This window comes from Rhinoderma darwinii, chromosome 4 (genome assembly GCF_050947455.1).
Source record: "Rhinoderma darwinii isolate aRhiDar2 chromosome 4, aRhiDar2.hap1, whole genome shotgun sequence".
Lineage (NCBI taxonomy): Eukaryota > Metazoa > Chordata > Amphibia > Anura > Rhinodermatidae > Rhinoderma > Rhinoderma darwinii.
In genome coordinates, this window is record NC_134690.1 from 303,260,459 (window position 1) to 304,221,750 (window position 961,292).

At 43.5% G+C, this 961,292-nt stretch overlaps 3 protein-coding genes and 1 long non-coding RNA gene across 9 annotated transcripts; 1 reads left to right on the plus strand and 3 right to left on the minus strand.

Annotated features, from left to right (window-relative positions):
• Positions 1-242,373: 242,373 nt before the first annotated feature.
• TFB1M (transcription factor B1, mitochondrial) lies at positions 242,374-395,284 on the plus strand. Of its 2 annotated transcripts, none has more exons than XM_075862686.1 (8): positions 242,374-242,443; positions 244,832-244,967; positions 272,319-272,470; positions 314,398-314,506; positions 319,283-319,434; positions 333,153-333,272; positions 390,567-390,694; positions 394,285-395,284. In XM_075862686.1, the coding sequence occupies exons 2-8, from the start codon at positions 244,853-244,855 to the stop codon at positions 394,526-394,528; spliced, it is 1,020 nt and encodes a 339-aa protein (XP_075718801.1). In that variant the 5' UTR covers positions 242,374-242,443; positions 244,832-244,852; the 3' UTR covers positions 394,529-395,284. The 2 variants fall into 2 exon arrangements, with proteins under 2 accessions (XP_075718801.1, XP_075718802.1); XM_075862687.1 differs by lacking the exon at positions 242,374-242,443 and adding an exon at positions 242,573-242,673.
• On the minus strand, positions 338,304-340,641 carry CLDN20 (claudin 20). 2 transcript variants are annotated; one of them, XM_075864358.1, is made up of 2 exons: positions 340,416-340,641; positions 338,304-339,186 (listed from the first exon to the last, which is right to left on the minus strand). In XM_075864358.1, exon 2 carries the CDS (start codon positions 339,106-339,108, stop codon positions 338,443-338,445), a length of 666 nt encoding a protein of 221 aa, XP_075720473.1. In that variant the 5' UTR covers positions 339,109-339,186; positions 340,416-340,641; the 3' UTR covers positions 338,304-338,442. The 2 variants fall into 2 exon arrangements, with proteins under 2 accessions (XP_075720473.1, XP_075720474.1); XM_075864359.1 differs by lacking the exon at positions 340,416-340,641 and adding an exon at positions 339,262-339,470.
• Positions 395,285-396,029: 745 nt separating the features above from the next.
• On the minus strand, positions 396,030-789,974 carry TIAM2 (TIAM Rac1 associated GEF 2). 4 transcript variants are annotated; one of them, XM_075862681.1, is made up of 28 exons: positions 789,812-789,974; positions 682,423-682,501; positions 617,528-617,612; positions 612,275-613,457; positions 611,445-611,880; positions 595,125-595,297; positions 594,312-594,536; positions 553,820-554,005; positions 540,775-540,921; positions 539,592-539,663; positions 492,788-492,952; positions 487,208-487,312; positions 479,900-479,978; positions 478,121-478,213; positions 476,653-476,913; positions 454,212-454,318; positions 429,507-429,686; positions 428,619-428,687; positions 428,062-428,187; positions 426,436-426,544; positions 426,074-426,253; positions 424,890-425,008; positions 424,693-424,801; positions 415,111-415,169; positions 405,233-405,338; positions 403,945-404,032; positions 401,300-401,454; positions 396,030-397,419 (listed from the first exon to the last, which is right to left on the minus strand). In XM_075862681.1, exons 3-28 carry the CDS (start codon positions 617,533-617,535, stop codon positions 396,755-396,757), a joined length of 5,205 nt encoding a protein of 1,734 aa, XP_075718796.1. In that variant the 5' UTR covers positions 617,536-617,612; positions 682,423-682,501; positions 789,812-789,974; the 3' UTR covers positions 396,030-396,754. The 4 variants fall into 4 exon arrangements, with proteins under 4 accessions (XP_075718796.1, XP_075718797.1, XP_075718798.1 ...); XM_075862682.1 differs by lacking the exons at positions 682,423-682,501; positions 789,812-789,974 and adding an exon at positions 657,009-657,096; XM_075862683.1 differs by lacking the exons at positions 682,423-682,501; positions 789,812-789,974 and adding an exon at positions 645,712-645,831.
• Positions 789,975-920,982: 131,008 nt separating this feature from the next.
• On the minus strand, positions 920,983-948,502 carry LOC142761168 (uncharacterized). Its single transcript, XR_012883535.1, has 3 exons — positions 948,381-948,502; positions 947,962-948,100; positions 920,983-921,503 (listed from the first exon to the last, which is right to left on the minus strand). It is a non-coding gene; the product is annotated as an uncharacterized LOC142761168 (long non-coding RNA).
• Positions 948,503-961,292: the final 12,790 nt, after the last annotated feature.

Here is a 961,292-nt window from a genome sequence, read left to right on the forward strand (position 1 = left end):
ATAAATATTAGAGCTAGGCAAAGATATAATATGAGTATATGTAAATTGTGAACGCAAATATGCTATATATATCTATATCTATATCTATATCTATATCTATATATATATATATATATATATATATATATATATATATATATATGCTATATACTGATAAAACTAACAGTCTCTCTCCACAAAAATAATAATTTACTTTAAAAAAATACAAGTTGGTGCTCTCACTTACCAGAATCAAGAAAGTTGTTGTTTCGTTTAGAATCCAGTAGCCCATTGCAAGATGTAATATGTTGTACTGCAGCAGCAATATAAAGGTGAAAGACCTTTAGCACCTAATCTCGGTCCTTGCTCTGTCCTTCTGCTTTGAACTGAATATTTTGTTCTTGGAATTTTCTAATTAAAATGTATCTGCCAAAAGGCCATCACCAACTTGTCAAGATCATGTGACTTAGATGCACAAAAAGGTGGTCTATCTCCAATGTCATTCCTTTGAGTAAATAAACTGTGTTGTTCATTCATAGCTGGGTGATCATGGTATACTTATAATATGCTTAGCTTTAAATGCAAAAATTCAATTGCCTCCTAGTTTGCATACATTTTACCTGTTATATACTGGTAATGCAGCACATATTAGGATGGATAATAGAGACAAAAATGTAGGATTTTTATTAACATTCTTAAAATATCTTTGAATTTCTCCACAAATAACTTAAAAGTTAAGCTAGAAAGAGCTCCTCTAGTCTGTATGAACGTGATCCTACTACTTTGAAACTTAAGGGGATCCATTTTAGCTTTTATAAGGGTAATCTCCATAGATAAAGAGTGAAATTTAAAAAATGTATATGTTTCAAAACTGAAGAATGGCTCTCCTTAGGTGACGATTTGGGCAGGTGAAAGGGATTTAATTTTTTTTTATTATGTTCACGTTAGCTCTCACTTGCCTTTTTCCAAAACAGAATGGGTGCCTCTCAAGTTATAAAAACACTATGGCAATTTTTTTTGCACTATATTGCTAACTTACCTGCAATATTCTAGCAGTTTAATTTTTTTCGTCCCAGCTCAGTTACATAGTTACATAGTTTGTACGGTTGAAAAAAGACACATGTCCATCAAGTTCAACCAAGGGATGGGAAAAGGGAAGGTAAAAATTTCTACACATAGGAGCTGATATTTTTTTGTTCTAGGAAATTATCTAAGCCTTTATTAAAGCCATCTACTGTCCCTACTGTGACCAGCTCCTGCGGTAGGCTATTCCATAAATTCACCGTTCTCACAGTAAAGAAGGCTTGTCGCCTCCGCAGGTTGAACCTTTCTTTTTCCAGACGGAGGGAGTGCCCTCTTGTTTTTTGAGGGGGTTTTACATGGAACAGGATTTCACCATAGTTTTTGTATGTGCCATTAATATATTTATATAAGTTAATCATGTCCCCCCTTAGTCGTCTTTTCTCTAGGCTAAATAGGTTTAATTCTTTCAATCTTTCCTCATAGCTTAAATTCTCCATGCCCCTTATTAGCTTTGTTGCTCTTCTTTGTATTTTTTCCAACTCCAGGGCATCCTTTCTATGAACTGGAACCCAGAACTGAACTGCATATTCTAGATGAGGCCTCACTAATGCTTTGTAAAGTGGTAATATTATATCCCTGTCCTGTGAGTCCATGCCTCTTAACCCCTTAACCCCTTAAGGACGCAGCCTTGTTTTGGCCTTAAGGCTCAGAGCCCATTTTTCAAATCTGACATATTTCACTTTATGTGGTAATAACGTCGGAATGCTTTAACCTACCCAAGCGATTCTGAGATTGTTTTCTCGTGACACATTGGGCTTCATGTTCGTGGTAAAATTTGGTCGATATATTCAGTGTTTATTGGTGAAAAATTGCAAAATGTAGAGAAAATTTTGAAAAAATTGCATTTTTCAGAATTTAAATTCATCTGCTTGTAAAAAAGAGGGTTATACCACCCAAAATAGTTACTAGTTCACATTTCCCATATGTCTACTTCAGATTGGCATCGTTTTTTGAACATTCTTTTATTTTTCTTGGACGTTACAAGGCTTAGAACATAAACAGCAATTTCTCATATTTTTAACAAAATTTCAAAAGCCTTTTTTTTAAGGTACCTCTTGAGTTCTGAAGTGGCTTTGTGGGGCCTATGTATTAGAAACCCTAATAAAACACCCCATTTTAAAAACTAGACCCCTCAAAGTATTCAAAACAGCAGTTAGAAAGTTTTTTAACCCTTCAGGCATTTCACAGGAATTAAAGCAAAGTGGAGGTGAAATTTGCAAATTTCATTTTTCTTGCAGAATTTCATTTTTATTCATTTTTTTTCTGTAACACAGAAGGTTTTACCAGAGAAACACTACTAAATATGTATTGTCCAGATTCTGCAGTTTTTAGAAATGTCCCACATGTGGCCCTACTGCGCTCGTGGACTAAAACACAAGCCCTAGAATCAAAGATGCACCTAGTGCATTTTGAGTCCTCTTTTTTATTAGAATATATTTTAGGCAGCATTCCAGGTTTGAAGAGGTGTTGAGGTGCCAAAACAGTAGGAATCCCCCAATAGTGACCCCATTTTGGAAACTACACCCCTCAAGGAATTCATTTAGGGTTGTTGTTACCATTTTGACCGCACAGTTTTTTCACAGCACGTATTTGAATTGGGCTCTGAAATGAAAAAAATGTCATTTTTTCCAATAAAATGTCATTTGTGATCAAAATTTCTTATTTTCACAAGGAACAAAATACCCCATTTTGTTTCCCAATTTGTCCTTAGTGTGGGAATACCCCATTTGTGGTGATAAACTGCCGTTTGGGCCCATGGGAGGGCTCAAAAGGAAAGGAGCGCTATATGTTTGTTGGAGTCCAGATTTTGTTGGATTGGTTTTCGGGTGCCATGTCGCATTTGCAGAGCCTCAGAGGTATCAAAGCAATGGAAACCCACCAAAAGTGACCCCATTTTGGAAACTACACCCCTCAAGGAATTCATTTATGGTTGTTGTTAGCATTTTGACCACACAGTTTTTTCACAGCACCTATTTCAATTGGGCTGTGACATTAAAAAAATGACATTTTTTCCAATAAGATGTAATTTTTTACCAAAATTTCTTATTTTCACAGGGAACAAAATACTCAATTTTGTTGCCCAATTTCTCCTGAGTGCATCAATACCCCATTTGTGGCAATAAACTGCCGTTTGGGCCCATGGGAGGCCTCAGAAGGGAAGGAGCGCTGTGTGTTCTTTGGAGTACAGATTTTGCTGGTTTGGTTTTCGGGTGCCATGTTGCATTTGCAGAGCCCCAGAGGTATCAAAGCAATGGAAACCCACCAGAAGTGACCCCATTTTGGAAACTACACCCCTCAAGGAATTCATTTATGGGTAATGTGACCATTTAGACTCCATAGTTTCTTCACAGAACTAATTTGAATTGGGCTGGGAATTAAAAAAATATATATTTTTTCCAATAATATGTCATTTTAGCTCAAAAATTCTTATTTTCACAAGAAATAAAATACTCCATTTTGTTACCCAATTTGTCCTGAGTGCGGCAATACCCCATTTGTGGTGATAAACTGCCGTTTGGGCCCATGGGAGGGCTCAGAAGGAAAGGAGAGCTGTGTGTTCTTTGGAGTACAGATTTTGCTGGATTGGTTTTCGGGTGCCATGTCGCATTTGCAGAGCCCCAGAGGTATCAAAGCAATAGAAACCCACCACAAATGACCCAATTTTGGAAACTACACCCCTCAAGGACTTCATTTATGGGTGTTGTGACCATTTTGACCTCATAGTTTTTTCACAGAACTTATTTGAATTGGGCTGGGAATGAAAACAAAATTATTTTTTTCAAATAATATGTAGTTTTGGCTGAAAATTTCTTATTTTCACAAGAAACAAAATACCCCATTCTGTTGCGCAATTTGTTCTGAGTGCCGCAATACCCCATTTGTTGTGATAAACTGCCGTTTGGGCCCATGGGAGGGCTCAGAAGGAAAGGACCACCATTTGGCCTACTGGGGATTTTCTAGTGCGAAGTCATGTATGCAGAAGCCCCTGAGGTACCAGTACAGTTGAAACCCGCAAGAAGTGACCCCGTTTTAAAAACTACACCCTTAAGGCATTCATCTAGAGGTGTAGTGAGCATTTTGACCGGAGACCTACACCCCATAAACTGTAATGTGGGTTCTCCCGGATATGGCAATATCCTACATGTGGCTGTTATCAGCTGCCTGGACACACAGCAGGGCCCAGAGGGGAAAGACGAGGGGGGATAAGCTGTGCGGAGGGCATCAGGGTAAGTAAAATTGGGGTAAATTATAAACCAAGGGATGTATGATAAATTTTAAAACACTTTCATACAGAGCTCTGGTTGTTCGGGACACGTGTCACATTGATATATTGTGTCATCCATTATCGCCCTCTTATAGCAGACTTTGCACCTCTTTTGACTTTTTCCCTTCTTGCCAGTTTGGGGAACTTCTCCTGGAAAGTGTTGCCCTGGTACGATGCGTGTGGGCTTGCTTCAAGAAGTACTGGGTGCCCCCCCTTCTTGGTCCCTAAAGATTAGGTTCTTGATAATCACCTCTTGAAATTCCAGGAAAGTTCCCGTCTGGCCTGCACATTGATGTAGCACGTACGCATTGTACAATGCCATCTGTATGATGTGCCCGGCCAGCTTCTTATACCACACCGCATGGCGCTGTATGGCTTCAGGGCTTGATCTTACAAGTCCATCCCTCCCATGTACCTATTGTAGTCCAGGATGCAGTCTGGTTTGGGGGTGGCCTTTCTTTCATATATCCTAAACCTGTAGGTATACCCTGGTGCACTCTCACAGCTTATACATCTTCACGCCATACCTTGCCCTCTTACCCGGCAGGTACTGGCAGAATTGAACCCTCCCTTTAAAATGTACCAGGGACTCATCAATAGAAATACACTTCTCGGGGGTGTATGCTTGGGAAAACCGGGCACTGGAACGGTCTAATAGGGGTCTCCGTTTATACAAACGGTCAAAACTGGGGCCATCTCGGGGTGGGCACGGCTCATTATCAGTATAATGTAAGAAGCGAAGTATTGCCTCATTTATTGATTTTTTTAGGTTCCAGTTCAGTTCTGAAGTTGCTTTGAGGGGCCCATATATTAGAAACCCCCATCAAACACCCCATTTTAGAAACTAGACCCCTCAAAGTATTCACAACAGCATTTAGAAAGTTTATGAACCCTTTAGGTGTTTCACAAAAATTTAGAGCAAAGTAGAGGTGAAATTTACATTTTTTTTTTGTCAGAAAATCCTCTTTATACCTTTGTTTTTATAACACAAAAGGATTTATCAGAGAAACGCAACTTAATACGTATTGCCCAGATTCTGCCGTTTTGAGAAATATCCCACATGTGGCCCTAGTGCGGTAATGGACTGAAGCACCGGCCTCCGAAGCAAAGGAGCGCCTAGTGGATTTTGAGGCCTCTTTTTTATTAGGCACCATGTCCGGTTTGAAGAGGTCTTGTGGTGCCAAAACATTGGGAACCCCGCAAAAGTGACCCCAATTTGGAAACTAGACCCCTTGAGGAATCCATTGTAGTTTTCTTGGGGTGCATGCGGCTTTTTGATCAGTTTTTATTCTATTTTTAGGTGGCGTGGTGACTAAAAAACAGCAATTGTACGATTGTTTTTTTTTTCGTTTTTTTTTACAGCGTTCACTGTGCGCTATAAATGACATATTTACTTTATTCTGCGGGGCGATACGATTACGGCGATACCAGATGTTTATAGTTTTTTTTTATGTCTTATGGCGTTTGCACAATAAAATACGTTTTGTAAACAATCATTCACTTTTTGTGTTACCTTATTCTAAGAGCCAGAACGTTTTTATTTTTCAATCAATAAAGCCGTGCGAGGACTTCTTTTTTGCGTAACGAACTGTAGTTTCGATCAGTACCATTTTTAGGTACATGCGACTTTTTGATCTCTTTTTATTCCATTTTTTGGGAGTTGAAGTGACCAAAGAATTGTTATTGTGGTTCGGTTTATTATTATTTTATTTTACGGCGTTCACCGTGCGGGATAAATAACAAAATAATTTTGTAGTTCAGGCCGTTACGGACGCGGCGATACCAATTATGTATAGTTTATTTGTTTGTTTATATATTTTTATTAATAATAAAGGACTGATAAGGGAAAAAGGGGGATTTTTACTTTTAATACTTTTAAATCTTTTATTTTCTTATTTTTACACATCTTTTTTTAACTTTTTTTTTACTTTATTACTTTGTCCCACTAGGGGACATGAGGGCAGGAGGCCCTGATCGCTATTCTAATACACTGCACTACATGCGTAGTGCAGTGTATTAGAACTGTCAGCTACTCACTGACAGCAAGCATAGTGGGTCCTGACGTTGTCAGGACCCACTAGGCTTCCGTCTATGGCAAAGCCGGACGCCATTGTTTGGTGTCCGGTTGCCATAGTCACCATCGCCGGCCGCTATCGCGTAGCAGGCCGGCGATGGCAGCTTAACCCCTAAAAAGCCGCGATCTCTATAGAACGCGGCTTTTAAGGGGTTAATCAGCGGGGACACAGCGATCGGTCCCCGCTGTAGGAGCTGTGACAGCTGCTGAACAAGACAGCAGCGTCACAGCTCCTGTATGTGTCGGGAGGACGGCCGAAACGGCCGTTACTCCCGAGACGTACTATTACGGCATGGAGCGCGAACGATACAGCTGCCATGACGTAATAGTACGTCAAGGAGCGGGAAGGGGTTAAGGACGCAGCCTAGTTTTGGCCTTAAGGCTCAGAGCCCATTTTTCAAATCTGACATATTTCCGTTTATGTGGTAATAACATCGGAATGCTTAAACCTATCCAAGCGATTCTGAGAATGTTTTCTCGTGACACATTGGGCTTCATGTTCGTGGTAAAATTTGGTCGATATATTCAGTGTTTATTGGTGAAAAATTGCAAAATGTAGAAAATTTTTTGAAAAAACAGCATTTTTCAGAATTTAAATGCATCTGCTTGTAAAACAGACGGTTATACCACCCAAAATAGTTACTAGTTCACATTTCCCATATGTCTACTTTAGATTGGCATCGTTTTTTGAACATTATTTTATTTTTCTTGGACGTTGCAAGGCTTAGAACATAAACAGCAATTTCTCATATTTTTAAGAAAATTTCAAAAGCCTTTTTTTTAAGGTACCTCTTCAGTTCTGAAGTGACTTTGAGGGGCCTATGTATTAGAAACCCTGATAAAACACCCCATTTTAAAAACTAGACCCCTCATAGTATTCAAAACAGCATTTAGAACGTTTTTTAACCCTCAGGCATTTCACAAGAATTAAAGCAAAGTGGAGGTGAAATTTGCAAATTTCATTTTTCTTGCTGAATTTAAAATATATTAAAAAAAATTCTGTAACAGAGAAGGTTTTACCAGAGAAATACTACTAAATATGTATTGTCCAGATTCTGAAGTTTTTATAAATGTCCCACATGTGTCTCTACTGCGCTCGTGGACTAAAACACAAGCCCCAAAAGCAAAGAAGCACCTAGTGCATTTTGAGGCCTCTTTTTTTATTAGAATATATTTTAGGCAGCATGCCAGGTTTGAAGAAGTGTTGAGTTGCCAAAACAGTAGGAATCCCCAAATAGTGACCCCATTTTGGAAACTACACCCCTCAAGGAATTCATTTATGGTTGTTGTTACCATTTTGACCGCACAGTTTTTTCACAGCACCTATTTGCATTGGGCTGTGAAATTAAAAAAAAGAAATTTTTTCCAATAAGATGTCATTTGTGATCAAAATTTCTTATTTTCACAGGGAACAAAATACCCCATTTTGTTACCCAATTTGTCCTTAGTGCGGCAATACCCCATTTGTGGTGATAAACTGCCGTTTGGGCCCATGGGAGGGCTCAGAATGAAAGGAGCGCTATGTGTTTGTTGTAGTACAGATCTTGCTGGATTGGTTTTTGGGTGCCATGTCGCATTTGCAGAGCCCCAGAGGTATCAAAGCAATGGAAACCCACCAGAAGTGACCCAATTTTGTTAACTACACCCCTCAAGGAATTAAAATATGGTTGTTGTTACAATTTTGACCGCACAGTTTTTTCACAGCACCTATTTGAATTGGGTTGTGAAATGAAAATAATGAAATTTTTTCCAATAAGATGTCATTTTTATCAAAATTTCTTATTTTCACAGGGAACAAAATAACCCATTTTGTTGCCCAATTTCGCCTGAGAGCAGCAATACCCCATTTGTGGCGATAAACTGCCGTTTGGGCCCATGGGAGGCCTCAGAATTGAAGGAGCGCTGTGTGTTTTTTGGAGTGCAGATTTTGCTGGTTTGGTTTTCGGGTGCCATGTTGCATTTGCAGAGCCCAAGAGGTATCAAAGCAATGGAAACCCACCAGAAGTGACCCCATTTTGGAAACTACACCCCTCAAGGAATTCATTTATGGGTAATGTGACCATTTAGACACCATAGTTTCTTCACAGAACTTATTTGAATTGGGCTGGGAATTTAAAAAAATTATATTTTTTCCAATAATATGTAGTTTTAGCTCAAAAATTCTTATTTTAACAAGAAATAAAATACTACATTTTGTTGCTGAATTTGTCCTGAGTGCGGCAATACCCCACATGTGGTGATAAACTGCCGTCTTGGCCCATGGGAGGGCTCAGAAGGAAAGGAGCACTATTTGTTCTTTGGAGTCCAGATTTTGCTGGATTGGTTTTCGGGTGCCATGTCGCATTTGCAGAGCCCCAGAGGTATCAAAGCAATGGAAACCCACAAGAAGTGACCCTATTTTGGAAACTACACCCTTCAAGGATTTCATTTATGAGTGTTGTGACCATTTTGACCCCATAGTTTTTTCACAGAACTTATTTGAGTTGGGCTGGGAATTAAAACAAAATTAATTTTTTCCAATAATATGTAGTTTTGGCTGAAAATTTCTTATGTTCACAAGAAATAAAATACCCCATTCTGTTGCGCAATTTGTCCTGAGTGCAGCAATACTCCATTTGTTGTGATAAACTGCCGTTTGGGCCCATGGGAGGACTCAGAAGGATAGGACCACCATTTGGCCTACTGGGGATTTTCTGGTGCGAAGTCATGTATGCAGAAGCCCCTGAGGTACCAGTACAGTTGAAACCCGCAAGAAGTGACCCCGTTTTAAAAACTACACCCTTAAGGCATTCATCTAGAGGTGTAGTGAGCATTTTGATCTGAGACATACAACCCATAAACTGTAATGTTGGTTCTCACGGGTACATCAATACCCTACATGTGGCTGTTATCAGCGGCCTAGGCACACAGCAGGGCCCAGAGGGGAAAGACGAGGGGGGATAAGCTGTGCGGAGTACATCAGGGTAAGTAAAATTGGGGTAAATTATAAACCAAGGGATGTATGATAAATTTTAAAACACTCTTTCATACAGAGCTCTGGTTTTTCGGGACACGCCTTACATTGATATATTGTGTCCTCCCTTATCCCCCTCTTATAGCAGACGTTGCACCTCTTTTGACTTTTACCCTTCTTGCCAGTTTGGGGAACTTCTCCTGGAAAGTGTTGCCCTGGTACGATGCGTGTGGCCCCGCTTCCAGAAGTACTGGGTGCCCCCCCTTCTTGGTCCCTAAAGATTAGTTTCTTGATAACCACCTCTTGAAATTCCAGGGAAGTTCCCCTCTGGCCTGTACATCGACGTAGCAAGTACGCATTGTACAAAGCCATCGGTATGATGTGCACGGCCAGCTTCTTATACCACACCGCATGGCGCTGTAGGGCTTCAGGACTTGATCTGACAAGTCCACCCCTCCCATGTACCTATTGTAGCCCAGGATGCAGTCTGGTTTGGGGGTCTCTGTACTGGTACCTCGTACAGGTACATGGGTACTGGTGTGGCATCTCTCTTGTCCTTGTACGTGACACACAATATGTTGCTGCTAGAATGTTCCCTACGCTCACCCCTTCTTGTTTACCCTGCAGAGTCTTAGGGAGGCCTCTCAGGTTTCTTCCAGCAGTGAAGCATTCCGCAGGACTGGAAGCGAGGCAGTTGAAGAGTGGGACGCTGGTATAAAAATTATCCAGGTAGAGGTGGTAACCCTGGTCCAGCAGTGGGTGCACCATATCCCACACAATTTTTGCATTAACTCCCAGTAAGGGGGGGGGCATTATGGGGGTTGAATACTGGTGTCCTTCCCTTTATATATCCTAAATTTGTAGGTATACCCTGATGCACTCTCGCAGCTTATACATCTTCACGCCATACCTTGCCCTCCTACCCGGCAGGTACTGGCGGAATTGAAGCCTCCCTTTAAGATCTACCAAGGACTCATCAATAGAAATACACTTCTCAGGGGTGAATGCTTGGGAAAACCGGGCACTGAAACGGTCCAATAGGGGTCTCCGTTTATACAAACGGTCAAAACTGGGGTCATCCTGGGGTGGGCACAGCTCATTATCAGTATAATGTAAGAAGCGAAGTATTCCCTAATTTATTTATTTTTTTAGGTTACAGTTCAGTTCTGAAGTTGCTTTGAGGGGCCCATATATTAGAAACCCCTATCAAACACCCCATTTTAGAAACTAGACCCCTCAAAGTATTCACAACAGCATTTAGAAAGTTTATGAACCCTTTAGGTGTTTCACAGAAATTTAGAGCAAAGAGGTAGAGGTGAAATTGACATTTTTTTTTTTTGTCAGAAAATCATTTTTATACCATTTTTTTTATAACACAAAAGGTTTTATCAGAGAAATGCAACTTAATACTTATTGCCCAGATTCTGCAGTTTTGAGAAATATCCCACATGTGGCCCTATTGCGGTAATGGACTGAAACACCGGCCTCCGAATCAAAGGAGCACCTAGTGGATTTTTATTAGGCAGCATGTCCGATTTGAAGAGGTCTTGTGGTGCCAAAACAGTGGAAAACCCCCAAAAGTTACCCCATTTTGGAAACTAGACCCCTTGAGGAATTCATTGCAGTTTTCATGGGGTGCATGTGACTTTTTGATCCGTTTTTATTCTATTTTTAGGTGGCGTGGTGACTAAAAAACAGCAATTCTACTATTGTTTTTTTATTCTATTTTTTTTACAGCGTGCACCGTGAGCTATAAATGACATATTCACTTTATTCTGCGGGGCGATACGATTACGGCGATACCAGATGTTAATAGTTTTTTTTATGTCTTATGGTTAGAGATGAGCGAATCGGGACAACCGAACCCGGTTTCGGTCCGAACTTCCGGAAAAGTTCGGTTCACAGCGAATCCGAACTTCACCGGGTTCGGCCGAAAGCGTTTTGACCGAACCCGGTAAAAAATATTATACAAATCGGCAGCTACTTATCTCTATCAATCACTGATAGGGAAAAGAGGCTGCTGATTAAAAATAAAATAAAAAGCATTTCATACGTACCTGGTCGTTGTCTTGCGGACGAGTCCCTCTTCTTCCTCCAGTCCGACCTTCTTTTCTGACGCGGCAGCATGTGATTGGCTGCAGAGGCCTCTGCAGCCCGTGATTGGCTGCAGCGCTCACATGGGCTGCATCGTCATCAAGGAATGTCGGGCCGGATGTCGCGAGGGACGCGTCACCAAGGCAACGGCCAGGAGACCGGACTGGAGGAAGCAGGGAGTTCCCGGTAAGTATGAACGTCTTTTTTTTTTTACAGGTACTCTATATTGTAATCGGTAGTCACTGTCCAGGGTGCTGAAACAGTTACTGCCGATCAGTTAACTCTTTCAGCACCCTGAAAAATGACTATTTACTGACGTCGCCTAGCAACGCTGCCGTAATGACGGGTGCACACATGTAGCCACCCGTCATTACGGGGCCTCATGCACACAACCGTAAAAACACCCGTTATTAAGGGTCGTAATTACGACCCGAAATAGCGGGCCCATAGACTTCTGTTAGCCACGGGTACCTTCCCGTTTTCTCACGGGAAGGTGCCCGTGCCGTTAAAAAGATAGAACATGTTCTATTTTTTTATTTTACGGGCCGTGCTCGTAATTACGACTCGTAATTACGAGCACGGCCGGCCAAGGGCAGCCGGCCGCTTTTACGAGCCGTGCTATCATTATAAGGGTATGTTCACACGACAGCGTCCGTTACGGCTGAAATTACGGGGATGTTTCCGCCTGAAAACATCCCCGTAATTTCAGCCGTTACGGCATGTGCAGGCGCTTGAACGCCGCGTCCATTACGGACGTAATTGGCGCTGCTATTCATTGGACTCTGCTCCAATAACGGCTCCAATTACGGCCAAAGAAGTGACAGGTCACTTCTTTGACGCGGGCGTCTATTTACGCGCCGTCATTTGACAGCGGCGCGTAAATTATGCCTCGTGTGAACAGACAAACGTCTGCCCATTGCTTTCAATGGGCAGATGTTTGTCAGCGCTATCGAGGCGCTATTTTCGGACGTAATTCGGGGCAAAAACGCCCGAATTACGTCCGTAATTAGTGCGTGTGAACATACCCTGTGTTCACACGCACTAATTACGGACATAATTCGGGCGTTTTTGCCCCGAATTACGCCCGAAAATAGCGCCTCAATAGCGTTGACAAACATCTGCCCATTGAAAGCAATGGGCTGACGTTTGTCTGTTCACACGAGGCGTATATTTACGTGCCGCTGTCAAATGACGGCGCGTAAATAGACGCCCGCGTCAAAGAAGTGACCTGTCACTTCTTTGGCCGTAATTGGAGCCGTTATTCATTGACTCCAATGAATAGCAGCGCCAATTACGTCAGTAATAGACGCGGCGTTCAAGCGCCTGCACATGCTGTTACGGCTGAAATTACGGGGATGTTTTCAGGCGGAAACATCCCCGTCATTTCAGCCGTTACGGACGCTGTATTGTTATTGTTCACATTGATAACTGTTTTTTTATGTTGTTGCAGATTTTGATGTACCGATTGGACTACATCTTCGATTCGTTGGACTACTGCGTAGATCTACGTTTTTTAAAATTTTAATAAAATGGTTAACGAGGGTTTTGTTGGGGATTTCTTATTTCAATAAAAAAGAATTGTCTTTGTGTTTTTTTTTAAACTTTATTAGTGCCTAGATAATGGCAGTTGGCTGATTGACAGCGTCCATTATTAAGGCGGTACCTTAGTGTTAGCCGGTGCAGAGGCTAGCACTAACCACCCATTATTACTTCGGTACCCACCACCACCAGGGGTGCCGGGAAGAGCTTGGTACGATCCAGTACCCGACCATCTGTTGCGATGGTCGGGTACTGGGGCGGCCGTAGGCTGGTATTATGAGGCTGGGAAGGGCCAAAAACAGTGGACCTTCCCACCCTTGTAATGCTAGGCTGCTGCTGCTGTGTTGTATCGGGCTGGTTATAAAAATGGGGGGGACCCCAGCCTCATAATGCCAGCCTGCGGCCGCCCCATAGCCCGACCATCACAACAGATGGTCGGGTACTGGATCGTACCTGGCTCTTCCCGGCACCCCTGGTGGTGGTGGGTACCGGGGTAATAATGGTGGTTAGTGTTAGCCTCTGCACCGGCTAACACTAAGCCTCGCCTTAGTAATTGATGTTGTCACTCAGACAGCGGCCATTACTAAAGTGGTAGTAATAAAATTTGACAAAGATATAGATAAAATATTTTATTGAAATAAAGCACCCCCAACACAACCCTCATTAACCATTTTATTGTAGAAAAAAAAACCGTCATCGAAGTAGTCCTCGAAACCGACGTAGTCCAAACACCAAACCTGTAAAAAAAATAATAAATGAAATAAAACATGTCGTAGGCTTAGATTCAGTTTAATGTGTGATACTGACTGTTATACCATGTATAGAAGCCTGCCGCGAAGTTGACTTAGATACAGGGCGCCAGCAGACAGTATCATACATGGCCATACAGACATATATACAAACAAACATACATACATACATATATACAAACATACATACATATATACAAGCATGCACATATATACATGCAAACATACACACATATATACATACATACATGCAAACTATCATACATACATGCATACACACACACACACACATGAAAACATACATACATACAAACATGCAAAGATACATACATACATATATACAAGCATGCACAAATATACATGCAAACATAAATACATGCAAACATAATTACATACATGCACATATATATAAACATACATGCAAACATACATGCAAAAATAAAAACATGCAAACATACATGACAACATACATACATGCAAACATACATACATACATGCAAATATATACATGCAAATATACATACAAACATGCACATATATACATACATGCCAACATAAATGCACATATATACATACATGACAACATACATACATGACAACATACATACATGCAAATATACATTCATGCAAACATACATAAATGCAAACATACATACATGCAAATATACATACAAACATGCACATATATACATACATGCAAACATACATGCACATATATACATACATACATGACAACATACATGACAACATACATACATACATGCAAACATTCATACATACATACATGCAAACATACATAAAATGCAAACATACATACATACATACATACATACATACATACAAACATACATACATACATGCAAATATATACAGGCAAATATACATGCACATATATACATACATGCCAACATACATACATACATACATGCAAACATACACACATGCAAACATACATACATGCAAATATATACATGCAAATATACATACAAACATGCACATATATACATACATGCCAACATACATGCACATATATACATACATACATGGCAACATACATACATACATACATACATAAATGACAACATACATACATGACAACATACATACATGACAACATACATACATGCAAACATACATTCATGCAAACATACATACATGCAAACATACATATATATACATACATACATACATACATACAAACATACATTCATGCAAACATACATACATGCAAACATACATACATACATGCAAATATATACATGCAAATATACATACACACATGCACATATATACATACATGCCAACATACATGCAAACATACATGCACATATATACATACATACATGACAACATACATACATGCAAACATACATACATACATGCAAACATACATACATACATACATACATGACAACATACATACATGCCCAAAAAAAATAATAATACGTTCATACTTACTTTCCTCCTGTCCGGCCTCCAGCGATGACGTTTCATCCATGTCGCCGCTGCAGCCTGTGATTGGCTGCAGAGGCGGGCACGTGGGATGAAGCGTCATCCTGACGTGCGTGACCGCCACTACAGCCTGTGATTGGCTGCAGCGGCGAAAGGGATGAAACGTCATCGCTGGAGGCCGGACAGGAGGAAAGTAAGTACGAACGTATAATTTTTATTTTTTTATTACATTTAAATTGTATTTTCCGCGCGCCGAGCATGTACTGTCAAGGTTGCTGAAAGAGTTAGTGCAGCCCATTAACTCTATCAGCACCCTGGACAGTAGCATGCTCGGCGCACGTAAGTGACAGGTTCGGTCCGAACTAGTTCGGTCCGAATCGAACTTTTTTGTGAAATTCGGCGAACTAGCCGAACCGAACTTTTGAAAAGTTCGCTCATCTCTACTTATGGTGTTTGCACAATAAAATACGTTTTGTAAAAAATCATTCACTTTTTGTGTTACCTTATTCTAAGAGCCATAACGTTTTTATTTTTCCATCAATAAAGCCGTGCGAGGACTTATTTTTTGCGTAACGAACTGTAGTTTCCATCAGTACCATTTTTAGGTACATGTGACTTTTTGATCTCTTTTTATTCCATTTTTTGGGAGGTGAAGTGACCAAACAATTGTGATTCTGGTACGGTTTATTATTAATTTCTTTTACGGCGTTCACCGCGCGGGATAATTAACAAAATAATTTTGTAGTTCAGGCCGTTACGGACGCGGCGATACCAATTATGTATAGTTTATTTGTTTGTTTATATATTTTTATTAATAATAAAGGACTGATAAGGGAAAAGGGGGGATTTTTACTTTTATTACTTTTAAAACTTTTATTTTCTTATTTTTACACATCTTTTTTTAACTTTGTTTTTACTTTATTACTTTGTCCCACTAGGGGACTTGAGGTCAGGAGGCCCTGATCGCTATTTTAATACACTGCACTACATGCTTAGTGCTGTGTATTACAGCTGTCAGCTACTCACTGACAGCAAGCATAGTGGGTCCTGACTTCGTCAGGACCCACTAGGCTTCCGTCGATGGCAGAGCCAGACGCCATTGTTTGGTGTCCGGTTGCCATAGTCACCATCGCCAGCCGCTATCGCGTAGCAGGCCGGCGATGGCAGCTTAACCCCTAAAAAGCCGTGATCACTATTGAACACGGCTTTTTAGGGGTTAATCAGCGGGGACACAGCGATCGGACCCCGCTGTAGGAGCTGCGGCAGCTGCTGTACGAGACATCAGCTGTCACAGTTCCTGTATGTGTCGGGAGGACAGCCGAAATGGCCGTTACTCCCGCAACATACTATTCCGTCGCTGAGCGCGAACGTATTGGTTAGTACGGAATAGTACGTCGCTGAGCGCGAAGGGGTTAATACACGACAATATCTTGCTGGCCCTTGAAGCAGCTGATTGACATTGCATACAGTTATTTAGTTTATGATTTACAAGTACACCCAGATCCTTCTCAACAAGTGACTCCCCCAGTGTAGCTCCCCCTAGGACACATGATGCATGCAGGTTGTTGGTACCCAGATGCATAACTTTCCATTTATCTACATTAAACTTCATTTGCCAAGTGGACGCCCAAACACTCAGTTTGTATAAATCCACTTGCAATTCACGAACATCTTCCATAGTCTGAAGTATATTACATAGCTTGGTGTCATCTGCAAAAATAGAAATAGTGCTATTAATCCCATTCTCTATAGCATTAATAAATAAGTTGAATAATAGTGGTCCCAGCACTGAACTCTGGGGTACACCACTTATAACCGGGGACTATTCAGAATAGGAATCATTAACCACAACTCTCTGGATAGGGTCTTTGAGCCAATTCTCAATCCAATTACAAACTATACTTTCTAAACCTATAGTCCTTAATTTACCAATTAGGGTATGTTCACACGAGGGCGTCCGTAACGGCTGAAATTACGGGGATGTTTCAGCCTGGAAACTACCCCGTAATTTCAGCCGTAACGGCATGTGCAGGCGCTTGAACGCCGCGTCAATTACGGACGTAATTGGCGCTGCTATTCATTGGAGTCAATGAATAACGGCTCCAATTACGGGCAAAGAAGTGACATGTCACTTCTTTGACGCGGGCGTCTATTTACGCGCCGTCTTTTGACAGCGGCGCGTAAATTACGCCTCGTGTGAACAGACAAACGTCTGCCCATTGCTTTCAATGGGCAGATGTTTGTCAGCGCTATAGAGGCGCTATTTTCGGACGTAATTCGGGGCAAAAATGCCCGAATTACGTCCGTAAATAGGCCGTGTGAACATACCCTAAGACGTCTATGAGGGACAGTGTCAAATGTGTTTGCAATGTCCAAAAACACTATATCCACAGCGGCCCCTCTGTCTAGGCTTCTGCTCACCTCTTCATAAAAACAGATTAGGTTAGTTTGACAACTTCTGTCCTTAGTAAAACCGTGCTGGCTGTCACTTATAATGCTATTTATTGTCACATAATCCTGTATATAGTCCCTCAATAGCCCCTCAAACATTTTCCCCACAATGGATGTTAAGGTTACTGGTCTATAATTACCCGGGGAAAATCTAGAGCCCTTTTTGAAAATAGGCACCACATTTGCCCTGCGCCAGTCCCTTGGCACTATACCAGTCACTAGAGAATCTCTAAATATTATGAAGAGGGGGACAGAAATAACTGAACTAAGCTCCTTAACCCCTTAGTGATCACCAATACGCCTTTTCACGTTGGTCACTAAGGGGTCTTAGGCTAGGCTGACGCCTTTTCACGTGAGTCTAGTCTAAGTCCTGCACGGGTCTCCCGTGCAGGCTGGAGTCGGGGCTCTGCTGTCTGATGACAGCTGAGCTCCTGCTCCAACGCCCGCGATCGAAGTTTACTTCGATCGCGGCCATTTAACCTGTTAAATGCCACCGTCAATAGCGACCGCGGCATTTAACTAGTTTACAGAGGGAGTGAGCTCCCTCTGTCACCCATCGGCGGCCTGCAAGTGCAATCGCGGGTCTCCGATAGGGTGTCATGGCAGCCGGGGGCTTGATGAAAGCCCCCAGGTCTGCCCTGGACATATGCCTATTAGGACGCGCCAGAGGCACGTCCTAATAGATTGCCTGTCAGATTTACACTAACAGGCAATAATGCTCTGGTATAGGAAGTATTAAAGCAGCGATCTGAAGATCACACAGTAAAGTCCCCTAGTGGGACTAATAAAATAAATCATCAATGTGAAATAAAGATTAATAATAAAAATTACAGTAAAAAAAAAAACAAAAAACATTTTTTTCCATAAAAAGTGTTTTTATATAGTGAAAGTGTAAAAAATAAATAAAAGTACACATATATGGTATCGCCGCGACCGTAATGAGTCAATTAATAAAGTTAATATGTAATTTAAACCGCAAGCTAAACACTGTAAAAAAAAACTCAAAAAACAATAGCGAAATTGCAATTTTTTTCCATCGCCCCCCAAAAAAGTCATAATAAAAATAAATCAATGAGTTCCACGTTCCCTAAAATAGTACCAATCAAACCTACGTCTCGTCCCGCAAAAAACAAGCCCAAAAAATCACTACATTGATGGAAAAATAAAAAAGTTACGGCTCTTGGAAAAGCAACAATGCAAAAACAAATAATTTTAGTTCAAAAGTGTTTTTATTGTGCAAAAGTCGTAAAACTTAAATAAACCTCTACATATGTGGTATCACCGTAATCGTACCGACCCATAGAATAAAGGTAACATGTTATTTACGCCGCACAGTGAACGGCGTCAATTTAAAAACGCATAGAACAATGGTGGAATTTCAGTTTTTTTTTATAATCCCCCCAAAAAACGTAATAAAAGTTAATAAAAAAATTATATGTACCCAAAAATGGTGCTATTAAAAAGTACAACTAATCCCGCAAAAAACAAGTCCTCATACAGCTATGTAGACGGAAAAATAGAAAAGTTATAGCTCTTTGAATGCGACTATAGAAAAACGAATAAAATAGCTTGGTCATTAGGGCTTAAAATGGGCTGGTCACTAAGGGGTTAAGAACTTTAGGGTGTAATCCATCTGGTCCCAGCAGGGGCCTTGTGTACGTTTATTTTCATTACATTTAGCTTGGACCATATCTACATTCATCCAATTCAGTATATCAACTGATATATTAACAGCACTGGCACCGGCTACATCAGCTGCTCCTTCTTCAGTTGTACATACAGAGCTGAAGAACCCATTTAGTAACTCTGCCTTCTCTTGATCCCCTGTGACCAACTCCCCATTACCACTATCTAGGGGTCCTACATGTTCAGACCTTGGCTTTTTTGCATTTATATACTTGAAGAATTTTTTGGGATTTGTTTTACTAGCCTTGGCCACCTGCCTTTCATTTTGTATTTTTGCTGATTTTATTATCTTTTTACAGATTTTATTATTACAGATTTTATATTTTACAAAGGCTACAGCTGTACCCTCAGATTTGTATTTTTCAAATGCCCTTTTCTTGTCATGTATTGCCCTTTTTACAGAAGGTGTAAGCCATGTGGGGTTTAATTTTAGTCGTTTATATTTGTTACCTATAGGAATAAATTTTGCAGTATAATTACCCAAAGTAGATTTTAAAATCTCCCATTTATCATTTGTTCCATTATTTGACATTAGTTCTTCCCAGTCTATATCCTGAATTGCAGCCTTCATCCTGGGAAAATTAGCCTTCTTTTTATTAAAGAGGCTCTGTCACCAGATTTTGCAACCCCTATCTGCTATTGCAGCAGATAGGCGCTGCAATGTAGATTAAAGTAACGTTTTTATTTTATAAAAAACGAGCATTTTTGGCCAAGTTATGACCATTTTTGTAGTTATGCAAATGAGGCTTGCAAAAGTCCAAGTGTGGGTGTGTTTAAAAGTAAAAGTCCAAGTGGGCGTGTATTATGTGCGTACATCGGGGCGTTTTTAATACTTTTACTAGCTGGGCGCTCTGACGAGAAGTATCATCCACTTCTCTTCAGAACGCCCAGCTTCTGCCAGATCACGCTGTGACATCACTCACAGGTCCTGCATCGTGTCAGACGAGCGAGGACACATCGGCACCAGAGGCTTCAGTTGATTCTGCAGCAGCATCGGCGTTAGCAGGTAAGTCGATGTAGCTACTTACCTGCAAACTTGGACTTTTACTTTTAAACACACCCACTTGGACTTTTGCAAGCCTCATTTGCATAACTACAAAAATGGTCATAACTTGGCCAAAAATGCTCGTTTTTTAAAAATAAAAACGTTACTGTAATCTACATTGCAGCGCCTATCTGCTGCAATAGCAGATAGGGGTTTCAAAATCTGGTGACAGAGCCTCTTTAAGTGTTTTTGCCCTCCCAGCCTGTGTTTGTTTTTTACAGCAAAAAAGGAGGATTGGATCCAGCGTTGTTGTGGATTAAAAGGAAACTTTTTAGAAGATTTATTTTATTTTAAAACAGGATAAAAAAATAGGAAGATATCCTGGAGTGCAGAGAAAGGTTTCAATGATATAGGTAGCCTACGCGTTTCAGACGCCTTTTGCGTCCTTATTCATGGCTTGTGTTTTGTCTAACTGACATGTGTTGCTGGGTTTTATATCCGGTCTAACATGTGTTTCTTGATTGCGTTCCAGGTGACTGAGTCTTTTAGAACGCAAACAGAGACCGAAGCACGAGGCTGGACTCTGCTGTGTGGATGTGACCGTCCTAGACTGGTGAATAGGTGAGTTTGTTTCATTTTAAGATAACTGAACGAGTTTCATATGTTTAATTGTAATTAGATTGTTTGATACCATATTTTGATATATGTATTTGATTAATGAAATATTTATACAGTTACTTTGTATTTCAAATGTGTATGTTAACCCCTTCCCGACATTTGCCGTACATGTACGTCATGGAAAGCATTGACTTCCCGCAAAATGCCGTACATGTACGGCAAACGGGAAAACAGTTATAAAAAAAAAATGAGAAGGTTTTAAAGTAAAGATGGCTGCTGTTCATATCAGCAGGCCATCTGTACACGATGCCCAGGGGGGTGTCGCCTCCCCCCCGCATCGGCGATCGCCGCCATTGGCCGGTCAATTCAGACCGGCCAATTCCGGCCGTTTGCGGCTTTAGCCTATTACTGTGCCACAGGGCACAGTGATATGGTGGTGATTGGTGCTTTCTAGGACAGCACCAATCACTACCATCTTCCACGTAAAAAATGGCGGCGATGCCAGCCCCCCGATCGCTACGGTTGGTCGGTCTGCACCAACCGACCCATCGCAGCCATGGCGGGTGTTTGAAACACCCTTCACCAGCCCTGCCCACCTCATTCCGGTTAGGAACGGTGAGCAGAGCTGGTGTGACCGTCTGTGAAGCCAACTTACCAAATCTGAGGCCTTCTGTGCTGCGATCCTGCTGTGACGTCTTCACCCGACGGCTTCCTGCTGCAGAGTGAACCGTCATCATCATCTGTGCTGCTGCTGATTTTTTTTTTTTTGCAGCAGCAGCAGCACTTGTTTTTTCCTAAACGTCTTATCCCTGTACCCTCCCCCCCCATCCCCCTCCCCCTCTTTCACTTTTTACGTCCTGCGGCTGCGGATCAGTGACCGCCATCACTGACCGCCAATTTTTGGCACAGGACTTACTTTTTTTTTGCATTTTTGCACCTCCCTGTGTGTGCCCTGCGGCCACTGAGTGCTGATCAGTGACCGCCATCACTGATCAGCATCCGTGGTAATTTTTTTTATTTTTTGGCCTTTTTTTATTACTGCACCTTTTTTTTTGTGTGCGCCCTGCGGCTACTGAGTGCTGAGTCTAATAATCAGCCTCAGTGGTAATTTGTTTACGCAGGTTTCTTTCTGGCCTTTTTTTTTTTATAAAACTGTAAAAAAGAGTAGCATTAGAGTAGCGGACCGTTTTGTAAAAAAAATATATAGCAGAAGTTATAGCTATATATTTTTTTATACAGTTTGAATAAATTTACATCTTATAGTTAGCGTCCATTTAGTGGCGGACATTCAGTCCGTTCACTAAATTTTTGATAGCGTAGCGACAGTTTTAATATAAATTTATATCTTCTAGTCAGCGTCCGTTTAGTGACGGACATTCAGTCCGTTCACTAAATTTTTGATAGCGTAGCGACAGTTTTAGTATAAATTTATATCTTATAGTCAGCGCCCGTTTAGTGACGGACATTCAGTTTTTTTTAACTGAAGTTCGTTCACTCAATTTTTGATAGCGTAGCGACAGTTTTATTATAAATTTATATCTTCTAGTCAGCGTCCGTTTAGTGACGGACATTCAGTCCGTTCACTAAATTTTTGATAGCGTAGCGACAGTTTTAGTATAAATTTATATCTTATAGTCAGCGTCCGTTTAGTGACGGACATTCAGTCCTTTCACTAAATTTTTGATAGCGTAGCGACAGTTTTAGTATAAATTTATATCTTCTAGTCAGCGTCCGTTTAGTGACGGACATTCAGTCCGTTCACTAAATTTTTGATAGCGTAGCGACAGTTTTAGTATAAATTTATATCTTATAGTCAGCGTCCGTTTAGTGACGGACATTCAGTCCGTTCACTAAATTTTTGATAGCGTAGCGACAGTTTTAGAGTAAATTTACAGCGTTATAGTTAGAGTTAGTTATTTATTTATTAGTGTCAGGTAGTCAGGAATTTTTCTTTTTCTTCTCTTCCTTTTTTTTTTTTTCAATAAATTTCATATACACGTGTAAAAGCACAACACACAACCAGCTCTAAAAATAAATTATTACACGTGTTGAAGCACTACATACCCCCCTAATAAAAATGTCCCAATCATCCCAAAGGCTCTACCCCGCTGAGGAGGCATACGCCATCCTGGCCTCTGACACTGAATCGGCCAGCGAGGGAGAAGAGGAAATTGCCCCATTCATCTTGACCTCCTCCTCATCATCCTCATCCAGTGATGAGGATCCCCCACAAAGGTGCCCCAGGGCATCAGCTCAGGCAACCCCCCAAATTAGTGATATCGTGTGGAACCCACCCCCTGATAATTATGAGCCTCACATTCCGGATTTCACAGGAAGCTCAGGAATTCGGTTAGAGACTGCAGGCCTCACGGAAATTGACTTTTTCAAGGTCTTTTTCTCTGAGGATTTGGTTAATTTAATGGTGGCCCAAACAAATTTATACGCCCAGCAATTTTTAGCCCGAAACCCCACTTCATCATTTGCTAGGTGGACCCCCATAGAGGCAGCAGAAATGATGACATTTTGGGGCCTTGTTCTACATATGGGCCTAGTAAAAAAGCCAGAGATTAGGCAATACTGGAGTGCGGATATTTTATACAGCACCCCATTATACCGCATGGCAATGACCCGGACACGATTTGAAATCATTCTGAAATTTTTGCATTATAGTGATAATGCACAGTGCCCACCCCGTGATGACCCCACATACGATCGCCTTTTCAAAATCAGGCCAGTCATTGATCATTTCTGCACCAAATTTCCTGAAGTTTGCGTCCTTTTGGCCAAAATGATTACTAATACCCCAGGTATTTTTCATTACTACATATATTCGCTTCTCTTGGACACAGCCGGGTCTTTGATGCTGGGAGAGCATGGTGTGTTGTTGTTTGGCATAGCAAGCAGGGTAGCCCGCTCTATGAACTATCAAGGCGTCACAAATAGGCTTCTACCTGGCTATACACGTTGTGCCTCATGACGTACACACTATCCCTCCATGTTTCACACACTTGCACCCCATTATCCATTTTATTTCTATTGAGGCACTTTACTCATTACTGCCCCCTATATTTCACTCATAGTATTACACTTGCACACACACTATTCATTTATTATTTCTTACTACACATCCCATGCACCACACACACACCACTCCCCTCAAGACCAGTGGGAGTGGCTATTATTATTTAAAGCACCTGCTCACTTCTTCATCAGCATTTTCTGACCTGGCTGTGTCCATTTGTAAGTATGGCCTTTTTCTGTGTTTTCATATATGTCCCCTTGTTTTTATCGGTTCTGTTTGTACATCAGGAACGTTCTGTTCCATTTAAGGAGTTAGGGACTCGCAAGTCTGGGGATCCTTGTCGTGGATTGCGAGCTTGCGTCCTTTTGGCCAAAATGATTACTAATACACCAGGTATTTTTCATTACTACATATATTCGCTTCTTTTGGACACAGCCGGGTCCTTGATGCTGGGAGAGCATGGTGTGTTGTTGTTTGGCATAGCAAGCAGGGTAGCCCGCTCTATGAACTATCAAGGCGTCACAAATAGGCTTCTACCTGGCTATACACGTTGTGCCTCATGACGTACACACTATCCCTCCATGTTTCACACACTTGCACCCCATTATCCATTTTATTTCTATTGAGGCACTTCGCTCATTACTGCCCCCTATATTTCACTCATAGTATTACACTTGCACACACACTATTCATTTATTATTTCTTGCTACACATCCCATGCACCACACACACCACTCCCCTCAAGACCAGTGGGAGTGGCTATTATTATTTAAAGCACCTGCTCACTCCTTCATCAGCATTTTCTGACCTGGCTGTGTCCATTTGTAAGTATGGCCTTTTTCTGTGTTTTCATATATGTCCCCTTGTTTTTATCGGTTCTGTTTGTACATCAGGAACGTTCTGTTCCATTTAAGGAGTTAGGGACTCGCAAGTCTGGGGATCCTTGTCGTGGATTGCGAGCTTGCGTCCTTTTGGCCAAAATGATTACTAATACCCCAGGTATTTTTCATTACTACATATATTCGCTTCTCTTGGACACAGCCGGGTCTTTGATGCTGGGAGAGCATGGTGTGTTGTTGTTTGGCATAGCAAGCAGGGTAGCCCGCTCTATGAACTATCAAGGCGTCACAAATAGGCTTCTACCTGGCTATACACGTTGTGCCTCATGACGTACACACTATCCCTCCATGTTTCACACACTTGCACCCCATTATCCATTTTATTTCTATTGAGGCACTTCACTCATTACTGCCCCCTATATTTCACTCATAGTATTACACTTGCACACACACTATTCATTTATTATTTCTTGCTACACATCCCATGCACCACACACACCACTCCCCTCAAGACCAGTGGGAGTGACTATTATTATTTAAAGCACCTGCTCACTCCTTCATCAGCATTTTCTGACCTGGCTGTGTCCATTTGTAAGTATGGCCTTTTTCTGTGTTTTCATATATGTCCCCTTGTTTTTATCGGTTCAAATTTCCTGAAGTGTACACCCCCGAAAAGAATATAGCAATAGACGAATCCCTTGTACATTTTAAGGGGAGACTAAAATTCCGCCAATACCTGCCAAGCAAGAGGGCGAGGTACGGAATTAAAATGTACAAGCTGTGCGAGAGCAGCTCAGGGTACACCTATAGGTTTAGGGTTTATGAAGGGAAGGACACCAGGATAGAACCCCGAGAATGCCCACCTGTCCTGGGAGTTAGTGGGAAAATAGTGTGGGATTTGATGCACCCACTGCTGGACCAGGGTTATCACCTTTACGTGGATAACTTCTACACCAGCATCCCACTATTTAAATGCCTCTCCACCAGAAATACTTCAGCATGCGGCACCGTGCGCAAAAACCAGAGAGGCCTCTCTAAATATCGGATTGCGCAACCACTAAGAAAGGGAGAAAGCAGGGCACTAGACAGAGATAACTTGTTGCTGGTCAAGTATAAGGACAAGAGGGATGTCCTTATGTTGACCACAATACATGGTTGCGGCAGCACCTCTGTACCTGTCCGAGGTACCACCACAATGACCTCCAAGCCAGACTGCATCCTCGGCTACAATAAGTACATGGGAGGGGTTGATCTCTCTGATCAAGTACTAAAGCCATACAGTGCCATGCGGAAAACAAAGGTGTGGTATAAAAAGCTGGCCGTGCACATGGTACAGATGGCATTTTATAACGCTTACGTGCTATTCCAATGTGCAGGCCGGACAGGGACATTCCTTAATTTTCAAGAGGTGGTTATCAAGGCCCTTGTATTTGGGAACCAGGAAGGGGAGGGCCCCAGTACTTCTAGATGCGATGGTCCACGTATTGTACCAGGGCAACACTTTCCCGGCGAAATCCCCTCCACTGGTAAAAAGGGAAGGAGCCAAAAAAGGTGCAAAGTCTGTTACAAAAGGGGGAGAAGACGAGACACAACTTATCATTGTGAAACCTGCCCTGTGTATAAAGGAGTGCTTCAAAGTTTATTACACATCCATGGATTTTTAATTGGATCATTTATTTAAATGCTCACTATACCCCTAAATTTCCTTGAGCGGCATGATTTCCCAAAAGGGGTCAATTTTGGGGGGTTTCCACTGTTTTGTCCCCTCAGGGGCTTTGCAAATGCAACATTGCCGCTGCAAACCATTCCTGATAAATTTGAGCTCCAAATGGCGTTCTTTCCCTTCTCAGCCTTGCCGTGTGTCCAAACAGCTGTTTATGACCACATGTGGGGTACTGTTTTACTTGGTAGATATAGCTTTACAAATTTTGTAGAGCTTTTTCTCCTTTTGTCCTTGTGGAAATGAAAAAAAATATAGCCAAGCCTACATTTTATTTGAAAAAATGTAGATTTTCATTTTCACGACCTACTTCCAATAATTTCTGCAAAAATCATGTGGGGTCAAAATGCTCACTATACCCCTAGATAATTTCCTGAAGGGGTGTAGTTTCCAAAATGGGGTCACTTGTGGGGGTTTCCACTGTTTTGTCCCCTCAGGGCTTTGCAAATGCGACATGGCCTCCGCAAACCATTCCTGCTAAATTTGAGCTCCAAATGGCGTTCTTTCCCTTCTCAGCCTTGCCGTGTGTCCAAACAGCTGTTTATGACCACATGTGGGGTACTGTTTTACTCGGTAGAAATAGCTTTACAAATTTTGTAGAGCTTTTTCTCCTTTTGTCCTTGTGGGAATTAAAAAAAATTAGCTAAACCTACGTTTTATTGGGAAAAATGTAGATTTTCATTTTCACGTCCTACTTCCAATAATTTTTGCAAAAATCCTGTGGGGTCAAAATGCTCACTATACCCCTAGATAATTTCCTGAAGGGGTGTAGTTTCCAAAATGGGGTCACTTGTGGGGGGTTTCCACTGTTTTGTCCCCTCAGGGCTTTGCAAATGCGACATGGCCTCCGCAAACCATACCTGCTAAATTTGAGCTCCAAATGGCGTTCTTTCCCTTCTCAGCCTTGCCGTGTGTCCAAACAGCTGTTTATGACCACATGTGGGGTACTGTTTTACTCGGTAGAAATAGCTTTACAAATTTTGTAGAGCTTTTTCTCCTTTTGTCCTTGTGGGAATGAAAAAAAATTAGCTAAACCTACGTTTTATTGGGAAAAATTTAGATTTTAATTTTCACGTCCTACTTCCAATCATTTCTGCAAAACTCCTGTGGGGTCAAAATGCTCACTATACCCCTAGATAATTTCCTGAAGGGGTGTAGTTTCCAAAATGGGGTCACTTGTGGGGGGTTTCCACTGTTTTGTCCCCTCAGGGCTTTGCAAATGCGACATGGCCTCCGCTAACCATTCCTGCTAAATTTGAGCTCCAAAAGTCAAATGGCGTTCCTTCCCTTCTAAGCCCTGCCGTGTGTCCAAACAGCAGTCTATGACCACATGTGGGGTACTGTTTTACTCGGAAAAAACTGCTCTACAAATTTTGTGGTGCTTTTTTTCCTTAAGTCCTTGTGGGAATGAATAAAAATGAGCTAAAACCTACGTTTTATTGGGAAAAATGTAGATTTTAATTTTCACGTCTTACTTCCAATCATTTCTGCAAAAATCCTGTGGGGTCAAAATGCTCACTATACCCCTAGATAATTTCCTGAAGGGGTGTAGTTTCCAAAATGGGGTCACTTGTGGGGGGTTTCCACTGTTTTGTCCCCTCAGGGCTTTGCAAATGCGACATGGCCTCCGCAAACCATTCCTGCTAAATTTGAGCTCCAAATGGCGTTCTTTCCCTTCTCAGCCTTGCCGTGTGTCCAAACAGCTGTTTATGACCACATGTGGGGTACTGTTTTACTCGGTAGAAATAGCTTTACAAATTTTGTAGAGCTTTTTCTCCTTTTGTCCTTGTGGGAATTAAAAAAAATTAGCTAAACTTACGTTTTATTGGGAAAAATGTAGATTTTCATTTTCACGTCCTACTTCCAATAATTTTTGCAAAAATCCTGTGGAGTCAAAATGCTCACTATACCCCTAGATAATTTCCTGAAGGGGTGTAGTTTCCAAAATGGGGTCACTTGTGGGGGGTTTCCACTGTTTTGTCCCCTCAGGGCTTTGCAAATGCAACATGGCCTCCGCAAACCATACCTGCTAAATTTGAGCTCCAAATGGCGTTCTTTCCCTTCTCAGCCTTGCCGTGTGTCCAAACAGCTGTTTATGACCACATGTGGGGTACTGTTTTACTCGGAACAAACTGCTCTACAAATTTTGTGGTGCTTTTTTTCCTTAAGTCCTTGTGGGAATGAATAAAAATTAGCTAAAACCTACGTTTTATTGGGAAAAATGTAGATTTTAATTTTCACGTCCTACTTCCAATCATTTCTGCAAAAATCCTGTGGGGTCAAAATGCTCACTATACCCCTAGATAATTTCCTGAAGGGGTGTAGTTTCCAAATTGGGTCACTTGTGGGGGGTTTCCACTGTTTTGTACCCTCAGGGCTTTGCAAATGCGACATGGCCTCCGCAAACCATTCCTGCTAAATTTGAGCTCCAAAAGTCAAATGGCGTTCCTTCCCTTCTAAGCCCTGCCGTGTGTCCAAACAGCAGTCTATGACCACATGTGGGGTACTGTTTTACTCGGGACAAACTGCTCTACAAATTTTGTCGTGCTTTTTTTCCTTAAGTCCTTGTGGTAATGAAAAAAAATTAGCTAAACCTACGTATTATTGGGAAAAATGTAGATTTTCATTTTCACGTCCTACTTCCAATAATTTCTGCAAAAATCCTGTGGGGTCAAAATGCTCACTATACCCCTAGATAATTTCCTCAAGGGGTTTAGTTTCCAAAATGTGGTCACTTGTGGGGGGTTTCTACTTTTTTGGCACCGCAAGAGTCCTTCAAACCTGATATGGTGCCTAAAATATATTGTAATAAAAACAAGGCCCCAAAATCCTCTAGGTGCTCCTTTGCTTCTGAGGCCGGTGCTTCAGTCCATAAGCACGCTACAGCCACATGTGGGATATTTCTAAAAACTGCAGAATCTTGGCAATAAATATTGAGTTGCATATTTCTGTTGAAACTTTTTGTGTTACAAAAAAAATTGATTCAAAATGAATTTCTGCAAAAAAAAACGAAATTTGTAAATTTCACCTCTACTTTGCTTTAATTCCAGTGAAACGTCTAAAGGGTTAAGAAACTTTCTAGATGCTGTTTTGAATTCTTTGAGGGGTGCAGTTTTTAAAATGGGGTGACTTATTGGGGGTTTCTAATATATAAGGCCCTCAAAGCCACTTCAGAACTGAACTGCCCCCTGTAAAAATAGCCTTTTGAAATTTTCTTGAAAATGTGAGAAATTGCTGCTAAAGTTCTAAGCCTTGAAAGGTCATAGAAAAATAAAAGGATGTTCAAAAAACGATGCCAAACTAAAGTAGACATATGGGGGATGTTAGTTAGCAACAATTTTGTGTGTTATAACTGCCTGTCTTACAAGCAGATACATTTAAATTGATAAAAATGCTAATTTTTGCAATTTTTCACTATATTTTGGTGTTTTTCACAATTAAATACTGAATGTATCAACCAAATTTTACCACTATCTTAAAGACCAATGTGTCACGAGAAAACATTCTCAGAATCGCTTGGATAGGTACAAGCATTCCGACGTTATTACCACATAAAGTGAAACATGTCAGATTTGAAAAATGAGGCTCTGTCAGGAAGGTCAAAAGTGGCTAAAGAGGGAAGGGGTTAATATATAAAAGGAAGGCAAATGTTATTATTGTTTTGGAAAGACGTTTCCTTGCTTAGCGGCACCAAGATCATGCTTTCAGCTGATCTGAATGTTACATTAAGCCAGAAGGTCAGTGGTATTTATTGAGACCAAGTAAAAGTAAAAAATGAAAAGTGGGTGTGAAATAGAAAGGCTAAAAAGCTAACATATCAAGAAATATTTGTATGTGTTGCTGGTTTAAAAATGGATGAATAAACAGAGAGAAACGCTTTGTGAGACATTAATCATTTAAACGATTTTCGCTATATTTGCAAAGTCATGTTTGAAATATATCAAAAGCAAAGAGAAGGTAATTGTGTGTGTATATAATTGTTATTGACTGCATATGTTCATGTACTCCGAAAATACTTAGCATTTTTATAGTGGCGAGAGAAGGGGAAGGAGGAAGACATTTGTCAAAAACGTATGTAATAATGTCTTGAATGTATAAGATTGTGTGTAACCTTTTATTTAGAAGCTTATTAAAGAGGTTTTTGTTGTATTGGCTTGTATATAGGTTAGCCACTGTAAATGAGATGTCTCATTTGATGTATTTAATAATGGAACATCAGTTCCTTTTTTAAATTGAGACCATCGGGGACTCGGGTCTTTAACCTGAAGATCCAGTATGCTTCTCTTTGGTGAATCTTGTGTTTTAAATCCCCTCCTCTTTTGGGGGTATGAATCTTTTCTATTGCATAGCATTTTTATGTTTTTGCTGTTCTATTATGATGGTAAATAAAATGTTTAGCCGCGTTTGAGATATTACTGATGTTAGGGTTTCTGATGTAACCCAAGTGTTCCAATATCCTAGTCTTGAATTTTCGACTGGTGCATCCTACGTATTTTAGATTACAATCGATACATTCAATTACATAAACCACAGGATCAGTATTGCAGTTTATGTAATTTTGTATGGTGAATGTATCAGAGTTAGGCCTCATGCACACGACCGTATTTTTTCCCACCCGTAAATACTGGCGTAAATACGGGTCCGGTGTCACACGTATTCGACCCGTTTTGCACCAGTATTTACGGACCCGTGCCCGTAAATATGGGTCCGGTGTCACCCGTATTCCACCCGTATTTACGGGCACGTTTTTGGCGGCAAAATAGCACTGCACTAATCGGCAGCCCCTTCTCTCTATCAGTGCAGGATAGAGAGAAGGGACAGCCCTTTCTGTAATAAAAGTTAAAGAAATTCATACTTACCCGGCCGTTGTCTTGGTGACGCGTCCCTCTCTTCACATCCAGCCCGACATCCCTGGATGACGCGGCAGTCCATGTGACCGCTGCAGCCTGTGATTGACCTGTGATTGGCTGCAGCGGTCACATGGCCTGAAACGTCATCCAGGACGTCGGGCCGGATGTCGAGAGGGACGCGTCACCAAGGCAACAGGCGGGAGACAGGACTGGAGGAAGCAGGAAGTTCTCGGTAAGTATGAACGTCTTTTATTTTTATTTTTTACAGGTTTATTCTGATCGGTAGTCACTGTCCAGGGTGCTGAAAGAGTTACTGCCGATCAGTTAACTCTTTCAGCTCCCTGGACAGTGACTATTTACTGACGTCGCTTAGCAACGCTGACGTAATGACGGGTGCACACATGTAGCCACCCGTCATTACGAGAGCTCCATAGACTTCTATGGACTGTCCGTGCCATTATTACGGCCTGAAATAGGACATGTTCTATCTTTTTCAACGGCACGGGCACCTTCCCGTGAGAAAACGGGAAGGCACCCGTCGCCAATAGAAGTCTATGAGCCCGTTATTACGGGTTGTAATTACGACCCGTAATAACTGGAGTTCTTACGGTCGTGTGCATGAGGCCTCACTTGAGTTGGAAAAGGTTTTGGTGGTATTAATTTAGGAACATACTTTGCATGGGTGTTGTCCGCATTTAAAAAAACCTTTGTTTTCCAACCAGGTAGTTTTGGTTTCGTTTGAGGTGAAAAAAGAAGGAGAAAGGAGACTACCGAGTGACGGTGCTTTCCGGGCCACTACTCTGCATCCTTCCTTTAGAATGGTTCGTAGACTGTCATCTTCCATCAAAATGGGTAAGTATTTATTTACAATTTGTTTGATCTCAGGAAATTGATTACTCTGTTGTAAGACTAGAGTAGGTTTGTTTGAGTCTAATTTTTTGGACTGGTAGGACTGTTTAAGTAGATTGGCTCTGGGTGTCTTTGCGGTAATCTTGTCTGCTCTATTGAGGGACCACTTGGGGTATCCTCTATTATGTAGCCTAGCTTGTATATGTTTTTGTTCTGTGATATATTGATTATGTGAGGTGCAATTTCTTTTGGCCCGGTACATCTCCCCTACGGGGATAGACATGATAGTCTGCTTTGAATGGTTGCTACTTGCATGTAATATGGTATTTTGCAGTTATGGGTTTGCGGTAGGTTTCTATAATTGTCCCTTTTTCTCCTTTTAATTCTAGATCTAAAAATGTGATGTTATTTTTGTCGTAACTGTACGTAAATTTAAGGTTGTATGAGTTGTTGTTCAGAAATTCTATGAATGTGGGGATCACCAAGATGTCTCCGCTCCATATAAGTAGGAGGTCGTCTATATATCTCCCGTACCATTCTATGTTGCCTCCGAAGGGATTATTTGTGGAGAAGATGAAGGATTCCTCCCACCAGGCCATAACTAAAATCGCTATGGAAGGGGAAAATTTGGCTCCCATCGAGACACCTATTAACTGTAAATATAGTTTTCCATCAAACTGAAAATGATTGTGCAGCATTAAAAACATTAATATGTCCAAAATGTAAGTTTAAAAAGCCTTTGCTGTAAGTGCTGTGTGTGGTTAGGTGGTGTTTTAAGGCGGCATGTGCGACTTTGTGTGGGATAGATGTGTATAGTGAAACCACGTCACATGTTAACCACACATAATTTTTGCTCCAAATATTGGTCTGAAAAGAACACAGAACATCACGTGTGTCTTTAAGAAAGCCCGGTGTTTGTTGGGCCAATGGTTGCAGAAGAGCATCCAGCCACTCTGATAGTTTCTCTAGGAGGGACCCAATTCCTGAGACTATTGGTCGCATTGGTGGAGGATTGATGTTTTTGTGTATTTTGGGAAGGGCATGTATGATTGGCATAATTGGGTGTTCAATGTAAATGTTCTCCAGCTGTTTTTGGGTGATGAATCCACTTCTTAGACCTTCATTCAATAAGTATGTCATTGTGGATTGTATTTTTTTTTTTTAAACTCGTTTTATTAAAAGTAACTGTCAAACCATCACATACATCAGGAGAATATTATACATTCAATATTACATATGTCAGAAGAATCAATATATACAAAGGGATTACTCGCAGGTATCCATCGTAATAACCCGTGGTTCGCAGATCACACACACATAATACAGGATTCTCAATTCAATCCAACCCGACTTTTATTACATTACATCATGAGAATAGGAATACTCCCACATTTCAATATTCTATCACGACGCCCCAATCCCCTTGTACATCATACCCTGAAGCACCTGGACGTGTCATCCTCCCTAGTCTTTTACCCTCTCCCACCCCCCGCTTGTGCCAGAGCAGCTGTCAGCCCCTGGACTGTACAATGAGTGAGATTTGATGAGCACCAACCTTCCCAGATCAGATCAAATTTAGCTGGCTTTCCCCGGTGTTTATACACTATTTTCTCAAATGGAAGCATGTCATTGACCATTTTACGCCATTGCGCTACTGTCGGGGTCCTATCCGCCATCCATCTCATGGCCACCGCCTTTCTTGCCATAAACAGTGTTTCTCTGACAAAGATCCTCTCATATATTGACCATTGCTCCTCATTTAGCAGTCCCAGTAAACACACCTCCGGCCTGCAAGTTATCGTCCTCCCCATCACTGCCGTTAATAATGCAACCACCTCCTCCCAAAAACGAAGAATCCGATGACAACCCCACATTAGGTGTATAAAGTCTGCCCTCATCCCTCCACACCTATGACATTGTGAGGACGCCAATCTTCCCATACGATGTAACTTTACGGGCGTTAAATAACATTGGTGGATGATGAACAGTTGCACTAGTTTATTATTTGCAGCTGGTGAAACCAGCAGATGGGAGCCCTGCGCCTCCCTCCATTCCTCCGCTGTGAGTTGTGGAATTAATGCACGCCACCTATCCTCCACCCCCAGGGGCTCCATTCGCATTTTAGCCTCCATTAGATAAGAATAAATTTGGGAAACAACACCCCTTGTAAACGGCGTGCTCAGCCTCACCACCAAGTCACAGCTAGAGTATGTCACGGAGTTCAATGGGAATTGTGCTAATAGAGCATGATGAAGCTGTATGCAATATAATTCATCCCCTGGCGGTATATTGAATGCTGCCCGAATCTCACTCACCGTCATTACCGACCCTTCTTCCGTTAGCAGTTGTGATATAGCAACTACCTCTCTAGATGACCAGTAACGTTTCCCCACCAACCCATGCAGATGGGAAAAGCTCGGATTATCCCACAGCGGGCTCTCCGCCACCACCCCCACACATCCCAGTAGATCTTTAGCCTGTTGCCAGACTCGTCTCGCCAGCTTATGTAAGGGTAACAGGGAGCGGTGTCTGAAATCATGCAGCTCCAGTATTGGCCATAAAGTTTTTAAGCCCAGTACCCGGGCTAGATGATTCTCAGCATTAGTCTTTAGGGGGGGGGGAGACCCAAGAGATCAAGTACCTGAGCTGCCCCGCCAAGTAATATAGAAAAACATCCGGTAACGCAGCCCCAGCCTCATCTTTAGGTCTTTGTAGAATCGACAGCTTGAGTTTAGATCTCCCCTCCCCCCCCCCCCCACACACACAAACGGCGCGAACAACGAGTTTATTATTTTAAAGAACCTTTTAGGCACCAACACATCCATGTGCTCCAGCACATACAAGAACTTTGGCAATACTATCATTTTTAATAGATTGACGCGTCCTGCTACTGACAAAGGCAGGCCTTTCCACACCTGTATTTTGTCCCTTAGATACGTGACCAAGGGTGCTACATTTAACCCATACGATCTAGAGCTATCTCTAGCAATATTGATCCCCAGGTACTTGAACTCTGATCTTACTGGCAGTCCGCTAAATTGGGTGCCCCATCCACAATTATCCTGTCTCAAAGGCATCAGATACGATTTAGACCAATTAATTAGTAACCCTGAGTATCTTCCAAAATCGTTAATGAGGGAAATAGCCCTGGGGAGGGTGGCATTGGGGTTCGCCATGAACAACGCCATATCGTCCGCATATAATCCTATCCGTTCCTCTCTGTCTCCTATTCTAATTCCCATATATGCAGGATCCTTCCTGATGTTAAGAGCCAGTGGTTCAATGGCCAAAGCGAAGAGAAGTGGCGAAAGTGGGCACCCCTGCCTCGTGCCCCTATGGAGGCCAAAGGAAGGGGACAGGGCCCCATTCACCAACACCTGCGCTCGTGGAGATTTATATAACAAGGAAACCCAACTAATAAATCTTTCCCCAAACCCAAATCTTCGCAGCACTGCCAGCAGATAAGGCCATTCTACCGAGTCAAATGCCTTTGCCGCGTCCAGAGATGCCACCGCCCAGTCCTGCTGCTCCTCCCATCCAATCTGTGTCACCACCTGTACCCGCCTGATATTTTCTGAGGTGGACTTGCCAGGTATAAAGCCGCACTGGTCTGAATGGATGATCTCTTTTATCACTCTGCAGAGCCTGCTAGCTAACATCTTAGTTAAGATTTTGTAATCCACTGTCAGCAGCGAGATCGGTCTATATGAACCACATTCTTCTGGTTTTTTGTCTGGCTTCAGCAATACAATTATGGTCACACATGGATTCCGGAAGAGCGGAATTCCGATAGCTGTGTTCAAACAGGGCCAGCAATTGGGGGGCCAGCAGCTCTCCATATTGTAAATATACCTCCAGAGGAATACCATCCGGCCCTGAAGCCTTCCCCTTGGCCAATGAAGCCATTCCCTCCAAAATCTCATCTACCGTAAATGGAGCCTCAAGCGATGCCACCCCCTCCGCTGTCAATGTAGGAAACGATATTACATCCAAGTAGCTCTCCATCTCCTCCATCCTATAATCAACTTTTGATGCATACAGCTGATCATAAAACTGTGTAAATTGCTCGAGAATCTCTCCCGGGGAGGTGTAGATCTCATCTCCAGACCCCGCTATGCCCATCACCGGGGGGGATCTAGAACTGTTCCGTACCATATGTGCCAGAATTTTACCAGATTGGTTGCCCAATTCAAAATGGGATTGTTTGCTAAAGAATAAGCTACGCAATGTCTTATCCCTCAGGATCTGTAGATACTGTCTACCCAAATCCAGCCATGCATTCCGGTTAGCTGGTGTGGGATCCTGAACAAATGCCCCTTCCGCCTGTGAACATTGATATGCTATGTCCTCCTCCTGCATGGCGGATGCTCGCTTTACATAGGATATGGAGGATCGGAGACACCCCCTTAAATAGGCCTTGAGGGTATCCCACACCAGTGACCGATTCTCCATCTGAGCATGCGCTTCTATAAATATTGATAACTGTTCCGGTATGCGATCATTCTGTTGGATGAGCTGAAGCCAAAACGGGTGTATTTTACCCTAAGATCGGGCTATGATCCGAGATCCCCCTCGGTAAATGATCCACTGATTCTATCTCCTGGAAAACCGCATGTGATCCAAATATATAATCAATTCTGGACAGCGCGTTGTACTGCGAGGTGTGACATGTAAATTCTCTGATCCCTTCATGTGTCACCCTCCACAAGTCTATCCATCCCATTTTCTTTACCAACATGCTCAACTGAGTGGGACTACCAGGGCCTCTACTCCCATTCCCCTGCAGTCTATCCATACCTGGGTCCATAACCAAGTTGAGATCCCCCATCATGATCACTCGAACCCCCGGGTGTGCTGCCACAAATCGGACGGCTTCCTGAATTACTGCCAATGAGGCTGGTGGAGGATTATACACCCCCAGGATCACATATGGGCAGTCATCTAGAACCGCATGTAAAAAAATGTACCGCCCCTCCGGGTCTACATTGGATTGTAGCAATTTCCAACGAAGCTCTGCGTGTACTAAGATGGCCACCCCTCTGGAGTACGAAGTGTGCGAAGCGTGTCCCATCCACTGTACCCAGGGCTTATTCAGATTCGACACAGTGTCTGGTGTCATGTGTGTTTCTTGTAGACACGTTATATGTGGACGCTGTCCCCGCACAGTAGCGAATATCATATGCCTCTTTTCAGGAGACCCCATTCCCCGGACATTCCAGGACATTAACCGTAATCCTGCCATTTCATACTGTTAACACACCTTGGAGCACCACTGCCCTGGAGCCTATCCCCCAACCCCTGAGTAACAATTATCCCAGTCCCGTATGCAGTACCCTCCATGACTCGTAGGTATGCAATATCAAAGCCGTGTTCTGCGGTAATGTGAGTTGACTCAATATCCTTCATAACACCTTCAAAAACAAACATTGCTCAACAGGAGCTAACCTTTGTAGCCTATACTCTAGGCAGGGGCGTAACTAGGAAAGACTGGGCCCCATAGCAAACTTTTGACTAGGGCCCCCCCTCTGCTGGGTATCACGCAACCCCCCCCCCTTTGTAGATAGTGCCTCCCTATAGATTCCACCACACAGCGCCCCCCTATAGATAGCACCATACACAGCCCCCTGCAGATAACGCCATACAGCCCCCCTGTAGATAACGCCATACAGACCCCCTCTGTAGATAACGCCATACAGCCCCCCTGTAGATAACGCCATACAGTCCCCCCTGTAGAGAATGCCATACAGCCCCCCCTGTAGATAATGCCATACAGAACCCCTCTGTAGATAACGCAATGTACCCCCCCCCCCCAAAAAAAACGGCCTATAGTTTGTCCTACAAAAGACATGCATCCCCTATCCACAGGATAGGGGATACATGTGTGATCGCTGGCAGCGATAAGGAGAATGGGGGACCGAAAGTCCCCCGAAGTTCTCCATGACTAACTTCGGACTTCCGGCGTCTGCGCAGCTCAATAAAAATGAAAGGAGCGCTAGTCACGCATGCGCACAAGCGCGACCGGCGCTCCATTCATTTCTACGGAGCTGCCGACACAGACCCCGGAAGTCCGAGGTTTGTCATGGAGAACTTAGGGGGGACTTTCGGTCCCCCGTTCTCCTCATCGCTGCCAGCGATCACACATGTATCCCCTATCCTGTGATTAGGGGATACATGTCTTATGTAGGAACAACCCCTTCAGTGGCGTCGTGCTGTAGCAGCCATTGCGGCTGCTAGCGGAGCCTGCTGCCATGGGAGGGGGCCGTGCCGGCGGGTGGCACGGGCCCCCTCATGCTGCAGGCCCTGTAGAAGTCGCTACGGCTGCTATAGCGGTAGTTACGCCACTGCGTATAGGTTTGTACGGCGTAAAACTACAGCTCCCAGCATGGCCTGAACAATGATAAGGATATGCTGGGAGATGCGGTTTCACAAAAAAAATCCTATCACCATCATCTCGCTGCAGATCATACAGTGACTACATTACTGATTAGAGGCAGAATAAACATTTACATTAAGTGACTCACCGGTGACGTCTCAGATTCTAGTTCTTTTCTTCTCCCTCCGGTTCAGACATCTATGATGGATTTCTACCGGCCATGACCCATTTCTGCAGTTTTCCGTTCAGATGTCTTCAGCTTCTCACTTTTAAAACATTTCTGCACCTGTAAACAAAGTTAAAATTCTCAACACATCTAAATATAACTGTCACAAACACACAACGTGGCCCCTGTAGATAGTGACCTACATAGAAGCCCCTATAGATAGTGCCCACATATGGACTCCAGAGCTGCAAGGCAATAGTGCTAACCACTGAGCCACGGTGCTGCCCTACATATAGCTTCCCCTATAGTTCTTGCTCCACGTATAGCCCACCTCTGTACATAGTGTCTCACATATAGCTCCCCCTGTATATAGTGTCCCACATATAGCCCACCCCTGTAGACTGTGCACTACATATAGCCACCCTGTTGCTAGTGCCCCACAGGTAACCCCCCCCTGTATATAGTGGCCCACATATAGACCCCCCTGTATATAGTGGCCCACATATAGAGCCCCCTGTATATAATGGCTCACATATAGAGCCCCCTGTATATAGTGGCAAACATATAGACCCCCCCTGTATATAGTGGCCCACACAATAGCACTATTTCTATTTTTGCAGATGACACCAAGCTATGTAATATAGTTCAGACTATGGAAGATGTTCATGAATTACAGGCAGATTTAAACAAACTAAGTGTTTGGGCGTCCACTTGGCAAATGAAGTTTAATGTAGATAAATGTAAAGTTATGCATCTTGGTACCAACAACCTGCATGCATCATATGTCCTAGGGGGCGCTACACTGGCGGATTCACTTGTTGAGAAGGATCTGGGTGTACTTGTAAATCATAAACTCAATAACAGCATGCAGTGTCAATCAGCTGCTTCAAAGGCCAGCAGGATATTGTCGTGTATTAAAAGAGGCATGGACTCGCGGGACAGGGATGTAATAATGCCACTTTACAAAGCATTAGTGAGGCCTCATCTAGAATATGCAGTCCAGTTCTGGGCTCCAGTTCATAGAAAGGATGCCCTGGAGTTGGAAAAAATACAAAGAAGAGCAACGAAGCTAATAAGGGGCATGGAGAATTTAAGTTATGAGGAAAGATTGAAAGAATTAAACCTATTTAGCCTTGAAAAAAGACGACTAAGGGGGGACATGATTAACTTGTATAAATATATTAATGGCACATACAAAAAATATGGTGAAATCCTGTTCCTTGTAAAACCCCCTCAAAAAACAAGGGGGCACTCCCTCCGTCTGGAGAAAAAAAGGTTCAAGCTGCAGAGGCGACAAGGCTTCTTTACAGTGAGAACTGTGAATTTATGGAATAGCCTACCGCAGGAGCTGGTCACAGCAGGGACAGTAGATGGCTTTAAAAAAGGGTTAGATAATTTCCTAGAACAAAAAAATATTAGCTCCTATGTGTAGAAATTTTTCCTTCCCTTTTCCCTTCCCTTGGTTGAACTTGATGGACATGTGTCTTTTTTCAGCCGTACTAACTATGTAACTATGTAACTATGTAATATAGAGCCCCCTGTATATAATGGCCCACATATAGAGCCCCCTGTATATAGTGGCCCACACCCCCACATATAGACCCCCCTGTAGCTACTGCCCCACATATAGAACCCTATATATAATAGCCCACATAAAGATGACCCCCCCCCCCCCACTATAGATAATGCCATTCACATTTTTATGAGGGGAAAAAAACAAAAACTTGACATACTCACATTCTCCGGTTCCCACGCTGTTCACTGGCGATGCAGACATGCTCTCTTCTGAGCATGTCTGCAGGAGCTGAACGAGCGTCCTCCAATGACGCTGATTGGCGGGGCAGAATGACTTGCCCCGCCAATCAGCACCTTCTAAGCATGGAAGCGGCGCGATGATGTCATCGCGCCGCTAGCCAATCAGTGTCATTGTAAGGCACTGGATGGTCAGGCACGGAACATGCCCGGCCATTCAGTGCTAATACATGTATTTGGCTGCCGCTAGCACTGGGGCCCCCTCCGGTGCTAGCGACACCTACAGGCATGAGAGGGCCTGTGTAAGGCTCGGCGTCGCGGGCCCCACAGTAGCGACGCTACCGCTGTAGTAGCCATAACGGCTGCTAGCGGCGCCACCGGGCCCCCTCAAGCCCCGGGCCCCGTAGCAGCCGCTACTGCTGCTACCGCGGTAGTTACGCCACTGCCTCTAGGGGGTAGTTTCTACGGCTAGCGTGCTTCTGCCGTAAATACACTATCTGTATAAGTGTAGCACACCCCCGAGCCAGCATCCCCAGGCACTTATAAAGACATTTTAATACCTGCCGTATAATATCGGTCCCCCATACCTTCAATTTAGAACATATAAGGATGTTACTATGGGGCTTAAACTGCTCATCTTATAACATGGGCCCCCATAACAAGTTGCAGATAATATGGTACATCATCACATCCTTATCTTAGAAGGATACTTTCAGCTGGAACGCCTGTACTATAAGCAATATGGGGTATCCATGAGTTCCATATGTCGGACACAACTTCCATCCTGCACAGCCACAGCACTCATCTTCGGGGAGATTGCCTATGCTTTCTCGTAATCCATTCTTCCGCCTCCGTTGGATTCGTAAAGAATATGGCTCTGTCTCCATCCACAACCCGCAATCTAGCCGGATATGCCATCGAATAAGGAATCTGCAGGTCCCGTAGTCGGCGCTTGATAGGGACATAAGACGCCCTCTGTCTCTGCAAATCAGGAGAAAAATCCGGATATATGGACACAGAAGCATTTCCAAAGCGGATCCCTCCGGCCTTCCGAGCTTCCAGCAGAATCGTATCCCGATCTTTGCAGTTCAGCATCCGAGCAAGCAGAGGTCTTGGGGGAGCACCCGGAGGTGGTAATCGTGCTGGGACCCTGTGCGCCCTTTCTACCGCATACGCCAGCGAGAATGATGCATCTGGGAAGGTCTCCTTCAGCCATTTCTCCACAAACTCTCCCGATCTCTGCCCCTCTGCCCTCTCCGGCAGCCCCACAATGCGGAGATTATTACGGCGCGATCTATTTTCCAGATCGTCGGCTTTCTGGCGCCACAAATCCACTTTACGGTGCAGATCTTGTATAGCCGCAGGCATATTAGCAGTGAGATCTTCCAAGGCCGAAATCCTGCCCTCCGTCTCCGTCACTCTTTCCCGCACATTCTGCAGGTCTTGCCTCAATAGGCCCACGTCCACTCTCACCTCATCTATCTTAGCCGTGAGTGTCGTACGTGTCTCAAGGATGGCTGTCAGCAGCTTATCCGATGCCTCCTGCAACGTGAGTCCCGCATCCTGTTCCGAGGGAGCTGATGTGGATGTCCCTGCCATTGCCGCGGCCTGCCCAGCAGAGCACCCACCGGCGCCATCTTGGATCACCACGCGGGCATAGGTTTTCAGTTTTTCCGCCGCGTCCATCGCTTTAGGCGGGCTCATCTTTTTTTTGGAAGATGTCCTTCCCTTCCGACGTAGCTGGTAAGGAATTTTGGCAACTTTCACGGATTACAGTACCGTCAGGAGGATATAATGCAGGATGCCGGCCCGGAGCTATCGCCACACACGTCCTCTCACATCAGTAGCTGGCCACGCCCCCTCGTGGATTGTATTTTTTCTGTGGGATTGTTGTCTAATTTTTTGTATATGTTTTCATCTGATAATAAATCTAATATTGATTTCTTGTAATCATTTTTGTTCATGACTGCTATACCACCTCCTTTGTCGGACATTTTGATGATTAGTTCTTTATTTTCCTTAAAGAGACTCTGTCACCACATTATAAGTGCCCTATCTCCTACATAAGGAGATGGGCGCTGTAATGTAGTTGACAGTAATGCTTTTTATTTAAAAAAACGATCTTTTTTCACAAAGTTAGAAGCGATTTAAGTTTATGCTAATGAGCTTTCTCAATGCCCAAGTGGGCGTACTTTTACTTTCGACCAAGTGGGCGTTGTACAGAGGAGTGCATGACGCTGACCAATCGGCATCATGCACTCCTCTCCATTCATTTACACTGCACTAGCGATATAGATATATCGTTATGTGCAGCCTCATACACAAGCCCTAACATTACTACAGTGTCCTGATAATGAATACACATGAAATCCAGCCTGGACGTCATGTGTACTCAGAATCCTGACACTTCTGACTCTTTTTTGTGAGATTCCAGCAACGGATACGAAATCTCGCGAGATCACGGAGCTAAACGAGATTTGGTTTCACTTGCCGGAATCTCCCCACAGTCTGTTTCTCCCCCCCCCACCAATATAGTCTTGTCAGGTCCGTATTTCACACCGAATAACCACCTCTGTAAATTGAAAGCTGAAGGCATGCCTGGACAGAAGTACACCACACAAATGTCTGAGGTACAGCTTCAATGTCAGCCAGGAGGAACTGAACTTTATTCAGAACAAAGAAACACACACAGAGAAGACACATGCCCCTCCCTATAGATGTGGGACTTGCTTAAATTCTATTCGCTCCTCAGCTGTAACTTTTCCTATACATTCTTCTGCACACTCCTCTTTGCATTCCAGGGGGCGGTGTCTTCCATAGATGTGTCCGACATGAACAAAGAACTTGTTATATATATCAGTATATTACACAAAGAACTGAAATGTATATACATATGTGTGAGGATAATATTTTTCAGACAATATACATAGTAATGATCCCTGACAGTCCCCCCTAAAAATATTATTCTATCCCTGAGTCTTGCCTAGCAACCTACCACTGACCACTCGAACCAGGCGGGTAGGGGTTTTGGATTTCTTCACCAGCTTAAGACGAGCTACTCCTGATGAGTAACCCCCCTTTGTACCTGGACTTCCAAGGTGTCGGAGTGGTCCTAACTTTCCCTATTCTCCTCTGGATACAGGATGGTTGTCTTGATATAATCTACAAACCGCTGCTGGTTGTAATATATATAATTAATCCGGTCTACATTTTATTAACAGTAATAATTGTCGCACTGTCACTTACTGTCCTAATGGGACTTTTACCCCTGCAGATATAACAGGTCATGGGCAGCACAGTGACCTTCACCTCACGCCTCCACACAAAACTCCTCAGATTGTAATTTGCAGCACCGTGGCATATTTACACACATTATAATTATAAACCTCAGACATTATAAACAATAGGGCCTCAACTAATAATCATAATGCTATCACCCTCAGGTTTCGGGTCCCATCTGGGGTGCCAAATGTCAGGTCCGTATTTCACACCGAATAACCACCTCTGTAAATTGAAAGCTGAAGGCATGCCTGGAGAGAAGTACACCACACAACTGTACAGGTACAGCTTCAATGTCAGCCAGGAGGAACTGAACTTTATTCAGAACAAAGAAACACACACAGAGAAGACACATGCCCCTCCCTATAGATGTGGGACTTGCTTAAATTCTATTCGCTCCCCAGCTGTAACTTTTCCTATACATTCTTCTGCACACTCCTCTTTGCATTCCAGGGGGCGGTGTCTTCCATAGGTGTGTCCGACATGAACAAAGAACTTGTTATATATATCAGTATATTACACAAAGAACTGAAATGTATATACGTATGTGTGAGGATAATATTTTTAAGACAATATACATAGTAATGATCCCTGACAGTCTGACCCCTCTCTAACCTAATTACCCCTTTATTTTCTACATTGGCCTGTATAGTTACATCTATACATTTTGAACCCTTTCATTATGGGACACTGTATTATGTAATATCAGTCTAACCACCAATTCAGACCATGCTCTTTATGTGTAGACAGGAAATCATTCTCTGCTGTGTGGCTGACTTCCTGTGAGTTACTGCCACATAGGGTTCGTGGACCCACTGGACCGTACCACCTTGGCGGTATGGCAGCTGGCCAACAGGGAGGAGGAAACAGTCTATAGTTCATATAGGGTACCTGTGGCAGCTTGGACAGTAGCAAGGCAGGCTCGGCTGGGACTAGGCAACAGGCAGACCCAGGCGTGGTGTAGCAGGACAGCCGTGGTATGCAGCACAGCATGACTATAGCTCAGCACGGCACTTGACCAGGATAGCACGGGATACAGGATACAGGTACGGGAAACACTGGGAACTGGAAGACACTAGGAAACCATTTGCATAGACAAGCTAGGATATGACAAACAACGCTCAGGCATGGGAGGAAGGGGCTGGGACCTTCTTATAGCCCAGGGTGCTCTGGGAGCAATCAGCTTAATCTCCTACCTGCATGCGTTTTGGCTTCTTAAGTCTGGACTGAGCTCGCGAGCGCACCCTGGTGATCACTGTGAAACAGGACTGCCACATGTGCAGACATCTCTGGAGAGAAGGGCGTCGACTGGATGGAAGGAGTTCGTGGTCAGCGACCACGGACGTTACAGTTACATGATTACATTATCACCAATCAAATCCCTCCTGGCAGCCATAAGACCCCTCCCACCCAGCTCCACTCTCCTCGTTCCTCTGTATGTCCCCCATGCATATAGTGCTACTGGAGAGATAATTTCTGCCCTATCTAAGGAAGCAGGAGTGAAGTGATTTATCAGGTGAGCCCATACAATGATTAGTTGCAGAGTTATAAAACTGCCCTGGCTAACACTAACTGTCTATACTATCTGTGAATCTCAAATGTGCTGCATTACATAATAATATTATCTCTAGACTAAGGTTATACCTATCATATATGTGTGAATAAATTTGGGGTTGAATTGATGTTACCGGTGTAGGTGACTTTGGTAATAAATGCTTGTCAATGCTGGAGTATCTTGGCAATGTCAAGAGGAAACTGTATTCTGGTGCCTTCCTGGTGGTTTTGGGCCTCAAGGCCACGAAATGAAGACAAAGTGGCTCTAGTTTGTAGAGATTGTAGGGCCTAGTGCATTCTGGATGAAGTATAGAGAGATTTCTGGTTACTTCTCCGCTCCTAGGCGTAGTCCAATCCCCAGATACCACACCACAGCATTTGGCACACCTCCTCTACACAGCCCCCTGGTTGTTACATGGAGCGCATTACTCTGCCCTGTTCTCATGAGCATCTTAAAGGGGTTTTCCAATCCTTTTTTTTTTTTTAAATCAATGCAATGTTCCTCTTTTAATATATTAGTGCACTCTGACTATCTTTTTCTTGATAATAAATGGTTTTAGAAACACTACTCCCTATTGTTTACCTTGAGAGGTTTGTTTTGCTCAGTAAGGTCATTCCTCTTCTCTTCCTGTGTTTCTCCTCCCTGCATGCACTGCTCTAGTCCCAGCATGCAATGTGCATGCAGCAGTGCACTTGCTCCGCCTACTACACCCAGCTCTACTAACTTCTGCAATCTCAGTCTTCATTTTGGTGCTCTCATTCTATTACTGATAGCACAAGCTGAAATCACTGGATATCTGCGTTTTTAACCTCTTAACGCCGAAGGATGGATATATCCGTCCTCAGCAGCAGCTAGTTCGCGCAGGAGGACGGATATATCCATCCTGTAATCGTGCGGGTACTGTCACTGTACCCACGCGATTAGCGGCAGGAGCACGGCTGTTATACACAACCTGGCTCCTGCTGCAACTGCGGGAATCGAAGCGCGCTCAGATTCCGGCAGTTTAACCCATTAAATGCCGCTGTCAATAGTTACAGCGGCATCTAATATGTTTGACAGAGGGAGGGAGCTCCCTCTGTCCCCCCATCGGCGCCCCCGCAAAGAAATCGCGCATCGCCGTCGGGTTTCCATGGCAGCGGGGGTCTAACAAAGACCCCCAGGTCTGTCTTCAGCATCTGCCTGTTAGGCGATGCCGGAGGCATGACCTAACAGATTGCCTGTCAGTTTTACACTGACAGGCAATAATGCTTCGGTATACTAAGTATACCAAAGCATTATATATGCGATCAGCAGATCGCATAGTGAAGTCCCCTGGTGGGACTAAAAAAAAAAATGTCAATCAGTTACATAGTTACATAGTTACATAGTTAGTACGGCTGAAAAAAGACACATGTCCATCAAGTTCAACCAAGGGAAGGGAAAAGGGAAGGAAAAATTTCTACACATAGGAGCTAATATTTTTTTGTTCTAGGAAATGATCTAACCCTTTTTTAAAGCCATCTACTGTCCCTGCTGTGACCAGCTCCTGCGGTAGGCTATTCCATAGATTCACAGTTCTCACTGTAAAGAAGCCTTGTCGCCTCTGCAGCTTGAACCTTTTTTTCTCCAGACGGAGGGAGTGCCCCCTTGTTTTTTGAGGGGGTTTTACAAGGAACAGGATTTCACCATATTTTTTGTATGTGCCATTAATATATTTATATAAGTTAATCATGTCCCCCCTTAGTCGTCTTTTTTCAAGGCTAAATAGGTTTAATTCTTTCAATCTTTCCTCATAACTTAAATTCTCCATGCCCCTTATTAGCTTCGTTGCTCTTCTTTGTATTTTTTCCAACTCCAGGGCATCCTTTCTATGAACTGGAGCCCAGAACTGAACTGCATATTCTAGATGAGGCCTCACTAATGCTTTGTAAAGTGGCATTATTACATCCCTGTCCCGTGAGTCCATGCCTCTTTTAATACACGACAATATCCTGCTGGCCTTTGAAGCAGCTGATTGACACTGCATGCTGTTATTGAGTTTATGATTTACAAGTACACCCAGATCCTTCTCAACAAGTGAATCCGCCAGTGTAGCGCCCCCTAGGACATATGATGCATGCAAGTTGTTGGTACCAAGATGCATAACTTTACATTTATCTACATTAAACTTCATTTGCCATGTGGACGCCCAAACACTTAGTTTGTTTAAATCTGCCTGTAATTCATGAACATCTTCCATAGTCTGAACTATATTACATAGCTTGGTGTCATCTGCAAAAATAGAAATAGTGCTATTAATCCCTTCCTCTATATCATTAATAAATAAGTTGAATAATAGTGGTCCCAGCACTGAACCCTGGGGTACACCACTTATAACCGGGGACCATTCAGAGAAGGAATCATTGACCACAACCCTCTGGATACGGGCCTTGAGCCAATTCTCAATCCAATTACAAACTATATTTTCTAAACCTATAGTCCTTAATTTACCCATTAGGCGTCTATGGGGGACAGTGTCAAATGCCTTTGCAAAGTCCAAAAACACTAAATCCACAGCGGCCCCTCTGTCTAGACTTCTGCTCACCTCTTCATAAAAACAGATTAGGTTAGTTTGACAACTTCTGTCCTTAGTAAAACCGTGCTGGCTGTCACTTATAATGCTATTTATTGTCACATAATCCTGTATATAGTCCCTCAATAGCCCCTCAAACATTTTCCCCACGATGGATGTTAAGCTTACTGGTCTATAATTACCCGGGGAAGACCTAGAGCCCTTTTTGAAAATAGGCACCACATTTGCCCTGCGCCAGTCCCTTGGCACTATACCAGTCACTAGAGATTCTCTGAATATTATGAAAAGGGGGACAGAAATAACTGAACTAAGCTCTTTAAGAATTCTAGGGTGTAACCCATCTGGTCCCGGGGCCTTGTGCACATTTATTTTATTTAATTTAGCTTGGACCATCTCTACATTCATCCAATTCAGTATATCAACTGATATATTAACAGCACTGGCACCGGCTACATCAGCTGCTCTTTCTTCTGATGTATATACAGAGCTAAAGAACCCATTTAGTAACTCTGCCTTCTCTTGATCCCCTGTGATCAACTCCCCATTACCATTATCTAGGGGTCCTACATGTTCAGACCTTGGCTTTTTTGCATTTATATGCTTGAAGAATTTTTTAGGATTTGTTTTACTATCCTTGGCCACCTGCCTTTCATTTTGTATTTTTGCTAATTTTATTACATTTTTACAGATTTTATTAAGCTCTTTATATTTTACAAAGGCTACAGCTGTACCCTCAGATTTGTATTTTTTAAATGCCCTTTTTTTGTCATGTATTGCCCCTTTCACAGAAGGTGTAAGCCATGTGGGGTTTAATTTGAGTCGTTTATACTTATTACCTGTAGGAATAAATTTTGCACTATAATAACTCAAAGTAGATTTGAAAATCTCCCATTTATCATTTGTTCCATTATTTGACATTAGTTCTTCCCAGTCTATATCCTGAATTGCCGCCCTCATCCTGGGGAAATTGGCTTTCTTAAAATTAAATGTTTTTGCCCTCCCAGCCTGCGTTTGTTTTTTACAGTATAGGTAAAATGTAACTATATTATGATCACTGTTACCGAGGTTTTCACGAACATTGACATTCCCAACAAGATCTGCATTATTAGAAATGACCAGATCCAACAGAGCTTCACCTCTAGTCGGGTCTTCCACAAACTGGCCCATAAAATTTTCCTGCAACAGGTTGAGGAAATGTCTCCCCTTTGCAGTTGAAGCCGAACCATGACACCAATTAATATCCCGGAAATTAAAATCTCCCATTATCACTACAGTACCCGCCTGTGCAGCCCGCTCCATCTGTTTATATATCTGACCTTCCATCTCCTCAGTTATATTGGGGGGTCTATAGATTACACCAAAAGTAATTTTTTCAGTGTTTACCTCCCTTTCTAGTTCCACCCACAAGGTTTCAACCTCCTCACAGTCTTCACCCACTATTGTCTCTTTCACACTCGCCTTCATATCACTTCTCACATACAGACATACACCACCACCTTTCCTATTTGTCCTGTCTTTACGAAAAAGTGTAAAACCCTGTAGATTTACAGCCCAGTCATGTGAAGAGTCCAGCCATGTTTCAGCAACACCAACTATATCTATATTTTCTTCTAGTATCAAGGCCTCCAGCTCCCCCATTTTGCTTGCTAGACTTCTGGCATTTGTGAACATACACTTTAACTTGCCTGTCAGTTTTTCACTTTTATTATCAGAAATGTGATTTGACATTAATCGGTCCTTTTTATTTACACTGATGTTTTGTAACGAAAGGATCTCCTTATCTTGTTGTCTAGTCCTCTCCCCACATTCTGTTTCTCCCCCCACCAATATAGTCTGACCCCTCTCTAACCTGGCTACCCCTTTTTTTTCTACATTGACCTCCCTCCTCAGCCCTAGTTTAAATACTCCGCCACCCCAGCTAGAATTCTCTCCCCCAGCACAGCGGACCCCCTTCCATTTAGGTGCAAATCATCTGCAGAATACAGTTTGTACCCCAATGAAAAGTCAGCCCAGTGCTCTAGGAACCCAAATCCTTCTCCTCTACACCAAGACTTCAGCCATGCATTTAACTCCCTAAGCTCCCGCTGTCTTTCCTGTGATGCGCATGGCACAGGCAGTATTCCTGAGAATACAACCTTGGAGGTCCTTCCCTTCAGCTTGTAGCCTAGTTCTTTAAAATTATTCTTAAGGCTCCTCCACCTACCATTTATTCTGTCGTTGGTACCGACATGGACCACGACAGCTGGATCATCACCAGCCCCTCCCAGCAATTTGTCCACCCGTTCCACCACATGCCGAACCCTGGCACCAGGGAGACAGCAAACCATTCGGTTGAGGCGGTCTTGGCGACAAATTATTCTATCCGTCTTCCTGATTATAGAATCCCCTACAACTATCAATTGTCTTGGCTTGCCTGCATTACCATCCCGCCGACTACTAGCTGGGCTGTTCTCCCGGCTGTTAGGGAGATCAGTATCCACTAGGGCTGCCTTTTCTGAGACTGACACCCTCGCATCATCACCCAACCTGGCAATTTTGCTTGGAATGCCAGAAACTGGATCGGCCTTCCTTGTCTTTGACCCCTTTCTACTGCCCCTAACTACATTAACCCAGCTACTTACCTGATCCTGCTCACCCATGTCTTCACCCTCCAGTTCTAACCCACTAACTGCATGCTCTGTGAGCAGCAAGCTCCGCTCAAAATTGTCTATCCTCCTCAGTGTTGCATTCTGCTCCTCCAGATCTCTAATACGAGCTTCCAGGTGAACAACATGCTCACATCTGCCACAGAGATATTCACCCTGGAACTCCGGCTCCAGTCGTGTATACATATGACAAACTGTGCACTGAAGAAAACCTCCAATCTTGCTATCCATTATCCAAGTTACACCAAAACAGCGAACAATTGTCAAAGAAAAAGAAGAGTACTTACTGGGGCTTCAACTCCTCTTTTCAACTCCGGTTTTAGAACTCCACTTAGTTCACAAGCCACTTAAACCACCAAGCTCAGAAAGAGCAAGCTCAAAATGAGGTCTGCTGACTAATTTATACCACCTGTGTCCAGTTAACCCCTTCCCCCTCGTCAGCTGTTCAGCTGGAACGAATCTGTGTCCAGTTAACCCCTTCCCCCTCGTCAGCTGTTCAGCTGGAACGAATTCCGGTTTTAGAACTCCACTTAGTTCACAAGCCACTTAAACCACCAAGCTCAGAAAGAGCAAGCTCAAAATGAGGTCTGCTGACTAATTTATACCACCTGTGTCCAGTTAACCCCTTCCCCCTCGTCAGCTGTTCAGCTGGAACGAATCTGTGTCCAGTTAACCCCTTCCCCCTCGTCAGCTGTTCAGCTGGAACGAATTCCGGTTTTAGAACTCCACTTAGTTCACAAGCCACTTAAACCACCAAGCTCAGAAAGAGCAAGCTCAAAATGAGGTCTGCTGACTAATTTATACCACCTGTGTCCAGTTAACCCCTTCCCCCTCGTCAGCTGTTCAGCTGGAACGAATCTGTGTCCAGTTAACCCCTTCCCCCTCGTCAGCTGTTCAGCTGGAACGAATTCCGGTTTTAGAACTCCACTTAGTTCACAAGCCACTTAAACCACCAAGCTCAGAAAGAGCAAGCTCAAAATGAGGTCTGCTGACTAATTTATACCACCTGTGTCCAGTTAACCCCTTCCCCCTCGTCAGCTGTTCAGCTGGAACGAATCTGTGTCCAGTTAACCCCTTCCCCCTCGTCAGCTGTTCAGCTGGAACGAATTCCGGTTTTAGAACTCCACTTAGTTCACAAGCCACTTAAACCACCAAGCTCAGAAAGAGCAAATAAAGAGTTAAATAAAGTTGATGAAAAAAAATAAAAATAATTACAGTGAAAATCAAATAAAACAACTTTTTTGCCCAAAAAGTGGTTTTATTTAGTACAAGTGTCAAAACAAATCACACATACACATATATGGTATCCCCGCGATCGTAACAACTTGAACAATAAAATTAACATATTTATTAAACCGCCGGATGAACGGCGTCCAAAAAAAAGCAACGGCAAAATTCGCTCTTTTCTCCCATTCCCCCCATAAAAAATTAAATAAAAATTAATCTATAAGTCCTATGTACCCCAAAATAGTACTAATGAAAACTACACATTGTCCCGCAAAAATCAAGCCCACGTACGGCCACATCGACGGAAAAATAAAAACGTTACGGCTCTTGGAATGCGGCAATGCAAAAACAAGTAATTTTTTTCTAAAAGGCTTTTTATTGTGCAAACGTAGGAAGACATATAAAACCTTTACATATTTGGTATCCCCGTAATCGTGCCGACCCATAGAATAAAGTTAACATGTTATTTACGCTGCATAGTAAACGGCGTAAACTTATAACGTGAAAATCAATGCTGGAATAGCTGCTTATTTTCAATACTCTCCGAAAATAAAGTTTCAAGTTAATAAAAGTTAATCAATATATTATAAGCATCTAAAAATGGTACAATTACAAAATACAACTCGTCCCGCAAAAAACAAGCCCTTATACGGCTATGTCGACGGAATAAAAAAAAAGTTACGACTCTTGGAATGCGACCGTGAAGAAACAAACAATAATCCAAAGGTCATTAACGCGCAAAATGGCCTGGTCATTAAGGGGTTAAACGGTTTGAAGAGGTCTTGTGGTACCAAAACAGTGGAAACCCCCAAAAGGTGACCCCATTTTGGAAACTAGACCCCTTGAGGAATTCATTGTAGTTTTCATGGGGTGCATGCGGCTTTTTGATCAGTTTTTATTCTATTTTTAAGTGGCGTGGTGACTAAAAAACAGCAATTTTAGTATTGTTTTTTTATTCTATTTTTGTTACAGCGTTCACCGTGCGCTATAAATGACCTATTCACTTTATTCTATGGGGCGATACGATTAGGGCTCATTTACACGAGCGTGTTATACGTCCGTGCAACGCGCGTCGCAGGGACCTATGTTAGTCTATGGGGCCGTGCAGACAGGTGTGTGATTTTCACGCAGCGTATATCCGTTCCGTGAAACGCACGACGTCCTATATTTGTGCGCTATTCGCGCATCACGCACCCATTGAAGTCAATGGGTGTGTGAAAACCACGCATGTCGCACGGAAGCAATTCCGTGGGACAAGCGTGATTCGCACAACAGCACTGTAAAGGATGAATGAAAACAGAAAAGCACCACGTTCTTTTCTGTTTATAAACATCCAAACGGAGTGTCATAATGATGGCGGCTGCGCGAAAACCACGCAGCCGCGCATCATAAAGGGCTGACACACGGAGCTGTTAAGTGCCTTTGGCAGGATTTAAAGGTACAGGGCATTGACAAGATGATCATCGGATCACGTGGAGGCGATACTTTCCGTAAATTGGAACGTATCGAATGCAAATGGATCACAAAACTAAAGACTAGCTCACCTCTGGGGCTCAATGAAAAAATGTCCTTTGCCTCCTTAATATAAACTTTTTGGGGTCTTATGGCATCATTAGTTTTTAACTTTGTGTATATATTCATAAAATCTGACTGGTTTGGTTGACCTGAGGTTTTGTTGATAACATTGTAATAATCCTCTGGTTTATGCAATTTTGTGTAAATTTATTTTTTGTATTTGATGGCTTGTATTGACATAATTGTGTTATTGTGTCTTTTTTATTTTCTTATCGGGGTCCTGTTTATATTGGCTTTATAATTTATGGGCGGAATAGAATATCAAGCATCACACAACATGTGTTCTAATAAATAATATTTTTTGGTGAATCTTATTTATCTATATGGTTTCGTCATAATTATGCTGGCTTTGTTTATCGTGGTTTTAGCTTTCTCAAGGGGTATCCACTTTGTGTGTTTATACACATTACAAATACCTATAATGTGTGTTTTACATATTATGGTAATTCTATAGAGTAAGATTTGTTGTAGGATATATATTTTTTTATATTTGTCTGGTATAATGCATATTTATTATATTTTTGTGCTAGTATGCTATATATATATTGTATATATATATATTTTTTTATTACCAATTTTATTAAATTATGTATTTATTATTGACGTTACATTGATACACATTATGGTATTTATACACCAATTTCATTATATATTTGTATATCATTTTATATATATTCACATTTCTTTCACTTAAATTCTATTATATTTTTTTTTTTTTATTCACACACATATATATATATATATATATATATACACGTATTCATTTTTTATATTGTTTCACCACACTATATTATATTATTAACATCAAATTATTGTTGTATGTCTTATTGCTGTTAATAAAATAAAATGAATTGATTGTTCCCTAGGTGCGTCTTATCACGTGTGTTTCACTTTATTTCTTGTCTTTTTTTCTTTTATCACATCACCGTGCACGTGTGCTCACTCACTTTGCACTCACCACCTTTGGGTTATTAGTATTGCAAAAAAATCCCCCTTCTCTTAAATTGTTTCTATATTTAATATTATTGCATTTTTATTTATGTATGTAGACGTTTCCTCCATATTCATGTACTTATAAAATGACATCATGTTATAATGTTAATTTATACCTATTTAAGGACATGTTTATGTGTGTATAGCATTCATATTACAACTGTCTATATATATTTGGGTCCACACTTAGTGACTCTGATCGATATACTAGCTCAGCTCTGTCCACACTTCAAACGGCATTTGTAGTAGATGGGCTTGTTGGATCGCTTCTGCCCATATCCAAAATGGCCACTCCAGCATGACACGTCATAGGAGTGTGACCTTACACTCTCCTCCCGGCGCTTCTGCGCTGATGCGCACGCGCATGCGCAGTGGCGTCCTCTTGACGCATGGATAGGGAAATGATGGCGGTGTTCGTTACTCACTGCCCAACATTCAGGTATTTACATATGAATCACTTTATTTGTTGATATTCTACACCTGGCCCAGCTCTGGTTGCTTACAATTAGGTATTTCTAATACCAAGCCGCAATTGGTTACTTTGAAGGAACCCCTCCTGCCGTTCAGTATAAATATAACACCAGTCACTCTACCTGTCAGTACCCCTTGAAAAAGCTACCGCGAAACGCGTGTCGGGGCTCCTGTTGTGGAGTTCATTTTAGGCTATTCATGCTACACATGGGTTGGTATAGTCTCTGGGACCTTATTTGATTCATGGTGATTTCCTGGTTTCTATTTAGCTTTATACACATTGTACTTTATGTTTGCTGCCATCCCTGTCTATATATTGTTGGGTCAATTACATGTTGTTGTGTGGCGACATGGGTGTCTGAACCTTATTTTTGGTTTGCCGGTTTCCTCATATTATACACATACAGCTTGTTTGACTAAGTGACCCGTATTGATGCTATATATACAGCACTGTTGAGTATATGTTATTTTTTGAGTAGCCCTTCTGTTCTCTATATCAGTGTATTTTAATTGTTTGTCTCATTTTAGGTCCTGATGGCCAATATGTTTTTATGACTTATTGTAATAAAGGATTCATACATTTTTGCAGATACAATCTGTATTTGGTGTTAGTAAAATAATTTTACTGGATCTACAGGGTATATTGCATTTCTTTTCTTAACACATAGCAGGAGGAAGGTACACAGAAGTTCTCTACAGGGACTGCAGTATATTCTCTAGTCTGAGATCTAGGAGGCTAGATATCCATAATGAAATACCTTTTTTGCAGGATGTTGTGGGTAAGCATATAAAAAGGGTTGTCCCAGTGTAGCGTCCATAGCCGTGGACCGTCTGGATTACTCACCCCCGGCGGCCGCAGCAAGGATCTGTGAGCGCTGGCCCGCATCGCCCTCTCCAGGAGAAGACAGTGCTCACTTCTGCTCCGGTTCGCTGTAGCCCGTAGGGTGCTCACGCACGCTCATGCCCGGCCTTAAAGGGCCAGCGTGCGCACATGGGAATTATTATTAATTAGCCCATGGTCACCCTGGACTATAAGAAGGGCCCTGCCCCTTTGATCATTGCCTGAGCGTTGTTGTGTTTTCCTATGTTAGTCTTGCAAATGGTCCCTTAGTGTTATCCTGTTCCCGTTGTTCCCGTGCCCTGCTACCTGTACCCTGTATCCCGTGCTATTTGTTCCTGTGCCTTAACCCCTTAAGTACAAGGACAATTTTGGCCTTGAGGACAGAGCAATTTTTTTTAAATTTCCCTCTTTGCATCCCGACGCTCATAACGCTTTTATTTTTTGTACGACGTAGTTGTATGAGACTTTGTTTTTTGCGGGATGAGTTGTGCTTCATGTACGTACCATTTTTTGGTACAAATACATTATCGTTTAATTTCTATACATTTTTAATTAGATTAAAATGCAGAAAAAAGCAGTTGCGCAGCAGTTTTAATATTTTTTTTTTTACACCATACACCGATCATCATAAATAATGTTATACATTTGTTGTACAGGTTGTTACGGTCGTGGCGATACCAAATATGTCTATATTATTTCATGTTTTGGGACTTATATTTTAAAAAGTTTATTTATTATAAAAAAATGCGTGTTTCTGTGTATTTTATTTACTTTTTATTTATTTATTTACCATTATTTTTTTTTTACATTCATTTAACTTTTTTTTTTAATCCCATAAAGGGATTTATCATTTTTATTTTTATTTTGTAACTGCAATGTACTGGCATAGATCTATATGCCAGTACATTAGCCTGTGTACTGATTGTACACAGGCAGTTGTTAGGGCATACCTCAGTATGCCCTAACAACAGGAAATATGTTCAGACAGCCCTGGGGTCCTTCAATGGACCCTGGGGTGTCTGGCCATACGAGTTGTGGACTTTGATCGCGTCACAGTTATTTTCTGTGACGCGATCAATGTGCAGTCCCCTCTCTTTGAACGCCGCTATCAGCTTTCATCGCAGCGTTCAAAGGGTTAACAGCGGAGAGAAGATGTTTCTCTCCTCTCTGCTGTCAGAGCGGGGCCGTGGCTGTGTATTACAGCCGTTGCCCCGCTCTCGATCGCGCGCACAGACACGCGCAGGGACGGCTGTCACACAGGACGAGTATGCTCGTCCTAATGCGCGAAGTGCTCGCCGCTCAGGACGAGCATACTCGTCCTGTGTCGGCAACCAGTTAAACCTGTTGGAGTTGTGTCGTGCCACCGGTTCCGCCTGCTGTGTTACACCACCTATGGTGTCTGCTGTCAAGGTCCCATATGTGCCTAGCAGTTGCTACTGCCTGAACCACTACAGGTACCGTTGTGCTTCGACTATTTATATATTGACTTGGTACTCTGTTGGCCAGCTGCTATCCCACTACGGCGGTATGGCCCAGTGGGTCCACATACACACAGATCGTGAAACCCAGTCCTTATCCTGTAGAATTCTCTTCATGACTCTTCATATATACTGTATATAAACCTGTTCATAGTAGAAAGGACGTTGGACAAATATGTAAATAAGTAATTTGGCTTCATAAAATGTTTAAATTTACTTTTAGGTTAGGTCCACTAAACACTCAAAAGTGCGTGTTATGCTCGGACCAGACATTGTGATATGGATTACCATCTTGGAAGAGGGGTGTAATGACGGGGGTAGGGAAACGGACAAGTGAGCCCTAATCTACCCGCCACTCTGTCCCTGCCTACTTGCAACGACCCGCCCTAGGCGACTGGGTACAACTGGGCGGCGGTCCCTACGCTCAGTAAGTGCACGAGACAAACAGACAAGGGAACACAAAGCAAAGGGAAAGGGGCAGTTTCCCACGGAAACACAGTGAGCAACAAGAGTGGTGAACGAGCCGAGTCAAACCAGGAGTGCACGAGGTACCAAACGCAGAGCAGGAGAGTAGTCAGTAAGCCAGGTTCAGTATGGAGCAGGATCAAATAGTTAGAAGCTGTAGCTGGGCCAGGAAACCACACGAGAAGAATCACAAGCAAAGGAGGAACAGGAAAGGCAGGTATAAATAGACAGAGGGCGGGAGCTAGCTCCGTCTGGCCAGGCTGCGATAGGCTCTCCCACTCCTAAGCCTGCAATCCTGAGTGGTGGAAGATGGAGTCAGTCTCAGAGACATAGACTCAGGTGCAGACTGATTACCTATGGGAGTATACACAGAAGTTGTGCCTGGCAGATCCTTTACAGTACCACCCCTTTTATGAGGGGCCACCGGACCCTTTCTAAGTGGACCTGGTTTATTGGGGAAACGAAGGTGGAACTTCCTGACCAATACCCCAGCGTGAACATCCCGGGCGGGTACCCAAGTCCTCTCCTCAGGCCCGTATCCTCTCCAATGGACCAGGTAGTGGAGGGAGCTTGGACCATCTTGCTGTCCACAATCTTGGCCACCTCGAATTCCACCCCCTCAGGGGTGAGAACGGGAACAGGAGGTTTCCTCGAGGGAGCCAAGGACGGGGAGCAGCGTTTAAGGAGGGAGGCATGAAACATGTTGTGTATTCGAAAAGATGGGGGCAACTCCAGTCGGAAGGAGACAGCATTGAGGACTTCAATGACCTTATACGGCCCAATAAACCGGGGAGCAAACTTCTTGGACGGGACCTTAAGGCGCAAGTTCCTAGACGATAACCACACCAGATCCCCGACCATAAACAAGGGGTTAGCAGAACGTCTTCTATCAGCCTGAGTTTTTTGTACGCTCTGGGACGCCTCTAGGTTCTTCTGAACCTGGGCCCAGACTGTGCACAGTTCCCTATGAACGACCTCTACCTCGGGATTGTTGGAACTACCAGGTGAAACGGAGGAGAACCGTGGATTAAACCCAAAATTACAGAAAAAGGGGGAGACCCCTGACGAGTTACTGACCCGGTTATTAAGGGAAAATTCGGCGAGGGGAATGAATGAGACCCAATCATATTGACAGTCAGAGATAAAACACCTTAAATATTGTTCTAGAGACTGATTAGTCCTCTCAGTTTGGCCATTAGTTTCAGGATGGGAGGCAGAGGAGAAGGACAGATCAATCTCCAACTTTTTACAGAAGGCTCTCCAAAACAATGAAACAAATTGTACCCCTCTGTCCGAAACAATATTGACAGGAACCCCATGCAGACGCAGGATGTGTTTGACAAACAAGGTAGCTAACGTCTTGGCGTTGGGTAGTTTCTTGAGGGGCACAAAGTGGCACATCTTACTGAAGCGGTCTACTACCACCCACACCACCGACTTGCCTTGAGATGGAGGCAAATCGGTGATAAAATCCATGGAGATATGGGTCCAAGGTCTCTGGGGAATGGGCAAAGAATGTATTAAGCCCGCTGGTCGGGACCTGGGAGTCTTGAACCTAGCACAAACCTCACAAGCGGCGACGTAGGCCTTAACATCTTTAGGCAACCCAGGCCACCAATAGTTTCTGGCAATGAGGTGTTTGGTACCCAGGATGCCTGGATGACCGGATAGTGCGGAGTCATGATTTTCTCTAAGTACCCTTAGCCGGTATTGCAGGGGAACAAACAGCTTGTCCTCAGGAAGGTTCCCGGGAGCTGAAACTTGATCAGCCGCAATTTCAGAGACTAAATCAGAATCAATAGAAGAAATGATTATACCAGGATGCAAAATACAAGCAGGATCTTCCTCCGAAGGAGGGCTGGCCATGAAGCTACGCGACAGTGCATCAGCCATAATATTTTTAGACCCAGCCCTATAGGTAACCAAAAAATTGAATCTGGTAAAAAATAACGCCCATCGAGCTTGTCTCGGGTTTAGCCTCCGGGCAGATTCTAGGAAAACCAGATTCTTTTGGTCGGTAAGGACCGTTACCTGGTGCCTAGCCCCCTCCAGGAAGTGGCGCCACTCTTCAAATGCTCATTTAATGGCTAAGAGTTCACGGTTGCCAATATCATAGTTACTCTCAGTAGGCGAAAACTTCCTGGAGAAGTAGGCACAGGGACGGAGATGGGTGAGGGACCTGGTACCCTGGGACAAGACAGCCCCCACTCCCACCTCGGATGCGTAAACTTCCACGATAAATGGCTCCATTTGGTTGGGCTGAACCAGCACCGGGCCGAGATAAAGCACTTCCTAAGGACCTCAAAAGCCTGGACAGCCTCAGGAGGCCAGTGGAGGAGATCAGCACCTTTGCGAGTGAGGTCCGTAAGAGGCTTAGCGATGACCGAGAAGTTAGCAATAAATCTCCTGTAATAATTAGCGAACCCCAAAAAACACTGTAACGCCTTCAGGGAGGCAGGTTGGACCCATTCCGCCACAGCCTGGACCTTGGCGGGGTCCATGCGGAATTCATGAGGAGTGAGGATTTGACCCAAAAATGGTATCTCCTGTACCCCAAACACACATTTTGCGGTTTTCGCAAACAGTTTGTTTTCCCGAAGGACCTGGAGCACCTTCCTGACATGCTCAATGTGGGAGGACCAGTCCTTGGAAAACACCAGTATGTCATCAAGGTACACTACAAGAAATACCCCCAGGTAATCTCTCAAAATCTCATTTATGAAATTCTGGAAGACCACAGGAGCATTACACAACCCAAAGGGCATGACGAGGTATTCGAAATGACCTTCGGGCGTGTTAAACGCAGTCTTCCACTCATCCCCCTCTTTGATGCGGATAAGGTTATACGCCCCCCGTAGATCAAACTTAGAGAACCATTGGGCCCCCTGAACCTGATTAAAGAGATCAGGAATCAAAGGAAGGGGATACTGGTTCCTTTACAGTGACCTTATTCAAGTTACGGTAGTCAATGCATGGCCTAAGACCTCCATCCTTCTTCCCTACGAAGAAGAAGCCAGCACCTACCAGAGAAGTAGAGGGGCGAATGTAACCCTTGGCCAGGCATTCCTGGATATACTCTCTCATGGCTTCACGTTCGGGACAAGACAGATTAAATATCCTACCCTTAGGAAGTTTAGCTCCTGGTACCAATTCGATAGCGCAATCGTATTCTCTATGAGGAGGTAACACTTCGGAGGCCTCCTTAGAGAAAACATTAGCTAAGTCCTGAACAAACTCAGGTAGCGTGTTCACCTCCTCAGGGGGAGAAATAGAATTAACAGAAAAACATGACGTCAAGCATTCATTACCCCATTTGGTAAGCTCCCCAGTATTCCAGTCAAACGTGGGATTATGCAACTGCAACCAGGGAAGGCCTAAAACCAAATCGGACGAGAATCCCTGCATCAACAGTACAGAGCACTGCTCCAAATGCATGGAGCCAACAAGGAGTTCGAAAACAGGGGTATGCTGTGTAAAATAACCATTAGCAAGAGGAGTGGAGTCGATACCCACTACCGGGACAAGTTTAGGCAAATCAATCAAAGGCATAGCTAGAGACATTGCAAATTCCACAGACATGATATTAGCAGAAGACCCTGAATCCACGAAGGCACTGCCGGTAGCAGACCTACCACCAAAAGAGACCTGAAAGGGAAGCAAGATTTTATTACGTTTCATATTTACGGGAAATACCTGTGCGCCCAAGTGACCTCCCAGATGATCACTTAGACGCGGAAGTTTTCAGGCTGCTTATTCTTACGCCTAGGACAGGTGTTCACTTGATGCTTGTCATCCCCACAATAGAAACAGAGACCATTCTTCCTGCGGAACTCTCTACGTTGTCGGGGGGACACGGAGGCCCCGAGTTGCATAGGTATCTCCGAGTCTTCCGTGGAAGAGCGAAGCAACGGGACCTCGAGAGGCAGAACAATACTCCTCAACAGGTCTCTTACCCTGACGTAAGGTCACCAGCTGGCTCTCGGCAAAGGCAGTCCTGTTAGTCTCGTCATAAATGAGTCCGAGAGCAGAAAAGAAACGATCAACGGAGGAAAGTTCAGGGGCGTCAGGAGCCAAGGAGAAGGCCCAATCTTGGTGCCCTTCCTGGAGCCGGGACATAATTATACCCACCCGCTGGCTCTCAGAACCTGAGGAATGAGGCTTTAAGCGAAAGTAGAACCTACAACTCTCCCGAAAGGAGAGAAAAGTCCTCCGGTCCCCTGAGAACCGGTCAGGCAACTTGAGGTGGGGTTCAAGAGGTGAGGTGAGGGGCACTACCATGGTAGCGTCAGGCTGGTTGACCCTCTGAGCCAGGGCCTGGACCTGTAGGGAGAGAGCCTGCATTTGCTGGGCCAGGGTCTCAAGGGGGTCCATAGTAGTGTCAGGGAGCAGGGTAGACTAGGTATATGGGCTTGTGATTATGTAATGACGGGGGTAGGGAAACGGACAAGTGAGCCCTAATCTACCCGCCACTCTGTCCCTGCCTACTTGCAACGACCCGCCCTTGGCGACGGGTTACAACTGGGTGGCGGTCCCTACGCTCAGTAAGTGCACGAGACAAACAGACAAGGGAACACAAAGCAAAGGGAAAGGGGCAGTTGCCCACGGAAACACCGTGAGCAACAAGAGTGGTGAACGAGCCGAGTCAAACCAGGAGTGCACGAGGTACCAAACGCAGAGCAGGAGAGTAGTCAGTAAGCCAGGGTCAGTATGGAGCAGGATCAAATAGTTAGAAGCTGTAGCTGGGCCAGGAAACCACACGAGAAGAATCACAAGCAAAGGAGGAACAGGAAAGGCAGGTATAAATAGACAGAGGGCGGGAGCTAGCTCCGTCTGGCCAGGCTGCGATAGGCTCTCCCACTCCTAAGCCTGCAATCCTGAGTGGTGGAAGATGGAGTCAGTCTCAGAGACATAGACTCAGGTGCAGACTGATTACCTATGGGAGTATACACAGAAGTTGTGCCTGGCAGATCCTTTACAAGGGGATTTAAGAATGAAGGAAGTTTAACTCAAGGCGTAACTTGTAGCATTTTGGCCCCCAACTATCCCGTATCATAATTACAGTCAGGACCTATTTTATATGGGCTCCTGGACCATGCCTTTAAAGTCATTGCTATGAGATGGTTGTTACGTTGGTATTCCTATAGCCCAAACAAAATATCCTATCTCTTGGACTATGGTTTTATAAACAAAAGATGATTTGAATATACTTTTTTATCTTGGTTGTGGGGCTTCTGATTGTCTATTTCAAGTTAAGAGAATATCAATAACTTCAATAAAATTATTCCATTGATTAAAAATGATAAAAAATGAGAATGGCTTTGGCTTTAAATGATGGTGCTTAGAACAAAGGCTTTGGATTCTTTTGACTATACTATAAAGAGAATACATTATTAAACAATTTATTAATGTATTGTATTTTTTAAAATAAAATATGTTTTTTCTTAACTCTTTGAAGAGTTCTTGGAAAAGCACTACACACTGCATGTAAATTATGCCACATGAAACAACAGCTGATTTTTATGTGCAGCAAACCTGGTCCTTGGCAATGTGTACAACATGGCTACCAAGAATACTGCAATATAGTTTGCAGTGTTTTTTGAAGTCCTGCATGAAACAGTGTTTCTACAAAAAACTAAAACTTTTAAATCCTTTCATATCAATTCATACATTAAAGTCACTGCAGCCTTGTCTGAACACAGGGCTGTGGGATTCCCACAGCAAGGTACAGAGGAAGGATTCTGTAAAATTCAGTAACACAATAAGTATATTAGAAAGCATTTTATTTAATTCCAATAGGTTACTGGGGAATTTAAAAAAAAATCATCCAAAACTACTTGGCCAGCTGCTGTGTGTTGCAGAAGCTTTTCTTAAGAGACAATATAATATTAACTTTTTTACCATAAATAGATGTCACCTCAAATTTAAATATTTGCTGATGGGACAGTTACACCTCCTTTTGAAGAAATTAAAAAAGTAAATGGCGTGCGTTGGGCATAGCACAGGGTGTCAGTTCTGCCTTGAATGCTTCTTTAGGTCTACGGCATCATAAGATCACAAGGAATCCTCATCTGCAGGTCCACGGTTTAACCCGTTAGTGACCGGCCCATCGTGTTTCTACATCGGTCACTAACGGGCCTTATTCCGATGCATAGACTTTTTACGTCGCGGCATCGGAATAAGTAAACAGAGCAGGGAGCTGTCAAATCTCCCTGCTCTCAGCTGCTAGAGGCAGCTGAGGGCTGGGAGCGTCCCTGCTCTGCCGTGTGAGATCGATATTAGTATCGATCTCACACGTTTAACCCCTCAGTTGCGGTGCTCAATAGCGAGCACCGCATCTGAGTGGTTTTGGAGAGAGGGAGGGAGCTCCCTCTCTCTCCCACCGACACCCGGCGATAAGATCGCCGAGTGTCTGTGTCTCTAATGGCAGCCGGGGGTCTAATAAAGGCCCGCAGGTCTGCCTGGAGTGAATGCCTGCTAGATCATGCCGCAGGCATGACCTAGCAGATGCCTGTCCGTGTTAAACGGCCAGGCAGTAATACACTGCAATACAAAAGTATTGCAGTGTATTATAAATGCGATCGGAGAATTGCATATTAAAGTCCCCTAGTGGGACTAGTAAAAAAGTGGAAAAAAAGTTTAATAAAGTTAATTTAAAAAAAAATGTGAAAAAAATGAAAAACCCAGCTTTTCCCCTTACAAAATGCTTTACTATTAAAAAAACAAAATAAAGTTAAAAAGTTACACATATTTGGTATTGCCGCGTCCGTAACGACCCCGACTATAAATCTATTACATTATTTAACCCGCATGGTGAACGCCGTAAAAAATTAATAAAAAACTATGGAAAAATTGCTGTTTTCTGTGAATACTCACTTTAAAAAAATGTGATAAAAAGTGATCAAAAAGTCGCATCTACTCCAAAATGGTACCAATAAAAACTCCAAGTCGTCCCGCAAAAAAAAAGCCCTCATACAACCGCATCGGCGAAAAAATAAAAACGTTACGGCTCTTCAAATATGGAGACACAAAAACAAATAATTTAGAAAAAAATGCGTTTTTACTGTGTAAAAGTAGTAAAACATACAAAAACTATACAAATTTGGTATCGTTGCAATCGTAACAACTCGCTGAATAAAGTTATTGTGTTATTTATACCACACGGTAAACGGCGTAGATTTAGGAGGCAAAAAAAGTGTGGCGAAATTTCAGATTTTTTTCTATTCCCCCCCAAAAAAAAGTTAATAAAAGTTAATCAATAAATAATATGTACCTAAAAATGGTGCTATTAAAAAGTACAACTTGTCCCGCAAAAAACAAGACCTTATACAGCTATGTTGACACAAAAATAAAAACGTTATAGCTCTTGGAATGCGAGGATTGAAAAACGTAAAAAATAGCTTGGTCATTAAGGTCCAAAATAGGCTGGTCATTAAGGGGTTAATATTCCACCCAAGGGAAGAATTGGGAGATGCACAGACATAAGATCCATAATTTATCACTTTTATTAGAGATCTATTGTAAATATCTTTTCAGCGATAATAAGCATTTCTGATTGTCATAAGTCCTCATTTTGACAGCAGGTTATACATATTTACAAAAAAAAGTTTAAAAAGTTAAACAGTGTAACTTTACACACAGCAGTATCCATAGGTAGTACTTGTAGTCAAAGTGTCCCTATATAAAGCTGGACGAGGAAAGCCTAACATACCCTTATACCACTAGTCCTATGATGACTCTAAAGATTAGTCCTGAGAAGGGTGGCCTGGCATTCGGCTCTGTCCCTACCAAAGTTCTCTATGCATTTCTACAGACTAGTGTGTCTGCATAATCAGAGGACAAAACCATTTCCCATATTGCCTACTACAAGTTTTAAATGATCTCACAAACCAGTGTAAATATCTGGCCAATCCTGAATGCTGACCAATGTCTGGCCAATCTTGGCGTTTCATTCCATGTTACTGCTGCAGCCAATCACAGGCTGCAGTGGTCACATGCGCTGCAGCGCCATCCCAGGAGGCCAGACTGCATGGACAACAAAAGGATGCGTTGCCATGACAACAGAGAATGGGGTAAGTATAAACTTTTCATTTTCAACCACTGTTTCCTGCAGTAGAATGCATAATTTGGTGCAGTTTTTAAGGCGGAGTTCCCTGCGGGTTCCAGGACGGATACGTAGTGTACTTTTACCTGTGTGAACCTGTCCTTAACCCCTTCCCGCATTTTCACGTATATGCACGTCAGGGAATGCGGCCGGTTAGTGCATTCCGACATGCATATACGTGATGCAGTTGAACTGTCACTGCGCCGTAAGACAAGGTGACAGTTCACTGCAAAGTGCTGTCCGAGATAGCTTAGCAACAGAGCTAGCCGACAGGGGACCAATCACAGGGGTCCCCTGTAGGTGATCGCTGTGATTAGTCTGTCAGTGCAGACAGACCAATCACAAAGGAGTGACTTAGGCAGGGCTTTTTTTACAATAGTCTCCAGCTCTGATCTTCCCTGTTTTGAGAGGAGTAACCCCTCAACGGAAGGGCAATGCTGATGTGAACAGGGCCTTAGGCCCAAGTTCATGTGTGATACTGTTTGTTGGAACCTGTATCTAAGCCTAAGGTATGCTTAGATATAGGGTCCAGCAGACAGTAATCTTATACAGTATAGGATTACGGTCTGCTGGGCCCCTGTATCTAAGCCTACCACATGGTAGGCTTAAAAGGGGTTGTCCAGTCCCTAAACATTGATGGCCTATCCTCAGGAAAGGCCATCAATAGCTGATGGGTCGGGGTACGACTCCTGGGACCCCCGCTAATCAGATGTTTTGAAGGGGGTGCAGCGTTCGTACAAGCACTGCTTCCCCTTCATTTCCCTTACTTGCTTACACTGTGAATCACTGACACGTGCATGTTGGAGATTCACAGTGTGAGAAAGTGACCGGAATGAAGGGGAGCTGATTGGCGGGGATCCTAGGAGTTGGACCCAGACCTATCAGCTCTAGCAGACGGTGGTATTCAACTTACCCTCCTCTTCGGCCTCAGCAGAGGTCCTGACTCCATCCAGGGTCCGGAAGGAGGAAGGTAAGTACTGTCAGTTACTATAGTAATGGGGGCCCGTGTAGTTTATTACATAGGACCCAGTTACTATAGTAACTCTTCATTGATGTGGCGCAAGGGGCCGTGGGCCCCCCTGGCTTCAGGGCCCAGTCGCAATTGTGACCGCTGTGAGCCCCTATAGTTACCAATGGTTTCTATCATTCTGCCAGTTCATTGCCTCTACAAGCATAGAATAGGCCCTGGAATCCCTTCAATTGTGCCCTAAAACCAAAGAGTGCTCCCTCCATTTTAGACCCAGCTGTGTGTTCAGTAAGCAGGTTGGGGCCACAATAAGGATATTCCTGAACACAGGAGAAACAGGATGATAGATTTTGGGGTGTGTTTCTTCATTCTCATGGTCACTTTCAGGGCCGCCATCAGGGGGGTATTAGGGGTACTAGTGTAGGGGTCCCGGCCAAACGTAATTGAAAGGAGGGCCCGGCAACTGCCGCGACTTGCCTTTGGTAGAAAAAAACAGGCCCCTGTAATGGGGCCTGTTCTTTTCACCAAAACAATGTCGTGAGCTGCGGGCCCCCCTCTCGTCAAACACCGCCGTGAGCTGCGGGCCCCCCTCTCATCACCGGCGCGAAACAACGCTTGTGCGCGCGTGAACGACCGCAATCGCGCACCCGCGCGCGCATGACCAGGCGCGCCGCCGAGAGTGAGGCGGTGCGCCCGCAACACAAGTCCGATCTACGGGGAAGGACAGCAGCGGCGCACAGTTTACTTACCTGCTGGCCCGCCTCCGACTCCGCCTCCTCGTCGTCCTCCTCCTCCGCCTACTCGTCCGACTCCGCCTCCTCGTCCGACTCCGCCTCCTCGTCCTCCTCGTCCGACTCCGCCTCCTCCTCCTTCTTCTCCAGAGCGTAGCTGCGTAAGGAGAGGGGGAGGAGTCCAGTTCCTGCGCGGCGGCAGGAGTTACACGATCCCCGCCATTTTCTGGAGCCTGGAGGTGAAGGACTGGACGTCTGGACTGAAGACATCGCCTGAAGAGGACTGGAGTGGGAGCAGCTCTTCTGACACGGTGAGTAAAGTGTCTCAAAGTGCTGTTTATGTATGGCCCTGTTCACACAGAGTATTTTGCAGGCCGAAAAAATCTGCCTCAAAATTCCTTAAAGAATTTTGAGGCAGATTTTGACCTGCCCACACTATCTTGCCGCGTTTTTTTGCTGCGTTTTTTGCCCGCGGCGATTGAGGACAGCAGACAAAAAACGCAGCGAAAAATGCATTTTCTGCCTCCCATTGATTTCGATGGGAGGTCAGAGGCAGAACCGCGGCAAGAAAGGACGTGCTGATTTTTCTTTTTTCCGCGACTTACTCCCATTGATTTCAGATTAAATCAATGGGAGGCGGTTTTGGAAGTTTTTTGGTGCTGATTCTGACGCAGTGTCTGAGTCAATATCAAGGCCCAAAAACTCTGTGAACTGGGCCTTATTGTTAGGGCTTATTCAGACGAACATGTAATACGTCCGTGCAACGTGTGTGATTTTCACGCGCCTCGCACGGACCTATGTTACTCTATGGGGCCGTGCGGACTGTCAGTGATTTTCACGCAGCGTGTGTCCGTGTGTCCGCTGCGTAAAACTCACGACATGTCCAATATTTGTACATTGTTCGCGCATCACGCACCCATTGAAGTCAATGGGTGGGTGAAAATCACGCCCAGCACTTCTGCAGCCGTATAAACTATGAATGAAAACAGAAAAGCACCACGTGCTACAAACATACAAACAGAGTGTCATAATGATGGCGGCTGCACGAAAATCACGCAGCCGCGCATCATACGCTGCTGACACACGGAGCTGTTATGGACCTTTTGCATGCGCAAAACGCCACGTTTTTGCGCACGAAAAAAGCACACGCTCGTGTAAATCCGGCCTTAGGGTAGGAACACACTAGGCATGAACACTGCGGATTTTATGCAACACATTTTATTGTGGATAATCAGCAGCGTATCACAGTCGCAGCAGAGTGGATGAGATATGAACAAATCTCATCCACACGCTGAAAAAATAATGGACCTGCAGTGTGACTTTTGGCTTTTTAAGCCGCAGCGTGTCAATTTATGCTGTGGAATCGCTGCTCCTCTGTTGCGGAAATGCTGCGGTTCTGCCGCAAAAATCACACATGAGAAAAAAAAAGGTACTTTTTTACATTTATAAAAAAGTTTAGACTTGCCCCGGCCGTAGTCCTGGTGACGCGATCCTCTATTCTTAGCGCAGCCCGGCCTCCTGTCATGACGTTTCATCCCATGTTACTGCTGCAGTGGTCACATGGTCTACAGTGTCATCCCAGGAGGAGGGGGTACGTTCAGAAGAGAGAGATGCGTCACCTAAACTACGGCCGGGGCAAGTCTAAACTTTTTTTTCCCTGCAGGATTCCCGCAGCGGACACGCCTCACGAAACCTGCGCCACTATTTGGTGCGGTTTTGCTGGCAGAATTCCCTGCGGCTACCGGGGCAGATAAGCTGTGTAGTTTTACTCAGCATATCCGCCTAGTGTGTCCCTTATGATTCTCGCTCCTGGAGCTGCTGCCGGTCTCTAAATAGGCAGTTGGTCCAGTAGAATTTGGAATTCTTTTTTTTTGTGAACCAGCTTAAAAAAATACAAAACTTTTGTGTTAGGGCCTGTTCACATCACCGTTCGCTTCCGCTCCGGGGTTCCGTCTGAGGTTTCTGTCGGGTGAACCCAGCAACGGAAAGTGAAAGTGACAGCACAGCTTCCGTTTCAGTCACCATTGATCTCAATGGTGACGGAAACATCGCTAATGGTTTCCGTTCGTCACCGTTCCGGCAGGTTTTCGGACGGAATCAATAGCGTAGTCGACTGCGCTAATGCTGACGGAAACGGAAGCTGTGCTGTCACTTTCACTTTCCGTTGCGGGGTTCACCCGACAGAAACCTCAGACGGAACCCCGGAGCGGAAGCGAACGGTGATGTGAACAGGCCCTAACGCAAAAGTTTTGTATTTTTTTAAGCTGGTTCACAAAAAAAAATAATTCCAAGTTCTACTGGACCAACTGCCTATTTAGAGACCGGCAGCAGCTCCAGGAGCGACATCATAAGGGACACACTAGGCGGATATGCTGAGTAAAACTACACAGCTTATCCGCCCCGGTAGCCGCAGGGAATTCTGCCAGCAAAACCGCACCAAATAGTGGCGCAGGTTTCGTGAGGCATGTCCGCTGCGGGAATCCTGTAGGGAAAAAAAAGTTTAGACTTGCCCCGGCCGTAGTTTAGGTGACGCATCTCTCTCTTCTGAACGTAGCCCCGCCTCCTGGGAGGACGCTGTAGACCATGTGACCGCTGCAGCAGTCACATGGGATGAAACGTCATCCCAGGAGGCCGGGCTGCGCTAAGAATAGAGGATCGCGTCACCAGGACTACGGCCAGGGCAAGTCTAAACTTTTTTATAAATTTAAAAAAGTGCCTTTTTTTTTTTCTCATGTGTGATTTTTGCGGCAGAACCGCAGCATTTCCGCAACAGAGGAGCAGCGATTCCACAGAATACATTGACATGCAGCGGCTTAAAAAGCCACACTGCAGGTCCATTATTTTTGCAGCGTGTGGATGAGATTTGTTCACATCCCATCCCCTCTGCTGCGACTGTAATACGCTGTGGATTTTCCACAATAAAATGTGTTGCATAAAATCCGCAGTGTTCATGCCTAGTGTGTTCCTACCCTAAGGCCGGATTTACACGAGCGTGTGCTTTTTGCGTGCGCAAAAACGTGGCGTTTTGCGCATGCAAAAGGTCCATAACAGCTCCGTGTGGCAGCAGCGTATGATGCGCGGCTGCGTGATTTTCGCGCAGCCGCCATCATTATGATACTCTGTTTGTATGTTTGTAGCACGTGGTGCTTTTCTGTTTTCATTCATAGTTTATAATGCTGCGGAAGTGCTGGGCGTGATTTTCACGCACCCATTGACTTCAATGCACAAATATAGGACATGTCATGAGTTTTACGCAGCGGACACACGGACACACGCTGCGTGAAAATCACTGACAGTCTGCACGACCCCATAGAGTAACATAGGTCCGTGCGAGGCGCGTGAAAATCACACACGTTGCACGGACGTATTACATGTTCGTCTGAATAAGCCCTAACAATAAGGCCCAGTTCACAGAGTTTTTGGGCCTTGATATTGACTCGGACACTGCATCAGAATCAGCACCAAACAACTTCCAAAACCGCCTCCCATTGATTTAATCTGAAATCAATGGGAGTAAGTCGCGGAAAAAAGAAAAAGCAGCACGTCCTTTCTTGCCGCGGTTCCGCCTCTGACCTCCCATCAAAATAAATTGGAGGCAGAAAATGCATTTTTCCCTGCGTTTTTTGTCTGCTGTCCTCAATCGCCGTGGGCAAAAAACGCGGCAAGATAGTGTGGGCAGGTCAAAATCTGCCTCAAAATTTGGTGCGCGGTTCCAGGCGGTCGCGGGTGCGCATGCGCGGGAGTTTGCGGGTACGCACGATCGGTCGCACGGGCGGCAGTGTTTGACGGCCCCCATGACGACCCCCATGCTACCCAGGGCCGCCATCAGGGGGGGTATTATGGGTACTGATGTGAGAGGCCCGGCCAAACCTAATTGAAAGGGGGGCCCGCAGCTCATGACATACTTTTGGTGAAAAAAACAAGCCCCATTGCAGGGGCCTGTTTTTTTTCTACCAAAGGCAAGTCGCGGCAGTTGCTGGGCCCCCCTTTCAATTAGGTTTGGCCGGGCCTCTCACATCAGTACCCATAATACCCCCCCTGATGGCGGCCCTGGGTACCATGATATAGTGCTGGACGGAGTACCGTTAACAGGCGGTGCCACGGTAGGGGGGCCCAGAAAATTTAGCTGTAGGGGGCCCTGAAATTCCTGATGGCTGCCCTGGTCACTTTACAAAGAAATCTGTCTTTAACCACTTCCCGACATTTGCCTTATGGATACGTCATAAGAGTCGGTGCCACAATCCCCGGATATCAGCGGTATCTTATAGCTGACATCTGGCTGTAATGGCGGGGACCTAAATTAGCTTCAATCCCTGCCATTAACCCCGCAAATGCAGCGCTCAAACGTGATCGCTGCATTTAAGCTGTTTGCAGCTCATCGGAACCCCAGCAATGAAATTGCTGGGGTTCCAGTGGCTGCAATTGCAACCGGAGGCCTAATACTGGCCTCCCGGTCTGCCTAGCATGGTATACTTCCAGCCCCAGCCCGGTGGCCGTGCCTGAAAGGCTTCGGTAGCCGACCTCAAAATGGCTGAAATCCACCTGTAATAGCAGGTACCGGAGCTAGCTACGATTGCCGCCATTAACCCCTTCGCAATCGCTGCATCTTAGAGGTTGCTATCAGATCGCCAGCCCTGCCATGCAATCAGGGCTGCCGATGCTGCTATGGCAACAGCAGACCTATCAATGGCCTCCTGCTCTGCCATTATGGAAGCCGATTAGGCCCGATGGGAGGTGAAGCCTAATCGGCTTGCTGTAAGTAAATGACTGACAGATCTAATACATTGCACTACATAAGTAGTGCAATGTGTTAGAAAAAAAAAAACTGACAGTTTGACCTTCAAGTGGAACTTGAAAAAAAGTGTAAAAAACAAAAAAAAGTTTTAAAACCTATAATAAATGTTTCAAGTAATAAAATAAAACACAATCGCCCTATTCACTTATCAAATCCTTTATTATTGAAAAAAAAAAATAAACCATACATGTTTGGTATCGCCCCGTCCGTAACCGCCTGAACTATAAAAATATTATGTTATTTATTCCACGAGGTTCTGTTTTTTGGTCACTTTGCCCTACAAATATTGGAATAAAAAGTGATCAAAAAATCGCATTTATCCAAAAATGGTACCTATAAAAACCATAGCTCGTCTCGCAACGAAAAAATTAAAAACGTAATGGTTCTCACAACATGACGACTGAAAAAATACATTCTTTTTACAAAAGTTATTTTATAGTGCAAAAAGTTGGAAACCATAAAAAAGTGCTATAAATTAGGTATTGCCGGAATCGTACTGACCCGCAGAATAAAGTTAACATGTACGGGACAGTTGTCCTGCAGCGAGGCAGGGACTTCTAGCATCGTACATAACTATGATGCTAGGAGCCCGGCTCCCTGCAGTGTGTTCGGTCCGGGACTTGCGGCCGAAATACGTTCCGTCCATTACGGACGTAACATGCTCGTGTGAACCCAGCCTTAAAGCCATGTGGCACTCCTTCCCTTCTGAGACCTACTGTGTGTCCAAAAAGCTGTTTATTACCACACATGCAGTATTGCCGTACTCGGGAGAAATTGCTTTACAAATTGTTTTTTCTCCTTTAGTCCTTTTGGAAATGAAAAAAAATTAGCTAAACCTACATTTTCTTTGAAATAATTTAGATTTTAATTTTTACGGCCTAATTCCAATAATTTCTGCAAAAAACCTGTGCGATCAAAATGCTCACAATACCTCTATATAATTTCTTCAATGGGTGTAGTTTACAAAAATGGGGTAAATTGTGGGGGGTTTCCACTGTTTTGTCCCCTCAGGTGCTTTGCAAATGCGACATGGCCTCCGCAAACCATTCCTGCTAAATTTGAGCACCAAAAGCCAAATAGCACTCTTTCCCTTCTGAGCCCTGCCGTGAGTCCAAACAGCCATTTATGACCACATGTGGGGTATTGTTTTACTCGGGAGAAATTGCTTTACAAATTTTGTGGTGCTTTTTTTCTTTTTAATCCTTGTGGAAATGAAAAAAAAATAGCTAAACCTACATTTTCTTTGAAAAAACGTAGATTTTAATTTTTACGGCCTATTTCCAATCATTTCTGCAGTAAACCTGTGAGGTCAAAATGCTCACTATACCCCTAGATAATTTCCATAAGGTGTGTATTTTCCCAAATGGGGTCACTTGTGGGGGATTTCCACTGTTTTTGCCCCACAATACCTCTTCAAACCTGACATGGTGCCTAAAATATATTCTAATAAAAAGAAGGCCCCAAAATCCTCTAGGTGCTCCTTTGCTTCTGAGGCCGCTGCTTCAGTCTGTTACCACACTAGGGCCACATGTGGGATATTTCCTAAATCTGCAGAACCTGGGCAATAAATATTGAGTTGCGTTTCTCTGGTAAAAGCTTCGGTGTTACAAAAAAATTGATTAAAAATTAATTTCTACAAAAAGAAATTACATTTGTAAATTTCACCTCCACTTTGCTTTAATTCCTGTGAAACGTCTAAAGGGTTAAGAAACGTTCTAAATGCTGTTTTGAATACTATAAGGGGTGAAGTTTTAAAATGGGGTGACTTATTGGGGTTTCTAATATATAAGGCCCTCAAAGCCACTTCACAAGTGAACTGGCCCCTGTAAAAATAGCTTTTTGAAATTTTCTTGAAATGTGAGAAATTGCTGCTAAAGTTCTAAGCCTTGTAACGTCCTAAAAAAATAAATGGATGTTCAAGAAACGATGAAAACATAAAGTAGACATATGGGGGATGTTAATTAGCAACAATTTTGTGTGTTATAACTGCCTGTCTTACAAGCAGATACATTTAAATTTCACAATTAAATACTGAATGTATCGAGCAAATTTTTCCAGTAACATAAAGTCCAATTTCTCACGAGAAAATCTCAGAATTGCTGGGATAGGTAAAAGCATTCTGAAGTTATTACCACATAAATTGAAACATGTCAGATTTGAAAAATGAGCCTCTGTCAAGAAGATCAAAAGTGGCCAAAGAGGGAAGGGGGTAAGATGATACATTTGTGAAAAAAGGGAAAAACAAAATTTCACCTACTTTTCATTAAATTCAACAAAAATCTGTGGAGACAAAATACTTCCTACACCCCTAGATAAATACCTTAAGGGGTCTAGTTTTATAAATGGGGTAGTTTAAGTGGAGTTTCTATTGTTCAGGCAAATGCCTCTCCAATATGCATTGGTGCCTAAAACATTTTCAAGCAAAATTGGTTTCCTGGAAGCCATCATGTGCTCCCTTCCTTTTGGGCCCTGCATGTGTCCAGGCAGCTCATTAGGGTCACAATGGGGGAACTTTTGATCACAGGAGAAACAGGGTTATTTTTCAAAAGTGCTGCCAAAATAGTGTAATGAGATGGAAATATATATTTAATTTAAAAAAAATACAGTATGTGTGTGCATATGTGACATGTTGCAGTTCAAAATAGGGAAAATGTTAATATTTACAACAATTCATAAATTTTAGTATTTTTTAATTAATTACCACTAAAATAAAGTACAACATGTGACGAAAAAACAATGTCAGAATTACTTAAATATGCGGAACTATTGCAGATTAAAGGCTGAGTTCACACGGGGCGGATACGCTGTGTAAAAGCATACAGCGAATCCGCCCTGTGTGCCGCAGGGAATTCCGGCCGAAAAAGCGCACCAAATTGTGGAGCAGTTTTTTGCCTGAAATGTCCACTGCGGGAAAACTGCAGCAGTTAGCTTACCTGCTAGTAGGCCTGCCTCCTGGGATGACGTTTCATCCCAGGAGACCGTTGCAGCCTGTGATTGGCTGTAGTGGCGGTCACATGGGATGAAGTGTCATTCCTGGAGGCCAGCCTTTTGACGTCATCCAGGCCAGCCTCCTGGGATGATGTTTCATCCTATGTGACCACCGGTACAGCCTGTGATTGGCTGCAGCGGTCACATGGGATGAAACGTCATCCCAGGACCCCGCGCTGGAGGGAGGAACATAGAGTCCTGGGTAAGTATGAGATTTGTCTTTTTTTTCTGAGTTGCGTTCTTTGCAGCAAAAAATTTAACAACTGCTATTTGTTGCGGTATATACCTCCCCATTGAATTCAATGGGTAAACCTTGCAACAAATAAGCAGCGTTTACACAAATACAATTGCTGCGGAATAAAATTCTGTAACGCAGGTCAATTTCTGAGCATTTTTTCCGCTCAATATTTACGCAGCGTGTGGATGAGATTTGTTTTATCTAATCCACTTTGCCGCTACTGTATTTGCTGGGGATTTAATGCAACGAATTCCGTTGCGGAAAAAAATTCAGTATTTACGAAATGTGTGAACTAACCCTTATTCTCTGATAAAGTCAAACATGCCAGATTTTAAAAATCTGGCTTGGTCATTAAGGTCTAAAAAAGCTTGTTTATTAGGGCCTGTTCACATCAGCGTTGGCTTTCCGTTCCGGGGTTCCATCATAGGTTTCCGTCGCGTCAACCCCGCAACGGAAAGTCAAACTGAAACCACAGCTTCTGTTTCAGTCACCATTGATATCAATGGTGACGGAAACATTGCTAATGGTTTCCGTTCGTCACCATTCCGGCAGGTTTCCCTTTTAACGACGGAATCAATAGCGCAGCCAACGCTGATGTGAACAGGCCCTAAAGGGGTTAAACTAACAATGCAGTAAAGAAAAGAAACAGTTTAAAGGAAAAAAAAGAATGCACAATTAAAAGACAATTGAACAATTACAACAATCTATGAAAAAAATAATTAAAACAAGACAATTTATTAGGGCCTATATTTTTTTATCAGGGCTTTTGGCAAAACAGGCTATATACTCTGCCATAATTAACAATATTCAAGGAAGTCAAACTACAGATTGTTGATACACTAAAATTGGAACAATCTTATATTTAAAATCATATATCTTATATTTAGTTTTACTAATTGGAGATGAATGAGAAGTTTACTATTAAAAGAAAAATGGAGGGGAAGGAGACAGTATTTTTTAGACAGGTGCGGGATACAAAAAGCCCTAGAATAAGACACAGCCAATAAATACACCTGTAATAGAAGAAACTAAAAAAAAAAATACACCTGTAATAGAAAAACTAAAAAAACAAAAAAAAACACTAAAGCCAGCCACTTTTTTGTAAAATTCCAAAATATGTGGCTACGACATAAATTTGTGAATACATTTGAACATTGCAAGGTCTGCCTATATAAATGCAAAAGGCAAAAATGTTGTAGTTCATCCACCAGTAACTCTTTCAAGCAAGTTCATTAACATTTTATTAAGTAGTTATGGTAACATTTTAAAGTAACTGTACAGTAGTGAGCTTAAAAATTATATTTAAGTCAGTACCTTTTGTCTCAATGCTTGCTGCTTGGCTGCTTTTTAGATCAGCTCTATTAGGGCAGAACTGTGATCTGTGACTTCAGCTAAGGTTGGCCATACACATTAGATAGCTGTCGGCCAAACACGTGTTCAGCCGACAGCTATTCTTCTCGATCCCCCATACACATGCACTCTTGGTTCAGACTAGCATGCATGTATTCTGAATGTGGAGAGGGGAGTAATTCGCTGCCAGACACCTATGGCTACAACTTCTCTCCCAAGAAAACAAAAAGATTGTGCATGTTGCTATCCAACTGTCTGATTCTTCTGTCCCCCAATATCTGCTGTGAGAGCTGTCCATACACATTATTTGGCTGTCGAACCCGACAGGTTCGGCCAACATTAATCGAATGTGTATGGCCACCTTTAGCTAGAGTACCTACATGTAGTCTGAAATCCACCTACTCTCTCATCATTGGTTGAAACTGCTGCTCCTTCCCGATTGCAGCTCTGCCTCCTCAGTTTGGCTGCTCTGTATAAATACAAGTCTATTACAAGCTCATAAGGAAGTTAGTGCATGGAGAGTTGATTTGCCCGTACAACAACAGAGATTATAAATCACTTTAATCCCTTACTTACGCCCATACGCAATTTCCCATTTGCCCAATTGCCCATACGCATTTCACAGTGGCCATTAAGTGTACTTATGGCACAGTGATGCCTTTTCATGGCAGTGTCTTAAACTCGGCTACAACGGGTGCCGGGCTGTCTAATGTTACCCGGGCTCCTCCTAATGGCCGGGATCGAAGTTACCTCCAATCCTGGCTGTTTAACACCCTTGTGATGTGATTGCATGTTGCCGATGGTTTCCAAGGCAGCCGGGGACCTAATACAGGCCCCCAGGTCTGCCAACAGTGTATGCCTATCAGGAATAATACACTTCAATACAGAAATATTGCACTATATTATAAAAGCAATTAAATGATCACATAGTGAAGTCCCATAGTGGGACTGAAAAAAAAGGAAAAAATTATTTAATGCAGTTAATAAAAAAAAAAAATACCAAGTAGAAAAAATGTAAATATTATATTGTATAATATTATATTTTTTCCCATTACAAAATGCTTTATTATGGAAAAAAGCAAAGACAAAAAAATAAAAAAAGCTGCACATAATTGGTATCACCACATCCGCAATGACCCAAACTATAAAACTATTTACGTGAACACAGTAAAAAATTAAATACGAAACAATGCATGTATTGATGTTTTATAGTCATCCTGCCTTCCAAAAAACTCAATAAAAAGTGTTTAAAAAGTTGTGTATACCCAAACAAGTTGCTAATAAAACCTACAAGTTATCCCCAAAACAAAAAGCCCCCATACAGCTATTACGGTGGAAAAATTAAAAATGTTATGGGTTTTAGAATGTGGCGACCCCAAAACAAAGAATTATATTTCTTAAAAGTGTTTTTATTGTGCAAAAGGAGTAAAACATAAAAAATGGGAAAATAATTTTCTAACATTTTTTATTGGTCCCTCCTAAGGGATTTGAACCAGCGTCCGTCAGTGTAATGTATCGCAGTGTATTGTAATTTTTTTGGGCTCTAATTAAGGCTAAATAGGAACCAAAACAATTACAATACACTGCAATACATTACACTGACTGACGCTGGTTCAAATCCCCTAGGGGGGACCAATAAACAAATGTTAGAAAACTCTTTTCCCATTTTTTATCTATTTTTTATGTTTATGTTTTATGTTTTAAGTAGGGCTTACCAGTGGCAGGGCTTATTAAGAGCAGAAAGAAGACAGGCGGTGATCCCAGCGGGGGGGCGTGGTCTCGGCATGTGAAGAAGAAGGTCGCATTTTCAGGAGCTCCCGCCGACCGTGATTTAACCTGTGACATTAACGCTTTCAGCGACTTACCATCAACCCGGCACCTCGCGTTATGCCCCGAGGGAAACCTCTGAAGACCGTGGACAAAAATATTCCGGCATCCTCACTGTCTCGCTTCCTACGGCCACGTATATCTCAGAAGCAGGAGGAAGCCAACATGGCGGCCGCAGCCGCATGTGGAACGCCTCAACGACCGGGTACGATGACATCAGCCCGTTCCCACGAGCTACCAGGTGTGTCAACCCCTTATAAACCCCTGGAGAGTGCCCCGGTCACCAGCCCTAGTCCGGAGAGATCCCATGAGGGAAGTTCTTGGTCGCCGGGCCCGGTCTCCCCACCTTGCATGGAGATGCCATTAACGCCACTAACACGATCAGAGCTGGAGGAGGCCCTTAAACATCTCCCATCCCAGAGCTTTTTTGACACCATGCTGGAAAGAATGGAGAAAATGCAACGTACGTGTTTAGAGGAGGTGAACCGTACTGTTGAGCAAATGTGCTCTAGGGTCTCAGCTATTGAGCAACAGACATCTTCTCATGGCGACAGATTGGATAGGATGGAGGACCAACTGCGCTCACAACAGGCATTAATCCAAGCTATGACTCTGGACCGTGATGATCTGGAGAACCGCAACAGGCGCAATAATGTCCGTATTAGGGGACTACCGGAGGATAAGGAAGGTCATAATCTACGCGCAATAGTGGTAGAACTGTTTAACGCTATCCTGGGAGAGCTGCCGAACAATCACATAGAATTGGATCGGGTACACAGAGCGTTGGGCCCGGTGTCAGTAGATCCAGATCGTCCACGGGAAATTGTATGTAGGATTCACTACTTTACAGTGAAGGAAAATTGAATGCGTAAAATGCGCACCATGGGCCAAGTGAAATTTAGGGGGGCTGAAATTCATATTTTGCCTGACCTATCAGCTCGTACACTGCATATGAGACGGGTTATGAGACCACTGTTGGATATCATCAGAGAGGCTGAAGCGACATATATGTGGGTTTTTTCCATTCCACCTCATTGTCAAGAAACAAGGCTTGGCGATTGCTATCCATTCGCCACAAGATCTACCCGCCCTTTTTGTCTTCCTGGAAGTCCCACCGAGAGCCATTCCGGACTGGATTGCGGCATCCTTGAATTATCGTCCTACAAGACGCAGCAGAAACCGCCCTATCGACCCTCTTCAACCCAGACCGCAGCGCATCAGACCGGCGAGGCAACAACTGCCATAGAAGGGAATCCAAGATCTGGGATTGTCTTACCGTACTGTGGAGGCAGGATTGCACATGACACGGGACTCCTTGTTCATCCTGGGGCAAATGTTCGGTTTCCTGATTTTGTGCCTAGCGGGTCAGATAATGTATCCTTATAAATGGAGTCATGCTTAAAGGAATAGTTACCTAAAAATGTTTATCTAGTAGCTAGATATCTCTCTCAGAACAAATCACGGAGCGGTCCGTACGTGGTTAGGGGGAAAGAGATAGAGTCACTCACGCAGCTGGTTAATGCGGGCCTCAGTGTTCATGGTACGTCATCTGATGGGATATGCATAGGATTATGCCACATAGTTGAGTTAGGTTTTATTAGTTGGGACTTAATGTGTAGGGAGACGTCGGTTATGGGTAATGGAGTACGTTTCATAAACACCCTCTGAGGGCGAGAGAAATTTTAGGATTCGATTGCACAAGGTGAAGGAGACTTATGTGGTCATGAGTGTCGCTGCAGGAGCTGGTACCTGGGTTTAGGCTCCTTATGGAGTTTGTGAGCCTATGGGCGGGAGCGAGTTAGTCAGGGCGGAGAAGGGGTTTGAGATTCCTACAGAGTAGGGCTATACCTTTATTGTTACAAGTTTTGAAGTAGCATCACTCCATTGATCTCCCTGGTGAATTACTAATAGAGGTTGGAGGTAGATGTTTGTGTTCGCTGAAAGTGTACTATTTACAGACAATTACACGGGAGGTGGTCTCCACTTCCTTAGATTCCTTACCAACTCTCCCCTATAGGTATTCCCTCCGAGGTGTCTCGCTGGCTGAGTACCCTCGGTTTCTTTAACCTTCCTTAGAGAATTCCCTGATTATCCTTACTTACTTATCTGTTTTTTCGATTCCTATTGTTGTTTCTTTTCTTTTCTTCCCCTTTTCTCCTTCCCTCCCTTCGGTTTCTTCCCTCGCAGCACCTGGGAACTATGAACACGGATACGAAGTTGCTCTCCTACAATGTCCGAGGCCTGAGGACTCTGGAGAAGCGCTCCATGATTCTTGCTGAACTGTGGAGACTTAAAACTCAGGTGGCGTTTCTTCAAGAAACACATTTCCGGAAAGATAAGGTACCACGGTTCTCCAATAGACGTTTTCCATATTGCTATCATGGTTGCTCAGAGGATGCCAGATCTAGGGGTGTGAGTATTCTCATTGCACAACATGTACCTTGGATCTTCACTGATTCTTTGGCAGACCCTCAGGGTAGATTTCTGTTTGTCATGGGCACTCTATTCTCACAGGCAGTTACACTAGCTAACCTGTACTTACCAAACACGGGACAATCAGCGGCTCTAGCGGTATATTTGGAACAGCTCCAGACTTTTGGGGACGGTATGATTATAGTTGGAGGGGATTTTAATGTAGCAATGGAACCTCACCTAGATGTCTCAAGGGGCGCCTCCCATCTTCCTTACTCTCAACTTAGCTCCATTAGGAAAACTATTCATGATCACCAACTAGTGGATGTCTGGAGGACTCTGTGCCCGGGAGCTAGGGATTACTCATATTACTCAGCAACTCATGATATGTTTTCCAGAATAGACTATTTTTTCATCAGTCATTTCCATCTGGATAGAGTAGTGGGGGCAGACATTCACACATCACCTTTGTCGGACCATTCGCCAATTGCGCTCTCTCTCTCTTTCGCCCCACCCTCACAGGCACAAGGTCGGTGGAAACTCAATGAGTTTTTACTTCAACATCCTGAGGCTCAATCTGAAATTCGTCATGAGCTGGAGCTCTACTTCGCTACCAATACTGGCTCTGTGGCAAACCCGCTCATATTATGGGAGGCCCATAAATGCTACATAAGAGGTTTTTTCATCAAGTGGGGGGCGCGGCTCAAGAGAGAGAGAGTGGCAAAAACAAGTGACCTGTTGACCAAGATTGGCGAAATAGAGGTCAAACATAAACATTGTCAGACCTCAGATACTAGGGGAGTTTTGCTGTCACTTCGGGAAGAAATTAGAGCTCTTTATGAAGTTAAGGCTAAAGCCACATTAGTTAAGTGTCGGAGAATATTTTATGAATATGGAAATAAACCGGGGGAAATTCTGGCAAATGCCTTGAGAACCCAGAGAGCCTCTGCTTATGTTCCTCATATTACTTCCCAGACAGGGGCAAAGATAACCTCCCCGAGGGAGATAGCCCGATCCTTTCGGGAATTCTACTCCTCACTATACCAATTAACACCTCATTTGCCTCCCACGAAGGTAGCTATACAGGAATATATATCCTCCTCAGGTTTCCCACGACTACCTGAGGATGCATGTGACACCTTAGATCATCCAATCACTCATGAAGAACTTTCTAAAGCTTTTCAGGACACAAAAAAGGGTAAGGCCCCAGGCCCGGACGGACTGACGGTGGGTTACTATAAAATGTTCCTAGATCAGTTAGCAGATGGCTTTTTGGGGGCTCTTAATGCGATATCATCGGGCAGCTCGGTACCTTCAGATTCGTTTACTTTTCAGCCATGATTAAGGACGAGGAGATCGTCTGAAACGCGTAGGCTCCACACACCTATCTTCTCTCCATTTATCCACCTTTCCTCTGCGGGAGTTAGCTCTCCTTGCGTTTTTTATTCCATATCAATAAAATTGGAACTAGTTTCCATTTTAACTCATCCGGAATTTCGATTTATTTTTCCCTGCGCTGGATCATACCCATCGTTTGCTGTACCTTCAGATTCACTGAAGGCCACCATAGTGGTTATCCCGAAGGATGGCAAAGATCCCTCCTCATGTGCTAGCTATAGACCGATTTCGTTACTCAATGTAGATCTGAAATTGTTTTTTAAAATATTGGCGAATCGGCTAGCCCCATTGATGACTACCGTAATTCACGGAGACCAAACAGGCTTCATCCCATCAAGGGAAGCGAGAGATAATACGACTAAGGCTCTCAACCTTGTCCATTGGGTCAACTCACAGAAGAGCCCTGCTGTCATTTTATCCACAGACGCGGAAAAGGCTTTTGATCGAGTCGGGTGGCCTTTTTTATTTGGAACTCTGGAACATCTGGGTGTAGGACCTAACATGCGCTCCTGGGTGGGAGCACTATACTCGTCGCCTTCGGCTTCTGTGAGAGTAAATGGTACTTATTCTTCCCCGTTTACGATCCATAATGGGACAAGACAGGGATGCCCTCTTTCACCCCTGCTGTTCGCCTTAGCTCTGGAACCTTTTTTATGTAAGATCAGAGGCAACGTTAATGTGAGTGGCTTAAACATGAGAGGTAAAGTTTTCAAGGTGGCGGCTTATGCAGATGATCTGCTATTTTTCGTGACCTCTCCTCACATTTCAATGCCCAATCTCATGAAGGAATTTCGAGAGTATGGCCTAATGTCCAACCTGAAAATCAACTTTCAGAAGTCGGAGGCGATGATGCTACATACTCCACATGATCTAGGGAACTCCCTACGGGCTAGTTTTTCCTTTAGATGGGCGAGGGAATCGATCAAATATCTGGATATCCAACTGCCGGCCAATATAGATTGGACATTCCAGCTGAACTTTTTACCTCTGTTACAAACATTGAGAAATGATTTGGCTCGATGGACAAGGGGGACGTTCTCATGGTTTGGGAGAGTGAGCATTATTAAGATGAATGTGTTACCCAGATTCCTATACCCGATGCAGGCATTACCAATTAAATTACCTACGTCCTTTTTTAAAACTGTATATCAATACATCACTTCCTTTGTATGGGCTGATAAACCGCCGAGATTACAGAGGAGAATTCTAGTGCTTGCCAAACGTCGTGGAGGGATTGGGCTGCCTGATGTAGAGCAATATTACCAAGCCATACACTTGACTAGGATAGTGGACTGGTGCCGCCATGCTTATCTTAAGGATTGGATAAATGTGGAATAAGGCTTTACGGACCTCCCACTAAAATGCTTGCCATGGATACCCTTGACTCATCTAAAATTCCTGAGAGATCACCCTACTATATATTCAACACTACAGGTGTTTAGGAGAGTGAGGGGAAGGGAAGGGGTTTCATCGGCTCCTTCGCCGCTCGCGCCGGTCCTGGGGACACCAGAGTTTGAACCAGGATTATCGGAAGGGACATTTAAAAACTGGCTTCAACAGGGTCATTTTAGGATTTGTCACTTTCGTAGACAGGCGACTTGGCTACGGGATAGGGAACTCACTGAACCGGAGGGCATGCTGGTACAGTGGCAGATTTTACAGCTATCTCACTACTTGGCTTATATACCTGCACCTGCTGCTTATGATCGCAGACTAACCCAGTTTGAAACAATGTGTTCCCAGACGGGACATGTGAAACGAGCATTGTCTAAAATCTATGGTATACTGATTTCTCCTGTAGAAGATTTCACGCCACCGTTTATCACGAAATGGGAGCGGGATCTCCAGATCTCCCTAACACAAGAACAAAAAGAGAAGGTCATGCTCCTTTCACATAAAGCGTCTATTAGTAATGCTTATCAAGAAACGAATTATAAAATATTATCCCGGTGGTACAGAGTCCCACATGCACTTCACAAAATGTTCCCTGAGGTTTCACATCTCTGCTGGAGATGTGGCAAGGAAGAAGGTACGCTACTACATATATTCTGGGGCTGTGACAGTCTTCGACCCTTTTGGGCAGAAGTACAAGACGTCATATTTGAGATCACGGGACTCACTCTGGGGGACGATCCGGCGTGGATTCTGTTGCATCACCATGACATCTCCATAGGGACGTATAAGAAATCGCTGGTGAGACACTTGTTAAACGCAGCTAAAGCATGTATTCCAGCGAAATGGCAGTCCTCTGAGCCTCCATCGATTAGACAATGGCTGAAGCGGGTACAAGATATTAGGAGAATGGAGGAGTTGCTTCATCACTCTCCTGATCAAGCAGGTAGATTCCGGAAAACATGGTTCTACTGGCTGGAATTTTGTAGCTCAGACAGGTACAAGGAAATCATGGGTGAACAAGTTGGGAATGATGCTGGGAACTCTTAGAAATATTTGGTTTGTAGAGACGTGCTGCGGGGGGGGGGGAGAGAGAGCTGGGAGAGATGACTCCCCTCTTCCCTCATATCTTTTAATCTTCTTTGTTTTTCCTTTTTTCCTTTCTTCTTATTGTTCTTTTTCTGTCATCTGACTTTTGACTATCATCACAGATGGTCATAAGAGGGGGGGGAGGGTATAGGGAAATGTCGCTAAGAGATGTTAATTTATGGTACAAGTCTATCTATATTGACAATGGTGGATGTGAGAAGTATTTCAAAATATTGACATTTCTGGAAAATCTAGCAGACTTGTAGAGTTAACTGTGTACATTTAACATTGTGTTCCGATTTTATTGATGTACCCTCGTCTCCCCCTTTTTTCCTTCTGTATCCTTACTTTCTTTGTTGAAAATAAAAAAATGTGAAATACAAAAAAAAAAAAAAGAAAGAAGACAGGCTCGGGGGCCTTCATGAGGCCCTCGGGCTGCCATGGCAACCATTGGCATCCCACGATCGTGTCACGGCGGTCAATGGGCTGTCGGAGGGGGCCGCCCTCTTCTTACTAATGGCTTAGATGCCGCAGTTGCTATTGACCGTGGCATCTAAGTGGTTAAACAGCTACACTGATGTGAGCCACTGAGGGGAGAGCACCCTGATTAATATGCCTCTCCTTAAGACTGGGGATAGACATAGACTTTTTGTAGTGAGCGATATATCGCTGTCCTTAAGAATGTGTTAGGCTAGCGCTAATTATCTTAATACAAAAAAAATCGATGTGATATCGCTGTCGATAAGAATGCATTGAGTAGCTTGAAAATCTCTTCAAAATCGCTCCTGACAAGTGTGTAGCTCTGAAATCCCAGCATGTAGCGATTAAAGAAAAAACAATTGCTAGCAAATCTCTTGTCTGGAGCAATTTTGAAGAGCGTTTGATGCTACTCAATGCATTCCTATGGACAGCGATTTATTGTCTCACTTAACCCCTTAAGGACACAGCCTAGTTTGGGCTTTAAGGCTCAGAGCCCATTTTTTAAATCTGACATATTTCACTTTATGTGGTAATAACGTCGGAATGCTTAAACCTATCCAAGCGATTCTGAGACTGTTTTCTCGTAACACATTGGGCTTCATGTTCGTGGTAAAATTTGGTCGATATATTCAGTGTTAATTGGTGAAAAATTGCAAAATTAAGAGAACTTTTTGAAAAAATAGAATTTTTAAGAATTTAAATGCGTCTGCTTGTAAAACAGACAGTTATAACCCCCAAAATAGTTACTAGTTCACATTTCCCATATGTCTACTTTAGATTGGCATCGTTTTTTGAACATTCTTTTATTTTTCTTGGACGTTACAAGGCTTAGAACATAAACAGCAATTTCTCATATTTTTAAGAAAATTTCAAAAGCCTTTTTTTTAAGGTACCTCTTCAGAACTGAAGTGGCTTTGAGTAGCCTATGTATTATAAACCCTGATAAAACACCCCATTTTAAAAACTAGACCACCTCAAAGTATTCAAAACAGCATTTAGAAAGTTTTTTAACCCTTCAGGCATTTCACAGGAATTAAAGCAAAGTGGAGGTGAAATTTGCAAATTTCATTTTTCTTGCTGAATTTCCATTGTATTAAAAAAAAATTCTGTAACACAGAAGGTTTTACCAGAGAAACACTACTAAATATGTATTGTCAAGATTCTGCAGTTTTTAGAAATGTCCCACATGTGGCTCTAGTGCGCTTGTGGACTAAAATACAAGCCCAAGAAGCAAAGAAAGCACCTAGTGCATTTTGAGGCCTCTTTTATATTAGAATATATTTTAGGCAGCATGCCAGGTTTGAAAAGGTGTTGAGGTGCCAAAACAGTAGGAATCCCCCAATAGTGACCCCATTTTGGAAACTACACCCCTCAAGGAATTCATTTATGGTTGTTGTTACCATTTTCACCGCACAGTTTTTCACAGCACCTATTTAAATTGGGCTGTGAAATTAAAAAAATGTCATTTTTTAACAAAACAATGTCATTTGTGATCAAAATTTCTTATTTTCACAAGGAACAAAATACCCCATTTTGTTGCCCAATTTCTCCTGAGTGCAGCAATACCCCATTTGTAGCGATAAACTGTCATTTGGGCCCATGGGAGGCCTCAGAAGGGAAGGAGCGCTGTGTGTTCTTTGGAGTGCAGATTTTGCTGGTTTGGTTTTGGGTGCCATGTCGCATTTGCAGAGCCCCAGAGGTATCAAAGCAATGGAAACCCACCAGAAATGACCCAATTTTGGAAACTGGACCCCTCAAGGAATTCATTTATGGGTAATGTGACCATTTAGACCCCATAGTTTCTTCACATAACTTATTTGAATTGGGCTGGGAATTTAAAAAAATTATATTTTTTCCAATAATATGTCGTTTTAGCTCAAAAATTCTTACTTTCACAAGAAATAAAATACTCCATTTTGTTGCCCAATTTGTCCTGAGTGCGGCAATACCCCATTTGTGGTGATAAACTGCCGTTTGGGCCCATGGGAGGGCTCAGAAGGAAAGGAGCGCTATTTGTTCTTTGGAGTCCAGATTTTGCTGGATTGGTTTTCGGGTGCCATGTCACATTTGCAGAGCCCCAGAGGTATCAAAGCAATGGAAACCAACCAGAAATGACCCCATTTTGGAAACTACACCCCTCAAGGAAATTATTTATGGGTGTTGTGACCATTTTGACCCCATAGTTTTTTCACAGAACTTATTTGAATTGGGCTCGAAATTAGAACAAAATTAATTCTTTCCAATAATATGTAGTTTTGGCTGAAAATTTCTTATTTTCACAAGAAATAAAATACCCCATTTTGTTGCCCAATTTGTCCTGAGTGCGGCAATACCCCATTTGTGGTGATAAACTTCCGTTTGGGCCCATGGGAGGGCTCAGAAGGAAAGGACCACCATTTGGCCTACTGGGGATTTTCTGGTGCGAAGTCATGTATGCAGAAGCCCCTGAGGTACCAGTACAGTTGAAACCTGCAAGAAGTGACCCTGTTTTAAAAACTACACCCTTAAGGCATTCATCTAGAGGTGTAGTGAGCATTTTGACCGGAGACATACAACCCATAAACTGTAATGTGGGTTCTCCTCGGTACGGCAATACCCTACATGTGGCTGTTATCAGCTGCCTGGGCACACAGCAGGGCCCAGAGTGGAAAGACGAGGGGGGATAAGCTGTGCAGAGTACATCAGGGTAAGTAAAATTGGGGTAAATTATAAACCAAGGGATGTATGATAAATTTTAAAACACTCTTTCATACAGAGCTCTGGTTTTTCGGGACACATGTCACATTGATATATTGTGTCCTCCCTTATCCCCCTCTTATAACAGACTTTGCACCTCTTTTGACTTTTTCCCTTCTTGCCAGTTTGGGGAACTTCTCCTGGAAAATGTTGCCTTGGTACGATGCGTGTGGCCTCGCTTCCAGAAGTACTGGGTGCCCCCCCACTTCCTGGTCCCTAAAAATTAGGTTCTTGATAATCACCTCTTGAAATTCCAGGAAAGTTCCCGTCTGGCCTGCACATCGACGCAGCATGTACGCATTGTACAATGCCATCTGTATGATGTACACGGCCAGCTTCTTATACCACACCGCATGGCGCTGTAGGGCTTCAGGACTTGATCTGACAAGTCCACCCCTCCCATGTACCTATTGTAGTCCAGGATGCAGTCTGGTTTGGGGGTCTCTGTACTGGTACCTCGTACTTGTACATGGGTACTGGTGTGGCCATGTATTGTTGTCAATACAAGGACATCAACTCTTGTCCTTGTACTTGACACACAATATGTTGCTGCTAGATTGTGCCCTGCTCTCACCCCTTCTGAGTGTTTGCCCTGCAGAGTCTTAGGGAGGCCTCTCAGATTTCTTCTAGCAGTGCCGCATGCCGCAGGACTTCTGGAAGCGAGGCACTTGAAGAGTGGAACGCTGGTATAAAAATTATCCAGGTAGAGGTGGTAAGCCTGGTCCAGCAGTGGGGGCACCAAATCCCACACAATTTTTGCATTAACTCCCAGTAAGGGGGGGGGCATTCTGGGGGCTGAATACTGGTGTCCTTCCATTCATATATCCTAAATCTGTAGGTATACCCTGATGCACTCTCACACAGCTTATACATCTTCACGCTATACCTTGACCTCTTACCCGGCAGGTACTCGCGGAATTGAACCCTCCCTTTAAAATGTACCAAGGACTCATCAATAGAAATACACTTCTCGGGGGTGTATGCTTGGGAAAACCGGGCACTGAAATGGTCTAATAGGGGTCTCCGTTTATACAAACGGTCAAAACTGGGGTCATCTCGGGGTGGGCACGGCTCATTATCAGTATAATGTAAGAAGCAAAGTATTTCCTCATTTATTTATTTTTTTAGGTTACAGTTCAGTTCTGAAGTTGCTTTGAGGGGCCCATATATTAGAAACCCCTATCAAACACCCCATTTTAGAAACTAGACCCCTCAAAGTATTCACAACAGCATATAGAAAGTTTATGAACCCTTTAGGTGTTTCACAGAAATTTAGAGCAAAGTAGAGGTGAAATTTACTTTTTTTCTTGTCAGAAAATCCTTTTTATACCATTTTTTTATAACACAAAAGGTTTTATCAGAGAAACGCAACTTAATATGTATTGCCCAGATTCTGCAGTTTAGAGAAATATCCCACATGTGGCCCTAGTGCGGTAATGGACTGAAGCACCGGACTCCGAAGCAAAGGAGCACCTAGTGGATTTTGAGGCCTCCTTTTTATTAGGCACCATGCCCGGATTTGATGAGGTCTTGTGGTGCCAAAACAGTGGAAACCCCCCAAAAGTGACCCCATTTTGGAAACTAGACCCCTTGAGGGATTCATGTAGTTTTTGCATGCGGCTTTTTGATCAGTTTTTATTCTATTTTTAGGTGGCGTGGTGACTAAAAAACAGCAATTCTACTATTGTTTTTTTATTCTATTTTTTTTACAGCGTTCACCGTGCGCTATAAATGACAAATTCACTTTATTCTGCGGGGCGATATGATTACGGCGATACCAGATGTTTATAGTTTTTTTTTGTCTTATGGCATTTGCACAATAAATTACGTTTTGTAAAAAATCATTCACTTTTTGTGTTACCATATTCTAAAAGCCAGAACATTTTTATTTTTCCATCAATAAAGCCGTGCGAGGACTTTTTTTTTTGCGTAATGAACTGTAGTTTCGATCAGAACCATTTTTAGGTAGATGCGACTTTTTGATCTCTTTTTATTCTCTTTTTTGGGAGGTAAAGTGACCAAACAATTGTGATTGTGGTACGGTTTATTATTATTTTCTTTTACGGCGTTCACCGTGCGGGATAAATAATGAAATAATTTTGTAGTTCAGGCCGCTACGGACGCGGCGATACCAATTATGTATATTTTATTTGTTTGTTTATATATTTTTATTAATATAAACTGATAAGGTAAAAAGGGGGATTTTTACTTTTAATACTTTTATTTTCTTATTTTTACACATCTTTTTTTTACTTTTTTTTAACTTTATTACTTTGTCCCACTAGGGAACTTGACGGCAGGAGGCCCTGATCGCTATTCTAATACACTGCACTACATGCGTAGTGCAGTGTATTAGAGCTGTCAGCTACTCACTGACAGCAAGCATAGTGGGTCCTGACTTTGTCAGGACCCACTAGGCTTCCGTCGATGGCATAGCCGGACGCCATTGTTTGGTGTCCGGTTGCCATAGTCACCATCGCCGGCCGCTATCATGTAGCAGGCCGGCGATGGCAGCTTAACCCCTAAAAAGCCGCGATCTCTATTGAACGCAGCTTTTAAGGGGTTAATCAGCGGGGACACAGCGATCGGTCCCCGCTGTAGCAGCTGTCACAGCTCCTGCATGTGTTGGGAGGACGGCCGTAACGGTCGTTACTCCCGAAACGTACTATTAGGTCATGGAGCGCGAACGATACAGTTACCATGACCTAATAGTACGTCCAGGAGCGGGAAGGGGTTAAAAAAAAAGTCTCCGTCTAGCCCCAGCCTAAGAATCCCTGAGCCTTGCATTATGGTGTTGGTTATAGCGTTTGCTATGTGTGTTTGGTTGTGCTTATTTGAACTCTCTTTGCAAGAGCATGTTTCACCAGCATAGTTTAATGTTTTTTCAGCTCTGTCTTGTATTTCCTCAGTCCTTGTTTGCTTCAATGTTTGGTAGTGTTTTGTTGTTTAGTTTTATCCTGTTTTAATTGTCCCCTGTTCTGCTTGCCTTGTTTCCCTGGGTTTTGGATTGGTTTTGTTTTCATTGCCTCTGGTTCCCGGGATAGATATAGCTTGAGCTAGAATTAGGGTCAGTTTGTTACTCATCATCTGTTTGCTATCATCATTCGACTCTGACTATCACCCATCATCTGTCTGACATCATCATCTTGTTACCCTCTCTGTCTTCAATCTAAGAGATCTAGATTTGTATAATGGTTTTAGGTGTATACTGGGTTCAGTACTTCCACTGGGTTGTTTGCATTTTCTGTGTGTTGTGCTGCCAAGCTGTTGTCTTACCCTGCTTTGGGATAAGATTCAGATAGGGTCAGTGAGTGCTGTTAATTCATCTGTTAAATGCTTGCACTCTATTCATCTGCCATCCACTCCATTTATGAATTGTCTCCGTCTTCTACTACCTTCAGTATTCGGATCCACCCATCCACTGGTGAGTAACTTGCGCCTTTTGTTTTCTGTCAGTATTGATGCGTGCTTCGTCCATGTGATAGCGATTTTCTGGTATTCTGTACTTGAGCACCACCAACGCATCCATGATTGGCTAGGCTTTTGCTTTCTATAATGATTAGATGGCAATCTTGTATTAGGGAGTATGGGGAGAGACTTTTCAAATAAAAGTAATTCATTTTTAACAAGTGGTCGATCTCAATAGACATCATAATGATAAAATATTATGCCAGCTTTAGTCCCCTGTTGATACCGATGCTTTAGTTTGATGAAACATATTGGGAACTCCGGTACATACAAAACCACATGCTGGGTCACTCTTCTCAGGACATTTTTTTTGTGTCATCATAGGGGTAGTGGTATAGGGGGATGTTAGGCTTTCCCATAATCCTTAAATATGGATAGCCCAACCATAGAACCCACATATGGATACTTCTTCAAAAAAAGAAATGTTTTAATAGTGCTTTCAGCGATTAGGTATAGTTAGTTAGACTGTGATCCTGCTCAGGGAAGTTTGTTTAGAGCAATGGTTCTCAACCTGCAATACGCGTACCCATAAGGGTTCACGTTATAGTCTCTGGGGGTATAACAAGAGTAATAACAAATTTAAGTCTGCCCTAGCATCCAGAAATGTTTTATTGCTGGTTGCTAAAACACTGACATGCGAGCTCATGTCTGCTGTGCCTGTTCTGCCGCTGCTGTGAGTGTCCTGCCTCTGACTCTGCTGTGAGGGCCTGTTGCCGCATTCATCATAAGTCTCTTACTCCTCCTATACAGGTTTGTCCAGGGAAACTGGGGCAGAGTCTGATCTTAGGATCTGTAATTTTTACTGGGTCTGACCTGGGGTTTGTAATTTTTAGGGTGTTTGATTCAAGGTCTGCAATTTAAGGAGATCTGATCTGGGGTCTGTAATTATCAGGGTCTCTGATCTGGGGTCTGTAATTATTAGAGGGCCTGGTCTGGGGGCTATTAACAGGGGGTCTGATGTGTCGTATTAATTTTGGGGTCTGCTGAAGGTGGACATATGTACTATTTGCGATTTAAATGCTCTTGGTTGGGGGCATGTCCTATATAAATGGAAGGGGGCATCAAGAAACATATGTACTCCCATCTTCAGGGAAAAATAATGACGCAATGCTTGATCTGTCACACAAAAGACACCAACAACTCACGAGGGACCTGATTGACTTATTATGGGGTCTGTCAGTGATCCCTACACTTTGAATAATAGCGTTAAAATCTGTAAAATCTGACAGATTCTGTGATGGAGGCTCTGAATGGAGCCTTATAACAGATTGCTACCTTGGGGGCACTTAGTTGGAACTTCTAGTCAATAGGGGGTACTTGGTGTGAAAAGGTTGAGAAATGCTCTCCACGAACAAATGTAAAATATAAATTAAAAAAAACGTAATTTCAAAATTATTTCTAAAAATAGTTAATAATTTTTTGTCTTCTAAAAATCAGCCACACATTTTTAACTTATGAAAACATTATATTTTAGTCTGTAGGAGACAAAAATCAAACTGTAATCTATATTGCATTAATGTCACTGGTTAAAAATAATGCATGAGCTCAGATTGAGGAAAACACTCACTGTGACCTGATTAAATCACTGCAGGCTAATCAGCACATAAAGTGGGTGTTCTGGAATCTGAAAGGTGTTTAAATCAGCATTAAATGGTGGAATGTACTTGATTATCCAAAGACAGAAGTAGTAGAAATTATTTTATTAGTAGCAACTCATCACAGAAATTGAAAACAGTATGGGCCTGCTGCTCTCAGGAGCTCTCAATTCTTTCCATATTAACGTTTCATGGAAAATGTGAAAGGACCATGGAAACTATTAATTAAAATAGGCTTCTACCTGCTTTCCAACTGCAAAAGGTTTGGAAAAGGGTTATCAGTGGTCATTCTCTATTAGCATTTGATTCAGTTTAACAATCTCTCAAATGATCTAATCTAGCAGAAACACTGTGAAGCATTACACTCATTTTGCACCTTTTAACATCAGTGCATCTGGCTCATTTCTTCAATTTTGTACTTCAATGGGAACTGTGAAAAGAACCATATTTGCAGATATCACATTATGAGCTTTACAGTGATGCTATGCATTTCACTCTTTGTTAAAAACTCATTTTAGCCAGGTATGAAAAAAAAGTACATCCCATGAAACCAGCTAAATCAGTGTTATCTGATCAGTCACAATTGTAAAATGTTTTCACTAATGTTTACCTGCTATTTATTTTCTTCAGAGATTGTTGCTTGTTTGCATATTAGCATTGTTCCGTTATGGCACATTTATGATCAAAATCTGCAGTATAACAGCAGATTCTAATGGGAATCTTAGGTAGTAGGATATCCACCTCCTGTCTCATCAGGCTCAACTTTAAAGAGACTCTGTCACCACATTATAAGTGCCCTATCGCCTACATAATGAGATGGGCGCTGTAATGTAGGTGACAGCAGTGCTTTTTATTTAGAAAAACGATCTATTTTTACCAAGTTATTGGTGATTTTAGTTTTATGCTAATTACGTTCTTAATGCCCAAGTGTGCGTATTTTTACTTTAGACCAAGTGGGCGTTGTACAGAGGAGTGTATGACGTTGACCAATCAGCGTCATGCACTTCTCCCCATTCATATAGTCAGCGCATAGTGACACTGCGTTGTTCACTATGTGCTGTCTTATACTGACATATTAACATTACTGAAGTGTTTAGACAGTGAATAGACATTCCTTCCAGCCAGGTCGGGATGTATATTCACAATCCCGACACTTCATTAACGTTTCTGTGGTACTTACAGCAGAGCAAGCGTAATCTCGTGAGATCACGCTGTAAATGACAGTTTACAGTGAGATTACGCTTTGCTCTGCTGTAAGTAGCACAGAAACGTTACTGAAGTGCCGGGATTGTGAATAGACATCCCGTCCTGGCTGGAAGGAATGTCTATTCACTGTCTAAACACCTCAGTAAACTTAATATGTCAGTATGAGGGTATGTTCACACGCAGTGGTTTCAGACGTAATTCGGGCGTTTTACGCCTCGAATTACGCCTGAAAAAACGCCCCTAATACGCCTACAAACATCTGCCCATTGCTTTCAATGGGAATTACGATGTTCTGTTCCCACGAGCCTTTATTTTACGCCTCGCTGTCAAAAAATGGAGCGTAAAAAGACGCTCCGTAAAAAGAAGTAGCATGTCACTTCTTGAGGCGTTTTTTGGAGCTCATTTTCCATTGAACACTATGAAAAACACCTCAAAAAAACGTCTGAAAAGAAGCCTCAAAAGAAGCTCCAAATTTCTTTCTCAGCTTCAAAAACGCCTGAAAATCAGAGGCTGTTTTCTCTGATATCAGCTTCGTATTTTTCAGACGTTTATTGTTAAGCGTGTGAACATACCCTTAGGCAGCACATAGTGAACAACGCAATGTCACTATGCACTGACTAAATGAATGGAGAGAAGTGCATCTCTGTACAACGCCCAATTGGTCTAAAAAACATTCCCACTTGGGCATTAAGAAACTAATTAGTATAAAGCTAAAATCTCTCCTAACGTGGTAAAAATAGATTGTTTTTCTAAATAAAAAGCACTGCTGTCACCGACATTATAGCGCCCATTTCCTTATGTAGGAGATAGGGCACTTATAATGTGGTGACAGAGCCTCTTTAAAGAGGCTCTGTCACCACATTATAAGTGCCCTACCGCCTACATAATCTGGTTGGCGCTGTAATGTAGATAACAGCAGTGTTTTTTTATTTTGAAAAACAATAATTTTTGAGCAAGTTATGAGCAATTTTAGATTTATGCTAATTCGTTACAATCAGTATCATACACTTCTCATTTTTCCAGCCCAGCGTGATTGTGCAGTGAAAGAAGCTCGGCTGGAACAATGAGAAGTGTATGACGCTGATTGGTCTGATTGGTCAGCGTCATACACTTCTCTTCACAACGCCCAGTTGGTAAAAAGTAAAAACACGCCCAGTTGTCTATTAAGAAACTAATTCGCATAAATCTAAGATTGCTCATAACTTGGTCAAAAATGATCGTTTTTCAAAATAAAAATCACTGTTGTTATCTACATTACAGCGCCGATCAGATTATGTAGGAGATAGGCCACTTATAATCTGGTGACAGAGCCTCTTTAAATGTTACCATTTATAGTGATCCTCTGGCCTCAGGACAAAATTATAAATGTGATGGAGTACATGGAGTAATATTACTTAGTGCCCCCTAATTATGCCCCTCTGCTATGGATCCGCCATTTTAGGGTCCCCTCTGTGTTGTCTCAAAATTGAGTCTAAGACACTCCCTCTGTTCACCGATTGGACAGAACTGCTCACATTAGCTGCTCTGGACAATCTGGGAACAGTGAGAATGTCCAAGACTCGTAGTCTAAGAAGCGCTGCAGTCATTATCACAGAGGGAATCCTAAAACTGTAGATCCAAGGCACAAGGGCACAACTAGAGGGCCCTAGGTAATATTACTCCAAATACCCTATCATATTGAAAATGTTGTGTCAGGACCGGATGGTGACTTTAAAAGCTATGTACACCTGGGGAACCTTTTTTGTGATTTAAAACTAATTATAAAATGAATTTTATTTTAAAAAATTTACTTTTTAAGATACAGTCTCTATGTATCCTGTATCTTAACCCCTTAAGGACGTGGACTAGTTGGCACGTTCAGGACGCAGCCCCATTTTTTTAAATCTGACATGTTTCACTTTATGTGGTAATAACTTCTGTATGCTTTTACCTATCCAAGGGATTCTTAGAATGTTTTCTCGAGACTCATTGGACTTTATGTTACTGGTAAAATTTGGTTGATACATTCAGAATTTAATTGTGAAAAACACAAACATTCTACGGAAAATTGCAAAAATGAGCATTTTTCTAAATTTAAATGTATCTGCTTGTAAGACAGATAGATATACCAAACAAAATAGTTTCTAATTAACGTCCCCCATATGTCTACTTTAGATTGGCATAATTTTTTTGAACATCCCCTTATTTTTCCAGGACGTTACAAGGCTTAGAACTTTAGCAGCAATTTCTCACATTTTGAAGATTTCAAAAGGCTATTTTTGCAAGGACCAGTTCAGTTCTGAAGTGGCTTTGATAGGCCCATACAATACAAACCCCTATAAGTCACCCCATTTTAAAAACTTCACCCCTCAAAGTATTCAAAACAGCATTTAGAAAGTTTCTTAACCCTTTAAGTGTTTTTACAAATTTCATTTTATTTGCATAAATTCATTTTTATTCATTTTTTTTCTGTAACACAGAAGGTTTTACCAGAGAAACTCAACTCAATATTTATTGCCCAGATTCTTCCATTTTTAGAAATATCCCACATGTGGCCCTAGTGTGCTAATGGACTTAAGCACAGGCCTCAGTAGCAAAGGAGCACCTTGTGTATTTTTTGGACACCTTTTTATTAGATTATATTTTAGGCACCATGTCAGGTGGTACCAAAACATAGGAAACTCCTCATTTTGGAAACTACACCCCTTGAGGAATTAATCTAAGGGTGTAGTGAGCATTTTGATAATTGCAGGTATTTCATAGATTTTATTAGAATTTGAACGTGAAAATTAACATTTTTAATTTTTTCCAATAAGATGTCGTTGTAGCTAAAAAAAGCCCAATAATTTCCACAAGGAATAAAGAAGAAAAAGCCCCCCAACATTTGTAAAGCAACTTCTCCAGAGTATGGAAATACCCCATATGTGTTCCTAAAATGCTGTTTGGGCACATGGCAGGGCTCAGAAGGGAAGGAGCAGCATTTGGATTTTGAGCACAGATTTTGCTGGAATATGTTTGAAGCGTCATGTTGTGTTTGCAGAGCCCCTGAGGTACCAGTACAGTGGGGTGTAGTGAGCATTTTGACCCCCACCATTCTTTCAAACTCCAGAATTTTATGCAAAGAATGAAAAAGCACATATTTTTCACAATTATGCCATTTCAGTGCCTAATATGTTGTGCCCAGCTTGTGTTATCAGAGATAGTCCCACCATAAATTGTTACGCAGGTTCTCCTAAGTACGTCAATACCCCACATGTGGCCAGTATCTGCTTCCTAGGCACATGGCGGGGCTCAGAAGGGAAGGAGCACCAGTTAGCTTTTGGAGCTTAGATTTTGCTGGAATGGTTTTTAGTATAATAATTTGTATAAAATTTATACTGAGAAGTTTATATAACTTTGTATAAGTTTGCATAAAATTTGGATAAATTTGGAATTCTGAATAGTTTGGATAAAGTTTGGATGAAAGTCACTGATCAGCCAAAGAAGCTAACAAGGAATTCTATTTTTGGGGAGAAAGTTCTGGATTACAAATCAGTAATGGCAACGTCACTGATAAGCCAGAGGGATGCAGGACTGAAATATGTACAGCTGTGTTCATCTGGTCTTTCCGGGTAAGGCTTAAGCACACGGCAGTGCTAAGAAGGGAAAGAGTGGCATGTGGCATTATATTAATGTAGCTGTGCGAAGTACAACAGGGTAAATATAAAAGGCGGTTCAACAACAAGATCAAAATTTGAGCGACGTATGGTATATTTTAAAACACTCCTTCATTCACAGTCCTGGCTTCTCTGGGCAGCTATCACTGCTCTAAATCTGTGCCTGGAGACACAGGTGCCTGTAATGTACTATTACGCCACATAGCGTTAGAGGGTTAAAAAGTAAATATATTGTTAAATAAAACTAAGTATAAAAGTTGTTTTAAATCACTTAAAACATTGAATTATTAAAAAAAAATGTTGTTTTAAAAGCATACATAGCCTTCAAGGCTGCTATAGACAACCAATCATCATATTATGCATTATTAGGGTATGTTTAGTAATAGAAGGCAGTGCCTCATTTAAGAAATTCTTGTTTTAGCAAAATCTAAGGCTGCAATTCTCAAGAGGGGTACTGAGAAAAAAAGTAATTCATCTTGAAATACACCTCATTTACAAATGCATGTCCAAGTGAAGACAGTATTTGGTTGACAGGCAAGTAAAAAAGACAAAACCAAATGAGATATTGATAGGGTGTGCCCCAGGGACATGCATTCTCTGCTTTATTGCGATGCTAAAGCACTTGTATCACCATTTCGCAGAGGGGGGCCTATCATGTGAAGGGTCATTCTGGTATCCTGTTATGTCACTAGGTAACGCAAGGGCACATGGGCATTGTTCCGTGGCATTATAATAAATAGGGTTAGTTGGCACCAGAACCTTGGTTAAGCTTATGCCGGGTAAATAAGAGCAATCCCCTTGCAGAGGTCAGGTCACATGCGTGTGACGCAGCAGAGAAAACCCTGAAGCAAGTGTGTTGGGCTTATACAGACTGGACCATGGTGCTCTGGGACTGGCAAAATTAAACTGACGAGGATAATGAGTGCTTGGCTGATCAAGGCCACTTGCCAAGAAGTGGGCCAGAAGTGAACACAGCAGCTGTAGTGGAACATTAGCCCGTCGAATGTGCCTAAGACACAGTGTGGGTGAGTGAGAAAACTGCCCTCCGATGAGAGTACCCCAGGACTCCAGGGATAACCGCCACTAATTGTGCCAACCAAATTAACTGGTGCGATACTGTGTTGGTATACCGCTAGAAGAAGCGAGTTTCTCTCCGGAAGACTGTTGGCGGCGTTGCCAGGTCTTGAACCACGTCTGTGATCCTTGTTATGGCCGCTGTTCAGGATGCAAAGTGAAAGTAGGCCAGAGCAACTTCTGGCATGGATTTTTCTCCTGGGTGTGATTTCCGACAAGTGCCACTGGACTTTTATGATGATGTTTTAAGAAAGCATTGTGAAACTGCACTGTGGTGTTCTTTACACTTAAGTAACCGAACCTCATCTGAGTGTAACCATTAAGAATTGTGCCTCCCTGATTAAAGTGTTTGTTTGGCAACGACTCCTGTATGTGACATTCCCGATTGGGTAAGTACTATACCCTGCCCCCAAATCACAATCATGTGGGCAAACATTAAAGACACAGGGCATTGCAGTAAATGTCATAACAGTACAGTTAATATCTAATAAAGGTTTGAAAGACACAGACAGGTATGCGTCTATTTTGTTAATTCCAGCATATTTCATATATACCAAACCTCTTGTTTTACTAACCCTTAAAAAGGCTATCCTTAATTTACTGCCTAGGATTAGTCCCATAGTACTTTGCCAGCGTGACTAGATATGGTATATTATAAGGTGACTACACTTTTGGTATAAGCCTTTCTATAGATCTACAATCGGCAGACAGGCACTAATTGTTGGTTGGGCCAAAGGTCAGAGCAGGCAACAGAGGTTTGTCACTTGCCACTAGCAAGAGGTCAGGGGAGGCGTCAGACGAGGACAGTCAAAGTTAAAAGCAGTGGTCAAACACAGGAAATTCAAAACAAACTATAATACAGGGTATCACTAGACTAGCTAGGATGAACCTAATTTCTCAGGCAAAGTAGTGTTGTGGGAGGAACCCATTTATAGCATGGAATGCTGGTTAGTAATTTGGCGTGCACTGGCTCTTTAAGAGTAGGAGGGTTCATCTGAATGATTAGGAAGTGCAGGAAAAGAGCAGTGGTAATGGAGAGTGTATCCAGCCCGGAGAGATAGAGGAACACGGTGGAGGCCAGGAGCCAAAGGACGCCGTGAAGAGGCAAGTACGTGGCGGCGTGGAGTGTTGAAGCAGTGGCCGTTACAATTGCTGTTTATTAACCTGCCAGAAAAAATTCTGATTGGCTTAGCAATATTCCCACTCAAAGTCCATGCACAGTACTAAGCTGTATCTTTTACAATGAATTTCCCAACCATTTATACCATACCATTTATCCTTGATAGAATTATTATCCCTGCAAAAACCTTTTCCAGTAATGCCAGCAAAGCTCCACTGCAATTTATTTAATTCAATGAGTAATAGTTCTCTTTTTTTTACATCAGATGAGAAGATAATCTCAAGTGAAACCATCATATATTCTATATACACTTAATAGTGAAAATTATGTGGATATTGACACTCCTTCTAAATAGTGGGTTTGGTCCTTTCAGTCCAGCCCATTGCTAAAAAAAATCTAAACTGTTGTATATTCCAGGGAAAAGTTCATAGTTTGTGTGACCGACAAAAAAGTCAACAGAAAAACATAGACACACTGCTACATAGCTGATGACTGTACATAACAGTAGCATATGAAGAAATCGAAAGCTAATCACAACACCAACGGAAGAGTAGAGCAAAACATAGACCCCGTTTTAGAGGTAGACATAAAGTTGTGATGGCAGTGGGATGAAGGTGAAGAGGAAATTCAGGATGGGGAAAAAGGGAAAGTAATGGAAAAAGGCAAGAAAAACTCCACAAAACATGTGACTAACTAGTAGTCTTTGGCTACTGTGTAGGAGGATACACTTATACTGCCCTAAGGGTAGTCTATGGAAGGCCAACAAGGGCAGTAAAAAACACATTTAGGCAAAGACAAAAGATTTGTCGCGATGTGGGGTCTGGATCCACTGGGCCGTACCGCGTAGCGGGATGGCAGCTGGCCAAACAGATAAAGTACAGAGTCAATAGTTCAGCGAGGATACCTGAGGCAACGTAGACAGTAGAAAGGCAGACACGTTTGGGACCAGGCGGCGGGTAGATGCCAGGTGTGGCTCAGCAGAACAGGCGTGGAACACAGCACAATACGGCAACAGCTCAGCACGGCACTAGAACAGGATAGCACGAAAACAGGATACAGGATACAGGAACAGGGTACACTGGGAAACTGGAAGACACTAGGAGACCATTAGCACGACAAACTTTGAGAAACAAACAACGCTCTAGCAAGGAACAAGAGGGCAGATCCCCTTTTATAGCCCAGTGCATCCTGGGCTCGATTGCAGACTTCCTGCAACATACGCGCACTGGCCCTTTAAGACCGTGCACGCGCGGGCGCGTGCACGGTCTCCGGAGACAGTCTTGGTATCCGGAAGTGAGTGCCGGCGCTTTACAGGAGGACGACGCTCCACACAAGTCAGATGTCCATGGCCACGGCCGTCGAGGGGTAAGTCAGAATGACGGGCCGTGGCCATAGACGTTACAGCATCCCCCCTCTTACGCCCCCTCTTCTTGGGACCAGAGCGGGAGGGAAACTTCGTCATGAGGACAGGAGCATCAATGTTCTGCTCTGGCTCCAAAGACCTCTCTTCTGGGCCGAACCCCCTCCAATCCACTAAATAAAATGTCCTTCCACCCACCTTCTTGGTGGCCAGAATCTCCCTTACTTCAAAAGTCCCAGATGACCCGCCAAGGACCACTGCAGAACTAGGAGTCCTGGAATAGCAGTTCAGGACCACGGGCTTCAGCAAAGATACATGGAAGGAGTTAGGAATCTTGAGGGTAGGAGGCAGCCTGTCACGGAGGGTCTGTGGACCCACTGGGCCGTACCGCCTTGGCGGTAAGGCAGCTGGCCAACAGGGAGCAGGTGAAAGTCTATAGTTCGACTTTCGCACAGCACAGTGCTCGACCAGGATGGTATGGAAATGCAAGGAACAGGAACTGGAACAGGTACAGGAACAGGTAACACACTAGGAGGCCATCACATAGACAAACTAGGGAACACAACAACGCTCAGGCATAGAACAAGGAGGCTGGACCCCTCTTATAGTCCAGGGTACTCACGGGTCAAAGTTCATCAACGAGGTCTGGTGCACGCGCTGCCCCTTTAAGAGCGGGCACAAGCATGCGCACGCACCCTACGGGATCAGGCTGAGGTGAGTGGATGCGAGCGCTGGCGTCTCCTGAGGAGGAGGCTGGGGCCAGCGCTTGCCGACTCATGGCTGCGGCTGTCAGGGGGGAACGGAGCTGACAGCCCACAGCCACAGACATTACAGTATCCCCTCTCTTACGCCCCCTCTTCTTGAGACCAGAGCGAGAGAGAAACTTCTTCAGACGAGCCCTGTGCATTGAGGTTCTCCTCTGGCTCCCAAGACCTTTCTTCAGGACCAAACCCCCTCCAATCCACCAAATGAAAGGTCTTTCCTCTCACATTTTTGGTGTTCAGGATCTCTTGAACCTCAAAGGTGTCTGAAGGGCCGCTGGAGGCAACCACAGGGCTAGGAGTCTTGTAGCAGTTCAGGATCACCGGGTTCAGGAGGGATAAATGGAAGGAGTTGGGGATCTTGAGGGTAGGAGGCAGCCGAAGCTTATAGGCGACAGGGTTGATCTGTTTTAGGATCCCAAAGGGTCCGAGGAACCTGAGAGCAAATTTGCATGATGGCACCCAAAGTCGGATATTCCTGGAAGACAGCCAGACCCTCGTGCCAGGAGGAAACTGATGAGGTTCTCTTCTCCTTGTGTCAACCTTCCGTTTCATGCGGTCGACTGCCATTAGGATGGAGGATCGAGTCTGCTGCCAGATCTGTAGAAAGTCTCTAAACGTAGAGTCAGCCGCTGGTACCTCGGAAGTATCGGGCACCGGGAGAGGAATTAGTGGGTGCTGGCCATAAACAATGAAGAACGGTGTATTCCTTGTAGACTCGCTGGTGTGATTATTGTAGGAGAATTCTGCCCATGGGAGCAACTGTACCCAGTCATCATGTTGCTTGGAAATGAAGTGGCGTAGGTAGTTCTTCAAGATCTGATTAATCCTCTCGACCTGACCATTGGACTGAGGATGGTAGACTGATGAAAAGTCCAACTTCACACCGAGGAGTCTGCAGAGGGCTCTCCAGAACTTTGAGGTAAACTGAACCCCCCGATCAGATACAATATGCTGCGGCAAGCCGTGCAGGCGAAAGATGTGTTGGATGAACAGCTTGGCCAACTGAGGAGCAGAAGGAAGACCGGTCAGAGGAACAAAGTGGGCCATCTTCGAAAATCGATCCACCACCACCCAGACAGCACTGCATCCAGCAGAGAGAGGCAGGTCCGTAATAATGTCCATAGCTATATGCTGCCAGGGAGCATTGGGCACAGGCAGTGGCTGGAGCAGACCAGAAGGTCTGGAGTGAGCGGCCTTGTTGGCTGCACATACAGAACAGGAAAAAACAAAGTCCATAATGTCCTAGGGCAGCGTGGGCCACCATAAATGACAAGCAATCAGATCTCGGATCTTACTGACCCCCGCATGACCTGCCAGTCTAGAGGAGTGTCCCCAGTGGAGGATTCTTCCACGATCAGCCAGGCGCAAAAAAGTCCTCACTGAAGGAATGTCCCCAACTTGCAGGGGATTGACAGAGATAATGATAGACAGATCAATAATATTCTGTGTAGTCGCCAAGGTGTCTTCCGTCTCGAAAGACCTGGACAAGGCATCGACCCTCACATTCTTGTCGGCCGGAAGATAATGGAGCTCAAACTGGAACCTTGTAAAGAACAGTGACCACCTGGCCTGACGAGGGTTCAGCCATTGGGCCATCTGGAGGTAGGTCAAGTTCTTGTGGTCTGTAAAAATCAGGATCGGATGAGCTGCGCCCTCTAATAGATGTCTCCATTCTTCCAGGGCCAATTTGATGGCCAGTAACTCCCGATCCCCAACTGAGTAGTTGCGTTCTGCGCGAGAGAAGAGCTTAGAGAAATATCCACATACCCTTGACTTGCCCTTGGGACCTCTCTGGAACAAGAGTGCACCAGCACCGACAGAGGATGCGTCCACCTCCAACGAGAACTGCAGAGAGACATCCGGATGATGGAGGATAGAGGCTGACGTGAAGGAACTCTTCAGGCTATTGAATGCGAACTCTGCCTCAGGAGTCCACATCTTGGCGTTCATACCCTTATTAGTAAGGTTAGAGATGGGAGAAGTCAGTGAGGAGAAGTTTGGAATAAATTGCCTGTAAAAATTAGCGAATTCCAGAAAGCGCTGTATGGCCCTCAAGCCCTGAGGACGTGGCCATTCCAGAACAGACTTTACCTTCTCAGGATCCATCTCGAGACCTCGATTCGAGATGATGTAGCCCAGGAAGGGTAGAGCATCTCTGTCAAACACGCACTTCTCCAGCTAGGCGTATAGACGATTCTCCCTTAATCGTAGCAGAACTTGGCGGACCTGTCTCTGGTGCGTTATAGGATCTGGAGAAAAAATCAAGATGTTATCAAGGTAGACTACTACACAAACATAGAGGAGGTCACGTTAAATGTCAAGGCAGGCCCAGCAACACAGGGTTAACAGCTTTGGACAGGACATAGAAAGACAGAAGTTCGGAGTGAAGGGCTCCTACTTGGAGCCTCAGCGGCTTGGTCACAGCTATAACTGGGTTTGGCAGAGGTAGTCCATTCACTGAAGCAACTGTCAACTGGTTCTCCAGAGGGGTGGTGGGCAATTGCAGAAGGTCCACCAGATCTCTACGGATGAAATTAGCAGCAGATCCAGAGTCCAGATACGCAGAGACCTAATGCTTTTTGTCACCGGACACTATTGTCACGGGTATGGACAATTTAGACGGAAGTCCATCTTTACCCAAGGTTGTCACTCCTAGCAACCCTAGGCTTTGGGATCTTTGGGGACACAGGCGCACAAGATGGCCATCGAGACCGCAATAAAGACAGAGTCCAGATGTGCGTCTGCGTTGTCTCTCCTGAGTAGATAACTCATACTGGTCCGTTATTACCGACTCCTTAGGAGGATCGAGATCTGAGGACAGCAGGGGTTGCTGCAAAGTAGGGACCAGACTAGGAAGGGCTCCCTCCCGTCGAACCTCTTGGGGGCGTTCTCAGATCCGTATATCAATCCGGGCAGACAGAAGGATGAGGTTATCCAGGGTAGACAGCAGATCCCAGGCGGCAAGTTCGTCCTTAATTCTAGAAGATAGTCCATGCCAGAATACAGCCACCAGAGCCTCATTGTTTCATAACAGGTCTCCCACTAAGAGGATGGTGTACTCACTCACGGAGGTGTCTCCTTGGCGCAGGTTAATCAAAGAGGCCGCTGCAGATGAGACCCGTCCATGCTCCTCAAACACCATACAAAAAGTCCGGAGGAAGGCTTGGAAGTCATGGGTCTCTGGTCCTTGTCTCTCCCAGATGTGGTTCGCCCATGCAAGAGCCTTGCCGGTGAGGAGAGAAATGATGAAAGCGACCCTGACGCCATCAGACGAAAATGTCCTAGCATACAGGCAGAAGTGGATCTGGCATTGATTAAGAAATCCACGACATGTAATTGCTTCTCCATCATAGCGGTCAGGAAGTGCCAAACAAACACGTGGGTCAATACTGCCAAGAGATGTAGTCTGAGGATCAGCATTGCCAGGAGGTGTAGTAGGAGGAACAGCAGCTTTTGCCTCCTGCCGAAGTGCAAGAATGTTCAACGCCTGGAGGAGTTGGTCCTGTCGAGACCGGAGGTCTAGCATGTCCACTCGCATCTCTTGAGACGTCGTCATAGTCTTGAATCGACCAGCGTGTTCCATGGCCTGAGCGTACTGTCACAAAGGGTCTGTGGACCCACTGTGCCGTAGCACCTTGGCGGTAAGGCAGCTGGCCAACAGGGAGCATGTGAAAGTCTATAGTTCGTATAGGTACCTGTGGCAGCTAAGACAGCAGCAGGGCAGGCTCGGCAAGGACTAGGCAGCAGGTAGACGTCAGGCGAGGTGAAGCAGGTCAGACGTGGATACAGCACGACACGACTTTGGCACAGCACAGTGCTTGACCAGGATGGTATGGAAATGCAAGGAACAGGAAAAGTAACTTAAACAGGTACAGGAACAGGTACAAGAACAGGTGACACACTAGGAGGCCATCACGTTGAAAAACTAGGGAACACAACAATGCTCAGGCATAGAACTAGGGGACTGGACCCCTCTTATAGTCCAGGGTACTTACGGGTCAAAGTTCATCAACAAGGTCCAGTGCGCTCGCTGTCCCTTTAAGAGAGGGCACGAGCGGGATCCGGCTGAGGTGAGTGGACGCGAGTGCTGGTGCCTCCTGAGGAGGAGGCTGGGGCCAGCGCTTGCCGACTCGTGGCTGCAGCTGTCGGGGGGGGAACGGAGCTGACAGCCCGCAGCCACGGACATTACACAGCCGCAGCTTGTAAGATACCGGGTTGATCTGTAGCAGGATATCGAAGGGTCCGAGAAACCTAGCGGCAAATTTGCACGATGGCACCCTCAGTTGGATATTCCTAGAAGACAACCAGACTTTAGTCCCTGGAAGAAACTGCGGAGGAGCCCGTCTTCTTGTATCTGCCTTTCTCTTCATGCGGTCCACCGCCAGCAGGATAGAACATCGGGTTTGTTGCGATATCTGTAGAAAGTCCCTGAAGGTTGAGTCAGCTGCAGGCACCTGGGACATAGTAGAGACAGGAAGAGGTATACGAGGATGTTGGCCGTAGACAATGAAGAACGGACTGGAATTGGTAGACTCACTAGTGTGGTTATTATAAGGGCGGGTTCACACGTGGCGGAATTTCACTTAAATTCCGCTGCGGACACTCCGCAGCGTTAATCCGCAGCGGTGCCGTTTGTCCATTGACTTACACTTTAATTTAGCAATGTTCGTTTAGACGAGGCGTAAAATTCCGCTGCGGAGCATAGGCTGCGGAGCGGAATTTGGTGTCCGCAGCATGCTCTGTCTGTTGCGGAGCAGTGGCGGACTCATGGCGGAATTTCTCCATTGACTTCAATGGAGAGTCAAAATTCCGCAATGAAGTCCGCAGATCTTATGTGTGCTGCGGAGCGTATTGTTTTTACTACCATGACATTTCTTCATTCTGGCTGGACCTATGTATTTCTAGGTCTACAGCCAGACTGAGGAAGTCAATGGGGCTCCCGTAATGACGGGAGCGTTGCTAGGAGACGTCTGTAAATAGTCACTGTCCAGGGTGCTGAAAGAGTTAAGCGATCGGCAGTAACTGTTTCTGCACCCGGGACAGTGACTACCGATCTCAATATACATGTATCTGTAAAAAACATATAAGTTCATACTTACCGAGAACTCCCTGCTTCTGTCTCCAGTCCAGCCTCCCAGGATGACGTTTCAGTCTAAGTGACGGCTGCAGCCAATCACAGGCCAAGCACAGGCTGCAGCGGTCACATGGACTGGTGCGTCATCCAGGGAGGTCGGGCTGGATGCCGAAAGAGGGACGCGTCACCAAGACAACGGCCGGTAAGTATGAAATTCTTTTACTTTCCCTAGGGAAAGTGCTGTCCCTTCTCTCTATCCTGCACTGATAGGGAGAAGGGAAGCACTTTTCCCGCAGTCCGCAGCAGCTAGTCCGCATCAATTTTCTGCACATTTTGTGCAGATCCGCAGCAGAATCTGCAACGCAGATTCTGTGCGGCATTGATGCGGACAGTTGCGGAGGAAATCCGCCACGTGTGGTCATGCCCTAAGAGAGCAGCTGCACCCAGTCATCATGCCGCCTGGAAACAAAGTGACGCAGAAAGTTCTCCATGATCTGGTTAACCCTCTCGACTTGCCCATTGGACTGGGGATGATAGGCCGAAGAGAAGTCCAATTTTACACCGAGGAGACCGCAGAGTGCTCTCCAAAACTTCAAGGTGAATTGAACCCCTCGGAAATGCAGCGACCCCTTCAACCCTTCTAATAGAATTGCACATCCCTAAAGCTGTCTAGAGACATAAGATATTTTTTAGGGAAAACAAACAATACCATCGTTTTCTTCATTGCCCATCATTACTTAATTAAATCCTTTTTTCAACTGCAACACACAGGGGGAAATGTATCAACCTTTCTACACCAGAAAGGTCTCAAAAGGGCCAAAATATTGCAATGTCGCCCTCGCCAATTGGGGCATGACTTCCGACAAGGGGATGAGGCCACAGAATCCAAACAAATGTATTCTTTATGCCAGAGAACTGGAGCAGTGGGGTGAGTATACTATTTTTTATTTTAGGGCTCATTCAGAGAAACGTGAATAACATCCGTGAAAATCACGCACAGCACACGAACCCATTCATTTCAATGGGGCCATTCAGACATGCATTGTTTTTCACGCAGCGTGAGTCCGTTGTGTAAAACTCACTGTATGTCCTATATTGGTGCATTGTTCACGCACTACGCACCCATTGAAATTAATGGGTGCGTGAAAATCAAGCACAGATCACTTGCACTCGCGTGAGCTGTGCGTTATTCACGCAGCGTTGCAAAGACTGTTGGGTAAAATGCAGGAAGTGTTTGCAGATCACAGCAGCGTGGCCAGATACAGGAAGTGCAGTGGCCAGCTACAATGCCTCGCCCCATGGATGTGGAGAAGCTCATCACTTTGGTGCAGGAGAGTTCTGAGCTCTGGGATGCGAGGTCGGAGGAATATCATGACCATCTCAGGAAAGACACTGCGTGGGAGGCCCTAGCGCAAAACTTTTTCCCTCATTAGTGGACTAGTGCCACACCCGCAGGAAAAAAGTGAAAGCATAGTATATATTGTATTGTATAGTTGTGTCCCTGTTTATCATGTTTTGGCGACTATTGTTTGTGGCAACTATTGATGTAAGTGACGCCATGTGGCCCTGACCGTAACGTAGCTTCCGTTACTGGCCCCAATGTTATTACCTTGTGGCTCTATGTATAAATTTTTGGCGACTATTGTTTGTGGCAACTATTGATGTAAATGACGCCATGTGGCCCTAAAAGTGACGTTGCTTCCGTTACTGGCCCCAATGTTATTATATTGTGGCCCTGTGTATCATGTTTTGGCGCAAGTGTTGATGGCCCGAAATGTGTGTATCAAGCGCAAGTATATGTTATCTAAAACAATATATTCAACAGTGGAGAAAGTGAAAGGACGTTGGAGAAGTATAAGGGACTAGTACAGAAGAGAGATGACCCAAAAAGAAAGGAGCGGTGCAGCGCCTTCTAAAAAAAAGAGCGTACCTATTCACACAGCAGCTAGCCTTCTTTAACCCGATTTTTGAACTTTGATCGTAAGTATCGTAAATGAAAAATTACAATTAAAGTTCATTTGCTTTTTCACCTCATGGAAATTGAGGACCTATCCACACAACATTTTAGAAATGTGAGTGCATTGTAACCTGCGTACATAACGTCAGAGAAACTTGACAATTTTTTGCTGCCGTTTTTAGACCAGATTACCAAGCGGCTATCTCAAAATATCCATGACGTGCCAACCACTCTAATAAAATGTAACACATATTAATTTTTTTAATTTTTCTAAAATTTTAGCACCCAAGACAATCTTAGGGAAAACCTTGTGGAAGGTGAGAGGATGGAGGATAATCCAGAGGACACCAGTCTCCAAGAACAGGAGCAGCCTGACCTAGGAACTTCAGCTGGACCTATTCCATGCAGGCCTCCGCCAATTCACACTTCCGCTCGTTCCGATTCAAAAAGGAGAAAAGTGGAGCCTTCTACGGCCAGCCAAGTGGACAGCAGGGTGCTAGAATATTCAAATAGGTACCAGCCGGAGGATGACATGGACACGTTTGCACGCAGCATGTGTCCTTTCTTACGTCAAGTACCGGCTGAGCGTCGCCTACGCACACAAGGCGCAGTACTGATATTGCTGGAAGCTGCCACACCACCAAATGACCCCTGGGAGTGCTTCTCAGCTCTCGAGCACTGGTGTCTCTATGGCCACACTATGCCGGAGGCTACAAACCCTGCAAGTTACACTTTTCCACCTCCACCTATGCCGCATCCACAGCAGTATATCCGAAGCCAAATGCTGCCAGAACAACAGAGTGGATACAGGGGTGCTTACTACAGCCCACAGGGTTACATATATATATATATATAAACGAAAGAAATCCCACAGCTCTCCGATGGTTCCAAAAAGTATGTGATTTATTCAGTCAACTGTTGACTGAATAAATCACATACTTTTTGGAACCATCGGCGTGCTGTGGGATTTCTTTTGTTTATGTTTTATAATCCACGGATCTGGATTACCTGCTTGTACCCATTACCGTGTTGGGAATCTGTTGCAGAGTGCTGCTTATCTCTACCTATATATATATATATATATATATATATATATATATAGATATATATATATATATATATATATATATATATATATATAGATGTATGTATATATATATATATATATATATATAAATATATACATATATAGCAGACAAAAAAATGGCGACTGCACACTGCAAACAACAATGTAACCTAAACCACTAAATATGAATAAATATGCATTACGCCTAAATCTACTTACAATAGGGAGGTTCTTAGCGCACATTTTGATCAAAAAGTGTTTGCCCACCTGCCACGACAAGGCAACCTCTGTAAGGTGGGGACCTACTCTGCACATACACCCAGAACTGGGACTAAGCCTACATATACAGTGAAGGAAATAAGTATTTGATCCCTTGCTGATTTTGTAAGTTTACCCACTGTCAAAGTCATGAACAGTCTAGAATTTTTAGGCTAGGTTAATTTTACCAGTGAGAGATAGATTATATTTTAAAAAAAACTGAAAATCACATAGTCAAAATTATATATATTTATTTGCATTGTGCACAGAGAAATAAGTATTTGATCCCCTGCCAACCATTAAGAGTTCAGCCTCCTCCAGACCAGTTACACGCTCCAAATCAACTTGGTGCCTGCATTAAAGATAGCTGTCTTAAATGTTCACCTGTATAAAAGACTCCTGTCCACAGACTCAATTAATCAGTTTGACTCTAACCTCTACAACATGGGCAAGACAAAAGAGCTTTCTAAGGATGTCAGAGACAAGATCATAGACCTGCACAAGGCTGGAATGGGCTACAAAACCATAAGTAAGACGCTGGGTGAGAAGGAGACAACTGTTGGTGCAATAGTAAGAAAATGGAAGACATACAAAATGACTGTTAATCGACATCGATCTGGGGCTCCATGCAAAATCTCACTTCGTGGGGTATCCTTGATCCTGAGGAAGGTGAGAGCTCAGCCGAAAACTACACGGGGGGAACTTGTTAATGATCTCAAGGCAGCTGGGACCACAGTCACCAAGAAAACCATTGGTAACACATTACGCCGTAATGGATTAAAATCCTGCAGTGCCCGCAAGGTCCCCCTGCTCAAGAAGGCACATGTACAGGCCCGTCTGAAGTTTACAAATGAACATCTGGATGATTCTGAGAGTGATTGAGAGAAGGTGCTGTGGTCAGATGAGACTAAAATTGAGCTCTTTGGCATTAACTCAACTCGCCGTGTTTGGAGGAAGAGAAATGCTGCCTATGACCCAAAGAACACCGTCCCTACTGTCAAGCATGGAGGTGGAAACATTATGTTTTGGGGGTGTTTCTCTGCTAAGGGCACAGGACTACTTCACCGCATCAATGGGAGAATGGATGGAGCTATGTACCGTCAAATCCTGAGTGACAACCTCCTTCCCTCCACCAGGACATTAAAAATTGCTCGTGGCTGGGTCTTCCAGCACGACAATGACCCTAAACATACAGCCAAGGCAACAAAGGAGTGGCTCAAAAAGAAGCACATTAAGGTCATGGAGTGGCCTAGCCAGTCTCCAGACCTTAATCCCATCAAAAACGTATGGAGGGAACTGAAGATCCGAGCTGCCAAGCGTCAGCCTCGAAATCTTAATGATTTACAGATGATCTGCAAAGAGGAGTGGGCCAAAATTCCATCTAACATGTGTACAAACCTCATCATCAACTATAAAAAACATCTGACTGCTGTGCTTGCCAACAAGGGTTTTGCCACCAAGTATTAAGTCTTGTTTGGCAAGGGGATCAAATATTTATTTCTCTGTGCACAATGCAAATAAATATATATCATTTTGACTATGTGATTTTCTTTTTTTTTTTTTTTATATATAATCTATCTCTCACTGGTAAAATTAACCTAGCCTAAAAATTCTAGACTGTTCATGTCTTTGACAGTGGGCAAACTTACAAAATCAGCAAGGGATCAAATACTTATTTCCTTCACTGTATATCTGGGGATGCTAGGAACCAGCATTAAACTAATTAAAATCACCCATGGCAGAATGGGAGGAGTGCAAGAACAAAAAATGGAGTCAGTCACTAACCTAACATATATGGATCACATAAACAACACAAAAGTTTGAACAGCACATTCCAACAAAATGATATAAAATGTGTATGCAGGTGCAAGAACACCTGTGACTGCAAATATACAACAGACAACAAAATGGTGAAAGCACACTGTGAACACCAATATAACCTAAACCACTAAATATAAATTAATATGTATTTACTGTTTGTAATTGTAGAATCGGGACCGAGAGTGTGGCGGCTTCTTCACCCGGATATGTTTTCCGTCCAGTGCCCCAATGCAGTTTGGGAATTGTGTGTTGTCCATGAACCCATCTGTTATACTCAACCTCTGCCGTAAGTTCAGGCATCAAGGTATCTTTTAGTTTCCGCCAGATGAGCTCGGAAGTGGACATGATAATTCCAGAAATGGTCAACGTCCCCAATAGGAATTCAAAATGAAGGGGAGCAAACGAATTTCCAGTGACAAGGAATCTGATGACAAAAGATATCAAATTTGATTAATTATATAAACTATTCTCTGTGACATTATCAAGAGTGAAAAATACCATAATAATTACAATACTATTTTTTGGATATGGTCTTTGTGGGCTGCCAAAATGTTAGAGAAAGATAACATGTTGAAAAAGGGGGCATTAAAGGAAAGTGTCATCACAATTTTTTTTTTTAATATGTTAAAGATGTTAGTGCTTTATTAAAAACGTTTATATTTATTTGTGTGTTTGTGTTTTACTTTTTCTTATTTTTACACTTTTTCTTCCCTATGGGGGCTGCCATTTTTTGTTCCATTTCTGTATGTGTCGATTAACGACACATACAGACTTGGAATACGGCAGCCACAGTCCCATAAGGACTGCGAACGGGTCCCGTCCCATCAACTTCTGTGCACGCCGTCTGTGTGGGAACTGCGCATGCGCCGCTCCCACACAGTCCAATTTGAAATTGGCGCCGTCCGGCTCCATTTTCCTGTGGACCGGAAGTCGTGGCCGGACAGTAAGATTACTACTTCCGGTCGCGGCTTCCGGACTTGTGCACTTGGACCAGCGGCAGCAGACGGAGCGGACGGGCCGGAGGGAGCCGCGGCGGCAGGAGCAGGTAAGAGATTTCAATGTATGTTCGTGTTTGTGTACGTTTACTACTGTATGTAAACCTACTACACTGTGTGTTAGCTCAAAAAATGGCGACACACAGTGTAGGAGGTTAGAACGTTCAAACCCCTCGTTTATCCCGGCACTAGCCAGGATAAAGGAGGGGGGGGATGCTGAGAGCTCACTAGAGCGAGGGCTTTTTACCCAATTTTGCAATGCTGCAATTTTGGGAATAGCTCCATCTAGTGACCAGCAATGGGAAATATTATAAATTAGAATCTAGTTTATAATATTTCCTGACTCGTGAAAAAAAAAAAAAAAATGTGAACAATGTTTAATCACCTACACACTAAATGTTTAATTAAAAAAAAAAAACATGTTTTTCTGGCAACATATTCCCTTTAAGGTCTCATCCGCACGCTGTGGAATTAACTTTTTTTTTCCAGCCGGAATTCCGTTGTGTGTGGACAAGTCCCAATACTGATAATTGGATAAGGCATTTTAACATACTGCTAGCCTAGGCTGACAGTGAAAATTATTTTGTAAAATGCAGACACTATTTATTCTTATCTCAGGGTGACGATGAGATGTTTCTCTTGTGAAATGCTGCGACACATGTTAGTGTTGCGTAATGTTAGTGCATGAACGCAGCTCCTCCAGTAGCCGATCAAATGCTGCGACTGACATCCGACAGAAAGAATGAAATTTCGCCGGGTGCAGCCGCAAGTCCTCATAAAGGGTGTGGAAGAGCCCTTTGGAAGCATGTTGGGAGACAATAGGATGAACCCAAAGCCTCCTTCTCCTCCTAGGTTCTTCCTCCATCATCTGCCGTCGCTCTCCATATGTGCGAGAGATCAGCCACAACAGAAGAACACGGTCCATAGCTTTGGATGTCATGTTCCTAAGGTTTTGATCAAAACAAACCAAGCACAGCAATCCCATAAAACTCTCTTCGCTGTAACAGCAATAGAATATGGCGATTTCTGACCATGTGACCTTCCTGTGGGTGTTCCTAGAGGGTTGGAACCAAAATTGTGATCAAAAAGCCCTCCTTCAGTTTTTCACGCGCGTATTAAACGCGTGTTATACGCGTGACATACGCATGTAAATTACGCACACACGGAAGCACAACGGAGACACTACGCGCGTATAACTTAGTGTGTTTCACGCGCAAGATTCGCATACGCTCGTGTGAATGTAGCCTTAGGTTGGGTTCACACTACCTATTTTCAGACGTAAACGAGGCGTATTATGCCTCGTTTTACGTCTGAAAATACGGCTACAATACGTCGGCAAACATCTGCCCATTCATTTGAATGGGCTTGCCAACGTACTGTGCCGACGACCTGTCATTTACGCGTCGTCGTTTGACAGCTGTCAAACGACGACGCGTAAAATGACTGCCTAGGCAAAGAAGTGCAGGACACTTCTTTGCAACGTAATTTGAGCCGTTGTTCATTGAAGTCAATAAAGAGCAGCTCAAGATTACGGGCGTCAAAGACGCCTCGCATAATGCGGGGAGGAGCTTTTACGTCTGAAACGACGCAGCTGTTTTCTCCTGAAAACAGTCTGTCTTTTCAGACGTAAAAGACAGTTCTCGTGTGCACATACCCTTACAGTATGTCCAATGGAAAAGGGGAATGGATGGTGCACAACTGTGGTTCGTGCACCAAATTTGTAACACATTCGGCCGAAAGATGCAACACATTTATTAAGAGGTGAACGCATCTTACTCCAGGTATAAAATGCCAGTCTTAAGAAATTCCCCCTATGTCTGACTAAAAAAATAGAAAAATAAATAAATTATATTTAGAAAATATAGTTCTATGAAATTAGGAAACATTGCAAACAGGGAGGAAAAAGTTGCCCTTTTTACCAGGTCAGCATTGTAGCCTGTAAATTATTTTCTCATATCACACAGAGCAGATTGTTGGTTTATAAACCAAAAAATGAACTCCAGCAAATAGAAATATAGTGTTTTGATACAATTATTAACCATAATTACTGCAGCTGCCAAAAAATTCTCTAACAAATTACAAACATTATTCTTCCTGATAATAATTAATCAAATAATGCAGAACATGTGGTATGAAGCAAGAGCTTCATCTAGTGGATACATTATGTAATTGCATTCAGCTCAAACAAACTGGAAAATTTCAAATGCATACAACTTTGAATTGTCTATATAATATAATATAATATATTGAATGTGAATTATTTAATGTGAATCTCAACTCAAATAACAGATCTGCACATGAAAAAATATGAATATAAAAACTGGGGTCCAGAAAATAGTATTCCTGTATTCCTCTAGTTGGTTCTTCGAGTATGGCAGCTGGTATTGTATAGTGTAATAATAATAATAATAATATTACAGAGATCTAATCTTACCATCAGGGTCAATGCACACGATGCATATTACGTGCAGTTTTGCCGTGTGGATTTGCGTGCAGTAAATCCGCAGCGTAATACAGTACCAGCATAGTCAATGAGATTCCAGGATATCTCATGTACACGCTACAGTATTTTTCGGGACTGAAATTGACCTGTGGTGCATTCACATCAAAACGGAAAAACCGCATAGAAAAACGCACCTTTAGCGTTTATTTTTTCATGCGAATTTCTTGCGGTTTCGCTGAGTATTTTCCGCACCAAAATACGCAAAGTGTACATGTAGCTTTAGGCTAGATTCACACGAGCATGGGGAAACTCGGAGGTGAAAAACGTGACGTTTTTCACGTCCGAGGTACCCCCGTGTGGGTCCCGTTTTCACAGATCCCCAGAGACTTGAGCCTATGGAGGGATCCGTGAAAATGGAACAAAAAAGGACACGTTCTATGTTTCAATGGCCGTCACACGGACGTATACAGCGCTCGTGAGAATAAGGCCTAAAGGCTACATGCACATGTTGCGTATTCACAGATAAAAACCCGACTGAATCATGCATTTTTTTATGCAGTTTTTACGTTTTGATGCGTTTTTCGGCACATGAGGCAAAACCGCACGTAATACACATGGTGTGCATTGAGCCTAGAGGTACATAAATGTGTGAAAGCAGATAAAATAGTTATTACTTACTATCATACTGTTAGGGTATGTTCACACGCAGTGTTTTCTGACGTAATTCGGGCGTTCTACGCCTCGAATTACGCCTGAAAAAACGCCCTAATACGCCTACAAACATCTGTCCATTGCTTTCAATGGGTTTTACAGTGTTCTGTTCCCACGAGCCTTAATTTTACACGTCGCTGTCAAAATACGGCGCGTAAAATGACAGCTTGTCAAAAGAAGTGCAGGACACTTTGGAGCCGTTTTTCATAGACTATTGGAAACAGCTCCAAAAACGGCTGGAAAAAACTCAGTGAAAACGCTGTGAAAAACGCAGCGAAAAACGTGAATTGCTCAAAAAACTTCTGAAAATCAGGAGCTGCTTTCCCTTGAAAACAGCTGCGTATTTTCAGATGTTTTTTGTTAAGCGTGTGAACGTACCCTTAGGTCTTCGTTTACCAGTTGTAAGTGGCCATTGTAACTGGTTGCGCCACTATCCTTGATGAACTTAGATTTGATCATGATTAGCTGCATCCTGCGTGTCAGAGACACGCAGGATCAGCTTTCATCAGAGCTGTCAGTCCAGTTGACCTGACAGATTTTTGCTGTGACAGAGTAATATAGCTTCTATGTATACAGGATACATAGAAGCTGTATCTTAAAAAGTAAACAATTTGTTTAATAAAATCAATTTAAAAGTTGCTCATAATCAAATAAAACGTTGACTTATTTAACCCCTTAGTGACCACCAATACGCCTTTTAACAGCGGTCACTAAGGGGCATTAGGCTAGAGCGCCGCATTTTTATGGCAGCGCATTAGCCTAATATAGCACCGTCACAATCAATTTAAGCTCCGTTCTCTCAGCTAAGGGTTCGGAGCAACGACCAGAGACCATAACGAGTGGTCTCTGTTCAGGTGATTGCCCATGATCCGTTAAATCACGGCGGTCACCGCAAGTTGCCGATTCGTTACCATTTCTCTCTCTTCACATGGAATAATTCCTGAGGGAGGAGAGAGAAAGGGTAATAAATGTTACTGAAGGTCTGCGACAGTTCCCCCTCCCACGACCGAACCCCCCCCCCTCCCAGCTTCAGTCAATTAAAAAAAAGATGGCGCACGCATGCAGATGCTGGGCTGTGCCCAAACTGCTTGGGGCAGCAGCTGGCACAGCAACCATCAGGGACCATTCTGACTGGTCCCTCATCAGGTGATCTCTGTGATAAATCTATCACAGAGATCACAGACAGTTATTTTCATAACACAGCCAGGACTTTGTTTCTCGCTCCTCTCATTGCAGTTGTTCTGTCTGTGCTCTGTGTCTGTGCTCTGTGCTGTGAAAAAAAGTTAAAAACACCTCAGATCACGCTCTCATATATTTATATATCTATAATAAAATACAGCACAAGAAGAAGAGCATCACTCCAACTGGCTTAGTGAAAAAATAAATAATTTATTCACCCATAGTGAGAAGGCGACGTTTTGACTCTACCATAGAGTAATTTTAAAGCAAAGTGAACAAGTGATGCCTGGGCATATATACATACCCATCTCATACAAAAGTTTACATCATTAGCATATATTTGATACAAAGTGCATAGTGCTTAATATGACCTTATCACAGTGTGTGTAATTCACAATATAATGTATATAAAAAATACCATCACATGAAATATAAATTATATTCACATCAGTGTACAATCTTTGAATATTCATAATTGCGTTCCAATAATTACATATGTGGCAAATATCGTAATCTAGCAGATTTAGCATACAGGAAATAAGAGATTGGAACTCACCCAGGAGATCTAACAATCCACATGTTTGTGTGTATATGTTTGTTGCTAGTGCTATTGCGCTTGCTTCCCAGTCTCTCCCTGATAGGTGAGACACTGTCACATGTTGCTGATAACCAATGAACATGTATCTAGCGCAATTGCGCACATCTCATGATAGCTCGGAGGCACCATCTTGCTAACTGGCAGACAGAGTAATAGGCTTACCAAAGGACCTAGTGAAACCGCCACAAATATGCCTGTAAATAACCGACATCTTAGTGCTTATACATCTCTCTTGGCAGGTTCTAAATGGTGTACATAAGACCAGATATTAATGACAGATAATGTCTTTATAGTATCTATCCTCATCACGTCCCATTTGTTACCGGCCTGATAATCCGCAATACTGCAGCACTCCACGTTAGTGTGTATATAATTGGATGGTATGTGTCTAGCCTCAGCCATAATGGGACAGATATATCGGGATCTTCTAACTACTCAACTATGTCACTTAAGGTATGTTCACACCTACACGTTCGATATGCCTGAAATTACGGAGCTGTTTTCAGGAGAAAACAGCTCCTGAATTTCAGACGTAATGGCATGTGCAGCCATTTTTCGCAGCGTTCGTTACGGACATAATTGGAGCTGTTTTTCTATGGAGTCAATGGAAAACGGCTCCAATTACGTCCCAAGAAGTGACATGCACTTCTTTGACGCGGACGTCTTTTTTACGTGCCGTCTTTTGGCAGCGGCGCGTAAAAAAACTAACCGTCGGCACAGTACATCATAAAACCCATTCAAATGAATGGGCAGATGTTTGCCGGCGCTTTGGAGACGTATTTTCAGACGTAATTCGAAGTTAAAACGCACGAATTACGTCCGTAAATAGGGTGTGTGAACCCAGCCTTACATCAAACCCTTATATACCAAAAAAGCCCAATCAACATGTTTGGCAATAAGGATGGTTTAATTCAGGTTAAATAAACAACATAATATCATAAATGTAAATAACTTTTTTTTACATCCATGGGAATCAGCAACATCAAACACACATGTATTTATATATTCTTTTCTCGGTGAGTGTCTCTTCCAATTTGTTGTCACACAATCCGTTATATAAACAAAAAAATTTTGAGTGTAAAGTGTATAACCACATCATAACTTATATCGATCCTTACAACATGAGGAGGACATTACCAGAATCATAGAGCATTAATCTGAGCATCTTCACAAGAAAGCCGCCAATAGAAAATATACATGTAATCCATGTGGATATAATGTGTCTAATTTCATAATCCATTCAGTCTCCCTCTTCTTTAAAAGTCTAGTTCTGTCCCCCCTCCCATCTCGGAGTGTGAACCTGATCCAAAATTACAAACCTATGATCATTTACAGTATGACCTTTTTCCTTAAAATGTCTGGCCACCGGTAAATCCACTTTACCATTTCTAATGCTAGATTTGTCGTTATTGTCGTAATCTGAAATCAATAGTGATTTCACCCACATATACTATAGAGCACGGACATAACAAAGCGTAAATCACAAACTCAGATTTACATGTTAAATGATCGTGAATCCTATATTGTTTGTTTGTGATGGGATGATTAAAAACATTCCCTTTCTTCTTCATTGTACAGTTGTCACAGTGTATACACTGATAACAGCCCTAAGTCCTACTTTTTTTTCTTTTATCTCCAATATCTGTTTTGACTATTCTTTTCCTGAGATTTCTAGATCTCCTGTACGGAAATTGTAGTGGTATAGAAAATTCTGATATCTCCTTGTAAAACCGAGAAACAGTAGACCACTCTCTACGTATAATCGAGTACATCTGAACACTATGGCTATTGTAAGTGGAGATAAATGGTCTCCTGTAGTCTTTCTTATTACTTATTTTCCTCGCCTATAAAGTGTGCCGCTCTTGGGTCTGTGCCTTTCTCATATGTTACTTCACAAATTTTTTTAGGATATCCCCTACTCACAAAATCTTTAGTCATCTTTTCCAATCTATCCGGAAACTTGTGAGGTTCTTCCACAATCCTTTAAACTCGCAGCATTTGACTGTATGGCAAGGATTTGAACATTTTCCTAAGGAGCTCCTAGTGTGCTGACTATTAAACTTTAACAAGTTATTACGACCTGTAGGCTTAGTAAAAATATTGGTGACTAATCGAACCCCTTCTATGTAACTGATAGTATCAAGGAATTGAATAGACTTATCTGAATGTACCATAGTATATTTAATATCTGGATTGGATAAATTAAGAAAATCAAAAAATTAATGCAATGATGAAACTATAAAGGATCTGCCAGGCACAGCTTGTGTCGACGCCCGTGGGCAATCAGTCTGCACCTGCTCCTATGTCTGTGAGACTGAGTCCATCTTCCACCACTCAGGATGGCAGGCTTAGGAGTGGGAGAGCCTATCACAGCCTGGCCAGACGGAGCTAGCTCCCGCCCCCTGTCTATTTATACCTGCCTTTCCTGTTCCTCCTTTGCCTGTGATTCTTCTATGCTTGTTTCCTGGCTTGCTGCTGCTGCTGCTGCTTGTACTACTCATCCTCTGCTTGTTATTGACCTTGGCTTTCTGACCACTCTCCTGCTCAGAGTTTTGTACTTCGTTCTCTCCTGGTTTGACTCAGCTCGTTCACTATTCTTGTTGCTCACGGTGTCTCGTGGGCAGCTGCCCCGTTTCCCTTGCTTCTGTGTACCCTTGTCTGTTTGTCTGTCTTGCACTTACTGAGCGTAGGGGCCGTCGCCCAGTTGTACCCCGTCGCTTAGGACGGGTCGTTGCAAGTAGGCAGGGACTGAGTGGCGGGTAGATTAGGGCACACCTGTCTGTCTCCCTACCCCGTCATTACAGGAACATCTCCCTGCTATATAAGGAAGAGAGCACACTGCTGAAATGGTGGGACACATAGACGCATGTCTCCTCGATTTCAGCCATAACCATATTTGCATAAGTGGGGGCCATATTAGACCACATAGCTGTCTCCCGCAACTGAATGTAATATTAATCCCCAAATACTAAAATAATTACAAGTCAAGATAATTTCAACTGAACCTACAATGAACTCGGCATTCATTTGTATAATTAGTCATGTCCAAAGCCCTAGAAACACAATTCTGTCCACTTTCATAGTTAATACTAGTATATAGACCAGTGACATTAAATTATGCCAAAATTACATTATCAGGTACAGACATACCCCTCATCTTCATCAGAAAGTCAGAGATGTCTCTGATATAAGACCTGGAGCATGTGGCAAAATGCCTCAAAATTTTGTCCAAAAAAATGGACGATGGACTGAGGATGGAGTCCCTTCCTGAGACAATAGGTCTACCAGGGTGGGACTCCAGCTTGCTGTGGATCTTAGGCAAACAATACAACACAGGAGTCACTGTATCAGCGGGAAGCAAAAAATGATGTAGTTCAGAGTCAATGATATCCTTAGCAAAAGCATCATCTACAAGGATTTTCAAACATTTCAATATCATATCTTTTGGGTCACAATTTAACTCTCTATATATATCCTCAGCTGTCAATTGGTCCATAATTTCAGCCACATAATTATTCCGGTTCATGACGACCAAAGCTCCACCTTTATCCGCGGGTATGATCACTATGTGGTTGTTATGAACCAGCTCCATGAGGGCCATGTGTTCATCCCTAGTTAGATTCTGGGGTCCCCGTACTAAATTGCTACACTCACTTTTCATTAATTCAACATCTTTCCTAACTTAAGCTATAAATGCATCAATTACATGAGATTTAATAGAAGGAGAAAAATCACTCTTATTACGTAAACCACATTGTTTAAGTTTCAATTCACGGTGTAATTCCAATGTAGTAACATTGGTCTCAGGAACCTGTTGGGAAAACCAAAGTTTCAATCTCATACTTCTAAAAAAAAATGTGCTGATCTACCTCTGCTTGTAACCAGTCCACCGGTTCCACACCGGTCAAAGGGAAAATCCTTTATCAAGTACTTTACATTGTATGGGGGTTAGGGAAAAGGAAGAGATATTTTCCACCAATTATGATTTATTACTGGTCATTTTTTCTAATTCTGTGCCTGTCTGTGTCCTCTTCTAGGGGTTTTTGGACTGTTGGCTCCTTCTCCTGCCACCTCTCCAGGTGTGCCTCCTCCGGTTATCGTATCCTTCTCCACTTTGTCTAATAAACTGGAAGAACCAGAAGAGTTTTGCCCACTCTTGCTCTTTCCTTTATATGGTGTGCTTTTCTGATCTTTCTTTTTATGTAGATCCTCCTGTTGGTCATACCTTTGCCAATTGTAGATCTTTCCAACTTTGTAATACTCACTATCTCAGTGCCACTTTTGTCTTTTGGTCTCTTCCTGTTCATGCTTAAACCTTGACAAAATGTTAACCATACATTCCTTATATGAAATGAATTCACTTTCTTCCATCAAGCCTTGTCATTTATGTTCACTTTTAGTTAGTTTAGATGTTACAGCCTCTATTTCTTTTTTGAAAAATTCAATGTTTAACCCGTTAGTGACCGCCAATACGCCTTTTCATGGCGGCCACTAACGGGCTTTATTCTGATGCATAGGCCTTTTCACGGCACAGCATCAGAATAAAATTGCGGCGCCATGAAAAGAGATAGCTCCCTGCTCTCAGCTACCGGAGGTAGCTGAGGGCTTGGAGCACACTCTGGGGACCGTTGTTTGCGGTCCCCAAACCGGCGATCGCCGGTATTCAACGAATACCGGCGACCGCCGTTACAATTAACGCAGCGGTGGAAAATTGACATTTTTATCTCCTCTCACCATGAATGTTTTCTGAGAGGAGATAAAAAACTAACCTGAAGGGCCTCCGATGCCCGCGATCGTGCCCCCCTTCTCTTCTCCTCCCGCAGCTGCCGGGAAGAGAAAAAAAATGGCGCCCGCGCATGCGCACACAATCTAATTAAGATTGCGGCGCCGTGCAGAGTGATAGCTCCCTGCCGTCAGCTACCAGAGGTAGCTGAGGGCTTGGAGCACAGTCTGGGGACCGTTGTTTGCGGTCCCAAAACCGGCGATCGCCGGTATTCAACGAATACCGGCGATCGCCGTTACAATTAATGCAGCATTGAAATCTAACTTTTTATCTCCTCTCACCATGAATGTTTGGTGAGAAGAGATAAAAAACTACTTGTTAGGCATCCGATCGTGCCCCCCCTCCCCCCAACCGCCGGGAAAAAAATAAAAATGGTGCACGCATGCGCTGTCAGTTGAAAGGCAGCTATTCTGCCTGTAAATAGAAACTGATCAGGGACCGTTATAATTGGTCCCTGATCAGATGGTCACTGTGATATACCTATCACAGTGACCATAGTCCCATATTTTCAAAATACAGCACAAGATTTGTGCTCTTTCCCTCCCTCCTCTCACTGTAGTTGATCTGTGAGAGGAGAGAGAGAGATACTATACAAATCTTGTGCTGTATTATACTGTAAAATACACCACATACTTACTCGCCAGTGTTCCGATATTATCCGAATATTGTCCGTAATTTACCCCAGATTACCCGTAATCACCCCAGATTACCCGTAATCACCCCAGATTACAGTAATCCCCCCAGATTACCCGTAATTACCCCAGATTACCCATAATTACCACAGATTACCCGTAATTAACCCAGATTACCCGTAATTACCCCAGATTACCAGTAATCACCCCAGATTACACGTAATCACCCCCGTTTTTTTGTTTGTATTCGAAAAAAAAAAATATTAGTGTGGTGAACATGAACCGCAGAAGCCGCAGAATGTTCTCTGCAGAGCAGGCATACACCATGCTATGCTCTAGCGGTTCCGGCAGTGATACGGACACTGCGTCAGAAGCAGAACTTGGCTCAGAAAGCGACACAAGTTCTGCTTCTGCCACTGGACCCCCCAGCCCTATGGTGGTGGACGCAGCGGTCAGCGGTGAAGCGTCAGGAGACGGGCCTAGTACTGCAGTCCCTTCCGCAATTTGGGATCCTGCAATTGCTTTCTCCCCCCAAGTTTGGCCATTTACAGCGACTCCAGGCATCAACGCAGATGTCTCAAATTTTAGTCCCTATAATTTTTTTCATTTGTTTATAGGCGATCAGGTCCTGGAACTAATCGTCCAGCAGACGAATTTATACGCCAGGCAATTTGGCACCCAAAATCCCAGGTCTTGCTATGCCAGAGGATGGATCGCCACAACAGTTTCTGAAATAAAATTTTTTGGGGGAATTACCCTAAACATGGGGATAGTAAAAAAAAACTCTATCCGCTCCTATTGGGCTACCAGCGGTATCCATAGCACGTCTGTATTTGCAGCCGTTATGGCCCGAACGCGCTATGAGACTCTAATGCGTTTCATGCATTTTTCTGACAATACACAAATCCCCCCAAGAAGTGACCCAGCCTATGATCGCCTCAACAAACTGAGACCCCTAATCTCCCTCCTAAGTGACTCATTTTTCAATTTATACACCCCAGGCCAAAAACTAGCGGTAGATGAGTCCCTTATGTCCTTCAAGGGCCGTCTATCGTTTCGACAATACATCCCCTCCAAAAGAGCCCGATACGGAGTGAAACTCTATAAGGTGTGCGAGAGCACAACGGGCTACACCTGTGGCTTTTTCATTTATGAGGGCAGGGACCGCCACCTTAATCCCCCAGGATGCCCAGAGGATATTGGCATTAGTGGGAAAATTGTCTGGGAACTCATGGTGCCATTCCTACAAAAAGGGTACCATGTGTACACCGAAAATTACTACACCAGTGTCCCCCTGTATAAGTCCCTCCATGCTGCGAATACAGTGGCCTGTGGGACGGTACGAAAAAATAGAGTCGGCTTCCCTCAATGACTGGTGTCCAGGCGACTAGTAAGGGGTGCGTCACTCTCATTTGCAAGTGACCAGTTGCTCGCTGTCAAATGGAGTGACAAAAAGGACGTGTACATGCTCTCCACCGTGCACGAGGACACCACAGTGGCAGTAAGAGAGAGGGGCGCTACCTCTGATAAGAGGAAACCGGTCTGTGTGGTGGACTATAACAAGTTCATGGGGGGAGTCGATCTATCTGACCAGGTCCATCAACCGTACCTGGTCAAGCGCAAAACTAGGGCCTGGTATAAAAAGGTAGCGATCTACCTTATCCAAATGGCCACTTACAACAGCTATGTGCTCTACAAGACCCAGGGAACGCTCAGTTTCCTCCAGTATCAGGAGAAAATGATAGAGCACCTCCTGTTTGACTCCCCCGCACCTAGAGACTCCTTCGAGTCAGAGGATGTCAAAAGGCTCACTGAGCGCCACTTCCTTCACCCCGTCCCTGCCTCTGTGAACCAAAGATACCCCCAAAAGAGATGCCGGGTGTGCAGTAAACACGGAAGGAGGAGCGATTCCCGGTTTTACTGCCCATGTGCCCTTCAAATCCAGGCCTGTGCAACTACCCCTGTTTTGAGACCTACCACACCGTTTCTAATTATTAATTTTATCTATAATTTAGGGAAAACCAAAAAGGGTGGGGTGGGGGGGATTCTTTTTAGGGAGTCAATTTCATTTATGCATATTTTTTTGTTTCGTTTCTGGGCTTTCCAAGGGAGGGAGGGATTCTCACGGGGAGGTAGTAAAGTATTTATTTCAGACTGTAAAACTAAATTTCCCCTTTATGATTTTTTTTATACAATTCTTGGACAATTAAATACAGGACTTGATCACTCACAAATGAATACAGTTTATTGTGCAGGAGCCCACATCTGTCTATTCAGAACATGGACCCCACAAGTGTTCTTGAAATAAAAAATAAATTTGGGCATTGCATTTATTAGTAGATAAATCCAACACCTGCGACCCATGCCGCCCCTGAATTAGTGGAAGTCGTGCATTTTAGCAATGGTTACAAGAATAAATTGGGGATGTATTTCCTTTTTCTTATGACTATGTCCTGCCACATACAGCTGTTACATTCCTAATTCTGTACCGTGATACGGGCATGATATTTTTTTTTTGGAGGATCTCTAATAATCGAGCTGTTCCTTATCAATACACCATGGGCTTTGTTACGGTTCTTCTGGAAATACTGACATAATTTTGGGGATTAGTGATCCTTTACTGTTCTTATAGATGGTTTTGGACATTGCCCCTCTATATATTCTGTAGGTGATTGGTTGTTTTGTGCACATAGCGGTTCCTATCTTGCCGGGCAGGGGCCTGTTATGGTGTACCGCGTCACTTGGCACATTCGTCCCTCATAAGGATTGATGGAGCTAAAGAGACGTTGTACAACCAGTCACTGAAAAAAAAAAACCTTGTCTTGACAGCCCTGCAGGTGTTCTTCTATCTAGTGAACAGACTCGAGTTTGCAACATAGTTGGATACATTTTCCTCCATTTGTTTGAAGATATTGCCCGTCACTCCAGTACAGTTTATTTTTTCCTCTCTGACTGATTTTATATTAGGACAGAATTCTGTCCACAATGACATCATAATGGCACCAACTGCTTCTTCAGCAAGACATAGTCATAAGTACAGGCAAATACGTCTATAGCAACATGTATCCATTATGAATAGACGGCTTCACTTCTATTCTGTGCCGCACAAATTTATTAATGTGGCATATTTCTAACAAAATAACCTTCTACCACGTCTCCTCTATTTCATGTGGAAACGTAATAAGAGTTTGAAGAAAACATTATATACCCATAGTGTCTGAAATGATACCCATTATTTCCTCCTTTAAAAATTTTTTGATCCGCATGCCCACTACACCACTAGATGAATACCTTTAGGGGTTTAGTTTTTAAAATGGGGTCATTTCTGCGTGGTTTTTTTTTTTTGTTCAGGCAGCTCAATGCCTCTAAATGCATGATATGGGGCCTAGAATTTATTCAATTGTGCCCTGAAAGCCAAAGGGTGCTCCCTCTCTTTTTGGCCCAGCCAAACGTCTAATAAGCAGATTGGGGCAACAATGAGAGTATTTTTGAAAACAGGAGAAATGGGGTGATAGATTTTGGGGTGTGTTTCTTCATTTTCATGTTCGCTTTACAAAGAAATCGGTCTTCAAAGTGATACTTTTATGAAAAAAGTGAAATTTAATTTTTTTTCACCTGCTATGTATTAAATTTAGCAAAAAACTGTGGGGTCAAAATACTCACTACACCCCTAGATAAATACCTTAAGGGATCTAGTTTTCTAAATGGGGTCGTTTATGGGGAGTTTCTATTGTTCTGGCAGCTCAAAACCTCTACAAATGCACATTGGGGCCTAAAACATTTTCAAGCAAAATATGAGTCCTGAAAGCCTCCGGGTGCTCCCTTCCTTTCAAGCCCTGCTGTGTGTCCAGCCAATGTATTAGAGTCACAATGGGGGCATTTTTGAAAACAGGAGAAACAGGGTGATAGATTTTGGGGTGTGTTTCTTCATTCTTATGGTCGCTTTACACAGAAATCGGTCTTCAAAGTGATATTTTTATGGAAAAAGTGATTTTTTATTTTTTTTCACCTGCTATGCATTATATTTAGCAAAAAACTGTGGGGTCAAAATACTCAGTACACCCCTAGATAAATACCTTAAGGGGTCTAGTTTTCTAAATGGGGTCGTTTATGGGGAGTTTCTATCGTTCTGGTAGTTCAAAACCTCTCCAAATATACAGTTGGGCCTAAAACATTTTCAAGCAAAATATGAGACCTGAAAGTCTCCGGGTGTTCCCTTCCTTTCGGGCACTGCCGTGTGTCCAGGCAATGCATTAGAGTCACAATGGGGGCATTTTTGAAAACAGGAGAAACAGGGTGATAGATTTTGGGGTGTGTTTCTTCATTCTCATGGTCGCTTTACAAAGAAATCGGTCTTCAAAGTTATACTTTCTGAAAAAACTGAGATTATATTTTTTTACGCCTGGTTTGCATGAATTCTTACAAAAAAACTGTGGGGTCAAAATACTTACAACACCCCTTAATAAATACCTTAAGGGGTGTAGTTTGCAAAATGAGGTCACTTGTGGGGGTTTCCACCATTCTGACACCTATGAGCCTCTGAAAACCTGGCTTGGTGCAGGAAAACCAAATGTACTTCAAAATGTATAAAATTATTACTAAACTTGTAAGTCTTCTAAATTGCTCAAAAAAAAAAATTTTTTTTCAAAAGTTCTGCCAAAATAGAGTAAAGAGATGGAAATATATATTTAATAAACAAAATTGTACTGTATGTATGTACATATGTGACATATTGCCGTTAAAAATAGGGAAAAATGATAATTTTTACAACATTTCTTCATTTTTTCTATTTTTTTATTAATTTCTGTAAATCGTATCAGTCTACTTTTACCACTAAAATAAAGTACAACATGTGACAAAAAAACAATGTCAGAATTACTTGGATATTCAAAACTTTCGCTGAGTTATTCTCTGATAAAGTCAGACATACCAGATTTAACAAATCTGGCTTGGTCATTAAGGCCCAAACAGGCCCGGTCATTAAGGGGTTAAGAGGACGATATCCAATGCATATTTGTTGGTCAATCCTTCAAAAGCCTTACAAAAATTAATGTTTTGGGGGAATAGATTAAATCTTAAATGGGGGTGTAGATCTCTTGGAATCATCTTATGTTGATAAATTTTTACCCAACAGGGAAAGATGTAGGTTCAAGGTATTAATTTCTTATTTTCATGCTCATATATATGTTTAAATCAATTCTCAATGGCATGCCCAATAAGGAATCATCTCCCAGAGTTCCACTCAAGTTCTAGCAATGTCCTCATCAGTGTAAGCAAACACATAGGGTGATGAAAAAATAGCCTCAATAGTTTCCATTATGTAATTCACATGCTCTGCCTTTTGGTCAAAAATATCCAACACCTTCAATGGGGCGGCACTGTGCAAACCCTAATCTAGCACGGACCCTAATCTATATATTATATATATCCATCTAGAAACGTAGTTAGTTTCTTCATTACCAGGGGCAAAGATTCCGTTTGGCGCCCCCCCAACCTCTTTACTGACATTTCCTTCCCCCTCGCCATGTTTGCTTTCTCTTCCAATCAATGAGTTGTCATTTTATTTAATTTTTTTAAATACCCTCTTACAGCTATGTCAGCAGAAAAATAAAAAAGTTATGGCTCTTAAAATATAGCAACACAAAAACAAATAATTGTAAAAAATTTTTTTTACTGTGTAAAAGTAGTAAAACATAAAAAAAACTATATATATTTGGTATCGCCACAATCATAACGACCCGCTGAATAAAGTTAGTATGTTATTTATACCACACGGTAAACTGTGTAACTTTAAGACGCAAAAAAGTATGGCGAAATAGTTTTTTTTTTCTATTCCTCCCCCCAAAACAGTTAATAAAAGTTAATCAGTAAATTATATGTACCCCAAAATGGTGCTATTAAAAAATACAACTTGTCCCGCAAAAAAACAAGTCCTTATACAGCTATTTTGACAGAAAAATTAAAAAGTTATAACTCTTTGAATGTGACGATGGAAAACGTAAAAAATTGCTTGGTCATTAACGCCTAAACTAGGCTGGCCACTAAGGGGTTACATTACATTATTAATATCATATATTTGATAAAAAGTGCATAATATTACCTCATCGCAGTGTCGCGATGAGGATAGATACTATAAAGACATTGATCTGTCATTAATATCAGGTGTTATGTACACCATTTAGAACCTGCCAAGAGAGATGTATTGCTACAGTGAAGGAAATAAGTATTTGAATATATACATACATATATAGCAGACAAAAAAATGGCGACTGCACAATGCAAACAACAATGTAACCTAAACCACTAAATATAAATAAATATGCATTACGCCTAAATCTACTTACAATAGGGAGGTTCTTAGCGCACATTTTGATCAAAAAGTGTTTGCCCACCTGCCACGACAAGGCAACCTCTGTAAGGTGTGGACCTACTCTGCACATACACCCAGAACTGGGACTAAGCCTACATATACAGTGAAGGAAATAAGTATTTGATCCCTTGCTGATTTTGTAAGTTTGCCCACTGTCAAAGTCATGAACAGTCTAGAATTTTTAGGCTAGGTTAATTTTACCAGTGAGAGATAGATTATATAAAAAAAAAAAAACTGAAAATCACATAGTCAAAATTATATATATTTATTTGCATTGTGCACAGAGAAATAAGTATTTGATCCCCTGCCAACCATTAAGAGTTCAGCCTCCTCCAGACCAGTTACACGCTCCAAATCATCTTGGTGCCTGTATTAAAGGTCTTAAATGGTCACCTGTATAAAATACTCCTGTCCACAGACTCAATTAATCAGTCTGACTCTAACCTCTACAACATGGGCAAGACCAAAGTGCTTTCTAAGGATGTCAGGGACAAGATCATAGATCTGCACAAGGCTGGAATGGGCTACAAAACCATAAGTAAGACGCTGGGTGAGAAGGAGACAACTGTTGGTGCAATAGTTAGAAAATGGAAGACATACAAAATGACTGTCAATCGACATCGATCTGGGGCTCCATGCAAAATCTCACCTCGTGGGGTATCCTTGATCCTGAGGAAGGTGAGAGCTCAGCCGAAAACTACATGGGGGGAACTTGTTAATGATCTCAAGGCAGCTGGGACCACAGTCACCAAGAAAACCATTGGTAACACATTACGCCGTAATGGATTAAAATCCTTCAGTGCCCACAAGGTCCCCCTGCTCAAGAAGGCACATGTACAGGCCCGTCTGAAGCTTGCCAATGAACATCTGGATGATTCTGAGAGTGATTGGGAGAAGGTGCTGTGGTCAGATGAGACTAAAATTGAGCTCTTTGGCATTAACTCAACTCGCCGTGTTTGGAGGAAGAGAAATGCTGCCTATGACCCAAAGAACACCGTCCCCACTGTCAAGCATGGAGGTGGAAACATTATGTTTTGGGGGTGTTTCTCTGCTAAGGGCACAGGACTACTTCACCGCATCAATGGGAGAATGGATGGAGCCATGTGCCGTCAAATCCTGAGTGACAACCTCCTACCCTCCACCAGGACATTAAAAATGGCTCGTAGCTGGATCTTCCAGCATGACAATGATCCGAAACATACAGCCAATGCAACAAAGGAGTGGCTCAAAAAGAAGCACATTAAGGTCATGGAGTGGCCTAGCCAGTCTCCAGACTTTAATCCCATCGAAAACTTATGGAGGGAGCTGAAGATCAGAGTTGCCAAGCGACAGCCTCGAAATCTTAATGATTTACAGATGATCTGCAAAGAGGAGTGGGCCAAAATTTCATCTAACATGTGTGCAAACCTCATCATCAACTACAAAAAATGTCTGACTGCTGTGCTTGCCAACAAACCTGCACAACAATTTTTTTGCATCATTTATGATGTGTACTCTGTAAAAAAATAAAAATTGCTTTCTATCACTTAGGCCCCATTCACACGACCGTGCCCGCAATCACGGCCCGTGATTGCGGGCACGGGCGGCCGCCGACTGCCACCCGCATTTTCGGGCTGTGCTCCCATACAAAGTATGGGAGAACGGCCCGCAAAATGCAAAAGGACGGACATGTTCCATAATTTTCGGAACATTTCTACGGCACGGACACCCATCCGTAGCGCTACGGAAATGTGTCCGCGCTCAATGAAAGTGAATGGAGGTTATTTACGGTCGTGTGCATGGGGCCTAATTGTGAGGCACAAGGTGCGATGATGAATTTAACCTCCATGTGCCTCACATTAATAGTAATTAACCCCATCATGTACCTTACACATTAACCCATTATGACTGAGAAACATGATGAGGTTAATTACTATTAATGTGAGGCACATTCAAAATTCATCATCACACCTCGCGTCTCACATCATAAAATGGAAGAACTTTTTTTTAAATTTTTATTACTGTTGGCAAAGTAAACGAAGTATCGGTCCAAATTTTGGTATCGTGACATCCCTACACTGTGGGTCGCGTCCCCCTGGGGGTTCGTGAGTCACTCACCGAGGTCCCGGTTCCAATCAATGCTGGAGCAAGGAGCTGACATCTCCTTGATCCAGCATTCCCTGTGCCGTGAGCGGCTCGACTCAGGCAGGCGGGATGTAGCGACATCATCGCGCCTTCCTGCGCCGAGTCACTCATAGTACACACCGGAGGAGGCGAAGGATCCTCCACTCGACGTGGGAACGGGGATAGGTAAGTAATTATGCACATATGGGGGCATTATACTGTATGGGGGGGCTGATATTGCGGGGGGGGCATTATACTGTATGGGGGGCTGATATGGGGAGCATTATACGGTATGGGGCTATTATGGGGGGGGCAGTATACGTTAAGGGGCATTATACTGTGTGGGGGCAGCTATGGGAGCATTAACTGTGTGGGGGCATTATACTATGGGGGCTGTTGGGCAAGGCGTCTGGGCATAGGAGCGCGCAGGGGTCTGATGATGATGGTGGTGCTGGGGAGGGGTAGGGGGCCCAAGCTGAATTCTTGCACCCGGGCCCATGAGCCTTTAGCTACGCCCCTGGATTGTAGTGTAGGTGACAGTGGTATCGTTGGGTAACCCCAGCACTGGGGTATTTAGGAGCGGTAACTGCAGGCTCTGGTGTGTTGCAGGGTCCCATTCACTGATACACCAATGTTTAAACGCTGATCCCATATTTTCAAGCATACTCAATTAGAGGAGGGTTCACAAACGAACCAGCAATTGCAGTATACATTTAATACATTTTTTAACAAGCACGTTGGGCTCTTTTCACAGTGGTGATTGTACCCCTGTTTTTAGAGAGTTATCTAATAAAAATTATACGTTTTACTTCGTATTGTGTAGGCCACTCAAAACCACTTCACAACTGAACTGGCCCCTGTAAAAATAGCCTTTTGACATTTCCTTGAAAATGTGATAAATTGCTGCTAAAGATCTAAGCCTTGTAACGCCCTAGAAAAATAAAAGGATGTTCAAAAAAACAATGCCAATCTAAAGTAGACATATGGGGGATGTTAATTAGCAACAATTTTGTGTGGTATAACTGACTGTCTTACAAGCAGCTGCATGTTTCACGCGCCCAATATTTGGCAATATTATTTTTTTGCGATCATGAAATCACCAGTGCATGAACTACTATGCATACCATTTCACGTGACCACCATTGGCAGATATAGCTTGTTAAAGCACAGCAAACTACAGCGTTTGCAAACTGAGATAACCATGGCGAGTAAAATAGCCAAGAAGCCCCTAAAAGGTGACTTGAAAACATGCTCCAACTTCTAAGATTACAACATAGAACTGCAGAATTTAACCCTTACAGGACGAATCCGCTTTATGTTTTTCCGCTTTTCACTCCCCGCCTTCCAAGCGCCATAATTATTATTTTTTCCATCAATAGAGTTGTGTGAGGGCTTATTTTTTGCAGGAGGAGTTGTCGTTTTTATTAAAAGTAGTTACTATCTAAAGTACGATATAATGCACTAGAAAACAAAAATAATACATTTCTTTGTAGTCCATTGTTTTTTGGATTTCATTTTTACAGAATTTTCCGTGCGGTAAAAAGACAATTTAAGATTATTCTGCTGATCAATACGATTACAGCAAATTACTAAATTCATATTGTTTTTTTATATTTTACAACTTACGAATAAAAACTATTTTTTTTTTTTTAAATTTAGTTTTTATTGATATTTTCAAACATAGCAAGAACAGAAAAACAAAAACAAATTAGTTTTTACATACACATCCATATAATATACTAGATACAAATTATTATTAAGTTGTCTTTTCCACTATTTAAACAAATATGATAAAAGCATTAAGAAAAGAAAGAGAAAGGAAGAAAAAAAAAAAAAAAGGGGGGGGAAAAGTAAAAAGAAAAGGAGGAAGACGGAAGAAGGATACACAATACAAAAAGGGCAGGCAGTTACGATTTTTCCCGAGTACAGTTTTGCTAATTATAAACTGTATAATTGACAGTACGAGACTATAACTTTTATATTTTACTATAGGTCAATTACCTACTATTATTAAATCTTTACAACCAAATTTTTTCCATTACAGATAAGATATGTGTGAAATATAACATTGGTTGCATAGACTTCCAAATGGGGCGGAGCTGCAGTACCCAATCTAGCAGCACAGATATATACAGTTCTAAAGGATCCACAGCCCCTATCCCTGCCAATTGGTGAGAGTACCGAGAGATAGTCCCACCGATCACACATTGATAACACGTAGTAAATAGTAAAGGACAGTTATTACTAGATATCTGAAGGGTTGTTTTGCTACCGAAAATGCATAATTTAATTAATAATTTAATTGATCCGATAGAGGCCTTGACTAGCACTCCAAAATATCAATAATCTTTACAGCTGTATTCTTATGTCCTTGTGCCAGTCAATTTGAAAGGCTTCCTAAGAAAGTAATGATCTTGAAATATTATAGACTGTCCATAACATCCAATCACTTAGGATCTTCCCATATGAGTTAGAGCGAACCGCCACCATTTTTTCCATAGTATAATCAAATTGGACAAGGTTGGTTAACTCGGTGATAGTAATGAGGTCTGAAGATTTCCAAGTCCTGGCTATCAACAATCTAGCTGCAAGAATGACATGCCCCGTTATGCACCTTAGATCTCTGGGAATGTCAGCCAGACCAACAAAACACAGTGCCAATGCAGGGGAGGGGCGTATTGTATAATGTAGGATGGTGGACAAAAATACGAAAGTAGCTTTCCAAAAGCTAAAGACTAAAGGACAGTTCCACCCAGGGGTGAACCTAGCCCGTCTGCCGCCTGAGGCGAACTATAAAAAGGCGCCCCCCCCCCCCCCCCCCCCACAAATCTATCAGAGTTTTCTCATTCCTAACTTTACACATCAAACACGGAATATATAAATTTTTTAAATAGGAAAACATTTGATGTTTATTTGTTAGGCCCTGTTCACACAGAGTATTTTGACGAGTTTTTGGGCGCGGAAACCGCTCTGCAAAACTCGGCAAAAACCGGCCGAAAATGCCTCCCGAGAAAGAAGGGACATGCCCTATCTTCGCACGTTTACGCCTCTGACCTCCTATTGACATCAATAGGAGGCAGAGAGAGGGTATTTCGCTGAGTTTTTTGCCCGTAGCACTCAATGGCCGTGAACGAAAAACGCAGTGAAAATCGCGGCAAACGACGTGCAGGAAGGACAAAATTTGCCTCAAAAACCCAAAAAACTCAGTGTGAACATAGCCTTAAAGTGCTGTTTGAAGTATGGAAAATATTTAAAGAATTCTTCTTACTGCCAATCAGTGCAGTGCAAATAGTACAGTCTGCACAGCCCCATATCTCTCCTCGGCAGCCAGTCTCATTTGCGGCGAAACTCTCTGCAATTACATTCAGGCCAGTCCAGGACGGATCGCTTAGCGCTGTTTTGAAGCGGCACGTCCTGGGCTGGTTTCTTTGCTCTACCTGCTGTATTGTTGTGGTCTGCCTGTGCTGGCTCGATGCCAGTGGTGGATTAATATGATCTTTGGCCCTGTGCGGTCCACAAGTTATGGACCCACATCCCACAAGTAAGTATCACCTACATGTCAAAGTACATCACATGCCACTCTGCGGACTCTCTCTTAGCCTGATCATCCGCTGCCACTCACACTTCCCCACAGCCCCCACCACTGTAATGTACATAGATTGTAAGACCAACATTACCAATAATACCGCCATACTGCTACTGAATAATACCCCATACTGTTACTGAATAATACCCCCATACTGTTACAGAATAATACCCCCATACTGCTACTGAATAATACCCCATACTGTTACTGAATAATACCTCCATACTGTTACTGAATAATACTCCCATACTGTTACTGAATAATACCCCCATACTGTTACTGAATAATACCCCCATACTGTTACTGAATAATACCTCCATACTGTTACTGAATAATACCTCCATACTGTTACTGAATAATACCTCCATACTGTTACTGAATAATACCCCCATACTGTTACTGAATAATACCTCCATACTGTTACTGAATAATACATTTATACTGTTACTGAATAATACTTCCATAATGTTACTGAATAATACCCTCATACTGTTACTGAATAATACCCCCATACTGTTACTGAATAATACCTCCATACTGTTACTGAATAATACCTCCATACTGTTACTGAATAATACCTCCATACTGTTACTGAATAATACCCCCATACGGTTACTGAATAATACCCCCATACTGTTACTGAATAATACATTTATACTGTTACTGAATAATACATTTATACTGTTACTGAATAATACATTTATACTGTTACTGAATAATACCCTCATACTGTTACTGAATAATACCCGCATACTGTTACTGAATAATACCTCCATACTGTTACTGAATAATACCTCCATACTGTTACTGAATAATACCTCCATACTGTTGCTGAATAATACATTTATACTGTTACTGAATAATACCTCCATACTGTTACTGAATAATACCCCATACTGTTACTGAATAATACATTTATACTGTTACTGAATAATACTTCCATAATGTTACTGAATAATACCCTCATACTGTTACTGAATAATACCCCCATACTGTTACTGAATAATACCTCCATACTGTTACTGAATAATACCTCCATACTGTTACTGAATAATACCTCCATACTGTTACTGAATAATACCCCCATACGGTTACTGAATAATACCCCCATACTGTTACTGAATAATACATTTATACTGTTACTGAATAATACATTTATACTGTTACTGAATAATACATTTATACTGTTACTGAATAATACCCTCATACTGTTACTGAATAATACCCGCATACTGTTACTGAATAATACCTCCATACTGTTACTGAATAATACCTCCATACTGTTACTGAATAATACCTCCATACTGTTGCTGAATAATACATTTATACTGTTACTGAATAATACCTCCATACTGTTACTGAATAATACCCCATACTGTTACTGAATAATACCTCCATACTGTTACTGAATAATACCTCCATACTGTTACTGAATAATACCTCCATACTGTTACTGAATAATACCACCATACTGTTACTGAATAATACCCCATACTGTTACTGAATAATACCTCCATACTGTTACTGAATAATACCTCCATACTGTTACTGAATAATACCTCCATACTGTTACTGAATAATACCTCCATACTGTTACTGAATAATACATTTATACTGTTACTGAATAATACCTCCATAATGTTACTGAATAATACATTTATACTGTTACTGAATAATACCTCCATACGGTTACTGAATAAAACTGCCAAACCATGATCACATATTACTACAACATTGTGTCAGAAAAAACCCACCATACTGTTAGTGAATAAATCACACTATATATAGACCAATATTACCACCATATAGTGACCTTATAGAGGTAGATGCCAGTTATACACAAGATATCTGCAAACCATATAAGTGATTACAGTATAGTTATATCGAGTGACTATTGTGGCAAATTTAAGTTTTTTACATTTTTATACTGCTTTTTTTTGGTAGGTTCCGCTTGAGCGTTTGGACTACGTCGTAGATACATTGGACTACTCTGATGATCTACTTTTAAAAAATAAAATAAAATGGTGAAAGAGGGTTGCAAGGGGGAGTTTAGATTTCAATAAAAGTTTTTCTTGTGTTTTTTTTTAATACTTTATTATGGCCTTAGTAATGGCTGCTGTCTGATTGAGAGCGTCCATTACTAAGAAGGGGCTTAGTGATAGCCAGTAAAAAGGCTATCACTAACCCCTATAATTACCCCGGTTCTCACTGCCGCGGGGGGAGTACGATCCAGTACCCGACCATCTGAAGCGACGGTAAGGCAGCAGGGCGGTCACAGGCTGGTTTTACCAGGCTGGGAAGGGATAAAAAACGTGGCCCTTCCCACCCTGGTGATGCTAGGCTGCAGCTGCTTTATTGTATCTGGCTGGTTGTGAAAAATAGCGGGAACCCCACGTCTTTTTAAAAAAAGAAATAGAAAAAAAATTACGTGAGATCCCCTCCATTTTTCATAACCAGCCAGATACAATAAAGCAGCAGCAGCCTAGCATTACCAGCGTGGGAAGGGCCATGGTTTTAGGCCATTCCGAGCCTGATATTACCTGCCTGCGGCCACCCCAGTACCCGCCCTTCTCTTCAGACAGTCGGGTTGTGGATCGTACCCAGCTCTTCCCAGTACTCCTGGTGGCGGTGGGTACCGGGGTAATAATATGGGTTAGTGATAGCCTTATTACTAGCTAACACTAAGCCCCTTCTTAGTAATGGACGCTCTCAATCAGACAACAGCTATTACTAAGGCGGTAATGAAGTATTAAAAAACAGAGACATAAAGACATTTATTTTATTGAAATGACAACTCTTCCACACAATCCACTTTAACCATTTTATTTAAAAAAAAAAAGAAATAAAGCTTAAATCAGCAAAGTAGTCCAACGAATCTACGACGTAGTCCAAATGGTCCAGCGGAACCTGAAAAAACAAAAATTAGCAGTATGAAAAATAAAAATAAAGCTGGCTGCCCCCACAGACGTACAAACATATGAATAAATAGCTACCTTCGGAAACATATTAAAACAATTAGAAAAATTAGGCCAATAAAAAAATAAAAAATTATAACACCTTTCTTTTAAAGAGAACCTTTCACCTCCCCATACATGTGCAGCTGAGTGCAGCATGTAATGGGGAGGGCCGCACAAACTCTGGGGCACTTTACATTTTTTTTGTTATTTAGATATCAGTGCTGTAATATTTGGCGCCCGATATTTAAATAACCCCCTGAACTGTCAATGGGGAGGTAATTGGCAAGGGGGCGTGTAACATCGCTGTGACACTGTCCAATCAGCTACGGTCAGCGTTACAGCAAGAGCTGGAGAGAGAGCGCGTGCGCGCAGCTCCGCCACCACTAAGGAACACAAGAGGAGAAGAAGAGTGTGAATTCTTTTTCTTCTGTTTCATGGCATCGGAGCTGTGCGTGCACGCACGCTCTCACTCTTTAGCTCTCGGCAGACAAGGACGACAAGACTGATCTCTCACCTGAGATCACAGTCTTGTAGTTGCCTGCCGAGAGCTGAAGAGTGAGAGCGTGCGTGTGCACATGATCTCCTCTCTCCAGCTCTTGCTGTTGACATTGTCCGCAGCGGATTGGGCAGTGTCACAGCGATGTTACACGTCCCCTTGCCAATTACCGCCCCATTGGCAGTTCATGGGGTTATTTAAATATCGGGCGCCAAATATTACAGCACCGATATCTAAGTATGGAAAGAGGGTAGGAAAAAAAATGTAAAGTGCCCCAGAGTTTGTGCAGCCCTGACCATTACATGCTGCACTCAAATGCAAATCTGTGGGCAGGTGAAAGATTCTCTTTAAAGTGTAACAACTTTTTAAAAAAATGTTGACATGTCAGAAGTTTTGATCAGTGGGGGCCGAGCACTGAGACACCTCCACTAGTCGCTAAAACGAAGCAGCAGAAGTGCTCGGGTGAGCGTGTGCCGCTTCAATTCTGTTTGGCTTTCCTTGGAGCAGTGTACAGGCTCAATAGAAAGTCTAGGAGTCCGTACACCGCTCACTCGGCTGAAAGTCGATCATAAATGAAGCGGCACAGCGCTTACCCGAGCACTTCTGCTGCTTCGTTTTAGCTATCGGTGGGGGCCTCAGTGCTCGGTCCCCCACCGATGAAAACTTCGGACATGTCACTATGATATATAAAGATATCTATTACTGCGATTGGTGCAAGTTTTAATTACTTTTTATTGAAAATGATTTGCACTTTTTGAGATACAGCTGCTTTGTATCCTGTATACAGAGCAGCTGTATATAGCGCTGAGACCTGAATCCATTAGGTCGCCTATTACCGATCACATCTAAGTTATGAACTTAGATGTGATCGGTTACAGCTCGATCCTGCAGGACTCGCTGACACTGAATCAGTCAGTCCCACTGACCTGACGGATACAGGATACAGCGCTATATACATTATATAATATATTTATTTTAATTAGCGGGGGCAGGTTTATGGGGAAGGATTAGGGCCTGTTCACATCAGCGTTGGCTTTCCGTTCCGGGGTTCCGTGGGAGGTTTCCGTCGGGTGAACCCCCTGCAACGGAAAGTCAAACTGAAACCACAGCTTCCGTTTCAGTCACCATTGAAATCAATGGTGACGGAAACATTGCTAATGGTTTCCGTTCATCACCATTCCGGCAGGTTTCAGTTTTTGTGTCGGAATCAAGAGCGCAGTCGACTGTGCTAATGGTGACTGAAACGTAAGCTGTGGTTTCAGTTTGACTTTCCGTTGCGGGGTTACCTCCGACGGAACCCCAGAACGGAAAGCCAACGCTGATGTGAACAGGCCCTAAGGCTTCTTTCACACTAGCATTAATATACGTTTACCTCTCTTCCGTCAGAGGAAGAGAGGATCAATACGTTAAACGGAAAGCAACGGCTCCATTAGAATTACCATTGCTTTCAATGGTAATTATTTTGTATCAGTTGCTTTCCGTTTGTCTCCGTTCGCTAAGTTTCCGTTTTTTTTTAAAGGAAACAAAAGTGAAGTCTGCAGAACTTTTATTTCCGTTCAAAAGAATGGAAACCTAGCGAACGGAGACAAACGGAAAGCAACTGATACAAAATAATTACCATTGAAAGCAATGGTAATTCTAATGGAGCCGTTGCTTTCCGTTTAACGTATTGATCCTCTCTTCCTCTGACGGAAGAGAGGTAAACGTATATTAATGCTAGTGTGAACAAAGCCCAATACAAGTAAGATATTAATAAATAAATAAATTTAAAAAAAAAACCCAACAGGGATTTGAACCAGCAACCTCCAAGTGTAAGGGAGACAAGCTAACCACTACACTATAGAAAGCTTCAGTCAATTCCTGTGAAACTGTAGTACTTGAGGGTTTATTGAATGACAGGCACTATTAGTCTCTCCTATCTGCTGCGTGTGGGTGGTGACTGGTCAGAGACTCACAGTCAGACTGGCTGCCGCAGCTGCTGCATGCAGTGTGCACTGTGAGACTCACCAGTCAGCCCTATTTGTAGCTTTCCCACGCTAATTAAGCACAGGAAAGCTACAAAGCCAGGAGTATACTGCAGGGGGGGGTCGTTTTACTGACAGCAGAGGACTCTATAGGGGGGAAGCATCCCCCCACCATAGAGCCCTGACTAGTTACTATACTGGAAGGTTAGGGGGGTCTGAGCATCTGACTGCTCTAAAGTGGGGGCAGAATCCCCCCTATAGAGCTCTCTGCAGTAAGTCAGACGCTCAGACCCTCCCCCACCCACACTAATCGTTCCATTATAGTGATGTGAGGGCTCTATGGGGTGGATTATTCCAGCCCCATAGAGCCCTCTGCTGTCGGTAAAATGCCCCCCCTGCAGTATACTCACGTCCTGGTCCCAGCAAGGCAGGCACTTACCTCGTGGTGCTGGTGCTGCTCGTCGCTCCTCCTGCAGACTTGCTCCTCTCTGGCTGTATGTACTGTGTACAGCGTCAGAGAGGAGGAGGAGTATTACAGACGTTCGGCGCGTCTGCATGGCCCCTCCCCCCGGTCCAGTCCCGGGCTGAAAATGCCGCCCCCTCCCCGTTTGGGTAGGTGGTGCCGCCTGAGGCCGTCGGCTCACCTGGCCTCATGGCAGGTTCGGCACTGGTTCCACCACACATGCATATAGTCGCCTAACATGCAGCAATTCCTCCAACAAAGGGGAGAGTAAGAAGGGTTAAATTTGTTCAACGGTAATGGGGTTCTATACCATCTGAGCAGTATTTTATGTGCTATTTCTCTGTGACTCTCTCCCTTAGAAATTTTAGAAGCCCAATTCATCGCCTGGTGCCATTCTGCTAAGGTGATAACCACAATCAGTTCTGCCTCCCATTTAAGCAAATACCCTGGTTTATCTAATCTCTGAACGTTAGAAATGGTAGAATAAAACCATGAAATGCACTTCATAAAAACTATTTGTTAAAAAAAAATTGTTTTGTTTTACCTCATTCAGGGAGCGATAACTTTCATAAAAACTATTTGTTAAAAAAAAAATTGTTTTGTTTTACCTCATTCAGGGAGCCATAACTTTTTTATTTTTTCGGCGATTGAGTGGTATGAGGGCTTAACCCCTTCCCGCTCTTGGACGTACTATTAGGTCATGGCAGCTGTATCGTTCGCGCTCCATGACCTAATAGTACGTCTCGGGAGTAACGGCCGTTTCGGCCGTCCTCCCGACACATACATGAGCTGTGACAGCTGCTGTCTCGTACAGCAGCTGTCACAGCTCCTACAGTGGGGACCGATCGCTGTGTCCCCGCTGATTAACCCCTTAAAAGCCGCGTTCTATAGAGATCGCGGCTTTTTAGGGGTTAAGCTGCCATCGCCAGCCTGCTACACGATAGCGGCCGGCGATGGTGACTATGGCAACCGGACACCAAACAATGGCGTCCGGCTATGCCATGGACGGAAGCCTAGTGAGTCCTGACGAAGTCAGGACCCACTATGCTTGCTGTCAGTGAGTAGCTGACAGTTCTAATACACTGCACTACGCCTCCTGCCCTCAAGTCCCCTAGTGGGACAAAGTAATAAAGTAAAAAAAAAATAAAAAAAATAATGTGTAAAAATAAGAAAATAAAAGTTTTAAAAGTATTAAAAGTAAGAATCCCCCTTTTTACCTTATCAGTCATTTATTATTAATAAAAATATATAAGCAAACAAATAAACTATACATAATTGGTATCGCCGTGTCCGTAACAGCCTGAACTACAAAATTATTTAGTTATTTATCCCGCACGGTGAATGCCGTAAAAGAAAATAATAATGAACCGTACCACAATCACAATTGTTTGGTCACTTCACCTCCCAAAAAATGGAATAAAAAGAGATCAAAAAGTCGCATGTACCTAAAAATGGTACTGCTCGAAACTACAGTTCGTTACGCCAAAAATAAGTCCTCGCACGGCTTTATTGATTGAAAAATAAAAAAGTTCTGGCGCTTAGAATAGGGTAATACAAAAAGTGAATGATTTTTTTACAAAACGTATTTTATTGTGCAAACGCCATAAGACATAAAAAAAACTATAAACATAGGGTATCGCCATAATCGTATCGCCCCGCAGAATAAAGTGAATATGTCATTTATTGCGCACTGTAAACGCTGTAAAAAAAATTGAATAAAAGAACAATAGTAGAATTGCTGTTTTTTAATCACCACGCCACCTAAAAATAGAATAAGAACTGATCAAAAAGCCGCATGCATGACATGAAAACTGCAATGGATTCCTCAAGGGGACTAGTTTCCAAAATGGGGTCACTTTTGGGGGGTTTCCAATGTTTTGGCACCACAAGACCTCTTCAAACCGGACATGGTGCCTAATAAAAAAGAGGCCTCAAAATCCACTAGGTGCGCCTTTGCTTCGGAGGCCGGTGCTTCAGTCCATTACCGCACTAGGGCCACATGTGGGATATTTCTCAAAACTGCAGAATCTGGGCAATACGTATTAAGTTGCGTTTCTCTGATAAAAATGTTTAATTTCGCCTCTACTTTGCTCTAAATTTCTGTGAAACACCTAAAGGGTTCATAAACTTTCTAAATGCTGTTGTGAATACTTTGAGGGGTCTAGTTTCAAAAATGGGGTGTTTGATAGGGGTTTCTAATATATGGGCCCCTCAAAGCAACTTCAGAACTGAACTGTAACCTAAAAAAATAAATAAATTAGGCAATACTTTGCTTCTTACATTATACTGATAATGAGCCGTGCCCACCCCGAGATGACCCCAGTTTTGACCGTTTGTATAAACGGAGACCCCTATTGGACAATTTCAGTGCCCGGTTTTCCCAAGCATACACCCCCGAGAAGTGTATTTCTATTGATGAGTCCCTGGTACATTTTAAAGGGAGGGTTCAATTCCGTGAGTACCTGCTGGGTAAGAGGACAAGGTATGGCGTGAAGATGTATAAGCTGTGCGAGAGTGCATCAGGGTATACAAACAGATTTAGGATATATGAAGGAAAGGCCACCCCCAAACCAGACTGCATCCTGGACTACAATAGGTACATGGGAGGGGTGGACTTGTCAGATCAAGTCCTGAAGCCCTACAGCGCCATGCGGTGTGGTATAAGAAGCTGGCCGTGCACATCATACAGATGGCATTGTACAATGCGTACGTGCTACATCGATGTGCAGGCCAGAGGGGAACTTTCCTGGAATTTCAAGAGGTGATTATCAAGAACCTAATCTTTAGGGACCAAGAAGGGGGGGCACCCAGTACTTCTGGAAGCGGGGCCACACGCATCGTACCAGGGCGGCAACACTTTCCAGGAGAAGTTCCCCAAACTGGCAAGAAGGGAAAAAGTCAAAAGAGGTGCAAAGTCTGCTATAAGAGGGCGATAAGGGATGACACAATATATCAATGTGACATGTGTCCCGAATAACCAGAGCTCTGTATGAAAGAGTGTTTTAAAATTTATCATACATCCCTTGGTTTATAATTTACCCCAATTTTTACTTACCCTGATGCACTCCGCACAGCTTATCCCCCCTCGACTTTCCCCTCTGGGCCCTGCTGTGTGCCCAGGCAGCTGATAACAGCCACATGTAGGGTATTGCCATACCCGGGAGAACCCACATTACAGTTTATGGAGTGTATGTCTCCGGTCAAAATGCTCACTACACCTCTAGATGAATGCCTTAAGGGTGTAGTTTTTAAAACGGGGTCACTTCTTGCGGGTTTCAACTGTACTGGTACCTCAGGGGCTTTCCTCATACATGACTTCGCACTAGAAAATCCCCAGTAGGCCAAATGGTGGTCCTTTCCTTCTGAGCCATCCCATGGGCCCAAACGGCAGTTTATCACCACAAATTGGGTATTGCGGCGCTCAGAACAAATTGCGCAACAGAATGGGGTATTTTTTTTCTTGTGAAAATAAGACATTTTCAGCCAAAACTACATATTATTTGAAAAAAATAATTTTGTTTTAATTCCCAGCCCAATTCAAATAAGTTCTGTGAAAAAACTATGGGGTCAAAATGGTCACAACACCCATAAATGAATTCCTTGAGGGGTGTAGTTTCCAAAATGGGGTAATTTCTGGTTGGTTTCCATTGCTTTGATACCTCTGGGGCTCTGCAAATGCGACATGGCACCCGAAAACCAATCCAGCAAAATCTGGACTCCAGAGAACAAATAGCGCTCTTTTCCTTCTGAGCCCTCCCATGGGCCCAAACGGCAGTTTATCACCACAAATGGGGTATAGCCGCACTCAGGACAAATTGGGCAACAAAATGTAGTATTTTATTTCTTGTGAAAATAAGAATTTTTGAGCTAAAACGACATATTATTGGAAAAAAGTTTTTTTTTTTTAATTCCCAGCCCATTTCAAATAAGTTCTGTGAGGAAATTATGGGGACTAAATGGTCACATTACCCATAAATGAATTCCTTGAGGGGTGTAGTTTCCAAAATGGGGTCACTTCCGGTGGGTTTTCATTGCTTTGATACCTCTGGGGCTCTGCAAATGTGACATGGCACCCGAAAACCAAACCAGCAAAATCTGCACTCCAAAGAACACACAGCGCTCTTTCCCTTCTGAGGCCTCCCATGGGCCCAAACGGCAGTTTATCGCCACAAATGGGGTATTGCTGCACTCAGGAGAAATTGGGCAATAAAATAGGGTATTTTGTTCCCTGTGAAAATAAGAAATTTTGATAAAAAATGACGTCTTATTGGAAAAAATGACATTTTTTTCATTTCACAGCCCAATTCAAATAGGTGCTGTGAAAAAACTGTGCCATCAAAATGGTAACAACAACCATATTTGAATTCCTTGAGGGGTGTAGTTTCCAAAATGGGGTCACTTATGGTGGGTTTCCATTGCTTTGATACCTCTGGGGCTCTGCAAATGCGACATGGCACCCGAAAAACCAATCCAGCTAATCTGGACTCCAACAAACACATAGCGCTCCTTTCCTTCTGAGCCCTCCCATGGGCCCAAACGGCAGTTTATCACCACAAATGGGGTATTGCCGCACTAAGGACAAATTGGGAAACAAAATGGGGTATTTTGTTCCCTGTGAAAATAAGACATTTTGTTCACAAATGACATCTTATTGGAAAAAATGACATTTTTTTAATTTCACAGCCCAATTCAAATAGGTGCTGTGAAAAAACTGTGCGGTCAAAATGGTAACAACAACCATAAATGAATTCCTTGAGGGGTGTAGTTTCCAAAATAGGGTCACTATTGGGGGATTCCTACTGTTTTGGCACCTCAACACCTTTTCAAACCTGGCATGCTGCCTAAAATATATTCTATTAAAAAAAGAGGCCTCAAAATGCACTAGGTGCTTCTTTGCTTCTGGGGCTTGTGTTTTATTCCACGAGCGCAGTAGAGCCACATGTGGGACATTTCTAAAAACTGCAGAATCTGGACAATACATATTTAGTAGTGTTTCTCTGGTAAAAACTTCTGTGTTACAGAATTTTTTTTTAATAAAATTGAAATTCAGCAAGAAAAATGAAATTTGCAAATTTCACCTCCACTTTGCTTTAATTCCTGTGAAATGCCTGAAGGGTTAAAAAAAACTTTCTAAATGCTGTTTTGAATACTTTGAGGGATCTAGTTTTTAAAATGGGGTGTTTTATCAGGGTTTCTAATACATAGGCCCCTCAAAGCCACTTCAGAACTGAAGAGGTACCTTAAAAGAAAGGCTTTTGACATTTTCTTAAAAATATGAGAAATTACTGTTTATGTTCTAAGCCTTGTAACGTCCAAGAAATATAAAAGAATGTTCAAAAAACGATGGCAATCTAAAGTAGACATATGAGAAATGTGAACTAGTAACTATTTTGGGTGGTATAACCGTCTGTTTTACAAGCAGATGCATTTAAAATTCTGAAAAATGCTATTTTTTAAAAATGTTCTCTCAATTTTGCAATTTTTCACCAATAAACACTGAATATATCGACCTAATTTTACGACGAACATGAAGCCCAATGTTTCACGAGAAAACAATCTCAGAATCGCTTGGATAGGTTTAAGCATTCCGACGTTATTACCACATAAAGTGAAATATATCAGATTTGAAAAATGGGCTCTGAACCTTAAAGGACCAGTGTCACGAAAAAAAATGTTTTTATATATGTTATGGGTTTTAGTTTGAAAGTTAAAGACATTTTATTCATTTCTGTTGTTGTGTTGTACTTTTTTTGTTTTTACTTCATTTACTTCTCTATGGGGGCTGCCATTTTTTTTTCCATTTCTGTGTGTGTCGATTAACGACACATACAGTGATGGAATAAGGCACACACATCCCCATAGAGAATGCGAACGGGAGCCGTTCCATCCACTATAGCGTATGCGGTCTGTGTTGGAGCGGCGCATGCGCCGCTCTCACACAGACCAAAAGTCAGGTCTTCGCTAGAGCAAAATCCGGCGCCATGTTCATGTCGACCGGACTGTGAGATGACGACTTCCGGCCGCAGCTTCTGGTCATGTGTTCAGTGCAGCGAGGCGAAGGCGCAAGAAGAACAGCCAGTAAGAACTTTGGCAGAGCGGAGGTCGCGTCAGGAGCAGGTAAGTTCTGTTCATGTGCGTTTGTGTCAGCAGCCTGTGGCATCATACCAGGGAGGCCTGTGGCATCATACCAGGGAGGCCTGGGCATCATACCAGGGAGGCCTGTGGCATCATACCAGGGAGGCCTGTGGCATCATACCAGGGAGGCCTGTGGCATCATACCAACGGAGTCCTGTGGCATCATACCAACGGAGGCCTGTGGCATCATACCAGGGAGGCCTGTGGCATCATACCAGGGAGGCCTGTGGCATCATACCAGGGTGGCCTGTGGCATCATACCAGGGAGGCCTGTGGCATCATACCAGGGAGGCCTGTGGCATCATACCAACGGAGGCCTGTGGCATCATACCAACGGAGGCCTGTGGCATCATACCAGGGAGGCCTGTGGCATCATATCAGTGAGGCCTGTGGCATCATACCAGGGAGGCCTGTGGCATCATACCAGGGAGGCCTGTGGCATCATACCAACGGAGGCCTGTGGCATCATACCAGGGAGGCCTGTGGCATCATACCAGGGAGGCCTGTGGCATCATACCAGGGAGGCCTGTGGCATCATACCAGGGAGGCCTGTGGCATCATACCAACGGAGGCCTGTGGCATCATACCAGGGTGGCCTGTGGCATCATACCAATGGAGGCCTGTGGCGTCATACCAACGGAGGCCTGTGGCATCATACCAGGGAGGCCTGTGGCAGCATATACATTGTGGCAGCATATACAGTGTGGCAGCATACCATATGTGGCAGCATATACAGTGTGGCATCATATACAGTGTGGCATCATATACAGTGTGGCATCATACCAACGGAGGCTATGTGGCAGCATATACAGTGTGGCAGCATATACGGTGTGGCATCATATACAGTGTGGTAGCATATACAGTGTGGCATCATACCAACGGAGGCTATGTGGCAGCATATACGGTGTGTCATCATATACAGTGTGGCATCATATACAGTGTGGCAGCATACCAGGGAGGCCTGTGGCATCATACCAGGGAGGCCTGTGGCAGCATATACATTGTGGCAGCATTTACAGGTTGGCAGCATATACAGGTTGGCAGCATATACAGGTTGGCATCATATACAGTGTGGCATCATACCAACGGAGGCTATGTGGCAGCATACACAGTGTGGCCAGCATATTCAGTGTGGCAGCATATACGGTGTGTCATCATATACAGTGTGGCATCATATACAGTGTGGCAGCATATACAGTGTGGCATCATACCAACGGAGGCTATGTGGCAGCATATACAGTGTGGCATCATACCAACGGAGGTATGCTAGTAGGTTTATATTGGAATCGAATTACGCCTCGAATTACGCCTGAAAACACGGCTCCAATACGTCGGCAAACATCTGCCCATTCATTTCAATGGGTTTGCCGATCTACTGTGCTGACGACCTGTAATTTTACGCGTCGCTGTCAAAAGACGACGATTAAAATAACAGCCTCGTCAAAGAACACCAAGACACCTCTTGGGACGTAATTGGAGCCGTTTTTCATTGACTCCAATGAAGAACAGCTCCAAATTACGTCCGTAAAAGACGCCTCGCAAAACGCCAGTGTATGCAATTACGTCTGAAATTACGGAGCTGTTTTCTCCTGAAAACAGCTCCGTAATTTCAGACGTTAACCCCTTCCCGCACCTTGGCGTAACTGTACGTCCAGATAAGCAGTAACTTCGCGCACCTGGGCGTACAGTTACGTCCGCGCTTTAAAAGTTAACCGCCGCGCGGCGCTACACCGCAGCGGCGGTTAACTGTGCAGGGTGTCAGCCCTGCTCTCCCCGTTGCCGATCAGCGGCCTGTCGCCGCTGAAATCGGCAATTAACCCCTTCGATGCGGTGGTCGATTGCGATCACCACATCGAAGAGGTTTACAGCGGATCGGCAGCCCCCCACATGTATTTGCGGGGGCTGGCGATCCTTATCATGGCAACCAGAGGCCAGACAATGACCTCCGGGTTGCCATGTACGGAAGCCTCGGAGGATCAGCCTCCGGCCGTTCCTCCTCTGCTTCCTGTCAGTGTGACAGTTACGTCACAATGACAGTTAGAACACATTACACTACGGACAAGTGAAAAAAGTTAAAAAAAGATAATAAAAATGTTTTGAAAAAGTGTAAAAATCAAAGTTAGAAGTGACATAAACAAAGAATGCTTTTTTTCCTATAATAAGACTTTTATTATAGGTAAAAAATTAACACGTTAAAAAAAATACACATATTTGGTATCGCCGCGTTTGTAACGACCCCAACTATAAAACTGTAATATTATTTTTCCCGCACGGTGAACACCGCGAAAAAAATAAACGAAAAACAGTGCCCGAATCACAATTTTTTGGTTACCAACCCTCCCAAAATATACAATAAAAAGTGATCAAAAAGTCGCATGTACGCCAAAATGGTACCAATACAAACTAAATCCCGTCCCGCAAAAAACAAGCCCTTACACCGCTTTTTTGACTGAAAAATAAAAACGTTATGGCTCTAAGAATATGGTGACACAAAAATTAATTTATTTTATAAATAAGTGATTTTATTGCACAAACGCTGCAAAACATAAAAAAAGATATACATCTGGTATCGTCGTAATCGTATCGACCCGCAGAATAAAGTATAATGGTCACTTATAGCCCAGGGTGAAGGCCATAAAAAAAACAAATAAAAAACATTGTCAGAATTGATGGTTTTTGGTCACCTTGCATGCCAAAAAATGGAATAAAACGTGATCAAAAAAATTTCTGGTACCCCAAAATGGTACCAATGAAAACTACAGATTGTCCCGCAAAGAATAAACCCTCACACGGTGGAGAAAAAATAAAACAGTTCTGGCTCTCAGAATATGGCGATGCAAAATGTGCAGAGTGTTCCAAAAGCAGATAAGATCGGGCACCATTTATCAGTGTGACACCGGCCACATATCTGCGGATTATTATTTATTTACTGCATTATTATACCCTCTTATTATAATACCCTGATGTACCCCGCACAGATAACATGTACCCTGATGTACTCCGCACAGATAACATGTACCCTGATGTACCCCGCACAGATTACATATACCCTGATGTACCCCGCACAGATTACACATACCCTGATGTACCCCGCACAGATTACATATGCCCCCACATTATAAACTGAAACACCAGTAAAACCCCAAACAGAACAACTACCAAGCAAACTCTGTGCCCCAAAAGCCAAATGGCGTCCCTCCCTTCTGAGCCCTGCAGCGTGCCTAAACACCAATTTACGTCCACAGATATGGCATCGCCATACCCGGGAGAACCCGGTTAATATTTTGAGTTATTCGTCTTCAGTGGCACAAACTGGGCATAACATATAGTGCACTAAAATGGCATATGAGTGGAAAATTTTAATTTTCACTCCGCACCATGCGCTGCGCATTAACCCCTGCGCGCACCATGACATAGCATGTCGTAGTGTGGGGGGTGATGTATGGAGCGTCTCACGTAAAAAATAAAGAATTTAGAACGGCAAAATCGCTGTTTTTTTGGTCACCTTGGCTCTACCTAAAAATGTAATAAAAAGTGCTCAAAAAGTTGTATGTACCAAAAAGTTGCACCAATAAAAACGACCGCTCGTCCCTCAATAAATAAGCCCTCACACCGCTCTATTGACTGAAAAATAAAAAAGTTGTGGCTCTTGGAACGCGGGGAGGAAAAAACTAAGAAGGAAAAGAAAAAAATGGATCACTCCAGAAAGGGTTAATTACTTTCTAATGAAAAACCATTTATGACCACATGTGGGGTATTGCCGTACTCGGGAGAAATTGCTTTACAAATGTTGGGGTGCTTTTACCCCCTTTATCCTTTGTGAAATTGAAAAAAATGCAACATTTTAGTGGAAGAAATGTCGATATTCATTTTCACGGCCTAATTCTAATAAATCCTGCAAAAGACTTGTGGGGTCTAAATGCCCACTATATCCCTAGATAGATTCTTTAAGTGGTGTAATTTCCACTTTTGGGGGGTTTCCCCTGTTTTGGCCTCTCAGGGGCTTTGCAAATGCGACATGGCACCCAAAAACCATTTCAGCTAAATTTGATCTCCAAAAGACAAATAGCGCTCCTTCCCTTCTAAGCCCTGCTGTGGGTCCAAACAGCAGTTTATTACCACATATGGCATATTTCCGTAATCAGGAGAAATTGTTTTACAAATGTTGGGGTGCTTTTTCTCCTTTATTCCTTGTAAAAATTAAAAATTACCTTTACAGAATAATTCCAATGAATTCAGCAAAACAACCGTGGGGTCAAAATGCTAACTTTACCCCTAGAAAAATTCCTTGAGGGGTGTAGTTTCCAAAATGGGGTCACTTTCCGGGGGTTTCCACTATTTTGTTCCCTCCAGTGCATTTCAAACGCGACACGGCACTGAAAACCATTCCAGCAAAATCAGAATTTCAAAATCCAAATGGTGCTCCTTTCCTTCTGAGTCCTGCTGTGGGTCCAAACAGCAGTTTATTACCACATATGGGGTATTGCTATAATCAGGAGAAATTGCTTTACATATGTTGTGGTGTTTTCTCTCTTTTATACCTTGAAAAAATTAAAAATGTCTACGTTTTTTCAGAAAAAAGTAGATTTTCATCTTCACAAACTAATTCAAATAAATTTAGCAAAAAAACTGTGGGTTCAAAATGCTAACTATACCCCTAGATAAATTCCCTGAGGGGTGTAGTTTCCAAAATGAGGTCACTTTTTGGGGTCTTTATTGTTTTGGCCCCACAAGACCTCTTCAAACCTGACATGGTACCTAAAATATATGCTAAAAAAAGAAGGCCCCAAAATCCACTAAGTGCTCCTTTGCTTCTGAGGCCGGTGTTTCAGTCCATGACCGAACTAGGGCCACATGTGGGGTATTTAAAAAAACTGCAGAATCTGGGCAATAAATAATAAGTTAAATTTTTGGGGAAAAACCTTCTGTGGTATAGAAAAAAATACAAATGAATTTTGTATAAAAAAAATGAAATTTGTAACTTTCACCTCTACTTTGCTTTAATTCCTGTGAAACGCCTAAAGGGTTAATACACTTTCTGAATGCTGTTTTGAATACTTTGAGGGGTGCAGTTTTCAAAATGGGGTGATTTATGGGGACTTTCTAATATATAAGTCTCTCAAAGCCACTTCAGAACTGAACTTGTCCTTGGAAAAATCGCCTTTTGAAATTTTCTTGAAAATATGAGAAATTGCTGCTAAAGTTCTAAGCCTTGTAACGTCCTAGAAAAATAAAATAATGTTCAAAAAACGATGCCAAACTAAAGTAGACATGTGGGGGATGGTAACTAGTAACTATTTTGTGTGGTATTACTATCGGTTTTACAAGCAGATACATTTAAATTTAGAAAAATGCTAATTTTTGCAATTTTTCGCTAAATTTTGGTGTTTTTCACAATTAAATACTGAATCTATCGGGCAAATTTTGCCAGTAACATAAAGTCCAATGTGTCACGAGAAAACAATCTCAGAATCGCTTGGATAGGTAAAAGCATTCCGGAGTTATTACCACATAAAGTGACACATGTCAGATTTTAAAAATCTGCTTCGTCCTGAAGGCCAAAACAGGCTCAGTCCTGAAGGGGTTAATGCAGTTATCGTGTGCACATACCATAATATTTACAAAGGGCTGCAACCAGCAGAATAATTCCTCTTATACCAACTGCCAATATTGAAGGTACGACAAGGTGAACTAAATTAATTTTTGAATTTTTATTGTGCTTCTTAGAGCAAAAAAGACTAACTACACTAATTTGTTAAAATAAATAACATCACCTCCGTTTGAAATTAGATTAACTGTGCACCACGTATGTATGTATGTATCAAATACAGTGCCGCTCCTGGCTGCAGCCCAGCGAGTCAGGCACTCAGCATGTGTGGAAGACAACGGAGGTACGTATTTGAATTAAAAAGTATGTATTAGAGCCCCCATCTACCTCGGGATTGTTGGAACTACCAGGTGAAACGGAAGAGAACCGTGGATTAAACCCAAAATTACAGAAAAAGGGGGAGACCCCTGACGAGTTACTGACCCTGTTATTAAGGGAAAATTCGGCGAGGGGAATGAATGAGACCCAATCATATTGACAGTCAGAGATAAAACACCTTAAATATTGTTCTAGAGACTGATTAGTCCTCTCAGTTTGGCCATTAGTTTCAGGATGGAAGGCAGAGGAGAAGGACAGATCAATCTCCAACTTTTTACAGAAGGCTCTCCAAAACAATGAAACAAATTGTACCCCTCTATCAGAAACAATATTGACAGGGACCCCATGGAGACGCAGGATGTGTTTGACAAACAAGGTAGCTAACGTCTTAGCATTGGGTAGTTTCTTGAGGGGCACAAAATGGCACATCTTACTGAAGCGGTCTACTACAACCCACACCACCGACTTGCCTTGAGATGGAGGCAAATCGGTGATAAAATCCATGGAGATATGGGTCCAAGGTCTCTGGGGAATGGGCAAAGAACATAGTAAGCCCGCTGGTCGGGACCTGGGAGTCTTGGACCTAGCACAAACTTCACAAGCGGCGACGTAGGCCTTAACATCTTTAGGCAACCCAGGCCACCAATAGTTTCTGGCAATGAGGTGCTTGGTACCCAGGATGCCTGGATGGCCAGATAGTGCACAGTCATGATTTTCCTAAGTACCCTTAGCCGGAATTGCAGGGGAACAAACAGCTTGTTCTCAGGAAGACTCCCGGGAGCTGAACCTTGATCAGCCGCAATTTCAGAGACTAAATCAGAATCAACAGCGGAAATGATTATACCTGGAGGCAAAATACAAGAAGATCTTCCTATGAAGGAGGGCTGGCAATGAAGCTACATGACAGTGCATCAGCCTTAACATTTTTAGACCCAGCTATAGGTAACCACAAAGTTGAATCTGGTAAAAAATAACGCCCAACGAGCTTGTCTCGGGTTTAGCCTCCGGGCAGATTCAAGGAAAACCAGATTCTTGTGGTCGGTAAGTACCGTTACCTGGTGCCTAGCCCCCTCCAGGAAGTGGCGCCACTCTTCAAATGCCCATTTAATGGCTAAGAGTTCGCGGTTGCCAATATCATAGTTACTCTCAGTGGGTGAAAACTTCCTGGAGAAGTAGGCACAGGGATGGAGATGGGTGAGGGACCTGGTACCCTGGGACAAGACAGCCCCCACTCCCACCTCGGACGCGTCAACCTCCACGATAAATGGCTCCATTTGGTTGGGCTGAACCAGCACCGGGGCCGAGATAAAGCACTTCTTAAGGACCTCAAAAGCCTGGACAGCCTCAGGAGGCCAGTGGAGGAGATCAGCACCTTTGCGAGTGAGATCCGTAAGAGGCTTAGCGATGACCGAGAAGTTAGCAATAAACCTCCTGTAATAAATAGCGAACCCCAGGAAGCACTGTAACACCTTCAGGGAGGCAGGTTGGACCCATTCCGCCACAGCCTGGACCTTGGCAGGGTCCATGCAGAATTCATGAGGAGTGAGGATTTGGCCCAAAAATGGTATCTCCTGCACCCCAAACACAAATTTTTCGGTCTTCGCAAACAGTTTGTTTTCTCGAAGGACCTGGAGCACCTTCCTGACATGCTCAATGTGGGAGGACCAGTCCTTGGAAAAAAAAAGTATGTCATCAAGGTACACTACAAGAAATACCCCCAGGTAGTCTCTTAAAATCTCATTTATGAAATTCTGGAAGACCGCGGGAGCATTACACAACACAAAGGGCATGACGAGGTATTCGAAATTACCTTCGGGCGTGTTAAACGCAATCTTCCACTCATCCCCCTCTTTGATGCGGATAAGGTTATACGCCCCCCGTAGATCAAACTTAGAGAACCATTGGGCCCCCTGAACCTGATTAAAGAGATCAGGAATCAGAGGAAGGGGATACTGGTTCCTTACAGTGACCTTATTCAAGCTTCGGTAGTCAATGCATGGCCTAAGACCACCATCCTTCTTCCCTACGAAGAAGAAGCCAGCACCTACCAGAGAAGTAGAGGGGCGAATGTAACCCTTGGCCAGGCATTCCTGGATATACTCTCTCATGGCTTCAGGTTCAGGACAAGAGAGATTAAATATCCTACCCTTAGGGAGCTTAGCTCCTTGTACCAAATTGATTGCGCAATCATATTCTCTATGAGGAGGTAACACTTCGGAGGCCTCCTTAGAGAAAACATCGGCGAAGTCCTGAACAAACTCAGGTAGCTTGTTCACCTCCTCAGGGGGAGAAATAGAATTAACAGAAAAACATGACGTCAAGCATTCATTACCCCACTTGGTAAGGTCCCCAAAATTCCAGTCAAACGTGGGATTATGCAACTGCAACCAGGGAAGGCCTAAAACCAAATCGGACAATAATCCCTGCATTAACAGTGTAAAGGGAAGTGTTTTATATATTTCTATCTATATACATGTGAGTGTAGAAATATATAGATTTGTCCCTCCAGAAAGGTGTATACCCACCCCCCTATTAGATAATGGTATTCCATGTGGCCCAGGCCCCTCCCTTTCACGTGCATGAGCCTGTGAGGTCACACAGGAGTGCACGGGGAGGTTTAAAAGGACAATCTTTCCCAAAGCTCACTCTCTTGTTCCTGCTCCCCAACTCCACTAAGGGTCTCCTCTTCCCTCCTGGCCTGCTCATGGCCCTTGCTGAGAGACCACACCAACTTGTACCACATGGACTGCTAAGTATCCACGTGTAGCAGCAGCTACACGTTATGTTAACCCTTTATCCTCCTGCTGTCCCTGGTAACCCTTGCTATTAACCCTTAGAGTATAGGGAAAGCTATATTAGGAGGGAGCGAGCAGAAATAGTTAGCGTGTATTAGATTGTAACGTAACTGTATTCATGTGTATGTTTAGGTATGTGGGTGGAGGCATAACATAGGATACCGTGTTTATACTGTACTACGTATAGTGTGAGTATACTCAGTATATATTAACGTGTTATGTGTATTCGGGTATACTGATACTATACTGTGATCAGTTACTGTGTTCTGTGTTTAGTTTGGTGTATTTTATATGCAAGTGTGATTATTGTTAGTAATAAATATTACCCTTTATTTACTATACAATTGTATTTATTGTACGGTCTTATTCCCTTGAGTAGCCGCTAAAGCAATTAGATCAACGTTAGTATAAGGAAAAGGTAGGGGAACTAGGCATAACCCTAGTGACCCTGATTATAAAGGCGGTAGTAATAGTGGGCGACCAAGTAGGTGAAACCCAGCTATTATACCAGCCCTTGTACACACGTGGGTGAGTGTGTAGTAAGAAAGTAAGCATATATATATATATATTATATATTAGTTATATGTATATAGAGCCCTTATACATTTGGCGAGCCAAGGCCCGAACTGGTTTCAATTTATTTCTGTGTTTTGTACAATAAAATTGTGTTAAAACGTGAACTAAGATAGGCAGAGAGGCGTGGACAGGTAACGTACGTACACGGTGTAGTGTCGTGTTATGCTGTGCGCCTAGTCCTTTTTGAAGTTCAGACGAGTAATGCAATTTTATTTAAGGCTTAATACAGGATACAACTGAGAACAGCGAACCTATTGTTTTTTGTTTTATTTTTCTAAAGTATTAACGTTTTTATTTTGCTTTGCGGTGTGCTGATCTACGCCGACAAATCGTCGTGCGATTGAGCAACACATTAGAGTCTTCTGCAGTAACCAAGAGGACTTCTGATAGAGTAAGTATGGATTTCTCCACACTTAAAAAACTTTCTAAACAAAGTTCATTCAACCCAGTACCCCCCACTACATACAAGTCAGCAGGAATGCTGTGGTCCACTCTGCTGGATGAGGCTTATGCGCATGATAAGATGTGCATAAGCAAGAGGATTGTTTTTAACAAAACCTCCAAAAGGCTCCACATGCTGGCTAAACTGATATGTGTTTATGAAGAGACGTGGAAGCCTGATCACTCAGAAACGAAGAGTGATTCCCCAAATCTTCCCTGCCAATGTTGTGTGAAGCAGGTTTCTGCTTTGCAGACACAACTGGCAGAGAATGCTCAATGTAACATTGATAGAGATAAGCAAATTTGCATGCTGGAATCGCAGGTGATAGTTTTGAAAAATCGTGGTGATGATATTGATGCACAGCTGACTGGGTCTTATGCTGTGATCAATGCGTTTAAGGATAAGGCGGCATCTACGGATGCGATCATTGCCAAGTTAAATGATGAGCTTGCTGCTAGGTCACAATTGGTTGCCAGTATGCAAAACATCATAAAAGATTTCTCAAAAATGTTACCGGCCTTGTCTTTTTCAAGGCCTGATTCTGCTGTAAGTTTGCCCTCTACAGGGCAAAAAGGGGGGAGTAGAAAGAGTGATGGATCAGATGTCCCGAATCGTGATCCAATCCGGAATCCTAAAGGTAACATTGTTACGAAAGTGTTACACAAATGTAAGCGTACGATAGTCAGAAGTGCGGCCCTAGCCATGCAGAACTTTAAGAGATCATGCACTGGTGACTGCCCTAAGTCCAGCAGAACATGTACTGTTAAATGTTTTGCATGTGCCGGCTCAGGCCATATTGCAAAGTACTGCAAGTCTTTGGGTACTAAGCAATGTGGTCCTGTTAAATGTTTTAAATGTGGTCAGATGGGACATATTGCGAGGAACTGCCATGGTATGAGCAACCGTGGAAAGCCTAGTAATGAAACAATAGAAAATGGCCACATTACATCAAATTGTGACTATAGGAAAGGACAAAATGGCTACATGAGTATCTCCCCCACAAATTTGCTAAACCATGTGTTCAAAGAACTGAATAACGAACCACAACTGGTTTGGAATTCAGCTGTGAATTTTAAGTAGGCCATAATTGACAGAGCCTCTTTAAGTGTTATCTCTTTGTCTGTAAGGTGTGTTTATGGTCTCCCTTTTCCTGTATGCTCTCTTGTTTGTTCACAGTTCTTTTGTTGTCGTTGTGTTTTCTTTTGTGGCTCCTTTACAGATTCTATTGTGGTATATCCCTAGTTATCAGTAATATGTATTTATTCTATATGGGTGTTGCCTGTATTTATAATGCATAATTAGAAAACCACTCCAGGAATACAACTGAAGAACCAGCCAATGAATAGTGATGTATTTGCTTGTTCTGTGAACTTATATTAGGTATAGAGGTACGGACAGGTAACTTAAGTTCACTTATAGTGTTATGTTATGCTGCGCACCTAGACCTTGAAATTCAAGATGATAATACATTTACATCTATAATCGCAAAATGTTTTAATTGCTCTCTATTAGGATAACGTTGAAGTTGTTATTATACTGTGAACTCAGGTTGAGCAGTGCGAACAGATAACATAAATTCACAGTGTAGTGTTATGTATGTTATTCTGTGCACCTAGACCTGGGGGGTTCAGACAGGTATCACAACTCCATCTGAGGCCTAATGCGAGTGCAATTAAAAACAGCGAACAAATGGCTGATTCCTTTGTGTTTAACTGCAGTGGTCCTTAAAGGTTGACAGGGGGAGGTTACCCTGGCAATACACCCATATCTTGATTTTAAGATAATGGGTTTGGTAAGATGGGGATATAGTTCCACAAATATAAGAATTGTGAAGATCCACAAAATGGTACATCATCTACAGCTCCCCTCAGATATCCTAACCTGTAAGGGCAGCCATCCATATCTGTCTGTACAGATGGATGTTGGAAGGAGGAGGATACGATCCTCTGCCAAGGTAGTTAGGACCAGGTGCTTAGACACCAGTGTTGAGATACTGAGGGGACCTGTGAGATGAAGGTCAACCCAATACCCTCTTCAAGCTTAAGATACATGGGTCAAGGGTATTGGGGTTGGTACCGAGTGCAATATGTTTACCACGCCATCTGTGCGACTAATTGCACCGGAAGAGGAATACTCCTCCAAGGAGCATTGTACCTTTTTGATTTATCACAGGTATCGATGTAGCAGAACAGAAGAACTCCAGTCACCCCTGAGTAGAGGCTCGATATCCGCTCAGATGTTCCTATAAGACTCCAGATGATCCTGAGTTCAGTGAGGAAGAGGATATCGTGGAGGAGCTTAGAGAGTCTGAGAATCGAGCCTCCATCCCATTCCCTGAAAAGAGACTCAGAGGTGTCCTGATGGGAGAGCCTGTTTGGCTACAACCCCAAAGCAATTTTCTTCTTCAACCTGCTCATCCACCCTGTGATAGTACTGATGGGTGAAAGGACTTGCCGACCAAGTAAATTAGGTCAGGCGTAAAAGCATGAACTTGGACTAAGGACATAACAGCAATACTGTCCTGCGACCCGTAATCGTGAAGTTTATATATATATATATATTTTTGTAATGTAATATGTATCAATGTGTCGTACAAAAACTTTCAAGGTGTACGTATAGACATTCTAGGTGTAGATATGTGTCCGCAACATAGGTATACTCAGTGAGGACGTGCCCGTCCCACAGCGAGTGAGTATGTATGTGTAGGTGGACATATATTTACAGCCTGTAGTCACCCCATTTACATGTGTACCTTTCACGTGTTTATGGAGGAGTAGTGAGAGATGCTGGTTGAGCATGAATCTCTATATGTACATATACCTATGGTTTGGGGCGGAATATTTTTGTATGTTTGATTATTTTAAATTTTGTATGTATGAGTGGGTAGTGTTTAGGAACCCTTAGGGACAGGTAAGGTACACACACACCCTGGTAGGTATTTGCTACCTCAACCTGAGAACTGGTATGGTCAATACGATGATGGATTGAATGTTAGAGGGGAAATGGAAGGCGATGCTCCACCCCACAGTAGATTCCTAGGTACTAAGACATCATCTCCTCCTCGGGGATGTTAACCTGCCATGATAGAGACATGGATATCGGCCCACAAAGATTGTTTTGTCTTCAATCAAGATACTGAAAAGATTTGGAAAGATAACAGACTGCGTACAAAGGTTGTCGGAAGGCGGGCTAAGCCATTCCAAGGCTGACCGTGTGAGTGCACAAGTAGCCTTACACGGGTTGGCATGCTACGGGATCGGCCGCTAAGAGACCTGCTGACGCCGCTAAAGTGGAAAGCTTTATAAGAAAGATCAAGATCCAAGAAAGAAGAAGATCAAGGATGGACTGTGAAGGTTTTGTTTCAACCTCGTTCCGCCGCTAAAGAGGAAAAGATTTATAAGACAGATCAAGATCCAAGAAAGAAGATCAAGGCTGGGAGTTTCAATCGACCTTGAGACTGAGTTCTTTTATTTTGACACTAGACTCCAGAGTCGGAGGATTGGCGGGAAAGTGTCCTTGAGGAGCTAGCTGATGTCACGTATCTAGGTCCAATAGTATACTTCATTCCATCTACGACCATTACCAGTAACAAGGTTGAGGGGGTAATACAGAACAAACACTTCCACAAATTTCATTGTCGTGTTCCCGACAACAGGGGGATTGTAAAGGGAAGTGTTTTATATATTTCTATCTATATACATGTGAGTGTAGAAATATATAGATTTGTCCCTCCAGAAAGGTGTATACCCACCCCCCTATTAGATAATGGTATTCCATGTGGCCCAGGCCCCTCCCTTTCACGTGCATGAGCCTGTGAGGTCACACAGGAGTGCACGGGGAGGTTTAAAAGGACAATCTTTCCCAAAGCTCACTCTCTTGTTCCTGCTCCCCAACTCCACTAAGGGTCTCCTCTTCCCTCCTGGCCTGCTCATGGCCCTTGCTGAGAGACCACACCAACTTGTACCACATGGACTGCTAAGTATCCACGTGTAGCAGCAGCTACACGTTATGTTAACCCTTTATCCTCCTGCTGTCCCTGGTAACCCTTGCTATTAACCCTTAGAGTATAGGGAAAGCTATATTAGGAGGGAGCGAGCAGAAATAGTTAGCGTGTATTAGATTGTAACGTAACTGTATTCATGTGTATGTTTAGGTATGTGGGTGGAGGCATAACATAGGATACCGTGTTTATACTGTACTACGTATAGTGTGAGTATACTCAGTATATATTAACGTGTTATGTGTATTCGGGTATACTGATACTATACTGTGATCAGTTACTGTGTTCTGTGTTTAGTTTGGTGTATTTTATATGCAAGTGTGATTATTGTTAGTAATAAATATTACCCTTTATTTACTATACAATTGTATTTATTGTACGGTCTTATTCCCTTGAGTAGCCGCTAAAGCAATTAGATCAACGTTAGTATAAGGAAAAGGTAGGGGAACTAGGCATAACCCTAGTGACCCTGATTATAAAGGCGGTAGTAATAGTGGGCGACCAAGTAGGTGAAACCCAGCTATTATACCAGCCCTTGTACACACGTGGGTGAGTGTGTAGTAAGAAAGTAAGCATATATATATATATATTATATATTAGTTATATGTATATAGAGCCCTTTTACAAACAGTACAGAGCACTGCTCCAAAATCATGGAGCCAACAAGGAGTTCAAAAACAGGGGTATGCTGTGTAAAATAACCATTAGCAAGAGGAGTGGAGTTGATACCCACTACCGGGACAGGTTTAGGCAAATCAATCAAAGGCATAGCTAGAGACATAGCAAATTCCACAGACATGATATTAGCAGAAGACCCTGAATCCACGAAAGCACTGCCGGTAGCAGACCTACCACCAAAAGAGACCTGAAAGGGAAGCAAGATTTTATTATGTTTCATATTTACGGGAAATACCTGTGCGCCCAAGTGACCTCCCTGATGATCACTTAGGCGCGGAAGTTCTCTGGCTGCATTCTTACGCTTAGGACAGTTGTTCACTTGATGCTTGTCATCCCCACAGTAGAAGCAGAGACCATTCTTCCTGCGGAAATCTCTACGTTGTTGGGGGGACACGGAGGCCCCGAGTTGCATAGGTACCTCCGAGTCTTCCGGGGAGGAACGAAGCAACGGAACCTCGGGAGGCATCATGGGGGAGTCAGAGGAGAAAACATCAAGACGTTCAAGTCGTCATTCCCTGAGACGTCGGTCAAGTCGTACCGCTAAAGCCATAACCTGGTCTAGGGAGTCAGAAGAGGGATAACTAACTAGCAGATCTTTCAGGGCGTTCGACAGACCCAACCTAAACTGGCACCTTAAGGCAGGGTTATTCCACCGAGAAGCTACGCACCACTTCCTAAAGTCAGAGCAATACTCCTCAACAGGTCTCTTACCCTGACGTAAGGTCACCAGCTGACTCTCGGCAAAAGCAGTCTTGTCAGTCTCGTCATAGATGAGTCCGAGAGCAGAAAAGAAAAGATCAACGGAGGAAAGTTCAGGGGCGTCAGGAGCCAAGGAGAAGGCCCATTCTTGGGGCCCTTCCTGGAGCCGGGACATAATTATACCCACCCGCTGGCTCTCAGAACCTGAGGAGTGGGGCTTTAAACGAAAATAGAGCCTACAACTCTCCCGAAAGGAGAGAAAAGTCTTCCGGTCCCCTGAGAACCGGTCGGGCAACTTGAGGTGGGGTTCAAGAGGTGAGGTGAGGGGGACTACCATGGTAGCATCAGGCTGGTTGACCCTCTGAGCCAGGGCCTGGACCTGTAGGGAGAGACCCTGCATTTGCTGAGCCAGGGTCTCAAGGGGGTCCATAGTGGTGTCAGGGACCAGGGTAGACTAGGTATGGGCTTGTGATTATGTAATGACGGGGGTGGGGAGACAGACAAGTGAGCCCTAATCTACCCGCCACTCAGTCCCTGCCTACTTGCAACGACCCGCCCTAGGCAAAGGGGTACAACTAGGCGACGGTCCCTACGCTCAATAAGTGCACGACAGACAAACAGACAAGGGTACACAGAGCTAGGGGGAGAAAGGGGCAGTTGCCCACGGCAACACCGTGAGCAACAAGAGAAGTGAACAAGCCGAGTCAAACCAGGAGAGTACGAGGTGCCAAACGCAGAGCAGGAGAGTAGTGAACAAGCCGAGTCAAACCAGGAGTGTACGAGGTACCAAACGCAGAGCAGGAGAGTAGTCAGCAAGCCGGGGTCAATATGAAGCAAGGACAATAGTACAAGAAGGTGCAGCAGGGCCAGGAAACCAAACGAGAAGAATCACAAGCAAAGGAGGAACAGGAAAGGCAGGTATAAATAGACAGAGGGCGGGAGCTAGCTCCGTCTGGCCAGGCTGTGATAGGTTCTCCCACTCCTAAGCCTGCCACCCTGAGTGGTGGAAGATGGAGTCAGTCTCACAGACATAGAAGCAGGTGCAGACTGATTATCTATGGGCGTTAACCCCGAAGCTGTGCCTGGCAGATCCTTTACACCTGATGTCTCCTTCTCTGTGTGTGGCACTATCATAACTCCTAAGCAGCACGCCCGCTGTCTCGGGGTTATTTTTGACTCAAATCTTTCCTTTACTCCTCACATTCAATCACTTTCACGCTCCTGCCATTTTCACCTCAAAAACATCTCCAGAATCCGCTCTTTTCTTACGGAGGAAACCGCCAAAACTCTCATTGTTTCTCTGATTCACTCTCGTCTTGACTACTGTAACTCATTACTAATCGGTCTTCCCCTCACCAAACTCTCCCCTCTCCAATCTATCCTCAATACAGCAGCCAGGCTCATATTTATGACCAACCGCTACACCAATGCCTCTAATTTGTGCCAGTCACTGCACTGGTTGCCCATCCCCTTCAGAATAAAATTCAAACTTATTACTCTCACCCACGAAGCTCTCCACAGTGCTGCACCTCCTTACATCTCCTCCCTCATCTCTGTCTACCACCCTACTCGGGCTCTACGTTCTGCCAACGACCTTAGATTAAAATCCTCCATAATCCGAACCTCCCACTCCCGTCTCCAAGATTTTTCTCGTGCTGCACCCGTCCTCTGGAATGTGCTACCCCAGACAATCAGATTAATTCCCAATATCCACAGTTTTAAACGTGCCCTGAAAAACACATCTATTTAGACAGGCCTATAACCATTCCCTAATCTGACTCCTTTCCATGGCCCTCCTTCTACATTAGTCATCAGAATTAGATTCCCTCACACTCCTTCTCTTCATGTCAGTCATACACGGATACTGGCTGGTGACCGGCTCATGCAGCTTTATGTTACCACCCCATGTGTATAAAAATGGCTGGACTATTGTACAGAACAAACACTGTTATACTTTGTGTCTCCTTTATTTCCTCATAGATTGTAAGCTCTTGCGAGCAGGGTCCTCACTCCTCAAGTTTGAATTGTAAATTAACTTTGTCACTATGTAATGTCTGATATTGTTTGTTTCATGTTCCCTCTAAATTGTAAAGTGCTGCGTAATATGTTGGCGCTATATAAATAAAGATTATTATTATTATTATTATTATTATTATTATTATTATTATTAAAAGTAGTAAGAGATTCTAGGCCAAATTGAAAATTTCTTTGCATTTAAATAGGATAAGTGACTCAGGCAATCTATATTTAGGGCCTGTTTACACCTGCGTCTTTGTTTTCGTTGTTGTGCTCTATCAGAGTTGTGCTTCCATTGCATCAAGAACACCATCGGGGCCAGACAGAACCCCTTAACTTTAATGGATTCTGTCGGGTTTGCGTCATGGTATTTGTGGTTATATTATGTGAAAATGTTCTCCTGAGCAGGTGATAGAGATGTGTGTTCTTCATGAGCCTAAGGCTCTGTTCACCTCTGCGTTGAAGGCTCAGTCAGTAGCCTCTGTCGCAGGTCCAGTCTCGCTTGATGGAAAAAATAGTGCTGATATATATGCGTCATGGTTTCCATTCTAAACTTATAATGATGTAGATTTAAACAGAGCCTTAAAAATATACAATCGTGCTGCCTGCTCTATACAGCTTTGCACTGATAGGCCATCAATGATTAGGGACTGGACAAACCCTGTTAAGCCTACCGTGTGTTAGGCTTAGATACAGGGCCCCAGCAAACAGTAATCTTATACTGTATAAGATTACAGTCTGCAGGACCCTGTATCTAAGCTTATCTTAGGCTTAGATACAGGGTCCAACCAACAGTATCACACATGCACTTGGGCCCTGTATCTAAGCCTACCATATGTGTCAGGCTGTGTTCACATCAGCATTGCCCTTCCTTGAGGGGTTCCGTCGGAGGTTTCTGTCAGGTAACCCCTCAACAAAACGGCAAACTGAAACCTCAGCTCCCGTTTCCCTCACCATTGATCTCCATGGTGATGGAAACATTGCTAAAGGTTTCCGTTTGTCAACGTTGTGACATGGTTTAGTTGTTCTTGAGAAAACCAATAGCACAGTCGAACCCTGTCACAACGGTGACAAACGGAAACCTTTAGCAACATTTCCGTTACCATGGAGATCAATGGTGAGGAAACAGAAGCTGAGGTTTCAGTTTGCCTTTCCGTTGAGAGGTTACCCGACGGAAACCTCTGACGGAAGGTCAGCGGGGATGTGAATAGTCCCTTACTAATGTTTTTTTTGTTTTTGTGTCTTTTTAAAGGTTCGGTCGTTGGGCTATGTTAGATTCGAGGACTACTTCGATTACGGCTTTTTTTTATTATCAATAAAATGGTTAACGAGGGTTGTGTTTTTTTACTTCAATAAAATATTTTTTCTATGTCCTTGTATTTTTTTTAAACTTTATTGCTACTGCCTTATTAATAGCTTGTAGCTGATTGACAGCGTCCATTACTAAGGCGGGCCTTAGTGTTAGCCGGTGCAGAGGCTAATACTAACCTAGTTATTACCCTGGTACCCACCTCCACTAGGGGTGCAGGGAAGAGCCGGGTACGATCGAGTACCCGACCATCTGAAGTGATGGTCTGGCACTGGGGCGGCCTCAGAATGGTTTTTATTAGGCTGGGAAAGGCCAAACACAGTGACCCTTCCCGCTCTGGTAATACTAGGCTGCTGCTGCTGCTATTTTGTATCCGGCTGGTTATAAAAAGTGGGGGGACCCCACGTCATTTTCGAAAAAAAAAATAATAATAATTGGAAAGAACGATGTGGGGATCCCCCATATTTGGAACCAGCGAGTTACAACATAGCAACAGCAGCCTAGCATTACGGGGATGGTAAGGGCCACTGTTTTTGGCCTTTACCAGCCTGAAAATACCAGTCTGCGGCCGCGCCAGTGCTTGACCATCACTACAGATGGTCGAGTACGGGATTGTACCCGACTCTTCCCGGTACCCCTGTTGGCGGTGGGTACCGGGGTAATAATGGGGGTTAGTGTTAGCCTCTTCATTTCTAACATTAAGCCCCGCCTTAATAATGGATGTTGTCAATCAGCTGGCGTCCATTACTAAGGTGGTAGTAATAAAGTTTAGAAAAATACAAAGACATAGGAAAAATATTTTATTGAAATAAAAATCCCACACACAACCCTCGTTATCCATTTTATTGAGAATAAAAAAAGATCAAGAACCGAACCTGTAAAAAAACACAAACACACAAAAATAATTAGTAACACATAAAAAATCAAAACAATTATTATTCTTACCTTTCCTGGGCCCAGCGCTGGAGCCGCAATGTCAGCGAGCTGAGTCCTATATCTAATTCTATCATGTGTGATACTCTTCTGCTGAGACACTGTATCTAATCCTATAATGTGTGGTACTGTTTGCTGAGCTACTGTATCTAATCCCATCATGTGTGATACTGTTTGCTGGGCCTTATATCTAATCCTATTATGTGTGATACTGTCTACTGGGCCTTATATCTAATCCTAACATGGGTGATACAGTCTGCTGAGCCACTGTATCTAATCCTATCATGTGTGATACTGTCTGCTGGGCCTTATATCTAATCCTATCATGGGTGATACTGTCTGCTGAGCCACTGTATCTAATCCTATCATGTGTGATACTGTCTGCTGGGCTACTGTATCTAATCCTATCATGTGTGATACTGTCTGCTGAGCCACTGTATCTAATCCTATCCATAGCTATAGGGTCATAGTGCTATAGATATGCTGTCTCATATATATATATACACACATATACATACACGCACACACATTTTTTTGGGGCGGACACATATGTATTGGGGCTATTTCCCCTGACATTTCAAGACCTTAGTGACGCCCCTGGCTGCTAGTGCTGCATCGTTGGGTCACTTAAGAGACCCTGCAATGCAGCTGAAAGCTGCGGACCGTCGTTCATGAGAAGTTTGGGTAGGGGGACCCAAGAAGAATCCTTGCATCGGGGCCCATGAGCCTTTAGCTATGCCCCTGGTGCAAGGGTATAAAGCATACAGTGCAAAAGTGTGTGTGTATAAAACATACAGTGCGTGCATATAAAACATATAGTGCATGTCTATAGACCTTACAGTGCAAAGGGTTGTGCATGTATAAAGCATTCAGTGTAAAAGTGTGTGTGTGTGTGTGTGTGTGTGTGTGTGTGTGTGTGTGTGTGTGTATAAAGCAAACAGTGCAAAAGTGTGTGTATAAAGCATACAGTGCAAAAGTGTGTGTGTGTGTGTGCATGGCCGGCCTTAGCTATGTTCGACCAGTGCGGTCGCACAGGGCGCCAGCCGCCACACGGCAAGAGGGCCGCCAGTGGGTGTGTGTATCCCCGTGCCGTTGCAACTACCAGCGGGGATACACACAATACTGCAGTCGCCTTTCCACCCGGGCGCTTCTTCACTTAGTGGCCGTCGCTACCGCTGTAGCAGCCATAGCGGCTGCTAGCGGTGACACCGAGCATGAGGGCGGTGGCGCCGCTAGCAGCTGTGCGGCTGCTATATCGGTAGCGATGGCACTATAGCAGAGCAGGGAGATATCTCCCTGCTCTGCTGTCTACTAGCGCCACTATAGCTCCCTGAAGGAGCGTAATCCCCGTGTGGCCGGGGATTCCGCTCCTGGAGAGCTGCTTGATGTTTCTGTCCATATATGGACAGTGACATCAGGGGAAACTCCTGAAGCTGAATCCCCGGTCACAGCATTGCAGACTCTATGACCGGGGATTCCACTCCAGGAGAAGCCAATGACGTCATGGACACAGACGACAGGAGCTTCTCCTGGAGTGGAATCGACGGTCATAGCGTGTGCAATGCTGTGACCGGGGATTCCGCTTCAGGAGTTTTCCCTGAAGTCACTGTCCATATATGGACAGAGGCATCAAGCACCGCTCCAGGAGCGGAATCCCCCGGCCACACGGGGATTCCGCTCCTTCAGGGAGCTACAGTGGCGTTATCTTTACTAGAAGGGGGGGGGGGGTTGCTATCTACAGGGGGCTGTGGGCTGTGTAGCACTACCTACAAAGGACAACTGTGCAGGAGCACACAAAATACCCAGCTTTCCCGGGTATCAAAAAAAAGTGTGGAAATAAACTAAGATATAACTTTTATTTAATCTAGCTAAAAGGATTAATCCTTTACTCAGACTAAATAAAAGTTATATCTTAGTTTATTTCCACACATTTATTTGATAGCTGGGAAAGCTGGGTATTTTGTATGCTCCGGCACAGTTGTCCTTTTTTGAATGTCTATTGCCCGCCAGCTATCAGGGTCATTTGCACTACCTACAAGGGGGCTGTGGGCAGTGTGGCACTACCTACCAGGGGGCTGTGGGCTGTGTGGCACTACCAACCAGGGGGCTGTGGGCTGTGTGGCACTACCAACCAGGGGGCTGTGGGCTGTGTGGCACTACCAACCAGGGGGCTGTGGGCTGTGTGGCACTACCAACCAGGGGGCTGTGGGCTGTGTGGCACTACCAACCAGGGGGCTGTGTGGCACTACCAACCAGGGGGCTGTGTGGCACTACCAACCAGGGGGCAGTGGGCTGTGTGGCACTACCAACCAGGGGGCTTTGGGGCACTACAAACCAGGGGGCTGTGGGGCACTATCAACCAGGGGGCTGTGGGGCACTACCAACCAGGGGGCTGTGGGGCACTAGCAACCAGGGGCTGTGGGCTGTGCGGCACTCCCTATCAGGGGTCTTCGCGGCACTCCCTACAGGTGGCTGTGCGGCACTCCCTACATGGGGTTGTGCGACACTCCCTACAGGGGGCTGTGCGGCCCTCCCTACAGGGGGCTGTGCGGCCCACTCTACGGGGGCTGTGTGGCGCTATCTACAAGGGGGCTGTGTGGCGCTATCTACAAGGGGGCTGCCTGTCGCTACCTACAAGGGGGCTGCCTTCCGCTACCTACAAGGGGGCTGTGTGGCGCTACCTACAAGGGGGCTGTCTAGCGCTACCTACAAGGGGCTGTGTGGCACTACCCACAAGGGGCTGTGTGGCGCTACCTATAAGGGGCTGTGTGGCGCTACCTACAGGGGGAATCTGTGAGTGGTGATCTGATGGTCATTTTACTGTGAGTGGTGGGCTGATGGTCATTTTACTGTGAGTGGGGGGCTAATAGTCATTACTGTGAGTGGTGGGCTGATGGTCATTTTACTGTTAGTGGGGGGTTGATGGTCATTTTACTGTGAGTGGGGGGCTGATGGTCTTAAAGTGGTTTCCACCTCTGACCTCCAATTGAAATTAATAGGAGGCAGAAAATACCTGCGGCACCCGTTTGGAGCTTTTTTTTCCAGCGTCTTTTGCATTCGCTTCAACAGCTTAAGAAAAAAAAAAAAAAGGTCACCCAACACTGTGAGTTGCTGAAGAAATTTTGAGGCAGATTTTTTTTGCCTTACAAAAAACGTGTGTGAACATACCCTACGAGTGTAGTGCTTGTTCTTAGCCATTTTCTGTCTTTCTCAAAACAATTTTTGGTAGGGGGGGCCTGAGGAAATTTAGTTTTTCCAGTGCTGCCTCGAGACCGAAAAGGTTGGGAAATTCTTTACTAGGCTACAGGGTCCCATCATGGAGCAGTTTAGTTCGTCATGGGAAAGGGGCCTAGGTGAGAACGATTTTTGTTTTTGTTTGGGGGCACTGTCTACAAGGGGGAGGTGCGGGGACTGTATGGCACAATCTACAAGGGGGAGGTGGGGGACTGTATGGCACTGTCTACAAGGGGAAGGTGGGGGACTGTATGGCACTGTCTACAAGGGGAATGTGGGGGACTGTATGGCACTGTCTACAAGGGGGAGGTGGGGGGCTGTATGGCACGATCTACAAAAAGGAGGTGGGGAATTATGGCACTGTCTACAGGGAGGCTGTATGGCAAAATCTACAGGGGGGCACTATACTGTGTGTGGGCCACTAAGTGGACATTATACTGTGTAGGGGTACTACAGATGGCATAATACTGTGGGCACAATTAGAGGACAAAATACTGTGTCCTTGAAGTGGTTGTAATATATTATATTATTAAATATTATTATTATATTGTATGGGGGCACTAAAGGGGCATTATAATTTTTTTATGGGGCATTTTTTTTAATGATGGGGTGGGGCGCCGAAAGATCATTTCGCACAGGGCGCCATCTATCCTAGGGCCGGCCCTGTGTGTGTGTGTGTGTGTGTGTGTGCGTGTGGGTGTGTGTGTGTGTTTGTGTGTGTGTGTGTGTGTGTGTGTGTGTGTGTGTGTGTATGTGTGTGTGTGTATTGTGGGCTCGGCCGGCCGCCGACTGCCACCCGTATTTTCGGGCCGTGCTCCCATACAAAGTATGGGAGCACGCCCGCAAAATGCAAAAGAACGGACATGTTCCATCATTTTCTGAACATTTCTACGGCACGGACACCCATCCGTAGCGCTACGGAAAGGTGTCCGCGTTCAATGAAAGTGAATGGTTCAATTCTTGCGGTCCGCAAAAACTGATGTTTTTTACGGTCCTTACAGTGCAAAGGTAGGTGTGTGTGTGTGTATGTGTGTGTGTGTGTGTGTGTGTGTGTGTGTGTGTGTGTGTGTGTGTGTGTGTGAGTGTGTGTGTGTGTGTGTGTGTGTGTGTGTATAAAACATACAGTGCAACGTAAGGGTTGTGTGTAAATCACACAGTTTAAAGGAATGTGTGTGTAAAGCATACAGTGCAAAGGTGTGTACAAAACATACAGTGCGTATGTATAAAGCTCACAGGCAAAGGTGTATGTTTATAAAGCATTCAGTACAAAGGTGTGTGTGTGTGTGTGTGTGTGTGTGTGTGTGTGTGTGTGTGTGTGTGTGTGTGTGTGTGTGTGTGTGTGTGTGTGTGTGTGTGTGTGTGTGTGTAAATCATACAGTGCAAAGCTGTATGTGTATAAAGTCTTCAGTGCAAAAAGGTGTTGTTTAACCCTTTCATCACCAAGGGTCATTAATGCCCCTGTGTCCAGGTCAAATTTTCCATTTTTGATATGCACTTTTTGAACGATAATATCTTTGGAACCGCTTTGAATATCACAACTATTTTTACTTTGTTCTTTTTACAAGGCTTATAAGGCTTTCATTTTCTAGATTAGTTTATTGAATTCAGTGTTTCTAATTTTTATTATGAGCAGTCATATCACAAAAAATTGAAAAAAAACACTTCTTTGTAATTTTTATATATATTTATCTAGTATATATATATATATATATATATATATATATATATATATATACACTGTAGAGCTCTGTAACAATTAGTCCTCTTCTCCCTCAGTCACCCTGGATCGCTGTGAGGGGAAAGTGAAGAGGGCTATATACACACACTGTGAAAAAAATGTCAGTCAACAACTAATCAACTGTCAGTTTTTCATGGCTGTCTTGCATCAATGTGTCTCAAAATTTGAATCCATTTCCTGGCTGTCTGACCATTTTTAACCGGCATTTGCCATCCATTTTTCATGGACGTTAAAAAAAATGGATGAATTTTATTCATTAGGGTTTTATTGTCCCAGCCCCCTGAAAAACACCACAGTGCCAATGTAGATAGTGACGCAATACCACTGTAGATAGTGTCACATTGCCCACATAGATAGTACCAGTGCCCACATAGATAGCTACCACTGTAAATAGTGCCACAGTGTCCACATAGTGCCTCACCCCTGACGAAGCTGCACATAGAAGCAGCGATACGCGTGGGACCGTCAGTCCTTATTCCACAGCCTCTTTGGGTCATGTATAAATTTTCTCTATCTTGTTAATTTCTCTTTAGATCCAATAGCATCCGCTTTTTGTGCCTAGGACCGTACTGCTTGTGATGACGACTGGTCAGTGCTGTACCCGCCTATTGATAGGTTCACCAAGCAAATATATATATAGATGTATTTTTTTTCATATTTATGTGGCTATAGTTTCCCCTCGTTGGGGTATAGGTATTATCTTGCACTCTTGGACTTTATATTCTTGTGTGGTTCAGCATGTGGTTACCTTCCAGGTTTACTAGTTGCACATAATAGATTTATACGGCTATTGTATTCTTTTAACATTGGCACATATTGTCCCATTTGGAATCCTATTTTCTATTTCTGTCTGTGGCTTGCTTCCTGTTTAATTTTTACAGGTTTGCTGATTCTTTCTGTTTTTTAAATGGTTTTATATTTTGTATGTAGTGTATAATAAAGTTTGGTCTTTTCATTCGCGTTTTTTCGTATCCCTTTCTTATTATTTTGGGTGTGCACAATTTTGTACATGTGCCTTTTCCTCTTTCCTAGTTCACACAGTGCCACAGTTCTCCCTGTAGATAATGCCCACATAGTGCCACACACAGTGTCCATGTAGATAGCACCACAGTGTCCCCTGTAGATAGTGCCAATATAATGCCACAGTACCCATGTAGATAGCACTATACCCCCTGTAAATAGCGCCACCCTCCTGTAGATAGCAACATCCCCCCCTGCATTTAGCAATATCCCCGCTGCAGATAGCACCAACCCCACCCCCCCCCCCCTGTAAATGGCACTCCTTCCTGTAATTAGCACCACTGTAGCCACCTCTGGCCGAATATTTCGCTCCTACAGGAAGCCCCTGATGTCTCTGTCCATATATGGACAGTGACATCAGGTGCTAACTCTAAAAGCGGAATCCCCTGCCAGAGCAGGGATTCAGCTCCAGGAGTATCCCCTGATGTCATTGTCAATATATGTATAGTGACACCAGGGGCTTCTCCAGTAATGGAATCCCCGGCACAGAGCGATCTGACACTGGGATTCCACTCCTAGAGAGAGCCGCTGATGTCATTATCTATGTAAGGATAGTGACACCAGGGGCTTCTCCTGTAGCGGAATCCCCGGCCAGAGTGTCGGCTGGGGATTCCGCTCCTAGAGAGAGCCACTAACGTCACTGTCCAAATGGGCAGAGGGTTTTACGCTGCCTACAGGGGGTTGTGGGTGGCACTATCTACAGAGGGGGGTGTATTCCTGGGCTCTCAAAGCCCCGGCCGACATGAGAGTGCAGTTCTGCTCACACTGAAGCAGCACTGCATTCATTAAACCCGTTCCCGGCTGTCAACATTTATACACATGCTAACTGCACGGGGCATCGGCAGTTAGAACGTATATTGTTAGGAAAAGCTTTAATTTAAATTTATGTTTTAACTGAGACTAAAATTTGAATTACGCTATACAAGCTTCTAAGGAAAGACTTTGGCTGACAAAGTGTTATGCTTTACTTTTAACTGATAACAAGTGTGAGGGGGGCTGGTTAATTCCTCAATGGAGAGATTAGAACTAGCTTGGACTGGTTTTACTACCGCCCATATGTATAAAAAACTATTGTTATTCAGTAAAAGTCTCAGACAAAGGCTGAGAGACGATTATTGATCTACAGGTGTTTTATCTCCTTGTTAACAAGAATAAAAAGCCGTGCTTTTCGACTTATTCAGATGACTCCTTGAACTTTTATTGATAAGAATAGTAAACTCTCATAACATCTTGGATCTTCGTGCCAGAATCCAACACCTCCGGACCCTCGTCCTCTCAAGGACTGTACACCGTTCACGGGGTGAGTTGTTCAATCAAGTCACTAAATCTAAAGACCTCTGGCTTAATTGCCGTCAAACTGAGGCCAGTCCGACAGAGAGACGAGGTGGAGTGACGGATTCTAAAGAACATAGGAAGGACAATCGAGGATTCGAGTTTTCATCTGAATAAAGGTAATATCATTTTGTTTATATATATTTTTATTATTTTTCATATTTAGATGTTATAAGGTTATGTTATAAAAACCTAAGTTGTATCTTATGTACTAAGAGAAGTCTTAGTTATATTAAGCAAGGGTCTTAATATAAAAACCTGAGAATACGGTTCTCGAGGTTAGAAGTCCATAGCCTGTGTGAGAAGGGTACAGGTAATAAATAACTCCGTGCAGCACGTAAAAGATAAAGTATTTGGAGATTTGGAGGATCTCTTATAAATTAAGGATTATAAAGTATTAAGGTTATATTTTTAATAAAGTTTAAGATTGTGATTAAAAGTATTGAAGGATTGTTAAAGATTAAACATATATGAGACTCTTTGACTGTGAAGATTGAATGTATGAGGGTTAAATAAACAAAATCCTGTGGGTATAAGGGAGTCCAATTAGGAATGGTCCTAGGTAAAATTGTTACCAGGACAAATTAGTAAGAAAAATACTGTTAAAACACCCAGGAACATTAAGTATATGACTAATCAACATAATACTTGTGAATGTTGTTGTGAGCATTGTGTGTGTACTCTGACTTTGGTGAAAATACCTTGTGGTCGCATATACTTAGATAGTATACACTCAACAATATATCATAGACCTCCGATATACCACGGAGATATAACTATAATTACCCTTTGTTGCCATGAAATAATATCTCCAGAATTTATCGGTAAAAGGTGGCAAGATATAGAAAAATTGAAACAAAGATATTTAGGACATAGTATAATCTCTGAAGACTATTTAGATCCGGGATATTAATGAATACTACTGAACCTTGCCTCTCCAACCTGAATTGGCTTGACGCACACTGTCCAGAAGGATTTATATTGATTATTCTGGGTATAGTATTCTTTGTAATATTCTTGAGTCTTAGGTTTGTCAGAAATATTAAAAAGGGTCTTCCATCAACTGCATTATTTTAATTGTCTTGTCCAGACTGTAAATTTGAATTAATGTTAGCTATTTCTTCAGAAGGTTGGAAAGTTGTGAAAATCATAGATAAAGGGTACAATAAACAATTTACCGGACCTCTGTCTGGCCAATTGTCTGACTTTAAAGTTTTTGGGTTAAATATACATGTACTTACAGCCGTTCAGAAAATTATAGGCATTCCTTTTCATTATTTTGAAGAAGGCAGACTATATGTACCCAAAGACAGTTAAAAAACATAGCACCACATAGAGCAGGTCACAAATTGCAAAGGTAGAGCAATAAGTATGAGTTGATAACTGCTCACCTATTTAAAGAGGCTCTGTCACCAGATTTTGCAACCCCTATCTGCTATTGCAATGTAGATTACAGTAACGTTTTTATTTTTAAAAAACGAGCATTTTTGGCCAAGTTATTACCATTTTTGTATTTATGCAAATGAGGCTTGCAAAAGTCCAAGTGGGCGTGTTTAAAGTAAAAGTCCAACTGGGCGTGTATTATGTGCGTACATCGGAGCGTTTTTACTACTTTTACTAGCTGGGCGTTCTGACGAGAAGTATCATCCACTTCTCTTCAGAATGCCCAGCTTCTGGCAGTGCAGACACACAGCGTGTTCTCGAGAGATCACGCTGAGACGTCACTCACTTCCTGCCCCAGGTCCTGCATCGTGTCGGCCACATCGGCACCAGAGGCTACAGTTGATTCTGCAGCAGCATCAGCGTTTGCAGGTAAGTAGCTACATCGACTTACCTGCAAACGCCGATGCTGCTGCAGAATCAACTGTAGCCTCTGGTGCCGATGTGTGCTCGCTCGTCCGAGACGATGCAGGACCTGTGAGTGACGTCACAGCGTGATCTCTCGAGAACACGCTGTGTGTCTGCACTGCCAGAAGCTGGGCGTTCTGAAGAGAAGTGGATGATACTTCTCGTCAGAACGCCCAGCTAGTAAAAGTAGTAAAAACGCCCCGATGTACGCACATAATACACGCCCAGTTGGACTTTTACTTTAAACACGCCCACTTGGACTTTTGCAAGCCTCATTTGCATAAAACAAAAATGGTCATAACTTGGCCAAAAATGCTCGTTTTAAAAAAATTAAAACATTACTGTAATCTACATTGCAGCGCCGATCTGCTGCAATAGCAGATAGGGGTTGCAAAATCTGGTGACAGAGCCTCTTTAAGTTGTGCTGCGACAAGCACAACAATGGTAAGGACGTATGGGATGAAGCTGCAGCTAGGTTCAATGACCAGTCGCCATGGACAGGGGAACCGCTGGATAGGAATTTAGGTATATGCAAAAAAAGAACCTCAAAAATAGTGCTGCTAACATCCAAGAAGGGAATCCAATTGTTCAAAAAAGAACTACATTTATTATACAGACTATGCATTTCTACGCCGAACTAGTGTCTTCATTAGGTCAAATCCAAATGAACAAACCAACACAATGGTTTAAATAATGATTGACAGTCATAATCGATGCAGGTACTGTTTGATACTGTGTTACCCATAGCTGCCTCTCAACAGTGCCTGCATCGAACGGTATGCAAATACTTATATGTTTCTTTTTTATTTCTCTGTTTTTATTGATTTTATCAAATATATTGCTCTTATTAACAAGGTTTCATTCTGTCTTCATATGACATTGGCATGATGATTGATACACCATCAGTTTTCGATAGTTACTAGCCTCTAATCAGCGTAGCCCTTCTTACATTTTTGTATTTTTTCATCCATTATATACATTTTATTGTTGCAACCATTATCCCTATAATTGCATTGCTTCTTATATTATTAATCAATGTCTTAAGTTGTTTTACAAATGCTTAATTTTATTTTATTTCAACCTTCTGCTTAACATTACGTCACAGCAGTTTCTTTTTTCAAACTGTTGTTTAGTTTTCCGTCACAGTGTGTTTCTTAATTGTACTGTCAATCATTATTTAAACCATTGTGTTGGTTTGTTCATTTGGATTTGACCTGATGAAGATGTCAGTTAGGCGTAGAAACGCGTAGTCTGTATAATAAATGGAGTTCTGTTTTGATTTCCTTCTTGGATGTTAGCAGCGTTATTTTTGATGCTTTTTTTTTGCATATACCTAAATACCTTGAAGGCTATACAATATTAGCTGAACGGCTGGTCTTGAATCAAGGATTAATATTTATTTATTTTTTTTAATTCAAAAAAAGGGCCAAGGGGGATGTATTGGGAAAAGCTTCAGGATGTGGTTATTTCTGCTGTTGTCAGAAAAATGAAGGTTTAGTAGGTGGTATGAAATATATGCACAAAAAATGTAAATAGATAAAGAAATTTAGTTTTACTAATAAACTAAGTCTCATTGCATGTCAAAAGTTAGTAAAGGATATTGAAGGTTGCAGTGAAGAATATTAAAGAAAATATGGTCTAAATCAGGGGTCTCAAGCACACGGCCCGCGGGCCGCATACGGCCCCTGGGGCTGTCATCTGCGGCCCGCGGGACACAGGGCCGCTAGACTCTGGAATTCCCTGACATCGCTGTCCACATATGAACAGCGATGTCTGGGGCTTCCCCAGAGCCAGAGCACCGCGCAGAGCGCTAGTATCGGCTCTGCTCTGGGACTCTGTGGAATTCCCTGACAGCTCTGGGCAAGCCCCTGACATCACTGTGGCAGCATCTGCGGAGGGCACTGTGGCAGCATCTGCGGAGGGCACTGTGGCAGCATCTACGGAGGGCACTGTGGCAGCATCTACGGAGGGCACTGCGGCAGCATCTACGGAGGGCACTGCGGCAGCATCTACGGAGGGCACTGCGGCAGCATCTACAGAGGGCACTGCGGCAGCATCTACAGAGGGCACTGCGGCAGCATCTACGAGGGCACTGTGGCAGCATCTACAGAAGACTATGTGGCATCATCTACAGAAGACTCTGGGACAGCATCCACAGAGGGCACTGCGGCAGCATCCACAGAGGGCACTGCGGCAGCATCCACAGAGGGCACTGCGGCAGCATCCACAGAGGGCACTGCGGCAGCATCCACAGAGGGCACTGCGGCAGCATTCACAGAGGGCACTGCGGCAGCATCCACAGAGGGCACTGCGGCAGCATCCACAGAGAGCACTGCGGCAGCATCCACAGAGGGCACTGCGGCAGCATCCACAGAGGGCGCTGAGGCAGCATCTACAGAGGACACAGTGGCACTATCTAAAAAGGGGCTGCCCAATCTTGACATGTGTGTCTGCCAAACGCTGCCAACTGAGCCGCCGGACTGCATTTAGCGACACTTAAACTGGAAAACTGGATTGTTGAAATAAGCACGTGGAGAAATATCTCAAATTTTAAACCTAGCGGTATTATTATAGTAATGTAGTATTATTATAGTAATGTAGTATTATTATAGTAGTATAGTATTATTATAGTAATGTAGTATTAATTTTATAGTAATGTAGTATTATTATTATAGTAATATAGTGTTATAGTAGTTCAAATAAGTAATTTATTAACAATAATTTTGTGTTGTATCAAATTTGAAAGTAATGCGGCCCATCAACTTCCCAATTTTTCTATATGCGGCCCACTTACCCTGCCGAGTTTGAGACCCCTGGTCTAAATAGTGCAAAAAGATGGTTAAATGAGGCACAAAAGAGGGAAACAGGAAGAGTAGGAAATAAAGAGAAAGGTAATATTAATAAAATGTTGCCATTATATTGATTCTGCGGGCAACCTACGTGTTAAAGCTAGTCTAACAAAAATAGCTGATTTCAGAGAAAAGTGGCTACATGTACACGAGGTTAACAAAGACTAATAGTGGAATAATACCTTTTCTTTCTTAAACCCAGCTATTTGGTTTAACCCCTAAAGGACGCAGCCTAGTTTTGGCCTTACGGCTCAGAGCCCATTTTTCAAATCTGACATATTTCACTTTATGTGGTAATAACGTCGGAATGCTTAAACCTATCCAAGCGATTCTGAGATTGTTTTCTCGTGACACATTGGGCTTCATGTTCGTGGTAAAATTTGGTCAGTGTTTATTCGTGAAAAATTGCAAAATTTAGCGAAGATTTTGAAAAAATAGCATTTTTCAGAATTTAAATGCATCTGCTTGTAAAACAGATGGTTATACCACCCAAAATAGTTACTAGTTCACATTTCCCATATGTCTACTTTAGATTGGCATAGTTTTTTGAACATTCTTTTATTTTTCTTGGACGTTACAAGGCTTAGAACATAAACAGCAATTTCTCATATTTTTAAGAAAAATTCTAAAGCCTTTTTTTTAAGGTACCTCTTCAGTTCTGAAGTGGCTTTGAGGGGCCTATGTATTAGAAACCCTGATAAAACACCACATTTTAAAAACTAGACCCCTCAAAGTATTCAAAACAGCACTTAGAATGTTTTTTAACCCTTCAGGCATTTCACAGGAATTAAAGCAAAGTGGAGGTGAAATTTGCAAATTTCATTTTTCTTGCTGAATTTCAATTTTATTCAAATTTTTTTCTGTAACACAGAAGGTTTTACCAGAGAAATACTACTAAATATGTATTTTCCAGATTCTGCAGTTTTTAGAAATGTCCCACATGTGGCTCTACTGCGCTTGTGGAATAAAACACAAGCCCTAGAAGCAAAGAAGCACCTAGTGCATTTTGAGGTCTCTTTTTTATTAGAATATATTTTAGGCAGCATGCCAGGTTTGAAGAGGTGTTGAGGTGCCAAAACAGTAGGAATCCCCCAATAGTGACCCCATTTTGGAAACTACACCCCTCAAGGAATTAATTTATGGTTGTTGTTACCATTTTGACCGCACAGTTTTTTCACAGCACGTATTTGGATTGGGCTGTGAAATGAAAAAAATTTAAATTTTTCCAATAAAATGTCATTTGTGATCAAAATTTCTTATTTTCACAGGGAACAAAATACCCCATTTTGTTGCCCAATTTCTCCTGAGTGCAGCAATACCCCATTTGTGGCGATAAACTGCCGTTTGGGCCCATGGGAGGCCTCAGAAGGGAAGGAGCGCTGTGTGTTCTTTGGAGTACAGATTTTGCTGGTTTGGTTTTCGGGTGCCATGTCGCATTTGCAGAGCCCCAGAGGTATCAAAGCAATCGAAACCCACCAGAAATGACCCCATTTTGGAAACTACACCCCTCAAGGAATTCATTCATGGGTAATGTGACCATTTAGAACCCATAGTTTCTTCACAGAACTTATTTGAATTGGGCTGGGAATTTAAAAAAATATATTTTATCCAATAATATGTCGTTTTAGCTCAAAAATTCATATTTTCACAAGAAATAAAATACTCCATTTTGTTGCCCAATTTGTCCTGAGTGCTGCAATACCCCATTTGTGGTGATAAACTGCGGTTTAGGCCCATAAGAGTGCTCAGAAGGAAAGGACCACCATTTGGCCTACTGGGGATTTTCTGGTGCGAAGTCATGTATGCAGAAGACCCTGAGGTACCAGTACGGTTGAAACCCGCAAGAAGTGACCCCGTTTTAAAAACTACACTCTTAAGGCATTCATCTAGAGGTGTAGTGAGCATTTTGACCGGAGACCTACACCCCATAAACTGTAATGTGGGTTCTCCCGGGTATGGCAATACCCTACATGTGGCTGTTATCAGCTGCCTGGGCACACAGTAGGGCCCAGAGGGGAAAGACTAGGGGGGATAAGCTGTGCTAGCAGACTTTGCACCTCTTTTGACTTTTTCCCTTCTTGCCAGTTTGGGGAACTTCTCCTGGAAAGTGTTGCCGCCCTGGTATGATGCGTGTGGCCCCGCTTCCAGAAGTACTGGGTGCCCCCCCTTCTTGGTCCCTAAAGATTAGGTTCTTGATAATCACCTCTTGAAATTCCAGAAAAGTTCCCCTCTGGCCTGCACTTCGATGTAGCACGTACGCATTGTACAATGTGCACGGCCAGCTTCTTATACCACACCGCATGGCGCTGAAGGGCTTCAGGGCTTGATCTGACAAGTCCATCTCTCCCATGTACCTATTGTAGTCCAGGATGCAGTCTGGTTTGGGGGTGGCCTTTCCTTCATATATCCTAAATCTGTAGGTATACCCTGATGCACTCTCGCACAGCTTATACATCTTCACGCCATACCTTGCCCTCTTACCCGGCAGGTACTCGCGGAATTGAACCCTCCCTTTAAAATGTACCAGGGACTCATCAATAGAAATACACTTCTCGGGGGTGTATGCTTGGGAAAACCGGGCACTGAAACGGTCTAATAGGGGTCTCCGTTTATACAAACGGTCAAAACTGGGGTCATCTCGGGGTGGGCACGGCTCATTATCAGTATAATGTAAGAAGCGAAGTATTTCCTCATTTATTTATTTTTTTAGGTTACTGTTCAGTTCTGAAGTTGCTTTGAGGGGCCCATATATTAGAAACCCCTATCAAACACCCCATTTTAGAAACTAGACCCCTCAAAGTATTCACAACAGCATTTAGAAAGTTTATGAACCCTTTAGGTGTTTCACGGGAATTGAGAGCAAAGTAGAGGTGAAATTTACTTTTTTTTTTTTGTCAGAAAATCCTATTTATACCATTTTTTTCTATAACACAAAAGGATTTATCAGAGAAATGCAACTTAATACTTATTGCCCAGGTTCTGCAGTTTTGAGAAATATCCCACATGTGGCCCTAGTGCGGTAATGGACTGAAGCACCGGCCTCCGAAGCAAAGGAGCACCTAGTGGATTTTGAGGCCTCTTTTTTATTAGGCACCATGTCCGGTTTGAAGAGGTCTTGTGAGGCCAAAACAGTGGAAACCCCCCAAAAGTGACCCCATTTTGGAAACTAGACCTCTTGAGGAATCCATTGTAGTTTTCTTGGGGTGCATGCGGCTTTTTGATCAGTTTTTATTCTATTTTTAGGTGGCGTGGTGACTAAAAAACAGCAATTCTACTATTTTTTTTTATTCTATTTTTTTTACAGCGTTCAACGTGCGCTATAAATGACATATTCACTTTATTTTGCGGGTCGATACGATTACGGCGATACCATATGTATAGTTTTTTTTTATGTCTTATGGCGTTTGCACAATAAAATAAGTTTTGTAAAAAATCATTCATTTTTTGTGTTACCTTATTCTAAGCGCCAGAACTTTTTTATTTTTCAATCAATAAAGCCGTGCGAGGCCTTTTTTTTTGCGTAACGAACTGTAGTTTCCATCAGTACCATTTTTAGGTACAAGCGACTTTTTGATCTCGTTTTATTCCATTTTTTGGGAGGTGAAGTGACCAAATAATTGTGATTGTGGTACGGTTTATTATTATTTTCTTTTACGGCGTTCACCGTGCGGGATAAATAACAAAATAATTTTGTAGTTCAGGCCGTTACGGACGCGGCGATACCAATTATGTATCGTTTATTTGTTTTTTTATATATTTTTATTAATAATAAATGACTGATAAGGTAAAAAGGGGGATTTTTACTTTTAATACTTTTTTAAACTTTTATTTTCTTATTTTTACACATCTTTTTTTTACTTTTTTTTTACTTTATTACTTTGTCCCACTAGGAGACTTGAGGGCAGGAGGCCCTGATCGCTATTCTAATACACTGCACTACATGCGTAGTGCAGTGTATTAGAACTGTCAGCTACTATCTGACAGCAAGCATAGTGGGTCCTGACGTTTTCAGGACCCACTAGGCTTCCGTCTATGGCATAGCCGGACGCCATTGTTTGGTGTCCGGTAGCCATAGTCACCATTGCCGGCCGCTATCGTGTAGCAGGCCGGCGATGGCAGCTTAACCCCTAAAAAGCTGCGATCTCTATAGAACACGGCTTTTAAGGGGTTAATTAGCGGGGACACAGCGATCGGTCCCCGCTGTAGGAGCTGTGACAGCTGCTGTACGAGACAGCAGCTGTCACATCTCCTGTATGTGTCGGGAGGACGGCCGAAACGGCCGTTACTCCCGAGACGTACTATTAGGTCATGGAGCGCGAACGATACACTTGCCATGACCTAATAGTACGTCCAGGAGCGGGAAGGGGTTAAGGTGATACCGTATGTACTGTTGGTATTTTTATGTACAAATGAGTAAAGATAGACTCACCTGATTTTGTTGTGCAAGATCGTCAGCACAACTTAACTTTGTTGCTCGTTAGGTGTAGACTCAGGTACACTGAGCCGGCCTCTGGAGTAAAACCACGGTAGACAGCTCCAATGCTGGAGTTTCTTCAGCGTGGTCATTCGATATCAAGAAACTGGGGAAAAATGCTCGTCGTGTCGGGCGCTCCTGTGTAGCTGATTTGGTGGTTATAACGGACCCATCAGATAGATTTTAAAACAATTTACTGTTTTATTGTTTATTTTATGATATAAAACAATAAAAATTGCTGCTGCAACGCGTTTCAACCTCGTACTGAGGTCTTTGTAAGGCATATACATTTTGGATATACAACATCTTAAATAGCCGTATCATACGGTTGACACCCGGGTTAAAAAGTCATGGTCGAAGTTCATTGTGGGAGTTTTTCAGAAGGTAAGTGTAATGACGGGGTAAGGAGACAGGTGAGCCCTAATCTACCCGCCACTCAGTCTCTGCCTACTTGCACGGCCGTCCTAGGCGACGGCGTACAACTGGGCAACGGTTCCTACGCTCAATAAGTGCACGACAGATCAACAGACAAGGGTACACAGAAGCTAAGGGAAATGGGGCAGTTGCCCACGGCAATACCATGAGCAACAAAAGTAGTGAACGAGCCGAGTCAAAACAGGAGTGTACGATGTACCAAACGCAGAGCAGGAAAGTAGTCAGTAAAGCCAGGGTAAATTAGAAGCAGAGGTCAATAGTATCATCAGGAGCAGCAGAGCCAGGAAACCAGACAGAATTACAGGCAAAGGAGGAGCAGGAAATTAAGGTATAAATAGACAGAGGGCGGGAGCTAGCTCCGTCTGGCCAGGCTGTGATAGGTTCTCCCACTCCTCAGCCTCCCAGACCGAGTGGTAGCAGATCGAGTTACTCTAACAGACCTAGGCACAGATGCAGGCTGATTAACGACGGGCGTCGACAAAGAAGCTGTGTCAGGCAAATCCATTACAGTACCCGCCCTTTTATGAGGGGCCACTGGACCCTTCCTAGGTGGACCTGGCTTGTTGGGGAACCGAAGATGGAACTTCCTGAGCAATAACCCGGCGTGAACATCCCGGATGGGTACCCAAGTCCTCTCCTCTGGCCCGTAACCTCTCCAATGGACCAGGTACTGGAGGGAGTCCTGGACCATCCTGCTGTCCACAATCTTGGCCACCTCGAATTCTACCCCTTCAGGAGTGAGAACAGGGACTGGAGGTTTCCTCGAGGTAGCCAAGGACGGGGACCATCTTTTCAGGAGGGAGGCATGGAACACGTTGTGTATCTGAAAGGACGGGGGTAACTCCAGCTGGAAGGAGATAGGGTTAAGGACCTCAATGATCTTGTACGGCCCTATATACCGAGGAGCTAATTTTTGGGACGGGACTTTAAGGTGCAAATTTTTTGAGGACAGCCACACCAGATCCCCGACCACAAACAAGGGGTTAGTAGAACGTCTCTTATCTGCCTGAGTCTTTTGTATGCTCTGGGACGCCTCAAGGTTCTTCTGAACCTGGGCCCAGACTGTGCAGAGTTCCCGATGAACGACATCTACCTCGGGATTGTTGGAACCACCAGGTGAAACGGAGGAGAACCGTGGATTAAACCCAAAATTACAGAAAAAGGGGGAGACTCCCGACGAGTTACTAAGGGAAAATTCGGCGAGGGGAATGAAGGAGACCAATCATCTTGACAGTCAGAGATAAAACACCTTAAATATTGTTCTAGAGACTGATTAGTCCTCTCAGTTTGGCCATTAGTTTCAGCATGGAAGGCCGAGGAGAAGGACAGATCAATCTCCAACTTCTTACAGAAGGCTCTCCAAAACAATGAAACAAATTGTACCCCTCTGTCAGAAACAATATTGACAGAAACCCCATGGAGACGCAGGATGTTTGACAAACAAGGTAGCTAACGTCTTGGCATTGGGTAGTTTCTTGAGGGGTACAAAGTGGGACATCTTGCTGAAGCGATCTACTACAACCCACACCACCGACTTGCCTTGAGATGGAGGCAGATCGGTGATAAAATTCATGGAGATATGGGTCCAAGGTCTCTGGGGGTTGGGCAAAGAACATAGTAAGCCCGCTGGTCGGGACCTGGGAGTTGTTGACCTAGCACAAGTTTCACAATCGGCGACGTAGGACTTAACGTCTTTAAGCAACCCAGGCCACCAATAGGTTCTAGAAATGAGGTGTTTTGTACCCAGGATGCCTGGATGGCCAGATAGTGCAGAGTTATGATTCTCCCTTAGTACCCTTAGCCGGAATTGCAGGGGAAAAAACAGCTTGTTCTCAGGAAGGTTCTTGGGAGCTGAACCATGATCAGCCGCAATTTCAGAGGCTAAGTCAGAATCAACAGAGGATATGATTATACCTGGGGGCAAAACACAAGCAGGATCCTCCTCAGGAGGAGGGCTGGCCATGAAGCTACGCGACAGTGCATCAGCTTTAATATTTTTAGACCCAGCCCTATAGGTGACCACAAAGTTGAATCTAGTAAAAAAGAACGCCCATCGAGCTTGTCTCGGGTTTAGCCTCTGGGCAGATTCTAGGAAAACCAGATTCTTGTGGTCGGTAAGGACCGTTACCTGGTACCTAGCCCCCTCCAGGAAGTGGCGCCACTCTTCAAATGACGATTTAATGGCTAAGAGTTCGCGGTTGCCAACGTCGTAGTTACTCTCAGTGGGGGAGAACTTCCTGGAGAAGTAGGCACAGGGACGGAGATGGGTAAGACCCCTGGTACCCTGGGACAAGACAGCACCGACTCCCACCTTGGAGGCGTCAACCTCCACGATGAATGGCTCCATTTGGTTAGGCTGAATCAGCACTGGGGCGGAGACAAAGCACCTCTTAAGGACCTCAAAAGCCTGAACCGCCTCCGGAGGCCAGTGGAGGAGATCAGCACCCTTGCGGGTAAGATCCGTAAGAGGCTTAGCGATGATCAAGAAGTTAGCAATAAATCTCCAGTAATAATTAGCGAACCCCAGGAAGCACTGTAAAGCCTTCAGGGAGGCAGGTTGGACCCATTCAGCCACAGCCTGAACCTTGGCAGGGTCCATGCGGAATTCGTTAGGAGTTAGGATTTGACCAAAAATTGTATCTCCTGCACCCCAAACACACATTTTTCCATTTTAGCAAAGAGTTTGTTTTCCCTAAGGGCCTGGAGCACCTTCCTGACATGCTCAATGTGGGAGGACCAGTCCTTGGAAAACACAAGTATATCATCAAGGTACACTACAAGAAATACTCCCAGATAGTCTCTTAAAACCTCATTTATTAAATTCTGGAAGACTGCGGGAGCATTACACAACCCAAAGGGCATGACGAGGTATTCGAAATGACCTTCGGGCGTGTTAAAAGCAGTCTTCCACTCATCCCCTTCCCTGATTCGGATAAGGTTATAAGCCCCCCGAAGATCAAACTTAGAGAACCATTGGGCCCCCTGAACCTGATTGAAGAGATCAGGAATCAAAGGAAGGGGATATTGGTTCCTTACAGTGACCTTATTCAAGTTCCGGTAATCAACGCATGGCCTAAGACCACCATCCTTCTTCCCTACGAAGAAGAAGCCAGCACCTACCGGAGAAGTAGAGGGGCGGATGTAACCCTTGGCCAGTCTTTCCTGGATATATTCTCTCATGGCTTCATGTTCAGGACAAGAGAGATTAAATATCCTACCTTTAGGGAGCTTAGCTCCTGGTACCAAATCGATAGCGCAATCGTACTCTCTATGAGAAGGTAACTCTTCGAAGGCTTTTTTAGAAAAAACATCAGCGAAGTCCTGAATAAACTCAGGTAGAGTGTTCACCTCCTCAGCGAGAGAAACCAAATTAATAGAAAGACAGGAAGTCATGCATTCATTACCCCATTTAGTAAGATCCCCAGTATTCCAGTTAAACGTGGGATCATCTGCAACCGTGGGATTATGCAACCAGGGAAGGCCTAAAACCAAATCGGACGATGATCCCTGCATCACCAACACAGAACACTGCTCCAAATGCATGGAGCCAACCATGAGTTCAAAAACAGGGGTATGCTGTGTAAAATAACCATTAGCAAGTGGAGTGGAGTCGATACCCACTACCGGGACAGGTTTAGGCAAATCAATTAAAGGCATAGCTAGAAGCATAGCAAATTCCACAGACATAATATTAGCAGAAGACCCTGAGTCCACGAAGGCACTGCCGGTGGCAGAGCTACCACCAAAAGAGACCTGAAAGGGAAGCAAGGTCTTAATAGGCTTCATATTTACGGGAAATACCTGTGCACCCAAGCGACCTCCCCGATGGTCACTTAGGCGCGGAAGTTTTCCGGCTGCTTATTCTTACACCCAGGACAGTCGTTCACTTGATGCTTGTCATCCCCACAGTAGAAGCAGAGACCATTCTTCCTGCAGAAATCTCTACGTTGTTGGGGAGACACGGAGGTCCCGAGTTGCATAGGTTCATACGAGTTTTCCGTGGAAGAACAAAGCAACGGAACCTCTGGAGCCATAATAGGGGAGTCAGAGGAAAAGGCACAAAAACGTTCGAGTCGTCGTTCCCTGAGACATCAGTCAAGATGTACCGCTAAAGCCATAACCTGATCTAGAGAATCTGAAGAGGGATAACTAACTAACAGGTCTTTCAGGGCGTTCGACAGACCCAATCTAAACTGACACCTCAGGGCAGGGTCATTCCACTGAGAAGCTACACACCACTTCCTAAAGTCAGAACAGTACTCCTCAATGGGTCTCTTACCCTGACGTAAGGTCAACAACTGACTCTCGGCAAAGGCAGTCTTGTCAGTCTCGTCATAGATGAGCCCGAGAGCCGAAAAAATAAAATCAACAGACGAAAGTTCAGGGGCGTCAGGAGCCAAGGAGAAGGCCCATTCCTGGGGGCCGTCCTGGAGCCGGGACATAATTATACCCACTCGCTGGTTTTCCCTTAAACGGAAATAGAGCCTACAAAAAGTCTTCCGGTCCCCTGAGAACCAGTCAGGCAACTTGAGGTGGGGTTCTAGAGGTGAGGTGGGGGGCACTACCAGGGTAGCATCACGCTGGTTGCACCTCTGAGCCAGGTCTTGGACCTGTAGGGAAAGACCCTGCATTTGCTGAGCCAGGGCCTCAAGGGGGTCCATAGTGTGTCAGGGACCAGGGTAGAAAAGGTATTTGGGCCTGTGATTATTTAATGACGGGGTAGGGAGACAGACAGGTGAGCCCTAATCTACCCGCCACTCAGTCCCTGCCTACTTGCACGGCCCATCCTAGGCGACGGCGTACAACTGGGCGACGGTCCCTACGCTCAATAAGTGCACGACAGACCAAAAGACAAGGGTACACAGAAGCTAAGGGAAATGGGGCAGTTGCCCACGGCAACACCATGAGCAACAAGAGTAGTGAACGAGCCGAGTCAAACCAGGAGTGTACGAGGTACCAAACGCAGAGCAGGGGAGTGGTCAGTAAAGCCAGGGTAAATTAGAAGCAGAGGTCAATAGTATTAGCAGGAGCAGCAGATCCAGGAAACCAGACAGAATCACAGGCAAAGGAGGAGCAGGAAATGAAGGTATAAATAGACAGAGGGCGGGAGCAGGCTCCGTCTGGCCAGGCTGTGATAGGTTCTCCCACTCCTCAGCCTTTCAGCCTGAGTGGTAGCAGATCGAGTCACTCTAACAGACCTAGGCACAGATGCAGGCTGATTAACCACGGGCGTCGACAAAGAAGCTGTGTTAGGCAAATCCATTACAGTAAGTGTGAATCATTATCAGTTCTAAAGTTTTATTGTTGTTATTGAAGTTATTATTCCATTCAATGCAGGGATTTTGTTGTTCTCAACAACGAAATATAGAAAATGTATATTTGTTCTTTTTTACTTATATTTCTGGCCCATTAAGAGCACAGTATGCTGATACTTACGTCAGCTTTTTCTATGCACATATTTTATATGATTTTTTTTTTTCCATGTGTAATATAATATAGTTTTAACCAATTGTGTCATTGTTTGAATGGTTCTGTCATATCTTTTACTGGCTTACCTTCGATGTGCCCTAGGACGCCGAGGACCCCCATATCACCATGAAACGTAACGAGGAAAAGAAACGTTAATGGTATTGTTACTAAACTATTCTTATTCTTCTTAGAGTTTTTTTCTTTTATTGATAAACTTGAGTCATAGCAACCCGTTTAGAGGTTGTTGAATAAACTAAAGTTTATTTGTTTTCTTTAGAATAAAAATTCCGTATTGCTGTAAAATTCTTAATAGACACTTTTTTTCATTGAATTTTTTTTATTACCTTTGATTGTTTTTCCTCTATATACGTTCGATGTTTATTCTTATTGTTTCGGAGGAATCGATGTTTGTTTATTATTATTATTATTATTATCAAACAGAATCCATTTGGGCTCAGGGATTCAAATGTAAAAATACAAAAGGATTCGCGTTTATTCAATATCAATATTCTGTTGTGCGTTTTTGTATCTATCTGTTCGACGGGAGAAATTTTTATATTTTTTAAATTGGATTGATGGTATTGTAACAGGTGTCTTGATAAACTGTGTTTAAGAAATCCTTTCCTGGCATTAAAACGATGACCATTAAGCCTACTTCGTAGTGTCTGGGTTGTTCTCCCTATATACTGAAGTCCGCATTCACATTGATCATGTATATTACATGATCTGTATCGCAGCTCATGAAAGCTAATGAGTTAATTTGGAATGTTTCTTTGGTTACATTGGACATGATTTTTTTTTCCGGCATTGATGCTTTGGCAGCATAGGCAGTTTTTCTTGCCACATCTGAAAATCCCTAAAGGTTTTACAAAAAGATAAGGAGTTGAGGTAGTGGTTTTAGCCCTTAGTCTACTGGGTGCTAGTATATTTTTGATCGTTCTCCCACGGTGAAAAGTGATCCCTGGTTTCGGTGTTATAATTTTGTTCAAAATTGGATCACTTTGGAGGATACCCCAGTGTTTATTTAGGGAACTTCGGATGACATTGTGATCGCAATTGTATGTTGTTAAAAAATTGCTAGAAAAATCTCTGAGCGGGGTTTCTGTATTAAATTTTGCCTGTTCTTTTTCTTTCTCTTTTTCTTTAAGACATATTTCTTGTGGGAGGGCTAAGTTTTTCTGATATGCATGTTTGATGAGATTTGATGGATAGCCCTTTTCTTTAAATCTCTCTTTTAGAATTTTTGACTGATCTATATAAAGTTCTGTTGATGAACAATTTTTTCTAATTCTTTTATATTGTCTATGTGGGATGTTGGTGGTCCACCTTTTATAGTGAGCGCTGTTGAAATTCAAAAAGCTATTTTTGTCTAAATCTTTAAAATGAGTTTTTGTGATGAATTTGTTAAGTGTGTGGCCAATTTCAAGATCCAAAAATATCATATTTTGCTTTGATATATTGGGGATAAATTGTATTCCCCATGTGTTGTTGTTCAAAATATTTACAAAGCAATCAGCTTCTTCATAAGTACCAGACCATATGAAGAATAGGTCATCAATGTATCTGCGGTACTAAACTATATTTTTTGTGTACATGTGATTATTCTCTATGTTCTGGGACTCTAAGTGTCCCATAAACAAATTTATGTAGCTGGGCGCTACCCTTGTCCCCATTGCTGTACCTCTTTTTTGTTTATATAAGTTGGAGTTGTGTGTAAAAATATTATGATTCAGAATAAAACTTAAACCTTCCAATAGAAATGTATTTTGTCTTTTTAGTAGTGTACCAAATGTTTCCAAGAAATATTGAGTCGCTCTTAGTCCGAGTTTGTGATCTATATTAGAATATAGAGAGGTCACGTCCAGTGTCATCAACATGTAATTTTCTTTCCAATCATATTTTTGGAGATCTCTGATCAGACTTGTAGATTCCTTTAGGTAGGATGGTATTTTAGTGACTAGGCTCTGTAGATGGAAATCAATGTAATGCGATAATTGGCTAGTTAATGCATTAATGCCCAATTTTATGGGTCTTCCTGGTGGATTATTTTTATATTTATGAATATTAGGTAGATGATAGAAAAATGGTGTTTCTGGATTCGTTACCGTTATAAATTGTTTTTCTTTTTTATTTATTATTCCTTCTTCAAAATTTATTTTTATTAAATTTAGGAATTCCTCTTCATATAGGACTGAAGGATCAGTTTTCAAGGTATTATAGTATTTTTGGTCAGATAATCTTCTGTTTATCTTGTATTATAATTCCTCCTCCCTTGTCTGCTGATATTATCACTATATCCCTATTATTTTGTAAATCTTTGAGTGATTTTATCTCGGATTTATTGAGGTTACTCTGGCCAGATTTTATTGTTTTTTTGATTATTAATTTTTTTCATATAATTTAAAACCAATGTGTAAAAGGTTTCCAAGGAATTGCCCCTATGATGTAATGGATACAATTTTGATTTCCCCTTTACTGGAAGGTGTGTATATGGATCTTCTGTATCTAAATTATTTTCTGGCTGTTTTGACTTGCTAGCTTCAATGACAAAATGGCGCTGTAGCGTCAGCTTTCTAATAAAATAAATCTGCTCGTTGTGTAGGGCAGAATAATAGTCCTTTTGATAAGAGGTTTTTTTCTTCCTCTTTGAAGATGTACTTGGATAAATTGAAAATATTATCTTTTTTTTGCTTGTTTGCAATTTCTATTATTGAATCATCAGGCTTTTTTTTATTGATCCACTTTTTTGTGTGGTTCTTTGTTTCCCTCCTCTGCACCTTCTGGTCTTTTTTTTCTTTTTGTAGACATAAGTCAATGTGTTTTGTTCGGAAGAGTGTGAAAGTATTTAGTGATGACATGATTGTTGATGACTGGAATGATGCTTGGGGTGTGTATTTGAGGGCTGATGTCTGGGGCCGGGTGAAATTCTAAAAAAAGAGATGTTTGACAGTGTGCTGCGTGGAGAATGGTTTGGGGATTCGATTATTGGAGTGGATGTACTAGTGCCAGGTGATTTTTGTTCATTCAGATAGAGAACTAGAGGAGATGAAAATGCTGATTCCTGTATTTTGTCCGATTGGAATGGAGTCCCTATCCAACGGAGGGTTGTGTTGGTACCATCTGGTGAGTCATGAGTCATAAAAAAGGTATTCTCTATAGAACTGGTGATATATGATGTAACTATATGTGGTGATTCTGGCTTGTTTTTGGGAAATAAGGATGGTAGATTAGTGTTGGGAGGGATCCAAATGTAATTTCCAACTGTACTGAGGTCTATTGATTCAATTATATTCAGATATGTGGATATTTTGGTGGTGTTGCCATTACATTTTCTAATGGTAGTGGTAGTGGTTGTATTGTCATGGGATGTAAGTGGACTACTTCTATAGATAAATAAAAAAAATAACATTGTTAAAATTATATATATTTATTTGCATTGTGCACAGAGAAATAAGTATTTGATCCCTTTGGCAAAGAAGACTTAATACTTGGTGGCAAAAACCTTGTTGGCACGCACAGCAGTCAGACATTTTTAGCAGTTGATGATGAGGTTTGCACACATGTTAGATGGAATTTTGGCCCACTCCTCTTTGCAGATCATCTGTAAATCATTAAAATTTCGAGGCTGTCGCTTGGCAACTCGGATCTTCAGCTCCCTCCATAAGTTTTCGATGGGATTAAGGTCTGGAGACTGGCTAGGCAACTCCATGACCTTAATGTGCTTCTTTTTGAGCCACTCCTTTGTTGCCTTGGCTGTATGTTTCGGGTAATTGTCGTGCTGGAAGACCCAGCCACGAGCCATTTTTAATGTCCTGGTGGAGGGAAGGAGGTTGTCACTCAGGATTTGACGGTACATGGCTCCATCCATTCTCCCATTGATGCGGTGAAGTAGTCCTGTGCCCTTAGCAGAGAAACACCCCCAAAACATAATGTTTCCACCTCCATGCTTCACAGTGGGGACGGTGTTCTTTGGGTCATAGGCAGCATTTCTCTTCCTCCAAACACGGCGAGTTGAGTTAATGCCAAAGAGCTCAATTTTAGTCTCATCTGACCACAGCACCTTCTCCCAATCACTCTCAGAATCATCCAGATGTTCATTTGCAAACTTCAGACGGGCCTGTACATGTGCCTTCTTGAGCAGGGGGACCTTGCGGGCGCTGAAGGATTTTAATCCATTACGGCGTAATGTGTTACCAATGGTTTTCTTGGTGACTGTGGTCCCAGCTGCCTTGAGATCATTAACAAGTTCCCCCCGTGTAGTTTTCGGCTGAGCTCTCACCTTCCTCAGGATCAAGGATACCCCACGAGGTGAGATTTTGCATGGAGCCCCAGATCGATGTTGATTGACAGTCATTTTGTATGTCTTCCATTTTCTTACTATTGCACCAACAGTTGTCTCCTTCTCACCCAGTGTCTTACTTATGGTTTTGTAGCCCATTCCAGCCTTGTGCAGATCTATGATCTTGTCACTGACATCCTTAGAAAGCTCTTTGGTCTTGCCCATGTTGTAGAGGTTAGAGTCAGACTGATTCATTGAGTCTGTGGACAGGAGTCTCTTATACAGGTGACAATTTAAGACAGCGGTCTTTAATGCAGGCACCAAGTTGATTTGGAGCGTGTAACTGGTCTGGAGGAGGCTGAACTCTTAATGGTTGGTAGGGGATCAAATACTTATTTCTCTGTGCACAATGCAAATAAATATATATAATTTTGACAATGTGATTTTCTTTTCTTTTTTTATATAATCTATCTCTCACTGGTAAAATTAGCCTAGCCTAAAAATTCTAGACTGTTCATGACTTTGACAGTGGGCAAACTTACAAAATCAGCAAGGGATCAAATACTTATTTCCTCCACTGTATATTCACCCCATTCTTGTGAAAAAGATGCAGATGCAGGAAATGCAGATGAAAAAGGCATTCTTAAAGTAATGACCGCTTCAAACATTTGTCGGGGGAGGGTCTGACCCTGTCGATGGGAGTTACAGAGCGAGAGGAAATGTGGGACTAACGTTGCTGAGAAAGTTTTATAATATATAATGGGAAGTCTGTCAGGACCCGGGCTTTTGCTGTTTGGTATGGATTTTATGACTTGGGAAATCTCTTCAAATGTTATGGGGGCGAGTAAATCTTCTTGGTCAGTACTTTATAAACTACGGAGCTGTACAGAGTCCAAGAAAGCCGAGACCAATTTTTTTTTTCCTAACATATTCAGATCAGGATGGGATTCCTGCAGATTGTATAAGGACGTATAAAAGCTGTGGAATGCCAAGGCTATGTCAGAGGTGTCTGAGACTACTCCACCATCACTAAGTGTTATGCCAGATATATGTGATTTTTCTTTATGCTTTTTAACAATTGCCGACATCACCTTTGACCCCTTAACCCCATGGGCATAATGTTTATGTTTAAATCTCTGAAACGCCTTCGCCGCTCTGACATTTAGAAGGTCTTTCAATTAGTTTCTGAGTCTAAGGACAATAGCGAATATTTTTGCTGATCTAGCCTTTTTGAGTCTTGCTCCCAGCGATATTAGTTCGCCTCTGATGTACGATTTATGTGCCTCCCATACAATCGGATCCGAGGTCCCCTGATTGCTATTAAATGAGAAATATTCCGTTAGGCGCTCTTGTAAAAACTCAATGTTTTTCTGTTCCCCTAATAGTGTCTCGTTCAAAGACCAGGTCCAAGACCGGAGGGGAAGGGATGCAATGGAGAAACTTATGGAGACCGGGGTATGGTCAGAGACCGTAGTTGGCCCAATGTTCACTGCTTGGACCACAGGGAGATAGATATAGAAGCGGTCAATTCTGTGGTAGGAGCCATGCACCGGAGAATAAAAGGAGTAATCTATAACAGTAGGGTGGAGGGTTCTCCAGGGGTCAATGAAATGGTAAGCTGCTAACGCTGTCATTATTCTTCACATGACCCTCTCAGACAAAGAAGGAGAACTGGAAGTCATGTCCAAGACAGGGTCCAGGACTCAATTTATATGTCCACCGATAATGACAATCCCTTCCACGAAGAGGTGAAGCGCCTCTAAGGTATCTACTAGCCATTTGGCCTGGTTAACGTTGGGCACATAGAAGTTACCCATAGTGACTAACGAAGTTCCCATCAACCCCTTAACAAAGATGAGCCTCGCATTTGGATCTGACTGATGAGCTAATGCAGTAAAGGGGATATGTCTTCTAATATCAATGCTGGCACCTCTGGACGCTGATGAGTGTGTGCTGTGGAACCAATGAGGGAAGGCGGTGTGGGAAAGGGTAGGCGTATGTGAGTGGTGGAAGTGGATTTCCTGTTTGAAGAGGATATCAGCTTTCTCATTGCATAGAATAGAAAAAACCTGGCTTCGTTTTTAGGGTATTAAGACATCTAACATTAAGGGATGTAAATTTAACTGTCGCTATGAGTGTCAGGGAAATACAAATCTAAAAGAATGCGTATGTGTTAGGGATCTGCCAGGTACTACGTCTAGGTATACTCCTGGGATTAATCAATCCACACCTGAGGCCAGACCTGTTCGACTGACACCATCTCCCACCAACCAGGGTGGCAGGCTCAGGAGTGGGAGAGCCTATCGCGGCCTGGTCAGTCGGAGTTAGCTCCGCCCCCTGTCCTTAATTACCTGCCGTGTTCTCTTCCTCAGTGCTTGTAATTCTTCTGGATTCCTGGCCTCACTGCTGCTTGCTCCAGCCTGCTTCTGCTGTGCTTCTGCCTTGCTGCAGTTCCGCTTAACCTGCTTTGCTTTGCCCCTGGCTTGCTTCCTTCTCCGTGCTCACTTTGGTATACTCCACTTCATCCTGGTCCTGACAACTCATTCACCGCTCCATTTCCTCGCGGCGTTCCGTGGCTACTGCCCCTTCCCTTGTGTGTTCCCTGTTTGTTCTCCCGTGCACTTAGACAGCGTAGGGACCGCCGCCCAGTTGTACCCCGTCGCCTAGGGCGGGTCGTTGCAAGTAGGCAGGGACAGGGCAGTGGGTAGATTAGGGCTCACTTTCCCTTCACCTCCTTCCTGCCATTACATAATTACAAGCCCTTACCTAGTCTACCATTTCTCCTACGCTGATGCTATCATGGACCCCCTTGAGACCCTGACCCAGCAGATGCAGGGCCTCTCCCTACAGGTCCAGGCCCTGGCCCAGAGAGTCAACCAGGGTGACGCTGCTTTAGTAGTACCCCTCACCTCACCTCTAGAACCCGACCTCAAGTTACCTGACCGGTTCTCAGGGGACCGTAAGACGTTTCTCTCCTTCCGGGAGAGTTGCAGACTGTATTTCCGCCTAAAACCCCACTCCTCAGGTTCCGAGAACCAGCGGGTGGGTATCATCATATCCCGACTCCAGGAAGGGCCCCAAGAGTGGGCCTTCTCCTTGGCTCCTGACGCCCCTGAACTTTCCTCTGTTGATCGTTTTTTCTCTGCCCTCGGACTAATTTACGACGAGACTGACAGGACTGCTTTAGCCGAGAGTCAGCTGGTGACCTTACGTCAGGGTAGGAGACCGGTTGAGGAATACTGTTCTGATTTTAGGAAGTGGTGCGTAGCTTCTCGGTGGAACGATCCGGCCCTAAGGTGCCAGTTTAGGTTAGGATTATCTGATGCCCTGAAGGATCTGCTGGTTAGCTACCCCTCTTCTGACTCCCTTGACCAGGTTATGGCCCTAGCAGTACTACTTGACCGACGTCTCAGGGAACGTCAGCTTGAACGCTTCAATGTGCTCCCCTCTGACTTTTCAGCGATCCCCCCCGAGGTCCCGTCTCCTCGCCCCTCCACGGAGGACTCGGAGGTACCTATGCAACTCGGGGCCTCCATGTCCCCTCGACAACGTAGGGAGTTTCGCAGAATGAATGGTGTCTGCTTCTACTGTGGGGACGACAAGCATCTACTGAACACCTGTCCCAGGCGCAAGAATAAGAAGCCGGAAAACTTCCGCGCCTAAGTGATCATCGGGGAGGTCACTTGGGCGCACAGGTATTTCCCGTTAATGTGAAACGCAATAAAATTTTGCTTCCCTTTCAGGTCTCGTTTGCTGGCCGGTCTGCCACGGGCAGTGCTTTCGTGGATTCTGGCTCATCTGCTAATATCATGTCTGCGGAATTTGCTATGTCTCTAAAGATGCCTTTTATTTATTTACCTTATCCTATCCCTGTAGTAGGTATCGACTCAACTCCCCTTGCTAATGGTTATTTTACTCAGCATACTCCTGTTTTTGAACTCCTGGTTGGCTCCATGCATTTGGAGCAGTGCTCTGTACTGGTGATGCAGGGATTATCGTCTGATCTGGTATTAGGTCTTCCCTGGTTGCAGTTGCATAATCCCACGTTTGATTGGAATACTGGGGATCTCACCAAATGGGGTAGTGAGTGTCTTATGTCATGTCTTTCTGTTAACTCTATTTCTCCCCGGGAGGAGGTAAACACGCTTCCTGAGTTTGTTCAGGACTTCGCCGATGTGTTTTCTAAGGAGGCCTCCGAGGTGTTGCCCCCCCATAGAGATTACGATTGCGCCATCGATTTGGTGCCTGGTGCCAAGCTTCCTAAGGGTAGGATATTTAATCTTTCATGTCCTGAACGTGAAGCTATGAGGGTGTATATCCAAGAATGCCTGGCCAAGGGTTTCATTCGCCCCTCGACTTCTCCTGTAGGTGCTGGCTTCTTCTTCGTGGGGAAGAAGGATGGTGGTCTTAGGCCGTGCATTGATTATCGTAACCTGAATAAGGTCACCGTAAGGAACCAGTACCCACTTCCTTTGATCCCGGATCTTTTTAATCAGGTTCAGGGAGCCCAATGGTTTTCTAAGTTCGATCTACGGGGGGCATATAACCTTATCCGCATCAAAGAGGGGGATGAGTGGAAAACTGCGTTCAACACACCCGAGGGTCATTTCGAATACCTGGTCATGCCCTTTGGGTTGTGTAATGCCCCTGCTGTCTTCCAGAATTGTATTAATGAAATCCTGAGAGATTACCTGGGTAATTTTCTTGTTGTGTACCTTGATGACATACTGGTGTTTTCCAAGGACTGGTCCTCCCACGTGGAGCATGTCAGGAAGGTGCTCCAGGTCCTTCGGGAGAATAATCTGTTTGCTAAGACTGAAAAATGTGTCTTTGGGGTACAGGAGATACCATTTTTAGGGCAAATCCTCACTCCTCATGAATTCCGCATGGACCCTGCCAAGGTTCAGGCTGTGGCGGAATGGGTCCAACCTGCCTCCCTTAAGGCGTTACAGTGTTTTTTAGGGTTCGCCAACTATTACAGGAGATTTATTGCCAACTTCTCGGTCGTCGCTAAGCCTCTTACGGACCTTACTCACAAGGGTGCTGATGTCCTCCATTGGCCCCTTGAGGCCGTCCAGGCCTTTGAGACCCTCAAGAAGTGCTTTATCTCGGCCCCCGTGCTGATTCAGCCCAACCAAGAGGAGCCATTTATTGTGGAGGTTGACGCATCCGAGGTGGGAGTGGGGGCCGTCTTGTCCCAGGGTACCAGCTCCCTCACCCATCTCCGCCCCTGTGCTTACTTCTCTAGGAAGTTTTCGCCCACAGAGAGTAACTATGATATTGGCAACCGCGAACTTCTAGCCATTAAATGGGCTTTTGAAGAGTGGCGGCACTTCCTGGAGGGGGCCAGACACCAGGTAACGGTCCTTACGGATCACAAGAATCTGGTTTTCCTAGAATCGGCCCGGAGGCTTAATCCTAGACAAGCTCGGTGGGCACTATTCTTTACCAGATTTAATTTCTTGGTTACCTATAGGGCTGGGTCCAAGAATATTAAGGCTGATGCTCTGTCACGTAGTTTCATGGCCAATCCTCCTTCCGAGAAGGATCCTGCTTGTATTTTACCCCCTGGTATAATCGTTTCTGCCACGGATTCTGATTTAGCTTCTGATATCGCGGCTGATCAGGGTGCAGCTCCCGGGAACGTCCCTGGGGACAAACTGTTTGTTCCCCTGCAATACCGGCTAAGGGTACTCAGGGAAAACCATGACTCCGCTCTATCTGGTCATCCTGGCATCTTGGGCACCAAACACCTCATTACCAGAAACTATTGGTGGCCTTGGTTGCCTAAAGACGTTAGGGCTTACGTCGCCGCTTGTGAGGTTTGCGCTAGGTCCAAAACCACTAGGTCCCGACCTGCGGGCCTACTACGTTCCTTGCCCATTCCCCAGAGACGTTGGACCCATATCTCCATGGATTTTATCACCGATTTGCCTCCATCTCAGGGCAAGTCGGTGGTGTGGGTGGTAGTCGACCGCTTCAGCAAGATGTGCCACTTTGTGCCCCTTAAGAAGCTACCTAACGCCAAGACGTTAGCTTCTTTGTTTGTGAAACACATCCTGCGTCTCCATGGGGCCCCAGTCAATATCGTTTCTGACAGAGGGGTACAATTTGTTTCCTTATTTTGGAGAGCTTTTTGTAAAAAGTTGGAGATTGATCTGTCCTTCTCCTCCGCCTTCCATCCCGAAACTAATGGCCAAACGGAAAGGACTAACCAATCCCTGGAACAATATTTAAGGTGTTTCATCTCTGACTGTCAATTCGATTGGGTCTCATTCCTTCCCCTTGCTGAATTTTCCCTGAATAACCGGGTCAGTAACTCGTCAGGGGTCTCCCCGTTTTTCTGTCATTTCGGGTTTAACCCAAGGTTCTCCTCCGTTTCCCCTGGTTGTTCCAATAATCCTGAGGTAGAGGATGTTCATCGGGAACTGTGCACTGTCTGGGCCCAGGTTCAGAAGAACCTAGAGGCGTCCCAGAGCGCACAAAAGATTCAGGCGGATAGTAGACGTTCTGCTAACCCCTGGTTTGTCGTCGGGGATTTGGTAGGGTTGTCGTCCAGGAACTTGCGCCTTAAGGTCCCGTCCAGGAAGTTTGCTCCCCGATTTATTGGACCTTATAAGATCATTGAAGTCCTCAACCCTGTATCCTTCCGTCTGGAGCTGCCCCCATCCTTTCGCATACATGACGTCTTCCATGCCTCCCTCCTTAAACGCTGCTCCCCGTCCTGGTCCCCCTCGAGGATACCTCCTGTTCCCGTTCTCACCCCTGAGGGGGTGGAATTCGAGGTGGCCAAGATTATGGACAGTAGGATGGTCCAGGGCTCCCTCCAGTAATTGGTCCATTGGAGAGGATACGGGCCGGAGGAGAGGACTTGGGTACCTGCCCGTGATGATCACGCTGGGGTATTGATCAGGAGGTTCCACCTTGTCTTCCCTACTAAACCGGGTCCTCTTAGTAAGGGTCCGGTGGCCCCTCATAAAAGGGGGAGTACTGTTAGGGATCTGCCAGGTACTACGTCTAGGTATACTCCTGGGATTAATCAATCCACACCTGAGGCCAGACCTGTTCGACTGACACCATCTCCCACCAACCAGGGTGGCAGGCTCAGGAGTGGGAGAGCCTATCGCGGCCTGGTCAGTCGGAGTTAGCTCCGCCCCCTGTCCTTAATTACCTGCCGTGTTCTCTTCCTCAGTGCTTGTAATTCTTCTGGATTCCTGGCCTCACTGCTGCTTGCTCCAGCCTGCTTCTGCTGTGCTTCTGCCTTGCTGCAGTTCCGCTTAACCTGCTTTGCTTTGCCCCTGGCTTGCTTCCTTCTCCGTGCTCACTTTGGTATACTCCACTTCATCCTGGTCCTGACAACTCATTCACCGCTCCGTTTCCTCGCGGCGTTCCGTGGCTACTGCCCCTTCCCTTGTGTGTTCCCTGTTTGTTCTCCCGTGCACTTAGACAGCGTAGGGACCGCCGCCCAGTTGTACCCCGTCGCCTAGGGCGGGTCGTTGCAAGTAGGCAGGGACAGGGCAGTGGGTAGATTAGGGCTCACTTTCCCTTCACCTCCTTCCTGCCATTACAGTGCTGCAGGGCTCCTATAAAGAACAACCAGTGGAGGCGGGAAAATACAATGGAGCACAAAAGTAACTGAGTCAAAATGGAAGTATATACTTTTGCATAACAGCCTCCTGTCTCAAAATATATAGGTACTGTCGCCACCTAGAGCATCAGCAGAGGGTGAGGGTACAATGTAATAGAGGGAACCTCAAGAACCTCCATCTGTGTTTAGGGAACAGAGGTAAGAGGACATATAGCTAAGGAAAAAATGCATACAAATAAGTGAGGTAAGATCAAAATAAAATAACATAACACGCCCCGAGGAGTTAGTAAGCACTCTCCGTGTAGTAGATATACATAATGACAATATGCATAACAATGCATAAGTAGAAAAAAGCAGACTAGGAGATTACATTTTCTAAGAAAAAAAAAAAGTACGGCAAATCAGGTATTAACAAATGCAGAATAAAGCAATCGTGAAAAAGAACCACTCAGGACAAAATTATTTTTTAACTCACTGAGCTTCAAGATCCGCAAGTGATCAGCAGCAAGAGTCCTTGCAATCTTCAACAGGACCTTAAACAGAAAGGTGTAAAGTGATGACAAGCTGAAGGGCGTCTCCTCAAGTTACCGATGAGACTGACTCCACAGGTTTGCGTTTGGGAGATTACCCCTTGGTATAGGTAAGCCAGTCCTACAGCCTAGGCAGGTCAGGAAATGGTGTCTTTTATTGGAAGCCATGAAGGAATATCTTTAGGTGAAATGTCCAGCCTTGGCCAGATTTGAGCTACGTTGTCTGGATGTTTTATGAAAATTTGTTTGCCATTACAAGGAGGTGACAGGCCAAATGGGAATATCCAGCTAAGAGGAATCCTGGGAACCTTCGTAGGCAATGGAAGGCAGGGTCCCTTGACTGCCGACTATACGACGCAGGGACTTTTTAGCAAGATTTATTCTTGCTAAAAACTGTGTCTTATAGTCTTATAGTCTGAAAAATATGGTATTTTTACTTTGTTTTTTACAAGACTTATGAGGCTTTAATTTTCTAGATTAATTAATTCAGTGTTTTTAATTTATATTATGAGCAGACAAATCACCATAAATTAAAAAAAACAAAAACTTTATTTATATATATATGTAACTTCCGTGGTCGTACAGTACAGATCCTCCGACTACACCTCCTGGCAGTGCTGACCCCAGATTCTCTCGGCCATTACCTCATCACTATGATGGAGACGAGAAGACCTGCAGGGGATTTCTCCACCAGTGCCAGATTCACTTCAGCCTGTATGCCAATGCATTTTCCACTGACGGTACAAGGGTCGCTTTCATCGTCTCTCTCCTCACTGGCAGGGCCCTATCATGGGCGAACCCCATCTGGGAACAACAGGGACCAGAGACCCGTGATTTCCAGGACTTCCTATGGACATTTCATATGGTATTTGAGAAACCTGGATGAGTCTCGTCGGCAGCCGCATCCTTGCTGAACTTTCGCCAGGGAGACACTTCCGTAGGTGAGTACGCCATTCACTTCCGAAACCCTAACGGGAAAGTTGTTATGGAACAACGAGGCCTTGGTGGCAACATTTTGCCAGGGACTGTCCCCCGTGATTAAGGACGAGCTTACCGCCCGAGATCTGCCATCTACCCTGGACGATCGCATTCTTCTGGCCGCCCGGATTGACATACGGATCCGAAAATGGTTCCGAGAGGCTCGTCGGGAGGGAGGACTCCCTAGTCCGGCTCTCACATTTCAGCAACCCCTGCAGTCCTCATCTGCTGTGCCACCTAAGGAGTCTTTGAAGACGGACCATCTCAAACTCTCAGACGCACTTTGGGACTCTGTCTATATTGTGGCCTCGGAGGCCATCTTGTGCGTCTGTGCCCCCAAAAGCCTCAGAACCTAGGGTTGGTTGGAGAGACAACTCTGGGTGAGGAGGGACTTTCTTCCAAATTGTCCATCCCCGTGACAATAGTGTCCGGCGAGAGAACGCACCGGGTCTCTGCCTTTCTGGACTCTGGATCCGCAGCTAACTTAACTCGGAGAGACCTGGTGGATCTTCTCCAGTTGCCCACAACCCCTCTGGAGAGGCCTTTGATCGTTGCCTCAGTGAATGGACTACCTCTGTCAGACCCGATTGTAGCTGTGACCAAACCACTGAAGCTCCAAATGGGAGCCCTTCATTCCGAGCAATCTAATTTTTTGTCCTGCCCAGGGCTGTCAACCCTGTGCTGCTGGCTTCGACTACATGCCCCAGTTCTGGACTGGAATTCTGGAGAGGTTCTCCAGTGGGGTTCCGAGTGCCTCAACCGTTGCCTGGGTCAGATCCATCCGGCCCAGTCTCCCCAGTCTCGGTCATTGGCAGGATTGCCTTCTCACTACTCACAGTTTGCGGATGTCTTTCGCAAGAGGGAGGCAGAGACGCTGCCCCAACACCTGGCATATGACTGTCCTATTGAACTGATTCCTGATGCATCCCATCCCCGTGGAAGGGTATACCCTCTCTCCTTGCCAGAGACTCAGTCTATGTCCGTCCGCCTATATTAAGGAGAATTTTGTAGAATGGTTTCATACAGGAATCCTCCTCCCTGGCCGGGACCGGGTTCTTTTTTGTCAAAATGAAGGACGGATCTCTTCGACCCTGCATCGACTACCAGGTCTCAACCAGATGACGGTAAAGAATAGATATCCGTTGCCATTGATTTCAGAACTGTTTGACCGTATACGAGGAGCCATAATTTTTGTAAACTAGACCTGCGTGGGGCTTACAGCCTAATCCGGATTCGCCGGGGTGACAAATGGAAGATGCCATTTAACACTCGGGACGGGCACTATGAATTCCTAGTAATGCCCTTCGGTCTGTGTAACGCTCCCGCGGTCTTCTAAGAGTTCATCAATTACGTCTTCCAAGACCTCCTCTATGTCTGTGTTGTGGTCTATCTCGATGACATGCTGATTTTTTTCCCCAGATTTAGTGACTCATCAAAGACATGTCCGTCAAGTTTTAGAGCGAATCGTCTGTATGCCAAGCAGGAGAAGTGCGTGTTCGACAGAAAGTCTCTACCCTTCCTGGGCTACATTATCTCGGACCGGGGCCTCAAGATGGATCCTGAGAAGGTAAAGGCAATCCTGGAATGGCCACGCCCGCAAGGCTTCAGGGCCATGCAGCGTTTCTTGAGATTCTCCAACTGACAGTTCATCCCAAACTTCTCCTCACTGACCGCTCGCATCTCTACCTTCACCAAAAAAGGCATGAACGCCAAGGTATGGACTCCAGAGGCAGAGGGCGCATTCAATAGCTTAAAGAGTGCCTTCACGTCAGCCTCAACCATCTAGCATCCTGATGTATCTCTCCAGTTTTCGTTGGAGGTGGACACCTCCTCTGTTGGTATTGGCGCACTTCTGCTTCAGAGAGGTCTAAAGGCAAGACAATGGTACGTGGCTAACACTGCGGGGAGGACTTTTGTGTGCCTGGCAGACAGAAGAAGAATGCTCTGCTGGGTACATCGCTCTAAACTGGCAGGTCACACGGGTGTCCGTAATACCCGAGACCTGAATGCCCATCAGTTCTGGTGGCCCACGCTGCCCAAAGACATCATGGACTTTGTCTCCTCCTGCACAGTGTGTGCAGCAAAGTTGCTCACACCAAATCGGCTGTCCTGCTCCAGCCATTGCCTGTGCCCAATGCTCCCTGGCAGCATATTGCAATGGACTTTGGCACGTATCTGCCCCCCTCTGCTGGATGCAGTACGGTCTGGGTGGTGGTGGACTGATTGTCAAAGATGGCTCATTTTGTTCCGCTGACCGGCCTACCTTCTGCTTCTCGACTGGCCAACCTCTTCATCCAACACATCTTTCGCCTGCATGGCTTACCTCTGCATGTCGTGTCTGATCGGGGGGTTCAGTTCACCTCAAAGTTCTCGAGGGCCCTCTGTAAACTCCCCGATATAAAGTTGGACTTTTCCTCAGCCTACCACCCCCAGTCCAATGGTCAAGTTGAGAGGCTTAATCAGATCGTGGAGAACTACTAACGACACTTCATCTCCAGGCAGCTTCTTCCTTGGGCCGAGTTCTCCTATAACAACCACACAAGTGAGTCCACTGCCTCCACACCGTTCCTCATAGTCTACAGCTAACATCCACGTATTCCTCTCGCTATGTCTGCTTCATCCCAGGTGCCTGCCGCTGACTCTGCGTTCTGGGACTTTTTACGGATCTGGCAGCAAACACGGTCCTCTATTCTGCAGGCAGTCGACTGCATGAAGCGAAAGGCAGATACGAGGAGAAGAGAGCTGCCTCAGTTTCTTCCGGGTACCAAGGTCTGGCTGTCCTATCCGACTGAGGGTGCCGTCACGCAAATTCACTCCCAGGTTCCTCGGACCCTTTGAGATCCTGCAGTGGATCAACCCGATCTCTTATAATCTTCGGTCTGCCCGCTGCCCTCCGGATCCCGAACTCCTTTCACGTTTCTCTTCTGAAACCTGTGGTCCTGAACCGCTACTCTAAGACTCTTAGCCTTGCAGTTGCCCCCAGCGGTTCTGCCGAGATATTTGAGGTTAAGGAGATCCTGGACATCAAAAAAGTAAGAGGAAGAACCTTATATTTAGTAGATTGGAGGGGGTTTGGTCCAGAAGAGAGGTACTGGAAGCCAGAAGAGAATGCTCCTACCCTTATTAAGAAGTTTCTCTCTCGCTCTGGTCCCAAGAAGAGGGGGCGTAAGAAGGGGCATACTGTAACATCCGTGGTTACTGACCACAAACTTCTCCCATCCTGACGACACCTTTCTCTCCAGAGATGCCAGCACATGCGGCTGTCCTGTTCCGCAGTGACCACTAGGGTGCGCTCGCGAGCTCAGTCCAGCCTTAAAGAGCCAGAGCGCACTCATGTGTAAGATTGAGCTGATTGCTCCCAGAGCACCCTGGACTATAAGAAGGGCCCTGCCTATTCCTTCATTGCCTGAGCGTTGTTTGTACCTACCCATGTCTGTCTTTGCAAATGGTCCCTTGAGCTTTTTTTTTAGTTCCAGTGTTCCCGTTCCTATTACCTGTATCATGTGCTACCATGTTCCTGTGCTGTACAGTGTTGGAGTCGTGTTGTGTCGCTTACTACACCCGCTGTGTTTCACCGCACCTGTTGTTTGCCTGCTGCCAGAGTTCCATCCGAGCCGAAACCATCGCTGTCTAAATTGCCACAGGTACCTTATCCGAACTATAGACATTGACTTTGTACCCTGTTTGGTCAGCTGCTATACCGCTAGTCGGCCCACACCCCCATCGTGACAATATATACACATATATATATACACATACACTGTAGAGCTCTGCAACAATTAGTCTTCTTTTCTCTCTGTCACCCTGGATTGCTGTGGGAAGAGTGCTATATACACACAACCGTGAAAAAAATGGCAGTTAACAACGAAATTGAATCCATTTCCCGGCCGTCTGACCGATTTTAACTGGCATTTGCCATCAGTTTTTCATGGACGTTAAAAAAATTGATGAATTTTATTCGTTAGGGTTTTTTGTCCCAACCCCCTGAAAACACCATAGTGCCAATGTAGATAGTGACACAATACCACTGTAGATAGTGCCACATTGGCCACATAGATAGTACTAGTGCCCACATAGACAGTGCCCACTGTAAATAGTGCCACAGTGCCCACATAAAGCCACAGTTCTCCCTGTAGATAATTCCCACATAGTGCCACATACAGTTCCCAAGTAGATAGCGCCACAGTGTCCACTGTAGATAGTGCCAATATAATCCTACAGTACCCGTATAGATAGTGCCACACCCCCTGTATATAGCAACCCCTGTAGATAGCGCCACCTCCCCCTGTAGATAGCAACATCCCCCTGTATTTAGCAATATCCCCACTGCAGATAGCGCCCCCACCCCGTAAATGGCACCCCCTTCCTGTAGCTAGCATCACTGTAGCTCCCTATAGGAGCTGAATCCCTCTAGTTGAAGATTCCGCTCCTACAGGAAGCCTCTGACATCATTGTCCATATATGGATAGCGACACCAAGGGCTTCTCCAGTAGCGGAATCCCCGGCACAGATCGATCTGACACCGGGGATTCTGCTCCTAGAGAGAGCCGCTAACTTCATTGTCCATATATGGATAGTGACACCAGGGGCTTCTCCAGTAGCGGAATCCCCGGCCAGAGTGTCGGCCAGGGATTGTGTTCCGAGAGAGAGCCGCTAACGTCATTGTCCATATATTGATAGTGACAACAGGGGCTTTTCCAGTAGCGGAATACTCGACCAGTGCGATCTGACACCGGGGATTCCACTCCTAGAGTCAGTTCAGGTGGCACTATCTACAGTGGGGATGGAGAGATGGCGGGGGCTCCCTCTAGGAGGGAGCATAGGTGGTGCTATCTACAGAGGGTTTTGCGCTGCCTACAGTGGGTTATGGATGGCAGTATCTAAAGTGTGAGTGTATAACGGGGCTCTCAAAGTCCCGGCCGACATGAGAGTGCAGTGCTGCTCACACTGAAGCAGCACTGCACTCATTAAACCCGTTCCAGGCTGTCAACGTTTATACACATGATAACTGCATGGGGCATCGGCAGTTAGAATGTATATAGCCATATGGCAGTCGTGAAGGGGTTAATTAAGTCTTTCAGGACTGATCCATTTTGTGCATTTCATTTTCGTTTTTCACTTCCCGCCTTCCAAGAGCCATAACTTTTTTCTTTCTCCGTCAGTAAAGTGGTTTGAGGACTTTTTTTTTTGCGGGAGGAGTTGTAGTTTCCATTGACACCATTTAAAGTTATATATAATGTACTGGAAAAATAAAAATAAATTCTTTGCGAGCTAAAATGGGAAAAAAACAGCTATTCCACCATTGCTTTTTGGGTTTCGCTTTTATGGCTTTCACCGTGTAGTAAAAACGACAACTTAACTTTATTCTGCTGCTCAATGCGATTACGGTGATACCAAAGTTATATAGGTTTTTTTTTATATTTTACTACTTTTACAAAGAAATTGTTTTAATTTTTTTTTAAAAATAAAAAAAATGTCATTGCTTTCCGAGAGCCATAACGTTTTTATTTTTTTGTCGATTGAGTGGTGTGAGGGCTGTAGTTATTGGTACTTATTCTTTGTTACATATAACTTTTTGATCACTTTTTATGACATTTTTTTAGAGCTAAGGTGACCAAAAAATAACGATTTTGGCGGTTTAAATTCTTTATTTTTACTGCGTTTACCATGTGAGTTAAATAATGGTATATTGTAATAGCTCAAACTTTTGCGGATGCAGCGATACAAATTTTGTTTCTTTTCTACATTACTTTAGAGAATTTTTTTTTATTTTTTTTACTTTTAATATTTTTTTCCACTACTAATAACTTTATTTAACTTTTTTTTTTACCCATTTATTAGTCCCCCTAGAGTACTTGAACCAGCAATCATTCGATACACTACAATACTAATAATGTATTGTAGTATACATTATTATCGCTGTTCCTGTCCGTTAGTCCCGGGTGTCAGCTGTAATACACTGAATAACTGACACCCGCAACATAAGGAGCAGGCTCAGTACGTAAGCCCGCTCAATACATCACCCTCTGCAAAACAACGTGCAATTATGTCATGGTGAAAGAAGGATAGTGAGATGCAAAGCGAAAAGTGAGAATATGTTGTGATCAGTTTGCGTCACTGAAGACAATTACCTCATATACTGTTAGGCTATGTTTACACGCTTAACCCCTTCCTGCTTTGGCCACTTTTGACCTACCTGACAGAGCCTCATTTTTCAAATCTGACTTGATGTAGTAATAACTTTGGAATGCTCTCACCTAGCCAATCGATTCTGAGATTGGTTTCTCGTGACACATTGGGATTTATGTTACTGGCAAAATTTGCTCGATACATTCAATATGTAATTCTGAAACACACAAAAATGTAGTGAAAAAGTGAAAAATTTCGAAATTTAAATGTATCTGCTTGTAAGACAGGTAGTTATACCACACAAAATAGTTGCTAATTAACATCCCCATATATATATACTTTAGATTGGCATCATTTTTTGAATATCGTTTTATTTTTCTAGTACGTTACAAGGCTTAGAACTTTAGCTGCAATTTCTCACATTTTCAAGAAAATTTCAAAAGGCTATTTTTACAGGGGCCAGTTCAATTGTGAAGTGGCTTTGAGGGCCTTATATATTAGAAACCCCCGAAAAGTCACCCTATTTTAAAAACTTAACTCCTCAAAGTATTAAAAACAGCATTTAGAAAGTTTCCTAACTCTTTAGATGTTTCACAGGAATTAAAGCAAAGTAGAAGAAAATAATTTTTAATCAATTTTTTCTGTAACACAGAAGATTTTACCAGAGAAATGCAACTCAATATTTATTGCCCAGTTTTTAGAAATATCCCACATGTGGCCCTAGTGTGCTAATGGACTGAAGCACCGGCCTCAGAAGCAAAGGATTTTGGGGCCTCCTTTTTATTAGAAAATATTTTAGGCACCATGTCAGGTTTGAAGGGCTCTTGCGGTGCCAAAACAGTGGAAATCCCCCAAAAGTTACCGCATTTGGGAAACTAGACCCCTCAAGGAAATTATCTAGGGGTATAGTGAGCATTTTGACCCCACAGGTTTATTGCAGAAATTATTTGAAGTAGGCCGTGAAAATGAAAATCTACATTCTTTCAAAAAATATGTAGGTTTAGCTAATTTCTCATATCAACAAGAACTAAAGGAGAAAAAGCAACACCACATTTGTAAAGCAATTTCTCCCGATTAAAACCCTACCCCACATGTGGTCATAAATGGCTGTTTTGACACACGGCAGGGCTCAGAATGGAAAGAGCGCCATTTGGCTTTTGGAGCTCAAATTTAGCAGGAATGGTTTGCGGAGGACAGGTCGCATTTGCAAAGACCCCGATGGACAAAACAGTGGAAAACTCCCACAAGTGACCCCATTTTGGAAACTACACCCCTTGAGGAATTCATCTACAGGTGTAGTGAGCATTTTGATCCCACAGGGGTTTTATAGATTTTATTAGAATTGGGCAGTGAACATAACAACAATCCTTTTTCTTCACGTAGATTTAGCTCAAAATGTTTAATTTTCTCAACAAATAAAGGAAAAAAGGAACCCCAACATTTGTAAAGCAACTTCTCTGGAGTATAGTAATACCCCATATGTGGTCATAAACTGCAGTTTGGGCACACGGCCAGGATCAGAAGAGAACATTGGCTTTTGGAGTACAGATTTTGCTGGATTGGTTTCTGGTCGCTATGTCGCATTTGCAAAGCCCCTGTGGGACCAAAATAGGGGAAACCCCCCACAAGTGACCCCATTTTGGAAACTACACCCCTCAAAGTATTCACCTAGGGGTGTAGCGAGCATGTTAACAGCTCACGTGTTGTGCAGAAATTAGTGTGCACTCGATGTTGCAGAGTGAAAATGGGATTTTTTTCCATAGATATGCCAAAATGTGGTGCCCAGCTTGTGCCACCATAACAAGACAGCTCTCTAATTATTACGCTGTGTTTCTTAGTTTTAGAATCACCCTACATGTGGCCATAATCTTTTGCCTGGACTATCGACAGGGCTCAGGAGTGAAAGAGTACCATGCGAAATTGATGCCTAATTTGGCAACTTACACAGTGTTGGTTCACAATTGCAGAGGCTCTGATGTGAAATAATAAAAGAAACCGCTGAGAAGTAACCCCATTTTGGAAACTACACCCTCAAGGCATTTATTAAGCGGTGTTGTGAGCATTTTTACCCCACAGGACTTTTCCATAAATGATTGCGCTGCGGATAGTGCAAAGCAAAAATGTAAAATTTTCCCTAGATATGCCATTTCAGTGGGAAATATGTAGTGCCGAGCTTGTGCCACTGGATACACACACCCCAAAAATTGTTAAAAGCATTCTCCCGGGAATGGCAATGCCATATATGTGGAAGAAAACTGCTGTTTGGGCATGCTGTAGGGTTCAGAAGGTAGTTAGCGCCTTTTGGCTTTTGGAGCGTGGATTTTGCTTGGTAGTAGATTTGTTTTGAGTTTTACTGGTATTTCAGGTTATAATGTGGGGGCATATGTGAGCTGGGCAGGGTATATCAGGGGCATATTCAGGTGGTATAATAATGGGGTAAACAATAAAATAATCCATAAATATTTGTTACGCTGTGAAGCAATCCTTTATGCGCAGGCCGATGTCACACTGATAAATGTCCTTTCTTTTCCCCCTTTTGGTCTACACTCCGCACCTTTGCAGTTTGGGAAATTTAGATGGCAAGTGTTGTCATGGTATAATACGGGCGCCCTCGCTTACAGCAGATATGTTTTGGCCCTCCCCTTCTTGGTTCCCTAATTTTAGGGCATTGATAAATCGCCACTTGAAACAGAAGAAACGTTCCCCTCGGGCCTACACAACTGCATATTTTTCTTTCCTGACTTATTTTGAGCCTTAACTCATTTTATTTTTTCATTGACGTAGTTGATATGAGCGGTGTTTTTTCTCCGGACGAGCTGTAGTTATTATTGGTACCATTTTGGGGTACATGCGGCTTTTTGATCACTTATTATCCTTTTTTTTGGCAGGCAAGGTGATCAAAAAACAACAATTCTGGCATAGTTTGTTAGTTTGTTTTATACCGCGTTCACCACGCATCATAAATGACATGTTAACTTTATTCTGCGGGTCAGTACGATTCCAGCGATACCAAATTTATAGCACTTTTTTATGTTTTACAACTTTTTGCACAATAAAATTACTTTTGCAAAAAGAATGTATTTTTTCTGTCGCCAAGTTGTAAGAGCCATAACGTTTTAATTTTTTCATCAACGTAGCTGTATGAGGGCTCGTTTTTTGCGAGACAAGCTATAGTTTTTATAGGTACCATTTTTGGATACATGCGACATTTTGATCACTTTTTATTTCAAATTTTGAAAGACAAAAGTAACCCAAAAAAATAGCAATTCTGGCATTATTTTTTAGTTTTTTTTTACGGGGTTCACTGCATGGGACAAATAACATAATATTTTTATAGTTCAGGTTGTTACAGACGCGGTGATACAAAATATGTATGGTTTTATTATTTTTTTCAATAATAAATGACTTGATATGGGAAAAAGGTGTTTTATGTTACTTGAAACTATTTTTTTACTTTTTTTTTTTTAACATTTTGTATACTTCTTTTTACACTTTTCTTTAGTCCCACTGGGGGATTTGAAGGTCCAACTGTTTGATTGATGTTCTAATACATTGCACTAGCTAGCAAGCGGGGCATAGGAGGGGCATAGGAGGCTTTCTGTTGCTGGCCGACCGGGAGGCCAGTATTAGGCCTCCGGTTGCCATTGCAGCCACCGGCAACCCAGCGATCACGTTGCTGGGGTGCCGGTGGCTATAAACTCCTCACATGCTGCAATCTCTATTGAACGCAGCATCTGAGGGGTTAATTGGCCGGATCGGATACTAGCTTTGGTCCTGGCCGTTACCTCAGTGTGCCAGCTGTAACATACAGCTGGCACCCGGCGGTGATGGTGCGGGCTCAGCTCCTGACCCGCACTATCACCGTGACGTTTGCGGGAAGCCCTGCCCGACAGCGCCGTATATATACGGCGGATGTCGGGAAGGGGTTAATAAAAAACCGTCTGAAAATACAGAGCTGTTTTCGTGGGAATACAGATCCTGATTTTCAGCCATTTTGTAATCAAACTTGTGTTTTTTACGGCCGTTTTTGGAGCTGTTTTTCTATTGAGTCAATGAAAAACGGCTCCAAAAACGGCTTCAAAAGTGACATGCACTTCTTTTTCGCGGCCGTTTTTTAATGAGGCTGTTTTTCAAAACGGACCGTTGGAGCAGAATGTCATTTTTCCCATTGAAATCAATGGGCAGATGTTTGGAGGCGTTCTGCTTCCGATTTATCTGCCGTTTTTCGGCCGTTTACGGCCCGAAAGACGTCCGGAAGTAAGCCGTGTGAACATACTCTTAAATAGAACCTTTCACCTACCCGCGTGTAATGGCAAGGGGGTGTGTTACTATGGCTGTGACACTGTCCAATCAGCTACGGACAGCATCACAGCAAGAGCTGAAGAGAGGAGAGCGTTTGCGCGCACACGCTCTCACTCTCTAGCTGTCGGCAGACAAGGACAAGACTGTGATCTCTTGCAAGAGATCACAGTCTTGTACTTGTCTGCCGAACCGGCAAGGGGGCGTGTCTCTGCTATGGACAGTGCAAGAGTGGAAGAGGAGAGCACGCATTGCCGCTCTCATCTCTCCAGCTCTTTCACTGTCCGCAGCAGTGACATGCCCCCTTGCCATTACACGCCCCCATGCCAGTTCGGTAGACAAGTACAGATGTGTAATCTCTCGTGAGAGGTCAGTCTTGTCCTTGTCTGCTGACAGCCGAAGAGTGAGAGCGTGCGAGCGCACACGCTCTCCTCTCTCCAGCTCTTGCTGTGATTTTGTTCGTAGCTGATTGAACAGTGTCACAGCCATATTAACACGCCCCCTTTTTATTACACGCCTCATTGACAATTCAGGGGTTATTTAAATATCGGGCACCAAATATAACGGCCCCGATATCTAAATAATGGAGGAGGTTAGAAAAAAAATGTAAAGTGCCCCAGGTATTTGTGCAGCCCTGCCCATTACATGCTGCACTCAGCTGCACATGTATGGGCAAGTGAAAGGTTCTCTTTAAGCGGGTTCTCCCGGGTATGGCGATGCCATATATGTGGACGTAAACTGCTGTTTGGGCACGCTGTAGGGTTCAGAAGAGAGGGAGCGTCATTTAGCTTTTGGAGATCAGATTTTGCTTGCCAGTTATTCTGTTTGGGGTTTTGCTGGTATTTCAGTTTATAATGAGGGGGGCATACATAAGCTGTGCGCAGTACATCATAGGCTATAATAATGTGGTAAATAAACAATAATCCATAGATGTGTGGCCAGTGTCGCACTGATAAGTGGTGCTCAATCTTATCCGCTTTTGGAACACTCAGCACATTTTGCGTCGCTATATTCTAAGAGCCAGAACTTTTTTATTTTTTCTCCAACGGAGCGGTGTTAGGGCTTATTTTTTGCAGAACAATCTGTAGTTAATATTAGTACCATTTTGGGGTACCTGCGATTTTTCTATCACTTTTTATTCCATATTTTGGCAAGATGGTGATAAAAAACCAGCAATTCTGCCAATGCTTTTTTTTTTTCTTTTTTACAGTGTTCACCGTGAGATATAAAATAACAATTTTACTTTATTTTGCGGGTCGATACGATTATGGCGACACCATATGTATATAGTTTTTTTTAAATGTTTTGCAGTGTTTGCACGATAAAATCACTTTTTAAAAAAAACATAAGTTCTGAGAGCCATAACTTTTTATTTTTTAGTCAAAAAAGCTGTGTAAGGGCCTGTAGTTTTTATTGGTACTATTTTGGGGTACATGCGACTATTTAATCACTTTGTATTCTATATTTTGGAGGGGTGGTGACCAAAAAATAGTGATTTTGGGATTGGTTTTTTTTTTGCGGAGTTCACCGTGCAGGAAAAATAAAATTATAGTTTGGGTCGTTACGAACGCTGTGATACCAAATATGTGTATTTTTTTTTAACGTTTTCAGTTTTTTCTATAATAAAAGTCTTGATATAGGAAAAATTAAACCAATTTTATAAAAGATTTTTTTTTTTGCCCCACTAGGCAACTTGAAGACCTGCAGCCCTGATTGCTGCTATAATTCATTACACTACCTACGTAGTGTAATGTATTATAACTGTCATTGTGACGCTGACCGTCACCCTAACAAGAAGTCTATCAGGACCAGCCGGAGGCTGATGCTAATAGGATTCCATACCTAGCAGGCCCGGACGCCACTGGCTGGCCTCTGGTTGCCATGACATCCACCGGCATCCCCCGCGATAGCCGATGTGCTACAAACCCCTTAAATACGGCGATCGCAATCAAATGTACAGTTCCAATAAAACATATATATACACATCCCAATATTTCAAAAATCTATCATAGAGTGCACGTATTTTTTCCAATACAAAACATACATAGACAATAAAATATGCATGTAAGTATATATATCATAAATAGTGTAAATAGGAGCAATTAGGATGATTGGGAGAGAGGCAGAGGCCAATTCAGTATTTCTAACAATAAACTTACTGTTTAACGATCAATCTATACAGAAGTAGAGATGCCAGCATGTTGTATTATCGCGTATCTACTGCGAATACTCCAAGATGGCGCCCAAACCGGATATTCAATCCGGTGGAACGCATAGAGCAGAAAATCACTACTGTGCATGCGCAGAGACGGAACTTGCGTTCCAGTCCTACTGCGCATGCGCCAGTGGCGATAATAGTAAAGATAAAATAAGAAATATTAAAAACTGTGATAATTATGACTGGACATAGTCCAGGTGATTAAGTGGACACTATAATGCATCATCCAAGAGATTTAATGCATTTTGCAGTGTAGTGTCCGCAAATAGAAAAAATAAATATAAGTGAAAGTGACAGTACTGTCAGTGGAGATATGACTCCCCTTCAGAACAACTAGATTTCAAAGCCAATCTTGTCCTAAATAAATATAGTGTGACTATAGTCACCATTAGAACACGTAGAGCTAGTATGATATGTGGGAATACTATCATCCCAAACAGGGATATCAAACATTTCCAAAACACCGGATCAAGGGAAAAACAGCATATTCCAAATATATCAGACATGCATTAATTATCAATATAAAGCTCACTTTTATTAAAAAAAACATGGTTCAAAACATAGAAGAGAAGTTCCACTATAGATCTCATTCCAACTGTACAGAAGATATAGAAACACACTTAATATAATGCATCGCTGTATTCTAGATTGAATATATTATTAAAGATCTGCTGATGTATATTCCAAATGGGACTATATAGTCCGAAAAAAATAGGCCTCTGCTGCTTTCCAACATCCCTCATATTGCTTGACATACAATTGTGTATCTGAAAGGTGTAAAAAAAGAGAAAAAAAAAGGACAAACAAAGATTAATATACAATATTTGTGAATACAAACATAATAAAATTAAACATAAAATATGTATATTCAAAGAAGAGGTCAAAATAGGACCTCAAATTATTTATACATAAAGGACACAAGCTATACCATCAAGAGCGTAGACCGATCATGTCCCCCAGATTTTTAGGGCAAGTTACCCCCCACTTCATTAGATATGTGGGCCACAGGGGTATTCTATGTTTAACCCCATTGGAGACATAGTTTCCAATCTATATATCCACTCTAGCTCTTTTCTTTTGAGAGCCAAACCTCTATCACCACCGCTTCTCAGATGAGGCACCGAATCAATGATTCTGAATCTCAACTGTGACAAACTATGCTTTTTTCAACAAAGTGTCTTGACACTGGTAAATCCTGTCTCCTAGTGTTGATGTTCGATTTGTGATTTCTCATCCTAAGACCCACTTCTGCTGTGGTCTCACCAACATAGTGAAGACCACAGGGGCAACTCAGCAGATAAATAACAAATTATGATTGACATGTAAAAAAAACCTTTGATGTTCATTACTTTACCAGTTTGTGGATGGTTAAAGGAGCCACCCTTGATCATATGCTCACAGATATTGCATCCTAGACATGGATAACAACCATGCTTCGGGGGGGCCAGAAACATTAAACTTTTCCGATTTGACCCAATATCGGCCTTAACCACACTATTTTTATTTGTTTTGCCTTTTCTTTTTTTTTTTTAACTCATTTTATTGAAAATACACAGTGCACAAGGTATGATAAACATAACATTTTGGGTGACATGCAAGAAACCCATTATTTCAATGTAACATAACCATACAAACAACAACATCGATCTCCGTTACACTATGAGAATAAGTTGTGGTACATCCTTTTCCGGTATGTTATTGAGTATAACCATTACATTTATAGGAACAAAAGCAATACAAATATATACACCCCTGTTATAAATACTTGTACAATCCTGGACTGATCACGTCCAACCCCCTATCGAACCTCCCCCCCCCCAGTTGGGGCCCGCTACCCCGTCCCTGCTTACTCAATTAAACCCCAAGATTGTTTAGGGAGGACCTGAGGTCCCCTACATTAAATGATGCAAGAGGCGATGAACACCAACTACCCCACACTTCCAGAAATTTATACGGACATCCCCTATGTTTGTATACTAGATTAGCGTAAGGTATTACTGAGTTGAGCAGTGATTTCCATTGTGGAACCGTTGGGTGCAGATCTCCCATCCAACGAAGTGCAATAGCCTTCCTGGCCATGAACAGGGTCTCCCGTAAAAATATACCTTCATAGTATGACCAGGAGTTTGGTGGGATCAGACCCAACAAACATAGCCCAGGCTCACAGGGGACTCGTTTACCTGTTACTGATGAGAGAAAGTCTGTGACCTCTCTCCAGAATTTAGCTATTACCGGGCAGTGCCACACCATATGGTCAAAGTCTGCCCGATCATGCTGGCATCTTTTACAACTAGCCGAGGAAGATCTGCCCATATGCAATAGCCTGGTAGGAGTTATATAACATCTATGGATGATATATAGCTGCGTCATTTTATTATTAGCCGCTGGTGAAACCGCAAGGTGTGAAGACATTGCATCAAGCCAATCCCCCTCAGTCAGGTTCGGAATCAGCCCCTTCCATCTGAGTTCCACCGCACATCCCGCATGTGCTAACCTTTGAGACAGCAGGAACGTGTAAACTACCGATATCAGGCCCCGCGGGCCTTGTGTTCGAAGCACCCCTATAAGGGGTAGGGAAGAAATCAAAGTCTGAGCGTGTCTGAATTGGGCCCTGAGAGCGTGATGCAGCTGTACACATCTAAATGTATCCCTCTCTGGCACCTGGAATGTATCTTGTATTTCCCTTGCTGATAACGCGTGTCCATCTCCAGTACTCAAATGCTTCATTTGTGTCACCTCTAAACCCTCCCAGAATGCATGATCCTGAAATCCCAAAAAGTGAGGTAATCCATGGTTGGACCACAACGGCAACTCCGCTACCGTATCTTTAAATTTCAGCAGTGATTTTGCATGAGCCCACACCTGCTTCGCCAGTTTAATCAACGGTAACGTATGCTTAGGGCTAAAATCATGTGGTTCTAGAACGGGCCATAAGTTAGATACTCTGAGAAAATGTGCTAAATGATGTTCGGCATTGGGCAATGGATCATCCAACATCCACAGCCTAATATATCTAAGTTGACCTGCCAAGTAGTATAAAAACACATCCGGTAGGGCCGCTCCCCCACTCTGTTTGGGCCTCTGCAGAGTGTCTATTCTGAGCTTATGTCTATTCTTTCCCCAGATAAATGGAGTAAATAAAGAGTTGACCAAATTAAAGAACTTTTTAGGAACCATAGTGTCCGCGTGCTCCAAGACATATAGCAATTTAGGTAGCACTACCATTTTAATTAGGTTAATTCTACCCGCCACTGATAAGGGGAGAGACTTCCAGACTGCAAATTTATCTTTCAAATATGAAAGTAGAGGGTACACATTAACATCGTATGAGTGTGAACTATCCCTAGATATCCAAACTCCCAGGTATTTAAAACTATGCACCACTTGTAAACCCTGAAAATGTGAACCCCACCCACAATTGTTAGAATGGAGAGGCATGAGATAGGACTTACTCCAGTTAACATGCAGGCCCGAAAAACTGCTAAACACCTCCATCAATCTCATAGCCCTAGGTAATGAGGCATTCGGGTTGGCCAGGAACAGCAGCATATCGTCAGCGTACAGTCCTATGCGGTCTTCCCGTGGTCCGATACGAATTCCCTGAAGGGCCCTATCTTTTCGAATCCCTATAGCCAGGGGCTCTATGGCAAGTGCGAACAATAATGGGGACAATGGGCACCCCTGTCTCGTACCCCTATGAAGCAAAAAGGAGGGGGACAAAATCCCATTAACCACTACCGAGGCTCGAGGCTCTTTATATATGATCGTAATCCATTTGATAAAGTTAGTTCCAAACCCAAATTTACTGAGGACCTCACATAGGTATGTCCACTCTACAGAGTCAAAAGCCTTGGCAGCATCCAAGGACGCCAGCGCCCAATCCTGCTGCTCCCACCACCCCATCTGAGTAACCACCTGAGCTCTACGAATACTATCCGAAGTGGATTTCCCTGGTATAAAACCGGTCTGATCAGAGTGTATGACATCATTGATGACCCGCACTAGTCTATTGGCCATTAATTTAGTCAGTATCTTATAGTCTATGTTAAGCAGTGATATGGGACGGTAAGAACCACAATCCTCTGGGTTCTTGCCTGGTTTCAGAATAACTACTATGGTAGCTTCTTTCATAGAATCCGCCAGGTCCCCCGCCAATAAGCACGCCTCAAATAGAGAAAGAAGTTGGGCTGACATAACCTCAATGTATTGAACATATACTTCCAGAGGAATCCCATCCGGGCCCGAGGCCTTACCTTTAGTCATATCCAATATACACTCAGAAATCTCCTCTACTGTGAAGGGGGACTCTAGTAACTCACAACCCTCCTCCGTCAACTGTGGAAACTGCAAGTCATCCAAATATTTCTCCAACTCTTCCATTGAGTGCCCAGCCCTAGACGTATATAAGTCCCTATAGAAGTCTGCAAATTGAGCCACTATCTCCTGGGAGGTATGGACCAAAACATTCTGAGCGTTTCGAATGTTCAACACTGGAGGAGACAAGGTATTCTGTCTCACCACATGAGCCAAAAGTTTGCCGGATTGGTTACCCAATTCAAAAAAGGATTGGCCAGTGGAGAAGATTCTACGTTCCGCCTTCTCCTGCAGTACTAGAAGATAATCCCTCCCCACCGAGAGCCAAGCCTCCCTGTTTTGTGGGGAGGGGTCACCCACAAACGCGGACTCCAATTCTCCACATTTTCCCGCCAACTCCCTTTCCCTTTGGGCCGAGGAGCGCTTAACAAATGATATTGATGATTTCAGGCAGCCTCTCAAATACGCTTTCAGCGTATCCCATCGTAGTAACCCATTCTGCTCCTGCCTATGTGCTTCGAGAAAGACCTCTAGCTGATCTGGGATCCTATCGTTCAGTTTGATTAATTGGAGCCAAAACGGGTGAATTTTAAGGGCCCCCCTCCTACCCACCTCCGGTAATGACATTTGCAGAAGAATCGGACTGTGATCAGAAATTGCTCTGGGAAGATGTTCAATGCTTTCCATAGAGTTATATACAGAGGGCGTGCCAAAAATATAATCTATACGAGACAATGCATCAAATTGTGGTGTGTGACATGTGAATTCACGAAGTCCCATATGACTAACTCTCCATAGATCTACCCAGCCTATCTCCTCCATTAATGAGGCTAATGGGGAGACCCCTTGTCTTACGTCCCCCTCTCCCCTCAACAGGAACCGATCAATAGACTGATCCATTATAAGGTTCAGGTCTCCTAGGAGGATCACTCTGGCTTCTTGATATGCGGAAGCAAAGGAAACCGCCTCCCTAAGTAGTGCCAGAGACCCTGGCGGTGGGTTATATATCCCCATTACGACATAAGGTGTGGAGTTAATGTTGGCATGCACAAATACGTATCTCCCCTCAGGATCAATTCTGGTATGCATCACTTCCCACCTAAGAGTTCTATGTATTAATAGAGATACCCCTCTAGAGGCAGAAGTTCTAACAGAGTGTCTACTCCACTGACTCCAGGGCTTAAATAAAAGCTGTACTGTGTCTGCTGTCAGATGCGTCTCCTGAAGACAGATTATATGTGGGTTCACATTCTTAAGCACAGAAAAAATCATATTCCGTTTCCTTGGAGTCCCCATGCCCCTCACATTCCAGGACAAGAACTTAAGTGACGCCATCCCTAGAACACTCTCTATGTACTGATAACAGCCCTTCCCTCTCCCCCCTACCCCTCTCCCTAGGTAGTGCCAGTCCCTGATATGCTCTCAAAATGTAAGGTACTCGTTGTCTGACATAGTGTAAAACAGAGATCAAAAACATGAACCACATAAAAACCCAGTTAGCCATCAGGAGCTCAACAGGAGCTCAATAGCTATATACTATATATGCAGGGGGTAGCTTCCACCGATAAGGAATATACACAGTGGAATCACAAATCAGGCTGCGTACTCCAACAAGTTCCCCCCTGTAATGTGCTTTACTGTGCCACAGAATAAGAGGAACAACCACCCGTTGGTCAGAATCCCCTATTAACACTTCGGTAACCTACTACAATCACATATCGTAACAGGATTAATATATGATCTGGAACCATTCTGGACTCCGATCCCCCTTATAGGCATAATACAGGAAGATAAAGCATTATGATAGGAAACTTTAAACAATGTCTCCCCCAAGTATAACCTCTCCCCACATGCAAGATAGCAAAAGTCCGTTCAGGATACATATTCACCATGCCAGCGCTTAAGTCCCCAAGAAATCCTTCATCTTCTAGGCGACCTCATATTCCTCAGCAACCATTCATCCGCCTCCTCCGGGTTGGCAAAAAATACTGCTCGATCTCCATCGACGACTCTCAAGCGGGCCGGATAAGCCATAGAATATGGAATTTGTCGGTCTCGCAGCTTTCGTTTAATCATCACAAACGATGCACGTTGACGTTGTAATTCCGGAGAGAAATCGGGGAAAATCGACACCGTGACGTTGTCCACTTTAATGGCCCCCTTGCGTCTGGCTGCCTGCAGGACCAGATCCCAGTCCTTACAATTTAACAATCTCGCCAGGAATGGTCGAGGGTTCGCTCCAGGGGGTGGCGGCCTCGCCGGAACCCTGTGCGCTCTTTCCACTGCAAAAGCCTGCGAAAACACGGTATCTGGAAACATATCTTTCAGCCATTTCTCTGTAAACTCGTCCGGACGGGATCCTTATGCTCGTTCTGGTAGGCCTATAATGCGAAGGTTGTTCCTCCTCAGCCTGTTCTCCAAATCATCCGCTTTCTGGCGCCATAAATCCACCTTGCCAGAGAGGTCTCGAAGAGTGCGGGGTATATTAGCTGTACGGTCCTCCAGGTCAGACAACCTGGTTTCAGCATGCTCGACTCGGTCCCTCAAGTTGTGCAAATCCTGCCTCAGGAGACCCACATCCACCTTAACCTCCTCTATTTTTGTCGTGACCGAGGTCTTGGTCTCTAATATCGCCGCCAGCAGCGTCTCCGATACTTGCTGCAATGTCAGGCCAGGCTGTGCTGTTACCTCAGCCGCAGGGCGTAACTCCGACTGCCCTCCAGGAACTTTTGCCGGCCCCTCTGCTCCATGCTGTGAGGACTCGCCGCGGGCGCCATCTTGGACCGCACCTCGGGCAAACTCCTTCAACTTCTCCGCAGCTCCTGCCGCTTTTGACGGACCCATTTTGCTCCTCGGGGGTCTCTTACCCTTCCTCCGCAAGTTAAAAGAAATGGTGGCAACAGTAATTCCTCCGCAGGATAAATAATATGGGTCTCTGGTCAGAGCCGAAGTTCCGCGCGACCGCTCACATCAGTGCCTGGCCACGCCCCCCCCCCTGTTTTGCCTTTTCTATAGGCCATCATAGGTCTCTTTTGAAATTCAACAATCTTTGGAAAGGCTCTACTCAATACCTTCCAGTCTTTCCTCAAAATCTCACCGATCTGTAAGCTTAATGTGGAGAAAGTGGAAATTAATGGTAACCGGACATTTTTTAAATATTGGGATGTATATATATATGTTTTATTGGAACTGTACATTTGATAGTTTTATTGCTGATTAATGTATGCTCCTCCTATTTATACTTGGCACTATGTTCAGTTTGTGATGGCTTGAGAAAGGTTCCAACATCTCGAGGTGAATAAATCCACCCTGCTTTCATCTACCTTGAAGTCCTGGTGCCGTTAATGTGTTCTATGTCTTTCTCTATTTGAAATGGGGAATTGATTGATCCCCTGGAGACGAGCACATGGCCTGTTTTTCTGGATCTGTTGGAGTGCTGTGTTCATCTGTGTTTGGATTTTATATATATATATATATATATATACAGTGAAGGAAATAAGTATTTGATCCCTTGCTGATTTTGTAAGTTTGCCCACTGTCAAAGACATGAACAGTCTAGAATTTTTAGGCTAGGTTAATTTTACCAGTGAGAGATAGATTATATAAAAAAAAATAAAAAAAATCACATTGTCAAAATTATATATATTTATTTGCATTGTGCACAGAGAAATAAGTATTTGATCCCTTTGGCAAACAAGACTTAATACTTGGTGGCAAAACCCTTGTTGGCAAGCACAGCAGTCAGACATTTTTAGTAGTTGATGATGAGGTTTGCACACATGTTAGATGGAATTTTGGCCCACTCCTCTTTGCAGATCATCTGTAAATCATTAAGATTTCGAGGCTGTCGCTTGGCAACTCGGATCTTCAGCTCCCTCCATAAGTTTTCGATGGGATTAAGGTCTGGAGACTGGCTAGGCCACTCCATGACCTTAATGTGCTTCTTTTTGAGCCACTCCTTTGTTGCCTTGGCTGTATGTTTCGGGTAATTGTCGTGCTGGAAGACCCAGCCACGAGCCATTTTTAATGTCCTGGTGGAGGGAAGGAGGTTGTCACTCAGGATTTGACGGTACATGGCTCCATCCATTCTCCCATTGATGCGGTGAAGTAGTCCTGTGCCCTTAGCAGAGAAACACCCCCAAAACATAATGTTTCCACCTCCATGCTTGACATTGGGGACGGTGTTCTTTGGATCATAGGCATTTCTCTTCCTCCAAAAACGGCGAGTTGAGTTAATGCCAAAGAGCTCAATTTTAGTCTCAACTGACCACAGCACCTTCTCCCAATCACTCTCAGAATCATCCAGATGTTCATTTGCAAACTTGAGATGGGCCTGTACATGTGCCTTCTTGAGCAGGGGGACCTTGCGGGCACTGCAGGATTTTAATCCATTACGGCGTAATGTGTTACCAATGGTTTTCTTGGTGACTGTAGTCCCAGCTGCCTTGAGATCATTAACAAGTTCCCCCCGTGTAGTTTTCGGCTGAGCTCTCACCTTCCTCAAGATCAAGGATACCCCACGAGGTGAGATTTTGCATGGAGCCCCAGATCGATGTCGATTGACAGTCATTTTGTATGTCTTCCATTTTCTTACTATTGCACCAACAGTTGTCTCCTTCTCACCCAACATCTTACTTATGGTTTTGTAGCCCATTCCAGCCTTGTGCAGGTCTATGATCTTGTCCCTGACATCCTTAGAAAGCTCTTTGGTCTTGCCCATGTTGTAGAGGTTAGAGTCAGACTGATTAATTGAGTCTGTGGACAGGAGTCTTTTATACAGGTGACCATGTAAGACAGCTGTCTTTAATGCAGGCACCAAGTTGATTTGGAGCGTGTAACTGGTCTGGAGGAGGCTGAACTCTTAATGGTTGGTAGGGGATCAAATACTTATTTCTCTGTGCACAATGCAAATAAATATATATAATTTTGACAATGTGATTTTCTTTTTTTTTTTTAATATAATCTATCTCTCACTGGTAAAATTAACCTAGCCTAAAAATTCTAGACTGTTCATGACTTTGACAGTGGGCAAACTTACAAAATCAGCAAGGGATCAAATACTTATTTCCTCCACTGTATATATATATATATATATTCATAGCACCAGAAGCAAGTTCAGTATATTTAGGTCCTGTTCACACTGATTTTTGTGGCACTGATTTTGACACAGAAACCGCGTCGGAGTCAGCACCAAAAAATGGCCAAAATCACCCATTAATTTGGCTTTTAGCCAATCGTGGTTCCACCTCTGACCTCCCATTCAAATCAATGGGGGGCAGAAAAAACCTGTGGCTCTTGTTTCCGGGTGCTTTTTGCTGCGTTTTTTGCACAGCGAAAAATGAAGCAAAAAAGCGCAGGCAGTTCAAAATCTGTCTTAAAATTCCTGAAGGAATTCTGAGGCAGATTTTTTCTGCCTACAAAAATCTCTGTGTAAACAGGGCCATATACTGCACCAGAACCAAGCTCAGTGCACAAATACAGCGTCAAAACCCAGCCCAGTATATAAATACAGCACTAGAACAAGCTCTGTACATAAATACAGCACCAAAACCCAGCTCAGTATATAAATATGGCACCAGAACTAAGCTCAGTACATAAATACAGCACCAGAACCAAGCTCAGTACATAAATACAGTTGTAAAGGATCTGCCAGGCACAACTTCTGTGTATACGCCCATTGGTAATCAGTCTGCACCTGAGTCTATGCCTCTGAGACTGACTCCATCTTCCACCACTCAGGATGGCAGGCTTAGGAGTGGGAGAGCCTATCGCAGCCTGGCCAGACGGAGCTAGCTCCCGCCCTCTGTCTATTTATACCTGCCTTTCCTGTTCCTCCTTTGCTTGTGATACTTCTCGTGTGGTTTCCTGGCCCAGCTACAGCTTCTGACTATTCGATCCTGCTCCATACTGTCCCTGGCTTACTGACTACTCTCCTGCTCTGCGTTTGGTACCTCGTACACTCCTGGTTTGACTCGGCTCGTTCATCACTCTTGTTGCTCACGGTGTTGCCGTGGGCAACTGCCCCATTTCCCTTAGCTTTGTGTACCCTTCTCTGTTTGTCTCGTGCACTTACTGAGCGTAGGGACCGCCGCCCAGTTGTACCCCGTCGCCTAGGGCGGGTCGTTGCAAGTAGGCAGGGACAGAGTGGCGGGTAGATTAGGGCTCACTTGTCCGTTTCCCTACCCCCAGCATTACATAATCACAAGCCCATATACCTAGTCTACCCTGGTCCCTGACACTACTATGGACCCCCTGGAGACCCTGGCTCAGCAAATGCAGGGTCTCTCCATACAGGTCCAGGCCCTGGCTCAGAGGGTCAACCAGCCTGACGCTACCATGGTAGAGCCCCTCACCTCACCTCTTGAACCCCACCTCAAGTTGCCTGACCGGTTCTCAGGGGACCGGAGGACTTTTCTCTCCTTTCGGTAGAGTTGCAGGCTCTACTTTCGCTTAAAGCCTCACTCCTCAGGTTCTGAGAGCCAGCGGGTGGGTATAATTATGTCCCGGCTCCAGGAAGGGCCCCAAGAGTGGGCCTTCTCCTTGGCTCCTGATGCCCCAGAACTTTCCTCCGTTGATCGTTTCTTTTCTGCCCTCGGACTCATTTATGACGAGACTGACAGAACTGCCTTTGCCGAGAGTCAGCTGGTGACCTTACGTCAGGGTAAGAGACCTGTTGAGGAGTATTGTTCTGACTTTAGGAAGTGGTGCGTAGCTTCTCGGTGGAATGACCCTGCCTTAAGGTGCCAGTTTAGGTTGGGTCTGTCGAACGCCCTGAAAGACCTGCTAGTTAGCTATCCCTCTTCTGACTCCCTAGACCAGGTTATGGCTTTAGCGGTACGACTTGACCGACGTCTCAGGGAACGACAACTTGAACGTTTTTGTGTTTTCCCCTCTGACTCCCCCATGATGCCTCCCGAGGTCCCGTTGCTTCGCTCTTACACGGAAGACTCGGAGGTACCTATGCAACTCGGGGCCTCCGTGTCCCCCCGACAACGTAGAGAGTTCCGCAGGAAGAATGGTCTCTGCTTCTATTGTGGGGATGACAAGCATCAAGTGAACACCTGTCCTAGGCGTAAGAATAAGCAGCCGGAAAACTTCTGTGCCTAAGTGATCATCGGGGAGGTCACTTGGGCGCACAGGTATTTCCCGTAAATATGAAACGTAATAAAATATTGCTTCCCTTTCAGGTCTCTTTTGGTGGTAGGTCTGCTACCGGCAGTGCCTTCGTGGATTCAGGGTCTTCTGCTAATATCATGTCTGTGGAATTTGCTATGGTCTCTAGCTATGCCTTTGATTGATTTTCCTAAACCTGTCCCGGTAGTGGGTATCGACTCCACTCCTCTTGCTAATGGTTATTTTACACAGCATACCCCTGTTTTTGAACTCCTTGTTGGCTCCATGCATTTGGAGCAGTGCTCTGTACTGTTGATGCAGGGATTATCATCCGATTTGGTTTTAGGCCTTCCCTGGTTGCAGTTGCATAATCCCACGTTTGACTACTGGAATACTCGGGAGTTTACCAAATGGGGTAATGAATGCTTGACGTCATGTTTTTCTGTTAATTCTATTTCTCCCCCTGAGGAGGTGAACACGCTACCTGAGTTTGTTCAGGACTTCGCCGATGTTTTCTCTAAGGAGGCCTCCGAAGTGTTACCTCCTCATAGAGAATACGATTGCGCTATCGAATTGGTACCAGGAGCTAAGCTCCCTAAGGGTAGGATATTTAATCTTTCTTGTCCCGAACCTGAAGCCATGAGAGAGTATATCCAGGAATGCCTGGCCAAGGGTTACATTCGCCCCTCTACTTCTCCGGTAGGTGCTGGCTTCTTCTTCGTAGGGAAGAAGGATGGTGGTCTTAGGCCATGCATTGACTACCGTAACTTGAATAAGGTCACTGTAAGGAACCAGTATCCCCTTCCTTTGATTCCTGATCTCTTTAATCAGGTTCAGGGGGCCCAATGGTTCTCTAAGTTTGATCTACGGGGGGCGTATAACCTTATCCGCATCAAAGAGGGGGATGAGTGGAAGACTGCGTTTAACACGCCCGAAGGTCATTTCGAATACCTCGTCATGCCCTTTGGGTTGTGTAATGCTCCTGCGGTCTTCCAGAATTTCATAAATGAGATTTTAAGAGATTACCTGGGGGTATTTCTTGTAGTGTACCTTGATGACATACTGGTGTTTTCCAAGGACTTGTCCTCCCACATTGAGCATGTCAGGAAGGTGCTCCAGGTCCTTCGGGAAAACAAACTGTTTGCGAAAACCGAAAAATGTGTGTTTGGGGTACAGGAGATACCATTTTTGGGTCAAATCCTCACTCCTCATGAATTCCGCATGGACCCCGCCAAGGTTTATACTGTATTTGTCTGTAGCATACAGTGCAGGGCTGTGTTTGGGTGAAGCATACAGTGCAGAGCTGTACAATTCAGGACTGTACAGTGCAGAGCTGTGTTTGGGCGAAGCATAGAGTGCAGAGCTGTATTTGTGTGTAGCATACAGTGCAGAGCTGTGTTTGGGTGAAGCATACAGTAGAGAGCTGTATTTGTGTGTAGCATATAGCGCAGAGCTGTGTTTGGGTGAAGCATACAGTGCAGGGTTGTACAGTGCAGAGCTGTGTTCCGATGAAGCACACAGTGCAGAGCTGTGTTTGTCTGAAGCATACAGTGCAGGGCTGTGTTTGGGTGAAGCATACAGTGCAGAGCTGTGTTTGGGTGAAGCATACAGTGCAAGGCTGTGTTTGGGGGAAGCATACAGTGCAGAGCTGTGTTTGGGCGAAGCATACAGTGCAGAGCTGTGTTTGGGTGAAGCATACAGTGCAGAGCTGTACAGTGCAGGGCTGTACAGTGCAGAGCTGTGTTTGGGTGAAGCATACAGTGCAGAGATGTACAGTGCAGGGCTGTACAGTGCAGGGCTGTGTTTGGGTGAAGCATACAGTGCAGAGCTGTGTTTGGGTGAAGCATACGGTGCAGTGCTGTATGTGTGTGTAGCATACAGTGCAGTGCTGTGTTTGGGTGAAGCATACAGTGCAGAGCTGCATTTGTGTGTAGCATACAGTGCATAGCTTTGTTTGGGTGAAGCATACAGTGCAGGATTGTACAGTGCAGAGCTGTTTTCCTTTGAAGCATACAGTGCAGAGCAGTGTTTGTCTGAAGCATACAGTGCAGGGCTGTGTTTGGGTGAAGCATACAGTGCAGGGCTGTACAGTGCAGAGCTGTGTTCCGATGAAGAATACAATGCAGAGCTATGTTTGGGTGAAGCATACAGTGCAGAGCTGTGTTTGGGCGGCGCATACAGTGCAGAGCTGTGTTTGGGTGAAGCATACAGTGCAGGGTTGTACAGTGCAGAGCTGTGTTCCGATGAAGCATACAGTGCAGAGCTGTGTTTGTCTGAAGCATACAGTGCAGGGCTGTGTTTGGGTGACGCATACATTGCAGAGCTGTGTTTGGGTGAAGCATACAGTGGAGAGCTGTGTTTTGGTGGAGCATACAGTGCAGAGCTGTGTTTGGGTGAAGCATACAGTGCAGGGTTGTACAGTGCAGAGCTGTGTTCCTATGAAGCATACAGTGCAGAGCTGTGTTTGTCTGAAGCATACAGTGCAGGGCTGTGTTTGGGTGAAGCATACAGTGCAGAGTTGTGTTTGGGCGAAGCATACAGTGCAGGGCTGTAAAGTGCAGAGCTGTGTTCCGATGAAGCATACAGTACAGAGCTGTGTTTGTGTGAAGTATACAGTGCAGAGCTGTGTTTGGGCGAAGCATACAGTGCAGAGCTGTGTTTGGGCGAAGCATACAGTGCAGAGCTGTGTTTGGGTGAAGCATACAGTGCAGCGCTGTGTTTGGGCGAAGCATACAGTGCAGAGCTGTGTTTGGGTGAAGCATACAGTGCAGGGCTGTACAGTGCAGAGCTGTGTTTGGATGAAGCATACAGTGCAGAGCTGTACAGTGTAGGGCTGTACAGTGCAGGGCTGTGTTTGGGTGAAGCATACAGTGCAGAGATGTACAGTGCAGGGTTGTACAGTGCAGAGCTGTGTTCCGATGAAGCATACAGTGAGGAACTGTGTTTGTCTGAAGCATACAGTGCAGGGCTGTGTTTGGGTGAAGCATACAGTGCAGAGCTGTGTTTGGGTGAAGCATACAGTGCAGGGTTGTACAGTGCAGAGCTGTGTTCCTATGAAGCATACAGTGCAAAGCTGTGTTTGTCTGAAGCATACAGTGCAGGGCTGTGTTTGGGTGAAGCATACAGTGCAGAGTTGTGTTTGGGCGAAGCATACAGTGCAGGGCTGTAAAGTGCAGAGCTGTGTTCCGATGAAGCATACAGTACAGAGCTGTGTTTGTGTGAAGTATACAGTGCAGAGCTGTGTTTGGGCGAAGCATACAGTGCAGAGCTGTGTTTGGGCGAAGCATACAGTGCAGAGCTGTGTTTGGGTGAAGCATACAGTGCAGAGCTGTGTTTGGGCGAAGCATACAGTGCAGAGCTGTGTTTGGGTGAAGCATACAGTGCAGGGCTGTACAGTGCAGAGCTGTGTTTGGATGAAGCATACAGTGCAGAGCTGTACAGTGTAGGGCTGTACAGTTCAGGGCTGTGTTTGGGTGAAGCATACAGTGCAGAGATGTACAGTGCAGAGCTGTGTTCCGATGAAGCATACAGTGAGGAGCTGTGTTTGTCTGAAGCATACAGTGCAGGGCTGTGTTTGGGTGAAGCATACAGTGCAGAGCTGTGTTTGGGTGAAGCATACAGTGCAGAGCTGTATTTGTGTGTAGCATATAGTGCAGAGCTATGTTTGGGTGAAGTATACAGTGCAGGGTTGTACAGTGCAGAGCTGTGTTCTGATGAAGCATACAGTGCATGGCTGTGTTTGGGTGAAGCATACAGTGCATGGCTGTGTTTGGGTGAAGCATACAGTGCAGAGCTGTATTTGTGTGTAGCATATAGTGCAGAGCTGTGTTTGGGTGAAGCATACAGTGCAGGGTTGTACAGTGCAGAGCTGTGTTCCGATGAAGCATACAGTGCAAAGCTGTGTTTGTCTGAAGCATACAGTGCAGGGCTGTGTTTGGGTGAAGCATACAGTGCAGAGCTGTGTTTGGGTGAAGCATACAGTGCAGGGTTGTACAGTGCAGAGCTGTGTTCCTATGAAGCATACAGTGCAAAGCTGTGTTTGTCTGAAGCATACAGTGCAGGGCTGTGTTTGGGTGAAGCATACAGTGCAGAGTTGTGTTTGGGCGAAGCATACAGTGCAGGGCTGTAAAGTGCAGAGCTGTGTTCCGATGAAGCATACAGTACAGAGCTGTGTTTGTGTGAAGTATACAGTGCAGAGCTGTGTTTGGGCGAAGCATACAGTGCAGAGCTGTGTTTGGGCGAAGCATACAGTGCAGAGCTGTGTTTGGGTGAAGCATACAGTGCAGAGCTGTGTTTGGGCGAAGCATACAGTGCAGAGCTGTGTTTGGGTGAAGCATACAGTGCAGGGCTGTACAGTGCAGAGCTGTGTTTGGATGAAGCATACAGTGCAGAGCTGTACAGTGTAGGGCTGTACAGTTCAGGGCTGTGTTTGGGTGAAGCATACAGTGCAGAGATGTACAGTGCAGGGCTGTACAGTGCAGAGCTGTGTTCCGATGAAGCATACAGTGAGGAGCTGTGTTTGTCTGAAGCATACAGTGCAGGGCTGTGTTTGGGTGAAGCATACAGTGCAGAGCTGTGTTTGGGTGAAGCATACAGTGCAGAGCTGTATTTGTGTGTAGCATATAGTGCAGAGCTATGTTTGGGTGAAGTATACAGTGCAGGGTTGTACAGTGCAGAGCTGTGTTCTGATGAAGCATACAGTGCATGGCTGTGTTTGGGTGAAGCATACAGTGCATGGCTGTGTTTGGGTGAAGCATACAGTGCAGAGCTGTATTTGTGTGTAGCATATAGTGCAGAGCTGTGTTTGGGTGAAGCATACAGTGCAGGGTTGTACAGTGCAGAGCTGTGTTCCGATGAAGCATACAGTGCAAAGCTGTGTTTGTCTGAAGCATACAGTGCAGGGCTGTGTTTGGGTGAAGCATACAGTGCAGAGCTGTGTTTGGGCGAAGAATACAGTGCAGGGCTGTACAGTGCAGAGCTGTGTTCTGATGAAGCATACAGTGCAGAGCTGTGTTTGTGTGAAGTATACAGTGCAGAGCTGTGTTTGGGCGAAGCATACAGTGCAGAGCTGTGTTTGGGCGAAGCATACAGTGCAGAGCTGTGTTTGGGTGAAGCATACAGTGCAGAGCTGCACAGTGCAGGGCTGTACAGTGCAGAGCTGTGTTTGGGTTAAGCATGTAGTGCAGAGCTGTACAGTGCAGATGTAATGGCGGGGGGTAGGGAGACGGACAAGTGAGCCCTAATCTACCCGCCACTCTGTCCCTGCCTACTTGCAACGACCCGCCCTAGGCGACGGGGTACAACTGGGCGGCGGTCCCTGCGCTCAGTAAGTGCACGACAAACACGACAAACATACAAAGGAACACAAGCAAGGAAAAGGGGCAGTTGCCCACGGCAACACCGTGAGCAACCAGAGTGGTGAACGAGCCGAGTCAAGCCAGGAGTGTGCGAGGTACAAAACGAAGAGCAGAAGAGTAGTCGGTAAGCCAGGGTCTGTATGGAGCAGGATCAAAAATAGCAGGAGCTGTAGCTGGGCCAGGAAACCACAAGAAAAGAATCACAAGCACAGAGGGACAGGAAGGGCAGGCTTAAATAGACCGAGGGCGGGAGCTAGCTGAGTCTGGCCAGGTTACGATAGGCTCTCCCACTCCTAAGCCTGCCAGCCACAGTGGTGGAAGCAGGAGTCAGTCTCAAGGATGTAGCCTCAGGTGCTGACTGATTAATTCTGGGTGTTAACCCCGAAGCTGTGCCTGGCAGATCCTTTACAGTACCCCCCCCCCTTTTATGAGGGGCCACCAGACCCTTTCTAAGTGGACCTGGCTTACTGGGGAAACGCAGGTGGAACCTCCTGACCAATACCCCAGCGTGAACATCCCGGGCGGGTACCCAAGTCCTCTCCTCGGGCCCGTATCCTCTCCAATGGACCATGTACTGGAGGGAGCCTTGGACCATCTTGCTGTCCACAATCCTGGCCACCTCGAATTCCACCCCCTCAGGGGTGAGGACGGGAACAGGAGGTCTCCTCGAGGGAGCCAAGGACGGGGAACAGCGTTTGAGGAGGGAGGCATGAAACACGTTGTGTATACGAAAAGACAGGGGGGTAACTCCAGCCGGAAGGAGACAGGATTGAGGACCTCAATGACCTTATACGGCCCAATAAACCGGGGAGCAAACTTCTTGGACGGAACCTTGAGACGCAAGTTCCTAGACGACAACCACACCAGATCCCCGACCATAAACAGGGGGTTAGCAGAACGTTTTTTAGCAGCCTGAGTTTTTTGTACGCTCTGGGACACCTCTAGGTTCTTCTGAACCTGGGCCCAGACTGTGCACAGTTCCCGATGAACGACCTCTACCTCGGGATTGTTGGAACTACCAGGTGAAACGGAGGAGAACCGTGGATTAAACCCAAAATTACAAAAAAGGGGAGAGACCCCTGACGAGTTACTGACCCGGCTATTAAGGGAAAATTCGGCGAGGGGAATGAAAGAGACCCAATCAAATTGACAGTCAGAGACAAAACACCTTAAGTATTGTTCTACAGATTGATTAGTCCTCTCCGTTTGGCCATTGGTTTCAGGATGGAAGGCAGAGGAGAAGGATAGATCAATCCCCAACTTCATACAGAAGGCTCTCCAAAACAATGAAACAAACTGTACCCCTCTGTCCGAAACAATATTGACAGGGACCTCATGGAGACGCAGGATGTGTTTGACAAACAAGGTAGCCAACGTCTTGGCGTTGGGTAGTTTCTTGAGGGGCACAAAGTGGCACATCTTACTGAAGCGGTCCACCACCACCCACACCACCGACTTGCCTTGGGATGGAGGCAAATCGGTGATAAAATCCATGGAGATATGTGTCCAAGGTCTCTGGGGAATGGGCAACGAACGCAGTAAGCCCGCTGGTCGGGAGCTGGGAGACTTGGACCTAGCACAAACCTCACAAGCGGCGACGTAGGCCTTAACGTCTTTAGGCAACCCAGGCCACCAATAATTTATGGTAATGAGGTGTTTGGTACCCAGGATGCCTGGATGGCCAGATAGTGCGGAGTCATGATTTTCCCTACGTACCCTTAGCCGGAATTGCAGGGCAACAAACAGCTTGTTCTCAGGAAGGTTCCCGGGAGCTGAACCTTGATCAGCAGCAATATCAGAGACGAATCGAGGAAATGATTATACCTGGAGGCAAAATACAAGCAGGATCTTCCTCCGAAGGAGGGCTGGCCATGAAGCTGGCCATCAGCCTTAATATTTTTAGACCCAGCCCTATAGGTAACCAAAAAATTTAATCTGGTAAAAAATAACGCCCATCGAGCTTGTCTCGGGTTTAGCCTCCGGGCAGATTCTAGGAAAACCAGATTCTTGTGGTCGGTAAGGACCGTTACCTGGTGCCTAGCCCCCTCCAGGAAGTGGCGCCACTCTTCAAATGCCCATTTAATGGCTAAGAGTTCGCGGTTGCCAATATCATAGTTACTTTCAGTTGGCGAAAACTTCCTGGAGAAGTAGGCACATGGGCGGAGATCGGTGAGGGACCCGGTACCCTGGGACAAGACAGCCCCCACTCCCACCTCAGATGCGTCAACTTCCACGATAAATGGCTCCATTTGGTTGGGCTGAACCAGCACCGGGGCCGAGATAAAGCACTTCTTAAGGACCTCAAAAGCCTGGACAGCCTCAGGAGGCCAGTGGAGGAGATCAGCACCTTTGCGAGTGAGGTCCGTAAGGGGCTTAGCGATGACCGAGAAGTTAGCAATAAATCTCCTGTAATAATTAACGAACCGCAAAAAACACTGTAACGCCTTCAGGGAGGCAGGTTGGACCCATTCCGCCACAGCCTGAACCTTGGCGGGGTCCATGCGGAATTCATGAGGAGTGAGGATTTGACCCAAAAATGGAATCTCCTGTACCCCAAACACACATTTTTCGGTTTTGGCAAACAGTTTGTTTTCCCGAAGGACCTGGAGCACCTTCCTGACATGCTCAATGTGGGAGGACCAGTCCTTGGAAAACACCAGTATGTCATCAAGGTACACTACCAGAAATATCCCCAGGTAATTTCTCAAAATCTCATTTATGAAATTCTGGAAGACCGCAGGGGCATTACACAACCCAAAGGGCATGACGAGGTATTCGAAATGGCCTTCGGGCGTGTTAAACGCAGTCTTCCACTCATCCCCCTCTTTGATGCGAATAAGGTTATACGCCCCCCGTAGATCCAATTTAGAAAACCATTGGGCCCACTGAACCTGATTAAAGAGATCAGGAATCAAAGGAAGGGGATACTGGTTCCTTACCGTGACCTTATTCAGGCTACGGTAGTCAATGCATGGCCTAAGACCACCATCCTTCTTCCCTACGAAAAAGAAGCCAGCACCTACCGGAGAAGAAGAGGGACGAATGTAACCCTTGGCCAGGGATTCCTGGATATACACTCTCATGGCTTCACGTTCGGGACAAGAAAGATTAAATATCCTGCCCTTAGGAAGCTTAGCTCCTGGTACCAATTCGATAGCGCAATCGTATTCTCTATGAGGAGGTAACACTTCGGAGGCCTCCTTAGAAAAAACATCAGCGAAGTCCTGAACAAACTCGGGTAGCGTATTCGCCTCCTTAGGGGGAGAAATAGAATTAACAGAAAAACATGACGTACAACATTCATTACCCCATTTGGTTAGCTCCCCAGTATTCCAGTCAAACGTGGGATTATGCAACTGAAACCAGGGAAGACCTAGAACCAAATCGTACGATAATCCCTGCATCAACAGTACAGAGCATTGCTCCAAATGCATGGAGCCAACAAGGAGTTCAAAAACAGGGGTATGCTGTGTAAAATAACCATTAGCAAGAGGAGTGGAGTCGATACCCACTACCGGGACAGGTTTAGGCAAATCAATCAGAGACATAGCAAGAGACATAGCAAATTCCACAGACATGATATTAGTAGAGGACCCTGAATCCACGAAAGCACTGCCGGTAGCAGACCTACCACCAAAAGAGACCTGAAAGGGAAGCAAGATCTTAGTACGTTTCCTATTTACGGGAAATACCGGTGCGCCCAAGTGACCTCCCCAATGATCACTTAGACGCGGAAGTTCTCTGGCTGCAATCTTACGCTTAGGACAGTTGTTCACTTGATGCTTGTCGTCCCCACAGTAGAAGCAGAGACCATTCTTCCTGCAGAATTCTCTACGTTGTTGGGGGACACGGAGGCCCCGAGTTGCACAGGTATCTCTGAATCCTTCGGGGAAGAACGAAGCAACGGAGCTTCGGGAGGCATCATGGGGGAGTCGGAGGAGAAAACACATAAACGTTCACGTTGTCGTTCCCTGAGACGTCGGTCAAGTCGTACCGCTAAAGCCATAACCTGGTCTAGGGAGTCAGAAGAGGGATAGCTAACTAGCAGGTCTTTCAGGGCATTCGACAGACCCAACCTAAACTGGCACCTTAAAGCAGGGTCATTCCACCGAGAAGCTACGCACCACTTCCAAAAGTCAGAGCAATACTCCTCAACAGGTCTCTTACCCTGACTTAAGGTCACCAGCTGACTCTCGGCAAAGGCAGTCCTGTCAGTCTCGTCATAAATAAGTCAGAGAGCAGAAAAAAAACAATCAACGGAGGAAAGTTCAGGGGCGTCAGGAGCCAAGGAGAAGGTCCACTCTTGGGGCCCTTCCTGGAGCCGGGACATAATTATACACAAACCCGCTGGCTCTCAGAACCTGAGGAATGAGGCTTTAAACGAAAGTAAAGCCTACAACTCTCCCGAAAGGAGAGAAAAGCCCTCCGGTCCCCTGAGAACCGGTCAGGCAACTTGAGGTGGGGTTCAAGAGGTGCAGTGAGGGGAACTACCAAGGTAGCATCAGGCTGGTTGACCCTCTGAGCCAGGGCCTGGACTTGTAGGGAGAGACCCTGCATTTGCTGAGCCAGGGTCTCACGGGGATCCATAGTGGTGTCAGGGACCAGGGTAGACTAGGTATGGGCTTGTGATTATGTAATGGCGGGGGGTAGGGAGACGGACAAGTGAGCCCTAATCTACCCGCCACTCTGTCCCTGCCTACTTGCAACGACCCGCTCTAGGCGACGGGGTACAACTGGGCGGCGGTCCCTGCGCTCAGTAAGTGCACGACAAACACGACAAACATACAAAGGAACACAAGCAAGGAAAAGGGGCAGTTGCCCACGGCAACACCGTGAGCAACCAGAGTGGTGAACGAACAGAGTCAAGCCAGGAGTGTGCGAGGTACAAAACGAAGAGCAGAAGAGTAGTCGGTAAGCCAGGGTCTGTATGGAGCAGGATCAAAAATAGCAGGAGCTGTAGCTGGGCCAGGAAACCACAAGAAAAGAATCACAAGCACAGAGGGACAGGAAGGGCAGGCTTAAATAGACTGAGGGCGGGAGCTAGCTGAGTCTGGCCAGGTTACGATAGGCTCTCCCACTCCTAAGCCTGCCAGCCACAGTGGTGGAAGCAGGAGTCAGTCTCAAGGATGTAGCCTCAGGTGCTGACTGATTAATTCTGGGAGTTAACCCCGAAGCTGTGCCTGGCAGATCCTTTACAGCAGAGCTGTGTTTGGGTGAAGCATACAGTGCAGAGCTGTACAGTGCAGAGCTGTGTTTGGGTGAAGCATACAGTGCAGAGATGTACAGTGCAGGGCTGTACAGTGTAGGGCTGTGTTTGGGTGAAGCATACAGTGCAGAGCTGTGTTTGGGTGAAGCATACAGTGCAGAGCTGTATTTGTGTGTAGCATACAGTTAATAGCTGTGTTTGGGTATGTGCACACGAGAAGTGGCTTTTACGTCTGAAAAGACAGATTGTTTTCAGGAGAAAAAAGCTGCGACGTTTCAGACGTAAAAGCTCCTCCTCGCATTATGCGAGGCGTCTTTGACGCTCGTAAATCTTGAGCTGCTCTTCATTGACTTCAATGAAGAACGGCTCAAATTACGTTGCAAAGAAGTGTCCTGCACTTCTTTGACGAGGCAGTCAATTTACGCGTCGTCGTTTGATAGCTGTCAAACGACGACGCGTAAATGACAGGTTGTCGGCAAAGTACGTCGGCAAACCCATTCAAATGAATGGGCAGATGTTTGCCGACGTATTGTAGCCGTATTTTCAGGCGTAAAACGAGGCATAATACACCTCGTTTACGTCTGAAAATAGGTCGTGTGAACCCAGCCTCTGGGCGAAGCAAACAGTGCAGAGCTGTGTTTGGGCGAAACGTACAGAGCTGAGCTGTTTGTGTGAAGCATACAGTGCAGAGCTGTTTGTGTGAAGCATACAGTGCAGAGCTGTTTGTGTGAAGCATACAGTGCAGAGATGTTTGTGTGAAGCATACAGTGCATAGCTGTGTTTGGGTGAAGCATACAGTGCAGAGCTGTGTTTGTGTGTAGCATACAGTGCAGAGCTGTGTTTGTTTGTAGCATACAGTGCAGAGCTGTGTTTGTGTGTAGCATACAGTGCAGAGCTGTGTTTGGGCGAAGCATACAGTGCAGAGCTGTGTTTGGGCATGCCCACACGTGGCGGATTTCCTCCGCAACTGTCCGCAACAATGCCGCACAGAATCTGCGTTGCAGATTCTGCGGCGGATCTGCCCAAAATGTGCGTTAAATTGATGCGGACTAGCTGCTGCGGACTTCGGTTAAAGTGCATCCCTTCTCTCTATCAGTGCAGGATAGAGAGAAGGGCCAGCACTTTCCCTAGTGAAAGTAAACGAATTTCATACTTACCGGCCGTTGTCTTGGTGACGCATCCCTCTTTCGGCATCCAGCCCGACCTCCCTGTATGACGCGGCAGTCCATGTGGCCGCTGCAGCCTGTGATTGGCTGCAGCCGTCACTTAGACTGAAATGTCATCCTGGGAAGCCGGACTGGAGACAGAAGCAGGGCTGTAGAGTGCAGAATTGTGTTTGGGTGAAGCATACAGTGCAGGGCTGTACAGTGCAGAGCTGTGTTTGGGTGAAGCATACAGTGCAGAGCTGTACAGTGCAGGGCTGTACAGTGCAGACTTGTGTTTGGGCGAAGCATACAGTGCAGAGCTGTGTTTGGGTGAAGCATGCAGTGCAGAGCTGTGTTTGGGTGAAGCATACAGTGCAGGGCTGTACAGTGCAGAGCTGTATTTGTGTGTAGCATACAGTGCAGAGCTGTGCTTGGATGAAGCATACAGTGGAGAGCTGTGTTTTGGTGGAGCATACAGTGCAGAGCTTTGTTTGGATGAAGCATACAGTGCAGAGCTGTATTTGTGTGTAGCATATAGTGCAGAGCTGTGTTTGTGTGAAGCATACAGTGCAGGGTTGTACAGTGCAGAGTTGTGTTCCGATGAAGCACACAGTGCAGAGCTGTGTTTGTCTGAAGCATACAGTGCAGGGCTGTGTTTGGGTGAAGCATACAGTGCAGAGCTGTGTTTGGGTGAAGCATACAGTGCAGGGCTGTGTTTGGGCGAAGCATGCAGTGCAGAGCTGTGTTTGGGCGAAGCATACAGTGCAGAGCTGTGTTTGGGTGAAGCATACAGTGCAGAGCTGTGTTTGGGCGAAGCATACAGTGCAGAGCTGTGTTTGGGTGAAGCATACAGTGCAGAGCTGTACAGTGCAGGGATGTACAGTGCAGGGCTGTGTTTGGGTGAAGCATACAGTGCAGAGCTGTGTTTGGGTGAAGCATACGGTGCAGTGCTGTATGTGTGTGTAGCATACAGTGCAGTGCTGTGTTTGGGTGAAGCATACAGTGCAGAGCTGCATTTGTGTGTAGCATACAGTGCATAGCTGTGTTTGGGTGAAGCATACAGTGCAGGGTTGTACAGTGCAGAGCTGTTTTCCGATGAAGCATACAGTGCAGAGCAGTGTTTGTCTGAAACATACAGTGCAGGGCTGTGTTTGGGTGAAGCATACAGTGCAGGGCTGTACAGTGCAGAGCTGTGTTCCGATGAAGAATACAATGCAGAGCTGTGTTTGGGTGAAGCATACAGTGCAGAGCTGTGTTTGGGCGGCGCATACAGTGCAGAGCTGTGTTTGGGTGAAGCATACAGTGCAGGGTTGTACAGTGCAGAGCTGTGTTCCGATGAAGCATACAGTGCAGAGCTGTGTTTGTCTGAAGCATACAGTGCAGAGCTCTTGTTTGGGTGAAGCATACAGTGCAGGGCTGTACAGTGCAGAGCTGTGTTCCGATGAAGAATACAATGCAGAGCTGTGTTTGGGTGAAGCATACAGTGCAGAGCTGTGTTTGGGCGGCGCATACAGTGCAGAGCTGTGTTTGGGTGAAGCATACAGTGCAGGGTTGTACAGTGCAGAGCTGTGTTCCGATGAAGCATACAGTGCAGAGCTGTGTTTGTCTGAAGCATACAGTGCAGAGCTCTTGTTTGGGTGAAGCATACAGTGGAGAGCTGTGTTTTGGTGAAGCATACAGTGCAGAGCTGTGTTTGGGTGAAGCATACAGTGCAGGGTTGTACAGTGCAGAGCTGTGTTCCGATGAAGCATACAGTACAGAGCTGTGTTTGTGTGAAGTATACAGTGCGGAGCTGTGTTTGGGCGAAGCATACAGTGCAGAGCTGTGTTTGGGTGAAGCATACAGTGCAGAGCTGTGTTTGGGCGAAGCATACAGTGCAGAGCTGTGTTTGGGTGTAGCATACAGTTCAGGGCTGTACAGTGCAGCGCTGTGTTTGGGTGAAGCATACAGTGCAGAGCTGTACAGTGTAGGGCTGTACAGTGCAGGGCTGTGTTTGGGTGAAGCATACAGTGCAGAGATGTACAGTGCAGGGTTGTACAGTGCAGAGCTGTGTTCCGATGAAGCATACAGTGAGGAGCTGTGTTTGTCTGAAGCATACAGTGCAGGGCTGTGTTTGGGTGAAGCATACAGTGCAGAGCTGTGTTTGGGTGAAGCATACAGTGTAGAGCTGTTTTTTGGTGAAGCATACAGTGCAGAGCTGTATTTGTGTGTAGCATATAGTGCAGAGCTATGTTTGGGTGAAGCATACAGTGCAGGGTTGTACAGTGCAGAGCTGTGTTCCGATGAAGCATACAGTGCATGGCTGTGTTTGGGTGAAGCATACAGTGCATGGCTGTGTTTGGGTGAAGCATACAGTGCAGAGCTGTATTTGTGTGTAGCATATAGTGCAGAGCTATGTTTGGGTGAAGCATACAGTGCAGGGTTGTACAGTGCAGAGCTGTGTTCCGATGAAGCATACAGTGCAGAGCTGTGTTTGTCTGAAGCATACAGTGCAGGGCTGTGTTTGGGTGAAGCATACAGTGCAGAGCTGTGTTTGGGTGAAGCATACAGTGCAGGGCTGTACAGTGCAGAGCTGTGTTCTGATGAAGCATACAGTGCAGAGCTGTGTTTTTGTGAAGTATACAGTGCAGAGCTGTGTTTGGGCGAAGCATACAGTGCAGAGCTGTGTTTGGGTGAAGCATACAGTGCAGAGCTGTATTTGTGTGTAGCATACAGTGCAGGGCTGTACAGTGCAGGGCTGTGTTTGTGTGAAGCATACAGTGCAGAGCTATGTTTGTGTGAAGCATACAGTGCAGAGCTGTACAGTGCAGAGCTGTGTTTGGGTGAAGCATAAAGTGCAGAGCTGTGTTTGGGTGAAGCATACAGTTCAGAGCTATATTTGTGTGTAGCATACAGTGCTGTACAGTGCAGGGCTGTGTCTGTGTGAAGCATACAGTGCAGAGCTATGTTTGTGTGAAGCATACAGTGCAGAGCTGTACAGTGCAGAGCTGTGTTTGGGTGAAGCATACAGTGCAGAGCTGTGTTTGGGTGAAGCATACAGTGCAGAGCTATATTTGTGTGTAGCATACAGTGCAGTGCTGTACAGTGCAGGGCTGTCTTTGTGTGAAGCATACAGTGCAGAGCTATGTTTGTGTGAAGCATACAGTGCAGAGCTGTACAGTGCAGAGCTGTGTTTGGATGAAGCATACAGTGCAGAGCTGTGTTTGGGTGAAGCATACAGTGCAGAGCTGTATTTGTGTGTAGCATACAGTGCAGGGCTGTACAGTGCAGGGCTGTGTTTGGGTGAAGCATACAGTGCAGGGCTGTACAGTGCAGAGCTGTGTTTGTGTGAAGCATACAGTGCAGAGCTGTGTTTGTGTGAAGCATACAGTGCAGGGTTGTACAGTGCAGAGCTGGATAGAGCCGACAGCACTGCTGTGTTTTTCTAGGGTTCATGAAGCGCACACATCTGTATTTCCTGCTCATAAGGACCTTTTCATATAATCAAGAGCTGCATGAAACTCCTCTGGCAGCACAGTCTGAAGTCTGACTCCTCCCACACACGTGCCTGATCACATGGTCGTGACATCATCGCAGGTCCTTCAGCCTACTTGGATTTAGCATCTTCCGTGCTGTCAGGTACATTCTACAATGTCATGAGATTAGTTGTGATGGCTACTTTGTATAAATATCTGTGTGCTGCTACATATCATAGGCGTGTGCTCATAAAACCAATATTGAGTGGTGTATTAGTGATAGCACATCATACGGACTCAGATCTCATAACTTCCAGTATTGGAGTACACGTGTATCTGCAGCACTGTGATAGTGTCCATGCTGCTCACTGCAGAGAGTGCCCACAATGTCAGGTTTCTGCACCTTTTTGAATAACCATCAGTGGGCATCTCTAGGAGTCCCTTCACTTCCACCAATCTGTTATTATTCGTATGGAATGAAGAAAGCCGCAACGATTAATTCACTACAGACCAAAGATGGTTATACGCAGCCATAATACAACACCCAAACAAACGTATAATAATAATCCTTGAGAAAAGAAATTGCATGGAATATTACGTTTATATTCTCCCTTGGAAGCATTCCTTCTAGGGGATAATACTATACAGAGGCACACATGGGTGCCTACTCCTCCATAATACGGAGCCGTAGGGACTCTGTGCACCGCCACATTGCACCAAATTGTTTGGGTAAAGGCCTAGTCGCATAGGCATATGTAGGCTTCCATTGTAAAAAAAAAGAAACGTATACCACACATTACACTTTCTTTTACTGGATTCCTTTGTATGAAATAGCAGAGTCGGCTATACTATTCCATACAGTTTAAAAAGAGATATACCATCATATACTGGCCCAATGGATGCCAACAGGATACTCTATTGGTGTCTTTTGGGTGAACGGAACCCTATCGACACATTTGGAATATGCATCGGCGGCGCATTCGCCAAACAGACACTGCAAACCCTGTGTTAATAGACCCTAAGGCCTTGTTCACGTCTTTGTTGGACGTTGTAGACTCCACCGAAAATACATGGAAACAATAGCGCAGCATTCTGATATTTCCGGTAAAACCACGGACACCCTGACGAAAAGCAGACGGAACTCATTAAAGTCAATGGGTTCTGTCAGCCACCGGCAGTTTGATGGATCCGGTTATTCCCTTGTTCTATTTCTCTGATGGAGCAGAAGAACAGAATACCGAATCAGATGTGAACGAAGCCTAAGCTCTGAACCCGTTGCGAAAGCTAACGGCGAAACGCGCTACGGGGTCCTGAAGTGGTGGTCTCCAGAGTTCCTTTTTTTTTTTTTTTAATGTGTCCTATTATGGGTTAGTAGTTGCATGGGCAATACTAGATGCCTACTTAGGCATGTTTAAAGAGGCTCTGTCACCAGACTGTCAAATCCCTATCTCCTATTGCAGGTGATCGGCGCTGCAATGTAGATAACAGTAATGTTTGTTTTTTTCAAAAACGAGCATTTTTGGCCAAGTTATGACCATTTTTATATTTATGCAAATTAGCCTTTCTAATGTACAACTGGGCGTGTATTGTGTTCGTTACATCTGGGTGTGTTTACTTGTTTTACTAGCTGGGCGTTGTGTATAGAAGTATCATCCACTTCTCTTCGTTACCACCCAGCTTCTGGCAGTGCACAGACACACAGCGTGTCCTCGCGAGATCACGCTGTGACGTCACTCACTTCCTCCCACAGGAACTTCATCGCGTCGGACGAGTGAGGACACGCTGTGTGTCTGTGCACTGCCAGAAGCTGGGTGGTAACGAAGCGAAGTGGATGATGCTGATTCGTCAGCATCATACACTTCTATTCACAACGCCCAGCTAGTAAAACAAGTAAAAACGCCCAGATGTAACAAACACAATACATGCCCAGTTGGACATAACTTTAAACACGCCCAGTTGTACATAAGAAAGGCTCATTTGCATAAATATAAAAATGGTCATAACTTGGCCAAAAATGCTCATTTTTGAAAAAAAAAAAGTTACTGTTTTTTACATTGCAGCGCCGATCTGCTGCAATAGGAGATAGTGGTTTGAAAATCTGGTGACAGAGCCTTTTTTAAGTCTTACACGCTTTATCAATGGTACTGTTGCCTTATGTACTTGTATCTGAACCGGGGATTATTGTGCCTCACTTGGGGTGGAACCTGTGTTTATACATTTACCTGTAAAAGGTGTTTGGTTTTTTTTGGGCTGCATTTGTTGTGGTGTGGTATTTTTTTACTTTTCAGCATATGTATTTTTTTTTTGACCTGTGTAACCTGTGCCCATGTATATCTGGTTTTTGTTTTCTTTTACCACCACCTCAGTTTGGATTTTATATGCTTTAATTGAGATAGTTGTTGTCTGTATTTTCTATTGTGTAAAATTGTTCAGCAAGTACAGCACCTTTATTTCCAGCAGTGAAATAGTTAAAATCCACAAATCGAGTTCGCATTTAAAGCACCAATTCATATAAAATATACTGAATCTTCCTCTTATGTTTTTGTTTCAGGTTATGAATGTTTACTAAAAGATGACTCTATACCGTTTACCACCGTTGCCGACCATAAGGGATATTATCAAGCTTTACAATTTAAGGGCAGAAAAACAACTGTCTCAGAATTTTTTGCTGGATTTAAAACTTACTGGTATGTTATGTAAAACATTTATTACCTGTATATCTTTTTAGGCATGGTAATGCACTGACAGGTGCGCACAAAACGGAGCCGTAATATTGGCGTATGCACCAGCCACTACGCTGTGCTACTATGAAAGGGAGAGCAGGCTCTCAGTGACGCCCAAAGCAGCGGAGCCAGCTATCTAAGGAGGTTGCACAGACTCTATAGCTGCCACAGATGTGCAAGAGCCCTTTACTGTACCAGCCTCCGATTTTATATGGAGTTTTTTTCTATTGGATTCCGTATAGAGCCAAAAGAAAAAAAATTGTAGCATGTTCCATTGGACTCCATGGGGGCAATTTATAATTTCTATGCCAGTTTTCTGGCATAGCAAAATGTTACAAAAGGGCCCAAAAGTCAAAATTTGCTATGCACATTGCAACTTTTGTCCCACCTTTGCCTTTTTGTGGAAAGCGGGCGTGACTTTGGAAAAAGGCGGCCATAGCCACTCGTGGGAAAAAGACGCAACATGCCCTTGGAGCATTTCCGTCTCTGACCTCCCATTGACATCAATGGGAGGCAGAGAAAGCGGTTTCGCTGAGTTTTTTGCCTGCGGCGCTCAACAGCCACGGCCTAAATACGCTGCGTAAAACGCGGCAAATGTTCTGCCGGCAGGTCTAAATCTGCCTGCAAAAACTGTGCGGCCTAAGGATCCATTCACATGTTGAGGTGTGGTTAGAACTGCATCCAAAAACCGCACAAGTTTTTACCGCAATTTAATGTATTTTTGGATGCGGTTGTGGTAAAAAACACAACCGCATCGGAAAAAGCACCAAATCGCAGTACAATCACATGCGGGTTTCAGATGTTTTTTTTTTAAAGAGGACATGCCCAATAACTGCAGTTGACATCTCCGTTAGATTGGAGGCACCTCACAGATTCTGAAGCTTTTTATTTTTTTCCTCTACCCCCCCCCACTACATATTTGTATATTGGGCACCAATATCTCAGCATAGGTGGGGGCTAGAAGAAAAAAATAAAAAGCGTCAGAATCTGTAAGGTGCTTGCAGTCTAACTGAGATGTCATCTGCAGTTTTTTGTGCAGGTGACCAGTTCTCTTTAATGCGGTTCTAATTGCACCTCAACTGTGACGTCTGAATGGACCCTTCGGCTGAGTTATTGCTTGGTACATGATACTCTGACTAGTAGATTTGACGCTGATTGCTTTTGCATTGCAATGAACGAAATCTGCAATGAAAATCTGTGACGTGAGCTCAGCCTACAAAAAATGGACAGAGGCAGCACTTCCAAAAAGAGCAAGAGCTATTTATTCACCCATGCGACGTTTCAGTCCAACTGGACTTTTTTCAAGCTCAGCCTAAGCATATCTCTACCCAGGAGAAGCAAGCTGTTAGCATTCTCAACAGGAGGTGGTATGCAGTCCGCAATGCATCTCAGGTGGGAATAATAATGTGCAGCTTAACTCCTTAACGCCGAAGGACGGATATATCCGTCCTCAGCAGCTGCTAGTTCGCGCAGGAGGACGGATATATCCGTCCTGTGATCGCGCGGGTACTGACAGCGTACCCATGCGATCAGCGGCAGGAGCACGGCTGTTATACACAGCCTGGCTCCTGCTGCAACTGCCGGAATCGAAGCGCGCTCCGATTCCGGCAGTTTAACCCATTAAATGCCGCTGTCAATAGTGACAGCGGCATCTAATGTGTTTGACAGAGGGAGGGAGCTCCCTCTGTCACCCGATCGGCGCCCCCGCAAACAAATCGGGGGTCGCCGTCGGGTTTCCATGACAGCCGGGGGTCTAACAAAGACCCCCAGGTCTGTCTTCAGCATCTGCCTGTTAGGCGATGCCAGAGGCATGACCTAATAGGTTGCCTGTCAGTTTTACACTGACAGGCAATAATGCTTCGGTATACTAAGTATACCAAAGCATTATATATGCGATCAACAGATCGCATAGTGAAGTCCCCTGATGGGACTTAAAAAAAAAATGACAATCAGTTAAATAAAGTTTGTGAAAAAAAAAAAAAAAAAAATTACAGTCAAAGTCAAATAAAACTACTTTTTTGGCCCAAAAAGTGGTTTTATTTAGTAAAACTGTCAAAACAAATCACACATACACATATATGGTATCCCCGCGATCGTAACAACTTGACCAATAAAATGAACACATTAATTAAACCGCCGGATGAACGGCGTCCAAAGAAAACGCAAAAAACAACGGCAAAATTCTCTCTTTTCTCCCATTCCCCCCCAAAAAAATAAAATAAAAGTTAATCTATAAGTCCTATGTACCCCAAAATAGTACTAATGAAAACTACACATTGTCCCGCAAAAATCAAGCCCACATACGGCCACATTGACGGAAAAATAAAAACGTTACGGCTCTTGGAATGCGGCGATGCAAAAACAAGTAATTTTTTTCTAAAAGGGTTTTTATTGTGCAAACGTAGAAAAAACATATAAAACCTTTACATATTTGGTATCCCCGTAATCGTGCCGACCCATAGAATAAAGTTAACATGTTATTTACGCTGCATAGTAAACGGCGTAAATTTATAACGTGAAAATTAATGCTGGAATAGCTGCTTATTTTCAATTCTCTCCTAAAATAAAGTTAATAAAAGTTAATCAATACATTATAAGCATCTAAAAATGGTACAATTACAAAATACAACTCGTCCCGCAAAAAACAAGCCCTTATACGGCTATGTCGACGGAATAAAAAAAAAGTTACGACTCTTGGAATGCGACCGTGAAAAAACAAGAAATAATCCTTGGTCATTAACGTGCAAAATGGCCCGGTCATTAAGGGGTTAAAGGAGTTGTCCGGGACAGGTAAAACACAGAGTGCAATCAAGGTATGGGCTAAAATAACAAAACAAGGCGTACTCCCCTAGTAAATTCACACGACGTTCCAGCTCAGCTGCTCTGGTGGTCTCCACCAGTCTTATACAGGAAGTGATGATGTCACATTCGGCTGAAGCCAATCACTGGCCTCAGCGGTGATACAGGCAAGGTCAGCGCGTCAGCACGTCATCCCTTAAGTCAGTGATTGGCTGTAGCTGAATGGGATGGACCGGAGGACTGAACAGGAGCAGCAATGCTGGAGCTGTGGCGGATTTAGTAGGTATTACTTGTTTTCTTATTTTAGCCCATAGCCTGCAGCCTTTTTTTTTATTTGTTTATTTTTTTAAAACAAGTCCTGACAACCACTTTAACCCCTTAAGGACGCAGCCTAGTTTGGGCCTTAAGGCTCAGAGCCCATTTTTCAAATCTGACATATTTCACTTTATGTGGTAATAACGTCGGAATGCTTAAACCTATCCAAGCGATTTTGAGATTGTTTTCTCGTGACACTTTGGGCTTCATGTTCGTGGTAAAATTTGGTCGATATATTCAGTCTTTATTTGTGAAAAATTGCAAAATTTGGAGAAAATGTACAAAAAATAGCATTTTTCAGAATTTAAATGCATCTGCTTGAAAAACAGAAATTTATACCACCCAAAATAGTTACTAGTTCACATTTCCCATATGTCTACTTTAGATTGGCATCGTTTTTTGAACATTCTTTTATTTTTCTTGGACGTTACAAGGCTTAGAACATAAACAGCAATTTCTCATATTCTTAAGAAAATTTCAAAAGCCTTTTTTTGAAGGTACCAGTTCAGTTCTGAAGTGGATTTGAGGGGCCTATGTATCAGAAACCCCCATAAAACACCCCATTTTAAAAACTAGACCCCTCAAAGTATTCAAAACAGCATATAGAAAGTTTTTTAACCCTTCAGGCATTTCACAGGAATTAAAGCAAAGTGGAAATGAAATTTGCAAATTTCATTTTTTCTGCTGAATTTCAATTTTATAAAAAAAAATTCTGTAACAGAGAAGGTTTTACCAGAGAAATACTACTAAATATGTATTGTCCAGATTCTGCAGTTTTTAGAAATGTCCCACATGTGGCCCTACTGCGCTCGTGGACTAAAACACAAGCCCCAGAAGCAAAGGAGCACCTAGTGCATTTTGAGGCCTCTTTTTTATTAGAATATATTTTAGGCAGCATGCCAGGTTTGAAGAGGTGTTGAGGTGCCAAAACAGTAGGAATCCCCCAATAGTGACCCCATTTTAAAAACTAGACCCCTCAAAGTATTCAAAACAGCATATAGAAAGTTTTTTAACCCTTCAGGCATTTCACAGGAATTAAAGCAAAGTGGAAATGAAATTTGCAAACTTCATTTTTTTCTGCTGAATTTCAATTTTATTAATTTTTTTTCTGTAACAGAGAAGGTTTTACCAGAGAAATACTACTAAATATGTATTGTCCAGATTCTGCAGTTTTTAGAAATGTCCCACATGTGGCCCTACTTCGCTCGTGGACTAAAAGACAAGCCCCAGAAGCAAAGAAGCACCTAGTGCATTTTGAGGCCTCTTTTTTATTAGAATATATTTTAGGCAGCATGCCAGGTTTGAAGAGGTGTTGAGGTATCAAAACAATGGAAACCCACCAGAAGTGACACCATTTTGGAAATTACACCCCTCAAGGAATTCATTTATGGTTTTTGTTATCATTTTGACAGCACAGTTTTTTCACAGCACCTATTTGAATTGGGCTGTGAAATGAAAAAAATGATATTTTTTCCAACAAGATGTCATTTTTGATCAAAATTTCTTATTTTCACAAGAAACAACATACCCCATTTTGTTGCCCAATTTGTCCTTAGTGCGGCAATACCCCATTTGTGGTGATAAACTGCCCTTTGGGCCCATGGGAGGGCTCAGAAGGAAAGGACCAGCATTTGGCCTACTGGAGCTTTTCTGGTGCTAAGTCATGTATGCAGAAGCCCCTGAGGTACCAGTACAGTTGAAACCCCCGAGAAGTGACCCCATTTTAAAAACTACACCCCTTAAGACATTCATCTAGAGGTGTAGTGAGTATTTTGACCCCACAGGTACTGTGTAAAAGATAATGCGCAGCAGATGGTGCAGAGTGAGATTTGCAATTTTATATATATATATGGCATGTCAGTGTCCGATATAGGGTGCCCAGCATGCGCCACCGGAGATCTACACCCCTTAAATTGTAATGTGGGTTCTCCTGGGTACGGCAATACCCTACATGTGGCTGTTATCAGCTGCCTGGGCACACGGCAAGGCTTAGAAGGGAAGGACCACCATTTGGCCTACTGGAGCTTTTCTGGTGCTAAGTCATGTATGCAGAAGCCCCTGAGGTAACAGTACAGTTGAAACCCCCGAGAAGTGACCCCATTTTAAAAACTACACCTCTTAAGACATTCATCTAGAGGTGTAGTGAGCATTTTGACCCCACAGGTACTGTGTAAAAGATAATGCGCAGCAGATGGTGCAGTGTGAGATTTGCAATTTTATATATATATATGCCATTTCAGTGTCCAATATATTGTGCCCAGCATGCGCCACCGGAGATATACACCCCTTAAATTGTAATGTGGGTTCTCCTGGGTACGGCAATACCCTACATGTGGCTGTTATCAGCTGCCTGGGCATATGGCAGGGCTCAGAAGGGAAAGATGAGGGGGGTAAGCTGTGCGGAGTGCATCAGGGTAAATTAAAAATCAAGGGATGTATGATACATTTTAAAACAATATTTTATACAGAGCCCTGGTTTTTCGGGACACGTGTCACATTGGTATATTGTGACTTTCCTTATCCCCCTCTTATAGCAGACTCTGCACCTCTTTTGACTCTTTCCCTTTCCACCGGTTTGGGGAACTTCTCCTGGAAAGTGTTGCCCTGGTACGATGCGTGTGGCCTCGCTTCCAGAAGTACTGGGTGCCCCCCCTTCCTGGTCCCTAAAGATTAGATCTTGAAATTCCAGGAAAGTTCCCCTCTGTCCTGCACATCGACGTAGCACGTACGCATTGTACAATGCCATCTGTATGATGTGCCCGGCCAGCTTCTTATACCACACCGCATGGCGCTGTAGGGCTTCAGGACTTGATTTGACAAGTCCATCCCTCCCATGTACCTATTGTAGTCCAGGATGCAGTCTGGTTTGGGGGTGGCTTTTCCTTCATATATCCTAAATTTGTAGGTATACCCTGTTGCACTCTCGCACAGCTTATACATCTTCACGCCATACCTTGCCCTCTTACCCGGCAGGTACTGGCGGAATTGAACCCTCCCTTTAAAATGTACCAGGGACTCCTCAATAGAAAGAACACTTCTCGGGGGTGTATGCTTGGGAAAACCGGGCACTGAAACGGTCTAATAGGGGTCTCCGTTTATACAAACGTTCAAAACTGGGGTCATCTCGGGGTGGGCACGGCTCATTATCAGTATAATGTAAGAAGCGAAGTATTGCCTCATTTATTTATTTTTTTAGGTTCCAGTTCAGTTCTGAAGTTGCTTTGAGGGGCCCATATATTAGAAACCCCTATCAAACACCCCATTTTAGAAACTAGACCCCTTAAAGTATTCACAACAGCATTTAGAAAGTTTATGAACCCTTTAGGTGTTTCACAGAAATTTAGAGCAAAGTAGAGGTGAAATTTACTTTTTTTTTTTTGTCAGAAAATCCTCTTTATACCATTTTTTTTATAACACAAAAGGATTTATCAGAGAAACGCAACTTAATACTTATTGCCCAGATTCTGCAGTTTTGAGAAATATCCCACATGTGGCCCTAGTGCGGTAATGGACTGAAGCACCGGCCTCCGAAGCAAAGGCGCACCTAGTGGATTTTGAGCCCTCTTTTTTATTAGGCACCATGTCCGGTTTGAAGAGGTCTTGTGGTGCCAAAACATTGGAAACCCCCCAAAAGTGACCCCAATTTGGAAACTAGACCCCTTGAGGAATCCATTGTAGTTTTCTTGGGGTGCATGCGACTTTTTGATCAGTTTTTATTCTATTTTTAGGTGGCGTGGTGACTAATAAACAGCAATTCTACTATTGTTTTTTTATTCTATTTTTTTTACAGCGTTCACCGTGCGCTATAAATGACATATTCTCTTTATTCTGCGGGGCGATACGATTACGGCGATACCAGATGTTTATAGTTTTTTTTATGTCTTATGGCGTTTGCACAATAAAATACGTTTTGTAAACAATCATTCACTTTTTGTGTTACCTTATTCTAAGAGCCATAACGTTTTTATTTTTCAATCAATAAAGCCGTGAGAGGACTTATTTTTTGCGTAACGAGTTGTAGTTTCGATCAGTACCATTTTTCGGTACATGCAACTTTTTGATCTTTTTATTCCATTTTTTGGGAGGTGAAGTGACCAAACAATTGTGATTGTGGTACGGTTTATTATTAATTTTTTTTACGGCGTTCACCGTGCGGGATAAATAACAAAATAATTTTGTAGTTCAGGCCGTTACGGACGCGGCGATACCAATTATGTATAGTTTATTTGTTTGTTTATATATTTTTAGTAATAATAAATGACTGATAAGGTAAAAAGGGGGATTTTTACTTTTAAAACTTTTATTTTCTTATTTTTACACAACTTTTTTTTTACTTTATTACTTTGTCCCACTAGGGGACTTGAGGACAGGAGGCCCTGATCGCTATTCTAATACACTGCACTACATGCGTAGTGCAGTGTATTAGAACTGTCAGCTACTCACTGACAGCAAGCATAGTGGGTCCCGACGTTGTCAGGACCCACTAGGCTTCCGTCTATGGCATAGCCGGACGCCATAGTTTGGTGTCCGGTTGCCATAGTCACCATCGCCGGCCGCTATCGTGTAGCAGGCCGGCGATGGCGGATTAACCCCTAAGAAGCCGCGATCGCTATTGAACACGGCTTCTGAGGGGTTAATCGGCGGGGGAGCTCCGCGATCGGTCCTGGCACATTGAGCAGTGATAGTCTGCTGTCGGAAACAGCAGCTATCACAGCTCATGAACGCGCCCCGCGCGAACGGCGCCATGTTTACTCCATGACATACTATTATGTCATGGAGCGCCAACGATGCACTTACCATGACATAATAGTATGTCCTGGAGCGTTAAGGGGTTAAGCCATGCCTACACTTTTTTGTAGTGCTACTGATTGATTTTAACTCTTGAATGACAGCTGCAGTCCACAAGTTTGCATTCTTCTTTCCTCCGAGAGCTATAGACGCTGCAGCAGCTTCTAGTAAGTGTTTTATCTCACCCCAGTGCTATATAATGTCCTCCATACTGCTGCTGCTTCTATATATGGGATAGAGAAAGGAAAGCAGGATTTTCCTCTTCTATGTGTGCAGTGTATAGAAGACATCATAGTAGTTAGGCTCCGCCCACTAGCTCAGAGACACCAAAGCATTAGAAAGAGGGCATGCAGAGGGGAAAAATCTTTAAAAAAAAAAAAAGGCAGATTACAAGTCATATAGTGGCAAGAAATAGTGTTATTCCTCATATACACACATATGAAAAGTTAGGTACGCTTTAAAGAGAAAGTTACTGTAACACACAAACATAAACATGTAGGGAAAGGGGAATATCAAATAGAGGGTTGAGATTATTTTAAAATGTAACTTTTATTAGGTATATCTAAGAGTTTTACTTAACCCTTTTAGGACCCAGCCTGTTTTGGCCTTCAGGACACAGCCGATTTAAAAAAAATCTGACGTGTTACTTTATGTGGTAATAGCTTTGGAATACTTTTATCTATCCAAGCGATTCTGAGATTGTTTTCTCGTGACATGTTGTACAAAAAAATGTGGTCGATAAATTTGGTATTTATTTCTGAAAAACACCAAAATTTAGAGAAAATTAGCAAAAATTACCATTTTTCTAAATTTAAACGTATCTGCTTGTAAAACAGATAGTAATACCAGTCAAAATAGTTGCTAATTAACATTTCCCTTATGTCTACTTTATGTTTGCATCGTTTTTTGAACGTCCCTTTTATTTTTCTAGGACGTTACAAGGCTTAGAACTTTAGCAGCAATTTCTCATATTTTAACCCCTTCCCGACATTTGACGTATCCATATGCCAAAGTCGGGTAGGGGAAGTATGGAGCGGGCTCACGGAGTGAACCCACTCCATACGATGCGGGTGTCGGCTGTTTGTTACAGCCGACACTTCAGAGTGACGAGCGGCGTTGCGCTCGAGCGCGATCCCACTCGTTTAACTCATTAAATGCAGCGGTCAATAGCGACCGCAGCATTTAAATAGTTGGAAAGAGGGGGGCGAACCCCTCTAACAGCTCATCGCGCCCCCCGTAATGCAATTGAATAACCCACAGAATAAAGTTAACATGTTGTTTTAATTGCACAGTGAATTCCGTAAAAACGGCGCGCAAAAAAACATGGATGAATCGCTGTTTTTTTTTTCATTTTCTAACCCACAAATAATTTTTTTCACGTTTAGTACATTATATGGCAAAATAAATGGTGCTATGAAAAACTACAACTCGTCCCGCAAAAATCAAGCCCTCATAGTACTATATCGACGGAAAAATAAAGATGTTATGGCTTTTGGAAGGTGTGGAGGAAAAAACAAAGATGAAAATCTGAAAAAGGGCTACAGCGGGAAGGGGTTAAAGAAAATTTCAAAAGGCCATTTTTTCGGGGACCAGTTCAGATCTGAAGTTGCTTTGAGGGCCTTATATATTAGAAAATCCCCATAAATCGCCCCATTTTGAAAACTGCACCCCTCAAGGTATTCGAATCAGCATTCACAAAGTGTTTTAACCCTTTAGACGTTTCACAGGAATTAAAGTAAAGTGGAGGTGAAATTTACAAATTAATTTTTTTTTTGCCGAAATTCATTTCTAATAAAAAAAAATTTGGAACACAGAAGGTTTTGCCAGATAAATACAACTCAATATTTTATTGCCCAGATACTGCAGTTTTTAGAAGTATCCCACATGTGGTCCTAGTGTGCTACTGGACTGAAACACCGGCCTCAGAAGCAAAGGAGCACCTAGTGGATTTTGGGCCTCCTTTTTTTTTTTTTTTTAGACTATATTTTAGGCACCATGTCAGGTTTGAAGTGGTCTTGTGGTGCCAAAACAGTGGAAACACCCCCAAAAGTTACCCAATTTTCGAAACTACACCTCCCAAGGAATTTATCTAGGGGTATAGTTAGCACTTTGACCCCACAGGTTTTTCACTAAATATATTGGAATTAGTCTGTAAAAATGAAAATCTATATTTTTCTGAAATAACATAGAAATTTTTAATATTTACAAGGTATAATGAAGAAAATGCACCCCAACATTTGTAAAGCCATGTCTCCCGATTACGGAAATACCCCATATGTGTTAATAAACTGCTGATTAGACCCACAGCAGGGCTCCGAAGCGAAGGAGCACCATTTGGATATTGGAGCACGGATTTTGCTGAATTGGTTTTTGGTGCCATGTCGCGTTTGCAACGCCCCGGAGGGAAACACACCTCAAGGAGTTTTTCTAGGTGTATAGTGAGCATTTACATCCCACAGGTTTTTTGCAGAATTTATTAGAATTAGGCCTTATTTACACAAGCGTATTTAACGTCCGTGATACGTGCGTGAAAATAACGCGCGTTGCATGGACCTATATTAGTCAATGGGGCCGTTCAGACAGTCCGTGATTTACACGCAGCGTACGTCCGCTGCGTAAAACTCACGACATGTCCTATACTTGGCCGTTTTTCGTGCATCACACACCCATTGAAGTCATTGGGTGCGTGAAAACCACGCGCAGCACACGGAAGCACTTCCGTGTGTAGCGCGTGATTCGCGCAACAGTAGATAAAGAAATTAAGGCAAAAATAAAACCACTTCTTTCATTTCTTTTTCTAAACATCAAAACCGCATGTCATAAGGCTGGCATATGCGTGAAAATCATGCAGCCACGCAGAAAACACGTATGACACACGGAACTGCAACGCAAAAAAAACCGCAAAACACGCACGCTCGTGTGAACCCGGCCTTAGGCCGCGAAAATGAATATCACAATTTTTTTCCACTAAAATGTTTAATTTTCTCATTTAAACAAGGGATAAAGGAGAAAAAACAACCAATTTTTGTAACGCAATTTATCCCGAGTACGGAAATACCCCACATGTGGTCATACGGTTTTTTCATTAGAAATGAATTAACCCTTTCAGGACTGATCCATTTTTTGCTTTCTTATTTTCGTTTTTCACTCTCCGCCTTCCAAGAGCCATAACTTTTTTTCTTTTTCCGTCAGTAGAGTGGTGTGAGGGCTTATTTCTTGCAGGAGGAATTGTAGTTTCTATTGATACCATTTAAAGTACCATAAAATGTACTGGGAAACTGAAAAAATATTCTTTGTCGATACGATCAGGCTGGGTTCACACGACCTATTTTCAGACGTAAACGAGGTTTATTCTGCCTCGTTTTACGTCTGAAAATACGGCTACAATACGTCGGCAAACATCTGGCCCTTCATTTGAATGGGTTTGCCAACGTACTGTGCTGACGACCTGTCATTTACGCGTCGTCGTTTGACAGCTGTCAAACGACGACGCGCAAATTGACTGCCTCGGCAAAGAAGTGCAGGGCACTTCTTTGCAACGTAATTTGAATATTATAATATAATATTATATTTGAAGTTAATGAAGAGCAGCTCAAGATTACGGGTGTCAAAGACGCCTCGCATAATGCGAGGAGGAGCTTTTCCGTCTGAAACGACGCAGCTGTTTTCTTCTGAAAATAGTCTGTCTTTTCAGACGTAAAAGACAGTTCTCGTGTGCACATACCCTCACAGCGATACCATATGTATATAGGTTTCTATACGTTTTGCCTCGTTTGCGCAGTAAAATCACTTTTTTATAAAATAATTTATTTTCTGTGTCACCATATTCTGAGAGCCATAACTTTTTTTTTTATTGTTTAGTCAAAATAGCTGTGTAAGGGCTTGTTTTTTGCGGGATGGGCTGTAGTTTTTATCGGTACTATTTTCGGGTACATGCGACATTTTGATCACTTTATATTCTCTGTGTGGTCTCCGGTCATGTGATCGCTATGACAGCATGTCACAACGATTACATTGCTCCTCCCAGCAGCGCTTGTGCCCCGACGGTAAGGCGCTCAGCTATGTGAACGCTGTGACAGCCTTTCACAGCGATCACATGCGTGCCGACGGTAAGGAGCTCCATGATACAGCTGTATCACCCGTCTTCAGAGTGGTCTCTGGTCAGATGATCGCTATCACAGCGATCATCAGTTGCATCTTCTCCCTCTCTGGCAGTCTGCCAGAGAGGGCGAAGAATAATGTAATGTAAAAAAAAAAAAACACACTTTTTTTTTTTTCAATAAAAATGTCCTCTATAAATAAATGTCTATCTGCTACATGGCGACTTTGGCCACGTACGACACAGGTCGACCAGCCAAAGATCGCTATGTCCCGTAGCCTACATTGCATGTAATAAAAGTCAATGTGGCTGTGTCGCAACGCGCAAGTTGCCACGCCTTGACCATTGCAAGAAATCCAAACGGTCGTGTCGCAGTTACTTGCAGGTCGCAACGCGACCACATTGACTTTCATTACTTGCGTTGTAGGCTATGGGACATAGCGATCTTTGGTCGGACAACCTGTGTCGTGGCCAAAGTCACCATGTAACACACGGAATACAAGGCAAGTAGATGAGATTTTACAAAACTCATCTGCATGCTGCAGACATTTTACACGGCAGATTTTAGAATCTTTGATATGTCGTTAAATTAATACCTTGGGGTCTACTTTCCATAAAGTAATCATATTTGGGGTGTCAAAGGGGTTTTCCAGTCCACAAAAATTGATGGCTTATCCTCAAGATAAGCCATCAATATCTGATGGGTGGTGGCCCGTCTCCCTGAAGATCGGCTGTTTTGAAGGGGCCATGATGTTTGTACGAGCACTGCTTCCCCTCCATTTCCTTTACTGCTCACACTGTGAATCACGGACACACTTGTAGCGGCGGTTCACAGTATTACAGTATACACTTGAATGGGAGAAAGCTGTAATACTGTGAACTGCCGCTACAAGTGTGTCCGTGATTCATAATGTGAGCAGTAAAGGAAATGGAGGGGAAGCAGCGCTCGTACGAGCACTGTGGCCCCTTCAAAACAGCCGATCGGGGGTGCCGGGTGTCGGACCCTGACTGATCAGATATTGATGGCCTATACTGAGGAAACCGCGTCGGAAAACGCACCAAAAAACGTCCGCAAACGCCTCCTTTTGGTTTCAATGGGAGGCGGAGGCGGTTTTACCGCTCGCGAGAAAAATAAGTGGCATGCCCTATTTTCAGGCATTTACGTCTCTGACCCCCCCCCCATTGACATCAATGAGCGGCAGAGAAAGCGTCTTTCGCTGCGTTTTTGCCCGCGGCGCTTAATGGCCGCGGGCAAAAACGCGGCGAAAAACGCGGCAAACGGCGTGCAGGCAGATCAAAATGTGCCTCGGAATTCCAGACAGAATTTTGAGGCAGAATTTTCTGCCTGCAAAAAAACTGTGTGAACAGGGCCTAAGGGCCTGTTCACACTGAGTACTTTGACAAGCTTTTCAGAGCAGAATCCGCTCCGCAAAACTCGTCAAAAATCGGCCGAATATGCCTCCCATTGATTTCAGAGGGGACATTCCCTATCTTCGCGCATTTACGCCTCACATTGACATCAAGTTCGAGTTTTTAGCCCGTAGCACTCAATGGCCGCTGCGTGCAGGAAGGACAAAATCTGCCTCAAAATCCCAAACGGAATTTTGAGGCAGAATTTTCCTACAGCAAAAAACTCAGTGTGAACAAGACTTTATACAGGATCCCTTGGAACAGATCCAGCAGCAGGTGAGGAAAATGTGCTGACTGGATTGTGTGTACCAAGATGTCTGACATAGGTGGAGTGGGCAGACTAAGGCTGGGTTCACACGACCACATTAACGTCCGTAATGGATGGACGTATTTCGGCCGGAAGTCCCGGACCGAACTCAGTGCAGGGAGCCGGGCTCCTAGCATCATAGTTATGTACGATGCTAGGAGTCCCTGCCTCTCTGCAGGACAACTGTCCCGTACTGTAATCATGTTTTCAGTACGGGACAGTAGTTCCACGGAGAGGCAGGGACTCCTAGCATCGTTCATAACTACGATGCTAGGAGCCCGGCTCCCTGCACTGAGTTGGGTCCGGGACTTCCGGCCGAAATACGTCCGTCCATTACGGACGTTAAAGAGGCTCTGTCACCAGATTTTGCAATCCCTATCTCCTATTGCAGCAGATCGGCGCTGCAATGGAGATAAGAATAACGTTTTTTTTTCCAAAAATGAGCATTTTTGGCCAAGTTATGGCCATTTTTATATTTATGTAAATGAGGCTTTCTAAAGTACAACTGGGCGTGTTTACAGTAAAAGTACATCGGGGCGTGTTTACTTCTTTTACTAGCTGGGCGTTGTGTATAGAAGTATCATCCACTTCTCTTCAGAACGCCCAGCTTCTGGCAGTGCAGACACAGCCGTGTTCTCGAGAGATCACGCTGTGACGTCACTCACTTCCTGCCCCAGGTCCTGCATCGGCACCAGAGGCTACAGTTGATTCTGCAGCAGGAGATAGGGGTTGCAAAATCTGGTGACAGAACCTCTTTAATGTGGTCGTGTGAACCCAGCCTTACATTTATCAGGCTGTGAAAGGGGCGGGGGAGGGAGATAAGTGCCTGTACTTACATCAGGGATTGATGGAGGCACAAAGGATAATGATTATTAGTGTGTGTGACCATGTGCAGGGAGGGAGCTGCCTGTAACTTATAATTAGAGAAGGAGACTGTGAACATAGAGGGGAGTGGCAGTATGCAAATAGCTGAGATGCTTTAAAGGAAGGTGGGGGGGATGCAACTGTCTCCTCAGATGCAGCAGGGCATCATGGGTATGGTGGGTTATAGGACAGGAAAAAGACAGTAAGGGATGTAAACAAACAGAAAGGGCAGCAGTGACGATGGAGATCAAACAGAAACTGGTTAGGAGGTTAATAGGGGGTATTAGGGAAGGCAAACCAAGGCTGGGGGATACTTTTTTAGAATTATTTTTTTTTTTCTGGACAACCCCTTTAATTATAGCGGAGTAACTTTAGTTGTCTGCCGGGTGTAGTGCATATTCCCCGGTCTCAAAATTCCAGCGTTTCCTTGTTATGGACCTAGTCTGCTAGTCTGTCCCTACAAATAAACTGTCTATTGTCGGAAGTTACGTCCTAACGTATGCTTTGCTGAGGTCAAACCTTCTTCTAGGGGCAATGGCGTGTGGATTTTGACATCCTTTATGGTGAATGGAAGAGTGGCAGGATTATCAGCCAATCCATGACCTCCCATGTATTCCAAAGGGTATTTAGGTACACATACATTAATGAATGACATTATACGAGGCTAGGTGTGGACAGGCACATTATTCTTTTAGTGTAACGCGCAAACTACTGCTATTATCATAGATTAGGACCTTTACCTTTACTATTGCCTGTGTCCTCTGTCACTCCTAAGGTGTTGGCAACAGGAGACACAATGGTCCCCTGTCTGCCATTACAGAAGCCGATTCAGGCCCCGCCGGGAGGCGAAGCCTAACCGGCTTGCTGTCAGTGAATGACTGACAGATCTAATACATTTCACTACGTAGGTAGTGCAATGTATTAGAAAAAAATAAATCTGACCGTTGGACCTTCAAGTCCCCTAGTGGGACTTGAGGAAAAACTGTAAAAAAAAGTGCAAAAAATAAAAGTTTGAAAACAATAAAAGTTTGAAGTAATAAAATAAAACACAATCCCCCTTATACTCTTATCAAGTCCTTTATTATTGAAAAATAATAATAAACCATACGTATTTGGTATCGCCGCTACCGTAACGACCTGAGGTATCAAAATATTGTATTATTTATTGCACGCGGTGAACAGCGTAAAAAAAAACGTAAAAAACTTTCTGTTTTTTGGTCACTTTGCCCTACAAATATTAGAATAAAAAGTGATCAAAAAGTCGCACGTATCCAAAAATGGTACCTATAAAAACTATAGCTCGTCCTGCAAAAAACAAGCCCTCATACAGCTCCGTCAACAAAAAAATTAAAAAAGTTATGGTTCTCACAACTTGGCGACAGAAAAAATACATTCTTTTTACAAAAGTAATTTTATTGTGCAAAAAGTTGTAAAACATAAAAAAGTGCTATAAATGAGGTATCGCCGGAATCGTACTGACCCGCAGAATAAAGTTAACGTAATTTATAACGCATGGTGAATGCTGTATAAAAAAAAAAAAAAAAGCTGTGCCAGAATTGCATTTTTTTCTTTACCTGGCCTCCCAAAAATTGGATAAAAGGTGATCATAAAATCGCATGTACCCCAAAATGGTACCAATAAGAACTACAGCTCGTCCCACAACAAACCAACCCTCATACCACTACATCTATGAAAAATAAAATTAGTTATGGCTCCAATAAGTCAGGAAATAAAAAAATATACAGTTGTGCAGGTCCGAGGGGAATATTTCTTCTGTTTCAAGAGGCGATTTATCAAGGACCTAAAATTAGGGAACCAGGAAGGGGAGGGCCCAAACATATCCGCTGGAAGCGACGGTGCCCGTATTATACCAGGACAACACTCTCCCAGCAAAATTCCCCAAACTGCAAAGTTGCGGAGTGTGGACCAAATGGGGGATAAGAAAGGACGCCATTTATCAGTGCGACACCGGCCTGTGCAGAAAGTATTGCTTCATAGCGTAACACACATCTATGGATCATTTTATTGTTTTTTACCCCATTATTATACCACCTGACTATGCCCCTTATATACTCCGCCCGGCTTACATGTACCCCCGCATTATAAATGGAAACACTAGCAATACTCAAATAAATCTACTACCAAGCAAAATCCGCTCTCCAAAAGGCAAATGGTTCTCCCTCCGCTCTGAACCCTACAGCGTTCCCTAACAGCAGTTTCCTTCCACATATATGGCATCGTCATACCCGGCAGAACCCTTTTAACAATTTTTGGGGTGTGTGTCTCCAGCGTCATAAGCTGGGCATGACATATTTGCCACTGAATGGCATATCTAGGGAAAAATATAAATTTTTAATTTGCACTATCCGCAGTGCAATCATTTATGGAAAAGACCTGTTTGGTGAAAATGCTCACTACACCCCTTAATAAATGCCTTGAGGGGTGCAGTTTCCATAATGGGGTCACTTCTAAGGGTTTCTTTTTATTATTTCACATCTGACCCTCTGCAGTTGTGAACCAATACTTTGTAAATCGCCAAATTAGGCCTCAATTTGACATGGTACGCTTTCACTCCTGAGCCTGGTCGAATTTACAGGCAAAAGATTAGTGCCCCATGTAGGGTGTTTCTAAAACGGGGAAACCCAGCATAATAATTAGAGAGCTGTCTTGTTATGGTGGCACAAGCTGGGCACCACATATTGGCATATCTACGGAAAAAAATCCCATTTTCACTCTGCAACATCGAGTGCACACCAATTTCTGCCAATCACCTGCAGGGTTAAAATTCTTACTACACCCCTAGGTAAATGCATTGAGGGGTGTAGTTTCCAAAATTGGGCACTTCTGGGGGGTTTCAACTGTTTTGGGCCCAGAGGCGCCCAGAGGCGCCCAGAAACCAATCCAGCAACATCTGCACTCCAAATGGCGGTCCTTCGCTACTGAGCCCTGCCGTTTGCCCAAACAGCAGTTTATGACCACATATGGGGTACTGCCGTACTCGGAAGAAATTGCTTTACAAATGTTGGGTTCTTTTTTTCCTTTATTTGTTGGGAAAATAAAAAAAATTGCGCTAAAGCTACGTCTTATTGAAGAAAAAGGATTGTTTTTATTTTCACTGCCCAATTCTAATAAATTCTATGAAACATCTGTGGGGTCAAAACGCTCTCTACACCCCTAGATGAATTCCTCAAGAGGTGTCGTTTCCTAAATGGAGTCACTTTTTGGGCGTTTTCATTGTTTTGTCCCCTCAGGGGCTTTGCAAATGTGACCTGGCCTCCGCAAACCATTCCTGCTAAATGTGATTTCCAAAATCCAAATAGTGCTCTTTCCCTTCTAAGCCCCGCCGTGTGTTCAAACAGCCGGTTATTACCACATGTGGGGTATTGTTTTACTCGGGAGAAATTGCTTTACAAATTTTGCGGTGCTTTTTCTCCTTTAGTCCTTGTGGAAATGAGAAAAAAAATCGCTAAACCTACATTTTCTTTGAAAAAATGTAGATATTAATTTTCACGGCCTACTTCCAATCATTTCTGTAAAAAACCTGTGCGGTCAAAATGCTCACTATACCCCTAGATAATTTCCTTGAGGTGTGTAGTTTCCCAGATGGGGTCACTTTTGGGGGATTTTCACTGTTTTGGCACCGCAAGAGCCCTTCAAACCTGACATGGTGCTTAACCCCTTAATGACCGGGCATGTTTGTACCTTAATGACCAAGCCAGATTTGTCAAATCTGGTATGTCTGACTTTTTATCAGAGAATAACTCTGTGAAAGTTTTGAATATCCAAGTAATTCTGCCATTGTTTTTTCGTCACATGTTGTACTTTATTTTAGTGGTAAAAGTAGACTGATACAATTTGCGGAAATTAATTAAAAAATAGAAAAATGGAAGAAATTTTGTAAAAATTACAATTTTTCCCTATTTTTAACTGCAATATGTCACAGTTTTTTGTTAAATTTAATACATAGCAGGTGAAAAAAAAAAAACATTTCACTTTTTTTCATAAAAGTATCAGTTTGAAGACCAATTTCTTTGTAAAGCGACCATGAAAATGAAGAAACACACCACAAAATCTATCACCCTGTTTCTCCTGTTTTCAAAAATACCCACATTGTGGCCCTAATGCGCTGCCTGGACACACGGCAGGACCCTAAAGGAAGGGAGCACCCGGAGGCTTTCAGGACTCATATTTTGCTTGAAAATGTTTTAGGCCCCACTGTACATTTGGAGAAGCTTTGAGCTGCCGGAACGATAGAAACTCCCCATAAACGACCCCATTTCGAAAACTAGACCCCTTAAGGTATTTATCTAGGGGTATAGTTAGCATTTTGACCACACAGGTTTTTCGCTAAATATATTGGAATTAGTCTGTAAACAACATAGAAATTTTTATTATTTACAAGGAATAACGAAGAAAATGCACCCCAACATTTGTAAAGCAATGTCTCCCGATTACGACAATACCCCATATGTGGTAATAAACTGCTGTTTGGACCCACAGCAGGGCTCAGAAGGGAAGGAGCGCCATTTGGATTTATGATTTTGCTGGAATGGTTTTCGATGCCATGTCGCATTTGCAATGCACTGGAGGGACCAAAACAGTGGAAACCCCCCAATAGTGACCCCATTTTGGAAAAACCTTCAAGGAATTTTTCCAGGGGTATAGTGAGCATTTACACCCCACGAGTCTTTTGCAGAGTTTATTAGAATTAGGGCGCGAAAATTAATATCAAAATTTTTTCCACTAAAATGTTGCATTTTCTCATTTTCACAAGGCATAAAGGAGGAAAAAAAAACAACCATTTTTTATAAAGCAATTTCTCCCGAGTACGGAAATACCCCACATGTGGTCATACGTTTTTTTCATTAGAAATGAATTTACCCTTTCAGGACTGATCCATTTTTTGCTTTCATATTTTAGATGTTCACTCCCCACTTTCCAAGAGCCATAACTTTTTTATTTTTCAATCAATAGAGCGGTGTGAGGGCTTATTTCTTGTGGGAGGAGCTGCAGTTTTTGTACATAAAAAGTGATTCAAAAGTTGTATTACATTTTTTTTTTAGAGCGACGGTGACAAAAAAAAAAACTACGATTTTGCCGGTTTCAATTATTATATTTTTTTTATGGTGTGCACTGTGCAAATTAAATAATGGTATATTGTAATAGTTCGGACTTTTACGGACGTAGCGATACCAATTTTGTTCATTTTTTTACATTACTTTAGAAGAAAAATGCGAAAAGGTGTTTGTTTTTTTAAATAAAAAATAAATAAATTCTCACTACTAATAACTATAATTCTTCTACACATTTTATTAATCAATCCCCTTAGGGGACTTGATCCAGCGATCATTGGATCACTGGTACAATACACTGCAATACTAATGTATTGCAGTATATTGTTATTCTTACAGGCTTCTGTAACAGAGCGATCGCTGTACCTGTCCGTTAGTACCGAGGGGGCCTGCTGTAATACACAGCCGACACCCGCAGCGTATGGAACGGGCTCAGCACATGAGCCGGCTCCATACATCAACCGCCGCACCATGACGGGCAATTAAGTCATAGTGCGCAAAGGGGTCAATGCACAGCGGATGGTTCAAAGTAAATATTGCAATTTTCCACTGATATGCCATTTTAGTGCATAATATGTTGTGCCCAGTTTGTGCCACAGAAGACAAATACCTCATAAAACGTTAAGCGGGTTCTCTCGGGTATGGCGATGCCATATATGTTGGCGCAAACTGCTGCTTGGGCACGCTGCAGGGCTCAGAAGGGAGGGAGCCCCATTTTGCTTTTGGAGCGCAGATTTTGCTTGGCAGTAGTTTTGTTTGGGGTTTTGATGGTATTTCAGTTTATAATTTGGGGGTATGTGTAATCTGTGCGTGGTACATCAGGGTATAATAATGGGGTTAATAAATAATATTTCATAGATATGTGGCCAGTGTCGCACTGATAAATGGCGCCCGATCTTATCCACTTTTGGACACTCTGCACATTTTGCATCGTTATATTCTGAAAGCCAGAACTTTATTTTTTCACCACCGGAGCGTTGTGAGGGATTATTTGTTGCGGGACAATTTGTAGTTTTCATTGGTACCATTTTGGGGTACGTGCGATTTTTTTTTTTTTTTTTTTTTGATCACTTTTTATTCAATTTTTTTGCAATCCTGAGCAAAAAACAGGAATTCTGACACCGTTTTTTAGGTTTTCTTTTTGCGGCGCTCACCGTACGCTATAAGTGACATTTTTACTGTATTCTGCGGGTTGGTACGATTACGGCGATACCATATGTATATAGCTTTGGTCCTTTTTTTTTTTGCGTTTGCACAATAAAATGACTTATTTCTAAAAAAAAAAATTCTGTGTCGCCATATTCTGAGAGACATAATTTTTTTATTTTTTAGTCAAAAAAGCGGTGTAATGGCTTGTTTTTTGCGGGACGGATAGAAGTTTTTATTGGTACTATTTTTGAGTACATGCGACTTTTTGATCACTTTTTATTCTTTATTTAGGGAGCAGTGGTGACCAAAAAAATTGTGATTCTGTCGTAGTTTTTGATTGATTTTTTTTGGGGTGTTCATCGTGCGGGAAAAATAACATTACAGTTTTATAGTTGGGGTTGTTACGAACGCGGTGATACCAAATATGTGTACTTTTTTAACGTGTTCATTTTTTTTCTATAATAAAAGTCTTATTATAGGAACAAAAAAAGCAGTTCATGTTTATATCACTTTTAACTTTTATTTTTACACTTTTTTTAAAACATTTTTATTATCTTTTTTTACTTGTCCCACTAGGGGACACTTAGTCTTGCAGCTTTGATCGCTGCTGGAGTACATTACACTACACACGTAGTGTAATGTACTCTGTCATTGTGACATAACTGTCACTCTGACAGGAAGCCGAGGAGGACCGGCCGGAGGCTGCCTCCTCCGAGGCTTCCGTACATGGCAACCCGGAGGTCATTATCTGACCTCCGATTGCCACGAGAAGCATCGGTAGCTCCCACGATCACTTCGTGGGGGCTGCCGATGTGCTCAAACCACTTAAATGTGGCGACGGGAATCCGTCGCCGCACTTAAGGGGTTAATTGCCGAAAGCAGCGGCGATGGTCCGCTGTCCGTCGAGACTGATATGTCAGCTGTCTAGGACAGCTGTCAGCGCGCGCCTGTCACTCTGTGTTTACACAGAGGGATAGTTTTAAATACTGACGAAAATGAACGTCCTGGTGCGGGAGCTAGCAGCCGACCATGACGTTCATTTTCGTCCTTGAAAGGTCGTGAAAGGGTTAAAATATATTCGAACAAAAATAAGGCCCCAAAATCCTCTTGGTGCTCCTTTGCTTCTGAGGCCGGTGCTTCAGTCCAGTAGCACGCTAGGGCCACATATGGGATATTTCCTAAAACTGCCGAACCTGGGCAATAAATATTGAGTTGCATTTCTCTGGTAAAACCTTCTGTGTTATAAAAAAAATTGTATTAAAAATTTATTTCTGCAAAAAAATATGAAATTGGTAAATTTCACCTCTACTTTGCTATAATTCCTGTGAAATGTGTAAAGGGTTAAGACATTTTCTAAATGCTGTTTTGAATACTTTGAGGGGTGAAGTTTTTAAAATGGGGTGACTTTTTGGGGGTTTCTAATATATAAGGCCCTCAAAGCAACTTCACAACTGAACTGGCCCCTGTAAAAATAGCTTTTTGAAATTTTCTTGAAAATGTGAGAAATTGCTGCTAAAGTTCTAAGCCTTGTGATGTCATAGAAAAATAAAAGGATGTTCAAAAAACTATGCCAATCTAATGTAGACATATGGGGGATGTTAATTAGCAACAATTTTGTGTGGTATAACTGCCTGTTTTACAAGCAGATACATTTGAGAAAACTGCTAATTTTTGCAATTTTTCGCAAAATTTTGGTGTTTTTCACAGTTAAATACTGAACATATCAAGCAAATTTTGCCAGTAACTTAAAGTGCAATGTGTCACGAGAAAACAATCTCAGAATCGCTTGGATAGGTGAAAGCATTTCGGAGTTATTACCACGTAAAGTGACACATGTCAGATTTGAAAAATGAGGCTCTGTCAGGAAGGTCAAAAGTGGCTAAAGAGGGAAGGGGTTAAGTGACCATTCCCAACTGTCATAATAATTTAACATAAGGTTGGGTTCACACAACCTATTTTCAGGCGTAAACGAGGCGTATTATGCCTCGATTTACGTCTGAAAATACGGCTCCAATGCGTCGGCAAACATCTGCCCATTCATTTGAATGGGTTTGCCGACATACTGTGCCGACGACCTGTAATTTACGCGTCGGCGTTTGACAGAGTTCAAACGACGACACATAAAATGACTGCCTCGTCAAAGAAGTGCAGGACACTTCTTTGAAACGTAATTTGAGCCGTTCTTCATTGAAGTCAATGAAGAACAGCTCAAATTATCGGCCGTCAAAGATGCCTCGCAAAATACGAGGAGGAGCTTTTACGTCTGAAACGACGCAGCTGTTTTCTCCTGAAAACAGTCTGTAATTTCAGACATAAAAGCCAGCTAGCCTGTGCACATACCCTAATACTAACCCCTTGATGCCCCATGATGAAACTATACGTCATAGTGCGGGGTGAAGTATGGAGCAGGCTCACAAGCTGAGCACGCTCCATACTCTGCGGGTGTCGGCTGTGTGTTACAGCTGACACCTCGCACTAATGGCCAGGAAGAGAGAGAGCTCTGATCCTGGCTGCTTAACTACATAGGTGCTGCTGTCAATAGCGACCGCAGCATCTAAGCTATTAGAGAGGGGGGGCGGCCCCCTTTGATAGCCCATCACACCCCCTCCCCGCACGATGCGATGGCGGTGGGCCAATGGTCGATGAAGGCCCCCAGGTCTGCCTTCTTTCTGCTCCTGTCTGACGATCGCTGGTTTAAATCCCCTAGGGGGACTAATATAAAATGCAGAAAATAGTTAAAGTTTTTAGTAGTGTACAAAAAATATGAAAAGTAAAAAAAAAAAAAACTTTTTACCATTTTTCCTCTAAAGTAATGTAAAAAAATGGTCCGAACTATTGCAATATAACCTTATTTAACCTGCATGGTGAACGGTGTAAAAAAAACAAACAGAAATGTAAACGCCAGAATCGCTGTTTTTTGGGCTTCTTAGCTTTCAAATTATTTTCATAAACCCTGATCAAAAAGTTGTATGTATCAAAAAATGGTACCACTAAAAGTAGAGAAATTGCATTTTTTCCACCCCACAAAGATTTTTTTTTCAGTTTCCGAGTACATTATATGGTACTTTAAATGGTGCCAATAAAAACTATAACTCCTCCCACACAAAAAATAAGCCTTCACACCACACCATTGACTGAAAAATAAAAAAGTTATGGCTCTTGAAAGGCAGGGAGTGAAAAAATGAAAATAAAAAATGGTTTGGACTTTAAAGGACGGGTGTTGCGGAATTTTTTTTTTTTAGATAATATTGCTTTTAGTATGTTATTAAAATACATTTTATTTATTTGGGTGTTTGTGTTTTACTTTTTTCTAACTTTTACTTCTCTATGGGGGCTGCCATTTTGTTTTTCATCACTGTATGTGTCGATTAACGACACATACTGAGATGGAATACGGCAGCTACAGTGCATAGGGCACAATGTACTGCGCAGGCGCAGGTCAGAGTCACACAGCAGATCAGCTGTTTGCAGGGAGAAAGCAGGCGCCATCATGAAGACCAGCTGCACTGCAGGTAAGGTGTGTGTCTCTGTCTGTCCCACTCTCTATCTCACAGACCCCCGCCCTCGTGACCCCCGACGGGACCCACCCCCCTAACGCCCCCCCCCCTGTATGAAGGACACATGATGCAACTGTACAGGGAAAGCCCTGAACGGTAAATCTCTCTAGTTGTGCTGAGACTGTTTTTGGGATGTGACTAATGAACCTCTCAGTCTCAGCACAACTAGAGAGATTTATTGTTCAGGGGTCTGGGAAAGCTGGGTGACCACCATTACTCCAGTAGGAGGGGTAATGGTGATCACCCAGCTTTCCCAGAAGCAGATATAACCAGGAAAGGGCTGGATGGACGGGCTGAGGGTGCACAGGGTTTTTGGTGATCGCCCTCTGTCATGTGATCGGACCTAGGTTACCGGTTCATCAGACGGGGTTCATGTGACTATAAATCTGTCCATAACAAGAGACAGTGCACTCAGGACAAGCCCTGCCCTCATGCCGTAGTTGTGTGGTTCTGTCTGCAGTGATGGCGGTGGGTGGCTCTGACACCCGCCTCCTCCGGCGGGTCATCTCAGGACAGAAGGAGTGTCCGGATTGGAGACACAGCGCCGCACCTGTCCTCAGGTTGTGTCTGGTATTGCAGTTCACCTCCATTGAAGTGAATAGGACAGAGCTGTAATACCACACACGACCTGAGGACAGGTGCGGCGCCATGTTTTCCTGGACGACCCCTTTAAGACTTTTCCCGTGTGTGTGGCAGAGCGGAGTGTGCACGGGCGTCGCTGATACTTCATAGCCGCTTATCAGCTGTTTTAAAGAATCAGCGGCGAGCACCCCCCCCCACACACACACACAAATCCCCCCAAACACGCAAAATCAAGTGTAATCAAGCGTTTTTTTGCACGTAAAATGTGCAAAAAAAAAAACTGATCAAATACACGGCGTGTGAACCGGTCAACTGAAAAGTCATTCACTTCACTTTCATCATACTAAGGGCTTATTTACACGAGCGTGTTGTACGTCCGTGCGACGCACGTGATTTTCTTGCGCGTCGCAGGGACCTATATTAGTCTATGGGGCCGTGCAGACAGTCCGTGTTTTTTGCGCATCGTGAGTCCGCTGCGTAAAAGTCACGACATGTCCGTTCTTTGAGCGTTTTTCGCGCAACACGCACCCATTGAAGTCAATGGGTGCGTGAAAACCACGCATGTCGCACGGAAGCACTTCCGTGGGACGCGCGTGATTCGCGCAACAGCGGTGAAAAGGATGAATGAAAACAGAAAAGCACCACGTGCTTTTCTGTTTACAAACATCCAAAGGGAGTGTCCTAATGATGGCGGCTGCGCGAAAATCACGCAGCCGCGCATCATACGGGGCTGACACACGGAGCTGTTAATTGCCTTTTGCGCAGGCAAAACGCCGCATTTTTTGCGTACGCAAAACGCACACGCTCGTGTAAACCCGGCCTAAGCCTGGATTCACACGAGCCTGTGCTTTTTGCGCACGCAAAAAACGCGGCGTTTTGCCTGCGCAAAAGCCACTTAACAGCTCCGTGTGTCAGCCCCGTATGATGCGCGGCTGCGTGATTTTCGAGCAGCCGCCATCATTATGACACTCCCTTTGGATGTTTGTAAACAGAAAAGCACGTGGTGCTTTTCTGTTTTCATTCATCCTTCTCACCGCTGTTGCGCGAATCACGCGCGTCCCACGGAAGTGCTTCCGTGCGACATGCGTGGTTTTCACGCACCCATTGACTTCAATGGGTGCGTGATGCACGAAAAACGCTCAAAGAACGGACATGTCGTGACTTTTACGCAGCGGACTCACGATGCATGAAAATCACGCACCTGTCTGCACGGCCCCATAGACTAATACAGGTCTGTGCGACGCGCGTTGCACGGACGTATATCCCGTTCGTTTGAATAAGCCCTAAGCGTAAGGCCACACACAATGTTTACAGCTGAAAAATCGGAAGCAGAACGCCTACAAGCATCTGCCCATTGGTTTCAACGGGAAATACGGAGTTCTGTTCCGACAGGGCGTTTTTCACGTGGTCGTTTTCCAAAACCGGCACGTAAAAAGACGCCCACCAAAATGAAGTGCGCATCACTTCTTGGGACGTTTTTGGAGCCGATTTTCATTGACTTTATAGAAAAACAGCTCCAAAAACGTCCGTTAAAAAACGCGAGTTTGATTAAAAAATGGCTGAAAATCAGGAGCCGTTTTCCCTTTGTTTAGTAAGCGTGTGAACATACCCTTAGCCTTTTGGTGTGTCCTATAACACACCCAAAATGGCTGCCGTACACTGCTTAGCAATTTGAAGACCCCTTTTCCTGGCTTGTGGTGAGATTCCCTCCCACATTTACAGCAGCTGTGAGTCAGGTTGCTTTGCCTTATTCACCTTGCTGTAATTCTGGGTAGTGCTCCCCCCTGGTGGCCAACATAGGAAAACGTCAAATTATTATTTCATTTTTAATACTTTCCACCATATGGAAGAAGAAAAAAATACCGCAAAAAACTTTAAAAAATATAATAGAAATAAGTAACGAAACTTTAAAAAAAAGGCTTTATTCGCGACACATTCCCTTTAAGGGGTTAATGATTGCAAATAACGCAGGTCTGAGTCCAATTACTTTTGGTTAGTTGCGGATTCCTTTCTAATGACAGGGAGAAAAAGTTATATCCTGTCATTTAATATTGTCTTACGCTTATTCAAGAGTGTTAAGACCGGGTGAACTTCATGTCTAACTTTCTATATACCTAGTAACATAATCAGAGAGTCAGTCCATAGAGAAGGGAGAGCCCCTGGTTTTGACTGTTAAAAAATGTATCTTGTGTGGTATATTGTACCTTATTACATGATTAAATACTGAGCAAGGAACTTGGTTGGAAAGATGTTATTCCTGGTGGGAACTATGTTTTTGTACTTTCAGAGCCAGATGGCATGATTCAATTTGTTTTTCTTTCTCCTCTGCATGTGTGAAAGTCCTGTTTCTTTATGAAAATTCTTGTTTTTCAGATAAAATTGTACGAAAAGCTGGGAATTTAAAAAATGCTTATGTGTGTGAGGTTGGTCCCGGGCCAGGGGGAATTACAAGAGCTATACTAAATTCTGGTGCTGAAGATCTCTTGGTGGTAGAAAAGGACACTAGATTTATTCCTGGACTTAAGGTATACGTTTTATTGCCAAGCCTGTGTGTTACACATAACATTCATACTCTTTAAATTATCTTAAAATCACTTAAAAAGAGGGGATAACGGCAATGAACTTTTGATAGCAGCGGCCAATGAGAGATAAGTAAAGTTCAATAGGTCAAATGCTTGTGACAGGTTCCCATTAGCTGTGTTTCCTTGGAGACTTTTCTCGGCACCTTCCAAATTTTGGGAGTGATGAGAAAAGTCACTAATTTTACAGAAGATTTGTTGCACTTTAAATGTGTTGCATTTATTTGCCGCAGTCTAAGACCAAACCTAGTGTAAACTGCATAAAAAGTGTGGGCCAGTGACGCTCTCTTTATAGGACCCTGTTTGTCCATGCATTACATGGGCTCATTAATTTTAGTCTGTTAAAGTGTCCAAAAAAGTTTTCTAGAATATTAAAGCACTATAACGTAATGCACGTGGCCCCAGGTTGGTTGTGTTTACTTTAGGCTTTATTCACGACGCGGAAGACCAGAGTCTCTGATGAATCTGAATTTTTTGGTCCTGAAACAGGTTGTTGGGATCCAATAACAATAAAAGTTATCAATTTATTACTGCTTCTGAGTGTTACTGACACTCCAAGTTTGGGAACCTGTGCCAGTGTGGTTTTTGTGCTAAGTCGTTACTGCCACCTATTGCTATTTGGACACACCCCAGTACGGTGGGCACGGCTCACCTGGGCATTTGGACACTGGCTGCAACACGCCACTAAAGCATTCCACAGAGTTATGCCTATTATCTAGCACAGCTTTTAAGGGTATATTCACTCTGGTCGTATATGCTGCTGAAAAGTACGTAACGTATCCAACTTAAAACTTTCTAAATAGTCTTCATTAAAAATGCACTACCACTTTTCTGCTGTAGAGACTGTGCAGCTCCTGTGCATAGCTGGCTGTAGTGCTGCTTCTGACATAGATCCAAAAGCACACTGCTCTTTTCTGCTGACATTATCTGCTCTCCCCTCCTTTCCATATTTTAAGTGTCAGAAATACCAGTAGGGAGGGAGAGGGGTTTGTACACAGCAGCTTAAGAGTCTGTTCACATCTCGTTATTTGAACACGTTCGGCATATGCACGGGTAAAGCTCCCAGTGCATTTGTCGAACATAGCAATAGGCCCCTATCCACCCACTGGAGGCCGAGAGTGTGTCCTTTAAGCCTCCTTTGGGTTGGTATGCATCAGCATGGCGTTGTGTTTTTTTTTTTTTTTAAACTGCAGAGTAAAGCATTTAGACTTTGCTTTCCTGTACAGTGGCCCACACCCAAAAAATAAAAAATATACCACGAAGTATACGTTTTTTTAACATTGTAAGCAATGGCGGACATATGAGACTGTATGGCCATACAGTCGCATACGTCAAAGCCTTCTGTCAGAGGTAAACTTTGGGGGGAATACTCCTGTTGTATACCTCCAAATGAAGGCTGTCGAGATGTGAACAGAGCCTTTACTATTTTAGAGAGGGCAGAGAGCACTCAGATTTTTCGATGCATCAGGAGGAGCACAGCATCAGTGAGCTAGAGAGACGAGAGTACCTATGGCAGAATCTGCACAGGAAGGGGGGATATATTACACAGGAAGCAACAGTTAATGTTAAATTTAATAAAGGCGTTAAAAACGGGAGAGCTCTGTGAACAAAGCATTAGCTGGTCATACGCTAGAGATTTTGATCGGCCGAAAAGGACAATTTGGACAATTTTTTGCTGACTGTTGGTGCCTTTCCATGACGCGTGTGACTGATCCGATTAAAGAGATATAGACAAGGCGATTAGATATAGTAATCGCGCTGCTCAGTAGTAAAGATCACCTTCAGCTAGACTAGTCACTGCTTTCACTTTATCTTTGGGCCTTTACAGCCTTATTCATTTCAACTTAATACTAGACTGGTCCCTAAACAAATGACTTTGGGCATTCGGTTTCGGTTTATGGGTTCCGTCAGACCTTTACGTTGGCGAAACCCATTAACAGAAACCATAGCTTCCGTTTGCATTACCATTGATTTCAATAGTAATTCTTCCGTTGCTAATGGTTTCCATTTATCTCCGTTCCGTAAGGTTTCCGTTTTTCTGACGGAATCAATACTGCAGTCATCTGCGGAAACCTTATGGAACGGAGACAGATGGAAACCATTAGCAACGGAAGCATTGCGATTGAAATAATGGTAATGCAAACGGAAGATATGGTTTCCGTTTGCCTTTCATTGATGGGTCCCCGCAGACGGTAAGGTCTGATGGAACCCATCAAGAGAAAACTGAACGCTGATGTGAATAGGTCCTTAGAAAGGCAGTTTTACAAACAGCCAAGTACTCTACAGTACCTAGTGTAAAGGATACAGTCAGATTGCAGATCCCTAGAGTAAGCTGCTACGGATCTATTTATGACTCCAAATTACTAAAGACATGTTTTCCACCATTACAGTAAACTCTAGCTAGTAGTACTAGGTGCGTTTTTTTTCCCTGCTACCAAATAGTGTAGGTTCAATTGCTTCATCCTGTTTAGCTACCTGTATTATTCCATATACAGTGCAGCACGATTACGGATTGGAAATCAACACGTATGAACATAAAGAATATGATGCTATATAATCTCCTAAAGTTAGCAGCGTAGGAGGGGGAAGAGACAGAAAATTTGACTGTTGCACGTTTGCATAGTTACCAAGCTCTGTATCAAAGCAGACACGGATTAATGCACCAGCAAGAACACAGTTAAAGCTAGATATTTAAATATCTGGATTAGATATAAAGTGCTGCCTTTCTGATGTACATGTTCCAAAGAAAAGAAATGTTATGAAGGCGAAACAATCAGACGAGTGATTCACCCTTTGCAAGCACAACACTTGCCGATTCTAAGTGTATAATGCACAACTCACACAGCACGACAAGACTAGGAATAGAAAAGCAATGTGCAATGGAAAACTAAATTACAATGGCAGATACGTTACAATTATCTGGGTTTTATGCTAAATTAGAATAATTTCCTTTGCACAGTGAAGCAGCTTTTTATGCTAATAGTCATGTTTCACCCATTACACTTTTCTGTTTAAACTGGCTAAAAAACATGGACAGATTTTTTTTTTACTGCAAAACATTGGTGCATAAAATTTGGTAAATGTCATATTGGACATGCAGATACATTTACTCAAATGCCCGTGGTTGATTTCCATGAGATAGAGGTGTTGTGGTCTTAAAAATAAAAGAAGCAATGCAAAAATCAGCCAACTACATAGTGCAGATTGACCCTCTGAAAATCACCATTTCCATGACCTAATCACACACACCATTTATAGCATCGTTGCAGCTATGCGATTGGCTACATCTCCCGCAAGAAATGTAAATGTAACGGGAAGACATTCAGGCGGGAGACCGTAGAGTTCTTCCCTTTAAAATCCGTCATATATATATATATATATATATGTATAAACATATATATATATGTATAAACAAAGCATATACAAACAAATTTCTATTAAAGGGGTACTCCCATCTCAACAGCAGAATATGCCATAAATGATTACAGATGTCCTCCACATAGGTCCTACCTCTGGGATCTGCGCCTAACAGACGTTTATGACATATCCTGTGGATCTTGCTTAATTGCAAAGGCAGACTGCTAGCAGCCCGTCAGACTGAAGGAATCTATTTTTAAAACACTTCAGTGTTCATTATTCCTGATTTCTCTCCTGAACTTCAGCGTCAGAGAGCTTTCTATACTAAAATAAAAAAAACAGCTTTGTAACTTACAGATCCCTTACTCTATAGCATACCAGGCAAGGCTTTGGTCTGTGGATGGCGAATGATCTCTATTCTTCACCAGTGTGACTGAACTGGAGGAATAGGTTTCCAGGAACCGGCACTCTCCTCGCTTTTTAATCACCTTGGTCATTTATCACTGGTGACTATGACTGCTCTATGAGACTACTTCATTATGATTTTTTTTGGTGTCTTGTGGTCCAACATGCTTAGATTATCAATATACTGCCTTTCCTCCTGTGTTGCGCATAAGCACTCAGGATAATGAGATGTTACATCCCCAAAGGCCATTTTTTGATCAATTTGTGTCATTTTATCGTCAATTTTATGCTCTACAGGTGCAGTACGGGCTAGATTAGCTACAATACATATTTAAATTGGATTTATTTTCCCTCCTTGGCCCTGGGGAATGTTCAGATGTTGGATGCCCCCCAACTGCTGACTCTGTTTGAATGTGCCTTTCAGAGAGGGGTTCTCCTAGATTCAATGTGTGTTACGATCATAGTGGTTATTTTAAAGCCAGGTAAGAGCCCTGAAGAGTGCGGATCGTATAGACCCATTCGCTCCTGACTGTAGATTATAAAATTTATACTAAACTACTAGCTAACCGCCTTTGTAAAGTGATACATGACATTATTCACCCTGACCAATGTGGCTTTATGCCTGGTAAATCCACATCCGAGAATATACGTAGGGTGAAGTCGCATCGCAGGTTGAATGGTGGGAATGGCAGAATTGAGCTTTGGCCTCACTAGATGCGGCCAAAGCATTTGATTCCGTAGGATGGCTTTATTTGTTGGCAGCTGCTCAGAGGTTTGGAGAACACTTTATTCAATATTATATCAGTCCCCCAGGGCCCAAGTCTTGGTGAATGGGCTGCTATCAGCTGCCTTTGGCCTCCATAGGGGCACGAGGCAGCTGTGCCCCCTTTCGCCATTACTGTTTGTAGTCACAATAGTTCCGCTGGTTATCTGAGTGCGGCAGGATGCTGCGTATATGGGTATACAGATTGGTTCCTGTGAGGACCGTATAGAGCTTTACGTGGACGACATGGCCCTATTCTTGGCTAAACCTTCTGCTACCTTATCTAGGGTTATAGCACTTATTAATACCTTTGGGGTGTATTCTGGCATGCTGGTTAATTGGAAGATGTCCTTTTAAATGCCCCTCCGTAGAGACCACTGTGGCTGGTCAATCTGAATTTTGTGGATTACGAAAAACCTCTCATTTAAAGTATCTGGGGATTTATATATCTAGGGATCGCACGTGTTCATATCAGTTAAATGTTCTGCCCCTCTTGCAACATTTTACAGGGAAATTTGCGATCTGGAGGCTTTTTTCCCCTTTCTGTATCTGAACATGTTTGGAACATTTGGATGTGATAGTTCCCAGAAGTTTCTTTGAATTGGTCAACTCTGATCACACCATTTGTATGAGGGGAAGGGGTAGATCCAAAGCTACCGCCCTCGTCATCTTTTACCTATCCATATGCTATCAAGGCGGGTATGGCAACAAGCCAAGTCTGTGGCTCAATTTACCAGTAAGGTGGTAGACCTCCTGTTGTGGAGCAATCCCAGTCTCTTTCCTTTGGTGGCACTTCCAGGAGCAAATTACTGAATGGCTAAGGAGGTTAATAGGTCAGTGGCACAGTATCTGTTTCTGTTCTCTTTTCAAATTTGATGACCTCTAAAACGTGACATGAGCCTCTTACCTCTGAGACTAAATGGAGGGAATTAATTCCTTCTGTGACGAATGATGACTCGAGGGATGCCTTGAGTTCACACCCATTGGTTTCCCCAGCCACGAATAACAAGCTGGTACAGATGTATATTATTCACCAATGCTACTTCACACCAGTTAGACTTTGCCATATGAGTAGACTTGACTCTCCTAGATGCCATAGATGTTATGCTCCTAGATCAGATTTTAATTATCCATGTGGAGACCGGTGCCACTGTCACCAAGTGTTTGATTCCTGGGGATGGGCGGTAACACCATGAACAAGTTTTCCTTAGGGAGGCCTTGTTCATGGCGAGAAACTCGGTGGATGGCGGATAGTTCGTCTTCTCTTGCACAATGGCGTAAATTGATTAATTATATTTTACTGTACGAGAATATGGTATATAAATATTGGGGTTGCTCGTCCAAATTCCTTTTAATTTGGGGTAATTGGTGCTACTTCCCCTCACAGAATGTAGCATAGGGGGTTTACAGGAGTCATTGGTTAATGCTCTTGAACCATACAATAATGTATATATTATCTGTTTGACATGTAATGAGAAAGATGAAATTACATCACTCACCCGTTGGGCTCGTATTCGTTCTTTTATTGTGGCATCTAGCAAAAATAAAAGCGTACAAGGGAGGATATAACAGATTGCAGGTTACAGCCTGTTTCGCGCTAAGAGTAGCGCTTCTTCTGGCCTCTATATATATATTATATGTTTATGTGCTTGCTTATGTGACGTTCTTCCTTGTACTTTTGTATTTTGGTCCTTATATATATATATGTGTATATATGTGTGTGTATATATATATATATATCTATATATATATATATATGTGTGTGTGTGTATAAATATATATATATATATATATATATATATATATATATATACTGTATTGCTATATATACAATGGATATAGTTATACATCAATATTTCTTGCGACTGTTCTGGTTACGATGCTATTTTGCTATATACTTGAATCTGTCATTTTTATTTTTCAATAAAACGAGTTTAAAAAACAAAGTGATCAGGTGTAATATGTACCCCCAACAAAGTGATCAAAATGTTGTATGTACCCCAAAATGGTACCAATGAAAACCGCTCGTACAACAAAAAACAAGCCCTCACACAGCTCCATTGATTTTCAAAGTGGTAAAAGTTTTTAATGTGCAAAAGTAATAAAAACATAGAAAAATATATATGTTTGGTATCGCCATTATTGTATCGACCCGCAGAATAAAGTTAGTGTTGTTTATACCATTTGGCTAAACCCTGTTAACTAAATTAATAAAACTGCCAGAATTGCTGTTTTCACTTCACTTCATCTCCCAAATATGGAATAAAATATTATTAGAATTTATTATGTACCCCAAAATGGTACCAATAAAAATATCAACTTGTCCTTAAAACAAGCTTTCGTAAGGCTACGTTGACAGGAAAATAAAGTTATGGATCTTAGGATATGGTGACACCAAAAAAAATAATATATATATATTTCCAGTACATCCCTCATGACAGCACCACAGGAGGTTGCCCTATTGACCTCTATAGGGACAGGAAGACAAAGAGGTTAAAAGGCCCCTCCCACCACCCACTTGCCAGTGTTCTTCCTGTCCCTACACGGTCAGGAGCAGAGAGACGTCGCTCCTGTGTTGCTGCAGGAGAAAAAACTCGGGCAGGGGCCCCCCTTCTCTTCCCCCTAAAGCCTAGGCTAACACCCCTCTAACGAGAGGTCCCTTAGCTCCCAACCTAAGACACCTACCTGAGGAATCCTAGGCAGGGTTCCGGTAGCGTGTGGGGTCCGGGATTCCCAAATAGGCTTCGGCCGGGCCGCGTGACCAGGCGGGGACTGGCAGCTCCATAGGTTTGGACGCATCGGCAGGGCATCCTCGCTGCGCCGCATAGCAAGCCTCAGTCGGCAGCTATGAGCGGCTGCACCTCAACGAATAGCCGCGACCGGAAATGACGTCGGGCTACTTCCGGTCCGCGGCCATCTTGGAAATTCAAAACGCCCGCATTTAAAGGGACACGCACAGGTATGTAGTTAGAGCTGATACCTCTAACTTGGATTGATTTTGTGGATTGCATATTGCATTGCTTGTTACCTGTTGCGGTATGGAACTTCCTCGTCCTGACAGAACTCCAGATATGTCCCAGGGGCACGTGAGTCTCACCCTTGGGGTAAGGGTTATGACTCCTTATGTATGTACACCATACTTTACCTACCTTCTGTTTTCTCTAGGATAAGGATTCCTCTCAGAGACATACTGATAAAAAGAAGGTTAAAAAATGTGCGACTTGTGCAAAAAAATTGCCAGAGTCACATAGGAAACAATTGTGTCAGGATTGTATTGCAAAAATACTAAAAGAGCAACAACCAACGTTTAGGTCTGAACTTAGGGCTATGATTCGTGAAGAAGTGAGTCAGTCAGTAGCCTGCCTCGCCCCTCCTCAAGAAACTCCCTCACACTCCCGGGCAAAAAGACCACGGATTGAAGTGGATCAAAAATATTGTCCTCTTTTTCAGGGGTCTGACTCTGAGCAGGAGTGTTATTACCTATCGGAGGGTGAGTTAGAAGGAGAGGAACTCTTGCCTTCAACTTCATCCACTCAAGAGAAAAAAAAATTCTTCTCTTCCGAGATGTCTGATACCTTAATCCAGGCAATACGGGAAACCATGGATATTCCCGAAGGAGACCAACCACATACCATCCAGGATGAGATGTTTGGGGGGTCTAACGGAAAAGAAAACAAAGGTTTTTCCGGTAAACGAAAATCGCAAGAGAATGGTGACAACTGAATGGGAAGATTCAGAAAAAAGGCTCTTCATTTCAAGAGAGTTTAAAAACAGACTTCTCTTTGATCCAGAACACACTAAACCTTGGGATGAGATCCCAAAAGTAGATGTCCCAGTAGCCAGGGTTGCTAAAAAACCGCAATCCCATTTAAAGATTCCTCTCAGTTGAAGGACGCCATGGACCGAAAGGCAGACGGGCTACTGAAAAGAGCTTGGGAATCTTCCTCGGCTTTGATCTCTACTAATATCGCGGCCACATCAGTAGCAAGAGCAATGTTTATATGGTTAAACCAGCTGGAGACCCAGTTGATGATGAACACATCACGACAAGATCTATTAGAATCTCTACCCTTACTAAAGATGGCAACCGGATTCTTGGTAGACGCTTCAGCGGAATCCATTAGATTTGCTGCCAGGAATGGGGCTCTCTCAAATGCTGCCAGAAGAGCTTTATGGCTCAAAATGTGGTCAGGAGATACGAAGTCCAAGAACAAATTGTGTTCTATCCCGTTTACAGGGTCTCTGATGTTCGGTCCTCTCCTGGATAACATGCTGGAGAATGCAGCAGATAGGAAAAAGGGGTTTCCAGAAGAGAAACCAAAAAAACCCTCTCAGTTTGGGAGGTTTCGCCAACAGAGGGAACCTACCTTACAGAACTACAGCGGGAAAGGGAAGTCCGGTCGCTGGTGTTACCCCAGGAAGAAGGGGTCGAGGATATCTCCTTAACCCCAATAATTCATTTCAGCCCTCAAAGCAATGACGCCAAGAGTGTGGGGGGAAGACTCCTACAATTTTATCCCAAATGGACCGGAATAACCCAGAACCCCTGGGTTCTAAAGATTATAGAAGAAGGGTAAAAAATAGAATTTTCCTCCATTCCTCCAGAAAAATTTCTAATAACCCAGTACCAAGCAAAAGACCTTCATCAGATCTTTATCCGGGTCATCCAGAAACTACTCAAATTGAGAGCAATTACTCCAGTTCCCCACAACGAAGAATTCAAAGGCCACTATTCAAAAATCTTACTCAAAAAACCAAACGGTTCCTACAGGACAATAATCAACCTGAAGGTCCTGAACAAGTGGGAGAAATATCAAAAATTCAAGATGGAGTCTATCAGATCGACTATTCCTCTAATAAGGGAAGAGGCATCAATGTGTACAATCGATTTTAAAGGATGCGTATTATCACGTTCCTATCCACCCCGCTTACCAGAGATTCCTCAGATTCGCGATTCAGAACGGTCCTTTCATTCTCCACTTCCAGTTTGTCTGCCTCCCTTTCGGCATCTCCTCCACCCTCAGAATTTTTACAAAAATTATGGCAGAGATCATGGCATTCGTAAGATGTCAGGGCATAGTAATTATCCCATATCTGGACGACTTCTTGTTGACAGCAGATACTCCGTCTATCTTAGACAGTCATCGGTCACAGGTTCTTTCCCTACTACAGGAATTGGGATGGATAATCAACTTTCAGAAGTCAAGTCTTCCTCCCCAAAGACAGAAGGTCTTCTTAGGAGTGCTACTAGACTCCTCCCTTCAACATTCCTTCCTCCCAAGAGAGAAACAAATAGTTCTACTGACAGAAGTAAGAAAATTTTGGGGGAAAGACACCTGTTCCATAAGGGAATGTATGCGGATGTTGGGAATGATGACGTCTTGCATCCAATCTATTCCATGGAGTCAATTTCACTCCAGACCCTTACAGAATCTGATCCTGTCCAAGTGGGATCGAAAACAGGACTCCCTGAATTCAAGAATTCAAATTTCCGAGACCGTGAAATCATCCCTCCTGTGGTGGCTCTGCACAAACAACATAGACAAGGGAGTCCCCTGGAGAACTTCTCCTTATGTGGTGATTACCACAGATGCCAGCAAACATGGCTGGGGGTCGGTAATCCAAGACAAGCACTTTCAAGGCACATGGCCTGTTCAAATGAAGATGATGTCCTCAAACTTCAGAGAACTAAAAGCCGTATGGGAGACACTTATAAGCGCTACACCCATTATAAAAGGGAAGCATATAAGAATTTTATCGGACAACACGACAGCGGTGTCCTTTCTTCGCCATCAAGGGGGAACAAGACACACTCTTCTTCAGGCCCTCTCTACACAAATTTTCAGTTGGGCAGAAGAAAATGTCCTATCAGTCTCTGCAGTCCACCTAAAAGGCTCAGTGAACCTATCAGCAGATTTACTGAGTCCGGAAAAAGTAAACCCTGGAGAATGGTCCCTAAACAGGGAAGTCTTTCTGTCCTTAACCCGAAGATGGGGTTATCCATAAATAGACCTGTTTGCCACAAGGAAAAACTCCCATGTAGAGACATTCTTCTCCCTAAATCTCAAAGACAACCCATTGGGAGTAGATGCATTGTCCCAACCCTGGGACATGGATCTGGCCTATGCATTTCCTCCGTTTCCTCGAATACCAATGGTATTAAGAAAAATCCAGGAAGATTTGACAAAGCTCATCATTATTCTTCCCTATTGGCCAAAAAGAAGCTGGTTTCCAATCGTAAAATACCTAACATTGGAAGACCCTATCATGCTCCCAGTCAAGAAGAATCTTCTCTCCCAGGGTCCCTTATTCTTTCAGGGAATAGAAACTCTGAAGTTGTCAGCCTGGATCCTGAAAGGCAGATCTTGAGAAACCACGGTCTGTCAGATGAGGTAATTTCAACTATCTTATCAAGTCATAAAGAAGTTACCTCAAAAATCTATCAAAAAATTTGGAAGAAATTCTGTTCCTGGTATGGAGACCCAGGACCAGACCCCTTTTCTCCCAACATCGCGAAAATCCTAGATTTTTTCAATCGGGATTCAAAAAAGGGCTTAGTCCTAGTACCTTTAAATTTCAGCCTTAGGTAATTTTTTTTAACACTCCCTTGGCTGAACATCGGTGGATCAGAAGATTCACTCAAGCAGTCTCTAAACTGAAACCTTCACTAAAGAAATCCATTCCTACCTGGGATTTGAATGCAGTGTTAACGGCTCTTTGTGATTCCCCCCCCCCCCCCTTTGAGCCGTTCGACACGATTAATATGCATTTTTTAACTCTAAAAGCTGCATTCTTAGTTGCTATTACTTCAGCAAGAAGGATTGGAGAAATCCAATCTCCGTCGGTCATAGAACCCTACCTAAAAGTACAAGAAAATAAGATCATTCTAAAGCTGGATCCTTCCTTTATTCCAAAGGTGTATATACTGCTTTCCATAGGGAACAAGAAATAATTCTACCTTCCTTTTATCCAGATCCTAAAAACCAACAAGAGGAAAAATTCCATTGCCTGCATGCCAGGCGAACAATTCTTCAGTATCTGGATAAACTGATGTACAGATAAAAATAGAGTCTCCAAGGCGCTGCTGCACTGAGAAGGCAATGAGCATGAAAGATATGTGATGTATAAGTAATTTATTGAAAACAAGGCTACGCGTTTCAATGCCGCAGCGGCATCTTCATCAGGCCATAAAAGAAACATATCAACTGCACAGTTTAAATACACACTGAACACTGAAAAAACCCGCCAATGTGACCGGGGTCAAAGTGCTCGGATGACGTCACAAATGAAAGGAATGCAACCATTCACACGAGGCAGTAGATGGTATAATCAGCGGTCAGGACCTTGGACAGCAGCAATGTAAAACATACGCCGAATCGAAGGAAACACATCGCAAACAGAACAACAATGGTACATAGAGTATAAAATTACAAATGGGAATAAAATATTATTAAAATACTCATTTATGTCGGAGTAGTATAAATATGAAGAATATAAAAGGAAAAAAGAAGAAAGATCCAAATCTACAGAAAAAATTATATATATATGTACGGCAATAAAATTACTTGGAAATGAAAGCATCCAAATGGATGTTAAAAAGACAGCATATAAATGAATGTGGAAAGACAGAATAATAATAACAGACTGATGTTAGAAACATCTAAACATATGCTGAAAGTAATAGCATCTAAAAGTATGCTAAAGTGACAGCGCATTTATGAATAGAAAGACGGGCATCCATTAAATCTGTACTCTGAAAACGATAACAAAATGTGATACAATAGGCTACCATTATGAACTAATGTTATGATGAAATAATATACAATTATGGAATACAATTATGTAGGTACAATACAATAGGTAAATAAACGAATTATTAGTATAAAAACAGGATAAAAGGGAAACAGATGTGTGTCAACCAGTATACAGTTAGATCATCAAATAGCTAGGTGAGGCAGAAATTAAAAATGAGGGATGTGAAGGAAAAATAGGATATCGAGAAGATAAATAGCGGTAAGGGAGTGACACTAATAATCTCTATGTAATTGCAAAAAGAGCCGCTATATCGGAATAACCTGAATTATGAACTAAACCAATTTGAAGGAGTGCATGGAGCTAGGAACTGCAAAGCAATGGCAAATGTGAGGAAAAAACGGACCCAAACGAACGAGCACAGAAATTACTGTTGAATGGATAAACGTGATTGTTTATCAATAATCATTAATCTAGGGAAGATTCAGTGAGATCATTTAAACCATATGGTTGGAGAGTCCTGAGTTTGAAAATCCAATAATTTTCACGCTGCTTAAGTTTATTAAATCTATTTGCAGTATTTAGTGAAATTAGTTCGATGGGTGTGACTGTTATTTCATTAAAAAGATTATTATGAGTAGAGGCAAAATGACGTGAAACACTATGTTTCATAAAACCAGAAGTTACATTGAACCTGTGACTATTGATTCTGGTTCGTAGGCACTGAGTAGTGCGGCCAATGTATTGTAGACGACAGGGGCATTCAAGCTTATAAATAATATATGAACTCCCACAATTCAGGAAACTATTAATCTTGAAAGATTCATCAGTCACTGTGGATGTATATTTTGTGGCTCTATGGGTGATCACAGCACAGCACAGCACATACAGCGTTGATGGCCACATTTAAAAGAGCCTAATAGTTTAGGGAGCAAAGTTGAGCTGGTCGCTGAAGGATTGCTCAGTCTACTCGGAGCCAAAATATTTTTTAAAGATTTTGAACGTCTAAAAGTAACTATAGGTTTACTGGGCAATTCACTCTTAAGATAGGGATCACTGGTCAGGATATGCCAATGCCTCTCTAGGATTTCCCTGATTTTCATATTACCACTGTTAAATGTGGTGATGAAATTGTTACTAAAATTTTGGGCAGTCCTCTTGTCTACCTTTTCCTCAATGCACGATGCTTGGGTTAGTAGGGCAGCTTTGCGCCGAGCTCCTTTTATGAGATTGGTTGGAAAATTCTTCTCTTTAAATCTTTTTTCTAAAATATTACATTCCCTATTAAAATCCATATTAGTAGTACAGTTTTTTCTTACCCTCCTAAATTGACCAAAAGGGACATTCTTGATCCATGGTGGATAATGAGCACTATTAAAATTGATGTAACTATTGACATCTACCGTTTTAAAATGAGTCTTCGTATTGAATTTATTGGAGGCAGTGTCAAAGGAAATATTTAAATCCAGAAAATCAATGGACGTGGTTGAAAAGGTATGTGTAAAAGAAAGCCCATACGTATTCTGATTAAGAAATTCAATAAAAGATTCAGCCAAATGAAGAGAAGATCGTCAATATAGCGTTTATACAATAAAATCTTATTTTTGAAGCGATGATCCTGGTGAATATAATGTTCTTCAAAATTACCCATATAGAGGTTGGCATATGAGGGTGCGAACCTGGAACCCATAGCACACCCCTTAATTTGATTGTAAATTTTTTTTATCAAAACTAAACGAATTATGGTGGAGAATAAAATGAACGCATTTGGTGATAAAATCAATCTGAACAGTGGGCATGTTGGTTTTGGTGTTTAGTGCAGACTCAATAACCTCAAGGCCTTTTGAGTGGGGGATATTGCTGTATAGAGCAGTGACATCTGCAGTGAGAAAATTAATGGGGTGCATGAAATTAGTTACATTAGTAGCAAGAAGCTCTCTAATAACTTAGCGTCGAATCCTTGAGATATGAAGATAGGCCGACCACTAGGGGTTGTAAATGCAGATCAACAAAATGGGAAAGGTTGCTGGTCAAGGACCCAATACCAGAAATGATGGGGCGTCCGGGGGGATTAGTGATGGATTTATGTATCTTGGGAAGATGGTACATAAATGGCAAACTAGGAAAAGGCATATGGAGAAAGCCCTTTTCTTTTTTTGTAATAATGCCATCTCGGAACGCTGTCTCAATTAGATTAGCATATTTTAATGAGTGGTCGTGTAGGGGATTCGCTGTCAATTGAACATAGAAATTAGTGTCTCCCAGAATTCTGTGGGTCTCCCCCAAGTATTGGTCTCTGTTCATAACTACAATGCCTCCTCCTTTGTCAGCTGAACGAATCGTGATATTCTCATTTTTCGCCAATGTTTTAAGGGAATTTCTTTCCTGATATGTGAGGTTATCAGATTTGTGTGTAGGTTTGCCAAGTGATCTGAACTCATTACCTACGAGAGTGGAAAAAGTTTCTAAAAGGGAGCCCTGGTGATGCAGGGGATAAAAGCAAGATTTAGGTTTTAGATTAGTAGTGATAACTGGCGGAACAGGGTCGTATGTGGTTGATTCAGGCGCAGGGACAGATGTTGCATGTGTGGGCACCATTTTGGAAAGAGAAAAGTGTCTAGTAAGAGTTTAGTTTGCGAATGAACACCATTATTAATAGCATATGTGAATATGCAGAATAAAACACTCGGGATGAGTATTAGATGATAACTAAAAAATATATATAAGATAAAAAAAAATAATGACCATAAAATACAGAAAATAAATAAGTAAAGAGTGTTAGTTATAACAGTATACATACATACTGTATAAGCAATGACGTGAAAACAATTTTGAAAATACATATAAGTGATTTGTATGATATGTCAACACACATACGGTAGTATTCTGTTGAACATACATTGAATGTGAAGTGTTAAGATACATCGAAGGATGTATATAGGGTGACCTAGGAAAAATAGTTGGTTTTTTCCTAGGTCACCCTATATACATCCTTCGATTTTTATTTATTTTCTGTATTTTATTGTCATAATTTTTTTTTATCTTATATATATTTTTTAGTTATCATCTAATACTCATCCCGAGTGTTTTATTCTGCATATTCACATATGCTATTAATAATGGTGTTCATAACTCAAACTGGCCTTACAGCTATTCTGTTATGCTATCTAAACTTGTTTAATATGACGAACATCACAATGCTCTATTCTTGAAATCTTAAGTACTCCAAGTTAGAACCCACTTACCTCCCTGATGATGTGCGCTTGCTCGGTGATGCGGCCCGCGGCGATGCCTGCCCCCTTCGGCTTCGATGCATGCACTGCGCATGTCCGGAACTCCCGTCACGCGTCGGGACTCCGGATGTGCGCTCCAGCATGCGGGGCCGGATGTGGGGCATGCCTTGCTTCCGGTCGCGTCATCGGACAAGCGCCGACCCCCATCTCGGCGATAATGTGGATTCACTGGGGTATATGCACACACTATATAAGGTCCACATATGTTGTGGATTGAATGTACCCCCTGAGGAAGCGACTAAGAACAGCGAAACGCGCGTTGGGGTTTTCTGTGGACGACACAGCACGGACGTGTATTGATATCCCTTACTCCTCTCTGAAATGGGTAAGACTGCTCTGCTATAACTACTCACTACTCTCATTACTGATCCTCCCGGTGTGACTCTCTCTTGACTTGATTTTACCTTTATGCCTATATAACTGAGAGGACACTGTGGATGATCAGTATACAATCCACATGGATATAATATACTATAATTGTTTCCGTGGGTAGTGTATACTGGTTTGCGGTATATACCTTTTCGTTTGTGTTACATACAATCGTTCCGTGCTGAATGTCGTACCATAGTACTAGTACTAGAGTCTTTGAATGATGTGTTTTTAAATGTATGTTATTTTGTATTAATAAAACTGATATATTCTTATATACTCCTGACTACATGCTCTATTTTTTCTTCGGTATGGTTCTAGAATTCCTATTCCTGTAGCTGTTTTTGAATGATCTACTATGGGGTGAAAACCTGCGTGATTCCCCCTCTGGGAAACCATTGCGGGGGTACCTACGAGATATACCCTCAGTCAGGGGGAAAAAAAACTTTTTACCAGATCTTTCGTTGCTGATGGTAGATTGATCAATTGTTATATCAATCATAGGTGCTGTATGTGCATTGGTGTCATCAATAACATTAGTTTGGTGCTCACAACGATCTCTCTTAAATTTATTAGATTTTCGGAGAATCAGATCTTTCTCATAGGTGCTGAGCCTATTATTAATAGATGATTCTATTTTTAAGAAATCGGGATGGTCAGAGAATTTCAACAACTTATCCTTAATCAAGGAAATATCGGTTTTCAAAGAGTCACTGATGAAAGTCCTCTTACAGAAAAGCAAATTCAAGGCACCTGATTGACAATTGTCTAACAATGCCTTCCAATCAGAGCTAAAACCTATGTCAGAGGGATAAGGGTTAGTGAGCATAATCCTCAGCCCCCTGATCTCGTAGGTACCCCCGCAATGGTTTCCCAGAGGGGGAATCACGCAGGTTTTCACCCCATAGTAGATCATTCAAAAACAGCTACAGGAATAGGAATTCTGTTGAGCTCCCAATGAATCCTACCCGCTCTACTAATTTCTCAGTAATGTCCCATACTACTGAATCTATGTTTCTTCCAACCAAGGTTAATACTAAGAGCACTGTTTCCACCCACTCCAAAGTTACTGATTGTATGCCCTCCTTTAACCACCTTTCTGATATTCCTGTCAATGCATTTAGGTCCTCTGAATTAGAAACTCGTTTATTACAGTTTCAATCCGCCCTGGAAAATCCTTCCACTCCTATTATCATTTCACCATCCTTAAATATCTCCATGGTACTTTCAGAGCATGATGTATCTACATCTCTGTTGCAATTATCCACTCATGATACCTCCACCAATCTATTGGATAACTCTTTCCCCACGAATATAGAAGGAGCTTGTGCAACATCGCCCCCTAATGATGCACTCCATGGCAACTCTGATCCCCCTCTTTTAGCTCCCATATCCTTCTTGGATGCTACCACTTCTTTTTTAGGACTCCCCTCCCAATTAACCATGCCACCTGTTACACCCACTATCAACAGCGACGACAAACTTGTGACTTACCTCCTAAGCCCGAAAATACAAACTATCACACATTTTTTCCCACTGGTACAGAAAATTTCCATAAAAAGAAAATTAGATACAGAGGAAGAAGAGGAGGTCGCAAACGCAATAAAACGACCCCTTTCCACAACTCTAAAGAAACATCGGATCAACCATTAAAAATGAAACTATTTAACCTATCCTCTCACATTTTGGATCCACATGAGATCAGTCTGCTTAATAAAGGCCTTTCCTTTTGTCCGGTCGCATCACCCAATAATTTTGATCTTTTCATGGACCTCAATAGGTTCATTCGCAAACTAACTCTTACTAGACACTTTTCTCTTTCCAAAATGGTGCCCACACATGCAACATCTGTCCTTGCGCCTGAATCAACCACATACGACCCTGTTCCGCCAGTTATCACTACTAATCTAAAACCTAAATCTTGCTTTTATCCCCTGCATCACCAGGGCTCCCTTTTAGAAACTTTTTCCACTCTCGTAGGTAATGAGTTCAGATCACTTGGCAAACCTACACACAAATCTGATAACCTCACATATCAGGAAAGAAATTCCCTTAAAACATTGGCGAAAAATGAGAATATCACGATTCGTTCAGCTGACAAAGGAGGAGGCATTGTAGTTATGAACAGAGACCAATACTTGGGGGAGACCCACAGAATTCTGGGAGACACTAATTTCTATGTTCAATTGACAGCGAATCCCCTACACGACCACTCATTAAAATATGCTAATCTAATTGAGACAGCGTTCCGAGATGGTATTATTACAAAAAAAGAAAAGGGCTTTCTCCATATGCCTTTTCCTAGTTTGCCATTTATGTACCATCTTCCCAAGATACATAAATCCATCACTAATCCCCCCGGACGCCCCATCATTTCTGGTATTGGGTCCTTGACCAGCAACCTTTCCCATTTTGTTGATCTGCATTTACAACCCCTAGTGGTCGGCCTATCTTCATATCTCAAGGATTCGACGCAAGTTATTAGAGAGCGTCTTGCTACTAATGTAACTAATTTCATGCACCCCATTAATTTTCTCACTGCAGATGTCACTGCTCTATACAGCAATATCCCCCACTCCAAAGGCCTTGAGGTTATTGAGTCTGCACTAAACACCAAAACCAACATGCCTACTGTTCAGATTGATTTTATCACCAAATGCGTTCATTTTATTCTCCACCATAATTTGTTTAGTTTTGATAACAATTTTTACAATCAAATTAAGGGGTGTGCTATGGGTTCCAGGTTCGCACCCTCATATGCCAACCTCTATATGGGTAATTTTGAAGAACATTATATTCACCAGGATCATCGCTTCAAAAATAAGATTTTATTGTATAAACGCTATATTGACGATCTTCTCTTCATTTGGATGGGCAATGAGTCTGAGGCTGCATCTTTTATTGAATTTCTTAATCAGAATACGTATGGGCTTTCTTTTACACATACCTTTTCAACCACGTCCATTGATTTTCTGGATTTAAATATTTCCTTTGACACTGCCTCCAATAAATTCAATACGAAGACTCATTTTAAAACGGTAGATGTCAATAGTTACATCAATTTTAATAGTGCTCATTATCCACCATGGATCAAGAATGTCCCTTTTGGTCAATTTAGGAGGGTAAGAAAAAACTGTACTACTAATATGGATTTTAATAGGGAATGTAATATTTTAGAAAAAAGATTTAAAGAGAAGAATTTTCCAACCAATCTCATAAAAGGAGCTCGGCGCAAAGCTGCCCTACTAACCCAAGCATCGTGCATTGAGGAAAAGGTAGACAAGAGGACTGCCCAAAATTTTAGTAACAATTTCATCACCACATTTAACAGTGGTAATATGAAAATCAGGGAAATCCTAGAGAGGCATTGGCATATCCTGACCAGTGATCCCTATCTTAAGAGTGAATTGCCCAGTAAACCTATAGTTACTTTTAGACGTTCAAAATCTTTAAAAAATATTTTGGCTCCGAGTAGACTGAGCAATCCTTCAGCGACCAGCTCAACTTTGCTCCCTAAACTATTAGGCTCTTTTAACAGGTTCCCGACCGCTGGCCGTAAATATACGGCCAGCGGCCAGGGTCTCTAAAGTCCGGCGTATAGTATATATACGGCCGCACTTCAGAGACTGTGCACGCGCGATCGCGTGCACACAGCTCTATGCCCTGGCTGTTGCTAACAGCCATGGGCACTGGGCAGAATGTCAGGGGTCAATCTTTTGGCCCCTGAACATGTGATCGCTGTGACAACCAATCACAGCGATCACATGCATTTCTGCATAGAAAACAGTGTGCACGCGATCGCGTGCACACAGCCCTGTGCCCTCGCTGTTACCAACAGCTCTGGGCACTGGGCAGAGTATCAGGGACCAATCTGATGGTCCCTGATCATGTGGTCGCTGTGAAAACCTATCACAGCGACCACATTTGTTTTATTTTGACTTTTCTGGCAGTAAATCTCCTGCCTCTTTTCTTCTCCTCAAACATTGTTTCAGTTTGAGGAGAAGAAGAGACTCGGGAGAATTGCTGCCAGAAGAATACAGTGAAAAAAAATACAGTTACACTAAAACATTCTCTGTATAGATAGATTTCTATCTATCTATACAATCTATCTATCCATCTATCTTTTTTTCTATCTATCTACCTTTCTTTCTTTTATTCTATTAGAATAGGCAGGTAGGGAGTATATAATTATATATATATCCACATATATATAATATATATAGCAATAGCGGTTTATTTTTTTGTTAGCGGTAGTGTAGATATATATAGCAGTTAGTTTGTGTGTTTTATAAAAAAAAAAAAAAAAAATTTGTTTAGTTAGTGTTAGTGTTAGTTACGTTATGGCGAGGAAGTTGTTTAGCGCCGAGGAGGCATACGCCATGCTGTGGTCTGAGTCGGAGACCGCATCAGAGATGGCGTCCGAGATGGAACCTGTTTTAGGTAGTGACGATGACAGCGTCACTTCAGGTTCATCTTCAGGGGACGTTGTCCCTGATGCAGTCGAAACTGCAGAACATGAAAGTGCAGGGCCAAGTAGCGCTGTAGCACGGGACAGCCTGGTCCCTCCAGTCCAGGCTCTTGTATGGGCACCTGCCCCATCTTTTGGGCCTAGAATCCACGGATTTACGGCCACTCCTGGCATAACCGTGGACAATACAAATTTTGTCCAAATGGATTACTTCCATTTATTTATAACGGACGACATCCTAAATCAGATTGTCCACGAAACAAATTTATATGCCACGCAATATATAAGGCAGAAACCTTCATCCACCCATGCCAGAGATTGGACGCCCACCAATTTGCAGGAATTAAAAAATTTTTTGGGGCTCACCCTAAATATGGGTATTGTCAAAAAGCCCTCCATTAGGTCTTACTGGTCAACAAGACCCGCCCAAGCCACCCCAGTATATTCTGCAGTAATGCCCAGGTCTCGTTATGAGACAATAATGAGGTTCCTCCACTTCAATGACAACGCACAGGCCCCCCCAAGTACCGATGCAAACCGGGATCGGTTGTTCAAAATAAGACCGCTAATAAATTCCCTGAATAATTTATTTCTGCAACTCTACACCCCTGAGCAGAATGTAAGTGTGGACGAATCCCTCCTCAACTTCCATGGCAGACTTAGCTTTCGCCAATATCTACCTTCAAAAAGGGCAAGATATGGCGTTAAGCTCTACAAATTGTGTGAAAGCGGGTCAGGATATACCACCGCCTTCAGGATTTATGAAGGGCGGGACCGCACAATAAATGTTCCTGGATGCCCCCCTGATCTTTCCACCAGCAGTAAGATCGTGTGGGAGATAATGCAGCCTCTGCTTCACAAGGGGTACCACCTGTACTGTGATAATTTTTATTCCAGTGTGCCCCTGTTTAGGCATTTGCATGCTGCAAGGACTGGGGCATGTGGTACCATGCGCAAAAACAGAATTGGTTTTCCACAGCAATTAGTGGGGAAGCGCATGGTAAAGGGGGACTCCTGTGCTTATGCATCTGAGGAATTGCTGGCGGTCAAGTTCAGGGATCGCAAAGATGTGTATGTGCTAAGCACGATTCATACCGCAGGAACAGTGGCAGTGAGGGAAAGAGGGGCAACATCGGACAAGCACAAACCAGTGAGCGTGTCCGAATATAACAAGTACATGGGGGGGGTGGATTTAAGCGACCAGGTTTTACAGCCCTATTTAGTAAAACGCAAAACTAAAACCTGGTACAAAAAGGTGGCCATTTATTTGTTACAGGTGGCCATCCACAACTCATTTGTGCTCTATAAAAAAAACAGAGGCAGAGACACATACCTGGATTTCCAGGAGAAAATTATTGAAGGCCTCATTTTTGATGTTCAGGACACCCGAGAATGCCCCCAGTCTGAGGATGTCACGCGACTGACTGAAAGACACTTCGTCAGTCGGATTCCCCCAACAGCAACCAGAAGCAACCCCCAGAAAAAGTGCCGCGTCTGCAGAAAAGACGGGCACCGCAAAGATTCCCGATATTTCTGTCCCTCATGTCCCTCGCAACCAGGCCTGTGCATTGAGCCATGTTTTAAAAAATACCACACTGTTCTGAATTATTAGATTTTAGTTAATTTGTTGAAAATATATTTGCCCTACATTACGTTTTTATTTTTCCCCTGATTTTACTCCAAGGGTGAGGGAGGGAATGGGTGGGGGGTGGATGTCATGTTTGATGTTTTCTAAAGTTCATCTGCTGGAGAGCTCCATTTGCATTAACCTGAAATTTCTTATTTTAGAAAACCCCAAAAAATAAATTCCCATTATACCCCTAGATGAATATTTTGGGATCTCTGCTTCGAGAGCAGATATTTTGGAAGTGTTATAGAAACTCTGTTGAGTTTTGTAAAACCAGCTTTGAAAAAAAGCGATTTGTGAAATAATCTTCTTCTATCGTCCGCCCTCCTACATCTCTATGTGATAAATAAGGCCCACATATTTGGTATCCCCATGCACGGGAGAAGTGGCAGAATGTGAACGGAGATTAATTTTGACCGTGGTCTATACCGTGTGTGAAAAATGCTGGTATAAACTGACGCATTTGCTAAAAAATTGCTAATTTTATTTTGATCCATCTTATTCAAGAAACTTTCAGAAGAAAACGGGACTGTCTAAAAATATGATAAACCCCTTGAAGGAAACCTTGTGGGGTCTACTTGTGTGAATGAAGTCATTTATGGGGTGTTTCTAATGTTTCAGCAGCATTAGGCCCCCCAGAAAACAGTATGCTGCTATAAAATCAAGTGCAGAATTCCTGGACCGAAAAGGCCAAAAAGCCTCCTTTTATGCCAAGCCCTGGCACATGCCCGTGAATAAAGCACACATATTTGGTATCCCCATGCACGGGAGAAGTGGAAGAATGTGAAATGCGATGAATTTTGTCCGTGGTCCATTTTGTGTGTGAAAAAGCTAGCATAAACTGGCGCAATTGTTAAAAAAAAAAGGTAATTTTATTTTGTTCCATCTTATTCAAGAAACTTTCAGAAGAAAACTGGACTGTCTAAAAATATGATAAACCCCTTGAAGGAAACCTTGTGGGGTCTACTTGTGTGAATTAAGTCATTTATGGGGTGATTCTAATGTTTCAGCAGCATTACACCCCCCAGAAAACAGTATGCTGCTATAAAATCAAATGCAAAATTCCTGGACCAAAAAGCCTCCTTTTATGCCAAGCCCTGGCACATGCCCGCACAGCGAATAAGGCACACATATTTGGTATCCCCATGCACGGGAGAAGTGGAAGAACGTGAAAGGAGATGAATTTTGGCCGTGGTCTATACCGTGTGTGAAAAATACTAGCCTAAACTGACGCATTTGCTAAAAAAGTGCTGATTTTATTTTGTTCCATCTTATTCAAGAAACTTTCAGAAGAAAACTGGACTTGCTAAAAATATGATAAACCCCTTGAAGGAAACCTTGTGGGGTCTACTTGTGTGAATGAAGTCATTTATGGGGTGATTCTAATGTTTCAGCAGCATTAGGCCCCCCAGAAAACAGTATGCGGCTCTAAAATCAAATGCAAAATTCCTGGACCGAAAAGGCCAAAAAGCCTCCTTTTATGCCAAGCCCTGGCACATGCCCGCACAGTGAATAAGGCACACATATTTGGTATCCCCATGCACGGGAGAAGTGGAAGAACGTGAAAGGAGATGAATTTTGTCCGTGGTCTATACCGTGTGTGAAAAATACTAGCCTAAACTGACGCATTTGCTAAAAAAGTGCTGATTTTATTTTGTTCCATCTTATTCAAGAAACTTTCAGAAGATAACTGGACTTGCTAAAAATATGATAAACCCCTTGAAGGAAACCTTGTGGGGTCTACTTGTGTGAATGAAGTCATTTATGGGGTGTTTCTAATGTTTCAGCAGCATTAGGCCCCCCAGAAAACAGTATGCGGCTCTAAAATCAAATGCAAAATTCCTGGACCGAAAATGCCAAAAAGCCTCCTTTTATGCCAAGCCCTGGCACATGCCCGCACAGCGAATAAGGCACACATATTTGGTATCCCCATGCACGGGAGAAGTGGAAGAACGTGAAAGGAGATGAATTTTGGCCGTGGTCTATACCGTGTGTGAAAAATACTAGCCTAAACTGACGCATTTGCTAAAAAAGTGCTGATTTTATTTTGTTCCATCTTATTCAAGAAACTTTCAGAAGAAAACTGGACTTGCTAAAAATATGATAAACCCCTTGAAGGAAACCTTGTGGGGTCTACTTGTGCGAATGAAGTCATTTATGGGGTGATTCTAATGTTTCAGCAGCATTACACCCCCCAGAAAACAGTATGCGGCTATAAAATCAAATGCAAAATTCCTGGACCGAAAAGGCCAAAAAGCCTCCTTTTATGCCAAGCCCTGGCACATGCCCGCACAGTGAATAAGGCTCACATATTTGGTATCCCCATGCACGGGAGAAGTGGAAGAATGTGAAAGGAGATGAATTTTGTCCGTGGTCTATACCGTGTGTGAAAAATACTAGCCTAAACTGACGCATTTGCTAAAAAAGTGCTGATTTTATTTTGTTCCATCTTATTCAAGAAACTTTCAGAAGATAACTGGACTTGCTAAAAATATGATAAACCCCTTGAAGGAAACCTTGTGGGGTCTACTTGTGTGAATGAAGTCATTTATGGGGTGTTTCTAATGTTTCAGCAGCATTAGGCCCCCCAGAAAACAGTATGCGGCTCTAAAATCAAATGCAAAATTCCTGGACCGAAAATGCCAAAAAGCCTCCTTTTATGCCAAGCCCTGGCACATGCCCGCACAGCGAATAAGGCACACATATTTGGTATCCCCATGCACGGGAGAAGTGGAAGAACGTGAAAGGAGATGAATTTTGGCCGTGGTCTATACCGTGTGTGAAAAATACTAGCCTAAACTGACGCATTTGCTAAAAAAGTGCTGATTTTATTTTGTTCCATCTTATTCAAGAAACTTTCAGAAGAAAACTGGACTTGCTAAAAATATGATAAACCCCTTGAAGGAAACCTTGTGGGGTCTACTTGTGCGAATGAAGTCATTTATGGGGTGATTCTAATGTTTCAGCAGCATTACACCCCCCAGAAAACAGTATGCGGCTATAAAATCAAATGCAAAATTCCTGGACCGAAAAGGCCAAAAAGCCTCCTTTTATGCCAAGCCCTGGCACATGCCCGCACAGTGAATAAGGCTCACATATTTGGTATCCCCATGCACGGGAGAAGTGGAAGAATGTGAAAGGAGATTAATTTTGGCCGTGGTTCATACCGTGTGTGAAAAATGCTAGCATAAACCGACGCAATTGTTAAATTCTTGCATTTTTTTCCAATTTTGCCCACTTTAGTGAAAAAAAAAAAAATGATATATACTGACAAATGCCACTAAAACAAAGCCCTATCTGTCCTTTAAAAAGAGTGTAAAATTCAAAGATGAACTTTATTCACCTGCTGAGTTATAGTCATGTAAAGAAGCGCATAGCAAAATTGTGAAATTTGCTCTGGTCATTTAGCTGTAAAACAGCCTAGTCCTTAACCGGTTAAATGTGGCCATCAACGCTGTATGTGCTGTGCTGTGATCACCCATAGAGCCACAAAATATACATCCACAGTGACTGATGAATCTTTCAAGATTAATAGTTTCCTGAATTGTGGGAGTTCATATATTATTTATATGCTTGAATGCCCCTGTCGTCTACAATACATTGGCCGCACTACTCAGTGCCTACGAACCAGAATCAATAGTCACAGGTTCAATGTAACTTCTGGTTTTATGAAACATAGTGTTTCACGTCATTTTGCCTCTACTCATAATAATCTTTTTAATGAAATAACAGTCGCACCCATCGAACTAATTTCACTAAATACTGCAAATAGATTTAATAAACTTAAGCAGCGTGAAAATTATTGGATTTTCAAACTCAGGACTCTCCAACCATATGGTTTAAATGATCTCACTGAATCTTCCCTAGATTAATGATTATTGATAAACAATCACGTTTATCCATTCAACAGTAATTTCTGTGCTCGTTCGTTTGGGTCCGTTTTTTCCTCACATTTGCCATTGCTTTGCAGTTCCTAGCTCCATGCACTCCTTCAAATTGGTTTAGTTCATAATTCAGGTTATTCCGATATAGCGGCTCTTTTTGCAATTACATAGAGATTATTAGTGTCACTCCCTTACCGCTATTTATCTTCTCGATATCCTATTTTTCCTTCACATCCCTCATTTTTAATTTCTGCCTCACCTAGCTATTTGATGATCTAACTGTATACTGGTTGACACACATCTGTTTCCCTTTTATTCTGTTTTTATACTAATAATTCGTTTATTTACCTATTGTATTGTACCTACATAATTGTATTCCATAATTGTATATTATTTCATCATAACATTAGTTCATAATGGTAGCCTATTGTATCACATTTTGTTATCGTTTTCAGAGTACAGATTTAATGGATGCCCGTCTTTCTATTCATAAATGCGCTGTCACTTTAGCATACTTTTAGATGCTATTACTTTCAGCATATGTTTAGATGTTTCTAACATCAGCCTGTTATTATTATTCTGTCTTTCCACATTCATTTATATGCTGTCTTTTTAACATCCATTTGGATGCTTTCATTTCCAAGTAATTTTATTGCCGTACATATATATATAATTTTTTCTGTAGATTTGGATCTTTCTTCTTTTTTCCTTTTATATTCTTCATATTTATACTACTCCGACATAAATGAGTATTTTAATAATATTTTATTCCCATTTGTAATTTTATACTCTATGTACCATTGTTGTTCTGTTTGCTATGTGTTTCCTTCGATTCGGTTGCGTATGTTTTACATTGCTGCTGTCCAAGGTCCTGACCGCTGATTATACCATCTACTGCCTCGTGTGAATGGTTGCATTCCTTTCATTTGTGACGTCATCCGAGCACTTTGACCCCGGTCACATTGGCGGGTTTTTTCAGTGTTCAGTGTGTATTTAAACTGTGCAGTTGATATGTTTCTTTTATGGCCTGATGAAGATGCCGGTGCGGCATTGAAACGCGTAGCCTTGTTTTCAATAAATTACTTATACATCACATATCTTTCATGCTCATTGCCTTCTCAGTGCAGCAGCGCCTTGGAGACTCTATTTTTATATGTACATCAGTTTATCTCTTGCGGTTTTCCTTGGAACACCGGCACCGAGTCCTGGCAGCAGCAGCAACTATTCTCTCCACTGTTCGTTGTCCTCTGATCCTAGGTGAGCACCTAATTGGATTTCTGGATTTTGTACCTCTTTTCCCCGGGTAATCTACACTATGTGGCGCTGTGTTTTTTATCTCCTATCAGTATCTGGATAGAACCTCCTCCTGGAGACGAGATAAAAATCTATTTGTTCTGTTTGGGGGAAAGAATAGAGGAAAGAAAGCCTCAAAAGGCTCTCTAGCGAGATGGATAAAAACTACCATACAAGAAGCCTACAAGTCCCAAGGACTATGTGCCCCACAAGGCATCAGAGCCCATTTAACGAGGGCAGTTTTGGCATCCTGGGCAGAAAGAAGAGAAGCCTCTATGGACCAAATCTGCAGAGCTGCCACTTGGTCAAGCCATCATACGTTTTGAAAACATTATAGGCTAGATGTTTCGTCAGATATGGATTTAAGTTTTGGACGGAAAGTCCTCCAATCCGTAGTGACGCCCTGAGCATTCTAATTTGGTATTGCTCCTGTGGTGCTGTCATGAGGGATGTACTGGAAAATAGGAATACCGGTAATTGTATTTCCAGGAATCCATCATGACAGCACCCTTACATTCCCTCCCTTTATTGAAATTCTGATTTGTGCAAGTAACATGTCCGTTATTATCGCTAGAAATAAAATAGGGTTGCATCCATCCTGGTGTAGTAATTGAAAAACACTGGCAAGGGGTGGTGGGAGGGGCCTTTTAACCTCTCTGTCTTCCTGTCCCTATAGAGGTCAATAGGGCAACCTCCTGTGGTGCTGTCATGATGGATTCCTGGAAATACAATTACCGGTAGGTCTAATTCCTACTTTAAAAAAAAAGGATTTTCATTGTGTAAAAGTAGTAATACATTAAAAAAAGATATAATATATATGCTAAAAACTATTAATAAAATTGACAATCTTACTAACCCGCAGTCAGTTTATACTGCATGGTGAATGCCGTAAAAACAAGACCACAAAAATTGTGGAATTGATGTGTTTATCTTACCCTACCCACCCCTGCACAAAGAAAAACCTCATGTGGCTACGTTGACAGAAAAATTTAAATAACATGGCATCTCGGAATGGAATGATGCAAAATTATGTCCTGGACTAATTTATGCTCCCAGCAGTTTTTTTCCCCAAAATCCCATGTCATCATTTGCTAGACCTCACATTTGGACCTCCGTAGATGCAGTGGAGATGACGTTTTGGGACTTTGTGCTGCATATGGGGCTAGTGAAGTAGCCAAAAATTAGGAAATACTGGAGCACAGATATTAACTGCATGTCCTATGGTACAAAAGCATGTCACATCGTTGGCATTGTATGAGGCCCTGTTCACACAGTGCAGATTTGCGGCAGATTTTGCATGTATTTTTTAAGCTGAAACCAGAAATAGTCCCTGAACAGGAGAACTATATAAAGAAAGCCCTTATCAGTCTACTCTCCTGGATCAAATTCTGGTTTTGGCTTAAAAAAATGCATGCACAATCTGCAATGTGTGAACAGGGCCCGAGGGTGGATTCATACACGGCAGATTTTGTTGCAAATTTTCTGCCTCAAACTCTGTTGCATCCTTCCATTTTGAGCCTTGTCGTGTTCTTAATCACCAGTTTATGTTCACATATTACCATACTCAGGAGAAAATGCATAACAAATTGTGGGGTGCTTTTTCTTCTATATTTCTTGAATAAAGAAAATTTTTGAACTAAAACTAGGTATTATTAGAAAATATTGTTTTTTTTATTTTCATGGCGCGATTTTAATCAATTCTATGAAACACCTGAGGGGTCAAAATGCTCACTACAACCCTAGATGTAAATCCTTGAGGGTTGTAGTTTCCGAAATGTAGTCTTTTGGGGGTAATTTCTTATGTTTTGGCATCTCAAGTCCTCTGCAAACCTATAGTGGTGCCGTTCCGTTCCGTCAAAATTAGAGCATGTCCTACTGTTGTTCAGTGACCGTGGGGCCCATTGAAGTCTATGGGTCCGTCAAAATAACAGACGGCAGACAGAAGGCATCCGTGTGTCATCTGTTTTTTACGAATCCGTTGCCAAGCAATGGCTGGGCGTGCCAACGTTCACTACATTCAACACACAAGATTGATGTGGAGAGACTGATCACAATGGTGCATGACCACCCAGAACTGTGGGATATGCGGGCAGAATCGTACCACGACCGGTACAAAAACGATGCCGCGTGGGAGGAGCTTACAAAGGAGCTGTTGCAGCGTCGTTGGGAGCAGGGAACTTGTGCACAGTGTCAGAAAATAAGTAAGTAAATACATTGCACTTTGATGTAATTAATGATTTATGGTCCTGTTTTGCTATTATGCCATTGTATGCTTGTTTGTGGTGAAAATTTACGCACCCAAGCAAAAGTTTTTTTATAAAATGAACAGCTGTGCATGTGCGAGCACTGTCGCTATTTCAATGATTACCGTCTCATTACTGTGCTTTGCCAACACAATTGTAGGTGTGGTATACAGTATGCGCTACTCCAAGTGTGTCAGAGTACAGAATACTCGCACAATTTTTATGGCCCCTTTAGCTGATCCGCGTGGGTGCATGAAGTTTGACCGCCAACGATCATACATATGGCCGGTAATATGCATAATGCATTAATAACCACATTTTTCCTAATATTTAATTTTTTTTCTTTTTTAAAGTACACGAAGTTAAAACACGGTGGAACTCGTGTCGGGACAAATTCAGCCGTAAGCAGAACCAGGTTGGGAAAAGCGGAGAGGCTCCTTCCAAAAAAATAAAATAAATATATGATGTTCCTGAAGGATGTCATGGAACTTCGACCGTAAGTTAGGATTTTGGCGAATTTATTTAACTTTACTGTAATTTGTTCGTCATGCCATATCACAGGTCTAGTAGTTTTGGGTGAAAAAAACGCATACATATTTAAAATTTTTGGTGCCAGCGGCGCTTGTACGTGGCCTTCTTCCCCTTCATTCTTTGTACCTGCTTGTAATGTCAATCCCACACACACTGTAACAGCGATTCACGGTACATACTTCTGTGAGCTCCAACTACAAGTGTGTCAGGAATTGACAGTACTTTACTGGTTAAAAGCTATGTCGCTATGCCACGTTCAATACAGCTGATAGTCGTGGGGGCATGTAGTCGTGCCCCCAACAATATACAGTAGATGGCCTATTATGAAGAAAGGACATCTATTTTTAATTATGCTAGACTTATTATGTTCTACAAATTTTTACTTGTAATTAAATATGATTTTATGTAAATTATTATTTTCTAGAACAAGGGACAATTTGGAAGATGCGCAGGAAGTGAAATCTGATGCCACTCCGCTTGAGGAGCCAGAACCACAGTCTACTCCAAGTAACATATCTCCTCGTATCCCAACAGAGGACACGTTACTGCCATCCCCTACAACCAGGGTTGCTTCGAACCCACCTCCAAGGAGCGCTTCTCGTTGCAGCCGCGTGTCTTCTGCTAGTGCTGCGGTACAGGGCAAATAGGGATCTTATTGATGCAAGAGTCCTGGAGTACCAGAACAGAAGCGCCACAGAAAATCCAGAGGATACCTTCCTTCAGAGCCTTACCCCTCATCTTAGTCGGCTACCTCCAGAATGTCAGCTTAGAGTTCAGGGTGCAATGATTGTGATGCTCCAGGCAGCAATGCCACCCAATGATCCCAGGGCCATAGTCAGGGCAGTTGACTTGTGGCGTCTCCACAATGAAGAGCCCATCGATATCGCAATGATCAAACGCGGTCACTCCTGCACCGCCGCCTACACGAACTCCACAATATAGGCCTACGTACGAGTCCTCACCTAGACTCTTCAGCTAGGATAGGGGCCTGAACGTGCGTCCCGATTACTATGGCCCCCCATCAAGCGGGACAAGTTACACGGGGAACGTGGCATACCCCTACCAAGGCCATCATCAAGCCCACGAGAGGTCTGACATACATTCAACAGGTCGACCTGCCATCTCTGCTGCTGGGCCATTAGCCAATTAACTTTTTGAACTATAATTTTTGAGATATTTTCTCTTTTTCGTTGGCACCATGTTGGTGCATATGCTAACCATGTTGGTTATTTTGTATTTTCAGCTAAATAGTTGTTTGAGTTAACAAAAAAAAATCATGAAAAAAAAAAAATTGTGTCTTTATTGATTGGGTAGCGAAATTGGGTGTGACTTTACATGTCAGATGTTAGTATTCATATACTATGACCTATTGAGCATGGTGCGATTACCATCACAATCCGGCCGATCATCTGTTGTTTAGCTCTGTTGTCCACTGCACAGTGGATATCTGACAACACAGCCATTAAAACAAGATCAGCATTTTATTGCTGATACTCAGGTCCCCCCAACATTGTGTGATTGAGAAATACAGTTTTTATTTTTTTTATTTTCCAATTTTCATCAAATCTTGATCTTGAAGCGTCGATCATACCCAATGATGCAGTGTGGTCATTCAACACATAATGAGGTATTTGTCTATATTTTTGCAAAAATATTTTTTGGGGAGGTCATATCACAAATTAAAGCGCTGTCTGGGCAAGGCAAAGTACTACAATTTAAAAAAGTATTTATGCAAAAATATTTACGCTCGCAAGCCCACGTCAAGGGTCCTCATTCTCTTGCGAGTCCCTACACTAAATAAACAAACACGTATAACTAAACTGAATCAAATAACAAATGAAAAATAAATATTCAATGAGCAGCACAGACAGAGTCCTGCTGCCAGGGGACTGCGCCCTCAGGGGTCAGAAAATAGATTGCATAAATTTCACGGATAGGCAGTCCAGACGATCCAGGTCTTCTATGTGTAGTCTGATCTAGCGGGACCTCAGCAGAAGCAGCATATTGTTTGACATCTGTGTCCAAACAAGTATCGTGAATCCTGGTGAAGTTGTGTAATATCAGACATGCTTTTGTCGCCAGGGTCACATTGTCCGGATCCATCGGTATGGCAAACATCAACACTCCATTTATGTGTTAAAATCCCAAAGGCGCACTCCACATACCGACGTGCATGTGTCAGCCGATAGTTAAAAATGCGCCTCCTGTTGTCCAAACCTCGACGAGGGAATGGACGCATGACGTGGGGAGACAGTGCAAAGCCTTCATCAGCCACAATTACAAATGGGGCTGGCGGTCCAGATGGTCCTGGTAGTGGTCTGGATTCCGGGAGGGGCAGCTGGTTTGATTGAAGCCGTTCATCCATTCTGGAAGCCCTAAAGATGCGAGCATCCGCAGTGCTCCCATAGGCCCCAATATCCACAATTATAAACCTGTAGTTGCTGTCAGCCAAGGCTAACAGCACTACAGAGAAAAACTGCTGATAATTGTAGTATTGGGACCCTGAGTGAGGCGGCTTCCGCACACGAATGTGCTTTCCATCAAGCGCCCCAATTCAGTTTGGAAATTGGGTGCATTCCAGATAGCCTTCTGCAATTCTTATTCTGCTGTTGGCTGTGGCATCACCGTCTCTCTGAGTAGATGCCAGATTGACTCGCACGTCGCCTGGATAATCCGAGAGATGGTGGTGTTACCCAGCAGAAACTCAAAGGAGTTCCCTGTTGCCAGAAATCTGAAAAAGTTTAAAAAAATAAAACATGATGAGTATTTTTAAAAAGAGGTAATTTTTTTTAATGCTAGCTGTATGAGGGTGACATGGCGGGTTTATGGAAAGGGGGCATTTACGTTAATGCTAGCTGTATGAGGGAGACATGGTGGGTTTATGGAATGGTGGCATTTACGTTAATGCTAGCTGTATGAGGGTGACACGGTGGGTTTATGGAAAGGGGGCATTTACGTTACCTTAAAGAGGCTCTGTCACCAGATTTTGCAACCCCTATCTGCTATTGCAGCAGATAGGCGCTGCAATGTAGATTACACTAACGTTTTTATTTTAAAAAAACGAACATTTTTGGCCAAGTTATGACCATTTTTGTAGTTATGCAAATGAGGCTTGCAAAAGTCCAAGTGGGTGTGTTTAAAAGTAAAAGTCCAAGTGGGCGTGTATTATGTGCTTACATCGGGGCGTTTTTAATACTTTTACTAGCTGGGCGTTCTGATGAGAAGTAGCATCCACTTCTCTTCAGAACGCCCAGCTTCTGCCAGATCACGCTGTGACGTCACTCACAGGTCCTGCATCGTGTCAGACGAGCGAGGACACATCGGCACCAGAGGCTACAGTTGATTCTGCAGCAGCATCAGTGTTTGCAGGTAAGTAGCTACATCGACTTACCTGCTAACGCCGATGCTGCTGCAGAATCAACTGAAGCCTCTGGTGCCGATGTGTCCTCGCTAGTCTGACACGATGCAGGACCTGTGAGTGACGTCACAGCGTGATCTGGCAGAAGCTGGGCGTTCTGAAGAGAAGTGGATGATACTTCTCGTCAGAGCGCCCAGCTAGTAAAAGTATTAAAAACGCCCCGATGTACGCACATAATACACGCCCACTTGGACTTTTACTTTTAAACACACCCACTTGGACTTTTGCAAGCCTCCTTTGCATGACTACAAAAATGGTCATAACTTGGCCAAAAATGCTCGTTTTTTAAAAATAAAAACGTTACTGTAATCTACATTGCAGCGCCTATCTGCTGCAATAGCAGATAGGGGTTGCAAAATCTGGTGACAGAGCCTCTTTAAGGTGATCAGTCGTTCTTCAGGAGAAATGAAGCGCCTCATATATGTGTCCTGGAGAGTAATTCCAGGACGCACGACCTCAAGCAGACAATAAAAGGTGCTGATTGACATATGGCAGAAATTGTAAAATTTTTCTGTGTGCTGCCGCAGGTCACGGTAGAGTGTATGGAAATGCCCTTTAGTAGCCTGTCGGGAGACAATGGGATGAACCCAATACATCCTTCTCCTCCTTGGATCTTCTTCCAGCATGGCAGATTGCTGTCCAAAGCACCGAGAAAGAAGCCAGGCTAAAAGGACACAATCAACTGGTTTGGAGCACGTTTTCTGTCAAAAAAAAGGCAAGAAACGAATGCAAGACAAGCAGAGGAATCTCAAACTGTTCTCTATGCTCTGAAAGCTACTGAAAACCGCGCCAAAATGATAATGTGACGTTCCTATGGGTGTTCCCTGTATCATGTGACAAGTCTAAGTTAATTTTAATACCTTCCGTTTTTTTTAACAAACCGTTTCCAACGGAAGACTGCACAATGTCCGTTTAAAACGGAAAAACGGAACGAAACAGAAAGCACATGGAAGTCATAACGGACACACGGATCCGTTATAAACGGACATTAAAACGGTGAAGGATGTGTGTATGAGGCCTAATATAACGGAAGCCCCAAAACCCTGCAGGTGCTCATTCATTTCCAAGACTTTTGAGTCAGGTGCAGAATTAGGGTAATAAATATTGAGTTGCATTTTTCTGTTCACACCTACTGTGTATTAAAATAGAATATCTGAAGAAAAAAAATTATTAATTTCACATTCCCTTTGCTTGAACCCTCTCCCTCCCAAGGACTTCTCTAAGGCTATGTTCACACGGAGTATTTTGGGGGAGGAATATCTGCCTCAAAATTCCATTTGGAACTTTGAGGCAGATATTCCTCTCCCTGCACGCCGATTTTCGCGGCAATTATCGCGCCGTTTTTCGCCCGCGGCCATTGAGCGCCGCGGGCATAAAACAGCGAGATATACACATTCTCCTGCCTCCCATTGAAGTCAATGGGAGGTCGGAGGCGGAAGCGCCCGAAGATAGGGCATGTCGCTTCTTTTTCCCGCGAGGCAGTTTTACTGCTCGCGGGAAAAAGACGCCGACGCCTCCCATTGAAATCAATGGGAGGCGTTCTCGGGCCGTTTCTGCCGAGTTTTGCGACGCGGTTTCCGCGTCAAAAAATCGGCAAAATACCCCGTGTGAACATAGCCTTAGAGTCATTGTAGGAAGGCACTTCAGTAGGACGTTATTTGATACATCTTTGCTACTAACAGCTATAACTCTGGATGATAGCTGAATCTGGGATACAGTACTTATTTGAAAGCTCTAGCTACGATACAGCCTGAGTTAGAGCCAATTCAAATAGGAGCTGCCTGAATTTGCTCCCAAATTCGATGACCGCTTCCTTAGAAAAATCCTGTTACAAGCTACGGTCATAGCGATAACGATTATCACTAGAGAGGAATGTCTAATATATTTCTTATGGATGGAAAAGATTTACTCAGAAAATACATTTTCGTCCACTGATGGCTGTCATAAATTGTCGTTTCCAACTCGTTCTACAAAAAGATATCAATGTTAGTTTACGTTTATGGATTAGAGATTATTTCAGTCACGTTGCCGTCAATCTGTGCTTATTACCACGACTTTCTGTGCATCTCTTAATAAATGAGTCACATCTTTCTTCTGCAAGCTTCAGACTAACGCCCCATGTACACGACCGTGTTCAGTCCGTGATATACGGTCCGCATGTCGGCCGCTAGTCCCGGACCGAACACAGTGCAGGGAGCCGGGCTCCTAGCATCATACTTATCTATGACGCTAGCTGTCACTGCCGCGCTGCGCGACAACTGTTTCGTACTGTAATCATGTTTTCAGTACAGGACCGTAGTTCTGTGGACAGGCAGTGACACCTAGCGTCATAGATAAGTATGATGCTAGGAGTCCGGCTCCCTGCACTGTGCTTGGTCCGGGACATGCGTCCGACGTGCGGACGATATATCACGGACCGAACAGTCAGTCGCCAGTCTTAGTTGATCTGGTCTAATGTCTGCCCACATAGAGCTGACACCTTCTCTCAGGGTTGTTCATCTGATTATTTACAGAACAATTTACCCAAAAATCACGGACAGCCAACATTTTTTGCAGACAAATTCGAAAACCATAGTGAATTATAAAGATAATTAATATAAGTCTATAGCTGAAATTAACACATTTAGCAGCATGTACTGTGACGTCTAAAATGATGGTAATCCCAATCCCAATAATCGATACACCCTCCTCCAACTTAAATGAAATCATGGACACACAATTTTTTTTTTACAGACACTGGAAAAAATTCCCCTGTTTTTACGGACTGCCCAGGAATTTACGGATGGTTGGCAACCCTGCCTCCTCCACCACACCATGTTGAAATCTCACACATGCTCTTCAGTACAAGCTGCAGTCAACTTGGCTCAGCAGTGAGAGGGAGACCATTTTACCGCAGCAGTTTTACTGAGGAACTTTTAACTCCACCTCTTGCGTTTTTTACTGTAGAGCCAGAAAGACTGCAACTTGTAATGAGCATGTGTGTGAGTCAGGGTGACTGCGGCTAGTACTGAGCATGTGTGAGAGCCAGGGTGACTGCGACTAGTACTGAGCATGCATGAGAGCCAGGGTGACTGCGACTAGTTCTTAGCATGTGTGAGATTTCAGCATCGTGCAGGGGAGGAAGGACACTGATAAGAGCTTGTCAGCTCTAGGCGGGCAGAGATTCAGCTTTGCTTTTGAATACACAACTCATGAGCTCCAGGACTCCAAGAGTATTTTAACATGGGTTTTCACAGTACATCAGACTCATCAGGTCTAAGAGATTTATTTAATAATGTAAGCAGTTTATATTGTGAAATGTGGTGACAGATCTTCTTTAACCCCTTTAGGACGCAGCCTGTTTTGGCCTTGTGGCACAGCCGATTTTTTTCAAATCTGACGTGTCACTTTATGTGGTAATAACTCAGGAATGCTTTTACCTATCCAAGCGATTCTGAGATTGTTTTCTCGTGACATATTGTACTTTATGATAGTGGAAAAATTTGGTCGATAAATTCAATATTTATTTGTGAAAAACACCAAAATTTAGAGAAAATGTGCAAAAATGTGCATTTTTCTAAATTTAAATGTATCTGCTTGTAAAACCGATAGTAATACCACACAAAATAGTCACTAGTTACCATTTCCCATATGTCTACTTTATATTTGCATCGTTTTTTGAACATCCTTTTATTTTTCTAGGACGTTACGAGGCTTAGAACTTTAGCAGCAATTTCTCACATTTTCAAGAAAATTTCAAAAGGTTATTTTTACAGGGGCCAGTTCAGTTCTGAACTGGTTTTGAGGGCCTTATATATTATAATACCCCAATAAATCACTCCATTTTAAAAACTGCACCCCTCAAAGTATTCAAAAGAGTATTCAGAAAGTATTTTAACCCTTTAGGCGTTTCACAGGAAATAAAGCAAAGTAGAGGGGAAATGTACAAATTTCTCTTTTTTTTGCTTAAATTCATTTGTAATAAAGAAAATTGTGTAACACAGAAGGTTTTACCGGAGGAATACAACTCAATATTTATTGCCCAGGTCCTGCAGTTTTTAGGAATATCCCACATGTGGCCCTAGTGCGGTAATGGACCGAAACACCGGCCTCAGAAGCAAAGGAGCACTTTGGGGCCTGCTTATTTTTAGACTATATTTTAGGCACCATGTCGAGTTTGAAGAGGTCTTGTGGTGCCAAAACAGTGGAAACTCCCCAAAAGTGACCCCATTTTGGAAACTAGACCCCTCAAGGAATTTATCTAGGGGTATAGTGAGCACTTTGACCCCACAGGTATTTTGCTATATTTATTGGAGTTAGTCTGTGAAAATGAAAATGTACTTTTTTTCTGAAATAACATAGAAATTTTTAATATTTACAAGGAATAAAGAAGAAAATTCACCCCAAAATTTGTAAAGCATTTTCTCCCGATTATGTAAATACCCCATATGTGGTAATAAACTGCTGTTTGGACCCACGGCAGAGCTCAGAAGGGAGGGAGCGCCATTTGGATTTTGGAGCACAGATTTTGCTGGATTGATTTTTAGTGCCATGTCGCGATTGCAACCCCCTGGAGGGAACAAAATAGTGGAAACACCCCAAAAGTGACCCTATTTTGGAAACTAGACCCCTCAAGGAATTTTTTTAGGGGTATAGTGAGCATTTATATCACACAGGTCTTTTGCAGAATTTAGTAGAATTAGGCCGTGAAAATGAATATAAACATTATTGTCCACTAAAATGTTGAATTTTTTCATTTTCAAAAGGGATAAAGGAGAAAAAGTTGCCCTAAATTTGTAACGCAATCTCTCCCGAGTATGACAATACCCCACATGTGGTAATAATTTATTTTTTTAATAGAAATTAATTAACCTTTGCAGGACTGATCCTTTTTTGCTTTTCCATTTTAGTTTTTCACTCCCCGCCTTCCAAACGCCATTATTTTTCCATGAATTGAGCGGTGTGAGGGCTTATTTTTGGCAGGACGAGCTGTAGTTTTTATTGGTACCATTTTTTGGTAGATGCAAATTTTTGATCACTTTTTATTACATTTTATTTAGAGCTTTGGTGGCCAAAAACAGTGATTTGGGCATTTTAAATTCTTTATTTCTTACGGTGTTCATAATGCACTATAAATAACAATTTAACTTTATTCTGCGGGTAAGTACGATTACGGCGATACCATATGTATATAGTTTTTTTTATGTTTTGCAGCGTTTGCACAATAAAATCACTTCCCTTTTCCCGTCCCTTGGTTGAACTTGATGGACATGTGTCTTTTTTCAGCTGTACTAACTATGTAACTATGTAACTATGTAACTTCTTTATAAAATAATTTATTTTCTGTGTCACCATATTCTTATAGCCGTAACTTTTTTATTTTTCAGTTAAAAAAGCGGTGTAAGGGCATGTTTTTTGCGGGACAGGTTGTAGTTTTTATTGGTACTATTTTCGGGTACATGCAACTTTTTGATCACTTTTTATTCTATATTTTGGGAGGGGTGGTGACCAAAAAATAGTGATTCTGACATTGTTTTTAGTTTATTTGTTTTGCGGGTTTTCACCGTGCGGTAAAAATAACATTATAGTTTTATAGATTGGGTCGTTATGAACGCGGTGATACCAAATATGTGTACTGTTTTTTAACGGTTTCATTTTTTCCCTATAATAAGAGACTTATTATAGGAAAAAAAAAATCTTTTATTTTTACACTTTTGTAAAACTTTTTTATTAACTTTTTTTTGCTTTTTTCCTTACTTTTGACACTTTATTTTTTGTTTATTAACTTTTCTTTTACTTTTTACACTTTATTTTTTTACCTGCAGCTCTGATCGCTGCTAGAATACATTACACTACCTTGGTAGTGTAACGTATTCCAACTGTCAGTGTGACGTCACAGTCAATCTGACAGTTAGGCTGGGTTCACACGACCTATTTTCAGACGTAAACGAGGCGTATTATGCCTCGTTTTACGTCTGAAAATAAGGCTACAATACGTCGGCAAACATCTGCCCATTCATTTGAATGGGTTTGCCGACGTACTGTGCAGACAACCTGTCATTTACTCGTCGTCGTTTGACAGCTGTCAAACGACGACGTGTAAAAATACAGCCTCGTCAAAAGAAGTGCAGGACACTTCTTTCAGACGTAATTTGAGCCGTTCTTCATTGAACTCAATGAAGCACAGCTCAAAATTTACGGCTGTCAGAGAAGCCTCACAAAATGCCTGAAACGCCTCGCAAAACGTCTGAAACGAGGCAGCTGTTTTCTCCTGAAAACAGTCTGTCTTTTCAGACGTATAAGCCTGCTACCGTGTGCACATACCCTAAGTCTAAGAGGACCAGCCAGAAGCTGATCCTCATAGGCTTGCATACATGGCAGACCCGGGGGCCGTTGTATGGCCCCCAGGTGCCATCACAAGCATCAGCAGCCCCCACAATTGGATGGGGGCTGCTGATGTGCTACAAACCCACTAAATGCGGAGATCGCAATCGAGCCCCGCATGTAATGGGTTAATTGCCGAAATCAGCGGCAATGAGCCGCTGATCGCCAACTAGTGGAGTGTCAGCTGTCAGGGACAGCTGACCTCCCGGTTCTTGATGCACACTGTCGCCGACACTGTCACAGACACTGTCATCGACAGTGTGCATTGCGAACGGCAGTAACGTCCTGTCACTGACAGGAAGTCTATCAGGAGGCTGATCCTGATAGGCTTCCGTACATGGCAGACACGGAGGCCATTACTTGGCCTCCGATCGCCATGCTAGCCATCTGCAAACCTCACGATTTTATCGTGAGGTCTGCCGATGAGCTAGAAACCCCTGAATGCGGTGATTGCAATTGATCACCGCAATCAAGGGGTTAATTGCCGGAATCAGCGGAAATAAACCGCTGATCGGCATACAGTGGAGTGTCAGCTGTCAGGGACAGCTGGCCTCCCGGTTAACGGTGCACACTGTCGCCGACAGTGTGCACCGGGAACTTCGCAGTAACTGTACGTCCCTGTGCCTTAAGACACTGGCCGCAGGGACGTACAGTTGCGTCCTGGTGCGCCTAGGGGTTAAGGAGTTAAAGGGGCATTCCCAATTTGAAGATTATACTTCAATAGGTTTCTTATGTAAATTAATAAAACTTTTTTCGCCGTTTCTGAGATATTCCTCCTCTTGGATCGGATGTCCTCTTCTTTGTATATGATCTGTTTCCAATAGATACAACCACCACCAGGATCCTGCAGCAGTGGCGCTTGCGCAGATGCGCCTCTACATCTTCCTATTTCTCTGGCTGAGTTCTCAGGAGCGCACATTGGTCTCGCATGCGCAGAAACTCCCGGCCCGGCCACCTCTCTCCTTTACAGTATAAGTGAATAGGACAGATCTCAGGCATTCGCAGTAGCCTGAGAACTGTCCTATTCAGCTCTCAGCACAGCCTCCCCTCCTCTTCCCCCCTGCAGTAGAAGTGAATAGGTACGGCTCCCCGGCATGTGAAGTAAGAGCCGTCCTATTTAGCTGTTCACGACACATCACTGCTGGGACTACTACAGCAGAGCCCTTATCAGGGCTTTCACACTTGTGCTTGCTCTGAAGCTCTTATCTCTATATGCAAATATAGAGATATCAGAATGGACTTTAGAGCAAACACAAATAGTTTGTAATACTGTGGACAAGTTTAGGAGACGGGAACACTGAACTGGAGAAAGAGGACACTGTACTTTTACACCACTCATAGAGAATGATAACAAGGGAGGAACGAGTAAGGCCTCTTGCACACGACCGTAAAAACACCCGTTATTGCGGGTCGTAATTACGACCCGCAATAACGGGCCCATAGACTTCTGTTAGTCACGGGTACCTTCCCGTTTTCTCACGGGAAGGTGCCCGTGCCGTTAAAAAAAATAGAACATGTTCTATTTTTTCATTTTACGGGCCGTGCTGCTATGCTTTATAATGGGAGCACGGCTCACAAAAGCGGCTGGCTGCCCGTGGCCGGCCGTGCTTGTAATTACGAGTCGTAATTACGAGCACGGTCGTGTGCATGAGGCCTTAACCTGTTAGACGTTATTTGAGCACTACGTTGTAATCCTAATGCTGCATGTAATACAATACATAGCAGCATCGGGAGCATGCATTCTGATGCAAGTGGTGCTGTGATATTTTCACAGCGCCATCTGCTGGTTATGTGAATGAAAAGAGCTTTGTACCGCCCACTCAAGCAGAAATTTCAGGGAACGAGGTGCAGTACCATGCAGTCCTGTAGTGTGATTGTGGGGTAAGATCAAACAATGGAGGGGTGTAATATATTGATTTTTGATAAATAAAAAGATTTAGGGAATAAAAAAAATGGGAGGGAAGATGGGAATAATCCTTTAAGTGTGACATCTTTGTTTATATATTATGTATGTGCATTTATGTATTTATCCACACATTATGACGCTATATAAACAAAAATAGTGATAATGATGTAGTCTAATATACTTGCTTTTTTTTTTGTACAGATGTTAAATGAAGCATCCATGGGAAAAGTGTGCATTGTACAGGGTGATATTCTTACATACAGAATGGACAAAGCATTTCCTAATCATTTGCGGAAAGCATGGGAAGAGGGTAAGTTTTTATTATTTAAAAAAAGAAAAGTACATTTTTGTATTATTAATGTAGATAAGTGGACAACTAATGCAACAGAACCACAAAATGAGATCTGTTTGCCAAGTTTTTAAATTCATTTTCTGATCATGACTGATCACAGTGCATTGTTTTTTTTCCCATTAACTTAAATAGAACAAATATTGGCTTGGACGAAAAAACAAAAACAAAACTGGATTGATTGAAAGACTGATACTATTTTTTCAATAGTTGTCCAAATAGTTACATAACTGATAAGGATGAAAAAAGACACAGGTCCGTCAAGTCCAACCTATGATCCTATGTGTCATTCCAGAGGAAGGCAAAACCCCCATGAGGTTGATGCCAATTGCCTCATTAGGGGAAAAATTCCTCCCTGATTCCAAATATTTTAATTAGAATAAATCCCTGGATCAACGTCCCATCTCCAGAATCTAGTTTCCATAACCTGTAATATTATCTTTTTCAAGAAAAGCATCAAGGCCCTTCTTGAACTTGTTCAAAGACCAAACCATCACAACATCCTGTGGCTGAGAGTTCCATAGTCTCACTGCTCTCACAGTAAAGAATCCCCGTCTGTGAAGGTGGTGAAACTTTTCTCCTCTAGACGTAGATGATGCCCCTTGTCCTTGTTACAGGCCCAGGTGTATAAAGATCATTAGAAAGATCTCTGTACTGTCCAATTATATATTTGTACATTGTAATGAGATCGTCTGTTAGCCGTCTTTTTTCTAAACTGAAAAGCCCTTTCTTGGTACTGCAATCACCCGTTCCCTTAATTACCTTGGTCGCCCTTCTTTGTAACGGTCCTAGTTCAACCATATCCTTCTTATATCCCAGGTGCCCAAAATTCTACACAATATTCCATATGTGGTCTGACTAGTGATTTGTATAGAGGAAAAAATATGTTCTTGTCATGAGCAACTATGCCTCTTTTGCTGTATCCCTTGTTTTTATTTCCTTTGGCAGCAGCTAGCTAGCACTGGTTGCTAAAGGTAAATGTACTGCCCACCAATATACCCAAATCTTTTTCACTAGTAGTTTTACTCATTGAAGGACCCCAGGGCTGTCTGACCATATTTCCTGTTAGGGCATACTTAGGTATGTCCTAATAACTGCGCTGTGTACTATCAGTACACAGGCTAATGTACTGGCATATAGATATATGCCAGTACATTGAAGTTTAAAAATAAAAAAGTAAAAAAATAAATTAAGTAGTGTTAAATAAAATAAAAAAAACACATACACAAACATACACACAAATTAAGATAAGTATCGATACATAAAATATACACATATTTGGTATCGTCGCGACCCTAATAACTCATTTATAGCGTCATTCATGTTTACGCTGTTATAAAATAAAAAAACTTTCTTTCGCTTATTAATGTAAGGCACGAGGTAATATGAATTTTGAACCTCCATGTGCCTCACATTAATAGTAATTAACCCCATCATGTACCTCACATTAACCCAATTTTGTCTATTATGACTGAGGAACATGATGGGGTTAATTACTATTAATGTGAGGCACGTAGAGGTTCAAAATTCATCACACCCTGCGCCTCACATCAGAAAATGTTAGAACTTTTTTTAGTATTATTATTATTGTTGGCAAAAGTATCGTTTTGGTATCGAGTATCGCAATACTACATGAAGTATCGGTGTCGAAGTCCAAATTCTGGTATCGTGACATCCCTAAACCGTACATTTATCCACATTAAAGTTAATTTGCCATTTCTCTGCCCAAAGCTCTGTGTTGATTACTTTACAGAGATTAATATCTTCTGCAAATACTGAAATTATACTCTGTAAACCCTCTACAAGGTCATTTATAAACATATTAAAAAAAATAAAAAATGAGGGCCCAATACTGACACCTGTGGAACCCAACTGGTAACTGTGACCCACTCTGAGGCCCCATGCACATGACCGTGCCCGTAATCACGGCCCGCGATGCTGACGGCCGCCCGTATTTTCGGGCCGTGCTCCCATATATAGTATGGGAGCACGGCCTGTAAAACATTAAAAAACAGACATGCTCCATAATTCCCAGCACAGTTCTACGGCACGGACACCCATCTACAGCGATACGCAAAGGTTTCCACGGCCAATAGAACTGAATGGGTCCATAAAACCGCGGACTGTATTACTATCCGCGGTTTTACGGTCGTGTGTATGGGGCCTTAGGATGTACCATTAATAACCAACCTCTTTTCTATCACTGAGCCAGTAGTTTACCCAATTACTAGGGCTGGGCGGTTATGACCTAAATCAAAATCGTGATTAATTGAACATGTAACCTCGTTTAAAATTAATGAATGATTATTTAGGCCACACACCCTTTTGCATACCGTGCCTCCTATTTGCATACTACACCATTGAATTTATATTTAGTGAATAGTAGAGCTGAGACCTTACGGCTCCCTGCTCTACCATTGGTTTCAACTGTATCTGCGACTTGAGGACACAGATACAGTTGAAACCATAAAAAATTTCAATGAACCTGATTTGCGCAAGATAAGGACTGTTAATTGCACTGAATTTCGGTTTTGTTTTTTTTCCTATTAATTGCCCAGGCCTACCAATTACACATATTTTCCCCCAGTCCCAGCATTTTCATTTTATAAACCAACCTTTTATGCAGCACAGTATCAAACACCTTTGAAAAGTCTAGATACACCACATCCACAGCCTTACCCAGGTCCAGTCTAGAAATTACCTCCTCATAGAAGCTAATCAGATTGGTTTGACAGGACAGATCCATCATAAACCAATGCTGATGCTGCGTTAACCGTTTATTTGCATTGAGATACTCGAGAATAGCATCTCTTAGAAAACCATCAAATATTTTACCCACAATGGAGGTTAAACTTACAGGTCTACACTTTTTGAGCCCTTTTTGAATATTGGCATCAAATTTGCTTTGCGCACAGTTGAAAATATCTGTTGTAAAATAGAAAAAAAATTAGCACTACCCGATGCCTCCTCTGCCGGTGGACTTTGGCCCTGGGAAGCTCCTGATGTCATTGTCCATATAAGGACAGAGACATCAGGAGCCTCTCCAGGGCCTGATTCCCGGGCATTTCGCTTCCTGAGCAGGGTGGTGCTGCTTTCGGCACTGTGCAGTAAAGCTTCAGTGACAAAACTTCCCATATATACACACTAATGTCACTGGAGCTTCCCTAAGTATATGTTTTACATATACCTGTGATAGATGTATAACAGTGACATCCGTCACTTATAGGCTCCCATGTTTAAAAAAATAAAAAGGATACTTCGCGATCTGCGTTTTTTGCGAAACTCTCAGGATGGAATAGCGTAGTTTGCTCTTCTATTGCAGGACGATGAAGGCCAAAAGGCTTTCCCAACGTATGCGATAAACGTAGATCAGACATAGGGTTGTCACGATACCAGAATTTGGACTTTGATACCGAAACTTTGTGTAGTATTGCGAAACTTGATACCAAAACAATACTTTTGCCAACAATGAAAAAAAATAAAAATTCTTCCATTTTCTGATGTGAGGCACGTGGTATGATGAATTTTGAATCTCCATGTACCTCACAATAATAGTAATTACCCCATCATAATGGACAACTTTGGGTTAATGTGTGAGGTACATGATGGGATTAATTACTATTAATGTGAGGCACATGGAGGTTCAAAATTCACAATAAAACATGTCTTACATTAATAAGTGAAAGAAAGCCATGTTTATTTTATTGTATAACAGCGTAAACATCATAAATGACGCTATAAATTTATTACAGTCGCGACAATTCCGAATATGTGTATATCTTATGTATTGAGACTTATTTTAATGTTTATTGTAAAAAAAATGTGTTGTTTGTCTTTTAGTCAACATTACTTTATTTTAATTTTTTTACTTTTTATTTTTAAACTTTAATGTACTGCCATATATCTATATGCCAGTACATCAGCCTGTGTACTGATAGTACACAGGCAGTTGTTAGGACATACCTTAGTATGCCCTAACAACAGGAAATCTGGTTAGACAGCCCTGGGGTCCTTCAGTGGACCCTGGGCTGTCTGCCCCTATATGGTATGCCCCTCATTCGCGTCACAGTTCACGTCTCATTTACACCTTGAATGCTGCGGTCAGCTTTGATAGCAGCATTCAGGGGAATATCGACGGAGATGAGAGATTTCTCTGATCGCTGCCGCAGGGTTGTGGCTATGTAATACAACCATTGCCCTGCTCCTGACAATAAGTGTGTGCGCACGGTCAGCATAAGGTGATGCGGCCAGCGCTGCACTAATGAGCGGCGGCACAGTCACTGAAGACAGAACATGGGGGTGTTTTGCAGTGTGCCCGCCATGTTTTGTCTACAGTGCCGGCAATCATTAGTGCAGCGCCGGCAGCAGCACATCGTGCTGACTGCGCAAGCACTTGTCAGGACTCAGGAGCGGGGCAATGGCTATATTACACAGCCGCAGCCCCGCTCTGCCTACATTCATGTGTTACAATGCTAAGCTGTGCGGCCGCACAGCTTAATATCAAAATACATGAAATAACGCTATTGAACCGTTTGAGGGTGCACTGTTTCGAAACAGTTTGAAAGTTTCGATGCATCGTGCAACCGTATTCAGACACGTGATCTGAAAGGGGTCCAACCTTGCTTTATGTGGCAGATGCAATTCACAAATAAAGACAAAATGTGTGCGAATTGTTGAAAGATTCTGCATGTTATTGTTTAAAAAAAGAACATGTTTTTACTGATCATTCATCTTTAGATCCACCAAATGTGCACATTATTGGGAATCTGCCTTTCAACGTCTCAACACCTCTAATTATCAAGTGGCTCGAGGAGATCTCCAACAGAACTGGCCCATTTACGTATGGCAGGACTCAGATGACTCTAACTTTTCAGCATGAAGTAGCAGAGGTATAATTAACACAGTTGTACCAACCATTCTGTAGTTTGTGTCACACCTGAATTAGAATTGATAGAGTTGTAGGAGTATATCTTAAGAAAAACAAAACAAAAAAAACCCACAATAAACTGAATCAAATTTACTTAACCCTTTCACGACCAATGATGAAAATGAACGTCATGGTCGGCTGCTAGTTCCCGCACCATGACGTTCATTTTCGTCAGTATTTCAAACTGTCACTCTGTGTAAACACAGAGTGACAGGCGCGCGCAGAAAGCTGTCCTAGACAGCTGTCACATCAGTCTCGCCGGACAGCGGACCATCGCCGCTACTTTCGGCAATTAACCCCTTAAGTGCGGCGACGGATTGCCGTCGCCGCATTTAAGTGGTTTGAAGCACATCGACAGCACCCACGAAGTGATCGTTGGGGCTACCAATGCTTGTCGTGGCAATCGGAGGTCAGACAATGACCTCCGGGTTGCCATGTACCGAAGCCTCGGAGGAGCAGCCTCCTGCCGATCCTCCGAGGCTTCCTGTCAGTGTAACTGTCACGTCACAATGACAGTTAGAGTACACTACACTACGTAGGTAGTGTAATGTACTCTAGCAGCGATCAAAGCTGCAACTCTAAATGTCCCTTAGTGGGACACGTAAAAATAAGTAATAAAGGTTTTAAAAAAAAGTGTAAAAATGAGTTTATAAGTTATATAAACACAAAATGCTTTTTTTTCCTATAATAAGACTTTTATTATAGAAAAAAAAATGAACACGTTAAAAAAGTACACATATTTGGTATCACCGCGTTCGTAACGACCCCAACTATAAAACTGTAATGTTATTTTTCCCGCACGATGAACACCCCAAAAAAAATTAATAAAAAACATTTTTTTTGGTCACCACCAAGTGATCAAAAAGTCGCATGTACTCAAAAATAGTACCAATAAAAACTTCAATCCGTCCCACAAAAAACAAGCCCTTACACAGCTTTTTTGACTAAAAAATAAAAAAATTATGTCTCTCAGAATATGGTGACACAGAATTTTTTTATAAATAAGTGATTTTATTGTGCAAACGCTAAAAAAAAGGACCAAACCTATATACATGTGGTATCGCCGTAATCGTACCAACTCCAGAATAAAGTAAAAATGTCATTTATAGCGTACGGTGAACGCCGCAAAAAGAAAACCTAAAAAAGGTGTCAGAATTCCTGTTTTTTGGTCAGGATTGCAAAAAAATTGAATAAAAAGTGATAAAAAAAAATCGCATGTACCCCAAAATGGTACCAATGAAAACTACAGATTGTCCCGCAACAAATAAGCCCTCACACGGCTCCGGTGGTGAAAAAAATAAAAAAGTTCTGGCTCTCAGAATATGGTGATGCAAAATGTGCAGAATGTTCCAAAATCGGTTAAGATCGGGCGCCATTAATCAGTGCGACACTGGCCACACATCTATGAATTATTATTTATTTACCGCATTATTATACCCTCTTATTATACCCTGATGTTCTCCACACAGATTACATATGCCCCCTCATTATAAACTGAAATATCAGCGAAACCCCAAACAAAACTACTACCAAGCAAAATCTGCGCTCCAAAAGCAAAATGGCGTCCCTCGCTTCTGAGTCCTGCAGCGTGCCCAAGCAGCAGTTTGCGCCCACACATATGGCATCGCCATACCTGGGAGAGCCCGCTTAACGTTTTATGAGGTATTTGTCTTCTGTGGCACAAACTGGCACAACATATCATGCACTAAAATGGCATATCAGTGGAAAATTGCAATTTTCACTTTGAACCATCCGCTGTGCACTAACTCCTTTGCGCACTATGACTTAATTGCTCGTCATGGTGCGGCGGTTGATGTATGGAGCGGGCTCACGTGCTGTGCCTGCTCCATACGCTGCGGGTGTCGGCTGTGTATTACAGCTGACACCCGGGACTAACGGACAAGTACAACAAACGCTCTGTTACAGAAGCCTGTAAGAATAACAATATAATGCAATACATTAGTATTGCAGTGTATTGTACCAGCGATCCAATGATCGCTGGATCAAGTCCCCTAAGGGGATTGATTAATAAAATGTGTAGAAGAATTATAGTTATTAGTAGTGAGAATTTTTTTTTTTTAAAGTTAAAAAAAAACAACACCTTTTCCCATTTTTCTTCTAAAGTAATGTAAAAAAAATTAACAAAATTGGTATCGCTACGTCCGTAAAAGTCCGAACTATTACAATATACCATTATTTAATTTGCACAGTGAACACCTTAAAAAAATTTAATAATTGAAACCGCCAAAATCGCAGTTTGTTTTTTTTCGTCACCTTAGCTCTAAAAAAAAAATGTAATACAACTTTTGAATCACTTTTTATGTACCAAAAAATGGTACCAATAAAAACTGCAGCACCTCCCGCAAGAAATAAACCCTCACACCACTCTATTGATGGAAAAATAAAAAAGTTATGGCTCTTGGAAAGCGGGGAGTGAAAATCTAAAATAAGAAAGCAAAAAATGGATCAGTCCTGAAAGGGTTAATTCATTTCTAATGAAAAAAACGTATGACCACAAGTAGGGTTTTTCCGTACTCGGGAGAAATTGCTTTATAAAAAATTGTTTTTATTTCCTCCTTTATCCTTTGGGAAAATGAGAAAATGCAACATTTTAGTGGAAAAAATGTTGATATAAATTTTCGGCCCTAATTCTGATAAACTCTGCAAAAGACCCGTGGGGTCTAAATGCTCACTATACCCCTAGAAAAATTCCTTGAAGGTTTTTCCAAAATGGGGTCACTTTTGGTGGGTTTCCACTGTTTTGGTCCCTCCAGTGCATTGCAAATGCGACATGGCACCGAAAACCATTCCAGCAAAATCAGAAATCCAAATGGTGCTCCTTCCCTTCTGAGCCCTGCTGTGGGTCCAAACAGCAGTTTATTACCACATATGGTGTATTGACGTAATCGGGAGACATTGCTTTACAAATGTTGGGGTGCATTTTCTTCGTTATTCCTTGTAAATATTAAAATTGTCTATGTTGTTTCAGAAAAAAAGTACATTTTAATTTTTACAGACTAATTCCAATATATTTCGCGAAGAACCTGTGTGGTCAAAATGCTAACTATACCCCTAGATAAATACCTTAAGGGGTGTAGTTTTCGAAATGGGGTAGTTTATGGGGAGTTCCTATCGTGGGTATTTTTGAAAACAGGAGAAAGAGGGTGATAGATTTTGAGGTGTGTTCCTTCATTTTCATGTTCGCTTTACAAAGAAATAGGACTTCAAACGAATACTTTTATGAAAAAAGTGAAATTTTTTTTTTTTCACCTGTTATGCATTAAATTTAGCAAAAAACTGTGGAGTCAAAATACTTACTATACCCCTAGATAAATACCTTAAGGGGTCTAGTTTTCAAAATGGGGTCATTTGTGGGGGTTTCCATCACTCTGAGACCTATGAGTACTTATGTACTTCAAAATTTATAAAATTATTATTCAATTTGTAAGTCCTCTAAATTGCTGAAAATTTATTTTATTTTTTCAAAAGTGCTGCCAAAATAGAGTAAAGAGATGGAAATATATATTTAATAAAAAAAATTGTACAGTATGTGTGTACATATGTGACATATTGCAGTTAAAAATAGGGAAAAATTGTAATTTTTACAAAATTTCTTCAATTTTTCTATTTTTTTATTAATTTCCGCAAATTTTATCAGTCTACTTTTACCACTAAAATAAAGTACAACATGTGACAAAAAGCAATGTCAGAATTACTTGGATATTCAAAACTTTCACAGAGTTATTCGCTGATAAAGTCAGACATACCAGATTTGACAAATCTGGCTTGGTCATTAAGGTACAAACAGGCCCGGTCATTAAGGGGTTAAAATCACAGAAAATATCCATAATTACTGATACACGGGCAGGTTAAAACACCAGTTTCTAGCAGGATGCAGGGAAGCCACAATGCTATATTGAGAAGGTGCAAAATACAGATGAGCAGCCACTTCACACCTGTCATCCATGAGGGGGGGGGGGGGGGCTGATTAGTATTATAATTGCACACATATATGGCTTCTATAAGGTGCCAGTGTCGTGGTTACGTGTAGTGCACCATGCTGACTTACAGCCTATTAGTTACACCCATACCATTAAATCAAGTGGACTGGGGGGGGGCTAGGTGCCAATGTGAGCAGACGCTGAGAGATGGAGCTCCCGAGACTAGCATCCTGTGTCTATTATTCTGCATCCACCAGATTGATATTCATTGTCCCAGACAGTGGATAAGAATCCTGATAACCCTTTGGACTAACTGGGAGACAAATGACGAGGTCTGAGGGTATGTTCACACGGCCTATTTTCGGCCTATTTTCGGGCCGTAAACGGCCGAAAAACGGCCGAAAAATCGGAAGCAGAACGCCTCCAAACATCTGCCCATTGATTTCAATAGAATAATGCGTTCTGTTCCGACGGAGCGTTTTTCGCTGCGTTTTTTTACGCGTAAAAAAACGGCAGCGAAAAAGAAGTGCAGGATACTTCTTGGGACGTTTTTGGAGCCGTTTTCCATAGACTCTATTGAAAAAAGCTCCAAAAACGGTCGTAAAAAATGCTGCGAAAATGGCGATTGGCTTAAAAAACTTCTGAAAATCAGGCTCTGTTTTCCCTTGAAAACAGCTCCGTATTTTGAGACATTTTCGAGTTTGTGTGTGAACATACCCTAAAAAAGACTAAAACCGAGCCGGGAAGTCTAGAGTGCGAGGCCCAAGATGGCACCGAGGAGAGGGCGCATGGCAGTCGGAGATCTAGAGACTGAGACGGCAGAAAGAGTGGGGAGGTTTGCTCCTCCCTCCCAGAGCAACACAAGGCTCAACTATGTCGGCGACAGTACAACCGCCAAGCCCGTTTTTTGGCTCCTGGTTTGCAGTGCTGGGAGAGGCGAGAGAGAGGAGGAGGAAGTTGGCGGCGGCCAACCCAGAACCTCACATCCTAATAGCAGGGACGAGGTGAGAAACCAACTCTGGCAGATATCATAATGGCTGTTAGATAGTACTCAACAGCTCTCAATGCTATAACATGTCAGGTGGGAGGTTTGAAAGAAGACTTAATGCTGCTAAGAAATTATTTGCAAAAAGCATCAGAACGCACTACAGAAGAAGAGGGCAGAGTCACGGAGGTTGAGGATGCCTTACCACCTATGCAGCATGACATTCAATTCCACACTAAAGCGGTAATGGCAATACAGGTGAAAGCGGATGATTTGGAAAACAGGCTGTGCCGCAATAATGTTCGATTATTTGAAGTTCCGGGGAAAGTGGAGGGAGCGAACCCAGATGAATGTTTTGAAAAATGGCTCCTGGAAATTTTTTCCCATGAGGTGCTGCCACCGCTATTTGCTATTGGGAACACATTTTTCTTTGAAACACTGAAGGACACACTATGATGGCGGCTGGACAGCCATGAACAGTAGCTGAGATGTTCAAGGGCAGCTGAAAGAGAGGAACCGGGGGACTGAGACCTGTAATGTAGATGATGTTGCACATATGGGCTTCTGGGCCTAGCTAACTGAAAATTGTGGATGTTTGTTATTAACAAGTAGTCTGGTGAGTAACATCGAACTCACTTCCTTGAGCCAAGCGGATAGGGATGTAATGGACGGCCCAGTGACGCTGGAGGAATTACAAGGGGGATCACGGGATATCACCAATTAAAAATCTCCGGGGGTGGATAGTATACTAGCTGAGTGGTATAAAGGTTTTGAGGTGCAACAGTTGCCTCCAATGTTGAAGACTTTTCAGGACAGCTTTGGTAGGGGTAGGTTGCCGGAAACTGTTTATAAGGCTGTGGTGGTGGTGGTCCTCCTTAAGGAGGGGAAATATATTCATTTGCCAGATTCCTATAGGCCTGTATCCTTATTAAACTCAGATGTTAAAACACTAGCGAAACTTATGGCTAACAGTTTAACCAAAGTAGATCAAACAAGACCAGTCGGGTTTTATGCCCTCAAAATCTTCAGCGGATATTAATTTTTAACTTGCAGGCGATCCCGAATGCCCACTTAGGAAGAGCAATACTGTCATAAGATGCGGCAAAGGCATTTGATAGTGTTGAGTAAGTGTATCTGTGGACCGTCCTGGCTAAGTTTGGATTTGGCCCAAATTTCATTAGATGGGTTCAACTATTGTATAACGCTCATACAGCTAAAATATGGATGAATGGGTCCATGTCAGGATGGTTTTTGCAGACTAGAGGTACGAAACAAGGGTGTCCTCTATAACCCTTATTTACATTGTCAGTGGAATCGTTGGCATGCGCTGTCAGGCAACATCCACAGATAAGGGGATTTAGGTATGAGCAGTTAAATGAACGTATAGCGATGTCTGCTGATGATTTATTACTGTATATGACGGAAACTAACTCTACACTACCAGTGGTTATGGATGCCATCACTCAATTTGGCAGTTTTTCTGGCTTGTCTATTAATTGGACTAAATCGTCTTTAATGAAATTGGATCCTATTCAAACTCCCAGAGTGTTAAGTGGGGAGATGATACCGATGGTGTCCAAATTCAAGTATCCAAGAATTAGAGTAAAAACGAAGGGGTCTGATTATCTTTCTTTAAACCTACAGCCATTGTTGGAGAGAATTAAGGCTAGGGTGGAGAAATGGTCCAAATTGCCTCCTTCGTCACTGGGTCATTCCAATTTGATTAAAATGACATGAATGACAGAAATTCTTTATGTAATACATAACATGCCTATATGGATCCCAAAAGGGTGGTTTATATGGAGAGTACCACGTATTAAATTGGAGACGTTGCAGCTACCGAAAGATTAGGGAGGATTGGCACTGCCAAATGCATGGATATATTATTTTGCGGCACAATGTCAGTACTTTGGGGGGTGGGATAGGGAAGGCACTGGGGGGGGGTCTTGTGTAATGATTATAATCCATATAGGGAAGCAAATGTCACCTCTGCTGGCTCTTGAAGCACATAAATTTAAAGCTCTAGCCCAGGGGAGACCAACTCTCTCGCTTTAGCATAGGGTATTTTGGGAATGTAAAAAGATTCTGTCTCTGGGGAACTGTAATATATATACTCCTTAAAGGGATAATCCATACCTATGGGAAATAAATCAATTGGAAGGGATGCAGGGTTGGAAACAGGCCTTGAAGTCCTTTCAGCAGCTGAGGGAAGAGTTTGGTATAGATAACAGGGTATTCTATCAATACTTGCAAATCCGTCATGCACGTCAGGCTCGAGCTCACACGGTCGATATAGATATTGGAGGTTTGGATTGGGTGGTTAGGGCGGAAACTACTAAAGGTCTTATCTCTATGGTAAATCATGGACTGCTCCAAGATTATCTGGAGGATCAGATGGAGCAGGTCAAGGTTAAATAGGAGCAGGCGTTGGGGGCCTCTATCAAAGGATGAGTGGGCGGAAGTGACCGCGTCTCCTAGTTGTCTATCAGTTAATATAGCTCGAAGAAGATCACAACTGTTCCTCATTCATAGAGCTTAGAGAACTCCCGTGGTGTTACAACATATGGGAGTGAGGGATGATGCCCGCTGTCCATGATGTCCAGAAAAGAATGCTGACCTTATACACATGTTCTGGTATTTGTGGAATTTAGGGGAAATTGTGGTTAGCGAAACGAGACCTTTTAGAAGGGGGTATGGAGTGGGCCTACAAGAGATGCCGAAAGTTGGGGTGCTAGGAATTGTGGAAGATTTATTGGGGGATAGGATGGAACAATTGGCATTGGCAAAAAGTCTGTATCGTGTCCTAAAAGGTATAGCGAAACATTTGCTGCAGGCAGAACCTCCTAATATAGGAGAAATTGTAAATTCCATTAATGGTACTATGATGTAAGGATGCACGATGCATCGAAACGTCGATACTGTTTCGATACTTTGCATCCCCAAACGGTTCGATACCGTCATTTCATGTATTTCGATACTTAGCTGCGCAGCCGCACAGCTAAGTATAGTAACACATGAATGTATGATAGCGGGGCTGCGGCTGTGTAACACAGCCAAGGCCCGGCTCCTGAGTCCTGATAACAAGTGCGCGGGGTCACGATGATGTGATGCGGGAGGCGCTGCACTAATGAGCGGCGGCACTGAAGACAGAACATGACGAGCGCACTGCAAAACACCCCCATGTTCTGTCCTCAGTGCCTGAACCGCCACTCATTAGCGCATCACCTCATGCTGACCGCGCACGCACTTACTGTCAGGAGCGGAGCAATGGCTGTATTACACAGCTGCAGCCCCGCTCTATAACGGCGGAGATCAGAGAAACCTCTCATCTCCGCCACTATTCTCCTGAATGCTGCGATCACAGCGGACTGCAGCATTCAGGGGAAAATGAGAAGGGGGGATGCCCCTTGGATCGCGTCACAGGGAATTCCTATGACGCGATTGAGGGCCATACCATATATGGGCAGACAGCCCAGGGTCCATTGAAGGACCCCAGGGCTGTCCTACCATATTTCCTGTTATTAGGGCATACTTAGGTATGTCCTAACAACTGCCTGTGTACTATCAGTACATAGGCTAATGTACTGGCATATAGATATATGCCAGTACATTAAAGTTTAAAAAATAAACTAAAAACATAAAGTAATGTTACATTTAAAAAAACCTGCACAACTATTTTTTTGCATCATTTATGATGTGTACGCTGTAAAAAAATGCTATAAAAACTGCTGTCTTTCACTTATTGTGGGGCACGAGGTGAGATGAATTTAACCTCCATGTGCCTCACATTAATAGTAATTAACCCCATCATGTACCTTATATATTAACCCATTATAACTGAGAAACATGATGGGGTTAATTACTATTAATGTTTACTATTAATGTGAGGCACGTGGAGGTTAAATTCATTATCACACCACACGCCTCACATCAGAAAATGGAAGAACTTTTTTTTTATTATTACTGTTGGCAAAGTATCGAATTGGTATCGAAATCGCAATACTAAACGAAGTATCGGTATCGAAGTCCAAATTCTGGTATTGTGACATCCCAACTATGATGGAACGAACAGTATATTTGAAAAGGGGGGCTTCAAAGAAGTTTGATAAATAATGAGGGAAGTAGTTGGATTATTCAAGGCTGGCGACTAGAGAACTGCTTAGACAAAGAGGGGTTAATATGGATGTTTAAAGGAAATACTCTGCCTGAAGAGGAGTAGACCAAGGAAGAGCAATAATATACAGTATTGGGAAACAATGGGGTCTAGGAAGGGGTAGAGGCTAACGGGTTGTGCAACAGGGGGGGGGGGTTGGTTGGGGTTTATGAGACATGATAATACTGTAATTTTATTTGAGTGTGTAAATGTCAACACATTACTTACTGTTATGCAATTACTGTAAACAATGTAATTTATTGTCTCAATAAACTTGATTTGATTTTAAAAAAAATCATGCGGATTGCCCAGCACCTTCTAAGTGAACCACACAAAGTGCTGATACCCCATTCTTCCCCACCATCACAATACCAGGTTGCATCCTGCAAAAATAGTAATATGAGGTAATAGTTTATATTTTAGCCAAAATGTGCAACCCGCGTCAAGGGTTCTCATCCTCTTGCAAGTCCCTATGTAATTACATAGTTGATAAAGTTGAAAAAAAGACACAGGTTTATCAAGTTCAACCTATAATTCTACAGAAGAAGGCAAAAACCCCTATGATGCCAATTCCTTCATTAGAGGAAATATGGCAATCAGAATAAATCCCTAGATCAACGTCCTATCTCCAGATTCTAGTACTCATAACTTGTGGTAGGGCTGGGAAATTATGATCAAAATCATGTAACCTCGATTACGATTATTGAGGCCACACCCCATTTTCATGCCACGCTCCCTATTTGCATGCTATACCATTGAATTTGTATCCCCTGAGCCTGCTGTAGACTACTATATATAATATACCCCCTGACACTGCCCCCACACAGTATATTGCCCCCAAAGTGCTCCCCACACAGTATAATGTTCCATGGCTGCCCCCACACATAATGCCCCTATAACTGCCTCCACAAGCCCCCCTTCTACCCTTATTTTAATATATGCCCTGCTGACTCTTTAGAATCTAACTGTGGGTTGAGTGTTGCGTTCTGCAGCCGTTGGCACTTAATTTAATTAGTAATCGTGACCCATTATTAAGATTTATCATTAATGACCATCCTGTTTCCTATCACTAATCCAGCTGTTAATCCCTTGCTGCCACAGCCATTTTTCGGTTATTCATTTTCGTTTTTTCCTCCCCATCTTCCAAAAACTAACTTTTTTACTTTTCCATAAATAAAGTCGTATCTTGCAGGATGAGTTGTCGATTTTCATGGCACCGTTTTTGTACCATATAATGTGCTGGGAAATTGTAAATCACTTCTTTGGGGGTGGAATGAGAAAAAACAGGGATTCATTCATTGTTCTTTTGGGTTTCCTTTTTACGTCATTCGACCTACAATAAAAACGACATGTCAACTTTTTTTCTGTGGGTCAATACGATTATGGCGATACCAAATTTATATATATAGATTTTAATGTTTTACTACTTTAAGAATGAAAAAGATAATTGACAAAAATAAATTTGTGTTGCCATAATTTTTTTATATTTGTCGATTGAGCGGTGTGAGCTCTTGTTGTTTGTAGGGCAATCTGTAATTTTGGGGTACAAAACCCTACGTCAAATGTCGGCAAGGAAGCGGTTGACCCAATTACACATATTTTCTACCAGTCCCAGCATTCTCATTTTGTATACCAACCTTTTATGCGGCTTAGTATCACAGGTCTTTGATAGCCTATATTCTAAAAACAATCCATGAGCCCAGAAACATTAACACTCATATAGATGTAATTGTCAGTCTCTGCTAACAGCAGTAGAATTAATATACTGTCTATACTAGAGGGAAGCGTCTGTAGATCGATATCCCAGAATTGATTCTGAGCTGATGGTATGCTAAAAACAATCAACACAGCCCCCTCCCAACATGTTTCACCGAGATGGCGCCCTCAGGGGTACATTGTCATTGCCCCATTGTACCTCTGAGGATACAGCTACTTATTGTATTAGATGTATACCATCTGGACCCGGTGATCTGGCTATTTTAGTGCTTCTAAGGCAGCACTGCACTTCTTGCTGGGATAAGCTGGTCATATTTAACCCCTTCCCAACATCCGCCGTGTATATATGGCAGAGGTTGGGTGGGAAAATATGGAGTGGGCTCACGGGCTTAGTCCACTCCAAAAAACGGGAGTGCCGGCTGTATGTTACAGTCGTCACTTCAGTGTTATGAGCGGGATCCTGCTCGTTTAACCCCTTAGATGCTGCGGTCAATAGTGACAGCAGCATCTTAAGCAGTTAGAAACGGGGATGGCCCCCTCTGAGGTTCCATTAGCCCCCTCGCGATGCGATCATGGGGTGCCGATGGTTGACTCGGCAGCCTGGGGGCCTAATGAAGGCCCCCATATCTGCCATCTTTCAACTCCTATACAAAGATAGAAGCCCTAGAGGGACTTATTAAAATAAGTAAGTTATAGTATATATATATATATATATATATATATATATATATCAAATAAGTAAGTTATAGTATATATATATATATATATATCAACCCTAGAGGGACTTATTAAAATAAGTAAGTTATAGTATATATATATATATATATATATATATATATCAACCATACAACAGAATAACGGCACCAGGACTTCAGAGTAGATGAAGCAGGGTGGATTTATTCACCTCAAGTGAGGTCACTTGAGGTGAATAAATCCACCCTGTTTCATCTACTCTGAAGTCCCGGTGCCGTTATTCTGGTGTATGGTCATTTTATATTCAAGTTGAGGAACTGATTCATCCTCTGGTAACGAGCACATGGCCTTATATATAGGTATGTTGGAGTGCTGTGTTAATTTCCTCTTGGACTGTATATATATATATATATATATATATATAAGTAGTAAAACATAAAAAAAATATATAAATTTCGTATAGCTGTAATCATATTGACGCGCAGAATAAAGTCAACATGTCGATTTTACTGCGCGGTGACGGCCATGAAAACGAAAGCCAATAAACTATGGAGGATTCACAGTTTTTTTCCCCATTCTACACCACAGAGACATTTTTCCCAGTTTCCCAGTACATTATATGGTACAATAAATGGTGCTGTAGAAAACTACAACTCGTCCTGCAAGAAACAAGCCCTTATACGGTTATATCGATAGAAAATTTTAAAAGTTGTAGGTTTGAGAATGTGGGAGGATAAGTCGAAAATTTAAATCTCAAAAATGGCTGCTGAGGAAAGGGGTAAATGGAGAATTTACTTTATCTCTAATCATGTCATATGTCATAAATTTTCCTTTGTAAATACAGTAGTGAAGGCTTTTAATAGATTGGCCCATTCCTCATTCTCCTCTACCATTACACCCAGATTATTGCTGAGAGGGCCAATAATTTCCATTTTTAATTTTTACACTACAGAAACCTGCCTGCATTTCAGAGGTCTAGAAGGTCTTTTTCAGGAGACTGCTGCATAATCCATGAGGTTTGGCAATTAACAGCTAACTTCCTTTGCCATGATAAAAAATAGCAAGCATCTACAGAAAAATGTGGTTTTATAATCTCAGGAAAACTAGATGAATATGTCTCCATGAACACTGCTTGACAGTGGGGTACAGTAATATCTTTAGGTGCCAACATACTGGCAGACACACTTTTGAAAGTCATGTACAGCACACGGGTTGCTGTATAAGGGTATATTCACACATACTGTTTTGCACTGGTAGTGTGCCACTTTTAGCCTTGCGGTTTTTACAAGTGATAAACGTGTTTTTGCATTAAGCATTGTAAGGCTTTGTTCACATCTGCATCGGGATTCAGTTCGTGATTTCCGTCAGAGAAACCCACGAACGGAAACCATAGCTTTCCGTTTGCATTACCATTGATTTCAATGGTAACGCTTCCTTTTCGAATGGTTTCCGTTTGTCTTCGTTCCGTATGGTTTGCTTTTTTTTTGAGCGGAAAAGTCTGACTGAACCCACGAACGGAAACCCGACGCAGATGTGAATGATGCCCAAGTAGTCAGTAATTCCACTAATGCCAATCATCTTCCATGAAAGTGATCTCATCAATGCCAAGAGTATCACCAGAGGGGTAAAAACAATTAAGAAACAAATTAGCATAAATCTAAAATTGTTTATAACTTGGTCAAAAATGATCGTTTTTCAAAATAAAAACCAGTGTTGTTATCTACATTACAGCGCCGATCAGATTATGTAGGAGATAGGACACTTATAATCTGGTGACAGAGCCTCTTTGAGTAAGAAATGGTGGGCTTTCTTTGACTAAGTTGTGAAAATTGAGGTCTTAAGTGTATTTATAAAGTAGTTAAAACATACTCTGTATGCTCTTTATTATTTAAAGAGAGCCTGTAATGGACTTTTAAAAAAAAAAAATTATAGCTAAATTAGTGATGTCTTAATAGAACTAATAGTAGGGCGTATAATAACACTAAACAGTCCCAAAGTACCAATCGGGGCCACCTTATATTGATAGCTGGGATTTCAGCTGTCAGAACCCAGGTCTGCATTTAGTAAAAAAAGTTATTCAATATTATATTTTAAGACATGTATTGTAGAACAAAGTATACTTAATATAAAACAATGTACACAGTGGTTTATTGTGATAGCCATAACATTTATGCTACTTCAATTATTTACAGAGGATGACAGCAGCAACTGGCAGTAAACAGAGGACTCGACTCTCTATCATGACTCAGTATCTCTGCCAAGTCAAGCATTGTTTTTCTATTCCTGGTCGAGCCTTTGTACCAAAACCTGAGGTAAGATGCTGTATATGCTCAATGCTCCCAAAGGAGATTTTCTGGGCTTCTATTATTTTTATTTAGCACTCTTATTCTTTCCCTCCCTCCATCTTTCTTGTACCCACTGAACTGAGCGCTGCTGGATTTAAACATTGCAGCAGCGCTCAAGTCTATCCTCTCCCTTCTCTTCCAGCGTCTGTGGAGTTGGGACATACACTGACTTTTTTTTAAGAACATGTATTTGAAATGCCTCTCAGGGTCCTTTTAGACTGGCAGACATAGCACGCAGATCGGTTGCATTTATATGGAGCCATTATTGTGTTCTATGGGGACGGACAAGATCGTTCATCCCCATACAGATTGAATAATTGTCCTCAGCAAATCCCCTGTTTACATATGGAGATTTACTGCCGACAACAACGATTTTTACTTCCACATAAAGGATGCGATCAGCCGCATTCCGTTCCATCGTGTATCAGCCAGTGTAAAGGGTCTTTATTCTTGAAGAATAAAAGGGCTAAATTAAAAAAAAATGGAAAACCCTATTATAGCGACTATGTAGATATTGTGCACATATTAATAAATGAGCATTGCATGCTATAAACTAGATCTGAAGCCAAGATCTCCAGGATCACAGATATATAGAAATTATGCCTTCATTAAAGGGTGGCCACTGCAGGGGAAATGTAGCATTACATGCTGGCCATTTAAATGAATGGCTGTCCATGTAATGCTTTTAGAGGTGTCGGGTCTACCAGAGTGGGGGCTGCTTTACAGAGGCCCCCCTCTATGATGTCTATATACCCTGAAAGGGCATTTGCACAGGGGTTGTGGTGGTGAGACAACCCCTTTAAAGTCTTTTTATGCAGCGGAATGGTAGATTGGTTACACAGGCATGCTTTAACACTGCAGCCCCACATGAAGCTCATCTGCAGTCCTAGAAATAGCTTCATGTTGGCCCTGGACAAAATTAAAAGAGGGGTCACTGCATTCCAGTCAAATGAAAACAAATACAGTAAAATTCATCTCACTTAAGTAGTCCACAAACCCTGCAAATCTGGGATGTGAAAGAAATAATACCATGGTGGATCAGCAAGAAACTTACATGACAGTCGGGCACTGGCATCTCCCGCAGAAACTGTGTAGGCCCCAAAACCTAATCTAATTCCCCACACCCAGGCATAAAACTACAGACCTTAGGGTGGGCCTCAGGATGTCTCCATCGCCAGCATTCAAATATTATGTCAGGGCCTGCAGTGTGGGAGATACCAGTGCTGGAGCCCACACAGGATGCCATAGGCGAGAAAAGTATAAGTGTCTATGTATGTTCAAAGTTCCAGTAGTACTGAATCTCTGATAATCCAGCATCTCATCTAGATCCGCTGGGCTGCCAGGAATTTTTTTTTTGTCTTTTAAAAAATATCCGAAATGCTTATTTAGTTAAATTAAAAAAATGTTTTAATACAATTTTAGAATTTGCATCCTTGGGGCATCTTTGATTTACACACAGGACAAGCATTCAATTTGTTGGCTTAACCAGTAACCATGTGAATCTAGCCTTGTAAATGTAATGGGAAGAAGTGGCATTCTGTATGTGCAAGCTCTGAAATCTAAAGTCCTATTCAAATGACCTCTTTAGTGGTATATCAGTATGAAGGGCAATGATAACGGGTCGATTTCACAATTTATTAAACATAAATAGTAAAACCTCATGGCTTCCATTTTTACAGCATTCATTATTGATTTACTCATGATCGATTTTGAGCCTTTTTTTTCCCCCCTCCGTTGACTAATGTGTCAATCAGGTTAATACCTAATGGTAGGCCTCTGACTGTATAGAATAGTACAGCATGTTATTCTTGCTACCAAAGAACAATGTAAACCTGACAGGAAAGCCTAAATACGATAAAGGGTTATTCCAGTTTTTATTCCTTTATTTTTTTATGAAATAGGAAATGATAAAATTTTCTAATATACATGTATTTAAATTTCTGCTCACATTCCATTCTTATACAAGTGCAGTAGCCGCTGTCTTAAAATAAAATATAAATGGTAAATCAGGCATTGGATAAAAGTATAGGACTAAACATGGTGTTTGACATGTGACCCCCCCCCCTCCCATCACTGTCCAGGTAACTAATAAGTGAATAGTAGTTTATTGAGATGTAGAATAAAGTATTATTTTTTTCAACTTTTATTATTTCATAAAAAAGAACAAGTTACAAGTTTTGTTTTTTTTTACAAAATGCGCACAGATAGTATTTATAAAAAGAGAGTAACTTATCCCCCCTACCCACCCATTGAGTTAGAGAGTGCGAAGAAAGATAAGGAGAAAAAACAGTATTTCTATTAACAGCAGGGAAGCATAACATGCAGCTCGCAATGCCATTCTGTGCAGTCCTTAACCAGTAGCACACAGATATGCCTGCCTGTCCTTGTAATTCAGAAAGACATGACTGCCAAAAGACAGCCATATCTTTCTGAGGGAAAGAATGGAGTCCAATTCTGGTCTCTCTCTTCCCTGCGCTGATCATAGATATCAGTACACGACCTGAAAGATACATGTAAGAGCCTTATTGTGGCTGTATCTTCCATGTCATAGATAAGGAGTGGCTGCTTCTGTAACTCTCATACACTAAAATTGAGATAGTCGCATGCATTTGCAGCTACCTCATCCCCTCTTTTTTTGGAGTGTCAAGTAGGGGTCTCCCATTCCCATAATAAGTGGGAGTCCCAAAAGTGGAACTCCCACCTATCAGACATTTATGGCATATACGTTATATAGTCGTTATGTCATAAATGTCTCAGATGGGAAAATCGTTTACGTTTTATTGTGGCCCTTGGAAATGGTACAATCTGACAATGTGTCCCTCGGACCAGTATAGGTTCTACACCCCTGATCTACAGCAAAAGCATGTCTGACAGTATTTCTGCAGGAGCATCTAGTACATTCCTTCTCTCTTAAATCAACGCATCTAGTACATTGTTCTCCCTGCCTCGTGTATGTGTTGTTGTTTTTTTTAACAGTTAACATTTATTAATAACATGACAACATCACCTTGAGACAGGCAGCCATGTAATACACTGCTCTAGGGACATGCAGCCATGTTACATTTAGCCTAGAGACAGGCAGCCATGTTACACACCGCCTAGAGACCGGCAGCCATCATACACGCCGCCTAGAGACAGTCAGCCATGTTACACACCGCCTAGAGACAGGCAGTTTCCCAATGATTTCATTGGACAATTTGTAATGCTTAATTTCCCGTGTGGTGGCGCTGCAGGAAATTTAAGCCCATGACGTAAGTTTACGTCATGGCGCTGGGGGAGATGGTGCAGCCCCCTCTGTCATCTCATCGGACTCCCACAATGCGGTTGCGGATTGCCGAAGGTTGTCATGGAAGGCCCCCAAATCTGCCATCTTGGTTCTCCTAAGAGCCAGTAAATAGCGAGTAAATTGTTCCAGCGATCTAGCGATCGTTTAAGTTCCATAGGGGGTGTAAGAAAAAATGCAAAAAAAAGTTAAATACATTTTTCCTAAAAATACTAAAAAATAAAAACCTTTTCCCATTTTACTCCTAAAGCAATGTAAGCATAAACATAATTAATACCGCCTCATTAGTAAAAGTCTGATCTACTCTAATATAAAGTTATTTTCCCGCAGGGTGAAAGAAAAACAAACAGAATTCCGCAAAAAAAAAAAGGAATAAAAATGATTTTATTACAGTTGAAACCTTGCTCTAACGACCAGGATCGGATTTACCTTTGATCTTGACCATTTAACCACTGAGTTATTAGCAACCATGGCATCTGAACCACTATGTTATGGAATCAGCACCCCTGCGATTCAATCACGGCGTGACAATGGGTTGTCATGGTTAGTCGGGTGCCTAGTGAAGGTCCCAGGTCGGCCATGTTTCTCCTCCTATAAAGCCCTATAGGAGACCATCAAAAGTACCATACACTGCGATACATATGTTATAGCAGTGTTTGATACCTGTGATCTAACTATTTCATTGTTCAAAACGGTTTCATAAAGTTTTGAACAATATCAAAGAAAAAAAGGATAAAACTTTTACTATTTTCAAATAAAATAATGTAAAAAAAAAAACAGACACCCTCACAAAATGTTAGTTCATAAAAGTCACATTTTTTTTTATCTGCTCTGCCACTGATTTTCATTATTATCCATTAGCAATTCATGTTTCTTTTAAAAGACCCTATTCTCGGAAAGAGTTTTTTTTTTTTTTTCTTTAGTGATCTAAAATATTTCATTTTTCACATGTGCTGATAACTAGTGACCAAAAAAAGCATCTAGTTTTACAGCATGCATTTAGATGTAATGTCATAATGTCATGACTATGCAAAGTGGCTAAAGTTTACCTTCAGGCTGGATTCACACACTACTCTATGTCAGCTGCATTTTAGGAATGCAAGTGACTACATTCATAAGATTCTTGTGTTCAATATGGAACGTGGATCTTTTCTTTGTAACATTCATAAATCCCCCACCTCATCCACATGGAAATTGTAACACTAGCTAGCAGCAAGTTGTATTGACCCAGGCATTGGGTCGCTCCTTGTCAACATCTAGAACTTGTAACTCCTTTCCCACTTTGGAAAAAATATTTGTCTTTGGTTTATTTTGTTTTGGTCTTTTTTCGCTCTGTAATACTTTATAGTAATAGAATAGAATAGTAGAAAATTTTATTTTGAAGACACTTTATTTCTATGTATAATGCTGTAAGCAATGACTACCATCTATGAACGGCAATGCTAACAACCTACCACTACAAAGAATGGTAATTCTGCAGCATGCTCGTTGATCAGAGAAGATGCCCTCTGCCGCCTTGTATCATATTGGTTATACAGGAGTTGTGGTTTGATCCTTTGTTGGCTCGGAGTGAATAGCCCCAAGCTATGTTGCCAATTACGCATACAGCTATACAAAGTAGCTTTTTGTGTACGAGATATACTGTAGTTGCTATGGAAACCAAACGCATGATTAAAAAAAAAGACTGCAATTCATCTACATTGTTTATTGTTGGGAATTTACAATTGTCTATAAAATATTAGTGCATTTCTATTCATTGCAAAAGTATTTTCTTTTTACAAAAGCATGATTCAGTAAAATATATTATTGCCACTAATAGAAGAAGATTAAACAGTAGATAAGATTTGTTTCCATTCACACATAGTCTTGGAGGTTATAACCTGCACTGCTGTTTTCCGATTGCTGAGGTGCTGGTTCTGGTGTTTTTGTCGGAGGTGAGTCCCGTCCTTCCTGCTGCTTCTTAGTACAGGACGCACAGAAGACTGCACCTGCTAAAAAATGCATCCCAGCAGAGAGAAAGCCTACATACAAGGCTCCTCCTGGCTCATGTTTGCTACCCTCCGGGATGGAGGAATCCAAGAAACTGGAAATGATCTCTTTCATGTACCAACTCACTGAAATCATGCCAAAAGTACCAGCTAGCAAAAAGCATGTTCCACCAGCAAAAGCTATATTGCTTTTAGTTTGACGATCCCCTCCTAGCTTTGTACATTTCATTCCTGCCATGGATACACATATGCCCAAACATGACAATATACAGGACAGTACCATTGTGGTCCGTACTGTCTGAATATACAAAGGAAGTGAAAGAATTGAATATTTCACAGTGCAACTAAACATACCAGTACTGTACCACGTGCAGTCCATCCACAGTCCTTGCATTTGAATGACCGCGGTAACAATGTTTGCCCCAGTGTCTGCATTGACCTTCCAGTTTGGTAGTAAAGTTGCTGCAATTGCCCCACACACTGCCATGAGTGCAATAATAAATGCTGTAATTTGTAGCCCGGCTGATGCCATGGTCCGTCATCCAATTCAGCTTTTCCGTACAGGTGTCTAGTCTCTTCTGTCCACGACGAGACCGCACTGGCGAGGGATCTGTAGAGAAACCAAAACGACAGGGATGTGTGGGGGATGAGGAACACCGAGAGCAAGCAGGAAACAAAGTATTACCTTAGTGCTTCAATGCAGAGCTCTTTCAATTTGCAGTATGAGCCCTTCAGGAGAATAATAAGCCTGAGCTGACAAAGACACATGGCTCGCAAGCATTTGTTTCTTAGGTAAATATAGATTTTTTGAAAAGCTGCGAACCCTATGTCGCTTTTAGTCATAAAAATTCATCCACAAATGACACTTGTGTTACTCCACATCTCTCAAAATGATCATTTAGATGTTGATGACTTGATTTACAATTCTCTTATTGGTTGCCATAGTAAAATACGTTGTATTTAGAAACGCATTAAGAAGACATACAACAAATGTTCCATACGCAGCTTTTTCATTTCCCCAGCAAACTACTTGTAATGCCCCAAATAGATGTGTTGTTGTGTAGCTCATTAAAGAATATGGCGGTACAGCTGCAAAGTATAGCAGGGGATCAGTCATCATGGATTATTAGCCTATTATAGTCGTAGGTTTAGTTTAGTGTTTAGAAATATATACAATACTTTGAAAAGCAAAACACAAACTCTGCACAAATTGCATGACCAATCGATTATCTTTATCATTTTTGTACATTGATAAGCTATATGAAACGCTTATATGTAAAATCTACAAGACATTATTACTATGACATAATACAAAAGCTTATACACTTGATATATATCTGGCATCCATATAATGCAGCAAGAAATTGTAAAAAAATGGAAATTAGAAGAAAAATGCGTGATATAATACCTGCGCTGTATAAGTAAACATCCGTAACTTTTATCAATTAACCTGTCCATTGTATTTAGTCTCTCATCAGTCGTGATTCTAAACAGTACCTTGAAAGACAGGCACGCTAAACATACCGCTAAATTGCTTTTGTCTTGGCAGATTGTTAAAGGTTAAGCCTTCGGCAAATTAGAATACAATGTTAAGATTATTATAGCTTGCTACAGAAGAAGGCTTTGTCTTGGCAATAGCGGCATATTAGTTTGAAGCCTTAGTGTAAAAATAGTACAGTAATAATGCATTTTAGTAATAAGCGGGCGTTCTGTAACAATTGTTTTAATGACTCAATACTTGACTTTAAGTCATTCTGAGCTGCAGAGCATTGCACCACCGGTAGAAGAGCACTAGTTAAAGAGTCTCGTGAAATTGACCTGAAATTGAAAAGCACTTACTGGTAAATAAGTCGAGATGTTCTAGGTCTTCCTTGCTGTTAGAGGTAAACAAATTCTGGAAGAGAAAATCATATTTCTTCTATGTGCCAAGGAGAGGAAATAAGGAAAAGCGGAATATTTAATGTCAGGTGGCTTTTCCTTTGCTCTGTATTTCATGAAATAAAAGCAAATCGCCGATGTTGTTTGTGTGCTGTCGGTGTCCTGTATGAAGAAACAGTTTGTTCATCATGGGGTATGACTGGAGAAATAACATGTGAGCCAGCAAAACTTACAAAAACATGGCAAGGAAGAAAATTGTGGCACTGTGAATGCTGAGACAATACCAACCTTTAAATGAGCAAACAAGTGACTTTTGTGCTGTGTTTCTAAACGTTGCAAAGCATAAACTTGAGCTGTATGAATTAAAATGCAAGATGCATAGATAAAATATGCATCACAGAGTCAAGCAAGACATTGCTGCTACTGTATCTTGTTCATGGCATTTGTTGTGCAGTTTTTTTTATTTTGTGGGTGTTCTGCTTAGTCTTAAATGCTATGTCAGCATTTTCTGTAGCCAATATATGAAGACTTTGTCCACATCTGCGTCTGAGGCTCCGTCTGCAGTTTTACCAAAGTTGACGACAAGAATTGCGCAACTTGCAGCACTATTCTTGCCGTCAAAGCGACAGAAACCGTGACAAAACCCTGTCATTGGTGTATGTTGGGTAAATGTCGCATAAGGGATCTGGCACTGCGTCGTGACTTTTGTTATAAACTAAAGCCATGACGCAGATTTGAACAGAGTGAATACTATATTAGTACAAAGGGAAAATGTGCGCAGTGATAACACATCACTGAAAGCCCTGCTTAAGAGGGTCGTATAGAGAAATACATGGCTGCTTTTTTCCAGAAACAGCGCAACTCTCGTCCATAAGTTGTGCCTGGTACTGCAGCTCAGCCGTATTCACCAGACACACCTGCTCCGTACTTGTCTTCCAATGATTCCATTGGGTTAGAGAATAAAGGAAACCATAGATTAGCTTTTGATCATCAATTATAGATATCCGCTCTGTGATACAATGCTCCCTTACATTAAGTGCGTATGCTAATTATGTCCGGTGTCCATCAAATGGGACCATGACATTATAGAAACTGCACAACATGTCCTCATGTCAGTTGTTCATGGCATTCTATGTATTCAAGTTAACAGTTACCCACTTAGGCCTCATTCTCAGGACAGAAGTGGTGCCAATCTTTCCGTTAAACGTTTTCTTTTCATGCTCCGCTTTTGTATTAATACAAAATACTCGTGTGAATGAGGTCCGAGGTGCAACTGTGCTGTGCTAAAAAAAACAAAAAGCGCAACAACATTTAGTTTTACGGCAAATAGATGCAATTTTACAATTTGTTTTTTTGCCCCCCAGAATTTGCAGGTATTTAACATTTCTTACCTTTAAATCCTGTGCATGCCGCATGCTGTTGCGTTTTATTGGCTGCAGCACTGCCGAACCTCAGCTGCTGCACCATCTAAATGTAAGTTAGAACAATTTGCAGTATCCCATTGTAATTTCTTATTAGGGAAAGTTTCAGTCTCAAAGTCAATAATGTTTGCAGGCACAAAGTTTGCTAGACAATTTTTTAACCTGTTTGGGTAGCTGCCCAGCAACAAGCTCCACCAGAAGGGACTACACAAGATTTTTTGAGGACCAGGGTGGCCATATTCTTTGTTATATAATTGATGGTAGCCTGTACTGCTGATGCTCTGCCACCAATTCTACTTCTCTCTGCAATTTGAAGGAGAAGTTGACAGCCTAGTACCTAATGGGAAGATTGGCAGCAGAGACATTCAGGGAGATCAAAACTGGCTTAACCCCTTAATGACCAGCCCATTTTAGACCTTAATGACCAAGCCATTTTTTAAAGTTTTTCCATCGTCGCATTCCAAGAGCTATAACTTTTTTCTTTTTCCGTCGACATGTACACGTTGTAATTTTTAATAGCACAATTTTGGGGTACAGAATTTATTGATTAATTTTATTACGTTTTTTTTGGGGGGGAATAGAAAAAAAGCAGAAATTTCGCCACACAGTTTTTTACTAGTCCCACTAGGGGACTTCACTATGCGATTATCCGATCGCATTTATAATACACTGCAATACTTCTGTATTGCAGTGTATTATGCCTGTCCATGTAAAACGGACAGGCATCTGCTATATCAGGCCAGAGGCATGATCTAGCAGGCATTCATTATTATTCTGCCATTGGCTGCCATTGGAGACACAGACACTCGGCGATCTTATCGCCGGGTGTCAGTGGTATGAGAGGGAGCTCCCTCCCTCTCTCCAAAACCACTCAGATGCGGTGCACGCTATTGAGCACCGCATCTGAAGGGTTAAACGGGTGAAATCGATACTAATATCGATCTCACCTGATCGAGCAGGGACGCCCCCAGCCCTCAGCTGCCTCTGGCAGCTGAGAGCAGGGAGATTTGACAGCTCCCTGCTCTGTTTACTTATTTCGATTCAGCGACGTAAAAAGTCTATTGCATCGGAATAAGGCCCGTTAGTGACCAACGTAAAAACACTATGGGGCGGTAAGTAACGGGTTAAAGTGGAGTAGTTGTTGTCTATGGCAGCAGGTCCGGTATCTGCCTTCATTTTCCAAAGGTTCACTAGAGAGAAAAAAAGGTACACAACGGCGCAAACACAGTGCTTTATTCCTGGTAGGAATGTAGAATTAGTAATTCTGTCAAAGTGTTCTCCCCTGGTGATGTCGTGTTAGGAAACACGACACCCCTGTAGATATGGTCTTTAAAACGTGAAGGTCCAGGGAACTGCAAGCCACGGGTTTTTCCGGATGTGTCCAATTCCAAATGCTAGTGATATTGCGATACTCTCACTCTGGCGGGTGGGATTCTCTAAAAAAACAGCCCTTGGATCGGCGCTGTTCCCTTGAAACGTTGTCCTTAGCTTGCTTCTGTTGATGCATAGTCAAAGTTGACACTGGGAGGTACAAGTTGAAAGATCCTTTATTGATAGTGATGATATGTTTTTTCAGAGGATCCCACCCGAAAGAGTCAGAGTATCGCAATATCACTTTCTTTTTCCAAAGGGCCTATGAAAAGTGAGGTCGAATCTGACGGGTTGCTATGGATAACTTTTCCACTTTTCCTCTGCACCAGTTTTGATACATCTCTCGCATTGCCTGTTGGAGGTTTTCTTTAACTTTCAGGATCCACCTAACTCCAGGATTTGATCTCTACACTAGTGGGAATATTGAGGCCAGGGGTAGGCAACCTTTTTTTGCATATGGGGTGCCGATATAAAAAAAACAAACAAAAAAAAACATTTATGAAGAACTCTGTAAGCCATGCAAACATGAAAGTCCTATAAGACAAACTGTTACCATGTATGTGACATAAACCAATTAGTCAGTTAATCAAACTTACATTTCAGTGTTAGCCTTGTCTTTGATATTCTTTGAAAAGATGATCTATATGTGGTGCATATAAGGCTACTAAACACAAGCTGGGGCGAGTTGCACATAGGATAGACCGCAGCTACTGAACACAAGCTGGAGGGAACTGCACATAAGAGATACACCAGCTTCGGGGCGCTTCATACAGAAGCGAGAGCAACTACTGTACACCAGCTTGGGGGCGGTGCACATAGAAGAGAACGTGGCTACTGAACACCAGATTTGGGGGGAGGTTCCCGTAGAAGAGACCATTGCTAATGAACATTAGATTTGGGGATGCACATAGAGAGAGCTGCCAACATTTGCTAACTTTTTCTTTTACAGAGCGTTCACCGAGCTCCGTCTTTGCGGCACTGATGCCCAGGAGAGAGCAGCGCGTCATTATGCGCTTGATAATGCTTAACAATAGGAGAGAGAGCAGTGCTGCATTGTCTGCTTGCCAAGTGTTCAGCAGCGACAAACACCATGAAGCACTGCCCCCTCTCCTGGTGATCAGCGCCACCAAGCCCATAATGAAGCTCCGCTATCTCTCTGTGTGTTCACCACCGCCAAGCACACAACGGCGCTGGTCACCGGGAGAATGTACCAGCAAACCATGCCTCACGTGCTGGCTGAGCCCTGGTCTACACAGTCCGTACTATATTGTGATTGCTATGGCCTCAACCCCCTTACGACGCAGCCATTTTTCAGATTTTAATTTTCGTTTTTTCCTCTCTACCTTCCAAAAGCCATAACTTTTTTATTTTTCCGTCGATATAGTCATATAAGGGCTTGATTTTTTTGCGGGACGAGTTGTCGTTTTTCGTAGCACTATTTATTGTGCCATATAATGTACTAGAAAATGGGGAAAAAATATTTGTGGGGTAGAAAATGAAAAAAACAGCGATTCCTCCATTGTTTTTTGCTCTTCGATTTTACGGAATTCACCGTGCAATTAAAACAACACGTTAACTTTATTCTGTGGGTCAATACGATTGCGGCGATACCAAATAAATATAATTTTTTCTATAGTTTACTACTTTTTCAAGTAAAAACCTAAATGATCACTTTTTTTTATTTCACTTTTTGTGGGAGATGGGGTGACCCAAAAATTTATTCTGGAGTTTACAATAATTTTTTTTTTTACGCCGTTCACCGTGCGGGTTAAATAATTATATATTGTAATAGTTCCGACTTTTACGTATGCGGCGATACCAATTATGTTTATTATTTTTATTTTTTTACTATGCTCTGGGGAGAAATGGGAAAAGTTTTTTTTTTACTTTTAATTTGACATTATTTTTTTTTTACATAAAAAAACAACTTTATTTTACTAATTTGTACTTTTTTTTAAATTAGTGCCCCTAGGAGACTTCAACCAGCGATCGTTAGATCGCTTGCACTATATACTGCAATTATATTGTATGCCAGTATATTGTGATTCTGACAGGCTTCTATTAAGCCCTGCCGGACGCAGGGCTTAATAGGATCACAAAGATAGCGGACCTGGGGGACTTCGTTAGGCCCCCAGGCAGCCATAGCAACCATCGCCACCCCGCCATTGCATTGCGGGGGGCACGATGAGCTGTTAGAGGGGGTCACTCCCTCTTTCTAACGATTTAAATGCCGCGGTCGCTATTGACCGTGGCATTTAACGAGTTAAACGAGTGGGAACGCGCTCCAGCGCGATCCCGCTCATTACTCTGAAGTGTCGGCTGTAACATACAGCCAACATCGGCATCGTATGGAGCGGGTTCACTCCGTGAGCGTGTTCCATACTTCCCCTACACGACTTTGGCGTATGGATACGTCAAATGTCGGGAAGGGGTTAGTATGCCGGTCACATGGTACTTGCTATTACAGATGTCCCACAATACATTTTAATGTATCCCCTCTTGTACATCTGTATAATCTGTATATTGTTCTGATGCCTTTTCTGATATACTTTCTACTTCCGTACAAAAAAAAATATTAATAAAATTTACAAAATTTTAATTTATAAAACATGTAAAATAATAAAAATAACTCCCATTTTGCCTACATGGTCTATTCCCTTTTGGGGCTAAAAAAAAAAAGGGTAGTAGATGTGGTTAGTATCAAACCAGCGTAATAATATCCTTCTAATATAAAATGCAGCATATTGTTTTTTATTTTAGAAAAGAGTGTAGTGTGCATCGATGCTGCTTGTATAATGATAATGAGATAAGCATGTGACAGAAATTAAATTTGCTTATTACCTCTGTGGCCAAACCTGGGACAAGGTATTTTGGTGCCCTATGCAGATCAGGCAAATTGTGCTACTCCCACCTCCTTGGTGTCAATTCAAATAGATTTAAACCCATTTTATAAGCAAAATGAATACAAAAACATAAAAATAACAATAAATATAAATAAATGTTTATATCAAAAGCCAAAAATGCTTAGCAGAAATAAATAAGTTTTTATCTTTATTAACTTATTTAACCATAATATTATTTAATTACAAATATATTTGACAAATTATTATGTTTGGACTTTTCCCTCACCACTATCTCAAATATGTAAGCCACACTGTCAACACAATAACGCTAAGTAAAATTATAATCACACTTTCTAGAACAGACATATATTTGCTTTACCACTATGCAATAACCAATAATACTGTCATGCAGACTATACATGAGAATACAGTACTGATGAGATGCAGGCAGAAGACATAAGAATTAAATCCAATGGCTCACAGGTATCATCTCTAATTGTTGTTGTGCTTTTCTTTCTTCTCCATCGGCCAAAACCTCCTTGACGAATTCTCCTGATGACTGCAGAGTTTGCTGCCCAGACATCTTAGGGCCCTTACTCCTGCTGACCCCTGCTATCTTTTACTCCCAATACTATTCTTGCTGCAGCCTGCTGCTGCTCCCGTTGCCCGCATTACTGTACCTACAGTGCTTCCCAATGCCCCCAAATACCATACTGCCAAAATAATACTGCTTGAGGACACATACAGTTTAAAGTAGGGGCATCACTAGAAAATGTTTGGCCCCATAGCAAGTATTTAAATGAGCCCTACCCCACTTGAAGCATTTACATAGTTAGATTGTGGGCACTTTAGCTGGCCGAAATACAGTGAAAAAGCACAGCTTCTGTGAAAGTGCAACTCCAAGCATGACTTAACAAATTATCTGAATATGTTGGGAGTTGTAGCTCCACAAACAATGGTACCACACACTATTAGCCACATAAGTTAAAAATACAGACCGGACCTTAAAATACATTTCAGACCCCAGACCATGCCCCAAAATTAATACAGACCTCAGATAAGACCCCTAAATAATTTTAACCCTCACAATGTACTATCCGCTCCCGGGTCCTCTTTAGCTCCCGTTGCCACTGCACTGGGTGCTGACTAGGACTGGGAAGCGAATAGCTGTACAGTAAGTAATGACAGCCAATCTAACAGGACCTCCTGTACAACAATGCGTTCTTCCCTCAGATTGAAGGAAGCGCTCATTGGTCGGTAACAATTTTATATTTATATATTTAATAAAATTGTGCCCCTAGGTGGTCGCCTACCACTCGTACTGGCCCTGTTTGTAGAGCGGTGCTGTAATGCTCAAGAACAGAGCACCCCTTTTCACAGCTTGAGTATGACAATTTGTGGACCTGTGGATACAACTGTATTTATAAAGCAAGTCTTATGAATAGTGTGCTACTTCTTTTAAAGAGCTTGTCCGGTTACAGCAAGTTAAATATTATTTTTTGTATAATTAAAAGCTATACAGTTTTCCCAATACACTTTCTGTATTATTTCCTCACGGTTTTCAAGATCTCTGCTTGTTGTTATTCAGTAGGAACATTTATTGTTTTCTTCCAGTGGATACAATTCTCTCCATGCTCATGTGATGGACACACAGGTGCTGAGATTGTTAGAAGACACAGTTCTGATACACATACTGTATCGAGCCGTGAACCTGTGTGATCATCACATGACCATGGCAGAATTTTATCCACTGGAAGTAAACAATGAATGTTTCGACTAAATAACAACAAGCAGAGATCTTGAAAACCGTGAGGAATTAATACAGAAAGTATACTGGAAAACTGTATAACTTTTAATTCTACAAAAAAAAATTACATTAATCTACTGAAACTTGGCAACCCCTTTAAAAATGGGGCATGCTGAAATACACAGAATATCATTTTGAAATATATTTGAAAATAATTTGTCCTTTTTATGCTTAGTTTAAAATGTACATGGATAAATCAGTAAAGAAATGTTACAAATGTGTAAGTGAACGCTTTATCAAGTTACAGATTTAAAGTATGGCTTTGAAAATGTTCTTTGCAAAAAGAACTGAAATATTTTCTATTCTTATCAGAATTCCTTTCCTCCTTTGCCAATGCCACCCTCAGAATTTACTAAAGGGCAAAACTGACAATGCAGAAGTAACTATACTTCTAAAATTGAATTTTTTCATGGTTATGGTTTAAAAACAAGTTTAACCTAAATAGTCGACTGGGCAATGTTCGTGTACCTCACAATCAAGGTTATATTATTACTACTTATTTGTAGTTAGAATAAAAACTATTTCACACAAACATACATAGGAGAAATGTGCATCACAGCTATAGGCTCTATTTTGTCCAGTCCCACATCCTAATATTATGGAATATTTTACCCACCTTTTTTCTATAACTTCAGTGTCAGCCCACTTCTCCTATCTCTGCAGTGTTTTGGTTAAAGTGTGCCTGTCGTTTTATGTTCAGATGGCTTTTCAAAAGAATCTGTCGTGTGTGTGTTCATGAGCAATAACACTTTCTGACTTGTATTCTGCATTTTTTAGCAGTTTTTCCATCTCCAGTCTCTGTCTACTTCTCAGTTTTCTCTGAGATAGTGGGTGGAGTCTAACTGCAATCATGTCTTCTATACACTGCACACATAGAGAAGAGAACATCCTGCTCTTCTATCTCTATCATACATACTGTATATAGAAGCTGCAGCAGCTTGGAGGAGCGTATACAGCAGTAATGATCTGTGTAGCTTTGAATCCAGCACTGAGGAAGAGATATAACACGAACTAGGAAGCTGCTGCAGCGTCTGTGTCTCTCTCCCTCTTTCCAACTCTGCTTTGCCCTCCCCCCTCACCTCTCCATAGACTTCTATGGGCAGCTTTAACCTGATCCCTCAGTGAGCTGATAGTCTGTCCTGTCTTGAGGAGATGGAAAAATGAGGGGAACAAAGGAGGCGAAGTGGAGAAAGAGGCATTTTTCTCTAATAAGATGTATTACAAAGTTTCTAATATTTGATTGATATTGATTTATGAAAACTTTCTTGAAAAGTTAGTGACCTTTTTAAATCCGTTTAGTTGGAAAAGATTTTAAGTTTTTCTTTAAGATTTTTTTTTTTAATTGTTTTTGACAGATTACTTTGGCAAAAACATAATTCAGTTTAACTTTAATTGAAACATAAATTACATAAATTGATATAATGTACATTTCCAGTACATCCCTCATGACAGCACCACAGGAGGTTGCCCTATTGACATCTGTAGGGACAGGAAGACAGAGAGGTTAAAAGGCCCCTCCCACCACCCACTTGCCAGTGTTCTTCCTGTCCCTACAGGGTCAGGAGCAGAGAGACGTCGCTCCTGTGTTACTGCAGGGGGAAAAAAAATCTCGGGCAGGGGGCACTCCCCCTTCTCTTCCCCCTAAAGCCTAGGCTAACACCCCTCGAACGAGAGGTCCCTTAGCTCCCAACCTAACACACCTACCAGAGGAATCCTAGGCAGGGTTCCGGTAGTGTGTGGTGTTCGGGATTCCCAAGCAGGCTTCGGCCTGGTCGCGTGACCAGGCGGGGACCGGCAGCTCCATAAGTTTGGACGCACCGGCAGGGATCCTCGCTGCGCCGCATAGCAAGCCTCAGTCGCCGGCTATGAGCGGCTGCACCTCAACGAATAGCCGACCGGAAATTACGTCGGGCTACTTCCGGTCCGCGGCCATCTTGGAAGGCGGGAAATTCAAAACGCCCGCATTTAAAGGGACACGCACAGGTATGTAGTTAGAGCTGATACCTCTAACTTGGATTGATTGCATATTGCATTGCCTGTTACCTGTCGCGGTATGGAACTTCCTCGTCCTGACGGAACTCCAGATATGTCTCAGGGTCACGTGAGTCTCACCCTTGGGGTAAGGGTTAGGACTCCTTATGTATGCACACCATACTTTACCTACCTTCTGTTTTCTCTAGGATAAAGATTCCTCTCAGAGACAAACTGATAAAAAGAAGGTTAAAAAATGTGCGACTTGTGCAAAAAAATTGCCAGAGTCACATAGGAAACAATTGTGTCAGGATTGTATTGCAAAAATACTAAAAGAGCAACAACCAACGTTTATGTCTGAACTTAGGGCTATGATTCGTGAAGAAGTGAGTCAGTCAGTAGCCTCCCTCGCCCCTCCTCAAGAAACTCCCTCACACTCCCGGGCAAAAAGACCACGGATTGAAGTGGATCAAAAATATTGTCCTCCTTCTCAGGGGTCTGACTCTGAGCAGGAGTGTTATTACCTATCGGAGGGTGAGTTAGGAGAAGGAGAGGAACTCTTGCCTTCAACTTCATCCACTCAAGAGAAAAAAAATTTCTTCTCTTCCGAGATGTCTGATACCTTAATTCAGGCAATACGGGAAACCATGGATATTCCCGAAGAGGACTAACCACATACCATCCAGGATGAGATGTTTGGAGGTCTAACGGAAAAGAAAACGAAGGTTTTTCCGGTAAACGAAAATCTCAAAAGAATGGTGACAACTGAATGGGAGGATTAAAAAAAAAGGCTCTTCATTTCAAGAGGTTTTAAAAACAGACTTCTCTTTGATCCAGAAGACACTAAACCTTGGGATGAGATCCCAAAAGTAGATGTCCCAGTAGCCAGGGTTGCTAAAAAAAAACGCAATCCCATTTGAAGATTCCTCTCAGTTGAAGGACGCCATGGACCGAAAGGCAGACGGGCTACTGAAAAGAACGTGGGAATCTTCCTCTGCTTTGATCTCGACTAATATCGCGGCCACATCAGTAGCAAGAGCAATGTTTATATGGTTAAACCAGCTGGAGACCCATTTGATGATGAAGACATCACGACAAGACCTATTAGAATCTCTACCCTTACTAAAGATGGCAACCGGATTCTTGGTAGACGCTTCAGCGGAATCTATTAGATTTGCTGCCAGGAATGGGGCTCTCTCAAATGCTGCTAGAAGTGCATTATGGCTCAAAATGTGGTCAGGAGATACGAAGTCCAAGAACAAATTATGTTCTATCCCGTTTACAGGGTCTCTGATGTTCGGTCCTCTCCTGGATAGCATGCTGGAGAATGCAGCAGATAGGAAAAAGGGGTTTCCTGAAGAGAAACCAAAAAACCCCACTCAGTTTGGGAGGTTTCGCCAACAGAGGGAACCTACCTTACAGAACTACAGCGGGAAAGGGAAGTCCGGTCGCTGGAGTTACCCCAAAGGAAGAAGGGGTCGAGGATATCTCCTTAACCCCAATAATTCATTTGAGCCCTCAAAGCAATAACGCCAAGAGCGTGGGGGGAAGACTCCTACAATTTTATCCCAAATGGTCGGGAATAACCCAGAACCCCTGGGTTCTAAAGATCATAGAAGAAGGGTACAAAATAGAATTTTCCTCCATTCCTCCAGAGAAATTTCTAATAACCCAGTACCAAGCAAAAGACCTTCATCAGATCCTTATCCGGGACGTCCAGAAACTACTCAAATTAAGAGCCATTACTCCAGTTCCCCACAACGAAAAATTCAAAGGCCACTATTCAAAAATCTTCTTAGTCAAAAAGCCAAACGGTTCCTACAGGACAATAATCAACCTGAAGGTCCTAAACAAGTGGGTGAAATATCGAAAATTCAAGATGGAGTCTATCAGATCGACTATTCCTCTGATAAGGGAAGAGGCATCAATGTGTACGATCGATTTTAAAGGATGCGTATTATCACGTTCCTATCCACCCCGCTTACCAGAAATTCCTCAGATTCGCGATTCAGAACGGTCCTTTCATTCTCCACTTCCAGTTTGTCTGCCCCCCTTTCGGCATTTCCTCCGCCCCCAGAATTTTTACAAAAATTATGGCAGAGATCATGGCATTCGTAAGAAGTCAGGGCATAGTAATTATCCCATATCTAGACGACTTCTTGTTGACGGCAGATACTCCGTCTATCTTAAACAGTCATCGGTCACAGGTTCTTTCCCTACTACAGGAATCGGGATGGATAATCAACTTTCAGAAGTCAAGTCTCCCTCCCCAAAAACAGAAGGTCTTCTTAGGAGTACTACTAGACTCCTCCCTTCAACAGTCCTTCCTCCCAAGAGAGAAACAAATACTCCTACTGGCAGAAGTAAGGAAATTTTGGGGGAAAGACGCCTGTTCCATAAGAGAATGTATGCGGATGTTGGGAATGATGACGTCTTGCATCCAATCTATTCCATGGAGTCAATTTCACTCCAGACAATTACAGAATCTGATCTTGTCCCAGTGGGATCGAAAACAGAACTCCCTGAATTCAAGAATTCAAATTTCCGAGACCGTGAAATCATCCCTCCTATGGTGGCTCTGCACAAACAACATAAACAAGGGAGTCCCTGGAGAATGGTCCCTAAACAAAGAAATCTTTCTGTCCTTAACCCGAAGATGGGGTTATCCACAAATAGACCTGTTTGCCACGAGGAAAAACTCCCAAGTAGAGACATTCTTCTCCCTAAATCTCAGAGACAACCCATTGGGAGTAGATGCATTGTCCCAACCCTGGGACATGGATCTGGCCTATGCCTTTCCTCCGTTTCCTCTAATACCAATGGTATTAAGAAAAATCCAGGAAGATTTGACAAAGCTCATCATTATTCTTCCCTATTGGCCAAAAAGAAGTTGGTTTCCAATCGTAAAGTACCTAGCGTTGGAAGACCCTATCATGCTCCCAGTCAAGGAGAATCTTCTCTCCCAGGGTCCCTTATTCTTTCAGGGAATAGAAACTCTGAAGTTGTCAGCCTGGATCCTGAAAAGGAGATCTTGAGAAACCACGGTCTGTCAGATGAGGTAATTTCAACTATCTTATCAAGTCATAAAGAAGTTACCTCAAAAATCTATCAAAAAATTTGGAAGAAATTCTGTTCCTGGTATGGAGACCCAGGACCAGACCCCTTTTCTCCCAACATCGCGAAAATCCTAGATTTTTTACAATCAGGATTCAAAAAAGGGCTTAGCCCTAGTACCTTAAAAGTGCAGATTTAAGCCTTTGGTAATTTTTTTAACACTCCCCTGGCTGAACATCGGTGGATCAGAAGATTCACTCAAGCGGTCTCTAAACTGAAACCTTCCCTAAAGAAATCAGTTCCTACCTGGGATTTGAATGTAGTGTTAACGACCCTTTGTGATCCCCCCTCTGAGCCGCTCGACACGATTAGTATGCATTTTTTAACTCTAAAAGCTGCATTCTTAGTCGCTATTACTTCAGCAAGAAGGATTGGAGAAATCCAATCTCTGTCGGTCATAGAACCCTACCTAAAAGTACAAGAGAATAAGATCTTTCTAAAGCTGGATCCTTCCTTTATTCCAAAGGTATCTACTGCTTTCCATCGAGAACAAGAAATAATTCTACCTTCCTTTTATCCAGATCCAAAAAACCAACAAGAAGACAAATTCCATTGTCTGGATGTCAGGCGAACAATTCTTCAGTATCTGGATAGAACCTCCTCCTGGAGACGAGATAAAAATCTATTTGTTCTGTTTGGGGGAAAGAATAGAGGAAAGAAAGCCTCAAAAGGCTCTCTAGCGAGATGGGTAAAAACTACCATACAAGAAGCCTACAAGTCCCAAGGACTATGTGCCCCACAAGGCATCAGAGCCCATTCAACGAGGGCAGTTTCGGCATCCTGGGCAGAAAGAAGAGAAGCCTCTATGGACCAAATCTGCAGAGCTGCCACTTGGTCATCATACGTTTTGCAAACATTATAGGCTCGATGTTCTGTCCGATACAGATTTAAGTTTTGGACGGAAAGTCCTCCAATCCGTAGTCCCGCCCTGAGCATTATAATTTGGTATTGCTCCTGTGGTGCTGTCATGAGGGATGTACTGGAAAATAGGAATTAGACCTACCGGTAATTGTATTTCCAGGAATCCATCATGACAGCACCCTTACATTCCCTCCCTTATGGAAATTCTGATTTGTGCAATTAACATGTCAGTTATTATCCCTAGAATTAAAATAGGGTTGCATCCATCCTGGTGTAGTAATTGAAAAACACTGGCAAGTGGGTGGTGGGAGGGGCCTTTTAACCTCTCTGTCTTCCTGTCCCTACAGAGGTCAATAGGGCAACCTCCTGTGGTGCTGTCATGATGGATTCCTGGAAATACAATTACCGGTAGGTCTAATTCCTATTTTCGACACTAAATGGACACCAACTTTTCAAACAACTTCTGATAATCTAAAAGTATACCTGATATATATCAACTTTGTAATTTACCCACTTTTAAAATCTAGTTGTTTTAGCCATGAAAATTCTGTGTGAAGTTCCTTCCACCAAGTGCCTCCCTTCCTGTAATCTGATATCCAACCCTGTTATTCAGCAAAATCTGTCCCTAGTTACAGACGAACTGCAGAAAGTGGGGTTTTGTCTCTTCACTGCCTGCCAATACAAGTCTATGGAGAGGAAGCAGAGAGATAGAGACACAGACACGCTGCACTTACGAGTCTATGGAGAAGGGAGGTGGGGGCAGTAGCAGAATAAGTAGGACACAGACAGATGTGCTGCAGCTTTCTGGCAAGTGTTTTATCTCACCCCAGTGCTGGATTCTCAGATACACTGCTAATTACTGCTGTATGATCTCCTCCATATATAATGTGTGCAGTGTAAAGAAGGCATGATAGCTGTTAGGCCCTGCCCACTATTTTGGAGTCAACTGAGAATTAAAGATGGAGCCTGCAGAGAGGAAAACCGCGAAATAATTGCATATAAAAGTCACATAATGGCCAGAAATAGTGTTATTCGTCACGTACACGCATATGACAACTTATTCTGAGAAGTCATGTGAGCTTTAACCCCTTTTCACAGCAGCGATTTTTCGGTTTTTATTTTCTTTTTACTTCCCACCTTCCAATATCCATCACTTTTTTTAATTTTCAATATAGCCTTATGAGGGCTTGTTTTTTGCGGGAAAAGTTGTTGTTTTTCGTGACATAATTTATTATATATTATATAATGTACTTATGGGAAAAAAACTGACTCCTCCATTGTTTTTTTAGGAAAAATCTAATTGGTAAATATTTTGTTTTGTGTCGACATATTGTGAGAGCCATGTATTTTTTTAATTTTCCATCGATTGAACGGTTTTAGGCCTTGCTGTAGGTACTATTTTGGGGTATATAAGACTTTTTGATCACTTTTCCATTTTTTTTTGGGGCGTTCATCGTTCGAGTTAAATAATTTTATAATGTAATATTTCTGACTTTTCCGAACGCAGCGATACCTTTTTTTTTCACATTGCTTTTGGTGGAAAATGGGGAAAAAGGGTTGCAATAACCAAATTTTAAGGGTTTCTAGTATATTGGCAGACCCCGGTCCAAAATCGTGGGGTTTGCCGATAGTTAGTATGGCAAACGGAAGCCAAACAATGGCCATGGACCTTCGGGTGGTCCTGATAGTCTTCCTGTCAGAGTGACAGGAAGTCACTGTGTCGTTCCCGATGCAGACTGTCGGCTACAAGGTGTGCATCCGGAACTGGGAGATCAGCTGTCCCCGACAGCTGACACTCCAGTGTTGCCGATCAGCGGCTCATTGCCGCTGATTTTGGCAATTAACCCGATAAATGTGGTGCTCGATTGCGATCACCACATTTAGGGGGTTTGTAGCACATCAGCAGCCCCCATGCAATTGTGGGGGCTGCTGATGCTTGTGATGGCATCTGGTGGCCAGGCCTCTGGCTGGTCCTGGTAGACATACTGTCAGAGTGACTGTGACGTCACACTGACAATTGGAATACATTACACTACCTAGGTAGTGTAATGTATTCTAGCAGCGATCAGAGCTGCAGGTAAAAAAAAGAAAGTGTAAAAAGTAAAAAAAAAGTTAATAAAAATGTTTTATAAAAGTGTAAAAATAAAAGTTTTTGTTTTCCTATAATAAGTCATCTATTATAGGGAAAAAATTTAAAAACGTTAAAAAAAAAGTGCACATATTTGTTATCACCGTGTTCGTAACGACCCAAACTATGAAACTATAATGTTATTTTTTCCGCACACGGTGAACGCCGAAAAACAAAATAAACGGAAAACGATGTCAGCATCGCTATTTTTTGGTCACCACCCCTCCCAAGATATAGAATAAAAAGTGATCAAAAAGTTGCATTTACCCCAAAATAGTACCAATAAAAACTACAACCCGTCCCGCAAAAAACAAGACCTCCCACAGCTTTTTTGACGAAAAAATAAAAAAGTTACGGCTCAGAATATGGTGTCTCAGAAAAAAAATTATTTTATAGAAACGTAATTTTATTGTGCAAACGCTCCAAAACTTATAAAAACTATACACATATGGTATCGCCGTAATCGTACCGACCCGCAGAATAAAGTAAAACGTAATTTATTGCGCACGTTGAACGCTGTAAGAAATAAAGAACTTAAAGCGCCAAAATTTCTGTTTTTTGGTCACCTTAGCTCTAAAAAATTTCCTGTGGGGTCAAAATGCTCACTATACCCCTAGGAAAGTTCATTGAGCGGTGTAGTTTCCAAAATAGGGTCACTTTTGGGGGGTTTCCACTGTTTTGGTCCCTCTGGGGCGTTGCAAACCCGACATGGCACTGAAAACCAATCCGGCAAAATCTGCGCTCCAAAATCCAAAAGGCGCTCCTTCCCTCCTGAGCCCTGCTGTGGGTCCAAACATCAGTTTATGACCACATATGGGGTATTGCCGTAATCGGGAGAAATTGCTTTACAAATGTTTGGGTGCTTTTTCTCCTTTATTCCTTGTAAAAATGAAAAAAATTCTATGTTTCCACAGAAAAAAAGGTGATTTTCATCTTCACAGACTAATTCCACAAAATTCTGCAAAAAAACTATGGGGTGAAAATGCTAACTATAACCCTAGAAAAATGCGTTGAGGGGTGTAGTTTCCAAAATGGGGTCATTTTTGGTGGGTTTCAACTGTTTAGGTACCACAAGACCTCTTCAAACCTGACATGGTGCCTAAAATATATTCCTAAAAAAAGGAGGCCCCAAAATCCACTAGGTGCTACTTTGCTTCTGAGGCCGGTGTTTCAGCCCATTAGGACACTAGGGCCACATGTGGGATATTTCTAAAATCTGCAGAATCTGGGCAATAAATATTGAGTTGTGTTTCCCTGGTAAAACCTTCTTTTATTTTATTACAAATGAATTCCGGCAAAAAAAAAATGAAATTTGTAAATTTCACCTCTACTTTGCCTTAATTCCTGTGAAACGCCTAAAGGGTTAAAATACTTTCTGAATGTGGTTTTGAATACCTTGAGGGGTGCAGTTTTCAAAATGGGGTGATTTATGGGGACTTTCTAATATAGAAGGCCCTCAAAACCACTTCAGAACTGAACTGGTCCCTGAAAAAATAGCCTATTGAAATTTTCTTGAAAATATGAGAAATTGCTAATAAAGTTCTAAGCCTTGTAACATCCTAGAAAAATAAAAGGACGTGAAAAAAATGATGCAAACATAATTTAGACATATGGGGGATGTTAACTAGTAACTATTTTGTGTGGTATTACTATCTGTTTTACAAGCAAATACATTTAAATTTAGAAAAATTCAAATTTTTGCAAAAATTTGACGTTTTACACAAATAAATATTGAATTTATCGACCAAATTTTTTCACTAGCATAAAGTACAATATGTCACGAGAAAACAGTCTCAGAATCGCTTGGATAGGTAAAAGCATTCCGGAGTTATTACCACATAAAGTGACCCATGTCAGATTTGGAAAAATCATCTGTGTCCACAAGGCCAAAAACCGGCTGTGTCCTGAAGGGGTTAAGCTCCTAATAGGAGCCTGCAAAAATCACAATACACTGCAATATATTAGTATTGCAGTATATCGTGCAGACGATTTATATATATATGTATATATATATATGTTACAAAAAAAGCTTTTCCCATTCTCCCCCTAAAGCAATAGTAAAAAATAGAAAAATTAACATAACTGGTATTGCCGCGTTCATAAACCTGCACGGTGAACGCAGTCATGGTAGGTAGGGACACATAGGACGGATACGTTGCGTAAAAGTACACGGCATATCTGTCCTGGAGACAGCAGAGAATTCCCCCCGGAAAGCCGCACCAAATTGTGGTGCAGTTTTTCCGGTGGAATGTCCGCTGGGAAAAAAATGATATAGTATAGATATGGTAGGAAAAAAAAACAACAACTTATACTTACCAACCGGGCATTGTCATAGCAACGCGTCCCTCTGCTTTAAGCACAGGACGGCCTCCTGGGATGACGCTGTAGTCCATGTGACCGCTGCAGCAGTCACATGGGATCAAACAAATAGCAAGACAAAGATAGGCAGCACATCTAAAAAGGAACTGTTTATTCACCCATGCGACGTTTCAGCTTCACAGAGCCTTTCTCAAGCATCATTATGCTGAAACGTTGCATGGGTGAATAAATAGATCCTTTTTAGATGTGCTGCCTATCTTTGTCTTGCTTTGTGATAGGATCTCCTGTTTTGTATTGACATGGGATGAAACGACCTTTCAGTAGGCCGGGCTGCGTCGGGGGTAAGTATAAGCATTTTTATTCATGTAAAATTTAAAAAAGTAGTTATTTTTCTTTCTCATTTGCGATTTCCTCTGCAAAATTCACAACACATGGCTCTTTGTTACAGGTTTTACCTCCTCAATGAATGCAATGAGGAAAACCTGCAACAGAAGAGCAGCGATTTAAAAAAACGCTCCCCAGGTCAATTCATGAATGGTTTCTCGGTGGATTTTTTTCCGCCGTGTTTGGATGATGTTTGTTCAAATCTCATCCACTCTGCTTCTACCGTACTACGCTGCAGGTTTTCCCCAATAAAATTCATTGTGGAAAATCCGCAGTGTATATACGCTGTTTGCTTTCCTACCCTAAAAAAAAATAATAAAAAGTAATTAAAATGTCTTATGTACCCCAAAATAGTATGAAAAAAACTACAGCTTGTCCCGCAAAAAATAAGTTCCCCTACTACTCAATCGACTGAAAAATAAAAACATTATGGCTCTCAGAATATGGCAATGCAAAACAATTTTTTTTTTGTTAACAATTCGTTTTTTTCCTTTTAAAAATAGTAAAACATTTAAAAAAAAAAACTACTATATGAGTTTGACATCGACGTAATCTTTTTGACCCGCAGAATAAAGTTAACATGTCGTTTTTACTGCATGGTGAATGCTGTAAATAGGAAACCCAAAAAACAATGGCGGAATTATTGTTTTTTTTTCCATTACACTCCACAAATATTATTATATAGTACAATAAATGGTGCCGTAAAAATCTACAGCTTGACCCGACAAATACAAGCCCTCATACGGTTACATAGACGGAAAAATAAAAAGTTATGGCTTTTGGAACGTGGTAGGAAAAGCAAAAATATACAAAATGGCTTGTGACTTTAAAATTCACTTTTGTTAAAAAATGTTTTTACTTTTTTTTAAAAACCAGCTACTATAAATCCCGTATAGATAGAAGTTGTATCATTATCTCTCAGCCAAATCAGTCAGTTCAGCTGAACGGATGGCTCAGCTGAGAGTGGGTCCTGCGTTTCCCACAGGATCCTGCTAATATCGATCACATCTACATAGAAGCTGTGTCTTAAAAAGTTAAAAAGAAAATTTTAATTTGAGAGTAGCTTCAAAATACATTAATTTAATAAAAAAATGTTTTACAATTGTAAAATGTTTAACCCCTTAATGACAAGGCCTCTTTGAGCATCAATGACCAAGGATTATTTTTTGTTTTTTCACGATCGCATTCCAAGAGTAGTAACTTTTTTTTAATTCCGTCGATATAGCTGTATAAGGGCTTTTTTTTTGTGGGATGAGTTGTATTTTTAAATTTAATTTTTTTTTAGTGCATATTAATATATCGAATAACTTTATTTTAGGAGAGAATTGAAAAGTTGCTATTCCAGCATTGATTTTCACGTTATAAATTTATGCCGTTTACTATGAGGCGTAAATAACCTGTTACCTTTGTTTTATGGGTCGGCACGATTACGGGGTTACAAATTATATAAAGGTTTTATATGTTTTCCTCCATTAGCACAATAAAAACCCCTTTTAAAAAAATTACTTATTTTTGCATTGCCACATTCCAAGAGCCGTAACTTTTTTTTCCCCGTCGATGTGGGCTTGATTTCTGCGAGTGCAAGGTGTAGTTTTCATTAGTACTATTTTAAGGGTACATGGGACTTATTGATTAACTTTTATTTTTTACGGGGGAAATGGAAGAAAAAAAGAATTTTGCAGTTTTTTGCATTTTTTTTTGGACGCCATTTACCCGGTGGATTAATGCGTTAATTTTATTGTTCGTTATGATCGCGGCGATACCATATATGTCTATGTGTTAATTGTTTTGACACTAAATAAAACCACTTTTTGTGGGGAAAAAAAAGGTTTTATTTTATTTTTACTGTAAGATTTTTTTATTGTTAACTATTTAACTTTTTTTCTTTTTGGTTCCACTACGGGACTTCACTTTGCGATCTTTTGATCGCAGATATAATGCTTTGGTATACTTAGTATACCAAAGCATTATTGCGTGTCAGTGTAAAACTTCCAGGCAGTCTATTAGGCCATTCCCCTATAACTAGGAAACGGGAAAAAAATTATTTGTGGGGTAGAAAATGAAAAAAACAGCGCTTCCTTCATTGTTTTTTGCGCTTTTTTAAAATTTTACGGTATTCATGTTTTTTACCGTAGGGGTACAGGTTAGCAGGGAACCCATTATCTAGTTGTTCCCTGATGTCTGCATATACAGATCATTGATAACAGTGATCTAATGGTGACAGCCCATCAGATCACGGTTATCAGTAATCTGTTCCACAGACAGGATGAGAAGACTGATCGCAGAATTTTTCTGCAAACCTCCAAGGCCACTCTGCACAGATAATCCCTGTGACGTCATTATTGATGTCCCAGGGATCGTTGCAAAAGCCTGTAAGCAGAGGCATTTCAGTTCCCTGTCACAGTACTGGATCATTCTGTCTACCATCAAACACAGCCCGTAAATTAACGGACTGCAGGGTCCTTCAGCTCATTAGCCCATTTACGTGGTGTGGGTGGGAAGGGGTTAATAACATTTCATATTATTATATAATAATTTTACATGTCTATTAACTTACAACTATGACTGGATTCACACAGGACGGAAATGCTACAGATTTTTTACGACTGGAAAATCCATAGCGAATTAAAGTCCCAGAATTGTGAATAATATTTTACCAAATCTCATTCATATGCAGCTGAACATTTTCCAGACGGAGATCAGGGCATGCTTAAGATTTTTAAATCTGCTCCTCCTGTTCTGGATGTTCACTGTGGATTTCCTCCTTTTCAATGTAGAAGGGAAAATCTGCACACATTCGTCCTGAGTGAATCCGCCCTAAGGCTGGATTCACACGAGCACATTACGTCCATAATGGACGGAACGTATTTCGGCCGCTAATCCCGGACCGAATACACTGCAGAGAGTCGGGCTCCTGGCATCATAGTTATGTACGATGCTAGGAGTTCCTGCCTCGCTGCAGGACAACTGTCCTGTACTGTAATCATGTTTTCAGTACGGGACAGTAGTTCCACGGAGAGGCAGGGACTCCTAGCATCGTACATAACTATGATGCTAGGAGCCCAGCTCCTTGCAGTGTGTTCGGTCCGGGATTAGCGGCCGAAAAACGTTCCGTCCATTATGGACCGAACTTGCTCGTGTGAATCCAGCCTAACACTTATATTTTTTAAATATATATATATATATATTAACGTAACCAAAACTGTGGCAACACTTTAAAAAGTAAACTACATTAAAGACGCACACCAGCAATTTTTTTTTCTTTGCCTATATAGTGTAGCATAGGCTATTATTAACCCCTTCACGACTGCCCTACGGCTATATACGTTCTAACTGCCCAGTGCAGTTAGCACGTGTATAAACGTTGACAGATTGGAACGGGTTTAATGAGTGCAGTGCTGCTTCAGTGTGAGCAGCATTGCACTCTCATGTCGGCCGGGGCTTTGAAAGCCCCGGAATACACCCCCCACTTTAGATAGTGCCGCCCACAACCCCCTGTAGGCAGCGCAAAGCCCTCTGGAGATAGCGCCACCTAAGTTCCCTCCAGCATCGAAAGACCCGGCCAGCGTTCTGGTCGAGGATTCCCCTCCTAAAGGGAGCCCCCGCCCACTCCATCCCCGCTGTAGATAGTGCGACCCCCCCTGCAGATAGCATCACACTGTAGATAGCGACACCTGAGCTGACTCCAGGAGCGGAATCCCCGGTATTAGATCACACAGGCCGGGGATCCCGCTGCTAGAGATGGCTCCTGACGTTAGTGGCTCTCTCTAGGAGCGGAATCCCCGGCCGACACTCTGGCCGGGGATTCCGCTACTGGAGAAGCCCCTGGTGTCACTATCCATATATATAGACAATGATGTCAGTGGCTCTCTCTAGGAGTGGAATCCCCAGTGTCAGATCGCTTTATGTTGGGGATTCCGCTACTGGAGAAGCTCCTGGTGTCACAATCCATATATGGACCGTGATGTCAGGAGCTACTCCTGGATCGGAATCCCCGCTCTGGCAGGGTATTCCGCTTTTACAGTTAACCCCTGACGTCACTGTCCATATATATTCGGCCAGAGGGATAGGATATAGAGAGTCTAGAGTCAACGCAGCCGTCTACCAGGACATTTTTCGAGCACTTCATGCTTCCCTCTGCTGACAAGCTTTATGGAGATGCTGATGCTTGATTAGCTGCCTTACCTAAACCCCATAGAGAATCTATGGGGTATTGTCAAGAGGAAGATGAGACACCAGACCCAACAATGCAGACGAGCTGGAGGCCACTATCAAATCAACCTGGGCTTCCATAACACCTCAGCAGTGCCACAGGCTGATCGCATCCATGCCACGCCGCATTGATGCAGTAATTCATGCAAAAGAAGCCCTGACCAAGTATTGACTGCATATACTGTACGTAGTTTTTAGTAGGCCAACATTTCGGTATTAAAAATCATTTTTGAAATTGGGCTTATATAATATTCTCATTTTCTGAGACACAAAATTTGGGGTTTTCATTAACGGTTAGCCATAATCATCAACATTAAAATAACAAAAATGCTGGAAATAAATCACTGTGTGTAATAAATCTATATTATATATGAGTTTCAAATTTTTTATTGAATTACTGAAATAAATTAACTTTTTGATGATATTCCAAATTCACTGAGGACTAGTATATGTGTATATATATATATATATATATATATATATATATATATATATATATATATATATAAAAAATTACAAAAAAAGTTTGTTTTTTTTAAAAATGCGATTTGTGTGCTCATAATAAAAATTAAACACACTGAATTCATTAAACTAATCTAGAAAATGAAAGCCTCATAAGTCTTGTAAAAAAGAAAGTAAAAATAGTTGTGATATTCAAAGGGTTTGCAAAGATATTATTGTTTATAGAAGTGCATATCAAAAATGGAAAATTTGACCTGGACACAGGGGCATCAATGACCCTTGGTCATGAAAGGATTAATAAATACTGAAGAGGCACTTGTGTATTCCTGATTTTGTTGATGTGCCATTTATTGGTGGTCTTCAGGCTGGACAATTATGACCTAAATTAAAATCACGATTAATTGAACATGTAACCTCGATTTTCTATTAATGAACGATTATTTAGGCCACCCCCTTTTTGCATGCCACGCCATTGAATTCATATTTATCCCGAGCCTGCTGTATACTACTGTATTTAATATACCCCCTGACACTGCCCCCACACAGTATATTGCACCCATAGTGCTCCCCACAGTATAATACACCTATAGCTTCCCTCCACACAGTATAAAACCCACATAGCTACCGCCACACAGTATAATGCCCCCATAGCTGCTACCACAGTATAATGCCCCCCGCATAACTGCCCCACACACAGTATAATGCCCCCATAAGGATGTAGCCAAGTTTATCTTGACTCTGATAACTTCCTGCAGTGTGATATCACACAACACAACTTGACACTGTGTATTTAATGCGTTAAAAGTCAAGATAAAGATGGCTACATCCGTGGCTGCCTCTACACAGTATAATGCCCCTATAACTGACTTCTACACAGTGTAATGCCCCCATAACTGCCCTCCACACAGTATAAAGTCCCCCATAGCTGCCCCTCACAGATGACGTCACTGCCTCGCGTCCGGCTATACATAGTGAACAGCCCCCTGCTCTACCAATGGTTTCAACTGGATCTGCATACTGAAGATGAACTGCTGAAAAAAAAACCTTAATGCGCAAGATGACGTTTGTTAATTGCGCTGAATTTCGGTTTCAGGTTTTTTCTGGATTAACCATCTTGGTTCCTTCTTCCCCTCTGATATGGTTCCCCTAATGCATACTACATTTCCCATGATGCTTCTGGCTTTGCAGAGGCAGAGGGGGCGGAGTCTCATCACACTGCACTAGCTCTGCTCTAAGTACTATCTAAGTGCAGCAAGTGTTCGATCAGTGACATAGAACTCCGGTCTCCGTGTATTCCGATGTATCTTTATCTTGTCTCCTCTGCTTTCTGCTTGTGATAGATTTATCCATGTTAGTCCTTACAAGCAGGAGACAGTGAGGAGCAAATCACATAAATACACTGGACTCTGCACACAGAAGTCACAGATAGTATAGACAGTCAGTGTGAGGTTTATAACTCTGCAGTGTATAATTGTATGGACTCACCTATTATATCATTGCACTCCTGTTCTCTTTGATAGGGCAGAAATAGTCTCTTCAGCAGCATTATATGCATAGGGGACATACAGAGGAACAAGAAAGGGGGGGGGGGGTCTCAGAACGGCCAGGGGGGATTTGATTGGTGATGAAGTAATCTTGTAGTTCACCGGAAGTCAGCCACACAGGAGAGCATGGTCTATTCTGGTGGTCAGGCTGAAATCACATGACACAGCTGCACATAATAAAAGAGCTAAAAAGGTATAGATGCAACTGAGCTGGGAAGAAACAAATGATACTGCTAGAATATTGCTGGTAAGTTAGCATGATAGGTGCAAAAATATTTTTTTCCCGGAGTGTTTCTTTAACTAGTTGTAGGCCAATAGCTTCCCCAAAACCACAATCTTGGACCAGCCATTTTTTTTCAGCTAGATTTTATGCAATTTATTATGAGTATTCAATTAAATTTCATCTCTTGCAGTTTACTGTCCAATTGAACCATTCTAATTACGTCTGAATGAGTCTAAAGAGCTTGTCTGTCTCTTAATGAGTCTACGGGTTGGAGCTTGTAGATCGATCAGTGAGGGCTCTGATTGATCATGTTCAATGTTGCTCAGCAGTTTAGATAACAGGCCGGTCAGTCATCAGCTCGTAGCAGCAGTAGCTGTGGACTTTCCATTGTGGAAAATCAGCAGCGCATCTGCACGAATCCGCAGATAAATACGTAATACAAATCCACACCAAATTGCGCTGTGGATTTACTTTTTTGCTGCAGAATTCACTGCCGAAGTCTAGCGGATTTGCTGCAGTTCCGCAACAGAAACACCATAAAAGCTGCAACTAATCATTGCTTGCAGATTTTACGGAGAATTTTAAGGTACTCATGCAAGTCTATGGGAACAAAATGCAGCAACTCTGCGGCAATTACGCAACATAAATTGACACGCATTTAAATTCCACATTGCAGGTCAATTCTTAGCAGATTTAATCCACAGTGTGTGGATGAGATTTGATCCATTCTGATCAAAACTGCATTGTATATACCAAGTTTGGACATACCCTAAAAGTGCTGGACAGTGATAGAATCTCTAAAGGAATATTTCTAAGCAGCCATTTTGATTAAGCAACATAGGTAACATTCAAGAGGATCATCATTTTGGTATGATTTGTAAAAAAAACACACAAATAAGCAACATGCTGACGACAGGGGCACCAAATTTACATTGTTTCTGTTTGTAAAAGGTGGCTCGTTTCATGGACATGGACCCTGCAACACTTTACTCAGATCAATCTTCAACGACCTAATAGTTGCTAAAGCTCGGTCCCTTTCACATGCTAAATTGTGTAAAAAAAAAAGAAAGAGAATCAATTTGTTTAAATAAATTCTGCTGGAATACATTCTAACTTCACAACATAAAACAAAGCAAAGGGATGATGAGCATTACGAGACAAAATGTCCCGAAATCAATTACCACTATAAAGTATGCAGCTAATGTTATTCCCTACAAAGAGATTCTCTATGAGCAAAGCAAGGCTCCACTTACCCAGTGTAACTATGGCAACTAATAGAAGAAAGCTATTTTATCTGTGAAAGAAAGGACACTCCAGTGAAATGATTGATTTGTGACTCTTTATTTTGCATGCACTAATTAACCCTTTCCCGCAAATTGACGTGACTGTACGTCGAGATTGTAAGTGCTTTCCCGCAATATCACGTACAGTCACATCCTGAAGATGAAGCGGGCACAAGAGCTGTGCCCGCTTCATCTTCAGCAGGTGCGGGCTGTAATATACAGCTGACATCTCTCTGCAATGGCGGCGTTCGCAGTTACTGCCGATCGCCGCCGTTTAACCTTTTAAATGCGGCAGTCAATAGCGATTGCCACAATTAAATGGTTGACAGAGGGAGGGGCTCCCTCTGTACGCCCCCCCCCCCCCGCGCGAGCGATCGCAAGGCCTGATGGTTGCTATGGCAACCAGGAAGCCTAGCAATGGCTTCCTGGTCGGCCATGTATGGAAGCCTATAAGGTCCTGCCTAAGTTTGAGTTAAGAAATGAGAGTTACAATACACTGCACTACATAAGAAGTGCAGTGTGTTGTATCGGGGGTCAGAGGATCAGGTCTTCAAGTCCCCAATTGTAAAAAAAAATGTTTAAGAAAAATAAATAAAAGTTTTAAGTGATAAAATCAAGAATTTCCCTATTACCCTGATCAAGTCCTTTATAAATGGAAGAAAAATAAAAAAAACTATTCATACATAACCTATTACGTATGTATAGTTTTTTGTTTTTTTTAAATCGCCACGTTCAGAACGGCCTGAACTATAAAAATATCATGTTATTTTTACCGCATTGTGAACACTGTAAAAAAAATGAAATACAATTTTTTAGTCAACTTGTCATATAATAAAAAGTTATCAAAAAGTCGCAAGTACCCCAAAATGGCACCCACAAAAACTACAGTTAGTCATGAAAAGAACAAGCCCTACCACGGCGACCCACAGCGATACCAACTGAAAAATAAAAAAGTTAAGGCTGTCAGAAAATGGCGACACTAAAACATGAATTTTTTTTTTAGAAAAGAGTCTTTTTATTGTGGTAAAGTAGTAAAACGTAAAAAAGAATATGAATTTGAACACGTTGATTATACTGCACGGTAAAAAAAAAAAAAAAAAAACTGTGCTAGAATTGCTGTTTTTTGGTTTCCTCATCTCCCAAAAAATGGAATTATGCTAAAAAATATAAAATTGCATGTACCCCAAAATGGAACAAATAGAAATTACATCTTGTTCCACAAAAAACAAGCCCTCACACAGCTCCGTCAACAGAAAACTAAAACGTTATGACTCTAGGAATGCAATGATGCAAAATTATGCTAAATGACGGCCCAGACAAATGTATTAGTTCCAGTAGTTTTTCACTATAAACCCCACATCATCATATGCTAGACCCCACAGGTGGACCCCGTAGATGCAGCGGAGACGAGGACACTTTAGGGCCTTGTGCTGCTTATAGGGCTAGTGAAAAAGTAAATGATTTGGCAATACTAGAGCGCAGATATTTTGTACAATACCCTGGATTTACCACATACAGTGGAGGAAATAAGTATTTGATCCCTTGCTGATTTTGTAAGTTTGCCCACTGTCAAAGTCATGAACAGTCTAGAATTTTTAAGCTAGGTTAATTTTACCAGTGAGAGATAGATTATATTTAAAAAAAAGAAGAAAATCACATTGTCAAAATTATATATATTTATTTGCATTGTGCACAGAGAAATAAGTATTTGATCCCCTACCAACCATTAAGAGTTCAGCCTCCTCCAGACCAGTTACACGCTCCAAATCAACTTGGTGCCTGCAGTAAAGACAGCTCTTACATGGTCACCTGTATAAAAGACTCCTGTCCACAGACTCAATTAATCAGTCTGACTCTAACCTCTACAACATGGGCAAGACCAAAGAGCTTTCTAAGGATGTCAGGGACAAGAGCATAGACCTGCACAAGGCTGGAATGGGCTACAAAACCATAAGTAAGATGCTGGGTGAGAAGGAGACATCTGTTGGTGCAATAGTAAGAAAATGGAAGACATACAAAATGACTGTCAATCGACATCGATCTGGGGCTCCATGCAAAATCTCATCTCGTGGGGTATCCTTGATCCTGAGGAAGGTGAGAGCTCAGCCGAAAACTACACGGGGGGAACTTGTTAATGATCTCAAGGCAGCTGGGACCACAGTCACCAAGAAAACCATTGGTAACACATTACGCCGTAATGGATTAAAATCCTGCAGTGCCCGCAAGGTCCCCCTGCTCAAGAAGGCACATGTACAGGCCCGTCTGAAGTTTGCAAATGAACATCTGGATGATTCTGAGAGTGATTGGGAGAAGGTGCTGTGCTCAGATGAGACTAAAATTGAGCTCTTTGGCATTAACTCAACTCGCCGTTTTTGGAGGAAGAGAAATGCTGCCTATGACCCAAACAACACCGTCCCCTCTGTCAAGCATGGAGGTGGAAACATTATGTTTTGGGGGTGTTTCTCTGCTAAGAGCACAGGACTACTTTACCGCATCAATGGGAGAATGGATGGAGCCATGTACCGTCAAATCCTGAGTGACAACCTCCTTCCCTCCAGCAGGACATTAAAAATGGCTCGTGGCTGGGTCTTCCAGCACGACAATGACCCGAAACATACAGCCAAGGCAACAAAGGAGTGGCTGAAAAAGAAGCACATTAAGGTCATGGAGTGGCCTAGCCAGTCTCCAGACCTTAATCCCATCGAAAACTTATGGAGGGAGCTGAAGATCCGAGTTGCCAAGAGACAGCCTCGAAATCTTAATGATTTACAGATGATCTGCAAAGAGGAGTGGGCCAAAATTCCATCTAACATGTGTGCAAACCTCATCATCAACTACTAAAAATGTCTGACTGCTGTGCTTGCCAACAAGGGTTTTGCCACCAAGTATTAAGTCTTGTTTGCCAAAGGGATCAAATACTTATTTCTCTGTGCACAATGCAAATAAATATATATAATTTTGACAATGTGATTTTTTTTTTTTTTTTTTTATATAATCTATCTCTCACTGGTAAAATTAACCTAGCCTAAAAATTCTAGACTGTTCATGTCTTTGACAGTGGGCAAACTTACAAAATCAGCAAGGGATCAAATACTTATTTCCTCCACTGTAGCAGTGTCCCATGGTACATAAAGCTGGCCGTGCGCAGTCGTACAGGTAGCATTGTATAGTGCTTACTTGCTATCCTTATCTGCAGGTCAGTTGGGAACATTCCTTCAGTTTTAAGATTTAATTATCAAGGCCCTAACATTTGAGAAGGAGCGCCCAAGCATGTCTGTGCCAAAACTACATCATCTCCTCTCCACTGGAAGCGAGGCTGCCTTATTATAGCAGGGCAACACTTTCTCAGTGAAGTTCCCCAAACTGCAAACAAGGGAACGACTCAAAACAGTGCAGGGTGTGTTACAAAAAGGGTATAAGAAAGGACACCATTTATCAGTGCGACACCTGCCCCAAAAAACCTGGCCTGTGCATAAAGGATTGGTTCAAAGCGTACCACACCAATCCATGGATTATTAATTTCATTATTTATTTACCCCATTATTACATCATACTATTATGCCCTAAAGTACTCCACCCAGCTTACATATGCCACCACATGGTAAACCCCAAACAAAACTACCACCAAGAGACCAAAAGACAAATGGCGGTACTTCTGAGCCTGGCAGCGTGCCCAAAAAGCAGTTTATGACCACATATCGGATATTACTGTACTCTGGAGAACCCGCTTAACAGTTTATGGGGTGTGTGTCTCCAGTGGCACAAGCTGGGCACAATGTATTGGGCACTGAACTGGCATACTGTGGAAAAATGGCAATTTTAAATCTGCAACATCTTTTGTGTATTTATTTCTGCAAAACACTTGCGGGGTCAAGATACTCACTACACCTCATGATGAAGTACTTGAAGGATATATTTTCCAAAATGGGATAATTTTTCGGGGGTTTCCACTGTACTGGTACCTTAGCTCAATGCAACGCAGTGTCCGAAAACTAATCTTGTACGATCTTTGGGGTGTATTTTCTCCTGTATTCCTTGTAAAAATGAAAATATGTTGAGCTAAAACGACATATTATTGGGAAAAAATTAGATTTTAATTTTCATGGCCCAATTCTTATAAAATCTATAAAACACCTGTGGGGTCAAAATATTCACTACACCAATTATTGAATTCCTTGAGGAGTAAAGTTTAAAAAATGGGGTCACATCTGGGGAATTTCTCCCAAAAACCAATTCAGCAAAATATGCACTCAAAAGGCCAAATGGTGCTCCTTCCCTTCTGAGCCCTGTCGTGTGTCCAAACAGCAGTTTGGGATCAAATATGGGGCATTGCTGTACTCGGGGGAAAATGCTTTACAAAAGTTGAGGTGCTTTTCTCCTATAGTCCTTGTGAAAATGAAACATTTTGAGCTACCACTACATCTTACTGGAAAGAATTTTTGTTTTATTTTCACATCCAAATTTTATAAAACTCATCAAAAAGTTGCAGGGTCAAAATGCCCACTACACCCCTAGATGAATTCATCAAGGGGTGTCGTTGACCAAATGGAGTCACCTTTCAGGGGTTTTCACTGTAATGGTACGAGGCTCTGTAAATGCAACATGGCGGCCAGTAATCAATCCAGCAAAATCTGCGGTCCAAATGGTGCTCCTTCTGTTCTGAGCCCTGCCATGTATCCAAACAGCAGTTTATGACCACATATGGGGTATTTCCCTACTCTGAAGAAGTTGCTTTAAAAATGTTTGGGTGCTTTTTCTCCTTTATTTGTTGACAAAATGATTTTTTTTTTAACTAAAGCTACTGATTGGAAAAAATAATATTTTTCATTTTCACTGCCCAATTCTAATAAAATCTATGAAACACCTGTGGGGTCAAAATGCTCAGTATATCGCTAGATGAATTCCTCAATGGGTGTAGTTTGCCAAATGGAGTCACTTTTGGGTAGTTTCCACTGTACTGGTACCTTATTGGAAAAAAAATATTTTCATTTTCACTGCTCACTTCTAATAAAATCTATGAAACCTGTGGGAGTGGGGGTACAAAATGCTTACTACACCCCTAGATTAATTCCTTATGGGATGCAGTTTCTAAAATGTTTTTTTTTTTTTTAGGTATTTCCCTTGTTTTGGCATCACAGGACCTCTTCTAACCTGACAAGGTGCCTAAAATATATTCTATTAAAAAGAAGGCCCCAAAATCCACTAGGTGCTCCTTTGCTCCTGAGGCCTGCGTTTCAGTCCATTAGCACATTAGGGCCACATATGGGATATTTCCAAAAACTGCAGAATCTGGGCAATAAATGTTGAGTTGTGTTTTTATTGAGAAATTGTTGCTAAAAGCCTTGTAACGTCCTAGAAAACGAAAAGGATGTTCAAAAAACTATGTCAACATAAAGTAGACATATGGGAAATGTTAACTGGTAACTATTTTGTGTGGTATTACTATCTGTCTTAGAAGCAGATACATTCAAATTTAGAAAAATGCAAATTTTTGCAATTTTTCTTAACATTTTGGTGTTTTTCAAAAATAAGCAATGAATTTATCGACCAAATTTTACCCCTGACATAAAGTACAATTTGTCACGAGAAAACAATCTCAGAATTGCTTGGATTGGTGAAAGCATTCTGAAGTTATTACCACATTAAATTGACCCTTGTCAGATTTTAAAAATGGGGCTCTGTCATTTAGTCCAAAAGTGGCTGCGGCTGAAGGGGGTTAAAACAACAGCACATCTTATATCTATTAACGTGAAAGCAGAGTCACGGGTGGTAATCGGGTAAGTGTAAGTATTAAACCCTTGACCCTGCACTTATATGCAGGAAACAAAGTTTAGTTGTTTACCTTGTATAAGCATATTAAATCCCTATTAATATAAGAAGAACAATGTGTTTCAGGTAAATGTAACCAGTATTGAAGAAAAAAAATAAAGAGAGATTATATTGCTGTCCAAATCTTAAAGAATTGTACAAGATAAGCGCTCATGCACACTTCATTGAAATTCCTCAGTGTGCTATCTGTTTTTTTTTTTTACGGATATCACACTGACCCATTCATTTCTATGCACACATCTGTTTGTTTTTTTTGCGAACCATTGTGTCCGGTCCGCAAATTATACAACAGGTCCGATTCCTGTCCGTTTTTTGCGGATTGGTCTCGCCCATTCTAGCCTATGGGTCCGTCAAAGATAACAGACCGCATAGGCATCCGTATGCAGTCTGTTTTTTGCAAATCGGTTTCCAGGCAATGTCAGGGCGGGCCGTTTTTCCCTACTACTGTTTTTTGTGGTCCGTGAAATACAGAAGACACGCATACAATAAGGACACAAAATACAGAGAAACATATCGGATGTTGAATGAACGCGGAAACCATTCGATCAAAAAAGATACTCGGATTCGTTTTCTATGGCCGTTTAAATCGGTGAAGGATGTGTGCATAAGGCATTAGAATAACATGCCTGCTTTCTTCAAGAAATAGCACCACACCTGTCCATGGGTTGTCTGGTGTTGCAGCTCGGCTGTATTGAAGTATGTCTTATGTCTGTGTTTTTTAATACATTATTACCACCTTAGTAATGGCAGTTGTCTGTTTGACAACGTCCATTACTAAGGCGGGGCTTAATATTATCCAGTAAAAAGGCTTCAACTAACCCCCATTATTACCCCGGTACCCACCGCCACCAGGGGTATCGGGAAGAGCCGGGTACGATCCAGTACATGAACATCCTGTGCGGCCGCAGGCTGGTATTATGAGGCCGGGAAGAGCCAAAAACCGTGACTTTTCCCACCCTGGTAATGCTAGGCTGCTGCTGTGTTGTATCTGGCTGGTTATAAAAAATGGGGGGGGACCTCACGTAATTTTGTAATAATATTTTTTTTTTTAAACGATGTAGGGTCCCCCCCATTTTCATAACAAGCCAGATACAACACAGCAGCAGCAACCTAGCATTACCAGGGTGGGAAGGCCCACGGTTTATGGCCCTTTCTCGGCCTTGTAATACCAGCCTGCGGCCGCACCAGTGCCCGTCCTGTACAACAGATGGTCGGGTACTGGATCGTACCTGGCTCTTTCCGATACCCCTGGTGGCGGTGGGTACCGGTTAATAATGGGGGTTAGTGCTAGCTTTTTACTGGCTAACACCAAGCCCCTCCTTAGTAATGGACGTTGCCAAACAGACAACTTGCTGTTACTAAGGTGGTAATAAAGTATTTTTGAAAAAAAAATGCCCCCACACAATCCCCGTTAACCATTTTAATAAAAATAAAAAAACGTAGATCATTGCAATAGTCCACTGAATCTACGACGTAGTCCAATAGGTCCAACGGAACCTGCAAAACAAAAAAAATAAAGTTAGTAATATGAAAAATATAAATACTCGTACTCACCTTCACCTACAGCGACTTCTGTCTTCTCCACACAATAAATACTAGAGGTCCCCACAAGCACCCTGCAGGCACCCCCCCACACACACACATGCCCAGCAAACCATAACACAACCCCCCCCCCACAAGCACCCTGCACACAACCCCCCCCACAGACACCGCCCCAACAGAACCCTGCATACACCCCTGCATACACCCCCCACACACATGCCCACGCACACCATCACACAACCCCCCACAAGCACCCTGCACACAACCCCCCCAGACACCGCTCTGCTGCGCGGCCGCGCACACAGCTCTTCTGCGTGGCCGCACGCACAGTTCTGCTTCACACACACACACACACGGCTCTTCTACACACACAGCTCTGCTACACACACACAGCCCTGCTACTTACACACACACACACACACACACACACACACACACACACACGCACACACAGCTCTGCTACACAGACACACACAGCTCTGATACACACACAAACACAGCTGTGCTACACACACACAGCTCTAGTACACACACACAGCTGTGCTACACACACACACACACACACAGCTTTGCTACACACACAGCTCTGCTACACACACAGTTCTGCTACACACACACAGTTTTGCTACACACACAGCTATGCTACACACACATACACAGTTACAGCAGCTGTGCAAAAAATCATGACACCTTTCCTTTAAAGCAAAGTAGAGGTAAAATGTACAAATTTCATTTTTTTTTTGTTGTCAGAAAATTCTTTTTATTACATTCCACTTTTTTTCTGTAAAACAGAAGGTTTTACCAGAGAAACGCAACTCAATATTTATTGCCCAGATTCTGCAGTTTTTAGAAATATCTCACATGTGGCCCTAGTGTGGTAATGGACCTAACACAGGCCTCAGAATCAAAGGAGCACCTAGTGGATTTTGAGGCCTCCTTTTTATTAGGCACTATGTCCGGTTTGAAGAGGTCTAGTGGTGCCAAAACAGTGGAAATCTCCCAAAAGTGACCCTATTTGGAAAACTGCACCCCTCAATGAACTTATTGAGGGTTATAGTGGGCTTATAGATCCCACAGGTGTTTTGCTGCATTTTGTGGAATTAGGCGATGCAATTGAAAATCTAATTTTTCCGATAAAAGGTAAGAATTTTAAATTTTGACAAGGAATAAAGGAGAAAAAGCACCCCAACATTTGTAAAGCAATTTCTCCCGATTACGGCAATACCACATATGTGGTCATAATTTGCTGGTTGGACAAACGGCAGAGCTCAGAATGGCAGGAGTGCTATTTGGCATGTAGATTTTGCTGGATTGGTTTCTGAGCGCCATGTCGCAAGTGCAGAGCTTCTGAGGTACCAGAACAGAGGAAACCCCTTAAAAGTGACCCCATTCTGGAAACTAGACCCCCTTGAGGAATTTATTGTAATTTTCATGGGGTGCATTCGACTTTTTGATCAGTTTTTATTCTATTTTTAACCCCTTAACGACTGGCGTATAGTGTTTTTACGTCGGCCGTTCAGGGTAGTTCTTCTGAAGCGACGCGTTTCCACGTCGGCACTTCAGAAGAACTTTCCCCGCATCGTGCAGGGTACTACTGAAGTCCAGGCTATTAGTAATAGATTTTTTTTTATGTCTTATGGCGTTTGCAGAATAAAATACTTTTTATTCTTTATTATTATTTATACTTTTATATTTTACATATTCTGTGCGAAGATGCTGCGTTTTTTTCCGTGAAATTTCGTTGATGTTTTTTTAATTGTATTCTTTTTTTTGTTCCAAAATGCTGTGGCCAGATTTGTCTTTAACCCCTTAATGACCGCCGATAAGCCTTTTCAAGGCGATCATTAGTGGGCTTTATTCTACAGCGCCGCCATTCCACGGCGCTGCATTAGAATAAAGTAAACAGAGCAGGGAGCTGCCAGAAGCAGCTGAGGGCTGGGGGCATCCCAGTTTTAATGGACAAGCAGTAATACACTGCAATACGAAGTATTGCAATGTATTATAATAGCGATCGGATGATCGCATAGTGAAGTCCCCTAGTGGGACTAGTAAAAAGTGAAAAAAGTTGAATAAAGATTAAAAAAAGTGAAAAAAAAAAAAAAAGAAAAACCCACTTTTTCCCCTTACAAAATGCTTTACTATTAAAAAAAACCACAATAAAGCAAAAATGTTACACATATTTGGTATCGCCGCATCCGTAACGACCCCGACTATAAAGCTGTTACATTATTTAACCCGCACAGTAAACACCGTAAAAAACTAAATAAAAAACAATGGAAAAATTGCTATTTTCTGTTAATCCTGACTTTAAAAAAATGTGATAAAAAGTGATCAAAAAGCCGCATCTACTCTCAAATGGTACCAACAAAAACTAAAAGTCATCCCGTAAAAAAAAAAGCCCTCATACAACTGCATCGGCGGAACAATAAAATAGTTACGGCTCTTCAAATATGGAGACGCAAGAACAAATAATTTTGAAAAAAAAGTGTTTTTACTGTGTAAGTAGTAAAACATACAAAATCTATACAAATTTAGTACCGTTGCGATCGTAACAACCCGCTGAATAAAGTTATTGTGTTATTTATACCACACGGTAAACTACGTAGATTTAGGGCGCAAAAAGAGTGGTGAAATTTCAGGTTTTCTTCTATCCCCCCCCAAAAAAAGTTAATAAAAGTTAATAAATAAATTATATGTACCCCAAAATGGTGCTATTAAAAAGTACAACTTGTCCCGCAAAAAACAAGACCTTATACAGCTAAGTCGACGCAAAAATAAAAAAGTTATAGCTCTTCGAATGTGACAATGGAAAAACGTAAAAAATGGCTTGGTCATTAGGGCCCAGAATGCAAGCAGGGGGAAGGGGTTAAAGTCTATGATGAAATATAGAAAAGTCCATGTACGTTTTGGGTTCAATGGCGTTTTTTTTTAAATGCAGCATACTCTAGGTGTGTTTTCCAAAAACTTCTCTATAGGATTTGGAAAAACTAGAAAAACGCATTGTTAAAATGTCTCAAGATAAAACACGCCACCAAAAATGCTTGTAAAAAAAATTCCATGAAATTCACAAGTGTTAAAAACGTGTGTGATTACAACCTTACAAGATCAACAATGAATGCCAAGATTCAATGGCAGATCAAGATATCTGTTAGCAAAGTCACACTATGTCGCTCTATGATAAAAGTCTCTAATATTTTGACTATTTGAAAGGGCGTTCCAACTCTTCTATCTCCTGTTGGGAATAGTGGGCACCAATAAAGAAAAAAATGTGTCTGTGCTTTTTGTCTTTGGATCTTTCTTTATGTAGCTATTCTATCCGAAACAAAAATTGTAATTATAAAATGACCGCACACGCTCGGGTGTCTATTGCTAGAGGCATTGAAAGAAATGTCATCTAAGTGCCACTACCAATAAAATGTAGGATTTTGATTATTTTGATGTTTCATAAATAATACTTTCTGGATCTTAACCCGATCTAAGGATGTGTTTCTTGGTATGCCCATGCCTGACTGATTTTTGAACTGGTTTGGCAATAGACCTTAAAGCGGCTGTCATATATTTTTGTTGCCCTTTCTAAATGTGAGAATAAAAACGTGTCAGACACACTGATTTTAGCGTGCTGTCACTTATAAGGTAATGTTCCATAGTATTTCGTTGTTATACTTGCGGCACGCGAAAAGTGTCAATCAGCGGGGGGGGGGGAATATATTTGGACTCAAGCTTGCAGTGCTGGCCGCGTTCCTCAAATATAACTGCTAAACTAAATTACACCGGCCAATGATCGGGCAAACGAATCTTCATACAAACGCTAATTCCCGATCATTGCTCTGTGTAAACAGGGAAATGATCAGCCGATGAATGAGTACACACTTGTTCATTGGCTGATCTGCTCGTTGATCTGCGCTCACTTTTACAGCTCATATCGGGCCGTGTAAAAGGACCCTTAATATGACCGATCCTCTTTAACTCTTCCTGAGTTAAATAGTATTTTATACTTCAATCTAATATAAGGTCATATGTGTTATTCGTCATACAAGATTTGACTTCTTTAGTTATGACTAGCTGTGCCCGCGACTTCGTACCGATGCCGTTTTTTATAAGTATACTCCTAGCCTTGGACCATAATCAAAACAGTGAAAACAAAAACAAAGACAATAAACAAACTTCAATTAAAAATAGTTTTCTTTCAGTATTAAGGCACACTACGACAACGCTTCCCTGTAAACAATGTTAGCAGTAGAACCACCAGGGATGTGTGCAAAAAGATTGGTGGAGTTGCTAACACGGGAGAGAGCCACATAGAGCTGGCCGTGCGCAAAGCAGCTGACATAGAGGTCCACGCCCGCAACGTGCAGCATTTGGCCCTGCGATTTGTGGATGGTCATAGCATAACTTAAGCTGACAGGAAACTGTACACGTGTAAAACTGAAGGGAAACTTATTTGGAATGAGGGGGATTCGGGGTATAAAAGCGCTATTACCTGCGCCGCATCCTGTTAAAATCTCAGCTTCTATCACGTTTTGTTGTAGATTTGTGATATTTAGTCGGGAGCCGTTACATAGTGTTGGTGGGCTTAAATTTCTAAGGAGAGTTATGGGGACGCTGACTTTTAAATAAATTTTGTGTGACGGAAGAACGGGTGTGCTTAGGGAATTTAAAAATTCCACCGGATAGTTGGTAGCGTCTTCCTGTTCAATGACTCTGTTGATATATTCTGCACTTTCCCCATGAACACACTTCAATATTTCAGCATTTATTGCTGCTGCCTGGTCATTGCGAGGGGTCAAAATAGCTCTTTCGCATAGCCAAGAGTTTTCATGATTTGTTATTTACATTGGGTCACCATACACAGAAGAAATGAGGTCTTGCAGTGATGGAACAGTACAACATAAATTATCAGGCAAAATAACTTTCCCTTCTTCTTTCGGGTAAGTGCCGTCAACAATTTTTAGTAATAAATCTTAAAACTCTTGTGCATTTAGGTTGGCTCCTGTTCGCGCCTGCATATTTATTATTAAATGCATCGGTATAACATTGCGCCTCAGACTTGAGCCTCGTTCCTCGTGGTATAACTGGCAAAGTCTGCCTAAAATCGCCACAGAAAAACATTGTCATACCACCCATGGGACGGTCATTTTGTCTGATATCTCGCAAGGTTCTATCTACCGCTTCTACTACTTTATGGTTTGCCATAGTGCACTCGTCCAATATTACTAAGCAGCAATCCCTTTGCTTTGTCGCTGTTTCAAATCAATCGGGATCTTGAACATTGTATGGGCGGTTTTGCCTCCGGGCAACAATGTGGCTGCTATGCCCGATGAAGCTACAGCAAGAGCAATTTTGCTTTGATTGCGTATTTGGGCCAAGATGACTTTGGTGAGAAAAGTTTTTCCCGTCCCACCGGGTGCATCTAAAAACAGGATTTCTCCTAAAGTACCATCTATGCTATGACACATGCGATCGAATATCATACGCTGTTCCGCTGTCATATTCGAGACACCGTTTTGCAATGTTTCGGCCAGTTCTGCTGGATTATAGTTTATTTCCGCCACATACTCCCTGTTAATGCTTTGCGGGCATACCATATTGAGAGACTGGATTACCCCCTATAGATGTAACTACATCTTGGATAGCCAGCAAACATTGAATCATATGACTTTCACCCAACCTGTCGCTCAGTTTGCCGTTATTGTTTAGTTATGCATTCAACTAATTTTTCCTGATATTTTTGACACAACTGTGCAGCATCCGAAAGTCCACAAAAAAACAGCAAAATGGCAAACAAATGATGCAAGCGATGTGGACTATCGCTGATGCATGCTTCGGCCAAAGCGCCATCCCAATGCTGATCACCATCTAGCAAGTGACGCACTCGGCAAGCAGCCTGATAAGTAGGATATTCAATATCATCAACCTTTCGCAATTCAGCAAATGAAGTAGGTCCTCACACTGTATGTAGAAGTAAGCGTAAGTAATAGCATTCGGAGTTGTTTGGATGCACCGTAGAAGCGCTTATATATCAGCCAGATTGGAACCTCGTGACTTCGTCGTATTCATTATTATTTCTCAATGCAAACGTGGCCTGGTCACTACACTTGTTGACGTATTTACATATATATTTAACCCCTTAATGACCAGCCTATTTTAAACCTTAATGACCAAGCCATTTTTAAGTTTTTCCATCGTCGCATTCCAAGAGCTATAACCTTTTTATTTTTGCGTCGACATAGCTGTATAAGGTCTTGTTTTTTGCGGGACAAGTTGTATTTTTTAATAGCACCATTTTGGGGGACATATTATTTATTGATTAACTTTTATTAACTTTTATTTGGGGGAAAATAGAAAAAAACCTGAAATTTTGCCACACTTTTTCGCGTCTTAAATCTACGCCGTTTACTGTGTGATATAAATAACACAATAACTTTATTCAGCGGGTTGTTAAGACTGCAACGATACCAAATTTGTATAGTTTTTGTATGTTTTACTACTTTTACACAGTAAAAACACTTTTTTTTTCAAAATTATTTGTTTTTGTGTCTCCATATTTGAAGAGCCGTAACGTTTTTATTTTTTCGCCGATTCGGTTGTATGAGGGCTTTTTTTTTTGCGGGAAGACTTGTAGTTTTTATTGGTACCATTTTGGAGTAGATGCGACTTTTTGATCACTTTTTATCACATTTTTTTAAAGTCAGGATTCACAGAAAACAGCAATTTTTCCATAGTTTTTTATTAAATTTTTTACGGCGTTCACCGTGCGGGTTAAATAATGTAATAGATTTATAGTCAGGGTCGTTACGGACGCGGCGATACCAAATATGTGTAACTTTTTAACTTTATTTTGTTTTTTTTAATAGTAAAGCATTTTGTAAGGGGAAAAGCTGGGTTTTTCATTTTTTTTCACATTTTTTTTTAAATTAACTTTATTAAACTTTTTTTTCACTTTTTTACTAGTCCCACTACGGGACTATAATATGCGATCGCATTTATAATACACTGCAATACTTTTGTATTGCAGTGTATTACTGCCTGTCCGTTTAACACGGACAGGCATCTGCTAGGTCATGCCTCCGGCATGATCTAGCAGGCATTCGCTCCAGGCAGACCTGGGGGTTTTTATTAGGCCCCCGGCTGCCATTGGAGACACAGACACTCGGCGATCGTGTCGGTGGGAGAGAGAGGGGGCTACCTCCTTCTCTCCAAAACCACTCAGATGCGGTGCACGCTATTGTGCACCGCATCTAAGGGGTTAAACGGGTGAGATCAATACTAATATCGATCTCACCCGGCAGAGCAGGGACGCTCCCAGCCCTCAGCTGCCTCTGTTTACTTATTCCGATGCCGCGACGTAAAAAGTCTATGGCATCGGAATAAGGCCCGTTTGTGACCGACGTAAAAACACGATGGGCCGGTCACTAACGGGTTAATAGCTTCGACGCTGTTACATATTTTGACATTGATGTGAGCTTGAAATGTTCTTGATAACACCGGTGAATAGGGTACAACCCATTGATTGTCCAAAACAATTACTTGACCATGTAACCTGACTGTTGCTGTGAAAGTGCCTTGTAGGGGTGATCTTCGACGATACAACGGATACCCGTTTTGCCCCAACATTGTTTGCTATAATAGCGCTCTAGGGTATCTTTTAGAGCAATGACCCTCCTGCATGCAAGGAGAGTTTCTATTTAAAGCGCCACATGGCCCATGAACCATGTGCGTCTTTACAATCTCGTGCAATATCGAAACCTCGTTCCGGTCAGGAAATTCAGCACTTATGACCGTGTCAACAGCATAATTTCTTGCAGACACATTCTTTTGGCACTCAACGCTGTACATGAAACAAAGAGCTGAACCGAAAACTTTTTGTTTTGTGATCATGTTGATCATCAACTTTAGTTTTAAGTGGAAAATTCTGGCTATAATATCATGCCTATCATAAGACGCCTGTCTTGCGGGAAGTTCTTGGAAAATTTCGTACCACTTTGGATTAGTTGTGTACGTTATGAAAAAGTCAGGCCGGCCGTATTTTCGGACGTATCAGAAATGTTCATGCATGGAACGCGGACAACCGGTAAAACTGGATGACAGGATAACTAATCGCCCTAAGTTTTCCACGTTATTATCTTGTGGCATGGCGTCTCGCAGATGCACGTAATCTTCAGCGCGTAAATGTGTGGTTAGTGCGTATGTACACCAAACAATCCGTCTCTATTTTCGCATACATGTCCACAATAAATTGGCTGAAAAATCCTCAAAATCGTTGCAAATAGATAAATCGATTACTCCTTATCTGCAGCAGGTATGAATAAAATTGCTGGGCTGATATATTTTTATGAAAATTTGTTACCCTAGTAGAAGGATTAACTTGGTAGAGTCCAAAATTGTACCTATCTTCGCCGTGGCAATAAATTAAAGGATATTGCAGAGCGTCGTAAGCTCTGTGTGTTTTTAAAATGCGTTGCAGGCGATCGTCGTGAGTGCGCAACACGATGTCACGCCATTTACTCTCTTGAGAGCAGGAGGCTGCTGTTCTGAGCACTTTGAGACAACCAATCAGATTACAGTTTTTTGAGGCAGCTATGTGAATGAAAACAGCGAGCGGGTTGGTTGCTTTATCTCTCTTCTATGAGTAATATCCAGAGAAATGTTGGAGCTGTTGTCCATAGCAACCAATCAGATTACAGTTTAGATTCTTGTGAGGCAGCTAGGAGAATGAAAGCAGCAACCTGATTGGTTATTTTATCTCTTTTCTATGTGTAAGAACCAAAATAAACAAATGTTGGAACTTTTGTCCACAGCAACCAATCAGATTGTAGTTTACATTCTTGTGAGGCAGTAGGTGAATGATAGCAGCAATATGATTGGTTGCTATATCTCCTTACTATGTGTAAGAATCAATGTAGATAAATGTTAGATCTGTTTTCCATAACAACCAATCAGATTACAGTTCTTTTTTCTGAGGCAACTTGGACAATGAAAGCAGAAACCTGATTGGTAGTTATATGTGCCTCCGAGCCATAAAAAAAACAATATAGACGAAAGTTTGAGTTGTTGTCCTTAGCAAGCAATCAGATCCCAGATGTAATTTGTCTGAGGCAGCTTGAAAAATGTGCAGCAATCTGATTTATTGCAACCTCTCCCTTATATAACAATCAGTATAGATGAAATTTGGAGCAGTTGCCCATAGCAACTTACTGGTGTCTATTTTTCCAAGACAATACAAAATGAAAGTAAAAATGTGATTGGTTGCCATGGTTTCCATGTGTTTGTTGTTGTTGTACTACTCAATGTAAATGAATTTTTGAAAACGTTAACCCCTTCCCTCTTTGGCCACTTTTGACCTTCCTGACAGAGCCTCATTTTTCAAATCTGACATGTTATGTGGTAATAACTTCGGAATGCTTTAACCTATCCAAGCGATTCTGAGAATGTTTTCTCATGACACTTTGGACTTTATGTTACTGGCAAAATTTGCTCGATACATTCAGGATTTAATTGTGAAAAACACCAAAATTTAGCGAAAAATTGCAAAAATTAGCATTTTTCTAAATTTACACTACCGTTCAAAAGTTTGGGGTCACCCAGACAATTTTGTGTTTTCCATGAAAACTCACACTTATATTTATCAAATGAGTTGCAAAATCACTAGAAAATATAGTCAAGACATTGACAAGGTTAGAAATAACGATTTTTATTTGAAATAATAATTTTCTCCTTCAAACTTTGCTTTCGTCAAAGAATGCTCCATTTGCAGCAATTACAGCATTGCAGACCTTTGGCATTCTAGCTGTTAATTTGCTGAGGTAATTGGGAGAAATTTCACCCCATGCTTCCAGAAGGCCCTCCCACAAGTTGGATTGGCTTGATGGGCACTTCTTGTGTACCATACGGTCAAGCTGCTCCCACAACAGCTCTATGGGGTTGAGATCTGGTGACTGCGCTTGCCACTCCATTACAGATAGAATACCAGCTACCTGCTTCTTCCCTAAATAGTTCTTACATAATTTGGAGGTGTGCTTTGGGTCATTGTCCTGTTGTCGGATGAAATTGGCTCCAATCAAGCGCTGTCCACAGGGTATGGCATGGCGTTGCAAAATTGAGTGATAGCCTTAGTTATTCAAAATCCCTTTTACCTTGTACAAATCTCCCACTTTACCAGCACCAAAGCAACCCCAGACCATGACATTACCTCCACCATGCTTGACAGATGGCGTCAGGCACTCTTCCAGCATCTTTTCAGTTGTTCTGCGTCTCATAAATGTTCTTCTGTGTGATCCAAACACCTCAAACTTCGATTCGTCTGTCCATAACACTTATTTCCCATCTTTCTCTGTCCAATGACTGTGTGTTTTTGCCCATATTAATCTTTTCCTTTTATTAGCCAGTCTCAGATATGGCTTTTTCTTTGCCACTCTGCCCTGAAGGCCAGCATCCCGGAGTCGCCTCTTCACTGTAGACGTTGACACTGGCGTTTTGCGGGTACTATTTAATGAAGCTGCCAGTTGAGGACCTGTGAGGCGTCTATTTCTCAAACTAGAGACTCTAATGTACTTGTCTTGTTGCACAGTTGGGCAGTGGGGCCTCCCACTTCTCTTTCTACTCTGGTTAGAGCCTGTGTGTGCTGTCCTCTGAGGGAGTAGTACACACCGTTGTAGGAAATCTTCAGTTTCTTGGCAATTTGTCGCATGGAATAGACTTCATTTCTAAGAACAAGAATAGACTGTCGAGTTTCACATGAAAGCTCTCTTTTTCTAGCCATTTTGAGAGTTTAATCGAACCCACAAATGTAATGCTCCAGATTCTCAACTAGCTCAAAGGAAGGTCAGTTTTATAGCTCCTCTAAACAGCAAAACTGTTTACAGCGGTGCTAACATAATTGCACAAGGGTTTTCAAGTGTTTTCTAATCATCCATTAGCCTTCTAACACAATTAGCAAACACAATGTACCATTAGAACACTGGAGTGATGGTTGCTGGAAATGGGCCTCTATACACCTATGTAGATATTGCATTAAAAACTAGACGTTTGCAGCTAGAATAGTCATTTAGCACATTAACAATGTATATAGTGTATTTCTGATTAATTTAATGTTATCTTCATTGAAAAAAACTGTGCTTTTCTTTCAAAAATAAGGAAATTTCTAAGTGACCCTAAACTTTTGAACGGTAGTGTAAATGTATCTGCTTGTAAGGCAGGCAGTTATACCACAAAAAATAGTTGCTAATTAACATCCCCCATATGTCTACATTAGATTGACATCCTTTTTTGAACATCCTTTTATTTTTCCAGGACGTTACAAGGCTTAGAACTTTAGCAGCAATTTCTCACATTTTCAAGAAAATGTCAAAAGGGTATTTTTGCAGGGTCCAGTTCAATTGTGAGGTGGCTTTTAGGGCCTTATATATTAGAAAACCCCCAAAAAGTCACCCCATTTTAAAAACTTCACCCCTCAAAGTATTCAAAACAGCATTTAGAAAGTTTCTTATCCCTTTAGATGTTTCACAGGAATTAAACCAAAGTAGAGGTGAAATGTACAAATTTCAGTTTTTTGTTGTTGCAGAAATAAATTTTTAAGTCATTTTTTTTGTAACACAAAGTTTTATCAGAGAAGCCTATCTCAATATTTATTGCCCAGTTTCAGGAAATATCCCACATGTGGCCCTAGTGTGCTACCGGACTGAAGCATCGGCCTCAGAAGCAAAGGAGCACCTAGAGGATTTTGGGCCTCCTTTTTATTAGAATATATTTTAGGCACCATGTCAGTTTGAAGAGCTCTTGTGATGCCAGAACAGTGGAAATCCCCCAAAAGTGACCCCATCTGGGAAACTACGCCCCTTAAGGAAATTATCTAGGGGTGTAGTGAGCATTTTGACCCCACAGGTGTTTCATAGAATTTATTCGAATTGGGCAGTGAAAATAAAAACTTTTCCTTCCTTAAAATCCTTTTTCTTCAATAAGACGTAGATTTAGCTCAAAATGTAAAATTTTCTCAACAAATAAAGGAAAAAAAAGAACCCCAACATTTGTAAATCAACTTCTCTGGAGTACGGAAATACCCCATATGTGGTCATAAACTGCTGTTTGGGCACACGGCAAGGATCAGAAGAGAAGGAGCGCCATTTGGCTTTTGGAGCATAGATTTTGCTGGATTGGTTTCTTGAAACCATGTCACGTTTGCCAAGCCCCTAAGGTACCAGTACAGTGGAAACTACACAAAAAATACTCCATTTGGGATACTACACCCCTTGAGGAATTAATCTAGGGGTTTAGTGAGCATTTTGACCCCACAGGTGTTTCATAGATTTTATTTGAATTGGGCAGTGAAAATAAAAATTTAATTTTTTTCCAATAAGATGTAGTTTAGCGCAAAATTTTTCATTTTCTCAAAAAATAAAGGAGAAAAAGGACCCCAACATTTGTAAAGCAATTTCTCCTGAGTATGGAAATACCCCATATGTGGTCATAAACTAATTTTTGGGCACACGGCAGGGCTCACAATTGAAGGAGCACCATTTGGCTTTCGGAGTACAGATTTTGCTGGATTGGTTTCTGGTCGCTATGTAGCAATTGCAAAACCCCTGTGGGACCAAAACAGTGGAAACCCCCAAAAGTGACCCCATTTTGGAAACTACACCCCTCAAGGTATTTACCTAGGGGTGTGGTGAACATGTTAAACCTGCATGTGTTTTGCATAAATTAGTGTGCACTCGATATTGCAGAGTGAAAATGGGATTTTTCAATAGATATGCCAATATGTGGTGCCCAGCTTGTGCCACCATAACAAGACCGCTCTCTAATTATTATGCTGTTTCCCGGTTTTAGAAACACCCTACATGGGGCACTAATCTTTTGCCTTGACATTCGACAAGGCTCAGGAGTGAAAGAGTACCATGCGAAATTGAGGCCTAATTTAGTGACATATAAAGTATTGGTTCACAATTGCAGGGCTCTGATGTGAAGTAATAAAAGAAACCCCTGTGAAGTGACCCCATTTTAGAAACTACACCCCTCAAAGCATTTATTAAGGGGTGTAGTGATTATTTTCACCCCACAGGTCTTTTCCATAAATGAATGAGCTGCGGATGGTGCCAAGTAAAAATTTAAATTTTTCCTCAGGTATGCCAATTAAGTTCCAAATAGGTCATAGCCAGCTTATGCCACTGGAGAGAGACACCCCAAAAATTGTTAAAAGGGTTCTCCCGGGTATGGGGGTGCCATAAAATGCCAAGTAAACTTGGGCACACTGTAGGGCTCAGATGGGTGGGAGCGTCATTTGGCTTTTGAAGCGTAGATTTTGCTTTGGTAATAGTTTTGTTTGAGTATTACTGGTATTTCAGTTTTTAATGTGGGGGTACATGTAAGCTGGGCAGAGTACATCAGGGGCAGGGTGAGGTGGTACAATAATGGGGTAAACAATAAAATAATCCATAGATGTGTGTTACGCTGTGAAGAATCCTTTCTGCACAGGCCGAGGTCGCACTGATAAATGGTGTCTTTACTTATCCCCCTTTTGGTCCACACTGCACCTTTGCCGTTTGGGGAATTTTGCTGGGAAGTGTTGTCCTGGTATAATACGGGCACCCTTGCTTCTAGTAGATATGTTTGGGCCCTCCCATTCCTGGTTCCCTAATTTTAGGGCCCCGATAAATCGCCTCTTGAAACAGACTAAATGTTCCCCTCTGATCTGCACAACCGCATATTTTTATTTCCTGACTTGTTGGAGCCTTAAAGAGGCTCTGTCACCAGATTTTGCAACCCCCTATCTCCTATTGCAGCAGATCGGCGCTGCAATGTAGATAAGAGTAACGTTTTTGTTTTTTTTAAAACGAGCATTTTTGGCCAAGTTATGACCATTTTTATATTTATGCAAATGAGGCTTTCTAAAGTACAACTGGGCGTGTTTAAAGTTATGTACAAGTGGGTGTGTATTGTGTATGTACATCTGGGCGTTTTTACTTCTTTTACTAGCTGGGCGTTGTGAATAGAAGTGTATGATGCTGACGAATCGGCATCATCCACTTCTCCACAACGCCCAGCTTCTGGCAGTGCACAGACACACAGCGTGTTCTCGAGAGATCACGCTGTGACGTCACTTCCCCAGGTCCTGCATCGTGTCGGACGAGCGAGGACACATCGGCACCAGAGGCTACATTTGATTCTGCAGCAGCATCGGCGTTTGCAGGTAAGTCGATGTAGCTACTTACCTGCAAACGCTGATGCTGCTGCTGAATCAACTGTAGCCTCTGGTGCCGATGTGTCCTCGCTCGTCCGACACGATGCAGGACCTGGGGCAAGAAGTGAGTGACGTCACAGCGTGATCTCTCGAGAACACGCTGTGTGTCTGTGCACTGCCAGAAGCTGGGCGTTGTGAAGAGAAGTGGATGATGCCGATTCGTCAGCATCATACACTTCTAGTCACAACGCCCAGCTAGTAAAAGAAGTAAAAACGCCCAGATGTACATACACAATACACGCCCACTTGTACATAACTTTAAACATGCCCAGTTGTACTTTAGAAAGCCTCATTTGCATAAATATAAAAATGGTCATAACTTGGCCAAAAATGCTCATTTTTTAAAATAAAAAACGTTACACTTATCTACATTGCAGCGCCGATCTGCTGAAATAGGAGATAGGGGTTGCAAAATCTGGTGACAGAGCCTCTTTAACTAATTTTATTTTTTCATAGACGTAGTGGCATGAGGGCTGTTTTTTTGCGGGACGAGTTGTAGTATTTATTGGTACCATTTTGGGGTACATGCAACTTTTTGATCACTTTTTATCCTATTTTTTGTGAGGCAAGGTGACCAAAAAACAGCAATTCTGGCATAGTTTTTTTGTATACAGCGTTCACCATGCATTATAGATTACGTGTTAACTTTATTCTGCCGGTCAGTACGATTCCGGCGATACCTAATTTATAGCACTTTTTTATGTTTTACAACTTTTTGCACAATAAAATTACTTTTGTAAAAAGAATGTATGTTTTCTGTCGCCATGTTGTGAGAACCATAACTTTTAAATTTTTTCGTCGACGGAGCTGTATGGGGGCTTGTTTTTTGCGAAACGAGCTATAGTTTTTATAGGTACTGTTTTTGGATACATGCGACTTTTTTATTTCAATTTTTGTAGGGCAAAGTGACCAAAAAACAGAAATTCTGGCATTGTTTTTTACGGGGTTTTTTTATGCCGTTCAACGCGTGGAATAAATAACATTATATTTTTATAGTTTAGGCCTTTACGGTCGCGGCGATACCAAATATGTATGGTTTATTTATTTATTTTCATTAAGAAAGGACTTGTTAAGGGAAAAAGCGCGATTGTGTTTTGTTTTATTTTATTACTTGAAACTTTTATTATATTTTTTACTACTTTTTTTCACTTTTCTTTAGTTCCACTATGTGACTTGAAGGTCCAACTGTCAGATTTTTTTTCTAATACATTGCACTAACTATGTAGTGCAATGTATTAGATCTGTCAGTCATTTACTGACAGGAAGCCGATTAGGCTCCTGTTGCCATAATAGCAGTCGGCAGACGTGCGATTGCAGGGCACAGCTGCCGATCTGCTAACAACCACAAAGATGCAGCGATCGCATCCGATCGCTGCATCTGAGGGGTTAATGGCAGGGATTGGAGCTAGCTCCTTTTCCTGCCGTTACAGGTGGATGTCAGCTGTAATATACAGCTGATGACGCCGGCTCATCTCCTGAGCCAACGCCATCTTGCCGGCGGCTATGGAAGCCTTTCAGGCCCCGTCTCCGGGCGGGGGCTGAAAGTGTTCCATGCTAGGCACACTGGGAGGCCAGTATTAGGCCTCCGGTTGCCATTGCAGCCACCGACACCCCGGCGATTTCATTGCTGGGTTGTCGATGAGCTGCAAACACCTTAAATGCAGCGATCGCTTTTGATGGCTGCATTTAAGGGGTTAATGGCAGGGATCTAAGCTATCTTCGGTCCCCGCCATTACAGCAGGATGACAGCTGTAAGTATCTGGGGATGATGGCACCGACTCAGCTTCTGAGCCGGTGCCATGCATTTGTCGCAAGTATACAACATTTTGCGGGAAGCACTGGCTTTCCATGACGTATCCTTGCGACAAATGTCGGGAAGGGGTTAAATATGTATATCTTCTGATTGAGTGAACCGATTGCGATGAAATAAAAAATAAATCTTGACCCCTATGTTTTTCTAAAAACTCCATCCGAATTGGGTCAGTAGTTTTTACGTGATGCGTGCACAAACAAACAGAATGCATTAAGACCATTTTTGGAATTTTTCTCTATCACTTATCCTTCATCCCCCCAATTATTTCTTTTCACAAATGTTTTTAATGTACAGACACGCAAAGTTTACAGTTTTATTATATGTAGGGATTGTTGGAACTTCCCCGCTATAGTATATAACTATACCGATTTTCGGGGTCAGCTTGAAGTATTGTTATTTTAATATCTGAATTGACACTTGCATGTCACTGGTTATTACATTTTTAGAGCGATGTCTGTGATTTATTATCATTGTTTACTCCTCACTTCCTCCTCACTCCTCACTAATATTTTTATGTGCTTTCAGACTTTATCTCCAGATATATATATATATATATATATATATATATATATATATATAATGAGAACTTAAATATTAATTATAAGGAGAGAATGGGTAGAATACGCCCTCATTTATGGACTCTATGAAGCCAGAAGTACATTGTGACTATACTTTACCTGTACTTGTCAGTTCACACAGTATTTCTTCCCTTGCCAGATAAGCTCTATTTTTTTTATTTTTGTATTTTGCAGGTAGATGTTGGTGTGGTGCATTTCACACCATTGATACAGCCAAAAATTGATCAGCCTTTTAAACTCGTAGAAAAAGTTGTCCAAAATGTCTTCCATCTCAGACGAAAATACTGCTACAGAGGACTCTCGTAAGTGAAATATTGCATTTGTTATTGCAACATAAAACTAGTGAAAAACTAAGTTTATAAATTCCAGGTATGAGGAACATGCTTTATAGAGAAAACAGATCAAGTCATTAAGATAAATTGCATAAAATTTCCAATTTATCTTTAACCCCTTAAAGGGCCTTAATGACCATCTAAATGTTTTTTGTTTTTGCCTCTCTGCAAACAGCCATAACCCTTTTTTATATTTTTCCTTGACGTGATTGTATGAGATCTTGTTTTAGGCATAAAAAAAATTTCCCCACACAGTTTGGTGGTACAAACAATTTACGGTGTAACTAATGTAATTTATTTTTGCAGAGGGAATATAGGAAACCGCTATTTTTATCATCATTTTTTACTTTTTATCCTGTTCACGTTAAATAACCTGTTAAATTAATTATTCAAGTTATTACGGTTGTGTAGATACCTATTGTGTGTAGGTTTTTTGTCTTTATGTAGTGTATGGGCAATAAAATATATTTAATGCTAAATAATTTATTTTTTAATCCCATGCAGGGATAACATTTTAACAACTATTTTATACTTATAATGTATGAGTATATTCTTGTATGTTGATATTTTATACTGTGTCTCTACGACACAGGTTGCTGTTAGGGCAACACATAGTGTGCCCTAACAGCAGGCAAAATGAAGACATCTCTCGGGTCCTTTTTAGGTCCCCAGGGCTGACTGCAGAGGGTTCTCCCAGTCTCGATTGCGTCACCGGGTTTCTGGTCACCCAATCGAAGAGGGAAGTCTCCTTTGATCATCCTGCGGTCACGGACCACGGCGATCAGAGAGTTAAACAGCTGGGGTCATAGTTTTCTCCGATCCAAGCTGTATTCAGCAGGTTCCTCTAATTACAGAAGCTGTTCGTAACAGCTCCTTCTTAAAAAATTAGCGCTCATAAGCCTTTTCTACACTGATGGCAAAAGACAAAGCTGTAGACGAAGGACCAGCAGGCAGAAGTCAAAAGACGGCAAGCAGTCGTTAAGGGGTTAATCTACAATTTGTTATTTTATGTACACATTGACGTGGATCTCATTTTTAGCATATGAGGAGCTTGTACTGCTAATATCAGTAAGTTCACACAAAGAATTGATTCCCCTTTCCAATCCCTTGGTTGAACTTGATGGACATGTGTCTTTTTTCAACCGTACAAACTATGTAACATAAATTACCACAGTTTCGTCTTTTGCAGTATTTCATATGGGTTTTACATTATTTGTGTTTATCAAATCAGTTCATTTTGATCAGTAATAGTGACCTTGGTATAACTGGATTCAGTTTTCAGATTAAAAATGGAGTGATTTCATTCAAAAAGGTAACCTTAAAGGGGTTGTCCAGGCATGGGACTTTTTTCCATAACGATGACCTGTCCAACACTCGAACCCCATACCGATCAGTTGTACCGGCTGCCTCTGGGCACCGGTTGTTATGCACTGTATTTAGTGTTTGGTGCAGAAGCAGATGGCTCTATACACTGTATAGAGGCCATGCTGCAGAACTCCAACTCTGCTCCTATTCACTTGAATAGGAGCAGAGCTGAGGTACTGCAGCTCGGGTGCTATACTGTGACCAGAGCCCTCTGCTTGCGGCACAACCACTATATCGCCACCAAAGCCACTGATCTGCGGGCGGTCCGGGTTTCGGACCTCCACCTATCATATACTGATGACATATCCTGTTGATGTTACACCGGTAGGCAAAGTTTGGTTATTGTGTTTCTTTTACTTAAAGGGTTATTTTTCTGTTTTGATGTGGCGGCAGAATTAGCTTCTGAGAAACCAATGATCATTTGGTCAGCAAGTTTAATGAATAACCAAGTGATAATTTAACTGTTCCAGCTAATTCAAAATTGACAACCAATATGACAGCACTTTCTTATGCCACTTTTGCAAAAATAACCTAAAAAAAAAAGTTTAAGTATTTTTTATGTTTTCAAAACACAGCATGCTCTAGGTATGGTGTTTTTCCCATAGGCTTTCCAATATGTCAAAAATGCAAAAGAAGAAAGTATACAGTCACGTACATCAGGATTTTAGTTGCAGAAATTTTCTGTGACTGAAAATCTGTTCCATTCATCTAGATAGGGTTGCTTCTGCAGCAAGTGTAAGGATTTCTGCAAGTTCCTTTCAGATTAATTGAACTGATTTTCAGTCGCGGAAAGTTTCTGCAACAAAATCTGCCGCCTGTGACTGTACACGAAGGGTCAGTTCACACAGAGTTTTTAGACGCGGAAAAAGCACCAAAAACTGTCAAACGCCTCCCATAGATCTCAATGGGAGGCGGAGGCGTTTTTTTTCCCGCGAGCGGAAAAACAGTCCCACAGTAAAAAGAAGCGACATGCCCTATCTTCGGGCGTTTACGTCTCTGACCTTCCATTTACATCAATGGGAGGCAGAGAAAGCGTATTTCGCAGCGCTTTTTGCCCATCTGCGCTCAGTGGCCGTGGGTAAACTCATACAAAGCATGAAACTTCGGTAAACTATGACTCCTTACAAATGAGAGAAATTAATATGGATGTCTAATGTGTTACTAATGATCAAAAAAAAGTTGAACCACGTGAGTCACTCAGGCCTTGCTCATACAGCTTTGATCTTCCCTTCCCTTTCAGATTTGTTGCAGGAATTTGTGCGACTGAAAACTAGTTTCATACATCTGATTGGGGTTGTTTCTGCAGCAGGTGCATGGATTTCTGCATGCACCATTCAGATAAATGGAATTTATTTTCGGTTGCAAAAGTTTCTGCAACAAATCTGCCGTGTTTGGACGTACCCTTAGGACTTGTGCACACTTTTTATATTTCTTCTGTGCAGGCACCATTTCTGATTTTGGCTTAAAAAAAATCTGCAGCAATTCTGCACTGTGTGAACAAGGCCTTATACTTTACCTGTTTTCCTTTACCCATTCTTCAAAGTATCAGAAACGGAACAGGGCCTAAGGCCATACACCAAACAGATATTTCTCTATCCATCTATTCAACAGAAGAAAAGTTCTGTAGGGAGTAGGAATTAACATTTAAAGGGGCTTTCCCATGAAGAACATTTATGACATATCCACAGGATATGTCATAAATGTCAGATAGATGCGGGTCCCACCTCTGGGACCAGCACCTATCTCTAGATCGGGGCCCCCTAAACCCAGTTCTAGCTTTTTACGCTCACACTGCCTCCAGGCCAATTACTGACTACATGGTCGGGAGTTACGGAAACAGCGTTTCCATAACTCCCAACTATGTAATCAGTAAGTAGCCGGGAGGCAGTGTGAGCGTAAAAAGCTAGAAGGGGGTTTAGGGAGTCCCAGAGGTGGGAGCCGCATCTCTGACATTTGACATATCCTGTGGCTATGTCAAAAAATGTCCTTCATGGGAAAACCCCTTTCAATACAATCAGTAAAATTCTATTTTCATTTACTATCTGGTCACATAATGAGGCTTTTTGTTTTTCTTTGCTAGTTTAGCTCAGTAAATAACATTTGACACGGATTAGTTTTTCTTTATAATAATAATATGGGTTGCTTTAAAAGAAAGTGTGGTTTATTATTTCATTTGATTACATTTTCTTTTGCAGACTGTTATTCCCTGAAGAGCAACGCACAAAACTTACAGAGCAAATTCTGACCTTAGCTAATGTAGAACCAACACTGCGACCTTCTGAACTGTCAATGAAGCATTTCCAAGGTTTATGTAATGCATACAGAGGACTGTGTGATCAGGATCTAAATTTATTCTCCTATAACTTTAGAGAAGAACTTCGTCAGAAAAGAACAAAGAGTCAAGATACCCAGGACAGTGAGGAAGGTGAAATTCTATGATTTTAGTAAATAATCAGGAGCAGGGGCAATATCATCCATAGAACACAGTGACTACCTGGCTCCTGTAGTAGAACAAAAATTCACTGTAAACAGTAAGAGTAGCGATAACTGATTTTCTGCAAAAATAGCAACAGACATTAGCACAGGCTTTTAATGTGTTCTCATGTATATTGTTCAACGTATTTAATATATATGTTTGTGCAGTTTACAATGTTTTTTTTTCTATATTAGGCTTTGTTCATACCTGCGTCTGTGTGTTCCGTTGTTCTGAACTGTCAGAGAAGCAGAACAAGGGAATAACAATAGCAACGGTTCTGTTGCACAATGGACAACAAAGGCGGCCGACGGAACCCATTGACTTTTCTCTGGTGGTCTTGGCGGGATCTGCGACGGAGGCCCGTAGCGGAGCCCCTAAAGCAGATGTGAACTAAGCCTTATCTATATAATATGTAATGGTAAACATTTACCACTGACTTTGTGTGTGCATGGGGCCTAACAGCCATAATACGGAATGTAATTGCGGATCAAAGTACGGACTCATTCATTTCTATTGCCCACAGCCACCTTTCCGTATATTTACAGGAATGTGTCCGGGCCGTAGAAATGACCCGCAAAAATTAGGACGTCCTATTTTTTTATTTTACGGACCGTGCTCCCATATTTTACAATGGGAGAACGGCCCGCAAATGTGAGTGTCCGCGGGCGGCCGGCCGTGCCCGTAATCACCGGCCGTGTTCAGGGGGCCTAACCAAAATTTCTTCTTTGCTCGTTTTCTCTGTAAAATATTATAAATAAAAAAAACTCTTGCAAATTCCACCCCTCTCATATGTACCTGCAATGTAACAGATGGCCTCAAAAACTGTAAACTGAACGTTTTAGAAAGCAGACTTCATTATAAATTGATTGGCTGTAAGGCTGGGTTCACACACACTATTTACGGACGTAATTCGGGCGGTTTAGCCCCGAATTACGTCCGAAAATGCGGCTCAAAAGCGTCGGCAAACATCTGCCCATTCATTTGAATGGGTCTTATGATATTCTGTGCGGACGGTCATTTTTTTTACGCGCCGCTGTCAAAAGGCGGCGCGTAAAAAAGACGCCCGCGTCAAAGAAGTGCCTGTCACTTCTTCAGACGTAAATGGAGCCGTTTTCCATGGACTCCATGGACAAAACAGCTCCAATTACGTCCGTAATGGACGCAGCGAAAAACAGCACCGTAATTTCAGCCGTAACGGACGCTGCCGTGTGAACATACCCTAACTGTTCACTGGTTAAATGATAGAAGTTTGCCTAGAGGTTTTCTGTCATACACGAAAAAAGTTTGCTAATTTTGTAATCATTTGTTATAAACAGTAAAAAAAAATTCTACATTTGCGATTATTAAGTGAAATAACCCAGAAAATGTTGATAGATCAGTAATTGAGAATAAAATGCTATAATTGTAAGTTATATATTTAATGATACCACACACATTAAAAAAAAACTTTCCACAATGATTTAGGTCAACAACTCATTTTACTGTACAAGATAAAGAAAATAAAATACAGCCAACAAAAATACTACAGTACAAGATTTTCTTTTTCTACATATATATTTATAAAAGGTTTTTTGGTTTTTTTTAAAAAAAAAACAAACCAGTATTGTGGTGTACAAAATAAAATGCCTGCACTTTGGAGCACAAAAAACAAAAATAACTTAAATGGTTTATTTTAAAATGAAATAAATGCCCTAAACCTTTGGGTCATAGTTCAGCCTTTTGAGGCTTTTTATTTTTGCCCTCAATTGTTTTATTCACAAATATAAACTACAATCTCTTTAACGGCATGCATAATGTGGTATACTATCTATATATATATATATATATATATATATATATATATACACACATACAAATTATAGAATTAAATGACAACATTCCCATACCCTTTCAAAAAGTCTTGAATTTGGTCAGCTTTATTTTTCCAACTCACAATAAATAAAAAATAACTTAAACAATATGTGGCAACATGAAGTAGTGCACAAGAAGAAAAAATTAATTAAACCGATACAGTAAATAGTTTGCCGTCAATTTCTAGTCCATGAGTAGCTACAAAACAAGGAAATCCCAATATAACCTAAGCCAGATATCATCAGCTCAATGCTTCTGTTATTTTGAGACTCCTGTCCAATTTGTTACTAGATTACATAAAATATATAGAGGAGGGATTTCCTCCCTAATTAAAGGAGCTAGGACTTACCACAGTTGCCAACAGTTTCATAAAAACAGTCTTCATTTACTACAGATGTTAAACTCTGAATGCTGAATTCCCTCTCTAGAATGGCATTCAGGTCAATGTTTGCAGAATCAGGAAGGCTGTCAAGAGATTGTTGGTGGTCCTTCATTGCGTGCATCATCCCCTTTTCCCGTTTTGTGCTGGTAACCTTTCGTTTAATTGGACAGAAATGTCCCCGCACAAGTTTTGGATGTTCCTCATGTTTGAAGTTACCTTCAGCATCAATCATTTTGGGTTCCATGTATTTTGGCTCAGCTTTGGAATGTTCAGAAATGTTTAGGTTCTGGAAGTGTACTTCAATTCCTTGGTTTGGGCTGTTTCTCATACTTGCTGAGCTGGTTGCCACATTTGATAACCTGTAATCTTCATCATCATCACTGAGAATGTCCGATTCCTTCACAGTTGTATTTGGTAGGTCTGAGACATTCTTTTTTAAGTGCTTGATTGGAGAGAGATTTTTTGACTCCTGTAAGCTTTCTATTGTTGGACAACCACTACTTTGTGTACCGCTGCTTAGACTTCCATCATCTGAATCTAGTCCATTCCCCTTGTCCCTTGTACTGTTGCTCCATTCTGTACTAGCGCTGTGCTTTAGCCCTTTTAAGGACCTTGTCGATGCTGTTAATAAAGATTTTTTGTTTGCAAAGTTAACACAGAAAAATTATTTCATTTCAAGCTAAAAATTGGCTTGTAGAACAGATTTAACAAACTTGATTTATGAGCAAAAACTTTTAACACCAAACATGCCAAATTCAGATGCGGTGGAAATTGCCGCACATTCAGATCATAAAAGTGTGTAAAACCAGATTCAATAGCATTGTACTGTACGTAGTTGCACAACAAATCCACCACGTCTGAATGTGGTCTAAATCAGAACTTCTGTTTTCAACAACAATTTACAACACGTACACTGATAAAATCGATATAAAATATTGACAAGATTTACATATACTATATATTGTTTTATTATTTTGAGTTACATGATGCTTTCTTAAATTATGTTTAAGGCTCTCTCTACATCGTGTTAATAAACTACATTTATCAGGTATGTCGGGAAAGCTTCAGACGTACACGATATACTTGTCTATAGGGCTCCATTAGCCTGGCATACCTTTTATTTTTAAAGGATGGAATAGGGTAGTCTACATTAAACGTATACATCGGGAGGCTCCAGCGATATAACTATCAGTTATGTCACTGGAGCTTCCTGCACAGCCGCTCTGCCGGTACTCTGTCCCTGGGGAAGCTCCTGAAGTCACATATATGGACAGTGACGTCAGAAGCTTCCACAGCTTTGGAGTTTCCAAACAGAGCACTATCTGATGCTCTGCCCAGGGACTCCAGCCCTGGGGAAGCTCCTAAACTCACTGTCCATATATGTACATTTTAACAGTGACTTAAGGAGTTCCCCCAGGACACAAGTACCTGGGCGACGTATCACAATGTATGCGATACAGTGGAATGTATTTCGGCCTTCCTAGGCACAACATATGTAGTAAAGTTAGATTTTATATAAAAAAAAATTGTATAAGTAAATATTATCTGGACCTGTAAAAGATGTATTTCATTTTTATTTTATTTATTTGGTTTTGCAATCTTGATTTTATTTGCTCCGACTTCTACGGCCCTGTTGACACAGTGTTTTTTTACAGGCAGAAAATTCTGCCTGTAAAAATCAGCTCCGGTTTTTTTTAAGTGGTTTTGCACCACAGGCGTTTTTTGCAGCATTTTCCACCTCTTTCTTCAACAGGCAGAGAAAAAACCACTTGCGTTTTTTGATGCTTTTTTGGGAAAAAATCGCATCAGCCGTTCTGTTTTCGTCTCCCATTGATTTAAATGGGGTTTTTGTGGCGGAAACCACCTCAAGATAGTTCATGTCGCTTAATTTTCCTAAGAGCGTTTCTCTCCGCTCGCGGGGGGAAAAAAACGCCTCCACCTCCCCTTGAAATCAATGGGAGGCAATTTCGGCAGTCTCTTGCCAGGGTTTCCGCAGCAAAAAACACGTAAAAAAAACGCAGTGTGAACAGAGCCTGGAGTTTTTCAGGACGGCTTCTCAAAAAGAAAAAAAAAAAAGCTCAATGACCATTTCTTCAATGATGTGTGCTGCAAAAACTACCTTGTCTCATCACAGCAAATGCATTGTGGCAGATACTGTATTACACTCTCACATCTTCCCATGTTGTGCGAGAACATTCTCTTCTATATTGAAGCAGCCCACTTCTTCCTACCTTATTTCACCACTCTAAAATATTCTCTAGGCCTTATTTCTAGGCTCTAAAATATTCTCAGTCCCCAATATTTCCCTGCTGTTGCTAAGATGATCTGACACCTGATAGAGAATGTGGCTGCAGGTACAACAGTCTGTGTGCTGGAAAGCTTAAAAGTAACTTCTGGGAGGCGTGGCCAGGACATGGCGCTGTGAGGACGCACTTCCCCGGAGCACCTGCTAACTGGTCACATGCGGAGGTATGGGAAGGTAGAGGGGAAGCCATGGCATGCTCATGTTTATTATCTGCTGCCACGGCACCAACGCTGCTCAGCACAGCCAGTTCAGGCCGCAATATGGCAGCCAGAACGCGCCCACCCTCACGGGCGGGAGACGGATCACCAACAACCCATGTCACGACACCGGTGCCAGGTACCACAACCTTCACCCCGTGCCTCCTCCATGGCCCACTCTCGAAGGTTGAACTGGCCACCCAGCCCCTCTTCCTCTGCACTTCCGGCTGCACAAGCCAGACCCCCCACTTCAGCCACCCGGGGAGACATCCCTGACATGGCCTACTTTGAGGAGATGATGCACAGATTAGAATTGCTGCACAGGCACAGCCTGGGAGAAATACCTGTGGAATGCCTTGGCAATAAAGTCCGCCGTCTTGAAACCTTTATTAATACAGTGGACTCTAGGGTTACTTAACTGGCCCACAGGCAAGACTCTCAAGAGGCTACATTACACGCTATTGTCTTACGTTTAGATAATAATGAAAACAGGAGCTGGCACAACAACATATGTCTTTGTGGTTTACCTGAAGCATATTGTTTGGAGGACTTATCAGCCATGGTACGGGGCATATTTAACACTCTACTGGGACGATCCCCAACTGAAACTATTGAATTTGACAGAGTTCATTGCGCCTTGGGACCACAATCCAAAGACAGCACAAGAATCAGAGACATAATCTGGCATGTACATAGATATACTATCAAATAGCAAATAACACGCAAATAATTTTACTAGTCCCCTTGATTTCAATGGTGCGGATACACATCTTCCTGATGTCTCTAATTGTACGCTGATGATGAGATGTATGCTAGGCCCCTTGTTTAAGATTCAGGAGACAGGAGCCTCGTATGCTTGGGGTCACCCTTTTCACCTGAGAGTACACACACTTTGCTAATCTATGACCACTCTGACCTACTGGGCCTGTTCGCCCTTCTGGAGATTCCTCCCATCGACTTGCCTGATTGGATCTCATCTTCCCTCCTTTTCCGCCGTCCGACACCCAACATGAGGCATAGGGAGCGACATCCTACGAGACCTAACCAACCATCCCAGAGGAGTCCAGCCATCCTTGAGGCTGAGCAATAGAGACCAACTTGTCTTATACAGAGAAATTACATTAGGTCCAGCATGGTTTCCTAGATTTCTACATGTCCTATATATGTTTCTTTCTCCATTTGACAGGACTACCTATCCATAACCAACCCTGACAGTTAAAATTGGATCCACTCCTTGTTGGACTGTATCGAGATAAAAGTAACTGTATCAACAGCAGTTACTTTTTTTTTATGTTGTGTTCGATATATCCTCTTTTTTCTCTTCCCTACCTACTGTTTATTTAGTATTGGGAGCGGAACATACCCTACATGCCCTACCCTGGGCACTATAGTCTCCTTACCTCTACTGACCTCCCCCTGGCTCTTAGGCCCCATGCACATGACAGCATTTTTTATCAGTAATTATGGACCCATTCATTTCTGTTGGCCACGGACACCTTTCAGTATTTTTATGGATGGGTGTCCATGCTGAAAAAAATGATAGAACCTGCCCTATTCTTGTCAGTAATTACAGCAAGGACTCTCCCATAGAAGCCTATGGGAGCTTCCGTAAACATGGACGGTATACGGATGTGCAGTTTGTATTTACGGAAGCGTTGCTATGCAACATCCTGATGACATAATTTGCAACCTCCCTCTTTTTGGACAGAAACGTAAATACAGATAAAACACGGATACAAAACAGACCGCATTTACCTATCCCTGAATTTTTTGTTTTCAGCCATGAAACGTGCTTACTGGGCTGAGGAAAGTTTTTGCTTTGGGACGATCAACAAATATAAAAAAAAAAAAGTATCTACAGAACCTCCAGTTCAGAGCACCTCTAAAAACATATTTTTGCAGCTCATTGTATAAGCTGGTACTTCATATTCAGTGCTACTTGACAACCATGATTTCATCTAAATTTTCCCTAAATATCTCCAAAAGGTTTGTAACATACCTAATTTTGCGGATATTGGAATTCTATTTCTTAATGGACCCAGTCGATCTTTATTGGTCTTCTCCAGGGGCAAGTCACACTTAATGTTCCTCCTTAAGTTCTCTCTCAGAATTGACCGGATCACTTTAATTGTACTCGTCTTACTTTCACAGTCACTAAGAATAAAAATTCACAGGTAATATTAGTTTTATACCTATATTATCCAGTAGAAATTGTTTATCTTGAGACCTAATTAGTGCCATGACAGATTATGCTGAACATCTGAAATGTTTAGCATACAAAAAAGCAGTGCCAAGGGCAATGTATTTGTGGAGTTCCCGTTAAATTGCCTGAAAGGGGTATTCCAGCCTTTCCAGATGTGGATATTCCTGCTGTGCTCGGCTGTTTCCGACAGCCCCATAAACTTTGAAAGGAGCGGCACCATACATGCCCGGCATCAGCTCCAATCAAGCACAGACTAGCCACCGACTTGAGGTTGGGCATTATGGGGTTCCCCGTGATCAGTGGGGGTTCCAGTGGTCAGCCCCTCACTGATCTAGAATTCTTCACCTATCCAGTGGAAAAATGCTGAAGCTGGAAGCATGTGAATAATGAATAATTTACAGTGTTTAGAGTACCAATCCACTCGAATGATGACCAATATATTGTTTGTGTTTACATAGAATTACTCAACACTTAAGCCCTTAATGACCAGCCTATTTTAGACGTTAATGACCAAGCTATTTTTTAAGTTTTTCCATCGTCGCATTCCAAGAGCTATAACTTTTTTATTTTTGCGTCGACATAGTTGTATAAGGTCTTGTTTTTTGCGGGACAAGTTGTATTTTTTAATAGCACCATTTTGAGGTACATATTATTTATTGATTAACTTTCAGTAACTTTTTTTTGGGGGGGGGGGGGATAGAAAAAAAATCGGAAATTTCGCCACTCTTTTTTGCGTCCTAAATCTACGCCGTTTACCGTGTGCTATAAATAACACAATAACTTTATTCAGCGGGTTGTTACGATTGCAACGATATCAAATTTGTATAGTTTTTGTATGTTTTACTACTTTTACACAGTAAAAACGCTTTTTTTTTCAAAATTATTTGTTTTTGTGTCTCCATATTTGAAGAGCCGTAACGTTTTTATTTTTTCGCCGATGCAGTTGTATGAGGGCTTTTTTTTTTGCGTGAAGACTTGTAGTTTTTATTGGTACCATTTTGGAGTAGATGCGGGTTAAGTAATGTAATAGCTTTATAGTCGGGGTCGTTACGGACGCGGCGATACCAAATATGTGTAACTTTTTTACTTTATTTTGGTTTTTTAATACTAAAGCAGTTTGTAAGGGGAAAAAGTGGGTTTTTCATTTTTTTTTTATTAACTTTATTAAACTTTTTTTTAAACTTTTTTACTAGTCCCACTAGGGGACTTTAATATGCGATTCTGCGATCGCTATTATAATACACTGCAATACTTCTGTATTGCAGTGTATTATGCCTGTCCGTTTAAAACGGACAGGCATCTGCTAGGTCATGCCTGCGGCATGATCTAGCAGGCATTCGCTCCAGGCAGACCTGGGGGCCTTTATTAGGCCCCCGGCTGCCATGGGAGACACAGAAACTCGGCGATCTTATCGCCCGGTGTCAGTGGGATGAGAGGGAGCTCCCTCCCTCTCTCCAAAACCACTCAGATGCGGTGCTCGCTATTGACCACCGCATCTGAGGGGTTAAACGGGTGAGATCGATACTAATATCGATCTCACCCGGCAGAGAAGGGACGCTCCCAGCCCTCAGCTGCCTCTAGCAGCCGAGAGCAGGGAGATTTGACAGCTCCCTGCTCTGTTTACTTATTCCGATGCCGCGACGTAAAAGTCTATGGCATCGGAATAAGGCCCGTTAGTGACCAACGTAAAAAGACTATGGGCCGGTCACTAACGGGTTAAATAAACAAGAACAGTACAATGTAAAACTGTAGGGCCAGGAAAACGCACACTCACTCACTCTCTCAGTGAAGTTTTTTGGCTCAAGCATCAAAACGGTGTGTGATCCTGGCCTAAAGGGTACTTTACAGTATGTGCAGTGAATTGTATTGGATATTAAAGCACCAGTCAAAAACACCAGTGCACTGGTCCATGTGAGGGCAGTGGACAGGGTGGGGGCATGTCCCAAACTTGCAGACAACACTCTCCATATGCAAGTTTGCGACAGCGGTGGCCATCATCTTAAATACCAGACAACGGGGAACGGAGCAAGGAACAAGCAGGAGAATAATTTTGCACTTTATAGTTATTTTGTTTTTGACCTAAGGATCGCTTTAAACATTCTATTTTCCATTTTAAAACAAATTATAATTATAGACCATTTTTTTTTACATTTAACCAACCATTTGCTGGTGTATTTGTATGCAGCATTTAGAATGCAATTATTTAAATATGCATGCAATTTAGTCCTGTCAATTTTTTCATTTTTACCATCCAACAGAAGGCATCTCCCCTAAATCGGAAAAAATTGCATTCGATTTTGTAGTGTCTTTTGGGGGGGAATGCGATAAGCTACAATGGAGCTCCAGTCTCAGCACAGCGTTTCAGGCTACATCACAGATATATTGACATAAGGTGGAACTGGTTTTTCTCCCAGTGTTCTACAGTAACGGACTGTACTTACCTACTACAGAGCTGAAAAAGAGTTTCTGGCCTCCCTTGGAGTTCAGATTTTGTATGGATAAGTTCCCACAAGCAGTTATTTTCTGTTCCTGTGCAGAATAAATGAGGGAAAAATATGATCAATTTCGGTCATTCAGCTATAGGGAGATTTCTCGATCTCTCAGACACAAGAAAACGAGTGTTATGGGTATTTGCTGTGACACATTACACCTCCTGCTACCTGCAATTGACACATTTGTATTTAATAATTGACACTTGGCTGGTGTAACAAAAACAAAGTTATTTATCTTGTTTACTCACATAACAATCGATATTTCAACTGACCTGTCCCCAAGCCAAAACGAACCACTTTATTTTAATCCCAAATCCAATATTCTGACAGGATATAGTGCTTAGGGTCAGAAAGTGCCCTATTTCATCTATACAATTGTTTGCATTATTCAAACAACTCCATCCAAATGTACAATCTGGATATAGTAAATTCAAGCTTTTTTTTTCACCTGGGCATGTAAATAGCGCAACTTTTGAACCCTCTAACTGGCATTACAAAATAAAATTTTAAAAAAAGAACCCAGGATGGGGGTAGAAACATTGCGCTGGTTACATGCACCGGTAAATAAAAAAAGTTTGAATTTGCTATATACAGGAGTGCTGCGATTTATTGGATAAAATATTGGAACATATTGCGAGTGTGAGCTTATTACCTCGTGCCTTCTCATGATCAATATGTATACAGCTACGGTCACATCATGTCTGTGCCTTCCGTCAGATGTTTACGTCGGGAGTATTGCCCAACGTATACCTCTGACGTATGCCGTGCAGTATACGTCTTCTACAAGATGCTTCTGCACAGTAGACTTTTCTATACAGCAGCATTTTAAAAAATAAATGCATTCCGCTCTATAGCAGCGCTACGGATGCCATTTGACGTATACACCAGGAGCTTTTTCCAGATTTCTATACACCAAACGTAGGGCTCAAACATTATGTGAACAGAGCCTTAATCTTTTTTTTTTTTCTCCTTCCCTTCATCCGGATTACCCTCCCCTTCCCTGGTTGAATTTGGTGAACATATTTATTTTAAATCGGCCATACTTTGTAAAAACATTGCTGCCAATTGTGGGAAAACCAAATGTATTAAAGCTTTTAAGAAGCCATGTGTGAATCCAGCCTAATAATGGCAGTCTGTTGCTCAGCATTCCACACAGCCAGACTTCTCTCTTGTATAGTTTTACAATGCATTCGAGAACACGCAGTAATATTTCTAGTTTAAGGATCATCGTATTCACCTGCAGCATTTCCCATCCGGACCTGAACAGCAGACAAAGGAATCAGCCAGCGAAATTTAAACTGATCAATATCTCCATAGATTTGAGAACTTCGTGTATTCTGAGACTGAACAAAGACATACAATAAAAAAGGCATAATATTTAGGAAAAATTACATTTGATTATTTTATCATTTTTATTTCTGCTTTCAGATATAGTGTCACAATGGATATAAGATCAATCTTCTTTTCCAAGCATCGGACCTTGACAATTGACGTAGGATGCAAAAAAATAAATAAATATAGAGTTTGCAAACTACATTTTCTCTAGGGAAAGTAGGAGGACAGCCGCCTAGAGACAGCTGATGGGTACAAGCCACTAGCCTCCTAAATTCAGTCTGAAAACTAAATTGTGAATGTAATTATTGCTTCAGGTGGAGTCCTGAATGGGGTGGCGTTTCCCATCAGGTGCAGTGCTGCCCAGGCAAAGCTTTAATCCGGCATTGTTTAGGTGACAAGGATTTATCCATTCACAAGAGATATTAGAGTTATACAATGGAAAGGGTCATAACTATTGTAACTTCCCTAAGTTAATTTTCTGGTAAATGAGTTCAGTCTCAGATTGTTTAAAGGACAATCTTATGTCTATATAGAAAATACATGCAAGGTTTATTCACTGCACACCATAGCATACAGAAGCTTGAAGGGTGACCAAAAAAAACATACAAAATGGTAACCAAGACAGTCAAAACATAGTTTTCTTTGTTGACGACTTGTAGTCCCCATATTTCAGGCACAACAATGGCACAGAAGTCCACAGTTAAATAATATACAACCTCATGAACTGTCACAGGTTATACCCACATTACATAAGTGGATGCAAATCTGAGAGTAATGGCAGGTTTAAAAGTAGGAGGGACGCTATTACTAGGTGGCTTTCCTTTCCCAAGAGAAAATGTCGTTTGCAGATCATAGATCCCAACAAACTCTCTTTTTCTCTTCGGGAAACCACTCTAGCAACAGCTGATAGGTAGAATAGCACACTCCTGGCAGTGGTCTCTGACAATATGTGATTATTCAGTGGTGTACTGACAATATGTGATTATTGGGTTGTGTGCTTCAAGTTAGTGGATGAAACGTTTTATCACCATAATTGTCCACAAAACAATTATATTATGGAAAAAATATACATTAGATTCTGGACAGTAACAAGAGTTAAAATATATTGTGAAACAAAGCGGATAACGTTTTTAGATCCACATTTGATTAAATGAACGCTTTCAGAATAAATGGATTAAAATCGTCCATGTACTGTATATAAACACATTCTCTGATCAATGCATTGTAAGATCGAGGAAAACTTGACCGTGTCACCCATAACACTTACAAAACAAGATAAGAATTATCCAGGAAACCTAATACAAGGGGTTCATACCTCCCAATGAAGACCAAATGAGGGATAATTGGATGCTTGCTACTGAAGCCTTGGCCAAACGGAATATTTTAAGAAAAGTATAGAAGTTGTGAAAACCAGTCAGGTGCAATATATAGTACTGAACTTCAGACTAAGCTTTAATGTGCAAACGTGCACGAGCAAGTGTATAAGCAAATCATATATATATATATATATATATTTACACACACACACACACACACACACACACACACACACACACACACACACACACACACTGAAATCCTGTTCTATGTAAAAACCCCCTCAAAAAACAAGGGGGCACTCCCTCCGTCTGGAGGAAAAAAGGCTCAACCTGAAGAGGTGACAAGGCTTCTTTACTGTGAATCTATGGAGTAGTCTACCGCAGGAGCTGGTCGCAGCAGGGACAGTAGATGGCTGTAAAAAAGGCTTAGATATTTTTTAGTTCTAGGAAATTATTAGCTGTGAACTTGATGGACATGTGTCTTTTTTCAACCGTACTATGTAACTATGTATTACTATAAATATACCTGGCTGTGGTACAAGGGTTAGTAGTAGGCCTGGTTTACACGAGCGTGTGCATTTTGCGTGTGCAAAAGGCACTTAACAGCTCCGTGTGTCATCACCATATGATGCGCGGCTGCGTGATTTTCGCTCAGCCGCCATCATTATGACACTCCGTTTGGATGTTTGTAAACAGAAAAGCACGTGGTGCTTTTCTGTTTTCATTCATCCTTTTCACTGCTGTTGCGCGAATCACGCGGTTCGCACGGAAGTGCTTCCGTGTGACATGCGTGGTTTTCACGCACCCATTGACTTCAATCGGTGCGTGATGAGCGAACAGTGCACAAATATAGAACATGTCGTGAGTTTTTTGCAACGGACTGATGTTGCACAAAATTCACGGACTGTCTGCACAACCCCATAGACTATAATAGGTCCGCACGACACGCGTGAAAATCACGCGCGTCGCACGGACGAATAACACGCTCGTGTAAACGAGGCCTTAGTTTGTTTAAATCTGCTTGCAATTCAAGAACATCTTCCATAGACTGAACTATATTACATAGCTTGGTGTCATCTGCAAAAATAGAAATAGTGCTATTAATCCCATCCTCTATATCATTAATAAATAAGTTGAATAATAGTGGTACCAGCACTGAACCCTGGGGTACACCACTTATAACCGGGGACCATTCAGAGTAGGAATCATTGACCACAACTCTCTGGATACGGTCCTTGAGCCAATTCTCAATCCAATTACAAACTAGACTTTCTAAGCCTATAGTCCTTAATTTACCCATTCGACATCTATGAGGGACAGTGTCAACTGCCTTTGCAAAGTCCAAAAACACTATATCCACAGCGGCCCCTCTGTCTAGGCTTCTGCTCCCCTTTTCATAAAAACAAAATCAGGTTAGTTTGACAACTTCTGTCCTTAGTAAAACCGTGCTGGCTGTCACTGAAATAAAACTATTTTTTGTCACATAATCCTGTATATAGTCCCTCAGTAGCCCCTCAAACATTTTCCCCACGATGGATATTAAGCTTACTGGTCTATAATTACCCGGGGAAGACCTAGAGCCCTTTTTGAAAATAGGCACCACATTTGCCCTGCGCCAGTCCCTTGGCATTATACCAGTCACTAGAGAATCTCTGAATATTATGAAGAGGGGGACTGAAATAACTGAACTAAGCTCTTTAAGAACTCTAGGGTGTAACCCATCTGGTCCCGGGGTCTTGTGTACATTTATTTTATTTAATTTATCTTGGACCATATCTACATTCATCCAATTCAGTAGATCAACTGATATATTAGCAGCACTGTCACCGGCTATATCAGCTGCTAAAGAACCCATTTAGTAACTCTGCATTCTCTTGATCCCCTGTGACCAACTCCCCATTACCACTATCTAGGGGTACTACATGTTCAGAACTTGGCTTTTTTGCATTTATATACTTGAAGATTTGAAAAAAAATGGGATTTGTTTTACTATCCTTGGCCACCTGCCTTTCATTTTGTATTTTTGCTGATTTTATTACCTTTTTACAGATTTTATTAAGCTTTTATTAAGCTCTTTATATTTTACGAAGGCTACAGCTGTACCCTCAGATTTGTATTTTTCAAATGCCCTTTTTTTGTCATATATTGCCCTTTTTACAGAAGTTGTAAGCCATGTGGGGTTTAATTTTAGTCGTTTATGCTGGTTACCTATAGGAATAAATTTTGCACTATAATTACCCAGATTTGAAAATCTCCCATTTATCATGTCTCCCATTATTTGACATTAGTTCTTCCCAGTCTATATCCTGAATTGCCGCCCTCATCCTGGGTAAATTGGCCTTCTTAAAATTAAGTGTTTTTGCCCTCCCAGCCTGTGTTTGTTTTTTACAGTATAGGTAAAATATAACTATATTATGAACACTGTTACCAAGGTTTTCACGAACACTGAAATTCCCAACAAGCCCTGCATTATCAGAAATGACCAGATCCAACAGAGCTTCACCTCTAGTCGGGTCTTCCACAAACTGGCCCATAAAATCTTCCTGCAACAGGTTGAGGAAATGTCTCCCCTTTGCAGTTGAAGCCGAACCATGACACCAATTAATATCCCGGTGATTAAAGTCTCCCATTATCACTACAGTACCAGCATGTGCAGCCCCCTCCATCTGTTTATATAGCTGAACTTCCATCTCCTCAGTTATATTGGGGGGGGGGGGGGTCAACACTAACTCCTTTACCAGAATCCGTTATATATTTTGGTTACTATTAGTTATTGATAAAATAAAAGAAAAAGCAGAAGGCTCATCAAGAACCAACACAATTGATTGTGCCTCCGGACAACAAATTTTCTTGTGATTGGATCTCACTACCAAGGTTGGCATGTTGGTGTGTTTCTTTTGTTCAATAAAAAGTTCAGTTCACTTCCTGTCTGAGGGAGGACGTGTACCAACTTGTCTGTCTGGCGTACTTTTTCCATGCATGCATGCTCTCAGTTTTCAATTTACAGAGGTGGTTATTCGGTGTGAAATAACAGGGAAAAGGAAGTTTTACCCTGACCGTTCCATATGTAACTTTCTGAGCAAAGTAACCAAGAAAAGTCAACTGCTGTCTATTAGGGTATGAAAATAACTTTGTATCTTGTCATATATTTTGTTAAGAACATCTTAGTGGAGGACCTCACAAAATACAGTCCGGTGTATAAAGAGGCGGATGTCCCATTATTTATTATAGGTCCCTGAGTGAAAGAATTACAATTGTTTCCTCATTTAGCCATTGGATATAAACTTAATGCGTCTACTCAAGGTGCACCTTGCATTAATGAGACTTACGGTAGGTGCCATTTCTGATCCAAAGCACACAGAGGGTATTAATAGGTCAAACAGGAGCCTGATTAAGTTAATAAAGCTGTGATTTAGGTCTTAGGCATGAAATGCAATAAAGGGATCATTAGTTTAAGTTATCATGTGAGGGACCAGTCAAAATATTATTTCTTCAGTGCTTAACAGTGTAGAACTTTTGTTTCATCCCTTCCCTTTTCCCATCCCTTGGTTGAACTTGATGGACACGTGTCTTTTTTCAACCGTACTAACTATGTAACATTGGGAAAGAAAAATGTGCTATGTACCGCCATGTTTTGCTACATATCCAGTTCCATATAAACAATCATAATTTATTGTGGCAGGCATTTGCAAGATCTCCCTTAAATGATACCTCTGCTCATTGGGGAGAATTATTAATAGTGTCCAAACGGTGCATATTTTGGAAAATGTATTGAAATCCTGCACATGGTGTAATTTGGCACAATTTGCTTGGCCTGTTATGCCCTGTTCACACAGTTTTTTTGCATGCGGAAAAATATGCCTCAAAATTTCTTCAGGAATTGTGAGACAGATATTGACCTGCCTGCATGCGGTTTGCCGCGTTTTTCACTGTTGGCCGCCATTGAGTGCCGCAGGCAAAAAAAACGCTGCGAAAAAAGCTTTCTCTGCCTCCCATTGACGTCAATGGGAGGTCAGAGACGGAAATGCCCGAAGATAAGTCATGTCGCTTCGTGGGAAAAAAATGCCTCCGAAAATCAATGGGAGTAGATTTCGGGCGTTTTTTGGCACGGTTTCCAATGCAGTTCCCGCATCAAAAACAGAGCCAGAATACTCCGTGTGAACTACCCCTTAGACAGATGTTTCTTCTTTATGCCACCTCACGGCTGGCGTACATCTATAGTAGTAATCTGCAGTAATTATGCATATATTTACTGCATTATAAGACGCCTTTTAGGCAAGTCTCTCTCTTATATGCTTTTCAAAACGGTCAAGATAGGAGAAGGTAATTTGAAACATGCCATGTCCTATATTATTTGGTTTGGTTTATGATAAAATTCTGGTGCATTTTGCTTAGTAAACCTCTCACAAGTGAGAATACAACAGTTTCAAAGCTTGTGAGATTTTTGAGTCTAGAGACTCATCTACTCTAAACTCTGCATTTCAAAATACAAAATTACAGATATAGAATGCTGCATCTGATTATTACAATAATTGTAGAAAAAAACAAAACAAAAAACAAAACAAAAAACACTAGAGGCAACCATCTCCAATAATGGACCAACGTATGCCTCCACGTGAGGTGCAATTAGCATGAACAACCATTTAACACCTTAAACACAATCACGCACATGCACATCATGGGAGGCTTAGATTCTGACGTTCTTGCATCCATCACGGTGATAATGCGGGCACAGAAACTGTGGATTGGACAAACCTTCAATCCCGGCATTTACGTGGTTTGACAGAGGGAGGGGCTTTCTCTGTCACCCATCGGCAGCCTGCGAACTTGATCACTGGACGCCGATGGGTTACCATGGCAGCCAGCGGCCTAACAAAGGCCTGCAGTCCTGCCCTGGCTATATGCTTATTAGGCCATGCCAGAGGCAGACACTAATGCTTTGGTATACTAAGTATGCGAAAGCATTATATCTGCCATCAGAATATTACATTGTAAAATCCCCCAGTGGGAATAAAAAAATTAATAGTTGAATAAAGTTTATTAAAACAAAATAAACTTTTTCCCTTAAAAAGTGGTTTTATTTAATCAAAGTGTAAAAGAAAAAAAATCCACATGTATCACCGTGATTGTGACGATCCAAACAAAGTCACATTAAAACGCCGGGTGAACGTCTTACAAAAAAAAATGCAAAAGAACGGGGAAATTCCTTTTTTTACTCAATTCACCCCCTCAAAAAAACTAAAAAGTTAAATCAATACATTTAATGTACGCCAAAATAGTACCAATGAAAGCTACGCCTCGTCCCACAAAAAAAATACTGATCCATTCATTTCTATGATCCACGGATACCTTCCTGTATATTTAGAAGGTGACCAGGCAGTAGAAATGACCCGCAAAAAAAATAATTTTTGTAGTGATACCACATAGAAACTGACAGTTTCTTGTTTCCCTCTCCTTATTTCTGAGCCTAAGAGGGGTTCTCATGTTGCATGGCCCTTTCCAGGGTCTCCTAGTTGCAATTGACCTTACAGGTAGTTCACCTATATAACTAAGAAACAGGAATTAAGTATACAAGTAAATCACGGTCCTGAATGATGACCCGCAAGTCAAGATTTACCACAGAAGTCAGGTTTGTATTATCTGAAGACACCTGTATACAGCAGTAACAGCCATCCCTGGTATAGGACAGAGTTTCATAGTATATATCTAACGGAATTCAAACTGTGATATTAAATAGATTAATCAGAAGAGAATTTCTGTGTAACAATGACTAAGACTTCCTTTTTGACTAGAAATACAGATTTCCAAGGATATTAGAAAATATCTGACAAGAAATATGCATCCTACTTAGTAATGATTTGTAGTAATCTGGGAGAGATTTGGTGCAATTCTGTGGTAAAATTCCAGTTTGCTGCTCTTTTTGGAAACATATGTATGTGAAGCCGCCTGAGAAAAGTAGAGCCATGCCTGGGCAGCACTGCACCTGAGGGGAGGCCCCGCCCCAATGAGGACTTCACCTGAAGCAGTAATTACATGCACAGTAAGGCCCCATGCACACTACCGTAAATTATGTCCATAATTACGGACCCATTCATTTCTATGGCCAACGGACGCCTTCCGGTATATTTACGGGAAGGTGTCCGTGGCGTAGAAAGGCTTCTCAAAAGATGGGACATGTCCTATTTTCTGCTTTTTACGGACCGCGCTCCCATACTTTATATGGGTGAATGGCCCGCAAATGCCGATGGCATGTCCGTGGCCGGCCCTTCCCGTAAATAGCAGACCTTGATTACGGGCACAGTCTTGTGCAGGGGGCCTAACGAATTCAAATCACTTTTCAGACAGCGTTTATGAGGCTAGTCATCTGTACACATCAGCTGTTGCTAGGTTGCTGTCTCCTAAGGAGAAAATAGTAATGGCCAAAAAAAATACATACATAATTATGTAGACATAAAATATTACCATACCAGTCCAATATAGTATAGTGTAGTGCAGCTTAGCAACATTAACCTGAATGAGACTGGGCAGCAATACTAAACACAGCCCATGGTTAAGAGATGAGCTGTTTTTTACCCGAAAAACGGAAAGCCAAAACGGAAACCATAGCTTCCATTTGCATTACCATTGATTTCAATGGTAATGCTTCTGTCGCAATTGATTTCCGTTAGTTTCATTTTTTTTTGCGAAAAACAATAGTGTAGTTGACTACGCCATTGTTTCCGCAATAAAACAAACGTTACAGAACGGAAAGCAATTCCAACAAGCATTAGCACTGAAATCAATGGTAATGCAAACGGAAGCTACTGTTTCCGTTCATCGGTTCCTCCGACGGAAAGGTATAATTATAAAAAAGTGTGACTACATTTCGAACTAGTTGGTACGTAGCTGTTGTCTCTGGATTTTCGGTGAATTCGTTGAGTGTACTACTATACTGTACTATGTTATCAGTGTCAATGCATTGAATTTTGAGTGACATTATGTAACTTTACTTTTAGAAACTTTGCATATAAGAAATTGATTCAACATTAAATAAATGCGTCTGCAAAATGCTGTCATCTTAATCTGCAGTCTATTTTTCCTGCAGGGCCTAATTACAAATGGTACATTTGTTCGTGCCGCCTACACACAGTACTGCGTGTTTTGACTTTCTTCTCATGATTTACCCTTATAAGAGGATTTCGTGCCTCCACCTCCTCTCTAACTTCCAGACTGAGCTTTAAGACCATCGACATTATGCATGTACTATACTTGTAATTCACTACATTTAAAGGACATTTGTCATGAACTGGTCAGTATCATGTAAGGGAAACTATTTTCTGCTGCCAGAGACACTTCGTATTCTATATACATTTGTATTTTAATATTCTTATTTTTGGCAAGGCACAATTAACATACATGAGGTGCTGGTTTTATGAAAAAATTAGACATACAGGAAAAGGTTATTAACCCCTTAATGACCGGGCCTGAAAAGACCAGCTAAATTTTTCTGTTTTTGCCTCTCTGCCTTTCAGCAGCCATAACTTTTTTATATTTTCATTGACGTGGCCGTAGGAGGCCTTGTTTTATGTGAGAGAAATCGTATTTTTTTTCCACGCAGTTTGGGGGTAAAACATTTTTTTTTTGTTACGGTGTGAATATAGGAAAAAGCGATTCTCTGCATTGTTTTTCTTGTTTATTTTTTATCCCTTTCATGTTTCACGCTAAATAACCTGTTAAATTAATTTGTCAGGTTATTATGGTCGTGTAGATACCTAATATGTGTAAGTTGGTTTTTTTATGTGATGTGGGGGCAATAAAATATATTTTATGCAAAATAATGACTTTGTGACTTTTTTTTTTGTTACTTTTTTTTTTTATCCCATTAAGGGATAACTTTATTTATAATTTTATTTTTTACTTATAATGTATTAGCATACTCCTGTATGCGAATACATTACACTGTATCACTATGACACAGGCTGCTGTTAGGGCAGCACATAGTGTACCCGAACAGCAGGCAAACGGCACAGACAGCCCTGGGGTCCTTTGTAGGTCCAAGGCTAACTGCAGGGGGATTCCCCCGCTGTTTGATCGCATCACCGGAATCCCGGTGATGCAATCAAAGAGGGGAATTCCCTTTGATCATGCCGCAGTCATGGACTGCAGCGATCAAAGAGTTAAACAGGGTTAAACAGCTATGAGGGTTAAACAGCTATATGGGGTCCGAATGTTTTCAGACCCCAGCTACGTTCATGAGGCTGCTCGAGATCAGGAGCTGTTCGTTACAGCTCCTGCTTAGAAGATGAGCGCTCATCAGCCTCACCTACAGCGACGCCAAAATACATCGTTGTAGACTGGGGACCTGCACCACCTGACGTCAAAAGATGATGGGCGGTCGGGAAGGAGTTGAGAGCAGAGCCACAAATATTGAGAATCAGAAATAAGTTTTGTGGTGTGCAGTCCGGTCTGTTGGGGTACTTACCATTTTCTTTTTTAACTTGAAGCTCTCTTTGTGCACCAGAATGATCGCCCTTCTAAACACTGCAAGACAGCAAAAGAAAAAAAAAAAAAAGGTTTAACTTGGCTATTTTTCGGCGAACAGATGAACATGTGCACACGTCTTCAGGGTTGCTCTGGTGCCGCACACAGTCTTATCTACTGTACCAGTGTTTATCACAAAGGTTTACAGGAATAAGTTTCTCACTTACTACTTCTAGCATGTGTGCATTACAGACTGCAACATGATGCACAATATGGATTTATATTGTGTTATACATTGTTTTGCCATATATAGCACTAAATTCCCCCTAAAAGCACTAAAGTAGTGATTCTAAGTCCGATAAACTGCATTTTAAGGAGCATGTACAAAGCTACATTTCCACAAAGGCATGGGTTGTCACCCATTCTCTGCAATGTTTATTACGTTTGCCAAGGAACAACTCATAAAAGGAAGTGATTAGCAAAACAGCATGAGCACAAAAAAAAAAAAAAAAAAGAAGTCATTTGGTTATTTGAGGAACCCCATAATAATTACGATTAGGCCTCCTTCACACGGAATGGAAATACTGCGGATTTTTCTGTGCGGATTTGCGCACAATAAATCTGCAAAGGATTACAGTCTCAACCACGTGGATGAGATTTAAACGAATCTCATCCACATACTGCAGAACAATTTCCACAGAAATCAGAGCATGTCGCCGATTTTCAAATTCGCAGCATGCTCATTCTGTTCTGGATGCTGCGAAGGTCAAATCTGCAGTGAATCCACACAAAAATCCATTTAACATGCAGATTTTGCGGCAAAAAAATCTGCAACATATTCACCACATGAGTGGGTACCCTTAGAAGTATTTTTTCAGTTTTCTTTTAATTTTCAAAGCAAATTTTTTTTATTTTTTTACTGCATGCAGTATATATTGAAGTATTTGCTAGGCAGAGTTTTGTAGAATCATTAGTCATATCAACTCCAGACATTTGGTTCTACCTCATTACCATAATTATTTAATATTTTTCTCTGCATTTGGATAACCCATTTCTTCAAAATATTTATGTGTGATCATTCAAGAAATGGCCCCTGTCAATGTAGTTGAATGTAAGTTAGGTTATCTGGCTGAGGGGCAGTTCATCACCAAGTATCTAGTTTAAGGCCCCATGCACACGACCGTGCCCGCAATCACGGCCCGCGATTGCGGGCACGGCCGTCCGCCAACTGCCACCCGCATTTTCGGGCCGTGCTCCCATACAAATTATGGGAGCACGGCCCGCAAAATAACGGATATGTTCCATAATTTTCGGAACATTTTTACGCCACGGACACCCATCCGTAGCGCTACGGAAAAGTTTCCGCGTTCAAAGAAAGTGAATGGGTCCATTTTTCCGGACCGCAATTGCGGTCCGCAAAAACAGAGGTTTTTTACGGCTGTGTGCATGGGGCCTAAGACAATCACCATCAATCTTTCTAAAAATAACACAACGATGTAACTACACGGACACACTCAAGTATGTAACGTGTATTGCAATGCGTTTCCTCTATGATGATTGCAACCATTAGTCAGGTAATTATTGCCGCAATCATTCATCTAGCACTAGTCATGCTCCTACGTCAATACAAAATGAGGAGTAACCTCACAAACCATTGGCGTCTTGCAGTATAGTTTAAGTTTATTTTATGTATGTTATCGTTTTCAGAATTTGGATTGAGTTTGGGATTGTAATGCCTGGCAAAGTTTTTAGGGGCTTTACTTTAATCAGTTTTCCCATGAGGGACATTTAGGACATATCCACAGGCAGTGTCCCCTATAAGGTGCGGAACTGTGCAGCCGCGAACCTTCCACGATCCGCCTGCTCACTAAACTTTAAAGCCTGCGCACTGTCACAGGTGGATGCAGTGCTGTCGCTAGCACCGGAGGGGGCACACATACAAATGAATACTATAGGTTGCAGGTCACGTTAGGCCTGCAGCCTATAAGGCGCTGGGGTCGCGCAGGTCGGCGTGATTAGGGCCGGCCTTATGGGTGTGCGATCTGTGCGAGAGCACAGGTGCTGCACCCTCCCAGCATGTAGGGGGCACCACTGTGCTCTTCTCTGTCCTCAGCTCGTTACACACACGTAGTAAACAGGAGCCGAGGAAGCTCCGCCCACAGCCCGTCCTGCAAGAAACCTGTGATCCTGTCAGCATGTGTGTGTGTATGTTACAGTATATATGTGTGTGTGTGTGTGTGTGTGTGTATGTTACAGTATGTGTGTGTGTATATGTTACAGTGTGTGTGTGTGTGTGTGTGTGTGTGTGTGTGTTACAGTATGTGTTGCAGTATATGTGTTTGTGTGTATATGTGTGTGTGTATATGTTACAGTATGTGTGTATATGTTACAGTATGTGCGTGTGTATATGTTACAGTATATGTGTGTATGTTTATGTCTCTTTGTAAGTGTGTGTACAATATTAAAGTAGAACAGATAAAATGAAGATATCTGTGCTGCCCCATATATACTATGCTGCCCCCATATACTCTAGTTATCAGAACGTGTAGAACGTGTTATCTGTGGTGTTACATAGGACTGCAGGTAACATCTACTACATTATCTGTGCTATGTATATATGCGCCTGTGTAGGTATATATGGTCTGTATGTGAATGTGTCTTTGTGCTTGTATATATGTGCCTTTTATGTATTTGTAAATGTTCCTGTCTGTGAATTTATGTGCCTGCATGTGTCTGTATATAACTATGTGTCTGTCTGTCTGTCTATATATTTACCTATGTGTGTGTGTGTATATATATATATATATATATATATATATATATACACAGTGAAGGAAATAAGTATTTGATCCCTTGCTGATTTTGTAAGTTTGCCCACTGTCAAAGACATGAACAGTCTAGAATTTTTAGGCTAGGTTAATTTTACCAGTGAGAGATAGATTATATATATATATATATATATATAAAAAAGAAAATCACATAGTCAAAATGATATATATTTATTTGCATTGTGCACAGAGAAATAAGTATTTGATCCCCTACCAACCATTAAGAGTTCAGCCTCCTCCAGACCAGTTACACGCTCCAAATCAAGTTGGTGCCTGCATTAAAGACAGCTGTCTTAAATTGTCACCTGTATAAAAGACTCCTGTCCACAGACTCAATTAATCAGTCTGACTCTAACCTCTACAACATGGGCAAGACCAAAGAGCTTTCTAAGGATGTGAGGGGCAAGATCATAGACCTGCACAAGGCTGGAATGGGCTACAAAGCCATAAGTAAGACGCTGGGTGAGAAGGAGACAACTGTTGGTGCAATAGTAAGAAAATGGAAGACATACAAAATGACTGTCAATCGACATCGATCTGGGGCTCCATGCAAAATCTCACCTCGTGGGGTATCCTTGATCCTGAGAAAGGTGAGAGCTCAGCCGAAAACTACACGGGGGGAACTTGTTAATGATCTCAAGGCAGCTGGGACCACAGTCACCAAGAAAACCATTGGTAACACATTACGCCGTAATGGATTAAAATCCTGCAGTGCCCGCAAGGTCCCCCTGCTCAAGAAGGCACATGTACAGGCCTGTCTGAAGTTTGCAAGTGAACATCTGGATGATTCTAAGAGTGATTGGGAGAAGGTGCTGTGGTCAGATGAGACTAAAATTGAGCTCTTTGGCATTAACTCAACTCGCCGTGTTTGGAGGAAGAGAAATGCTGCCTATGACCCAAAGAACACCGTCCCCACTGTCAAGCATGGAGGTGGAAACATGTTTTGGGGGTGTTTCTCTGCTAAGGGCACAGGACTACTTCACCGCATCAATGGGAGAATGGATGGAGCCATGTACCGTCAAATCCTGAGTGACAACCTCCTTCCCTCCACCAGGACATTAAAATTGGCTCATGGCTGGGTCTTCCAGCACGACAATGACCTGAAACATACAGCCAAGGCAACAAAGGAGTGGCTCAAAAAGAAGCACATTAAGGTCATGGAGTGGCCTAGCCAGTCTCCAGACCTTAATCCCATCGAAAACTTATGGAGGGAGCTGAAGATCCGAGTTGCCAAGCGACAGCCTCGAAATCTTAATGATTTACAGATGATCTGCAAAGAGGAGTGGGCCAAAATTCAATCTAACATGTGTGCAAACCTCATCATCGACTACAAAAAACGTCTGACTGCTGTGCTTGCCAACAAGGGTTTTGTCACCAAGTATTAAGTCTTGTTTGCCAAAGGGATCAAATACTTATTTCTCTGTGCACAATGCAAATAAATATATATAATTTTGACTATGTGATTTTCAGTTTTGTTTAAATATAATCTATCTCACACTGGTAAAATTAACCTAGCCTAAAAATTGTAGACTGTTCATGACTTTGACAGTGGGCAAACTTACAAAATCAGCAAGGGATCAAATACTTATTTCCTTCACTGTATATATTTGCCTGTACGTCTAAATATGTCTTTATGTATGTACAGTACATATGTACCAGTATATATCCAAGAAACGAGACTAGAAGCAGCACTCAGCAAAAAATGTGAATTTATTCACCCAACACAGCAACGTTTCACTTCCTCCATGGAAGCATTTTCAAGTATCAGTACCAGTATATACGTGTCTATATATGTGGTTAATTTTTGGTTGGTAGAGGGCAGCAATAGAGAGTCCCGCACAGGGCGCCATCCAACCTAAGGGTGGCACTGGGCGTGATGACATCACAACATCACGCTGGTCTGCGCATGCGTCCCGTAGGAACAAGGTAAGTACAATCTTATATTTTTATTTTTTTTAAGGAACGGTGTGGCAGTATATACAAGTGGAGGAGAGGGGCTGTTTGGCGCTATATACAGCGGTAGGGGGTTGTGTAGTGCTATATACAGGGGGAGGAGGGGACTGCATAGTGCTATATACAGGGGAGGGGGGCTGTGTAGCACTATGTACAGGGGGTTTGTGTGGCACCATCTACAAGGGGAGGAGGGGGGCTGTGTAGCGCTATATACAAGGGGAGAGGGGGTTGTGTAGTGCTATATACAGGGGGGAATTGCTGTGCAGCGCCATATACAAGGGGAAGAGTGGAGATGTGTAGCGCTATATACAAGGGGAGATGGGGTTGTGTAGCGCTATATACAAGGAGGGGGAATTGCTGTGCAGCGCTATATACAAGGGGAGGAGGGGGGCTGTGTAGCACTATATACAGGGGGGAATTTCTGTGCAGCACTATATACAAAGGTAGGGTGGCTGTGTAGCACTATATACACAAGGGGAAGAGGGGGCTGTGTAGCACTATATACACAAGGGGAAGAGTGGAGCTGTGTAGCACTATATACAAGGGGAGATGGGGCTGTGTAGGGCTATATACAGGGATTGGGGAATTGCTGTGCAGCGCTATATACAAGGGGAGGAGGGGGGCTGTGCAGCACTATATACAGGGGGGAATTGCTGTGTAGCACTATATACAAGGGGAGGGTGGCTGTGTAGTACTATATACACACAAGGGGAAGAGGGGGGCTGTGTGGCACTATATACAAGGGGAGGGGGGCTGTGTAGCGCTATATACAAGTGTGAATTGCTGTGTAGCACTATATACAAGGGGAGGGTGGCTGTGTAGTACTATATACACACAAGGGGAAGAGGGGGCTGTGTAGCACTATATACAAGGGAAGGGGGGCTGTGTAGCGCTATATACAGAGGGGAATTGCGGTGTAGCACTATATACAGGGGGGGTCTGTGTGGTACAATCTACAGGGGGGGTCTGTGTGGCACTATCTACAGGGGGGCTGTGTGTGACGCCATCTACAGGGGGCTGTGTGTTTCGCTATCTGCAGGGGGTCTGTGGCACTATATACAGGGTGTGTGTATGCGTCGCTATCTACAGGCGGTCTGTGTGGCACTATCTATAGGAGCAGTGGTGTAATGAGTGATTCTTTCATTGATGTCTATAATTTGTGTTTATAACAGTCTATTTTACTGCTGTACTTGTAATATAATAGTATTTAACCCCTTCCCTCTTTAGCCACTTTTGACCTTCCTGACCGAGCCTCATTTTTCAAATCTGACATGTTTCACTATATGTGGCAATAACGTCTGAATGCTTGTACCTATCCAAGCGATTCTGAGATTGTTTTCTCGTGACACATTGGACTTTAAGATAGTGTTAAAATTTGGTCGATACATTCAGTATTTAATTGTGAAAAACACCAAAATATAGTGAAAAATTGCAAAAAATAGCATTTTTATAAATTTAAATGTATCTGCTTGAAAGACAGGCAGTTATAACACACAAAATTGTTGCTAATTAACATCCCCCATATGTCTACTTTAGTTTGGAATCGTTTTTTTACTCTACAGAAACTAGTATAACATGGATATAAGCCGAAAACTAGAAGACATTTATGTTGCTAAACCATAGATTGATGCTGCCAGAGAAAGGATTTTGCAGCTTACGATCACTTCTGTTAAATCTGCCCCCTTCCCTGTGCCTTACCAAAAAACCTGGTGGCTGCCTCACTGGTTTAGACCACCATTTCCCATATAGCCTATTAGGGTATATGAATTTGAAAGAGATTTTTCACTGCACAATATTGGCTCTAGCAGGGGCATAGCTAAAGGCTCATGGGCCCCGATGCAAAATTTCTTACTGGGCGCCCCCCCCCCCCCGCAAACTTCTCATGGCCGACGGTCCACAGCTTTCAGCAGCATCGCTGGGTCTCCGAAGTGATCCAACAATGCAGCACTAGCAGCCGGGGGCGTCACTAAGGCTGGGTTCACACACCCTATTTACGGACGTAATTCGGGCATTTTAGCATTGAATTACGTCCGAAAATGCGGCTCAAAAGCGTTGCCAAACATCTGCCCATTCATTTGAATGGGTCTTATGATGTTCTGTGCCGACGTTCATTTTTTTTTAAGCACCGCTGTCAAAAGGCGGCGCCTAAAAAAGAAGCCCGCGTCAAAGAAGTGCCTGTCACTTCTTCAGACGTAAATGGAGCAGTTTTCCATGGACTCCATAGAAAAACAGCTCCAATTACGTCCGTAATGGACGCAGCGAAAGACGCCTGCACATGCCATTAGGGCTGAAATTACGGTGCTGTTTTCTCCTGAAAACAGCACCGTAATTTCAGCCGTAACAGACGCTGCCGTGTGAACATATCCTCAGGGCTTAAAATGTCAGGGGAAATAGCCCCAATACATATGTGTCCGCCCAAAAAAAAGTGTGTATAGGAGACAGCATAGCATATCTATAGCACTACGACCCTATAAACTATGGATAGGATTAGATACAGTGGCTAAGCAGACAGTATCACACATGATAGGATTAGATACAGTGGCTCGGCAGACAGTACCACACATGATAGGATTAGATACAGTGGCTCAGAAGGCAGTATCACACATGATCGGATTAGATACAGTGGCTCAGCAGACAGTATCACACATGATCGGATTAGATATAGGGCTCAGCAGACAGTATCACACAAGATACGATTAGATACAGGGCCCAGCAGACAGTATCACACATGATTGGATTAGATACACAGCTCAGCAGACAGTATCACACATGATCGGATTAGATACAGGGCCCAGCTCGCTGACAATGCGTCTCCAGCGCTGGACCCAGGAAAGGTAAGAATAATAATTTTGCTTCTTTATGTGTTACTGATTATTTTTGTGTGTTTGTGTTTTTTTACAGGTTCGGTTGTTGGACTTCGGATTCGAGGACTTCAATGACGGCGTTTTTTTTATTCTCAATAAAATGGTTAATGAGGGTTGTGTTTTTTTATTTCAATAAAATATTTTTTCTATGTGCTTGTATCTTTTTAAACTTTATTATCACCGCCTTAGTAATGGCCGCCGGCTGATTGACAACCTCCATTACTAAGGCGAGGCTTAATGTTAGCCGGTGCAGAGGCTACACTAACCCCCATTATTACCCCAGTACCCACCGCCACCAGGGGTACTGGGAAAAGCCGGGTACGAACCAGTACCCGACCATCTGTAGTGACGGGCAGGCACCGGGGTGGCCGCAGGCTGGCAGTATTAGGCTGGGGAAGGCCAAAAACAGTGGCCCTTCCCACCCTGGTAATGCTGCCTGCTGCTGCTGTGTTGTATCTGGCTGGTAATGAAAATTGGGGGGGACCCCACATCGTTCTTTCCAATTATTTTGTATAAATTTTTTTTTTAAATGACGTGGGGTCCCCCCCATTTTTCATAACCAGCCAGATAGAATAAAGCAGCAGCAGCCTAGCATTACCAGGGTGGGAAGGGCCACTGTTTTTGGCCTTTCCCCTCCTGATAATACTGTACTGTAATCATGTTTTCAGTACGTGACAGTTGTCCTGCAGCGAGGCAGGGACTCCTAGCATCGTATGATGCTAGGAGCCCGGCTCCCTGCACTGAGTTCGGTCCACTACTTGCGGCCGAAATACGTCCGTCAATTACGGACGTAATTAGTGTGTGTGCACATACCCTTAGGGGTTGTAAAGTCCCTAAACATTGATGGCCTATCCTCAGGATAGGCCATCAATAGCTGATGTGTCTCTCGGGACACGCAAATCAGCTGTTTTGAAGGGGCCGCAGCACTCGTACGAGAGCTGCTTCCCCTTCATTTCACTACTCGCCCACACTGTGAATCGCCGACACGGATTCACAGTGTGACCGGAATGAAGGGGAGCAGCTCTCGTACGAGTGCTGCGGCCCCTTCAAAACAGCTGATTGGCGGGTCCCGGGAGTCGGACCCCGCCAGTCAGGGCTAACCTTACCTTCCTCTTCGGCCGCGGCGGGAGTTGTCGTCTCGATGCTGTGCGCGGCGCACAGCGCTGTGATGTCATGCGCTGCGCACAGCGCTTGACGTCAGGACCTCCGCTGCGATCGGGAACCAGGAAGGTAAGGTAAAGTCTGTTACTATAGTAACAGGGGCCCGCGGCCCGAGTTACTATAGTAACTTTTTATTGATGTGGTGCGGGGGGCCGTGGGCCCCCCTGGCTTCGGGGCCCGGTCGCAATTGCGACCGCTGCGACCCCTATAGCTACGCCAGTGGGCTCTAGGTCTACCAAGTTTAAGGAATTTTGACATTTTTTATGGAATACATATGCTTTTTTTAAGTGAATATCCCATGTAGCAGTAACATATACATGCACACATATGCATTATATAAATATATATATCTACACACACATTTTTTTTATATATATATACACATATACACACACACATACATACATACACACACACATATACACAGCGCCCACCAAAGGATCCAGAACACCCTCATAACTTTTGAACGGCTCGAGGTAGAGGGTTCAAATTTGGTGGGATTTAATGGAGTCATAAAATCTACCTGTTAACGCCCAAAAAAAAACACCCCCCACCCCTTTGGGTGTGGTGGGGCCCATCAAAATCTTAACGGGGACAGGGGGGGGGGGGTCGAGTGGGAGCTCATTTGAAAGCTCTTTTCAATAAGATATCACACACGTGTGTATATATATATATATATATATATATATATATATATATATATACACACATACATACATACATACATACATACACACTTGAATGAGAGGGACAACTTCCTGTGAATAAAATACTTACCAAACACTGTCAGTTCAAGCTCTTTTCTTGTTTTGCCAAGAGATGGAAATATATTAAGCCAGGTAACTGTAGAATATACCAACAGTTCCCCCATAGAGAGCTCTGTGACCTGTGATTATAAAATAATAAACACCATTTATAATGTGAACTCTTTATATATCATTGTACAAGTGGAGAAGTATACAATTCTGCGTTACCTCTTTCTCTGTCCCACTCTGCTCCGCTACTAGCTGATCAAACACTGTTCCATAGTCTTCATAGATTTTCTGCATTTCGTTGATATGACTAGCCACTTTCTCCATAGCCTTTAGTGCTTCTGTAAAAATACAAAATGCAATATTTATATCACAGTCTACCAAGTATAGAGACAAAATAAGTTGTTCTATATGTGCAAGCAAATAAAACATTGTGGTTGGAATAATTCAAAATTATTATTTGTAATTGTTCCCAAGAAAATAATTTATTGTATTACCAGATTATGTAAATGCTCCTGACATATACATTAAACAGATCCTGTGATGGATGCCCAACAGTGGTATCTGTCATCCAGCTTGATTCACAGCATAGCGTGATCTCATTGTGATGTCACTTCATCCTGCAGGTTCTTCACTGGAACGACAGGAGACTGAACGGACATCACCTCCAGCTGCTGCAGATTCGGATAAACGTCCTGGCACGGCTGGAAGTGATGTCTGTTCAGTCTTCCGTCACTTCAGTGAAGGACAGCAAGATGAAGTCCCGTCACAGCGTGATCTCGCGAGATCACGCTGTGCTGTTTATCAAGCTGGGCTGGAATGAAGAGAAGTGTATGACGCGGATTGGTCAGCGTCATACACTTTTCTATGCCCGGTCGGTTATTTAGAAATAATTTGAAAATATTCATAACTTGGTCAATTATCAGGAGACAGAGACCATTCAAATCGAACAGTTCCCGTGACATAACATGTGCCTTGGCCACAAAAAAATAAACATTAAAATTATTATTATTACACAGATTAAGCCCTGTTTTTTGCCTATGTTTCAAGTATACGCTGAGAAAAATCTTGTGACGTATAGGTTAAATGCCTAAAAGCGGCACTATAGACTTTAATGGTGTTCGTTAAACAAATTACGTTGTGAACTGGGATCATGATATATTCATTAAAACATATACCATTATAGTCTATAGGTGACAAATGCCACTATTAGGCATTCTTTTAACAGATTAATCACCCATAGACTAGAACGTTTCTGTTTAACGGATACGTCATGGAAGGCTATTAAAAAGCCCATGACGTATCCTTTAAACGGATGCCTGTGATGTATGCCATACGGTGGCATATTTCACCCATGGACTTATTTTGTGTGGTACACTTCTTTTGCGGTACATAAATAAATATACCTGCCAGGTGATAATGCTCTTCACTTTCATGGTCTGTCAAAGATACCAGTTCTTTCAATAACAGCGGGTATTTCAGAACTCTCTGCACTGGTTTAATTAGATATGACTCCAAGGTGGAGGAATGCTGCTTTGTAGGGTTTCTGGCATCCAAAAAATCCTTAAAAGCTGGGTCTGTTCTAGCTGCAGAGAGAATAGGAAGGACTTATGGTATAAAGAGTTACATATATGGCTTCTAACAAATATGACTGACCCTAGTATCCACCACTGTACACACTTTATAACCATTTGTAGTTAGACTACAGTGAGGCTAGTAAAAGATTCACAAATTAAAATACATGCACAATAGAAGCAGACGTACGTACCTCTTTCTAGAACTTTTTGCACTTTTATATGGTTTGCACAAAATCCACTGTAAAGTTTGAAGTGATCTGCATAATAAAGAAAAGATCCTCCCAGAGAAAACAGCAATTTCTGTAAGAAAAAATAAAAAAATCACACTTTAACCTCTTCCCTCCTCAACAATTTTTGTGATTTTCACTTTTGTTTTTTTTCCTCCCCACGTTCCAAAAGCTATAATTTTTATATTTTTCTATCGATATAGTCATATGAGGGCTTGTTTTTTGCGGGACAAGTTGTAGTTTTTCCTGGCACCATTTATTGTACTGAGAAGCTAAAAAAAATAAATTATTATTTGTGGGATGAAATGGGCAAAAACAGCGATTACGCCATATTTTGGGCAGTTTGGTTTTTACGGCATCCATCAGGCGGTAAAAACAACATATTCACCTTATTCTAAAGGTTGATACAATTACGGTGATACCAAATTGATAGGTTTTGTGTTTTACTACTTTTTAAAAAAAAAACGATTTGCTAAATAAAAAAATCTTTTGTGTTGCCATATTCTGAGAGCCATAACTTTTTCATTTTTCCATCAATTTAGCAGTTTGAGGGCTTATATTTTTCAGGGTGAGCTGTAGTTTTCACCAATACCATTTTGGGGTACATGCGGCTTTTCGATCACTTTTTACTCCATTTTTTTTGAGAGGTAAGATGACCAAAAAAGAGCAATTTGCGTGTTTTATATAGATTTGTTTTTATGGCATTCACCGAGCAGGTTAAATAACGCTATATTGTGATAGTTCGGACTTTTACGATACCAGTTATGTTAACTTTTCTTGTTTTTTAACATTGATTTAGTGAAAAAAATGTGAAATGTTTTTTTTTTTGGAACATAAAAAAAAAAACACCTTATTTAAAGTTTTTTTTACTTTTTTTGAAGCAGCAATCGTTGGATCGCTTGCATGATATACTGTAATACTAATGTATTGCAGTATATTGTGATTTTGTCAGTCTACTTTGAAGCCCTGTTGCAGTGAGGTGTCGGCTGTATAACACAGCCGTCACCCGCTGTGTATGGAGCGCGCTCAGCCTGTGAGCACGCTCCATACTTCCCCTTAACCCCTATCACGTACAGTTACGTGATAATGCGTTAAGGAGTTAATTGAATTACATTATTAAACGTAACATATCATAAACACCACAGGACATCCCATACCCAGGAACCCTGCATATCCAAACATTAAGACATTGTGACAATTGGGGAGTGCCATTGGGGACAGGATGGTGCCCTTAGCTGAAGTTTTCTATTGCTGGACACAGAAATATATATGTATAGAATGTATAAACATGTTACGAGAACCTGCTACTCACCTCTCCACTACGCATTACCAGTACCTGTCCATTGCCTTACCAGTCTGTGTATGAACACATCATGAATGAGGACACAAAGAAATAATCCTTGGAAGCATGCAAGCTCAATGTTTATTTACGGACATATTAAAATAACTTTGTCAATTTATCAACATTCCTAATAGCAATGAGTAATCCAGCAAACAGTAAACTGGAACCACAGAGCAGGTACATTACAGTATGACTGTTACGCACATTATTCTGTTTGTAACAATAATGACTAGCAATTAAAGACTTACTCGAAACTGCGACGGTGTCTCAAGTATGTTGAAGTCAGTAGAACTTGAAATGCCATCTTCCAAGGTTTGCAGGAATATCTTTTGAAAATCAAGCATTTCAGGCAGACTGCCAAATAAAGAATCCATCTAAAAAGCAGCACAAAATAAAGTTTAACAATTACACAAACAGATAGGATTTTAAGTGACATGATCCATCTTTTTTACTTGTGTACATTTCTATCTAAACACAATAGGGGTGTGCACTTTTGGAAATGTAACCCAGCCTCAGTTAGTTAAACACAATCTAATATTCATGAGACCGGACATGTTCCTAATGAATCCATATGCAGAAGATATTTTGCATGTGGTATTATAAAGAGGTAATAGCATAATAGATCAGTAAAATGTGCCCAATGTGAAGACTTGAAAATAATGGATTAAAACTATTACTTATTAACTAGATTCACTGTATTTCTAGTACTGGTTAAAACTATATGTGGGAGCAAAGTGTACACAGCATATGAAACATTCCATTGTGTCAATATAACGGTGAACTTCAATGGCGATATCTGAATTACCTCATCCTGGGTAAGAAAGGTTTCATTTTGCAACGGTTCCAAGTACAATTCGAAAAGACAACTTAAATCCTGTATAAAAGGGATTACAACTAATATTAAGATTTTACAAAAATGCACAGAAAATAAAGTAAAATAGAAGCATATATAATTGCCTGGCATCCATAACCCATCATTACCGTAAATACATGGAAACTATTCATGTTGGCTGATTTTAATCATCGATTTACTCACTAAGCACTGAATGATGCCTCCTATTAACTGCTAGAAACACGTCTAAGGTTTTTAACATTTGACATTTTTCACTATTGCTCTGCCAATGGAAATCAGAAACAAAGCAAATGTCACATATTTTATACATTCACGAGGGAACACACATACTGTTCATTCCTTCAAGGTTATATCAAGTGAACTTTTTTATGAAGTATTTTACGCTGTCTCAGAACATTAGAGACAAGAAATGTTATATTCCCATTAACTCCAAATCATCCAAAGACATTGAAGTTTTGCATTTATCAGTTAGTAAATAAGATAAAAACTAAATATAAAGGCAAAACAAGCATAAAACATTATTTCTGGTATAAAGCAACAGGAGTTTGTATGTTCTCCCCATGTATGCACAGGGTTCCTCTGAATACTTAGATTTCATCCCACATGGATAGGTTACTTGGCTTCGTACAGAATTGCCCCTATACAGTGTGTGACCGAAATAAGGAAAATGAGATTGTGAGCCCCATTGGGGACAGGGACGGATGTGAGTGCTGACAATCTCTGTACAGTGCTGCAGAATAATGTTGCTCTCTTTAAGCAGCATGAAAAAATAAATATCACAGCATGTAGAAAAACAAGAAAACTATAATTTGAAGTATGTACACTGATCATAGTCTTTACCTTAACATAGGATTTTTCAGTATCAACTAGTTCCTGTATAACCTTTCGAAGTCTATCTGCATCTGATAAGTGTCGAGCTAGTGGTCTCCTTGGAGGGTCTGGGCAGTCATTTTGCCCGTCCACCATCTCCTGGTTAACTTCCTGCATGCTTCGACACAATGCTGAGATCTGATCAGCACTCTAGTGAAAAAAAGAAAAAAAATCGCAATGATTTTAAAATTTGTGATAAGGAATAAAGGCATGGTATCAAGGGAAGAATTCTAAAGTGGGGAAAATTAGGGAGAGAGCTCCCTGTTACATACAGATGTATGGATTGAGACGAGATCAGGATGGTTTTAGAGCCATTGCAGCTATAGTTTATCGCATCAACATTTTTAGAACAGTATTTAAAAACAAACAAAAAACAACAATAGTACAATGGCCAACATTATACCACATTGCATGGCATCCAATAGTGCCAGTTTTATTCATATAAATCCACACTAATGAATATGCATGGAGACATTTTCTTCTGCAGCTATAGAGGACTTTGTCAATGTAAGGCCCAATTGAGTGAATGGGGACAGCTACAGTTCCATGCACAACCGGGTAACCGGGAGCGCCACTATGCAGGGAAAACTTGGAAGGGAGAGTAGTGCTAAATCAGTGTTACAGCCCCTTGATTCTCAGAATAGGCGGGGGTCTCAGTGGTCGACCCGCCACTGATCATAAAGTGATGGCATATCCTAACGATATGCCATCAATTTATAAGATGGGAATAACCCTTTAAAAAGGTGTGAGCATATTGTAGAGGTACCTAATTTGGCGTTACTTGGCCAACTCTTAGTATATCGTTTTTGTGGCTTGTCAGGAAACCCCTAACTGAACTGGGAGAGCATGTCCTTCCAGGCTGCTCCGCAGCCTGCTCGGAGACTATTTGATCTTTGATCACGGACAGTCTGGATGTCGTTAAAGAAGTGGATTGAGGTACCCCTCCCCCTCCTTGGTTTGTCTGTCTTTCAATAAAGCTTTGGGCCTGCGATTCCCCTCTTTTCCCTCCCCATCCCTTATCACTTGTCTGTTTTGTGGATTGATACGTAATGCTTTATTTGAACGCTTATGTAGTGCAGAGTATTATGTATAGTTAAGGATCTGTGGCTTTTCTGTATTTTGTGCTATTTAAACGTGTGTGTGATTTAGTGTGCAGTGATCCAGCTTGCACTGGTAGCAGTATACTGTATGCTTGTAATTTGACAACGGATAAAGCCATTTTTGATAACAAAAAAAAAAGCAAAACACAGCAGTTAATAAAAAGGTATATAGTTCATTATATACTATGGTTATTCAATTATGGAATCAATTGGGGGACACAGCACGATGGTTATATGCTCCTGGCACTAGGAGGTGCCAATAGGTAGGAAAGTTTGGCTCTGCCCAGATAGGCACTGACTAATTTAGTTTGTACAAAAGCAGTAGGAAAAAAAGAACACAAACATGTCCATATTCCAGGAGAAAACCAAGCAGATCTACATGTCCCATGCTTAGAACAAAAATAAAAATAAAAAAAGGGGGGGGGGACTGAATCTGTGTTCCCCAAGGGATTCAACAAGAAATAGATTTGAAAGAAAAGGCCATACTTACAAATGGACACAGCCAGGTCAGAAACGCTGATGAAGGAGAGTGAGCAGGTGCTTTAAATAATAATAGCCACTCCCACTAATCTTGAGGGGAGTGGTGTGTGTGGTGCATGGGATGTGTAGTAAGAAATAATAAATGAATAGTGTGTGTGCAAGTGTAATACTATAAGTGAAAAATAGGGGGCAGTAATGAGTGAAGTGCTTCAATAGAAATAAATGGATAATGGGGTGCAAGTGTGTGAAACATGGAGGGATAGTGTGTACGTCATGAGGCACAACGTGTATAGCCAGTAAGTATGGCCTTTTTCGGTGTTTTTGTATATGTCCCCTTGTTTTTATCTGTTTTGTCTGTGCATCAGGAACATTCAGTTCCAGTTAAGGAGTTGGGGACTCGCAAGTCTGGGGATCCTTGTCGTGGATTGCGAGCTTGCGTCCTTTTGGCCAAAATGATCACTAATACCCCAGGTATTTTTCATTATTACGTATATTCGCTTCTCTTGGACACAGCCGGGTCTTTGATGCTGGGAGAGCATGGTGTGTTGTTTTTTGGCATGGCAAGCAGGGTAGCCCGCTCTATGAACTATCAAGGCGTCACAAATAGGCTTCTACCTGGCTATACACGTTGTGCCTCATGACGTACACACTATCCCTCCATGTTTCACACACTTGCACCCCATTATCCATTTATTTCTATTGAGGCACTTCACTCATTACTGCCCCCTATTTTTCACTTATAGTATTACACTTGCACACACACTATTCATTTATTATTTCTTACTACACATCCCATGCACCACACACACCACTTCCCTCAAGATTAGTGGGACTGGCTATTATTATTTAAAGCACCTGCTCACTCTCCTTCATCAGCGTTTCTGACCTGGCTGTGTCCATTTGGAAGTATGGCCTTTTTCGTGTTTTTGTATATGTCCCCTTGTTTTTATCTGTTTTGTCTTAAGAAATAGATTTTACAGTAAATAAGAAAAAATTGGTTCACTCATTAATCATTGGGTGACGCACCATGGGGCATCCTAAAGCCCTACAGGGTGATTAAAAAAAAAAAAATAGAAGAAGTACAGCTATGTCAATTTTCAGGGAAGGCAAAATGTCTCAAGTTCAAAAGGAGTCACCTGAAAAAGTTTCAAGAACAAAATTAAGATCCTAAGTCGCAATTGAATGTCTGAAAGGAGGGACTGCATGAGCCAACCCCTGAAAAAAAAAAAAAAGTCTTCACCTGCGAACAAAAAGTCAAAGTTCTCTGAAAAAGAATGAACAGAGCAGAAATTTGACCACTCTGGGAAGATAGGCAAAGTCCCAGTTCAAGGCCAGATTGCAGAGAGTCCAGGATTCTAGGTGTGGAACATTTCATAGGATGGAAATTAGTGCGTTCATACCAGCAGAAAAAAACAAAACATTTTCCATATACTGTGGTACACACTAGCGGTCAGAGAGCTCCATGGCCCTCAGAACCTCAACTACAACAGCCACGCAGTTAAATGCATCTGAGGTAAAGTGGGGTGGAATAGCAGATCTTGGGAAATGAGGTCGGGAAGAAGCGTAAGACGCCATGGCGCATCCGTGAGAAGGTAGATTAGATTTGCGTACCAGGATCAGCAAGACCAATCTGAGTCTCCAGATATGCAAGAACACCCCGCCCTACCTCTTGGGCAGTCTGGGCAAGAGTGAAGGTGGGGGGGGGGGTGATACAGGGATGACCAGTCCATCTAATTAGATGGCCTTGGGATCACGTAGCCTGGCCACATAGGTCTGAACCTTGCTGGGACGAGACTCAAAGAGAACCACATCCGGGTAGCCCCACCGCTGGAAGAGTGATCGAGAAAACTTTGGGTTAAAAGACCACTCTCCTGAATCTAGTCTTGGCTGCGAATCTGTGGCCCAATTGTCCACCCCTGGTATGTGGACCGCTGACAGAGGTGGAATATATTGCTCCACCCACAGTGGAATCAGGGAGGATTCCAACACAATCATCCGACAACTGGTGCCGCCCTGATGGTTCCGATAAGCAACCACCATGGAGTTATTCTTGTTTCTGACTGGCCGACTTGAACGAAGAGTCCAGTGATAGAGGGCTTGTAGGATTGCCCTCAATTCCAACAGGTTGATCTGTAAGGACATTGCTTTCTGCAAACTAGTTACTGAATTGTGGGAGGACTCAACTCCACCTGTTGAGTTGACAGACTCTAGAAGGAAGGATTATCAAATTTGTCCAGCAATTTCTGAGAATTTTGACAGCGTGATAGGATTGCCCTCTGGAGGGACCTGGAGTGGAATTGGGCATATGGAACAACCTCGAATGTCAACACCGTTCTCCCCAGCACTCGCATGAAAAAAATGAATAAAGAAGTGTCCTGGCGAAGGAGAGCCACCTCGTGTTGGAATGTAGGCTACCTTGTCCACTGGAAGAAAGACCCTTGCAGTCCTAGTGTTGGGTGTCATTCCCAAAATCGCCATACTATGAGTTGGTACCAATGAGGATTTTTCCTTGTTGATGATCCATCCAAATCTTCTTAAAATGTCCACAGAAAACTGTAGACTGTGAAGATCGTCCTCTCTGGAGGGTGCCTTCACCAAGAGGACATCCAGGTAAGGGATGACAGACTCCTCTGGTTCTGAGAAGCGCCATGTGTCACCAGGGACCTTGGTGAAGACGACAAAAGGGAGAGCAACAAATTGGAAACTGTAATGTCTGTGGTTGCTGACCACGAACTCCTTCCATCCGGTCAATGCCCTTCCCTCCAGAGATGTCTGCACATGCGGGGCCGTCCTGTTCCACAGTGACCACCAGGGTGCGCTCGTGAGCTCAGTCAGCCTTGGAGCGCACACTGGTGTGAGCGGATTGCTCCCAGAGCACCCTGGACTATAAGAAGGGTTCTGCCCCTTCCTACCTTGCCTGAGCCTTGTCGTCGTTATCCTAGTATATCTATGCAAATAGTCTCCTAAGTGTTTTCCAGTTCCCAGTGTTTCCCGTTCCTGTAACCTGTATCCCACGCTATCCTGGTCAAGTGCAGTGTTGCGCTGAAGTTGAGCTGTGCTGTGTTCCACGCCTAGCGCCTGCCTGCTGCCTAGTCCCTGCCGAGCCTGTCTTGCTACTGTCTGAGCTACCACAAGTACACTATACGAACTATAGACTGACCTGTGTCCTGTTGGCCAGCTGCCATACCATCAAGGCGGTACGGCCCAGTGGGTCCACATACCCAACGTGACAGAAACGTAGAGAAGCCACCGCGAAATGAAGAAAACGTTGGTGGCTCCTTGCAATGGGGATATGGAAGTATGCATTGCAAATGTGGGTAGCAGAGAGGAGTTCTCCTTGTTCCAGTGATTGTTAGTGTACCTAACTTTTCAGAATCAGCTGCAATAGGTCTGTACATGAGGAATAACATTATTTCTTGTCATTATATGACTTGTATTCTGGATTATTTTTTTTAGCAGGGTTACTCTCAATCGGCTCTTTCCCTAAATCTCAGCTTTCTCTGAGGTAGTGGGGCTATCAGGTCTTCTATAAACACACACCATTAAATATATCATACATACATACATACATACAGCAGTAATGAGAAGTATAGCTAAGAATTTTGCAGTGGGTGTCTCTCTGCTCCTGCCCCCCCTTCCAGAGACTTCTATAAAGCAGGCAGTGAAGAGAGACACCCGCCACTTTCTGCAGTCCATCTGTAACTAGGGAAAGACTTTGCTTGACAACAGCGGGTGGACAGCAGATTACAGAAAATACCTAGTGGCAGTAACTTCACACAATTTTAATGGATAACAACTAAAGTTTACCAGTAAGTAAATTACAAAATTGATATAACAGGTAACCTATTAGATTAGCATAAATTGTTTTAAAAGCGAGTGTTCAATTAAGAATTTAATGCAAATCTGGAACCTGAACAAAGCGGTTCCACAGCCTCAAGTTCAGAGTAGAACCCTTGAAATTGTTCCAGCTGAGGAACTGGGACAATAACTTTCTGCAGGAGAAGAGAACAAACAGCCAGGGAAAAAAGCAAAAGCTCTACGAGGAGGTCGCATATGTCTCTGCGAGGAGGGGTGAATCTTCCAGGAGAAAGTGTAATTTATTTTTTTTTAAAGCTATCTTGTATGCTGTAGACACACATCTTGAACCCAGGTGTCGTCCACACGAGAGATCCATGTCTACTAAAAAGGAAAGTAGTCATCGTCCCGCCACTACGGTTATCTGCCGTGAGAGGAGAGCCGTTTTCATGCTAAAGGTGTCTTGTTAAAAGGGGACTCTGGGGCCTGGGCCGTGGCTGCCTATCCTGTCTAGGCTTTAAAAATGGCCATCTGGAGTCATTGGTCTGGTTCCCCCTCCTGTCTAGTCTGAAAGAAAATTATCTCTGCGAGGGGACCTTGAGAAAGGAGCGAAAACTGTGCAACTAGAGAAAGTCGTATATGGAGAGGGTGGTTCTCAGGTAAAAGAGCTCTCACCGCTTGTAGCCTCAGAAATAATCTCACCCAGACGTTTGCCAAATAGTCTGCTACTCTTGAAGGGAAGGCCAGTCAGGGCCTTCTTTAATTTTCGATCCGCCATCTAAGATCTCAGCCTAACCAAGCACCAGATGGTAAGAGAATTAACAGAAGCGCAGGCATTGAAACGGACTGCCTCAAAAAGAAACTTGGAAGCATGGATAACCTAAGAAGAGAGTTCAGTTAAATCCTGCTGCTTTGCTCCTTATAGGATGCCGTGATGCAGCTGTTCCCACTCCTTGTTTAATAATTTGTCAAATTCGCTATGGTTTGGAAAACATTGCTTGTAAGGCTGGGTTCACATGACCTATTTTCAGGCATAAACGAGGCGTAATATGCCTCGATTTACGCCTGAAAATATGGCTCCAATACGTCAGCAAACATCTGCCCATTCATTTGAATGGGTTTGCCGACGTACTCTGCCGACGACCTGTAATTTACGCGTCGTCGTTTGACAGCTGTCAAACGACGACGCGTAAAATGACTGCCTCGTCAAAGAACTGCAGGACACTTCTTTGGACGTAATTTGAGCCGTTTTTCATTTAATTCAATGAAGAACAGCTCTAAATTACGGCCGTCAATGACACCTCGCAAAATGCGAGGACGAGCAATTACGGAGAAGTTTTCTCCTGAAAACAGCTCCATAATTTCAGACGTAAATGCAGTTTATGTGTGCACATACCCTAAGAGTTGTTTTCTTCTAAGAAGGAAAGATGGGGTCATCACTTACATGCAAGGTGTACACTGGAGGCAAAATAATCATTGAAGACTGCAACCAGGGCTAGACAAGGAAAGAGACTTGTCCAAGGCAAGCCTGTACCTATTATGGGATCTACTGCGAGAAATAGGAAGAATATAATTCAAAGGAAAGGAAGGAGGGCCCTGAGGTCAGTTGCAATCTGGAAGGGCAAACACTCCAAACACTGAACCATGGACTGGGGTAGTCTGCAAATGTCCCCTAGGGTCTGAGAAAAATAAATTGTCTATTTAGATAGTGGAACCTCAGGAATGGTAGAGTCAACTGGGGGGCCATGAAAGCAAGCACTGCAGGCAGACTACGAGTAAACTTTGTCACAACCTCCATGCGCATAAAAAGCTTTGCTCAACTGTATAGGATGGCAACATCATCCCGAGGGGAAGACATGACAGAAAACCATTGCAACACGTTCCTCTGACATTCTGAAACCCGGCCTCCGGGGATGAAGTTTCATCCTATGTGACTGCTGCAGCCTGTGATTGGCTGCAGCAGTCACATGGGATGAAAGGTCATCCCTGGAGGCAAGGTTGGTTGAAGGAGAAGAGTGTTCTGGGTAAAAGTAAAAAATTTTCCCGACTTGCGATTCTTGCGGCGGAATCGCTGCGATTCCACCGCATAAGTCGCAAAACACTTGACTACTTGTTGCGGTTTTATATCTATATTGAAGTCCATGGGGAAATCCCACAACAGAAAAGCAATGAAGACTGCATAAATTGCCATGATGCGGATTTAAAATCCCCACGTCAATTTATGAAAGGTTTCGCTGCGTTTTTTTCCGCAGCGTGGGCATGAGACGTTCTAAATCTCATACACTTTGCTGCCACTGTAAATTCTGCGGAATTTCCCCACAGAATTTGTTATCGAAATCGCTCAGCGTTTACGCTACGTGGAAACCTGGCTTGAAAACCTGACTATTTACTTGCTGCCCAATATATCCCACCGCACAATTGTTTTTTACTTCACCTGTCAGTGGTTTTAATGCTAAACAATTAGATAGGATGCTTCACAAAATTGCATGCTTTTTTATTTCCGTTTAATAGTGGTAGCAATAACCACTTGATCAAAACTAATGAAATTTCCTTAGACAAATTACCAGACTTATTTTATGGCAATTTTTATTAAGCTTCAGAGAAGAAAAATTTATTTTTACTGTCAATAACTAATGCAACTGTTGCAATACTTCTACTAAAAGTGATTATATACTTAAATATAAAAACAAGGGGACATATACAAAAACACCGAAAAAGGCCATACTTACAAATGGACACAGCCAGGTCAGAAAGGCTGATGGAGTGAGCAGGTGCTTTAAATAATAATAGCCACTCCCACTAGTCTTGAGGGGAGTGGTGTGTGTGGTGCATGGGATGTGTAGTAAGAAATAATAAATGAATAGTGTGTGTGCAAGTGTAATACTATAAGTGAAATATAGGGGGCACTTCACTCATTACTGCCCCCTATATTTCACTTATAGTATTACACTTGCACACACACTATTCATTTATTATTTCTTACTACACATCCCATGCACCACATACCACTCCCCTCAAGACTAGTGGGAGTGGCTATTATTATTTAAAGCACCTGCTCACTCCATCAGCCTTTCTGACCTGGCTGTGTCCATTTGTAAGTATGGCCTTTTTCGGTGTTTTTATACTTAAATATAACCAACATCAGCAAGCATTAATACATAAGCCCTTTATAATGCTCTAGTTTCCCGATTATCAATCTATACACAGTATGCGAGGCAGCCCAGTGCATTTAAAATCTCACTAGCTGCCCTCCCTGCATCAACAAAATAGAGCTTCAGTTGGCAGCACATTGCGACAGACTGTGAACATTTAACTCCTTAGTGACCAGCCTATTTTAGGCCTTAATGACCAAGCTATTTTTTACGTTTTTCCATCGTGTCATTCAAAGAGCTATAACTTTTTTACTTTTGCGTCGACATAGCTGTATAAAGGTCTTGTTTTTTCGGGACAAATTTGTATTTTTTAATAGCACCATTTTGGGGTACATAGAATTTATTGATTAACTTTAACTAACTTTTTTTTGGGGGGGGGGGGGGAATAGAAAAAAAACCCAGCAATTTCGCCACACTTTTTTGCATCCTAAATTTACAACGTTTATCTTGTGGTATAAACAACACCATTTTATTCAGCGGGTTGTTACGATTGCAACAATACCAACTTTATATAGATTTTGTATGTTTTACTACTTTTACACAGTAAGGCCTCATTTACACGAGCGTGTGCGTTTTGCGCGCGCAAAAAACGCTGCGTTTTGCGCGCGCAAAAGGCACTTGGCAGCTCCGTGTGTCATCCGTGTATGATGCGCGGCTGCGTGATTTTCGCGCAGCCGCCATCATAGAGATGAGGCTAGTCGACGTCCGTCACTGTCCAAGGTGCTGAAAGAGTTAACTGATCGGCAGTAACTCTTTCAGCACCCTCGACAGTGAATGCCGAACACAATATACACCAACCTGTGAATAAAAAAAGACTTTCATACTTACCAAGAACTTCCTGCTTCCCCCAGTCCGGGCTCCCGGCCGTTGCCTTGGTGACGCGTCCCTCTCTTGTCATCCGGCCCCACCTCCCAGGATGACGCCGCAGTCCATGAGACCGCTGCAGCCTGTGATTGGCTGCAGCCTGTGCTTGGCCTGTGATTGGCTGCAGCTGTCACTTGGACTTAACTGTCATCCCGGGAGGTCGGACCGGAGTTATCGGTAAGTCAGAACGTCTTTTTTTTTTTACAGGTTCATGGATTTTCGGAGCGGAAGTCACTGTCCATGGTGCTGAACCAGTTTAACGCTTTCAGCACCGTGGACAGTGACTGTCTCCTGACGTCGCGTACCCGAACATTTTTTACCGGTTTCGGTCAAAACGAGTTTGGCCGAACCCGGTGAAGTTCGGTGCGCTCATCTCGAATTTGACACTCCGTTTGGATGTTTGTAAACAGAAAAGCACGTGGTGCTTTTCTGTTTACATTCAGGAGTTTGACAGCTCTTGCGCGAATCACGCAGTTCGCACGGAAGTGCTTCCGTGCGGCATGCGTGGTTTTCACGCACCCATTGACTTCAATGGGTGCGTGAGTGCGCGAAAAACGCACGATTATAGAACATGTCGTGAGTTTTTTTCTGCGCACACGCGCTGAGCGCAATTCACGCATCGTCTAAACTGCCCCATTGACTAATATAGGTGCGTACGACATGCGTGCAAAGCACGCGCGTCGCACGCGCGTATAATACGTTCGTGTAAATGAGGCCTAAAAAACACTTTTTTCAAAATCAAAATTATTTGGTTTTGTGTCTCCATATTTCAAGAGCCATAACTTTTTTATTTTTCCGCCGATGAAGTTGTAGGAGGGCTTTTTTTTTTTGCGGGACTCGTAGTTTTTATTGATACCATTTTGGAGTAGATGTGACTTTTTGATCACATTTTTTAAAGCAGTATTGCATTGTTTTTTATTTTTTACGGCGTTCACCGTGCGGGTTAAATAATGTAATATCTTTATAGTTGGGGTCATTACGGACGTGGCGATACCAAATGTGTAACTTTTTTTAATAAAGCACTTTGTAATTTATTTATATTTATTAACTTAAATAAAGTTTTTTTTTTTTAGACTAGCCCCACTAGGGAATTTCACTATGCGATCTTCCGATGGCTTTTATAATGCACTGCAATACTTCTGTATTGCAGTGTATTGGTGCCTGTCTGTGTAAAACAGATAGGCATCTGCTAGGCCATGCCTCTGGCATGGCCTAGAAGGCATAACTAGTGGCAGAGCTGGGGGCCTTTATTAGGCCCCCCGGCTGCCATAGAAACCATTGACACCCTGCGATCTTACTCAGGGTGTCGGTGGGGTGAGAAGGGGAGCTCCGGAGGTAGATGAGAGCAGGGAGATTTAACGTTTATTTATTCCGATGCAGCGCCGTGAAAAGGAGTATTGGCGGTCACTAACTGGTTAATACAGGCTGCCATAAATTGTGTATTCTGATAAAAAAAATCTGAAGTCAGAATTCTTTACCCTTGTAAGGCTAGAATCACGTATATGCTGTTTTTATAGTTGTTTTTTTTGCCAAATACATGAGTTGATACAAAAAGAGTGAGACATATCAGTCTTCCTTTTATACTTTTCCTTCTTTTTGCATCTCCTCCTGTGTTCATCTCAAACTGCAAGTGTGATTCCAGCCTAAAGAGAGCAAGTCCGATAAAAGCATCAGGTTAGTAAATTAGGTTCCTTAACCCTTTCACGCTGCAGCCCTTTTTCAGATTTTCATTTTCGTTTTTTCCTCCCCACCTTCCAAAGGCCATAACACCTTTATTTTTCCGTCGATATAGTACTATGAGGGCTTGATTTTTGCGGGACAAGTTGTAGTTTTTTGTAGCACCATTTATTTTGCCGTATAATGTACTAGGAAACGGGAAAAAAAATTGTGGGGTAGAAAATGAAAAAAACAGCGATTCCGCCATGGTTTTTTGCGCACCATTTTTACAAAATTTACTGTACAATTAAAACAACATATTCATTTTATTCTATGGGTCAATACGATTACGCCGATACCAAATATGTGTAGGTTTTTCTATATTTTACTACTTTTACAAGTAAAAACCTAAGTGTAAAAAAGAAAATTTATTTTGTTTCGCCAAATTCCGAGAGCCGTAACGTCTTTATTTTTCCGTCGATTAAGTGGTATAAGGGCTTATTTTTTGCGGGATAAGCTGTAGTTTTTAATAATACCATTTTGGTGTGAATGTGACGGTTTGATCACTTTTTATTTCATTTTTTTGTGGGAGATTAGGTGAACAAAAAATAGAGATTCTGGCGTTTACAATTATTTTTTTTTACGGCGTTCACCGGGCGGGTTAAATAATGATATATTGTGATAGTTCAGACTTTTACGGACGCAGCGATACCAATTATGTTTATTTAATTTTTTACTATGCTCTAGGGGGGAAATGGGAAAAGGGGGGTTTTTTGAACTTTTAATATTTATTTTTTTTTTACACAAAAAAAACAACTTTATTTAACTCATTTTTACATTTTTTTATTAGTCCCCCTAGGGGACTTCAACCAGCGATCGTTAGATCTCTTGCACGATATACTGCAATACTAATGTATTGCAGTATATCGTGATTCTGACAGTCTACTATGAAGCCCTGCCGGGGGCAGAGCTTCATAGGAGTACCAAGATGGCGGACCTGGGGGACTTAGTCAGACCCCCAGGCAGCCGTGTGAACCAACGGCTCCCCCCGATCTCGCCGCGGGGGGAGGGGGGGGGCCTTTGAGACGTTACAGGGGGTCGCACCCCTGTTTTTAGTAATTTAAATGCCGCGATCTCTATTGAACGCGGCATTTAACGGGTTAAACAAGCGGGATCGTGCTAAAGCGCGATCCCGCTCGTAACCCGGAAGTGTCGGCTGTAACACACAGCCGACACACTCGCTCTATGGAGCGGACTCAGCCCGTGAGCCCGCTCCATATTCCCCCACCCGGCGTGCGCCGTATATATATACGGCGGATGTCGGGAAGGGGTTAATGTAATAATTAAAGTGAAGCTTCAGTCAATGGCTTCCTTCATACAGGCTTTGTCTCTGACGTTTTAAACTGCATGTAAAAATGCCAGTGTATATTTAAAATGTAACGTACGTTTTTACACTCCTATTTTAATTTACCGTCATTTTGTACAAATGCGTAAAATGGCAAAAAAAATGGTGTTAATCAAACCTAAGGTCCAGTTGACACTTTGCATTATCATGCAGTTTTTACATGAAGGATTTTTTTTGCCTGAGAGTGGATCCCCCCCAAGAATTTTAATTCTCCTCCCTTTAGGCTCCATTTAAGATAATAAAAAAAACTGCATAAAAAATGCTAAGGGTGCATACCACTACAATATGTAAAAAAACACAGTAAAAACCAAACCATGGTAAAGTTGTGTGCAATAATCCTGTTCTGTGGCACTTGGAGACTACAATTTTGAATTATGGAGCCATTCCGTGTGTTGCCTTATGGCGCCTCTGTACGGCAATGTATTCTGTGGGAGACTATGTCTGTAATATGTCATGCGATGGAATGTGCCACAATTTTTTTATAAATCAATGAGAAAAAAAACAACTAATTTGTCAGAGGCATATAAAAAGGTACGGTATTGGGCTCACAGATTTCTATAGGTTCTTTATAGAGGATCCGTATTTATAAAGGCTAAACCTGTGTATCATTCCTCTTGAATCACTTCTAGGAAGTGTTCCTACAAATGCCTCTATAGAAAGTGGATTCACGATACAGAGTAGAACAGGGTCAACTCAATTATACGGTACTACATGGAATGTTGGGGGGGGGGGGGTATTATACATCAAAAACATCATAGCAAAGCATGCACATAGACGTGCAAAAGATATTAAGTCATCCAATTTTCTCAATTGGGTTTGTACATTGTAAATCGCATCTCTGTATTTTGTAATATAGACCTGAAAATGTATTTAAAATGACAACATGATGTTACACAGCATAACGTCCTATTCAAACTACAACAAATTCAGAACTCCTACCGTACCGGAAAACATAAATCTGAATCATCTGAACAGCTCAGGCATGAGGTAAGATCTTTGAGAGTGGTCTTCAAGGCAAACTTCATTGCTAAAATAGCCAGTTGTAAAGAAAGGATTTTTTCCTCCATTTTGTCTCCAGAAAGTATGTCCGCAATATGCTTTTGATGTCTCCTCACATTAGATAGAAAATATCTTATTTACTGTACAACAGAGCTAATCCAGATTAGGCTTGAACAGAGCATGTAAGGAAGTGGCCCTGCACAATCATCCTGTTGTGAGAACTAACTAAACCGGGATTATTTGGGATTACTTGCTTGATGTTGACCATATGTTAACCTGAAGTGGTTTGTGGACATCCTGTTTGTCATCATTTTTAATGTTCTAGCAATTAAGTCATGTATATGCAATCATGTATGCATACATAAATTGGGGAAGATTCTTCTGGTCTCTGAAATAGCTACGGAGGCGTTTGCTTACACTTTGGAAGCAAAAAATGTACAGAGCTATAAAAAAAAATCCCAGCTTGTGTGGCTGTAAAGGCTAAAAATCGAAATTGTGCCTTTACCCAACAATACTTAAAGAGGCTCTGTCACCAGATTTTGCAACCCCTATCTGCTATTGCAGCAGATAGGCGCTGCAATGTAGATTACAGTAACGTTTTTATTTTTAAAAAACGAGCTTTTTTGGCCAAGTTATGACCATTTTTGTAGTTATGCAAATGAGGCTTGCAAAAGTCCAAGTGGGTGTGTGTAAAAGTAAAAGTCCAAGTGGGCGTGTATTAGGTGCGTACATCGGGGCGTTTTTAATACTTTTACTAGCTGGGCGCTCTGAAGAGAAGTATCATCCACTCCTCTTCAGAACGCCCAGCTTCTGACAGTGCAGATCTGTGTCGTCACTCACAGGTCCTGCATCGTGTCGGCCACATCGGCACCAGAGGCTACAGTTGATTCTGCAGCAGCATCAGCGTTTGCAGGTAAGATCGACTTACCTGCAAACGCTGATGCTGCTGCAGAATCAACTGTAGCCTCTGGTGCCGATGTGGCCGACACGATGCAGGACCTGTGAGTGACGTCACAAATCTGCACTGTCAGAAGCTGGGCGTTCTGAAATGAGGTGGATGATACTTCTCGTCCGAGCGCCCAGCTAGTAAAAGTATTAAAAACGCCCCGATGTACGCACATAATACACGCCCACTTGGACTTTTACTTTTAAACACGCCCACTTGGACTTTTGCAAGCCTCATTTGCATAACTACAAAAATGGTCATAACTTGGCCAAAAATGCTCGTTTTTTTAAAAATAAAAACGTTACTGTAATCTACATTGCAGCGCCTATCTGCTGCAATAGCAGATAGGGGTTGCAAAATCTGGTGACAGAGCCTCTTTAAGTGACAATTAACGGGAAATAGATATTTATATCTCTCTCTCACACCACGTTGTACAGCTGCATACATCCTATATATAATACTTGGTAGAAGCACTTTTACATTTGTATACAGACAATCACAGTGATTCAGTTTGAGCATTGGATGGCTATGGGTTATTATGGAACTGAAATCTATGAATATAACATTAGGAACCATACTAACATATAATGAGGGCAAATGTCATTATGTGGGTCAAACTATATAGTTTTACCACTTCTGTCCTAAAATGAATAGCAAAATATCTATGACAAAGCACACTGTTAAAGCGTTGGCAAAACTATGGGTGCGTCCAGAAGGAAGGCAGTTTAATTTGTCTTATTAAAAGGAAGCTGGACAATGACTTTAATAGCTTTAGGCAAACCATAAAATATGTTCACAGTTATATCTTACAACACAAACAATATTCATACAGATGGAAAAATGAGTTACTGATGGTTGTTAAGTCAAATAAGAGCTTTACAGCTAAAAACAAGCAGTTTTGGGAACCTGGTGGCAAGGAGAACAGATGTACTTTACATTAGCTCTGTATTTTGTGCGCTTTAAATTGCACATTTATGCGGTTTCTTTTAGTCATAAGAAAGAGGGGGGGGGGGCAGAACCAGACCCCCTGGCACTATGGACCTGTTTTTTGGTGAACCTCAGACATTGGTATCCCCTACCCCAAGTGCGTGAAAGGATTTTCTGGAGCTACAACTTGTACTAAGGGCCCAGTGCGATGGAGCGTCTCTGACTTACAACCTCTCATCTCATCCGGAGTCATGGCCAGCTCCTTGGCACAGTATACAAAGGCCTGCTCTCCCTCAATACGAAGATGAGTCCACAGCAGCTTTACTAAACACCTGGAATCCATAGCGGCCGACTGAGGGGAACCTGCTTAACCCGCAGGCCATCCAAGTTCTCCCTTTCCAGAGACTAGGGCATGGGCTGTCTGACTTATTCCCCCTCTGTACCCTCCACAGCTAGCTCCACTGCCCCACCTCAAGTCATTACAGTTGAGGAAGACAGATTGGTCGGCGACTATCTTCTGTTTCATGCAGACCTTGAGAGAGTTGCATCTCGTCTTGAATTGGCACAACGTGATGAAGTTAGATGTTAAAACTGACCTGAGCCTTACAATTGAACGTGTAGATAGATTGAGGAGTGCAAAGTGGTATGAGATTCCTCCAATCTCCGCTCAGGACCTAATACATGGCAACCAACTCACTTGCTACAAACGAAGATGCCCGATAGACAATATGGACAATAAAACCCTCCTAAGCAAAGTTAAGAGGCCTGGCGGACTTAGTACTGTTAGGAAACTACCTTCTCTTTAAGATTGTCATGACTATTAGCCTAGCTTCTGGGTGGCTCTGGTTTAAGATGCAGAGCCAATCTCTTCTTCCGATCAGATTTTAGGGTGGAGTATTTAAAGAGGCTCTGTCACCAGATTTTCAAACCCCTATCTCGTATTGCAGCAGATCGGCGCTGCAATGTAGATAACCGTAACATTTATTTTTTTCAAAAACTAGCATTTTTGGCCAAGTTATGACCATTTTTATATTTATGCAAATGAGCCTTTCTTAAGTACAACTGGGCGTGTTTAAAGTTATGTCCAAGTGGGCGTGTATTGTGTGTGTACATCTGGGCGTTTTTACTTGTTTTACTAGCTGGGCGTTGTGAATAGAAGTGTATGATGCTGACGAATCAGCATCATCCACTTCTCTTCGTTAACACCCAGCTTCTGGCAGTGCACAGACACAGCGTGTTCTCGAGAGATCACGCTGTGACGTCACTTCCTGCCCCAGGTCCTGCATCGTGTCGGACGAGTGAGGACACATCGGCACCAGGCGACAGAGGCTACATCGACACCTGCAAACGCTGATGCTGCTGCAGAATCAACTGTAGCCTCTGTCGCCTGGTGCCGATGTGTCCTCGCTCGTCCGACACGATGCAGGACCTGGGGCAGGAAGTGACGTCACAGCGTGATCTCTCGAACACGCTGTGTCTGTGCACTGCCAGAAGCTGGGTGTTAACGAAGAGAAGTGGATGATGCTGATTCGTCAGCATCATACACTTCTATTCACAACGCCCAGCTAGTAAAACAAGTAAAAACGCCCAGATGTACACACACAATACACGCCCACTTGGACATAACTTTAAACACGCCCAGTTGTACTTAAGAAAGGCTCATTTGCATAAATATAAAAATGGTCATAACTTGGCCAAAAATGCTCGTTTTTGAAAAAAATAAATGTTACGGTTATCTACATTGCAGCGCCAATCTGCTGCAATACGAGATAGGGGTTTGAAAATCTGGTGACAGAGCCTCTTTAAGTCTGGTCAGTTCTTTCATTGTTGCTTGTGAATTTCTTTGGGTATGCAAGTATCTGATCAAGCTCCTAGCTACTCCTTGTATCAACTGACTATTTGGATTATTGCAACTGGACATAGGATTGGTCTTTAGATTAACCCTTTTGCTCACTGATTTGGACATTCTGCTCTCGGCTGGTTTTGACCACTGCAAATCCTGGTATTCTTCTGCTTTCTGATTTGGACTTACAGTCTCTCCTGGTTGTGTACTCCGTTTGCTGTTTACCCACGGTCTGGCTGGTTTCTGTTTTGGTATTGCCTGCATTGCATCTCCTGTCCACACTATATTCTGTTAATGCAACCAGGGTTCTATGCAGCCAAATCCAACCTGCCTTGTGGTGGGCTCTGGTGAAGAATATAGAGTAGCCTAAGGGTATGTGCACACGATAGCAAGCATTTACGTCTGAAAAGACAGACTGTTTTCAGGAGAAAACAGCTGCCTCGTTTCAGACGTAAATGCTCCTCCTCGCATTTTGTGAGGCTTCTCTGACAGCCGTAAATTTTGAGCTGTGCTTCATTGAGTTCAATGAAGAACTGCTCAAATTACGTCTGAAAAAAGTGTCCTGCACTTCTTTTGACGAGGCTGTATTTTTACGCGTCAGCGTTTGACAGCTGTCAAACGACGATGCGTAAATGACAGGTTGTCTGCACAGTACGTCGGCAAACCCATTCAAATGAATGGGCAGATGTTTGCCGACGTATTGTAGCCCTATTTTCAGACGTAAAACGAGGCATAATACGCCTTTTACGTCTGAAAATTGGTCGTGTGAACCCAGCCTTAGACTCTACTGATCAGAGTAGTGACGGACTTGAGGTAGCGTATTACCTGCATGCTTTATCCAGGCAGTCTCCATCTGCCTTTGTGGAATCGCTTACAGAGCAATTCAATAACTTGCACTCTGGGGAATTGCTCAACTGCTGATTCCATTACATGTACCAGATCAGGACCTGGTCACCGTTTTATCCTCTATTCTTTACAACCTTGGGCCGTCAATAAGATCAGCCTGCACTCTATAGGCCTATTGCTTGAGGCAATATAGGGATGCCAACCCTTCTACACCACCAGATGCGATTTGCAAATTTTACATAACGAAAGATAATCGGTCCACCTTGCTTAAGCATCTATGTAATCAAGAACCCCTGGAATGCCAGGGAGATTACCTTCAAATACTCCTCGACCGGTCTAGATGGACTCTAGCCCAACGTGCAGCTCTAAAGCCTCTTATGGATAGACTCTGCTCTTGTGCCATCACATACAAGTGGCGATTTCTTTTTTCCCTTCTGGCAATAAAGGATGGTATTCAAGTCATTCTACAGTCCCCAATGGATTGGCAACGGTTTCTCCACAACTCTTAAGTGGGGAAGGTTTTTCTCCCTAGATGGTCTCTGCAAGCTGCACTGTCCTTGACAATAGATTCACAAGGAGATCCCTCCAAATCACTATTGAGAAGTCGTCCTCGGCTATCTGAAGAGGTTACTTAAAATCAAACTTTACTTGGTTCCTGCCCTTTCCATCACACTATGAGTACATGTACTATGTTATTTGTGTTGCTTCTGGTTATGGTGCCAATAGACACGTCTTCTGCTGCTTCTTTTTCTTCCCCACTAAGGATTGGAGGCATAGTACCTCCTGCTGCATCATAGTTGCCACATCAACTCCCTGACATACGGAATTCATCCCCCTCTCCCACTTAGGGGACAGTTGGTTGGCCACTATTATTGATCTATACACACCGTAGGTCTTGAACGACTTATACTTGTTTACATTAATCTGTAATGCCATTATGTACTCCCTTTCTGATAGGCTTAACTTGTTTTTCCTCCTGATATGGTACGGTTCTAATTCTTACTTTCCGACATCCCCTTGTATATGATACGTGCTAGACATTGTATTTCAAAGTCCTTTACTTAGTTCCTTTGCTTTTAGCATCAATAAAGCTTGCCCCACCACCGTAGGCTCCATTTCTTGTCTGGGATTACTTTAATGTAAATACATTTCATGCTTTTAACAAAGAAGCATCTCCATTCTGCAGTCATGCTTAACATTTAAAACGTATCTATTGAGGTAACAGTCATTCCATCCTTAACCCCTTAGTGACCACTAATACGCCTTTTAACGTGATCCACTACTGGGCTTTAGGCTAGGCTGACGCCTTTTCACGTCAGCCTAGTCTAAGTCCTGCACGGGTCTCCCGTGCAGGCAGGAGCCGGGGCTCTGCAGTCTGATGACAGCTGAGCTCCTGCTCCAACGCCCGCGATCGAAGTTTACTTCGATCGCGGCCGTTTAACCCGTTAAATGCCGCCGTCAATAGCGACCGCGGCATTTAACTTTGTTTACAGAGGGAGTGCGCTCCCTCTGTCACCCATCGGCGGCCCGCGAATGCAATCGCGGGTCTCCGATGGGGTGTCATGGTAGCCGGGGGACTGATAAAAGCCCCCAGGTCTGCCCTGGACATATGCCTGTTAGGACGCGCCGGAGGCACGTCCTAACAGATTGCCTGTCAGATTTACACTGACAGGCAATAATGCTCTGGTATACGAAGTATACCAGAGCATTATAGCAGCGATCGGAATATCGCACAGTAAAGTCCCCTAGTGGGACTAATAAAATCAGTCATCAAAGTGAAATAAAGATTATTAATAAAAAGTACAGTAAAAAAATAAAACCATTTTTTTCCATAAAATGGTTTTATTTAGTAAAAGTGTAAAAAAAAAAAAAAAGTACACATGTGGTATCGCCGCGACCGTAATGACTCCATTAATAAAGTTAATATGTAATTTAAACCGCAAAGTGAACACCGTAAAAAAAAACGCCAAAAACTATGGCGAAATTGCAATTTTTTTCCATTGCCCCCCAAAAAAGTCATAATAAAAATGAATCAATAAGTCCCATGTACCCCAAAACAGTACCATTCAAAACTACGTCTTGTCCCGCAGAAAACAAGCCCAAAAAAATCACTACATTGATGGAAAAATAAAAAAATTACGGCTCTTGGAAAGCGACGATGCAAAAACAAATAATTTTAGTTCAAAAGTGTTTTTATTGTGCAAAAGTCGTAAAACATAAAAAAACCTCCACATATGTGGTATCGCCGTAATCGTACTGACCCATAGAATAAAGGTCACATGTTAATTACGTCGCACAGTGAACGGCGTCAATTTAAAAACGCATAGAACAATGGCGGAATTTCAGGTTTTTTTTATAATCCCCCCCCAAAAAGGTTAATAAAAGTTAATATAAAAATTATATGTACCCAAAAATGGTGCCATTAAAAAGTACAACTAATCCCGCAAAAAACAAGTCCTCATACAGCTATGTAGACGAAAAAATAAAAACGTTATAGCTCTTTGAATGCGACTATAGAAAAACGAATAAAATAGCTTGGTCATTAAGGCCTAAAATGGGCTGGTCACTAAGGGGTTAATACATTATGAACGCATATGCCTGGAAGAAGTGTGAAGAGAGTGGATATTTGTGTGTCAGAAATGAAGGCATGTGGTTGGTTATATGCATATGTGACAAAGTCAAAATAATTTGTAGGTTGATTATAAAAATTGTATTTGGCAGTTTCTCAAGTAAAGTAGAGATAGGTATGACCAGTAGCAGAAGACTTTAATTATCTGTAGGCCAAGGCTATACGGTATTAGTACTCCCTCAGAATGGATGTGGATGGGGATAAAATATAGAATATATAAAAATGATGTGGCATTAAGCACATAATCAGAAACATTACTTATCCATATCTTTTGGAGCATTTTTTTCCCACAAATGAGGACAGATCCATATTTGTTATTATTAAGCAGGGTTCTACACACTTGTCGCGTATGTCAAGAACCAGTTGTTCAAACCTGTCAAGTTGCAGAAACAGAGGACTAACCTAGCAGACAGCAAGAGAAGCAGCCAATTAGAGTCAACTGCCACAAACCAACAGAGAACAATGGGAAAATGATTCCCAGTATATGTTAGGCAAGTCTCCAAAACACACAAAAAAAAAACAACAATACAGTTTAGCACCCCAAGTTCGTTGTGTATAGTCAAGTATAAATGGTCCGATGCACACATATTACAGCTAAAGAAAATGCAAGAAATTTAAATTTGACTAACTTAGGCTTTAAAAAACTGTGTTTCATTTGTTTCTTCTTTGCATATTTGTCTTTGTGGCCAATAAAAGAATGATATCCGGACAGGATTTATTACTTACATATTAAAGGTACTGTATGGACAATTAGTCAATATCACTTACTAATTATTCATATAATTTCATTACTAAATGAGTAGACCCATGAGCAGAGTGAAAAAAAAGCCTGCAATGCACATATGTACAACATACCGTTCCATTGTTATATAGTAAAATAAATGCGGCACTCGAGCTTTACCGCTTATTAAAGCTGCGTAATTTAGATCACAATGCTAAAAGCATTGACTCGGACCGCCTACTTTACTTCAAATTAATCTATAATAATCTGAAAGTGATGGTTGCCCCTAGCAACTCAGTGTTAACTCTTCACGTGATACTAAATTCTCATTTACTGTTTAAGCCCGACATACATTTATCTCAGAACTGATTAACTGCATTATACTATACATAAGCCTTTATTTCACAGCAAAGGGTTACAGCTTTCATTGCAATCGTCATCAATAAAGAAAATGCAATAAAATAATCTTCGTAAACAAAACGACAGTCCAGTACAGCAATGCAAACAGCAATTTTCAGAGTTTATATATATATATATATATATATATAGCAATGTATAAAGTAGATTAACAGAATAGTTTGCTTATAACAACGTGAGATCACTGAAAGATTAATTCAAATTAAACAGTCATTAACAAGGCATGGATATAGTTAAACTAATACATATATACAGGATCTACATATAAAATAAATATATACATACACACTAACACGGATGAGAGATCATGTAGTACACCTTATGCACAAAATAAAATCAACTAAACATGAAAATGTTACGTAGAACATTTGGCTAATTCACTTACTTGATATATGAGGCAAATTAAATCGGATTCCATGGACACAAAATAAGTGATCAGGTATACAGCTGTTGCCTGTGCGGAAATGAGTAATGCTCTCGCAGTGCTCTGAAATCATCCCAACTGGCTGTTTCGCCTAGCGCCACCAACCTCTCGTTCATGAAAGAGCTCCTGACAGAGACTTGCGATTCTCCCCCCCCCCCCCATCCCTTTTATCATAGATTTGCCTGTGGAACACTATCGTTACAATACAAATGGTTCGATTGCTGGCAGTCAGCTAATATTTACTGGAGAAATGTACATTGCATAATTGCCAAGCATAATTCAATGTAACGTAACATTGAAAGCTTTTGATTAACAGTGACATGTGCAGCTCCAGAACAGCATGAAACAAAATGTTCCTTTTTTCTTGCAGAGGGAAAGTCGGAGCAATAGTGTTCATTAGTATTAGAGAGTTAAAAACGGAATAGACGTCACACAGGCAGCAACGTCTCGCTGTCACTAGAGTTTTAGCCCTGGATTGTGCTAGCAACACACTTGGTTAAAACAAATAAATGACTTCGGAAGAGAACATTGACAGTAATGGGCACCTCCAGCAAAAAGCTCCCTGTTATTCACTGAGGTTTTTTTCTTAAATTGCAGAGCTTTCGAAGGCTGAGATACAGCAGCTGTTCATTCCATCTACAATTCTGGATGTAGGACAGTGACATCACTACAACCCGTCATTCTCATGACATACCGGTTATTACAACATATGGCCATTATTCAGAAACAGTGCCTACCTTTTTTATACCATTTCTATTCGATCAATGGACACGATACTATCTAGCTCCTGCTGGATATTAGTTTTCACCGTGTGGTTCAGTGGACTCTAACCTGTGGCACTTCAGCTGGTTATACTACAACGTCCAACCTGGTGCCGTCTAGGCATGCTGGGAGGTGTAGTTTTGCAACAGATGGCATGCTACAGGTTTGGTAAAACTGGTCTGGGTCCTAAGTTCAAAATGACTGTCTGAAATACGGATCATGTATAAAGCCATGCTACAGGATGTAAAAATGCTGTAAATGGGAACGCAGCCTGCTGAGCAGAGTACTCAAAGTACATTTCCACCCAAACATTTATATATAGAATGTAGTCCGCTTTATTTAAAAAAAAAATCACTGAAAGACCCAAACATCTCTTGCCCATAATAGGACTTTTCAGTCTCTGAATTACTCATTGTCTTAAGGGTAGTCGATCGTGGGAAGAACAAAACTGCCTATAGCAACGCTACTCCAGCTTTAATTTTTTTATGGCCTGCTGAAAGCAGCTACCTGATTGGTTGCTTTGTACTGGACATTACTCTTAAAAAACATGACAAAATAAGTGGAAGATGAGACCTTCCTGCTCTCAGCTGCTTTCTGATGGAAGTCGCATTGTAAGCGCTTTTTTTTCAGTGCAGCATGACAGTCTGGGGTCTACAATTGGGGTCCCCACTGTATCAACCAGTGCAGAGAGCTACGAAAAAAAGCACTCCTGGGGATCTAACATAGCACAACCCCTTTAAAATCAGTAAGGGTATGTTCACACGCAAAACAGCTGTAAAATACGGAGCTGTTTGAGGGAAAACAGCTTCTGATTTTCAGCCGTTTTTTATGCATCAAGCGTTTTTTTACGGCCGTTTCTGGAGCTGTTTTTCTATTGAGACAATGAAAAACTGCTCCTAAAACGGCTCAAGAAGTGACATGAACTTCTTCTTTACGGGGCGTTTTTTTATGCACGGTTTTTACAAACAGCCGCGTAAAACAACGCCCCGTGGGAGCAAAAAGCCAAGATGTTTGGCATCCAAAACGGCCCGAAAAAATGCTGAAAATAAGCAGTGTGAACATACCCTAAGAGTACAGGACATTCATTGATTTCAGTTAGAGAGGTTTCCCCCAATAGATCGTGTTAAAAAAAACAAAACCATATATATATATATATATATATATATATACACACACTTTCAGCTAAAAGTTCAATACTATTATAGAATTATGAATAAAATGCAATATATATGACTGCATTATGCTTTTGTTATGGTCCTGATTTGACAAAGCAACGAGTAGAACAGACTGCAACTGTGAGGGGGAAGGGCTGTCATTTTTGAACCCCCTCAGTCATTACTTGGAAGAGGAGCGGTGCCGCAGTGAAAATATCTATACATCTTTTATTTTTCTTCTAATGTTCACATAACTACGCAATCTATATTGCCTCACTGTAGATATCATGCTGTGTGAATTTCATAGCTATAAATACATGATCAACTACGGTATCTTGAGACAGTCCCACAAGTGAACTAAACCTTCTACATGGTTTCTCTTATTCCGAGGCATGTGGTTAAAGTATGTATGCCACCTCAAATGCCAATATGCTGTGGAACATACAAAAAGGCTACATGTCACTAAAGACACAAACCTACTTTCAAATGGAGGAAATAGGTAGAAAAGAGTCAGTCCTAAGATTTCATTTTCTTTTTGAATAACAAACTCCTTACCTTATAGGTTTGATCAATCCTTGGTCTGCACTGCACCTGATCTAAAGCATCATCTGTGCTGCTCCGTTTCAGAGTACCAATGGTGACATCTGGTACATTGATTAAATCTAAAATATCAAAGAAATGTTACCTCAGAAATATGGGAAAATAATACAACGAAGATAAACCAGGTCATCATTAATGCAAGTAAAATAGTAGGATTTTCACTATAAGGGTATGTGCACACGTAGTGACCAAAAACGTCTGAAAATCCAGAGCTGTTTTCAAGGGAAAACAGACCCTGCTTTTCAGACGTTTTTTGACCAACTCGCATTTTTCGCGGCGTTTTTGGAGCTGTTTTCATTGGAGTCTATGAGAAAACAGCTCCAAAAACGTCCAAAGAAGTGTCCTGCACTTCTTTTGACGAGGCTCTATTTTTACGCGTCGTCGTTTGACAGCTGTCAAACGACGACGCGTAAATAACAGGTCGTCTGCACAGTACGTCGGCAAACCCATTCAAATGAATGGGCAGATGTTTGCCGACGTATTGTAGCCCTATTTTCAGACGTAAAACGAGGCATAATACGCCTCGTTTACGTCTGAAAATAGGTCGTGTGAACCCAGCCTAAGGGGGAGTTCACACAGAGTTCTTTGACGAGGAATCCAAGCCGCAAAACGCACCAAAAAACCGTCAAAAATGCCTCCCATTGCATCCCTATCTTTGAGCGTTTACGCCTCTGACCTCCCATTGACATCAATGGGATGCAGAGTAAGCGTATTTCGCAGCGTTTTATGACTGCGGTGCTCAATGCTGCGAAAATCGGCGTGCAGGCAGAGGAAAATCTGCCTCAAAATTCCAAACTGAATTTTGGGGCAGATTTTCCTCCTGCAAAAAACTCTGTGTGAACCCAGCCAAAGGCTATGTTCACAAAGAGTTTTTGCAGGCAGAAAATTCTATCTCACAATTCCGTCGGGAATTTTGGGGCAGATTTTCATCTGCCTGCACGCCGTTTGCCGCATTTTTCGTCTGCGGCCATTGAGCGATGCGGGCAAAAAAAAATCCGAAATATGCTTTCTCTGCCTTCCATGATCAGAGATGAAAATGCCAGAAGATAGGGAATGTCGCTTCTTTTTCCCGCGACACTTTTTTCCGTTTGCGGGAAAAAACGCCTCTGCCTCCCATTGAAATCAATGGGAGGCATTTTTGGCCGTTTTTTGACACGTTAGGAATTTAATTAAACTCTAGCTCAAGTAAAATTGGACAAAAAAACACGTGTAAATAAGGCCGGGTACCCACGGGTAGGATACGCTGCATAAAACTACGCAGCGTATCCGACCCGTGGGAACCCGGCCTTATTTACATGTCTTTTTTTTTTGTCAGATTTTACTGGAGCTAAAGTTGAATTAAATTCCTATGTGCAGAGTATTTCTATCCTTTTTTATAAACATTTAGACCGGGTCCACACAGGAGAGAAACGCTGCAGGTTTTTTGTGCGGTAAATCCACAGTGAATTACAGTTCCAGCCATGTGGATAAAATCAAAACAAATATTATTCACCTGCTGCAGATCATTTCCCACATGGAAATCAGAGCATGTAAGGTTATGTTCACACGCCCTATTTACGGACGTAATTCAGGCATTTTTCGCCTGGAATTACGGCCGAAAAAATGGCTCCAAACATCTGCCCATTGAATTCAATTGGTCTTACGGTGTTCTGTGCAGACAGGCTGTAAAAAGACGGCCACCTCAAAGAAGTGCATGTCACTTCTCGGGACGTAATTGGAGCAGTTTATCATTGACTCCATTGAAAAACAGCTCCAATTACATCTGTAATGGACGCTGCGAAAAACGCTTGCACTTGCAAAAACTTCTGAAATTCAGGAGCTGTTTTCGCCTGAAAACAGCTCCGTAATTTCAGACGTATTTTACGTTTGCGTGTGAACATAACCTTAGGGATTTTCAAATTCTGCTCATTCTGTCTTGGATGATCACTGTGGATTTTACCCTTTTCATTGTAGAAAGTATGAAATCTACACTGAATCCGCAGCAAAATCCACACGTAACGAACGGGTACCATTAGGAAAAGCGCAGTTGAAAATATATATTGTGATGCAATTGATTTGTCACGGTCAAACAGTTTACATGCGCCTTGCGTAATCTTAATAATCCCCCTAGTGTTGATGTTGCTCTAGGTGACTACAGAGAGGACATAACTCCATAGGAATGCAATTATTGATCATGGTATCTCCCCTGCCAGGTAAGTATAGGAATGCAATTATTATCTGCACAGTTTTTCCACTGCGTTGTACCCATTGAAGTCCATAACCACATCATGTGCACATATACAATCCATGCTCCCCTGACGTTCCAATCATTCTAAAAAAATATCCTGTGTGTTATGATCATTTGATACAATACAGTGCCTGAGTCATAAGAGGCAACAAAAAACAGAATGAGTAGGAATATGTCACTATCACCCACCAGGCAAGGCATTCATCCACAAGAGTAGGAAAATGCAAAAACCTGTTACTGTTCAGTCATTTAACACATTCCAACCCTATAATTACTGCGCAGTCAGCGCTGCTCACTCCAATTCAGAATATCCGGAATAATGACAAGTGGATTACCACGAGAACAATCTAATTTATTGTTCGATCAACCAGACATAAATATTCTGGTCTACGGAGCTGCACGAAAATAAAGAGACTCTTACAGGTAAGGGCTAGATCACACTGGAACTTGAAACAATTCCTGTACGGACTATGCAGGGTGCCGGGTTTTCATTGCAGGGTATGCCTGAACTCTGCCATCAGCCAGTACATCACTGGTTAATTTATGAAGGAAAACTGCATTTCACCAATTTCAGTTGTCGTTTTGATGCGTTTTTTTTTTTAACCATACAAAGCAATGGACAAAAAAAAATAAAAATTTTTTTTAAAAAAGGACGAAAAATATCAGTCGTTCGTTTATACTTTTCCTTATTTTTGGATTTTTGGATACACTCCAGTGTGTGGCTAAAATATTTGCCACTAAAACTGCGTGATTCCAGGAACCAAATAGCAGCGTTACCACACGTTGCGCAAACATAAACCCCTAATCTAGAGTAAATAAACGGAAGTAGTATAAAAAAAAATGATCTTAAAGAGGCTCTGTCACCAGATTTTCAAATCCCTATCTCCTATTGCATGTGATCGGCGCTGCAATGTAGATAACAGTAACGTTTTTCTTTTTCAAAAACGAGCATTTTTGGCCAAGTTATGAGCATTTTTATATTTATGCAAATGAGCCTTTCTTATGGACAACTGGGTGTTTTTAACCCCTTCAGGACTGAGCCTGTTTTGGCCTTCAGGACGAAGCCGATTTTTCAAATCTGACGTGTCACTTTATGTGGTAATAACTCCGGAATGCTTATACCTATCCAAGCGATTCTGAGATTGTTTTCTCGTGACATATTGTACTTTATGTTAGTGAAAAAATTTGGTTGATAAATTCAATATTTATTTGTAAAAAACACCAAGATTTGGAGAAAATTTGCAAAAATTAGCATTTTTCTCAATTTTAAATGTATCTGCTTGTAAAACAGATAGTAATACCACACAAAATAGTTACTAGTTAACATCACCCATATGTCTACTTTATGTTTGCATCGTTTTTTGAACATTCTTTTATTTTTCTAGGACGTTACAAGACTTAGAACTTTAGCAGCGATTTCTCATATCTTCAAGAAAATTTCAAAGGGCGATTTTTACAAGGACCAATTCAGTTCTGAAGTGGCTTTGAGGGCCTTATATATTAGAAAGTCCCCATAAATCACCCCATTTTGAAAACTGCACCCCTCAAAGTATTCAAAACAGCATTCAGAAAGTGTATTAACCCTTTAGGCGTTTCACAGGAATTAAAGCAATGTAGAGGTGAAAGTTACAAATTTCATTTTTTTTTTACAAAACTCATTTGTAATACATTTTTTTCTGCACCACAGGAGGTTTTACCCGAGAAATGTAACTTATTATTTATTGCCCAGATTCTGCAGTTTTTAGAAATACCCCACATGTGGCCCTAGTGCGGTCATGGACTGAAACACCGGCCTCAGAAGCAAAGGAGCACCTAGTGGATTTTGGGGCCTCCTTTTTTTTAGCATATATTTTAGGTACCATGTCAGGTTTGAAGAGGTCTTGTGGGGCCAAAACAAAGACCCCCAAAAGTGACCTCATTTTGGAAACTACACCCCTCAGGGAATTTATCTAGGGGTATAATTAGCATTTTGAACCCACAGTTTTTTTGCTAAATTTATTTGAATTAGTTTGTGAAGGTGAAAATCTACTTTTTTCTGAAAAAACGTAGAAATTTGTAATTTTTTCAAGGAATAAAAGAGAAAAAACACCCCAACATATGTAAAGCAATTTCTTCCGATTATAGCAATACCCCATATGTGGTAATAAACTGCTGTTTGGACCCGCAGCAGGACTCAGAAGGGAAGGAGCACCATTTGGATTTTGAAATTCTGATTTTGCTGGAATAGTTTTCAGTGCCATGTCGCGTTTGAATTGCACTGGAGGGAATAAAATAGTGGAATCCCCCAGAAAGTGACCCCATTTTGGAAACTACACTCATCAAGGAATTTTTCTAGGGGTAAAGTTAGCATTTTGACCCCACGGTTGTTTTGCTGAATTCATTGGAATTATTCTGAAAAAAGGTACCCATTTTTAATTTTTACAAGGAATAAAGGCGAAAAAGCACCCCAACATTTGTAAAACCATTTCTCCCGATTACATAAATACGCCATATGTGGTAATAAACTGCTGTTTGGACCCACAGCGGGGCTTAGAAGGCAAGGAGCGCTATTTGGCTTTTGGAGCTCAAATTTAGCTGAAATGGTTTTTGGGTGCCATGTCGCATTTGCAAAGCCCCTGAGAGGCCAAAACAGTGGAAACCCCCCAAAAGTGGAAATTACACCACTTAAAGAATCTATCTAGGGGTATAGTGGGCATTTAAACCCCACAAGTCTTTTGCAGGATTTATTAGAATTGGGCCATGAAAATGAATATCAACATTTCTTCAACTAAAATGTTGCATTTTTTTTCAACTTTACAAAGGATAAAGGGGGTAAAAGCTGCCCAACATTTGTAAAGCAATTTCTCCCGAGTACGGCTGGACCCCACGTGTGGGCATAAATGTTTTTTTTTAGAAAGTAATTAACCCTTTCTGGACTGATCCATTTTTTTTTATTTTTTTTGCTTTTTCGTTTTTTCCTCCCCGCGTTCCAAGAGCCACAACTTTTTTACTTTTCAGTCAATAGAGTGGTATGAGGGCTTATTTATTGAGGGACGAGCGGTCGTTTTTATTGGTACCATTTTTTGGTACATACAACTTTTTGAGCACTTTTTATTACATTTTTAGCTAGAGCCAAGGTGACCAAAAAAACAGCGATTTTGCCGTTTTTAAATTCTTTATTTTTCACGTGAGACGCTCCATACATCACCCCCCACACTAAGACATGCTATGTTGTGGTGCGCAAAGGGGTTAATGCGCAGCGCATGGTGCGGAGTGAAAATTAAAATTTTCCACTCAGATGCCATTTTAGTGCACTACATGTTATGCCCAGTTTGTGCCACTGAAGACAAATACCTCATAAAATATTAACCGGGTTCTCCCGGGTATGGCGATGCCATATCTGTGGACGTAAACTGGTGTTTAGGCATTTGGCTTTTGGGGCGCAGATGTAGCTTGGTAATTGTTCTGTTTGGGGTTTTACTGGTGTTTCAGTTTATAATGTGGGGGCATATGTTATCTGTGCGGAGTACAGCAGGGTATATGTTATCTGTGCGGGGTACATCAGAGTATAATAAGAGGGTATAATAATGCAGTAAATAAATAATAATCCGCAGATATGTGGCCGGTGTCGCACTGGTAAATGGCGCCCAATCTTATCCGCTTTTGGAACACTGCACATTTTGCATTGCCATATTCTGGGAGCCAGAACTTTTTTATTTTTTCACCACCGGAGCTGTGTGAGGGTTTATTCTTTGCGGGACAGTCTGTAGGTTTTCATTGGTACTATTTTGGGGTACCAGAAATTTTTTTGATCACGTTTTATTCCGTTTTTTGGCAAGCAAGGTGACCAAAAACCATCAATTCTGACAATGTTTTTTTATTCGTTTTTTTATGGCCTTCACCCTGGGCTATAAATGACCATTTTACTTTATTCTGCGGGTCGATACGATTACAGCGATACCAGATGTATATAATTTTGTTATGTTTTGCAGCGTTTGTGCAATAAAATCACTTATTTATAAAATAAATACATTTTTGTGTCACCCTATTCTGAGAGCCATAACGTTTTTATTTTTCAGTCAAAGCTGTGTAAGGGCTTGTTTTTTGCGGGACGGGATGTAGTTTGTATTGGTACCATTTTGGCGTACGTGCGACTTTTTGATCACTTTTTATTGTATATTTTGGGAGGGTTGGTAACCCAAAAATTGTGATTCGGGCACTGTTTTTGTTTATTTTTTTTGCGGTGTTCACCGTGCGGGAAAAATAATATTAGTTTTATAGTTGGGGTCGTTACGAACGCGGTGATACCAAATATGTGTACTTTTTTTAACGTGTTAATTTTTTTCCTATAATACAATACTTATTATAGGGAAAAAAGCATTCTTTGTTTGTCACTTATAACTTTTATTTTTACACTTTTTAAAAACATTTTTATTTATTTTTTTACTTTTTTTACTTGTCCCACTAGGGGACACTTAGACTTGCAGCTCTGATCGCTGCTGGAACACATTACACTACACACGTAGTATAATGTGTTCTAACTGTCATTGTGACGTGACAGTCACACTGACAGAAAGCATCGGAGGACCGGCCGGAGGCTGATCCTCCGAGGCTTCCGTACATGGCAACCCGGAGGTCATTGTCTGGCCTCTGGTTGCCATGATGAGGATCGCCAGCCCCCGCAAATACATGTGGGGGGCTGCCAATCCGCTGTAAACCTCTTCGATGTGGTGATCGCAATCGACCACCGCATCGAAGGGGTTAATTGCCGATTTCAGCGGCGACAGGCCGCTGATCGGCAACGGGGAGAGCAGGGCTGACACCCTGCACAGTTAACCGCCGCTGCGGTGTAACGCCACGCGGCGGTTAACTGTTAATGCGCGGACGTAACTGTACGCCCAGGTGTGCGAAGTTACTGCTCACCTGGACGTACAGTTACGTCCAGGTGCGGGAAGGGGTTAATCTTATTTCCAACTGGGCGTGTATTGTGTTCGTTACATCTGGGTGTGTTTACTTGTTTTACTAGCTGGGCGTTGTGAATGGAAGTGTATGATGCTGACGAATCGGCATCATCCACTTCTCTTTGTTACCACCCAGCTTCTGGCAGTTCACAGACACACAGCGTGTCCTCGCGAGATCACGCTGTGACCTCACTCACTTCCTCCCACAGGAACTTCATCGCGTCGGACGAGCGAGGACACGCTGTGTGTCTGAACTGCTGGGTGGTAACGAAGAGAAGTGGATGATGCTGATTCGTCCGCATCATACACTTCCATTCACAACGCCCAGCTAGTAAAAGAAGTAAACACACCCAGATGTAACGAACACAATACACGCCCAGTTGGAAATAAGATTAAAAACGCCCAGTTGTCCATAAGAAAGGCTCATTTGCATAAATATAAAAATGCTCATAACTTGGCCAAAAATGCTCGTTTTTGAAAAAGAAAAACGTTACTGTTATCTACATTGCAGCGCCGATCACCTGTGTTTTTAAAAGTCTTCAAAGTAAAATAAATTCATAGCCAATAAACAAATCTATTGACTTCTCTGCCTTATCCCTATAAAGTGCTTGCTGAAAGTATAAACAGTGATATATTCACGTTTCCATCCAGATCCTTGCTCCACACACTAAACATCTAATGTTCTCTTTTCCACTTTTCAGAACTCCACCTGAGCCTTTTACCAGACATATTCAATCTGAAAACATTGGGGACTAGGGATCCGCTGACATCAGGTAAACTTTTTTTTACTTATAGGGTCCATTCACATGTTGCGGCTGAAATGCGATTAGAACAGCAATCGAAAACCGCACACTTATTTACTGCGATTTGGTGCATTATTTCAATGTGGTTGCATTTTGGTCGGTAAGAAAGGCCTTCGGCTCAATGCACACGATGCGTATTACGTGCAGAAAATCCACAGCATAATACAGTACCAGCAAAGTAAATGAGATTTCAGGAAATCTCATGTAGACGCTGCGTTTTTGTTGATCACGTAAATTGACCTGTGTTGTGTATTTTGAAATCCGCAGCATGTCAATTTATTTGGCGTTTCTGCCTAGTTCTAAGGAAAAACGCCCCAAAAGCCGCAGTATAAAAATGCACCTATATACGCATCAAAACGTAGGTTTTTTACCTATGAATTTGCTGTGTTTTCCTGCGGTTTTGATGCGTAAATTCGCACTGTGTGCATGTAGCTTCATAGGTCTCCTATTCTCAACTGCTTTATAAAACCCACCAAATCGCTGTAAAAATGCATGCAGTATTTGGATGTGGCTTTTCGATACAGTTTAACCACACCTAAACTGCAACGTTTGAATATACCCTAAGGGTGTATTCACACGGTGCGGTTTTGCCGCACGGCTGAAAACTGCAATGCATAAAGGCATAAGCTTTTACTGCGATTTGCCATGGTTTCGCATTTATCGTGGAAACCGCAGCAAATCGTGGTAAAAAGGTGTTCATTTTTGCAGTGCGTTTTTTGGGCAAGTGGCAAAAAATAGTGTGGATCCACCCTAAGGCTGGATTCACACGAGCACATTACGTCCGTAATGGACGGAACGTATTTCGGCCGCTAATCCCGGACCGAACACACTGCAGGGAGGCGGGCTCCTAGCATCATAGTTATGTACGACGCTAGGAGTCCCTGCCTCGCTGCAGGACAACTGTCCCGTACCGTAATCATGTTTTCAGTACGGGACAGTGTGGCTGCTGTGTGTTCGGTCTGGGATTAGCGGCCGAAATACGTTCCGTCCATTACGGACGTAATGTGCTCGTGTGAATCCTGCCTTAGGCAGGCTTCACACGTAGCGTAAATACCGTGGATTTTCCGCGACGTATTTTATTACGAAAAATCTGCAGCATAATACAGCAGCAGCAGAGTGGATGATATCTGATCCACACACTGTGTAAAAAAAACACTGGAAAAACATTCATAAATTGACCTGCGGTGCGTTTTTTCAATCTGTAGCATGTGAATTTTTGCTGCTGAATCGCTGTTTTTCTATTGCGTTTTTTTCACATTGAATTCAATGGGGAGGTAAAACCCGCAACAAAAAGATGTTGCAATTTTTTGCGATGGAAAAGCTGCGATTCTGCCACAAAAATCACAACTCAGAAAAAAAAATCTTGTACTAAAGCTGGATTCACACAAGCGTGTCCATATATGTACCGTATGTCAGCAGTATTTCCCGGACTAAACACACTTCAGGGAGCCGGGCTCCTAGCGTCATAGTTATCAATGACACTAGGAGTCACTGCCTCGCTGCGGGAATACTGTAATCATGTTTTCAGTACGGAACAGTTTTCCCGCAGCGAGGCAGGGACTCCTAGCGTCATTGATAACTATGAGGCTAGGAGCCCGGCTCCCTGAAGTGTGTTTAGTCCGGGAAATACTGCTGACATACGGTCCATATATCACGGACCGAACACACTTGTGCGAATCCGGCCTAAGGAACTCATTAACACGACCGTGCCAGTAATCACGGTCCGTGATTACGGGAGCGGAAGGCTGCGGAGAGTCATCCGTATTTGCGAACCGTGCTCACATTATAAAGTAATAAATAAATAGGACGTCCTATTATTTACAGAAGGTTTCTATGTAAATATACGGAAAGGTGTCCGTCGGTTATAGAAATAAATGGATCCGTAATTACGGACCATAATCACGGTCCATAATTGCAGACTAAATCTACGGTCGTGTGAATGGGGCCTTACTCAGAAATTTCTGCATCCAGCCCGGCCTCCAGGTATGACGTTTCATCCCATGTGTATGCTGTAGCCAATCACAGGCTCCAGCGATCACATGGGATGAAATGTCATCCCAGGAGGACGGGCTCCAGGACATCAGAGGGACACCGCCATGGATACGGCCGGGGTAAGTATGAACAGGGTTGTTGTTTTTCTAGCGCTGCTTTCCGCAGCAGAAATTCCACCCCAAAAACTGCAAGACAATATTTTGCATTTTTTTGGGACGGAATGTGCTGCAGGTTCTAGGATGGATATGCAGTGTTTTTTATGCATTTTTGGCTGAATGAGATTTTTAAATCCTGGTTACAGAATGCAGCTGGAAATTGAATTTAGTTTCTACTTTTTGCGATGGTCACAAGATCGCATGCCACATATAAAAAAAATTATGATTTGTTGTGGTAATCCTTTGATATTACCGTGACTCGAAATGTCATTATGTAGCCACCCAGACACATGAAGTACACAAGTACCAACACTTCTACATGTTCTACATATGCAACATACATTAGAATGATTTGTATGTGAACCGCCACTAGCCTGCCGTGTGCCTGATAACATGGGAGAAGGGTTAAGTACTACACTTGGAAAACTTCTTCTCTGAGAAGCACCGACAATTTTAATTAAAGGCTTTGAAAAACAAATGTTGTTTTGTTCTTTCTGACCTCATCCATCCCACACCACCCACCGCCTAATGATGTAATACTAAACACGTTCCAGATATCCACTTATTCACACGTTACAATGTGAAAGGACATAAAATCATCTCTGTAGGAAACTGACAAAGTAGCAGCATTAAAATCGCACCATAAAAAAATATCTCATTAGTTCTACCCGGGAGAAGCTTGATTTGTAAATTACATTTTCCATCGGATATAAAAATTCTACACGTTGTGGATTTTAATAACATTCAATAACATGCCGAAAGTTTCAGCAGTCTGTGGAACGTTCTTGAAATTGATGTCCACTTTTTGATATTCCTCATAGGAGATGCAGCGAGGACTTAATAAGAAGCAATGCTTCATCTATTCTGAACATTTTAGTTGTTTAGAAGTAGAAGCTGCTGCAGAAAAAGAAAATGGAAGGAGCTTAATTTTCTTAAGATCTTTCATGACAGTATAATTGGAAATACTTAAAATCACAGCATGTTTACTACACTAGTGTCTCATTCTTTTTTTAAACCACACCATAAGGCCCCATGCACACGGCCGTGCCTGTAATCACGGGCCGTGATTGCGGGCACGGAGGGCCGCAGACATCCCCCCGCTTCTCGGCCTGGGCTCCCATACAAAGTAAATAAACGGGAAGGTGTCCGTGGACAATAGAAGTGAATGGGTCCGTAATTGCGGACAATTTTTACGGTCGTGTGCATGGGGCCTAAGGTTACATCCACACAGGACATGTATGGCTAACATGCGTATTTTGCTGCTAATTTTTTAGCAGCTTACACCATGAATTTCACCCCTCTTAGACCTCATGCACACGACCGTAATTTTGATCCATAATTACAGACTGTAATTGCGTATCAAAATACTGATCCATATTCGTATATTTCTGAGAAGGTGTCAGGGCCGTAGAAAGCATCCGTTAAAACTAGGACATGTCCTATGTTTTGTTTTTTCGGACCGTGCCGCCATACATTATAATGGGAGCACGGCCCGCAAATGCAGGTGACGGTCAGTGCATGGGCCATGCAAACGGCTACAGCCACGTGCAGGGGACCTTATTGAAAGGAGTGAAGTCTGCAGTGAATATATGCAACATATATTGACATGCTGTGGACTAAAAAAATCTGCATCGCAAGTCAATCTATGTGCAGAATTTTTTTGCAGAGTGTGAATGAGATTCGTTAAAATCTCATCCTCTTTTCTGCCACAGTAATACACTTTGGATTTTCTGCCTGCAAAACCATGCAGAAAATCAGCACCGTGTCCGCCACATGTGAACAAGGGCTACATAACAGCCAGGGGTGGCTCCAACTCTATGTGGACTCTTGAGAGACTGTATCACAGCGGGCTCACTGTTTTCTTTGACTTTGGCTTGAGAAATATAGAGCCTGTTTATCCAGATATCCAAGTATACAGCATGCCCCTAAGCCCCCTCTAGTGGCGGCTACAGGTAGCCAGCATATAAAGTATTCAAGGGATTTGGAGCTCTCAGAAAAAATGAGGTCTGACAGCTGTAAAAATATATTTAAAAATAAATCAGCAGAGAATGTTTAAAAAATATATATGTATTTGAGGCTGGAAATTCACTAAAGCTTAAATGCATATGTCAATCTTTAAACATCCATATACAGTTTATATATTCTACAAAAGAAGTTCTGTAACTTTGTAAATATATGGAATTTTCTTATGTTGTACTGATTTTGAATTATAGTCTATATTATACTTCAGAGCTGCATTCACAGTTCTGATAGCAGTTAATAAAAACAATCAGCAAGCTTACTGTTAGTTTTTCCTACACCAGATTAATGTAAAGGGCTTGTTCAGACATCGATCCAGCAAAAAAGTTCTTAGCTCTCAAGCCTGCAGAATTGCGAATGCTGCTCTGGACTCCAAGGGTATGTGCACATAAACACTGCGGATTTTGCGCAACTGATTTAATTGCGGAAAATCCGCAGCGTAATACAGTAGCAACAGAGTGGATGAGATTTGAACGAATCTCAACCACACACTGCGTAAAAAATCTGCCATAAAGTCATAAATTGACCTGCGGTGCGTTTTTTTTTTTTTAATCCGCATGTAAATTGCTTATTCAGATCTTTCTGCGTCCAGCCCAGTCTCCAGAGATAACGTTTCGTCCCATGTGACTGCTGCTGCCAATCACAGGCTGCAGCGGTCACATGGGATGAATCGTCATCCCAGGAGACCTGGGCTAAATGACGTCAGAGGGCTTGTGACTACAGGTAAGTATAGGCTCTTTTTTTACCTGCTGTTTTCTGCAGTGGACATAAAAGTAAAGATAAAGATGGCTACGTCTTTAACGCATTAAATACACTGAGGAAAGATCCCTTATCTTGACTTTTTCAATGACTTTAAAAAAAGAGACCATATTGAACAGGTAAGATTTATAACTGGGTACCATGCACAATGGCGTGAAATGAAGGCCATTTTTGAGAGATTTTGGCCTATTTTGCATACAGATGCGGACCTTTATTTGGATTTATCTGATTTTCCTCTGATCACTCCACGTAGATCACGTAATCTTAGGGACATTTTAGTTAAGAGCCACTATGTAGCTCCAACCTCAGGGTTTATTTTTAATTCTAAGGGTCCCAAATGGGGATCATACCCATGTGGAGATTGTGGAGCCTGGTCTTTGATGACTGGATCTCAAAACTTTACTGATTCCTCAGGGTGAAGAGAATACAAGATTTGTCACAACATCACCTGTCGCTCAACTGCCGTGATTCATTATGCAATCTGCCCTTGTCGATTGATATATGTGGGTCTCACATCAAGAGAACTTTGTGTAAGGGTCATGGAGCATGCGAGGGGCAACAAAGGAGCCATGAAGATGGATGACCCGTAAAAATATATGAAACTGAAACCAATACTTTTGAGAACATCATCAAGGTAATTGGAGGCTCCTGAAGTTTAGGGGCATTGATAAAATCTCTATGGGAAGTAGAGGGGGTAATATTCAAAAAGCCCTTGAAAATGGATCATGAGTCTACAATTTATTTTCCCTAAAGGGTTAAATGAGATGGTAAGTTTTGTTCCGTTTTTGTAATGATTAATGAGTTAGGCGGGATTCACACGACCGGGTCGTTCCCGAGCCCGAGTGTCGGCCGGTAAAATCGGCCATTTTGCCCGGCCGGTTTGCATTAAGTTTTGCATCCGTGCCGGGCCGGCCAGATCTGGACAGTGACATCAGCGGCAACTCCTGAAGGGGAATCCCCATGTGTTCGGGGATTCCGCTTCAGGAGTTTCCCCTGATGTCACTGCCCAGATATGGACAGACATCAAGCGCTCTGTCCAGGAGCGGAATCCCCGAAAACACGGGGATTCCGCTCCTTCAAGGAGCTAAAGTGCGGCTAGCACATAGCAGAGCGGGGAGATACCTCCCTGCTCTGCTATAGTGGCGTCGCTGCAGCAGTAGCAGCCGCAGCAGCAGCTGCTAGCGGCGCCATGGAAGGTGTCGCCGGGCCAGGGCGCTTTTAACAAGCAGGGGAAGGGAGCCAGCGCAGCGCTCCCTTCCACCTGCTGTACACCCCGGCCCTGCCACACAGTGTACAGCGATGCCATTCATCAGAATGGCATCAACTCCTCCTTCTCACATGCACTCTGCGCTGTGAGGAGGAGGAGATAGAGCGCAAGCGCCGGAAAACCCGGCCATCACTCGGGACACATCCCGGTGATGGCCGTGTATTACCCGGCCCCATAGACTTCTATGGGAGCCGGGCGGCCGGGTATCCGGCCGAAGATAGAGCATGTCCTATTTTTGGACGGCCGGTTTCCAGGCCGTCAAAAAATCGGTCGTGTGAATAGCCCCATTAGGGGTCTATTATTCCTAATGCAACCGGGTGCCGGCCGATTTATGAACGGCCGGCACCCGGCCGGAAAACCCTGCCGTGTGAATGAGGCCTAAAGAGTTCCAATCTCTGTTGTGTTTGATCTTTTGTGTGTAGGAGGTGTTTTTAAGAAATATTCTTACTTCTACTTTTAGAATGGACTTCGGTTCCTCTGTATTGGATGCGTGTAGAGACATCAGTGGCATCCGGGGAATTGGACCCAGCTATGAAATTGGATATGTCTTCATCAAACTATGCATAGGGATGCACATGTTTATGGAGAGGGATATTGACACTTTTGGATATGGATGCAATCTGGGAACTCAAAGCATAGGAATGTGATATATGTCCCTCTTTGGTGTGGCTCAGACATTAGTTTTGTGGTGTTGCTGGTAGCACTTAAATTTGATTAAATACTTTTTTTCTCGTTAATATAGTAGATGTTGTTCTATACATATATTCTTTTACACATATATAGTTTTTTTCTATAATATATTTATATATATATATACTTGTTCATTGCACATTTATACGTATTGCAATATATTTTTTTGTACAGTGCATTATTTTAGATTTTTGGGTCATCGCTATTGGTTCTATTGGTGATGATCTAATAATTTTATATAATAATTTTAGTAATCTCAATAAATGGAAGATGAAGTAAAGTGCCAGAGCTCATGGGTGATGTAGTCATGTGAGCCCATGAATGTGATATAAGCCATACAGCCTCAGTATTATACAGCGGTCCTGTGTAAAATTTGTAAATAATTTGAGTCTTGTGGGCTGTGTCTGGTATTACAGCTCAGCCCCATTTAATACCAGACACACTCCATAGACAAAAGCTGTGCTGTATCTGGAAAAAATAAGACCTTTTTTTCATGATCTTGTACTAGCAATTGCTGCTAGTACTTAAGGTAGTACAGGTTAAATCTTTTAAAGATATTTTTCAACCAATTTCCATATGCTGGAGGAGAGCTGGTGCAAAGAGTGACAAACACTCTCGAGAGCTTGGCGCCTTAGAGGTGCGCGACCTGTGCGAGTGCACAGGGTGCTGCACCCTCCCAGCATGTAGGGTGCACCACTGGGCTCTGCCTCTGTCCTCTGTTCCTCGTTAAACATAGGGAGGAAACAAGTGCTGAGGAGCAAGAGCAGAGGAGGAAGCTCCGCCCACAACTGGTCCTGCAAGAAACCTGTGATCCTGTCAGCAAGGAGAGATGGTAAGTGTCTATGAGTGTCTCTGTGTTTGTGTGTGTGTGTATGTTCCAGTATTTGTGTGTATATGTGTATGTTAGTGTCTATATATGTATGCCTCTGTGTGTGTTTATAGAAGTGTAGGTATAGTTATCATAGTGTGATATCTGTGGTGTTACATAGGACTGCAGATAATATCTACTACATTATCTTTACTCATTGAGTTATCACTGTGTTATCTGTGGTATTACATAGGACTGCAAGTAACAGTACTACATTATCTGTACTAAGAGAGTTATCACTGTGTGTTATCTGTCGTATTATATAGGACTGCAGGTGACACCTACTACATTATCTGCACTGTGTATATATGGGTATGTGAATGTGTCTTTGTGCTTGTATATATCTGCCTTTTATGTATTTGTATATGTTCCTTTCAGTGTATTTATGTTCCTGTTTGTGTGTCTGTATATACAGGTTGTGTATGTATGTATGTATGTATGTATGTATGTATGTCTATATATTTACCTTTTTGTATGTTTATATTCCAGAATGTACGTGTATATTTTTGCCTGTATGTCTAAATATGTCCCTCTATGTATATACAGTATTTATGTTCAAGTATGTGCATGTCTATATATGTGGTTAATTTTTGGTTTGTGGGGGGCAGCAATAGAGAATCCCGCACATGGCGCCATCCAACCTAAGGCCGTCCCTGCTTGGCGCAACCATGTATTCACTTAGCTGTGTATTACTACTTTACTACAGGGGAAATATGAGGGCGTCCAGAGCTTCCCACGAGGAGAACAGCTGCTCATCTGTAGTTTCAGCTATGATCAGCCCACGCCAGCTAATCTGTATTTGAAAGAGGGGTTGTCCCTTTATGCTGCACCGATTCAGATTGCTGCCTATAGTGGATCATTTATTAAAGGCTATGTACACCTTTTGAAAACGTGTTTTTTGTTGTTTTTTTTTTTTTTATAAAAATGTGCATTGGTGCAACTTTCTAATTAGTTTTTATTAAAAATTATTTGTACTTTTTCAGATCCAGCTGCTTTGTATCCTGTATACATAGCAGCTGTATCGTGCGCTGAAACCTGTATCCGTCACGTCAGCGGCACTGACGGGTTCAGTGACAGCGGGTCCGTCATGTCTCTGACACGCAGGATCCAACTGTTAGCCCTTATTCACACGATAGGGTTTCCCGGCCGGGTGACGGCCATTCATAAAACGGCTGTCACACGGCTGCAGTAGGAACAATAGACCCCTAATGGGGCTATTCACACGACCGATTCTTTGACGGCCCGGGAAACCTGGCTGTCCAAAAATTGGACATACCCTATTTTCAGACATTTACCTGGCCACCCGGCTCCCATAGAAGTCTATGGGGCCGGGTAATACACGGCCATCACCGGAATGTGTCCCGAGTGACGGCCGTGTCTTCCGTCGCTCGCGCTCTCTCTCCTCCTCCTCACAGTACAGAGTGCATGTGAGGAGGTGGAGGGTCTTTTTTTGCTCCCTGTAGGAGTCGGAATCCCTGATACCCGGCCGGGGATTGGGGATTCCGACTCCTACAGGAGAAGTGAGTGACTACACTGTCCATATATGGACACAGTGATGTCACTCACTTCTGGAGCGGAATCCCCGACCCTGTGGCCGGGGATTCCACTACAGAAGAAGTGAGTGACCACTTTATCCATATATGGACACAGTGACGTCACTCACTTCTGGAGCGGAATCCCCGACCCTGTGGCCGGGGATTCCACTACAGAAGAAGTGAGTGACCACTTTATCCATATATGGACACAGTGACGTCACTCACTTCTGGAGCGGAATCCCTGACCTTGTGGCCGGGGATTCCTCTCCAGGACAAGTCAGTGACTTCTCCTGGAAAGGAGGTCGATGGGTGCAACCTGCAGGGGGCTGGGTGGCATTACCTGCAGGGGGCTGGGTGGCATTACCTGCAGGGGGCTGGGTGGCATTACCTGCAGGGGGCTGAATGGCATTACCTACCCCTTCCCGCTCCAGGACGTACTATTAGGTCATGGTAGCTGTATTCGCGCTCCATGACCTAATAGTACGTCTTGGGAGTAACGGCCGTTTCGGCCGTCCTCCCGACACATACATTCCTGAGCTGTGACAGCTGCTGTCTCGTACAGCAGTTGCCACAGCTCCTACAGCGGGGACCGATCGCTGTGTCCCCGCTAATTAACCACTTAAAAGCCGCGTTCAATAGAGATCGCGCCTTTTTAGGGGTTAAGCTACCATCACGATAGCGGATGGCGATGGTTACTATGGCAACCGGACACCAAACAATGGCGTCCGGCTATGCCATGGACGGTAGCCTAGTGGGTCCTGACAACGTCAGGACCCACTATGCTTGCTGTCAGTGAGTAGCTGACAGTTCTAATACACTGCAATACGCATGTAGTGCAGAGTATTAGAGTTGCGATCAGGGCCTCCTGCCCACAAGTCCCCTAGTGGGACAAAGTAATAAAGTTAAAAAAAAAGTTAAAAAAAGATGTGTAAAAATAAGAAAATAAAAGTTTTAAAAGTAATAAAAGTAAAAATCCCCTTATCAGTCCTTTATTATTACTAAAAATATATAAATAAACAAACTATACATAATTGGTATCGCCGCGTCCGTAACGCCCTGAACTACAAAATTATTTCATTATTTATCCCGCACGGTGAACGCCGTAAAATAAAATAATAATAAACCGTACCACAATCACAATTGTTTGGTCACTTCGCCTCCCAAAAAATGGAATAAAAAGAGATCAAAAAGTTGCATGTACCTAAAAATCGTATTGATTGAAACTACAGTTCGTTACGCAAAAAATAAGTCCTCACACGGCTTTATTGATGGAAAAATAAAAACGTTCTGGCTCTTAGAATATGGTAACACAAAAAGTGAATGATTTTTTACAAAACGTATTTTATTGTGCAAATGCCATAAGACATAAAAAAAACTATAAACATCTGGTATCGCCGTAATCGTATCACCCCGCAGAATACAGTGAATGTCATTTATAGCGCACGGTGAACGCTGTAAAAAAAATAGAATAAAAAAACAATAGTAGAATTGCTGTTTTTTTAGTCACCACGCCACCTAAAAATAGAATAAAAACTGATCAAAAAGCCGCATGCACCCCAAGAAAACTACAATGAATTCCTCAAGGGGTCTAGTTTCCAAAATGGGGTCACTTTTGGGGGGGTTTCCACTGTTTTGGTATAAAACGCTCTAGGTGTGCCTTTGCTTCGGAGGCCGGTGCTTCAGTCCATTACCGCACTAGGGCCACATGTGGGATATTTCTCAAAACTGCAGAATCTGGGCAATAAGTATTAAGTTGCGTTTCTCTGATAAAACCTTTTGTGTTATAGAAAAAAATGGTATAAAAAGGATTTTCTGACAAAAATAAATATGTAAATTTCACCTCTACTTTGCTCCAAATTCCTGTGAAACACCTAAAGAGTTCATAAACTTTCTAAATGCTGTTGTGAATACTTTGAGGGGTCTAGTTTCTAAAATGGGGTGCTTGATGGAGGTGTCTAATATATAGGCCCCTCAAAGCAACTTCAGAACTGAACTGGAACCTAAAAAAATTAAAAATGAGGCAATACTTCGCTTCTCCTAATGAGCATTGCCTACTCCAAGATGACCCCAGTTTTGACCGTTTGTATAAACAGAGACCCCTATTAGACCATTTCAGTGCCCGGTTTTCACAAGCATACACCACCGAGACGTGTATTTCTATTGATGAGTGCTTGGTACATTTTAAAGGAAGGCTTCAATTCCGCCAGTACCTGCCGGATAGGAGGGCAAGGTATGGTGTGAAGATGTATAAGCTGTGCGAGAGTGCATCAGGGTATACCTACAAATTTAGGATATATGAAGGGAAGGACACCAGTGCTCAGCCCCCAAAATGCCCCCCTTACTGGGAGTTAATGCAAAAATTGTGTGGGATTTGGTGCACCCACTGCTGGACCAGGGTTACCACCTCCACCTGGATAATTTTTATACCAGCGTCCCACTCTTCAACTGACTCGCTTCCAGAAGTACTGCGGCATGCGGAACTGCTAGAAGAAATCTGAGAGGCCTCCCTAAGACTCTGCTTGGGCAAACACTCAGAAGGGGTGAGAGCAGGGCACAATCTAGCAGCAACATACTGTGTGTTAAGTACAAGGACAAGAGAGATGTCCTTGTATTGACAACAGTACATGCCCACACCAGTACCCATGTACCTGTACGAGGTACCAGTACAGACACCCCCAAACCAGACTGCATCCTGGACTACAATAGGTACATGGGAGGGGTGGACTTGTCAGATCAAGTCTTGAAGCCCTACAGTGCCATGCGGTGTGGTATAAGAAGCTGGCCATGCACATCATACCGATGGCATTGTACAATGCGTACCTGCTACGTCGATGTGCAGGCCAGACGGGAACTTTCCTGGAATTTCAAGAGGTGGTTATCAAGAAACTAATTTTTAGGGACCAAGAAGGGGAGGCACCCAGTACTTCTGGAAGCGAGGCCACACGCATCGCACCAGGGCAACACTTTCCAGGAGAAGTTCCCCAAACTGGCAAGAAAGGAAAAAGTCAAAAGAGGTACAAAGTCTGCTATAAGAGGGGGATAAGAGAGGACACAATATATCAATGTGACACGTGTCCCGAAAAACGAAGGCTCCGTATGAAAGAGTGTTTTAAAATGTATCATACATCCCTTGATTTTTAATCTACCCCAGTTTTACTTGCCCTGATGCACTCTGCACATCTTATCCTCCTCATCTTTCCCTTCTGAGCCGTGCCGTGTGCCCAGGCAGCTGATAACAGCCACATTGAAGGTGTTGCCGTACCCGGGAGTACCCACATTACAGTTTATGGGGTGTATGTCTCCGGTAAAAATGCTCACTACACCTCTAGATGAATGCCTTAAGGGGCATCTGTACTGGTACCTCAGGGGCTTCTGCATATATGACTTAGCACCATATAAGCCCCGATAGGCCTTTCCTTCCGAGCCCTCCCATGGGCCCAAACGTCAGTTTATCACCACAAATTGGGCATTGCCGCACTCGGGACAAATTGGGCAACAAAATAGGGTGTTTTATTTCTTGTGAAAATAAGAAATTTTCAGCCAAAACTACATATTATTGGAAAAAATTCATTTTGTTTGAATTCCCAGCCCAATTCAAATAAGTTCTGTGAAAACACTATGGGGTCAAAATGGTCACAACACCAATAAATGAATTCCTTGAGGGGTGTAGTTTCCAAAATGGGGTCACTTCTGGTGGGTTTCCATCGCTTTGATACCTCTGGGGCTCTGTAAATGCGACATGGCACCCGAAAACCAAACCAGCAAAATCTGCACTCCAAAGAACACACAGCGCTCCTTCCCTTCTGAGGCCACCCATGGGCCCAAACGGCAGTTTATCACCACATATGGGGTATTGCTGCACTCAGGACAAATTGGGCAACAAAACGGGGTATTTTGTTCCCTGTGAAAATAAGAAATTTTTATCAAAAATGACATCTTATTGGAAAAAGTGTCATTTTTTAATTTCACAGGCCAATTCAAATACGTGCTGTGTAAAAACTGTGGGGTCAAAATGGTAACAACAACCATAAATTAATTCCTTGAGGGGTGTAGTTTCCGAAATGGGGTCACTTTTGTGGGATTTCTACTGCTTTGGCACCTCAACACCTCTTCAAACCTGGCATGCTGCCTAAAATATATTCTAATAAAAAAAGAGGCCTCAAAATGCACTAGGTGCTTCTTTGCTTCTGGGGCTTGTGTTTTAGTCCACGAGCGCACTAGAGCCACATGTGGGACATTTCTAGAAACTGCAGAATCTGGACAATACATATTTAGTAGTGTTTCTCTGGTAAAACCTTCTGTGTTACAGAAAAAAATTTAATACAATTGAAATTCAGCAAGAAAAATTTAATTTGCAAATTTCACCTCTACTATGCTTTAATTTCTGTGAAATGCCTGAAGGGTTAAATAAACTTTTTAAATGCTGTTTTGAATACTTTGAGGGGTCTAGTTTTCAAAATGGGGTGTTTTATGGGGGTTTCTAACACATAGGCCCCTCAAAGCAACTTCGGAACTGAACAGGTACCTTATAAAAAGGCTTTTGAAATTTTCTTAAAAATAATATGAGAAATTGCTGTTTATGTTCTAAGCCTTGTGACGGCCAAGAAAAATAAAAGAATGTTCAAAAAACGATGCCAATCTAAAGTAGACATATGGGAAATGTGAACTAGTAACTATTTTGGGTGGTATAACCGTCTGTTTTACAAGCAGATGCACTTAAATTCTGAAAAATGCTATTATTTATAAATTTTCTCTAAATTTTGCCATTTTTCACCAATAAACACGGAATATATCGTCCAAAATTTTACCACTACCATAAAGCCCAATGTATCACGAGAAAACATTCTCAGAATCGCTTGGATAGGTTTAAGCATTCCGACGTTATTACCACATAAAGTGAAATATGTCAGATTTGAAAAATGGGCTCTGAGCCTTAAGGCCAAAACAAGGCTCCGTCCTTAAGGGGTTAAAGCCTTTGCATGCATGGTCATTAAGTGGTTACAGATTAGAAACCATGCAGCTTGATGAATATTACATAATAGGGGATATTTGAAACGAGAACTATGATTTAAAAAAAAAAATGCATGTGGTGCATCTATCTTTTTCATGAGGTTTACAGATTTCTTATATTTTTTTATTACCTTTCATGGAATTCCTACGGAACGTATTCAAGAATTCCTCCAGGAGCTGAGACTGGTTCACTGGTGGTAGAGGTCTCATCTGATCTTTGAAAATGTAATTTTCTGGCCATGATGAGGTTAGTGATGGTTTGACATCAGCGTGACAAGACCTCAATGAAAGCAATACACTCCTCTCTGAGAATAAAAACTCCATTTTCCGCAGGTCAATGTCTGTAACCGCTTCTCCATTAATAAAGAGGATTTCATTTTTTGTGCGAAGACCTAATAAAGAAACGCATGTAAGATAGTTTGGTTAGAATTGACCAATTGTGTTAAGCACCTTGATATTTATTTTTTAAATAGCTTCCATGGTCTTCTTTTTTACATCAGAAGAAAAATCTCTACAGCAAAACACATTCAGTGATGATATATTTCTTAAAACATTTTTATAGTGGTCAGAGCTCTGTTTTTCTGATAAAGGTCTTCAAATCCCTTGTATAGACATTGAGTTAAAAGATAGCATTCTAAGGGTCTAATTCTAATTGAAATTACTCTAGATACTCTCTGGGCTTCGTACGGTTGCTGTAACTGTACCGTACAATGCACACTAGCATCTTCACACGCCAATGTCAGATCGAGGAGGAGATTGTAATTAAAAGGATAATAGGATAATGCTGTGGAAAATATGAATCAAAACTGCAGGCAAATGCAGGAAGTAGCTCTTGACGTCACTGTCCATATATGGACAGTGACGTCAGGGGTTCCCTCTAGTAGCAGAATCCCCGGCCAACGCTCTGGCAGGGGATTTCGCTCCTGGAGGAGTCCCTGATGTCAATTAAAGTAGCGTTGTGCCCAGGGAGTCCTCAATGAATGGAGGAGATCAATCTGCGCCTCCGCTCTGTACTGCACAATCACACTGTTTGTGCAGTGAAAGAAGCTGGGCTGGAACAATGAGAAGTGTATGACGCTGATTGGTCGCTGATTGGTCAGCATCATACACTTCTCTTCACAACCCCCATTTGGTAAAATGTAAAAACACGCCCAGTTGTCTATTAAGAAACTAATTAGCATAAATTCAAAATTGCTCATAACTTGCTCAAAAATGATTGTTTTTTAAAATAAAAACCACTGCTTTTATCTACATTACAGCACCAATCAGATTATGTAGGAGATAGGGCATTTATAATATGGTAACAGAGCTTCTTTAACATTGTTTAACACATTTATTTAATCTAGGCTGCCAGTCACCTGTAAAAGAAGAAATCCTACCTGTAAATACGTACAAAAGTTTGAACATGCAGTTTGCTTATAGGACACATTTGTACGGACTGTCATAAGAACAATACTTTACTGTAGATTTACAAATTGGCAGAAATAGTGCAGTTTGCACCAAATGTATCAAAATTGTGCACCCAGCAGAATACATAATACATACAAAAGTATAATGCAGTTTAGTCAGTACAAAATTAATGCACACAGATATACCTACCTTCTCTATAGGCCAGTCCATCAGGGTGAACATAACTTACATAGATGTGAGTAAGACTGTTGTGATCATCAACTTGAGCAGCAACTGCAAATCCTAGAAATTAAACATATGTGTTGCATGTTAGCAGCAATTCACCATTGTTTCACCATTACTAGTTAGAGGGCTTTTCCAGTTCACTTTAAAGGTTGTTAATAAAAACGATTTATTATTTTTCTTTTCTGAAATGAAGAAACTTTGTAATATACTTTTCCAAACCTGCATGGATTGCAGGTTTTCAGTCCCCCTCTACTTTGGAACTCCGACCTCTACTTTGTGTGTCAATGATGCGGATGAAGGGGCTGGATGCCAGGCTCAATTTATCAGCTAACCCAGCCCCCTTCCTCATCATGGCCGAATTGGAGACCGAGAAGGGGGCTGGCTTAGCTGATTAATTGAGACAGGCAGCCGGCCCCTTCATTCGCACCATCAACAAACAGAGAGGAAGATGGAACTCCTTCCCCTCCGGACCTGTGTCGGTGCGTCACCACAAGAACGGAAACTCCGAACTTCCGGGTCCACGCGGCAGGGACTGAAAATCTGTGATGCGTGCAGGTTTGGAAAAAGGAGTATATTACAAAGTTTCTTCATTTCAGAAAAGAAAATAATAAATGGTTTAATCGTTGTCTACGTGAAGGTTCTGCAAATTCCTGCATTCCTCACCATTTTCACCATATCTGCTTGATTGGTACACTGTAGTGATCTTTCAATGCAAATGCTTTTTAAATTTCAGATACTACAGATGAGTGGAATACATTGGTTGTCTACATGGCCATGTCTGTATAGGTAGGCTGTTAGGGTGACTCATATGTATGAAGCCATATGCAAATAAAGTTCTCCCCCTCAAACAATGACTTCGGGATCTTCTCTTGTGGATATCATTTTGGCAGCATTGCACATTACAAAGTTTGAGCAATGCAGATACATTTTATTGATATGTTATTTTTGGTCACTATATGCCACTACTATTTGAGTTTTGAATTATTTAAGGTTTGTTTGGTAATATTGTATTGGTTACTGTATTGTATTATTTGGGTACTGGAAGATGGTATTATTTCAAGACTATGTAGCATTATTATTTGTACACCGGAAGACGGTATTATTTTTGCAGTGTATATTGGTATTATTTGAACACTGTACAGTGGTATTATTTTGCACGTATGATGGGCACCATATCTCAATATTATTTTTGTACTATAGGATGGTATTCTGTAAGGGGTATTGGTTGCCCTGTGTTTTAAATTATATGGGCATAATATGGCAGTCTCACACCTTTTGGTCACTGATTGAAGATATTATGTGAGTGTTGTTCAATTTGTCTCAGCTGGAATCCCAATGTTAAGAGCTCATGGCACATGGCCGTAGCATGACTATGTGCAGGAGATGTATATTTAGTACAAAAGACTGGATTGCTTTGTTTAGAAAAGCTTTCCTGATATGAAGAGATACAATCCAATTCCACCCTATAAATATGAAGCTCCTGCATGGATCTGCATAACCGCCATGTGCGTTAGCCCTTAGAAGAACCTCAGGGCTGTGTGTATATAACATGATGTATTCTTGCTGTGTAGCAGCAGTAACATTTTAACATAAAAAAACTAAAGTGTATTGAGGCCAAGACCAAGCTCAGTCCACCACTGACTGAGTCCATTTTTTACTTCTATCTGAATAATATTTTACCCTCCTTAAAATTACATTGTACTCTCTCTTTTCTGTTATTCATCTAAACTAAGCTTGACTTACCAAAATCAGTTTCACCTCCAGACTTGACAATATGCACATTGTAAATACCCAAAGGAAATATTTCTAGTTCATCAAAAACCTGAAAAACAAGACAGTTTATTTATTGTATATTTGTTCACATTCCTTTAATAGTAATATAGGGAAGAGAAAAAACAAAAAAACGTAAAAAAAAGTCACATGATACATGCTGTCCGATCTGCAAAAAGAATGTTACAGAGCAGAAGAAGCTGAGCAGATTGATATATATAGTTTAGTAGGAAAATATTCAGTATAACCTGTATATTATTTATATAAATCCATACTCACTGTGGGCTTTGGAGTCAAATGGGTGGTCCTGCTAAGTGATTGACAACGGTTTGTGTGTGCACACTCATACAGGGAAGGCTTTCAATCAATGGTTAAGACTGGCCGCCACTGGTCCCTTTAGCCCAAAGTGCGCAAAGTAACATAGTTTGTAAGGCTCAAAAAATGACATGAGTCCACCCAGTTCAGCCTATTATTCTGCAATTTTGATCCAGAGGAAGGCAAAAGCCCATATGGGACAGAAGGCAATTTTTCTCATCTTAGCGGGAAAAAATTGCGTTCCAAATCCAATATGGCAATCAGAATAAATCTCTGAATCAGCCACCAATCTCCAGTAATCTAGTAACAATAACTTGTAATATTATTACACTGAAGACAGACATCCAGGCTCCTTTTAAACTTGTTCAGTGAATTCACCATGATAACTTCCTCTAGGCAGAGAGTTCCATAGTCTTACTGCTCTTACAGTAAAGAATTCCCTTCTATGTTTGTGTAGAAACCTTCTTTCCTCTAGACGTAGAGGATGCCCACTTGTTACAGCCCTGGGTATAAATAGATCATGAAAGAGATGACTCTATTGACATAGTTATTAGATCACCCCGCAGCCGTCTTTTTTCTAAACGAAATAACTATAATTTTGATCTTTTTTCTGGGTACTGTAGTCCGCCCATTTCATTTATTACTTTAGTTGCCCGCAGATGAAACCGGCTCTAGCTCTAATATGTCTTTTTTGTGGACTGGTGCACAAAACTGTACACAATATTCCCTGTGCGGTCTGACTAGAGATTTATCAAGTAGTAGAGCAATGTTCTCCACATGTGCATCTATACATGTTGATCTTATTTGCCTTGGCAGCAGCTTTCTGACACTAGTTCCTACAATTAAGTTTACTGTCAACAAAAATTCCTAAGTCCTTTTTCATGTCCGTTTTACCAAGTGTCTTCCCATTTGGTATGTAATGGTGACATGTATTTTTCCTTACCAAGTGCATAACCTACATTTATCAGTTTTAAACGTAATTTGCCACCTCTCTGCCCAAGCCTCCAACTTTCCCAGATCATTTGTAATAGAATTCTGTCCTCTGTTGTCTTAATTACTTTACACAGTTTAGTAGCATCTTGGAAAAATTTAATTTTACTATGTGATCACTCTACAAAATCATTTAGTAAATATATTTGACCCATGTGGTATCCCACTAGTAAGAGTGACCCAATCTGAGTGTTCTTTTAAAGGGGTTTTCCAAAAATTAACATTTATCACCTATCCACCGGATAGGTGATAAACGTATGATCGCTGGGGGCCACACCACTGAGACTCCCACTGTTCTCCTACCATTTGCTGCTGATCCATTCAAAGTCTATGGAGCCAACAGTACGGCGCTTGCCTGTTTCCGTCATTCCCATAGATTTTGAATAGAATTCCAGTGCAAACATGCGCGACCACTGCTCCATTCAAAATTCTGCTTACTGCGTCGTGTAGTGAGGAGGAACAGGCGTTGGGACCTCCGTACTAGAGATTGGTGGGAGTCCCAGTGGATAGGTGATAAATGTTATTTGTGGGAAAACACTTACCAAGTATCAAATGCTATGTAAAAATCAAGATTTATGACCCCGGTCCAATCTAGAACTTACCACTTCATAAAAGCTGATCAGTTTAGTTTGACAGGACTGATCCCCCATAAACCCATGGTGTTCTGGGTCCAGGATAGTATCAATTAAAAAAACCTTAAAACATTTTACCAACATTAGAGGTTAAACTTACAGGCCTATAATTTCCTGACTCACTTTTTTTTTTTTACCCCTTGTTGAATATTGGCTTCACACTTGCTATGCGTGTGATGCATTGATATATTATCAATAAAATACAGGTTATCCTCAATCTATTCTACAAACGATGTATCAATCTGCTCAGTCCCTTCTGCTCTACAACATGCTGCCTGCAGATTGGACAGCATGTACCATGTGACATGTTCCCTTTAAACAGGATCTGTCACAAATTTATGCTGCCATGTGGGAAGGCAGCATAAAGTAGTGACAGACAGGATGATTTCAGTGGTCTGTCACTTATTCAGTAATGTGCCGTAGTTTTGGAGAATTTACTCTTTATACTTGCAGCACGTGTCTGGCATGAATCCAAAGTTATTCATGTATTCACGCTCCCCCCTGCTGATTTACACATTTCTCCCTAGTAGTGTGCATGGGCAGAGGCGTAGCTAGGTTCTCCTGCACCCGGGGCAAAGATTCAGATTGGTGCCCCCCCCCCCAACTTATTTCCCGACATCTCCTTCCCCCTCGCCATGTTTGCTTTCTCTACCAATAAATGAGGTGTAATTGTTTTTCACAATTTTTTTAATGTAACTCGAGTATAAAAGCATTTCTACATTTTACAAGCGATATAGTTCTATAATGTAATTAACATAAAAATAAATTAAAAGAAAATAAATTAAAGAGGCCACACACAGCCCCTCTGTAAATAGCGCCACACACAGCCCCTCTCTTGTAGATAGTGCCACACACAGCCCGCTGCCCCTTTGTAAATAGCGCCACACTCCCCCCCCCTTGTAAATAGCGCCACACTCCCCCCTTGTACTTAGCGCCACACTGTGAACAGACCGGTGAGGGGTACCCTACCGCTACCACTCTCCGCTCTGCCCGGTGTGACTTACCGGAGGAGCCGAGGAGGTCATGCGGTGCAGGCAGCGGCGGAGTTCCTTCTGACTAGGGTTGGTGACCGCCAGGGCCAGCCTTAGGTTGGATGGCGCCTTGTGCGGGACTCTCTATTGCCGCCCCCTACACAAACCAAAAATTAACCACATATATAGACACGCTGGAACATACATACTGTACATACATAAAGACACAGATATTTAGACATACAGGCAAATATACATACACACATTCTGGAATATATACATACAGCTAAATATATAGACGTACAGACACATATACGCACACACACTGGCAGATAAATACACAGACAGGGACATATACAAATACATAAAAGGCACAAATATACAAGCACAAAGACAAATTCACAAACAGGCCCACATATACCCACACAGGCACATATGTACATAGCACAGATAATGTAGTAGATGTTACCTGCAGTCCTATGTAACACCACAGATAACACAGTGATAACTCTCTGAGTACAGATAATGTAGTAATGTTACCTGCAGTCCTATGTAACACCACAGATAACACAGTGATAACTCTCTGATTACAGATAATGTGGTAGATGTTACCTACAGTCCTATGTAACACCACAGATAACACAGTGATAACTCTCTGAGTACAGATAATGTAGTAGTTACCTGCAGTCCTATGTAACACCACAGATAACAGCGATAACTCTCTGATTACAGATAATGTAGTAATGTTACCTGCAGTCCTATGTAACACCACAGATGACACAGCGATAACTCTCTGATTACAGATAATGTAGTAATGTTACCTGCAGTCCTATGTAACACCACAGATGACACAGTGATAACTCTCTGAGTACAGATAATGTAGTAGATGTAAGAGACAAACACATGCAGAGACACAGGCAGACAGAGACACACACACACACACACACACACACACACACACTGTAACATATACACATACTAAGACAGAGACACACACTGTATTCACACTACACACACATATACACACAGACACTCACCATGTCTCCTTGCTGACAGGTCAGGACGGGCTGTGGGCGGAGCTTCCTCTTCTGCTCGTCGGCTGTAACAGCAGAGCACAGAGTAGAAGCAGATGCTGGAAGGCTGCAGCACAGGAGTGGACCTGTCCCCTGACCTGAGTCATCTGACCTCATGTCACTGACATGAGGTCAGGTGACAGGTCAGGTCCACTCCCTGGCCGTCACAGAACCCAGTCAGAACGCCGATGTGTAAACATACGGGGCGCCTATCAGCAGCGATCAGCTGCTCTTCGGCGCCCCCCCTTCCCTTGCGCCCGGGGCACATTCGTCGCCTGCCCCCCCTAGCTACGCCCCTGGCATGGGGAGAAAACTATCAATCAGTGGCTGGAGGGTGGGGGGAGGCGTGGACAGGATGAATATGATGCCCGTGCTGTAAGCATAAAGTCTAAATTCTCCAAAACTGCGACACATAAAGTGTGTCTGTCCCTGTTTTATGCTGCCCTCAGACAAGCATAAAAATGTGACAGATATGTTTTAAGCTTCAATGCTAATTTTGCCCAAAATGTTTTCTTGTTTTTGGTTTTTAGCTTTAAGGTGGAATATAGCATAGTATATTCAACTTATATGGTACATCCATGTGTATATTTTCTTGTGTGCTTTGGCTCCTGCTGGCATTTTACCACAGCAGCCAGCGGCTAATACATTGTTGTATAGAGGATTATTAAAAAATCTGATTCACATAGTGCAATTAAAACCTGCAATATTTTTACAGGATCCTTCAGCTTTCCCAAACACTGAACAATGCTTAATTTAAAAAAACTTTCCTAGAACTGCTTCTTTAATAAAAATAAGAAATGTGTCCAAATGAATTTTACCCATTGGAGGCCTACATTTTTATGGGATGAATTGCAGAATTTTAAGGCATTACTTTGGGGTACATATAAGTTAGCTTTTAAAGGTGCTGTCCATGTTTTATATTTATTTATAGAATAGGAAATTAAACAGTTTCTAATATACATGTATTAGAAATTCTGCTTACATACCTTTCTTATAATACTGCGATAGCCTCTGTCTAAAAATAAAATAGTATAGTTGACATCTTAGTTCATAGTAATGCAAGAGCAGCGATCAGCTGTCATAGTAATGCAAGAGCAGCGATCAGCTGCTCTTCGGCGCCCCCCCCCCTTCCCTTGTGCCCGGGGCACATGCGTCGCCTGCCCCCCCTAGCTACGCCCCTGGCATGGGGAGAAAACTATCAATCAGTGGCTGGAGGGTGGGGGGAGGCGTGGACAGGATGAATATGATGCCCGTGCTGTAAGCATAAAGTCTAAATTCTCCAAAACTGCGACACATAAAGTGTGTCTGTCCCTGTTTTATGCTGCCCTCAGACAAGCATAAAAATGTGACAGATATGTTTTAAGCTTCAATGCTAATTTTGCCCAAAATGTTTTCTTGTTTTTGGTTTTTAGCTTTAAGGTGGAATATAGCATAGTATATTCAACTTATATGGTACATCCATGTGTATATTTTCTTGTGTGCTTTGGCTCCTGCTGGCATTTTACCACAGCAGCCAGCGGCTAATACATTGTTGTATAGAGGATTATTAACTCAATGGACTAAAGATGGCGTCAATCACCCAGGGCAGCACTGTCCATGAGGCGAGAAGAGTTGCCACCCCCTCCAGCACTATAATTGTATCTGTGTCTATAGCACTCAGATACAATTACAGGCATAAGCACGGCATAAGAGCTGAATGGCAGGGTGCGTTCTGTACCACGTTTGCAGGCAGAAACTGCCAGCGCTGTTTTGCCATTTTTTTATTTATTTTTTGGCAATTTTTTAGCGCGGCCGTTTAATCTAATGCAAAAACCGTGGGCAAAAAATGCTGCAACAAAAACTCAAAATGGGTGCCGCAGGTTTTTTCTGCCTCTTATTGATTCCAATGAGAGGTCAGAGGCCGAAACCACTTGAAGCACTTTTTTCCCGCGATTGATCAAAAGCCGCCCAGGAAACAACAGCTGTGAACTGGCCCGTAGTAGAAAGGCAGGTGAGCAGAAATTCTAATACACGTATAATAGAAAACTGTATCATTTCTTATTCCCCAAATAAATTTAAAAAAAACAAAAGAAACTGGACACCCCTTTAATATATAGGATTTTTGTTTTAAAAACTGCGGAATGCATAAAAAGAATTCAGTCATACAGTAGTTTTTCAATTTTATTTTTTAACTGTTTACCTTAAATGATCAATAACTTTATTGTGTGGGGTTTTACAAGTATTGGAATACCAAATACATGTTTGTTTCTTATTTTTTGGGACTTTCATTTAATAAAAATTATTTATTCATAATAATTGTTTTTATTTTTCCAACTTTAATTAGCAATTTTATTTTTATTCTTAATTATAATGTAATGTCGTACTGCCACATGACATAACATTGCTTTCTGTCCATATACAATGGAGAGAAAGACCGCTAAAGCATACCAAGGTATTCTCCTTAAGGCGGCATCACTGATCAGACCTGGGGACCATTGTCAGGCCTACATCTGCCAGTATACAATCATCTACTCCAAGAATGGAATGCTGGGACGGTGATCTATATTCAAAGGTAGCCCACTCCCTTTGACAGCACTGTGATCGCTATTATGCCGTTTTCCCCATTTAATTAAATGGGAAAAAACCATGATATAACCATGAGGGACAGATCATCATGTTGTTTTAAAACACAGCATGCCCACAACCCATGGGATTGTTCCACTACATTTTAAAAGACTGTACACCACAATGGAATAACTAGAATTAGATATAAGTAAAATATTGCAGTGGCCAAAATACAATATCTGTGAATATGCCCTTAGAACCCATTCAAGTGGGAGTTTGGCATAAGGACATGATTCTTAGTATGGCTTGGCTTAAACTGGCTGAACACTCATTCGTCTGACCGCTATTTCTGAAAAACTACTCCATAAACATGGACGTTTGAATGATCCGAGCATTCATGTTTCTTTCAATAGGGAAAGGGAGAGAAGCCGCTGCCAGCAATTATATCCCCAGAGAACAAAGCAACAGGCATGTTGAAATCCAACATATCCAATCCTTCTGTGTCCCTAATGGCAGAATGGACGGATTTGGACTACATTAATAAAATGTGTTTTTTTGGCCAGTTTTACTTACGCTTGCGAGAAACATAACTCCATAATACATCCTTGATTTGGTATAAACAGAATGCATGTCATATGCTTACTCATAGGTGACAATCTCACCATAATTAGATTGGGGAAATGTTGCATTAATGTGGTTAAATCAAGGTAATTTATTATACAAACTTTACTAAAAATACATATTAATTAAAAATACCTGATCTTGAATGTAGTCCATTGGTGAAGGGACATAATACTCAACATTTTCACCCACATTTCTTCGGAAATGCAATCCAAAAAAGCTAGTGTCCAACTGTCGTACCTAAAAGGAACACATTGGTCAATAAAAAAATGTCACAGCCAAGACTGGCCAACAACACGCATCACAGATTATTTGGAATCTACTTTATTTAGTATTGAAATCTGAGGGATTTATTTCAAGTTATTTACAATCAAATCTGCAGGGTGGGGGGGGGGGATGCAGAAGGCACAATAATAGTAATACACACAAAAAGCGTGACAACAATGTACCCAGCAAAAACACACACACACACACATTATAAATACAAAGCATACACATACTAGTCTTTCTCAATGAATTAGAATATCATCAAAAAGTTAATTTATTTCAGGAATTCAATTCCATAACTGAAACTCACATATTCTATAGATTCATTACACACAGGGTGATCTATTTCCAGCATTTTTTTTCTTTTAATGTTGATGATTATGGCTAACAGTTAATGAAAACCCCAAATTTAGTATCTCAGAAAATTAGAATATTAAAGTCCAATTTCATAAATGATTTTTAATACCGAAATGTTGGCCTACTGAAAATTCTGTACACCGTATGCACTCAATACTTGGTCGGGGCATGAACTATTGCATCAATGCGGCGTGGCATGGAGGCGATCAGCCTGTGGCACTGCTGAGGTGTTATGGAAGCCAGGTTGCTTTGATAGCGGCCTTCAGCTCATCTGCATTGTTGGGTCTGGTGTCTCATCTTCCTCTTGACAATACCAAGAGATCAGGCGAGTTTGCTGGCCAATCAAGCACAGTGATACAGTTGTTATTAAACCAGGTATTGGTACATTTATTAGTGTGGGCAAGTGCCAAGTCCTGCTGGAAAATGAAATCTGCATCTCCATAAATCTTGTCAGCAGAGGGAAGCATGAAGTGCTCTAAAATTTCCTGGTAGACGGCTGCGTTGACTCTGGACTTGATATAACACAGTGGACCAACACCAACAGATGACACGGCTCCCCAAGCCGTGACATCACTGGCTGTGGAAACTTCACACTGGACCGCAAGCAACTTGGATTGAGTGACTCTCCACTCTTCCTCCAGACTCTGGGACCTTGATTTCCAAATGAAATGCAAAATTTACTTTCATCTAAAAACGGGACTTTGGACCACTGAGCAACAGACCAGTTCATTTAAAGGCATAGGAAACCTTTGCAGGTGTTTTGTGTTGATTATCTGATTAGAGTGTGATGCCATGAGTCTACAATCTTCAACTTTTACACAATATTCAAATTTTCTGCGAGACTAAATTTTGGGTTTTCATTAACTGTTAGCCATAATCATCAACATTAAAAGAAAAAAAATGCTGGAAATAGATTACTCTCTGTGTAATGAATCTATATAATATAGGAGTTTCACGTTTTGAATTGAATTACTGAAATAAATAAACTTTTTGATGATATTCTAATTCATTGAGAAGAACTAGTGTATGTTAGAAAGTTTAATTAGTGTGCATTTGTCTAATTTTCAAGAATATACTGGCAAATGTCACATGCACTGTGAATAGATTGTGCTGGTTAATGTGAGAATTTTATTTTATTGAAAACTTAGCCTATCAAATTCTCAACAAATAATGTATAGTGTGATTTTAAACAGCAGGCTATATTTATCAGCAGGTAAGATATTCAATTGTGATATATCTTACAAGTCATTGCAACTAGAGTATTTTTTGGGGTATTAACAATGCAAAAAGTCTAAGGAAACCTTTTTGTAATAAATAAGGTAAGATTAGGATAAAATTTCCTGGTAGACGGCTGCGTTAGGTCTGAAAAATCATACTCTCCAAAAAAAAAAAAGAGTAGTCATACTGAATTAGGCAGAAATAAAAATGTAAGTCTAAAGATGGCCATCAGTAGTCCAAATTGGGGGCTGGACATCTAATGCCCAAAGACTGCAATGGAGCTTGCAGAAAAAGCTGATCTTCTACTGGAATGAATTCTAGGCATAGCACTAAGATTTTTCCTTTTCTGAGTAACTTTCATCAATGCATACAGAGACTATGCTCTTCAAAATTTCCGCTTGTGTGATTTCATCTGTCATCAAGATGATGCAATGGCTAGACTACCACTTCTCTCCATTGCATATAGTAGAATGTGGTAATCTAAAAACTTAACCATAGACTATGCTAGCCTGGCATCTATGGATAGACATCATCAGAGTCTAGTGAGTGGAGCGGACTGGTAGACTTCTAACGTCAGGTACACAAAACTGCCCACCTCCTCCTAAAAGCCACACTGAGGAAGAAGAGTACCTGGAACTACATCCATTTTCTTAAACCTAACTGTTGTGTATAGCCAACATAAGACACGGATACAAAGAGTACAGTTACAAATCAACAAGGAAATCCCTATAAAAAAGGAGACTGGATTGTTATCTCTTAAATGCTATCTCTAATTAAAAAGTGAAACATTAGTTTGGGCTGGAGATTAATCTTCCAATTTCCCCTTCTCAGGTACTCAGTTTGGCTATCCCTGATCACTACACCTTTATTATCTATAGAGAATGGTCTATATTCCAGCCCAATCTCAGAAATGGTTGACTTCCGATATGCAAGAATTTGGGATTGGCAAGGTTTTGTTGAGAAAATATCTAGTGGAAGTTGACCATAACATTTAGTACTGTATATGTCCAGGTGTATATGACTAGCTCTAGACGCCTGCATATGGGGATATATGTATTATGTCTGATGTTGTGTATTACATTTAGACCTGTCTGGTGTAAACATGTCTTGGCTTCATGCATCAATTGATACAGACAGGATAATAAACTGTTCTACATCAAAGCTCAAAAGGTTGGTTTAAACTTGTAAAGAAGTACTGTACAGTGTGCAAAACGAATTAAGATTCCTTGCACTCACCAGAGCAGTAAGAAAATGTAAGGAGGAAAAAGAACCAGGAAAGATGTAGAAGAAAGGAGTCAGCACTACACACGGCTATGATAAACTTTCAAGCACAAAAGACAGAAAAAAAGAAAATGTTTAAATTAAACAGTTACTGCTACATTGGCGCACAGATGTAACACAGACACAGTCGCTGACTGATAACACTAACAATTAATTGGCTACAAAGTCGCTTTCTTCTTATTTGCACTACGATTTGCGGTTAGCATAAGCTGAGAAGAGCCTAAGAGTTCACTAGACATAGATAGCAGACACAATAGTCACTGCACAGACTCGCTGAACAAGGTGATGTAGTAAATGAAAAACAGTTATATAAATATTGTTATAAAGGCAGATGATCAGAGAATAGAAGTGTACAGATACATGTCACAGTGATTTTTACTACATGCCATAGCATTTGGAGTTAAAGGGTTACTTTCACCCAACGTCCATATGGTTTTAGCTGAAGTTTAGAGAGTGTAATAACATAACTTAATAGTATAACTCACTTTAGTGCCCAAGAAACTCTGTTCTAATGGACCTTGAGAAGTAAGCAAAAGTTAAAGTCTAACTACACTCAAAACTGGAAAATTAATTTGTTAATCCACTTAAATACAATATTCTCTAAGTGCCTAAATATTCACACGGATCCATGAATCTGAAATAATGTTAGAAATAAACACCTTTAAGACGAAACACTTTCAAACCAATTATACATTGCTCCAAATCATCTTAAAATTTAAATTTAATGCAGAAACTTTGCAATTAGTTTAGATTAAAAACATCCTATTGTTTTGTGTATACAGCTACTATTCAAGCCTATATCTATCCATGGAAACAGACAACAAATAAACCCTGTATGTAGTTTTACCCTGCAGTCATGTGCCTTCCATCTGCTCCCTCTTCTTTTGTCGGTTATAATATGACTGGTGTATAAGACTACACATTGTGTTTGTTTGTGGTCTGTTTCCATGGAAACAGATAGGTCTGCTTAGGAGATGTATACACAAAATTTGGATTGTGACAACCTCTCCTTTTTCATAAACATGAGACTGGTTGCTATTCTTTGTAGCTATATAATTGTTGGATTAAACCTTAAAATAGCTAAACAGGGAAACCAAGAAAAGGGTATTAAAATAATAGGGAATTTTGGGTAAAGTTACCCTTATGGTTTATTTTCAAGTGGGCCCCATAGGTGTCCATATATAACCAATGCAACCCAAGGATAATGGTCATCTTTGCAGTACCACTTAATTTTTTTTATCCTTCTTGACAGACAAGGATCCCTTGAGATACTAATTTAGTTTGGAAAATGAGTTTCTTATCCATATAATAAGTTGTCCGTTCTCCTTAATGTTCAAATTAAAAACTATTAACACGCATTATTGACAACCATACCCATTATAACAAACATCTTTATTCTGTGTAAATCTGATTTTTTATTTGATAGTATGTTAAGAGACCCTGTTTTTTTTTTCTATAAATTTGAATACGGATTTCTTTTTTGTTTTGTTTATGTATTAGAGAACTACAAAAAGACGGCTTTGTCTAGTAATGTCTCAGCTTCTGTCCATGTGCAGTCAAAGAGCACCAGAGACATCCCCTCGTCATGGGTCTCGTCTAAGATCCGAGAAGACAGTTAATACTTCATCATGAGTTCAGTCATGTACAAGACATTTAGGTTCTATCTCATTTCACCTTTGCACGCATGAATTTAAAGTCATAATTACAAAGTTATCGTCTGCTCAGGCAATTATTTTATTAATTCATGTATAATTGCTGTTCAAGTAATAGATGTCCCAGGGAATAGAAAACTAAATTGAATTTTGTCTGCCATCTTGTGGACATCTTTAGGCAAAGTGTCTTGTTGAGAGTAACTGAAATCACTGATACTTCTAATATATACGTAATATAAAGAGCAGACACTGTAGGAAACGTTGCTCCTTTACAGAAATCTGAATTTGGGTACGCTCATATCAGTTACTCTGGATTCTTCCACAGTCTTCTTCTACTAAATCGTGCTTAGTGTGTGAGCATCGTTGTGAGCCCGAACGGGAATGGGGCTGATAAGAGTGGACACAAAGGCTGTATAATGCAATATGTTATATAATAAATATTTCAAAACTAAGCTAAGACTTCATAATACAGTATATGGATGTTTTTTTAGACCTCAGCAGAAAACCGCTCCTGATCATAAGCTAATTTTCGAGTTTGATTTGGTAATTCATTTTACAGTCAGCTGCATTTTATTATCCTGATTTTTCACATTCAGTTCTATTTCGAAGCAGATAATATATTACAACTCGCCAGCTACCACAGAGCCCATACATATGCCACCCCATAGTGAATTAGGGCATGTGATGTAGAGAATGCATACGAAGAAAAAGCAATAGTCAAAACAAGGGTCTCTTTAGCTATCTCCACTGAATCTTCAACAAGAACGAATGTGAATGTTATATAGATCCCTAATTATGAAAATCGCCCATATAAACACATAATATGTAAACGACATACATACAATTTCTTCATAGCATTCCGTTTCTTTGAAAAAAAAACACTTACTTTTTTCAAATTTTAGGGTACACAAACATTTATGGTATCTAAAAGACAACTTACTTTACATGCCAAGTTTAAGATGTCTTCCACCCTGTGATCCGGCCTGAGATTCACTGTAACACCATGACCATCGTAGAAGTGTACAAATATTGGTATTTCCCAAGAACTTTCCTTGGGGGTGACTTCTGGGACAGAGTTATAGATATTCACCAGGTCTTCAACATGCTGTCAGGATCAAGATAATACATCTCAAATAATGCACAGATTCTAAACCAGTCCTTGCAGGAAACATCACAATAATGTATTAATAAAACAGCCTGTTGACAACCACTCCATACTGCTCCTGCCATATAAGTACAGCATGGGGTCAGAGATTCAGACCTTGTCTATGATGTTTGTCATTGAGGCAGATTTACTACTGTGTCTGCGTCAAGAACGTGTCAAAAAATGTGCTAAATTTTGCGCATGTTGACTGATTTAAGAACAGATGTTTGGGCCTCACGAGACACTTATATCTAGAAAAGAGGGTGTGGCCCAGAAAGAAAGGGGCGTTGCTCCAAATGCGCCAAAAGAAAACGAAGCCAACTAAGAGTTGGTAAAAGGAAGAGAAAAGCGTCTAGCATGCCTAGCCAGATGTGCTCAATTTTTCAGACAACATGCACCACAGTTCTAAATTTGGTGCATCTTCTGAATGCCTGGTCTAAGTTTATGCTGCCTAAATCACAGACCGTTTAGTAAATCTGCCCCATTTATTTATTTCTCTCATACTGTGCATAGGCACAGTAAAAAAATCACTGGACCCCAGGCTACTCAAATTTAACATTCCTCTGTGACGATTTCTCTTTAGGAAAAAAAGATTTATATGAAATTCAACGTCTACTTCAAAAGCTGCGTATCATCTGCCAAATAAATTAGCTTTATATAATTCCATAATAACGGTAACTCTGCAATATAGTTGATTTTAGACTATGTTCACATCTGCTTTTAATGCTCCATCGCAGATTCTATGAAATTTTTCTCCTCAAATCGACATATAAGTCATATGTCAATGGGGTCCATCAGTCACCAGTGGTATCCATCATGCGTTGGCTATGTGTCATGGATTCCGCTATTAACGGAAACCACGATGCATGTGTGAACAAAGCTTTAGTCATACATAGAATTTTTATACTTTTACACTATATATTTTTGTGTAATATTTATCATCATCATCAAGACTACAACAACATTCATTTACCCCATCAATGGTTTTGAAACCCAAGATTTGCTCTTTGCACAGAACTAAAAGTGGGAGCAGGACACTGAGTAGAAGTAACCATATATTGCATTTTTCTTTTTTTTTTTACAAACTCTTTATTTGGTAATGAAGACATAACAAATCAGTAGACATTCCCACATTTCGGGAGCATATATCGCTACGTAGAGCTTTGATAACATTCTCAGACGAAAACATTGTGATAGAGATTAATTTCTAAACAGATGTTGCAGGAATATCTCATATTATCGAAAACATTGATATATCAATACATTAAATGATATTTATGAGTACGGTGTAACGATAAAACACATAACCCCTTCCTAGTGTATGATGAAGTAAAACTTAGTAAATGTGTGTCTCTAGAAAAAGTAGGGTTTTCCAGCCCTCGATTATGGAGGCCGGCTAGGAAGAAACAACAATTAAACCAAAACCGACTAAACATGGTGCAGCTATCCATAGTAAAGAATTTATTTCTGTCCTAAACAGATGAGTCCCCAAAACTAACAGAAGGCTCTAAGCGATTTCTATGAGGTCCAACTGATCTACTGGGCTTCACATTGTGGCAATCTGTTTTCCAGAATACTAATTAATTTCTCAAATTGGTGTATCTCTTTAATTTAGTTTAGCGTCCTCAGGAATGGGATAGATATTGACTTCCAGCTAATGGCTACTGTCCATTTGGCTGCTGATAAAATATGCAAGATTAATTTTCTATTTAGTTTGGGTACATCAGGAATTTCTGCATTCAGTACCGCTGACCAAGGGGTTAATTTGATTTGTAACTGTAATTTAGAATTAATAAGGCGCTCAATTAGTTTCCAATGAGCCTGTACTACTGGACAGGACCACCAGATATGAGCCATAGTGCCCCTCTCCCCACATTTTCTGAAACAAGCATTAGAACTATCAGGAAATAATTTTGCAATTTTGTCCGGAGTAAGGTACCACCTTGTTAGAATTTTATACGATGTTTCTTTAATATTATTCGATTGAGAGACTTTAGCTGTGTGATCGTATATTTGTTGCCACGAGGTCGAGTCAGGTATATTTCCTAGCTCCCGTTCCCAAGCCAACATATATGAAGTAGGACCAGGGGCGTAGCTAAAGGCTCATGGGCCCGGGTGCAAGAATTCAGCTTGGGCCCCCCTACCCCTCCCCAGCACCACCATCATCATCAGATCCCTGCGCGCTCCTATGCCCAGACGCCTTGCCCAACAGCCCCCATAGTATAATGCCCCCACACAGTTAATGCTCCCATAGCTGCCCCCAATATCAGCCCCCCCATACAGTATAATGCCCCCATATGTGCATAATTACTTACCTATCCCCGTTCCCACGTCGAGTGGAGGATCCTTCGCCTCCTCCGGTGTGTACTATGAGTGACTCAGCGCAGGAAGGCGCGATGATGTCGCTACATCCCGCCTGCCTGCGTCGAGCCGCTCACGGCACAGGGAATGCTGGATTAAGGAGATGTCAGCTCCTTGCTCCAGCATTGATTGGAACCGGGACCTCGGTGAGTGACTCACGAATACCCAGGGGACGCGACCCACAGTGTAGGGATGTCACGATACCAAAATTTGGACTTCGATACCGATACTTCGTTTACTTTGCCAACAGTAATAAAAATAAAAAAAAAGTTATTCCATTTTCTGATGTGAGGCGCGTGGTGTGATGATGAATTTTGAATGTGCCTCACATTAATAGTAATTAACCCCATCATGTTTCTCAGCCATAATGGGCTAATATGTAAGGTACATGATGGGGTTAATTACTATTAATGTGAGGCACATGGAGGTTAAATTCATTATCGCACCTTGTGCCTCACAATTAGGCCCCATGCACACGACCGTAAATAACCTCCATTCACTTTCATTGAGCGCGGACACATTTCCGTAGCGCTACGGATGGGTGTCCGTGCCGTAGAAATGTTCCGAAAATTATGGAACATGTCCGTCCTTTTGCATTTTGCGGGCTGTTCTCCCATACTTTGTATGGGAGCACGGCCCGAAAATGCGGGTGGCAGTCGGCGGCCGGCCGTGCCCGCAATCGCGGGCCCTGATTGCGGGCACGGTCGTGTGAATGGGGCCTAAGTGATAGAAAGCAATTTTTATTTTATTTTTTTACAGAGTACACATCATAAATGATGCAAAAAAATTGTTGTGCAGGTTATTACGGCCGCGCCAATACCGAATATGTGCATGTTTTATGTATTGAGACTTATTTTAATGTTTATTATAAAAAAAGTGTATGTGTATTTTTTTTATTTAACATTACTTTATTTTTAAACTTCAGCGTACTGGCCTATAGCTATATGCCAGTACATTAGCCTGTGTACGGATAGTACACATGCAGTTGTTAGGACATACCTCAGTATGCCCTAACAACAGGAAATATGGTAGGACAGCCCTGGGGTCCTTCAACCGACCCTGGGCTGTCTGCCCATATATGGTATGTCCCTTAATCGCATCACAGGAATTCCCTGTGACGCGATCCAGGGGCATCCCCCCTTCTCATTTTCCCCTGAATGCTGCAGTCAGCTTTGATCGCAGCATTCAGGAGAATAGCGGCGGAGATGAGCGGTTTCTCTGATCTCCGCCGTTATAGAGCGGGGCTGCGGCTGTGTAATACAGCCATTGCCACGCTCCTGATATAAGTGCGCGCGCGGTCAGCCCATGTTCTGTCTTCAGTGCCGACGCTCATTAGTGCAGCGCCGGCCGCATCACATCACCCTGACGGCCATGTTAGGACTCAGGAGCGGGGCAGTGACTGTATTACACAGCCGCAGCCCCGCTCTCATACACTCATGTGTACTATACTGTATTGTGCAGTTTGCGGTGGAGGAGGGGGGGCTGTGATTTAACGCTCCCCCCCCCCCTCTCCACCGCATACAACACAATACATTACAAGGCATCACATACATTACATTACATTACAATACATAACGTTACAACACAATACATTACGTTACACTGCAGCTTACCTGGAGTCCTCCGCACCGACTCTTCTGCTCTGTCTGGAAGCCGTGTCACGTGACAACACGGTCACATGGTACACTAAGTGTACCATGTGACCGTAACCCGGAAGTGCCGGCTTCACGGCACAGAAGATTTAGTTAGAAAAAATGCTGTATGGCAACGGGGGCCCGTGGGCCCCCCAGGCTTAGGGGCCCGGTCGCAACTGCGACCGCTGCGACCCCTATAGCTACGCCACTGAGTAGGACCATTGTATGTTTCACTTCTGAATTGGGACTACAAAACTGAAATCAGCCCTTTCCCCCTTGGGGAGTCTTGACAGTTAGCTTCGTAGAAGGTTATACTAGAGTTGCTTGGTAAAAAGACAGATCCCGAGAGAAGATGATGTATTTGTAGATATCGAAAATATTCCCTGAGCGGGATTTGAGAATCCTGACGTAGGGCCTCAAAAGGAAGGGGTTTACCATCCTTGCACAATTTAAGTAATGAAGTGAAACCTAATGAGGTCCACCACTGGAAGGCCCCCGGGTGCAATCCCGGTGGAAAATCAGGATTAAGCAATAATGGTTGTAATGCGGATGGATTAGATACCAGTTTAAACTTTTCCCGACAAAGTAACCATAGTGTGAGGGAGTGTTTGATAATGTTATTATCAATGCCAGGAATGTGAGATTTTAAAACCGGAGACCACATCAGTGCCTTTAGTGAGGATGGAGATGTGGTAAGGGATTCAAACAGAATCCATTTTACGGTGTTGGGGGTCACAGTTCCATGCTGCGATCTGCGAGATTTGAGCAGCGTAATAATATAATTTCAAGTCTGGAAGTCTAAGTCCCCCACTAACCGTGGAGCGATGTAAGGTGGACTTACCAACTCTTGATCCTTTATTTGCCCATATGAATTTATTTATTATCTGCTGTATATGTGAGATGGCATAAAGCGGAACCCTGACGGGAAGGGCCCTAAATAAATACAGCAGCTTGGGTAGAATGGTCATTCGAACTGCAATGAGTCTGCCCATCCAAGATATATGGTACCTAGACCACTCCTCTAATAGTTTCCTGATAGACGCACATTTTTTAGGATAGTTACTTAAGTATAAAGTAGTTGGATCTCTAACTAGAGCTATTCCTAAATATGTCATGTGGGAGTGTTTCCACTGAAATCCAAAGTTAAGTTTTAACAAGTCCACCTGCTCCATCAACATTTAAATCTGCATTGCTGTGGATTTAAACGGATTTACAATTAATCCCGAGTAAGACCCAAAGCGGGTAAGAGTATCCATGAGATTTGGTAAAGAAACCAGTGGCGTTGTAATGAATAAAAGCATATCATCTGCGTAAATGCTAAATTTAAACTCCTGGGTATGCAAACTGTATCCCTTAATGTCTGGATTTAGCCGAATATGCTGTGCAAGAGGCTCCATGGCGAGAGCAAACAAGAGAGGAGACAGCGGGCATCACTGTCGTGTCCCTTTTTGTATATGAAAATAAGGAGAGTATTGACCTAAGAATTTTACTCTAGCTTGAGGAGAGTGATATACCGCCCTGATAGCCTCTAGGTACGGACCCCTAATGCCAAATTGAGTAAGTGTGCTATATAAGTAGTTCCAGTCCACCGAATCAAATGCTTTCTGGATATCTAGGCTCAAAATTAGTAATTGGCGTTTGTGAGTAGTAGCATGAAGAATAATATTGTGAGCCAATCGAACATTGTCCGTTGTTTGTCGTGATGGTATGAAACCCGTTTGATCAGGAGAAATTAGGGAGGTCATATATGGTGCAAGTCTATTTGAAAGTATTTTAGTAAATAACTTGTAGTCTACATTAAGTACCGATATTGGACGTCAATTTGCACAGTGGGTTTCATCCTTTCCTGGTTTTGGAATGAGTGAAATATTAGCATGTGAAAATTCTGGAGGAGGTACTTCCCCTGCCATAAGTGTGTTGAAATACGTAGTTAGATGCGGAGTTAATATGTGTGAAAATGTTTTGTAATAGAAAGCGGAGTAACCATCAGGGCCTGGGCTCTTGGATGTTGTAAGGTTTTTTATGCTTTCAGTGACCTCTTCCGCTGTGATCGGGGAATTAAATTGTAATCTTGCCTCAGCTGTCAGAGAGGGAAGCGGGTGTGTTGAAAGCCATTTAGGTAGCTCTGTGGAGTTCAAGGGTTGGGGCTTGCTATACAAAGCACTACAGAATGTACTCATGGTATCTAATATGTCAAGCGGATTGGTAGGAAGTATTCCCGTGTTGTTATGCATGTGGTAAATTTGTTTACCTCTAATGTGAGAGTTTAGTTTTCTGGAGAACATTGAGGTAGCTCGATTGGAATATGCATATAATTTTGCCTTGCCCCATCGAAGTGCTTTCTCAGCCTTGCTCTCCTCCAATGCTCTAAGAGAGCAGCGAGTTTCCTCTATCTGAGCTTTAATTATAGTATTTGGTTTATTAATATACTGACGTTCTAGTCTTGTGAGGGTCGATAGCAATTTATTAAGAAGTTGCAAACTATCTCTCTTAACCCCTTCCCGACATTTGCCGTACATGTACGTCATGGAAAGCATTGACTTCCCGCATCTTGCCGTACATGTACGCCAAATGTTTGGGACCGGCTCAGAAGCTGAGCCGGTGCCATCATCACTGAATCTCAGCTGTATCTTACAGCTGACATCCGGCTGTAACGGCGGGGACCGAAATTAGCTTCGATCCCCGCCATTAACCCCTTAAGTGCAGCGCTCAAACGCGATCGCTGCACTTAAGGTGTTTGCAGCTCATCGGAACCCCAGTAATGAAATTGCCGGGGTTCCGGTGGCTGCAATGGCAACCGGAGGCCTAATACTGGCCTCCCGGTCTGCCTAGCACCGAAGCCGGTCAAGATCCGCCCGGCGGCGGAGCCTGATCGTCTTCCGTAGCTGCCGGCAAGATGGCGCCGGGTCAGGAGCTGATCCGGCGTCATCAACGGTGGAAGTCAGCTGTACTGTACAGCTGACATCCACCTGTAACGGCAGGAACCGGAGCTAGCTCCGATCCCTGCCATTAACCCCTTCGATGCATCGTAGCGGTTACTAGCAGATCGCCAGCCCTGACAGGCAATCAGGACTGGCGACTACTGTTATGGCAACAGGAGACACAATGGTCTCCTGCTCTGCCATTACGGAAGCCGATTTAGGCCCCGCCGGGAGGCGAAGCCTAATCGGCTTGCTGTCAGTGAATGACTGACAGATCTAATACATTACACTACATAGGTAGTGCAATGTATTAGAAAAAAAAAAATCTGACCGTTGGACCTTCAAGTCCCCTAGTGGGACTTGAAAAAAGTGTAAAAAAAGTATAAAAAAGTGTAAAAAAAAGTGCAAATAATGAAAGTTTGAAAACAATAAAAGTTTCAAGTAATCAAATAAAACACAATCCCCCTTTTACTCTTATCAAGTTCTTTATTATTGAAAAATAATAATAAACCATATGTATTTGGTATCGCCGCGACCATAACGACCTGAGGTATCAAAATATTATATTATTTATTGCACGCGGTGAACAGCGTAAAAAAAAACGTAAAAAACGTTACCAGAGTTTCTGTTTTTTAGTCACTTTGCCCTACAAATGTTAGAATAAAAAGTGATCAAAAAGTCGCACGTATCCAAAAATGGTACCTATAAAAACTATAGCTCGTCCCGCAAAAAACAAGCCCTCATACACCTCCGTCGACAAAAAAATTAAAAAGTTATGGTTCTCACAACTTGGCGACAGAAAAAATACATTCTTTTTACAAAAGTAATTTTATTGTGAAAAAAGTTGTAAAACATAAAAAAGTGCTATAAATGAGGTATCGCCGGAATCGTACTGACCCACAGAATAAAGTTAACATGTAGTTTATAACGCGTGGTGAACGCTGTATAAAAAAAAAACGAAAAAAGCTGTGCCAGAATTGCGTTTTTTTGTTTACCTAGCATCCCAAAAAATAGGATAAAAGGTGATCAAAAAGTTGCATGTACCCCAAAATGGTACCAATAATAACTACAGCTCGTCCCGCAACAAACCAGCCCTCATACCGCTACGTCTATGAAAAATAAAATTAGTTATGGCTCCAATAAGTCAGGAAATAAAAAAATATGCAGTTGTGCCCGAGGGGAACATTTCTTCTGTTTGAAGAGGCGATTTATCAAGGACCTAAAATTAGGGAACCAGGAAAGGGAGGGCCCAAACATATCCGCTGGAAGCGACGGTGCCCGTATTATACCAGGACAACACTTCCTAGCAAAATTCCCCAAACTACAAAGGTGCGGAGTGTGGACCAAAAGGGGGATAATAAAGGACGCCATTTATCAGTGCGACACCGGCCTGTGCGGAAAGGATTGCTTCACAGCGTAACACACATCTATGGATCATTTTATTGTTTTTTTTTACCCCATTATTATACCACCTGACTATGCCCCTTATATACTCCGCCCGGCTTACATATGCCCTACATTATAAACGGAAACACCAGTAAGACTCCAAACAAAACTACTACCAAGCAAAATCCACGCTCCAAAAGCCAAATGGCATTTCCTCCCATCTGAACCCTACAGCGTGCCCAAACAGCAGTTTCCTTCCACATATATGGCACCGTCATACCCGGGAGAACCCTTTTAGCAATTTTTGGGGTGTGTGTCTCCAGTGGCATAAGCTGGGCATGACATATTTGCCACTGAATGGCATATCTAGGGAAAAATATAAATTTTGTATTTGCACCATCCACAGCGCATTCATTTATGGAAAAGACCTGTGGGGTGAAAATGCTCACTACACCCCTTAATAAATGCCTTGAGGGGTGCAGTTAACATAATAGGGTCACTTCTCAGGGGTTTATTTTTATTATTTCACATCTGAGCCTCTGCAGTTGTGAACCAATACTTTGTAAATCGCCAAATTAGGCCTCAATTTTACATGGTACGCTTTCACTCCTGAGCCTGGTCGACTGTCCAGGCAAGAGATTAGGGCCACATGTAGGGTGTTTCTAAAACCAGGAAACCCAGCATAATAATTAGAGAGCTGTCTTGTTATGGTGGCACAAGCCGGGCACCACATATTGTCCACATATCTGTGGAAAAAATCCCATTTTCACTCTGCAACATCGAGTTCACACTAATTTCTACAAAACACCTGCAGGGTTAACATGCTCACTACACCCCTAGGTAAATGCATTGAGGGGTGTAGTTTCCAAAATGGGGTCACTTCTGGGGGGTTTCCACTGTTTTGGGCCCACAGGCGCCCAGAAACCAATCCAGCAACATCTGCACTCCAAATGGCGGTCCTTCCCTTCTGAGCCCTGCCGTGTGCCCAAACAGCCGTTTATGACCACATATGGGGTATTGCCGTACTCGGTAGAAATTGCTTTACAAATGTTGGGTTCTTTTTTTTCCTTTATTTGTTGCGAAAATGAAAAAATTTGCGCTAAAGCTACGTCTTATTGAAGAAAAAGGATTGTTTTTATTTTCACTGCCCAATTCTAATAAATTCTATGAAACATCTGTGGGGTCAAAATGCTCACTACGCCCCTAGATGAATTCCTCAAGAGGTGTAGTTTCCTAAATGGTGTCACTTTTTGGGCGTTTTCATTGTTTTTTCTCCTCAGGGGCTTTGCAAATGTGACATGGCCTCCGCAAACCATTCCTGCTAAATGTGATCTCAAAAAGCCAAATAGCGCTCTTTCCCTTCTAAGCCAAGCCGTGTCTCCAAACAGCCGTTTATTACCACATGTGGGGAATTGTTTTACTCGGGAGAAATTGCTTTACAAATTTTGTGGTGCTTTTTCTCCTTCAGTCCTTGTGGAAATGAGTAAAAATAAGCTAAACCTACATTTTCTTTGAAAAAATTTAGATTTTTATTTTCAGGGCCTACTTCCAATAATTTCTGCAAAAAACCTGTGGGGTCAAATCGCTCACTATACCCCTAGATAATTTCCTCAATGGGTGTAGTCTCCAAAATGGGGTCACTTGTGGGGGGTTTCCACTGTTTTGTGTCCTCAGGGACTTCGTAAATGTGACATGGCCTCCGCAAACCATTCCTGCTAAACTTGAGCTCCAAAAGCCAAATAGCGCTCTTTCCCTTCTAAGCCAAGCCGTGTCTCCAAACAACCGTTTATTACCACATGTGGGGTATTGTTTTACTCGGGAGAAATTGCTTTACAAATTTTGCAGTGCTTTTTCTCCTTTAGTCCTTGTGGAAATGAGAAAAAAAATCGCTAAACCTACATTTTCTTTGAAGAAATGTTGATTTTAATTTTCACGGCCTACTTCCAATAATTTCTGTAAAAAAAACTGTGCGGTCAAAATGCTCACTGTACCCCTAGATAATTTCCTTGAGGTGTGTAGTTTCCCAGATGGGGTCACTTTTGGGGGATTTTGACTGTTTTGGCACCGCAAGAGCCCTTCAAACCTGACATGGTGCCTAAAATTTATTCTAACAAAAATAAGGCCCCAAAATCCACTAGGTGTTCCTTTGCTTCTGAGGCCGGTGCTTCAGTCCAGTAGCACACTAGGGCCACATGTTGGATATTTCCTAAAACTGCAGAAACTGGGCAACAAATACTGAGTTGCATTTCTCTGGTAAAACCTTCTGTGTTATAAAAAAAATTGTACTAAAAATTTATTTCTGCAAAAAAATATGAAATTTGTAAATTTCACCTCTACTTTGCTTTAATTCCTGTGAAATGTGTAAAGGGTTAAGACATTTTCTAAATGCTGTTTTGAATACTTTGAGGGGTGAAGTTTTTAAAATGGGGTGACTTTTTGGGGGTTTCTAATATATAAGGCCCTCAAATCCACTTCACAACTGAACTGGCCCCTGTAAAAATGGCCTTTTGAAATTTTCTTGAAAATGTGAGAAATTGCTGCTAAAGTTCCAAGCCTTGTGAGGTCATAGAAAAATAAAAGGATGTTCAAAAAACGATGTCAATCTAAAGTAGACATATGGGGGATGTTAATTAGCAACAATTTTGTGTGGTATAACCATCTGTCTTACAAGCAGATACATTTAAATTGGGAAAAATGCAAATTTTTGCAATTTTTCGCTAAATTTTGGTGTTTTTCACAATTAAATACTGAATGTATCGAGCAAATTTTGCCAGTTACTTAAAGTCCAATGTGTCACGAGAAAACAATCTCAGAATCGCTTGGATAGGTGAAAGCATTCCGGAGTTATTACCACATAAAGTGACACATGTCAGATTTGAAAAATGAGGCCCGGTCAGGAAGGTCAAAAGTGGCTAAAGAGGGAAGGGGTTAAAGGGGTTGTCCGAGATACCAACATTTTTTCAAAAACTCTGTCATACATTACCCCTTATACAGACAACCTAAATAAAGCATTATTTTAAAAAAAAATTCTACTTAGCACATTTCTTCTTTGAATTTAGCACGGTTTGTTTACATGCAGTTCAGCTCTGGTTTGTTGATCTTTCCTTGTGATGAAATTGGTTTTCCGTGCACGCTCATTGCAGGCTGCAATGAGCGTGCACGTACCTTCCAAGAGTTCACGTGAGCTGTCCTTGCTCCTCCCCGCTGACATCCTTCACTGGACTTGTCTCCTTGCTGACATTCTTGAAGGATGGTGAGCAAATGTTATCCCCCCATTATGTTTTTCACATTTATGTTTTCTTTCTCTTTTCAGGTCTATAAACCTCTTCGTGTCTACCCTAACCCTCGTCCACCCTCTTCTATCTCATGTCTCTCTCCACTAAGGCTATGTTCACACAGAGTTTTTTTGCCGGAGGAATATCCGCCTCAAAATTCCGTCTTGAAGTTTGCGGCAGATTTACCTCTCCCTGCACGTTGACTTTTGCGTCATTTTGTGAGTTTTTTGTGCGCTGTTTGCGGCTTTGTTTGCGGTTTTGTTTGCCGCTTTGTTCGGGCCGTTTTTCGCTTCGTTTATCTTGGCGTTTTTTGCTTGTTTGTTTGCTTTTTTTGCTGTGTTTTCCGTTGCGTTTATCGTAGCCTTTTTCGCATCGTTTATCGTTTCTTTTTTTGCATCGTTGTTTGCGGCTATTTTTGCTGCGTTTTTCGTTGCGTCTTTCGTGGCGTTTTCCCAGTTGTTTTTCGCGGCGTTCTTTGCCTCTTTGTTTGCGGCTTTTTCCGCAATGTTTTTCGCAACGTTTTCCGTGGCGTTTATCGTAGCCTTTTTTGCGTCGTTTTTCGCGTCTTTTTTTGCGTCGTTGTTTGCGGTTTTTTTCTGCGTTTTTCGTTGCGTCTTTCGTGGCGTTTTTCCTGTCGTTTTTCGTGGCGTTCTTTGCCTCTTTTTTCGCGGCTTTATTTGCGATGTTTTTCGCGTCGTTTTCCGTCATGTTTTTCGCCCACGGCAATTGAGCGCCGCGGGCATAAAACAACGGAAATACGCTTTCTCTGCTTCCCATTGAAGTCAATGGGAGGTCAGAGGCGTAAACGCCCGAAGATGGAGCATGTCGCTTCTTTTTCCCACGAGCCAGTTACAGGGGAAATCAGCCCTCTCATAGTGACGATTGTCACTAATAGGGCTGTGCTGGGTCTAGTAAGACCCAGCAGCAGTCTGTCAGTAACGGCACCCGGTGATCATGTGACCAGTCACATGATCACCGGGAGGAATAGAGACAGCGGCGCGGGGCCGCTGTCTCTATTCCTATACACAGCGTTCATTGAGCGCTGTGTAAAAAGACATCGTAGAAGACAGAAGCAGCTAAAGCTGCTTCTGTCTTCTCCTCAGGGTCCCCGGCAGTCACTGACAGCCGGAGACCCGACATTCAGCTGCCCGATCGCGCGGGCAGCAAGTTAAAACCCGAGCCGTAGAAAGTCTATGGCTCGGGTTTTAAGGACCCGTCCCTGACCGCTGGGCGTAAAAATACAGCCAGCGGTCGGGAACCAGTTGTTAAACAGTGTACGGTGTCCCGCGGTCCGCAGATAACAGCCTCAAGGGCTGCATGCGACCCGTGTGCTGCATCGTGTTGTATAATTCCCTATCAAAGCCTACTATGTGTAGGCTTTGATAGGGGGAAGAACTAAAAGTACAGAGGTCACTGTACCTTTCTAGTCCGCGGGTGCCGTCCCTCTTCACTTTTTTCACTGTGAACACGCATAGGCGCGCTCACAGTGAAAAGATGCATAGGCTGGGCGGGCGGGCACGCGCAGAAACGTCACGTCTCCAGTGACGTGTCGTGTCCCATCCGAGGTCTCGCTGGGGCGAGACCATGTGATCGGGATACGACACGACAGTGGAGGAGGAAGAAAACGTGACGTCAGAAGACATGTGATCGGCAGAAAAGAGCTGCCAGAACGGAGAACAGAAGCAAGATTGCACAGGTAAGTATATTAGGGAATACTTAATGTGTGCATTGTGTGTTTAAATTTAAAATAAAAATATATCTCAGACAACCCCTTTAAATTTTGATCCTTTTGCCATTAGTAAACCTCTCAAGACTGCTTTATGTGCCAGCCATATTTGAGCGGGTGAGGTATCTGGTAGGGTATTAATGGTAAAATATTCTTGTAGGGAGCTGGATATGGATGTGACTATTTCTGGATGAGAAAGTAGGGAATCATTCAGACTCCATGATGGCGGACGTGTGACGTTGCCAATACAGACTTGAAGTGAGTGGATATTGTGGCCTGACCATGCACATTGGGTGTATGAGGTATTGTGTGGTCTAGCCGATAGCTGGGAGGAAGTTAGGATGTAGTCAATCCGAGAATAACTGTCATGTACTGCGGAATAAAACGAGAATTCCTTATCTAGGGGATGATCCTGTCTCCACAAATCTACAAGAGATAATTGTTTCATCCTATACATAAATGATTTCGGTGCTGACTGTGCATTAGCATGGGGACGGCTTCTATCCCATTGAGCATTCATCACTATGTTGAAATCCCCCCCTAGGATAATGTAGAAGTCGGAGAATTTCTCCAGCTGTCTAAAGAATTCAGTAAAGAAGGAGGTTGCTGAGTGGTTAGGTGCATAAATCGTTGCAAAGGTAATTCGTTGCCCCGCTAATTGTCCTGTAAGGATAACGTACCTACCATCCGGGTCTATTATGGAGTCAGTTACTGTAAATGGAAGTGTATTCCTGAAGAGAATGGCTACTCCTTTTTTTCTTGTGTCCGAGGTAGATAGGTAAACTCTCTGGAACATTCTATCAAAGTATTTTGGGTAACTAGTGTGAGTAAAATGCGTTTCCTGTAACATTATAACATCGCCATGAAGCCTCTTATAATTATTAAAGGCCATTCGTCTCTTCGTTGGGCTATTAAAGCCTTTACATTATGTGTAATAACAGTATATGCCATAAAAATTCAATAGAGTTACACTATATAAATAAGCAGAAAGTTCTTTTGTATGTAAAATATAGCTGCTGTCAACACAAATAACACCTTTTACAGTTAACTTCAAAATAAAAAAACAAAAGCGGAGTGCAGCTAAGTGCCCTCCACGTGACCCCATTCGGGTCTCTTTATCTCTTTCTCAACTTGCTGAGCAAAACCAGCGCCCGGTAAAACCGGCCCTGAGCAAGCTCAGCAAAGCTAGCACGGGGGCGTCACCAGAATTTTGGCTGACCCACCGCAATATCAAGCAATTTATGCAATTTTAGTGATGTAAAAACTTAGAATTAACTCAAAGAGGCCCTGCCACCACACCACAAGTGATATATTGCATTTTCCAATGAAAATTGTTGCAAAACTGAAAGAAAAAAATATGACAAAACCACGACATGTGAACACAGCCTATGACGTTTCACACATGTTAATCACTTACAGTCAGTGGCGTAGCTATGGGGTCGCAGCGGTCGCAGTTGCGACCGGGCCCCTAAGCCTGGGGGCCCACGGGCCCCCGTTGCCATACAGCATGTTTTCTAACTAAATCTTCTGTGCCGTGAAGCCGGCACTTCATGGTTACGGTCACATGGTACACTTAGTGTATCATGTGACCGTGTTGTCACGTGACACGGCTTCCAGACAGAGCAGAAGAGTCGGTGCGGAGGACTCCAGGTAAGCTGCAGTGAAATGTAATGTATTGTGTTGTAACGTTATGTATTGTAATGTAATGTGTTGTGATGCCTTGTAATGTATTGTGTTGTTTGCGGTGGAGAGGGGGGGGGGCGTTAAATCACAGCCCCCCCCTCCTCCACTGCAAACTGCACAATACAGTATGGTACACATGAGTGTATGAGAGCGGGGCTGCGGCTGTGTAATACAGTCACTGCTCCGCTCCTGAGTCCTGTGCGCGCCGTCAGGATTATGTGATGCGGCCGGCACTGCACTAATGAGCGTCGGTACTGAAGACAGAACATGGCGGGCGCGATACAAAACACCCCCATGTTCTGTCCTCAATGCCTGAACCGCCGCTCATTAGTGCAGCGCCGGCCACATCTCCTCATGCTGACCGCGCGCACACTTATATCAGGAGCGGGGCAATGGCTGTATTACACAGCCGCAGCCCTGCTCTATAACGGCGGAGAGCAGAGAAACCGCTCATCTCCGCCGCTATTCTCCTGAATGCTGTGATCAAAGCTGACTGCAGCATTCAGGGGAAAATGAGAAGGGGGGATGCCCCTGGATCGCATCACAGGGAATTCCTGTGACACGATTAAGGGACATACCATATATGGGCAGACAGCCCAGGGTCTATTGAAGGACCCCCGGGCTGTCTGAACATATTTCCTGTTGTTAGGGCATACTGAGGTATGTCCTAACAACTGCCTGTGTACTATCAATACACAGGCTAATGTACTGGCATATAGCTATAGGCCAGTACATTGAAGTTTAAAAATAAAGTAAAAACAAAGTAATGTTAAATTAAAAAAATACACATACACCTTTTTTATAATAAACAATAAAATAAGTCTCAATACATAAAACATACACATAATCGGTATTGGCGCGCCCGTAATAACCTGCACAACTATTTTTTTGCATCATTTATGATATGTACTCTGTAAAAAAATAAAATAAAAATTGCTTTCTATCACTTAGGCACCATCCACACAACCGTGCCCGCAATCACGGTATCAAAGTATGGGAGAACGGCCCGCAAAATGCAAAAGGACGGACATGTTCCATAATTTTCGGAACATTTCTACGGCACTGACACCCATCCGTAGCGCTACGGAAATGTGTCCGCGCTCAATGAAAGTGAAAACGGAGGTTATTTACGGCCGTGTGCATGGGGCCTAATTGTGAGGCCCAAGGTGCGATGATTAATTTAACCTCCATGTGCCTCACATTAATAGTAATTAACCCCATCATGTACCTTACATATTAGCCCATTATGGCTGAGAAACATGATGGGGTTAATTACTATTAATGTGAGGCACATTCAAAATTCATCATCACACCTCGCGCCTCACATCAGAAAATGGAAGAACTTTTTTTTATTACTGTTGGCAAAGTAAACGAAGTATCGGTATCGAAGTCCAAATTTTGGTATCGTGACATCCCTACACTGTAGGTCGCGTCCCCCTGGGGGTTCGTGAGTCACTCACCGAGGTCCCGGTTCCAATCAATGCTGGAGCAAGGAGCTGACATCTCCTTGATCAAGCATTCCCTGTGCCGTGAGCGGCTCGACGCAGGCAGGCGGGATGTAGCGACATCATCGCGCCTGCCTGCGCTGAGTCACTCATGGGACGGGGATAGGTAAGTAATTATGCACATATGGGGGCATTATACTGTATGGGGGGGCTGATATTGTGGGGGGGACATTATACTGTATGGGGGGCTGATATTGGGAGCATTATACGGTATGGGGCTATTATGGGGGGCAGTATACGTTATGGGGCATTATACTGTGTGGGGGCAGCTATGGGAGCATTAACTGTGTGGGGGCATTATACTATGGGGGCTGTTGGGCAAGGCGTCTGGGCATAGGAGCGCGCAGGGGTCTGATGATGCTGGGGAGGGGTAGGGGGGCCCAAGCTAAATTCTTGCACCCGAGCCCATGAACCTTTAGCTACGCCCCTGCTTACAGTGCAATTAACTTTGAGCTACACATTTATCTTATATGAAACCTGCAAACCTAAATGAAATTCTCAATACCACTAACATTCTCACAGTGTTGGTATATATTCTAATTGCATCTTAATCTATTATTTCTAAGACTTCACTACTACCATATAGGTGCAGACAGTGTAACATTGTCTAATGACTGGCGTTTTTATTTAATTAGGTTGATAAAATATTATATAATCATGCACCAATAATGTCGCATTAAAATAAATGCTACTATCGTATTATACTTTATGAAATGCATTATGAAACTCGCAGGCATTGTTCTTAGTCTGAAGATATTTTTTTGTCCACTAGAGGTCACTGTGGATTTACTGAATATATGTTTTATGTAACACAAAATCAAAAAGAAAAAAGGAAAAAATAATTTATCTTTATACCAATGTAAGATTCAGATGTTGTTTTGAAGGTTTTGGAACACAATCCATTTAAAAAGCTTTCAGTATACAGTCAGTATTCAGTATGCAAGTAAGCACCAATGTTAATCGTGTGTTCCCCACTGTGATATACTGCTGTAGCAAACCAATATCTGAGCACTGTCAGACTGAAGGCCACTGACTTAAAACTCCCTTGTAGTCCAGCATAATGAGTCAAAGCCTGCAAAATAACATCCGTCTTTTGTGACTTTTAGATCATAATTTGAAATAAGATGACGTGAGTGCATTCTCTGTACAACACGGCAGAATATGCTGTCGCTATATACATGGATGGTAAATAAATTACAGCATAAAAAAATAATAATGCTTCTATACAATAAAAATAAACCCAATCTTCCTAATGAGAAAAGGAATGACAACTTGTTTAATGTGACATGAATTCCATCGAAATAATGCGACAATGAAGTCTCAGCACACAAATACATGTGACGCACGCAATGTGCCAGCGCATTGTCCTTCAGAAGCTGCCCAGCTTCTCAGCAACTACACAAACCCTTCAGAACATTGTGCACGATTGGAAGCTGTGTCTCTTTTTTTCCAAGGAGAACTAGGCTGTTTTTATAAAAACGACCCACACACCAGAATTACTTGATAGCACTGCTCATCTGGGGGCGGAAAAACAAGAGGAAGTCAACAGCACAGACTGCCAATGATGAACGCAAGAGAATGTACCAAGGCCATATCATCTGTTAACTGCAAAAACTGAAGCATTTTAATTATTATATTTATCTTTTCTATAGCTCTGACATATTCCACAGTGATACACGCAGAATATATTTATTTGAATAGCTACTAATTCCATTAACTTAGCTATAAATATATATATATATATATATATATATATATATATATATATATATATATATATACAGAATATCTATCTATCTGGCAATTAATTGAAAAAAAAATATACACGAAATTCAGGGCAATTACCCAGCCATCGTACGCATTTCGGTTTTTACAATTTCTTTTTTTCCCCAGTTGAATCCAATGGTAGAGCAAGGAGCCATGAGGTCTCTGCTTTACTATTCACTATGTATCGCCGGACGCTCACGGTTTGGCACTGACAGGCGAAAGGCAGTGGTGTCATAACACCTGTCTGCGCCGAGCCACACAGACGGAGGAGCAGAAACTCCTCCACTCTGGAGGAGTCATTTTTTTGAACTAACTGACGATCTCGAAGTAAAAAAAAAAAAACAACAAAAAAAAATTATTCGGATGGGCCTCATCATCAAAAAGGACACAAGGAAAAATATAGTTACAGATATTTAAAAAAAAAAAAAAAAAAGGTAAAAAATTAATGACTGGCCATGTAATGCATTGACATGTCTGCTAGAGCGGCTCTCTGTTCTGGCCCGCATAGGTAATATGGACAGGGGTTGTCCTTGTGAGTCAACCCCTTTATCCCCATGGCACATTTGCTACAAGACAGCAGCGAACCACTTAGTCACAATGTATAATAATAATAAAACAACAATGGAACATTATATGATTTGGATCAACGCAAATTTTTTTTATGTTTAAGGCCCCCTTCACACCACATTCATTCTTTATATTTAAAATGTACATAGTGCTCCATCAGCCTGACGGACGCCAAAAGAATGTTCTTTTGGCCTCTGTTAGGCTGGTATATGTTAGCATACTTTTTTTTTAGGTATGGAGTAGCGTAGTAGACTACGCTACTCCATGCCACTGAATTCCCCCAAAAAAGATGTTGTATGTATATATATATATTATATGGTTTTTTTTAACACAGGAGCCTTTCTGTGACATATGCCGCTGTATGGCATATGTCACAGGCATACATTTAACTTACACATCAAGGGCTTTTGAATAGCTTTTCATGATGTATACGTTAAATGTATAGCATATTAGACTATAAATGTATTCCTTTAACGGATATATCATGAACTCTTATTACCACAGTTCATGACGTATCCGTTTAACGGACACCATTACAGACTATGGTTACGAATATCACATTCAGGGCATCTGTCACAGCCTATGTTAAAGTATAAGTCAGGAGTTTACCCAGCATATACATCAAATGTAGTGCAGTAAACGTGATGAGAAGGGGGACGGACTAAGTTATTAAGTAGAGGTGAGCAGGTCAAGGAATTGACCAGAGGAATGCCATTTCTAATGCTTGCTGCAGACATTAGCTAATTGTTAGAATATCCCAATGTGAGGTCCATGGGCCCAGCATAACTATTTTTTATGTCTCCTGTTGAGACAAAAAAATCAAAGAGTTAAACAAAAGGGTGTTTTGAAGCAGCACAGCAATCACTTCTTGTGACAATGCAAAGCCCGTCCCAGATAGAACAGTCCCAATCCATCACCAAATATTCTCTGTTTGATACTTTGTTTCCCATGAAGAGTCTGGCAGACCCTGCATCTATGGCCATCTTAAAGAGGCTCTGTCACCACATTAGAAGTGCCCTATCTTGTACGTAATGTGATCGCCGCTGTAATGTAGATTATAGCAGTGTTTTTTATTTAGAAAAACGATCATTTTTGACGGAGTTATGACCTATTTTAGCTTTATGCTAATTCATTTACACAGCACATAGTGATCTAGCTAGATCACTATATGCTGTCACTTACTCACATATTAACGTTACTGAAGTGTCCTGACAGTAAACGTTACCGAAGGGTCAGGATTCTGAATAGACATAGAGTCCTGGCTGGTAGTGATGTCTATTCACTGTCAGGACACTTCAGTAACGTTAATGTGTGTGCATGTGGCTGCACATAGTGATCTAGCTAGCTCACTATGTGCTGTGTAAATGAATGAAGAGAAGTGTATGACGCTGATTGGTCAGCGTCATACACTTCACTCCACAACGCCCACTTGGAGAAAAAGTAAAACACGTCCAGTTGTCCATTAGGAAAGTCATTAGCATAAAGCTAATATAGGTCATAACTCCGTCAAAAATGATTGTTTTTCTAAATAAAAAAACACTGCTGTAATCACTGCTGTAAACATTATGTAACAAGATAGGGCACTTATAATGTGGTGACAGTCTCTTTAAGTCCTGGTTCACACACACAGTTTTGATGCCGTTTTTAGTTTAGTTTTTTTTAGAAAATGCCAATTCCAAAAGGAAGAAAAGGTATAAAGAAAAGATGCCCTTTCACCCCCTTTCTTATGTGTTTGCTCCTGTGTTTGGCTAAAAAAAAACAACTGATCCAAAAACTGCATTAAAACTGTGTGATTGCTAATAGAGTATTTGGAAATCATACGATGTAATCCCCTTCCCCTCCCCAATCCACCCTCTATTAGCAAAAGTGGAAAGCCACTTCAAAGAGCATCTCTTGCTGGAGGACTTGGCACAGTCATGACGGTCACCCAGTGATGTCATTTCCTTGGCTGCAAATATGGATGCACCGGCAGCTACATTAGATGACTAGCAATCCGTTTTCCGTGAGGGAGGTTCCTGTCTGAAGTCAACCTTTTTAAGAGGATACTTATGCCAGGCATGATATTAATCAAATATAAAAAATATAAGGTATTGAACTGTTGTTTGCACATCCATGTCAGACTACATTGAAGAAAAAAAGGAATATATGTGATTGTTAGCTATTCCTTACAACACGCCCATGACATTGATCTCACTAGTTGACAATAAGAACTTTTTTCTTCATACAATTGAGCAGGAAACATATTATTATACTGTTCCTGACATTTTGAAACTGTGGTTAAAACCCCTTCATTTTATGCAATCTTTCCTTCTGAAGAAACCAAACCACATGAGGCAAAGTATTTATAGCATACCCACTATGACTAATATCACAACCCTTTCCCGCCCATTTTATATGAACAACCCAAATGCAGGTCTCAGCAATGTCATCTCTTCTTATACTGCCACTGCTCCAAAGAAGGCATTCAGCCATAACCTCCAACCTGTAGATGATTTATTTCTCTCTTCTTATTACTCTTTTAGCTATCTATGCTGACATGCGGCATCTTCTCCATTAATCTATTTAGTAATAGCAGATTTATTGTTATATAGTTTAGATGAATGAGGCCGCACTTTATTTACCGATGGTCTCATGATTCTAAATGTCTTAGTTGTTCTAACTACCTGCGTCCTCCACAGTCCATTTCCCTCAGCAGCACAGGCACTATGGTGCAGTTCTGTAGATCGATAGATGTAGGACCAATAAAGGTCTGTTCACATCCACGTGCAGGTTTCCGTTCGGAGCAGAGCAACAAAAATACCGAAAGCGCCGGATCCGTCGCATGACGGACACCAACAGCACCTGAAGGAACTCATTTACTTTAATGTCATGGTTGCTGTCGTTTTGCTGGACAAAGTGTAATTCCACTTTCAACAACATTTCACAGATTAAATCTACATAAAACAGTTAGTTCATTTATTTTTCTACATACGTATGGATTACTGCTGGTTGCCCATGGAAACAATGATTTATCTACACTCTGCTGTCAGACATGGGACCTAACAAGTTAGCTCAGTGTTAATGTCATCTAGCCCTCACAATGCATTTCTGTCTAGTAACAAGAGAGTTTTAGACATCATGTAACTCACAATCGATGAACAACAAGTAAAGCAAAAGACTTGCAGTGTTACTAGATATTTTATGTAGGTATTAAGGCATACCTATTGTTTTAAAATAAGCCATCGTGTGTGTGTGTGTGTGTGTGTGTGTGTGTACACACACTATATCACTATATCTGGCCATTATGTGACTTATATCCTGCATTTATCATTCGTTTTCCCCCTGCGGACTTCATCTCTAATTGTCCGTTTTCCTTGAGTTCAACACCAGAGTGGATGGAGAAGCTCTGCCATGATGTCTCCTATACAAAAGAAAAGAACTTGCTCTCCTATCTCTCTGTAGCACATCTGTGTCTCACTGAAGTTGGATTTTTCCAGTAAATTCAGAGTGAATGATCAGTGCAGGGGCAGGCGGAGAAGAGTCTGATAAGTGGAGAAAGAGGCATTTTTCTGAAATAATATTTACTACAAAGTTTCTTATCTTCGGCTATACTGTTCTTATATGGGGCAAAAATGTAAATGACATGGAAGAATGGAAAAGTGAAGTTACTAAACCGGAGTTAAAAAGAGGAGTTAAAGTCCCTGTAAGTACTCTTCTTATACTTAACAATTGTTCACAGTTTTTTTTGTAACTGGGATAATGGATAGCAAGATGGAGATTTTCTTCAGTGCACAGTGTTCCATATGTATGCACGACTGGAGCCAGAGTTCCAGGGTGAATACCTCTGTGACAGATGCATGTTGCTTACTGAGCATGCAGTTAGTGGGGCAGAACTGGAGGCTGAAGACATGGGTTAGCAGGATCAGGCAAGTAGCTGGGTTAATGTAGTTAGGGGCAGTAGAAAGGGGTCCAAGAAAAGGAAGGCCAATCCTGTTTCTGATATTCCAAGCAAAATTGCCAAGTTGGGTGATGATCCAAGGGTGTCGGTCTCAAAAATGGCAGCCTTAGTGGATGCTGATCTCCCTAACAGCTGGGAGAACAGCCCAGCTAGTAGTCGGTGGGATGGTAATGCAGGTAAGGCAAGACAATTGGTAGTTGTAGGGGATTCTATACTCAGGAAGATGGATAGAATAATTTGTAGCCAAGACCGCCTCAACCGAAAGGTTTGCTGTCTCCCTGGTGCCAGGGTTCGGCATGTGGTGGAACGGGTGGATAAATTACTGGGAAGGGCTGGTGATGATCCAGCTGTCGTGGTCCATGTAGGTACCAACGACAGAATACATGGTAGGTGGAGGAGCCTTAAGAATAATTTTAAAGAACTAGGCTACAAGCTGAAGGGAAGGACCTTCAATGTTGTATTCTCAGGAATACTTCCTGTGCCATGCACATCACAGGAAACACAGAAGGAGCTCAGGGGGTTAAATGCATGGCTTAAGCCTTGGTGTAGAGAAGGCTTTGGGTTCCTAGAGCACTGGGCTGACTTTTCATTGGGGTACAAACTGCATTCTGCAGATGATTTGCACCTAAATGTAAATGGAAGGGGGTCTGCTGTGCTGGGGGAGTATTTAAACTAGGCTAAGGAGGGCAGTCAATGTAGAAAATAAAGGGGTAGTCAGGTTAGAGAGGGGTCAGACTATATTGGTGGGGGGAAAACAGGGAGAGGACTAGTAAACAGGATAAGGAGATCCTTTTGTTACAAAACAGCAATGAAAATAAAAATGCCCATATAATGTAAAATAATCACATTTCTGAAACTGAAAGTGAAAAAAATTAAAGGCAAGTTAAAGTGTATGTTCACAAATGCCAGAAGTCTAGCAAGCAAAATGGGGGAGCTGGAGGCCTTGGTACTGGAAGAAAATATAGATATAGTTGGTGTTGCTGAAACATGGCTAGGCTCTTCACATGACTGGGCTGTAAATCTACAGGGTTTTACACTGTTTCGAAAAGACAGGACAAATAGGAAAGGTGTGGTGTATGTCTGTATGTGAGAAGTGATATGAAGGCGAGTGTGAAAGAGACAATAGTGGGTGAAGATTGTGAGGAGGTTGAAACCCTGTGGGTGGAATTACAAAAGGGAGGTAAACACTGAAAAAATAACTTTTGGTGTAATCTATAGACCCTCCAATATAAATGAGGAGATGGAATGTCAGCTATATAAACAAATGGGACGGGCTGCACAGGCGGATACTGTAGTGATAATGGGAGATTTTAATTACCAGGATATTAATTGGCGTCATGGTCCGGCTTCAACTGCAAAGGGGAGAAATTTCCTCAATCCTGTTGCAGGAAAATTTTATGGGCCAGTTTGTGGAAGACCTGACTAGAGGTAAAGCTCTGTTGCATCTGGTCATTTCTAATAATGCAGAGCTTGTTGGGAATGTCAATGTGCGTGAAAACCTCGGTAACTGTGATCACAATATAGTTAAATTTTACCTATACTGTAAAAAACCAACACAGGCTGGGTGGGCAAAAACACTTCATTTTAAGAAGGCCAATTTCCCCAGGATGAGGGCTGCAATTCAGGATATAGACTGGGAAGAAGTAATGTCAAATAATGGTACAAATGATAAATGGGAGATTTTCAAAATCTACTTTGGGTAATTATAGTGCAAAATTTAGTCCTATCGGTAACAAGTATAAACTACTAAAATTAAACCCCACATGGCTTACACCTTCTGTAAAAAGGGCAATACATGAAAAGAAAAGGGCATTTGAAAAATATAAATCTGAGGGTACATCTGTAGCCTTTTTAAGTTATAAAGAGCTTAATAAAATCTGTAAAAAGTTAATAAAATCAGCAAAAATATAAAATTAAAGGCAGGTGGCCAAGGATAGTAAAACAAATCCCCAAAAAATCTTCAAGTATTTAAATTAAAAAAAGCCAAGGTCTAAACATGTAGGACCCCTAGATAGTGGTAATGGGGAGTTGGTAACGGGGGATCAAGAGAAGGCAGAGTTACTAAATCGGTTCTTTAGTTCTGTATATACAACAGACGAAAGAGCAGCTGATGTAGCCGGTGCAAGTGCTGTTAAAGAGGCTCTGTCACCACATTATAAGTGCCCTATCTCCTACATAAGGAGATCGGCGCTACAATGTAGGTGACAGCAGTGCTTTTTATTTAAAAAAACGATCTATTTTTACCACTTTATTAGCGATTTTAGATTTATGCTAATGAGTTGCTTAATTCCCAAGTGGGCGTATTTTTACTTTAGACCAAGTGGGCGTTGTACAGGGGAGTGTATGACTCTGACCAATCAGCGTCATGCACTCCTCTCCATTCATTTACTCAACGCATAGGGATCCTGCTAGATCCTTATGTGCTGTCTTATACTAACACATTAACAATACTGAAGTGTTTAGACAGTGAATAGACATTCCACGAAATGTCTATTCACAATCCCTGCACTTCGTTACGGTTTCTATGGTAGTTACAGCAGAGGAAGCGTGATCTCGTTGTAACCTGTCATTTACAGCAAGATCTCGCGAGATCGCGCTTCCTCTGCTGTAACTACCACATACAGAGTAACGAAGTGCAGAGATTGAGAATAGACATCCCGTGGAATGTCTATTCACTGTCTAAACACTTCAGTATTGTTAATGTGTTAGTATAAGACAGCACAGGGGGGACAGCCGGGGGGGGGGGCGCGATGAGCTGTTAGAAAGAGGGGAGCGGACCCCTCTAACGATTTAAATGCTGCGGTCGCTATTGACCGCAGCATTTAACGAGCGGGCTCGCGCTCGAGCGCGATGCCGTTCGTTACTCTGAAGTGTCGGCTGTAAAGAAAAAATAACAAAAATTACAAGTTAAAAAAAAAACCCCTTTTAACATTTTCCCCCTAGAGCATAGTAAAAGAAATAAATAAATAAACATAATTGATATCGCCGCGTCCGTAAAAGTCGGAACTATTACAATATATCATTATATAACCCGCACGGTGAACGCCATAAAAAAAAATAAAAAAAATTGGAAACGACAGAATCTCTATTTTTTGGTCACCTCATCTCCTACAAAAAATGAAATAAAAAGTGATCAAAACGTTGCATGTACACCAAAATGGTATTATTAAAAACTACAGCTTATCCCGCAAAAAGTAAGCCCTCATACCACTTAATCGAAGGAAAAATAAAAAAGTTATGGCTCTCGGAATTTGGCGACACAAAATAAGTTTTCTTTTTACTTGTAAAAGTAGTAAAATATAGAAAAAAAACTATATATATTTGGTATCGCTGTACTCGTATTGACCCACAGAATAAAGTTAACATGTTGTTTTAATTGCACAGTGAATTCCGTAAAAAACACGCGCAAAAAACAATGGAGGAATCGCTGTTTTTTTAATATTCTATCCCACAAATCATTTTTCCCAGTTTCCTAGTACATTATATGGCACAATAAATAGTGCTAAGAAAAACTACAACTCGTCCCGCAAAAATCAAGCCTTCATAGGACTATATCGATGTAAAAATCAAGAAGTTATGGCTTTTGGAAGGTGGGGAGGAAAAAACGAAAATGAAAATCAGAATAAGGGCTTCGACCGGAAGGGGTTAATGAATTGCAAATGATAAAGAAATGGAAACAAAATATTCCAAACATATTGATTTCTTCAGTATCTAATATAAGCGCCACGCGCAGAAATGCGCGCACTTACACGCGTTTGCATGGAGGATGGGGGCATCTGCCGAAACGCGCGTCGGGTTTCGGCGTCTCCTCCATGCGGGATTATGAACCTGGGTATGTACTTTCATCCATATAGGCATTTGGTCAAACCCTTTTAGGGCTGTGTGCAACTTTTGCTGTAAGGCCCGGATGACTTGCTGCTTATGTCCTGCATGTGTGTTACATTCGCATACACCCTAGTGGTGTTCTTTATACAGAATAGCACTTTATATTGCACATAGCACTTTAATGCGCACTGCCTATACTGCATGTTAGGCATAGCCAGCACATCTTTGACATGCCTTTCCTTCACATGCCTCCATTATGCTTGTTCACACCTTGATTGTACTATAAATATATCCTGCATAGGTTGACACCTTTTTTATATTGTATGACTCATCTTTTTAACATATTTTGTATCTGTCTGTTAATAAAATGAATTTCTATTACTCATTACATTTGTGCTAATATTTGACCACTTGTGTCTATAGGTTCTCATCCCCTTGTGAAGGCCTATTCATGGCGTTGGCCACGTTGTCTCCTTATGGTTTGTGTCGACACTGGTTTCCACTCAAGGCTTGGGATGTGACGAGCAATTTCACTTGCAGTATAGAATAGATCACAATGCGCCATATTTCCGATCTGTACGTGCAGATGTACGCCTCTGCGCACCTCTTGCTGTCATTCCCGTTCGTTGTTCTCCCAACCTATGGGACATGCAACGTTGAATAGTGCTGACATCTCGGCCTAGGCTGACATCTCGGCCAACGTCTCTCAGGACAAGGATTCTGTCCCTCTTAGTTTGCGACAAGTGGTGATAACTGGCACGTTGAAGAACAGGGGGCATCACACAAGCATCCCACACCACTTGATCCGATTTTTGAGGTTTTATGTGGCCAAAAAACTTTGCTTTCAATCTGGCTTTATGTCCCATCCACATGTCACAGATTGGAGCTAGCTGATTAAAAATGTTACCATCTGCAGATCTTAATGACACCTGCTGCTTCCTCGATTAGCAGAACCTTACGGCTTGCCCTTCTTGGTAGATTTTAACGTTAAGGTTTGTAGTAGGCACAGCCTGCATTTTTTATTTTTGCCCACACATGCTTTAAAGAGGTTTTTCTATCTTAACAATTCCATGGACATGCCATAAATCTCTGACAGGTGGGGTCCCACATCTGGAGTCCCCACTATTTAAGACTTATGGAGTTATGGAAACAGATGAGCAGCTTGCTTTCGGTTTACGGAACTTTCACAGACGTCAATGGAGAGAGATGTGCACATACAGTATGCATCCACCTCTCAATTTATTCTACAGAGGTGGGACCGACATCTATAGCATATGCTGTGTATATGTCGTACATGGGAAAAATGTTTTAAGTAAGTTGGAGAATCCTAAAACCACTCCATTCTCAAAACTGACCTTTTCTCCATCTTCTGCTATATTCTGCTCTTTAAAAATAAAATGGCATAATAATGTAGATAATTATGGCATCAAATTGTTCACAGTGTCATCGATCTAAACAAAATTTTCACCTAAATGCAAATTTAGCTATTTATTAGTATACCGTACCAGATAGAATACCTATGTAGTTTATGCCAGAATGTAGCACTAATGTATATTACAAGGGAAGGCGTGAAACACAAAAAACGTAACGAAAAAGATTGCCAGTCAACGTATATACTGAAATCTATATGTACTTAAAAAAAAATATAGAAATAACCTGCACATTTGTGCAATTTTTATTATTTTTAACCGGTCTTTGTTTTTCCTTTTTGTACTATTTGATGTTATAATAAAGATACATAATCTATTTGAGAGTTGAAGCCTACAATACACGTTATCTTTTTTAGTACATATAGAATACTAGAAGAGTTACCCGGCTTTGCACTGGTCTATTTGTTTGTTGTTTGTGTGTGTGGTTAAAAACTTTGCTTTCCTACTGATATGAAGCCAACATATCCAATAATGTCCAAGTGCAGCGTTCTTTTTTTGGAGCATGACTGTTTGAAAGGGGTTTAGTATAGGTACAGTGTAATATAGGTATAGTCCGTTGATGACGAGTAAAGAAAAATGGCTGGATTGTTATGGCAACCCAGTGTAAAACAAAAAAGACTGGGTTTTTAGGGGAACCTTGTGTAAAACTGTGTGTATGTGAGTGACGCGAAGAATGAAGAACCTGCGAGCTTCTATTGGCTAATACGGGTCATCTGACGTAATATGGAGGACCCTTTATGTGGAAGCCAGTGGTGCCATATTTGCTTATGCATTGTAATTTTTGGTGAATACCGTATGTCAAGAACGGTAGGCACTAGAGAGCTGAAGCCTGGTGTAAAACCTTCAAAAGCACCTGATTTGCTAATGTGCCAAATTTGGTGCAGTTAGGTCCAGTTATTTGGCCGTGCATGAAGAACAGAGAACAGAAATTAATTTTTATATATATATAAAGATGTAACACTCAGGCAACACGAGATAGAAATGCTGTTGAATTTCCGTACGAAATTTCCGCAGCATTGAAGGAAGATAAATTGACATGCTGCAGATTAAGAAAATGCACTGCAGGTTAATTTTCACACATGTTTTCAGTGACAACTGAGGAAAAGAAAACACATTTTGACCGCTACGTGTGATTCCGCCTAATTGATACTGGTATTTAAAGGGGTTTACCATAAATGTCCTATAGATGCGGCTCCCACCTCTGGGACCCGCACCTATCTCTAAAATGGGGCCGCTAAACCCCCGCACTAGCTTACTCGGCTCTGCCGCCTCCTGGCCACTTCCTGGTTAGGTGGTCAGTTTACGGAAAAAACTGAGTGCTCGCTGAGCTACGCTGTTTCTGTAACTCCCACAGAAGTGAATAGGAGTTACTAAAACAGCGTGGCATGGCGAGCTACGCTGTTTCTGGAACTCAGTAGCTACGGACACAGCGTAGCTTGCCATGCTATTCTGTTTCCGTAACTCTCATTCACTTCTATGGGAATTACGGAAACAGCATAGCTCAGCAAGCTCGGCTGTTTCCTTAACTCCCGATCACCTAACCAGGATGTGACCGGGAGGAAGCGGGTGCCGAGTAAGCTAGAACAGGGTTTAGGGGGCCCCCGTTCTAGAGATAGGTGTCGGGCCCAGAGGTGGGACACGTATCTATCTGACATTTCTGGCATATTTTGTGGATATACCATAAATGTCCAAGATGGGAAAACCTCTTTAAGCAAAGTGATTAATGAAAAAATATTGTTTACCACTGAGTAACTTAATTGCTTGTGCATATAAAGTTGCAACAGTCATCTTAACGAATAGAATAATATTGCACTTGGTGGTCACTTCATATGAAAAACCCTTAACTGAGCCAATTTGTAAAAAAGATAGAATAAAGCCATGTATTATTTAAACTTGTATGAGCTGATTTCTATGTACCTAAATATGAAAGAGGGGCCAGAAATTAAAATGGTACATTATGTACAGTATAATAACATCGCACACGACAAATAAAACAAACCAAGAGGTGCTGCAGGCGTGGTTTACAAGTCTATTACAATACTCTGTCAACAAGCTCCACTGCGTTATGACAGCTGCTTTAGTACTAATCCCCCCTCACAGACACAAGCTTGCATAGAAAATAGTTCTCTATTGCAGACTAGCAATCCAGAACAAATGTGGTATGTTGGTTAGTCCTGGCAGCTCTAAGTACAAAGCCACCCTTTTAGTCTAGGGGATTCTCGCTGTCTACTCGTGGTAATCAGGATGGCTTACTTTAACTCACAGTGTCAAGCCAACCCCAATCTGCTGAGAAATGTTGGCCTGGTTTACCAGCTTGCTTCCAAGGAATTTACCCTTTATAATAGCATTAGTTTTTCAGGCTAATAACCACTATCAGCCTGGCTGCGGCTCTTAATTTCTTTGTATTTACTGGTCACTGATATAGTCTAGGGACTTTAGATGTCGACTAGCCTAACAGAATCATATGTATAGGATGCTAAATTATAGTTCTGACAAATTATATATTTTTCCCATCAGGACATTATTATCTGAAATATCAAAGTGTTAATAAAGTTTCAGATATAAGGCAATCAAGCAAAAATCAGAGATTACAATGTTTAATGAAAGCTTGTTTCCCAAAACATGTCATAGACCATAGCCTCATAAATTAAATCTGCAAAGGAGAAAAAACCTTGTTGCCAATATCAACCAATCAGCAATCATTTTATAGACTGCACTTCATGCTACCCCACTGGTTGCTATGGATAAAAAGCCACTTTAAGGATAGATTTACATGGATTTTGTTTCGGCTTTACACAGATCTCACCCTTTTGAATTGCAATGAATAAAATCCTCTGTGAAAATCTGCGACAAACTCAGCCTTACACCTTTACATAAGGCCTTAGACACCCCAAGTTGCTACTCCCAAGTCCCTAATATACATTCACACAGTTGATTATGACAACTCAAAATGGCTGTTACTTAAGGAGGCTCTGTCACCAGATTTTGCAACCCCTATCTGCTATTGCAGCAGATCAGCGCTGCAATGTAGATTACAGTAACGTTTTTATTTTTTAAAAACGAGCATTTTTGGCCAAGTTATGACCATTTTTATATTTATGTAAATGAGGCTTGCTAAAGTCCAACTGGGCGTGTTTAAAGTAAAAGTCCAACTGGGCGTGTATTATGTGCGTACATTGGTGCGTTTTTACTTCTTTTACTAGCTGGGCGTTCTGACGAGAAGTATCATCCACTTCTCTTCAGAACGCCCAGCTTCTGGCAGATCACGCTGTGACGTCACTTCCCCAGGTCCTGCATCGTGTCAGACGAGCGAGGACACATCGGCACCAGAGGCTACAGTTGATTCTGCAGCAGCATCGGCGTTTGCAGGTAAGTCGATGTAGCTACTTACCTGCAAACGCTGATGCTGCTGCAGAATCAACTGTAGCCTCTGGTGCCGATGTGTCCTCGCTCGTCCGACACGATGCAGGACCTGGGGCAGGAAGTGAGTGACGTCACAGCGTGATCTCTCGAGAACACGCTGTGTGTCTGCACTGCCAGAAGCTGGGTGTTAACGAACAGAAGTGGATGATGCTGATTCGTCAGCATCATACACTCCCATTCCTAACGCCCAGCTAGTAAAAGAAGTAAAAACGCCCCGATGTACGCACATAATGCACGCCCAATGTACTTTTACTGTAAACACGCCCAGTTGTACTTTTGCAAGCCTCATTTGCATAACTACAAAAATGGTCATAACTTGGCCAAAAATGCTCGTTTTTTTAAAAATAAAAACGTTACTGTAATCTAAATTGCAGCGCCGATCTGCTGCAATAGCAGATAGGGGTTGCAAAATCTGGTGACAGAGCCTCTTTAAATATTTTCAAGTCTGGGATGAAATTTGAATGATGGTTTTAGGTACGCAAACGTCTAAATATTTGGAGACTTTCCCTCTCTCTGCATTCTGTACTCCCATAATGCCAAATAAGTAGGTAGTATGGTAGGACCCTCTCTTAAGAAACCTGCTGTTTGCAGTAACTTAAGTTGGCTTTATAGGGACAATTAGGCCCCACTATGACATGACAAGCATTCCGATATTATTGCTATGTGGGAAGCAACATACACAAAAATATATTTCCTACAAAATGTGCAATTTTTCATCATGTATATAATCATTCTTTTTTTTATACTTTATAGATAGTCTTTCTTTAAAGTGTACCTGTAAAAATAAAAAAACTTTTTTATATGTGTTCCTTTTGACATAATAAAGAACTTTTTAATATATTATATTTATCTTACAGCAAGCGTTAGCCTAAAATCCTGTAGTCTTCTTCCCTGTTTTGCTGCCCCTCCGTCTCTTCTACTTCGGCAGTCACCGCTCATTGTTAGTCGGAATCCGTAGCCAGCAACATCAGACGCTGGCTACGGATTCTATGCAGAACAGAGGCTGAAGGGGAGGCACCACGTCGATGTGCGGGCTCCCGAGCCTCCTCACTCTAGGCCCCATTTACAGCACTGCTCCCGACATCACTGTTATACCATATATAGGCAGTGATGTCCAGAGCAGAGCTGAAGTCCTGGAGGAGCGCTTATAGAGGCTCTGCTCTGGTACTCTGGCTCTGTGGAAACTTCTAACATCACTGTCTATATATAGACATTGATGTCAGGGGCAATACCAGAGCCGGAGTCCCGGGCAGAGCGCTATTAGCTACCCCATAGCCGGAGTCCCGAAACAAAGGAGATTCAAGCGCTCTGCCTGGGACTTATTCTCTCCTAACATCACTGGCAATATATGGATAGTGATGTCAGGGGCAACCCCGGAGCCGGAGTCCCAGAGCAAAGCTGCTTCAAGTGCTCTGCCTGGGACTCCTTCTCTTCTTCGGACATCACTGTCCATATATGGACAGTGATGTCAGGGGAAACCGGAGAGCCAGAGTACCGGCCGGAGTGCTATTAGCGCTCTGCCTGGGACTCCTACTGTGCTCCTGACATCACTGTTCATATATGGACATTGATGTCAGGGGATTCCCCATAGCCAGAGTCCTGAAACAGAGCGCTAGTATGGGCTCTGCTCTGGGACTCCGGCTCTGGGGAAGCCTCTGACATCACTGTCTTCATATGGACCATGATGTCAGGGGCAACCCCAGAGCCAGAGTCCCAACACAGAGCCGTTTCAATCGCTCTGCCTGGGACTCCTTCTCTCCTAACATCACTGGCAATATATGGACAGTGATGTGTCAGTACTCCTGCTCTGCTTCTGACATCACTGTCATATATGGACAGTGATGTCAGGAGCAGAGGAGTCCCAGGCAGGGAGCTTGAAGCGGCTCTGTTTCGGGACTCTAGCAATGTGGAAGCCTCTAACATCACTGTCCATATATAAACAGTGATATCAGGGGCAACCCCACAGCTGAAGTCCTGGGCTCTGCCTGGAACTCCTGCTCTGCTAACATTACTGTCCATATATGGACCGTGATGTCAGGGACTTCCCCATTGCCAGAGTCCCGAAACAGTGCCACTTCAAGGGCTCTGCCTGGGACTTCGCTCCTCCTGGGATCACTGTCCATATATGGACAGTGATGTCAGGGGCAACCCTAGAGCCGGAGTCCCGGGCTCTGCCTGGGACTCTTGCTCTGCTCCTAACAACACTGTCCATATAGGAGTCCTGAGGTAGAGTCTCTATTAGTGCACTGCCTGGGGATTCCGACTCTGAGGAAGCCACTGACATCACTGTCCTTATATGGACAATGATGTCGAGAGCTCCCAGAGGTATACGTTTGACGTATACCTGTGACGGATGCCATACAGTGGTATCTGTCTCCCATAGCTTCTCATGTTAAAAAAAAAAAAAGTATACCGTGTGGTGTACATTTTTCGATGGGATCCCTCAGGTTGGATTAACGTTGTGTACTACGCTATTCTATCCTTTATTACAAATTTTTTGTGTTTTTTTACAGGTTTGGTTGTTGGACTACTTTGGATTCGAGCACTCCTTCGATTTTCGTTTTTTTTTTTTTACTTTTTTACCACTGCCTTAGCAATGGCCACGGTCTGAATGACAGTGTCCATTACTAAGGCGGGGCTTAACATTAGCAGGTGAAAATGCTAACACTAACCCCCCCATTATTACCCCGTACCCACCGCCACCAAGGGTACCGGGAAAAGTCGGGTACAATCCAGTACCCGACCGTCTGAAGTGATGGTCGGGCACTGGAGCGGCCACAGGCTGGTATTATTAGGCTGGGAAGGTTCAAACACCATGGTTCTTCCCATCTTGGTAATGCTAGGCTGCTGCTATGTTGTATCTGGCTGGTTATGAAAAATGGGGGGGGGGGGACCATTTAGTTTTTTTCCAGTAATTTTATTTTATTTTTTTCAAAAAACGACATGGGATCTCCCCCATTTTTTATAACTGGCCAGATACAACACAGCAACATCAGGCTAGCATTACCAGGATGGGAAGTTTTTGGGCTTTCCCGGCCTAATAATACCAGCCTGCGGCCGCAACGGTGCGCATTCATCACTACAGATGGTCGGGTACTGGATCATACCATGCTCTTCCCAATACCCCTGGCGGCGGTGGCCATTTTATTTTTAAAAAAAACGAAGTTGTCCTCGAATCTTAAATAGTCCAACAACCCAACCAGTAAAAAAATTAAAACACAAAAAAACAAACCATTAGTAATACATAAAAAACTTTTAACACCCTAGCAATGGCCCTGGTATATACAGACAATTTTGTGTTTTCCATGAAAACTCACACTTATATTTATCAAATGAGTTGCAAAATGACTAGAAAATATAGTCAAGACATTGACAAGGTTAGAAATAATTATTTTTATTTCAAATAATAATTTTCTCCTTCAAACTTTGCTTTCGTCAAAGAATGCTCCATTTGCAGCAATTACAGCATTGCAGACCTTTGGCATTCTAGCTGTTAATTTGCTGAGGTAATCGGGAGAATTTTCACCCCATGCTTCCAGAAGCCCCTCCCACAAGTTGGATTGGCTTGATGGGCACTTCTTGCGTACCATACGGTCAAGCTGCTCCCACAACAGCTCTATGGGGTTGAGATCTGGTGACTGCGCTGGCCACTCCATTACAGATAAAATACCAGCTGCCTGTTTCTTCCCTAAATAGTTCTTGCATAATTTGGAGGTGTGCTTTGGGTCATTGTCCTGTTGTAGGATGAAATTGGCTCCAATCAAGCGCTGTCCACAGGGTATGGCATGGCGTTGCAAAATGGAGTGATAACCTTCCTTATTCAAAATCCCTTTTACCTTGTACAAATCTCCCACTTTACCAGCACAAAAGCAACCCCAGACCATCACATTGCCTCCACCATGCTTGACAGATGTTGTCAGGCACTCTTCCAGCATCTTTTCAGTTGTTCTGCATCTCACAAATGTTCTTCTGTGTGATCCAAACACCTCAAACTTCGATTCGTCTGTCCATAACACTTTTTCACAATCTTCCTCTGTCCAATGTCTGTGTGCTTTTGCCCATATTAATCTTTTCCTTTTATTAGCCAGTCTCAGATATGGCTTTTTCTTTGCCACTCTGCCCTGAAGGCCAGCATCCCGGAGTCGCCTCTTCACTGTAGACGTTGACACTGGCGTTTTGCGGGTACTATTTAATTAAGCTGCCAGTTGAGGACCTGTGAGGCGTCTATTTCTCAAACTAGAGACTCTAATGTACTTGTCTTGTTGCACAGTTGGGCAGTGGGGCCTCCCACTTCTCTTTCTACTCTGGTTAGAGCCTGTTTGTAGGAAATCTTCCGTTTCTTGGCAATTTCTCACATGGAATAGCCTTCATTTCTAAGAACAAGAATAGACTGTCGAGTTTCACATGAAAGCTCTCTTTTTCTAGCCATTTTGAGAGTTTAATCGAACCCACAAATGTAATGCTCCATATTCTCAACTAGCTCAAAGGAAGGTCAGTTTTATAGTTCCTCTAAACAGCAAAACTGTTTACAGCGGTGCTAACATAATTGCACAAGGGGTTTCAAGTGTTTTCTAATCATCCATTAGCATTCTAACACAGTTAGCCAACACAATGTACCATTAAAACACTGTAGTGATGGTTGCTGGAAATGGGCCTCTATACACCTATGTAGATATTGCATTAAAAACCAGACGTTTGCAGCTAGAATAGTCATTTAGCACATGAACAACGTATAGAGTGTATTTCTGATTAATTAAATTTTATCTTCATTGAAAAAAACTGTGCTTTTCTTGCAAAAATAAGGAAATTTCTAAGTGACCCTAAACTTTTGAACGGTAGTGTGTATATATATATATATATATATATATACACACACACACACACACACACATACACACACACAAACACACATATACATGTGTGTGTATATATATATATATATATATATATATATATGTGTACGTGTATATATATTTATATGTGCGTGTGTGTACGTGTATATATATTTAAATATGTGTGTGTGTGTGTGTGTGTGTTTCTACACACGTGTATATATATATTTATATATGTGTACATATATATATATATATATATGTATATATTATAATACATATATCCCCTTCCCGACATCCGGAATATATATGGGGGGGAACGTGGGATGGGGTAACATGGAGCGGGTTCACAGGCTGAGCCCTCTCCATAGAACAAGCGTATCGTCTGGGTGTTATAGCCGTCCCTTTAGCGCGATCCCTAGGGTTTAACCAGTTAAATGCCACAGTAAACAGTGACCTCGACATTTAAATGACTAGCAACAGGGGGGCGTCCCCCTGTAACTTTCCAACGGCCCCCCCGGTGACACGATTTCAGGGTGCCGTTGGTTGGCATGGCAGTCTGGGGGCCTGATGAAGGCCCCGAGGTCCGCCATCTTTGTACTCACAATACACTGCAATATATTAGTATTGCGGTATATCGTCCAACCAATCTAAGGATCGCTTGTTCGTCCCCTAGGGGGACAAGTACAAACAGTAAAATAACTATTTTAATAAGTGAAAAAAATTCAAAGTTAAAAAAAACAGTTTTCCCATTTTCCCTTCAAGCACAATGTAAAAAAAAAAAAAAAAAGATGAAAAGTGAACATAACTGGTATCGATGCGTCCATAAATGTCTGAACTATTACAATATATCATTATTTAGTCCGCATGGAGAGCACCGTAAAAGAGAAAAAAATAAAACCGCCAGAATCGCTGTTTTTTTTGGTCACTTCATCTCCCACAAAAAATTGAATAAAACGTGATCAAAAAGTCTCGTGTACCCCAAAGTGGTACCAATAGAAACTACATCTCGCCCCGCAAAAACTAAGCCCTCATACCGATCAATCGACTGAAAAATAAAAAAGTTGTGCCTGTCAGAATGTGGCGACAAAACTCAAATTTTATTTTTAACAATCAATTTTTACTTTGTAAAAGTAGTAAACATGAAAAAAACTTTATAAATTTGGTATCACTGTAATCGTCTTGACTCGCAGAATGAAGTTAATGCACCGTTTTTACTAAACATTGAACGCCTTAAAAACAAAACCACTCACAAGATTGAGGAAGTGCTGTTTTTTTTTCATATTTTACCACACAAATATTTTTATTCCAGCTTCCCACTAAAATTATATGGTACAATAAATGGTGCCGGAAAAATCCCATATGCCCATATAAAAAAGCACTAATATGGCAATATTGCTGGAAAAATTAAAAGTTATGGCTTTTGGAATGTGGGGATGAAAGAACGAAAGTGAAAGTCACACACACACACACACACACACACACACACACACACACACACACACACACACACACGATGCTAATATATAGCATCATGCTATATATTAGCATAATGCAGGGATCCAGGGATTGCAGCACTTGTCTATCTTTACTCTTGCAGAAGCTGTCTGTATAGATAATATATACTGGGGAGAGATTGCAGCAGGAGATTCGGTGACCTGATTAGATGAGCTGATTTGCACGCGCACGAGTTAAAAGCAAAGCATCCTGGGGTATAAGGGCACAAGCTCTAGCTTCAAGTCTCTTAGCCGATGTCACAATCAGGAAGTGCCTGCCCATTTCATGAAGCAGCAAGAGAAGATTTTACATTTACTGTAAAAATTATAATGGCTGGATCTCGGGCTAGGAAGGAGCTATCTGCATAATATAGGTATCGTTGGAATTGTAGTGAAAGGCTCTATTTAGCTGTGCAAAAAAAATATTTTTAGGCAATGTCATTGGAGATACACTTTACGTTTATCAGCTCTTTAATATTAAGGTTATGTAATGTGAAATAATAATTTATAATGATAATAGCAGGATTTTCTTTCAGATAGACTTTTAGAATATGAAACATGAACATGACAGATTTTTTTTTTTATAGACCTGACCAACTATCTCTCCACTGAAATGAATGAGACCTACACTTAGCAGTGCACTCTTTGGTTTTCTAATACTATATTAGTAGCAGAGGTTCAGTGGTTAGAACTGTTGCCTTGCAGTACTGGGGTCTTGGGTTTGACATCTGCATAGAGCTTTTATATTCACCCTCTGTTTTCGTGGGTTTCCCTCCACACTCCATAAACATACTGATAGGGTCAACTGCCGCGTATGTGAGCCCCATTGGGGAAGGAACTAATGTGAGTGATTCTATTCTGTGTACAGCGCTGCAGAACATATGTTGAGCTATGTAACTAATGGTAAAGACATAAATAAGTATTTATTCTCTTAAACTGACCACGGTGCCAACAACTTCATTTCATTTAGGTTTTTCTTAGCTGCTAGATGAATCTCCCATTAGCATTGTAGATGTGTATGAGCAAGAACTGTTTTCTAATGGCTCCTGGCATTAATACAGGTTAAAAGAAAAATAAAACCCGTAGTTAGGCTTCTATCCAGAACATTGTTATGAAGCAGTGAACAAGCTTGAACATTTTGACATCATTGCCCAAATAGAAAATTAACTGAAAAATAATAAACTGAAGAACGTGACCAGGAATAAAGGCTGTTTTCAGACGAGGTTTATTTCTCAGACATTCTATAAAAGGCTTCTGACTGTAACACTGAACACATGTTGCTTTGAGTTACATGATGTAATGGACATTCCTGACATAACACTGATGGTTTTTGTGCCCTCAAAGCACAAATATGTCCCCTGTATAATTCACCCCAAACTGGAATGTAAAAATACCTAAGTTCTAAACATTCTTAATGAAAGGATGCAATAGAGCAATGGTCCCTAACCTGTGGCTCTAACTTTTCTGAAACTACAACTCCCAGCATGCCCTGTCAGCCTTCAACTGTCAGTGCCTGCTACGAGTTGAAGCCTCACAACAGCTGGAGAGCCACAGATAGGAGACTAATACAATGGAAAATATTCTTTATGTATGGGAATGACCCCGAACCAATGCCGAGCAAGCCCAACTTTACTATTGACATCTATCTCAGTAAAGTATAAGTACTACTAAGGTTGTTTCCATACTGTATTACTAGAAACTCATTTAAAGGGATTAGCTGTACTACAAGACACATGGATAAGAGTGGTGCATTTTCTAGTAAATAATTTTTCCAATCTCAGAGAAGGAATTCCGATAAACATGACATTAAAAATGTGCATCCCCATGAACTGCTGCACTAAAAAAAAGCTTATAGAACATTTCAAGCCATACAACCTCTTACACAATGCATCATATTGCAAAAGGTGCTGTCCACTGTGGGCCTTCATTTTCAAATGTGCATGTCATAAACCTCAAAAAAAAGAACAATTGCTTTTTGAGACTGTGAATTTTACTGGTTTACTTTAATGTAGGCTTAGATACATGGTCTAACAGACATTATCACACATGGGCCCTGTATCGAAGCTTACCACCTGTGTTACTAATATTTGTTTTTTTTTAACAAGTTCGGTTGTTGGACTATGTCAGATTCGAGGAATAATTCGATGATGGCTTTTTTTATTTTCAATAAAATGGTTAATGAGGGTTGTTTTTTTTTATTTCAATAAAATATTTCTTCTATGTCTTTGTATTTCCTTTTAAACTTCATTGCTACCGGCTTACTAATGGCCCCTGGCTTACCGGTAGACAGGCTAACACTGACCCCCCAATATTACCCCAGAACCCACCGCCACCAGGGGTACCGGGAAGAGCCGGTACAATCTAGTACCCGACCATCTGTTGTGATGGCCGGGTACTAGGACGGCTGCAGGCTGGTATTATTAGACTGGGAAAGCCCATAAACAGTGACCATTCCCATACTGGTAAGGCTAGCCTGCTGCTGCTGCTATGTTGTATCTGGCCAGTTTTTCATAATTAGTCAGATACAACATAGCAGCCACAGGCTAGCATTACCAGGGTGGGAAGGGCTGCTGTTTTTGGCCTTTTCCAGCCCAATAATACCAGCCTGCAGTTGCCCTAGTACCTGACCATCACTAAAGATGGTCGGGTACTGGATCGTACTCGGCTCTTCCCGGTACCCCTGGTGGCTGTGGGTAACGGGGTAATAATGGGGTGTTGGTGCTAGCCTTTTCACCGACTAAACTTAAGCCCCGCCTTAGTAATGGACGCAGTCAATCAGCCAGAGCCATTACTAAGGCGGTAGTAATAAAGTTGAAAAAAATACATAGAAAAAATATTTTATTGAAATAAAAAAAAAAAACACAGAATCCTCGTTAACCATTTTTATTGAGAATAAAAGAAGTAGTCCTCGATTCCGAAGTAGCCCAACATCCGAACCTGTAAAAAAAACACAAAAAAAATTAATAACACACAAAAGGGAAAAGCAATTCTTAGGGGGGATTCACACGAACGTGTATTGGGTCCGTGCGGGCCGCGTGGTTTTCACGCGCCACGCACAGACCAATACAAGTCTATGGGGCAGTACAGACAGTCCGTGCTTTTTGCGCAGCGTTTGTCCGCTGCGCAAAAAGCGCGACATGCTCAATATCTCCGCGTATTTCGCGCATCACGCACCCATTGAAGTCAATGGGTGCGTGAAAACCACGCAGGTCGCACGGAAGCACTTCCGTGCGAACCGACTGTTTCGCGCACCAGCTGTCAAAAGGATGAATGTAAACAGAAAAGCACCACGTGCTTTTCTGTTTCCAAACATCCAAACGGAGTGTCTTTGAGATGAGCGAACCCGGACAACCGAACCGAACTTCACCGGGTTCGGCCGAACTCGTTTTGGCCGAACCCGGCAAAAAAAATTCCGGTACGCGACGTCAGGAGATAGTCACTGTCCAGGGTGCTGAAAGAGTTAAACAGTTTCAGCACCCTGGACAGTGACTTCCGATCCCAATATACATGAACGTGTAAAAAAAAAAAAGAAGTTCTGACTTACCGAGAACTCCCGGCTTCTTCCTCCAGTCTGACCTCCGGGATGACAATTCAGTCCAAGTGACAGCTCCAGCCAATCACAGGCCAAGCACAGGCTGCAGCGGTCACATGGACTGCCGCGTCATCCAGGGAGGTGGGGCCCGATGTCAAGAGAGGCGCGTCACCAAGGATGCGTCACCAAGGCAACGGCCGGGAGGGAAGTTCTCGGTAAGTACGAACTTTTTCTTTTTTTTTTTAACAGGTTTCTCGATATTGTGATCGGCATTCACTGTCGAGGGTGCTGAAAGAGTTACTGCAGATCAGTTAACTCTTTCAGCACCCTGGACAGTGACTGACGTCGACTAGACTCATCTCTATGATCGCGGCTGTGCGAAAATCACGCAGCCGCGCATCATACACGGATGACACACGCAGCTGTCAAGTGGTTTTTGCGCGCGCAAAACGCAGCGTTTTTTGCGCGCGCAAAAACGCAACGTTCGTCTGAATCAGCCCTTATACTTATCTTTCCTGTGTCCAGCGCTGGAGCCGCAATGTCAGCGAGCTGGGCCCTATATTTAATCATGTGTGATACTGTCTGCTGAGCCAATGTATCTAATCCTATCCATAGCTATGGGAACGTAATACACATATACATACACGCACACACATTTTTTTTTGGAGGAGTTAACATATTTTAGTACAAGGATACTTCCTGCTGGGGCACTGTATCTAAGTCTGGCGCAGGGCAAATGTGGTGCCTATTTTCAAAAAGGGCTCTAGGTCTTCCCCAGGTAATTATAGACCAGTAAGCTTAACATCCATCGTGGGGAAAATGTTTGAGGGGCTATTGAGGGACTATATACAGGATTATGTGACAATAAATAGCATTATAAGTGACAGCCAGCACGGTTTTACTAAGGACAGAAGTTGTCAAACTAACCTAATCTGTTTTTATGAAGAGGTGAGCAGAAGTCTAGACAGAGGGGCCGCTGTGGATTTAGTGTTTTTGGACTTTGCAAAGGCATTTGACACTGTCCCCCATAGACGCCTAATGGGTAAATTAAGGACTATAGGTTTAGAAAATATAGTTTGTAATTGGATTGAGAATTGGCTCAAGGACCGTATCCAGAGAGTTGTGGTCAATGATTCCTTCTCTGAATGGTCACCGGTTATAAGTCGTGTACCCCAGGGTTCAGTGCTGGGACCACTATTATTCAACTTATTTATTAATGATATAGAGGATGGGATTAATAGCACTATTTCTATTTTTGCAGATGACACCAAGCTATGTAATATAGTTCAGACTATGGAAGATGTTCATGAATTACAGGCAGATTTAAACAAACTAAGTGTTTGGGCGTCCACTTGGCAGATGAAGTTTAATGTAGATAAATGTAAAGTTATGCATCTGGGTACCAACAACCTGCATGCATCATATGTCCTAGGGGGAGCTACACTGGCGGATTCACTTGTTGAGAAGGATCTGGGTGTACTTGTAAATCATAAACTCAATAACAGCATGCAGTGTCAATCAGCTGCTTCAAAGGCCAGCAGGATATTGTCGTGTATTAAAAAAGGGATGGACTCGCGGGACAGGGATGTAATATTACCACTTTATAAAGCATTAGTGAGGCCTCATCTAGAATATGCAGTCCAGTTCTGGACTCCAGTTCATAGAAAGGATGCCCTGGAGTTGGAAAAAATACAAAGAAGAGCAACGAAGCTAATTAGGGGCATGGAGAATTTAAGTTATGAGGAAAGATTGAAAGAATTAAACCTATTTAGCCTTGAAAAAAGACGACTAAGGGGGGACATGATTAACTTATATAAATATATTAATGGCACATACAAAAAATATGGTGAAATCCTGTTCCTTGTAAAACCCCCTCAAAAAACAAGGGGGCACTCCCTCCGTCTGGAGAAAAAAAAGGTTCAAGCTGAAGAGGCGACAAGGCTTCTTTACAGTGAGAACTGTGAATCTATGGAATAGTCTACCGCAGGAGCTGGTCACAGCAGGGACAGTAGATGGCTTTAAAAAAGGGTTAGATAATTTCCTAGAACAAAAAAATATTAGCTCCTATGTGTAGAAATTTTTCCTTCCCTTGGTTGAACTTGATGGACATGTGTCTTTTTTCAGCCGTACTAACTATGTAACTATGTAACTATATGTGTGATACTGTCTGCTGGGCCATGTATCTAAGCCTATCATGTGTGATACTGTCTGCTGAGACAAGGTGGGTATGTGGGACTACCTACAGGCGACTGCATGGCACTGTTTACAAGGTGGATGTATGGCAGGGGGAATGTGTGTGGAACCATACAGTGGGGTTGTGACACTACATACAGGGGGCATTGTGTGGGGAACTCCCTACAGGTGTCTTTGATTAGTGGCCTAATACATAACTTTGCTTGGAGCCCCAGAAATGCCAAATTTTCCCCTGAGGAAAATACTGCTCGGTCCCTGTATCTAAAGCTACATTCACACGAGCGTGACAGATTTACATTTGTAAAAAAACGCACGTAAATCTGTCCATGTGCATTGCGTTTTGCATCAGTGTGCTTTGCATGTGGCATGTTTTTCAGGCACTTGCAAGCACTTTTTTTTCAGTGTAATTGATTTGTGAAACACGGACAGAACACGGATGTGCATCGGCGACGTTTGCTCCTGTTACACTGAACTATGGTTGGGGACGAGTGGTTGTTACTCCGATCGCTCGTCCCCATCCATTCTTTTCATGTAGGCAGTGTGTCCCCCTGTTTACACAGGGAGAGGTGCTTCCGACAACGATAATCTTTTACTTTTTTAAAACAATACGATCAGCAGATGATCGAGCTTTTGCTCGTTCATCTGCTGATCGTTCCCCTGTTTACACAGGGCAATTATCGGCAACGAGCGTTATATGAACGCTTGTCTGCATGATAAGCTGCCAGTGTAAAACCCCCTTAAGTCTATCATGTGTGATACTGTCTGCTGAGACAATGCATCCAATTCTATCTAGCGGTGTAGCTATAGGAGCCTTAGTCTTATAGATATACTGTCTCCGATATGTATGTAAAAATTTATTTATTTTTCGAGGGGAGTAAATATATGTCTTGGGGCTTGTGTCCCTGGTTTTTTAAGACCCTAGAAATGCCCCTGCAGGATACAGAGCAGCTGTGTTAAAAAGTAAAAATAGATTTTTTATAAAAACTAATTTAAAAGTTTCAAAGGTAGCCTTTAAATAGCCTTAAATAGCTTTACATAGCCTTTAAATCATAACATTCTGCTTCCTGCAGCCACCATTAAATATATTACAGTCTCTGGAAGTAAGCAGGAATATTTCCATACATTGACAGGAAGTATCGAAAATATCACTAAAGCCCCAACAAAATGTATGACAAGTAAAATTTTCTTTCGTCTATTTCGTTATGTGAACTACTAACAGTCCATAGCAACCGTAAAAATAATTATAGTTTCCAATTTGTTCTACTTATAGAAATTGTTAAAGGGTTTTTCTGGAATTTTAAAAATGGCACCAAATTAACAAGGAGCCTCTACAAATATCATTAACATAAACTAAAATTGCCCCCATCATGAATCTGAACTATTTTTGCTAATAATACAATACCATATGTAAATCCTTATGAGAGCTGATGAAATCTACGTATTATGAAGTACTCTGTATACAATAAACCTCAACCTCCAGTTTTCTGTCTCCCATTCAGCATATTGTCAGCTGCTCGAAATCTGGGCCCAACTGTTGTTCTGAACACTGTGTACAATACCATTAATTCCATCGGAATATTTTACTCAACAGATTTCCTGGAAGAACATTACTTACAGATTTCAATAAGATAACAATATATTTCATACAGACATCTTCGCCTGAGGATGACATTTCTGAATTTTGCGATGAGAGAAAAATACTACATTCAGTTCTTCATTATTTTAGTGATAACAATAATACACACAATTAGCATTATCTTCATTATTTATCTTTTAAAGGTGAACCGATATATGGAATCAGATCTATGTTTTGACACAATATCACCAGAATGATGAACAAGTTTATGATATAGCTAAAGGGTGTAGGCTAAAGTTAGGAACAATATGAGTATTAAAGACGTGTTTCATTAACTGACACAAATCCTAATGTAATTACATAAAATATTTAGAGATTACATATAATTTCCAGGATTATAAATAATGCTCAGAAAATAATGATTTTTACATCAGAGCATCTTGTTGGAATTTACTCCTTTGGTTGGGAAAATCTAGGCTATAAAAACATTTTAGACCATGCTTAAAAAAAGTGCACAAACCATTTCTGAGCAGCATCTTTTTGATGGCTACATTTTAGGTCACATTACAAGGACATTTAGCAAAAGATTTTGCTTGAGCTAAAATATATCTTCCAAATGAAAAAAAATCCCTATTTTAATCTCAATTTTCTACTCTGTTATAGGATAGGTCATTAATATTAGATAGGTGGTTGGTTCCACTCCCGGCACCCCTGAAAATCAGTTACCTAAAGGGGCCATGGCGATGAACACCATGGCCTCTTCAATGTTTACCACGCACAGCGCCGTAAATATCTGTAGCGGCTGTGCCTATTATTGCAGCTCAGTCCTATTCACTTGAATGAGGCCGGAACTGCAATTCCAGACACAGTCGCTACAGATATGTACTGAGCTGTTCCTGGTAAGTATTCGTACTGCGGCCTCTTTAGTCAGCTGATTGGCGGGGGTGCCGGGATTCGGACCCTAATGATAGGCCATCAATGTATAATGCCCGGTGACCTCTTTTAATACAAAAATACAGGTATTCTCTCACAGAGGAATTGGATTTAGGGTATAATCCAGAGGCACCATACAGCGGTACAGAAAGTAACTACAGGTCTATAATGCAGACCTGTAAAAACTCTGTGTGTATACCAAAGAATCGGCACATACTACAGCTATGAGGCTTATGAGATAGAGGAAGGGGGCCCTTGCTTGGTCTATCCATATACCCTTTTTCTATATTGCTTGCGTGAACGAACACTGGGCTCCCCAATACACAATGACAGCAGTGTTCGCAAATAAATAAAGTGGAAAAGGCCAAAGGCTCATGCCACCCAGATAGTAAAAAAGAGGTGTAGGAGAGCCTTGCACGCCAGACACCCACTGGGGTCTGAATTATAGGGTGTGATCACATGAACCAGCAACAGAAAAGGTCCCTATTTTAACTTTTGCTATAGGGCAATATATGTATTTGTTAAATATCATGACTATACTTATCAAAAAGTAGATTTAGAGGCCTTTTAGGTATTGTATTGATTTGTGAAGGCTTACCTCATTGGAGTCACTAGAATTAGCTGGAATCTGTGTTCCAGGGCCTGACTGGCTTCCATTAGTATCAAAAATCTAGACAAAAACATAGTACTTATTAAGAATAATTTTAAAATGGAAAGTAGAAATAAGAAATTTATACATCTCCACATATTATAAGTGTAAATGCTCATCTTATGAACGGAATTATTTAAAATAATTTATATACTGACCCCTCTACCTCAACCTTATGTAGCAATTGGAGGACCAATATCATGCAGACATCTCTTTTGCTCATAGTGCACAGAGCTCATTATGCTTGCAAAAAGCATTACATTTGAGAATAGAGGCACATATACTGCAAACGCCTGGAGGAAAACTACAGTACTTTAGGATGGTTGTACATGGTGCATTTCTCATGAAATTATAAGAAGAATCAGAGTATATAGCCAGCTGTTGAGAACAATTTAAAGTGAAGGAACACAAAATAAAATACACTTTGCGGTTACAATTTTTATAGCATCACCCCATTAGATGTCCACTACTCAAAATTGCATCAAAGGGGTTTTCCCCAAAACATGAATTATCACCTATCCACAGGATAGGTGATCATTTTGTGATCGCTGGGAGCTCCACTGCTGGTACCCCCACTGATCGTGAGAGCAGGTGTCCCAAACCCCCAGTTCCTACTCACTGCTCGACTGCAGTGAGTAGGACATTGAATGGAGCTGTGGTCAAGCACCTGCGCTGCTGCTCCATTCAAAGTCTATGGGAATGACGGAAATAGCTGGGTACAGTGCTCGGCTATTTCCATCATTCTCATAGACATTGAATAGAGCGGCGGGCGCATGCTCGACCACCACTCCATTCAAGTTCCTTCTTACTGTGGGGGGGTCAAGTGATGAGGATCTGGGGGTTTAGCTCCCTGTTCTCATGATCGGTGGGGGTCCCAACGGTGGTGGTCCCAGCGATCAGGAAATTATCATCTGATAATTTATGATTCTGGAAAAAAAAGCTTTTAAATAATGAATTGATAAAATCTTTCTAAAAGAGTTAACTGTTCAAATTACGATGTTTTCCATAACACATTAAGGACAAATGGCAACTGCTTGTTTTGTTTTTTCCCTTGGATTAACAATACAAGATGATAGGTTGAACTAGCTAGGACTTTTTTAAACCCTACTATGTTGCTGTCGGATTATTTTACCTGAGTTATTGAAGGCCGTTTCTCCTTCCCCCTCCTTGCCAGGGTATCCAGCCCTTTAAGGGAAGAAAACAAACTCTTCTTGATCTGTACTTTATGCGACAGAGAAAATGTCCGTTTCCGTAAAGCAGACTCATCCCGTGAGCAAATCTAAAAGTCATAGAGCACAAAAAAAAGTTTAGGTAACATTTTTACACTGAAAACAAGCAATGTACTAACTGACTGGAGTGAAGTCAGCAACATCCTCAATAATAGTCTGTATTACGAAACAATAAAGTGGATATGCTGAACGGATGGTTTGAACCATTTGTTCATTCTCATCTGTTTCTGTCCCATCTAGGTTATCTCCTTCATAATACGTGGCACAGAAAATGTTCCAATGCATTGCAGTCCCTGGGACATTTATATCTGTTTATTTACATACTATAAGTTCATTTTGGGCAGTAGGCAATGACATGCCTGCCTTAGAGGCTGATGACATAATGACTAGGAAGCCCAGGGCAGATGGGGAGCCTGCAGCATGGACATGCATAATGAAGACATGCAAACTATAGAGATGTCCTTAACCTTTGTTACAAAGTATACTGCAAGTCTCTGCTTTGTAGGAATCTGAAGGTATATGCATGGAGTAATGATGTCACTCCTGGATTTTGCCTCAAGTCCAAAGGAACACCAGGAAGTGCCACTGCAGTAGTAATTGTAAGTAGCAATGCTGCATTTCCATTGACACACTAAGGACTATTGCCAGATTGTTAGTCAAACTTCCTTGAATCCGCATGTCTATGATCACATTCAATGGCTGCAACATGATTGATAAAGTAAATAAAGAAATAGGAAGAAAAAGGACAAGGACCAAAAAGGCGCTGGCTTCATCATGCCAATATAATTGTGAAGAAAGGAAGCAGCTTAAATACACAATAAATAATGCACTCAAAAACAGAGGAAAAACCTCCAAAATGATGGGTCAAAGATCATTCATTACGTCACAACAGAAGATCATCACAAATGAGGCAAGATGTGCAGTAAAAATCCAGCAAGTAACACCCATAAATAAACATAATAAATCTATTTTTGGTTAATTGCTAATAAAGGATATTTGAAATTATAAAATGTTAAATATGCAATATAAACGATTACAAAGCATGGTAGTAAGTAAAAACGTAATTGGGAATTAAAATGTAAAGAATAATATAAAACATTTAAAACATTGATTTGAAAAGACTGTAAAAATATATATATACTAAGGAGACAACGCACAAATGTAGTAATAAGTTATATGATGTGGTAAAATCACGATCCTCAGAGACAGAGGCTAAAACACAGGCGGCGCTGTAATAGTGTCCCTGGCGTCATAGCAACCTTAATCTTACGGTGGCCGCGGTGGACCAAAAAGTATCATGGAACGCATAGTGACACGCATCGGGAAAAGACATAGAAGATACGCTCCTAACAACAAAAGGTATTCAGCAGACGGAGTCAAGAAATGCTCAAAGCTAGAAGCACACAGACAGAAAGACATTGGGAAAACATAAATTACAAGTTCAATAAATTATTTTGTTTTTTATGAGACGAATCATTATTTTCTTAATCAAGATGTGAGAGACAATGGGAGGGGGAGGAGCCAGATGAAATATATATTATTGTCGTTACTCGGTAATAAATAGAGTTTAGAATGTATATCAATATTAGCACAACCAGGAACATAGATGACAATAAAAAAGAATCTCAATGCTTAATAACCATGTGGGACGATATATAAATAAATCTACAAATCTAAAAAGAATACAAACTATCAGTTATGAAAGTTTTATTCTAAAGCGGACTCAGTTTAATCATTCAGACCATTGGGATGTAGGGTAGCGAGCTTATAAATCTAATAGTTTTCCCTCTGTTTGAGTTTGATAAATCTGTTAGCTATATCTGCTGGGATATGTTCAATAGGAGTAACTTTGATATTCTCAAAGCTACAATTATGTTTATACAAACAATGTCGGGAAATGCTTTGTTTAAGAAATCCATTTTTAACATTTGATCTATGTTTGTTAATTCTGTTTCTTAATGTGTGGGTCGTGCGTCCCACATACTGTAGGTTGCAAGGACATGGCAACAAATAAATGACATAACTACTCCCATAATTAAGGACACTTTTTATTGGAAAGCCTTCCAAAGTTACAGTAGATGTATAATCTATACTTTTATGTGTTATATTTAAACAGCATAAGCATCTTATATGACCACAGCGAAAGGAGCCATTTGATATTGTAAACATTTTTGGAATACTCGGTTTGGTACTGCGCAACTTGCTAGGTGCGACTATGTTTCTTAGAGTTTTAGCTCTTCTATATGTTATTTTGGGTTTTGCTGGTAATAGTGCTTTCAAAAAAGGATGTGAGATTATACCAATGTTTTTGGAGGATCGATGTAATTAGTCTGCTACCAGTGTTGAAAGAGGTGATGAAATTATATTTATAGTGATTCTGAATATCTTTTTTAGTTGTTACAGGGTTAATGCAATCATTTTGTGTAAGGCACATTGCTTGATGTTCAGCACCCTTAATCAAGCTTGTGGGAAAAAAAAGATTTCTTTGAATCTCTTTTTCAGAAGGTGGCATTCTTTTATAAAATCTTTATCATCAGAACAATTTTTTCTCACTCCCCTGAATTATCAGAATGGTAACTTTTTGAGCCATGGGGGATAATGGGCACTCTTAAAGTCGAAATAACGGTTTACATCAACTGATTTGAAATGCATCTTAGTAGTTAGAATGTGCTCCTTATTTTCAATTGTCAAATCCAAGAAATCTATGGATTTTCAGAATAGGTGTGTGTAAAGGTAAGACCAAAGGTATTATTATTTAAATACAACATAAATGCATTAGCAGCAGCTGCATCACCTCTCCAAATAATTTTTTTTATCAATGTAACGTCTATACAATAAAATGTTATTTTTTTTAAAAACGGATCCCCAAGGATCTAGTGTTCTTCAAAAGCACCCATATATAGATTGGCGTACGATGGAGCAAACCGTGAACCCATCACACAGCCCTTGGTTTGTTTAAAAAATTTCCCTTCAAAAGTAAAAACATTGTGTGTTAAAATAAATTTGATGCAATTAGTTAGAAATAGTATCTGCTTACTGGGTAAACTAGAGTCAGATGTAAGATAGGAGGTAGTGGCTTCAATACCCTGATCATGTAGGATATTTGTATACAAGGATGATACATCCGCTGTTAACCCCTCAACGCTCCAGGAAATACTATTATGTCATGGTAAGTGCATCGTTCGCGCTCCATGACATAATAGTATGTCATGGAGTAAACACGGCGCCGTTCGCACGGGTCGCGTTCATGAGCTGTGATAGCTGCTGTTTCCGACAGCAGGCTATCACAGCTCAATGTGTAGGGACCGATCGCGGTGGTCCCCGCAGATTAACCCCTCAGAAGCCGCGTTCAATAGCCATCGCGGCTTCTTAGGGGTTAATCCACCATCGCCGGCCTGCTACAAGATAGCGGCCGGCGATGGTGACTATGGCAACCGGACACCAAACAATGGCGTCCGGCTATGCCATCGACGGAAGCCTAGTGGGTCCTGACAGAGTCAGGACCCACTATGCTTGCTGTCGGTGAGTAGCTGACAGTTCTAATACACTGCACTACGCATGTCGTGCAGTGTATTAGAATAGTGATCAGGGCCTCCTGCCCTCAAGTCCCCTAGTGGGACAAAGTAAAAAAGTAAAAAAAAAGTTACAAAAAGTTGTGTAAAAATAAGAAAATAAAAGTTTTAAAAGGGATAAAAGTAAAAATCACCCCTTTTCTCTTATCAGTTTTTATTATTAAAATAAATATACAAATAAACTATACATAATTAATATCGCCGCGTCCGTAACGGCCTGAACTACAAAATTATTTCGTTATTTATCCCGCACGGTGAACGGCATAAAAGAAAATAATAATAAACCGTACCACAATCACTATTTTTTGGTCACTTCACCTCCTAAAAAATGGAATAAAAAGAAATCAAAAAGTCGCATGTATCTAAAAATGGTACTGATCGAAACTACAGTTCGTTACGCAAAAAATAAGTCCTCGCACGGCTTTCTTGATGGAAAAATAAAAAAGTTATGGCTCTTAGAATAAGGTAACACAAAAAGTAAATGATTTATTACAAAAAGTATTTTATTGTGCAAACGCCATAAGATAAAAAAAAACTATAAACATATGGTATCGCCGTAATCGTATCGCCCCGCAGAATAAAGAGAATATGCCATTTATAGCGCACGGTGAATGCTGTAAAAAAAATAGAATAAAAAAAAAATAGTAGAATTGCTGACCACGCCACATAAAAATAGAATAAAAACTGATCAAAAAGCCGCATGCACCCCATGAAAACTGCAATGCATTCCTCAAGGGGTCTAGTTTCCAAAATGGGGTCACTTTTGGGGGGTTTCCACTGTTTTGGCACCACAAGACCTGTTCAAACCGGACATGGTGCCAAATAAAAAGGAGGGCTCAAAATCCTCTAGGTGCTCCTTTGCTTCGGAGGCCGGTGCTTCAGTCCATTACCGCACTAGGGCCACATGTGGGATATTTCTCAAAACCGCAGAATCTGGGCAATAAATATTGAGTTGCGTTTCTCTGGTAAATCCTTCTGTTTTACAGAAAAAAGTGTAATAAAAAGGATTTTCTGACAAAAAAAAAGTTAATTTCACCTCTACTTTGCTCTAAATTCCTATGAAACACCTAAAGGGTTAATAAACTTTCTATATGCTGTTGTGCCCACCCCGAGATGACCCCAATTTTAACCATTTGTATAAACTGAGACCCCTATTAGACCGTTTCAGTGCCTGGTTTTCCCAAGCATACACCACCGAGACGTGTATTTCTATTGAGGAGTCCCTGGTACATTTTAAACGGAGGCTTCAATCCCGCCAGTACCTGCCGGGTAAGAGGGAAAGGTATGGTGTGAAGATGTATAAGCTGTGCGAGAGGGCATCAGGGTATACCTACAAATTTAGGAAATATGAAGGGAAGGACAGCAGTATTCAGCCCCCAGCACCACCTCTACCTGGATAATTTTTATACCAGCGTTCCGCTCTTCAAGTGCCTCGCTTCCAAAAGTCCTGCGGCATGGCTAGAAGAAATCTGAGAGGCCTCCCTAAGACTCTGCTTGGGCAAACACTCAGAAGGGGTGAGAGCAGGGCACAATCTAGCAGCAACATATTGTGTGTCAAGTACAAGGACAGGAGAGATGCCACACCAGTACCCATGTACCTGTACGGGGTACCAGTACAGAGGCCCCCAAACCAGACTGCCTCCTGGACTACAATAGGTACATGGGAGGGGTGGACTTGTCAGATCAAGTCCTGAAGCCCTACAGCGCAATGCGGTGTGGTATAAGAAGCTGGTCGTGCACATCATACCGAAAAGTTCCCCAAACTGGCAAGAAGGGAAAAAGTCAAAAGAGGTACAAAGTCTTCTATAAGAGGGGGATAAGGAAGGACACAATATACCAATGTGACACGTGTCCCGAAAAACTAAGGCTCTGTATGAAAGAGTGTTTTAAAATGTATCATACATCCCTTGATTTTTAATCTACCCCAGTTTTACTTACCCTGATGTACTCCGCACAGCTTATCCCCCTCATCTTTCCCTTCTGAGCCCTGCTGTGTGCCCAGGCAGCTGTTAACAGCCACATTGAAGGTGTTGCCGTACCCGGGAGTACCCACATTACAGTTTATGGGGTGTATGTCTCCGGTCAAAATGCTCACTACACCTCCAGATGAATGCCTCAAGGGTGTCGTTTTTAAAATGGGCTCACTTCTTGGGGGTTTCAACTGTACTGGTACCTCAGGGGCTTCTGCATACATGACTTAGCACCATGAAATCCCCAGTAGGCAAAATGGTGGTCCTTTCCTTTTGAGCCCCCCCCCCCCCCCCATGGGCCCAAACAGCAGTTTATCACCACAACTGGGGTATTGCCGCACTCAGGACAAATTGGGCAACAAAATGGGGTATTTTATTCCTTGTGAAAATAAGAAATTTTTAGCCAAAACGACATCTCATTGGAAAAAATTTAATTTTTGTCAATTCACAGCCCAATTCAAATAAATTCTGTGTAAAAACTATGGTGTCTAAATGGTCACAACACTCATAAATGAATTCCTTGAGGGGTGTAGTTTCCAAAATGGGCTCACTTCTGGTGGGTTTCCATTGCTTTCATACCTCTGGGGCTCTGCAAATGCGACATGGCACCCAAAAACCAATCCAGCAAATCTGGACTCCAAAGAACACACAGCTCTCCTTTCCTTCTGAGCTCTCCCATGGGCCCAAACGGCAGTTTATCGCCACAAATGGGGTATTGCTGCATTCAGGAGAAATTGGGCAACAAAATGAGGTATTTTCAATTCAAATACGTGCTGAGTAAAAACCGTAGTGTCAAAATGGTAACAACAACCATAAATGAATTCCTTGAGGGGTGTCGTTTCCAAAATGGGGTCACTTTTGGGGGATTCCCACTGTTTTGGCACCTCAACACCTCTTCAAACCTGCCTAAAATGCTGCCTAAAATATATTCTAATAAAAAAGAGGCCGCAAAAAGCACTAGGTGCTTCTTTGCTTCTGGGGCTTGTGTTTTAGTCCAGGTGAACACTAGAGCCACATGTGGGACATTTCTAAAAACTGCAGAATCTGGGCAACACATATTTAGTAGTATTTCTCTGGTAAAACCTTCTGTGATATAGAAAAAAATGGAATAAAATTGAAATTTGTCAAGAAAAATGAAATTTGCAAATTTCACATCCACTTTGATTTAATTCCTGTGAAATGCATAAAGGGTTAAAAAAAACTTCTAAATGCTGTTTTTAATACTTTAAGGGGTCTAGTTTTTAAAATGGGGTGTTTTACGGGGGTTTCTAATATGTAGGCCCCTAAAAGCCACTTCAGAACTGAACAGGTACCTTAAAAAAAAGGCTTTTGACATTTTCTTAAAAATATGAGAAATTGCTGTTTATGTTCTAAACCTTGTAACGTCCAAGAAAAATAAAAGAATGTTCAAAAAATGATGCCAATCTAAAGTAGACATATGGGAAATGTGAACTAGTAACTATTTTTGGTGGTATAACCATCTGTTTTACAAGCAGATGCATTTAAATTCAGAAAAATTCTATTTTTTCTAAATTTTCTCTAAATTTTGCAATTTTTCACAAATAAACACTGAATATAAATCGACCAAATTTTACCACTAACATGAAGCCCAATGTGTCACGAGAAAACAATCTCAGAATCACTTGGATAGGTTTAAGCATTCCGACGTTATTACCACATAAAGTGAAATATGTCAGATTTGAAAAATGAGCTCTGAGACTTAAGGCCCAAACTAGGCTGCATCCTAAAGCTTATATCGGTCAGACTATGAGTCGATTGTAGATCATGCAATTCTCTAATATGATGTGTAGAATCTTTTAAGAAGGAAGGTAGTTTGAAAACAAATGGCAGTAGGTGCAGGTCTATGTAATGTGATAGATTACTTGTTAGAGAGCCAATACCAGAGATAATCGATCGACCAGGGGGGGGGGGGGGCAGATAAGGATTTGTGTATTTTTGGTAAATGACACATAAAAGGAACAGTTGGAAAAGGAACAGTTAAAGAGGCTCTGTCACCACATTATAAGTGCCCTAACTTCCACATAATGTGATCGGCGCTGTAATGCAGACTACAGCAGTGTTTTTTATTTAGAAAAACTATCAATTTAGACGGAGATATGACCGACTTTAGATTTATGCTAATGATTTTCTTAATCCCCAACTGGGAGTGTTTTTACTTTTTGACCAAGTGGGCGTTGTGGAGAGAAGTGTATGACGCTGACCAATCAGCATCGTACACTTCTCTCAATTCATTTACTCAGCACATAGTGATCTTGCTAGATCATGATGTGCAGTCACATACACACACATTAACGTTACTGAAGTGTTATGAGAGTGAATAGACATCGCTTCCAGCCAGGACACGATGTCTATTCACAAATCCCGACACTGAGGTAACGTTTGTGTGAAACTTAATGACAGCAAACGTGATCTCGCGTCATGCACTTCTCTCCACAACACCCACTTGGTCAAAAAGTAAAAACACGCCCAGTTGAGCATGAAGAAAGTCAATAGCATAAATATAAAATAGGTCATAACCGTCAAAATTGATTGTTTATCTAAATAAAAAAACACTGCTGTAATATACATTACAGCGCCAATCACATTATGTAGAAGATAGGGCACTTATAATGTGGTGACAGAGTCTCATTAAGAAAAGTTTTTCTGTTTTAGACAGCAGGTTATCAATATATGCTGGTTCAATCAGGGAATTGTACTCAATCTCATAAGAAGGGATAGGATTAAAATATATTTTCTCATAAAAGATTACGTCAGATAATAATCTAAAAGCTTCTTTTGTAAAATCAATTCTTTCTTGAATGACGATGCCACCCCCTTTATCTGCAGAACGAATGACAATTTGGTCATTCTTTTGTAATGACTTCAGAGCTCTACGCTCAGATTTAGTGAGGCTATGTGTAGAAGTAATAGGATATTCTATTGTTTTAAAATCATTACTCACTAAATTGGAAAATGTTTCTAAGGCTGGTCCCTGATGATAAAGAGGGTAAAAGGTAGACTTGTGGTGTACATCAACCCTGACCAACATAGGGGTTGAATCTGAGATGATTTGGGTGGTATTGTTGGTGTAGGGGAAATTGCAAAGTGACGTAATAATGTTAGTTTACGCGTAAATTTATTCAAATCCATAAATAATTTGAAGCCATCAGGGGATGATGTAGAATAGAATGAGAGTCCTTTAGATAAAAGACTAGTTTAGTCGTTATTTAAAAGGTATTTAGAAAGATTAAAAAGTTGTATTGTATTGGTTTGTGTTTTTTTGGGAATGCTAAGGGAAATCTTGCGTCAATCTCTACCTCCTCTGCACCCTCTTTTTGTTGATATCTTCTGTATCTTTGGAAAAAAAAGACAGTGATAGTCTGGGGTTTTGGGCTTTTCAAATAAGGTAACAGGATATCACGAGAGTGGGAAATGGGGGTGACTGGGGGCATAGTGAGTTGGGAGGGGAGACCTAAAAAATAAACAGTTGAGATGGTATTATCGATCAAAGGTCACAGGTCATCACTGGTAATGCAGTCAGCAAATGGGAATAATTCATGGTCACGATTAGATGTCCCAATATCATGTATGTGTAACGTCCGTGGTCGCTGACCACTAACTCCTTCCATCCAGTCGACGACCTTCTCTCCAGAGATGTCTGCACATACGGCCGTCCTGTTCCACAGTGACTACCAGTGTGCGCTCGCGAGCTCAGTCCAGACTTAAGAAGCCAAAGCGCACGCAGGTGGGAGATTGAGCGAATTGCTCCCAGAGCACCATGGGCTATAAGAAGGTCACAGCCCATTCCTCCCATGCCTGAGCGTTGTTTGTTGTATCCTAGTTTGTCTATGTAAATGGTCTCCTAGTGTCTTCCAGTTCCCAGTGTTTCCCGTACCTGTATCCTGTATCCCGTGCTATTGTGGTCAAGTGAAGTGCTGAGCTATAGTCGTGCTGTGCTGCATACCATGCCTTTCCTGCTACACCACGACTGACGTCTTCCTGCTGCCTAGTCCCAGCCGAACCGGCCTTGCTACTAGCCAAGCTGCGACAGGTACCCTAAACGAACTATAGACTGTTTCCTGCTCCCTGTTGGGGAGCTGCCATACCGCCAAGGCGGCACGGTCCAGTGGGTCCACGAACCCTATGTGACAGTATGGATAGATCCAACAGAGAGGGCGGAAGAATAGAAGAATCACAGAGTTCAATAGAATTATTGAATAGTGGTGAATGAAAACAGGCGAAGGGAGGTGTGTCAGGGATGAGATTGAACAACTGAGATGGGTATCAAGATCTATTGATTTAAATGCATGCAGGGGTACTTGCCTCCAAAGGAGTAGGAAGAGATGTGCAAAGGTGTGGGTGGGGAAGAGGATTGTAGGGGGTATTTGAAGGAATATCCCTAGTTTGATGGGAGCATGGGGTGTTGGGGAGGGCCAATGATTGTGGTTTGGGTTTAGTAGCAAGAGATGTTTTAGTTTTATTCCTATATGTAATATTCCTATTAGAATTAACATGCAGGGTATTATTAGTGGATAATTGTTTGGGGATAAAAGATTTGTGAACTAGAGGTGAGACTGTTTGAGCTGAAGTAGGAAATTTACGAAAGCCATTTTGTAAAGAATGTTTAACAGGGAGATGGTTCGACCTCCAAACCTATTTTGTTTGCTAAATAATCTGCTCTGTCTCTTCTTAGTTTTCTGTTTTTTTTTTTTGCAGATTAAATCTTTCTCAACGGAATGCAATCGATTAATTGTGGATGTTTCTAATTTTTTAAAATCAGGATGATCAGAATAGAGAATGAGTTGTTCACTGAGATCATCAATGACAGGGGATAAAGAGGCAGAACTCTCCAACCTCTTATCAAGTAATCTCTTAATTAAACCTGTATTGCACTGTTCTAAAAAATGTAACCTATCAGCACTAAAGGCTAACTCTTTTGGATAGGGGGTATTAAAAAGTAATCGGAGGCCCCTATGGGCCATCTTTTCTATTAAATACAGTTCTAAAAATTGGCGGATGCTTCTGCTGTTTAAATATAACACATAAAAGTATAGACTATACATCTACTGTAACTTTGGAAGACTTTCCAATCAAAAGCGTCCTTAATCGTTGGAGTAGTTATGTAATTTATTTGTTGCCATGTCCTTGCAACCTACAGTATGTGGGACGCACGACCCACACATTAAGAAACAGAATTAACAAACATAGATCAAATGTTAAAAATTGATTTCTTGAACAAAGCATTTCCCGACATTGTTTGTATAAACATAATTGTATCTTTGAGAATATCAAAGTTACTCCTATTGAACATATCCCAGCAGATATAGCTAACAGATTTATCAAACTCAAACAGAGGGAAAACTATTGGATTTATAAGCTTGCTACCCTACATCCCAATGGTCTGAATGATTTAACCGAGTCCGCTTTAGAATAAAACTTTCATAACTGATAGTTTGTATTCTTTTTAGATGTGTATACTTATTTATATATTGTACTACATGGTTATTAACCCCTTAATTACCGCCGATAAGTCTTTTCACGGCGGTCATTAGTGGGCTTTATTCTGATGCAATAGCCTTTTCACGGCGCTGCATCAGAATAAAGTGAACAGAGCAGGGAGCGTCCCTGCTCTCAGCTACCAGAGGTAGCTGAGGGCTGGGGGCATCCCTGCTCGAACGTGTGAGATCGATATTAGTATCGATCTCACCTGTTTAACCCCTGAGATGTGGTGCTCAATAGCGTGCACCGCATCTGAGTGGTTTTGGAAAAAGGGACGGAGCTCCCTCTCATCCCACTGACACCCGGCGATAAGATCGCTGAGTGTCTGTGTCTCCGATGGCAGCCAGGGGCCTAATAAAGGCCCCCAGGTCTGCCTGTAGTGAATGCCCGCTAGATCATGCCGGAGGCCTAGCAGATGCCTGTCCGTTTTAAGAAGTCTTGCAGTGTATTATAAAAGCAATCGGAGGATCACATATTAAAGTCCCCTAGTGGGACTAGTAAAAAAGTTATAGCTCTTTGAATGTGTCGATGGAAAAACGTAAAAAATGGCTTGGTCATTAGGGCCCAGAATACAAGCAGGGGGAAGGGGTTAAGCACGAAGATTCTTTTTTGTTATCAGTGTTCCTGGTTGTGCTAATATTGATATACATTCTAAACTCTATTTATTACTGAGTAACGACAATAATATATATTTCATCTGGCTCCTTCCCCTCCCTTTCCCCCTTGGATTGTTTCTCACATCTTGATTAAGAAAATAATGATTCGTCGCATAAAAAACGAAATAATTTATTGAACTTACTTGTAATTTATGTTTTCCCAATGTGCTTCTGTATGTGTGCTTCTAGCTTTGAGCTGTTAGGAGCGTATCTTCTATGTCTTTTCCCGATGCGTGTCACTATGCGTTCCATGATCCTTTTTGGTCCACCGCGGCCACCGTAAGATTACGGTTGCCATGGCGCCATTACAGCGCCGCCTGTGTTTTAGCCTCAGTCTCTCAGAATCGTGATTTTACCACATCATATAACTTATTACTACATTTTTGAGTTGTCTCCTTAGTGTATATATATATATATATATATATATATATATATATATATATATTTACAGTCATTTCAAATCAATGTCTTTTATGTTTTATTTTATTCTTCAAATTTTAATCCACAATTATGTTTTTACTTACTACCATGCTTTGTAATAGTTTATATTGCATATTTAACATTTTATAATTTCAAGTGTCCTTTATTAGCAATTAACTAAAAATAGATATATTATGTTTATTTATGGCTGTTACTTGCTGGATTTTTACTGCACATCTGACCTCATTTGTGATGATCTTCTGTTGTGACGTAATGAATGATCTTTGACCCCTCATTTTGGCGGTTTTCTCTGGTTTTTCTTCTATTTTTGAGTGCATTATTTATTGTGTATTAAAGCTGCTTCCTTTCTTCACAATTATATTGGCCTAATGAATATGCCTGTCCAGCATCGAAACGCGTAAGACATTGTACTATTTCATTATTTATTATTAAATTTATAAATAATGTTCATTTAATCAATTTTTGGAACTAGCAGCGCCTTTTTGGTCCTTGTCCTTTTTCTTTATTTGCAATTGGCAACATTCCTTGTTGCGGTTTATGGATCTGGCAGCAGCTTTATCCCGGATTTAATTGTTTATCGCAATTTCCAAGTGTTGTACCTGCCTGTACAACACTACAAGGTGAGCACAATTATCTGTTCCCTCATATTTTAAACAAATCACCAGGATAATTTGCACTATGTGGCGCCATGTTGTGTTTTTTCTCTTCTAGTTCATGATTGATAAAGGGGGCTTTATTGTGCAGTGTTAAACCCACAATCAGAGTGGCTATAAACAATAAGTCTTTATCATTGAACACACATCAACTTACCAATGCATGGAATGAAGAGACTGAAAATATACCAAGCCTTCCCAGTGCTAGTTTTGATGGTCTTCCAGCGGCTGCTAGTAAACTCTTAGGGTTTGGCAGCTCCCCTCCCTGCAGGCTGGATAAATAGCAGCGCATACGGAAGAGATCCATATTAAATTTTTCCAAGTTCTGTTCCCACTGTTGAATCTGTAATACAATTGTAGCATCATAAGCGAAGTCATGTTTTTATATATTTCTAAAATCAGTGTCAAACTACAAGATATTATTGTTAAGAAACGCCATGAAACAATGGTGATTGCTGCATACTGGCTGCAATATTGTAGTGTATAATCTGAAACAAAAGACTGGACATGGTACATAATGGAAACAGATCACCTACAATACCATTTATCATTGAAATTTCTTCCAAACCATTTATGACATCTTATATGTTATGTATAGTCCACACTTAAAGGCTTATCATGACCAAAGAGAGCATTAGATATGTTGTTAACAAAGGGGAGTCCACCAATCAGAACCTATTAGGCAACTATTAGGCAAAATGAAGAGCTCTGGAGGAGCCGAGCAGCTCAGCTAGTTTTGGGGTTCCATCAGTGCATCAATGCAATTACCTATGTGCAGGGGGACCTTTTTTTATGGCTAGTGCAGGTCGTAAGGGGCTCAATACATGACACAGGGATACAAACGTGTAGGGTAAGCATGGAGGGTGGACCCTTGCAGCCATGTACTGTAGTTGATATTCTTACTTGTAAGGCGTGTGTCTCTAATAATATCATATTAAGGAATTGCTTTTTGTACAACTCCCTCAAGCATGTCATGCATCGCATGCACGGGAAATGCAGCTTCTGAAATGCTTCCTATAGTCAAAGGCCATAACTGACCCTAATCAATTTATTTTACCATTCACTCTTACAGAATTGTTGACTTATCCTTTTATTAAACTTTTAGATTATTTTCTTACGGTTTAGTATTTTGTATTTCATTTCTGCACATGTTGCCTACAAAATTTGAGTGGAACAAAACAATAAAAAAAACATTCTGCAGTAGACAGATAAGAAAACAGCAATTTCACCCAATATTATTAAATGTCAAAATGCAGACTTACATGAGAAAAACACAGCCAAGGTATTTTAATAGGCACAAAATGTCAAAACATTCTTTTGGGGAGAAAACTGACATTTTTATGAGCCCACCTGCCACGACAATGCGACCTCTATGAGGTGGGTACCTACGCTGCACATACACACAGAACTGGGACTAAACCTACATATTCTTGGGGATGGTGGGAACCATCATTAAACTAATTAAAATCACCCAGGGCAGAATGTGAAAAGTGCAAGATCAAAAAATGGAGACAGTCACCAACTCCACATATATGAATCACATGAACACAAAAGTTTGAAACGGCACATTCCAACGAAATTATACAAAACTTGTATACAGGTCCAAGAACGCCTATGACTGCAAATTTATACAGCACACAAGAAAATGGCGACAGCACACTGCGAACACTAATGCCACCTAAGTCACTAAATATAAATAAATATGCATTACTGCTAAATCTACTTACAATAGGGAGTTTATTAGCACACATTTTGATCAAATTGTGTGAGCCCACCTGCCACGACAAGGCGACCTCTATGATACACCCAGAACTGGGACTAAACCTACATATTCTTTGGGATGGTAGGAACCAGCATTAAACTAATTAAAATCGCCCAGGGCAGAATAGGAGGAGTGCAAGATCAAAAAATGGAGGCAGTCACTAACTCCACATTCCAACAAAATAAAAAATATACCGAAAATAAAAAGATTACCAGTAAACAGTCCTCTTCTATTAAGCTAGGTTCATACGACCTCTGTGGTATAGGTCATTAACATCTCCCAACATATCCGTCGAACAAACCCAAGTTCTTTTGGTAAACATTTGGCTGTTATTTGTCAGGCTACAGTTGCCTCAATTGTAATGAAAAGCGCAGGCGACTGCACTTTTTAATACAACTGTTTGCAAACAACAAACATAAAATGGTCATCTAGCTTTCCTAGAACATGCCTAATGATACGGGAGCAGAGGGTTACCGCCCACTCCTATTGGAGCTGTAATGAAAGCTTCTCATCCAGCTTTCCCAAAAATGGATAACATTCAAACAGAATTTATAAGAGCTTGATAGGCAAGAACAGCTCTGTACTTTTTAGGTGAAAATGGTATTAGTGTTTGGTATAAGTAGGTACACCAAGTATCATAGAATGGAGATCGGTGTTAGACTTTGCTAAACATGCTTCTATACTCTTTATAAGGAAACTCAGTAACGAATAATAACAAATCATATTGAAAACAAGTACAACCATCGTTTAAAACCATGGATTGTCCCTGAACAGAAGGGACAGTTGCTGACATGTAACTGTGTCAGACGTCTCTTGTAACATAAATTAACAAAAATAACTTTTCTTTTTGATCAAGGTTTGCACAACATGAAAAATTACCGGAAATGGAAACCTAATTCAAAGTAACAGAAACGAAAATCTCTTAACTTGGAAAAGCAGATAATTAGTTGCATGGAGGATGGTATTTGCCTTGTGCCATGGGGTATAACAAAGGAGCAATCTGGAACCAGTCAATACATCTCAATCTATGCCAGATGTTCTTCTCAAGAATTTCCTGATCAGGCACTGAATCCTTTAATCTATAATAAATCATGGCATGTGTTTTACCTTATTTTAACTTTAGAACTAATGAAATTGTCCCCATAATTCCAGCATTTGTGGATAATCACTGCTAAATAACTGGTAATGGCACCAAGGGTTAATTACAAAATGTATAAAGCCTTATGCAAAACCTACACAAGTTATCCGCCATTCGACAGCAAACCTTAGATAACCTTAGATCCTGCGCCCAGACACAAACTGACATAAATGCAGCTTAAAGCTATCAGACAGACATCAGGATAAGTAGCTAAACACCTTGTGGCATCTGAGGAAAATATTCAATGTCCATATGTCAACATTTTTAAGTGTAGGGTTGTATGGACACAAAAGATAACTATATAAAGCGGGGGAATATGAAATGTATTGGCATGCTAGAGTTTCCACGGACAAAAGGCAAATGGGAAGTTTTACTAGTCAGAAGGCATAGATGCACTAGCGCTTTATTGTAAGGATTACAGTACATATTCATGAATGTCCCCTATTTAATTTTGTGTGCGGTCTAATACATTTATATATTCCTGAGTGCTCATGTACTTTGTTTTTCCCTTGTTTTGACACGTTCATTATGATTCAAGTCCTTTTGTATTTATTAACAAGATGTTTTTACCCACTTTTGGTCTATATATTTTGCGATAAATCAAGATAAAATGAATTTCACTAATATTAGTGTGTGTGGAGATACTCTGAATTGTAGATTATATATAGTACTGTGCAAACGTATTAGGCAGTTGTGGAAAAATGCTGCAAAGTTAGAATGCTTTCAGAAATAGAAGTGTTAATAATTTTCTTTTATCAATTAACAAAATGCAAAGTAAATGAACAGAAGAGAACTGTAAATCAAATCAATATTTGGTGTGACCACCCTTTGCCTTCAAACCAGCATACATTTTTTCAGGTACACTTGCACATAGTTTTTGAAGTAACTTGGCAGGGAGGTTGTTCCAAACATCCTGGAGAACTAACCACAGATTTTCTGTGGCTGTAGCCTTCCTCAAATCCTTCTGTCTCTTCATGTAATCTTAGACAAACTCAATGCTGTTGAGATCAGGGCTCTGTGAGGGCCATACCATCACCTCCAGGGCTCTTTGTTCTTCTTTACACTGAAGATAGGTTTTAATGAGACTGACTGTATGTTTAGGGTTATTGTCCTGCTGCAGAATAAATTTGGAGCCAATGAGACACCTTCCCTATGGTATTGTATGATGGATAAATATCTGCCTGTATTTCTTAGCATTGAGGACACCAATAATCCTAAACAAATCCCCAACTCCATTTGCTGAAATGCAGCTCCAAACTTTCAAGAAACCTTCACTATGCTTCACTGTTGCCTTCAGACACTCATTATCGTACCGCTCTCTAGCCCTTTGGCGAACAATCTGCCTTCTGTTACAGCCAAATATTTTCAATTTTGACTTATCAGTCCATAGCACCATTTTTCTGCACTACAGTTCCTTCTTCCATGAAGACCATTTCTGGCAGACTTCTCCGAACAGTAGATGGGTGTACCTGGGTCCGACTGGTTTCTGTCAGTTCTGAGCTGATGGCACTGCAGGACATCTTCCGATTTCTAAAGTAAGCGTGATATGCCTTTAATCTGCTGCACTAAGTTTCCTTGGCCGACCACTGCATCTACAGTCCTATACATTGCCCGTTTCTTTGTGCTTCTTCAAAGGAGCTTGAACAGCACATCTTGAAACACCATTCCGCTTTGAAATCTTTGCCTTCAAGAGACCTTGCTGATGCAGTATAACTACCTTGTGTCTTATTGCTGTGCTCAGTCTTGCCATTGTGGACCTGTGACATGAAACGGTTTTCCACAACCTCACCTTTGTAACAGAGTTTAGCTGTCCCTCACCCAGTTTAAGCCTCCTACACAGCTGTTTCTTTTACAGTTAATGACTTTGTTTCAACCTACATATAAAAATGATGATCATTATCACCTGTTTGGTATAATTGGTTAATTATACACCTAACTATAATCCTACAAAATCCATGACTTTGCGCAAATGTACCTAAAAGAATTGATGATGTTTTGAAGGCAAAGGCTGGTCACACAAAATATTAATTTGATTTAAATTTCTCTTCTGTTCATTCACTTTGTATTTTGTTATTTGATAATAAAAAAAAAAAAAAAAAAAAGGATTAACAATTGTTTGGGGAGCAGTTGGTCTTGTACTTTAAGTCCACGTGGGTAGTCACTCCATTATTTTCAGTTCTGAAAAAAATATTATTATTGGATTTTAGCTTCCTATTTCAGTGTTTCCAATGTCTACCTTACAACCTGTAATGGCAGGAAGGAGGTGAAGGGAAAGTGAGCCCTAATCTACCCACCGCCCTGTCCCTGCCTACTTGCAACGACCCGCCCTAGGCGACGGGGTACAACTGGGCGGCGGTCCCTACGCTGTCTAAGTGCACGGGAGAACAAACAGGGAACACGCAAGGGAAGGGGCAGTAGCCCACGGAACGCCGAGAGGAAACGGAGCGGTGAATGAGTAGTCAGGACCAGGATGAAGTGGAGTATACCAACGTGAGCACGGAGAAGGAAGCAAGCCAGGGGCAAAGTGAAGCAGGTTAAGCGGAACTGCAGCAAGGCAGAAGCACGGCAGAAGCAGGCTGGAGCAAGGCAGCAGTGGGGCCAGGAATCCAGAAGAATTACAAGCACTGAGGAAGAGAACACGGCAGGTAATAAAGGACAGGGGGCGGAGCTAACTCCGACTGACCAGGCAGCGATAGGCTCTCCCACTCCTGAGCCTGCCACCCTGGTTGGTGGGAGACGGTGTCAGTCTAACAGGTCTGGCCTCAGGTGTGGATTGATTAATCCCAGGAGTATACCTAGACGTAGTACCTGGCAGATCCCTAACAGTACTCCCCCTTTTATGAGGGGCCACCGGACCCTTACTAAGAGGACCCGGTTTAGTAGGGAAGAGAAGGTGGAACCTCCTGATCAATACCCCAGCGTGAACATCACGGGCAGGTACCCAAGTCCTCTCCTCCGGCCCGTATCCTCTCCAATGGACCAGGTACTGGAGGGAGCCCTGGACCATCCTACTGTCCATAATCTTGGCCACCTCGAATTCCACCCCCTCAGGGGTGAGAACGGGAACAGGAGGTTTCCTCGAGGGGGACCAGGACGGGGAGCAGCGTTTGAGGAGGGAGGCATGGAAGACGTCATGTATGCGAAAGGATGGGGGCAGCTCCAGACGGAAGGATACAGGGTTGAGGACTTCAATGATCTTATAAGGTCCAATAAATCGGGGAGCAAACTTCCTGGACGGGACCTTAAGGCGCAAGTTCCTGGACGACAACCAGACCAAATCCCTGACGACAAACCGGGGGTTAGCAGAACGTCTACTATCAGCCTGAATCTTTTGTGCGCTCTGGGACGCCTCTAGGTTCTTCTGAACCTGGACCCAGACTGTGCACAGTTCCCGATGAACATCCTCTACCTCAGGATTATTGGAACAACCAGGGGAAATGGAGGAGAACCTTGGGTTAAACCCGAAATTACAGAAAAACGGGGAGACCCCCGACGAGTTACTGACCCGGTTATTCAGGGAAAATTCAGCAAGGGGAAGGAATGAGACCCAATCGAATTGACAGTCAGAGATGAAACACCTTAAATATTGTTCCAGGAATTGGTTAGTCCTTTCCGTTTGGCCATTAGTTTCGGGATGGAAGGCGGAGGAGAAGGACAGATCAATCTCCAACTTTTTACAAAAAGCTCTCCAAAATAAGGAAACAAATTGTACCCCTCTGTCAGAAACGATATTGACTGGGGCCCCATGAAGACGCAGGATGTGTTTCACAAACAAAGAAGCTAACGTCTTGGCGTTAGGTAGCTTCTTAAGGGGCACAAAGTGGCACATCTTGCTGAAGCGGTCTACCACCACCCACACCACCTGAGATGGGGGCAAATCGGTGATAAAATCCATGGAGATATGGGTCCAAGGTCTCTGGGGAATGGGCAAGGAACGTAGTAGGCCCGCAGGTCGGGACCTAGGGGTTTTGGACCTAGCGCAAACCTCACAAGCGGTGATGTAAGCCCTAACGTCTTTAGGCAACCCAGGCCACCAATAGTTTCTGGTAATGAGGTGTTTGGTGCCCAAGATGCCAGGATGACCAGATAGAGCGGAGTCATGGTTTTCCCTGAGTACCCTTAGCCGGTATTGCAGGGGAACAAACAGTTTGTCCCCAGGGACGTTCCCGGGAGCTGAACCTTGATCAGCCGCAATATCAGAAGCTAAATCAGAATCCGTGGCAGAAACGATTATACCAGGGGGTAAAATACAAGCAGGATCCTTCTCGGAAGGAGGATTGGCCATGAAACTACGTGACCGAGCATCAGCCTTAATATTCTTGGATCCAGCCCTATAGGTAACCAAGAAATTAAATCTGGTAAAGAATAGTGCCCACCGAGCTTGTCTAGGATTAAGCCTCCGGGCCGATTCTAGGAAAACCAGATTCTTGTGATCCGTAAGGACCATTACCTGGTGTCTGGCCCCCTCCAGGAAGTGCCGCCACTTTTCAAAAGCCCATTTAATGGCTAGAAGTTTGCGGTTGCCAATATCATAGTTACTCTCCGTGGGCGAAAACTTCCTAGAGAAGTAAGCACAGGGGCGGAGATGGGTGAGGGAGCTGGTACCCTGGGACAAGACGGCCCCCACTCCCACCTCGGATGCGTCAACCTCCACAATAAATGGCTCCTCTTGGTTGGGCTGAATCAGCACGGGGGCCGAGATAAAGCACTTCTTGAGGGTCTCAAAGGCCTGGACGGCCTCAGGGGGCCAATGGAGGACATCAGCACCCTTGCGAGTAAGGTCCGTAAGAGGCTTAGCGACGACCGAGAAGTTGGCAATAAATCTCCTGTAATAGTTGGCGAACCCTAAAAAACACTGTAACGCCTTAAGGGAGGCAGGTTGGACCCATTCCGCCACAGCCTGAACCTTGGCAGGGTCCATGCGGAATTCATGAGGAGTGAGGATTTGCCCTAAAAATGGTATCTCCTGTACCCTAAAGACACATTTTTCAGTCTTAGCAAACAGATTATTCTCCCGAAGGACCTGGAGCACCTTCCTGACATGCTCCACGTGGGAGGACCAGTCCTTGGAAAACACCAGTATGTCATCAAGGTACACAACAAGAAAATTACCCAGGTAATCTCTCAGGATTTCATTAATAAAATTCTGGAAGACAGCAGGGGCATTACACAACCCAAAGGGCATGACCAGGTATTCGAAATGACCCTCGGGTGTGTTGAACGCAGTTTTCCACTCATCCCCCTCTTTGATGCGGATAAGGTTATATGCCCCCCGTAGATCGAACTTAGAAAACCATTGGGCTCCCTGAACCTGATTAAAAAGATCCGGAATCAAAGGAAGTGGGTACTGGTTCCTTACGGTGACCTTATTCAGGTTACGATAATCAATGCACGGCCTAAGACCACCATCCTTCTTCCCCACGAAGAAGAAGCCAGCACCTACAGGAAAAGTCGAGGGGCGAATGAAACCCTTGGCCAGGCATTCTTGGATATACACCCTCATAGCTTCACGTTCAGGACATGAAAGATTAAATATCCTACCCTTAGGAAGCTTGGCACCAGGCACCAAATCGATGGCGCATTCGTAATCTCTATGGGGGGGCAACACCTCGGAGGCCTCCTTAGAAAACACATCGGCGAAGTCCTGAACAAACTCCGGAAGCGTGTTTACCTCCTCCCGGGGAGAAATAGAGTTAACAGAAAGACATGACATAAGACATTCATTACCCCATTTGGTAAGCTCCCCAGTATTCCAATCAAACGTGGGATTATGCAACTGAAATCAGGGAAGACCTAATACCAGATCAGACGATAATCCCTGCATCACCAGTACAGAGCACTGCTCCAAATGCATGGAGCCAACAAGGAGTTCAAAAACAGGAGTATGCTGAGTAAAATAACCATTAGCAAGGGGGTTTGAGTCGATACCTACTACAGGGATAGGATAAGGTAAATCAATAAAAGGCATCTTTAGAGACATAGCAAATTCCACAGACATGATATTAGCAGATGAGCCAGAATCCACGAAGGCACTGCCAGTGGCAGACCGGCCAGCAAACGAGACCTGAAAGGGAAGCAAAATTTTATTGCGTTTCACATTAACGGGAAATACCTGTGCGCCCAAGTGACCTACCCGATGATCACTTAGGCGCGGAAGTTTTCCGGCTTTTTATTCTTGCGCCTGGGACAGGTGTTCAGTAGATGTTTGTCGTCCCCACAGTAGAAGCAGAGACCATTCATTCTGCGAAACTCCCTACGTTGTCGAGGGGACATGGAGGCCCCGAGTTGCATAGGTACCTCCGAGTCCTCCGTGGAGGGGCGAGGAGACGGGACCTCGGGGGGAATCGCAGGGAAGTCAGAGGGGAGCACATTGAAACGTTCAAGCTGACGTTCCCTGAGACGTCGGTCAAGTCGTACTGCTAGGGCAATAACCTGGTCAAGGGAGTCAGAAGAAGGGTAGCTAACCAGCAGATCCTTCAGGGCGTCAGATAATCCTAACCTAAACTGGCACCTTAGGGCCGGATCGTTCCACCGAGAAGCTACGCACCACTTTCTAAAATCAGAACAGTATTCCTCAACCGGTCTCCTACCCTGACGTAAGGTCACCAGCTGACTCTCGGCTAAAGCAGTCCTGTCAGTCTCGTCGTAAATGAGTCCGAGGGCAGAGAAAAAATGATCAATAGAGGAAAGTTCAGGGGCGTCAGGAGCCAAGGAGAAGGCCCACTCTTGGGGCCCTTCCTGGAGTCGGGATATGATGATACCCACCCGCTGGTTCTCGGAACCTGAGGAGTGGGGTTTTAGGCGGAAATACAGTCTGCAACTCTCCCGGAAGGAGAGAAACGTCTTACGGTCCCCTGAGAACCGGTCAGGTAACTTGAGGTCGGGTTCTAGAGGTGAGGTGAGGGGTCACCCTGGTTGACCCTCTGGGCCAGGGCCTGGACCTGTAGGGAGAGGCCCTGCATCTGCTGGGTCAGGGTCTCAAGGGGGTCCATGATAGCGTCAGCGTAGGAGAATGGTAGACTAGGTATGGGCTTGTAATTATGTAATGGCAGGAAGGAGGTGAAGGGAAAGTGAGCCCTAATCTACCCACCGCCCTGTCCCTGCCTACTTGCAACGACCCGCCCTAGGCGACGGGGTACAACTGGGCGGCGGTCCCTACGCTGTCTAAGTGCACGGGAGAACAAACAGGGAACACGCAAGGGAAGGGGCAGTAGCCCACGGAACGCCGCGAGGAAACGGAGCGGTGAATGAGTAGTCAGGACCAGGATGAAGTGGAGTATACCAACGTGAGCCCGGAGAAGGAAGCAAGCCAGGGGCAAAGCGAAGCAGGTTAAGCGGAACTGCAGCAAGGCAGAAGCACGGCAGAAGCAGGCTGGAGCAAGGCAGCAGTGGGGCCAGGAATCCAGAAGAATTACAAGCACTGAGGAAGAGAACACGGCAGGTAATAAAGGACAGGGGGCGGAGCTAACTCCGACTGACCAGGCCGCGATAGGCTCTCCCACTCCTGAGCCTGCCACCCTGGTTGGTGGGAGACGGTGTCAGTCTAACAGGTCTGGCCTCAGGTGTGGATTGATTAATCCCAGGAGTATACCTAGACGTAGTACCTGGCAGATCCCTAACACAACCCCAAGTACCTAAACCTATTTTGGCATTGGGGCTTGCAATTTTTTTTTGGGTTTGTTTTTGCATCACCGCATTCGGAGAGCCATAACTGTTGTATTTTTCCGTCGGCAAAGCAATTTGAGTGCTTGTTTTGCGGCATGAATTGTATTTTTAATAGCACTATTTTGGGGTACATATAACTTAATGATTACATTTATTAACGCTTTCTGGGAGAATGTTAAAAAAACAGAAATTCCGCCATTGTTTTTTACATTTTAAATTTAAGCTGTTCACAGTTTTTTTGCTATTATTTTGTACACTGTTCATCCTTAAGTGTAAACCACATTTTAAGTTTATTGTTTAGTCCAATAAGATAGTGGCAATAACATATATATATATATATATATGAATGAAATTTTTTTTTTTACCGTTTTACCAAATATAACCACTTTTTATGTAAAAAAAACAAATTGTAGTTTTATTTTTCACTATGCATTATTTTGTCTAATAATAAATAATTTAGGAAATTTAGGGGACTTCACAAAAGTGATCTCCTGATCGCTTCTATAATGCTTTGGTATACTTAGTATACCATAGCATACTGTCCATCACTGTAAGGGTATGTGCACACACACTAATTACGTCCGTAATTGACGGACGTATTTAAGCCGCAAGTACCGGACCGAACACAGTGCAGGGAGCCGGGCTCCTAGCATCATACTTATGTACGATGCTAGGAGTCCCTGCCTCGCTGCAGGACAACTGTCTCGTACTGAAAACATGATTACAGTACGGGACAGTAGTTCCACGGAGAGGCAGGGACTCCTAGCATCGTACATAAGTATGATGCTAGGAGCCCGGCTCCCTGCAGTGTGATCGGTCCGGGACTTGCGGCCGAAATACGTCCGTCAATTACGGACGTAATTAGTGTGTGTGCACATACCCTAAAACTGAGAGGCAATCTATTGGGCTGTGCCAAAGCCATGGCAAGCCTGGGGGCCTTTATTAGGCCCCAGCTTCTATGCCAACCCATCAGTGGCCTGCAATTGCATTCGCGGACCAACAATGGATGACAGAGGAAGGGCTTTCCTTCTGTCAAACCACTTAAATGCATTTAAGGGTGTTAAACGGATCGGCGTTAGCTCCGCTGTCAGTCAGGCACTTCTGTGCCCGAGAGATCACCATGATGTAACTGTACATCAAAGTGGCTTAATGTAAGCCAAACCATGTGGTACCAAACCAGTTACGTCCTGATGGCTTAAGGGGCTAATTAATAATGATGAGGTATACTTCCACTGAGGGGTAAGATAAGAACTTCCTTTATTTCATACCCCCAAGTGATGACAAGGTTTTCTTTCACCTGGGGCAAAGATTCAGTTTGCTTTTCCTAGCCTTGTATCTAAATATTCTGGCTTGTTGGTGTCCCCCTGGGGCACTTGCCCTATCACAATTATTTTTCTATATAAGGCCTCATGCACACGAACCTTTTTTTTTCCTCCCGTAAATACTGGTGGAAATACGTGTCCTTTGTCACACGTATTCGACCAGTATCCCACCAGTATTTACGGACCCGTGCCCGTAAATACGGGTCCAGTGTCACCAGTATTCCATCCGTACTTACGGACCCGTTTTCTCTGCACTAATCGGCAGCCCCTTTCGGGCAGAGTTTCCGCAGCGATTGAAAGTAAAAGAAGTTCATACGTACCGTTGTCTTGGTGACACGTCCCTCTTTTGACATCCAGTCCGACCTCCCTGGATGACGTGGCAGTCCATGTGACCGCTGCAGCCTGTGATTGGCCTGTGATTGGCTGCAGCGGTCACATGGGATGAAACGTCATCCCGGGAGGCCAGACTGGAGGAAGAAGCAAGTAAGTTAACTTTTAATACTATTAACTCCAGCGGTAGTCACTGTCCCGGGTGCTGAAAGAGTTACTGCCAATCAGTAAACCCTTTCAGCACCCTGGACAGTGAATATCCCCTGACGTTGCCTAGCAACGCTCCCATAATTACGGGTGCGCACACGTGGCCACCCGTAATTACGGGAGCCCCATAGACTTCTAAGCATAGATGAAGGTACCCGTGACCAAAAGAAGTCTATGGGCCCGTAATTATGGGCGTTTTTTACGTTCGTGTGCATGAGGCCTTACCCTGTATAACACCCAGTTGTGGACCCACTGTGCTATACAACCGATTTGACTTTAGGCCACCTCTAAGGGCGTTGTCTCCCCGGTATTCACCCTTTAACCCCCGTATAGGGATCTGGAGTTCACTGCGAGGAAACAAGCAGGTCGCTACCTGAGGTGGTGCTGATGAATAACAGTTGGCCCAATGGACCTGGAGACAATAGTGAACTACAAAGGTTAGGCACTAGGACCGACAGGGTCAACTGATGTCAGGTCAAGCTGAGTACATGCAGGAACGTATCCGGACAGAGGGTCAAGAGAGGCCAAAATAGATACTTGAATGAGCGGAACACAGTATATGAACCTTTGCAGGAGCAAACTAATGTCGAACAAAAGTTGTCAGGTGACCAGTGAGGCTGCTGTAAATATGTACTGGGTACCTGGGATTGGTTGGGGATGATTTGAGTGCGTGAGCGTTGGCCCGTTAGGAATTAGCAAGGCAATGGTGGTCTTGAGGAGCACAAATTTTGAGTCACAGGGGAGCATTGTTGTTCCCAAGTGGGACATGGACGGTCACTGTGAACTTAGTAAGAGCATCTGCACTGCCATAGTGTTTCAATGTGTGTGCCCGCTGCTAAGCTGATTGAAGTGCCAAATTTCTATTTTTAAGTGCCAGTGCCTTAGGTTGACACAACAATATTTGCCTGGGAATCAATGAAGAAGTGAGAATTCAACATCCTGGTGACATCCCCTTACATTGTACAAAACAACATAACAATAGATGACAAGTTCCTACAAGTAAATTTACCTAAAATGTTCCACCTTCCAAAGAAAAAATATAGGTACACTACACAATCTGAACTGTGCACCAAACTAAAATATAACTGTCCTGCATATTGTGACTATGAAAATGCATTTAGGGGAGATATTTAAAAAGAATGTCGCCAATTATAAATATATTCATGCCAGTGAAAAGTTATGGCCTTTAAAAGGTCAAATGAAACCAGTATGTAAAATCTTTCCCCCATTGTAAGACCTGGAATCTGGCAACAGCCTGCAGGATCACACTTAAAGGGGTTTTCCCACGAGGGACATTTATGATATATCCACAGGATATGTCCATAAATGTCAGATAGATGCGAGTCCCACCTCTGGGACCCACACCTACCTCTAGAACGGGGCCCCTAGACCCCGTTCTACCTCTTTGTGTTCCGGCTGATTTCCGACCATGAAGGAGAAAACAGCGCAGCTCGCTGAGCTACACTGTTTCCGTAAGCTCCATAGAACTGAATAGTAGTTACGGAAACAGCATAGCTCGCTTGCTATGTTGCTTCCGTAACTGCCATTTACTATGATGGGAGTTACGGACACAGCGTAGCTCAGCGAGTTACGCTGTTTCCGTAACTCCCAATCGTGTAATCAGGAAGTGGCCATGAGTCATTGTGAGCACTAAAAGCTAGAACGGGGTTTAGGGGGCCCTGTTCTAGAGATAGGTGCGGGTCCCAGAGGTGGGACCCAAATTTATCTGAAATTTATGACATATCCTGTGGATATGTAATAAATATCCCTCACGGGAAAACACCTTTAAGGAGTAACTGTACTTTCAGAAAACTTTGAGCCTAAAGACGGCCTCAAATAGAACGCCCATACTACAACCGAGAGAAGCTGAGAGCTTCTGCACCTTAGTTTCAGAGATGGTGGGGGTCTTAGCACCCAGACCCTTTTCGATCAAAACTTGTGATATGTCACATATCAAAAGTTTTCTGAAAATACAGTTACTTTTTACAGAAAATGTTCAAGACCGTTTATGCTTATATCTTAATATAACCAGGAAGGGGAAACAAGCAGGGGGGGGGGGGGCTGGAAGGGAAATCTGGCATAAAATTTGCATCATTTTACGAGTGAAATTATATAAAATTGATGAAAACTTTCAGGTAAGTAGAAGAGTGATAGTAGCGTGAAGTCCTTTATAAGTGTAGTAGGTTACACAAGTGTATTTTCCAGAGGCCTCATGTATGGCGTCAGTGTCCTAGTTACTATGATAATATTTGAACGTTTTTTTATTTATGAGCTCATATTCTTTGTAGGTTATAACCAGGCTTGACGGCCAAGATATGGCAGGAGAACCAGTTAGCAATGTATGGATAAGTGAGGGTGAGTGTCGGGGGAAGAGGGGATGGGGCTTTTGTTCTCACCTAAGAGTCAAAATTTAAGGGAAAATAGAAGGTCTTAAAAAAAATAATAATAATAAGATATCTCTAAAGTTATTCCAATTTTGTAGATGTCTCAAGGGGGGATGGATAGATAAATCGAAGAGGAGTGAGGATAATGGGCATACTTGCCTAGTTCCTCTTTCAAGTATAAGCGGGGTTGAGAGCAGGCCATTTATGGTTAATTTGTAGAATCTGTAGGAACCACATTAAAAGTGTCCCAATAGCCTCTGTGCCTGAGGGAAATATAAAAAAAAAATCTAAGATTGTCTTGTCTCTTTTAGTAAATACTTGCAATCCCCATACAATAACAATTCAGGGCATATTTTCTTAGAACTCTGTGATGTGCCGTTCCTCTGTTATTCCTTCTGGAAATATATGAAGAAATTGACAACTGGGTGCTGCAACTTCTCTTGTCAATGGCACATGGCCCTATAATCTCTGAAACTGTCCAACCAGTGCTCACAGTCTCAGACTGTGCAGGGCCAGACCCTATAGACGATGGGAATGGAAATGTCCAAATTGTCATATTATTCATACATTTCCAGGAGGAATAACAAGGGAACAGCACACATGTCAGGACAACTGACAGGTCCTCTTCAAAGATTTGGGATGTTACTGGGTAATTACTAGTGGTTCTTTCCATGCTGAAGATTACAACACTACATTAAAAAATGAGGAACAAAGATGTGACCATCCTGCCCCTCCATATCTAAAAACATAATGAATAACCTGCAGTAGTGGTTTGTTTTATTCATAAAAAATTGCACATGCGGTCCAACAGAGTGAAAGGATTTGTAAAGCATTACGACACTGCTTATTATTAAAAGTAACAACGTCGCATTACTTTTTCCATTCTTACCAAAGCCTTAAGCAACAGATGAAGATCTATCTACAGATCAAAGAGGTAAGGAAAACATAATAGGATAATAATAATACAGTTATTGTATGGAGACACTGAGCGGTTGTTCCCCGAGAATGTTAAAATGTGATGCCTTAGTCTTATGACCGAGCACACAAAATCCTAACGCAGCAGATTATCCTGGATAAATAGCTGCTGAGAACATGTTTAGTAACTTGACTTCAAAAGTAATAGATCACAGAATAAAGAAGAGGCTGGACGCAGCCGCAAGGTGAAGGGAAGCCGACATGACCGTCCTGGTAGGGAAAGGGTTAATTAGGTGAGGGAGAGTTGGAAGGAGCTGAAGGAGGGACGGGGAGGAGTTAAGGGGGACGGGGGGCCGTTACTGCGCTTCCCGCTGTTTCTCGGCATTGAGCCGGAAGCAGCGGGAGGAGTAACATAGAAGCAAGTAAGCTCCCCGTTGCCCGGCTTTTAGAAATGGCAGAAGCCCTTATGTTAGAGCGGCTGCGTGCCGCTGCTGTGCACCACGGTCCCGGATGGCTAGAGGAGACCGTGGCTGCAATAACGAGGATCCCGGACGCCGTTTCGCCACGTCGGGCACGGCGTTCGGGGTCTGTTGAAGAGGACAGGCTCCCCTCCCCCGGCCCCCTTACGAGCATGGCTATGGCGGCGGGGGGGGGAGTCGGCAACAACCGCTCCTGCGCTGGGCAGGCAGAGAGCGGTGCCAGGGGTGACGGCGACGCAGGCTGGGTCGACCCGTCCCTCTCGGCGGTCCCGACCTCCAGAGCGCCTCAGTCCGGAGGTAGTCCCGCGGACACGGCGTCGCAGAGGGAGCCCGATCCCGGACGCTGCAGGCCAGGCAGCTGGGAGGACCGCCCCTTCCCAGGCCCTGCGTCCTGGCAGGAATCCCAGGCCGCGACGGGGTCCGGCGGTAAGCAGGGAGTCGCAGGCTGGGCTCCCTGTCACACCTCCCCCATCAGATGGAAGATTCGGAGGACAAGGTACGGCCGCCCCGCATGGTGATGTTCCGGCCAGGGGGCAGGCTTCGTCAGGATCGTCTAGACGGACGCCTAGATCTGCAGCGACGTCGAGGCAACAGGTCCGGTCGGAAGTCTGGGTCCCGGCGGTCGGGCGGCAGGTTGCCGGCCCATCGGTCAGCGCGTCCTCATCCCCGTTCCGAAGAGGTCGTTGGGAGGGACAGTCGTCGGCGAGAGAAGAACTGGAGGAAGGTGAACTGGACGTGTATCGTCGAGGTCAGGATGGTCCGGCTGACGGGAACACAGCGCCTGTGCAGCCCGGTGAGTGTATAACTCCATCATTGTCTTATCCAGCGATTTTTATGTCGGGTGTCGGCGGGGGGGCGGCTAGCATTGCATCGGGGGCCGGTAGTGGCGCGGGCGGACGCGACGGAGCGGGTTTGGCAGACTTAGTGGGTTGCTTACGGGAGCTGGTGGGGCGCCTGGATAGAGCCGCTGCGCCGGTAGTAACGGAAGTGTCTCCTGCGCTAGTTTGGGAAGGCCCCAGGGACGTGGGATCGTTACAGGCGCGTCCTGTGGTGGCGGTTAGAGAGGCGGTCGCGGTGTCGGTACAGACCGAGGCACAGAAGGACGGCGATCGAGTGCGTATGGACGATCGTGCTCGGGGGGAGGTGTATGTTTGTTTTGAGGGTCCGTTGGGGGCGCATTTAAAGCAGGAGGTGCGTGATCGGATCTGGAAAGACGAATATGTTGAAATTTTTTCTCTCTTGCCGCTGGCTAAATTTAATTTGGATAAGAGCAAGCGGGATGAGAGTAAAAAGGACGAGGAGGAACGGCGGCGGTATAGGCTTATCCCGCAGACGTTCGTTAATTGGTCGCAGGCGTTCGCCATATTGGCTAGTGTGATAGGGGAAAAGGCGCCGGAAAATTGTTCGGCGTTGTTTTGTTATTTTGATGCCATTGGGGAGGCTCATAGGGCGTATGGGGGTCAGGCGTGGCTGCGATATGATGAGCAATTCCGTCAGCGGAAGGCGGTTCGGCCGGCGATTCGGTGGGACCAGAAGGATATTGCTCTCTGGTTACGGGTTACGGCTCCGGTTAGGCAGCCCTTTCCCGGGAGCGGTGGCCAGGGAGGCCAGTCTAGTCAGAGTGGACAAAGCGGCGGGGGAAAGGCGGGGTTTTGCTGGCAATTCAATGAAGGTCAGTGCAAGTTCGGGGCCACGTGCAAGTTCAAGCACGTGTGCTCCGAGTGTAATGGTGCATCACACGGGGCGGCAAAATGTCTGCGAAAAAAGAGGTCAGGGAACCAGCACGGGGCTGGTCAAGGGGGTGTCGCCGGTGAGGGTGGAAAGGATGGCCCCTTATCTAAGTGAGTATCCGGATAGGGCGGCAGCTAAGTTGCTTTATGAAGGGTTTCGTGTTGGTTTTGTTATTCCTCCGCCTCCTTATGAGGTTCCGGTTACGCGGAGGAATTTAAAATCGGCTTACTTGCATGCGGAAGTCGTGTCGGAAAAGTTGTTAAAAGAAGTTTCGTTGGGGCGCATGTCGGGGCCATTTGGTGAGTCGCCGGTAAAAGATTTAGTTGTGTCCCCTTTGGGTATTGTCCCTAAACGCGAGCCCGGAAAGTTTCGTTTGATTCAACATTTATCGTATCCCAAAGGTTCGTCGGTAAATGACGGGATTGATCACGAGTTGTGTTCCGTAGTTTATACCTCATTCGATAAGGCGGTGGGGTTAGTGCGGGCTGCGGGTCCGGGGGCGCTGCTAGAAAAAACCGACATCGAGGCGGCGTTCAGGTTGTTGCCGGTCCATCCAGAAAGCCAACGGCTGTTGGGTTGTTTTTGGAATGGGGCCTTTTACGTGGATCGGTGCCTTCCGATGGGGTGTTCTCTTTCTTGTGCATACTTCGAGGCGTTTAGTAGCTTCGTGGAGTGGGTAACGAGGGGAGTATCCGGGGTCGATTCGTTGATCCATTACTTAGATGATTTTTTGTGCGTTGGCCCGGGGGGTTCGCCGGTGTGCGGTAATTTGCTTCATGCACTACAGAAGGTGGCGAGGGATTTTGGGATCCCTTTGGCGCCGGAAAAAACGGAGGGCCCGGTAGCGACGATTTGTTTCTTGGGAATCGAAATTGACTCGGTGGCAATGGAGTGTCGGCTCCCGGCGGATAAGTTGGGTGCTTTGAGGCTGGAGGTTCGACGGGCTTGTAGAATGAAGAAAATGGCGCTGAGGGAGCTTCAGTCGCTGCTGGGGAAGTTGAATTTCGCCTGCCGGATTATGCCGATGGGGAGGGTGTTTGGTAGGAGGTTGGCGGCGGCAACGGCGGGAGTGCGCGCGCCGCATCATTTTGTGCGGCTCAAGGAGGAGCACCGAGCTGATCTTCAGGTTTGGGATGACTTCTTGGGCCAGTACAATGGTCGCTCGCTATGGATGGCTCCTGCGCAGGATACGAGTGATTTGAATATTTTTACGGATGCGGCTGGGGTGGGTGGTTTTGGAGCCTATGGGGGAGGTCCGTGGTGCGCGGGTCAATGGCCGGCTAGCTGGGTGTCCAGTGGACTCACGCGGAATCTGGCCCTGCTCGAGCTGTTTCCCATCGTGGTGGCGGCTACCATTTGGGGGGACAGGCTCAGGGATAAGAAGGTCCGTTTTTACTGCGACAACATGGGGGTGGTGCTGGCCATTAATAACATCACGGCGTCCTCTCCTCCGGTAGTTCAATTGTTGCGACATTTAGTGTTGGTGTGTTTGTCATTGAACGCGTGGGTGGTGGCGGTGCATGTCCCGGGTGTTCAGAATTGTATCGCTGATGCTCTTTCTCGCTCGCAGTGGGACCGGTTTCGGCAATTGGCACCGGGAGCGGAACGTCTCGGGTTGGCGTGTCCGGAGCATCTGTGGGATCTGGTATCGGTCCCGTAGAGCAGCTGTTAAAAAGGTCTTTGGCGCGCGCGACGTGGAGTGCGTATGCTGCTTGTTGGAGGCAGTGGGAGGAGTGGTTAAGAGAGTTGGGTGACGTCAATACGGATAGAGACAGGTTGGTGGCACTTTTGTACTGGTTAGGGGACGCCTGGGAGTCGGGGTTTTCAGTAGCGAAGGTGAACCGGTTCATATCTGCGGTGGCGTTTGGGTTTAAGCTGCGGGGCTTTCGGGATGTATCGAAGGAATTTCTGGTATCGCAGGCTTTGAAGGGGTTGCGTCGAGGTAGGGTGGAGGCGGATAGTAGAAGGCCGGTGTCGTTTGCTTTGCTTAACTCGTTGGGCGGTTCATTAGCATCGGTATGTCGTTCTTCAGATGAAATGGATTTGTTTCGATTGGCTTTTTCGTTAGCGTTTTTTGGAGCATTTAGAATAGGTGAGTTGGTGTCACCAAGTACAAAACGGGCAGGGGGGCTGAGATCTGGGGAGGTGAGCCTATTTGCAGATCGGCTAGAGGTATGGTTGCGTCGATCAAAAACTGACCAAGTAGGGAAGGGAAAACTGATAGTTTTGTTCGCTCTCCCGGGGTCGGTCATGTGCCCTGTAGAGTGCATGCGGGGTTTTACGCAAAACGGGGGGTCTCCAGATTTGCCTTTGTTACGTCATGTGGACGGGTCGTTTTTGTCCAGGTTTCAGTTTGGAGCTGTGTTTAAAAAATGTTTGACGGCGGTTGGTGTTGCGGCAGGCTCATATTCATCTCATTCCTTCAGGATTGGCGCAGCAACGGAAGCGGGGCGCTGGGGGTTGGATGATGAAGGGGTGAGGCGTATTGGTCGTTGGGAGTCTAAAAGGTTTAAGTCCTATGTCCGCCCCCATATGTTATGATTGGGGTTGTTTACGCTTTACAAATGTTATATTGGTGGTGCCTAATTGTTTTTTCCGTTTCAGATTCGCCTCCTTGTCTGGTGTGGTTGATGGGTCATTCGTACGTGCACTGGGGGGCTTTGAGGGCGGACGTCCGCCCGGATGGTCGCCAGTTGCGCATTCCGCGACAGGATGCGGTTGTGCATTGGCTGGGTTTTAGAGGTATGTCGTGGAACAGGGTGTTGGCGGAATTCCAGACATATGCGCGGCTTGATAGGGTTCCGGAGGTTTTAGTGTTGCACGTGGGTGGGAATGACTTAGGAGTCCGCCCTTTTCGTGAGTTGGTGCGGGATATCAAACATGATATGTTGTGTTTGTGGGTATCTTATCCCAAGTTGGTGGTAGTGTGGTCGGACATAGTCCCAAGAAAGCATTGGCGGTTAGCTAGATCGGTGGAGAGAGTCAATAAGGCTCGCATAAAGGTTAACCGGGCGGTGTCCCGTTTTGTGGCAAAGAACGGGGGCATTTGCGTAAGGCATAGGGATTTGGAGTCAGGAGTGGGGAATTTCTGGAGAAGTGACGGGGTTCATCTGACCGAGGTTGGCATTGATCTTTGGAGCTTGGCGATAGCAGAAGGCATAGAAAGGGCGGTGGTGGTGTGGAGGAACTCACAGGCTTAAGGGGGTCAAGGCCTGTTTCGCTGTGGCGGGGGGAGTCCTTGAGGCCAGTCAGTACAAAATGGTGGGGGGGTCGCATCGGGGGTATGCGTCCCCCAAAAAAGGTACATGGTTGAAGACTTCATCGGGTGTTATCCCTTTGAAGTGGTCTTCTGGTAGAAGGTATATCACTTGAAGGCTTCATCGGGTGTTATCCCTTTGAAGTGGACTTCTAGTGGTCGGTATATCACTTGAGGGCTTCATCGGGTGTTATCCCCTTGAAGTGGACTTCTAGTGGTTGGAGCCATCTGCAGAGGTGAACGGTGCTTCCGAGCTGGTTTACGGCTGGAGGTAATTGGTGGTTTGCAGATGGCTAATTCGGTGTGTTCTTAATAAGGAACATCTGAGGGGGCTTCAAGGACTTCCTCTGCTCGGGTTAATGTTAACGTTTAATTGTTATTTATGATTCTGACCCATGTTGGGTCATGTGAATTATTAGGAGGAATTCTCTGGTGGATTCCTAACTAGTTATCCGAATGTTTCGGATTTAAATTGTTTTTATAAAACTGTGAAATTAATAAACGGCTGCTGTGGCCATTTCACATCCAACCACGGTGTCACGTGTCTTTACTAAGTGGGGGTGGGGGGGATAGTAAGGTCTAAGGTTAACACACGACTCTACCTAGGCAGGTCATGAGCCTACAGTATCTATTGTGGAGGGTGTGTAGGGGAAGAAATGTTGCTGGTCCTTTTGTAGTATGCCTGGGAAAAATCTACATTATTATTATGATAATTATTTCACTATGGGTCAAGAAAATCCAAATATAAACACTTTAGTGAGTGGGTGAGTAAAAAAAAAAAAATAAGAATTCCAAATATTACACTACAACTAAAAAATAATATAGCCTAAGAAATCATCTTTAATAATGCGTAAATGGTGCAATTGCAGCCATTATGCATGCATGGACATGGTTTATAGTGTGTCAAGATGGTCCCATCAAAATCTCTACTGAGTTCTAATCATGAGTTCGACAAGGCCAATTGTTTCCGCAGTTCAGATATTGACTTGCTTTTACAACTTGAAACATTGTCTTTATACATAACCAAGTTATACCAACAAACAGATAATTTTCTTGTACAGTCAGGGGCACCCATCTGCCATAAGGTGAATTGAGACACTTGCCTCAGGTGTCGCCACCTTGTGGAAAGGGGGTGGGGGGCCTGAACTTAACATATATAGTAAAGAATCGGCCCAGGACCTACCGCTTCTCAGAACTGCCTAGCGTGGCAAATCCTAGGTTTGTTCTATTGTGATGGGCGATGAGGAGGGGAGGCAGTACAGCACATAATACCAACAGGGAGTCGGTCAAGCAACAAGTGAAGCAATGCCTGACTGACAGGCTGACAAAGCTGCGTGACACCCCCTCTGCTCCTCCCCTGTCTTCTCCTCTATTTCATGAGATTACTGTACGTGGTGAAGTCATTGTATGATCCACATTTGTCAGAATGGTGGTGGCTGAATGTGAACCTAATTGTCTTCATCGTCACCACAGCACAACAAGAAAGGTCCACAGGACCCCACTGTCAGTGTGGTTCTGTCCCATGCCCAACTCACAGGCAGGCACCACCAGTTTGTACTGAACGGTGGCAGCTGTGGACCTAGTCGTCAACGTCTTCAGAACAGCAGAACAAGTCTCCACATTGTTTTAGGCCCAGCTCAAACGCAGACACCAGGTCTCTCTTGTTGACAAGTATACAAAAAATGGGACATAGAATATAATTAAAACAAGTAGTAGTCTATAGGGGTTTTTTTTTGTGACCCCCTGCCCAGACATAGCTATTTAAAATGAGGACAGAATAAATTTACATCAATTAGTTATAGGTTAAAAAGGGTTGTCCAGGCAGTGCATTTTGCAGTTCCACCAGATCTGACATTGTGTGTAGAGAGATGATAATGCACGCAAAAGCAACTGTCCAAGGCCCAGCGAGTATCATGCATGGGTCAGACGTTTGCCTCCGCCACTGTCGAGACTTGTCGTGCACCATAGTCTCTATACGTACAATGTCCGATACGGTGGGAAAGACTGCCTGGACAAACCTTATGGTATGTTCACACGCTTAACCAAAAACGTCTGAGAATACGGAGCTGTTTTCAAGTGAAAACAGCTCCTGATTTTGAGACTTTTTTTTTAGCAACTCTGCGTTTGAAAAAAACGGGCGCGTAAAAAAAATGCCCCGTTGGAACAGAATGACATTTTCCCATTGAAATCAATGGGCAGATGTTTGGAGGCGTTTTGCTTCAGATTTTTCGGCTGTTTACGGACCGAAAATACTTCCGAAAATAAGCCATGTGAACATACCCTTAAAATAAAATAAAAAATTCAGGTATACTATTCCTTTTTTCTGTACATCATGTACTTTTCCTCCATTGAGGAGTTTATTTAAAATTCATAAAATATTGAATGCCTCAATCTTCACATTACAAGCAGAACTAATTTATGTAAATTTAGTATGTGCCTCACTTTAGCTCATATAAAATGTGTAACTGGAACTACTAAAACACTGTGTTCAATCTGTTGCACTGGTGTATGCCATAGAGTTTTGATAGCAAGAATAACATCGTCTGTATTGTTATTCTTGTCGTTAAAAAAAAAAAAATAATACATACATGTCAGTCACTTATGTGCCAATGTTAAGGAAATTTGGTAAACTTACATTTTAATCCTTTGCAGTATGCAGCCAACATAACAACCAGAGTGGCACCTATTCATTATCTGCCGTTCTCCCGCCGTTAATTGCCAGATTACTCCCTATGCACAGTGGCAACATGATGGGTTTCTTTTAAGAATATGAGCCATGATGCTAATGTGAACTAAGTCTAAGGCTCCTTTCGCACTGGCATCATTGCTTCTGTTTTTACAGGATATGCATCATAGATCTGTATTATTGGGTCTGTCCGGTTTCTTTTTTTTTAACAGAGGTAATATGATAATGAGCATGGTACACTAATCTGACCTTCAAAAAGCAATTAATTATGGAAAAGAACTAATACACAATTTTATGGCCCAGTCTGTGGAAGACCCAACTAAAGGTGAAGCTCGGTTGGATCTGGTTATTTCTAACAATGCAGAGCTTGTTGGGAATGTCAATGTTCGTGAAAACCTCGGAAACAGTGATCACAATATAGTTATATTTTACCTATAGTGTAAAAAACAAACGCAGGCTGGGAGGGCAAAAACACTTAATTTTAAGAAGGCCAATTTCCCCAGGATGAGGGCTGCAATTCAGGATATAGACTGGGAAGAACTAATGTCAAATAATGGTACAAATGATAAATGGGAGATTTTCAAATCTACTTTGAGTTATTATAGTGCAAAATTTATTTCTATATGTAACCAGTATAAATTACTAAAATTAAACCCCACATGGCTTACACCTTCTGTAAAAAGGGCAATATATGACAAAAAAAAGGGCATTTGAAAAATACAAATCTGAGGGTACAGCTGTAGCCTTTGTAAATTATAAAAAGCTTAATAAAATCTGTAAAAAGGTAATAAAATCAGCAAAAATACAAAATGAAAGGCAGGTGGCCAAGGATAGTAAAACAAATCCCCCAAAAATTATTCAAGTACGTAAATGCAAAAAAGCTAAGATCTGAACATGTAGGACTCCTAAATAGTGGTAATGGGGAGTTGGTCATAGGGGATCAAGAGAATGCAGAGTTACTAAATGGGTTCTTTAGAGGTATATGTCACGCTGTTGGGAAACTATGTGATAAACAACTAACCTACACCGCGTTCCAACTTATTATGCAAATGTTATTTTTCGTTGATTTTCCTAAATAGTCGATGCAACTGACAGTCAGTAAAATCTTCAAGCCATCAACCGTTGGAGTATAATGCGAATTTTATTGAACAAATCTCCTAATGATAACAGATTTTTTTTTAGAAGTAAAAAACTCAAAATGCACTGTTTCAAATTATTATGCACAACAGAGATCAAAACATTTCAAAGGTTGTAAAGAGAACTAAAATGGTAATTTGTTGCATTTGCAGCATCAGGAGGTCATATTTACAGAAATCAAAAGCTCTTTCAATCAAAAAAAACTTAGCAGGCCAAGTTACATGTTAACATAGGATCCCTTCTTTGATATCACCTTTACAATTCTTGCATCCATTGAATTTGTGAGTATTTGGACAGTTTCTGCTTGAATATCTTTGCAGGATGTCAGAATAACGTCCCAGAGCTTCTGTTTTGATGTGAACTGCCTCCCACCCTCATAGAAATATTGCTTGAGGATGCTCCAAAGGTTCTCAATAGGGTTGAGGTCAGGGGAACATGGGGGCCACACCATGAGTTTCTCTCCTTTTATGCCCATAGCAGCCAATGACACAGAGGTATTCTTTGCAGCATGAGATGGTGCATTGTCATACATAAAGATAATTTTGCTACGGAAGGCACGGTTCTTTTTGTACCACGGAAGAAAGTGGTCAGTCATAAACTCTACATACTTTGCAGAGGTCATTTTCACACCGTCAGGGACCCTAAAGGGGCCTACCAGCTCTCTCCCCATGATTCCAGCCCAAAACATGACTCCGCCACCTCCTTGCTGACGTCGCAGCCTTGTTGGGACATGGTGGCCATTCACCAACCATCCACTACTCCATCTATCTGGACCATCCAGGGTTGCACGGCACTCATCAGTATCCAACACGGTTTGAAAATTAGTCTTCATGTATTTCTGAGCCGACAGAAACCGTTTCTGCTTGTGAGAATAGTTTAGGGGTGGCCAAATAATAGCTTTATGCACACTTGCAAACCTCTGGAGGATCCTACACCTTGAGGTTCGCGGGACTCCAGAGGCACCAGTGGCTTCAAATACCTGTTTGCTGCTTTGCAATGGCATTTTAGCAGCTGCTCTCCTAATCCTATTAATTTGTCTGCCAGAAACCTTCCTCATTATGCCTTTATCTGAACGAACCCATCTGTACTCTGAATCAGCCACAAATCTTTTCACAGTACAATGATCACGCTGACGTTTTCTTGAAACATCCAATGTTTTCATACCTTGTCCAAGGTATTGCACTATTTCACGCTTTTCGGAAGCAGAGAGATCCTTTTTCTTTCCCATATTGCTTGAAACCTGTGGCCTGCTTAATAATGTGGAACGTCCTTCTTAACTAGTTTTCCTTTGATTGGGCACACCTGGCAAACTAATTATCACAGGTGTCTGAGATTGATTAAAATGATCCAAAGAGCCCTAAGACACAATACCATCCATGAGTTTAATTGAAAAACTAATAAATAAATGTTTATGACACTTAAATCCAATGTGCATAATAATTTGGAACACGGTGTATATACAACAGAAGAAAGAGCAGATGATGTAGCCGCTGCCAGTGCCGTTAATATATTAGTTGATATACTGAATTGGCTGAATTTATATATGGTCCAAGCTAAGTTAAATAAAATTAATGTACACAAGTCCCCGGGACCAGATGGGTTCCACCCTAAAGTTCTTAAAGAGCTTAATTATTTCTGTCCCCCTCTTCATAATATTTAGAGATTCTCTAGTGACTGGTATAGTGCCAAGGTACTGGCGCAGGGCAAATGTGGTGCCTATTTTCAAAAAAGGCTCTAGGTCTTCCCCAGGTAATTATAGACCAATAAGCTTAATATCCATCGTGGGGAAAATGTTTGAGGGGCTATTGAGGGACTATATACAGGGTAATGTGACAAAAAATAGTATTACAAGTGACAGCAAGCACGGTTTTACTATGGACAGAAGTTGTCAAACCAACCTGATTTGTTTTTATGAAGAGGTGAGCAGAAGCCTAGACAGAGGGGCCGCTGTGGATATAGTGTTTTTGGACTTTGCAAAGGAATTTGATACTGTCCCTTATAGACGTCTAATGGGTAAATTAACGACTATAGTTTTAGAAGGTATAGTTTGCAATTGGATTGAGAGATGGCTCAAGGACCGTTTCCAGAGAGTTGTGGTCAATGATTCCTACTCTGAATGGTCCCCGGTTATAAGTGGTGTACCCCAGGGTCACACGCTGGGACCACTATTATTCAACTTATTTATTAATTTATTAATAGGGACCACTATTAATTTATTCAACTATTTCTATTTTTTCAGATGACACCAAGCTATGTAGTATTGTTCAGTCTATGGAAGATGCTTGTAAATTGCAAGCTGATTGGAACACACGAAGTGTTTAAGCGTCCATTTGGCAAATGAAGCTTAACCCCTTCCCGACATTTGCCGTATGGGTACGCCATGGAAAGCATGGACTTCCCGCATCTTGCCGTACCCATACGCCAAATGTTTGCCATCATCACCAGATCTCAGCTGTATCTTACAGCTGAGATCCGGCTGTAACGGCGGGGACCGAAATTAGCTTAGATCCCCGCCATTAACCCCTTAAGTGCAGCGCTCAAATGCGATCGCTGCATTTTAGGTGTTTGCAGCTCATTGGAACCCCAGCAATGAAATTGCCGGGGTTCCGGTGGCTGTAATGGCAACCGGAGGCCTAATACTGGCCTCCCGGTCTGCCTAGCACGGAAACCGGTCAAGATCCGCCCGGCGGCGGAGCCTGATCGGCTTCCGTAGCTGCCGGCAAGATGGCGCCGGCTCAGGAGCTGATCCGGCGTCATCAGCGGTGGAAGTCAGCTGTATGTTACAGCTGACATCCACCTGTAACGGCAGGAACCGGAGCTAGCTCCGATCCCTGCCATTAACCGCTTCGATGCAGCAATCGAAAGCGATTGCTGAATCGTAGCGGTTACTAGCAGATCGCCAGCCCTGACAGGCAATCGGGACTGGCGACTGCTGCTATGGCAACAGGAGACACAATGGTCTCCTGCTCTGCCATTACGGAAGCCGATTAAGCTCCGCCGGGAGGCGAAGCCTAATCGGCTTGCGGTCAGTGAATAACTGACACATCTAATACATTGCACTACGTAGGTAGTGCAATGTATAAGAAAAAAATAAATCTGACAGCTGGACCTTCAAGTCCCCTAGTGGGACTTGAGAAAAAGTGTAAAAAAAAGTATAAAAAAGTGTAAAAAAAAAAGTGAAAAAAATAAAAGTTTGAAAACAATAAAAGTTTCAAGTAATAAAATAAAACACAATCCCCCTTTTACACTTATCAAGTCCTTTATTATTGAAAAAAAATAATAAACCATACGTATTTGGTATCGCCGCGACCGTAACGACCTGAGGTATCAAAATATTATATTATTTATTGCACGCGGTGAACAGCGTAAAAAAAAAACGTAAAACACTATACCAGAGTTTCTGTTTTTTGGTCACTTTGCTCTATAAATATTGGAATAAAAAGTGATCAAAAAGTCGCACGTATTCCAAAAATGGTACCTATAAAAACTATAGTTTGTCTTGCAAATAACAAGCCTTCATACAACTCCTTCGACAAAAAAAATAAAAAAGTTATGGTTCTCACAACTTGGCGACAGAAAAAATACATTATTTTTACAAAAGTAGTTTTATTGTGCAAAAAGTTGTAAAACATAAAAAAGTCCTATAAAATAGGTATCGTCGGAATCGTACGGACCCGCAGAATAAAGTTAACATGTAGTTTATAACGCATGGTGAACGCTGTATAAAAAAAACCTAAATAAAACTATGCCAGAATTGCGTTTTTTTTGTTTACCTGGCCTCCCAAAAAATAGGATAAAAGGTAATCATAAAGTCGCATGTACCCCAAAATGGTACCAATAATAACTACAGCTCGTCCCGCAAAAAAACAGCCCTCATACCACTACGTCTATGAAAAAATAAAATTAGTTAAGGCTCCAATAAGTCAGGAAATAAAAAAATATGCAGTTGTGCCCGAGGGGAACATTTCTTCTGTTTGAAGAGGCAATTTATCAAGGACCTAAAATTAGGGAACCAGGAAGGGGAGGGCCCAAACATATCCGCTGGAAGCGACGGTGCCCGTATTATACCAGGACAACACTTCCCAGCAAAATTCCCCAAACTGCAAAGGCGCGGAGTGTGGACCAAATGCGGGTTAAGAAAGGACGCCATATATCAGTGCGACACCGGCCTGTGCAGAAAGGATTGAGCACAGCGTAACACACACCTATGGATCATTTTATTGGGGTCAATTTTTTATTGGGGTCAATAAATAATGGGGTCAATTTTTACCACATTATTATACCACCCCTTATATACTCCGCCCGGCTTACATGTATCGCCACATTATAAACGGAAACACCAGCAATACTCAAACAAATCTACTACCAAGCAAAATCCGCTCTCCAAAAGCCAAATGGCGCTACCTCCCCTCTGAACCCTACAGCATCCCCAAACAGCAGTTTCCTTCCACATATATGGCACCGCCATACCCGGGAGAACCCTTTTAGCAATTTTTGGGGTGTGTGTCTCCAGTGGCATAAGCTGGGCACGACATATTTGCCACTGAAATGGCATATCTAGGGAAAAATATTAATTTTTAATTTGCACCATCTGCAGTGCATTCATTTATGGAAAAGACCTGTGGGGTGAAATGCTCACTACACCCCTTAACAAATGCCTTGAGTGGTGTAGTTTCTAAATGGGGTCACTTCTCAGGGGTTTCTTTTTATTATTTCACAACTGAGCCTCTGCAGTTGTGGACCAATACTTTGTAAATCGCCAAATTAGGCCTCAATTTTACATGGTACGCTTTCACTCCTGAGCCTGGTCGAATGTCCAGGCAAAAGATTAGTGCCCCATGTAGGGTGTTTCTAAAACCGGGAAAAGCAGCATAATAATTAGAGAGCTGTCTTGTTATGGTGGCACAAGCCGGGCACCACATATTGTCCACATATCTGTGGAAAAAATCCCATTTTCACTCTGTAACATCGAGTTCACACTAATTTCTACAAAACACCTGCAGGGTTAAAATGCTTACTACACCACTAGGTAAATGCATTGAGGGGTGTAGTTTTCAAAATTGGGTCACTTCTGGGGGGTTTCCACTGTTTCGGGCCCACAGAAACCAATCCAGCAACATCTGCACTCCAAATGGCGGTCCTTCCCTTCTGAGCCCTGCCTTGTGCCCAAACAGCAGTTTATGACCACATATGGGGTATTGCCGTACTCGGGAGAAATTGCTTTACAAATGTTGGGTTCTTTTTTTTCATTTATTTGTTGCGAAAATGAAAAAATTTGCGCTAAAGCTACGTCTTATTGAAGAAAAAGGATTGTTTTTATTTTCATTGCCCAATTCTAATAAATTCTATGAAACATCTGTGGAGTCAAAATGCTCACTTCGCCCCTAGATGAATTCCTCAAGAGGTGTAGTTTCCTAAATGGTGTCACTTTTTGGGCGTTTTCATTGTTTTTTCCCCTCAGGGGCTTTGCAAATGTGACATGGCCGCCGCAAACCATTCCTGCTCAATGTGATCTCCAAAAGCCAAATAGCGCTCTTTCCCTTCGAAGCCCTGCCGTGTGTCCAAACAGCCGTTTATTACCACATGTGGGGTATTGTTTTACTCGGGAGAAATTGATTTACAAATTTTGTGGTGCTTTTTCTCCTTCAGTCCTTGTGGAAATGAGAAAAAATTAGCTAAACCTACATTTTCTTTGAAAAAATTTAGATTGTCATTTTCAGGGCCTACTTCCAATAATTTATGCAAAAAACCTGTTGGGTCAAAACGCTCACTATACCCCTAGATAATTTCCTCAATGGGTGTAGTTTCCAAAATGGGGTCACTTGTGGGGGGTTTCCACTGTTTTGTCTCCTCAGGGGCTTTGTAAATGTGACATGTCCTCCGCAAACCATTCCTGCTAAACTTGAGCTCCAAAAGCCAAATAGCGCTCTTTCCCTTCTCAGCCACGCCGTGTCTCCAAACAGCCGTTTATTACCACATGTGGGGTATTGTTTTACTCGGGAGAAATTGCTTTACAAATTTTGCGGTGCTTTTCTCCTTCAGTCTTTGTGGAAATGAGAAAAAATTAGCTAAACCTACATTTTCTTTGAAAAAATTTAGATTGTCATTTTCAGGGCCTACTTCCAATAATTTATGCAAAAAACCTGTGGGGTCAAAACACTCACTATACCCCTAGATAATTTCCTCAATGGGTGTAGTTTCCGAAATGTAGTCACTTGTGGGGGGTTTCCACTGTTTTGTCCCCTGAGGGGCTTTGTAAATGTGACATGGCCTCCGCAAACCATTCCTGCTAAATTTGAGCTCCAAAAGCCAAATAGCGCTCTTTCCCTTCTAAGCCCTGCCGTGTCTCCAAACAGCCGTTTATTACCACATGTGGGGTATTGTTTTACTCGGGAGAAATTGCTTTACAAATTTTATGGTGCTTTTTCTCCTTTAGTCCTTGTGGAAATGAGAAAAAAAATCGCTAAACCTACTTTTTCTTTGAAAAAATGTTGATTTTAATTTTCACGGCCTACTTCCAAAAATTTCTGTAAAAAACCTGTGCGGTCAAAATGCTCACTGTACCCCTAGATAATTTCCTTGAGGTGTGTAGTTTCCCAGATGGGGTCACTTTTGGGGGATTTTGAGTGTTTTGGCACCGCAAGAGCCCTTCAAACCTGACATGGTGCCTAAAATTTATTCTAACAAAAATAAGGCCCCAAAATGCACTAGGTGTTCCTTTGGTTCGGATGCCGATGCTTCAGTCCAATAGCACGCTACGGCCACATGTGGGATATTTCCTAAAACTGCAGAAACTGGGCAACAAATATTGAGTTGCATTTCTCTGGTAAAACCTTCTGTGTTATAAAAAAAATTGTATTAAAAATTTATTTCTGCAAAAAAATATGAAATTTGTAAATTTCACCTCTACTTTGCTTTAATTCCTGTGAAATGTGTAAAGGGTTAAGACATTTTCTAAATGCTGTTTTGAATACTTTGAGGGGTGCAGTTTTTAAAATGGTGTGACTTTTTGGGGGTTTCTAATATATAAGGCCCTCAAAGCCACTTCACAACTGAACTGGCCCCTGTAAAAATGGCCTTTTGAAATTTTCTTGAAAATGTGAGAAATTGCTGCTAAAGTTCTAAGCCTTGTGATGTCATAGAAAAATAAAAGGATGTTCAAAAAACAATGCCAATCTGAAATAGACATATGGGGGATGTATATTAGCAACAATTTTGTGTGGTATAACTGCCTGTCTTACAAGCAGATACATTTAAATTGAGAAAAATGCTAATTTTTGCAATTTTTCGCTAAATTTTGGTGTTTTTCACAATTAAATACTGAACATATCGAGCAAATTTTGCCAGTAACTTAAAGTCCAATGTGTCACAAGAAAACAATCTCAGAATTGCTTGGATAGGTGAAAGCATTCCGGAGTTAATACCACATAAAGTGACACGTCAGATTTGAAAAATGAGGCTCGGTCAGGAAGGTCAAAAATGGCTAAAGAGGGAAGGGGTTAATGTAGATAAATGTATCTGGGTACCAACAATCTGCATGCATCATATGTCCTAGGGGGAGCTATACTGGGGGAGTCACTTGTTGAGAAGGATCTGGGTGTACTTGTAAACCATAAACTAAATAACAGCATGCAATGTCAATCAGCTGCTTCAAAGGCCAGCAAGATATTGCCGTGTATTAAAAGAGGCATGGACTCGCGGGACAGGGATATAATATTACCACTTTACAAAGCATTAGTGAGGCTTCATCTAGAATATGCAGTTCAGTTCTGGGCTCCAGTTCATAGAAAGGATGCCCTGGAGTTGAAAAAAAATACAAAGAAGAGCAACAAAGCTAATAAGGGGCATGGAGAATCTAAGTTATGAGGAAAGATTAAAATAATTAAATCTATTTAGCCTTGAAAAAAGACGACTAAGGGGGGACATGATTAACTTATATAAATATATTAATGGCACATACAAAAAATATGGTGAGATCCTGTTCTATGTAAAACCCCCTTAAAAAACAAGGAGGTACTCCCTCCGTCTGGAGAAAAAAAAGGTTCAACCTGAAGAGGCGACAAGCCTTCTTTACCGTGAGAACTGTGACTCTATGAAATAGTCTACCGCAGGAGCTGGTCACAGAAGTGGCAGTAGATGGCTTTATAAAAGGCTTAGATAATTTCCTAGAACAAAAAAATATAAGCTCCTATGTGTAGAAATGTTTCCCTTCCGTTTTCCCATCCCTTGGTTGAACTTGATGAACATGTGTCTTTTTTCAACCGTACTATGTAACTATTTAACATGTGAACAGAGCTTTGTTTACACTTGCGTTAGTTCTTTTCCATAACAAAAACCTGTCGGACCCATTATAAGCTGTGCTACGCTGTTTCCATTATCCCCATTCATTTCAATGGGAGTTACGGACACAGCGTAGCACAGTGAGCTGAGTAGTTTCTGGAACCCGCGTCACCTCTACACTGATTCCCTGCCTGGATGCAGCGGCCAGTGTCCATCTTACCAAGCATCAATAGCATCACGGGACCCCCGATCTCAAGATAGGTGTGATTCTCATAGTTGGGACACACATCTGTCAGACATTTATTGCATATTCTGTGGATATGCCATAAATATCTGAGTTGGGAAATATCCCTTTAAAGGGGATGTGTGATTCCCAACAATTTTTTGCAAATCATGACAAAAAAAGCGAACCACAGATTCACTCATGATAGATTTAGATACAGCAGCTCATTGAACAGTATGACACATGATAGCCTTAGATACAGTGCCTTAGAAGACATGATCATACACGATAGACTCAGATACAGCAGCTCAGTGAACAGTATCATATATGACAGGACTAGATACACCAGCTAAGAAAACAGTATCACAAATGATAGTATTAGATATAGGGCCCGGCAGACAGTATCACACATGACAGGAATAGATGCACAGCTAAGCGGACAGTATCATACATAATAGGCTTAAATACAGTGATTCAGTATAACAGTATTACATACAACAGGCTGTGCTACATTTTATTTAAAAAAAAATCAACATAAGAAACTTAAGGTTCACTCAAAATACTCTTCTTATCTTTAGAATATCATCTATTTCATGTTCCTAAATCCTGTACCCTTTCCCCTTTTAGCCTTTCATACGGTTTACTTGGTTTGTGTAAATATATATATATCTCAAAACCTTACGGAGGTCAAAATGACACTCTTTTGGCCTCCGTTGGGTGAATGGGGACCTAAGGCTACATTACGCGTTTGCGCCAAGATTTTTCCCAGCGGAAAAGCCAAACTTGTTCACATAACATTTTCTAATACCAGGACAGCTTTGGTTGTGGAAACCCACCAAAGCTCCATTTTGCACTATAAGGCTGGGATCACATGCGTTTTTAGCATGCTTTTTTTTTTTTTGTTTTGGCAGATAACTGCCCATGTCTCTCAATTAGAATTCAGCAAAAAAAAGCACTAAAAATTTAATAAAAACGTACAATGTGAACCCAGACTAATTTTCTTTAGGTCCCACCTCCCAAATCATATTTACTTTGTCTCCCCAAAAGCACAGACACTTAGGCCTCATGCACACGACCGTAAAAACTCCCGTTATTACGGGTCGTAATTACGACCCGTAATAACGGGCTCATAGACTTCTATTGGCGACGGGTGCCTTCCCATTTTCTCAGGGGAAGGTGCCCGTGCCGTTGAAAAAGATAGAACATGTCCTATTTCAGGCCGTAAAAACGGCACGGACAGTCCATAGAAGTCTATGGAGCTCTCGTAATGACGGGTGGCTACATGTGTGCACCCGTCATTACGGCAGCGTTGCTAAGCGACGTCAGTAAATAGTCACTGTCCAGGGAGCTGAAAGAGTTAACTGATCGGCAGTAACTCTTTCAGCACCCTGGACAGTGACTACCGATCAGAATAAACCTGTAAAAAATAAAAATAAAAGACGTTCATACTTACCGAGAACTTCCTGCTTCCTCCAGTCCGGTCTCCCGCCCGTTGCCTTGGTGACGCTTCCCTCTCGACATCCGGCCTGACGTCCTGGATGACGTTTCAGGCCATGTGACCGCTGCAGCCAATCACAGGTCAATCACAGGCTGCAGCGGTCACATGGACTGCCGCGTCATCCAGGGATGTCGGGCTGGATGTGAAGAGAGGGACGCGTCACCAAGACAACGGCCGGGTAAGTATGAATTTCTTTAACTTTTATTACAGAAAGGGCTGTCCCTTCTCTCTATCCTGCACTGATAGAGAGAAGGGGCTGCCGATTAGTGCAGTGCTATTTTGCCGCCAAAAACGTGCCCGTGAATACGGGTGACACCGGACCCATATTTACGGGCACGGGTTCGTAAATACTGGTGCAAAACGGGTGGAATACGTGTGACACCGGACCCGTATTTACGGGTGGGAAAAAATACGGTCGTGTGCATGAGGCCTTACAGAAAGTAATAATAATATATGCTACATACACGGATGCCTGCCATGTGACTATGAGACGATAACTATTAAACCCATTTTAGTCTACAACTTGTTTACTCAGCTTCTTATGCTGCATATAAAATATTAGGACTTTGTTATGCTTCTTTTTCTTTTTTTTTCCCAGAAAGATTGCACACCAGAAAATTCAACAATGTTTCATGGACGGAAATGACTTTCTGGAGCAACATACAAAAAGAGAAAGGTCGCCAGGAAGAGTGCTCTATCAAACACAAAGGAGTGATTCTAAAGTTCTTTTTTTTAGAAATACAAGAATTCGCCAAAGGGCGAAGTTATTAGCCCTGATGTTGTAGCAAGTACAGGTATTCCTTCTAGCAGTCAGACAGTAACTGAAGAATACATCACATGAGCAGCTAGTGGCAAATGAAGGTGGAAGTTACAGAATGGACAGTTACTGCAGCAACATCAAAAATGGAGGTGGAAGTTACAGAAAGGACAGCGACAGCAGCAACATCAGAAATGGAGGTGGAAGTTGAAGAATATAGAAGATATGATGATGTGACAGAGGCCCAGGCACCATCTGAATCAAACTCCGAATTCACTTCTACAAGATCCTGGGTTGTGGCAAAATATAAATCAAGAAGGTGAGAGAATTCCTTGTTTTTCATGGTCCACAGCAAACAATGCCTTTTAGATTTCCAAGAGACAGATACAATAGAAGATTTGACTGGAGACATTGTTGCAGAGAACTGTCTAACCGGGAAATATCAGAAAGGTAATGGCGGATGTACTCAGCAACAAACAATTCGGTATATTGCTTTTGCTGCAAACTGTTTTCACCTCAATGGGTTGCATCTGTGCTTCGCTCTACTGGGACAAGTGACTGGAAAAATCTATGTAGAAAATTGGCTAGTCATAAATAGATGAATCACTGCGAGGGAGCTTTCCACAATTGGAAAACCTGGAAACTAGACAAGGGTTAAATCTATCAATCGAGGATGCAAACAAAGAACTTATTGCGTCTGAAACCTTGCATTGGCAATAATTCTTTAAAAAAAAGTTGATTTTCTGATCAAAATAATGGCAGTTCAAAACATTCTATTTCATGGGAGATTTCAAAAGCTTTATGAAGCGAACAATGACAACTTCCTCAAATTGGTGGAGGAAATAGCTAATTTTGAATCAGTTCTTGAAAAACACATCAAGTGTATAACTGACCATAACATTCACAGTCACTACCTTATAAGTGGCACTCGAAATCAGATCATCCAGTTATTAGCTACGCAAATCAAGCAGAAAATGATTGTAAAATTATCTGTAGCTAAATACTATTCCGTAATTCTTGTCTGCACTCCTGATAAGTCATAAGGAACAAATGACTTTGATGGTACATTTCGTTAAAGTCAAGGAAATCTGTGGAAATGAACAACCTGGGGTGAAAATAAAAGGAGAACTTTTTAGGGTCCATTAAAATAGAATACTCAACAGGAGCAGGCATGACAAAAATGTACTTTTACAATGCCTTCAAGAAAACGGTATTGATATTGTAGACATGCAAGGACAATTTGGCAGATGTAGTAATGTCTAAGATTAGATCAGGTAGTCAGTGAAAACTTAAACAAGGCAGTCTGAAGACGCACCAAATTCATCGCAGTGGTAAATGCTGTATGCTAAATTTGGTGCATCATACTTGGCCGGCTAGACACTTTCCTCCTTATACCAAGTTTGATTTTGCTTAGTTTGTAACAAAATATTGTGCCAGATTGTTTGGCGCATGATGGCTCATCGTAAGCCATGCCCCCTTTTCAGTTAAGCCACACCACTATTTGGAACACTTTTAACAAATGTCTAGTGGGGCGCAAAAATATGGATTACCAAGAAATGTGCCGAACTGTGCTAAGATGCGCCAGATTTCGAAGCATTTTATGACACAATCGAGCTGTAAATCGAGTTACAGGCTGTAAATATAGTCTAGAGCTGTATTCACAATTTTGCCGGCTTCCACCCTGAAGACTCCTAGCACTCTTTACTGGCTTAATATCTGTGCTTTTTTCATGTTTTGCATAATGGGAAGTGTCACCTTTACGGTCACACTATATTATAGGATCTCTGCTAAGCTGTATGTGTCTGAAGATAAGTTTGTCGATTTTTTTATACTACTATAACCCAGGATCAAGAAATGCAATATATCAACTTTTTATACAAGATCATATCTATATATACAAATTATAAAATGGTGCTTAAAGATGGACAAATCCTTTACATTATTTGTTTCTAACCCTTTAGTTGATCCTCTTGACCAATTTTCACATGTTCATAACCAAGTGTAGGTCCAGAAAGTTAATATGACTCTTTTTTCCTTTAAATGTGGATTATTTCCAATGTCACAACATTAACCCCTTCACGACTGCCATACGGCTATAAACGTTGCAACTGCTAATGCCCCGTGCAGTTGCCACGTATATAAACGTTGGCAGTCTGGAACAGGGTTTAATGAGTGCAGTGCTGCAGCACTGCACTCTCATGTCTGCCGGGGCTTTGAGAGCCCCGGAATACACCCCCTGTAGATAGCGACACACACAAACCCCCTGTAGATAGCGGAAACGCACCTGTAGATAGCGCCAACTAAGCTCCCTCTAGAAGCGAAATCCCTGGCTAGAGGGAGCCCCCGACATCTCTCCATCACCCCCCCAGTAGATAGCACCATCCCCCCTGTATATAGTGCCACCACCTGCATATAGCATCTCCCCCCTTGTAGATAGCAACACCCCCCTGCAGATAGCGCCACCCGCCTGCAGATAGACCCCCCCTGTAGATAGCACCACCCCCCCCCTGTAGATAGCGCCACCTAAGCTGCCTCTAAGCTCGAAGTAGCGGGCTCTGTCTGGGGATTCCGCTCCTAGAGGGAGCTTAGGTGGCGCTATCTACAGGGATGGGGGTTCTGGTGCTATCTACAGGGGGTGTGGTGCTATCTAAAGTGGGGTGGCATTATCTGCCGGGGGTGGCACTAACTACAGAGGGTTGTGCTATCTATAGAGGGGATGGTGCTATCTACAGAGAGGTTGGCGCTATATGCATGGGGGTTGGGGCTATCTGTAGGGGGGTGATTCTATCTACAGGGGTGTGGTGCTATCTGCATGGGCACTGTGGCACTATATGGACACTACCTACAGGGGACACTATGGCGCTATCTACATGGGCACTGAGTGGCACTGTGTGAGCACTATCTACAATGGGAACTGTGGCACTATGTGGGCACTGTGGCACTATCTACGGTGAGCAATGTGGGATTATCTACAGGGTTATTGCGGCACTATCTACATGGGCACTGTGGTGTTTTGAGGTGGCTGGGACAAAAAAACCCTAATGAATAAAATTCATCCATTTTTTTTAACGGTCGTGAAAAACAGATGGCAAATGGTGGTTAAAAACGGTCAGACGGCTGGGAAATGGATGAAAATTTTAAGACAACTAATGCAAAACAGCCATGAAAAACTGACAGTTGATCAGTTGTTACAGCCCTTTTTTCCACGTCGTGTGAATATAGCCTTATAGCCTACAAAAAAAGTGGGGTTTTTGTAAATTTTTTGTAATTTGTCTGCTCATAATAAAAATGAAAAATATGGAATTAATTAAACGACACTAGAAAATGAAAGCCTCATAAGTCTTGTAAAATTAAAAAAAAAGTAAAATGAGTTGTGATATTCAAAGCGGTTACAAAGATATTATCGTTTAAAAGAAGTGCATATCAAAAATGGAAAATTTGACCTGGATATGGTCATGAAAGGGTTAAAGCTCCTGGTCCATATACAGCTGATCCAGCTATTTGTTTGTTATAAATCCAACATAGCTAAAAGGTACATTTAACAATGTTTTTAAAATATGGTTAATATTCCTGTTTCCATGTTTATAAAAATCTGGTTTAGGTTACGGCTACATATGGAAACAATTAACTAGGTAAGCAGTATGGCTGATTTGTTGAATGTGGCTGCAAGCAAAGTTGAAATAGAAGTAATATATGAGTTTATATATAAAAATGGATTGTTGCTATAACTTACCCAGTCTACATTACTATTGAGATTTTAAAGCTTAATGTTGGCGCATACCATAAAATAGATGAAATAGAAGAGAGAACGCTTCATTAGATAACTGGACGTCTCCCTTTACATAAAATACTAATTCTTTCATTAATCACTTCTAAAAGTGCACAACTACCAAGCAGGCCTGAAGCTGTTTGTTGGCAAGTCGGAAACCGTTCCAAACGATCATGACATTAATGATGATAAATTAAAGGCACACCAATTGTTTCATATGTACTTACAGCCCCGTACTGCAGTCCAGCCAAACGGAGTAGTTGCTACAGCCAATGTATTCTGTTAGACATATGGACACAGAGCGATCGAATTAGAGGGAAAAGCAGTAACGGTGCTAGAACTACATCTGCTCATGCCAACAGCTGCCTCATGTATTCTCTTTATCCATACACACAAATGAAATAAACCTGTGGATATTCACAGACATGTCCTGTAGATGTCTCTCTTATGAAATCAGGAGAATAACCTTATCAGCTAAATTATGTCCTACAGAAACATGAGGGAGGGTCATTTAAAATCCCTGTAGAAAGACTGTAAAGGGGCAGTAAAGGGCTGTAGTGAGTCATATTTAATGCAAAAACTTTTCAATTGAAGTAACAATAGCCTTTACAACCACACAAGGTTTGAAACTATGGCAGATCATGTTCTATTTTGTGTCGGCTGCCCTCTACCACGTTTTACATAAAAGAAAGAACAAAATAACAAAAACATTATATCCACAGGTAGAAAGAGGGTGAATTAGATGTATTTCTGAGGATTGTTATCTCAGCAGGCATCCACATTTACTCCTCAGCAGCTGTGAAGTGTGCATAGTTTTGAGCAGAAGACCTTATAAATATGTTCACGATTCTATATGCCACGTTTTAATGTTAAAGTAAGAAATAAAAGGAACACGTGACTTTGCTAAAAAATATAAGTAAATAAAAAACCCTTTTAAAATCTACCAGGGAATGAATTTGAAGGAGAAATACCTCCCAGATTTAATAAATGGCAATAATACAATAGGGTTTTTCCAGATTTATTATTAGGTGTATTCAGTGTGGCCAGCTGAGATGGAATGAAGGAATCCAGAACATAAATAAGCCATGGACTGCCACATATTAAACATACCTGGTTTTCTATGGCTTTTCTATTTTTTGTATCACTAACAATAGAGAGTTGTAGCTCTGCCATCTTCTTCATTTTGCTGTCCATGTCAACTTTTTGCATGAGACTTCTGGTTTGACTTTTTAGCAATCTGATGGTATCTTCTTTCCCGTGCTTCTTGGCAAAAAGTGAGGCACATGCAGAGTGAATTGCTGTAACCCAATTCTCTAGATCGGTTTGGCTGGTGGCCTACAGGATGAAGGAAAAACAAATGGATGGTGCTCAAGTCAATGAAAAAGTTCATGAAAATATGTAAAAATCAAATAAACATGAATAGCAGGTTAATATTCTACGTCTAAGCGTGTATTTCATTCTTGTTGTACACATTTTTGCTGAAGTTTTCCTGGATGTATGAAAATTGCTGCAAGTCGAGAATACACCCTATTATATGCTTCAATTGTTACTTTTGACATTTCACAAACTGAAAAAGGACAGTATATAGTGTGGGGTGGGGGGCTCAGAAATATACACAATTACATATTTAGTACAATTGAAATATAAAAGTTTATCAAGTTCTTATTGTGCTTATCCAGAGGATGGAGAAAACCCATGTCAGGTAGCTATGAATTTGAAGGAGAAATACCTCCCATATTTAATAAATGGCAATAATATAATAGGGTTTTTCTAGATTTATTAAGTGTATTCAGTGTGGCCAGCTGAGATGGGTATGGGCACAATTCCGCTTCCCAGCTCAGTGCCAAAATATTAGTAAGAAGAGAAAACTCCCGAGCTATCTGTTACCCAATAAACCATGTGAAATGTTTAGATGTGGCCAACCTGAAACAGGTAAACATCTCCAAAGGAATTGCTGAGACAGAAGACATTTTCTTTCTTCGGGTGCTCAGGAACTGATTGCACAATGCTGTCTTCAGCAAACAGAGCATATCTGGGTGAAGTACTCTGCTCCGTGGAATTTCCCTCATAGGTTTCATAAAACATCAGGGTGCAACCTTTAATTAATCAGAGAAATGGAGATTACATGTTCGTGTTAGACATTATTGATAATCATTTACAGAAAAATTTTATATTTTATGAGTAATGACAAATTTTAAATCTGAATATTGAGGAAAATTTCAGGCAAGGAGACATGAAAAAATAAAAATACCAAAGTAATCACCCTTCTAATGAATGTAAGTAACACTGGATCTCCCATTCATATCTTGCACTGATGAAAGCTAATGTGGCAGGGAACACAGCGCAAGCTGCCCTGACACTGTCTGTAGCTGATTGGACAGTGTCAGAGCGAAGAGATCACGCCCCCTTGACATTTAATTAGATAGAAACGCTCCATTGACAGTTCAGGTGCTTATTACACCAAATACACCAAATATAACGGCACCGATATGTAAATAACGGAGGAAGATAGGAAAATTATTTCAAGTGAGACCGTGTTTGTGAAGCCCTGCCTATTACATGCTGCACTCAGGTATGTATGGGCAGGTGAAAGGGTCTATTTAAGCCTAGACATGTCCTTTTATTAGTTGTTGAGTAGGTCTTTGCAAAAAAAATTGTTTATCTGAAGATTTCCAGTTGACTAGAATTCATGGCTATAAATATCCTCTCACAGATCTTAAGACAGACTGGGGTGTAAGGAAAAATATACATTTGACAACTCAAAAGTCAAATTACATGTTGATTTTGCACTTCCAGAAAAGTTTTTCATGGTTATCATAAACTAATACTTAAGGAAAAAACAGATTAACGGATTGACACAAATTAATCTTATTTACTGTAGGTGCTCTTGGTCTGCTTCCCCATATAATAGTATCTTCATTGCCTACATGGAGTGATGCCATAGTCTCCCAGTATCTGTATAAATAATATTGGCTCCTTTAATATCTAGCACAGGAAATATTTTTTATACAGAGAATGGGCTGCGCCGTTGCACTCTGCTCTCTCCACCACTCTTTGCCAGTAGGGTGCGTACGCGCGCTCGTCCCCGTTCATAAAGGAATACACCAGGAATATTGACCCCAACCTATCCCAGCACACCCTGGAATTTAAAAGGCGCCCTGCCTCTTTGGATGAGCAATGTTGTGTCTAACCCAGTGTTTGTCAGCAAAGGTTCCGTTCTCTAGCTGTATCCTGTATTCCCGTATCTCGTGTCCAGTGTCTGAGCCTAGTCGTGTCTGAGACGACTGCACTATCTGTGTCCGGTGTCAAGTCAAGTGTCAGAGACGACTTCAGTGTTCAAGTCTGGTTATCCAGCACAAGCTAGCTTCCGATGGGCCGATAAAGCCAGCTCCCGATAGTCCGGCACTAGCCTGCTTCCGATAGTCCGGTTCAAGCCAGCTACCCAGGTACTCCCGCCGTAGTGTCTGTCATAGACCTTCTGTTTGACCAGCTGCTACTCCGCTACGGCAGAGCGGCCTAGTGGGTCCACATACCCCCATTGCCATGACAGCTATTGTTTAGCAGTATTTTCTGGTTGAGTATAGAGCTTCAAACGTTGCAGCTGAATGGCAGTGGACCACATTGCATGAGCAAAATTGCACAATAACGTCAATAGAGAAAATTTAAAACTGAATTAAAAAAGATTTATTAATCTGTGTAGCGTCCATGGACACGGGCCGTCGGGTTTACACCCTGACGGTCGCAGCCATGGATCTGGTAGCGCTGGATCGCATCTCCTTCTTTGGTAACGCCAGCGCTCACTTAAGCTGCGGTCTGCTGTGTCCTGTAGGGTGCGCGCGCACGCTCGTGCCAAGGTCTTAAAGGGCCAGCGCGCACACATGTGGAGAATCTCAACTGAACATGCTTTCCTGGACTATAAGAAGGGCCCTGCCCTTCTGATCCTTGCCTGAGCGTTATTAGTTTATCCCATGTCAGTCTTGCAAATGGTCTCTTAGTGTTATACCATTCCAGTTGTTACCCGTGCCCTGTTACCGTATCCTGTGTCACGTGCGGTGTTCTGTTTCCTGAGCCCATTAGTGTTGGAGTCGTGTCCTACTGCACCTGCTGTCGTTTGCCATGTCCAGTGTCGTCTGCCACGTCCAGTGTCATCTGCCACGTCCAGTGTGATGCTCCACGTCTGGCGCAACCTGCGGCACCTACTGTCATCCGCCACGTCTGGCGTAACCTGCTGCATCCACCTCCATCCGTGCCAAAGCCTTGGCCACTGTCTGCACTATTCAGGTCCCCTACTACTGAACTTTGTATTGCTGGGGTGCTCTGTTGTTTGGCCAGGTGCCTCCCCGCTACAGCGGTGCGGCCTAGCGAGTCCACATACCCACAGATCGTGACAATCTGTATGCTGTTCCCCCTTCCAAAATTTAAAATACATAGATTTTGACAATTTATATTTTCATGTGAGAATCTTTGTATTTTAGTTACTGTCTAGCTAAGGAAATCTATGTAACAATCGTAAATTAAAGGCTTCCATCAACCAAAAGAGAAATATCAGATGTATGTATCACGACATTAAAAAGGTTGCTGAACCTGCTTAAATCCCAGACTATTTTCCCATCAGAATTCTATAGCGTCCCACAAATTTCTCACAGTCCTTAAATAAAATTAGATAATTATTAATACGACCTATGCATTCTAGGTAAACTCCTCTCATTATATTGTGAGCCTCTTTGTCAGGGATTATACTATATAATTGTCTACTGCGTGTAAGCTATATTTGGTAACACACCTGTAGGTTGGGCCCAGGGCTGTTATTGATCCATTTACACATTTAACAAAACAATTAATACATTTGCCGATGTATAAAATTAACCATTAATAGGCAAAGACTGAATGAGCTTTAGAGTAGTGATTATGGATAAGATTCTTTATGTTTTAATGTGCATCTGTGATCAACAATACACATAAATGTGCCCATACACATTAGAAGAACGTCGGCAGTACCTGCCAATTTCGTCCGACCATCTAATGTGTCGGCAAAAAATTAATGCTTCATTCTCATGGGAGACAAGTCCCCGTCAAAAGCGTCTGGCAGCAGCTTTTCCCCCTCTCTCCATTGAGTACACATGCACGCTCAGCGAGTGGGTCGGGAGGAATAGAAGCTGACCAAATGAGCTATCTAAGGTGTATGGGCAGCTTGAAGGTGTTGTCCACTACTGGACAAGTAATGACCTATCCACCGGCTAGGTGATCAGTATATCATCGGTGTGGGTCCGATACCCAAACCCCACACCGATCAGCTGCTCCGGTGGCCTGCGAGCACTGGATGTTATGGCACATTATGCAATGTACGGAGGCAGAAGCAGTTGGCTCCATAGATTGCATATCGGCTGTGCTGTTGAACTGCAGTTCTACCACTATGCCATGACCGGAGCTATCTGCCTCCGGCATGGATGTCCAGTGCCCGGAGGCAGCCGGAGCGGCTTAACAGTGTGGGGTCTGGGTGGTGGACCCGCACCAATCATATACTGATGACCTAACCAGTGGATAGGTCATCAGTTGTCCAGTAGTGGACAACCCCTTTAAACGACAGACATCTGAAAACGTGACAGCATCAAGACCTAAGGTCACTCACTAAACATCCCGACCTTGTGCCTCTGGTAACGATACCAACCATCTGATTAGACTTATTTGTGGATACTTTTTTCTTATCAGAAAAAATATATAAACATCCCTTTTGTGTATATTAAAAGTGTGAAAAGCATTCTTTAGTATCTTATATGATGAAATACACTATATGGACAAAAGTATACATATACACACATACCTACCACTTTTTAAGCCAGTTAGATACTGCTGCATTTGGTGATTTGAATCCACATAAGTTCTTGGGGTCTATTGACTGGGTTAGTGGAATGAGAGAAACAGTAGACCTTGCTATCTCTTAACACAATCGGAGTATTGCGGTATGCTGATAAGTTGTTGTTCTTAAGCCTTTCATGGAGTACTGTACTGCTCATTTTCCTGTCAGAAAAATTAGGCACAGACTTTTTTCCGCCATAGATTTCACGCAAGTCCGTGATTTGGGATATTTCTGAGAACTGCGAAATCAGGGGATTGAATATTTAGTTACGTTTCCCTGTTATCACCTTCTGTGTTACAGAATTTTTTTTTATTGAGATTGAAAAGTGAAATTGTTACATTTCACCTCTAATTTAATTTCTGTGAAACACCTTAAGGGTATGTTCACACGCAAACTCAAAAACGTCTGAAAATACGAGGGCGGTTTTCAAGGGAAAACAGCTTCTGATTTTCAGATGTTTTTTAAACCATTGGCGATTTTCGCAGTGTTTTTTACTGACGTTTTTGGAGCTTTTTTCAATAGAGTCTATGAAAAACGGATCCAAAAACGTCCCAAGAAGTGACCTTTTCGAAACGGGCACGTAAAAAAACGGCCCGTTGGAACAGAATGCCGTTTTTCCCATTGAAATCAATGGGCAGATGTTTGGAGGCGTTCAGCGAAAATAGGCCGTGTGAACATACCCTAACTGTAAAAATTCTTAAAATCTCTACCTAGAACATATGAATGCAGTCAGCGCCAAGTGACACTTCATCAAAATTTACCCTTCGGCCTCAAGTTGTTATATAGGATGGGGAACAACCCTTCTGCATTTAAAGCTGAAACACATTTGTTGTTCAACATTAACCACTATGTAATTTAGATGGTGCAGTATTGGTTTCATAGTTATCTAAAGGGACACTGTAAAAGCTCTAGATATGGCTCTAAAATCTGCAGCTTAAAAGAAACCTAACTGCTTAGAAAAATGCACTAAATTGTTATAAAAACGCATGCGGTTTTTGAATGTTGTATCTTCAATGCGGTTCTAACCGCACCTCGACCACAATGTGTTAATGGACACTGATAGGGATTTATAATACACTATATTGACAAAAGTATTGGGACACACCTCTTAATCATTGAATTCAGGTGTTTCATTTAGTCCCATTGCCACAGGTGTATAAATTCAAGCACCTAACCCTTCAGTCTGCCTTTACAAACATTTTTGAAAAAATGGGTCGATCTAAAGAGCTCACTGAATTCTAGTCTGGTACTGACTGTTATAGGATGTTACCGTTGCAACAAATCAGTTTGGGAAATCTTTTCTCTCCTAGATATTCCACGATACACTGTGAGTGATATTATTGCGAAGCAGAAGCCTTTACAAACCACAGCAACTCAGCCACGAAGTGGCAGACCACGAAAAGTTACAAAGCGGGGTCACTGAGTGCTGAGGCGCATAGTGCATTAAAGTCACCGACGTTCTGTTAAATAAATAACTGCAGAGTTCCAAACCTCCTATGGCATTAACATCCGCACACAAACTGTGCGCCGGGAGCGTCATGGCATGGGTAGCAGCTGCATGCAAGCCTTACATCACCGAGCACAATGTTAAGCGTCCGATAGAGGGGTGTTTTGTGGCGTGACGAATCACCCGTCTCTAACTGACAGTCTGATGGACGAGTCTGGGTTTGGCGAATACTAGGAGAATGTTACCTGCCTGACTGCATTGTGCCAACTGTAAAGTTTGGTGGAGGAGGGATAATTCTATGGGATGGTTTTTCAGTTGTTGGCCTAGGCCCCTTAGTTCCAGTGAAAGGAAATCTTAATGCTTCAGCATACCAAGACATTTTGGACAATTGCACGCTTCCAACTTTGTGGGAACAGTTTGGGGAAGGCCCTTTTCTGTTCCTGCATGACTGTGCCCTAATGCACAAAGCAAGGTCCATGAAGGCCTTGTTGGGTAGTTTTAGGTGTGTAAGAACTTGACTGGCCCGCACAAAGCCCTAAATCTCAACAACATTGAACACCTTTGGGGTGAACTAGAATGGAGATTGCAAGCCAGGCCCTCTCGTTCAACATCAGTGTCTGTCCTCACAAATGCTCTTCTGGATGTATGAGCAAAATATCCCAGAGACACACTCCAAAATCCTGTAGAAAACCTTCCCAGAAGAGTGGAAGCTGTTTTAGCTCATCATAAATCATATTATAAAAGCTCCTGTAAGTAAAATGTGCAGGTCTCCAAATACTTTTGTCCATATAGTGCATGTCTGTTACAGGCTCAAAGTCACTTCTAATAGATCCTCACAACCACACCATTTTTTGTGATTTCTATCAGATTCAGTGTTGTCAATGAGACCTCATGTGGATTCAAAGTACCATTCACATCAATATCTATAACTCAATAGTGGTGCGTCTGTGCATATGTGGGGGCATTTTAGATGGGTGGTGATTTGGATCCACATAAGTTCGCCATAACAACACTGCACTTAACAGAAATCGGTAAATGAAATGTCAACAGAATCTCTCAATAGTTTTCTTTTTACTGGTTTTAAAGAGGACTTGTCAGCTCGCCGTGTCTATTATAATAAATACCTGTATTCTCAATATAACAGCAATTCTGGAGTATCTTTTCTTAGAACTCTGCCGTTCCTCTGCTATTTCTCCTGGAAACATATACGGTAAATAAAATGACAACTTGGTGTTCTCACTCCCATTGTCAATTGGGCACGTCTACACACTCTGACAATGTCCAATCAATGCTGACAGTGTTAAGACACATCCTATTTGCAGGAGGAATAACAGAGGAACTTGTATAGGGAATACAAGTATTTACTAAAACAGGAAAGCTTACAAGTCCTCTTTAAGCCTTCAAATTTCAAATTAAACTTTAAATTCAGGTGTAGCTGCAATAAGTTCCAGGTTCCAACTCTGCTTTTGTTGCCCCTGTAAGTGGCGGGTATCCTTCTGATTATCGCATAAAATCTGAACACAGGTAGTGATGATTGCAAGGTGGCATAGGATCTTGTTTCCCAAACCCTCAGGTAGTGTTGTGGTAATGTCACCATGTAATCCCAACCTAAAATTGACATGGAGGTCACGGATGAATTCCTTTGCTTGACTAACAATATCTGCAGTGTAAAAAAAATAAATAATTGCACTAAATCTTGTCCATTCGGGATCATAACATTAGTGGTCACATGATATAGTTATGTGACCACTTCATTCATAGTTCCTTAAAGTCCTGACAGAAAGAGCATTTCCTCCTGGTCTTGGGCTGGGAACATGAAGATTGATTAAAGGAGTGGGGCTATGTTTTACTGATCTCCATTCCAGTCAGGGCACTGGAGAAACCAAAACTCTGACTTTTTTCCCCAAATTCCTTTTCCACAAGCATTTTGCGCCTTAAACTGTACTCAAACTGGAAAGTTTGCATGCAGGATTTTAGCCTGATATCGAATATCAGCACAGTGAATATTTGAGAGCTTGACAAAGCTTGTTGGAGGCTTGAGGCTAGAATGTAATTGACACTACTCATAATACTTCCTGCTCTTCCATGAAAAATCCTTAGTGACATTGATATTTTACCACCCCACCCTTCAAACATTATGAACGGCTTCTGGGTTTTATTATTTAACACTAAAAAATGTGAAAAATTCTATATTAACTGGAAAGCTTACATTGTCCAATAATGTTAGGATTGCGGTTTCTTCTGGGAAAGAGCATTTGTCAGCTCTTCTGTGCAGAACTATGTAACATTAAAGTCAAAGATCAAAATCAATAAGACCTATACTTAAGAAAGTTATTGTCTTATATTAATACAGAATATTTAACCAACATACATGACTGATGTGAGTATATTCCCTGTACACTACTGCACAACAGGTTGGTACTGTATAAATAGTAGGAAATAAATAATAAATATTATAGAAGTGCTCCTAAGGCTGGGTTGACACGGAGTATTTTGCCGAGTTTTTTGACGCGGAAACCGCGTCGCAAAACTCGGCAAAAACGGCCCGAAAATGCCTCGCGGGAAAAAGAAGCGACATGCCCTATCTTCGGGCGCTTCCGCCTCTGACCTCCCATTGACTTCAATGGGAGGCAGAGAAAGCGTATTTCGCGGTGTTTTATGCCCGCGGCGCTCAATGGCCGCGGGCGAAAAACGCAGCGAAAATCGGCGTGCAGGGAGAGGAATATCTGCCTCAAACTTCCAAACGGAATTTTGAGGCAGATATTCCTCCTGCAAAATACTCCGTGTGAACATAGCCTTAGGCTATGTTCACACGGAGTATTTTGGGGGAGGAATATCTGCCTCAAAATTCCGTTTGGAACTTTGAGGCAGATATTCCTCTCCCTGCACGCCGATTTTTGCGGCAATTATCGCGCCGTTTTTCGCCCGCGGCCATTGAGCGCCGTGGGCATAAAACAGCGAGATATACGCTTTCTCCTGCCTCCCATTGAAGTCAATGGGAGGTCGGAGGCGGAAGCGCCCGAAGATAGGGCATGTCGCTTCTTTTTCCCGTGAGGCAGTTTTACTGCTCGCGGGAAAAAGACGTCGACGCCTCCCATTGAAATCAATGGGAGGCGTTCTCGGGCCGTTTCTGCTGAGTTTTGCGACGCGGTTTCCGCGTCAAAAAACTCGGCAAAAGACCCCGTGTGAACATAGCCTTAGGCTGGGTTCGAACAGAGGTTTTTTCAGGAGGAAAATCTGCCTCAAAATTCCATTTTGAAATTTGAGGCAGATTTTCCTCTGCCTGCATGCCGATTTTCGCTGCATTTTTCACCAGCGGCCATTGAGCGCCGCAGGCATAAAACGGCGCGAAATACGCTTTCTCTGCCTCCCATTGATGTCAATGGGAGGCATTTTCGGACAATTTTTGGAGCGTTTTGCATCGCAGTTTCCGCGTAAAAAAACTCGTCAAAAAACAATGTGTGAACTGGCCCTTAGATCTCTCTGTAGCTTATGCAGTAGCTTTGAAAAATTGCCAATCAGTTACACAAAAAAAACCTTAAAGGGAACCGGTCACCAGCATTTCACCTATTGGACTTTACTTATCCCTCACTGGCCGCTGCTATCAAAAGTTCATTACCATTATCCCCTCTCCTAAACTCCTCCTCCAACTGTAAATAACGGTCTGCAAACATTTTTCACCTTTCATCGTAATAATCCGGTGTCCCTTTCTGCGCACACACCAGAAGAGGACATCAATGCACAAGTGCAGGATATTGTGTGCTGGGGGAAGGCGAGGAGCTGTCAATCAAAAGTAAGGAGGCGGGGTAAACTCTGAAAGACTCGAGGAATAAAGATATGACTCTTTTCAAACGAAGATATGACTTATGCTCATTAGCATACGGTGTCAGAACACTAAAAAACTGAATGCTAAAGCTACAGAGCCGACTAAGAAGACAATTATAGGTTATATAGAAATTATTTTTCACCCACTACCACCTGGTATTGCTGGTTTAATAGGTGAAATGCTGGTGACAGGTTCCCTTTAAAGGGGTTTTCATAGAATTAGAAGTGACAGAATATTTCAAGAATAAGCCATCACTTCCTGATAAGAATGGACCCAACCGCCGGACCCCGCACAATCCCCAAAAATTAGGAAATACAGAAAGGGTTAAAGGCTGTGTACACCTTTGAAAAAAATGTTTGAAATAAAAATGTGTATCAGTCGGATTGGTGCAACTTTCTAATTACATTTTATTAAAAATTATTTTTACTTTTTGAGCTACAGCTGCTTTTTATCCTGTAGAGCAGCTGTTTCTTACGCTGAGACCAGCATCCGTCATTAACTTAGATGTGACCTTCAAGGACAAAGTATTTTGTCCTCTAATTGTGCCCACATAGTATTATGCCCCCTAAGTGCCACACACAGTATATTGCCCCCTGTAGTTCTCCTACACAGTATAATGTTCGCTTAGTGGCCCCCACACAGTATAATGTGCTACACAGCCCCCTGGTAGGTAGTGCCACACAGCCCCCTGGTAGGTAGTGCCACACAGCCCTCTGGCAGGTAGTGCCACACAGCCCCCTTGTAGGTAGTGCCACACAGCCCCCTTCCTGTAGACAGTGGCACTGTAGCTTCCAGAAGAAGCGGAATCCGCACTGTGGCAGGGAATTCCGTCCCTAGAGCGCTCCGCTTGATGTCTCTGTCCATATATGGACAGTGACATCAGGGTAAACTACTGAAGCGGAATCCCCGTCCACAGCTCTGCCGACGCTGTGACCGGAGATTCTACTACAGGAGAAGCCTCTGTCGTCTGTGTCCATCTATGGACAGTGACGTCACTGGCTTTATCTGGCGTGGAATCCCCGGTCACAGCGTCGGCAACGCTGTAGACAGGGATTCTGCTTCAGGAGTTGCCCCTGATCTCACTGTCCATATATGGACAGAGACATCAAGCGGCCACACGAGGATTCCGCTCCTTCGGGGAGTTACAGTAGCGCTAGTAGATAGAAGAGCAGGGAGATACCTCCCTACTCTGCTATAGTGGCATCGCTGACGCTGTAGCAGCCGCAGCGGCAGGTAGCGACGCCACCGGCCATGGAGAGGTCCCGATAGGCGGCACGGGTGTACTCATGCCCAGTGTTGCCGCTAGCAGACGCTATGGCTGCTACAGCGGCGTGTAGAAGCGCCCATGCGGAAAGGCGGCTGCTAAATCGCTGGGCCCGGGCACTTATAAAACAAACAGGGGAAGGGAGCCAGCACAGAACCCTTTCCACCTGCTGGAGTTATGCACCCTGTGCAATGGCACAGGTCGCACACCCCAAAGGCCGGCCCTGGCGACATGTAACGTACAGTTATGTCACTGCCACCAAGGGTAAAGCGCATTGTCACGTAACTGTACGTGACAGTAATGGATAAGGCTCAGAAGCGGAGCATGCTCCATCACCAGCGGGTGTCAGCTGTATATCACAGCTGACACTGTGCTGTAACGGCAGGGACAGGGACCCCTAAATGCTGTTGTCAATTGCGACCGCAGCATTTAGTTAGTTTGTACGCAATCGGCACCCTTGTGACGTGATCTTGGGGGTGCCGATGGTAGCTATGGTAACCGGAGGCCTAAAAATGGGCTTGTGGCTGCCAAGTAGGGAAGCCTTATAGGTCCCACCCAGAGACGGGACCTAATAGACTTGCTGTCAGTGTATAACTGAAAGCTCTAATACACTGCACCAGGGGCGTAGCTAGGGGGGGGGGGCAGACGGGGCAACCCGGATAGGGAAGGGGGGCGCCGAAGAGCAGCTGATTGTTGCTGACAGGCGCCCCGTATGTCGGACACCTGCAGCAGCTTAGGAAGAGCCAGGACATTACGGCGTTCTGACTGGGGTCTGTGACGGCCAGGGAGTGGACCAGTCCAGTCACCTGACCTTACGTCAGTGACATGAGGTCAGATGACTCAGGTCAGGGGACAGGTCCACTCCCGTGTTGCAGCCTTCCAGCATCTGCCTCTACTCTGTGCTCTGTGCTCTGCCGAGAAGCAGAGAGGAAGCTCCGCCCACACAGCCCGTCCTGACCTGTCAGCAAGGAGACATGGTGAGTGTCGGTGTGTGTGTAGTGTGTAATGTGTGTCTCTGTGTTTGTATGTGTATATGTTACAGTGTGTGTGTGTGTGTGTGTGTGTGTGTGTGTGTCTCTGTCTGTCTGTGTCTCTGCATGTGTTTGTCTCTTACATCTACTACATTATCTGTACTCAGAGAGTTATCACTGTGTTATCTGTGGTGTTACATAGGACTGAAGATAACACTACTACATTATCTGTACTCAGAGAGATATCACTGTGGTGTTACATAGGACTGCAGGGAACATCTACTACATTATCTGTACTGTGTGCTAAATTAAAATCTCAGCTTTGCTACACAGTACAGATAATGTAGTAGTGTTACCTGCAGTCCTATGTAACACCACAGATAACCCAGTGATAACTCTGATTACAGATAATGTAGTAGCTGTTGCCTGCAGTCCTATGTAACACCACAGATAACACATTGTGCTAAATTACAATCTCAGCTCTGCTACAATGTGTTATCTGTGGTGTTACATAGGACTGCAGGAAACAGCTACTACATTATCTGTACTCAGAGAGTTATCACTGTGTTATCTGTGGTGTTATATAGGACTTCAGGTAACTACATTATCTGTGCTGTGTATATATGTGCCTGTGTGCGTATATATGGGTCTGTTTGTGAATGTGTCTTTGTCACTATCTACTGCGGGCTGTGTGTGGCACTATCTACAAGAGAGGGGCTGTGTGACGCTATCTACAGGGGGCTGTATGTGGCCTCTTTAATTTATTTTCTTTTAATTAACTTTTATGTTAATTACATTATAGAACTATATCGCTTGTAAAATGTAGAAATGCTTTTATACTCAAGTTACATTAAAAAAATTGTGAACAAAAAATTACATCTCATTGATTGGTAGGGAAAGAAAACATGGCGAGGGGGAAGGAGATGTCGGGAAATAAGTTGGGGGGGGCACCAATCTGAATCTTTGCCCCGGGTGCAGGAGAACCTAGCTACGCCTCTGCACTGCACTATATATGTAGTGAAGTATTAGAATAGCGATCAGGGCTTCAGGCCTTCAAGTCCCCTAGTAGGACAAAAAAAAAAGTTAAAAAAAGTTAATAAAAATGTTGTATAAAATTAAAAAACAAAAAAGTTTCTAGTTACATAAAAAAAAAGTAATTTTATGGTGCTAACGTTATAAAACATGAAAAACCGATATGCATTTGGTATTGCCATAAACCGCATAATAAAGTAAATATGCCATTTATAGCGCTTGGTAAACGCCATCAAAATAACGTATAATAAACAGTACCAGAATTTGTTTTTTTGTCACCTTGCTTCCCAAACAATTGAATTAAAAATGATCAAAAAGTTGCATGTACCCCAAAATGGTACCAATGAAAACTACAGATTGTCCCGCAAAAAAAAAAGCCCTCACACAGCTCAGTTAATGGAAAAATACAAAAATTATGGCTCTCAGAAAATTACACAAAATGTGCATACTGTGTTTCAAAAGGGGGATAAGATTAGGCACCATTTATCAGTGCGACACTGGTCACAGATCTGTGGATTATTATTTATTTACCGCATTATTATACCACCTTATTAAACCCAGATGTACTCCGCACAGCTTACATATGCCCCCACATTACAAACTGAAATACCAGCAAAATCCCTAGTACCAAGCAAAATCCGCTCTCCAAAAGCCAAATGGCGTGTCATCCCTTCTTTACCATACAGTGCGCCCAAACATCAGTTTACGACCACATGCATGTCATTACCGTATCAGGGAAAACCAGCTTAACATTTTATGAGATATTTGTCTTCAGTGGCACAAATTGGGCACAACATATTGTGCACTAAAATGGCATATCAGAGGAAAATTCCATTTTTAGCTTTGCGCCAATCTGCCGAGCATTAATTCCTTCTTAATAAATTCCCTGAGGGGTGTAGTTTCCAAAATGGGGTCACTTCTTGGAAGTTTGTTTTAGTATTTGACCACAGAACCCAGCAATTGTCGGCCAATGCTGCATAAATCGCCAAAATGACCTCAAATGCACATGGTCTTTCAATCCTGAATCCTGTCGTATGTCCAGGAAAAAGATTAGGGCAACATGTAGGGTGTATCTAAAGCCGGGGAACACGGCAATAATAATAATTAGAGAGCTGTCTTTTCATAGTGGCAGAAGCTGGGAACCACATATTGGGCACTGAAATTACATATCTGTGGAAATTTTTTTATATTTGCTTTGCATCCATTTCTAATAAAAAATACAAATACCTGTGGTGTCAAAATGCTCTTCTCACTACACCACTTAAAAAATGCCTTGATGGGTGTAGTTTCCAAAATGGCATCACTTCTGGGGGGTTTGTTTCACTATTTGGCCTCGGAGCCCTGCAAATCACCAAAATAGGCCTCTAATGGGCATGGTGCTCTTTCACTTCTGAGCCCTTTCATATGTCCAGGTAAATTATAAATTCCTTGAGGGGTGTAGTTTCCAAAATGGGTTCACTTCTCGGGGGTTTCCACTGTACTCCGGTTACATAGTTACATAGTTAAATAGTTAGTACGGCTGAAAAAGACACATGTCCATCAAGTTCAACCAAGGGACGGGAAAAGGGAAGGGAAAAGTTTCTACACATAGGAGCTAATATTTTTTTTATTTTTTTTTGTTCTAGGAAATTATCTAACCCTTTTTGGTACATCAGGAGCTTTGCAAATGTGGCATGGCACTCGAACAGCAATCCAGATAAATCTGAGCTGCTAAATGGTGCTTCTTCCATTCTGAGCCCTGTTATGTGCCCAAACAGCCATTTACAACCACATATAGGGTATTACCATACTCGGGAGATATTGAGAAACAAATTTTGTGGTGTTTTTTCTCCTATTACCCCTTGTGGAAATGAAAAATTGGGAGCAAAATCTAGATGCTTTTGGAAAAAATTTAATTTTTCATTTTCACTGCCTAATTCAAAGAAAATCTATGAAACACATGTGGGGTCAAAATGTTCACTACACACCTAAATTAATATCCTGAGAAGTGTAGTTTCCAAAATGTAGTCACTTCTTAGGGGTTTCTACTGTACTTGTACCTCAGAGGCTCTGCAAATGCGACATGGCACCTAAAAATCAATCCTGCCAAATAGCACTCCTGCCTTTCCGAGCCTTGCCGTGTGTCCAAACAGCAGTTTATTACCACACATGGGGTATTGCTGTACTCGGGAGTGATTGCTTTACAAATGTTGGGGTTCCTTTTCTCCTTTATCCCTTGTAAAAATTACATCAATTCTACGATTTACTGGAAAAACATGCTGATTTTCATATTCACGGCCTAATTCCAATAAATTCTGCAAAAGACCTGTGGGGTCTAAATGTTTACTATACCCTTAGATAGATTCCTTGAGGGGTGTAGTTTCCCATATGGGGGACACTATTTGGGCATTTTCACTGTTTTGGTCCCTCAGGGGCTTTGCAAATGCGACATTGCACTCAAAAACCATTCCAGCAGAATTTAAAGCTCCAAAAGCCAAATTGTGCTCCTTCATTTTGAGCCCTGCCGTGTGTCCAAACAGCAGTTTATGACCACGTATGGGGTATTGCCGTAATCGGGAGAAATTTCTTTCCAAATGTTGGGGTGCTTTTTTTCTCCTTTATTTCTTATTGAAATGAAAAAACCTGGGCTAAAACTAAATTTTATGAGTGCCTATTTCCAATACATTTAGGAAAAACCTGTGGGGTCAAATTACTCACTATACCCCTAGATAAATTCCAGGGAGGTGTAGTTTACAAAATGGTCTCTTTTTGGGTGTGTTTCCTATGTTTCGGCACCACAAGAACACTTCAAAACTGACATGGTGCCTAAAATACATTCTAATAAATAGGAGGCCCCAAAATCCACCAGGTGCTCCCTAGATTCTGAGGCCTGTGTTTCAGTCCAGTACCATACTAGGGCCACATGTGGGATAATTAAAAAAAACTTCAGAACATGGGCAATAAATATTGAGTTGCATTTCTCTGGTAAAACCTTCTGTGTTACAGAAAAAAATGGATTCAAATTATTTTTGTTTTTTTTTTTAAATTAATTTGTCAATTTTACCTTCACTTTGCGGTAATTCCTGTGAAACACCTCATGGGTTAAGACACTTTCTAAATGCTGTTTTGAATACTTTGAGGGATGCAATTTTTAAAATGGGGTGGCTTATGGGGGGGTTTCTAATATACAAGGCCCTCAAATCCACTTTAGATCTGAACTGGTCCATAAAAAAATAGGTTTTGGAAATTTTCTTGAAAATGTGAGAAATTGCTGCTCAAGTTATAAGCCTAGGCCTAACCTCCTAGAAAAATAAAAGGATGTTCAAAAAACGATGCCAACATAAAGTAGCCATATGGGAAATGTTAACTAGTAACTATTTTGTGTGGTATTACGATCTGTCTTACAATCAGATACATTTAAATATAGAAAAATGCTAATTTTTTTGTTATTCAACAATAAATACTGAATTTATCAACCAAGTTTTTCCACTAACAAAGTACAATATGTCACGAGAAAGCAATCTCAGAATCGCTTGGATAAGTAAAATCATTGCAAAGTTATTACCACATAAAGTGACACGTCAGATTTGAAAAAATGGGCTCTATCCACAAGACCAAAATTAGCTATGTTTTCCAAGGGGTTAAGCACAGCGTGTGGATGGGAGAACCGATGTGCAGGAAACTAGTTATTGTTATTCCCTGCACAGCAGGGGGATAGGAGCGCCACTGTGCAGGTAAAGTGCAAAAGAGACATTGGTATTTTCATTGTCAAGATCAGTTTGAAGCCCAAAATCGAACTCTATAAGCAGTCAAGATGAAGCCAATAGCATATATTCTTTCTATAATTCTATGTCCCATTCCATTTACCTTTAAGTGTCACCCAGTATTGCTTCCATTTCCTACGGTTTACAAGCTCCAGTTTCTTCTCCTTTTGAAGGGTAATAAGGGGTTTGAAGAATAGCCACCCAGCCTTACGCACAACTCCTTGCTCTTTCTCAAATAGTAGGTCAAGTTGTTCCAGTGAACTGAGAGAGTCATTACTTGAGTCTTCTGTACCTGTTGATCTCGCAGTTTCCTCCACATTGGTTCTCTCTAATTCCAGCTCCCTCATAAAATTTTCATAGATGTTCTGCCTTACAGCATCACTGCCAACAACACTGGTATGTTCATTCCTAGGCTGAGCAAGAGGTCCAGAGCCCCCAGACCACAAAATGCTTGAGAGATGTGGAGGAGAGCTTGTTTCTGCAGTAAAGCCATCAATTCCACTGTCAAAGCATTCACTTGCATCCTTACATTTTGGTTCCTGGTGAGAAAACAGATAAATATGTATTAAGGTAACACAAATTACAAATTAGCCAACAGGCCATCAGAAGTGTGAGCACTGACTATGCAAAAATAAGACCTGAGTGTATCATAGAGGAAACAGTAAGATATAGAAGAAAATACAGTATGTACTAATTGGTATATTTGGCACATTGATGTTGCTCTTGCTACTGTTGCTGAATTACACGACCGCTACAAGCCGAGATGTACATGCTTGCTCCTAGGCCAAGTCACATAATTAGCTAATATGGTTTAAAAAAACAAACATATAATATAATATCAGGTCTATATATTAGCTTTAGAAATCTGAGCATCTGTATAATAATTCTTATGGTATTTATGATGCAGCAACTTTGTTAAAATGTTTTACATACCTGCAGCTTTCTTTTCTTCCTTGAAAGACTACCCGTCCAGTCACTGATGCGCCTCATTCGACTTTTTAGTGTGTCTTTTTTAGATGCATCTTCTGTTAAAGGCTTTGATTTTCTGCAGGGTAGGGTGTATGAAGAATAATGAGCAGATCTGTGTTCTACTCTTGATGTAACATCAATATCTGAGGCGAATGAAACTCTATTACTTAGGTTATGATGACCACCTATGTATTCATCTGAAAGTCGACCTGGGGTTAATCCAACTTGCAAATCAGAGTTGTATAGTTCATGGAGTGAAGAAAGAGAAGATCCCTGATTGAAAAGTATACCACTCTCATTTGGGGTAAGTCCTCCATGTACACTAGTATCTAGGGAACTCCTAGTCAGATAGGAACCATCTAAGTCATTAATATCTCTATTGTTTCCCCAGGGGCAATCATACCAAGAAGAGTCAGAACTTAGTGAACTTCCTTTGCTTGATCTCAGTCCTGAGTCACTTGCTGACAGACCATGGTTTGCAGTATACTCCATTCCAGAATTTCTCCGGGGGTCAAGGTGGGTCATATCCTTCATTTCCATTGCAGGAGAGTACCTGAGTAGCTGAACTGGTCCATCAGATTCTTCAGATGGTACACCATTCCCACTGTTGTGGAATTCAACTCTGAGGCAACCATCCAACTTTCCAAGTGTTTTTATCAAGACCTTTGGGCTTTTCCTTTCTTCAGCTTGCATTGCTGCCGACATGCTATCATGAATTCCATAGCAGCTTAAAATATGTCCATTGCATCCCCTGTGGACTACTGGGGTGTCAACACCAACATAATGATACCCATTGTCAGGTAAATATGTGTTATTATTTGCCTGGCAACATTCACCTGCCAGATTAGCTCTTTGCTTGTGATGGGTGCAACTTTTAGAACTTTTTAGCACAACATCACCATGCCTTGATGAATAAGGTGGATTACTCTTACACTGAGAGAGACAGGTTCTTGCTAGGGAGCGGGACTTGTAGCTAGGACAGCTGCTCGTTCGCCCCCAGCCAGGAGAAGGCCAGTCCTTTTCTTCATCTCCATGAATGCTATGAATTTTCAAAGAGCAGCTCTTCTGTTTGGCCTCTGGCAACGAATTCCCGCCCGGACTTCTTGTCCCCTGAAGACTGTACTGACTTTCTGAGTTTCCCATTTCTCTGTAAAATAAAACTCAGTTGTATTTCATTGCAATGATGATGAGGATGATGATGATGAAAAAGGAAACAGCTGTTGTTCTTTATATGTTGACCTATGAGATTTATACATTTGGTCACATGAAAGAAATTTTCGGAAACGTCTATATCAGTTTCTGACAAGTCATGACAATAATTGGTATCACAGTTGAAACAACGCTATAATTGAAAATACTAAGGCCTTATTCACACGAACGTGTTATAGGTCCGTGCTACGGACCTATGTTACTGAATGGGGCCGTTCAGACTGTCAGTGAATTTCACGCAGTGTATGTGCGCTGAAACTGCGTGAAACTCATGACATGTCCTATATTTGCCCGTGTTTCGCGCTGCACGCACCCATTGAAGTCAATGGGTGCATGCAAATCTCGCTCGGCACACGGAAGCACTTCCGGGTGCCACTCGTGATGTGCGCTACCGTAGTAAAAACTATGAATGAAAACAGAAAAGCACCAGAGTGTCATCATGATGCCGGCTGCGCTAAAATCACGCAGCCGCGCACCATATGCTGATGACACACGGACCTTTTGCGCGCGCAAAATGCAGCGGTTTATACGCGCGCAAAACGGACATGTTGTGAATAAGGCCTAAGGCTGCGTTCACACTGTGTTTTTAACATGCATTTTTTTGTTTTGGCAGATAAACCCTCTTGTCTCTCAATGGGAGTTCACCAATCAAAAGAAAAAACATATGTTAGAAAATGCAACAAAAACGTACAGTATGAAACCAGCCTAAGATGGCATTCCCTATATTATAAAGGACCAAACCATAAATTGACTAATTTTATACATAATCTGCTGATGTAACAATCTGTAAAGCCAGTCTAATGATTATCATTAAGAAAAATTTACCAGTATGTTTATTTAGGTAACTTCCCAATAACACTACTGATAATGTGGCGCCAGTTTTAGAGATGCAGATAGTTATTCTAGGTGTATACTCAAAAAGAGAGAAATGACAATACTGGCTATTGTAATACTTAAACTGAGCTTTATAAGCAAGGTGTATTATGGCTCTGTGTGGTAACAGTTTACATAAGACTAAAAACAGGGTTTATTCACATTGTGACCACACCATGCATATACCCTTAGATCCTGTCAGAGGAATGCAAGAAGACCTCTTCAAAAAGGTCACCCTGCTTATCCTACGACTGGATCCAAGATGTTATGTAGCCATTTGATTGAAGATTAGGCAAGGTTTCTATACCAATCACCTCAATATTTCTACATAAAAATATTTTTTCTGATCAAATTACATATATATGTTATGATTTTTAAGCCACAGATATTGTACTTTTTTGATTCATTAATTTTGTTTCTGCTACATAGCTTATAGCTGTCACATAGTCTTAAGTTATCCTATCATGGCAGTAATACTATGGGAAGGATTAGCAGGGCTCCGCTTACAATTGCTGTCGGCAGATGTTTTTAATTGCACAAACCTTTCAGACAAATTAGCTGTCTCTCTATCAATGCACACATTCAGCAAAACATACTTAATCTTGTACTGTTGAAAGGTTTGAAAAGCCACCATAATGAAATAGAGGTGTCTGTGATGTAATAGCTGCTTTATATAGCACTAGAGAACTTTCTACAAGCAGTTCAAAAATAACACTTTAACATTTCATTAAAATAAAAGAAAATAGTTTCTTCTAAAACGTTAAGATTAGAAAACTTACATTTTAAATTGAAATGTAGGTTGACCTTTGGAGAGCCTACAGTAATATAACTTAAATATCAATTAACCTAACTTTTCAGCTGACTTTTCAGAATAAGTGGCATAGTGTACATGAAGAATAACACTATTTTTGGCCATTATAGCCTAACTGCTATCATGTCTTGCAGCACAGCACACATAGAAGAGGAGAATCCTGCTCTCTTATCTCTTTCACTTATATAGAAGCTGCAGCAGCAAGGAGGACATTATACAGCACTAAGCAGTGTAAGCATAGTGATACACTGAGACTCTTAACAGCAGTCTGTGTCTTCTCTCGCTACTCCTACCCCCTCCCTTTTCCTTAGACTTCTATAGGCACCAGCATCTGTGTCACTCTTATTCTTCATCCTCCCCCTGCTCCCTCTCCCCTCTCCAGAGACTTCTATTGGCAGCTAGAGAACAAAGCAAAAAAACGCACAGTGCCACATATTGCAGATCACCAAAAGTAATGGAATAAAACAGAGGAAAGTCAATTGAGCTCACATCTTGGCACTATGCTAGCACAGGAACAACGCTGTTGTAGACTTATAATGAAATAGGTATCATTAGACCACTGCAGCCAGGTCCCATCCGGCAACTGGAGGTGATTACCGCTGTAAAGTATTTGCGGGAAGAAAAAATTGGTGGACCATAAACGGCACGGCAGGTAATAAGGGTAGAAGCAGCTCCAGTAATTTGAAATACAAAAATAAATAATTAATTGCAAAAACAATAAATTATTTCTTTTTGCATTTCAAAACACTGGAGCTGCTTCTACCTTTATTACAAGCAGCGTAGTTTATGGTCCACCAATTTTTTCTTCCTTCAAATAATTCTATTGGCATTAACTCTCTATCTGCTCCCCTCCCCTCTACATAGACTTTTATGGGCAGCATGTCTGTCTCCCCCCCCTGCGCCCGTCTCCTGCTCCCCTCTACATAGACTTCTATGGACAGCGCGTCTGTGCCTCTCTCTCTCTCTGCTCCCTCCTCCTGCTCCCCCACCCCTCTCTATATAGTTTTATGGGCAGCTTGTCTGTGCGTGTGTCTCTCTCTGCTCCCTCCTCCTGATCCCCCTCCCCTCTCCATAGACTTCTATGGGCTGCAGCCTCTGTGCATGTATCTCTCTCTCTCTCTCTCTGCTCCTGTTCCCCCTTCCTTCACTATAGACTTCTATGAACAGTGTTTGCATGGGGTGGACAGCAAATTACAGGAAGAGAGACACCTAGTGTAAGTAACTTCACACAGAATTTGCATGGATAAAACAATAGAAATTTTACAGTAAGTAAATTACAAAGCTAATATATATCAGATATACTTTTAGATTAGCATAAGTTGTTTGAAATGTTCGTGTCCATTTAACCAATATAATTATTTTCATAGGAATCACTTCTTTACAAGCTGGGCATGTCAATTAATCTGTGTCCTCACTTTTTTTCCATCCATGATCTGCTGCTCTGTTCTATCCAGTAAAAAAATAAATCTACCAGAATCAGTTACAAATTAGATCATAATGGGTCATCTTTCTATAAAGAAGTCATGTCACCAGTGAGTACAGCAGGGATGTAGCTACAGGGAGTGCAGATGTATCAATTGCTACTGGGCCCTGGAGTCTAAGGTGGCCCAAAAGGCCCTTCTACCACAAAAGAAGACACCAGTATTATAACAGGTGGGGAGCCATGTTACAGATTTTGCATAAGGGCCAAGGTGCTTCAAATTAAGCCTCTAGTGAACAGAATTCATTCACTGAACTTAACACAAATGAGAGACTGAAGTCTGCTGACAAATTCACATGGCAACAGCACAGAATTTTACATTTCTCAGAGCCTTATAACTGAATAATTGAAAAGATCTCTCTTGTAAAGGAAGTGATCTGTACAATTCCTGGATTTCTCGTCTTCTGCCAAGTTTCTAAAAATTATATTTAGTCCTCGGTGTTTGACAATATTGATTGTCAGTCATCAAGCATTCCCAGATTCCTGAAGGTATACTATTCTTATTTATGTAATGATACCCACCTGTAGATCAATGCCTAGCTAGATTTGACACTCAAGGGTTCTAATGACATCCCTTTCGGAAGCTGCAACATCAGTTTTATCCTGTTGTGCCATTTAAAACTGGAATAATGGTTTGTCATGAGCCACTGTTTAACTATTAGTCCATGTGCACACGTGGTGGATTTGTCACCGACTTTATGTTCATTTTACAATATGTGTTTCCCAACTACCACTAAAAAACATATTTTCATTTTTAAAGGGTTTTTACCATAATTCGAAAAACAGTCTACTGTGATGGTGGTGGCAGGTAAAGCAAATATTTCGTAGAAATTACATTACCTACCGTTTCATCTGAAGCTATATTGAAGTATAATTCACAGCTGAAAAGGGTCCCATCATGAATTCTTTTACCAATTGTGTGAAATATCCTAAAAAAAAAAGTTAATAATGATCAGAAGCCACATAGAGGTTCCATTTACTGCATTGATGTATAGTCTGACAGGAATATAGTCCGTACACAGTACAAAATCCTTCGTTTTATTTGGTTTTAAGCGACACAACACCTTTCAAGTGCAACTCAACTCTTTGGCCCTGTTCACACTGAATTTTTTGGCACTGACTTTGACACGGAAACCGCCTCGGAATCAGTGCAAACAAAGTCTGAAATCTCCCCCATTGACTTCAATCGGAGGAAGAGGCATTATTTTCCCGGGCGGCGTTCAGCCGCTCGCAGGAAGAAAAGGCGGCGTGTCCTTTCTTGCCGTGGTTCCGCCTCGGACCTCCCATCGAAATCAAGGGGAGGCAGAAAAAACCCATGTCGTGCGTTTCCGATCGTTTTTTGCTGCGTTTTTCGCCTGCAGTCCTTGCATTAGCTTCAAAACCAAAAACGCAGCAAAAAAGCTCAGGCAGGTCAAAATCTGCCTCAAAATTCCAGAAGCAAAAAACAGGGCCTTTCTCTTCATCTGGGACTTTTAGTAGATAGAATAGGCCAAGGAGTGGACCGAAGAGGCAGCTGCCTTGGAAAACAACTTCAGAGAGGTACTTAACCCCTTAGTGACCACCAATACGCCTATTCACAGCGGTCACTAAGGGGCCTTAGGCTAGGCCGTCGCCTTTTCACGGCAGCCCAGTCTATCTGATGACAGCCGGACTCCTGCTCCAACGACACCGATCAAAGTTTACCGCGGCATTTAACTTATTTACAAAGGGAGGGAGCTCCATCTGTCATCCAAATGCAATTGCGGGCCTTTGATGGGGTGCCATGGCAGCCGTGGGCCTGGTAAAAGCCCCCTGGTCTGCCCTGGACATATGACTAATAGATTGTCTGTCAGATTTAGACTGACAGGCATTAATGCTCTTGTATTGTAAGCATTATAGCAGGGATTTAAAGATCGCATAGTAAAGTCCCCTAGTGGGACTAAAAAAATAAGTAATGTGAAATAAAAATTATTATAAAAATTACAGTAAAAAAAATATAAAACCATTTTTTTTTCATATAAAGTGGTTTTATTTAGTAAAAGTGTAAAAAAATAAATAAAAGTACACATATATGGTATAGCCGCGACCATAATGACTCAAACAATAAAGTTAATACGTAATTTAAACTGCAAGGTGAACACCGTAAACAAAAAGAATGCAAAAAACAATGGTGAAATAGCCATTTCTTTCCATTGCCCCCCAAAAAAGTCATAATAAAAGTTAATCAATAAGTCTCATGTACCCCAAAATAGTGCCAAACCGACGTCTCGTCCTGCAAAAAACAAGCCCTCATATCACTAGATTGACAGGAAAATAAAAAAAATTGGAAAGCAACGATGCAAAAACAAATAATTTTAGTTCAAGAGTGTTTTTATTGTACAATAGTCGTAAAACATAAAAAAACCTATACATATGTGGTATCGTCGTAATCGTACCGACCCATAGAATAAAGGTAACGTTATTCATGCCGCAAAGTGAACGGCGTCAATTTAAAACACATAGAACAATGGCGGAATTTCGTGTTTTTTTTCTATTCCCCCCAAAAAAAGTTAATGAAGGTTAATCAAAAAATACATACCCCAAAACGGTGCCATTAAAAAGTGAAACTCATCCCACAAATAACAAGTCCTCATACAGCTAAGTCGACGGAAAAATAAAAAAAGTTACAGCTCTTTGAATGCGACTATAGAAAAACTAAAATTTGGTCATTAGGGTCTAAACTAGGCTTGTCACTAAGGGGTTAATACAATATGCCAGCGTTCCTTTAGAACATCAACAATGGCAAACCGCTTCCCCAAGAATCGGGTGCAGGAACCTTTTAGTTCTCGGGTTCATCGGGATCTACCATCTAAACAAGAGCCGTATACGCAAAACAGTTCAAGATTTTTAAATCACGAATATTTCGCTTCATTTTATATTTCAGATGCATTAGAAAACAAAAATTGGTTGCAAAGCTGGGCATAGCCTAAGTACTGTAAGACACACACCATGTTTATAAACCTTTTCTGTTTGAACATTTAGCAGTACTTTTTGTCTGCACTGTTCCTCTATTTTTGTGGCAATGCAGCCAGAATACTGGAAATATCGTCATTGTGTATTCCTATTGATGAACCTTTATGTCTCATAAAAGTTAAGAAGACATTTGAAATAATCCATTTAATAAGCGTATATTTGACTAATTCATTTTTTATCTAGACTCCTAGCACCAAGAATTATAGGAAGGACATGTAATCTAATTTAGAAACTTTCAGTGCTACCCAGGTCATAAAGGAAACACATATCCTGTTTAGAAGAAAGCAAGGAAATCGGCAGTAATACAAATCTCACAATATTCTGTACTAGTACAGAAAACCCATTACACGGGTTTGCTAGCAAAAGGTATGCAGTGGTCTGTTAATATATATAAATGCTCCCCATAACTGCCCCCAACACAGTATAATGCCCCCCCATATCAGCTCCTTCCACAGTATAATGCCCCTCATAGCTGCCCCCACAGTATAATGCCCCCCATAGCTGCCCCCACAGTATAATGCCCCCATAGCTGCCCCACAGTATAATGCCCCCCATAGCTGCCCCCACACAGTATAATGCCCCCACAGCTTCCCCCACACAGTACAATGCCCCCCACAGCTTCCCCCACAGTATAATGCCCCCCATAGCTTCCCCCACACAGCATAGCTGCCCCCACAGTATAATTCCCCCCTCATTCCCATACACAGTATAATGCCTCCCCTCCATCCCATACACAGTATAATGCCCCCCCTCCCATCCCATACACAGTATAATGCCCCCCCTCCCTCCCATACACAGTATAATGCCCCCCCTCCCTCCCATACACAGTATAATGCCCCCCTCCCTCCCATACACAGTATAATGCCCCCCCTCCCTCCCATACACAGTATAATGCCCCCTCCCTCCAATACACAGTATAATGGCCACATATGTACGGACCAAATAGAAAAATAGTAACACAAATACTTACCTATCCCCGTTCCCACGACGGCTGGAGGATTTTTTGCCTCCTCTGCACTGTGCTAAGTGTGCTGTGAGCGGCTTGGCGAAGGCAGGCGCGATGTAGTGACGTCATCGCGCCTGTCTGCACCGAGTCACTCAAATCGCACAGACCGGAGGAGGAGAAGGATCCTCCACCCAGCAGGGGAACGGGGATAGGTAAGTATGTATGTTATTATTTTTCTATTAGGTCCATACATATGGGGGCATTATACTGTGTATGGAAGGGAGATGGGGGCATTATACTGTGTATGGGAGGGGGGGCATTATACTGTGTATGGGAGGGGGGCATTATACTGTGTATGGGAGGGAGAGGCATTATAGCTACGCCACTAATCACTCACATCTCCTTCCTCAGGCTCTATTCACACGACAGCCCTCTGTAGGTAATGCCACACAGCCCCGCTGTAGGTAATGCCACACAGCCCCCCTTAGGTAATGCCACACAGCCCCCCGTAGGTAATGACAAACAGCCCCCCGTAGGTAGTTCTACACAGCACCCCCCATAGATGGCACCCCCCCCTACCTTTCTGTAGTGCCACCGTTCCAGGAGAAGTCCCTGACTTCAATGTCCAATGTCTGACTTCTCCTGGAGCGGAAACACCGGCCACAGCACCTGGGATTCCGCTTCAGAAGTCCCTGACGTCACTGTGTTCATATATGGACAGTGAAGTCAGGGACTTCTCCTGGAGTGTAAATACCAGCCGCAGCGCCGGGGATTCCATTTTAGAAGTCCATGATGTCACTGTGTCCATATATGGACAGTGAAGTCAGGGACTTCTCCTGTAGCAGAAACACCGGCCACAGCGTCAGGGATTCTGCGTCAGAATTCCCGGACTTCACTGTGTCCATATATGGACTTCTCCGGGAGCGGAATCCCCAATCCCTGGCCACAGCGTTGCCGAAGCGGTGGCCGGGGATTGGGGATTCCGCTTTTACAGGGAGCAAAAAAATACCCTCCTCCTCACATGCACTTCTCACTGTGGGGAGAATGAGGAGAGAGTGAGAGAGACGGAAGACATGGCCATCACTGGGAACACATTCCAGTGATGGCCGTGTATTACCCGGCCCCATAGACTTCTATGGGAGCCGGGGGCTGGGAGAACGGCCGAAAATAGGGCATGTCCCATTTTTTGACGGCCGGGTTTCCAGGGCCGTCAAAGTATCAGTCATGTGAATAGTCCCATTTGGGCTCTATTGTTCCTACTGTGGCCGTGTTACAGACGTTTTTTTCACACGGCCGGGAAATCCTGTCATGTGAATAGGGCCTCGGTCTTCTGGCTGTGGGCGGAGCTAACTGGTGGCTGGGCTGTGGGCGGAGCTCTATGTGAGCTTCAGACAGCACATCCTTCTCGGTTATATAATAGATTTCACTTTACAAACAAACTACTGTACAGCATTATTATAGACCGTAGACGCTTCATACCATGCAGTGGATTTCCTATAAATAAACCAGACATATATAATATAGGAATACTTTTATAGATCTGCTATTCTTATTACATATTAAAGCTAAAATAATGACAATAATTGTGGTTATTACATTACATACAGTAACTCTATTAAATATATAAGTAGGGGTTGTCTACTTGTTTCATAATTGTGTTCCCTTATCCTATGCTGGAACTTCATGCTGGCACTTGCATATGTTGGCTCTGTATACTTTTGTTTAACTTTTTTTTTTTTGCGAATACAGTTATTCAATTTTATTTATTTATTTTTCCCTTTTTTATTCAAAAGCGTAAACAAATAATACAATTAACATAATACCATTGACAGTGGTGTATATATATGGAAAAAGGACGTTTACAGAGATATTTAAAGCGTGGTGACACCTGGAATATATTATAGTAGCTAGCATATATACAGAACTGACAGGCAAAACTCTTTATCAGACATGTGTAAGTATTTAAACTGGCAGAGTTCCGCAAAGGACCTAAATGTCATTGCAGTTAAATCCCATATGTGATACCTAATGCAGCTCTTTGTCCTTTGCATTTTACCTTCCATTCTCCCTTTCTCCTGCCCCTCTTCCTCTTTATTTTTGCCTTCCCCCATCCCCCCCCCCCCCCCCCAATTCCCCGTGAGCTCTGTATTTTTTTAATATTGTGTTAGGGCAGAATAAGGAGTCAACGTTTTTTTATGGCGGTGTGCACGGCTATGATACTGCACAGAGGCATTTTAACGCAGACACTATATTTTTCATTACACAGCATTATCTATATGATGCCATATAATGCTTTGTATTCCCCTAAAGTATCACAAACAGAATTTTCGGACTAAAATGTAGACGCAAGTGTAAATGAGGTCTGTCCTCCCGTCTGGTTCCTGAAATTAGTTAATGAAGGATGGACTCTGAGGTGTATGTGTATATATATATATATATATATATATATATATATATTGTATATATATATATAAATCCAAAGAGGACGTGTGAGAATGATTTGTACAAAAGTGGCTAACCCCTGTGCGGTCATGTCTTCAGCATATGTAAAAAATATCCTGGGTTACAACACCTAATGGTAGTCAAACAGTGACAAAGGAGTTGTCATCTAGCTTTCCACAGAAGCTTAAACCTTTCAGGACCAAGGGCCATTGATGCCTCGATGACCAGGTGAAATGTAAAGTGTTGGCATACATTCTTTTACACAGTCAGAACTTTTGAACTACTTTGAATAACAACCATACTATTTTTATTTTTTAGCTAACTAACCTATTATTCCTGCCTGCCTATTCTAAGGGGCACAGGGAATACAAAGTACTCAGTATACTTTCTATATACTTTGTAAATGTATGTAAATATATATATATATATATATATATATATATATACACTACCGTTCAAAAGTTTAGGGTCACTTAGAAATTTCCTTATTTTTGAAAGAAAAGCACAGTTTTTTTCAATGAAGATAACATTAAATTAATCAGAAATACACTCTATACATTGTTAATGTGCTAAATGACTATTCTAGCTGCAAACGTCTGGTTTTTAATGCAATATCTACATAGGTGTATAGAGGCCCATTTCCAGCAACCATCACTCCAGTGTTTTAATGGTACATTGTGTTGGCTAACTGTGTTAGAAGGCTAATGGATGATTAGAAAACACTTGAAAACCCTTGTGCAATTATGTTAGCACCGCTGTAAACAGTTTTGCTGTTTGGAGGAGCTATAAAACTGACCTTCCTTTGAGCTTGTTGAGAATCTGGAGCATTACATTTGTGGGTTCGATTAAACTCTCAAAATGGCTAGAAAAAGAGAGATTTCATGTGAAACTCGACAGTCTATTCTTGTTCTTAGAAATTAAGGCTATTCCATGCGAGAAATTGCCAAGAAACTAAAGATTTCCTGCAACGGTGTGTACTACTCCCTTCAGAGGACAGCACACACAGGCTCTAACCAGAGTAGAAAGAGAAGTGGGAAGCCCCGCTGCACAACTGAGCAACAAGACAAGTACATTAGAGTCTTTAGTTTGAGAAATAGACGCCTCACCGGTCCTCAACTGGCAGCTTCATTAAATAGTACCCGCAAAACGCCAGTGTCAACGTCTACAGTGAAGAGGCGACTCCGGGATGCTGGTCTTCAGGACAGAGTGGCAAAGAAAAAGCCATATCTGAGACTGGCTAATAAAAGGAAAAGATTAATATGGGCAAAAGCACACACACATTGGACAGAGGAAGATTGGAAAAAAGTGTTATGGACAGACGAATCGAAGTTTGAGGTATTTGGATCACACAGAAGAACATTTGTGAGACGCAGAACAACTGAAAAGATGCTGGAAGAGTGCCTGACGCCATCTGTCAAGCATGGTGGAGGTAATGTGATGGTCTGGGGTTGCTTTGCTGCTGGTAAAGTGGGAGATTTGTACAAGGTAAAAGGGATTTTGAATAAGGAAGGCTATCACTCCATTTTGTAACGCCATGCCATAACATGTGGACAGCGCTTGATTGGAGCCAATTTCATCCTACAACAGGACAATGACCCAAAACACACCTCCAAATTATGCAAGAACTATTTAGGGAAGAAGCAGGCAGCTGGTATTCTATCTGTAATGGAGTGGCCAGCGCAGTCACCAGATCTCAACCCCATAGAGCTGTTGTGGGAGCAGCTTGACCGTATGGTACGCAAGAAGTGCCCATCAAGCCAATCCAACTTGTGGGAGGGGCTTCTGGAAGCATGGGGTGAAATTTCTCCCGATTACCTCAGCAAATTAACAGCTAGAATGCCAAAGGTCTGCAATGCTGTAATTGCTGCAAATGGAGCATTCTTTGACGAAAGCAAAGTTTGAAGGAGAAAATTATTATTTGAAATAAAAATCATTATTTCTAACCTTGTCAATGTCTTGACTATATTTTCTAGTCATTTTGTAACTCATTTGATAAATATAAGTGTGAGTTTTCATGGAAAACACAAAATTGTCTGGATGACCCCAAACATTTGAACGGTAGTGTATATACACAAACACAATTTGTCTGCAATGTTTGTTGTGTAACAGCTTTTCTTCACTCTTCTTCTGCCATTCTCTCAATCAGTCTCCTTCTCTCTGAAACACTATGACAAAGTGAGAGGATAACGCAAAAAGTTTGTTTTGCCAACAAACCTTTCAGATTTCACCATGATTCGTTAATCATGGTGATCACATGCTCGGAAGCCGAACCAATTGCTTCGGCTATCAGTGAGCAGGTTGCTCACTGATTCAAAGACAGAAAGCTACATTGTACTATTAAAATCCTCCAATATTCAAATCAAGTCCGATTCCAAGCGATGACAAAAACTTTCCTTTTTCTGTGTGTTTTTAATCCAATTTGTGTATGGAACATCCTTCAAAAAGCTAGCTGCATACATTTTCCAAAAATAGGTACAAATAGAATTCTTCCTGCCGGTAAACAACCTCTAGGACTGAAATAGCACACTTATACTGTGAAATTAAGAACATTCAACCAATTAATCCTAAATCGAAGCAGACCAAGTTTGTTTTCCTTATTTGGTTGGAATATTAATCTCAATTGCTTGGTATGATACTAATCACGATTTCTTATTAAAAAGGGCAATTTATATTAAAACATGTTATATTTATTGCGGAAATTCTTATTTTGCATTAGAAAACAGAATGTACTCTTCTGATAACAACCAATGTTGAGCTCCATATTCTCACCTAAGGCTAAGACAAAAATAGCTAGCAAGAAAAGGTGACATCCATCAACGCTGAATTATTAAGTGGGAGCACAAAACATGTGTAAAAGAATGGGTTTGGATGGTATATACTGTATATCCCTATACATGGTAACATACTATTTTATATGGTGCTATGTAATACAGCAGAGCTAAAATAATAGCCAGATAGTATAAGAATATACTAAGGGTCTCAATAGCTGGATAAATCAAAAAGCAGGGTGATGGAAAGTGACAGAGACGCTCTAAGATCTAAGCATGCCTTGGCAGAGATCTACGGACAGTAAACTGTGCTCATCTATCTCCCTGACAGCAAAGGTTCTGGGGATGCTATGTATACTGTATAAATATTAAGCACTAGATACCTGTAAATATACATAAAGAGCTGCTTCACTGGTACTAAATGTCTAAGGGTATGTTCACACTGCTTATTTTCGGCCATTTTTCGGGCCATAAACGGCCGAAAAATCGGAAGCAGAACGCCTCCAAATATCTGCCCATTGATTTCAATGGGAAAAACGGCATTCTGTTTTGACGGGGCGTTTTTTTTACGTGGCCGTTTTGAAAAACGGCCGTGAAAAAGAAGTGCATGTCACTTCTTAAGACGTTTTTGGAGCAGTTTTTCATTGACTCTATAGAGGAACAACTCCAAAAACGGTCGTAAACGCGACTTGCTTCAAAAACCGGCTTTTCAGACGTTTTTTAGTAAGAGTGTGAACATAGCCTCAGTCTTACTGGCTTCAAGTATACCAGACCAGTGATTGGTTTGAGAAGAAGCATAGCAATAGTTGCTACCCAGGTGAATGGGTGTACATGCAACACATGGTCTGATGAGCCAACCAGAGCGAGAGCTACTCCTTGCAGAGGCTCCTAGTTCTGGCTGTTGTGGGTTTGAACCAACCTCTATTACGCCCATATGCCCTGAGGCTGGGTTCACACGACCTATTTTCAGACGTAAACGAGGCGTATTATGCCTCGTTTTACTTCTGGAAATAGGGCTCCAATACGTCGGCAAACATCTGCCCATTTATTTGAATGGGTTTGCCAACGTACTGTGCAGACGACCTGTAATTTACGCGTCGTCATTTACGCGTCGTCGTTTGACAGCTGTCAAACGACGACGCGTAAATGGACTGCCTCGGCAAAGAAGTGCAGGGCACTTCTTTGCCACGTAATTTGAGCTGTTCTTCATTGAACTCAATGAAGCACAGCTCAAGATTTACGAGCGTCTCAGACGGCTCGCAAAATGCGAGGAGGAGCATTTACGTGTGAAACGAGGCAGCTGTTAACAGACTGTCTTTTCACACGTAAATGCCTCTCATCGTGTGAACATACCCTAAAGGGGTTTTGACACGGTTTTTCCTAGTGTACATTTTTTTTTAAGGGTGTTCTCGGGTTTCTAAAAACACACATTTTCAAATATCCTATTCAAGGATTTAAAAATATCAGGATGCTTATCTATTAGACAGAGATAAGAACAGCTATAAAGAGTGCATTTTGCTGTGGCGTGCCAAGCACGTCCTTGTATTAGATGGATGCCTTATTTAGGCATCATTTACACAAGCGTAATATACGCGCGTGCGACGCGCGTGCTTTTCACACGTGTCGTACGCACCTATATTACTCTATGGGGCAGTGCGCTGCGTAAAACTCACGACATGTTCTATATTTCAGCGTTTTTCGCGCATCACGCACCCATTGGAGTCAATGGAAACCACGCAGGTCGCACGGAAGCACTTCCGTGCGAACTGCGTGGTTCGCGCAACAGCTGTCAAACTCTGAATGTAAACAGAAAAGCACTACGTGCTTTTCTGTTTACAAACATCCAAACGGAGTGTCAAAATGATGGCGGCTGCAAGAAAATCTCGCAGCCGCGCATCATACACTGATGACACACGCAGCTGTAAAGTGCCTTTTGCGCACGCAAAACGCCCCATTTTTTGCGTGCGCAAAACGCACACACTCGTGTAAATCAGGCCTTACAGTGATGCATCTGCATAGGAAATGAACAATTGCTGCCATGTCCCCCCACTGATTATAGCTGTTTGTTGTGGTGGGATACCCAGTGATCAGCTTATCATTGGGGGCAGAGTAGGCTTAAGGTGAATTTAAGCCCAATTTATATTGGGCCCCCTGTCTACTCCACCCTTAACTTGACAAGTGAAGAGCTTGTTTGCCTAGATTGCTATGGGTCCCCCAAACCCAGTGAGCCCTGGCATCAGCCCAGGTTTGTCTCGTGCGAATACCAGGCCTGGTTGGCAGATGTTTCTTACTAAAAGTTATTGGCTAAAGTGAACAAACTTTTTTTTATTAGTATTATTATTATGATCAGTTTTTGACTTCAGCTTTGTTTTCAGCTTTTTTTTTTTTTTTTTTTTTAAAACAAAAAAAATATATATTGCATTGCTCATTTCACAATTGTGCCTCATACTCCAGCACCCAGTGTGGATCATGTCTCCCACTAGTAAAGATAATGTCAAGCTGCTATGCTTTATTATGTTATGTAGGCATTGATAATACAAAATCATTATCGAGCTCAGATATGCCAACTTACAGTTGCAACTTACAATATATCTAAAAAACGTAAATATTTAAAAGCAACCCCCAAAAGAGTCTTCTGATATCACTTTAAAATGTGCTTGACATCTGCCTTCTGGTGGTTGTTAAAACCTGGGTGGTTATGTGCCAGATGGGGAATGGCAGGAAGCTGGTACGGGTGAATGAATAAGTGATAGGCAAGGAAATAACACTTCAGCATATATTTAGTGGAAGCGTGCTGCTCCATTACACACCTTCTGTTTAAGGAACACACCTTGAAGAAGCTTTGGATCATTCGCATGAAATGCATGATGGGCCTTTAAGTGTCTGGCTGACACATGTTTATACTCAGGTTTAATTATTACAGTTAGATTGATGTGTATTCATTTTCTTTCCCCTTCACAACCAAGATATTTTTACCCCTTATTGACCTGACACTATGCTTTACATTTTTATTTTATAGGCTATCCAAGAGACGTTAGGGTCTTCTATAGATTACTAATAAACATTGGTTATATTTTTTTTAAATACAAAAAGCGAAGTGGATTGTAACAGTATATTAAAATAGAAGTTTGTTTCTGTGGCATACTAATTGTCAAATTATTAATACTCCTTGTTCATAAAACAAAAGTTTTACGGTATATTGTATAAGACAGAGATGAGTCACATAAACAGTGGCTGAAGCTACAGTTCTAAACCCAGATTGGTACTTCAGCATCCACTCATGAATAATGCTAAAAGTATGCATTACAGGCAATCAGAAATATAGAAAAACCCGGAAGGGAGGAAAATAAATCTAACTCCTGTCCAAATTTATATAGAGGGTTGGTTCTTAGGATAAATGCTACATGTAAATGTGTCTGAAAAAGTACAGAATTTTTATGCTGTTGTAGACATAGAAGTACATGCTTATATGATTGCACGTGTGTAAATACCATAGAGGTAGCCCTGGAAGCTATAGGGAAAAGGGTGTGAAGGCAACAAGTGCCAGGCGTTTCTGTTCCAGGGCAAAACAAGAGCATATAGAACACATAGCGAAATTAAGACTAGCTAGACGTTATCATTAATAATAAAACATATTTGCAGGCTTTATACACCTAGGTTACATTCACACGGCCATTTTCCATCAGTGTGTCTCCAAATTATCATCTATTTTCAGTCCGTCTGTCCGTTCTAAATTGCCGTTTGCCATCCGTTTTTCATGGCCGTAAAAAAACTGATGGTTTTATTGTCCAAGCCACCTGAAAACAGCACAATGCCCATGTAGATAGTGCCCCAATGTCCCTGTAGATAGTGTGACAGTGCCCACTGTAGTTAGTGCCACATTGTCCACATATAAAGTGACATAGTGCCCACATATAGTGCCACAGTGCCAATGTAGATAGCACCACACCCCCTGTAGATAGCACCCCCACTGTAGATAGCACCAACCCCCTGCTGTAGATAGCACCAACCCCCACTGTAGATAGCACCCACCGTAGATAACTCTCCATATTGTAGAAAGCACCCCCCCTTAAATGACACCACCCCCCACGTAGCTAGCGCCACTGTAGCTCCGTATATGAGCGGAATCCCTCTGGCCGGGGATTCCACTCATAGAGGGAGCCCCCAGCGACACTATACATATATGGACAGTGACGCCAGGGGCTACTCCAGTATTGGAATTCCTTGATAAGAGCGTCGGCTGGGGATTCCACTCTGGCAGGGGATTCCAGAGGTAGCCCCTGACGTCACTGTCCATATATGGGCAGTGACGTCAAGGGATTCCCAAGACAGGGGATTCTGCTCATAGATGGGGACCTTGACGTCTCTGTCCATATATGGACAGGGATGTCAGGAGAGCGGAATCCCCTGCCAGAGCATGCCGGGGATTCTGCTCCAGGTGTAACCCCTTAACGTCACTGTCCATATATGGATGGTGATACCAGGGCTTCTCCAGGAGCGGAATCTGGCCGCCGGGGATTCCGTTCCTACAGGGTGCTACAGTGGCGCTATCTCTGGGGGATGGGGTGTTGCTATCTTCACACAGGGGGTGCTATATACAAGATTGGAGTCCCCGCCCAGAGATCTTGTGATGCTCTGGCCAGGGACAACATAGTTGAAAACCCGATATCACTGTCCACATATGGACAGTGCTGTCAAGGGCTTCACCTGGGTCAGCACTCAAAGATCAGTTTTTACCGGCTGTTACAAGCATTGTTTCCTGAAAAAAGGTCGGTAAAAACTGATTTATTGACTTCTATGGGATACGTGGGGCCGTCAAAGTGGCCAAAAATAGGACATGTCCTATTTTTTGAAGGCCAGTGTTCACGGGCAATTAAAAAAATGGAATACACACATGGAACTCGATTGTTCTGAAAACGTGTGAATGTAGCCTAATGCAATCTATTTGCATAAATCGCAGAAGCCATCTAGAACATAGGATTCTTGATATCACTTAACTGATGATTTTGAATTTACTGATAAGGATAGGGTCGCCTTTTTTTAAAAATTAAATTGCAGCAAAAAAATGCATTTAGATCACAGCCTAAGGGCCTGTTCACATCAGCGCTGCCCTTCCATTGCCCTTCCATTGAGTGGTTCCGTCTGAGGTTTCCGTCGTGTTAAACCCTCAATTGAAAGGCAAACTGATACCTTAGCTTCCGTTTCCCTCACCATTGATCTCTGAACTATTACAATATATCATTATTTAACCCGCACGGTGAACGCCGTAAAAAATAAATAAATTGTAAACGCCAGAATCTCTATTTTTTGGTCACCTAATCTCCCACAAAAAAGAAATAAAAAGTAATCAAAAGGTCATATGTACCCCAAATGGTATTATTAAAAACTACAGCTTATCCCGCAAAAAATAAGCCCTCATACCACTTAATCGACGAAAAAATAAAAAGTTATGGCTCTCTGAATTTGGAGACACAAAATAAATTTTCTTTTTTACACTTAGGTTTTTACTTGTAAAAGTAGTAAAATATAGAAAAAACTATATATATTTGGTATCGCCGTAATCGTATTGACCCACAGAATAAAGTTAACATGTTGTTTTTTGTTTTTTTATAACATCATTTTTTATTAACAGTTTTCACATTTTCTAATAAACATTTCACATAAAGGTTGCCTCATAAGTGAACAGCACGCAACTGCCAACAAAATAACATTAAACTAACATAGCATAACATACAATCCTGGCATAAGTTTTGAACCTCATATCAACTGAAAAAACATGACTTCCCCTATTCCTGAATACGACTTAGGTCATCAATGAGTAGCTACGTCCCATCTATCCCCTAACTAGACTGAAGTTGCAAGCCTCCTAAAGTGCCTGGCAGAAGCTGCGTATGATAACACGCTGTGTGCCTGAAAGGCGTAACAATTTCCACCACCTCGGCCGCTGTGCATTGCGATTCTATAAATATTTGCCATTTAGCGAATAACTTCTTGGCTCCCGTTTCTTTCCGTCTTTCCACCTCCACCCGCTCAAGAGCTAATAACTGTTTCAAACGGGACACTATCAGGTCTAGCCCCGGCGTGTCCGTTTCCAGCCATTTGCCTAGAAGGCATCTCAAGGCCACCAGTAAAATCGTGTGTACCAAAGGGGGAGGAGATCTCATCCCTCGAGCACCCTCTTCCTACGTCGGTCGCGCCTGATGGAATAGCAGCGCTTGAGGCGTCATTGGAAGTTTCGCCTTCCAATGATCCAAAATATAGTTGTGTACTATCACCTAATATCGTTTAGTATGAGCACAACCCCATACTCCATGCCACAAATTCGTCAGGGGGGTGTGACATTTGGGACAACACGTAATGCGATCGGGGAAGGACTGTGAAGGCAAAATATTGAAGCCATATATAGCCGAATGCATTAATTTAAAATAGGTTTCCCTCCAGCTCTCGTTTACGATACTCTTCCGTACCATCTCCCAACCCCCCAATATGATCTCTCCTATACCTGGATCTTGAGTCCATCGTTCCCAGACTTTGAACATAGCCTGTGGTCGCGGGCGGACAAAACAATCCCCAAGTGCTCTATACAACCTTGAAATAGTCGCCCGAAGAGTCGTTGGGCCTATGACCTCATCTAGAGTATGAGTGGTGGCTTCCTTATTCAAATCCCTGAGCCTAGAGGTGCAGAATGAGCGCACCTGAAGAACTTGTAAAAAATTAACATTACCCTCTAAGGGTCTGAGTTTAGCGGTGATTTCCGCCCCGGTTAACCATCACCTTTCTTCTATATGCATAAGGTCCCCTGCATTATTAATGCCTGCATCCCCCCAAGAGGCAAATCTATCCCCACTGTCTACTCCCGGTAGGAATTCCGGCAGTCCACACAACGGCATATGTTTAGAGAGCAGGTGAGGCAGGTCAAAGAATTTACGAACCGCTTTCCAGGCTAGGACTGTATCTCTCAGCACAATGGAGGTTTTGAGACGGTACGGAAGAGAAGCAACTGTACAGTGTAACAAGGCTTTCAGGTTCCAAGGTGAGGCATACGCCCCTTCCAGATCTAAGTTGGAATAATGGCTCGTTTCGTGAAGCCAATCCACTACATGACGAAAGAGACATACCACGTTATAACCCCTGATATTTGGAAACTTCAGCCCCCCTCATGTTTGCCTATCATGAGCTTAGTGAGTGCAATGCGAGGCCTCTTTCCTGCCCATATAAATTTTGTGAATGAGGAAGTCAGTTTGGAGACATCCACATGTTTCAGTAAGAGCGGGAGTGTTTGAAAGGGATATAGCAGTCTGGGGAAACTAACCATCTTAATTAAGTGGCACCTCCCCAGAAGGGATAACGGCAACTGACACCATCTGGTGAGTTCCGCCTGTATTTTTTTAAATAGCGGTGGATAATTCAGGCCATACAGGGTTTCAGGCACCTTCCCTATCTTAAAGCCTAGATAAGTAATGCAGTGCTTGACTGGAGATATCCCACATCCCAAAGATTGCCAAAAGGTCTTAGGTAACGGTTTGCCCAACTCCAGCAGTTCGCTTTTAGCTATGTTGACTTTGTATCCCGAGCATTGCCCAAAGTCCTGTAAAAAATGAAAGACCGGCAATAAATGCTCTTGAGGATTTGACATAAAAAGTATAACGTCGTCAGCAAACAGGGCTAACTTAACTACCAGAGACCCCACCTGAATACCTCTGAACACTGTGGACTCCTCCAGAAATCTAGCCATAGGTTCCAGTGCTAGATTAAATAATAGTGGCGACAGGGGACATCCCCGACAGGTCCCTTTATGCAAGTGAAACGGAGCAGACCGAAATCCTGAGGAATAAACGTGAGCTTGGGGATTATTGTAGACACCTTTCAAAAAGATCCGAAAGGCTCCATGGACATTAATCTTATCCAGCACCATCCCCAGCCATTCCCACTGTATGTTATCAAAAGCTTTCTCTGCGTCTAGCGCCAAGAGTGCCGGCCGGGTACCTGGCTGGGGATCATGCCTGACTGTTTCTAGCACCGTCAACACCTTGCGCAGATTAGTCACTGCTGCCCTGCCCTTTACAAAGCCCACTTGGGATTTTCCCACCAATGCGGGTAGATACATAGCCAAACTGTAATGACGGGGTAGGGAGACAGAAGGTGAGCCCTAATCTACCCGCCACTCAGTACCTGCCTACTTGCAACGGCCCGTCCTAGGCGACGGCGTACAACTGGGCAACAGTCCCTACTCTCACTATGTGCACGACAGACAGACAAGGGTACAAAGAAGCTGAGGGAAAAGGGGCAGATGCCCACGGCAACACCGTGAGCTACAAGAGTAGTGAACGAGCCGAGTCAAACCAGGAGTGTACGAGGTACCAAACGCAGAGCAAGAGAGTAGTCAGTAAAGCCAGGGTCAGTATGAAGCAGAGGACAAATAGTACAAGCAGCAGCAGAGCCAGGAAAACAGCAGAATCACAGGCAAAGGAGAAGCAGGAAACGAAGGTATAAATAGACAGAGGGCGGGCGCTAGCACCGTCTGGCCAGGCTGTGATAGGCTCTCCCACTCCTCAGCCTCCCTTCCTGAGTGGTAGAAGGAGTCACTCCATCAGACTTAGGAGCAGGTGCAGACTGAGTAACCACGGGCGTCGACACAGAAGCTGTGTCTGGCAGATCCTTTACACAAACGATTAGCTAGAATATTGGTGAGTAATTTCTGGTCTTGGTCTATCAATGATATGGGACGATATGACCCCGAGTCAAGAGGATCCTTCCCTTTCTTGGGCAATACCTTTATATGTGCTATTTTGGCCTCCGCTGGGAAAGTACCGGTCCTTAGTAAAATATTATAATATTCCACCAAGATAGGGCTAACTTCCTCTCTTAGGGACTTAAAAAATTCTCCCGTAAACCCATCTGGCAACGGGGCCTTTCTGTTAGATAAGGTCCTAATGGTACTCCTGATTTCCTCCAATGTAACCTCTGCGCTCAGGTAATCGTTCTGCTCCTGAGTGAGCCCAGGCAAATTTACCTTCTCCAAAAATTCCCTACCTTTTTGGGGGTCAATGGGCGTGTCTGAGTAAAGGGCTTGGTAATACTTACGCAAAATAGTGTTCATTTTTTTAGGATCTGATGTAGGAATTCCGTTGGTATCGTTAAGTGTTAAAATGTGCGACGGTGCATACCTTTCCTTCGCTAGTTGTGCTAATAATTTGCCCGCTTTATTGCCGAAACGCATGAGATCAGCATCAAATTGGGACCGATAAATACTTTCTCTTTTATCTAACCACTGATCAAATTGCCGCTTGGCTTCCCTCCAGGTCTCCCCCAGAGACGTTGACGGAGAGTGTAAAAATGCCGTGTATGCACACCGTAATCGTTCACTCGTTGTCTTGTACCCTTCAGTAGTCTTGCGTTTAAGATTAGACATAAATTGTATAATTTTCCCACGAAAACATGTTGTTTTAATTGCACAGTGAATTCCATAAAAACGGTGCGCAAAAAAACATGGAGGAATCCGTTTTTTTTTTCATTTTCTACCCCACAAATAATTTTTTGCCCGTTTCCTAGTACATTATATGGAAAAATAAGTAAGTGCTACGAAAAACTACAACTCGTCCCGCAAAAATCAAGCCCTCATAGTACTATATTGACGGAAAAATAAAGACATTATGGCTTTTGGAAGGAGGGGAGGATAAAACGAAAATGAAAGTCTGAAAAAGGGCTGCGGCGGGAAGGGGTTAAAGGGGTTGTCTCAGAATTGCTGGGAAAAAAAAAGTAATTATATAGTGTATGACAATCACTTTGTAACAAAGCTAGAACCAGTCCTATACCTCACATATATCCAGACATCACCCAATTCATTGCTCCAATTACTCTACTAGATTTTCTTTAAGCTGGCAGGTTAGGGGGCATACCCATTCTACGGCAGCTACTCCCCCTCCCTGTCATAACTTGTATGGGCAGATAGTTCTGTTTCGCTTCCTCTGCCTCCTCTCTTTCTTTTTAGAGGGAGAGCCAAGCCCTATATAACTGAAGAAGAAAAGTTGTGTTTCTGAATAAAAGCTTCTACTCTACTTCTTTACGGACAAGCAGAGAAAAAATTTTCTATTGGCTGTTGGCAGTTGGAGAGTGGAGAGTGGAACTGAGCATGTCCATCCTGCCTCAATCAGTTCAGCAGGGGGACATGCACATTACTATACAGATTGAACACCAGGGGACGCTATTATAATGAAGTAAATGGAATATCTCGCAACTGGAGCATTTTTGTAATATAATGTAAATTACAAAACAAATTCATTTTTAATGCTGAACTATATTGCTATAACATTTAATAGTTGGACAACCCCTTTAAGCATATTTTAATAATCACAACAGTCATTTACCATGTACAATAAAGATTTCAATTTGCACTGATCAAATCAGCCCTCAGGAAATTCCACTGGATATGCATATATCATCTTTCTTTAAAAAAAAATAAACATACTCCAGTGATGCAATTTAACAATTTCCTTTTGACTTTGCACCCCTGAGTAAAAATAGTCTATATTGTACAGAAACATCCAGCCAAATATAAATGGCGTCTTGAACACATTCTTTTTAAAATATTTGTGATACAGAGTAAAATAATGCAGACTTGGATATTTCTGGACTGACGTGGTTAGAGCTGCAATTGTTTTTAATTATTTTGTACAATAGGAGATGAAATGCAACTGTCAGTTGTGGATGCGACTCACTGATACTTTGCTTGATAGTCAACCACTAAAGCTATGAGCTACTTATGACCACCAAAGCTTATAACGGAGTTAAACCCCAGGATTATTTGAATTTTATAATTTCACATGGAAATTTATCAGAATAATTATCAGAATAATTGTAGAAAATTGTTCACGGTCACTAGAACAATTTGACATGCAGTCACATGTGGAGGTAAGGGCCTGTACACATCAGCGTTCGGTTTCTGTTGATGGGTTCCGTCAGACCGTTTCGTCGATGGAACCCATCAACGAAAAGGCAAATGGTAGTCGACTGTGCTATTGATTCCATAAAGAAAACTGAAACCTAACGGAACAGAGACAAGCGGAAACCATTACCAGCGGAAGTATTACCATTGAAATCAATGGTAATGAAAATGGAAGCTATGGTTTCCGTTTGCCTTTTCATTGATGGGTTCCTCCGACAGAAAGGTCTGACGGAACCAAAAACGGAAACCGATCGCTGATGTGAATACACCCTAACATTCATGAGATCATCAAGATCAATATATCAAGATGAAAAACATGGGATAAAAAAATTTGGCACAAAAGTCACATGCAAGCTGCATGCTTAAAATGTTACAAAATGTTCCCTTTAACGGCAGTGGCCCTGCCAGCTGGACATCAACTATAAACAATGAACTTGAAACTCCAGACTGTCTCAGCTGATGTATAATAATCATATAAGTTGTTTCTAATAATGCTGTGTTATGGATGACTACTTATGCGATTCCATAAAACCTTCATCCACATCTGGATTTTCCGAACTGTTAACAGAGGAGGGTGATAATCAGCAACCATACAACAGTACAACTTGACATATAATGAGGAACATGCAACGGTAAAGCTGGCCATACAAATTGGATAAAAGTTGGCAGAGTTGGTTAATGTGCATGGCGGCATCTTGACTGTTCCCAACAGCAGATGTTGAAATTTTACATGTCCGAGCCTTCCAAGTGGTCTAACATTTAAAACTATGTATCAAACATCGAAATCAATATAACCAGAGCAGTATAGTACATGAAGATATTCAGCAGAGGACTGTACACTGTCCATGTGCAGTGAAGCAAGGTGTACTGTCCTTGGCATCATGTGCCACAGGACTCTTCTTCCGGACTCCTCTCAGTAACATGTAATTTACTAACTATTCCGGTAACGTCCATTTTTTACATGGGCAGGTTTGGAATACTAAACCACAGCTTCATAACGGCAAGCTGGTGGTTTATTAGCTCCAAATCTAGTGACAAGCTCCCTTTAATGTTCCAAGGATATAGCCCTTTCCACTTTGCTTGCTTTATTTTCACTTTCTCAACTTCCAGAATAGGCTGGACACATATATAAACAAGAGAGTAACGCCAGCTGTTCTGATGTGTGGTTCATTGAAATTTAACATAAATAAAAGGCTAGGCCTTTTGTAAGGCCTTGCACTAAGAAATCCATCTTGTCAAGGATACCAAGGCACAATACACACTATCCCTTCAGACAAAGGATAACTCAAGCAAAAAGGTCGCACTCGGATCAGCCATAAGCCATAAGATTTATGCTCAGTACTATGTTAGTACTAATAACATACCTCCCAACTTTCAAGTATCACAAAGAGGGACAATTTTTTTTATTTTAAGCCACGCCTCTAATCCCACCCAATCCCCGCCCATACACACCCGATTCAGCTCACGCAGTAGTATGCTCCCATAGTGCCTCCCAGACAGTATCATGCTCCCATAGTGCCTCCCAAACAGTAAAACACCAAATAGCAGCCCCTACACAGTATAATGCCCTCTAGCTGCCACTATACAGTATAATGCCCCATAAATGCACCCATACAGTATAAAGTCAACACAGATACCCCCATACAGTATAAAGCCAACACAGATGGCCCCATACAGTATAAAGCCCACACATATTCTCCCATGCAGTATAATGCCCATACAGATGCCCCCATGCAGTATAATGCTCAAACAAATTTCCCCATACAGCATAACACCCCCATAGCTTCCCCCATACAGCATAACGCCCCCATAGCTTCCCCCATACAGCAAAATGCCCCCATAGCTGCCCCCATACAGTATAATGCCCCCTTAGCTGCCCATATTTCCAATGCCCTTGTAGATAGTGACACAGTGGCCATGTAGGTAGTGCCACAGTATATTGCCCTCTTGCTGCCACCATACAGTATAATACCCCCATAGATTCTCCTATGCTGTATCTAATGGAACCGTTGCTTTCTGTTTAACGTATCGATCCTCTTTCCTCTGACGGAAGAGAGATAAACATATATTAATGTTAGTGAGAACTTAGCCTAATACAATTAAGATATTAATAATATTTAAAAAACATAAAAATAATAATCCCTGCTGGGCATTGAACCAGCGACCTTCCATATGTAAGGCAGACAAACTGACCACTACAGCATAGAAGCTGTCATATCCAATGCCTGCGAAACAGTAGTAGTTGAGGGTCCAGTCAATAACGTCAGGCACTATCTCAGTCTATCCTGCCGGCAATGTCTGTCTGTCTGCTGCGTGTGGGTGGTGACTGGTCAGAGACTCATAGTCAGACCGGCTGCCGCTGCTGCTGCTGCATGCAGTGTGGATTGGGAGACTCACCAGGCACAGCCCCGCTTGTAGCTTTCCCAGGATAATTAAGCACAGGAAAGCTACAAGCGCGGCTGTGACTAGTGAGTCGGACACTCAATCCACCCACACCCCCCTGCCTGGTCTCTGGACATGAGGTCAAGACCAAGTGACTCACACGATACTGGTCCCGGCACCGACCCAATGACGGTCTGTGTCTCTGACTGAGGTCACCCCAGTCAGAGACAGTTGTCCACCCTGCTCCCCGGACACAACGCTACTTTAAGCGATGTGCTCGGGGAAGCCATTGACAGTACTGTCCATATATGGACAGTGACGTCAGTGGCTAATCCTTGAGCGGAATCCCCGTTGACGACTCTGGCCGGGGATTCTGCTCATAAATGACAGTACCATCAAGGGCTTCCCCGAGAACAGCGCTTAAAGTAGCACTGTGCCCGGGGAGCCCTCAGCGAGCGGAGTCCGGGACTATCCCTCTGAATCCGGGACGGTTGGGAGGTATGATAATAATACATAATACCTAAACTCTCTGACACAAAAAGTCATCCACATTATTATTTCCCATTACTTTTATAATGCCAATATATTCTGGAGTGATGTATGGAGACTGCAGTCAGATTGTTCCGACTCAAACGCACACAATCTATGGATAATTTCATAGGAATGGATCTATTAGTATGTGTTTAGAGTGCGGGAGAAAACCTGAGTACCTAGAGAAAGCACATGTAAACATAGGGAAAACATACAAACTCCATGCAGATATTGTCCTAATTGGAATCAAGCGCAAAACCCCAGTGCTGTACGACAAAAGTGATCTTATGTGCCACTAGTATAGTTATACCATCATTGCTTATACAGTCCTCAACATTGAAATTGCAACACCAAACAGGGCAAGCCGTAAGGTTATGCAAATCAAGGAGGTAGCAAATGATCAAATTTTCGAGCAGCTAGCTCCAATCTGTGGTATGTGGGAGGTGCATAAATGCCGGATTGAAAGCAAAGTTTTTTTTAGACACATGAAACCTCATAAATTGTGTCAAGTCGTGTGGGATGATTGTGCGATGCCTCCTGTTCGTCGACGTGCCAGTTATCGTCACTTCTCGAATCCTTGAACTGAGAGACCTTGTTTTCTCACTCCAACAAATCACTATGCGCCTAGGCCGAGATGTCAGCACTGTTCAACGTTGCGTGTCCCGGAGGTTCGGAATACAACAACGCCCGGGAATGACAGCAAGAGGTGCGCGGAGGAAAAACTTCTTAATGGACGGATTGTGTGATTGGAAAAATGGCTTGTAATGATCCATTCTGTACTGCAAGTGAAATTGGACATCACAACCCAAGCCTAGGGCGGAAACCATCAGAAGGCATTTGAACAACATTGGGCTGCAAGCCAGACGTCCAGAAACAGGTGTTCCATTGACCACACAGCACCGCATTTAAAACGCTATCATGGTGCACAGCAAGACAGCAATGGAGGCTGGAATGGAGGTCTATCCTCTTCAGCGATGAGTCCCACTTTTATCTCCGATGCAATGATAGCTGGAGGTTGGTCTGGAGACTAAAGTCACTAAACTAATAACTTGGGGAATCCAATTTCCTAAAAAGAGTATTTTTGAGGGTGTTGACAGTGTTTTGGCACTTCACAACATCTATAATGGTCGTATGGTGTCAGTAAACCAGCTTTGGAAAACCTGCTCTCCAAAAGCCAGTTTGCGAACCATTCATAAGCTCCGCCTTGCGCCCAGCGTGTAAGAAATGCGCGCACATTTTGTATCGCTAAAGTCGGCACAAGTTGACAAATATGTATTTAGGTTAGTTTACCCAGTAGCATGCACCAGATGTAAAAAAAAAAACATCACCTAAAATTACATATTCACATATTTTTTCCATTTATTTCCCTTTTTTCCTTTAAAATTTTTAAAAATGTAAAATACATCACATCTTTTTTTACACAATATGGAAGCCCAACATGTTCTGAGAAAAACAATCCAAATACATGTAGATTGGAAGAGTAATAGAAGAACAATTAGCTTTTAAATTGGCACATGGCTAAAACTTGAAAATGGGCCTTGTCAGGAAGGGGGGTAAAGCCTCTGGTCAGGAAGTGGTTACCGTACTAACTTCATTGCCAAGGCGTATAAATGCGTGTATTTTTGTGCGTGGTGCTTATACTCAATACTAAATAAATCAAGATATTTGGAACATTTTGTTTCCAATTCTTTTTTTTTATAAATTCTTTAATTTGTCATTTTGTTATTTTATATCACAAATCGTACAAATAATATACACAACATAGTGCGAAAATGGCAGTGAAAAACATGCAACAGATCACAGGTCAGTTATCAGCCTCACATCAACACATGGGGTCACCTGAGAGTACCATGTCGCTGAAAACACTTATTTAGGAAATCTCCGATATGCACCCTGAACCCGCAGCCGTGCATGGTATGTCCGAAGTGTGCATAAGAGCATTAAAGAGAGAAACAGGGACAGAGAGAAGGAGAGGCAAATTAGTAAGGAAAGAAAGAAGAGAAAAATGGGGAGGGAGAAAACAAGAAGGGAGGTGGGGGGGGGGGAAGCTGACCTGACATACCGGATCTAGACAGGAATTCACGAGGCCATGATTATTTTATATTCCTCGGTCGTTTGGAAACGAATCCATTCACGCCATGTTTTTAGGTAGGAGGCATGAGTCCCCTTCATTGATGCCGTGAGGTCCTCCATTCTCATGATTTCCTGGATCTTGCCGAACCACATGCCCACCGTCGGAAGACAGGACTGTCTCCACAGTGCAGGAACACATGCCCTAGCCGCATTTACCAGGTGTCGAACTACCGAACGTCTATACGAGGGCAGTGGGACCTCACACAGATGAAGCAGGAAGAGGCCCGGGGATCTCGGGAGAAGGTAATCCGTAAACTTTGAGGAAATGCGCCACACCTCGGACCAGAACCCAGTCAGGAGTGGGCAGTCCCAGAAAATATGCAGGATTGTACCCACATGGTCTCCACATCTCCAGCATCATGGCGAGGCCGCCGGGATCATAGCATGCAATCTGGAAGGCACCCTGTACCAACGGGACAATATCTTAAACCCTGCCTCTTGGAATCTACTGGCCATGGAGGACTTATGCGTCATGGTGAACAGGCGGTCTTGTTGTTCAGGTGTAAATGTTTCGCCCAAATCCCTCTCCCAGCTGAGCAAGTACGGAGGTGGCGGCAAATTGGAGGGCGAGATCAAAAACGCATAGATTCTGGATAAAGCATGTCGGATCGTGCCTGTGCCTGTACACAGGAGTTCAAACACGGAGCAGTCTCGTAGTTGCTCTCCAGGATGTTCTAGGGACGCCAGGAAATGTCGCAACTGGGTAACCTGCCATGTCGAGAAAGGGACAGGGTCCGACAGAGCTTGTATTTGATCGCTCGTCATCCACCTCCCCTCCTGCTGAAATTGCAGGGCCTGCCCCTTACCCGCCCGCAACCATACTTGAAATGGACCACTATCCAGTCCCGGTGGAAAGGCAGGGTTTCCCAAGATCGGAAATAGGGGGAGGGGGACGGCGAGAACTCTGCCCGAGTAAACACCCACGCTGCGACTGCCAGAGTGGGGCCGATTGTCAGGTGTAACCGCGAGACCCTGGGAACATGTCTGCCCAACCACGGCAGAGCCTGCAATGGGATAGACATAAACGCCTGTTCCATAGACACCCATTCTTTCATCCCGCCGTGCCGGAACCAGTCTAAGATTCGTGTCAAGTGGGAGGCGTGATGATAGGAGACAAAGTCCGGAAGACCAATGCCCCCCTCCCCCTTTACACGAAAGAGCAAAGATCGGACGATACGTGCTGGTTTCCCTGCCCATATGAATTTGTGCACCAGGGACAGCAGGGACTGAAAGAACGGGCGTGGGATATGGATCGGTAGGGCCTGTAGGAGATACAGAATCCGTGGCAAGATGTTCATTTTAAAAATCGCACACCTACCGAACCAGGTGAAAGTGCCCGACGTCCAAGAGTCCAGGTCCGCCTTTATACGTTGAAGAAGCAAAGGGAAGTTCACCGCATAAAGGCGAGAAAGATCACTGGGAAGTCGGACTCCCAGGTATTTAAGCGAGTCCCTTGCCCACTTGAAGGAAAAAAACTCTGACAGGTCAGCGACCAAAGTCTGTGTTAACGAGATATTAAGGGCCTCTGACTTATGGTAGTTTATTTTGAAGTTGGATAATCTCGAGTATCTACTCAGCTCCACCATCAGGTTAGGCAAGGAAATTCTAGGGGCTGTGAGGAAAAACAGCAGGTCATCCGCGTAAGCGGCAACCTTATGGGATCTGCCTCCCAGGTCCACGCCTGTAATGTCCGGGTTGGAGCGGACGTGACACAACAAGGGCTCCAGGCATAAGATAAAGATCAGAGGCGATAGGGGGCAGCCTTGGCGTGTGCCGTTAGTAATCGTAAAGGAGGATGAGAGGTGCCCATTGACCTTGACCTGAGCTGACGGGGAGGAGCAGAGACCAGAGATCCATGACATCATATGAGTCCCTATTCCTATATGTCGTAGGGTGGCCAATTGTTTCCAATTCTTTATCATTTGCATACTAGTAACATGTCTATCGATCCTGCGATTTCCACAATTCCAAAACTTTTCCTTCTTGGTGTTGCAATTTTAATGTTGAGGAGTGTAAGAGGGAACTCCATAAATTCACTCATACTTTAATATTTAACGCTCAGCACAACAGCACCAACTCTCCTGGTCATGTAATCCTGGTTCTGCTGGGACTTTATCCACCTTGTTTTAAAGGTACCCTCAATAATGCTGCCTCCCCCCAAAAGTTTAAATATCACAGTGTAAGACGCAGACTGGAGAGCAGGTTGTCCGGTTGCCTTGGCAGGACCCAAGACGGTATTGAATGACACAAGGTCTCTCTTTTTTCTGATCTTTGAATCTTTAGTGGACCGGTTTCTGCGAATGCACTGCCTAATAAAGATATTGAAAATACTGTGGCTGTTAGGTAGTGTGTCCCTAGCAACCACATATGAGAAAAGCTACTTTTCTAAAAATCTCAGGGCTGAAGTATATTTCAGGTTTCTGTAAAAGTAAATGTAGGTGTAGAAACTCCATAACTAAAGCACAGGTTAACCCTAAACGACAAACGCAAAACGACATATACAAGCTGGCTCTGGTCTATGGGAGAGTAAAGTTTTTATCCCAGCTTTGCCATATCCCAACATATTTTTTTTTTATTGTGTTTTTTAAATCACCTGTAATAGTTAAAGCTATACTAAATATAAAACTAAAGAACGAATATGATCAAAAACACTAATAGAAAAACTTAAACAACATATTCTGAAAAACCGTAGCTAGTAATTAAGGACTGGCTGAAGCATTATGTACAGAGGGGAAAATTACTTTTCTTTTTCCTTACACCATTACTAATGCAACAACTTTTCCGGATAAGTTGAAGTTGTTGTATGAATCAATGAGAGCAGGACGTACCTTGAAAATGTGAGACATTCTGACCAGAAGCAAATTTCCAACATCTAAAGAAAAACATGAGCTCCACTTCCGGATATTTGCACATGTGGTGGCCAGTCAGTCAGGCGAACATTAGTAACCGTTTTCTTTTTGTCTATCCTAGCAACAGCATTCATCTGAGTCAGTGTTTTAAACATCACCAAGTACTTATGAAAAATATACCAAGCAACTTTACAGTGAAACAGTAAGGCTGGAATATGTACTTTAGCTTGGACCAGAAATGTAAAAAACATGAAAAAAATAATAAAAAACATTACATATGTGTATAAATATATATATATATATATATATATAGATATCTATCTATATCTATCTTATATATATATATATATATATATATATATATATATATATATATATATAAAAATGAATTGTATTTATTTTTTTTACATCAAGAGTTTAAATGAACTAGCCATTTCTGTATTAGAGCAGTACAGAACAAAATAAAATAAAATTATAAATGTATTTCAATTAAGAAATATACAGTTTATAAAACTATAAAGTGATTTCCTCGCACTAATAAAGGTTGCATATGAATGACAACACAGAACGTCACACACTAGTAGAGACATTTACATGGCATGAAGTATATTTACTTTCATGCAACATTTTTAGGGGGCACAGAACCTAAAAGCGCCAATTTATATGAATGACAGTATTAAAACATTTCTTCAATTGACACACTCCGTGACTATTCTTATTTGTTTCTTCCAGCAGGTGCAACAACAAAGAACAATATACAGAGCTCCGACAAAAAGGAGGAAGGGAACAAATATTTTACACCCAAAAAGATGACTATTTAGAACATCACTTCATGTACACCGAACCCTTAACAACACAGAATCAGTGTAGTGCTCAGGAGGAAAAGAAAAGGCTGAAGCACTCTAAAGGCAGCTTGGTTGTAACTCGAATAAACAAAGGGTTGATCATCCGCATGGTCTATAGAACAACCTATTCCAAAAACATCTTTAAAAAGGCAGCAACACAAAGCTCAAAACAAAGAGTGGTGTCTGCTCAACATACCTATTACACAGCAGTCATCCGCAACTCGAGGACAGCAAGGCTAAGGAGTCTTCAAGTACAGTCAGTTCTGCCTTCGTCGCTTTAGAGTGAAGTAACTGTTACTCACACTTTTAAGTGTGGAAAGCTAAAAAGAGAACGTAGTCTGCTGTAAAGATATTTTTGTCTGCTAACTACACCCCTCATCGTGTTCATGTTTTTCCACTGGTGGAACAGTATCATGCAGACCTAAGCAAAAGCAGTTTTTCCACAAAGCACTTGAAGTGATTAGCCTGGATGGCCTGGCACACAATCTGGGAGTCACCGGGGAATACTCCAATGACTGAGCTTGTTGTTTGACCCTGCATTCCAAAATTACCATGAGGCTGCTGGAGGAAAGCGACTACTGTACTGAATCCTCTGAATGAACGGTCGCTTGCTTCCACTCAGTCCCTAGATCTATTTAAGAAGTAATAAAGACTAACACAAGCACTGTGTCCTGGTATCAATCCACAGGATGTTTGGCAGCAAGGCACTTATTCTGTGCTGGCCTAGGAACAGGGCCGTCTTTAAGACACCTCCTCTAAGTACTCCGTAAGGGACGGAGGCCCAACTAACTGATGCTAACAGATATAGACTAGAGTTTAAAATATGAAACTATTTTAAGGAACTGTTCTATATTGCTGTAGATAATATCCCTTTTAGACATTTGAAAGCAGGGATTGATTGACTTCATCTGAAATAGATGATATACAGTGATTACCGGAGAGGCAGACATGAAAGCCTCAGCATGGCGCCCTCCCACAGTGTCATAATTGCACATCTCCCCGGCAATTGTGAATTGCTAATACGCAAGGCTGGGTCTCTTCATAAATAATTCTAGAACCTGAATATAAATGAACTGTAGGGAATTTTGTAAAGTAATGGTGGATTGTCGTACAAATTAAAGGGAGTCTGTTATCACATTTTCGTCTCCCCAACCGCTATATAGGGAAGGATGATTGATTTTAAAACATTCCTATGTTGCCCAAGTAAGCCCATCGTGAACTATAAAAAAAAAGTGCTTTTATTCTTCCGGGCGCCATATGCAAATGAGCACTGAGGAGTCCTTAAATCCAGGAAGTGTCCTGGATTCTATGAAGTTTCTGCTTAGAATGCAGGACAATTTCTGAATTGCAGGACTCTCTTCAGTGCTTTTTTGCATACAGCACCCAGAGGAAAAAATAACTCTTTTTCATGGTTCACGATGGGCTCACTTAGGCAGCATAGGTATGTTTAAAAAACTATTATCCTTCCCATTGTAGCATTATTAGTGGTTTGGGAGGCAAAAATGTGAGGACAGACTCCCACATCAACCACCCAACTGTATAGGAACGTGCTCCTATATTATATAAATAAATAAACTACATAGGTATTCCTCCCATGGAGGGGAAAACCTGGTCACTTAAATAAACATGCATGTACCCCAAAATATTGTTCAGAAAAGTTTCATATAGAAGTCCCTCATTTTGAATATAACTGTATCCGATTATGTTGGATGTAGATTAAAGAGGATTCTATAGTCTTTAATAGTTGCGCTCTTATAACCATTACTCAATATACTCTCATATCCAGAGGCATAACTTGAAGCTCCTGGACCCCAATGAAAAACCTCTAACAGGGCCCACAAGTATCACAAGTATTTATAGCACTGTCTCCTCATAGGGGGTAAAAGGACCTTTTAAGCCCCCTCAGGCAACAGGACCCACGTGCGACTGCACCCTCTGCATTCCCATAGCAACCACCCTAGTCAGATTGCGTATAGATCAATATTCAGTTCTCAAGCTTACATCTAGTGTCCGCAGCCTTGGAATGTGTTTGTTTACAAATGCCTTGACATTTACTTGACATGGCATACACTTTAATACATTAAAGTAAATAAAAGTTTTCTTTGTAAATTAATTTCATGTTACTATAGTTCGGATAAAAGTACCTGTGGTAATTCAGACAGTAGCAATGGTTTAGGCTCGGATGGAAATCTGGCAGCAGGCAGACAACAGGTCCGGTGAAACACAGAGGGTGTAGTAGGTGACACAAAACTACTCCAACTCTGTACAGCACAGGAACACGGTAGCACGGGATACAGGATACAGGTAGCAGAAATGGGAACACTGGGAACTGGAAAAACACTCAAGGGACCATTTGCAAAGACTTACATGGGTAGGTACCAACAATGCTTAGGCAATGAAGGAAGGGGCAGGGCCCTTCTTATAGTCCAGGGTGATCTGGGAGCAATCAGCTCAATCTCACACATGTGTGCGCTCTGGCTCTTTAAAGCTGGACTGAGCTTGCGCGCGCAGCCTAGTGTTCACTGCGGGACAGGGCGGCCGCATGTGCTGGCATCTCTAGAGAGAAAGGCGTCGGCAGAATGAGAGGAGTTCATGGTCAGCGACGACGGATGTTACAGTATCCTCCCTCTTACGCCCCCTCTTCTTGGGACCAGAACGAGAGAGAAACTTCTTAATGATGGTAGAAGCATTGAGATTCCCTTTTGGCTCCCAGGACCTCTCCTCTGGACCAAACCCCCTCCAATCTACTACATAAACGGTTCTTCATCTTACTTTTTTGGTGTCCAGGATCTCCTTAACCTCAAATATCTCAGCAGAACCACTGGGGGCAACAGCAGGGCTAAGAGTCTTAGAGTAGCGATTCAGGACCACAGGTTTCAGAAGAGACACGTGAAAGGAGTTAGGGATACAGAGGGTAGCGGGTAGCCAAAGCTTATAGGAGACCAGGTTGATCCTCTGCAAGATCTCAAAGGGTCTGAGGAACCGGAGAGCGAATTTACACGACGGCACCCTCTGCCGGATATTTCTTGAGGACAGGCAGACCTTGGTGGCCGAAGAAACTGAGGCAGCTCTCTTTTCCTCGTATCTGCCGTTCGCCCGCCAGCAGAAGAGGACTGGGTCTGCTTCCAGATCTGTAGAAAGTCCCGGAATGCAGAGTCAGCTTCAGGCACATGGGACAAAGCAGACACAGGGAGAGGTATACATGGATGGTGGCCGTAGACTATAAAGAACGGTGTGGAGGCGGTGGACTGTGGTTGTTATAGGGGCACTCGGTCCAAGGAAGAAGCTGCACCCAGCCATCATACTGCCTGTTAAGGAATTGTCATAAGTAGTTCTCCATGATCTGATTGATCCTCTCAACTTGGCCATTGGACTGGGGGTGGTAGGCTGAGGAAAATTCCAACTATATATCGAGGAGTTTACAGGGGGCCCTCCAGAACTTTGAGGAGAACTGAAACCCCCGATCAGTCACGATATGCACAGGTAGGCCGTGTAGGCGAAAGATGTGTTTGATGAAGAGGTAGTCCAGTCGAGAAAAAGAAGATAGGTAGGTCGGTCAGCGGAACAAAATAAACCATTTTTGAGAATTGGTCTACCATCACCCAGACCGTACTGCATCAAGCAGAGGGAGGCAGATCCGTAACGAAGTCCATTGCAATATGCTGCCAGGGAGCATAGGGCCGGTTTGGAGTAAGCAACTTTGTTTGCTGCGCACACCGAGCATGAGGAGACAAAGTCCATGATGTCTTTGGGCAGTGTGGGCCACCAGAACTGACAGGCAATCAGGTCTCGGGTCTTATGGACACCCGCGCGACCTGCCAATTTGGAGCTGTGTCCCCAGCGGAGGATTCTTCTACTGTCTGCCAGACGCACAAAAGTCCTCCCCATAGGGATGTCTCTAACTTCCAGAGGGTTGACAGAGAAGATACAGGATGGGTCAATGATATTTTCTGGAGACTCCATGGTGTCCTGTCTCAAATGACCTGGACAAGGAATCGGCCCTCACATTCTTGTCAGCAGGTCGGTAGTGGACCTCAAACTGAAACCGGGCAAACAACAGCGACCACCTGGCCATTGGCCCATATGGCGATAGTGAGATTCTTGTGGTCAGTGAATATCAGGATGGGATGAGCTGCACCCTCTAATAGGTGTCTCCACTCCTCTAGAGCCAGTTTGATGGCCAGTAACTCCCGATCCCCAATCAAGTAGTTGCGCTCTGCGGAAGAGAAGAACTTGGAGTAATAGTCACATACCACTGTTGAGGCTGACGTGAAGGCACTCTTCAAGCCATTAAATGCGGCCTCTGCCTCTGGAGTCCACACCTTGGCGTTCATGCCTTTCTTGGTGAGGGTAGAGATGGAAGCGGTCAGTGAGGAGAAGTTTGGGATGAACTGCCGGTAAAATTTGCCGAATCCTAAGAAATGCTGTATGGCCCTTAAGCCTTGAGGGCGTGGCCATTTCAGGACGGCCTTTACCTTCTCAGGATCCATCTTGAGACCTTTATCCGAGATAACGTAGCCCAGGAAGGGTAGAGATTTTCACTCGAACACGCACTTCTTCAGCTTGGCATACAGCCGATTCTCCCTTAATCGCAGCAAAACATGAAGGACATGTCTCTGATGAGTCACTGGATCTGGGGAAAAAAATCAGAATGTCATCGAGATAGACCACAACACAGACATAGAGGAGATCTCGGAAAATGTAATTGACGAACTCTTGGAAGACCGCGGGAGCGTTACACAGACCAAAGGGCATTACCAGGTATTCATAGTGACCGTCTCAAGTGTTAAATGCCATCTTCCATTGGTCAACCTGGCGGATCTGGATTAGGTTGTAAGCCGCCCCGTAGGTCTAGCTTAGAAAAACTTTTGGCTCCTCGAATGTGATTAAACAGTTCTAAAATCAATGGCAACGGATATCTATTTTTTACCGTGATCTGGTTGAGACCCCGGTAGTCGATGCAGGGTCGAAGAGATCCGTCCCTCTTTTTGACAAAGAAGAACCGGCCCCGGCCTGGGAGGATTTCCGTATGAAACCCCTCTCCAAATTCTCCTTAATATAGGAGGACATAGACAGTCTCTGGCAAGGAGAGAGGGTATAGCCTTCCACGGGGAAGGGATGCGTTAGGAACCAGATCAATAGGGCAGTCATATGCCCGGTGTGAAGGCAGCGTCTCTCTTGCTAAAGACATCCGCAAACTGTGAGTAGTGAGAAGGTAATCCTGCCAATGACTAAGACTGGGGAGGCTGGGCCGGATGGATCTGTCCCAGGCAGCGGTTGAGGCACTTGGAACCCCACTGGAGAACCTCTCCAGAATTCCAGTCCAGTACTGGGGCATGTAGTCAGAGCCAGGGCAGGCCCAGCAGCAGAGGGTTGACGGCCTTGGACGGGACAAGAAACGAGAGGAGCTCAGAATGAAGGGCTCCCACTTGGTCACAGCTACAATCGGGTTCGGCAGAGGCAGTCCCTTCACTGGATTAAAGGCCTCTACAGGGAGGTTGTAGGCAACTGAAGATCCACCAAGTCTCTCTATATAAAGTTAGTTGCGGATCCAGAGTCCAGATAGGCAGAGACCTGGTGCGTCTTTTCGCCAAACACTATGGTCACGGGGATGGACAATTTGGAAGAAAGTCCCTCCTCACCCAGAGTTGTCTCTCCAACCAACCCTAGGCTATGGGGCTTTTGGGGGTACAGACGTACAAGATGGCCTCTGAGGCCGCAATACAGACAGAGTCCCGAAGTGCATCAGTTTTGTCTCTCCTGGATAGACAGTTTGAGATGGTCCATCTTTAAAGACTCCTTAGGTGGAACAGCTGATGAGGACAGCAGGGGTTGTTGAAATGTGGGAGCCGGACTAGGGAGTCCTCCCTCCCGACGAGCCTCTTGGAACCACTCTTGGATCCTTATGTCAATCCGGGCGGCCAGAAGAATTAAATCGTCCAGGGTAGATGGCAGATCTCTTGCGGCAAGCTCGTCCTTAATCTCGGGGGACAGTCCCTGCTAATATGTTGCCACCAAGGTCTTGTTGTTCCATAACAACTCTCCTGCTAGGATGCGGAAGTGAATGGCGTACTCGCCCACGGAAGAGTCTCCGTGGCGAAGATTCAGCAAGGAGGTGGCTGCCGTCGGGACTCGTCCAGGTTCCTCAAATACATACGAAATGTCCGTAGGAACACCTGGAAATCATGGGTCTGGTCCTTGTTGTTCCCAGATAGGGTTCACCCATGCTAGGGCCCTGCCAGTGAGGAGAGAGATGACTAAAGCGACCCTTGCGCCGTGAGTAGAAAATGCTCTTGCACTGGCACTGGTTCAAAAATCCCCTGCAGGTCCTCGCGTCTCCATCATAGCAATGAGGTAGTGGCAGAGAAAACAGGGGATCAGCACTGCCAGGAGGTGTAGTCGGAGTATCCGTACTGCCAGGAGATGTAGTAGGGGAACGGCAGCTTGCATATACAGCCGATGTGCAATAATGTTCAACGCCTGGAGGAGTTGGTCCTGTCTAGACATAGGTCTAGCATATCCGCCCGCATCACCTGTGATGTCGTCATGGTCTTGGATTGACCAGCGGGGTCCATGGCTTGAGCGTACTGTCATGATCTGTACGTATATGGACCCACTGGCCAAACAGGGTACAAAGCCAATGTCTATGGTTCGGATAAAGGTACCTGTGGCAATTCAGACAGTAGCGATGGTTTAGGCTCGGATGGAACTCTGGTAGCAGGCAGACAACAGGTGCGTTGAAACACAGCGGGTGTAGTAGGCGACACAATACGACTCCAACTCTGTACAGCACAGGAACACGATAGCACGGGATACAGGTAGGAGGAGCGAGAACACTGGGAACAGGAAAAACGCTCAAGGGACCATTTGCAAAGACTAAAACTAAGACTAAGACTAAAGACTACCACGGGTAGGTACAAACAATGCCCAGGCAATGAAGGAAGGGGCAGGACCCTTCTTATAGTCCAGGGTGATCTGGGAGCAATCAGCTCAATCTCACACCTGTGTGCGCTCTGGCTCTTTAAGGCTGGAATGAGATCGCGCTCACCCTAGTGGTCACTGCGGGACAGGACCGCCGCAAGTGCTGGCATCTCTGGAGAGAAAGGCGTCCACAGGATGAGAGGACACGCGGTACACACGGTAGTTCATATAGCTCCTAGAGTATGAGTCACGCTGTTGGGAAACTATGTGATAAACAACCAACCTACACCGCGTTCCAACTTATTATGCAAATGTTATTTTTCGCTGATTTTCCTAAATAGTCGATGCAAGTGACAGTCAGTATAATCTTCAAGCCATCAACCGTTGGAGTATAATGCGAATTTTATTGAACAAATCTCCTAATTATAACAGACTTTTTTTAAGTAAGTAAAAAACTCAAAATGCACTGTTTCACATTATTATGCACAACAGAGATCAAAACATTTTAAAGGTTGTAAAAAGAACTAAAATGGTAATTTGTTGAATTTGCAGCATCAGGAGGTCATATTTACAGAAATCAAAAGCTCTTTCAATAAAAAAATAACTTAACAGGCCACGTTACATGTTAACATAGGACCCTTTCTTTGATATCACCTTCACAATTCTTGCGTCCATTGAATTTGTGAGTATTTGGACAGTTTCTGCTTGAATATCTTTGCAGGATGTCAGAATAGCCTCCCAGAGCTTCTGTTTTGATGTAAACTGCCTCCCACCCTCAAAGATATTTTGATTGAGGATGCTCCAAAGGTTCTCAATAGGGTTGAGGTCAGGGGAAAATGGGGGCCACTAATGAGTTTCTCTCCTTCTATGCCCATAGCAGCCAATGACACAGAGGTATTCCTTGCAGCATGAGATGGTGCATTGTCATGCATGAAGATAATTTTGCTACGGAAGGCACGGTTCTTCTTTTTGGTACCACGGAAGAAAGTGGTCAGTCATAAACTCTACGTACTTTGCAGAGGTCATTTTCACACTGTCAGGGACCCTAAAGGGGCCTACCAGCTCTCTCCCCGTGATTCGAGCCCAAAACATTACTCCACCACCTCCTTGCTGACATCGCAGCCTTGTTGGGACATGGTGGCCATTCACCAACCATCCACTACTCCATCCATCTGGACCATCCAGGGTTGCACGGCACTCATCAGTAAACAACACGGTTTGAAAATTAGTCTTTATGTATTTCTGAGCCCACTGCAACCGTTTCTGCTTGTGAGAATTGTTTAGGGGTGGCCGAATAATAGCTTTATGCACACTTGCAAACCTCTGGAGAATCCTACACCTTGAGGTTCGCGGGACTCCAGAGGCACCAGCGGCTTCAAATACCTGTTTGCTGCTTTGCAATGGCATTTTAGCAGCTGCTCTTCTAATCCTATTGATTTGTCTAGCAGAAACCTTCCTCATTATGCCTTTATCTGAACGAACCCGTCTGTGCTCTGAATCAGCCACAAATCTTTTCACAGTACGATGATCCTGCTTAAGTTTTCTTGAAATATTAATAATGTGGAACGTCCTTCTTAAGTAGTTTTCTTTTGATTGGGCACACCTGGCAAACTAATTATCACAGGTGTCTGAGATTGATTACAATGATCCAAAGAGCCCTAAGACACAATACCATCCATGAGTTTAATTGAAAAACTAATAATTAAATGTATATGACACTTAAATCCAATGTGCATAATAATTTGGAACACGGTGTAAATGTGTTCTCCGAGACTTTTCTATTGATGGCCTATCATGGGTCAATCCTATCACGGTTTGGTGGGTGTCCAACTCCCAGCACTCCATTAATCACCTGTCTGAAGGTGTTGCAGCTACGAACACCGCGGCCTCTTTCAAGTGAATGGATCGAACTGCAGGAAACTGCAATCCCAGGCACAGCCTTTACGGAAGTGTACGGCGCTGTGCCTGGTAAGCGAAGATATAGATTATTATATATGTATTATGCATATTGTGCAGCTGTTGCGTGACATTTTTTAGCTATGCAAAAACTGTAGCGGATTGATAATACTTTGCCTGGGCTGCAAAATTACATACAGATACAGTTGCATGAATTTTTTTTATTATGCTCTATGAAGAATTAACTGCAATTGTGATTTTAAGCATTGTGTACTACTAGCCTAAGACTGGAGAACAGCCAGCACTGAACAAAGTAAGTAAAATATACATAACTCAGTTCATGGCGGAAATGTATGAGGTGATGTCAGTGTCTTATTTGTCCTGGGTTTTAAACCTATAACAATGTAGATGCTCCATGATTAGAATCATATAAATAGGTCCTTCAGTCTTGCCGACAAAATAGAAAGTTCTGTTATAGAATGTAGGAAATACCAGAATCATAACGTATAGGATATTAGTGTCAGGAGTTCCCTATGATATATGCAATTCCAATATAATGTCTTCTCATATATGGTATAATGTAATTAGGCAAGGACCTTCAGTGAATATCACGAGTATGTAGGCCAGTCAACACTTGAAACTGTTGCCATGGTACCGTGAACAAGAACTTTACCTGTACATAGACATTTCAGATACCACCATGAACTGTGAAAGTGCTGGTTAAAATAGTAGAACAGAAAAAGAATCTCTGACAACGACACAAAATGTCTCCTGTCTAACCCCACAAATTCACACCATTATCAAAACTTAACCTTTTAACATAAAAACACATCACAGCAAACTGTGCAAACAGACTTGAAAGAAACTGTTTTTTATTATACAACATTGGTGTTATATTTACTAAAAACAGGAAAATCCTTTCAATTCTCCCATTTTTATATTTGCATACGGGAATCTCAGACATGTTAACAATGAGAAACAAAACCATGTTTATCTCTTGCTCTTATGAGGACTGGATATGACTAAACATATGTAATGGTTAAAAATAAAAATGAAAAATCCCCACAATTCAATAAATATTCCAGTGAATGCGTATAATCACACAGCTGTACAGTTACAATATTTATAGATCCCATATCAAATATTAATCAGTATAGGTGGCACATCGAGGTTGTCACATCATTATCAGATTTAAAAAAAAAACAGAAAATAAATCTTGTGCATTGTACACGTGTGACTGTTTTCTTGAAACCCAACATGTTTCATTTTTATTACAAAAAGCCTCGATTGCTAATGTAGGGAACGGTGGTGATGTACTGTATTTTGTAAAACATGGCATTTAATGAGCTTCTCCAATTCAATATAAATAAAATGGACTGTGTGCACTTATATTTATTCATCTATAACAATCTAGTCACCTGAGAACAAACCTTGGGAATTCAGAGACAGGGTCAAAAGTATAGGGGGTGCAGAGGTTGCAGATCCTCCTGGGCCCTGGTGTTTGGGCCCCTCTACCACATAAGACGCCACCAGTAATATTAATGGCACATAAGAGTAGGGCGGCACTGTTACAGATTTTGCATTAGGTCCCAGGAGCGGTTTGTATATGCCCAGCTTGTTCGGACACAAAGCACATATAGTAAACTCTATGGGGGGGGAGGGGATTCATCAACCTCACAAAGTCGCATTTAGGCTCAAAAGTTGCAATTTGTGTTCAAAATTGTGACCTTTGGCCCTTTTATGCCCCATCGCCTCTTTTTTTATGAAACGCCAGTCTTAGTTAATCTGCTCTATGTCTGTCTTCTTCATGATGGAAGATCTTCACATAGCTCAAGGGACTCCTTTTTTAAGAACTTCAACCATCTGCATTTATGGAATTATTGGGAGTCTCATCTCAAAGACCACACAATATCAAATCCTTACTGGTCTGTATGACATGTCAAAATATGTATTCCTTTTTAAAGAATACATGTTTCTATGCTGTAAAGGCTATGTCACACAAGTAGTTGGCTCTGGGCATCACATTGCTGGCAGTGTTAATACTGTGCCCGTCACATTACAATGGATAGGTGTTTGTTGAACATATCTGCTGTAATACCCAGTCTGTGGCAGCTTTCTGCTGAAGAATTGAGTCAGTGAATTAATAGTATGCAGCAATATGAATTACAAAGCCATCAGAGTAAAGAAGGGTAAATAAATAAACTACACCTTAAAGGGGTTGTCCCAAGTTGACTCAAATTTTTTTTTTTATACATTCTAAGCAGGAAATGAATTTTAAAACATTTGGTGTTAAAAAAAATTTAAAATTCATTTCCTAAGTGCCTTTTTTTTACACTTGATAACTCAGCAAGTGCTGGTTATCTTTTCTAAAAAGGGGCGTGAGCGGCTCGATGTCAATCAAGCCGCTCCGCTCTGCAGTGTGCGCGCTCCCGATGTTGCTAGATACTGTAGTTCTAGCAACATCGGGAGAATGTTCGTCTCAAGCGGGCATGGTAAGCCCGATTGAGACGAACTTACCGTGAATGTACTGTACACTACACTACACTACATTCACCCCGTTTCGGCAAGCCACTTTTCCCTCCCCCACCCTGTCACTACATTTTTGTACCCGCTGCATCGGTGCTGCATCAGCATCCGGCGAACAACTAAAAATATATAAAATAAAATAATAATCACCTAAGACGTTCTAACGGCGCTCTGAACGGTCCCGTCACTTGCCATCTTCCTTCTTCTTGGCGCCGCTCGCATTCATAGTAACAATGCGTTGTGGCGCAGATGACGTAATCATATCAGGCCCACGTGATTACTTCATCTGCGCCCACCGCTCTGTTATTGTGAATGGGAGAAGAAAAGTGACGGGACCGTTCAGCTCTTCGTGGGAACGTCTTAGGTGAGTTTATTTTTGAATGTATGTTGTTATGTATGTTGGTATGTATGTATGTATGTATGTGTGTATGTATGTATATGTTTTCTCGTATGTATGTTGTCATGTTTGTATGTGTATATGTGCATGTATGTGTATATGTGCATGTATGTTTTCATGTATGTATGTTTGCTTGTATGTATGTTTGCTTGTATGTATGTTTGCATATTTGTATGTGTATATGTGCATGTATGTGTATATGTGCATGTATTTTTGCTTGTATGTATGTTTGCTTGTATGTATGTATGTATGCTTGCTTGTATGTATGTATGTATGCTTGCTTGTATGTATGTATGTATGTTTGTATGTTTGCTTGTATGTATGTTTGCTTGTATGTTTGCTTGTATGTATGTTTGCTTGTATGTATGTTTGCTTGTATGTATGTTTGCTTGTAGGTATGTATGTTTGCTTGTATGTATGTATGTATGTATGTTTGCATGTATGTATGTTTGCTTGTATGTATGTTTGCTTGTATGTATGTTTGCTTGTATGTATGTTTGCATGTATGTATGTTTGCATATACGTATGTTTGCTTGTATGTATGTTTGCTTGTATGTATGTATGTATGTTTGCATGTTTGTATGTGTATATGTGCATGTATATGTGCATGTATGTTTGCTTGTATGTATGTTTGCTTGTATGTATGTATGTATGTATGTATGTATGCTTGCTTGCTTGTATGTATGTATGTTTGCATGTATGTATGTTTGCTTGTATGTATATTTGCTTGTATGTATGTATGTATGTATGTGCATGTATGTGTATATGTGCATGTATGTTTGCATGTATGTATGTTTTCATGTATGTATGTTTGCACGTATGTATGTTTTCTTGTATGTATGTTGTCATGTTTGTGTTTTCATGTATGTGTTTTCATGTATGTATGTTGTCATGTTTGTATGTGTATATGTGCATGTATGTTTGCATGTATGTATGTTTTCATGTATGTATGTTTGCATGTATGTATGTATGTTGTCATGTTTGTATGTGTGTATGTTTTCATGTATGTGTTTTCATGTAGGTATGTTTGCATGTATGTATGTTTGTATGTATGTTTTCATGTATGTATGTTGTCATGTTTGTATGTGTATACGTGCATGTATGTTTGCATGTATGTATGTATGTTTGTTTGTATATATGTCTGTATGGCCATGTATGATACTGTCTGCTGGCACCCTGTATCTAAGCCAACTTTGCCACAGGCTTCTATACATGGTATAACAGTCAGTATCACACATGAAAGTGAAAGTAAGCCTACGACATGTTTTATTTCATTTTTTTTTTTATATTTTTGATTTTTTACAGGTTTGGTGTTTGGACTACGTCGGTTTCGAGGACTACTTAGATGACGTGTTTTTTTTCATCAATAAAATGGTTAATGAGGGTTGTGTTGGGGGTGCTTTATTTCAATAAAATATTTTATCTATATCTTTGTCTTTTCTTTTCAAGTTTTATTACTACCACTTTAGTAATGGCCGCTGTCTGAGTGACAAGGTCCATTACTAAGGGGAGGCTTAGTGTTAGCCGGTGCGGAGGCTAACACTAAACACCATTATTACCCCGGTACCCACCACCACCAGGGGTGCCGGGAAGAGCTGGGTACGATCCAGTACCCGACCATCTGTTGTGATGGTCGGGTACTGGGGCGGCCGCAGGCTGGTACTATGAGGCTGGGAAGGGCCAAAAACAGTGGACCTTCCCACCCTTGTAATGCTAGGCTGCTGCTGCTGTGTTGTATCTGGCTGGTTATAAAAATGGGGGGGACCCCACGTCATTTTTTTTTATTATTTATTTATTATTTTTATTAAAAAGACATGGGGTTCCACCCAATTTATCATAACCAGCCACAAACACAGTGTTATTAGCCTGGGAATGTACTAAACCAGTGGCCCCTCCCACCCGTGTAATGGCAGACTGCTGCGGCCTTGTATATGGCTGGTTATTAAAAATGTGGGGGACCCAACGTCTATTGTTAAATTTTACAAAAACACGACGTGGGGGTCCCCCCCATTTTTATAACCAGCCCGATACAACACAGCAGCAGCAGCCTAGCATTACAAGGGTGGGAAGGTCCACTGTTTTTGGCCCTTCCCAGCCTCATAATACCAGCCTACGGCCGCCCCAGTACCCGACCATCACAACAGATGGTCGGGTACTGGATCGTACCAAGCTCTTCCCGGCACCCCTGGTGGTGGTGGGTACCGGGGTAATAATGAGTGGTTAGTGCTAGCCTCTGCACCGGCTAACACTAAGTACCGCCTTAATAATGGACGCTGTCAATCAGCCAACTACCATTATCTAGGCACTAATAAAGTTTGAAAAAAAAACACAAAGACAATTTTTTTTTATTGAAATAAGAAATCCCCAACAAAACCCTCGTTAACCATTTTATTAAAATGTGAAAAAACGTAGATCTACGCAGTAGTCCAACGAATCGAAAGACGTAGTCCAATCGGTACATCAAAATCTGCAACAACATTAAAAAAAAGTTAGCAATGTGAACAATACCGATACTTATACTCACCTACACACACACAAACAACCACACACAAACATATACACAAACACATATAAACACACACCCATATATTACACAAACACACACATACACATATACACACACACATATACACACACACACATATACACACACACATATACACACACACATATATACACAAACACACACACATATACACAAACACACACGTATACAAAAACACACACAAACATATACACACAAACCTATACACATATGCACAAACACACCCATATATACACAAACACACACACACATATACACACACACATATGCATACATATACACATATGCACAAACACACCCATATATACACAAACACACACATATACACACATATACATATACAAAAACACACAAACATATACACACAAACATATGCACAAACACACCCACATACACAAACACACACACACATAAACACACACACAAACATATACACAAACACATGTACACAAACAAACCCACATATACACAAACATATACATATATACACAAACACACCCATATATACACACACACACATATACACAAACACACCCATATATACACAAACACACACACATAAACACACCAAAAAAGCACACACACATATACACACAAACATATACACACAAACATATGTACACAAACACACCCATATATACACAAACACATACACAAACCCACACATATACAAAAACACACACACACACAAACATATACACAAACACACCCATATATACACACACACAAATATACACAAACACAAAAATATACACAAACATATACACACAAATACACCCATATATACACTCACACATAAACACACACACATATACACAAACACACCCATATATACACAAACACAGACACACACACACACACACACACACACACTTACCTTTAGCGGAGCGCAGACTTCTCCCGACGGGTGCCTTCCACTTCATCTCCTTGCATCTCCTGCGCATGCGCCGAGATGCGCGTTCATGAGTAAATGACATCCTCTGCTCCGGACGCAGAGGATGTCATTACGCATGCGCGGCCACCGCTAAAGGTAAATAGCGGTGGCCGGGAACCTAGGCAACGAGCAGGATACAAAGAGGGACAGACCGCAACTTCAATCAACGATATCAAGAAAACGACATCGCTGGACGACGGACAGGTAATTAGAATTCTTCTTATTTTTACATGGGGGAGCTAACTAGCACCATTTATCAACTTGGGACAACCCCTTTAAGTCCTCTTATAACATTACATTCTTCACCAATACATGTATCTGCACAAGAACATTCCAGCATGCAAATCTGACACACAATAAATGAAGGTAAATTCTATTTAGCCTCTAGTCAGAAACCATTCTATAGTTAAACTTCTGACTTTCTCAATCTATTTTTTTTTACCAAAACAGCCCCAAGAAAAGTTCACAAGCTCAAACAAACTTTCTTAAAGGGGAATTATTTTGGTCTTTCTGCAGAAGTTAAGAAGAATAAGTTCCTATTCACCCCGGCCAACACAGTGAAGGGAAGTGATCATTGTCCAATTGTTTGCACAGGGCATGCTTTAACCTATAGTACCACATTTTAACTACAGCTCTCCTGGGAGTGCATTGTGTTTTTTTGCATTAGGATGCATCTACAATGGGACCTAATAGCCAGGGCCGGCCTTAGGATAGATGGCGCCCGGTGCGAAATTATCATTCGGCACCCCACCCCCTTGATAAAAAAAAATACCACAGAAAAATAAGTATAATGCCCTCCACAATATAATGCCCTATATAGTGCCACCACACAGTATAATGCTCCTTTAGTACCCCCCATACAGTATAATAATAATATCTAATAATAGAATATATTATAACCCCTTAAAGGACACAGTATTTTGTCCTCTAATTGAGCCCACACAGTATTATGCCCCCTAAGTGGCACACACAGTATATTGCCCCCTGTAGTACCCCTTCACAGTATAATGTCCGCTTTGTGGCCCCCACACAGTATAATTGTCAGGTCCGTATTTCACACCGAATAACCACCTCTGTAAATTGAAAGCTGAAGGCATGCCTGGAGAGAAGTACACCACACAAATGTCTGAGGTACAGCTTCAATGTCAGCCAGGAGGAACTGAACTTTATTCAGAACAAAGAAACACACACAGAGAAGACACATGCTCCTCCCTATAAGTTTTCCTATACATTCTTCTGCACACTCCTCTTTGCATTCCAGGGGGCGGTGTCTTCCATAGGTGTATCCGACATGAACAAAGAACTTGTTATATATATCAGTATATTACACAAAGAACTGAAATGTATATACATATATGTGAGGATAATATTTTTCAGACAATATACATAGTAATGATCCCTGACATAATGTCCCCCTCCCATGGCTGCCACACAGCTCCCCCTTGTAGATAGTGCCATACAGCCTCCCTGTAAACAGTAACATAATCCCCCACCTCTTCCTTGTAGATCGTGCCATATAGCCCCCCACCTCCCCCTTGTAGACAGTGCCCCACCAAAAAATAATTGTACTTACCTAGGCCCCGTTCCCTCGACGAACTGAGCTGCTCCACGACGAGCTGCTTGCGTAGGCCGGCGTGATCCTGTAGCCTAGTACAGTTTCCCAACATTTTCGGACTCGAGGCACCACAGAAAATTAAAATGTCCTCAGGGCACCGCTACCAAAAAAAGTTGAGAAAGTCAGAAAACGCCTAAAAACAAGAACTACACTCTTGTTTTTGTAAGGCAAAAAAAATAAAAAATCAGCCTCAAAATTCCTTTGGAATTTTGAAGCAGATTTTGAATTAACAGCGTTGTTTGACCTTTTCTTTTTTGCGTTTTTTTTTTTAAGCCGTTGAAGCTAATGCAAAAGACGCAGGCAAAAAAAGCACCAAACGAGCGCCGCAGGTATTTTCTGCCTCCTATTGACTTCAATTGGAGCTCAGAGGTGGAAACCACTTGAAGACCATCAGCCCCCACTCACAGTAAAATGACCATCAGTCCGCCACTCACAGATTCCCCCTGTAGATAGTGCCACACAGCCCCCTGTAGATAGTGCCACAACACCCCTTGTAGGTAGTGCAACACAGCCCCCTGTAGGTAGTGCCACACAACCCCCTTGTAGGGAGTGCCACACAACCCCCTTATAGGTAGTGCCACACAGCCCCCTTGTATGTAGTGCCACACAGCCCGCTTGTAACTAGTGCCACACAGCCCCCTGGGTAGCCCCTGATGTCACTGGCTTCTCCTAAAGTGGAATGCCCAGTCACAGTGTCGGCAAAGCTGCGGACGGGGATTCCGCTTCAGGAGTTTCCCCTGATGTCGGCAAGGGCGCAGTGGTAGCGACGCCATTGAGTGAAGAAGCGCCCGGGCAGAAAGGTGGCTGCTGAGTCGCCGGGCTCGGGTGCTTCTTAAACCAGCTGCTGGAGTACAATGGCACAGGTCGCACACACCACTAAGCCTGGCCCTGCTAATAGTGATCTGTGCAGCTGATGCATACACTGCACATAACGCATAGAAACTGTATTTGATGCTTATGCAAAGTCATGCAAACAATATGAACAACAATTTTCGAAAAGGAGCATGATATGCTCGCTCCTATTGTATACATTTACTTGGGAGGTGTATCAAAGCCTTGTTCCCACACATGTGATCCAGCAGAGTACCTAATAAGTGTTTACCTGATATGTGATAGGCTGCTTCTCAAACTGGTTTGGCAGCCAAAAGCCGCCTCTTTCTTTAGCTTCTAATAGAGAATGATGCTTTGGAACTTCAGTTGCTAAAAAAGTGATTTGCCTACAGCAGAATGAACAACAAGGGAGAATCTAACATCTGCCAGGGTGTCTCTGTGCCCCAACGCATTCTCTGGATTGATGCCCCATTGTTTAAGCTGTCAAGTCTCCAATGGCTTGAATTATGCATCAATTCTGCAGAGAGGTTTTACACTCAATAGGAACAATGTAAAAGAACACAGAGTGTACAATCACTGAGCAATAACCACATATCCCACGCTTCCTCTTTTATTCAATTACAACACACATTTTTTTAGACCAACAAAACAGATTAAATACTGTGCAAGGAGATTTTAGGGCAACTTTTCATTTCACCTGTAAAATAGCTTCTGAATGTGTGACTAAGCGAAATCAATATGTCAATAGAGTCCAGAAACGACCAATGTTAGAATACTTTTCGGATCAAGTGACGTTTATGTCCCCCTGATTGAACAAGTGAAGATTATGTCGCCCTGCTTCCTTGGTGACATTGGGGGAAGATTATTTTTATGTTGTGTTTCTCCTGTGTTTTTTAATGCATTTTTAGCCAGCATGAGATCTCAGTGACTACAGCTCAATAGAATAGACGTGTTCCTGTCCCACAGCACAGTCCTTGTACCCACCATATACATAATAGTTTATGTATTATTTATAACTTTTATAAAGCCAAGTGTTACATACCGGTACAAGATCGTACTAAAAATACGAGAGTAGGAAAAATAAGTGTGAGTTGTAAGGTTGCAGTACATAACTTTGTTGTACCTAGAATTTTAGCTGTTTTTTTCTAGCAGCTGTATTGTTAAAGTTAGTCATCAACCTAAAGTTCTGTATTATGCTACAAGTAGCACTTGCACAAAATAATAAAAGTCTATAATTAAGCTGCCCATACACATCAGAGGAAATACGGCGGAACCCGCCAATTTCGGCGTGATCGGATGACAATGTAATGTGTATAGGGGCCATCCAACTTTTTTCTGACGGTAGATATCAGGGTAAAGAAAGATCGGGCATTTTGAAGATCAACATACCCGATCTTTTGTTAACATGGGAAATAAGCCATTGCCAGAGGTGTCTGGCAGCGGCTTATTTTCCTCTCCCTATTGAAATAAATATGCATGAGCTGAGTGTGCCTGTTAATGCGAAAATCTGATGTTATTTAAAGAGGCTCTGTCACCAGATTTTGCAACCCCTGTCTGCTATTGCAGCAGATAGGCGCTGCAATGTAGATTACAGTAACGTTTTTATTTAAAAAAAACGAGCATTTTTGGCCAAGTTATGACCATTTTTGTAGTTATGCAAATGAGGCTTGCAAAAGTCCAAGTGGGTGTGTTTAAAAGTAAAAGTCCAAGTGGGTGTGTATTAGGTGCGTACATCGGGGCGTTTTTAATACTTTTACTAGCTGGGCGCTGTGAAGAGAAGTAACATCCTCTTCTCTTCAGAACGCCCAGCTTGTGACAGTGCAGATCTGTGACGTCACTCACAGGTCCTGCATCGTGACGGCCACATCGGCACCAGAGGCTACAGTTGATTCTGTAGCAGCATCAGCGTTTGCAGGTAAGTCGATCTTACCTGCAAACGCTGATGCTGCTGCAGAATCAACTGTAGCCTCTGCTGCCGATGTGGCCGTCACGATGCAGGACCTGTGAGTGACGTCACAGATCTGCACTGTCAGAAGCTGGGCGTTCTGAAGAGAAGAGGATGTTACTTCTCTTCACAGCGCCCAGCTAGTAAAAGTATTAAAAACGCCCCGATGTACGCACCTAATACACACCCACTTGGACTTTTGCAAGCCTCATTTGCATAATTACAAAAATGGTCATAACTTGGCCAAAAATGCTCGTTTTTTAAAAATAAAAACGTTACTGTAATCTACATTGCAGCGCCTATCTGCTGCAATAGCAGATAGGGGTTGCAAAATCTGGTGACAGAGCCTCTTTAAATGGTCACTAACCTTTCAACAAACTTTGCATAAAAGTAATCGTACAAGCAAATAAAATATATTACAAATTTTATTCTATTAGAGAAAAATGCCTCTTTCTCAACTTATGAGTTACTTCTTGCCCCGCCTCCTGCACTGATCATTTACTCTCAATTCATTAGTAAAATTGTGGATTATCACACAGCTCACTGAAGGATCAAGTTACATTTTGCCCGTAGAAGTTTATGGACAGGGGAAGGAGAGGAGTTAGCAGCTGGAGGTAAACAAAGGTAGAGAGACACTCAGATACGCTGCTGTAGCTATTAGTAAGTGTTATATCTCACCCCAGTGCTGGATTCACAGCTACACTGCTCATTACTGCTGTATGATGTCCTTTATGGTGCTGAAACTTCTATATAAATGTGTTAGAGATAGGATTCTGCTTTTCTCTGTGTGTAGTGTATAAAAGACATTATAGCAGTTAGGCTCTGCCACATGTTCAGGGAAAACTGCGAATTAGAGAATGAGCCTACAGAGAGGAATACTGCTAAAAAAAAATGCAGGATACAAGTCATATAATGGCCATAAATAGTATTATTCCTCATGTACACACATGACAGCTTATTCTGAAAGGTTAGGTATGCTTTAATGTGCATAGCCACCTTACCCCGGTAACGCGCTTGGTCTCCTTGACCTGGAGTTCCTCTTCTCCCTGCCACTGCAGAGTGGAGTTGGGCAGGCAGATGAGGGGAATGATGTACTAGAGTCTATAGAGGTGGTTTCAGACGAACGACCAGCATCCTGATATTGAGAAGTAGGATTAAGTGAAGATTATGTCCCCCATGGACATAAACTTCACTTGAATCAGGGGGACATATACTTCACTTGATCCGTTTTTCAGAGGTTTCCAAACACAAGAGGCAAGTAATGTGTAGCCACTTTTTCAGAGAGATGTGCGACTTTTCAAAGAAACAGCCCTTTCTTATGGATACCTATGATGACGCACAGTTCTTGTAAATACACCAAAAATATCCATCAGAAAATTGGTGACGAGTGAACCAACGCAGTGGTTGATGACAGTTATCACTGTCCAGATTGCATTTCAAGTAAATAGTGCTGTTTTATGAATTCAATGACATCGGGTTTATTCATACCAGTTCTAATAGGCTGGAGTGTCTTCTCAAAGAAATGTTCATCCATTTTAATTTAAGGGCAACAAAAACCTGCAATTAATGGCGGAGATTTATCAAGCTGTCTTATAGTAAGAATGTCCTTTGTTCCGCATAGAAGCCAATCAGAGCTCAGCTTTCATTTTACCTGAGCTCATTAATAAATGAAAGCTGTGGGGTTGCTATGGGCAACAAAGGACATTCTAACTAGAAGTGCAGTTACACGCGACCGAGTTCCATTATGGCCGTTTTTCATGCCATCCGATAGTTTTCACAGACCCATTCACTTTAGCAGGTGAATCGGGTCTGTGAAAACTGACCCGACTCTCTGATCCGTGGAGAGATAAGACCTGTCCTATCTTTCCACGGATCACGGACGGGACCCGGCCGGCAAACAACGGTCATGTGCATGGGGCCATAGACAGCTTGATAAATCTCCCCCAATGTCACTGAGGAAGCAGGAGGACATAATCTTCACTTGTTCAATCAGGGGGATAAAAACTTCATTTGATCCAAAAAACAAACATCAAAAAAGCACAAAAGAAAAGCAAGTACACCTCAGATACTGCATGCAATGTCTGTCTTTTTGGTACAATATTTAAACCCAATGCTTTCCCCAATGCTCACAGTACCCTACTAACTATATAGTGGCCTGTATAAAGTATTATGACTGCCACTATGTGGTAAAACTATGATGAAAATTGATTTGCTATGTGACACTGTGCATCTTGTATATCTTTTCAAAAAAGCCAACAACACATTGTTTAACAATACAACACAAAAAGGTAAAAAGGAAAATATATGTAATAGCTATATAATAACCACATAATATATAATCATACAATGAAAAGTGCAACTGTAAAAAAGACGTTATCCTTGATTTTCAAGCAAGAGCGCATATCTATCCGGATCTATTTACTTACATTTAAGATGCACTGGAATAGGATCGCCTTTTCAATAAAAACACAGTTTGGTAGGCGTCTATGAATATATCTGCCTGTGGAACATTATTTCACCACAGGCAGGCAGAAGAAGGAAACCCACAGTGAAAGAAGCTGTGGTAATAAATCAGTGTGTAAAGGAAGGCATTGCTTATGTGTATAGAGCTCTTACTGCTCTCCTGCGATGGGTGTGGGAGTCTGGATTACTTGGCTCAACAATCGATATAAGCTAAGAATTGTTGAAGGTGAAGCGTGTGTTTTCTATACCTTTTTTTCCACTACTTGCTGCCTACACCCTTAGTCAGTTTCCTTGGCCTCCTCCCTGGATCTGTATTTTCATTTCATACCCCAAATCTCACTTAGCGCTGCACACTCCTTTACTAAACAAACATGGAGTATACAGTTCACATAAAATGAACTATTCTAGGTATATACTACACCAAAGTTGGAATTCAAATTTTTAACAACAGGTACCCTGTTTTGCGGACAAAGACATACGAAGGGGGTTCGCTTCGTTTTGCGGTGTAGCGCGCAATGGAAAATTATTCTAATAATTAGAGATGAGCGAACCGGGACAACCGAACCCGGTTTCGGTCCGAACATCGGGAAAAGTTCGGTTCGCAGCGAATCCGAACTTCACCGGGTTCGGCCGAGCACGTTTTGACCGAACCCGGTCAAAAATATTATACAAATCGGCAGCCACTTGTCTCTATCAATCACTGATAGAGAAAAGAGGCTGCTGATTAAAAATAAAATAAAAAGCATTTCATACTTACCTGGTCGTTGTCTTGGTGACGAGTCCCTCTTCTTCCTCCAGTCCGACCTTCTTTCCTGACGCGGCAGCCTGTGATTGGCTGCAGAGGCCGCTGCAGCCTGTGATTGGCTGCAGAGGCCGCGGCAGCCTGTGATTGGCTGCAGCGGTCACATGGGCTGTAACGTTATCCAGGAACGTCGGACCGGATGTGGAGAGGGACGCGTCACCAAGGCAACGGCCGGGAGACGGGACTGGAGGAAGCAGAAAGTTCTCGGTAAGTATGAACGTTTTTTTTTTTTACAGGTTACTCTATATTCTGATCGGAATTCACTGTCCAGGGTGCTGAAACAGTTACTGCCGATCAGTTAACTCTTTCAGCACCCTGGACAGTGACTATTTACTGACGTCGCCTAGCAACGCTGCCGTAATGACGGGTGCACACATGTAGCCACCCGTCATTACGGGGCCTCATGCACACGACCGTAAAAACACCCGTTATTACGGGTCGTAATTACGACCCGAAATAGCGGGCCCATAGACTTCTGTTAGCCATGGGTACCTTCCCGTTTTCTCACGGGAAGGTGCTCGTGCCGTTAAAAAGATAGAACATGTTCTATTTTTTTATTTTACGGGCCGTGCTCCTATACTTTATAATGGGAGCACGGCTCGGAAAAACGACCGGCTGCCCGTGGCCGGCCGTGCTCATCTCCTGAAATACTCTGTGCTGCCTTAAACTCTGTGGACAGGTCAGGATCCTGTTTCTTTTAAATGCTGCTGGGGAACCCGCTCGATCCACTATATAAGGCTGCGCTACAGTTCTTGGGAATAAGTGACTGGGGCAGAAGAGGATGGAGGCGCAGCCTTATATAGTGGATCGAGCGGGTTCCCCAGCAGCATTTAAAAGAAACAGGATCCTGACCTGTCCACAGAGTTTAAGGCAGCACAGAGTATTTCAGGAGATGAGCGTGCGGATCTTGTGTGGGGTGGTAACTTACCAATCATGTGAAGGTGTTATTGAGGACAGGAGTGGAGGAGAGGTAACAGACTGAGAGCTACGTAATGGTAAGAGCAGAGTTCACAGCAGCACTGAATCTGCACGCTCCTCTCCTGAAATATTCTGTGCTGCTGTGAACTCTGCTCTTACCATTACGTAGCTCTCAGTCTGTTACCTCTCCTCCACTCCTGTCCTCAATAACACCTTCACATGATTGGCAAGTCACCACCCCGCACAAGATCCGCACGCTCATCTCCTGAAATACTCTGTGCTGCCTTAAACTCTGTGGACAGGTCAGGATCCTGTTTCTTTTAAATGCTGCTGGGGAACCCGCTCGATCCACTATATAAGGCTGCGCCTCAATCCTCTTCTGCCCCAGTCACTTATTCCCAAGCACTGTAGCGCAGCCTTATATAGTGGATCGAGCGGTTTCCCCAGCAGCATTTAAAAGAAACAGGATCCTGACCTGTCCACAGAGTTTAAGGCAGCACAGAGTATTTCAGGAGATGAGCATGCGGATCTTGTGCGGGGTGGTGACTTGCCAATCATGTGAAGGTGTTATTGAGGACAGGAGTGGAGGAGAGGTAACAGACTGAGAGCTACGTAATGGTAAGAGCAGAGTTCACAGCAGCACAGAATATTTCAGGAGAGGAGCGTGTGATTGGCTGCAGAGGCCGCTGCAGCCTGTGATTGGCTGCAGAGGCCGCGGCAGCCTGTGATTGGCTGCAGAGGCCGCGGCAGCCTGTGATTGGCTGCAGAGGCCGCGGCAGCCTGTGATTGGCTGCAGAGGCAGCGGCAGCCTGTGATTGGCTGCAGAGGCCGCGGCAGCCTGTGATTGGCTGCAGAGGCGGTCACGTGACGTGTGTGACCGCCACTACAGCCTGTGATTGGCTGCAGCGAGCGGCAACATGGATGAAACGTCATCGCTGGAGGCCGGACAGGAGGAATGTAAGTATGAACATATTTTTTTTTTTTATTACATTAAAATTGTATTTTCCGCGTGCCGAGCATGGTGCTGTCAAGGTTGCTCAAAGAGTTAGTGCAGCCCATTAACTCTTTCAGCACCCTGGACAGTACCATGCTCGGCGCACGGAAATTACAGGTTCGGTCAGAACTAGTTCGGTCCGAATCAAACTTTTTCGTGAAATTCGGCGAACTAGCCAAACCGAACTTTTCATAAGTTCGCTCATCTCTAAAAATAATTAAATAAAACAATTACAATATTCCAAATACAACCTATATTAAAGTGGACTCTAAATAAAGAAATTCCCTGTCCAGAATATTTAACTGGATTTCCACACTATGTATATATCTACATAAGTGTACATACCTACCTACCCACACATTATAGTAAACTCACCCATTATGTATATACAAATACGTGCACATTTAATATCCTTAGCGTGCTCAGCCAATTAAGTTAGGCTGTGCACTGTGAGAAGGGTGGAGGACACTGTGGCCTGCGCAGTAAGCCAGCACAAATCTCAAGGCTAATGCACAGATATATTGCCAGAACCAAGCTTAGTACATATACACAGCGCTGGAATAAAACTCAGTATACATATACAGCATCAGAACCAAGCTCAGTACATAAATACAACACTAGAACCAAGCTCAGTACATAAATACAACACCAGAACCAAGCTTAATACATATATACAGTGCCAGAACAAAGCTCAGTACATATATACAGTACCAATACCAAGCTCAGTACATGCATACAGCATCAGAACCAAGATCAGTACATATATACAGCACCAGAACCAAGTTTAGTACATATATACAACACCAGAACAAAGCTTAGTACATAAATACAACACCAGAACCTATGTCAAACTCTCCTTGGCCTAAGCTGTCTCATCTTTAAAAGGTCTTCCATAGTCTATTAAGTTAACTATTTCTGTGTCTTAACGCTAAACTAATTACCATCAAAGTATCATCATCCAGAAACTACACTACAAAATGAAATGCTGGGTCTAAATTGAAGAAAGCAAACTTTTTTAAGTTTGGCACGGCACTTACACATGTTACTATGGAGCATATGGGGCTTTTGAAGAGTTTTTGTCAGAGACCGACTACCAAGTCACATAAACATAACATGGGTCATACTTTTACTGATATAAGTCATGACCATCTTCAACATAAAGTGAATTTAGGGCATACTAATGCTTGGGACAAAAAAAGATTATTTGTATAAAAATATATTTCGGTCTACGTTTCTGTGAAAAAACACAAACACATGATGTGCGGTCCATGTCTTTTTCTAGTTTGGCATATTCGCTTATTCCGGTCCCTATTCTTTTTTTTTTTTTGCTTTGCCTTGATACCAGCACTCAACCCATTAGGTCCAGGTGTCTTTAATTAGCAGGAGACCGCATAATGTTGGGTTCACACATTGCGGTCAAAATACATTTTGACCATGACGTGTGAAGCCAGCCTCTGTTCACACAGAGTTTTTTGCAGGCGGAAAAATCTGCCTCAAAATTCCTTCAGGAACTTTAAGGCAGATTTTGACCTGCCTGCACGCTGTTTTCCGCGTTTTACACAATTTTTTTCGCTGCATTTTTGGGCTGCGGCCATTGAGCGCCGCGGGCACAAAAATTAGCAAATACTGCTTTCTCTGCCTCCCATTGATGCCAATGCGAGGTCAGAGACGAAACGCCAAAAGATAGGGAACGCTCGCAGGAAAAACCGCCTCCGCCTCCCAATGAAATCAAAGAGAGGCGTTTTCGGTCATTTCTTGGCGTGGTTTCCGCGTAAAATAACACACCAAAAAACTCAGTGTGAACACCCCCTTAGGGTTTCCACTTATTTGCTCTACTTTTGTCCACTGAGACACATCGAGAGGTAAGCTCTTTTGATCTGTTCACTTGGATGTAGTGTTGTGTGGTGGTCTTTGTTGCTGTAGTGCTGTGCCTGTGGGGGGACATGACTCAGAGTCAAGGTGGCTTAGCCTGGCATCAGGGATTCTGTTGGGCTTCTGGGTTGCTCCCCCTGCAGGATAATGCACCTTATAGAGTAGCTACCCACTTAAAAGTGGTTGCTGTATATAATGTGGATGTGCAGTCCATGTCTTTTTCCACAGTTTGTAGTAAAACACAACCCCACTTGCGAATTGTCTCTTTATAATACTGCTTCTTCTGGGAACTGGGTCAGCTACTAAACATAAGTGAATCAATTTTACACTTATTCTATCTTTCCCCCTAGCCATAAAATACCACAATAAAATATCAACAACTTACAGTGTTCAAGTAATAGTGCGGTTTTCCCTCTTTCATGTCTTTGCACTGCTTTTTCATGTCCTAATAGTAAGTGACACTTCCCATTGGGACATGAATAAGGGCCCAAGGAAAGTAGTTTCGGGGCTCCCTCTCTCTTACTCCACTCACTCTCCACCTCAAGTATGGACACAGCTGTGAGGAGTGAGAAGGTCGGGCATTACCGATAAGCTCAGTTAAGCCTTTAGATGCTGCAATCTATGGAGACCCCTGCATCAAAGCAGTTTGGGAGAGGGAGGGGGGTCCCTGTCAGTCTATCAGCACCCTGTGACACAATCACAGGGTTCAGATAAATTTCAGTGGCAGCTGGGTGTCTAATAAAGTTCCCCATGTCTGCCAGAGGTATATGCCTATTAGGCCATGCTAGTAGCAGGTTTTTTTTACACTGACAGACCATAAAGCTTTGGAATACTAACTATACAGTAACTTAAATTAAGTTCAATAAAATGTAATAATAAAAGATCCCCTCCAAAAAAATATAAAACATTTTTTCAAACGGAGGGATGCATAAAGATAATGACAAATTCCCTTTATGCTGGGGTTGCACTGTCTGCTCTTGACAACTAAAGCCATTTTGCGCGAAGGTAATTGACAACTTTTCTGTTCATTTGTTTCTTTTCTAGGACATAAAACTTGATATAAAACAGTGGACCAACACCAGCAGATGACATGGCTCCGCAAACTATCACTGACTGTGGAAACTTCACACTGGATCGCAAGCAACTTGGATTGATGCCTCTCCACTCTTCCTCCAGACTCCTGGACCCTGATTTCCAAATGAAATGCAAAATTTACTTTCATCTGAAACCAGGGCTTTGGACCACTGAGCAACAGTGTTGGTCCACTGTGTTATATCAAGTCCAGGGTCAACGCAGCCGTCTACCAGGAAATTTTAGAGTACTTCATGCTTTCCTCTGCTGACAAGCTTTATGGAGATGCTGATTTCATTTTCCAGCAGGACTTGGCACCTGCCCACACTGCCAAAAGTACCAATACCTGGTTTAATAACCACAGTATCACTGTGCTTGATTGGCCAGTAAACTCGCCTGACCTAAACCCCATAGAGAATCTATGGGGTATTCTCGAGAGGAAGATGAGACACCAGACCCAACAATGCAGACGAGCTGAAGGCCAATATTAAAGCAACCTGGGCTTCCATAACACCTCAGCAGTGCCACAGGCTGATCGCCTCCATGCCACGCCACATTGATGCAGTAATTTATGCAAAAGGAGTCCCGACCAAGTATTGAGCGCATATACTGTACATACTTTTCAGTAGGAATACATTTCGGTATTAAAAATCATTTTTGAAATTGGGCTTATATAATATTCTAATTTTCTGAGACACAAAATTTGGGGCTTTCATTAACGGTTAGCCATAATCATCAACATTAAAAGAAAAGATGCTGGAAATAAATCAATCTGTGTAAAAATGGTCACACCAAATATTGAATTGATTTAGATTTCTCTTCTGTCCGTTCACTTTGCATTTTGTTAATGGTTAAAAAAAAACTATTAAAACTTGTAAGCATTCTTACTTTACCGAATTTTTTCACAATTGCCTAAAATTTTTGCACAGTGCTGTGTGTGTATATATATATATATATATATATATATATATATATATATATATATATATATATATACACACACTCACAAATATACATGTACAGCAGGTGAGAGGTGATCTGCAAAATTCCTATGTCACTGCTAGGCAGACAGATATTGTTACAGAGATGAAACACGCATAAGCAAATGCCCTTTTTTCTATATTAGTCCAATATAAATGTAGCAATTAAAAAAAAATGTTACGGTGAGACATTTTCCTGATGAGTCAAGCTACAACATTTTCTTTAAAGAACAAATGTCCCACTTTGTGACGCAGCTTTGTCGCTAAATGAGGTGTAATGAACCCACAATGTTCAAAGACTAAACCGGATGCCTAGCAACACACTCAATGGCACAATTGCGGTCACTACAGAGCTCTGCCAGAGTGAATTTCACATGTCAAGGATAGTGGAATAAAGTATAGTGCTGGCAGATCTGCACAATTATCCTTCCTCTCTTTACCAACGCAACAATATAAATCCTGTTCTAAAAGCGACACCATGTGACCTAACGGATCTGGCCAGATGTACAAGTCACAGACATCACGAGATGACATGACTTAAATTTTACTTGAACACATGCCAGGCTGTCAGGATCACACACTGTCACCCAGAATATAACATCAGATCATCAATTTGCTTGGAATCAGGTTGCTTATTGAAAGAGCTAACACAATCAGCTGTCCTCAGTGCAATGAGGTTCAAATGGCAAATAAATTAAAATTGTCTTGAACAATAACATGTCGCATCATACAACAAGCCCGTAATACATGATATCAGAAATGAAGGTGCTCATTTAATTTCCATCTGCTGCAACATTTGTGTCATAATTGCTTAATTAGTCAATTAGAAATTCATAAGGGTTAAAAGAGAACCTGGAACGCAGCTTTGGCAAAATTCAGTATGTAAATCTGACAGCAAAAGAGATTAAAGATGTTCATTAATCAGGTGTATGCAACAATGCAAATCGAACTAGAAATATATCTAAAGAATATACATCTGTCATCATTTGTTAGGTTATTGAGGTCAATAAGAGATAGATAGATAGATAGATAGATAGATAGATAGATAGATAGATAGATAGATAGATAGATAGATAGATAGATAGATAGATAGATAGATAGATAGATAGACTTTCAGTCCACACAGTAGACACTGTAGGATACAGATAGTCAAAGTGGGAGTCACGTGATTTAACGGCAGCTCTGAACGGAAAACTATACAATAAATCTTCTGTCCACCCTTAAATTTTCTGAATTGCGTTAAATGATACAGTTTGCCATGATACCAATTTAATAAAATTTCCAGTAAAAAAATGTATACGTTAATGTATCTTTTTTTTTTTTACATGGGAGTCAGAGGCATCTGTCACAGCCACTTCGTAAAAAGATCTATACGTTAAACATATAATTTTTTTTTAACATTGAAGTCTATGAGCAAAGGATGGCTGACAAATGTCATACTTCGAAGGCATCCGTCTGGGATATATGCTTTTTTACATGTTTGTTTAACATCTTGCGCCACACATCACAGAATATGTCAAGTTAGTAGATAATATAAGGGAAGACACATCTGTACTTTACAAAGAGGGAGAACTTTTTTTTTCTCAAAGTCCTATGCAGGTATGGAAGGATCTGATCGATTATTAGAGAGACATAAAAGGGTTACTCTATGATGAGCTATGGGAGCGCAAGGAGCCCATTAATTGTTCTTGCACAGGGGCCCTCTGTTGTCTTTATCCACCCCTCTCTCTATTCCTTTGCAGGCATGATAATACTTTTAGATTCCTATGCGGTAGAGCTGATCCATTCCTATGCAGGTAATGAAATACCACACCAGCCCTACACTGTGATGGGTGTACGTACCCAAGATGAATCCCGGGGTATCAGAAACTTTACCGCTAACCAAAAGTAGTTTTATATACGCACGAGTAACACTATCCTGGCCAACAAATTTGCTTGTCAATGTCATGTAACAAAACCATGTAAGCAGAGTACAGAAAATCAATCCCATTGTAATGTGCATTTCAGGTTCAAGAGAATTTAATAACCATATGATGAAATTTTTTTCTTCATAATATCAAGATAATTTGTACGTAGCACCAATAACCATGTAATTCATGAAACAATAGGAGCACTGCCCCCAATAAAGTGGCAGCGTGACCCAGCCATAGAATTCCAGGACCACCACTTGTGTCTAGCATTCAGCTTTATTGCCTAGAACAGGAAAGGTTAGCCCCTCATCGTCTGGCATGCCTGTAACTTGTGGTCACAAAGTGTTTATACAACATAATCTGTACATTCTTTACACACATCAGCAGTGCTTGGATTTTATCTCACTTCTTTTTCTGCAGATTCAATTTGCCTACCATAGATGCAGCATTAGTTGGGATGGAAAACAGGGTATCTGAGTGGAGACCACAAGAATATAGACTGGCTTGACTATTTTCAAATAAACTTACATATAGCTGCTTGTATAGATGCAATGTATTCATAGACTTTAATGGTCACAGCATGCCCATATTACAGCTGAATAGATGTGCATGTAAACATATGTCACCCTCAAGGGCACAGGCAGGTTATGGCTTCAGTTAATCAAACACTGATTGATATATATATATATATATATACACAGTGAAGGAAATAAGTATTTGATCCCTTGCTGATTTTGTAAATTTGTAAATTTTTAGGCTAGGTTACTTTTACTTTTTATATATATTTATTTGCATTGTGCACAGAGAAATAAGTATTTGATCCCTTTGGCAAACTAATACTTGGTGGCAAAACCCTTGTTGGCAAGCACAGCAGTCAGACATTTTTTGTAGTTGATGATGAGGTTTGCACACGTTAGATGGAATTTTGTCCCACTCCTCTTTGCAGATCATCTGTAAATCATTAAGATTTCGAGGCTGTCTCTTGGCAACTCGGATCTTCAGCTCCCTCCATAAGTTTTCGATGGGATTAAGGTCTGGAGACTGGCTAGGCAACTCCATGACCTTAATGTGCTTCTTTTTGAGCCACTCCTTTGTTGCCTTGGCTGTATGTTTCGGGTCATTGTCGGGCTGGAAGACCCAGCCACGAGCCATTTTTAATGTCCTGGTGGAGAGAAGGAGGTTGTCACTTAGGATTTGATGGTACATGGCTCCATCCATTCTCCCATTGATGCGGTGAAGTAGTCCTGTGCCCTTAGCAGAGAAACACCCCCAAAACATAATGTTTCCACCACCATGCTTGACAGTGGGGACGGTGTTCTTTGGCTCATAGGCAGCATTTATCTTCCTCCAAACACGGTGTAATCGCGGGGCAGTGAGCCCTAATCTACCCGCCACTCAGTCCCTGCCTACTTGCAACGGCCCGTCCTAAGCGACGGCGTACAACTGGGCGACGGTCCCTACGCTCACTAAGTGCACGACAGACAAGGGTACACAGAAGCTAAGGGAAATGGGGCTGTTGCCCACGGCAACCCCATGAGCAACAAGAATAGTGAACGAGCCGAGTCAAACCAGGAGTGGACGAGGTACAAAACGCAGAGCAGGAGAATAGTCAGTCAAGCCAGGATCAATATGAAGCAGAAGACAAGTAGTAAGCAGCAGCAGCAGAGCCAGGAAACAGACTGAAAGAATCACAGGCAAGAGTGCCGGCCGGGTACCTGGCTGGGGATCATGCCTGACTGTTTCTAGCACCGTCAACACCTTGCACAGATTAGTCACTGCTGCCCTGCCCTTTACAAAGCCCACTTGGGATTTTTCGACCAATGCGGGTAGATACATAGCCAAACTGTAATGACGGGGTAGGGAGACAGAAGGTGAGCCCTAATCTACCCGCCACTCAGTCCCTGCCTACTTGCAACGGCCCGTCCTAGGCGACGGCATACAACTGGGCGACGGTCCCTACTCTCACTATGTGCACGACAGACAGACAGACAAGGGTACAAAGAAGCTGAGGGAAAAGGGGCAGATGCCCACGGCAACACCGTGAGCTACAAGAGTAGTGAATGAGCCGAGTCAAACCAGGAGTGTACGAGGTACCAAACGCAGAGCAAGAGAGTAGTCAGTAAAGCCAGGGTCAGAATGAAGAAGAGGACAAATAGTACAAGCAGCAGCAGCAGAGCCAGGAAAACAGAAGAATCACAGACAAAGGAGGAGCAGAAAGTGAAGGTATAAATAAACAGAGGGCGGGAGCTAGCTCCGTCTGGCCAGGCTGTGATAGGCTCTCCCACTCCTTAGCCTCCCAGGCTGATTGGTAGAAGAAGGGGTCACTCGACCAGACTTCGTAGCAGGTGCAGAGTGGCTAACCACGGTCTTCGAGACAGACCCTTTACACACGGCGAGTTGAGTTAATGCCAGAGAGCTCAATTTTAGTCTCATCTGACCACAGCACCTTCTCCCAATCACTCTCAGAATCATCCAGATGTTCATTTGCAAACTTCAGACGGGCCTGTACATGTGCCTTCTTGAGCAGGGGGACCTTGCGGACACTGCAGGATTTTAATCCATTACGGCGTAATGTGTTACCAATGGTTTTCTTGGTGACTGTGGTCCCAGCTGCCTTGAGATCATTAACAAGTTCCCCCCGTGTAGTTTTCGGCTGAGCTCTCACCTTCCTCAGGATCAAGGATACCCCACGAGGTGAGATTTTGCATGGAGCCCCAGATCGATGTCGACTGACAGTCATTTTGTATGTCTTCCATTTTCTTACTATTGCACCAACAGTTGTCTCCTTCTCACCCAGCATCTTACTTATGGTTTTGTAGCCCATTCCAGCCTTGTGCAGGTCTATGATCTTGTCCCTGACATCCTTAGAAAGCTCTTTAGTCTTGCCAATGTTGTAGAGGTTAGAGTCAAACTGATTAATTGAGTCTGTGGACAGGAGTCTTTTATACAGGTGACCATTTAAGACAGCTGTCTTTAATGCAGGCACCAAGTTGATTTGGAGCGTGTAACTGGTCTGGAGGAGGCTGAACTCTTAATGGTTGGTAGGGGATCAAATACTTATTTCTCTGTGCACGATGCAAATAAATATATATAATTTTGACTATGTGATATTTTGTTTTTTTTTAAATATAATCTATCTCTCACTGGTAAAATTAACCTAGCCTAAAAATTCTAGACTGTTCATGTCTTTGACAGTGGGCAAACTTACAAAATCAGCAAGGGATCAAATACTTATTTCCTTCACTATATAATATATATATATATATATATATATATATATATATATATATATATATATATACACACACACATACATACACGCACACACACACACACATGTATAATGTTATAGTGTTACCTGCAGTCCTATATAACACCACAAATAACACAGAGTGATAACCACAAACACACACACACACACACACACACATATATTATGATAAATACAACCCTTTAGATATAAACAGTCCACGTTTCCAGTAGATGTTTATGTGAACAGTGCTCGCCTCTAGATATCTGGTATTATTATCAGTGCTGAAATGACATTCTATACTGTTGTCACAAAGCAGCTAGTGCTGGTAATGCCATCAACAGCTCAAAGCTTCACACAGCTCATGTTGAAAACACATTTAGCCCACAAGGGATAAACAGCAAGTCCCCGGGAAGTGACTGCATGATTTTACTGCCTAAAATTCATTTTAGACTCTTAGATTCTGTGCAGGTTTATAATCTGCACTGTTGTTGCATCTAATACATTAAAGAATATTTAAAGGAGTATTGAAAAAAAAAAATAGGCAGATATGACAGTTGCACATCCACATTTCTTGAAAGTTACACCTAGACTTATAATAAGAATTAACTAAATAAAATAAAGGAAAGGCAATTATTTGCTTTCGTGGCAGCTTCTGGCCCCAATAGGTACTTCTCTGGGTTACTGAACTAAACTATAAAATGTACTTGTTTCAAACTTTTAACTTAAACAACCAAACACAAATTTAAGAATTCTATATGTGTCAAAATCACCAACAGATCTGGCACTTGGGTGGGTGACAACATTGGACCTGGCTGATATATCCATCAGGACAAATGTCACCACTTCTAGTTTCTGGCACCGTAATAACATGTTGTTGGATCTACATAACATTATTATAATACAACTAGCATACCGTTAAAATTCTATAACTAAAACTAGTACAATATTGTTACTAGGCCCTTAGGTCCATAGTGTGATAGAGGACATGTGCAAGTCGGATTTCGCTGACTCACGTAATACCTAGAATAATACCATATAGAATAAAAACTCAGAATTGACATCTACATTTGAACACATCAATCTTCAAGAATACTCTGTTGAAATTGTTCACTGATCAAGAATATTTTCCAATTGTTTAAAACCAAAAGTACAGTGCTGGATAATCTCCTGTTACTTTAAAGGCGTTGTACGTTTCAGCAAATTAACATTATTTTTTGTTTAATTAAAATGTATACAATTTTCCAATATACTGCAATTCCCCAGCAAAAATCTAAACTAGAAGGAAAAAAAACAACCTTTCGCTACATTAAAAAACAAAACAAAAACATACCTCGCCTGGTGATACCATAGCGACATGTCCCTGCTCCCCAGGCTAGTCTGTGTTGAGTCGGCCTCCGGGGATGACGTCTCATTCCTTGTGATGCTCTAACCTGTGATTGGCTATTTGGCTGCAGCAGTCACAAGGAATGAGACGTCATCCCCGGAGGCCGACTCAACACAGACCAGCCCAGGGAGCAGGGACACGTCGCTATGGTATCACCAGGCGAGGTATGTTTTTGTTTTGTTTTTTTAAAGAAGCAAAAAGTTTTTTTTCCTTCTAGTTTAGATTTTTGATGGGGAATTGCAGCTATTCCGCAGCAAAAAAAAAAAAAGGATGCAGATTTTAATTTCCTTATTGAACTCAATGGAGAAAACCTGCAACAAATGTGCAACCATTCTGCAGAATAAATTATCATACGGCGGATTAAAAAATCCAGAACGTGGGGATGAAATTTGTTGAATCAACATAAGTTTAAAGTAAAGCTGTAAAACAACATTTCTGACAGTGGAGTGGAGAAAAACTTATAGACTGAATTGATCTATATTTTCTATTGAGTACAGATCTTTCTTTGTCTTCAATTTATTGTCCCAAGCTTCCTAGTTTTATTCTGAATGATCTTTGTGACTATTGGAGGCATTAGCAGTTACTAACTATGCATTGTTATAGCTTTCTGTTGCTAAGAATAAATTATCTTCCTTTGGAAACTTTCATGGACAGTTCACAAGTAGCGTAAATAGTACGGATTTTCCGCAAAGGATTTTGTTGCGGAAAATCCGCAGCATAATACAGTAGCAGCAAAGTGGATGAGATAGAACAAATCTTCTCCACACGCTGCGTAAATGCTGAGCGCAAAAAAATGCTCAGAAATTGACATACGGTGCGTTTTTTTATTCCGCAGCATGTCAATTGTATTTGCGTAAACTAGGCTTTTTGTTGCGGAATTCCCCCTTTTTTGCGGCAGAATCGTAATCTTATACTTACCCAGAAGTCTATGCTTCTTCCTCCAGGCTGGCCTCCTGGGATGTGGAGCAGTTTTTCGCCCCGGAATATCCGCTGCAGATAACAGAAACGTTTCATCCGACGTGACCGCTGCAGCCAATCAGAGGCTGAAGTGGTCACATAGGATGAAACATCATCCCAGGGCTGCAGAGCACCATGACGTCGGAGGGAGGCGTCGCCATGGTAAATATCCATTTTTTTTCTGGGCAGTTTTCCACAGCAGACATTCCGTCCGGAAAACTGCACCACAATTTGGTGCGGTTTTTCAGACGGAATTCGTCCTGTGTGCCGCAGGGCGGATACGCTGTGTGCTTCTACGCAGCGTATATACCCTGTGTGAACATAGCTTCAAAGTACAATTAGTGGAGACAATAACAACCTGAAAGGTTACAAAGGGTCAATGCATTTTCTCAAACCTAGGAATATCTTCATCTGACCTGCTAACTTCTTATTCATAAATGCACATTATAAAATATGGTTTGAATTAGCAATTAATCTAAAAACTTTTGCATACACTTATATTGTAAATAGTGTATAACTTACAGTAGTTTTCAAGTCCCATGGAAAGAAATTCTTTACAACATTAAATGGCTTCTTGTAAAATCACAGTTCTACCACTTCATCGTATTAAAAAAAATACAAAATAAATGCAAATCGACCAAAACACTTCTAGGAATGCTAGTAATAGGAATAATAATAGTCATATATACTTACAAGTTGTAGCCTCCTCTTTTAAAAGGTACAGCGTTTTGCACCAAAACATGCAGTCTCCGCAAACGCTTCCCATCTAGGTCTGGAAAACAAGGAGATGCCTTTTATAATAGAGAAAGAATGAAGCACATTACTAGCAGGTGCGGGAATTCAAAGGAGGTTACTAAGGGTCTCCAGGATTTTCAAGCTTCAATTGGCAAATTTGAGGACCACAGAATTTGGTGGAGCCAAAAAGAAAACAATGTTTAACCCTTTTATGTTAGAACATCAAATTTAATTATTACAAACATTTTCTTCACAGTGAGTTAATACCTGATATCTAACAATATTGACAAAGACTGTGCTAGAAATTATAATATAATACATGGAATGGTAAACGAGATAGATAGATAGATAGATAGATAGATAGATAGATAGATAGATAGATAGATAGATAGATAGATAGATAGATAGATAGATAGATAGATAGAGATAGAATTATGATTCAATTAAAGGATTTAAAGAAAAATAGTATATAGTATATGAAAAAGTCACCTATGTCCTTGACATTATAATGATTCATAAAACATACTCAAAAACAAGCCATAGGCCCCTGCAATGATAGGTGTTACATATTTTAGACAGAAGCAACTAAACGCAGTTTTCCCATGTATGCTCTAATTCTCCGTTATCTCTGAGCTAGTGGGTGGAGTGTAACTCCGATCATGTCTTCTATACACTGCAATATATGTTTTTAAGAAAAAATGTATCAGTAACGGCGCTGCTACTTAATGAGGATAAATGCAGATGGTAAAATAGATTAAGTAGCAGCGCCTTTACTGATCCATTTTTTCTTAAAAACATATATTGCTTCAGTTGGCCTCACCGGTTTGGATCTCGGCAGTAGCACTTTCTTCAAACAGCATTCTTGACGCGCTTATCCATCTGTCTTTTGGTGAGCATTTATTCGTTTTTACCGACAGTAACTCCTGGGATTTAGGGCTTATTCAGACGAACGTTGCGTTTTTGCGCGCGCAAAAAACACGGCGTTTTGCGCGCGCAAAAACCACTTGACAGCTCCGTGTGTTATCCGTGTATGATGCGCGGCTGCGTGATTTTCGCGCAGCCGCCATCATAGAGATGAGTCTAGTCGACGTCAGTCACTGTCCAGGGTGCTGAAAGAGTTAAATGATCGGCAGTTAACTCTTTCAGCACCCTCGACAGTGAATGGCGATCACAATATCGAGAAACCTGTTAAAAAAAAAGAAAAAGTTCGTACTTACAGAGAACTTCCCTCCCGGCCGTTGCCTTGGTGACGCGTCCTTGGTGACGCGCCTCTCTTGACATCGGGCCCCACCTCCCTGGATGACGCCGCAGTCCATGTGACCGCTGCAGCCTGTGCTTGGCCTGTGATTGGCTGGAGCTGTCACTTGGACTGAATTGTCATCCCAGGAGGTCAGACTGGAGGAAGAAGCCGGGAGTTATCAGTAAGTCAGAACTTCTTTTTTTTATATTGGGATCGGAAGTTACTGTCCAGGGTGCTGAAACAGTTTAACTCTTTCAGCAACCTGGACAGTGACTATCTCCTGACGTCGCGTACCGGAAATGTTTTTGCCGAGTTCGGCCGAACCCGGTGAAGTTCGGTTCGGTTGTCCGGGTTCGCTCATCTCAAAGACACTCCGTTTGGATGTTTGTAAACAGAAAAGCACTGTTTACATTCATCCTTTTGACAGCTGGTGCGCGAAACAGGCAGTTCGCACGGAAGTGCTTCCGTGCGACCTGCATGGTTTTCACGCACCCATTGACTTCAATTGGTGCGTGATGCACGAAATACGCGGAGATATTGACCATATCGCGCTTTTTGCGCAGCGGACAAAAAGCACGGACTGTCTGTACTGCCCCATAGACTTGTATTGGTCTGTGCGTGGCGCGTGAAAACCACGCAGCCCGCACGGACCCAATACACGTTCGTGTGAATCCACCCTCACTTACACTATGTGGCACTGTGCCTTTTTTCTTTATCTCTCTATACACTGCACACATAGAAGAGAACATTCTGCTCTCTTATTTCTATCAAAGGGGATTATACAGAAGTAATTAGCAATGTAGCTAAGAATCCAGAACTGGGGTGAGATCTAACATATGCCAGCAGCCTGTCTCCTCTCTGCTCCTGCTTCCTCCTTCCATCTCCGTAGACTTCTATGGGCAGTGTTTCTGTGTCTCCTTCCCCTCTCTCTGCTCCCTCCTCCTGCTCCTGCCTCCCCTCTATATAGACTTCTATGGCCAGAATGTCTGTGTGTCTCTCTCTTTGTTCCTGCTCTCTCCTCCTGTCCCCCTCTCCTCTTCATAGTCTTCTATAGGGAGCAGCAGTGTATGCTTTTCTTTCACCCTTCCTCTCTCTCCTCCTGCTCCACCCTCCCCTCTAAATAGACTTCTATGGACATCAGTGTATCTGTGTGTCTTTCTCTCCCTGCTCCCCTTCTCCTATCCATAGACTTCTGTGGGCAGGCTGTGAAGAGACACACCCCCACTTCCTGCAGTATGTTTCCTCTGCTCTGTAATTATGGATGGATTTTGCTTGACAACAGGGGGTGGACAGCAGATTACAGGTAGGTAGACACCTAGTGGCAGTAACTTCACCCAGAATTTGCATGTATAAAACAACTAAATTTTAGCAGTAAGTAAAATACACAGTTGATATATATCAGGCATAATATTAGAATAGCATAAGTAATTTGAAAAGTTAGTGTCCATTTAAGAAAAAAAAATGTACATGAGACAACCCCTTTAACACAATTCATCTGAAAACTTTGCACAGCTTTACACAGTTTAATAGGTTTGATTTAATAGGTTTGTTGGAAAATTAAAAGTTATGCACATTTCTGATATACTTTATTTTTCATTTTCCCTGTCTTCCTGTCCTGATTTATGTCTAAGGAGTCGTTCACATCTGCGTCGGGGTTCCGTTCATGGGTTCCGTCGGGCCCTACCGTCAGTGATATGGAATTGCTAGGAGAGCGATTCCCCAAAGGCTACTGGAGACTGCTGGGAGAGAGCGTGCATTTAAATCCGCAACCTCAAATCCACCACAACTTTGATCAACAGAGTCTAAGGCTAGTCTATGGTATTCGCCAGAGCCCACCACAAGGCGGGATGGTTTTTTGCTGCATAGAATCCAGGTTGTTTTAGAAGAGTTCAATGCAGGCAAACCTAAACAGGATAACCGGACAGCCAGAGGTTAAACAGAAAGTCCAAATCAATAAGTAAGTGGATACCAGGTAAAGCAAAGGTCAGAGCAAGCTGGGAGAAGATAATCGAAATCAGCAAACAAGGAGTTAACGAGAGGCAAGCCGAGGTCAGTATTCCAAGAAGTCCAAAAGTCTGAGGTATGGGGTTGTCAGAAACTTGATCAAGACACCAGAAGGTAAGAAAAATCACAAGCAAAGACTGAGTGAGAAGGACAGTTATAAATACTAAACCAAATCTGATAGGCAGAAAAGAGATAGGCTCAAGGAAAAACCAGAACAGTAGTCATGGATATCATTAAAGGAAAATACATTTCCTAACAGTCAGGGGAACCCATGAACAGAAACCAAACTGAAACAAAAGAAAACCATAGTTTCCTGTTTGCATCACCATTGATTTTTAATGGTGACAGATCCGTTGCAAATGGTTTCCGTTGTATAAAGTTTCCGTTGTTTTGACGGAATCAATAGCGCAGTCGACTACGCTATTGAAAACAACGGAAACCCATGAACCGACGCAGAAGTGAACGAAGCCTAACTGACAAAGGTGCACAACCGATTACAGACAGAGATCAGATACACAAAAGACAAATGGTGTTGTTATGAAGAGAGAGTAGAAAACATACTACAGACATCATGCATGCAATATCAGGCGCCGATCGTCTATCATCAATTAGAAAAAAAACTTTTTCCAGTTTGTATGCATACAAAAAGACTATTTTTATAAGGGTCAGTTGGTGCTAATTTTTACACTAAAACCGCATTGGAATCAGCGCTAAAATACAGCCGAAATCACACCCGCTGATTTCAATGGAAGGCAGAGGCGTTTTTTTTCCTGGGCGTCGTTTGGTCGCTCGTGTGAAAAAAAAAAGCGTCATGCCGCAGCTTTTCTGCCTCCCATTGAACTCAATGGGAGGCAGAAAAAACCTGCGGCACTCGTTTTTAACCTTTTTGCGGGACACAAAAAGCGTTAAAACAGCGCTGTCAGTTCAAATTCTGCGGCAGATTTTTTTCTGCCTACAAAAACGTTGGTGTGAGCTACCCCTTATACTTTAGATAGGATTGCTTTAAACACATGTACAAGAAAAAAGTAATCTTTTTGGTAACCAATATCTGGCAATTTTTACTATTTAGCTACTAAATACAAAAGTGCTCAACGTTTGCAGTATGCCAAAACAAGAACTTTGTTGGTCTAATCTCTTTGCCATATATCTGACAATATGCATTTTAGTAAAAACATGGAATGAAAGTCTAAATTTATTTTTAAATAAAGTTTTATTATTTAATGGCAGTTGTTTTTAAAAGAAAACAATTTTGGAATTCCTCACCATATTGCGGACGCTTAGTTCTGAGTGTGGTTCCATTTTACAGATCGAGTTTTCCCAAGGTGCGGCCTACTGCTGCAGCACCTTCCCAGGGCGCTCCACGTTGTACCCCCGCTTACTGACTTCCTGCTTACCGCTGCTCTGATGTGAATTGCTTTTATGGTGCAGGACTGACAGTGCTGACTGCTTGTGTCACTGCTGCACTCTCCTACTGTGTATTTGGGAGGTCATGGGCCTTCCAAGATCCCTGAGCCACGGGCAGCTGCCCAAAAGGGGCATGTTATAATCTACCATTGTATCACTCTATAAAATGCAGTGACATTGCACATGGATTCCAAATACAGCCATGTGTCTATGGCCTAATTCAAAAGTGCCACTTTCAGTAGTGACTCACGCAATCAAAATTTGCGGCGCCAAAATTTTTTTAAATACTTAAACTTTAGCTGCTGCTCTAACTTCTGATTTACTATTATACGTCCATTAGTATCACTCTTATTTTTTCAAAATTTTATGGTTCAGTTATTTGCTTTGGTCCAAAAAAAGTAGCATCCACTAAGAGCATTCTACTCCTCATGAAAAGCAATTTATTAAATGCACTTTCCTTTGTGCAGTGAAGTGTGGCGTGTGTATGTCTGCCCAGCACACCAATATTCCAATACAACGGACAATTTCTCCTTTATTCACCAAAAAAACCCATAAACAGGCTGGTGAAGAAAAGAGCCGTGCCACATTAGAAAACAACACTCCTGCCATGCATGAAGCAATAGAGAAAGAATACAACGCTATCCAGATGGCCAAAGCAAAGATCGCGCAATGACGACAGCTATTTAAGAACCACAAATGGTTGCCATTCTTTATGCTTTGGATCAAGAACTTGAATATTGTCTTGGTGTAGATGTGGTAATGTGTGTAAGTGCAGGCATTTTCTGTTCTTTGCATGTCATATTCAGCACGCCTGCACTCTGAGTATATAAAACTGAATACTTGTACATTACTCTTATATCATAGTTCATTGAGTCATGCTAAGTGCTTGCAGCGTGACATCCAATTTATCCTACCCCACGCTAATGGCTGGAGAACTGACAAGCATCTAAGTTTCTTCCCTTTGTCTGGATATTTTTATGCGAGTCTAGCATGTTTTGAGGACAATAGACTGCAGAATTTTAACAACGTGGTTAAAAGAATTACATTGAAACCAAAGTTTTTAAATAGAGACAATAATAAAATGGGTGGCCTTTAATGGAAAAACTGTGAAAAAAAAACCTTTTCCCATTGTTCAATAAAACCTAAAAACCTATGGCAGTAGTGGACATCTGGCAGCTGGGAGACACATACCGTCCTCGGGTACCCAACCTGTCTCAACAATATACAGTTTTGAGCCCACATTCTGCTGTCCTGCATAGATTCACTATAATCAATACTCTGCTGTATGCCATAAATGTTTGATCAGTGAGAGTTTGACTCCCGGGACCACAAGTAATTCCGAGAAAAAGAGTCTATAGTCCCCCATTTACAGCAGATAGGTGGCCTTATACACGCAGTGATAGGCTATGTTCACACAGGGCAGATACGCTGCATAAAAGCACGCAGGATATCTGCCCTGGTCGTCGCAGGGAATACCGGCCGGGAAAACGCACCAAATTGTGCAGTTTTTCGGGCCGGAATGTTTGCTGCGGAAATCCTGTACTGAAAAAAAAAAAAGAAAAAAAAAAAAAAGGATACTTGCAATGGCGACGCAGTCCTCTGACTTCCTGACGTTCTGCAGCCTGGGATGACGATTCATCCCATGTGACCACAGCAGCTTGTGATTTGCTGCAGCGGTCACATGGGATGAAACGTTATCCCAGGGGGACAGGGGACTTTGCGTCGGAATAGCTGCTTATCCACCACAACAAAAAAACAGCAACATCTGCTATTTGATGCAGGTTTTACATAACCATTGAATTCAATGGGGAAAACGCGCAACAAATAGGCAGCGTTTACGTGAATACAATTGAAATGCTGCGGATTTTTGAGCGTTTTTTTTTGCTCAGCATTTACGCAGCGTGTGGATGAGATTTGAGATTTAAATCTCATCCACTTTGCGGCTACTGAATTAGGGCTTACTTAGACGAACGTGATATACGTCCGTGCAACGTGCGTGATTTTCAAGCGCCTCGCACGGACCTATGTTAGTCTATGGGGCCGTGCAGACTGTCAGTGAGTTTCACGCAGCGTGTCCGCTGCGCAAAACTCACGTCATATCCTATATTTGTGTGTTTCTCGAGCATCACGCACCCATTGACGTCAATGGGTGCGTGAAAATCACGCGCAGCACACGGAAGCACTTCCGTGTGATGCGTGTGATTTGCGCAACAGCAGTAAAAAGTATGAATGAAAACAGAAAAGCACCACGTGCTTTTCTGTTTACAAACATACAAACAGAGAGTCATAATGATGGCGGCTGCGCGAAAAAGTAAATTTTGGATGCGCAAAATGCAGCGTTTTTTTGTGCGCGCAAAACGCACATGCTCGTGTAAATCCGGCCTTATGCTGTCGATTTTCTGCAGCAAAATTTGTTGCAGAAAATCCGCAGTATCTGCGCTACGTGTGAACTGACTCGTATAGTGAATTGGCGATACAGTAACTCAGCTGTTTCTGTATTTCCCATAGACTGTGGTCACCTCACTGCAGGAGAAAAAGTACATGGGACATTGTGGCCAAATGTACACGATGCGTATTAGGTGCGGATTTGCCGTGGCTATTTTCCTGCGGCAAATCTGCAGCGTAATACAGTACCAGCAAGCTAAATGAGATTTCAAGAACTTTTCTGCATGTGAATTGACCTGTGGTGCGTATTTTAAAATCTGCAGCATATCAAATTACCTTCTGTTTCCGCTCGCGAATAGTATCTGACAAATTAATTAAAACAACGCACCAAATTCCGCAGCATAAAACCGCACCTATTTCCGCATCAAAATATAAAACTGCACATAAAACCGCATTAAAAAAAAAAACACTATTAGGTGCAGATTTTACCTGTGGAATTACCTGCGGTTTTGATGCCGATTTTCTGCACCAAATTCCGAAACATGTGCAAGTAGCGTGAATGTAATATGCACTATCTGGATGGAATCCAGGGCCAAATTTGTGTCTCTCATTAGGTGGTAGGTTGACTGATAAATTTATATGATCTTTACAGTTCTTCTAAATTATAGGTCAATGGTACCATTATTGTTGCAATAGATAGATAGATAGATAGATAGATATATAGATAGATAGATAGATAGATAGATAGATAGATAGATAGATAGATAGATAGATAGATAGATAGGCAGCACTCACAAAGGATTATAGTGAAAAAAGAGGGTGCTTTATTGACCCCAAAAGTTGACACTCCACTCTTGCCGGCCAGCGGTCCTTTGCCGCTGATTTCGGCAATTAACCCCTTAAATGCGGCGATCGGTTGCGATCACCGCATTTCAGGGGTTTCTAACATATCGTTAGACCCCGGTCCGAAATCGTGGGGTTTGCCAATAGTTAGCATGGCAAACGGAGGCCAAACAATGGCCTCCGTGTCTGCCATGGACAGAAGCCCATCAGGACCAACCTCCGGCTGGTCCTTATAGGCTTCCTGTCAGAGTGACAGGAAGTCACTGTGTTGTTCCCGATGCACACTGTCAACGACAAGGTGTGCATCGGGAACCGGGAGGTCACCTCTCCCCAACAGCTGACACTCCAGTGTTGCCAATCAGCGGCTCATCGCCGCTAATTTTGGCAATAAACCCCTTAAATGTGGCGATTGTTTGCGATCGCCGCATTTAGGGTGTTTTGTAGCAAATCAGCAGCCGCCATGCATGCTTGTGATGACATCAGGCCTCCGGGTCAGCCATGTATGGAAGCCTATGAGGACTCGTTAACTTACTGTCAGAGTGACAGTACCGTCACAATGACAGTTGGAATACATTACACTACCTAGGTAGTGTCATGTATTCTAGCAGCGATCAGAGCTGCAGGTAAAAAAAGAAAGTGTAAAAACGAAAAAAAAAAAAAAGTACAAAAAATTTAATACAAATGTTTTATGAAAGTGTCAAAATAAGTGTTTTTTTTTTCCTATAAGTCTTTTATTATAGGAAAAAAATGAAAACGTTAAAAAAAAAGTACACATAGTTGGTATCACCGCGTTCATAATGACCCAAACTATTAAAGTATAATGCTATTTTTCCCACACAGTGAACACCGCAAACAAAATAAATGAAAAACTATGCCAGCATCACTATTTTTTGGTCACCACCCCTCCCAAGATAAAAAGTGATCAAAAAGTCGTATGTACCCCAAAATAGTACCAATGAAAACTACAACCCGTCCCGCAAAAAACAAGACCTCCCAAAGCTTTTTTGACTAAAAAATAAAAAAGTTATGGCTCTCAAATATGGTGACACAGAAAATAACTACAAATAACATAAAATGAAAAAAAGAATCCGTCCTGAAAGGGTTAATTGATTTCTAATAAAAAAACATTCATGACCACATATGGGATATTGCCGTACTCAGGAGAAATTGCTTTCCAAGCTTTGGGCGGCTTTTTCTCTTTTATCCCTTGTGAAAATGTAAAAAATTCAACATTCTAGTGGACAAAAATGTTGATATTAATTTTCACAGCCTAATTCCACTAAATTCTACAAAAAACCTGTTAGGTCAAAATGCTAACTATAACCCTAGAAAAATTCCTTGTGGGGTGTAGTTTCCAAAATGGGGTCACTTTTGGGGGGTATCCACTGTTTTGGTCCCTCCAGGGCGTTGCAAACGCGACATGGCACCGAATACCAAACCAGCAAAATCTGCGCTCCAAAATCCAAAAGGCGCACCTTCCCTTCTGAGCACTGTTGTGAGTCCAAACATCAGTTTATGACCACATATGGGGTATTTCCGTAATCAGGAGAAATTGCTTTACAAATGTTGGGGTGCTTTTTCTCCTTTATTCCTTGTAAAAATGAAAATATTCTATGCTTTCACAGAAAAAAAAAGGTGATTTTCATCTTCACAGACTAATTCTACTAAATTCTGCAAAAAAACAAACTGTCAAAATGCTAGCTATACCCCTAGAAAAACGCCTTCAGGGGTGTAGTTTTCAAAATGGGGTCACTTTTGGGGGGTTTCAACTGTTTGGCTATGTTCACACGGAGTATTTTGGGGGAGGAATATCTGCCTCAAAATTCCGTTTGGAACTTTGAGGCAGATTTTCCTCTCCCTGCACGCCGATTTTCGCGCCGTTTTTCGCCCGCGGCCATTGAGCGCCGCGGGCATAAAACAGCGCGAAATACGCTTTCTCTGCCTCCCATTGAAGTCAATGGGAGGTCAGAGGCGGAAGCGCCCGAAGATAGGGCATGTCGCTTCTTTTTCCTGCGAGGCAGTTTTACTGCTCGCGGGAAAAAGACGCCGACGCCTCCCATTGAAATCAATGGGAGGCGTTCTCGGGCCGCTTTTGCCGAGTTTTGAGATGCAGTTTCCGCGTCAAAAAACTCGGCAAAATACTCCGTGTGAACAAAGCCTTTAGGCCCCACAAGACCACTTCAAACCTGACATGGTGCCTAAAATATATTCCTAAAAAAAGGATCCCCCAAAATCCACTAGGTGCACCTTTGATTCTTAGGCCGGTGTTTCAGTCCATTAGGGCCACATGTTGGATATTTCTAAAAACTGCAGAATCTGGGCAATAAATATTGAGTTGCGTTTCTCTAGTAAAACCTTCTGTGTTGAAGATTTTTTTTTATTACAAATGAATTTCAGCAAAAAAAAAAAAAAATAGTGTAGTACCGTGTTAGCCAGAGACAATATGAAATGTTAAATACCTTTGTGTCAAAAAAGACAAAAGTATAGAAGGTATGATACCTTTATTAGCTAACCATAAAAGTTCTATATGCAGCTTTCAGAGCGCAGAGGCTCCTTCTTCAGGCAGTTTACAAATGAATGACTTTGAAAAAAGCACAATATTTAGATGTTACACAAAGACAATTAGTACATGAGGGGATACATCATTAAGATCTATCTAAAGGACTTACATTTTGTCCCACTAAACCACTTGTATTTTCTGACAAAACAGATATGACATCACAAGCTGGGATGGGAAAAGAAACCTCAAGAAAGAAGAAGACAACAAACTGGACCCCACAACCTGGATACAATCCAATTCTGGATTACTACATTGACTGCTTCAGAAAAAAAAGAGAAATCTGACATATTGGACCAACAGCATAAAGTAGCACAAAATCTCAGAATGAAGGAAAGGAATGCAACAAAATCACTAAAATCCAACAGAGACATCATCATCAAACCAGCTGATAAAGGAGGCGCTGTAGTAATTCTGAATACATCTGACTACATCCAGGAGGCACATAGACAACTCTCAGACAAAAAATACTACACCCTGCTTAATGAAGACCCCACCAAACAATACACAGTAGTACTTGTCCATATCATCAATAGTTTCAACGCTATGTCAGACAGTTTAATGGACCTTATACCGGACAATCCCAGAATGGGAACATTCTACAGGTTACCTAAAATACATAAAGAAGGCAATCCAGGGAGACCAATAATTTCAGGTGTTGGGACTTTAACTGAGAATATTTCTGGCTGGGTGGAAAATCTTCTAAAGCCCTTGGTGAGGTGCACACCCAGTTATGTCCAGGACACGACAGACGTCCTCTGCAAACTCTCAGCCCTAGGTCCACTACCAGAGGGAACAATATTGGCAACTATGGATGTGAAGTCTCTGTATTCTAACATCCCCCATGAGGATGGCATAGCCGCATGCCAACACTTTCTTGAAAAGAACAATCTAGCGACAGAGCCAGCCCTACAATTCATCAGGTTCGTACTCCATCACAATTATTTTTTATTTGACAAAGACATATATCTGCAATGTATGGGAAGCGCTATGGGTAGCAAAATGTCACCACAATATGCTAACCTGTTTATGGCCAAACTAGAGGAAGAGTTTTTATCAACCTGCGCAACTAAACCTCTAGCATATTTCCGATACATTGATGACCTGTTGATAATCTGGACAGGCTCTGAACATGAACTGCTTTCTTTCCATAAAAACTTCAACAAGTTCCATCCTACCATCAAACTCACTCTCAACTACTCTACATCTCAAATACATTTTCTGGACATGACCATATACATGAGAAACAATACCATACAAACAACAATCTACCATAAACCTACAGGCCGTCCAGCATATCTGAGATGGAACAGCTTCTATCCGAGACACATAAAGAAATCCATCATCTAGAGCCAGGCTCTGCGGTACATACGAATCTGTTCAGACAGTGAAGACAGAAAACAACACCGGCTATCACTGAGGAATACATTCTTAGGGCATGACCACACATGGCGGAATTCCTCCGCAACTGTCCGCATCAATGCCGCACAGAATCTGCGTTGCAGATTCTGCAGCGGATCTGCACAAAATGTGCAGAAAATTGATGCGGACTGGCCGCTGCGGACTGCAGGAAAAGTGCTTCTCTTCTCCCTATTCAGTGCAGGATAGAGAGAAGGGACAGCACTTTCCCTAGTGAAAGTCAAAGAAATTCATACTTACCGCCCGTTGTCTTGGTGACGCGTCCCTCTTTCGGCATCCAGCCCGACCTCCCTGGATGACGCTCCAGTCCATGTGACCGCTGCAGCCTGTGCTTGGCCTGTGATTGGCTGCAGCCGTCACTTACACTGAAACGTCATCCTGGGAGGCCGGACTGGAGACAGACGCAGGGAGTTCTCGGTAAGTATGAACTTATATTTTTTTTTACAGATACATGTATATTGAGATCGGTAGTCACTGTCCCGGGTGCAGAAACAGTTACTGCCGATCGCGTAACTCTTTCAGCACCCTGGACAGTGACTATTTACAGACGTCTCCTAGCAACGCTCCCGTCATTACGGGAGCCCCATTGACTTCCTCAGTCTGGCTGTAGACCTAGAAATACATAGGTCCAGCCAGAATGAAGAAATGTCATGGTAGTAAAAACAATACGCTCCGCAGCACACATAAGATCTGCGGACTTCATTGCGGAATTTTGACTCTCCATTGAAGTCAATGGAGAAATTCCGCCATGAGTCCGCAACCAGTCCGCCACTGCTCCGCAACAGACAGAGCATGCTGCGGACACCAAATTCCGCTCCGCAGCCTATGCTCCGCAGCGGAATTGTACGCATCGTGTAAACGAACACTGCTAAATTAAAGTGAAAGTCAATGGAGAAACGGCTCCGCTGCGGATTAACGCTGCGGAGTGTCCGCAGCGGAATTTAAGTGAAATTCCGCCATGTGTGAACCCGCCCTTACAACAGGGATACCATCCAAGGATTATAGATGATCAGATCTACAGAGCAACAAGAACTCCAAGGAGCAATCTTCTGGAGTACAAAAAGAAGGAAGACAACAGCAGGGTGCCCCTAGTGGTCATATACAACCAACAAATAAACATCTTGAGGAAAATTGCTGCTGATCTCCAACCTGTATTCAACAAAGACAATAAACTGAAGGAAATATTCACGGATTTACCTCTCCTTGCATACAAAAAGCCACCAAACCTGAGGAATCTCCTGGTCAGAATTGCCCTCTCACCACCATCAGAGACTGGCACTTTTCCTTGCAACAGTAGAAAATGCAAGACCTGTACCAACATCTTATCATCAAACACCATCCAGATCCCAAACACACAGCAGGACTATAAAATCACTGGCACGTTCTCCTGTACATCCTCCAATGTAGTGTACATGATCCTGTGTACAAGGTGCATCAATAAAGGAATCTACATTGGAGAAACAATACAAAAACTACAAACCAGGATGAATCTTCACAGACATACAATAAAACAGGAGGTGGATACACCCGTGGGAAAACACTTCTCTGGACCTGATCACAGTTTGGCAGATTTAATAGTCCTAATACTAAAGGGTAATTTTTTAAAACAACAGAGAAAGAAAAATTTGGGAATTCAAGATGATGGTAAAATTCCAGTCATTGACACAAGGCCTCAATCTAACACCAGGATTTATGAGCCACTACATGGACACACGTCACGTCCCCCATCAGACTGACTCCAGATGCCTTAACTCCTAAGTCATCACCCCTATAACCTCCGTTTTATTGCCCCGGCTTATCTTAATGATGTATCACCTCATGTACTAATTGTCTTTGTGTAACATCTAAATGTTGTGCTTTTTTCGAAGTCATTCATTTGTAAACTGCCTGATGAAGGAGCCTCTGCGCTCTGAAAGCTTGCATATAGAACTTTTATGGTTAGCCAATAAAGGTATCATACCTTCTATACTTTTGTCTTTTTTGACACAAGGGTATTTAAAATAGCAAAAAAAAAAAGAATTTGTAAATTTCACCTCTCTTTTGCCTTAATTTCTGTGAAAAGCCTAAAGGGTTCAAATACTTTCTGAATGCTGTTTTGAATACTTTAAGGGGTGCAGTTTTCAAAATGGGGTGATTCATGGGCACTTTCTAATATATAAGGCCCTCGAAGCCACTTCAGAACTGCACTGGTCCCTGAAAAAATAGCCTTTAGAAACTTTTTTGAAAATATGAGAAATTGCTGCTAGAGTTCTAAGCCTTGTAACGTCCTATCTGTTTTACATGTAGATACATTTAAATTTAGAAAAATGCAAATTTTTCCTAAAATTTTACGTTTTTCACAAATAAATATTGAATTTATCGACCACATTTTTTCAGTAACATAAAGTACAATATGTCACGAGAAAACAATCTCAGAATCACTTGGAAAGGTTAAAGTATTCCAAAGTTATTACCACATAAAACGACACGTCAGATTTTAAAAAATCTTCTGTGTCCACAAGGCCAAAACAAGCTGTGTCCTAAAGGGGTTAAAAGGTTATGTAAACTTTTCAAGGGATATTTTTCAAATAAACAAGTAAATGTTTACTTTTTGACATACAGCAACTATGTATCCTGTATAAATAGAAGCTGTATCTTGTGGTTAAAGCCAAATCCATCAGGTCTGCGAGACGAACAGCGTCTGACACGCAGGATCCAGCTATTATCGATCATATCTAAGTTCATGTACAGGATACATAGAAGCTGTATCTCAAAAAGTAAAAACTATTTTGAGTACAAATCAATTCAAAAGTTGTTAAATACAAAATAAAACAGAGTTATTTAAAAAAAAAAAATTACTTCAAAAATTTAGTCTTTAACCCCTTTAACGACCGCCCACCGTCATTTGAGGGCAGCGGGTGCAGGTGCTTAGTCTACAGTGACGTCTTTTGGCATCACTGTAGAAGAGGTTGATGAGCGCTAATCCTCTCAGTAGGAGCTGTATCTTACAGCTCCTGTACTTCGAGCAGCCTGCTAAATACAGCTGGGGTCGGAAAACATTCGGACCCCAGAACTCCCCTCCTTTGATCGTGTCACTGGAAACCCAGTGACCTGATCAAAGAGCAGGGAATCCCTCTGCAGCCAGCCCTGGGGACCTACAAAGGACGCCAGGGCTGTCTGTTCAGTTTGCCTGCTGTTAGGGCACTATGTGCTGCCCTAACAGCCGCCTGTTTCATAGTGACACTGTGTAATGTATTTAAGTATGCGAGCCCCCACCATCCATCATTGCCCGCTCGATTCCTTCCTGAATCCGCAAAGCCCATAGGTCAATGCCCACCGCATTGAGATGCACTCCATCACCTAGCCAATACTTCCCTTGGCCATCCTCGAAATCGTAGTGCCGCACAAAAAATCCCCCGTTTTTTACCACAAAACTGGAAACCGCCCGATTGACTTTCACCCGGGCCTTGTTTACACGCTCTACCGAACGCACATTTCTCCATACACTACGCGGCACTATTTCCGACCAAATCACCTTTACCTTCGGAAAACAGGACCAAAGCCGGAGAAGGTCATACTTCACATCCCGAATTAATTCTCTAAACGGGCGAGTACCTAAGTCGTTTCCCCCCTACATGAAGGACCAACAAATCAGGAACCCGATCCAACTGCGCATACCGATGGAAATCCGGCAAAACTCGACTCCACACCATACCGCGCGTGCCCAGCCACCGTATCACCAACACCGACCTTTGGAACCCCAGTTGCCGCCCATCTGGCCGCACATCAGCCCTTAACGCCCCCCAGTGCACATATGAGTGCCCAAGAATCCACACCAGTGCAGGTGTACCATCTGAAATAGAAGAATAACAACGATAACACCAACCAAAACAGCATGCTGATACGAGAAAACAAATCACATAAAGTGGAGACGCACGTAGGACTTATACCTCCCCGACTCCCAACGACCTATGCGCTTCACCACATCAGGCCCCAACCCCCATGACGCAGCCTCCGTGGCTGCCCCTATACGAAAGGAGTGTGGTGAATAAATACCTTTATCCAAACCCAACACCTGCAAACATCTACGGAAGACAGCTGTAAACTGGCACCTTGACAAGAAAGCCCCATCCGTATGACATAACAGCGGCCCCCCCCTACACCCTCGCAGCGCGACGTATCGCTCATAGCATTTCACCGGGCACAACCCCGCCCTTGCCACCGCCCCCAGAACCACTCGTTTACCTTTTCCACTTTGATCCGATTTCGACCGCCTTACCCAGAATTCCACTCTCCCCCCTCCTCCTGTTACATCTTCCGCTTGCACATCCCCCGCTCTCTTCTTACTAGGGGAAATTAACTCGCCCACTCTTAAAGCCCCAAAAAACGCCCATGAAAAAGCCAACTGAAACAATGCTACCTCATAGCCCGAGAAACACACTTTCCCCAACACTTCACCCAACTTCTCCAAAAGCGCGAAAGAAACCGGGCGACGGCCGTCCGGCCGCCCGCCCCCTTTTTCCGAAACCCCTTCAACGCCTGGACAATCAAGAAATCTTTCGTCACGTCCCCCAACCCCCTTAGTTTAAAACCAAAGGCCAAAGCTGACAAGAAACGATTCACTTTAGACACCGACCAGCCTTCCACTGAGACCCATCCCAAAAACCCCAACAAGGCTACCACTTGTTCCTCCATCGACCCACCTTCGGGCGAACCTGTCAACCACGACACCCAGTCCCTCCACGGCGCGTCGTACGCCAACCATGTACCAGGCGCTAGAGAAGACTTGATCAAACCTCGTGCTGCTCGTAAACCACGTCCCAAAGCCATCCCGGGAACGCGACCCCTTCCAGATCCGCCTCCGGTGCCAACAGACGAAACCGCTCCCACTGTAGGCGAGAGAGAGAATCCGCAATGTCATTCTGTACCCCCGGAACATGAACCGCAACAATCCACGCATTGAGTTCCAAACAACGCAACACCAGCCGCCATAACAACCTTACCACTGGGGGTGAAGAAGCCGTTACATTATTGATTGCCAACACCACCCCCATATTATCACAGTGGAACCGCACCTTGCTATTACGGAAACGCTCCCCCCAAATCTCCACCGCCACCACAATTGGGAAGAGTTCCAGAAGTACAAGATTACGAACCAGTCCCAACGACACCCATTCCTCCGGCCACTGCCCCACGCACCACTGTCCTCTACAATAAATACCGAAACCCGCACTACCTGCAGCATCGGTAAACAATTCCCATTGCACATTATCCACCACCGGCAAGATCAACAACGATTTTCCATTATACAAATTCAAAAACTTTCTCCATACTGCCAAGTCATCCCGATGCTCCCGCACAAAATGATGTGGGGCTCTAACCCCCGCCGTTGCTGACGCCAACCTCCTGCAAAAAACTCTGCCCATGGGCATTATCCGACAAGCAAAATTAAGTTTTCCTAACAACGACTGCAAATCCCGCAGCTGAATCTTATGAAGCCGACCCGTCCTGCTCACTTCCAATCGCAACGCTTCCAGCTTGTCCTTAGGAAGTCGACACTCCAATGCCACCGAATCCAGGGTAATGCCAAGAAAAACTATACAAGTACTGGGACCCACAGTCTTCTCTGGAGATAACGGAACCCCAAACCGCTGAGCGACCCACTGTATTACCCCCAGCAAATTGGTGCACACCTCCGAACCCGCTGGGCCCACACACAGGAAGTCATCTAGATAATGTATGACCGACTCTAACCCTGCCACTTCCCGGATTACCCACTCTAGGAATGAACTAAACGCCTCGAAGTACGCGCAAGATACTGAACAACCCATCGGGAGACACCGATCCATATAATAAGCCCTCTCCCAGTAACACCCTAACAGCCGCTGGCTGTCCGGATGAACCGGGAGAAGCCAGAAAGCCGATTCCACATCGGTCTTTGCCATAAGGGCCCCCGCCCCGTATCGCCGCACCCACTCAACTGCCGCGTCAAACGACGTATATACCACCGAGCATAGCTCCGGCGCAATGCCATCATTTACAGACAACCCCCGCGGATGCGACAAATGATGGATAAGCCGGAATTTATTTGGCTCCTTTTTTGGAACAACCCCTAACGGTGACACAACCATGTCCTGAACGGGCCGCACCGGGAACGGTCCCACCATGCGCCCTAACCCCACTTCTTTACGCAACTTGTCTGACACTACCTCCGGCTACTCCATTGCCGACTTTAAATTCCGTAGGGAAAGGGGGACCGCATGAACCGGGGAAGGGATCACAAAACCAAACTGAAAACCACGCAACAACAACTCGCCTTTCTCCCTGTCCGGGAACCTATTTAGGTACGGCTCCATCTCTTCCCACCTCACCGGCGTCAGCCCCATGACCCCCACCACTTCCCCCTTTTCCCTTCCCTTTTTTGAAACACTTGGCGGACCCGTGCAAAGTCCCGCCGCAAGAGGAGCAAGAGTGCTTAAACTTACAACCCGCCCCAAACTTGCATTGACCGTCGTTAAACTGCCAGCACAAGCCCGTCCTTCCTCCTGTCCCTCCCCCCGATTGCCCCGATTGTCCTGAGGGGCCGGCAACCCCAGCCCCCCCCCTTGAAAGGACTGCCCGAACTTAGCCGGGGCCATTACTTTTAACCAAAGCCCAACGTCTTTATTATCCCATCTAATGTTGGGACGAACCGCTTTCCTCTGACGAAACTGTTCGTCATACCGCAGCCAAGTCTGACCCCCATACGAGCGATGCGCCTCCCCTATCGCATCCATGTACCCGAAAAAGGGCGGAGCAATTCTCCGGCGCCTTTTCCCCTATAACACTGGCCAGTATGGCAAACGCCTGCAACCAATTCACAAACGTCTGCAGGATTAAACGATATCGACGCTTCTCTTCCTCCTCCTTTTTACTTTCCCACCTTTTACCCTTGTCTAAATTAAACTTTTCCAGAGAAAGAAGCGAAAAGATTTCGACGTACTCATCCCTCCAAATTTTTTCTTTCACTTCAGTCTTCAAATGCGACCCCAACAACCCCTCAAAACAAACATACACCTCGCCTTTAGCTTTATCATCTAACCTCACCCTATCCACATCCTTATCTTTATCAGTCTGAACCGCAACCGTCACTCCCCCGACCTCCACCTCGGGTACCGCCCTCGGGGGTTGCACCGATTCACCACCCCCCCCCCCGCTGCCAGAACCCACGCCTCAACCGGGGATGCAGCAGGCAACCTACCCCCCTCACAACGCGCTAGCAACGCTTTTACACAGCCAAGCAATTCCTGCACATCTCCCCCCCCCTCTCCCAACAGACAACAACCCACTATTTTCAACATTCCTAACTGCCTTCCCTTGGGAACCCTCCCCAAACCCCGGGGATCTAAATATCGCTGGAAATGTATGTAATGGTGACATCGACTCACCAGACTGCATGGGCGCTGAGTTCCCACCAGCCGGGGCGACGGGACCTCCACGACGATCATCCTCCATTGGCACCCCTCCGTTTTCACCCACCTCCGGACATCTGGGGCCTGAAGCCGCACCGCAGGCTCTGCAGCCGTGCGCACCATCCTGAACCGCAACCGCGACCGCCGGAGGGGGGATGTCATCACCTCAGGCGCTGCCTGCGTCCCGGCCGCACTCGAACCCGCTGCCTCCTCCAGCCCTGCCGACAACTCCGTCCCCGATGCCACCGGACCCGTCCTCCCGAGCTCCTCCTCAAGCCAGGCCATGCCCCGTTCCGCCACAGCCTGCCGCACTTGCTCCATCAGGGCCTGCATCGTTCTTAAGGTCAGTACAAGGCTAACTGCTTTCCTGGGGCGTGAATGGCCCGAAACTGTCTCTCACCCTTCCTATATGCCCTCTGTTAACCTCGCCCCCTCCCCTCCACCTTCCTCCCCCTCCTTCCCTTGAACTTTTCAACTCATTCCTTCTCCCCTGCAACCCTGGTCATGTTTGCCTCCCCCAATCATTGCATGATGTGTCCGGCTATTTCTGGAGTCTTTTATACAGGCGACTATTTAAGACAGCTGTCTTTAATGCAGGCACCAAGTTGATTTGGAGCGTGTAACTGGTCTGGAGGAGGCTGAACTCTTAATGGTTGGTAGGGGATCAAATACTTATTTCTCTGTGCACAATGCAAATAAATATATATAATTTTGACTATGTGATTTTCTGTTTTTTTTTTTTTTAATATAATCTATCTCTCACTGGTAAAATTAACCTAGCCTAAAAATTCTAGACTGTTCATGTCTTTGCAGTGGGCAAACTTACAAAATCAGCAAGGGATCAAATACTTATTTCCTTCACTGTAGATCAACCTGTAAAAAAAAAAAAAAAAAGATGTTCATACTTACCCAGAACTCCCTGCTTCTTCCTCCAGTCCAGCCTCCCGGAATGACGTTTCAGCCCATGTGACCGCTGCAGCCAATCACAGGCCAATCACAGGCTGCAGCGGTCACATGGACTGCCGCGTCATCCAGGGAGGTCGGGCTGGATGTCAAGAGAGGGATGCGTCACCAAGGCAACGGCCGGGTAAGTATGAATTTCTTTTACTTTTACCTCGGAAAGGGCTGTCCCTTCTCTCTATCCTGCACTAATAGAGAGAAGGGGCTGCCGATTAGTGCAGTGCAATTTTGCAGCGAAAACATGCCCGTAAATACGGGTGGAATACTGGTGACACCGGACCCGTATTTATGGGCACCAGTCCATAAATACTGGTACAATTCGGGTCGAATACGTGTGACCAAGGACCCGTATTTACTCCAGTATTTATGGGAGGGAAAATATACGTTCGTGTGCATGAGGCCTTACACCATGTTTTTCCACTGTAACTGGGGCTGCACAGAAGCCCCAGTTACAGGGGGAAACAGCCCTCTTAGAGCCAGCAGCAGCCTGCCACTAATGGCACCCGGCGATCACGTGATCAGTCAAATGATTACTGGCACCAATAGAGACAGCGACGCTGCCGCTGCCTCTATTCATATACGAGATCAGCAAATATAGAAGCAGCGAAAGCTGCTTCTATCTTCTCCTCAGGGTTCCCGACAGTCGCTGACTGCCGGAGACCCGACATTTGGCTGCCCGATCGCTCGGACTATGGCGTGGGTTTTAATGACCCCGACCGACGGCCATAAATACACAGCCAGAGGTTGGGAACCGGCTAAGGGGTTACATTTGTTTTTACATATATTCAGAAATTTGTTGACATAACAATTTTTTGCACCTCTTTAGGCCAAATCCACATAATGCGTATCATGTGTGGATTTGCTACGCGTATTTTCCTGCTGCAAATCCGCAGTGTAATACAGTGCCAGCAAAGTAAATGAGACTCTCTAGTGATCTCTAGAATCTCTAGTGACTGGTATAGTGCCAAGGGACTGGCGCAGGGCAAATGTGGTGCCTATTTTCAAAAAGGGCTCTATGTCTTCCCCGGGTAATTATAGACCAGTAAGCTTAACATCCATCGTGGGGAAAATGTTTGAGGGGCTATTGAGGGACTATATACAGGATTATGTGACAATAAATAGCATTATAAGTGACAGCCAGCACGGTTTTACTAAGGACAGAAGTTGTCAAACTAACCTAATCTGTTTTTATGAAGAGGTGAGCAGAAGTCTAGACAGAGGGACCGCTGTGGATTTAGTGTTTTTGGACTTTGCAAAGGCATTTGACACTGTCCCCCATAGACGCCTAATGGGTAAATTAAGGACTATAGGTTTAGAAAATATAGTTTGTAATTGGATTGAGAATTGGCTCAAGGACCGTATCCACAGAGTTGTGGTCAATGATTCCTACTCTGAATGGTCACCGGTTATAAGTGGTGTACCCCAGGGTTCAGTGCTGGGACCCCTATTATTCAACTTATTTATTAATGATATAGAGGATGGGATTAATAGCACTATTTCTATTTTTGCAGATGACACCAAGCTATGCAATATAGTTCAGACTATGGAAGATGTTCATGAATTACAGGCAGATTTAAACAAACTAAGTGTTTGGGCGTCCACTTGGCAGATGAAGTTTAATGTAGATAAATGTAAAGTTATGCATCTGGGTACCAACAACCTGCATGCATCATATGTCCTAGGGGGAGCTACACTGGCGGATTCACTTGTTGAGAAGGATCTGGGTGTACTTGTAAATCATAAACTCAATAACAGCATGCAGTGTCAATCAGCTGCTTCAAAGGCCAGCAGGATATTGTCGTGTATTAAAAGAGGCATGGACTCGCGGGACAGGGATGTAATATTACCACTTTACAAAGCATTAGTGAGGCCTCATCTAGAATATGCAGTCCAGTTCTGGGCTCCAGTTCATAGAAAGGATGCCCTGGAGTTGGAAAAAATACAAAGAAGAGCAACGAAGCTAATTAGAGGCATGGAGAATTTAAGTTATGAGGAAAGATTGAAAGAATTAAACCTATTTAGACTTGAAAAAAGACGACTAAGGGGGGACATGATTAACTTATATAAATATATTAATGGCACATACAAAAAATATGGTGAAATCCTGTTCCTTGTAAAACCCCCTCAAAAAACAAGGGGGCACTCCCTCCGTCTGGAGAAAAAAAGGTTCAAGCTGCAGAGGCGACAAGGCTTCTTTACTGTGAGAACTGTGAATCTATGGAATAGTCTACCGCAGGAGCTGGTCACAGCAGGGACAGTAGATGGCTTTAAAAAAGGGTTAGATAATTTCCTAGAACAAAAAAATATTAGCTCCTATGTGTAGAAATTTTTCCTTCCCTTTTCCCTTCCCTTGGTTGAACTTGATGGACATGTGTCTTTTTTCAGCCGTACTAACTATGTAACTATGTAACTCCAAGTAATCTCATCTACACGTTGCAGAATTTTTCTGCATCTTTTAAAATCCACAGCATGTCAATTTATCTTGCATTTCCGCTTGCGAATTCTATCTGACAAGTTTATTAAAATACGCACAAAAATTCGCAGCATAAAACCGCACCTATTTCCACATCAAAATGTAAAAAACGCTCTTAAAAATGTATAAAGAAACGCACTATTAGGTGCAGATTTTACCTGCGGAATTACCTTCGGTTTTGATGCGGATTTTCTGCACCAAATTCCAGTGTGTGCATGTAGCCTGAAGGTGTTAATGAGCCAGTAAAGGCACACAACTCATGCACTGCATTATTTTGCAGATCTGTCGATAGTAGTTTGTTGATGATTTCTGGGTAGCAACAGGGTTTTTTCTTTGCATTTATAGAAACTAATTTACATAAACTTGATGTCAACTTTGTACTGTACAAGTTCTGATCTTTACATTTATTCTGCATTTTCAGCTCAGCAAGCATCTAATATGAAGGAGTTTAGTTAATCACTTGCTTTTATCAAAAGGCACCTTAGACGTTTAGTTAATAACAGGAGCAGCAAGGAGAACTAATGTGCTCTCAGACATAAAAGAAAAAAAAATGAATAACAGTTCAGGGTAGGAACTGTACTTGTTCCCAGCAGCAGCTGTGAAACTTCAAATGTATTCTGTATGCTCGGCCTCTTCTCTTTTTACTGAAAAACGAAGCAATTTTCCATCTTGCTATGCCATAAACACTGCACTCAGTATGCGGCCTTTCATTTAATGGTAAATATGTAAGCTGAAAATCAGTGTTCATCAGGACAGCTTGACATAAGGAACAAAGCGAAAACTGGACACATTCATCTCATGTGAGATTTCAAAGACAATAATCAACCGTACATTAAAGATGACATTTTGCCCAACTGTTAAACGCCACAGCATTAAATGACTTTAAAGAGGCTCTGTCACCACATTATAAGTGCCCTGTCTCCTATATAAGGAGATCGGCGCTGTAATGTAGGTGACAGTAATGCTTTTTATTTAGAAAAACAATCTATTTTAAACCACTTTATGAGCGATTTTTAGCTTTATGCTAATGAGTTTCTTAATGCCCAAGTGGGCGTGTTTTACTTTAGACCAAGTGGGCGTTGTACAGAGGAGTGTATGACGCTGACCAATCAGCGTCATGCACTTCTCTCCATTCATTTACACTGCACTAGCGATATAGTTATATCACTATGTGCAGCTACATACACAAACACTAACATTACTGTAGTGTCCTGACAATGAATATACATTACCTCCAGCCAGGACGTGATGTTTATTCAGAATCTTGACACTTCTGAATCTTTTCTGTGAGATTCCAGCAAGGCAAGCGTAATCTCGCGAGATTACGATGTAACCTGTAATTTCAAACGGGATTACGCTTGCCTTGCTGGAATCTCACAGAAAAGATTCAGAAGTGTCAGGATTCTGAATAAACATCACAGCCGGGCTGGTAGTGATGTATATTCATTATCAGGACACTACAGTAATGTTAGTGCTTGTGTATGTAGCTGCATATAGCGATATTACTATATCGCTAGTGCAGTGTAAATGAATGGAGAGAAGTGCATGACGCGGATTGGTCAGCGTCATACTCCCCTCTGTACAACGCCCACTTGGTCTAAAGTAAAACACGCCCACTTGGGTATTAAGAAAGTAATTAGCATAAAGCTAAAAATCGCTCATAAAGTGGTTTCAAATAGATAATTTTTCTAAATAAAAAGCATTACTGTCACCTACATTATAGCGCCGATCTCCTTATATAGGAGATAGGGCACTTATAATCTGGTGACAGAGCCTCTTTAAAGAGGCTCTGTCACCAGATTATAAGTGGCCTATCTCCTACATAATCTGATCGGCGCTGTAATGTAGATAACAACATTGGTTTTTACGATCATTTTTGATCAAGTTATGAGCAATTTTAGATTTATGCTAATTACTTTCATAATAGACAACTGGGCGTTTGTTTACCTTTTTACCAAGTGGGCGTTGTAATGAGAAGTGTATGACGCTGACCAATCACGGGCCGCGCACATGGCCATGTACATTAATTTCAATGAGCCCAGACCGCAAAATGCGACCATAATAGACATGTCTTATCTTTTCGCGGTCCAGGCCCCCCAGCAATGCACGGACCGTGGAAACAACGGTCGTGTGCATGGGCCCATAGAAATGAATGGGACCGCAATTCACCCACAGAGTTGCGGTTGAATTGCGGCCGCAAAAACACGTTTGTGTACATGACGCCTAAAAGGACCTTTAGTTTTATTTTCTTTGGGTGTTTTTACACAGTCTGTTAAAGGAACATTGTCGCCACAATAAAAAATTTTATATCAGTTTGATGTTAGTGTTTTATTAAAAACGTTTGCATTTATTTGTGTGTTACTTTTTTTTATTTTTACACTTTTTCTTCCCTATGGGGGCTGCCATTTTTTTTTCCATTTCTGTATGTGTCGATTAACGACACATACAGACATGGAATACGGCAGCTCCAGTCCCATAGGGACTGCGAACGGGGCCCGTTCCATCCACTATGGTGTACGCCGTCTGTGTGGGAACGGTGCATGCGCCGCTCCCACACAGTCCAATTTGAAATGCGCGCCGTCCGGCGCCATTTTCCTGTGGACCGGAAGTCGCAGCCGGACAGTAAGAGTACTACTTCCGGTCGCGGCTTACGGACTTGTGCACATGAAGCAGTGGCAGCAGACGGAGCGGACGGTCCGGAGGGAGCAGGTAAGTGATTTCTATGTTCGTGTTTTACTGTGTGTTTACTAGTGTATGTTAACCTACTACACTGTGTGTTAGCTCAAAAAATGGTGACACACAGTGTAGGAGGTTAGACCGTTCAATCCCCTCGTTTCTCCCGGCACTAGCCAGGATAAAGGAGGGGGGGATTCTGAGAGCTCACTAGAGCGAGGGATTTTTTCCCAATTTTGCAGCATAAAGCAATGTGGTTGCTTTACCACATGCAATGCTGCAATTTTGGGAATTGCTCCATCTAGTGACCAGCAATGGGAAATATTATAAATTGAATCCAATTTATAATATTTCCTAACTCGTGAAAAAAAATAAAAAACATTAGAACAATGTTTAATCACCTATACAAAATTGTTTAACTAAAAAAAAAAATACATTTTTTGCTAGCAACACATTCCCTTTAAGGAATCAGTAGCTTAATTAGTTGAGTGCTTCGCCGAGTTCATGTTGATTCTGCCTGTTGTTCCCCTGGCTGTTTTGCCATACTGGGCATATAGTTTCCAATTTTATATACAGGTGCATAACGTTGAAACACCTCTAAAAACGCAATGTTTACTAACGCTATTAAAAAAACACATGCAGTTTTTTTTTTTGTATTTTTTAGCTGCAGGTCAAAAACGCAGGAAATTGCCCTGTGGAATCCCAGCCTAAAGCTAGCTGCTGCTATAAAGTCAAGGATATGGCAGAAAAAGCTGGCGCTTTCTGTTGTCATTTTCTTATATGTATTTAATAATCCTCTATTAGTAGCATCCTATCACTTTATCTGTTTGTCTTGTCTGCTCTCAGTTCAAAGGCAAGTCAGACGACCTAAGTAATCAGACAGACTGCCTGCTAGATATTTGAAGTCGCTTTTTTGTTTGTATGTTTTCCATTCACTATAATCGAGAGTGACAGAGCATGCCTGGCCACCTCACAGAGGGAAAAAGGGGGCACGGCACCCTTGTTTCCAGCATCAGGTGCCCCAGTGGTTAGACTCACAACAATCAAACATTTTTAGAATAACCTAAATGTCTCTAGTAGGAATACCCAGGTGGCAATGTAGAACCTTCTTTTGGAACTGTACACTGTTCAGCCATAATACTAAAACCACTGACCAGTAAAGTGAATAACATTGATTATCTTCTGACAATGGCTCCTGTCAAGCAGTGGGGTATGTTAGGCAGCAGTGAACAGTCAGCTCTTGACGTTGATGTGTTGGAAGCAGGAGAAATCGACAAGTAAGGATCCGAACGACTTTAACAAGGTCCAAATTGTGATTACTAGATGACTGGGTCAGAGCATTTTCAAAGTGGCAGGTCTTGTGGAGTCTTCACAGTATGCAGTGGTTAGTAACTACCAAAAGTGGTACAAGGAAGGACAACTGGTAAACCAGCAATAGGATCATGGGAACCCTAGAATGCACGTGGAAAGCGAAAGCTTCCCCGTCTGGTCTAATCCCCCAAAAAAAGATACTATAGCACAAATTGTTAAAAAAGTTAATGCTCGCTATCATAGAAAGGTGTCAGAACATACAGTGCATTGCAGCTTGCTGCGTTTGGGACTGCATAGCCGCAGACCGGTCAGAGTGCCCTTGCAGTCCACTGCCCACTGACAAAAGCACCTACAATGGGCATGTAAACATTAGAACTGCACCATGGAGCAATGGAAGAAGGTGGCTTGGTTTGATAAATCCTACTTCCTTTTATATCATGTGGACCGCCGAGTGTCGTTTTGTTGCTTACCTGGACAGATGTCCCCTGGATGCATTATGGCAAAAAGGTGAGCTAGCGGAGGCAGTATGCTCTGAGTAATGTTCTGCTGGGAAAACTTAAGTCCTGGCATTCATGTAAAGGTTACTTTGACACATACCACCTACCTAAACATTGTTGCTGACCAAGTATACCCCTTCATGGCAACAGCCTTACCTAATGGCAGAGGCAACTTTCAGCAGGATAATACCCTCTGCCACATTGCAAATCTTAAAAGGAATGATTTGAGGAACATGACAAAGGGTTTAAAGGGAAGGTGTCATGATTATTATTTTAATTTAATTATTATTATTATATTGCTTTTAATAAAATATAAACAAAAATTTTATTTATTAGTGTTGTCACGTTCTAATTTTTACTGTGTTCAAACTTTTACTTCTCTATGGCGGCTGCCATTTTTTCTTTCATCTCTGTATGTGTTGATGAAGGACACATACAGAGATGGAATATGGCACATACAACACCATAGACAATGCAAACGGGAGCCGTTTTATTCTCAGAGGCGTACTCTGTCTGTGTGGGAACGGCGCATGCGCCGCTCCCACACAGACCAAAAGGAAGCTCATCCGCAGATGGAAATCCGGCGCCATTTTCATGTGGACCAGAAGCCACTGCCGGACAGTAAGATGACGACTTTCGGCCATATGTTCAGGCGCAAGGAATAGTAGCGTAGACCAGTCCTGTTTCTAATTCTCCTACACTGTGCAGTCGCTCAGAAAATGGCGGCACAGTGTAGGAGGTTTGAAAAAGGGAGGGGGATTGTGTGAGGACACTAGAGAGTGTGTCCACCCGAAATTTGCAGCATTAATCAAGGAGGTTGCTTTACCGCAGTGATCATGCTGCAATTTTGGGAACTGCTCCCTCTAGTGCCCAGCTCATGGAAATGTTATAATTAGAATCTAATTTATAATATTTCCTGACTTGTGAAAAAAATTAAAACAATGTGTAATCACTCAAATACAAATTGTTTAACTGAAAAAAATACAAAATAAAAATTCTAGCGTCATGTTAAAGGGGGCAATTGACTATCTGTATTATCTCCCTTTTCTCCGTTCCTAGTCCGTTACCTCTGTTTCCTATATAGTCAGAGCCCGCACCAAGAGCTTCCCATGGCCTATATGTTCCTATCCCTGAGTTGAACCCACCCATTCCATTGACTCCGCCTTATGACCACCCATATACCTTCCAATGTGCATCTGTACAGTATAGGTAAATCTAATCCCAGTATGCTCAGCTGTCTCTACATCCAGTTTACAATGGCTCCTTCCTGTACTGAGGTCCATTGTAATGCTAATAAGGAAGTAGATAAGAATCTATGACCAAATGGCTTCTGAGCATACTGCCACCTCAAAGGGTGAACACCACTGAATAATATCAGTATATACTATATCTATTTACCAGGTATATTTTATGTGGTCATAAGACAGAGTGTCTGGATGGGAACAATATTCTCCTGTAACACGTCACATTCCCTTTAAGGTGACCTTCAAATTTCCCAGATATCAATCCGATAAAGCATCTGTGGGATGTGCTTTAAAAACAAGTCTGATCCACGGAGACCCTACTTCGAAGCTTGACAGATACCACAGGACACCTTCAGAGTTTATGTGGAGACCATGCCTCGATGGGTCAGAGTTGTTTTTGGTGGCACAAGGGGGACCTAAACAATAATAGGCAGGTAATTTTAATGACATGGCTGAACGGTATATACTACAAAAGATTTGTGGGCTTTTCTGTGGTAGGATTGTTTTAAGCCATTCTAATATTTTCTGTAAACACAATTTTTTTTTATGATTTTCAATGACTTAAACACCCCCATTATGAGACAAGGGTGCTTTACATATGGACTTCTATAACTGGAATTCAGGGGTGCTGATCATTGCACCTGCAGTCCTTCAAAAAGCACATATGGGAGGTGCTTGAGCTTCTTTCGATGTTGCTATAAGAACGTTCACTGCTGTGGACAAGGACTCCATTTATTAATTAACCCCTATACCTACATATCAGGGATGATCAAATCTCACATGCAAGATAGCCAATCTGCCTAAAAAATATTCTGGTTGCATACTTTTTACTTTTGAGGTCTATAGAATTTTACGGTAGAAGGGGGCGTGGGGTTCCCAGACTTTGTCTCCTACCACCAGGCTTCGCACTTGTCGCGCATTCTGGATTGGTTCCGCCACACGGAGGTCAAACAGTGGGTTTCGATGGAGCAGTCATCTATGGCAGTTCCTCTGCAGGCCCTGCCTTGGTTGGGCAGGGACACCCCTCTATCGGCGCGGACACACCCGACGATAGGACCCTCCCTGGCGGCTACGGCCAGGGTCTTTCCCCGGAAAGAGATCTCCCCCTCTCCGTCCCCCATGTTCCCAGTCTTGGGCAACCCGGCGTTTCCTCCAGGGCGGGAGGGGGGTCCATTCAGGAGCTGGTTGTGGGCAGGCAGGGGTCACGCTTCTCATTACCAACACGGGGAGTCCTGGATGACTGGCCCGCAATTGGCGTCTCTGACGGACCCTCTCCCTCTCACCCCCTGGCAGGTCACTCAACTGAGACATTTCCTTGCGTCCTTGCCTAACCCTGCGGAACATGCTCGGGGCAAAACCCTGTTTGAACTCCTCTGCGTGGGTACCGGCTCGTTGCGTTATTCCCTATCCAGACTATATTTCCTACTAATCTCTCCATCCACCCTTTCCACACCTGCATATTTGCTCCGTTGGGAGAGGGACTTGGGAATCATACTCAAGGCTGAACAACAGGATCGAGTGTACACTATGACACATAAATCATCCATGGCCAAGAGGTATCAGATTGAAGATCTTAACGCGTTGGTATAGGGTGCCTTCCAGATTGCATGCCATGATCCCGGCGGTCTCGCCGCTGTGTTGGAGATGTGGTGACCAAGTGGGCACAATATTGCATGTTTTTTGGGAGTGCCCGAGGCTGACTGCATTCTGGTCAGAGGTGTGGTGTATCACCTCCAAATTTACGGACTTCCCGCTCCCGTGTACGCCGGCCTTCTTCTTGCTCCATCTGTGCGAGGTTCCGTTGTTCACATATCATCGCTCTGTGGTCCGCCATCTGGTGAATGCGGCCAGGGCATGCATTCCAGCGCTGTGGAGACAATCCAGTGCGCCGTCGCTCGGCTTGTGGTTTGGTAAGATATAGGAGATCATGAGGATGGAGGATCTCACGGCATCCATGAGAGGCACTCACGCCAAGTTCCTTAAGACCTGGAATCATTGGGTCAATCTTCACTAGAGTTCAGGAACATCGTGAATTTGTCTCTATTGCATGGCGGACAATACTGGTGCTCATCCCTTCCTTTCCTCTCTCTCTGTCATTCCCCCTCTCTTCTTCTTTCTCTCTTCTCTTCTCAGGATAAGTTTATGGAAAGTTTGTGGAAAAATTGTAAAACGGCTGCTGAATTTAATTGTCTGGCTCCTAAAGCATATTGTAATTGGTCTACCTGACAAATGGCCAACAGAAAATTGCCCTGAAAAATAATTAAAAAAACCTAAAATCTTATTCTATATGTAAAATGTATTTGCATTACCTTAACTTATAATAATGAAGTAGTTGTGCAGTAAATGTGATGTTTGACTTCCTGAATCCATAAAATACACAAATATATTTGCATATATTTGTTTGTCACATGCTATTCAATTGGCTTAAAAAAACATTATTTATAATACTACCGTCCCATCCAAAGTAAATCAATAGTCATAAGATTATAAGCAGAGCAGTTGACTAGTAAGGCAGCAATAACTCTCATTCACTCCTAAATAAAATGTGCTGAAAAACATCATTTAAAGTGGTTTTCCCACTATTACAAGTGATGGCATATCACCTGGATATGCTATAACTTATTGATCATGGAGATCCTCACGATCCTCAGAATAAAGGGGCCACAGTGCTAGTTTAGCGCTGCAGCTCCTTCAAAGTTATTCCCCACCAATCTATGTTATGGCAAATCCTAGCAATATGCCATGATTTTTTTTTATAGGAATACCTCATAAAGGGATTTTCCCATCAGAGACATTTATGACATATCCACAGGATGTGTCATAAATGTCAGATATCTCTGGAACGGGGCACCCTAAATCCCGTTCTACCGCCTTGTGTTGTGGCTGACGCGTGTGATTCCCGACCATGAATGAGCTACGCGGTTTCCGTAAGTCTCATAGAACTGAATGGTAGTTATGGAAACAGCATAGCTCGCATGCTACACTGCTTCGGCAACTGCCATTCACCACTACTGAAACAGCGTAGCTGAGCGGAGCTACGTTGTTTTCTTCTTTATGGTCGGAAATCACACGCTTCAGCGACAACACAGAGTGATAGATCAGAGTTTAGGGGGGCCCGTTCTAGAGATAGGTGTGGGTCTCAGAAGTGGGACTCGCATCTATCTGTCATTTATGACGTATCCTGTAGATATGTCATAAATGTCCCTCATGGGAAAACCCCCTTAAGCTTAAGCCTCTCATGAGAATATTATGTAATATAACATATTATAACCCAAAAGAAGATGATAGATACACAGGCTTTTGTTACCAACGTTTCCATCTGTAGACCACTGTCAGAATAAAAGACTGCTGGCTGTTAATCAGCAGGGCAAGTAGAGGGATTTGGAAATATCAATTATGATAAGATCACTTCCATGTGTAAAATAATAATTTACAATATTATATTAGGTAAATGCGGTCATCAGATTCCACAATACAAACTGCAGACATTGTTAAATAGATCTGTTAGACCAGATGAGATTGATGTACTTACTTTAAAAATCCATGACAGAATGGCTGTATAAACCTTTCTCAAAATGTTCCTGCCTGATATTAAAAGGAGCATTTTATGAGATATATGCATGATGTAATCTCAATCTCCTCCCACCCAGAGCTGTCAAGCTCATATCAGTGTCCCTCCTCCCCCGCACCATGCTGAAATCTCACACATACTCAGCACAAACTGCAGTAAGAGAGCCTGTCTTCCAACAATGTGTAATTTCAGCTTCTAACTTCATCTGCTGCTTTCTTTTACTGCAGAGCAAGGGACACTGCAGCTTGTACTGAGCATGTGCAAGATTTCCGCATGGTGCGGGGGAGGTGGGACACTGTAAGGAGCTTGTCAAATCTAGGTTGGAGGAGATTGAGATAACATCATACATATACTTGGTCTCAAACTTTGAGAAAGGATTATACAGTCATTCTTAAATGGATTTTCAAATTAACTACACTAGCGTCATCAAGTCTAAGAGATCTATTTAGTAATGTAAGCAGTTTGCATTAGGAAATATGGTGACAGATCTTCTTTAACCCCTTCCCGCACCTTGACGTTAATGCACGTCAATGTGAGCAGTCACTTTGTGCAGTAACGTCTGTGCTTTGACAGTTAACCGCCGCGCGGCGCTACCCCGCAGCGGCGGTTAACTGTGCAGGGTGTCTGTCCTGCATTCCCCGTTGCCGATCAGCGGCCCATCGCAGCTCATTTTGTCAGTTAACCCCTTAATTGCGGCGTTAGATTTTGAATGCCACAATTAAGGTGTTTAGCGCCGATCGGCAGCCCCCATGTGAAATAACGGGGGCTGGCGATGGTACCCATGGCAACCGGACGCCAGACAATGGCTTCCGGGCTGCCATGTACAGAAGCCTATGAGGACCAGCCTCTGCTGGTCCTCCTAGGCTTCCTGTCAGTGTGACTGTTACGTCACAATGACAGTTGGAATGCATTACACTACGTGTGTAGTGCAATGTATTCCAGCAGCGATCAGAGCTGCAAGTCTAAGTGTCCCCTAGTGGGACAAGTGAAAAATGTAAAAAAAAGAATAAAAATGTTTTAAAAAAAGTGTACAAATAAAAGTTATAAGTGACATAAACAAGAACTGCTTTTTTTTCCTATAATAAGTCTTTTATTATAGGAAAAAAAATGAACACGTAAAAAAAAAGTACACATATCTGGTATCACCACGTTCGTAACGACCCCAACTATAAAACTATAATGTTATTTTTCCCGCACGGTGAACACTGCAAAAAAAATAAACGAAAAACAATGCCAGAATCACTATTTTTTGGTCACCACCCCTCCCAAAATATACAATAAAAAGTGATCAAAAAGTCGCATGTACGCCAAAATAGTACCGATACAAACTACAATCCGTCCCGCAAAAAAAAAAGCCCTTACACAGCTTTTTTGACTGAAAAATAAAAAAACTTATGCCTCTCAGAATACGGTGACACAAAAAATAAATTATTTTCTAAATAAGTTATTTTATTGCGCAAACGCTGCAAAACATAAAAAAACGATATACATATGGTATCGCTGTAATCGTACCGACCCGCAGAATAAAATATAATGGTCATTTATAGCCCAGGGTGAACGCTGTAAAAAATAAATAAAAATCATTGTCAGAATTGATGGTTTTTGGTCACCTTGCTTGCCGAAAAATGGAATAAAAAGTGATAAAAAAAATGGCACGTACCCCAAAATGGTACCAATGAAATCTACAGATTGTCCCGCAAAGAATAAGCCCTCACACGGCTCCGGTGGTGAAAAAATAAAAAAAGTTCTGGCTCCCAGAATATGGCGATGCAAAATGTGCAGTGCTCCAAAAGCGGATAAGATCAGGCACCATTTATAAGTGCCACAAAAGCCACATATCTGCGGATTATTATTTATTTACCGTATTATTATACCCTCTTATTCTGCCCCTGATGTACTCTGCCTAGCCTACATTTGCCCCCACATTATAAACTGAAATACCAGCAAAACGCCAGAGCTACTACCAAGCAAAATCTGCGCTCCGAAAGCTAAATGGCGTCCCTCCCTCCTGAGCCCTACAGCGTGCCCAAACAGCCGTTTACGTCCACCGATATGACATCGCCATACCCGGGAGAACCCGGTTAAAACTTTATGAGGTATTTGTGGCACAAACTGGGCACAACATATAGTGCACTAAAATGGCACATCAGTGGAAAATTGTCATTTTCACTCTGCACCATCCGCTGCGCATTAAACACTTCGCGCACCATGACTTAATAGCATGTCGTGGTGTGGGGGGTGATATATGGAGCGTCTCACGCGCTGAGCCCGTGCCATACACTGCGGGTGTCAGCTGTGTATTACAGCTGATACCCGGGACTAACGGACAGAAACAGCGAACACGCTGTTACAGGTGCCTGTAGAAATGACAATATACTGCAATACATTAGTATTGCAGTGTATTCTACCAGTGATCTAACGATCAAGTCTCCTAGGGGGACTAATAAAATGTGTAAAAACAAAAGTAAATAGTTATTATTAGTGGACAAAATGAAATAAATATTTAAAGTCCAAAAGAAACCCTTTTCAAATTTTTTCTCTAAAATAATGTAAAAAAAATAAATAAAAAATACACAAAATTGGTATCGCTGCGTCCGTAAAAGTCCAAGCTATTACAATATACCATTATTGAACTCGCACAGTGAACGCTGTGAAAAATAAAGAATTTTAAACGGCAAAATCAGTTTTTTGGTCACCTTCGCTCTACCAAAAAATGTAATAAAAAGTGCTCAAAAAGTCTTATGTACCAAAAAATGATACCAATAAAAACGACAGCTCGTCCCGTAAAAAATTAGCCCTCACACCACTTTCTTGACGGAAAAATAAAAAAGTTGTGGCTCTCGGAAAGCGGGGAGGAAAAACCGAAAAAGAAAAAGCAAAACATGGATAAGTTCGGAAAGGGTTAATTACTTTCTAATGAAAAAAACATTTATGACCACATGTGGGGTATAGCCGTACTCGGGAGAAATTGCTTTACAAATGTTGGGGTGCATTTTCTCCTGTTGGGGTGAAATTGAAAAAATTCAACATTTTAGTGGAAATAATGTTGATATTAATTTTCACGGCCTAATTCTAATAAATTCTGCAAAAGACGTGTGGGGCCTAAATGCTCACTTTACCCCTAGATAGATTCCTTAAGTGGTGTAGTTTCTCAAATGGGGTTACTTTTGGGGGGCTTCCACTGTTTCGGTCTCTCAGTGGCTTTGCAAATTCGACATGACACCCAAAAACTATTCCAGCTAAATTTGAGCTCCAAAAGCCAAACAGCGTTCCTTCCCTTCTAAGCCCCGGTATGGGTCCAAACAGCAGTTTATTACCACATGTGGGGTATTTACGTAATGAGGAGAAATTGCTTTACAAATGCTGGGGTGCTTTTTCTCCTTTATTCCTTGTAAAAATTAAAAATGTCTAAGTTCTTACAGAAAAAAAAGTCGATTTTTACCTTTACAGACGAATTCCAATGAATTCAGCAAAACAACTGTGGGGTCAAAATGCTAACTTTACCCCTAAAAAAATTCCTTGAGGGGTGTAGTTTCCAAAATGGGGTCACTATTGGGGGGTTTCCACGGTTTTCATCCCTCCAGTGCATTGCAAACGCGACACGGCACTGAAAACTATTCCAGCAAAATCAGAAATCCAAATGGTGCTCCTTGTCTTCTGAGGCCTGCTGTGGGTCCAAACAGCAGTTTATTACCACATATGGGGTATTGCTATAATCGGAAGAAATTGCTTTACATATCTTGGGGTGTTTTCTACTTTATTCCTTGCAAAAATTAAAAATGTCTACGTTTTTTCACAAAAAAAGCAGATTTTCATCTTCACATACTAATTCAAATAAATTTAGCAAAAAAACTGTGGGTTCAAAATCCTAACTATACCCATAGATAAATTCCTTGAGGGGTATAGTTTCCAAAATGGGGTCACTTTTGGGGGGTCTTTATTGTTTTGGTACCACAAGACCTCTTCAAACCTGACATGGTGCCTAAAATATATTCTAAAAAAAGGAGGCCGCAAAATCCACTAGGTGCTCCTTTGCTTCTGAGGCCGGTGTTTCAGTCCATTACCGCACTAGGGCCACATGTGGGATATTTCTAAAAACTGCAGAATCTGGGCAATAAATATTGAGTTGCATTCTTGGGTAAAACCTTCTGTGGTACAGAAAAAATTTATTACAAATGAATTTTCAAAAAAAACTACTACTTGGCTTTAATTCCTGTGAAACACCTAAAGGGTTAAAACACTTTCTGAATGCGGTTTTGAATACTTTGAGGGGTGCAGTTTTCAAATGGGGTGATTTATGGGGACTTTCTAATATACAGGGCCCTCAAAGCCACTTCAGAACTGAACTGATCCCTGAAAAAATAGGTTTTTGAAATTTTCTTAAAAATATGAGAAATTGCTGCTAAAGTTCTAAGCCTTGTAACGTCCTAGAAAAATAAAAGAATGTTCAAAAAATGATGCAAACATAAAGTAGACCTATGGGAAATATAAACTAGTAAGTATTTTGTCTGGTATTACTACTATCTGTTTTACAAGTAGATACATTTAAATTTAGAAAAATGCTCATTTTTGCTAATTTTCTCTAAATCTTGGTGTTTTTTACAAATAAATATTGAATTTATCGACCAAATTTTTTCCCTAACAAAGTACAATATGTCACGAGAAAACAATCTCAGAATCACTTGGATAGGCAAAAGCATTCCGGAGTTATTACCACATAAAGTGACACGTCAGATTTGAAAAATTGGCTTCGTCCTGAAGGCCAAAACAGGCTCAGTCCTGAAGGGGTTAAAGTGGCATCTTCACCAGCATATTTTCAACTCTCACTGTTTACCTCTAAGTTTAGACCGAATAAATGGTTACTTTTCACACTTCAGAATTCTCCAGTAAGTTACAGAAACTTTGGTTCTCCATGTGCATTCCTGATCTTCCCAGTGGAACAAATTAACATGCGTCCCTCTTAGGTCATATTCTCTTTATAACAAGATAGTCTATATCCAGCACAGAGTGATTCTGTTTTGGTTTCCATAGATAGTTTTTAGTATACCAAAATAACAGTTTACAGTAAGAGACTATGCCAATGGGTGGAGACATGTAGGTTACATTCAACAGCTACAGAAGATGTTTTTGTACAGAGATCCTAAACTGTTGAAAAATTCTTTCTAAGAAAATAAATTCATGTGATTTATTTGACCCTTCATCATAAAGTTCCTGCCAAAAATTATTGCTGTGGCTACCAGTGTCTTACCTGAAAGGAATTTGTATTATTTATATTATTGGTAGTATGATTATGATTATTGAGTGATGCTATTGTTACATTTGGATTTTAAAAGCCTCATATCTTTCAACGTCATGTAATTCTTGGTATGCTTCATGTCCATGTTGTTCCTTATGTATACACATATATCTGTGCATATGTAAATAAACAATCCTCCTTCAGAAAATGCTAAAATTCAATATAAGAATAAAGTAAGCTGTCAGCAGAACATAAGAAGGAATACCACATTGAATTAAAACCATAACTTTCGAAGTACAAATGTGTCGCCTGCAAAAAACTGGTGTCGTGTGGGAAGTGATAATAAGCGCTAAGGACTTTCTGTATATTCAGGCACATGGAGAGACAAGGGTCTGTCTAAAGACATCTGATTAGCTACTGATTGGTGCTTCTGATCATGCTGTGACTTCCTACTGGGTTAGAGGTAGACAGAGCTGCGTCATTCAGTGTCTGAGCTTTAAAACTGTTCAAGCTGCCAAGAACTAACACTGTGACATACTTCTAAAATAAAAAGCAAGAATTTTGACTTTTTCACGGGGCTAAGAGTATTTTTTTCGTAGGGGGTACCATTTTTTAACTAACAAGTCTTTTTTGACAATGTTAACATAAGGGTAGAAACTGAAGGATCAGAATCACATAATGAACTGTGAGAAATAATCTTTCCCTACAGTATAATTAAGGTATATGCAAGTTCTGTCAAGAGTAATGCAAAGATTAGTAACATTTGAATTTGACAACTGGTTTCCAGCAGTTGTAAATTTCTTTTATTATTTCTTTGTATAATTTGGATGATAATTTGACTTAATAGATGCACCTTTAATTCTCAAACAGCAATTGGGAAAGATTACCAATACACTTAAACCAGTTTTCTGGCATAACTGCATCTAAAAGGTAGTTTATCAAACCTTTCTGCCACTACTTGCAACGTAAACATTCAAAGGGGAACTGGCCTTTAATCCATGCAACGAACTAAGGCTTCATTCACATCTGCGCTAGGGCTCCGTTCCGACTGAGCTTTCCGTCGGAACAGAGCACTGACAGACAAACAATTGATTTCTATGGTGACGGATCCGGTGCCAATGGTTTTAGTTTGTCTGAGTTGTGCAAGGGTTCTGTCATTTTGACGGGATCAATACCGTAGTCGAAACCTGAGGTTTCCGTTTGTGTCAGGCAGGGCTCCATTCCGACGGGAAAGCTCAGATGGAACGTCAGAATGGAGCCCTAACGGATATGGGAACGAAGCCTTAGTCAAGTTTTCCGCCACTGTTCTGTTAAGCAAAGTGTTGGTAGACTAAATCGGGTATAACCTGAACACGCTGGAATACCGCTGGCGTAAGTAAATGTGCCCTAGTCTTATCCAAATGTGTGGAACAGGCAAAACAAGTAAAGACTGACATCCTATCTCCACTCAACCAAACAGAATGTTCATAATAGCTGCATAGCAGCAAATCTTACAAGCATTTGTCTTATTTTCTGGCTTTTAACTTGAAGGAATCGGTTACTGTATATGAAATGGTAGCTAGCAAAATGAAAATTGAAGCAAAGTAAATCGTTCAGTGGACACATTTCCAGTACAGAAATCTGAAATCTGCCAGTTTCAATGATCTCGCATTTGTACTTTTATCAAAATTGCAGATTTGAGCAAAGATAAACAGAAGACACCTCACATTGCAATGAATGTGCTATTTGTCAATTTCAATAATTGCCATTTGCACTGAAAATTTGCGCCAAAGGGTACCACAGTGTATGTACTAGTAAATGAGATTTTCAATATCTTACTGACATGCCGCAGAAAAAAAAATTCATGTGGATTTCAGGATGTGCTGTAGATTTTTATGTATATTTTGCAGATTTTACCTATTGAATTAAATGGGAAAATCTGCATCTGGATCTGCATGCAAAAACACGTGCATTTACAATGCGGATCTAGGAAAAATCTCTCTATATCCATCTCTAAAACCCAGGTTTTTGGATAACCTGTTAGGTAATTTTGAAAATAGAACGAAACAATGTGATAAGAACCAGCATGACAACTATACATTGTATCTTTTCAGTGGTTTTCACTTGTATTGAGTTGGATAGGTCTGTGCCGAAAATAAATACTGGAATTTCTCCATGTTTAGCATGAGATCACAGCTATTTGAGCACTTCCAGCTTCAAGGAATGTGACAGTAACAGCAAATACTACTTCTGCTTGATACGTTACAGGCAACCTTCCATATAAGGTGAAAAACTTGAAAGGCAGCCTATGAAATATTTTTGTTTCTTAGTCTCTGGATAACAGTAAATGATAGGAATCGAGTACTAAAATCTATTCTAACAAATATTATATATACCTTTCCTGCATATGCTGATAAAATAGAGGTCAGATTAAAGTTTAGAAGTGAGTGAGACAAACACAGAAGCCAGGAAGAGCAAGGAAAAAGTGGCGGTAACACCCCATCTAAAATAGCAATTGTGCTTATGTGTTACATCATTACAATCTATTGTCTATTATATTTATTGTAGAATTTCAGTGGTTTGCAAAAACTCATTTAATGTTAAACTCGAAAAGTAATTTATTAAATAATAAAAAAAAGAACAGAAACGCTTACAGCTTTTTTCATTGTTCCAAAAATTGTGAACCGCAAGGTTTTTGGCCCTAGGGAACCAGGTGATGAGGACTTCATTCTTGTTTAGTTATTTATTTGGGGGAGGATGCATCAGTTATGCTATTCTGTTGGGCTAGAATAGTGTATGTTATATAGAGTATAGACAGAGCCACAGCAATTGGTAAATATGGACCTGCTTACAGTCCTTGATATGTCACTATACCACAAAAACTGTATTGAGATATATATATATATATATATATATGCGTGTGTGTGTGTTAAGAAAGGTTCCAGATTAGGAACCGAAACGTTGCGCATGGAATATACACACTAGATTTTCATTTTTTGGAGCGATGCCTCTATTTTGAACATATTGACATAGGAATCTAGCCTGACTCCTGTGGCGTGCACCTTAAAGTTTGTTACTTTTGAATATATTTTCCCACTGTGCTGCTTTAGATTTTTCTTTTTATATATATATATATATATATACATACATGTGTATAGTGTAACATTTACGAGATCTTGTATGTATTGAAATACGCAACACATTCAAATAGATGCACCTGGATGTCAATACTAAATTTATTCTCACGGACATTATTTTTATAAAAAGAAAATAGACTAAAATGACAAATCTTTTTAGAAAAAAGCTCTTCATGGTCGTGTGATGGCACATCACACAGCACAACATATTTATTGCCACCCACAATCACAACAATAAACTTCTCTATTTATTACCCTTGACAAATAGTTATAAAGTGATAAACGGCCATGTGATGGCCGTTCTTTTAACGGCCATCACACGGCCATTTTCAGAACACTGATGTTCTATGAGTGTATTCACATGGCCATTTTTTTAACGGCCCGTGAATAATGGCCGTCAAAAAATAGGACATGTCCTATTTTTGGCCGTTTTAACGGCCTGACGGCCCCCATAGAAGTCAATGGATCCATTTTTAACAGCTGTCAATACATGTAACAACCGTTAAAAACTGATCTGTGACATGGGGATATGCAAAGGAACTACTAGTTCCCTTGCGGCTATCGCCTTCGCAGACCCCGTCAGACTAGCAACCAGACCAGGAGAAGTCGGTGCTGCATCGGTGAGTATGTGTCATCGCGTCGCCGCAGATCCTGTGAAGACGAGAGGCCTTACCTGAAGACAGCGCTGCATCGGTGAGTATATAGGGCATTCATGTCGGGCTGTGTGGCATCATATACATCGGGGCTGTGTGGCATCATATACAGGAGGGCTGTGTGACATCTACAGGGGGCCTGTGTGGCATCTACAGGGGGGCTGTGTGGCATCTACAGGGGGAGCTCTGTGGCCTCTACAGTGAGACTCTGTGGCATCTACAGCGAGGCTGTGTGGCATCATATACAGGGGGTCTGTGTGTCATATACAGGGAGGCTGTGTGTCATATACAGGGAGGTGTGTGGCATCATTTACAGGGAGGCTGTGTGGCATCATAAACATAGAGGTGTGTGGCATCATATACAGGGAGGCTGTGTGGCATCATATACAGGGAGGTGTGTGGCATCATATACAGGAGGTGTATGGCATCATATACAGGGAGGCTGTGTGGCATCATATACATAGAGGTGTGTGGCATCATATACAGGGAGGTGTGTGGCATCATATACAGGGAGGTGTGTGGCATCATATACAGGGAGGTGTGTGGCATCATATACAGGGAGGTGTGTGGCATCATATACAGGGAGGTGTGTGGCATCATATACAGGGAGGTGTGTGGCATCATATACAGGGAGGTGTGTGGCATCATATACAGGGAGGTGTGTGGCATCATATACAGGGAAGTGTGTGGCATCATATACAGGGAGGTCAGACGGACTGGAAATGGGTGAAAATTTAGAGACACACTGATGCAAAACTGCCATGAAAAACTGACAGTTGATCAATTTTTAATGGACATTTTTTTCACGGTCGTGTGAATATAGCCTAAAGCTCTGTTCACACCTTGTTTTGGCTCAACGTAAACTCAGTGTACACGTTTGAACAGTGACACGGATTGTATGCCCCAGACTTATTCAACTGCATGCCTATATAGTTGCATACTTCTACCATTAAAGAGGCTCTGTCACCAGATTTTCAAACCCCTATCTCGTATTGCAGCAGATCGGCGCTGCAATGTAGATAACAGTAACGTTTTGTTTTTTTCAAAAACGAGCATTTTTAACCAAGTTATGACCATTTATGAAAATGAGCCTTTAAGTACAACTGGGCGTGTTTAAAGTTAATTACAAATGGGCGTGTATTGTGTTCGTTACATCTGGGCGTTTTTACTTGTTTTACTAGCTGCGCATTGTGAATAGAAGTGTATGATGCTGACGAATCAGCATCATCCACTTCTCTTCGTCAACACCCAGCTTCTGGCAGTGCACAGACACACATCGTGTCCTCCAGAGATCACGCTGTGACGTCACTTCCTGCCCCAGGTCCTGCATCGTGTCGGACGAGCGAGGACACATCGGCACCAAGCGACAGAGGCTACATCGACTTACCTGCAAACGCTGATGCTGCTGCAGAATCAACTGTAGCCTCTGTCGCCTGGTGCCGATGTGTCCTCGCTCGACCGACACGATGCAGGACCTGGGGCAGGAAGTGATGTCACAGCGTGATCTCTCGAGGACACGATGTGTGTCTGTGCACTGCCAGAAGCTGGGTGTTAACGAAGAGAAGTGGATGATGCTGATTCGTCAGCATCATACACTTGCATTCACAACGCCCAGCTAGTAAAACAAGTAAAAACGCCCAGATGTACGCACATAATACACGCCCAGTTGTACTTCACTTTAAACACGCCCAGTTGTACTTAAGAAAGGCTCATTTGCATAGATATAAAAATGCTCATAACTTGGCCAAAAATGCTCGTTTTTGAAGAAAAAAACAAAACGTTACTGTTATCTACATTGCAGCGCCGATCTGCTGCAATACGAGATAGGGATTTGAAAATCTGGTGACAGAGCCTCTTTAACTAAAACATTGTATAAAACAGAATACCATGTTTTTATTGTGCCATCCAATTGTAATAAAAAGCTTAATTTACTATGCTTTTCAATACAGTTGAAAAAAGGTTTATCGGCCAAACGCGTGCCAAAAGAACACATTATTAAAGCTATCGGCACATTAGACATGTATGTTAAACGTAGAGCCCAAACATGATTTGAGCATTGCCAATTATTGTAGTCAAACGCTTAAGACAAAACAGAACAATAAATGGTAAAATCAGTGTCTCATGGGTTTTTTATATTTACACTTTAAAGAAAATCAAATGCAAAAATGTAATTAGTTTGTACGCTGTTTTTTATTTCGTTAAATTGAGACTTGTCTTGCTTTTGTATAATTTTTGCTTCAAAGCAATTTAGCAAATCCATCTACGAGTTTGTTGTGTTCATGATTTCCACCTAAAATATTTATTGAACAACTCATTTAAATTTCTGCTCACTGCCAAGATTCAGATAGTTTAAAATGTTAATCACACTCTGTCTAGCAGGGGGAACAAAATTATATAGAATTTCGGAGCTCGTCAGACCGTTTTAGGTGCCTGTCTGGCTTTTTCAGAAGGCAGGGAGGGAATACAACTAAATACAGCTTTTGCTAAATTCCTCAAAAAGTTAGTCAGCCTGTGGCAGTATATGTAAGTGGCAGTATATGTAATAACTTAATATATCCGCCTCTTTTCTAACTCTACTGTTGTAACAAAAGAAATGGATGTATTTTGTAAGAAGCAAAACACCTTCACAAACCACCATTATTACACAGGTACAACCAAAATAAAAAGTTGGCTTGAGTCGTGCTGCAACAAAAACAATGTGAAACTTAAAAGGGTGTTCCGGTTACAAGTTACCCCCTATCTGTAGGATAGGGGGTAACTTGCTGATTGGTGGGCGTCTGACAGCTGGGACCCCCACCATTTACGAGAATGGGGGTCCCATACCCCCTGTTTGAACGGAGCGGCAGGTCGCTCATGCGCACTGCCGCTCCATTCATTCTTTATGGCAGCGCTGGAAATAGCCGAAAGCTGTACTCGTCTAACTTCGGCGCTTCCAAAGAGAATGAATAGAGCGACAGTGCCCATGAGCGACATGTTCAAATGGGGGGTACGAGACCCAGTTCTCGTGATCGGTGGGATTCCCAGCTGTCGGACACCCCCCGATCTAGGGAGTAACTTGTTGTAACCGGAATACCCCTTTAAGTGCCACCATTGTGCTAGAATCACACCACATTAAGCAGGATAATTTGAACTGGTCCTGTCAAGCATATGCCTATACAGTTGGCTACGTTTACCATTGACTGCCATTAAAAAAAATTGTATACTTCACAGTATTTTTTGTATACAGTCGTATTGAAAGGTACAATCCACTACACTTTCAAGACAGGTGAGGCTGCGGGATCCCAACATATACAAGCAAGACGTATGCCAAAAAGCCATTAAAGGGGTTTTCCCACGAGGGACATTTATGACATATGCACTGGATATGTCATAAATGTCAGATAGATGCTGGTCCCACTTCCTGATTACATGGTCGGGAGTTACGGAAACAGCAGAACTCGCTGAGCTACACTGTTTCCATAACTCCCATAGTAGTGAATGGCAGTTGACGAAGCAACGTAGCATGCGAGCTATGCTGTTTCCGTAACTACTATTCAGTTCTATGGGAGTTACGGAAACAAAATACGCTGTTTCCGTAACTCCAGATCATGTAATCAGTAAGTGGCCGGGAAGCATCGTGAGCACAAAAAGCTAGAACGGGGTTTAGGGGACCCCGTTCTAGAGATAGGTGCGGGTCCCAGAGGTGGGACCTGCATCTATCTAACATTTATGACATATCCTGTGGATAGGTCATAAATGTCTCTGATGGGAAAACCCCTTAAGGCTATGTTCACACGGGGTATTTTGGGGGAGGAATATCTGCCTCAAAATTCCGTTTGGAACTTTGAGGCAGATTTTCCTCTCCCTGCGCGCCGATTTTCGCGGCGATTTTCGCGCCGTTTCTCGCCCGCGGCCATTGAGCGCCGCGGGCATAAAACAGCGCGAAATACGCTTTCTCTGCCTCCCATTGAAGTCAATGGGAGGTCAGAGGCGGAAGCGCCCGAAGACGCCGACGCCTCCCATTGAAATCAATGGGAGGCATTCTCGGGCCGTTTTTGCAGAGCTTTGCGACGCGGTTTCCGCGTCAAAAAACTCGTCAAAATACCCCGTGTGAACATAGCCTTAAAGTCTATAGGCACGCCAGCATCTATGTTGGGGTATTTTCTCACACTCTATTTACAATGCTTCTGTTTCATTCACTTATAATGTGGGTCTTGCACGTTTCAGTTTTTTTGTTGTTGTTTTTTTTATATAAATAGTTGGATTAGCTGTCAAAAAGAAACGAAATGAAGAAGTGTGAACAGACGCTATGGCTTATGTACCTTCATAAAAAGTCTGCATTGTGCAGCAAAGAATTTTAAAGCTTAAAGAGGCTCTGTCACCACATTGTGCAACCCCTATCTGCTATTGCAGCAGATAGGCGCTGCAATGTAGATTACAGTAACGTTTTTATTTTTAAAAAACGAGCATTTTTGGCCAAGTTATGACCATTTTCGTATTTATGCAAATGAGGCTTGCAAAAGTACAACTGGCCAAAAATGCTCGTTTTTTAAAAATAAAAACGTTACTGTAATCTACATTGCAGCGCCTATCTGCTGCAATAGCAGATAGGGGTTGCACAATCTGGTGACAGAGCCTCTTTAACTATTCATTTTTTTGTTTTCATTTTTAGATAATGCTATTAAAATAGCTTGTTTAGCTTAGGCCTAAGGCTTTAGTCAGATAAACTATGTAAACCTCGTCAGTGTTTCATCAGTGAAAAACTGACGAATTTACACCAGAGTTCTGTCAGGATTTTGTAAGAGTGACTTTAGTGCTCTTGCACACGACCGAGATCAGGCGGAGTGTCAGCTAGATTTCCTGGCCCGACCACGGTACAGGTGAACGGGACTCCTGGCATCATAGACATTTTATGATGCTAGAAGTCCCTGCCTTTCCCGCGGAACTGCTGTTCCGTACTGAACAAAATGATACAGTATATATAAGGCAGCAAGTGAACAGTCAGTTCTTGAAGTTGATGCATAAAAATCTGATGGACTTTGAAGAGGCTGTCACCACATTATAAATGGCCTATCTCCTACATAAGGAGATGGGCGCTGTAATGTAGGTGACAGCAGTGCTTTTTATTAAAAAAAAACTATCTATTTTCATCACGTTATTAGTGGTTAGTGATCCTGCTAGATCAGTATGTGCTGTCTTAGGGGGGATTCACACGAGCGTGTATTCGGTCCGTGCGGGCCGCGTGGTTTTCACGCGGCACGCATGGACCAATACAAGTCTATGGGGCAGTACAGACAGTCCGTGCTTTTTGCGCAGCGTTTGTCTGCTGCGCAAAAAGCGCGACAGGTTCAATAACTCTGCGTATTTCGCGCATCACGCACCCATTGAAGTCAATGGGTGCGTGAAAATCACGCGCACCACACGGAAGCACTTCCGTGGGACGAGCGTGATTCGCGCAACAGCAGTGAAAAGGATGAATGAAAACAGAAAAGCACCACGTGCTTTTCTGTTTCCGAACATCCAAACGGAGTGTCTTTGCGATGAGCGAAGCCGGACAAGCCGGACGAGGGGTTAGCTGCTACCAGGTGCTATAAATCAGGCCTCACTACTCTGTAGAGCCTGCTCTGTGGCTTGAAAAAACAAGTGGTTTGTATATCAAGTGGAGTTCCAAAAACCGGATTGATTTACTGTGTTGTGTGTGACAAAGTGGGGGGCCATTGTATGTGATATATGTATTGATTGCTTGCTTGCTACAAAGTTTGCAAAAGTGACATTATTTAAAACCATTTTTTCCCTTGCAGTTTCCTTCCTGAGTAGCTGAGTAAGGGGGAGGGGTTAGCTGCTACCAGGTGCTATAAATCAGGCCTCACTACTCTGTAGAGCCTGCTCTGTGGCTTGAAAAAACAAGTGGTTTGTATATCAAGTGGAGTTCCAAAAACCGGAGTTGAAAAGAGGAGTTAAAGCCCAAGTAAGTGCTCTTCTACTTCTTTTTCTTTTTGATTAACACCTGTTCGCTGTTTTTTTGTAACTTGGATAATGGATAGCAAGATTGGAGGTTTTCTTCAGTGCACAGTTTGCCATATGTATGCACGACTGGAGCCGGAGTTCCAGGGTGAATATCTCTGTGGCAGATGTGAGCATGTTGTTCACCTGGAAGCTCGTATTAGAGATCTGGAGGAGCAGAATGCAACACTGAGGAGGATAGACAATTTTGAGCGGAGCTTGCTGCTCACAGAGCATGCAGTTAGTGGGTTACAACTGGAGGGTGAAGACATGGGTGAGCAGGATCAGGTAAGTAGCTGGGTTAATGTAGTTAGGGGCAGTAGAAAGGGGTCAAAGACAAGGGAGGCCGATCCGGTTTCTGACATTCCAGGCAAAATTGCCAAGTTGGGTGATGATGCGAGGGTGTCAGTCTCAGAAATGGCAGCCCTAGTGGATACTGATCTCCCTAACAGCCGGGAGAACAGCCCAGCTAGTAGTCGGCGGGATGGTAATGCAGGTAAGCCAAGACAATTGATAGTCGTAGGGGATTCTATAATCAGGAAGACGGATAGAATAATTTGTCGCCAAGACCACCTCAACCGAATGGTTTGCTGTCTCCCTGGTGCCAGGGTTCGGCATGTGGTGGAACGGGTGGACAAATTGCTGGGAGGGGCTGGTGATGATCCAGCTGTCGTGGTCCATGTCGGTACCAACGACAGAATAAATGGTAGGTGGAGGAGCCTTAAGAATAATTTTAAAGAACTAGGCTACAAACTGAAGGGAAGGACTTCCAAAGTATTATTCTCAGGAATACTGCCTGTGCCATGCGCATCACAGGAAAGACAGCGGGAGCTCAGGGAGTTAAATGCATGGCTAAAGTCTTGGTGTAGAGGAGAAGGATTTGGGTTCCTAGAGCACTGGGCTGACTTTTCATTGGGGTACAAACTGTATTCTGCAGATGATTTGCACCTAAATGGAAGGGGGTCCGCTGTGCTGGGGGAGAGAATTCTAGCTGGGGTGGCGGAGTATTTAAACTAGGGCTGAGGGAGGTCAATGTAGAAAAAAAAGGGGTAGCCAGGTTAGAGAGGGGTCAGACTATATTGGTGGGGGGAGAAACAGAATATGGGGAGAGGACTAGACAACAAGATAAGGAGATCCTTTCGTTACAAAACATCAGTGTAAATAAAAAGGCCCAATTAATGTCAAATCACATTTATGATAATAAAAGTGAAAAACTGACAGGCAAGTTAAAGTGTATGTTCACAAATGGCAGAAGTCTAGCAAGCAAAATGGGGGAGCTGGAGGCCTTGATACTGGAAGAAAATATAGATATAGTTGGTGTTGCTGAAACATGGCTGGACTCTTCACATGACTGGGCTGTAAATCTACAGGGTTTTACACTTTTTCGGAAAGACAGGACACATAGGAAAGGTGGTGGTGTATGTCTGTATGTGAGAAATGATATGAAGGCGAGTGTGAAAGAGACAATAGTGGGTAAATACTGTGAGGAGGTTGAAACCTTGTGGGTGGAACTAGAAAGGGAGGTAAACACTGAAAAAATTACTTTTGGTGTAATCTATAGACCCCCCAATATAACTGAGGAGATGGAAGTTCAGCTATATAAACAGATGGAGCGGGCTGTAGAGAAGTATTCGGCACACAGACAAATATGATTCAAAACTTCTTTCGTTTTATTTGTATTGTATTCAAATGCCATGGGCGGAGTGCAACGTTTCGGTCCAAGAAGACCTTCGTCAGGCACTAAAGGTGTACAAAAATTTTTACACATAAATATCTAGGCATCATTTTGGTACAATATATGTATCATCTCTTATAAACACAAAATAATAATACTTTATCGGAAAGAGAAAATAGTAAATAGAAAAATAAAGATAAATTAAGACAAGAACAGAATTTATATGCACAACACATACATGATTCATACTTCATCAATATCTATGCATACTAGGATTACATTTGATGTAAAAAAAGATATAAACAATCAAAAGTATGTGCATGTGTATGCCAGACGGAAGACATCACATCCGTGGCACCATATCCAAGGCTCGAAATATAGTACAAGCAAAAATCGTATAAAGAAATACATCTGGGTATATTTGTAGTGTAACAGCAATAATCCAAACGATGTCCGCAACTTCTGTGGCTGGAAACAGAGTTGTGGAGTACATAGTGCACGAATATAGTGCAAAGATGCAAGTTTTCCTGTAGATGCTCCCTCAATCTGGTACCCATGCTCAGAAAAATAACTTAAAAAATCATTGCGTGAGAGATAATCAGTATAAACATGATGCACCACATAATATAAAGTAAATAGTTATGCTTGTTAATGTACTGGCAGTATCATCATACTATAGAGAGCCTGAACGGCTCGAGGAGACTGTCCCATTAATGCTATCTAGTCAGATGTTGTATATGTGTGTTTAACATAAACATTCCTTGTCCTAATTGCATAATGGCTGTCCTGTTCAGTGTGCACGTTGTATCTGATGCATGATGGTGGCAGGAGGCAGGTTGTAAAAACATTGCAATGACCTTACCTGGAACCCTGTTGGCGTGGATGTATCCTGCTGATGAGCACTGCTGTTCATATCGCGGCTTACCGCTCGTTTTTGGCGCTAACTGTAATGATTATTCTTGCAGTTTAAATGTCCTGTGTCTGGGGCGGGTCATGGGAGGTTCCCTATGCACGTGATTGGCCGCTCGTAACTTAGTGGGCGTGTCTGAGTGTGTGATTGGCTGTGATTGGTTGTATCCGCCTTCATGTTACTCTATCTGTCCCTCTTAGTCCATGTGAATTGGCGTTATTAACCAGAGAGCCTGATCTATGGGAGCACATTGCCTGTAGTTAGGCACACCCCCACAACGGCGCTATACGTAGTGTTAATAACCTACAGTAAACATGGTCAGCTACCAGTAACATATTCTTAATAACAGAAGCAGTAATGGTGCACATTCAGGATCAAGAGACTGTATATCGCCCAAACATATGCTATTACTGCTAAATCCAATAGCCCTAACTACATCTGATCGGCGATAAATATTTAACATGGGAGTGAAAACACCGCCCCTAACAACGGCGTCACACGACACACCCCTGTGTCATGGCAATTCCCTCTGAGTAGCGTGCAGCCAATCACACACTCAGACACGCCCACTAAGTTACGAGCGGCCAATCACGTGCATAGGGAACCTCCCATGACCCGCCCCAGACACAGGACATTTAAACTGCAAGAATAATCATTACAGTTAGCGCCAAAAACGAGCGGTAAGCCGCGATATGAACAGCAGTGCTCATCAGCAGGATACATCCACGCCAACAGGGTTCCAGGTAAGGTCATTGCAATGTTTTTACAACCTGCCTCCTGCCACCATCATGCATCAGATACAACGTGCACACTGAACAGGACAGCCATTATGCAATTAGGACAAGGAATGTTTATGTTAAACACACATATACAACATCTGACTAGATAGCATTAATGGGACAGTCTCCTCGAGCCGTTCAGGCTCTCTATAGTATGATGATACTGCCAGTACATTAACAAGCATAACTATTTACTTTATATTATGTGGTGCATCATGTTTATACTGATTATCTCTCACGCAATGATTTTTTAAGTTATTTTTCTGAGCATGGGTACCAGATTGAGGGAGCATCTACAGGAAAACTTGCATCTTTGCACTATATTCGTGCACTATGTACTCCACAACTCTGTTTCCAGCCACAGAAGTTGCGGACATCGTTTGGATTATTTCTGTTACACTACAAATATACCCAGATGTATTTCTTTATACGATTTTTGCTTGTACTATATTTCGAGCCTTGGATATGGTGCCACGGATGTGATGTCTTCCGTCTGGCATACACATGCACATACTTTTGATTGTTTATATCTTTTTTTACATCAAATGTAATCCTAGTATGCATAGATATTGATGAAGTATGAATCATGTATGTGTTGTGCATATAAATTCTGTTCTTGTCTTAATTTATCTTTATTTTTCTATTTACTATTTTCTCTTTCCGATAAAGTATTATTATTTTGTGTTATAAGAGATGATACATATATTGTACCAAAATGATGCCTAGATATTTATGTGTAAAAATTTTTGTACACCTTTAGTGCCTGACGAAGGTCTTCTTGGACCGAAACGTTGCACTCCGCCCATGGCATTTGAATACAATACAAATAAAACGAAAGAAGTTTTGAATCATATTTGTCTGTGTGCCGAATACTTCTCTACATACGATTGGGTTGGGACCCTATTCGTGCACCTCCTATAGGTCTTGTGCACTCTGAACCAATACCGACCAGATGGAGCGGGCTGCACAGGCGGGTACTGTAGTGATAATGGGAGATTTTCATTTCCGGGATATTAATTGGTGTCATGGTTCGGCTTCAACTGCAAAGGGGAGACATTTCCTCAACCTGTTGCAGGAAAATTTTATGGGCCAGTTTGTGGAAGACCCGACTAGAGGTGAAGCTCTGTTGGATCTGGTCATTTCTAATAATGCAGATCTTGTTGGGAATGTCAATGTTCGTGAAAACCTCGGTAACAGTGATCATAATATAGTTACATTTTACCTATACTGTAAAAAACAAACGCAGGCTGGGAGGGCAAAAACATTTAATTTTAAGAAAGCCAATTTCCCCAGGATGAGGGCTGCAATTCAGGATATAGACTGGGAAGAACTAATGTCAAATAATGGAACAAATGATAAATGGGAGATTTTCAAATCTACTTTGAGTTATTATAGTGCAAAATTTATTCCTACAGGTAACAAGTATAAACGACTCAAATTAAACCCCACATGGCTTACACATTCTGTGAAAGGGGCAATACATGACAAAAAAAGGGCATTTAAAAAATACAAATCTGAGGGTACAGCTGTAGCCTTTGTAAAATATAAGGAGCTTAATAAAATCTGTAAAAATGTATTAAAATTAGCAAAAATACAAAATGAAAGGCAGGTGGCCAAGGATAGTAAAACAAATCCCAAAAAATTCTTCAAGCATATAAATGCAAAAAAGCCCAGGTCTGAACATGTAGGACCCCTAGATAATGGTAATGGGGAGTTGATCACAGGGGATCAAGAGAAGGCAGAGTTACTAAATGGGTTCTTTAGCTCTGTATATACAACTGAAGAAGGAGCAGCTGATGTAGCCGGTGCCAGTGCTGTTAATATATCCGTTGATATACTGAATTGGATGAATGTAGAGATGGTCCAAGCTAAATTAAATAAAATAAATGTGCACAAGGCCCCGGGACCAGATGGGTTACACCCTAGAGTTCTTAAAGAGCTTAGTTCAGTTATTTCTGTCCCCCTTTTCATAATATTCAGAGAATCTCTAGTGACTGGTATAGTGCCAAGGGACTGGCGCAGGGCAAATGTGGTGCCTATTTTCAAAAAGGGCTCTATGTCTTCCCCGGGTAATTATAGACCAGTAAGCTTAACATCCATCGTGGGGAAAATGTTTGAGGGGCTATTGAGGGACTATATACAGGATTATGTGACAATAAATAGCATTATAAGTGACAGCCAGCACGGTTTTACTAAGGACAGAAGTTGTCAAACTAACCTAATCTGTTTTTATGAAGAGGTGAGAAGAAGTCTAGACAGAGGGGCCGCTGTGGATTTAGTGTTTTTGGACTTTGCAAAGGCATTTGACACTGTCCCCCATAGACGCCTAATGGGTAAATTAAGGACTATAGGTTTAGAAAATATAGTTTGTAATTGGATTGAGAATTGACTCAAGGACCGTATCCAGAGAGTTGTGGTTAATGATTCCTACTCTGAATGGTCACCGGTTATAAGTGGTGTACCCCAGGGTTCAGTGCTGGGACCCCTATTATTCAACTTATTTATTAATGATATAGTGGATGGGATTAATAGCACTATTTCTATTTTTGCAGATGACACCAAGCTATGCAATATAGTTCAGACTATGGAAGATGTTCATGAATTACAGGCAGATTTAAACAAACTAAGTGTTTGGGCGTCCACTTGGCAGATGAAGTTTAATGTAGATAAATGTAAAGTTATGCATCTGGGTACCAACAACCTGCATGCATCATATGTCCTAGGGGGAGCTACACTGGCGGATTCACTTGTTGAGAAGGATCTGGGTGTACTTGTAAATCATAAACTCAATAACAGCATGCAGTGTCAATCAGCTGCTTCAAAGGCCAGCAGGATATTGTCGTGTATTAAAAGAGGCATGGACTCGCGGGACAGGGATGTAATATTACCACTTTACAAAGCATTAGTGAGGCCTCATCTAGAATATGCAGTCCAGTTCTGGGCTCCAGTTCATAGAAAGGATGCCCTGGAGTTGGAAAAAATACAAAGAAGAGCAACGAAGCTAATTAGGGGCATGGAGAATTTAAGTTATGAGGAAAGATTGAAAGAATTAAACCTATTTAGCCTTGAAAAAAGACGACTAAGGGGGGACATGATTAACTTATATAAATATATTAATGGCACATACAAAAAATATGGTGAAATCCTGTTCCTTGTAAAACCCCCTCAAAAAACAAGGGGGCACTCCCTCCGTCTGGAGAAAAAAAGGTTCAAGCTGCAGAGGCGACAAGGCTTCTTTACAGTGAGAACGGTGAATTTATGGAATAGTCTACCGCAGGAGCTGGTCACAGCAGGGACAGTAGATGGCTTTAAAAAAGGGTTAGATAATTTCCTAGAACAAAAAAATATTAGCTCCTATGTGTAGAAATTTTTCCTTCCCTTTTCCCTTGCCTTGGTTGAACTTGATGGACATGTGTCTTTTTTAAGCCGTACTAACTATAGAAAGCGTACCGAACTTCACCGGGTTCGGCCAAACTCGTTTTGGCCGAACCCGGCAAAAAAATTATCGGTACGCGACGTCAGGAGATAGTCACTGTCCATGGTGCTGAAAGAGTTAAACTGTTTCAGCACCATGGACCGTGACTTCCGATCCCAATATACATGAACCTGTAGAAAAAAAAACGAAGTTCTGACTTACCGCTAACTCCCGGCTTCTTCCTCCAGTCTGACCTCCCGGGATGACAATTAAGTCCAAGTGATAGTTCCAGCCAATCACAGGCCAAGCACAGGCTGCAGCGGTCACATGGACTGGCGCGTCATCCAGGGAGGTGGGGCCCGATGTCAAGAGAGGCGCGTCACCAAGGACGTGTCACCAAGGCAACGGCCGGGAAGTTCTCGGTAAGTACGAACTTTTTCTTTTTTTTCTACAGGTTTTGCGATATTGTGTTCGGCATTCACTGTCGAGGGTGCTGAAAGAGTTAGCTCTTTCAGCACCTTGGACAGTGACGGCCATCGTCTAGCCTCATCTCTATGATGGCGGCTGCGCGAAAATCACGCAGCCGCGCATCAGACACGGATGACACACGCAGCTGTCAAATGGTTTTTGCGCGCGCAAAACGCTGCGTTGTTTGCGCGCGCAAAAACGCAACGCTCGTATGAATCTGCCCTTATACGGACACATTAACGATACTGAAGTGTTTAGACAGAGACTAGACATTCCTTCCAGCCCGGAAGTGTATTCACAATACCGACACTTCGTTAACGTTTCTGTGGTACTTAAAGCAGAGCAAGCGTAATGTCGCGAGATCTCGCTGTAAATGACAGGTTACAACGAGATTACGCTTTCTCTGCTGTAAGTACCACAGAAACGTTCCCGTAGTGTAGGTATTGTGAATAGACATCCCGTCCTGGCTGGGAGGAATGTCTATTCACTGTCTAAACACTTCGGTAACATTAATGTGTCAGTATAAGACAGCACATACTGATCTAGCAGGATCCCTATGCGCTGACTAAATGAATGGAGAGAAGTGTATGACACGGATTGGTCAGCGTCATACACGCCCCTGTACAACGCCCACTTGGTCAATAGTAAAACACGCCCAGTTGTTCATTAAGAAACTAGTTAGCATAAAGCTAAAATCGCTAATTACGTGGTGAAAATAGTTTTTCTAAATAAAAAGCACTGCTGTCACCTACATTATAGCGCCGATCTCCTTATGTAGGAGATAGGGCACTTAAAATGTGGTGACAGAGCCTCTTTAACAGGAGCCAAATTGAGATAACTCGACAACGCATCACCAAAACAGTAGGTCTTGTGGGGTGCTACCGGTATGCAGTGGTTAGTACCTAACAATCTGGTCCAAGGAAGGACAACTGGTGCAAAGGCAACAAGTTCATGTGTGCCCACGGCTCATTTATGCGCATGGGATGCGAAAACTAACTTTTCTGGTCTGATCCCACAAAAGAGCTACTGGAGGACAAATTACTAAAAAAAAGTTCTTGCTGGCTATGAAAGAAATGTGTCCTACCGCTCAGAGCGCCCCTGCTGATCCCTGTCGACTGCTGAAAGCACATACAATGGGCACATGAGCATCTGAACTGGATAATGAAACAATGGAAGAACTTGGCCTGGTCTGATGAATCACAGATTTTTCTACATCATGTGGAAGATTGTACATCATGCTGATGTTTCTTTGACACGTACCACCTACCTAAACATTGCTGCAGACTAAGTATATCCCTTCATGGCAATAATATTTCCTAATAGCCGTGGCTTCTTTCCACAGGATAATGTGCCCTGCCACACCTTATTCAGGAATGGTTTGAGGAACATGACAAATGGCAAGGTATTGACTTGGCCTTTAAAGAGGCTATGTGACCACATTATAAGTGCCCTATCTTCTACATAATGTGATCAGTGCTGTAATGTAGATAACAGCAGTGTTTTTTATTTCGAAAAACGATCATTTTTGACGGAGTTATGACCTATTTTAGCTTTATGCTAATGACTTTCTTAATGGATAACTGGGTACGTTTTACTTTTTGACCAAGTGGGCGTTGTGGAGAGAAGTGCATGACGCTGACCAATCAGCGTCATACACGACTCCCTAAACAGCACATAGTAATCTCACTAGATCACTATGTGCAGCCACTTACACACACATTAACGTTACCCGTTAACATAAAGTTTTAAATGACAGTTTACAGCATAATCTCGCGAGATTATGCTTGCCTTGCTGTAAATCTCACACAAACGTTACCGAAGTTTCAGGATTCTGAATAGACATCACGTCCTGGCTGGTAGTGATATCTATTAACTCTCAGGACACTTGAGTAACGTTAACCCGCTGACGGGTCAGATGACATCACTGCCTTGCACCTGTCTGCGCTGAGCCGTGAGCGGCTCAGCACGCATATTTTCAGAGTCCACAGGACTTCTGGCATATACCGGCGTTTCAAGCATCCTATTGGTCCGTGGTGTTCTCAATGCTCGCACTATTCCCTGTATATAGCAGCAATCAACCCTGTATATCACCCCCATCATTCCTGTATATAACCCCCATCATTCCTGTATTAAACTCCATCATCCCTCTATATAACCATCAACCCTGTATACAGGGATGATAGGAGTTATATACAGTGTTGATGGGGGTTATATACAGGGATGATAGCTGTCTAGTACATACAGGTATGTTGGGGGTTATATACAGTGTTGATGGGGGTTATATACAGGGATGATAGCTGTCTAGTACATACAGGTATGTTGGGGGTTATAGATAAGAATGATGGGGGTTATAAACAGGGATGATGGAGTTAATATACAGGGATGATGGGAGTTATATACAAGGATCCACATCATCCCCGTATAGACTAACCCTTTATCATCCCTGTATATAACCCCCATCATTCTTATATATATCAGCCATCATCCCTGTATATAACCCCATCATCCCTGTCATGGCCAGCCTTAGCTACGCGAGACTGGTGCGGTCGCACAGGGTGCCATGCTGTAAGGGGGGCACCAGAGGCTACTGCTCTGGGCGCCAGCGTGTCAGGTGTCACTCACTGACCTCAATGCTTGATGCCGCGCGCCGCGACTACTGCTCAGCCACTCGCCCTCCTCATCTTACGTCCTGAGTGATGACATCACTCAGGACACAAGACAGGGAGGAGACTATCTTCCAATGCGTTCCTGGTCTGGTATGAACCGCTATTTCCCCAGGGCTCAGCTCCAGCAGCATCAGTGGGCACATTGCACTGTAAGAAGCCCAGCAGGTCAGTCAGACTGGTCTAAAAATGGCAAATGGGCAGAAGATTCAGTGCCACCTTGGTGCCCATTTGAAACTTATTGCCCCTTTAATGTCCTTCTGTTCAGTGCCCCTTCGATGCCAATTTGCCATTTATGGACCCATTTATTGTTCCTCTGTGACAAAGGGTGCTAAAGGGGCAGTAAATGGCAAATGGGCATCAAGGGGGCACTGAACATAAGGACACTAAAGGGGAAATAAGTGGAAAATGGGCACCAAGGTGGCACTGAACGACATTGTTAATAAATGGCAGATGGGCACATTGTTCAGTTCCTCCATAGTGCACATTTACCATTTGTTGCCTTTTTAGACCATGTACACATTACGTTAAAGGAGTTAAAAATGAATTCTGTTGAAGCAGCAGGGCCGCGTGCTCGCGCAGCAGGACTGTGTGTAAAACAAGCGCGTTGTATGTACTAACAGCGCACTTGACCAATTATGCAAATAAAAAGCATAATCAAGCGTTTTTTTTTATGCCGTTTTTGGCACGTAAAATGCGCAAAAAAATGTGTCAAATACACGCCGTGTGAACCAGTCAACTGAAAAGTCATTCACTTGACTTTGATCATTCTAAGGGTATGTTCACACGCAGTGCTTTCAGACGTTTTTCGGGCCGTAAACGTCCTGAAAAATGGCTGAAAAATCGGAAGCAGAACGCCTCCAAACATCTGGCGTTCTGTTCCGACGGGGCATTTTTTTTACACCTCATTTTCAAAAAACGGAACGCTTTTACGCAGCATATCCGCCCTGTGTGAACGCAGCCTAAAGGTAATTTCACATTACACCCTGCCCATCTGTTTAATGTATGCACCGGGAAAGCTCCTAAAACTTATGGTAAACAGTCCCATACACCTGATGGAGGTTAAAAAAGCCACAGTTCAGGGGGGGGAGGGGGGACTGTGTACAGTGGCGTCCAGTATAATTTTTTTTTACTTAACGTTTTTTGTGTCCATTTAAGGTATGCGCCAGGAGCTTTTCCACTGCATATGATAAATGGAAAGGCAGGACGTAATGTGAAAACAGCCTTAACAAAACATAGGTCTTGTCCACACTGTGCTAAAAAACAATAACATGTAAACGTGTTAAAAACACTAGTGTTTTTGTAAAGCACTTTTTAAACTAGAGGTGTTTTGACCCATATTCATCGCGTTTTTGCATGCATTCGGCATGTTTTTTTGCCATTCAGTCAGAACTCCCATTGACCAAAGAAATTAGGCGCGTTTTTGGCGCGTTTTATGTGCCAAACAATTGACCTGACGCTTCTTTTTTTTACAGTACGCATTTTTAAACAAAATGTGTCGTATTGCACTAATGGCGCGCTATACCATTGATGTCAATAAGACGCTTAAACCAAACATTTTTGATGCGTTTTTTCGGTGTGACAAATGCACGCCGTGTGAACAGGGCCTTACAGTACAAACAAAAGCACCAAATGCCCACAATACAGAACAATGATAAATGGAGTGGGGGATACCAAAGGGCAATTCTGCACAGGGCACCCTGTAGCCTAAGGCGAGTCCTGATCCCTGTATATACCAGCCCGTTATCATTCCCGTATTTAACCCATCAACCCTGTATCCCCCATCATTCGTGTATATACCATTGGGGTGGGCACTGTCCGCTCGCCGTGGCATGTGAGCATAGATGATAAATAAGAAGTAATTGGGGTTGGCATTCAGGACACCGTGGCTCAACAGAATGCCTGAAACGCTGGTATATGGCAGAAGTCCAGCGGAATCTGAAAATATGCGCAGAGTCACACAGACCAGAGGGATCTCCTCCACTCGTTGAAACGGGGATAGGTGTGTATTTATTTTATCTTTTTTATTAGGCACTATTGGGGCATTATAATGCGCGGGAGCATTATACTGCATAGGGGCAGCTATAGAGACATTATACTGTGTGTGGCCAGCTATGGGGCATTGTACTGTGTGGCGCAGCTATGGGGCCATTATATTGTGTGGGGGTAGCTACGGGGACATCATACTGTGTTGGGACAGCTATAGGGGCTATACATTATACTGTGTGAGGGGCAGTGTCAGGGGGTATATTATAAACCGTAATATACAGCAGGTTTAGGTATATCTATATTAATTCAGTGGTGTGGCATGCAAATAGGGGGCGTGGCATGCAAAAAGTGGTGTGGCCTAAATATTGTTTATTAATCATAATCAAGGTTACATATTCAAGCAATTGTGATTTTGATTTAGGTCATAATCGCCCAGCCCTAATCGGTAATAGGGTTATAGAAGGCATCAGAGGGACACAATAAGCACTGACAGCCGAGCGGTTAATGCAGTTCCCTGACGGATTCGGCTGTTAGCGCAGAGATGCATCTTCTATGTATAGTGAACGCACTTCCACTATGTGAAATCTACGCCAGGTCTCTTTACGCAAAAATTTACGACAAGTTATCATAACTGCGTCTGGGCTGCGGAAGGGACCACCCCTCCCGCTAAATCCTGCCCTTTAGATACTTTAGACAAGAGCGGCGGAAAATGTTCAAAAGTTGCAATATTTGAAAATATTGAGCCGTTTGCTTTTTCTATGCTACAAATGTTAGTAAATGCTCCCCCAAGACCATAAACATTGCCATCGGCACTTTAGTATTATAATTATAACAAATCTTTATTTCAAAATAAATAATTTAAATTAAACATCACAAAATATTTAAATATATGAGAAATAAAAATCAGCTCAGCAATATTGCGGGAGAACATATTAACTCACAATAATTTGGGTGACAACCCCCAATAACAAGAGTCCGCGCCAAAAGGGATGGGATGAATCTCCTGCACCCGCTGGCATTGAGGTAAGCCCTGACCCCTGGACGGTGGTTGATTCTAATTATAATCTCAGCAGCCGTCCAGGTAATAAATCTCCTCAATAAACACAAAATGACCCCTCCAATCCCCTTAAAGGAGCCCCAGCTGCTACTAATTAACATTCCTGCTTCAAGCAAAAAAGAGCCGACTGTCACATTCCAGGGGTATGTGGACCCACTAGGCCGCTCTGCTATAGCGGAGAGCCATCTGACCAACTCACAGTTTACGCACAATGTCTATTGTAGGAGTGTAGCACACGAGTACCTGGGATAGTCTGGATGGCAGCAAGGGCTCAGGCACAGGTGGGGCTGGAGGTGGGGGGTTGTGCCAGAATTGGCGGATGGTATCCAGAAGGACAGGCGACAGCAGATGTGGAGAATTCCAGCAGGCAAGGCAATGTACGGCTCAGGTACTACGCAGGCTCGGAACAATGCACAGCACGGGATACAGGATATAGGAGGCAGGAGGCAGGACAAGGGAACCCTGGGAGCAGGAAAACACTAAGGGATTTGCAATACAGACATGGGAAAACTACAACAACGCTTAGGCAGGGAATGGAAGGGCAGAGAGCTTCTTATAGTCCAGGATGGGCAGGGGTTGATTAGGGAACTTTAAACATGTGTGCTGGACCTTTAAGGCCGGGACCTTACCAGTGAGAGGAGGACCAGCCGGCCGTGAGTGCTGGCATCTCCTTGGAGGGAGACGCCGGCAGGAAGATAACAGACTGTGGTGGCGGGCGTTGCCAGATAAGGAACAGCGGCAGTCCGTGACCACAGCCGTGGCACCAGCGAGTTAACCCTCTTCGACTGCTACAATAAGCGTATCCCCCTTATTCTTAACTAAAAAATATCCTTACCGCTTTAAAATAAATTAAACATTTTTAACAATGTATAATGTCTAGGCATTTTGCTCTTCAATTCAACACAATTTTCTTAAGAGGAAGATATTTCCTTTTTAGTGAAAAGATGATTAAAGGACCAGTGTCACGAACAAAAAATTTTTAGATAAATTTGATTTTAGTGTTTTATTAAAACATTTTTTTATTTATTTGTGTGTTTGTGTTTAACTTTTTTTTATTTTTTCACATTTTCTTCCCTATGGGGGCTGCCATTTTTTTTCCATTTCTGTCTGTGTCGATTAACGACACATACAGACATGGAATACGGCACATACAGTCCCATAGTAAATGCGAACGGGGCCCGTTCCATCCACTATGCTGTACGCCGTCTGTGTGGGAACGGCCACACAGTCCAAGTTGAACTATGCGACGTCCGGCTCCATTTTCCAGTGGACCGTAAGTCGTGGCTGGACAGTAAGATTACTACTTCCGGTCGCGGCTTTCGGACTTGTGCACTTGGAGCGGAGGTAGCAGACGGAGCGGACGGACCGGCGGCGGCAAGAGCAGGTAAGTTAGGTCTGTGTATGTACATGTTTTACTGTGTGTTTACTACTGTATGTTAACCTACTACACTGTGTGTTAGCTCAAAAAATGGCGACACACAGTGTAGGTGGTTTGACCGTTCAATCCCCTCGTTTCTCCCGGCACTAGCCAGGATAAAGGAGGGGGGATTCTGAGAGCTCACTAGTGCGAGTGAGTTTTCTCAAATTTTGCAGAATAAAGCAATGTGGTTGCTTTACCACATGCAATGCTGCAATTTTGGGAATAGCTCCATCTAGCTACCAGCACTGGGAAATATTATAAATTAGAATCTAATTTATAATATTTCCTGACTCGTGAAAAAAATAAAAAAAATTAGAACAATGTTTAATCACCTATACACTAATTGTTTAACTAAAAAAAAATACATTTTTTTCTAGCGACACATTCCCTTTAAAATTATAAAAAGAGAAAAAAATCAAATACATGTAAAATTGAAATAAAGTGGCTTCTGAGAGCAAATTAAATAGTCAAAAGATAATGAGTAGGCAATTAGTTAAAAAGACACAATGAGAAATTTACATATGAAATACGGATTATTAGTCTTCTAAAGTACATCATTTGTAATCAAGATGTATGTCATGAGACGCATTGCTTACAAAAATCCTAAGAAATAATTCTAGAAACCAAGTTAGAATTTCCCCTAAATAAAAAACATTTTAGTGTTATTACTGTAAATATCCTTTTAGAAAGTAACAAAAGCCAACCTATTCTTTTTTTACAGATGAACCCTGAACTGCTTCGCTCTAAAAATTATTTTTTTTTAAATTAAAATGGGAATCTGATTTTCGATCACAAAATTAAAAGGAGCAATAAATTAAAAAAAGGCCAGTTTTGCCCAAGCATAATACAGGTGCATTAATGGATTTAAAAACAGCCTAACTGACCAATAGTTATTACTATAACATTTCACTTAATATTAGGACTTTGATATTTAACCTATGACATTTTAGATCCATGTTAAGTTCACATGTGGTGTAATTGTTGAGCATGTTAGAGCGTCACGCCACGGGGTGTGGACCCACTGGGACGTACCGCGTAGCGGGATAGCAGCTGGCTAACTAGGTACAAAACAATGCCTATAATCCAGAAAGGGTACCTGAGGCAATGTGGACAGTAGCTGCGACACAACTTTCACTGTAGATGGCACAGTAGATACGATAGCACGGGATACAGGGTACAGGCAGCAGGAACGGGTAAGACTGGGAACTGCAAAACACTGGGAGACCATTTGCAAGACAAACTTTAGGTATACAACAACGCTCAGCAAAGGATCAAGTGGGCAGATCCCTTTTTATAGCTCAGCAGCATTCTGGACTAATTATTAACTAATGACAGCTGGACGCATACTGGCCCTTCAAGGCTGTGCACGTGCGGGCGCGCGCCCTGCGGGAAACAGTCCCAGAACCCGGAAGTGAGGGCCGGCATCTCTCCCTGGAGGGAGATGTCGCTGAGAACACAGATGTCCATGGCCGGGGCCGTCAGTGGGTAAGTCTGAACGACGGCCCTCGGCCATAGACGATACAGTATCCCCCTACTTACACCCCCTCTTCTTGGGGCCAGAGAGGGAGAGAAATCTCTTCAAGAGGACAGGGGCATCGATGTTCTCCTCTGGCTCCTAAGACCTCTCCTCTGGACCAAATTCCCTCCAATCCACCAAAAGAAACATCCTTCCTCCCACTTTCTTGGTGGCCATGATCTCCCTCACTTCGAAAGTCCCTGACGAACCGCCAGGAGCCACTGCGGAACTAGGAGTCCTAGAGTAGCGGTTCAGGACCACGGGCTTCAGCAAGGAAACATGGAAGAGTTACTGATCTTGAGAATAGGAGGTAGCCGAAGCTTCTAAGACACAGGATTGATTTGTAGCAGAATCTCGAAGGGTCCGAGAAACCTGGGAGCAAACTTGCAAGACAGCACCCTCTGCTGGATATTCCTGGAAGACAGCTAGACCTTCGTACCTGGAAGAAACTGGGGAGGTTCTCGTCTTCTAGTGTCTGCCTTTCTCTTCATGCACCCAGTCATCATGTCGCCTGGAGACAAAGTGCCGCAGATAGTTCTCTATAATCTGGTTAACCCATTCGACTTGTCCATTGGACTGAGGATGATAAGCCGAGGAGAAGTCCAACTTTACACCGAGGAGGCTGCAGTGTGCTCTCCAGAACTTCGAGGTGAACTGGACGCTCGATCCAAGACAATATGCAGAGGCAAGCCGTGCAGACGAAAGATGTGTTGAACGAAGAGGTCAGCCAATCGAGCAGCAGAAGGCAGACCAGGAATGTCTCTAACTTGCAGAGGGTTAACAGAATAGATGCAGGAAGGGTCAATAATATTCTGTGGGGACTCCACAGTGTCCTTTGTTTCAAACGACCTAGACAAGGCATCGGCCCTCACATTCTTGTCGGCAGGTCGGTAGTGGAGTTCGAACCGGTACTGAGCAAAGAACAACGACCACCTGGCTTGACGAGGATTCAGCCGTTGAGTCGTCTGTAGATAGGTCAGGTTCTTGTGGTCTCTGATGACCAGGATAGGATGAGCTGCACCTTCCAGTAGGTGTCTCCACTCCTGCAGGGCCAGCTTGATGGCCAGTAACTCCCGATCCCCAATCGAGTAGTTGCGCTCTGCGGGAGAAAACAGCTTTGGAATAGTAGCCACATACCACAGTCTTGCCTTTTGAACCTCTCTGGAACAAAAGTGCACCGGCACCAACAGAGGAAGCGTCCACCTCTAATGAAAACTGTAGGGATACATCAGGGTGATGAAGAATAGAGGCTGACATGAAGGTCTTTTTTAAGGTTTTAAATGCGACTTCAGCTTCTGGAGTACACACATTGGCATTCATAACCTTTTTAGTGAGGGTGGAGATGGGAGCTGTCAAAGAAGACAAGTTGGGAATGAACAGCCGGTAGAAGTTGGCGAATCCCAGGAAGTGTTGTATGGCCCTTAAGCCTTGGGGGGCGTGGCCATTCCAGGACAACCTTTACTTTCTCAGGGTCCATTTTGAGACCCTGATCAGAGATGATATAGCCCAGGAAGGGTAGAAACTTCTTTTTGAACAAGTACTTCTCCAGCTTGGCATAAAGATGATTCTCCCTTAATCGAAGCAACACCTGGCGGACATGACCCTGATGAGTCACAAGATCTAGGGAAAATATCAAAATGTCATCGAGATACACCACAACACAGACATAGAGGAGATCACGAAAAATATCATTGACAAATTCTTGAAACACCGCGGGGCGTTACACAGGCCGAAGGGCATGACCAGATATTCGTAGTGTCTATCACGAGTATTAAATGCAGTCTTCCACTCGTCACCCTGACGAATCCGGATTAGATTGTAAGCCCCCCGCAGGTCTAGGTTAGAACATTTTTTTGCCCCCCGTATGTGATCAAATAGTTCTGAAATCAAAGGCAATGGGTACCTGTTCTTCACCGTGATCTGGTTGAGGCCTCAGTAGTCAATGCAGGGTCGGAGGGATCCATCTTTCTTCTTGACAAAGAAAAACCCGGCTCCGGCCGGGGATGAGGATTTTCGTATGAAGCCCCTCTCCAGATTCTCCTTAATGTAGGCTGACATAGACTGGGTCTCAGGCAAGGAGAGAGGGTATACTCTACCACGAGGAGGGGACGAATCAGGATCCAAGTCCATAGGGCAATCATACGCTCGATGTGGAGGCGATGTCTCTGCTTCCTTCTTGTTGAAGACATCAGAGAACAGAGAATAACAAGGAGGCAACCCTGCCAGTGACTGATGTGGAGGAGACTGAGGCGGATGGACATGCACCAGACAGCGGTTCAGACATTTGGGACCCCACTGGAGAAGCTCTCCAGGACTGGGGCATGTAGATGGAGCCAAGGCAAACCCAGCAGCACGGGGTTGACAGCCTTGGGCAGGACAAACAGGGAGAGGAGTTCAGGGTGAAGAACTCCCACTTGGAGTCTTAACGGCTTGGTCACAGACAAAACTGGGTCAGGCAAAGGCAGTCCATCTACCGAGGCAACGATGCACGGCCTTTCCAGCTGAACAGTGGGCAACTGAAGAAGATCCACAAGGTCATGGCAGATTAAATTGGCTGCAGAGCCCAGGTAGGCAAAGACTGGATGAGGTCTCTCGCCAGCGACGATGGTCACAGGAATGAACAGTTTGGAGGAGAGCTCTCTATTAAATGCAGTATCGCTTAGGGTTGTCTCTCCAACCAATCCTAGGCGTTGGCGTTTTTTGGCTTCTGAGAAAAGAATGCACGACATCGCCAGTGAGGCCGCAATATAAATAGAGTCCAGAGGTGCGCCTGCGCTGTTTCTTTTGAACGGACAGTTTAAGCCGATCCACCTGCATCGGAACATCGGGCGGAGCAGAATAAGAAGGCAAGAGGGGTTGCTGGAAGTTGGGTGGCAGTCTAGAAAGCCGTCTCTCCTGTCGAACCTCTTGAGATCTCTCTCTGAGCCTTGTGTCCACTCAAGTAGCAAGTAGAATCAGGTCATCCAAGGCAGCTGGTAGATCTCGAGCAGCAAGTTCGTCCTTTATCTCAGGCGATAGGCCATGCCAGAAGGATGCTACCAAGGCCTCATTGTTCCAAGACAATTCTTCTGCCAGGGTCCGGAACTGTATGGTGTATTCACCTACGGAGGTGTCCTCCTGGCGAAGGTTAAAGACAGCAGTGGCTGCCAACGAGACTCGTCCAGGCTCTTCGAATACGGTACGGAACAACCGCATGAACCCCTGGAAGCCTTGGGTCTCATTCATTCGCAGATAGAATTCACCCATGCCAGGGCCTTGACGGCAAGTAGAGACATAATGAAGGCGATCCTGGTTCCGTCCGTAGGAAATGCTCGGGCGTGCAGAGTGAAGTGGTTATGGCATTGGTTCAGAAACCCCCTGCACGAACTTGCGTCTCTATGGAACCAAGCTGGCAATGGCAGCTGAAACAGAGGATCCGAACCGGAGCTGCCAGGAGGGTCGATCGGAGGAGCTTGAATAGGAGCAGAGAAGGAAGTAGCCAGCGCCCCTAGCTGCTGTGCCATGGAGTCTACTGCCTCAAGAAGTTGATCCTGTCGTGCTCGCAGATCCTGCAGGTCCTCCTGCATGGCTTGGGAGGGTGACATGCCCTTGAATTGACCAGCGGGGTCCATGGCCTGAGCGTACTGCCACGGCGCGGGGTGTGGACCCACTGGACCGTACCACGTAGCGGGATAGCAGCTGGCCAACTAGGTACAAATCAATGTCTATAATCCAGAAAGGGTACCTGAGGCAATGTAGACAGTAGCGAAGACACAACTTGACCTTCACCGTAGATGGCACAGTAGATGCAGTGGAAGACACGACTTGAACCTCACTGTAGATGGCAAAGTAGATGCAGTGGAAGACACGACTTGAACCTCACTGTAGATGGCACAGTACATGCAGCGGAAGACACGACTTGACTTTCACTGCAGATGGCACAGTAGACACGATAGCACGGGATACAGGGTACAGGCAACAGGAACTGGAAAACACTGGAAGACCATTTGCAAGACAAACTTTAGGTATACAACAATGCTCAGGCAAGGATCAAGTGGGCAGAGCCCTTTTTATAGTCCAGCAGAATTCTGGGCTTATTATTGACTAATGACAGCTGGATGCGTACTCGCCCTTTAGGGCCGTGCATGCGCCCTGTGGGAAACAGTCCCTGGAGGGAGATTTCGCCGAGAACACAGATGTCCATGGCCGGGGCCGTCAGAGGGTAAGTCTGAACGACAGCCCTCGGCCATAGACTTTACATAGAGAATGCTCTATATGTGGCAAATCTACATGTGACAGTCGGCTAAGTATAAACTAAGGGCGTGTTCACATCTACATTGGATGCTCCGTAGGGACCTCCGTCACAGATCCAGCCGAAAATACCAGAAACAATAGCGCAGAATGCAGCGCTATTTTTATTTCAGTAAAACTAGGGACACCCTGAAGAAACTCTGACGGAACCCATTCGAATCAATGGGTTCCGTCCGGTGTCAGGTGTCCATTATACAATGGTACTGGTGCTTCCGATAATAGAGAAGAACAATGGAAACACCAAAGCAGGTGTGAACCGGGCCTTAACCTAAAGCTCCAAGCGGTATTATTTTTTTTCAACTATTTGAAGTGAAAAAACAATTAGACAATAATTCGGGTTAATATACAAACTGAAATTAATATTTGGTCCGAACTAGTTTAGCATCCTGTCAGGAGGAATGAAATAACCTTTAACCCCTTCAAGACACAGCCTGTTTTGGCCTTCAGGACACAGCCAATTTTTTCAAATCTGACATGTTTCACTTTATGTGGTAATAACTCCGGAATGCTTTTACCTATCCAAGCGATTCTGAGATTGTTTTCTCGTGACACATTGGACTTTATGTTACTGGCAAAATTTGCTCGATACATTAAGTATTTAATTGTAAAAAACACCAAAATGTAGCGAAAAATTGCAAAAATTTGCATTTTTCTAAATTTATATGTATCAGCTTGTAAGACAGATGGTAATACCACACAAAATTGTTGCTAATTAACATCACCCATATGTCTACTTTAAATTGGCATCGTTTTTTGAACATCCTTTTATTTTTCTATGACATCACAAGGCTTAGAACTTTAGCAGCAATTTCTCACATTTTCAAGAAAATTTCAAAAGGCTATTTTTACAGGGGCCACTTCAGATGTGAAGTGGATTTTAGGGCCTTATATATTAGAAACCCTCGATAAGTCACCCCATTTTAAAAACTTCACCCCTCAAAGTATTCAAAACAGCATTTAGAAAGTTTCTTAACCCTTTAGATGTTTCACAGGAATTAAGGCAAAGTAGATGTGAAATGTTCAAATTTCCTTTTTTTTTTTGCAGAAATTCATTTTATATCTATTTTTTTTTGTAACACAGAAAGTTTTACCAGAGAAACACAACTCAGTATCTATTGCCCAGATTCTTCAGTTTTTAGAAATACCCCACATGTGGCCCTAGTGCGGTAATGGACTGAAGCACCGGCCTCGGAAGCAAAGGAGCACCTAGAGGATTTTGGGGCCTCCTTTTTATTAGAAAATATTTTAGGCTCCATGTCAGGTCTGAAAGGCTCTTGCGGCACCAAAACAGTGGAAATCCCCCAAAAGTGAAACCATTTTGGAAACTATACCCCTTGAGGAAATTATCTAGGGGTATAGAATTTTGACCCCGCAGGTTTTTTGCAGAAATTATTGGAAGTAGGCCGTGAAAATGAAAATCTACATTCTTTCAAAGAAAATGTAGGTTTAGCTAATTTTTTCTAATTTCCACAAGGACTAAAAGGAGAAAATGCACCACTACTTTTGTAAAGCAATTTCTCCCGAGTAAAACAATACCCCGCATGTGGTCATAAACGGCTTTTTGGACACACGGCGGAGCTTAGAAGGGAAAGAGCGCCATTTGGTTTTTGGAGCTCAAATTTAGCAGGAATGGTTTGCGGAGACCACGTCGCATTTGCAAAGCCCCTAAGGGACCAAAACAGTGAAAACACCAAAAAAGTGACTCCATTTAGGAAACTACACCCCTTGAAGAATCCATCTAGGGGTGTAGTGAGCATTTTGAACCCACAGGGGTTTCATAGATTTTATTAGAATTGGGCAGTGAAGATAAAAAAAATCCTTTTTTTCCAATAAGACGTAGCTTTAGCTCAACATTTTTCATTTTCTCAACAAATAAAGGAATAAAAGAACCCCAACATTTGTAAAGCAACTTCTCTGGAGTACGGCAATACCCCATTTGTGGTTATAAACTGCTGTTTGGGCACACGGCAAGGATCAGAAGAGAAGGAGTGCCATTTGGCTTTTGGAGCACAGATTTTGCTGGATTGGTTTCTTGACACCATGTCACTTTTGCAAAGCTCCTAAGGTACCAGTACGCCCCAAAAGTGACTCGATTCACAAAACTACACCCCTTGAGGAATCCATCTAGGGGTGTAGTGAGCATTTTGACCCCACAGGTGTTTCATAGATTTTATTAGAATTGGGCAGTGAAAATAAAAAAAATACTTTTTCTTCAATAAGACGTAGTTTTAGCTGAAAATGTTTCATATTCTCAACAAATAAATGTAAAAGAGCACCCCAACACTTGTAAACAACTTTTCCTGTGTATGACAATACCACATATGTGGTCATAAACTGCTGTTTAGGCACAGAGTAGGGCACAGAAGGGAAGGAGCGCCATTTGGCTTTTGGAGTACAGATTTTGCTGGATTGGTTTCTGGCCGCTATGTCACATTTGCAAAGTCCCTGTGGGACCAAAACAGTGGATCCCCCCCAGAAGTGACCCCATTTTGGAAACTACACCCCTCAAGGTATTCACCTAGGGGTGTAGTGAGCATATTAACCCCACAGGTGATTGGCAGAAATTGGTGTGCACGTGATATTGCAGAGTGAAAATGGTTTTTCAATAGATATGCCAATATGTGGCGCCCAGCTTGTGCCACTGGAGACACACACCCCAAAAATTGTTAAAAGGGTACTCCCGGGTATGGCGATGCCATATATGTGGAAGTAAACTGCTGTTTGGGCACACTGTAGGGTTCAGAAGGGAGGTAGAGCCATTTGGCTTTTGGAGCGTGGATTTTTGCTTGTAGTAGTTTTGTTTGGAGTCTTACTGGTGTTTCCGTTTATAATGTGGGGGCACATGTAAGGCGGGCGGAGTATATAAGGGGCATAGTCAGGTGGTATAGTGGGGTAAAAAAAAACAATAAAATAATCCATAGATGTGTGTTATGCTGTGACACAATCCTTTCTGCACAGGCCGGTGTCGCACTAATAAATGGTCTTTACTTATCCCCCTTTTGGTCCGCACTCCGCACCTTTGAAGTTTGGGGAATTTTGCTGGGAAAGTGTTGTCCTGGTATAATACGGGCACCGTCGCTTCCAGCAGATATGTTTGGGCCCTCCCCTTCCTGGATCCCTAATTTTAGGGGCCTTGATAATTCGCCACTTGAAACAGAAGAAATGTTCCCCTCGGGCCGGCACAACTGCATATTTTTATTTCCTGGCTTATTGGTGCCTTGACTAATTTTATTTTTTCATAGACGTAGTGGTATGAGGGCTGGTTTTTTTTGTGACACGAGCTGTAGTTTTTATTGGTACCATTTTGGGGTACACGCGACTTTTTGATCACTTGTTATCCTTTTTTTTTTGGGAGGCAAGGTGACCAAAAACCAGCAATTCTGGCATATTTTTTTAGTTCTTTTTATACAGCGTTCGCCACGTGTTATAAATTACATGTTACCTTTATTCTGCGGGTCAGTCCGATTCCGGTGATACCTAATTTATAGCACTTTTTATGTTTTACAACTTTTTGCACAATAAAATAACTTTTGTAAAGAGAATGGATTTTTTCTGTCGCCAAGTTGTGAGAGCCATAACGGTTTTACATTTTTCGTCGACGGAGCTGTATGAGGGCTTGTTTTTAGCAAGACGAGTTATAGTTTTTATAGGTACCATTTTTAGGTACATGCGACTTTTTGATAACTTTTTATTTCAATTTTCGGAAGACAAAGTGACCAAAAAATAGCAATTATGTCAGTATTTTTTAGTTATTTTTTTTACGGCGTTCACTGTGCGGAATAAATAACATAATATTTTTATAGTTAAGGTCGTTACGGTCGCAGCGATACCAAATATGTATGGTTTTATTATTTTTTTCAATAATAAATGACTTGATAAGGGAAAAAGGGCGATTGTGTTTTGTGTTATTATTTGAAACGTTTATTGTATTTTTTACAACTTTTATTTTTACTCTTTTGACACCTTTCTTTAGTCCCACTAGGGGACTTGAAGGTCCAACTGTTTGTTTGATGTTCTAATACATTGCACTACCTATGTAGTGCAATGTATTAGAACTGTCAGTTGTTCACTGACAGCAAGCCGATCAGGCTCCGCCTCTGGGCGGGGCCTAATCAGCTTACGTAATGGCAGACAGGAGTCCATTGTTAGGGCTCCTGTTGCCATGGTAGCAGTCGCCAGCCTTGCCATCGCGTGGCAAGGCTGCCGATTTGCTACAAACCTCTAGGATGCAGCGATCACAATGGATCGCTGCATCGAAGGGGTTAATGCCAGGAATCGGAGCTAGCTCCGGTTCCTGGCGATAGATCGGGGTGTCCGCTGTAACATACAGCGGACACCCACTGCTGATGACGCCGGCTCAGCTTCTGAGCCGGAATCTGAGCCGGCGCCATCTTGCCGATGGTACCGGAAGCCTCCAGGGCCCCGCCAACGACGGGGCATAGGAGGATTCCGTTGCTGGCGGACCGGGAGGTAAGCATTAGCCCTCCGATCGCCTTTGCAGCCACCGGCAAACCAGCGATCTCGTTGCTGGGGCGCCGGTGGCTATAAACTCCTCACATGCTGCGATCGCTATTCAACGCAGCATGTGAGGGGTTAATCGGTCGGATCGGAGGCTAGCTCCGGTCCTGGCCGATACCTCAGGGTGCCAGCTATAACATACAGCTGTCACCCGGCGGTGATGTCGCTGGCTCAGCTCCTGAGCCAGCTTCATCTCCATGACGTACAGTTACGTCGAGATGCGGGAACAGTCCATCTCCCATGACGTAACTGTACGTGATTTTGCGGGAAGGGGTTAAAGGAGACCTCCAGTGGAAACACAACTTTCCATGTCCGCACCCCCCACCTGACTGTATACCACACTTTACACTTCTTTTATGTATCCTGTACTTACTTTATGAACTGCTGCCTTGACTGTGCTTTAACCCCTTAACGCCGAAGGACGGATATATCCGTCCTCTGCAGCTGCTAGTTCGCTAGTACTGACAGTGTACCCACGCGATCAGCGGCAGGAGCACGGCTGTTAAACACAGCCTGGCTCCTGCTGCAACTGCTGGAATTAACCCATTAAATACCGCTGTCAATAGTGACAGCGACATCTAATGAGTTTGACAGAGGGAGGGAGCTCCCTCTGTCACCCGATCGGCGCCCCCGCAAAGAAATCGCAGGTTGCCGTCGGGTTTCCATGGCAGCCGGGGGCCTAACAAAGACCCCCAGGTCTGCCTTCAGCAAATGCCTGTTAGGCGATGCCGGAGGCATGGCCTAATAGATTGCCTGTCAGTTTTACACTGACAGGCAATAATGCTTTGGTATACTGAGTATACCAAAGCATTATATATGCGATCAGCAGATCGCATAGTGAAGTCCCCTGGTGGGACTAAAAAAAAAAAAATGTAAAAGCAGTTAAATAAACACATACACATATATGGTATCCCCGCGACCGTAACAACTTGAACAATAAAATTAACACATTAAACCGCCGGATGAACGGCGTCCAAAAAAAACGCAAAAAACATAGGCAAAATTCTCTTTTCTCCCATTCCCCCCATAAAAATAAATCAAGAAATCAAGCCCACATACGGCCACATTGACGGAAAAATAAAAAAATTACGGCTCTTGGAATGAGGCGATGCAAAAACAAGTAATTTTTTTCTAAAAGGCTTTCTATTGTGCAAACGTAGGAAAACATAAAACCCTTACATATTTGGTATCCCCGTAATCGTGCTGACCCATAGAATAAAGTTAACATGTTATTTACGCTGCATAGTAAACGGCGTAAATTTATAACGAGAAAATTAATGCTGGAATAGCTGCTTATTTTCAATTCTCTCCTAAAATAAAGTTAAGAAAAGTTGATCAATATATTATAAGCATCTAAAAATGTTACAATTACAAAACACAACTCGTCCCGCAAAAAACAAGCCCTCGTACGGCTATGTCGACGGAATAAAAAAAAAAGTTACGACTCTTGGAATGCGACCGTGAAAAAACAAAAAATAATCCTTGGTCATTAACGTGCAAAATGGCCCGGTCATTAAGGGGTTAAGAAATCTCTCTCTTCCTCTCTGCTTTGCTATTAATCCCATGATGCTTCAGCACAGCATCACATGACCAGCTAAAGACCATACTATTTCTGAATGCTGGGGGACACTGTGATTATCATTCTCTATATCCTCCTAAATAAGCTTAGAAACCATATTTATACAGTCAGGGAGGCTTCACTATATTCTTCTACATTATATCTGTGTGACAAGAACCTGTCTAAGTATTAGTGGTAGCTGATGATAGAAGTTTCTGCCTCCCCTCAAAACTCGGCAAAATACTCCGTGTGAACATAGACTAAGCAACCATCCCAGTGTGATATATAGAGATAGAAGAAGCAAGAAAAATAACAGGTGAGAGACAAACATGGAATACCAGAATGGAGAACATGGGAAAAGTAAGTTTTGCCAGTGTTCTTTTAACCCCTTCCCGCTTTTGGGCGTGACTAAGTCCAAATACAAAGTGCTTTCCCGCACACGGGCGTACAGTCACGCCCTGTAGATAAAGCGAGCACAGGATCTGTGCGCGCTTTATCTTCAGTGGCTGTCAGCTGTTATACACAGCTGACATGCCGCTGCAATGGCTGTTACCGCCGATCGCAGCCATTTAACCCCTTCAATGCGGCTGTCAATGACGTCCGCCGCATTGAAGTGGTTCACAGAGGGAGGGAGCTCCCTCTGTACCCCCCCGGGACCCCCGCGATGGATCGCGAGTGGCGATTGTTGCTATGGCAACCAGGAAGCCGTTGCTAGGCTTCCTGGTTGCCCAGGTACGGAAGCCTATTAGGTCCTGCCCGAGGCAGGACCTAATACGCTAACTGTCAGTTGATGAAGGACAGTTACGATACACTGCACTACATAAGTAGTGCAGTGTATTGCACCGGGGATCAGAAGACCAGATCTTCATGTCCCCAGGTCAGTGTAAAAGAAAAAGTGAAAAATTAAAAAAAAAATTTGAAAGAAAAATAAATAAATAATAAAAACTACAATCGCCCTATTTCCCTGATCAACTCCTTTATTATTAGAAAAAAAAGGAAAACATGAAAAAAAAACTACACATAATAGGTATCGCCGCGTTCGGAACAGCCTGATCTATAAAAATGTCACATTATTTTTACCGCACAGTGAACACCGTAAATTTTTTTATAAAAAACAATGACAGCATTTTATTTTTTGGTCATCTTGTCTCAAAAAAAATGTAATAAAAAGTGATCAAAAAGTTGCAAGTAATGCAAAATGGTACCAATAGAAACTACAGTTCGTCACGCATAAAACAAGCCGCCCCGCAGCCAGATCAACTAAAAAATAAAAACGTTATGGCGGTCAGAAAATGGCGACACTAAAACATGATTTTTTTTAGAAAAGAGTATTTTTATTGTGGGAACGTAGTGAAACGTAAAAAAAACTATATAAATTTGATGTCGCTGTAAGGGTATGTGCACACACACTAATTACGTCCGTAATTGACGGACGTATTTCGGCCGCAAGTACCGGACCGAACACAGTGCAGGGAGCCGGGCTCCTAGCATCATACTTATGTACGATGCTAGGAGTCCCTGCCTCGCTGCAGGACAACTGTCCCGTACTGTAATCATGTTTTCAGTACGGGACAGTTAGAATGAAGTTAGAATGAAGTTAACATGTTGTTTATACTGCACGGTGAACACTAAAAAACAAACAAAAAAAAAAAAACACGTGCTAGAATGGCTGTTTTTTGGTTTCCTCATCTCCCAAAAAATGGAATAAATAGTGATAAAAAAAATCAAAAAAAAAAAAAAAAAATCACATGTACCCCAAAATGGAACCAATAAAAATTACAGCTCGTTCCACAAAAAACGCGCCCTCACACAGATCCGTCAACGGAAAAATAACACGTTAGGACTCTCAAAACGCAATGATGCAAAATTATGCTAAATGACGGCCCAGACTCATTTTTTAGGTCCAGTAGAATTTCACTAAATACCCCAGATCGTCATTTGCTGGACCCCACAGGTGGACCCTGTAGATGCAGCGGAGATGAGGAAACTTTAGGGCCTTGTGCGGCTTATAGGGCTAGTGAAGAAGTCAAATATAAGGCAACACTGGAGCGCAGATATTCTGTGTAATACCCAATAACCCGGCCTGTGCATAATGGATTGGTTCAAAGCGTACCACACCAATCCATGGATTATTCATTCACTCCTTTATTACATCATCCTATAATGACCTGATGCACTCCGCCCAGTTTACATATACCCTGATGTACTCCGCCCAGCTTACATATACCCTCATGCACTCCGCCCATCTTACATATACCCTGATGTACTCCGCACAGCTTACATATACCCTGATGTACTCCGCACAGCTTACATATGCCCTGATGTACTCCGCACAGCTTACATATGCCCTGATGTACTCCGCACAGCTTACATATAGCCTGATGTACTCCGCCCAGTTTACATATACCCTCATGCACTCCGCCCATCTTACATATACCCTGATGCACTCCGCCCATCTTACATATACCCCGATGTACTCCGCACAGCTTACATATACCCCGATGTACTCCGCACAGCTTACATATAGCCTGATGTACTCCGCCCAGTTTACATATACCCTGATGTACTTCGCCCATCTTACATATACCCTGATGTACTCCGCCCAGCTTACATATACCCTGATGTACTCCGCCCAGCTTACATATACCCTGATGTACTCCGCCCAGCTTACATATGTACTCCGCCCAGCTTACATATACCCTGATGTACTCCGCCCAGCTTACATATACCCTGATGTACTCCGCCCAGCTTACATATACCCTGATGTACTCCGCCCAGCTTACATATACCCTGATGTACTCCGCACAGCTTACATATACCCTGATGTACTCCGCACAGCTTACATATACCCTGATGTACTCCGCACAGCTTACATATACCCTGATGTACTCCGCAGTTTACATATACCCTGATGTACTCCGCCCAGTTTACATATACCCTGATTTACTCCACACAGCTTACATATACCCTGATGTACTCCGCTCAGCTTACATTTACCCTGATGTACTCCGCCCAGCTTACATATACCCTGATGTACCAAACACCTCATTACCAGAAATTATTGGTGGCCTGGGTTGCCTAAAGACGTTAAGGCCTACGTCGCCGCTTGTGAGGTTTGTGCTAGGTCCAAGACTCCCAGGTCCCGACCAGCGGGCTTACTGCGTTCGTTGCCCATTCCCCAGAGACCTTGGACACATATCTCCATGGATTTTATCACCGATTTGCCTCCATCCCAAGGCAAGTCGGTGGTGTGGGTGGTGGTAGACCGCTTCAGTAAGATGTGCCACTTTGTGCCCCTCAAGAAACTACCCAACGCCAAGACGTTGGCTACCTTGTTTGTCAAACACATCCTGCGTCTCCATGGGGTCCCTGTCAATATTGTTTCGGACAGAGGGGTACAATTTGTTTCATTGTTTTGGAGAGCCTTCTGTATGAAGTTGGGGATTGATCTGTCCTTCTCCTCTGCCTTCCATCCTGAAACCAATGGTCAAACGGAGAGGACTAATCAATCTCTAGAACAATACTTAAGGTGTTTTGTCTCTGACTGTCAATATGATTGGGTCTCATTCATTCCCCTCGCCGAATTTTCCCTTAATAACCGGGTCAGTAACTCGTCAGGGGTCTCTCCCTTTTTCTGTAATTTTGGGTTTAATCCACGGTTCTCCTCCGTTTCACCTGGTAGTTCCAACAATCCCGAGGTAGAGGTCGTTCATCGGGAACTGTGCACAGTCTGGGCCCAGGTTCAGAAGAACCTAGAGGCGTCCCAGAGCGTACAAAAAACTCAGGCTGATAGAAAACGTTCTGCTAACCCCCTGTTTATGGTCGGGGATCTGGTGTGGTTGTCGTCTAGGAACTTGCGTCTCAAGGTTCCGTCCAAGAAGTTTGCTCCCCGGTTTATTGGGCCGTATAAGGTCATTGAGGTCCTCAATCCTGTCTCCTTCCGGCTGGAGTTACCCCCGTCTTTTCGTATACACGACGTGTTTCATGCCTCCCTCCTTAAACGCTGCTCCCCGTCCTTGGCTCCCTCGAGGAGACCTCCTGTTCCCGTCCTCACCCCTGAGGGGGTGGAATTCGAGGTGGCCAGGATTGTGGACAGCAAGATGGTCCAAGGCTCCCTCCAGTACCTGGTCCATTGGAGAGGTTACGGGCCTGAGGAGAGGACTTGGGTACCCGCCCGGGATGTTCACGCTGGGGTATTGGTCAGGAGGTTCCACCTGTGTTTCCCCAGTAAGCCAGGTCCACTTAGAAATGGTCCGGTGGCCCATCATAAAAGGGGGGGTACTGTAAAGGATCTGCCAGGCACAGCTTCGGGGTTAACTCCCTTAATTAATCAGTCAGCACCTGAATCTACATCCCTGAGACTGACTCCAGCTTCCACCACTCAGGCCGGCAGGCTTAGGAGTGGGAGAGCCTATCGCAGCCTGGCCAGACTCAGCTAGCTCCCGCCCTCTGTCTATTTATACCTGCATTTCCTGTTCCTCCTTGCTTGTTATTCTTTTTCGTGTGGTTTCCTGGCCCAGCTACAGCTCCTGCTATTTTGTTCCTGCTCCATACAGACCCTGGCTTACTGACTACTCTTCTGCTCTTCGTTTGGTACCTCGCACACTCCTGGCTTGACTCGGCTCGTTCACCACTCTGCTTGCTCACGGTGTTGCCGTGGGCAACTGCCCCTTTCCCTTGCTTGTATTCCCTTGTATGTTTGTCGTGTTTGTCGTGCACTTACTGAGTGCAGGGACCGCCGCCCAGTTGTACCCCGTCGCCTAGGGCGGGTCGTTGCAAGTAGGCAGGGACAGAGTGGCGGGTAGATTAGGGCTCACTTGTCCGTTTCCCTACCCCCCGGTCATTACAGATTGCCTGACTGTTTGGCCTACTATTTTGCGGCGGTGAGTGCTAGGATCCTGGATTGGTTCCATCATGCGGACTCTAAATTGTGGGTAGGGTTGGAAAATCTCCTGGCGCCGGCTCCTCTCACCATCCTACCATGGCTTCGGGGGAGGTACTTTAAGGGGAGGGAGAACATTACGCTTCCTCTGGTGGCGGGACAGGTGGTACTCACTTATAAACGCTATCGAAATCTGGCCATAGGGATCCCTCCCGATGGCCCATTAGTGGCGAGATCTCATAATCTGGACTTTCCGCCGGGTAAGCAGCCTACCTTCTTGGCCTTTTTGTCAAGGCCTTCACCACTGACGTTTCGTCATGTTCTGACAGGGCGGGGTTTGAAGTCCTTTGAGGCACTTGTCCCGGAACCAGAGAGAACATCGGTTGGGCGCTCTGATTTTTTGCGGCTACAACACTTCTATAAGGCTAATAGGGAGAGGCTGGCATTGAACAGAGATCTAACACCGATAGAACAGCTATGTGTTGCTGATTCCCCTCCGGAGCGGGCTATTTCCCTTCTCTATAAGTGTTTGCTGGAGTTACATAATGAGGTTCCCCCTTCCTATGTGAGAGGGTGGGAGAAAGAGCTTGCGTCGCCTCCATCGTCGGCGGATTGGTCAAAAGCTTTTAAGTGATGTCATAGATTCTCCATCTCCTGCAAGGCCCAGGAAACAAACTATAAGATCTTGTTGCGTTGGTATAGGGTCCCAGCATTGCTTCATTCTTTCTACCCGGCGGTACCAGATGAATGTTGGCGATGTGGCAGAAGTGGGGGCACGATGCTGCACATTTGGTGGGAGTACCCCTGGCTTCAGCCATTCTGGGAAAAGGTGGTGGACTTCTACAAAAAAATCACAGGTCAAGTACTCCCTAACACCCCGGAGGTGTTGCTTCTTTCCATGCTCCCTGGAGCGATTAAGACATATTCTAAAACTCTGATCAGTTTCCTGTTGATCGCAGCCCGCACAGTTATTCCACGGTTATGGAAAACCAGTAGCGCGCCGACCATCACTGAATGGTTTCAGGAGATTTTATTGCTGCAGAGAATAGAGGAGGCAACACAGGCCCAGCGAGAATGTCCGAGAGCGGGAAGATTGGTCTGGCAGGAGTTTTGTAAGTCGGATGAATATCTCCTCTATGCATAAGCCTTATAGGACATAATAGAGGGGAGTGTGGGCCTGATCCGCCTGGAGGTTGATAGTGGGAGTATGGATCCTCTGGTTCTGTCTGCTTTCTCTTTCCTCTATCCGATGTGGAGTACGCAATTGATGCTTCCCCTCACATGCTAGGGTAACTTGCCACCTGCCGTGGTGCCCACTGTCCTGGATGCATTTTCAAAATCGTGAGTAATGTATAGTTCTGTGTTCTCGATGCGAGGGCATCCTGTCCATTGTATAAACTTCGCCTCTGCTGGTACAGAGGTCTGTGTTATTTTATATAGATGTGTCGTGCAGAATACGGCTCGTTTACTTTTTCATGCTTTAAGCGTGTTTTCTCTGACTCATTATGTAAGATGGATGCGTATGTTTTCTGTATTGATGTATACTATTGGCCTGTTAAGACTTTTGTTTTGTTTTTTTGTGTTGAAAAATACCCAAAAATAAAGAATGATAAAAAAAAACAAAAAAAAAAAAACAACGCAGGTCCATTCCCAAAGTTTTCTTGCATCGCTTTTTTGCAGCGTGGGGGATGAGATTTGTTAAAATCTCATCCACTCTGCTGCTACTGTATTATGCTGCGGACTTTCCGCATTGAAATCCACAGTGTTTATGCTACGTGTGGACATACCCTTAGTTGGGTTGAAGCCCAGGATCCCTGAGCTGCCAGGAAGCCGAGCTAACCACAGGTCCACCACGCTGCCCCAAATTTAAATTGCCTACACTTTAATGGTGCATACATAAGACCATTCAATTTAAGAGTCATTTGAATTTCCCCGTAGGTCTGCGGGTTATTATAAAATGCATGATTCTGATAGAATTTCATTTGTGAAATCGTATTCTTGCAATTCCCTCATATATTCTTTCAATTGGCTTCAAAAGTGGAATACGTAATAAAACTTTTGGATTTAACACCACTCGAATGGATAATTAAACGCAGACAAAAAAAAAGCGCTTCCATTTGTAGAGAATTAAGGATTCACTATAGACTATAAGACTACTACCTCCAAGACTACACAGTGATTGCCTCCAATGTTATATGTTTTAATGTAAAAGTGGTGTCTTATTTCCTATTTTTTAGAAATCTGAGTAGTGTTGTGCAGTCGTGAAAAGATCCATGTTCTTCTCCTTTGCTATTATTCTAGGCTCCTTCACCCATTCTTAGTAGAGTAGGACTTTTTACTCTGCTACTTGCTATTCTAGAAACTATTTAAGATTTTGACACTTTATCCTAAAATTGTTGCTATGCAACGCTGTAGCAAGTAACTGGATTGTAACACTCAATGTTTATAAAGATCCTTAATTAAAACCTGTGAGGCATTTAGTGCACAACACTTGACGAATGCTTTAATTTAGCTTCTGCATTGTCCAGACGCACCATGGGCCTGCACCATGTGATTTTGATTTAAGTGCTGTCAGGGATTGTAAACTCTGCAGAGCTTTGGATAGCAAGTCGGTATTTCAGGCTCGCCAACATATTTTGCCTTGAAAAAAACATTCTTGATAAATCCTAGGACGCTACAGTAAGTAACAGCGTAAGACCTTGCAGCAACACGTGATTCACATTATAATAATATACATATGTTCAGCTTTGGGATCATTTTCTGGGTTGAAGTTTTGGCTGATATAGGTTATGGAATTTTAATAACAGGCACACTTTTCCAGAGTTATTTTACACACCCAGTAGTAATGTTACTGTGCAGTTAGTATTCAGTCTGACTCTTTGTGCTATGGCAACTAAAAAAGATTCAAAAAAGGAGACAAAATTGTCAAAGTGCTCAAAAGCAATACCCATATTCCAACGTTTAGGTAGCTTGATTTTTTTTATTGTACTTTTCTCTTGTTAGGCAGGAACAATAATAAGTCAATGTAGATGATGATATAAAAACATAGGAGAAAAGCATGGGCAAGCTTGTAAGGTGACATTCACTTTGGAGCCACTTTATGCTAGATCCTCTCTTTCAGATAGTGGAACAAACACTGCAGAAGCAAAAAAAAAAAAAAAAATAGGAATGAAGTTTGGAAATGTTTGTCTATAAGAACAACATTTAATGTCTGGGCTGGGAAACTCATGGGATTGGAGGATGAAGTCGACCCAAAGACTCAACTATTTCTCAAGAAGATGATGTAGATCCTGCTCCTTACTGGTCCAGAAGTTCTGTAGGCACATTGGGTGTTATTTATTATTTGTCTGGCGTAAAAAAAAGTTCCAAATGCCTCAAAAGTCGCAATTTGCGCAAAAATTTACTGTGAATTTTGAGCATTTGCATCTGTTTTGCCACTTTACCTATAGACCAACAGAAATTTGAACCTCTAAACCCCCACCGATCACCCAAACAAATGAACAAAGTGAACAGGCTGAACTGAAGTACAAAGCACAGCCACACATGTGCGGAGCGGTCCTCTTCATTCTGCCTGTCAGTCCTGGACAACCCTTCTATGAGTGCTGTATGTTATAGCAGATGCTCCTTCCAAGGAAGGTATCACACGTCCCTAACTATCCCCCCTGTTTATCTTGGTATCTTACTACTTTCTTTAATAGTTGATTTCCTCCATTCATTTTTAGTTCCAGCTCCACAGTTATGTACATGATCATCTAAACTTTTTTTTAAAATCAAATAATTTTTTATTAACATTTTCACAATTTACATACATGAAAACACCCCTAAACCCCCTCCTCATTCCCCCAACCCACCCCTGGCTCAAAAGGAGAATCAGCAGTTAGAAAATAATACTGTATAACACAAATTAGCACTTGTTACATGAAATAAACAGATAGAGGTCCATCACAATGAACAGTCAATATGATATCAACATCAAATCACTGGTTTTTAGGCACTATAAAAGAACGTTTGACGAATGCAATACACATTATCATCACATATCATATACATCATTATCAGAAGAGGGCCAGAGACTAGCAAGAACTCACAGCGTCCCCAATCGAGAGATCTGGTCAGCAAGGCAATCTGTCCAAGAGCAGCACAGCGGAGGCCAAATCCGGTGTATCCAACCAAGGAACCCATAGGTCCTCAAACCTCTTATACTCGCCCCGCCTTAAATATACACATTTTTCGAGCCGCAGCAGAATATTGACCCTGGATTTAAATTCTACAAGCTCAGGGGGATCAGTATCCTTCCAATGCGCAGCGATCAGCTTACGAGCCTGGTACAAAAGTCTCAGAACCGCCAGTCTCTGCCCCTCCATCACAGGTAATTCAGAAGTGTATCCCAGGACACAGACAATTGGATAGGGAATTGTACATTTATACACCTGACCTATGAGATCCACTACCTGCCTCCAAAACTCCCCAAGCTGCGAACTACTCCACATAACATGCAAAAGATCAGCGCCATGTTCCCCACAGCGATAGCAACAGCAATCCCCTTTATATCCCATCTTATAAAGTAGAAGAAGGGTTCTATACAACCTATGCAATAGAAAAAGCTGAGAAAGACGGTACATCTCACTCAGTGATGTGCTGGGTACTGAGTCCAGAATGTCCCTCCAAACCTCGTCACGAATCTGACCTAAATCTCTTTCCCACCTTTCCTTTATAGTAAGAGGCCGAGCTTTAAGAGTGGATTCCAGTAAGGACCCATACAGCAAGGAGATTAAGCCCTTAGTGTTACCAGGTTGCGCCAGAACCATGATAAAAGAAGTATGAGAGGATTGGACTATCGGGATAAGTCTATTCTGTACATCATAAGCATGCCGAAGCTGCAAATACTGATAAAAACTTGATCTCGGCAGATCAAATTGCTCCTGAAGATCTTCAAATGTACGAAACACACCATCCGAAGAAAGACTCTGAAGGGCTCTATTACTTTTACGGTGCCACTCCTCAAACCCCGGTAATTTATCAAATTCTTTATAAAGAGTATTTCCCCAGATAGGGGAATAAGGAGTGTTTCCCACTAATCCCACCAAAGCCTTCGCTCTATCGCAGACCTTATAGATCATAGCTAATGTAGGAAAGTCCGACCTCCTTTCTCCCAGTCTCCCAGATTCCAGAACCAGTAATAGCCGTTTTTCACCAGTCACGGAACTAATTAACTTCCCCACTGCATTAAAATGGTACTTCTGCTCCCCACCCTCTGAGCCGCAATATAATAATCTTGTATATTATGAAGGGCTAAGTTGTGCATCGCACACTAAAAGTAATTAATTAAACAAGTGGGATCTCCTTGTTTGACATATAGCTGAACAAACTTTACTGGCCATGAGCTGACCCTTCCCGTAAGTGAAAAATTCCCCAATAAGTACTATTTGCACCAGACTTCTTAGTTTGATAAATAATAACTACATCTGGTTGACAATGTGTCCGTGTTCACGTAAGTAAAACACAACAATACAATTACATTATGTCAAATATGCAAAGTAACTCATCCAAAATCGGAAGATATGGTGGATTTTAAAGTGGGTGACTTTTTGTAAAATCCCATTTCACATCATAGGCCTCCCTCATACAATTGGTTCAAGTTATCTGAAGGAAGCATCCGCCCTGATCAGTAGTCAAACAGATTCATAATATTACCCATTCCTACTAAGGGTATGTTCACACGCACTGCTTTCAGACGTAGTTCGTCGTTGTCAAAATACGGCGTGTAAAAAGAGCCCGTGAAAAAGAAGTGCATGTCAGTTCTTGGGACGTTTTTGAAGCAGTTTTTCATTGACTCCATTGAAAAACAGCTCCAATAACGTCCTTAAAATATGCCGCGAAAAACGTGAGTTGCTACAAAAACTTCTGAAAATCAGGAGCTGTTTTCGCCTGAAACCAGCTCTGTATTTTCAGACGTATTTTGCTAAGCCGTGTGAGCATACCCTAGCTCTCCACACATGTATGTTTCATTGCTGGAGACTAACAATACCTTTTTTTCCCTCATTTCTTTGAGATTCGCTGTGTGACAAGATTTGTAAATGGGAGATACTTTCCACACCTCCTTCATTCAGACCCATATACCTGGTTGTTTGATGATGCGGATACGCAGTCATCCGTACAATTTGCCTGATCTGTAAAGACTTGTTTACTTTATTATACGATGAATTCTATTTTCTAATGTGCAAATAAATTGTGGGATCAAAAGGCCGCTGACATAATTGCGATTGATAATCCTGTTTTTCCAGTTCATGTGGAATAAACATTCGTGAGAGAACAATGTGATAAAAGAACACGTGTCAGACATTAAGCTACATCAAGTGGAGTTCATGTAGGACAAATATGAAAATATATATATATGAAATACAAAAAAAAAAAAAAGTTGAAATTAGCAAAAAAACAAAATATAATATTAGGATGAAGCAGTCTTGCAATTTAACACTGTCCATTTTCATGCTCTGTAATAATATTTTTTTTATACAAAATTGGAAGCTCGGCCTCCTTTGAGCCAGAATGCTTTTTCCCTTTCGAAAAGTAATTTCCCTTACCAACATCTTTATTGTATGGGAGGTGATAAGGATCCTGAGGGATTTTCCCCAGCTGCATAACCATAGAGACTAGGCAGTTGCTGGTGACTAGTGCTGCCATAGGACATTCATAACGGTCACAGTCACAGGGGCCCCAATAACAGTGACAACTATAGGACCCCAATAACAGTAACAGGCAAATATACCTTGAACTTCAAGGCCCGAGCCTAGAGGTAGAAGACTCCACTCATGATTTTAACTGCGTTTTTTTATGGCCGTTTTTGGAGCTGTTTTTCAATAGAATCAATGAAAAACAACTTCAAAACGTCCCAAGAAGTGACATGCACTTCTTTTTCACGGGCGTCTTTTTAGTTGCCGTTTTTGGAAAACGAGGCGTAAAAAAATGCCCCGTCGGAACAGAACGCTGTATTTCCCATTGAAATCAATGGGCAGATGTTTGGAGGCGTTCTGTTTCCGTTTTTCGAGGTGTAAACGCCCCGAAATACGCCTGAAAACACTCCGTGTGAACATACCCTAAGGGTATGTGCACACACAAAATAAAAAACATCTGAAAATACGGAGCTATTTTCAAGGGAAAATAGCTCCTGATTTTCAGATGTTTTTTTAAGCCACTCGTGTTTTTTGCTGTGTTTTTTTACGGCCGTTTTTGGAGCGGTTTTTCTATAGAGTCTATGAAAAACTGCTCCAAAAACGGCTGCAGTAGTGACATGCACTTATTTTTCGCGGGCTGTTTTGAAAAACGGCTGAGTAAAAAATGGCCCGTCAGAACAGAACGCCGTTTTTGCCATTGAAATCAATGGGCAGATGTTTGTAGACGTTCTGCTTTAGATTTTTAAGGACGTTGATTTTTCGTCGCAGAAATTAAAATCTGCCGCGGGTGACTGCATCCGCCCGGTTGTGTTCAAACATCACATATTTGCTGCAGAGTTTAAGGCTGGGTTCACACGACCATGTTACGTCCGTAATGTACGGAACGTATTTCGGCCGGAAGACCCGGACCGAACGCAGTGCAGGGAGCCCGGCTCCTAGCATCATAGTGATGTACGATGCTAGGAGTCCCTGCCTCGCTGCAGGACAACTGTGCCGTACTGTAATCATGATTGCAGTACGGGACAGTAGTTCCACACAGAGGCAGGGACTCCTAGCGTCGTACATCACTATGATGCTAGGAGCCCGGCCCCCTGCAGTGTGTTCGGTCCGGGTCTTCCGGCCGAAATACGTTCCGTACATTACGGACGTAACATGGTCGTGTGAACCCAGCCTTAAACTCAAGCCAGAAGTGGATCCAGGAGGAAGGAAAAGTATAAGTTCTTACTTTATATTTCCCATTCCTTTTGAAACCAAGAAATCAAAAATCTGCATCAAAATCTGCAACAAACACGCACGTGTGAATCCAGCCTTACTACCACTAAAATAATAACAAATAAATATTACAATTGTCTAGTCCTTACAGAGTGGCACATTTGGAGAGGACCCTTCTTTATCACAATGTACTACCAGGCAAGAGAGTGGGCCACGTGCTTATTAGGGCACTTAGCTGGAACCCTGTAGCTTAAATGATGCATGAGGAGAAAAGCCTTGAATGGAATACACAGCTCAGGGTGCTGGTGCTGCAATCTAGCCGGGTAATTAGACTGAACTGCTCCAGTCCTCTATTACCCGCTCCACGTAAAGAAGGAATTTCCTTTGGGCAGACAATAAGAACAGTTCAAGTTGCTACTGCTGACTCTAGAAAATGTTGTCTTATTTCCCATTCCCGCAATCAGCCAAGGAGCCTGCTGCCTATGCTGACGTGTTTCCTCTATTCGAATGGAGCTATTCTTTTGCATAGTGGCAGCACTGACACACAGCTAGTGCCTTTCCAGTTCAGCTCAGACTTACAATTTTGAGGTTAGAATTGTTATTGCTCACATTCTTCGTTAAAAACCCACGTCGAGGCTTCAGGCTTCACATGAGCAAAAAATGAAAAAAAAGAATAAAGGCCTGAGATTTGTGTTAGGAGGACACTAAACCCAACGTTTATGCTATCCAAACTTGCTGGACAGTTAAATGCAATTTATTGTTGTGTGTAAGCATCGCTATTATGGATGTGGAGTGGGATAGTGGATGCTACAAGGAGGACAGACAGATAATCCAAAAAGTCTTCTGAAGCCTTGTGTATCCTTTCATAGGGGGTCCCACATAAAAAGAGCTCTATTATTTGATGTTTCTGAAGGCAAAAGAGTTGAAGGCAAAGTCTTAGGGTATGTTCACACGTTAGCTGGCTTTTACGGCTGAAATGACAGCCTGTTTTCAAAAGAAAACAGCTGCGTCGTTTCAGCCATAAATGCTCCTCCTCGTATATCTTGAGCTGCTCTTCATTGAGTTCAATGAAGAACGGCTCAAATTACGTTGCAAAGAAGTGCCCTGCACTTCTTTGCCGAGGCAGTCAATTTACGCGTCGTCGTTTGACAGATGTCAAACGACGACGCGTAAATTACAGGTCGTCTGCACAATACGTCGGCAAACCCATTCAAATGAATGGGCAGATGTTTGCCAACGTATTGTAGCCCTATTTTCAGACGTAAAACGAGGCATAATACGCCTTGTTTACGTCTGAAAATAGGTCGTGTGAACCCAGCCATAGCATGTCGTGGTGTGGGGGTTGATATATGGAGTGTCTCACGCGCTGAGCCTGCGCCATATACTGCGGGTGTCAGCTGTGTATTACAGCTGATACCCGGGACTAACGGACAGAAACAGCGAACACGCTGTTACAGGTGCCTGTAAAAATGACAATACACTGCAATACATTAGTATTGCAGTGTATTCTACCAGTGATCTAACGATCGCTGGTTCAAGTCTCCTAGGGGGACTAATAAAATGTGTAAAAACAAAAGTAAATTATTATTATTAGTGGAAAAAATGAAATAAATATTTAAAGTCCAAAAAGAAGCCCTTTTCACGTTTTTTCTCTAAAGTAATGTAAAAAAACAAACAAAAAAAAAACCACAAAATTAGTATCGCTGCGTCCGTAAAAGTCCAAGCTATTACAATATACCATTATTGAACTCGCACGGTGAACGCCGTGAAAAAGAAAGAATTTTAAACGGCAAAATCATAGTTTTTTGGTTACCTTCGCTCTACCAAAAAATGTAATAAATAGTGCTCAAAAAGTCTTATGTACCACAAAATGGTACCAATAAAAACTACAGCTCGTCCCGCAAAAAATAAGCCCTCACACCACGCTATTGACGGAAAAATAAAAAAGTTGTGGCTCTCGGAAAGCGGAGAGGAAAAACGAAAAAGAAAAAGCAAAACATGGTTCAGTTCGGAAAGGGTTAATTACTTTCTAATGAAAAAAACATTTATGACCACATGTGGGGTATTGCCGTACTCGGGAGAAATTGCTTTGCAAATGTTGGGGTGCATTTTCTCCTTTATCCTTTGTGAAATTGAAAAAATTCAACATTTTAGTGGAAATAATGTTGATATTAATTTTCACGGTCTAATTCTAATAAATTCTGCAAAAGACGTGTCGGGCCTAAATGCTCACTATACCCCTAGATAGATTCCTTAAGTGGTGTAGTTTCTCAAATGGGGTTACTTTTGGGGGGCTTCCACTGTTTCGGTCTCTCAGTGGCTTTGCAAATTCGACATGATACCCAAAAACTATTCCAGCTAAATTTGAGATCCAAAAGCCAAATAGCGCTCCTTCCCTTCTAAGCCCCGGTGTGGGTCCAAACAGCAGTTTATTACCACATATGGGGTATTTACGTAATCAGGAGAAATTGTTTTACAAATGTTGGGGTGCTTTTTCTCCTTTATTCCTTGTAAAAATTAAAAATGTCTAAGTTCTCACAGGAAAAAAGTAGATTTTTACCTTTACAGACTAATTCCAATGAATTCAGCAAAACAACTGTGGGGGTCAAAATGCTAACTTTACCCCTAGAAAAATTCCTTGAGGGGTGTAGTTTCCAAAATGGGGTCACTATTTGGGGGTTTCCACGGTTTTCATCCCTCCAGTGCATTGCAAACGCGACACGGCACTGAAAACTATTCCAGCAAAATCAGAAATCCAAATGGTGCTCCTTCTCTTCGGAGGCCTGCTGTGGGTCCAAACAGCAGTTTATTACCACATATGGGGTATTGCTAGAAATCGGAAGAAATTTCTTTACATATGTTGGGGTGTTTTTTCTACTTTATTCCTCGCAAAAATTAAAAATGTCTAAGTTTTTTCACAAGAAAAGCAGATTCTCATCTTCACATACTAATTCAAATAAATTTAGCAGAAAAACTGTGGGTTCAAAACCCTAACTATACCCATAGATAAATTCCTTAAGGGGTATAGTTTCCAAAATGGTGTCATTTTTGGGGGGTTTCCACTGTTTTGGCACCACAAGACCTCTTCAAACCGAACATGGTGCCTAAAATATATTCTAAAAAAGGGAGGCCCCAAAATCCACTAGGTGCTCCTTTGCTTCTGAGACCTGTGTTTCAGTCCATTACCGTACTAGAGCCACATGTGGGATATTTCTAAAAACTGCAGAATCTAGGCAATAAATATTGAGTTGCATTTCTTGGGTAAAACCTTCTGTGCTACAGAAAAAATGTACTACAAATGAATTTAAAAAAAAAAAAAAAGGGAAATTTGTACATTTCACCTCTACTTTGCTTTAATTCCTGTGAAACACCTAAAGGGTTAAAACACTTTCTGAATGCTGTTTTGAATACTTTGAGGGGTGCAGTTTTCAAAATGGGGTGCTTTATGGGGACTTTCTAATATATAGGGCCCTCAAAGCCACTTCAGAACTGAACTGGTCTCTGAAAAAATAGGCTTTTGAAATTTTCTTGAAAATATGAGAAATTGCTGCTAAAGTTCTAAGCCTTGTAACGCCCTACAAAAATAAAAGAATGTTCAAAAAACGATGCAAACATAAAGTAGACCTATTGGAAATGTAAACTAGTAAGTATTTTGTGTGGTATTACTATCTGTTTTACAAGTAGATACATTTAAATGTAGAAAAATGCAAATTTTTGCTAATTTTCTCTAAATCTTGGTGTTTTTTTACAAATAAATATTGAATTTATCGACCAAATTTTTCCCCTAACATAAAGTACAATATGTCACGAGAAAACAATCTCAGAATCACTTGGATAGGCAAAAGCATTACGGAGTTATTACCACATAAAGTGACTCGTCAGATTTGAAAAATCAGCTGCGTCCTGAAGGCCAAAACAGGCTCAGTCCTAAAGGGGTTAAAATAAACGTTGCCTAATTAATACTTTTTCTGGTATATGGTTCCTACTGCCTGTTCTTTTTGGTGTATAGCTATACGGTTTTAAAGGGTTTGCCCATCAGGGGCATTTATGGCATATCCCCTAAACTTTTTCTACCTTTCTCGGTTCCGGCTGTCTCCTGGGCCACTTCCTGATTACATCGACGGAAACGATGCTGTTTTCGTAACTCCCAGAGAAGTGAATGGCAATGGGAACCGAAAAAGGTAGAACGGGGTTTAGGGGGCCCCGTTCCAGAGATAGGTGTTGGTCCCAGAGTTGGCATTTGTGGCATATCCTGTGGATATGCCATAAATGTCCCTGACGGACAAACCCCCTATTATACTCAGTGGTAAACAGTAACCACTTAAATCGTCGCTATCTTGCATCATATCCAACATGTAGCTCGTGTAGCCCAACATGGTACTAATAAAAACTACTCGTCCCGCAAAAAAAAGCCCTTAATAAAAAAATTATGGCTCTTAGTATATGCCAACACAAAAAAAAAACGATTTAAAAAAAAAAACAAAAAAAAACAAAAAAAAAAAAAACGTGATTTTATTGTGGTAATGCTGTAAAACATTAAAAAACAATATATACATATGGTATCGCCGTAATCGTATCTACTTGCAGAATAAAGTCAATATGTCATTTATAGCGCTTGGTGAACGCTGTAAAAAAAAAACAACAAAAAAAACAATACCAGGATTTCTACTTTATGGTCACATTGCTTCGCAAAAAAATGAAAGATGAAAATGTCACATGTACCCCAATATGGTACCAATGAAAACTACAGATTGTCCTGCAACAAATAAGCCCTCACACAGCTCCGTTGGAGAAAAAAATAATAAAGTTCTGGTTCTCAGAATATGAAGACACAAAATGTGCAGAGTGTTCCAAAAGCGGATAAGATTGGGCACTAGTTATCAGTGCGACACTGGCCACACATCTATGAATTATTATTTATTTACCGAATTATTATACCCTCTTATTATGCCCTGATGTACTCCACACAGCTTACATATGCCCCCTCATTATAAACTAAAATACCAGCAAAACCCCAAACACAACAACTACCAAGCAAAATCTGCGCTCAAAAAGCCAAATGGCGCTCCCTCCCTTCTGAACCCTACAGAGTGCCCAAATAGCAGTTTACGTCCACAAATATATGGCATCGCCATACCTGGTAGAACTCGATTAACAGATTATGAGGTATTTGGCTTCAGTAGCGCAAACTAGGCACAACATATTGTGCACTAAATTGGCATATCAGTGGAAAATTGCAATGATAATTTTATACTATCCGCTGCGCATGAATTCCTTCTTGATAAATGCCTTGAGGAGTGTAGTTTCCAAAAGGGGGTCACTTCTTGGGGGTATGTTTTACTATTTACCTCAGAGCCCAGCAATTGTTGGCCAATGCTGCATAAATCACAAAAATGACCTTAAATGCACATGGTGCTTTTTCACTCCTGAACCGTCTCATGGCCAGGCAAAAGAATAGGGCAACATGTACGGTGTATGTAAAGCCAGGAAACATGGCATAATTAGAGAGCTGTCTTTTCAAAGTGGTAGAAGCTGGGCACCACATATTGGGCACTGAAATTACATATCTGTGGAAAAGAATGTAATTTCCGCTTTGCACCAACTGCTGTGAATTCATTTCTTATAAAAAAATAAAAAAAAACACCTGGTATTAAAATGCTCACTACACCCCTTAAAAAATACCAAAATAATGTCACTTCTGGAGGGTTTGTTTCACTATTTGACCTCGGAGCCCTGCAATTGTGGACCAATGCTGTGAAAATCACCCAAATGGGACTCAAATGCGCATGGTGCTCTTTCACTTATATCATATGTGCAGGCAAATGAAAATGCCTGGAGGAGTGTAGTTTCCAAAATGGGGTCACTTCTTAGGGGGTTTCGACTGTACTGTGGTACCTCAGGGGCTTTGCAAATATGGCAATGCGCTCAACAGCAATCCAGTAAAATCAGAGCTCCAAATGGCGCTCCTTCCTTTCTGAGCCCTGCCATGTGCCCGAACAGAAGTTTACAACCACATATAGGGTATCGCCATACTCGGGAGATATTGAGTAACACATTTTGGGGTGTTTTTTCACCTATTACCCATTGAGAAAAGGAAAAATTAGGAGCTAAATCTAGAAGTTTTTGGAAAAAATACAATTTTTCATTTTCACTTCCTAATTCTAATAAAATTTAGGAAACACCTGTTGAGTCAAAATGCTCACTACACCCCTAGATGAATGCCCTAAAGGGGTGTAGTTTCCAAATTGCATCAAATCTCAGGGGTTTCTACTGTACCTGTACTTTAGGGGTTCTGCAAATGCGACATGGCGCCTAAAAATCATTCCTGCAAAATCTGCGTGCAAATTAGCGCTCCTGCCTTTCTGAGCCCTGCCGTGTGTCCAAATAGCAGTTTAAAACCACATATGTGGTATTTCCGTACTTGGGAGCGATCCCTTGTAAAAATTAAAAAACAATTTGATAATTTAGTGCAAAAAAAGTAGATTTTAAGTTTTACGGCCTAATTACAATAAATTCAAATTGGCTGTGTCTCCAAGGGGTTAAGTGGTGTGTACCAATACTTTTGTCAATAAATTGTAGTATTAATCCCTATTAGGGTCTATTCACACATTGCGGTCGAGGTGCGTTTAGAACCGTATTGGAAAAACACATCTGAAAAACGAATACCTTTATAGCACAATTTGGTGCATTTTTCAATGCAGTTGCGGTTTTTTTAAGATTGCTAACCCTTTGGGAATTTCACAGGAATTAAAGCAATGTGGAGGTGAAATGAGGCAATTTTCCATTTTCAATTTGAATAAAAAAAAAATCTGTAACACAAAGGGCGGATTCAGACGAACGTGAGCGTTTAGCGCGCGCACAAAACGCTGCATTTTGCGCGCGTGGCAGCGTGTAAGCTCCGTGTGTCCTGTTCATATGGATGCGCGGCTGCGTGCTTTTCACGCAGCCGCCATCATTATGACACTCCGTTTGGATGTTTGTAAACAGAAAAGCACGTGGTGCTTTTCTGTTTACATTCATTATTTTACTGCTGTTGCGCGAATAACGCTTGTCCCACGGAAGTGCTTCCGTGGGGCATGCGTGATTTTCACTCACCCATTGACTTCAATGGGTGCGTGATGCTCGAAAAACGGCTACATATAGAACATGTCGTGAGTTTTACGCAGCGTACTCACGCTGCGCAAAACTCACCGACTGTCTGAACTGCCCCATAGACTTGCATAGGTCCGTGCGACCCGCGTGTAAACCACGCGGGATGCACGGACGAAAATCACGTTCGTGTGAATCCCCCCAAAAGGTGTTAAAAGCAACTAAATATTCATCACCCTGAGGGGGGATTCACGCGCCACGCACAGACCAATACAAGTCTATGGGGCAGTACAGACAGTCCGTGCTTTTTGCGCAGCGTTTGTCAGCTGCGCAAAAAGCGTGACATGTTCAATATCTCCGCGTATTTCGCGCATCACGCACCCATTGAAGTCAATGGGTGCATGAAAACCACGCAGGTCGCACGGAAGCACTTCCGTGCGAACCGACTGAAACAGCGCACCAGCTGTCAAAAGGATGAATGTAACCAGAAAAGCACCACGTGCTTTTCTGTTTCCAAACATCCAAATGGAGTGTCTTTGAGATGAGCGAACCCGGACAATTGAACCGAACTTCACCGGGTTCGGCCGAACTCGGCAAAAAAATTTCCGGTACGCAACGTCAGGAGATAGTCACTGTCCAGGGTGCTGAAAGAGTTAAACTGTTTCAGCACCATGGACAGTGACTATCGATCCCAATAAACATGAACCTGTAAAAAAAAACGAAGTTCTGACTTACCGATAACTCCCGGCTTCTTCCTCCAGTCTGACCTCCCGGGATGACAATTCAGTCCAAGTGACAGCTCCAGCCAATCACAGGCCAAGCACAGGCTGCAGCGGTCACATGGACTGCCGCGTCATCCAGGGAGGTGGGGCCCGATGTCAAGAGAGGCGCGTCACCAAGGACGCGTCACCAAGGCAACGGCCGGGAAGTTCTCGGTAAGTACGAACTTTTTCTTTTTTTTTTAACAGGTTGCTGTATATTGTGTTCGGCATTCATTGTCGAGGGTGCTGAAAGAGTTACTGCCGATCAGTTAGCTCTTTCAGCACCTTGGACAGTGACGGGCGTCGACTAGCCTGATCTCTATGATGGCGGCTGCGCGAAAATCACGCAGCCGCGCATCATACACGGATGACACACGCAGCTGTCAAATGGTTTTTGCGAGCGCAAAACGCCGCGTTGTTTGCGCGCGCAAAAACGCAACGTTCGTCTGAATCTGCCCTCATTCTGCAATTCTTAGAAATATCCCAATTCATGGCTTTGCGGTGAAATCTATGGCAGAAAAAGTCTGTAAGTACTTAGGCTTCGTTCACATCTGAATCGAACTCCGTTCATGGGTTCCGTCGGACCTTTCCATCAGGGGAACCCATGAACGGAATCCAAACTGAAACATCACCATTGATTTCAATAGTAACGGTTCCAGTGCAAATGGTTTCCGCTTGTCACCATTGTGTAAGGGTTCCATTGTTTTGATGGAATCAATACCGTAGTCGACTGCGCTATTGATTCCGTCAAAACGACGGAACCCTGACACAGGAATTTTGAGGCAGATTTTGACCTGCCTGCACTATCTTGTCATGGTTTTCACGGGCAAAAAACGCCACGAAAAACGCTTTCAATGATTTCAATCGGAGGTCAGAGGTGGAACAGCGGAAAGAAAGGCTATGCCGCTTTCATTTCCCGTGAGCGGCTAGGAGCCGCATTAGGGAAAAATACACCTCCGCCTTGAAATCAATGGGAGGCGGTTTCGGACAGCTTTTTGGTGCGGATTCCGCTGCAGTTTCCACATCAAAATCAGCGCCAAAAAAAACCTCTGTGTGAACTGGGCCTTAAAGGTGTGGACAATAAATGGGGCAGTTACCATGGCAACCAATAAGATCATAGCTTTCACTTTAAGAAACCTGCGTTAATAAAATAAGAGCTGGTATCTGATTGGCTGCTGTTGCTGCTGGAATAGTTTTGTTACATGAGTCCCAATGTCCACATAGAAGGACAATGAAGTCTTGCTACAGTTTTACTTTATCTCTATACATATAAAAATGAATGTCTGTTGTCTGTTCTTTATGCATGGCCAAACGACTGGACCAATCTGTACCAAATTTGGCACATAAGTAAATCACGCGCCTCCGAAGGTTTAGACCAGGTTTCAGCTGTATAGGACCTACCGGTCTCATACAAATATGACACCACTGGTTCCCACATCAAGGACATTCCTCCATACCACATGACCAGTATTAGCCAATAGTAGCTCACAGGTCCTTTATTCTTAGCCTCACTCACATACACACAGTTTTAGACGAGGTTTCCATAACAACCAAGCCATTTTTCTTTTCTCGATGTGTTACTCGCCGTAAACGAACTGTACCTATACTGGATTTGATCATTCTCATGAATTTAAATCCTTTCATACCAGTCATGCCTCCAAAAAGAAACCATTCACTTAGATGAAAGACTCCTGTGGTAAAACGCATGGCTGCTGCCCAAGCTGCTGAAATCTCTCAACAGAACCAAGCCCGTGGATTTCAGGATTCTCATAAATTGAAACCCTATCAGACTCCAAAAAAGAACCCTGCACTTGGACTTTATTGGATATGTTGGCTTCATATCAGTAGTAAATTAAGTTTTTAACCACAAACACCAACAACAAACAAATAGACCAGCGTGAAGCCGGCTATCTATTTATTCTTTATTATAAGGCTATGTTCACACGGGGTATTTTGCCGAGTTTTTTGACGCGGAAACCGCGTCACAAAACTCGGCAGAAACGGCCCGAGAACGCCTCCCATTGATTTCAATGGGAGGCGTCGGCGTCTTTTTCCCGCGAGCAGTAAAACTGCCTCGCGGGAAAAAGAAGCGACATGCCCTATCTTCGGGCGCTTCCGCCTCCGACCTCCCATTGACTTCAATGGGAGGCAGGAGAAAGCGTATTTCTCGCTGTTTTATGCCCGCGGCGCTCAATGGCCGCGGGCGAAAAACGGCGCCATAATTGCCGCGAAAATCGGCGTGCAGGGAGAGGAATATCTGCCTCAAAGTTCCAAACGGAATTTTGAGGCAGATATTCCTCCCCCAAAATACTCCGTGTGAACATAGCCTAAGTGTATGTGCACACACAAACTCAAAAACATCTGAAAATATGGAGCTGTTTTCAAGGGAAAACAGCTCCTCATTTTCAGACGTTTTTTAATCAAAGTCGCGTTTTTAACGGCCATTTTTGGAGCTGTTTCTCTATAGAGTCTATGAAAAACAGCTCCAAAAAAGGCTGAAGTAGTGACATGTACTTCTTTTTCGCAACAGTTTTTTTAAGGCCGTTTTGAAAAACGGACACGTAAAAAACGCCCCGTCGGTACAGAACGCCATTTTCCCATTGAAATCAATGGGAAGATGTTTGAAAGCGTTCTGCTTCCGATTTTACAGCTGTTTTTCGGGACGATTACGGCTCGAAAAACAGCTGAAAACACTCTGTGTGGACATACCCTAAAAGTGAATGTCTGTCTGTCCTCTATAGGCATCCGAACGCCTGAACCATTTGACACCAAATTTGGCATATAGGTAGATCGGGTGTCCGGGAAGGTTTTCGTAAATGTCCCAACATTGCCGTTGTTCTCTGTTATCAGCCATTATAGCGAATGTCAGTTTGTCATCCTCTATAGGCATCTAAACACCCAAACTATTTGACCCCAAATTTGGCACATAGGTACTGTACATCGGGTGTTCAGGAAGGTTTTCGTAAAGGTCCCGACCTTTCTGTCGTTCTCTGTTATCAGTCATTATTACATGATCACGATCCAATACTATAAAAGCGAATACAGACATTCGCTTTTATAGTAAAGATGTTTTTATCTGGCAGTAGCAGGTAGTGCACTTTACAAGATAATCCTAGGCGGGAAGGTACAGGGGAGCGGTTACCCATAGCAACCAATCAGATTACTGATGGTCAGGAGGAAAGCTGCATTACTAGCTGCAGAGACTCCTCTTGCCCAACCGCAAGCTGATCAAATGCATCATACTGCTGCTCGAGCTGCTGAAACTCCTCAGCAAGCTCGGGTTTTCTCAGCAACAGATCAGACAGGTGGCTTTCAGAAGCGCAGAGACTCATGCCCGAACCCAGGCCAGAAAACAAGCTGATAGAGCACATCATGTTCATCATGCTAATGAGTGGGCTTTCATGCATGATGCTGTTTTCAATTATGATCCAACCATAGTCTATAGCCAATTGGTAATAAAACTGCCAATGTTATTAATCAACAGGCTCTGTCACAGTCTTATGACTCCATTTCCTATCAGTTTAGCTGTTAGGTATTTAGGAAGTTAAAATTGAAAAAAAAACTGTGCAACTGCCGGGGTATATATGGCTACTAGCGATTTACCCGTAAACTAAGAAAATACAAGGGCATGGATTGGCCTCCAGGGCACCCATGAAACAAGTCCAATGAACACACAAACAGACAGACCGACACGTTATACCCGGCCAACGCCGGGTACTTTTTCTGGTATTTAATAAAATGTTCTTCAGCCATTTCTACACAACGTGATTTACATCAGTAGTTTTAGTGTCAACACCTGGTAATAGGGGTTTATTTGAATAGCTCTCAGCTAGCATATCAGAAAAATAAAGACACTGACGTGTGCAAGATTCTTTATTGTTTTTGTTCAGCTGTTTTTATACTATGACAAAAATTATTATGATCCAAAAATAAATGAAGGCAGGATTATGATTGAAATTATTTTTGGCACTCAAATTAGCTCAAATATTGAGTAGTATTAATATAGTAAAATAAACAAAATGATCTAGTAACAGGTGGCATTATAATAACATTCAAATTTATTTAATCTACAAATAACAGAACCTGCGAGGTCCTGGATTATTAAAGGGGTTCTATCCTTGGGGTGGATCCTAAAAAAAAATAGTATCTTTCATTGATTAGTACAGCTCGACCATATAGGCAGCAGTGTGTGGTACTGCAGCTCGCCCCATTCGCTTGAATGTGGCTGAATGGAAAAAGCTGCAGTACCAGACACAGTCACTATTCATTATGTTGATCAGGGGGATCCCAGAGTAGACCCACCCATCAAACATTGATGGCCTATCATAAGGATGAGGTATCCATGTTTAAGTCACGAAGACCCTTTAAAAAGGTACTGAAATATCAGATGGTAAAAGAAAAGACTATAAAGCTTAAGGGTGTTGACCCATCAGGACATAGATAGAGCTTTCATTTCCTTAAGGGCTTATTCAGACGAACGTGATATACGTCCGTGCAACGCGCGTGATTTTCACGCGCCTCGCACAGACCTATGTTAGTCTATGGGGCCGTGCAGACTGTCCGTGAGTTTCACACAGCGTGTCCGCTACGTAAAACTCACGCCATGTCCTATATTTGTGCGTTGTTCGCGCATCACTCACCCATTGAAGTCAATGGGTGCGTGAAAATCACGCGCAGCACACGGAAGCACTTCCATGGGACGCGCGTGATTCGCGCAACAGCAGTAAAAAGTATGAATGAAAACAGAAAAGCACCACGTGCTTTTCTGTTTACAAGCAGAGTGTCATAATGATGGCGGCTGCGCGAAAATCACGCAGCTACGCATCATACGCTGCTGACACACGCAGCTGTCAAGTGCCTTTTGTGCGCGCAAAAAGCACACGCTCGTGTAAATCCGGCCTAACTGCAATAGAAAACACACAGGTGGAACCTGATTAGTTGCTATGAGCAACACCCCAATTCTCCACCTGTATTAGTGATTATAAACAAGACCTTCATATATCTCATTTATAGCCTAGTCTTCATCTAATCTCATATGGATGCAAAACAAAGTGGCTGAAAGACTGTTTACGCTGCAATAATATCTTAAGACTATTTTCTGTTCAATATTTTTTAGCCAAAAATGGGAGCCGATTCCCAAAACTTCCCTTAGGGAACCTTCCTGGCCACACTTACTGACATCACCGCTGCGGCAAGTGATTGGCTGCAGAGGTCACGAGTTGGTACAGCATGTCATAGATGCAATGATGTATACAGGGATCGGCAAGGCAACACTGGACAGTCAGCGTTGGATCACCAGGGGATTAAAAAGATGAGTATGTGCCTATTTGTTATATTAGGCTATAATCAGCAGCCAGAACATTCTATTTTAGTGATTTTTTTTTCAAAGATATATTTTATGACATGACAGAGGTAGGGCTTATTCACACCGTGTGGTCAAATTGTGGTTTATTGTTGTGTTTAGTGCAAAATTGTAGCAAAACGCCATGTTTTTTTTACAAAATTGAAGCAAAACAACAGCATTTTGCAATTGTTTTTAAAAAATTGCCGACTATAAACCGCAATTTGACTGCATGGTATGAATAAGCCCCTAGACACATTAAGCAAGCAGATCAGTTGGTATTGTGCAAGTGCTAGTCAGGGCTAATGGAAAGCAGAGTGAGTGATTCTCAAGGCCTTTAGACCATTTGGTCTATTTATATTTTAGGGTTATATCACGTTTTTTGCAGCGATTGTCACTGCAAAACAAGTAGTTTTGTGAAAATTGCACCAAAAAAACACAATATAACTACAATGTGTGAATAGGCCCTTGGAAAGATAGAGCAGGTTCAGCACTTAATTTAGCGTTATTTATATAAATTCATAGATGGGTTTAATTCAGTGCACTCAATGGAGGAATGAAAGTTGGAAAGGTGTTACAAGCTGCTGGATATCTACAACAGCTTTTTTCCTATGCCTCGTGCACTTGACAGTGTGCGCTGGCCAGGTTCCGTCAGTGATCTGTGGAAAGATAGGACATGTCCTATCTTTCCCCGGATCGGAGAATCAGGTCAATTTTCACAGACCCGATTCACCCCTATTCGCACGACAGGGTCCCAGTGTCGGCCGATAAAAACTGCCATTTTGGTCCGTTATTCTCAGACGTTTTTCATTCGTTCTGTTTCCGTTCCGGGCTGTTTTTCAGTTTTTAACAGCCAGTTTTGACCCGTTTTTTTCCCTGTCCATTTTAAAAACGGATGAATTTCATTTTTCAATTTTTTGCCACACACTGCCCACAGTAGCTAATGCCACACACCGCCCTCTGTAGCTAATGCCACACACTGCCCTCTGTAGCTAATGCCACACACTGCCCTCTGTAGCTAATGCCACACACTGCCCTCTGTAGCTAATGCCACACACTGCCCTCTGTAGCTAATGCCACACACTGCCCTCTGTAGCTAATGCCACACACTGCCCTCTGTAGCTAATGCCACACACTGCCCTCTGTAGCTAATGCCACACACTGCCCTCTGTAGCTAATGCCACACACTGCCCTCTGTAGCTAATGCCACACACTGCCCTCTGTAGCTAATGCCACACACTGCCCTCTTGTACATAGCTCCCCGTAGATGCCCCTCCCTGTAAATGGCAACCCCCCTTTCTGTAGATAGATTCCTGGAGCGGAATCCCTGATGCCACTGTCCATATATGGACTGCGAAGTCAGGAACTTCTCCTGCAGTGGCATCCCTGACGTCACAGTCCATATATGGACAGTGAAGTCAGGGACTTCTCCAGGAGCGGAATCCCCGGCCACAGCTTAGGGATTCCGCTCCTACAGGGAGCAAAAAAATTCTTCTCCTCCTCACATGCACTTCGCACTGTGAAGAGGAGAAGAGAGCGAGCAAGAAGTAGAAAGCACGTCCGTCATTCGGATCACATCCGTGAGTGGCACTCGGTCGCGTGCAACTGCACTTATTCAGTCTCCTTAAACACGAGTCCAGATAAAGTGGAGTTATTTGTTACACAGTCAATGACTAACCATAGTGTATATTACAGCTGGATCTCACCATTATCACACAGAGTTTTTCACCCGTGGCCATTGAGCGCCGCGGACAAAAAACACCCCGAAATACGCTTTCTCTGCCATCCATTGATGTCAATGGGCGGTCAGAGATGTAAACGCCCGAAGATAGAGTATGTAGCTTCTTTTTGCCTCTACACTATTTTTCCGCTCGCGGGAAAAAAACGCCTCCGCCTCCCATTGAAATCAATGGGAGCCATTTGTGGGCGTTTTTTTGGCGCATTTTCCGCGTCAAAAAACATGTAAAAAAACTGTGTGAACTTACCCTTACTCTGTCTGTCAGCCATTTCTCCATCCTCCAATCTGGTACTTAACAGCCCGAGACCTAGATGCCCCTCTCCCGTATGGTCACCTCAGCAGCTCCTGGAATATCACTCAAGACTCCTCCCACTCTCTCTGTAATATCCTTTATTACAGCAGCAGTTTCCTTCACAGGCCTGAGTAAATTGGCCATCAGATATAGTGCATGTAATCTGTAGTGCTGTACATAGGTTCTTCCCTTCAGCATTACCATTCCACTGAGAACCACAGTCTAGAAAGCAAGACCGACGGTTGCAGCTGGAGCAATATTATCCTGAACAACCGAATCCCCAACTCCATTTCTCCTCTGTTTCTTTTTCTGTGTAGTATGTGCCCACAGCTTACACACAACTGGGATTTATTAAAACACACACAGCCGTCCTAACACTTCCCCAGGCTTAATAAGTGGAGTCATCTGTACTCATACTCTCTGTCCATGCTCCAGCCCAGGTATTTAGCTGTTCTGACACTGGACAAATCAGTTCATATACAGGTCAAACTGTATTTGGCAGGGAAACTACATCACGAGGACACTTTTTTTTTTACTGTAAAAGCCTTTGAAATCTCCATTTTACTCTGGACCACCACTGTTTAAAGGGAATGTGTCGCTAGAAATCTTTTTTTTTTTTAGTTAAACAATTATTATTTGAGTGATTACACGTTTGTTTTAATTTTTTCACAAGTCAGGAAATATTATAAATTATATTCTAATTTATAACATTTCCATGTGCTGGGCACTAGAGGGAGTACTTCCCAAAATTGCAGCATGGTCAATGTGGTAAAGCAACCTAATTGCTTTATGCTGCAAATTTGGGGTAGACACACTCTCTCTAGTGTCCTCACACAATCCCCCCTCCCTTATTCTGGCTAGTGCCAGGAGAAGGAGGGGGTTTGAATCGTCAAACCTCCTACACTGTGTGCCGCCATTTTCTGAGCGACTGCACAGTGTAGGAGGATTAGATACAGTGCTCAGCAGACAGTATAACACAAACATACAGGAACGTAAAACACACATCACATACACGAACATAAATTACCTGCTCCTGCCGCCGCCTCCACTGGTCTACGCTCCTATTCCTTGCACCTTCGCTTCCTTGAACATTTGGCCAGAAGTCGTCATTTTACTGTCCGGCTGCGGCTTCCAGTCCACATGAAAATTGCACCGGATTTCGCTCTGCCAAAGACCTTCCTTTTTGTCTGTGTGGGAGCAGCGCATGTGCCGTTCTCACACAGACGGCGTTCGCTGTAGTGAATGGAACGGCTCCCGTTCACATTCTCTATGGAGTTGTATGTGCCGTATTCCATCTCTGTATGTGTCGTTAATCGACACATACAGAGATGAAAAAAAAAATGGCAGCCCCCATAGATAAGTAAAAGTAAGAAAAAAGTAATAACATTTATTTTAATATCATACTAAAAGCAATTGGATAAAAAAAATAATAATTTCATGACACCTTCCCTTTAAGAGGCTAGACCTTTTTGCTCACACTAAATAGGTATGCCGCTGGGTTGACTCTAAGGGTATGTGCAAACATAAAATAAAAAACGTCTCAACATACGGAGATGTTTTCAAGGGAAAACAGCTCCTGATTTTCAGACGTTTTTTAATCAAAGTCGCGTTCTTCGTGGCGTTTTTAACGGCCATTTTTGGAGCTGTTTTTCTATAGAGTCTATAAAAAACGGCAGCAAAAAAGGCTGAAGAAGTGACATGCACTTCTATTTCTCGGCTGTTTTTTTACGCGGTCGTTTTGAAAAACTGCCGCGTAAAAAAACGCCCCATCGGAACAGAACGTCGTTTTTCCCATTGAAAACAATGGGCAGATGTTTGTAGGCGTCTTGCTTCTCCATGTGAACATACCGTAAAGCTTCAGACTAGACATCTCTTTGAAGGTTGTTCCACTTTTTCTGTCACCCCGTAACCAGAGGCGTAGCTAGGGGTTTAGTACGGGGGAGGGGGGCGAAACATATCTGAGTGGGCCCCAACCCAGTAAGCCCCCCCAATGCATTTTTACAACTGCAGAGGCGCAACCTAATCATTGTGAATGAGCAGGAGGGCTGTACTGTATACGCTGCTATATTATCCATGATGAATACAAGTTTGAGAGCAGTATAAAAGGCCGTCTTAAAGAGGCTGTCACCACATTATAAGTGCACTATATCCTACATATTCTGATCGGCGCTGTAATGTAGATAACAGTGGTTTTTATTTTGAAAAACGATCATTTTTGAGCAAGCTATGAGCAATTTTAGATTTATGCTAATTAGTTTCTTAATAGACACATCGCTGCTGTGTAAATGAATATAAAAGGAGTGTATGATGCTGACTGGTCACTGATTGGTCAGCGTCATACACGTAAACACGCCCAGTTAAAAACACAATACACGCCCAGTTGCACATAACGAAAAAAAAACGCCCAGTTGTCCATTTCAAACCTTATTTGCATATATATAAAATAGCTCATAACTCAAAAAAACTTTACTGTTATCTACATTGCAGCGCCGATCACATGCAATAGGAGATAGGGATTTGATAATCTGGTGACAGAGCTTCTTTAATATACTCATAGAAAATATATTTAAAAAACCTGTTACTCGGTACATACAGGGATGATAGGGGGTTGAGTACAGGGATGATGGGGGTTATATACAGTTATATCCAGGGATGATAGGGGGTATTGTACAGGGATGTTGGGTGTTATATACATGGATGATGGCTGCTTCAGCTATCATCCCCGTATATAACCCCCATCATCCCTGTATATATCAACCATCATCCCTGTATATACCAGCCAGGCTGGTATATACAGGTATGATTGGGGTTATATACAGTGATGATGGCTGGTATATAAAAGGGATGATAGGGGGTTTTGTATAGTGATGATGGGGGTTATATACAGGGATAATGACTGGTATATACAGGGACAATAGGGGTTTATTGTACAGATAATGGGGGTTATATACATAGATGATGGCTGCTCCAGCTATCATCCCAATATATAACCCCCATCATGCCTGTATATATCAACCATCATCCCTGTATATACCAGCCACCATTACTGTATATAACCTCCATTATCCCTGTATATACCAGCCAGGCTGGTATATACAGGGATGATGGGGGTTACATACAGTGATGATGGGGGTTATATACAGAGATGCTGTACAGTCCCTACTTCGCCACGTCAGCATAGTGCGATTCTCTGGGACTTCAGGCTGTTATCCGTACATGTCTGTCCAGTCTGTCAGCAGCAGATGATGTCCGTTTAACTTGGGGTTATTCGCTGGCACATCCCCCCATAGTATGAGAGGTAGATTAGGAATGTCTGGGGCCTCCATCTTTGCATGGAAGTCCTATGTAAGGTGTTACAAGCTGCTGGATATGAGATTCACACAAGATGCTCCAGAACGGTCTTTCAAATACAGTTTAATGTAAGAAGCAAGATTGAATCAATGAGTCATGTAGTACATATTTGCGTTACTGCCTTTTCGTTTAACATATAACATTTTGTCCTGTATGTTTAGTGGCTTCAATCTGACCTTAACTGTAGGTCATACAACGACTTTTCACCAGCCCAGGACCGAACAGCCCATCTCCCGCATGATCACCTCAGCAGCTCCCTGAATATTACTCAAGACTCCTCCCACTCTCTCTGCAATATCTTTTACTACAGCAGCAGTTTCCTTCACAGGCCTGAGTAAATTTGCCATCACATATATACTGTACATAGGTTCTTCCCTCCAGGATTACCCCTCCACTGAGAACCACAATCTGGAAAGAAAGACCCAGCTTGAGCAATATTATCCCCAACAACCCCACCCCCCTCGTGCACTTATTGTACCTGCCTTACAATGACGCGGATTGCTAGGGCAGAAAGACTTGCCCCACCAATCGGTGCCTTTCAGCGATGCTAGGGGTGCGATGATGTCATCGCACCGCTTCCATTGTTGAAAGGCGCTGATTGATGGGGCAAGTCATTTTGCTCTACCAATCAGCGCCGTCGTTCAGCCCCAGCAGACCTGCTCTGATTAGAGCAGGCCTGCATTGACACAGGACGACGTGCAAATGGGATCAAGGTGAGTATGTCAAGTTTTTTGTGGTTTTTTTTCCACTTAAAAGTGTGAGTGGGGGGTGAGCTATATGTGGGACACTAAGGGGGCTATGTGGGCCACCATATACAGGGGGGCTACAATCTACAAGGGGGGGCTATATGTGGGGCACTATCTACAGGAGAGGCTATATGTCCAGCCCTGGTTAAGAAGTTGCAGTAAGATGTAAAGGTAAGGTTCCTGAGAGAATATGCTGATGAACTAGAGACTCTCATGCTAAACTTGTGAATACAAACCAAAACTTCAATGAGATTAGTATCGTTTGTTACTTTACAGTTGAAATAATAATTTGATATCTGATAAACACTGATAAACACTATAGCCTTCGTGCATAAAACTCTTAGAAGTGGTGTAACCAATCATATAACCTCTTTCATTTTAAAGGAAGCCTTGAAGATAATAACTGGTATCTGATTGGTTGCTACTTCTAACACTGACCCTTTTCCATATAACCGTTTTTATACACGAGCCCCATTATCTTCCATTAACGAGATTTCTCCAAAGATTACTAGAAAGAATTTCTGAAACGTTCAAACAAGTGCGGCTTTATGCCTATTAAGGCTTAATGCACATGATTGTAGAATGAATCTGTGTGGGCATACAATTTTCCACATGAATCCGTGAGGGGGAAAAAATCATGGTGTGCGCCACGTTTACCATATTACAGAAGTGTTCTTTGTAGCGAGCTCCAGAAAATGCAGTTATCAGCTGCAAGCTGTGAGTGAGATTTTCTAGAGCTAGACTTCGTAGCTACTAATTGTTCTTAGCTATTAGGCTACAGCCATAGAGTTGCATGCAATTTTGTGGACTGCCGCAGTCACTCAAGAGTTAAAATCAATTATGTCGTACTACAAAGTCTCCGTGTAGCCCGGGCCTAACTAGGTTGTAGTACAAATCTAGATCCCAGGTGCAACCATTATCCACACCTGCACAGGGAATAGAGCCGTGATATGGAAGTGCCACTCTTTTCCACGTGCAGGTGTGGGCATCAATACATAGAATGTATGAGAGAGACCCAATACTTGGTGGGCAGACTTCTTTGTTCATATTTGCAATAGATTCATGTCTGCCATCATCTCTAGTTAGAATATTTAGGATTATAATAAATGTGTTTTAAATACATTTTCAATTATTATTATTATTGCAAAGTTTGCATTGCAGATAAATCATTGGAATTCCGCCGACAGTATAATAATAATAATTATTACCAGCTCATCCATATTTCAAAGCATATGAAATGCAGCATTGCGGTTATGATCCAGAACAATATATGGCATGGAATGAAATGTTCAACACCTGGCTGCAATGACACATGACACAACAAAACAAAGATCTTGGCCTCACTGGAGTTATTGGGCACCACATGGGAGCACTGATGGTCCAGAAAGAATATCCGTATCCTAATTTCTATATAAAAACATAACAGCACACATACCTCCCATCTATAGAAATACTACAATACATGACGGAGATCAATAAATCACATATTAGTAACATAGAATTCATGCTCTGACCCTAGAAGTGAAATGCAAATACTGAGCAGACTCCAGGCACCATAGCAGGCAATGAAAAAATATATACTCCAAATAAATTGTACTTGTCCCTGCTGGAACCACAGCCTAAATGTAGAGCCAGGCTAGGAAAGAGAAAAAGAGGTAAATGTAGATCCAGAAGCCGTGCAGACAATAAGTCCCATAATATACACACATGCCATATACAAGCCCATCCAGCAAGACTGTCACACTACATCTCTGTACACAGATGTAGTAGAGCTGAATGTGTATTTTTACTCTTTAGAGCTCCATGGTTGGTGCATCGTGATAACTTTGCCTGCAGTGCTCTGGAAAAGCTGCAGACATAACAACATAGTGATATGACAGTGAATTATGACATCCAGATAGGGGTCCCCAGTCTGTTGCATAGCAGTGCCCTGTATGTTGTCTATGAGGTTGAGTGCTGAGTAAGTAGCGGGTGCGATCTTTGTGTTCAGAGAATCTTCACTTACCTTTTTGCTTTAAACCATTCCACAGCTGTGGTCAGAAAGTTTCCCGAACTGCTTGTGCTGTGCAGATGTAGTGTCTGGTACACACCGCAGCTACACTGTAGAGATCTGCTTTCTATTATATTATCATTGCGCCCTGTAATGTACTAGACTTTCCTCTCCACCTCTCCTCTGCGTCTGGGCAATGTCTAAGAGACATTGTACACCTCCTGCATAACCACACCCCCACAACATCCTCCACCAATCCGCAGCCACAGAGCCATCCGTTAATTTGTATACAGTGTGGCGCTGCAGCTGGGATGAGGGGGGCAGTGTGTCACATATAGGCTTCTATATCCCTTGCATATGGCACTCTTTACCAGTGTTCATTCCCGGAAATAATGTGGCTTTGTATTGAATATGCCTCCCTGCTGTATAGGACTTGTGCCTAGACACACACTTGGGCTTGTTCACATAGGACACTTTTACACCCCATCACTCAAGTTAAGAGTTTGATAGTAAAGACTCCATACAATTTATGTTCCCATTCACAAACAACCGTCCCTGCAAGAACACACTGCACCAGAGCCATGCACACGACCGTGCAGTATTTACGGTCAGTAGAGTGTCCTCACTGTGACCGTGCCCACAGTAATAAGCAGTGGCGGATTAAGTAGACCATAGGCCCTGGGCTGTTACCCAAACTTGGGCCCCCCTTCCTCACCGCCGCCCTGCCGCACCGTAACTATTTTTAACACTACTTTTTTGGGCAAGCATTAACAGTGTTACGATTTCTCTTGTCACAGGGCTGTTTCCCTACATACTGACAGTATCACACTGTGCTAGGACACATCCTCCTGACAAGGGGAATTGTCTATCAGTCCTGGACTGCAGAAAGACTTTTTGTGAAATACAAGGATTTCCTATAATAAACATGTCAGGAGAGGTGACAGATTCTCTATAAATCTAGTGACTCACAGGTGACGACGTAGTTTTTTTCCACGTCTCCATCCAGTCCAGACTTCATGACGACTTTTCCCGGCCATGACCCATTTCTGCAGAATTTGCCACTCAGATGTCTTTGGCTCCTCACTTTTCCAACATTTCCACACCTATAAACAAAGATAATATTATCATGGTGCCACACACTGTGCCCCTAAATATAATAGCACCAAACACTGCGCCCCTGAATAAAATAGTACAAACACTGTGCCCCTAAATATTATAGCACCATAGACTGCGCCCCTGAATATAATTGTGTCAAACACTGTAGATAGCACCACACACAGCCCCCTGTAAATAGCGCTACACAGTCCTCCCCCTCTGTAAATAGCATCACATAGCCCTCCCCCTCTTGTATATAGTGCTACACAGCAATCCCCCTTAGATATAGTCATACACAGCGCTCCCTTCTATATAGTGCTATACAACAATCCCTCCTTGTATATTGTGCTACACAGCGTCTCCCCCCTTGGACCTGCAGCTCTTGTAATTGCTCAGTATAATGTCCCCCGTAGCTGCCCCCACAGTATATTGCCACCCATAGCTGCCCCCACAGTATAATTCCCTTCATAGCTGCCTCTACACCGTATAATGCCCCATAGATGTGACACAGTATAATGCCCCCATAGCTGCAACACAGTATAATGCCTCCATAGCTGCGACACAGTATAATGCCTCCATAGCTATGACACAGTATAATGCCTCCATAGCTGCGACACAGTATAATGCCTCCATAGCTGCGACACAGTATAATGCCTCCATAGCTGCGACACAGTATAATGCCTCCATAGCTGCGACACAGTATAATGCCCCTATAGCTGCGACACAGTATAATGCCTCCATAGCTGCAACACAGTATAATGCCTCCATAGCTGCGACACAGTATAATGCCTCCATAGCTGCAACACAGTATAATGCCTCCATAGCTGCGACACAGTATAATGCCTCCATAGCTATGACACAGTATAATGCCTCCATAGCTGCGACACAGTATAATGCCTCCATAGCTGCGACACAGTATAATGCCCCTATAGCTGTGACACAGTATAATGCCTCCATAGCTGCGACACAGTATAATGCCTCCATAGATGTGACACCGTATAATGCCTCCATAGCTGCTACACAGTATAATGCCTCCATAGCTGCTACACAGTATAATGCCTCCATAGCTGCTACACAGTATAATGCCTCCATAGCTGCGACACAGTATAATGCCTCCATAGATGTGACACCGTATAATGCCCCATAGCTGACACAGTATAATGCCTCCATAGATGTGACACCGTATAATGCCTCCATAGCTGCGACACAGTATAATGCCTCCATAGATGTGACACCGTATAATGCCTCCATAGATGTGACACAGTAAAATGCCCCATAGAGGTGATACAGTAAAATGCCCCATAGAGGTGATACAGTAAAATGCCCCATAGCTGACACAGTATAATGCCCCATAGCTGACACAGTATAATGCCCCATAGCTGACACAGCATAATGCCCCCATAGCTGACACAGTATAATGCCCCATAGCTGACACAGTATAATGCCCCATAGCTGACACAGCATAATGCCCCATAGCTAACACAGCATAATGCCCCATAGCTAACACAGCATAATGCCCCATAGCTGACACAGCATAATGCCCCATAGCTGACACCGTATAATGCCCCATAGCTGACACAGCATAATGCCCCATATGTACGTACCTAATAAAAAAAGAAAACATAATTGCTTACCTATCCCGGTTCCCACGACGGTGGGGGATGCGATGCTTCTCCTCCTCTGCACTGTGCTGTGAGTGACTCCGTGCAGACAGGCGCGATGACGTCACTACATCGCGCCTGCCTGCACCGAGCCGCTCACGGCAGAGTGAATGCTGGAGCGAGGCTCCAGCATTCAACCCAACTGAATCTGCGTCCTGCGGATGCAGATTCAGTTGGAAGCGGGCAGCGGGCAGCGCGGCAGCGCTGCATAGTTTTTAAAGTTTGTGTGCGGTTCAGGCCGCGATGGGCCCCCTGGCAGCCTCGGGCCCCGATGGGCCCCCTGGCAGCCTCGGGCCCCGGGCGACCGCCCGAAACGCCCATATTATAATCCGCCATTGGTAATAAGTGTCCGTGGCCGATAGACATTAACGTGTCAGTATTTTATCTGCAATTACGGATCCGTAATTGCAGATAAAAGCTACGGCGGTCGTGTGCATGGGGTCTAAGGCACAACCGTAAGGCTACATTCACACGACAGTGAAAATAAAATGGCCATTAAAAACTGATCAACTGTCAGTTTTTCATGGCCATTTTGCATCAGTGTCTCCAAATTTTCATGCATTTCCAGTCCGTCTGTCCGTTTTTAAAAGGCCGATCCACATCCGTTTTGCATCAGTTTTTCATGGGAGTTAAAAAAACACCCAAAAGAAGGTCACACGTTCACTGGGACACTATTTACAGCCTCCCTGTCTATGATCCCACACGCCTCCCTGTATATGATGCCACACGCCTCCCTGTATATGATGCCACACGCCTCCCTGTATATGATGCCACACGCCTCCCTGTATATGATGCCACACGCCTCCCTGTATATGATGCCACACGCCTCCCTGTATATGATGCCACACGCCTCCCTGTATATGATGCCACACACCTCGCTGTGTATGATGCCACACACTTCCCTGTGTATGATGCCACACATTTCCCTGTGTATGATGCCACACACCTCCTGTATATGATGCCACACACCTCCTGTATATGATGCCACACGCCTCCTGTATATGATGCCACACGCCTCCCTGTATATGATGCCACACGCCTCCCTGTATATGATGCCACACGCCTCCCTGTATATGATGCCACACGCCTCCCTGTATATGATGCCACACGCCTCCCTGTAAATGATGCCACACGCTTCCCTGTATATGATGCCACACGCTTCCCTGTATATGATGCCACACACCTCCCTGTATATGATGCCACACACCTCCTGTATATGATGCCACACACCTCTCTGTATATGAAGCCACACACCTCTCTGTAGATGATGCCACACAGCCTCCCTGTATATGATGCCACACACCTCTCTGTATATGAAGCCACACACCTCTCTGTAGATGATGCCACACAGCCTCCCTGTAGATGATGCCACACAGCCTCCCTGTATATGATGCCACACGCATCCCTGTATATAATGCCACACGCCTCTCTGTATATGATGCCACACATCCTCCCTGTATATGATGCCACACACCTCCCTGTATATGATGCCACACACCTCCCTGTATATGATGCCACACACCTCCCTGTATATGATGCCACACATCTCCCTGTAGATGATGCCCCACACCTCCCTGTATATGATGCCACACAGCCTCCCTGTAGATGATGCCACCCAGCCCTCCTGTAGATGATGCCACACTGCCCTCTGTATATGATGCCACACTGCCCCCTGTATATGATGCCACACACTTCCCTGTATATGATGCCACAGACCTCCCTGTATATGATGCCCCACTGCCTCCCTATAGATGATGCCACACAGCCCTCCTGTAGATGATGCCACACAGCCCTCCTGTAGATGATGCCACACTTTTCTCCAGTAGATGATGCCACACTGCCCCCTGTATATGATGCCCCACAGCCTCCCTGTAGATGCCATACTTTTCTCCTGTAGATGATGCCATACTTTTCTCCTGTAGATGATGCCACACTGACTCCTGTAGATGATGCCACACTGCCCCCTGTAGATAATGCCACACTGCCCCCTGTATATGATGCCACACAGCCCCCTGTATATGACGCCACACAGCCCCCTGTATATGATGCCACACACTTCCCTGTATATGATGCTGCAAAGCCCTCCTGTTTATGATGCCACACAACCCTCCTGTATATGGATGCCACACAGCCCCGATGTAGATGATGCCACACAGCACAACAGGAATGCCCTACATGCTCACCGATGCAGCGCTGTCCTCTTCAAGTAGGGTCTCTCGTCTTCACGGGATCTGAGAAGGTGACACGATGACACTCACCGATGCAGCGCCGACTTCACGTGTGGTCTCGTATTCACGGGATCTGTGAAGGCGGCGCCATGATGTCATCGCTTCGCCTTCACAGAACCCGTGAAGTCTAGCGACCACTCCAGAAGAAGACGGCGCTGCATCGGTGAGAGTCATCAAGCCGCCGATAGTCAGCAAGGGAACTAGTAGTTCCCTTGCCAATCCCCATGTCACAGATCCATTTTTAACGGTTGTTACATGTATTGACAGCCGTTAAAAACGAATCCATTGACGTGTATGGGGGCCGTCTGGCCATGAAAATGGCAAAAATAGGACCTGTCCTATTTTTTGACGCCCATTATTCACGGGCCGTTAAAAAAATAAATGGCCGTGTGAATACACCCATAGAACATCATATTGTACCAATATTTAAGAAGGGTAAGAAGGTGGAAACAAGTAACTATTGTCCAGTAAATTTGACATCAGTGGTATGTCAAATATTTGAGGGTATTCTAAGAGATGAACTGCAAAAGTATATAGCGGAGAATAGTCTAATAACTGATAACCATTATGGATTCATGAAAAACAGTTTGTGCCTAACAAACATGCTCAGTTTCTATGAGGCGGTAAATGCAAATCTTGATGTTAGTCATGCGGGTTTCTCTGACAAAAAGCTGCAACGGAACCCATGAACAAAAACCAACGCTGATGTGAACAGGCCCAAATATACAATGAATTGAAAACAATTCCATCTGCCCTGCAATTTTGTTATTTTAAATATATCCTATATAATTACAGCTCCAGAACCATGCTCAGTACATAAATACAGAACCAGAACCAAGCCCAGTGCATAAATACAACACCAGAACCAAGCTCAATACATAAATACAGTACTAGAACCAAGCTCTGTACATAAATACAGCACCAGAACAAAGCTCAGTACATAAATACAGCACCAGCACAAATACAGCTCAGTGCAGAGATAATTTGTAATTTAGTGCAACCCCTGCTGTATAGGTTTGTATGGTGTAAAGCTACAGCTCCCATCATGGCCCAAACATTGGTAAGAATATGCTGGGAGAAGCAGTTTAAAAAAAAATTATGGCTGCTACAGTGGTAGCGACGCTACTACGGGGCCCACGCCGCCGAGCCTCTAACATGTATGGGCCGGGCGACACAGGCCCTCTCATGCCCGGGAGCGTCGCTAGCACCGGAGAGGGCCCGGTGCTAGCCACAGCCACCCTCTCTTGCAGTAATCTTAACTACGTCTATATCTCGCAGGTACAAATACATGCATTAGCGCTGAATAGTCGGGCACTGTGCCCGACCATTCAGCGCCTTACAATGACGCTGATTGGTGGGGCAAAATGACTTGCCCCGCCAATCAGCGCCTTTCAACGGCGCTAGCGGCAGGATGATGCCATCGTGCCGCTTCCGCGATTGAAAGGCGCTGATTGACGGGGCAAGTCATTCTGCCCTGCCAATCAGCGCCTTTCAACAACGCGCCGCTTGCGTTGTCCAGCTCCAGCAGACCTGCTCAGAAGAGAACAGATCTGCATTGCCACGGGACAGCGCGGGAACGGGATCAGGGTGAGTATGTAATTTTATTTATTTTTTCTACTAAAACTGTGAGTGGCGTTATCTACAGTGGGGGCTCTATCTACAGGGGCGGCCGTCTATATGTGGGAATGTGGGCCACTATCTACAGGGGGTCTATATGTGGGGCACTATATACAGGGAGAGCTATATGTGGGACACTATATACAGGGGTGGGCTATATGTGGAGCACTATCTATAGGGGAGCTATTTGTAGGGCACTATCTATAGGGCTAGGCTATATGTGGGACATTATGTACAGGGGTGGGTTACCTGTGGGGCACTAGCTAATGGGGGCTATATGTAGGGCACTATCCACAGAGGTGGGCCTTATCTGGAGCACTATCTATAGGGGGAGTTATTTGTAGGGCACTATCTACAGGGGAGGGCTATATGTGGGACACTATATACAGGGGTGGGTTACCTGTGGGGCACTATCTACATGGGGCTATATGTAGGGCACTGTATACAGGGGCGGGCTATATGTGAGGCACTATAGAGGTGGGCTATATGTGGAGCACTATCTATAGGGGAAGCTATATGTAGGGCAGCATTTGCAGCTCTGGAGTCCATATGTGGGCACTATGTAAAGAGGGCTGTATGTGGGGTACTATCTACATGGACTTCTATGTACGGCACTACAAGGGCTCTATGGGGTCACTATCTACAGGGGTCTATGGGGGCACTATCTACAGGGGGCACAGTGTGTATGTGGGACACAGTGTATGGTACTATTATAATCAGGTGCACAGTGTATGGCCCTATTTTAGTTAGTGGTGCAGTGTATGGCGCTTTATTTTATTTAGAAGTGCTGAGAATTTTAACTTCATTTATAGGTGCAGAAATGTTTTAAAAATGAGAAGCTGAAGACATCTGAGCGGAAAACGGGTTGTGGCAGGGAGAAATCCATCATAGAGGTCTGGAGCGGAGGGAGAAGAAAATAATTAAAATCTGAGATTTCACCGGTGAGTCACTTAAAGGGGTTTTCCCACGAGAGACATTTATGACACGTCCACAGGATATTTAATAAATGTCAGATAGATGCAGGTCCCACCTCTGGGACCCGCACCTATCTCCAGAACGGGGCCCCCTAAACCCCGTTCAGCCACTCTGTGTTGCGGCTGAATGAGGTGTTTTCCGACCATGACAAACGTTATATGGTTGTGAGTTACGTAAACAGCGTAACTCGTGGAGTTACGCTGTTTACGTAAGTCTCATAGAACCTAAAGGGGTCTTCCCACAAGAGAGACATTTATGACACATCCACAGGATATGTCATAAATGTCAGATAGATGCGGGTCCCACCTCTGGGACCCACACCTATCCCCAGAACGGGGCCCCCTAAACCCCGTACAGCTGCTGTGTGTGTTACGGCTAAATGAGGTGTTTAGCGACCATGCAAAACGTTATATGGTCGTGAGTTACGTAAGCAGCGTAACTCGCGGAGCTATGCTGTTTACGTAAGTCGCATGGAACTTAATGGCAGTTACAGAAACACTGCTTCTGTAACTGACATTCACTACTATTGTAGCACATTCACTACTATTTACTCAGCGAGATCCTAGGACTGTATCAATATTCAGGAGAAATAAATCTTGCTGCACTCCGACAGGATGAATGAAAAAAACTGTGATTTATTCAAGCCAACATACAAACGTGTGTGTGTGTGTGTATGTGTGTATGTATATATATATATATATATATATACACACACACACAGTGTATATATATATATGTGTGTGTCCCATGAGCCAGGGCTGTAGAAACACAGCCCTGGTCATGATTACAGTTCTAAACAAAGCAGGACAGTTAGCATTGCACTGCTTTGTTTGGAAACCATGGAGACAGGAGATACTGTTTGATCTCCTTTCTCCATTTCAAATTTCCCGCGTGCACAGGTGCCCTCGCGCGCGCACGATCTCATGAGTCGGCTTGTGATATGTTATCACCATGGTGACCCATGTTAGTTGGGGTCGAGCGCCCCTCGTGCCCTGCTGCGAGCGTACCGGCAGGGTTAAATAGCCCTGCATCGGTACGCTCAGCAGCTGAAGCTAGCTGGAGTTAGCTGCGTCCTGCCACAACACCACCAATGAAGCTCACCTCTCCCGCTGGGACCTCACCACACCACCAACGACCTGCTCCTGCCTCTGCTTCCCTACTCCACCAACAACACGCTAAGTATCAAGTGCAGCAACACTTAACTCTCTCTCTCTAGCTGTCTCCCCTTGCTGTCCCTGAAGTTAACCCTTGCTGCCCTGAGTAACCTGAGTAACCCTTGGTGCCCCTAAGTTCCTAGCTGCCCTGTGTTAATGCTTGCTGTCCCTGTGTTAACCTTTGCAGTCCTTGAGTAACTCTTGCTGTCCCTGAGTGTTCCTGAGTAACCCTTGCTGTCCCTGAGTAACCCTTGCTGTCCCTGAGTCCCTGAGTAACACTTGAACTCTTGCTGTCCCTGAGCAACCCTTGCTGTCCCTGAGCAACCCTTGCTGTCCCTGAGTAGCCCTTGCTGTCCCTGAGTTAACCCCTTTGCTGTCCGAGTCCCTGAAATAACCCTTACTACCCCTTGCAGTATCTGAGTTAACCCCTTGCTTCCCCTGGGTCCCTAAGTTAAAACCTTGCTGACCTGCTCATCCCTTGTTGTATCCCTGGTTACCTGATTAACCATTACCGTACAGGGACAGTTATATTAGGAGGGAGTGGGACAGTGATCGTGAGCGTGTGAGAATTACAAGTAAGTTATGTTTATTGTATTGTAACGTAACTTGTATGTATGTTTAGGTAAGTGGGTGGCGGTATAATTAGGATTGTGATACCATGTTCATTTTGATTAGTTGCTGTATTTTATATAGGAGAGTGAATACTGTATGTTAATAAATATTACCTTTATATACTGTATTGTCTTATTCCCTTAAAGAGGCTCTGTCACCTCATTATAAGTGGCGTATTGTAATGAAAGGGGTAGGGAAATGGACAAGTGAGCCCTAATCTACCCGCCACTCTGTTCCTGCCTACTTGCAACGACCCGCCCTAGGCGACAGGGTACAACTGGGCGGCGGTCCCTACGCTCAGTAAGTGCACGAGACAAACAGACAAGGGTACACAAAGCTAAGGGAAATGGGGCAGTTGCCCACGGCAACACCGTGAGCAACAAGAGAGGTGAACGAGCCGAGTCAAACCAGGAGTGTACGAGGTACCAAACGCAGAGCAGGAGAGTAGTAAGTAAGCCAGGGTCAGTATGGAGCAGGATCAAATAGTCAGGAGCTGTAGCAAAGCCAGGAAACCACACGAGAAGAATCACAAGCAAAGGAGGAACAGGAAAGGCAGGTATAAATAGACCGAGGGCGGGAGCTAGCTGAGTCTGGCCAGGCTGTGATAGGCTCTCCCACGCCTAAGCCTGCCAGCCTGAGTGGTGGAAGCTGGAGTCAGTCTCAGAGACATAGACTCAGGTGCCGACTGATTACCTATGGGAGTTAACCCCGAAGCTGTGCCTGGCAGATCCTTTACACGTATATTGTACATGATGTGATCGGCGCTGTAATGTAGATTTTTTATTTAGAAAAACGATCATTTTTGACGGAGTTATGACCTATATTAGCTTTATGCTAATGAGTTTCTCAATGGACAACTGGACGTGTTTTACTATATGACCAAGTGGGCGTTGTACAGAGGAGTATATGACGCTGACCAATCAGCGTCATACACCTCTCTATTCATTTACACTGCAAATAGCGATATAGCCCCTTTTCTTCGGATGACGTCAGGATCGCCTTCATCATCTCTCTCCTTGCTGGTAAAGCCCTGCCATGGGCTAATCCTCTGTGCGGACCAGAGACCCGTGACTTGCAGTGCTTCTTACGGATCTTCCGCTCAATCTATGAGGAACCTGGGAGAGTTTCTTCGGCTGCTGCATCCTTGCTAACCCTACACCAGGGAGACCTCTCCGTGGGCGAGTATGCCATTCAGTTCCGTATCATGTCTGCCAAATTGACCTGGAACAACGAGTCTTTGGTGGCCACATTCTGGCAGGGACTGTCTTCAGGGATTAAGGACGAGATGGCTGCTCTCGATCTGCCATCTACCCTGGACAAACTTATCCTACTCGCCTCCCGGGTTGACATGAGGATCCGGGAGCGTTCCCAAGAGGTTCTTTGGGAGAGAGAACTTCCTAGGCTGGATTCTACTTTCCAGCTATCCTCCTCAGTCGTCCGACCAGAGGATCAGATGCAGAGTAACTGTCAAATTGTCTGCCCAGGAGAAACAACGCAGACGCACTTCTGGACTTTGTATTGCGGCCTCAGGGGCCATATTGTGCGTCTATATCCCCAGAGGCCAGAGAGATCCCATTGCCTAGGATCGGTTGGAGAGACAACCCTAGGTGGAACGGTGCCTAATAGAGCATTCTGTTCCAAGCTGACTATTCCTGTGACCCTAGTATCCGGCGAGAGGACACATCAAGTTCCTGCCTATCTTGACTCTGGTTCTGCTGCAAACTTCATTCAAAAGGAGCTAGTGGATCATCTTCAGTTGCCCACAGTTCTCCTAGAGACATCTTTGGCTGTTGCCTCTGTTAATGGACTGCCTCTGCCTGATCCCATCATTTTCTAAAACCAAGCCGTTGAAGAGTCCTTCATTTTGAACTGATTTCTTTCCTTGTTTTGCCCAAGGCCAGCAATCTTGTTCTGCTGGGCCTGCCTTGGCTTCGGCTACATGCCCCAGTCTTGGACTGGAATTCTGGAGAGGTTCTCCAATGGGGCTCCAAGTGCCTTGGTCGTTATCTGTTGCAGATCCATCCTGTCAAGCCTCATCTGCCTCAGTCTTTGACGGGGCTGCCCCCCCCCCCCCAGTTTGCTCAGTTTGCAGATGTTTTCAGCAAAAGGGAGGCTGAGACGCTGCCACCACATCGGACTTATGACTGCCCCATTGAACTGGTTCCTAATGCCTCTCTCCCCTGTGGTCGTGTATATCCTCTCTCCTTACTAGAGTCTCTATCCATGTCGACCTATATCCAGGAGAATCTGGAGAGGGGTTTCATACGGAAGTCTTCCTCCCCGGCCGGGGCTGGATTGTTCTTTGTTAAAAAGAAGGACGATCCCTTCGACCCTGCATTGACTACCGTAGTCTCAATCAGATCACGGTCAAGAACAAATACCCGTTGCCACTTATATCTGAGCTGTTTGATCGCATACGAGGAGCCCAAAAATGTTCTAAGCTAGACCTGCGTGGGGCTTATAATCTAGTCCGGATTCGCTGGGGTGACGAATGGAAAACGGCATTTAACACCTGGGACGGTCACTACGAATACCTAGTGATGCCCTTCGGACTGTGTAACGCTCCCGCAGTGTTTCAGGAGTACGTTCCACAGTTGCTCCCAGCGGTTCTTCTGATATATTTGAGGTAAGGGAGATCCTGGACTGCAAAAAGTTAGGAGGAAGGACTTTCTATTTGGTGGACTGGAGGGGGTTTGGTACTGAGGAGAGGTCCTGGGAGCCAGAAGAGAACCTCAGTGCTCCTGATCTTATTAAAAAATTCCTCTCTAGCTCTGGCCCCAAGAAGAGGGGGCGTAAGAAGGGGGAAACTGTAGCGTCCATGGCCACGGGCCGTCGGGTTTACTCACCTCCCGACGCCCGCAGCCATGGATCCGTGAGCGCTGGTCTCAATCTCCTTGCTAGGAGACGCCAGCGCTCACTTCCGCTCCATTCTGCTGTGTCCCGTAGGGTGCATGCGCACGCTCGTGCCCGGCCTTAAAGGGCCAGCGTGCGCACATCAGGAAATCATCATCATCAACAGCCCATGATTTCCTGGTCTATAAGAGGGCCCCAGCCCATCTGATCCTTGCCTGAGCATTGTTAGTTTTCACAGTCTGTCTTGTAAATGGTCCCTTAGTGTTTCTCGTTCCAGTTGTTACCTGTTCCTGTATCCCGTGCTGTTCTTGTTCCTGTGCCTATTAGTGTCGGAGTCGTGTCACGTCCTGTGTCATCTGCCACGTCCGGAGGAATTCGCCACTTCTGGCGCACCCTGCGGCATCTGTGACATCTGCCACGTTTGGAGATATTTAAAAAGGATTAGGCTGTGGCTCTTTCTAGAGCGTGCTGTCTGTGGCGCTATCTACAGGGGTCTGTGTGTGGCACTATCTACTAAGGGGGGCTGTGCGGCACTATATACAAGGGAGGGGGCTGTGTGGCACTATATACAAGGGAGGGGGCTGTGTGGCACTATATACAGTGGGAGCTGTATAGAGCTATATACAGGGGGGGCTTTATGGTGATATCTATAGGGGGGGCTGTGTGGAACTATCAAGAAGGGGGAGGTGGGGCGCTATCTACAAGTGAGGTGTGACACTTTCTATAGGCTGGGCTGTATAGCACTGTCTACAAGGGGGCTGTATGGCACATTCTACAGGGGCACTACCTTTAAGGGGGGCTGCTTGTGGCACCTCGGGGGCCCCAGTCAATAGTTTGCTATGGGGCCCAGTCTTTCCTTGTTACGGCCCTGCCATGACTACTAGTCTAGCTTCTAGATTTGGTTACAGAGCCTATCCCACTTCTCTGTCTTTCTTCCTGTCAGATTGAAGGGTGGAGTAGTTAAATCTGGTTTAGTTCTGTCTTCTTTGCTTGTGATTCTCCTTGTTTGCATGTGTTTGATCAAGCTCCTGATTATACCCTGTACCTGTGACTATTTGGACTTTTGGAACTGGAGCTTGGTTTGTCTCTGGATTTACCCCTTGCATACCGATTTGGACATTCTGCTCCTGGCTGGTTTTGACCACTTCACTTCCTGATATCCTCTAGCTTTGTGATTTGGACTTTCTGTTTACCCTCTGGCTGTCTTGTTATCTGTTCTGGTATTGCCTGCATTGCACCTCTTGTCCAACACCGAATTCTGTTAAAGCAACCTGGGTTCTATCCAGCCAAATCCAACCTCCATGGCTATGATGAAGATCATGGATTAGCCTTAGACTCTGCTGAACAGAGTTATGACGGATTTGAGGTAGCAGATTTACTTGCACGCTTTCCAGACAGTCTTCAGCTGCCTTTGGGAAATCGCTCACATGGTAATTCCATCAACTTTCACTCTGGGAATTGCTCAACTAGTGATTCCATAACAATCATACAGTGACTACAGCACTGATTAGAGGCAGAATAAACATTGACATTGAGTGACTCACAGGTGACGTCTTCTCTGATTTATTTTTCTCTTGTCTTCTCCATCCGGTTCAGACCCCTATGATGACTTCTCCCGGCCATGGCCCATTTCTACATTTCGTCGCTCAAATGTCTTCAGCTTCTAAATTTTCAAACATTTCCGCACCTATAAACGAAGATAAAATTCTCATGGTACCACACACTATGCCCCCAAATATAATAGCACCATACACTGCACCTCTAATTATAATAGCGACATATACTTTGTCCCTGATTATAATAGCACCATACACTCTGTCCCTGATTATAATAGAACCACACACTGTGTCCCACACACAGTGCCCCCTGTAGATAGTGCCACCCCATAGAACCCCTTGTAGATAGTGCCCCTCATAGAGCTCCTGGAGACAGTGCCCCTCATAGAGCCCCCTGTAGACCATGCCCCTTGTAGAGCGTGCCCCACATACATAGTGCCCCCTATAGAGCCTCCTGTAGATACTGCCCCCCATAGAGCACCTGTAAATTGTTCCCTACATATATCCCCCTGTAGATAGTGCCCTACATAGATCGCCTGTAGATAGTGGCCCCCATAAAGCCCCCTGTAGATAGTGGCCCCCTGGAGATAATGCCCTACATAGATCCCCCTGTAGATAGTGGCCCCCTGTAGATAGTGTCCCCCTGTAGATTTAGCCACTCACTTTTGCCTAAAAGAAAATAAATCTTTACATACTCAGCTGATCCCATTCCCACGCCATACCATATCATTGCAGACCTGCTCTCTTCTGAGCAGGTCTGCTGGAGCTGAACTACGGAAGCGGTGTGATGATGTCAGTCACATTCTTGCCCTGCCATTCAGCGCCTTTCAACGAGGCAAGCGGCGCGATGACATCATTGCGCTGCTGCCTCATTGAAAAGAGCTAGTTATGCATTTAATTGTATTTGCGTTCTATAGACGCAGGTACAATTATAGTGCAGGATTGGGTGGCGGTTTCAGTGGCACTGCCGCCTGAGGCGAGAAGCTCATCTCGCCTCACGGATGGAGCGGCACTGTCAACATAAAAAAAGGGTTATGACGGGGCGGAGTTTGAAAACGAGACAGGAAGGACACATTTGAAGAGCGCTCCGCACCATCGAGCATAATCTGGTGCCATCCACTATCCTCTGGCGAAAATACCTGCCCCTAGTGCTTGCCTAGATACCCACTGCTGCACCTGGCACACTTTGGTCCCATCTCTGGCCGTTATTGATGCAGTTTGGGATCGCGGCCTACTCTTTCGCCTGAAACCGCGGCCTCATTTTCTGACGGCCGTTGTGCCGTTCCCGGGCCGCATAGCCCACCGGTGCCTTCGTGGACTGTAAAACCACTGGTCCGATCATCCACAGCTGGGGTCCCTCCTGTGCTCTGTCCTCTGGCTTCAACGTGGGATTGCATTTTCCTTGGAAAACCGGAGGTTTCAGGTCGCTGCCGCCATGTTGGATTTGGCCCAGCGGACTTGTCTCACACTGCCTGTTTCCTGCTCGAGGTGAGGTTTCTCATACTAATTTATACAAATATACTCCCTGGCTCCCCTCCTCTCCTGTGACTTTTCCTATTATATTGCCAGAGAAAATTGCAAACCGCTCGCAATTTTAGGCGTGTTACATAGCGCCTCGTCATCACTTATTTCTGAGGAGCTGTACTTATAACTTGAATCTGGACTGCAATTCTGTCCTAATCCGGGATACCCCCATACCTTACAGCCAAAGCCTCTTTGGCAATCCCTCACTTCATTCCCAGCTTCACTAGATACAGGCCGCTAATATGCTGACTATGTGACCTAATGCGCTAATGTCAGCGCATATGGCACCCGGCTCTTATATCATATCAGAGTTGCAATAATGGTGAAAATTGGTCAAGCAAAATGTGTGGACTCTCAAACTACATCTAAACAGGGGAAATCCCAGATATGGAGAAATACCTAAAAAAAAAACTTGTCGCAAAAGGCAGCTGCAGTAACTAAACGTAGCCGACAAACCGGGGACCATACTGAAACCTCAGATGCTGAAAGCAACATAGACGATGAAGTGGCTCCAGGTACATCGTCCATGTTCTCGGTGTCCTCCTCAGGCCTTCAAAAAAATCATAGAGAAGGCCCTCAGACCTGTCATGAGAGAACTGGCTGATATTAAACAAGAAGTACGACAGGTCAGAGCCAGAGTAGAGCTCCTAGAGGAAACGCAGTTTGCTATCCTAACTCACAGTGATGCAACTGCTTTGGCCCTGACATTGTGCTAAGCACATCTGAATTCCGAACTAGGAGAAGCAGGGTTGGATCCAGCATGGCTTCAGCCATGATTAAGGACGCTCGCAGCGTCTGAAACGCGTAGGCTTTCAACCATCATCACAATTTTTCCTTACACTAACAGGATGTCACGCTGTGTACCCAGATCCTGATTTTTAACCAGCCAAATTATTGGCCCATTAAACTTGGAAATTCCTTTCCATTTTATCTTATGCTTCGTGCTGGATCCAACCCTGCTTCTCCTAGTTCTGTCTACTCAACGTGTGCCGACACGAGGACCCGTGCATGATTTCCTAAAATCATATATACTACAAAGGTGAGCTGGAGGTGTCTTTCTTTTTCTATTCGTGTTTACACATCTGAATTCCCTTCATGCCTACGTAGAAGACCAAGATAATCGCAGACGGCAAAATAACATTAGAATTAGTGGGGTTCCAAAGAGTTATCCGCCAGCCGAAACTGTTGCAGTAACAAAAAGGATCCTTGAATTTGTTCTGTGTCCAGATGTGCCGCCTGACTTGCATATTAATAGAGCACACAGGGCTCTTCGTCCTAAACCGAAAGAAGATGAACCGCCACGGGATATAATCTGCAAATTGGTCTTTCACTACCAAGGAATTGATTTTTGAAGGTCACAATCTGACATTCTTTCAGGATATTTCTCCAACTGCCCTGGTCAAACGCAGAGCATTGGGAGCCGTCACAGATAGGTTGCGTAACCTGAAAATTCCTTACAAATGGCTCTTTCTATTTGGCATATAATTTTATCATCAAGGAAGAAACAAAAGGTGTGCCCACAACTGCAGCTGGACCCCAGTACTATACCCTCGTTGCTCCCATATACGGTCGTTGATTCTCTTCCACCATTACCGAGACCAAAACCCTGGAAGAAGGATAGGAGCCGCACACCTAAGAAGAAATCGGCTGATATTCCACCCTGATATAATTGTTATTACTCCTTACTGTTCATGATGTTTGCTTGTTGACTGTAAGCTACTGATGGGTTTTAACTCACCAGCTTGCAATTGACAGCAACTAGGTATTGTAAAAGATGCTGTGGTCATGGCTGATCTGTTTTTTGACTGCAGGTATTTCTACAACGTTTTTTTCATTACTATGTTTTATATGTAATGACGGGGGGTAGGGAAACGGACAAGTGAACCCTAGTCTACCCGCCACTCTGTCCCTGCCTACTTGCAACGACCCGCCCTAGGCGACGGGGTACAACTGGGCGGCGGTCCCTGCGCTCAGTAAGTGCACGACAAACACGACAAACATACAAGGGAATACAAGCAAGGGAAAGGGGCAGTTGCCCACGGCAACACCGTGAGCAACCAGAGTGGTGAACGAGCCGAGTCAAGCCAGGAGTGTGCGAGGTACCAAACGAAGAGCAGAAGAGTAGTCAGTAAGCCAGGGTCTGTATGGAGCAGGATCAAAATAGAAGGAGCTGTAGTTGGGCCAGGAAACCACACGAAAAGAATCACAAGAACCGAGGGACAGGAAGGGCAGGCTTAAATAGACCAAGGGCGGGAGCTAGTTGAGTCTGGCCAGGTTGCGATAGGCTCTCCCACTCCAAAGCCTGCCAGCCTGAGTGGTGGAAGCTGGAGTCAGTCTCAGGGATGTAGATTCAGGTGCTGACTGATTAATTATGGGAGTTAACCCCAAAGCTGTGCCTGGCAGATCCTTTACAGTACCCCCCCTTTTATGAGGGGCCACCGGACCCTTTCTAAGTGGACCTGGCTTACTGGGGAAACGCAGGTGGAACCTCCTGACCAATACCCCAGCGTGAACATCCCGGGCGGGTACCCAAGTCCTCTCCTCGGGCCCGTATCCTCTCCAATGGACCAGGTACTGGAGGGAGCCTTGGACCATCTGGCTGTCCACAATCTTGGCCACCTCGAATTCCACCCCCTCAGGGGTGAGGACGGGAACAGGAGGTCTCCTCGAGGGAGCCAAGGACGGGGAGCAGCGTTTAAGGAGGGAGGCATGAAACATGTTGTGTATACGAAAAGACGGGGGTAACTCCAGACGGAAGGAGACAGGATTGAGGACCTCAATGACCTTATACGGCCCAATAAACCGGGGAGCAAACTTCTTGGACGGAACCTTGAGACGCAAGTTCCTAGACGACAACCACACCAGATCCCCGACCATAAACAGGGGGTTAGCAGAACGTTTTCTATCAGCGTGAGTTTTTTGTACGCTCTGGGACGCCTCTAGGTTCTTCTGAACCTGGGCCCAGACTGTGCACAGTTCCCGATGAACGACCTCTACCTCGGGATTGTTGGAACTACCAGGTGAAACGGAGGAGAACCGTGGATTAAACCCAAAATCACAGAAAAAGCGGGAGACCCCTGACGAGTTACTGACCCGGTTATTAAGGGAAAATTCGGCGAGGGGAATGAATGAGACCCAATCATATTGACAGTCAGAGACAAAACACCTTAAATATTGTTCTAGAGATTGATTAGTCCTCTCAGTTTGGCCATTGGTTTCAGGATGGAAGGCAGAGGAGAAGGACAGATCAATCTCCAACTTCATACAGAAGGCTCTCCAAAACAATGAAACAAATTGTACCCCTCTGTCCGAAACAATATTGACAGGGACCCCATGGAGACGCAGGATGTGTTTGACAAACAAGGTAGTCTTGGCGTTGGGTAGTTTCTTGAGGGGCACAAAGTGGCACATCTTACTGAAGCGTTCTACTACCACCCACACCACCGACTTGCCTTGGGATGGAGGCAAATTGGTGATAAAATCCATGGAGATATGTGTCCAAGGTCTCTGGGGAATGGGCATCGAACGCAGTAAGCCCGCTGGTCGGGACCTGGGAGTCTTGGACCTAGCACAAACCTCACAAGCGGCGATGTAGGCCTTAACGTCTTTAGGCAACCCAGGCCACCAATAGTTTCTAGTAATGAGGTGTTTGGTACCCAGGATGCCTGGATGACCAGATAGTGCGGAGTCATGATTTTCCCTAAGTACCCTTAGCCGGAATTGCAGGGGAACAAACAGCTTGTTCTCAGGAAGGTTCCTGGGAGCTGAAGCTTGATCAGCAGCGATTTCAGAGACTAAATCAGAATCGATCGAGGAAATGATTATACCTGGAGGCAAAATACAAGCAGAATCTTCCTCCGAAGGAGGGCTGGCCATGAAGCTACGCGACAGTGCATCAGCCTTAATATTTTTAGACCCAGCCCTATAGGTAACCAAAAAATTGAATCTGGTAAAAAATAACGCCCATCGAGCTTGTCTCGGGTTTAGCCTCCGGGCAGATTCTAGGAAAACCAGATTCTTGTGGTCGGTAAGGACCGTTACCTGGTGCCTAGCCCCCTCCAGGAAGTGGCGCCACTCTTCAAATGCCCATTTAATGGCTAAGAGTTCGCGGTTGCCAATTTCCTAGTTACTCTCAGTTGGCGAAAACTTCCTGGAGAAGTAGGCACAGGGGCGGAGATGGATGAGGGACCTGGTACCCTGGGACAAGACAGCCCCCACTCCCACCTCAGATGCGTCAACTTCCACGATAAATGGCTCCATTTGGTTGGGCTGACCCAGCATCGGGGCCGAGATAAAGCACTTCTTAAGGACCTCAAAAGCCTGGACAGCCTCAGGAGGCCAGTGGAGGAGATCAGCTCTTTGCGAGTGAGGTCCGTAAGAGGCTTAGCGATGACCGAGAAGTTAGCAATAAATCTCCTGTAATAATTAGCGAACCCCAAAAAACACTGTAACGCCTTCAGGGAGGCAGGTTGGACCCATTCCGCCACAGCCTGAACTTTGGCGGGGTCCATGCGGAATTCATGAGGAGTGAGGATTTGACCCAAAAATGGTATTTCCTGTACCCCAAACACACATTTTTCGGTTTTGGCAAACAGTTTGTTTTCCCGAAGGACCTGGAGCACCTTCCTGACATGCTCAATGTGGGAGGACCAGTCCTTGGAAAACACCAGTATGTCATCAAGGTACACTACAAGAAATATCCCCAGGTAATTTCTCAAAATCTCATTTATGAAATTCTGGAAGACCCCTCTTTGATGCGGATAAGGTTATACGCCCCACGTAGATCCAACTTGGAGAACCATTGGGCCCCCTGAACCTGATTGAAGAGATCAGGAATCAAAGGAAGGGGATACTGGTTCCTTACCATGACCTTATTCAGGCTACGGTAGTCAATGCATGGCCTAAGACCACCATCCTTCTTCCCTACGAAGAAGAAGCCAGCACCTACCGGAGAAGTAGAGGGACGAATGTAACCCTTGGCCAGGGATTCCTGGATATACTCTCTCATGGCTTCACATTCGGGACAAGAAAGATTAAATATCCTACCCTTAGGAAGCTTGCTCCTGGTACCAATTCGATAGCGCAATCGTATTCTCTATGAGGAGGTAACACTTCGGAGGCCTCCTTAGAGAAAACATCAGCGAAGTCCTGAACAAACTCGGGTAGCGTGTTCGCCTCCTCAGGGGGAGAAATAGAATTAACAGAAAAACATGACGTAAAACATTCATTACCCCATTTGGTTAGCTCCCCAGTATTCCAGTCAAACGTGGGATTATGCAACTGCAACCAGGGAAGGCCTAGAACCAAATCGTACGATAATCCCTGCATCAACAGTACAGAGCACTGCTCCAAATGCATGGAGCCAACAAGGAGTTCAAAAACAGGGGTATGCTGTGTAAAATAACCATTAGCAAGAGGAGTGGAGTCGATACCCACTACCGGGACAGGTTTAGGCAAATCAATCAAAGGCATAGCTAGAGACCTAGCAAATTCCACAGACATGATATTAGCAGAAGACCCTGAATCCTCGAAGGCACTGCCGGTAGCAGACCTACCACCAAAAGAGACCTGAAAGGGAAGCAAGATTTTATTACGTTTCATATTTACGGGAAATACCTGTGCGCCCAAGTGACCTCCCCGATGATCACTTAGGCGCGGAAGTTCTCCGGCTGCATTCTTACGCTTAGGACAGTTGTTCACTTGATGCTTGTCATCCCCACAGTAGAAGCAGAGACCATTCTTCCTTCGGAAATCTCTACGTTGTTGGGGGGACACGGAGGCCCCGAGTTGCATAGGTACCTCCGAGTCTTCCGGGGAGGAACGAAGCAACGGAACCTCGGGAGGCATCATGGGGGAGAAAACATCAAGACGTTCAAGTCGTCGTTCCCTGAGACGTCGTCCAAGTCGTACCGCTAAAGCCATAACCTGGTCTAGGGAGTCAGAAGAGGGATAACTAACTAGCAGATATTTCAGGGCGTTCGACAGACCCAACCTAAACTTGCACCTTAAGGCAGGGTCATTCCACCGAGAAGCTACGCACCACTTCCTAAAGTCAGAGCAATACTCCTCAACAGGTCTCTTACCCCGACGTAAGGTCACCAGCTGACTCTCGGCAAAAGCAGTCTTGTCAGTTTCGTCATAGATGAGTCCGAGAGCAGAAAAGAAAAGATCAACGGAGGAAAGTTCAGGGGCGTCAGGAGCCAAGGAGAACGCCCATTCTTGGGGCCCTTCCTGGAGCCGGGACATAATTATACCCACCCGCTGGCTCTCAGAACCTGAGGAGTGGGGCTTTAAACGAAAATAGAGCCTACAACTCTCCCGAAAGGAGAGAAAAGTCTTCCGGTCCCCTGAGAACCGGTCGGGCAACTTGAGGTGGGGTTCAAGAGGTGACGTGAGGGGGACTACCATGGTAGCATCAGGCTGGTTGACCCTCTGAGCCAGGGCCTGGACCTGTAGGGAGAGACCCTGCATTTGCTGAGCCAGGGTCTCAAGGGGGTCCATAGTGGTGTCAGGGACCAGGGTAGACTAGGTATTGGCTTGTGATTATGTAATGACGGGGGTGGGGAGACAGACAATTGAGTCCTAATCTACCCACCACTCAGTCCCTGCCTACTTGCAACGACCCACCCTAGGCGACGGGGTACAACTGGGCGACTGTCCCTACGCTCAATAAGTGCACGACAAACAAACAGACAAGGGTACACAGAGCTAGGGGCAGAAAGGGGCAGTTGCCCACGGCAAAACCATGAGCAACAAGAGAAGTGAACAAGCCGAGTCAAACCTGGAGTGTACGAGGTACCAAACGCAGAGCAGGAGAGTAGTCAGCAAGCCGGGGTCAATATGAAGCAAGGACAATGGTACAAGAAGCTGCAGCAGGGCCAGGAAACCAAACGAGAAGAATCACAAGCAAAGGAGGAACAGGAAAGGCAGGTATAAATAGACAGAGGGCGGGAGCTAGCTCCGTCTGGCCAGGCTGTGTTAGGTTCTCCCACTCCTAAGCCTGCCACCCTGAGTGGTGGAAGATGGAGTCAGTCTCACAGACATAGAAGCAGGTGCAGACTGATTATCTATGGGCGTTAACCCCGAAGCTGTGCCTGGTAGATACTTTACAGATCAATAATATTCTGTGGGGACTCCACAGTGTCCTCTGTCTCAAATGACCTAGACAAGGCATCGGCCCTCACATTCTTGTCGGCAGGTCAGTATTGGAGTTCGAGCCGGAACCGAGCATCACACAATGACCACCTGGCTTGACGAGGATTCAACCGCTGGGCCGTCTGTAGGTAGGTCAGTTTCTTGTAATTCGTCAAGACCAGGATAGGATGGACTGCGCCTTCCAGTAGGTGTCTCCACTCCTTCAGAGCCAGCTTGATGGCCAGTAACTCCCGATCCCCAATCGAGTAGTTGCGCTCTGCGGAAGAAAACAGCTTGGAATAGTAGCCACATACCACAGTATTGCCCTTCGAACCTCTCTGGAACAAAAGTGCACCAGCAACTAGATCATCCACATTCAAATGACTACTGGTCCAGAGCAGGGATCCCGATCCAAACAGCTGCACATTACATCACATACCTGGGCATTAAAATAGGGAGGACACTGGACACTTCATAAACGCTAAATTACAACCCGCTAATAACTAATATCACACAAGAACTACATAGGTGTTATCACCTTCCACTCACATTTATGGGGAGGTGTCATCTAGTAAAAATGATGAGTTTCCCGAAATTACTTTACCCCTTACAAACCCTGCCAATCCTGCTGAAGGACATAGATATCAAAAAATTGCACGCTGCTTTTTCGCGTTTCATTTGGAACGGAAAACGACCCAGGATTGCATTAGTTAAGTTAATGCATTGCAAGGACGAGGGGGGGGGGGATACATTTTCCAAGTGTCAGGGGATACAATTTGGTGTGTTTGTTCCGATATTTGTTGGACTGGATACAGGGATCTAGCCACTATTCGAATGGGGACTTGGAACAACAATTAGCGGCACCTTATGACCTTATTACACACTAGATACTCTAAACTCCCTTCTGAAGTGAAGCATTCACTATTATTAAGAGATACCATAGCAACTTGGAAGATCTGGAGAAAGTTATTTAAAGTACCGTTTTTGCTGTAAAAAAGGATGCCGCTATGGGGCCACCCAGAATTTCCGCAGGGGACGCACAATATTCTTTTTAGAGAGTGGAGGGAAAAAAACATTCTGCTGGCACAACACCTAATGCACTCGGAACATCCAAGGTGGCTTACGATGAGGGAAATCAAAGACAGACACAATTTCAACATAATGCAGATTGTGGCGTTCTGCAGAGGGAGGTTGCAGTCACTGCACGAGGAAGCGTTAATACACACTTTTGATGAAATTATAGGCCCGAGAGAGGAAAAAGCTTCGATATCCTCTTTATACAACATCATTAGAAATAGAGTCATTAAGCAGAATCCTAAGGATTGCTATAAAAGGTGGGAAAGATTGATAGGGGATGCGGATATTGCGGAAGTTATACTGAAAGGGTGGAAGACAGTTCGAAAGGAAATTATAAATGAGAAGTGGAGGGAGTCTTATTTCAAAATGATGCATAATGCTATTTATGGTTTTAACATCCCGGCTTCTGCTTCTAATCCGGATAGGATAATTGCTTGTCCTAAATGTCAATTGGCCAAATCTGATAGGTACCATGGGATTTGGAGCTTTACAGCTACCCAAAATTTTTGGGGGGAAGTGTGCAGGTTTGTAACAACATTCTGGGCAACATCCCTACCAATGTCTCCACAATGTTTGCTGTTCCATCAGGTGAGACCACCTGAGGAGGAGGATACGGCTATATCTAGACGGGTGCCCTCAATAATACATACTGTCCTCATGGTAGCAAAAAGATGTTTATTGCAGAACTGGCTGATAAGGGAAGCCCCAACACTATCTGAGGTGATTATACAGCTGAAGAAACTTTTGAATATAGAGCGTCTAGAAACAGAACGACATAAAGAAAAGGAAACAATACACTTTTTTGCCAAATGGAAAAGATTTATTGTTACTCAATTTGATGATCAGGAGATCAGAGAATTGATGACTTCGTTTAGACACACAGCATGGTACGCAAGAGAACAGCTTAGTGGTTCTTTGGGAGCATTGGCAATTCCCTAGATGTATTCGGGAGAACGATATTGGGGCCATACCAGGTATAGTTCGATTAGTAGGGTGGAGAGGAAAATGATCCAGCGCTGGTGTTGATTTAAAAGGGAAAAACAGGTCCCATGTTTATTGCAGAAAATATTAAAATTGGAAGGGACACGCAGTCCCAAGGATCATTTTCCTCTCCACCCTACTACTACACACCGCGGGCCGTCGCGGGGATCCGTTGGACGCTACCTGAAGACGCAGACCGGTGAGCTGGAGGTTTCTCCTTGTTCCCATAGTTCGATTACTTGCATAGGTACTTACGGGTGGGACGGAAGGTGGGTCGTGTCGGAAATAATTGTCACATCTTACTTGTATGGACGTTCTAATGTGCATTATTTGGTGTAGGATAATTGATGTCGATACATTTTGGCAAATGTTAATTTGTTTTTCAATGTTTAATGTTCAATGTTGTATTGAATTGTTATTGAAAAAAAAAAAAGCAAATAAAAATGAAGGTTTAAAAAAAAAAAAAAAAAAGGGCACCGGCACCAACAGAGGAAGCGTCCACCTCTAAGGAAAACTGTAGGGATACATCAGGGTGGAGCAGAATAGAGGCTCACGTGAAGGCTTTTTTTAAGGATTCAAATGCGGCTTCTGCTTCCGGAGTCCATACTTTGGCATTCATGCCCTTTTTGGGTAGTGATGGGAGCAGTCAAAGATGAGACGTTGGGAATAAATAGCCGGTAGAAGTTGGTGAATCCCAGGAAGCGTTGTATGGCCCTTAAGCCTTGGGGGCGTGGCCACTCCTGGACAGCCTTTACCTTCTCAGGGTCCATCATTGAGACCCCGATCGGAGATGATAATGCCCAGGAAGGGAAGGGACATTTTTTTCTTGGCATAAAGATGATTCTCCCTTAAACGAAGCAACACCTGGCGGGCATGACTCTGATAAGTTACTGGATCTGGGGAAAAAAATCAAAATGTCATCGAGATACACCACAACACAAACAAAAAGAAAATCACGAAAAATGTCATTGACAAATTCTTGAAACTCCGCGGGGGGAGTTACACAGGCAGAAGGGCATAATTAGGTATTCATAGTGCCTATCACAAGTATTAAAAGCAGTCTTCCACTCGTCACCTTGACAAATCCAAATCAGATTGTAGGCTGTAGGTACCTGTTCTTCACCGTGATCTGGTTGAGGCCTCGGTAGTCAATGCTGGGTCGGAGGGATTCATCTTTCTTCTAGACAAAGAAAAACCCAGCTCCGGCCGGGGATGAGGATTTACGAATGAAGCCCCTCTCCAGATTCTCTTTAATGTAGGCAGACATAGACTGGGTCTCAGGCAAGGAGAGAGGGTACACTCTAACGCGAGGAGGGGACAACTCAGGAACCAAGTAGATCAGACAATCATATGCTCGATGTGGCAGCAAAGTTTCAGCTTCCTTCTTATCGAAGACATCAGAGAACATAGAGAAACAAGAAGGCAACCCTGCCAATGACTGAAGCGGAGGAGGCTGCGGTGGCTGGATATGACCCAGACCGCGGTCGAGCAACTTGGGACCCCACTGGAGAACCTCTCCAGAGTTCCAATCCAGGACCGGGGGTGTGCAAACGGAGCCAAGGCAAACCCAGCAGACCGGGGTTGACGGCCTTGAACAGTACAAACAGAGAGATGAGCTCAGAATGAAGAGCTCCCACTTGAAGTCTTAATGGCTTGGTCACAGACAAAACTGGGTCAGGCAATGGCAGTCCATCTACCGAGGCAACGATCAACGGACTTTCCAGCAGGACAGTGGGCAACTGAAGAAGATCCACAAGGTCTTGGCAGATGTAATTGGCTGCAGAGCCAGAGTCCAGGTAGGCAGACACTGGATGGGGCCTCTCGCCAGCAATGATGGTTACGGGAATGAACAGTTTGGAGGAGAGTTCTCGATTAAATGCAGTAGCGCCCAGGGTTGTCTCTCCAACCAAACCTAGGCGCTGGGGTTTTTTGGCTTCTGAGGGCACAGACGCACGACATGGCCAGCGAGGCCGCAATATAAACAGTCCAGAGGTGCGCCTGCGCCGTTTCACCTGGATGGACAATTTTAGCCGATCCACTTGCATCGGAACCTCGGGCAAAGCAGTAGAAGGAGGCAAGACGGGTTGCTGGAAGTTGGGCGCCGGTCTAGGAAGCCGTCTCTCCTGAAGAACCTCATGAGATCTCTCCCTCAGCCTTATGTCCACCCGAGTGGCAAGCAGAATCAGGTCGTCCAAGGCAAGTGGCAGGTCTCGAGCAGTAAGTTCGTCCTTGATCTCGGGTGATAGACCATGCCAAACGGATGCCATCAAGGCCTCATTGTTCTCCTGCCAGGGTGCGGAACAGGATGGTGTATTCGCCCACGGAGGTGTCCTCCTGGCGAAGGTTAAAGATAGCAGTAGCTGCCGATGAGACTCGTCCTGGCTCCTCAAAAACGGTCCAGAATAACCGCACGAACCCCTGGAAGTCTTGGGTCCTAACGCTCCCAGATAGGGTTTCCCCATGCCATGGCCTTGCTGGCAAGTAGAGACACGATTAAGGCGATCTTGGTTCCGTCCGACGGAAATGCTCGGGCATGCAGGGTAAAATGGATATAACATTAGTTCAGAAACCCCCGGGACGTACTTGCGTCTCCATAGAACCGAGAAGGTAATGGCAGCGAAAACCGAGCCGGAACTGCCAGGAGGTGTGGCAGGAGGCCCCTTTAAGGCCGTGCACACATGGGCGCGCGCGCCCTCCGGGAGACAGTCTCGATACCAGGAAGTGAGTGCCGGCGCTTCACTGGGGGACGATGCAGCAGAGAACACACATGTCCATGGCCACGGCCATCGAGGGGTAGGTCAGAACGACGGGCCGTGGCCATAGACGTTACAAATATCACACATGATAGGATTAGATACAGTGGCTTAGCAGACAGTATCACACATGATACAATTAGATATAGGGCCCAGCTCGCTGACATTGCGGCTCCAGCGCTGGTCCCAGGAAAGGTAAGTGTAAGAATTGTTTTGCTTTTTTATGTTACTAATTATTATTTTAGTTCGGTTGTTGGACTACTTCGGTTTCGAGGACTACTTCAATGACGGCATTTTTTTTATTCTCAATAAAATGGATAACAAAGGTTGTGTGTGGGATTTTTATTTCAATAAAATATGTTTTCTATGTCTTTGTATTTTTCGAACTTTATTACTACCATCTTAGTAATGGCCGCTGGCTGATTGACAATGTCCATTACTAAGGCGAGGCTTAATGTTAGACATGAAGAGGCTAACACTAAGCCCCATTATTACACCGGTACCCACCGCCACCAGGGGTACCATGAAGAGTCTGGTAATGCTAGCCTGCTGCTGCTATGTTGTATCCGGATGTTTATAAAAATGGTGGGACCCCACATCGTTCTTTCCAATTATTATTGTTTTTTATTTTTTTTAAATGATGTGGGGTGCCCATTTTTCATAACCAGCCAGATACAGCACAGCAGCAGTAGCCTAGCATTACCAGGGTTGGAAGGGCCACTGTGTTTGGCCTTTTCCAGCCTAATAATACCAGCCTGTGGCTGCCCCAGTGCCCGACCATCACTGCAGATGTTCGGGTACTGGATCATACTCGGCACTTCCCGGCACCCCTGGTGGTGGTGGTGGGTACCGGGGTAATAATGGGGGTTAGTGTTAGCCTCTGCACCGGCTTACACTAAGCCCCGCCTTAGTAATGGAAATAGTTTAAAGAAAATACAAAGACATAGGAAAAACAGGTTTATTGAAATAAAAAAACACACAAGCCTCATTAACCATTTTATCGACAATAAAAAAAGCCGTAATCGAAGTAGTCCTCGAATCCGACGTATTTCAACACCCGAACCTTTTTAAACATTAGTAAGGGCATGTTCACATCACATCACCGCTGCCCTTCTGTCGGAGGTTTCCGTCTGGTAACCCCTCAACGGAAAGGTAAACTGAAACCTTAGCTTCCGTTTCCCTCACCATTGATCTCCATGGTGAAGGAAACATTGCTAAAGGTTTCCGTTTGTCACCGTTGTGACAGGGTTCCGTTGTTTTGACGGAATCAATAGCACAGTCCACTGCGTATGAGCACTGCACCCCCTTCAAAACAGCTGATTTGCGGGGGTCCCGGGAGTCGGACCTCGAACCAACAGCTCCAGCAGACAGTGGTATTAAACTTACCCTCCTCTTCGGCCGCAGTGGAGGTCCTGACTCCATCCAGGGTCAGGATGTTGTGCGCAGCGTAGCATTGTGACGTCATGCGCTGCGCACAGCGCTGTGACGTCAGGACCGCCGCTGCGCTGTGTCACCGCTACTGTCTACATTGCCTCAGGTACCCGTTCTGGACTATAGACATTGTTTTGTACCTAGTTGGCCAGCTGCTATCCCGCTACGCGGTACGGCCCAGTGGGTCCACACCCCGCGATGTGACAGTGCGCTCAGGCCATGGACCCCGCTGGTCAATTCAAAGGCCTGTCATCCTCCCAAGCCATGCAGGCGGACCAGGAGCTAGGGGCACTAGCTACTATCTTCTCCGCTCCTATGCAATCTCCTCTGATCTACCCTCCTGCTACACCTCCTGGCAGCTCCAGTTTGGATCCTCGGTTCTCGCTGCCATTGCCACGTCGGTTCCATGGAGACGCAAGTATGTGCAGAGGGTTTCTGAACCAATGCCATATCCACTTCACTCTGCACGCCCGAGCATTTCCTTCGGACGGAGCCAGAACCTTTATTATGTCTCTACTTGCCGGCAAGGCCCTGGCGTGGGCGAATCCAATCTGGGAACGACAGAAACCCGAGACTTCCAGGGGTTTGTGCGGTTGTTCCATACCGTATTCGAGGAGCCTGGACGAGTCTCGTCGGCAGCCACTGCTATCTTTAACCTTCGACAGGAGGACACCTCCGTGGGCGAATACACCATCCAGTTCCGGACCCTGGGAGGAGAATTGTCCTGGAACAATGAGGCCTTGGTAGCATCCTTCTGGCATGGTCTATCGCCCGAGATCAAGGACGAACTTGCTGCTCGAGATCTACAACCTGCCTTGGACGACCTGATTCAACTCACTACTCGAGTGGACATAAGGCTAAGAGAGAGATCTTAAGAGATTCGACAGGAGAGATGACTTCCTAGACTGGTGCCCAACTTCCAGCAACCCCTCTTGCCTTCTTCTACTATTCCACCCGAGGTTCCGATGCAGGTGGATCGGCTTAAAATGTCTGTTCAAGAGAAACAGCGCAAGCGCAGATCTGGACTCTGTTTATATTGCGGTCTTGCTGGCCATGTCGTGCGTCTGTGTTCCCAGAAGCCAAAAAAAAACAACCCCTAGGATTGGTTGGAGAGACAACCCTGGACAATGCTGCATTTAATAGAGAACTCTCCTCCAAACTGTTCATTCCTGTGAGCATCGTCACTGGCAAGAGGCCCCATCCAGTCTCTGCCTACCTGGACTCTGGCTCTGCAGCCAATTTCATCTGCCAGGACCTTGTGGATCTTGTTCAGTTGCCCACTGTTCTGCTGGAAAGGCCGTTGATCGTTGCCTCGGTATATGGTTTGCCTTTACCTGACCCAGTTTTGTGTGTGACCAAGCCGTTAAGACTCCAAGTGGGAGCTCTTCACTCTGAACTCATCTCTCTGTTTGTCCTGCCCAAGGCGGTCAACCCCGTGCTGCTGGGTTTGCCTTGGCTCCGTCTACATGCCCCAGTCCTGGATTGGAACTCTGGAGAGGTTCTCCAGTGGGGTCCCAAGTGTCTCGACCACTGTCTGGTGCATGTCCATCCGCCTCAGTCTCCTCCGCATCAGTCATTGGCAGGGTGACTTGTTACTCTCTGTTCTCAGATGTCTACGACAAGAAGGAAGCAGAGACATTGCCACCACATCAAGCATATGATTGCCCTATCGACCTAGTTCCTGATTCGTCCCCTCCTCGCGGTAGAGTATAGCCTCTCTCCTTGCCTGAGTCCCAGTCTATGTCAGCCTACATTAAGGAGAATTTGGAGAGGGGCTTGAGCCGGGTTTTTCTTTGTCAAGAAGAAGGATGGATCCCTCTGACCCTGCATTGACTACTGAGGCCTCAACCAGATCACGATGAAGAACAGGTATCCATTGCCTTTGATTTCGGAGCTGTTTGATCGCATATGGGGGGGGGGGGGCAAAACGTTTTTTTCTAAGCTAGACCTGCGGGGGGCTTACAATCTAATCCAGATTCGTCAGGGTGACGAGTGGAAGACTGCATTTAATACACGTGATGGACACTACGAATATCTGGTCATGCCCTTCGGCCTGTGTAACGCCCCCGGGGTGTTTCAAGAATTTGTCAATTACATTTTTCGTGATCTCCTCTATGTCTGTGTTGTGGTGTATCTCGATGACATTTTGATTTTTTCCCCAGATCTTGTGACTCATCAGGGTCATGGCCGCCAGGTGGTGCTTCGATTAAGGGAGAATAATCTTTATGCCAAGCTAGAGAAGTGCGTGTTTGAAAAGAAGTTTCTACCCTTCCTGGGCTATATGATCTCCGATCAGGGCCTCAAAATGGACCCTGGAAAGGTAAAGGTTGTCCTGGAATTGCCACGCCCCCAAGGCTTAAGGGCCATACAGCGCTTCCTGGGATTCGCCAACTTGTACCGGCTGTTCATTCCCAACTTCTCCTCATTGACTGCGCCCATCTCTACCCTCACTAAAAAGGGCATGAATGCCAAGGAGTGGACTCCAGAAGCAGAAGTCGCATTTCAAACCTTAAAAAAGGCCTTCACGTCAGCCTCTATTCTTCATCACCCTGATGTATCACTACAGTTTTCATTAGAGGTAGACGCTTCCTCTGTTGGTGCCGGTGCACTTTTGTTCCAGAGAGGTTCAAAAGGCAAGACTGTGGTATGTGGCTACTATTCCAAAATGTTTTCTCCCGCAGAGCGCAACTACTCGATTAGGGATTGGGGACAAGCTGGCCCTGCAGGAGTGGAGACACCTACTGGAAGGCGCAGCTCCTCCTATGCTGGTCTTCACGGACCACAAGAACCTGACCTATCTACAGACGGCTCAACGGCTGAATCCTCGTCAACCCAGGTGGTCGTTGTTCTTTGCTCGGTTCACTTTCGAACTCCACTACCGACAAGAATGTGAGGGCCGATGCCTTGTCTAGGTCGTTTGAAACAGAGAAACAGTGTGGAGTCCCCACAGAATATTATCGACCCTTCCTGCATCTATTTTGTTAACCCTCTGCAAGTTAGAGACATTCCTCCGGGAAGGACTTTTGTACGTCTGGCAGACAGAGGAAGAATTCTTCGCTGGGGTCACAGTTCCAAGCTGGCAGGTCACGCGGGTGCCGGTAACAAGGTGTAAAGGAGACCCCAGGTAGTTGGCAATATACAATTTACAAAGGAGGGGATTGCCTGCAGACAACCAAGCCCAATTTCCCAACTACCGATTGATAGTAGAACAAACTTTATTAAGCTACGTATAGCAAGACAGACCACATAGAATTGCATTAAAATTGTCACTACCTAGGACCGGACATGAAAGTAGTTTACCTGTGTGGATACAGGCATGTATGGTAATAGAATAGGAGCGCAGATTCCTATCATTAGCAAGTTAAATTGTTAAATTGGCTAATAGGTAGACAGTGGGTCCGGTCAACGGTAGGTATTAAAATCTTGACAGCCCCCCCGACATGTTTCGCTACAGAGTAGCGTCCTCAGGGGTACACGGGTACCGGTAAGACCCGAGACCTAATTGCCTGTCAGTTCTGGTGGCCCACGCTGCCCAAAGACGTCATGGACTTTGTTTCCTCCTGTACGGTGTGCGCAGCAAACAAGGTTGCCCACTCCAGACCAGCCGGTCTGCTCCAACCACTGCCTGTGCCCAATGCCCCCTGGCAGCATGTTGCTATGGACTTTGTCACAGATCTGCCTTGTTCTGCGGGATGCAGTGTGATCTGGGTGGTGGTGGATCAATTTTCTAAAATGGCTCAATTTGTTCCCCTGACTGGTCTGTCTTCTGCTGCTCAACTGGCCGACCTCTTCGTTCAACACATCTTCCGTCTGCACGGCTTGCCTCTGCATATTGTCTCGGATCGAGGGCTCCAGTTCACCTGGAAGTTCTGGAGAGCATTCTGCGGCCTCTTCGGTGTAAAGTTGGACTTCTCCTCGGCTTATCATCCTCAGTTCAATCGACAAGTCGAAAGGGTTAACCAGATTATGGAGAACTATCTGCGACACTTTGTCTCCAGACGGCATGATGACTGGGTGCAGCTGCTCCCGTCGGCTGAGTTCTCCTATAATAACCATACTAGTGAGTCCACCACCTCCAGTCCATTCTTCATCATCTACGGCCAACATCCTCATATACCTCTTCCTGTCTTTACTATGTCCCAGGTGCCTACAGCTCACTCTACCTTCAGGGACTTTCTGCAGATATGGCAACAGACACGATCTTCTATTCTGCTGGCGATGGACCGCATCAAGAGAAAGGCAGACAATAGAAGACGAGAACCTCCCCAGTTTCTTCCAGGTACGAAGGTCTGGCTGTCTTCCAGGAATATCCGGCTGAGGGTACCGTCTTGCAAGTTTGCTCCCAGGTTCCTCCGACCCTTCGAGATTCTGCTACAAATCAATCCTGTGCCTTACAGGCTTCGGCTGCCTCCTACCCTCAAGATCCCTAACTTCTTCCATGTCTCCTTACTGAAGCCCGTGGTCCTGAACCGCTACTCCAGGACTCCTTGTTCCGCAGTGGCTCCTGACAGTTTGTCAGGGACTTTTGAAGTGAGGGAGATCCTGGCCACCAAGAAAGTGGGAGGAAGGACGTTTTATTTGGTGGATTGGAGGGGATTTTTTCTGGAGGAGAGTTCTTGGGAGCCAGAGGAGAACATCGATGCCCCTGTCCTCATGAAGAGATTTCTCTCCCGCTCTGACCTCAAGAAGAGGGGAGTAAGAGGGGGGGATACTGTAACATCTATGGCCGAGGGCTGTCATTCAGACTTACCCTCTGACGGCCCTGGCCATGGACATCTGTGTTCTCGGCGACATCTCCCTCTAGGGAGACGCCGGCATTCACTTCTAGGTTCTGGGACCGTTTCCCGCAGGGCGTGCGCACCCGCGCGTGCATTGCCTTAAAGGGCCAGTACGCATCCAGCTGTCATTAGTCAATAATTATCCCAGAATGCTGCTGGACTATAATAAGGGCTCTTCCCACTGGATCCTTGCCTGAGCGTTGTTGTCTACCTAAAGTTTGTCTTACAAATGGTCTCCCAGTGTTCCCATCGCTACCTTTTCCTGCTACCTGTACCCTGTATCCCGTGCTACCGTGCCTCTGTGCCATCTACAGTGAAAGTCAAGTTGTGTATTCCGCTGTATCTACTGTGCCATCTACAGTGAAAGTCAAGTTGTGTCACCGCTACTGTCTACATTGCCTCAGGTACCTGTTCTGGACTATAGACATTGTTTTGTACCTAGTTGGCCAGCTGCTATCCCACTACGCGGTACGGCCCAGTGGGTCCACACCCCGCACTGTGACACACGTGCTGTCCTAGGCAGCTGGGAGCCCCCCCTTGGGATTACAGTGGTAGGTGGTTCTTTATAGGAGGGTCGGGAAGTCCACTCCTTAATTAGCCGGTTGGGTCCGGAGTACACTTGAGTTCATTTTGATAATACTTGTATATTTTGCAGTTCTTATATAATTTTGCCTTTTCGCATCGCTGTAATTCTTCATTCCCCATTAGGGTCCCGTGTTGCTGTGTCTCGGTCAGAGGGTATTTTCCTTCTTAGGGAGACATAGCACACGACGAGTTGTTGAGGGGTTTTGTACTCCGCTTATAGTGTGGCTGTCTTGTTACATTGTTCTGGTCTCACTACCTCTTCTAAGGGGACTTTTTCTTTATTTGTTTCTTTCCTTTCCCCTCTCTGTCTTCTTCTTCCTCCCCCACCATGTCTAACATTACTATTGTTTCCCTGAATGCACAGGGTCTGAACATCCCTGAGAAGAGGTCCTCCATTCTCCGTCTTTTCTGGAAGAAAAAAGCACAGGTGGCCTTTCTTCAGGAGACCCACTTTCGGGCTGATTGTATGCCGAAACTCACGGATTCACAGTATACGGAGGGGTATCATAGCATGTCTTCAGATGCTAAGACGAAGGGGGTCTCCATCCTGATTTCACCCTCTCTCCCATGGGAACGTGTGGAGACTCGCACTGATGGAGCGGGAAGTTATCTCTTCGTGAAAAGTAGGCTGGCCAACTCACTGTTCACACTGGCCTCGTTTTATCTCCCTAACTTTAGTCAGATTGCATTTCTAGAGAGGGTCCTGATGGTGTTGGATGACTTTCTGGAAGGTTCTCTAATATTGGGAGGTGACTTGAATGTGCCCCTAGATCCCACCTTAGACTCCTCACGAGGGCACTCGGCCTTATCTAGGTCTGCCCATCGTCGTATTCGTCAGTTGTTCCATGAACATCAATTAATCGATGCGTGGCGTCTCCTGCACCCGTCAACAAAAGACTATACATTCTTCTCAGCTCCACATAACTCATACTCCAGAATAGATTATTTCTTTCTATGCCATACAAACCTTTCATGCCTCAAGTCGGCTTCCATAGATAATATTACCTTTTCTGATCACGCTCTTATAACACTTAATCTCTCCTTCCCAACGGTTCAACCTCGTTCCTGGCAGTGGCGCTTGAATGAATCGCTTCTAAAGAATCCAACGGTATTAACGGATATACGCAGGGACCTACAAGATTATTTTGCCACGAATATCTTCCCGGACGTTGACCCTCTTTGCATTTCGGAGGCACATAAGTGTGTAGTTCGTGGTTCCTTCATTCGCATTGGTTCTAAACTAAAGAGGGAGCGGGCTGCCCACTTGTTGGATCTCTTGTCCCGAATACATTTGTTGGAACAGTCCCACCATGCCTCCCTGGATCAGGATGTTGGGGCAGAGCTAGGGAAGCTGAGAATACAGGTTTGATCGCTCTGCCTTTCCAAGGCTATGGCTTCCTTAGCTAAATGCAAACCGCACTTTTATGAATTCAGTAACAAACCGGGTAGGACCCTTGCACGTTCACTTAGAAAAACCCGTTCTCGTACATATATTCCCCATATTCACACTTCCCACAATCGGCGCCTGCATCTTCCCCATGACATCATGGGGGCCTTTCGTGCCTACTACCACTCTCCCTATAATCTTCCTCGAGCCTCTTCGCCTTTTCACGGGAGGAGCCATATGGAGAGGATTGAGTTCTACCTTCAGACCTCTGGGATGAAAAGTATCCCCTAGGTGGCACTTACCGCCCTGGAGGCTCCTATTTCCCCAGATGAGTTGTCGTGGGCATTGAAGGACTCCCCACTGGGGAAGGCGTCGGGCCCTGATGGTCTCCCATTGCAATATTATAAGGCCTGTTCTGACCTGCTTTCCCCTCACTTCCTACACGCCTTCAACTCACTCACTGAGGGGCGCTCCCTGCCCCAAGATACACTCCGGTCTTACATTAGAGCAATACCCAAGGAGGGGAAGGATCCTTCCCTGTGCCAAAATTACCGCCCCATATCCTTGTTAAATGTAGACCTGAAGTTGTTTGCAAAAATGTTGGCGTATAGGCTGACCCCTCTTTTACAAACAGTTATTCATAACAACCAGGTGGGTTTAATGCCTCTTAGGGAAGCGCGTGATAATACCACAAGGGCTATTAATTTAATATATCAAGCTGCTGCCTCGGCTCTGCCCACGTTCTTTCTGTCCACAGATGCGGAGAAGGCCTTTGACAGGGTCAACTGGGACTTTATGCTGGCCACCTTACGGTATTTTGGACTAGGCACCTATATGATGCAATGGATTTTGAGTTTCTACTCCTCCCCATCGAACCCGGGTTAAGGTTAACCCCTTCCCGACATTTGTCGTAAGTATACGTCATGGAAAGCCAGTGCTTCCCGCAAAATGTCGTATACTTACGACAAATGTTTGGCACCGGCTCAGAAGCTGAGTCGGTGCCATAATCGCCGGATCTCAGCTGTATCTGACAGCTGACATCCGGCTGTAATGGTGGGGACCGAAATTAGCTTCGATCCCCGCCATTAACCCCTTAAGTGCAGCGCTAAAACGTGATCGCTGCACTTAAGGTGTTTGCAGCTCATGGCAACCGGAGGCCTAATACTGGCCTCCCGGTCTGCCTAGCATGGAAGCTGGTCAAGATCCGCCCGGCGGCGGAGCCTGATCGGCTTCCGTAACCGCCGGCAAGATGGCGCCGGCTCAGGAGCTGATCCAGCGTCATTAGCGGTGGAAGTCAGCTTTATGTTACAGCTGACATCCACCTGTAATGGCAGGAACCGGAGCTAGCTCCGATCCCTGCCATTAACCCCTTCGATACAGCAATCGAAAGCGATTGCTGCATCATAGCGGTTACTAGCAGATCGCCAGCCGTGACAGGCAATCAGGACTGGCGACTGCTGCTATGGCAACAGGAGACACAATGGTCTTCTGCTCTACCATCACGGAAGCCGATTTAGGCCCCGCCGGGAAGCGAAGCCTAATCGACTTGCTGTCAGTGAATGACTGACAGATCTAATACATTGCACTACGTAGGTAGTGCAATGTAATAGAAGAAGAAAAAATCTGACCATTGGACCTTCAAGTCCCCTAGTGGGACTTGAGAAAAAGTGTAAAAAAAGTTCAAAAAAAGTGTAAAAAAAAGTGCAAAAAATAAAAGTTTGAAAACAATAAAAGTTTCAAGTAATAAAATAAAACACAATCCCCCTTTTACTCTTATCAAGTCCTTTATTATTGAAAAATAATAATAAACCATACGTAAGTGGTATTGCCGCGACCATAACGACCTGAGGTATCAAAATATGATATTATTTATTGCACGCGGTAAACAGCGTAAAAAAACCCCATAAAAAACGTAACCAGAGTTTCTGTTTTTTGGTCACTTTAACCTACAAATATTGGAATAAAAAGTGATCAAAAAGACGCACGTATCCAAAAATGGTACCTATAAAAACTATAGCTCGTCCCGCAAAAAACAAGCTCTCATACAGCTCTGTCGACAAAAAAATTAAAAAGTTATGGTTCTCACAACTTGGCGACAGAAAAAATACATTCTTTTTACAAAAGTAATTTTATTGTGCAAAAAGTTGTAAAACTTAAAAAAGTTCTATAAATTCAGTATCGCCGGAATCGTACTGACCCGCCGAATAAAGTTAACATGTAATTTATAACGCATGGTGAACGCTATATAAAAAAAACTAAAAAAAGCTGTGCCAGAATTGTGTTTTTTGTTTACCTGGCCTCCCAAAAAATTTGATAAAACATGATAAAAAAGTCGCATGTACCCCAAAATGGTACCAATAATAACTACAGCTCGTTCCGCAACAAACCAGCCCTCATACCGCTACGTCTATGAAAAATTAAATTAGTTAAGGCTCCAATAAGTCAGGAAATAAAAAAATATACAGTTGTGCAGGTCCGAGGGGAACATTTCTTCTGTTTCAAGAGGTGATTTATCAAGGACCTAAAATTAGGGAATCAGGAAGGGGATGGTCCAAACATATCCGCTGGAAGCGACGGTGCCCGTATTATACCAGGACAACACTTTCCCAGCAAAATTCCCCAAACTGCAAAGGTGCAGAGCGTGGACCAAAAGGGGAATAAGAAAGGACGCCATTTATCAGTGCAACACCAGCCTGTGCAGAAAGGAATGTGTCACAGCGTAACACACATCTATGGATCATTTTATTGTTTTTTTACCCCATTATTATACCTCCTGACTATGCTCCTGATGTACTCTGCCGAGCTTACATGTGCCCCCACATTATAAACGGAAACACCAGCAATACTCAAACAAATCTACTACCAAGCAAAATCCGCTCTCCAAAAGCCAAATGGCGCTCCCTCGGCTCTGAACCCTACAGCGTGCCCAAACAGCAGTTTCCTTCCACATATATGGCATCGTCATACCCGGGAGAACCCTTTTAACAATTTTTGGGATGTGTGTTTCCAGCGTAATAAGCTGGGCACGACATATTTGCCACTGAAATGGCATATCTAGTGGAAAATATAAATTTTTAATTTGCACTATCCGCAGTGCAATCATTTATGGAAAAGACCTGTGGGGTGAAATGCTCACTACACCCCTTAATAAATGCCTTGAGGGGTGCAGTTTCCATAATGGGGTCACTTCTCAGGGATTTCTTTTTATTTTTTCACATCTGAGCCTCTGCAGTTCTGAACCAATACTTTGTAAATCGCCAAATTAGGCCTCAATTTGACATGGTACGCTTTCACTCCTGAGCCTGGTTGAATGTCCAGGCAAAAGATTAGTCTTGTTATGGTGGCACAAGCTGGGCACCACATATTGGCCTATCTATGGAAAAAATCAAATTTTCACTCTGCAACATCGAGTGCACACTAATTTCTACAAAACACCTGCAGGATTAAAATGCTTACTACACCCCTAGGTAAATGCATTGAGGGGTGTAGTTTCCAAAATTAGGTCACTTCTGGGGGGTTTCCACTGTTTTGGGCCCACAGGCGCCCAGAAACCAATCCAGCAACATCTGCACTCCAAATGGCGGTCCTTCCCTTCTGAGCCCTGCCGTTTGCCCAAACAGCCGTTTATGACCACATATGGGGTATTGCCGTACTCGGGAGAAATTGCTTTACAAATGTTGGATTCTTTTTTTCCTTTATTTGTTGAGAAAATGAAAAAATTTGCGCTAAAGCTATGTCTTATTGAAGAAAAAGGATTGTTTTTATTTTCACGGCCCAATGCTAATAAATTCTATGAAACATCTATTGTGTCAAAACGCTCACTACACCCCTAGATGAATTCCTCAAGTGGTGTCGTTTCCTAAATGGAGTCACTTCTTGGGCGTTTTCATTGTTTTGTCCCCTCAGGGGCTTTGCAAATGTGACATGGCCTCCGCAAACCATTCCTGTTAAATGTGATCTCCAAAAACAAAATAGTGCTCTTTCCCTTCTAAGCCCTGCTGTGTGTCCAAACAGCCGTTTATGACCACATTACAAATTTTACGGTGCTTTTTCTCTTTCAGTCCTTGTGGAAATGAGAAAAAAAATCGCTAAACCTACATTTTCTTTGAAAAAATTTAGATTTTAATTTTCACGGCCTACTTCCAATAATTTCTGTAAAAAACCTGTGCGGTCAAACTGCTCACTATACCCCTAGATAATTTCCTTGAGGTGTGTAGTTTCCCAAATGGGGTCACTTTTGGGGGATTTTCACTGTTTTGGCACCACAAGAGCCCTTCAAACCTGACATGGTGCCTAAAATATATTGTAACAAAAATAAGGCCCCAAAATCCACTAGGTGCTCCTTTGCTTCTGAGGCCGGTGCTTCAGTCCAGTAGCACGCTACGGCCACATGTGGGATATTTCCTAAAACTGCAGAACCTGGGCAACAAATATGGAGTTGCATATCTCTGGTAAAACCTTCTGTGTTATAAAAAAAATTGTATTAAAAATTTATTTCTGCAAAAAAATATGAAATTTGCAAATTTCACCTCTACTTTGCTTTAATTCCTGTGAAATGTGTAAAGGGTTAAGACATTTTCTAAATGCTGTTTTGAATACTTTGAGGGGTGAAGTTTTTAAATGGTGTGACTCTTTGGGGGTTTCTAATATATAAGGCCCTCAAAGCCACTTCACAACTGAACTGGCCCCTGTAAAAATAACCTTTTGAAATTTTCTTGAAAATGTGAGAAATTGCTGCTAAAGTTCTAAGCCTTGTGATGTCATAGAAAAATAAAAGGATGTTCAAAAAACAATGCCAATCTAAAGTAGACACATGGGGGATGTTAATTAGCAAACATTTTGTGTGGTATAACTGCCTGTATTATAAGCAGATACATTTGAATTGAGAAAAATGCAAATTTTTTAAATTTTTCGCTACATTTTGGTGTTTTTCACAATTAAATACTGAACATATCGAGTAAATTTTGCCAGTAACTTAAAGTGCAATGTGTCACAAGAAAACAATCTCAGAATCGCTTGGATAGGTGAAAGAATTCCGGAGTTATTACCACATAATGTGAAACATGTCAGATTTGAAAAATGAGGCTCTGTCAGGAAGGTCAAAAGTGGCTAAAGAGGGAAGGGGTTAAAGGACACTTCTCCTCCTCGCTCTCTATTTCGAATCGTACTATGCAAGGTTGCCCCTTGTCCCTCTTAATATTAATTTTATGTTTGGAGCCCTTCATGTGTCATGTGCGCTCCAACCCGGATATAGTGGGCGTTCCTCTGAGGGAGAGGTCCCACAAGGTTGCAGCATACGCGGATGATTTGCTCTTTTTTCTTACTTCACCCAGGATTTCCTTGCCTAATCTGGTGGTGGAGTTGAGTAGATACTCGATATTGTCCCATTTCAAAATTAATTACCAGAAATCGGAGGCTCTCAATATCTCATTGTCGCAGTCTCTCGTGGAGGATCTACGGAGTAATTCTCTTTTAAATGGGCTAGGAATTCTCTAAAATATTTGGGGGTCCTGCTTTCCAGTGATCTGTCTCGCCTTTATGCGGTGAACTACCCCCCGCTTCTTTAACGCATAAAGAGCGATTTGGATTCATGGACGACGGGCACCTTTACCTGGTTTGGTCGGTGCGCAATATTTAAAATTAACATTTTACTGCGGATTTTGTACCTCTTTCAAGCACTGCCAATTCACATTCCTCGTCCCTTCTTCCAAACCCTGTTGTCAATACTACATAGATTCATATGGGTGGGGAAACCAGCCCGCATTGCTAAATGTGAGGGCGGTGTTGGCCTCCTGGATTTTATCTCATACCATCAGGCCTCACATTTATTGCAAATCCTGGACTGGTGTAGATATTCCGGGGTTAAACAATGAGTCTTTATGGAACAGACCTTCTTTTATATCCCTCTGCAGATACTTCCCTGGTTAGGCAAACACATTCCCTTCTCGGCACGGACACACCCCACTATTGGGCCCACCTTGGCGGTTGCGTCCTGGCTCTTTCCTCGGATAGAAATCGCGCCGCCCCCTCCCCATTGTTCTCTATTCTGGGAAATCCTGCGATCCCTCCTGCACAGGAACAGGGTCCATTCCAGCACTGGTTGCGGGCAGGTAAGGGACACGCGGCTCATTTCATTAAGGGTGGCAATTGGATGTCTAGCCAACAACTATCGTCTCTAACAGACCCTCACTCCTTTACCTTTTGGCAGGTTACTCAGTTGAGACATTTCCTCACGTCCTTACCTAACCCATCGGCATACTCTCGGGACAGTTCCCCTTTTGAGCTTCTTGGCATGGGCACAGTACGTTATTCACTATCTAGACTTTATGAAATTATGATTTCCCCATCCAACCTATCTACACTTTCTTATTTGGTTAGTTGGGAGAGAGACTTGGATCTAACATTTACTGCGGAACATAAGGATCGTTTGTTTACAATGACACATAAATAATCCATGGCTAGCAGATTCCAGGAGGCAGGATTTAAGATCTTGTCGCGCAAGTATAGAGTGCCTTCCAGATTGCACGCATTTATACCTACCGACTCTCCGTTGTGTTGGAGATGTGGAGAGCATGTGGGCCCAATTTTACATACTTTTTGGGACTGCCCAAAGTTGACAGACTTCTGGTCGGAAGTATGGTGCATCTCCTCCAAATTTACGGACTTTCCCCTTCCATGTTCCCTATCCTTCTTCCTGCTCCATCTGTGTGATATTTCATTAACTACGTACAGGCGTTCAGTGGTACGCCATCTGGTGAATGCAGCTAGAGCGTGCATTCCTGCACTGTGGAGACAATCTCGTCCTCCGTCGATTGGTATGTGGTTCGGCAAAATTCAGGAGATTATGAGAATGGAGGATCTCACTGCATCCATCAGAGGTACCCATGCTAAATTTCTCAAAACCTGGTATCATTGGATTCGATTTAAATCTACTGCGGAATTTAGGACCATAGTTGCCTCTTGACTTTAAGGCTGGGTTCACTCGAGCATGTTACGTCCGTAATGGACGGAACGTATTTCGGCCACTAATCCCGGACCGAACACACTGCAGGGAGCCGGGCTCCTAGCATCATAGTTATGTACGATGCTAGGAGTCCCTGCCTCACTGCAGGACAACTGTCCCGTACTCAAAACATGATTACAGTACGGGACAGTTGGATTAGTGGCCGAAATACGTTTCGTCCATTACGAACGTAATGTGCTCATGTGAATCCAGTCTAATTCCTCTGGTCTGGTGCTTTATGTAAGTTCCCTATCCTCTCTCTTTTCCCTCCCCCTCCCTTCTTCTTTCTGCTTCTCTCTATATTCTTTTTGCCCTGTTTTTTTTACTGGTTCCTGTACATGTCTGCTGGTATCAGTGTGCACAGGATCAATGGCGGATCATCATAAGGACGGTTCCGGCGGCCACTCGGGGCCCGAGGCACTCAGGGGGCCCATGGCTGCCCGAACTGCACATAATCTTAAAAACTATGCAGCGCACTTGCGCTGGTAACTGTCACTGCAGAGAGAAGGTACAGGCAGAACAATTCGGGGCGGGCTTAGCCGGGATAGTGAAAGTTACCTCTCTACATAAATGTGCTCCGAAATGAAGGCTAAAGGACCTTTGATGACGTCGTGCCCATGTGACCCCCGCCCACAAATCAGGTCCGTCTATCACAGTGAAGGAGCAGAATATCTGCAGGGAAGAAGGCCCGCCCACCAGTCAAGTTTTTACACAGAGCTCCAGGCTGGTGAGTGCTTTTCCAAACCCACATCCCTTCATCACTCACTCCCTCCATCTGTTCATCCCTCCCTTCATTCTTCCATAACTCACTCCCTCCCTTCATCACTGCTGTGTGTGTGTGGTGCTATCTACAGGGGGCTGTGTGTGTGACGCTATAAACAGGGGGATGTGTGTGATGCTATATACAGGGGGATTTGTGTGTGTAACGCTATATACAGGGGGATGTATGTGTGATGCTATATACAGGGGGATTTGTGTGTGTGGTGCTATAAACAGGGGGATGTGTGTGTAACGCTATATACAGGGGGATGTGTGTGACTCTATATACAGGGGGATGTGTGTGTGTGGTGCTATATACAGGGGGATGTGTGTGTAACGCTATATACAGGGGGATGTGTGTGTAACGCTATATACAGGGGTATGGGTGTGTGTGGTGCTATATACAGGGGGATGTGTGTGACGCTATCTACAGGGGGATGTGTGTGTGATGCTATATACAGGTGGATGTGTGTGACACTATATACAGGGGGATGTGTGTGACGCTATATACAGGGGGATGTGTGTGACGCTATATACAGGGGGATGTGTGTGTGACGCTATATACAGGGGGATGTGTGTGTGACGCTATCTAAAGGGGCTGTGTGTGTGACGCTATATACAGGGGGATGTGTGTGTGACGCTATATAAAAGGGGATGTGTGTGTGACGCTATATACAGGGGATGTGTGTGTGTGACTCTATATACAGGAGGCTGTGTATGTGTGTGTGACGCTATATACAGGGGGCTGTGTGTGTGACGCTATATAAAAGGGGATGTGTGTGTGACGCTATATACAGGGGATGTGTGTGTGACGCTATCTACAGGGGGATGTGTGTGTGACGCTATATACAGGGGGCTGTGTGTGTGTGACGCTATCTACAGGGGGATGTGTGTGTGACGCTATATACAGGGGATGTGTGTGTGACGCTATATACAGGGGGATGTGTGTGTGACGCTATATAAAAGGGGATGTGTGTGTGACGCTATATACAGGCGATGTGTGTGTGACGCTATATACAGGGGGATGTGTGTGTGACGCTATATACATGGGGATGTGTGTGTGACGCTATATACAGGGGGCTGTGTGTGTGACGCTATATACAGGGGGCTGTGTGTGTGTGACGCTATAGACAGGGGGATGTGTGTGTGACGCTATATACAGGGGGATGTGTGTGTGATGCTATCTACCGGGGGCTGTGTGTGTGACGCTATCTACAGGGGCTGTGTGTGAGACGCTATCTACAGGGGGCTGTGTGTGTGTGTGACGCTATATACAGGGGATGTGTGTGTGTGTGTGTGATGCTATCTACAGGGGATGTGTGTGTGTGACGCTATATACAAGGGATGTGTGTGTGATGCTATCTACAGGGGGGGCTGTGTGTGTGACGCTATCTACAGGGGGCTGTGTGTGTGACGCTATCTACAGGGGGCTGTGTGTGTGTGACGCTATATACAGGGGGATGTGTGTGACGCTATATACAGGGGATGTGTGTGTGTGTGTGTATGTGTGTGTGTGAGACGCTATCTACAGGGGGATGTGTGTGTGATGCTATATACAGGGGATGTGTGTGTGTGTGACGCTATCTACAGGGGGATATGTGTGTGATGCTATATACAGGGGATGTGTGTGTGTGTGAGACGCTATATACAGGGGATGTGTGTGTGTGTGATGCTATCTACAGGGGGGGCTTTGTGTGTGATGCTATCTACAGGGGGGGCTATGTGTGTGATGCTATCTACAGGGGGGGGCTGTGTGTGTGACGCTCCCTACAGAGGGGGCTGTGTGTGTGACGCTATCTACAGGGGCTGTGTGTGTGTGACGCTATCTACAGGGGCTGTGTGTGTGATGCTATATACAGGGGGATGTGTGTGATGCTATATACAGGGGGCTGTGTGTGTAACGCTATCTACAGGGGGGCTGTTTGTGTGATGCTATCTACAGGGGGTGTGTGTGACGCTATCTACAGGGGGATGTGTGTGTGTGTGTGTGATGCTATCTACAGAGGGATGTGTGTGTGTGATGCTATCTACAGGGGGATGTGTGTGTGTGATGCTATCTACAGGGGGATGTGTGTGTGTGTGTGTGTGTGATGCTATCTATAGGGGGATGTGTGTGTGTGTTTGTGTGTGATATGATATCTACGGGGGGATGTGTGTGTGTGTGTGTGATGCTATCTACAGGGGGCTGTGTGTGTGAGACGCTATCTACAGGGGGATGTGTGTGTGTGATGCTATCTACAGGGGCTGTGTGTGACGCTATCTAAAGGGGGCTGTGTGTGTGTGACGCTATCTACAGGGGGCTGTGTGTGTGTGACGCTATCTACAGGGGGCTGTGTGTATGACGCTATCTACAGGGGGGCTGTGTGTGACGCTATATACAGGGGGGGCTGTGTATGTGACGCTATCTACAGGGGGCTGTGTGTGTGACGCTATATACAGGGGGCTGTTTGTGTGACGCTATATACAGGGGGCTGTGTGTGTGACGCTATCTACAGGGGGCTGTGTGTGTGACGCTATATACAGGGGGCTGTGTGTGTGACGCTATATACAGGGGGATGTGTGTGTGACGCTATATACAGGGGATGTGTGTGTGACGCTATATATATGGGGCTTTGTGTGTGGGATGCTATCTACAGGGGGGCTGTGTGTGTGTGTGATGCTATCTACAGGGGATGTGTGTGTGTGACGCTATATACAGGGGATGTGTGTGTGTGATGCTATATACAAGGGGCTGTGTGTGTGTAACGCTATATACAGTGGGATGTGTGTGACGCTATCTACAGTGGGGCTGTGTGTGTGTGTGAAGCTATCTGCAGGGTGGCTGTGTGTGTGAGATGCTATCTACAGGGGGGTTGTGTGTGTGATGTTATCTACAGGGGATGTGTGTGTGTGATGCTATCTACAGGGGGCTGTGTGTGTGACGCTATCTACAGGGGGCTGTGTGTGACGCTATCTACAGGGGGCTGTGTGTGTGACGCTATCTACAGGGAGCTGTGTGTGTGACGCTATCTACAGGGGGCTGTGTGTGTGTGACGCTATCTACAGGGGGCTGTGTGTGTGACGCTATCTACAGGGGGCTGTGTGTGTGACGCTATCTACAGGGGGATGTGTGTGACACTATATACAGGGGATGTGTGTGTGTGATGCTATATACAGGGGATGTGTGTGTGTGTGTGACGCTATCTACAGGGGGCTGTGTGTGTGACACTATCTACAGGGGGCTGTGTGTGTGACGCTATATACAGGGGGATGTGTGTGACGCTATGTAGAGGGGATGTGTGTGTGTGTATGATGCTATCTACAGGGGGATGTGTGTGTGACGCTATATACAGGGGATGTGTGTGTGTGTGATGCTCTCTACAGGGGATGTGTGTGTGTGACGCTATATACAGGGGATGTGTGTGTGTGTGACGCTATCTACAAGGGGATGTGTGCGTGACGCTATATACAGGGGGATGTGTGTGATGCTATATACAGGGGGCTGAGTGTGTGTGTGTGTGACGCTATATACAGGGGGCTGTGTGTGTAACGCTATCTACAGGGGACTGTGTGTGTGATGCTATCTACTGGGGGTGTGTGTGATGCTATCTACAGGGGAATGTGTGTGTGTGTGTGTGTGTGTGTGTGATGCTATCTACAGAGGGATGTGTGTGTGTGATGCTATCTACAGGGGGCTGTGTGTGTGACGCTGACTACAGGGGGCTGTGTGTGTGACGCTATCTACAGGGGGCTGTGTGTGTGACGCTATCTACAGGGGGATGTGTGTGTGTGTGTGTGTGTGTGATATGATATCTACGGGGGGATATGTGTGTGTGTGTGACGCTATCTACAGGGGGATGTGTGTGTGATGCTGCTATCTACAGGGGGCTGTGTGTGACGCTATCTACAGGGGGCTGTGTGTGTGTGACGCTATCTACAGGGGGCTGTGTGTGTGTGACGCTATCTACAGGGGGGCTGTGTGTGTGACGCTATCTACAGGGGGGCTGTGTGTGACGCTATATACAGGGGGGCTGTGTGTGTGACGCTATCTACAGGAGTCCGTGTGTGTGACGCAATATACAGGGGGCTGTGTGTGTGACGCTATATACAGGGGGCTGTGTGTGTGATGCTATCTACAGGGGGCTGTGTGTGTGACGCTATATACAGGGGGCTGTGTGTGTGACGCTATATACAGGGGGATGTGTGTGTGACGCTATATACAGGGGATGTGTGTGTGATGCTATATACAGGGGGCTTTGTGTGTGGGATGCTATCTACAGGGGGGCTGTGTGTGTGGGATGCTATCTACAGGGGATATGTGTGTGTGACGCTATATACAAGGGTCTGTGTGTGTGTGGCGGAACGGGTGACGGTTACAGGCATTGTACCCAAATAAAGGTTAAGCCTGCCGCAAACCGTCGCACTCCCGCCATCCGGGTGCCATAGCTTAGATGGCGCCCGGTGCTAGATGGGGATATGTCCCCTCAAACTGCATTACGTTATGTTTGATAACCAGTTGATTATATTATATTGTATTCAGTGCTGCTTCACTGTCCTCTTCTCTAGGGTTAATCTTATACTGAAGGAGAATGAGTCACAGGCTGCAAGCGGGAACGTGTCTGAGTGTAAATAAGAAAAAGGAGGGGGCAAGAGCAGGATGCACATGGCCTGATGCCTGAGGGAGGGGTGAGTGAGGGAGATAGTGGTGCTGTGTGAGATTTCAGTCAGTTGCTGTCGAGGAGAGAATGAGATAGCAGTGTGAGCTGCAGGCAGGGGCTATCTACCTCAGTGATGGTACCTGACCTAGGGACAGTAATAGAGGACAAGTGCTGGAGTCCCATCTAACTAAGGAGGATCTGGAGACACCCCAAAGGATGAAAGGTACAGTGGAGAGACCCCATAGTGAGGTAGCCAGTCCCATCCAGCCCAGAGGGGAGAAGCAGCGATGCATTGTTACTGTGTGTGTCTGTCCCTGTTAATAAACGCGCCGCTGTGGCTTGTCCCCTGTTAATCTGTGTCGCCTGAATCTATCGCCCACAATCTCATGGCGTAAACCGACCCCCACTGACCCGGTTTCGCCACATTTGGTGGCAGCGGTGGGATAGATTCAGCCCGTTCTAGGGGAAGCGGCAGGGGATAGGTATCCTGGTACCATCCGGCGCTTCGCGGCCAGACCTCAAGGGCGGACTGCCACACGTGCTGCAGTACAGGAGGACCACAGGCACCTAAATCCCCAGTCATGGAGCCTGACTCTATGGATCCTCCCGGCGGAACCGAGGCTGTCCCCTATGGCAGCTACCTCCGAATTACACTCCAAGAGCTGTGCCGGTTCCGGCGCATTGCCTTCTCGTCCCACGACATCAAGGATCGGCTGAATGAGAAGCTCCAAGCCTGGGACCTTGCGAACCCGGCCGAGATGGGAGAGATGGCCGAGGGTGACGTTGACTACTGCCCCGAAGAACCGGCCAGTCGCCAGGGAACCGGCCGTAGCGCCATCTCGGACGCCCAGGCCCTGAGGATGGGGGATCTGCTGACCTCTCTGGGGCCTCAAAGCTCCGAGGCCGAGCTCCCGATCATCGTTGGGGCCGTGGCCCGTGCAGTGGCACCCCCAGAACCAACAACCCCAATCCCTGCCGGGCCCCGAAGACCCCAACTACGATACAACGACCTCCCCAAGTTGGATCCTTCGTCCACGGATATCGATGCGCACCTAACCATGCTGGAGACACAGCTACAGGTGCATGACATCCCCACCACCGAATGGGCTCGCTACGTGGGGCCCAGCCTGCAAGGGAGGGCCCTTGAAGTCTACCGGAGCCTAGGTCCAGAGGACGGACGGGACTGCGGTTGCCTCCGGGACGCCCTGCTGAAGAGGTATGCGATCACCCCAGAGACTTACAGAGAGCGGTTCCGTAATTTGAAGCTCGCCGGCTGGGCCGAGGGGAAGAAGGCCTTCAGTCGGGAGGCCCTGGAGGACCTCGTCATTTTGGATCAACTCCTCTCCAGGATGGAGGTCCCCGTTCGTGCCTGGGTCGCGGACCGCCACCCCAGCACCCCTGAAGATGCCACCACCCTGGCCGACGAGTTCTTGGCCCACTGACCCCAGTGGAGAAGCCTTCCGCGCCAGGTCCAACGCCGAGAGCTCCGAGCCCCTACCAAAATAGCGGAACCACCCCGGCAAACTTCGATGAGACCCCAGCCGCAGCCTACGGCCGCCCCGATCCCTCCAAGGGTCCGCGGCCCTACGGACTCCCGCCAGTGTTATGGGTGCCACCAGCCGGGGCACATCCGACGGGACTGCCCCCTGCCCCAATCAACGGTGCCCTTTCCCAGACCAACCCCAACCCGGGTCGCCTTTTGCCCGGAGGCGGGCGACCCCGATGAGTGTGACCACCTCCTAGATGCACCAGAGGAGGTGGTCTGCCACGTAGAGCTTGCGAGCCTCGTGATGAACCAGGTCCCTGCCAACATGCAGGGCGACCGACAGCCCGTGGTGCTGGGACGCCGCACCGACCAGGGACTCCGTGACTCGGGGGCAACCCTCACCCTGGTGAGAGCGGACCTGGTTCCCCAGTCTAAGGTTCTTTCCCAGCGATTAGCCCGGATTGCCCTGGCGGACGGACAGCAGCGGTCCATTCCCCGCGCCAGAGTCTACCTGGACTGGGGCCCTGGAAAACGGGTGGTCGAAGTCGGGCTCATGCCGGATCTCCCCGCCGATGTTTTATTGGGGAACGACCTTGGGAACGGTCTCACAAGTCAGTTCGCTGGGGCCGTGACCCGCAGCCAAGCCCGGGAGAACCTTTACCGGCCTCCACCACCGACCAGTGTAACCACCGAGGCTCCTCTCCTGGAAGCCCCGCTCCCCGAACCGCCGGTGGTAAGTACCCAAGCCCCTGACGCCTCACAACTGACCGACCCGACGAACCCCCCGACAGACCTGGGGGAGGTGGATAGGGTCGCTTTTAGGGAGGCCCAGCATACGGATCCTTCCCCGTCCTCTGCCTGTAGCCTGGCCGATCGACCACCCAGTGGAGGGGCCCAGGCAGGGTTCCAGTGGGACAACGGGCTGTTGTACCGGGTCGAAGCCCCGACCAATCCCGAGTCGCCCTGGACCGCCTCCAAACAGCTGCTTGTTCCCCAAGCTTACCGTGCACGACTGTTAGCCCTAGCCCACGATAAACACGCGGCGGGTCACACTGGGACCAGGTCCACCAGGGCCCGGCTCTCGAAGGCTTTCTTTTGGCCAGGGCTGACTGAGGACGTGCGGCGGTACCGAGCTTCGTGCCCTGTCTGCCAACGGGTGGCGGGGGCCCCGCGCAAGGTGCCGCTCAAGCAGCTGCCCCTCATCCGAGAGCCCTTCCAGCGGGTGGCCATAGATCTGGTTGGCCCCATTAATCCCCCCAGCCGAGGGGGAAAGCGTTACATCCTAACCCTGGTAGACTTCGTTACCAGATACCCGGACGCAGTGGCTCTGTCCTCCATAGATGCCGAGCACGTCGCCCAAGGACTCATGGACATCTTCAGCCCGGTGGGGTTCCCGCGTGAGGTACTCACAGACCAGGGATCTCAATTCCAGGGAGAACTCATGCAGGACTTCTGGAATCGGCACGGGGTGAGTTCTCTAAGAACCACCGCCTACCACCCCCAAACGAACGGACTGTGTGAAAGGTTCAACGGTACCCTCAAGCAGTTGCTACTCCGATACGTCCACTCGGAGGGGAGAGACTGGGATCGCTCCTTGCAGCAGCTTCTCTTTGCCTATCGAGAGGTGCCGCAGGAGTCTACCGGGCACTCCCCATTCGAGTTGCTGTTCGCAAGGCAGGTCCGGGGACCCTTGGACTTAGTCCGGGAAGGTTGGGAAGGGAAGTTTGCAAGCCTGGAGATCCCGGTAGTAGACTATGTGAGCCAAATGCGGGAGCGCCTAGCACGGCTGATGGATTTGGCACATCAGCGATTGGAAGTAGCTCGAAGCCGTCAACGGAACGAGTACAACCGTAGCGCCCGACCCCGAGAGCTGGGGGTGGGGGAGAAGGTACTGGTCCTCGCGCCAGTGCGAGGCAACAAGTTGCAGGCCAATTGGGCTGGACCGTACACTGTAGTGGGGCGACAGGGGACGACGAACTACCTAGTAGCCCACGACAAGGCTGAAAAGCGGGTACGGAACTACCACATAAACCGGCTCAAGGCCTATGTGGTAAGGGAGGTAGGAGCGGTCGCGATATGCTGTCCGCCCATGGACAACCCTGACGTGGACCGCATCCCTGACCTACTGGCAGAGGCCCGACACCAGACAGGGCTGGCAGATGTGCAGCTTGAAGTCCAGCTATCGCGCTTGCAGAGTAGGGAGATGGGGGAGGTGTTAGCAGCCCAGGAGGCCCCGGACGTACCTCCCTAGTCGCTCACGAGGTCGACACTGGTGGAGCCCGACCCCTGAGGCAGCCCACGTTCCGAGTGGCTCCCTCAGTGCTGACCGCGATGAGAAAAGAAGTAGAAGAAATGCTGGAGATGGGGGTCATTGTACCATCTCACAGTCCTTGGGCCGCCGGCGTTGTGTTGGTCCCCAAGAAGGACAAAACCACGAGGTTCTGTGTAGACTACCGGCGGCTGAATGAGGTAACCGTTACGGATGCCTATCCGATGCCCCGGATTGATGAGCTGCTCGATAGGCTGGGAGGGGCACGCTTCGTGTCCACTCTGGATCTCAGCAATGGCTACTGGCAGATTCCGCTAACCAAGGAAGCCCAAGAGCGCTCGGCGTTCATCACCCCGTTCGGCCTGTTTGAATTTACATGCATGCCGTTCGGGATGAAGAACGCCCCCGCGACCTTCCAGAGAGTGGTCGACCGGATCCTCGTGAGGTGTCAGGAGTTTGCCCAGGCATACCTGGACAATGTCGCTATCTTTAGCAAGACTTGGGAGGAACACTTGGGGCACGTGGCGCAGATCCTGGAGCGCATCCGGTGCCGGCCTCACCATCCGCCCCGACAAGTGCCAGATGGGGATGGCAGAAGTCGCCTACCTGGGGCACCGAGTGGGTAGCGGACAGATCCACCCCGAGCCGGCCAAGGTGGAGGCCATTCTCCAATGGCCCCGGCCGGCCAATCAGAAGCAGGTAAGGGCCTTTCTGGGAGTCACAGGGTACTACCGAAAATTTATCCCACAGTATAGTACCCTGGACTGACTTGACGTCCAAAAGGTTCAGTCGACTGATGCCCTGGTCCCCTGACTGTGAGGCGGCCTTCGGGAGCCTTAAGACTGCCCTCTCCACCTCCCCTGTCCTGGCTGCCCCTGACTTCCACCGGCGGTTCATAGCCCAAACCGATGCCTCAGACGTCGGGCTGGGAGCGGTACTGAGCCAAGTGGACCAGGCGGGCCACGAACACCTGGTCGCGTACCTCTCCCGGAAGCTGCTGGACCGAGAGAGGGCATACGCAACCATTGAGAAGGAGTGCCTGGCTGTCTTGAGGGCTCTAAAGAAGCTCCAGCCCTACGTTTATGGGAGGGAGTTAACAATAGTCACAGACCACAGTCCTCTCAGTTGGTTGAACCGAACCTATGGGGACAATGGGCGTTTACTAGGGTGGAGCCTGGCCTTACAATCCTATAACTTTACCATCTCTCATAAAAAGGGCCGGGACACCGGGAATGCTGATGGACTCTCTCGGCAGCAGGACACTGATGGGCGGAACCTGACAGCACCGGGCCCTGATCTCATCACTGACCCGACAGAGGGTCAGCAGGACTGATTCTGGATCTAAGCTGGGGGAGGTCTGTGGCGGAACGGGTGACGGTTACAGGCATTGTACCCAAATAAAGGTTAAGCCTGCCGCAAACAGTCGCACTCCCGCCATCCGGGTGCCATAGCTTAGATGGCGCCCGGTGCTAGATGGGGATATGTCCCCTCAAACTGCATTACGTTATGTTTGATAATCAGTTGATTATATTATATTGTATTCAGTGCTGCTTCACTGTCCTCCCCTCTAGGGTTAATCTTATACTGAAGGAGAATGAGTCACAGGCTGCAAGCGGGAACTTGTCTGAGTGTAAATAAGAAAAAGGAGGGGGCAAGAGCAGGATGCACATGGCCTGATGCCTGAGGGAGGGGTGAGTGAGGGAGATAGTGGTGCTGTGTGAGATTTCAGTCAGTTGCTGTCGAGGAGAAGATGAGATAGCAGTGTGAGCTGCAGGCAGGGGCTATCTACCTCAGAGATGGTACCTGACCTAGGGACAGTAATAGAGGACAAGTGCTGGAGTCCCATCTAACTAAGGAGGATCTGGAGACACCCCAAAGGATGAAAGGTACAGTGGAGAGACCCCATAGTGAGGTAGCCTGTCCCATCCAGAGCAGAGGGGAGAAGCAGCGATGCATTGTTACTGTGTGTCTGTCCCTGTTAATAAACGCGCCGCTGTGGCTTGTCCCCTGTTAATCTGTGTCGCCTGAATCTATCGCCCACAATCTCATGGTAGTAAACCGACCCCCACTGACCCGGTTTCGCCACAGTGTGTGTAACGCTATATACAGGGGGATGTGTGTGACGCTATCTACAGGGGGGCTGTGTGTGTGAAGCTATCTGCAGGGGGGCTGTGTGTGTGAGATGCTATCTACAGGGGGGTTGTGTGTGTGATGCTATCTACAGGGGGCTGTGTGTGTGACGCTATCTACAGGGGGCTGTGTGTGTGACGCTATCTACAGGGGGCTGTGTGTGTGACGCTATCTACAGGGGGCTGTGTGTGTGACGCTATCTACAGGGGGCTGTGTGTGTGACGCTATCTACAGGGGGCTGTGTGTGTGACGCTATATACAGGGGGCTGTGTGTGTGACGCTATCTACAGGGGGATGTGTGTGACACTATATACAGGGGATGTGTGTGTGTTTGTGACGCTATATACAAGGGATGTGTGTGTGTGTGACGCTATCTACAGGGGGCTGTGTGTGTGTGACGCTATCTACAGGGGGCTGTGTGTGTGACAATATACAGGGGGATGTGTGTGACGCTATATAGAGGGGATGTGTGTGTGTGTGACGATATGGGATGTGTGTGTGTGACGCTATATACAGGGGATGTGTGTGTGTGTGTGACGCTATCTACAAGGGGATGTGTGTGTGACGCTATATACAGGGGGATGTGTGTGACGCTATATACAGGGGATGTGTGTGTGTGTGACGCTATATACAGGGGATGTGTGTGTGTGTGATGCTATATACAGGGGATGTGTGTGTGTGATGCTATCTACAGGGGGGCTGTGTGTGTGATGCTATCTACAGGGAATGTGTGTGTATGATGCTATCTACAGAGGGGACTGTGTGTGTGATGCTATCTACAGGGGAGGCTGTGTGTGTGACGCTCTCTACAGGGGGCCCTGTGTGTGTGACGCTATCTACAGGGGCTGTGTGTGTGACGCTATTTACGGGGGCTGTGTGACGCTATATACAGGGGGCTGCGTGTGTGTGTGTGACGCTATATACAGGGGGCTGTGTGTGTAACGCTATCTACAGGGGGGCTGTGTGTGTGATGCTATCTACAGGGGGGCTGTGTGTGTGTGATGCTATCTACAGGGGGATGTGTGTGTGTGTGTGTGTGATGCTATCTACAGGGGGATGTGTGTGTGTGTGTGTGATGCTATCTACAGGGGGATGTGTGTGTGTGATGCTATCTACAGGGGGCTGTGTGTGTGACGCTATCTACAGGGGGCTGTGTGTGTGACGCTATCTACAGGGGGATATGTGTGTGTGACGCTATATACAGGGGGATGTGTGTGTGACGCTATATAAAGGGCGATTTGTGTGTGACGCTATATACAGGGGATGTGTGTGTGATGCTATATACAGGGGGCTGTGTGTGTGTGTGACGCTATATACAGGGGCTGTGTGTGTGACGCTATCTACAGGGGGCTGTGTGTGTGTGACGCTATATACAGGGGGATGTGTGTGATGCTATATACAGGGGATGTGTGTGTGACGCTATCTACAGGGGGATGTGTGTGTGAGGCTATATACAGGGGATGTGTGTGTGTGTGTGACGCTCTCTACAGGGGATGTGTGTGTGTGTGACGCTATATACAGGGGATGTGTGTGTGTGTGATGCTATCTACAGGGGGGGGCTGTGTGTGTGACGCTATCTACAGGGGGCTGTGTGTGTGACGCTATCTACAGGGGGCTGTGTGTGTGTGACGCTATATAAAGGGGGATGTGTGTGACCCTATATACAGGGGATGTGTGTGTGTGTGTGTGTGATGCTATCTACAGGGGGGGGGCTGTGTGTGTGACGCTATCTACAAGGGGCTGTGTGTGTGACGCTATCTACAGGGGGCTATGTGTGTGTGACGCTATATACAGGGGGATGTGTGTGACGCTATATACAGGGGATGTCTGTGTGTGTGACGCTATCTACAGGGGGATGTGTGTGTGACGCTATATACAGGGGATGTGTGAGTGTGTGTGACGCTCTCTACAGGGGATGTGTGTGTGTGTGTGACGCTATATACAGGGGATGTGTGTGTGTATGATGCTATCTACAGGGGGGGCAGTGTGTGTGACGCTATCTACAGGGGGCTGTGTGTGTGACGCTATCTACAGGGGGCTGTGTGTGTGACGCTATATAAAGGGGGATGTGTGTGACGCTATATGTGTGTGTGTGTGTGTGTGTGTGTGTGAGACGCTATCTACAGGGGGATGTGTGTGTGACGCTATATACAGGGGATGTTTGTGTGTGTGTGTGACGCTATCTACAGGGGGCTGTGTTTGTGGGACGCTATCTACAGGGGGCTGTGTGTGTGTGACGCTATATACAGGGGGATGTGTGTGACGCTATATACAGGGGATGTGTGTGTGTGTGTGACGCTATCTACAGGGGGATATGTGTGTGTGACGCTATATACAGGGGGATGTGTGTGTGACGCTATATAAAGGGGGATTTGTGTGTGACGCTATATACAGGGGACGTGTGTGTGATGCTATATACAGGGGGCTGTGTGTGTGTGACGCTATATACAGGGGCTGTGTGTATGACACTATCTACAGGGGGCTGTGTGTGTGTGACGCTATATACAGGGGGATGTGTGTGACGCTATATACAGGGGATGTGTATGTGACGCTATCTACAGGGGGATGTGTGTGACGCTATATATAGGGGATGTGTGTGTGTGTGTGATGCTATCTACAGGGGGATGTGTGTGTGTGATGCTATCTACAGGGGGCTGTGTGTGTGTGTGATGCTATCTACAGGGGGCTGTGTGTGTGTGTGACGCTATCTACAGGGGGCTGTGTGTGTGTGACGCTATCTACAGGGGGCTGTGTGTGTGTGACGCTATCTACAGGGGGCTGTGTTTGTGGGACGCTATCTACAGGGGGCTGTGTGTGTGTGACGCTATATACAGGGGGATGTGTGTGACGCTATATGCAGGGGATGTGTGTGTGTGTGACGCTATCTACAGGGTAATATGTGTGTGTGACGCTATATACAGGGGGATGTGTGTGTGACGCTATATAAAGGGGGATTTGTGTGTGACTCTATATACAGGGGATGTGTGTGATGCTATATACAGGGGGCTGTGTGTGTGTGTGTGACGCTATATACAGGGGTTGTGTGTGTGACGCTATCTACAGGGGGCTGTGTGTGTGTGACGCTATATACAGGGGGATGTGTGTGACGCTATATACAGGGCATGTGTGTGTGACGCTATCAACAGGGGGATGTGTGTGTGACGCTATATATAGGGGATGTGTGTGTGTGTGTGTGATGCTATCTACAGGGGGATGTGTGTGTGTGATGCTATCTACAGGGGGCTGTGTGTGTGTGTGACGCTATCTACAGGGGGCTGTGTGTGTGTGACGCTATCTACAGGGGGCTGTGTGTGTGTGACGCTATCTGCAGGGGGGCTGTGTGTGTGATGCTATCTACAGGGGGGCTGTGTGTGACGCTATATACAGGGGGGCTGTGTGTGTGACGCTATCTACAGGGGGCTGTGTGTGTGACGCTATATACAGGGGGATGTGTGTGTGACGCTATATACAGGGGGATGTGTGTGTGACGCTATATACAGGGGATGTGTGTGTGACGCTATATACAGGGGGCTTTGTGTGTGGGATGCTATCTACAGGGGGGCTGTGTGTGTGTGATGCTATCTACAGGGGATGTGTGTGTGTGACGCTATATATAGGGGATGTGTGTGTGTGACGCTATATACAAGGGGCTGTGTGTGTAACGCTATATACAGGGGGATGTGTGTGACGCTATCTACAGGGAGGCTGTGTGTGTGTGAAGCTATCTGCAGGGGAGCTGTGTGTGTGAGATGCTGTCTACAGGGGGGTTGTGTGTGTGATGCTATCTACAGGGGATGTGTGTGTGTGTGATGCTATCTACAGGGGGCTGTGTGTGTGACGCTATCTACAGGGGGCTGCGTGTGTGACGCTATCTACAGGGGGCTGTGTGTGTGTGAAGCTATCTGCAGGGGGGCTGTGTGTGTGAGATGCTATCTACAGGGGGGTTGTGTGTGTGATGCTATCTACAGGGGATATGTGTGTGTGATGCTATCTACAGGGGGCTGTGTGTGACGCTATCTACAGGGGGCTGTGTGTGTGTGAAGCTATCTGCAGGGGGGCTGTGTGTGTGTGAAGCTATCTGCAGGGGGGCTGTGTGTGTGAGACGCTATATACAGGGGGATGTGTGTGACGCTATATCAAGTGATGTGTGTGTGTGACGCTATATACAGGGGATGTGTGTGTGTGTGTGTGTGTGACGCTATATACAGGGGATGTGTGTGTGTGATGCTATCTACAGGGGATGTGTGTGTGTGATGCTATCTACAGGGGAGGCTGTGTGTGACGCTCTCTACAGGGGGGGCTGTGTGTGTGACGCTATCTACAGGGGCTGTGTGTGTGTGACGCTATCTACGGGGGCTGTGTGTGTGTGACGCTCTCTACAGGGGATATGTGTGTGTGACGCTATATACAGGGGATGTGTGTGTGTGTGTGTGTGTGTGACGCTATCTACAAGCAGATGTGTGTGTGACGCTATATACAGGGGGATGTGTGTGACGCTATATACAGGGGATGTGTGTGTGTGTGTGTGTGACGCTATATACAGGGGATGTGTGTGTGTGTGTGTGTGTGACCCTATATACAGGGGATGTGTGTGTGTGATGCTATCTACAGGGGGGGCTGTGTGTGTGATGCTATCTACAGAGGGGGCTGTGTGTGTGTTGCTATCTACATGGGAGGCTGTGTGTGTGACGGTCTCTACAGGGGGGGCTGTGTGTGTGATGCTATCTACAGGAGCTGTGTGTGTGTGTAACGCTATCTACGGGGGCTGTGTGTGTGACGCTATATACAGGGGGCTGCGTGTCTGTGTGACGCTATATACAGGGGGCTGTGTGTGTAACGCTATCTACAGGGGGGCTGGGTGTGTGATGCTATCTACAGGGGGGCTGTGTGTGTGATGCTATCTACAGGGGGATGTGTGTGTATGTGTGTGATGCTATCTACAGGGGGATATGTGTGTGTGTGTGATGCTATCTACAGGGGTATGTGTGTGTGTGTGTGATGCTATCTACAGGGGGCTGTGTGTGTGTGACGCTATCTACAGGGGGCTGTGTGTGTGTGACGCTATATACAGGGGGATGTGTGTGATGCTATATACAGGGGATGTCTGTGTGTGTGACGCTATCTACAGGGGGATGTGTGTGTGACGCTATATACAGGGGATGTGTGTGTGTGTGTGTGTGACGCTCTCTACAGGGGATGTGTGTGTGTGTGTGACGCTATATACAGGGGATGTGTGTGTGTGTGTGATGCTATCTACAGGGGGGGCTGTGTGTGTGACGCTATCTACAGGGGGCTGTGTGTGTGACGCTATCAACAGAGGGCTATGTGTGTGTGACGCTATATACAGGGGGATGTGTGTGACGCTATATACAGGGGATGTCTGTGTGTGTGACGCTATCTACAGGGGGATGTGTGTGTGACGCTATATACAGGGGATGTGTGTGTGTGTGTGACGCTCTCTACAGGGGATGTGTGTGTGTGTGTGACGCTATATACAGGGGATGTGTGTGTGTGTGTGATGCTATTTACAGGGGGGGCTGTGTGTGTGTGACGCTATCTACAGGGGGCTGTGTGTGTGACGCTATCTACAGGGGGCTGTGTGTGTGTGACGCTATATAAAGGGGGATGTGTGTGACGCTATATGTGTGTGTGTGTGTGTGTGTGTGAGACGCTATCTACAGGGGGATGTGTGTGTGACGCTATATACAGGGGATGTTTGTGTGTGTGTGTGACGCTATCTACAGGGGGCTGTGTTTGTGGGACGCTATCTTCAGGGGGCTGTGTGTGTGTGACGCTATATACAGGGGATGTGTGTGTGTGTGTGACGCTATCTACAGGGGGATATGTGTGTGTGACGCTATATACAGGGGGATGTGTGTGTGACGCTATATAAAGGGGGATTTGTGTGTGACGCTATATACAGGGGACGTGTGTGTGATGCTATATACAGGGGGCTGTGTGTGTGTGACGCTATATACAGGGGCTGTGTGTGTGACACTATCTACAGGGGGCTGTGTGTGTGTGACGCTATATACAGGGGGATGTGTGTGACGCTATATACAGGGGATGTGTGTGTGACGCTATCTACAGGGGGATGTGTGTGTGACGCTATATATAGGGGATGTGTGTGTGTGTGATGCTATCTACAGGGGGATGTGTGTGTGTGATGCTATCTACAGGGGGCTGTGTGTGTGTGACGCTATCTACAGGGGGCTGTGTGTGTGTGAGACGCTATCTACAGGGGGCTGTGTGTGTGTGACGCTATCTACAGGGGGCTGTGTTTGTGGGACGCTATCTACAGGGGGCTGTGTGTGTTTGACGCTATATACAGGGGGATGTGTGTGACGCTATATACAGGGGATGTGTGTGTGTGACGCTATCTATAGGGGGATATGTGTGTGTGACGCTATATACAGGGGGATGTGTGTGTGACGCTATATAAAGGGGGATTTGTGTGTGACTCTATATACAGGGGATGTGTGTGTGATGCTATATACAGGGGGCTGTGCGTGTGTGTGATGCTATCTACAGGGGGGGCTGTGTGTGTAACGCTATCTACAGCGGGCTGTGTGTGTGACGCTATCTACAGGGGGCTGTGTGTGTGTGACGCTATATACAGGGGGATGTGTGTGACGCTATATATAGGGGATGTGTGTGTAATGCTATCTACAGGGGGATGTGTGTGTGTGATGCTATCTACAGGGGGCTGTGTGTGTGTGTGACGCTATCTACAGGGGGCTGTGTGTGTGACGCTATATACAGGGGGCTGTGTGTGTGACGCTATATACAGGGGCTGTGTGTGTGACACTATCTACAGGGGGCTGTGTGTGTGTGACGCTATATACAGGGGGATGTGTGTGACGCTATATACAGGGGATGTGTGTGTGACGCTATCTACAGGGGGATGTGTGTGTGACGCTATATATAGGGGATGTGTGTGTGTGTGTGTGATGCTATCTACAGGGGGATGTGTGTGTGTGTGATGCTATCTACAGGGGGATGTGTGTGACGCTATATACAGGGGATGTCTGTGTGTGTGTGACGCTATCTACAGGGGGCTGTGTGTGTGTGACGCTATCTACAGGGGGCTGTGTTTGTGGGACGCTATATACAGGAGGATGTGTGTGACGCTATATACAGGGGATGTGTGTGTGTGTGACGCTATCTACAGGGGGATATGTGTGTGTGACGCTATATACAGGGGGATGTGTGTGTGACGCTATATAAAGGGGGATTTGTGTGTGACTCTATATACAGGGGATGTGTGTGTGATGCTATATACAGGGGCTGTGTGTGTGACGCTATCTACAGGGGGCTGTGTGTGTGTGACGCTATATACAGGGGGATGTGTGTGACGCTATATACAGGGGATGTGTGTGTGACGCTATCTACAGGGGGATGTGTGTGTGACGCTATATACAGGGGATGTGTGTGTGTGTGTGTGTGTGTGACGCTCTCTACAGGGGATGTGTGTGTGTGTGTGACGCTATATACAGGGGATGTGTGTGTGTGTGATGCTATCTACAGGGGGGGCTGTGTGTGTGACGCTATCTACAGGGGGCTGTGTGTGTGACGCTATCTACAGGGGGCTGTGTGTGTGACGCTATCTACAGGGGGCTGGGTGTGTGTGACGCTATATACAGGGGGATGTGTGTGACGCTATATACAGGGGATGTGTGTGTGTGTGTGTGTGTGAGACGCTATCTACAGGGGGATGTGTGTGTGACGCTATATACAGGGTATGTTTGTGTGTGACGCTATCTACAGGGGGCTGTGTTTGTGGGACGCTATGTACAGGGGGCTGTGTGTGTGTGTGACGCTATATACAGGGGGATGTGTGTGACGCTATATACAGGGGATGTGTGTGTGTGTGTGTGTGTGTGTGTGTGTGTGTGTGACGCTATCTACAGGGGGATATGTGTGTGTGACGCTATATACAGGGGGATGTGTGTGTGACGCTATATAAAGGGGGATTTGTGTGTGACGCTATATACAGGGGATGTGTGTGTGATGCTATATACAGGGGGCTGTGTGTGTGTGACGCTATATACAGGGGCTGTGTGTGTGACGCTATCTACAGGGGGCTGTGTGTGTGTGACGCTATATACAGGGGGATGTGTGTGACGCTATATACAGGGGATGTGTGTGTGACGCTATCTACAGGGGGATGTGTGTGTGACGCTATATACAGGGGATGTGTGTGTGTGTGTGTGTGTGTGTGTGTGTGTGTGTGACGCTCTCTACAGGGGATGTGTGTGTGTGTGACGCTATATACAGGGAATGTGTGTGTGTGTGATGCTATCTACAGGGGGGGCTGTGTGTGTGACGCTATCTACAGGGGGCTGTGTGTGTGACGCTATCTACAGGGGGCTGGGTGTGTGTGACGCTATATACAGGGGGTTGTGTGTGACGCTATATACAGGGGATGTGTGTGTGTGTGTGTGTGAGACGCTATCTACAGGGGGATGTGTGTGTGACGCTATATACAGGGGATGTTTGTGTGTGTGTGTGACGCTATCTACAGGGGGCTGTGTTTGTGGGACGCTATCTACAGGGGGCTATGTGTGTGTGACGCTATATACAGGGGGATGTGTGTGACGCTATATACAGGGGATGTGTGTGTGTGTGTGTGTGACGCTATCTACAGGGGGATATGTGTCTGTGACGCTATATATAGGGGGATGTGTGTGTGACGCTATATAAAGGGGGATTTGTGTGTGACGCTATATACAGGGGATGTGTGTGTGATGCTATATACAGGGGGCTGTGTGTGTGTGTGACGCTATATACAGGGGCTGTGTGTGTGACGCTATCTACAGGGGGCTGTGTGTGTGTGACGCTATATACAGGAGGATGTGTGTGACGCTAAATATACAGGGGATGTGTGTGTGACGCTATCTACAGGGGGATGTGTGTGTGACGCTATATACAGGGGATGTGTGTGTGACGCTATATACAGGGGCTGTGTGTATGACACTATCTACAGGGGGCTGTGTGTGTGTGACGCTATATACAGGGGGATGTGTGTGACGCTATATACAGGGGATGTGTATGTGACGCTATCTACAGGGGGATGTGTGTGACGCTATATATAGGGGATGTGTGTGTGTGTGTGATGCTATCTACAGGGGGATGTGTGTGTGTGATGCTATCTACAGGGGGCTGTGTGTGTGTGTGATGCTATCTACAGGGGGCTGTGTGTGTGTGTGACGCTATCTACAGGGGGCTGTGTGTGTGTGACGCTATCTACAGGGGGCTGTGTGTGTGTGACGCTATCTACAGGGGGCTGTGTTTGTGGGACGCTATCTACAGGGGGCTGTGTGTGTGTGACGCTATATACAGGGGGATGTGTGTGACGCTATATGCAGGGGATGTGTGTGTGTGTGACGCTATCTACAGGGTAATATGTGTGTGTGACGCTATATACAGGGGGATGTGTGTGTGACGCTATATAAAGGGGGATTTGTGTGTGACTCTATATACAGGGGATGTGTGTGATGCTATATACAGGGGGCTGTGTGTGTGTGTGTGACGCTATATACAGGGGTTGTGTGTGTGACGCTATCTACAGGGGGCTGTGTGTGTGTGACGCTATATACAGGGGGATGTGTGTGACGCTATATACAGGGCATGTGTGTGTGACGCTATCAACAGGGGGATGTGTGTGTGACGCTATATATAGGGGATGTGTGTGTGTGTGTGTGATGCTATCTACAGGGGGATGTGTGTGTGTGATGCTATCTACAGGGGGCTGTGTGTGTGTGTGACGCTATCTACAGGGGGCTGTGTGTGTGTGACGCTATCTACAGGGGGCTGTGTGTGTGTGACGCTATCTGCAGGGGGGCTGTGTGTGTGATGCTATCTACAGGGGGGCTGTGTGTGACGCTATATACAGGGGGGCTGTGTGTGTGACGCTATCTACAGGGGGCTGTGTGTGTGACGCTATATACAGGGGGATGTGTGTGTGACGCTATATACAGGGGGATGTGTGTGTGACGCTATATACAGGGGATGTGTGTGTGACGCTATATACAGGGGGCTTTGTGTGTGGGATGCTATCTACAGGGGGGCTGTGTGTGTGTGATGCTATCTACAGGGGATGTGTGTGTGTGACGCTATATATAGGGGATGTGTGTGTGTGACGCTATATACAAGGGGCTGTGTGTGTAACGCTATATACAGGGGGATGTGTGTGACGCTATCTACAGGGAGGCTGTGTGTGTGTGAAGCTATCTGCAGGGGAGCTGTGTGTGTGAGATGCTGTCTACAGGGGGGTTGTGTGTGTGATGCTATCTACAGGGGATGTGTGTGTGTGTGATGCTATCTACAGGGGGCTGTGTGTGTGACGCTATCTACAGGGGGCTGCGTGTGTGACGCTATCTACAGGGGGCTGTGTGTGTGTGAAGCTATCTGCAGGGGGGCTGTGTGTGTGAGATGCTATCTACAGGGGGGTTGTGTGTGTGATGCTATCTACAGGGGATATGTGTGTGTGATGCTATCTACAGGGGGCTGTGTGTGACGCTATCTACAGGGGGCTGTGTGTGTGTGAAGCTATCTGCAGGGGGGCTGTGTGTGTGTGAAGCTATCTGCAGGGGGGCTGTGTGTGTGAGACGCTATATACAGGGGGATGTGTGTGACGCTATATCAAGTGATGTGTGTGTGTGACGCTATATACAGGGGATGTGTGTGTGTGTGTGTGTGTGACGCTATATACAGGGGATGTGTGTGTGTGATGCTATCTACAGGGGATGTGTGTGTGTGATGCTATCTACAGGGGAGGCTGTGTGTGACGCTCTCTACAGGGGGGGCTGTGTGTGTGACGCTATCTACAGGGGCTGTGTGTGTGTGACGCTATCTACGGGGGCTGTGTGTGTGTGACGCTCTCTACAGGGGATATGTGTGTGTGACGCTATATACAGGGGATGTGTGTGTGTGTGTGTGTGTGTGACGCTATCTACAAGCAGATGTGTGTGTGACGCTATATACAGGGGGATGTGTGTGACGCTATATACAGGGGATGTGTGTGTGTGTGTGTGTGACGCTATATACAGGGGATGTGTGTGTGTGTGTGTGACCCTATATACAGGGGATGTGTGTGTGTGATGCTATCTACAGGGGGGGCTGTGTGTGTGATGCTATCTACAGAGGGGGCTGTGTGTGTGTTGCTATCTACATGGGAGGCTGTGTGTGTGACGGTCTCTACAGGGGGGGCTGTGTGTGTGATGCTATCTACAGGAGCTGTGTGTGTGTGTAACGCTATCTACGGGGGCTGTGTGTGTGACGCTATATACAGGGGGCTGCGTGTCTGTGTGACGCTATATACAGGGGGCTGTGTGTGTAACGCTATCTACAGGGGGGCTGGGTGTGTGATGCTATCTACAGGGGGGCTGTGTGTGTGATGCTATCTACAGGGGGATGTGTGTGTATGTGTGTGATGCTATCTACAGGGGGATATGTGTGTGTGTGTGATGCTATCTACAGGGGTATGTGTGTGTGTGTGTGATGCTATCTACAGGGGGCTGTGTGTGTGTGACGCTATCTACAGGGGGCTGTGTGTGTGTGACGCTATATACAGGGGGATGTGTGTGATGCTATATACAGGGGATGTCTGTGTGTGTGACGCTATCTACAGGGGGATGTGTGTGTGACGCTATATACAGGGGATGTGTGTGTGTGTGTGTGTGACGCTCTCTACAGGGGATGTGTGTGTGTGTGTGACGCTATATACAGGGGATGTGTGTGTGTGTGTGATGCTATCTACAGGGGGGGCTGTGTGTGTGACGCTATCTACAGGGGGCTGTGTGTGTGACGCTATCAACAGAGGGCTATGTGTGTGTGACGCTATATACAGGGGGATGTGTGTGACGCTATATACAGGGGATGTCTGTGTGTGTGACGCTATCTACAGGGGGATGTGTGTGTGACGCTATATACAGGGGATGTGTGTGTGTGTGTGACGCTCTCTACAGGGGATGTGTGTGTGTGTGTGACGCTATATACAGGGGATGTGTGTGTGTGTGTGATGCTATTTACAGGGGGGGCTGTGTGTGTGTGACGCTATCTACAGGGGGCTGTGTGTGTGACGCTATCTACAGGGGGCTGTGTGTGTGTGACGCTATATAAAGGGGGATGTGTGTGACGCTATATGTGTGTGTGTGTGTGTGTGTGTGAGACGCTATCTACAGGGGGATGTGTGTGTGACGCTATATACAGGGGATGTTTGTGTGTGTGTGTGACGCTATCTACAGGGGGCTGTGTTTGTGGGACGCTATCTTCAGGGGGCTGTGTGTGTGTGACGCTATATACAGGGGATGTGTGTGTGTGTGTGACGCTATCTACAGGGGGATATGTGTGTGTGACGCTATATACAGGGGGATGTGTGTGTGACGCTATATAAAGGGGGATTTGTGTGTGACGCTATATACAGGGGACGTGTGTGTGATGCTATATACAGGGGGCTGTGTGTGTGTGACGCTATATACAGGGGCTGTGTGTGTGACACTATCTACAGGGGGCTGTGTGTGTGTGACGCTATATACAGGGGGATGTGTGTGACGCTATATACAGGGGATGTGTGTGTGACGCTATCTACAGGGGGATGTGTGTGTGACGCTATATATAGGGGATGTGTGTGTGTGTGATGCTATCTACAGGGGGATGTGTGTGTGTGATGCTATCTACAGGGGGCTGTGTGTGTGTGACGCTATCTACAGGGGGCTGTGTGTGTGTGAGACGCTATCTACAGGGGGCTGTGTGTGTGTGACGCTATCTACAGGGGGCTGTGTTTGTGGGACGCTATCTACAGGGGGCTGTGTGTGTTTGACGCTATATACAGGGGGATGTGTGTGACGCTATATACAGGGGATGTGTGTGTGTGACGCTATCTATAGGGGGATATGTGTGTGTGACGCTATATACAGGGGGATGTGTGTGTGACGCTATATAAAGGGGGATTTGTGTGTGACTCTATATACAGGGGATGTGTGTGTGATGCTATATACAGGGGGCTGTGCGTGTGTGTGATGCTATCTACAGGGGGGGCTGTGTGTGTAACGCTATCTACAGCGGGCTGTGTGTGTGACGCTATCTACAGGGGGCTGTGTGTGTGTGACGCTATATACAGGGGGATGTGTGTGACGCTATATATAGGGGATGTGTGTGTAATGCTATCTACAGGGGGATGTGTGTGTGTGATGCTATCTACAGGGGGCTGTGTGTGTGTGTGACGCTATCTACAGGGGGCTGTGTGTGTGACGCTATATACAGGGGGCTGTGTGTGTGACGCTATATACAGGGGCTGTGTGTGTGACACTATCTACAGGGGGCTGTGTGTGTGTGACGCTATATACAGGGGGATGTGTGTGACGCTATATACAGGGGATGTGTGTGTGACGCTATCTACAGGGGGATGTGTGTGTGACGCTATATATAGGGGATGTGTGTGTGTGTGTGTGATGCTATCTACAGGGGGATGTGTGTGTGTGTGATGCTATCTACAGGGGGATGTGTGTGACGCTATATACAGGGGATGTCTGTGTGTGTGTGACGCTATCTACAGGGGGCTGTGTGTGTGTGACGCTATCTACAGGGGGCTGTGTTTGTGGGACGCTATATACAGGAGGATGTGTGTGACGCTATATACAGGGGATGTGTGTGTGTGTGACGCTATCTACAGGGGGATATGTGTGTGTGACGCTATATACAGGGGGATGTGTGTGTGACGCTATATAAAGGGGGATTTGTGTGTGACTCTATATACAGGGGATGTGTGTGTGATGCTATATACAGGGGCTGTGTGTGTGACGCTATCTACAGGGGGCTGTGTGTGTGTGACGCTATATACAGGGGGATGTGTGTGACGCTATATACAGGGGATGTGTGTGTGACGCTATCTACAGGGGGATGTGTGTGTGACGCTATATACAGGGGATGTGTGTGTGTGTGTGTGTGTGTGTGTGACGCTCTCTACAGGGGATGTGTGTGTGTGTGTGACGCTATATACAGGGGATGTGTGTGTGTGTGATGCTATCTACAGGGGGGGCTGTGTGTGTGACGCTATCTACAGGGGGCTGTGTGTGTGACGCTATCTACAGGGGGCTGTGTGTGTGACGCTATCTACAGGGGGCTGGGTGTGTGTGACGCTATATACAGGGGGATGTGTGTGACGCTATATACAGGGGATGTGTGTGTGTGTGTGTGTGTGAGACGCTATCTACAGGGGGATGTGTGTGTGACGCTATATACAGGGTATGTTTGTGTGTGACGCTATCTACAGGGGGCTGTGTTTGTGGGACGCTATGTACAGGGGGCTGTGTGTGTGTGTGACGCTATATACAGGGGGATGTGTGTGACGCTATATACAGGGGATGTGTGTGTGTGTGTGTGTGTGTGTGTGTGTGTGTGTGTGTGTGTGACGCTATCTACAGGGGGATATGTGTGTGTGACGCTATATACAGGGGGATGTGTGTGTGACGCTATATAAAGGGGGATTTGTGTGTGACGCTATATACAGGGGATGTGTGTGTGATGCTATATACAGGGGGCTGTGTGTGTGTGACGCTATATACAGGGGCTGTGTGTGTGACGCTATCTACAGGGGGCTGTGTGTGTGTGACGCTATATACAGGGGGATGTGTGTGACGCTATATACAGGGGATGTGTGTGTGACGCTATCTACAGGGGGATGTGTGTGTGACGCTATATACAGGGGATGTGTGTGTGTGTGTGTGTGTGTGTGTGTGTGTGTGTGTGACGCTCTCTACAGGGGATGTGTGTGTGTGTGACGCTATATACAGGGAATGTGTGTGTGTGTGATGCTATCTACAGGGGGGGCTGTGTGTGTGACGCTATCTACAGGGGGCTGTGTGTGTGACGCTATCTACAGGGGGCTGGGTGTGTGTGACGCTATATACAGGGGGTTGTGTGTGACGCTATATACAGGGGATGTGTGTGTGTGTGTGTGTGTGAGACGCTATCTACAGGGGGATGTGTGTGTGACGCTATATACAGGGGATGTTTGTGTGTGTGTGTGACGCTATCTACAGGGGGCTGTGTTTGTGGGACGCTATCTACAGGGGGCTATGTGTGTGTGACGCTATATACAGGGGGATGTGTGTGACGCTATATACAGGGGATGTGTGTGTGTGTGTGTGTGACGCTATCTACAGGGGGATATGTGTCTGTGACGCTATATATAGGGGGATGTGTGTGTGACGCTATATAAAGGGGGATTTGTGTGTGACGCTATATACAGGGGATGTGTGTGTGATGCTATATACAGGGGGCTGTGTGTGTGTGTGACGCTATATACAGGGGCTGTGTGTGTGACGCTATCTACAGGGGGCTGTGTGTGTGTGACGCTATATACAGGAGGATGTGTGTGACGCTAAATATACAGGGGATGTGTGTGTGACGCTATCTACAGGGGGATGTGTGTGTGACGCTATATACAGGGGATGTGTGTGTGACGCTCTCTACAGGGGATGTGTGTGTGTGTGACGCTATATACAGGGGATGTGTGTGTGTGTGTGATGCTATCTACAGGGGGGGCTGTGTGTGTGACGCTATCTACAGGGGGCTGTGTGTGTGACGCTATCTATAGGGGGCTGTGTGTGTGTGACGCTATATACAGGGGGATGTGTGTGACGCTATATACAGGGGATGTGTGTGTGTGTGTGTGTGTGTGATGCTATCTACAGGGGGATGTGTGTGTGTGTGTGTGTGTGTGTGTGTGATGCCATCTACAGGGGGATGTGTGTGTGTGTGTGTGTGTGTGATGCTATCTACAGGGGGATGTGTGTGTGTGTGTGTGTGTGTGATGCTATCTACAGGGGGATGTGTGTGTGTGTGTGTGTGTGTGTGTGTGTGTGTGTGTGTGTGTGTAATATGATATTTACGGGGGGATGTGTGTGTGTGTGTGTGTGTGTGTGTGTGGTTGTGATGCTATCTACAGAGGGCTGTGTGTGTGTGACGCTATCTACAGGGGGATGTGTGTGTGATGCTTTCTACAGGGGACTGTGTGTGTGTGACGCTATCTACAGGGGGCTGTGTGTGTGTGACGCTATCAACAGGGGGCTGTGTGTGTGTGTGACGCTATCTACAGGGGGGCTGTGTGTGTGACGCTATCTACAGGGGGGCTGTGTGTGACACTATATACAGGGGGGCTGTGTGTGTGACGCTATCTACAGGGGGCTGTGTATGTGACGCTATATACAGGGGGCTGTGTGTGTGACGCTATATACAGGGAGCTATGTATGTGACGCTATCTACAGGGGGCTGTGTGTGTGACGCTATATACAGGGGGCTGTGTGTGTGACGCTATATACAGGGGGATGTGTGTGACGCTATATACAGGGGATGTGTGTGTGACGCTATATACAGGAGGCTGTGTGTGTGTAACGCTATATACAGGGGGATGTGTGTGACGCTATCTACAGGGGGCTGTGTGTGTGACGCTATATACAGGGGGCTGTGTGTGTGACGCTATATACAGGGGGATGTGTGTGACGCTATATACAGGGGATGTGTGTGTGACCCTATATACAGGAGGCTGTGTGTGTGAAGCTATTTGCAGGGGGCTGTGTGTGTGAGATGATATCTACAGGGAGGTTGTGTGTGTGATGCTATCTACAGGGGATGTGTGTGTGTGATGCTATCTACAGGGGGCTGTGTGTGTGACGCTATCTACAGGGGGCTGTGTGTGTGACGCTATCTACAGGGCGCTGTGTGTGTGACGCTATATACAGGGGGAAGTGTGTGACGCTATATAGAGGGGATGTGTGTGTGTGTGACGCTATCTACAGGGGGATGTGTGTATGACGCTATATACAGGGGATGTGTGTGTGTGTGTGACGGTCTCTACAGGGGATGTGTGTGTGTGACGCCATATACAGGGGATGTGTGTGTGTGTGACGCTATCTACAAGGGGATGTGTGTGTGACGCTATATAAAGGGGGATGTGTGTGACGCTATATACAGGGGATGTGTGTGTGTGTGACGCTATATACAGGGGATGTGTGTGTGTGTGACGCTATATATAGGGGATGCGTGTGTGATGCTATTTACAGGGGATGTGTGTGTGTGATGCTATCTACAGGGGGGGCTGTGTGTGTGATGCTATCTACAGAGGGGGCTGTGTGTGTGACACTCTCTACAGGGGGGCTGTGTGTGTGTGTGACGCTATCTAAGGGGGCTGTGTGTGTGACGCTATATACAGGGGGCTGTGTGTGTGTGTAAAGCTATATACAGGGGGCTGTGTGTGTAACGCTATCAACAGGGGGGCTGTGTGTGTGATGCTATCTACAGGGGATGTGTGTGACGTTATCTACAGGGGGATGTGTGTGTGTGTGTGTGTGTGTGTGTGTGTGATGCTATCTACAGGGGGATGTGTGTGTGTTTGATGCTATCTACAGGGGGATATGTGTGTGTGTGTGTGTGTGTGTGATGCTATCTACAGGGGGATGTGTGTGTGTGATGCTGGGGCTGTGTGTGTGACGCTATCTACAGGGGGCTGTGTGTGTGTGACGCTATCTACACGGGGCTGTGTGTGTGGGACGCTATCTACAGGGGGCTGTGTGTGTGACGCTATATACAGGGGAATGTGTGTGACGCTACATACAGGGGATGTGTGTGTGTGTGTGACGCTATCTACAGGGAGATGTGTGTGTGTGTGTGACGCTATATACAGGGGATGTGTGTGTGTGTGTGTGTGTGATGCTCTCTACAGGGGATGTGTGTGTGTGACGCTATATACAGGGGATGTGTGTGTGTGATGCTATCTACAGGTGGGGCTGTGTGTGTGACGCTATCTACAGGTGGCTGTGTGTGTGTGATACTATATACAGTGGGATGTGTGTGACGCTATATACAGGGCATGTGTGTGTGTGTGACGCTATCTACAGGGGGATGAGTGTGACGCTATATACAGGGCATGTGTGTGTGTGTGACGCTATATACAGGGGGATGAGTGTGACGCTATATACAGGGGATGTGTGTGTGTGACGCTATATACAGGGGATGTGTGTGTGTGTGTGTGTGTGACGCTTTATACAGGGGGGGCTGTGTGTGTGATGCTATCTACAGGGGGGGCTGTGTGTGTGATGCTATCTACATGGGGGGCTGTGTGTGTGATGCTATCTACAGAGGGGGCTGTGTGTGTGATGCTATCTACAGGGGAGGCTGTGTGTGTGACGCTCTCTACAGGGGGGGCTGTGTGTCTGACGCTATCTACAGGTGCTGTGTGTGTGTGACGCTATCTACGGGGGCTGTGTGTGTGACGCTATATACAGGGGGCTGCGTGTGTGTGTGATGCTATATACAGGGCGCTGTGTGTGTAACGCTATCTACAGGGGGGCTGTGTGTGTGATGCTATCTACAGGGGGGCTGTGTGTGTGTGTGATGCTATCTACATGGAGATGTGTGTGTGTGTGTGTGTGTGTGTGTGTGTGTGATGCTATCTACAGGGGGATGTGTGTGTGTGATGCTATCTACAGGGGGCTGTGTGTGTGTGTGACGCTACCTACAGGGGGCTGTGTGTGTGAGACGCTATCTACAGGGGGCTGTGTTTGTGGGACGCTATCTGCAGGGGGCTGTGTGTGTGTGACGCTATATACAGGGGGATCTGTCTGACGCTATCTACAGGGGATGTGTGTGTGTGTGTGACGCTATATACAGGGGGATGTGTGTGACGCTATATACAGGGGGATGTGTGTGACGCTATATACAGGGGGATGTGTGTGTGACGCTATATACAGGGGGCTGTGTGTGTGACGCTATATACAGGGGGCTGTGTGTGACGCTATATACAGGGGGATGTGTGTGACGCTATATACAGGGGGATGTGTGTGTGACGCTATATACAGGGGGATGTGTGTGTGACGCTATATACAGGGGGATGTGTGTGTGACGCTGTGTGTGTGACGCTATATACAGGGGGCTGTGAATGCGTGTGTCTACAGGGGGGCTGTGTATGTGACGCTATATACAGGGGGCTGTGTGTGTGACGCTATATACAGGGAGCTATGTATGTGACGCTATCTACAGGGGGCTGTGTAGATCCCCCTGTGTGTGACGCTATATACAGGGGGATGTGTGTGTGACGCTATATACAGGGGGCTGTGAATGCGCTATCTACAGGGGGCTGTGTATGTGACGCTATATACAGGGGGCTGTGTGTGTGACGCTATATACAGGGAGCTATGTATGTGACGCTATCTACAGGGGGCTGTGTGTGTGATGCTATATACAGGGGGCTGTGTGTGTGACTCTATATACAGGGGGATGTGTGTGACGCTATATACAGGGGATGTGTGTGTGACGCTATATACAGGAGGCTGTGTGTGTGTAACGCTATATACAGGGGGATGTGTGTGACGCTATCTACAGGGGGGCTGTGTGTGTGTGAAGCTATCTGCAGGGGGCTGTGTGTGTGAGATGATATCTACAGGGAGGTTGTGTGTGTGATGCTATCTACAGGGGATGTGTGTGTGTGATGCTATCTACAGGGGGCTGTGTGTGTGACGCTATCTACAGGGGGCTGTGTGTGTGACGCTATCTACAGGGCGCTGTGTGTGTGACGCTATATACAGGGGGAAGTGTGTGACGCTATATAGAGGGGATATGTGTGTGTGTGACGCTATCTACAGGGGGATGTGTGTATGACGCTATATACAGGGGATGTGTGTGTGTGTGTGTGTAACGCTCTCTACAGGGGATGTGTGTGTGTGACGCTATATACAGGGGATGTGTGTGTGTGTGACGCTATCTACAAGGGGATGTGTGTGACGCTATATAAAGGGGGATGTGTGTGACGCTATATACAGGGGATGTGTGTGTGTGTGACGCTATATACAGGGGATGTGTGTGTGTGTGACGCTATATATAGGGGATGCGTGTGTGATGCTATCTACAGGGGATGTGTGTGTGTGATGCTATCTACAGGGGGGGCTGTGTGTGTGATGCTATCTACAGAGGGGGCTGTGTGTGTGACACTCTCTACAGGGGGGCTGTGTGTGTGTGTGACGCTATCTAAGGGGGCTGTGTGTGTGACGCTATATACAAGGGGCTGTGTGTGTGTGTAAAGCTATATACAGGGGGCTGTGTGTGTAACGCTATCTACAGGGGGGCTGTGTGTGTGATGCTATCTACAGGGGATGTGTGTGACGTTATCTACAGGGGGATGTGTGTGTGTGTGTGTGTGTGTGATGCTATCTACAGGGGGATGTGTGTGTGTGTGTGTGATGCTATCTACAGGGGGATATGTGTGTGTGTGTGTGTGTGTGTGTGTGATGCTATCTACAGGGGGATGTGTGTGTGTGATGCTGGGGCTGTGTGTGTGACGCTATCTACAGGGGGCTGTGTGTGTGTGACGCTATCTACAGGGGGCTGTGTGTGTGGGACGCTATCTACAGGGGGCTGTGTGTGTGACGCTATATACAGTGGAATGTGTGTGACGCTACATACAGGGGATGTGTGTGTGTGTGTGTGTGACGCTATCTACAGGGAGATGTGTGTGTGTGTGTGTGTGACGCTATATACAGGGGATGTGTGTGTGTGTGTGATGCTCTCTACAGGGGATGTGTGTGTGTGACGCTATATACAGGGGATGTGTGTGTGTGATGCTATCTACAGGTGGGGCTGTGTGTGTGACGCTATCTACAGGTGGCTGTGTGTGTGTGACACTATATACAGTGGGATGTGTGTGACGCTATACTATATACAGGGCATGTGTGTGTGTGTGACGCTATCTACAGGGGGATGAGTGTGACGCTATATACAGGGCATGTGTGTGTGTGTGACGCTATATACAGGGGGATGAGTGTGACGCTATATACAGGGGATGTGTGTGTGTGTGACGCTATATACAGGGGATGTGTGTGTGTGTGTGTGTGTGACGCTATATACAGGGGGGGCTGTGTGTGTGATGCTATCTACAGGGGGGGCTGTGTGTGTGATGCTATCTACATGGGGGGCTGTGTGTGTGATGATATCTACAGAGGGGGCTGTGTGTGTGATGCTATCTACAGGGGAGGCTGTGTGTGTGACGCTCTCTACAGGGGGGGCTGTGTGTCTGACGCTATCTACAGGTGCTGTGTGTGTGACGCTATCTACGGGGGCTGTGTGTGTGACGCTATATACAGGGGGCTGCGTGTGTGTGTGATGCTATATACAGGGCGCTGTGTGTGTAACGCTATCTACAGGGGGGCTGTGTGTGTGATGCTATCTACAGGGGGGCTGTGTGTGTGTGTGATGCTATCTACATGGAGATGTGTGTGTGTGTGTGTGTGTGTGTGATGCTATCTACAGGGAGATGTGTGTGTGTGATGCTATCTACAGGGGGCTGTGTGTGTGTGTGACGCTACCTACAGGGGGCTGTGTGTGTGTGACGCTATCTACAGGGGGCTGTGTTTGTGGGACGCTATCTACAGGGGGCTGTGTGTGTGTGACGCTATATACAGGGGGATCTGTCTGACGCTATATACAGGGGATGTGTGTGTGTGTGTGTGTGTGTGTGACGCTATATACAGGGGGATGTGTGTGACGCTATATACAGGGGGATGTGTGTGACGCTATATACAGGGGGATGTGTGTGTGACGCTATATACAGGGGGCTGTGTGTGTGACGCTATATACAGGGGGATGTGTGTGTGACGCCATATACAGGGGGCTGTGTGTGTGACGCTATATACAGGGGGCTGTGAATGCGTGTGTGACGCTATATACAGGGGGATGTGTGTGTGATGCTATATACAGGGGGATGTGTGTTTGATGCTATATACAGGGGATGTGTGTGTGTAATGCTATCTACAGGGGGCTGTGTGTGTGACGCTATCTACAGGGGATTGTGTGTGTGTGTGACGCTATCTACAGGGAGCTGTGTGTGTGTGACGCTATCTACAGGGGGCTGTGTGTGTGACGCTATCTACAGGGGGCTGTGTGTGTGTGACGCTATATACAGGGGGAGTGTGTGTGTGTGACGCTATCTGCAGGGGGATGTGTGTGTGACGCTATATACAGGGGATGTGTGTGTGTGTGTGACGCTCTCTACAGGGGATGTATGTGTGTGAGACGCTATATACAGGGGATGTGTGTGTGTGATGCTCTCTACAGGGGGGGCTGTGTGTGTGACGCTATCTACAGGGGGGGCTGTGTGTGTGACGCTATCTACAGGGGGCTTTGTGTGTGACGCTATCTACAGGGGGCTGTGTGTGTGTGACGCTATATACAGGGGGATGTGTGTGTGTGTGTGACGCTATATACAGGGGGATGTGTGTGACGCTATATACAGGGGATGTGTGTGTGTGTGTGTGTGAGACTCTATCTACAGGGGGACGTGTGTGTGACGCTATATACAGGGGATGTGTGTGTGTGTGACGCTATCTACAGGGGCATGTGTGTGTGATGCAATATACAGGGGATGTGTGTGTGTGTGTAACGCTATATACAGGGGATGTGTGTCTGTGATGATATCTACAGGGGGGCTGTGTGTGTGACGTTCCCTACAGGGGGGCTGTGTGTGTGACGCTATCTACAGGGGCTGTGTGTGTGTGACGCTATCTACAGGGGCTGTGTGTGTGATGCTATCTACAGGGGGCTGTGTGTGTGACGCTATATATACAGGGAGCTATGTATGTGACGCTATCTACAGGGGGCTGTGTGTGTGACGCTATATACAGGGGGCTGTGTGTGTGACGCTATATACAGGGGGATGTGTGTGTGACGCTATATACAGGGGATATGTGTATGACGCTATATACAGGAGGCTGTGTGTGTGTAACGCTATATACAGGGGGATGTGTGTGACGCTATCTACAGGGGGGCTGTGTGTGTGTGAAGCTATCTGCAGGGGGCTGTGTGTGTGAGATGATATCTACAGGGAGGTTGTGTGTGTGATGCTATCTACAGGGGATGTGTGTGTGTGATGCTATCTACAGGGGGCTGTGTGTGTGACGCTATCTACAGGGGGCTGTGTGTGTGACGCTATCTACAGGGCGCTGTGTGTGTGACGCTATATACAGGGGATGTGTGTGTGTGTGTGACGCTCTCTACAGGGGATGTGTGTGTGTGACACTATATACAGGGGATGTGTGTGTGTGTGACGCTATCTACAAGGGGATGTGTGTGTGACGCTATATAAAGGGGGATGTGTGTGACGCTATATACATGGGATGTGTGTGTGTGATGCTATATACAGGGGATGTGTGTGTGTGTGTGACGCTATATATAGGGGATGCGTGTGTGATGCTATCTACAGGGGATGTGTGTGTGTAATGCTTTCTACAGGAGGGGCTGTGTGTGTGATGCTATCTACAGAGGGGGCTGTGTGTGTGACACTCTCTACAGGGGGGCTGTGTGTGTGTGACGCTATCTAAGGGGGCTGTGTGTGTGACGCTATATACAGGGGGCTGTGTGTGTGTGTAAAGCTATATACAGGGGGCTGTGTGTGTAACGCTATCTGCAGGGGGGCTGTGTGTGTGATGCTATCTACAGGGGATGTGTGTGACGTTATCTACAGGGGGATGTGTGTGTGTGTGTGATGCTATCTACAGGGGGATGTGTGTGTGTGTGATGCTATCTACAGGGGGATATGTGTGTGTGTGTGTGTGTGTGTGATGCTATCTACAGGGGGATGTGTGTGTGTGATGCTGGGGCTGTGTGTGTGACGCTATATACAGGGGGCTGTTTGTGTGAGACGCTATCTACAGGGGGCTGTGTGTGTGGGACGCTATCTACAGAGGGCTGTGTGTGTGACGCTATATACAGGGGAATGTGTGTGACGCAACATACAGGGGATGTGTGTGTGTGTGTGTGTGTGTGACGCTATCTACAGGGAGATGTGTGTGTGTGTATGACGCTATATACAGGGGATGTGTGTGTGATGCTCTCTACAGGGGATGTGTGTGTGTGACGCTATATACAGGGGATGTGTGTGTGTGATGCTATCTACAGGGGGGGGCTGTGTGTGTGACGCTATCTACAGGTGGCTGTGTGTGTGTGACACTATATACAGTGGGATGTGTGTGACGCTATATACAGGGCATGTGTGTGTGTGTGTGACGCTATCTACAGGGGGATGTGTGTGTGACGCTATATACAGGGGGATGTGTGTGACGCTATATACAGGGGGCTGTGTGTGACGCTATATACAGGGGGCTGTGTGTGTAACGCTATCTACAGGGGGGCTGTGTGTGTGACACTCTCTCCAGGGGATGTGTGTGTGTGACGCTATATACAGGGGATGTGTGTGTGTGTGATGCTATCTACAGGGGGCTGTGTGTGTGACGCTAACTACAGGGGGCTGTGTGTGTGTGACGCTATCTACAGGGCGCTGTGTGTGTGACGCTATATACAGGGGATGTGTGTGTGTGTGTGTGTGTGACGCTCTCTACAGGGGATGTGTGTGTGTGACGCTATATACAGGGGATGTGTGTGTGTGTGACGCTATCTACAAGGGGATGTGTGTGTGACGCTATATAAAGGGGGATGTGTGTGACGCTATATACATGGGATGTGTGTGTGTGTGATGCTATATACAGGGGATGTGTGTGTGTGTGTGACGCTATATATAGGGGATGCGTGTGTGATGCTATCTACAGGGGATGTGTGTGTGTGATTCTATCTACAGGAGGGGCTGTGTGTGTGATGCTATCTACAGAGGGGGCTGTGTGTGTGACACTCTCTACAGGGGGGCTGTGTGTGTGTGACGCTATCTAAGGGGGCTGTGTGTGTGACGCTATATACAGGGGGCTGTGTGTGTGTGTAAAGCTATATACAGGGGGCTGTGTGTGTAACGCTATCTGCAGGGGGGCTGTGTGTGTGATGCTATCTACAGGGGATGTGTGTGACGTTATCTACAGGGGGATGTGTGTGTGTGTGTGTGTGTGTGTGTGTGATGCTATCTACAGGGGGATATGTGTGTGTGTGTGTGTGTGTGTGTGATGCTATCTACAGGGGGATGTGTGTGTGTGATGCTGGGGCTGTGTGTGTGACGCTATCTACAGGGGGCTGTGTGTGTGTGACGCTATCTACAGGGGGCTGTGTGTGTGTGACGCTATCTACAGGGGGCTGTGTGTGTGGGACGCTATCTACAGGGGGCTGTGTGTGTGACGCTATATACAGGGGAATGTGTGTGACGCAACATACAGGGGATGTGTGTGTGTGTGTGTGACGCTATCTACAGGGAGATGTGTGTGTGTGTGTATGACGCTATATACAGGGGATGTGTGTGTGTGTGATGCTCTCTACAGGGGATGTGTGTGTGTGACGCTATATACAGGGGATGTGTGTGTGTGATGCTATCTACAGGGGGGGCTGTGTGTGTGACGCTATCTACAGGTGGCTGTGTGTGTGTGACACTATATACAGTGGGATGTGTGTGACGCTATATACAGGGCATGTGTGTGTGTGTGTGACGCTATCTACAGGGGGATGTGTGTGTGACGCTATATACAGGGGGATGTGTGTGACGCTATATACAGGGGGATGTGTGTGTGTGACGCTATATACAGGGGGCTGTGTGTGTAACGCTATCTACAGGGGGGCTGTGTGTGTGACGCTCTCTACAGGGGATGTGTGTGTGTGACGCTATATACAGGGGATGTGTGTGTGTGTGACGCTATCTACAAGGGGATGTGTGTGTGACGCTATATAAAGGGGGATGTGTGTGACGCTATATACAGGGGATGTGTGTGTGTGTGTGTGTGACGCTATATACAGGGGATGTGTGTGTGTGTGACGCTATATACAGGGGATGCGTGTGTGATGCTATCTACAGGGGATGTGTGTGTGTGATGCTATCTACAGGGGGGGCTGTGTGTGTGATGCTATCTACAGAGGGGGCTGTGTGTGTGACACTCTCTACAGGGGGGGCTGTGTGTGTGTGACGCTATCTAAGGGGGCTGTGTGTGTGACGCTATATACAGGGGGCTGTGTGTGTGTGTAAAGCTATATACAGGGGGCTGTGTGTGTAACGCTATCTACAGGGGGGCTGTGTGTGTGATGCTATCTACAGGGGGATGTGTGTGACGTTATCTACAGGGGGATGTGTGTGTGTTTGTGTGATGCTATCTACAGGGGGATGTGTGTGTGTGATGCTATCTACAGGGGGATATGTGTGTGTGTGTGATGCTATCTACAGGGGGATGTGTGTGTGTGATGCTGGGGCTGTGTGTGTGACGCTATCTACAGGGGGCTGTGTGTGTGACGCTATCTACAGGGGGCTGTGTGTGTGGGACGCTATCTATAGGGGGCTGTGTGTGTGTGACGCTATATACAGGGGAATGTGTGTGACGCTATATACAGGGGATGTGTGTGTGTGTGTGTGTGTGTGTGACGCTATCTACAGGGAGATGTGTGTGTGTGTGACGCTATATACAGGGGATGTGTGTGTGTGTGATGCTCTCTACAGGGGAAGTGTGTGTGTGACGCTATATACAGGGGATGTGTGTGTGACGCTCTCTACAGGGGATGTGTGTGTGTGACGCTATATACAGGGGATGTGTGTGTGTGTGACGCTATCTACAAGGGGATGTGTGTGTGACGCTATATAAAGGGGGATGTGTGTGACGCTATATACAGGGGATGTGTGTGTGTGTGTGACGCTATATACAGGGGATGTGTGTGTGTGTGACGCTATATACAGGGGATGCGTGTGTGATGCTATCTACAGGGGATGTGTGTGTGTGATGCTATCTACAGGGGGGGCTGTGTGTGTGATGCTATCTACAGAGGGGGCTGTGTGTGTGACACTCTCTACAGGGGGGGCTGTGTGTGTGTGACGCTATCTAAGGGGGCTGTGTGTGTGACGCTATATACAGGGGGCTGTGTGTGTGTGTAAAGCTATATACAGGGGGCTGTGTGTGTAACGCTATCTACAGGGGGGCTGTGTGTGTGATGCTATCTACAGGGGATGTGTGTGACGTTATCTACAGGGGGATGTGTGTGTGTGTGTGTGTGTGTGTGTGTGATGCTATCTACAGGGGGATGTGTGTGTGTGTGATGCTATCTACAGGGGGATATGTGTGTGTGTGTGTGTGTGATGCTATCTACAGGGGGATGTGTGTGTGTGATGCTGGGGCTGTGTGTGTGACGCTATCTACAGGGGGCTGTGTGTGTGACGCTATCTACAGGGGGCTGTGTGTGTGGGACGCTATCTATAGGGGGCTGTGTGTGTGTGACGCTATATACAGGGGAATGTGTGTGACGCTATATACAGGGGATGTGTGTGTGTGTGTGTGTGTGTGTGTGTGACGCTATCTACAGGGAGATGTGTGTGTGTGTGACGCTATATACAGGGGATGTGTGTGTGTGTGTGTGATGCTCTCTACAGGGGAAGTGTGTGTGTGACGCTATATACAGGGGATGTGTGTGTGTGATGCTATCTACAGGGGGGGGCTGTGTGTGTGACGCTATCTACAGGTGGCTGTGTGTGTGACACTATATACAGTGGGATGTGTGTGACGCTATATACAGGGCATGTGTGTGTGTGTGACGCTATCTACAGGGGGATGTGTGTGTGACGCTATATACAAGGGGATGTGTGTGACGCTATATACAGGGGGCTGTGTGTGTGTGACGCTATATACAGGGGGCTGTGTGTGTAACGCTATCTACAGGGGGGCTGTGTGTGCGATGCTATCTACAGGGGGATGTGTGTGCGTGTGTGTGTGTGTGTGTGTATGATGCTATCTACAGGGGGATGTGTGTGTGTGTGTGATGTTATCTACAGGGGGATGTGTGTGTGTGTGTGTGTGTGTGTGATGCTATCTACAGGGGGATGTGTGTGTGTGTGTGTGTGTGTGTGTGATGCTATCTACAGGGGAATGTGTGTGTGTGATGCTATCTACAGGGGGCTGTGTGTGTGTGTGACGCTAACTACAGGGGGCTGCGTGTGTGTGTGTGTGTGTGTGACGCTATCTACAGGGGGCTGTGTGTGTGTGTGTGTGTGTGTGTGTGTGTGTGCGACGCTATCTACAGGGGGTTGTGTGTGTGTGTGTGATGCTATCTACAGGGGGGCTGTGTGTGTGACGCTATATACATGGGATGTGTGTGTGTGACGCTATCTACAGGGGATGAGTGTGTGTGTGTGTGTGTGTGTGATGCGATCTACAGGGGATGTGTGTGTGTGTGTGTGTGTGTGTTTGTGTGTGTGTGTGATGTGATCTACAGGGGATGTGTGTGTGTGTGTGTGTGTGTGTGTGTGATGCAATCTACAGGGGATGTGTGTGACGTTATATACAGGGGATGTGTGTGTGTGTGTGATGCAATCTACAGGGGATGTGTGTGTGTGTGTGTGTGATGCTATATACAGGGGATGTGTGTGTGTGTGTGTGTGTGTGTGTGTGTGATGCAATCTACAGGGGATGTGTGTGTGTGTGTGTGTGTGTGTGTGTAACGCTATCTACAGGGGATGTGTGTGTGTGTGATGCAATCTACAGGGGATGTGTGTGTGACGCTATCTACAGGGGCCTTTGTGCACGTGGTGCTTTACTATACAGTGTTTGAAACAATTATATTCAGGGGCGCAGTGTTTGGTGCTATTATATTTAGAGGCACAGTCTGTGGCACCATGATCATTTTGTTTTCGTTTATAGGTGTAGAAATGTTGGAAAAGTGAGCAACAGAAGACATCTAAGTGGCAAATTCTGCAGAAATGAGTCATGGCCGGGAGAAGTCGTCATGAAGTCTGGACCGGATGGAGAAGAAAAGAGGTAAAAAGTTACCAGAATCTGAGAAGTCGTCACATGTGAGTCACTAGATTTATAGAGAATCTATCACCTCTCCTGACATGTTTATTATAGGAAATCCTTGTGTTTCACTAAAAGTCTTTGTGCCATCCAGGACTGATGCGTGTTACCATTCCCCTTGTTAGGAGGATGTGTCCCTGCACAGTGTGATACTGTCAGCGATGGTTGGAGACTGTCAGTATGTAGGGACACAGCCCTTTGACAAGGGGAATCGTAACACCCATTTGTTAATGCTTGCACAAAAGGTAGTGTTACGGCTCAGCGGGGGAGAAGGAGGGCCCAAGTTTGGGTAACAGCCCAGGGCCTATAGTCTACTTAATCCGCCACTGCACAGGATTGTTTTGCTAGTGATGCTCTCAGTTGCTTAATATTGTTTTTTCGCATCTGCTGTTGCTGCTTATATTCGCCTGCGTGCCGATGTTTGTGCTTCCTCATGTATGCACTTTATTATCTTTTGCTAGTTATTAAAAACGGAAAATAAAAGAATTTATAAAAAAGAATGTCCCTATCTGCCCCCACACAGTAGAATTCCCCTATAGCTGCCCCTGCACAGTATAATGTCTTTATAGCTGCCCCCACACAGAATAATGCCCCTAAAGCTGTCCCACACAGTTTAATGCCCACATAGCTGCCTCCATATTCCGTACAATGCCCCCACAGCCATCATAATGCCCCCACTGCCAGCATAATGCCCGAACACAGGTGCCACCCGCAGCCAATATAAATCCCCCCACATCCAATATAATGCCCCCACAATTGCTATGATGCCTCCATAGTGTGTAAAAATTAAAAATACTCACCTGTTCCCATGACGAGTAGAGGAGATTCCTCTGTTCCTCCGGTCTGTGCAGTGTGTAGCTCAGCACATGAGAGGCTCAGTGCAGACAGGCACGATGCAGCTACAGGCGCCCCTGTCTGCACTGAGCCGCTCATGACCAGCGTTACTGAGGACGCAAAAACAGTTGAAACCAGAAAATGCCACCACTGGGTAGCCAGTCCTTGGCCTCACTATCTCTCTTTCTGTAGGAGGAACACAGACTAAACAAAAGACAAAAGTATAACTGTAATACATGGTCTGTAACGATTCATACTGCACACTGCAAACTGATAACATTGTGTCCATAGTGATAAAAATAGACCTCTTATTACTACATACTAATACTCTGAGATCATTTAAAATTCAGCTGGTATTAGGTGTGTTACTAGATCACCTCTTCTGTTTTTAGGCCATGCAGCTATTACAAATGAATAAAAACTGGAGCATATATGAGAAAAGTGGATTGGTTATATTAGAACTATAACCAGCCTTAGGGCTTATTCAGATGACCGTTGCGTTTTTGCGCGCGCAAAAAATGCGCTGTTTTGCGCACGCAAAAAACACTTGACAGCTCCGTGTGTCATCCGTGTATGATGCGTGGCTGCGTGATTTTCGCGCAGCCGCCATCATAGAGATGAGTCTAGTCGACGTCAGTCACTGTCCAGGGTGCTGAAAGAGTTAACTGATCGGCAGTTCACTCTTTCAGCACCCTCGACAGTGAATGCCGATCACAAGATCGAGAAACCTGTTCAAAAAAAAGTTCGTACTTACCGAGAACTTCCCTCCCGGCCGTTGCCTCGGTGACGCGTCCTTGGTGACGCGCCTCTCTTGACATCGGGCCCCACCTCCCTGGATGACGCCGCAGTCCATGTGACCGCTGCAGCCTGTGCTTGGCCTGTGATTGGCTGGAGCTGTCACTTGGACTGAATTGTCATCTTGGGAGGTCAGACTGGAGGAAGAAGCCGGGAGTTATCGTTAAGTCAGAACTTCTTATTTTTTTTACACGTTCATGTATATTGGGATCGGAAGTCCCTGTCCAGGGTGCTGAAACAGTTTAACTCTTTCAGCACCCTGGACAGTGACTATCTCCTGACGTGGCGTACCGGAAATTTTTTTGCCGGGTTCGGCCAAAACGAGTTCGGCCGAACCCGGTGAAGTTCGGTTCGGTTGTCCAGGTTCGTTCATCTCAAAGACACTCCGTTTGGATGTTAGTAAACAGAAAAGCACGTGGTGCTTTTCTGTTTACATTCATCCTTTTGACAGCTAGTGTGCGAAACAGGCAGTTCGCACCCATTGACTTCAATGGGTGCGTGATGCGCGATTTACGCGGAGATATTGAACATGTCGCGCTTTTTGCACAGCGGAAAAACGCTGCGCAAAAAGCACGGACTGTCTGTACTGCCCCATAGACTTGTATTGGCCTGTGCGTGACGCGTGAAAACCACGCGGCCCGCACGGACCCAATACACGTTCGTGTGAATCCCCCCTTAAAGTGTACCTAACTTTTCAGGTGACTTTTTAGAATAAGCTGTAATATGTGTGTACGTGAGGAATAACACTATTTTTAGCCATTATATGAATTATGTTCTGCATTTTTTAGCACTTTTCCCCTCTTGGGTTCTATCTCTAAGGGTATGTGCACACACAAAATAAAAAACATTTGAAAATACGGAGCTGTTTTCAAGGGAAAACAGCTCCTGATTTTCAGCCGTTTTTTCAATGAAAAATGGCTCCAAAAACGGCTCAAGAAGTGACATGCACTTATTTTTCAGGGGCGTTGTTTAACGCGGCCGTTTTTAAAAACGGCCATGTAAAAAAACGGCCCGTCGGGACAGAACACCGTTTTTCCCATTGAAATCAATGGCCAGATGTTTGGAGGCGTTCTGCTTCCATTTTTTTGTCAGTTTTTCGTCCGTTTACGGACAGAAAAACGGCTAAAAATAAGCCGTGTGAACATAACCTAAGGGTGTAAACACACACAGTGTATTCAGGGCGGATACACTGTGTCTTTTGACAGCGACGAATAAAATTACACCTCGTCTGAACAGTTCATCGTGAAAACCCATTGCAAGCAATGGGCAGATGTTTGCAGACGTAATGGAGCCGTCTTTTCAGGCGTAATTCGAGGTGTAAAACGCCTGAATTACGTCTGGGAAAGGGCAAAAAGCCACGGCGCCACTTGGTGTGGATCAAAGAAGGTGTAGGTGAGAAATAGAAATAATAAATGCTCACCGTTAGGTTAGAGGAGTAGAATGGAGAAAACCACGAAATAGCTGCTGCCAGATCCGATGCCGGTTGCCGAGGAAACCGCTTGATTATGATGAGTGCAGAGTGAAATGAAAATAAGATCTATGTTGGCGCTGCTGCGTGGTGTAGACCGGATGAGGTCCAAGAGCCAGGTAAACGTAAAATGATTTATTGCTATGCAACGCGTTTCAACGCCGAACTGGCGTTTTCATCAGGCATGAGGAGCACAAAAAGAAAGGGCATGTATTTATACAGAAAACAAGTCATCTGATTTGGGCCAGTTCAGACTGGGTAATTAGGTAAAAAAACCGCCTGATGAAAACGCCAGTTCGGCGTTGAAACGCGTTGCATAGCAATAAATCATTTTACGTTTACCTGGCTCTTGGACCTCATCCTGTCTGAATTACGTCTGAAAATAGGTCGTGTGAACATACCCTCACACACACATACACACACACACTTTTTGGTCACCACCCCTCCCAAAATATAGAATAAAAAGTGATCAAAAAGTCGCATGTACCCCAAAATAGTACTAATAAAAACTACAACTGGTCCCGCAAAAAACAAGCTCTTTTTTGACTGAAAAATAAAAAAGTTATGGCACTCAGAATATGGTAACACAAAAAATAAATTATTAGAAAAAAGTGATTTTATTGTAAAATTGATTGGTGCTGATTGGCGGGACAACTCATTCTGCCCTGCCAATCAGCGTCATTGTAAGGCGCTGAATGGTGGGGCACCCGGCCATTCAGCGCTTATGCATGTAATTGTACCTATGTTCTATAGACGTAGGTACAATTAGTGCAGGAGGGGGTAGCGGTGGCTGGTTTCAGTTGCACCGCCGCCCCCTCAGAAATGCAGCAGGGCGGACGGTGCGGCCCTATTCCCTTTTAGCCCGACCCTCCTCCCCATTAGCGGCGCTAGTGCGCTGCAATGTAGTTTTTTATAATGATGTGTGGTTCAAACCGCCCATATGATAATCCGCCACTGGTCCAAAGTCCTGTTTTAAGATGAAACTAAATTTTGCATTTCATTTGGAAATGAAGGTAAAGAAGAGTGAAGAGGCACTCAATCCAAGTCTCCACAGATAGTGATGGGGAGCCATGTTATCTGCTGGTGTTGGTCCACTGTGTTATATCAAGTCCAGAGTCAACGCAGCCGTCTACCAGGAAATTTTAGAGCACTTGCTTCCCCCTGCTGACAAGCTTTATGGAGATGCTGATTTCATTTTGCAGCAGGACTTGGCACCGGCCCACATTGCCAAATGTACCAATACCTGGTTTAATAACCACAGTATCACTGTGCTTGATTGGCCTGCAAACTCGCCTAACCTAAACCCCATAGAAAATCTATGGGGTATTGTCAAGAGGAAGATAAGAGACACCAGACCCAACAATGCAGATGAGCTGAAGGCCGCTATCAAAGCAATCAGGGCTTCCATAACACCTCAGCAGTGCCACAGTCTGATCGCCACCATGCCACGCCGCATTGATGCAGTAATTCATGCAAAAGGAGCCCCGACCAAGTATTGAGTACATATACTGTACATACTTTTCAGTAGGCCTACAATTCGGTTTTAAAAATCATTTTTGAAATTGGGCTTCTATAATATTCTAATTTTGTGAGAGACTAAATTTTGGGTTTTATTAACTGTTAGCCATAATCATCAACTTTGAAAGAAAAAAATTGCTGGAAATAGATCCCTCTGTGTATAATGAATCCATATAATATGAGATTCACTTTTTGAATTGAATTACTGAAATAAATAAACTTTTTGATTATATTCTAATTCATTGAGAAGCCCTTTAGTTTGCTCTGAAGGTGTAATGCCGGATTTCTGTGGTTGAGAACTGGCCTACGCCTACCACAATGAAAGAAGTGAGAGGCTTCCTGGGATTCGCCGGATATTATAGGGGATTCATACCATATTACGCCCAAATTGCTGAACCATAAGGGTATGTTCACACGGCTTACTTACGGACGTAATTCGGGCGTTTTCCGCCTCGATTTACGTCCGAAAATTCGGCTCGATAGCGTCGGCAAACATCTGCCCATTCATTTGAATGGGTCTTACGATGTTCTGTTCCGACTGTCATTTTTTTTACGCCCCCCTGTCAAAAGGCGGGGAGTAAATAGACGCCCGCGTCAAAGAAGTGCCTGTCAGTTCCTCAGACGTAAATGGAGCCGTTTTCCATTGACTCCATGGAAAACCAGCTCCATTTACGTCCGTAATTGACGCCGCGAAAAAGCGCCTCAACATGCCATTACGGCTGAAATTACGGAGCTGTTTTCTCCTGAAAACAGCTCCGTGATTTCAGCCATTACGGACATGTATGTGTGAACATACCCTTACAAGTATTGCTGAGAGGATATCCAAAAGAACAGATGAAGAGGATAATCCCTATTGATTGGACAGACGAACACGAGTTAGGCTTCGTTCACATCTGTGCCAGGGTCCTGTTCCGACGTTCCATCAAAGCTTTCTGTCGGAATAGGACCCTGACTGACACAAACGGAAACCAAAGGTGACGGATCCGGTGCTAATGGTTTCCGTTTGTCTCAGTTGTGCAAGGGTTCCGTCGTTTTGATGGAATCAATAGCATAGCCGACTACGTTTGTGTCAGTCAGGGCCCCATTCCGACGGAAAGCTCAGACGTTCCGTCAGAACGGAGTCCTGGCGCAGATGTGAACGAAGCGTTAGCCTTCCAACAGTTTAAAAAGAAGCTGATTGCACCACTCATCTTGGGTTACCCTGATTGTAATCAACCTTTCCATCCCCACACGGATGCAAGTAAGAAGGGACTAGGAGCCATCTTGTCTCAGATGAAAGAAGATATGGAACCTTCACCATCAGAGCACTTAAAGGAGCAGAGAGGAACAACCAGAACTACAGCTCCTTAAAACTGGAGTTTCTTGCCTTAGTCTGGGCTGTCACAGATAAATTCAGGGACTGTCTAGCGGCAGCGAAGTTTGAACTTTACACTGACAATAATCCCCTGGCATATCTGAACACAGCTCATCTGGGAGCCTTATAGCAAAGATGGCCCTCCCGTTTAGCCAACTACAACTTTGTGGTCAAATACAAGTCTGGCAAGTCCAACGTCACTGCAGTGCGGATGCCTTATCCTGCCTGCCAACTATCGTTGACTCTGATCCAAATGAAGGCGGTTGGGAAGAAGTGGAAATGCCTGCATTTTACACCCGTTTTGCTCCGCAGAACACTGTTACTGCCAGGAAGAAAGGGATACTTAACGCCTTACAACGTAATCCAGAACCAGCTCCAGAAAAGGAGAAATGGATCCAAATTCAGGCAGAGAGTCGATGGAGGAACTACAACATTTTCTTGACCATGGAAAAGTTCCAGAGAAGATACGCCATGGTCACGCTGGCCCTGAGCGGATATGGTTGTGGAGACAAAGGAGACGACTCTTCATGTCAAAAAGGTTGATGTTGCGTAACAACGTGGATCCAATCACAGGAGACCGGCTGTGCCAGATCGTGATTCTGTGGCGAGATGCGAGAGTAGTCCTCAAGGCCTATCATAACAAGTTAGGTCACGTTGGTGTGCAGAAGACTGAGGCCACTATAAACTGGCGCTTCTACTGGATCGGCATGCGAGGAGACATCGAGAGATGGGGTAGAGACCACCCTGCCTGTTCCCTGGGAAGAGGAGAGAAGTCTGACCAGATGGCTCCTCTACATCCTATAGTGAGTCACAGACCGCTGGAGATTGTGGCTATCGACTACCTCAAGTTGGAGCCCAAGATCCGGCTACACGTACGTGATGACTATGATTGACCACTATACCAAATTCGTAGTCTCTGTGCCTGTTGAAGATTTAACTGCCAAAACAACTGCTGTTGCATTCTGAAAGTTTCTTGTTGCCAAATGGATGTCTAGAAAAAGTTTTGACAGAGGTTCTGCTTTTGAGTCCCAACTTTTCCATGAACTTTTACAATTGCCAGAAACTCCGAACAACTGCCTATCATCCCCAGTGTAATTGCTTGTGTGAGAAAATGAACCAGACCATCATTCAAGACTATTCCAATACACAAGAGAGCTGATTGGCCAACCCTGCTGCCGAGTTAACCTGCGAGTACAATAATTCCATACATTGTTCTACTGGCTACACTCCCTATTAACTCATGTTTGGGCGACAGGGCAAACTACCTGCCGACTTGGCTCTGGATTTGTCTGTACCAGATGACCAGGGGCGTCGCTAGCACCGGGCCTTCAGGGCCCAAGCCCTTGATCTTTGACCCGGAGCCCCGGGTAACTGCCACATTTAATGGTGCAGCTATATGGGTTGCAGCAGTCTAAATTGCAACCGGGTCCCGAAGCCAAGGGGGGCAGCCTCACCGCATCTATAAAAAGTTACTATAGTAACCAGGGTCGATGTAATAAAATACATGGGCCCTTTGATGACACCACTGGCGGATTAAGAAGACTATGGACCCTGGGCTGTTACCCAAACTTGGGCCCCCCTTCTCGACCGCCACCCTGCCGCGCCGTAACTATTGCTAACACTACCTTTTTGCACAAGCATTAACAAATGGGTGTTACGATTCCCCTTTCATAGGGATGTGTCCCTACATACTGACCGTATCACACTGTGCAGGGACACAGCACCAACCCCCCATGTAGACAGCGCCACACACACACACACACCCCTGTAGATAAAGCCACACACACACACCCCTGTAGATAAAGCCACACACACCCCCCTGTAGATAAAGCCACACACACACCCCCTGTAGATAAAGCCACACACACCCCTGTAGATAGAGCCACACACCCTGTAGATAGCGCCACACACACAACCCCCTGTAGAGAGCGTCACACAGCCCCCTATAGATAGCATCACACAGCCCCCTATAGATAGAGCCACACAGCACTCCACCTTATATATAGTGCCACACAGCACTCCCCCCCCTTGTATATAGTGCTACACAGCGTCGCTGCAGCCCTGGGATGACATTTTATCCCATATGACTGCTGCAGCCTGTGATTGGCTGCAGCGGTCACATGGGGTGAAACGTCATCCCAGGAGGCCGGCCCGGACGAAGAAACAGACTTCTGGGCAAGTATAAGATTTTTATTTTTTCTAAATTGCGTTTTTACATAACATCTGCAATGCTATCTGTTGCGGGTTTTACCTCCCCATTGAATTAAATGGGGAAAACCCGAAACAAATGAGCAGCGTTTACGCAAATACAATTGACATGCTGCGGAATAAAAAACCACACCGCAGGTCAATTTCTGAGCTTTTTATTTCCCGCTTATCATTTACGCAGCGTGTGATGAGAATTGTTCACATCTAATCTACTCTGCTGCTACTGTATTAGGGATTGTCCACACTTAACGGAATTGCTGCGTATTTTCTGCCAGGAAAATACCCAGAATACAGTAGCAGCAAAGTGAGTGAGATTTACCAAATCTCATCCAGACGCTGTGTAAAATTTCCGAACAGACATTTTGTCCTGCGGTGCGTATTTCAGGTACTGAGGCATGTCAATTCCTGCTGCGGAAAGTGACTGAATTGCTGAGAAAAACGCAGCAAAATACACACCACTTACTGCAGTAAAAATCACAGGAAATTGTGCTTTTTTCTGTAGCGGAATTTCTACTGATATATATATATATATATATATATATATATGTATATATACAAATACACACACTATACATATGTATGTATATATACACTCTATCTCTATCTCTATCACAGACACACAAAGTACGCACATTATGCACAAAGTAAGCCCATTATGCACAAAGTAGGCCCATTATGCACAAAGTAGGCCCATTATGCACAAAGTAGGCCCATTATGCACAAAGTAGGCCCATTATGCACAAAGTAGGCCCATTATGCACAAAGTAGGCACATTATGCACAAAGTATGCACATTATACACAAAGTATATACAGAGTACACAAAGTATGCACATTATACACAAAGTATGCACATTATACACAAAGTATGCACATTATACACAAAGTATGCACATTATACACAAAGTACACACGAGTATGCACATTATACACAAAGTACACAAAGTATGCACATTATACACAAAGTACACAAAGTATGCACATTATACACAAAGTACACAAAGTATGCACATTATACACAAAGTACACACGAGTATGCACATTATACACATATAAAGTACACCTTGTAAACACACATGAATATGCACATTAAACACATTGTAAACACACATGCACTTACCTTTTATGTAGGAGATTTGTGAGTCTTCACTGCAGCTCTTCTCCTGCTCACAGCCCGACACAGAGCCCGCCGACAGTCTCCCCTCCCCCATGTCCCGACAGCTGTTTAGAGCAGGGAAGGGGGGCTGGAGGGGGAGCTTCTAAAGTAGCACAGACCACAGCTGCTAAGTAGGAGTGAAGCTCCCCTCGCCTCATGACAGGTGCGGTCCTGGCACCGGGGCTCCCTCCAGTGCTAGCGACGCCACTGGGCACCACCCGAACCGCCCTAATGATAATCCGCCACTGGATGACACTATACTTACCCTCCTCCTTCCGAGCGCAGCGGAAGCCCTGACGTCTTGTCGTGTCATGACGTCACGACGCTGTGCGCCGCGCATGACGTCACGACGCGGGATGTTGTCGGAACATCCACTGCACCCGGAGCTGAAGAGGAGGGTAAGTCTAACATTAATGTCTACTGGGGTCCTTTATCTAAGCCTACCTTGTGGTAGGCTTAGATACAGCGTCTAACAGACAGTATCACACATGGACCCTGTATCTAAGCCTACCACAAGTTAGGCTTAGATACAGTATAATAATATTGTCTGCTGGGGCCCTGTATTTAAACTATTTATTTTTCCGTATAATGTACTAGGAAACGGGAAAAAAATTATTTGTGGGGTAGAAAATGAAAAAAACAGAGATTAACAGGGCTTAATAGGTGTACAAAGATGGTGGACCTCTGGGTTTTCATTAGGCCCCCAGGCAGCCATAGCAACCATCGCCCCCCCCCACGCGATTGCGTTGTGGGGGGCGCGATGAGCTGTTAGAGTTAAACGAGCGGGATCGCGCTCGAGCGCGATTCCGCTCATTACTCTGAAATGTCGGCTATAACATACAGCCGACACCAGCATCGTATGGAGCGAGTTCACTCCGTGAGCCCGCTCCATACTTCCCCTACCCGGCTATGACGTAACTGTTTCGGAAAGACAGGACAAATAGGAAAGGTGGTGGTGTATGTCTGTATGTGAGAAATGATATGAAGGCAAGTGTGAAAGAGACAATAGTGGGTGAAGATTGTGAGGAGGTTGAAACCTTGTGGGTGGAATTACAAAGGGAGGTAAACACTGAAAAAATTACTTTTGGTGTAATCTATAGACCCCCCAATATAACTGAGGAGATGGAGGGTCAGCTATATAAACAGATGGAGCGGGCTGCACAGGCGGGTACTGTAGTGATAATGGGAGATTTTAATTTCCGGGATATTAATTGGTGTCATGGTTCGGCTTCAACTGCAAAGGGGAGACATTTCCTCAACCTGTTGCAGGAAAATTTTATGGGCCAGTTTGTGGAAGACCCAACTAGAGGTGAAGCTCTGTTGGATCTGGTCATTTCTAATAATGCAGAGCTTGTTGGGAACGTCAATGTTCGTGAAAACCTCGGTAACAGTGATCACAATATAGTTACATTTTACCTATACTGTAAAAAACAAACACAGGCTGGGAGGGCAAAAACATTTAATTTTAAGAAAGCCAATTTCCCCAGGATGAAGGCTGCAATTCAGGATATAGACTGGGAAGAACTAATGTCAAATTAAATCCCACATGGCTTACACCTTCTGTGAAAGGGGCAATACATGACAAAAAAAGGGCATTTAAAAAATACAAATCTGAGGGTACATCTGCAGCCTTTGTAAAATATAAAGAGCTTAATAAAATCTGTAAAAATGTAATAAAATTAGCAAAAATACAAAATGAAAGGCAGGTGGCCAAGGATAGTAAAACAAATCCCCAAAAAATCTTCAAGTATATAAATGCTAAAAAGCCAAGGTCTGAACATGTAGGACCCCTAGATAGTGGTAATGGGGAGTTGGTCACAGGGGATCAAGAGAAGGCAAAGTTACTAAATGGGTTCTTTAGATCTGTATATACAACAGAAGAAAGAGCAGCCGATGTAGCCGGTGCCAGTGCTGTTAATACATCAGTTGATATAATGAATTGGATGAATGTAGATATGGTCCAACCTAAATTAAATAAAATAAATGTGCACAAGGCCCCGGGACCAGATGGGATACACCCTAGAGTTCTTAAGGAGCTTAGTTCAGTTATTTCTGTCCCCCTTTTCATAATATTCAGAGAATCTCTAGTGACTGGTATAGTGCCAAGGGACTGGCGCAGGGCAAATGTGGTGCCTATTTTCAAAAAGGGCTCTAGGTCTTCCCCGGGTAATTATAGACCAGTAAGCTTAACATCCATCGTAGGGAAAATGTTTGAGGGGCTATTAAGGGACTATATACAGGATTATGTGACAATAAATAGCATTATAAGTGACAGCCAGCACGGTTTTACTAAGGACAGAAGTTGTCAAACTAACCTAATCTGTTTTTATGAAGAGGTGAGCAGAAGCCTAGACAGAGGGGCCGCTGTGGATTTAGTGTTTTTGGACTTTGCAAAGGCATTTGACACTGTCCCTCATAGACGTCTAATGGGTAAATTAAGGACTATAGGTTTAGAAAATATAGTTTGTAATTGGATTGAGAATTGGCTCAAGGACCGAATCCAGAGAGTTGTGGTCAATGATTCCTACTCTGAATGGTCCCCGGTTATAAGTGGCGTACCCCAGGGTTCAGTGCTGGGACCACTATTATTCAACTTATTTATTAATGATATAGAGGTTGGGATTAATAGCACTATTTCTATTTTTGCAGATGACACCAAGCTATGTAATATAGTTCAGTCTATGGAAGATGTTCATGAATTGCAAGCGGATTTAAACAAACTGAGTGTTTGGGCATCCACTTGGCAGATGAAGTTTAATGTAGATAAATGTGAAGTTATGCATCTGGGTACGAACAACCTGCATGCATCATATGTCCTAGGGGGAGCTACACTGGGGGAGTCACTTGTTGAGAAGGATCTGGGTGTACTTGTAAATCATAAACTAAATAACAGCATGCAATGTCAATCAGCTGCTTCAAAGGCCAGCAGGATATTGTCGTGTATTAAAAGAGGCATGGACTCGCGGGACAGGGATGTAATATTGCCACTTTACAAAGCATTAGTGAGGCCTCATCTAGAATATGCAGTTCAGTTCTGGGCTCCAGTTCATAGAAAGGATGCCCTGGAGTTGGAAAAAATACAAAGAAGAGCAACGAAGCTAATTAGGGGCATGGAGAATTTAAGTTATGAGGAAAGATTAAAAGAATTAAACCTATTTAGCCTTGAAAAAAGACGACTAAGGGGGGACATGATTAATTTATATAAATATATTAATGGCACATACAAAAAATATGGTGAAATCCTGTTCCATGTAAAACCCCCTCAAAAAACAAGGGGGCACTCCCTCCGTCTGGAGAAAAAAAGGTTCAACCTGCAGAGGCGACAAGCCTTCTTTACTGTGAGAACTGTGAATCTATGGAATAGCCTACCGCAGGAGCTGGTCACAGCAGGGACAGTAGATGGCTTTAAAAAAGGGTTAGATAATTTCCTAGAACAAAAAAATATTCGCTCCTATGTGTAGAAATGTTTTACTTCCCTTTTCCCATCCCTTGGTTGAACTTGATGGACATGTGTCTTTTTTCAGCCGTACTAACTATGTAACTATGTATGTCATATGACGGGAAGGGGTTAAACTTTATTACTACCGCCTTAGTATTGGCTGCTGGCTGATTAACAGCGTCCATTACTAAGGCGGGGCTTAGTGTTAGCTGGTGAAAAGGCTAACACTAACCCCCATTATTACCCTTGTACCCACCACCACCGAGGGTACCGGGAAGAGCCTTGTACGATCCAGTACCCGACCATCTGTAGTGATTGTCAGGTTTCTGGGGCAGCCGCAGACTGGTATTATTAGGCGGGGAAAGCCCAAAAACAGTTGGCCTTCCCACCCTGGTAATGCTAGCCTGCTGCTGCTAGATTGTATCTGGCTGGTTTTGAAAAGTGGGGGGGACCCTACGTAATTTAAAAAAAAAAATAATAATTGGGAAAAATAACGTGGTGTCCCTCGTCCTCCCCATTTTTCATAACCAGCCAAATACAACACAGCAGCAGCAGGCTAGCATTACCAGGTTGAGAATCCTAGGCTTCTTTACAGGTCTTAAAAAAATCCGGACAAAAAAGCATGTACACAAGTCACTTAATGAAAAATGTCACAAAAAACACCACTATAAATGCTATAAAAAAATACTGTAATACTTTAACAAATGCTGGCATTTTAAAATGTATTAATTTCATACACTTTAAAACGTAAAAAAAATAATCTGCGTGCGAAGAGATCCTTTCGGTACTGTATACTTACATGTATCGTTTGAGGTGCAGTTAAAAACAACACAGAACAAATGCATACGGTTTTACTGTAATTTTGCAATGCGGTAATATGTTTCACCTATGAAACCTGTCAGGCCAATTACTGCAACACAAAACCATGGCAAGTCACGATAGAACCAAATGCATTTTTTCAGATGCGGTTTTCAAGCATTTTTTAACTGCACCTCAACCACTACGTGTGGGTATACCCTATGGTCTTCTTCACATGGCCGTGCTCGGTCTGTGAGATATGAACCATATGTCGGCCTTATTACCTGGACCAAACACTGTTCAGGGAGCCGGGCTCCTAGTATTATAGTTATCTATGATGCTGTGAGTCACTGCCTCTCCGCGGGAATACTGTCCCATACTGAAAACATGATTACCTAATCTACCCGCCACTCAGTCCCTGCCTACTTGCAACGACCCACCCTAGGCGACGGGGTACAACTGGGCGACGGTCCCTACACTCAATAGGTGCACGACAGACAAACAGACAAGGGTACAAAGAAGCCAGGGAAATGGGGAAGTTGCCCACGGGGACACCGTGAGCAACAAGCGAAGTAAACGAGCCGAGTCAAACCAGGAGATGAGCGAGGTACAAAAACGCAGAGCAGAACAGTGGTCAGTAAAGCCAAGGTCAATCACAAGCAGAGGATCAGTAGTTCAAGAAGCTGCAGCAGGGCCAGGAAACCAACAGAGAAGAATCACAAGCAAAGGAGGAACAGAAAAGGCAGGTATAAATAGACAGAGGGCGGGAGCTAGCTCCGTCTGGCCAGGCTGTGATAGGCTCTCCCACTCCTAAGCCTGCCATCATGGGTGGTGGAAGATGGAGTCTGTAGTTTTTATTGGTATCATTTTTATTACATACAACTTTTTGATCACTTTTTATTCAAATTTTGTCGTTTTAATTTTTTTTTATTTGTGGCGTTCACCGTGCGAGTTAAATTATGTTATATTGTAATAGTTCGGACTTTTACGGACACAGCGATACCAATTTTGATTATTATTTTTATTTTTTACATTAGATTATTTTAGATGAAAAATGAGAAACGGAGAGTTTTTGAACTTTAAAATATATATTTTTTCACTACTAAAAACTTTCTTAAACTTTTTTTTTTTTACACATTTTATTAATCCCCATAGAGGACTTGAACCAGCGATCGTTAGATCGCTAATACAATACACTGCAATACTAATGTCATTTTTACAGGCTTCTGTTAAAGGTTATGTAAAACGTGAAAAGTTTTTTTTTTTTATAAACTGGTCAATCAGTGTGATTGGTGCAACTTTAGAATTATTTTTTATTAAAAATAATTTTTACTTTTTGAGATACATCTGCTTTGTACCCTGCATACAGAGCAGCTGTATCTTTCACTAAGACCTGAATCTGTCAGTTTCACGAACCCGACGGGTTCAGTATCAGCGAGTTGGATCCACCTGTAATCTATCACACTGATACACATTTTTATTTTTAAAAAAAATCAGTTTCAAAGATATAAATAGCCTTTAACCCCGCCAGAGGCACGGCTTAACAGAGACAGAGTGAAGGCAGTCCTGGGGGCTTCCATTAGGACCCTGGGCTGCCATGACAACCATTGGCACCCCACGATCGCGTCGGTGGGAAGCCAATGAGCTGTCGTAGCTGCCCCCCTCTTTTTAAAGCCTCAGATGCTGCGATCGCGATTGACCACAGCATTTAAGGGGTTGAACGGCGCGATCGCTGTTCCTGGCCTTTAGTCCCGGGTGTCAGCTGTAACACACAGCTGACACCCAGAGTGTAGGGAGCGAGCTCAGCATGTGAGCCCGCTCGATACATCACCCCCCACACCAGCACTTGCTTTTATATAAGGGGTTAAACAAATGAACTACAAAAATCACTTGATACAAATCCTATTTGTTTTTTGCAGCAGTTTTTGCGAGTCACTATAACTATGCCATTTGACAACTGTCATTTGCTATGGTTTTGTGGAACTCATTACAAAAGAAACGCGACCTGTCTGCAATCTGAGACTAGATGCTAAAGAAGTCCCCCCTCACACAAAGCACTTACAGTCAAATCTCCCCTCCCCCTCAAAATCTATTTATAAAGTATCTCCTCCCCCACACATAGCATTTACAGTCACATACCCCCTCCCCAACAAAAACGATTTATAAAGCATCCCCTCCCCCCACACATTCCCCCTCCCCCACAAAAATTATTCATAAAGAATCCCCTTACCCCACACATTACAGCACATACACAACTATACTTACTAGTCTTCAGCTCCGTAGAGGAATCGTCATCCTGTCGGCGACCTCATACAGGTTGCAGGCAGGGGAAGAGATGTGTGTTCATGCTCCTCCCCAGCCCTTTCTTGCTCCATTTTCCCTGCCTGCTGAGTAACTAGATGGGACCGTGCACGCAGCAAACATCACAAACGCTGTTTAGGGACTGGAGCGGAACCTGTTCAATGCAAGAGGGTGTAATCCCTGCATAATATGACGACACATTAGCCGTCCGGAGATCACACACTCTGCCTGGAGAACACAGTGTACTGCTTACAACAGCCCCCGCTCCCCATGTGCTGCCCCAGTTTTTTTAATCAACTTTCAGGAGCGGGTTGCCGGGGCCCTAATCGTCTACTGGGGGGTCTGGCCCGGGGGGGGGGCACACGCCATCCTGCCCAGCCCGCTCCTATGTATGTGTATCAGTGTGTATATATATATATATATATATATATATATATATACATACATATAGCATGGAGGACATCATACAGCAGTAATGAGCAGTGTAGCTGAGAATCCAGCACTACGGTGAGACAGTAACACTTACCAGAAGCTGCAGCACGTCTGTGTGTGTCTTTCTCACTTTGTTCCTGCTCTCCCCCCTCCCCTCTTCTTAGACTTCTATTGGCAGGTGGTGAAGAGACACAAGCCGACTTCCTGTAGTCCACATGCTTTGCTCTGTAACCTGGGACGAACTTTGCTTGACAACAGGGGGTGGACAGCATATTACAGGAAGGGAGACACCTAGAGGCTGTAACTTCAACCAGAATTTGCATGGATAAAACAACTACATTTTAACCCCTTAAAGGCGAGGCCAATTTGAGTTTTCTCATTTTTGTTTTTTCCTCCCCACCTTCCAAAAACCATAACTTTTCTATTTCTTGGTCGACATAGCCATATGAGGTCTTATTTTTTTGTGGGACAAGTTGTAGTTTTTCATGGCACCATTTATTTTACCGTTTAATGTACTGGACATCTGAAAAAAAACATTTGTGGGGTGAAATGGGGAAAAAACAACGATTACACCATTTTTTGGGGGGTCTTGTTTTTACGGCGTCCATCAGGCGGTAAAAACTACATATTCACCTTATTCTACAGGTTGATATTATTAGTGTTATACCAAATTTATATGTTTTGTTTTATGTTTTACCACTTTTAAAAAAATAAAACGATTTGCTAAAAAGAAAAAATGTTTTGCGATGCCATATTCTGAGAGCCATAACTTTTTTATTTTTCCACCAATTTAGAGGTATGAGGGCTTAAATTTGGCGGGGTGAGCTGTAGTTTTCATCGATACAATTTTAGGGTACATGCGACCTTTTGATCACTTTTTATTCCTTTTTTTTGGAGAGCTAAGGTGACCAAAAAACAGCAATTTGCATGTTTTATATATTTTTAAAGTTTTTAATACTATATTGTGATAGTTTGGACCTTTACGGACACAGCGATACGTATAGGGTATGTTCACACGGCTTATTTTCGGCCGCTGCGAATAACACGAGTGGCTTAAAAAAACTTCTGAAAATCAGGAGCTGTTTTCCCTTGAAAACAGCTTCGTATTTTCAGACATTTTTGATTAAGCGTGTGAACATGCGTGTGAACTATGTTAACTTAAATTTTTTTTTAACATTACGTTAGGGAAAAAATGAGAAAAGTTTTTTTTTTTTACTTTTAATATTTTTTTTTGGAACATTATAAAAATCTTTATTTAACTGTTTCTTAGTTTTTTTTATTAGTCCCCCTATGGGACTTGAAGCAGCGATCGCTGGATCGCTTGCATGATATACTGCAATACTAATGTATTGCGGTATATCGTGATTCTGACAGTCTCCTTTGAAGCCCTGCAGGAGGTAGGGCTTCAAAGAAGTACAAAAATGGCAGACCTGGGGGCCTTTAGATGGCGTGTTTGAGGGGGTGCCACCCTGATTCTAACAATTCGTTGACCGTGGCATTTAACCCCTTCCCGAAATTTGCCGTATGGATACGTCATGGAAAGCTCTTGCTTCCTGCATTTTGCCGTATCCATACGACAAATGCTGGGCACCGGCTCAGAAGCTGTGCCATCACAGGATGTCAGCGGTATCTTACAGCTGACATCCGGCTGTAATGGCGGGGTCCAAAATTAGCTTTGATCCCTGCCATTAAGCCCTTAAATGCTGCGCTCAAATGTGATCGCTGCATTTAAGGTGTTTGCAGCTCATCGGAACCCCAGCAATGAAATGCGTGGTGAACGTTGTATAAAAACACCTAAAAAAACTATGCCAGAATTGCGGTTTTTTGGTTACCTGGCCTCCCAAAAAAATGAATAAAAAATGATCAAAAGGTCGCATGTACCCCAAAATGGTACCAATAATAACTACAGCTCATCTCGCAAAAAAACAGCCCTCATAACACTACGTCTATGAAAAAATAAAATTAGTTAAGGCTCCAATAAGTCAGGAAAGAAAAATATGCAGTTGTGAAGGTCCGAGGGGAAAATTTCTTCTGTTTCAAGAGGCGATTTATCAAGGACCTAAAATTAGGGAACCAGGAAGGGTAAGGCCCCAAACATATCTGCTGGAAGCGACATTGCCCATATTATACCAGGCCAAAACTTTCCTAGCAAAGTTCCCCAAACTGCAAAGGTGCGGAATATGGACCAAAAAGGGAAAAGATAGGACACAATTTATCAGTGCGACACTGGCCTGTGCAGAAAGGATTCTTCACAGCGTAATACACATCTATGGATTATTTTATTGTTTTTATACCTCATTATTATACAACCTGACTATGCCCCTAATATACTCTGCTCAGCTTACATATGCCACCACATTATAAACGCAAACACCAGCAATACTCAAACAAAACTACTACCAAGCAAAATCCGCCTTCCAAAAGCCAAATGGCGCTCCCTCCCCTCTGAACCCTACAGCGTGCCCAAGCAGCAGCAGCAGCAGCAGCATTGAGGGTGCAGTTTCCAAAATGTGGTCACTTCTGGGGGGTTTCCACTGTTTTGGTCCCACATGCGCCCAGAAACCAATCCAGCAAAATCTACACTCCAAAAGCCAAATGTCGCTCCTTCCCTTCTGACGACATATGGGGTATTGCCGTACTCTGGAGAAATTTCTTTACAAATGTTGGTTTTATTTGTTGAGAAAATGAAAAATGTTGAGCTAAAGCTACATCTTATTGAATAAGGGGATGGTTTTTATTTTCACTGCCCAATTCTAATAAATTCTATGAAACACCTGTGGGGTCAAAATGCTCACTACACTCCTAGATGAATTCCTCAAGGGGTATAGTTTCCTAAATGGAGTAACTTTTTGGGTGTTTTCATTGCTTTGTCCCCTCAGTTGATTTGCAAATGTGACATGGCCTCTGCAAACCATTCCTGCTAAATGTGATATCCAAAAGCCAAATGGCGCTCTTTCCCTTCTAAGCCCTGCCGTGTGTCCAAACAGCCGTTTATGACCACATGTGGGGTATTGTTTTACTCGGGAGAAATTGCTTTACAAATTTTGCGTGCTTTTTTCACCTTTAGTCCTTGTAGAAATGAGAAAAAAAATCGCTGAACCTACATTTTCTTTGAAAAAATTACTATATAGATAATTTCCTTGAGCTGTGTAGTTTCCCAAATGGGGTCACTTTTGGGGGATTTCCACTGTTTTGGCACCGAAAGAGCCCTTCAAACCTGACATGGTGTCTGAAATATATCCTAATAAAAATAAGGCCCAAAAATCCTCTAGGTGCTCCTTTGCTTCTGAGGCCGGTGCTTCAGTCCAGTAGCACGTTAGGGCCACATGTGGGATATTTCCTAAAACTGCAGAACCTGGGCAATAAATATTGAGTTGCATTTCTCTGGTAAAACTTTCAGTGTTAGAAAAAACATGGATTAAAAATACATTTCTGAAAAAAAATATGAAATTTGTCATTTCACCTCTACTTTGCCTTAATTCCTGTGAAACGTCTAAAGGGTTAAGAAACTTTCTAAATGCTGTTTTAAATACTTTGAGGGGTGAAGTTTTTAAAATGGGTTGACTTATTGGGGGTTTCTAATATATAAGGCCCTCAAAGCCACTTCACATATGAACTGGCCCCTGTAAAAATAGCCTTTTAAAATTTTCTTGAAAATGTGAGAAATTGCTGCTAAAGTTCAAAGCCTTGTAACGTCCTAGAAAAATAAAGGGATGTTCAAAAAACAATGCCAATCTAAAGTAGACATATGGGGAATGTTAATTAGCAACAATTTTGTGTGGTATAACTGCCTGTCTTACAAGCAGATACATTTAAATTGAGAAAAATGCTAATTTTTGCAATTTTTCGCTACATTTTGGTGTTTTTCACAATTAAATACTGAACGTATCGAGCTAATTTTGCTAGTAACATAAAGTCCAATGTTTCACAAGAAAACAATCTCAGAATCGCTTGGATAGGAAAAAAAGCATTCCGAAGTTATTACTTTGTAAAGTGAAACATGTCAGATTTGAAAAATGAGGCTCTGTCAGGAAGGTCAAAAGTTGCCAAAGAGGGAAGGGGTTAAGGTGTTAAATGCGGGGAAACAAAGTGATCTTTGATTCCGCCCGTTGCATTGAGGTGTCGGCTGTATAACATAGCCGTTACCGGCCGAGTATAGTCCGAGCTCAGCCCGTGAGCCCGCTCCATACTTCACCTTTAAGGGCTGCCGCGTACCAGTACGTGACATGTCGTTAAGTGGTTAACAGTAAGTTAATTACAAAGTTAATCTATATCAAGTAAACTATTATATTAGTATATTAGTATATTGTTTGAAAAGCTAGTGTTCATTTAAGGGCTCCTGCACACATCCCTGACCTTTCATCCCTGACCTTTCAAAACATGGATCCGAAAAAACGTACAGGAATAAGATCTATTCTATAATTTGCGCAATGGAAAAACTGATGTTTGCATGGCCCCATAGAAATGAATGGGTCAGTGTGCGATCCGTTAAAAAAACCGGATAGCACACTGAAGTGTGCATGAGCCCTAAGGCCTCATAGTATCATATGCAAAACTTCAACAAGCTCAGTTTGCTCACCTGAGGCATTCTTCTGCCTTTTGCTTATTCCCACGATTTCAGACTAGATAGAACAAGTTTTTATTTTTAATAATCAGCATATGCTTCAGGACACAAAATATATTGCAATTTGTCAGTTTAGCATTCTGAAGCCCTGGCTTTGGGAAGGGTTTATGTGATCCCATCCTTGCACAAATCATGTACAGCGCACAAGGAGTCCCTTTGGTTTCCTACTAAGAAGCCATAGGTACTCTGTATAGCGCATGATATGGAGGTGTTCTCCCCTAAAAGCAATCAGTAGCGGATTCTCATATGGGCGGCGCCCAAGGCTCCCAGGGGGCCCATGGCCGCCCGAACCGCACATAACTTAAAAAAACTATGCAGGGCTGCTGCCGGCAGCATTCTCGCGGTTATCGTTCCCACCTGCTGATGAATAGGTGGGGGGTGTGCAGGGGGAGTCAATTGCAGGGGCGAGCTATGCCAGGGAACAGGGGGCAGGGCACAGCACATCAGCTGTAGAGAGCAGACTGTTAGACATAGTGATGGGCAGGTGCTGGAGTCACTCTCTCTGACAGTCTGCTCCTCTGTGCTGCTTTGCACAGTCCCACCTGTATACACCTCCAGCAGCTGATTGATAACGGCAAGACTGCAACTATGAGGTGAAGGACCTGTAGTGACATCACAGTCACATGATTAAGGTCCTGTAGGCAGTCGCCAAGCACAAGCACTGCAGAGGCACTGGTAAGTGTGGTGTATATAGCGTATATAGAGTAAGTCTATATAATGTGTGTGTATATTGTATATAGTGTAAGTCTATATAGTGTGTGCACAGTGTGTATAGTGTAAGTCTATATAGTGTCTGCTGTGTGTATACTGTTTATAGTGTGTTAATTGTAAATCTATATAGTGTATACAGTATGTGTGTGTGTATGTGTGTGTGTGTGTGTGTGTGTGTGTCTGTATATAATGCATATAGTATGTGTTTATAGTGTATATAATGTATAGTGTGCGTATATAGTGTAAGTCTATATAGTGTGTGTCTAATGTATAAAGTGTAAGTCTATATAGTATGTGCTGTGTGTATAGTTATAGATTGTATAATGTTAATCTATATTGTGTATACAGTGTAAGTGTGTGTATAGTGTGTGCAAGTAGCATGTGCATATAGTGTGTGATTTGAATATATAGTGTGTGGTGTTAGTGTGAATTGTATACAGAGTGTTTCGTTTCTGAATTTTTGTGTGTGAAATTATTTCCCACCCATAGAGCCTTCAGTAGTTATTATACTGCAAGGGGGGTTCAGGGCATCTGACTGACTGCTGTGGGCTCTATGGGGGGGATAACTCCTTCCTCCTAGTGCCATAAGATTCAGACCCTCTAACCCTCCCATTGAGCACTCAGCATTCAGACATACTGACCCCTCCCCCCTTTGCAGTATAATCCCCCCCCCCATATAGCCCACAGTTATTTTACTGCAAGGTGAGGGGTGTCTGACTGCTTAAAGCGTAAATACATACACTACCGTTCAAAAGTTTAGGGTCACTTAGAAATTTCCTTATTTTTGAAAGAAAAGCACAGTTTTTTTCAATGAAGATAACATTAAATTAATAAAAAATACACTCTATACATTGTTACTGTGCTAAATGACTATTCTAGCTGCAAACGTCTGGTTTTTAATGCAATATCTACATAGGTGTATAGAGGCCCATTTCCAGCAACCATCACTCCAGTGTTCTAATGGTACATTGTGTTTGCTAACTGTGTTAGAAGGCTAATGGATGATTAGAAAACATTTGAAAACCCTTGTGCAATTATGTTAGCACCGCTGTAAACAGTTTTGCTGTTTAGAGGAGCTATAAAACTGACCTTCCTTTGAGCTAGTTGAGAATCTGGAGCATTACATTTGTGGTTTTGATTAAACTCTTAAAATGGCTAGAAAAAGAGAGCTTTCATGTGAAACTCGACAGTCTATTCTTGTTCTTAGAAATGAAGGCTATTCCATGCGAGAAATTGCCAAGAAACTGAAGATTTCCTACAACGGTGTGTACTACTCCCTTCAGAGGACAGCACAAACAGGCTCTAACCAGAGTAGAAAGAGAAGTGGGAGGCCACGCTGCACTACTGAGCAATAAGACAAGTACATTAGAGTCTCTAGATTGAGAAATAGACGCCTCACAGGTCCTCAACTGGCAGCTTCATTAAATAGTACCCACAAAATGCCAGTATCAACGTCTACAGTGAAGAGGCGACTCCGGGATGCTGGCCTTCAGGGCAGAGTGGCAAATAAAAACCTATATCAGAGACTGGATAATAAAAGGAAAAGATTAATATGGGCAAAAGCACACAGACATTGGACAGAGGAAGATTGGAAAAAAGTGTTATGGACAGACGAATCGAAGTTTGAGGTGTTTGGATCACACAGAAGAACATTTGTGAGACGCAGAACAACTGAAAAGATGCTGGAAGAGTGCCTGACACCATCTGTCAAGCATGGTGGAGGTAATGTGATGGTCTGGGGTTGCTTTGGTGCTGGTAAAGTGGGAGATTTGTACAAGGTAAAAGGGATTTTGGATAAGGAAGGCTATCACTCCATTTTGCAACGCCATGCCATACCCTGTGGACAGCGCTTGATTGGAGCCAATTTCATCCTACAACAGGACAATGACCCAAAGCACACCTCCAAATTATGCAAGAACTATTTAGGGAAGAAGCAGGCAGCTTGTATTCTATCTGTAATGGAGTGGCCAGCACAGTCACCAGATCTCAACCCCATAGAGCTGTTGTGGGAGCAGCTTGACCGTATGGTACGCAAGAAGTGCCCATCAAGCCAATCCAACTTGTGGGAGGGGCTTTCTGGAAGCATGGGGTGAAATTTCTCCTGATTACCTCAGCAAATTAACAGCTAGAATGCCAAAGGTCTGCAATACTGTAATTGCTGCAAATGGAGCATTCTTTGACGAAAGCAAAGTTTGAAGCAGAAAATTATTATTTCAAATAAAAATCATTATTTCTAACCTTGTCAATGTCTTGACTATATTTTCTAGTCATTTTGCAACTCATTTGATAAATATAAGTGTGAGTTTTCATGGAAAACACAAAATTGTCTGGCTGACCCCAAACTATGACATGTCATAGTGTCAAAAGTTTAAAAAGTTCCGATCGGTGGTGATCTGAGCACTGAGACCCCCAGCAATAGCTAAAATGAAGTGGCAGAAACGCTCAGGTGATTAATGTGCCACTTTGTTTCTGATTGTCTTTCCCCTGATAGCTGAGCAAGCGGTGTACGGGCTCAATAGAAAGCCTATGAGTCCGTACACCGCTCTGAGGAAAGACGATCAGAAATTAAGTGGAACAGTGCTCATCCGAGCGTTTCTGCCACTTTGTTTTAGCGATCGGTGGGGGTTTCAGTGCTTGGACTCCCACCGAACAAAACTGCTGACATGTCACTATAACACGCCAAAAGTTTTTTAAAAGTTTAGTTACCCCTTGGAGACTGAATTTATTGGTCTAGTTAGTGTATGGGTCTGGGGTCTTAATTGGCCTAGGGATTTGGTCTGGTGTATAAAACAATTTAGGTTGTTTAGTTTCAGAATTTTTGTGTTGCTATAGATGTTAAGAATGGCTGCAGAATCGTGAGGGAACTCTGCAGTCATCAGGAGAAGTCGCCATAACGGTCTGTGTCAGATGGAGAAGAGAAGAAAAGAGAACGACTCCCATCAGAGAAGACATCACTTGTGAGTCACTGGATTTATAGAGAATTTGTCCCCTCTCCTGACAAGTCTGTTATAGGAAATCCTTGTATTCTATAAAAAGTCTTTGTGTACCCAGGACTAATAGACAAATACGTGTTATCATTCCCATTGTCAAGAGGATGTGTCCCTACACAGTGTGATACTGTCAGCGATGGTTGGAGACTGTCAGTATGTAGGGACACAGCCCTTTGACAAGGGGAATCGTAACACACATTTGTCAATGCTCGCACAGAAAGGTAGTGTTTAATGTAGACATTGTGGCAGGGTGGTGGTGTAGAGCGGTGGCCCAAGCTTGAGGAACAGCCCAGGGCCTATGGTCTACTTAATCCGCCACTGGAAGCAATGATTCTATGGAAGAATATCTCTTTAATAGTGCTTACGATGGCACAATATTTTTTTTTCAGATTCCTTATGAATCTTACAGGGAAAAAAACCTCCTTATGAAATCTGAGGCAAACGGAGGTACAGTATAGGCCTAGAGATTTTTATTGGTGTCGTATTACGGCTATGTACAACTCGGAACTTGAATTTAGCCATGTGCATAAAGCCTGGGCTTTCTAGCAGCATAAGGCCTCATGTACAAGACCGTGTTCTTCTTCAGTATGCTATCTGCATTTTTTGCGGATAGCACAATCACCCATTAATTTCTATATGGCCATGCACACATCAGTGTATTCTTGCAAATTTGTTGTTTTGTCCCCTAACTTATAGAACACGTCCTATCCCTGTTCAGTTTTACTGATCCGTGCCACCATTCAAGTCTATGGATCCGCAAAAATAACAGACAGCACACGTGTGCTCTGTTTTTCACACATCAGTTGCTAAAGAAATGCAGAAAAGAAAAGTGAAACCAGCAAGTGCTTGCAGCGGAGATACACGGAAGAGAAACGCAAATGACACACGGATGACATACGGATGTAAAAAACTGAATATATGCAACGCACACGCATGGATATGCACATGGGGCCGTACTGTCAGTTTTTTGCAATGCAAATTGGGAACGCTTGTGTCAGATCCGCTTAGAAGACTAAAAACTATTGTATTATGGCACACTATAATACAATAAGGACAAATGCACACAGTAGTGCTAGCCCAGCAGTTTACAATGATATTGTTCAGTTCTGCTGTGGCCTTTAAAGTGAGTCAGTCACCATGTTTTACAGTGGATTTACACGGGATGAAAATGCTGAGTTTCTGCAACAAAATGCGCACATTTTCTGTGCATATTTTGCTGCGGATTTTACCCCCTCTACATTGAAAAGGCTGAACATTTTGGTCAAAGCCCCACGTGGCGGAATTGCTCTTGAATTCCGCTGCGGTCAGTCCGCAGCGCTAATCCGCAGCGGACCCGTTTCTCCATTGCCTTCCACTTCTTTTTAGTAGGCTTCGTTTAGACTAGGCGGAAAATTCCGCTGCGGAGCATAGGCTGCGGTGCGGAATTTGGTGTCCGCACCATACAATGGATGTTGCGGACCAGTGGCGGACTGGTTGCGGACTCATTGCAGAAGTTCTCCATTGACTTCAATGGAGATTCTAAATTCCGCAATGAAGTCCGCAGATGTCATGTACATGTTATGTGTGCTGCGGATGCGTATTGCTTTTTTAACATGACATTTCTTCATTCTGGCTGGACCTATGTATTTCCAGGTCTACAGCCAGACTGAGGAAGTCAATGGGGCTCCCATAATTACGGGTGACTATGTGTGTGCACCCGTAATTACGGGAGCGTTGCTAGGCGACGTCAGTAAATAGTCACTGTCCAGGGTGCTGAAAGAGTTAAGCGATCGGCAGTAACTGTTTCAGCACCCTGGACAGTGACTACCGATCCCAATATACAGCAACCTGTAAAAAAAATAGAAGTTCATACTTACCGAGAACTCACTGCTTCTTTCTCCAGTCCGGCTTCCCAGGATGACGTTTCAGTCTAAGTGACGGCTGCAGCCAATCACAGGCTGCAGCGGTCACATGGACTGCCGCGTCATCCAGGGAGGTCGGGCTGGATGCCGAAAGAGGGACGCGTCACCAAAACAACGGCCGGTAAGTATGAAATTCTTTTACTTTCACTAGGGAAAGTGCTGTCCCTTCTCTCTATTCTGCACTGATAGAGAGAATGGAAGTACTTTCCCCGCAATACGCAGCAGCTAGTCCGCATCAATTTACTGCACATTTTGGGCAGATCCGCCACAGAATCTGCAACGCAGATTCTGTGCGGCATTGATGCGGACAGTTGCGGAAGAAAACCGCCACGTGGGGCCATGCCCTAAGAACAGAATGAGCATTTTGAAAATCCGCAACATGCTCTGATTTGCATCTGGAAAATGTTCAGCAGCATATGGATGAGATTTGTTCAAATTTCATCCACATGTCTGGGACTGTAATCTGCTGAGGATTTTCCGCACAGAAAGTCCCCAGCATTTCTGTCCCCTGTAATTAGGCTAACAAACGGTTCGCACTGCTAGATAGTGATAGGGTAGAAGATGTATATACCAGTGAGTTGGATCATAGGGCTTGCCTCAGGGTAAAAAATAACTTTTATTCTGCGGCGCACTGTATGCTATTTAGGTTGGAGTATACTCCAACCACTCCCCTGCCCTCTGCAGTTGAGTGACGTTTGAGGGGGGGGGGAATGGTTGGAGCTCTAGATGCCTGACACTTCCTGGTTTGGTGGACACTCCAACCTAATAAGCATGCAGCGCGCTGTGGAATACATTTTTTTTATTTTTTAGGCCTGATTTACACGAGCGTGTGCGTTTTGCAAAAGGCATTTGACAGCGTGTATGATGCGGCATGATCTAGCAGGCATTCATTACAGGCAGACCTGGGGGCCTTTATTAGGCTCCCGGCTGCCATTAGAGACACAGACACTCGGCGATCGTATCGCCGGGTGTCGGTGGGAGAGAGAGGGAGCTCCCTCCCTCTCTCCAAAACCACTCAGATGCGGTGCTCGCTATTGAGCACCGCATCTGAGGGGTTAAACAGGTGAGATCGATACTAATATCGATCTCACCTGGCAGAGCAGGGACGCTCCCAGCCCTCAGCTGCCTCTGGCAGCTGAGAGCAGGGAGATTTGACAGCTCCATGCTCTCTTTACTTATTCCGATGCCGCGACGTAAAAAGTCTATGGCATCGGAATAAGGCCCGTTAGTGACCGACGTAAAAGCATGATGGGCCGGTCACTAACGGGTTAAAGCATTATCACGTAACTGTACGTGATAGGTGTTAAGGGGTAAGCCGAAACCGTAACTGCAACAGAGGTGGAATCAAAGATTACATTTAGATGCAGCGGTAAATAGCGAACGCAACATATACAGTAAGTGGTTAGAAAGAGAGATCGCAGGGTGCCCGATGGCAGCCGGGGGGGGGGGGCTAGTGAAGGACCCCAGGTCTGCCATCTTTGTAATTTTTTGAAGCCCTGCTTCTGGCAGCGCTTCATAGGAGACTGTCAGTTTAGCAATATACTGCAATAAATTACAATTGCAGTATATCGTGCAAGTGATCCAACGATCCATCCTAGAGGGACTTATAAAAAACAGTTGCATAAAGGTTTTTTTTTAGGGCCTGTTCACATCAGCATTGGCCTTCCGTTTAGCTTTCCGTCCATCTGTTCCATCAGAGGAACAGATGAACGGAAAGACAAACGGAAAGTATAGTTTCAATTAGCAATACCATTGATTTTTTGGGTTTCAGTTTGCCTCTGTTCCGCTAGGTTTCTGTTTCTTTTTCACGGAAACAATAGTGTAGAGTGCCGCGCTATTGTTTCTGTGAAAATAAAAATGGATACCTAGTGGAACGGAACGCAAACTGAAACCAAAAAAATCAATGGTATTGCAAGCGGAAATAAGACTTTCCATTTTTTCTTTCCATTCATCTGTTCCTGATGGGACAGATGAACGGAAAGGCCAACGCTGATGTGAACAGGCCCTTAATGTGCAAAAAACATATTAAAACATCATATAACGCCCTTTTCCAATTTTTTCCCTAAAATATAGTTAAAATAAATAAAAATTTACATACTTGGTATCGCCGCGTCCGTAAAAGTCTGATAAATTACAATATATTGCTATTTTACCCGCACGGTGAATGCTGTAAAAAAAAAAAAAAAAATGCCGGAATTGCTTTTTTTGGTCACTTTAGCTCCTCAAAGAAATGAAATAAAAAGTAAAATAAAAAGTGATCAAAATGTCGAATGTACTGCAAAATGATACCTACAAAAACTACAGCTTGCCCCGCAAAAAATAAACCCTCATACGCTTAATAGACTAAATAATAAAAAAGTTATGGCTTTTTGAAGGAGGTGAGGAAAAAATAAAAATGAAAACCAAAAATTGGCTGCGCAGGGAAGGAGTTAATGTGTATGGCCACACTTACTATCCTGCCTACTAGGTGTAATGTCCGTGGCTGCGGGCTGTCAGCTCCAGCCTCCCGCTGACAGCCGCAGCCACGAGTCGGCAAGCGCTGGCCCCAGCCTTCTCCTCAGGAGACGCCAGCGCTTGCATCCACTCACCTCCGCCGGAACCCGCAGGGACACCGGACATCTTGAACGACCTTTGACCCGTGAGTACCTTGGGCTATAAGAGGGGTCCAGCCCCCTAGTTCGATGCCTGGGCGTTGTTAGTTTTCTCAGTCTGTCTTGCAAATGGTCCCTTAGTGTTTCCCGTTCCTGTTTTTACCCGTACCTTGTTCCTCGTTCCTGTTTCCCGTGCTTTGCCCTAGTATCAAGTCGTGCCACCTCCTGTGTCATCTGCCACGTCTGGAGGAATCTGCCACGTCCTGTGTCATCTGCCACGTCCAGAGGAATCTGACACGCCCTGTGTCATCTGCCACGTCTGGAGGAATCCGTCACGTCCTGTGTCATCTGCCACGTCCAGAGGAATCTGCCACGTCCGGAGGAATCCGCCACGTCCTGTGTTACCTGCCACGTCCGGAGGAATCCGCCACGTCTGGCGCAACTTGCGGCTCCTGTCTGATCCGCCACGTTTGGTGCCATCTGCTGCACCCATCTCATCTATGCCAGAGCTGCAGCCACCATTTGGACTATTCAGGTACCCTTGTGCGGGACATTGTATTTCTGGGGTGTCCTGTTGTTTGGCCAGCTGCCTCCCCGCTGCGGCGGTACGGCCTAGTGGGTCCCCTAACCCGCTCCGTGACAGTACGCTCAGGCCATGGACCCCGCTGGTCAACCTGAGACGTTGACTACACAAGCCATGCTGGCTGAGATGGAGGATCTCCAGTCACGACAAGACCAGCTCCTCCTGTCGGTGAACGCCATAGCCCATCGGCTGCTTGCTCCAACCACAGTCATCACCGCATCCATTCCTGCGGTTCCGCCTGCTACACTTCCTGTCTGTACCGGTACCAACCCCCTGTGTTTCTTGCCGCTACCTCCACGCTATGACAGAGATCCGAGGTCCTGCAGCGGATTTTTGAATCAGTGCCTGATCCATTTCAGACTACATACCAGGTCCTTCTGTTCAGATGACGTCAGGATCGCCTTCATCATCTCTCTCCTTACCGGCAAAGCCCTGGCATGGGCCAATCCCCTGTGGGAACATCAGGGACCAGAGACCCGGGACTTGCAGTGCTTCTTACAGACCTTCCGCTCGATCTTTGAGGAACCTGGGAGAGTTTCTTCGGCTGCTGCATCCTTGCTGACCCTACACCAGGGAGACCTCTCCGTGGGCGAGTATGCCATTCAGTTCCGTATCCTGGCTGCTGAATTGACCTGGAACAACGAGGCATTAGTGGCTACATTCTGGCAGGGACTGTCTTCAGGGATCAAGGACGAGCTGGCTGCTCGCGATCTGCCATCTACCCTGGACGATCTTATCCTACTCGCCTCCCGTGTCGACATGAGGATCCGGGAACGTTCCCAAGAGGTTCTCCGGGGGAGAGAACTTCCCAGGCTGGATTCTGCTGTCCCGCAATCCTCCTCAGTCGTCCCACCAGAGGACCCGATGCAGAGTAATTATGTTAAGTTGTCTACCCAGGAGAAACAACGCAGACGCACTTCTGGACTTTGTTTGTATTGCTGCCATGGAGGCCATAGTGTGTGTCTGTGCCCCCAGAGGCCGGAGAGACCCCATTGCCTGGGATTGGTTGGAGAGACAACCCTAGGTGGAACGGAATCTAAGAGAGGATTCGCTTCCAAATTGACTATTCCTGTGACCCTGGTATCCGGCGACAGGACGCATCAAGTCTCTGCCTATCTTGACTCTGGCACGGCTGCAAATTTCATCCAGAAAGAGCTTGTGGATCATCTTCAGCTGCCCACAGTCCCACTGGAGACATCTTTGGCTGTTGCCTCAGTTAATGGACTGCCTCTGCCTGATCCCATTATCTCTAAAACCAAGCCGTTGAAGCTCCAGGTTGGAGTACTTCATTCTGAATTTATTTTGTTCCTTGTTTTGCCCAATGCCATCAATCCTGTTCTGCTGGGCCTGCCTTGGCTTCGACTACATGCCCCAGTCCTGGACTGGAATTCTGGAGAGGTTCTCCAATGGGGCTCCAAGTGCCATGGTCGTTGTCTGTTGCAGATCCATCCTGTCAAGCCTTCTCTGCCTCAGTCGCTGTCGGGACTGCCTCCCCATTTTGCTCAGTATGCAGATGTTTTCAGCAAAAAGGAGGCTGAGACGCTGCCTCCACATCGCACCTATGACTGCCCCATTGAACTGGTTCCTAATGCCTCTCTTCCCCGTGGACGGGTATATCCTCTCTCCTTGCCTGAGTCTCTATCCATGTCGGCCTATATCAAGGAGAATCTGGAGAGGGGTTTTATACGAAAATCTTCCTCCCCGGCCGGGGCTGGATTCTTCTTCGTTAAAAAAAAGGATGTATCCCTTCGTCCCTGCATTGACTACAGGGGCCTCAACCTGATCAAAGTCAAGAACAAATACCCGTTGCCACTCATCTCTGAGCTATTTGATCGCATACGAGGGGCCAAATTTTTTTCTAAGCTAGACCTGCGTGGGGCTTACAAGTCCGGATTCACCGGGGTGACGAATGGAAGACGGCATTTAACACCCGGGACGGGCACTACGAATACCTGGTGATGCCCTTCGGACTGTGTAACGCTCCCGCAGTGTTTCAGGAGTTCGTTAACGACATCTTCCGAGATCTACTCTATGTCTGTGTTGTTGTTTATCTCGATGATATTTTGATTTTCTCCCCAGATCAGACGACTCATCGGAGGCATGTCCGTCAGGTTCTACTACGATTGAGAGAGAATCATTTATACGCCAAGCTGGAGAAGTGCGTCTTTGAGAAGAGTTCTCTGCCCTTCCTGGGCTACATCATCTCGGATCAAGGCCTCAAGATGGATCCTGAGAAAGTGAAGGCTGTCCTGGAGTGGCCACGTCCCCAAGGCTTAAGGGCCATACGGCGGTTCCTGGGATTTGCCAATTTCTACCGGCAGTTTATTCCTAACTTCTCTTCTCTGACGTCTCCCATCTCGACCCTTACCAAGAATGGTGTGAACGCCAAAGTGTGGACTCCAGAGGCAGAGTCCGCATTTATTAGCCTCAAGAAAGCGTTCACTTCAGCCTCGATCCTCCATCATCCTGACATATCTCTGCAGTTCTCACTGGAAGTGGACGCTTCCTCTGTTGGTGCAGGTGCACTTCTGTTCCAGAGGAGCTCCAAAGGAAAGGCAGTAGTATGTGGCTACTACTCTAGACTGTTTTCTTCTGCTGAGCGCAATTACTCCATTGGAGATCGGGAGCTGCTGGCTATCAAATTGGCTCTGGAGGAGTGGAGACATCTTCTGGAGGGCGCTGCTCACCCCATCCTAATCTTCACCGACCACAAGAACCTCACTTACCTTCAGTCCGCTCAAAGACTTAATCCTCGTCAAGCCAGGTGGTCGCTGTTCTTCACCCGTTTTCTGTTCGTGCTCCACTACCGTCCCGCGGACAAGAATGTGAGGGCCGATGCCCTGTCCAGATCGTTTGAGACGGAAGACACGGTGGAGTCCATTCAGACCATCATTGACCCATCCTGCATTGTCACTGCTAATCCTCTGCAGGTTAGAGACATCCCTCCTGGGAGGACTTTTGTTCGGTTGGCAGACAGGAGAAGAATTCGCTGCTGAGGACATAGTTCTAAACTTGCTGGGCATGTCGGTGTCCGTAAAACCCGAGACCTGATTGCTCGTCACTTTTGGTGGTCCACGCTACCTAAGGATCTTCTGGACTTTGTCTCTTCTTGCACGGTGTGTGCCTCTAACAAAGTGACTCAGTCCAAGCCTGCCGGTCTGCTTCAACCTCTGCCTGTACCCAATGCCCCCTGGCAGCACATTGCGATGGACTTCGTCACAGACCTCCCCCCCTCAGCAGGATGTAACACTGTCTGGGTGGTGGTGGACCGGTTCTCTAAGGCTATGTTCACACGGGGTCTTTTGCCGAGTTTTTTGACGCGGAAACCGCGTCGCAAAACTCGGCAGAAACGGCCCCAGAACGCCTCCCATTGATTTCAATGGGAGGCGTCGGCGTCTTTTTCCCGCGAACAGTAAAACTGCCTCGCGGGAAAAAGAAGCGACATGCCCTATCTTCGGGCGCTTCCGCCTCCGACCTCCCATTGACTTCAATGGGAGGCAGGAGAAAGCGTGTTTTCTGCCCGCGGCGCTCAATGGCCGCGGGCGAAAAACGGCGCGATAATTGCTATTCACACGGAGTATTTTGGGGGAGGAATATCTGCCTCAAAATTCCGTTTGGAGCTTTGAGGCAGATATTCCTCCCCCAAAATACCGTGTGAACATAGCCTAAGATGGCTCATTTTATCCCGCTGACCGGCCTACCTTCTGCTCCTCATCTGGCAAGTCTCTTCATTCAGCACATCTTCCGCTTGCATGGCTTGCCTCTTCACATTGTGTCCGACCAGGGGGTTCAGTTTACCTCAAGGTTCTGGAGAGCCCTCTGTAAACTCCTGGATGTGAGATTGGACTTTTCCTCTGCCTATCACCCCCAGTCCAATGGGCAAGTTGAGAGGATCAACCAGATCATGGAGAATTATCTCCGCCACTTCATCTCTTCACAGCACGATAACTGGGTACAGCTTCTACCATGGGCCGAATTTTCTTACAACAACCACACAAGTGAGTCCACCACTTCCACTCCGTTTCACATCGTGTACAGTCAACATCCTAGAGTCCCTCTTCCAGTGTCGACTACATCTCAGGTACCCACTGCTGACTCTGCATTTTGAGACTTTCTGCAAATTTGGCAACAGACCCGGTTCTCTATTTTGCTGGCAGTAGATACTAAGAGAAGAGAGCCGCCTCAGTATCTTCCGGGTACCAAAGTCTGGTATCCTCTCGGAACATTCGCTTGAAGGTGCCCTCATACAAGTTCGCTCCCAGGTTCCTTGGACCATTCGAGGTCCTGCAGCAGATCAATCCTGTCGCCTACAAGCTTCGGCTGCCTCCTACCCTCAGGATTCCCAACTCCTTCCCTCCTGAAGCCTGTGATCCTAAACCGCTATTCCAAGTCTCCCAGCCCTGCGGTTGCTCCCAGCGGCTCCTCGGACATCTTTGAGGTCAAGGAGATCTTGGACACCAAGAGAGTGAGAGGAAAGACCTTTTATTTGGTGGATTGGAGGGGGTTTGGTCCCGAAGAGAGGTCCTGGGAGCCAGAGGAGAACCTCAATGCCCCTACTCTTCTAAAGAAGTTTCTCTCTCGCTCCGGTCCCAAGAAGAGGGGGCGTAAGAGGGGGGATACTGTAATGTCCGTGGCTGCAGGCTGTCAGCTCCAGCCTCCAGCTGACAGCCGCAGCCATGAGTCGGCAAGCGCTGGCCCCAGCCTCCTCCTTAGGAGACGCCAGCGCTTGCATCCACTCACCTCCGCCGGAACCCGCAGGGTGCGCACCGGACATCTTGAACGACCTTTGACCCGTGAGTACCCTGGGCTATAAGAGGGGTCCAGCCCCCTGGTTCGATGCCTGAGCGTTGGTCGTTTTCCCAGTCTGTCTTGCAAATGGTCCCTTAGTGTTTCCCGTTCCTGTTGTTACCCGTACCTTGTTCCCCGTTCCTGTTTCCCGTGCTTTGCCCTAGTATCAAGTCGTGCCACGTCCTGTGTCATCTGCCACGTCTGGAGGAATCTGCCACGTCCTGTGTCATCTGCCACGTCCAGAGGAATCTGCCACGTCCTGTGTGATCTGCCACGTCTGGAGTTTCTTCGGCTGCTGCATCCTTGCTGACCCTACACCAGGGAGACCTCTCCGTGGGCGAGTATGCCATTCAGTTCCGTATCCTGGCTGCTGAATTGACCTGGAACAACGAGGCATTAGTGGCTGCATTCTGGCAGGGACTGTCTTCAGGGATCAAGGACGAGCTGGCTGCTCGCGATCTGCCATCTATCCTGGACGATCTTATCGTACTCGCCTCCCGTGTCGACATGAGGATACGGGAACGTTCCCAAGAGGTTCTCCGGGGGAGAGAACTTCCCAGGCTGTGTGATCTGCCACGTCTGGAGGAATCGGCAACGTCCTGTGTCACCTGCCACGTCTGGAGGAATCCGCCACATCCAGAGGAATCCGCCACGTCCTGTGTTATCTGCCACGTCCGGAGGAATCTGCCACGTCTGGCGCAACTTGCGGCTCCTGTGTCATCCGCCACATTTGGCGCCATCTGCTGCACCCATCTCATCTGTGCCAGAGCTGCGGCCACCATCTGGACTATTCAGGTACCCTTGTGCGGGACATTGTATTTCTGGGGTGTCCTGTTGTTTGGCCAGCTGCCTCCCCGCTGCGGCGGTACGGCCTAGTGGGTCCACTAACCCGCTCCGTGACACTAGGTTTCCAGCAGTACAATAGAGCTGTCATTAAAGGGGTTATCCGGGGACCAAAATTTGCATTGCATTAATATTTTTATGTAAAAATAAGTCACTTACTAATATACTTTAATTTAAAATTTGTTACTAAATAGTGCAGTTCAAACACGGTAAACTGTTCCCGGAAGTCCTGTAGCTTTTCTAATACTGATGACGCGCCAACGCGTGACTGAGGGCTTGCTTCCTATGATGTTCATGTCAGCGTGTTATCAATCGCATGACCGCAAGGGGCTGTCCCTTTGCCTATTGCTGGAGTCCCCGAGCAGAAAATCAGCTTGCGCTTTGCTCGGGACTACAGCACTAGTCCCGACATTTGGTCAGTGACTTCAGGGGTTTCATATTGCTGGAGTTCCCGAGCAGAGCATCAGCTGATGCTCTGCCCGGGGACTCCAGCACTGCTGCCAACGTCCCTGTCACTGTCCATATATGGACAGTGACGTCAGGAGCAGTACTGGAGTGCCCGAGCAGAACATCAGCTGATGCTCTGCCTGGGGACTCCAGCACTGCTCCCGACGTCACTGGTCAGTGACTTCAGGGGTTTCCTATCGCTGGAGTTCCCGAGCAGAGCATCAGCTGATGCTCTTCCTGGGGACTCCAGCACTGATGCCAATGTCACTCTCCATAAATGGACAGTGACAGTAAAGTAGGCAGCAGTGCTGGAGTCCCCAGGCAAAGCATCAGCTAATGCTCTGCTCTGGGACTCCAGCACTGTTGCGGATGTCACTCTCCATATATGGACAGTGACAGTGACGTTGGCAGCAGTGCTGGAGTCAGGGCCGCCATCAGGAATTTCAGGGCCCCCTACAGCTACATTTTCTGGGCCCCCCTACCGTGGCACCGCCTGTTAACGGTACTCCGTCCAGTACTATATCATGGTACCCAGGGCCGCCATCAGGGGGGGTATTAGGGGTACTGATGTGAGAGGCCCGGCCAAACCTAATTGAAAGGGGGGCCCGGCAAACTGCCGCGACTTGCCTTTGGTAGAAAAAAAACAGGCCCCTGCAATGGGGCCCGTTTTTTTCACCAAAAGAATGTCATGAGCTGCGGGCCCCCCTTTCAATTAGGTTTGGCCGGGCTTCTCACATCAGTACCCCTAATACCCCCCCTGATGGCGGCCCTGGGTAGCATGGGGGCCGTCAAACACCGCCGCCCGTGCGACCGATCACGCGCACCACGCAAACTCCCGCGCATGCGCACCGGCGACCGCCTGGAAGCGCGCACCGAATTTTGAGGCAGATTTTGACCTGCCCACACTATCTTGCCGCGTTTTTTGCCTGCGGCGATTGAGGACAGCAGACAGAAAACGCAGCGAAAAATGCATTTTCTGCCTCCCATTGATTTAGATGGCAGGTCAGAGGCAGAACCGCGGCAAGAAAGGATGTGCTGCTTTTTCTTTTTTCCGCGACTGGCTCCCATTGATTTCAGATTAAATCAATGGGAGGCGGTTTTGGAAGTTTTTTGGTGCTGATTCTGACGCAGTGTCCGAGTCAATATCAAGGCCCAAAAACTCTGTGAACTGGGCCTTATTGTTAGGGCTTATTCAGACGAACGTGTAATACGTCCGTGAAACGTGTGTGATTTTCACGCGCCTGGCACGGACCTATGTTACTCTATGGGGCCGTGCAGACTGTCAGTGATTTTCACGCAGCGCGAGTCCGCTGCGTAAAACTCACGACATGTCCGATATTTGTGCATTGTTCGCGCATCACGCACCCATTGAAGTCAATGGGTGGGTGAAAATCACGCCCAGCACTTCCGCAGCCGTATAAACTATGAATGAAAACAGAAAAGCACCACGTGCTACAAACATAGTGTCATAATGATGGCGGCTGCGCGAAAATCACACAGCCGCGCATCATACGCTGCTGACACACGGAGCTGTTATGGACCTTTTGCAAGCGCAAAACGCCACGTTTTTGCGCGCGCAAAAAGCACACGCTTGTGTAAATCCGGCCTTAGGGTAGGAACACACTAGGCATGAACACTGCGGATTTTATGCAACACATTTTATTGTGGAAAATCCGCAGCGTATCACAGTCGCAGCAGAGGGGATGAGATTAGAACAAATCTCATCCACACGCTGCAAAAAAAATGGACCTGCAGTGTGGCTTTTTGGCTTTTTAAGTCGCATGTCAATGTATTCTGTGGAATCGCTGCTCCTCTGTTGCAGAAATGCTGCGGTTCTGCCGCAAAAATCACAAATGAGAAAAAAAAAAAAGGCCACTTTTTTAAATTTATAAAAAAGTTTAGACTTGCCCCGGCCGTAGTCCTGGTGACGCGATCCTCTATTCTTAGTGTAGCCCCGCCTCCTGTCATGACGTTTCATCCCATGTGACTGATGCAGCGGTCACATGGTCTACAGCGTCATCCCAGGAGGCGGGGCTACGTTCAGAAGAGAGAGATGCGTCACTTAAACTACGGCCGGGGTAAGTCTAAACTTTTTTTTCCCTGCAGGATTCCCGCAGCGGACACACCTCACGAAACCTGCGCCACTATTTGGTGCGGTTTTCTGGCGGAATTCCCTGCGGCTCCCGGGATAAGCTGTGTAGTTTTACTCAGCATATCCGCCTAGTGTGTCCCTTATGATGTCGCTCCTGGAGCTGCTGCCGCTCTCTAAATAGGCAGTTAGTTCGGTAGAATTTGGAATTATTTTTTTTTGTGAACCAGCTTAAAAAAATACAAAACTTTTGTGTTAGGGCCTGTTCACATCACTGTTCGCTTCCGCTCCGGGGTTCCTTCTGAGGTTTCTGTCGGGTGAACCCCCGCAACGGAAAGTGAAAGTGATAGCACAGCTTCCGTTTCCATCACCATTAGCGCAGTCGACTGCGCTATTAATTCCGTCCGAAAACCAGCCGGAATGGTGACGAACGGAAACCATTAGCGATGTTTCCGTCACCATTGAGATCAATGGTGACTGAAACGGAAGCTGTGCTGTCACTTTCACTTTCCGTTGCGGGGTTCACCCGACAGAAACCTCAGACGGAACCCCGGAGCGGAAGCGAACAGTGATGTGAACAGGCCCTAACACAAAAGTTTTGTATTTTTTTAAGCTGGTTCACAAAAAAAAATAATTCCAAATTCTACTGGACCAACTTCCTATTTAGAGAGCGGCAGCAGCTCCAGGAGCGACATCATAAGGGACACACTAGGTGGATATGCTGAGTAAAACTACACAGCTTATCCCGGGAGCCGCAGGGAATTCTGCCAGCAAAACCGCACCAAATAGCGGCGCAGGTTTCGTGAGGCGTGTCCGCTGCGGGAATCCTGCAGGGAAAAAAAAGTTTAGACTTGCCAGGGCCGTAGTCCTGGTGCCGCATCTCTCTCTTCTGAACGTAGCCCCGCCTCCTGGGATGACGCTGTAGACCATGTGACCGCTGCATCAGTCACATGGGATGAAACGTCATGACAGGAGGCCGGGCTGCGCTAAGAATAGAGGATCGCGTCACCAGGACTACGGCCGGGGCAAGTCTAAACTTTATCAATTTAAAAAAGTACCTTTTTTTTCTTCTCTTGTGTGATTTTTGCGGCAGAACCGCAGCATTTCCGCAACAGAGGAGCAGCGATTCCACAGAATACATTGACATGCGACTTAAAAAGCCAAAGCCACACTGCAGGTCCATTTTTTTTGCAGCGTGTGGATGAGATTTGTTCATATCTGACCCCCTCTGCTGCGACTGTAATACGCTACGGATTATCCACAATAAAATGTGTTGCATAAAATCCGCAGTGTTCATGCCTAGTGTGTTCCTACCCGAAGGCCGGATTTACACAAGCGTGTGCTTTTTGCACGCGCAAAAAACGTGGCGTTTTGCGCATGCAAAAGGTCCATAACAGCTCCGTGTGTCAGCAGCGTATGATGCGTGGCTGCGTGATTTTCGCGCAGCCGCCATCATTATGACACTCTGTTTGTATGTTTGTAGCACGTGGTGCTTTTCTAATTTCATTCATAGTTTATACGGCTGCGGAAGTGCTGGGCGTGATTTTCACGCACCCATTGACTTCAATGGGTGCGTGATGCGCGAACAATGCACCAATATAGGACATGTCGTGAGTTTTACGCAGCGGACACACGGACACACGCTGCGTGAAAATCACTGACAGTCCGCACGGCACCATAGAGTAACATAGGTCCGTGCGAGGCGCGTGAAAATCACACACGTTTCACGGACGTATTACACATTCGTCTGAATAAGCCCTAACAATAAGGCCCAGTTCGCAGAGTTTTTGGGCCTTGATATTGACTCGGACACTGCGTCAGAATCAGCACCAAACAACTTCCAAAACCGCCTCCCATTGATTTAATCTGAAATCAATGGGAGCCAGTCGCGGAAAAAAGAAAAAGCAGCACGTCCTTTCTTGCCGCGGTTCCGCCTCTGACCTCCCATCTAAATCAATGGGAGGCAGAAAATGCATTTTTCGCTGCGTTTTTTGTCTGCTGTCCTCAATCGCCGCGAGCAAAAAACGCAGCAAAAAAACGCAGCAAGATAGTGTGGGCAGGGCAAAATCTGCCTCAAAATTCTTTAAGGAATTTTGAGGCAGATTTTTTTTTGCCTGCAAAATACTGTGTAAACAGGGCCATACATAAACAGCACTTTGAGATAATTTACTCACTGTCAGAAGAGCTGCTCCCACTCCAGTCCTCTTCCGGCGATGTCTTCCAGGGGAGGTCTTCGGTCCAGACGTCCAGTCCTTCACCTCCAGCCAGGCTCCAGGTAAGTTTTGTCCATGTGGGTCCGCGGCTGCGCGCGCTTCGTTCGCGGGTGCGCGGGCGGCCGGTCGCGGGTGCGCGCGCGGTCGATCGCGGGTGCGCGCGCGGGCGGTCTCCAGTGCGGGCGTTCGTGGATGCGCTCGCGAGTGCGCACGCGCGGCAGTTTCATTGTGCGCGCGATCGGGTGCGCGCGCGGGCGGACGGTTTGACGGCCCCCCATGACGAGGGGAGGGGGCCCGCAGCAGCAGCAGCTCACGACATTCTTATGGTGAAAAAAACGGGCCCCATTGCAGGGGCCCGTTTTTTCCTACCAAAAGAATGTCGAGGCAGTTGCCGGGCCCCCCTTTCAATTAGTTTTGGCCGGGCCCCTCACACCACTACCCCTAATACCCCCCTGATGGCGGCCCTGGCTGGAGTACTCGGGCAGAGCATCAGCTGATGCTCTGCTCGGGAACTCCAGCGATAGCAAACCCACTGACCGAATGTTGGAAGCAGTGCTGGAGTGCCGAGCAAAGCACTAGCTGATGCTCTGCTCGGGGACTCCAGCAATTGGCAATGTGACAGCCCCTTGCGGTCATGCGCTTGATAACACGCCAGCACCGGAAACCAAGCCCTCAATCACCTGGGGCCGTGTCGGCGTGTCATCAATATTAGAAAAGCTACAGAACTTCCGGGAACAACACCGGCTTTAAACTGCACGATTTAGTACAGAATTTTAAATTAAAGTACATTAGTAAGTGACTTCTTTTTACATAAAAATATTAAAGCAATGCAAATTTTGGTCCATGGATAACACCTTTAAATCTCCTGCCCTTTTCTCATACTCTCTACACAGCAAAACTGTCAAGTGAGCTGCAGAAAACAGGAAGTGTCAGCCTATTGGGACAGCTCTAGTGGCCAGCGTAACATTTTAAATCTTTCAAGATTTTTTTTCTGTGGATAGTGAAACTAAAAATAATATATGTTTGTAATAAAATCCTGATTTAAATAATTTTATTTTCTGATGATACATTCACTTTAAAAACAAGAGGTACCATCTGTAAAAAATATTTTAATGTAAAAAAATAAAATAACAGTGTGAGCTTAAAACCATCTGTGAAAACAAAGCTAATGTGTTTATTTTATTTGCTATTTATAGAGAACACTTTTATAAAGATAATGTCAATAACATATTTCTCAGAGATTTCCTCGTAATGCTTTCTAGAATAAAATTTCAGCAATTTTCCTTTTTTCAAAAGATGGGCTTAGGCTCACATCTGCCTCAGGCGCTCTGTTAGGGGCCTCTGTTGCAAATCCGGCAGGGCATGCTGCGCTATTGGGTCCAGTAACATCACGAACACACCGACTGAAACCACTAAAGTCTATGGGTTCCATCGGCAATCGGCGGAATCCGTTGTGCAACGGAACCGTTGGTTCCGTCATTCCCTTGATCTGCTGCTCTGACGGAGCAGAATAACGGAACACATCAACACACCTACGCAGGTGTGAACCCAGTGTTAGTAATGTATTTGTACTTAACGGTTAGTGTTTTTTTATTTTGTGGTTTAGTTTCTACATTAATATTTTTTGTTGTATGCTTCACATTTTATCTTGGTTCATCATTTGTGAGTCATCTTGGCTCTTTATTTTTAGAGCCGTTAACAAGCGTCATCTTTCATAAAACTAATATCTAGACTAGGGGTCCCAAACTTGGCCGGGTAAATGGGCCGCACATAGTAAAAATTTGACGTTGACGGGCGTATTAGCTTTCAAATTTGATCAAATACATAATCAATTAGTTATTTTAACTACTATAATAATACTACATTACTATTATAATACCGCTAGGTTTAAACCCTTAAATCTCCTAACTAATCTAATAGGCGCTTTGCTGATGATAACTACAGTGTGATTTGCTTTAAAAAACATTTATTATTTTAAAGGTTATGAGCATTTTATTAAATATGCTAATGTGGCTCTAATAGCCAAATAGATGGTGATTTACTTTTCACTCTGGGCAGTGTAATGTTTTCTGTATGACACTGTCCAATCAGCATACAGCTTCTCCTCCTTCTCTGTCCAGCAACACAGTGTGATCGTACGGTATACAGCTTCCATTCCCGACTGTGCTTTCAAATGGGGATACCTCCGGTTGTTTCACAGCTAGAACTGCAATTCTGGTGCCATATGAAGGATTAGAATCTTCTCTTTCATATGCCACCAGAACAGCCTGAGATATGGCTGTTTGGAGTTATCCCTCTTCTCTCTAAAATGTGTCTCATACTGTGTGTGAAGCAGCTTCATGCTGATAGGACAGCGTCAGAGGCTATGAGGTAGCTCCACCTCAGGAGAATCGCTGGTGTTGACGCCCATTTGTCAAGTACAGGCTCATTTACATATTTAGAAAAAAGCTCATAACTTTTAAAATAATAAACGTTTTTGGACACAATCTTCACTAGCATTATCAATGTGACAGTGCCTATCTGATTAGCTAGGAGATAGGGCATTAGTAAACTAGTGACAGCAAGTCGATAAATTCAGTCTTGCTGCTCGGTTGGCAGCGTTTGGCAGACACAAGAACGTCAAGATTGGGCAGACCCTTTTTAGATAGTGCCACATTGCCCTCTGCAGATTCTGCCCCCCCCCCCGTAGATAATGCTACAGTGCCCTCTGTAGATAATGCCACACACCCCCGTATATAACGCCACAGTGCCGTCTGTACAGAGTGCCACCCCCCCCCCTAGATAATGCCACAGTGCCCTCTGTAAATAATTTCCCAATGCCTTCTGTAGATAATTCCTCAATGCACTCTGTAGATAATGCTATAGTGCCCTCTATAGATAATGCCACACACCCCTTTGTAGATAGTGCCACACACATCATTTTGTAGATAGTGTCCCACATCCCCCTATAGATAGCTAGATTGGGGCTCCCTTCAGGAGTGGACACCCCAGTCAAAACATCGGCAAATTGCTGGCAGGGCATTCCAGTCCAGGAGGAGACACTGACGTCACTGTCCATATATGGACAGTTACATCAGAGGCATCGTCTATCAGCGAAATCCCTGACCAATGCGTCAGAAATGGGCCGGCTGGGCATTCCGGTTGCAGGAGGAGGCACTGACGTCAGTGTCCATATATAGATAGTTATGTCAGGGGCCTCGTCTATCAGCTCTGACTGGGGATTCCACTCCTAAAGGGAGCTCCAATGAAGCCATCTATAGAGAGGGGGTGTAGCGCTGTCCACAGGGTGGGGTGTGTGGTGTGGTACTATCTACAGGGTGTGTGTGCAGAACTTCTCCTTTGGCCTGCTCTCTGCTCTCCCGCTGTCAGTGGGCTGCAGATGACAGCTTCAGGGGCCGCATGCAGCCCGCGGGCCGCGTGTTTGAGACCTCTCATCTAGACGAAGGGTCAGCAACATGTGGCACTTGTGACACAGCTGGCACATGGGGCATGGTTTCCAGGCACGCATTCCTCTTCTGGTGTCCAGCACCATTGTGTACTTTGTGGTGCTGAACACAGGGAAAGAGCTGTACTGCATTATGTTCTTGGCGGTGCTGAACATTGAAAGAGAGAGCGTCACTGCATTGTGTGTTGGCACTGTACACTTGGCGGCGCTGTTTTGTGTGCTTGGAAAGCAGCACTGTTCTCTTTCCTGGTGTTCAGTACTGACAAGACGGAGTTCATTAGCCACTGTCTCTCCTGTCTGCAGCCCCCCCCCAAGTCTGGTACAAGATGCTGAAAGAAGGCTTATTTCCTCTGATACAGTGTATTTTTTTAAGTGCGCAGATTTCAATATGTAAGTGAAATCACCGGTGTATCTAAAAAAAAGAGTGCTTCATATGCACAAAAAGTTACCATCTAAATCAATGCCAAGCTCCTAGGTTAAGCTTCTGACTACTCTTTCTCCTGTGTACAGCCCAAGGTGGTGTTCAGTAGCCACTCTCTCACCTGTGTGCAGCCCCCAAAGTTGGTGCTCAGTAGCCGCTCTCTTGTGTGCAGCCCCCCAAGGTGGTGTTGAGTCGCCGCTTCCTCTCCTGTGTGCAGCCCCCCCCCCACCCCCGAGGTGGTGTTTAGTGGCCGCTCTCTCTCCTGTGGGCATCCCCCCCAAGGTGGTGCTCAGTAGCCGCTCTCTTGTGTGCAGCCCCCCAAGGTGGTGTTGAGTCGCCGCTTCCTCTCCTGTGTGCAGCCCCCCCCCCACCCCCGAGGTGGTGTTTAGTGGCCGCTCTCTCTCCTGTGGGCATCCCCCCCAAGGTGGTGCTCAGCAGCTGCTCTCTCTTGTGTGCAGCCCCATGAAGCCTGTGTAAAGCACTTATATAACTTTAATGTTTGCATGGCACACTGATGTAATCTTTGATTTTTTTTTTCCTCATCCCACACAAAAATGTTGCCGACCCATGATCTAGACCACTATCCACTCTTACAATTATACCATTGTTGGCATGATCAATGATCTAATGCAATATGCCATGCAACTCAAAAGTGTATCACATGACAGCATAACTGACAACTGCTCTGAAACTAAACATACAGTAATTCCAACGCCCTGTCCAGCATCATGGTACACAGAATCTCTTGCTGCATTACATGCACTCTCTGTGGGACTAGAATCTTGGAACTTGAGTGTCCCCAGAACATAGCAGGTAACGTCGCTGTCTGGTAATGAACACTGTGCCCTCATACACGTCTGAGCAAAGAGGTTGAAGTGTAGACCAGTCAGTTTGTGAATACTTGGTGGTGAAGTACGTAGACCACGCAGATATGTATTTCTATGAATATTAGCTTGGAACTGTAGAGATTGCTGAAGCTGAAAAGGTGCTCAGTGCTTTTTGAAGAAACTCAACCCAACTATATTTTCTACACCTCGATTATGCCTTTTTTTTTTTTTTTAAATACAGTATATCAGTACATGTCACACTACAGTTTTTTGGCTTAATTTAATCTAAATACATCACATTTTTAAACCAATCAAAAAAGTGTCTTGTCTTGGTTTACATGGGGCTATAAAACCTTTAATCAGATGGAAATTTCTGTGTCTATGTATGAGCTTTACATTTACTGGAAGTTCCCATCCTAGTCCAATAAAGATCTGCCATTCTCCATAAGGACGATCACCATTTATCAGCTATTATATTAGCAGAGATTGGTTTGAGAGGACTTTTATGCATATTAGAAAATAATTGTACTAGATTGATCCAATCAATTAAACCACTCACACTATTTCACACAGTGCAGATTTGTGTGTTTTCTGAGTGCAACCCAAAACATATATTTCCTTTATACTTTTCTTCTTTGTTTAGGATTTGCTTCTGAATCTGAATTTCACATGACAAACTCTGGCGTGACATCACATGGTCCTACCCTCTCGGGATGTTGATCTGCCAGTTGCACTGGGATTAACTGATTGGTTGAAATTTACACTTGGGTAGTCAAACATCAGTTATGACATCCAATCACCTTATAGCTGCTTTATTCACCCCATGTTTGGGGCATAAAGTTGAGGTTTTTTTCCTTCCTAAAATATGGAGCTGTAGGCAGGGGCGTATCTAAAGGCTCATGGGCCCCGATGCAAAAGTTCTTATTGGGCCCCCCCCCCCCGCAAACTCCTCATGGCCGACGGTCCGCAGCTTTCAGCTGCATCGCTGGGTCTCCTAAGTAACCCAACAATGCAGCACTAGCAGCCGGGGCGTCACTAAGGCTGGGTTCACACACCCTATTTATGGACGTAATTCAGGCGTTTTAGCATTGAATTACGTCCGAAAATGCGTCTCAAAAGCGTCGGCACACATCTGCCCATTCATTTGAATGGGTCTTACAATGTTCTGTGCCGACGGTCATTTGTTTTACGCGCCGCTGTCAAAAGGCGGGGCGTAAAAAAGACGCCCCGTAATTTCAGCTGTAACGGACGCTGCCGAGTGAACATACCCTCAGGGCTTAAAATGTCAGGGGAAATAGCCACAATACATATGTGTCCGCCCCAAAAAAATGTGTGTATAGGAGACAGCATAGCATATCTATAGCACTACGACCCTATAAACTATGGATAGGTTTAGATACAGTGGCTCAACAGACAGTATCACACATGATAGGATTAGATACAGTGGCTGAGCAGACAGTATCACACATGATAGGATTAGATACAGTGGCTGAGCAGACAGTATCACACATGATAGGATTAGATACAGTGGCTGAGCAGACAGTATCACACATGATAGGATTAGATACAGTGGCTCAGAAGGCAGTATCACACATGATAGGATTAGATACAGTGGCTCAGCAGGCAGTATCACACATGATAGGATTAGATACAGTGGATCAGCAGACAGTATCACACATGATAGGATTAGATACAGTGGCTGAGCAGACAGTATCACACATGATTGGATTAGATATAGGGCCCAGCAGACAGTATCACACATGATCGGATTAGATATAGGGCCCAGCAGACAGTATCACACATGATTGGATTAGATACAGTGGCTCGGAAGGCAGTATCACACATGATAGGATTAGATACAGCGGCTCAGCAGACAGTATCACACATGATAGGATTAGAGATAGGGCCCAGCAGACAGTATCACACATGATAGGATTAGATACAGTGGCTGAGCAGACAGTATCACACATGATAGGATTAGATACAGTGGCTCAGCAGACAGTATCACACATGATAGGATTAGATAACGGGCTCAGCAGACAGTATCACACGTGATAGGATTAGATACAGGGCTCAGCTCGCTGACATTGCGGCTCCAGCGTTGGACCCAGGAAAGGTGAGAATAATAATTTTGCTTGTTTATGTGTTACTGATTATTTTTGTTTGTTGGTGTTTTTTTACAGGTTCGGTTGTTGGACTTCGGATACGAGAACTTCAATGACGGCGGGTGCAAAGGCTAACACTAACCCCCATTATTACCCTGGTACCCACCGCCACCAGGGGTACTGGGAAGAGCCAGGTACGAACCAGTACCCGACCATCTGTAGTGACGGGCAGGCACCGGGGCGGCCGCAGGCTGGTAGTATTAGGCTGGGGAAGGCCAAAAACAGTGGCACCTACCACCCTGGTAATGCTGCCTGCTGCTGCTGTGTTGTATCTGGCTGGTTATGAAAATTGGGGGGGGACCCGACATCGTTCTTTCCAATTATTTTTTATTTTAATTATTTTTTAAATGACGTGGGGTCCCCCCCATTTTTCATAACCAGCCAGATACAATAAAGCAGCAGCAGGCTAGCATTACCAGGGTGGGAAGGGCCACTGTTTCTGGCCTTTCCCCTCCTGATACTACCAGCCTGCAGCCGCCCCAGTGGCCGACCATCACTACAGATGGTCAGGTACTGGATCGTACCCGGCTCTTCCCAACACCCCTGGTGGCAGTGGGTACCGGGGTAATAAAGGGGGGTAAGTGTTCGCCTCTGCATCGGATAATACTAAGCCCCGCCTTAGCAATGGATGCTGTCAATCAGCCGGCGGCCATTACTAAGGCGGTAGTAATACAGTTTAAAAAAAAACAAAGACATAGAAAAAATATTTTATTGAAATAAAAAAAAAGCTGTCATCGAAGTAGTCCTGGAATCTGCCGTAGTCCAATGTGTGATACTGTCTGTGGGACCCTGTATCTAAGCCTACCACAAGGGTCCAGCAGACAGTAATCTTATATAGTATAAGATTACTGTGTGCTGGGGCCCTGTATCTAAACCTACAGTGTGGTAGGCTTAAATACAGGGCCCATCAGACAGGTTCACACATGGGCCATGTATCTAAGCCTACCATGTGATTGGCTTAGATACAGGGCCCAGCAGACAGGATCACGCATGGGCCATGTATCTAAGCCTACCATGTGATTGGCTTAGATACAGGGCCCAGCAGACAGGATCACACAATCTGTGATCCTGTCTCATGGGCCCCCTAAGCCTGCTACATCGTAGACTTAGGTTTTGTGCAGTCCCTAAACATTGATGGCCTATCCACAGGATAGGCCATCAATAGCTGATGTGTCAGGGTCCGTCTCCCGGGACCCGCCAATCAGCTGTTTTGAAGGGGCCGCAGCACTCGTACGAGAGCTGCTTCCCCTTCATTTCACTACTCGTTCACACTGTGAATCGCCGACACGGATTCACAGTGTGACCGGAATGAAGTGACCGGAATGAAGGGGAGCAGCTCTCGTACGAGTGCTGCGACCCCTTCAAAACAGCTGATTGGCGGGTCCCGGGAGTCGGACCCCGCCAGTCAGGGCTAATCTTACCTTCCTCTTCAGCCGCGGCGGTAGTTCTGTCGTCTCGATGCTGTGCGCGGCGCATAGCGCTGTGACATCATGCGCTGCGCACAGCGCTTGACGTCAGGACCTCCGCTGCGATCCGGAACCAGGAAGGTAAGTACAGTCTGTTACTATAGTAACAGGGGCCTGCGGCCCGAGTTACTATAGTAACTTTATATTGATGTGGTGCGGGGGGCCGACCGCTGCGACCCCTATAGCTACGCCAGTGGCTGTAGGCCACTGCAGTTGCATATGTCTACCATGAAATAGTGTGAACTGGGCCCTATGTACCATATTAGTTATACTGTACATCTCAATTTTTTTAAACTTGATTTACAAAGTGTATTACCAAAGCAAAAAGAAACAGAGCATTATGAATTTCTTCAGTACTTTATTACCAAAACAGAAGACTTAAATAAGTGACCATTACACAGAATAGATGAATACATTATTTAGTGCCTTTGAGTCCCACACACACTTTACCACTTTACCACTGATACAAAGTGAAAGGTCTCATCACATTACAGAGTGTTATGTACATTGCTTGGTGTTATAACATTGTGTAAAAAGTTTGTGCTTGCTAGGCTCACGATCAACACTAAATACGCCCATAGCTGCTACTGGCTGTGCTCCAATGCATATCGCACATGTCACACTCTCTAATCAGCACTTCAAGGCTTTGTTTACTGGGAAAAAATTGCCTATTTTAAAATTTCGGAATTATAATGCCACAAGGATTTTAATATGTTTTGCATGGCAGCATAATATGCAGCTCATTTTGAAACATGCTGCAGACAATACCTGGCTGTACAAGGTCAAGCTCAGAATGCCTTACAAGTCCCATTGATAGGAGTCCAACTGCTGGGACCCGAACTGGAACTAGACTGGAAGTCCTTAGTCCATGTTCCCTGCAGAAAAAGGACATGTAGACATAGTCATTCTTTAATTCGGTATGGCAAATAGTGAGAAAGTTCATTGTGCATGCTGTGGTGGAGAAAATCCCTTTAAATTTGGATATCAATTAATGTAAACCAGAGTAAACAAAACATCGGTATTATGAAACTAGTGATGAGGCCTATGGCATCACAAACTAGATGGACTTACAAGTGGTTTATATCTTCTTTTGGCTTTGCCTCCTTTTCACTTCAAGAAACCGCTAATGAAAACTTTGAAAGCGGCCACAAACAAAATAAGAAATATACATAAAATTATCAATACTGGAACAACACATCACATTCTTTAGATTTATGTACTTTAGTAAGCTGCAAATAAAGAGCATAACATGTAATACACATTGGACTATTGTTTTTTTCTACGTAAAGTAATAAAAGGCTTCAGAGAATTCTAAAAAAGATAACATGCAACTTTATGGCTGGCTTCGTTTTATAAAGCCGTAAGGCTATTTATAAAACTGCAGGCAAATAATGTTCTCATTGTACAGGTAAGGCCTGTTCACATAGCATTTTTGCCCTATGTTTAGTTTGCACGGCAGAAGAGCCCGCAACATACACATTACCGTGTCCATAGGGCTCCCAACCAACGACGATCAAAAGAGTGTCATTTTGGCCGCCGTTGGGCTGGTATATGTCGGCATACCTTTTTTTTTTTTTGAGGTATGGAATAGTCTACTAGTCTAGGCTAGTCCATAAAACTGGTTCCTACAAAATAAATTATACCGCACATTATACTTTTTTTTAACATGTTAGTCTATAGGCGGTGGCGTAACCACCGTTGTAGTCCATATATAGATAGTTACGGTGCCCGCGACATGAGGGGACCCATGCCGCCCGCCAACACGTCCCCCCATATGCCCAGTGGCACCGCAAGCAGCCATTATGGCTGCTACTGCGGTAGCGATGCTACTACGGGGCCTGCGCCGCCGAGCCACTAACATTTATGGACCTGGAGGCAGGGGCCCTCTCATGCCCGGTGGCGTCCCTAGACCCGGAGTTGGCCCTGGTGCTAGCGATAGCCACCCACCTTTGCAGTAATTGTATTTGTAACTGCATGCTATAGATGCAGGTACATGCATTAGCACTGAATGGCCGGGCACGTTACGTGCCCGACCATTCAGCGCCTTACAATGATTCTTACTGCCGGGGCAAAATGTCTTGCCCTGCCAATCAGCGCCTTTCAACGATGCAAGCGGCGCGATGATGTAGATAGCAGATCTGCAATGCCACCAGACAGTGCGGGAACGGGATCAGGTTTTTTTTCCTACTAAAACTGTGAGTGGCATTATCTAAAGTGGGGGCTCTATCTACAGTGGGGTCTATATGTGGAGTACTATATACAGGGGGAGCTATACGTAGGGCACTATCTACAGGGGTGGGCTATATGTGGGACACTATATACAGGGGTGGGCTATATGTGGAGCACTATCTATAGGGGGAGCTATTTGTAGGCACTATCTATAAGAGTGGGCTATATGTGGGACACTATATAGAGGGGTGGGTTACCTGTGGGGCACTAGCTACAGGGAGGTTATTTGTAGGGCACTGTCTACAGGGGTGGGCTATGTGTGGAACACTATATACAGGGGGAGCTATATGTGAGGCACTATCTACAGAGGTGGGCTGTATGTGGAGCACTATCTATAGGGGGAGCTAATTGTAGGTCACTATCAACAGGGGTGGGCTATATATGGAACACTATTCATAGGGAAAGCTATAGGTAGGGAAGCACGGTGGCTCAGTGGTTAGCACTATTGCCTTGCAGCTCTAGAGTCCATATTTTGGCACTAACTACAGAGGGCTATATGTGGGGCACTATCTACAGGGGTGTTATGGCAGGAAGGAGGGGAAGGGAGCAAGTGAGCCCTAATCTACCCACCGCCCTGTCCCTGCCTACTTGCAACGACCCGCCCTAGGCGACGGGGTACAACTGGGCGGCGGTCCCTACGCTGACTAAGTGCAAGGGAATACAAACAGGGAACAAGCAAGGGAAGGGGCAGTAGCCCACGGAACACCGTGAGGAAACCAGAGTGGTGAACGAGCCAGTCAGGATCAGGATGTCACGAAGTATACGGACGCAGAGCAAGGAGCAGGAAGCAAGCCGGGGGCAGAGCGAAGCAGGATAAGCGGAAGCTGTAGCAAGGCTGAAGCAAGGCAGAAGCAGGCTGGAGCAAGGCTGTAGCAAGGCCAGGAAACCAGGAAGAATCACAAGCAATGAGGAAGAGAAAACGGCAGGTATAAATGGACAGGGGGCGGCGCTAACTCCGACTGACCAGGCCGCGATAGGCTCTCCCACTCCTGAGCCTGCCACCCTGATTGGTGGGTGCCGGAGTCAGTCTAAGAGGTCCGGCCTCAGGTGTCGATTGATTAATCCTGGGAGTATCCACAGACGTAGTGCCTGGCAGATCCTTTACAGTACCCCCCCTTTTATGAGGGGCCACCGGACGCTTACTAAGAGGACCTGGTTTAGTGGGGAAGAGAAGGTGGAACCTCCTGACCAATACCCCAGCGTGAACATCTCGAGCAGGTACCCAAGTCCTCTCCTCCGGCCCGTATCCTCTCCAATGGACCAGGTACTGGAGGGAGCCTTGGACCATCCTGCTGTCCACAATCTCAGGGGTGAGAACGGGAACAGGAGGTTTCCTCGAGGGGGACCAGGACGGGGAGCAGCGTTTAAGGAGGGAGGCATGAAAGACGTCGTGTATGCGAAAGGATGGGGGCAGCTCCAGACGGAAGGATACAGGGTTGAGGACTTCAATGACCTTATAAGGCCCAATAAATCGGGGAGCAAACTTCCTGGACGGGACCTTAAGGCGCAAGTTCCTAGACGACAACCACACCAGATCCCCGATGACAAACCGGGGGTTAGCAGAACGTCTTCTATCAGCCTGAATCTTTTGTACGCTCTGGGACGCCTCTAGGTTCTTCTGAACCTGGGCCCAGACTGTGCACAGTTCCCGATGAACGTCCTCTACCTCGGGATTATTGGAACTACCAGGAGAAACGGAGGAGAACCGTGGATTAAACCCGAAATTACAGAAAAACGGGGACATTGAAAGGGGACACTTCCCATTACAGAGGTGTTGAGAATTTTATCTTCGTTTATGGTGCAGAAATGTTTTAAAAGTGAAAAGCTGAAGACATCTGAGTGGAAAACTGCAGAAATGGGTGGTGGCCGGGAGATATCCACCACTGAGGTCTGGACCGGAGGGACAAGAAAAGAGAAAATTAACTAGAATCTGAGACGTCATCGGTGAGTCACTTAATGTAAATGTTTATTCTGCCTGTAATCAGTACTGTAGACACTATATGATCTGCAGCAAGATGATAGTCGGTATAATTTTTTTTTTGTAAAACAGCATCTCCCAGCATATCCCTACCATTGCTGAGACCTGTAGTTTTATGCCATACAAACCTGTACGGCAGGGGTTGCACTAAATTGAGCTGTATTTGTTCCGGTGTTGTATATATGTACTGAGCTTCGTTCTGGGGCTGTATATATGTACTGAGCTTTGTTCTGGTGCTGTATATATACAGTGAAGGAAATAAGTATTTGATATATATAATTTTGACAATGTGATTTTCTTTTTTTTTTAAATATATAATCTATCTCTCACTGGTAAAATTAACCTAGCCTAAAAATTCTAGACTGTTCGTGTCTTTGACAGTGGGCTTATAACCTAATCTGGATTCGCCAGGGTGAAAAATGGAAGATGGCATTTAACACCCGTGACTGACACTATGAATATCTAGTAATGCCCTTCGGCCTGTGTAATGCTCCTGTGGTCTTCCAAGAGTTCGTTAATGACATCTTCCATGACCTCCTCTTATGTTTGTGTTGTGGCTTATCTTGATGACATCTTGATTTTCTCTCCAAATCCAATGACTCATCAGAGACATGTCCGTCAAGTTTTGCTGCGATTAAGGGAGAATTGCCTGTACGCCAAGTTGGAGAAGTGCGTGTTTGAGAGAAATGCTCTACCCTTCCTGGGCTACATCATCTCGGATCAAGGCCTCAAGATGGATCCTGAGAAGGTAAAGGCCGTCCTGGAATGGCCACACCCTCAAGGCTTGAGGTCCATACAGCGTTTCCTGGGATTCGCCAATTTCTACAGACAGTTCCAAACTTTTCCTCTCTGTGACGGATGACTAACAGTGGCACCTGTCACCCATAGACTATTATGGGATCGGTTTAACTCTATACTGTATGTCATGAACTTTCATTAACTTTTAATAACATATACATTAAACGGATGCCATAATAGCCTATAAGTGAGGGATGCCACTGTTAGACATTCGTCACCCATATTATGGAATCCGTTTATCGTATACGATATTTCCTTTCATGAACTTTTCATAACGTATACTTTAATGTGATGCCATAATAGCCTATGAGTGATGGATGCCACTGTTTCCATTTAAACTGTACGTTATGAAAACCTATTGAAAAGCTAATGACGTATACATTTAGCGGATGCCGCTGACATATGCTATACAGGGGCATGCATCACCTATAGACAGGGGTGTAACAAGGAATGACTGGGCCCCATAGCAAACTCTTGAATGTGGCCCCCCAGGTGCCACACACAGCCCCTCTTATCATAGTGCCCCCTGTAGATTGTGCCATACAGCCCCCTGTAGACAGTACTATACAGCACCATTTTGGGGGACATATTATTTATTGATTAACTTTTATTAACTTTTTTTGGGGGGGGAATAGAAAAAACCCTGAAATTTCGCCACGCTTTTTCGCGTCTTAAATCTACGCCGTTTACCGTGAGATATAAATAACACAATAACTTTATTCAGCGGGTTGTTACGAGTGCAACGATACCAAATTTGTATCGTTTTTGTATGTTTTACTACTTTTACACAGTAAAAACGCTTTTTTTTCAAAATTATTTGTTTTTGTGTCTCCATGCTTGAAGAGCCGTAACGTTTTTATTTTTTCGCCGATGCAGTTGTATGAGGGCTTTTTTTTTGCGGGAAGACTTGTAGTTTTTATTGGTACCATTTTGGAGTAGATGCGACTTTTTGATCACTTTTTATCACATTTTTTTAAAGTCAATATTCACAGAAAACAGCAATTTTTCCATAGTTTTTTATTACATTTTTTACGGCGTTTATAGTCTGGGTCGTTACGGATGCGGCCATACCAAATATGTGTAACTTTTTTAATTTATTTTGGTTTTTTAATAGTAAAGGAGTTTGTAAGGGGAAAAGCTGGGTTTTTCATTTTTTTTTCACATTTTTTTTAAAATTAACTTTATTAAACTTTTTTTTTACTTTCTTACTAGTCCCACTAGGGGACTTCACTATGCGATTCTTCGATCGCTATTATAATACACTGCAATACTTCTGTATTGCAGTGTATTACTGCCAGTCCGTTTAAAACGGACAGGCATCTGCTAGGTCATGCCAGAGGCATGATCTAGCAGGCATGCATGACAGGCAGAACTGGGGGCCTTTATTAGGCCCCCGGCTGCCATAGAAGACACTGACACTCGGCGATCGTATCGCCGAGTGTCGGTGGGAGAGAGAGGGAGGTCCCTCCCTCTCTCCAAAACCACTCAGATGCGGTGCTCGCTATTGCGCACCGCATCTGTGGGGTTAAACATGTGAGATCGATACTAATATCGATCTCACATGGCAGAGCAGGGACGCCACCAGCCCTCAGCTGCCTCTGGCAGCTGAGAGCAGGGAGATTTGACGGCTCCCTGCTCTGTTTACTCATCCTGATGCAGTGCCGTAAAAAGGCATATGCATCAGAATAAAGCCCGTTAGTGGGCGCCGTTAAAAGGCGTATTGGCGGTCACTAACGGGTTAAGAGGCTCTGTATGTAGCCAACTACCATGGAGATTCCTGCCTAAATTTGAAAAATGAACATCCTCCGAGTATTTTGGGTGTAAACCTATTCTACTCCTGAAATAGCGTGCCTGACAAAGATAGAGCTTGCCAAGAGTTATGAAAAAATTATATAGATAGATACCCATTTTTTTTATTGGTTATTACCACCTTGCTTGTATAATAAAATGAATAATTTTTGTACAGCTAATTTTTGAATAGTGTTGCTCACTGTTATAGTGATATAACCAGAACAGTCTCGATTAGATATTATATTAGATATTATATACAGTATATATATATATATATATATATATATATATATATATATATATATATATATACACTAGCGTTCAAAAGTTTGGGGTCACCCAGACAATTTTGTGTTTTCCATGAAAACTCATACTTATATTTATCAAATGAGTTGCAAAATGACTAAAAAATATAGTCAAGACATTGACAAGGTTAGAAATAATGATTTTTATTTGAAATAATAATTTTCTCCTTCAAACTTTGCTTTCGTCAAAGAATGCTCCATTTGCAGCAATTACAGCATTGGAGACTTTTGCCATTCTAGCTGTTAATTTGCTAAGGTAATCAGGAGAAATTTCACCCCATGCTTCCAGAAGCCCCTCCCACAAGTAGGACTGGCTTGATGGGCACTTCGTGCGTACCATACGGTCAAGCTGCTCCCACAACAGCTCTATGGGGTTGAGATCTGGTGACTGCGCTGGCCACTCCATTACAGATAGAATACCAGCTGCCTGCTTCTTCCCTAAATAGTTCTTGCATAATTTGGAGGTGTGCTTTGGGCATTGTCCTGTTGTAGGATGAAATTGGCTCCAATCAAGCGCTGTCCACAGGGTATGGCATGGCGTTGCAAAATGGAGTGATAGCCTTCCTTATTCAAAATCCCTTTTACCTTCTACAAATCTCCCACTTTACCAGCACCAAAGCAACCCCAGACCATCACATTACCTCCACAATGCTTGACAGATGGTGTCAGGCACTCTTCCAGCATCTTTTCAGTTGTTCTGCATCTCACAAATGTTCTTCTGTGTGATCCAAACACCTCAAACTTCGATTCGTCTGTCCATAATACTTTTTTCCAATGTTCCTCTGTCCAATGTCTGTGTGCTTTTGCCCATATTAATCTTTTCCTTTTATTAGCCAGTCTCAGATATGGCTTTTTCTTTGCCACTCTGCCCTGAAGGCCAGCATCCCGGAGTCGCCTCTTCACTGTAGACGTTGACACTGGAGTTTTGCGGGTACTATTTAATGAAGCTGCCAGTTGAGGACCTGTGAGGTGTCTATTTCTCAAACTAGAGACTCTAATGTACTTGTCTTGTTGCTCAGTTGTGCAGCGGGGCCTCCCACTTCTCTTTCTACTCTGGTTAGAGCCTGTTTGTGCTGTCCTCTGAAGGGAGTAGTACACACCGTTGTAGGAAATCTTCAGTTTCTTGGCAATTTCTCGCATGGAATAGCCTTCATTTCTAAGAACAAGAATAGACTGTCGAGTTTCAGATGAAAGCTCTCTTTTTCTAGCCATTTTGAGAGTTTAATCGAACCCACAAATGTAATGCTCCAGATTCTCAACTAGCTCAAAGGAAGGTCAGTTTTATAGCTCCTCTAAACAGCAAAACTGTTTACAGCGGTGCTAACATAATTGCACAATGGTTTTCAAGTGTTTTCTAATCATCCATTAGCCTTCTAACACAGTTAGCAAACACAATGTACCATTAGAACACTGGAGTGATGGTTGCTGGTAATGGGCCTCTATACACCTATGTAGATATTGCATTAAAAACCAGACGTTTGCAGCTAGAATAGTCATTTAGCACATTAACAATGTATAGAGTGTATTTCTGATTAATTTAATGTTATCTTCATTGAAAAAAACTGTGCTTTTCTTGCAAAAATAAGGAAATTTCTAAGTGACCCTAAACTTTTGAACGGTAGTGTATATATATATATTATTGTGCATGCTGTTGTAACTTTCATTTACATGCATTTAATGAAGTTTATCAGGACTGTAGGTAGATGGTAAAAAGTCCATTAAATCAAGTGGAATAAAGGCATATCTACCATTAATACAGTTGTAAAGGATCTGCCAGGCACAGCTTCGGGGTTAACGCCCATAGATAATCAGTCTGCACCTGCTTCTATGTCTGTGAGACTGACTCCATCTTCCACCACTCAGGATGGCAGGCTTAGGAGTGGGAGAGCCTATCACAGCCTGGCCAGACCGAGCTAGCTCCCGCCCTCTGCCTATTTATACCTGCCTTTCCTGTTCCTCCTTTGCTTGTGATTCTTCTCGTTTAGTTTCCTGGCCCTGCTGCAGCTTCTTGTACCATTGTCCTTGCTTCTTATTGACCCCGGCTTGCTGACTACTTTCCTGCTCTGCGTTTGTTACCTCGTACACTCCTGGTTTGACTCGGCTTGTTTACTACTCTTCTGCTCTGCGTTTGGCACCTCGTACTCTCCTGGTTTTACTCGGCTTGTTCACTTCTCTTGTTGCTCACGGTGTTGGCGTGGGCAACTGCCCTTTCTCCCCCTAGCTCTGTGTTCCCTTGTCTGTTTGTCTGTCGTGCACTTACTGAGCGTAGGGACCATCGCCCAGTTGTACCCCGTCGCCTAGGGCGGGTCGTTGCAAGAAGGCAGGGACTGAGTGGTGGGTGGATTAGGGCTCACTTGTCTGTCTCCCCACCCCCGTCATTACATAATCACAAGCCCATATACCTAGTCTACCCTGGTCCCTCTCACTACTATGGACCCCCTTGAGACCCTGGCTCAGCAAATGCAGGGTGTCTCCCTACAGGTCCAGGCCCTGGCTCAGAGGGTCAACCAGCCTGATGCTACCATGGTAGTCCCCCTCACCTCACCTCTTGAACCCCACCTCAAGTTGCCCGACCGGTTCTCAGGGGACCGGAAGACTTTTCTCTCTTTTCGGGAGAGTTGTAGGCTCTATTTTCGTTTAAAGCCCCACTCCTCAGGTTCTGAGAGCCAGCGGGTGGGTATAATTATGTCCCGGCTCCAGGAAGGGCCCCAAGAATGGGCCTTCTCCTTGGCTCCTGACGCCCCTGAACTTTCCTCCGTTGATCTTTTCTTTTCTGCTCTCGGACTCATCTATGACGAGACTGACAAGACTGCTTTTGCCGAGAGTCAGCTGGTGACCTTACGTAAGGGTAAGAAACCTGTTGAGGAGTATTGCTCTGACTTTAGGAAGTGGTGCGTAGCTTCTCGGTGGAATGACCCTGCCTTAAGGTGCCAGTTTAGGTTGGGTCTGTCGAACGCCCTGAAAGATCTGCTAGTTAGTTATCCCTCTTCTGACTCCCTAGACCAGGTTATGGCTTTAGCGGTACGACTTGGACGACGTCTCAGGGAACGACGACTTGAACGTCTTGATGTTTTCTCCCCCATGATGCCTCCCGAGGTTCCGTTGCTTCGTTCCTCCCCGGAAGACTCGGAGGTACCTATGCAACTCGGGGCCTCCGTGTCCCCCCAACAACGTAGAGATTTCCGCAGGAAGAATGGTCTCTGCTTCTACTGTGGGGATGACAGGCATCAAGTGAACAACTGTCCTAAGCGTAAGAATACAGCCGGAGAACTTCCGCGCTTAAGTGATCATCGGGGAGGTCACTTGGGCGCACAGGTATTTCCCGTAAATATGAAACGTAATAAAATCTTGCTTCCCTTTCAGGTCTCTTTTGGTGGTAGGTCTGCTACCGGCAGTGCCTTCGTGGATTCAGGGTCTACTGCTAATATCATGTCTGTGGAATTTGCTATGTCTCTAGCTATGCCTTTGATTGATTTGCCTAAACCTGTCCCGGTAGTGGGTATCGACTCCACTCCTCTTGCTAATGGTTAGTTTACACAGCATACCCCTGTTTTTGAACTCCTTGTTGGCTCCATGCATTTGGAGCAGTGCTCTGTACTGTTAATGCAGGGATTATCGTCCGATTTGGTTTTAGGCCTTCCCTGGTTGCAGTTGCATAATCCCACGTTTGACTGGAATTCTGGGGACCTTACCAAGTGGGGTAATGAATGCTTGACGTCATGTTTTTCTGTTAATTCTATTTCGCCCCCTGAGGTGATGAACACGCTACCTGAGTTTGTTCAGGACTTCGCCGATGTTTTCTCTAAGGAGGCCTCCGAAGTGTTACCTCCTCATAGAGAATATGATTGCGCAATCAATTTGGTACCAGGAGCTAAGCTCCCTAAGGGTAGGATATTTAATCTCTCTTGTCCCGAACGTGAAGCCATGAGAGAGTATATCCAGGAATGCCTGGCCAAGGGTTACATTCGCCCCTCTACTTCTCCGGTAGGTGCTGGCTTCTTCTTCGTAGGGAAGAAGGATGGTGGTCTTAGGCCATGCATTGACTACCGAAGCTTGAATAAGGTCACTGTAAGGAACCAGTATCCCCTTCATCTGATTCCTGATCTCTTTAATCAGGTTCAGGGGGACCAATGGTTCTCTAAGTTTGATCTACGGGGGGCGTATAACCTTATCCCCATAAAAGAGGGGGATGAGTGGAAGACTGCGTTTAACACACCCGAAGGTCATTTAGAATACCTCGTCATGCCCTTTGGGTTGTGTAATGCTCCTGCGGTCTTCCAGATTTTCATAAATGAGATTTAAGAGACTACCTGGGGTTATTTCTTGTAGTGTACCTTGATGACATACTTGTGTTTTCCCAGGACTGCTCCTCCCACATTGAGCATGTCAGGAAAGTGCTCCAGGTCCTTTGAGAAAACAAACTGTTTGCAAAGACCGAAAAATGTGTGTTTGGGGTGCAGGAGATACCATTTTTGGTCCAAATCCTCACTCCTCATGAATTCCGCATGGACCCCGCCAAGGTCCAGGCTGTGGCGGAATGGGTCCAACCTGCCTCCCTGAAGGCGTTACAGTGCTTCCTGGGGTTCGCTAATTATTACAGGAGGTTTATTGCTAACTTCTCGGTCATCGCTAAGCCTCTTACAGATCTCACTCGCAAAGGTGCTGATCTCCTCCACTGGCCTCCTGAGGCTGTCCAGGCTTTTGAGGTCCTTAAGAAGTGCTTTATCTCGGCCCCGGTGCTGGTTAAGCCCAACCAAATGGAGCCATTTATCGTGGAGGTTGACGCATCCGAGGTGGGAGTGGGGGCTGTCTTGTCCCAGGGTACCAGGTCCCTCACCCATCTCCGTCCCTGTGCCTACTTCTCCAGGAAGTTTTCACCCACTGAGAGTAACTATGATATTGGCAACCGCGAACTCTTAGCCATTAAATGGGCATTTGAAGAGTGGCGCCACTTCCTGGAGGGGGCTAGGCACCAGGTAACGGTCCTTACCGACCACAAGAATCTGGTTTTCATAGAATCTGCCCGGAGGCTAAACCCGAGACAAGCTCGTTGGGCATTATTTTTTACCAGATTCAACTTTGTGGTTACCTATAGGGCTGGGTCTAAAAATGTTAAGGCTGATGCACTGTCATGTAGCTTCATGGCCAGCCCTCCTTCGGAGGAAGATCCTGCTTGTATTTTGCCTCCAGGTATAATCATTTCCGCTATTGATTCTGATTTAGTCTCTGAAATTACGGCTGATCAAGGTTCAGCTCCCGGGAGCCTTCCTGAGAACAAGCTGTTTGTTCCCCTGCAATTCCGGCTAAGGGTACTTAGGGAAAATCATGACTCTGCACTATCTGGCCATCCAGGCATCCTGGGTACCAAGCACCTCATTGCCAGAAACTATTGGTGGCCTGGGTTGCCTAAAGACGTTAAGGCCTACGTCGCCGCTTGTGAAGTTTGTGCTAGGTCCAAGTCTCCCAGGTCCCGACCAGCGGGCTTACTATGTTCTTTGCCCATTCCCCAGAGACCTTGGACCCATATCTCCATGGATTTTATCACCGATCTGCCTCCATCCCAAGGCAAGTCGGTGGTGTGGGTTGTAGTAGACCGCTTCAGTAAGATGTGCCACTTTGTGCCCCTCAAAAAACTACCCAATGCTAAGACGTTAGCTACCTTGTTTGTCAAACACATCCTGCGTCTCCATGGGGTCCCTGTCAATATTGTTTCTGATAGAGTGGTACAATTTGTTTCATTGTTTTGGAGAGCCTTCTGTAAAAAGTTGGAGACTGATCTGTCCTTCTCCTCTGCCTTCCATCCTGAAACTAATGGCCAAACTGAGAGGACTAATCAGTCTCTAGAACAATATTTAAGGTGTTTTATCTCTGACTGTCAATATGATTGGGTCTCATTCATTCCCCTCGCCGAATTTTCCCTTAATAACAGGGACAGTAACTCGTCAGGGGTCTCCCCCTTTTTCTGTCATTTTGGGTTTAATCCACGGTTCTCTTCCGTTTCACCTGGTAGTTCCAACAATCCCGAGGTAGAGGTCGTTCATCGAGAACTGTGCACAGTCTGGGCTCAGGTTCAGAAGAACCTAGAGTCGTCCCAGAGCATACAAAAAAACTCAGGCAGATAGAAAACTTTCTGCTAACCCCTTGTTTATGGTCGGGGATCTGGTGTGGCTATCGTCTAAAAATGTACGTCTTAAGGCCCCGTCCAAGAAGTTTGCTCCCCGGTTTATAGGGCCGTACAAGGTCATTGAAGTCCTCAATCCTGTCTCCTTCCGACTCGAGTTGCCCCCAATTTTTTCGAGTACACGACGTGTTCCATGCCTCCCTCCTTAAACGCTGCTCTCCGTCCTTGGCTCCGAGGAAACCTCCGGTCCCTGTTCTCACCCCTGAGGGGGCAGAATTCGAGGTGGCCAAGATTGTGGACAGCAGGATGGTCCAAGGCTCCCTCCAGTACCTGGTCCATTGGAGAGGATACGGGCCTGAGGAGAGGACTTGGGTACCCGCTCGGGATGTTCACGCTGGGATATTGGTCAGGAGGTTTCACCTTCGTTTCCCCAGTAAACCAGGTCCACTTAGAAAGGGTCCGGTGGCCCCTCATAAAAGGGGGGGTACTGTAAAGGATCTGCCAGGCACAGCTTCGGGGTTAACGCCCATAGATAATCAGTCTGCACCTGCTTCTATGTCTGTGAGACTGACTCCATCTTCCACCACTCAGGATGGCAGGCTTAGGAGTGGGAGAGCCTATCACAGCCTGGCCAGACGGAGCTAGCTCCCGCCCTCTGTCTATTTATACCTGCCTTTCCTGTTCCTCTTTTGCTTGTGATTCTTCTCGTTTGGTTTCCTGGCCCTGCTGCAGCTTCTTGTACCATTGTCCTTGCTTCTTATTGACCCCGGCTTGCTGACTACTCTCTGCTCTGCGTTTGGTACCTCGTACACTCCTGGTTTGACTCGGCTTGTTTACTACTCTTCTGCTCTGCGTTTGGCACCTCGTACTCTCCTGGTTTTACTCGGCTTGTTCACTTCTCTTGTTGCTCACGGTGTTGCCGTGGGCAACTGCCCTTTCTCCCCCTAGCTCTGTGTTCCCTTGTCTGTTTGTCTGTCGTGCACTTACTGAGCGTAGGGACCGTCGCCCAGTTGTACCCCGTCGCCTAGGGCGGGTCATTGCAAGTAGGCAGGGACTGAGTGGTGGGTAGATTAGGGCTCACTTGTCTGTCTCCCCACCCCAGTCATTACAACAGTACATTGAAATTAAGCTTGATATTCATGCTTATGATTTCCATAATAGTCCTAGCCTTGAGATTTTCACCACATTTATCAGAAAAGAACAAAATAACCTATAAATAACAGCTCGAGAAGAAAAGTCTTCTTCGTCACACAGCCATATTAGGACGGAGGATATTTTCAAACTAGTCATTTAGAAGTAAATGATTATATAGTAAAGTGTCAAAGAAAGAAAATGTAGATTGCATTGTATATGAGTCAGAACACAGTGTGGTGCCCACGCATGTGCCAGGAGAATCAAATCATTCTTTTCAATCTCACCTGCCTTAAGTAATAAATCCTCTGCTGACTGGCTGGAGCTATTTGACCCTTGCTAGGATTTATTTTTAAGAAGATGCTGCTGCTGAGTCTGGTAAAGGGGATATTTGTGCTATTCAAACTGTTATAAAATAGTAAAGCAGTTATATAAAGTCCTTCCCCCTTTTGATGAGCTCCCAGAATTTGTATTCCATTTCTGTCTGATTCATTATTCCACACAATTGACAGGTTATGGGGTAAAATGTAATTTGTATTTCTTTGTTCGTTGCTTTAATCCAAATACATTGTAACAATCACGGCTAAATTACCATATAATAATTACCTTTACATTTTATATCTGCAAGTCCTAAATGTTCCAACTAAAGGCGGTTTGTACTGTGCTAATTATTTTTATTTTTTTTATCAAATGAAACAACAGCGCTTGATATATAAAGAATTCAAGGTTTTACAGGAGCATGATTTTTTTTAAGGCTTTGTACAGATGTCATTTTTTTTCCCTACATATGGTGTATAATTGACTCGCATTTTTTAAAAGAAATATACTGCACCATACACTTTTTTTTTTTTGCGAGATCCACTAAATTTAAAAGCGTAGTTGACATTTCCAAAAAATAAAGGTACACTAAAGCATACCACCCGACTTTATGTCAAAAAGACACTACTTAAACTGGACGCAGTGGTGTAACTACCGCGGTAGCAGCCGTAGCGGCTGCAACGGGGCCCGCGGCTTAAGGGGGCCCGTGCCGCCAGCCGACACGCCCCCCCATATGCTCTGTGGCGCCGCTAGCAGCCGTTATGGCTATTACAGTGGTAGCGCCGCTACTATGGGGTCCGTGCTCCGAGCCTCCAACAAGTATGGGCCGGGCGACACAGGCCCTCTCATGCCTGTAGGCGTCGCTAGAAGCGGAGGGGGCCATGGTGCTAGCGACAGCCAAATACATGCATTAGCGCTGAATGCCGGACCCTTCAGCACCTTACAATGGTGCTGATTAGCTAGTGGCGCGATGGCGTCAGCTTCCATGCTTGAAAGGCGCAGATTGATGGGGCAAGTCATTCTGTCCCGCCAATCAGCGTCAATGGACGCCGCTTGTTCAGCTCCTGCAGACCTGCTCAGAAGAGAGCAGATCTTCATCATCAGCGAACAGTGTGGGAACGGGATCATGTGAGTATGTAACGTTTTTAGGTTTTTTCCCCTCATAAAACTGTTAATGGCATTATCTATAGTGGGGGCTATATCTACAGGGGGATGTCCATATATACAGGGGGGTCTATATGGGGACTTGGGGCACTAGCTACAGGGGTGGTCTGTATGTGGGGATGTGGGGCACAATCTACAGGGGGGGTCTATATGTGGGCCAATATCTACAAGGGGGTCTATATGTAGGGATGTGGGGAACTGTCTACAGGGTGGTCTATATGTGGGGCACTATATACAGGGGGAGCTATATATGAGACACTATACAGGGGTGGGCTATATGTAGAGCACTATCTATAGGGGAGCTATTTTTTAGGGCACTTTCTATAGGGGTCGGCTATATGTGGGACACTATATACAGTGGCTGGTTACCTGTGGAGCACTAGCTATATGTAGGGCAGCACAGTGTCTCGGTGGTTAGCACTATTGCCTTGTAGCTCTGGAGTGCATATGTGGGCACTATCTACAGGGGCTGTATGTGGGAAACTATCTACAGGGGCTTCTATGTAGGTCACTATCTACAGAGGCTCTATGGGGGCACTATCTACAGGGGGCACAGTGTGTGTGTGTGTGTGTGTGTGTGTGTGTGTGTGTGTGTGTGTGTGTGTGTGTGTGTGTGTGTGTGACAGTGTATGGTACTATTATAATCAGGGACACAGTGTATGGCGCTATTATAGCTAGAGGTGCAAGAGGTGTTGAGAATTTTAACTTTGTTTATAGGTGCAGAAATGTTTTAAAAGTTAGAAGCTGAAGACATCTGAGCGGAAAACTGCAGAAATGGGTCATGGCCGGCAGAAATCCATCAAAGATGTTTGGACCGGAGGGAGAAGAAAAGAACTAGAATCTGAGACGTCACCAGTGGGTCACTTAATGTAAATGTTTATTCTGCGTCTAATCAGTAATGTAGTCACTGTGTGATCTGCAGCTAGATGATTATGATATGATTTTTTTTGGTGAAACAGCATCTCCCAGCATATCCTCACCATTGTTCGGGCAATGCTGGGAGCTGTAGTTTTACGCTGTACAGCCTATACGGCAGGGGTTGCACTAAATTGAGCTGTATTTGTTCTGGTGTTGTATATATGTACTGAGCTTGGTTCTGATGCTGTATGTAAGTACTGAGCTTTGTTCTGGTGCTGTATATATGTATGAGATTGGTTTTGGTGCTGTGTATATATGTAATGAGTTTGGTTCCGGTGCTGTATATATGTACTGAGCTTGGTTCTGGGGATGTATTTATGTACTGAGGTTGGTTCTCGTGCTATATGTACTGAGGTTTGTTCTGGTGCTGTATTTATGTACTGAGCTTGGTTCTACTGCTGTATATATGTATGGGCTTTGTTCTAGTGCTGTATTTATGTACTGAGCTTGGTTCTAGTGCTGTATATATGTATGGGCTTGGTTCTAGTTCTGTATTTATGCACTGAGCTTGGTTCTAGTGCTGTATATATGTACTGAGCCTTGTTTTGGTGCTGTATATATGTCAGAGCTTGGTTCTAGTGCTGTATTTATGTACTGAGATTGGTTCTGGTGCTGTCTATATGTACTCAGCTTGGTTATAGTGCTGTATTTATGTACTGATCTTGGTTGTGGTACTGTATTTATGTACTGAGCTTGGTTGTGGTACTGTATATATGTCAGAGCTTGGTTCTGGATCTGTAATTATATAGGATATATTTATAATAACAAAATTGCATGGCAGATGCAATTATTCTCAATTCAATGTATATATTAAATGGGAATCTGTCAGGTAGTTTTAACCCCTTGAACTGCCACCCTGCAGTAATACATGACCTAACAATATTTCCAAACATTCCCTTGTATGTTTTTTTCAGATGCAGCAAAATTCTTAAAATCCACTTTTAAAACGGCGCAAACTATATGCTAATTACTCATTAGAGGGTCATGGGGCGGTGCTGCTATCCTGAAGAGTCACATAGTCCTGACTCCAAACCCAGCTTTCCATGTATGAGTGACATCTCCCTGGCTGATACAACTTTCTCGGATGCGCCATTGCCTTGTGGCACTATACACAAGGGGGGCTGTGTGGCACTATACACAAAGGGGGGCTGTGTGGCACTATACACAAGGGGGAACTGTGTTGCACTATGCACAAGGGGGAGCTATATGGCACTATTTACAAGGGGGAGGGCTGTGGCTCTATCTACAGGGGGCTGAGTGTGGCGCAATCTACAGGGTTCTGTGTGTGGAACTTTCTACTAAGGGGGGGGTTGTGCTGCACTTTCTACTAAGGGGAGGCTATGTGGCACTATATACAAGGCAGGGGGGCTGTGTGGCACTATATACAGTGGGAGCTGTATAGCGCTGTATACAGTGGGGGCTTTATGGTGATATCTACAGGGGGCTGTATGGCACTATCTACAAGGGGGAGGTGGGGGTGCTATCAGAATATGGCGACACAAAATATGCAGAGCGTTACAAAAATGGATAAGATTGGGCGCCATTTATTATTATAACAAATAGTTTTTTCTTTGTCAAAGTAGTAAAATATAAAAAAATATATATAAATTTGGTATCACCTTAATCGTATTGAGCCGCAGAAGTTAATTGTCGTTTATACCGCTCGGTGAAAGTCGTAAAAAACGAAACCCAAAAATCAATAGAGGAATCACAGTTTTTTCCAAATATTATTTTTTTCAGTTTCCCAGTACATTATATGGCACTTTAAATGGTGTCAATAGAAACTACAACTCCTCCCGCAAGAAATAAGCACTCACACCACTCTATTGATGAAAAAAGTTATGGCTCTTGGAAAGCGGGAGGTAAAAAACTAAAATGAAAAAGCAAAAAATGGATCAGTCCTGAAAGGGTTAATTAATTTCTAAGGAAAAACCATTTATGACCACATGTGGAGTATTGCCGTGCTCGGGAGAAATTGCTTTACAATGTTAGGGTGCTTTTTCTCCTTTATCCTTTAAATGTTTTACTAAAACATTTTAGTGGAAAAAAAGTTGATATTCATTTTCTCGGCCTAATTCTAGTAAAATCTGCAAAAGACCTGTAGTATCTAAATGCTCACTATACCCCTAGATAGATTTCTTAATGGATGTAGTTTCCCAAATGGGGTCACTTTGGGTGTTTCCACTGTTTTGGTCCCTCAGGGGCTTTGCAAATGCGACATGGCACCGAAAACCATTCCAGCTAAATTTAAGCTCCAAAAGCCAAATAGCGCTCGTTCCCGTCTATGCGCTGTCGTGGGTCCAAACAGAAGGTTATTACCACATATGGGGCATTGCCGTAATCGGGAGAAATTTCTTTACAAATGTTGGGGTTCTTTTTTTCTCATTTATTCCTTGTAAAAATTTCTACGTTTTTTCTGAAAAAGTAGATTTTCATTTTCACTGCCTAATTCCACTAAATTCTGCAAAAAACCTGTGGGGACAAAATGCTAACTATACCCCTAGAAATATTCCTTGCGGGATGTAGTTTCCAAAATAAGGTCACTTTTGGGGGGTTTCCACTGTTTTGGTCCCTCCAGGGCGTTGCAAATGCGACATGGCACCGAAAACCATTCCAGCAAAATCTGCACTCCATAATCTAAATGGCGCTCCTTTCCTTCTGAGCCCTGCCGTGGGTCTAAACAGCAGTTTATTACCACATATTGGGTATTGCCGTAATCAGGAGAATATGCTTTACAAATGTTGGGGTGCATTTTCTCCTTTATTCCTTGTAAAAACTAAAAATGTCTACGTTTCTCCAGAAAAAAAAGTAGGTTTTCATTTTTACAGAATAATTCCAATAAATTTAGCAAAAAATCTGTGGTCAAAATTCTAACTAAACCCCTAAATAAATCCCTTGAGGAGTGTAGTTTCCCCAATGGGGTGTCACTTTTGGGGTGTTTTCACTTTTTTGGCACCACAAGACCTCTTCAAACCTGACATGGAGCCTAAAATATATTCTAAAAAAAAAGGAGGCCCGAAAATCCACTTGGTGGTCCTTTGCTTCTGAAGTCTGTGTTTCAGTCTATTAGGACACCAGGGCCACATATGGGATATTTATAAAAACTGCAGAATCTGGGTAATAAATATTGAGTTGCACTTCTCGGGTAAAACCTTCTGTGGTACAATTTCACTTCTACTTTGCTTAAATTCATGTGGAACGCCTAAAGGGTTAAGAAACTTTCTGAATGCCGTTTTGAATTAGTATTTTTTAAAATGGGGTCATTTATGGGGGTTTTCTAATATATAATGCCCTCAAAGCCCCTTTAGAACTGAACTGGTCTTTGAAAATGTGAAATTGCTGCTAAAGTTCTAAGCCTTGTAACGTCCTACAAAAATGAAAGGACGTTCAAAAAGCGACATAAATATAAAGTAGACATATGGCAAATGTTAACTAGTAACTGTTTTGTGTGGTATTCCTATCTGTCATTGTCACGGTATGTGGGTATGTGGACCCACTAGGCCGCACCGCCATAGCTGGGAGGCAGCTGGCCAAACAACAGGAACCCCAGAAATACAAAGTCCCACACAAGGGTACCTGGATAGTCCAGAAAATGGCCGCAGCTCTGGCACGGATGGAGGTGGGTGCAAAAGGTAACGCCAGATGTGGCGGATGACAGCAGGTGCCGCAGGTTGCGCCAGACGTGGTGAATCCCTCTGGACGTGGCAGATGACAGCAGGTGCCGTAGGTTGCACCAGACGTGACGAATCCCTCTGGACGAGGCAGATGACACAGGACGTGGCAAGGCAACAGCAGGTGTAGTAGACACGACTCCAACTATTAGGCACAGGAACAGGAACACAGCACGGGATACAGGAACAGGTAACAGGGCACGGGTAACAACTGGAACGGGAAACACTAAGGGACCGTTTGCAAGACAGACTTGGGAATACTAACAATGCTCAGGCAAGGATCAGAATGGCTGGGGCCTTATTATAGAACAGGAAATCATGTGGTTAATAATGATGATTGTTTTACCGGTACGCGTGCTGGCCCGTTAAGAGCGGGCATGAGCGCGCGCCCCCTACAGGACACAGCAGACCAGAGCAGAAGTGAGCACTGGCATCTCCTAGGAAGAAGATGGGGACCAGCGCTCACAGATCCATGGCTGCGGACGTCGGGAGGTGAGTAAACCCGACGGCCCGTGGCCATGGACGCTACAGTATCCCCCCTCTTACGCCCCCTCTTCTTGGGACCAGAGCGAGAGAGGAATTTCTTAATGAGAGCAGGAGCACTGAGGTTCTCTTCCAGCTCCCAGGACCTCTCCTCAGGACCAAACCCTCTCCAGTCCACCAAATAGAAAGTCCTTCCTCCTACCCTCTTGCAGTCCAGGATCTCCCTCACCTCGAACACATCACACATCAGAAGAACCGCTGGGAGCAACTGTGGAACTAGAAGTCTTTCTGTAGCGGCTCAGGACCACAGGTTTCAGGGGGGACACATGAAAGAAGTTGGGGATTCTGAGGGTAGGAGGCAGCCGCATCTTATAGGAGACTGGGTTTATTTGTTGCAGAATCTCGAAAGGACCAAGGAACCAGGGAGCAAATTTGTATAAAGGCAAACTAATGTTCCGAGAGGATAGCCAGACTTTGGTACCCGGAAGATACTGAGGCGGCTCTCTTCTCTTAGTATCTACTTTTCACTTCATGCGATCAACTGCCAGCAAAATAGAGAACCGGGTCTGTTGCCAGATTTGCAGAAAGTCTCCAAATGTAGAGTCAGCAGCGGGTACCTGAGATGTAGTCGACACTGGAAGAGGGACTCTAGGATGTTGACTGTACACAACGTGAAATGGAGTGGAAATGGTGGACTCACTTGGGTGGTTGTTGTACGAGAACTTGGCCCATGGAAGAGGCTGTACGCAGTTATCGTGCTGTGAAGAGATGAAGTCGCGCAGATAATTCTCCATGATCTGGTTGATCCTCTCGACTTGCCCATTGGACTGGGGGTGATAAGCTGAGGAAAAGTCCAATCTCACATCCAAGAGTTTACAGAGGGCTCTCCAGAACTTTGAGGTAAACTGAACCCCCCGGTCGGACACAATGTGAAGAGGCAAGCCATGAAAGCGAAAGATGTGTTGAATGAAGAGACTCGCCAGTCGAGGAGCAGAAGATAGGCCGGTCAGCGGGATAAAATGTGCCATCTTAGAGAACAGGTCCACCACCACCCAGACAGTGTTGCATCCTGCTGAGGGGGGAAGGTCTGTGACAAAGTCCATCGCAATGTGCTGCCAGGGGGCATTGGGTACAGGCAGATGTTGAAGCAGGAGTGAGTAACTTTGTTAGAAGCACACACCGTGCAAGAAGAGACAAAGTCCAGAACATCTTTAGGTAGCGTGGGCCACCAGACGTGACAAGCAATCAGGTCTCGGGTTTTACGGACACCAGCGTGCCCAGCCAGTTTAGAACTGTGTCCCCAGCGGAGAATTCTTCTCCTGTCTGCCAACCGAACAAAAGTCCTCCCCGGAGGGATGTCTCTAACCTGCAGAGGATTAGCAGTGACGATGCAGGACGGGTCTATGATAGTCTGAACGGACTTCACCGTGTCTTCCGTCTCAAACGATCTGGACAGGGCATCGGCCCTCACATTCTTGTCAGCGGGACGGTAGTGGAGCACAAATTGGAAACGGGTGAAGAACAGTGATGACCTGGCTTGACGGGGATTTAGTCGCTGAGCGGACTGAAGGTAGGTAAGGTTTTTGTGGTCGGTGTAGATCAGGATGGGGTGAGCTGCGACCTCCAGAAGATGTCTCCACTCCTCCAGAGCCAATTTGATGGCCAATAGCTCCCGATCTCCAATAGAGTAATTGCGCTCAGCATAAGAAAAAAGTCTTGAGTAGTAGCCACATACTACTGCCTTACCTTTGGAGCTCCTCTGGAACAGCAGAGCACCTGCACCAACAGAGGAAGCGTCCACCTCCAATGAGAACTGCCGAGATACGTCAGGATGATGGAGGATCGAAGCTGAAGTGAAGGCTTTATTGAGGCTAATAAATGCGGACTCTGCCTCTGGAGTCCACACCTTGGCGTTCACACCCTTCTTGGGGCCTTCTTATAGACCAGGAAATAAGGTGATTGATAATGATGATTGTTTTACAGGTACGCGCGTTGGCCCTTTAAGAGTGGGCACGAGCGTACGCGCGCACCCTACGGGACAGAGCAGACCGGAGCAGAAGTGAGCGCTGGCGTCTCCTAGGAAGGAGATGGGGACCAGTGCTCACGGATCCATTGCTGCGGGCGTCGGGAGGTGAGTAAACCCGACGGCCCGTGGCCATGGACGCTACAGTCATACAAGCATATACATTTAAATTTAGAAAAATTTAGAAAAATTTTCACAAATAATTACTGAATTTATCTACCAAATTTTTTCACTATCATAAAGTATCTCAGAGTCGCTTGGATAGGTAATAGCATTCCAAAGTTATTACCACATAAATTAAGACATCAGATTTGAAAAAAAATCGGCTGTGTCCCGAAGGCCAAAACAGGCTGTGTCCTGACGGGGTTAAAATCTCAAGGCGGTCTGATTATCCATATGAACAATTGATTTATATTGACTATAAATGTATCAAGTCCCACTGCAGAGTCTAAGCCAGGGGTCTCAAGCACGCGGCCCGCGGCCGCATGCGGTCCCTGGGGCTGTCATCTGTGACCTGCGGGACACAGAGACGCTAGTACAGACTCTCCTGCGGGACTCTGGAATTCCATGACATCGCTGTCCACATATGGACAGCGATGTCTGGGTGTTCACCAGTGCAGAGTCCCAGGTAGAGCGCTAGTATCAGCTCTGCTCCGGGACTCTGTGGAATTCCCTGACATCGCTATCCATATATGGACAGTTTTGTCAGGGTCTTCCCCAGAGCGGAGTCCTGGGCAGAGCGCTAGTATAGGCTCTGTTCCGGGACACTGTGGAATCTTCTGACATCGCTGTCCACATATGCGCAGCGATGTCTCGGGCTCCCCCAGAGCTGGAATCCCGGGCAGAGCGCTAGTATAGGCTCTGCTCTGGGACTCTGGGGAAGCCTCTGACATCGACAGTGATGTCAGGGGTTTCGCCAGAGCAGGAGTCCCAGTGATGTCAGGAGCACAGCTGGAATTCCAGGAAGAGCCTACTAGCGCTCTGCCCGGGACTCCAGCTCTGGGGTTGCCCCTGATATCCATGTCCATATATGGATAGTGATGTCAGGAACAGAGCAGGAATCCCAGGCAGATTGCTAGAAGCGGCTCTGCTCCGGGACTCCAGCTCTGGCAAGCCCCTGACATCACTGCCAATATATGGACGCTGATGTTAATGGCTTCCCCAGAGTTCCGGCGCAGAGCCTATACTAGTGCTTTGCTCCGGGACACCGGCTCTGGGTTTGCCCCTGATATCACATTCCGGTCCAGGAGGATCCACTGACGTCACTGTGTATGGACAGTGATGTCAGGGGCTCCAACAGTAGAGGAATCCCCAGCCAAAGCGTAGGCAACGCACTGGCTGGGGATTCCACTCCTAGAGGGAGCCCCAATGGAGCTATCTACTTGGGGTGTGTGTGGCATTATCTGCAGAGGGCACTGTGGCAGCATCTGCGGAGGGCACTATGGTAGCATCTACAGAGGGCACTGTGGCAGCATCTACGGAGTGCTCTGTGGCAGCATCTATGGAGGGCACTGTGGCAGCATCTACGGAGGGCACTGTGGCAGCATCTACAGAGGGCACTGTGGCAGCATCTACAGAGGGCATTGTGGCAACATCTACAGAGGGCACTGTGGCAGTATGTACAGAGGACACTGTGGCATTATCTAGGGGTGTGTTGCATTATCTACAGAGGGCACTGTGGCATTATCTACACTGGGCACTGTGTCATTATCTACAGAGGGCACTGTGGCATTATCTGCAGAGGGCACTGTGGCATTATCTGCAGAGGGCACTGTGGCATTATCTGCACTGGGCACTGTGGCAGCATCTACAGAGGGCACTGTGGCAGCATCTACAGAGGGCACTGTGGCACATCTAAAAAGGGGCTGCCCAATCTTGACATGTGTGTCTGCCAAACTCTGCTAACTGAGCCACCGGACTGCATTTAGCGACATTTAAACTGGAAAACTGGATTGTTGAAATAAGCACGTGGAGAAATATCTAAAATTTTAAACCTAGCGTTATTATTATAGTAATATAGTGTTATAGTAGATCAAATAAGTAATTGATTAACAATATTTGTATTGTATCAAATTTGAAAGTAATGTGGCCCGTCAATTTCCCATATTTTCTATATGTGGGCCACTTACCTGGTCGAGTTTGAGATCCCTGGTCTAAGCAGTGCAATTGGAATTCTACCACATAAGAAAAGTGAACGAACTAAGCGGCTGTAGTCCGCTTTTGATAGGATAACACTTCTCAGATACTGCATTATATTAAAATTATTATGTGAATAGCCCCCCAACATGTTTTGCTACAGCCGTGGCGTCCTCAGGGGTATCGGTATTGTGGTTTTCAACACATTTTAGGCGCAGAAACATTAGTAAATGTGCCCCAATTTAAAAAAAAAAAACGTTTTGTGTAGCCATATTCTAAGACCCATAATTTCTTTTGTTTTCCGTCGATAAAGTGGTGTGCGTTCCTGTTTTTTGTGGGGCAAACTGTAATTTTTATTTGTACCATTTTTAAGGTACAGACTTTTTGATCCTTTTTATTCGTTTTTTTTGGGGAAGCGAGTTTACTAAATAAATAGCAATTCTGGCATTGTGAATTTTTTTTTCTTACAGAATTTACCCTGCAGGTTAATTACTGTCATATTTTCCCAGTTTGGATTTTATGGATGCAGTGATACCAATTATGTTTAGTTTTTTATTATTTACATTATTTTGTGAAAAGTTTTTTTTGCTTATTTGTTTTTTTTATTTTTAAAAATGTTATTAAACAATTAACATTTTTTTTTTTAGTTTCTGATGGATTGCTTATGAAATACCCTGCGATACTTATGTAATGCAGTGTATTGCTTTTTTCTGTGCTTTTCTATTAAGCCCTGCCTCTATTAAGACCGCAGCATTTGAGGGATCAAACGGTAGGAATCGGAGATACCTCCGATCCAGGCCGTTGCAGGTGTCAGTTGTATAAAAGTGCCTGAGCCTTTGCTATATTGACAGAGCGCACATCCCCCATACATGTATGGCAGATATCGCTAAGGTGTTAGGCAAATTGATTATCACACATAAACATTGAAGTGAGGCTGCTGCAGCATACGCTTCTTCCATTTTCAGCATTTACTGTTATTACTTAGACCAATTTTTGGTGAATGAGGAGGTTCCTGAACTATAGGCTTCAGGAAGATGAGAAAAAATGAACTTTCTTCTAATATGATAGATTACCAAACTTTCATATATTAACCCCTTCCCGCAAAATTACGTACAGTTACGTGATGGGAACTGGTGTTTTAATGCATTTCCACGTAACTGTACGTGAAGGAGATGGAGCTAGCCTGCACCATCACCGCCGTGTGCCAGCTGTATGTTACAGCTGGCACCCTGATGTAACGGCAAGGACTGGAGCTAGCCTCCGATCCGGCCGATTAATTAACCCCTCACACAGGAATTTCAGGGCCCCATACAGCTAAATTGTCTGGGCCCCCCTACCGTGGCACCGCCTGTTAACGGTACTCTGTCCAGCACTATATCATGCTACCCCTTCATTTCTACTTGCTCTCTGAGAATCGTCGACACAGATGTAGCGCAATTCAGAGTATTGCAGCCTTCTCACATTCATTTCATTGTGAGAAGGCTGCAATACTGTGAATCGCCGCTACATCCGTGTCAACGATTCACAGTGAGCAAGTAGAAATGAAGAGGAAGCAGCGCTCGGATCGACCCATAAACTATTGATGGCCTATCCTGAGGATAGGCCATCAATTTTTAGGGACTGGAAAACCCCTTTAAAAGGAACGTTTTAGCACACTCATGCTGCCCTAACAATGGACACAAGCCAGTGCTAAAGCTATGACTTCTCTAAAATGATGCAGCCCTATTAGAGTAACACATAGTTTAGTTTAATCAGTGCACCTGTCACTATATCATACTGCCAGCAGTTAGGGCAACATTAACAGGCCGACAGGTTCACATAAACAAAATAGAAGATACACGATTTGTTTTGGTACAATCTTAAAACCCAATCTATGATCAAAAATAGATGCATAAGAGCAGAGGAGAAAAATGTTGCTAAAACAGTGGCATAACAATTGTGGTCACAGGGGGGTGGGTCGACCTGGAATGGGCGAGCCCCACTTAAAACCGGATCCTCGTATTTAACTAAGAGGTGTATGCTGCGTCTTATATAATTTTCTAATGCTGCCCGGCCGGATGTGGTAGTGGGCCTTGTGTACCAGGCCATGAAGGCAAGAGGAGCGAATAGTGGGGAGTACATTTTTTTAAATTATTATTTCGGTTCTGGGGTCCATGCTTAAGGTGGACGAGGCTATTCAAAGGTGTGGCATGGGGCCCAGCACAATGTAATTACACCCCTGTGTGTAAATATTATTCTAGCTCTATATGTAACCCGTTTACACTTACCTTTGCAGTCTTCTGTTCTCTTCAGCAGGGGGGCATCAAGCTCACAAGTGCATACCACACACTGAAGCTGAGCCGCTCCCTCTGCCCTATCCAGACACAGCAGTTGGCGTTGCTGGGATTGCTCTTCATCGCTTTGGACCTTTAGCAATAATAAAAATTATTAAGTGAAAAAAAAAATATATATATATAAACATTGTAAAGAGCTTCGTCATTAGTTCTACAGAGTTTTAAATGTTAGGGTTAACGCTTATGACGTTGAGCATGACATCAAGATGTGCTAGATTGCAGCATGAGACTGCTGAGCAACTTAAATACACCCGAGCTAGACGCACACTGGAGCTGCTGCTTACTGGTTAAAAAGCAACCATTCAGTCCAAAAAAACAACAAATTAAATACTGTAAAATTATTGTTAACTTACCTCACTTGCTTCTGGCTCTGCTTCCTCATTCCGGTCTCCGTTTTCCAGAATCGAAGATGGCTGCTACTGTCTCAGACTTGCATATAGAAAGCATTGCCTGCCAGTCTGAGACATGCCTCCACCTCCTTCACTGCTCTCAGAAGGACAAGCACCGATGATGTCAGTGCTGTGTCCATCTCTTCTGACACGTCTCCTGCTGGGTTCTTGACAGGGGTTCCGGCTGCAGCAACATCCTCACTGACAGCGCGTCAGTGGAGGACAGAGGAAGACAGCGCCAGGGTTGTCATGAATCATCTTTTGTATGTAAGTATATCATTGTATGCTTGTAACGGTCTTTTATGTTTTACTGTCTGTGTTTTGTTTAAAGGTTTCCGTGTCTTCGCCTATGTTGGATTGTCGTGGGATCAAATTTTTTACCAATAAAATGGTCAAAGCGGGCTGTTTCAATAAAGTGTTTTTTTATATTTTTTTCAACGGTGTAACAGCGCTAGTAATCGAGGTGTCTGTCTCCATTACAATCGCTAGGGCTTGGTGTCAGTCAGTGATGTGCTATGTCCACCTTTTGCAGAAATTACCCCAGTACCCAACGCACCAGGGGTACTTGGAAGAGGTGAGAACCATCAGGAGCGGCCCAAACAACATAATGGGCAGCCGCAGGCTGGTGTTTTTCGGATGGGAGGGAACCAATAGCCATGGACCTTTCCATCCGGATAATGAGACTGCAGCTATTGATTTTCTCCAAGTTTTATTTTTTTATATATATATATATATATATATATATTTTTTTTTTTTTATTTTTTATTTTTTTTGGGGGGGGGGGGATTTATAAGATAGTGTAATGCCTTTCTTAAAAAAAAAAAAGTAAAAAAAATAAGTAAATGATTAAACAAAAAACATGTTAGGTCCTCCTATTTCTCTATCCAGCCAAGAAAAACCAACAACCACAGTCTGAAATTCTCAGGATGGGAAGGTCCATGGCTATTGGTTCCTTTCCATCCTAAAAACATCAGCCTGTGGCCATCCCAGGGGACACCCATCACATTAGATGGGCCGCTCCTGATATTCCTTGGCTCTTCCCAGTACACCTGGTGCGTTGGGTACTGGGGTAATAGATTGGAGGGGTTGATGTCAGCCAAAAGTGGACATAGCACACCTCTGGCTGACGCCAAACCCTAACGATTGTAATGGAGAGGTGTCAGTCAGACACCTCGATTACTAGTTCTGTTATACAGTGGAAAAATGTATAAATAACACTTTATTGAAATAAACTGCCCCCCTATAGCCCGCTTTGACCATTTTATTGGTAAAAATTAGATCCTACGACGATCTGACTTAGTCCAAGATACTGAAACCTGTAAAAAAAAAACACAGACAATAAAATATATAGGACAAGCATACAATGATATACTTACATACAGAAGATGATTCATGCCAACACTGGTGCTGTCTTCCTCCATCCTCCACAGACGCGCTGTCAGTGAGGATGTTGCTGCAGCCGGAACCCCTGTCAAGGACCCAGGAGAAGTGTCAGAAGAAATGGACACAGCGCTGACATCATCGGTGCTTGTCCTTCTGAGAGCAGTGAAGGAGGTGGGGGCATGTCTCAGACTGGCAGGCAACGCTCTCCACATGCAAGTCTGAGGCAGTAGCAGCCATCTTGGATTCTGGAAAACGGGGACCAGAACGAGGGAACGGAGCGGGAAGCAAGAAAGTCAGGCCAGCAGGTAGGTTAACAATAATTGTACAGTTAAATAAAATAAAAATTGTGTTTATAAGAACGAGGGTCCCAAACCCCAAGATCCTCCTCACTGCACCCCCCACAGTGAGGCGGACATTGAATTGAGCGGCGGTCAATCGTGCAAGCTTCCATTTCATTCAAAGTGTATGGGAATGATGGAAACAGCAGAGTACATGCTTGACCACCGCTCCGTACAAGCTCCGCCTGCATGGGAGTGCAAGTTTTATTTTACTCAAAATGCCCAAAATGTTAGGCTGGGTTGACACCTGTGTTCAACTTTCTGTTATTCTCCTCTGTCAGAGCAGAACAACGGAAAAATAAGAAGCCCCTGTTCCGCTGCACAACGGACACCTGCCGCCAACGAAACCCATTGACTTTAATGGGTTTTGTCGGATATCCGTTGGGGTGTCGGTGGTTTTAACGAAAACAGTAGTGCAGCATGCTGCACTATTGTATCCGGTATTCTGTCAGATCTGCAATGGAGCCTCCAACGCAGATGTGAACAAAGCCTAACACAAAAATGTTGTCTTTTTTTAAGCTGGTTCACAAAAAAATAAAATTACAAATTCTACTGGACCAACTGCCTGTATTTAGAGACAGGCAGCAGCTCCAGGAGCGCATCATAAGGGTAGGAACACACTAGGCGGATACGCTGAGTAGAACAACACAGCTTATCCGCCCAGTAGCCGCAGGGAATTCCGCCAGCAAAACCGCACCAAATAGTGGCGCAGGTTTCGTGAGGCTTGTCCGCTGCGGGAATCCAGCAGGGAAACAAAAAGTTTAGACTTGCCCCGGCCGTAGTTTAGGTGACGCATCTCTCGCTTCTGAACTTAGCCCCGCCTCCTGGGATAATTCTGTAGACCATGTGACCACTGCAGCAGTCACATAGGATGAAACGTCATGACAGGAGGCCGGGCTGTACTAAGAATAGAGGATCGTGTCACCTAGACTACGGCCGGGGTAAGTCTAAACTTTTTATAAATTTAAAATTAAAAAAATACCTTTTTTTTCTCATTTGTGATTTTTGCGGCAGAACCGCAGCATTTCCGCAACAAAGGAGCAGCGATTCCGCAGAATAAATTGACATGCTGTGGCTTAAAAAAACACACTGCAGGTCAATTTTTTTTCTGTGTGTGCATGAGATTTGTTCAAATCTCATCCACTCTGCTGCGACTGTAATACGCTGTGGATTTTCCGCAATAAAATGTGTTGCATAAAATCCGCAGTGTTCACGCCTAGTGTGTTCCTACCCTAACAATAAGGCCCTGTTCACAGAGTTTTTGGGCCTTGATAATGACTCGGACACTGCGTCAGAATCAGCACCAAAAAACTTACAAAACCGCCTCCCATTGATTTAATCTGAAATCAATGGGAGCCAGTCGCGGAAAAAAATAAAAAGCAGCATGTCCTTTCTTGCCTCTGACCTCGCATCAAAATGAATGTGAGGCAGAAAATGCATTTTTCGCTGCGTTTTTTGTCTGCTGTCCTCAATCGCCGCGGGCAAAAAACGCAGCAAAAAACACGGCAGATTTTTTCTGCCTGCAAAATACTTTGTGTGAACAGGGCCATACATAAGCAGCACTTTCAGACACTTTACTCACTGTGTCAGAAGAGCAGCTGGCTCCCACTCCAGTCCTTGTTGTCAGGTAATGTCTTCCAGGTGATGTCTTCCAGGCGATGTCTTCCAGGTCCAGTCCTTCACCTTCTGCCATGCTCCAGAATCGCGGGAATCGGAGAACGCCTGCCACCGCGCTACAACTGGAATTCTCCCCCTCTCCTTACGCAGCTATACTCTGGAGGAGAAGGAGGAGGCCCAGGTAAGTTGTGTGTGTGCCGTAGTCCGTGTGTGCCCGCGGGTGCACGTGGTTGTGCGCGTCCGTCCGCGGGTGCGCGCGTCGTTCGCGGGTTCGCGCGAGCGGGCGGTGTTTGACGGCCCCCATGATGAGAGGGGGGGCCCACAGCTCCAGACATTCTTTTGGTGAAAAGCACGGGCCCCATTGCAGGGGCCTGTTTTTTCTACCAAAGGCAAGTCGCGGCAGTTGCCAGGCCCCCTTTCAATTAGGTTTGGCCGGGCCCCTTACAGCAGTACCCCTAATACCTCCCTGATGGTAGCCCTGCCCTCACATGCTGCGTTCAATAGAGATCGCAGCATGTGAGGAGCTTATAGCCACCGGCATCCCAGCAACGTGATCGCTGGGTTGCCGGTGGCTGCAAAGGCAATCGGAGGTCTAATATTTACCTCCCCGTCTGCCAGCAACGGAAGCCTCCTATGCCCCGCTCGGCGGCGGGGCCTAAAAGGCTTCCGGGTACCAACAGCAAGATGGCGTCGGCTCAGCTTCCGGCTCAGAAGCTGAGCCGGCGTCATCAGGAGTGGGTGTCCGCTGTATGTTACAGCGGACACCCCGTTGTATCGTCAGGAACCGAAGCTAGCTCCAATTCCTGCCATTAACCCCTTCGATGCAACGATCCAATGCGATTACTGCATCTTAGCGGTTTCTAGCAAATCGTCAGCCTGCCATGCGATGGCAAGGCTGGTGACTGCTACTATGACAACAGGAGGCCTAACAATGGCCTTCTGTCTGCCATTACGGAAGCCGATTAGGCCCCGCCCAGAGGCAGAGCCAGATTGGCTTGCTGTCAGTGAACAACTGACAGTTCCAATACATTGCACTACATAGGTCAGGGTTCTCAAACTCGGCCGGGTAAGTGGGCCACATATAGAAAAATTGGGAAGTTGATGGACCGAATTACTTTCAAATTTGATACAATACAAAATTATTGTTACTCAATTAGTTATTTGAACTACTATAACACTATATTACTATAATAAGGGTATGTTCACACGGCCTATTTACGGACGTAAATCGGGCGTTTTTGCCCCGAATTACGCCCGAAAATAGCGCCTCAATAGCGCTGACAAACATCTGCCCATTGAAAGCAATGGGCAGACGTTTGTCTGTTCACACGAGGCGTATATTTACGCGCCGCTGTCAAAAGACGGCGCGTAAATAGACGCCCGCGTCAAAGAAGTGACCTGTCACTTCTTTGGCCGTAATTAGAGCCGTTATTCATTGACTCCAATGAATAGCAGCGCTAATTACGCCCGTAATTGACGCGGCATTCAAGCGCCTGCACATGCCGGTACGGCTGAAATTACGGGGATGTTTTCAGGCTGAAACATCCCCGTAATTTCAGCCGTAACGGATGCCCTCGTGTGAACATACCCTAATACTACTACATTACTATAATAATACCGCTAGGTTTAAAATTTGAGAGAATTCTCCAAGTGCTTATTTCAACAGTCCAGTTTTCCAGTTTAAAGAGGCTTTGTCACCAGATTTTGCAACCCCTATCTGCTATTGCAGCAGATAGGCGCTGCAATGTAGATTACAGTAACGTTTTTATTTTTAAAAAACGAGCATTTTTGGCCAAGTTATGACCATTTTTGTAGTTATGCAAATGAGGCTTGCAAAAGTCCAAGTGGGTGTGTTTAAAAGTAAAAGTCCAAGTGGGCGTGTATTGTGTGCGTACATCGGGGCGTTTTTAATACTTTTACTAGCTGGGCGCTCTGATGAGAAGTATCATCCACTTCTCTTCAGAACGCCCAGCTTCTGGCAGATCACGCTGTGACGTCACTCACAGGTCCTGCATCGTGTCAGACAAGCGGGGACACCGGCACCAGAGGCTACAGATGATTCTGCAGCAGCATCAGCGTTTGCAAGTAAGTAGCTACATCGACTTACCTGCAAACGCCGATGCTGCTGCAGAATCAACTGAAGCCTCTGGTGCCGGTGTCCTCGCTCGTCTGACACGATGCAGGACCTGTGAGTGACGTCACAGCGTGATCTCTCGAGAACACGGCTGTGTCCGCACTGCCAGAAGCTGGGCGTTCTGAAGAGAAGTGGATGATACTTCTCATCAGAGCGCCCAGCTAGTAAAAGTATTAAAAACGCCCCGATGTACGCACATAATACACGCCCACTTGGACTTTTACTTTTAAACACACCCACTTGGACTTTTGCAAGCCTCATTTGCATAACTACAAAAATGGTCATAACTTGGCCAAAAATGCTCGTTTTTTAAAAATAAAAACGTTACTGTAATCTACATTGCAGCGCCTATCTGCTGCAATAGCAGATAGGGGCTGCAAAATCTGGTGACAGAGCCTCTTTAAGTGTCGCTAAATGCAGTCCGGAGGCTCAGTTAGAAGCGTTTGGCAGAAACACATGTCAAGATTGGGCAGCCCCTTTTTAGATAGTGCCACAGTGGCCTTGGTGGATGCTGCCGCAGTGCCCTCTGTGGATGCTGCCGCAGTGCCCTCTGTAGATGCTGCCGCAGTGCCCTCTGTGTATGCTGGTGCAGTGCCATCTGTGGATGCTGCCGCAGTGCCCTCTGTAGATGCTACCACAGTGCCCTCTGTAGATGCTGCCACAGAGTCCTCTGTAGATGCTGCCACAGTGCCCTCTGTAGATAATGCAACAAACCCCAAGATAATGCTGCAGTGCCCTCTGTAGATAATGCCACAGTGCCATCTGTTCATAATGCACACACCCCTAGATAATTCCACAGTGTCCTATGTACATACTGCCACAGTGCCCTCTGTAGATGCTGCCAGAGTGCCCTCTGTAGATGCTGCCACAGTGCCCTCTGTAGATGCTGCCAGTGTCCTCTCTAGATGCTGCCACAGTTCCCTTTGTAGATGCTGCCACAGTGCCCTCTGTAGCTGCTGCCACAGTGTCCTCCGTAGATGCTGCCACAGTGCCCTCCGTAGATGCTGCCACAGTGCACTCCGTAGATGCTGCCACAGTGCCCTCCGTAGATGCTGCCACAGTGCCATCCGCAGATGCTGACGCAGTGCCCTCCGCAGATGCTGCCACAGTGCCCTCTGCAGATGCTTCCACAGTGCCCTTCGCAGATGATGCCACAGTGCCCTCTGCAGATGCTGCCACAGTGATGTCAGGGGCTTGCCCAGAGGTGGAGTCCCGGAGCAGAGCCGCTTCTAGCACTCTGCCTGGGATTCCAGCTCTGCTCCTGACATCACTGTCCATATATGGACAGAGATGTCAGGGGCAACCCCAGAGCTGGAGTCCCGGGCAAAGCGGTAGTAGGCTCCTCCTGGGACTCCAGCTGTGCTCCTGACATCAGTGGGACTCCTGCTCTGGGGAAGCCCCTGACATCATTGTCGATGTATGGACACCGATGTCAGGGTATTCCACAGAGTCCCGGAGCAGAGCCTATACTAGCGCTCTGCACGGGACTCCGGCTCTGGGGAAGCCCCAGACATCGTGTGTCCAAACATGGACACCGATGTCAGGGAATTCCACAGAGTCCTGGAGCAGAGCCGATACTAGCGCTCCGCCCGGGACTCCGCTCTGGGGAAGACCCTGACACACTGTCCATATATGGGCCACGTGCTTGAGTGCAATGTATTAGAACATCAAACAAACAGTTGGATCTTCAAGTCCCCTAGTGGGACTAAGTAATAAAATAAAAATTGTAAAAATACAATAAAAGTTTCAAGTAATAAAATAAAACACAATCGTACCATTTTTCACTTATCAAGTCATTTATTACTGAAAAAAATAAGAAACCATACATATTTGGTATCGTTGCAACCATAACGACCTGAACTATAAAATTATTATGTTATCTATCCCGCACAGTGAACGCTGTAAAAAAAAACTAAAAAATACTAACATAATTGCTGTTTTTTTGGTCACTTTGTCTTCTAAAAATTTTAATAAAAAGTGATCAAAAAGTCGCATGTATCCAAAAATGGTCCCTATAAAAACTATAACTCGTCTCGCAAAAAACAAGCCCTCATACAGCTCCATCCATGAAAAAATTAAAAACTTATGGCTCTCACAACATGGCGACAGAAAAAATACATTCTCTTTACAAAAGTTATTTTGTTGTGGAAAAAGTTGTAAAACATAAAAAAGTGCTATAAATTAGGTATCGTCGGAATCGGACTGACCCACTAAAATAAAGTTAACGTGTAAATTATTATGCGTGGTGAACGCTATATAAAAAGAACCAAAAAAAGATGATAGAATTGCTGTTTTTTTTGTCACCTTGCCTCCAAAATAAAAAGGATAAAAAGTGATCAAAAAGTCGCATGTACCCCAAAATGTTACCAATAATAACTATAGCTCGTCCCCGCAAAAAAACAGCCCTCATACCACTACGTCTATGAAAAAATAAAATAAGTTAAGGCTCCAATAAGTCAGGAAAGAAAAATATCCAGTTGTGCAGCCCGAGGGGAACATTTCTTCTGTTTGAATAGGCAAATTATCAAGGCCCTAAAATTAGGGAACCGGGGAGGGCCCAAACATATCTGCTGGAAGCGAGGGCGCCCGTATTATACCAGGACAACTCTTCCCAGTGAAATTCCACAAACTGCAAATGTGCGGAGTGTGGACCAAAAGGAGATAAGGAAGGACATTTATCAGTGCGACACCGGCCTGTGCAGAAAGGATTGAGCACAGCGTAACACACATCTATGGATAATTATTATAATTTTTTTTACCTTATTATTATACCACCTGACTATGCCCCTGATGTATTCTGCCCAGCCCACATATGCCCCCTTCTTTATAAACGGAAACACCAGTAATACTCCAAACAAAACTACTACCAAGCAAAATCCACGCTCCAAAAGCCAAATGGTGCTCCCTCCCTTCTGAACTGTACAGCGTGCCCAAACAGCTGTTTACTTCCACATATATGGCATCGACATACCCGGGAGAATCCTTTAAACAATTTTTGGTGTGTGTGTGTGTGTCCAGTGGCACAAACTGGACACAACATATTTGCCATTGAAATGGCATATCTAGGGAAAAATTTTAATTTTTACTTTGCACCATCCGCATCGCAATCATTTATGGAAAAGACCTGTGGGGTGAAAATGCTCACTACACCCCTTAATAGTTGCCTTGAGGGGTGCAATTTCCAAAATGGGGTCACTTGTCAGGGGTTCTCGTTTATTATTTCACATCAGAGCCTCTGCAATTGTGAACCAATACTGTGTAAATCGCCAAATTAGGCTTCAACTTCGCATGGTACTCTTCAGTCCTGAGCCCTGTCGAATGTCCAGGCAAAAGATTAGGGCCACATGTAGGGTGTTTCTAAAACCGGGAAACACAGCATAATAATTAGAGAGCTGTCTTGTTATGGTGGCACAAGCTGGGCACCACATATTGGCATATCTATGGAAAAAATCAAATTTTCACTCTGCAACATCGAGTGCACCCTAATTTCTGCTCACTACACCCCTAGGTGAATACCTTGAGAGGTGTTGTTTCCAAAATGGGGTCACTTCTGGGGGGATCCACTGTTTTGGTTCCACAGCAAAATCTGTACTCCAAAAGAGAATGGCGCTCCTTCCCTTCTGAGCCCTATTCTGTGCGCAAGCAGCAGTTTATGACCACATATGGGGTATTGCCGTACTTGGGAGAAATTGCTTTACAAGTGTGAGAAAATGAAAAATGTTGAGCTAAAACGACGTCTTATTAAAGAAAAAGGATTTTTTTTATTTTCACTGCCCAATTCTAATAAAATCTGTGAAACACCTGTGGGTTCAAAATGCTCACTTAACCCCTAGATGGATTCTTCAAGGGGTGTAGTTTCCTAAATGGAGTAACTTTTTTGTCATTTTCATTGTTTTGGTCCCTCAGGGGCTTTGCAAATGTGACATTTCCCGCTGTCAAACTAATTCTGAAGCAGGGAACCATCAGCTCCCTGCTTCAGAATTAGTTCATAGCGGAGGAGCAGAGGGAGCTCCTCCGCTCGCCGAGGGCTCCCCGGGCACAGTGCTACTTTAAGCGCTGTGCTCGGGGAAACCCTTGACGGTACTGTCCATTTATGAACGGAATCCCCGGCCAGAGTCGGCAACGGGGATTCCGCTCAAGGATTAGCCACTGACGTCACTTTCCATATATAAGTAATGAATGATGATGAAAGATAAAGTCCACCATCCAGACTTCTTTTTAATGAATTCTCCGTAATATATATAGAAAAGAAAAGTAGATCCGGAGTTTTTTGTATATAAAATATAGCTTTTACTTGTTTCTCTTAAAAAATTACTTTAGAAAAAACATAAATGTACAGACAATATATATAAAAAGTAGCAAGTGTACTGAATTTTTGATGCTCATTCATAGCCTGTATCCAGTATCGTGAGGTGATACGACATTAACAGCAGTTCATGCGTGTATATAATGAATAAAGAGTGTTCATCAATTTTTATGTCTAGAGATCCTTTCCAGTTAGTGACCAACAGGTAATAATAAGTGACCAACAGGTACAAGAGTATGGGGCTCAATGCCCCCCTACCCGTATGGATGTCATCCGTTTTCTCTGACAACCTTTAAAGCTTGCTGTCCAATGGATCAGGAAAAATCTCTCCTTGTATGTATATAGGATCTCCTCTGTGAACTCTCGTAGTATAGATAAAATCTCCTCACGGCCACATGATTCTTCAGGGGAGAGGGGCCATACCCAGCTAAATCCAAATTTTCAGGAGTGCTGGAGCAAATCAAACAGGCTGTATGTCTGCAGGCGTGCTTGCAGTGGCAAGAAATCGCTCAGGCACGTCTGTAGTTCCTTATCTGGCGCCTGTTTCCTGGCGTCTGACGTCTATATATGGACAGTACTGTCAATGGCTTCCCCGAGCACAGCGCTTAAAATAGCGTTGTGTCCGGGGAGCAGAGTTGCCAACTGTCTCTGACTGGGGTGACCACAGTCACAGACACACAGACCGTAACGTGCCGGGACCAGTAACGTGTGAGTCACCTGGTCCTGACCTCATGTCCAGAGACCAGGCAGGGGGGCGGGGGTGGAATGAGTGTCCGACACACTAGTCACAGGCAGCCCCTCTTGTAGCTTTCCTGTGCTTAATTATGGTGGGAAATCTGCAAGCGGGGCTGTGACTGGTGAGTCTCCCAGTCACTCCCAGTGCACACTGTATGCGGCAGCAGCAGCAGCCAGTCTGACTGTGAGTCTCTGACCAGTCACCACCCACATGCAGCAGACAGACAGACATTGCCGGCAGGATAGACAGAGATAGTGCATGTCGTTATTGACTGAACCCTCAACTACTACTGTTTCGCAGGCATTGAATGTGACAGCTTCTATAGTGTAGTGGTCAGCTTGTCCGCCTTACCTATGGAAGGTCTATGGTTCAAAGGCCAGCAGGGTTTTGTTTTTTTTAAAATATTTTTAATATCTTAATAGGCTAAGTTCACACTAGCATTAATATACGTTTTTCTCTCTTCCGTCAGAGGAAGAGAGGATCGATACGTTCCATTAGAATTACCATTGAATGTAATGGTAATTCTTTTGTATCAGTTGGTTTTCGTTTGTCTCCGTTTGCTAGGTTTCCGTTCTTTTGAACGGAAATAAAAGTTCTGCAGACTGCACTTTTGTTTCCTTTTAAAAAAAACGGAAACCTAGCGAACGGAGACAAAACGGATACAAAAGAATTACCATTGAAAGCAATAGTAATTCTAACGGAACCGTTGCTTTTTCGTTTAATGTATCGATCCTCTCTTCCTCTGATGGAAGACAGGTAAACGTATAGAAACACTAGTGTGATAGAAGCCTTACGTTAATAGTTTTTTAATTCAACTTCAGTTGTGCCTGTACTCTTCTTCTTACTATCCCACTCGTGTGATCAATTATAAAAGGTGTTAGTTATTCTCTTTATTATCACTGAGGCCCCGTGCACATGACCATGCCCGTAATTACAATCTGTCATTACGGGCACGGCCGGCCGCGGCCCGCTGCAGACAGTCATCCGCATTTGCGGACCGTGTTCCCATTATAAAGTATAGGACCATGGCCCATAAAATAAAAAAATTGGACATGTCCTAATTTTTTACGGAAGGTTTCTACGGCCATAGAAATGAATGGGTCCGTAATTACGGACTAAATCTACGGTCGTGTGCACGGGGCCTTACTCTTGATTTTGTAATGTGTCCGTAAAACTTTTGGTCTGTCCGTGATTTTTAGCTCAGTTGTTCAGAAATTTCTGAAGTGGAGGTTGGCAAGGATGCCGGGGAGTCTTCGGCGAGCGGAGGAGCTCCTTCCGCTCTGAACTAATTCTGAAGTAGGGAGCTGATAGTTTCCTGCTTCAGAATTAGTGGCTACTCCTTGAGCAGAATCCCCGTTGCCAATGATCTGGACATTGACGTCAGTGGCTCCTCCTGGAGTGGAATCCCTGGCCAGAGTCGGCAACGGGGATTCGCTCAAGGAGTATCCACTGACGTCACTGTCCATATATGGCGCTGTTTACAGGGGGTGTAGCACTATCTACAGGGGGTGGCACTGTCAACATGGGAACTGTGGCAATATATAGGGGCACTATCTACATGGGCACTGTGGCACTATTGAGAGGGCACTGGCACTTTATATATGGGCATTGGCACTAGGGGCAGCTTTGGGAGTATTATACTGTATAAGGGCAGCTAGGGGGCATTGTACTGTATGGAGCTGTTATGGGGTCATTATACTGTATGGGGAGGCTATTGAGGCATTATGCTGTAGGGGGGCTTTAAGCTGTATGTGGCAGCTATGGGGCTTTATACTGTATGGTGCAGTTATGGGGCATTATACTGTATGGGGCAGCTATGGAGGCATTATACTGTATGGGGGCATCTGTATGGGCATTTTACTGTATGGGGCAGCTATGGGGCATTATGTTGTATGGGGGAATTTGTTTGGGCATTATACTGCATGGGGGCATCTGTGTGGGTATTATGCAGCATGGGAGAATCTATGTGGGCATTATACTGTATGGGGGCATTAAACTGTATGGTGGCAGCAAGAGGGCAATATACTGTGGCACTACCTACATGGGCACTGTGTCACTATCTACAAGGGCATTGGAACTAGGGGCAGCTAATGGGGCATTATACTGTATGGGGGAAGCTAAGGGGGCATTCTGCTGTATGGGGGAAGCTATGGGGGCGTTATGCTGTATGGGGGAAGCTATGGGGGCGTTATGCTGTATGGGGAAATTTGTTTGAACATTATTTGGGCATCTGTATGGGCATTATACTGCATGGGAGAATATGTGTGGGCTTTATAGTGTATGGGGGCATCTGTGTTGGCTTTATATTGTATGGGTGCATCTATGGGGCATTATACTGTATGGTGGCAGCTAGAGGGCATTA

Coding starts and splice junctions, on each gene's coding strand:
- TFB1M (XM_075862686.1), top strand. CDS start 244,853: ATGACTCTATACCGTTTACCACCGTTGCCGACCATAAGGGATATTATC. Junction 272,471..314,397: donor GATTTATTCCTGGACTTAAG/GTATACGTTTTA, acceptor TTTTTTGTACAG/ATGTTAAATGAAGCATCCAT. Junction 333,273..390,566: donor CCTTTGTACCAAAACCTGAG/GTAAGATGCTGT, acceptor TGTATTTTGCAG/GTAGATGTTGGTGTGGTGCA.
- TIAM2 (XM_075862681.1), bottom strand. Junction 492,953..539,591: donor ATTCTAGTGACTCCAATGAG/GTAAGCCTTCAC, acceptor TGATCCTGACAG/CATGTTGAAGACCTGGTGAA. Junction 487,313..492,787: donor TCTTAAACTTGGCATGTAAA/GTAAGTTGTCTT, acceptor TGTTCCTTTTAG/GTACGACAGTTGGACACTAG.
- CLDN20 (XM_075864358.1), bottom strand. CDS start 339,108: ATGGCATCAGCCGGGCTACAAATTACAGCATTTATTATTGCACTCATG.